Here is a 1,153,433-nt window from a genome sequence, read left to right on the forward strand (position 1 = left end):
GAAAAGTAGGTCTAGAACTGTGCTGTCCAATATTATAGTCACCAGCCACGTGTGGCTGTTGAGCACTTGAAATGTGGCTTGTTCAAACTGAGTTGTGCTATAAGGGTAAAATACACATCAGATTTCAAAGATTTAGGATAAAGAGTGTGAAATATTTCATTAATGATTTTATATTGATTATCATGTTGAAATAATATTTTGGATATATTGGATTAAATAAAATGCATCATTAAAATTAATATCACCTGTTTCTTTTTTCATGTGGCTACCAGAAACTTTTACATTGCATATGTGCTTCACATTATATTTCCATTGGACAGTGCTTGTCTAGAACCTTGATTAAAATCAGGTTAAATATTTTTGGCAAGAATACTTCATAGCTGATCTTATGTAATCATAGTGCATCACAGCATGAGACACACATCAGTTTGTCCCATTATTAACGGCACTAAGTTTGATAACTTGATTAAGAGGAGACTGACAAGTGTCTCCACTGTAAAGGTCCACTTTCCCCTTCACAATTTATAATTTCTTATAGCCATGGGACCATCAGCTTCCCAGTGACTTTTCACTTAGTGGTTTTAGTATCCTTTGGTGATCCTCGCTTGAATTAGTTATTATACTGGGGATTGCAAAATGGTGTTTTGTATTTTAGAATTTCTTCTTAAATTTCTTTTATTTTTTATTTATTTTTTACTTTTTCAAAACAAACAACTTTTTATTCACGTATACTTGATTTACAATGTTGTGTTAGTTTTTGGTGTACAGCAAAGAGATTCAGTTATATACATATTCTTTTCCAAAGTCTTTTCCATTATAGGTTATTACAAGATATTGAATATAGTTCCCTGTGCCATACAGTAGGTCCTTGTTGTTTATCTATTTCATATAGAGTCATGTGTATATGTTAATCCCAAACTCCTAGTTTATTCCTCCCCCTCTCCTTTCCCCTTTGGTAACCATAAGTTTGTTTTCTATATCTGTGAGTCTATTTCTGTTTTGTAAATAAGTTCATTTGTATCATTTTTTTAAGATTCCATATATAAGTGATATATGATATTTGTCTTTCTCTATATGACTTACTTCACTTAGAATGATAATATCTAGGTCCATCCATGTTGCTGCAAATGACATTATTCCATTCTTTTTATGGGTGAGTAATATTCCATTGTATATATGTGCCACATCTTCATTATCCATTCACCTGTCGATGGACATTTAGGTTGCTTCCATGTCTTGGCTATTGTAAGTAGTGCTGCTACGAACATTGGGGTGCATGTATCCTTTCGAATTAGAATTTTTGTCTTTTCCGAATATATGCCCAGGAGTGGGATTGCTGGATCATATGGTAACTCTATTTTTAGTTTTTTAAGGAACCTCTGTACTACTCTCCATACTCTTATTTAATGTCAGTTAAATTCCTTAACTGACATTCTTTTCTTCCTTTCCTTAAAAAAATTTTTTTAGTGAGTATCACAATGGACACATCAGTTTTCATTTGCTCAGTGTGTTACAATCAAGTGCAGGCATTATTCTTTTTGTTACTCAAACCTCTCTAAATTTGGCTAGTGGGAGGCCCTTCAAGCTGGCTCCTGAATCCTTTTTATCATAACCCTATTAGCTTTTGAGTGCTTCCTTGCCTTCTGGTACAGGAAATCCTAGGGCCACCTTGTACTTTCCTGTCCCAGAGGTGGAATCAGCCCTTTCTTCTTTTTTAAAAAAAAATAATTTATTTATTTATTTATTTATTTTTGGCTGCATTGGGTCTTAGTTGCTGGGCGCAGGCTTTCTCTAGTTGCAGCGAGCAGGGGCTACTCTTCGTTGTGGTGCGTGGGGTTCTCATTGTGGTGGCTTTTCTTGTTGCGGAGCACGGGCTCTAGGCACGCGGGCTTCAGTAGTTGTGGCACATGGGCTTCAGTAGTTGTGGCACTTGGGCTTCGGTAGTTGTGGCTCGTGGGCTCTAGAGTGCAGGCTCAGTAGTTGTGGTGCACAGGCTTCGTTGCTCTGCGGCATGTGGGAACTTCCCGGACCAGGGCTTGAACCCATGTCTCCTGCATTGGCAGGTGGATTCTTAACCACTATGCCACCAGGGAAGCCCCAGCCATTTCTTAAGAAGCCTCCATTTCTTTTAATAAGAAATGGTATTCCAAAACCAAGATGAAGGTGGTAGATGTGATCAGAGTTACTGGGGTGATGTTATTTTCAGGCCCTTTCAGTAGACAGAGCTAAGATATATATTTTAAGAAATCACAAGCTCATATTGATATTTCCAGCTCAGGTATAATGCTATAAGAGTTTTTCTTAACTTCTTTTTTTTGCGGTACGTGGGCCTCTCACTGTTGTGGCCCCTCCCGTTGCGGAGCACAGGCTCCGGACGCACAGGCTCAGCCGCCATGGCTCACGGGCCTAGCCACTCCGTGGCATGTGGGATCTTCCCAGACCGGGGCACGAACCCGTGTCCCCTGCATCGGCAGGCGGACTCTCAACCACTGTGCCACCAGGGAAGCCCTCTTAACTTCTTTTATTCTATGTTTGTATTTCTCTTCATGTACATTAAAAACCTTCCTTTGATAAAACACAAAGACATTTACTTGTTTGCTTTATCCTACAATACACATTGTATTCAAATTACAATAACAATATTACAACTAACATTAACCATAGTGTGTGGTAAATTTTAAGATTACTTTGTAGATCTTTTGTCCTCAGAATATAACCTACTAAGGGTATATAGTCAGAGTAACTTAAAATATTTATTCAAAGTATTCAAAAGTAACGTGAAGTAATTATTTTCCCTGAGAGGTTATGTTATCCATTTGATAGATAGTTTCCTTTGTTTCTGTTTGTGTTCAATTTTAGGTTTTGATTTTGTTTCTTTATTTTTGAATATGTGAACTATTTTCATGGTTCAGAAGTCAAAACCATTATAAAAAGTTACCCAGAGATCTTGTTCCCATCTTTTTCTCTGTTATCCTGTTTCCACTATATCTGTAGGTAACATTTTCATTAAATTCTGGTTTATGTTCCCTGTGTTTGTTTGCTTGTTTTGTTTTTGCAGAAAGAAGCATATGCAAACACATAAAACTATTTTCATTGTTTTATGTCTTTTTTCTTATTTAACATAATATCCTGGAAGGTCTCCTTATCAGTTCAAAAAGGTATTCCTCTTTCTTTCTTTTATAAAATTGCTGAAGAATACGCCATTGTGTGGATGTACAATAGTTTATTCAATAGGTCTCTTACTGGTGCACATTTCTACTGTTTCCAATCCTTTGCTACTACAAAAGTTATACAGTGAATAACCTTATGCCTATGTTGTCTTATGTTTGTGGAAATGTACCTTCAAGAATCATATTTTTAGAAACATCCCAAGTGATTCTGATGCACAGCCAGGTTTGAGTATTGTTGCTTACTGTGTACTGTAAAGGTGGTATCCAGGAACCTAGAATTGTTAACATTTTAAAAAAGAGGAATCAACAGGTAAAGAAGCAAAGTCCTCATCATCCTGAATCCTAACCTACACTACCTAGTAGAATGCAATTGAGTTATATAAACAGAAGCTTAACATCTGGAGTCTTGTGCCTAAATCATCCTGTTGGTAACAAGGTTATCTTACGTATAAACGCATAAGTGACCCACATTTGGGCAGCAGATAGCTTTCAGTTTGGATGCATTGAGTCAGAGGGAGCCAAGGGGCATCCAGTCCTGGCATCTAATAGGCAGTTGTTTGCACAGGTTTGGAGATTAGATTGGGGTCATTAGCATGTAGGTGACAGAGTAGGTGAAAGGTGATTGAGGGAAGGATTACAGAGTGAGAAGGTGCTTAGGATGGAACCTGGGGAACACAAGTACTTAAGAGGCCAGTAGAAGAACCCAAAGAAACTATAAATGGCCAGAGAGGTTGGAGGAAAACCTGAGAAGACAAGTCACTAAAGCCTAGGAAGCAGAGTGTTCCAAGAAGAAAATAGTTATCTGTGTCAAATACTGTTGAGAGGTGAGGCAAGACAAAGGCAGAAAGGTATCCACTGCATTTAGTAACAAAGAGACCAGTGGTGAGACATTTGTCAGATCAGATTCCATGTTGTGGTGGAAACAGCAGCCATCCTGAGTCTTAAGGAAGGCGTTCCACCTCATACAGACTATCCTAGGAAACGCTGATGCAACAGAGAGTGTTTCTAAAAGCAACAAAAGTCAACATTTGTACCCAAAGGAAAAAAAATCAATTTTAGTAATTTCCCCCGTAAGTTTTTTAAAAAAGAACAAAAGAACTTTATTTTTTATTGAAGTATAGTTGATTTACAAAGTGTGTTAGTTTCAGGTCTATGGTCTCATAAATTAAACAAACAAACAAACAAAAAAACTTTGGTGGTGGTTGTTATTTATATTAGAATCTAGAATAAGATGCTTTTGGATTTAGCAAACAGTGTATGCTTATTTATTTTAGGTTTATTATTGAGTAATTTCATAATAAATAGTATCAAAATAGTAATGTAGTAATATATTTTATGGTGTTCCTCAAGAAGTACCATGACTTTCAAACACTATCCTCATCAAGTATGGGAACCATGGCTCCAGAATAACTTTTAAACCACTGTTCTCTTCTACTTGCTTTCCCTCACTCCTGTCTATACCCTGGGCTGTAACTAGACTTTTTTGCCCCACTGCGAGCAGGCAGCAGCCCAGCTTAAAGAAGTTTGGGAGGCCTGGGTGTACTCACAGAGCAAATGATAAAGAGGACTTTGAAAGTCATCTAATGTAGTGCTTTCCAAACCTGGCTGAGCATCAAAATCTACAACTTGGAACGTGGGTTGAAAAGAAGCCTGGGTCTCTGCCCTAGAACCGGATACAATGGGTATGGAATTGGGCCTAGAGATCTGTACCTTGAATAAAGTGCCTTTGATCATACAAATTCAACACCTGACGAAAACAGAGGCCCAAAGGAGTCACGACTAGGCGGGTCTCCTGATTGGAGATTCGCGGTTCTGCGCTTTGGGTGCTGGTCGAAGGGCATCTGGGTTTTCGTTTTGGAGGCATCGGGGAGGGCTTGCTTTTCCATGTTCTCTGGGTTCACTAGACTGCCGTTCCCTCGCGTTTCTCTCTATGCCGGAGTCGCAGTGGGTTAGCTGCTCTGCAAGTGCAGAGCTGCCGCTGCCCAATCAGCTGGTTTCCTCCGGGCACCTGGCGAAGCCTCAAGTCTGGCTGAGGGGAGGAGGCGGGAGAGAGCACCCCGCCCCCTCATCAGCTCTGCCCCTTGCCCGCCCCCGCTGAGCCTCGGCCCTCCCCACGCAATCCCGGTCCTCCGCTGGGAGCTTGGAGCGGAGCTTCGCCGCCGCCCCGCCCCTCCGCGCAAGCTAGCAGTCTGGGGAGTGGGAGCGTTTGCGAAAGCTGATGGTGTTTTTTTAGAAAATAAGTTTCAGATGTACAGCATTATAGTTCAACATCTGTATATACTAGAGCGTGATCACCACTACAGTCTAGTTGCGGTCAGTCACCAGTTAACCCACTTCATGCATTTCGCCCAACCCCCTGGAAGCTGACGGTCCTACAGTCGCGGAGCTGATTGGCTGATCTTGGGCGACTACGTAGTCCGGGTTTTCCGGAATTTGGGTTGAGCTGGGGAGAGTGGAATATGGCTTCTCTGAGTCAGCTCTTGCGCGAGCTACAGGGACCTTTGCTCCCACCCAAGGACCTGGTGGAGGAGGAAGATGATTATCTGAGGGACGACGCGGAGGAGGAGGAAGAAGACACGGTGTTTGTCGATGCCGAGGAGCTCTGCAGTGGGGGCGTAAAGGCGGGCAGCCTCCCTGGTCGGCTCCGTGGTGAGGAAGCAACTCGCCCCTGGGGATGGGTTTGGAGGATTAATGAACTGTTTCCCATTATGGCCTCGTCCCAAGTAAGGCGCCCCATCGCTGCTAATAGACTTCCTTTGGTATGGCCTAGCTGTTTCGTCCTGTTTAGGGTAAAATAAAAACAGCAACAACCACAAGAATAGCAGAGACTTGAGCAAATACTCTGTGTTAAGCTTGGGCGCCACGTGTATCTCATTTAATGATGACAACTTTTTCAGGTAGTTTCATAGTCGAGGAAACAATGGGTGTCCAGCCAGTATTCACACCCAGAATCAGGGCTTTTAACTATTTTCCTGTCTTTCCTGGAGTCGAGTATGTGGTTACTTTTCAGCTACTTAGACACATAAGAAACACACCAAGGCACTGTTGATTCATTAACCTTGTGTTAATAACCTTGTGATCTGTGTTTACCTTGTATAGTTTCCTGTCCTAAGAATTATACCTATTATGTGTACCTGGTGACTGATGTTTAAGAATGTTCAGACCACTGCTGTACTGTAGAATTTTCTCTGGTGATGGCATTGCTCTATATTTGCTCTGTCCAATCCAACAGCTGTTAGCCACATGTGGCTATTGAGAACTTGAAATGCAGCTAGTGCACCTGAGGAGTTGAATTTTAAATTTAAATTTTAATTAATTTAAATTTAAATAGTCACAGGTGAGTGGACAGTACAGGTTTAGACAGAAAATTTTTCAGTATTTGTGGAGGGTTTAGTCATTTATCCTGAAAGTGTTAGTGATTGGCTACCATCTTCCAAGCAAGGTGTTTGTTTTGTTTGGATACCTTGGAGAGATTAGATGATGAGGTTGCTGTCTTAATGGAACTTACCCTCTAATGAATTAAACAGACATTCTATAAATAATCACAGAAGTAACTATAATATCACTCAGTGCTTAGAAGGAATAGTAAGAAGTGCTATGAGAGGTTATGTTCATGAGATTCAGGGCTTTTGGAAGTGACGATTAAGCTGAGGTCTGTAGTAAATGAGGTCTGTAGTAAACAGTAAGGAAGAAATTATTTAAGGCAAGTGGAACAGCTTTTGCAAAGGCCCTGGGTAGGAGGGACCATGACATTTTTTAGAAACTGCTTGAAGGTCAGTATTGACTGAGATCAGAGTAGCAGAGAGAGGACTGCTTTTAGAAGAGGAACAACAGACTTTTGCCATGTACCATGCCTCCCTCCTGGAATACAAAAACAGATGAAACGTTGTCATGTTCTAGAGAGCTTACAGTGTAGTAGAGAGAGACAGATAAACAGGTAAGTGGAATACAGACACTGTAATAGACATCTATAGAGGGTACTGTCCAGGGATTAAAGAGAGCAGTGGATTTGACAAAACATTGGGAAAAGATTTTAAATTTATCCTAAATTAACTTTTTTTTTTTTTTTTAAGTTTCAATTTTTGATGAAAACACTCACCAGCAATGTGAAGTATTTGGACGTTTTCCATTAATGGGTTCTTGGTGGCGAGTGAAGGTACAGGTAAAGCCTGTAGGATCAAGGAGCTATCAAGTTCAAGGATTTCCTTCTTACTTTTTACAATCAGATATGTCAGCACCAAATCAGTTACACATCTGTTCCCTCTTTCTTAAAGACTGTAATGTCTCCAGTGAAAACAGAAATAAATTTTTAGCATGGGTAAATGCTGAATCAAGTTATAAAGACCTCAACTTTGAAAATCTTAGGGAAAAATTAAGAACTTACCAAAAGAACGTTGAAAGGAATACTCAAAAACAATCTACACAGAAAACACAAGAGTCACCATCAGATTATGAGATACTGCTTCCTCTGGAAAACACAAGTAAGTGATTTTATCATTGAGTTTTAGTGTAATTGAGATACTGGATGACTGGTGTGTTTAAAATATTGCCAGTACAGTATTGATATCTTGGTATAGTATTCTTTTTTTAAATTGGTTTGATGTAGTGTGTTTGTATTGCTTTTGGAGTATGTCATTGACATTGCAGGTTCCTCATCTGTAATGTGAAGAGATTGGGTGAGATGATCTTTAAACACCTTTCAGTTCCTTTCCTGCTCTAAAAGTGTGATTCTAGGTCTCTCTCTAACTTTTGTGTCCTAGGATTACCTTGAGTCATTAAGAAGAAATTCAGTTATCAATTATTCTATTTCAGAAGGCAGAGAAGAAAGGCAAGAAAATGAGCAATCCATTTTGGAAAGATTTCAGTTCAAAATAGTTTAAAATAACTTTTAAATATGGTTTGTTATCTGGACATTCATATATATGGAATATTTCATTTCTTAATTTTATCAAGTAAATTTGGCAGTACATCATTGAATGATTTCAATGATGAAAGCATCATGATTACAGTAAGAAGAATGACTATAAGATTAATATGTAAATGATTTTTAATGCTTAGCTTTAAATTTATATATTATTGAGTCAGAAATTTTATTCTGATTCTACTGCAAGCAGAAGGAAACAAAAGGCTAAGAGGTAGCTATCTAAGCATTTGAAGAACATAAATTTTGGTGTTAAACACAATGAAAACCATCTTGATACAAAAGCAAGTGTTATAATACAATCAATTTTCTTGCTGGTCACAGTAAATTTATTACTCTCTCTTTGATTTGGATTTCTTAAACTGGTTGTGCTAAATGGGAAAGTCCATCAAATCAGTTGTTCTATGAGCTCATTTGTATGTTTTTATTTGTTCTTTTCTGATATCCTGTAGTTCCATTTATAACTGTGATGAGAGCTTTGCAGTTCCCAAAAATAATGGAATTCCTTCCAGTGCTTCTGCCCCGACACTTTAAACGGCTCATAAGCTCAGATTCTACAGAGGTGTTGGAAGAGACAGAAGAGATTTTAGGTACACAGCCATGGAAACTTGGATTTCGTAAAGTAAGAAAGACATTTGCTTAGCATTTTGTAATCTTATACAAGGGAGGATGTCTCAAGCTTGACAGTTTTTTGCATCTCTTTCAAGGGAAAGAAATTTGTATGGCTTCAGTGTTGATTTATTTTCCTTGCAGTGTTGCAACTAAATATAAACTTCTTCTACCTGTAGCTCTTATGCAATAAATTTACAAAGGAAAACAAAATAACAAAATAAATGACATTCAAATTATCAATACTTCAGTTACATAATTTAATTTCATATGACATTTTTTGTAACTAAATTGCCATTGCACCTTGAGTATAGATCTCATCGAAGACAAGTTCTTATGAGTTTGGCAAGTCCATTCTGCTGTGCTATGCAATTCCTCACTTTCCTATTTGAACTTTCGAAGACCTTCATTATTCATATGGTATATGATGATGCCATTTGATTTTTTTTCTTTGGCACAATAATATTATTTACAATTTCTTTGGCACTTTTGTTTTTCTTATTAGAGACCAGGAGTAGTAAAGTGGCACTGTGAAGCTCCAGAGATGTTGAAAACCAAATGTCGCACTTAAATCTTGGCAGTACTTGGTTATAGATGGTTTTCCAAATGAAAATACAATTTAAAAATTCTGAGATAATTGGTGGGATCCCCAAGAATGTTTACAGATCCCACTCCCCTGCCCCCGATTTGAGAAATACTGGAATAATGAATTTGTTCCCTCTATAAAATGACTATGATTTCAATATGCTTGGAAAAATGAGATTCTGGAACATTAGATTATTATATATATTTATTCAGTAGGAAAGAGAAGCAGAGTAATGAACCTTCTGGGACTCAAGTGGGACTTAAGTTCCCTTTTCAGCATGTAAACCACCACCCAGAATAAAGACTTTTACTGAGGTTTTGTATTCATTTGCTAGGGCTGCTGTAACAAACAGCATAGACTGGGTGCCTTAAACCACAGACATTTATTTTCTCACAGTTCTGGAGGCTATAAATCCAAAGTCAAGGTGCCAGCAGGGTTGGTTTCTTCTGAGGCCTCTCTCCTTAGCTTATGGATGACTGTCTTCTTCCTGTGTCTTCACATGGTCTTCCCTCTGTGATTGTCTGGGTCCTAAAATCTTCTTATGACATCAGTCATATTGGATTAGGGCCCACCCCAGGCATCTCATTTTGACTTAATTACCTCCTTAAAGACCCTGTCTCCAAATATGGTCACATTCTGGGGTACGGGGTGTTAGGATTTCAACATACGAATTTTGGGGGGGACACATTTCAGCCCATAAAATATATGGAGGGCTCCAGGGGTGATGTCTCCATGGGGAAAAAAAAATGGAGCTGGTAGACGACCTACTTAGTGGATCATGGTGAAGGAAGTTCTGTACCTTTTCAGTAGAGTTTGGGCAGAATTGTTGATAGGCACATGGAAAACTAAACAAGCCAAGAAAATGAGGCAGTCAGTAACTTCACAATATACACAAGAGTTCAACACAAAGTTAATGTAATCACAGCATATCATGTCACAGCCGTGAATCCTGTTTACACTGATTTAACTAAAATCAGTTTTCAAAATGTATACTGTTAACTTTTCTCAAAGATGGGAGGAAGAGGGCTTCCCTGGTGGTGCAGTGGTTGAGAGTCCACCTGCCGATGCAGGGGACACGGGTTCGTGCCCCGGTCCGGGAAGATCCCACATGCTGCGGAGCGGCTGGACCCGTGAGCCATGGCCGCTGGGCCTGCGCGTCCGCAGCCTGTGCTCTGCAACAGGAGAGGCCACAACAGTGAGAGGCCCGTGTACTGCAAAAAAGAAAAAAAAAAAAGGAGGAAGAGAAGCATGTGTGGAAGTGACAGTACAAAGGGAGCAAACTTCCATGAAGAAAGACTTTCCATAGTAAGGAGTTAACTCTAATTACCTAAATTTTTTTTAAGAAATTAAAGAATAGTATAAACAATACGTAGAAATGTGGAGATAAATTCTGGAAGAAATAACTGAAAATGTTGAGGGTGTTGCCTTTAGAAGGCATGGAAAGCGTAAGTCAGAGGATTCCTGTTTTTTGTGATAAGTCTCAGTGTTATTTGACTTTTAAAACTGTATGTGGGGCTTCCCTGGTGGCGCAGTGGTTGAGAGTCCGCCTGCCGATGCAGGGGACACGGGTTCGTGCCCCGGTCTGGGAGGATCCCACATGCCGCGGAGCGGCTGGGCCCGTGAGCCATGGCCGCTGAGCCTGCGCGTCCGGAGCCTGTGCTCCGCAGCGGGAGAGGCCACAACAGTGAGAGGCCCGCGTACCACAAAAAAAAAAAAAAAACTGTATGTGTATTGCTTTGAAAAAACATAATTTTAATTATGAAATTATATAGATCTCTAATCACAGTACAGTTAATTAAAAAAAATTAGTGATGTATTAGGTACATAGTTTTTTTTCCCCAAATTTTGTTGAAACACATGTCTTCTGGGACTTAAAAAATTATTAATAAACACCATAGTTTTCACTGTAATTCTCATAATAGTCATCAAATAGTCAATTATAAAAATATTTATAATTTTTATAAAGCAAACTTGAATTTACTTTTCTTAAAGATAACCTACAGACAGTTGAAACTTCTGCGATGTGAGGCAAGTTGGACATCGTTTTGTCAGTGCAGGTCTCTTCTCCAGTTGATGACTGATTTGGAGAAGAATGCATTAGTAATATATTCTGAACTGAAGCGGATGTGTAGAGAGCAAGGGCACACGTGTGTTGAAGAAGCTGACTTAACTTGTAAATTGTCAGACCGCATGTCTTTTCATGATGCTTGGCAGTCTCTGAAGTTCTTGAAGGATATCGGTGTGGTGACGTATGAGAAGGGCTGTGTCTTTCTTTATGACCTTTACCAGGCTGAAAGAGGCATTGCCTCTTCAATCTGTGACCTGATGACAAGGTCGCCATGGCGATTACATGTTGATGTTAAAAAGGTGCTTGCGTCTGTTCACACCACAAGACCTGAGAATTCAGGAAGTGATGATACGCTGAATAAAAGTAAACCTGATGAAACAAGATTAGAAGATCCTGTGGATATTTGGGACATGCAGGACAGCGGTGACCTTATTTGGGATAATGGTGAAAATGAAGTTAAGGCAGAAATAAGTGAAGTCCAACTGGATCAGGATCAGGTGGCTGCTTTGGACATGATTTGCTCCAATGCTGTGACAGTCATAAGTGGGAAAGGTGGTAGTGGGAAGACCACAATTGTTAGCCAGCTTTTTAAGCATATAGAGCTGTTGGAAGAAAGAGAAGTGAAAAAAGCTTGTGAAGATTTTGAACAAGACCAGAATGTACCAGAAGAATGGATTACCTTCACTGAGCAAAGTCAGCCGAAGCCGGGCAAGGCTATAGAAGTTTTACTTACAGCACCTACAGGGAAAGCAGCTGGCTTACTGAGACAGAAAACTGGTTTCAACGCTTATACACTATGTCAGGTAAAGCCTTTTACATTTTTTCTCTACCTAAAACATTTGCCTTAAACACGGGCTTAATGTAATGAGTTTATTTTTCATTTCTTCCTGACAGCAATCAGTAGGCATTTATTGAATGTCTTCTAGATTCTTGCCTTGTGGTAGCTAATCACTTAGATCAGTGCCATTCAAAACAGCCAGTCTATAAACTGTTACTATTTGCAGTGAGATAGGAGCTTGTGCCAGAAAGTAGATCAGTGTACTGCTTCCTTCATTGAGAAAGTCTTATTATGGAAAAAAAAAAAAAAGGTCAGGTAAACTAAAGTGTATGCTTAATGCTGTAGTTAGTTTAGATTCTGGCACATGCCCTGTTTCTCAATGGGACTGGTTTCAAACATGAGTCCACATTTTGTAGAATGAAAGCTCCGTCAAAGTGAGGACTTGGATCATCTGGTTTAGTGCTTTATCTCCTTTGCCTACAGTGCCTGGCAAATAGTAGTTGCATAATAAAAATTTCAAATGAATTAAGATGCTTGGAAAAATTAGCTTTGGCTATAGTTAAGAGTCATGAAGTTTTAAACTTGTAAAGAGTTGGAGAGTTTCCTTTAGCCCTGATCTGCCATTTTATAGATCAAGGAACTTAGTCGTTGGAAGATTTCTGAAGGAAATAATAATTGAATTGGAGTCTAATGGACAAGGAAGCTCAGGTAAGGAGAAGCACATTTTATTTAAGGGAAAGGCCTTCCCAGAGGCATTGAGGTGAATGATCAAGTGCATATAGAGGGTTTTGAGGGGACTGCGTTGATTGGAATGAAGTCTGTGTATTGTAAGATAATGGAAATTACACTTGGTTTAGACTGGGAATTTGAGCTTTAAAGTTTGTAAAGTATTTTGCCGTTTCATTAAATCCTTGACAAACGAGTGAAGTGGGTAAGTGATGTTATCTGCATTTTACAGGAGAGCCGTTTAAAATTTGGGTGTGTTAAACAATTGGCCCCAAACCTTAACTGAGTGCAGAGCTAGCACTGGGATTCACATTTCTGACCTCCCAGCTTGCTTCTCTTTCCAAGGTGCCATGATCCCCTCATTTACTACGGACCTTGTATACCAAACAAAGAAGCTTGGACTTGATTTACTGGGGAACCATTTAGGTTCCTAAGCAAGAGAGTGAAATGAAGAAAGCAGTTCTAGGGAAGGCTACCTAGAATCATAGACCCACGAGCCACCTCAGAAATTGCTTTTGCATTACTTTTATTTGTCACATGAGTGGGCATGATCCTAGAGCAGTTCATTGTAGCTCATTGGTGGAAGAGTCTTCTGCTCAGTTTATGATTTTTTCCATTACACCTTCACTTCTGTTTAGTCTGAAGGATTGAATTAGAAAAGGAGAGGCCAGAGGGGGATCATTACTAAATTTCATCTTATGTTCCAACTCTGATCAATTGGTAGTATCTTAATATCGGGTTGGGATGCTGGGAGGACATTTCTGAAGCCATGTTTAGGCTCAGGAAAGAGTGTAAGGGCACAGGAGAGGCATTGAGGTGGCACTTATGCCACTTATTTATCATCCTTGGGCTAGGGATGCCAGGTTTAGCAGATAAAAATGCAAATAATTTTTTAGTGTAAGTGAGCATATATAGATATATGCATACAACATAGAAACATTTGTGGAATGGTTTACAACAAAATATCTAACATTCTCTGGTTGTAATTTTACAAAAAAATTTTTCCCTCTTCTGTATTTTTTTAAATAGTAAATATTATTACCCCTGTAATAAATAGTTTTTTTAGTTGTCTTGGTGGTGGTTTTTTCAATGTTGGGGAAGTAAGGGAGTTTAGAGTACTAGGAGAAAAAGTAGTATTTTCATAGTTAGTTTGGGCAGGCGCCCCCTAATTTCCAGAATGGAGTATTATAGTTGGGAGAAGAGTGGGGCTTAAGTGTTTGGGCCATCTCAGAAGGCCAAGAGAAGGTTTATTTGGGGGTAGAAAACAGTAGGGAGTTCTGTCTGGTCAAGAGTGATAAGAGAACAGTTGGGATTCTTGCAGTGGAATGGTGCTGTGTGAGAAGCTTGTTAAACACACCAAGTACTCCCTAGGAAGCAATGTTTTGAACTATTTCATCTGTCTTTTCTGGGATTCATCCTATAACTTTTGTGTTCTCTACTTTAGTCTGTTTCCCTGTGTTACTCTATGTACATCCTCCCTGTCCCTTCCCCATTTGAGAGTTTTGTTTTAAAAGAATATGTTGTTAAAAAAAATTTTTTTTTTTTTTGGTAAATGTTATAACCTGAATTTAAAAATGCCATACTTTGCTTGTAGGTCAATTATAGCTTCTACTTATGGGAGAAAAAAACAATGACCAAGAACATGCCATGGAAATTTTCTTCGGTTAGAGTTCTGGTTGTGGATGAAGGGAGTTTGGTATCTGTTGGAATCTTTAAATCAGTTTTAAATTTACTGTGTGAGCACTCCCAACTTTCTAAGCTTATTATTCTTGGTAAGTTAAAATATTGTTGGAATCCTAATTGTTTGGTTCAAATTATTATGGTTAGTAGGTTCTTTATACCATTTCACTGTTTTAATATCCATATCCTACAGGCGGGAAGCCATTTCTCAGACCCCACTCTGATTTCAGTGTGACCAGTCTCTTTATCAGCTTGGGTGGCTCTTTGTTTTGGCCAGGATATCAGCAAGCTAGGTTGTGAATGAAATAGAGTTGTGAGGAGTTACTGTAATTACCTAAATGATGACTATTAAAATAGTAAAATTCTCACAGACTCAGAGTAAATCAGGATGTAGATCATTTGGAAGTAATAGAAGGTCTGAATTATAGACCACTTAAAAATAATTTTATGATTTTAAGCTAATAATTCACATTAGACCTCACCAGCCTCGTAAGTCCTTTCCAATTCCAGTGAGATTCAGTTTGATGCTTTTAGGTAGTACCGATGTGTAGACCCTGTTTTTTAATGGAGGAAAAAATAGAATTGCAATGAGAGAATCAATGTATTTATAAATGACTGTTTTAGGTATTTGAGGATATTGTGTAAGCAGTTGATTTTATTAATAGCTTAAGCATTCTCTCAGTTTCCACCCAGAAAATAGTTTCTCTTTTCTCTAAGGTTTGCTTGTTTGTTTAAAGTAAAAAGATTTTTAATAGAGCAAAATGTTATCATTACATTACTGGAATTTATTATCAAATGCACTGGGTTTGTTTATTTTGCATTTTGTATGTTAAGTTTATTTATTTGAGGCCATAGATTTTTCCATGTTTAGTAAGACATTGAGCAAGATTGAGTAAGTGACTAAATTCTAGATATCTAAGGCCTGTTTTTTTCTTTACCTGTTGGTGAAAATATATGCCCCAACAGTTTGCCTGTGTTTATAGATACGAAAAAAGTTCAATTCATGTTTTACCCTACTGTGTTATCACTATTTTTTCTATCTTATATTGTTTAATTGGAATGGGTTTTTTTTGTTGTTGTTGTTTTTGTGGGGTTTTTTTTTTTTTTTTTTTTTTGCGGTATGCGGGCCTCTCACTGTTGTGGCCTCTTCCGTGCGGAGCACAGGCTCCGGACGCGCAGGCTCAGCGGCCATGGCTCACGGGCCTAGCCGCTCCGCGGCATGTGGGATCTTCCCGGACCTGGGTTATGAACCCATGTCCCCTGCATCGGCAGGCGGACTCTCAACCTCTGCGCCACCAGGGAAGCCCAATTGGAATAGTTTTTGTTGTTATTGTTGTTGTTGAATATTTTTGAAGACTTAATGTTCTTAAGTAATTTTAAACGAAGATTTTTTTCATTTTTCCTCAGAGTAAGTCTTTATAATTATAGCATATATCAGTAGGGAGAAATAAAAATAATTTCTAAATTTCGAGATCCCAGTTACATAAAACCTACTCTATGTATTTTTCCCCCTTTTAGGTGATATTAGACAGTTACCCAGTATTGAACCTGGTAACTTGCTGAAAGATCTTTTTGAGACTCTCAAGTCAAGAAATTGTGCTATTGAACTAAAGACAAACCATAGAGCAGAATCTGAACTAATTGTGGACAATGCTACAAGGTATAATATAACTAAAATTTTGCATTTTCTCTCTGTCGTATCAGAAATAAAGGTAAAAAAAAAAATTAGCTTTTGAATTAGGATGATTCAGTGCAGTATGTTTACTATGCTCTTTTAGCAAACCTTTTCTGTCCTTCATGTATATGTATACCTTTTGTCCCACAGTTAGAAAAGCAAAGTATTTTTCATTATTGATCCAAGATAAATTAGTGTTGAAATTTAAGTATAAATGTGTTTTCCTGATTTTAAAAGTATATATGTGAAATAAAGTTGCATCAGGCTTAGAGACCAGAATAAACCCAAGGGGAACAGAGACTCGGAAATGAATTCATTAGAGTTCAAGGGTGACTTGGGGAAGACATTTCCTGTAATTTTTATAAGGGGAGCCTAAAGCAAAAAAAAAGAAAAAGAAAAAGGTAAAGAAAAAGGTATTTTACTCCTTGATGAATCCTGGTGGCACCTGTGGCATATTACTCTCCTTAAAGTAGGAAAGAATCCTTCTCTTTCCTTAATCTTTGCATAAGCCTCTAGAGTAATCCTCTGTAATAGATGTGATGGGACCACAGAATATTAAGAGACTTTTTATTCATTGGGCCAAAATTTATCTTTGTTTTTGACTCTCTTTTACCAGGTGCTGTTTTTGTTTGTTGGTTGGTTTTAGGTTTCATTTTCCCTTTATTGGCTGTAGTGCATGCTTTATTTCTGTATCTGCATGGAATTACTTTGGTTCTACCTTATCATTATCCATTATTTTGGGAATTATAGGGATCAGGGGGCAATCAGCTGAGTGGCAGAGGATTATAGTTGATTTGAATAAAAATTTAGCACAGGTCCTGAACTGTTGCTAAGATCACGAATTTAGCCTGAAACTTCATTGCCTTAGCTCTTCTTTGTACAGCATTTTGTGTGTGTCTGTCCTCCTGCCATTGCACCTGCTATGTATCCATCTGGGGCTTAGGACCTGGAACTAGATTTTTGACTATACTTGAGAACAAAAAATGACTTACTAGATAGCGCAGAATTACATTGAAAGGTAGATTTTGCTCAAAGAAGTGCTTTCTTTACGATGATTTGTTTTCTGTCGGAAGAGTTCTTATTTCTTTAATGATGGATAAAAAACTTATTAGCTTATGTGGAGGTCTTTGCAGTAGCTATCGGGCTCAGATATTCAGCAGGACAGGGTATTGTATTAGACTACAAGATGCTGTTTTTGTTGCTTAAACATTTTCTTGGTTGGATGTCAGCAGAAACTAGAATATTCAAAGCCTGCTATCTCCCTGCCCCATCTACCCTGGAAAAGATAGTGGGGGTAGAGGCAGAATGGACAGGAATAGGGTAGATGATATAGGTTCATACTGGGACATTAAGAAAAATACTGCAGTTGGAAGTGTAGCTATAACTCTTCTATAACTCTTACCTATAACTTCTGCTCCTACCTAAAGTCCACTGCAGTTTTGGAATGTTGGTAGATGATGGGTCATTTTAAAGTCTAGAAATCTTGGAAGAATCTAAAGCACATTAGGCTTCTTAGAACTCAATTTTATCTGAAATTTAGGAATTCCTTTTAGTAACCCTTTCGATATCTTTTGGGCTGAGCTGTGCTCCTTTCATTATTCTTGGTCATCATCACCAAGTGTTCAATGACAGAAGGATCCCAGTGATACCACGGAAAAGCTTCTAGAGATAGAAGTATGTTACATGTCCTGGGTCAGAAGCAAAACAGGAAATCCATGGTGTTTCTCAGTACCTCACATTAAATCTGGGATAGTTCCAGCAGGGACAGGCTTCTTCCCTCTTTCTCCTTTCCTCCCTTCCGACCCTGTTGGGAAGGATTGAAAGATGACACAGTAGGGTACACTACCTTTGATAGCTAGGCTGCTGTTAGATCTTTACAGGGTGTCAGTTTTCTTCCACATAACCAAGGAGGGACTCTAGTATGCCAAGGCCCCTGGCATTTACTGTGCTTTCTGATATGACTTGCTAGTCTTGGGGAATACAAGAACAAAAGAAGGATGAGGAGGGAACAGAAACAAAGAGAAGATGTGGATACTTGGTTCAGCTGGGAAGATGAGACCATATATATGATATATACAGCAGAAAGGAGAAAAGAAAGAGTATGATGTAAATGTATGGAAAAGGCCCCGAAGAGTTTAAATTAATTTAAATAGAAAGGAATATGGAGCCCAGTGGGCCCAAATTTCCCTCCTAGCTCCCCTGCTTTTTACCTCTGTGATCTTGGACAACCCCACTGTAGTTAACTAAGCCTCATGTTGCTCATCTGTGAAAGGAGGATAATACCTACTTGGTATGGTTCTTTAGCGGTCTGTAGAAAAGTAGGTCAAGTTCTCAGAATGTTGCTTAGTAAATTCCATGACAGTTTTTTCTAATGCTTTTAATGTGCTAGGGGTAGGGGACTGATGGATAAAAGTAACATTATGGTCTTGTTAAGTGTATTTTGAAACTCATTTACTATTTATAATGCATATATGGGTGGCCCTTTTACCCTATTTATGACCTATTCACAGATATGAATTATTGTAAGGACATTATCTCTGCTCATATGTGAAGGTACAGTTTTGGATACTAATGCTCTTGGTGTATTATTTTACCTTTATTTAAGAATCTCAAGACGCCAGTTTCCAACGTTTGACGCAGAGCTGAATATCTCTGATGATCCAACATTCCCTGTCTCAATACAAGATAAATCATTTATTTTTGTTAGACTCCCAGAAGAAGATGCCAGTTCTCAGTTCTCAAAAAGTAATCATCACTCTTGTAAGTATAAACTTTTATGTTATATAGGGTTAAATATTTCAGTTTTGTAATATAGTTATTAAATGACTAGTTATAATTTTATTTGATGGTAAAGATAAATATTGCTAGTAAAACGTTAGGCAATAAATAAATAAATAAATAAACGAATTTATTAATCATCAAAAGCAGATTACTTTAGAATTTTGTAAAGAATAAGCTCTTGACACATGCATACTAAGGACTTAGTAAATATTTGTTGAGTAAATAAGTGGATGTAGGTGATTAGTTTAAAATAAAGCAAAGCCCTAAGTAATCCAGGTTCATTCAGGAGAAAGCATGTCTTAATGAATGAAGCTTTTCTTTTACAGCAAATACTGTAAAAGTACAGTATTTACTGTAAAAGTACAGTATTTGCTGTAAAAGTAAATACTACATTTGTTGTTTTGAGTATATTTGTGAAACAAAAGTAATGGCTGTCAAACTCTTGCCAAGCTGAGTTCCTAATAGTTCTGTTTCTAGTAAAGTGGACAAGCATCACTTCTAATTGTGGGTGTTAGGATGACAGCATGGCTGGGTTGAGGAAGTGCACGGTATAGGGAATCTTCTGCCTTATGTGTATGACCCATGTCACATCACTCTACTATTTGTAAAATGGGAGTCATAGTGACAGTGCCTGGGGGACAGTTGTGAAGGTTGAGGGTGTTCATAGGTTTTGAGGAGCTATATGAATGTTAGTTTTTTGTGAATAATAGGTATTAAATTATCTACTCCAAATGAATTTATTTAAATTGAATTTATTTATTTATTTAAATAATTTGATCTTTATATTAGAAACTTAACTTAGCAAGCTTTTTTAAATAGTGTAGTGGTTTACTCAAAATTGAATTAGTGAACATTTAAATGATTTTTATTGAGGATTTATTGTAGTTGCCACAGTTCTTCAAGGTATATCCTTCCTCCTTAGCAGCTTTCACTCTGCATGTGAAATTAATTGACATTCGACTTTATCTGTAAGCCTTTCCTCCTTTGTGTGTCCCCATCTCAGTTCCTTTGGGTTAGTGTTCGTTCACATGTTACATTATTCTTTTTTTAAATGAGCTCATGTAATTATAGGATTCTATAAATGTCTTTTTGGCTTTTTAAAATTATTATTATAGAAATCATTTATATTCCTTAACAAAAGTCAAGTGATACAGAAGTGTTTGAAGTAAAACTTAATATTTCCTTTAATCATCCCCTGTCCTCTTCCCCTGAATCAACCCCATAAAGGTCACATCTATAGGAAGAGCTTGGAGTTCCTCTTTTTAAACTACAGGAAGAGCTTGGAGTTTCTCTTTTTAAACCATATTATATCCATACACAGACATATATTAGTTTTACATAATTTGGTTTATAAGCTGTGTATTGTTTTTTGACTTGTTTTTTATTACACATGTTGTGAGTAATTTATAGATAATGTTTATTCTCTTCACAGCTTACTTAGTTCATAGTAGGTATTAGTACAGATGAAGAAAATGAGACTAAGATGGTTAAGAAACTGGCTTTCTTTGCCACTCCATTTAGATCTACCTAAAATATGTTTAGTTTTATTTCTGGCACCCATTCTTTACATTAATGAGAATGTACTTAAAAAAAAAGTTGTTTCAGAATGGTAGTGGAGCTTAGCTGGAGCTGTTTTCTATCTTAATTACAAACGTCAGCTGGAAAATGAGCCTCTTCTTTAAGAGAATTGAATATATTACTCCTTAGAGAGGCATATAGTATTTTTCGTTAATAATTATTATTCCTTAATACTTAAGTAATAAGTATTTCTTAATAAATTACTCAGGTATTCCCATTATTGCAAGGTACAAAGGCCTAAGACAGGCTTCGTAGCTGGGCTAGAATTCCAGAGATGTTAAAATATGAGGAAAAAAATGCGTATATTAGAAGCAATGAAGTACAGCATACGTATTGATCTGGGAGATGTAGAGAGAGTGAACAAAGCAAGGAGCAGATCAGCGTGATCCTGTACGTGTGGCAGAAACCAGTGTTTTGTGAGACCTTTGGCAAGCGGGGCTTGGCTGGCGGTGAGCTGAGCCTTGGACATTTTTTAATGATAATCCTTCCTTCATCTGAAAAATGAAGGGCTCAGCGAGCAACTGATTCAGTCTTCCTAGAGCAGGGATCACAAGGCCTGGGCTTTTTCATTCCCTTGTGATTTATCTGCTACGAGGGAAAGACCCAAAAGCCTGGAATGTTTTTACCCCAATTTTTATTTCTTCTGCCTCTCCTGAGAAATGTTCCCCGATTTGTAACATTACTGAGAGAGGTTAGAGGAAGCCTGCTTCTCAGTGCTCTGCGAAGGACAAGCTGTAAGGGGACATTATCACTGTCAACGATCTGAGCTCTAAAAGAGGGAGGCTGGTCCCCCTACCCCACTGGAAAATTTCTTTTACTTCCGAGAGCCTCAGTTTCACGGTCGTAACAAGGATGTAATCAGTGGTGCTAGTTAAACTATTTAATAGCTGGTAGGGTCTGGTCACTCTTGGAGTGGATCCCTTCCTGTGTCAGGGTTAACCTTCTACCTGCTGAATCATGGGGAGATCTGGGGGCTCTGGAGGAAGGAAAGACATGGCTGGGGTGGGAGGGAGGGCACTGTGGTGTTCGGGGAGTAGCTATTTTCTAGTTAAAACAGAAATATCTCCATATGTTATACTGGTATGTAAAAGCTAAATGTTGGCCCTGTATATAATAATACATGCATCATGTGAGTATTGTGAAGATTAAAGATGAAATCACATACGCAAAGCATATAGATTCTCAAATTATAACTCATGACCACTAGTACCACCAGAACTTAAGACAGAAAGAAGTCTTACATTAGTGATTATGTTACATATTTTGTCCTCTTGCTTATACTTTAAATTCAGCATTCACAAACCATCAGTAAATACACAGTGGTGATATTACAAATTAGGAGCTGTCCTGGCTAGTGATTGAGGATAGTGTGTCTGGAACCGTCACCTTCATTCTCTTTTCTCTTGCTCCTGGCTGATGAAACAAATGAGGTTGATGCTCCCATGGTGAACTTGTATCCCATTTGGTGAGATGTTTTCCTGGACCCCTTAGCAGGAATTCTGAATTAGTTTCTGCATTGAAACAATGTTATAATTTAGTGCTTTGCTGTGTTAACTTTTTTCTCTTGAATTATCAGATTTATATTCTGCAGTTAGTACTTTACTCAAAGAGAAGGACCTAGAAGATGCAAAAACATCACAATTTATTGCATTTAGAAGGTAAAGCATTTACAAAATTTTGGTGTTTTTAATGAAGCTTTTAAATCTCATACCTTATGAATCTAGATGCTGTTGGAAAGGGAGACTGGTAGTTCATCACTGTGAATTCTCTCTCTTATTTTGAGGTATTTCTTGGGTAGGTCCAGCAGAAGGCAGTTTCTAAAGAGGGCTCTTTCTTTTTATTGGCCACGCCTTGCAGCTTGTGGGATCTTAGTTCCCTGACTAGGGATCGAACCCAGGCCCTTGGCAGTGAGAATGCTGAGTCCTAACCACTGGACTGCCAGGGAATTCCCTAAAGAGGTGCTCTTTCTACCAAATATTATATTTGGTAACTCATAGGAAATCTGAGTGGAAGAAAGGGTTAAGATCAAAATTACAAAATACTTTTCCTGGAGAAAGTCCTGGAAACTCTTTTTTTTTTTAAAGATTTATTATTTATTTATTTTATTTTATTTTTGGCTGCGTCGGGTCTTAGTTGCGGCGCGCGGGCTCTTCGTTGTGGTGCGCGGGCTTCTCTCTAGTTGTGGCGTGTGGGTTTTCTCTCTCTAGTTGTGGCGCACAGGCTCCGGAGCGTGTGGGCTCTGTAGTTTATGGTACGCGGGCTCTAGCTGAGGCGAGCGAGCTCAGTAGTTGTGGCACGTGGTCTTAGTTGCCCTGTGGCATCTTAGTTCCCCTACGAGGGTTTGAACCTATGTCCCCTGTGTTGCAAGGCAGATTCTTTACCACTGGACCACCAGGGAAGTCCTAGTCCTGGAAACTTTTGATAGAATCCAGTATCTCATAATTGATGGTAACAGAAATCCACACAAAAGAGGTTCCATTAAGGTGACCCTTGTATTTTTCTGTGTTCCAGGCAAGACTGTGACGTGATCAACACCTGCTGTTGCAAGCACTACACGGGCCGTCTAATCAAGTGAGGACAGTGTTTCCTGGATTCGCCATACTTCTGTTTGTTTTGACATTTATCACTGTAGCTGCACATTTAAAAATCTTTTTTCTCTTTTGTGAAGTCAAATGATATCTTCAATTAAATATAATATATATCCTTAGGAATTGATTATTTGGTAATCAGCGTAATAAGAAAAATAAAGAATAAAATTGTCCCTGTGGTTTCCTACCTCTAGCTTCTCCAAGATGAGCATGGAGAATTCAGGGCAATTTTTCAAATTAGAATATGTGTGGAATGTGTACAAGAACCTTAGCAACAAGGTGCCTACAGAGAGCACCTTAGGTGGACTTTTATCAGGGAAATAGGAGCATAGAAAAGCCATTCTATTCACACGTAGGACAGACTAACTCACTTCTCTGGCATTTATCAATACCTACTCTTTTTTTTTTTTTTTTTTTTTTTGCTTTATCACAATACCTACTCTTTATTAAGTGCAGAGAACCCAGAGAAGTGTAAATTACAAGAGGAGCTCCCTGTCTATTGAGGAAAGACACAAAAAACCATGATAGGTAGCCCAACAAAGGGTTGAAAAGCATAAGATTGGGGCCATCCAGTCTGGGTCACAGTAATTGTGATCTTGGGCAGGTAATTTCACCTTTCTATGTATGTAAAAGAGGGCACTTACCCACAATTTCCCTCATAAAGTTGTAGTAAGGATGTAATGAAATAATATACCTAAAGCACTTACCATGGTAACTGGTATTATCGCCAGCACTTATTTGATTTGCTGCTATTATTCTGATACAACATAATTATTACAATAGAAATATGTGTAAGTGCTGTAAGACTTGAATTGGGGTAGTGATAAGAGAGATTAGAGAGGAGAGGATGAATTTAAAAGGTAGAGTCAATAAGATTTTTGGTAACTTTTGTAATATAAAGGCAAAGAGAGACATGAGCCTTTATGCCAAGATTTCTAACTTGAAAAAGTTCGACTGGGAAATGTTACTGAGTTTGAGGTGCTGCAGAAAGTGTAGATAGACCACAACTGAGGGAGCCTGATTTCTTGTTCACCTTTAGAGAACAAAAGTAATGTAAAAAGACTGTGGAAATAATTTTGAGAACTGGATCAGATCTGAGTAAGAGTCAGTGCTTAAAGAAAATGAAATTGAGGTTTTCCAAACTCTGATGCTGTATTATTTTCTAACCCAGAAACCATCAGAATAGACTTGAATTTGGAGTTGGTGATAAAATTTGTTGTACCAGGAACGCGTATCTCTCAGACTTACTCCCTGAAAATACCTTCAACAGCCAACAAAATAATGAACTAAAGGCCGGTGGCGAAGACTTTAATGGTACTCCTCATGGTTTTGCTAAAAATAAGCATGACTTTGAAAGTGGTATTCGACTCTGCAATGGAGAAGTATTTTTCATAACAGAGGTAAATGATAACAGAAAAATAGTACCTTTTTACCTATGAGGGATAGATTTAGTTTTCTTTTATTGCCCGAGGATTGATTCAGAATTTAATCATATCAGAGCTGGCATTCTTCTTCTATAATTTTTTGTTAAGGATTTTTGCATCTGTGTCCATGAGGGATCTTGGTTTGTAGTTTTCTAGTGATATCTTGTCTGGTTTTGGTGTCTGACTAATGCTGGCCTCATAAAGTGAGTTGGGAAGTGTTCCTTTCTCTTACGTGTTCTGGAAGACTTTGTGAAGAAACATTTTTAATAAGTTTGAAGTGCTTGAGTAACAAAAAACAAGGGACAAGTGACACACTTATATTTTACAAAGCATCACTTCCTTGGTTGCTGCTTACATGTAGGAACTATAGAAGCGGTCACCTTGAATTTGTCCTCATTGTATAAATACCCTTTTAAACTTACAAGTTTATTCTTTAAAATCTGTGAGGAAAAGTAAACTCTTTGCAAAAAATACACGCAGACTCACATAGTCAGTGCAAGAAGTGAAATGTATAGTCTTCAAAATAAGAAAGACAACACAGACCGTTCTCCAAAAAGTCAAATTAAGGTTAAATTTCAAGGACCAAAAACTTCCATTTGTGGTTATTAAAATATTTGGGTGTGTCTATATTCAGTTAATGCTTAGATTTTAAGCTTTTTGAAATTCTTAACAATTATACATGCTATTTTATTTATAAGGTGCTTGCATTTTATGTTCAACCCCAAAATAGACGTTTACAGTGTACATATTTGAAAACATACAAAACAGTTATTTGTTTTGATGACAGGATAAAACTGATATAACTTTTGGAAAGAAAAGATTTTTGACCATTAATAATATGGCTGGCTTCGAAGTAACTGTGGATTTTGGGAAACTAATGCAATATTGTAACATAAAACATGCATGGGCAAGAACTATTCACACTTTTCAGGTAAGAATGGACTTTTATAAAGCAATTTAAATAGCTTGCCAAGATAGAGTACCTTGCATTATTTTCTTCCTAAGTTTTGTTGCTTTTATTATTTTTTTAATTAGGAAACAAAATACACAAAAGTACAAAAACTACTGTACAGACACTAATGTTTTGCACTCTCTGCTTCAGAGCTGTCTTTATTTTCTGGATCTAAGACATAGTTAAAGTCTTACCCTGCAGGCCTTCCCATGTCTCCCAGGAAAAGAGCAGTCAGGACCAGAATAACTGAATTTCCCTCTTGCTTCCGTCTCCAGTGTCACTTGGCATGGCACTCTTACTGATCTTGCCTTTATTTAAAATTTTGATATTTTGTTCATTGTGGATCATTTTTGCTCTAAATTTTAACTTTTAAATTATTTTCTTAAACTGAAATATAGTTGACTTACAATGTTTCAAGTGTACACAAAAGTGATTCAGTTATACGTGTAAATATATATGTATATGTATTTTCAGGTTCTTTTCCATTATTGGTTATTACAAGATATTGAATATATCAGTAGTGCCCTGTGCGATATAGAAGGTCCTTGTTGTTTATTTTATATATAGTAGAGTGTATCTGTTAATTCGAAATCCCTAATTTATCCCTCCCCACCCCTTCCTTTCCCCCTTTGGTAACCATAAGTTTGTTTTCTATGTCTGTGAGACTGTTTCTGTTTTGTAAATAAGTTCATTTGTATCATTTTTTTAGATTCCACATATAAGTGATATCATATAGTTGTCTTTCTCTGACTCACTTCACTTAGTATGGTAATTTCTAGGTCCATCCATGTTGCTGCAAATGGCATTATTTCATTCCTTTTTCCTTTTTTTTTTTTGGCCGCATCGTGTAGCTTGTGGGATCTTAGTTACCTGACTAAGGATTGAACCCAGGCCCGGCAGTGAAAGCACCGAGTCCTAACCATTGGGCTGCCAGGGAATTCCCTATTTCATTCTTTTTTATGGCTGAGTAGTATTCCGTTGTATGTATATGTGTGTGTGTGTGTATTATATATATATGTATATATATATATATATATGTATACATACCACGTCTTCTTTATCCATTCATGTGTCGATTCACATTTAGGTTGCTTCCATGTCTTGGCTATTGTAAGTAGTGCTACTGTGAACATTGGGGTGCATGTATCTTTTCAAATTAGAGCATTCTCTGGATATACGCCCAAGAGTGGGATTGCTGGATCATATGGCAATTCTATTTTTAGTTTTAGGGTTTTTAAAAAAATTTTTTTAAATGCAAGTAACTTTATTTTTTGTCCACACTGTGTGGCTTACAGAATCTCAGTTCCCTGACCAGGGATTGAACCCACACCCTCAGCAGTGAAAGTGCAAGTCCTAATCACTGGACTGCCAGGGAATTCCCTATTTTTAATTTTTTGAGGAACTTCCATACTGTTCTCCATAGTGGCTGCACCAACTTACATTCCCACCAACAGTAGGAGGATTCTGTTTTCTCCACACCCTCTCCAGCATTTATTATTTATAGACTTTTTGATGATGGCTATTCTGACTGGTGTGAGGTGATACCTCATTGTAGTTCTGATTTGCATTTCTCTAATAATTAGTAATGTTGAGCATCTTTTCATGCGCCTGTTGGCCATCTGTATGTCTTTGGAGAAATGTCTGTTGAGGTTTTCTGCCCATTTTTTGATTGGGTTGTTTGTTTTTTTGATATTGAGCTGTATGAGCTGTTTGTATATTTTGGAAATTAATCCCTTGTCGGTTGCATTGTTTGCAAATATTTTTTCCCAGTCCATAGGTTGTCTTTTCATTTTGTTTATGGTTTCCTTTGCTGTGCAAAAGCTTTTAAGTTTAATGAGGTCCCATTTGCTTATTTTTGCTTTTGTTTCCATTGCTCTAGGAGATGGATCCCCAAAAATATTGCTGTGATTTATGTCAAAGAGTGTTCTGCCTATGTTTTCCTCCAGGAGTTTTAAAATATCTGGTGTTATGTTTAGCTCTTTAATCTGTTTTGAGTTTATTTTTGTATATGGTGTTAGAGAATGTTCTAATTTCGTTCTTTTACATGTAGCTGTCCAGTTTTCCCAGCACCACTTATTGAAGAGACTGTCTTTTCTCCATTGTATATTCTTGCCTCTGTTGTCATAGATTAATTGACCATAAGTGCATGGGTTTATTTCTGGGCTTTCTATCCTATTGGATGCATCTGTGTCTTTTTTTGGTACCAGTACCATACTGTTTTGATGACTGTAGCTTTGTAGTATAGTTTGAAGTCAGGGAGCATGATTCCTTCAGCTCCATTCTTTTCTCAAACTTGTTTTGGCTATTTTGGGTTTTTGTGTTTCTATACGAATTTAAAAATTTTTTGTTCCAGTTCTGTGAAAAATGTCACAAATGTCAAATTACCAAATGTTGGTAATTTGATAGGGATTACATTGACTCTGTAGATTGCCTTGGGTAATATGGTCATTTTAACAATATTGATTCTTTCAATCCAAGAACATGGTATATCTTTCCATCTGTTTGTGTCGTCTTCAGTTTCTCTCATCAGTGTCTTACAGTTTTTGGAGTACAGGTATTCTGCCTCCTTTTTAGTCCTAGGTATTTTATTCTTTCTGAAGTGGTTATAAATGGAATTGTTTCCTTAATTTCTCTTTCTGATAGTTTACTGTTAGTGTATAGAAATATAACAGATTTCCATATATTAATTTTGTGTCCTGCAGCTTTACTGAGTTCATTGATGAGTTCTAGTAGCTTTCTGGTGTCATCTTTAGGATTTTCTATTTATACTATCATGTCATTTGCAAATAATAACGGTCTTACTTTTTCCTTTTCAATTTGGATTGCCTTTATTTGTTTTTCTTCTCTGATGCTGTGGCTAGGACTTCCAAAACTATGTTTAATAAAAGTGGCGAGAGTGGGCATCCTTGTCTTGTTCCTGATCTTAGAGGGAATGCTTTCAGCTTTTCACCATTGAGTATGATGTTAGCTTTGGGTTTGTCATATATGGCCTTTATTATGTTGAGTATGTTCCCTTTGTGCCCACTTTCTGGAGAGTTTTTTATTTTTTTAAATTTATTTATCTTGATTGCTGAGTTTCTTGGTATCCTCTTAAATTTTGTACCCAAAGCAACTGCCTCATTTGCCCTCCCCTCATCCCAGGCCTTCCCACCCTCCTCAGAGGTGATTTCTGACCTGAATTTGTCTGTTCATATAGAAACAAGGTAACCAAGTTTTACATAAATGGTATTGTATTGATTATATATATATTTACAACTTCTTTTTTATTTGTTTAACCAACTTTATTGGGGTATAAAAATGTATCCCCTTCCTCTACCCTTGTGAGGTAATTACTTTTGATTTGGGAATAATTTTAGATTTATGGAAGAGTTGGGAAGTTAGTACAGAGAGTTCCCATGTACCCTTCACCCAGCTTTCCCTAATATTAGCATCTTATGTAACTATGGTATATTTGTCAAAACTAAGAAACTACTATTGGTACAGTACTATTAACTAAAAAATACACTTTATTTTGATTTCACCAGTTTGTCCATTAATGTCCTTTTTCTGTTCCACAATCTTATTCTGGACACCACATTGCATTTGCTGAAACTTGCTTTTCAACTTTATTTTAATATTTTTTAATTCTCACAAGTTATTTGTGGCTCTGTTATTTATCTCATTGTTTTGAACTCCTCTCTCTGCCATTGTGTTGTTTTGGTGACAAAGCTGCATCCACTTTCTTTTTTTTGTTTAATATAAATTTATTTAATTTATTTATTTTTGGCTGCATTGGGGCTTTGTTGCTGTGTGTGGGCTTTCTCTAGCTGCGATGAGCGGGGGCTACTCTTCATTGTGTGGGCTTCTCACTGTGGTGGCTTCTCTTGTTGCGGAGCACAGGCTCTAGGAATGCGGGCTTCAGTAGTTGTGGCTCCCAGGCTCACTAGTTGTGGTGCACGGGCTTAGTTGCTCCACAGCATGTGGGAACTTCCCGGACCAGGGCTTGAACCTGTGTCCCCTGCATTGGCAGGTGCATTCTTAACCACTGTACCACCAGGGAAGCCCCCACTTTCATTTTTATGTAGAAAATTTTATGGGTTAGACTATATCCTCTAATAGTAGGCAAACATTAATTAGCATAGGGTTTTTTTTTTTCAAAGTGGATGGTGTTTTATTTATTAACTTACCCCACCTCAGTTCCAGAAAGAATTTGAAATGGCTTACAAAAAGTGCCCACAGTTGAGCATGATTTTTTTAAATATAAAGAAATGCATGTCAGGGACTTCCCTGGTGGTGCAGTGGTTAAGAATCCGCCTGCCAATGCAGGGGACACTGGTTTGAGCCCTGGTCCAGGAAGATCCCACATGTCACAGAGCAACTAAGCCCGTGCGCCACAGCTACTGAGCCTGCGCTCTAGGGGCCACGAGCCATAACTACTGAGCCCACGTGGCACAACTACTGAAGACTGCGTGGCTAGAACCCATGCCTCATAACAAGAGAAGCCACCGCAATGAGAAGCCCGCACACCACAACGAAGAGTCGCCCCCACTCACTGCAACTAGGGAAAGCCCGTGTGCAGCAATGAAGACCCAACGCAGCCAAAAATAAATAAATAAATAAATTTATTTTTTTAAAAATGCATGTCAAGTGGAAAATAAACATGATAAAAGGATTACTTCCAAGAGTGGATTGGAATGCTGATATACATACTGTCCTATTTGCATGTTAATGTAGACTGCAGATTTAGCTTTTAAGTTCCCTTAAGGCCAAAGTTCCCAAAGCAAAGAGAGAAGCAGTCAGTTGACTATGTCTACTAGGTTAAAGTAAATGAACAAACAAATAGGTGTTGAGAAGGGCAAATATTCCTAGCTGTGAGATCCGAGAGAAATTTCTCCCATGGATTTTTATGATGGGGACTCCGGAATTCTGGAAACTCATATTCTTCAATTTTGGGAAATTTTCTTAAATAATTCCCTTATCTCATCCTCAGCTTTCTCTGTTTTTTCTTTCTAGAACTTCTACTGTATGGATATTGGACCTCCAGAACTGGTTACCTGAATTTCTTATCAGCTCTCCTATTTTCCATCTCATTAATGTTTTGTTCTATTTATTTCTTCAAATTTATAATCCAGTTTTTCTGTTGCATTTCTAGACAAATAAGTAGTGAAGGGTCTTTATTACTACTGGGTGGAGATTGGAGTAGATATCTTGGAATGTTCTTTTCATTGAATCTGGTTCTTATTTCATGGTTGAAATAATGTCTCTTACCTCTGAGAATATTTGTGATTATTGTCTTCTATCAGTATAGTTTGTTCTTCAAGTTCAGTTGAGCTCAACAAAAATGTATTGAGTCAGACTCTCTTCTCTGTGCTTGGTATAGGTCAGTCCATGAAATAATCAATGATACTTGACATTTTGAGGATTACATTTGGTAAGGAAGAGGATAGAGACAGATGTAATTGAAAAAAATAAGTAAACTATGTATTATGTGAGAAGGTGGTAAATGCTGTGGAAAAGGGGTGGGGGTGAGGTGCAGTTGTAATTTTAAATAGGTGGTCAGGGTAAGCCTCACTGACAAGGTGGCATCTGAGCAAAGATTTGAAGGAGGTAATGAAGTTAAACCATGTGAATATCTGGGACAAGAGCATTCTAGGTAGAGAGAATAGCCAAGACCAAAGTTCTAAGGTGGGAGGCTGTCCAGCAGGTTTGAGAAACAGGAACAGCAAGGAGGCCAGTGTGGGAGAGTGACAGGAGATGAGGTTAGAGGAGTGATGTGGGCCAGGTCACCTCCTGGGGCCTTCTAGGACTGTGTTATCCAATATGGTAGACAAATCTGGTCCACCACCTATTTGGTAGATAAATTTTTATTGGAACCCAGTCCCACATTCATTCACATATTGGTTAAGGCTGTTCTTGCACTACAAAGGAAGAACAGAGTGGTTGCCATAGAGACCATCTGGCCTACAAAGCTTAAAATACTGATGCTTTGACCCTTCACAGAAAGAGTTTTTTGACCCCCACTCTAAGGTCCATATAGACTTTCAGATTCTAGGTCCATAAACTCATGAAGGGCATTAATGGTTTGTGTCTATTCATGCCAGTTGTTGAGTTTTAGAACAAATTTAGAGAAGTAAATAAATAAAACTTGCCTCCTTTAAGAAGTTTGACAGTTCTTAATGATTTGAGGCAGATTTAAAACATGGGCAAATGATTAATAGCAGGTTGTGAGGTGAAGGTAGGTGCCCATGTCCCACTTTCGGAGGACAGCCTTGGCTCACAGTCTAATTTTTATCCTCATTCACTCAATGCGACACCTGATAAAGAACAGTGAGCAAGACAGATGTGGTCCTGCCTTCACAGAGCTTACAGTCCAGTGAGGAGTACAGTTAAGGCAGTTGGTGACAGTCCAGTCAGGTAAAAATACTGTGATAGAGGAAGTACAGGGTGCTGGAAAGTACATGGATCGGGCAGCTAATCCGGAAGTAGGCCAGATGGAGGCCAGGGACTGGGGAGCACAGGCAGGATCACAAGGAAGTTCTTTGTGCTTGAGGGAGCCTGGCTCATGGGAAGGAAGGGGGAAAGGAAGGAGGGGAAAGGCCAAGGCTGGCTCTTGAAGGGCTGTAGGATCCATATTAAGGAGTTAGGACTTTTTTTTTGAGAGCCTGGGAGCCATTAATGGGTTTTAAGCAGAATCTGATGTGACTAGATTTGCATTTGACAGATAGCACTGTGGCTGCTATTTGTGAGGACAGTGTATTGCAGTAAATGTGGGTACAGGGAGACATTATGAGGCTATTAGATTTTTCTCAGTGATACTTAATTGATGATTAAGAACTCAGCTAAGTTTAGGTAGACGTTTACCTGTTTACAAAAATACAGTGTAAAGTATAAAGTCCATGGGAGGATGGGGGGATGGTGCTGTATATCCAGCAAATGTGTTTAACATTTGTAGAATTAAGTATCATTTACATTCATTTCTGAGATTCAGCAGCATTGGAAGGAAGTATTTATCAAACTTTTATAACCTGAAGAGTTGGTTCAAACTCTCTGTGTCCAGCAAGGTAGAAGTGCTTGGTATGTACAAGGTTTTTTTTAGTGCAGATGTGTATTTTCTACATGCCTCATCTTGTTGTTTGTCTCCCCCACAATTCCTCTTTCAGGCAGAGGAATGTGGGAGCGTTGGGAGAGAGAATGGCTCTAACCCCTTCTTAGTTTATATTGGCACTGAAAATACAGGGACTAAGAATAGCCACAATTTGTTATTGTTTTCTTGAAATTGTTTTCTCACAGTTACATTGTGACATTGGGCATTTTTCTTGCCTGTAGTATAGTTCTTGGTTTGTTAAACCCAAGAAACAAAGTTTCATCATTCTCTTTTGTCTTATTTTGATAAGAGTAATAAATGGTTCAACATTGGAAAAATATGGAAAGTAGAAAAAAAAATCATCCATAGGCCCTCCGTTTGGAAACAGACTGGTTACATTTTTGGTAGGATTCCCTTCTTGCTTTGTGATTTACTTTGTTTTTGTTACATCTTTATGTGCACTTCGTATTTTTTTTTTTTTTTTTTTTTTTTTTTTTACGGTAAGCGGGCCTCTCATTGTTGTGGCCTCTCCCGTTGTGGAGCACAGGCTCCGGAAGCACAGGCTCAGTGTCCATGGCTCACGGGCCTAGCTGCTCCACGGCATGTGGGATCTTCCCGGACCAGGGCACGAACCCGTGTCCCCTGCATCGGCAGGCGGACTCTCAACCACTGTGCCACCAGGGAAGCCCCTGCACTTCGTATTTTTGATCAGAGTATTTTGTGTTACATGGTTGTGATCATTTTTTTATATATATGTATCAAGTTTTTAAAATTTTGTTATATTTTAAAGCATATCTGATGTTTGTAACATATATAGATACATGATATAGAAAAATAAATATATACATATATATATTTATCTATTTCCTATTATTGGATATTTCAGGTGTCTGTTTTTTGTTATATAAGTAACAGTGGAGTAAGACATCCATACATAAAGCCCATACAGCTGTTTCAAATTCTTTTATTAAGGAAGATTTAGCACTGTGTGCAGTTTAAAGTTTATTGCTGGGTTTCTACATGCCAGTTTTGGATCTATGACACCCAAACTTAGCAGCGTAATTAGAAAATGGGAATTCCAGGATAATGAATAAAATGGAACCCATCAGATGGATTCATTTGAATACTCTGGCCAGGTAGAATGCTCTTGAGAGCACTTTGAGGACTTGTCTCCTTTCTGCCTTTGTAGACTGTCCAGAGACATGAACCCATTATGCAGTATTAAATCTCCCTCGTGCATTATTTCCCCTCAGGGGTCGGAGGAGAAGACAGTCGTGTATGTGGTTGGGAAGGCAGGCCGCCAGCACTGGCAGCACGTGTACACAGCGGTGACCCGGGGCCGCTGCAGAGTGTACGTCATTGCAGAAGAGTCTCAGCTTCGGAGCGCAATTATGAAAAACAGTGTTCCCAGAAAAACTCGTTTAAAACATTTTTTGCAAAACAAGCTCTCCGAGAGCTGTGCATCTCCAGCAGAGTTTGCATCCCCATCAAAGAGCCCTGAAGACAGCAGGAGACCCAGCACACATCCATCAGCATCCCCACTCCCTACAGCCACAGATGACAGGGTGACAGATTATGTCCCCAGAAGGAGGGCCTCTGTGGCTGGTGACACGCTGTTTGCCTTTGCTGAAGGATGGGAATTACCTTCATCTGATGAAGTGCATACAATTGAGGATCCATCACCATTGAGAGGGTCCAAAAGAACATGTAGCATGAATGCCGCTGCAAGTCCAAGCAAAATTCTTATGGTAGGACTGATGTTCAGGTTTTATTTCAATATTGCTGGCTTCAGTGTGCTTATAAATGACTGTGTATTTTTGTTAATGCCACATAGTGCTGCAGGACTTAAAAAACAAGTGTTTCTCTCACCTCTGTCCCATTTCCTCTCTATTTCTATATCCTGGTGGATCTTAGCTTGATCTCGGTTGAACGTTTCTCCCTCTGCTTGAGGCTGGCACTCTGGACAGCGTCAGTGGACTGGTGGAGGCGGCATGCCAGGAGAAACTTCCTCGTCTTCCTCATCACCTTCCCCTTCCTTTTGCAGGCCATGGTCCCATTTTTATCCCCACAGCTCCATTGGAGTGGCTGGTCCCAGTCATCTTCTTATCAACTTCAGAGGCCTTTTCTTAGGTCTCATTCTGGACTTTTCCCCCCTGACAGTTAACATTTTTAACTGCAGTTGCTGTTGCCACGTTTCCTTCCCTTGGTTTCAGTGTGCCCTTTCCCTCTGACACTTCCCCTCCATCTCTGGCTCGTCTCCCCTTCATGTCTTCCCTCCTTTTCTTCCCTTCCTCTGACCGGAGACATCTCCCCCAGGCTCAGGGCTTCTTTCCCTTGAGACCTGATCCCATTCTCTCAGTTTTAGCTGTCACCTTTGCACTGGTGATTTGGTCAACAAATAGTTTTCAACTGTCCATTGCATTCCAGGCACTGGGCATTCAGAAGTTCAGTGGCTTCGGTGGCTCCCTAGTTCCTACTGCATAAATTCCAGGCAATCTGGCTTGGCATTTGAGACCTTTCTCTGTTCAATTCCATCTTTCCCAGCATCATTTCATTTATTTCCCACTATTCCTTCTTTTTTTTTCTTTAGTCAATCTAGTCTTCATTCATTCACTACATTGAACCAAACTTATTCTCATCTCTTCCTTTTGGTTTTTCTTGGATTCCTCCTTTTCTCTGCCCCCTCTCTTTCAGCATTTGAAATAAAAAAACATAGCTCCTCTGCTAGTCACTGATCTAAATGTTGGAGGGAGAGAAACAGACAGGTCCCTGGCTTCATGGCCATTATATTGTACCAGTGGGTCATAGGCAATCCATACCACAGAAAATAAAGTTTTCAGGTCAAGAAGGATTCTATGAAGAAAATACAGGTAATGAGGTAGGGAATGGTCGGTAGGAGTTGGGGGGCAGGAGGTGCTATTCTGCCATGGTGGTCTGGTAAGTCCTTGCTGAGGAGGTTACGTGTGAGCTGAGCACTAAATGAGGCAAAGAAGCCAGCCGGTTGAGGCCCTGAGGAAGTGCATCCCAGGCAGAGGGTGTAGAACATGCAAAGCTGAGAAGGAATGACCTTACTGGAAGGGGAAGGGAGACCAGTGTGCCTAGTGAATGAGGAAGAGAGAAGATGTGGTGATCTCAGAGAGACAGGCAGAACTACAGGAGGCAGCTGGGACTTTATCCTACTTGCCACGGGAATCCATTGGAGGGCTTTAAGCAAAGGTGCGATATCATCTGATGTATGCTTGACAGCCATCTCTCTGCTGTGGAGAGTGACCTGTGGAAAGGAAGGTGGAAGCAAGAAGACCAGTCAGGGTTGTCCCAGGGAGAGCAGTGAACGGGCAGCGAGGGTGATGAGAAGTGGTTGGATTCTTGATGCCTGTTGGAGATGGAGTCTATTTGACTTGCTGATTGGATGTGAGGGGGTAAAACAAACAGTGACCCAGGACGATTCCTGGATTTCTGCCTGAAGCAACTTGGTGAATGGTAGTGCCATTTCTTGAGATGGGAACGATAATGAGGAGAACTGGGTTTGGGGAAATGGAGAGTTCTCTTTCAGCATGTTATGTTTAAGTTATTAATTAGATGTATATGTGGACTTGTTGAGAAAGGCAGTGGTTGGTAGAGAAGTTTAGAGCCTCAGGGTAGGTTAGGGAGGGGAATGTCCATTTAGGAGTCATTAGCATATAGTGGTGGGTTAATTTCAGGAGATGCCACAGATAGAGGAGGAGGCCTTAAGACTGAGTTCTGGGGGTACTCCTAACTTTCAGAGGTCCGGCAGAGGAGGAAGAACTGGCAAAGGTGACTGAAAAGAAGTACGAGTGAGAGAAAAGGAAGACTAGGGTGGCGGGAGGGGACAGAAGTCTACCTAGGGTGGACTGGTCAGAGACTGGGGGTGGGAGGGTGGAGGAAGCAGTAGAGAGGCAGCGTTCTTGAGAAGGTTGCTATGAAAAGGAGCAGAGAGATGGGGCTGTATCTGGATGGAGGACTCATGGTCAAGGAAGGATTTATTGATTTATTTATTTTGGATGGGTACATTAAAGCATCCTAGCGTATTGATGGAATGGTCCAATGGGAAACAAGAAATTCATGATTCAGAGAGAGGGGATAATTGTAGGAATGGAGTCCTGAAGTGGGTGAGATGGGAAAATCCAGAGCATAAGTAGAGGAGTTTCCCTTAGATAGGATTGGGGACATTGTGGGGTGTGTGTGTGTGTGTGTGTGTGTGTGTGTGTGTGTGTGTACACACACATATATGTATACACATGCATATAATGGAATATTACTCAGCCATAAAAAAGAAAATGATAAAAGTGGACATAGCAGAAAAAAGTTTTCCCTTTTTTTCTTCTTCAAAATAGTAGGATCACTGCTGATTCTAAGTTTCATTCAGTACTCAAGATCAACTCTGCTGAGATGGAATTTCCATCTCAACAAAGCATCTTTTTTTTTTTTAATTAACTATGTTACGTCTTACAAAGACCCTGAGATAAATAAAGCTTTTGACCTGGAGCAGAAAACAGAAGCAGTTCCAAGGAAAGAGTCTTTTTCTAAAAGTTTCTTGCTTTCTATTTCTTAGCAGCAACATGGGGTGGGGGGATAATGGTTTATAGGATGGTACGAAGAGAAACTGGCAGCACTATTCATCTTCAGTTTTGAGCTTGCCAAAGCTTTTAAGCTCCAGGGGAGGCTAATGTCCCTGAAGGTCTGGAGCGCAAAGAGTGATGGTGGGGGGCTGCCCAGTGTGGGTTGTTCTCACTGCGTGATGGCAGCAGTACAAGCAAAGTCCCCTAACTGAAGAGGATGAGTTTTCTCACATGGTTTGCCACAAGTATGTGGCATTTACAGGAATCCCTAGAAATGAGGAAACTAGAATTCAAAGCTTCAGGACTTTATAAATTAGGGACTTCTTTGTCTCGTAATTCTAGACTTTCAGGTGCATTGAGATGTGTCGTTTGTGAAAGATCAAATTCGATGACAAGGGCTGCCCACATATCTATCCTTCATATTTGTATTGCTACATAAGAGCCAAACCAGCAATTAGATTCTACAAATACCAATGACTAAAATACCTGAGCCCCTCCCTCCTAGAAGAAAGCTTTTGCTTTTCCGTCAGTTAATAGCTTTGGGTTTGGAAAAAAGTCCTCAAAGAAAATGTTGACCTGATTTTTTTTTTCCTTTTGCCTAGCCTCCCACCATCAAAGAAAAAAAGGGATGGGTGACAAAAATGACCCTTAAAAAACATATGTGTAAAATATTGCTAAAATTTATCATGTTTAAAGCAGGATTTCCAGAATTTTTTGAAAGAAAATGACATTTTTACTTAAAAATAAAAAAAAGCTAGGAAAGACATAATCACATAGTCCCTGAATAAAGATAGTCCTTGTCTTACTCAGAGTTCCCTAGAGAAACAGAAACAATAGCGTGTGTCTCCATCTATCTGTCTGTCTATCTATCTATCTATCTATCTATCTTTCTATCTTTCTAGGCTATTTAATTTAACCTATCTATCTGAATTTATTTTAAGGAGTTGGCTCATGCCATTGTGAAGGCTGGTGTTGGTAGAGTCCAAAATCTGCAGGTAAGCTGGCAGATAGGAGGCTCAGAGAAGAGTTGATGTTGCATTTCAAGTTCCGAAGGTAGTCTGCTGGCAGAATTCCTTCTTCCTGGGGGGAGGTCAGTCTTTTTTCTGTTAAGGCTTTCAGTTGATTGGATGAAGCCCACCTACATTATGGAGGGTAATCCACTTTACTCAGTCGGCTGATTTAAATGTTGGTCTCATCTAAAAAATACCTTCAAAGAAACGTCTAGAACAGTATTATTCAACCAAATATCGGGGTACTGTGGCTGAGCCAAGTTAACACATGAAATTAACCATCACCGTCCTCTAAATTGAACAGATTTAGCATGATGAATGATGAGTTGAATTTTGCTAATTTTTCTCTTTCCCTGTGGTGGTGAGTCTTCTTCATGACTGTACTGGTCCATTGGTGCTTGGGAATCACTAACAGTACCAAGAGTATACTTGAGGTGTACTTTCAGTGTATCGTCTTAACCACACCTACAGCTGGCGTCGTGGACATGCAGGCTGGGCAGTCGGTCATACAGGGCTTTGTGCTTAGAAGGAACCCATGCTTGTTTTAATGTTCTCTGCTTGCCATCTTGAAATTCTTAATTTTTGAACAAGGGGCCCACATTTTAATTTTGCACTGCCAAATTATGTAGTGGACCCTGTCCATACTTTTAGAAATTAAATATATGTACTCAGTTAGCAAATAGTCACTTCTACATGCCAGTCCTGGAGGTGGGTAGTGGCGTTACCACAGTGAGCAAAAGCAGGATGACAGCTGATTGCTCTGGTCTGCTCCAGGCTTCCACGGGGTGGGAAAATGTATGATGTCTTCTGAGAAGCAGTCAGAGGGAATAGAATTACACAGGGTAGACTGACTATATTTTTATAAAATTAACTTTATTTTTATTGTTGTTCCAACAGGTGGAAGAATCATCTCCACAAGTGTCTTCTAAACTTCAGAATTTGAGACTAAATAGTTTAACCCCCAGGCAACTTTTCAAACCTACAGATAATCAAGAAACTTAGTTTTATTTCAGATTGCTCAAAATAATTGTCTATTTTTTTCCATTCAACACAAAATGAACATCATAGCTTCAAAGGATCAAGACAAAAGAGGATGTCTATTAACTGGAGTTTTATTTTAAGACATTTGTGTTAGCAGATATTTTAAAATCATTTCATCAACGAAAACCTTAGTGATTTTGACATCTGTCATCAGGAGAACTGACAGCACTGGTCATATATGAGGGAAAAATATGTTATATATTTTTTTAAAAAACCTGTACTTTTAAAAGTGTTTTATTTTTAGAATAATGCCTTATTAAATTCCATCATCATTGTGGGTGATCTTTGTCATTGGGTTGAAGCAGTGGTAAAGATAAACTGTAATTATATCTCTCAAATTATTAACACATATTCTAGGACATTGTGTCTTCTGCAAAGTGGTCATCTCACAAGGCTGCTACTTGCTCCGTCACTGCTGCCTGGACCTACCTGGTACATTTTCCTGGAAATTCCTGCTGAGCTGGAAGCACATTGGTTTTGGTTTTTGTTTTCTTAATTTGAGATATAATTGACATAGGACATTGGGTAAGTTTAAGGTGTGCATCATGTTGATTCACTACTTCTATATTGCAATATAATTACCACTGTAGCATTAGCTAATATGTCTATCATGTCACATAGTTATCATTTCTTCTGAGAATATATTGTTTTAAAGATATTCCACTTTGAAAACTTTTTTTCCTCTCAGTGATTTGATTTTTTTGAGTTTTATTTATTATTAAATGGTAAAAGAAAAAGTTAGGAAAAATTTACCTGTTATCCCAGTGTTTTAAAAATAGCCTTCCTGGGCTTCCCTGGTGGCGCAGTGGTTGAGAGTCCGCCTGCCGATGCAGGGGACACGGGTTCATGCCCCGGTCCGGGAAGATCCCACGTGCCGTGGAGTGGCTGGGCCCGTGAGCCATGGCCGCTGAGCCTGCGCGTCCGGAGCCTGTGCTCCACGGCGGGAGAGGCCACAACAGTGAGAGGCCTGCGTATCGCAAAAAAAAAAAAAATCAGTTTATTATAAATGTGAGGGTTTATTTCTGGATGCTCTATCTATTCCATTGATCCAAACATCTGTCCTTTTGCCAGCACCATGAGTCTTCATTAGTTTTGCAGGTTTGAAGTCAACAAATGTGGGGACTTACCTGGTGGTCCAGTGGTTAAGACTCCACGCTTCCACTGCAGTGGGTGCAGGTTCAGTCCCTGGTCAGGGAACTAAGATAAGATTCCCACATGCTGTGTGGCGCAGCCAAAAAAAAAAAAAAAATGGAAATCAAGAAATGTGAGTCCTTTGGGCTTCCCTGGTGGCGCAGTGGTTGAGAGTCTGCCTGCTGATGCAGGGGATGTGGGTTCGTGCCCCGGTCCGGGAAGATCCCACATGCCGCAGAGCGGCTGGGCCCGTGAGCCATGGCCACTGAGCCTGTGTGTCTGGAGCTTGTGCTCCGCAATGGGAGAGGCCCGCGTACCACAAAAAAAAAAAAAAAAAGAAAGAAATGTGAGTCCTTCAATTTACTCTTCTCTTTCAAGATTTTTTGGCTCTTCTGGATCCCTTGCTTTTCGTATGAATTTTAGGATCAGCTTGTCAATTTTATTGACAAAGGAGCCAACTGGCATTTTGATTGGGATTGTGTTGAATCTGTATATCTGGGGAGTATTGCCATCTTAACAATATTAAGTCTTCTGATCTATAAACATGGGATGTCTTTCTATTTATGTCTTCTTTCATTTCTTTCAACAATGTCTTATAGCTTCAGAGTATAGCTTTGTGCTGTTATTTAATTGAAGTATAGCTGATTTACAATGTGTTAGATTCAGGTGTAAAGCAAAGTGATTGAGTTATCTATATCTATAGATACATAGTATATTCTTTTTCAGATTCTTTTTTATTGCAGGTTATTAAAAGATATTGAATATAGTTCCCTGTGCTATACAATAGATCCTTGTTGCTTATCTATTTTATGTATAGTAGTGTGTATGTGCTAATCTCAAACTCCTAATTTATCCATCCCCACCCCTTTCCCATTTGGTAACCGTGTTTGTTTTCTATGTCTGTGAGTCTGTGTTTTGTAAATCAGTTCATTTCTATTATTTTTTAAGATTCCACATGTAAGTGATATCGTATAATATTTATTGTTGTCTGACCTCATTTAGTATGATAATCTCTAAGTCCATCCATGTTGCTGCAAATGGCATTATTTCATTCTTTTTTTATGGCTGAGTAATCTTCCATTATATGTATATGTGTGTGTGTGTGTGTGTGTGTACATATATGTGTATATATATACATACCACATCTTCTTTATCCATTCATCTATCCATGGACGTTTAGGTTGCTTCCATGTCTTGACTACTGTAAATAGTGCTGGTATGAACATAGGGGTGTATGTATCTTTTCGAATTAGAGTTTTCTCTGGATATGTGCCCAGGTGTGGAATTGTTCGACCATATGATGACTCCATTTTTAGTTTTTTAACGAACTTCCATACTGTTCTCCATAGTGGCTTCACCAGTTTACATTCCCACCAACAGTGCAGGAGAGTTTCCTTTTCTCCACACCCTTTCCAGCATTTATTATTTGGAGACTTTTGGGTGATGCCATTCTGACCGACGTGAAGTGATTACTTCATTGTAGTTTTGATTTGCATTTCTCTAATAATTAGCGATGTTGAACATCTTTTCATGTGCCTGTTGGCCATCTGTATGTCTTCTTCACAGAAATATCTATTTAGGTTTTCTGGCCATTTTTTGATTGGGTTCTTTTTTTTTTTTCATATTCTATAACCTGTCTGCATATTATGGAAATTAATACCATGTCAGTGACATCATTTGCAAATATTTTCTCCCATTCTGTAGGTTGTCTTTTCATTTTGTTTGTGGTTTCCTTTGCTGTGCAAAAGCTTTTAGCTTATTAAGGTCCCATTTGTATATTTTTGCTTTTGTTTCCACTACCCTAGGGGACAGATCCAAAAAAGTATTGCTGCTATTTATGTTAGACAGTGTCCTGCCTATGTTTTCCTCCAAGAGTTTTAAAATATGGTCTTACATTTAGGTCTTTAATCCATTTTGAGCTTATTTTTGTGTATGGTGTTAGGGAGTGTCCTAATCTCATACTTTTACATGTAGCTGTCCAGTTTTCCCAGCACCACTTATTGAAGAGACTGTCTTTTCTCCATTGTATATTCTTGCCTCCTTCGTTGTAGATTGACTGTAAGTGTGTGGGTTTATTTCTGGGCATTGTATCCTGTTTCATTGATCTATGTCTTTGTTTTTGTGCCAGTACCATACTGTTGTGATGACTGTAGTTTTGTAGTATAGTCTGAAGCCAGGGAGCGTGATTCCTCCAACTTTGTTCTTCTTCAAGCTTGTTTTGGCTGTTTTGGTCTTTTGTGTTTCTATACAAATTAAAAATTTTTTTGTTCCAGTTCTGTAATTTGATAGGGATTGCATTAAATCTGTAGATTGTCTTTTGTAGTATGGCCATTTTAACAGTATTGATACTTTCAATCCAAGAACGTGGTATATCTTTACATTTGTGTCATCTTCAGTTTCTTTTGTCAGTGTCTTATAGTTTTCAGAGTACAGGTCTTTTGCCTCCTTAGATAGGTTTATTCCTAGGTGTTTTATTCTTTTTGATGTGATGGTAAATGGGAATGTTTCCTTAATATCGCTTTCTGGTAGTTCATTGTTAGTGTATAGAAATACAACAGATTTCTGTACGTTAATTTTGAATCCTGCAACTTTACTAAATTCATTGATGAGCTCTAGTAGTTTTCTAGTAGCATCTTTAGGATTTTCTCTCTATATTATCATGTCATCTGCAAACAGTGACAGTTCTACTTCTTCCTAATTTGGACTCCTTTGTTTTTCTTGTCTGATTGCTGTGGCTAGCACTTCCAAAACTATGTTGAATAAAAGTGGTGAGAGTGGGCATCCTTGTCTTCCTAATCTTACAGGGGAAGTTTTCAGCTTTTCCCTGTTCAATATGATGTTAGCTGTGGGTCTGTCATACGTCGCCCTTATTATGTTGAGGTAGGTTCCCTCTTTGCCCAGTTTCTGGAGAATTTTTATCATAAATGGGTGTTGAACTTTGTCAAAAGCATTTTCTGCACCTATTGAGATGATCATATGCTTTTTATTCTTCAGTTTGTTAACATTGATTGATATACAGATATTGAAAAATCCTTGCACCCCTGGGATAAATCCCACTTGATCATGGTGTATGATTCTTTTAAGGTATTGTTGGAGTCAGTTTGCTAGTATTTTGTTGAGGATTTTTGCATCTATGTTCATCAGTGATATTGGCCTGTAATTTCTTTTTTGTGATATCTTTGTCTGGTTTTGGTATCAGGGTGACAGTGGTCTCACCCTGAGACCACTGTGTCAGGAAGTATTTGGAAGTGTTCCTTCCTCTGCAAATTTTTGGAATAGTTTGAGGATAGGTGTTAACTATTCTCTAAATGTTTGGTAGAATTCACCCATGAAACCGTCAGGTCCCGGACTTTTGTTTGTTGGGAGTTTTTAAATTACTGATTGAATTTCAGTACTAGTAATTGGTCTGTTCATATTTTCTGTTTCTTCCTAGTTCAGTCTTGGGAGATTTTACCTTTCTAAGAATTTGTCCATTTCTTTTAGGTTGTCCATTTTATTTCCATATACTTGCTCATAGCTGTCTTCTATGATCCTTTGCATCTCTGTGGTATCAATTGTAACTTCTTTTTCATTTCTGGTTTTATTGATTTGGGCTCTCCATCTCTTTTTCTTGATGAATTTGGCTAAAGGTTTATCCATTTTGTTTGTCTTTTCAAAGAACAAGCTTTTAGTTTCATTGATTTTTTTTTCTTTTTTTTTTGTCTCTATTTATTTCTGATCTGATTTTTTATGCTTTCTTTCCTTCTACAAACTTTGGATTTTGTTTGTTCTTTCTCTGGTTGCTTTAAGCATAATGGTAGGTTGTTTATTTGAGATTTTTCTTGTTTCCTGAGGTAAGCTTGTATCACTATAAACTTCCTTCCTAAAACTGCTTTTGCTGCATCCCATAGGTTTTGGATCATCGGGTTTTCATTTTCATTTGTCTCTAGGTATTTTTTTATTTTTCTTTTATTTCTTCAGTGATCCATTTGTTGTTAAGTAGCATATTGTTTAGCCTCCACGTGTTTGTTTTTTGTAGTTTTTTTTCCTTATAGTTGATTTCTGGCCTCTTAATGTTGTGGTTGGAAAAGATGCTTGATATGATTTCAATTTTCTTAAATTTATCAAGGCTTGTTTTGTGGCCTAGCATGTGATCTATCCTCAAGAACATTCCATGTGCACTCGAAAAGAATGTGTATTTTGCTGCTTTTGAATGGAATGCTATAAAAATATGGGTTAAGTCCATTTGTTCTAATGTGTTATTTAAGGCCTGTGGTTTGTTATTGATTTTCTGTCTGGATGATCTGTCCATTGATGTAAGTGGAGTGTTAAAGTCCCCCACTATTATTGTGTTACTGTTGATTTCTCCTTTATGTCTGTTAATATTGCCTTATATATTGATGTGCTCCTATGTTGGGTGCATATATATTTACAATTGTTATATCCTCTTCTTGGATGGATCCCTTGATCATTATGTAGTGTCCTTCTTTGTCTCTTGTAACAGTCTTTATTTTAAAGTCTATTTTGTCTGATGTAAGTATTGCTACCCCAGTTTTCTTTTGATTTCCATTTTTGTGGAATACCTTCTTCCATCCCCTCACTTTGTCTGTATGTGTCTTTAGATTTAAAGTGAGTCTCTTGTAGGCAGCATATATACGGGTCTTGTTTTTGTATCCATTCAGGCAGTCTGTGTCTTCTGGCATTTAGTCTGTTTACATTTAAGGTAAGTATTGATATGTATGTTCTTGTTGCCATTTTGTTAATTGTTTTGGATTTGTTTTTGTAGGTCTTTTTCTTCCCTTTTCTTCTTTTGTTCTCTTATGCTTTGATGACTATTTTTGGTGTTATTTTGGATTCTTTTTTCTTTTTTGTGTGTATATCTATTTTAGATTCTTGGTTTGTGGTTACCATGAAGTTTTTGTATAGCAGTCTGTATACATACCTGATTGTTTTAAGTTGCTGTTCTCTTAATTTCAAATGCATTTTAAATACCCTGCATTTGTACTCTCCTCCCCTCACTATTACTGTTTTGATATATTTTACATCTGATTGTTTTAGGTATCCTTTAACTGCTTATTGTGGATATGGGTGATATTACTACTTTTATCTTTCAGCCTCCCTACTAGCTTTGTGTGTGGATGATTTCCTAACGTTACTATATGTTTGCCTTTTCTGGTGGACTTTTTCCTTCCATAATTCTTTTTTCTAGTTGTGGCCTTTTCTTTTTTGCCTAGAGAAGTTCCTTTAACATTTGTTGTGAAGCTGGTTTGGTGGTGCTGAATTCTTTTAGCTTTCACTTGTCTGTAAAGCTTGATTTCTCCATCAAATCTAAATGAGAGTCTTCCTGGGTAGAGTATTCTTGGTTGTCAGTTTTTCCCTTTCATCACTTTAAATATATTGTGTCACTCCCTTCTGGCCTGCAGAGTTTCTGCTGAAAAATCAGCTGATAGGCTTATGGGAGTTCCCTTGTATGTTATTTGTTGCTTTTCCCTGCTGCTTTTAGTATTCTCTCTTTAATTTTTGTCCTTTTGATTATAGTGTGTCTTGGTGTGCTCCTCTTTGGGTTAATCCTCCATGGGACTCTGTGCTTCCTGGACTTGGGTGACTGTTTCCTTTCCTAGGTTAGGATGGTTTTCAGCTATTATCTCTTCAAATATTTTCTTGGGCCCTTTCTCTCTTTTCTCCTTCTGGCAACCCTATAATGCAAATATTAATGTGCTTCATGTTTTCCCAGAGGTGTCTTAAACTGTCTTCATTTCTTTTCATTCTTTTTTCTGTTCAGCAGCAGTGATTTCTACTACGCTGTCTTCCAGTCACTGATCCACTCTTCTGTATCATGTAGTCTATTATTGATTCCTTCTAGAGTATTTTTCATTTCAGTTATTGTACTCTTCATCTCTGTTTTGTTGTTCTTTATATTTTCTTATTCTTTGTTAAAAAATTCTAACTTCTTGCTCTGCACATCCATTCTCCTCCTGAGTTCTTTGATCATCTTTATGATCATTACTCTGAACTGTTTCTTGGGTAGATTGCCTATTCACTTCACTTAACTCTGCTTCTGGAGTTTTATCTTGTTTCTTGGTCTGGAACATAGTCCTCTGCCACCTCATTTTGTCTATTGCTATTTATATTTTTATGTACGTGGTAAGTTAGTTACGTTTCTCATCCTTGGAGAAGTGGCCCTCTGTAGATGTCCTATGTGTCCCAGCAGTGCACTCCACCTGTTACCCAAGCTGTATGCTCTAGAGGGTCCCCCTAAGAGGGTTGCATGGATCTTTCTGTTTTGGCTGGCTATGTGGGTGGTATGGAAGGCTTGGTTGGTGCCTAGTCTGGTTGTTTGCACAGCCCTGCCTTGCATGGATGCTGCTGGCTGCTCTTTAGAGGGGCCTGGTCATGAGGTGGCTGGTTGTGGAACCCTAATGGGCCCTGAGGCTAGTGCTGGCACACTGGTGAGCAGAATCAGGGTCCCAAAAACTCTGGGGCTGTTGCCCGCCCACTGAGAGGTGAAGCCAGACCCTAGGAGTAGTACCAGACTACTAGCAGCTAGAGGTGTTTCCTGGAGTTTGACTGCAGGGCCCAGGGATCTCAGAGCTCATTTCAGATTGCTGGTGTTGTCAGGGGCCATTCCTGACAGCTGGTCATGGGTCCAGAGTGTCTGGAAGGTTGTATTAGCCTGCTAGTGGGCAGGGCAGGGGGCCAACGAGTCCTAGGGTGGGGTCTGGCCTGTGTTGCAGGATGGTACCTTTCTTCTTTCTGGAGTCTGCCCCCTGGTGGATGAGGCTGGTCTAGAGGCTTCTGCTGGCTTCCTGGTGGGAGGGGCTGGTGCTGTGGGCTCAGGAAGTCGTTAGGCAGCCTGTCTGCTGATGGGTGGGGATGTGTCCCCACCCAGTTAGTTGTTTGGCCTGTGGCATCCCAGCATTGGAGCCTTCAGGCCGTTGGATGGGGCCAGATCTTGGTGCTAATGATCCAACACGTCAGCCACCTGGAATGTTCACGCAATTGAATGTTCCTCAATGTCTGACACCAGTGTCTGTGTCCCCCTGGATGAGCTGCTGCCATCCCCCTGCCTCTCCAGGACAGTCAACAAGACCAACAGGCAGGTCTGGCCCAGGCTCCTATCAAATTACTGATTTTGCCCTGGGTCCTGGTGTGTGTGAGATTTTGTGTGTGCCCTTTGAAAAGTGAAGTCTCTATTTCCCCCAGTCCTGTGGGCCTCCTGCAGTGAAGGCCTGTTGGCCTTCAAAGCCAAATGCTCTGAGGATTTGTCTTCCCAGTGCCGGACCCCCAGGCTGGGGAACCTGAAGTGGGGCTCAGAACTGTCACTCCTGTGGGAGAACCTCTGCAGTATAATTATTCTCCAGTTTGTGGGTCACCCACCTGTGGGGTATGGGATTTGATTATATTTCAAGCCCTCCCCTCCTGTCTGTCTTGTTGTGGTACCTTCTTTATATCTTTAGTTGTAGAAGATCTTTTCTGGTAGGTTCCAGTCTTCACAGATGGTTGTTCTGCAGATAGTTGTTACTTTGGTGTGCTCATGAGACGAGGTGAGCTCAGGGTCTTTTACTCTGCCATCTTCCACACCTACTCTATACTTTTATTGAATTTATTCCTAAGTATTTTATTGTTGATCCTATGAGAATATAATTGTTTTCTTTTTTTTAATTGGAGTACAATTGCTTTACAATGTTGTTAGTTTCTGCCGTACAATGAAGTGAATCAGCTATATGTATACCTACATCCCCTCCCTCTTGGATCTCCCTCCCACCCCACCCCCATCCCACCCAACTAGGTCATCACAGAGCACCAAGCTGAGCTTCCTGTGCTTTATAGAATACAATTGTTTTATTTTTGGTTTGTTCATTGCTACAGTATAGAGATTCAATTGATTTTTGTATATTGATCTTGTATCTTGTAATCTTGCTAAACTCATATTAGTTTTAATAGGTTTTTTAGTGGATTCCTTAAGGTTTTTGTATACACAAGATTGTATCATCTGCAAGTAGAGTTTTACTTCTTCCTTTCCAATCTAGTTGCCTTTTATTTCATTTCCTTGTCATACTGTTAAATAGAAGTGGCAAGAATGGACATCCTGCCTTGTTCCTGTGAATTTACAAAGCCTGCTAGGCAATCTGCAAAAATGAAAACGTTGGGACTATAAGGTAATAGTTGTTTACTTTTTTAAGATAGCATGATTAAAATTTATACATTTTAATAGTTTTTGAAAATGTATTTTATAGAATACATATAATGTTCTCAGGGTAGATGTGATCCTTGAGTTAAGATCAAGCTTTGTCACCTAAAGTAAATGTACCATTAGTCTTGGAGGTGTTCCCGTTTGCAGGCTGTTTTAGCATTTTCACATATGTGTCACACCTCTTCTCATGAAAGTACTGGAATGTAGATATGACCTTCAGTATTATAGGTGGGGAAACTGACTCACAGTAATTAAATTTTATGCCACCACTGAGTAAGTACCAGAGCTGGACTTCAAGTCCAGATCGAATTTCAAAACCTAAGCTCTTCCTGCTCTTCCATGTTGCTTTTCAAGTTTATGGCAAAAATCTTCCCCCTGTAGAAAATTATGTAACTATAAGTATTGTGTAGGGCTCAGTCTAGAACACTAAAATATATTCAAAGCACCAAAAAAAAAAAAAAAAAAGTTTTTCTTTTGGCTTTTTAAAATCACTGTTTATTCCATTTGGTAGAGGGTTTTTTTTTCATACAAATATTTGCAACAATTTTTAATTCCCCAAAACCATACATAGACGATAAATACCATGCTATTAAAGTATTAAATTTGTACAAAAATACTTTACAGTTTAATACTTGTTACAAATAAAAATACATATTTAAGTGACTCCTCATGATCTTTTTTTTTTTTCCTTAACATGATTCTGCTTTATACTTTCTTGCCCTGGCAGTTCTGAACTATGATTGAAATAATATATTTCTTTGCACAAAAAAGAAAGGTGAACTTTTTCCTTAAACAAAGGACACAGTGTTCAAATGCTTTACCTAAGCAGTTGTTTGAATTATTGACCAAAATAAAAATGTTTGGAAAATAATTGTTTCAGTATGGAGATTCTACAATTAATATACAGATCTATTTTTTTTATATTCACCAAATAACAGTTAGTTATTAGTGTAACTATTTAAAATATCTGAAGAAATGAAAACAGTTGCTGACAAACATTAAAAGCAACTGTCACAATTTATTGCTTTGAGGGATGGTAATAATTGGCAATGCATTTTGTGAAAAATGTATTTACAATTTCAGTAAGTGGCATGGCTCAGAACAAAAGACAGTCCAGTGTCATTTTTAAGTACATGTGCTCTACACCCCTCAATATAATCAGTTTTCAAGACATGTCAAGCAGTATGAGTTTGATTTGCCTATCAAGATAAACCTCATTTTAATAGACTCTTCATTCTCAAATTCTTAGTCTTGAATTTTAAAAATAAGATAACTAATTCTCAGTGTTGCTAAACACCCTAATTCATTATCAGAGATTTTTCAGCTATTAAAAATGTGTCCTTAAAAAAAAAACAGGTCACAAGACATATCCTGTTTGATAATTTGTTGCATAGGGAATAGCATACATCTTAGTTAAAATCATTCCTATATTTGGGCAAAACATTTACCACCACCTATTATGGTTGCCTACGTGCATCATTGCTGAAACGTTGTAAGATGATTTTATACCTGTACCCCTCCCATAGCAGCAGTCCCAGCAGTTCACCAAACTAGTTCTTCTAGTACAGCCAGCTTTATGAAAAGCCTTGTTGGTTAAATTCTTACATGAATGACTTTGTAGTAAGAAACTGATTTCAAAGTGAATTAAGGAAATTATCATAGAGAACATTTTCAAACAGATATTTCTCTTTTTAAAAAGGAACAGGAAGATGGACTTGTAAAAAATTTCCTCTGATGTTAACTGTAGAGAGGGGTGGCCTAGGTGTTTTTCTTTTTCTTTACCCTTGGTCTTGGCAGGGGATTGCCTGTCATATAACATAGTGATCACCAACAAAGAAACCTCTTCAACTTGAAAGGGGAAGTGAACATGAGCCATGAGATTTAAAAGACCCCTGTGCTTGCAGTTAATGCCACATGATTATCTGTGCTTCAAATGTCACAGAAATCTTAAAGGGATTTTTTTTTTTTTAGCACCATGTAGATATTGTCTTTTGTCCTGCTTTATCAAAAGCATCGCTATAATGTATTAGTGGGTTCTCGTATCTCCAAATTACCACCGTGGCTCGACTGTTGGAAAAAAGCACTGTTCTGTTCACTCCATTCTCCTCCTGGTAGAGTCTGTTCTATGGACTTCTGTGAAGCCAGGGGGTTTCTACTAATAACCAGGTCCAGCTTATTACCAGATTCTGCTATGAGGGGCACAACAAGGCAGCAGTCAAAGTCTCTCGTTCGGACATGATTAACCTGAAAGGTCAAGAAGCGCCATTTTGAATTATTGTTATAGACATAAGATGATTCCCAAAACCCAGGGTAACATTTCAGACATAACAGGTTGATTAGAGTCTTGAAAGTGCTTGAATGAGCACTCTGTACAGAGAGGTCTATCCTGGCCCTGACCACATTATAACACGGGTATTGGCTTACTTACTCTCTGCTACTAAATTGTAAGGCCCTTGCGAGCAGGGAACAGGGACACATCCTAGTGTCTCCATGCTGAGCAGATCGCCTTATTCATGGCAGGTGCTCCAAGTGCCAAACATTATCCCTAATTTACAGATGAGGAAAGTAAGGCACACAGTGGTTAAGAGATTTGCCTGAGATCAGAAGTTGGCGAGTGGTCCAGCAAGGATGTTGGTGAGTGGTCCAGCGAGGATGTAATCTCAGGCAGTCTGGATGATTCCAAAGCTCGTGCTCTTGACCATGATACTGAACTACCTCTCTCGGTCATGAGCCCACCCCCTCCTCAGCTTACACATGCGTTCATCTTCTTACATGTTTCCTTATTCTTTTTTTTTTTTTAACATCTTTATTGGAGTATAATTGCTTTACATTGTTGTGTTAGTTTCTGCTGAGTAACAAAGTGAATCAGCTATACGTATACTTATATCCCCATATGCCCTCCCTCTTGTGTCTCCCTTCCACCCTCCCTATCCCAACCCTCTAGGTGGTAACAAAGCACTGAGCTGATCTCCCTGTGCTATGTGGCTGCTTCCCACTAGTTATCTATTTTACATTTGGTAGTGCATATATGTCCATGCCACTCTCTCACTTCATCCCAGGTTACCCTTCCCCCCCCCACCCCGTGTCCTTAAGTCCATTCTCTACGTCTGCATCTTATTCCTGTCTGCCCCTAGGTTCTTCAGAACCATTTTTTTTTTTAGATTCCATATATATGTGTTAGCATACAGTATTTGTTTTTCTCTTTCTTCACTCTGTATTACATTGTTTCCTTATTTTTTCCCCCTAAAAGTTTAAAGAATCATCTACATGCTGCTTCCATTCCTTGACTTTTCACTCTCTCCCCAATCTTCTCAGTCTGGGACCTGACCCTTATATATTGTATAAATGACCCCAATTGTCCAACACAGGAATGGTGTCTTGAGTTCTCATCCCCTTTGGCCTTTACCTACTCATCCTTAAAACTCCTTCCTTGGCTCTTATGACACCACTTTGTTTTGACCTTTTTACCATTTTAACTGCTCACTTTCAGTCCTTTCCTGCCTTTACTTCTTCCTGTCCTTTAAATTTTGTTTTTCTTAGAATTCTATCTTTAGTTCTCTTCTCTTCTCTTCCTTACTAGAAATCCACCATAGGCAACTTTATTCAAATCCATGCCTTCAGTATCCCAAATCTTTACTTTTGGCTGTAACATCTCTCCTGAGCAACAGATGCAAGCTGCCAGCTGCCTCACAGACTGCTCTGCCAGGATGCACTGAAGGCATTAAAGACTCAGGTCTGGTACACGTGTCTTACCCTTACCTACCTGGTCTCCTTTTCCTGTGATCCTCCCCTTTGTCACCCTACCCCACTCCACCTATGATATAATTGTATTGTCTTTCTAAATTATAAAATATGTCATTATTCTGCTTAGAAAATTAATATACCTCCAGAATAAAGTCCAAGAGCTTTATCTTGGCTTTCAAGGCCCTTTACAATCTGAGTCCAGTCTACTTTTATAGCCTTATCTTCCATAAAAGTAGGTATAGCTCTAATTTATAGATTAGGAAGACAAAGAGGTCAAATAACTTGTCCATGGTTATTTATTCAGCAAATACTAGAGTATCTATGGAAAATAAACGTGTTCCTTACTCTTAGGACAAGAGTAATTGTTATATTGCCATGGTAAAAAGATCACCAGAATTGGTTTTAAAACTATCTAATCAATCAATGACAACTTGCTCAGTGAACACGTGTCTGAAAGCCAACCAATCAGTGCAGCCTCATGCTTTGAAAGGCAACTGTTTAGGGACAGACTCATTCCATTTGAACATACTTTCAAGACTGATGGCAACCCTCTCCTCTTCCTGCAAAATGCTCTTTCTAAAAACTGTACATAAGATCAGGAATTTGCTTTGCTCAATGAAACTATACCTGACCACCAGAGTACTCCTAGTACTTAACAGTAAACAAGGTTCAGCTTTTGGGTTTTAGACATTGTGTGAGATACTGGTATCAATCACTGGATAATGGGAAATGGGAGAATAAGGTACTAGCCCTGTTCTGAAGAAGTTTAGAATCTGCTGGGGAATATATACAGGGAAACAGGCCGTTTCAGTAACTGGTAAGTTCTACCAAAGGGAAAAGTGTCTATCCTCTATAGGAGGGGCCTCTAATCTAGTCTTGAGGCAAAGGAGGATGGGTGGACACTGATCAAATAAGACTTCCAAAATAATTTCCAAATAAAATTCCATCTGAGGTCTTACCTGTAAGAGCCTATCGTAGGGCTTTAGGCCACCAAGATCTCCTGGCCCAGCTGGGCGAATATTTTTGACATATACTCCTTTCTCCAGCAAGCCATCTGCTACACTGAACCCAAAGTCCTCCATGTCAGAACTCTTGTACAAGGTCACCTGGAAAATGAGAAAATGTGAAGGGGATATTTAGGTAGGTTGAGGACTTTTGCTTGTGAAATTTCTTGATGAACCATATTTTCAAACTAATTTCAATATAATAGATTTGTAATAGATTAGGCAGCTCCCCCCAGTCTTGAAGCTTTTTCCATTCTCTAGGAACATCCTTGGAATTTGCCAAGTCCCACCCAGAACTGGAAAAGGAGGAGAAATGCTGGAGAGTTCTGGTCTCTCTTTTTTTTTTTACTTGCGGTCATCAGGTGTATATAGGTGAGAATTTCCCAGGGGCATGTTCACTTCTCCTGAAGCAACCCCTAGGTGTTGGGAGAAGCCAGGGTTAGCCCTTTGCAGCTGGATATCAGGACTAGGCCAAAGGCCTTTCCTTCCTGTTCACTGTGCCTGGTGCTGTGTTCAGTGCTCAGCATATCCTCTGCCTTTGAGCAAGAGCCAGGAAGTCCACCATTTTATTTTCTCTAGTATCCCAGTCAGTGCTTCAGTACTGTGGGCAAGAAATGTCTTAAAAGGGAGAGTGGCCAAGATGGCAGAGTAGAAAGGTCCTGAGCTCACCTCCTCGTATGAGCACACCAAAATCACACCTACCTGCAGAACAACCATAGATGAAAAGGACTGGAACCTACCAGGAAACATCTTCTACAACAAAAGGCAAAGAAGGCACCATAAGATGGAACCACCAGTAGACTCGTGATGGACTCGTGATGTAATCAAATTCCATACACCCCGGGTGGGCAACCCACAACTGGAGAATAATTATACTGCAGAGGTTCTCCTCCAGGAGTGAGAGTTCTGAGCCCCACAGTCAGGCTCCCCAGCCCAGGGCTCCTGCACCAGGGAAATGAGCCCCCATAGCATTGGCTTTGAAGGCCAGTGGAGCTTAAGGGCAGGAGCCCCATGGGACTGGGGTAAACAGAGACTTCGCTCTTAAAGGGCACACACAAAATCTCACGCACACCAGGACCCAGGGCAAAAGAAGCAATTTGATAGGAGCCTGGGCCAGACCTGCCTGCTGGTCTTGGAAAGTCTCCTGGAGAGGTGGGAGGTGGCTGTGGCTCACCCTGGGGACACAGACACTGGTGGCAGACATATTGGGGATCATTCAGCCACATAAACACTACTGGTGGCTGACATACTGGATCATTAGCACCAAGACCTGGCTCCACCCTACAGCCTGTAGGCTCCAGTGCTGCGAAGCCTCAGGCCAAACAACTAACTGGGCAGGGACACAGCCCCACCCATCAGCAGACAGGCTGCCTAACAACTTCCTGAGCCCACAGCTGCCTCTGGACTCGCACCAAGACAGGGCCCTGCCCTCCAGAGGGCCAAGACCCAGCTCCACCCACCAGTGGGTAGGCTTGAGCCCTTCTCTCCAGGAAGCCTGCACTAGCCTCGTGATCAGCCTCACCCACCAGGGGACAGACACCAGAAGCAAGAAAACTACAATCCCACAATGCAGGCTGGACCCTACCCCAGGGCAAGCTGAGGCCCGGCCTTCCCCACTAGCAGGCCAATGCAAACTTCTGGACACCACAGACCCCATACCCAACTGTATTAGGAAACCACCACCCCCACCAACCAATGATCTGAAACGAGCTCTGGGATCCCTGGGCCATGCAAACAGACTCCAGGAACCATCTCTGCCTGCCAGTAGTCCAGCACTAACCCCAGGATCTGGCTTCACTTGCCAGTGGGTGGGCAACAGCCCCAGAGTCTTTGGGACCCTGGCTCCGCCCATCAGTAAGCCAGCACTGCCCCTGAGGCCTACTAGGGTTGCACAACCTTGTCACCTTGCCTGGTGACAAGGCCCCACTAAACAGTACCAGCAGCATCTGCACAAGGCAGGGTCTAGCAACCAACCAAGCCTACCAGACTGCCCACACAGTCACCCTACCACAAAGAAGGACCCATGCAGCCCTCTTAGGGGGAACCCCTAGAGCATATAGCTTGGGTGATGAAAGGGGAGTACACTGCTGGGATGCATAGGATACCTCCTACAAAGGGCCACTTCTCCAAGGTTAAGAAATGTAATTAACCTACCACAGACATAAAAACACAAACAGTAACTTAGACAAAATAAGGTGGCAGAGGACTATGTTCCAGACCAAGGAACAAGATAAAACTCCAGAAGAACTAAATGAAATGGAGATAGGAGATCTACCTGAGAAAGAGTTCAGAGTAATAGTCATAAAGATGACCAAAGAACTCAGGAGAAGTATAGATGCACAGAGTGAGAAGTTAAAAGTTTTAAACAAAGAATTAGAAAATATAAAGAACGACCAAACAGAGGTTAAGTATACAATAACTAAAATGAAAAATTCACCAGAAGGAATTAATAATAGACTAAATGATTCAGAAGAACAGAACAGAGAGCTGGAAGACAAGAGTAGTAGAAATCAGTGCTGCCGAATAGAAAAAAGATAGAATGAAAAGAAATGGGGACAGTTTAAGACACCTCTGGGACAATATCAAGCATATTAGTATTTGCATTATAGGGAGTCCCAGAAGGAGAAGAGAGAGAGAAAGGGCCCAAGAAAATATTTGAAGAGATAATAGCTGAAAAATTCTCTAACCTGGCAAAGGAAACAGGTACCCAAGTCTACGAAGCACAGAGAGTCCCATACAGGATTAATCCAAAGAGGAACAATACCAAGACACACTGTAATCAAAATGACAAAAATTAAAGAGAGAATACTAAAAGCAGCAAGGGGAAAGCAACAAATAACATACAAGGGAAGTCCCATAAGCCTATCAGCTGATTTTTCAGCAGAAACTGAAGGACAGAAGGGAGTGGCACAATATATTTAAAGTGATGAAAGGGAAAACACCCTACAACCAAGAATACTTTACGCATAAAGGCTCTCATTTAGATTTGATGGAGAAATCAAAAGCTTTACAGACAAGCAAAAGCTAAAACAATTCAACACCACCAAACCAGCTTTAAAACAAATGTTAAAGGAACTTCTCTAGGCAGGAAAAAAAAGAATAAAAAAAAAAGAAGGGTCACAACTAGAAACAAAATTACGGGAGGAAAAAGCTCACCAGTAGAGGTTAAAAGACAAAAGTAGTACTGTCACCTGTATGCACAATAAGCAGTTAAGGGATACATAAAACAATTTGATGTAAAATACAATATCAAAAACAGAAATCATGAGGGGAGGAGAATAGATGCAGGGTATTTAAAATGCTTTTGAAATTAAGAGATCAGCAACATAAAACAATCAGGTATGTATATAGACTGCTATATAGAAACTTCATGGTAACCACAAACCAAAAATCTATAATAGACATACACATAAAAAAGAAAAAGGAATCCAAAATAACACTAACAATAGTCATCATAAGAGAAGAGAAAAGGAGGGGGAAGACCTATGAAAACAAATCTGAAACAATTAACAAAATGGCAATAAGAACATACATATTGATAATTAACTTGAATGTAAATGGACTAAATGCTCCAACCAGAAGAAGCAGACTGCCTGAAATGGATACAAAAAAACTAGACCTGTATATATGCTGCCTACAAGAGACTCACTTTAGATCTAAAAACACATACAGACCGGAAGTGAGAGGATGGAAAAAGGCATTCCATGCAAACAAAAAATCAGAAGAAAGCTGGAGTAGCATACTTAGATAAAATAAACTTTAAAGACTGTTACAAGAGACAAAGAAGGACACTACATAATGATCAAGGAATAAATCCAAGAATAAGATATAACAATTGTAAATATATATGCATGCAACATAGGAGCACCTCAATATATAAGGGAAATATTAACAGACATAAAAGGAGAAATCAACAGTAACAATAATAGTAGGAGACTTTAACACCCCACTTTCATCAATGGACAGATCATCCAGACAGAAAATCAATACGGAAACACAGGCCTTAAATAACACATTAGACCCCATGGACTTAATTGATATATATATACAGCATTCCATCTGAAAGCAGCAAAATACACATTCTTTTCAAGTGTGCATGGAATATTCTCCAGGATAGGTCACATGCTAGGCCACAAAACGAGTCTCCATAAATTTAAGAAAGCTGAAATCACATCAAGCATCTTTTCCAACAACAATGCTATGAGACTAGAAATCACCTACAAGAAAAAAGAACTGCAAAAAACACAAACACATGGAGGCTAAACAATATGCTACTAAACCAATGGATCACTGAAAGAGGAAATCAAAAAATACCTAGAGACAAATGAAAATGAAAACATGATGATCAAAAACCTATGGGATACAGCAAAAGCTTATAGTGATACAAGCTCACCTCAGGAAACAAGAAAAATCTCAAACAACCTAACGTTACACCTAAAGCAATTACAAAAAGAAGAACAAACAAAACCTGAAGTTAATAAAAGGAAAGAAAGCATAAAGAGCAGAACAGAAATAAATGAAAAAGACTAAAAAAAAATAGAAAAGATCAATGAAACTAAAAGCTGGTTCTTTGAAAAAATAAACAAAATTGATAAGCCTTTTGCCAGACTCATCAAGAAAGAAAGGGAGAGACTTCCCTGGTGGCGCAGTGGTTAAGACTCCACGCTCCCAATGCAGGGGGTCTGGGTTTGATCCCTGGTCTGGGAACTAGAGCCCACATGCATGCCACAACCAAGGAGCAGGTGAGCCGCAACTAAGGAACCCAACTGCTGCAACTAAGGAGCCAGTGAGCCGCAACTAAGGAACCAGTGAGCTTCAACTAAGGAACCCACCTGCAGCAACTAGGGAGCCCACCTGCTGCAACTAGGGAGCCTGCCTGCTGCAACTAAGACCCAGCATAACCAAATAAATATAAAATAAAAAAATAAATATTAAAAAAATACACAGCACCAAAAATAAAAATAAAGAAAGGGAGAAGGCTCAAATCAAAACAAGAATGAAAAAGTTACAACTGACACCAAAGAAATACAAAGGATATTAAGAGATTACAATGAGAAACTATACAGCAATAAAATGGACAACCTAGAAGCAATGGACAAATTCTTAGAAAGGTACAATCTCCCAAAACTGAACCAGGAAGAAATAGCAAATATGAACAGACCAATTACCAGTACTGAAATTGAATCAGTAATTTAAAAACTCCCAAAACAAACAAAAGTCCAAGACCAGATGGTTTCTTTGGTGAATTCTACCAAACATTTAGAGAATAGTTAACACTTATCCTTCTGAAACTATTCCAAAAAATTGCAGAGGACGGAACACTTCAAAACACATTCCATGAGGCCACCATCACCCTGATATCAAAAGATATCACAAAAAAAGAAATTACAGGCCAATATCACTGATGAACATAGATGCAAAGATCCTCAACAAAATACTAGCAAACCGATTCCAAATACTAGCAATGCCTTAGAAGGATCATACACCATGGTCAAGTGGAATTTATCCCAGGGGTGCAAGGATTTTTCAATATCTGCAAATCAATGTTAACAAGTTGAAGAATAAAAAGCATATGATCATCTCAATAGGTACAGAGAACACTTTTGATAAAGTTCAACACCCATTTATGATAAAAACTCTCCAGAAATTGGGCATAGAGGGAACCTACCTCAACATAATGAAGGCCATATATGACAAACCCACAGCTAACATCATATTGAACAGGGAAAAGCTGAAAACTTCCCCTGTAAGATTAGGAACAAGACAAGGATGCCCACTCTCACCACTTTTATTCAACATAGTTTTGGAAGTGCTAGCCACAGCAATCAGACAAGAAAAACAAAGGAGTCCAAATTAGAAAGGAAAAAGTAGAACTGTCACTGTTTGCAAATGACACGATAATATAGAGAGAAAATCCTAAAGATGCCAGTAGAAAACTACTAGAGCTCATCAATGAATTTGGTAAAGTTGCAGGATTCAAAATTAACGTACAGAAATCTGTCGTATTTCTATACACTAACAATGAACTATCAGAAAGAGATATTAAGGAAAAAATCCCATTTACTACTTCACCAAAAAGAATTAAATACGTAGGAATAAACCTACCTAAGGAGGCAAAAGACCTATACTCTGAAAACTATAAGACACTCATCAAAGAAATTGAAGGTGACACAAACAGACGAAAAGATATACCATGTTCTTGGATTGGAAGAAACAATATTAAAATGATCATACTACACAAGGCAATCTAGAGATTCAGTGCAATCCCTATCAAATTACCAATGGCATTTTTCACAGAACTAGAACAAAAAATGTTTAAATTTGTATGGAGGGAATTCCCTGGTGGTCCAGTGGTTAGGACTCAGTGTTTTCACTGCTATAGCCTGGGTTCAATCCCTGATCGGGGAACTAAGGTCCCGCAAGCTGCGCAGTGTGGCCAAAAAAAAAAAAAAAAAAAAGAAGGAAAAAGAAGAAAATTTGTATGGAAACACAGAAGACCCCGAATAGCCAAAACAAGCTTGAGAAAGAAGAATGGTATAATGGAATCACTCTCTCTGACTCCAGACTATTCTACAAAGCTACCGTATCGAAACAGTATGGTACCAGCACTAAGACAGGCACATAGATCAATGGAACAGAATACAAAGCCCAGAAATAAACCCACACAATTATGGTTACTTAATCTATGATAACAGGGAAGAATATACAATGGAGAAAAGACAGTCTCTTCAATAAGTGGTGCTGGGAAAAGAATGAAATTAGAACATTTTCTAACACCATATACAAAAATAAACTCAAAATGGATGAAAGGCCTACATGTAAGACTGGATACTATAAAACTCCTAGAGGAAAACATAGGCAGAACACTCTTTGAGATAAGTCGCAGCAATATTCGTTTGGATGTGTCTCCTAGAGTAATAGAAACCAAAGTAAAAATAAACAAATAGGACCTAATTAAACCTAAAAGCTTTTGCATACAAAGGAAACCATAAACAAAATGAAAAGACAACCTACGGAATGGGGGAAAATATTTGCAAATGATGCAACTGACAAGGGATTAATTTCCAAAATATTCAAACAGCTCATAGAGCTTGATATCAAAAAGGCAACCCACTCAAAAAACAGGCAGAAAACCTAAATAGACATTTCTCCAAAGACATACAGATGGTCTACGGGAACATGAAAAGATGCTCAATATTACTAATTATTAGAGAAATGCAAATCAAAGCTACAATGAGGTATCACCTCACACTGGTCAGGATGGCCATCATCAAGAAGTCTACAAATAACAAATGCTGGAGAGGGTGTGGAGAAAAGGGAACACTTCTACACTGTTGGTGGGAATGTAAGTTGCTGCAGCCACTATGGAAAACAATATGGATATTCCTTAGAAAACTAAAAATAGATTTACCATATGATTCAGCAATTCCACGTCTGGGCATATATCCAGACAAACCTATAATTCGAAAGACATTGGGTTGGCCAAAATGTTTGGTTAATGAATACATTGTTCAATAAAGTTCTTGGTGAAAATGAAAAATGTGTCTTTTATTTATTACTTAAAACCAAAAGAACTTTTTGGTTAACCCAATACATGTACTCCAGTGTTCATAGCAGCACTATTTACAATAGTTAAGACGTGGAAACAACCTAAATGTTCATCAACAGATGAATGGATAAAGAAGATGTGGTATATATACAGTGGAATATTACTCAGCCATTAAAAAGAAAGAAAAATGCCATTTGCAGCAACATGGATGGACCTAGAGATTATCATACTAAGTGAAGTAAACCAGACAGAGAAAGATAAAAACCATATGATATCACTTATATGTAGAATCTAAAAAACTGATACAAATGAACTTATTTACAAATAGAAATAGACTCATAGACATAGAAAACAAACTCATAATTACAAACGGGAAAGGCGGGGGGTGTGGTATAAATTGGAAATTTGGGATTATCAGATACACACTACTATAATATAAAATAGATCAACAACAAGGACCTACTGTATAGCACAGGGAACTATATTCAATATCTTGTAATAACCTATAATGGAAAAGAATCTGAAAATGAATATATATATGTATGTGTGTACGTGTGTATGTGTGTGTGTATATATATATATATATATATATATATATATATAACTGAATCGCTTTGCTGTACACCTGAAACATTGTAAATGAACTATAGTTCAATTTTTTGAAACGTCTTAAAAGACCTGAAAGTGCTCCTGTAAGGAACACCCTCCTCTGGGGCCTGCCTTCAGTAGCTCCCTCAGTCCTTGTCCTGGGTTTGGTTTAGCAATTCCAGGCATTCCTGGAAATGCCAGGATTTGCAAATCCACCCTTCTCAGCTGTGGGCCTCAGCTTGTTCTCTCTGCATTAAGGCAGTACCACCAGCTAAAGTTTCCCCCAACCCCCAGTCCTCCTCTGACCAGCTGCGAGAGTTAGTCTGAGGTTTACGCGTTCATCAAATGTGTACTGAGTCCCTCCTCCATGTGCTAAGCCTGGTTCCGGGTGCTTGGAAACAGCAGTGAATGAGAGAGAAGAGGCCACCTTCTAGAGGCAAACACGTTAATGTGTAATGTTCACTGAGACCCACTGTGCTGGACACGCCAGACAACATACTCAGCACATCACACTCACGTAACACTTAATGTGACCGCTATTTTTAGTAAGGTTTGTTGCATGCCCTCCACAAAAACTGATGCACACATCAAGCAATAATTTGGGCTTAGTTTTAAACTCTAATTATTTCAAAATGTATGTTTTGGGACTCCCCTGGTGGTCCAGTGGGTAAGACTCCGTGCTCCCAAAGCAGGGGGACCGGGTTCAATCCCTGGTCAGGGAACTAGAGCCTACATGCTGCAACTAAGAGTTTGCATGCTGCAACTAAAGATTCCACATGCTGCAACTGAAGATTCCCCATGCCACAACTAAAAGATCCTGCATGCAGCAACTAAAAAGATCTCCCGGGTTTCCCTGGTGGCGCAGTGGTTGAGAGTCCACCTGCCAATGCAGGGGACACGGGTTCGTGCCCTGATCCGGGAAAATCCCACATGCCGTGGAGCGGCTGGGCCCATGAGCCATGGCCGCTGAGCCTGCGCGTCCGGAGCCTGTGCTCCACAACAGGAGAGGTCACAACAGTGAGAGGCCTGCATACCGCAAAAAAAAAAAAAAAAAACCTCACATGCTGCAACGAAGATACCGCATGCCGCAACTAAGACCCAGCGTAGCCAAATCAATTTTTTGAAAAAAATGTATGTCTTATTTAACACACATAATACCTAAATACATTCTTGTAGAAGAGTCAAAAAATTCAGAGCTATACAGGACAAAACGTGAAGATTAATACTCTTATAGCGGGTTTATGTTTTTATACCAAGTTACTTTACTGCAGAGAGATATGGAATATTGAAGGAATACAAAAGTGGTCATTTGTGGATTTTCATCTCACTGGACAGAGAGCTAAAATACCAAGCTGGCTGCGTCAATTCTAATCACCAGGCAGCCCTAGTGGTTACTGCCATATTAGAGGTTAGGAAATTCAATTTTATAGACGTTAAGTAACTCGCGCAAGATCACAAAAGTATTGAATGGTGGGGCCGTCTCTGTCTGACCCCAGGCACTTAACCGTTATATTCTATTGTTGCTCAAGTGCCTTATTTCATAGATTCTAAGATGTGCTTATTTTTCATACTTTAAATTCTCTGAAATCAGGCTGTGTTTTATAGGCCATGGTAATCTTAGGACCTATGAAATAGGGTATATCAACATCTCACCACTACCTGCCTCTTTCCAACAATACACTAGAAGGAAAGGGGCCAGAATTTTGTTACATATTTACTTTAAGAGAAAAGAAGCTGTGCCTTGCCAGGTTGTCCTGATCAGAAGCATCAACATCACTCAGGAGTGTGTTAAAATGCAGAACCTCAGACCCTGCTCTGAACTGCCATCTGCCAATTTCTGTGCACAATGAAGTTTGCTCTGTGTGGTACTTCACACACCAGAGGGGCTATTACATGTTCTGAAAAGGAAGAGAGGGAACTAACACTTGATGACACTCTTGGCAGGCTCATTCCATCACTGTGCATATATGAATGTGCATATGTGTGGGTGCACACGTGTGCATTGGACCCTATGATGTGCTAGGCACTGTTTGAAGGACTGAGTGAAAAAAAGATACAGCAATAAACACAGCACAGCCATCATGAGTATACAGTCCAGTGACCATATCTGACTTAATCCTCCTAACAATCCTGCAAGACGGGCAAGAATCACAGTTTTTGTTTGTTTGTTTGTTTTTTTGCGGTACGCGGGCCTCTGACTGTTGTGGCCTCTCCCGTTGCGGAGCACAGGCTCCAGACGCACAGGCTCAGCGGCCATGGCTCATGGGCCCAGACGCTCCACGGCATGTGGGATCTTCCCGGACCGGGGCACGAACCCATGTCCCCTGCATCGGCAGACGGACTCTCAACCACTGCGCCACCAGGGAAGCCCAAGAATCACAGTTTTAAATGAGGTAGTGTATATGAAGTTTTAAAACCTGAAATGACCTGATATCTGTGGAAGGATCACTTTTGTGGCACTCATTTATACAAGCATAGAGTAGAAAAGTCCTACTTTACTATAGAAGAGGTGTGTGTGTTTTAGCAAAATCCAGCCCCCTGCATCTGACATGTAGCTTGATGATGCATGGGGAGAAGTTAAAACTGCGTGAATGAGAGCACCCTCTCCCCTCAAAGCAAAACTCATCAGGAGGAGAGGAAAGGTCTTTGTTGGTAACCTGGGCTCAGGTAAAAGCCTGAGGAGAGTATGTGGGAGATGCCCTGCCAAGCTCCTCGAGGGGGGCAAAGATCTTTGTTTTTTTCACTGATAATATCCCAAACTCCTCAAATGGTACCTGCCACACAGTAGGGCTAGTATTTTGTCGAATAAATGAAACGACTGGTTCTGACATACCATGTGGTTGCGCTTGGAAGTTAGTCAGAACTGACCATCACATGCTGTGTGAATGGACTGGGATTTAGTTCTGAGGGTCAAGCCACGCCCCGCCTCCCGGCCCCAGGGCGGGCCATGCTGGAAATGAGCAAGGCAAAAAGCTGCAGAGTGGCTGGCTTGGATGGGGCCCGGAAGGACAAAGCTCCATAGTGACACCGTGTGGCCAGGAGAGGTGAGAGCACCTCTGACGTTAGAGCCAGGCCTGCCCTGCCTTGAGCTGAGGAAGCCCCATTCTTGCACGGAGAGTAGGGTGGGATGGAGGGTCCTCCAGCTCAAGATTCTGCACTTCTTGCTAATAAGGCTGTGGGACTTGATTGATTAGCTTTAAAAGCAAACTAGGGCTTCCCTGATGGTGCAGTTGTTGAGAGTCCACCTGCCAATGCAGGGGTCACGGGTTTGTGCCCCGGTCCGGGAAGATCCCACATGCCGCAGAGCAGCTGGGCCCGTGAGCCATGGCCGCTGAGCCTGCGCGTCCGGAGCCTGTGCTCCGCATCGGGAGAGGCCACAACAGTGAGAGGCCCGGGTACCGCAAAAAAAAAAAAAAAAAAAAGCAAACCGGATGCTACTGTCTCCACCTAGTTAGTGGAGATCATACAGACGGGGAAATAAAAGCTCAGAGGGTTAGAAACTTGCCCAAGGTAAACAGATAGTAAGCAACAGAGACGTGGTTCAAACCCAAGTGGTTCTGACTGCAAAGCATGGATCATTGCATGGCATACTACCTCTTTACCTAGCACGTGGTTGCTTAATAAATATTCATTGCAGAGAAGATATTTTAAGCCCCTCTAGAATTATGATTTTGCCTTAGGCCAATAGGACAGGAGAGTTTTATGTGAGGTGGGAATGTTACTGAGATATAATTGACATACAGCTCTGTAGAAGTTTAAGGTGTATCACATAATGACTTGACATACATATATTGTGAAATGATTACCACAATAAGTTTGGTTAGGAGAAAGTTGTTTTTTTTGGCCATGCAGCAAGGCATGTGGGGTCTTAGTTCCCCTACCAGGGGAACCTGTGCCCCCTGCAGTGGAAGTGTGGAGTCCTAACCACTAGACTGCCAGGTAAATCCCGAGAAATCTATTTTTTAAACGAAAGATTTCAAACGTATTCAAGAGCGGAGATGCTAGGACAATGAATCCTCATATACTCATCACTCAGATCCAACAAGCATCAAGAGCTCACTTACTTCATCCCCCTGTCTTTTATCTTCTTTGGGGGAGTATTTTAAAGCAAATGCCAGTCCTCATGTCATTTCACCCTTATATAACTCAGTATGAATCTCTAAAAAATATAATCACTTTTTTACACAACCTCAGTGCCATTAATTCATTCACAAAATCAGCACTTATTCCTTGATATATTCTAATATCTAGTCTATAATAAAATTTCCCTGATTATCTCAAAAAGTGATTTTTAGAGTTAGTTTGTTCCAGCAAGGCCCACGCATTGGTGTTAGGTCTCTAAATGTCCTCTTACCTAGAGCATACCCCCATCCTTTTTTCCCTGTGCTACTGACTTATTGTTGAAACCATGTCATTCGCTCTGTAGCATGCCCTTCTGTGCCCTATTTTCCTTTAAAAGGAAATTAGCTCTGGATGCTTGAGTTGAGGCAGAATCAGCTTTGGGGGGAGGGGTAGATCACAGGTAGGACAATGTGATTCCTATAACAACACATCACTCAGTGTCTAGGTGTCCCAGTTTGGGTGGGTTCGGGTGATGACAGTTTAATTCTTCCATCATAAGGTTCCCCATTAAACTTCAATTTAATGGTTTCCATTGATGACCGTTGTCTGAATCAATAATTTTATTAGGGGTTGCAAAATGATAATCTTCTTATGATCTCTTACTATCTTCTATATGAGCTAGAATTCTTTTGTAAAGAATTCTCATTTCTTCAGTTAGTGCTGTTTGGTTACTCTGAAGTAGTTTGTACAAGAAAGGCAAAATGGATGCTAATTCTTTCCTTTCATTTTTAAAATAGGGAATTAGTGCACTAAATATTCCCAATGGTGTCCCAATGAGGTTTTTTTTCAGGTGAGGGGGAAGGGAATGACCTTTTTAAAGTACATTATCAATATGAACCTATGGGTTTTTATATATATGTTACGATCAATTGCATCATTCTTTTGGGTGCTCAAGTTTCCTCATCTCTGGCCAAGGGAAGTCCTTCCATATTGACTTCATGTTGTCCTTTTGATATGACCCGTTTGCTCTGATAAGTTATTTGCTTTCTGGCACAAGATATCATAGACTCACCATGAACTTCCTGCCTTGATTGGAGGAAACACTTCTGGTTTACATTCTAGTCCCTTTCTTCCCAGACTCATGTTCCTTTCTCAAAGGGAGGAAGGGGAGGAATAGGGAGAGATGGGTACCAAGGAAGAGGGAGTGGCAGTGACAAATAGCTAACATGGTTGGTGATAGTCTGCTATTCTTGGGACTCTGTTTACGAGTGGATGAAACTACTCTACTCCAAGGTCCCTGCTTTTATGCCTCTCTTTGGCTTTGTCTGTGGGATCTCCTGTCCTTATGCCCCCTTTTCCATCTTTGTTCCTAGTCAGGTTCTCTCTATGTGACAAGCAGCACAAATGGGGTGGAAGGTGGTGCACTCTAGTTATCTCTGTTCCACTAGGCATAGGTTAGGAGAGCAGTCCCATGGACCCTCTGCATATGGCTGGTCAGTAAGAGGACTGGCATCTGCTCTGCATGCCAAGCCATACTCTTCAGTCACATCTGAATCTGAGAGTCACAAAGCCCATGCTTGCAATGGCCATTAGGAAGCCCAACTCTGTCTTAGCTCTGAGATATGTTTCTCAATACAGTGAACCTGAACCCTTGCATTTGGGGTACAGTTGGTGTGGGCCTCAAGTAATAGTGAAGTTCTTCATTGCTCAGTTGGCCTGTGCTGCTTGGGCGTTTGCTCCACAGGCTAGAACCCAGAAGGGCAGAAGGTTGAGTGTCACCAAACACTGCCAACACCAGGCAGTGGTAATACGTTAACCACACAGTAGAGAACGGATGTCAACCAGAGAAGGTTAGCAGATTAGCCCATTAACTGGAAAGTCCCAGCTATTGGCTAAGAGGCTTGGCTCTCCTGAGCCTTAGACTTGATGATACAGCTTTATGGCCAACTCTTCAGGATGAGAGGCTAATAAAAGGTTTAAATTTGAAAGTAATCTGTTTCTCTAGAAAGATTTCCTAAGGTTAGAGGAGAGTGAATTTTAATAGCCAGCGCTATGGTTCTCCTGGAAATAGCTTGGAAATAGCAAATAACAACAGGAAATTTTAAAATGATACAGAGGTAAGATTCCAGGAATCAATAATTCACAAAAATAGGACACACGGCTGCTCTCAAAAGCAGCAACAATAAATTGTGCAGTGTAGCTGCTGCCCTCCTGTTTAGCTGGAGATGGGTAGTGGTTACTTCTGATTTAGTTCCCGTCCAAAAGTAATTCTAAGGATTCCAAAGTTTAAGTCACAATTTTCCCCCGCAGATGAATCCTTTCACCAGGAACTTTCCTATATATGACTGCTTTTGACCTCCCAACAACTCTGTGCAGCAGAATCATGCCCTTCCTACGAACGAGGACACCGCCCCTTGAACTTGGTGAATGGACTTGTCCAGTTAGAATACATAAGCCTGGGGATTTTGGTATTAGAATATCTGACCTCATGTGCTGTGTTCCTTCCACCAAATCATGACCTTTTTTCCCCTCGACATACAAATCTACTAGCTGGTCAGGCAGTTTTTATCCATTTCCAACTGCCCAACCAACCAAAGATGAATAATTGATCACATCTGCTGTATTTCTTCCCATCAGAGCCCTTCTGTGGCTTTCCCCAAGCATCCGGCCAAACTGCTCCCAGCTGCTGAGAGCTCTCCGTGTTCCACCCTAACCCAAGTAAATCAAGATTTTTCTTGCAAGATCTCCATTCCGTGCTGACCAGAGGATGCCTCCGGGGAACGGACTATGAACACAGCGATAGATTTTCTGTTCTAAAAGGGCCAATGAAGTCTCTTGGAACGTAACTCTCTGGGCGAGGATACCCTTTTAAGAAACCCAGTTCAATTTTAACCATTCATCACAGCGCACCTGCAATGGTCTCTAACCCTCCTGAGAACAGAAGCTTTAACAGGAGGTGGCGGGTTTCACCGTGATTCAAGTTGAGCCTTGTTTTGTATTTCTAAGCAAGTCTACCTGCATGTCTGAACAACATCCTCGCGGGCCTCTCACTGTCGTGGCCTCTCCCGCCGCGGAGCACAGGCTCCAGACGCGCAGGCTCAGCGGCCACGGCTCACGGGCCCAGCCGCTCCGCGGCATGTGGGATCCTCCCGGACCGGGGCACGAACCCGCGTCCCCTGCATCGGCAGGCGGACTCTCAACCACTGTGCCACCAGGGAAGCCCCTGTGTTTTCAGTTTTGACACAAGTGAAAAGCCTCAGCAGCAGAGCCAACTCTCCCCACTTGGATTTTAATGGCAACTGTCTCTACTCTCTTGAGCACGTCAAGGCAAGTGGCAGCCATCCCCAGAAGCAGTTCCTAAGCCCTGGCTGCCTCTGTGGCTCAGCCTCTTGCCCGATGGCCTTATCAGAGATGGTTCTAGTATTTCCACAAATTACCGGGCACTTGGGTTTATTCTTGCAGACACCACTGGGGGAGCCCTGTTCCTTTAAACCTGACAATTCAAGTAATGTTGGTTTTGAGCACAATCCTATACTACCTGTGGGGCTGGAAGAAAAAAATAAAGTATGGCTTTTCCAGCTGCATTCTTCCAGCCCAGAGGAAGCCATCTTGGATTCTGCCACTCAAAAGTGTGGGTTCCAAGATGAACAGGGTCAGGAAAAGCAGCTGCTGCCTTCCTGTCCAGGAGTCTCATTGGCAGAGGAGAGAACTGGACAGACAGCAGCGTCAGACGCTGCCTCCTGATTTCTGGCAAGCATGTGGCCCCATGAGCTTGACAAACGGGGGCTCAACAATGGGAGAGTCAGAGCTTGGATCGTGGCCCTAAGTCTGTGCGTGTCAGGGCTGACTTGGCCCTCAGAGAACTAGGTCCCAACCAAGGAAGTTCACAGTTTTTAAGATCCATGGTGGGTTGAGGGCTGCTTTCCCAATTCATCTCAGAGGACCTTTGCAGTTTTCATTTCACATCATACCAAAGAGGAAAGAACCAGATCATTCTCCAATCCTCCAGGAGATCAAGCCACGCCACGGGCAGCTGATGGACACCTAGTTACCGTTAGCTCTGCCCCTGGCCCTTTCTCTTTGCCCAGCCAGCACCAAATCAGCCAGCCTGGCAGAGACCGTTCCAGCATCTCAGCTCAGGACTGCCTGCCGGCCCCTCTCCACACCTGCCTCTGCTCTCCGGCCCCCAGGGCTGCTCTGGCCTGGCTCTCCTCGAACTCCTGTCTCTTCCTGAGTCCCCCTGGCAACTTACTGACCTCCATAGCCCTCAGGCCCATGTGGGCAAGATGTCCTGATCACAGTTTGAACATGTGTGTGTGTGTTGGGAGTAGGCGGGTTCCCTACACCACCAAGCAATCCTGCAACACCAGCTGAGTGTCCTACAATTCAACTCAGTTCTGACATTATCTCCCTGGTGATAGCGTCAGACTCCACAGGTTAAGGGCTCAGTCTTACAATGTTGGCTTAGTCTTACAATGTCACCTCACCTCCACCCCAGCATTTTAGACAATGGTCTTCAGACACGGGTTGTCACCCCGTGCCTTTGACCAACCGGCTGTATCTCAGAGGTTCCAGCAGCCCTCTCCTTGGGTTTGACTAATTTACTAGAGCGGCTCACAGAACTTACCAGATCACCGGTTTATCATAAAATGGTACAACTCAGGAACAGCCAGCTGGAAGCGTTGCTCTGGGGCAAGGTATTCGGGAAGGGCACAGAGCCTCCGTGCCCTCTGAGCGCACCACTCTCCCCGCATCCCCCACCAACCTGGAAGCTCCTGAAGACCCAGCCTTTCGGGTTTTTATAGAGGCTTCATTACACAGGCACTAAGTAATTGGCCTTTGGCGATTGATTTCACCTGCAAATCCCCTCCCCTCCCTGGAGGCTGGGGGTGGGACTGAAAGTTCCAACCCTCTAATCACAGGGTTGGCTCCACCTGGCAACCAACCCCATCCTTAACTGCATCTAAAGGGAACCTCATTAACATAACAAAAGACACCTTTCTCACTCTCAACATTTAAGAAATTCCAAGGGTTTTAGGAGCTCTGTGCCAGCAACTGGGACCAAGATCAAATGTATACTTATTATAAACCACAGTATCACAGGTGGCCTCCTTGATTCAGGGGCCACCTGCATCTCTGGGTGAGAGGCATCCCCTTCACCCATCCTCTGGGCTTCTGGGAATTTGGGGGCAGGAACTTGTCATTCGGGAAGTATGACAAATGACAGCGGACCAAACTCCCACTGCACTGAGCACTAAGAAAGTTGACTTCCTCATTCCAGGTAATGCTGTGGTTTGACACTACAAAGATCCTCAAACAAGAAAGAGGGCAGCCCTGGGCTGGACTGTTATCAATGGCATCCTCACCACAGCCCGCCAGACACACAATAGACACACAACAGAGCAGAACGATGGTGGAGGAAGAGGTCCAACAGGCTACTCTCCAAGGACCTGGACGTTAGGGAAACAGAGTGACCCTCAGGGAGTCACCTCATTTGTAAAGTGAATATCTCATAGGTAGCAATATTTTACGACCTATTAATAAACACATTTGATCACAACAGAGACAAGCAAAAACATCAGAAAAAGATGAATGATCCCTAGGCCAGGGCTAGACTTAAGGGAAGCTATTAACATTTCTGGACAGAAGTGAGAGATCAAAAACTGAAATATCAGGCACACTAGATCACTACCTAACAAGCCCGCCTAAGGGTCATCTGAGTCTAGGGGACTGCACTCTGTTTGACTTAGCAGTTCTATGGCTCAGGGCTCAGACTCTGTAAAAGTGGATGGCAACTTACAGAGAAGAGATACGATGCAAATTGAGTTCTGTCCCTCAGGAAAGATAAGTTCAAAGGCCTTGCTTTTATTTCCCTGTAAGTCATTGAGCAGCTTTCATTTTAACTAGGAAATCTCATTTGGCATTCTTTTTTTTCCCCTCCATGGACTGAGATGTATACATATATATATATATATATATATATATGGTATAGTTTCTTTATCTTCCCTTTGAACAAGCTTTTTCATCCTGCTGTCATTCCTCATTAATGAGCTAAAAAACACTTTTTTTTTGCACGAGCCAATCATTTGTTTAAGAATTTTGTTTTTTTACATTTTTGAAAAGTAAGTCTTAACAGAATCACAGACAAGGGAAGCTGATTGAAACAATCTATTTTGAGGACTGTGGGGGCTGGATGTCATTACTCATATAAAACATACAACCTAAACTCCAACCCTTGTCCTATAATTCCACACTGATTGTCAGCTGCCCCTGGTTTTACAAGGAGAGAATATGCTTGTCAGACTGCTGTAGACTAGTAACTAGACACACGTCCATTTCTCTCTGTAAAGAGATTCTCATTATGGTGTACACCTCCACCTCTGGAGGCTCGAAGGCAGCTGCCTGAATCGTCTTTAAGGCTGGGATCCTGAGGAGATCTCATTTTCTGGGTTTCTGACACTGTAGGGCTGAGGTAAGACTGAATGGTGACTTCACCTGGGAAATGCTATTTGTGAAGTCTCCTCTCCTGATAACAGGGGATCCCTCCCCTTTTCTGCTAAGCGAGTAAGCTGAAGTTCAGAGAAGTGATGTAGCCAGTGACTGTCAGTTTGTGACCAAACCTCTGTCTGCCTGACAATTCACTGGATCTTGAGTACCAACTGCAAATATTTGGTGAAGAAGACGCCTGTGCCGGAATAAGATATGTGTTTCCATTTCATATTTCCTCTTAAGGCCGAGCCTGTTCCTGAACTGGGGAGAATATTGCAAAAGAAGTGGGCATTAAACACCAAAAATGACACTCCTTCCAAGAAGTGAAACAACTTTATCACATCAAGAAGAACAAAGGTCCACTCTCAAAACACTCAAATATATTGAAATTGCAAAGTGAACTTGGCTGAGAGAAAAGTTGATGGTAGCAAATGCAGCTACAAGAAATATGAGACTCAAATGTTCATGGGTCATGCCATCAGCAGCCATAAATAAGAGATGATTCTGGAAAATAATTTTTAAAAACCTTTCTGTAAAATATAAATAAAAACAGCTGCATACAATTAAGGAATATAATTTTATTGAAAAACACAAATGACACGGACTTCCCTGGTAGTCCAGTGGTTAAGACTACATGCTTCCTCTACAGGGGCCGCAGATTTGATCCCTGGTCGGGGAACTAATATCCTGCATGCCGCGCGGTGCAGCCAAAAAAAAAAAAAAAAAAGCAAAAGGAAATGATTTTCTAAGAAGTCCAAATGCTCTGAATATGAAGAATTTTCTACTCTACTGAAGAAAAAGTTTTTTGCCTTAAAGTATGCAAAGAGAAGTGAGGCTAGAATTCATCTCAGAAATAGATTAAGTGGACACCAAAGAATATTTAAGCTTCAGAAGGAAAAGAGGGTTTATCAATGAACTGTAGCTAAGATCACAGGCTCCTTATCTGCAAAGAGAAAAAAAAATCTGTGATAAGCTATAGTACAAACCAGAATTCATTTTAAAGATAAAACTTCAGAAGCTCCAGGACCAAAGATGCAACCTCATTTCCCCTTTACTCAGCCACTATGTGTCAGTGACTCTGATTTCACTGACACAAGATAATCACCTCCTGTTAGCAAAATCTAAGGGAGTGATTCTCAATCCTTAGGGAGCAAAAGAATCCATTAAGGGGTTGCTAAAATGTAGATTCTTGGCCCCCACTCCCAGAAAGTGCTGACCAGGTGGGTCTAGGTTGGGCTTAGGAACCTGCGTTTTAACAAGCAGCCATGTGATGATGGTAAACATCATCAGAGGTCCATATGCCAAACTATTCTCTGAGGCTATGGTTCCCAAACTTTTGGTGGAGACCCATTAATAAGTCTTGAAATCAGCTTAATGTGACAGCATTTGAAAACAAACAAAGATGTTAAAATAAACAAACAAACAAATAAATAAAAGAAAACAAAACAGAAAGTGTTAGCGTATACTGTGCAGTCAATTTTTGGATTCATTTACATATACGAATGTGGGTGTATGTGTGTCCTGAATTGTGAGGTAAAAGGTATTTTGGACTGTGTCTTAGCCAAGAAAGTTTGAGAGGCAATGGCCTCTGGAGACACGAGTATCACTTCCCTGTGACTCCCTCATTGTCTACCTGCCGTGCATCTAAGTACCAAACCATCACTCCAGCGCCAACTTCCTCCTCCAACCACAAAGGCCCAAAAGGGAAGTGAGGCTGTGGTGCTTTGTTCTCAAGTGTCAGGAAGGATAAGTAGCTTTTCAGGTTCAGGAATGAACGGGGACGACCTGACGGAAGACCTGCTGGGACACGGCAGAGCCTCAGACACAATAGATAGTGTGACATAAACAAAAACCATGTAGCCTCTCACCTGAGCTCTGCATTTTCAGAAGGTCTAAAGGAAGAAAAGGTACTGGTGAGGAGGACTGGGTGGAAAAGGAGGGGCAGATAATGGAGAGGAAGTTGAAACTCAAGAAACTGGAAGGTTAAGCCCACGCTTTATTCTTTCTGTATCAGGAGATGGAGTGGTTTTTGCTTTTTGTTTGTGTTCCCCAGGAAGGGGGGTGGCTACCGGCCCATTCATTCCTATCCTCTTGAGGCAGCTTCTAGTGCTAGTAAGAGTTTGTAGGTACTGGCTTGGACATGGATAGATCCACAACTTGTTCTCATGGCCAGCTTTCACCAAGTGGCACACAGCCTCGAGAAAGATGGCAACTGGAAAATAACACCAAGTGTGTTCAGAATGGTGTGCTAATAACCCTACCCAGCCTCTCCACTCTGGTGTTTGCAGCCGCTTGGGAATTCCTCCACTAGGTCTATGTAGAAAAGTCCACCCAAGGGGCTCAGGGAACTGAAAACCAGCCTTCATTCCACTTGCCAAGCCGTGCAGTCTTGACTTGGGGTTATTTTTAACTTGAGGAAGGGATGTTTTTCTATTTCCCTGGTCCCCTCTCTACACCACCGCCCCCCAAAAGAGTACCTTTTCCTCACTTCTGTGAAGGTTTAGTACAGGCTAATAGCACCCCAATGGGAAGATAACTCAACTGCATCAACAAGGCACTGTGCCTTTTCATGGTGTCAGGTAATCCTCCAGTGTTCAAGGGTCACCCATAATCAAGACACAAGCGTGAAATTACCAGTCTCTGCTCTGAGTAAAGTGACTCTTCTAATGACTATTTCTCCTGTCAAGCATTTCAAAATTGGAGAATGTGTTTAACAACAAACATGTGGATGGCCTATCAGGGTAATTGAATTCACTTAAAAAAGAAAAGATACCCGAGATGTGAGCATAAACCACCCCCAGAATTCCATATTGTCAGGCGGCAGGCTCCTCCGCTACATTTTCACTTAACCAGATCATTTTGGGTGTCTTACAATGCCCAGGACACCACCTACTTCTAAGCATCTTATTTTGTTTGGTATCCATCTGGAAGAAGAGTGAAGCCACATGGGAAATGCACTTATGCTACCATTGAGGGGAAATGACTGAAGTGAAGGAAGAAAGAAGTAACCCATTTATTAGGTCAAGTGGGTCCAGCGGAGTCTGTGATCTGTGGCCTCTCAATTCACACCCCCCCACACAAATGTTCCAACCAGTCCATCCTCTGCCACTCATTGTGCTGCTTAAATGCATGACACCCTTTTTTTTTTTTAAAAGACCTATTTTCAGCACATTTTTAAAAACCTCAGCTATAACAACTTGCACAGCCAATTGACTGTCGTTATCTTTGCTAACTGCTTTCAGTACAGGAGGGATGGGAAGACAAGCCTTTTGTATTGCTGGGCTATCAGGAATCTCCCTTTGAGGAGACTGCTTCATTCCAGAAGGAAAAATGGCTCTATTTTATACTTGCTATTTCCCTATCCTGTAGCTGGAGGTAATCAATATCTGCTAAGAAGCACTGTTGTGGGAGGCTAAAAATAGAAAGAACAGAGCACACAGTAGGCACTCACTGGTATCCTTTTCCTTTGGTGCTGAGGGAAGGTGGGTTACCCAGCATGCTCCCCTCTGCCTGGGCAGTAGACTTTTAGAGAAGAGGGGAAGGCAGGGTTCCTAAATAACCAAGGGAATCAGGAAGGGCCAGCCCTTTTCTTGGTACAGCAGAATTAGCAGTGACTATGCAGCTTCTGCAATTTAATCACCAATGGAGCCCTTACAGCCTCCTAATGGTGTTTGTCAATTAGCAGATTAGGATATGTGACAGGTGGTGAAGGCTGGTGTTTATCAGACAGACATCAATTCAGGATAAACAAACTAACTTGTGATATGGGGCTAGAGCTGGGTCCCCACCCTAAAGTGTCAGAAACTTCTCTGCTTTTCTGTAAAGTCTGTAATGCCTCTTTTTTTTTTTTTTTTTTTTTTTTTTTTTTTGCGGTACGCGGGCCTCTCACTGTTGTGGCCTCTCCCGTCGTGGAGCTCAGGCTCCGGACGCGCAGGCTCAGCGGCCGTGGCTCACGGGCCCAGCCACTCCGCAGCATGTGGGATCTTCCCGGACCGCAGCACGAACCCGTGTCCCCTGCATCGGCAGGCGGACTCTCAACCACTGCGCCACCAGGGAAGCCCTGTAATGCCTCTTAATGCACAAGGCTCTCGTTGGCAGATCTGCACTCCCTCAGTACACTGCTATCTGTGACATCCTTTTGTACATGTTTCTTTCTGTGCTTTGGAATGCCTTCCCACCCTCCACTTTCCTGTGGAGTCAACACCTGCATCTAGGAAGGCTTCATCTTCCTCTGTAGTGGGTTCAGGTTCCTCCCCAACCCTGCCCGCCACCACCATCGTCCCTCAGGGCAGCCTAGTCTAGCGTCTATTGTACTTATCCCACCATCTTCCTACCTTTTCCTGGACTGTCTCCCCATTAGACCATGTGCTCCCTGGGGATTTATAATACATTCTTTAAGTAAATAAATGCACAGTCTATGCATTGAATGAATGAATGAATGAATGAGTGATGAAAGAATGAACCCAGGATTGGAACACAGAATTCAGAACCCAACTTCCTATACAATCCTTTCTTTCACTATATCCTTTGTCAGCTGCAAAACAGCTGCTTTTAATAGTTAGGGAGACTGAAGTCGTTAGAGGAAAAAGGGAGTAGTTGGCCTTTACCTCCTCTCAACCTGACATTTATATGCTCTTCTGGGAAAGACCGATAACTTATCTCTAGTTAACAGATTATTAACTACAGAGAGGATCTTGGCTCTCAAGAAAAGTAGGGTGAGATTGTTACCAACTATACATCCTTATGTATTAGCAACAAAACAACAAAAAGCATTAGAGTTCTACAAAAGAAAACCAGAGAAAGTTCCCTCCCACTGCTTTCCTTGGCCTGGGTTCTACAGACACTGTCACCTACACGTGCCTTGTTCAGACTCTGCCAGGAACTCAAATTCAGCTGTTTGCAATCATAGGTTTTCTTCCATGAAGCAAAGTGAGGCAACTAGCATAGCAGAGATGGAACATAACCAGGGCTTACCCTGTCCTGACCCAAGACACCTAAATGATGTCTCAAAGAGAACTTCATGTCCCCTGAATAATATAACCGTCTACTGAGAAGTCTGTAACTGATGATTAAGCCTTCCAGCATCACCCCTGAAACCCCTTTTCAGTGAAGCTGGGAGTGTATGACATTTAGAAAATCCTTCCCCCTTCCAATGAAGTTGGAGTAACAGACCAACTCATTCAAGCTCCACGTGACACTAGAACCTCAAACTTCTGTGAGAAGATTTTGGCCATAAATACATTTCTGATAAATTCATTGCTTGAAAGCCAGTGTTCCCCGTTTTATGAGATTACCTCTCAGAGATCACGTTTTGCAAACAATCGGTCTCTGATGATCTGCCTTTAAGCTCTAGCTTCTCTCCTTGGCTGAGGCCACGGGAGAATGTCATGATCATGCTTGCATCAGGGTGGCCACGCTGAACAGAATGTGACCCTAAGGGAAGGAAAGAGAGTTTCCTGACCTTGTGCAGCTCCACAGGAGTTGGGGACATGATCTCCTTCATTTCCTGCTTCATTTTTCTCAGGGTGACAGACTTCCTGCCCACATCCGAGGGCAGAGTGTTGCTCCGAGTGGTCTGGCTATAGTGTGGCCGCGAACTGCTCCGTTCCTGGAAGCTGGCCTGTCGCCCCAGCTGACTGCGAGGTGTAGGGGCCTCGTGATTCAGACTCATCGTGCTCCCCGACATGATTGTTGCCTGTGGCATTGACAATGTTCAGAAACAATTAAGCCACGGACTAAGAAAAGCGTTTGGTTGTTCAACATGAAGCACATTTCTCCTTCTGCTCAGTCAAAATACGGTCTCTTCAGGGCATAACCAAAGGCTGGAGAATGGATGTACTAATTGCACCATGAAAAGTCTGGGAAAATGCTTCGCAAGTGACATTTATAATGCACAACTCAAATCCAATTTAAGTACTTAAGCCATTGAGTTTATTTAATCAAATACCACCCCTGGCAGTTTGGAGGAAGACTGAAAAGCTCTAACATCTGCTCACTGCAAACTACATTTTAAGCGTTAACTTTCCACTGAGTGAGATCTAAAGATGGGATTCACGAGGCAACCTTCAGTATATCTTACAGAAATGAACTAAGAACTCCTCAGTGGGGAACAGGCTGACCCCATTTGCAATGGTGCCTCTAGTCCCACCTGGAGGTAACAATGGGCTGAATTGAGGCTACTGATACAAAGGCGAGGGCTTCTACCGAATGCTGGCTGCCTAGCTCTGGCATACTGTCTTTCCTTTGGCCACGTGGCCGGCCGGAGAGGTTTGTAAATCAGCTAGGTCTCCACATCATTTGGCGTAGGTCAGTGTTTCTTAGAAATGACCTTTGTGTAAGATCCTCAGAGAGGTTAAGGAATAATCATTTATCACGCTATTGTATTCAACCCTTTGCTCAAAAGTGATGAGACCTGGGTTGGATTTTACCAGTGAATTGAGAAGTTTGTTCAGTTTCAAATATGTTCCCTGCATAATACACAAGGAATGGTAAGATTAGATCTCAAAAATGACTGAGTCTCAGAAGTGGAACAAAAAGAGCATTTGAAACCAATATCATGCTGGGAATGTTTATTTCTCATGGTTAGAGGATGCTAAAATTCTGTAAATATGCCTGTAGCCAGCTCTGTGTTCCTCCGTATGATGGTTATATAATGGTGTACCAGCATCGGTGAATCTGCATGAAATCATGGATACAGAAAACAAATTCCACGTGCCACGTGACTGGCTACAACATGATCTAGTGGTGTTAATACTGATGCTAAAGTAACAGAAGTGTAATTTGTTGAGTCCTTTGAATGTATTCACGCATTTAAGCCTCACAACAACTTTATGAGGTAAGTGCTGTTATTCCTCCTAATTTACATGTGAGGAAACTGAGGCACAAAAAGGCTGATCTACACAAGGTCCCATAGGTAGTAAATGAGCCAAGTGCACTATCTAAAATTACTGATCAGGAGGGAATACTGCAAAGTGAGTAGAGTTTTCATTTGTTATCTTGCTAAGATTTATAATTCCAAGCTTCACCTGGTGTTCAGCTATACACATGCCACTAACAAGATCTCTGAATGACAGCCAAGTATTAGCACACAGGTAGGTATATCTACAACTCTGTTGAAAAAGAAACAAAACAAGTGAACTTATCAATATCCTGACTAGATCAGTTATCTTATTGATAATTTTTTAAAAAACAATTGTAAAAAAACCCTCATGGGTCATTGAGCATTTACAAATGCTAAGTACCACATATGTGTGTGTGTATGTAGCATACCATTAAATACTTATAATAACTCTATATGGTAAGGTATTATAATTATTATACCTCCTCATTTCACTTAAGGAAGGGGATGCCTGGATAAGTGAAGTAACTTGCCCAAGAGTCTGGGATTACAACTTCAGCAATCTGTCTCCAAAACTCTTATTCTTGACTATGAGGCTATATTGGTTCTCAGTCAAGTTTGAGGTTGAAACACATAAAACTGACTTTTTTTAGTAAATGAAAAAAAACCCTTAACATTTATCCAGTGTGGATTATCCATATAATGGTTGACTTCAGATAAATCCCCTTTAAATTGAAACCTTTCTATTACTAGTTTTGTTGGTAACATGGGACATCCTTTTATTTTATGGCATTTAACTCACACATATCATTTCCTTGTTTAATCTACTGTTACTGATAGCATCTGATGATTGTTTTCTTGCTGTGGTGACCATCCACCTATTGTTTTTACCTATTTAGACTAGCTGTTTGCTTTGTTAACATTTATTTTTAATACTCATTTTTCATTAGACCCATAGGAAACACATTGGAAGTCAAATAATCACTACAGCCAGGAGACAACACTTCTGCTTTGATGAGCCTTAGCCACAACAGAAGTTACAATCTGATCTAGAAAGGGTTCTAATGGAAGCAATGACAGACTATCAAAAGGCCTTCAGGTTGAGTTTTCAAAGGATAGATTGTTTTGTTTAAAGTGAATGTAAATTGAATTAGTGATATTGCTGAAGGAATATTAAAATTAAAACACAAATACAAAAACTAAAATAAAAAGTAATTATTTAAAGTTTTCTAGGATTTGTTTCTGCTTCAAGAGTATGTATTGCCTGTTTTCATTTTGCACAATTCATAATTTATATTATACTTTTTCAAAATTATTAGTGAGATAACTGGTATACATACAACTTAGGAGGAATAGTTCAAGAGTTCTCTATCTGACATTTAGTTAAACCTTCTTCCTATGTTATACTAAGCAAAAGGTAGTTAAGGCAGTATTCATTACTCAAAAAAGTGGCAAAAGTAATTTCTATCAAACATTTATTGTGTCATGTTCTATGTTAAGTGCCATATAAACATTAGTCATTATAATCCCCATATTTTAAAGAAAAAATACCTGATAAGGAAATTAAGTAACTTGTCCAAAGTCTTAGTTTGAATTTTTCTCTTCTGTTAAAACTATATATTTTTCAGCGCTAAAGCTGAACCTAAATTATTGCTGGCAATGGGGAAAATGACTAGTATAATTTTCATTTTCATTTCAATCATAATCATTTTTCATCTTAGCTAATCTTCTACATTTGTTACAGTTACAGTATGCTTTAACTTTTAATGCCGGATATACGTTTCTTATTCAGGAACCTAGCTCCAATAATAGTTTTTGCATAATAGCTTTTGCAATCAAGGAGCAGAGTTCATCTAAACTGAGAAATGAATCTCTTTGTGCTAAAAGTGTGAATGAGATTCTAATGTATGGATTTGTCAATCATTCTTCCTAGTTGAAAATTTTAATTTCTATTTGGCTTATTAATTCAACCCATTTTTTTTCCCTGGATATATAATTTTGAGGGCCACACCTGCCTGAAACGATGTTAGAGAAAACCTATTGGCTCCTGCAACATGACTTCTATGCTGACGTATGTTGTTTCCATTAGGTAACTCAATGTCTGAGTGAAAACACAACTTCATTGTATTACTTTTTACATCATCTTCATTTTACCTGATGTAGAAGCTATTAGAAGAATAGCTCCTTCTTCAAAAGAGAAGTATTTCAAAATGCAAAATGAAAAAGGCATATGAGCCAAAACATGCTTTGAAAAGCAGGAATATGTTCAAAAATTGTGAACTGAGATCTTTATTCAGTTTGGGAGAATGCTGATCCTTCTCCATATGGGAAGTGGTAAAAGTTTAAATAAGCCACCTGATACTTAAGCACTCTACTTTTTTTGAAAGTTTCATAAAAGGGAATCAATTGCTAACATCTTAATTTATTTAAATTTTATAGGATTATCCATCTCCAGGTCCTTTAACTTGTGCTCTGAAGCTGCAATTCATGCCAGGTAATAATCATAATGTTTACAAATTCAAACTAATATTTTTCTTTATAATTCTCTTTGCAGATTCACAAACATTAGAATCACATAAAATATCCACACATGCATTTGAGAAGCAAAATAATATAAAGATGAGTCATCATTTTAGAATTGCAAGAGTTCCACCCCATTAGGCCATTCACATTCCTTATGGTGACTTGGGGACCTCATATGACATCAAAATAAAAATGAAACTTTTGCCACTTTATTTTTTACAGCTCAGAAAATTTAAAAGAACATAAAAGGAAACAGTCCAGGACTTCCCAGACCAAAGTGTGAATACCGTCAGCAAATTTATGGCTTTGATTAAAGAACTCCCCAGGAGTTCAGCTATTATACTCCGTCTCTCTGCAACTCCTTGAATTCACACTAAGTTAACATAGAATCAGGATTTGCAATTAACAGCAATGTAGTCTGTAATATGTTGGCTGCTTTTCAAACAGACTGGCTTTTTTCACCAGAGGCACTGTCATCTACTTTAAGGGCAAAATGAAGTAAAATAAAATTTCCTCTTATGTTCCTCTTCACGATCAAATTAATGTCTCTACCAGGTACAAATGAAAACATGCCAAAGAAACCTTTCTAAAGCAAATAAGAGAATGAGAGATGCCACTGCTGGGAGACTTAGCTCGCCCCAAACGATCCAGTGGCAAACAGGTACAGTCAGGGTTAGCAGGGAGCAATGGCAGAAGCCACAGATCAGTAAGCTCGGGGCGGGGGTGGGTGGGGGGGAGGGGTGGAAATGGGGAAAGAAATACTTTTAACTGCATTGGATAAAATCAAATCACTGTCCAGACGGCAAGGGGGCAGGGAAGGCAGCTTCACAAGCAAAAATATAAACATAAAGGGTAGCTACCAAGAGATTCATGTTTCTCAAAGACACACGCCTGTCAGCTTTCTCCTGTGGAAAGGGTTAAAGCTTTTAAATGAACTGGTGTGATCAATGCCAACTCAAAAGGACCAAGAAAAAAATGAATGTAGAAACAGTAAAAGTAGCAGGACCGAGGCTACCTCGAGTTCTCTGAGAATTCCTGATTGTCCACAGGTTTCCAAATCCTCTAGCGCTTGGGACCAGAAGTTCTCCTCTTGTTCAGCCTCTGCACTGTCCGGAGCCCCTGTAAAACTGTTGTGAAAAACAGTCTGGGTTAAGAACTTGCCAGACTTTTTTTTTTTTTTTTTTTTGGTATCCAGAATCTCCCTCTCCTTCATCTCACACACAAAATAGAGATTTGTTTTGGATCTGGCTTTCTTCCCACTGTGGCCTCCAAGTCAAGCCAGCTCCAGTAGAAGGACGCTTTAGGAAACTCAAAGTATCTCAAAGACCAGAAGGACCATGGTCTTACTAATTGAATTTCAGAGTATTCACGGCTGTGTCAACATGGCACATGGGAATATCTGTCAGCTGCTCTGTCTACAGGGAAAGGGAAACCAAACTTTTCTCTAAGAGAGAAAAATATGTTTTCCCCACTCATTACAAACATCAGTATAGAGCCGTTAAGTGCTATCGCCTTTTATGAATTTCCTTAAAATATTTTGGTAAGGAGCAAACTGCTAAAATAGACCTCTCAGTTGAAAATATGGAACCCTCAGTTAAAAAATATTTTTTTTCTAATGTAAGTTAATGTGAAACTACCTTCTAAATGAAAAGAGAGGGAACTAGTCATAGAGCGAGGACATGGTTTACAGAAGTAGAATTTCCTCATGTGCTACTGTTGTTTTCATTCAGGGACACGTAGCTCTTGCCCTGTTGTGTGGTGGAGCCCCTGGCTCCCACTTGGCAGGCCCAAGTCTTCGAATCTGGGCATGGGGCCAGCATGGATGGTGACAGTGGCTTCACACAATGCTTCCAATGCTAGCGGTAGGTGCCACTGGAAGTAGAGAAGTTCACATCTGGCCCAAATGACCCGGAAGCAGTTGGGACAGGGCAGCAGTTGGTGAAAACCTTACCCACTGACTGTGGACCGGTCCCAGTCTTCATTACTCAGCCCCACATCTGGGTAAGTCTGGCTTCGAGGCTTAGTGACTGGGGACAAACTGCCTCTCTGTTTGGGACTCCTCCAGTCATAGGTGTTGAAGTTGTAGCCTGAGGCCTGAAAGCCAGTGCCTGAAACAAAAACAAGGCATTATATTCTATTTTAGTAACTTGTCTTTTTCTGTAGGTTCCATTAGTTTGTTCAAGGGGGCTGACTTAAACAGAATTTGGGATCATGAAGGCCATCAAGACAATACTTAAATCTTACATTAAAGACACATTCACACCTATTATCCCAAATGAGTCTAACAACGACCCTGAGGTAAGACCCTTAGACCCAAGCAGGAGGAGCCACAGTGCTGGACCTGTGCTTTCTGTGGCTCCTGCCCTCCTCTGTCCGGGTGAGAAATCTGCTGGGGCCTGGGGGTGGTGGTGGTGGAATATAACCAGACCTGTACCTAACCCTTCCTAGTGCAATCTCCAGAAGGTCAGAACCCTGATTTTCCTGCCCAGACACCCTGTGTCCACTTCCAGGTGGAAGTCTGTCCTTCTGAGAGTGGAATTTGCCACCAGATGTGGGTTCCCGGCCCAAGGAGTGGCCAAGGGGCGCTGGTTGCAGGGGTGTGGGCCAACCGTGGCTAAACCGGCTGGCGCCCACCAATGTTAGGGATGGGCCCGAGGATTATTTCATCCACCAAGAAATGACATTGTTAGCGAGCAGAGGGGTCAAATACCTACAGCACCAGCAATAACGGCAAACACAAGGTGGGCATTTACTATGCACCCAGAACTTCATTAAGTGCTTTATTTGTATCACCTTATTTATTCTTCATAATTATCTTGGAAGGTAGATACTGTTATTATTTGCATTCAAGGACCTAGGGGTACTTGCACATTTTCCTGGGGGCTCCAGTCCTAACTTTAGGAGAATCAGTTTTCAGATCCTCAGATTCCACAGGCAGGTACGTCTTCCCAAAACCGGCCTCGCTGAGAAAGTTCCGGGAGGATCTGAGATCGGTCAAGTCTCCCTTCTTACTTCCCCATTCACAATTGTTTTCCTGCCCCTTTACAAATGAAAGACATTGAAAGACATATTTCTCATCCATATCAAACCTTTGAATGAGCTTGGCCCCGGGATATAAAAACTCCCAGGCATCAAATCAAGGGATAATTCGGGAAAGCCTCATTCCTGAGGGAAGGTCTTGGAGTGGAGCCTTATTTCAACCAGGCACAGATTTAGCGCAAGGCTTTTACCGCCTCTCATCCATCTATCTCCCTGCATCTCAGAATCAGAATTCAGGACAGCTGTCAGGGTGAGGAGGTGGGCACATTATGATGTTTATCTGAGCTGCAAAACAAAGACTCACTTCCCCTCCGACAGGGAATTAAGTCTGATTGACTTGATGGGTGACAGTGAGGAATGGCTTTGACAATGAGGTTATATAATGGACAATTTTCCACGAATTTGAGCTAAATCTGTGGCTCCATATTTTGACAAAAATATATTTAAGCATATTTACCACAAACTGGAAATGACAGTTTTTGCAAGTATTATAATTTGAGGAGAAAGAAGTTAGGATGACAACTTTAAGTGTGTTGCGGGGTCTCAGTTTTCAAAATTCTTCCCGAGGGGTCTTCACCTGGGAGAGCAGGGGCTGACTGGCAGGTCTGACTTTGTGGTTCGTGCTGTAACCACCACACATGGCTTCATCTACTACTTCAGGCTGTGACCCGTTACGTATGTGTGTGTTTACGTGTGTGTACCGGGTTGCAATATTACATGCATTTCTTACTATGCTTAAAACACATAATCTAGCAAACAGGCCTAGGGCTCCAATTTCACATACAATTCAATGACCCAACCACATAAGATGACTGTCTCCATGCCATCCTTTTGTTTGTCTTCCCCATTCACCTTCCCTCTACTCGTTTGGTCCTATAATGCCATCCTCACTATCAGTTAGAGCCCAGAGAAAGCAGGATGGCCAAGGGTAACGTTCTCTGATCAAAAGGATTTAATCTCCAGAATGCAGGGGAAATGCAGAATGCAGCCGCATGATGGAAATAATCTACGAATCTCCTGTTTTAGGAAACCAAGGATAAGAAGTCCTTGGCACAGAGGAACTATTTACAGTTCAAAATCTCATGTTCTTTCTTGGGTAACTGCAGAGTGTGGCTAGATATTTGGGGAGAAGTCTTGTGTGATGAATGTGCAGTTTTCTGTCAGAAGTGTTGAATTAAGGGAACACATGAGTCTCCTCTTGACAGGGGGTGACTGGGCAACACTGCATTTCTCCTGGCTCCGTCTGACAGGCTATGCATCTTCTCCTTCTGAACCAAATAAACTAACCCCCAAATATTTACATGAAGTCTCTTAAAAAGAGTTAGGGGAAGCCCGCGTCTCACTTCCCTTACCCAGCTTTAAACTTGCTAAAAGCCAGATGCTAAATGGTTGTGTCCTCTGGGGGAGCATCCTTTTCTGACAGGCATTTAACCCATATGACCGTTCAGTTCCCAGGGGAAATTCCAACATGTTTTAAACTGAGCAGATTAACTTTCTGATTTTCCTTCCAACTGTTGTAACTAGTTCTTGGTGGCTTGGGCAAGAGTGTAAGGATGGCCTTGAGCAGATATGAAGCATCAGTACTAGGAAAATGTCCCCTCCCTGCCGAAAGGCGTGTCTATCTATACCCAGGATGCCTTGTCTTAATAAGCATTATTAAATGATTATTGCATTACAACAAAGCAGGGCACAAAAAGGGGATACAATTCAAATATTTTTGTGTTAGGCATGAACTTAGAAGACCTGGGTCTGGTCCATGCTATGCTAGCACAGGGACTGAAGTAAGAGAAGACCTAGGTTCAAATCCCAGGTTTGCCACTTCCTTGCTCTGCAGTCTTGGCCAATTCACCTTCATGTAAAATAGGGATAATGACACGTGCTTCACCAGGTTGATATGAGAATTGAGAATAATACACACAAACACTCATGAACATGCCTGGAACACAATGAGGTTTTTTGTTTTTGTTTTTTTTTAAATTTATTTATTTTATTTATTTATTTTTGGCTGCGTTGGTTCTTCGTTGCTGTGCCTGGGCTTTCTCTAGTTGCGGCAAGCAGGGGCTCCTCTTTGTTGCGGCGCGTGGGTTTCTCACTGCAGTGGCTTCTCTTGTTGCAGAGCATGGGCTCTAGGCGTGCTGGCTCAGTAGTTGTGGCTCACGGGCTCTAGAGCTCAGGCTCAGTAGTTGTGGTGCACGGGCTTAGTTGCTCCGCGGCATGTGGGATCTTTCCGGACCAGGGCGCGAACCCGTGTCCCCTGCATTGGCAGGCGGATTCTTAACCACTGCGCTACCTGGGAAGCCCCACAATGAGGTTTTAATGAAAGCATCATTTAATGTTCATTACTTTTATTATTTACTAAGTCACTCAACTTGTCAAGATCTCAGTCTCCTTATTATAAAACAGGGAAAGTAGGAAATCAGCATTGCTAATTCAGGAGATGTTCCAGCACCTCTAAGACTTGTCAGGTGCTGCTGGAGGAGCTGAAATGTAAAGATAATAAAACTAGGTTCCTGTCCTCCCAAACTGCACAGTTTAGTATAGGTTTTGGAGAAAGAGGAGGAGAAACAGGCATAGATAGAAAATGAGAATTCTAATAGCATGTGAGAAGTGTTATCCTTTCAGTCTGAACACACTGAGAGAAAAGAATAGAGATCTGTCTGGGGGTCAGAATACAGGTCATGAAAGGTGTCAACGGAAAAGCAACATACAAGCTGGGACTTAGAGGATAAGCTGGCATTTACTAGTGGAAGTACTGTGGAAGCAGTGCAGGCCTAGCAGGAGGGGCTGGAAAGGTGCACTCGCGATAAGCGCCGCTCCTTGGCCTCATGTTCCGTCAGTGGGTTCCTGCTTCACTCTCATGGAGGGAGCAGTAGTCCAGGGATTTTCTGGTCCCTCTTACCATCCGTACTTAATCCTCCCCAGAGGAGGAACAGCGATTTACCCAATGGTCCAGTTCTGGAAAAGAGCACTGGGAATGTACCCTTGGGCCCTTCTTGGCTCTCTCCTGACCCATTCTCTCCCACTGCTGCTGCACCATGAGGTAAGCAAACCTGGGGCCCACTCCTGGGGCTCACTGAACTCAAAGGAGGCTGGAGGCCAAGACTGCACAGTTAGCTGACTGTGGCAGACTACTAATTGCCCATCAAAACATCCATTCTTATCTTCATCTTTTTACTAGAATACCAGTTTTGAGGGTGGACATATTACTGCTCAGGATAAGACTATATTTCCTAGCCTCCCTTGAAGTTGTGTTAATTTAATTATGTAGAAAGTTCTGGCCAATGACATGTAAACAAAACTTCCGGAAAGGCTCCTTACAACTCTCTTTCCTGCTGCCCGGAATGTAGATGAAATGGCTGGAGCCCCAATAACTATCTTGGATGATGTGATAAACCTAAGGATGGAAGGCAAGTGCTAAGCATAATAGAGAAGAAACACTTAAGAGCATGGGTCTTTGATGACACTGTTGAATTATATACTAGTTCTGAAATGCCTACTCCTTTTTGAGTTAAGTCACTGCAATATTAGGGTTTTTAGTCCTATTCAGCTAAGTCAAATCCAACTGATATGCTGGGGTTAGAGTTTGCTTTGTAGATCTGACTTTCCCCTTACTTAAGTCCCAACATCAGACCTGGGTTGGGGTAGGGAAATAACAATCCTGACTCTGGGTGTACGTTCAATCCAGATTTTCTAACAACACCCCGACTCTGTCAAAAAAAAATTAAGATGTTGATATTTTAATCCATTGCTGACTCCAGTTTCTATTTCCCAACAGATTTAGAATTGATAAAGGCAGGGACTGATTAACATCAAAACACCTAGCGTTATCAAGGTACCAAAGACCAAAGCTTGCTTAGAGAAGAGTGAGAAGCTCAGGATGAGGAGTAAAAGGTACTGTGGGGAAGTGTCAGGAGATGAGATCGATAAAGAAGTTCGGGACTGGGGCTTCCCTGGTGGCGCAGTGGTTGAGAGTCCGCCTGCTGATGCAGGGAACATGGGTTCGTGCCCCGGTCCGGGAAGATCCCACATGCTGCGGAGCGGCTGGGCTCGTGAGCCATGGCCACTGAGCCTGCGCGTCCAGAGCCTGTGCTCCGCAACGGGAGAGGCCACAGCAGTGAGAGGCCCGCGTACCGCAAAAAAAAAAAGTTGGGGACTGGATTACAAAGAACTCTGTGTTTTAAACTAAGGACCTTTGGCTTCATCCAACAGCAAGAGAGGACAATCAAAAGAGTTTTTTTTTTTTTTTTTAAAGGGAGTGGCATTGTTTGATTTAGGTTTTCTAAAGGTCATTGATAGTAACGTGGAATGGTAAGATGCTCAAAGTAAGATGAATGAGGAAGTAAATATTTCAGACCTGATGAAGGATTTATAACAAAGGCAATGGCAATGAATGGAGAGACATGAGATGTGAAGCTAGTAGAAAGTAGGAGGATGCCTGGGTCCTGATAACACAGTGGGGCTACCTGCCCCCTCAGGCTCTTCCCTACAGTGGGAGAAAAATAAGCCTCTATCTTGTTTAAACACCATCCTCTATATTTTCTTTTATACGTAGGTGAATCCAATCCCTAACTGATGCAGGTGGATGATTAAAATAGGGAATATCTGAGGGAAATTAGGTTTGGGTAAAGGCAAGTTGGTTGCCACAGTTGAGAAGATGTTACCAGGCCCTGAGGAATATCCCTTTACACTAGGAGTCAAACTTAAAAGCCATGGAAAGAATAAAATAAATGAGGCAGCCCAGGTGCCAGAAAAATCAATTGCCAGAAATATAATTAGACTTTGTTTTTACTGAGTGATGATGTAAATAAGCACATAAAATTAACAGGTATGATACTGTAAACTAGATTTAAAATTCTAAATTGATTTAAAATTCTAAATTGATTAAAAAATTGAAAGATAGAAGTAATTAAAAAATGTATGTCCTAAGTAGTTACTCTTCTTATTTAGAACTGGAAACCTTTTCATTTTTCTTTTTTTCTCCCTCCTTTCCCTTTCTCCCTTTCTCCCTCCCTCCTTCCCTTCCTTCTTTCTTTCTTTCACATCTAGGTTTCAGTATCTGGTCTTACATTTTGTATAATAATGTGAGGGATGTTATGGATTGACTTGTGTCACCCCCAACTCGTAAGTTGATGCCCTAACCCCTAATATGACTCTATTTGGAAATAGGGCTTTTAAAGAGGTAATTAAAGTTAAATGAGGTCATAAGGGTGGGGCTATGGTCCCATCAGATGGGTGCCCTTATAAGAAGAGGAAATGTGGATACACACAAAACACCAGGGATGCAGGTACACAGAAGAAAGGCCATGTGAGGACACAGTGAGAAGGTGGCCATCTGCAGACCAAGGAGAGAGGGGCTTCAGAAGAAACGAAATCTGCCAACACCTGATCAAGGACTTCTAGCCTCCCAAACAGTGAGAAAATGAATTTCTGTTGTTGAAGCCACTAGTCTGTGGTATTTTGTTACAGCAGCCCAAGAAAACTAACACAAGGTGTAAAATTCAGTCTAGATTCCTTTCACTGAGAGTAATGTTTAATTTTTATTCAGTTGCATGATGAAAAAATAGGTCTTCACAAATGTAGGTACTTCTGAAAGTTGATGGACTCTTGGTATAATAATTTTTATTTTTAGGGTAACTACACCTCAGATATTTGTAAAATTCGGATGCTCAATATTGTTTTTAGTACCACAATATGATGCAGATAAATATCTTCCATTTGTAGCTCTTAATTCACATTCACTATTAATTTAGAAAAGTGATGCTGGTTCTTATTCATAAAGTTTAAAATCAGAGAATGGTTTTGAAAATCAGTCCTCGACTCTACAATTTTGGGATTGTAGCTCCTGCCGTTACTTTTACTTTTGAAAGCCAATTTTAGCACAGGAGAGCAAGTCAGATAATGTCCTGCCAAATTTATTTCCTAAAGCCCCAATTTTGCTAAAAATGAGAAAATCAAATCATACATTTGTGTAACTATTTGTAATTGTTGTTGCCAAGAAATATTCAATGCATTTAGAGGAGACGGTGGTTTCAAAATGGCAGAGCAAAGATAGATCTACCTTCTCTTAGAAATCACCTCAAAACAAAGAACAGAATGTAGAGTCCATCTTCAGCAAAACTAGAATATTGAACCATAATACACGGGGAGAGTTACCAAATCCCGTGAAAGACAAATGCGGTGTGGTGCTAAGAAGCCAAGAGGAGACACCTCTGACCAGAGATATTGGAGAAGGCCCAGTCCTCCAAAGCAGGGGCCATGGCATGAGGCAAAACAATAATGCTTTGTTTGGAACACTAGAACCGATTGCATTGACTGGTGGCAGGAAGCACCCTAGACCCAGTTTGGCACCAGGGAAAAGCCAGGGAGGTGGGCTGAGAGATACCTCCAGACATGCCACAGACTGCATGAAGCAATCGCCCAGTGAGCCAGAGAGGAATTCTACATTGGTGGCAGCCTGCAGTCGCTGCCCTCTGCTGGCTGATGAAGAATGCACTCATCACAGGTACCGTGAACTGAGGGTAAATTTTGCGCCCTTCCAATTTAGGAGAAAGTCATCTCATTTAAACATAAGCAGTAATTTAAAAGTAACTGGCATAAGACATATACCAAGTTAATATTTAAACAAAGGAGAGAAGGCACAGAAAAACAAAGCCATAACAGATGAAGGATACTCATGAGAAAAAGACTGCCATGGAGCAAATGATGAATATGACCAAATATATCACAACAAAATTTAAAAAATACACATCTCTATAAAACAAGAGATCAGAGATATGAGAGCTCAAGGAAAACTGGGCAAGGCAAAATCATAGAAGGAGACGAAATATGAGCTTGTAGAGATCAGAAAAGAAATGGAAGAGAAAAATAACCCTCCCCCAATGGAGAAAATCCTGCTGAATCTCCTGCTCTGTGCTACTCTTTGTACGTACTATGTTGTGTTACCTAACTACGTTCAAGGAAAGCTGGACTCTGACTGTACATGTTGGTGTCTTTTTGATCAATCACCATCACCTTTTATGAAAACTATAAGGACGAATGGAAATAAATGAATTATGCATTCAAGTCATAAACAGAACAAAATCTAAGAAGAACAAAGTTAATCAAATTAAAAGCAAAAATTTATTTTAAAAAATCAGAATGGAATTAAATAAATGCAAGAGTCAGTTCTTTGTTAAAAAAAAAGGACAAATACATCAAATATAGAACCATACTTGGGATATAATTATAGAAACCAAGAAAATTACAATAATCAAATAAGTGATTATATAATTATATGCAAATATATTTGAAAACCTGGATGAAATGGAGTTGTTTTCTTTTTCTGAGAGAATACAAATGATCATAATGACCTCAAAAAGGATCCAGCAATCCCACTTTGGGGTGTATATCAGAAGGAAATAAAATCTGTATTGAAGAGATGGCTTTACTCCTATGTCATTGGGTCATTATTCACGATAGCCAAGATACGGAAACAACCTAAGTGTCTGCCAATGGATGAATGGATAAAGTGTGGGATATATGTATTTATATAGGGAAATGCTTTAGCCATAAAAACGAAGGAAATCCTGCCATTTGCAACAACATGGATGAACCTGGAGGACATAATGCTAAAATAAGCCAGAGAGAAAAAGACAAATACTATGTGAGCTCACTTATCTGTGGAACCTAAAAATAAAGTCAGACTCATAGAAACAGAGAGTGGTATGTGGTTGCCAGGGGCTGGGGAGCAGGAGATGAGAGATGTGGGTCTAAGGGTGCAAACTTTCATTTATAAGATGAATAAGTTCTGGGGATGTAATGCACAGCCTGGTGATGATAGTTACTAGTACTGTATTGTATACTTGATGCTAAGAAAGGAGACCTTAAGCCTTCTCACCAAACACACACACACATAAATGGTAACTATGCGAGGTGAGAGATGTGGTAATCAACTTGGTGGTAATCATTTCACAATATATATGTATACCAAATCTTATTACATTGTATACTTTAACTACATATAATTTTGTCAATTACACCTCAATAAAGTTGAAAAAATAAACTCAAAAGAGAGAACTGTCTAAAGAATATATATGACAGGATCAGACTGCCTGACTTAAGAGTCAAGAATTACAGACATCACAAGAGCCTCACCGTCCATGAGTATGACAGTCCAGGTACCATCAATTTGTCAGTCTCCTCTTGTATTGATTGACCTTTGCAAACTCTAAGGAAAGCAATCATAGGGTTTCCTGAGAGTTTGAAGGAGGAATAAATAAGACAAGGGGGCCCAAAGCATAAGCTCTTGATAAGGCAGAAAGGCATGAATAATATAAGAGTCAAGAGAATGGGGAGTGGAAGAAGCTGGCCCAGAAGCAGACTAGAAAAGGTGTGCATCAATAGGACTGAGAGTCATCCCACTGTGAGACTTCTTTAAACACAGTCCTTCTTTCTCCACCAGCTTTGATTACTCCATCCTTTTTCCCTTTTCATTAACTAAGTAAAAATTCACTCTGTTGGTACTTGTTAATTGTCTGGCCCTTCAGCTGGGTAACCTCCTTCACAAGAATAAGGACCATACCTCTTTTGTCCAACATTGTATACCCATCATATATTGGCTTTTATTGTGCCAGTCATTACATATTTACTTAATGAATGCATGGGGCAAGCTTGACATTTTGGACTAGAAGCAGAGAACAATAAGGAACATGGCTGCAGAGACATGAATTCCTAGCCCAAGGAGGAAGATGTGCATGACGGAGGTACAACATCCTACTGGGAATGGAGCAACTATTATAGATTTAAAGGTAAAAGTCTTCTTGAGATATGGTAGAGAGAGTGTGCTGAGAGACTGCGCAGACAAGGCGGAAAGATAATCTACATCTCACAACATGATATATCACAGGGGAAAAAAGGTATGGTTCTAGGCCTTCCTTTAAAAAGTCAACTTCATGGGCTTCCCTGGTGGCACAGTGGGTAAGAATCCACCTGCCAAAGCAGGGGACATGGGTTCGAGTGCTGGTCTGGGAAGATCCCACATGCCGTGGAGCAACTAAGCCTGTGTGCCACAGCTACTGAGCCTGCGCTCTAGAGCCCACGAGCCACAACTACTGAAGCCCGCGCACTTAGAGCCCGTGCTCTGCAACAAGAGAAGCCATCGCAATGAGAAGCCCGCGCACCACAACGAAGAGTAGCTCCCGCTCGCTGCAACTACAGAAAGCCTGCATGCAGAAACAAAGACCTAACACAGCCAAAAATAAATAAATAAAATTAAATAAATTTATTTTTAAAAAAGTCAACTTCACAAGCACTATCTGGAGAGATCTGGTTTAACCCAATATCACAAGTAAAGGGGAAAAAGGGGGAAAAGACAGACTTTGAGATCTTGGTAAACAGTAAGATCAACATGAGTGACTAGGACGTGCCCATCAAAATTCTTTTTTTTTTTCCCCATCAAAATTCTTATGGTGAGGTAGGCTGCACTGATGGGTTCTACAATTTCCAATGATGAAGATGGCAGGCTTGAGTTGCTCCAGGCTGCCATATTCCTTTCTGAGTGCTACACTTGTATAGAGTTAAACTTGAACATATTCAGAAGAGAGGCCCCCAGGGTGACAAAAACACTCAAAAGTAAGTTATGTGAGGAACAGTGAAAGGAACTGGGGCTACTTTGCTTAGAGGAAAGACTCAAGAGAGGCATGAGAGCTGTCTTTGAGCAGCTGAAGGGCTGTCAAATGTCGAGGAGGCTTTACTTCGGAATGACCTTGAGGGTAGAACCAGAACAAATAGGCAGAAGCTACAGGCTGACAGATTTCAGCTCAATACAAGGGAGAACTCCGAGCCGTCAGAACTAAGTACGGGGAGTGGGGAGAGCTGCCTTAGCAGTTAGGCAGCAACTTGTCGCTCTGGGCGCTCTAGGCCGTGCAGCATGACGGCGGGCAGCCAGGCTGGACAGGACATCAAGGGCTGCACTGGACGCCAGACTAGCTGACTTCAGATTCTCTCCCAATACCGAAATCCCTTGATTTCAGCTTCCGTGTTCCTTATGGGAATCACTGGAGATGAGTTATGTAGACGTGCTTTGTAAACTCTAGTTTTACAAACACAAGGTATTATTACCAATTTTTCATCACCTTGGAGGATGTCAATTCTATCCCAATTGCCATTTTCTCTATATCTCTCTAATCTCTCTTCAAACTCATAATGATTTTTAATTTATAAATGCCAAACTTATCATACCAATAATTATGACTACTATTCCCTGCCTAGGATTTCAAATTTTCAAAATCCTTCATAAATAATAAATGGTTCTTCATCTTTTATAAACGAGAGATAGGCCTTATATTCAGTGTGCTAATCATGGGCCTGATCTTATTGTGTAAGAGGATAGAGTAGCTAAGTTCTCACATATCACTTAGGGGCAGAACTCATTATAATCAATAGCTCACCAAAATCTGTGTAACAAAAAAGTTCCCACATTAGTAAATAAACAATAAACAAACACATTAAGAAATAAACCTCAGTCTATGCTGATAGAATGTGACTTGGGTCCTTTATCCAGAGTGTCCTCTGGGAGTTTATCAACTCCCTGGCAATGAAAATAGCTGTTATTTGGTGGCATAGCTAACTTGTCACAAGGTATTTGGACTTGGAAAAAATTACTTGCCAGATAAATGAAAGTCCCAATCCTCTTTTGGGTGTTCAAAATATTTTATCCACCTGTTTATTCATACAACAGAATATTACTGAGCCATAAAAATAAATGAAGTACTGATACATGCTGCAACATGGATGAACTTAAAAATATTATGCTAAGTGAAAGAAGCCAGTCACAAAAGGCCACATATTATACGATTCCACTTATATGAAATGTCCAAAATAGGCAAATCTATAGAGACAGAAAGTAGATTAGTGGTTACCTAGGGTTTGGGTGGAGAGGGTGGGTGTGTGCTAATCTGTATGGTGTTTCTTTTTGGGGTCACTAAATGTTCTATAATAGATTATGGTAATGGTTGCACAACTCTGTACATATACTAAAAAACCACTGAATTGTGCATTTAAAACAGTGAACTTTATGTTATGTAAATTATATCTCAAAAAAGCTGTTAAAATATATAGTGTCTTGAATAAGAATAAACCAGTAAAATCGAATTTTCTTTAAAAATTAAATAAAATTTTCTTGTTTTTTTAAAAAACAAAACAACAAAAAGAAAACCAAAATATTTTCTCCACCGAACTCCAATATCATCTCTAACAAGTAATGACTTGATAACTTTGAAATATCATTTCTTTTCATTTTTGTCCATCCTTCTTGGGATTTAACAGAAAGTGACATAGGTAGAGAGAAAAAAACTAGAACCAGGAAGAGAGCAAACTGGATACAGACTCTCCTCAAAAGTGGTTACCTAAGTTATTACAAAGCAACCCTCCCGCCTGAACACATGTTCTCCAAACTGTTTATGTATTTTATTCTCTGACTTAAACCAAGAGCAGAAAAGGGATTCAGAGGCTGGTATTTATACAGGGTGTTAGAGAGAAGGTAAGGCTCAGATAAGGAGAAATAGAGAGAATTTTTGACACACTTCTCTTTGGATGCTAAGTATCGTTAAGAAGGAAACATATTTTTAAACGAAGCATTTAGTTTATACTCTGTCTTCAGTCTAATACTTTTTGTGTGTTTATATTGTGTTAGTGAGGTTTACCTTTTCATATAGGTTATACTTCGTCCCATGAAGATGATGTTTGTGAAGAAAGAACTACAATATACTTTAATATACTATGATTACAACTCTCTAATGATGAGCATTGGGGGAAACCCCTACACGTTTCCATGAAAAGTCGGGAAGAGGCAGGAATAAATGGGGTCACAAATCTTTGGCTCATCTCTTTGCACATCCCCTGCTCTCCTCATTCCATCTTTGTGGAAACTTGCTAAAAAAGTAAGACAGGGCTTCCCTGGTGGCGCAGTGGTTGAGAGTCCGCCTGCCGATGCAGGGGACTCGGGTTCGTGCCCCGGTCCAGGAAGATCCCACATGCCGCAGAGCGGCTGGGCCCGTGAGCCATGGCCGCTGAGCCAGCGCGTCCGGAGCCTGTGCTCCGCAATGGGAGAGGCCACAACAGTGAGAGGCCCACGTACCGCAAAAAAAAAAAAAAAAAAAAAAAAAAAAAGTAAGACAATGGGGCCCGTCTTCAGTGACCCGATTTATTGTGTGGTTTGCCTCATATTAAACTGTGCTCGAAGGACAAGCTCTGGATCCAACACTTGGACGGCAGTAGGTCTACGGGGGCCTGCTAGTGTTGGATAGATGGTCATAACTTATTAGCATTAAGGAGGAGGAGATGAAAGGCGACCATATTCAATGTGTTCACTATGGTTACATTGATGCAGACACAAGTAAAATAAAGATATTCTTTTCACGGAGCAGAAGGTGGATCTTTGAGAAACCTGAGCTTCACCAATGACAAATTTCCTGTACCCCACAGCTAGGACATACCTTGATTCCCGTAGCTGCCTTCTATTCCTGAGCCATCCCACGAGTCCACGGCACTGTCCACGCTGGGCACAGTGGAGGGGTACGTATCGGTGAGTTTGCCTGGCTTCTGTGCTGGAGACGGGTCCTCCACGTCTCCCAGGTCACTCAGGTGGCTGGCAATGGGGAACTTCTTGGGACTTGATGCTGACTGGGCTTTAAAGACAGAAAAGGAGCTTAAGTACCACAGAAAATTTATATACAAAGATACTTCAACACTCCCTGGCTGTGTATTTCCCGAGAAACAAACACATAGACATTTGCACATTCTTTAAGGGAAGGAAATGCACTGCAAATCCTTAATTGTGGCTTTCAACCCACTCACCATCTGTCTGCTTCTTAATTTTCAAGGTGACAGTCTCTCCTGCCATCTGTAACAAATGGATGGCTTCACTCAGAGGCTTCCCTTTCAAGCTGCTGCTATTGATGGCTAGGATTCGGTCTCCTATGTGGATCGCGCCAGTTCTGAAACACCAAATAATAATAGGAAAGGTAGAAATCATCCCTGAATGCTACTGAATATAAATTCCCTGATATACTTTATTTATTCATAATAATAAGGACTTGGCAAGGGTCTCTAGAAGTCACTCCTTGCCTTCTCCTGAGCAATGTTACAAGATAACTGTGTCTGTTGTGAATTACCTTTTAGTTTCAAATAAAATCAGAAAAAATGTTTTAATTAGTATTTAAAATGGACTTGTGGGCTGTTTAAATTCCAAGAAAGCTGAGTCATTTGATAACCCTCTTAAAAATCCCAAGGAAACGAACAAAGTGGGACAATCACTGTGGTGATGTTTACCATGGAGCAGTCCTTCTTTCTACAGACGTAGAAGTGTTGAACACAGTCAGTCAGCATCCCAGCTTACCGGAAGCAAGGCTTAGACACAAGACCCTGGTGTGGCAGGCCCCCCGCCACCCCCCAGTGGTGATTCCAAGAATTGAAAAAGGTTGAACCCAGGAATCAGTTTTTTTTTGTTGTTGTTGTTGTTGTTGTTTTTGCCACACTGCGACCTGCAGGAGCTCAGTTCCCCGACCAGGGATCGAACCTGTGTCCCCCGCAGTGGAAGCGTGGAGTCCTAACCACTGGACTGCCAGGGAATTCCCAGGAATCAATTTGAATCCACCTCTGTCACCCACCAGCTGTGTGACCTGGGCACCTTATTTTCACCTCTCTAGGTGTCAATTTCCTCATCACTAGAATGGGGATAGTCATCTCACAGGGAAGCTCTGAGGGCTAAATAGGAAAACACATGTAAAAGGGCTTAACATCCTGCTTGAAATGTGGAAAAAGAAAATTAATTTACTGAGCAATAGATAAACCTTTGATCTTTTCCCTTCTCATCCCATTCTCACCGGATTCTGAACCAGCAGACTGAAATTTACGATTCTGATGTTCACCATGTCTATCTTTGTTTGAAAGCACAGGATGAGGGAGGGGCAGACTCACAGCAGTCAAACTCAGGAAAGGTTTAAACACTCAGATCTCTCCACCTGGGTTGAAGGATGTAGAGTGGGAATCCCATGTGCTAGCCTCTGGGGTGCTGGCTCACTTGAAATATCCTGAGTGAAGGAAGCCCAGCTCACAGCCTGCTTGTGACTGAGTGGTCTGACCCCAGGTAGCTTTGGGGTCGGCAGGCAGCGGTGCTGGGCAGCAGCAAGTGGGGCAACGGAGGTGACACTGGGTCACACAGATTATGAGGGGCTGCCTAACAAGTCTACCGATGCATCTACTCTCAAGGAATTTTTTTTTTCCTTAAAAAAAAAAAAAAAAAGAGATCAATTCATTCTTCCATAAAGAGTCTCCGGGGAGTGCCCTGGCGGTCCAGTGGTTAGGACTCGGTGCTTTCACTAATGTGGCCTGGGTTGAATCCCTGGTCGGGGAACTAAGATCCCACAACTGTGTGACGGCACGGCCAAAAAAAACAACAGTCTCCAGCTTATGAAAAAGCCATGCTGTAAGCCATAGAACACTTGACCAGGAGGTTGCTGAATCAGATCAATATTAACTTTTTCCTCATTGTCTAACAGAGAAACCTAGGACAGGGGGACACCTGAAGAATACCATATCATAGGTGTCTCTGTTAATATCAGAATACGAAATTCCAACAGGGCAGCCTTTTTTGAGCTGCCTCGGTGCCCTCACCTGACAGATGAGGATGTTGGATGAGCTGATTTCTAAGGTACCCTGCAGCTCCAAAATTCTGTGATGCTATATCTCTGTTTTGCACACCAGTGTCTTCAAGTGTCAGCATGAACAGTGTGTGTGCACTCCTGAGCTAGGTTACTGGAGGATAGGTCGGGTTATGGGGTTTGGAATATGTCCTACAACATGTCTTGGAAAGAAATACAGTATAATGGGGGTGGGGTGCATGCCAATGGAAACAAACTGCCAAAGGAACAAATGGGCATTCCAAATTTCAAGCTGTTATTAAGTCACTGCACTGTTTCCTGAAATCTTTGAAGACGAAGCTTCTGTCACCCTCTCAGCAGCTAAGCCCGGTACCTGTCAGGTAACAGAGGCTCAAGAAATGTTTGCTGAATTGAATTGGACAAGCCTTTTAACCTCCTTGAATTTTAGTCTCCTCCTCTCAAAATGGACACAATATAAATTTACCTCTAGTCCATTGTGGTCGGTTTACACATTTCTGGAGACTAATATCAATGCTAAGCCCAGGACACTTTTAACTGCCTATAACATGCCCCTCAAAATCAAGTCAGAGCTCTGCCTGAGAGTTTTCAAGCTCTAAAATCAATCCTTTGTGCAGAGTTGAAAAAGGCAACAGATAACCAAGTGGAGAGCGGAGCATGCTTTTATGTGGCTGTGAGGAAGGAAACCCATTTCAGACAGATAATTGTTGAAGGTGCTTCGAATGTTACCTTTCAGCTAACCCTCCTTTAGTGAGGCTTGAAATGATTATAGGATCAAAAGGCTCTTCAGTTCCTGAAATCGTGATGCCAAGGGGCCCCCCATAGCGCTTCAGCTCCACGGTGTAAATAATTGCTCCGGAACTTTCTTGCTCATCTGCAATAAATGCCAACGAGTCGTAATTGGTTTCTTTGGAAGAAGCAGAGTAAAAAGACACATATATTCATACATAAAATAAGAAATTCAAAACATCATCATCAAAGCACTGTGTCTCAGAAAATAATTATTTTGGGAAGTAGCATTTCCTTAGTAGGATATACCATTCTAATACAGGGATGCAGTTCTTATCAGTGTCAGGGAAGGGGCTCTCTGCCTGATGACCTATATTTTAATTTGTGAGCAAGCTACCCAGCCGGCACTGCGGGCCCTTTAGACAATGTCCCTGCCTAGCACAGTGCTTGCCCAGCATTTTGTGAGTGTGCCACGAATATCCGTGGACTGAACACACCGCTGAGGAGGCGATATGGGTGGAGAGAGTCACGCAGTAAACAGAGACTGGGCTCCGCAATACCTATTTTCAGGCTTTACAAGCAAGCTAACTCTCAATATAGAAAAGTTGATTTAACTCACAGTTGGAGCAAACTTTAATATATGCATGGTTAAGTAGGGCTTGGAAATCTGGAATCCCTTACCTATTGTTCCTCTGTGTCTTAAAATGTGAATCTTATTCACAAAATCTGTGAATCTTATTTACAAATACACAGATAGTAAAACAGACGTTTGAATGATTATCTCTCTGCTGTTCTTGAGACTAGGAGCCATGTAAGTTACATTTCAGTAGCACATGCCAGGTTGCCACACTCTTGTGAGCTAAGTTTCACCATTTAATGTTCCTATGAAGGAAAACATTTGTGAGTGTGGTCTGCCTAAAGCATTGGCTTGAAAGATGTCATGGGACACCTTTCGCATGGTTGGGTATTTTGACTGCATCCAAGTTGCAAATATGAAGTCTCAGAATTCAAAGGGTTTTATTTGCTTATGACATGCTGAAAGTTCTTGAGCATTTCTTGCTTTATTCGTTGGGCCTGGGAGCTGTGAGTGGTTAAGGAGTTGTTCATTGCTGTACCTAAGGATACAATGAAATGGTCCAGTAGATACTTGAACAAAACAGTCAGCTTTTATAGTCAGGCTGTATCCTGGAGAAGCATTAATACAGTCACATTTCTGCAATGAGCAGCTGTTCATTTATTATATGAGACCCTAAACTAAGGAGGAATAGAAAAGCTTGAATTAACAATTCAATTATCTGTGTGTGCGGTGAAGAATTATAATGAATATAAAATGAAATGTCTATAGAGAAATGTAGGAAGCGATGTGTCCTTTCCTGCCAGCACTTACTTCACTTCTGGCCACAGATTGGGAGCTCTGGGACGTACCCATTGCCTCCACTCCCTCAGTGGAGGAAGGAGAAGCTCCATACATAGAGAATAAAGACCATCTACCACACACTGGAATGCTTAAATCAACATCCTAGGGTATAAACATCTTCAACATTAGACTCAAATTTATACTGGCAGCTGAGAATCCTCCACTGCTTCAACGGCTCTGTTTCATGGTTTACACACTTCTTCCAGGGTTCTACTTTAGTTGTGGCCAACAGGCTGGTGATGGGCTGCCAAGCAGCTGCTGAGAGAAGCACCAGGATGCAGAGTAACCAAAAATGGAGGGACAGTCAAAAGTCTAACTTTTTCTACACTGTGATACATCATCACCTGTCAGAACTGGCTTTGACATAAATGAGTAGGGTATTACTGGACAGATTACACGTATTTTGCAGTCTGTGCCACCAACTATATTCTGCATAAAATTCTAGGTGAGTCATTTGATTAGTAAACCTTGATATAGTTAAGTGTTAGTTACCACTGGGCACTCTGCTGGCCATTCAGCGTGGGTGTGTGTGCCAGTGGGAAGACCCTGCCCTTTTATTGCCCTTCTCCCTTACAGGGCAAGTGCGAGCACTGCCTTGTCAATGGGCACCAAGCATTCCGGATGTGGCCATCAGCTCTTTATGGGAGTTGTGGGAAATGGCAGTTACCAAGTACATGGAACCCAGCTGCCCAGAACCCAGGAACCTGTGGGAAGCTTCAGTTGAAAATTTAGTCTAGATGAAAACAACCACTGGCCCACAGGAAGGTGAGCTGGGGTGCAGTCCCATTCACCAGGAGAAGGGGGAGAAATTGGTTCCAGCTAGCTCATTCTTCAGGTAACCCGGAGTGAGTGCCCTGTGTTATTTCTGGACAGTTTGGCAACTTGAACCTAAGATGACAAAATAACGTCAGAATGGAGTAAACCGGTTTAGGATGGTTTCAGGACACTTTATGTAGGAACATTTTAAATTAGGCAGCTGAGGCGCCACAATAACAAAAGGCAATTGTTAGGGACTCAATGAGTTTAAATAGTGGTGAGATGCAAATCAAGAAAATGGCTGTATATTAATGAAGAAGTGATGCTATATTTAGATTATGACAAAAATGTAGTTGATTTCTGATTTCTTCAACAAATAAAGAACTTGGAAACAAAAACGAGAATGGGTAAATTTAAGAGACGTTACAACCAAAAGCAATGAATACTTCTTTTTGGATCCTAATTCAAACCAACTGTTTTAAAAAAACTTGTCTATCTACCCATGTATATGAAAACCAGGGAGATGGGAACATTGAGTACATATTTGAGGAGATTAAGAATTATTGCTAATATTTTGGGGCTTCCCTTGTGACACAGTTAAGAATCTGCCTGCCAATGCAGGGGACACGGATTTGAGCCCTGGTCCAGGAAGATGCCACATGCCGCAGAGCAACAAAGCCTGTGCGCCACAACTACTGAGCCTGCACTCTAAAGCCTGCGAGCCACAACTACTGAAGCCCACGCACCTAGAGCCCATGAGCCACAACTACTGAAGCCCGTGAGCCTAGAGCCCGTGCTCCGCAACAAGAGAAGCCACCGCAATGAGAAGCCTGCGCACCGCAGCGAGGAGTAGCCCCAGCTCACTGCAACTAGAGAAAGCCCACGTGCAGCAACAAAGACCCAATGCAGCCAAAAATAAACAAACAAATAAATTAATTAATTAAAAAAAAGAATTATTGCTAATATTTAAAATTGTGACGATATTTAGTTATGTATTTTAGAAGTCTTTTATAAGAGTATTGTTTAGGGATACATTAATAATATTTGCAAGATGCAATGATATGATGTCTGGAATTGCTTCAGAATAATTCAGTGTGTGGGTGGGGTGCGGAAATTAGGGTGGGAGTAGATCTGAAGCAAGACTGATTCTAAGTTGCTAACTGTTGATGTTAGGTGATGTAGGCTGGTTCATTACACCATCTTTCTCTATTTTTACATATATTTTCATAGTAATTTTTTAAAAAGAAAAAATATTAATTCCCTTAGAAAACACTATGTGGATGCCTTGAGTAAAGAGACATTTAATTAGTTTGGCTTCCTTACTCTCTTAGCTGATGACGGCTGCCTGTACACTGTCTCGTCCAGACCCTATGACCCATATGCCCACCAGGCAGGGTTCCCAGAGCATCCTACTGCCATGTGCTCTTGAGGAGGCCCCATGTCAGTTCTGCCCAGTTGTTCACAGCAATGGTCTCTTCCTAAATTGTTTTCCTACTTCGGATCCAGACTTTGTCCCTGCCTCCCACATCTATTTTCACCAGTCCTGCCAACACTGAATTCCGTCTCTTTTCTTCCCAGAATATTCTGAAAGCATAAATCTGAACATGTTACTCTCTTCCTTGAAGCTTTCCGTTAGGTCCCAGATTTCTGAAGAATAAAGCACAACCCCTTGGCATGAACAGCGCTGGAGCCTCTGTCTTCTACTATCCTTTCCCATCCCAATCCAATCTAATTCTCTCCCCACTGAACGACCTGTGGTCCATTTAAAAACACTTTGTTCACATCTTTAACCTTGCACGTGTTACTCCCTGGAAGCAGACGTCTTTCCTCCCCCCGAGAATTTCTACTCTTCCTTCAGAACTTGGCTCAGATGTCTTATATCTCTGGAAGCCTTCCTGGCTCCTCAGCTGAGACTAGAGACCTTTCCTATGAGATCCTACAGCTCCTGTGTATTTTTCTAGTGTTTCTCAACGTCTTTAAAAAAAAATTATTGCCTCCTCTCCTCCCATCAAGGAGAAAAATTAAATTTAAATTCTCCCTAATGAGAGAAATTAAATATGAGGGAATAAGAGTCAGTCGGGTAGGGTTGGGCTTTGGAGGGTCACAAATTATTGTAACGTAATATCTAAGATTCTTTGCTCCCTGAGAACCAAATTTTATTTTTTTTAATTGAAGTGGAGTTGATTTACAATGTTGTGTTAGTTTCAGGTGTACAGCAAAGTGATTCAGTTATACATACATATATAACTATTTTTTTCAGATTCTTTTCCCTTATACCTGAGAACCAGTTTTTGCCCCCATCGGGAATGAATGGTCTGGTATATATGCTTTTCGCTCTATGTGTCTCCTTAATTAGAACAGGATCACCCTGAAAATTATGATTTTTTTTTTTTTTTTTTTTTTTTTTTTTTTGCGGTACGCGGGCCTCTCACTGCTGTGGCCTCTCCCGTTGCGGAGCACAGGCTCCGGACGTGCAGGCTCAGTGGCCATGGCTCACGGGCCCAGCCGCTCCGCGGCATGTGGGATCTTCCCGGACCGGGGCACGAACCCGTGTCCCCTGCATCAGCAGGCGGACTCTCAACCACTGCGCCACCAGGGAAGGCCCCGAAAATTACGATTTTTTATATTCACATGCCCAGAGCCTGGAACTATGCCTGGCACCAAGGAGACTCCAGTAAATGCCTAAACAAATGAGCGAAAGGACAAATGCCTGTTAGCAGGCAGTCACTGGTTCCTAGCTTTGTGAGTCACCCTTCCGGCTACTCCAAGGTCTGGATTCCTTCTCCAAGGTGATGCAGACCCAATCAGGCTCATTCAAAGAGTGAGAATAAAGCCTGGGCTGCCTGAGTTAGCTGCAGGCTGCACTTCCAAATCCATCTGCCTTCTCGGGCGTCGGCCCAACTGGCAGCTGTAAGGCCCTGCAGCTTGGGAGGAAGGTGATAACTGCCATTTACGCTCAGACCATTTTGGAGGTGGAAGCACTCCAAGACGCTCTCTCCTTGAGGCTGGTCCAGCTTAGAAAGGAGCAACTGGAGTGTTGAACCAGAACAGAAACTTTCTGAGAAGGAAGAATGCAGGATCACCAGGAAGTTGCAAAGTGAGCCTAAACAGATCTTAGTGATATTATAAACAGCTTCTATATCACAACAGAAGGTTTACCACTATTAGCAAAAGAGGTGAAAGGGGGCCAGCCTACTTGTTTGTTCTGCTCAGCTCTAGTTAAGAAAATTAATGGGATCACGGAACAGATGCAAAATTGCAGCATTACTCATCTGCAATGTTATTTTCAGGCTTCTGAGTGCTGCCTGTTTAACAAAATGAATGCTATCTGGCTTGAATCCACAATGGCAGCTGGACTGGGGAGGCTTGGATTTGGGAGAGGGTCTTTGGAATGCATAAATGCACAGGTCAATCAAAGTTCACTTCAACTAAAAGTGATGGAATTCATTTCACAGAGTATGGCTACACTTCTTGGAGGTGGACAGACCTGAGAAAATGAACCATGTAGAACAATACTCTCTACAACTGCCTTACTGTTGTGCCAGAAAGGCCAACCTTACTGGCCTTATCAAAGTCATGTTCCAAGGAGTTGTTGAGTGTTTAAGAGTAGAATTTGAATTTCCTTATGTAAGTGATCATTTATAAGTCTCCAAATTAGGTTGCCTTGTGACAGTGTTTCTTCAAGTGTAGTTCTGGGATGAGAAATTTTAGCAGTATCTGAGAACTTGTTAGAAATACCAATTCTCAGCTCTATCCCAGACCCGTAGGAATCTGAAACTCTGGAGGAAGGGCCCAGTCACCAGTGTATTAACAAGCCCTCTGGGTGACTGTGATGCTGACTTGAGTTTGAAAATCATTACTACTTTGAGATAAAGCAGAAAAAAGGGAAGAGTACTTTTTTAAAAAAATCTATCAGAGTTTCTTCTTGCAGCCAGCCTCTTGTCAAAACAACCCCTACCACTGCTCTTCGCATAGCCAGGATCATTCTTGGTTGCTCTGATGGGGCATTTCTGCTACTTCAACCTAGATTTGAAGGGAAAAATGCTGCTGCAAATTACTTAGCCAGCTTAACACTGATGAAGTGAAAAAAAAAAAAAAAAAAAGATGAAAGCCCAAATCTTTGAAGGGCAGATTTAACTGGTACTAATAAGGCTATATTTGCATAAGACTCTATTTGAAATTGTAAAAAGGTAATTTGCTTCAGATGGGACAAGTTGCAGCCTGGAAATGTTTCTCAATGCAGATTAGAGCCGGTGAAGGGAAAATACTGAATTTTTAGTCTCTACAAACATGCTATGTATTAGAAGTGAGGTACACTAAATCAAGAGAGAGGTCATTAGCGTCTGTGTATTTGACTGGCACAAAGGCAGTGATACAAAGCGGACCCTTAGAAATTATTTGGGACAGATTTGGAAGCTTCCATGTATTTCTTCCCACAATTTCCCCAAATTCTCTCCTTTGCTTCAGGGTTCTTTCTCAGATCTCCAAACTCTCCCCTCTTCAGCTACGTTGGATCTAAATGCAGTCAAGGCAATAGATCTTATTTCAAGCAATAGATCTTATTTGCTTCTCTGAGGGCCTGGGGATTAGGTAACAGCCATGGTTCTAGAGGCTTGGACCCAGACAAGCACCGATTGGCTCTACTCGATTTTATGTTCCCGTGGTAATGAAAGATGACAGATGTAAAAGCTCCTCTAGAGAGAATGGCCACCGAATATGGGGGGTGGGGGTTTCCCTACAATCCCAGGTGTTCCAAAAGATTTGGCCATAGTAAAATAAAGCTAAAATTAATTTTAAAAGCATCCTAATAATGGCTGTTGATAGTGCCTTCATTGGGCCTTACTTGGTGCCATTCATTATCGCTGAGTGCTTAAATATCAATATATTGCCTCCTTTGATCCTTAAAACTGCCATGTGCAGGACGCATTCAATGGACATTGTGGATGAGGACACTGATGCCCAGAGAAGTTAATTTTCCCAAGTTTCCCAGCTTGTCAGTTGTGAAGTCAGCCTAGTGTTCTTAGTCATTTTATTTTACTGCTTCCCCCAGCCAGCGCTAGAAACAGAGTTAATGCAGACTCTCTTGAATGCCTCTTCATTACTTCAGTAAGTGACTGCAACCAGTGATCACAGACCAAATACCCTGGCCTCGTTCCCCTGCTTTTTGTCTTTTAATGGCTCCTCATTGGCTTCTGGGGTAAAGTTCAAATTTTTTAACATAGTTAGAAGGACCATAATGATCTGGCTTCAGTGTATCCATCTATTCACCCACTACTGAGTCCTTACACAAACTTTTTGCTTCAGCTATACCTGCTACTAGGATGTGCCACTCTCTGACTTCCTTTGGCTCATACTCTTCCTCTGGTTAATTTTAACAGCGCCTCCCAAATACTTTCAAGACCAAGGTTGTTAGAAGCATTTCCTTGAGCTCCCCAGTCTCAAATGGGTGCCTTCACGTTCTCTTAACATTTTGTGCACACACCTAGAACATTCATAGTACTGTTGATTATTTTCTTCCGTGTCTCCTATAACATGGTGACTGATTTAAGGGCAGAGATTGTGTGTCCTTTTTAATCTAAGAACTGGCAGTCCCTAGTACCTTACAGATGCTAAATAAATGCTGATGGCATGACTGAATGAAAAACAAAGACTTTAACAACCTTTGAGAATAGTTCTACCATCTCCTTTAAAGTACAAGGCAGAGCAATAAAATTATTGTAGCTGGAAGAGAGGCTTACGTTTTGAAGCAACATCTGTTAAACTCAACTGCAGTATTACTAGCTTAGGAAACCAAGTTATATCAAGTATGGTTATAAACTTTCTGTAACTGATCAGAGAACCAAGGATGGAGAGGAGCAGACACTTAAGGAAAGAACTGGAAGATTCCTGAAGTCTACTGGTACAGAAAGTCCAATATTAGTATAAGCAATATTTTAGGGAGTGAAGAATATATACTGAGTATTACCATTCTAAAATACAGAGACAAAGGATGGCAACAATTTAAAATCACCAGCTTAATTTCAGATTAAGCAAGGTATCAAACTTCCAAAATCAGTGACTGCTGTCATGAATAATGCTTATTTCCCACTCATTTATATCTTGACCAAGGATCAGAACTAATGTGGGGAAAGGCGTTTCAGGATGTAATAATAATAAAAATAGTTCCCAGTTACTGAATACTGATCGTGCCAGGAAATCTCTCTCTCAACAAGCTACAACAGCTCCCCGAGGTGGGTATTATTTTGTGTGCATTACTGAAAATGGTACTGAATCTCAGGCAGGTTAAGTAACTTGCCCAAACTGACACAGCTCAAATGTGGTAGAGCTGGATTTAAAAGTGTGTGCTCGTTATGTCTACATAGTTGGCCTTGAACTAGTCTATATCCAGGTTTTACATTTTGAATAATCCCTTCCCCTTGCTTTGCTCTGAATAAAAAAGGATTCAGTTACTCAAATTATACTTATATTCTCATGGGGGAAGAGGATACAGAAAGACTCAAATTCTTCCTATTCGATGATCAGATGATAATTTTCAAATAACGGTCTGTTATAAAAATGTGTCTAAGTGGGTGTATATTTTAGTATGACAACTGGAGAAAATCTGGTTTGGGTAAATATGTCTCTTGCACCTATATTTACAGTCTTATTTTGGGTAGGTGCATGGTTTTCAATGGAAGGACTTAGGATTTTAAAAACTGGACCTCTTAGGGCTTCCCTGGTGGCGCAGTGGTTGAGAGTCCACCTGCCGATGCAGGGGCCGCGGGTTCGTGCCCCGGTCCGGGAAGATCCCACATGCCGTGGAGTGGCTGGGCCTGTGAGCCATGGCCGCTGAGCCTGCGCGTCCGGAGCCTGTGCTCCGCAGCGGGAGAGGCCACAACAGTGAGAGGCCCCCGTACCGAAAAAAAAAAAAAAAATTGGACCTCTTAAAATTAGGAAAAAAAAAACACCTAACAAGCATGACCATTACCATAGTATTAGGCATAGGGATTGTAGGGCAAAGGGTCTAAAGGGGAAAAATAAGCCAAAGGAAAGAAGCAACTGAAAGTAAGATCCGGCTCTCCAAGTGCTCAGCTGTTGTTTCTGAAACTCCCCCCAGTGTGTCTGCACAGCCTGGCTTTGGAACTGGGAACATCGCCAATCACAAGCACCATACATATTCATCTCTGGCTTGGCTTCTTCACTCTGCAAGGAAGGTAGCTGAGATCTGCTTAGCTTGGCAAATCATGCAAAATGTGTTTCTCCATAGGGCTTTGCCTCTTTACTAGGACAGAACCCAGTCTGATGCTGGAGGCTTTATCCTTCTTTTTAAATAAATCCCCCAAAGAAAATGCCATTGAGGCATGCTTGTTAGGAGAGAAATGCAAGTGTTGGTGTGGAAAATCAGTTGCTTGGGAAATAACTAGTAGAAATCTATGCATATTTTTAAACGTTCGTTATAAAATATACTTGGATATAATCATCTTTACCAGCTGTACTGATGGATGTAACTACCAACTTGTTTTGACTTTGAATAGGAATCATAAACACAAGGCCTGACATGACCACGAACTCTGGATCTAGAGGATTAGATTCCAGGAGAGTCCAGGACATTGACAACGGCTCATTACTGGTTGGGATGAAACTATATTCAGTAGAAACTCTCTTAACCAATCTCCCTTTAACCAATTTACTGGATTAATTGTGACTCTCTATCCTCTTTGTAAAATATACTGACCAATGTCATTGAATGTTCCAGAATAATAGGTTTCCCTCTGTAGTACCCCGTGTACCTCTGTTCCTGCTACCAATTGAGTCAAAAGCTTGAAAGTTTAGAGTCAATTATGATTATTCCCAATCCTGTTTATGCCAGTTTTACTTGTTATTGTAACTACATAATTTAATGAATCTTACACAACCTATGAAACATGAGTATATTGGATCTATGAAAAAATCAAATGCTTTGGAAAGATTCAATAAGGGGGATTATTAGGCAAAAAATCAACAGTTAATTACATAGAGGAAAAACTTGAAAACATTGGGGAAATAAAAATCTAGATGGAGTAAGCATTCAGATTGCTTTAAATTATTTAAATTCTCACTGCATTAAAGCAAAACAACACACAAAAACCAAACCTGGAAATCATAAACTGTATATTATGGGTATGACTTAGGCAAACAAGTCAAAAGACTTGTAATTACAATCAGCAGAAGGTGTTGGCTTCACCCATAAGATTGGTAAATTTTTAAATTAAGTGTTTATGTTATAGATATATGTCACTTTCTATAAATCCCCACATTAGTTGACTCTTTCAGTTCATGAACTTTTTTCAGTTAGCTTGGGTTCTTATCAAAAGCAGATAAAAGGGCGTCTGCTGCGGGGCTACTCAGATTGCTGGGTCTTGGCCCACAGCAGCATCATGATGAAGTTTGTTAGAAATGACAGTCTCAGGCCCCACCTAGGGTGAGTGCTCAGGAACTGTGTTTTAACGAGCTCTTCAGGTGATTCTGAGGCCTTCTCAAGTTTGAGAAGCACTGCTCTCCTGTATTTGCACATTACTGGAAGCACTAACAATGGATACAGCCCTTTTAGAAAGCAACATGGTACAAGACTCATCAGAAACCATAAAAATTCCCTTTTTATTTTGACCCAGTCACCCTACTTTTAGGAATATTTCCTAAGGAAATAATTCAAAAGAAAAAAAGTTGAATAAAGATATCCACGCATAAAAATATCAGTTACTGTGCCACCTACAGTAATAAAACGACTGGGAGCAATCTAAGTAAGAAGAAAAGAATGGTAAATAAATTACGGGCAGTAAATTAAAATGATAGCTATTAAGGGTTTGTAAAATGGTAACATGTTTATAAAGCTAAGGAAAAAAGAGAACATGTACTGTGGTTATAATTACGTAATATAATATCAACTAGAAAATGACCAGTTCTATTGTATTAGGGTGGTATCAGGTGATGATTTAGTTTTCATCTTTAAAGTTATTTTAATATAGCTATGTTTATATAATGAAAATATCTTAATTATATCATTTAAAAGCACCATTATTTAAAATTCATACTACACTCTCAAGGCCCAATTTAAAGACCCTCTTAACTACAAAAAACACTGCTGCAATGTCACTAGCCAGCTGTTGTATGTAAAACACCAAGATCTAATATCTTTGGTGACAGACGGGCAGTTAGAGAAATCAGGCTTAACTAAGGAGGTTATCAATACCTGAATTATCTTCATCTTTGCGGATTTTCAGCTTCACCAAGTCTTCACACTGCTGGAGGATCTGAACTGCATCTTCCATGGAACAGTTGTCCAGCCTGATGTTATCTATGGCAAGTAATTTATCCCCAAGTTCCAGGGTTCCCGTTCTGATAGTAAAGGCATAGCAAATGCATGATTAATGATGAGCACTTAACCAGGCCATTTAAGAGGCATTTAGCACAAAGCAGCATTATGGTAGTCTTTAGAAGAAGTAAGGTTCTTCAACTTTTAAAATTGCATTTTATTGACAAATCCCCTTTTTCCAGTCTTAATTTGGATGACTGCCATGACATTACATTGCAGAGTATTAAAAAATATTTTTTCTTCTGCTTTCTTCAATTAGACCAGGACAACCATATAAGCGTCACTCAGGAATTCTAAGGTTTCCAGGAAGGGGGGTAATGGGCCCAGGTTTACACAGCCCGGTTGTCCTTATGCTTCTCCAGATTGTTGCACCACTTCTGGTCCTTGGCAGTCCAGACACTAGGAGAGGATACAGGGAGTGAGGCGAGTCAAGGTGGGATGGACTTAGGGGAGGTCTGAGTCCTGGTGTCTCTGCTGTTTCCACCTGCACTGGGGAACTCACTATGGCTGCAGTAGGGAGAAAAGGTGAATTGGATGCTACCTATCTAGAAGGTGGCCACTGAGAGTCTAATACTGGTTATGGACTGCTTCAGGTCTTGAAAGTTTTTAAAGGTCCATCATGAAATGCGAAAAACAATGAGAAGGTATATGTGCTTGCAGGTGCTTCTGTACGTATATGCACACATATCTGTAAGGAAGGTTATGTTTTGGTAAGAACCATCCTTTATGCATTATGTCTGTGACCGAGATTGCTAATTGCTTCCCAGAATCCATTCTCCCTTCCTTCTTCGGGGTCATCCCCTATAGATACACACCCCAGACTCTCTCTGCACCACCCCACCACCCTTCTATGGCTGGAAAATCACAATGACTGGAGAAGCTGGAGAGGACGGCAGAGCTGCTTCTCCAGCCCTGTGTTGGCTGCCTACCTCCCAACTGCTGTATGAGAGACAAACTTCTGTCTTTTTGGATCCACTCCGTTTATGTCTCCTTGTCACAGTATCTGAGCCTATACCTATATACCTAAGTTCATACAATGCCCTTCCTACTTTTTGAGTGTTAAAATATTTCTTTAATGAAATGACTGTGATAACAGATGGGATTTTTTTAAGTCCTTAACTGGAAAATAAAAAGAAAGTTAACAGTCTTACATCAATATTCCTAATCACTTAAAAATATTTTTGATCCGTGAAATTGAAAGTTTTAGGCTCCCTGATTTTTTTAGTCTATGAACCAAATAGGATACATAAACACTGTTTAAGGCTCAAGGACCTGGCTTGACTAGGGAGGACATCCTGGCATCTAGCAAAACTCTCCCCTAAGTTATTATCTCCATGTGGGGTGACTCTCATCATTGGGGCCACTTTCAGTTTTTTAGCGGGAAAAATGAAGGATGGAAGATGATCAGTGAAGGAGAGGCTATGTTGGACTCATGAATGACCCTAAAAAACATTTTCATGTGATTGTTGTCTGCACTGGGTGCAGAAATAAACTGACACCGGGGGAGAGCTCTACATAGCCATTGACATTAGGGATGTCAAATATGATCGATTAATCGTGGCTGCCTGGAAAATACTGAGAATACTATGACCTATTAGCAAGGTTGTCTTGGGTGTGGAAGAGGTCACTTCTGCTGTAATTAAGAAATACCTTGGGATGAATCAGTAAATCCATCTTTCTTACCTGTGTGCCACACTGCCTTTCTTGATATCTGATATGACCAGGGGGTCTCCTGGTTTTCTACTGGATGGTGCTGTAATAATGAAGATAGAATAGTCACATCTTTATATCCACGATTCACCCACTACTGTACAGGTCTCACAGTATAGCAACCATTAATGCAAGTACAGTTTGTATGCAAAGCAAAGAGAATCAGCAAATGAATTTTAAAATGCGCATATTACCCCTTCTTGATATAAAAAATGTTTGTGTTAAAGTACTCATAAACTTGAAAACTAAAGCAAAGTTATTTTAAATCTGCAATTGGAGAAAGCAATTGAAAAGCTGCCCATCTGGATTAAATCTATTTCAATCTGTGATTCTCAAGAGAGGGAGGTGAAGAGTGAACAGTCCAACAGAAAAGTGTATTAAAAGCAATTAGGGGCTCCCCTTAGTGGTACTTACATGTAATCCCTTCTCCTACCCATTCTTTCACTCCTTACCTGTGAGGAGACACCACTCTTCATGGGATCCTGCCATATTACTCAAGTGTACTGGGTGGGAAAGTGGATGAGAATCACTAATGTAAATTTTTTTTTTCCCCAGAAGGATATCTTTTGCTAGATAGACTACAAATATTAAATTTTGCTCACAAATTCATACCTAGAATGCTCTGAAATGTTCAGAAATCTGACTGATGCTATTTATTTATATTGATATATATATTCATATTTAAACATGTACATGTAACTTTTATTGAGTTTATAGATAAATCTATTATCCTGCACAGTGGTCAGTTTTGGGCTTTATAACTTTTCTTAGGAATATTTCCCTTTGGTGATAATGAAATAATAATAATGAAAAGCTATTAGGAATGAGTCTACTTAGACTTAATCCTCAAAATGAACTATAGTCCATATTTCAGTACAAAAATATCATCTTGACCTAGAAAGTTTACATTTAGTTTAGGAGTTCGATAATTAAAATGAACATACCAACATTTATAAACAACAATTTGCCTCCAATAGGAGATGTTTTACCAACCTGAAGCCTGGAGTGATTTCTTTTTAAGGATCATTAAAAGGCGCCTAATTTAAGATTTTATTATAAACAGTCTGATCACCCCATAATAATCACAGAACCATATCATATCCCATAATCCCATTTGAATCCCAGGAAAATGTTTATGCACAAGAACAGATGGTTTAATATCGTAACACATCATTGAAAGAAAAAGCAAACACATATACCAATACCTTACCCACTGTCTTAGTCCACAGTAAATGTTAATGGGACTTCATCCAGTCATTATTCTTAGCTTCTAGCAAAGAATGCAAAACATTCTGTTCACTACAATTAATTCATAATTTAAACCTCCACTCAATGATTTGATATAATTCCACTAGAGAAATATAAACATCCAGCGGTTTTACTCATATTACATTTCAAACAGCAAATTGTTCTGGGCACAGGGCACAAAAACAAAAACTTTGTTATGACCAGCAAATACAACTTTCCTAGCATCTGCCAATAACTTTACATGATATTTTTCTAAGCTTTAGTAACCATCACAGAGCACTCAATGTTTCCCTTGGTTTTTTAAAAAAATCATTTTCCATTGAAATGGACTAAAACAAAACAGTATAGGCAACGAAATACATCAAACCCATCTCTGTCATCCTCTAACAGAGGAAAATAACACTGTGACCTCTGGACAAACCCACACAGCTTTGCAGAGAGGTGTGAAACTTCTAATGGTCTACAGACATGTATGGTGCCCATTTCATGTTTACTACATTCTTCTCTTTCTCCTTTAATCAAGTCCATACTTGAGGTTTGAAAGGTTCATCAGGGTGGATGCCCATTGGAGTTGATGTAGTTGAGCCCAGAAGTTGAGCTCCTGACACCATCACTACCATGCTTACCAGGCACATTAAGTGTGGCCATGCCTTTGGGGCTTCGAGGGCTCAGTCATGGTTTGCACACCCTGGCACCAAGTTTTATTTTATTTTCCTTTAAAAATTTTTTTTTATTGAAGTATAGTTGATTTACAATGTTATGTGAATTTCTGCTGTACAGCAAAGTGACTCAGTTATACATATATATACATTCTTTCTTTATATTCTTTTCCATGATGGATTATCATAGGATATTGAATATAGTTCTCTGTGCTATACGGCAGGACCTTGGGGTTGTTTATCTATTCTATATATAATAGTTTATATCTGCTAACCCCAACTTCCCAGTCCATCCCTCCCCCATTCCCCTTCCCCTTGACAACCACAAGTCTGTTCTCTATATCTGTGAGTCTGTGTCTGTTTCATAAATAAGTGCATTTGTGTCATAGTTTAGATTCCACACATAAGTGGTATTATATGTTATTTGTCTTTCTATTTCTGACTTACTTCATTTAGTATGAAAATCTCTAGGTCCATCCACGTTGCTGCAAATGGCATTATTTCATTCTTTTTTATGGCCGAGTAGTATTTCATTGTATATATGTACCACATCTTCTTTATTCATTCATTTGTTGATGGACATTTAGATTGCTTCCATGTCTTGGCTATTGTGAATAGACCTAGCACCATGGTTTTTTTTTGTTTTGAGCCTATATTATTTATTTATTTATTTTTAACATCTTTATTGGAGTATAATTGCTTTACAATGGTGTGTTAGTTTCTGCTTTATAACAAAGTGAATCAGTTATACATATACATATATCCCCATATCTCCTCCCTCTTGCGTCTCCCTCCCACCCTCCCTATCCCACCCCTCTAGGTGGTCACAAAGCACTGAGCTGATCTCCCTGTGCTATGCGGCTGCTTCCCACTCGCTATCTATTTTACATTTGGTAGTGTATATATGTCCATGCCACTCTCTCACTTTGTCCCAGCTTACCCTTCCCCCTCCCCGTGTCCTCAGGTCCATTCCCTACATTCACGTCTTTATTCCTGTCCTGCCCCTAGGCTCTTGAGAACCATTTTTTTTTTAGATTCCGTATACATGTGTTGGCATACGGTATTTATTTTTCCCTTCTGACTTACTTCACTCTGTATGACAGGCTCTAGGTCCATCCACCTCACTACAAATAACTCAATTTCGTTTCTTTTTATGGATGAGTAATATTCCACTGTATATATGTGCCACATCTTCTTTATCCATTCATTTGTCAATGGACACTTAGGTTAGCACCATGTTTTGATTCTTCTCTGAGGAAGGTACAAACCAAGCATGCTTTGCTTGACTTGTAGTGCTTTAAAAACTTGGTTGCCAACATTTAAAAAGTAGTAGATTTCATACAGATGTACAGCTTCTTTTAAAAAATTAGAGAGGCAATATGGTATAGTGATGAAGAGGCAAGATTTGGCAGCCAGAATGCTTGGGTTCCAAATCCTGCCTCTTCCACATATAAGCCGTGTATGCATGAGCACATAGTGTTCAGACACCTCAGTTTCCTGGTCTGTGAAATGGTGATAAAGAACAACAGTGCTGATCTCATACAGTTTTTGTTGTAAGGATTGAGTTTTTCTATGTAAATTGACTGGAGCAGTGCGCATACAATACACTACATAAGTGTTTATGATGATGATTATCCAGCAACATTGGACTCACTTTCCCACTCTCTCCTTCAGATGGAGCCTTCCGTCTCTAATTTGCCATTGTCCTCATTGGAAGGATCTCACTTTCCTGACTTGCCTCAGCTCTGAGGGCTTTGGGACCCTTTGAGTGAGAATACATTAGCACTTACTCAGTGCTTTGAATTTGCTTGGAGTTCTCCATTGAACAATTCTGTGAAATCCATTGAATTGAAGTTCACAGAGTCATCCATCAAACACATACTCACTGAACACCAACTATGAGCTAGGCACGTCTGCTCTGGGCATTGGCCACGAAATCCTGGAGAAAAGCTGGATAAAAAGGGGAGACGGGGGGACTTCCCTGGTGGTCCAGTGGCTAAGACTCCACGCTCCCAGTGCAGGGGGCCCGGGTTCGATCCCTGGTCAGGGAACTAGATCCCACATGCCACAACTAAGAGTTTGCATGCCGCAACTAAAAAAAAGAAAAAATCTCGCATGCTGCCTCTTTCTGTTATGAAAGATGAGAAGTCAGTTCTCTTCCGCCTCTATATCACCACCATATTCAGACACAGTTCTTGTTCCCCCATTCTTCCAATACAGTTTTGTCATTTTTTGTAAAATCGATATTTAGCATTTACTTTAGTATGACTGCAAACAGTATTAGAAGACAAGTCATGTTGCATGGCATGATTACCTGCCTTTTCTACAGGATATATTTTCTGTTGTCTTGATGTCTTTGTTGGCTTAATTTTCTTGTGTTTACCATGAATTCAACTCCTCAGACTTGTAATCTCTCAACATGTTATTACATACCAAGAATTGTATTAGAGGTTTCCAACCCATCTGAAATGTTTGCTTTCTAGGGTTACTACACAGACCTTGGGAACTTCCTTCCCGTAGACCCTGGGAACCCAGAGTTTCTTTTCATTCCTGTTAAATTAATTAAAGGAGGCCATTAAACTGAGGTGGCTCTAATGCTGTGGTAGCCCAAGGAAGCCAACCAAAATCTAAGCTTTTACAAGGTTATGAAATCAAAATACTAAGGACAACCAGACACAAACAGCCAACTAGGCTTTAAGTTACAGCCAGTTAAATAATTTCCTTTCTTTGCCTCTGCTCTTCCTATATTTGTCTTTCCCCAGACTCCTGTTGGGGGAGCATTCCTAACTACTGGTTTGGTGCTGCCAGATTTGAATCAATTTTTTTGCTCAAATAAACTCTTAAAATGTTTAATATGCCTCGGTTTACCTTTTAACACTCCCTCTTGCATCCTTGGAGCCCTTGCATCCTGAATCCAATTCTCCCTCTTTCTGGCTTTACTCTCTTTTGGTGGTTGGTACATGTTCTCTGATAGCTTCCTGAGGAAGAGTGCATGGGAGGAGAGTATTCTGAATCCATAGTTGTCTTTTTTTTACTACTACCTTTACTAGATGGAGAATTCTAGGCTGGAAATTTCTTTTCCCTCAGAATTTTGAAGGCACTGTTCCATTGGTTTCTAGATTCCAGAACTGCTATTTGTTGAGAAGCCTGACGCCATTCTGATTACTCGGTTATTATTTGTGTTCTGATACACTGTGTGAAAACTGCCCACCCCCACTGGAAGCCTGTAGGATTGTCTTTTTCTCCCAGTTTTCAAATCTCATGATGACATGCCTTGGTGTGGGTCTGTTTTCATCCACAGCTCATGGACCCATACATCTGGAAACTTATATCCATCAATTCTAGGAAATTTATGAAAATATATCCTTGATGCTTTTCTCTCTTCTTTCTTTTTGTAACGTCTATTATTTGGATATTGTGTTATTTGGACTCGTATAATTTTCCTATTTAGTCTAGACTCTTCATTTATTTATTTGTTGTTTTGTCCTAATTTCTAGAAATCTTCCTCAACATTTTTTCCAGTATTTCTGTTGAACTCCTTCATTTCTGCCATATTCTTACTTTTCAGGAGCTCTTTGTTCCCCTCTGGAGGCCACTGTGTAATAGTATTCAGGGCCTCCCACCCAGGGATACAAATGAGGTTAATGATCATTTTTTTTCTTTCTTTTTAAAGTTTTCTTCTTCCTGCATGTGCTGCTTCTGTTTTTTTCTTTGTTTTTGGTGATAGTCTTGCATCTTAGATGCTTTCCTCCAAGTGTCCGTGTTTTTCTTAGCTGTCTGTTCACATCAAAGATGGCTCTGCAAAGTAGCTGTTTGAAAGCTTGGTGCCCCTGAGTGGGGCTCCTGGATTACGGTCGTCACTGTAGAGTTCAGGCCAGACTGCTTCTTTGGGTCAGATGGCACTGATTCTTCCTCCAGCTTGGAGGGGATTAAGCCTGGATACCTGGCTTCTTTGAGCTTCTGCGAGAAGACCAGCAGCCTCCTCATTCAGTGTTTCACTGAATCTCTGCTTTCAGAGCTGGACTGGCACACTCAGCTGTGCCCTCCCAATCCAGAGACCCTCCCTTTCACGTTTTCCAGAGGATAAAACTAGGCTCTGCCAGGAAGGGGAGGGGTGCTTGGCGGTTCTGAGTTGGGGGAGGGACTCATTCATTCTTAACAGACTTTCAACCAATCCCCCATCTTCGTACTCTCCCATCACTCTTGCTTCCAGAAGTTCCTGATTCCACCTCTCTGACTTGCTGGGAGTTTAGCATGCAAATCAGGCTCACTGTCGGCTTTCCACTCTGTTTCTTTAAATTAATCTTCCTCCATCTTCTTTGCCACTTCCAAGTTTGGTTGCTGTTATGTATTTTTCTTTTCCTCTTCTCCTTATGAGTTTCTGCCTCCTGAAAAATCTTATACTCTCATTTTAAAACGGGGGTTTGGGGTAGGAGCTGGGCTAAATGCGTGTTTTCAAGCTAGCATCTTTTGACTCACGAAGCTTGAAAATCACTGGTCGTCTGTCACTGTCAGAAACTGGTGCTCACAGTGGATTTGGATTCTTTTCTTCTCAAACAGTTGTTGGAAGAGGTAGTAAATGACAGTCCCTATCTTTTGTTTAAAACACTTTTTCTGTATCTGAAGACAGGTGAAATCTTCTGCAGTGTGAAGCTAATTAAATGTGAATCATTCCAAGAACATTCTATAATGTCTAGCCGTTCATGGAACTTACGCTGCTAGTCAAGGTACTTTGCTCAAAGGGTCTGATAAACTGTCCAAACTACACTGGAGAAGCACACACACACACACTCACTCACACAATCATTCAGTTTTACTTTCATTGTAACCATATAAATATGTGCGTGTGTGTACACACACACACACACACACACACACATATATACTACCTGGTAAGTAAGTAACACCGGTTATTTGATTTGAAATGGACCAGTGAGTAGAGTTTTTATTGCAAAGTTGGCAAAAAACCATGAACCTTTCTCTTCTAAATATGTTTAAGACTTAAGGCGAAAATGACAGATTTGTTGTTCTTGTTATAAAGACTGCTTTATGATTTTACAAAAAATAAAGCAAGCCTTTGTTCCTGCAGACAATTCAGTCACAACTAAAGAGGAAAGACAACAAATTAACTGCACTCACAAAATGCTGTCTCTTGCTTTTCTAATATAGGATCTGGGAAGATTCATCAATCAGATGGTGACAGGGATGAGTGTTAACATTAACACAGCCAGTGTTAAGTCAGACAGAAAGGGTTTGAATCCCTGCATGGCCTTTTATTAGCTCTGGGTCTTTGGGCAGCTTATCCAGCTGTGTAAAATGGGCACAGATGTTATCGGGCCACTTTCAGGATTAAATGAGAAAACACATATAAACTGCTTAGTGCCATGCATGGTACAAAGTAGATAAAACTCCCTTGTAATAAAACCTCAAAAGAAAACTTCGATACCAAAAGATCTTTACTGACAACTACACATGGCAGAGACAACCACAGTTCTCTGACTTGAAAGGCAGGTGAGCTGCATTGGAGGGTATGGGTTCTGTTTTCTGATTGGCTGAGGTGTGAGAGCTTCAGGATGCGGCTTCTTGTCCCAAACTGCATCCTTCTGCTAGGCTGTTCTACTTTATTTGCTATAATAAATTACTCCATATCATAGCAATAAAATCTATAAAAGTAATGCCTGATACTAATGTGCTATGAATGTCTCATCAGGAACTTATGAAAATTAGTCTAAAACTGCTCATCACATCCAAAATCAAAGGGACTCATTTCTCAGTCAATTAGGTATGAAGAGTGAGCCTTAAGCCAAGTGTGAAGGCTCTGATGGTACGCTTCCTGAGATGGAGGCCTATTTCTCACTACTCAGAGCTTTCACAAGATGAAGATACAGAAAGAGGACTTTGCATAAAGATAGTGAGATCATTAGAGAAATGCAAGTCAAAACTACAATGAGATATCATCTCACACCGGTCAGAATGGCCATCATCAAAAAATCTAGAAACAATAAATGCTGGAGAGGGTGTGGAGAAAAGGGAACACTCTTGCACTGCTGGTGGGAATGTGAATTGGTACAGCCACTATGGAGAACAGTATGAAGGTTCCTTAAAAAACTACAAATAGAACTACCATATGACCCAGTAATCCCACTACTGGGCATATACCCTGAGAAAACCATAATTCAAAAAGAGCCATGCACCACAATGGTCAGTGCAGCACTGTTTACAGTAGCCAGGAGATGGAAGCAACCTAAGTGTCCATCATCGGATGAATGGATAAAGAAGATGTGGCACATATATACAATGGAATATTACTCAGCCATAAAAAGAAACGAAATTGAGTTATTTGTAGTGAGGTGGATGGACCTAGAGTCTGTCATACAGAGTCAAGTAAGTCAGAAAGAGAAAGACAAATACCATATGCTAACACATATATATGGAATCTAAGAAAAAAAAATGTCATGAAGAACCTAGGGGTAAGGCGGGAATAAAGACACAGACCTACTAGAGAATGGACTTGAGGATATGGGGAGGGGGAAGGGTAAGCTGGGACAAAGTGAGACAGTGACATGGACATATATACACTACCAAACGTAAAATAGATAGCTAGTGGGAAGCAGCTGCATAGCACAGGGAGATCAGCTCGGTGCTTTGTGACCACCTAGAGGGGTCGGATAAGGAGGGTAGGAGGGAGGGAGACGCAAGAGGGAAGAGATATGGGAACATACGTATATGTATAACTGATTCACTTTGTTATAAAGCAGAAACTAACACACCATTGTAAAGCAATTATACTCCAGTAAAGATGTAAAAAAAAAAAAGGATAGCGAGAAACATTCATAAACCCCTGTAGTGCCTCAGTTTCCCTAACAGTACCTGTGTGTGTATGAGTGAGAAGAGGGTCCTTTGATTTCCTACTTAGGTAGGATAATTACAATTGGCACTAAATTTTATGGGGTAGAGCCTTGCTTAAAATATTTCATGAGGTTGGGCTTCCCTGGTGGCACAGTGGTTAAGAGTCTGCCTGCCGATGCAGGGGACACGGGTTCGTGCCCCAGTCCGGGAAGATCCCACATGCCGCGGACCGGCTGGGCCCGTGAGGCATGGCCGCTGAGCCTGCGTGTCCGGAGCTTGTACTCCGCAACGGGAGAGGCCACAACAGTGAGAGGCCCGCGTACCGCAAAAAAAAAAAAAAAAAAAAAAAAAAATTTCATGAGGCTCTATGTGGAAAATAAATATCGATCATTATAATAATTAACATTCATTATGGTTCACAATGTGTTCTGGGCAGCTTACATACACTAACTCATTTAATTTTCTCAACAGTGCTACAAAGAAGGTAATGAGCACTCCATTTTCTAGACAAGGAAACTCAGTTCAGACAGGTCAAGAGAGTTGGGAAGTGGGGCAGTCTGGGCTCTGGGTCCTTGCTCTTCATCATTTTCCAAGTTCATGCAATAGACTTTGCACAAACATCTATATTCCTCATCGCCCTCAGAGGCTCATTTCCTGGAGGGCACACTGGTTAGAAGAACATTGTTTACAGACTCCTCATTCACTCCTTCAACAAAGACAGGGATTAAACAAGCATCTTGCATGTGCCAGGAACTGTGCTAGACCTCAGGAATTTACTATTTCGTAACAGTGAAAATGGATTCTGTTTTTTTTTTTTTCTTTAGCAAATTCTGCTTTCCCAACTGGCAAAATATGAGTATTTTCCATGAGGAAACACAAACTCAGGATGGTGACGGTTAGTTGTATAAATGGAGCTGGAGCTGTAGAAGGACTGACAGGCATGTTTGATGAGCTTACGTATCATTTCTCCATCCAGGAATGGCACAAAACTTTTAGCTTCCATGAATAGCTTTAGTGTACAGCTGGCTAAAATTCAAGCAGTTTTGTGGGGTTTTGGGATAGTTTCCATGATTGGTATTAAAATCAGTTTTAGTACATATGTAACATCATCATAAAGCATAATTTTATATGGTTCTTTATGTGAATAAAATATTTTGCAGTTGTGTGTACATGGCCACACTTGAAACAAACTGAACATATAAATACTGACTTTGAAAAAGGAATCTATCACAGGATTAGTTTTTAAAGGGATACTCTCCTTTATAGTTAAATTACATTTTTATGTATATTAATTTTTAGGAATAAATCTATTGCAAGTTGCCATATGATCCTGCAATCCCACTCCTGAGCATATATCTGGACAAAGCTATAATTCACAAAGATACATGCACCCCTAGGTTCATAGCAGCACTATTTACAATAACCAAGGTGTGGAAACAACCTAAATGTCCATGGATAGATGAATGGATAAAGAGGATCTATATATATATACACAATGGAACATTACTCAGCCATAAAAAGAATGAAATAATGCCATTTGCAGTTATGTACATGGATGGACCTAGAGATGATCATACTAAGTGCAGTAAGTCAGAAAGAGAAAGACAAATACCACATGATATCACTTATATGTGGAACCTAAAATATGACACAAATGAACTTATCTATGAAACAGAAAGAGACTCACAGACATAGAGAACAGACTTGTGGTTGCCAAGGGGGAGGGGGATGGGGAAGGGAAAGATTGGGAGTTTGGGATTAGCAGATGCAAACTATTATATATAGACTGGATAAACAACCAGGTCCTACTGTATAGCACAGGCAACTATATTCAATATCCTGTGATACACCATAATGGAAAATAAAATAAATAAAACTGCTTTTCAAATAAAAAAGAATAAATCTATTGCATTAAAAAAGACCATCCTCTTAAGTAAAATTTGAGAGTAAAATTACAGTGTGGCAAACTGTGTGGTAAGAGAAGCTTCTGAGGAATAGGTGTCTTCTGTAGATGCACCAGTAGTAAGCATTTCTAAGGACTCAGAACTTAGTATTGGGCCGTGGCACTCAGAGTGTCTTTACTGAATGGAGGCAGGAGGAAGAAAGAATGGGGTGGAAGCAGGGTCTCTGCGTGCAGCCAGCAGGCTCTACACTGCTCAACTCCAAGAGGTACCACGTTCACAGCCAATTCTGATGGAATAAATGAATGGAATGGAATAGACAGGATAAATGAGAGCAGGGTTAAAGTTACACGGGGGTTGCAGAAGCCACGTGGAGCCCCAAATACTTTTAGAATAGTAAGTTCTGATGAGCTCTCCCTTAATCTCAGCACGCACAGCTGGTGACAGAAGAGTGGCATACCATCTTTGCTTCGTAATGAACAAACCGAAAGGGGAAGCGACCCAGTTAAAGGCGTAAATGACTGTAGTAGCAACTAGAATAGGTCTGGAGTCTCCAAAGTCCCATTTCATCTTTCTACTTACTCTACAGAGGAACGTCAGATCCATCAGTCCTACTTTTCTCCCAGTACTGGGGGTTGGGGGAGATACAGGCTCTCATACATATGGCTTCTTGTTCTTTTTTTTTTTTTTTGGTGTACGTGGGCCTCTCACTGCTGTGGCCTCTCCCGTTGCAGAGCACAGGCTCCTGACGCACAGGCTCAGCGGCCATGGCTCACGGGCCCAACCGCTCCGCGGCATGTGGGATCCTCCCGGACCGGGGCACAAACCCGCGTCCCCTGCATCGGCAGGCGGACTCTCAACCACTGTGCCACCAGGGAAGCCCTGGCTTCTTGTTCTTAACATTTATTCCATATTGTAGTACCACTATTTTTGGTGTTGCATTAGATATATGTGATTTATTGGTTATTAATAAAACTTCATTTTCGATGTTAAATGTATATTGTCAAAGTTGAATTGGACAGCTCCCATTTCATACACCCACTTGAGAACTCTTTGTTTTTGCCTTAGCCACTGATGTAAATGCTATCCGACAGAGTGTAGTGAGGCACCTTTATGTAGCCTCATCACTCTCTGGAAGGGACCACACCTTGGTCACAGATGTTGCTTCTAGGTCCCCTTTGGTCTTCATGCATTAATCATTTGCTTCATTTTCTTGGAGCATTTATGGATGAACTTAGTTTATGGATATTAAAAGCACAGAGACCTCAATTTCCATTCTATAAATTTCCACTGGGGCTCAAATTTTCAAAGCTGTTTTATCAAAGCAGTTATAAATCTAGAGCCTGAGGAAAAGAGGGAATTAAACACATTTATATGTCCTCCTTTTCTTTTTGGCTTGGTTACCCAGGCACCTTGTACCATGGAGGAATTCAGGAAGTTACTAAAGAAAAAGACATTATTTCATTCTTGCAAAATGAATTATAGATGCATAGTGGACAGATGGGAAGATATTCTCAATAGATTATTGTGAAAACTTAATCTATGGTATGTTAAAATGTAGAGAACCTCTATTCCTTCATATGCCATCTAATTATTCATGTGGGGTGTGTGAGACATATTTACTGAGTATTTACTCATTATTTGCCAGGGACTATACTAGGTATATAAATATGTTATTTAATACTCTGAATAACCTACAAAATGAGGATATTTTGCAGATACCCTTATTTCCATTTTATAAGTGAAGAAACCTGAGACTGAAGAGAGTTACAGTAACTTGCCCCATTCACACAGCTATTAAGTGCTGGAGGGTGACTGGCTCCGCATTTTTGTACCATTAGGTAGAAACTTGGCAATGAAACGTAACACATTTGCCACACCTGTAAACCATTTGAGGCTACACTTTTCTAATGTCTTCCTAAAACTCTGCATTTTAAAAGATATCACTTGTACTTACAACTTATGGTTATTCCAAGTTCCACACTGTGTTTCTTAGGGAGCTTTACATGAAATGTTCCACTACTCGGGATGACAGACTCTGGAATTTCAAAACAAAAAAGAATGTGTTTAGAGAAGACTAGGAAGATTGGAGCACCAATCAATGAAAATGCATCAGGAATACTTGTATCATCATCATCATCTGTAGTTAAAGCTGTAGGAATTGACATAAAATCCTGATAAACTAAGCTCCTTGTGAAGAACAGACGTCCAACCCACAGGCAACAGTGCATAATTCACAGCAACAGTCGAGTTCCATGTTTTTAAAGTATGATTCAGACAGCATCTCCATCAAATTTACCTAGGATGCAAGTTAAAAGTATCGATTCCTGAATCATCCCAGATCTGTGGAATCTGAATCTCTGAAGACAAGGCCTAGAAATCTGCATTTTAAACATTCTCTAGGTGATTCTTAGGTATACTAAGTTGAAGAACCAAAAGTAGTTATATTCTTTTCTCCCCCAACCATATTTTTTGCAGAGTTTATTATTCAGCAGTGCTTTCTTTTTTTCATTCATAGCTGGGGGAGATCGATTTCAGAAAAGATTTCAGTTAGCTGTGGCGGTTGTTGATTTGGAGGAGGAGAGGTGTGCCTGAATTTGTAAGGTAAGCGTGGAAAAGGACACTTAAAGATGTAGAAGCAGGAGTGATATTCAAGATATCTCACAACCAGAATGGTCCTGACCACAACCAACCAGACTGAATGCTGAGCAGAGTTGGAACAAAGGGACCCAGGAGGTCCCACTGCACCAAGGATGACCCTCTAGTTTCTGGATCATGGGGACATTTCAGGGAGGAGCACGAGGGCAGCGGGCACTGGAACAGAGCGAAGTTGGGCTCAAGTGTTGGCCAACCGGTAGAGAAGTAAGCTAACGTAGCAACAGAGAGGGAAGCGGTGTGTACTGCTCGACTCTCAACCTTGGATAGACCTACTGTGATTTTACCAGGGCCTGACTAGTATCTGAGAAAGAAAGAATTGCTACATATTCTTAAATATATTCTTAAAATTCCTCTAACAGTCTGGGAGGCTTTCAATTGGAGACAAGGTTAAAATGGAAATATCCTCTGAAGAGATAACATCTATTCACACTAAGTAGCTAATGACTATAATCCTTTCTTGAAGGCTTTAGAAAGGGGTGGGAAGGGTTGGCAAGAAACAAAGGAAACATTAGCATAAGGGGAGGCTTGTGGGATGTCGGAGTGAAACCACTTTTTCTGCTTGATTTTGCGCCCAGCTAGCTCCCAAACCGCCACAAAGAATTAACTACAGCTGCTGTGATGTGGGTAGAACTATTCGGTCCTCAGGCCCCTCGTCCAATTGGCTAATCACATTTTTAACACGTTTTGAGTCTCTGCAAAGCAGAGGTGAAAGGTGGGGTGGCCTCATGGAAACAGAGTACTTCCTTCCTTGATCTGCCTTAACCTGCTCTTCCTGGCCTTTTCTACTTGCCCATGAAGAATTTAGGCAGTAAACCTTTTACAAGACCAGAACCTGATCTTCCAACTCAGAGTAACTGCCATAAATTTTGATTTTCCTGGGCCCTCCAGGCTTCTAGAAAGTCATCTGTAAAGAAGGTTCCCCAAACTGCCCTGGTAAGTTTCAGCCGGGGCTGCTGGGTAAAGGCAAGTCTGCCCCCTCTGGCCTCTTCCTTCTTCCCAGTTATTTCCTCACTTCGCTGGGGCGTGAGGGAATCTGTCGCCTTCTCCCACTTCCTCCCTCTCTTCTTAATCCTCCTGTCCTGTCAGGTGTGGCCCCTTGAGTGTCACAGATGTTTTCCTCAACTAAGACTCAACTAAGATGTGCCAGGAAGTAACAACGTATATTTATTTGTTTATTTATTCATGAAGAATTTGTATCCTTCCCATTTCGGAACTTGAGATAGATAAAACTAGTTATTTCCCCAGTAGATTTCAAAAAGAACTGGCTAATTTTTATATACTGGGGCAGAAAAAGAGAAATGAGGTTAAGTAATAACCACCTCGGTATGCTTTGCTTCCTTACTTCAGGTGCTCCAAGTATCACAAATATTTACTTCTAAAAGATCTCTCAAATCCTTCCTTTCATCTCTTTTCTGAATCTTTGTGAAGGCTAATTACTACCTGCTTCCCACCACCAAAAGAGAAAGTTTAGGAATTTGGAATTAGCATGCAGACTGGGGACAGAGAAGGTATTTGGAAGAGGCTAGTTTGGCCCATCCGCACCAATGGCCAGGCTGCAGAGAGAAGGCAGAAAGAAACAAGTGTACTTGAGGAGAGAGTGTGAGGTCTTGGAGAGAGCCAGTGGTTAGCCTTGACAGCCCCTGGGTCTAGCTCTTCCAGGGGCTGCCTATGCCCTGTCCTCAAAGGCTGTGAAACACCAGTGTACTTCCAGGAAATGCCTCTCTTCTGTCTAAATTAGCTTGAGTGCATTTCTGAGGCTTGCAACTGAAAGATCTCTTAATGAACACGTTGATCCAGTAGAGGAAATGGGATGGGAGCCAAACAGCAAGCCCCCATACAATGTTCGTGAGTGTAGCAGGAATAAATTTTCCATTACTTGGATGAAGTACGACAAGTGGTCCATAAGTAAATGTATTAGAAGTTTTAGAGGAACAAACAGCTTTGCTATTTAGAGAACTCATTTCACGTATGTTTGTTTTAGTGTTATCCGTTTTACGAAAACGTTCTCTGAAAGGGGAGGGGAGCATAATGTATGTATATGTGTATCCACGTATGTATATGACATCTTGCCCAAGATGCTATACAAGTGAGTCTTTGATTCATAAGGGCCTAGAAAACACAGATCTAAAATAGTTACTATAGCAACATTTTGCTTTACGTTTAAAAAAAAATTATTTATTTTATTTATTTGTTATTTTTGGCTGTGTTGGGTCTTCTTTGCTGCGTGTGGGCTTTCTCTAGTTGCGGCGAGCCGGGCTACTCTTCATTGCAGTGCGCGGGCTACTCATTGCAGTGGCTTCTCTTGTTGCGGAGCACAGGCTCTAGGCGTGCAGGCTTCAGTAGTTGTGGCATACAAGCTCAGTAGTTGTGGCTCGCGGGCTCTAGAGCGCAGGCTCAGTAGTTGTGGCGCACGAGCTTAGTTGCTCTGCGGCACGTGGAATCTTCCCTGACCAGGGCTCGAACCCGTGTCCCCTGCATTCGCAGGCGGATTCTTAACCACTGTGCCACCAGGGAAGCCCTTGCTTTACATTTTTAATGTAGGGAATCTTGACCAAGATTAACATTGTTAATGACACTGAAGGAGACATTATCACTTCCTGGAAAACAGTAATAGATCACTTTTGACTACATAAGATTTGAAATATTTATAATGATGAATAAATATCAACATATGAATCTCTTTGATCAAGCTGTGGCTTCATTTTAATCTTAAATGTCAACATGTTTTATTTTCTGTTTGGTAATTTTTCCCCCCATAAAATTACTTGGTTGTTAAAGCCAAGGCACATTTAATTTGGGGTTTCTTAAGGAAATAATAATAAAGAGGAAAAAGATCCAATATTTGGAGAAACCACAGGTTTAGAGTAAGTAAACAGAACATTTATTTTCTTAGACTCCCATGTGATTATTTTGTGCTTCCCTGGTTTTCCTTTATCTTTGTTAATACTGTAATTAAAAACACATTTGGGTAAACAAAGTCCTCTTTCTTTCCAACTGGTCTGCTTTTTCTGCCCAAAGCATTCATTGTTGGCACAGTAAGATAACCACCACATCACAATTCATCAACCTGGACACCCTTGTGAGATTTGAAAAAATAAAGGAATTATAACGGGGGCAAATGTAAATGTTTAACTCCCACTCACACAGAGAAAAACACTGGGGATTCTAGTAATGATGGCAAACATCATTTGATAGGATTTTTCACTGAGGCTTCTTGCCAGGACAAAGCTGTATTTTTTCCAACAAAGTAACTTCAGCATTAAAGTAGAAACTTTAAGCATTCATGATATTGTACACTGGTATTTAAAAGACAGTATTGAAAAAGGCAGAATGTAAACTGTGCATATGTTATGATTATAGCTTTACAAAATTATATGTATGGTAAAGGACTTTGGTAAAGAAATATAAAAAAATAAACTTTTGTTTATTAGAATGATGGGGTTATAAGTAACTTCAGCATAAGAAAAATCCTTTTAACATTACAACAATTTGATTGGACAGTGGTACCCATGTAAAAAGAGATAGATTTAGGCAAAAGTGTACTCACCGTCAAGCTTTTTAACCACTGTCTGTGTCATTTAGAATGTTTATAAAATAGAGATAGGTAATCTCTAAGATCCAATAGTTTGAGAATTAGTGTCTGGGTATAACATATTTCTGAGGAAGAATTGGAAATGAATGGTAGTTCATATCCAGACAATTAGGAGTGATACATATAAAATAAAAATGCATGTATAGCACAAGTAAATACTTAGTAGACACTGCTATGGAGAAGGTCAATTGTGCTGGCCATTCCACTACTGGAATGTAGTGAGTAGATGCTGCTCAAGATCCTACAGTGCACAGGAGAGACACCTCCCCTCAACAAACAATGTCAGTAGGGCAGAGGCTCAGAAATCCTGCTGTTTCATGCTGGGAACCCTAATATTGTTTTGAAGAGGGAGTGTAATACGATATGGAAAAGACAGGTGTAAGTCAACAGACCCGGGATCTACCGTTCACTTTGCTGTATGACCTTGAGTTTCCCCACCTGAACCTCAGTTTTCCCATTCATAAATAAATGAAGGTATTGGATTATGATAGTCCTCCTGCCATGAATGTTCTACAATTATAATAAGTACACTCTGGGGCCACAGGACAGCCTTCTTTGAAAGGAATACCCTCAGTGCCATCTGACTGATCCTTATGAGGTCTTTTACTGGCTTCTGCTTGGCCACAGCTGACGGGAAGGGGAAGCTGCCACACCTAAGCTGGGCCAATTAGATGCTTTTTCTTGGGAATTAGAAGTTAAAAATGGCTGGTCCTGGCTGTGCATGTTAGCAAGGATGGGGCGATCATGTACAGTCAGAAGTCACAGAAAACTTGTACAGGGACAAAGGGAGCAGGTGTGAAGAAACAAGCAGCACCAAGAGACGAGGAATCTCAGAGACGCAATGGGTATGAAATCAGTTCTTGGTGCAGATTGAAGTTCCTGATCCTAGTCTCTCAGGAGTGCCAATTGTACTTCATTCATTCATTCACCAAGTATTGGCTGAGAGCCTCCTGTATTCCAAGCACTACTCTGGGTGCTGGGGTACATTCTTGAACAAAAGGCACAAAGTCCCTGACATCACAGATTTTCCTACTGGAGAAGACAAGACAATAAACAAATAAATATACCCCATAACATCATGGCATAAGAAGGGATAAGAAGAGCTATAAATCTGGGCAAGGGGACAGACAGTGATAGATGTTGTGGAAGGCTTCTGTGAGCAACCTGAGCAAAGATCTGAACGAAGTGAGCAAACCACCCAGACATGTTGGGGAAGAGCTGCCCAGGCAGAGGGAGCAGCAACTGCAGGGAGACTTTGATGGGACTGTGCATGGCAGCAGCGGCAGCTAGTTCATACTCCCTCCTCATTCCAAGTCCCGCCCTCCTCCTGAGAGACTTCACCACGTGGATGTTCCTCCCATCACTCTGCATCCCCCACTCCCAGACCTCTGGTTGAATGATACTTGCCTCCACTCCGCTTCACTTCGGCAGCTCACTACCCTGAGCCTTACTTGACCTCTGAAATCTTTTTTTTTTTTTTTTTTTTTTTTTGCGGTACGCGGGCCTCTCACTGTTGTGGCCTCTCCCGTTGCAGAGCACAGGCTCTGGACACGCAGGCTCAGCGGCCATGGCTCACGGGCCCAGCCGCTCTGCGGCATGTGGGATCTTCACGGACCGGGGCACGAACCCGTGTCCCCTGCATCGGCAGGCGGACTCTCAACCACTGCGCCACCAGGTAAGCGACCTCTGAAATCTTAAACTCTCATATGCCACTTTGACCTCAGTCTCCTGGCTGTTAGCCTTCTCATTCCCTTCCTCTCACTCTCCCCATTTTCCTTCCTGAAGACTCCTAGTTCCTTAACTGCTCCCTTTCCTTTTGGTTTCTCATGCTGATCCTTTATTGATTTCCGTCCCTCTCTAAGCTAGATTCTTTCAAGCACAGGCAGTATGCGTAGTTCTTAGAGTGTGGCCTTTGGAGCCGCACTGCCTGTGTTAAAATCCCAGCCCTACCATTAACGGGAATCTCCGTTTTCTGGGGACATAATAATAGTAACTTTCTCCATTGCCGTTTTAAGGACTAAATGAGCTAATGCACAGGCAGGGCTTAGAAAAGTAACATGCCATAGAGTAAGCATTTGATAAATATCATGATAATTTTGATGCTATTATCATAATCATTCCTCTGCTCTTCCTGCAACGATTTGAACCTCTATGACTTACACGCTCCTTCTTTGAAACTTCTCTGGAAATCTCAGTCTCTGGATCAATCTAATCATCTACTGTCTTTGCTTTTATTCTTCGGCAGTTGAGGTCTCCTGACAAAAAACTACTTGACCATGCAGGTTGATGCTGCTATAGACTTAGAGCTTCTGGACTCTGCTTGGTCTACCACCCAGCTTGAAAATCCCTTTACATGAGTCTGGTTGGTTATCTCATTCATTTCCCCATTAGCTATTCTAAACCTTCATCATTCTTTTCTCCCCAAGGTGCTGACCCTTTCACCCTTGCTTGAGAGTTCTTACATGATCTTCCTAATCACAGCTAAACATGTAATTATATTCTCACATCTTTCTCTTCAAACTCCTAGGGAGAGGTCTTCTAGTTTCTGTCTTAGATGAGTTATCTACCTATATTCTAGATAACTTCCCTTCTCATCCCTTTGGAAAGCCGTATCTACCAATTATCTCTTTTCTCTCTCATTTATTTCGGGCCCCAAACATGCTCAAATCTCTCAAGTCTTAACCAAACAAAATAACACCTCTCTGAATGCGGAATCCCCTTCTATCTGTTGTCCCATCTCCTTTCATCTACAGCTAAATGTCTTGACACTGCCAAATGTCCTCTGGGGCAAAACTGACCTTGGTTGAGAACCACTGATTAGAAGATAGGGTGGTATAGGACTTCCCTGGCGGTGCAGTGGTTAAGAATCCGCCTGCCAGTGCAGGGGACACGGGTTGGAGCCCTGATCCGGGAAGATCCCACATGCCTTGGAGCACCTAAGCCCATGAGCCACAACTACTGAGCCTGCGCTCTAGAGCCCATGAGCCACAACTACTGAGCCCGCCCGCCTAGAGCCCGTGCTCCACAACAAGAGAAGCCACCGCGATGAGAAGCCCACGCACCGCAACGAAGAGTAGCCCCCGCTCGCCGCAACTAGAGAAAGCCTGTGCGCAGCAACGAAGACCCAACGCAGCCAAAAATAAATAAATAAAATAAATAAACTTAAAAAAAAAGAAGATAGGACAGTATAAAACAGAGCACCGAGTATGTAACTAAATGTTGCAGAAGTTCTCAAAAGAGGAGCCCATGGTGGCCTCCAGTCCTTTTCATCCACTCCCTGCATTTTTCCTGCCAAACTGTCTTCCAAGACCCCTTGGCAGACAGACAACAAGCACAGCTTGTCTGTACTTCTCAACACTTTCTTCCCTCACCCCTCAGCTCCCTGCAATCTGACTTCTGTCCCCCGGTTGCTTGAAACTTCTCTACGATGTCTTTCTTCCTAATTGCCAAATCCAGTGGACATTTCCTTTCCTGCCTTTCTTACTTGAACTCTCCACAGAACTTTTATGCTATTGATGGTGACTTTTGCCTTGAAACTCTTGCTTTGGCTTCCAAAGAGTTTTGGTTCTCCTCCCACTTCTCCTATAGCATCTTCATCGTCTCCTTTACTAGCGTCCTTTCCCTTTAAATCTTAGTATTCCTCAGGCAAAGTCCCCTCCTCAGTCCCCTTCTTAACACTACTCTTTCCCTAGTGGTGTCCTTTATTCCATGACTTTAACCATCACCACCATGTTGGTCACTCCTCAGTCCTGCTCTCCAGCAGAGACCCCAATCCCAGGTTCCAGGAGGTAGCCTGCAGTCTCCTGGGCACTTCCTTCTGCATTCCAGTGGCAACACACTTTCAGCAAGTCTATTCTTATCTTTCAGCAGTTCTTTCTTGTGTCTAATTGGATACAAAGTCCTTGAAGATGTCAATCCTTTCTATTCTTTCTTTCAATGATCTGAACATAGCGCAGCACCTAGCACTTAGTAACTGGTACTTGGGAACAGTCTTTTGGGTAAGGAATGGATGTACTTGTCCTTTTTTCCCTAGTATTGACAGTGGATTTGCCTACTCATGTTTAAAACATAACTCTTTATGTTATCCCCAAATTTCTATGCTTCAGGTCTCCTCAGTTAAAGATATCGCTATCTGCTCAACCACTCACCTTCATAACTCAGGATCATTATGCTCTTCCCTGTCTCTCACCTTCCATATCCGACCCATAACCAAGTTATGTTAGCTCTGCTTCAAGCCGCGTCCTAAACTTCACTCTCGGTCACCATCTCTAGCACTACTACCTTGTCCAAGCCACCAGTCTTCTGCTACAATCTTCTGTTTTTTTCTAAGTTTGCTACTGTCCCCCCTACACTTCATAAGGATCTCTCCAAAACATCCATCAGGTTATCTCACTCCCCTCCATAACATGCTCCATGACTTCGTTACACTTATAAAATTGTACCAAGGCACTGCACTGGCCTGTTCTAACCTCTCCCACCCCACCTCCAAATCCAAACCTGACTCCTATCCCCAGCTCCCTTATATGCTCCAGCAAGAGCCCTTTTTGCTGTTTCTCAAATCCACCAAGCTTATTACACTGGCTGCTCCCTCTGCCTGGAATGCTCTCCTCCCAGATTCTGACATGGCTGGCTCCTTCTCAACCTTTAAATTTCTGCTGAAATGTCTCTTCCTTAGAGAGTTACCCTATGGGAAAAAAAAAAAAAACCCTACAGTCATTCTCTAACCCCCATTCTGCTTTATTTTCCTCAGAGCACTATTACTGCCTAAATTTATATTTACTAATTTTTTTTTTTTTTTTTTTTTTTGTGGTACGCGGGCCTCTCACTGTTGTGGCCTCTCCCGTTGCGGAGCACAGGCTCCGGACGCGCAGGCTCAGCAGCCATGGCTCACGGGCCCAGCCGCTCCGCGGCATATGGGATCCTCCCAGACCGGGGCACGAACCCGTATCCCCTGCATCGGCAGGCGGACTCTCAACCACTGCGCCACCAGGGAGGCCCATATTTACTAATTTTTAAATTAACTTTCTGTACTGCTATAATATAAGCTTCATGAAGACAAGGATTTTTTTTCCCCTCTCCTGTCCACTGTTGCATCGCCACTGTATAGAATAGTAACTGGCCCACAGTAAACATTCAGCAAACATTTGTTAGCATGATGTGATCCCTATGTCCAAAGGCATATCTTTATTGATTGGTAAAGGTTATTGGGTCTGTGAGATAGTATTTCACTAAGAGAAGACAACTTTCTTAAATGGGAACTAGCACCGACCTCTAAAACCTGTACACCTATTAGCTACGACAAGGACTCCTTCCATGGCCAAACTTAAGTCATACAAATGCACTTGCTGTTTTTGACGCTGAGTTCAATCTCTCTTTCCTATTGCAAGTCTTGATCGCTATTGAAATAGTCTTGAATAAAGTCTCCCTTGTCATTTTTAACAAGTGTCTGGTGCGATTTCTCTTTAACACTAGAGACCAAATATTTACCTACTGGGCTTGAATAAATCCACCCAATGAATTTTCATTGTTCCCCACAGAACTTTCATATTTTTTTCTGCAGTGGGAAGAGTCAAAGAGAGGCATTTCTTGTCCCTGTGACTGAAGAATATGGTTTCTCTAGCATATAGGGGAAAAGTCAGGAAGAATAAAGGCTACATGATTTTTTTAATCACTTTTGTAGCAGCTATTACTTATTCATTTTGTCACATTTATTTTCAATTGTTCTTGTGGTGAGATTTTAATGAATAATACAAAAGCAATGCTCAATTCAAAATGACACCTTGAACCTCAGAAACAAAAACACGCTCGTTATATAAAAACAATCTGTCGTTCCTCCCCCATCCCCTGCCACATAATCCACATAATTCACATGCAGTCCACTCCTGACTACGCAGCTGACTTGAGATTATATGATCATACCTGCAACATCGAACTCAATTTCCAGTGTGACCTTGCTTGTGATTGAAGAGTCTCGGAGGAGCTGACTGGCTTCCTCAAAGGTGCTGTCTTCAGTTGGAATTCCATTAATGGCCAGCAATCTGTCTCCAATCTGTAGCACCCCACATCTGAATTTAGAACCACACATTACAGGTCATAATGGAGTAAATAATTATCCAGTTGAAGTTGCCAAGATCCTGGCAAATAGCATTTGGTCTTATTTATTTAATGTTGTGGGCATCCTATTAGGTCAACTGCAATATCCCACATTCCTTTTTTTTTTTTTTAATAAAAGTGTAGTTGATTTACAATATTGTGTTAGTTTCGGGTGTACAGCAAAGTGATTCGGTTATATGCAATGTCCTACATTCTTGCATTTCATGGCTACAAATGTGAGCAAGGGAATCTTGAAGTATCCCAGAAAAGTAATTAATAATTCAGCACCATGGTATTGTTATAATCTGATCTGAACCAATATATAGTAATGATGAATGTGCATTCCCCCATGGCAGAGAAATTATTATGAAGTTTGGACTTCAGAGGTTTTTTTAATGGATTTTTTTTTTCCTTTTTAATTAATTTAGCCTCTAGTCGCCAATGGACAAAAATCTGCTAAAGGCACTCATGCTCGCTATTCTTTCTCAAACCTGATCAAGAACATAAAATTTTATTGTCAGAACAGACTTCATCACGTCTTGCATTTCCTGCGTTGAGCACTGTTCCATAATTTATTAGCTAGTCAAAGATAGCCAGCGAGAAATGTAGGGCAGACAACGATGCCGTGAAAGAAAATGTCTCACCTCTCTGCCGGGCTGTCAGCTTCAATATAGGAAATCAGAGGTGGAGAGGAGAGGGTCTCTGTGGCAAACACACTGCCCTGCAGTTGAATCCCAAATCCTGTGACAGGATCTGCTGTGAGCACAACCTCTGTGGTTTCTGTGTGAACAACCTGCCCAGCCAAGCCCACCGTACTGGAGGCTAATGACACTAGAGGAACAAACACACACACAAGAAATGACTTTAGATTGGAACAGGCACCAGGAACGCCAACGTTTCTGAAACAGATCATGTCTCTGGAACAAAAGCTCATTGGCGATGGTGGGATGTGAGGTTTTGGTCTTTTAGCATAAAATGTTTCACCAGAGCTGAACAGGATAGACGAATCTCCCAATATTTGTCACATCTAAGTCACAGCATCAGTGTAGCCCCCTCCTCAGGCCCACCCCCTAAAAGCAGGGACAGTTGTGGGAGCTGTAGGAAGAGGATGGTCTTGGGGTCAGGGTACCTGGGGTCTAGTCCTGGCTCGATCACTAAGCAACCAGTTGGGTGACCTTGGGGTAAGTCATTTATCTCCTTCTTATCTAGGAAAATGGGGGTTGGGCTTAACTGGTCTAATGTGGTTTTTTTCTCCCCAGTTTAGCCATTTGCACCTAAGGTTCCAGCTTTTTACAAACAACTTGACCTTCCGTTTTGAAGAAACAACTCATCCAAGTCTGGCTCCTGGGCTGATGAGGATGTTCTGGTCATCAGCCTTAACGTGGCGTTGGGTTGCCACAATGGAGTCCTTTAAACCCTACATTCCTCCTATCCGCAAATTTGGTCTCTTCAGCTCTTGTTCTTTCCTACTGGCTCGCCAGCCTGTTTTGTCATCTCTTAGTTCATTCATTTCTCTGATATTCATCCAAGCCCCCAGGCACACAGCTGTCTAGTTCCCATTCCCGACCTAGGTCGTGAGGAAGCATCCTCCTGGAATGCCTTCCTCTCAGCGCTGCTCACTGGCACCCGGGCCTCCTTTGCTCTCTGTGAGCAAGCTCTCTGCCTGTAGGGTCCTGCGCTTGACTGCCACTTCCTCCAACAAAGGTCTCTGGCGTCCTTCCTCCAACTGAAACCTGATGACACCATACACCTCAGGAACCTCTCCAACCAGAAGCTATTTTCCCTCATGCTCCCTGCCTGGGGCAAGGAGAGAGAAGGGTTTAGAATACTCTTTGCTCCCCGTATGCAGTGCTGTTTATCTCAAATCACTCCTATTTCAAGTTCCATATTCTGTATTTATTTCTGTTTTGTCTCATCTTCAAACCCATAGTTTTCTGTTTTTGCAAAGTCCCTCCATTTCCTCACTGACTTCAGGACTTGACTCTTAACCTACCTCCTCTAACCCTTCGTTGTCCTTGGCACCTTTGACATCATGGACGTAATCTCCTAACATGCTGGCCTGATGGTTTTCATCTCTCTCAATGCCAGTTACTAAGCAGTTCCATCCTCCTCCAGTTCTCTGCCAGCAGAGCCCTATGCTGGACCCCATCTTCCTTCAAAGTGGATAGAGCTCCAGGATGTCAATATCTGAATCCTCCTTATTGATCACACGTCCTTCTGAGCCATCTTCCCGAGTCCCTACGATCTGACTTCCTCCTCTTTATGACGTCTAGTCCCATTGTCTCTCACTTGTCTCCCAGTCTAATGGCTTTCAAACAATATTTTTAGCAATGGATATTCCCCCTCCTTCATATGAAAGCACGTAAGAGATGCCCTTGTATTCACAGCTACTGCAGGTAGTGAGGTAGGAGCAGAACATTCCAGAAGGCTCTGCCTCCCTCACGTGAGAATCTGGTTTGCAAGCCATCATCTTTCCTCGCTGCCTTTTCTAACGTCATTTTCCTCCACACTCCACCTGGACCTCCGGTGACCATTTCAATGATGCCTCTGCTAGCATTCTTACACCTCATGTGATTTTGTCTACTCTCATACACCATACTCTTTGGTAATAGCCAGTCACTCCACTGCTGTTACTGAGTTGCTGAAGGGTGCTACAGAAAGTCATGACGAATTCACATTATTCTCTATGGGGCCCTGGAATCTTTTGTGGTGTAATATTTTGTCACCTTATTTGATTCCTCATGGGATTTTTCACAAACATTTCTACTCTTTTAAGGGTCAAACTTCCTTTCCTACAAGACTGAAAAGATCCAGCCATTTGACAAGAATTCCTGAAACAACATGCTTCTCAACCTCAGCTTCTCAGTATCATCGTTTGCTCTCCCCCTCCACCCCCATTTCAGGAGGATGTACAAGGCTAATTCCTCCTTTCATTATTTTTGATACTATCCCTCCCTTTCCACTCCCTCTGTGATTTTGTGCCATAAAAACTTCTCTCTTGACATTTTTCCTAACTTTCCTACTCACTCCCCTAGCTTTCTGACCTTTCTCTATAGATTTGTACTGATTCCCAAACTGCTTAAAACTGACTTCTCCCTTCACCCTTTACTGTAACTGCTCTCACGAGGATGACTTCCTGATTGCCAAAATCAATGGCCTCGTCCTCTCTAACCACTCTGCAGCAACTGGCCTTGGGCACTATCCCTTTCTTCCTGAAGCTCCTCTCTTACTTCTGATGAAGGTTTGTTCTTAGTTTCTTGCTTTTCCAGCCCTTACCACTTCCTTTGCCTTCTGCACTCCAAACACAGAGCTGACCACGGTTCTGTCCTAAGTGTTTTCTACTCTCATTCTTTCCCCCATTCACTTCCAGCGCACCTGTAATATGACCTCTCATGTATCTTCTCGTGTCTCCCTCTCTAGACTCTCTCAAGCTCCAGTGATGAATTTCCTTGATGTCCCATCCACAAGGATGTCTCATTGACTCCTCAAACTCAACATCTTCAAGTTGAGTTAATCATCTTCTCTTTCTCGTTGCCACCACTATTTCTATGAATGGGACCATCATGTTGATAGTCCTCTAGGCTTGAAATCTCAAAGTAACCTTTGACTCACAACAACTCATGGTCATAAATCCAATCAGTTGCTAAGTTCTCCCAGGATGATGACTAAAATATACCTTGTACAAATCCTCTTTTCCCTTCTTATCGCCAATGCCTTAATTCAGGCTCTCATTACTTTCACTGCATTCGATTCATTATTCCAATTATTCTAATATACCTGTTTCTGGGTCCCCTCATGTCCAGTGCTTTCCACATATTATTGCCAGATTAACTTTGTTTCAGATGAGGGTCCAACTTCTCTGCTCCCCTAGAATAGAGCCTCATCACTGCTAGTAGAGATTACTACATAGGCTTCCAACAAGTGTCCCTGCCCCTTATCTTTTGCTAACAGCTCCAAATTGCTCCCAAGGGGCTTTTCTACTACGCAAAGGTCACCCCCCCATTTAGAATCTTTTAATGGCTCCCGATTTCCTAGAGAACAAAATCTTTAATTCTAGCAGACTATGCAGGATCCTTTCATAAGTCCATTTTCTCCTGCCCATCCAGTCTCATGTTCCCTTATGCTCTGTTCCTGAGTCTTTCCTACAAGACTGAAAAGATCCAGCCATTTGACAAGAATTCCTTAAACAACATTCTTCTCAACCTCAGCTTCTCAGTATCATCATTTGCTCTCCCCCTCCACCCCCATTTCACCTGCTGCAACTAAGGAACCCATGTGCTGCGACCAAGGAGCCCACCTGCTGCAACTAAGATCCAGTGCAACCAAATAAATAAATATCAAAAAAAAAACAAGGGAAGGGCTAAAGTGGCAGAGGGCACAGCACATACAGAGGTGCAGAGGCATGAGAGCAGGCTTGGAGAACATGACTCAGGAGCAACTAAACCCGTGCACCACAACTACTGAGACTGAGCTCTAAAGCCCACGAGCCACAACTACTGAGCCCACGTGCCACAACTACTGAAGCCCGTGTGCCTAGAGCCCGTGCTCCACAACAAAGAGAAGGCATTGTAATGAGAAGCCCACACACCGCAACGAAGAGTAGCCCCTGCTCTCTGCAACTAGAGAAAGCCTGTGTGCAGCAACAAAGACCCAACACAACCAAAAAAAAAAAACAAACCCCAAACCAAAAAACTTTAAGATGTATAAACATCCACCTGAGATAGCCAAACAGATTATCATTTATTTGTAGTCACTAATATCCTTAATCAAGACAGCAGTCTTACCTCACACAAACAAATGTTTGGCCATTAAAGCAGAAGTATGAACATGAATGCATCTGTTTTAATTGCTCTTCCCTGCTGAGGGCTGTTAGCCTGTTTTCTCTCAGTAAGCAGTGTTGCACAAGAAGCCATTTTATGTAAAAAATCTCATATAAAAATATCCACCACAAATCCTGAGGCATTAAATGGAAGACTCAACCTATGTATTATGTCAAAGTGGAACCATGTGAAAAATACCTAAGTTTGAAAGCAGTGTTAACATTTCAGATTTAGGCATCATAATAGCAAACATTTAAACTATTCAAAATAGCTAACAATTTCAATAGTGCTTACTATTTAATAAGTATTGTTCTAGCATATATATATTATATATATATAGTATATTTATAATTATAGTTCTTATTTCATTGGGTAATTGTGAAGATTATATGAGAATATATCATTGTTCATACATATATATGAACATATCATATATATATATATGAATATATAGTCTAGAATGTATTTCTTGTCCTGCATGTTCCTTTCAGTGACGAGAATATATACATATATACACACACACACACACACACACACACATATACATATTTTCATATAATCTTCACAATTACCCAATTAGGTAAATACTATAATTAGCCCCACTTTGTAACTAAGAAGGCCAAGGTACAGAGAGCTTAGAAAATCTGCTCAAGGTCCTAGAGCTAGAAATTAATGACACTGGGATGAGAACCCACACAACCTGGTTCCAGAGGCTATGCTCATAACCAGTTCACTATGTTGCCTTCAACTCATTTCTTCCATGAGTAAATAATTTACTCTCTCAAGTCAGCTAAGAAACATATGAGGCTCTAGAAGCTCCTTGTTCTCAGTCTTCCTTCTATTTACCTATACTAAAGATGACAAATCTTATATTTGAAGGGATATGCACGTCAGTATCATGAATACACCACAGTGGAGGTTTGCGATGGTTTTCCTTGTAAGGAAACCTCAGGTTCTTATAACATGAAGAGACCATGTCCCAGTATGGGTGATGGCTGGTCTCCTACACTGATGGTGGCATTGGTAGGCCTGGCCACAGACCCACCTCTGAAGATGAATCTCTGGCAAACCAGCTGAAGAGCCAATAGATCCAACCACCCTTCCTCACAAGAACATTTTCTCTTTCAACACCAGTCTTGAAGTACCTGGGTTTGGTTTTGTTTAGGTAAGTTAGGAGTGGTCCTTACTTTATCCTCATGGTAAGCACAGGAAGAGATCCCATCTTCTTTGAGCTTCTTTACAGGAATCACAATCATGGCCACCAAAAAAAACAAGAAATACTCACACCTCTCTAGACTATGATTAGATCTGGTTGGAGAGATAGGTGTTCTCTTCCTTTAAAAGTTATGTGATTATGATGACAGATTATATTCTGCCCTCCCGTCACCACAAAAGAAAAATTTAGGAGTGATGTGTTTCTTCTCTTCTTCCCTAAGGCATTCAACCACCCTTTTCTTGTTTACATGTACAACCAGCTATCCAGAAGCAAGCAGCCAACCACATCTTCCTAGTCTTGCCTAATCTATAATGTGCTTGGCTGTCCCAGAAGATCATATTTCTAAGAATCACAGTCGAAATTCCTGGACCTTAGGATGCTTGTTGTAAAGACGAGCATCCTTCAATCTTCCTGACGCTGGAGTGAGTAACAGAGATATATGTTAGGGCAGAGATTTTCAGGGGGGCAGGTTCCTGGGGAAAGTATTAGAATCTTGGGGAGTGAAATACAGTTTGAAAAGGCACATTCAAGGGGAATGAGATATAGTTTGAAAACGCATGTTTAAACTTATCATTGCCTTTCTTGCAGGGGGAGGCTCATGAAATATAATTTAGTATGAAATTTATAATAATATTAAACAACTGCATGGAACTCTTATATTTATCAAAAGGGGGACCTAGTTTTCAAAAAATTGCTTTAGAGTGAATAAGAATCTAAGAACAAAGATTTCATGTCCCAAACTACCCAGAATATAAGGAAGGAGTCTTAAAGAAAAAACATCACATCTTTGGTTATTTTATCAGATCAAAAGAGCAAGAAAAAGATCTCAAAAAAAAAGGTGTAGGCAAAGGTAGAATGAACTAACAAATTCAGTCTGAAACTGTATTTGGTGCAATCATTACCATGTCGATAAGAGAGATCATTTCAACGGTCTTTGGCACAGGGCTCCGAGCTGCTTAGCGTCTACCTGTGAAACACTCTTCCCGCAGGTTTCCTTATAGCCAAGACTCCAACGGACCCACACGTTTCCTCCAGGCCCAAAGTCATTGGCTACCATTTCACTTACGTGAGCTTTTGAAGTCTTTCTTTTTCAACCTCCTCCTCATCATGGTTCCACGTGGGCTAGTGCAGTAGAGGCTTCGAGGCAAAGTCCCCACGTTCAGGGAACTCAGGCTGTACGCACTCGTGGAGGTAGGAGAAAAGGACGAAGACAAAGCTGCTGTAAAAGAGTGAGGGCTTGGCACAGAGCATTCTCAGGGGGGGCGTGAGCCGGCCACACCTGCCAACCAGCAACAATACAGAAAGACACACAAGAGGCACAGCAATGGCTAGTAGGTACCCCAACCAATAAGAGACCGGATCTCAGGAGCCATGGAGACAGCGCTTTAGAATCCGAGTTACAAGGGCCCGGAAATGCCTGAGGAGCAGCGCTGATCCTCATAAGTATAATGCAACACGGAGAGGCTCTATGAATTTTGCTTTAGACAAAAAAGTAAACATTAAAACAAGTTTCTCCATAAACAACAACTCAATGCATCAAATACATAACCTCGTTTTCATAGATATTTTCTGACATGAATTTCACAAGTGGTTCCACATACGCAAATAAGGTCTGAGAATACTGTACTGTATATACTATTCTGCATTGTTATTTCCTGACCACACGTAAAGCATTCGGAACCTTTACGTCCTGTCCTAACAACAAATGCTTTCTGATGGAAAAGAAGGACTTAAGAGATGACAGAAATGATAAGTTGCTACTACATAAAGAAAAGCACACCACACCCATGAAACCAAAAATGGTATGAATCAGATGAGGAAGGGGTGAGAAGAATATAATTTAAGTAAAAGACCAGGAGGCGAAAGCCTGGAACATTACGAGGGCTGTTTGGAGGAGGTGCTTTCGCGAATGTCAGGGCTGGCGCTCTGCAATGGTCAGGGTGGTACGTATTATAGTGATGGTAGGTGTGAAGACTGCAGTGGTCGCTGGCCCAGGAATCCCAGGGAGGTTGCCTGTCGCTCCTCTGAATTTTCACTGCCCATATGAAGTGATGATGAGAAATAAGAAAAACAAACAAACAAACAAAGAACCAAAAAAAAAAAAAAAGAGGAAAAAGTAACTGAATTGCACAAATAAAAAGTGTAACAAAAAAATGAAAGCTGCTTGCAAAAAATATATATATATATAGACTTTTCTCAGTGGTCAGCAAAACTGATGATTAACATCAGGGATGGTAACTTTTCATCTTCCCAAGAATAATGCATGTCTTTCCCCAGCCCATTTTTTCTTCTTTTAAGATGACTATTGAATCAATTTCTAATCTCCCCCTGTGCTTCACAGCAGAGATTAAAAACATTTTTTTTAAACTTAAAAGTCAACCCCACAAAGATCTACGGCACAAGATTAGTGATTAAAGATTTGCAAATCTTGGCCAGTTAGTAGCACTTGTTTTGAGAAAAAGAAGAGAAGGAAGGATAAATCACATTGGCTCCTGATTCAAGGGGTTTACTAGTCACACATCACAATTTACTGCTCTGACATTTTAATTACACTACTATTCATCACTTGAACTTGATTTTTCTCAACAATAAACCACTCTAATCATCTATCATTATCAGGATCTTATTTATACTCTAATCAGAAGATAAACGTCTCAATATATTTTATAATTTTGGGGGTATTTTTAAAAGATGTATTTACATTTGAAAGAGATATTTAATTACTAAAGTATTTCAAATACTTTATATTTCCTTAAGATGCCATGAAATTTTAATAAAGTCAATTCAATTCAAAATTCTGGTGTCCCCTTTATTTTCAAAAAATTGTATATCATATTTCCATTCTAATTTCAATATTGTTTAGATTTGATTTTCTACCCAGTGTTCTGAAATACAAGCACTTTTATGTTTGTTACTGTATTGACATGAAATTTTCCATTTAAGTATCTTAAAAAATGAAAAATAAAATATGAACTTTTATCTCCTACTGTTATGATTCTAAGGTTAGATGCCTTACATGTGAATGACTGCAGTATCTATTCATGTAGTGAGGCCAGATACTCTGTAAGTATTTAAAGGAGGGTTATTTACATAAGAGTTTAGATTATACCATCCATGATATCAGTCTCACTGGCCACTTCACAGCCTTTCTGGAATGAGACAGTAAATGGAACAAAAGCACTAGTGTGGACAGATCACCATGGGCTCAGGCCAAGCTGAGTTTCTGTTCCGGCTCCAGCCCATCTTCTGTATATAACCCTGGCCAGTTACTCAACCTCTCTAGGCCTCAGTTTCTTCGTACGTCAAGTGGAGATCATGAAAGCATCTATTCCACAGGCCAACTGTGAGAATTATATACCTAAGGTGCTTAGCGTGATGCTCGTACACAGAATAAAATCCAATGACCCTTTATTAATAGCATTGATTCTGTCTACTTTCTATCTACTTGCCAATGAATCATCTTTTAAAGGAAATAGATGTATCTCTCACTCAACAAATTTCACTCATTGGGCACTTAAGTTTAGAGAATATTTCAGGAATCTGCAGCACACTTTTCTGGCCACCATAATTTTGTAACCCTAAACCATCTGGCCCTTTCCTTCTATCCACTGCTGTTTCTAGTTTGGGTTCCATCTCCCTCTCTACTATTCTACTTTCAAGCCACCATCTCCTTCACCTAGATCACTTCCTCATCTTCAGACTTGGCTCCCTGGTTCATCTCTGTATCCACAATACAGAATGATCTTTCACATCCATAAGTTAGATCATGTGACTCCCATTTAAGGTACTTCAACTGGTTACAATTACAAACAGAATCAAAAGTGAGTCCTACTTATCTCTCCAGCTTCATCCCCTAGCACTCTCCTCATCACTGCCTGTTTGAGCCTTGTTGGTCTTTTGTCTTGTCTTAGAACAAGCCAGGCTGCTTCCTGCCTCAGGGCATTTGCACTTCCTGTTCTTCCTGCCTCTAATATTCTTCTCCCCCTTGTTTGCATGGCTGGCTTCTTACTATCATTCAGGTCTCAGCTCAGGTACCACCACCTCAGAGTTGTTCTGACCTCCTTGGATGAAGTAGCTGCCCTCTCCCAATCATGCTATCCCACTGCTGTTTTATATTCTTCATACCACTTAGTACTGTCTGAAATGGCTTTATTTATTTAATATACTTTTAATGTTTGTCCCTCTATACTGGAATGTAAATTCCATGAGACTAGGAATCCACTTTGCTTGTCTTGCTCACTAGATGTATCATGGCAATAGAACAGTGGCTGGTATATAATGACTGATGAATGAGTGAATGAATGAGTGAATGGATGCATGCATGAATGAACAGGAATATCAGCCAGAGGGTCCATGTCCACACTGTCCATACTGCAGCAGCAGTTTCCTTGGGATAAAGAGCACTGCCCAGGAAGTCCCTGATGGATTCTCTTTCACCATCCTCATTCGACTTTAGGGTGTACCAGAAGACTTTTTAGCAAGATGCAGTCATTGCTGGGTCTGGCTAATCTACCCACAGCCATTCTATTGAGCTCTGTAAAATATTGTCAAATGAGGTACAGTGAGTGAACTTCAGAATTCTGCACTCACTTTTCGACCCAGTTCTTTATGGAGTGCTTTGAAAATTATTGGGCAGTTTTGATTACTGTCAAGCCCAATTAATAACACAATAAGAAAGCTATTGAGCACCTATTGTATGCCTGGCACTGTGCCATTTGTGGCAGGCAGGTTAAATGTAGGTCATAACATTGACTTTGACTTTGAACTACTACTGGGGACTAAATCTTCATACACGTAAAATAATTGAGACAAAATTTATATTCGGTAATGCAAAAAACTGCATGCCATGGATAATGAATGCAAAAGGCGTTCAACAAACATTGTAGGCCAGAGAAGACAGCTACAGCTTATTCTGAACGTGCACTCTAAATCTATTCTGTTTTATGGTGGTGTACTTAATACTCATATGTTAGGCAAGTATTTTACTTTAAAAATTAGATGGTACTTTTTTTTTTTTTTTTTTTTTTGTGGTACACGGGCCTCTCACTGTTGTAGCCTCTCCCGCTGCGGAGCAGAGACTCCAGACGCGCAGGCTCAGCGGCCATGGCTCACGGGCCCCGCTGCTCCGTGGCATGTGGGATCCTCCTGGACCGGGGCACGAACCCGTGTCCCCTGCATCGGCAGGCGGACTCTCAACCACTGCACCACTAGGGAAGCCCTAGATGGTACATTTTTGGCATGCTCTTTCATTTTGCAAAAAACATTCATTTATATTCTCCCATTTAATGGTCCCCATAATAACAGTCAGCTTTCACTGAGTACTCGCTATATACCAGGCACTGTGCTAAGTGCTTTTACATGGATAATCTCAGATAATACTCACGATATACCTATGAGGTAGGTATTATTATAATACCCATTTTACAGTGAAGAAACTGAGGTATAGAAAAGTTGGGTAACTTGCTAAGTTCCCAAGTGGTGGAGCCAGAATTAAAGTGCTGAAAGTCTGACTCTGAGTTGCTGCCCTCAGCCACCATACTCCACTGCCTCTTCCTGTGTGTGTTCCTAAGTCCTTTGTTACAGATAAAGAGCAAGGAAAATATAATGTTTTTCCTATCATTCCATGGTGACATCACTGTTGAAATCTTGAGGTATCTGATATGGAAGGTACTTCTGTTTGTTCTCTTCTCTAACTGTACCCTCTTGTCCTGTCCAGGAGTCCAAGGGTGTAGGCAACAGCTACTCTGGTGGTTGCTCCTGGGGCTCAGAAATGGAAGTCCTCCTGGTACTGAATGTATGGAACCTCATGACTCTGCTCACATTTTCTTTTCCAAACTCTTTTACGAAGTTTCCTCCAGTCATGACTATGTTTCCCAAAGACCCTCGGTGGGAACAATTTCTGAGCTCTTTAAAAAACTCATTCTTGTTGGCTTTTTGAATGTTGCTACTTCCCAGCAAAAGGCACAGTTAATCTATTCCTGGTTGATGTGCCCATTTCTATATTTCCCTGAATGCTATATTTTCCTGAATGCTTTGTTGCTAAGCAAAATCTGGGAAATGTTATATCTCCATCCACCTATGGGATGAGAGACATGCTGTTTAGGCATCAGAGATTTTGAAAAAATAACCAGAACTTTCTTGTAGTAAAAGGGTAAAACTATGTAAAACACCACCACTACATACCAAAACAGAAGTTTGAGAATTATAAACACAATAACATTTTTGAGGATTAATGGGGATTTAATTATGTTTAAGAGCCAATATTTATTTCTTCTTGGAAATACAAGTCTGATTTTAATGTAAAATGTAGGAAGATGTCTGTATGTTAGATAAAGAAGATGGTGAACAATTTTCAACAAAAGTGGATGACAGGGTCAAAAATAGAAGCTAGAATTACTAAAATGACCAGCCCTTCATCCCCCTGAAAAATCACAAATGATGTCAGGTTTTCCACAGTGAAGAAAAGAAAAATTAATTTTTGGTCTCCATCCATTTTAGTCTATAAATTCATCTTCTCAGACTGTCTTGGCAGGTAAAAATATTTAATATTTCATGAGTGGAAACTATTTGAACTATTTATGATTTGTATACAGGGCAAATAAAAGGTGGGAAAAATGAGGTTGCTGAAGACAATGACATTTTTATAGGGTCTGTTCACTTTCCTGATTCACTGATGCCAGAATTTACCAAGTGAAATCTCATGCTGAAAAAGCACTAGGCAGTGTGCACTGCTGTGCCCACTGTGCTCCAAATCCAGTGGCAACCTCAGATTAATTTAGAAGAAACTTAATGATTTTAGAAATCTCCCTTCTCAGCCAGTGAGCGGCAAAGGCCCGCATGGCCCCTTGACGGGAAGGGAACGTTCCCATGAATTGCACCCCCTTATCATTTCCATTCAAATGAGGCAGAATTTCATAAACTGCCTCGGCTGCCTCATTTCTCCAACTCCAATGTGTAAAATTAAAATCTGATAAAGGGAATGTTGTACTGGAGATTTTCATTAGCTCCAGGGCTGTCTAAGCTCCGTTTAATTAAAAAAGGTTGCATCCAGCTGACTCATTCAGTGTGAAAATTATTTGGTACCTCTTTTTCTTCTAAACTGTGGAAAAGTGCAGTGTGTTTTAGAAGGTTGGAGACATAGGATACAAATGACCTCCTCATAAGCAAAATTTCGGTTCCAGAGAAAATTCTTCTCTTGCTAACTAAACATACAGAAATGTGTTCTTTGCCTTTAGGGAGCCCTGATAGTATTAGAGGCTTCGAGGAATTGGTTTCAATGAATAAAAATGGAGGGTGCTTGGTTTAAGGAAAAGGAGGGAGGAGGGTTGGAACAAAGACCTCACTGGAGTCTTTCTTCATTTGATTTTGGGCTCAAAGTCCTTTTTCTTGCACTGGGTTTTATTTAAAGATGCCTAGGTGGGATGGTATATAAATGCTCAGCAAGCAGATCTGTGAGCTTCAAGACAGTGAAAATGCAGATTCCCTCAGTTGACACTTGTTACTGCATAACGGTAGTGAAATATTCTGATACTCCCAGGAGAAATATTTGGCCAGAAAGGTTGTTCTCCATCCTAAGAAAAAAACTACTCTGGCGAGGGCTTCCCTGGTGGCGCAGTGGTTGAGAGTCCGCCTGCCGATGCAGGGGACACGGGTTCATGCCCCGGTCTGGGAAGATCCCACATGCCGCGGAGCGGCTGGGCCCGTGAGCCATGGCCATTGAGCCTGCGCGTCCGGAGCCTGTGCTCCGCAACGGGAGAGGCCACAACAGTGAGAGGCCCATGTAACGCAAAAAAAAAAAAAAAAAAAAAAAAAAGAAAAACTACTCTGGCGAACAGACAAAATCTAGAGAAAGTCATCCCTCATGCAACTCTTCCCACCCACCTCCCCCAATATTTGAAGGGTCTGGCATGATACCCACTTTAGTTTTGAAAACTGGGAGCTTTACTATTTGCCCTTACTGTCCTTTAAGCAGAGTGGAAATTCAACATGAATAACAGGAAGTCAAATTATTTCCCTTCTCTCCACACTCAATTTGCACCAAAGGCTTAAAAAAAAAAAAATAGTACAAGCCTGAGAATTCTATTTCAAACAACGTTTCTTTCCTCAATTTGGGGGTTTCAAGTAAAATACCTGTGGCTTAGGAAAAGGGATTTGGAAGACGAAGAAGAGTAAACAAAGATCACCTGTTGTTTCGAAAAGAAATGACAGAAGCAGAATTAAACTCAGCGTCTCCCTGCTTTCTAACTCTGCTGGAGAAGCAATCATTGCAAGGGGAGGATAACAGAGATTTATCCGGATGGACCCTCTCACCATGGTCAGGTCCCTTCAAGGCCAGGCGGGTCTGATGGTGGGGAAGAATCTCAAGCTTGACCTGGTCGGTGGTGTTGGCCAGGAACTGGGTTGCTTCTGCGAGCGTACAGTACTCCATGCTGGTCCCGTCGATGGACAGGATGTGATCGCCCACGTGCAGGGCACCACATCTACGGAAAGGAGAAAGTCTCACTACAGTGGCGTGCGGTCCTCCTTGGATGCCGACTCTCACGTCCTCATAGTTAAAACTTCACACAGTTTTCACTTACGTAAGAAAAAAAAGGAATCGTTTGGAGGTTATAGGAAACACCGCCTCTCAGATGTTAAGTTCCTTGGATATGAAGAGGAATGTAAAACCTTGTAGAATATACAGAAAAACTCAAGGAAGTGTTTTTCTTTTGTCCTTCATAAAAAATATATTATTTGGGGGGTGGTGATGCTGCAAGTTGAGGGGAAGTGAGCAGGAAGGGAGGCAAGAACAGGAAAATGCTTCCCCTTGACTTTTTTCTGTGATTTTTCCTCCTAGGTTTTTATATCTGTGAGTTGGTAAACATTCAGAATGTTAAGATGTGACTCACAGAATGGGAATAGGGTCATTTACAACTATTTTCTGTGTTAACGGGAATAACTTGGGGAAAGATTCAGCCAGTGCTTGCTCAGAATTGTCTCACTCAAGCTCCCAGATCACCAGTGCTTGATTACTGTGTTTTATTTTGTTTTTCTGGAGTTAAACAATTATTAGTACAAAAGCTCTTGATGATGATGGAAATTATGCAGAAGTCAAAGAGTAGTCAAAGGAGGCCTTCGTGGTGAGTGGAGCGCGGGGGTAGCTGGGATGGGGGAGGGGCTGGCTGCTACATCTTGCTGAACTCAAGAGACTGGCTAATGGATGCGTTGAGAACAGCAAACACAGCAGTCAGCATCCCGAGGTACCAGTCAAGTGGACAGCTGCTTAAACTGCTTACCTGCTGCGAAATGGGAAAGAAACAGGGAGAAAATGAAAGCATCCTTCACCGTTGAATGGGAGAGTACCCGTGGGTCAACGGCCATTACTGTTAAAGGGCTGAATGTAGGTAACAGCACAGTGGAGCTGTAGATTGACCACTACAGGGGTTGCCACGGGTGCATCGGAGTCAGAGGTTCCCCAGGCAGGGCCAGGGTCTGGGCAGAAGAGAGCTGGAAACATGAAGGGAGATTGGGTAGTCAAGTATTGGGTTGGCCAAAAAGTTCGTTCAGGTTTTTTTGTAAGATCTTATGGAAAAACCCAGAGGAACTTTTCGGCCAACCCAATAGATCTAAACATTTCCAAGGTGACCAGAGTCTACTTCTTAAGACAAAAGCATTTCAAGTCATCTAAAAATAAAATTCCACGTGGATGCACTTGGAGTGCTTCAGCTATGAGCTGGGGGTTTTCTTACCAGAAGCTGTAAAATAATTTATTAGGTGGTAAGGTAGTCTTTTTTTCCCCTTCTTGTAAGTCTAAAGTATTAATTAGGAAGAAGAGTTCAGGATAAAAGTCTTGCGTTTTTATTGTCATGGGAATGAATGATGTTTTCGGGGATCCTTGAAAATGGTGAAACCCTAAGACTAACATACTTTGACGGTAAAGGGCCTTTCTTTCAAGATTTTATCATTTTAAAAATGTTGTTTTATTTATTTCAGAAAAAAGGAATAAGATTGTATGGTAGCAGGATGAATTGTTCACATAATAAAGATCTGCTTAGCTACCCTAAACCAAAAACGGGCTATTACCCTAGGACACAGTAGGTAAATGTGCTGAGTTGCTTGACTTTTTTTCCCATTTCTAAAGGCCACACCAAACATTTGGGTGAAGCAACATTACATGATGGGGTGGCTGATAAGGTAGCTGAATTTTTAAGCGCTAGAACAGTAACTTGTTTTGTATATGAAGCTTGCATAAACTGGTAGAAGAGCTCTTTTTTTACTGTGTGTATGTATTACATATGTACATGTATATACATATATAAATATATCTCTACATATTTTAACACACATGCAGTTTTGAAGAGTAGGCACTTTCTGTGACACTCACCTGTCTGCGATACTTGCAGATTTGATTTTGTCTATGACAATGACCTGTTTGTTACAGCACATTGAGGTAGTCAGGGCCACACCAAGGCTGGCACCAGGAGTTTTGGCAACTTCAACTAGTAGTGGTCCGGATGCTGTTGCCACAGAATCTATGGAAGAACAAATTTCAGAAAACAAAACAAAACAGAATAAATAATCAAACAGACACATGAAAAAGGTGGAGAATGTTGAGTCTGATGTTGATCTGTTAACGTTGTCACCGAAACTTAGATTTCCCTCTGTGTACTATCCCCACGTCCAGTGCGTGGTAACTTTAGGGCATCTTTTAGGACACCTGTTCTATCGAGCTTGTATTACGGTAATATGTGCACGGGTTTATCTCTTTAATTCACACTTAAGCTTCACGTCAGCTGGGAGGATGTCTTGTGTACCTTTATGCCCCCTCCATCACTAGGCACAGTGCCTGGCACATACTGGGTCTCTTGAGAAAAGTTTAAAAAATTAATTAACTCAATAAACATGTTAGCACCTACTATGGATGGATGGATGGATGGATGGATGGATGGATGGATGGGAAGGAAGGGTGAACTGATGATGTCTCTAAGTAGGCCAATAGTAGGAAGGCATACACTAACTTAAATATGTAAATCCTCTGGGTTATCCCTATTCTGGATCTGATCTAGGGTCACCTCTCCCTCAGAAGCATCTTCACACATGCTTTATTTTTAGCTTGGAACTCTCTTCATTCCATCAACTGGTACTTACCCTTGGGGATGTAAACATCAATTCCTCTGGGAAGCCTCTCCTGACCCATGATTTGGTGAGATCCTTTTCTCCTGTGCTCCCACAGCCTGCTCTTTTTCTGCTATTGTCGTACACACCTCACTCATTCTTAATGACTAGTGTGGATGACATGCCTCTGTCCTTTGCCAGATGGCAAGCTTGCTGTGAAGGCAGAGCATATGTCTGGTCCATCAGAGGATCCACAGTGCCCAGCATAATGACTGGCACACAGAGGTTGTACAATAAATAGTTGTCGAATGAATGTATAAATAAATGAGAAAACTCATTACATCATTTAAAGCTCAGAAGAGGCAGAGGTCACATGGGAAAGAGGCCTGGACATGGATTTATAACACCTGTACTTATTTCTTCTTTTCTCAATATTTTGTGTAAAAGAAGATATCATGGTATCGTAGACTAGTTACTAAAATTTTCTAAGTCTGCTTGCTTACCTAGAAAATGGTACCTTTTTCTCAGCATTTACTACAATGGAAATCAATGTACAGTTAAAGCATTTTGTAATTTATAAAGTGCTATACACATAGAATATTATTATAATTATTATTGATATATTATGACCTCAAACCTTTGAGTCATCTCACTTTTCAAAACTGTATATTTTTGGTAGTTATTTTTTTAAACATCTTTATTGTAGTATAATTGCTTTACAATGTTGTGTTAGTTTCTGCTGTATAACAAAGTGAATCAGTTATATGTGTATATATCCCCATATCCCCTTCTTCTTGCGTCTCCCTTCCACCCTCCCTATCCCACCCCTCTAGGTGGTCACAAAGCACCGAGCTGATATCCCTGTGCTATGCAGCTGCTTCCCACTAGCTATCTATTTTACATTTGGTAGTGTACATATGTCCATGCCACTCTCTCACTTCGTCCCAGCTTACCCTTCCCCCTTCCCGTGTCCTAAAGTCCATTCTCTACATCTGCGTCTTTATTCCTGTCCTGCCCCTAGGTTCTTCAGAACCACTTTTTTTTTTTTTAGATTCCATATATATGTGTTAGCATACGGTATTTGTTTTTCTCTTGCCGACTTACTTCACTCCGTATGACTGACTCTAGGTCCATCCATCTCACTACAAATAACTCAACTTCGTTTCTTTTTATGGCTGAGTAAATATTCCATTGTATATATGTGTCACATCTTCTGTATCCATTCATCTGTCGATGGACACTAAGGCTGCTTCCATGTCCTGGCTATTGTAAATAGTGCTGCAATGAATATTGTGGTACATGACTCTTTTTGAATTATGGTTTCTCAGGGTACATGTCCAGTAGTGGGATTGCTGGGTCGTATGGCAGTTCTATTTTTAGTTTTTTAAGGAACCTCCATACTGCTCTCCATAGTGACTGTATCAATTTACATTCCCACCAACAGTGCAAGAGGGTTCCCTTTTCTCCACACCCTCTCCACCATTAATTGTTTGTGGATTTTCTGATGATGGCCATTCTGACTGGTGTGAGGTGATACCTCATTGTAGTTTTGATTTGCATTTCTCTAATGATTAGTGCTGTTGAGCAGCTTTTCATGTGCTTGTTGGCAATCTGTATACCTTCTTTGGAGAAATGTCGATTTAGGTCTTCTGCCCATTTTTGGATTGGGTTGTTTGTTTTTTTGATATTGAGCTGCATGAACTACTTGTATATTTTGGAGATTAATCCTTTGTCAGTTGCTTCGTTTGTAACTATTTTCTCCCATTCTGAGAGTTGTCTTTTCATCTTGTTTATGGGTTCCTTTGCTCTGAAAAAGCTTTTAAGTTTCATTAGGTCTCATTTGTTTATTTTTGTTTTTATTTCCATTTCTCTAGGAGGTGGGTCAAAAAGGATCTTGCTGTGATTAATGTCATAGAGTGTTCTGCCTATGTTTTCCTCTAAGAGTTTTATTGTATCTGGCCTTACATTTAGGTCTTTAATCCATTTTGAGTTTATTTTTGTGCATGGTGTTAGGGAGTGTTCTAATTTCATTCATTTACATGTAGCTGTCCAGTTTTCCCAGCACCACTTATTGAAGAGGCTGTCTTTTCTCCATTGTATATTCTTGCCTCCTTTATCAAAGATAAGGTGACCATATGTGCAGGGGTTTATATCTGGGCTTTCTGTCCTGTTCCATTGATCTATATTTCTGTTTTTGTGCCAGTACCATACTGTCTTGATTACTGTAGATTTGTAGTATAGTCCCAAGTCAGGGAGCCTGATTCCTCCAGCTCCGTTTTTCTTTCTCAAGATTGTCTGGATATTCGGGGTCTTTTGTGTTTCCATACAAATTGTGCAATTTTTTGTTCTAGTTCTGTGAAAAATGCCATTGGTAGTTTGATAGGGATTGCATTGAATCTGTAGATTGCTTTGGGTAGTATAGTCATTTTCACAACATCGATTCTTCCGATTCAAGAACATGGTATATCTCTCCATCTGTTTGTATCATCTTTAACTTCTTTCATCAGTGTCTTATAGTTTTCTGCATACAGGTCTTTTGTCTCCTTAGATAGGTTTATTCCTAGGTATTTTATTCTTTTTTTTGCAATGGTAAATGAGACTGTTTCCTTAATTTCTCTTTCAGATTTTTCATCATGAGTGTATAGGAATGCAAGAGATTTCTGTGCATTAATTTTGTATCCTGCTACCTCACCAAGTTCATTGATTAGCTCTAGTAGTTTTCTGGTAGCATCTTTAGGATTCTCTATGTATAGTATCACGTCACCTGCAAAAGGTGACCGTTTTACTTCTTCTTTTACGATTTGGATTCCTTATATTTCTTTTTCGTCTCTGATTGCTGTGGCCCAAACTTCCAAAACTATGTTGAATAATAGCGGTGAGAGTGGGCAACCTTGTCTTATTCCTGATCTTAGTGAAAATGGTTTCAGTTTTTCACCACTGGGAACGATGTTGGCTGTGGGTTTGTCATATATGGCCTTTATTATGTTGAGGTAGGTTCCCTCCATGCCTACTTTCTGGAGGGTTTTTATCATAAATGGGTGTTGAATTTTGTCAAAAGCATTTTCTGCATGTACTGAGATGATCATATGGCTTTTCTCCTTCAATTTGTTAATATGGTGTATCACACTGATAGATTTGCGTATATTGAAGAATCATTACATTCCTGGGATAAACCCCACTTGATCATGGTGTATAATCCTTTTAATGTGCTGTTGGATACTGTTTGCTAGTATTTTGTTGATTATTTTTGCAACTATGTTCAGTGATACTGGCCTGTTGTTTTCTTTTTTGTGTGACATCTTTGTCTGGTTTTGGTATCAGGGTGATGGTGGCCTTGTAGAATGAGTTTGGGAGTGTTCCTCCCTCTGCTATATTTTGGAGGATTTTGAGAAGGATAGGTGTTAGCTCTTTTCTAAATATTTGATAGAATTCGCCTGTGAAGCCATCTGGTGCTGGGCTTTTGTTTGTTGAAATTTTTTTTTTTTTTTTTTTTTTTGCAGTACACGGGACTCTCACTGTTGTGGCCTCTCCTGTTGCGGAGCACAGGCTCCAGACACGCAGGCTCAGTGGCCATGGCTCACGGGCCTAGCTGCTCCATGGCATGTGGGATCTTCCTGGACTGGGACATGAACCTGTGTCCCCTGCATCGGCAGGTGGACTCTCAACCACTGCGCCACCAGGAAGCCCTGTTGGAAGATTTTTAATCACAGTTTCAATTTCAGTGCTTGTGACTGGTCTGTTTATATTTTCTATTTCTTCCTGGTTCAGTCTCAGAAGGTTGTTCTTTTCTAAGAATTTGTCAATTTCTTCCAGGTTGTTACTTCTCCTTTTTCATTTCTAATTCTATTGATTTGAGTCTTCTCCCTTTTTTTCTTGGTAAGTCTGGCTAATGGTTTATCAATTTTGTTTATCTTCTCAAAGAACCAGCTTTTAGTTTTATTGATCTTTGCTATCATTTCCTTCGTTTCTTTTCCATTTATTTCTGATCTGATCTTTATGATTTCTTTCCTTCTGCTAAATTTGGATTTTTTTTGTTCTTCTTTCTCTAATTGCTTTAGGTGTAAGGTTGGGTTGTTTATTTGAGATGTTTCTTGTTTCTTGAGGTAGGATTGTATTGCTATAAACTTCCCTCTTAGAACGGCTTTTGCTGCATCCCATAGGTTTTGGGTCGTTGTGTTTTCATTGTCATTTGTTTCTAGGTATTTTTTGATTTCTAGTCTTATAATGTTGTGGTCAGAAAAGATACTTGATACGATTTCAATTTTCTTAAATTTACCAAGGCTTGATTTGTGACCCAAGATATGGACTATCCTGGAAAATGTTCTATGAGCACTTGAGAAGAAAGTGTATTCTGTTGTTTTTGGATGGAATGTCCTATAAATATAAATTAAGTCCATGTTGTTTAATGTGTCTTTTTAGGCTTATGTTTCTTTGTTTATTTTCATTTTGGATTATCTGTCCACTGGTGAAAGTGGGGTGTTAAAGTCCCCTACTATTATTGTGTTATGGTCGATTTCCCCTTTTATGGCTGTTAGCATTTGCCTTATGTATTGAGGTGATCCTGTGTTGGGTGCATAAATATTGATTGACTTGATTGACTATTTCCTTTCCCTTATTAAGGAAGTTTTCAGCTATAACCTCTTCAAATATTTTCTCAGTCCGTTTCTTTTTCTCTTCTTCTTCTGGGACCCTTATAATTTGAATGTTGGTGCATTTAATGTTGTCCCAGGGGTCTCTGAGACTGTACTCAATTCTTTTCATTCTTTTTTCTTTATTCTGCTCTGCAGTAGTTATTTCTACTATTTTATCTTCCAGGTCACTTATCTGTTCTTCTGCCTCAGTTATTCTGCTATTGATTCCTTCTAGAGAGTTTTTAATTTCATTTATTGTGTTGTTCATCATTCTTTGTTTGCTCTTTAGTTTTTCTAGGTCCTTGTTAAATGTTTCTTGTATTTTCTCCATTCTATTTCAAAGATTTTGGATTATCTCCACTATCGTTACTCTGAATTATTTTTCAGGTAGACTCCCTATTTCCACTTCATTTGTTCAGTCTGTTGGGTTTTTACCTTGCTCCTTCATCTGCTGTGTGTTTCTCTGTCTTCTCATTTTGCTTAACTTACTGTGTTTGGGGTCTCCTTTTCACAAGCTGCAGGTTCGTACTTCCCATTGTTTTTGGTATCTGCCCCCAGTGGCTTAGGTTGGTTCAGTGGGTTGTGTAGGCTTCCTGGTGGAGGGGACTGGTGCCTGTGTTCTGGTGGATGAGGCTGGATCTTGTCTTTTGGTGGGCAGGACCGCGTCCAGTGGTGTGTTTTGGGGTATCCGTGAACTTAGTATGATTTTAAGCAGCCTCTCTGCTAATGGGTGGTGTTGTGTTCCTGTCTTGCTAGTTGTCTGGCATGGGGTGTCCAGCACTGGAGCTTGCTGGTTGTTGAGTGGAGCTGGGTCTTAGCATTGAGACAGAGATCTCTGGGAGAGCTCTCACCGGTTGATATTACGAGAGGCCATGAGGTCCCTGGTGGACCAATGTCCTGATCTCGGCTCTCCCACCTCAGAGGCTCAGGCCTGACACTCGGCTGGAGCATCAAGACCCTGTCAGCCACACGGCTCAGAAGAAAGGGAGAAATGAAAAAAAAAAGAAAGAAAAAAATACATAAAAAATTATTAAAATAAAAATATTAAAAAGTAATGAAGAAAATAAAAAGGAAAAGAGTAACCAAACCAATAAACAAATCCACGAATGATAACAAGTGCTAAAAACTACACTAAAAAAAAAATAGGTCAGATAGAGCCCTAGTACAAATGGTAAAAGCAAACCTATACAGACAAAATCACACAAAGAAGCATACACATAGACACACACAAAAAGAGAAAAAGGAAAAATAAAAAAATATATATAAATAAAAAGGAAGAGAGCAACCAAATCAAGAAACAAATCTGCCATTGATAATAAGCTCTAAATACTAAACTAAGATAAACATAAAACTAGATACAAATTAGACGCAGAAAGCAAACCCCAAGTCTACAGTTTTTCCCAAAGTCCACTGTCTCAGGTTTGGGATGATTTGTTGTCTATTCAGGTATTCCAGAAATGCAGGGTACATCAAGTTGATTGTGGAGATTTAATCTGCTGCTCCTGAGGCTGCTGGGAGAGATTTCCCTTTCTCTTCCTTGTTCGCACAGTTCCTGGGGTTCAGCTTTGGATTTGGCCCCACCTCTGCATGCAGGTTGCCTGAGGGCATCTGTTCCTGCCCAGACAAGACGGGGTTAAAGGAGCAGCTGATTCGGGGGCTCTGGCTCACTCAGGCCGGGGGGAGGGAGGGGTACGGATGCGGGGTGAGCCTGCAGCCGCAGAGGCCGGTATAACATTGCACCAGCCTGAGGCACGCCGTGTGTTCTCCTGGGGAAGTTGTTCCTGGATCACCGGACTCTGGCAGTGCGGGCTGCACAGGTTCCTGGGAGGGGAGGTGTGGATAGTGACCGGTGCTTGCACAGAGGCTTCTTGATGGCGGCAGCAGCAGCCTTAGCGTCTCATGCCCGTCTCTGGGGTCCGTGCTGATAGCCGCGCCTCGTGCCCGTCTCTGGAGCTCGTTTAGGCGGTGCTCTGAATCTCCTCTCTTCAGGCACCTCGAAACAATGGTCTCTTGCCTCTTAGACAAGTCCAGACTTTTTCCCAGACTCCCTCCCGGCTAGCTGTGGTGCACTTAGCCCCCTTCAGGCTGCGTTCATGCAGCCAACCCCACTCCTCTCCCTGGGGTCTGACCTCCAAAGCCCGAGCCTCAGCTCCCAGCCCCCACCCACCCTGGCGGGTGAGCAGACAAGCCTCTTGGGCTGGTGAGTGCTGGTCGGCTCTGATCCTCTTTGTGTGAATCTCTCTGCTTTGCCCTCTGAACTCCTGTTGCTGTGCTCTCCTCCGTGGCTCCGAAGCTTCCCCCCCCGCCCACCCCCTGTCTCCACCAGTGAAGAGGCTTCCTAGTGTGTGGAAACTTTCACTCCTTCACAGCTCCCTCCCAGAGGGGCAGGTACCGTCCCTATTCTTTTGTCTCTGTTTTTCCTTTACTTTTGCCCAACCTAGGTATGTGGGGAGTTTCCTGCCTTTGGGCCGTCTGAGGTCTTCTGCCAGCATTCAGTAGGTGTTCTGTAGGAGTTGTTGCACATGTAGATGTATTTCTGATGTATTTGTGGGGAGGAAGGTGATCTCCATGTCTTACTCCTCCACCATCGTGAAGGTCCTCTAGGTAGTATTTTTATGACTTTCTACTGCTCTGGTGTTTGAGACTTCATTAATACCACTTTGTCTTCCTGCAAGTACATCTTTATCACCAAGCCACCGCTCAGATATGGTGAACTACGAAATCTGTATTCTTATAGCTGAAGCTCAGGCAATATGTACTGACTCCTGAAGCTAAAAGTCCCCTGGGAGAGAGCCATCTTCAGTCCCAGATGAAGCAAGATTTTTCTGAAATAAGGTAAAGATGAGAACAGTCATGCCAACGGCATTCATATTCCAGGGCTAAGGATTATTGTATGCACTATGTTTCTTAAATGATTGGTAATATTTAGCCCTAAAAAAGGTTAAAAGGCCTGTACCTCTTCCTGTCAATTTCAGGGCAGAGTCCCATTAATAAAAGCTGGGAGGAGCCAAAGGTCTTAGTCCACTAAGAGGATTTTTTGATTCTTGGGTGTTATGGTTATAATTTTCCCATAAACCGAACTCTCTGGTCCTGCTCACCCTGCTGTGTTAACACCTTGATCTCAGGCCATTGACATCATCTGGCTTCTCTTCTTTCTCCCTCGTTTCCTGCTTTGTTTCTCTCCAGTGCTTCCCTTGGTCATGTGCTGCCCAGGGTCCTGCCTTACTCTCACCTTGGAGTTTATAGTGAGTGTTCCCAGGCCTATCTGGAACAGTAGTATGCACATCATCTGTCTCCCTGGGACCTCCTAGTAAAGAATTCTGGTCAGTCCTTGTAGTCCCTAGGTGAGCTGTCTTTCCAGCCCCTGTGTGAGCTGTCCTTCCATCACGAGGGTAGCTGACTCTTTCCCCCTTTCAACTCTAACAGTCAAAGTTCGCTGCTAAGCCAAGTGCACATAATCTGATGCCTATAGCTCCATCCCCAGAAGTCTGCTGTCCTCCTCTTCCTGGAGTTTGCTCCCTTGCAATGTCTCTTCCTGTTCAGGTTGAACCTCATGTGAGCTCTGGCCTAGTGGGGTCTTTTCTCACATTATTTTTATAGAACTTTAGTACTAATTTTATTTTTTTTATTTTTTTTATTTTATTTTTTTTTTTTTGCGGTACGCGGGCCTCTCACTGTTGTGGCCTCTCCCGTTGCGGAGCACAGACTCCGGACGCGCAGGCTCAGCGGCCATGGCTCACGGGCCCAGCCGCTCCGCGGCATGCGGGATCTTCCCGGACCGGGGCACGAACCCGTGTCCCCTGCCTCGGCAGGCGGACTCTCAACCACTGCGCCACCAGGGAAGCCCTAGTACTAATTTTAGAAGGGCTAATTTCCCAAATCATTTCTCATAGACTTGTTGGAGTTTTAACAGACAGGTTTGTGAGGTGACAATCACATGTATTCTTCCACATGGTTTTCTGTCTAAAGATACATTTATTGGGCTTAACAGATGAAAGTAATAAAGTTTTTTGTTACTTATAACTTAACCTCTTACAAATGACAGAAATAGAGTTGTTCCTTGGCATCCCATCTTTCCTTCTTTCTTAGTAATAAGCTTTCTAAGTTTTAGCTGAGCGAATGGCTGCCCAGCTAAGAACAACATTTTCCAGCGTCCTCTGCAGTGAGGTGTAGCCATGAGACTAAGTTCCAGCCAATGGGAAGTGAGTAGAAGTGAGATGTGACACATTCTTAAAAAGAATGGCTGTGCCCTCCCCTACCTCATTTTCCCTTTCTTGATGTTGCACTGTGGGCCCAGAACTGGTGAGCCATCTCCCACCACGCAGACAAGGGCATGGCACTCCCAGATAGGGGATGCTTAGATTCCTGAAACTGTATCTCCAGAGACTGCTTGCTCTCCCAAGAAATAAACTTCTACCACATTTAAGCTAGTAGTGTAAGTTTGAGTTTTTGTTGCCAAATGAATCTGTACTGTGACAGGCCTTTTCACTTGAGTTTATGCCTCCAACATAACTTTCTTGAACTTTTATTCTAAGAAGCAGCTATTTATAGTTATTTGCAGATGTAAGTTTTATAAAGCCACCATCAACCATCACCCAGTACACACACTAGGTTTTCATGTTTCTTAAAAGCATTACATCAGGATTAAAGATTAGAGTTTATAAAGAGGTTATCGGCATATGTGAAAGTTGTTTAAATATAAACTCTTACATTGCTATGCTTTTTTCCTGGCCTATATATTTGTCAAGGTATTAAAAATTATATTCTTATGTTTGGTTCTAATGTTCCAGTTATAGTGAAGAATTAATATTAAATTTTCTTTTGTAGAAAGAAATGGTAGAAACAGGAACACTAAAAAGCATAGAAAAAGGGTATCATATTTTCTGCCACCATTAATTTAGAGGGAGAGAGAGAGTGTACTCGTAGCTGCTCTGGTGCACCTCTGGAATGGAAAACTAGAGTAACAGTCTCTCTTTAAGCAGTACTTTCCCCATGAAAGCTTTGAAGGAACAACAAATGCAACATTTACATTTGGGGGAGCCTAATGTGCAATTAATGAGTTTCTTTTAAAATTTAAAGTGGAAAGCTTCAGAACTCTGGAAAGCTTCAGAACTCTGAAAAGAGAAATGTAAGCTCATGGTTAAGAGAAGACACAGTGTGATTCTAAGCTGGGCTCAGATCTGGAGCTCTGGAGGGTGGTCCTAGCTATGCCACCAACTTACCGTGTGGCCCAAGCCATCATCTCCCCTGGACCTCATTTTCTTAATCTGTAAAACTAGGGGACTTCAATAAAAGATCTCTAACTCTGATAATCTATGACTCTGCAAAGAGCTAGCAATGTCAGTAAGGAAGAGCCTAGTGGGAATTGGAAAATTAGACAAGGTTAATAAACTTTATGAAAATACACAATAGCTGAATTTAAATTCCAGAATCCTACTAATGGGTAGAAGAAGGGAGCTGCTAGATATAAAAGTGATTCTAGACAATTACTGTTTATCAAAATGGGATGCAGGGTCTTCCCTGGTGGTGCAGTGGTTGAGAATCCACCTGCTAATGCAGGGGACACAGGTTCAAGCCCTGGTCCGGGAAGATGCCACATGCCGTGGAGCAACTAAGCCCGTGCACCACAACTATTGAGCCTGTGCTCTAGAGCCTGCGAGCCACAACGACTGAGCCCATGCACCACAACTACTGAAGCCCACGTGCCTAGAACCTGTGCCTCACAACAAAGAAGAAGCCACCGTGGTGAGAAGCCCGTGCACTGCAAAGAAGAGTAGCCCCCACTCGCTGCAACTAGAGAAAGCCTGAGCGCAGCAACGAAGACCCAACACAACCAAAAATAAATAAATAAATAAATAAATTATATATATATATATATATATATATATATAAAGATGGGATGAAAAACCTCAGACCTTTAAATATTTTGATGACAACACTAACATCTTTTAAAGGCTGAGTTTGAGGGATGGTCCCCCACCTTCGTACATTCATCCCATAATATGAAGCATTCACATTAAGAACTTTCTAGGGCACAACTTTAACTTTCTAACAAGACTGTGTCATAATGAGGTCCTAACTTATGCAGAAAAAAATGATGAGGAAAAGAAGGCGCTTATCTCATGTAAAGCCGATCAGGGATTGTTGACAACAGCTTACAGCGTATGAGCTCAGTCCTCTGTTCTCTCTCCTTAGCACCCCAGAGTTTCACCTCACCACGTGCACTCCCAAATGCATGTGTCCAGCACACATCCTTCACTGCTGCCTTGCACAATTCCTGAATATCTCACAAGCCCATCAAACACAACACGCCCAAAGCGAATGGTGAGGCCACCCCACTCCACTGATTCTTCTCCATATCTCCTCCCAGTGAATGGCTCACGTTTTATCCTGTCAGGCAAACCAGAAACCCCGGAGTCATCCCCAACTCCATCTTCTCCCTCACTCTCACAAATTCCTCTGGATTCTAATGTCTAAAGAGTTCTCAATTTCATTCTATTTCCAAATCCATCATCACCATTTTAGTCCAAGCTTCCATCAACTGGTATATCCCTCTTCTTCTCACGTCTCCCAACTTCCCCAATCCAGATCGAATTTTTTAAAAGTGCAGATCTCATGATGTTAACCCCACGCTTAAAACCTTTCAACAGCTGTTCTTGTAACAGGGTAAAATGTATTAGCGGGGTCTTCAAGGACCTACGTGATCTGGCTCCTGCTTAGCTCACCAGTTTCCTTTACCACCATTCTGCCCTTGCTCTCTCTGCCCCAGCTTCCTAGTCCTCTTTCAATTCTTCAAAAACACTGTGTGCCTTCCTGCCTCTGGCCCCTTATATATACTGTTCTGTCTACCTGGAATGTTCTAACTCTCCCCTGGTCCCTCCTCCACCGCTGCTCTCTGATCAAATGTCACTTCTGCAGGGATTCCTGCCCTGCCCTGCAAACCACGTCAACCTGTCTGCTATATGCTTTAACAGAACCCTATGCTTTCCCTTCACAGCACTTCTAATAAACGTAATTCAACAATTCGTTGGCCGGAGGAAGATGGCGGAAGAGTAAGACGCGGAGATCACCTTCCTCCCCACAGATACATCAGAAATTCATCTACACGTGGAACAACTCCAACAGAACACCTACTGAATGCTGACAGAAGACCTCAGACCCCCCAAAAGGCAAGAAACTCCCCACATACCTGGGTAGGTCAAAAGAAAAAAAGAATAAACAGAGACAATAGGATATGGACGGGACCTACACCAGTGGGAGGGAGCCGTGAAGGAGGGAAGGTTTCTACACACTACAAGCCCCTTCGCGGGTGGAGACTGCAGGTGGCGGAGGGGGAAAGCTTCGGAGTAGCGGAGGAGAGCACAGCAACAGGGGTGCGGAGGGCAAAGCGGAGAGATTTTGGCACAGAGGATCGGTGCCCTCAGGCACACACCAGCCCGAGAGGCTTGTCTGCTCGGCCGCCGGGGCGGGCGGGGCTGGGAGCTGAGGCTCGGGTATCGGCTTTCAGTCGGAGCGCAGGGAGAGGACTGGGGCTGGCGGCAGGAAGAGAGCCTGAAGGGGTTAGTGCTAGCCCGGAGGGAGTCCGGGGAAAGGGTCTGGAGCTACCGGAGAGGCAAGAGACTTTTTTCCCTTTTGTTGCCTGGTGCGCGAGGAGAGGGCATTCCCCTCCCTCCCCTCTGCCTGAGTGAGCCAGAGCCCCCGAATCAGCGGCCCCTTTAAACCCGTCCTGTCTGAGCGAAGAACGGACGCCCTCCGGCGACCTACGCGTAGAGGCGGGGCCAGGTCCAAGGCTGAGACCCGGGAGTTGTGAGAGCAGAGACAGGGAAATCTCTCTGTGCAGCCTCGGAGGCAGCGGATTAAAGCTCCACGGTCCATTTGATGTGCCCTGCGTCTGTGGAGTGCATGAATGGACAGCGAATCATCCCAAATTGAGGAAGTGGACTTTGAGGACAAGATTTAAGACTTTCCCCCCTTTTTCCTCTTTTTACAACGAATTATCCCAAATTAAGGAGGTGGACTTAGCAAGATTTCAGACTTCTCGCCCTTTTCCTCTTTTTACAACGAATTATCCCAAATCGAGGAGGTGGACTTGGAGAGCAAGATTTTTGATTTTTCCCCCTGCTCTCTTTTTGTGAATGTGTATGTGTAATCTTCTGTGTAAGATTCTCTCTGTATAGCTTTGCTTACACCATATGTCCCAGGGTTCTATCGGTCCGTGTTTTTTTTCAATAATTACTTTTTAATTTTAATAACGCTACTATATTTCATACTTTATTCTATTTTACTTTACCTGCTCTTTCTTTTTTTCCTACCTTCCCTTCCTCCCTCCCTCCCTCCGCTCCTCCTTTCCTTCTTTTTCTTTCCTCCCTCCCACCCTTCTTCTTTCCACTTTCTTTTTCTTTCCTTCCTCCCTCCCTCCCTCCTGTCTTTCTTTCTTTCTTTCCTTCCTCCCTCCCTCCCTCCCTTCTTCCATTGACTCTTTCTTTTGCTTTCATTCCTCCCTCCCTCCCTCCTTTCCTTCTTTCTTTCCATCCTTCCTCCCTCCCTCCCTCCTTTCTTTCTTTCTTCCTTCCTTCCTTTCTTCCCTTCTTCCTTTCTCTCCCTCTCTCTTTCTTTCTTTCTACTTTTTCTCACTGTTATTCTGAGTCAGGTGGATGAAAGGCTCTTGGTGCTGCAGCCAGGAGTCAGTGCTGTGCCTCTGAAGTGGGAGAGCCAACCTCAGGACACGGGTCCACAAGAGACCTCCCAGCTCCACATAATATCAAGCAGCGAAAATCTCCCAGGGATCTCCATCTCAAAACCAGCACCCAGCTTCAGTCAACGACCAGCAAGCTACAGTGCTGGTCACCCTATGCCAAGCAACTAGCAAGGCAGGAACACAACCCCACCCATTAGCAGAGAGGCTACCTAAAAACATAATAAGGCCACAGGCACCCCAAAACACACCACCAGACGTGGACCTGTCCACCAGAAAGACAAGATCGAGCCTCAACCACCAGAACACAGGCATTAGTCCCCCCCACCAGGAAGCCTACACAACCTACTGAAACAACCTTAGCCACGGGGGACAGATACCAAAAACAACGGGAACTACGAATCTGCAGCCTGCAAAAAGGAGACCCCAAACACAGTAACATAAGCAAAATGAGAAAGCAGAAAAACACACAGCAGGAGAAGGAGCAAGATAAAAACCTACCAGACCTAACAAATGAAGAGGTAATAGGCAGTCTACCTGAAAAAGAATTCAGAATAATGATAGTAAAGCTGATCCAAGATTCTATTTCCCAGATCCAAAATCTTGGAAATAGAATAGACAATATGCAAGAAACAGTTAACAAGGACCTAGAAGAACTAAAGATGAATCAAGCATCGATTAAAAACACAATAAATGAAATGAAAAATACTCTAGATGGGATCAATAGCAGAATAACTGAGGCAGAAGAACGGATAAGTGAGGTGGAAGATAAAATAGTGGAAATAACTGATGCAGAGCAAAATAAAGAAAAAAGAATGAAAAGAATAGAGGACAGTCTCAGAGACCTCTGGGACAATATTAAACGCACCAACATTCGAATTATAGGGGTTCCAGAAGAAGAAGAGAAAAAGAAAGGGACTGAGAAAATATTTGAAGAGATTATAGTTGAAAACTTCCCTAATATGGGAAAGGAAATAGTTAATCAAGTCCAGGAGGCACAGAGAGTCCCATACAGAATAAATCCAAGGAGAAATACGCCAAGACACATATTAATCAAACTGTCAAAAATTAAACACAAAGAAATCATATTAAAAGCAGCAAGGGAAAAACAACAAATAACACACAAGGGAATCCCCATCAGGTTAACAGCTGATCTCTCAGCAGAAACTCTACAAGCCAGAAGGGAGTGGCAGGACATAATTAAAGTGATGAAGGAGAGAAACCTGCAACCAAGATTACTCTACCCAGCAAGGATCTCATTCAGATTTGATGGAGAAATTAAAACGTTTACAGACAAGCAAAAGCTGAGAGAGTTCAGCACCACCAAACCAGCTTTACAACAAATGCTAAAGGAACTTCTCTAGGCAAGAAACACAACAGAAGGAAAAGACCTACAATAACGAACCCAAAGCAATTAAGGAAATGGGAATAGAAACATACATATCAATAATTACCTTAAATGTAAATGGACTAAATGCTCCCACCAAAAGACACAGAGTGGCTGAATGGATACAAAAACAAGACCCATATATATGCTGTCTACAAGAGACCCACTTCAGACCTAGAGACACATACAGATTGAAAGTAAGGGGATGGAAAAAGATATTCCATGCAAATGGAAATCAAAAGAAAGCTGGAGTAGCAATTCTTATATCAGACAAAATAGACTTTAAAATAAAGACTATTAGAAGAGACAAAGAAGGACACTACATAACGATAAAGGGATCGATCCAAGAAGAAGATATAACAATTGTAAATATTTATGCACCCAACATAGGAGCACCTCAATACATAAGGCAAATACTAACAGCCATAAAAGGGGAAATCGACAGTAACACAATCATAGTAGGGGACTTTAACACCCCACTTTCACCAATGGACAGATCATCCAAAATGAAAATAAATAAGGAAACATAAGCTTTAAATGATACATTAAACAAGATGGACTTAATTGATATTTATAGGACATTCCATCCAAAAACAACAGAATACACATTTTTCTCAAGTGCTCATGGAACATTCTCCAGGATAGATCATATCTTGGGTCACAAATCAAGCCTTGGTAAATTTAAGAAAATTGAAATTGTATCAAGTATCTTTTCCGACCACAATGCTATGAGACTAGACATCAATTACAGGAAAAGATCTGTAAAAAATACAAACACATGGAGGCTAAACAATACACTACTCAATAACGAAGTGATCACTGAAGAAATCAAAGAGGAAATTAAAAAATACCTAGAAACAAATGACAATGGAGACACGACGACCCAAAACCTATGGGACGCAGCAAAAGCAGTTCTAAGGGGGAAGTTTATAGCAATACAATCCCACCTTAAGAAACAGGAAACATTTCGAGTAAACAACCTGACCCTGCACCTAAAGCAATTAGAGAAAGAAGAACAAAAAACCCCCAAAGTTAGCAAAGGAAAGAAATTATAAAGATCAGATCAGAAATAAATGAAAAAGAAATGAAGGAAACGATAGCAAAGATCAACCAAACTAAAAGCTGGTTCTTTGAGAAGATAAACAAAATTGACAAACCATTAGCCAGACTCATCAAGAAAAGAAGGGAGAAGACTCAAATCAATAGAATTAGAAATGAAAAAGGAGAAGTAACAACTGACACTGCAGAAATACAAAAGATCATGAGAGATTACTATAAGCAACTCTATGCCAATAAAATGGACAACCTGGAAGAAATGGACAAATTCTTAGAAATGCACAACCTACCAAGACTGACTCAGGAAGAAATAGAAAATATGAATAGACCAATCACAAGCACTGAAATTGAAACTGTGATTAAAAATCTTCCATCAAACAAAAGCCCAGGACCAGATGGCTTCACAGGCAAATTCTATCAAACATTTAGAGAAGAGCTAACACCCATCCTTCTCAAACTCTTCCAAACAATATCAGAGGAAGGAACACTCCCAAACTCATTCTACGAGGCCACCATCAACTTGATACCAAAACCAGGCAAGGATGTCACAAAGAAAGAAAACTACAGGCCAATATCACTGATGAACATAGATGCAAAAATCCTCAACAAAATACTAGCAAACAGAATCCAACAGCATATTAAAAGGATCATACACCATGATCAAGTGGGGTTTATTCCAGGAATGCAAGGATTCTTCAATATACGCAAATCAATCAATGTGATACACCATATTAACAAGTTGAAGGAGAAAAACCATATGATCATCTCAATAGATGCAGAGAAAGCTTTCGACAAAATTCAACACCCATTTATGATAAAAACCCTGCAGAAAGTAGGCATAGAGGGAACTTTCCTCAACATAATAAAGGTCATATATGACAAACCCACAGCCAACATTGTCCTCAATGGTGAAAAACTGAAACCATTTCCACTAAGATCAGGAACAAGACAAGGCTGCCCACTCTCACCACTCTTATTCAACATAGTTTTGGAAGTTTTAGCCACAGCAATCAGAGAAGAAAAGGAAATAAAAGGAATCCAAATTGGAAAAGAAGAAGTAAAGCTGTCACTGTTTGCAGATGACATGATACTATACATAGAGAATCCTAAAGATGCTACCAGAAAACTACTAGAGCTAATCAATGAATTTGGTAAAGTAGCAGGATACAAAATTAATGCACAGAAATCTCTGGCATTCCTGTACACTAATGATGAAAAATCTGAAAATGAAATCAAGAAAACACTCCCATTTACCATTGCAACAAAAAGAATAAAATATCTAGGAATAAACCTACCTAAGGAGACAAAAGACCTGTATACAGAAAATTATAAGACACTGATGAAAGAAATTAAAGATGATACAAATAGATGGAGAGATATACCATGCTCCTGGATTGGAAGAATCAATATTGTGAAAATGACTCTACTACCCAAAGCAATCTACAGATTCAATGCAATCCCTATCAAACTACCACTGGCATTTTTCACAGAACTAGAACAAAAAATTTCAAAATTTGTTTGGAAAAACAAAAGACCCCGAATAGCCAAAGCAATCTTGAGAACGAAAAACGGAGCTGGAGGAATCAGGCTCCCTGACTTCAGACTATACTACAAAGCTACAGTAATTAAGACAGTGTGGTACTGGCATAAAAACAGAAAGATAGATCAGTGGATCAGGATAGAAAGCCCAGAGATAAACCCACGCACATATGGCCAACTTATCTTTGATAAAGGAGGCAGGAATGTACAGTGGAGAAAGGACAGCCTCTTCAATAAGTGGTGCTGGGAAAACTGGACAGGAACATGTAAAAGTATGAGATTAGATCATTCCCTAACACCGTACACAAAAATAAGCTCAAAATGGATTAAAGACCTAAATGTAAGGCCAGAAACTATCAAACTCTTAGAGGAAAACATAGGTAGAACACTCTATGACATAAATCACAGCAAGATCCTTTTGGACCCACCTCCTAGAGAAATGGAACTAAAAACAAAGATAAACAAATGGGACCTAATGAAATTTCAAAGCTTTTGCACAGCAAAGGAAACCATAAACAAGACCAAAAGACAACCCTCAGAATGGGAGAAAATATTTGCAAATGAAGCAACTGACAAAGGATTAATCTCCAAAATTTATAAACAGCTCATGCAGCTCAATAGCAAAAAAACAAACAACCCAATCCAAAAATGGGCAGAAGACTTAAATAGGCATTTCTCCAAAGAAGATATACAGACTGCCAACAAACACATGAAAGAATGCTCAACATCATTAATCATTAGAGAAATGCAAATCAAAACTACAATGAGATATCATCTCACACCAGTCAGAATGGCCATCATCAAGAAATCTAGAAACAATAAATGCTGGAGGGGGTGTGGAGAAAAGGGAACACTCTTGCACTGCTGGTGGGAATGTGAATTGGTACAGCCACTATGGAGAACAGTATGGAGGTTCCTTAAAAAACTAAAAATAGAACTACCATATGACCCAGCAATCCCACTACTAGGCATATACCCTGAGAAAACCATAATTCAAAAAGAGACATGTACCAAAATGTTCATTGCAGCTCTATTCACAATAGCCCGGAGCTGGAAACAACCTAAGTGTCCATCATCGGATGAATGGATAAAGAAGATGTGGCACATATATACAATGGAATATTACTCAGCCATAAAAAGAAACGAAACTGAGCTATTTGTAATGAGGTGGATAGACCTAGAGTCTGTCATACAGAGTGAAGTAAGTCAGAAAGAGAAAGACAAATACCGTATGGTAACACATATATATGGAATTAAAAAAAAAAAAAAAAGTCATGAAGAACCTAGGGGTAAAACGGGAATAAAGACACAGACCTACTTGAGAATGGACTTGAGGATATGGGGAGGGGGAAGGGTAAGCTGTGACAAAGCGAAAGAGAGGCATGGACATATATACACTACCAAACGTAAGGTAGATAGATAGTGGGAAGCAGCCGCAGAGCACAGGGAGATCAGCTCGGTGCTTTGTGACCGCCTGGAGGGGTGGGATGGGGAGGGTGGGAGGGAGGGAGATGCATGAGGGAAGGGATGTGGGAACAGATGTATATGTATGACTGATTCACTTTGTTATAAAGCAGAAACTAATAAAAAAAAATGTGAAAAAAAAAAGAAAACAATCAAACATTATTTGGAAACCTAACATACAATTTAAAAACATTTATTTCCTATTTCTTATTTGTGGTAAGCCCTTTTCAGCTCACAGATAAGAAAATTAGGTCTTAAGATTTCCCATTTTCATACAGTGGTACAACCCTCCAGGTAGGGCCCTTCTAATCTAGGTCAGTGGTTTTAATCCAGTGCTCTCTGTAGTAAGACCTTTGTTCAGCAGAGCACACAGTTGTCTGCCTAGTACTGTTCAAATGCCAATAGGATGAGAGTGGGAGGGACTTGAACAAAGGGGAAACTGAGGAGCAAAGGCCCTTGTTTTCTGCACTCCAGCTTCAATCACAGCCACATTCCTTTTTTCTAGAAAAGATGTAGGGGTACCAAAAAAATAAAAAAAAAACAATTCGTTGTTCAATTCCCTCTTTAATTAATTGTTCTTTGATTAATAATGTAAGCTCCGGGGCTTCCTTGGTGGCGCAGTGGTTGAGAGTCCGCCTGCCGATGCAGGGGACGCGGGTTCGTGCCTCGGTCCGGGAAGATCCCACATGTCGCGGAGCGGCTGGGCCCGTGAGCCATGGCCGCTGAGCCTGCACGTCCGGAGCCTGTGCTCCGCAACAGGAGAAGCCACAACAGTGAGAGGCCCGCGTACCGCAAAAAAAAAAATAATAATAATGTAAGCTCCATGCTGTAGGGACTGTGTACGTCCTGCTCATGACTGTGACTCTCCATATTGTCTACATAGCATCTGTGTACACAGTAGGTGCTCAATGTTATTTGTTGATGGAATGAATGAAGACCTATTATTTTATTCAAGGTGTTATGCTAACAGTAGTGATGATGCAGACATTTAAGTCATATTGTTATGCTTAAGAGTTCCTAGTGTAGTTGAAATCATGTTAACCCCATGTTTAAACCCTTTGAATGGCTGTTCTTGTAACAGGGTGCATATGCATACCCAGATGATGTTGATGATGAGGGATATTTTTCCTTTGTCTAAATTCTAAGCCTGAATAATGAATTCTATTCAATGTCTCATAATACCAGACTAAGAAGGTTTGAGTTTATCTGATGGCAAAATCATTAGGGAACAATCCATTCCACGAAAGGTAACCCACCTTCCAGATGGAACTTGAACTCATTGGTCATTTCCCTTCTATAAGTGGGTATTCTAATAGCTGGAAATGGTCAAGTAAATAAGCTACTTCCAGGATTATGAGCTCTTGAAAAGACTGGCATCACTCAGAGATTGAACAAAGGTTCTGTACCCTAACAGCATGAAGAGATGTGAATGCTCTGGATGCCTGGGAAAGGACACTGTCTGGCCATTGGAGAATCTGCCAGACCAGATGATCTTCAGAGGACTCTGAGCAAATCATGTTGACTGACAGCTGAACAGAAACATGGGGTAGCATAAGCTTATTAAGTCAAGGTGCTAGCAAAAAACATGATATACTCAAATTAGGATAATTTGATGAGATTTTAATGAAGGAACTACAGTAAGTCCCTTACATATGAACCTTCAAGTTGTGAACTTTCAAAGTTGCAAACATGCATTCACATGTCCAGTCACGTAAATTAGTTCATGTGTCTGGTGTACATTGTCACATGTGTGCATCCTCTACAAGTGGTTGTGCTTTTGTGTACTTTACTGTACAGTACTGTATAAAGTACAGTAGGACAGTATCTTTATTTCAGGCCCAGGGTGTCTGGAAGCAAGTGTAAAAGCAGCGGTATACAGCTGATTGTGTTAGTTGGGTACCTAGGCTAACTTTGTTGGACTTATGAACAAATTGGACTAACGAACACATTCTTGGAATGGAACTCGTTCGTATGTAGGGGACTTACTTATTTAGAAGTGTGTGGGCAGGTTATAGGGAAACCACAAGGGATAGTGCAATACTCTGGGGTTAGAAGCAACAGGGCACCATACTCCACTAGGCCCAAAAAGGCAAAGGATAGAGCTGTTAGCGAAACCAGGATTCAGAAAGGACTGTATGGACAGGGCTAGCTAACAGGAGCTGGGACCTTCAGTCAAAGGATGCAGCCATCCCCAGTGAATCCACAGGGTGAAGCCAGGGAATAACACTGGACCTCACTGTCCTCCGTCCCTCTGATCTCTGGCCATGATTCCCTGTTAGCTAAACCCAACTGGAGCCAGAGGACATGGGAGCCCATAATGCAGGCCACACAGGTCACAGTGCAGAGTAGCATGGAGAAGGGTCGTGAGTAGTTCTGGAGGTAAGAAGGAGGCTATCCTTATTTGTACATATCTCCACTCAACTCCTTTCCACAAAAGTCTGGAGAATGCTTGCTTTAAACAATATATGCAATATAAAGAAGCAATCAGGAAGAATAAAAAGACCTACGAATGCTTGCCTACAAGGGTTAATAGAGATGCTCTGACTGAATAGCAAAAATGACTCTAAATTATAGGTAAATCCACAGAGACAGAAAGTAGATTAGTAGTTGCCAGGGGTTGGGGGCAGAGGGGAATAAAGAGTGACTGCTTCAGCTTTAGAACCAAGCAGAGCTGATGGTGTAGCACAACATTGTGAATGTACTAAATGCTACTGAATTTTATACTTTAAAGTGGTTAATTATATGTTATGTGAATTCTGTTACAATTAAAAAAATATGATGACACTTCCTGGAAACTACAACGGTTACAGGAACATTGTCAATTATGCAGTTCTCACTGTTGGAGAAGAGGAAGTCTTCTCATCCCTACAGTGGAAATTTTCTTGTAGCAGGGAGTTCTAAGAGCTCTCTCTCCCATGGAGTTTTGTATATAGATGGTGCAGACTGATATAATGGGTAATGCCCTCAGTGCATTTTCATAATGACTACTCCTTGATCAAAGTTGAGGCATAAGATTAAAAAGCAAATCAATGCTGGTGTCTCTAAATGCGACAAGCTAATGTGATGGTCAACTTGATCTAAAGACAGATCCCTGGGTAGACAGACTGGATGTCTCTCTGGGGATCTTCCTAGATAGCAATCTTTTCCCTTACTTAGGTTTCCAGCAGAAGCTGGATGTTAGATAATTCAAGGAGGTCCTCTGTGAGGAGACCCTGCTCTGTTAGCATTTTATAAATATGACTAAGACCAAATCCAAATGCTTTGGCCAGGAGGCTGGAGAAGCCTAGATTCTTGCCAGGATAGAAGATCACCCATCTCACATTCCTGCACACTGGGCTTTCTAAGTCTGCAGGATAAGTCATCATTCCTGCAACAACATGAATTTTTTTCTTATAAATTTATTTATTTATGGCTGCGTTGGGTCTTTGCTGCTGCATGCGGGCTTTCTCTACTTGCGGCGAGCTTCTCATTGCGGTGGCACTACCACTCTTCATTGCGGTGTGCAGGATTCTCATTGCGATGGCTTCTCTTGTTGCAGAGCATGGGCTCTAGGCACGTGGGCTTCAGTAGTTGTGGTGCTCAGGCTTCAGAAGTTGTGGCTCATAGGCTCTAGAGCACAGGCTCAGTAGTTGTGGCGCACGGGCTTAGTTGCTCTGTGGCATGTGGGATCTTCCCGGACCAGGGCTCGAATCCGTGTCCCCTGCATTGGCAGGCGAATTCTTAACCACTGCACCACCTGGGAAGTCCCAACAACATGAATTTTAAAATACATTTACTGAGTGCTAACTATATTCCAGGAACCTCAGAAGGTACTGGGGACTCAAAGATGAAAATGTATTATCCCTTCCTTCTCATAACCCCTTGGGATCCCTTGCCAAAAAGGCAGGGGGATGGGATAGAACTCTTGGATTCCACTATGGAAATTTATTCTGTTGAACCTCATGAAGTGTCTAGTTACTTTTTTAAAAAAAACGCAGGACCCTTAATGTTTGCAATCCCCCCACCCCCTATGAAATCTTTAATACAGTAGTGTCAAAGTGCTTATAAAAATATTGGGTTATCTAATGGGATATGATTTCCAGCTTTCTAGGAAGATTACTCAAGTATGTCAAAAAGTATGTCAAATATGTCATCATCCACAGAAGGTGACTCAAGCTCCCTGTCCATAGAGCTGTCTAGGGAAAGGCAATTTTTTTTTTTTTTTTTTGCGGTACGCAGGCCTCTCACTGTTGTGGCCTCTCCCGCTGCGGAGCACTGGCTCTGGACGCGCAGGCTCAGCGGTCATGGCTCACGGGTCCAGCCGCTCCGCGGCATGTGGGATCTTTCCCGGACCGGGGCACGAACCTGTGTCCTCTGCATCGGCAGGCAGACTCTCAACCACTGTGCCACAAGGGAAGCCCAAGGCAATTATTTTTATTTTGTTTTGTTTTTTTGGCCGTGCCACTCAGCATGTAGGAATCTTAGTTCCCTGACCAGAGATCGAACCCGTGTCCTCTAGCAGTGGAAGTGCGGAGTCTTAACCACTGGACCACCAGCGCAATTATTATTACCAAGTATCTATGGCACATGTCAAGGAAATGGCAGTGATGTGAGACCTATGGGGGTCAGAGGAGGCTGAGCATGGTGAGCTGGGATGCTCGGGATGAGCTTCTTAGATGAGAGAATTTAAACTGAATGCTTCTCAGCTGCCTTTATTTTAATGCGCTCTAGGAAAACAAACAATTTTAGCAAGTACTGCGTTCCAGCATTACCATGTGGCAGTTACTCTCCGCATCACAGAAGGGGATCTACAAATGCTCACGGTTAATTGACCATTAGCCTTTTCTGGCAATTTCTTTCCATAATAAATGTTTCCACACAGCAACATCAGGAAGTTCATACTGCCTTGTGGTATTAAGCCTATTTCCCTAGCTGCCAACCAATTCCATCCACAGAGAGCCTTATGAAAAGCCGGAGTCCAAAAGCTCTGGCTTAATTCCAAGATGTCTAATAAGATGCATAGGAAAAATAAAAGCAAGCAGACAGGGTGGATGAATGCGGAACCCTTATTTAAGAAAGTGCAAGAGAAAAAAATGGACTGTGTCAAAATGAGAAAAACAAACAGAAGAAAAACCAGGAAGATATAATGCAGAGCCCATCCGCTGACAGAAGATTAGTTTATTTTGCTGAAGTGAAGTATGGCTGAGAAAAATGGATCATGCAGATATAAATTATTCATGGTTAAAGATGTCTCAGTCATTAAGATATTTACACTCTGACTGAAGTCCTTGCACGCTGTGTTGATTTATGGGCTACATAATTACATAAGATACGCTGATGACTGTTTGCATGGGAAACACTTAAGGTTTTTTATTTTGTTAATCAGTCTTCCCACTTTGAGCCCTGCATTTCAATCAGAGCAGGAGGCTTGATTAGAACCTCCCAGGGGAGGCAAAAGACTGCTTGGTAACAGGAGCTTTGCCTGCTGTACCTTCCTGCAGACAAAAAGTACCTTTGGGGACTTTTCAACTTACCCATTAGTTAAAAGTATTTTTATCAGTGACATCCTATTCAAATAATGCTACTAATGATTTCAACCCTTTTCAGATGAGTTAAACTCTAATAAATATTTTTTTTTTTTTTTTGGTACGCGGGCCTCTCACTGTTGTGGCCTCTCCTGTTGCGGAGCACAGGCTCCGGACGCGCAGGCTCAGCGGTCATGGCTCACGGGCCCAGCCGCTCCGTGGCATGTGGGATCTTCCCGGACCGGGGCACGAACCCGCGTCCCCTGCATCGGCAGGCGGACTCTCAACCACTGCGCCACCAGGGAAGCCCTAAAATTTTTTTTAACTTTAAAAAATTGCTGACTTATTTTTGTCTATTGCAATACACTACTTGGAAAATATTCCCATACAACAAAAAATGTACCTTCCATATTCCAATGAGCTTTATCTGAAATCCTAAGTTTTTCTTGGGGAGTTAAAGGGGTCAAGTTGAACAGTTACTATATCAGAAGAAGAGTTTAAACAATGCAAGTGAAATTAAATAACACACCCCATGTTACCTTGAGTTTAGCTAAAGCATGACTGATGATTAACTTTCATTCTCTGCAGCAGCCTCAACCTAGTAATTTTAGTAACTTTGGAATATTTTGACATGCCACCTCCATTTTACAGGACTGATTTTTCTTTTGTACCCTGAGTATTAGCTTAAGTGTTTTTAAAATTTTTACTGAAGTATAACAAACATATGGAGCAAAGCATAAATCCTAAGGTTGGCGCTTGATAGGTTTTCATAAACTGATCTGTGTAACCATACCCAGACCTAGAAATAGAACAATACCAGCATCAAAGAATTCCCGCACCACATGCTCCTTTAAATCACTCCCCTGACACACAGGTAACCACCATCTTAACATCTAGCAGCCTAGGTTAGTATTGCTTGCTTTTGTACTTTTAAAAAAGACTCTGCCTGTACTCTTCTGTATCTGGCTTCCTTTGCTTAATATTACGTTTCTGAGACTCATGCATATTGTTGGGGATCATTTTTAGATCATTCCTTCTCATTGCTGAACAATATTCCATTGTATAAATAAGCCATAATTTATTCATTTTACCATTTAGGTTTTTTCTGGTTTGGGGCTAATACAAATATTGCTCCTAGGAACATTCTAGTATGTCTTTTGGTGAACACAGGTATGCATTCCTGTGGGAGTCATAACTAGAAGTGGAATCGTTGGGCTGTAGGGTATGAATATGTTCAGTTTAAGGAGATCCTGTCAAAGAGTTTTTCAAAAGAGTTGTATAAATTTACCATCTCAGCAACAGGGAATGAGAGTTCGAGTTGCTCCACAAGTTTGTCAGCTCCTGCTGTGGTCAGTCTTTTCCATCATAACCATTTAGGTGGGTGTGTAGTAGTATTGCATTGTGGTTTCAATGTGCATTTCCCTGGCAACTAAGGTGTTGAGCAATCTTTCATGGCTCATTGGCTACTTGGATATCTTTTTTTACAAACTGTCTGTTCAAATCTCCCTGCCCACAACTTTCTATTAGGTTATCTGGCTTATTGTTTTCTGGGAATTGAAAAAAAAAAAAACATATTCTGATATGAGTCCTTTATTGGATATGTGGTGTGGAAATATATTTTCCTCCTCTATGGCTTACTATTTCAGACTGTTAAAGGTGTCTTTTGATAAAGAGAAGTTCTTAATTATTCTTTTTTTTAATGGTTATACTTTATGTTCTCTTTAAGAAATCTTTGTGTACTGTAAAGTCATGATGATGTTCTATGCTTTTTCTACAGGATTTACTATTTAATTTTCACATTTAGATCAGCAGTCCATCTGGAATTGATTTCTATGTATGGTGTGGGATAAGGAGGGTCACCATATATTTTCTCCACATGGATATAGCTGACCCATCGCCATTTTTTGAAAAGATCATTTTTCCTCAGTGCATTGCAATGTCACTTGTGTCATAAATTAGATGACTATATATGTGCAGTTCTGTTTCTAGACTCTCTTCTCTGTTTCACTGCTCAATCGGTCTGTGCTTATTATGACGCTGTTAATTACTGTAGCTTGTTAATAGATCTGGGTACCTTGTAGTATAAGTTCTCTGGTTTTGTTATTATTCTTTAAGCCTGCCTTGGTTTTTCTTGGCCCTTTGTATAGTGATGTTTTATTGTGTATTTACTTCAGGGGAAACTGGAATCCATAACTAAGTCAGTGAGGAAGTTGAGGCTCCTGGCTAAGGGAATAATAACATATGAAATAATCATTAGGATTATTAATAATCCTAATTATTAATAATTATAATCATTAATCCTAACGATTAATAATTGTTAGGATTCACATGGTGGGTTTCAGTATTAAATTCGATAGACTGACAGTTTTTATAGATATTTAAATGTGTTTTTTAGAATGCTAATAAAAATCTTCTAATTAAAATTTCTAGGGCTCTAGTCTTGTCCCCCGCCCATAGAAAAATGATAAAGAGCTTTTAAACTTTTAAAAGAGTGGGTGAGAAAAGTCAGGTGACACAATTCCTTACAGAGATTTCTGAGCTCAGGCAGAGTGACCTGGGCACACTTCGTAGATAAGGCTGTGTGTGTCCCTTACTGTACAAGCTCCGGAAAACTGCATTTCCATTGTCAATACCAATGTAAGGACTTAAGAAAAAGGGCATAATTCTGTCTACTAGCAGCAAGCTTTCAGGAAACTCACAAGGTTCATGTCCTACTTGCTGTAAAAAGTGTAAATGAATCTTGCATTTAAATGACCGATACCAATGAGAAAGTAGAAATATTAGCCACAAAGTGAGAAATGCTTTACCCTGGTTATTAAAAAGATTTGACTACTGCACAATCATCATATTCCATATCATTATTTTCCAGAAAGCCTGATTCCTCCTCCATCTAAAAATAGTTAGTGTCAGGTTTTTCTGAGTTGGATAAGTGATCCACACAGAAAATGGAATGAATCTCCATCAGGTTCTGCTGAGGCAGAGAAACTACTTAAGTGGGAGTAAGTGTCTGCCAGACAGAAAAAGAATTCTTACTACTTAGGGTTCTTAACATCCCCAAACTGGAAGGGAACGTTCAGTCAGGAAGAGTTAATGGCTTAATGGCAAGACACAGACTCTGGCATCTTGTGCTAGGTTTAGTTTTATGGTTACATTAAAAGAAAGTACCCTAGTTCTCTAGGAACAGATCTGAAATAAGACAAATGAATACCAACCATGCAGACATCCTAAAAGCCAATTTACTTATAAGGTGCCAAAATATACTTAGAAATACTTAGAGCATCTCTATTTCTGACTGATCTTGGGCTTTTACAGGGGGTAAATGCAATATTAAAAAAAACCAACATGGGGCAAAGGTACAGGTCTAAAGACATGGTTAGATTAAAAAAAGAGAACCTATTGGACTACTACATATTAAAACCACCAATCCCTTGTCAATGAAAAAGCAAAGAAAGCCTGACCAGGGCATCAACAGAATAAGGGCACTAAGGGGGCCCCCAATTTGGGCCAATGTGACCACTGGCTAGGAATACTAGGCACACTGTCCAGTGTCTTGAATTCTGTAGGTCCTCAATAATACTCATTTATGAATATGACAAATGAAATTTTAAATAGAAAAGTTTGACATATAGCTGGAAGGGATAGAAAATAAGTTGGATGTCAGAATCAGGATCTAAAAAAGTTTAGCTAGGTTGGAATGATGGGTGAATATTTAGAAATTATTTTTAACAGGATGCATGATGATGTGCCTTACATTTTTACTGTAAGTTACACTTTACAAAGTGCTGTCACATATTTCATCTTGCTTTGTTTCTCACAACAACCCTCTGGGATGGGCCTGGGCATTCTAAACACCCTCCAGGTGATTCCATCATGCAGTGAAGGTGCAGGGCTGTTGCTCTGGGCTGTAGGCTTGGTCGGCAGGAAGATGTCTGTTATTACAGGTGTTCAAATAGAGCTTGGTAAGGAAAGTTCTGAAGAAATTCCAGCATTAGATAGTGGTTCAAGCAAATGATGCTGAGATTCAATTACTGTGGTGTTATCAACTTTAAAGAACATTGTCTCCCAGGACCCTTACACGTCTTCAGAAACATGTTTTGAACATCATCTTTTCACCTATTGGATTAGATAGGATCTTCTGTAGGCATCTGCTGCTTGACAAGGGAAGGCATTGGAAAGTGATAAACAGCACTTCACGCCACTATAAGATATACTCCCACTAACAGAAATTGAAACAACTCCTGAAATACTTCAAAATATGAAAGTAGAAAACTTCTCTAAACCAGTAGAAACGGCAGAAAGTAGAACCAACTCTTTTTGGTGGGAAATTGAAGATTTAAGGGAGCCCAAGGACATTCTGGACATGTCTGTAGAATTTAAAAAGGTGACAGTTTTTTGCCAAAGGGCAAGAGCTAACAGACTGTTCCATTTTAAACCCTTCATCATGGAACCTCGACTTTTATGATGGTGCTGTATCATTCATGGTATCTTTATTACTTTAAGAAGTGAACATAGACCCTGCTTTGGGAGTACACCTGTGGCCTTTTCCTGGGCTATCTATTCCTCCCCTCACTTGGAAGATAAGCTAGATCCTTGTCTAGGAAATCTGGGCTGCAGATATAGTGCCCAGGAATCTGTGAAGATGTCTCTGAGTATACTTGAGATATTAAGAGAGAAAAGAAAAAAGAAGTAGCGGAATCTAAAAAATAGTACAAATGAACTTATTTACAAAACAGAAATAGAGTCACAGATGTAGAAAACAAACCTATGGTTACCAGGAGGGATGGAAGGGAGGGATAAATTGGGAGATTGGGATTGACATATACACACTACTATATATAAAATAGATAACTAATAAGGACCTACTGTATAGAACAGGGAACTCTACTCAATACTCTGTAATGACCTATATGGGAAATGAATATAAAAAAAAGTGCCTATATGTATATGTATAACTGATTCACTTTGCTGTACACCTGAAACTAACACTATATATATAATCAACTATATCCAAAAACAAAACAAAACAAAAAATTAAATGCTATATGTTTCAAATGAAAAAAAAAGAAGTAGGAGCATTCCTGGAAAATTATGCCTCACTCCCTTAGTCTAAGTAACTTTACCATAATTTGAATCAATAAAAATGCCTGAATGATTAAACACCAGTACATAATTAATTCATTGTCTCACTTTCTTCCTTCATACTCAGAACACTCTTAGGTGCTTAATGTTAAATATTTGATGTTCTGGGATTTTTAATGGGGTGTTCAGTAATGAATTTTTATTCAATAATGAACCTAAACAATTATATTTTAAATAATAAGATTTCACTTTTATTTTTAAATAGTCCCTGCAAAACTTAGTTTTGAAAGAATATAAACTGAAACTTACATTTCAATTTCAGAATCTTACGTTGAGAACAAAACAAAGCCATATTCCATTAGTTTTTCTGCTGCTTTCAAAACTTTCATCCATACTTAAAACACTTATTGCTTCACAGACTGGCTATAATTGCACTCAATCTTCTGTGGGTACAATATCAGACCTGTGAGGTTGAGCCTAGGTTTAACATGATATTATCTGTGTTATTTGGTGCAGTTACTGTAATGTCTTTGAGACATAACTTCATTTATGAAAAATAAGGATAATAATGTATTAACTATTGAGTTGCTATGACAGAGTTAATAAAATGTATAAAGTACCTTGTACAACTCTTGGCAGAAATGAACCACACCAATTGTTAGTTCTCTCCTTCTCTACTATTTCCTGGGTTAAACCCAGGACATGCTGACGTTATCTATGCTGCTTATTTAATTTCCTAGTTGATGGTGAAAAAATTACTGTCTTTACTTGGCCAGAGAAATCTAGAGAAAGGACTATTAAATAAAAAAATTAAATTATAAGGGAACCCTCCTACACTGTTGGTGGGAATGTAAATTGGTACAGCCACTATGGAGAACAGTATGGAGGTTCCTTAAAAAACTAGAAATAGAACTATCATACGACCCAGCAATCCCACTACTGGGCATATACCCTGAGAAAACCATAACTGAAAAAGATACATGCACCCCAATGTTCATTGCAGCACTATTTACAGTAGACAGGACATGGAAGCAACCTAAGTGTCCATCAACAGAGCAATAGATAAAGAAGACGTGGATATATGCAATATTACTCAGCCATAAAAAAGAACAAAATAATGCCATTTGCAGCAATATGGATGGACCTGAGATTATCATACTGAGTGAAGTAAGTCAGACACAGAAAGACAAATATCATATGATATTGCTTATATGTGGAATCTAAAAACGGGTACAAATGAACTTATTTACAAAACAGAAGTAGAGTCACGGATGTAGAAAACAAACTTATGGTTAGCAGAGGTAAGGGGAGTAGGGATAAATTGGAAGATGGGGATTGACATATACACACTACTACATATAAAATAGATAACTAATAAGGACCTACTGTATAGCACAGGGAACTCTACTCAATACTCTGTAATGGCCTATATGAGAAAATAATATAAAAAAAGAGTGAAAATATGCAATATATATATAACTGATTCACTTTGCTGTGAAGCAGAAACTAACACAACATTGTAAATCAACTATACTCCAATAACATTTTTTTTCAAATTAAATTATTATTTATATGCCTCCAAAACTTTTAGTGTTTGCATCTACATAACATGCAGTGATGTTGTCATCAAGAGAACTTCTAACAGAAAGAGAAAGGAGGACAGGATGAGGGAGCCAGAGAGCTTTGAGTGTATCGCTAGTTAGATTTTCATGCGTTGTTCCACTTACTTAGTTTTAAGTGTCGTGAATGATTTCAATATTATTCTCTCTGCAATTTCAGATTAGCTACACTGTTATGGATTGAGTTTTATAATCTATAGCTAATGAATCCATATCTTGGACAAGGTACTAAAAAGAAAATTTACACATGGAGGCTCTTAACTACAAATTATGAAAATTAAGCTAATTTTCATTTTTTCACAGGTGGGATATTTAATATTCTTGCCAAATGATATCTTCAGCTTGACTGACCATCCTCAAACCTGTTTTAGACACCCCATATGCCTTCCCCAGTGTGAGAGTTCTGCTGGAAAGTCTGCCGAGCTTGTACTATAATTCTGTTTGGATAGTAAGGCTTAAGTGAAGCCGATTCCACTGGTGAATGTACCACTCAGCACAAAATTGTCTTTTAAGGAATTCAAAAGATGTGTTCAAGTTACGGAAATCACCTCTGAGAAGTAGGGAGTCCCAGAGTCGCCCACAGCAGGTCTCCACAACATGAGACATCTCAGATAATCTAAGTCTGGAACAAAACTTCAGAGGGTCCTAAGAAGCAGGCAACCAACAGTGATGAACCAAAGTGTATAAGGCAAAAAGCCTGGTGGGAGTTTACATGGGTGCAGCTGAAATATTACTTGAGTTCTTATGAATTAATGATAACTACTCCTTCCTACTCTCTGGGAGAGAGTGTGTGACTTAGTAGTTTTTTTTTTTTTTAACCTCTTGAGAGGCACAAAATTAAGCCAGAATGAAAGTCTCCAGTGGGTTAAAAATGTCAGGTCTCAGTACTCTGCTGGTGCAAATTTATGATGCTTACCTGAAACCGCACCTGAGTGTCTAAGAGAATCTTACTTGTACCAGTGCCTACATGGCTGAGGCCTCTGTGGATGGTCTGGAACATGACAGGTTGGACAATACAATCGATTTACACTCCCAATTAGCAGCAACAGCTGTAACTAAAGAGAAACTGGGGGTCCTCAAATGACCTACAGAACACTAAGGTTTCAAACAGCCATGACACCACAGCAGGGCACCTTTCAAAAGCCATATATTAGGGGTTTCTATTATGAAGACTCATATTTGCTACTTGGTGAAAACAAGGGTCTTCTAAAATAGAAGGGCTGGACACAGGGTGATACAGACCACTTTGTACTCTGATCCCAGTACTTCCCAATCTTCAAAGAACTGGAGAGAAATAATTTGTTGCTTGTATACCAGTGCACCTTCTTTGGGGGAGTCTGGTTTGGTATATTCCCTAAAAGTCTGGATCTCCAGATGAATGTTTACTGTTAGACTCTGGAGCTATGGTGTTCTGGAATCACTGAAAATAACTAATAAAAATTTGGGTGAGAAATTAACTGTGGGTATGGGCCAATGATTCACAGAAAGCCCTTCCATGTAGCTCTGTGGGATTCAGGTACCCTGATGTTTTCACTGATAACCGAGAGGAAATGCTTCTTGAAGGGAAGGGAAAGGAAGGGAAGGGGGTGATGAGGGGAGGGGAGAGGAGAGAGAAGAGAGGGGAGGAAAGAATGGATAAGATTAACAGAATAGCAATACAAATCGGTTACTTAAAGCTTTATTGCATCTTTTACTACTACTTTTGGAGTCCTTCAGAGAAGAGTAAATATTTACTCTCAACTTAGTGAAATAAGTGAATGTGCTGGTTTTAAGCTGTCTGCATTTCATTCCATCAACAAATATTTAATGTGCACCTTTTCTGTGCTTCAGGCATACACTGTGCATACAGTGGTTAAAAAATATATAATGTCCCTGTTCCTGCCCTTACGGTGCTTATAGTTTAGTGAAGGAAACAGCAGATTAGCTCACCAAAGAATTAGCATTTTAATGGTGATAATTACTGTGAAGGAAAAGTAAGAGTTCCCTGGGTAAATAAAACAGGGAGACCTAATTTAGACAGGGTGTCAGGGAAGTTTTCTCTGAGGCAGTGACATGAAAGGATATGTATAAAATAGCTGGGTAAAGAATGTGAGTTTGTTCACGTGCAGGGTGGGGAGGTGTTGGCAGAGGGAACCGAGCTTGCAAAGTCCCTGAGGATAGGAGCCTGGTATGTGGGAGGAGCTAAAAAAAAGAGCCTTGGGAATCAGAGAAGAGAGTTTCTGGGAAACCATGGAAAGTTGAGATAGGGGAGAGCACGCAGGGATTCATAGGCACGGCATAGAGTTTAATTTTATCTGAAATTTAGTAGATGACAAATTGAATGAGAGTGACACGATTCCATGCATGCTATGTAAAGGTCTCTCGGGCTTCTGTATGAGCATGGATTTGAATGAAGAGGGAGTAAAGAGTGGGGATGGGCACAAGCTGGGAGGTGGCTGGGAGAGAGAGGGTGGTGTATGTGGGTGAGCAGCGAGGACAAGTGCGGGGAAAGTGAAGATGGAGACAAGGAGGGTGGCTGGAAGGAGAAGAGTTGGACCCTGTGGAAGAGCTAGGTATAAATGGGGTGGGGGAAAATGAAGGATGACCCAGACTCTTGATTTGAGAGCTGTTCAGATGGAGGCACTAATGCCTGAGATGGGGAAGATGGGAGCGGAACAGGCTAAGGGGAGAAGTCAAGTTCAGTTCTAAACAGTTAGCTTTAAGAATTACCATATAAATGTTGCATTAAGACTGCTCTGATGGAACAGACTTGTAGTTGCCAAGGAGGAGGAGGGGTAGGGATGCATTGGGAGTTTGGGGTTAGCAGATGCAAACTATTATGTATAGAATGGATAAACAACAAGGTCCTACTGTACAGCACAGGGAATTATATTCAATATCCTGTGATAATCCATAATGGAAAAGAAAATGAAAAAAGAACATGTGTGTGTGTGTGTGTGTGTGTGTATAACTGAATCACTTTGCCGTACTGCAGAAATTAACACAACACTGTAAATCAACTATACTTCAATAAAATAAATTTAAAAAGAGACTGCTCTGATGGTTCATTTGCTTTAAGCAAAGGTTCTAGAATCAGACATAATAGTTTGAATTCTGACTCTGTTCTTTTCTACCTGGGCAAGTTCTTTTATTTCCTCTGATTCCTGAAACAGGGATACCTATGCCTATCTCTTATGGTAAGAATACAATGAGATAATGTTTATAAAATTGCCTTGCACATAATAGGTACTTAGTAAACTGCAGTTACTATTTCTGTAATTTGCTAATAGCAGCATATTATGTTAGAGAAAAGGATGAATTTTGACTTTGACATTTATAAACTGTGTCATCCAGACAAATAAGGAACCTTAAATTTCTAATTTTTAAAACAGCCTAATACCCTCCTTTCCTACATCACAAGGTATATACAAACAATAATTTCTACTCTAACATCTTTGATTTAGTCTTGATCCCATAGGTCCCACTGACAGGTGATGAGAAGCCTTGGAATGAAAGATTCTTTTTTTGTACCATAAGGAAGAGAAGATCAGGAATATTAACAGTCTGTGACCACAGAAGCTCTGTGAAAAAACAGCACTGTGAAGAGAAGAGTGAACTGGGAGAAAGGCCTTATTTAAGGTCAGTCTCATGTATGTTCACTGAGAAGGAACAAAAAGTTCCCTAAGATGTTCAAATGTTAACAACAAAGGTCTTATCTAATATTCCTGAACTGTAACCTTCAACATTAAACATTAAATGTGTGATGACCATGAAGCCTATAAAGGCTTCTATGTTTTTCAAGAATGTATTTTGATGTGCTCAATTAAAACGTGAATGAATTCACTAGCTTTTTGTGAACTGACCTATCATAGAAGTCTTGTGGATCCTTATACTAAACAGAAAGTGCCAGACTCCTGTGGTCAACATAATCCTTTCAGGTTTTCTCAAAAAAAAAAACAAAAAAAAAAACACAAAAGGAAGCTTGGTTTCCTTAAAAGGTGATAGAAGGATAAAATAGGATTGCAGTTGTGAAGTACACTATAAGCTAAAAGAGCTCTAAATACATGAGAAATTATTTTGAACATTATTAAATTTAGGGGAATGATAGTCTCAACGTCAAATACTCTTCATTTACTTGTTCATTCATTTCTTCAATCAACCAAGAAACAAGTGTCTTCCATGTATTGGGCACTGCAAAGGATATAGTATGGGTATGAAATAGTCCCTGTTCCCAAGGAGTTTATAACGTCATAGAGGAGCGAGAGTCATATACACAAATAACTAGACTACCACACTAATGGGGTAAAGACCATGAGGTGTATAAACAAGACGTTATGGGAGTTAAGGGGAGAGAGGGATTGCTGCCAGCTAGGTTTCCCAGGGCTCCTTGGCGTGAGCCCTCCCAGAGTCCAACATTAGCCTCACCAAAGAGCTGGGTAGACTCCAGCTCTGGGTTGCCCTAGGGCAAACAACCAACAGGGAGGGAACCCAGCCCCACCCATCAGCAGACAAGCAGATTGAAGTTTTACTGAGCTCTGCGCATCAGAGCAATAGCTAGCTCTACCCACCACCAGTCCTTCCCATCAGGAAGCTTGCACAAGCCTCTTAGATAGCCTCATTCACCAGAGGGCAGACAGCAGAAGCAAGAAGAACTACAATTCTGCAGTCTGCGGAATGAAACCCACATTCACAGAAAGATAGACAAAATGAAAAGGCAGAGGGCTATGTATCAGAGGAAGGAACAAGATAAAACCCAGAAAAACAACTAAATGAAGTGGAGATAGGCAACCTTCCAGAAAAAGAATACAGAATAATGATAGTGAAGATGATCCAGGACCTTGGAAAAAGAATGGAGGCAACGATTGAGAAGATGGAAGAAATGTTTAACAAAGATCTAGAAGAATTAAAGGACAAACAAACAGAGATAAAAAATAAAATAACTGAAATGAAAAATACACTAGAAGGAATCAATAGCAGAATAACCGAGGCAGAATAACAGATAAGTGACCTGGAAGAGAATGGTGGAATTCACTGCTGTGCAACAGAAAAAAGAAAAAGGAATGAAAAGAAATAAAGACAGCCTAAGAGACCTCTGGGACAACATTAAACGCACCAACATTCGCATTATAGGGGTCCCAGAAGGAGAAGAGAGAGAGAAAGGAGCCGAGAAAATATTTGAAGAGATTATAGTTAAAATCTTCCCTAACATGGGAAAGGAAATAGCCACCCAAGTCCAGGAAGCGCAGAGAGGCCCAGGCAGGATAAACCCAAGGAGAAACATGCCGAGACACATAGTAATCAAATGGACAAAAATTAAAGACAAACAAAAATTATTAAAAGCAACAAGGGAAAAATGACAAATAACACACAAGGGAACTCCCATAACGTTAACAGCTGATATCTCAGCAGAAACTCTACAAGCTAGGAGGGAGTGGTACAATATATTTAAAGTGATGAAAGGGAAGAACCTACAACCAAGATTACTCTAGCCGGCAAGGATCTCATTCAGATTCTACAGAGAAATCAAAAGCTTCACAGACAAGCAAAAGCTAAAAGAATTCAGCACCACCTAAACAGCTCTACAACAAATGCTAAAGGAACTTCTCTAAGTGGGAAACACAAGAGGAGAAAAGGACCTACAAAAACAAACCCAAAACAATTAAGATAATGGTAATAGGAACATACATACTGATAATTACCTTAATTGTGAATGGATTAAATGCTCCAACCAAAAGACATAGACTGGCTGAATGGATACAAAAACAGGACCCATATACATGTTGTCTACAAAAGACCCACTTCAGACCCAGAGACACATACAGACTGAAAGTGAGGGGATAGAAAAAGATATTCCATGCAAATGGAAATGCTGGAGTAGCAATACTTGTGTCAGATGAAATATACTTTAAAATAAAGAATGTTACAAGAGACAAAGAAGGAAACTACATAATGAAGAAGGGATCAATCCAAGAAGAAGATATAACAATTATAAATAAATATGCACCCAACATAGGAGCATCTCAATACATAAGGCAAATGCTAACAGCTATAAAAGAGGATATTGACATTAACACAATAATAGTGGGGGATTTTAACACCTCACTTTCACCAAAAGACAGATCATCCAGACAGAAAATTAATAAGGAAACACAAGCTTTAAATGACACAATAGACCAGATAGACTTAATTGATATTTATAGGACATTCCATCCAAAACCAGCAGATTGCACTTTCTTCTCAAGTGCACATGGAACATTCTCCAGAATAGATCATATCTTGGGTCACAAATCAAGCCTTGGTAAATTTAAGAAAACTGAAATCATATCAGTCATCTTTTCTGACCACAACGCTATGAGATTAGAAATCAATTACAGGGAAAAAAGCATAAAAAACACAAACACGTGGAGGCTAAACAATACATTATTAAGTAACCAAGAGATCACTGAAGAATCAATGAGGAAATCAAAAAATACCTAGAGACAAATGAAGATGAAAACCCGATGATCCAAAACCTATGGGATGCAGCAAAAGCAGTTCTAAGAGGGCAGTTTATAGCAATACAATCCTACCTCAAGAAACAAGAAAAATCTCAAATAAACAAGCTAATCTTACACCTAAAGCAATTAGAGAAAGAAGAACAAAAACCCCCCAAAATTAGCAGAGGGAAAGAAATCATAAAGATCAGATCAGAAATAAATGAAAAAGAAATGAAGGAAATGCTAGCAAAGATCAATAAAACTAAAAGCTGGTTCTTTGAAAGATAAACAAAATTGATAAACCATTAGCCAGACTCATTAAGAAAAAGAGGGAGAGGACTCAAATAAATAAAATTAGATATGAAAAAGGAGAAGTTACAATGGACACTGCAGAAATACAAAGCATCCTAAGAGACTACACCAAGCAACTCTATGCCAATAAAATGGACCACATGGAAGAAATGGACAAATTTTTAGAAGGGCATAACCTTCCAAGACTGAACCAGGAAGAAACAAAATATGAACAGACCAAACACAAATAATGAAGTTGAAACTGTGATTAAAAATCTTCCAACAAACGGGCTTCCCTGGTGGCGCAGTGGTTGAGAGTCTGCCTGCCGATGCAGGGGACACAGGTTCGTGCCCCGGTCCGGGAGGATCCCGCATGCCACGGAGCGGCTGGGCCCATGAGCCATGGCTGCTGAGCCTGTGCATCCATAGGCCACAACAGTGAGAGGCCCACGTACTGCAAAAAAAAAAAAAAAAATCTTCCAACAAACAAAAGTCCAGGGCCAGATGGTTTCTCAGGTGAATTCTACCAAACTTTTAGAGAAGAGCTAACACCTATCCTTCTCAAACTCTTCCAAAAAACTGCAGAGGAAGGAACACTCCAAACTCATTCTATGAAGCCACAATCATCCTGATATCAAAACCAGACAGAGATACTACAAAAAAAAGAAAATTACAGACCAATATCACTGATGCATATAGATGCAAAAATCCTCAACAAAATACTAGCAAACAGAATCCAACAACACATTAAAAGGATCATACACCATGATCAAGTGGTTCTTGATCATGGATTCTTCAATATATGCAAATCAATCAATGAGATATACCATATTAACAAATTGAAGAATAAAAACCACATGATCATCTCATTAGATGCAGAAAAAGCTTTTGACAAAATTCAACACCCATTTATGATAAACACTCTCAAGAAGGTGGGCACAGAGGGAACCTACCTCAACATAATAAAGGCCACATATGACAAACCCACAACAAACATCATTCGCAATGATGAAAAACTGAATGCATCTCCTCTAAGATCAGGAAAAAGACAAGGATGTCTACTCTCACCACTATTATTCAACAGAGTTTTGGAAGTCCTAGCCATGACAGTCAGAGAAGAAAAAAGAAATAAAAGGAATACAAATTTGGAAAAGAAGAAGTAAAACTGCCACTGTTTGCAGGTGACATGATACTATACATAGATAATCCTAAATATGCCACCAGAAAACTACTAGAGCTAATCAATGAATTTGGTAAAGTTGAAAGACACAAAATTAATGCACAGAAATCTCTTGCATTCCTATACACTAACAATGAAAGATCAGAAACAGAAATTAAGGAAACAATCCCATTCACTTTTGCAACAAAAAGAATAAAATACCTAGGAATAAACTTACCTAAGGAGATAAAAGACCTGTACTCAGAAAACTATAAGACACTGATGAAAGAAATCAAAGATGACACAAACAGATGCAGAGATATACCATGTTCTCAGAGTGGAAGAATCAATATTGTGAAAATGACTATACTACCCAAAGCAATCTACAGATTCAGTTCAATCCCTATCAAATTACCAATGGCATTTTTTACAGAACTAGAACAAAAAAAACTTAAATTTGGTATGGAGACACAAAAGACCCCAAATAGCCATAGCAATCTTGATGGAAAAAAACAGAGCTGGAGGAATCAGACTCCCTGCATTCAGACTATACTACAAAGCTACAGTAATCAAGATAATATGGTACTGGGACAAAAACAGAAATATAGATCAATGGAAGAGCATACAAAGTCCAGAGATGAATCCATGCACCTATGGTCAACTAACCTATGACAAAGGAGGCAAAGATATACAATGGAGAAAAGATTGTCTCTTCAATAAGTGGTGCTGGGAAAACTGGACAGCTACATGTAAAAGAATGAAATTAGAACACTCCCTAACACCATACACAAATATAAACTCAAAATGAATTAAAGACCTAAGTATAAGACCGGACACTATAAAACTCTTAGAGGAAAACATAGGAAGAACACTCTTTGACATAAATCACAGCAACATGTTTTTTGACCCACCTCCTAGGGTAATGGAAATAAAAACAAAAATAAACAAATGGGACCTAATGAATCTTAAAAGCTTTTGCACAGCAAAGGAACCATAAACAAGATGAAAAGACAACCCTCATAATGGGGGAAAATATTTGCAAACGAATCAGCAGACAAAAGATTAATCTCCAAAATATATAAACAGCTCATGCAGCTCAATATTAAAAAAACAAAAAACCCAATCCAAAAATGGGCAGAAGACCTAAATAGACATCTCTTCAAAGAAGACATATTAATGGCCAAGAGGCACATGAAAAGCTGCTCAACATCACTTAATTATTAGAGAAATGCAAATCAAAACTACAATGAGGTATCACCTCACACCAGTTAGAATGGGCATCTTCAGAAAATCTACAAACAGTAAGTGCTGGAGAGTGTGTGGAGAAAAGGGAACCCTCTTGCACTGTTGGTGGGAATGTAAATTGATACAGCTACTATGGAGAACAGTATGGAGGTTCCTTAAAAAACTAAAAATAGAATTACCATATGACCCAGCAAGCCCACTACTGGGCATATACCCAGAGAAAACCATAATTCAAAAAGACACATGCACCCCATTTTTCATTGCAGCACTATTTACAATAGCCAAGACATGGAAGCAACCTAAATGCCCATCTACAGATGAACAGATAAAGGAGATGTGGTACATATATACAATGGATTATTACTCAGCCATAAAAAGGAATGAAATTGAGTTATTTGTAGAGTTGTGGATGGACCTAGAGACTGTCATAAAGAGTGAAGTTAGTTAGAAAGAAAAAAACAAATATTGTATATTAATGCATATATGTGGAATCTAGAAAAATGGTACAGATGAACTGGTTTGCAAGGCAGAAATAGAGACACAGATGTAGAGGACAAACGTATAGACATCAAGGGGGAAAGTTTGGTGGGGGTGGTGGTGGGATGAATTGGGAGATTGGGATTGATATGTCTCCACTAATATGTATGAAATAGGTAACTACTGAGAACATGCTGTATAAAAAATAAATAAATTAAATTAAATTAAAAAAAATTAGTATCCAACCACAGAAAGACGTAATCTTGATTAGTTCTTTGGTAGTACTCTAAAAAGATGGTCTAGAACTGCCCTTATAATCAATTGAAGTGCTTGTCTCCTACCCCTCTCAAAAAGAAAAGCAATTCTAGGCTATCTAATCCATGTATACGACTTCAAAGAAACTTCATGAGGAGAGATTTCCCCTGACAGGGTTCAGTCAATTTTTCATCTTTTAAAATACACTAAATTAAAGGGCTAATATTCCCCTTAAGGGACGTGTTTAATTTTAGAAGTATAATATACAATCTGAAAATGAGGGAATTTTAACCAACTTTCCATTAATTTATTAAATGTCTCAGAATGCCAAGATCAAGATCCTTGCAGATAATGACTTCACAGCAGCATGCTGGCCTTATGCCTACTCTGGGAATGCCAGAAACTAATCTCCTGGAAATTTGTAACTGTCAGTGCGACTGATGGGTTTGATGTGATTAACAAAGGAAACAACCAACTTTCCTTTTTTAAATAGTGGTTTAAGCTGTAGTCATTTTAATTCAGTTTGAACAACAGTTAAATGTTATTTTATTTATTTATAAATAAAATAAAAATACTATTTTTATTTATAATATTTTGCTTTGGAGTTATGGTTACATCAATTTAAAAAAGTGATAACTTCTGAAATCTTTTAAGAGAAGTTACTAAATTCAAAGCATCATATAGGATATTAGAGCTGGAAGGTACTTTGAAATGATGTAGTCTAGTTCCCTCATGTTACAAGTGAGGAACAGTAGCCCAAAATATTTAAAAGACCCTTCTAATTCTATCACAATGGATGTCACCTAAAATATAGTCAAATGGGCCCTTAGGGAAAGGTAAATATTAGATTGCTAATCCATGTTACTCCCAGTCTGATACCACTATTCAGCCCCTTCGCACCAAATATAATACTAAACTTACAGAAGGAGCTCTGGAATGATATTCTATTCTATTCTTACATTAGTGGGACTCAGGTCTTTAAAGATGTCAGTAAGTATTCTGACACTAAAATGAGACTATCCAAATTGCTTTGGAGACCCAGAAATTAAAAACTTCTAAGTGATGAGCCTTCAAGGTAGGTACCTGCCCCCAAGCCCCAGGAAACAATCAGGGTGTAACAAGCATGAAGAAGGAGGTCCAGTAGGGAATAAAATGTGGAGGCCAACAGTTGCTCAGAAAAGGGGGACTGAGAGAGTGCATTGTGCTAATTAATGAGTTAGGTGGAGCATCTCAGCTCTCACCTCTGATACTCTGTCAAAAAACTTCACCCTTCTCCCAGGAGCCCTCACATAGCTGTTTTGGGAAATGTGAGGTTAGATAGAGAAGAATGTTGACTATGTGGAACAGGAAATTCTAGTCGGGACCTTCTTTCTGAGCGCCTACACAACCTACAGTGTCTTGGAGCTCTTCTGGCTGAAACACAAAGGTCCTGGGGTGGAGCAAGTGGCACAAACCCAAATGCCCGTGGGGAACAGGCAAGATGGGGACTTGCTGTAAGGTGTTGGTGTCAGGGAAACAGTTTGGACGAATGGAAGACAATATCCCCTATCCAAGGAGGCAGCCTGAGACTCAACTCAAGCCAACAGTTACATGCAGGAATGCTGGCCCAGAGGAGTCAAACTTTTAAGAGTAGTCAGATAGTTAGATTTATTTTAAATGGAAAATCCTTATTTTTAAATGTTGAAAACTGATTCCAACTTTTAAAACCCCCTGTACAGATGTGGACCTTGAGAGATGCAAAGCAGAGAACCCAAGGACCTCCCTGGTGGTCCAGTGGTAAAAAATCCACCTTTCAATGCAGAGGACACTGGTTCGATCCCTGGTCAGGGGACTAAGATCCCACATACCTCAGGACAACTAAGCCCGTGCGCCATAACTACTGAGCTTGCACGCCTCAACTAGAGAGCCCACGTGCTGCAAACTACAGAGCCCACATACTCTGGAACCCACGCACCACAACTACAGAGCCCATGTGCCCTGGAGCCTGTGTGCCACAACTAGAGAGAGAAAACCTGCACACCACAACTAGAGAGAGGCCCACGAGCCTCAACGAAGAGCCTGCGTGCTGCAACGAAAGGTCCAGCATGCCTCAATGAAGATCCCGTGTGCCGCAACTAAGACCCAACGCAGCCAGAAATAAATAATAAAATAAATAAATAATAAATAACTCTTTAAAAAAAAAAAAGAACCCAGGAAAGCCTGCCTGGACTTCTGACCTGCAGAACTGTGAGATGATAAACAGGCACTGTTTTTAAGCCACTAGTTTGTGATATTTTACTACATAGCAATAGAAAACTAATACAGTACTAAAATCCAGTGACAACATCTACCTGAATATTGTAGAACAAACCAGATGAAATATTACATTTTCTTCTAGGCTCCTGGATGTCTAAATCATAGAAAATTTCCAAAAAGTAACCAAATACAGTTTATTGGAATGTTATAGCTTATATATACTGATTTTGGCATTTATTCTGCATGCAGTATTTAGGGTAATACATATAACTAAAAAGGAATTGCATATGTAATATATAAAGAACTCATATAAATCTATAATGATGGAAGAGTTGCCTAACAGAATAAAAGAATGGATCAAAAGGCTTGAACAGAAATATCACAAAGGAGAATATCCAAATGGCCAGTAATGAAAAGGTGCCTGACATCCTTATTTACATAAGGATGTAATTTATATTAAATTACATTATATTATATTTATTTAATATAATTTATATTAATATAAATTTATATTAAAGTCACATATAGGTACCACTACACACTCTCAGAATTGTTAAAATGAAAAAGATTGACAACACCAAGTGCTAGTGAGATGTAAAGGAAGAGAAACTGTTACTGAAAATGCAAATTGGTACAAGCACTTTGAAAAATTGTTTGATGCTAGGTAGTAATGTTGAGCATACATGTGACTTATGGACTAGCAACTCTACCTCTGGGTATAACCTTATAGAAATGCATACATGTTCACCAAAAGATATATACCAGAAAGTTCATCATAGCATTATTTACAAGAGTTTCAAACTGGAAAATACCCAAATGATCATCACCAAGAAAGGGATAAATTGTGATCTATTCATATAAGAATACAATGAAGAACAATGAAAAAGGATTACTGCTACAGGCAACAAAATGAGTACATCTCACAACATAGTGTTGGACAGAAGAAGCCCAATAGCAGAGAAATATACTATATGATTCCATTTACATACAGTTCAAAAATTAGGAAAATAAATCTATGGCTTAGGAAGTCAAGATAGGAGTTACATTGGTGGAAGAGATGGGGTAGCATTTGGGAGGAGGCACAGTGGGGTTTTTGGTGATGATGTTTGTGTTCTATTTCTTGGCCTGGTTGGAGGATATACAAGTGAAAATTCAGCAAGCTGTACAAATAAGATTTCAACATTTTTCTCTTTGTGTATTGTACTATACTATAAAAGTTAAATTAAAAACAAATCTAATCTATTAATTTAAAATAAAAAATCTAGTTTTTAAAATTTAGGGTAATTCTCTCCTCACCTACTACTTTTATTTCCCAAATATATGACAAGTGGCTCTGAATATGTAAAAGTGAATGAGTAGTGAGTAGGAATAAGAGGATTCTGCAAAAATTCATTTTTTAGATAAAAATGGAGAATGTATAAGAAAATCTACCTTTAATTACAGAAAAGTAACGTTCTAAATAAACTGCTACTTCCATATGAAAATTAGACTTCTCTTATGGAGGAAACTCTCTGGGCTTCCATTTATGATATTTTCTATGAAAATATCATAGAACTGGGGACTCACAAGGAAGTATGCTCCTAATTACTTTTAGGAGCCCTTGAAAAACTCAGTTTACAGTAAATTGAGATCATTTGGAAGAAACTGATTAGAAAATACAAATAGTGGTCAATTTACTCTTGGTACTTATGCCTGAGAAGTCATTAGTGGACATTATATATCTTGGTCGTCATATTCTGGAAAAATGAAATGTAAAGCCTAGCCAAGATTCAGTTGTGGTAACACCAGTAAACCTATATACTGTTTGGTTGCAAGAGAATTAATCATCTCTTCTGAAGACTCATAACATTCAAATCCATCCCTGATAAAACAATTACTTGAAAATTACTATTTTATGTTTGCTTAGGATTGAATGTAAGTAAGGACTAGCCATACAGATGGGCAAAGATGTAATACACTTGGGCATTTCTAAGAAAAGGATAACATTTTGCTCAGTATCCTTGGTTTTGCATGCTGGCTTAGTCTAGGTAAATAGAAGGAAATAGAAGGAAAGGTTTGAAGCTGAGCAGATAAATAGTTGAGGAAAGTCACAGGCTTATAGGAATGCAGAAAAACACCACAGGTAGATTAAAAGGTTTTGTGACTCAAAGATTTATAATGTCATTCTGCAACATAAGGTGATATCATGAAGTAACTTCATTTCAAACCTACAGGATAAACATTGATATTTTGCTATATTCTATACATACCCACTTAATGATGATTAGTCATAAGAACAACTAATCTATACGTGAATGCATTGTTCAATCCACAATTATCATTAACAGCCTCCTATTATACCTAGTATACCTGAAGACTCCATATGAGGTGCAATAAAAATAAACAACAAATAGTTTATTAACGTCCCCAAGGAATCTATGGAACCTAGCGGCACAACAGAAAAACTCATCAATAACTAAGACAAGGCAAAATGTAAATACCCTCAAGAGTTGCCAAGAAAGTGATACAGGAGTTCAAAAGAAAGAGAAAACAAGAGATTGAGTAAGACAAATAAGAGCAGGATGAGGGAGGGAGGTAGATTTAAATTGGAGATTATCTATCTACCTATCTATCTGGTATATGTATTTTTCTGGAAGGTTTATACATGGGAATAGTAAATATTGGGAACAACAGTGGGAAAATTCATGACATTTTGGAGAAACATTTAGTTATCTTTCCATCTTTATTATCAAATATAATAGTTTATAGGTTACATTTGACATCTACTAAAATGACTAAGATTACTGTTTCTTAGTAAGAAACCTTGTTTAAATTACACTACAGAGAGGGCTTCTGGGTTGGTGAACACGCGGAGATGCTGGGAGAGTGGTGCGTCTAGAGAAGGCATGGGAACTCTGCTCCCATTCCCTGTGCCTTGCCCTATGCATCCCTTTCATCTGGCTGTTCCTGAGTTACATCATTTTCTGATCAACCATGGATCTACTGTGTGGCTGTCAGGGTCTTGTTGCTCTGGACGGGTGTCAGGCCTGAGCCTCTGAGGTGGGAGAGACGACTTCAGGACACTGGTCCACCAGAGACCTCCCAGCCCCACATAATATCAAATGGCGAAAGCTCTCCCAGAGATCTCCGTCTCTACGCTGAGACCCAGCTCTACTCAATGACCCGCAAACTACAGTGCTGGACACCCTATGCCAAACAACTAGCAAGACAGGAACACAACCCCACCCATTAGCAGAGAGCCTGTTTAAATTCATACTAAGTTCATAGAAACCCCAAAACACACCACCGGACGTGGTCCTGCCCACGAAAAGACAAGATCCAGCCTCATCCAGAGAACACAGGCACCAGTCCCCTCCACCAGGAAACCTACACAACCCACTGAACCAACCTCACCCACTGGGGGCAGACACCAAAAACAATGGAAGTACGAACCTGCAGCCTGTGAAAGGAGACCCCAAACACAGTAAGTTAAGCAAAATGAGAAGACACAGAAATACACAGCAGATGAAGGAGCAAGGTAAAAACCCACCAGACCAACAAATGAAGAGGAAACACGCAGTCTACCTGAAAAAGAATTCAGAGTGATGATGGTAAAGATGATCCAAAATCTGGGAAATAGAATGGAGAAAATACAAGAAACATTTAACAAGGACCTAGAAGAACTAAAGAGCAAACAAAGAATGATGAACAACACAATAAATGAAATTAAAAATTCTCTAGAAGGAATCAATAGCAGAATAACTGAGGCAGAAGAACGGATAAGTGACCTGGAAGATAAAATAGTGGAAATAACTACCGCAGAGCAGAATAAAGAAAAAAGAATGAAAACAATTGAGGACAGTCTCAGAGACCTCTTGGACAACATTAAACACACCAACATTCGAATTATAGGGGTCCCAGAAGAAAAAGAGAAAAAAAAAGGGACTGAGAAAATATTTGAAGAGGTTATAGTTGACAACTTCCCTAATATGGGAAAGGAAATAGTCAATAAAGTCCAGGAAGAACAGACTCCCATACAGGATAAATCCAAGGAGAAAGATGCCAAGACACATATTAATCAAACTATCAAAAATTAAATACAAAGAAAAAATAGTAAGAGCAGCAAGGGAAAAGCAACAAATAATGTACAAGGGAATACCCATAAGGTTAACAGCTGATCTTTCAGCAGAAACTCTGTAAGCCAGAGGGTGTGGCAGGACATATTTAAAGTCATGAAAGGGAAAAACCTACAACCAAGATTATTCTACCCAGCAAGGATCTCATTCAGATTCGATGGAGAAATTAAAACCTTTACAGACAAGCAAAAGCTAAGAGAATTCAGCACCACCAAACCAGCTTTACAACAAATGCTAAAGGAACTTCTCTAGGCAGGAAATACAAGACAAGCAAAAGACCTACAATAACAAACCCAAAACAATTAAGAATATGGTAATAGGAACATACATATCAATAACTATCTTAAATGTAAATGGGTTAAGTGCTCCAACCAAAAGACACAGACTGGCTGAATGGATACAAAAACAAGACCCATATATATGCTGTCTACAAGATACCCACTTCAGACCTAGGGACACATATAGACTGAAAGTGAGGGGATGGAAAAGATATTTCATGCAAAGGGAAATCAAAAGAAAGCTGGAGTAGCAATTCTCATATCAGACAAAATAGACTTTAGAATAAAGACTATTACAAGAGACAAAGAAGGACACTACATAATGATCAAGGGATCGATCCAAGAAGAAGATATAACAACTGTTATATTTATGCACCCAAAACAGGAGCACCTCAATATATAAGGCAAATGCTAACAGCCATAAAAGGGGAAATCGACAGTAACACAATAATAGTAGGGGACTTTAACACCCCGCTTTCACCAATGGACAAATCACCCAAAATGGAAATAAACAAGGAAACACAAGCTTTAAATGATACATTAAACAAACTGGACTTAATTGATATTTATAGGACATTCTATCCAAAAATAACAGAATATACTTTCTTCTCAAGTGCTCATGGAACATTCTCCAGGATAGATCATATCTTGGGTCACAAATCAAGCCTTGGTAAATTTCAGAAAACTGAAGTCATATCAAGTACCTTTTCTGACCAAAACACTATTAAGACCAGATGTCAATTACAGGAAAAAAACTGTAAAAATACAAACACATGGAGGCTAAACAATTCACTACTAAATAACCAAGAGATCACTGAAGAAATCAAAGAGGAAATCAAAAAATACCTCGAAACAAATGACAAGGAAAACATGATGACCCAAAGCCCATGGGATGCAGCAAAAGTAGTTCTAAGCAATACAATCCTACCTCAAGAAACAAGAAACATCTCAAACAAACAACCTAACCTTACACCTAAAGCAATTAGAGAAAGAAGAACAAAAAAGCCCCAAAGTTAGCAAAAGGAAAGAAATCATAAAGATCAGAACAGAAATAAATGAAAAAGAAATGAAAACAATAGCAAATATGAATAAAACTAAAACCTGGTTCCTTGAGAAGATAAACAAAATTGATAACCCATTAGCCAGACTCATCAAGAAAAAGTGGGAAAAGACTCAGCTCAACAGAATTAGAAATGAAAAATAAGTAACAACCGACACTGCAGAAATTCAAAGGATCATGAGAGATTACTACAAGCAACTATATGCCAATAAAATGGACAACCTGGAAGAAATGGACAAGTTCTTAGAAAAGAAGAACATTCCGAGACTGAACCACAAAGAAATAGAAAATATAAATAGACCAATCACAAGCACTGAAATTGAAACTGTGATTAAAAATCTTCCAACAAATAAAAGCCCAGGACCAGATGGATTCACAGGCGAATTCTATCAAGCATTTAGAGGAGAGCTAACACCTATGCTTCTCAAACTCTTCCAAAATATAGCAGAGGGAGGGGCTTCCCTGGTGGCGCAGTGGTTGAGAGTCCGCCTGCCGATGCAGGGGACACGGGTTCGTGCCCCGGTCTGGGAGGATCCCACATGCCGTGGAGCGGCCGGGCCCGTGAGCCATGGCTGCTGGGCCTGCGCGTCCGGAGCCTGTGCTCCACTGCGGGAGAGGCCACAACAATGAGAGGCCCACGTACCGCCAAAAAAAAAAAAAAAAAAAAAAAATATAGCAGAGGGAGGAACACCCCCAAACTCATTCTACGAAGTCCCCATCATCCTGATACCAAAACCAGACAGAGATACTACAAAAAAAGAAAATTACAGACCAATATCACTGATGAATATAGATGCAAAAATCCTCAACAAAACACCAGCAAACCAAATCCAACAACAGAAAAAAAGGATCATACACCATGATCAAGTGGGATTTATCCCAGGGATGCAAGGATTCTTTAATATACACAAATCAATCAATGTGATACACCATATTAACAAATTGGAGAATAAAAACCATATGATCATTTCAACAGATGCAGAAAAAGCTTTTGACAAAATTGAACACCCATTTATGATTAAAAACCATCCAGAAAGTAGGCACAGAGGGAACTTACCTCAACATAATAAAGGCCTTAAGTGACAAACCCACAGCCAACATCGTTCTCAATGGTGAAAAACTGAAACCATTTCCACTAAGATCAGGAACAAGCCAAGGTTGCCCACTCTCAGCACTATTATTCAACATAGTTTTGGAAGTTTTAGTCACAGCAATCAGAGAAGGAAAAGAAATAAAAGGAATCCAAATCGGAAAAGAAGAAGTACAACTGTCACTGTTTGCAGATGACATGATACTATACACAGAGAATCCTAAAGATGCTATCAGAAAACTACTAGAGTTAGTCAATGAATTTGGTAAAGTAGTAGGATATAAAATTAATGCACAGAAATCTCTTGCATTCCTATACACTCATGATGAAAAATCTGAAAGAGAAATTAAGGAAACACTTGCATTTACCATTGCAACAAAAAGAATAAAATATCTAGGAATAGACCTACCTAAGGAGACAAAAGACCTATATGCAGAAAATTATAATACACTGATGAAAGAAATTAAAGATGATACAAATAGATGGAGAGATATACCATGTTCTTGGATTGGAAGAATAAACATTGTGAAAATGACTCCACTACCAAAGCAATCTACAGATTCAATGCAATCCCTGTCAAACTACCAATGGCATTTTTCACAGAGCTAGAATAAAAAATTACACAATTTGTATGGAAACATAAAAGACCCCAAATAGCCAAAGCAATCTTGAGAAAGAAAAGCGGAGCTGGAGGAATCAGCCTCCCTGACTTCAGACTACACTACAAAGGTACAGTAATCAAGACAGTATAGTACTGGCACAAAAACAGAAATATAGATCAATGGAACAGGATAGAAAGCCCAGAGGTAAACCCCCACACATATGGTCACCTTATCTTTGATAAAGGAGGCAAGAATATACAATGGAGAAAAGACAGCCTCTTCAATAAGTGGTGCTGGGAAAACTGGACAGCTACCTGTAAAAGAATGAAATTAGAACCGCCTCTAACACCATACACAAAAATCAACTCAAAATGGATTAACGTCCTAAATTTAAGGCCAGACACTAGAAAACTCTTAGAGGGAAACATAGGCAGAACACACTATGACATAAATCACAGCAATATCCTTTTTGACCCACCTCCTAGAGTAATAGAAATAAAAACAAAAATAAACAAATGGGACCTAATGAAACTTAAAAGCTTTTTCACAGCAAAGGAACCCATAAACAAGATGAAAAGACAACCCTCAGTATGGGAGAAAATAATTGCAAATGAAGCAACTGACAAAGGATTAATCTCCAAAATATACAAGCAGCTCACTCAGCTCAATATCAAAAAAACAAACAACCCAATCCAAAAATGGGCAGAAGACCTAAATAGACATTTATCCAAAGAAGACAGACAGATTGCTAACAAACACATGAAAGGATGCTCAACATCACTAATCATTAGAGAAATGCAAATCAAAACTACAGTGAGGTATCACCTCACACCAGTCAGAATGGCCATCATCAAAAAATACAGACAATAAATGCTGGAGAGGGTGTGGAGAGAAGGGAACCCTCTTGCACTGTTGGTGGGAATGTAAATTGATACAGCCACTATGGAGAACAGTATGGAGGGTCCTTAAAAAACTAAAAATAGAACTACCAAACGACCCAGCAATCCCACTACTGGGCATACACCCTGAGAAAACCATAATTCAAAGAGTCATGTACCACAGTGTTCATTGCAGCTCTATTTATAATAGCCAGGACATGGAAGCAACCTAAGTGTTCATCAACAGATGAATGGATACAGAAGATGTGGCACATATATACAATGGAATATTACTCAGCCATAAAAAGAAACGAAATTGAGTTATTTGTAGTGAGGTGGATGGACCTAAAGTCTGTCATACAGAGTGAAGTAGTCAGAAAGAGAAAAACAAATACCGTATGCTAACACATATATATGGAATCTAAAAAAAAAAAATGGTTCTGAAGAACCTAGGGGCAGGACAGGAGTAAAGACACAGACATAGAGAATGGACTTGAGGACATCGGGAGGGGGAAGGGTAAGCTGGGACGAAGTGAGAGAGTGGCATGGACATATATACACTACCAAATGTAAAATAGATAGCGAGTGGGAAGCAGCTGCATAGCACAGGGAGATCAGCTCAGTGCTTTTTGTTCACCTAGAGGGGTGGGATAGGGAGGGTGGGAGGGAGACACAAAAGGGAGGAGATATGGGGATATATGTGTATGTATAGCTGATTCACTTTGTTATAAAACAGAAACTAACACACCATTGTAAAGCAGTTATACTCCAATAAGTATGTTAAAAAAATAAAGGGTACAAACTTTCAGCTAGAAGATGAATAAGGTCTGAGGATCTAACGTAAAAATTGTGACTATAGTTGATAACACTGTATTGTTTAATATGCTAAGAGTGTAGCATCTTTACACAATGTATGTGTATATCAAATTATCATGATGCACACTTTAAATATATCTTACAGATCTGTCAATTATACCTTAATAAAGCTGAAATAAAAACAAAACAAAAACAAAAATGACTACAGTCATTCTTGTTTAATACGGCCAACAAGAAATCAATAGTAACCAAAAGCCCTCCCCCAGTCTTCCTATGGAAGAAAAAATCATAAAATAAATAATTATTAGAGAATCGTGTAAGTTTTAAAAATCCTGAGTAAATTATGTCAGCACAGATTTGGTACCAACTGTACCCCTTGACTCTGTAACACAGGCCTAAGGACTGATATTCAGAATGATGTCCTTTATAACTGTATGTGCCTCTACCAAAGACCCAAGTATCTTTAATATATATTCTCAAAAACATTATTTAGAAATATTTTCAGCTAAAGTTTAAGCAAAGTAAGTATTCTGATGAATTTTAGAAAATAAAGCCATCCAGAACACATCATTTTTCATTCTTTCTACTGAGGACTCAATGTTGTCACAGAATAACGCCTCAGCTGCTGCTTAATCCAGGGTAATGGGAGACCTGAGGTTCATTTTAGGGAAGTGGAGCATGGAAACCGTGAACTTTAATTCCCTGGTAGTCAACAAAAGTTTAGTTTAGTTATGATAAACACTTTAAATGTATTCACTCACTTCATCTTTTCATCAATCCTTTGAAGAAGTACTGTTATCATCCTTATATTAGAGATGAGAAAGTTGAAGCTTGGAGAGGCTAAGTAACTTGTTCAAGGTCAACAGACAGCCAAGATTCAAATACCAAGTTTGTCTGACTCCAAAAGGCACTACATTTTACTAAAGTTATTGTTTTCAGAACTTTTGCCCTGAGATGTTCAAGCTTTCCTTATATTTTATGTTATTTGGCTTCTAACATCAGGGCTCTGAGACCCAATCATTTGGTAGTACATTTCAACAATAATGAAGTGGAGGGTTTTTTCCCTATAAACATTTAAAATAATTAGTTCATATTTATTGAGCACATATTATGGGCCAAACACCACATATGCATTAACTCTTTTTCTCCTCACAGCAACTTGTGAATGTGGTAGTATAATTACCACCGTTTTACAAAGGAAAAATCTGGCCTCCAGGACTCCACACTCTGCCTTGGTTCTCTGTCTCCATCACTTGATGTTCCTTCTCAATTTATTTCAAAGGTTCCTCATCACCTTTCTGATTGGTCACTATTGGAGAGACCCAGAGCTCTATCCTTGGGCCTTGCTTTTCTCTGTCCACGCTTACTTCCCTAAGGTGCCTCATGGTTTTAAGGTCCATCTCTGTGCTGATGATTCAAAAATTTATACCTCCTGCCCTAACCTCTGCACTAAATTCCAGGCTTAATGACCCATCTGTATACTCCATACCTCCACTTGGATGATGGATAGACACCTCAAACATAACATATCCAAAACTGAACTCCTACTTTTCCCCCAGACCTATTCCTACCAGTCTTATCTCAATAAATTTTCTTTAAAATTTTAACAAAGACTAAATTCAACTTTAGTTAATAAAATTGATAGTTTCAATAGCTTTCCCAGACTACTGAATTTGCTAAAATTTGTGATCTGAGATTTACTAGAAAATATATCTCATTCCAGTGATGAGATATCAATATCTCTGCACAGACACACACGTTTCCTACAAAATAATTTGTGTACTTTTAATAGCATATAAATAAAATCAATATTTATATTTATGATTATAGATACACACATGCTTCCTAAGATATAATGTGACATAATTTTAATAGTATGTAAATAAATGAAGGTATTAAAAGTAAAATAATGCAACAGGAATGTCCAAGTGGCAAATGAAAAGGTGCTTCATATCATTATTCATCCTGGAAATATACATTCAATCTACCATGGGATATCGCTACATACCCATAAGAATAGTTAACACGAAACAGACTGAGAATACCAAGTGCTGGCGAGGACGTGAAGTAAGGAAAATTCTCATATGTGTGGCATCTATTACTTTCATCATCTGCTTTGGGAAAGTGCCATTCTTTGTCTTGTTCTGTTCAACACACATTCCTTCCTGCCCTGCCAAAGAGCAGAGGGTACACTATATCCCTGGACATAGTGATTACTGCAGTGGTCAGCATTTGCTCCAAGCTAAGTCACTCAGCATCTTTTAGAGGAGATTCAGTTTCATTTCTTTTTCTGGCATTATGAACTCACAACATAATATAGACCTGTGGCTGCCTGGGACCATCTGGTCATGACACAAGGAGAGCCTTTCCCAGGCAAAGAGAACTGAGAGACAGAACACCTGTGATATTACTGAGCTTCTTCTGAAGCCAGGATATATCTTGACTCCCCACTTTCGCAAGCTAATCAATTCCCTCTTTATTCTAAATTGGTTTCTGCCATTTGTACCTGATGGCATCTTCATATACTAATGATCTATTGCTCCTCATTTTCCTAATTTAAGACCTTAAGCTTTCTATTGCAATTTTTCACCTATTTAGCTTTATCTAGGAGTGACAGAAAGGTGTCTCAATGGAGGTCCATGAACTTTAAGTTTTATACATTCTTTCATAATTTTATTTCCTTTGTACTTCTAAATATCTCCTGGCTTCCTTTAAAGATAAATAGCTTTTTACTTTAAAAGTTTAATTATTGAGGATTTTTATATCCCAATGAGCTCGACAGGGTAAATATCATTATTCTTATTTTATACAAGTAAAAGATGATACGAAGAAATGAAATCATTGAGTCTAATATCTAGGGAGATTGGTAAAAGGAAAGGTTAGTTAATATTTGATGAACAATAATTCTAATTGAAAGTATCCTATATTCTGATTTTCTAAGGTACCATTTTTACTTCTTTCCACAAATCGTCATTCTCAATTATCTGACCTTATCTATACCTAATCCCATTTTAACCCTGTTTTAGAAAAACAGGATTGAAACAAGCAAGAAGGACATAACAGAGAGAAAGGATAATAATTACAGGGGAATACTGAAAACAATCCAAGTAAGATGATTAGAATAAAGAAGGGTATTGACAAGTGAGAAACCGAGAACAGAGTCTAAAAAAAATAATTGGGAGGCTAGAAAGGGAAGGAGAAAGAAAGGAAGACAGAGCATGAGGAACACAGTGGGAGAGAAAAGGCTGAGAGCAAGTAACCAAGTGCAAGAGAGTTGAATGGAAGAGAAGAGAGAAAAAGGAATTTAAAAAGACATAAAAAACCCAAATCAAAGTTTGCTCATTTGCTGTATAAAGTTAGCAAAACTTAGAATAATACAATAAATGTAGTATGCAGATAAATAATTTTCCAAAAATGTGTCTTTTTATGATAATAAGAGCTCTTATACTAAGATTTTAAATTCAAAAGTCCTATACTGAAATCTGGTGTGAAACTAGATACAATCAGACTAGCTAGCCCAGATGTCGAGTCCAGTATATTTAACAGCTTAAGGTATGATTTAAAAAATCAGTAGGCATGTGATAGATTCTTTATTAAATAATCCAGGGATATTAGGTAACTTTAGAAAAAATTAATATTTATATCCTAAGAAAAATACTAGATCCAAATTTAAAAAAAGGAACTTTGATACATCAGAAAGGGCAAATAAACTACTAAGAAGAATTTTTACAAAAAACTGATAAGAACTAATATCCTTAAAATACAAATAGTTACACAAATCAATAAAAAAAAAAACTAAGAGCACCTCCAATAGAAAAATGAATACAGGGCATAAGCAGACAATAGGAGATGAAAATGGCTAGTGTTCATGTGAAAAAACATTTAGTTGTGCTAGAAATTTTTTTTAAAAAGTAAACTAAAATATAAATGCAATTTTTACTTAACAAATCAGAAAGATTAAAACCAATACTATTTAATGTTGTATCTGGTGCTCTGTTGAGACAGGTACACTTAAAACATTGCTGGTAGTAATATATTATAAAATAGTATAACCTTTCTGGAGGACAATTGGAATTATGTATCAAATATTTAAAAAAGAAATATGCCCTTCGACTTAATGAAGTCAGATACACAGACAAAGATTTGGGTAAAAGGATATTCATTCCAGTTATCTATAATAGCAGTCTGTTGGGAAATGGTTATATAAATACAGAATTTATTTTTGGGTGTGGTATAAGGTAGATTAATTGAATTTTTTCCCATGTGGCTAACTAATTGACCCAGTATCATTTACTGACTAGCTCAACCATTCCCCACTGATGTAAGACTACACCTCTGCTTACATATCTGTAGTGGTCTGTGGCATTCGATTCTCTTCCACTGGGTTCTTTATTACCTCATGTAAATATTACATAGACTTAATGGCACAATTTTAGAATGAGTCTTGATATTGGGTAGAACAAGTTTCTCTGCTTTCATATTGTTTCAAAAACATTTTGGCTGTTTTCCCTCCCACTTTTCTTACTCCGTATACGTTTTAGAAACAGCTTATTGAAGTCCTCCAAAGATCCTTCTGGGATTCTGAATAGAATTTATGGATGCATTTGAAAGAAATGATGTATTTTAGATATGAAGACTTCCCACCCAAGTTCATGATGTACGCCTTCATTTATTTAAGTATTCTTTATGTATATGCATATCTGTATCTATATCAATATCTATATCTAATGGGAAGATACAACTTTTGTTGTATTTATTCCTTATAGGAACCTTATTATTTTATTGTTATTATAAATGGTATATTAAAAATTAACTTTCTGGTTTTGGCTGGTATATAGAAATGTAACTGATTTTTGTATACTGATCTTATATCTAGCAACTTAGAGAAACTTTTAATGAGTTTCCTTCCTGATGGCACTTTCCCCTATATTAGGGGGATATCTGAGAACTCTGAGGTATGAAAACTGTCAGGCATGATTCAGAATGTGAATGTGAGTAGGGAAGAAGGAAGACAGGTGAGTCATCCTCTCCCCTCCTGACTCTGGTAATAATGAGATATGGAGGGCTCTCGTCTGAAATGGTGTCCATCCCCAGGGGGGGAGCCCTTGTCTCTCTGAGGTGGGCTGCTCAGAACTTACAAACTGTTGCTGTATTTAGTTTGGGAACTGGTTCCTTCTCATCCTTCAGGTTTTAGCCTACCTGTCACCTCTTCACTGACTCCTGATTGGCATCTGTCAACCCTCACCTGTGCCTGCCCTTATTCCCTATTACAGAATCCAGTTCATGCCTTTCATGGTAGGTAATGATCACTTTCTGAGTGTTTATTTGTTTGGTCATGTTCCTGTTTACTGTCTCTCCTCCTTGTCAATTGCAAACTTCATAAGAGCAGAGACCAGGTCTGTTTTGTATATTTCTGTACTCTTGGTACCTGTCACTTAGCTTAAATATTAAAAAAATATATTTGTAGACTGAATGAGTTAAATATGTCAAATATCTGCTTCAATTTTTTTTTTTTGTTTTTTTTGTGGTACGCGGGCCTCTCACTGTTGTGGCCTCTCCCATTGCAGAGCACAGGCTCCGGATGCGCAGGCTCAGCGGCCATGGCTCATGGGCCCAGCTGCTCCGCAGCATGTGGGATCTTTCCAGACCGGGGCACGAACCTGCATCCCCTGAATCTGCAGGTGGACTCCCAACCACTGCGCCACCAGGGAAGCCCTGCTTCAATTTTTATGTTAATAATTAATTGGATCATCAGTTAAAATATATCTTACTTGTATAATTTTATTTTATCTTCCTAGCTGCCTTTTAAAATAGGCACTGCTGATCTCCATGTGACAAATGAGGTAATTAAGGCACAGGGAAATAAGTAACATGGTCCAAACTAATAGCTAGAAATCAGTAGAATTGAAAACAGAACCCAAATCATCTAACTCAAAAGCCACACAAAACAATAAAAAAGAGAAAGAAAAAAGGGAGAAAGAGAAGACAAGAGAAAGGAAGAATAGAGGGAGGAAAGTTCATTCATTCCTGACCTTTCCATCTTAAGGGCATATCATACCACTTATTCTGCTAAGAACTCCTTAACTCACACTTTAAGTCTTTTAGGAAGCCTCATACCTCTCAAAAACATTTCAGGCCAGTAGACAGATTAAGAATACATTCAAGCAACACTGTTCTACGTGAATCATATAGAGCGGGAAATAAAGGAGTTTGCAGTTACAGAATAAGTGTTTTTTTCTTGGCTACATTTTACCAGGACAAAACTTGCTGGTAAAGTCAGGCACACAATCAAGTCTGATAATTGTAAGAAGTATTTACAACATGATTTAAGTTTCAATTTCAGGTTCCAATTCATTCTCTCATAATTTATCTGCCTTAGTCAACTTTACACAAAACTTTGGCTCTCTCTTCACATTGAAAAGCCACGTGTGAATATCTTTCCAGCTGTACTACAGTTGAGAGGGTAGAAATAGAATTACTTTCTATTGGAATCATTATTTCAAGAAAGAATATTGTACTCAACTTTCATTTTAATCAATGATACTATTTGTCCCCTTTCCTTTCTTTGTCTCTAAGTCTGATGATAAAATGGTAATTTCCATTAATTCTGATCAGCTGGCTTCACTCTGTGTTGTAACAAGAAGGAAAGGAATCCCCTACTGTTTCCAGTCTCCATGTAGTAAAAGAAAAAGTACTAGCCCCTAAGTTAATAATACCACTTTTGTGATTTGGAGGGGGAAAACACTTTCCTGCCAAAGCGTAATCCATGTATAAGAGCTGATTGCTAGGTGAAACACACTGACAGAATGAGATGTTATCATAGACTCTAACAACACAAGAATTCAAAATCGCTGAGAAGTACTTCTCACCTCTTTCTGAACTCAAACAGAGTAATATGGTATTGATGAAATTCTGTCTGCTACAGGAGGACATAACAGTTCATTCTTAATCCAAAGTGGTTTATCAGGGATGGACAGTGACAGGATGTAGAGCTTAGTTAGAGATCCCAACCTCAGGATCCGACATACCCATGACCGAGACATCATATTCGATCAGCAGCGTCGCTTCTTGTCCACACTGTTTGAGAATACTCATGGCCTCAGCATGTGTGGTTCCAAGAAGCCGAATTCCATCCACACTGAGCAACCTATCACCAGGTTTGATTGTGCCCTCTCTGAAGGGAGAATAAAGAAATAGTCATTAATTTAGCATCATGGGGCTTAGCATTAATAGTCACTTAGCCAAAGAGGCTCTTCCACACACATTCTACCATCTATCCCATTTGCATTTCCTTTTAAGCATCAAGTGTGACATTAAGAGAGTAAAGAGGTAACCCTGACCAGAAAGTTGCTGCAATATGAAAATCAGTAATAAGAAAATAACCACACATTAGCAAATAACCAGGTAACCCACGATGAACTCTTGGGGTGTAAAAGTAATAAAGGCACATTTTCTCTTTTCTAGGTTTTTGCCAAAATGTCTAAAATTCATTTATTAGAGTCCAGGAAATAGCACTCACCTATTTTCCCAAAGCCAGGTGAGCAGAAAAGTCTGCTGATTTCATTCAATTTATCACCAGTGAACCCAAGCTGGATAGGGAATGCTGGTGAAAAATTTCCCTAGTCTGTAAATTTTCCTACTGATTTATAAGGCCATTTGACGATCATTAAATTGATTCAGTCTCACATTCAATGGAAAAGGCAGGCAAATACTATTCTCCCTTCTGTGGCCATAGACACTCAAGGCACTGGGAGAAGATGCCTCAGGACAGTAATGACACCATTAAAATGTAGCCAGAGAGGCTACCAGATTATAACCCTCTTGCCTCAGGGAGGGTCAATGAAGATAAGAAAATCAGATGCAGGGATTACAAGTTTAGGATTTGGAAAGAATAAAAATGCTGTCTTAAATATCTTTCACCCAGCAACTCTATGTATTTTGACTCTCCATTTTTATCTTAAATTCTTAGATGTCCTTTAGTCCTCCATTAATTTGGTAATACATTGCTCACAAACTAGTAGCCTGCTCCTGACATTTCTGTCAACTCCAACTCTAAAATGTTACTAAGAAATAGAAATATTCTCATTTGCTACAGGAAGAATAATTCACAAGAAAAGGCAGGAGAAGGAAAAAAAAAAACCAGCAAAATTTCCTTGGAAATTTTGACTTTGTATTATCCTCTGCAAAGGCAAATACACTTTAGTGCAGAGGAGAACGCAGCGTCTCCATATTTTCTCATTTTATATTAAACATTGACTTAAAAAACAAACTGAGCTAACAGTGTGAGCTTTGAAGGAAAATAAATCTGAATTTCTATCCTAGCTGGCAAGTCATTTAACCATACTGGGCCTCAGTTTTGTCACCTGTAAATCTGGATAAAAATACCTGATTTAGTGGGTGGTTGTGAAGATAAAATAAGATAATGTCTGCCAAGTACTGAGCACAGTTCCTGGCCCATGGTGGTCACTCAACAAGCAGTATTTATTATTATTATTACTATTTCGAGTGCTTAAGAAAGGTTTTTAAAAATCCATCCTAGGCTGAAACATAGTGCAGAGTCAGGGGTAATCAGTGCGTTTTCTTCCTCTCCTTCAACTATATATAGTGGCAGGCATTGTGTTCCCTACCGTTATGGAGCAGACTTTCGCTGTGGGAAATTAATACAGAGACAAGCATCTCTTGAGACATCTAAGTTGTGAGTTTACTTGGGACCCCCAAGGCTTATTGTAGGAAAGCTGAAGGAGCTTCTTTCAGATCTTCAAATTAGCCAGGAAGAGAATGCTCTAAACACTAACACTGACAATATTCCTTCCCTTTTACTAAAAGTCGCTTCTATTCTGACATACATAATCATCATCAAAGGGTGATAATCATGATAAGGACGTTGGCAATAGTAAGAGTCAGAGAACACCACCACCTGTCTTTTCAGGTTAGGATATTACCAACTGGAGAGGATGCATTTCAAGGACCTGCTGTTAAAGGGCCAGCTGCCTTTTTTTTTTTATAATTAATTTTTAGTGGAGTATAGTTGCTTTACAATGTTGTGTTAGTTTCTACTGTACAGCAAAGTGAATCAGCTATACATATACACATACCCCCTCTTTTTTGGATTTCCTTCCAGGATGAAAGGCCTCCTGCAAGGCACCATAAATCTCTAATCTTTGATAAAACAAAAAACCTTGAAAGGTACGCATTATCATCTACATTTTACAGTTGGAGGGAACTGAGCTTAGAACTGTTAAGTCATTTGCCAAAAACATAGGGTAGCAAGCATTGAATCTGGAGTCAAAACTTTCTTCTGATTCTGCAGCCTGAAATCTTTTGTTTTCACATTTCAACATATTTACTTAATACCTATCTGTTACTATGAAATTTCTAATTCATCAATTCTATGCCAAAGTCCCCAGCTTTATTTAATCTATTTGGATAGTGACACAGAAAGATGAAGTTTACCTGTCAGCAGGCCCTCCAGGACGAACACATGTTATTACAACCGGACGGGATTTATTTCTATCATCATGTGCTCCCCCTAGCAAAGAAAAGGAATACGGCTCACAAAATGCTCTCATTGCTGCCATTAAAAAATTCACTTACAAAATGCCAGCTGAGAAACCGAAACAAATTTTATTGTTGTATGGAGGAATACATATAATGTTTCCTTCTGGCACATAATAGACTTAAAAATCTTATTCATTTTATATAGAATATATTGTTGAAGTCAACATTTCTGCTCCTCTCAATAAATATATGGCTGTAATCGGGGTGAGATACAAAATGTTTAACAACTACTGTGATAAGAGCATCAAATAATTATAAACACTAGCCCAATCAGAACAGCTGCTGGTTATAAACAAAGTGTAGGTGGGTATATTTGGTGTCAATCAACCTGGGCTGTTATACTGGTGAGTCTACAACATGACATGAAGCAAAAACTAAAGGAAAAAAAAAAATCCAAATATTAAAAAAAAGAAAAATTCAAGTGGCTGAAGTGGCCTCCATTAAAAACAGGGTGTTCAAAATATTTGTGCATTCTAAAAGCACTACATATTTAGTACCCACCACATTTTTTTTAACGTTTTTATTGGAGTATAATTGCTTTACAGTGGTGTGTTAGTTTCTGCTTTATAACAGAGTGAATCAGTTATATGTATATATATATATCCCCATATCGCTTCCCTCTTGTGTCTCCCTCCCACCCTCCATATCCCACCCCTCTAGGTGGTCACAAAGCACCGAGCTGATCTCCCTGTGCTATGCGGCTGCTTCCCACTAGCTATTTTTTTTTGTGTGTGTGTGTGGTACGTGGGCCTCTCACTGCTGTGGCCTCTCCCGTTGCGGAGCACAGGCTCTGGACGCGCAAGCTCAGTGGCCATGGCCCACGGGCCCAGCCGCTCCGCGGCACGTGGGATCCTCCCGGACCGGGGCACGAACCCGCATCCCCTGCATTGGCAGGCGGACTCCCAACCACTGCGCCACCAGGGAAGCCCTCTTTTTTACATTTGGTAGTGTACATCTGTCCATATATATACTACCACTCTCTCACTTTGTCCCAGCTTACCCTTCCCCCTCCCCGTGTTCTCAAGTCCATTCTCTAGTAGGTCTGCATCTTTATTCCCATCTTGCCCCTAGGTTCTTCAAGACCGTTTTTTTTTAGATTCCATATATATGTTAGCATACGGTATTTGTTTTTCTCTTTCTGACTTGCTTCACTCTGTATGACAGACTCTAGGTCCATCCACCTCACTACAAATAACTCAATTTCATTTCTTTTTATGGCTGAGTACTATTCCATTGTGTATATGTGCCACACCTTCTTTATCCATTCATCTGTCAATGGACACTTAGGTTGCTTCCATGTCCTGGCTATTGTAAATAGAGCTGCAATGAACATTGTAGTATCCCCCACATTTGATGTGGGTTTTTAAAAAATATAAATAAATAAATTTATTTATTTTTAGCTGCGTTGGGTCTTCATTGCTGTGTGCAGGCTTTCTCTAGTTGAGGTGAGCTGGGGTGACTCTTTGTTGTGGTGCGTGGTCTTCTCATCGCAGTGGCTTCTCTTGCTGTGGAGCATGGGCTCTAGGCATGTGGGCTTCAGTAGTTGTGGCACATGGGCTCAGTAGTTGTGGCTTGCGGGCTCTGGAGCGCAGGCTCAGTAGTTGTGGCGCATGGGCTTAGTTGTTCCGTGGCATGTGGGATCTTCCCAGACTAGGGCTCGAACCCATGTCCCCTGCATTGGCAGGTGGATTCTTAACTACTGTGCCACCAGGGAAGTCCCTGATGTGTTTTGATGTTACATTTTACATCTTTTTATTTTGTATCCCTTAACACATTTTTGTAGTTATAGCTAATTTTACTACTTCTGTCTTTTAACCTTTATACTAACTTTTAAGTGGTTGATCCACTACCTTTACCATATATTTGACTTTACCAGTGAGATTTTTTCTTTCATATATTTTCTTATTTATATTTAGGGCCATTTCTTCTCAGCTTAAAGATGTCCCTAAAGGGACATTTCTTGTAAGGCCAGTTTAGTGGTAATGAACTACTTTTGCTTTGCTTGTCTGGAAAACTCTTTATCTCTCCTTCAATTCTGAAAGTTAACCTTGCCAGGTAGAGTATTCTTGGAAGTTTTTTCCTTTTAGCACCTTGAATATATCATGTCACTCCCTTCTGGCCTGCAAATTTTCTGCGGAAAAATCAGTTGATAGTCTTATGGGAGTTCCCTTGTATATTATGAGTTGTCTTTCTCTTTCTGCTTTGAGTCTCTTTATATTTAACTTTTGACAGTTTAATTATAATGTGTCTTGGTATGGATCTCTTTGGGCTCATCTTGTTTGGGATTCTCTGTGCTTCCCAAACCTGGATGTCTATTTCCTTCCCCAGGTTAGAAATGTTTTCAGCCATTATTTCTTCAAATAAGTTTTCTGCCCCTTTCTCTCTCTCTCTTCTCTTTCTGGGACCCTTATAAAGTGAATGCTAGTATGCTACATGTTGTCCCACAAGTCCCTTAAGTTATTCTCATTTTTAAAAATTCTTTTTTCTTTTAGCCATTCTGTTTGGATGATTTCTACTACCTCGTCTTCCAGGTCACTGATCTGTTCTTCTGTTTCAACTAGTTTGCTATTGAATCCCTCTAGTGTATTTTTCAGTTCAGTTATTGTATTCTTCAGCTTTATGACTTCTGTTTGGTTCTTTCTTTTGTGTTCTTTCTCTTTGTTGAAGGCCTCACTGTGTTCTTCATTCTTCTCCTGAGTTGGGTGAGCATCTTTATGACCATTACTTTGAACTCTTTATCAGGTAAATTACTTATCTCCATTTCATTAGGGTTTTTTTTTTTTTCCTGAAGTTTTATCTTGTTCCTTTATTTGGAACATTTTCTTCTGTTTCCTCATTTTGCTTGACTCTCTGTGTTTGTTTTGATGTATTATGCAAAACAGCCATTTCTCAGTCTTCAAAGATTGTCCCAGTCTTGATGTGGCCCTTTCATAATTTCTTGGGGAGTAGGAATTCAGCTGTTTCTGGGGTTATTTTCAGAGTAAACTGTTTTATGTGTAGCTGTATGTTTGTTGTGTCTGTGGGAGGAACTGAATTCAGGATCTTCCTACCCAGCCATCTTGAACCACCCTCTGTTCATTTCCACTTTCTTAACTATTGTTTGCGTGACCTGATTTCCTCATACATCACCATCCTGGCTGCCCATCTGGATGGTCTCTAGTTTGCCAGTATTTGATAAATATGAATGTTACCATCATATGACATATTTTTGGGGTTTTTTTTTGAATTTTATTTTATTTTTTTATAAAGCATGTTCTTATTAGTTATCTATTTTATACATATTAGTGTGTATATGTCAATCCCAATTCATCCCAACACCGTCACCCCCAACACCCCCCGCTTTCCCCCTTTGGTGTCCATACGTTTGTTCTCTACATCTGTGTCTCTATTTCTGCCTTGCAAACTGGTTCATCTGTACCATTTCTCTAGATTCCACATATATGCATTAATATACAATATTTGTTTTTCTCTTTCTGACTGACTTCACTCTGTATGACAGTCTCTAGGTCCATCCATGTACCTACAAATGACCCAATTTCGTTCCTTTTTATGGCTAATATTCCATTGTATATATGTACCACATCTCCTTTATCCATTCATCTGTTGATGGGCATTTAGGTTGCTTCTATGACCTGGCTATTGTAAATAGTGCTGCAATGAACATTGGGGTGCATGTCTCTTTTTGAATTATGGTTTTCTCTGGGTATATGCCCAGTAGTGGGATTGCTGGGTCATATGGTAGGTCTATTTTTAGTTTTTTAAGGAACCTCCATACTGTTCTCCATAGTGGCTGTATCAATTTACATTCCCACCAACAGTGCAAGAGGGTTCCCTTTTCTCCACACCTTCTCCAGCATTTACTGTTTGTAGATTTTCTGATGATGCCCATTCTCACTGGTTTGAGGTGATACCTCATTGTAGTTTTGATTTGCATTTCTCTAATAATTGGTGATGTTGAACAGCTTTTCATGTACCTCTTGGCCATCTGCATGTCTTCTTTGGAGAAACGTCTATTTAGGTCTTCTGCCCATTTTTTGATTGGGTTGTTTGCTTTTTTAATATTGAGCTGCATGAGCTGTTTATATATTTTGGAGATTAATCCTTTCTCCATTGATTCATTTGCAAATATTTTCTCCCATTGTGAGGGGTGTCTTTTCATCTTATTTATGGTTTCCCTTGCTGTGCAAAAGCTTTTAAGTTTCATTAGGTCCCATTTGTTTATTTTTGTTTTTATTTCCATTACTCTAGGAGATGGGTCAAAAAAGATCTTGCTGTGATTTATGTCAATAGGAGGTTCTTCCTATGTTTTCCTCTAAGAGTTTTATAGTGTTCAGTCTTACATTTAGGTCTTTAATTCATTTTGAGTTTATATTTGTGTATGGTGTTAGGGAGTGTTCTAATTTCATTCTTTTACATGTAGCTGTCCAGTTTCCCCAGCACCACTTATTGAAGAGACTGTCTTTTCTCCATTGTATATCCTTGCCTCCTTTGTCATAGATTAGTTCACCATAGGTGTGTGGGTTTATCTCTGGGCTTTGTATGCTGTTCCATTGATCTATCTTTCTGTTTTTGTGCCAGTACCATATTGTCTTGATTACTGTAGCTTCGTAGTATAGTCCGAAGGCAGGGCATCTGATTCCTCCAGCTCCATTTTTTTCCCCTCAAGATTGCTTTGGCTATTTGAGGTCTTTTGTGTCTCCATACAAATTTTAAGATTTTTTGTTCTAGTTCTATAAAAAATGCCATTGGTAATTTGATAGGGATTGCATTGAATCTGTAGATTGCTTTGGGTACTATAGTCATTTTCACAATGTTGATTCTTCCAGTCTAAGAACATGGTATATCTCCCCATCTGTTTGTGTCATCTTTGATTTCTTTCATCAGCATCTTAGAGTTTTCTGAGTACAGGTCTTTTACCTCCTTAGGTAGGTTTATTCCTAGGTATTTTATTCTTTTTGTTGCAATGGTGAATGAGATTGTTTCCTTAATTTCTCTTTCTGATGTTTCATTGTTAGTGTACAGAAATGCAAGAGATTTCTGTGCATTAATTTTGTGTCTTTCAACTTTACCAAATTCATTGATTAGCTCTAGTAGTTTTCTGGTGGCATCTTTAGGATTCTCTATGTATAGTATCATGTCGTCTGCAAACAGTGACAGTTTTACTTCTTCTTTTCCAAATCTGTATTCCTTGTATTTATTTTTCTTGTCTAATTGCCATGGCTAGGACTTCCAAAACTATGTTGAATAATAGTGGCGAGAGTGGACATCCTTGTCTTGTTCCTGACGTTAGTGGAAATGGTTTCAGTTTTTCATCGAGAATGATGTTTGCTGTGGGTTTGTCATATGTGGCCTTTATTATGTTGAGGTAGGTTCCCTCTGTGCCCACCTTCTTGAGAGTGTTTATCATAAATGGGTGTTGAATTTTGTCAAAAGCTTTTCCTGCATCTATTGAGATGATCATGTGGTTTTTTATTCTTCAGTTTGTTAATATGATATTTCACATTGATTGATTTGTGTATATTGAAGAATCCTTGCATCCCTGGGATAAATCCCACTTGATCATGGTGTATGATCCTTTTAATGTGTTGTTGGATTCTGTTTGCTGGTATTTTGTTAAGGATTTTTGCATCTATATTCATCAGTGATATTGGTCTGTAATTTTCTTTCTTTTGTAGTATCTTTGTATGGTTTTGGAATCTGGGTGATGGTGGCATTGCAGAATGAATTTGGGAGTGTTTCTTCCTCTGCAATTTTTTGGAAGAGTTTGCGAAGGATGGGTGTTAGCTCTTTTCTAAATGTTTGATAGAATTCACCTGTGAAGGCATCTGGTAGTGGACTTTTGTTTGTTGAACGATTTTTTTAAAAAATTTATTCATTTAATTAACCAATTAATTTATTTTTGGCTGCATTGAGTCTTTGTTGCTGTGCGCAGGCTTTCTCTAGTTGCAATGAGTGGGTGCTACTCTTCGTTGTGGTGCGCAGGCTTCTCATTGCAGTGGCGTCTCTTGTTGCAGAGCATGGGCTCTAGGCGCATGGGCTTTAGTAGTTGTGGCATGTGGGCTCAGTAATTGTGGCTCGTGGGCTTCAGAATGCAGGCTCAGTAGTTGTGGCGTATGGGCTTAGTTGCTCTGTGGCATGTGGGATCTTCCCAAACCATGGCTCAAACCCCTGTCTCCTGCATTGGCAGGCTGATTCTTAATCACTGCACCACCAGGGAAGCTGTTGGAAGATTTTTAATTACAGTTTCAATTTCATTACTTGTGATTGGCCTGTTCATATTTTCTACTTCTTCCTGGTTCAGTCTAGGAAGGTTACACCTTTCTAAGAATTTATCCATTTCTTCCAGGTTGTCCATTTTATTGGCATACAGTTGCTTGCAGTCATCTCATGATGCTTTGTATTTCTGCAGTGTCCATTGTAACATCTCCTTTTTCATTTCTAATTTTATTGATTGGAGTCTTCTCCCTTTTTTCTTGATGAGCCTGGCTAAAGGTTTATCAATTTTGTTTATCTTCTCAAAGAACCAGCTTTTAGTTTTATTGATCTTTGCTTCTATTTCATTTATTTCTGCTCTCATCTTTACAATTTCTTTCCTTCTATTAACTTTGGGTTTTGTTTGTTCTTCTTTCTCTAGTTCATCTAGGTGTAAGGTTACATTGTTTATTTGAGATGTTTCTTGTTTCTTGAGGTAGGATTGTATTGCTACAAACTTCTCTCTTAGAACTGCTTTTGCTGCATCCCATAGGTTTTGGATCATCGTGTTTTCATATTCATTTGTCTCTAGGTATTTTTTGATTTCCTCATTGATTTCTTCAGTGATCTCTTGGTTATTCAGTAACATATTGTTTAGCCTCCATGTGTTTGTGATTTTTATGTGTTTTTCCCTGTAATTTATTTCTAATCTCATAGCGTTATGGTCAGAAAAGATGCTTGATATGATTTTAATTTTCTTAAATTTACCGAGGCTTGATTTGTGACCCAAGATGTGATCTATCCTGGAGAATGTTCTGTGTACACTTGAGAAGAAAGTGTAATCTGCTGTTTTTGGATTGAATGTACTATAAATATCAATTAGATCTATCTGGTCTGTTGTGTCATTTAAAGCTTGGGTTTCCTTATAAATTTTCTGTCTGGATGATCTGTGTTTTGGTGTAAGTGAGATGTTAAAGTCCCCCACTATCACTGTGTTACTGTCAATTTCCTCTTTTATAGCTGTTAGCATTTGCCTAATGTATTGAGGTGCTCCTATGTTGGGTGCATATTTATTTATAATTGTTATATCTTCTTCTTGGATTGATCCCTTATTCATTATGTAGTGTCCTTCCTTGTCTCTTGTAACATTCTTTATTTTAAAGTATATTTCATCTGAGAAGAGTACTGATACTCCAGCTTTGATTTCAATTTGCATGGACTATCTTTTTCCATCCCCTCACTTTCCGTCTGTATGTGTCCCTAGGTCTGAAGTGGGTCTCTTGTAGACAACACACATACAGGTCTTGTTTTCGTACCCATTGAGCAAGCCTGTGTCTTTTGGTTGGAGCATTTAATCCATTCACATTTAAGGTAATTATCGATATGTATGTTCCTATTACCATTATCTTAATTGTTATGGGTTTGTTTTTGTAGGTCCTTTTCTTCTCTTGTGTTTCCCACTTAGAGAAGTTCCTTTAGCATTTGTTGTAGAGTTGGTTTGGTGCTGTTGAATCCTCTTAGCTTTTGCTTGTCTGTAAAGCTTTTGATTTCTTCATAGAATCTGAATGAGATCCTTGCTGGCTAGAGTAATCTTGGTTGTAGGTTCTTCCCTTTCATCACTTTAAATATATCGTGCCACTCCCTCCTAGCTTGTAGAGTTTCTGCTGAGAAATCAGCTGTTAACCTTATGGGAGTTCTGTTGTATGTTATTTGTTGTTTTTCCCTTGTTGATTTTAATAATTTTTGTTTGTCTTTAATTTTTGTCAATTTGATTACTATGTGTCTCGGTGTGTTTCTCCTTGGGTTTATCCTGTATGGGACTCTCTCTGTGCTTCCTGGACTTGGGTGGCTATTTCCTTTCCCATGTTAGGGAAGTTTTCAACTATAATGTCTTCAAATATTTTCTCAGGTCCTTTCTCTCTCTCTTCTCCTTCTGGGACCCCTATAATGCGAATGTTGGTGCATTTAATGTTGTCCCAGAGCTCTCTTAGCTTCTCTTCATTTCTTTTCATTCTTTTTTTCTTTAGTCTGTTGCACGGCAGTGAATTCCACCATTCTGTCTTCCAGGTCACTTATCTGTTCTTCTGCATCAGTTATTCTGCTACTGATTCCTTCTAGTGTACTTTTCATTTCAGTTATTGTATTATTCATCTCTGTTTGTTTGTTCTTTAATTCTTCTAGGTCTTTGTTAAACATTTCTTGCATCTTCTTGATCTCTGTCTCCATTCTTTTTCCAAGGTCCTGGATCTCTTCACTATCATTGTTCTGAATTCTTTTTCTGGTAGGTTGCCTATCTCCACTTCATTTCCTTGTTTTTCTCAGATTTTATCTTGTTCCTTCATCTGGTACATAGCCCTCTGCCTTTTCATTTTGTCTATACTTCTGTGAATGTGGTTTTAATTCCACAGGCTGCAGGACTGTAATTCTTCTTGCTTCTGCTGTGTACCCTCTCACCATCATGTAACATTTAACGTTTGTCTTGTAGAACAGAGTGCCATTTCCCAAATTTGGCACTGGTAAAGAGGTCAGCTTAAAGAACCTAGCTTAAGAGAAACTTTAAAAGGCATTCACTGTTCTTGATGAAAGCAAATGCTTCCTTTATGTTCATTGCTATTACAAGAGATTCATTCAGTCTGGTTGATTGGTAAAAGCTCTATTTCAGTATTTTATTTCTTTCAATCAATTTGATGGCTTCTTTCAAAATTCTTCCTTAATTAAAAAAGAAAATTCCGAATTTTTTCAGCAAAAAATTTTTTTAATGAAAATCATGACAATAAGTTACAGCACATGTTTAACCATATTTACATAAATACCATTATGTAAGTTCTTTTTTGCAAGGTGATCATAAAAAGATAGGTGTATTTTCCCCTGAGGGCTATTGATTTAGAAGAGGAAAGAGGGGCTTCCCTGGTGGCGCAGTGGTTGAGAGTCCGCCTGACAATGCAGGGGACACGGGTTCATACCCCGGTCTGGTAGGATCCCACATGCTGCGGAGTGGCTGGGCCCGTGAGCCATGGCCGCTGAGCCTGCATGTCCGGACCCTGTGCTCCACAACAGGAGAGGCCACAGCAGTGAAAGGCCCGTGTACCGCAAAAAAAAAAAAAAAAAAAAGAAGAAGAGGAAAGGGGCTGAAGACAGCAAGAAAACTTTCCACTATTTTGATTTGGAGGTCCAAATACAAGTATGTAACAGTGAATACATGTTAAAGTGTGAGAGAGATAACTCTAAATTTATTGGTATGTGACATTATGTCATTATTTGAAATAATGAGCCAAGTTTAGTTTGTGCTTCACTTACATTCTAGATGTTTGGAGCTGTAAAGCATAATAAAGACCACTCAGAGACCAGTGGTGTTTTCAATCCTGGTTGCCCATTAACATGACCCACCTGGCATGCTATTAGAATAATATCAATGCTAGGGACACAATGCAGACCAAATCTGAATATTGGGCTCCATATGTTAAATGCGTACACATACCTACAATTTTATAGTTGAGAATGACTAGAGAAATTTCCTCATCCAAAGTGAAAAGCAAATTAGTGGCAGAGTGATTTTTCCTTTTTTAAAAAATTTATCATAATTTTATTCATCTATTTAAAAATTTCTTTTATTGGAGTATAGCTGATTTACAATGTTGTGTTAGTTTCTGCTCTACAGCAAAGTATCTCCACTCCTTTTTAGATACTCTTTCCAAATAGGTCATTACCGAGTATTAAGTAGAGTCCCCTGTGCTCTACAGTAGGTCCTTATTAGTTATCCATTTTATATATAGTGTGTATATGTTAATCCCAATCTCCTAATTTATCCCTCCCTCCCTTCCTCCCCAGTAATCATAAGTTTGTTTTCTACATCTGTGACTCTCTTTCTGTTTTATAAATAAGTTCATTGATTTTTCCTGTTAACCTAAACCATCTTCTGGCTTGGTGGCAAAGGAATTAAGAGAAATTTAACTCTCCATGATTTAGGCCAGAACATCATTTTTCATTTTATGGGTACAAGTTTCTATTGTTTGGGCAGTGAAGGTGTTTGGATCTGTGACATATAGCATTAGAAACGTAATTCCATTCATCAGCTAAAAGCCTGGTTTTTTGTTAAAAGATCCATCCTAATTGGGTACGAAGAAATTCTCCAGCACTAAATGAATATGCTTCATCTGCAATATCTTCCCCTCCCTCCTCCCTGAATGTCCTGGTAGTCCCCATTGATCTAAGTTAAGCTCAAATCCCATCTATGCCATAATGTTTTACCTGCCATGATAGTGTTTATCCACAGTACTTTCTCATTCTGCAACTCTGCGATTAACCAATAACTCTTAAGGGATGGGCAATGGCCACCTTTTGAGCAAGAAGACCCTCCAGATGGGCCTCAAATTGATTTGAAAATATAAGTTCTTTATTTATTCTCATTAAAAATTATGTAAAATTTGACACATTTTTATGTTCAACCGACATACTAAGGGAGTTATTAAAACCTACAAAAATTTGGTACTCATAAACTAAAATTGGCTTATTATTACTAAGGTTTTAAAACCAGTATAATACCAAAAAGTCTAATGTCCACACAAATCTAGGCCTCATTCATTCATTCTTCCATTTATTAAGTGCCTACCATGTACTAGGTAGGAGTCTAGGCTCATCTTAAAATATTCTTACTATGCATGTACACATGGCTATTTGAAATTCCTGCCAATTGTGGGAAGGACATTTGTTAGCATCATATCATCAGTTGTCTTGAGGTGGTTGTAGATTGCAATTGCTTCTATTCTTTTTAGTTCTTAAGTGATAAATTACTGTTGATTTAGCTCTTTCATTAGCAATTTGATTTTTTATTGATTAACCATACAGCAGCTAGTGATGAATATCTGCACCAGCAGTATTTTTTACTGCAGTATTTCAATAATCAGGCTTGTAGGCATGCGATTCAAGAGTGCCTCTCTTTCATATTTATATTTCAAAAACAGATTTGTATATACCACCCTCCAAGCTAAAATTACTTGTACACTGACTTTTCATTATAATCATCTAGATTTTTTGCACAGAAATTTGAAAATGGTTAAGGTAAATGATCTTGGAGTCTGTCACTCCACCTAAATGTAGGACTTGGTTAGAAAAGTGTAATAACTACTGGTCTAAACCACTCCATGGGTTCCTAGTTGCCTGTTTTCTCTAATATTCATTTGGGTACTTTATCAACTTACGTCTTAAATTCACTGGACTGTAATCTCCTGTAGATAGGGGTCCTGTCTCATGACTCCATAGTACTCTGCCTGATGCTGACATGTTGACATGTCGTTAATGAACATTTGATTGATTGATTTTCTAAATGATTCACACAGAACTGAACCTAATGCCCAAAGCTCAGTCATTAAGGCAAGTCTGTATAAGTGAACACATTTGTTTTATTCCTTGATGTATGTACATTTATTAAGATGCTTAGTTAATTTTAATTAATGTCTTACTAATTTTGATAGAATTTTGACTCTGGTGAAGTACAAAATGTAATAGGTAAAAACAAATTAAAAAATCAAGAAATGTTAAAAAATTCCTGATGCTTATCTAGTTCCCTATTGAACCTCATTGTCATACTAGGAATTATGAGTTATTAATGTATGTGTAGCCTTTTAAAAATAAATTTATTTTTGGCTGTGTTGGGTCTTCGTTGCTATGCGTGGGCTTTCTCTAGTTGTGGCAAGCGGGGGCTACTCTTCGTTGTGGTGCACGGGCTTCTCATTGGGGTGGCTTCTCTTGTTGCAGAGCATGGACTCTAGGGTGCACAAGCTTCAGTAGTTGTGGCATGCAGGCTCAGTAGTTGTGGCTCGTGGGCTTAGCTGCTCTGGGGCATGTGGGATCTTCCTGGACCAGGGCTTGAATCCATGTCCCCTGCATTGGCAGGTGGATTCTTAACCACTGCGCCACCAGGGAAGTCCCTTGTATGTGTAATCTTTAAGGGATGAAATTACTAATAAGAAAACTAAAATAATAAAAGCCAGAATTACAGCTCAGAATTAATGGTTTTGTAGACAAGTTGGAGTCACCTGACATTTTTATTATTCATATCATTCCAAAATAAGATGAATTGAGCTGATGCACATCAGGTGGAAGCTACAGTAACAAGATGTATTTTAGGAGAAAACAATTTAAACAAAGTTACTTAATCTTAGTGCATTAAATCAAATCATCCATATTCATCAACATTTTTGACTCAGTGATATAGAAAAGTATAAAAGGGAAGACAAAAGACATGTTGACAAGTGGCCAATCAGTAGGATGACTGTGAGTTCACAAGGTTTACAAATAATGGCTTCTTGTTCTGTATTAACAAACTGGAATAAATTAGCTAGATCATTTGGATTCCACTGTGATTCCCAATTACTGCTTTATTTCTTTAAAGAAAAATGGGTGCAAATATTATAATGTGACTTTAGGCACTGAAAACACCAGTCTTTTTTAGGATGACTTTCTAGTTCACTCCCAGTATTTCACTGACAAATTCTCCAAGAATATGTGTTAGTTCTATTTTCTAACCGCCACCTACCTCGTATTACAAAACCAAAGGTATTGCCTTCTTTATGTAACGTGACCTCCACCGTTCGGAAAATAACACTCGATCCTTGAACAGCTGAATGCAGGAAAGAGAGAGAAAATATAAGTCTTACATCATAATAACGTCTCTGGATTTTTTGACAGGCATAAAATACTACAATTCCCTTGTTGCAAATAATTCTTGTTGAGTAATAAAACAGCAAAAAAATCTGTTTTTAAAGAAAATGTTACAAAAAATAATTGGAATGACATACAAAACCATAAAATAGTCATGTGCATAAATGACTTATATAGGTCCAGGTGGAATCAAAATCAGAGATACTTCCTTTCCTCCCGTGTAGGCAGTTTTTAGACAGAGCATAATGTTCACATTGTTAAAATTCTATATAACAAGAGAGACAATCTCCATATGATAAATAGAATTGTTTTCCTTTTGTATAATGCAAAAATAATATGATTTTTATAAAACTTATGAAATAATTACTGCCTCTATATTTATTTTTGAAGCTAGCACAAGAAGGAAAAGTATTACTCTCAGATTACCATTAATAGGTTAAGCTGATGCAAATTGATTTTCTGACATGATGCATAGCAATTAAACAAAGATAACAGCAACCTGAATGAAACTTGGAGAGAAAAAGAAATTCGAAGTACATTCAAAATATTATTACTGACTAATAAAATAAAGATCTACTTAATTTTACTTGATACTATCATGCTTAGGTTGTGTTTGCCTGGTTACTGCTCTCATTTCACAAAATGAAATTCCATTGCCAAGTTGCTATCTCTAATTACATTATACACGAGGGGATAAGTTATATGAAGTTATATGAATGGTAACTAAACTACTCTTTAAGACTGTTTTTTCAAGAAACTAGTAATTCTGATTATACAGTATACTCTTGCTAGATTTAAAAAATATTTTATCATTATGGATACAAGGATATTTTTATTCATGGAGACAAGGGTTGTCAATCTATAGAATTTGATGGTCTTAACTCCTTGTCTTGAATTTGTACAGTGATGTCTAATTGTCTAAGGCTGTGTTCATTATCAATGACACATTTTTTACATTGTTACTAGATCCTGAAGGGCTTATTACATCAAGCTGTCAACAAGAAACATACAGACAGAATTTAAAGGTATCTTTGAAAAGAACATTTCTTGCCATTGACAGAAATAGGAAGTAATTTTAATTAAGCATTAATTATAATTATTTTTTAATTATCAGAAATTCTGAATCCTCAAAGGAATGGACATGATTATGAAAAGTACACAGTTAAATTCACAAAACTGCACACAGCCAGCTGGGACATAAAGTACAATAAGAACTTGGATCTGCTAAAAAAACAACATAAACCTACAGTTGAACAAAATGTTTTGGTACGCTGCTGATTTAATTAAATGTCATATTCTTGCTATCAGGGGAATTTCAGTTTATTCTAATCAGCTAGGAACAGTGCATACAAATAGCTGAAAGTGTTGAGGTACGGTTTTAATTAAATGTAAAAAACTGAGTTCAAACCAAAAGTTTTCTTATTTCCATGACCCAACAAGCCACTTGAAGACCTGGTTAAGAACATGATCTTTCTGTTCTATTAAGGAAAAGATATGGAGAGACATAATTAATGAGCATCTACTGTATGCAAGGAACTCTGCAAAGCGGTTTACAAATTTTATTTCATTTAATCATTAAATCAACTTTCAATTATATACAACCAAATTCTAATTCTGGGCCACCTGTCCTTGTTGGCTGAGTGTCTGTTCTGGGGACGCAAAGCACTGTAATTTCAATTTTGCTTGAACTAAATCTTGCTGACCATAAAATCTTACAAACAAATCTAAAGTCAATATAGACTTCGGGGATTATCTACAGCTTTAGATTATCCACACTATTGCTGTTCATCATTTACAAAGATAAATGGGAATGTTGACTACATTTTAATATATTTAATGAAATAGATTTGGTCTTTATAATTTATATTTGCATGACTGGCTCTTGGCGACTGGGTTTTCATATTCAGCACCAGACACCCTGTTTGGCCACGTGAATCTTACTCATTACTTCACATGTGTGTATGTGGACATAGAGATCCAATTAAGGGGCTTACCCCAAAAATCAAACTGGGCACATATGAAGGCGAGGTAGAAACCAATTTTATAATGCAAAAATGTTCCTCCCTAGTATTTTAGCTGTACTGTTGTCCCTTGTTTCTATATGTGCATATGCATATACTTCTATAACATAAAGTGACATTCTCTATTTTACTATGGTGGACTTGGTTTTTCTAAATTATCAATATATACTATTTCCCATAGGAGAATAGGAGTTGTGCACTTTCCTACCTCATTACATTGGGTTTGCACAGCTGACTTGCTTTAGCCAATGGGGTGTTAAGACACGTAAGCAGAGTCTGGAAATGTGCTCCTGTGGTTGGGCTTGTCTTGTTTTCCCTCTGCCACTGTCACAGGAAGAGCTTCCCCTGGGTAGCTGATGCTTCTTCAGACTACATCCCAGAAGGAACCATGGGGAGGAGGCCTGGGACGCCCACCACGCCGCACCTCCCCCTCATATCATCATCATCATCATCTATCATCTGTCTATCTTTCTTAGAATTAGAAAAGAGAAGTAATAAGGCTGTCACAGGGACATGCTTTAACACATTTACTTGAATTAAGGAAGCATTCCTTCCAATAAAAAGCTAGTCTGATTTAGCTGATGGTTTAACGGTGAGGACTGCCTTTGAAAATAAGACTCTGTGGCAGATGTTTTCCATAAAACAAATGAGGTAAATCTGTAGCTCCAAGGTTTGAATGGAAATGGTATTCAAAGATGTATAAAATAAGCATCATGCTAAAAATTATATCCTATCCAACTACTGAAGTTTATCATAAAGAATTTTAGGTGTTAAAAATTGGATGAGAATTATGTAATATTTCAAAATTCTTTAGGGGTTATGCGACCAAAAAATTTGAAGGCACTCCTCTAGACCAATTTTGAACACACTAATACTCAAGATACAGCCTGGTAACATTCTCTCTAAATACGGTCTCAAAACACCACATAATTTTAGAGTCAAAAAGAACTTTAGAGCTCATGAAGATCAACTATTTCCTTTTCACTAAGAAACTGAATCTCAGAAAAGGTAAGTGCCCTGCCCAAGGTAAAAGTTTCATTTTTCTTCTATCAGATCTCTGTCTCTGTACCATTCTCTCTCTCTTTCTCTCTCACCCTCTCCCTCTCTCTCTCTCTCTCTCTCTCTCTCTCTCTCTCTCTCACACACACACACACACACACACACACACACACACACACACAAACCTTCCTCCAATTCTTTCTGGACTCTGGGATTGGCTGAGCCTCAGATTGCTGTGATTGTTGAGAGAGTTACAGTCTCGGCCTCGGGTGGCCTACCTTTCATCAGGCAGCTCTCCTCCCGGGCGCTCACTGCTGCTGGCTTGCTCCTGCTCTGGCTGTCTAAGCTCAGTGAAAGGGAGGCTTATTAATCCCTTCAACCTCCCTGAACTCACAGATCTTATCAATTTATCTAACATAATAGAAGGAGACAGAGATAATCCTTGGCGAATAGACCTCTTCTATCTGATTTCTACCACAAAATTCACACTTTTGTGTTTAAAAATATTTTCTCTTTTTCCATCAGCTTTACTGTGTGAGGGAGGAAAAGCTGGTATAATCACCAACCACTGAATATTTCTGATGCCCACCCTCTCCTCTTTAACCCTATGAATGCTATAGTTATTCAGGATATTACCTCTCCTTTGGGAAATTATAACAGCCTTGGGGCTTATAGCCTCTGATCTGTTCTCCATTTGACCTCTTAAAATATGTCTAAAAACCCTGATCTGATGATGCTGTTCCTTGGCCTTAAAAGCTTTTAAAGGCTCCTTATTGCCCACTTGACACCATCCACACTCTACCCACATGGCTTATAAAGCCCTCCTTCACTTGCTTCCTGTTTACCTCACTGGCCTCATCCTTCTCTAGGCCCTCTCTTTCCCTTTGTGTTCCAGCAACTCCAAACCGTTTGCAGTTCAACCTACGTACTGGACTATCTTCTTACCTCCTTGCCATATCCTGTGCCTGGAATGTTCGTCTTCCTACTGGACCTACATAAACTCCTTCAAATCTACCCTGAAATCCCCAGATCTGGATGATCTGGATTTGCTGGATAATACTCAGCAAATCTCCACTACTGGCCTCACCCTGAGAGCTATACTAAGAGTTCCTCTTAGGAAGAGGTTGTGTTTTATTGATATTCATTTACCCACTAGAATACAAATGGTTAATCAAAGAGCATTAGCTCTAGATATTTGACACCTCTTAACTCCTTAGCAGTGGTTTAAGATAGTGATTTCAAAGCAAACTGACTTTAAGTTCAAGAAAACACAGTACTTTCAGTGTAGTAGTAGTAGTAATAATAATAATAATAATGGTAATAATGGCTAAGATGCACTATGGCTTAGTGAGTATGTGCTTATGATCTAAATACTTTACAGGATTATAGCCTTGAATTCTTACAAAAATTCTACATCCATTATAGTTGTTTTATAGCTGAGAAACCTACGGCTCAGAGAACTTAAATAAAATGCCCAAAGTCACAAAGCTAGAAAGGGACAAAACTGACATTTAACTAGTGACACAGCCCAAGCTCTCAACACTCTATTTCACTGCCTGCTCTTAATGAAAATGAAAAACATTGTAGCAAGGTTTCAGAACACAGATTCCAATGGATTTTGTTGTAAAATCACCATTAGATTTTCAGTGTTAGATTTTATGTTAAGAATAAGAATTTATGATTAGTATGTACACTCACTCTCTGAGTGCTGTCATCTGGTCCCAAAGCTTCAAACACCATTTATAGTCCCATTACTCTTAAATTTACATTTCTAGTCCAGATCTTTCTCCCAAATGCCAAACCGTATCTCCAGCTCTCGTCTTGACATTTTCTCTCAGCATGGCAAATAGGCCCCTTAACTGTAGCATTTCAAACAACAAACTACTGAGCTTCTCCTGGCAAGTCAGCTCTGCCTGCATTCTTACCCACCCCCGTTCATGGCAACTCCATCCTTCCAGTTACTCAGACTCAAAACCCCCTGTGGGCCTTCACTCCTCTCTTTCTGCACAACCCACATTAAATCCATCAGGAAATCCTGTTGGCTCTATCTTCAAAATAGATGAGGAATGTGAGTGCTTGTCACCGTCTCCACCACCATCTTTTATCTGAATCACTGCAATAGTCCTCCAAACTTCTACCCTGTCCCTGCAGTCTATTCTCAACACAGCAGCTAGAGGCGCCTTTGAAAACATACATCAGATCATGTCACTCCTCTGCCCCAAATCATACAATGCCTTCCCGCATCATTCAGAGCAAAACTTAAGGCCCCTCCGATGGCCTACACAGACGCTCCTGTCCTTTACACTTCAGACCACCTCCCCCCCACTTCTCTGCATGCTTACTCTGCTCCAGCACACCGCCCTTCTTAACGTTTCTAGAACAATGCCAGATATGTTCCTGCTTTTGATCTTAGCACTGGCTTTTCCTTCTTTCTGGAACTCTTTTCCCCCAGAAATCCATACAGCTAACTTCCTCACCGCCTTCAAGTCGCTGAGTAAGGTCATTTTTTCAGTGAAACTGTTCCTAACCACTCTATTTAAAATTGCAATCCCATCCCCAGCTCAGCACTCCCAACCCCCCTCCTTGCTTTATTTTCTTTTCCCCACAGCATTCTTGACCCCTAACGTTCATACAACATACAGCTGACCCTTGAACAACATGGGTTTGACCTGCATGGCTCCATGTATATGTGGATTTTTTTCCATAGTAAACACCACAGTACTGCACTATACCTGGCTGGTTGAATCTGCAGATATGGAAGAACCTTGGTTTTGGAGGAACCATATATATGGAGGGCTCATAAGTTATGCATTGATTTTCAACTGCGTGGAGGGCTGGCACCCCTAACCGCCTTGTTGTTCAAGAGTCAATTTTAATTAACTTATTTACTGTGGTTTTATTTTAATATCTGTCTTCGCCTGCTAGAATATAAATTCCACCGATGTACTTTGTGGGGACTGGAACATAGTGATGCCAATAAGTCATTGCTAAACAAATGAATTATTATCGGTTAGTAATAATCAGTCTGAGTTCTCAGTAGTATAGAAGAGCAAAGAGCTGACTTTGATGCCTACTAATTTGGGAAAGATTTAATTTAAGTCTCTGTAAAAATGAGAATAATAATGAAAATAATGCCTCTCTTACAGTTTTGATTGATTTATATATTTATTATTTAACAAAAACTTTTATAGTGTCGGGCACTGTCCTAAATGCTATACAAAACCTAACTCATTTAATCCTCATAACAGATCTGTGAGTAATACCATAGATTCCTAATATCATCCCCATTTTTCAGATGTGCAAACTGAAACACAAGAAGCTTAAGTAACTTTCTCAAAGGCATGTAGCTTGTAAAAGTTGGAGCTGGGATTTAACTGGCTTTTTTTTTTTTTTTTTTTTTGCGGTACTTGGGCCTCTCACTGCTGTGGCCTCTCCCATTGCGGAGCACAGGCTCCGGAGGTGCAGGCTCAGCGGCCATGGCTCACAGGCCCAGCCACTCTGTGGCATGTGGGATCTTCCCAGACTGGGGCACGAACCTGTGTCCCCTGCATCAGCAGGCGGACTCTCAACCACTGCGCCACCAGGGAAGCCCTTAACTGGCTATTTGACATCAAAGTTCAGCTCTGCTGTGCTGACTTTCTTTGTGGTGAGGATTTAAGTACCAATAAAAGGGGTTCCTTATAACGCTGGACATTTAGTAAGCTCTCAAAATATGTTGGCTGCGCTTTTATTATGTCTATTATTATTACTTAACAATGTATTCTGATTCTAGTTTCATGCTTCAGAAATGAACGTAACTATACAAGAATCAATAGAAATCACGTTAAACATGCTTTTCCTAAACTTAGTCACTAAGTACAAAGCCTGGATGGAACTTAGGCACAGAATTTATAAATATGTGGACAATTTATTAAAATAGCTTAAGTACAGTTATGATGTTCACAGATGGCCTTAATGAAACGTGAGTCCTAGATAATTGCATCATTATTTATGCTCTTTTACATTCTTCCTGAGTAGGCTATAGCAATTCAAATAAGTTTTAAATATTAAGAAACTATACTCTCCCATTCCTGTAATAAGACAATGATGGCAAAAGAGAAAAAGATAGGAACCAATAGTTTTAGGCCAAAACGTGGTGCAGCTGTTCTGCCCCTGGCTTGTAATGACTTACAGACTGGCGGCAGCTCGTACTCGACTTCAAGAACCACTCTTTCCCCGACGTTCTTCAGCAAGCTGATGATCTCGTCGTGGCGGAATCTGGCCAGGTTGATGCCATTCACTGCTTTGATATAGTCACCCACATCCAGCTGATCACTTCTGCAAAACAGAGAATGTCACCTCAGTGGACCCCTCCTTTCCGTAGGCCAGTCTGACCATACTTCCGTCTTCCCCATCATGGATAAGCATGCAAGCCCAGAATGCCGACGCAGCTGGAGTCCTGGCTCCTAGGATGTGGCTGGTTCCTAAGAGCGGGTGTGCAGCGGAGGGTGGACGAGAGAGACTCAGTGGATCCCTCTTCTCATGCTGGCTGCACACTTCGGAAGTCCTGTACTGGGTCTGCTGCTGTCTCCAATTTCTTCCTAACCCTCTACCTCTTTTACTTTTAAGGAGCACCGTAAAACAAAATAAAGAGAACGTTATTTTTAGTTGCTCTGCCCATAAAGAGGTGGTGCTCTTGGGGCAGATTATCCAGATCCTGGACACACTAGAATTTTCCCTTTCTTCTCATTCCCTCTCATTTTTGCTGCCTGCCTTTTGGACATTTCACCACTTTTGGTATCTTCACCAGGAGTGTGTCCAGGGCCAACCAGAGGGTGAGCTTATTTTGCTATTTATTGCTTATAGCGGGACTAATAAAAAAAAGTATTGGTGAAGAAGAAAGTGCAACAAAAGTACTGGCTTTCAGTAACATTCTCTCTTCACCATCGTAAGAGAACCTTGGCTCCTTTGGGGCTTTTAGTCAAACTCTCCTTTTAAACCAAGAGCAGGCAGCAAGAACTATGATAGGACTTAATTCAATAATATTTTCTCCCTGAATAAAAATACCAAGTTCATTTGTTTTACATAAGCCCAGCTCCAATCATTCCTCCTTCGAAGCCTCTGTAATCCGCTCTAGCCAGCAGTCCGTGTTGTCACTCTTAACTCAGGTTTACTGACTGACACTTATTTGGCAACTTAATTGCCTAATGCTCTGTGACAACCCTTATGTTGTTGCTTTTTACTATTATGCAATGCGATTATTGCTCCCAAACTTTTCATGTTTTTTATACCTTATTTCCCCCAATAGATTATAAACCCTCCTAGGGCAGGGATCTGATCTTTACTTATTTTGGTTTACTACCTGTTAAATGGTAGTGGCTTAAATAATAAATATTTGGTGATCGATAATACTCAACATAACTGGCACAGTGCTACATTTAATTATAGCATCAATACATGTGAAAACCACATTCTTACCCTCTCCCCTGCCAATCACACTTGCTTTAGGGGCTACATATGCAGAAGCCCTGGAGACATAGGAAGTCCTAGCATCATGGATTGGCCACAAATGTTAAAAGTTAAAGGAGGCTATGGTGTGGAAAGAACTCTCTTAAAAATCATAAAGGAAAAGAACATAAAAAAGAATGTATATGTATAACTGAATCATGTTGCGGTATAGCAGAAGTTAACACAACATTGTAAATCAACTGTCCTTCAATCACACAAAAAAATAAAAATGCAAAAAAAAGAAAAAAAAAAACCGAAGGAAGGAGACTAAGGTGCTTGTGTTGACATCAGCCTGTTTTACAAACAATTCCCCAGATCATGGAGCAATCAATTGGATTGAGCTTATAAACTGTACCAAAAGGTTGATCATCGAAAGTAATCACTATTTCAGGTGACACTTTATAAGTTAAGAACTCTAAAACTTAATTTGTGCTTACGTGGACACAAATATTGGTGTCCAGGACTTAAGGGACATTAACCTCACTTTGAATGAAACCTGGGCATTCCACCCCCTCTTTATGAGGTAGATTTAGAATTTGTCTGCAAAGCAAGCCTACCGCTGCCCAGCACCCAGGACATTCTGCTGTCAGCAAGATGCAGTGCAATCTGCAGTTCATCAGAACAAGGACAAAATGAGACCTGCTCACCCAAGACTTCTGTCTTTTTGGAAACCACCTCTTTGTCTTAATGAAAGGAAAATCTCACAAGTAGAAAAGTTGAGAATATGCAGGAGAAGCAAAATTGTTACTTAGAAACTTGGAGTTGGGCCTCCCTCATTTTCTAGGCTTGTCATATCCCTCTGTGGCAGTTTCCCCTTATCCACAGCATATGGGTCATCTGTTCCCCATTAGATGAGAGGACCATCTCACGCCCACTGCAGCCTGTCTGCTGTTCAGTGGCAATCTGAGGACTAGATCCATACAGACACTTTAAAATTAAAATCTTAGGAGAAGGCACGAGAGCTCCCTGGTGATTCTGGCACAGGCCAGCAAAGCCATGCTTCTGAAACGTACCCCCCTATGCTTCTGCCCGGCAGATAGCAGTGTCATTTGTTTACTAGTGACCTTTTCTGATGGAGCTTTAACTTTTGAATTAATTACATCATGCAGTCCTCTTTCTACGTTTCCACACAATGCAGTTACCTAGCAGCAATTCCTCCCTGCCGCAGATTAGATACTCTTGGCCTGCCGTCCTTGTCAATTCCACCCGAGACCGTCAGCCCGAGGGTGGTGCCTTCCTTCTTCATCAGTTCAACCACGGTGGAGCCCTTGAATTCCTCTGTTAAAAGAAAAGCATCTGCTTTAGTAAATGACAGTAGAAGCGCAAGGGGTTGTTTCTGTGGGTGGTGAAGGGACTCCTCCCCATAAACTCTTTGCACTTCTTCTTTTGTGGGTAAAGATCTGGGGCCTCTTTTCCATCGCAATTTGCAGAGTGTCTCATAAAGATGAGCATACAGATAAAGCGGAGCAGATATTCCATTACAGGTTATTAAAATGGGTAGTAGCAGTGGCGTAGTTCGCTCTAGATTCACAATAGTCTGACATGGCTTATGTACAAGGATAATATTCGCCCTTTGTTTTCTGTCCTTCTGAGTGACTTTCTCTGGTGTCTCTCCTTGTTAATTCCAAAGGGAAAAAGTGAGAGTCATAAGACAAGGGGCTAGAATGGAATTTTAAACAATGATACAAAAGCATATAGTGCAGACTCCAAGTTCCCGATACATTTTTGCTGAGGAAGCCAAGTGACACAAGAGAAGAGCTTTCTACAGGTTCAAGAAAAATATTATTGACTTTTCTTTTTTTTGGCTTTCAGAAAACAAAGTACAATAGCTTCATGTTATGACTTACATCATTTCTTACAAAATGTGTCACAGTATGTTAAAGCAGGGTTGGTCCTCAGAATCCCCAGGACACTTCTGTTAACCTCCCATTCTCTACTTTCGAAAATTTAAAATCTCACTGATCTTGTGGGGATAATGTCTACGCACCAAGAGGGAACCCACATCTTTTGATTTTAGGCAATACAGAAAGAAAATTTTAAGACTATCCTTGCTTTCAGAAATAAAAATGCATCAGTATTTACCTATCCAGAGGCTAACTACGATAAACATTGTTTTAAAATTCTCTGTTATGTTATCCCCCTCACTGCATACACTTTCTGGGTAGGGATGGGGAAACTGGACAGTTTTCCAATTCCTCTTGAATCAGGTTATGAATTTCAGGGGTTATGAACTTCTAGGACATCAGAGACACTCATATTAAAATTCAAGAACAGACTTTCTTTTTCAAAGTCAAAAAACCGAAAAGGTTACTTACACACCTCTGCCCTTTATTACACATGACAGAGCTAATTATAATTTCAAAATTTATGAATGCTTATCATAAAGGTTTTTAAATTGTTGCTGCTGGTCCACTATCCCATTAGCTGATTTAAAAAAATTGAATCATGTTAGGGAAAGAAATAATCTCTCATCTGATCTAGTGAGGAGAACAGAGTACTTGGGGAAAGAAGGCAACAGGGACAGGCCACTGATTTTGGTGTAATAATGTCAGTCTAGGCAGGACTTTCAAGATTGCCAGATCCTGTGACCTAAGCAGCCCTGCATACTTCCTTTTTCATGGCAGTTTCATGACACTGTATACATGAGTGGTTACTGCTCTTTAAAATAGAAGCCAAGGAAGAGTCAGTGAGTGTGAGTGATATCAGCTTCATTTACTACATTTTGAATGAGAGACCAAATAAAGATAGACATTCAAGAAGCAAAATTCTTGTCAAGTCCATAAAAGCACAGGGCCCTTTACATCATTAACCAGGAGCATTTGTAATAAAAGTCCACCACAGTGTGCATTTTACCTAAGCTCTCTTAACACAGAACAGAACAACCCTCTATATATCCCATAGAGACATACATAGGCCCAACTGATAGTTGAAGAGGTCAATTTAACAAACAACCCCTATCAGTCCTCCTTGGCAGAAGGCTAGGTATAAATTATTTTAAAAATAAGGTTAATAACTAAAGGAATGAAAATTACATAATGGATGATGACTTTCCATATTACAGAGACATAATGTATACAACAATTTTACCCAACAAATTATTTGCATTTTCTTTAAATATGTAGATTGACACTGTATGTTTAAGCACTTGATTTATAGAGCTTTACTTAAGGAGTTGGGAGCATGGGTTTTTTTTTTTTTTTTTTTTTTTTTTTTTTTTTTTTTTTTTTTTTTGTGGTACGCGGGCCTCTCACTGCTGTGGCCTCTCCCGTTGCGGAGCACAGGCTCCGGATGCGCAGGCTCAGCAGCCATGGCTCACGGGCCCAGCCGCTCCGCGGCACATGGGATCCCCCCAGACCGGGGCACGAACCCGTATCCCCTGCATCGGCAGGCGGACTCTCAACCACTGCGCCACCAGGGAGGCCCTAGGGAGCATGGGTTTTTAAGGGCCTGTCTTAAAGGTCAATCAGAAATGCACAAAGAAGCAACTATAAAATAGTAGTAACAGACAAGTGAGAAATAAGTTTCAATTAGTAAGAATTTCATTTGTACTTTGGTTTTCAGGAGTGTGCTTCCTGAATAGAATGGGATACCAGGACGTAAGTGCAGCCTTAAGGGACGTGGACAATGCAGTTTCCTCCAGAAGGAACCAGGTCCTTCCCAGGTCTCTGGCTGAATCCTGAAAAGCTAGAAAAGCTAAATTCAATTAGTTTGATTTGATCTCTGTTAAAATACAAATCCATCTGGGCTACTTTTTAAACTGGTAATAGTCAATTACCCTCTTGTTTAAAAATATTTCAAATCTTTCCCCAAGAGCTAGTTTAAAAACACGAAACAGGGCTTCCCTGGTGGCGCAGTGGTTGAGAGTCCGCCTGCCGATGCAGGGGACACGGGTTTGTGCCCTGGTCCGGGAAGATCCCACATGCCGCAGAGCGGCTGGGCCCGTGAGCCATGGCCGCTGGGCCTGAGCGTCCGGAGCCTGTGCTCCACAACGGGAGAGGCCACAACAGTGAGAGGCCCGCGTACCGCAAAAAAAAAAAAAAAAAAAAAACACGAAACAAAGAAAATATTAATGTACCAGTTAACTGAGTAATTTGTGTATTCATTGATTCAAGCATTTATTGAGTGCTTACTATGAGTCAGACAATGAAACTCAAAGACAGAAAAAGTCAGAGATGCTTAAAGCCTAGTCACAGAGGCAAATGAGTCACAGGGCACCATGCCACAGTGTTGGTTGTGGGGAAGGCGGCCACAGAGGAGATGGTCCTGGCAACAATGTAAAATGAAAACTTGCTGTTCCAAATGCAACATCTATTTCACAATTTTGTCTTCTGTCTAATCTGCCTGTACTTATCAATCAGGATAAGTGGAGAAGAACAGACCTATGGCAGAATCTAAATTAGGCAAAACTCAGAGATAAAGACAGAATATTGTTGCAAGAAAATGTGCTGAATCACAAGAATGTTAACTGCCAATAAGTATCTCTAGTCCCTGAAGGACTGACTAAATCATTTATGGGTGTTTCTGAAGAAAGGAGAAAAGAAGCAGTCTGGAGAGGGAGGAACATGTTTCTGGCGTTGGCTTTCTGCTAACCTGCACTCTCCACTAGACTAATCACTCATTTTATGTCTTTTTTGGTGTTTAATGCTTGCATAATGATCTAATGGCAAGGAGAAATGAAGACAGATGCATTCATTTGCATAAATTCGCTTGTATATCAAGGCTTACTGAAAAAAGCTCGCAGTGAAACAGTGGAACTTGGGCAAATCAATATATATTAACAGTTTCTTTCTTTGTGATTTAAATTACAAATACCCCTCCCCAAATTAAGAGGATTCTGTAGTAAAGACTGCAGTCTCTCCAAATTAGCAAGCAGCACAGGGAACAGATGATACCCAACTGGCAAGGAATGAGACGGTTCTGGATTTGACGGTTTCCTTAATCACCATATTTAATTATATTAGAAAAGAAATTGCAGGTTTACATCTGTACCAGCACACACTCAACCAACGAGAATCTCACTGATAGAATGAGATTTAGTTGTCTGCTGTTTTTCTTTGGGCTTGAAATTGAATCCTCTTAATTACTGAACTCCAGAAAGTTTTCAGAAAAGTAACAATGATACCTGGCAAAAACAAGAGAAGTATGAAAAATTCTTGCAAACAAATAAGAAAATTCCATAACATAGATGGTTAAAAAATTAATATGAAGAAAACCATAGCCTTTTATAAACAAACAACTAGTTAGAAGTTAATCACAGAAGAAAAAAACCATTTAGTCTGAAAATGTAGTGGATTACATTGATTGATCTTCTAATATTGATCCAATCTTGCATTCCTGAAATAAACTCCACTTGCTTATGGTATATAATTCTTTTTATATATTGCTGAATTTTATTTGCTAATATTTTGTTAAGGACTTTTTTTGCATCTATATGCATGAGGGATATCATCTGTAGTTTTATTTTTTTCTTCGGTTTGGGTATCAGGGTAATAATACTAGCTTCATAAAATGAATTGAGAAACACATCCTTTCCTCTTCTATTTTCTGGAAGAGATTGCGTAGAGTTGGTGTTTATTCTTTTTAAAATATTTGTGTAATTTTCAATGAAGCCATCTGGGTCTGGACATTTCTTCTTTTTGGAGTTTTAAAATTACAAATTCATTTCCCTTAATAGTTACAGGGCTATTCAAATGATCTATTTCAGGTTCAGTGAGTTGTGGTAGTTTGTGCTCTTCAAGGAACTGGTCCATTTCAATCAGATGATAATCCTTGCAGGTGGGGAACTGGGCAATGGTTTTTTGTGGGGTTTTTTTTGTTTTGTTTTGTTTTTTTGGCGGTACGCGGGTCTCTCACTGTTGTTGCCTCTCCCGTTGCGGAGCACAGGCTCCGGACGCACAGGCTCAGCAGCCATGGCTCACGGGCCCAGCCGCTCCACAGCATGTGGGATCTTCCCGGACCGGGGCACAAACCCGTGTCCCCTGCATCAGCAGGCAGACTCTCAACCACTGCGCCACCAGGGAAGCCCGGCATTGGTAGTTTTTAAACCTCCCCAGGTGATTCTTATATGTAGTCAAGATTGGGAGACACTGATTTAGGGCTTAGTGCACGAGGAAAGATTGGTGGTGGAAATCAGGCTGGGAAGCAAACAAAGGAAGTGCTCAGCTTTGAGTTTTAGAAAAGTTTTAGCCTGTTATTAGCATAAAGCAGTAGATTTGGTAATGATGACATGAACTGTTGAGGAGGAAGGCATTAGATTTGGATCAAGGAGAACCATTAGAAGGTCACTGCAGTACTATAAGGTATTAATTAAGTTAGGCTAGGTTGTGTCAACAAATTCAAAAACAAACAATGGCTCAACCACAGCAGAAGCTTATTCCACTCATATATTTACAAGCCTGTGATGGGTGTTCCCAATCAGCAGCCTGCTCCCCTTTACAAAGAGATTCAGGGATCTCTGCTCTTTTCCATTTTGTGACTCTGTCATCCCCCAGGGATCTGGTTCCCAAACTGTGCACAAGGTGCCTCAAGGTTTCAAAGGGAACTCATGGGAGCACAGTGGAGTATCTTAAAAATCTGAAGGAATTACAGCCATGTGTGATATCAGTTGGGCACACCACCACCTACTAGCAGTTTTGTTCAACATTAGAACACACAACCCTGCTTTTGTTGATGGCCTATATCTTTCCAAAGCTGGGTTTTTTGGTGGTGTCTATGACAAAAAGGAAGTTCTGTGTGAAAGTCAATGAGGAACAGGAAATGAGTTTGTCAGTATTTCATTTGATTTGAAGGTCTGAGAAACTGTGCAATGCCTAACAAGCACACACATACCATTACTATTTGTGATTCTTTAAAGTTATACGTATTATATTTCTTCAAATGGCTACTAAATGGTTAGGAGATAATATGTATTATGTTGTTTGGACCTAACTACTTAATAAGTGGAACTACTGATATTTCACTTGACCTAGAGGTGCTGTGAAAAAATTACTGAGACATCAAGGGCTCTGTGAACTGAGAAAGTTTGAGAACTTCTGCCTTAGGACTTTATCTTGTCTGCATTTCCCTGAGGGAAGGGGAAAAAGCTCTCAAAAGCCACCACTGGCCTGCTTCTGTTCATATCCCCAGGGCAAGAACTTGTTCCACGTCCACACCTAACTGCAAGGGAGGCTAAGAATTGGAGTGTGGACAGATGCCAAGGCAATGAGGGAAGTGTAGACTTGGGGGGGCAGGTAGGCAACACATGAAAAACTGAAATCCATCATAGCTATGTGGATGGCACGAACTCCAGATACACCGAGGAAGAACTTCCCTGAGTTAGAGATAAATTAGTGTGCGGGGAGTGAGGAGCTAGGACAGACAAGCGGATCTCAAGATCTCCACCTTGTTTGACTAGGAATCCAGAAAAGAGAGGAAGCGAATCCAGAAAAGAGAGGAAGGGAATCCAGAAAAGAGAGGAAGGGAATCCAGAAAAGAGAGGAAGGGAATCCGGAAAAGAGGGGAAGGGAATCCAGAAAAGAGAGGAAGTTTGTGCTGTTGAGACTGATTGGAGGGGGCAAAGTCACGTGATAGAATGCCAGTTAGAGAGAAATCAAATGAGATTTAAGTTCTAGGGAAAAACCTAGTCTTAGAATAGTTTTTGTCACACCCCAAAGGGTCTGTAAGACCCTCACCTTAGAGCCATATCACAAAAAGAAAGAGAAGCATTTTAAAAGCAACCACCAGGACTTCCCTGGTGGCGCAGTGGTTAAGAATCTGCCTGCCAATTCAGGGAACATGGGTTCAATCCCTGGGCCAGGAAGATCCCACATGCTGTGGAGCAACTAAGCCCGTGCGCCACAACTACTGAGCCTGCGCTCTAGAGTTCGCGAGCCACAACTACTGAGCCCATGTGCCACAACTACTGAGCCCGTGTGCCACAACTACTGAAGCCTGCACACCCTAGAGCCCGTGCTCTGCAACAAGAGAAGCCACCGCAGTGAGAAGCCCACACACTGCAATGAAGAATAGTCCCTGCTCGCCACAACTAGAGAAAGCCTGCACACAGCAACGAAGATCCAACGTGGCCAAAAAATTTAAAAAATAAATAAAAAAGCCATGTAACAGCAACCACCATTGGCACATTCAGCAAAATAGACCCTGGGAGCTCTTTACTTACTGAAGTTCCATTCACTAGATTTTTAAAAGTATATCATAAACAGTAAAATAGAAATACTATTGATAAAAATAGTATTTTTTATTGAATAAAAAATTAATAGTATATTTTATTAAATATAATAGCAAGAGTATTAAAAATGCTATTGATATATTTATTGTATAAATACTTTATACAGTAAGTCACAGATTTTCAAATGCTAGTGACAGAGATAGTGTTCTGTTCCCTCCTGTATCTCCAGTGCCTAGAATGGCACCTGGCACTGTGGTAGGTGCTTCCTGGGAGCTACTGAATGAGTGGGCACGTCAGTCCCAACACAGGGAATTATGAGCTGGAGATGAGCATCGGCTTGTGGCAAACAGAATTCTTGCTGGATGGTGCCAAAGCAAAATGATAAAGTGGCGGAATTTGAACAGGAGCAGACAGAGTTATTTCTCTAAGCTACTTTGGTTGATTATTTTTTACCATTGCCTTCATTAAGGGTGATTGAGGCTCATACCAGAATACTATAGCTATTCCTGTGTATTACTTTTGGAGAGAATATTATTGCTCACAATGCAGTCTTATCTGTATATTACTTTTAGTGGTGCCACTAGGATGTTTATCTCCCTCAGGAAATAAACAGATGCTTTTTCCAATACTCATTTCAAGTTCCTTCTAACATCCCCTGCTTCAGCAAAGCTGTTGGGCTCAAAGCTGGGTTTCTGTGATGAATGGCTGCATTTTCTGTCTCAGTTCTTGCCACCCAGACTAGCAGGGAAAGGTCTTCTGGCACTTTCCACCTTTGTATAGTGACATGAAGGATGTACCAGAATTTTTCTCATCCCCTGGGAATCTGAACATAAGTTAGATTCATGGCAGGGATGTACAGCACATAAATATTACCTCCCACAAATATTCATGTGAAACAAAATTATGATAGGTATTTATCTCCCACAGTGATGGGAGGGCTGGATTAATATCTGTAAGTTACTCAGATCACCTCAAGAGAAAGAGGATACACAAATATGTAGTACCAGCCACAAAAATCTGAGACCCCTGAAAGTATGCGATGTATAGATCAGCATTTTAAAAAATAGATAAAGCAGAAATGTGGACTCTTGGTGTAATTGACTCAGATATATTAAGTATTTTGAGCCATTTAGAAGAAATATCACTGCTTTTAAATTATGGCAATAGTAGGATTCTTTCAGTTTTCCACTGTTCCAAAATCAATAATTTAATTGTCAAAATTTTCTATTAAGCTTCCCAGTGTCACAACTTATAAGTTATTTAATTTTTTTTCATCTTAGTTTCCTTACCTGAAACAAGGATAATAAAAGTACCTACCCTTATGTGAAGAAAAAGAACCCTCCTACACTGTTGGTGGGAATGTAAATTGGTGCAATCACTATGGAGAACACTATGGAGGTTCCTTAAAAAACTAAAAATAGAACTACCATATGATCCAGCAATCCCACTCCTGGGCATATATTCATAAAAAGCTCTAATTCGAAAGATATGTGCACCCCAATGTTTACAGCAGCACTATTTACAAGAGCTTAGGCATGGCAACAATCTAAATGTCCACTGGCAGATGAATGGATAAAGAAGATGTGTGTATATATATATATATATATATATATACACATACACACACACAATGGAATATTACTCAGCCATAAAACGAATGCAGTAATGACACTTTCAGCAATATGGATGAATCTAGAGATTATGATATTAAGTGAAGTAAGCCAAAGACAAATATCACATGATATCACTTATACGTGGAATCTAAAATAACAGTAGAAATGAACTTATTTACAAAACAGCAATAGAGTCACAGATGTAGAAAACAAACCTATGGTTACCAGGGGGGATGGTGGGGAGGGATAAATTAGGAGGATGGCATTAACATATACATACTACTATATATAAAATAGATAACCGACAAGGACCCACTGCATAGCACAGGGAACTATACTCAATATTTTGTAATAACCTATAAGGGAAAAGAATCTGAAAAAGAATGTGTGTGTGTGTATATATATATAACTGAATCACTTTGCTATACACCTGAAACTAACACATTGTAAATCAACTATACTTCAATAAAAATATATATCTTCAAATAAAGTTGTATAATTTTTGCTATAAAATATTTACTGCTTCTCATACACCACTCTCTGCTCTTGCTTTTAGATCAAGCATAAGAATTTGTTTTCAGAATATGAGTCAAGGGTACGATTCCTAGAGAACCATGTGGTGGCATCTGGAATCACTGAGATATGTACATTCCTGTGCACACACGTGCGTGTGGGCACACACACACCTGGCCCAGAGAAGCACACACACCATACCACCACATTCATGATGAGCAGGCCCTGGAAACAACACAACATTGTAAATTAACTATACTTCAATTTTTAAAAATGGTTAAAAAAAAAGTACCTACCTTTAGGGTGTTGTGAAGATTAAGTGATAAAATTCTCATAAGGGACTTATTATAGTACCTGCCACATAGTAAGTGTTCAATATATATGTTAGTCACAGTATTACGGTTGTCAGCATTATTATTATCTGGATATAGGAAAATTCCAGATATGTAGGTTGCCAATCTTCTGCTGTATTTTGGTTGTTATGAATAGAAGACAAAACAATTAGCAGCAGTATTCAACCACTTGTGGAATCACAGAATCCTTTGCGAATCTAAAGAAAGCCTCTTCCCAGAAAAATTTTGTATACAGTTTCAGGGGAATTCATGGATACCCTGAACTCTATCCATGTACTCTACATAGAAATCCTGAAGATCTTAAGTCAGATCAGATTTGAGCAATGTGAAAATCAAAGTACATCCTCTGCTAGGCTGACATTTTATAAACTGTGTGCATGTCAGGTAGGGAGTCATGAAACAGCAAATAATGTCAAACCTATCAGTGACATGTTCCTACGTAGTCATCTAAAAATCAAGATGAAACCATATTCAAGACATCAGAAACACGAAGTGACTCACCTCGGTGAAACTCCCCTGATTCCTGAGCAGGACTGCCCAAGGGGTGGACATTTATATCTGAGAATCCATAAGGACCAGCAAAAGGCACTGGCCAGGAGATCCAACAATTGCACTTGTCTCAAGAGCCCCAGGCAATTTTGCTTTGGGAAGGCTCCCAGTCTGCAACTTTTTACTTGCAGGTGGTTGTACTCACATTTTTAAAGTTGTTGACATGATTGAAACCTGGATTCTACAAGTGAAACTAAGCAACTAGCACAGCTAACTTTGAAATTACTCTGATCTTCAATGTTCTCCTAGAGAAGCTAACTGCATTCTTACAGCTATTTGTGGATCATTTTGGTCCAAAAATATTTTGTGAGCATCTGTTATTGTCAGACTCTGTGCTAGGGGCTAGCATTTCCAAGACCCATAATCACAGCCTCTACCTTTCTGCATTCTAAATGTCTAAGAGACAAATGTCTATACTTTCAATGAAATGTGGTTGGTGCACAGCATGGCCTGGGAGCCTGAAGAAAAACAAACAGTTCAATCCGTGGTCCTGAGAAAGCCCCTGTAGGCTATGGATGTGTATTTGGAGGTTTAAATACTTTCTTTAGGGGAGAGTAGGAAATTTACTTGCAATATTACTATTATTTCCATCCAATAGTTGGAGAAATAGACGTATCAACATTTGCTTAGCAAATTAATGAGATATTGCTGGGGGAGGGTCTTTTATTTTTGCATGACTTTTAGGATATCCTTTTGGCTAGTATCTTATATTAAATAACTATTTAGATATGAAAACCCAGAGCTCCCATACTAGGATTAGAGTGATCAGATGGTCTGGTCTGGGAGCCCAGCTGAACAAGGGATGAGAAATATGTCTTGTTCAGCTGGGTGAGTGAGAAGAAAGAAACACTCTGTAAGCAAAGGAAAACCCTGAAATTCGAAAAGATACATGCACCCCCATGTTCATAGCAGCACTATTACAATAGCCAAGACATGGAAGTAACCTAAATGTCCATTGACAGATAAATGGATAAAGAAGATGTGGTATATATGTACAGTGCAATATTAGCTGTAAAAAGAATGAAATAATGCCATTTGCCGCAACATGGATGGACCTAGAGATTATCATTCTAAGTGAAGTCAGTCAGATAGAGAAAGACAAATACCACATGATATCACTTATACATGGAACCTAAAATATGATACAAATCAACATATGTATGAAACAAAAACAGACCCACAGACATAGAGAACAGACTTGTGGTGGCCAAGGGGGAGGGAGAGGTAGGGGAGGGAAGGAATGGGAGTTTGGGATTAGCAGATGCAAACTATTACACTTAAATGGATAAACAACAAGGTCCTACTATATAGCACAGGGAACTATATTCAATATCCTGTGACAAACCATAATGGAAAAAAATATGAAAAAGAATATATATGTATAACTGAGTCACTTTGCTGTACATCAGAAATTAACACAACATTGTAAATCCACTATACTTCAATAAAATTTAAAAGCAAAAATTCAAAAAAAAAAAAAAAGAAAAAGGAAAACCCTGAGACAGACAGACATCAGGTAAGGCTGCACTGGCAGCTAGTGAGAGTAAATTATCAAGGAGTTAGGAGCTTAGCTAGTGCCCAAGACAGGGAGCTAAACACTGTTCAGGGGCCTTTGTGTCTTCAAAGACAATTAAAAGAACAATGCTTGGGGGAAACATTCTTTCTGCCTGAAAAGGAAATGAAGGGAGGATAAACTTCAACAGGAAATCAGACTTCTTGAATAATCAGGACAAAATGGGACTTAGAGCTACACCTGCTTGGCCTCCTCCTTCCATGGAGACCAAAGTACCCGTGAGTCTACCATGAGTGAGATAACTGGATTGAAGAGAAAAATTAAAATGAAGAAATCCCTGACAACGTTTAAGATTATCCATCCTTTTAAAGCAGTTAATCCTTCTCAAAATGGTTCACATCTGTCATCTAATTTAACCTTCAGCATAACCCTGTGAAGAGGATAACACTTCCATTTTATAAATCAGGAAACTTGAGACTTGAAAATTGGTTTGTTAGGCAGAAATCTGTATCTGTTTTAGGTGCATGGGATTGCCTTCTCATATAACTGGATGCTATAAATGTTCAAACAGTCATAAAGTAATTGCTAAACAATGGATGCAAAAACATGTAGTTGAAATACTACTGAGAAAGGAGCTGAAAAATAAGGCCAGCCTTAGGCCAACTCCAAGCCACCAGGGCAACAGTAAATCAGTAAATCCATCCCTATCATTTTGTTACAGATGTCAGAGGCATTTATTTGACTCTCTTGTTTTATGAGACATGATCCATTTCAAAGGAACAGATGGAAAACTGCAGTCACTGCAGATAACCAAGAAGCAAGGCATCAGGGGAGCCCTGTGGACTCTCCATGGAGAAGGCAAGCAGCCTGCTGCAGTGAGTTTCCATTTTATTCGAGCCCTACTGAGACCCCGCTGGAATCCAGAACTGGAGGAGGCTGTGCTGCCCACGTCAAGGACAGCTCCCCCATCCTATATCCACATCCTCCCTGTCAGCTTCCTCCACCCTGACAAGGAGGGTAGCCTTCTCTCCTGGTCCCTCTCCTGGTCCAGCTCTTTTTTTCCTGCTCTACTTGAGAGACAACATATTCTTGTCTCAAGGGAAAGGCTCTCCCTTAGGGTGAGCAGCAAGGAAGTGAGCAGACCAACCAGAGTCATTATTATTATTTCCTTTGCTGAGTCCATACTTGTATTAGTACATCAACTGTCCTATATAACACCACCTTACCTAACTATCTTGTAGCCTCAATCTGAGTATGAAATGTTTTAGTCCTTTCCATCCATCCATCTATCCCTCTCTTCATCTACCTCTCCTTCATCCATCCATCCATCCATCCATCCATCCATCCATCCATCCATCCATCCATCCTTCCGCTGGAAAAATCTAATGATCATTTGCTAAATGGTAGGCACCTTGCTACCTAGCAGTAAACAAGACAGACTTCATCGTTGCCCTCAGGAATTTATATTCTAGTAGGAATTGCAGATCCCAAGCAATTAAAAAATAATAATAAATCTGATTAGTGATGATTAGTGAAATAAAGAGTGAGGGTTCTAGTCTGGGGCTAACTAGGGAACAACTGCTTGAAAAATATTTGCAGCTAGTTCATTATGCCCTGGAAAAATCAGCCATATTGCCTTGGGCAAGTCACTAAACCCTCTCTGGGTATTAATCTCTGAACTACAAAATGAGAGAATAGAACTAAATGGTTTAAAAAGTACCACATTTCTTTGACTCCAAGACACCAGCACTTTTAAGGAACGCTATTGTTTTATCTACCACTAAGAAATGCTGCCCATTAAATTACAACATAATGCTTTCTTACCACTAAGTTTAAAATTTTTTTGTACTTACAAATGAACTTGAAGTGCATACATAAGAAGGAAGATGTAAGTTAAAGTCAGTTAAGGGACTTCTATATCTTCTTCACATTCACTTTCTGAACCAGTGTCACTGATGTCTTTATTTGCCATATGACATTGTTCTCTGGACCTCAAGAACACTGATGATGCCGATTTCTGAGAGAGGGCTATGTTACTGTCTCTTGGTCTTTCTTCCAAGCTGCTGAGACCCCTTTTGGCCAGTTATGATGCTTATGCTTCCTTGATCTTCCCCCAAAGTGTCAACAGAATGTTTTAGACAACAGTGCATGTTCCTGCCTCAAATGGTCCTTAAATGATTTATTGCCTGAAACTTCAAGGGGCTGCATTTATCCAATCATATTACCAGGAATTACAACCAAGTAAGAGCATGCACAGGCAATAACGATGACATCACAACCACTGCAGGTTCGAGAACAACTGTAAGGTGCATCCTGGTTTCATGGTAGTTAAAATGGGGGGGTGGGCGGTCTTCAAATAAATGAAATACGGTGTTTCTCCAAACTCCCCTTTCAACTGAAGTTCTTAGGTACCCAAGGATGGAGGAGGCCACACAGACACAGTTCTAACTAAATCCCTTGTCCTAACTTCAGCTCCTCCTATCTGTTTTCTCTTCTGTTTCTCCATGTAAGATTTTGTTTCCAAAGAAGTTTCTACTGGGAAAAAACAGGTGTGAACCCACTCTCAGCTCTGGCATTCTGTAAGTCTGTAATAATAATGCACAGCTAAAGCTACTGACTCAAGCTTCCAGGACCTTCACTGCCACAGGCTTCTTCTAAAGCCTTGGTAGAGGTCCTAGCAAGGTGTTCACATGGTCACATGGTTTTGTAAAATCTTAAAAAGACATTTTTGTATTTTTTTCCTGAAAAAGCTGCCTACCCTCAAATTGTATAAGCTTTGGGTACCACAAAAACCTATATTTTCCTTTGATCACACCATTTTACATCTCTATACCACTGGAAGAGGCGTCTAGCAGTGTTACATTTTCTCATTTGATTCTCACAGAAACCCAGCATCTTAAAAATGAAAACACAGAAGCTTTTCAAGGTTAGATGATTTGCCTAAGGACACCATATCAGGCAAACCATTTTGCTAGAACTTAAAGCCAGGTGCTCTCAACTCTGAATTCAGGCTTCTTTTCACAACATCACTTTGGTTAACATGGGTTGCCTTGGCTTGGTAGGTTGCCAAAGTGACTCTCGCCAAAAAAAAAAAAAAAATCCAAATTCTAACAAAAAATTCTAAGACTGTTTTTCTTTTCCTTCTTGAATGTAAGTATGAAACACAAAACCATGGGTGGTTCCAGCGGATTGTGAAAGTCACTTTCACGCAACGGGTAAAAGAATATTTGCTGATTTGTATTGAGTTAGTGACCTGTCAGACCGTCATTTGGAAAGCCACACCAGTCCCAGAAAATAACAACTTTGTGTTGAAGTTCATGAGAAATATGCTCAGCTGAATGTTGAAAGAAAAGTCTTACTCTTTCTTTTTGTTGTTGTTTTGTTTAATCTTTGTTCCACTCAGTGATATACACACACAGGAACATTTTTTTCTCATATCTGAAATCTCGATATATATTTCTTGAAAAAATATTACTCCTGTCTTTTTTTCCTCCATTGCATATTTCTCTTTAACAGATTCATCATGTGGTCTGAATACAATATCCACCCCTGTTATCAAGTATGAACAGGGCAGAGAACAGTTTCTTTTTAAAAGCACACTGCCCTACCAATACCTTTAAAATCTATTAAAGAATATCTCACCAAGCCCAGGAGAGCATTACAATAATTGCTTCTCCTAGCCAGGTGAAAAAGAACATATCTGTCAACAAAGAAGTGCAGAAGCAATTAACACCTCAACACTCTACTGGGAAATCGCTTACATTAAAGAAATAACAGGGATGCATCATGGTTATTGTATTTCTAATATTTAGTCACTCGCATGGCTGTAGAGTGCCTCAGTCATCCCCCTCCCCACCTCCCCAGCACAACAGGGCCAGGTGCTAGTGTGTGCGTGACTCAGGGTGTATTTGGGTGTTGGCACATGTGGTGCATGTGGTTCTTTGGTCACATTTCTCAGAGGCTGAATGCAGAAATAGGGCTGGTGTGTGCACTGATGCAATTCACATGCAAGGCTATGTATGTCTTAAATCAATAATTTCTCAGGCATAAAAAACAGCTTTCTGGGGCTTCCCTGGTGGCGCAGTGGTTGAGAGTCCGCCTGCCGATGTAAGGGACATGGGTTCGTGCCCCGGTCCGGGAAGATCCCACATGCCGTGGAGCGGCTGGGCCTATGAGCCATGGCCGCTGAGCCTGCGTGTCTGGAACCTGTGCTCCGCAATGGGAGAGGCCACAACAGTGAGAGGCCCGCGTACCGCAAAAAACAAACAAACAAACAAATAAAACAAACAGCTTTCTGGATTCTGTGCTGCCACAATGGAACCGCCTTGTTCATCCTCTTCCATGGCTGGGCTACTAAACAGAAAGTTTATGTTTACCAAGCCTTCAGTGCAAACAGCAGAGGCTGAACTGGTGAGTGAATCAGAAGGGTAAAAAGCCTCGTTAGTCACCAGCAAGATCTAGAGAGAGTCTAGAAGTCCAATCCATCATCTCGCCCTCTTCCCAGTAATGTTACACGGCCTTTATTGAGTGCAGTCTAGGTACACAAACCTGATTAGGGTTTTGAGAGGCCCAGAAGCTGAAAAGAGGGCTTGCACCTCTGCAAATCTTAGTCAAGGTAAAATGCATTTCTTTCCTTCCTCCCCACCCCACCCCACCCCACCCCACCCTACCCTTCCCTTAAAGCTCAGCTGTTTTTTTTTTGTTTGTTTTTTTTGTTTTTTTGCAGTACACGGGCCTCTCACTGCTGTGGCCTCTCCCGTTGCGGAGCACAGGCTCCGGACGCGCAGGCTCAGCGGCCATGGCTCACAGGACCAGCCGCTCTGCGGCACGTGGGATCCTCCCGGACCGGGGCACGAACCCGTGTCCCCTGCATCGGCAGGCAGACTCTCAACCACTGCACCACCAGGGAAGCCCAAAGCTCAGCTGTTTTAAGAGGGACCAAAGTCACTGTCAGAATTCTCAGGGAAAATCATATAGGCTGCTCTAGTTCCCATTTACACAGGGGAAGTCAGGTAAAAATGAAAACAATACCATGCAAAACACCTATCCTTCTGAAACTATTTCAAAAAATTACAGAGGAAGGAACACCTCCAAACTCATTCTATGAGGCCACCATCACCTTGATATCAAAACAAGACAGAGATACCCCCCAAAAAAGAAACTTACAGGTCAATATCACTGATGAACAGAGACGCAAAAATCCTCAACGAAATACTAACAAACCGGATCCAACAATACATTAAAAGTATCATAAACCATGATCAAGTGGGATTTAACCCAGGGAGGTTAAGGATTCGTCAGTAACCACAAATCAATCAATGTGATATGCTACATTAACAAAGTGAAGAATAAAAACCATATGATCATCTCAATTGATGCAGAAAAAGCTTTTGATAAAATTCAACACCTATTTATGATAAGATACCATGCAAGAAGAATAGCAGCAACAAATGCATAAAGATGCTGCAGGAGACTTTGGAGGAGGGCAGTTTGTTCACCTTGTCTGGTGGCTGAATTAAATCACAGATGATCTTAAAGGTCATCTGGTTCAAGACCTACCTCCATTTGATTTTATTTACAGTCACCATCCAGTCCTGTCTGAGTACCCACAGTGTGAGAAACTAATCTTCTCAGAAAGCTACCTATGTCTTCTTCAGACAGTTTAAATGAATACTAGCTACATATATTAGGCACCTTAAAGGTACTGGGCCTGAGTTAGTATGCTGTGGCAGACAGATGCTAAGGTGGTCATTCATCATGCCTAACTTCTGACTATGAGGCCCTGTATTATCCCCTTTTTTTGAGTGTGGGTGTCACCTGTGACTTGTCTCTAACCAGTAGAATATGGCAAAGGTGCTGGGATGTATGTGATGACATGTAAGTGATTACGCACGTAAGGCTGTAGCACCCATCTTGCTGGAGCCTCTCCTGCCCTTGTGGGTTTTGGAAAAGCAGGCAACTGGGTTAGGGCTGAAGGCCTCTGGCTGACAGCCAGCAAGAAACCGAAGCCCTGAACTGAATTCTGCCAACACCCTGAGTGAGCTTAAAAGCAGATCCTTCTCCAGTCAAGTCTCAGATGAGGCTGCAGCCCTGGCTGACACCCTGATTGAGCTTTGTGAGACCCTAAAAAAGAGAACCAGAGAAGCTATGCCTCGATAACTGAGCCACAGAGACTGTGAGATCATGAATGTGTGTTGGTTTTAAGCTGTGAAATTTGCAGTAGTATTGACACACAGCAATGGATAACTAATACAGATGCTTTATAGGCACTAACTTATTACTCTCTCATTTCACACAATAGGAAAACTGCTACATGAAGCATGAAACTTAAGCAACCAGCCAAAGTTCACATAGCAGTAGGTGGCAGGACCAGAATTCAAATAAGGGGCAGGCTAACTCCAGAGTCTGTGTTCCCAGCCAGGAAGGTAGGTTGCCTTTCCATACTTCTTAGAAAGTTCCACTTTAAGTTGCTTCCAAATCTGATTTCCTATAACTTACCCTTATAGCTTGGGTGAAAAATCCAAATGCACGTACGAATCTGATACATTAAATGAATGAAGCAGGCCGTCTGTGACCTGATCAGTAGGGTGCGGACATGAAACAGAGTGAAGAGCGATGGGTACTGCCTCACGGTATTTGCTGGCCAAGTGTATCTAGGCTGCCCTCAGCCAGTGGGATGATGTTGGCTGGTGACCTCTGACATACAAGTTCTTGTTATGCTTCTGAGATCACGGGGGACACATGGACCCCTTTTCCATATGACTTAAAATATTACATACCAGTAATCATTTTTGTTTCCAATCTTCTCTTTTCTTCTACTTAAATGAATGGCGATACCCTCACATTTTTGTTGTTCTCTCTTGCAGGTGAGCTTCTTGACACATGGATAAATATTTACAAGTTTGTTGGCTCTGTGTAGTATCTGCTGGCAGGCATGCCGCCTCCTCTTCTTCTCCATCTGCAGGGTTGGGTCTGGTATGTCCTCCAAGATGTGGTTATGCCAGGCGGCTCCAATCCACTAATATTCCTTGTTGTCATTATAGTATTTTTAAAAAACCACCCAGGTATTACACAAATACACTTTAGTGGAAGATTCAAATGATACAGAATTATATGGCTCAAAGCCTGAGGGTGCCCTTCCACACTCTCCCTCTAATCCTCCTCTCATCTCAGAGGAAACCACTGTCAAAGTTTGTACCCAACTTCCATTCTCTTTTCAGGCACAAACATTTAACCAAAATTGGGTTAAACCACGCAATGCGAACTTGCTGTTTTCTTTTCTTTCCTTTCTTTTTTAAAAAATAAATTTATTTATTTATTTTTGGCTGCATTGGGTCTCCGTTGCTACACACGGGCTTTCTCTAGTTGCGGCAAGCAGGGGCTACTCTTCGCCGCGGTGCACGGGCTTCTCATTGCAGTGGCTTCTCCTGTTGCAGAGCACGGGCTCTAGGCACGTGGGCTTCAGTAGTTGTGGCACGTGGGCTCAGTAGTTGTGGCTCACAGGCTCTAGAGCACAGGCTCAGTAGTTGTGGTGCACGGGCTTAGTTGCTCTGCAGCATGTGGGATCTTCCCGGACCAGGGCTCAAACCCGTGTCCCCGGCATTGGCAGGTGGATTCTTAACCACTGCACCACCAGGGAAGTCCCTAACTTGCTGCTTTCAACATGGCAATATGTCTTGGAGATCTTTTCATGACGTGGTCTATAGGTTTACCTCATACTTTTTAACAGATTTATAATCTCTCTTAGAATGGCTGCACCCTAGTTTGTTTGACCATTCCTCAACTGATGGATACTTTAGGTTGTTTCCAATACTTCAATAATAAGCAAAGCTCCAATGAACATCTCTGTATATACCAATTTGCTGGCACACTTCATTCTCAGACCTGCCCGTTTTCACGGTCAAACACACTTCGCCTGTCCAACTCCTGGACGACTACAGGGATTCTCAGTCCCCACTTTTCCACAATGAGGCACCAGAGTTGGGAGAGGTCCCCTTCTACCCCTGGAGTCACCCTCCTTCAAAGCCAGTGATGCTCTCCGTCAGAGGCAGTGAGTGATGGTGACAGTGGTTGTTGGGGGCTACCTGCACTTTTTCAAAGCATTTCTTTATCAGATTGGGATGATTCTCAAAAATTACCACATCTCATAAGTAGGCAAGTATGGTTACAGCTTTGTGCACAAGTGTGAGGATTACTGTAGAATATATTCTCACAAATGCTGGGAAAAGTGCATATATTTTTAAACACTCTGATTGATGCTACCAACGTGTCTTCCAAAGATTTTATATTCCTGCCAACAATATATGTTTCTATTTTCCTGTATCCTTGATAGCACTTGATATAATCAGCATTTTAAATATTTGCCATTTCATTTTTTTGCAAACTTCTAATATTTTCTTCCCTTTATTCCTTGTGCCTGGAGAGCAGAAGAGGAGTCCTTGCCACCATAATGACTACCACCTTCATCTGTCCTCCTGGAAAGAATAGTTCTTGAATATGCTTTATTGAAATACGGACAACTTTTATCATGTGAGACTATAGCTAACAAGAGATGATAAGGTCAACAAGAATAATTTTTCCAGGTTCTCTAGGCCAGAAGAAGAACCTGGGGAAGAAGCTGGTGTCAAGTTACTTTTAGCATGGTGAAATGCTGAGTTACTCTATTCCAATGATACATCTCCAGTAGCTTCCAAGGAGAATAACCTTAAACTAGAAAGGATAGAATTTAAGATTAAAGTAAGAGGAAACTTATCCCAAAGGTTAAGTAAAGTGATATTAAAATAATCCCTTAGTTGTTTAAAATATATTCGAGTTTCCAGTCAGGTAAATTACCTCCCAGAGAATTAAAAGAATACGCAGATGTAATAATGAAAGAAACATAAAAATGGGGGCTTCCCTGGTGGCGCAGTGGTTGAGAGTCCGCCTGCCGGTGCAGGGGACACGGGTTCGTGCCCCGGTCCGGGAGGATCCTACGTGCAGCGGAGCGGCTGGGCCCGTGAGCCATGGCCGCTGAACCTGCGCGTCCGGAGCCTGTGCTCCGCAACGGGGGAGGCCACAACAGTGAGAGGCCTGCGTACCGCAAAAAAAAAAAAAAAAAAAAAAGTAACCGAGGGGGGCTTCCCTGGTGGCGCAGTGGTTGAGAGTCCGCCTGCCGATGCAGGGGACACGGGTTCGTGCCCCGGTCCGGGAAGATCCCACATACCGCGGAGCGGCTGGGCCTGTAAGCCATGGCCGCTGAGCCTGCGCGTCCGGAGCCTGTGCTCCAAAGCCGGAGAGGCCACAACAGTGAGAGGCCCACGTACCGCAAAAAAAAAAAAAAAAAAAGAAAGATATGCCTAAAGTCTGGGAATAAGTGAGCAACTAAATTTCTACAATCAGGGGCTCTGGAAATCCTAGATCTCTGGGATTGATGGCATGTACTGGCAAAATTTTAGAAAGGATTATTAGACCAGTGAAGAATAAGGCATGCAAACCAACATTATACAGGTATACCCCATTTTGTTGTGGCTTGCTTTACGCTTTTTTACAAACTGAAGGTTTGTGGCAACCCTGCATCAAGTTTATCAGCACCATTTTCCCAGTAGCATTTGCTCACTTCGTGTCTCTGTGTCACATTTTGGTAATTCTCGAAATATTTCAAACTTTTTCATTATTACTATGTTTGTTGTGGTGATCTGTGATTAGTGATCTTTGATGTTACTATTGTCATTGTTTTGGGGCACCACGAACTGCACCCATATAAGATGGTGAACTTGACCAATAAACATTTCATGGGTTCTGCTTCACTGACTGGCTCTTGTCCAATCTTTCTCCCTGTTTGGGCTTCCCTATTTCCTAAACACACAATAATACTGAAATTAGGCCAATTAATAACCCTACAATGGCCTCTGAGTGTTCAAGTGAAAGGAGTCACACATCTCTCACTTTAAATCAAAAGCTAGACATGATTTAGCTTAGTGAGGAAGACATCAAAAGCTGAGATAGGCCAAATGCTAGACCTCTTGTGCCAAACAAGAATGCAAAGGAAAAGTTCTTGAAGGAAATTAAAGGTGCTACTCCAGTGAACACACAAATGTGGTCTTCATAGAAGATCAAACCAACCACAACATTTCCTTAAGCCAAAGCCTAATCCAGAGCAAGGCCATAACTCTCTTCAATTACATGAAGATGAGAGAGGTGAGGAAGCTGCAGAAGAAAAGTCTGAAGCCAGTAGACATTGGTTCATGAGGTTTAAGGAAAGAAGCCATTTCCATAAAATAAAAGTTCAAGGTGAAGAAGCAAGTGCTGATTTAGAAGCTGCAGCAAGTTATCCAGAAGATCCAGCTAAGATAATTCATGAAGGTGGCTACACTAAACAAGAGATTTTCAATGTAGATGAAACAGCCTTGTATTGGAAGAAGATGCCATCTAGGACTTTCATAGCTGGAGAGGAGAGGTCAATGCCTGGCTTCAGAGCGTCAAAGGACAGGCTGATTCTCTTGTCAGTTAGGAGCTAATGCAGTTGGTAACTTTAAGTTGAAGCCAATTCTCATTTGCTGCTCCAAAAATCCTAGGGCCCTTAAGAATTAGGTTAAATCTACTCCACCTATGCTCTATAAATGGAACAACAAAGCCTGGATGACAGCACATTTGTTGACTACATGGTTACTGAATATTTTAAGCCCACTGTTGAGATCTACTGCTCAGAAAAAAATATTTCTTTTAAAATATGAGCACCTGGTCACCCAGGAGCTCTGATGGACATCTACAATGAGATTAATGCTGTTTTCATGCCTGCTAACACAGCATCCATTCTGTAGCCCACGGATCAAGGGGTAATTTTGACTTTCAAGTCTTATTATTTAAGAAATACATTTTGTAAGGCTATAGCTGCCATAGAGAGTGAGTCCTTTGATGGATCTGGGCAAAGTAACTTGAAAACCTTTTGGAAAGAATTCACCATTCTTAGATGCCATGAAGAACATTCCTGATTCATGGGAAGAAGTCAAAATATCAACATTAATAGGAGTTTAGAAGAAGTTGATTCCAACCCTCCTGGATGACTTTGAGGGGTTCAAGACTTTAGTGGAGGAAGTGACTACAGATGTGGTGGAAATAGCAAGAAAAATACAATTAGAAGTGGAGACTGAAGATGTGACTGAATTGTTATAAGCTCTGATATGACTTTCATGGATGAGGAGTTGTTTCTTGCAGATGAGCAAAGGAATTGGTTTCTTGAGATGGATCTATTCCTGATGAAGACATTGTGAAGACTGTTGAAATGAGAACAAAAGATTTAGAATATTACATAAACTTAGTTGATAAAGCAGTGGCGGGGTTTGAGAGGATCGACTCCAATTTTGAAAGAAGTTCTACTGTGGGTAAAATGCTATCAAACATCATTGCACACTATAGAGAAATTGTTCATGAAGGGAAGGGTCAATCGACGTGGCAAACGTCATGGTTGTCTTATGTTCAGAAGGTGCCACAGCCACCCCACCCTTCAGCAGCCACCACCCTGGTCAGTCAGCCGCCATCAGCACTGAGGCAAGACCTTCCACCAGCAAAAAGATTACAACTCACTGAAGGCTTAGATGATGGTTAGCATTTTTTAGCAATAAAGTATTTCTAAATTAAGATATGTACATCGGTTTTTTTTAGACATAATGATATTGCCCACTTAGTAGACTACAATATAGTGTACACATAACTTTTATATATAATGGGAAACCAAAAAGTTTGTGTGACTTGCTTTATTGTGATATTCGCTTCATTGTGGTGGTCTGGAACTGAACCTATCGTATCTCCAAGGGATACCTATATACAAAGACAATATGATGTAAATGCATATTTGAATATTTCAGTGGGATTTGAGAAAGATCTCTCATGATAACTTGTGGACGGAACAGAGTATCATGAACTAAAAGCTGGTGGCTTTGAAGCTCACTGAGGATGACACCCAAAAGGCCGAACGTCATTGCTGATGGGGGAGGATCAAGGTTTCTGGTGGTGGGGGTGCCACAGAGCTCTGTCCTTGGTACTGACTGCTAGGCTCAAAATTCTTTTCTTTTCTTATTATTTTTTAACATCTTTATTGGAGTATAATTGCTTTACAATGGTGTGTTAGTTTCTGCTGTATAACAAAGTGAATCAGCTATACGTATACCTATATCCTCATATCCTCTCCCTCTTGTGTCTCGCTCCCACCCTCCCTATCCCACCCCTCTAGGTGGTCACAAAGCACGGTATGCTCAAAATTTTTAACATTGTTAGATGCTTGTCAAATTTATGGCTAATTCACTGCTAAGAGAGTGGGAAATATATGTGATGTGCAGGAATAGAGACTGTTTCCACTATGTTGGAAAGATGAGCTGAATCATTTGAGAGCTGGGAACAAGAGCTGAAAGATGAGGGGCTTTGGATTAAACTAATCTAAACTCAAATATCAGCTTTGTTGTTGGATGAACTTGCGCAAGTTACTTAAGCCTCAGTGAGCCTTAATTTCTTCCTCCATAAAATTGGGATCATTAAATATCTCTCTCTCTTTTTTTTTTTTTTTCTGTACGCGGGCCTTTGTGGCCTCTCCCGTTGCGGAGCACAGGCTCCGGACGTGCAGGCTCAGCGGCCATGGCTCACGGGCCCAGCCGCTCCGCGGCATGTGGGATCTTCCCGGATCGGGGCACGAACCCGCGTCCCCTGCATCGGCAGGCGGACTCTCAACCACTGTGCCACCAGGGAAGCCCTAAATATCTCTTTTGAATAAATAAGACTGGTACACAATCGATGCTCCACAATTGTTAGTACCTCTCCTCTTCTCAAATCTTCCTAGCGGAATATAACAGAAATACATGTGTAGAATAAAGGGTACAGTGTTGGCCAGCATTATACGAAGTGCTACGGTTCAAGGCAGGAAGCCTAGCTCTTGAGGGATATTCATGAGACTAAGGCCTATTGACTGAAAGTTCAGTGTAAACAAACATCATTATTTCATTCAAAAATACAATCTTAATCTGCACTAATTGAGTACAACACCCAGGTCAGGGAAGGTACTGGTTTTCTTATACTCTGCGCTCTTTAGCTGGAGGAAGGATTCGGTTTTGGCTGCCACATGCAAGAGAGCATCGACAAAATGGAGAAAGGCTACCAGGGTGTGAAAAATAGGTCACAGAAGGCCAAGCTGAAGGAAGGAACATGCTTTATCTGGTTAAGCAACAATGACGGCTCAGGGAGGAGCTGATAGGTGCATTAAAGTACTCGAAAGACTTTGGGGAAGTTCAGAAGAATTAGAAGAGCCAATGGGTAGAGGTATAAGGTGGGAATCCTCAGCCTGTCGGCACAAGGAATACTTCCTAACACACACAGATTTTAAAAAGCAGGGGTTACCTTGTAAGACAGTAAGTTTCCTGTCTCTAAAAATATTGAAGCAGAAGAGGTTAGATGTGAAGTTTTCTATATTGAAAGAGGAAAACAAGGAAAGATGTATCTGTGTGTGTGTGTGCGCGCGGACAGTGTTTGAAAGAGAAAGACCAGTAAGAGTACGACAAGCCATGCTTCACCATTTCATCTCAGTGTTTCGTAAGGTTTGGTGCATAACAGTGATCAGATCCTAAAGCAGGTGATGAGAGAGGTCTTTAATACAACAACTATGAACCACACCCAGTTATGAACCCTGCTGGGCAAAGCTTGGTGGGAGAACTTTAAATAAAGAAACATTTTCTTGAATATAAGGGACTGTAACCTTAAATTAGAGGTAAGTCTAGAACCCAGGAAAATAATTGCAGAGTGACTTGAAACAGGATGAGCTAACCTGCCAGAAGGTTTAATAAAAACACATGAAATTCTGGGTGTTCATAAAAAGAAATGCTTATGAAAGGTAGAAGCTGTAGGAGAGCTCCAAGGGGAGATGGAATATGATATGTGGGGATGACATGGGGCATCAGCATCAGATGTGTAAGTTCATTTCATCCCTTTTTGATCTGAAGAAGTCAGGTTTTTAAGAGAGAAGAGGCTTCTATTTAGTTAGGGATCTACAAGGCTGCAGGGTAATCCTTGGACGTTGCCCAAGGCAATCCACTCACCCAGCCTTTGAAATGACACCTCCTCCTCACTCTACAAGCCTGTATCATCCCCTTCCCCTCCTTCCTCTCTGCGATGACCTCACCTATTATTTCAAGAAGAAAACAGAGCCGTCAGAAGAGGACTCAGGTATCTTCTTAGCAGGAAACCTACCATAATCCTTCTGCCTTTGTGCCTCTGGATTAGTCTGCCTTCCCTCCTGCTGACACTTCCACTGCGTGCTGGATGCCCCCCTTCGAGCCTCTTCAAAGATTTTGCTTTCGCTTTCATTCCCTTTCCCTCCTGCGTCAATTTCTCCCACTCCACTAGATCAGCCACATCAGCACACAAACACGCTGTATCCTCTCCTGTATTTAAAAAGGGAGTCTCCCTGAGACCACATGCCCCCTCCGGCTACTGTCCCATTTTTCTGCTCCTCTTGATAGAGTCTTTTGAAAAAAAATTTTTTTTTAATTAATTAATTTATTTTTGGCTGCGTTGGGTCTTCGCTGCTGTGCGTGGGCGAGCGCGGGCTACTCTTCGTTGCGGTGCGCGGGCCTCTCGTTGCGGTGGCTTCTCTTGTTGTGGAGCATGGGCTCTACGTGCGCAGACTTCAGTAGTTGTGGCTCACAGGCTCAGTAGTTGTGGCTCGGGGGCTCTGCAGTGTGGGCTTCAGTAGTTGTGGCGCATGGGCTTAGTTGCTCCGCGGCACGTAGGATCTTCCCGGATTGGGGCTTGAACCTGTGTCCCCTGAATTGGCAGGCAGATTCTTAACCGCTGTGCCACCAGGGAAGTCCAAGTCTTTTGAAATTTTGAAAGAGTTGTGCACATTCTCTGACTCTGTTTACTTAGGTCCTATTCTCACCCCAGCCCACTCAAAGCACGCTTTTGCTCCCACCACTTCACTGAAACTTCTCTAGTTAGGGTCCACTACAAACTCTCTTCTTACACAATTCTTTAGCCAGTTCTCAGTCCTCGTCTTATTCATCTTATCATCAATACTTGGTTCAGTTTTTTTCTCCCTCCTTGGTCCCATGTGGTTCTTAACTTGGATTCCAGGGCACCACATTCTCCTGCTACTGCCTCCGTTTCTTCAAGTCTTTTTTTTTTTTTTTTTGGTACGCGGGCCTCTCACTGTCGTGGCCTCTCCCATTGCGGAGCACAGGCTCCGGACGCGCAGGCTCAGCGGCCATGGCTCACGGGCCCAGCCGCTCCGCGCCATGTGGGATCCTCCCAGACCAGGACAGAAACCCGTGTCCCCTGCATCGGCAGGCGGACTCTCAACCACTGCGCCACCAGGGAAGCCCTCTTCAAGTCTTTTGCTGAAACTCCCTTCATGACTGACCTTGGAAGGCTGGAAGCCCCAGGCTCAGACCTTGGACCCCATCTCCATCTATCTGCACTACCAAGATGGTATCCCTCATCCCCAAGGGTGTAAATACAAACTGATTGCTCCAAAATTTATATCTCCACTGACCTTTCCTCTGAGTTCCCTACTCCCCCCTTCCACTGATCCAGTTCTTCCTCAAGGTCTGTCTCAGTAAATGGCATCACTACTTACCCAGTTAAGAGCAAAACCCTTGGACTCATCCCAGACTCCTCTCTTCCTCTCACATTCCACATCTAATTTGACCATTTTTACTACCTCTACCTCCATCATCCTAGTCCAAGACACCATCATTTCTTGAATGAAATAGTGCAATGGCAACTGATCTCCCTGTCTCTGCTCCTGTCTCCTTAAAGTCTATTTTCCATATAGACGCTAGAGAGATTTAAAAAGAAATGCATCAGTACCTCAACTGTTCAATCCTTGCAATGGTTTCTTGTCACACCAAGAATAAAACTCAAGCTCTTACCTTGGCTACAAGTTCTACAGAACCTACCTTTGTCTCTCCCTCTCTCCAACCTCATCTGTTGCCACTCTCAGCATTGCTTCATCCTTTCTGGTCATGCTGGACTTCTCTCAGTTTCTTTAACAAGCCAAGCTTGTTCTGACCTCAGCACCTTTGTACTGGCTGTTCTTTTTGGCCTAGAATCCTCTTCCCCCAGACCATTATGGGTTCACCCCTCTTTTTAGGCTCACTCAGTTGTTACTGCCTGATTGAGGCTATCCTTGACTTTCTTTTCAAACACAGAGTCCAGGTCTTTCTGCCCACCACTCTCTATACCTTATACTAGTTTATTTCACTTTACTGCACTTAGCACAGCCTGACCTTATGTTAGGCAGTCAGTGCTTGTTGAATGTCAGTCTCCCCACTAGCACGCAAACTCCAGGAGGACAGAGGCTTGTAGGATACTGCTAGCTTCTGGAACACTACTAGGCACATATAAAAAATGAGAGAGGATCATTTTAGTTATAATGGACTTAGGGAGCAAGCAAAGGATCGGCTGGAGGAAAAATAAAGGCCATGCGGTGAAATATGCAAGGGTGAAATGCATGGAATCAATGTGTAAGTAGTTTACATTTACATGCAGAAGGCAGGAAAGCACCAGGGGAGTAATCAAACTCCTAAAGAGAAAAAGACTTCCCAGATGCTATAAAGTTTCCCCCCCCACCCCAGTTCTGAAGCAGAAATCTTCATAACATCAGTTTACCATCTAGCTCAGTAAGAGTCCTTAGAAATGTACAAGAATGTTTAATATTAAGAGAATTGAAAATGTATATACTGAGCACATTGCCCAGAGTCAGTCTAGTAAAGACTGACATTGAATCAGATAATGGGAGATCTATGTGAACTGATTTTAGAAATCTATTTGCCAGGTGAAATGCTCTGCCACAGAGCAAAGTGACTCATTTTTACTCATTCAGTGTTATCTTAAAACTCTGTATTATTCTAAGGTTTTAGAAGCGAAACACAAAGCAGAGAGTTATAGTGTTACCTGTACAAGAACAAGTATTTAAAAGCCTGCTTTAGCAATTTCAGTTTTTTTCCTTGAAAATTACAAATGTATAGAATAAATAACAGCACAGCCTAAAGCAAACTACCAGCTTGCTTCCTCAGTTTCTGCTAGCCCTCAGTTACGTAGAGAAATAATGGCATGACCCCTATGAGCACAGCCTCTACTCACTGACCCACCTGTAATCAAGGGCACAGTCAGTGATGACTGAGATAGACTCTGCAACTTGGACAGACGGAGGCCACCCACACTCAGAGGCTCCTGCCCACCTTACGTTTTCTTACATTACTTCAGAGCAGAGACTCCATTGGCCACTAGGAGTCAGTCTTTACACCTCATTCTCATTAAGAATTCTCACCACCTTCTCCTTTCACTCACTGCTCAGGACTCTGGTGGAAATTCATTGTTACCTAGATGCATTTCAGATAAAATTTTATTTTGTCCACTACTTTCCAGCCCTATGACCTTGGCATGTTACTTTAGCTCTCCGAACTTGTTCCCTCAACTGTTAGAGGGAAATGAACAAAACTTAGTTCCTGCAGGTGTTGTGGAAGAAATGCAACATTATTTATCAGAATGGTTAGGCCAATACTTGGAACACAGCATGAAATGAATGACAACCAGTATTTTTATGATTTATCTATGGCTTCCCTTACTCTCTCTTTCTAGATTAGGTTACTCTTGTGATCACTGCATTCTTGTTATTTCCTAGGCTTTGGGTTAATATTGTTCTCTCTCCTCGCTATCAGTATTTCTTCCATTTTATAGCAAAAGCTCCAAATGCCTTCCACTCCCATCCAAACACCCCACTTCTGCACTATAAATCAACGACTACTCATCAATATACTGACAAACTGAAGTTCTCAAAGGCATTTCTTTGGAGAAGAATCTCACTCCAAGTCAGTGTTTCCCAAAGTATAGTGTATGTAAACACTGATGGATGTATTTGAGGGAACACATAAAACTTAAAAAAAAAAAATTTCAGTTACAATTTTTAAAAACTTATATTAGAAAAATATAATTAGCATATCAAATTCAAGATAATAAAGCTTAGGATAAAGATAAGGAAAAAAGTGAATCAATTCAAATTTACTTAAAATCATATTAATTATAGTCAAGGTGGAACAAACATATATAACAAACATTATGAAGATGACACGACTGAAATTGGAGGGCTGTTCTAAGTCATGTCAGCCCTAATAAGAAAGGAGTATTAATGAGCCCAACTGCTCTATTCTACATTAAACTGTGTAGGATGGTTCTTTTCTTTCCCTAGTGCCAATCAATCCATACAACTCTTTTATTTTTTTTACAGAGCAACTATTTTTAAAAAATTTTTATTGGAGTATAGTTGATTTACAATGTTGTGTTAGTTTCAGGTGTATAGCATAGTGATTCAGTTATACATATATTCATTCTTTTTCAGATTCTTTTCCCATATAGGTTATTACAGAATATTGAGTAGAGCTCCCTGTGCTACACAGAAGGTCCTTGTTGGTTATCTATTTTATACAGACAGCTTGCACCCTGCCAAATTCTCTAAAGTCACTTAATTAAAACACCCTGAACTGAAGGTCTCCCTAACCTGGGGAGCAGGAGAATTCATTTTTCTTCAGTGCCAAAGTAGTAGACAGAAAAGACTTTCTCCTGTGGCTCTTGTGCACGTCTCCTTGAGTCTCCTTCTAAAATGTTTCCAGACACTGGGAAGCTGTGCTGGCCATCATCAGAGTCATTCTTATTACTTCGTGTACCCAGAGCACGACATTGACCAAATGCCACCACTCCTGTAACACAGTGGGGCTCAAGGAATATCCAAGCACAGGACTAATTCATTACAAATAATTTCCCCTAAACTGCATGCTGGAAGAACTATTGTTTAAAAATCATTTGCTGCCTATGTACCATTTCATTATATTTCACCTGTGTTTACTAAGGCAGGAGAGAAGTTCAAACATAATAGACTGTCATTTGTCTGAATCGCTAATGAAAGCTGCAGCACTGAACACACAAATCAAGCTGCTCATTTTGCCCAGCGCTATTTGAGAACTCAGGATGTACCACAGAGCAAAGTGGATCAGCTCTCCGGGGGAAATCCTTCATGTGTACCTGCCATAAGAAGTAATAAGTTCTGCTTTGCATCACTCTATTTACAGACTCCAGCTATTTTTGCATATCTTTTGTGGCCTTTTTTCTATAGCAGCACACGTTCTTGAATGAATCACTCTCATCTTGTCGATTTTATTGTTAAATTGTGCTCAAACGTTCTCTTTAGGTGTTAGAGGATCGCACAGACATTTTCTGTTCAAACAGGAACAAATGAGACTTGGGGGAGAGACCTCTGGCCTTTGAAGTTCTCTATGTAATTCACAGAATTGTAAGACATTTAAAGTGTACAATGTGACGATTTGATACACGTATGCATTGTGCAGCACCGCGCTTTGTATGAGTCAAATGAGCTTGGTTTCCCATCTGTGGGACCCGCCCATTTCTTGGAGCAGCTCAATGGTGGAACTAAACAGAGGAAGGAGAACGAGGCCTGAAAATCAGAGGAAATGCCCTTCATCCACCTGAAGAGTGTTAGCTATAAAATCCTATTGTAAATGTCACACTATATATCTACTATAATAATGAAAATTTAGACCAATGACGTGTCAAATTGTGTGTTAACGAAGAGGAAAATGCTGAACAGGGAGGGCAAAACCTTCAAAATTCCTGTCCTTCCCCCTTAATTCAAGGTTGCCAGCTTCTCTGTGATACCAAGGGCACTGTATTATTTTCGACACTTTGATTTTTCAGTAGGTGTCAATGCTTCCTGGATGTACTCTAAACAGCGTGAGTGAATATATCTTGGGCTAATGGGCATTTCAGACTCTCAGCTCCATATCTGTACACCCTCTGCAAATACTCAAATGTGAGAAGCAAGAAAGACATATCACCTTCATTTAATTATGACCAAATCGATAAATGTCTTTTCTCATATTCTAGGAGGAAAAAAAATTCCCACACAAACTTTTGAGGGCTCATTTTGGCTACAGAGTTAAGATAATTTTCCTGGGGCACCAAAGTTTGGAAATGCAATGGGTGTGAGCACTTGACCTCTTCCTGCTTTTGTGAATTGCCCAGAATTCTTTGTCAAGACTAGCATAAACAAAGAAAGCTATCCTACTTGGAAAAAGTAGGTGAATCAAATAAATAATACACTAACTCTAGGCCTTCAGGTCTAGTATAGTATCCTGTCTTTTCCATTCATGAACATTAGACAGACATGATTAAATGCCTCATCTCTAAGTGGCTAAAGCCACAAAGTATTGTAAAATATGCTAATCCAAGAATCATACAGATATCCTGTAATAATCTGGACAAACCCTCAGGTGGTCAAACTTTGATTCACCAGTAATCTCTCAAATAAAGGAAGATCAGACCAACAGATTCTTTTTAATAATCATAGATGTGTAGTAGAATCTGTTAGTTCAAAATAGCTTTGTACTTGGAATTCACCTTCTCTTTGAAAAAAAAATGAGCAGAAGTGAGATTGAAATATGCCTCCTTAATATTTTTAAATAGAATGCTAAGTCTTTAAATTTAAACTTCAGTGTCATAGATAGTCATGTCATTTCTTTTTTACTATTATGGTTATTAATTTTTTTTCTTTTTTTGCGGTACACGGGCCTCTCACTGTTGTGGCCTCTCCCGTTGCGGAGCACAGGCTCCGGACGCGCAGGCTCAGCGGCCATGGCTCACGGGCCCAGCTGCTCTGTGGCATGTGGGATCTTCCCGGACCGGGGCACGAACCCATGTCCCCTGCATCAGCAGGCGGACTCCCAACCACTGCGCCACCAGGGAAGCCCTGGTTATTAAAACTTTTACAAAACCTTATGAAAGACTAAAAAACCTTTTTTTTTTTACACATTATGCCATAAGAGACACGATTAAAATGACGTTTCCAAATAACAAGAAAAATGCATTTCCCCTTTATCCAAATCAAATACATTTTGCTCCTAAGAGATGTTTAACCCATTCCCTTTTTTGAGAAGAGACAGGAGTGGGACGAAAGGATTTACAGTTAGAATTGTCATTTCATGAAGAACACATATTTGACTTGTGATTATAAAATAACTGCTAGAGCAATCTTGAGTTTAGACAGTGGTAGTAGATTTTGATATGAATGAAAAGCAAATTATATTTTTGTTAACATTCAAGGTTACTTCTCTGGGTCAGAATTATCAAAAGTTACGCTTTGTTATGCCATGGAAATAGTGGAACCCATGTTAAGAAACCTTATCTATGTATATGTGTACAAATATTTATTCCAGGAAGCATCAGGTCTCTATAGAACTAGTTTCAAAGAACAGCTTAAGCTTTCATAAAAACGTGTATAGAGAGCTTTAAAATGCCTTCCACTACCTTATACTCTTCCTCCCTTACACCTCCCCCCCTTCCATCAGAGAAAGTGCTCACATGAATGGTCAAATCCAATCACCATCATTGGATCAGTGGGGAGAGATGTGAGGAAAAGCCATAGCTCCTTTAAAATTGCAGCTTCTGGGTGTTTGCTTACTGCCCAGGAATTGGGGCACCAAAATCTGCCCTGAGAAGTGCCTTTGCACTGAGAAGATCCAGGGGCCAGTAGAGGAGCCACGCTTTCCTTTACGCCTTTTTTCAGTTCCTTGGTGCATTTTTTCTTTAGACACATCTTTCCTTGCTACCAGGGTGGTGATAATACTTTTGAGGGAAGTGAGGTTGGGAGGTAAGCATAGGAGAAAGAAAAAAAGGCTGTAAACTTTGATTTTGCTCTTTTAGCTCCCCAGGGTCCACCTTAATTCCTCGGTAGGACACTTTGGGATTTTTCAGCTGAAGCTCCAGCAAATAATAAAGAGTGTGCATTTTCCAGGACTCTGCGCATTTCCCTCTCTCTCTCTGACTTCACAGGGATAAAGGTTGCCATGGTAGGTGACTGGTTAAGATTTCTGGATGCTGGATTAGATCTCCCTTTGACTTAACTATTTGGCCAAAGATCAGGGGAGAGTCCCTTTTTTTTTTTTTTTTTTTTTTGCCAGAACAAGAATTAATGGGGATTTTTAGGTAAGACAGTAAAGGTTCAGAACTCCAAGTACCAGAACTCAGTCAGGAAGCAGTTTCCAAGAAGTTCCCTAATTTTCTCCTTAAGATATAACAGTAAGTCTTAATCAGCTATTAATCACTTTGGTTTCTTAGCCTTCTGGCTGGTGAACTCTTTTTTTCTCTTGGGCTGTTCTAAATAACTAAGAAGATTTTGAGGATGCCCAACCCTTCTGGCTGCTGCCTTCTAAGAGAGAACAAAAGGGTGTTTGTTCATGTTCATACTCCAGGAAAATAACCCCTGAAGCCTACAAAAAAGGTTCCTGCTTCCAGTGACTTAAAAACTGACCTGAGAAAGAACAAAAGGAAAAAGTCTATTATGAAGAATCGCTATACGTCATGAACTAAGGATTATAATTAACAACTTCTCTGTACCTAACATGTAATGTTAAAAACTACTTATTGACTTTAAGGAAAAGTCTGGCCCATAAACCTGTGTTATAATTTAGTATGTAACACTAGAAAACCCATGAAAGGAAGACATGAGACTAGTTGGTGCTTTTGTTTAGTACCACATAAAGTGGTAAGGACAGTGGAAAGTCTCTTCAACTCTTCCCAGCAGAGTACTGAGCACCAGCTAATAAGAGAGGCCAAGAAGGAATTGATAGATAACTGGCATTCCTGAGCTTCAAACTTTGGGTACTTCCTTATTGCTGAGAAGGAGAAAGCAGAGAACACAGCACATAGCTGATTGCAGTAGTTTTTCTAAACATGATCGGCACTAAGAATGACATTTTATAGGATGGAACAGAAGAAATCTCAGCACTGGGTGATGCCATCTAATTACAAATTTCAAATTACTTTAGAATCTTCAAAGCACACAGACAAGGATAGGTAACATTCACAATATGCCTCTTTATAAGCCATGTACTTTCATTATGAGTCTAAGCCTTCAGAATAAGAATAAAAATAACCACATGTAGTTCTTACAAAAATAAATAATAATCATGAACAGGGCAGAAACTGGACTCATCTTGCTCTTTATTCAAGTGGAAAATTCCCCTTTCACTGACAGAGTTGCCAAGCCATTCAATTTAACATTGGAAACACTGCTTTGTCTCTCCTGGATCGTTAAACTACTGTACTCTAGAATCCTGTCACTAAGGCTTTAGCTGTACTCAATTTACTTGTATATAATACAGAAAGACATTAATTTCAATAAATTTCTAAATGTATTAATGCTTTTAATCCTTCTCTTAAGTATAGATGCTACCATAAGAGGTTTTCCACAAATTACCTAGTTCAGATAAAGTTTGAATAATATTTTGAATCTCCTTCCTCCTTTAATTTTAGAATGTTTATGTCATTCTCAAATTCAAAGTTTCAAAATATGGAAGTTTGGGATAAAGACATTTTAAGATATTTCTGCAAAATGTTTTGTTGAAAAAAATAGGTATCGTTTATTTACTACAAGGAACCTAATCACAGCTTCCTAAGGAAACAAAATCCCAGAATTCTACAAGAGTTGTTCGATGGAAGTAAATCCAAGTTCAACGAGACAAGAAGAAAAGAGTAATTTGTTATTCAGCATATATATGATCTGCCACAGCAATTTTGAACCACTTTGTTATGCCGGGTTTGTCTCAGTAAAGGGATAGATGCTGCTGTGAGAATCATACCCTGAAATCAGAGGTGAAAGTAAGTCAGTGAGTGAGAGCTGATATAAATTCAAGTCATTTTACAAAGGATTTGCACACAAGATGAGTTTTCACAAGTTTGCAAGCTTTTCCAGAGTCTAGCTTTCATGAACGTTGTTTGAACAAGTTGTGTAGAATGCAGTCTCCACCCTATGAAATAGCATTTTTTTTTTTTTTACCAAGTTGGAACTATTTAGGATCACCAAATAACAGGGTTCAAAAGGAAAACAGCTGAAAAATCCAGCAGTCTGGTCTAACCTGGGATGCTCTGTCTCCTCACAGCCAATGCTCCATCAGGCGGCTTTGTCTGGCTGGCGGATTTAGTGTAGGGACTCTCATCTGCAAAGGTACAATGAAGGGTTTGGTTAATTTCCATCCAGTTTCTAATGTAGTGAAGATTTTTCAATGGACTGCAATCCTTCTGCCAGAGAGAGGTGATATGATACAACAGAAAGAGTCTGTAGCCCTGGGTCCTAACCTTGGGTTAGCCATAGGACAAGGTCAAGTCATTTAAAATGCTCTGAATATCAGTTTCCTCTCCTATGAAAGAGGGATATACTTTTTCATCCACCTCTTAGGATTGTCAGGATCAAGCTATAATGCACATGAAGGCATAGAATGGTAAGAAGTTTGTAAACACAGTACACAGATGATTTGCCTGTCACCTATATTCATTGATAAATAAGTATCAGTGAATATCAGTAACCAGAAGACAAAGAAGGAATAAAATGGCTCAATGGGCACTAAGAATAAACAGGTAGAAGAACAAAGGAAAGGAAAAGAAATGTTATATTTCAGAGAAGCAGATGACAGAGTATTAGTATTGCAGGGGAATAAAGACACAGAATTAGTGGGTTCCTCTTGGAAGTATGAACTGGCATCCAGTGGAAAATAAAGGGACAGGGACATTCAGAGTAAGACCAGAGAAGCTAGGTTAAGAACAGGGAAGGAAGGATGGTTTGGGAAAAGAAGACATATATTGCAATGAGCTGATTTGCCCTCTTTTAGAAAGAGATGAAAATAACTTGAAGAACCAGAAAAAGAGCAACTGAAGACAGAAGCCTAGTATACCTGTGACAGGCAAGAAGCTGAATGAGCAAAACACTAGGTGACAAACTCATACAAGTGATGGATCCATCAAATTCTAAGTAAAGTGATTTTTTTTTTTTAAAATCTAGGAAAGGATTTAGTCTGGCTTGGAATATAGGAATAATGATCTAGGATGATCAAATATATTTGATATAATGATCAAATATCAGGGTTAAATAGAAAGGAAGTATTCTTTCTAGTTTGCATGGGACATTTGTATAAAGTAAAAGAGATGTCTGAGTGACAACCTTAAACATTTTCAAGAATAGGATGTATATGGCTTGAGCAGACATAATGTAAAATAATTACCTAGCAGATCTACTCAAGCTGGATGACCCAAAGGTTACTTCTGGCCACACTATCAGGTTAATTTGTTGTTGTTGTTGTCATTGTTGTGATAGGAAATCAATAAAGGATTAAAAAGCATTATATTGTGCATGGCAAACTATTAAATATAACAAGGATTTAATTCAGCAACAAGACTTAGTCATCTGAAAACATAATTCTCCCAACTAAGTAGTTTGTGTTGCAAAATTGAGGAACTCGATTCCTCTTTAGGATGTTCTTCTGGTTAAAATGATTCACGATTTCTTCATAAAACTAACAAGGTCTTTGTAAGCAATGACAAAAAGGAAAGATTAACACTGCTGTAAGCTGCAATTAAAAGATGGCAGTCATGCTGTTTCATGTTTCTATTCCATTTGTCACACAATTCTTTAAATTCTTCCAACCATAAAGATAAACTACCACCTTTCAGATACCAATACACTCAACAGCGTCACTTTTGCTTAGGAAGCAGTATCCTAGATCTCTGACTCTTCTCTTTGCAAATGTGATTTTGAGTAGAATCACAAACCACAAAACAAAATGCAAGCATTATACTACAAAAGTCTTCATTTTGCTACACCATGCCCACCTGAATATTTGAACTCTTTTCTCACAGTGTTGATTTAATAACCAGGCAATATGCTTTATATAGCACCCATTAAAACAAACTTACTATATGTTAAAATCTGGATTCTTTATAAAACCAGTTTAAAAATGTATTTCCTTTTATTATCTAAAACTTTGAAACTGTGTATTTATGAGTACAGAGCAGTGAGCCAGGAGACACCAATCACAACGACCAGTTTCAGGGACAGCATCTTGGAAGCCTAAGGGCTTTCCTCAGTTTTCAATTTGTCTAGAGTCCAGCCAGTTAAAGTCTTGGGTTGAATTCAGTGTTGGATTTTCCTAAAGGGCAATAAGAGATTTGACCAGGAGACTCTGGGGTGTTTTGCACTTGATGCTCTATTTTAAGGAGCCATGTCTTTAGAAATTTACCCAGTTTGCATTACAGAAGCAGTCAACCCTGGTAAAACTGTTTTCTCATTTATATTTGAAAACAATGTCCTTGATTTAGAGCTGAGAAGTCTAGTTATACACATCCTTAAAAGGTTGAAACTGAATTATAGATGGCCACCTGGCCAGCCTCTGCTTATCCACGCTCCAGCCCCCAGCCTCACTCCCAGTATCAAGAGTGTCCTTGCTGAACATAGGCGGAAGTAGACAATTACCGAGAAGTCAAAATTTGCATTGGTCAAAGGACCAGACTGGAATAAGTTTGATATTATCTGGGAATAGCTTACCGAAGTTAGTCAGGGTGAAAGCAATAATTCTTAATGGAAGTGAGGCAGAATCTTGGCAACATTCATCATGAGTTAAGGAGAGCACAGCAACAGAGCAACATGGTACCTTTTAACATTTGCTTTTAAAGAAACTTTTTACTAAGAATATATCTTTAATTTAAACCTCCAGGAGGCATCGTAGGCCTTTTATAAAAACCTACCCATCAGAGAATGTGCATCAATTCTCTTGATGTGATTTACGCAAAGTCAATTCTTGATTCAAACTTTGAAGATAGAAACAGAGGGAAGACACTGAATGAATCAGTGGCTGATGGCTCCATAATAGGATATTCAAGGGCAAGAATGTCTGGGGAGCAGACAGTCATGGAGAGCTGTGGAGTCTTCCATGGTAGTTTTCTCGTAAGTCCTTTAACGGCCATTTGTAGATATATCACTAGAATCTCATGATTATAAGGGATGCTCTAGACCACTCTTTCATTTTAGAGTCAGGACTTGAGGCCCAGAGATGAAAATTTATAGAAGGACCTGCATCTAGAATGAGTCTAGACTGAATTTCTTTTATTCCTATTTCTGTACTCTTTCCTCCTTATGTTATTTCCTCTTGCATAGACAACAAGATTTGATAGGTTATCAGGTATCACACATTTCGGCATCACACAGGCAAGTGACTGGACACACCACTCCAGCAGACACCTGGCATCATGTAAGTCAATTACTTTGGAGAAGCCTACAAAAATGAGCAATCTTAGCCAGTTCTTTTTGTGTGTATAGATAAATCTCACTTCTCTCTCTTCCATATACTTATTTGCCTAAAATAAGTAAATTTAAATTTTACTGCAGGACCAATTTATACCTTTAAGGTCACTTATTTGAAGACAAAAATTTTAAATAAATGCCAATACACATGAAAAGATACACCACATCACTAATTATTAGAGAAATGCAAATCAAAAGTACAATGAGGTACCACTTCACACTGGTCAGAATGGCCATCATTAAAAAGTCTACAAATAACAAATGGTGGAGAAGGTGTGGAGAGAAGGGACCCCTCCTACACTGTTGGTACAGCCACTATGGAGAATAGTATGGAGGTTCCTTAAAAAAAACTAAAAATAGAGCTACCATGTGACCCAGCAATCCCATTCCTGGGAATATATCTGGAGAAAACCATAATTCGAAGAGATACATGTATCCCAATGTTCATTGCAGCACTATCTACAATAGCCAGGATATGGAAGCAACCTAAATGTCCATCGATGGAGGAATGGATAAAGAAGATGTGGCACATATATACAATGGAATATTACTCAGCCATAAAAAAGAATGAAATAATGCCATTTGCAGCAACATGGATGGACCCAGAGATTGTCATACTGAGTGAAGTCAGACAGAGAAAGACAAATATCATATGATATCACTTATATGTGGAATCTAAAATATGGCACAAATGAATCTATCTACAAAACAGAAACAGACTCACAGACATAGAGAACAGACTTGTGGTTGCCAGCGGGTCGGGGGAGGGAGAGAGATGGACTGGGAGTTTGGGGTTAGTAGATGCAAACTATTACATTTAGAATGGATAAACAAGGTCCTACTGTATAGCACCAGGAACTATATACAAATCTCCTGGGATAAACCATAATGGAAAAGAATATAAAATAAGAACGTATATATGTGTGTAACTGAGTCACTTTGCTGTACAGCAGAAATTAGCACATTGTAAATCAACTATACTTCAATTAAAAAAATAATAAAATAAATGCCAATACAATTCACTGATCCTCAGTAAAGGCCTCAAAAGTTTCAGTGAACTATAAGATCTATGGTAATACTTCTTTGATTTATCAGGAAGACACTAAATAGACTTTCCAGTTCCATCTAATTATGTAAGTGAATTAAAAAATAGCTCAAATAACAAAGAAAGGAATCAATCTATAGATAATATCTCTAGAACAGTGCCTGACTCATAGTATGCATTCATTAAATATTTGCTGATAGATGATTAGACTGCATTTAACTTTTCAAACTAGAGCATTTATTGTAAATAAGCAAACTGAAGAAAGTCAAACATTAGTTATGAGCTGTCCTGCCTCCTCCTTCTGATTTCATTTTCTAGGTTTATACCCTATTGCTTTTAAAGCCACATCACCACCTAACAGCTATTAAGTATTGCCCTATTGTATGTTCAAAATCTGTGACTCTTTATAAAAATAATATTAAAATATATTTCCTTTAATTTTCGTTCAGACTACAGAAAGGTTTATCGAACAACCTTTAACATAATGCCTTTAAACGAAAGAATTCTGATTTTCATACCAGATGCCCAACCTTGACTTTGATGGTGGATCATGTTAACAAGGGATCCTTATGGAAAGTCACTATAGGGGCAAAGGAGGCATTGAGCTAGTGAGTCACTGCTCACTGAAGTGAATTCTGCAAGTAATCATCAAGGGCACCTCAGGGTACCAGAACTGTCAGCCTTTTAACATGACATCTTAGCAGCTAGATAATCACTGTCACATATGATGGCCGCGCATTGCCGTTGGTCATAACAAGAAAGAGCATGGGTCCCCGTTATAGTGACATCCCATGAGGCTAGGGAAAATGCCCTCCATTAAATGGAGAATCGACACTGTGACAGAGACACAGAAAGGGCTTAGTCAAGCATGTACTTAAAACAGAAGTGGAACAATGGCGGGGACACATCTATCCCTCTCATTTTCCCTAATTTGGCCACTCTCCTTATGTGCCCAACGCAGGAGCGGCAAACACAGATCATTTGTTTTGATTACATGTTCCGAGTGAAGCTGGTATTTACAAACTTGGAAAGCAAATGGCAGGCACCTAAGAAGCAAGGTTTCATTCTGCATCACAACCAAAGCCCATGCTGGAGTTGGGGGAAACCCATCTTGAGGAATGGACTCATGTCTCCTCATGTTCTCATAAGCTTGAATGGTTGCCTGGCATCAAATAGCATCCATGTGTAATCAGGCTGGTCCTTGTCTCCATCTTTTGCTTCTCCCATTCCCAGAGTCTGGGCTTCCCAGAGAAACTGGATATGACTATGGTTTCAAGAATCTCTAGCTGTTTTCAGGGCTTTATTGAAAAAAAAAATTTAATTTCCTTTGGCTGAGACTAATCAGCCTTTGCTAAACAATTCCTTGCAACTAATTATGCACAACTGATGTGCCTGCTAAGCCAGAAAATCCCTCAACTTCTTGACTAGGGAAAAAAAGGCACTTTGTGCGATTAAACATTATGACTATTTCCTAGTAGCAGGGAGGGAGACAGCCAGCTCATGCCACAACGTTCATGCACATCGTTACGAACGCAGAAGAAAACTGTTTTTCGTGAATGAACAAAATGAAATCCATTGTGAAGGAAATAATCTGTCCCTAGAATTCAATTACATTCCACAAATTTTAGTGCCTACTATGTGCAAACTAAGAAAGTGGATATAAGATAATAAGACTCATATCTTATATCCAATTTTATATTCACCATTAATGAATGGTGATGGAGGAATCCTTATTACATCATAGGTTTGAGACTGGAGCATGTGGTTCATTAGCTGAGGGGAAAAATGATCATAGGCTTAGGGTACTGGTGGAGGTGGGACCCAGTAGGAGAAAGGTAGCTCCACTGTGATGAATTAATGCAGAATTTTGCAATCAGAAAAATCAAGAAACAGGCAGTGTTAATTTTCAGCTAGCCTGGAAGTTTTGTGTGGTGTGGGACCATAATCTTTCCAGTACCTGGGTCTTGTGAACATTTTATCCCAGCCCAGCAGTAACATATTACAGATGGACTGTTTCTCTCTCTCTCTCTTTTTTTTTTTTTTGTAAGTTTGAGCAACATGGTCTTGGTAGAAAAGTAAGACAAAAATATTACAAGGAAGAAAAATTACAGCAGAGTGCATCTAAAACAAAACAAACAAAACAAAAAATAAGAAAAACTGACAATATATTTTAAAAACTAAATCTTTAAAAATTAAAAAAAAGACAAATAATTCATCATATTCAATTGGGTTATACTCCAGGCATACATTTTATTTTTAATAAATTTACGAAAGCCATAGTGAGAATTTATTTATTTTTTTATTTTTATAAACTTTTTATTTTATATTAAAGTATAGTTAACAATGTTGTGATAGTTTCATGTGTACAGCAAAGTGATTCAGTTATACATATACATGTATCTATTCTTTTTCAAATTCTTGCTAACATTTGAAAATCAGTTGCTGCAATTCAGAATATTCCCAGAACGAAGGAGATAAAGAGAACTATTATCACAGACAATTCAGAAAAAAGCATTTGATAAATTCAACATATACTAATGATATAAAACTCAGAAACTGGGACACAAAGAAGCATCTTGACTCTTGAAAACAGCTGACAAACCACGGCCCTAAGACAATGCAACTCGTCCTTGTTAGAAAACAGGAGTACATATGCACAGAGCTACAGCTATTAATTTGCATATTATCTCTGGCTGCTTTTTTGCTCCGTCGTCAGTTTTGTAGTGGTGACAAGAGATTGACAATGGAGCAAAAAAGCAGCCAGAGATAATATGTTTCTTTTTGACATTAGACCTCCAGTTCAGTTTGCTGCCTTGCTGGTTTGATGGCATACTCTAAAATTTAAGCAAGATTTCCTGAGGGCTAGCTGTCACATGATTTTGATCACAGATCTTAATTCTGTCTTTCTCTACTTATTAAGACAAGGTATAACTACAAGCACAAGGCCCTGCATAATTTAAAGAAATGCAAACTCAATGATATGGCCAAATATTCCTCTGTAATCCAAAATAGTTCTTATTTCCTGATTAAAATGACCCTGTTTTTCTAGGGCAAATGAAAAGTACACCCTTAATCTCTCCTAGAGTCAGAGGCTTCTGGGTGCTACATAGACTTTAGCTCTATTGCTTTGGCATAAGTTTTTGAGAATAAATTAATTTCATCTCCTTCCCTACTGGGGTAAAGTGGTCCACACAACTAGGTTTAAATTAGAAGGGAGCAAGAACGACCTGAGCTTAAAGGCAGGAGGCAGAGGCAGCGACTGCTCCATTACAGTCCCTTTCCTATAAGAGATGATTCCCCCTACTCCAACCTTCTACTTCTCTCCTCTCTTTTGTTATTTGTTTTGCATCTCCATGGCATCACTGCCTATCCTTTACTCTGCAGGTTTCCTTACAGTTTTCTCATTCTGACACTGATGTGCTCTATATTCTTAAAGGGGACCAGGTCTTTTGATTCTGAACATTAAAAAACATCCAAACAGAGCAAAACTTCATTTAAAAATGAATGTATGGTGGTTTCTTCACACTGACAGAATGTCCTCTAAACTTATATTAATCACAATCACATCATCATTTCAGGGATTAAATATTACAGCTTAAATGAATGCTAACTGAGGAAAATGGCTGAACAATCATAGACAGGAAGACACTGGAACTCACTAAAAAAGATATCCAAAGACAAAGGAGAAGCCACATGAGATGGCAGGAGGGGCGTAATCACAATAAAATCAAATCCCATAACCACTGGGTGTGACCACAAAGTGGAGAACACGTATACCACAGAAGTCCACCCACTGGAGTGAAGGTTCTGAGCCCCACGTCAGGCTTCCCAACCTGGGGGTCCTGCAAGGGGAGGAGGAATTCCTAGAGAATCAGACTTTGAAGGCTAGCGGGATTTGATTGCAGGACTTCAACAGGACTGGGGAAACAGAGACTCCACCCTTGAAGGGCACACAAAAGTAGTGTGCACATCGGGACCTTGGGGAAGGAGCAGTGACCCCAAAGGAGACTGAACCAGGCCAAGCTGCTAGTGTTGGAGGGTCTCATGCAGAGGCGGGGGGTGGCTGTGTCTCACCATGAGGACAAGGACACTGGCAGCAGAAGTTCTGGGAAGTACTCCTTGGTATGAGCCCTCCCAGAGTCCGCCATTAGCCCCAACAAAAAGCCCAGGTAGGCTCCAGTGTTGGGTTGCCTCAGGCCAAACAACCAACAGGGAGGGAACCCAGCCCCACCCATCAGCACACAAGCAGATTAAAGTTTTACTGAGCTCTGTCCACCAGAGCAACAGCCAGCTCTACCCACCACCAGTCCCTCCCATCAGGAAACTTGCACAAGCCTCTTAGATAGCCTCATCCACCAGAGGGCAGACAGCGGAAGCAAGAAGAACTACAATCCTGCAGCCTGTGGAATGAAAACCACATTCACAGAAAGATAGACAAGATGAAAAGGCAGAGGGCTATGTACCAGATGAAGGAACAAGATAAAACCCCAGAAAAACAACTACATGAAGTGGAGATAGGCAACCTTCCAGCAAAAGAATTGAGAATAATGAGAGTGAAGATGATCCAGGACCTCGGAAAAAGAATGGACTCAAAGATTGAGAAGATGCAAGACCTAGAAGACCTAGAAGACCTAACAAAGACCTAGAAGAATTAAAGAACAAACAAACAGAGACGAACAATACAAAAACTGAAATGAAAATAGACTAGAAGGAATCAATAGCAGAATAACTGAGGCAGAAGAACGGATAAGTGACCTGGAAGACAGAATGGTGGAATTCACTGCTGCAGAACAGAATAAAGAAAAAAGAATGAAAAGCAATGAAGACAGCCTAAGAGACCTCTGGGATAACATTAATCACACAAACATTTGCATTATAGGGGTTCCAGAAGGCAAAGAGAGAGAGAAAGGACCCGAGAAAATATTTGAAGAGATCACAGTCGAAAACTTCCCTAAAATGAAGGAAATAGTCACCCAAGTCCAGGAAGTGCAGAGAGTCCCATACAGGATAAACCCAAGGAGAAACACATGGAGACACGTAGCAGTCAAATTGGCAAAAATTAAAGACAAAGAAAACTTACTGAAAGCAGCAAGGGAAAACCAAAAAATAACATACAAGGGAACTCCCATAAGGTTAATAGGTCATTTCTCAGCAGAAACTCTACAAGCCAGAAGGGGGTGGCATGACATACTTAAAGTGATGAAAGGGAAGAACCTACAACCAAGATTACTCTATGCAGCAAGGATCTCATTCACAATCGACGGAGAAATCAAAAGCTTTACAGACAAGCAAAGCTAAGAGAATTCAGCAACACCAAACTAGCTCTACAAGAAATGCTAAAGGAACTTCTCTAAGTGGGAAACATAAGAGAAGAAAAGGACCTACAAAAACAAACCCAAAACAATTAAGAAAATGGTAACAGGAACATACATATCGATAATTACCTTAAACGTGAATGAATTAAATGCTCCAACCAAAAGACAAAGGCTTGCTGAATGGATACAAAAGCAAGACCCATATATATGCTGTCTACAAGAGACCCATTTCAGACCTAGGGACACATACAGACTGAAAGTGAGGGGATGGGAAAAGATATCCCATGCAAATGGAAATCAAATGAAAGCTGGAGTAACAATCCTCATATAAGATAAAATAGACTTAAAAATAAAGGATGTCACAAGAGACAAGGAAGGACACTACATAATGATCAAGGGATCAATCCAAGAAGAAGATATAACAATTATAAATAAATATGCACCCAACATAGGAGCACCTCAAAACATAAGGCAACTGCTAACAGCTATAAAAGAGGAAATTGACAGTAACACAATAATAGTGGGGGACTTTAACACCTCACTTACACCAATGGACAGATCATCCAAACAGAAAATTAATAAGGAATCACATGCTTTAAATGACACAACAGACCAGATATATCTAACTGATATTTATAGGACATTCCATCCAAAAAGAGCAGATTACCCTTTCTTCTCAAGTGCACACGGAACATTCTCCAGGATAGATCACATCTTGGATCACAAATGAAGCCTTGGTAAATTTAAGAAAACTGAAATCATACCAAGCATCTTTTCTGACCACAACTCTGTGAGATCAGAAATGAATTACAGGGAAAAAAACGTAAAAAAACACAAACACATGGAGGCTAAACAATATGTTACCAAATAACGATGAGATCACTGAAGAAATCAAAGAAAACATCAAAAAATATGCAGAGACAAATGACAATGAAAACACAATGATCCAAAACCTATGGGATGCAGCAATGGCAGTTCTAAGAGGGAAGTTTATAGCAATATAAGCCTACCTCAAGAAACAAGAAAAATCTGAAATAAACAATCTATCCTTACACCTAAAGGAGCTAGAGAAAGAAGAAAAAAAAAAAACTCCAAAGTTAGCAGAAGGAAAGAAATCATAAAGATCAGAGCAGAAATAAATGAAATAGAAACAAGAAAATAATAGCAAAGATCAATAAAACTAAAAGCTGGTTCTTTGAGAAGATAAACAAAATTGATAAAACATTAGCCAGACTCATCAAGAGGGAGAGGAGTCAAATCAGTAAAATTAGAAATGAAAAAGGAGAAGTCACAACAGACACTGAAGAAATACAAAGCATCCTAAGAGACTACTGCATGCAACTCTATGCCAATTAAATGGACAACCTGGAAGAAATGGACAAATTCTTAGAAAGGTATAACCTTCCAAGACTGAACCAGGAAGAAATAGAAAATATGATCAGACAAATCACAAGTAATGAAATTGAAATTGTGATTAAAAATCTTCCAACAAACAAAAGTCCAGGACCAGATGGCTTCACAGGTGAATTCTATCAAACACTTAGAGAAGAGCTAACACCTATCCTTCTCGACTCTTCCAAAAAACTGCAGAGGAAGGAACACTCCCAAACTCATTCTATGAGGCCACCATCACCCTGAAACCAAAACCAGACAAAGATACTACAAAGAAAGAAAATTACAGACTAATACCATTGATGAATATAGATGCAAAAATCCTCAACAAAATACTAGCAAACAGAATTCAACAGCACATTAAAAGGATCATACCCCATGATCAAGTGGGATTTATCCCAGGGATGCAAGGATTCTTCAACATATGCAAATCAATCAATGTGATAAACCATATTAACAAATTGAAGAAAATCCATATGATCATCTCAATAGATACAGAAAAAGTTTCTGACAAAATTCAACACCCATTTATGATAAAAACTCTCCAGAAAGCGGACACAGAGGAAACCTACCTCAACATAATAAAGGCCATATATGACAAACCTACAGCAAACATCATTCTCAATGGTGAAAAACTTTAAGCATTTCCTCTAAGACCAGGAACAAGACAAGGATGTCCACTCTCAGCACTATTATTCAACATAGTTTTGGAAGTCCTAGCCACGGCAGTCAGAGCAGAAAAAGAAATAAAAGGAATACAAATTGGAAAAGAAGAAGTAAAACTGTCAGTGTTTGCAGATGACATGATACTATATGTAGAGAATCCTAAAGATGCCACCAGAAAACTACTAGAGCTAATCAATGAATTTGGTAAAGTTGCAGGATACAAAATTAATGCACAGAAATCTCTTGCATTCCTATACACTAATGATGAAAAATCTGCAAAAGAAATTAAGGAAACACCCCCATTTACTATTTCAATGAAAAGAAAAAGAATAAAATACCTAGGAATAAATCTACCTAGGGAGACAAAAGACCTGTATGCAGAAAACTATAAGACACTGATGAAAGAAATTAAAGATGATACAAACAGATGGAGAGGTATACCGTGTTCTTGGAGTGGAAGAATCAATGTTGTGAAAATGACTCTACTACCCAAAGCAATCTACAGATTCAATGCAATCCCTATCAAATTACCAATGGCATTTTTTATGGAACTAGAACAAAAAATGTTTAAATTTGTAGGTAGACACAAGAGACCCCGAATAGCCAAAGCAGTCTTGAGGGAAAAATACAGAGCTGGAGGAATCTGACTCCCTGAGTTCAGACTGTACTACAAAGCTACAGTAATTAAGACAATATGGTACTGGCACAGAAACAGAAATATAGATAGAAAGGATAGAAAGCCCAGAGATAAAACCATGCACCTATGGTCAACTAATCATGACAAAGGAGGCAAGGATATACAATGGAGAAAAGACAGTCTCTTCAATAAGTGGTGCTGGGAAAACTGGACAGCTACATGTAAATGAATGAAATTAGAACACTCCCTAACACCATACACAAAAATAAACTCAAAATGGATTAGAGACCTAAATGTAAGACCAGATACTATAAAACTCTTAGAGGAAAACATAGGAAGAACACTCTTTGACATAAATCACAGCAAGATCCTTTCTGATCCACCTCCTAGGGTAATGGAAATAAAAACAAAAAGAAACAAATTGGACCTAATGAAACTTAAAAGCTTTTGCAAAGCAAAGGAAACTGTAAACAAGATGAAAAGACAGCCCTCAGAATAGAAGAAAATATTTGCAAACAAATCAACGGACAAAGAAGTAATCTCCAAAATATATAAATAGCTCATGCAGCTCAATATTAAAAAAACAAACAACCCAATCCAAAAATGGGCAAAAGATCTAAATAGACATTTCTTGAAAGAAGACCTACAGATGGCCAAGAAGCACATGAAAAGCTGCTCTACATCACTAATTATTAGAGAAATGCAAATCAAAACTACAATGAGGTATCACCTCACACCAGTTAGAATGGGCATTATCAGAATATCTACAAACAACAAATGCTGGAGATGGTGTGGAGAAAAGGGGACCCTCTTGCACTATTGGTGGGAATGTCAACTGATACAGCCACTATGGAGAACAGTATGGAGGTTCCTTAAAAGACTAAAAATAGAATTACCATATGACCCAGCAATCCCACTACTGCGCATATACCCAGAGAAAACCATAATTCAAAAAGACACATGCACCCCAATGTTCATTGCAGCTCTATTTACAATAGCCAGGTCATGGAAGCAACCTAAATGCCCATTGACAGATGAATGCATAAAGAAGATGTGGTACATATATACAATGGAATATTACTCAGGTACAAAAAGGAACGAAATTGGGTCATTTGTAAAGACATGGATGAATGTAGAGACTGTTATACAGAGTGAATTAAGTCAGAAAGAGAAAAAGAAATATCGTATATTAATGCATATATGTGGAACCTAGAAAAATGGTACAGATGAACTTGTTTGCAGGGCAGAAATTGAGACACAGATGTAGAGAGCAAGCATAGGGACACCAAGGGGGGAAAACAGCAGTGGTGGTGGTGGTGTTGGGATGAATTGGGAGATTGGGATTGACATATATACACTTATATGTATAAAATGGATAACTAATAAGAACCTGCTGTATAAAAACTAAATAAAATAAAATTCAAAAATTCAAAAAAACAAAAGAAAAGGAAAACCAAAAAATAAAAGAAAAAAGAAGTAGAAAGAATGCCAAACATACAGACCATATTGCTGCAGGCCTGTCTGATAAGACCATCTTATAAAATAAAGAAGATATAGGGCTTCCCTGGTGGCACAGTGGTTGAGAGTCCGCCTGCTGATGCAAGGGACATGAGTTTGTGCCCCAGTCCAGGAAGATCCCACATGCTGCGGAGAGGCTAGGCCAGTGAGCCATGGCCGCTGAGCCTGCGCGTCTGGAGCCTGTGCTCCGCAACAGGAGAGGCCACAACAGTGAGAGGCCTGCGTACTGCAAAAGAAAAAAAAAAAAAAAGAAAGAAGATATAGTACACACACACACACACACACACACAATGGAAAACTACTCAGCCATAAAAAAGAATGAAATAATGCCATTTTCAGCAACACGGATGGACCTAGAGATTATCATACTAAGTGAAGTAAGTCAGACAGAGAAAGATAAATATCATATGATATGACTTATGTGGAATCTGAAAAAATAATACAAATGAACTTATTTACAAAACAGAAACAGACTCACAGACTTAGAAAACAAACTTATGGTTACCAAAGGGGAAAGGTAGGGGGGAGGAATAAATTAGCAGTTTGGGATTAACATATACACACTACTATATATACAATAGATAATCAACAAGGACCTACTGTATAGCACAGGGAACGCTACTCAGTACTCTGTAATAACCAATATGGGAAAGGAATCTGAAAAAGAATGCATATATGTATATGTATAACTGAATCACTTTGCTGTACACCTGAAACTAACAACACTGTAAATCAACTACACTCCAATATAAAATAACAATTTAAAAAAATGTTTACAGGTTAAAAAAACTCCAAATGTACAGTGGTTTATTCACAATGATAGAATGTCCTGTAAAATTTATTAATTGCAATCACATTGCCATTTCAGAGATTAAATATTACAGCTAAAAAGAATGCCAACCATACAGCCCATATTGCTGCTGGCCTGTCTTGTAAGACCATCTTTCTCCCTCACTCCTCCATTATCTAATGCCTTGCTACTCAAAATGAGGTCCACAGATGAACAGCATGGGTACCACCTAGGAGCTTGTCAGAAATGGAGAATCTCAGGCCCCACTCCAGACCTATGCCATCAGAGCCTACATTTAACAAAATCTCCAGGTTATCTGCACACACATTGAAGAAAGACCTGCTCTAATTGATTTGACCAACAGCAAAGGCAAAACTAGTGAGGATCCACCTATCCTGATGGTCACCTGATTGTGTCAGTGGCAGCCCATAAAGAAGCTGGCAGAATGGCTTTAATACTATCCCCAGACCTCAAATATTAGAATTATCAAATTGCTTATGGAATGAATTCCTCGAATGGAAATGAAACTGTTGCAATGTATGGTTTTGAGTAAATTTCATCTTCTCTTGGTCCACTTTAAACCCTTTAACAGTCCTAACATGGCTGATTTATGGGGATACCTGGATACATCTAAGGTCAGATTACCTACAGCAGTTGATTGACTGTAATAATAATCTATTAGTCAACTTACACTTTAAAGTAGAGAGAGAAAATAGCATTGAGTTACTACCCCCTAGCTAGTAAAGAACAACTGAAAATGAAAACTTATGTCCTACCTCGTAGAAGGGACATGGGGGAAGCATCTTCCATGGTACTATCTCCTTAAACTCTTTTGTTTCAGACACAAAGTCGCTTCCTTGCATCTGCAAGGAAGGTCTCCAGCACAGAACGTGATCTATAATCTTCACGTGGGAATAAATAGGACCACTGTGGCCCCCAAGCATCTGGTCAACCTTGTGGACGTGGTCTGTGGTAACTGTGCTGCTCCATGATGCCTGCAGGCCTTTTGGAAGAGTAATATCTCGAGCCAGGTTAATTTGTAAATCCTCTCTGAAATTAATGAGCATGAAATTGCACATTTTCTGCCTCTGGCATTCCTATTGCTTGTGTGTCTGAATCACAAATGATAACTCCGATGCTTCCTCCTAGTACTGTTTCCAGCAAGGACAGATGAACAAGTCATAGGCCTCATCACCAAAAATTTCTAGAGGGATGGACTCTGTGCCATAAAACTCATTTTCATTACCATATCAGACCCCAATTAAAAACTTTAAAATCTTATTTTCAGTACAGCTTCTACATTTTCTATATATAGGGAGGCCTATCTGCTGTAAATCTTTGGTTTGACCATCAGATTATGCCAGCTGGCATTCTCTGTACCTCAACACTGTGAAATACGCCTAGGTTCAATAAGTTCTAAGCATTAGAATAATAATCTGATAAAAAATATGAATTACTTCAGCATAGTGAGTATTGACTATTTAAAACCACACCTGTTAATTCTTATTTTAAAAGTGCACCATTCTTCAGGAGAAAGTATTCATGTGGGCATAAATAGGTTATACATATCTGAGTATTCTTGGAGGGTCATATGAATCAATGATTTTATGTAATAGCAACTAGACCTGTATGGTAGGATCAATAGAAATAAATAAGACATTTGGAGAAATTAGGGTTCCCCCCAATTTTTTGACCAATGAATAATAGAAAATTAAGTTACTTGGATACATATTGATCACAATTTAGACTGAAGGAAATTTTGTGGAAAATAATTAAAACAGTACATAGATTTTCTTGAGATAACTAATGAAAAATGTTAAAAGTATTTTCATTAAAAAGACTGAGAGTGGAAAAAGAATAAATAAAATTAAAAAAAAAGATTGAGAGTGTTTTTTTTTTAACATTCCAATAACAACAGTCACAGCTTCAAAACTGGATCATTTAAATGATCATATCTCTTGATTACTTAAATCACTCTTTTTTTTGCCCCTTGTCTGGGAACTTTTTTGCATTTCTACTGTAAACTGTAGAGAGAAAGATGGAGCTTTCTGTAAAATCAGGGCTCTCCAAGAACTCTTCTCTTACATGATATTACTGCAAAGATTTCTACATTTAGAAAATTTCAGTATGGTAGTTTCTAGAATGCGGTCAAGATTGATGGGAAAATGAGAGGGAGCAAAATGCAATCAGGATGACTTTATTTTAAGAGGTCTGAATCTTGTGCCAGCTTGTGAATGAATGCTGGGTGTCATTAGAAGAAAAGAATGATTCACATTGATCTGTGGAGAGGAGCATTCTTGTCTAGGTTTGAGTACCATGAAAATAGCCTTTAAACCCTCACCTGTTGCTCTGACAATCAGTGACATGATGAAATCTTATAACTAAGGTAACTTTCCAACCTGGTTCAGTGGCTCAATATTTTTTCTTCTTTTTTTCTTTCTTTCTTTTTCCTGTTAACCAAGTGTCATGTAAACGGAAACAAATGTCAACTGCTGAAAAATTACTTTATACAAATAAATGATCAGATAGTCCCTACTGCTGACAAATTCCTAATGAAACTGGAAAAATATTGTCCAGACTCAGTTCCCAAAATACAAGCTGAAAATCAGTCTCTATATCTAGCACCCTGGTGTAACGGAAAAGGCAAAATGAATACTGTACATTTATAATCTTTAGCAACATTTTGGAGCTAGGAGCACAGACTCTCCTCCCCAGAGTCATTGATCTGACTGCAGAACAAGGGTCATATATGTGCCCAAAGCCACTCTGTGACCCCCAACTCCTACCTTCATGGCTGAAGTGTGCAGTGGTCTTAGAAAAAGTACTCCAAAGAATGTTTCCAATATGCTGAGGAAAAGCAACGCTTTTTCTGAGAGTCTACTTTCATTAATAATCAAAACACTGAAACAAGAGATGAGACTTAGTGGTCATGGAGAAAATGGATTAAGCCAGAAGTTATCAGAACGCAAAGTAGATGGAAGGAAAAGTAAACCTCAGGTTGAAGCCCTGGGTTGTATGTAAGGGATATAAGTTACATGAAAAAAAAAAAAAAAGCATACTTGAGTCAACTAGAAGATTTTTTATGCCAGTAATACTAATACTCCTATACACAATGATAGCTAACACTGAGCACTCACTGTGTGTCAGCACGAGTCTAAATCCTCTACATGTATAATCTTTTTTCTTCTCAACAACTCAATAATATTTAAAATTGTAAAAAATGATAACTTCATTTTACAAAAGGAGTCCTGGTTTTCAGGAAGAATTGGCCATTGCACATGCTAAATAGATTCCATGGTGAATTCTAAATGGCATTACTATTATATTGCTGCTGAGAGCAGTGTGGGTGAACATACATGCCTAGCACTGTGCTTAGTACTTCATATACATTATCAGTACTTAGGATGATGTAATTGCACAGGTTGCAGGTACAATAACACTTCTGAAAATTTGAGGATACAGAGGCTTATAGAGATGAAATAAGGTGCCTAAATGTTCCCAGGAAGCAAAGTGTAGAAATAAAGCTTTAACTTACATGCTCTTTACCACTATGATATAATATTTGCCCAAATTTGATTGACATCCTTTTTTATAGTGTGTGTTTGTGTGTGTGTGTGTGTAAAGAAAGCCACATTTTCATACAGTAGTCACTACTGGATGTATTCTGGGTGACTATCTATCACTGATACAGAATAGGGACTTGAGGCTGCATTTGAAGATTCCCTGAAATTTCAGCTGAGAAAAGAACATATCGTTTCTCCAAGTTTTCACATCTCACTTCCTCATCATGAGTTCTTGGTTTACTTTATAAGATTCAAGTTTTTTTTTTTTCCAGCACATAAACAAATCACTTGGAAGAATGCCTTTTAGCCAAGATGCTCCAAGCATTTTAGGAGATGAAATTTGGCTGAATTTATCTCTCAACTCCTCCTCTATGCCCACCATTGTCCCCGACAGAGTATTTATGAACTGGTTCCTACAAGTGGTTTATCATCTTAAAATGAATAAATAGTGGGACCCTCTCTTTTCTCCTTTCGTATTCCAGACAACAGGTTCAGAGCCTGCTGCTTACAGCATGTCAAACTTTTCATTAGTGTTCACGCAGCTAGACGGGTAAAATAAATCTTAGACCAGGTGACATGGAGCAATGCAACAAAGAAAATGGTGGAATGACTTGTGCGGTTAGCAAAGATCATTGAATCTGTCTTTCCTTTCCCTCTGGCTCTCCCACCCCTACAAATAGCCAGGCTCCAGTGTAGGGAGGCTGCAATCTCTGTTCTCAGACTCAGGAGAGGCTCTGTGCAGCAAGGTTACTGGGCAGACAGGGGCAGACTCTTTGCTGAACTTAAGAATTTCACAGAGAGCTTTTGGAAACCAGGTGATGAGCACTCATCAGCCATTCTTTCCAATGTTGTCATCTCTTTTGGCCTTGGCTCATTTCAGGACCTATCTCTTAACTCCTTTTAGTTTTGAAAATTCCCAGATTTAAGCTCAATTTCTAAGTGTGAGCTGGTGTTGTTATATACTATTTTAGAACCAACACCTTTTGGCGCCCAGGACTGGGTGTGAGAGTCACGTTTGGATGCCTTGGGAATAACATATATCATACATATGCCTTGAGTTGTCACACATTTTGCTTCATTAATTCATTGCTAGGTCAAGCAATAGCAGAATGACTGCTTATCAAACAGATGACATGTTTTTAATGCTTGATTAAAGCAGGATTTATCATGGCTGTCAGAACGCTGGAAGTCTGTGATTTTCATTATTTAAAGCCGTACTTTGAAGACTCTCTGGTGTTACAGTGAGAGGCAGTGATTATACAGACAAAACCTTACCAGGATGTTAGAACAGAGATAACTTTTGTATGGAAAACACAAACCCAGTTTTAATATACTAGATTTTACTGTAATGCAATTTTCATAGTTCATACTGCACTGCCATTTATTAGCTGTGTGACCTTGGACAAGTCCCTTCTTCTCCCTGAGCTTCAGTTTCGTCACCTATAAAATGGAAATAGTACCTACCTCATACAATTGCTGTGAGGATTGAATAAAATAGTGTAAATAAAGCACCAGGACTGGCTGAGTTCAAGAGGTGGTGGCTGCATCCCTTTATCTTGTGGGTGAGGAAGCTGAGTGATAGACCAGAGTTAACAGGGATCCCACAGCAACAAACACGTGTTCCCATGACAGCACTTACCGAACTGCCTTGTAAACATCAACCTGCTTATCTTTAAGGTATGAAGGCCTTTGAGCAGGAATTTACTTCTACAGTCACAAATATTACTATCCCCATTTTTACAGGTGAGAAAACTGAATCTCGGGGAAGTTAAAAATCTAAGACTAAATAGCTAATAAGTGGCAGAGACATGATTCCAACAGAGGTCTGTCTGACAGCAAAGACCATTCTTTTCCCAATATGGACCCACTGCCTCAATAAAGAGAGTCTGCAGGACGAACAACCCTTAGTGGAGAGGAAAGTCTGTTATTTGGCCATTGCAGACCAATCTGAGTGTTGCCCAAACCTGTCCTTCCACTTTCTATCATAATAAAGATGCAGACACTTGACACATCTTTTTTTCAAGGCCCATTATGGGCTACGATTTGCTGAATTTCTAGTTAGAGAAATTCATTGACATTAAGTGGTCTATTATGACTCAATTTGTCAGTGGCAAAATAAAAATTAAAACCCAGGAACCTAGATTTAATAGTCTAAAGATTATCAAATTATCTTCATTTGCTTCTGAGACAAATTATTCAGACGTACAATTTCCTCACGAATTACTTGCTTGTCTAACTCTCCTTGGGTTATGTCTACTTCATCAACTTCACTACTTTTCCCCATAAACCTTGCCTGAGCAAAGATTCAGCTTTTATAGTTGATTAGGACAAACAAGGAAAATGCAGTTCAACTCCACAAAATGTGAATGTTTAATTTTAAACTGATTTTGTAGCATTATACTCAGTAGGACTCTTGCAGTTTTCCAATTAAGTTACTGACATTTATGAACATCTAGAATAAAAGAAACCTTTCCTTCCATCACTGTTTGTCAGCTTCATTACTGAATTTTGGGTCTGCTTTGGGATACTTCAATCATGAAAGTAATCATGTAAAACTATATTGGGTTCTGTTAGCAATAATACCATAGAGGAGGTTTATTTATGAAAGCTGAAACTTTCTCTGACACTCTCTCTTCTGCCATGTAATTCACCTTAAGGTATTTTAAGGTGAAAATTTGAAAATTACATTGTCAAAGCTTTAGAAGGACACTCCTAATAAGCATTTAACACTGAGCCACAGTATATTTTGAAACACAGATATTTTATGAAATCCAATATTGACATGCAAATCACTCAGCATTTTTCAATATAAACGTTGTTTAAATTTTCCAGATCAATTCATCAATGCTGTATGAGAAAAACACAAAGATATACACACACATACACACATATGCACATCCATCCATCCATACATATTTCACAGATATATTCATCCATATATATGTATCTATTTATAAGCACTACTAGGAATAAGTACACTTATGAACAGGAGATCTAAAAGGACCCCTCAGCCCCAAGTCATCCTCTCCTATTCTGCAGGGCAAAATATAATGAGGAAAAGTTGGAGACTACCATCTTTAACCCAGTGACATCTTATTTAGCCTTGTAGTAGAATAACAAGAGGCTTAGAGCTAATGGCAAGGCCCAAGACGGAAAAGCTTTCGTAATATTCCAGAAACTTCAACTTTTAGAAAATATATGCAAACTTGTACCTTAATTTATATAATTCATAGACTTTGGAATTCTACACCTAGGATTGCCACATTCTAGCAAAAGATGTTTTCAGAGAAACTGTAATTTCTCTTGGAGACAGCCTATAAATATGTAATGACACAGCTTGTAGAAGCACAAAAGAGTTATGTGAGAAATGAGTTGATCTCAGTGGTCCAAAGTGAATAATTCAAGCACAGCAAAGCAGACATTGTAGAGGTGGGCATGGTTACCATTTGACATGCACTATCCACACATCCACTGCATAAAGAAGTAGCTTAGAAAGGTTATGCACGTGTGTGTAGATCTATTGAACAATTTGGGTACTGACTTCAAGAGTAGCCTGCCTTCACATTTCTTCACTGTATAACAGCAGCCTTTATTGGCTTCGATTTTGCTTAAGACAAGCTTAACAAAACATTTGATATTTATTGCGATAGAAAGAGTAAACAACACATAATAGCTCTTTTGGGTACCATAAAGCTCAGATATTTGCTTCTTTGACAATTAGGGATGTACTGCAAGCATTTGTGCATTATCTGAAAAACATCCCACTTATGTAAACAGACTTAATAAAACTGATACATGTAAGCACTGCTGGTGCTACTCCTGTCAGCATCTTTCCTGTAGGAAACAATTTCAAAGGACACTTTTATAAATTCCAATTATTAGAGATTTTAGCTAAAAATCTATTAGGTCAAAAAATTCTTTGTTAAACCAAGTAGAAAGCTTTACCATCTCTGTTAAATACCTACAAACTTAATTGAAAAAAAAAATGACGTTAAACTAGTTGGAGGAATACCAGAAAGTCTTGAGCAATTTGCATAATTAAACCATCTTCTTTTCCATTTCCTTTATGTTTTATCCTTCTGACCCCAGAATTTCCTTCTTGTATTGCATATTTTTGCATAATTGAGATGAAGTATGAAGCAAAGGCTGAACTCATCCTAGGAGCCCTCAGAATCATTTGAGGGCAAGCTCTTCTGTGAGTAACAAACTTCAGGATTGGATGCACATCCACTAAATGATCCTTCTCATCTAGACTGTGAGTCACGTGGGCCTATTAGAAATTTTATAAATAGAAGGAGGCATGCATTGACCACATTTGTTTTTTCTGCCATCGGCAAAGATAAGCCAATTAGAAATAGGTGAGAGAAGCAATTCTTTATTTTCTTCTAAAGGTTTTCTTCTTAAAGTTTACAGCAACAGAGCATGTGTGTACTGTCTTTATAGTACACACATGCAGTGTTTAATGTTTCTTGGCTAATATAACTGCAAACAATTTGAGTAGAGGAACTGGGGTTCTTCTGTAGAGAGTTAACTCAGTAATGTGGAAAGCACACAGGTTTTATGTTCATAAAATATTTGAAACTCGGTTTCTCCATTGACTTTGGACAAGTTATATAAGCTGTGATTTTCTCATCTCTTAAATGGGGATAACAATATCTATTTTTCAAACTTATGAGAATTGGGAGAATGCATGTAAAGACCTTGGTATATAGCCCAGCGTCAATTATACCAGCTTCTCATGCCACTTTGGCCTGGTATGATTTCATGGACCTCTTGGGCATTTGATACATGTTAATTGATCATATTTGGTAGAAATAAAAATCATGCAAATAGAGAATTTTTTAAAGCCTAGAATTTTTTTCAAATGTTTTAATTTTTTGATGAGGGAAAGACAGAACCCAACAACAGGAAACAAAACCACTGCTCTTCACACATAATTGAATTGATTAGAGATGAGTTCTGAGAGGGCTAAAAATGGCTCCTTAAAAGCTTAGTTAAATAATCCAAAAAATACACAAGAAACCTATTAAGTGTAAAACATATCTTTAAAATGTTATGGGGTAAATCCTCCCAGAGGCATAACTTAGTCCCCTAAGCCAGACATGTCAGGTGGGTAAATGCCAATTCTTTCATGGTACTAGGATATCATTTATTAAATTACCACTTTCATAGCACCCTGGTGGCCCTAGAACTAATGCTCCTTGTAAAGGTTTAAGTTAGAATGAGGGAGATGATTTGCTCACCTGATCCTTTATGCATAATTATCACTAATTGCACAAATCTGGTTTGTATTTGTTCCATTATGTACCTCCAATGACATCATTTTGTATACAGACCAACTCTGGGATGCACACTCTGTCTACATATAGGAAGTTTCCTACGTGTTACAATTCAGTTCAAATTTTTATTAAATAAATGAGAAACAATCCAATAACAAGGCATCCACAGCTTTTAAATAATGAATATGCACTAGACTCCTTGCTTCACGTGATAAATAATGACAAAGGACAGAATGGAATCCTTATCCAGTTTGGCAACAGCTAAGAAAAAAAAAGAACTTTCAAATTTCTTTCCATGAAATTTTACTTTCAAAAGTGAAATACGGCAAAAAGCAAGTACTCTTGGGTATTATGAATCATTTATCTCCCAGCTAGAAACAGATTTGCTGGAAGGCTGCCCAGGGCACACTGATTTGTTCTTTTTCCTGAATCACTATTAGAGGGCAATTACTTTTCATTGGATTTAGGTTTATACTGTGCAAGCATTAAAGAAAAATGCTTCTGCATCTTGGAGTTTAAAACTATAGAAATAGCACACATTTAAAATTCAGTATAGGTAGCACTCATTTCTGGTCCGAAGGTTCTCTAGAAATCATGTCTTAAGACATATTAGCATTAATATGATTTTTAAAATATTCCCTGATCTCTTCATTCTTGACATTTTGGCAGCATTACTGGAATCAATCTCTCCGTCCTCTTGGCTTTGGATATAGCAGTTGGTCTTGGCTTTCCCCATGCCTTGATGACCACACCTTCTCAGCCTTTATTGGTGCCTCCCTCTCTTTTACTCCTCCCTCTCTCAGACCTGGAAATACATATATGACCTTCCTTCACTTATCTACACCTCTCTCTCCTTCTCTCATCCATTTCTAAGATGCTAAAGATTCCCACATTTCTATCTGCTGCCATGACCTCCCCCTGAGTTCCAGACTCACAACATATAACTGTCTATCTGGCATCTCTGCTTGAACATCAAAAAGGCATTTTAGGGCTTCCCTGGTGGCGCAGTGGTTGAGAATCTGCCTGCCAATGCAGGGGACACGGGTTCGAGCCCTGGTTTGGGAAGATCCCACATGCCGCGGAGCAACTAGGCCCGTGAGCCACAATTACTGAGCCTGCGCGTCTGGAGCCTGTGCTCCACAACAAGAGAGGCTGCGATAGTGAGAGGCCCGTGCACCGCGATGAAGAGTGGCCCCCACTTGCCACAACTAGAGAAAGCCCTCGCACAGAAACGAAGACTGAACACAGCCATAAATAAATAAATAAATAAATAATTTTTTTAAAATGGCATTTTAATCTTAAGATGTCCAACACAGAATGATTGATTCCCCCCCATGCCAACCCCATGACATGCCCATCCAACCAGTTACTCAGGCTAGAAATCTCTGAGTTATCTTCGATTCTTTCTTGCCCTTACATTCTACCTTGAATCCCTAAGCAAATTCTGCTGGTTCTTCCTTAGACTATTTCCCCAATTCATTTACTTCTCACCACCTACTGTGCTACCAACCTGGTCTAATCCACCATCACCTCTCTGCACTATGAAAACAGACCCTGAAACTTGCCTATCTACTGCCCACTTGACTGCCAGATTATCATTTAACTCACTCCCCCAGAAAAATCACATTATTCTTTGGCTTAAAGTTATCCAGAGGCTTCCCACTATACTGAGAGAACTATCCAGACACCTGACCACAATGTCAGGTGTAATCTGCCCTCTACCCAACTTGCTCACCTCGTCTTGTATATTTCTCCCTCCACTCTGGCCACATGGGCATTTCTCCTGCTCCTCGACCATGCTAAGGTCATTCTCGCCTTAGAGCCTTTACTTTTGCTATTCCCTCTACCTGGAACATAATTTCTCCAGGCCTTTGCACAACCAGCCTCTTCTTATTCTGATCTTGCTAAAATGCCATCTCTTTATCTCTGAGCATCCTTTCCCAGGTCCTCTCTTCTCAAGTCACTCTCTATCCATTAACTTATTTTCACTTTCTTCCCAATACCTATAACTACCTGAAATGTCTATTTATTTGCTTTTCTAATGTCTGTCTTCTCCACTAGAATATCAACTCCGAGAGAGTAGGGTCCTTGCATATATAGTCTATGTGTCTTGGCACATAGTGGATGCTCAATAAATATTTGTTGAATATATATTTTGAATGCATTCCTGACCATCATATATATGTAATGTAGTATAGATATACCATATACTAGAGTCAAACTTAACAACTAAAATTCTTTATAATAATTTAAAATAATGAAATCATCCTCCTGGTCATAGAGTTCAAGGACTGGGAAGGGTCCTAGAAATTATAATGAACCCTCTTATTTTAGAATGTCATGCGGCTTAGAGGGGGGCAGTGAGCCAAAAACAGCTCACAAAGTGAAAGAGCGGCAGAGTCAGGCCTGGCCAGGTCCCCACTACAGCATCAAATACAGCTGGTTGCCTGTTATTATACAACACACATAAGTGATTTTATAGGCCTCATTGACTATACAAAGAAACCCAAATCCAGCACCAAAATGCAATTCATTATGCACAGCAAGTAAAAATATTATTTTGAATCATAAATTTGATTTATCTTAAATGAATATGTTAGTGTTCATAATAAATGGCAACCTTTTAATTATCCGTATGCTTGCATTAGAATTTAGAAAACTTTTCAGGGACAACCAAATGGCACATGTCTCTTAAAAATATAACCCGGAAAGTTTTAACTGACTTTTATAGTTTCTCTCCAAAAATGTCCATAAACATCACTTCCAAAAACCTGAATAACTGCATTTCATTATCTGGGTGATTTTAGTTAAGAGACATAATGATGTATATAATATAGCCCTCTTGAGTGTCCAGGAATTTCCTGGACACTGAGAGAGGTCTGGGCCACTTTAAATATTTGAGACAATAGGCAGTTTTTTAAATAAAGAAATATTTAGATGAAGTTAACAAAGTTATGGAATATATAACGTAAATATTTACGTTATACATATTAACTCCTGAAAGAGTGCCTTATTAGTATAGGATTTTTTTTTTAAAGCTTATTCGTCATGCACTGGAGGCTCTATGATCTACTGCAGGGACAATATTTTAAAAATTTAAGAGGAACACCTACTCCTTGCAATGCTGTCTGTGAATCTCTAGGATGAATACATGAAAATAATGTAAAAATCCAAGACTGCAGTTCTTTATGATGGTAGAACCTGGGCCAAGTGGTCCTCCTAGCACCCAGGACAGACCTTGTGTATGTGATTTTCCTTCTGCCTTCACGCCAACTGCAAGCAAGTCATGTGGGGAGAGGATGGCAGGCGATGGGGGAGATCTTAGCCACCGAAAGGCAGCTGAAATCCAGTGTCCAAACAGTGAGGAGGGACAGACTCTTTCTGGTCTCAGAACTTGAAAACCAACCGACCAAATAAGTGAAAATAACTGATGTGACTCTTTTTATCTCTCTCAATCCACTGCCTCTCTGACACTCGGGGGGAAAAGTGAGTAGCTGTTTGGGATTAGCAGTTACTGTGGCCTAATCCTGAATGAGGACAACCTTCTCTGGCCACGGCCAAAACCTGACTTGCACTTGCATTCCAGGCATAAATTGAAATTAAAGCAACATATCTATTTATTAGGATGAATCCCAAAGGGCTTTATTGGTATTGCAGAAGCGTGTTCTGAAAGGTCTGTTGGGTCCTGAGAGGCAAGTTATAGGAGAAAGGAAACCAAATTCATTTCCTCAAGAGTTAGGGAGCAATTTGATAAGCTTTAGGTACAAATGTGTGTTCGTGTGTGTGTGCGTGTGTGTGTGTGTCTGTCTGCCTGTCTTTCCAGAGAAGGTGAAGAGATGTGTAGCCTGAGGTCTGTTTCAACTTCAGAAAATCAGCGCTACGGTGAGGCTGGGGATAACTCAGTTCAATTTATCCGAAGAGACCCCAGTTCAGGTCTGGCTCTTTCCTCCACAGAGCCAAAGGAAAAAAAAAGATGCTGGTAAACTACTGTGTTGGTGGTCCTATTCATCTTTCTTTAGTGACATTACCATCTAATAAGCTTTAGTTCTTAATTGGTTTTACAAGAATGATGTTTAATTGAAGCTAATGATATCATGGTACTTGAATCACCATATGATTTAATTTAGCAATATGAATGCTTCATCACATTCTCTCTTTATTTTTCTCAGTATTAATTAGAATCATTTCCCTAAGAATGTAAAAATCTCAGGGATGACCTAGATATTCCACTTTTCATCCAAAAGTGGGCATATTCCAAGAGTCTGACAGGATAAAGAAAGACAGGTTTTGGTTAGAAAACAGTTTCTAACATTTGCCCAAATCTGAGATATTTACACATACTTGATTTTAATACACGATAACCAAAACCCAGTAGAAAAATGGGCCTGTGATATTAAGAAAAATTCACAGAAAAAGAAATACAAATGGCTCTTAAAAGTAAGAAAAGATGTTCAATCTTACTCATAAGAAATGCAAATTAAGGCCACATAAAATACCATTTTTTTTCACTTCTAAGATTAGCAAAATTCTACAAGTTGGATAACATACATATTGGTAAGTAAAGACTGGAAACAACTCACATGTTCACAAATGAGGGATTGGTTAAATAAATTAGAATGTACTCATACAATAGAGCATCATGCAGCTATAAACAAAGAATGATGAACCACTTTTCGTGCCAATATGGAACGATTTTCAAGATTTACTTTTTCAGTGAAAAAAGCAATATAGAAGAGTGTGCATAGAATGCTATATTTTGTTTTTAAAAGGAAAGTTTTGAATATGAATTTATATTTGCTTATATTTGCATAAAGAACATCTGGAGGAATTCTAAGAAACGAATAAATGTGATTTCCATTTTGTGTGCATAGTGGTGGGAACTGGCTGGCTGGGGGATGTGGAAGAGAATTAATCTTTTTATTTTATACTTTTTTCTATGCTCTGTGTTTTGAACCATCTGGTTGTACCAGAATCTACCTCTTCAAAAAAATACAGTAAAAGTGGGCTTCCCTGGTGGCGCAGTGGTTGAGAGTCCGCCTGCTGATGCAGGGGACACGGGTTCGTGCCCCGGTCTGGGAAGATCCCACATGCCGTGGAGCGGCTAGGCCCGTGAGCCATGGCCGCTGAGCCTGCGCATCCGGAGCCTGTGCTCCGCAACGGGAGAGGCCACAGCAGTGAGAGGCCCGCCTACCGCAAAAAAAAAAAAAAATACAGTAAAAGTAAAGCATTATTGATTAGGATGTCACAATTTCCAAAACCATATTGATATATATATATATACCTATATATCTAAAACTGAACATACTTAAAAATTTTCCGACAGCTTTCTTTGCCAAGGAAGTCTAATAAGTATCAAAAGATAAACAGTGAAAGCCATTATATGAATGCATGTGATTAATGAAACATAAAGAGCCACTGATGCATGGAGTGAATGAAGTTTCTTGAGAATGAGCATTGATTAAATGTCATATTTGTAAAACAATTAGGATCTGAAGCTTATTAGATGGAGAATGCTGAAAAAAGACAAGCACCAATATCACCTACAGTAAAAGAGAAAAAATGAAACATTCAGTAGCTATCACTCTCACATATCTTAGTAAGACAAATAAAGGATTTGTTTATTTTATTTTTACAGGTTTCTAATATGAGGAAGTTACAAATCCTCTTACTCTATTATGCTTAAAAATGATGTTCAGGCAAGAGGTGAACAAAGGGTATTTAAAACACTCAGATAAAACTATAAACGGCATTTCCTCCAAGTCTGTTGTTGTTGTAGTTATTTGAAGTCTTGCCTAGATAGTTAAGAAGGTATCCCGATGAAGACATAGACAAAATAAGATAAACTAAAATGTACACGTTAAAATCAAAGGAAACACTGTGATTAGAGAAATAGCTCAGGAGCCACAGGGCAAGAAGTACTACAATGTAAGAGTTATATTTCTCTTTTAAAAGGCAACCAAAAACTCACATAAGGTATTTTTAGATGGGCACCTAACGTTCACAGTTCACAACTTTAAAATGACACATTGAGAACTGGGTACTAGATCATCGAGCCTAATGGGCAAGTGGAGTAGGAAAAAGTGGACATAAGTAGCGGCAGCCATTAGGGATGGTTTTCCTTGGCCTCCCTGAATCCACAGAACACATTAGGGAATTTTTGCTTTCTCCCTGGTGGCATCTTTGACAAAAGTAGCAGCTCACAGTATTTGTACAAGGCCCACTTCGGAAAGAATGGAGCGGTAAGTTTCTAGCATTTGCCATGTATTGGGTAAAAGAAAGAACAATAAGTGAACACTGAAGGTGACATCAGTGAAGACGATAACATGGTCAAAACATTAAACTTTTCATTTTTATCTGCCTTGTACAAGAAACCAAAAGGAGAAAGAAAAAAACATTTGAGGATAGTTATGTAGGAACAACTTTCTCAAAATGGTTACAAAAAGCATGACTGCATATTGTCCACCTAATTTTATCCTCCAGCAAGAAAGCAAACATCCAAAGAGAATTCTACATGTACAGAGGATTAAAAAAGAATGAGATTTAAAAAATACTCGTTTACTCTTACATGGTTTTGATTATCAAAGAAGAGTGAAAAGTAATTCATTGTTTGGGGATGAAATTACTGCCTCTTACAAACCTCTAATAGAAAAAATTCTTATTTAGAAGGCATTTACAATTTCAGTGCAATTTTAGATTCATTTTTTCATTTGATGAGCTGATATTATCATCCCTGTAATACAGATACTATACAGACACCAAAACTCAGAGGCATTAAACTACCTGCTCAAGGTAGCACAGGTAGAAAATAGTGGAGCAGAGATTCAAATCTAGTTCACGACTCCACAAATTCTGTGCTCTGTTCTCCATAGATCCTTAAGAATATGTGCAAGTAAGCTTAAAAAAAAAAAAATAAGGTATTCAGTTTTCCTCTAGAGTAACCAGCCAGGGACTAAAGGTATTTTGACAGTCTGCGCCAATGGTGTGCTGAGAGAGTTCTCAAAAATCGGTTCAATGATAGTTACAAAGATGCACTGATACACTGCCACCATCCAGGACCCTCAAATTCCCTTCACCCAAAAGGCCAATATAATTTTGAGCCATAAGTTGAACAAGAAATTGATTTTCCTTTGGTTCAAATTCCTGAGTAGGCGGTTCTGAAATCCTCGGAAAGCTCTGCTCTCACCTTCTGGACATCCCACTTCAATATCAGACAGATGTTAACAATTAGACATGTTCAAAGAACAATACACAATTAAGGAGCCAGCAGGACTGATCTTATACGCCAGGTATATTGTGCCTTCCATGAGAGCAAGAACAAAAATAAGACCTTCACAAAGCTGCAGACCAGAGCTTTTAAAAAAATATTCATTTTCAGGATAAAAATAAAACTTTTTACTTGGTTTCTGATACCTCTTTACTTTAAATTTGATCAATGTATTTAAATAACTACCTAAAATAACCCTTAGGTCCTTTTCTCAATTTTAGCTGGTAGTACCTCAGTTTATTACCCTAAGGGATATTTGAATTATTTTCTTTTAAAATTATTATTTATCAGTTGCCTTCAATAAAAGTAATCTTCAGCCACATTATTATTGTTACATAGCATGGTGTCTCTTTAAACACAGTTCCTTCCTTCTCTCCTTCCTTCCTTCCTCCTTTCTTTCCTCATTCATTCATTCAGTCATTTATTTAAATATTTATTCAGTAGTTTCAAGGTGCCAGGCACTATGCTAGATGATGGAAATACAACTTTTATTCTCAGTATCTTCCCATTTAAAAAGGTTTGTCCAATACCGTGGAAATTAAACCATTCTATGATTTGAGATATTAAAAAATTTGTAAGAAAATAAATTATTTCAATTGGTTCCTCTTTTTCCATACTCATATCTGCCCTCTCAAAAGGCTAGAATACGGTGGCATAGAGATTGATATCATTACTTTGCTTTGAATAATTAAACAAAACATCTCATTTCAGGAAGTACAAAAATATGTAACAAAATGATTTACAGCTTTAAGTCAAAGTATATAACAGGTACTATAGTTGTGAAGTATCCTCTTAAGGAGAGAAAAAAAATTATAAGTAAAGTAACATTTTAAGGCAAGATGGATGCATTAGAAATTTATCATCAGATAGATTGCAAAATGTCTCTTGCATCTGAATAATAAATATAATTTATTGATTCTCTCTGAATGTATTAGAGAAATAAAGCCTATAAAATAATCATTTATACTAAGGACATACAGTAAAAGAATCAAAATTATTCTCTGCAGCAAGCACTAGGCTGATGGTCAACAGCACATACATTCATTTTCATACCTCCTGCCCTTTTAAATATATCTCTAAGGAAAGATAGTGGTTATTATTTGGTTTTCCCCATGTGCAGTTTCTCATATTACACAGTAAATCTTTAAAAGTTATATGAAAAGTACATTTTTCTTTCATGAATTCTCATTCATGGTTGAGAATGCTTGTGGGTATATTTCATTTAGCATGGACAACATTTCCAATTTAACTTGTTGCACAGAATGTAACATTTGCAGCTTATTTCCAACATAACATTTAGAAACAGCTCAAAGTGAAAATCCATTATTGGTTTTTGCCATGTTTAAAAGCCAAATGCAAATAAAAGCCAAGGCAAGGCTATATTTTACTTTTAGATCATGTATTTCAGTTCCTTTTCCAGAAAAATAGGTTTGGTGTAGGTGGTAAGCTTGTAATGTTATTCTTTGTTTAAAACACATGGCAGAAAGGTCTCAGGGAGGAGAAGACACATGTTCACATCTGTCATGACCCTATAGTTATAAATCTGCCATTTGAAGACAGGCCTTCAAAGGGCCAGACGAGCGGCCATGTTCACATATATTATACTAGCTTCATTTTTTGTTAACCAATATAGCTCAAATGTTGTCTTTTATATTTTTATAATCTGTTCATTATGGATAGCTTACATTATGTTTTGTCCAAACTGAACTGACGCCTTAATCTGGTTCATGCGTCAGACTTGCAAATGGACAGATTTTCACATATGTACTTTCCCATATGAACTGATGACCAGTAGGTCTTATAACATTCTTTTCTGAGTATTTATAATATTACAAATTACCTACACTAATTTTCAAAGAGACTCAATAAAGTGATAAAATATTTACAAACTTAGATTGAAATATAGTCATTTGTACTGTTATATAAGGAAAACCATAGTTGGTATTAGTGATTTTTTAATATAGTTACCCTCTGACAATATGCATAAAATGAAGAAATTCAAAATGGTGCAATTAATCTTAAAATTTGAGCCCATGTAAGTAGTTTTTTAAATGTTAGAGTTTAATGAAAAATGTTACTGAGGTAGAATAATTTTGCAAACATAAATTTTAAATGGAGCTTCTAAAAAGGAATAATTTTAAGATAACCTATCAAATTTGAGGAGTCAGGCATTATTTAGATAAGAATTCTGCCAAAAATATAAATAGTATAAAGAGTATACAGAGACATTTGCAAGTATCTTCCAAACAGGATTCAACAAGTATCTGTCTCATGTCTACTAAGAATTTCAGATACCGAGAGTTCCTGAGTGGGAGGGAGGATACACCATTAGGAAGGAAATGCTGAGACCCAAAGAAAGACCTGGAGCGGCCCACCTCTGGGGAGGACAGTCCCAGGCAGAGGCCAGAGCAAGAACATCATTCTCAAATGCACATTAAAAGTATACCTATTTTTAAACCAAATGCTAAAAGAGTTAAACAAAAATTCAATTACAAATTACTATAGCTATAAGTAAGGTGCATATATATTGTGTTCTGACAATATACATGCACACATATTATGTATACATATATAATTATACATATATATACACACATGTATATACTGAATGGATGTACATAAATAAATAGTATTTCTATAAAGAAAACTGAGAATATAGTTCTTAACTGTTTTGAATGTAAGCCAGCAGAAGCTAGGAGTAGCTGGATAACCCATATCCTGAAAACATTTGCTTATGGTTTGTCCTAATACATCTGCCTTGTCCTTACTTCTCTTGGCCTCTTTCTGCCAGTGTCGCATATTGTGTCCCTCCCTCCTGTGAGCTAGGGAAGGTGAAAAGGCCTTCGTGTCTCAATTCAAAACAGGTAGAGTCAGCACCACAACTCCACATTCCACTGTGCTGAAATGAGCACGGAATCCTGATGAGAGAGAGGTCTGCTTCTTTCTACAGAGGTGACTCTGCAGGTGGTAAAAAGAAAGGGCACTGAGAGGGGACACCCAGGGACTTGGCACGGCTGCTATTTTGCCAGAATTTGTGCTCTTATGCTCTCTGACCATCTCTGCTTGATCCAAGTAATTCATTTGCATGGACATTAAGCTCCAAATGTCACTGCACACCGTGCCTTCCCATTTTCTGACCACAGATCAGGCCCTTGCTCAAGCTGCCACTGGCTGTTGAGCCATTATCCATCGTACAGACATGAGGACAGCTGTACTCTTTCCTTTTATTTATTTATTTATTTTTTTTTGCGGTACGCGGGCCTCTCACTGTTGTGGCCTCTCCCGTTGCAGAGCACAGGCTCTGGACGCGCAGGCTCAGCGGCCATGGCTCACGGGCCCAGCCACTCCGCGGCATGTGGGATCTTCCTGGACCGGGGCACGAATCCGTGTCCCCTGCATCGGCAGGTGGACTCAACCACTGCGCCACCAGGGAAGCCCATACTCTTTCCTTTGATGAAGAATACTTAGGTGTTCTTGCTCATCTCTCAAGGCAGGTCAACGCCCACCTAGGAAGACCATATTACTATTGTCTCTTCATCAGATGGTTTCTTCGTGGCAGAGATCAGTATCTAACCTTAGGATGTTATGTACTAAGCTAGGAAGGAAACTGCAACCCTGAAATTCAACACAGTGCCCAAAGTCTACCAAATCTCTATCTTGGACTACCAGGCCCCTAACTGGTTTTCCTGACTCTTCTTCAATCATTGGAGCTCTACATGTAAAACAAAATGAAACTACCAGGCTACTTGCTTATTCACTCATTAATTCAATAACGATTCACAATATTTACTGAATAGCTTCCAGGTGTCAAGCACATGTCTTACAAGTGCCAATGTCACGGTAGCAGGGCTCACAGTGTAGTCAGGAAGGGGTGAATCAGGTAGGTGACTGTAGTGAACAAGCGATGTTTTTGTCTAATTAGCAACCATTTCTCCCTTTATTAGCACCTCTTTATATAGATAGATAGATTTGGATATATAGATATATAAATAGATATGTCTATCTATATCCATCTATCTATCTATCTATTTAATTAGGTGCTAATTCCAACATTTGAGTGTTTAGATCTCTTTGTGCTCCAAAGTTTTAAGGGCAATGATAGAAGCTCTGATAAACCACAACATGAGTGTCAAGTGGTAAGTAACCAACGCTGGAGCGGCTGGGGAAATGCACATCCACCTGGCACCTGCCTCTTCTTCACTGTTCTTCAAATGTCACCTCTTCAGGGGAGACTTTCCTTCCTCCCAGAAGGATTACTTGCTACCTTGACTTTGTTCTTAAGAGATCATGAGCTCACAAACACCAGAGAACATGGCTTGGTCATATATATATCTCCTAGCGCACAGCACTGTGCCTGTTAGATTGGATACACAGTATGCCTTCAAGGAAAATTCCTTGAGTGCCTCTATGTCCCCAGCCCTATACTGAAGGTAGGGGGTTCAAACAGGAGCAGAATGCTGGCCCCGCTCTTGCGGAATTTGCCAGGGTAACTATCATGTTTGGAGAACCGCCTTCAGAAAGACACCGAAGATAACTTATTCTTTTTCTCATTTCCCTCTTCCCCTCCCCATGTCCTTTCCCCCTTCTCCCCCAGCATTCTAGTCTAGCTAACCTTCCATCAGAGCTTAACACAATATCTCCGTCACTTATCGGAAAGCTTTGCCAATTTAGGTCCAGGTTCCCTGTTACAGGGTCTCAAAATGCTTTGTATTTCTCTTTTATAGAAATCAGTGTTCTCAACCAGGGGTGATTTTGCTTCCCCTTCCCAAGGACATCTGACCACATCTGGAGACATTTTTGATTGTTACTACTGAGAGAGGTGGCCTGTGGCATACAGTGAGTAAGGATAAGGATGCTACAGAAGAAGACAGCTCCCCACGACAAAGAACTATCTGGCCCAAACGTCAGTAGTGCTGAGGCTGAGAAACTCTTATACAAATCTTCACAGTTTAGAACTACTGAACTATTTTTGTCATTATTTGATTGATGTATTTTCCGCCACCGAATTGTAAGTTCCAAAAAAGCAGGGACTAAGTCTGTTTTGCACCATTATATTCCCAAAGACTTACAAGTAGTAGGCACTCAACAATCATTTATTGAATGCTGTCTTTAAAGAAACGTTAAGTCTCTCTGAAACAGAATACAATATTCAAGCAATTTACTGTAAGTATGTATGCTAGCAAGACAAATGTAATTCTCTGTACTCAATTATCATTTTCTAGAAAAAATAGTTGTCGGTTGTATGGTTGTAATTTAGTTTAATTGAACAGGTTCCATTCCAAAATGAAAATACCCCATATGAAAATATTTGTTTTAATGTACTAGGAAATTCTTGGGAGGTTGACAAGACCTATAGAATGTATGGCTCCGGCTGCAGTAATAATCGCTCATACTTTGCAGTATATAGAACTGACAAGCCTCCATGACACAAATAGCAGGAAACCTAACATGTGATGACTGGCATGTCGCAGAGTTTGCACAGTGATGTCATCAAAATATCCCTTAAGTAAATGCTATACAGCCTCCTATACTTCCCATCTGCTCCCTAAGAACAGGAAGCTTGCATTCTACCGAGCCAAGTCCTCAGTGCCTCGTACTTCTAAAGCCTCTAATTACAATCTTGAGTCACAATATTTGCTTTAGCGCTTTACCTCAAGTGAACATTCAAATGTGATTTTTATATAGAAGTCAATTTCTGGAAGACCTACAATGTAAAAACATTGGGGAAAGGAGCCAGTTAATTATTAAAGCAAATCTAAAACAATGTACTAAAATACTCTACTATATAAAAATAAAAAGTAACTAATTAGTTTCTGCTTTATAACAAGGTGAATCAGCTATACATATACATATACCTCCATATCTCCTCCCTCTTGCATCTCCCTCCCACCCACCCCCATCCCACCCCTCTAGGGTCACAAAGTGGGTCTCTAGGGTCTAGGTGGTCACAAAGCACAGAGCTCATCTCCCTGTGCTATGCAGCTGCTTCTCACTAGCTATCTATTTTATATTTGGTAGTGTATATACGTCCATGCCACTCTCTCACTTTGTCCCAGCTTACCCTTCCCCCTCCCCGTATCCTCAAGTCCATTCTCCAGTAGGTCTGCGTCTTTATTCCTGTCTTGCCCCTAGGTTTTTCTGACCTTTTTTTTTCTTTTTTTTAGATTCCATATATATGTGTTAGCATACGGTATGTGTTTTTCTCTTTCTGACTTACTTCACTCTGTGTGATAGACTCTAGGTCCATCCACCTCACTACAAATAACTTAATTTCGTTTCTTTTTATGGCTGAGTAATATTCCATAGTATATATGTGTCACATCTTTATCCATTCATCTGTCGATGGACACTTAGGTTGCTTCCATGTCCTGGGTATTGTAAATAGAGCTGCAATGAACACTGTGGTACATGACTCTTTTTGAATTATGGTTTTCTCAGGGTATATGCCCAGTAGTGGGATTGCTGGGTCATATGGTAGTTCTATTTTTAGTTTTTTAAGGAACCTCCATACTGTTCTCCATAGTGACTATATCAACTTACACTCCCACCAAGAGAGCAAGAGGGTTCCCTTTTCTCCACACCCTCTCCAGCACTTATTGTTTGTAGATTTTTTGATGATGGCCATTCTGACTGGTGTGAGGTGATACCTCATTGTAGTTTTGATTTGCATTTCTCTAATGATTAGTGATGTTGAGCATTCTTTCATGTGTTTTTTGGCCATCTGTATATCTTCTTTGGAGAAATGTGTATTTAGGTCTTCTGCCCATTTTTGGATTGGGTTGTTTGTTTTTTTGATATTGAGCTGCATGAGCTGTCTGGAGATTAATCCTTTGCTGTTTGCAGTATTTTATCTTCCAGGTCACTTATCCGTTCTCCTGCCTCAGTTATTCTGCTATTGATCCTTTCTAGAGAATTCTTAATTTCATTTATTGTGTTGCTCATCATTGTTTGTTCACTCTTTAGTTCTCCTAGGCCGTTGTTAAATGTTTCTTGTATTTTCTCCATTCTATTTCCAAGATTTTGGATCATCTTTACTATCATTATTCTGAATTCGTTTTCAGGTAGACTGCCTATTTCCTCTTCATTTGTTAGGTCTGGTGGGTTTTTATCTTGCTCCTTCTCCTGCTGTGTGTTTTTCTGTCTTCTCATTTTGCTTATCTTACTGTGTTTGGGGTCTCCTTTTTGCAGGCTGCAGGTTCATACTTCCCGTTGTTTTTGGTGTCTGCCCCCAGTGGCTAAGGTTGGTTCAGTGGGTTGTGTAGGCTTCCTGGTGGAGGGGACTAGTGCCTGAGTTCTGGTGGATGAGGCTGGACCTTGTCTTTCTGGTGGGCAGGACTGCGTCTGGTGGTGTGTTTTGGGGTGTCTGTGAGCTTATTATGATTTTAAGCAGCCTCTCTGTTGATGGGTGGGGTTGTGTTCCTGTGTTGCTAGTTGTTTGGCTTAGGGTGTCCAGAGCTGCAGCTTGCTGGTCGTTGAGTGGAGCTGGGTCTTAGCGTTGAGATGGTGATCTCTGGGAGAGCTTTCACCATTTGATATTACATGGAGCCGGGAGGTCTCTGGCGGACTAATGTGCTGAACTCAACTCTCCCACCTCAGAGGCACAGGCCTGACAGCCAGCCGGAGCACCAAGACCCTGTCAGCCACATGGCCAGGTACGTGGGGAGTGTCTTGCCTTTTGGGAAGTCTGAGATCTTCTGCCAGCGTTCAGTAGTTGTTCCACAGGTAGATGTATTTCTGATGTTTTCATGGGGAGGAAGTTGATCTCCATGTTTTACTCCACCACCGTCTTGAAGGTCTCCTGTACTATCAACTCTTTCCCATGGTTCTTCATCAAGGGCTCATTCAGGAGACTGGAGGCAGGGCAGGTGAACTGAGAGACAGCTTCCAAAGCAGGAGCTAGAGGTTACCTTTACAGCGGGGTGCAGGACTGAGGTTGGGGGGAGAGTGGGGGAGGGGAAGAGGAGCAGTGGTGCTGAGAGGGAACCCTCTAAACCACCTTGGGCCTGTGGAAAGCTGGGGGCCGAGCAGGAGCTAAGAGAATCCCTTCAGGTGTCTCTGACTCTTCCGAGTGACTCTGGGACCATTCTCAAATTCATTTTTGTTCCCCACAAAATATCTTGTACATTTTAGGTGCTTAATAAGTATTTGTCTATTGACTTTTGCTTACTGCTCAGATACAAGAGATATTACAGGTAGTATTCAAATAGAACATGAAAACATATTAATGAGAAAAAGAAACAGTACCTGTACCCAACCTTTTTATGATTACAACAGCAATACTAAAGACATATATAGTGTAGCCCTCTTTTTTGTTGTTGTTTTCCTTCACTTAGTAAGCATTAGAAAGAGGCAAGATTTTTCTCTCTATTTCCTATTACAGTGCCATCTACTGCAGCCACCTGATTTCTACATAACACAAGAAAAGGGACAAATGATACTATCTTTGTCATTATTCTGGGAGACTGGTGACAAATCGTAGCATGGTGGTCCCGCCTTGTGAACTGGTTGAATCAGAAATTTCCATCAAAGCAGAGGATTGTCAAAGGTGAGTTTTTTAAGGTGATAGAAATAGAGGAAAAGTGGAATGAGCAGGGATTAACTCTGAATATATGCCCAGGGCTGGTTAGTATTTTACATGTATTATTTTATATCATTCTTGTATAACCTTATGAGGTAGGTATTCTTTTCTGGAGAAGTTCAACATAGAAAATGACATATGAAGTACTGCACAGGGGTAGTAAGTAGACTGGGGTCCCAGTCTCCCGTCTCCTATGAGGCCCTCCAAGGTGGCACTCAACTCCTTGGCGATCTTACCCTGGTTCTTCTTCAAGCCGTCTGCCTTGCAGGTCTAGAAACTTGCTTTGTTGGCGCACCCAGCATGGCCCCATTTCTCAGAGGTAAGAAACGTGTTATCAAACTGAGGAGACTGATGTATATTGAGATGGATGTATAATGAGAAAGTTGTCATGGGTACAAGAATATTTGCTGTAAGCAAAACTACATGGGAGGCAAGATATATTCTGAAGGTTGCTGGGTGAGAAGGGAATGAAAACGAAAGGAACTATATCTAAATGGATGGCAACGCTATTGAAGTAGGAACGCTTGCAACAAGAAGAGCTTGACAATACTCCTCTCTATACGTTAGGAATGATCTAGGTATTCGGGTTGGACCACTTGAAACCATTGGCTGAGATTTCCTCTCCTCCCTGGATGGTGCCAGTATTTACCTCTGTGATCCTCCTTTCTACTGTGCTTCCAATGAGCACCAAATTCTGTTCTTATGAACATTTTCCTTATAGAGATATATATTTATACATCCTTATATATTAATACATTTGGTCAGGTTACAGAAAAGTCTTGCTTTTTAAGCAGTTATTTGGTCTCATGTTGAGGAAGTGGTTTTTAACCTTTATTGAGTCATAAACTTCTTTACGAATGTTTTGAAAGATAAGAAGCTTCCCTCCAGAAAAAGCCATGTACACAAATACAAATATACATTATTTCCAGAATTCTAGAAACTCATACTTGAATCCAAGGTTAAAATCATTGCTTAAGATAAATGTGCATATTCTTGCTCTGATCCATTACATATTGATAAAGGGTAATACTCAGAGTCCATGAGACCTATGATCCTTATGGATTGGTATCAATTCCATTTCATAAATAAGAAAACAGAAGCTCAGGAAGGTTCAGTGACTTGCTCCAGGGCCAGCCAGTAAAGGACAGAATAAGAAATTTATCAACGTCTACAGTAGGTATAAGACTACCTTCAATTTTTAAAATTACTCTTTATAAATGAAAATTTCATCTCCAGTTCAAATGAAATCAAAAAGGAGTGAGTTGAGAAATAGGGAAATGGGTATAACTTTTGAGCATTTAAAGATGGCCAAAACTTTCTTTTAATTAGTAAAGACATGGATTAATTTACCACTATCCCCATTTTACTGAAGGGTAGAAATTACCTGAGGTTACACAACTTGCTCAAGTTTTCTTAGCTACAAGTGATGGAACTAAATTTGAACAGGAAGCTGTGTTCCAGAGGCTTTGCTGTTATCTACCCTATGTAACATCTGGTCACAGCCTCAGCAACCACTGGCTTCATCCATCTCTACTGGCAACATCTCAAAATAAAGTTGCCAATGGCAGTCAAATAACATACTTTAAGCACACTTGAGGATTATTATCTTGAAGGAACTCTGAACCTTCAAGTTCAAGAGGGTCAGAGTCCAGGGTAACCTTCAGATGATGGGAAGCATGAGATGCATATGCTTTCCCCCAGTATTTCAAAAACCTGTGAAATGGTTTATATTCTACTTCAAAAATGGTCCATCTCTGCATTTTCCTTTTGCGTTGTGTTATATTTCATTAGGCAACAAAGGTTTCTCTTTTTCCTCTCCTGGTAATAAGTAGTGATTAATCACAATCACCTGTTACACTTAATATAGCATTCATTCCATGAGAAGATTTTCCACATGTTCCAAGGTGAAATCTACATTTTAATGTCCACAGATAAAGAAGTACAGCAGTATGCGTTACATTTTTTTTTCCAATATGAAAACCATTTTCGAGAAGTTAGACTGCTAAATAATCATTCCTTTTATGAGACTAGCTCTAAAGGTACATATAAATTTTGAAATCTATAGTATTACTTAGCAATTTTAGTGCTTTGCTTTTTGCAGCCAATCATGGAAGACTTGCTTTTATAGCTTTCTCTGCAGAGTCATCTTAATTATAGGGAAATTCCTTTATAAATGGCTATCCATTTACAGTGCTTCAGCTGGAATCTAACAGTGGTTTTATTGGAAATGATGAAAAATCACTCTTCCCGGGACACAGACTTAAGAATTATGATTGGAAGTGAACCATGTTCTTTTAACTTTATGAAAATTTTAAATACCCTATTATTTCCTTCTAAACAGTTTATCCCAAGGAGGTTTAGTAAAGCAAAAACCTTTTAGATTCTAGAAAAATTTTCAAGGGGAAAGGAGTCATACCAGTTATGTGATTCAAACCACACATTTAACTAATAAATAAGATGAGTTTCACCCAACTCACAGAAATAGGGAGCAAGCCTGGATTAGAAGTCCTATCTATGGGCTGCCATTGTATCCTTTCAGCCTCACTCTGCTTTGAATGTTATACCCTTCTTCTTTTGTTTTGCAAATAGCTCACATGCCTGGGAGTGTGTTCTGGCACTGATGACAGGAACTTCTTTGAGGCTCTCATCATAGCATTCCTGACAACCTGGCGCCATGTTATATATTCACTTGGCTATTGTCTTTCTCCTAGAAAGAATGTAAGTTCCATGAGGACAAAGAATCTGTGGCCTCTAATGGTGTCTGGTATATAGTAGGAGTCAATAAATACCTGATAAAGGAAGTTTTGAATATAGCCTTAAATTTCTCCCATAATTTATACTGTATTCCCTAAAATATCTGTTTGCTTTACCAGAATTAAAAAAAAAAAAAAACCTTAATATCCTCAAGGTACAAGACTTCTTAAATAAGAAGTCATAGAAGCAAAAAATGATAAATTCTGCTACACTAAAATTAAGGGCTTCTATTCAACAAAAAGCTACCACAAAGAGATTGTCAATACAAGTCTACAAACAAGGAGAAGAAAATTGCCACACATATAAGCAACAAAGAATTAGTACCCTAGAATACACAAATACTTCTCAAATTCAATCAGGAAAATAAATACAAGTTACACATTAGAAAAATAAAATGGTGAAAGATAGGAGCATACATTTTAAAGAAAAGAAAATACACATGGCTAATAATGGCCAATAATGACCAATAAAAATAAGATCAATATTCAACCTCTTTAGTAATCAGGGAAATGAAAATTAAAAACCTCAATAATATATACTCAAAAAAACCACTGAAAGCAGAGACTCAAACAATACACCCATTTTTGTACACTTATTTGTATATCAATGTCCATAGCAGCATTACTGACAACAGCCAAAAGGTGGCAGCAATCTGTGACCATGGACAGATGAGTGGATAAAGAAATTGTATTTTGATGACAAATGGAATACTAACAATGGAATATTATTTGGCCTTTAAAAAGAAGGAAATTTTGACACATGCTACAACATAGATGAACCTTGAAGATATTGTGCTAAGTGAAAACAGGTCAAGCACAAAAAGACAAATATTGTATGATTTTACTATGTGAGGTACATAGTCAAATCCATAGAAATAGAATGAAGATAGCCAGGGGTTGGCAGAAGTGGGGGATGGGAAGTTATTGTTCAATGGGTATGAAGTTTCAGTTTGAGAAGATGAAAATAGTTCTGGAAATGAACTGCGGTAATGGTTGAACAACAATATGAATGTACTTAATGCTACTGAACTGTACCCTTAAAAATGGTTAAAGTGGTAAATTTTGTTATATATGTTTTACCACAAAAAAAGAAACCACAATGAGATATCAATTTATTACACTAGACTGACAAAAAAGATATAAACCAAAACTTCTGACAATATCAAGTGTTTATAATTGTTATAGGCTAAAATGCATACCCCTATAAATTCAAATGTTGAAGCCCTAGCCTCCCCAGCCCCCTGTCATGTGACTGTATTGGAGACAGGCCTGTAAGGAGGAGATTAAAGTTAAATGAACTCATAAGTGTAGAGTCCTGATCCAACAGAACTGGTGTCCTTATTAAAGAGGAAGACACATCAGAAAGCTTGCTCTCTCTCTCCACCCTTAAGGATACAGTGAGAAGGCTGCAGTCTGCAAGTCAGAAAGAGAGGCCTCTCCAGAACCTGAACCCGTCTGTAACCTTGATCTTGGTCTTTCCAGTCTCCAGAACAGTGAGAAAATAAATTTCGGTTGTTTAAGTCAGCCGGCCGATGATATTTTGTTATGGCAGCCCAAGCAGACTAAGACAGTAATAATGCTGCTGATAAGAGTAGACACAGGGACAGTCTGGCCAGGTCTAGGTGTACACTCATAACCCGGTGACTCCATTGCCTGGGGTGCACTCCAGAGAAATTCCAGCATGTGTGCAACATAAGATAAAAACATGGAAGTTGGGCTTCCCTGGTGGCGCAGTGGTTGAGAGTCCGCCTGCTGATGCAGGGGACATGGGTTCATGCCCCGGTCTGGGAGGATCCCACATGCCGCGGAGCGGCTGGTCCCGTGAGCCATGGCCGCTGAGCTTGCGCGTCCGGAGGCTGTGCTCCGCAACGGGAGAGGCCACAACAGTGAGAGGCCCGCGTACCACAAAAAAAAAAAAAAAAAAAAGAATAGCACTGATAGTGGAGTTAACTAACTCAGAAGGAAAGAGCAAGTGCCTGCATCACATTCCAAACCATTGACAAGTGACAGCTACAAAGTCTCTTCTCTCTGGATTCAAGGAGAAAAACTGACACAGAAAAACTTTCTACCACCAAACCTCAAAAGAAGAATGAAAATCCTTGCCATGAAAACCAGTAGCATTACTGAATAAATTACAACATATTTTGCACTTCAATTGCATAGATAATGCAGACACTCAAACCACACTTTCAGATGCAATCCCCATATCATGCCTGCCCATTTATCAAACTGTGTCAAATACCATAAACAGTACAACTTAGCTTTGAGGAACATGCTTTTCTCTTGTGTGGGACTGTGTCATATTTGTATGAATCCTCATGTTTCTCTGTTTTTTCACTTATGAAACAATAAGAAGTTGTTTCATGTACTCTAACTTTGCCTATCAAGCACTAATATGGTAAATGTCTTTTTCATAATAATCTAAGACCAAAACCAATAAATACCACCTTACTTTTGTAACGCAGTTTCCCAATATTCTTTTCTGCACACAACCTATAGTCTCAAAAAGACCATGTTTAGTGGAGGAGCAGGCATTTTTAATATTATTATCATTATTATTATCCCTACTTATATAGAAAAGAGAAGTTACGATTAGAGTTTATTTTCCCAAGGGTTTCACAGTCGATCAGACACAAATTCAGATTCACACCCAGTACTGCTTTCATGGTGGTATTTTTTTCAGCTTCTAATATGAACGATGCTTTTTCAATGAGTAATAGTGGAGTTGACCAATTTTATTTTTCTGCCATCTACATAATATAATAATTTAATAATTATGGAGATGTCAAGTTTGGTCTCCTCATCTTATTGACAAAGAAACTAAAGCACAGGGAGAGTAAGCGGCTCTCCTCACATCTTTTTTTTTTTTTTTTTTTTTTTTTTGTGGTACGCAGGCCTCTCACTGTTGTGGCCTCTCCCGTTGCGGAGCACAGGCTCCGGACACGCAGGCTCAGCGGCCATGGCTCACGGACCCAGCTGCCCCGCGGCATGTGGGATCTTCCCGGACCGGGGCACGAACCCGTGTCCCCTGCATCGGCAGGCAGACTCTCAACCACTGCGCCACCAGGGAAGCCCCTCCTCACATCTTAAGTGTCATTAGCGGGATGGGAACCAGACCTCAGCCCCCTTCCTCTATTACAAGTGCTCACTGTGCTAGAGAGAGAGCCTGAGCAACCCCCCAGCCATAGGAATTTACAGACTGTACTCCACACACTTAGTTCCACAATCACTGTGTGAGGTATGATTATATGATGATGATGATGGTGAATATTAGTCTCATTTTATAAAGAGGTAACTGTCACTTGGAGAATTTAAGTGACTCGGTAACACTTTCAGTCACAAAGCCCAAGGCTTTATACCAGGACCAGAACTTTTTCACTCTGAAATCAAGACTGGGATGTGTCTTCTCTAACTCTCAATTTGAAGGAATCCATTGTTGAAAAAGTCTTGGAAACTTAAAATTATATAGCAATCTGATTAAAAGATTCACGAACTGTTAAGACAATTATTTCCCAAGGAAAAAACTCTTCTATCTCATATATCTTTTCAAAGCATCAACTTCCTACAGATAATTAAAAACTGAACTCAGAGAATAATGAAAGCTTACCCTTGTTTAGTTTAGCAAGAAATTCAAGAGGGCTCTATCAGAGATCCAGGTTAACCTTTGTATCATTAATTTCAGGAAGCTCACAGCTTAAATGAAAATCGTCAGTATAAGCTTCTAGGGCTTCAGAGGCAAAGGAATATGACTTTTCTTTGTATTGGATGGAACCATCAATATTAAAGGAGATGCTGTTGAGGATTAAAGATGCTGGAACAGAAGGTTCAGAAGTGCTAAAGTAACGTTTCTTAACTGACTTTGCCATGGCTTTCTCAAAATGGGCTGCAAGGTCCATTCATTTTCCAAAAAACTCTAAACATGTAAAGGTACACATGATTTCAGTTAATATAGGTAATGGATGATAATACTCGCAAAATCCTTGCTCATCTTCATATCCTATACATTTTCTTTTTTACAAATGAAATTACTTTTTATTCCCCTTTGTATTTTATGTATTGCACTCTCAAGCAATGTTTGTTGACTGACAGTTTCACTGCTATGGCCACAACTGTAAACTGTGCTTTAGAAACATATTAGGGAATTAAGAATAGAAGCTTTGTTGGGTAAAGCAGAAAACTGAGGGGTTGCTTTCCTTTGTCTTTAGGTTTCCTCGATTGAATAAGTAGTCTGGAATCTCGAGATATTTTTATTTGCTACATGAAGACAGGATAAGCCTTCAGAATCATGTCAGTTTTCATTCCCTACGCCTGTTCCCACCTCATTGATGGGGCAGAGAAAGCCCCATGTGAAGACAAGAAGACAGCAACAGGGGACCCCAGCACAACAGTGATGGCAAACTCTCCACACTAACTACTAAAAACAGGCAATACAGTGCCCTCCTTTTCAAAATGAGAATATGGTGACACATGGAGATCAAGTAACTTGTCCAAAGCTATAGAACTCGGAAACAACAGCCAAGGTTGAACCTCAGTGGTCGGATTCCAAGCTTGAACTTAACCACTGCACTAGACCATCACCTCACATGTGCTGGAACGGCCCATGTAACCGGTGATTTCTTTAATGTCAGCCACATCTAATGTGCCAGCAAGGTCTACAAAGGTTGGGTGCCTAAGTTCTGTGGTCTCTTATTTCTCTAAAATGCTTAGAGTATTTACTGTGTGCAATGGAAAATGCCAGTTATTGGATAACAATATATGTGCAAGTGTCAAAGAGAGAGTATTCACTTTTTTGGTCTTTGAAATTCAAGTGGATAAGCTGAATTTTCAGAATGTTACATTATGTGGCATCATAATACCTGCAGTTTTCATCTGTGTAATGTTTTAGTTTCCTCTAATGTAATGAAGTTATACAGAAGCCTTTGACAACCAGAAGAAAACTATGGATCATCTTCCCACAAAAATGTATGTTAGTAAACACAAATGCAATGGGTTCTAAGATTCCTGAAGCTCATGCATGGCCTCCCGTGAACCCTAAATTAAGAACTTTCATCTAAAGAAAGTGATAGGTGAGGGAAGAAAGGAAGGGAAAGAAGGAGAGCTAGGAAAAGAATGATTAGAAGATCCTTGCTAGGGATGGAACAAACACCTGGTATCACACAGTCTTGGAGATATGATGATAATGTATCTTTTGAATTTAAAGGTACAGCTCAGAAGGCACTTTCTTTGTGAACCATGGCCATGATCATCTTCCTCTTCTCCTCCTCCTCCTCTGGATTTGTCAGTATGAATTAGTTACCATTACAGACAATGGGCTTTAGAATAAGGGAGATGTGGGTTAATCTCAGTTCTACCCTTTACTAGCTGTAAGCCTCCATCCCCTCCCTCAGAGGTGATTTCCTCATTTTTAATTCTGCTTAATAATACTTAGCTCCTGGGGTGGCTGTGTTTGCTCTTCTGCTGTTTTGCACCGGGACGGCCCTATCAGGGGTAACATGTTGAAATACCTTGAAGACAGCTGGAAAAAGCTGCTGTCCTTCACTTGCACCCATACCGCTCAACACACACCACAGCGCCTTCTAGCTACTCCAGCTCTAGCCTTCTTCACCCAGAAGCCCTCAGACCGTCCCATGATCCGGCAACGTAAGAGCTACTGCCTGGCTCTGCAGGACTCTGCTCCATGCTATGGTCGATGCCCAATCTATTTGGTTAGTGTCTGGACATACAGATTTTTTTATTTTATTTTATTTATTTATTTTTGGCTGCATCGGGTCTTCAGTGCTACACGCGGCCTTTCTTTAGTTGCGGCGAGCAGGGGCTACTCTTCGTTGTGGTGCGCAGGCTTCTCATTGCAGTGGCTTCTCTTGTTGAGGAGCACGGGCTCTAGGTGCGCAGGCTTCAGTAGTTGTGGCTCATGGGCTCAGTAGTTGTGGCTTGCAGGCTCTAGAGCACAGGCTCAGTAGTTGTGGCGCACGGGCTTAGTTGCTCTGCGGCATGTGGGATCTTCCCGGACCAGGGCTCAAACCCATGTCTGCTGCATTAGCAGGAGGATTCTTAACCACTGAGCCACCAGGGAAGCCCTGGGCATGCAGATTGTTAAATGTTTTGAATAGATCACTGAGAAGCTGTGGTATGCAGCAAGTGTGCGTGTTTTTCCTTTCTTCATCCTTGGTGCTTTGCCTCATATTCATCATGGTTTGACCTATATGATAGCTGGGTATGTGTCTTTTTCCCTCTCTAAGTTCAAGCAAAATAAGGAATGGTATTTCTGGTCTTCCAGCCCATGGCAGCTGCCCGATAGATGTTTGTCGAATTGAATTTCAGCCAAATGTTCCTTTCACTGTAGAGCATTCCTGTGTGATTACTGCAGTCCTTAAAATGCTCTGAAAGATGGAGTCCTTTGGGTTTATTAGTAGCTGCTGAGATGCAATAAAACAGGTGAATAGAATAATGTATTTAAGTCAAGGATTTAATGAGAGAAGGGCTGAATGCACGGAGAGCAAGAAGTTGATGAGAGAGTTGGTGAGATTATCTCCCATGTTGGTTATATTTTGGAGGTTCACTTATGGCAAATCTTTAGCACCAGACTGTCCAATGTGCATCCACAGCTCAAAGTCGTTTCAACTGGACATTTAAAGGCATTTTCTGTATCACCAAAGTGCATGAATAACACTGTAAAGGAAGCTTGATAACTAAATATTTCTAAAACAATATAGAGGAAAAAAATCAAGGTGTAAAATATGTTGATCATCCTAATAAGTGAACACTATAAGTTTGAGTTTATTTTGTACATTTCATTTTATCAAATACACGGCAACAAATTCATTCTCTTGGTTTCTCATCATTATAGACTCACAGGGGCTAAGAAGCAAAGAAAGGGATGATCACTCTTGCAGTTTAAAAAGCAAGAAACCATATGCAATAACTAAGAAAAGAAAAAAGAATCAATACATTTCCTAACCATAAATCAAATAAAATGCAGATTGTTTGGATATTTCCCCTGGCAATTTCATGTTTGAAGTTGGTCTGGCTTGATTCTCTTCGATGGTATTTAAAAAATGTATTCAATCTATAAAATCCATCTACCAGCAGGCAACCAATACTTGAAGAACAGAGAAGATTATACAGGTAAGAGGAGTAGAGAAAGTCATCAGCTGTGTCTCCCTTATCACCTTAGGTTAAAGCAGACTCAGTCAAAGTAGCTGAGTCCCTCAAGCCTGGACAGAGAGAAAGGTCCAGAGATTGGCACAAAGTTTAGTTTCCCTCTCTCATTCAACTCAATTAAACACACAATTATTGACCACCGATGTGCAAGGAGCCACGCTTAGCACTGGATAGGGATACAGTGATAGGCTAGACATTATCTCCCTCACAAGGAGCTTGAAGTCCAGCAGGAAAGATAAAAGCAGCATATAAATGAGTATAATCCAAGGAAGGGCGTGTTAAATGTCATCGAGTGCCCCCAAGGGTGGCTGAAACACAGAGAAGAGAGAAATTACTTCTGTTTCGTAGAATTGGGGAAAGTTTCATTTTCAGACAGACTATTTAAAACCAGGACTTGCAAAAGAAGTAGGTTTCAGGCCCATGCAAATGAGGAAAATGGATATGCCAGGAAGAAGGAACAACATAATCAAAGACATTGAAATAGAAAATCTGCATACATAATTTAGATGGAGGAATATATCCGAATTTCTTGCGTTGTCAGCTAGTGACAGCAAAGGCTGGAAATACTCTATTCCATACCGTATAGAACAAAGTTGTGACTTTTAGGGCTAAGTATTATATCTATTTTAAAGAAAAGGAAAACTGAGCCTTAGAAAGCTTTTAGAGTGCTCTAAGGGAATACATGTAGTGAGTGACAGATCTGAGACTTAAAGCTTCAGAGCTCATATTCTTTCTATCACATCCCAGTGTCCTTTCCCTGCTTGTCTTTCCCCAACATCTGAATGAACAAGCACAGATGTTCCTGGCCACTCCTTTCCTGCACCCCATGGTGTTCAGCTCCACATCTAAGTTGCTCCACCCACCCATGCAGCAACCAGAAATCTGTACCCCAGTTTAAGTCATTCATAGACTAATGCTTTTACAAGTCTGCTTGGGTCATCTGGCCAATGGGATACCTCACTGGCCAAGGTCCAAATATGTGTCTCAAGATGATGAGGGAGACAAGAAGAAAAAGGACAGAAATATGCCTTAATTTTGTGGGCTTCCTCCAAGAAATTTAGTAATCAAAGCATATTTTACTAGAGAGATATTATCATATCCATTGTCAGTCTGCTTCGGAGGAAACTTTGAGCCCTCAAAGATCAAGTGATGAACATGCTATGTTTTGCAATATGAATTTTAGTAAAAGACAGTCATAGATGCAACTTAAGTTTTCTCAGTAGAAAGAAGCTAATGGAAATACTTCAAACGTTATCTCAGTTGCCAGGCACTGTGACAAGTAATACCTTCTTTGAAGGATAGTTTACACATACTGGTCACTATTATTACCTATTCAGAGTTTAGACCACAGACTAATTTTAATTATTAAGGAGGAATTCGACAAGAAACCAATGTTTGAAACACATAGGACATTACAGATCAAAGATACTCTGAGATTTGTCTGCTAGCAATTTGGTACATGGTATGTAATGAACACCAACATATACTGGTGTGCCTCTTGGGACTTATAGTTTTGGGTAGATAATATTTTAGAGTAACAGATTACTGCAGTGTTGTGTAACATTCTTTTACAAACCCAACTGGCAACCCCCTATACACTAGAGGATTAAATGCCTTCCGCAAACTCCTCCTCCTCATTGATTCAACAAGTATTTAATGTAAATGTAGGAAGGTGGTACAGATTGGAGGTCAGGAGTCAGGCTCTGGTACCACACAGATCACTTTCAAATCTAGCTGCATGACTTTGGGCAAAATACTTAACTTCTCTGTCCCTAAACTTCCTCATCTCTAAAATATGGTAATAATACCCAACTCACAGCACTGTTACAGGGATTAAAGGGGATAATACGGGTAATGCTTAGAACAATGCCTAATTCCATGGAAAGTGCTAAGGAAACATAGTTAGCAGTTATTGTTATTATTGCCTAGTATGTGTTAGTATATATTACCTACATGTGTTAGGGGCTCCTGCTACTGCTAGAACATTCATTTCCCATCGGGATGCATATACTTTGTGGCTTTATTGGATTCCACTTTGCCCAGACAAGCAGTGGCGTAGCAACTCTGGAATATTAAGCACCAAAATAAGAAACCTAGAATTTCACTCAATGTATCCATTAATCTCCTTAAATTCACAGTCCATAGATGTAAGGATTATCCTAAAGCAGGACGGATACTTAACTCATTTCACATCCTACAATCTTCTACAGAGCCCAGGAAAGTCAGAGGCTGGAGGAAAGGCATCAGCAAAATTTAAGTTATTTCCTAAACCTTAAGCTTTAAGAGCTATTGTGTTCTGCTCTAGGGACTGTTTTTCTCCCTACGTCACTTAGCTCCCCCCACCCCATTTTCAAATTCTCTGTATTTCCAAATCAGAATGCTCACAATTACTGTTCTTTTTAAAAAGCATGGATATGAGTGCTTCAGCAAAAATAGCTACCAATAGACTTTAAAAGATGTTATTCACTTTAATACACCATGACTAATTGGGGGAAAACAGGAAACAAGCACATTAGGATTATATCTGCAGGCCTGTGACCATTCACTGGCACTCTGGCAACACATTAAGCAGAATTTCACAGTATTGGGTAATAAGCAAAAAAAATTCCTTTGCTTGGTGGCAATCTCTATGGACATAATTCTAAGCAGGAGGGAGGGGAGCTTTTACTCACTCATTCTAAACTAAATAATACCATCCATCACTTCTGAATACATTGTTTTCATTAAAGAAGAAGTATTAGAATCAGGACAGAAGCACATGGGGCTGCCAGATCCATTTCCCACTATAACGTGCATTGTATTTTCAGAGTTTTCTTAGCAGAGGGGGCATCTGGGAATTATTGTGGGAAAAATTAAAATACTAGGAAGCAAAAGGGGTTCTGGGTAGTATGTTCAAACTGAATGATAGAGAAGTATTCTGCTTTCTGGGAAAGGTGAAAAATTTTCTTAATGAAAAGTCAAATAATATGAAACAAATCTTTATTCCACTACTCCAATCTGCAAGTCCTATAGTGGAAGCTATGGAGGAACTCAAGGAAATACAGGAGAAATACAGGAGATAGTTCTTTGCCTTCATGGATATTCTAATGTAGCGGGAGAGAGAAAACATGAGTTTGAAAGTTAATTGACGTTGGGCAGTTAGTGTTGAGTTGTCTATGAGTAGAGTTAACAAGTGGAGCCTTTGCATAGTGGATGCTGGGAAAGCATCTCACCTGTGAGCTGGTGTCCATGCCCATGTGCTCTGCACACATATGCTTTCCCTTCTGGGACCAAAGCTGATTTGACTCACCAGAAGTTTGGCTTTTCTTCTTAGAATGTGATGAAAGATTTCCACCCCAGAGACGCTTACTTGAGATTTTCTTTAGGGCCTATGTGTACCTTGCAAATAGTGGAAAGGAGCACATGAGGATTATGAAACAGGCTACAGTTTTCACCTCTGGTTTGCTTGATCTATAAAATATGAATGTCAGTTGTTTTACTTGAAAGATTCCAGAGGTAAAGAAGGCTACCTTTAAAACATCCCGCACTCTTGTATTTTAATTTGGTTGTTCTCTGATAAATCCTATTGTGCTTACAATTCTATTGTGCCAGAAAAGTTGTGGCTGACGGAGGTACAATGGTAAGAGCTGAGTCTTTGGATTCCTTGACATTGATTTCTAGATCTCAGGCTCTCAGCTTCCACATACAATTTTCACAGAGTTTCTAAATTTAAAATGGCATAATAATTTTTTAAAAATCTCTTTCCCTTAAGTATGAATATATAATTGATCTAATTACTACCCTATTATAACTTTCCAAGCATCTGTTTGCCAAACACCCAATAGCTTAAACCAGGCACTTTATAAATGTGAGGTACCCCTGTAAGCTGAACAGTGCACGTTCTCACAGAATATTTAGCCATTTTATACTAGCCCACCTGTCTCCTGAAAGTATCACCTCAAATGAGTACTGGTACCAATTTGGGAAATAAAATCAGTGAATAATAACATCTCTGGATTAGCAATTCCTCCGTTTATTAATCTAATGTAGTAGAATAGAAGCTTCATCCCAGTATTCCCTTTCTTCAGTTTCTTACACACTTCAATTTAGCAGCTCAGCATTTATGTCACTGAGAGGATACAGAACCCAAGAAATTGTTGATCCACACTAGACCTAAAGGAAGAAACTATTTGCTATAAGAACGTGGCAGATCTACCATAAACCCTATCCAAGAGAAGCATTCCTCTGGCTCATGCTGGACACATAGCAATGAAAATTTAAAGCAAAATTAAGGGGGCACAGCCACACTTAAAAACAAGGTAAATTTCTCTGTGGACTGAATTTTGAGCTCAAATATACACCACTGGGTAGAGACTGGAGTGGCCTCCTGGCCTCAGGACTAGATACAGACTACAGTGATCTGATATACACAGGCTCAGAGAGAACAGGAACTAAAAGCCCTTCACTCGCACAAGTCAATGGATGCAGGATCACTACATGAAAAAGCAGCTGGGATGGCCAACCCTGTTAGCAAGCAGAGGCTGAAAATGCTGTGACTGCCGCCCAGGACTATAATCACTGCTTGACGGGGGAAGAGGGACAAAGCAGAGCTGCCAGGCACCCAACCTAGTTCTAGATTTAAACTCTCAGACTTAGGAAGAGAATTCCTAGCAGTCATAAGAAGACCTACTTCTCAATGGTTGACCCCAGGAGGACAGAAGGAGATAATTACAAACACCTGTGGCAAGGAGAGGTGACCTTAAGGAAATGGAGAAAAAAAAAAACCCAAAATAACAACAAAAACCCAACAAAAAAGACCAAACCAAAACTTCCACCTAAGATAAACTTGCAAAGAAAAGGCATAATAAAGTACCAAAGTGAATGCAATCAGTGCCCCAAATATAATAACAACAACAAATATAGGTCAAGCTCTATAGAAGAGGTAGAACGTGAACCAGACTTACAGGAAGAAGTTTTGGAACAGTAGAAGAGGAAAGGGCATTTTGGAAAGGAGAAACAACATATGCAAAATCATGGAAGTTGAACATGGAATGGTGCTTGGTTTCTGGGACGCACTGGAGGGTTGATGAGAAAAGAGGGACTGTGGGAGAGGGAGACATGCTTTATAAATTAAGATGGAGCCAAGCCATGGTGACGCCTAAGTGCCAGGAAGAGGAGCTGAATTTGCTTTGTGAACAATGGGAGCAGGATGACAATGTGATGAACAAAAAGTAACAGCAGGGCTTCCCTGGTGGCGCAGTGGTTCAGAGTCCACCTGCTGATGCAGGGGACACGGGTTTGTGCCCCGGTCCGGGAGGATCCCACATGCCGTGGAGCGCCTGGGCCCGTGAGCCATGGCCGCTGGGCCTGCGCGTCCAGAGCCTGTGCTCCGCAACGGGAGAGGCCACAACAGTGAGAGGCCTGCGTACCGCAAAAAAAAAAAAAAAGTAACAGCATTACACAGGATGGAGAAGACGGGGAATGTGGAGGTCATCAGACATTTTGGGAGGTGACAAGAGTGTTCAATGATGATGTGTGTGCCATAATGATACAATAAAAATGGAAAGAGATTTTGTTTTTAATTTTTATTTTATATTGGCGTACAGTTGATTAACAATGTTGTGTTAGTTTCAAGTGTACGCAAAGTGATTCCATTTTTTTCAAATTTTTTTCCCATTTAGGTTATTACAGAATATTGAGCAGAGTTCCCTGTGCTATACAGTAGGTCCTTGTTGATTCTCTATTTTAAATATAGCAGTATGTATTATACATGTCAATCCCAAACTCCCAATCTATCCCTACCCCCTTCCCTCCTGGTAACCATAGGTTCATTTGGAAAGAGATGTTTTGTAGATAGATTTTGTAAGTAACAGACTGGATTAGCTCCCAGGGATAAACAAGAGGGAATTTTAAAATATTTTACGTCTGAGAGGCTGGTGCCACTAAAGCAATGGTGAAAATTAGAAAAGGCATTCTCTCAGGAATAAAAAAAAGAAAATCTAATTTAGTCACATTGTGTTTTTATATTCTTATTTTATTTTTATTATCTATTTAAAATATTCTAAGCAGGATGATGGAGAAAACATGGGATGCCTAAATTCCCCATCATCAAGATTTAACAAATGTTTACATTTGTTAGATAATTTTTAAGAAACAAAGTGTTGCAAATACAACTACAGACCAACATCTCCATCACATTTCCCTCCCTCTTCCCCCAGAGGCAATCACTGTCCTTAAGTGGGTGTTGTTATCCTTCAGTTGTGGAGGTTTTTATACTTTTCCTACAGTTGAATGCTCCTATAATATATAGTATTATTTTGTATGCCTTAAAAATCACATAAAATCATTCTGCATATTTCTTTGCAACTTAAAATTTTTTTCTATTATGCTTTGAACATGTATTCATGCTGATACAAGTAGTCTTGGATTACTGATGTATCATAGTCGAAGGAAAACAGATATACTGCAGGTCAGGTGAGAGGTTGGAAGCGTAGGTGTTGATTTGAAGCCTATAAAACTATAGGGAATAACTGGATGATGAGTACGGTTTTCCAGGCTAGGGTGGGAGGCATCCACTAGACTCAGTTCATTGGTGCAAAGACCCCATATTTCATTTATCTTTGAAAGCCCCATAGCACTAATCATGATGCAATACTCAGTAAACGTTTGATGAATGAATAAAGGAATGGCTGGATGAATAAACAACTTCTGTTTTTGCTATAGAACCTACAAACGCACAGCTTGGAAACTGGCAACCACGTGCAAAATCTGAGTTAGAAGTGAATTTCGTTTGCCAACACAGTATTTTTTAAACAGAAGCAACATTTTAAAATTGGGAGGTTTCCTATTAAAAAACCAGATTCCTGGCTTTTATCATAAAATCTAAATATCTGACAATACCAGGCTTGTACTTCTGCCTGGCAGCGATCAAGGTGAGGAGCTACAGCCACCTTTAAACAGGCCATATGTTCCCAAGGTGACACCACCACTGCCTTCCCATTGCCACTGTGACACCAAGACCAACTGTCAGTTAACATGGATTATTGCTTGAACTGTTATTTGGAAATTTTTCATTGTATCCTAGCCTCCAAGAAAGGGAAAAATACAGATGGACTGAGAGGGCCCAGTGTTTCATGCAGATTGGAGAGAACATATTTCTTTGCAAACATAAAGACTGTGCCCTTAGGTGTTTAACACGCAAACAGTGTGTCCAGGTCAGTCTAGGTCATGCAGGATGGCACTTATTTATTTATTAAATAGATATGAAGTGCCTGGCTCTTGTCAGCATTTCAGTTTGCAACCCAGTTCTCTCCTCTCAGATTCTTTTAGGAATGCAATATTCACAAAAGACACTTTCTCTTTAGCTTTTTAGTGTTTAGTCTCATGGGGTTTTCATCCCAATAGAAAATCCTAATCATCTGGATATCTTCCTATTCTCTATTTTCTCTACTAGAATGACCCAGTAGCACCAGTCATGACTCTGGCAGCACATACAATATTTCTAAAAGTTGAAACTATAGTTTGATTTTGATTTAAATAAGAAAATATGGGAGTTGTTCATTTCAACTCTAGTCTAGCATTGCCAATTGTAGGGAATTAATCAAAAGGTTAGATTTGCCTCATCAAGTTGTCATTTTTAATGATATGAGACAACTCTCTAATGACCATTTCTCCATCAAAGATGCATTACCAGCAAGGGTCCTGAGAGGAGAGACATGATGAACTGTCAGCATGTGGTGTGATCCCCCCGAGAAGTCCCTCTCAGACTTCAAGAGGACCCCACGCAAAGTTGAACATTTCTGTCTTTGGGGGTTGCTTTGGTGCCTAATCCTCATAGCTGGACAGAAAACAGCATCAGGAAAGGTGGTGGGGACATGCAGGCTATGTCTTTAAGTGAGGTGTCCTTGTGGCTGAAAATCCAAGCTTTACTCCAACCTTCTGCTCAAATGAAGTAAAGTCCTTTTAGGTCCTTCCCATCAATAGAAGATTATTTTTATTGAGCTAATGATCTTTGATTAGAAGATAATTTTTTCCAGGCTTAAAAATAGAGGACATCTGACTCTGGTTAGAGAAGCAGATTCTAAAAGCTGCACCATCCCCACTCCTCTGTTTAGATGGGTTTGAGCTGGTTTATTTCCAGCTACAACAGGTTTCCTTTTCACTGCATTTAAAGATCTCCCAACCCCACATGTACCAAACTGCCATGACAATTAATAAAACCTTCTTAGCTGGATAAGAGAAAGACAATACACAAAGCATGATAGCCATACTGTCTTCCAGACCACAGGAGGGACTTTATTTTACGTGATTTTAAAGTTTACTCTTAAATACTTGAAAAAGTTGTTTGTTTGGTGGATTTAACTTAAATTTTGGTTCTTACAGAAGCAAAGATATTTTAAATTTCATAAGTGAATAGTTTACTGTCTTCTCTCACCCTTAGAAGGTAATTCCTTCCTCATAAACCCTTAGGAAGGCAAATTCTCAAGTTTAAAATGTACTTATTAGTGAAATTAATGGTACACAATGATTTCAATAGTTAACAAACAACATACATGATGAAGAGTGTTTATTCGATTGACATGTTAATGCCAAAAAAAACCCCAGAGAGGGCTTCCCTGGTGGCGCAGTGGTTGAGAGTCCGCCTGCCGATGCAGGGGACACGGGTTCGTGCCCCGGTCCGGGAAGATCCCACATGCCGCGGAGCGGCTGGGCTCGTGAGCCATGGCCACTGAGCCTGCGCGTCCAGAGCCTGTGCTCTGCAACGGGAGAGGCCACAACAGTGAGAGGCCCGCGTACTGCAAAAAAAAAAAACAAAAAACAAAAAACAAAAAAACAGAGAGGTAGAGACAAAAGGAATCAATAAGGTAAGTCAGAAAGAGAAAAACAAATATCGTATATTAACGCATATATGCGGAACCTAGAAAAATGGTACAGATGAACCAGTTTGCAGGGCAGAAATTGAGACACAGATGTAGAGAACAAACATATGGACACCAAGGGGGGAAAGTGGAGGGGGTGGTGGTGGTGGGATGAATTGGGCAATTGGGACTGACATGTATACACTGATGTGTATAAAACTGATGACTAATAAGAACCTGCTGTACATTAAAAAAAAAAGTTGTTAAACCACAGCTCATCCTAATTTAAAAAAAAAGGAATCAATAAGAACAATGGAAACAATGCACAGGATTATTGCTACTATTAATTAGCAAATTACTTTGAGAACTTAATGCAGTCTATGCTGACCGTGGATCTAGATGAGGGCCCTCTTTGCAGCTAGGAACGATCCTCATAAACATGAAGAAATGCCTAGAAAGTATGGTACTAAATAAGCTTGAATCCTTGTATTCTTGTAATCTGTACCTTTTTAGAGATCTCAGGGGTGTGACTGCATATGGAGATGATAAGCAATCAACTTAAAATCCCTATTTAAAAAGTAGCTCCTCAACTCTTTGCTTTGCTTACTTTACTCAACTCTTACTCTGCTCTAACAATATCGTCCTCTCGGTGAGCCTCACTCGCCAAGCTCATTCCTACCTCAGGGCCTTTGCACTTGCTGTTCCCTCTGTGCAGAACATTCTTCCCCCAGATAATCACATGGCTCTCAGGTCTTGGCCCAGATATTATCTCATCAGAGGCCATCCCTGATGAGATGACATCCCCCATCTCACTTAGTGCCTTGCCCCTTACTCTCTACCCCATGTCTTCCTTTAACTTCTGCATAACACTGAGAGTGTCCATTTATTCGTGTATTTGTTTATTGTCTGACTTTACCATTAAAAGTAGCCTCCATAGTTTAAGAGCAATACTTGTTTTGCACACGGTGGTGTGAATACCCACCACCCATAACTTTATCTGACATTTGGGTGCTCAATAATATTTGTGAAGGAATGAATGAAGCTGTCACTGTACATTCCTTTTTGAAAACAACTTTATTTCCTTCAAAACAAAACACTTAAAAGCTACACTTCTACATGCATGTAATATAGTATCACACAATCCTTGAGGATGTGACTATTAATGTACTATTTTTATTTTATACCTTACTGAAAAAGGACATGTCTCAGTATAGATTCTAATTTAACATAAACTATATATATATATACACTGAACTCAATCTAAGAGAACAATTCTTTTCCCTTTCAAATGGTTGTTCATTCTGACAGTGTATCTAGCATGTCCTCTAAAAATGGACATTTAAAAGATACATTTCTTGAAGGACCCAGTTGTACCATGTACCCACTAGAGGCTCAATAACTATTAACTCCTGGTGAATTGTTGCTATGTAATGTAAACTCTCTCCAGTGGAAAATAAAAAGAAGTTCTACCTGGATTTTAGACCATAAAAATGGTATTTTACAGTACAAACTCCCCAAATATATCTCAAGTTAACACATAGGTTCTACACACAAAATATACAAAGGATTGTTTTTCTATTAAAAGATTCTGTTTGCTGTACAAAGATAGCCGTCGAAATAAATCAGTGCTCATGCTTCTCTAGAGAGAAAACTAAACTATCTATTGTTTTCCATGATTCTCATGTTGGTGTCTACACTGCATACAACTCAACAGCCTCAGCCCAACTCTTCTCTGGTGAACTGTTAGCCATCGTTGAGGATAAGGAATCAATAATGTGTCCTTATTAGAATTTTCTTCATATATCTTAAAACCTTAGTTAATGCTGTTAAAAAAAAATCTCCATAGAAAGCAAACTTATGGTTACCAAAGAAGAAAGCAAGGGGGAGGGATAAATTAGGAGTTTGGGATTAGTAGATACAAACTACTACGTATAAAAGAGATAAACAACAAGGATAACAAGGACCTACTGTATAGCATAGGGAATTACATTCAGTATCCTGTAATAAACCGTAATGGAAAAGAATATGAAAAAAGTATACACACACACACACACGCACACACACACACACACCTGAATCACTTTGCTGTATACCAGAAACTAATTGTAAATCAACTATACTTCACTTAAAAACAAATAAAAAAAACTAATCTCTAGCACTCATACCCTAAAATAAAAGCTAAATAGTAAATAATGAAATCAATATCGTAACATATCACCCATTAAAATGATGTGCCTACATAGTCAAATGATTAGCATCATCTTAATATTAGAATAGCTATCAAATTGTTTCTATGTCACAGAACAACATTTAATACTATTTAAGGCTAGGCAGAAAAATGATTACACCCATGAATTATCCTCTTATTGATATTTTAAGTCAAGGACCTATTCCTCAGCTAATGACCTAGTCTCAATTGACTATTATTAGTCCAGGGTCTATTATTAAAACTACGTATATTGTACAGTTATAACATTTCAAATGTTAATATTTCATGGGAACATAACACTACACCATATTTATATAAAATTTTACATAGCACTTTTACATATATTTCTCGTAAGTCATTTTCAGCCCACTATTTCATTTCACTAACACATTTCTGTTTTGGGGGGAGATGTGTGAACAGAAAATAAGTTACTAATTTAATATTAATTTCATTTTATTTATTTATATATTTATATTTATTGATTGCCTGATATGTTCTAGGCATTTTGCCTGGTGCTGGAGATACTGAGAGGAGTAAGATATGGGCTGTGCCCATTACAGTATTGACGGTTTAAGTATGGAAAAAAAAATGTATTTTTGCACAGCATCAAATAAATTTGTGTGTGCATGTTTGTATGTGTATATATGTGTATTCATGTATATATGTTATATGTATACAAATTATACATATGTATTACATATATACAAATATATATTACAGATTACACATGCATATATCTTCTGATCTATGTAAGTCACTAGTTATACTCTGAAGACACATAAATACTGAAGTTGGAATGGATGCTATAATTTTTAGGAAAATACAAGTTAAAATATGCAGATATATGGCGGCTTTCCTAGAAACACAGAAATATGCTCAAGTGTCCAGCTGTGATGAAAGATCCATGACCTTATAGAAATTAAGAATATTTGGGGAAAAACGGCTTCTATAGAGTAATCTGAAAGCAGAATTATTTTTATGAGTAGGGCTCCATCTATGTAGCTGATTTGAACTTCCTATGCTAAATATCAGCCTGCCAGAGAGTTCAAAGTTCTGCCCCTAGAGATTTGAGTCTTAAGGAGATTTTGCTCATCTAGAATTTCCAATGAAAAAGGTCAAGTGCTGGAGCGTTCAAACCACCAAAGTCCCTTGGAGTTAATCTCTCAAAGCAGAGACTACTTCTCTCCAAAACAAACAAACAAACAAACAAACTAGCTCTGAAAGCTAGGTCCTGTGAAAATAAAACCCTGCTTAGATTCTGGAAAAATAGGGGAGGTGGCAAAGAAACCAAAACAAACCATACCTACTACAATTTTTCAATTTGACTTGGGGACAGACAGTCCAGTCTAGAAAATTCATCATAGTCTTCATTAAAATCTCAGATGGACTTCATTTGAATATCAGACACCATATAATATACATTTTACACTCTGTATTGTCTAGAATTTCACCAAAGTAATGAAAAAGATAATTGAAACATTTTCTTTTCCCCAAACTAATATTTTTGAGTCCTCATTTAGGTTTTTTTTGTTTATTTATTTATTTATTTATTTATTTATTTATTTTATTTATATTTGGCTGTGTTGGGTCTTCATTTCTGTGTGAGGGCTTTCTCCAGTTGTGGCGAGCGGGGGGCCACTCTTCATTGCGGTGCGCGGGCCTCTCTTGCGGAGCACAGGCTCCAGACACGCAGGCTCAGTAGTTGTGGCTCACGGGCCTAGTTGCCCCGTGGCATGTGGGATCTTCCCAGACCAGGGCTCGAACCCGTGTCCCCTGCATTGGCAGGCAGATTCTCAACCACTGTGCCACCAGGGAAGCCCCCTCATTTCGTTTTATTTTAAGCATCACTAAAAAGCACCCTCTCAAGGCTTTACAATGACCAGTGTCCTATTTATACAATTACCAATCCACTTTTTTCCATCTCTGCCCTTAAGAGATTTTAAATAAAATGATTAATTCATCCTCAAATTAATCTTTAGCACTTAATATAACTATTCTAAGATTTCACCATATGAAGCAGTTGAACAGTGAAATTGTGGGGCCTGTAAGGTTTAGATAAAGCAAAATCTTTTCTTACCCATCAATAACACTGTAGCCTTTCCCACTCTGGGTTCAGTGAGAGAATTAAGCCCTAATATTCTAAGGTGTCCATACCCCTGCACATGTAGAATGACAGTAATTGTGTATCATCCTAGTAAGGATTAAGAAAATAACCACTCAAAATATTTTCTGTCTTCTGTGTTTCAAATGAGGAGCTAGGCCGAGAAGATCCAGATTCACTCCATGCAATATGTCCTTCTGGAGAGGTTTCCCTTCTAACCATGGCTGTCCAATATCGACTCATCTTGATGGCCCCTTTGTTATTTGTCAGTCCACTGTCTGCTGAAGTCAGGAATCCTGCTTCCTCCCTCTCCCTCTTCTTTACCAGGTCCCCTGCCCATTTCCATACTCTACCCTCCCACTGAAAGTCTGTACAGTATGGAGGAAATCATGCATAAACTGTTTAACTTCAAAATCTTTTCAGTGCAACGTATTCCTTTGGGGGCAGGGGAAGGGTCCTAGTAAGTTTCTGTGAACAATTGTGGCTGACAAGAGTTGAGGGTCTTGTGCATTGTCATCTGAGTTATAATGTCCCCAGGAGGAAGAGTAGAAGCACATGTTTCTTTAGATGGTTGGGTGAATTATTTCATGATGCTTTTCCCACATTTTATAGTTTACAGGCCTGTCTCTTCCTAAAATTGGGTTAAAACAAACCAAAAAACAAACAAACTCAAACCTCTTTTATTTATTTTTTATTGAGGGAACATTGGTTTATAACAACATATGTTTTATGTGCATAACATTATATTTCAACTTCTGTATACACTACAGCGTGCTCACTACCAAAAGTTAGTTTCCACTCATCACCATGCAGTTGACCCCCTTTACCCATTTCACACTCCCCCCTTCCCCTCTGATAACTACAGCTCTGTTCTCTGTATCTACATGTTTGTTTTGCTTTGGTTTGGTTTGTTCATCTGTTTTCTTTGTTGTTTGTTTGTTTTTTATATTCCACATAAGAGTGAAATAATATGGTATTTGCCTTTCTCCATCAGACTTACTCCACTTAGCATAATACCTTTAAGGTCCATTTCTGTTGCTGCAAATGGCAAGATTTTATTTTTTTAGAACTGAGTAATATTCTATTGTGTATATATATTCCACATCTTTTTTATCCATTCATCCACTGATGGCCACTTAGGTTGTTACCATATCTTGGCTATTATAAATAATGCTGTGGTGAACATAGGGATGCATATATCTTTTCAAATTAGAGTTTTCATATTCTTTGCATAAATACCCAGAAATGGGATATCTGGATCATATGGTAGTTCTATGCTTAATTTTTTGAGGAACTGCCATACTGTTCTCCATAGTGGCTGCACCAACTAACATTCTCACCAAGAGTGTATGAAGGATCCCTTTTCTCCACATCCTTGCCAACGCCTGTTATTTCTTTCCCCAAAAACCTCTTTTAAAAATTTCTATCACTTGCCTAAATGTTGAAAAAGATCTCAGAAAAATACCTTTTCCTCCAAGAATTATTACAGTTCTGTCCCATGTGCCTGTGTCTTTTCTATCAGGCCACTTACTGTAATGACTTTCTTGGCACATACTTCCTTCCTGGTGGGCTCTCCGTTCAAAGTAGGAAACCATCTTATATTTCATTCAAAGTGCAAAACTAGGGCTTCCCTGGTGGCACAGTGGTTGGGAATCTGCCTGCCAATGCAGGGGACACGGGTTCAAGCCCTGGTCCGGGAAGATCCCACTTGCCTCGGAGCAACTAAGCCCGTGCACCACAGCTACTGAGCCTGTGCTCTAGAGCCTGCGAGCCACAACTACTGAAGCCCACGCGCCTAGAGCCTGTGCTCCACAACAAGAGAAGCCACTGCAATGAGAAGCCCACACACCGCAACGAAGAGTAGCCCCTGCTCGCCACAACTAGAGAAAGCCCGCATGCAGCAATGAAGACCCAACGCAGCCAAAAATAAATAAATGGATAAATTTATTTTTTAAAAAAAGTGCAAAACTATGACTCATTTTCTTCATAAAAACAAAGAAAAATGGTAAGTCTGGGTCCCTCAATCTACTACCTTGCATTAAGGAGTCACTCTTCCGTTGCTGATTACTGTTCTCCCCTTGCTTTACCACACTGAGACGAGGTAAGACTTCTTGTCGTGTTCATTGATCTTTTTTTGCCTTTGATTCCATAAACAGAACTATCTATGAGTCAAGCTGTACACTCTTGGATTAAAGTACAAGCTATTAATGCTTTTTTCAAAGGGTATACCATAATACCACTGTCAGAATCAGCACGGATAAGAACGCTTGTCTGACAGATCAAATTCTAATTCTAAATGGTGTGGCATCTCCCTTCCTGCTAACCTTTATCAAGGTAACTTGATAACATCTGAGCTCCATTAGAATTATGCCCACAGATTCTACCACACTGAAAGCTGACCATATGCCACTGTTATCAGAAATACTGATTAATTCTGCTATAAAGAATTTGGCAGACATTCTCTAATATATAAATGGAAAATTGAAACTCCACCCCAAAGTTTACTCATTCAGCTCTCTGGGTGTAGGGCATACTTTGTAGAGAACTCAGTTTGCCAGGTTCCTTAGGAAGTAGTTGCAGTAAAAACTAGACAGTGTCTGGGGGTCATCTGCCTCTTTCATTGGGTGGCCAGTTTGTAACAGTGCCTTTTAAATGTTATGAATCGAATCATTTCTTTTGTGCTTCATGGCACAGATCTTAGAGGTTTCCTAGAATTGAGTTGAAATGATTTGACAGATTCAAAATGCAGACAGCTCTGCACTTTGGAGGAATGGGGGGTGGGTGTGTGCATCATCTAGCTGCAGACAGCCCTGCAGTTTAGTTCCGTGTAAAAATAGAGGAGTATGTCTAGGAAAGACTTTGTCAGAGTCCTAAGTTTCTGTTAACAGGACACAAACTTTGTTTTCTATACTTTTGCACTCTGTATCCTATGGGTCTAATTTTGTACATGATACCAGAGAATACTGGCACTTGAGGCAATTCTCAGAAAATTCATCTTCCAGTACTTGCCAAAAGTGTATCTGAAATAACTAGTTTTGAAAGCTATTATCACTGGTGCTTATATGCTTGCTACCTTCCAACCTGTACTAGGTAAACTAATGTTTCCCAAACTCTGGTATCTGCAGTATCAGTGTTACTTGAAGAAAGGTCCTATCATTAAAAAAAACTGGGGGAAAAACTGGGTTAAGTGAAATTAATTAGCTTTATTTTCTATTGAACTTCTAAGGCTCTTTAATTGCTAGGATAGTTTTGAGTCTATGAAAGAGAGATTACAGTTTGCTGCATTTTCGAAGACAATTTAACCCATTTTTTGATGAAGTAACTATTAACATCGAGCATAATTAGTTCTCTAAAGAACAAAGGTTGGGAAACTCTCCAGAAATCAATATGTCCTGATTCTACTACCTGCATTTCCTAAAGAAATTACTTCCCTGCATTATGATATAATATGATGCTCTTGGCTTTTTTTTTTTTTTTTTTTGCGGTACGCGGGCCTCTCACTGTTGTAGCCTCTCCTGTTGTGGAGCACAGGCTCCGGACGCGCAGGCCCAGCGGCCATGGCTCACGGGCCCAGCTGCCCCGCGGCATGTGAGATCCTCCCGGACCGGGGCACGAACCCGCGTCCCCTGCATCGGCAGGCGGACTCTCAACCACTGCACCACCAGGGAAGCCCGCTCTTGGCTTTTATAGTGAGTCAATAAGAGAGTTTTTCAAATAACTTTTCTATCTTTTTGCCATAACATAATTATAGCATCTATCACACCTTAGACAAACATTCATAGTGTACGTTCCTTCCAGAATTTGTTGCCAGGTACCGATTATCTCTCCAGGTTTTTAAATGGGCAATGAGACTTATAACCACAATAAGAGCTTCCCCTGCCTCCAACTGCTAGGGACCTCAAACTCAAATATATGTACCTTAATCTTATAACAAATATATTCTGGATTGCTGAGAATTTTTCTTTCTAAATAATGTTTTATCCTTTCGTATTATAATTGGGTATCTTGATTTTTAGGTTATATCATTATAACTGGGTTAATAAATTCCACCCTAATAAATGCAGTGAAGAATATCAAGTGTGAAGATTTAACTGAGATAAATTATACAGAATATCTAGTTCAGTATCTCAATAATGGTAAACATGAAATAAATGGCAGCTATGATTATTATTGTTAATATTACTTTTGTTTTGTCTTTTTAATGTTATGGTAGAGAACAGTAAAAGATAAAAAGTAAAAATTTCCTTCTTCATTATTTCTCATCTCACTCCCATTCCTCAATGGGAAATATTTTTTTTAATTGTTTCACTTTCCAAACTTCTGAAACTACCAAAATAAATGTTACCATTTTTTCATTTATCATTTTCAAACACTGTTTGTCAATGTTGTCTGTGAAAGAGGGAAATGTGCACCATCCACTCCTCCCTCTTCCCCTCATATTGGTAGTTCTATTAGATATATTTATGAAGTATAAATAGTGTACTCTTCAACTCTGGGATTTTTTAAATAAACTTTTTATTGTACACACAAAGTGCATGAAGTAAAAGTGAACAGCCACATGAGTTGTCACAAAGTAAACACACCCATGTAACCACAGCCCAGATGAAGATACAGACCTCTACCAGGGTCCGATCAATTTCCTTCCTGTCTCCACATTATCTTGATTTCTAACCTCATAGATTGATTTTGAGTGTTTTTAAACCTTTTAATAAATGAATCGTATACTTTTTCGTATTTAGCCTCTTTCACTCAAAATTATGCTAGTGAGATTCACGCATTTTATTGAATGGAGCAGTAGTGTCTTCTTTTTAATTACATACAGTATGCCACTGAATACCATAATACATGTAGCCATTCTATTGTTAAAGGATATCTGGGTTGTTTCTAGCCTTATACTAATACTAATGCAATAGCCATTCTTGTGCAAGTCTTGAATCATATATTTATGCATTTTTGTTGGGTATAAAACTAGGAGTGGACTTGCTGGGCTAGATAATATGTAGCAGTTACACTTCAGTAGACATCATCAAACAGTTTTCCAAAAGTGATTGTACTAAATTTTACTTCCCTGAGAAGTGCATGAAATGTTCTGCTGCCTCATATCCACGTCAACATTTCACAGCGCCAGACTTTCTGTGGTCTTTTTGTTTCCTTAACATGTTAACTTCACATAATACCTTAAGATATATTCCACATAAATTGAGGAAATTAGCAGCTCTATACTTCCTTCCATTCATCTCTTCTCCATAAACCTCCAAGCTTATTAGGTATATAATTATCTTTTTTTTTTTTTTTTTTGCGGTACGCGGGCCTCCCGGACCGGGGCACGAACCCGCGCCCCCCGCATCGGCAGGTGGACCCCCAACCACTGCACCACCAGGGAAGCCTCTATAATTATCTTTGTTTTGTTTTTTGTTTGTTTGTTTTTGCGGTACGCGGGCCTCTCACTGTTGTGGCCTCTCCCGTTGTGGAGCACAGGCTCCGGACGCGCAGGCTCAGCGGCCATGGCTCACGGGCCCAGCCGCTCCGCGGCATGTGGGATCCTCCCGAACCGGGGTACGAACCCGTGTCCCCTGCATCAGCAGGCGGACTCTCAACCACTGCGCCACCAGGGAAGCCCTAATTATCTTTATATTACAAAAGTTTATCGCATTTACATTCTCTTCCCTAATTGTAATTTAGTTTTGTGCTTTCTCTGTACAGCTAGACTATAAAAATTAAAAATCCAATAAATGACAATTATAAAATTACGATTATATAAATATCATTCATTGCAAAATAAAATAATGTGATGGAATCCCTAAAGCAGGCGATGCAGTTTTTTTTTTTCTTTTTTGGTTTCGGGGACATGGTGGGGGCGTCGTCTGGCGGTGGCCGTGGTGTCTCGCGTGGTGGTCAGCCCTGCGCCCGGCCGGGGCCCCGCGTCACGGGCCGGTAGCGCCAAGGCCCACGTGCTGCGGGCGGCCGCGAGCGGAGAGCGTGTCGGTAGGTGTCGGGGCGGCGGCGAGCGTGGGGCGCTCCGCCCCCCAGCCTCGCCCGCCTCCCCCTCTCCAGGTACCTAGCGCGTCCCGGCGCAGAGGTTTAAAGACCCATGGGGGGTCGCCCGTCCGCTTTGGGGTCGGGGCGGTCGGGCCCGCGGGGAGTCGGGACGCCCCTCCCTTCTACCCCTAGACTCCGCTTCCCCTCCCCCACGGGGCCGGGGCGCCGCGCCGCGCGCCACGGGTCCTCCCCGCCGCGGCCATCGGGAGGGGACTCTCCGGCGGCCGAGGTGTGGGCCGGGGGGTCGTGTGCCGCGCGCGTGCGCGCCCCGTGTCCCTGGGGGTACGAACGTTTTTTTATGAGGATACAATTCAAGCCACAGTAGGCTCCAATCAGCAAAATCATCAGTCACTGAAATTCAAAGAGCTAGGGTTGCAGTACCCCAGAGGTAGAAGCAACTTTTCTACCGCAACTCCTAGGAGAACCCCCCTGACACTATTGGGATGGGAAGTACATGCATATAATATGCCAATTCCTACTATACATGAGATATAGAAGCAGCAAAAAAAGTACATTGAGTTGGTCCAAACTTCTCTCACCTTCTGTGACCCCTATGAACCCTAGCCTAACTGCGTTAGCTATATTTGGACGCCTCCTCTCCCATGGAAGCAAGAAGGTTGGCACTTGGGTGCCAGAACCAATAGAGTTATAAAGGTTTAAAACCCTCTCTCCATGCCGTAGTTCAGAGTGTTTATGGCCTTTGGTCCTCCTTGGGACCAGAGAGACCTGGGCCCCACCACGAATCCTCCTTATCCTCCAAGCAGATGAAATTGGAATAGAAGGGGAGTGAGAGTCCAGTGGGTGAAGAGGGACAACACAGCTTCACATTGGTAAGCATGGCACATTTGTTTTCAGTTTCAGCTGTCAATCACTCAGGGTTCAACCAAATGAACTTTTTTTTTTTTATACAGCAGGTTCTTATTAGTCATCAATTTTATACACATCAGTGTATACATGTCAATCCCAGTCGCCCAATTCATCACACACACACACACACACCGCCACTTTCCCCCCTTGGTGTCCATACGTTTGTTCTCTACATCTGTGTCTCAGTTTCTGCCCTGCAAACCAGCTCATCTGTACCATTCTTCTAGGTTCCACATACATGCGTTAATATACGATATTTCTTTTCCTCTTTCTGACTTCTCTCTGTGTTAGCATGTGGTATTTGTTTTTCTCCTTCTGACTTACTTCACTCTGTATGACAGTCTCTAGGTCCATCCACGTCTCTACAAATGACCCAATTTCGTTCCTTTTTATGGCTGAGTAATACTCCATTGTATATACGTACCACATCTTCTTTATCCATTCATCTGTCGATGGGCATTTAGGTTGCTTCAATGATCTGGCTATTGTAAATAGTGCTGCAATGAATATTGGGGTGCATGTCTCTTTTTGAATTATGGTTTTCTCTGGGTATATGCCCAGTAGTGGGATTGCTGGGTCATATGGTAATTCTATTTTTCGTTTTTTAAGGAACCTCCATACTGTTCTCCATAGTGGCTGTATCAATTGACATTCCCACCAACAGTGCAAGAGGGTTCCCTTTTCTCCACACCCTCTCCAGCATTTATTGTTTGTAGATTTTCTGATGGTGCCCATTCTAACTGGTGTGAGGTGATACCTCATTGTAGTTTTGATTTGCATTTCTCTAATAATTAGTGATGTAGAGCAGCTTTTCATGTGCTTCTTGGCCATCTGTATGTCTTCTTTGGAGAAGTGTCTATTTAGGTCTTCTGCCCATTTTTGGATTGGGTTTTTTTTTTTTATATTGAGCTGCATGAGCTATTTATATATTTTGGAGATTAATCCTTTGTCTGTTGATTCATTTGCAAATATTTTCTCCCATTCTGAGGGTTGTCTTTTTATCTTGTTTATGGTTTCCTTTGCTGTGCAAAAGCTTTTAAGTTTCATTAGGTACCATTTGTTTATTTTTGTTTTTATTTCCATTACTCTAGAGGAGGATAAAAAAGATCTTGCTGTGATTTATGTCAAAGAGTGTTCTTCCTATGTTTTCCTCTAAGAGTTTTATAGTGTCCGGTCTTACATTTAGGTCTCTAATCTATTTTGAGTTTATTTTTGTGTATGGTGTTAGGGAGTGTTCTAATTTCATTCATTTACATGTAGCTGTCCAGTTTTCCCAGCACCACTTATTGAAGAGACTGTCTTTTCTCCATTGTATACCCTTGCCTCCTTTGTCATAGATTAGTTGACCATAGGTGTGTGGGTTTATCTCTGGGCTTTCTATCTTGTTCCATTGATCTATGTTTCTGTTTTTGTGCCAGTACCATACTGTCTTGATTACTGTAGCTTTGTAGTATAGTCTGAAGTCAAGGAGTCTGATTCCTCCAGCTCTGTTTTTTTCACTCAAGACTGCTTTGGCTATTCGGGGTCTTTTGTGTTGCCATACAAATTTTAAGATTTTTTGTTCTAGCTCCATAAAAAGTGCCACTGGTAATTTGATAGGGATTGCATTGAATCTGTAGATTGCTTTGGGTAGTATAGTCATTTTCACAGTATTGATTCTTCCAATCCAAGAACATGGTATATCTCTCCATCTGTTTGTATCATCTTTAATTTCTTTAGAGAGAGACAGAGATACATATACATATTTTTTCTTTGCCTAAGTTTCTCAGCAAGCTTTTTCTAAAAGTGCATGTTGGATATAAATCATCTGAATCATTGCATGCCTAAATATGTCTTTATTTTATGCTCACCCTTGACTGACAGTTCTAGTTTTCAAAGCACACCTCCTCAGAACGTTGAAAGCATTGAAAAAATCTTCTAGAATCTAGTGTTAATAAAAAGTCTGATACCAAGTTGACTCTCATTCCTTTATAGGAAGCCTATATTTATTTCTCTTGAGAAACTCTTAGGATCTTCTCTTTTTCATAATGTCCTAGAATTTCAAGAGAATTTGTTTAGGTCTTTCTTCAGTCATCTTGCTTAGGGCTCAATGGGCCTTTTCAATCTGAAAACTTTCTTTTGTTTCAGGAACTTGTATCAATCATATCCATTATAATTTCTTTTTCTCTCTGCTCTCCCAATGTCTTTTTAGGTTGCTGCTGTGTCCTTCCAATTGATCTTCTATGTACCTACTTTTAAAAAATATCTTCCTTCTTTTTTTTTTTTTTTTTTTTTTTTGGCTGTACTGTGCAGCATGTGGGATCTTAGTTCCCCAACCAGGATCGAACCCATGCCCCCTGCAGTGGAAGTGTGAAGTCTTAACCACTGGACTGCCAGGGAAGACCCAATAGTCATATTTTTATATTCTAACAATTCTGCATATTTCTGCCCCCTTATCATTATAGCTGGTCTTGTTTTATGTATGTAATACTATACCTTCTTCAATGTTTCTGAGGTTAATAATTAGAATGTTTAAAAGTGTATCTTTTGTTCTTGAATCACCTCTCCTTTCTTCAAGTTAGTTGTTAGCCCTCAAATGTCAGTTTTTATCAGTTTACATTTATTAATAGAAAACTAAGTTGCTAATACAAGTAGCTAGTGCAAATTATACAGATATATTTCTTCGATCAACCTTTCCTCAGAATGACAGGATGTGAAAACTGGCAGGCTTTACCTGAAGGTCTCGGGCTGGGAACAGACAGTAAGGTAAACAGGCATGTTATACCTGCCTATTCCTCACTAACTTCATGCCAAAATGAGGAGGGTTTTACTCTGAGGGTCATCATCACTACATATCCAGGAACATCTTAAAAGGCTGGTTTTCTAGTTTTAGATTAGGGAACAATACTCTAATGGAAGGTGATTAAAGGGGAGTGGGGTTGACTTTCCCAGGTGTTTCATCCTTCAAAAAAAATCACATTATTTTCTACCCCCTTCTTCTTCCTGATCTCCCAAATCAACACAGATTTGGAGCCTGTCTGTGCCTCCTCTCCCAGGAAGCATGACTCCCCCTGCCCATTCCATTTTTCTTGTATTTGTCCTGGACTATAATGTCTGCTTTGGTTTATCTACTTTCCATCTTTCAGAAATTTCTGAAAATCTCTGGTCTCTTGATATCCATCCATTACTTCCATTTTTAGAACTGCCCTTTTTGCTTTCATGTTGACGTTTGGGATGTAGCTGAGGGAAAGTTTTTGGTCAGTGTGATTTGAGCCCCTAATCCTTATACAGATTTTAACATTCGGGAGGCATACATCTAAAACAAATAAATATCGTCAACATAAAAATATCATTAGGAATTAATACTCTTGGAAACTCTTTTGATTCTGAGACTTTATAACTGAATTTTCACAGTTTATGAACCAAACTTACCAACAAAGCATTTAGAAAACAAAGGCAATAAATGAACTTCACTTTGATCTATATGAGGTCCCCTAGCTTTATAGAATGGGAAAAATTCAATTCAATCAGAAACTCTGTGGGGTCCTAAATGTTCCCCAGATTGAATTCAATTGGGAATTTGGTCATGCAGAATTCAACAACAGTTTGTCCTTCAGCCTCCAGCCCCTAGGTGCTGTTCCTGGCCTCCTGCCAGAATCTTCCTCTAGACTGCCCAGAGCAGGTTTCCAGAGAAGGAGGGAAAGGAGGAGGATGTTGAACACCCCTCTTGTTAGGAGGGAAACTGGGAAATCAGCAGGTGTTAGAGGATGCTGAAGCTCCTTGGAATAGTCCTGGTGCTTACTTTCTCATGTGATGTGAAAACCTGAAAGAATATTTTCAAAAATCAAGAGCTCTGGAGAAAAGGAAGGAGTTAACTGAAACATTCCAAGTCCAAAATGAACACATGAGATTGGTTAATCCAGGAGACCTTTAGAAATTAACACTATCCCTTCAACAGGGCATTTTCGTTGTGCCAAATACTGTGTATTTGCTGGGGATATAGTGATAAGTAAAGCATGTATATTAATTTCAAGGAATTCATAGTCTGATGGTTGTATACAGATAAACGGACAATCACAATTCCACTTGGAAAGCAAAAGGAAAGACATCTACACATGTTTTATGAATACGTACAGTAGAGGTACCTATTCAGTGGTGTGTTGGTAAATGTTTAACAGCTGGCTTTCTGGGGCTTATGAGGAAGCCTTGATTTATTGCGTATGCCAATTTCCATGGTGTAAACACACCATAGCCAATTCCAAGCTACTAATGTGATGTCACTGACTGTGGAATTGGGGAGAAATGTACAGTAGCACACCATTATATAGTATTTCCACCATACTGATACACTAGACCTTAAGAGTACAGAGAATAAAATGTTGTAAAATAATAATTAGGCAATGATTGGGAAGTGATGAAGTTTGAGCATTTATTATCTTTGTTTTTAATATAATTTATTTAACCATAAGTTTATATAAAATGATGTTTAATAACAGATATGTTTAACAACTGGCTCACAAAACTCTTGAAAATTTAATCACTGGCTCTTTTAAGCTAGTATAAGCTGGCTTTAGCATGCAACTACCCCTATCTGGGGGCTGGGGTGACAGACTTCCTGAAGAACACAAATGAGGGTGGAATCCTTTACCGTAAGTAGGTCTATGTCAGAATTCATTAAACAATCACCTTCTGCTTAGTGGGGAGGGGAGGGGAGGAATTAGCTCCTGGGATAGTAAAGACAGAAAAACCACATGGAAAAATATTCCTTTCCATCCCTATCTGGACATTCCTTCTAGTTTATGCTGATGTGGACCACCAAGTGGGGGGAGGGGTCCACTTGATCAATGGTCCACTAAACAAAATGATCCAAAGGAAATCCTAAATGAGCAGTGGTGCTCATAACTCAGCACGGAGCTGGGGGACCAAGATTTGTTGAGGTTGTACTGGTATTCTGGGGAATGTGAGCAATTCTGGTTATCAAAATGTGTACGCTCAACTGTTACCACCCATATATCAGGCTTCTTTTGATTGCAAGTGACTGAATCAAACCTGGCTGTAATTAGCTTAGGTGTTGGGGAAAATTATTGGCTAATATAACGGAAGAAGTCTAGGGCAGAGATCAGAGCTCACTTAAGGTAGTTCTTGACCAGAGGCTCAGGTGATGATACTGGGACCTGGTGTCTCTTTCTTTTGGCTCCATTTCCATTTTCAGATGGTCTCTGCCTTCAAGGTCACAGGAAGTTGAATCTGCTCAATTTCTCCCTCCCAGCAGCTGAACAAAATCCCAGGCTTGTCTCTGGCGGAAACATGTCTGATTCCCAAGGACCAGTGTGATGTCCCCATGGGGCTCCCTAAATGGTTAGGTTGGTGGCTCCCAAATGCACCTGCAAAGCAGAATCACCTGGGAAATTTTAAAAAATTCCCAAGTGTAGACCACATCCCCAGTCAATTAAATCACAGGCTCTGGGGTTGACACAGGTGATTTTTTAAGCTCCCAGGTGATTCCAATGCATAGACAAATTTAGAAACCCCTACATTAGGAGCTCACAAGAATATGAGTTTTTAGGATCTCCTTCTAATTTATTAAGAAAGTTGAGTTAGGTTAACTTTCTTAGTGTCTACCTCAAAAGCTTTCTTCCTGTGCTGTACCATCTCCATGATGAAGGCATTCCTCCTGCTGGCCCAGGCTGGTCTCCCTCTGCATTTGGCCCTCACTCTCTCTCACCTTGCCTTGCCTTGCTCTGGAATCATCTCTCCTCTGATTTGCATCTTGAAGTTTCACCTCTCTACAAGCTCCTTCCTCTAAACCTAAAAAAATGCCCACATCTCTATCTCATAATACCCTTCCCTATTCCCTGTGGTCCCACCCTCCACCACTAGAGGCTACTCCCAGGCCATAGCCTCACCTGCACTGTCCACCTTGGAAGAGTGGTGTGTACTCATGACCTTTAGGTGTGCCTGAAGCCCTTATAATCTGGTTGTGGACATCACTACTCTGCTGAAACTGTTCTCTCAAAGGTCAATGATGACCCACTTAAAAAGCTGAATGGCTGTTCATTTTCACTCTCCTTCTCACTGAAGGCTGCTCTCTCTCTTTCCTGTATGAAATATTATCCTTGTTTCACTTTTTGGATATTATGGCATCCAAATGCTGCTTCCCTCACTGTTTTTCTTTCTGCCTTTGAGAACACATATGGGCTATGTATTCCAAACACATTTCTGCCACCTTTGTTAGCTTTAAAAAGCCTTTGAGAACACGTGTGAGGTACGTATCCCGAACACATTTCTCAGGAGATGTGTGTCAGGAGATTTTAAAGTGAAAATATACTGAGGCAACAATTTAGAACACCAAGGATTCTTTTCCCTTATAGGTTGTTATGATATACTGAGTATAGTTCCCTGTGTTACACAGTAGGTCCTTGTTGGTTATCTATTTTATATATAATCGTGTGTATATGTTAATCCCAAACTCCTAATTTATCCCTCTCTCCCTTCCCTTTGGTAACCATAAGTTTATTTTCTATGTTTGTGGGCCTATTTCTGTTTTATATATAATTTCATTTGTATCATATGATCCTGCAATCCCCTGGGCATATATCTGGAGAAAACCATAATTCAAGAAGATATATACACCCCAATGTTCACTACAGCACTATTTACAATAGCCAAGACATGGAAGCAACCTAAATGTCCATCGACAGATGAATGGATAAAGAAGATGTGGTATATTTATACAGTGGAATATTACTCAGCCGTAAAAAAGAATGAAATAATGCCATTTGCAGCAGCATGGATGGACCCAGAGATTATCACACTGAGGTAAGCCAGACGGAGAAAGACAGATATCATATGATATTGCTTATATGTGGAATCTAAAAAAAAATGATACAAAGCAATTCTTTAAAGATACTCAACACCATCATTTATTTGAGTGAAAATGTGGAAACAAACTAGGATGATATGTTAAGTATGGTAATCCACATAATGGAATACTACAGAGTCAGTAACATCTTATGACAACAGTGTGCTAACACACACAAGTGGGCAGAATTTTAAGAAGAAAATGTAGGGCAAAGATATGTGTTCACATCTAGTATAACTTCAACTCTTAATAAAAAGCACATAGAATAGGATAAATTGCAAATCACCTTGCCCCCCCACACCAGGTTCCAGGTTTCCATTATAACACCGGCAATGTATTTTTAGTGACATGACGTAAGATTTTACCTTTTCTCCTAATTCATCTTTGTTTTGAAAACTGGGTAGAAAATTTACTCAGTACAAATTTTAATTATTGTGTTTTCTTCATATGTTCAGCTGTTTAAAAATCTAGTTTGAATTATTAATAAGAATTAGTAAGAGTAATTCTTATTATTGTAATAACAAATTAATACTTTTTCTCATTTTCTAATAGCCTGAGAAGGTTTGTCTGAATTTAGGTGGTTACCACTGACTTAATATGAGACCATTTTGTTTCAATTGCTTTTTTAATGGCAAGGTCAAAGTGTCTCTTTGCATTTGAAAGGTGAAGTAACATCCTTCAAGAAGCTAAGTGTGCGTGGCTTTTCTTTGAGATACATGTGGTCCTGAAACTTTAAAGTAATTACCAAACAAATTTTGCAACAATATATTTTCTTCTGTAGATGTAGAAGGCACAGATGATTAATTTTTAGGTGAACATACAATTCTCATGCATATGGGCAGAATAATGCCAAGAGACTGAATGAAAGAGAGAAAAAGGAGAAGGATCTAAGCACTGACTGCTCCCTTATATTCCTAGAAATTTTCAGAATACATATTTTGCCTTCTCTTGAATTACCAAAAATATGTTTTCTGTCAGAATAAAGTAAATTGACTAAGACAGAAATTCAAATCAATTGCAGTAGAAAATTAGAATGAAACCATTTTCTTATAGCTAACATGAGCATAAAGCCATATAAAAGCTTTTGCATATGATTTTTAATTTATAGATGAGGAAACTGAGGTTTAACGGGGAGGTTCAGTTCTTTTTTTTGGCCACACAGGTAAAAACAGAAGAGCTGAGACAAGATCACATGTCATCTCACTTCTAAGTCAATTCTGTTGCCCCTATACCATGTAGAACACTGAGGGATTAGTGATGTATTACCTTGGTTGATTTCCCTTTAATATTCTGGGTGAGCAGGTATCAATATATGGTTCCCACCCCCTTTTCCTACTCTAGAAAAAGTGGGGCAAAAAGGAAACACTGGGTCTCATTTTCCCAAAGTGAGAATGCCTATCCTGAATTGGAATTCCTTTTCTCAGTAACGAACCAGCTTTTCCTCTCTGAACAGCCGCAATCATATCAGAGAGTCTGGACTCTTGTTCATAGGAGGTTATATGAAGGATAACCAGTTACTCCATCAGAAGGATGCGTGGCTTCTGGAAGGAGGAAAAGCATTTCCAGCAATTCCCATCCAAGAAGATAGGGGAGAAATAAACCTGGCAACTATGACAAGCAGAGCTAGTTTTACAAAAGAATAGCTTCAGACCACTAGGAGTAATGTGGTCCAAGCCGCTGTTCCATGTGAACTCCCTCAGAGCACTGGACAAGGAGCACAGCAAGAAATCCATCACCATCCCCTCAGTTAGCAGCACTTGTGGGGGAACAGCAAGACTTGCCTGAGATCCAGTTGCAGAATTCTCCTATTCAAGTGGGGTCTCTCCATTTGCGAGAGAAATACGCTCGTGTCCTAGCAACTGATGACACTTCAACAAAATAAGACAATCTTATTTTGTGCAACAGCTTTTAAGGGCATGGAATTTTAAAAAGTTTATAGGCTGTAATGATGAATGAGTAAACTAGCTTCGAGGGGATGAAATTAAGAGGTAGAGGCAAAGGAGAAAGGATATGTTTTCAGGTGAGATGTGAAAAGGGATGGAAAGTTAATGAGGTAGAGAGATACAGTCAAGCTGTTCCAGATGGCAGCATCTGACAGAGGAGGACAGCGTGGGTTAGCAGAAGAAATGGGGATGGGGAAATGCGAGTAATGAGGTCCAGCAGGGAGAGAGAATATTCTTAACCCAGATGATAATCAATTCTGAATCATATCACGGCGTGGATGAGGACTCATCAGAGGAGAATGCCAGAGGAGCTGGGAGACTAGACACAGACAGATGGCGAAGTGCAGAGGGACCTGAGCAGAAAATTCGAAGCCATCAAAAGCAGAGCAATCACATTCAGAACAATGACATTGAACTCAATGGCTGATAGAGTTCCTTGGGTTAAAAGAATATTGCAGAAGAGAAGACATAGGAAATATTTTTCCTCTTCCATCAAGACCCCCCCAAAAAATTAAATGTACTGTTGAAATTGATGGAGATTACACATAGAAGATGAATTTCTGAATAGAAAAAGTTTTAAACATTGGATGAGTGTCGAAGAGTTTAAAAAGACTCAGAGCTCACTTAAATGGTCCTTTGAAAGGTTATCAGACACATCGTGAGATCGTTCTTATTGAAGAGAATTAAGAATAAGATCGCTGGCTGCCTACAATGGTTGAGTTGCAGTTCCATCAGGAGACAAGTCCTAGATTAATGTCTGACCTTCCCTTTCAAGCACGATGATTCCATGCTGGGGGCGGGGGTGTGAGGAGCAGAGACCGAGAGGAAGTGCCTTTTAATCCTGCTCAGCGCCAGTGGATAAAGTGAGGCCCAGGAATGCCCAGGCAGCAGGAGAGGAGAGAGGATACCCAGGCTGGGAGGGGTAATCAGGAAGAAGAAAGAAAGAGTGCACAGCAGGGGGCAGTGGGATGCCAGCCACAAGCTCAGATGCCCCACTGGGACTCAGGTCAACAGGGCTGCCTGGAGTAAGCTAATGGGAAAGGGACAGGGAACGTTCATTCTATTCTAGGCCGTATGTGTGTCTGGGAAGAGAGAGGAAGAGAAGGCAAGTAGAAAATAAAATGAGGGACTTCCCTGGTGGTGCAGTGGTTGAGAATCTGCCTGCCAATGCAGGGGACATGGGTTCGAGCCCTGGTCAGGGAAGATCCCACATGCCGCAGAGCAACTAAGCCCGTGCGCCACAGCTACTGCACCTGCGCTCTAGAGCCCACGAGCCACAACTACTGCGCTCGTGCGCTGCAACTACTGAAGCCCGCGTACCTAGAGCCTGTGCTCCGCAACAAGAGAAGCCACCGCAATGAGAAGCCCGCGCATCGCAACAAAGAGTAGCCCCCGCTCGCTGCAACTAGAGAAAGCCTGTGTGAAGCAACTGAGACCCAACGCAACCAAAAATAAATAAAATTAAAAAAAAAAAGGAAAATAAAATGACACTTAGGCCAGCTATGATAAATTATTTTGAAATCTATACTAAAGTGAAGGCAGAGATTTTTGGACATGAGTCCTGAGCCAGTAAAGAGAAGATGGGGAGATAAAATGAATGGAGACCAAAAACAAGAGGTGACCAGAGCCGCATGCTCCCTGTGGAGTGTCAGTAAATATTAGTTGGCTGATGTTGACTTTGGTAGACAGAGGAAAGCTTGTGAAAGAAAAATGCCATTACCAGTGGAGCATGGAAATTCCAATCTCCCAACTAAAAACAGTGGCACCCGAGAAAGAAGTGGGGTCACACCAGTTATCACACAGAAAATGATTCTTTGCAGAGGAGGCCAACCAATTTCAAGGAGAATAAAACGACACAAACATGACGTGAGAAACAGAACAATGGCTGTAGAAGCTGTGAAAATATATTCCCTTCCCCAAGAACACACTCACCTCTCTTAAGGTACTGTAACCCCTGGCAAAGAAAGCAGGCTCTCAGAGGTAAGCAGTTGTGAAGGTAGGTGCCAAGAAGCCCAGCTTTACTTGCTCAAGAAAATTCCTTTGTTCAATGTGCCTGGAAAATATTATTTTTGGGTTTGGCTCCAACGCTAGGTAATCAGTAGACGGTCTCACTGTGGCGTTAGAACAGAGGCAGAAGACCGCATCTCTTCTCTAGATTTCATTATTAGATGTAAAAGAATACTTTTGACCATTTTGGTCTCTTAGTGGCCCAAAGTTCCTATCTTAACTGTAGGACCAGGACTTTTAAGAAAAGGTTATTTTCTTGTTCTTGATCTACCTTGGTAGGAGGTCCATAAGGCAAACAAATTGAAACAGTCACTTGAAGCCTTAATAAGAAAACAGACTCAATTCCTAAGTCTGAAAAGTACTAAGGCCACCTAAAATATGTTCTGCCATAAACCTGCGGGCCATGCTTCTATGCAGGGTGACCAAAGGATTTGTCTGTAAAGTGTATATTTTATAGATCTTTAAAAATCATTTCACAAATAAAAAACAATTTATTTATTGTTAAAAATATATTGATTTTAAAATGCTTGACACCCTTATAAAGTGTCCCAGCCCAGGATTTTAGTACAAAAATGGCAGTGCCTGGCACACATAGTAGATACTCAACAGATATTTGTTAAATGGACAATAGATGAATGAATGAAGAAACCTAAAACACAAGTAAACTACTAAGAATTTGTGTGTGTGTGTAGAAAATAGTTTACCTTTAATTGCATCCTTTTCTCTTTAAGAGAATCAAAAAGATTATAATTGCCATATTGTTTTTTCTTGTGGGTGACACCAACCACAAATAGCAAAGTAGTCTCAGAAACACAAAGCAAATCTTCCCTGCCCCTCCTAAGAGCTGGACAAGGTTCTAGCCACAAGGGGTCCAATAAGGAACTTGAAGCATTTGCTAAAAACTCACAGAAAATTCATAAGTCCTACCACTTTCAACTAGGCAAATCTAATTCCTCTTAATAGACAAGTTGCAGGGCACTGGGGTAAATATCTGGAGGAGGTGTATTAGGTGAAGCCTTCAATGGGTATAAAGAAATATATGCCTTTGGGGGTGGAGAGTGAGGGTGTGGGAGCTGTGTGAGGAGGGGGACAAGGCAGGAAAGAACCTTCATCCAAGTGCGTATCTGCACATTACTCCTCACCCCAAAAAAACCAAAGAAGCGTAATTTAAGATTGTAATTACACATAGTTCTTGGTTTCATTACTATAGCCTAAGAAAAATAGCACAACAGGTAGGGGTGGGGTGCTGGAACTCAATGTATCCAGTTTGGAACAACAGGTAGCATTAGTGGGACTTGAACTTTGTTTGACAGGACGGTAAGGAGATGACAAGGTAGGTGGTGCATTACTCAGACACATCTTGTCCAACATCTGAACATCCAGTCAAATGCACAGAGGAACCAAATGATGGCAAACTGATTCCACATAGAGATTTTACTGCAGTCATCAATTGGCAGTCTTCAGCCAGATGCCAAAGAGAAAAGAGGCAGACAGATATAAAGATTTGGGCGGGGGGGAGTGAAATAGCAATGACAAAGAAGGTATCAATACTTTCCTCATTTATCTAGATATCTAAAACTATCTCAGTAAACATTTAAATCTCCTTTCACTAACGGACAGCAATGCTTCCGTAAGACACAGAAAACTGGACAAAGTTTAAAAATATTTGTAAAAACTAAAAATTGCTTAGGTTTACTTTCATCCTAGTATGTAGGATTTGTAAAAGAATCTCTGATACACACGAATAGAAAATATCAATTGTTTTATGGTTATAATCTAATAAGAGCATCAACTTCTTAACATCAAGATGAGTGAATGCTAAACTCAGCTAAGATCTTTTTAGAATAAGAGACCTTCTAAGTCTTAGCCCAAACCATCACATAAAAGATAGTCTGTTAATAGTGATTCATAAACAGAAATGGTACATTTGTACCAAGTGCAGAGGATAAAGTCAAAACAGAATTCACTACCCCATGCTAACAGCTTAATTTAAAATGGATAGTCTTTCCTATATTTTCCCCAAAGTACTTTTTCAAAGGACTTGCTCTGCTATCCAAACAACTTGCAAATGCCTTCGGTAAGTTTGGCTCTAGTATTTATTCTCTTTCCTGTTATTGACTCAAGATCTATTCCACACTATTTGCTTTGTGCTCATTCTTCTGCCAAATAAAATATTAATTGCATTTTTAGCTGTACTGCTGGTGATAAAAGAACTCTGATATGTCAAGCTGAACTGATAGAAGCAGCATCCATTAACATATTTATAGGTGCAGAGCTTCTAGAGCATAATTACATCCATTAATTACTTGACAGTACTCATGTCACAGGCTGCAAAAGAAAGGCATTTGCAGCTACACACTTTTACTCAGAGTGAAGTGTTTTAAAATAATAAATTCTCTCTAAAGAAGATTCTATCTAAAGGAAATAAGGCAAAAGAGTTCACACATCTATCCGCACCTAAGGCAAGATTTTTAAAAACAACATTCACTAACTTTGCAAAAGAATGCTCACAAAGTAAATGGGATGGCATAAGGAGAGTGATTTCAAAGAAAAGCATATTTAAAATATTACGGAGAGATTTAATTAATATTTTAGAGTTCTAAGAGAGACAATCACAAGCCAGGAATTCTTGAAGGGAGGATACAAAGCAATGGTTTTTTTTTTGTTTTTTTTTTTTTGCGGTACGCGGGCCTCTCACTGTTGTGGCCTCTCCCATTGCGGAGCACAGGCTCCGGACACGCAGGCTTAGCGGCCATGGCTCACGGGCCCAGCCACTCCGCAGCATGTGGGATCTTCCCGGACCGGGGCATGAACCCATGTCCCCTGCATCGGCAGGCGGACTCTCAACCACTGCACCACCAGGCAAGCCCAAAGCAATGTTTTTTTACTTTCAAATAAAGTTCTTCAAACAGCACATAAGACCGAAGCATTTCAAATTACCTACCTACATTTCTGAACATGCAATTCTAAAAAATAAACAAAAAAACTAAAGCTGTCCTGAGAAAAAGCTCATGTCAGAAATAAACAGAATAAACAATGATTCTGTGCATTCGTCAGCTGTGTGGGTCCTGAAGCTGCCAGCTGCATTTAGCACGTGTGTCATGGAAAGGACAGTAACACACACGTGAATTTTCTTGCCCAGTTAATCAGCATGCAAAATGACAGGTTCCCATGATAACTTCAGCACCGGACGCAAACGCATTTTCTTTTCAGCAATGAATGAAGTTGCTAAGAAAAAACAGACACACAGACACACAGATACACACACACACATGCACACACACACGCTGGGTTCATAATTTCAGCATGAATACAATCAGGATGTAAGGACAGCAAGCAAAGCCCAGTCTACCAGTCCATATCTCTCTATCTATCTACACCTATCTCAGAGTTCTTTGTTGCTTGACAATAAATTGTAAAGGCAGTCATATTTGAAAGTAAAAACCATTAAACTGTGTTTATAGGCTACTGCAGCAGACTCGCAGAGTGAATAACAAGGAAATTACGGTACCTTTAGTAAGTCGCCTCAGAATTTGACAACGGCATTTAAAAGAGACAGCTATCATTCTTGCTCACTGCTTGCCGTGGCAAAGTGTACTCCGGGCTCTGCTCTGGTGGCTGCAGCAGCAGCATATGAATTCCTTGCGCACATACCAGGAGAAAGGTAGTCCCAGCGGGGAGTGACAAAGCTTAATTCCTCTTGCCTGATGCAGAGGTCCGCTACTTGTCATCTGGCAAACCTGTGTCATTCACAACTCCTGGCACCCCTGCCTGCCACAGCCTCCTCCCCCTGCATAATCACAATGGCTTAGAAAGTGAGGCTGTTTCGATAGCAACAAAGCACCAAATTGTAGAAAGCAGGGACAACGCTGGGAGAGGAGCCATTCCATAAATCTAATACTAAACACTGAGCAATACCTACAGTTTTAGGCAAAGGGCTATGTTTTCCCGTCAGTTCAGCCCTCCACCCCCTTCCCTTTCCAGCTCAGCATCAGGTCAGTGTGCTTCAGGGCTTCTCATTTAACTGGAAATGCAAGTGAAATGCTTGCACTCTTCCTTTAGGGGGAACCGTTTGTATCATATACTATGTTCTTTGAACAACAAAAAAGAAAGGCAAAGGAGGGAGGCAGTCTATCTCTGGGTCTAGATGGAGAGAGGAAATGCAAGAAGGGCTCAGGAAAAGGGTGCAGGCAAGGCGATCAACAGGCAGATGGAGTCCCAGCCCCTTTAATCACCCTTTCCAAAAAAGGACTTGGCTGGAAAGCAACACAGTCAAGACAGTTTCTAAAGATACCAGGAATAAAAAGCAAACAAGGCCAAGTATTTCTATTTTTAAAGTACCTTATTATCCTATTTCCCAAACAACCCTCCCCCAAACCATTCTTCTCATTATGCAAATAAAACAGTCTTGCAACATAGCAGATATTTGGGAGTATCTGCTTCAGTGGAGTGAAGAGCAAATGAACAAACTCTTCACAATCCATTCACAAAATGACAAGAAGGCGGAGCAAGTTCTTCATCTGCCAGCACCAGCCTACTCACCGTACAGTCAATACAAACTAACATTTGGTACGGAATTTTAATTCAAGAACCTCGATAAACATTCCAAAAACCAAAGAAAAAAAATCATAGTTGGCCAGGAACTCAGTGAATTAGTCAAAACAGAAAGATATATCACTGTCCAAACTATTTGATTAACATTTCTAGGACTATATAAATTATTCATATAGTCTTATTCTCTACTCTAAAGCTGTAAAAAAAAAAAAACCTTTCAAGCTGGTTTCTAAAATAACTCCCAACATTCCAAATTTAATGATAGAGCTTTTTCCTCTCCATTCATAATTGCCATAATAAGTCAGTTTCAACCCACTGATATTGAAATGTATATGCTTCCTACTTGGAGTCCAATAGAAAAATACTTTCTGTGGGAACAATAGTTTAATATCGTAAGCATCTACTTTAAAGGTCTTTGAAAAGAATGAAATTCCCTTACCAAGGATGGTCTAGCTAGAGCTGTCAGCCACCACTAATCAATAAGAAAGTATATTAAATGGATTGTACTGCAGAATCAAATTTTTATAACTGTTTCAATTAGCATAAATCTGTTTTTAAAATTTAACCCATCTCATTTTCATCTCTATTAGGTCATCCCCTAGTAATATTTTAGCTTCCTTGATTTCTTTTTTTTTGCTTTAAATGAGATGTACCTTACTGGTAGAGAATTGGGTTATGAGTGAAAATGAGATAAATATTTATAGTTAGCTCTTTAATAGAGCCTTCCCTAAATTTGTCTTTCTTTAAATCCAGGCACTCAGAATATGCAGCTGTCAAATAGCATTAGTAAAGTCTCGCCAGTGGAACATCACCACTCTAGCCCATTTTTTTAATGTCTATTCAAATAAAACTCAAAATCATACAGAAATCTCTTGCCCCCTGCTATTATGCCTACTCAGATCTAATTTGCTTTTTCCTTAAGGCTAAAATAATCAAATATTTCCTCTTTTACTAGAACACTTTTTTTTTTTTTTTAAGGCTCTGTCCTCTGGTCCTAGAAAGATCTTCAGAACTGCCAAAACATCCTGTTTTTCTGGCAGGAGAAATAACCCATCCTAGAGCCCTTTTTAAAGGTTCCCGAGGGCTCAAATTAGGGGATTTTTTTTTTTTTTCTCGCTTTGTATATCGTGGTTAATCCAGCTAATCCAGCTGAGCTCATGCTCAAAGCTCCAGGAAACTTACAGAACTGGAGCCATCCTGGAGTAACCCTTTTCCAGGAAATGAAGGAGTCTGCCATGTGTTCCCACCTTCTTCCACGTGTGGCCTCTCTAGTCCTCAGAGATTTCCCTGGGAGTCATTCCCAACTCAGCCTTCTTACTGTAAGCCCCTCCTTCTTCTGTCACCTAATCAGAGCCCAGCCTCAGATCCTGAATTCGAATGCTGGCAAAATGCCTTCCAGTAGCGTGAATTTTTTAATCTCAAAATTTACTGACATGCAGGACAAAGGTCCCAAGAAGCTACAGGCAACTTGTGGAACTGGACCACAGTCTCCTACCATAGCCACCACTGGGGCAGAGGAACCTCCATCTCTCAGCCACCAGACTAATGCAAGCATGTGTCTTTGGAGCCATCAACCGCATTCTTTATGGTGGCTCAAACTTAACAATGTGCTCTTTGAGGTCAGCAGGTGAGGGCTATGGAGATAGAAAAGCAGGCAGAATTACACAAAATATATATCGGATTAAGTTCCAAGGTGATCTGGAGAAGAGCTGGTTCATGAAGTTTACCCCTCTTTTTTTTTTTTTTTTAAACTCAATATATGAAAATACGGGCTTACTGGATTTAGGGTTGGTTATTCCCTTAAAACGATAATTATTTCAGGGTTTTAAAAAATATTAATTTTGCTAAGGTATAATAGAAGTATACTGTGTGTATGTGTGTGTATTCTGTGTGTGTGTGTATGTAAAAGTTTTAAAACCAGATTACAAAGCACATCTATACACAGTGTCTCATTGGAGCGACTCTGTTATGGGTTTTTGTTCCAGATAAGGAACCTGTTTCTCAGAGAGAGCACTTTTCATCACAGTCATTCAGCTAGTAAGTGGTAAAGAAAAGGAAAGAATCCAAGGTTTCTCACCCTGGCTGAATATCCTTTCTACTCTTTGCTTTTTCACTGTGTCCCTTTTTCATTGATAGAAAACGTGATCCCTATTACAGGGGGAAAAAAGTCCAATTAACAAAGAACCTTTATGTGTAGTTACATTTTATAATAGGAGGCAAATCTAGAGTCAATCACTTCTTCAACGTCCCCTTCTCCCCCACCTGTGCCCATGCCCCTCTGAAGCACAGGTAATGTGCCCAGAACCACAGCGACCAGAAGGAACCAGAAACCGGAGGCAGTTAAGACAGGCACCTTCAGGCTCCAGACCACTAATTACGTACCAAGTGTTTCCCACAGGAGTCCATTCTGACTAGATAGCTTGCCCGCTCTGACTAGTTGGCGTCTTTGTCATGCTTGTTTTTAAATATTCTGAATATCACTGCCAATGACAGTATGGTACTAATTCTAGGATGGGGGAGTGGAGTGAGGACAAAAAACCCTTTCATACTGGCTCAAGGACTCCAGTATCTTCTCGAAACCATTCCACAGCACCATCAGTAGTAGGTGGGAACACACACACACGCGCGCACGCGTGCACACACACACACACACACACACACACATTCTTACTCTAATTTTTCTCATCTCTTTGATTCTCCTCCATTGTATACACTCTTCTATATAATATCTCCACTCCCAAAATAAACACTGCTGTTTGCAGATTCTCCTGATTCTTAGCAAGAAAGAGTCATCATGAACCATAAATTTCCTGCCATCTACCTACACCTGGGGAATTCATTTAAAAAATAAAAAACATAAAAATGTGGTTAACTCCACAAACAAACACTGCACTATTTTATATCATTAGAAACAATTTGATTAAATTACTAGAATAATTTGTACCTTCTTCCTGGTTTCAACTGATTTTGTAATTCTGTTACAAAACACACTTGACAGACCCCATTTGAGTGTTTATTTAAATATTACCTCTTTTTCTTTGAATGCAGTTGATTCAAAATGCTAAACATGTTTAGGTCATTAATTAAACACCACAAGATATCCTGAATTGGCTAGTGTTGAGGAGACTGATGTTTTTCCCTCACAGTTAATAACTTTAAGGCATCTCCTGAGTCTTGAGGGTATTTTAGAACACAGCAGTGTTCATGGCGGTCTTAAAATGGGACCAGAACCCCCTTTTCGGTTTCTTATGGACACTCTCACTGACTCATCATTAGCTTATTATAATCTGCTGCTTTTAGTTTCCTTTTCAAAGATGTTAAAAGCAGCCATGAGCCTCAAACAGGTTAGAGTCCTTGTGGCCACTGTCTGCCACTTAATTTATGGAGTGTGTCAAAGTGAGGCCAAATATTCGGATCGGGCTGCAAACAGAACGTGCCACTGCCCAACTGGAGCTGAGGGCAACTATGAGAAAGAGGAAGAACAAGACCTAATTTACTGACAGCAGTGTGAAGGGTGAGGGTGTAATTGCCCAAGACAGGATTTATTAGGCATTTTTAACAAATATTTTATGAGAAAACAGTTTTGCAGAAGTCATGATGCCCTTTAGGAAGTGTCATTAGGACATACTCTTGCAAATCTGGGGTGATTAAAAAGCACTTCGTGGCTCTGCGCCTCTGGTGTGTTGTGATATAAAAGGGAGGGTATAACGCACACCCCATGCTTCTGGCGTCCAGGCCCTAATGCCCTTCCCAGTGCCAGGGGAGGAAGGCTGCTTCCACTCAACATGAGAAGGCCAGGAAAGCTCCCACCGAGGTTAGGACCTTAGAAATGTGTCAGCTAAAAGCATCTGGTGGAAAAACATTAAAGCATGGAATATGTAGAAAATGAGAAATGCAGTACAAGAGGAAACCTGCCACAAATCACCCTCCTGAGCCCAGGTTAAATCCAACTATTTACTGGTGCATTAGGTAGAGAGAAGACGGTATAGTGGCCAAAAGCGCATGCGTTAGAAACAAATTGCGTGGCTTTGAATCCTGCTTTTACCACTAAGTGGCTGTGTGACCTTGAGCAAGTTTCTTACCCTTCCTGTTCTTCACTTGTAAAATGGTGAACATCATTTCTAGGCTTGTTTTAATGATGAACTGTGTTATTTGTACAAAGTGGCTTGAACACAGAATAGCAAAAGGTTTTATTAGTCACTAGGTATTTGGTAGAGGATACAGTCTTACAATCTGGCAGTTGGTTACAGAGCCCAGATTCTTGAGATGGGCATTGGGATTCACAACTAAAATGATCCCTTTTCCATGAAGTCTTGCATGATCGCAATGGCACAAAGCCAGCTCTTTGGATGCACCATGTGCCTTCCTTTTCAGAGCACACCTCAGATTTATTTCTGGTACTTCTGGCAAGGTGACTCATGAGGACCCTGTCCTTTTCCAAATATGAAGAAACACACAACACAGCTGGTTTTTCACTGAAGTCAGAGGCAGCAAGAGCAACAAAGAAAAAGGCAAAGTAAAAGTAATGCTAAAATTAAAAAAAATTCTGTCTTTGGCTTGCTCTGTGAATAAAGAAAGTAGCAAATACAAACTCATCCTGATAGTAGATTGTGGTGTGACAAGCATAATTATCGCCTGTCAAGGATGGAATTTCAAAGTTTTTTAGCCATGTGTCACTAGATATAGAAACTTTTAGACAGATACATACTGTTACTTTAGAGATATATTATCTGTCTAAAAGTTTGTATATCTAGTGACACATGGCTAAAATCTTTGAAATTCCATATTCAACAGGCCTTTGTACTATAACAATTAACCTCTAAACTGAACTTGTTGCTGTTTTAGCTGCTATTTTAATTTCTTCCTTTTATTGAAGTATAGCTGATATACAATTTTGAGTTTCAGGTGTACAGCAAAGTGATTCAGTTATATAGCTATATATATATCTATATATCAATATATATATATATCTTCAGATTATTTTCCATTATAGGTTATTATAAGATATTGAATATAGTTCCCTGTGTTATACAGTAAATCCTTTTTGCTTATTTATTTTGGGTACAGTACTTTGTATGTTCATAGTAGCACTATTTACAGTAGCCAAGACATGGAAACAACCCAGGTGCCTTTCAACAGCTGATTGGTTTAAGAATATGTGGTATAGGACTTCCCTGGGGGCGCAGTGGTTAAGAATCCGCCTGCCAATGCAGGGGACACAGGTTCGATCCCTGGTCCAGGAAGATCCCACATGCCACGGAGCAACTAAGCCTGTGCGCCACAACTACTGAGCCCACGTGCCACAACTACTGAAGCCCGTGCACCTAGAGCCCGTGCTCCGCAACAAGAGAAGCCACCACAGTGAGAAGCCCATGCACCGCAACAAAGAGTAGCCCCCGCTCGCCGCAACTAGAGAAAGCCCACTCCCAGCAATGAAGACCCAACGCAGCCAAAAATAAATAAATAAATAAATAATTTTTTTAAAAAAAGGAATACATAGTATATATATACAATGGAATATTATTCAGCCATAAAAAAGAATGAAATTTTTGCAGCAACATGAATGAACCTAGAGAATATCATACTAAGTCAGAGAAAGACAAATATTATATGATATCACTTATATGTGGAATCTAAAAAATTATACAAATGAATCCATATACGAAACAAGAACAGGCTCGCAGACATAGAAAATAAACTATGGTTACCAAAGGGGAAAGGGAAAGGATAAATTAGGAGTATGGAATTATTCTGACAGCTTTCATTTTGTGAATACAGGAGTAAAACCTTCCGTAGTGAGAATGTATACTTTGAAAACAAACTACAACAAAAGCCTCCTCAATTCTAAGACACTTGACTCATTCAAATAAAACTGAACTGAATATTTTAAGGCATACTATAGATATACAAAAATCTAAATAATTTTAATAAAATGAGGGAAAAGTAAGTCTGGATATAATTATCATATATGATACGATGAAATGGACAAATGTTTCACACCTTCAAGTAATGTGTATTGTGGGTCATTAAAACACATACAATTAATTGGGTGACCAAGGCCATCACCCACCAGAATATTTTAATCAAAAAACAGGGAAATGATGGCCGAAAGTATGAAAAAATCCCCACAGGAAATAGGAGGCAGAACTGAGAGATGCCCTAAGGAGTCAGAAGGCTAAGGTTGAAGTTCTGGTGCAGTTACAGATTGGGCATTTCTGGGATAAAAGTTGCTGGGCACCTCCTTCATGCTGGCCACCGTGATGTGCCCTGTGAGTGCAAAGGTGAAAAATACACAATCTCTTTGCTGCAAACGTACATTCACCGGGATAAATTCCAACTTAAAATACACAGTCCAGAATTCCAACCAAAAGACTATGGAACCACTTTATACAAATTGCCATATAGCCTTATAAACTGCTCAGGCCTATGTAGCATCAAGGTCCCCCTCCCCCTTTAAAGAAGGTTAACACCTTGACTTTTTTTGGGGGACCCACTCTCAGACCATGTGATGCGAGTGCAGCAGGCACTCCCTCCAACTGCCCTTCCAGGGCTGACCACACAAACAGGTCCAGAAATAGGCAGTCATACAAGCCAAGCTGATGAGATACAATCCCAGGATTTTTGCTAGAACTACAAAAAAGAAGATAACTCTCATTCCACCAAGAATGGTAAGGTTATATGCCCGAAGAAGGTGTCTTTGAACCATGCCAAGACAGGGGAAAGAGATGGAGAGTGACAGGTTCCTGGAGATGTTGTTGGAACATCTGGATCCATCCCCTCCTAAAACCATAAACCCTGGACTTCTTGGTTATATGTGTCAATAGTGTCTCCTTTTTGCTAAATCAGTTTGGCTTGGGTTACGGTCACTTGGGATCAAAAAGATCTTGACTAACTAAACATCTTTCTGAACTTCAGATTGTTGACCTGTAAAATAAGGGGATTGTGTCTCTAAAATCCCTTACAGCTCTGCCATTCTATTACAATACTGCATTCACCTATCTTACGGTGTTGCTGTGGTGATCAAATGAGATAGTGAATAGGAAAGTATTTTGTCAAAGTGCTCTATAAAGAGCAAGAGAGTTTCTGAAAATAATAATATTCAAATGTGTGTGTACGTATGTGTTTGTGTGTATGTGTATGTGTCTGTGTGTGTGCGTGCATGTGCACACGTGTGTGTTGGAAAAAACATTCGGAGGCTCCGGAATCTACCCATCTGTAATACAGTTACATAAGGAGTACAGACTCAGAAAACAAGGGGGAGAAAGGTCTCCTCTCATAGGAAATCCACACTTTATCAAATTCAAAGTTTTATACGAACTATATCCTGTCTTCCTAAGCTCATTACCACACCTCTCTCACTTAAAAAAAAAAATGCTGCCCATTATTTTTCACTTTTTTTTTCCTTATAAAAATAACGTTAAAGGGCTCCTTGGGGATGTTTTGCAAAAACTCTCAATCACTGATCACTGACTCTGAGAAAAAAGTCAAGGTGTTTCTTTAAGAGGAAACAGCCCTCTAATAATTCCTAAAGGGAAAAAAGGGACTCCATAAAGATGGAAGGAGTATAGAAATTAAGAAAAAGAGAAAAGAAGTCAGTAGAGAGGGTCATTCTTTCTCTCATCAGGCATCCTAATATCCATTAGGACACGAATAAAAAATAATAGAATTAACATAAAATTAAAAAAATAAAAAGATCCAGTTCCGTGAGCCCCCTGCAATCCAGCAAAAGCAGGGTCGGCTTTATGTTCTGGCTGCTCAATTGGGTGAATAGCTACTAGAGGGCAGCAAAGGATCAGAAATGGGCCTGCAGGGCCTGCCTGGAACTGACCAGGTGACCAAACCGAGGCCAGCAGCCTAGAGAAGACCTCAGCCCAGCTTCCCATCATAAGGCAGGGAGCATTCACTTGCAGGGGCCCCTCAACTTTCTCTATGGCTCATGACAAAGCCTGTGTTGACAGTAATGCAAGGACTTACCTGAGCATCCAGTGACAGGAGCATAGGTAGAGAGTCACAAAGAAACCAGGGGTGTAGGGAGAAGCCATGGGGGAGGCAAAGTCAAGGAAAGGTGGGGAGGAGGTTGGGGCACCTGGGTTCTGGCTTAGAATTCAGGGAATCCATTATGTCAACTGTTGTCATCTTTTCCATCATCATTGCCATTACCATGGGCAACAGCAACAAGGCCAGCACTTACATGGAGCTCCCTGTGTGCCGGGCATGGTCCAAGCCTAGACTTACATGTCCTCATTGAATGCTCACAAAAAGCCAATGCAGGGGGAATTATGATGACCCCATTTTGCAGTTGAGGGAGTTCCAAATAGTTCCTCTATTTGCCCACTACACTTAGAAGCAATGCTGGTGAATTTGGTCAAATTTCCAGAGTACTGAAAGCTTTGGAGGACAGAGGCCGTCTTTTCATTTTGAGGATCTCAAGGCCTAGGACTTGAAGAACAGCAGATTTTTGATACTTTTTTCCTTGAATGAAAGAATGAATGAATGAAGGGGGCATGAGAGGAAAGGACTGGGAGAACCAGAAAGTCCTATTTCAAAGTGTATAGCCAATATACATTGGGATGTAAGAGGCCGAGGACTAAGCACAAAACAGCTGCAGCTCTCAGACTTGTGTGCCCGGAGAGCAGTTCTCATGGAGCACCTCAGTCCAGGAAGTGGGGTCTTGAGAGCAGATTTCATTTTCCTCGCTACCGCTAGACCTTTCTTTCTTTCTTAGGGCCTTTCCTGTACTAGAGAAGGTGAAACAACAGACATTTCAGGGAGCATAATATTAACCAAGAGCTGGGGGCAGGCACTGCAAGTATCTGGCATGAAGCACTCTGAATGGTCTGGGGCTTTCAGATGTCAGGTCACCTGAAGGGTCGGGATGCTTCTGCAGCATCTGGGGGACCTTGGATAAGACGGGTCTAGGAAGCAGGGTCAAGTCTAGGGCCCCTCTCCCCATTTCTCAGTCTTCTTTGTGCTCCCAAAGGCTTGCTATGTCTCTGAGTCTCCTCCAAGGAGACTTCTTGGACGTATAATCCCAGTCTCTTGGGAGTTTTCTTGGAAAGTTTTAGAAACTTTCTAAACACCCTGGCTTCAGAATACACAGCAGAAGTACTTTAAGGGCCGGAGGATTCCAAATACACCCATCCACTCTGGCCAGAAAGAGCTCTTAAAATTATCCTAAGCGGGGCACTGCTGGGAAACTCTGAGGGCGTGGAAATGGCTGATGTGTGGTGGCTAGAGGACTGGAATATGAGGGCCAAAAGGAGCCTGCCGTGTGACTGACAGGGTCTTGGTGCTCCGGCTGCGTGTCAGGCCTGTGCCTCTGAGGTGGGAGAGCTGAGTTCAAGACGTTGGTCCACCAGAGACCTCCCAGATCCACATAATAACAAATGGCGAACGCTCTCCCAGAGATCTCCATCTCAACACTAAGACCCAGCTCCACTCACCGACCAGCAAGCTCCAGTGCTGCACACCCTATGCCAAACAGCTAGCAAGACAGGAACACATACCACCCATTAGCAGAGAGTCTGCCTAAAATTATAATAAGGTCACAGACAACCCAAAACACACCACTGGACGCAGTCCAGCACATGAGGCTGGATCAGAAAGAAAAGATCCAGGGCTTCCCTGGTGGCGCAGTGATTGAGAGTCCGCCTGCCGATGCAGGGGACACGGGTTCGTGCCCTGGTCTGGAAAGATCCCACTGCAGCTGGGCCCATGAGCCATGGCTGCTGAGCCTGCGCGTATGGAGCCTGTGCTCCGCAAAGGGAGAGGCCACAACAGTGAGAGGCCCGCATATCACAAAAAAAAAAAAAAAGAAAGAAAAGATCCAGCCTCATCCACCAGAACACAGGCCCCAGTCCCCTCCACCAGGAAGCCTACACAACCCACTGAACCAACCTTAGCCACTGAGGGCAGACACCAAAAAAAAATGGGAAGTACGAACCTGCAGCCTGAGAAACAGAGACCTCAAACACAGTAAGTGAAGCAAAACGAGAAGACAGAAACACAGAGCAGATGAAGGAGCAAGGTAAAAACCCACCAGACCAAACAAATGAAGAGGAAATATGCAGTCTACCTGTAAAAGAATTCAGAGTATTGATAGTAAAGATGATCAAAAATCTGGGAAATAGAATGGAGAAAATACAAGAAACGTTTAACAAGAACCTAGAAGAACTAAAGAGCAAACAAACAATGATGAATAACACAATAAATGAAATTAAAAATTCTCTAGAAGGAATCAATAGCAGAATAACTGAGGCAGAAAAACGGATAAGTGACCTGGAAGATAAAATAGTGGAAATAACTACCGCAGCGCAGAATAAAGAAAAAAGAATGAAAAGAATTGAGGACAGTCTCAGAGACCTCTGGGAAAACATTAAATACACCAACATTCGAATTATAGGGGTCCCAGAGGAAGAAGAGAAAAAAAAAGAGACTGAGAAAATATTTGAAGAGATTATAGTTGAAAACTTCCCTAATATGGGAAAGGAAATAGTCAATAAAGTCCAGGAAGCACAGAGAGTCCCACACAGGATAAATCCAAGGAGAAACACGCCAAGAAACATATTAATCAAACTATCAAAAATTAAATGCAAAGAAAAAATATTAAAAGCAGCAAGGGAAAAACAACAAATAACATACAAGGGAATCCCCATAAGGGTAACAGCTGATCTTTCAGCAGAAATTCTGCAAACCAGAAGGGAGTGGCAGGACATATGTAAAGTGATGAAAGGGAAAACCACAACCAAGAGTACTCTACCCAGCAAGGATCTCATTTAGATTCGATGGAGAAATCAAAACCTTTACAGACAAGCAAAAGCTAAGAGAATTCAGCACCACCAAACAAGCTTTACAACAAATGCTAACGGAACTTTAGCAAAAGACCTACAATAACAAACCCAAAACAACTAAAAAAATGGTAAAACGAACATACATATTGATAATTACCTTAAATGTAAATGGATTAAATGTTCCAACCAAAAAACACAGACTGGTTGAATGGATACAAAAACAAGACCCATATATATGCTGTCTACAAGGGACTCACTTCAGACCTAGGGACACATACAGACTGAAACTGAGGGGATGGAAAAAGATATTCTATGCTAATGGAAATCAAATAAAGCTGGAGTGGCAATTCTCATATCAGACAAAATAGATTTTAAAATAAAGACTATTACAAGAGACAAACAAGGCGCTACATAATGAACAAGGGATCAATCCCAGAAGAAGATACAAAAATTGTAAATATTCATGCACCCAACATAGGAGCACCTCAATACATAAGGTAAATGCTAACAGCCATAACATGGGAAATCGACAGTAACACAATAATAGTAGGGGACTTTGACACCCCACTTTCACCAATGGACCGATCATCTAAAATGAAAATAAGTAAGGAAACACAAGCTTTAAATGATACATTAATTAAGATGGACTTAACTGATATTTATAGGACATTCCATCCAAAAACAACAGAATACACTTTCTTCTCAAGTGCTCATGGAACACTATCCAGGATATATCATATCTTGGGTCAAATCAAGCCTTGGTAAATTTAAGAAAATTGAAATCATATCAAGTATCTTTTCTGACCACAACATTATGAGACTAGATATCAATTACAGGAAAAAATCTGTAAAAAATACAAACACTTGGAGGCTAAACAATACACTACTAAATAAACAAGAGATCACTGAAGAAGTCAAAGAGGAAATCCAAAAATGCCTAGAAACAAATGACAATGAAAACACGATGACCCAAAACCTATGGAATGCAGCAAAAGCCATTCTAAGAGGGAAGTTTATAGCAATACAGTCCTACCTCAAGAAACAAGAAACGTCTCAAATAAACAACTTAACCTTACACCTAAAGCAATTAGAGAAAGAAGAACAAAAACCCCCCAAAGTTAGCAGAAGGAAAGAAATCATAAAGATCAGATCAGAAATAAATGAAAATGAAGGAAACATTAGCAAAGTTCAATAAAAGTAAAAGCTGGTTCTTTGAGAAGATAAACAAAACTGATAAACCATTAGCCAGACTCATCAAGAAAAAAAGGGAGAAGACTCAAATCAATAGAATTAGAAATGAAAAAGGAGAAGTAACAACTGACACTGCAGAAATACAAAGGTTCATGAGAGATTAATACAAACTACTATATGCCAATAAAATGGACAACCTGGAAGACATGGGCAAAATCTTAGAAAAGCACAACCTTCTGAGACTGAACCAGGAAGAAATAGAAAATATAAATAGATCAATCACAAGCACTGAAATTGAGACCGTGATTAAAAATCTTCCAACAAACAAAAGCCCAGGACCAGATGGATTCACAGGCGAATTCTATCCAACATTTAGTGAAGAGCTAACACCTGTCCTTCTCAAACTCTTCCAAAATATAGCAGATGGAGGAACACTCCAAACTCATTCTACGCGGCCACCATCACCATGATGCCAAAATCAGACAAAGATGTCACAAAGAAAGAAAACTACAGGCCAATATCACTGATGAACATAGAGGAAAAAATCCTCAACAAAATACTAGCAAACAGAATCCAACAGCACATTAAAAGGATCATACACCATGATCAAGTGGGGTTTATCCCAGAAATGCAAGGATTCTTCAATATACGCAAATCAATCAATGTGATACAGCATATTAACAAATTGAAGGATAAAAACCATATGATCATCTCAATAGATGCAGAAAAAGCTTTTGACAAAATTCAACACCCATTTATGATAAAAAGCCTCCAGAAAGTAGGCATAGAGGGAACTTAACTCAACATAATAAAGGCCACATATGAGAAACCCACAGCCAACATCATTCTCAATGGTGAAAAACTGAAACCATTTCCTCTAAGATCAGGAACAAGACAAGGTTGTCCACTCCCCCCCACTATTATTCAACATAGTTTTGGAAGTTTTAGCCACAGCATCAGAGAAGAAAAAGAAATAAAAGGAATCCAAATTGGAAAAGAAGAAGTAAAACTGTCACCTTTTGCAGATGACATGCTACTACACATAGAGAATCCTAAAGAAGCTACCAGAAAACTACTAGAGCTAATCAATGAATTTGGTAAAGTAGAAGGATACAAAATTAATGCACAGAAATCTCTTGCATTCCTACACAGTAATGATGAAAAATCTGAAAGAGAAATTAAGGAAACACTCCCATTTACCATTTACCATTGCCCCCAAAAGAATAAAACACGTAGGCATAAACCTATCTAAGGAGACAAAAGACCTGTATGCAGAAAGCTATGACACTGATGAAAGAAATTAAAGATGATACAAACAGATGGAGAGATATAGCATGTTCTTGGTATATAATGTTGGTAATCAACATTATGGAAATGACTATACTACCCAAAGCAATCTACAGATTCAGTGCAATCCCTATCAAACTACCAATGGCAGTTTTCACAGAAGTAGAATAAAAAATTTCACAATCTGTATGTAAACACAAAATACCCTGAAGAGCCAAAGGAATCTTGAGAAAGAAAACGAGCTGGAGGAATCAGGCTCCCTGACTTCAGACTATACTACAAAGCTACAGTCATCAAGACAGTATGGTACTGGCACAAAAATAGAAATATAGATCAATGGAACAGGATAGAAAGCCCAGAGAAACCCACGCACATACGGTCAACTTATCTTTGATAAAGGACGCAAGAATATACAATGGAGAAAAGACAGCCTCTTCAATAAGTGGTGCTGGGAAAACTGGACAGCTACATGTAAAAGAATGAAATTAGAACACTCCTTCCCTAACACCATACACAAAAATAATCTCAAAATGGATTAAAGACCTAAATGTAAGGCCAGATACTATAAAACTCTTAGAGGAAAACACAGGCAGAACACTCTATGACATAAATCACAGCAATATCCTTTTTGACACACCTCCTAGAGAAATGGAAATAAAAACAAAAATAAACATATGGGACCTAATGAAGCTTAAAAGCTTTTGCACAGGGCTTCCCTTGTGGCACAGTGGTTGAGATTCCGCCTAACGATGCCGGGGACACGGGTTCGTGCCCCGGTCCAGGAGGATCCCATATGCCGCGGAGCGGCTGGGCCCGTGAGCCATGGCTGCTGAGCCTGCGCGTCCAGAGCCTGTCCTCCACAACGGGAGAGGCCACAACAGTGAGAGGCCCGCGTACCGCAAAAAAAAAAAAAAAAAAGCTTTTGCACAGCAAAGGAAAACATAAACAATGTGAAAAGACAACCATCAGAATGGGAGAAAATATTTGCAAATGAAACAACTGACAAAGGATTAATATCCAAAATTTATAAGCAGCTCATGCAGCTCAATATCTAAAAAACAAACAACCCAATCCAAAAATGGGCAGAAGACCTAAATAGACATTTATCCAAAGAATAAAACAGATTGCCAACGAACACATTAAAGAATGCTCAATGTCACTAATCATTAGAGAAATGCAAATCAAAACTACAAGGAGGTATCACCTCACAGCGGTCAGAATGGCCATCATCAAAGAATCTACAAACAATAAATGCTGGAGAGAGTGTGGAGAAAAGGGAACCCTCTTGCACTGTTGGTGGGAATGTAAACTGATACAGCCACTATGGAGAACAGTATGGAGGTTCCTTAAAAAACTAAAAATAGAATTACCATATGATCCAGCAATCGTACTACTGGGCATATACCTTGAGAAAACCATAATTCAAAAAGAGTCATGTGCCACAGTGTTCACTGCAGCTCTATTTACAATAGCCTGGACATGGAAACAACCTCAATGTCCATTGACAGATGAATGGATAAAGAAGATGTGGCACATATATACAATGGAATATTACTCAGCCATAAAAAGAAACGAAATTGAGTTATTTGTAGTGAGGTGGATGGACCTAGAGTCTGTCACACAGAGTAAAGTAGTCAGCAAGAGAAAAACAAATACCATATGCTAACATGTGTATATGGAGTCTTAAAAAAGAAAATGGTTTTGAAGAACCAGGAAAGGAATAAAGGGGAAGGACAGGAATAAAGATGCAGATGTAGAGAATGGACTTGAGGACACAGGGAGGGGGAAGGGTAAGCTGGGACGAAGTGGAGAGTGGCATGGACACATATACACTACCAAATGTAAAATAGCTAGCTACTGGGAAGCAGCCGCATAGCACAGGGAGATCAGCTCAGTGCTTTGTGATCACCTAGAGGGGTGGGATAGGGAGGGTGGGAGGGAGATGCAAGAGGGAGGAGATATCAGGATATATGTATATGTACAGCTGATTCACTTTGTTAGAAAGCAGAAACTAACACACCATTGTAAGGCAATTATACTTCAATAAAGATGTTAAAAAAATAGGTAAAATAGCAACAGAACCCACCCCCAAATTATCCTAAGGGACAATGGGAAATCAGCTTCACATATGAGGTACACAGGAGGGATTCTAAGGTGCTGCTCACAAATCCTCACTGCCCTAAGCCTTTTGAATATGTATTATCTACTGATTTTTAAGGCAGTGCTATTCAATATAAATTTAATGCAAGCTACAAATGCAAGACCATATATATTTTCTTTTGTTCCAGTAGCCACATTAAGAAAGTGAAAAAGAAACAGATGAAATAAATTAAGAAAAAATTAATTAATAACATATTTTATTTAATGCAATATATCCAAATACTATTATCATGTAATCAATATAAAATATTACCCATGAGAGTTTTACATTTTTTCCACATAGTTAGTGAAATCTGCTGTATATTCACACAACATATCTCAATTTGGAGAAGCTCTATTTCAAGTGCTCACTAGCCATGTGTGGCTATCATATTGCATATCACATGCCTAATGCACTCTATGTTATAACAACTATGAAAAGAACTTCCACTAGGTTCCAACGTTTTGTTGTGTGACAAATTCTTCTGATCCTCCCCTGCATTTCTTATCCTGTTAAATGACACATCATCCCCAGTCCAAACAGCTGGGTGCCATCCTGGACTTCTTCAGTCCCATATCCAACTGCCCACCAACTGCCCCACATGCTAAACTGCCTTTTTACAACCACATCATGTCTTGCCCTAACTTTTGTACTAGTTTTAGTGTTCCCTTTGCATTAATCTTCTGTATTCTCATCTCATACTCCTTTGATCCATCTTTCTGACTTTTGCTTTAAAAAAAAAAGGTTGATTATCCCTCTCCCAGTTCTTTCAATCCCTGTAACATTGCCATCAGGATCTTCATGAAGTGATCCGCAGCCTGCTTCTCCAGCCCTGTCTCACCACTCCTGTTGGTAAAGTTCCAGTCGTACAGAATGACAAAGAGCACCAGAACACCCCAGTCTACCCTGAAATCCACACCTTTGCTCCCTGTACCACCCTTGCCTGCAATGCTGTGGACTGTTATTAGTTTAACTGTTAATCTCTTCTACTGGGCTGGGAACTCTTTAAGGAAGAGATGGGTCTTGTTTGTCTTTGACTCTGTACATGTAACTGGAACACTAAAGGCATGTATGAATGGATGATTGAATACTAAAATTCAAGAAACTTTAGTTTGAGATGTGACTTCATCATTTTCTAGCTGGATAACCTCAGAGAAATCACTTAACCTCTCCAAACCTCAGATTCCTCACCTATAAAATTTGAATTGTAATACTTGCCCTACCAACTGCACATGCTTGTAAAATACCTATATAAATCATCATCTATAAATCTATATGAAATTTGTAAAAATATTTATAATATATAATTTATATATACTTATGTATAAAACATGAGAGTGTGTGTGTGTGTGTGTGTATCTCCATCTCCAGGCAAATCTCTCAAGCCATTCTCCTTCTCCCTCTTGTTCCAAAAAAAGGCTGAGATTTGTCAAAAAAAAGTTAACACCAGTTATAAGAAACATTAATCATCTGGAACACTTATCTGTTACAGACAATTTTCTTCGGGTCAAGAGAGTTCCCAATATAATTCTCAGCTGTAAACTGTGAATTATAAGTCAATAAGAAGTTTTCAGATACAGAATGTAGTCTATGTGAAAAATATTAATTGAAGCAGGAGATGGGGATAGCTTTAAATACATGCCAAAAACTGAAGAAGTTTAGTATTGAGCCTTTGTAAAATCATTCATCCAATGACACACACTGTCTTGTGATAAGCATGTTCTAGATACCATTCAAGATATAAATGAGACAGAAGACAGGGGTATCTGCCTTGAAGAGCTTAAGCTCATGATCCAAATAAATGAATCATAAAATAGTTCTCAGCAGTATATGTGCTGTACTTATCCAAAGTGAAGAAAATATGATTGGGGTTCCAGGTCATTTAGGCAGGCTTTGGAAGACAGCATGCAGTTTGGATTTGTGGTAAGAAAAAAAATAAATCACTACATGCTGCATCAAAAATGCAATATACACAAAAATTAATTCAAAATGGATTAAAGACTTGGATGTAATGCCTGAAAGCATAAAATTCCTAGAAGAAAACATAGGCAGTAAGCTCACTGACATTGGTTTTAGTGATCTTTTGGGATCTGAATCCCAGACAAGGGAAACAAAAGCAAAAATAAACAGACGTGACCACATCAGACTAAAAAGCTTCTGTGCAGCAAAGGAAACCATTTTTCAAAATGGAAAAGACAACCTACTGAATGGGAGAAGATATATGCAAATGATATATCCCAAAAGGGGTTAATTCCCCAAATATATAAAGAACTCATACAACTCAACAACAACAAAAACCCAATTAAAACACGAGCAGAGGATCTGAACAGACATTTTTCCAAAGAAGATATACAGATAGTCAAAAGGCACATGAAAGGATGTTCAACATCACAATTATCAGGGAAATTCAAATCAAAACCACAATGAGATATCACCTCACACCTGTTAAAATGGCTATTATTGAAAAGACAAGGAATAAATGTTGGAGAGGATCTGGAAGAAAGATCTGTGCACTATTGGTGGGAACATGTTGGAACATGGTGGAACATGTCCACTGTTGGTGGGAACATAAATTGGTGCTGCCACCATGGAAAAGAGTATGGTGATCCCTCAAAAAATTAAGAAGAGAATTACCATATGGCCCAGCTGTTCCACCTCTGAGTATTTATCTAAAAACATGAAAACACTAATTTGAAAAATTATGCACCCTGTACACCCCTATGCTCATTGCAGCATTATTTTCAATAGCCAAGATATGAAAACAACCTTAGTGCCCATGGATGGATGAATGAACAAAGAGGATATGGTATATATACAAAACAGAATACTACTCAGCCATAAAAAAGGAATGAAATCCTGTCATTTGCAACAACAGGGATAGGCCTTGAAGGTACTATGCTAAGTGAAATAAGTCAGAGGAAGAAGAACAAATACCATAGGATTTCACTCATATGAAGAATCTAAAAAAACAAAACAAAAACCATAACAAATGAACACACAAAATAAAACAAAACAAACCCATAGATACAGAGATCAGATTAGTGGCTACCAGAGGGAAAGGGGGCAGGGGGTGGGCAAAATGGGTGAAGGGAGTCAACTGTGTGGTGAGGGATGGTAACTAGGCTTGTGCTGGTGATCACTTTGGAGGGTATACAGATTTCAAATTAGAATTCTGTACACTTGAAACTCCTATAATTAAAAAAATGCAATATGGTGGAGCCAATGTATACAGATTTAACTTACATGATTTCAGCAACTTTGAGTTCCCTCTCTCTCTCTCTCCCTCCCTCCCTCTCTCTCATTCCATACAAGTTCTCAGTTCCTGCTTGATTCTCATCAGGTGAGCATTTCGCCACACTGAAGATGATTCTGTATTTGAACATAACCCAGCCCCTATATTTTGGCCAGCTATGCTATCTGCACAACCCAAGAAATACAAGGATCGCGGTAGTTTTGACTTTATGAGATTTTTGCCTCACTCTCTAACTTTATTTTTTTTTAATTTAAAAATTTTTGGCCTTATAAGGAAAATAATCCATTTTTACTTAGTGGGATTTGCCTATTTTCTTTCTTTTTTAAAAAAATTAATTTTTATTGGAGTATGGCTGATTTACAATCTTGTGTTAGTTTTTCCTGTACAGCAAAGTGAATCAGTTATATGTATACATGTATCCACTCTTTTTCAGATTCTATTCCCATATAGGTCACTACAGAGTATTGAGTAGAGTTCCCTGTGCTATACAGTGGGTTCTTACTAGTTACCTACTGTATGTCGAGCAGTGTGTATATGTCAATCCCAATCTCCCAATTTTATCTCTTCCCCCCCTGTCCCCCTTGGTAACCTTTTAGTACTAACCTCCACATGCTCAACTGCAGGGCAACTGCTACTAAATTTGCACTTTCTAAACCAATTCTGATAATGTCATTCCTCACAGTAAGGGGTTTCTTTAAGCAACATGCTTTCAGTTGTTTGTATCTGTGGTCCTAGATGATGACAAGGGCACAAACTAGTAGAAACATTAGGTTTGTGCAAATCCTGTGATTTATGGTTAGGCCCAATAGGAGAAAGCATCAAATGGACACACCAGATTTTTCTTTCATAAAAAAAGAAAAAATAGTCCAAATATTTAATCAAAAATAAAATAGGGGAAAGTTTACTTTCAAGTTCTTACAGAATTTAAAAGAATACATACACGTTTCAAAAGGTAGTTAGATCCATCAACTTCTGCTTTCCCAACATACAGATCTCTGAATGTTTTTTAATGATTGGCTATATAATTAAGCCTGGAATTCTACAATGCCCCCAGAATGCCCTTGCTCACTCACTCTTCCATATTTTTCGTTGTGAGTTAGTAGAAGAACTAAGAGTTCTTTTTACTGGCATCTTTTAAAACCCTCCTTTTGGCTTCATGTCTCATGTTTTATTTCAGAACTGATGGTAAAACTAGTCCCCAGTACGAAAGGTCTTCTGCAGATCCTCCTCTGAACTTGTTTGAGGAGGGAATCACAAGAGCTTAACTGATGAAAAGGGAGTCATAAGGTGAGGAAATGTTTCGCATAAGCATAAGCTAAAGGAAGTGCACCAACCTCTAAGACCCACTGCTTACAGGAAGCATCACAAACCAGTGAGCTGATGAAAATGCAAAGCTGTAAAGCAACAGCCAAATCTAAGGGGCATCTTCTAAGCAGCAAATGAGAGACCCACTGATATAATTCATGGCATATCACCGCTTTGGAGTAAATTCACACCCTGTCCTTTGTCTCCCTCCCTCCCTCTGTTTTCCATTATCAGTCTCTCAGCAGGGTTTGGACAGAAATGGAAACAAGTGTGTGTCACAAACCAGCGCAGGCTCCCATGTCCTAATCCCATCCTTGTACATCAGACACAGATTCCACGTTGCTGCTGCACTTAAAGTCAATTCCCTGTCATTACAGCTGTAATTTCTCACCTATTTCAGGAGTTTATTTTGTGCAAACCTTTAGAAAGCCTCACTCATTTGAGGAGGTTCAGATGAAACAAAAATGTGAGTAGACAGCTAAGTGGGCGCTTTCTTCTCCGGCACCGGCACCGCAGTCTCACTCTCATTCCACCCCTTCCACTGCTCAGATGATGTCAGCGGGGGCTAAACTTGTTGAGAGACAAAAGACAAGGCCATCTCTCACCATTATTTGGAAATCTCATCTAGCAAAGGATTTACGATCTGCTCATTTCAGAGCAGATTAAAAACTCCAAAGATTGAATAAAGCATGTCTGGTGATGCATGAAAATGAGATGAGTTTCAAAGAAGACCCAGGGCTGAGACAGTCAGAAATGCCACATGGCCATGCTAATGTGGACAGGGTTTTTCTGGGACCACGAGGCACCACAGCTGAGAGGTATTTGAAGAGTGGCCAGTACCCAGAGCACCACAGAGGCAGTCAGAACAGCATATTGGTTAAGAGTTGCAGGCTCTGGAACCAGTCTGCCTGGGTTTGAATAAGAGCTTGGGCTGGGGCCAGTTACTAAATAGCCCCATGCCTCAGTGCCCCTAGTTATTCAAAGGATTGTTATAAGGGTTAAACGAGTTAAGGCTTGTACCTAGAAGTCCCTAGAACAGTGACATACAGTAAATGCTATATAAGTGTCTGCAAAACCAGTAGTAGCCTAACTCACAAGGTTTCAGAGATGGTAAAAGGAGTTACTGTGAATCAAGTCTTCAGGGTAGTGCTTGGTACATATAGGTGCTGGAGTGTTAGCCATTGCTACTATGAATGTTGTTATTAGAATGATGACAATAATTAGTAGAAGTACTAGTATTCCTAACATGGTAACATCCCAAGAGAATCAGGTCTTCAGCTTATCAATCAAAGGCTGATGTCTCAACCCAGGTTATCAAACTGGCAACTCAAGGGTCACACGTGAACTGTAGGTACATCCGTTTTGCCTGAACCATGCTTATGAATGTTCTGATTGAGTTGTACACTTCAGAAATTTCTGAAGTTCAATGAAAATTATGGATCTGTGGCTTCTCTCGGAAAATCCAGAGGTCATCCCACACTGGGTCTGCATACTGGGTGACTGTCACCAGGGGCTGAGCAGTGGCCGCCTCCTTAGGTATTTGGGGTGCACATTATGCAGTTCACCCCAGTACCCCCAGGTTGCCTTCACTCACCGTGTTATCTGGCTGGCCCTTGTCTGCACTGGTGTCTGCTGCCTCTGCCACTCCTGAGTCTGTTCTAGGTCTCCTTGGGTGATATGCCCTCAGACAGAATGTGTTTCTTATGGCCTTTACCCCATCTGAGAATCTAATGAAAGTTAGGGAAACTCACCCCAATAAAATACACATAAATTCACATGCTCACAGCATATGATAATTCCGGGGGGTCATGGACCCCCTAAAGCCCACTCATGGGAAAACTTCCAGCTTTAAGGGTTTACTCATGGACAAGAAAATTCCATTAACCCTCACACTTCCTTAGATGACTACTGTGTGTTGCAAGGAGGAGAACATGATTAAAATAAGGGAAGTTATGCAATGCATAAATGGGAAGACTATGCTTAGGAAGACTAAATGCTTTGAATCAATGATAAATTTAGTGGTTGATTTGGTTTCAGTCAAATTTGACATCTTTAAAATAAAATCATCCTATGAGCTTGCTATCTCATTTCACCTCCTACACACTTTTCAATTTCATCATCTTTTCTCCGTGTCTCGTCTCCTCACTGCCAGGGTCACTGCTAGTCCAAAAGGGTACAGTGGTGAGCATTATAAAAAGGCTCAAGACATTTGACTGCCATCTGCTGGGGGAAAAGTGCCATATTAACTATGTACATATATTCACCATGTCTAAGATGAGAACGGCACTCCCTAGACGTGGAGTCCTGGAGTTTTGTACAGCTGCACAAGAGTTTCCAGCATGACCTGAGTTGTCAGCCTCCCTGACTTGGGCTGACTATTACTACAGAAGGCTGTCTGTTACCCAGGTGGGGCGGCAAAGAGCAGTGCTGTTGAGCTGTGTTGTTCTGAGGTTTTGTTCTTTCTCTCTCTCTCTCTCTCTCTTTTTTTTTGGCAGAGCTGTGCAGCTGTGCAGCATGTGGGATCTTAGCTCCCCGACCAGGGATGGAACCCGCACCCCCAGTAGTGGACCACCAGGGAAGTCCTGTTCTGAGTTTTTTAAAAAAACGTTATTTTGAACTACTCTTGGACTTCATGAAAAGCTGCAAAAATAGAACAGAGTTTCCACAAATGAATCCCTTACCCAGACTCCCCCAAAGAGTTTCGGTTTTATAGCCATACAAATCAGGGTGTCAATTATGATTCTGACAAGATTTTGGCAGATGGGCTTGGTGCCAACACGTAGTAAATGCCCAATATGTAAACTGTTTAGTACAGTGCTTGACATACAGGAACATTCATTGTTGATATCGGTGGTGATATTACCTGTTATTATTTCTGTGGTCTAATGTCCTCCCCACCACCCAGTTTTCTAGCATACTGTCATTGCAGTTTTCTAGGTGTAAAATCATAAGTAATCACTACTAATGAGATGCTTCCATATCCCAGGAGGTAGATGATAGTGACCAATTCTTGGATGACCACACTCGGCATCCCAATGACCAGGAAACACCCAGAAGCTAAGGGCAGATCCAGCTCCAGGCTGAGGGCAAGACTAACAGGGACCTTCTACTTTTCTATCTTATCTGAGAGTTGACACCTCTCCAGACCATGTAGTCTTACTGGTTGTTATTGTCGTCACTGTTGTTTTAATTTCATAAAAGAAATGGCAACTCTTTGTAAAATAAGAGAGAGACACTTTTCAGTCCCACCTCTAAATCATCTGTACCTACCCAAGTCATAAGGACCATTGGGCTCCCAGTACAGTGAGGGGTGTTAGGTTTTCAACAGGAGGAATAAGCAGCATAAAAGACCTTGGTTTCGGGCTTCCCTGGTGGCGCAGTGGTTGAGAGTCCGCCTGCCGATACAGGGGACACGGGTTCGTGCCCCGGTCCGGGAAGATCCCGCATGCCGCGGAGCCGCTGGGCCCGTGAGCCATGGCCGCTGGGCCTGCGTGTCCGGAGCCTGTGCTCCACAACGGGAGAGGCCACAACAGTGAGAGGCCCGCGTACCACACACACAAAAAAAAGACCTTGGTTTCTAGAAAAGGCTCTGACACCTGGGGGTGAAGGAGGGGGCAGGCACATGTGAAGAGGAGCCTTGCTCTTAGAAGGGAGGACACTCCTCAGGTCACTCCCAAACTGCTGTCATAGCAGGCAATCGAAGCTTTTCCTTTATAGCATCTATTTACACAAATTCTGACCAGGCGGCCAACTCTTCCCCTCTGCTCTCAGCAACCGTATGCAGGACAAAGAACACCTGTTCTAGAAACGGACTGATTAACCTGAGGCTGGCATACACAGCACAGGCTTGGGGCCACCTGTGGGGAGCAGATCCTGCCGCCCTGTCAGCTTTTGGATCCAACTCCTTCTCTTGGCTCTAGTCCACGTTCACCACTAATGGGATTGATCCATGGGCATAAATCTGAAAGACCTTGCCAGGCACATGGGAGGTTATCCTATCCAAAACTGCTACTGTGTGCTGTTACTAGTCTAAAAGCAGATGTTTCAAGTACTGGGTAGGATACTGGAGGTACAAAATGCACATGATGACCCTTGTCTTTAGGGAGTTTCTTAGGAGTTACTGAAAATGGAAATACTGTTTAATGAACATCTTTTCTGCAATGTAATTTACATTTTCAGGATCACTTTAAACAAGTAACAATAATTCAAAAGGATACATGTTACACTGGTATTATCAACAAAGGGTTGCAGAAGCAAAAAGGAGGGAACAGGTTAGTGAGGTGAATGGATAAGTAGGGGAGTAAGACAACTGGGGGAAAGTTTCCCAGAGGACGTGGAATTGGAGCTGGATCTTGGAGGATAAGTAGGAGTCCGTCCATGTAGGAGGCAGCAAATATTTCAGGTAGAAGAAGCAGTATGCAACCTGGGGCAGATGGGAACTAAGTTTGAAAGAAATTAAAGAACTAAGTGAAGGCGTGAAGACAAATCCAAATTACAATTCAGCTAATAAATATAGGGGAAGCTAATGATAAGCAGAGTTACTGTTATCGCAAAACACTATTAAGAGGACAGCACACCACAATACCTCCCACTGTGGGGCTCCTTACAAATTTAGGTTACTTCCATGCCTCAGGAATGGTCCCTTGCCCCAGGGGGTGTACAGAAATACAAGTCAATCCATTCAACTTTCTAAATATACAGAAGACTCTAACTCTGCATGCTCCTTGTCATTTAAAAAAATTTGTTTTCTGAGTAAAGTACAATACTAATCTAAACATTATTATGGGTGGAGTAACAGAAAAGAAATTCTACAAATTCTTGATTCTCAATAGTCATAAAGATCAGATGCCAAAAGAACATAAGTTAGAAAAAGGCAGAATATACATGAAAAAGAAATTTTAAAAAATTATAGAAATGTAGATCTAAGAGGGATGTCAGACACCTTCCCTAAAAGAACATGGCAGATGCTAAAAAAAACTTGTTGAATGAATGATTAAATGAATGGTTATTCTACTTCAGTGGTTTACAGACTGTGCCTTTTGGAGGTGGCTTGGGTCCTGTAAACCCCAAAGTCATTGCTGTACAACAGTGAAGGTTTACACCGCTTTGTAGACATGTTTGACCTGGCGCCTGACGTACAACAGGTGCTTCATAAATATTTGATAGCGAATGAATGAAGGAATAAGCAAATTTAACAAACACAAGGATGGAATTGTTTGAATGTTACCAATCAGGAAGTTAGAGAGCAAAATCTAAAGGGAAGATAAAGACTGCATTTCATTCTCTACTCACCTACCTCAAGCTTCACCTTTGCCATATCTTACTTTCCTTGGATCAAGAGAAGCATAAACATGACCCTTTTCTCACTTCAGAGGGATGTGGGAAGGGTAAATATGCTAATATGTGCAAAGCTTCTGGAGTTTGTCGAAGAGGGCCACTACAGGTACTTATTTCATTATTGTAAGCTTCTTGTGAAAATACAGCTGTCACACCCTTAAACAAACCATTTTTGTTGATGTCTCAAATATCTTCAAGTAGAAAAGGGAATGAGCTATGTGGCAATAGGGAAAACTGTCAACAAAACAAACCCACCTGGAAAAAAACAAACAAAAAACAAACAAAAAAAACAAACCCACCTGGTCTTCAGCCTTGGACTCACTCAGGGCTCCCTTTTGGGGCAATCACAAATTGAAGACCTTACTTTAGGTTGTTCGGTTGCACTATCAGCCTGCACTGAACTAAGTCGGCAGGGCGGGGTGGGATGAAAGGAATGCATCTTTCTCTGTCCACTGAGAGCCCTGATTCTGAACTAAATTCCAGGAGAGGAGGTGTAAAGAAGATGAAAAGCAATGGGTTTGAAGGTATTTTAAGTGGGTTATTCTCTTTGTAGGAAGTACTGACCCTTTTAAAACTACATGTCTCATGTCAACATTGCAGACAAACTGCTTTAATCAGCAAATGCAAATTAAGACCCCTTCAGTATAGGGAAGCGGAATAAGAATAATAGCTTATTGATCTTCTCATTATTGATCGGCACCAAACATCTAGATTCATCTGGATCCTAGAACTAGAAAAAGATCTTCAATGTATAGCATTAAACAGAGAAAAGATCACAAGCAATAGTTCCTACAATGCTTAAAATAACCAGAGATTAGGAGCTTGAAAAAGAATGAAATACATCAATAATGGGACTTGTGCCATCAGATATGCAGGTTATGTCACATCTGTGTCAAAATTCTTCTGTTAATCATCATAGCATCAATATGCACCTGGACTTGAATATGCACTGGAAGGAATCCACACATCAAAAATACAAACAATCAGGAGTGAGAAAAGGTAATTAAGATCACAATTATTGCAAATGATTTAGAAAGAAAATTTTATTTGTCTACAACGTCATGTTCTTTATATATGAGGATGTCTGATGTTTTAAAAACATAAATATTTATTGAATAGTCAAGGTTGTACTTGTACCTGTGCCATATTTTCAATTGCACATTGATGCTTTTCCATTGAGCAGCTCCTTGAGCTACCATCTTTAATTATACTATTTATTTTGTGAATAGTAAATATATACACAAGGTAAGAAAGCCAAACAATCTAATTGAGAATACAGTAAAAAAGTAAGTCCTTCCCCAGGTCCTTTCTCCAGAAGCAGGTACTGTTGAAAGCAGCTCTTTTGCCGCTTTCCTGTTTGCCCGTTTCTATTCCCCTCTAACCTTGAAAGAACCTAATTATAGGAATGAGATCACCAGGTAATTTAAACTAACTCCTGATTTATGCTCTCCTGAATGCACACCATGCCTTGCCTAACCTGTTCATCCTTAGATGAACAGAAGTAAGAATGAAGAATTAAGTAGTTAAAAAATAACTAGCTCTTTACCCGCAGCAGCCCCTTTAGCAATGCACGCAAGATAACATATGAAGAGAGAGTCAGCCAGCCTGCACACAATGGAGAATGATGCAGAACCTATCCTCCTGCCTCGATGATTCACTGAGATTCCCCCTGCCTGCCCCCCACCCCCATTTTTTTTCCTTTAAAAAATGTCATGGCTGAGTAGAATCTTTGGAGTTGGTCTCAGGACACGAGTCCACCTTCTCCCCAGATTGCCGCCTTTCCTGATTAAAGCGACTTTCCTTCCTACTGACATTTGCCTCTCAAATTATTGGCTTTTGAGTGGTGAGCAGCCAAACCTGAGTTTGGTAACACTGTTACCAGTTTATGGAATACTTCTGAAAAGACATACAGGGCGGGGTAAGATGGCGGAAGAGTAAGACGCGGAGATCACCTTCCTCCTCACGGATACACCAGAAATACAGCTACACGTGGAACAACTCCTACAGAACACCTACTGAACGCTGGCAGAAGACCCCAGACCTCCCAAAAGGCAAGAAACTCCCCACATACCTGGGTAGGGCAAAGCGGAGAGATTCCCGCACAGAGGATCGGTGCCGAGCGGCACTCACCAGCCCGAGAGGCTTGTCTGCTCGCCCGCCGGGGCGGGCGGCGCTGGAAGCTGAGGCTTGGGCTTCGGTCAGAGCGCAGGGAGAGGACTGGGGCTGGCGGCGAGAACTCAGCCTGAAGGGGGCTAATGTGCCACAGCTAGCCGGGAGGGAGTCCGGGAAAACTCTGGAGCTGCCGAAGAGGCAAGAGACTTGTTCTTCCCTCTTGGTTTCCTGCTGCGCGAGGAGAGGGGATTAAGAGCGCTGCTTAAAGGGGCTCCACAGACGGGCGCGAGTCGCGACTGAAAGCGCGGAGCCCAGTGACGGGCGTGGGACGCTGGGGCTGCTGCTGCCGCCGCCAAGAGGCCCGTGTGCGAGCGCAGGTCGCTGTCCACGCCGCCCTTCCGGGAGCCTGAGCAGCCCGCCACTGCCGGGGTCCCGGGATCCAGGGGCGGCTTCCCTGGGAGAACGCACGGCGCGCCTCGGGCTGGTGCAACGTCACGCCGACCTCTGCCGCTGCAGGCTCGCCCCGCACTCCGTGCCCCTCCCTCCCGCCCGGCCTGAGTGAGCCAGAGTTCCCGAAGAGGCTGCTCCTTTAACCCTTTCCTGTCTGAGCGAAGAACAGACGCCCTCCGGCGACCTACACGCAGAGGCGGGGCCAAATCCAAAGCTGAGACCCGGGAGCTGTGAGAACAAAGAAGAGAAAGGGAAACCTCTCCCAGCAGCCTCAGAAGCAGCGGATTAAAGCTCCACAATCAACTTGATGTACCCTGCATCTGTGGAATACATGAATAGACAACAAATCATCCCAAATTGAGGAGCCAGGAGTCAGTACTGTGCCTCTGAGGTGGGAGAGCCAACTTCAGGACACTGGTCCACAAGAGACCTCCCAGCTCCACATAATATCAAACGGCGAAAATCTTCCAGAGATCTCCATCTCAACACCAGCACCCAGCTTCACTCAACGACCAGCAAGCTACAGTGCTGGACACCCTATGCCAAACAACTAGCAAGACAGGAACACAACGCCACCCATTAGCAGAGAGGTGGCCTAAAATCATAAAAAGTCTGCAGACACCCCAAAACACACCACCAGACGTGGACCTGCCCACCAGAAAGACAAGATCCAGCCTCATCCACCAGAACACAGGCACTAGTCCCCTCGACCAGGAAACCTACACAACCCACTAAACCAACCTTAGCCACTGGGGACAGACACCAAAAACAACAGGAACTACGAACCTGCAGCCGGCAAAAAGGAGACCCCAAACACAGTAACATAAGCAAAATGAGAAGACAGAAAAACACACAGCAGGAGAAGGAGCAAGATAAAAACCCACCAGACCTAACAAATGAAGAGGTAATAGGCAGTCTATCTGAAAAAGAATTCAGAATAATGATAGTAAAGATGATCCAAAATCTTGGAAATAGAATAGACAAAATGCAAGAAACAGTTAACAAGGACCTAGTAGAACTAAAGATGAATCAAGCATCGATTAAAAACACAATAAATGAAATGAAAAATACTCTAGATGGGATCAATAGCAGAATAACTGAGGCAGAAGAACGGATAAGTGAGGTGGAAGATAAAATAGTGGAAATAACTAATGCAGAGCAAAATAAAGAGAAAAGAATGAAAAGAACAGAGGACAGTCTCAGAGACCTCTGGGACAACATTAAACGCACCAACATTCGAATTATAGGGGTTCCAGAAGAAGAAGAGAAAAAGAAAGGGACTGAGAAAATATTTGAAGAGATTATAGTTGAAAACTTCCCTAATATGGGAAAGGAAATAGTTAATCAAGTCCAAGAAGCACAGAGAGTCCCATACAGAATAAATCCAAGGAGAAATACGCCAAGACACATATTAATCAAACTGTCAAAAATTAAACACAAAGAAATCATATTAAAAGCAGCAAGGCAAAAACAACAAATAACACACAAGGGAATCCCCATCAGGATAACAGCTGATCTCTCAGCAGAAACTCTACAAGCCAGAAGGGAGTGGCAGGACATAATTAAAGTGATGAAGGAGAGAAACCTGCAACCAAGATTACTCTACCCAGCAAGGATCTCATTCAGATTTGATGGAGAAATTAAAACGTTTACAGACAAGCAAAAGCTGAGAGAGTTCAGCACCACCAAACCAGCTTTACAACAAATGCTAAAGGAACTTCTCTAGGCAAGAAACACAACAGAAGGAAAAGACCTACAATAACGAACCCAAAACAATTAAGAAAATGGGAATAGGAACATACATATCGATAATTACCTTAAATGTAAATGGACTAAACGCTCCCACCAAAAGACACAGATTGGCTGAATGGATACAAAAACAAGACCCATATATATGCTGTCTACAAGAGACCCACTTCAGACCTAGAGACACATACAGACTGAAAGTAAGGGGATGGAAAAAGATATTCCATGCAAATGGAAACCAAAAGAAAGCTGGAGTAGCAATTCTCATATCAGACAAAATAGACTTTAAAATAAAGACTACTAGAAGAGACAAAGAAGGACACTACATAATGATCAAGGGATCGATCCAAGAAGAAGATATAACAATTGTAAATATTTATGCACCCAACATAGGAGCACCTCAATACATAAGGCAAACACTAACAGCCATAAAAGGAGAAATCGACAGTAACACAATCATAGTAGGGGACTTTAACACCCCACTTTCACCAATGGACAGATCATCCAAAATGAAAATAAATAAGGAAACACAAGCTTTAAATGATACATTAAACAAGATGGACTTAGTTGATATTTATAGGACATTCCATCCAAAAACAACAGAATACACATTTTTCTCAAGTGCTCATGGAACATTCTCCAGGATAGATCATATCTTGGGTCACAAATCAAGCCTTGGTAAATTTAAGAAAATTGAAATTGTATCAAGTATCTTTTCTGACCACAATGCTATGAGACTAGATATCAATTACAGGAAAAGAGCTATAAAAAATACAAACACATGGAGGCTAAACAATACATTACTTAATAACGAAGTGATCACTGAAGAAATCAAAGAGGAAATAAAAAAATACCTAGAAACAAATGACAATGGAGACACGACGACCCAAAACCTATGGGATGCAGCAAAAGCAGTTCTAAGAGGGAAGTTTATAGCAATACAATCCCACCTTAAGAAACAGGAAATATCTCGACTAAACAACCTAACCTTGCACCTAAAGCAATTAGAGAAAGAAGAACAAAAACATCCCAAAGTTAGCAGAAGGAAAGAAATCATAAAAATCAGATCAGAAATAAATGAAAAAGAAATGAAGGAAACAATAGCAAAGATCAATAAAACTAAAAGCTGGTTCTTTGAGAAGATAAACAAAATTGATAAACCATTAGCCAGACTCATCAAGAAAAAAAGGGAGAAGACTCAAATCAATAGAATTAGAAATGAAAAAGGAGAAGTAACAACTGACACTGCAGAAATACAAAAGATCGTGAGAGATTACTATAAGCAACTCTATGCCAATAAAATGGACAACCTGGAAGAAATGGACAAATTCTTAGAAATGCACAACCTGCCAAGACTGAATCAGGAAGAAATAGAACATATGAACAGACCAATCACAAGCACTGAAATTGAAACTGTGATAAAAAATCTTCCAACAAACAAAAGCCCAGGACCAGATGGCTTCACAGGCGAATTCTATCAAGCATTTAGAGAAGAGCTAACGCCTATCCTTCTCAAACTCTTCCAAAATATAGCAGAGGGAGGAACACTCCCAAACTCATTCTACGAGGCCACCATCACCTTGATACCAAAACCAGACAAGGATGTCACAAAGAAAGAAAACTACAGGCCAATATCACTGATGAACATAGATGCAAAAATCCTCAACAAAATACTAGCAAACAGAATCCAACAGCACATTAAAAGGATCATACACCATGATCAAGTGGGGTTTATCCCAGGAATGCAAGGATTCTTCAATATACGCAAATCAATCAACGTGATACACCATATTAACAAATTGAAGGAGAAAAACCATATGATCATCTCAATAGATGCAGAGAAAGCTTTCGACAAAATTCAACACCCATTCATGATAAAAACCCTGCAGAAAGTAGGCATAGAGGGAACTTTCCTCAACATAATAAAGGCCATATATGACAAACCCACAGCCAGCATCGTCCTCAATGGTGAAAAACTGAAACCATTTCCACTAAGATCAGGAACAAGACAAGGTTGCCCACTCTCACCACTCTTATTCAACATAGTTTTGGAAGTTTTAGCCACAGCAATCAGAGAAGAAAAGCAAATAAAAGGAATCCAAATTGGAAAAGAAGAAGTAAAGCTGTCACTGTTTGCAGATGACATGATACTATACATAGAGAATCCTAAAGATGCTACCAGAAAACTACTAGAGCTAATCAATGAATTTGGTAAAGTTGCAGGATACAAAATTAATGCACAGAAATCTCTGGCATTCCTATATACTAATGATGAAAAATCTGAAAGTGAAATCAAGGAAACACTCCCATTTACCATTGCAACAAAAAGAATAAAATATCTAGGAATAAACCTACCTAAGGAGACAAAAGACCTGTATGCAGAAAATTATAAGACACTGATGAAAGAAATTAAAGATGATACAAATAGATGGAGAGATGTACCATGTTCTTGGATTGGAAGAATCAACATTGTGAAAATGACTCTACTACCCAAAGCAATCTACAGATTCAATGCAATCCCTATCAAAATACCACTGCCATTTTTCACAGAACTAGAACAAAAAATTTCACAATTTGTATGGAAACACAAAAGACCCCGAATAGCCAAAGCAATCTTGAGAACGAAAAATGGAGCTGGAGGAATCAGGCTCCCTGACTTCAGACTATACTACAAAGCTGCAGTAATCAAGACAGTATGGTACTGGCACAGAAACAGAAAGATAGATCAATGGAACAGGATAGAAAGCCCAGAGATAAACCCACGGACATATGGTCACCTTATCTTTGATAAAGGAGGCAGGAATGTACAGTGGAGAAAGGACAGTCTCTTCAATAAGTGGTGTTGGGAAAACTGGACAGGGACATGTAAAAGTATGAGATTCGATCACTCCCTAACACCATACACAAAAATAAGCTCAAAATGGATTAAAGACCTAAATGTAAGGCCAGACACTATCAAACTCTTAGAGGAAAACATAGGCAGAACACTCTATGACATAAATCACAGCAAGATCCTTTTTGACCCACCTCCTAGAGAAATGGAAATAAAGACAAAAATAAACACATGGGACCTAATGAAACTTAAAAGCTTTTGCACAGCAAAGGAAACCATAAACAAGACCAAAAGACAACCCTCAGAATGGGAGAAAATATTTGCAAATGAAGCAACTGACAAAGGATTAATCTCCAAAATTTATAAGCAGCTCATGCAGCTCAATAACAAAAAAACAAACAACCCAATCCAAAAATGGGCAGAAGACCTAAATAGACATTTCTCCACAGAAGATATACAGACTGCCAACAAACACATGAAAGGATGCTCAACATCTTTACTAATTAGAGAAATGCAAATCAAAACTACAATGAGATATCATCTCACGCCAGTCAGAATGGCCATCATCAAAAAATCTAGAAACAATAAATGCTGGAGAGGGTGTGGAAAAAAGGGAACACTCTTGCACTGCTGGTGGGAATGTGAATTGGTACAGCCACTATGGAGAACGGTATGGAGGTTCCTTAAAAAACTACAAATAGAACTACCATATGACCCTGCAATCCCACTACTGGGCATATACCCTGAGGAAACCATAATTCAAAAAGAGACATGTACCAAAATGTTCATAGCAGCCCTATTTACAATAGCCCGGAGATGGAAACAACCTAAGTGTCCATCATCGGATGAATGGGTAAAGAAGATGTGGCACATACGTACAATGGAATATTACTCAGCCATAAAAAGAAATGAAATTGAACTATTTGTAATGAGGTGGATGGACCTAGAGTCTGTCATACAGAGTGAAGTAAGTCAGAAAGAGAAAGACAAATACTGTATGCTGACACATATATATGGAATTTAAGAAAAAAAAAGGTCATGAAGAACATAGGGGTAAGACAGGAATAAAGACACAGACCTACTAGAGAATGGACTTGAGGATATGGGGAGGGGGAAGGGTAAGCTGTGACAAAGTGAAAGAGCGGCATGGACATATATACACTACCAAACGTAAGGTAGATAGCTAGTGGGAAGCAGCCGCATAGCACAGGGAGATCAGCTCGGTGCTTTGTGACCGCCTGGAGGGGTGGGATAGGGAGGGTGGGAGGGAGACGCAAAAGGGAGGGGATATGGGAACATATGTATACATATAACTGATTAAATTTGTGATAAAGCAAAAAAAAAAAAAAAAAAAGACATACAGGGCATGTATAAACATAAATAGATACATGTGCTTTAGGCTGCCCATAAGAAGGCTTCTCCAACTCCTGCCTTCACTGCTTTCTTCCTCCTCTGGATTCCTCCTATTATCCATAATGCAGTGCCCCAGAGTTTAGCACACAATTAACCTCAAATTGTTTCATAAATATTAACCTTGTCTCCTTGAGGGCAATGGCTGTTACATACATCAGAGTGTTAGACACACAGTAGGTGTTCAATAAATACCTGCTGATTAATTAAACCTTAAATTAACTTCATGCTAGCTTAAATGGTGTATCTCCTGTAAACATTTAAGAGAACCCATTCACACAGCTGCTACATGGTTACTTTTGCAACAGCTATCTACTTAATTGGTAATCAATCTCTTTTTAGAACCCCATCTGTACAAGTACTTGAAAAAATTATTACTATGGATGCTGACATTATAGTGAATGCAGTCATTCAAAAATCTAAATCTCAAGACATTCAAGTGTCACAGAGCTGGTCCTGCAACACAAATTCCAACTCCACTTTGAGAAGTCTGGGTCGTAAATGATGGGGAAAAGGGACTACAGATTCCTCCAGCAGTACCCCAACAAGGGTATTATTTCTACCATTTCTACCTATTTACACCAGGCTATATATACTCAAGTCAGGCTAAATTTTAAATGCTGGCTCTATTATATTCATGATATTCCATTAAAAGGAGACCACCAGGCTCATTTAGTTTACTCTTTATGAATCTCAGATAGTCTTCCAGGCAAAGACTAAATGCTTCTTTTCACTGTGATTCAATGTTTTCACCTAATAGTGCTCTGGAATTACGCTTCCTCCTCTAATTTGGGATCTCTTAGGCTAAATTCACGTCTTTTGTTCTCTTGACAGTTTCTAATTGCAGCTTAAATACCTAGACTTCTGTTTTCAGGGTAGTAATTTTTTTTTTTTTTTTTTTTTGCGGTACGCGGGCCTCTCCCGTTGCGGAGCACAGGCTCCGGATGCGCAGGCCCAGCGGCCATGGCCCACGGGCCCAGCCACTCCGCGGCATGTGGGATCTTCCCAGACCGGGGCACGAACCCGTGTCCCCTGCATCGGCAGGCGGACTCTCAACCACTGCGCCACCAGGGAAGCCCCAGGGTAGTAATTTTTGATCCTATTTTTAATGACAGCAAAAGTTATATGAAGGGGTTTATGTATATGGCTTGCTCTGTGCATTTTACAAGCCCAAAGAAAATTACATTTCAGAGAAGGTACATATCCAATTACTAGGAAATGAGTTACAACAAAGTGGCCATAAGAGGCAGTGTAATAAAGACAAACTCAATTAAAAGTCACCATAACATAGCAAAAAAAAGAGACATAATACAATGCACATTAATAGCTTATTCAGAAGTTAAATACTGAGTGGGTGGTAGAGAAAGGAAGTTTCTTTCACGTAGAAGTTAATGAATCATTCTATTTCACAAGAGGTGGACTAAGAAAGGGTGAGGGTCTCTTTTGTGATCAGTAGGAAGTGGCAGTTAGAATTCAAGGAAGAAAACAACTCCCAGTAACCTTGTGAAAAATTATTTCAGACAAATCTTATTAACTTCAATCAGTTTTGTTTTTTTTTTTGCGGTACGCGGGCCTCTCACTGTTGTGGCCTCTCCCGCCGCGGAGCACAGGCTCCGGACGCACAGGCTCAGCTGCCATGGCATGTGGGGTCTTCCTGGACCGGGGCACGAACCTGTGTCCCCTGCATCGGCAGGCGAACTCTCAACCACTGCGCCACCAGGGGAGCCCTCAATCAGTTTTAAAGAAACATTACGAGATGAATGAAGTGTAAGTGAGCATAGGCATACACTTATACCCTCACTCTAGTTACTCAAATATTTATTGTGCCGTAAACTGCGCTCGTGAGAGACAGAGGTCCTAACTGGAACCTCTAGGGAGTAGACAATTACATAGCAGTGTGGTGACTGCCAGGGGGAAGGAGGCAGAAGGACCTGAAGCTCAGGGGCAGGAGACCTAATAGACTGGAGCCAGTGGTGGGGACGGAGAGGGGAGGAGGAAGGGAGAAAGAGAGTAACAGGCGAGGTTTCTGGACTTGAGCAAAGATATGGAACCTAAACAGAGGTTGGACTTCCTGGAGTGTGAATGCAATTCAGTTAGGCTTAAGCTTGCTGGCTGTGTGTGTGTGTGTGTGTGTGTGTAGCGGGGAGAGTGGAGCGGAGGTGAAAGAGATGTAGTGGATTTCTAAAGCCTTGCCAAAGAATCTGAACTTGATCCTGAAAGTCATGAACTTCAGGAAGATTTTAAGCCAGAGCTGTGGCATGATCATATTTGTATTAAAAAGACCATCAGGTGGAATGGCTTCCCTGGTGGCGCAGTGGTGGAGAGTCCGCCTGCCAATGTAGGGGACGCGGGTTTGAGCCCTGGTCCAGGAAGATCCCACATGCCATGGAGCAACTAAGCCCGTGCACCACAACTACTGAGCCTGTGCTCTGAGGCCTGTGTGCCACAACTACTGAGCCTGTGCTCTAGACCCTGTGAGCCACAACTACTGAGCCCTGCACCACAACTACTGAGCCTGTGCTCTAGAGCCTGCGAGCCACAACTACTGAAGCCCATGCGCCTAGAGCCAGTGCTCCGCAACAAAAGAAGCCACTGCAGTGAGAAGCCCGTGCACCACAACGAAGAGTGGCCCCTGCTTGCCGCAACTAGAGAAAGCCCGTGCACAGCAACGAAGACCCAATGCAACCAAAAAAAAAAAAAAAAGACCATCAGGTGGCACCAGTGTGCAGGATGGCTGGGAAGAGGAGGCTGAGGCAACAATGCCTGTGGCAGGTGATGAGGACCTGAAGAAGAGCAGGGCCCATGTGGGGTAGAAACAAAGTGGAGACTCAAGGAGTATTAATGGTAGAGGATCAAAAGGACACTGATGGATGTGAGGAGAGAGGAAGAAAGAAGAGCCTGGGAAGACACCCAGATTTCTGGCCCAAATGACTGTTGGAGGGTGGAGCCACTCATGGGATAGGAGATAAACCAGGAGAAGCATCTCAAACATCACTACACATATGTAAATGAAGAGCATCAACTTCAAAGAAAAGTCATGCACTGGGTGATATTCTGCCTATCAGATATTAAAAAATGATTACAAATCTATGATAAAATCATGTTGGGGGAGAAGGGAATGAGGAGTTATTGTTTAATAAGCACAGAGTTACTGTTTGGGATGATAAAAAAGTTCTGCAAATGGTTAGTAGTGATGGTTGCACAACACCGTGAATGCACTTAATGCCAATGAATGGTACACTTCAAATGATTTAAATAGTTAAAAAGAAAACACCCAAAAACCATGTGACAAAGGTATGAGAAGTACGCAAGTGACAATGAAAGGAAATAGATCTAAAGCAATATATAGAAGAAGGCAGTAGATGACAAATAATACATCAATAGCAAAGAAATAGAGGGTAAAACTGGCTCGCTCCTCCAAAATAGTCAATTTAGATACACTGCACAAATATCAAAATACACTACAGTTTGATAAGCATAATATGTAAACAAAGAACATAAACTATCCAGAGAAACATTTCGGTTAATATTTGATCTATGGATAGGGAAGGATTTTCAAAGCATAAAAACAATGGAAGAAAAAATCAACAAACTTTCATATTTTAAAAATTTTAATATTAAAAGAAATAAAAGGTAAATCAGAATGGTAAAGAATTTGACACAATACATGAGGACCAATAAAAAGGCCACTAAGATCTAAACAGAAAAATGAACAAGAGATGTGAAGAAACAGTACGTTAAAGGACAAATACAAATATCCAGTAAATTAATGAAAAACTCTTCAGCATCACGAATAATCACAGAACTGCCAAACAGAAATATGAGACATGTTTTTCACCTATGAAACTGAGTTCTCCAATGCTCGCAAGCACTCTGCAGAAAATGTAAGCCTATGTGCCACAGATAGGAGGTCAACTGGGTACCGCTTCTGCAGAGAGCTCCCTCATGACTTGTATCAAGAGCCTTAAAAATGTTCCCATCAACTGATTCACTTTGTTATAAAGCAGAAACTAACACACCATTGTAAAACAATTATACTCCAATAAAAATGTTAAAAAAAAATGTTCCCATCCCCTGAAGAAGTAATGGCATTGTCGGGATCTATCCCAAATAAATATTCAGAAATATAGCCATGAGTTTTGCACATCATCACAGTTTCTTTTTTTCTACTTAAAATAAAGGATTTATTGATTCATTTGCCTGGAACATTTTTTCCCATTATTTCTCTAGATAATTTCTTCTTTTCCTTCAAGTTGCAGCCAGTCCACACTGCTATCCCTGATATACATTGCGAGAGCATCCTGTGATCCCCCAAAGGCAGCTCATCATGTTGATATTGTCTTTCTCTGCCTAGAATTCTCATCTAACTGATAAGCTCCATGAAAGTCTCCTTCTCTGTTATATATCATTCACCTAATAGAGTCCTTAACAAAGTCCTTGTTGAATGACTGTATGAATGAATCAGTGTATGATTGCTGAGAAATAGGAGTGCAATCATTTTTACTTTTCTTGTTTTCCTTAAGATTTGAAATAGCTCTTACATGACTTTTCTACTCAGAATAACTACAAAAAGAGATATAAAAAACAGCATCCTTTCATACAGTTAGCCTACTGCACTAAAGTTAATACGCTACAAATAAACTGTGAAATACTACACAGAATTTAAAACTAATAAAAACATTTGTTTCAGGTTTGTTTTAAATTCTTCAGCTTGCAAGCTGGTTCCCATACATGAAGCTGTTCATGCTCTGTCCACTCTAGAACCTTCATTCTGTCCCCAAATCCACATGTTCTTGGAGATGACCAACATTAGAGCCTTCGTGCCATAGTTTCTAAGCTGTAGCTGCTGCTCTGAGACTTTCCCAGATTTGCCGATCTCACGATTTATTACTTCTGCAAATTTACACACTTATTTTGACAAGTTAAAACATATCATGTAAATAAGCAATGTGGATAAAACTCACTTATACTCAGTCTCTAAAGTCTGATTAAAAAGAGTAAACACAATCTTTCTTCTCTGAGTAGCAGCTTTCTGTGATTTTACTGCCAAGCCAATCACTGATTTCTTTTAAAAAGTCTGAAAACTTGTACTGGCCTATTCAGAGGCATAGATAATGCCTTTAATGACCCTCTTGGGCACTTCAAGTAATATTTCTTTTAAAAAGAGGTTGGTTTTTTGTGGGGGTTAAAGTCCTTCTTGTTTATTTCTCCTTTACAAAGTTGGAACAATGTGAATGTGCCCATAATTCAACCACTCGTAAAATTCCTTTCAGTGCCCTGTAATGAAAGCTATGTATTGAAAACCCATGCATTTTTTTTTAAAACATCTTTACTGGAGTATAATTGCTTTATAATGGTGAGTTAGTTTCTGCTTTATAACAAAGTGAATTAGCTATATGAATACATGTATCCCCATATCACCTCCCTCTTGCCTCTCCCTCCCACCCTCCCTATCCCACCCCTCTGGGTGGTCACAAAGCACTGAGCTGATCTCCCTGTGCCATGTAGCTGCTTCCCACTAGCTGTCTGTTTTACATTTGGTAGTGTGTATATGTCCATGCCACTCTCTCACTTTGTCCTAGCTTACCCTCCCCCTGTCCTCAGGTCCATTCTCTACACCTCCATCTTTATTCCTGTCCTACCCATAGGTTCATCAGAAACATTTTTTCTTTTTTTAGATTCCATATGTATGTGTTAGCATATGGTATTTGTTCTTCTCTTTCTGACATACTTCACTCTGTATGACACACTCTAGATCCATCCACCTCACTACAAATAGTTCAATTTCATTTTTTATGGCTGAGTAATATTCCATTGTATATATGTGCCACATCTTCTCATCTTCTTTAACCATTCATCAGTCGATGGACACTTAGGTTGCTTCCATGTCCTGGCTATTGTAAATAGAGCTGCAGTGAACACTGTGGCAAATGACTGTTTTCGAATTATGGTTTTCTCAGGGTATATGCCCAGTAGTGGGATTGCTGGATCATATGGTAGTTCTATTTTTAGTTTTTTAAGGAAACTCCATATTGTTCTCAATAGTGGCTGTATCAGTTTACATTTCTACCAACAGTGCAAGAGGGTTCCCTTTTCTCCACACCCTCTCCAGCATTTATTGTTTCTAGATTTCTTGATGATGGCCATTCTGACTGGTGTGAGATGATATCTCATTGTAGTTTTCATTTGCATTTCTCTAATGATTAATGATGTTGAGCATTCTTTCATGTGTTTGTTGGCAGTCTGTATATCTTCTTTGGAGAAATGCCTATTTAACTCTTCTGCCCATTTTTGGATTGGGTTGTTTGTTTTTTTGCTATTGAGCTATTGAGGGAGACGCAAGAGGGAAGATATATGGGAACATATGTATATGTATAACTGATTCACTTTGTTATAAAGCAGAAACTAACACACCATTGTAAAGCAATTATACTCCAATAAAGATGTAAAGAAAAAAAAAAAAAAGAATGAGAAAGGATAAGCCAGGTACACAATAACCAGAAAAGGTTGATGTAGTTATATTAGTATCTGAAAAATTAAAAGCAAAAATAAAGATTTAATAAAAATAATGACAACAAAAAGGAAATTGAGAAAAACATAAAAGTCAAAAAAAAATGATACAAATGAAGTTATTTACAAAACAGAAACAGACTCACAGGCTTAGAAAACAAATTTATGGTTACCAAAGGGGAAAGGTGGGGAGGGATACATTAGGAGTTTGGGATTAAAAGATACACACTTTTTTTTTTAATTTTAGAATTTTATTTATTTTTTTATACAGCAGGTTCTTATTAAACATTTTATACATATTAGTGTATATATGTCAATCCCAATCCATATACACACTTAAAATAGATAATCAACAGGGACCTACTAGTATAGCACGGGGAACTCTACTCGATACTCTGTAATAACTTATATGGGAAAAGAACTTGAAAAAGAATAGATATATGTATAACTGAATCACTTTGCTATATACCTGAAACTAACACAACATAGTGAATCAACTATACTCCAATATAAAATTAAAAAATATAAAACCAACCCCTCAGTGATTCTCTCACTGAGTAAATTTCTCAGTCTCCTTTTTCTTCTCAAAACTAAAAAACAACAGCAACCACAATGAAAACAGTATGTCAGATCGAAGCATGTCCGGTGGGGTGCGCCCAACCACAATGAAGGATTAGGAGATGGAGACAGTGGGCACCGGAGCACACAGTTAATGGTGCTCCCTTTGTACAAGCCTCTGGAGTGGATAGATTTTTTTTTTTTTTTTTTCCGGTACACGAACCTGTGTCCCCTGCATTGGCAGGAGGACTCTCAACCACTGCGCCACCAGGGAAGCCCGGGAGTGGATAGATTTTTGACATGGAATCAGGGATGTGTCCCTACACCTTCCTGATCACTAGATTTGCTGGTGAAACTGCTGTGTATACTTCCCTATCAGTGCAGCAAAGTAAAACAAACTAACCCCGAAGAGGGCTGTGATATAATAAAAGAGGTACAAAGGAGAGTAGCAGAAGGGCAGTGAGAAGATGCCGCAGAACTGCTGGCTTTTCTCACTGATGCGGAAGCAGGCAGGCGCTCCTGGTGCAGCCTGGGGTCACCACACACGGTCTATGCAGGACCTGCGATTAGTTTATAAGGGAAACTAACAGTAATATACTGTTTCACCTTAAGATTTTGTAACAGTTTTCAAAGTTCCTTTGATAACAATAAGCCACAGGTACAAAGATACAATTTGATACCATTAGGGCTATAATATTATTACTTCTTTGAAATATTAAGAGAAATTAGTTTTTATATAGCTCTCAAATATAAACACGTTTTATATGTTCATTTAACATTCATATCTTTTTTATACTTTGTTTTAAAAGAAAATTAAAACAATGTTAGGCAGAAGAACAAAAGAATATAGATAAATGTTTATGGAAATAAAAAGACAAACTTTAGTCTGTCCACAATGAAAATACACGAAATTGTTATATTTATGCTTAGATTACATGTATATACTTAAAATTTTATATGATTATACATTTTAAAAATCCACAAATTAAAATTTATACTTTTACTTTGAATGTCATAAACTACATTCAGTTGTAGTTGACTCCCTCTATTGGCTGAAAATGATATTTTTGGTGAAAATTCATTTTTTGCCAAGATTTTGACAGATGAAATATATAAATATAATTTGTAAAATCTGACAAATTAATACCATTACCATGGAACATGATTTTTATAAGCAGAGGGAAGTTAATATAAAAGATAATATACCACCATGAATTAGAACACAAAGAAAAATAAGAAAAAAGCTCCTGGGGGTATTAAGTACACAAAGAAAAGGAAATATTCAATACAAAGCATTTTGAAACAAATTTTAGAGTCTATCCAAGTATTTTAAATTATATTCAAGGACAAATAACTGGGTTATTTTTTTTCTGCTTTGACTCCAGTATTTTTTTAACATCTTTATTAGAGTATAAATGCTTTACAATGGTGTGTTAGTTTCTGCTTTATAACAAAGTGAATCAGTTATACATATACATATGTCCCCACATCTCTTCTCTCTTCCATCTCCCTCCCTCCCACCCTCCCTATCCCACCCCTCTATGTGGTCACAAAGCACTGAGCTGATCTCCCGCTGCTATGCGGCTGCTTCCCACTAGCTATCTATTTTACGTTTGGTAGTGTATATATGTCCATGCCACTCTCTCACTTTGTCCCAGCTTACCCTTCCCCCTCCCCGTATCCTCAAGTCCATTCTCTAGTAGGTCTGCATCTTTATTCCCATCTTGCCCCTAGGTTTTTCTGACTATTTTTTTCTTTTTTTTAGATTCCATACATATGTGTTAGCATACAGTATTTGTTTTTCTTTTTCTGACTTACTTCACTCTGTATGACAGTCTCTAGGTCCATCCACCTCACTACAAATAACTCAATTTCGTTCCTTTTTATGGCTGAGTAATATTCCATTGTATGTATGTCCCACATCTTCTTTATCCATTCATCTGTTGATGGACACTTAGGTTGCTTCCATGTCCTGGCTATTGTAAATAGAGCTGCAATGAACATTTTGGTGCATGACTCTTTTTGAATTACGGTTTTCTCAGGGTATATGCCCAGTAGTGGGATTGCTTGACTCCAGTATTTCTTTTCTTTCTTTTTTTTTGTTTTTAACATCTTTATTGGAGTATAATTGCTTTACAATGTTGTGTTAGTTTCTGCTGTATAACAAAGTGAATCAGCTATACATATACATATACCCCCATATCTCCTCCCTCTTGAGTCTCCCTCCCACCCTCCCTTTCCCACCCCTCTAGGTGGTCACAAAGCACCGAGCTGATCTCCCTGTGCTATGCGGCTGCTTCCCACTAGCTATCTATTTTACATTTGGTAGTGTATATATGTCCATGTCACTCTCTCACTTTGTCCTAGCTTACCCTTCCCCCTCTCCGTGTCCTCAAGTCCATTCTCTATGTCTGCAAAGGCCAAATAACTTTAAAAAAAATTGAAGTATAGTTGATTTACAATGTCGTGTTACTTTCAGGTATACAGCACAGTGATTCAGTTACACACATATATATACTTATATACGTACATATATATACACATACACACATATTCTTTTTCAGGTTCTTTTCCCTTATAGGTTATTAAAAAATGTTGAGTATAACTCCCTGTGGTATACAGTAGGTCCCTGTTGGTTGTCTATGTCATATAGAGTCGTGTGTATATGTTTAATCCCATCCTCCCAATGTATCCCTCCCCCCCCCGTCCCCTTTGGTAACCATAAGTTTGTTTCCTATGTCTGTGGATCCATTTCTGTTAAGGACAACAACTTTCTTAAATGAATGAAAAACAAAACATCTCAGGATCTGGTCAGATCTACAAGAAAAAAGGTTTCTCCTCGCTTTGTTCTTTATCACAGTGACTTGAACATTTTTAAAGTATATTTATAAAATTGTTGATGACTCAGAAGGAGGAGGGAACACTTGTATACTGTTGATGACAGACTCAGGACTCAAAGTGATCTTCAAGGGTCTCCTCATGGATTGACTGAAGTTAATCTCTTGTCTAAGGTCCCCAAACCAAAAGCACCCAACACTGAGAGTTGTTTTTAACCCTTTTGATGGCAGAATCTGACCTGAGCTAACCAGAGGCTATATAAATCTTTATTAGTCCCACTAAATGCAAAGATCCACATTTTTCACTGCAGAAGTATTAATATACTTGATTACAGGCATTTGTTAGGATAATCCTGGGCAGGGGGCATATTTGGTAACATACAGGTAATACAGGGGCCACTTACCTTCTAAAGGCTGGTAGTTCAAAAAAAATCTCCTTATGGGTTTTTGATGAAGGATTGTGAATGTATAACAAAACTAAACTAAAAGGGGTAAATAACGGTATACACAAAGGACCAAAAATGCCAAAGCACAAGTGCAGAAGACTTAGCGTAACAAGGAGCATAATAATTTCCTTAATAAAAGGAGATCAGCCAGCTTATAGTGAGTTGCTATTTTTTAAAATGCCTGCTATTTGCCCAGCCCTTTGCTGCACATTTTATATAAATTATCTTATTTTACAATAACTGTGTAAAGTAAAAATTTTACTCTCATTTTACAGATAAGAAAACTGAGGCTCAGTGTGGTCAAATAATGGATGCAAAGATAACAGCTATTATGTGGCAGAACCAGGATCTGACCCCAATTCATCCTGACTTTTAAGGTTGCACCTTTATAACTACACTGCCATCAAAAAAAGGATAGAAAAGAGACTTAAATCTAGGTCATGTTGAGAATATTTAAAGGGACTGATCATACTTAAGGAATCGGAGTTTATGTTCCACCTCTGCAAAGTGTTTTTAAAAGTAGAAGAGGGTAGAATTATGTCTTAAGAGAGAAGAGAAAGAGTTCGATAAAATAAACAAAATATACTCTGCTCTTTGGAAGACCATAAACTCGCCCTGGGAACTGTTAGAATAATAAATAGTCTCTTAAGGAAATAAGTAGAGCTTCCCTAAGACATTTCCACCTGAGAGGTGCTCTACGGTTTTCCCTTTCGTTGGAAACAAGCAAGTCAGCCATGATGTTTTTTCCATCTTTTGTAAATCTGTCTTATTCCTGAAGGAAGTTAATATTTATTTGTTAAAACATATGAACGTGGTAGATGAGTATTTCCAAGCCCGATCAATTTGTTTCCAAACCTTTACGTGAACTTTCGCACCTCTATAAACAAGATGCATAGAAACCAAAGCACTTACTTACTGTTGCTATAACCCCTGAGTTAATGACCCCAAATACAAAGAAGAAATTCACCCCATTCCCCCTGTCATACACTTTGCAAGTCCTTATGATTAAAGAGAATCTTAACATAAATAATGCATGATCAATAACACAGTACACCAAATTGCATTTTAAATATTCATGTAATTCTCTTCTTAAAAAATGTAGACCATAGGGCTTCCCTGGTGGCGCAGTGGTTGAGAGTCCGCCTGCTGATGCAGGGGACACGGGTTCGTGCCCCGGTCCGGGAAGATCCCACATGCCGCGGAGCGGCTGGGCCCGTGAGCCATGGCCGCTGAGCCTGTGCGTCTGGAGCCTGTGCTCGGCAACGGGAGAGGCCACAACAGTGAGAGGCCCACGTACCGCAAAAAAAAAAAAAAATTAAATTTTGCCTAAGCCTTGAAATATATGAATAAAACAAAATTCACTGTGCTCTTAGATATTAAATGCCTAAAATATGATAGGTAAAACATATATTTGTATTCAATGTTGGGATTTTTCTTACATTAATTGAGTTCACACTGCTGCAAACCTTGGTAAATTTATATTTCTTATAAACTGAATGACTGTAAATCCAAGGGCATTACACAATTAATGGATAAAATAAAAATCCACCTACCAAAAATGCCCTTTCGGAACTCAGAATTGGCCTATTTGGGTCTGCCTCAATGGGTTATACATGAGAAAGTATGACTAATAACATTACTGCTTTATAGAATGAGTTTGAGAACACCCAAAAAAGTTATTTGCCAACCTATACAGAACATGGAGTCACAGGTCCTAAATGGGTAGATCAAAACTGGACCATCAGTTGGTATGAACAGAAAGAATCCCAAGTGATTTAGGACTTGCATAATTTTTAAAAATAAATATTCATGTAAAATTATTACATCAGTGAAAAATCAACTGAATTGAGTTATCCAAGAACTGTAGTTTACTTTTTATCTTAGTGCCAGGTTTTGTTTTTTTTTAAAGTAACTATTTAAAAAAATATATATGGGTGCTTTCAAACCTTGAAATTCAATACAATCCTATACATCTCTTACTTCACACACAATGAAATGTACTGTGTCTAAGCAGTCTGATTTCTGACCATAATTTATGCTTTTACATTTTAAGTTAACCTTGGTACTTACCAACTGGAAAAATATTTTATATTAATAAAATCATCATGCAGCAAGTGGTACTTTTGGTCAAAGGAAATGGACATAATTTATGGCTAAAACCTACTAAAATCATTTAAGATCCCATAAGAGTTGGGAAAATGGCAAAACCTTAATTCTCAGCATAAAACAAGTTCAGACGTTGACTATAGGGACACTGAATGAATGACTGATGTCAGACAGCATATTGAGCGTATTGATTTGACATAGGGATTCTGTTTCCTCTGGGATAGCTTTCCATTCTGAACTTGAATTTTGAGGAAACTTAAGACGCCAGTGCATTTTACACAGCTCCATTATGTTTCCTAATTATTTGGGCGTGAACAAATAGAGCCAAACATAAGCAAAAGGAGAGTATCGTGATGGAGAAATGCAGTGAGTAATAGCAACACATTTTTACAGACATTGAATTCAAATTTCAGCCCTTGCTATTACATGAGCTGGGGCGAATCATTTAATTCCTAAGTCACAGTTTCATCATTTGAAAAATATTTGTCTTATAAGGTTCTTAGATTAAATGAGATGATAGCATATGGAAAGTCCTCAACCCCGTGCTTGGCACTTACTCTGCAGTCCTAGCATGTATCACCAGGTAGGGCAATGGAGTTTTGCTTCTTTGTCTTCACCTCTAGGTTGAGTGCTTGCTGAGGGCGGTCTTTTTCATCTCTACAGTCCTAGGACTTTATCAGCAGATTACTAAGTCCAAAAAATGGCTAATGGGTGCTGAATGAACAGTGCACATTCAGAAAATTGAAAGTACTTTCATAGACCACTTCTTTTATTTTTATTTTAAGCCTCTGAGGCAGAAAAAAACAGAAAATAAACCAGTAGCCTCTTTTTTCTTCCACTAAAATAACCTAATACCCATCCATCAAACATTTCCTTCCTTCAGTTTTGCCTTTATGACAGTCAACCCTCTCACTTTCTCCAAGTGGGATGGGGCAGTGATACACTCATCTACTCACAGCCAAAACAGAAAATAGCTACGAAATTGAGTCGGAATTGTTTCTGAAGATCCAAATGTTTAGCAACCAGTCTTGTTCCTCAAAATACATTTGTTAATTACCTACTATGGGCCAGATAGTGTGCCAGGCACTGTGGATTCAGTGATAAGTAAAGCCATCTCCACTCACAGAATTTAAAATTTAAGGATGCACTAAGGTAGACTGTAGTCTGCCTAAGAGTCACCTGGGGTACTTGTCAAAAACGTAGATTCTTGGGTTCCCTCTCAGAACAATGGAACCAGAAATTAGCAAGCTTGTCTCCTGAATCCCCGCTCTCAGTGCCGTTGCCCCCGCTGCAAGGCTTGTCCAAAATATCTTCCACTTGTATCACCCACCTACTCACCCTTCATTGTTCTGCTCCAAGGCTACTGCCTCTAGGAACCTTTCCTAATTATCTCTGTCCCCCAGAGAATTAATTATAGAGTTAACTTCTTCTTTCTCTGACCCTTTGCTTACCTTGGAGCCGTTCTATCAATCACAAGCTTACCATGCTGCTATGTAATTCATTACTCTACACATCTGCTTCCCTTACTGATCTAGGGGCTCTGTCAACAAAAACTAAGCCCCATTCATCTCTGCTTCCTGGGACCTAGCACAGAGCCTGTATGCAGTGGATGGTCAGGAAACATTTACTGAATTATAAATGGAAAAACTGAAAAAGCTCCCTGACAGATAAACTTGGGAATGTCCTTAGTCAGAGATTGGCATGGGTAAAAAAATTCATTGAAATTCATCCTACTGTCAGCTCAGGGACCCAGCACAGTCAAATTCCCCTAACTGCAAGATTCTTTTGACAAGACATAGAATTTTATTATTATTTTAAAATTTCCTACAAGATGTCTTCAGTTGTAATTTTTAAGTTTAGGACTTAGTATTCTAAACCAATGTGAAAATATATCTTTGTTTCACTCTCTAAATCTACCCAACAGATTAGTTTGGTCTGATGACTTTTTAGAAAAGAAAACTAGAATCCAACTCATAACTTAAGGATTTTGTATACTTAGGATGTGAAATATTTGAAGTAAACATTTTCTATTCACACTATATTCACTGAAAATGATAACTTAACTCTCTGAAATACTATGAGCGCAAGAAGCTATAAGAATTAAGGGAAATACCTAAGCAGAGAAGATCAGTAAATAATATGAAGTGGCTTAATTATCAACTTGACTACGAAATGTGTCCTCTAAATCTTTCATTTTCTATTCTGTTACTATAAAAGTTTGTGTCAGACTCTATCTAAAATAAATATATCACATAATCTTAATTTGTTTGTAATTGTACCTAATAACCTCTTCAAAGGAGATCAGCATAAAATGTTTACCCCTTATAGTTATGGTAATTATTAAATAATCACTGCATTTTTCATGCATGGTTTACAATGAACATTGCCTTATTCAGTATACTATGAGAAAACTGCATGTCATTAAGTTTTATTTGGTGAACATTTATTTATATGACTTCTTCAAAAGTGACTTCTAGGGCCTCCCTGGTGGCGCAGTGGTTGAGAGTCCACCTGCTGATGCAGGGGACACGGGTTCGTGCCCCGGTCCGGGAAGATCCCACATGCCGCGGAGCGGCTGGGCCCGTGAGCCATGGCCGCTGAGCCTGAGCGTCCGGAGCCTGTGCTCCGCAATGGGAGAGGCCACAACAGTGAGAGGCCTGCGTACAGAAAAAAAAAAAAAAAGTGACTTCTATATTTACTTGGTGAATGGTGCTCCCAATCTTCCAGGTGATCAAGCCAGAAAACAGGGCGTGAGCCTAGATTCTTCCCTCATCATCCATCCAATCCATCCATACCACCGATCCACCTGTTAGTCAAAGCAAGGTCCCATAGATCGTACTCCATAAATATCTCGTATAACTCCCGACTCTTTCCTATGCCCACTTCTGCTGCTCCAGTGCAGGTCTTCCTGTCTGCTTTTTCTCCTCCCTCCTCAGCTGGGGCCAGTGATCCTTCCAACTTCCCAGCTAAAAAGCCTTCAGTTATTTTCAGTTGCCAAGGGCATAAAAACCTGAACTCTTCAGCGAGGTACACAGGGTCTTTTATGATCTGTCTCCTGGGCCGTATTTATACTTTGCTCTAGCCCCTCAGACAATGCTCGCTGCACTCCTTGTACTTTCTTGAACTTGTCATGTGGTCTTGCTCCTCCTTAGACAATGCACGTGATCCCTGTTCCTAGAACCTTCTCACTTATTGGACTGACAAACTCTTATTTTATCCATTAGATCTGAGCTTAAGCATAAATCCGCCACAGCAACCTTCTAAATGTAGTTTTTGTTTTTGTGTCTGTCTCCCTTCTAGATTAAACACCTCATGGTCATGAGTATTTCTTTTCATCTTTGTTGCCCTCATGTCAAGAGGAGTGCCTGGCAGAAGGAAGACAGCCAGTAAATACGGGTTGAATAAATGAAGAGTTGTCTACTTCACCTATGCCTGACTGGTCATGCTCCGAGATGTGCTAGAAACTACGAAAACATTAAAGCAAGTAATACGTGGGAATACAGGCAGAGCTATAAAGAGCTCAACTCACCCCACCTCTAGTCATCTCTCTCCTCCTCGCCTGTCCTCACTGATTCTGCTGTGGGAGCTTTGATGAAGACACTGTAGATCTAGAAGCTTCAGAAGGGATGAAACTGTGATAATCTGGAATAACTTAAGAGGGTTTTCCCACAGAGTAACACTCAGTCAGGCCCCGTCAGTATCTGGGTACCCCTGTGACCAAAAGATACACTGCTCAGCTGGCATGAAGATCTCACTCACCCATCTAGAATTCCTCTCATTTATGATGCTTTCGAGATTGACTGATACTCATTTTGTGCTATGGAAGATTTGCTATAGCTGCTTTATAAGGTTAGTTTCCTTATCTAAAAAATAATAATCTCCCTTTTTTCTCTGCTATAAAGTTCAAATGTGATGAAGTGAAACTACTTTGAGAAGCATTAAAAATATCAAACACATTTAATTTATTATTTTTACTCCCAGCTTATGTGAGTTCATTTAATTTGTACTTTGGGGGACTTCCCTGGCAGTTCAGTGGTTAAGACTCTGCGCTTCCACTGCAGTGGTGTGGGTTTGATCCCTGGTCAGGGAACTAAGATCCCATATGCTGTGCAGTGCAGCCAAAAAAAAAAAAAAAAAGAAAAAAAAAAAAGAAAAAGAAAAAAAAATAATTTGTATTTTTTCCTTACTCTAGTTAAACTGATTTGAAGAAACATGATTTTTGATCAGGAGGGAAGGGATTCAGATGTTTTGATTATTGGTTCCCTGACCTGGCTACTCATTAGAGGCTCCTGGGGACATAAAGATGCCCATGACCATTTCTGATCTGGGAAGTCAGGGGCTATAAAGGGAGAAGCCCAGGAATCTGCAGGTTCCTAAAGCTCCTGGTGTACTCCAATAACCAATTAGGTGGAAAAATCTATGTTTCAGGATCACATCCTTTGAGAAGGCGCTCCTCAAAGTGGACACATGTATTGATATTAAGAACACAGGTATTTGGACCCCAGACAGACAAATAAGACCTGTGTGCTAAATGTGCCTCCCCGACTCTTCATGACTCTGCAATCCTGGGAGCTTGACTGGTAGCGATGTGGGTGTGAGGGGCACTTAGGAGTGGAAGAAAAGTGACAGTCTCATGAACTCCACAGTCCCAGTTCTCAGGACAGGAAACTCAGGCTTGTCCTAAGTATTCTAATTCAGCTATTTCAGACTATTTTATAGTCTCCCTTCTTAACCCTTCTTACAGCCAAACACACAGCCTAGACAAGAAATTGGTAAACTTGCTGAGAGCCCATTAACTATTTACATAGCTCTGTTTTTAAGACAGAATATGTTCCAAGTTCCAAAAACCTTAGTCACAGTGACCTTTATAGAAACACAACTTATACTTAGATCAGAAACAGTCTCTGTTACCCTACAAAGACAAGTCCAGCAAGTTACAGGACCCACATACTTGTAATAGCCTGTTCTTCCTAGACAACTTAGGACAGAAATTTATTTTTCTTGAATTTTGTAGACAGAGGGCAGCATGCACAATCCAACTGTACAAGCAAAAGCCTGTGTGTCAATTTTACAGAAAATGCTCTAAGATGTCTTTCTGTAATGGTCCTTTTCAACCTCTGAATATTGTTTATTTATAGTGGACTGGTACTTTTGCTCACCGTTAAAAAAAAAATCACTACATGACCCAGGGAAGTGTTCATTTCTTTGGTTCAGAAAATGTATGCATGTGATATCACCATGGCCTTGGAAAGGGAATACACACAGATGTGATGACAAGCATCATGCCAGAAAACCCAGTAGTTAAAAATGATAACTAATCTTGTCATGCTCTGTCATTATGCAAATCCAAGAAATGTATTGCCGAAGTGATTTACGTCAGTGCAGTTGAAAGACAATTAAAAAATGTCATCTTCAGCAGATCATTTTAAAATTGACTCTCTATGGCTGCCTCTGCCTTATAATGGTGATGCATATTGAATAGTAATTGTGTTGGTCTTTTCTTTAATTATAAATGATATTGCACTTAAATCCAATGTACCCAATTGACAAAATTAAATTAGCGGACTTTAAAAGATATTGATTTTAAAGCCAAATAAGATGTTCTAGAAGAAGTCTATTTCCCATTTTTGTTTTGGTTAATAGATTCTTGGACTAGACAATAACAAATCTGTGGTTCTCTTGTGTAGGAGACAACAGGTAGGTGGTACCCTGTGTCTTGGGGAAGATGTGTTCCTGGAGGTGGGAGCACCGCCCGAATCAGCGCTAATGGGGTCATCGCAACATGGTTTCCATGGAGATCTGCCTCTGACATCACACTTGGTTAACTGCTCTTCAATTTTCTTCAAATCCCCTGACTAGTTTCCAGCTACCATTCACACAATGGTCAGTCCTTCCAGGCTGCAACGTTGCCCTTCAATAATGCCAGTGGATTGCCACCACCCCCAATGTCCTGCTGATTCTGCATTACCATGAGCTACCAACACTGGAGAAATAAGATGAGGGAGGTGCTTCCATGATGGTTGCCAAAGTTTTTCCAACTTGTTGAGCTTCAGAGCCTACTCTAATTCCCTCATTTTACAGCTAGAAAACAAAGAGCTAGTGTGGTTAATATTCTGGGAAAAAGTTGCTTAACAATTTGGAAAAGAATCTTAAAATAACAAGAATTAAAATTCAAAATTCACCTAAGCTCTTTTTCCAAAAGAGAGAATTTCAAGCTGTTTTCCTTGGAACACTGGGTATTTCCATGATTTTAAAAGTTTGAAAAACAGTAGGATAAGCAAAATAAAACAGATCTCCTTCCTGCAGAAATTCTCACTGACGTTCTTTGTGAATATATAGGAAGAGTGATGGTACATACAAATGTTTCCGAAATATTTTTTTCCTTTTCTCATAGAGCACTCTTGAGATCTAGAAATTTGCAGAATAATTTTGGTAGACACTATTACAGAGGCATGGAGTGACTGTATGATTTATTGCCCTATTAGGAAAATTTTGAGAGTGAAAGGAGATGCCATTAATATTTATGCTGGGAAAATAGCATAAAGTGGGACTATCCTGAATGGGATGTCTGGTCCTAGAGGCATAAAACAAAACAAAACATTCTGTGGGCTAAAGATAACAGAAAGGCAGTCATACTGTCTCCCATCTTGAAGGCTATAATTTATAGGAAAGACAAGTATTACTCTGTTTTGCTCCAGAAGACAATGATAATAATAACGACAATAATAATGGTAATAGTAATCATGACAACAGCAACAACAATAATAGGAAAAGGGGGAAATTAGATGGAAAAAGGTTTTTACACAATGTAAAAAGGGAATTTTTAGAAATCAGATCCGTCCAAAAAGGGAATAAATTCTGTTGGGAAGATGTGCCTCCTGCTTCCCTCCCTAGAGGTATTCAAACAGAGGCTGCATGTTGATGAGCGACGGACACTATTTGACTATGGAGTATATGACTTCTAAGAACCAACTACTGTTTTATAATTCTATGATTTCACTAATGGAAACTCACTGCAAAGTCCTGAGACATCACCACAATTCAATCTAAGTAAACATGATTGTTTCAAGAGAGGACTCAAAATGTCTTATAATCCAACTTTTTCCACTTAACCATTTGCCCAAAGGCATATACAGAATACAGTACTGAACAAAAGAAACATCATCAAACTTGAGTAACTGAGCTTCACACAAGTTAAACCACACTGGACACTTTGCCATGAGGTCTTGGTCTTGAAGAAGCCACTGCATTTATGTAAAAATGAAGGCTCTGAAAATTCCCAGGGGCAGTGATGATAAAGAATTGGGAGGTGCAGACTTAGGTACAACTTACAGACGAACAAAATGTGGAGCGGAAGGAAACTTGCAGGTCATCCTAATTCAGTTTGCTTGTTTCCTCATAAGGACACAAGCCTAGGGATATATAATGTATCTTACCCAATATCAAACAGTAAATTAGGAGCATAATTGAAATCATAATCTAGGTATGGATCTGCGTAGGACATGTACAGAAAGTTAAAATTATTTTACCTATCCTCACATAAGAAAATAGCATATATTAACAAATTAAGATGAATTTTCAGGCACTGCAAGGTGCTGAATTCTCTCATTTTATGAAAATAGGTAGTGATTTATATGGTTTCTGGAACAAATCTCTAATCCTTCTAGTCCCTAGAAAAGGAAATTCAAAATAAAGGTAATACAGAAGTAATTAATCATTTCAACTTTAATACTCTTTACTAGTGATAAATAGTAATATAGGATCAAAAGCTCCCATTTTACAGGTGGGAAGGTAAATGATAGGACTAAGGTCAAACTGCTAAAATGGGAAGGACCAGAATTCTAACCCCAGTCATGTCACTTGAAGACAAGTACAGTAGTATTTCCATTCTGTCTGCCTGTTCCCATAATTTTTGTGTTTGCCAATGCTGTCTTTGATATTTCATTGTTTTGAAGTACTTCCATCAAATCAATAAAGAAAAACAAAACAGAAAACCCTACATTTTTAAGACCCATTTGCCCTTAGGCCTTCACTGACCCTAAATCAAGTCACAGGAGCCACAGGTTCCTGGGCAGCATATCTTTTGGAAAACAAATGAGCAAATGGAAGAACATAATCAACTGAATTTCTACACATGGGAATCCTCCATCAAATAAGAGTTTCTCGTTTTCTTTTTGGTTTGAGAATGCAAAGAAGAGTTTTGCACACACACCCACTTCACCATGGAGTTTTGTGAGGCACTAGAAAGCCACACAATAGCAAGGTATCTATGGGCAAAACAACTGGAGATGCTTCATGCCGAGAAAAAGCAGGAGAAAGAGAGAATTAGCAACTTTCTAGGATAGCTTCAGCACAAAGAATTAAGCACAGCTACCCATTTTAAGGGTCATTTTGCAAATACACACCTGATGAAGAAAACAGTGGTTCAGCAAAATGAGCATTTCTTTTATTAGGTCAATGGGTTATAGATTAAGCTGTGATGTGGCAGGGAGAAGATGGGTTAGGAAACAGAAACAAGATAAAGCAGGGAAATGGTGCTTTGTAGAAATGATAGGGTAGGAGAGCATCAAGACCACATGTCATAACATCTTGACACTCCTCCAGTCCAAAATCAGAGTCTCAGAGTCGAATTAGCGCACAGTTACATTTTTTTTTATATTTATTTATTGGGCTTCCCTGGTGGCGTAGTGGTTGAGAGTCGGCCTGCCGTTGCAGGGGACGCGGGTTCGTGCCCATGTCACCCACTGGGAGGACAGCAGGCACGTCCAGGCCCTGACTACAAGACACTCTTCCCCATACTGCCCACCTGTTTCTCTCTACTTTGCCACCAAAATGGAAGCTCACCAATTAAGGATTCCTTTCAGAACAAGAGAATCTTTTAAAAGTACATTAAAAAAAATAGAAGTAATACATGAGTATTATATAATGTAAAGGCAAAGAAACGAATAAAAATTTTAAAAAACATCTGGAGCGAATCTTGGTATTAACTTTGCAGTTTTTTTCTATTATACACATACATTTTTTTTTTTACTACATACACACTCACATAAAATATATATGTATTGCTTTTAAAAAATTAGTTTTTTCACTTAGTATATTATGAATATTTTTTAAAATCACTAAACTGTGTGTGTGTGCGCATATGTACGCATATGAAAATTCACAGAATCAAGAAATGTTAGATTTGGAAAAGATGTAAGAGATCATCTATTTCGAACTGTGACTACACAACATTAAAAATACATTTTACATTTCAACTCAGTACACACATTCATATTTGTTATACACACACACACACCAGAAACAAAAGTTTTATGTCATAACATTTACCCTTACTAAGCACTCTAATCATTTCTAGTTTACTTTTATAATAATAAAAATGTATCACTGACAACACCAAATGCTGATGAGGATATGGAGCAACAGGAACTCTCATTCATTGCTGGTGGGAATACAAAATATTACAGCCACTTTGGGAGTTAGTTTGATGGTTTCTTACAAAACTAAACTCTCCCCATATGTTCCAGTAATGTAGCTGAATCCAGCAATCCTTGGTATTTACCGAAAGGAGTTGAAAACTTATGTCCACACAAAAATCTGCACTCAGATGTTATAGCAGCTTTATTCATAACTGCCAAAACTTGGAAGCAACTAAGATGTCCTCTGTAGGTAAATGGATAAATAAACTGTGGTCCATTCAGAGAGTGGAATATTAATCATCACTAAAAAGAAAGGAGCTATCAAGCCATAAAGAGACATGGAAGAAACTTAAATGCATATTACTAAGTGAAAGAAGCCAGTCTGAAAGGCTACATACTGTATGATTCCAACTCTAACATCCTAAAAAAACTATGGAGATTGTTAAAAGACAGTAAAAACTTGTTACGGGTTGTGTGCAGGGGGGCTGAAAAGGCAGAGCACAGAGGATTTTTAGGGCAGTGAAAGTACTCAGTAGGATATTATAATGATGGGTACATGGAATCAGACATTTGTCCAAACCCACAAAATGTGCACAACCAAGAGTGAACCTTGGGCTTCCCTGGTGGCGCAGTGGTAGAGAGTCCGCCTGCCGATGCAGGGGACATGGATTCGTGCCCTGGTCCGGGAGGATCCCACATGCCGCGGAGCGGCTGGGCCCGTGAGCCATGGCCGCTGGGCCTGCGCATCCGGAGCCTGTGCTCCGCGGCGGGAGAGGCCACAACAGTGAGAGGCCCGCGTACCGCAAAAAAAAAAAAAAAAAAAAGAGTGAACCTTAATGTAAACTATGGACTTTGATTATGATGTGTCAGTGTGGGTTCCTCAATTTTAACAAATGCACCACTCTAGTGGGGGATGTTGACAATGGGGGAGGCTGTGCATGTGGGGGGGAGGGGAGTATACGAGAACTCTCTGTAACTTCCTCTTAATTTTGCCGTGAAAGTCTTTAAAATATGCTAGCAGAGATCTTTTACAGATTTATAACTCACTACTTGGTTGGGACTCACAGTTTGGAAAAAAAAACCCTTATCTAATTAGACCCCTTCTTCTAAGAAGAAGAAAACTGAGGCTCGAAAATTAAGTGGTTTCCTAAGATCACACAGTGAATAAACGGCACTGGCAGGATCAGATCTTCTTGTTTCTGTCCCACATCGTCTCTGTATCTCCTGGACACTGTGAATCACTAACCACTGACGGACAGAGATGTATAGTGTGGGTGTTGGGTGTGTGTGTCTGTGTGTTGGAGGTGATGATGGGGGAGTGAATCACTAACCACTGACAGACAGAGATGTATATGTGTGAGTTTTGTGTGTGTGTGTGTGTGTTGGAGGTGATGATGGGGGAGTGAATCACTAACCACTGACAGACAGAGATGTATATGTGTGAGTTTTGTGTGTGTGTGTGTGTGTTGGAGGTGATGATGGGGGAGTGAATCACTAACCACTGACAGACAGAGATGTATATGTGTGAGTGTTGTGTGTGTGTGTGTGTGTGTGTTGGAGGTGATGATGGGGGAGTGAATCACTAACCACTGACAGAGATGTATATGTGTGAGTGTTGGGTGTGTGTGTCTGTGTGTGTTGGAGGTGATGATGGGGGAGCACATAGCACCCTGAAATATATAGAAAAACGCTCAACATTTTCCATAAGAAAAATTATTATAATAGCTAACATGATTTATGAGTAAATTTTCTTACACAGCTTTATAATTTTCTAAGGCAACAGGTCCACTAAATTTCTACAGCTGACTAAAATTCAAGCTATCACAGATACAAGTCAGTAGTTGGGTTAACTGTAAACCACCATGCTGTAGAAAATGTCAGATGATCACTCTGTGGGTTGGCAAAATATATTGACTTTACGAACTTCAGTCCCTTTCTTTACCTGTAAAATGGAAATGACTGCCCTGCACACCTGAGAGAATGTAAGCCTTAACTCCAACAACCTTCATTTCTTGTTTGCCTTGTTTGTAGCACAGGCTGACTGAGCATCCAAGGTAACTGTGCTCCCTGTGGTAACCCCACGACCCAGGCTGCTTCCATCTTGTGGTACCATCATCTCCACATGTGGCTTCCAGGTCAATACAGTAAGAGAAAAAGACAGCTAGAGGGTGGCATGCTGGCTCTTACCACTGGCCCAGCAGGTCACAATAACACCTACTCACAGATCATTGTCTAGATCCAGTAAATGGTCCTACCCAACTACAGGGAGCCAGAAAACATGGGGCCACAGAAGGATACACCCATAGCAAAAGGTCTCTCCTCTCCCAGCCAATGATGCCAAAATTATTAGAAACCAACTAACTACTCTGACCTACATTATAATTTTTAGAAACCAACTAACTATATTGAGCAATATTATAATCGTTAGAAACCAACTAAGTATACTGAGCTGTATTTGTGCATATTCCTCAGCCTAACTAGTATAAAACTGTAGTATCCGACATATCATCATGATTAGTGTTTCTGTTTTTCAGACTGTGATCTGGGGGCATGAACAATAAATTTTTAAAAGCTTAAGCACCTATTTATAATTGGCCTGACCTCTAACAGCCAGTGAAGCAGGCTGTCACGGAGCTATAATATTTTATGTCCACAGAGGCCCCAAAGTATATTGCAATCATATATAGAAACTACACTCTGTTGAGCACGGTATTTTTAGCACAGTTCTCAAAGCATCACTGAGCTGGAAGAATTTAAGACAGTAAAGTTAGCCACTAGCTTCGTTTTGTCCATTAAGTAAAATCAGCTGGATCCTAAAATGAAGCGACACCAGTTATCAGAAGCAAAAGCAAATTTCCTCAAGAGACCCAATGTGCCCTTCAGGATATTGGCTGGTAGACTTGGCCGTTAGAATTTGTTAAAAATATACTATATGTAGTTTGGTTAGCTGACCAACCCATTTATATTTTAACCATTTATATTTTAAATACTAAAAACTAAAATCTCTCTTTCTAAAGACAATAAAAATAAAGAATACTCTAAAATACAGCTCAAACCTCCCAAAGTACATTTATTCCTTTTTGGACTTTTCTCCATCTAGATCTTAAAGTCAGAATTAGATGATTCTGTGCTCACATGTGCTGTGGTGTGTGTGTGTGTGTATGCGAGTGTGCACACGCACACACACGCACACGTGCATATGGTGGGTATCAAGAGAAAGTGTACGTTCACTCACAGTGGTATGGTAGAATAAAGTATTGTTTCAAATTTTCAGTTTTCTGTAATAGGATTGTAGATCTGCACCCTTCACTGCGTAACTGCAATGCACATCAGTGGAACAGGCGGGATAGACAGCCCTGCCTCACTGACTTTGCCCAGGTGAATATGGCAGAAGTGGTAGGATGACAGTTCAGAGGTGAGGCCTTAAGAGGCTCAGTCCTCTTGCTCTTCCCCCAGCAGCCAATGGAAGAATATGACCCAGGTAGCTGCCAGTTGCAGAATGAGAGACATGTGGAGCAAATCTGACCGAATCTGCCTCAGAAGTAAAGCTGCCCCCCATCTCATAGACCCAGGAGGCAGAAAAATAAATGGAGATTGGATTGTTGTAAGCACTGAAACATTGGGGTTGTCTATCATGCTGTGTTGGTGGAGAAAAACCTAACTGGTACAAATGAGGAAAACACAGAGTCAGAATCTTTTTAAAGAATTTCCAAAACTCCTTCTACAAATTCTCCACTCTTTAAACATAGAAGACTCTTGAAAGAAAGCAGAAAAAGAATAGAAATGCCAGGGAAATAAAGAACAGTTGTCTTGTGACGATCTATAAAGTAATATGTAGAAGCTGAAACAGACAAAATGGGTACAGATATATGCCTATAAATTCTGAGGAACTGCTGATATACTCAAAGAAACCAGGGAAAATTCTTTATAAACCGAAGGGAAAGAAAAATTCTAATTTTTTAAACAGCGCTGTTCTTGATGATACTAAATCTTGACCTAAGTTAAATCCACAAAGAGGTTGATTAATACTCACAGATGCTACGAATTTGTAGGAGACTAGGCACTTGAAAGATTAAAACACAACAGACACATTGCCAAGACAAAAGATCCAACTTGAGGGCTGACTTGTTACAAAAATGAAATGGAGGAAGAGAATTCAGATTTTAATACAGTTCATATTCACAATTTATAAAAATTTCCTTACGTTGCTTGTACTTTTTAGGATGATGTTTAGTTATGAGTGACAGATAATCTGAATTAATAGTGGCTTGAACACAGTAGGATTTCTTCTGCCTTGTAAAAAACAGTTCAGAGGCAGTGAAGCAAGGCTGGAATGGTTCATCACAATGCCCTGGGCCCAGAGTCTTTCTATTTTGCCCCAGAATTCTCAGTGCGCAGATCCCCCTTTAAGCTCTAAGATGGCTTCCTACTCTCCAGCCATCACATCCATATTCAGGAAGCAGAAGAGAGGAAGAGATAAAGAAGATAAAGAAATACCCTTTCTTTGCAGGGCACTTCCGAGATGTGCCATGTAGCATTTTAGTTTATGTCAAACTAACCGGAGCTTAGATTCACAGGTAGCTTTAAAGAAATGCACCAGTTAAAAACAAACAAACAACAACAGGGAGTTCTGCTATTAATGAAGAAGGAACGAATGGATTTAGGGGACCAGTAGCCTCTGCTACAGTTTCTATTGTGTCAAGCATACAACATACAGGCAAGAAACATGCAGTCCTTCAACAGCCTGCCCTAAGTCACTAGGCAAGCCGAGACCAGAAATTTACAGAAATAAATAAAACAACAGCATTTCATTTCGAGACCTAAACAAAACACTAACCACACTAACTAACTTACAGAATCCCGGCATACATAAAACTAAAGTGACATCTGTCAACTGTCCTTCCTCCCCCCCTCCCTCCCTTCCTTCTTTGGGGCTGATTAAAATCCAAAATCCAGTAATCTTTAACGTTATCCAAAACATCTTACCAGTCAGATCAAAAAGGGTTGGTGGATTAACTGATTAGGAAAAAGCTCTCTTCATGAGGATTAAGTGTAAAACATGGTGACTATAGTTGATAACACTGAATTGTATAATTGAAATGTGCTAAGAGAGTAGAACTTAAATGTTTTCACCACACACACACACAAAGATGATGATGGACTTATTAACTAACTGGAAGGGAAGAATCGTTTTACAATGTGTAAGTACAGCAAATTTCCTTGATGTACACTTTAAATAGCTTACAATTTTATGTCAATTACACCTCAATTAAGGTGGAAAAAAAACAGGAAAGAAGGGTTTCTTCAGACAAAACATGTTCACGTTGATCACTAGCATTAATGGCCTAAATTTGATGAAAAAGAGGCACATATTATTACCTTTTGCCTTCTGATATTGCTTATCCAGAAGGTTTCTGGTTAAGATTAAGATAAACCATATTGACGTTAATCTTTTTCTGCATATAACATACTTATTTTGAATGTGCACAATTATTTATGTATAGTATAAATAGTCTATGGCTTCTCTGTAGTAACAATATAAAGTGAACATGTAGTGAATACTTGCTATGTGCCAGGTACCATGATCTGTGCCTGACATTACTTACTTCACTTCATTCCTTTTTCAAAAATAAACCTAGGGCTTCCCTGGTGGCGCAGTGGTTGAGAATCCGCCTGCCAATGCAGGGGACACGGGTTCGAGCCCTGGTCTGGGAGGATCCCACATGCCGCGGAGCAACTAGGCCCGTGCGCCACAACTACTGAACCTGTGCTCTAGAGCCCGCGAGCCACAACTACTGAAGTCCGTGCTCCTAGAGCCCGTGCTCTGCAACAAGAGAAGCCACTGCAGTGAGAAGCCCGCACACCGCAACTAAGACACAACACGGCCAAAAATAAATAAATAAATTAAAAAAAAAAAAAAAAACCTAGAAGGAGAGACTACTGTATCTTCCAAATTACAGAATAGAAATTTGAAATGGGAAACTAGCTTATGGTCACAGGTTTACTCCATGATGAAGGTGAATCCAGGATACACATTTAAGTCTCTGATTATAAGACTCAAGCTTAACCACTGTTTTATTGCAGCACATATCTTAAGGAAAATGGTACACAATTTAGAGATAACTAGATAACTGCATATATGCCTTTATTTTTATATTTCCTTTTTGTCTTATCATCTTATAGTTAAATGAATATTCAGAAAATTCTGTCTCTAATTCGTCACAAAACCAGCATCCAGGAGAGTAACTCATATATAGTAGCCACAGGTTAGTTGTGGAATGACTGAATGAAATGTGAAATTATTACACTTAACAGTAGTTCTATTTTTCATCTGCTTTCCAATACATATATACCATACTAGTGGTTTTTGTTTTACAGTAATAACACTTAAAAATCACAAACATTTCCCAAGATCATATCCAATTTCACCACTCTGAATTTCTATTATAAAATATCATCTATCATTAATGGCTAGTAGCGGTTTTAGAATACCGCAAATAATTTCATAAGTAGCTATAACTGCAAATGTCTTAATATTTGAACTATGTGTACATAGTTTGCCGTAACATTTTAGGAGAAGAAAGGATGATTGGAAAATGCATTATTTACTGCTTATATTTACAATTCCTGTTAATAAAGATCAGCAGCAATCTCCTGATATTACAACATTTATAATCATTTGTCCTAAAAAAGCTCATTACTTTCAAAAATATATGTAAATTACACATCATTTTGCCAAAAGTAGGTTATCTAAAGAAGACACAAATCGTTAACCTAAAATATGTTTGTTCTTAACAACGAGGCTCAGACCCTAACTGGATGCTAGCCCAGGAATAAAATGCCAGAGGATCATCAACAAAGAAGAGACATATGCAGTATTTCCCGTGCCCATTTCCCATGCCCAGAGCACAGCACTGAGCTGATATGCAGAGAAAGTGGCTTCCTATTTCAAATTTGTAAAAAATGTGTATATAACTTCTATTTCTCCATGTGTCTTTGGTTGCCTTACCTGTCATTGAAAATTTATGTCAAAATACAATATTCTGTACTCTTGGGAAGAAAACGCACTACGTAAGTGTGGAAAGCATGATTATTAATGTTAAAATTAAAGTCATTATATATATATATTCTAATATAGATATTCTTTTTTAAGATATCAGTTTTCTGTCTGTACTGTTGTGCTAATGCAATAAACCACACTAATTTGTTCTAGTAAAATAAAAAAAATTGAAGTCGTTTTTATCCTTAGTTAAATAGCAAAAGGAGACTATAAGGCCACTCTTTTAGCTCTGGGGTCATAAAGAGCCCATGAGGTTTTCATATTTTTTTTCTTAGGGAGATCTCATTAGATATTTTCTCTGCTGGTGGATTTCATTATTTGAAGGAGAACCATTGGATTGCCGATGAAGAAAAGAATAGATTCAGCTAAAAGCAAGACAGAATGAAACAGAATATAAAAAGAAAAGAGGTCTTTGTTATAATTGCCGTTAAAAAAGATTAAAAGTGAGAAACATTTTTGGACTATCATTAAGTTAGTATTGTACGGCACTGGACTCAGAAAAGACTTTAAATTATTCTTGTCATAAAGGTGATCTTAGCCATTTGGAGTTTCACATGTCTTAAATTCAGTTTTAGAGGTCATGGGAATGAAGGTGCTGTAACTGCATAAAATTACTTATGCACTGTTTTGGATAGAAAATTCACTGTTAAGTAATACATTGTCCATTTAGACTTGTTTATGGTCATTTACAAAATATCTGCTTTATTTAATCACTGGAATTCCAAATAAATAGGGTGGGAACATGTTACCTAAAACTTCATCTGCATGAACAAACATTGATAGAGCATTACTTTGTGCCAGATACTATGGTAGACAAGAAAATAATCAGGCCATAATAGAGAGATAAAAACACAAATGGATTATGGTGAGTTAACACTAGAGACAGGACTTGTATTAATGCATGAAATGTGTTGACTTCTAAGTTTTTAAACATCTGTGTACTGGACTTCAGTTTTATAAGAAACTTGCTTTAATTCAAAGGATTGAGAAATGTAATGTGGATGAGAATTAAACATTATTTTTAACAGGTACTCAAAGTGTCATATCCAAATGGCCCACTATTAAATAATTTAAAACACGAAGGTAACATGAAAATTATACTTTAAAAATATTTGACGATTCTGAAGTCATTAAGGATTGTGCTGGGGCTAAATTTTACCACGATGAAGAGTAATTTTTCTATCAACAGAAAAGAATTATAGCTTTCTGATTATTTACATGCTGAATAAATAAGTATTTGCTGTGGAAAACAGCACAACATGAAGAGAGAGGAATCTGCTGTTTATATTTGTTTTCATACATTGCCAATTGTGGCAAAGACTGCTAACTGCCAAAGCAATATCAATTCTCTCCTACCTCCTTAATACAGAACACTGGTTTTTTTGGAGAGATGGTAATACATTCAGCTGATAAACTATGTATTTTCCATGTGACTAAGTTCGGGCTAATAAGATAAGAGTGATAGTGTGTGGATGGGACTTCTGGTGAAAACTCCTTAAAAAAGAGGGCTGGCTTAGCTGGGATGTGACCCTTTCTCTTACTCTGAAACTTGGATGAGATGGATGAAGCTCTAGTAGCTGTTCTGGGGCCCCAGGCAAAAATCACTTGGTAAAGATGTCCAAGCAGAAAAAATGGAAGTTGCCTGGATCCCACTGTGGGCTGTGGCATTTTCATATGTGAATTGCCAACGTCTAAAAAATTGTCAGCATGGGAGAATAAGAATCAATTAATTTTTTAAAGCCACTCTCTTTGGGTCTTTATAACTAGCAGCTGTATACAATTTCTAACTAACTTATCAGGTAAAATAGGAATAAAATGGATATGACATCCCGGGGAAAGAAGAGAGCCCTCTTCAAATTGTAACCAAAATATCCTGTAGAGTTTTAACCTCATGGAGCAATATATAAACATTTTATTCTAGGGGAGATCAAAGGAGAAAGAGTAGCTCCTTTTGTGACATTTCAGAGTTTAGTGTGTTGAAAGCCATGGCACTGTCACCACAGGGCATCATTCTGAACACAGATGCTTATTGCTATTTGCCAGGTTTTCTATTCAAGCTGCAACTCGGAGAGGCACAAAGGAAATGTGTGGCCCACACAGCAAAACAGCAAGAATCAAAGTTGCTTGCTTTGTAAATCCTGAGATCTGAATGGTATATATGCTAGTCTCTCAAAGGTCTAGGATAATAAAATTCTTATTTTAATTACAGTAGCATACTTAAACTGCCGTCATTAAGGTTATGTCAGCAATTACTTTTTTACAACCTTATTTTCCAGAGAATAATAAAAACGTGTTTGGGACTGATACCTTGGCCTGAAACGTGGCCACCTCCATGCCTTTTCTTGCTTTTGACAAATTGGAAGAGAGCCTGAGCTGTGTTTCCTTGAAACTGTGAAAGAGAAAATTCTAAACGAACAGACCTCCAAATTACTCTGCTTTTGATTGTCTGAAATTCAGGTCTGTGAGCTGTCAGGGGTGATCAGTGCTATCATGTTTCAGGATGACAACTGTGGTTGCTATGGTAACAAAGGCTCAAAATGATTAGTGTTTAGAAATTAAAATCACCTCTCTGAACTGTACTTTAAAGAGGGAAACCAGAGTCATGATATAGAAGTGTTAATTTTCTTGGTCCGCAGGTCTATGATGGAATGATTTGTGAGGAACAAAATAAGCAAGAGATTTAAAGAAGGGATCAACTCAGATCAGTGTGAGAAGGAAATGACTTTACAAACGGAACTCTACCTAGATGGGTAGGAATTAACACATAAGTTTTGTGAATGGTGAAAGAGAGTTATAAAAACGCAGCAAAAAGGCAATATTAGGAGATTCTTTATTAGAAAGAAGCATCCCCAGAAGAACTGACGCTTAAAGAAGTGTGAAATCTCTTTATAAGATTGATAGTATGTTAAAGGCTGCATATTATGTCAAGCTTCAATAGTAATAATAAGCTTAAGTATAATATAATAACTAAAATGTATTGAGCATTAACTATGGACAGGTCTTTTGATAGCATTTACATTATGAACTCATTTAACACTCATGACAATCCTAGGAAGTAGGTACTTATTATTCCCATTTCACAGATATGGAAACTGGAGTGAAAAAATATGCAAATACTTGTCTTTGGAGCAACGATGGGCAAGAAGAGGTGGACCCATCTGCGTTCTTCCTGATTCTATTTAAAAGAACATGGTTTCCCCAGGTTGTGCACAAATCTACTGAAAAGCTTTCTTATACCAGATTTCCATGGTTTTATGAAAGAAGGATAAGCAGGTTTTAAGATACTCTACAGATATTAAAAGCCATATGTCTGTAATGTTGAAATGATAATAAGAATTTTCTGAGGCATAGAAAAAGGACTGGGAAGGAAGAAGAATTCTGGACTAAAGATAAGTTAAAGGAACAAAGTCACCTGAAGGGACTGTGGAGGCAATAATAAAAGCTCTCAGCAGCCCAGTGGCAGTGGTGACAGGGGACCCTGGCGGGATAACAAGCCCAGAGTCCGAATATAAATTTCTGACTTGCTCCATGTTTCCTGGAGTCATTCTAAGACTCCTTTAGGACAAAGGGGAAAATGTGATCAAACCTGGTAGGAAGATAAAAACTTTAAGTGGCAGCAGGAGGGGAAAAAAATCAAGTGAGGTGACAAGAGAGGAGAAAACCTGAGAACAGAGGTGGCAGGAAGAGGCAAAGTGAGGTGTCAGGGGAAAGAAGCCATCAAGTAGGGGTTTGAGAAAATAGGCCACATAAGGAAAGCTCCAGGAAGACAGAGGCAATCGATCGTAAGTGGCGTGACTTCCAGATAGACAAATCTTTTCATAATCCCATTTCTTATCAATTTCAGCAGGAATCCATCCCCCAGGGAATACGCTTCGGCATTAAACAGTAACTCCAGGCTCTCCCCTTCACTCCCCTCTTGCCAGCAAGCAAACACGCCCCTTAGGATATGACACAGTTAAAGGAGAGGACTCTTGAGACAGACCTGTGATGTGGCACCCAGGAAAAGGACAGAGAAGGTGAACCGTATTCTAAGTACCTGAACTGATATTTATCTGCTGCTAAAAATCCCTGGAAAAAAAAGTTACATGAAAAATTTAAGGAGATACCAGGAAAGAGTTTTGCTAGGTAGATGAATTGGTGTCGTAAAGATGCATCAAAGTTGGACGAGGTTCCATTATGGCATTTTCTGGGAAAGAAGTCTTCAGTTTGAATATATATCAGTGCTTGCTTTGGCTTTCCCTTGCTTCTCAAGTCTTTGTGATGCTGTGGTGAAACACTAACATGCTAACCTCCACAGAGCTTTGCAGACTGACTATTCATTAGGAATTTTCAGGTACAGCTGCAAAGCAGCAAGGAAGACTAAGGTCTGAAGAATTGGCCACGATCATGTGTACATCTCGGTGGGTTAAATTAAGCACAGAGCTAAACAAGGGTCAGTGTCCTTCCCTTTGGTACCAAAGGTTCCTAAGTCATTACCCTAAGCTGCGCGAGATGCTTATCTGCCTAGGTTTCAGTCCACTGTGACTGACTGCCTCTTTCCTTCTAGGTTCTTCAAATCGTCCCCTATTTCACCTCTAGTGATTCCCAGGATACTCTCTGTCTCTACTACACACTCTCACCTCATAAAATCACCTCATTACTCATTATCTCTCTAGCTTTTCCAGCATAACTTCTCTCTCTCTTTTCTTCTCCCTTCACCCTAGTATCCCTTTGAGATTATTTTTAAAAGCAAACAATATGCCACATCTCTTTGCTCTGTCTTGGACCTATTTCTTTACTCTTTTGTCCCTCCTTTAATAAATAGTTAATCATCACGCACCCTGTGCCAGGTGCCATGGAAGGCATTCTGGATACCACAAGGAACAAGGCAGACCAACTGTATGTCCTCATAAAATCTAAATTTTAGATTTTAAATTCTAATTTTAAAAATTTAATTTTAAAGTCCAGTTGAGAAGGCAGACACCAAACATGTGATTATTTGAGACATTTGTGATGATTTATTGCAAAGAAGACGGGCCGAGTGCAAAGAGAGCAGTTAACAGCCAGCTCAAAGAAATCAAGGAAAGTTTCACTTGGGAAGGACAGGAGAAGGGAAGGGATGGGTGAGGGGAATCCGCTTCTGGTGCCCAGGACCCCTTGGCTGGCAGGTCTCAAGGCAGCGAGAAGCACAGATGTTTGAAGACTGGAAAGAAATGCAGACATGGACTGGAGGAGAGGGAGAAGAGCAGGAGAAGAGCTGGTGAAGCGGGCGGGGGACGGAGCACGAGAGCCCTGTAAGTTAAAGGTGTGACATGCTTTATCCCAAGAGCAATGTGAAGCCATTGGAGGGTTTTAAGCAGGAAGAAGAGGCACGGTCCACTGCATGTTTTGAGAGACAGCCTTCTTGTAACATGGAGAGCATGGATCAGGAGAAGCAAAAGGGGACACAAAGAGACTAAGCGAGCTAGGAGGCCACCAAGGCACTCCAGGGAAGAGAGGCTGCTGCCAGCAGTGAGAATGAATGGAAATGGGTGGGAGTAAGAAATCTGAATTACAGAGAATACAGGCAACTCATAAATGCCCTTGATGCTTCTCCTGCTGCAATAACGTGAAGGTGTTAAACTCCTGTCTGTATGGGAGTTTACCTTCCTACGTTGCCTCTCACTCCTGCTAGAAAGCCATGCTGCCAGATTCCTCCTTTACATATTCAGTGTTCTTCTGTCTTTTCTTTTGCTCAGAAGTTCCTCAAGCATTTAATCCTTGACCAGGAGAGCCTTAGATGTTTGTTCACAGATTGGCATGAGTAGTAAGTCAGTGTATTTTCCAGTGACTACAAACACTGGGTCTACACTTTGCTTGGGTCACGATAAAGCTCCGGGCTAAAGGGATCATGATATTGAAGTCATCAAAGAAGTACACTGGCTACTGTAATACCTGCCAACAGGAAAACTAAGATTAGAAAGTAGATGATAATAATTGTTATTAACATCTACTGAGTACTTACCAATATGCCAGGTATTCTAGGTTGTCTAATTTAAACCTCACAGAACTCCTATAAAGTGGGTCCAATAATTTACCTCCATTTTACAGATGAATAGACTGAGGCTTAGAAAGGTAAAATAATTTGCACAAAGGCACACAGAGTGAACAGTGGTGCCATCAGTCTGACTCTGCAACTAACTTATCTATCTGCTAAGGTACTACACATCTCACAAGAAGAGGTTTTCTCTTCTAAAGGAATCTTTGGCTCCAAGTCCCATAGACCAGTTAAAGGTATTACTGGGATTTCCCACAGTCTTAGGGATACCCATATTTGTCAAACTGACTATTGGGATTATCATAACTTGATTACTTCTCTGTATTCTCTTCCTAGGGAGGGAGTCATTTAATAGTCCCCTATCCAATCCCCCCCTTTCTAATTTGTAAACTCAGCCTCACGTCCGGTTCTACAACTCAGGCAAGAAAGATTTAAGGGACAATATTGGATCAATTTTGTTCTTTAAGGGAAAAAAATCAACATCAGGCTAATATTGCTACAAGTTCGTTGAGGCTCAGTCCTCTGAACTAGTTTCTATCTGTTATTGGGGTAGCCATCTTCTTCATACATGAGTGTGAATAAACCGATTCCTTCCTGAGCCTCTTCCCCAGCAGCAAGCCCAGTAACCCTAGGACGGTGCTCCTGTCTCTTCCAGCTCTCCTCTGCAGTACTGAGTCCTGGCATTCTATCTAGGCTCTTCTAATAGATGCCCCTGATGTGAATGAAAAGATCTTCAAATTCTGCCAGTGTCCAGAAGCCTGGTGATTGGGCGTGGTTTGGTGGAGAGAGGTCCTTGTTATAATGCCACGTATGTTGGACCTCGACCCTCTGATTTGTGTTCTGCCTGCCTTTCCTATCCCTACCTCCACCCTACTGTGGGAAAGATCTTATCCCAGGTCATGTTTTTCTCAGTTTGCTCTAGCCCTCTAAGTTTAACTGGGTCATCCCCAGCCCTGTCAGTGCCTAGGAGGCATAAGTGATACAAATGACAGTGTCAGCATCCATGTAAGGTCCTGACTTCAACACAGGGATGTTAGGACTGTAGTCATGCCAGCTTCTCTCCTAGAATCTGAACTGTGGCCAGCAATAATTTCTGGCTGCTGGCCCAAGGCACAGAAGAGTTTAAATTTGAGTTATAATGCCAGGAGTGCTTTTATCTCATTAAAGTTGTTGGAAAAAATCACTTAGCCTTCTGTTGATTCACCCCATTAGAAGAATACAGGGCCAAAATATGGGGAGGTAAATGAAGATGGTGTTTTCACAAAGTTATAAGACCAGTTAATATTTATTAAGCACTCATGTGCCAGACACTGTACTAAATACTTTGAATAATTATCTCATTTAACTCTCACAACAACCCAATGAGTAGTTATTATAATTATCTTGACATTACATTTGATAAAAATTAGGCTTGGAGAGGGAACTTGTCTAAGATCACAGAGCCAGGACATGAGTTTAGAAGCCAGCCAAAGCCCTCATTCTCAACCCTGGATGGAAAGGTCATACTTTCAGCATAGCCACGTGTACTGAAGACATGCATATGGACATGTTTTTAAATGTATGCAAATTTAAATTTCAAAGTTAGAAAAATAATTAAAGAAAAAACATCCAATTTGACCAAGCCTTCTCGAATCTTTGAGAAAGGGGGTGGTGGTGAAGAATGATGCTCAGAAAAACAGCTCCCCACTCTTTAACAAACCATTCACAGCTCTCTTTTTCAAGAAAGATGCAACATCTCCTCCTACTAGTAGGAATAAGACAGAAGTATTCTAAATCAATCTATTCTTTGGGATTGACATATATACACTAATATGTATAAAACTGATAACTAATAAGAACCTGCTGGGGCTTCCATGGTGGTGCAGTGGTTAAGAATCCGCCTGCCAATGCAGAGGACATGGGTTCGATCCCTGGTCTGGGAAGATTCAACATGCTGCGGAGCAACTAAGCCCATGCGCCACAACTACTGAGCCTGCGCTCTAGAGACTGCAAGCCACAACTACTGAAGCCTGCGTGCCTAGAGCCCGTGATCATAGGAAGCCTGCGCACCACAACGAAGAGTAGCTCTCGCTTGCCGCAACCAGAGAAAGCCCGCATGCAGCAATGAAGACCCAACACAGCCAAAAATAAATAAATAAATCTATAAAAAAAGAACCTGCTGTATAAAAATAAATAAATAAAATTAAACTTTAAAAATTGTATCCTCCTAGGTTCTTCTGTGTGGTGTTTCTATCAATAATGAAAATCTGACAGGATTTTTTACTTAAGAAAACTTAAAAATCCTTTATTTTAGAGAACTGTCTCCAGGGCCTGTCCATAAAAATAATTCTCCAATTATGCTGTTCATTCTCTTTACTCATATCTACCTATTTGAAAACTAAAATTTCTAAACCAAATAAAACAACTACTTTAAAAAAAAATGAACACATTCCCTGGGAAAATGTGAGGAGGAAGCAAAATTCATCACATAAGAAAGTGAAACTGTGGTTAAAATACCAGAGATACAAGGCAGTCCTACTAACGTGGTATAGGGCCGGACCAGCCCTATCCAATAGAGATACGATATGAGCCACATATGTAAATTTTCTGTAGTCATATTTAAAAATAAAAACACTAGTGAAGCTAATTTTAATAACGTTTTACTTAACCCAATGTATAAAAAGTTATCACTTAAACATGTAATCAATCTAAAACTTAAGAAGATAGCTCATATCTTATTAAAGATTATTAAAATATATATACATTTGATGCTAAGAATTGGAATCTGGTATGTATTTTTCACTTACAGCACATCTCCATTTGGACTAACCACATTTCAAGTATGCTGTAGTCACAAGCGGCGAGTAGCTATGGTATTGGACAGCACAGAGCTGAACTGCGACAAATCTGAATATTCTTTGAGTTTCAGAGCATCATAGCTTCCCACCTTCAGAAAATAGCTAGTTCCCTCCTCATCCATTTCTTCCCTGGAACTTTTCCCTTTCATTGTTCCCCATCACCTCTACCAATTCTTTACTCGACTCATACTAAACAATTTTCTGTCAACAGATCACAATACAAAAGTGTAAAATTATATGCCATTGTACCTTTTCTTCCCTCTGTTTTACACAGTACCTAGGTTATTTCCCTACTCTTGTATTATTTTACTTTCATATATCTTTCCCTTTGATGTATAACGGCTGCCAGCTTTTCCGAGGTTTACTGTAAAAACTCCATAAAGCGTTTCCTCTATGAGAGGGCTGGTCTTACTTTCTGATGGTAACTATCCTGTTCCATTTGCATTTTTACGGGAAGCCTCCTCTACTCATTGTTTTCCCCCAAAAAAGTTGGGATATTTGTTACAAGTGAAATGCTAATAAAATGGTTTCCTTAGGAAAAACTGAGAAGGGAGAGAAGAGAGAGAGAGAGAACAGAATCCAAGTAAAAAACAAATACCAGATGGAAACGTTTGCTTGAAATCATCAAGGAACTGGTATGAAATTGCCAAAAGTGGGTATGCTGCCCAGAAGGGTCTCCTGACAAAACCACCAAACCCTTTGGAAGTAGAATATATTATTACAGGAAGATCGTTAGAAAGTCAAGAAAAAAACAACCATAGCACTTCAAAGATCATCCTGAAGAAAGATGAATTGGAAATGAGCTGATAAGCAGATTAACACTGTTTAGATAAATGGATCTGTGGCCATGTCTGGTGTATCACTTTTTACCCAGAAAAATACAAAAGCATTGCATTGTAAAGTTGTTTCAAGTGAGAGACTGAACGGAAAGACAAATAATAACATTTGAGGAAATGGCTGCAGTTTCCCCAGATGATAATATAAGATGGCAAGCTGAGAGAAGAAAAGGGCAAATGAAACGTGATGAGGCAATAAAAGGTAAAGAGAGAATGTCAGCCCGATTTATTACCTGTATTTTGATAATTAAAAATCATAGTTAATTCAAGGCGGTTAATGACTAGCAAAATTAGGAGGTAAAATAATCAACTTAAGAATTAAATTCATATTGCAAAAAAGAGCAGGATATACCTCTCTGTGAACAGAACAGTTAATGTCTAGCTGTGAAGAACCTTTTCAACATAGGACAGTGCCAGCAGCCTTTCCTGATCAGAGTGTGCAAATAAACAGGCCAATAAGAGATGTTTATTTCTCAAGGCAAACAAACAGCCCCTGAAAACCCACTGAGAGTAGACGTGAAAAAGAGAATGGGGGGTCTGAAGCTAGAATGCAGAGACTGCATTTTATTCCCCGGATATTCACCCCAGAGCTTAGTGTAATGCCTGGCACAAAGCAAGTACTCATTAAATATTTGTTGAAAGTATTTTCAGGCAATGGCTATAGCTGTGGGTTACTGGTAGGTATATTTCTACCCCCAAATATGTTGGGGTAGAAAAGTGTTGAAAACTACTGGGTTAGGGGAAACCTCTCCCAAAGTGGAAGGGTTAAGACTGGGTGGCAACAGGGGTCCTGCTATTATCTGAGGTGGTGCAGAGATCAAAAGGAACTTTATTATGAATCTCAATCAGAATACGGGTCATGAGGAAGAACCCTATCGGAAGCCAAGGTCTGACTGATTAAACTAGATCCCATGGATCAGGAGCCAAGGACCTGGGAGAAGTGAATAAATACATCAGCTGGTACAGAACAGTGGCCATGCTCTCCATGGAGCAAGTTGCGTACATGATATCCATAATGTTTGTAGACTTTTGTTGTAACCAGGCACTTGACCTTTACCAGGACATACAAGGAGTCTGTCCTGGAGTGTCTAGGATGTTGTATGAGCCCACCAAAGTATGGGATAACAAAGAGGAGAAGGAAAGTTAACATTCTATAAAACCAAACAAAGTTAAGGGTAGTAAGGTTAGTGTGCCAACAAATGAACCTACCTTCTATTCAAAACCATCAGTTCCCCATGGATTACCACAAGGGCCACAAGTATGGAAAGACTGAAATCTCTGGAGGACTTTTTCTTCATTTGTATGTTTCTGTGTAAGGAGGCAAATTCTCATTACCAGTAGCGTCCTTACCTTCCAGTCACCAATACAGACACTCTAGCTGTGCGGACTTCCTTGCTGTTACTTATGGTAATAGTTATCTCTTTCTCAGAAGGTGCCTTCAGTGTTTTTCTATTGCTTCCTATGTAATAATTAAATTATTTATCTTCATTCCATGAGTGTGTTCCCTAGAGATCCACCTAGCTTTTATTTTTCCAGATGGTGGCAGTGAAAAATTACTGAAGTAAGCAGCGTAGTCAACTAATACACAAATACATAAAAACATTAAAAATGAGAGAAATTAAACATTGCTTAACTCTAATCTTACTTCATGTCCCTCTTTCCCCTTCATTCTTCACCAATGCATTTACCAGGATGGTCCTCTATTCCTGAAAAAATAGGTCCATTTCTATAAGAATAGCCTTCCCCTTCCCTCCTTCTCTAGTCACTCCATTCTTCGGGGACTGGTGCCTGGGAGGTCATAAAGCATGGTGTCCATCGCTCCTATAGAGAGTTTTTGCTGAGTTTCTGATTCCCCTTGCTCCTAGACTGCTCAGGAGGATCCCTGCAGGATCCTCAGGAAGTTGCCTTGTTTGTCTTCCTGGGCTTGGATCCTACTGTTCACTGTGACCGCCAAGACTTGTCTGAATGAGCGTCCCTGACTGTGAAGCAATCTGCTCTGGACTGTTAAACCCACGGCAGACCTTGATACTGACCCTGCGTCCCCTGACCCTCCTGAGGCCTGGCTCCCCACCCTCTTCATCTCCTGTCTGCACCGCAGCCCAGCCCCTGGTGTCTCAGTCTGAGACATTCTGCATAGACAACCCTGCACCACCCAGGCTCTGATACAATCTAAAGGTGACTTTTCCTCATCCTTTGAGTAACTCATTCATCATAACTTAGTTCCATACACAGAAATCCTATCCAATTATGTTGCAAACAGTTCTATTAGCACTGTTAACAATGACTAAATTCATAGTACTGTATGGTTATGTTATCTATTATCAGCAGGAAATTAATGAATTGGAATCCCAGTTCTAACAAAGTCACTTTGGTCCTATAAAAGGCAAAAGTAGGAGGCATTGCATTGCAGGGGGCTCCTGAATGTCAAGGACGAAGCATTTCATGCAGCACCTGACAACTGTAACTGAAAGCACCGCCCCATCACATGAGGTCTGTAGATGGTGAGTAACACCAAAAGCTTCTATTGTTCCCAGGTGGCAAAGCTGACAAAGTACCTCTACAGGAAGTCTGACAATAACATATATAAACTAGTCAGTGAAAAGGACTGCAGTTTTACAGAATCAGTGTTCAGGAACAGTCAGTAAAACTCAGCAGAAAGTAAACAAATGACTTATAGATAATTTATATTATTGGTTTGACCAAGATTGTAGACAAATCAAAGCTGATAAAAGGCAAGTCGTGTGAGGTAAATGATAAATGGGGAATCAGACAGAGAAAACGATAAGAAAAAGAGGCTGATCAATAAATGTATTCTGCTTATCATACTAAGTAAGCCAGACAAAGACAAATATCATATGATATTGCTTATATGTGGAATCTAAAAAAAATTATACAAGTGAACTTACATACAAAACAGAAATAGACCCATAGACATAGAAAACAAACCTACGGTTACCAAAGGGGAAAGGAGGTGGGAGGGATAAATTAGGAGTTTGGGATTAACATAAACACACTACTATATATAAAATAGATAACCAATAAGGACCTAATTGGAATTATACTCAATATTTTGTAATGACCTATAACGTAAAAGAATCTGGAAAAGAATATCTATATATCTATATATATATATATAACTGAATCACTTTGCTGTACACCTGAAACTAACACAATATTGTAAATCAACTATACTTCAATAAAAATATCAACACATTAAAAGTAATAAATGTATTCATTCATTCAACATTTATTCTGTGCCCAGTAGGTCCTATAGAAATAAAAATGAATAAGATAGTGCTTTTGTTCTTGAGAACCTCACATTCCAGTGCTGAGACAAACACATAAATAAAACATTGTAATAGCTGGTAAGTGCTCTAGTAGAATTATGCAAATCTCTTTACAGAGCAGAGAGACACGTAATTAACTGCATGGAACAGGTAGGAGGAAACTTTGAATCCTATCTTAAAAAGAGAGAGGTACAGGGACATGTCAAAGTGTAAGAAAAGGTTCGAGACACCAAAGGAAGAAGGTTAAGATAATAAAGTGCCCTGAAAAGGACCATTTAGGAACAGGACCCAGAGGCGCCCCAGAAGCCAGGGGAGGACAGATGTTCAGTGACCACAGTGTGAGCAGCAGAGTCAGAGGTGGCAAAGCTGGTGAGTGCTGGTGGCCTCCAGCACTCAGCCACACCCAAGCATGTGGTACTTTGTCTGCTGTAGGTTGTATGGAAAGCTTACAATTTAAGAAGAGTAAATTTATTCACTTGAAGTTAGTTCTCACACGTATGAGCTTAGAATAGTTCACAAAATAAACATCATATGAAGGGCCAGTCTAGTCATAAGAAAAGATAAATTCTGCACTGGCTGTCACATCAATTGAATTTTTTAAAAAAGAGAGACAAAAAGGAAGGAAACATCAGAAATCTTGTTGCTTGAAAAAACAAAATAATGCTGCTGAGAGAACTTAGAAGAGAAATGAATCTCTGTAAGAGGAGCTAAAAAGAATTTAGAAATGAAAGAACATCCAAAAAGTCACTTATTTTCAAAACTTTTCTTGCACACCTTTTACAGCCTTGTGACTCAAAATGTGGTACTCAGACCAGCAGCAGCAGCATTGCCTGGAAACTTGTTAGAAATGCAGAATCTTAGGCTGCACCTGAGAGCTGCTGAATCAGAATCTGCGGTTATTACGACCCCTAGATGAATCACATGCACAGTGAAGTTTGAGAAGAATTGTTTTATAGAACTAGGGAAACTATCCATGCTATAAAGGGGCAGGGAAACTACTGCTAAGACACTAAATTGGGACACGCCCTTCTCCACCTCTGCTCCTCAGCGCCCCCTTGTTGATGTCTCAATTGAAATCCTGAAGATCTATCACAGGTTTCCCTGCAACGCCTCGGAATACCTACATCACCCATATGTCTACAGCATTGCGACTGAGCTCAATTAGGTACTAAGGGAAAAAGAACATGATTATCTCATTAAAGTAATATATCATGCACTAAGGTGTAAAAGGCTGATTGGATTAACATTCTCAGCAAGCATTGACATTTTTTTTTTTTTTTTTTTTTTTTTTTTTTTTTTTTTGCGGTAGGCGGGCCTCTCACAGTTGTGGCCTCTCCCCTTGCGGAGCACAGGCTCCGGACGCGCAGGCTCAGCGCCATGGCTCACGGGCCCAGCCGCTCTGCGGTATGTGGGATCTTCCCAGACCGGGGCACGAACCCATGTCCCCTGCATCGGCAGGCGGACTCTTAACCACTGCGCCACCACGGAAGCCCAAGCATTGGCATTTTAAGCGTACGTGTTAATCCAAATGGATTTCTAATTCGTAATCAATGGGAAAGAGTTCTTTTTGAGCTGAGAATCCTTCAGGTATGTATTGTTCCTATCTACCCCAGACCACCGCTAGCAGAACAATACATTTCTAGAATCCACTTATGGGTCATATACTGTTACAATAAATTAAACCATATTCTTCTGAGTTATGGAAACAATGGTAATGACAGCTAAGCAGACTAGCTAAGATTAAATTATATATTATGATAAATAAGAGAGCACGGATAGATAGAACAGTAAATTGGGTTTAGGATTAGAAAAGCTGAAAAAATATATTTAGGTAGAAGTGAAAGGAAGTGAACTGAGAAGGAAATTAACAAATTATATACTCTATCCAAAAAAATAAAATTTAAGATGATCTCTAGAAAAAATATAAGGGATAAAATAGGTGAGTAAATAAAAGTTATGTCCAGGTTGTTTGGTTGTATAAATTATTATTATTATTATTATTTTTATTTTTGCGGTACGTGGGCCTCTCATTGTTGTGGCCTCTCCCATTGCGGAGCATAGGCTCCGGACGCGCAGGCTCAGTGGCCATGGCTCACGGGCCCAGCCGCTCTGCGGCATGTGGGATCTTCCTGGACCGGGGCACGAACCCGTGTCCCCTGCATCGGCAGGTGGACTCTCAACCACTGCGCCACCAGGGAAGCCCTGGTTGTATAAATTATTTAAAAATCGAAACTAAACAAAAGGGGAAGAGATATCAAATGAAGCCATTTCTAATCTGAATAATAACCATAGCATTACTGCCTACACAGTCCAAGAGGCAGTTGTGTACATGAAAAGAATGTACTTCAGTAGATGCTTCTAAAATCAGGCAAGCTATATGTTCTTGACAGGGGTCCAAAATTTAAATTATCTACAATAAATGTGAAGCAAAAGAAGCATCTCTTTCTGTGCTTTCTCATTGGGTGACTAAACAGGTAGGTAAGGTTCAAGTGAAAAATAAAATCATTTCAAAAGGAATTTATTTTTGGACAATAGAGAACAGAATATTGCACAGGATCACAAACAAAATAAGAAAAGCTATACGGGTACAATTCTATCTCGATTTGAGCAAAAGCTTATACATGGCAAGAGCCAAGTTACTTAAACTTTCTGAGAGTTAATCTCTTAATTTGAAAAATGAGTTTAACAACACCTACCTTTTTTTAGAGTTGTCTCTAGGACTCGGTGAAAACTGTAGATTGTCTCGCTCAGAAATAGTCAATAAATGTTTGAGCTTTTGTTTAATTTCACAGAGAATGAAATATGAGTTACAATATTTTGAGTATAATAAGCTGTAATTCATATTCAATAAAAGTTCAAAAATTATAAAGAAGAGAGTAAGGGAAATTTATACATATTAACATTTACATGTAAGTATGTATATGTATATATCTGCTTCTTGGCTATATATATATTTTTTTCTTTTGATCTTGCATTCTTATTCTACAACTTCTCCACTATGCTAAGCCATCATTATAAATTACTTGTACCAAGACTATAAGCAGTAGAGCCAAACTGCCTGGATGCAAATCCTCGCATCACCATTTTAAAATGTGGGATCCTAGAAGATATATTTAATTCTCTGTGCTCAGTTTCCTCATCTGTAAAATAAGGCTAACAGTAATCCCTATATCTTACATGTTTCCCATGGTATTTGTTCTTGGTTGTCTTGTAACTCTCCCTACTCAACTGGCAGCAGCACATTCCCTTTACCTCCCAGTTGTTGATGGCATGTACCCCAAAGTCCTATCAGTAACCAACCAAAAGTTCTGTCAAGAATACCATGTGCCTAGCTGCCTTAGGATCCACAGAGACTTAAGGTCCAGTTCCACCTTTGTTGTGTAGGAAATTTTAATTTCTTTGCCTCCCAATGTCCAGTGACGAGCCCTGAGCCCACAAATGGTCTGCTGTTTCTTGGCTATGCAGACTTTCTGGGTGTTTTTTCCTATCCAGATGTTCCTGGGTATTTTGACAGTCTATGCTCCAATCTGTTTGCTACTACCATTTTAAAGTAATTTTTTAAAATTATATGGACAAAACATACACTCTATCAAATTTATACTGTATAGAAGTGTATCCATCCCCAGAGGTGATCACTCTTGTAGACTTAGTATGTGTATAAACCCCAGACTTTTCACTGTGCATACATTATAGATAGATAGATAATAGGATGATAGATAGATAGATAGATAGATAAGATAGACAGATAGATCACTACTGTAACCCTAACACCTAGAGCAGGGCTAACACTTAGTAGACAATTAATAAACATCTGTTGGATAAATTAATTACCATGCCAACTGTATCAGAGACTGCTAGCTGCTCACCAGTGTCCCTTCTTTCCATTCTCCCCTTCTTTTACAGAATCCCTGATTTTATCTGGGTATATCCATTATAATATTTTAATTATTGATACATGATTGTCTCTCTCATTAGAATATGAGCTCCTCAAGAACAAAAACTATGTCTCCTTCAATCTCATTGTCATAATTCCTAACAGAGTATCTGGCACCTACAAGGCACAGAGCAAATGTTGAATGAAGGACACCATTTTTGGTCCACTTGTTTTTCCATACTGTTTAGTCAGCAGGCTTTTGTGAAAGAAACAAGCTCAGTTCTCAACGGTCCTAACCTTTTCATTCACCCCAGAATACTAGCCTTTTTCCAGCCATATATTAGGCCATGTATTAGGCTCATCTATGAGAAAACTGATGGGGCTATTTCTGTTCTCTAACTGAATGTTCCATAAGCCACTTGCTCATTTTGTGCTGTGTTTTACTGACTCTTCCTAGATGCCAATTTTGTAAAACTATAATCATTTTTACTGACTAGTATATAGTATAGTCAGACTTCCTGTGGAGGAAAATTTGGCAGTTTTGCCACCTGAGGTCAGTGGGGATGACTTCATCTCCCAGCCTCCCCTGCAGCAGAATCTACGTGTGCATCTTCTAAATGCCCCTCCCCGCCTCCTTCGCCCTTCCTGTTGGCTGAAATGGAGATATAGTGGTGGTGAGACATCTTGGATAAAGACAACGCCCTGGGGATGAGAGGGCAGCAGGGTAGAAGGAGCCTGGGTCCCTACTGCCATGGACTGTTTCTGCCCAGATGGGTACATGAGAGAGAAATAAATTGCTACCTTAGTTAATGTCTTAAAACTAATATAAAAGCAGATTATCTCATTGGGTTACCCCTCCATACTCCTCTCATTTCTCTGGCAGACAACCAAGTACCAGTTGAGGTATCCTTTATGGATTCCACCACTGCCACAGAGTCAGCCCCAACAAACCAGGGATAATGCATGGCAAGTTATATGCCCATTGTCTATACCACAGAGAATGTTCATGCCTTTTTCTTCCCTCCTAATGGGTAGAGATTATATCAGCTTACTTTCTTTTGCCCAGTACCATCAGACAGGGTGAATCACACCTGTCAAGGACCAGGAATGGGGAGAACTGCACAACACCACGTGGCATGAGTTAAATAGGCTTTATAAGGAAAATATTTGTAAGCCAAAGGTTCCTTGATGCTTTCATCATCCCACAGGGAAGCATGCTGGGCGGGGTGCTGCTGTTGCCACAGTGTGAGTCTGAGTTCCGACAGAGGAATCTAGCTCCCCCGAGAGCCTCCACTTTCTAGGCCAAGCATGGGAATCAGCCTCATCAGTGCTCAGGGCTCACTGTTACGCAGCTGCAGTATAGGGTGCTGGCTGCTTACATGAATGGCCAGAGAAAGCCAAGCATCCAGATGCTACGGTGGACCTGTCTAGGGGAGGGAGTCACAGGTCCTGTAGGAAGCTGAACTTGAGCTTGGTATAATCTCACCCACCAGGAAAAGGAGGCAGCCCTTCTTCCTCTGCCTTGTCCCGGCTGCCTGTTGTCCAGGCAACCCAGAATCAACAGGGTCAAGCCAGGGCTGCCATTCTCTGTACATATCTAAGGACACAGGGTTGCTTTTGTTTTTTTTTGTTTTAATAATTATTTTTTTAAATAATTTATTTATTATTTGGCTGCACTGGGTCTTTGCTGCTGTGTACGGCTTTCACTAGTTAAGGCAAGTGGGGGCCACTCTTCGTTGTGGTCCGCGGGCTTCTCATTGCAGTGGCTTCTCTTGTTGCGGAGCACGGGCTCTAGGTACGTGGGCTTCAGTAGTTGTGGCTCATGGGCCCTAGAGCACAGGCTCAGTAGTTGTGGCGCACGGGCTTAGCTGCTCCGCGGCATGTGGGATCTTCCTGGACCAGGGCTCAAACCCGTTTCCCCTGCATTGGCAGGCGGATTCTTAACCACTGCACCACCAGGGAAGCCCCACAGAGTTGCTTTTCAATAACGACTTTGAATAAATCTGTTAGATCAGATCAGAGTGCCAAAAATACCTACAGAGTATTAAAGTAAGAGTAGTAAAGGGAATACAATTCCAAAATCACTCTTAAATGACACATATGTACAGCAACAGAATTTCACAGAATCAGCAGAAGACTTGTGAAATAGGGGTTAAGTCACCAAACCACAGATATCTAAAATAAATTCTTTACATGCGATCATTAAAACAGCATAGGCAATGAACTATAATGCATCTCCTAAAGTAATAGGAAGATTGATTTAAACTAATAAAGTCTGAAATATTCTAAGGTTGCTATAACTTCATTCTCTTTCATCTTCAGGTATTTATTGTAGCAGTCTGCTTTACGGGGCATAGCACTGATTTTAAGAAAGGTTTTAGATTTTAAAAATACTTTTTAAGTGAGAAATTCAGAAAGAATTATAGATGCAGCTTGTGGAACGCTCCAGAGGTCTCATTATTAGACTTTAAGGTGGGATGCTGGAGTGGCTGTCCTCATCAATATTCCATCATGAAACAATTTTACCCCTCTCACTTCTAACCGTAATGGAGAAGAAAAGAACAGAAAAATAAAAAAGATTAAGAAAACTAAAGCACATAGAGGAGTCAGGGGAGCAGGGAGACTAAGAGAGATGTGCCCGCTGATGGATGCACAAACGTATGGACAGAAGAGAAGTAAACAGCATAAGTGGGAAACTCTTCTCTCTTCCCATGTTTTGCATTTAGGTAGTCTGTAGCTACCCGAACCCACAACCTAGTCCGTACACTTTGGAAATAAAAGGTAAAGAAATATTCATGATTGCTTCTTCCAGAAGGGCAGGGTGGAGTCCATAGAAGGACTACTGATTGCTTGGTTTGGTATATTTCAATTCTAACCTGGCTCGAAAGTCACCTCCTCCCTGAGGCCCTCTCTCCCCACTGGCTGAGTGCCTCAAGGGCAGGACTTGGAGGACTTCTTGGGATATCACAACCGGCTCTCAGGCAGACGCTCCCTGAAGGAGTATTGAATTAAATAAGAAGATAGATTTAGTGTAGTGCCTTCATTAACCACAGTGGGAAACAATTCACAGTTTGTTTAGTTAAAATGAATAGATTTAGATTTTGTACCAAATTTGCCTCACTCATAAACTTGGCGAATTTACTTTTAAGGTCCCCATGTAATCTGAACGTGCTAACAACGTGTGTCACCAGCTTAAAGTCTCCATTAGGCTCCAATGGTGGGAAGTGAAATTTAAAGTGACTTCAATTACCCTGCTGCAATTTCAAATAAAAGCAAAGCACAGAGCCATCACGAGGAACTATCAGTAAGTAATGTCAGAAATCCAAGAGGCTGACGCGATAGGCACGGAGAGAGCGTACACTGGACTGTCATTCTCACTGGCAGGCCCTCAATTTCTCAACAAGTCACTAATGAAAATGCTTCTTGTATAGAGGAAATATTTATCCATATTACAAACCATAACGAAGTCTGACATAACAATTTATTATGGTTAGAAGCTTCCATTTAAGCAAAAACTGAGACTATGGTTATAAGGGCCTTGGCATAGGATGAACAAAGTAAACTGGTTGGAGTGTTAAGTATTTTTATAAACACCAGCATAATCCTCCATCTGAGAGTCCCACTAATCTACTATTTTCAGGGAAACTGAATTCACATGTCTATTTTAAATGTTTTCTAGTTTGAAACAAAATATAGTAAATTAGACCAATGTTCTGATATAGGACTAAATACTCTTTAAAAATATGGTAAAGATTTTCCAAGGACGATATACAATTTGTTATTTCAAAATCTAAAATATCTAGAGAATAAGAATTGTTCCCATTATTCTGTTCCAACTCAAAGCCTTGGATCTACGGGCAAGTGACATGTTTCATCTCATGATTCAATACAGATGCCCCTTTGTTGCTAGTCCGTATGAACTGAATTACTTAGAAACAGTATCATGGGCCAGTGACACTGCTTTCTTATACCTATTTAAATAAAAGCCATTTCTGTGAAGCTGTTATTAACCTGTCAGCTAGTTAATTAAACACTGACTGAGTACTTCTGTACCTCGGTGGCCTAGGGAAACTATAGGGAAATACATGGAGTATAAATGTAGCCCTTACCTGCAAGATTATAATCCTATTGAAAAAACAAAGCTTGAATTTTTAAAAATTGCATTATGAAAATATAATGCCTCCAATCACAAGTAATAAATATAAAGTCTACTTCAAAAAAATTCAGCCCAGCAAATCAGTCAACTAATACTTATAATATTGAAACAACAATGAAGAGCTATAATTCTAAGGCGAGTGGAAACTTCTTAGTAAGGTATTTATGAACTTTTATAATCTAGGCCTGAACTACCATCCTAGTATTATTTCTCATTGATCCCCGCCTGCCTACTAGGCTGTGCACGGAGAAAAAGTAGAAAACTTCCTCTTTCCCAAACTCAGATCACTGTGTGTTTCTCATGCACTTCTCTCCTGCTTATATTCCTATCCAAACTCACCTTTTTTATCATTTTTTAAATTAAAAAATGATTTGTAAATGTTGATGTTAGTTTCAGGGGTACAGCAAAGTGATTCAGTTATATATACGTATATGTATGTGTGTGAATATATATATATGTATAATATATATATATAACTTCTTCAGATTCTTTTCCATTATAGATTATTACAAGATACTGAATATAGGTCTCTGTGCTATACAGTAGGTCCTTGCTGTATATCTCTTTTATTTATATACAATAGTAGTGTGTATCTCCAACCTTACTTTTTTTTTTTTTGCGGTACGCGGGCCTCTCACTGTTGTGGCCTCTCCCGTTGCGGAGCACAGGCTCCGGTCGCGCAGGCTCAGCGGCCATGGCTCACAGGCCAAGCCGCTCCGCGGCATGTGGGATCTTCCCGGACCGGGGCACGAACCCGTGTCCCCTGCATCGGCAGGCGGACTCTCAACCACTGCGCCACCAGGGAAGCCCCTCCAACCTTACTTTTAATCTAAAAAAACTCACTGAAGTAAGATTACTAGCATTTACTAATATCTGTGTTCCCTTCTATTTGGGCATGTGGCTAAAATACATTTTCCATCTCCCTTGCACTTTGATGTGACCGTATGTCTGCGTCCCAGAAAACAGAATGTGAATGGGAGTGATAGGGACCCCTTCCTGGTCTGGCCCATAAAAACTTCCATCTGCAGACCTCTGATTCTAAGGATCTGGAAGAAAGTAAAGCAACAACTAGAAAGGATCCAGGGTCCCAAAATCACTGTGTCAGGCAGAGACACCTTTCATCACCGCTTTGGACTGTTGGCCTATGACATGAGTGATAAATCTCCTATTGCGTTAAGCCACTAATATGTGGGAGTTGATCTGTTATACAGCTAGCATTATTTACCACGACAAATACACCACAGATGAAATCAGTCATAGATGAAAGATTCCTCCTCTGCAGGCTTTTCCACCCCCTCAGGTGGAATTAATCACCTTTTTCCTTGTGTTCCCAGAGCATTTATTATGTATATTTATTATTTATTGTTGTCTAATTCATCAGCTAGCTTGTGAGCGCCCTGAAGGTAGATCCTGTTTTATTCATCTGGGAATCTTGTAACACCTAGTTCATAGTGAGTACTCAATGAATGTTTATTGAAAGTTCTTGAACAATGGTATCTGAGAGTTGCATTAACTTACTAGAATGTTTATACCTGTATTTGACTTAGAACACAAAAGAAAACACTTTCTTTTATAGTTGATGAGAAAATACTACTGTTGGATCCAACAATGTATTCAACTTGCACTTCAACTCCATGCTTAAACAGTAACATTTCTTTCGATAAACATGTTATATCATTTACCCTTCTCCTTTATGATGCTTGGCAATTTGAAGCACCAAATACAACTATCACAGATGTGTTTGTCTTACTCTGACTCTTAATAGTCACCTAAGGTTTAAGGGACAACCTGCTGGTAAATAATAATGATCTGTTGCAATTTTTAGAATAGTTTTACGTTTCTTTTTGACAAAGGAAAACAGATCGTTGGAAGGATACCTTTAGTATTCCTTCAAGAAAAATCTAGCCAGAAATGTTGGGTTGGCCAAAAAGTCCATTTGGGTTTTTCTGTTAACATGGAAAAAGCTGAATGAACTTTTTGGCCAACCCAATAATTTTAGAGGGCCTGCAAAACGAATGTTAATGTAAAACTGAAAATATGTAAAGGTTCAATTTATAGTCTATAAAATCGAAAATTAAAACAAAACCCATCCATTTCTGAGTTCCTAAGTATTACGTGCCTGCCTCTCTCCCCAAGTTGCATTCCCATACTGCAGAATTTCTTGGAGCTATAAAATGGGATGAAGCAAATGCACACGCATGCTCACACATATGCACACAGACAATATGACTGGATTCAATCCCCTGTTTAATTAATGAAAGAGACGAAACATTATATCTCAGTGCAGATTCCGTTGGCAAGGGCAGACAGCCCACTCAGGGTAGGGTCTCAAAGGACCCAAGAGCACAATTCTTCCTAAACCACTGCCCTTTACAACTCAGGTATATATCATTATTTCAGAAAAAGTAAGCCTAACATGGAGTTCTCTCGACTCTCAAACCAACATCAGCCTGAGGTCGGCCCCATCTGAGGGTGGAAGTGGAGACCAGAAAGTAGTGAAGGGAGGAAAGCCCAGATGCTCCTCTAAGTAACTCCACACTCCAGCATTTTGGGAAGCCCATCTTCCAGAGTCTGTCTGCCTCATTCTAATATCATTTTATCTAGTTGGTTGTCATATGAGTTTGGTCTGAGGGTTATGATCAAAACTCCATTTCCCTACACACAAAACTATGCCACCATTTATCAAGAGGTAAATAAGCATGATTTCTACATTTTCTAAATGTGAATTTTTTTTTAATGTGAAGTACTTTCATATTTTCTAAAATGCCATTACATTTATTTTTTTTTTCCTAGGGAATACAGACTGATCTGTTTTCCCAAACATAATGATGATTCTAGTAAAGCAAAAGAAAGTTGGGCCAAAAGAAAACACTGAGGGAACCTGTGATATTTACCCGGAAATTTTCCTATGAGAAAAAGCCCAGAGCAGGAATTGAGAACACAATTGCTACAGTGATGCTTGCTAATATTTAGAACATTAAAAAGGCCATGAAAAATCAAGACTTTCATATTTTTTAGACATATGAAATATCTTGAAACTGCTCTCTCTCATTGCATTATGTGATAAATAAGTAACTAGGATAAGTAATTAGGACTCACTTTATTTCCAAAGGTAAAGAGGGTAAAGAACAAGAGGAACAATCACATTCTGCATCCAGCCAAGTAATAATGATATATTGGCTTCTAATATGAGGCATACTGACTCACAGCAATGCTTTTGTTATTAAAAAAGAAAAAAATAAAGAAAGGTAGAGCGCAGTAGCAATTATTTCATTAACACAAAAAGGGAGACCACTGCCATCTTCAGACTCCCTTGGCCATGCTTCCTCCTACCTGGGGAGCTCAGTTTACATCACCAGCGTCACTTGTCCTGGGAGTGTTGAATGTTCCCTTAATATGGCTGCTGCTGGGCACCTGGGCCCATCAGTCACCCACTTGGAGCTTCTGGCTTCTCCTTCTACTTACCAATGTGGAAGCTGGCATTCCACACAACAGCTGGAGAGGCCCAATACAACCTGCAAATGTGGGGAGTTAACTTCCCAAGGGGCAAACTGTGCCCTACGGGAGATGGGAAGGAGGTGGGCGGGTAACTGTCTTCCCCCTTTCCTTTTTCAAAATTGTGGTAAAAAACACGACATAAAATTTACCATCGTCAAGATATTCACAGGTGCAGTTCAGCAACGTCAAGTATAATCACACTGTCGTGCAACAGATCGCTAGAACTTTTTCATCTAGCAAAACTGAAACTCTGTACCCACTGTACAACTCCCCATTTCCCCTCCCCCAGGCTCCTGGCAACCACCATTCTACTTTCTGTTTCTGAGTTTGACTGCTTTTGACAGCTCACTTGTCTTTTTGTGACATCCTCCCCTGTTTCTTTTCAGGCCTCACTGGCCTGGATTTGTATATCCCAAATAAAGTCCTAGTACTTCAATCCTTGCCTCAGGTGAGTCTCTAGAAAATTCTGGCTAGAACACAGTGTTCTGATACCTGAGAGTTAACTCACTGAAGCAGTAAACCTGTCTCTTGGACACAGATCCTTGACTTGGATATCAGAACTAGTCTAGAAAATTATATCATATAATAACATTTCATTTCATAAGTACCCTTTTTTGTAAGTACCTGGTTTTTATATTAACTTTTTATTGTAGATATTAAACCGGCCATAAAAGCCCCAATAATGGTGGTAGTTGGGCTTTAGTGATGGCAGAGGTGGTAGTGGTATGGTGGTAGTAGGGATAGTTAACGACTACTGAGTTCCTGGGGCCAGGCATTATGCATCATCTCATTTAATCCCATCTGTGGTGAAGTAGGTCTCATCATCACCATAGGATAGAGGAAGAGCTGAGGTTATCAAGGTGATATCAAGGTCTTGGGCCACGGAGCCAAGAAGTGGCAGAACTGGAGTTTGAAATGAAGCCTTTCTGCCCTCAGAGCCTGGCTCTTAACCATGTGTGTGAGAGGTGCTGCCTCGCTTTCAGTCAAATCAATCTGAGTCCTCCTTTGTTCCAGGAACTCTGCCAATGCTTTACACGCATCTTTTCGTTGTTGTTAAATCACCAAAACGATTCTTTGAAATGAAAAAGCCTCACAGATGCATAAAATTCTATCATTTTTCCCCAAACAAATCTAGGAAGAAAATAAACTTTTCTTGTATACTTTATTATAGGAATGAAACAGAAAATTTATGGAATCTGTGAAAAATAATACAGACTTACGAAGTGCAGTTAGTTTAAAAAAAAGACGCATTTCTGGAAACAGGAGTATTGTGAAATTAATTTGGGGTAAAAATCCATACACAATGACGATTACACACTATCAATATTTTGTACATCCTTGGGCTTCCCTGGTGGTGCAGTGGTTGAGAGTCCGCCTGCCGATGCAGAGGACGCGGGTTTGTGCCCCAGTCCGGGAGGATCCCACGTGCCGCGGAGCGACTGGGCCCGTGAGCCATGGCCGCTGAGCCTGCGCGTCCAGAGCCTGTGCTCCGCAACGGGAGAGGCCACAGCAGTGAGAGGCCCGCGTACCGCAAAAAAAAAAAAAAAAAAAAAAAAAAAAAGGTAGTATTTTGTACATCCTTAATTTGATCTGGAACTTGTTTCAATGTTAGTGCCTCATCCTGTTAGTATTCTTTATTGCTCCGCCCCAGATAGCCTGGGGTATCTTTGTTACCATGATTCTGGCCAGGATGCCAGACAGGTAGCATACTTCAATGAAAGCTTTGAGCTCTACAGAACCCCCCAAATTACCACTCTACTCAACTGAAAGCTTCTGGAGGACGTGTGTCACCTTTATCTTGGCTTTTCCTTTGGAGTCTAGCACACAGCAAGGCTCATTAAATATGTTTTTAATGGAAAGAGCTTTAAGACATCAATCTCAAGGGCTTCTGGTGTTTATAAGCTGAGTTTTAAAGGACTCCTAGAGCTAAAAGAGCCAAACCTCAGCTGCCTCAAGTCTTTGTGTTTCATTAAACAACTGAACAAAAGAGACGCAAGCCAGCACAGCAGGAAAGAGTCCAGATTCTGCAGCTATGCAGCCTGAGGGTGAGTCTCAGTTCTGCCACATGCTAGCCATGATGTAACCTTGAGCAGGTTTTATTTCTTTAGCCTTTATTTCCCACTGCCTCAGTTTCCTCATCTGTAATACAAGGGTAATTATATTGCCTACCCTAGAGGGTTATTAAGAAAAATAAATGAGTTAATATTTGTATAGCACTTAGCTCTGTGCCTACACATAATAAATTAAAATAATATTAAAACTGGGTCTCCATGCTTTTTGCTCTTTCTGTGATAGTCACCTTCTATTTTGAAAGCATGGTTCTACGAATTTGGACAAAACTTTCTGGCCCTTTATATTTACTTAGTATGAGTTTTACTTAACGTTAAATGTGAAGGCATAATTGTCAACTAGGAGATTCTAGACTGCAGGCAATTCAGCTGGCCTGGAGGAAGCTTCCTGCTATACAGCTATGTTGAGAGTTTCATCTCCCCCTGGTCAGAGCAGGCTGACAGGAAAAGGGGCTGGGGGCTGGAAGCATGTCTCCTGTCTTCCGTTCCAGTCTCATTTTCCTATTACCTGTTGTTAATATCCTTCCTAGTTTCCCCTTATTTTTATGTCACAGTGTGCTCTGTACAACTTAAAATTTGTAGCTAAACATCTGCTTAAATCTTTCAGCAGATAGATGCAATATTTGGTTCAATTCAATTCCCCAAACACCACCAGCACCATTCTGTGCTGGGCATTATGCTGCGGAATCCAAGAGAAGTGAGGCCACGTTCTGAAAGAGACAGACATGGAACACACAACTGTAAGGTAATGTGTTAAGTGCCTCAACAGGAGATTAGACAATGTGCAGTGGTTACACAGATTGATTCTGCCCTGGGGATTGTCTTCATTAAAACATCTAACAAATTAGTAAACAATACTGGTCGATTTCATTTCAGCATTCCTTGTATTTCATGTGTTTTGTATATGAGGCTGTGACCAGGGGCTATTGAGCTGAAGTACAGAGAATAGTAACTGATCATCATATTCTTGAATATTCTGTTTACAGAAGCCATGCCCACATTGTTTGTTCTGCTACTGCAAAATGCAAAGAAAAGTCCTATGAGATACTGTTTAAAAAATTGTAGCTTTAAAATGGGATCATTAGGTTTCTACTACTAAACTAATCCTTGCTATCCTCAAAACAGGATCTGGTGCATTTGTTCCCCTTGGTGCTTCCATCATCAGATATAGAACCTGACCCTTGAACTACAAAGGCCACTGACTGCAACTTGGTGGTCTTTCCAAATCGGTCACCCTGGTGATCTCCTCTTCTGTGCCAAGCTTCCCTCAAATTGGCTAGTTGTTTGCAGGCTTGGACTGATGTTCCCTCTAGCCCACCTCTGTTCAAGCTACCTAGTCTTTAGAAACAAGCTCCACCTCAGAAATGTGTTCTGACATAAAATCACAAACAACTGTTGGGCTGACCACAGTCAATGATAATTCCCCAGGACTCAGCTTGACAAGGAAAAAGAATGAAGTGGAAGAAAACTAGATGCTTGCCAGCATGACTGTTAAATGTCAGCTACTTTGGAGTTTATCCCCACATGAGATATTTCTTTTGTGCTGTGAGGACGATCACTGAGAAAACATGACAACATAATAAAGCCACAGAAGACAACCCCATCATTACTGCTGCAGGAAATAAAACACAGATTAATGTCACCAAAGCCCATGTCAGGAGGTATAATGATGATGTACACAAATGAATCTTCTCATCCTGGACAAAGGGCTTAAGTACCACTTAAAGCTGAGTAATAATTATATACAGATCACCCATGACAGTCTGCTAAGCATGTATTATGTTCTCACATTTTCAAGGAGTTTGTTTTATACTTTTCTCTGAAAATTCTCTAAAAGTCTTCCCACTTGTATCCAAGTGACACAAATTACAAAGTGGTGCAGCAAAGCACTAACATTGCCTAACAAGGCAAATGCACCTTGCCATGGACAGCTATGGGACATCACGCTTCCCCATCCTATTCGATGAGCAGCTGTGAACAAGAAAGGCAAGAGTGATGTGGACGATGCAGAGAGGCCATTTGTCTGTCCAAATGAAAACTGCATATAAACAATCATTTGGAAAATAGGTTCCATTTGTGTTTCTGGCCACAGAAAAACTGGGCGGAGAGTGAAAACTAAATGGAAAAGAATCAGAGGCCAATAGCTCACCAATATAAGGAATGTAAGATTTAGTGTGAATATTAAAGATGAAAGGAGCTAGAATTCCTTGACCTTGGCTTTAGGCTACAGCCATTTCACTACTAATTAGCAGTCTTAATGTGGCTTGGCTAGGGCATCTTCTTACTCACATCAGCCTGCTGCAACCTCAAGGTAGGCCTTAGGAAAACCTAATAAATAACAAAATAATTTTGATAATAGTTATGACTTAAATTATACTGAGATCTTTGACCAAAATTTAATGTAAGCTAAACCTTTCAGGGATGTGTTTTATTTTATAACAAGAAGTTCACCTACAGCTCACAGCAAATGAATGGGTTATAATTGCCAAAACCCCATCTAGTCATGGATACATTTTAGAAGGCTTACACACTTTTTAAAGCCTATTATTCACAGTTCTTTGAAAGAATGAGGGGTGGAAAAGGACAACGTGCTGTCTTTCTCCTTTCTTTATATTTTTCTTTGTTGGAATAAAATGTAATCAGACACAAAGAAAGTCACTTGAATTTGAGCAAAGCCTACCATCTCTTGCCTGTATACAGTCACTACCATGTTCCCCTACCTATGAGAAGGAGGACAGCTTATGCAGACTGCAAAATATAACAACAGTATGACTGGTAGCAGCTAATACTTTACTGCTTCCTATGTCCCAAACACTGTTCTAAGTGCTTTATGTGAATTAACTCATCTAATCCTTATAACACTTTATGAAGTAGACTGTATTAACATCCTTATTTGATAGAGAAGGAAACAAGGGCATGTATTCATATTTTTTCTCATGAAGAAGGTTACTTTCTTGAAACTTTCAATAGAGTACATGATTAGAAAGGAGATGGAGTTCCTTATCTCACTAAATACATCCCCATCACTGACAACAGCACATTTGGTCTTACTCCCTGATGGGACAGGCCCTTGGTCACAGTCTATTCATCTGATCTGGTGATGATACTTCATAGACTCAAACGCTCTTAAAGTTGAAAAAGGTGCTGGAGTCATTTAGGGCAATGTTCAAGCCGCTGCAGAACCAACCATTTGGAATGGATTTCCAGCTATCCTCTGAGCACCTCCAGCCTATCTTGTGGATGAAGAGCTCCAGGGGTCAAGGTTCCCCTGTTGATTCACACCACCGACAGTCTTTGAAATGGCTTTTCTTTAGTCAGTCAAGAACTTCTTCCTTTGAAGTGTTACTCTATGCAAGTGAAAGAGTAAGGAGCAATGTCCTAGTTTGTTTTTTTAAATAGATCTTAGCTGAAATCAAGAGTGTAATATTACAGACTTCCATGTAACGAAATGAAGGAGGCTGGTCGCCATGTGTGGGTTGGGAGATCTGATCCTCATTCCTGGCGGTCACACTCTCCTTGCTTCCTCTGGCTTCTCCACTGGTGAATGTGCTAAGACTCCTTCACATTGCCTTAGGGAAAACACACTAAGATTTATGCTGAGTAGGAAGCTCTTGATAAGTGAAGCCAAAGCAGTTTTTTTTTTTTTCCCTTTAATAAATGGTGTGAAGACTCACTACTCCATTCTATTTGAGAGAAAGAATTGAACAGTGGGTTTGAGGGAAGAGGCAGGAGGAGGAGATGGGGGAGGCAGGAGGAAGTGGGCGGGGAGGATGAACAGGAGGAGGTGATGACTGCAGGGATAGGACCTGCTTAGGGAAAGGGTGTGAAGGCGTAGTTATCTTCAGAACTTCCAGACCACCCAAGTCTATTCTTCTGGGGCCACCAGCCAGCTTTCTGAGCCTCTTTATCCACTCTTCTCCAGGACTTACTATCCTGTGGCTCTGGTTTTTTTTCCTTATACTCTGAAAACATGCTCAGAAAAAACACCTCAAGCTCATCCACACTAAGATGTAAATGACTGATGACAACTTGAAGTCTTAGCACCATCAAAAGAATGTTTTCAAAAGGAATGAAAACCTTATATCAGAGAGCTGAAGTGCCAGGTCTTGAATTTAGTGTATCCATCAGCAAGTGGCAGAGATATTGTGGAGGTCAGTGGTCCTTTCCAGGACTGGCTTCAATTCCTGGGGCTCCCCTTGGACTCTCTGTACATGGCATCTCTTTTCAGAAGGTGGCTGGCATTCTAGGCAGAGTTGTCACTTGTTTCTTTGAGACTTTACTAGCATACAGCACACACACCTCCATGAAAACATCTACCCTATCATACTTGGAGTTCGTGTGTCTGTCTCCACCCACTAGACTGTGAGGCCCTTGCGGGCAGAGACTGTGTGTTGGTCAACTTTAGATTTTCAGCACTTCGTATCAGGCCTGCCTGATCACCCCTCCCTCCCACATGGCTGCCCTGCAAGGAATCAGACACACGAAATACAGCTATACATGGGCAGTCTTACATTTAGGGAGGTGCAATAATAACAGTACAGGAGCCTCTCCAGGTATCGACAAGACCTTGACTTAAAGATCAACAATCAAGGCCAAGACTGGTTAATCTTTTCATCAAAATATAAACTTGCTAATGGTATACTTGTGATTTTTATTTAATGGAGTTCCAACTTGTTCTTTCTAATTTAGTGTTCACGCAAGCATATTCTCAACAAGTGAAGTTTTGAGTAATACCTACTGAAGAATCCACCCCCCACTGAGCAAGCATTGACCATGAATGAGAAAGAGAATGAATATGTGGATAAGGGAATCACTCTGGTTTCCCCATTCTACTGCAATTTGTTACCCATTAAAAATAGGTTGTGTTTGATCATCTTTAAGTTACAGGAGACTCAAAATTCTATGGTTCAAGGGTTTAGTGTTAAGGCATTTAAATAAAAACTAAAATGACTTCGAAGTGAACAAGACATCATTAACTAAAGGAAGATAAGCCTGATGATTAAGCAGTAGATCAGGTGACCTAACTGCTTTGATAATTACCAAAAAAAAAAATGAGTAGAAGCATAAATACTAAAGACTGAAAGTCAATTTAGCATGCCTAGGCTTAGGTAACAACAGACCATGGAGAAATGGAGTTATCTTTTTAATACTGGCTCCCAATTTGACAAAAATAAAATCAGTTATTTTAAATGAAAATCATGCTTGAAATCCATACGTTTTTCTAATTTAAAAAAAAACCCAAAGAGATTTTTATAATTAATCAGGTATAATACACTAATTGTGGCAAACACACTTCCCATATCAACAGGAATGCTGGCTTGTTTTTAGTTGAATTACATTATGAAAAGCGCACATATAAAAGCAAAGCTAATAAGTCAGTTTCAAAACCCTCATGTTCCTCAAGGAGTGAAGAAACCCCAAATAAAACCATAGCCTAGAGGTCACTGGTTCCAAGGCAGGTCATAACACATCTTTGCCTCAGTTTCTTCATCCATGAAATCGGAAACACTTTGACAGAATGTGAAGTGATGTAGAATTTAGCAAGCAACTGCCTGAGGTGTGCTTGCATTACACACCCTTCACTAAACCTCTTCTGTGCTTCCAGGTAATAGTCATTAAACAAGGCAGAGGATTAAAGAATGGTCCACAATTTTTTGGATTAATTTCTTTAATTCTGCTACCAATCTAATCACCTTCAAATCTCAGAAAAGTCTTTGTACAGCCTTTGAATGTAAATGCTTTCATTTGATTTGCTTTAAAAATTCAGTGTCAGCTAGTCTTATTGTTACAAAGAGATACTTGCAAGTTCCAGATTGCACTTACATTGAAAGTACTTCACATTAACAAGGCATCTGCAGACACGCCAAATCAGAAGAAGCCAACGAGCTGTGGGGGATGAGCAGTGAGGAGGAGGGGAGATGGGAGGAGGGAAGGAATTCCCAGAAGATGCATCTAAGGACAAGGGACTCAGGGATGAGTCAACAAGCAAAATGACTGTCATCATTCATATCATCTGTGCTTCGTTAGATGTTGACAGAGTTATGTCGATGGAAAGGTCTGGGACAGGATTAAAGGCACGAGAGTTTTCTGATATATCTAATTAAGCAGTGGAAGCTGAAGAAGAATGCTGTTCATCATCGTTTTTGCCTTCGCAGCAAGTGGCGGTCTCTATGTTAAAAAATAGCTTCAATCAGTATAACTGACCTTTGACGGGATTAATAGCCTACCAGGCATGATTTCTCACAGTAGGCTGAAAAATTGCAACTAGCACGAGAGAAAATTACATAATCACTGAAGCAGAAGACAAGCAAATAATTTATACATGAGTCAATTGAGATGGAGCAGCCCTGCCAGGATGTCGGTTTGCCTCTCCTCAGCTTTAGCCACCAGAGACATAACATGCATACATGTTTTGGTGCCGTATGAGGTAATGTCTTATAACAAGATAATAGCCTTGGGTTGTTCCCCTTTGGAACAGTGTTGAGGTCCAATGACTCATTTGTGATGTGCCTTGTTAAAACAACCACAGGCCGCATAACAGGAAGAAGAGAGGGTTAAGAATCAACACAATTCCTGTGGAATGTTTGTATCCTGTAGGCTTATAAAACGTAGAATCAATTTGCTTCAGCAATGCGTAATAACCTCTATGTCCTTGAAGAAGCACTTGGAGAAATGCTAGAGTCACAACTATACATCCAGTGACACTGATTAAATGCTCTGTTTGCTATATATTGTATTGAAGGTGGAGGCGGGGTGGCACATCAGTATTGCTTGCCTGGGCTTCGAGGATAAAACTAGGTAAGGGTGTCTTCCATCAAGGAATGCCATGTGCAAACTGCTGGCACTTTCTGATGAACTTCACTGACATTAATATTTTATATAATCTCGCTTTAGCAGGCACCCACTTCCCCAAATGACATTTTTTACCATCACCAATCACTGAAGTATTTGTCTAAAAATGTACTCACATACAGCCACATGCAGCTGGGGATGCTACAGATTTGGTTGGTTGGGACTTGCAACCTTGCCAATTGCTTCCATGGTAATAAAGAGGAGATTTTGCCAGCACAGGGGGTGATACACCTGTGGGAATTGAGGAAGTCAGTGATGTGAGAGTTTACGTGGCCTGGTGGACTGGACAGCGGGCTAAGGGAGTGAAGGCGGGAGCACTGTGTTCTTATTTCACTCTCGGCTCTGATTTTCCCAATGGCTTCGAGGAAGTTCTATGCCTTCTCCATGCTCAGTGTAAGCGTGAATTATGGAAAACAAACAAGTCAGCTAGACACTGTTTATATATAATAACGTTTATCCTTTTCCTGATGCAGTGGCGTTTCATTATGGGTGACTGGGGACAAAGGCAATGCTTACATTAAAGAGTTTTCACGTTACAGGGTGACAAAAAAAACCCTCAGGTAATCAGAGTTATAGGACAGTGGTTCTCAAATTCTGTTGCACATTAGAATAGCCTGGGGACCTTTGGAAAAATGCCGATACCCAGCCTACATCCCAGACCAACTCAATCAGAATCTCTGGCAATGTGACATAGTTTCTAAACCTCCCCAGGTGATTCTAATGTGCAGCTGCATCTGAGAACCAATGGTATAGGATTCTACAACAGCGCTTTTCTTCCCTTCAGCCAGTGGTTCTTGCTCAGAATCCCCTGGAGTCATTAAAACACAGATTGCTGGGCCCTACCCCCAGACTTTCTGGCTTAGGAGGTCTGAATTGCCATTCCTAACAAGTTCCCAGGTGATGCTGGGCTGTCCAGGGACCACACTTCGAGGATCACTGCCTCCATTAAATGGATCCAGTTGCCTAAATGATTCTCGGGCTAGAAATGTTCTTTTACGTTAGCCTTTCTGTAAGTGTGGTCCTCAGACCACTGTCATCACATTTCCCTGGTGTGCCCGGTGAAATGCAGATTCTCAGGCACCACTCCAGATGTCCTAGATCAGAAGCACTCTGGATGAGGCCCCAGAAGCTTCATTTTACTACGCCTCCCTTGTGATTGTGCTCAACAAAGCTTGAGAACCACTTCTTTACTCCCTCTTCCTGTATGAATATCCTGTATGAATATGAAATAGTTCTCCCCTAATAACCAAAATGACTCAAGCATAGAAAGGCCGCTGGGTCCCAACCTAGAAGTGGGAAAGAGTGAATCCCCTGAGATGTGGTTTCTTCACTACATTATTCACAGGTAACATTTTCAGAACACAGTGTCTGAGAAATTGACTCCGTCACAAAGTCTCCAGTGTACTGAGCATCTCTTCATTATCTTTTTAAAAAATTTTTTTATTTTATATTGGAGTATAGTTGATTAACAATGCTGTGTTAGTTTCAGGTGTACAGCAAAGTGATTCAGTTATACATATACACGTATCTATTCTTTTTCAACAGAAACAGATTCATTATCTTATTGCTGCAAACCCTCTGAATTTAAGAGGGAAAAAATCCTCCTTTCCAGCAAGTTCACCATAACAACCAATAACTTTTTTGTAATATCTCCTTATGTCTTCCTGGCATGCATCACTTTCTCTGCACCCACTCCTGAGTTCACAAAAAATAATAGAGTATTCGGAAAGGAGCTGTTTCCTTCCTTAGCCCACCATGCTGACATTCTCAGGTTTAATTAGTTAGGAATAAGAGGACTGGATAATAGAATAGTTTAACTGCTTATAATTTAAAACTACTCTGGTAACTTGGTTGAAGGTTGGGTGTTAGAGCCATTCAAATGAGACTCACCCCATCAACAGATGAATGGATAAAGAAGATGTGGTACATATATACTGTGGAATACTACTCAGCCATAAAAAGAATGAAATAGTGCCATTTGCAGCAACATGGATAGACCTACAGATTATCATACTAAGTGAGGTAAGTCAGACACAGAAAGACAAATATCATACAATATCACTTATATGTGGAATCTAAAACAATGATACGAATGAACTTATTTACAAGACAGAAACAGATTCACAGACATAGAAAACAAACTTATGGTTACCAAAGGGGAAAGGTGAGGAGGGATAAATTAGGAGTTTGGGATTAGCAGATACACACCACTATATATAAAATAAACAACAAGGTCCTACTGTATAGCACAGGGAACTATATTCAATATCTTATAATAACCTATAATGGGAAAGAATCTGAAAAAGAATATATATGTGTATAACTGAATCACTTTGTTGTACACCTAAAAGTAACACAATGTTGTAAATCAACTATACTCCAATAAAAAAAAATATGGGACTCACCAGCTGGTGACCTTGGGGGGAAATTAGTTAACCCCCTATGCCTCCATTTCCTCACCTGTACAATGGTGGTAATAATAATGCCTAATTCATGGGATTACTGAAATGAACTAAAGCATATAAAGTACTTAGCACAATGCCTAACACATAAGTGTCCAAAAAATGTGAGCTTTTGTTTTAATTATGACATAGTGGATTCTCAGCAAATGCTGAACAAAGGATAGAATAAATGAATAAACACATGACTAACCAGATAATAGGAAAGGCAGTCTTTTAGGTCAATCAAACTTCAAATTCAGACTAACTTATTGCTCAGGGGACCTAAAATTTAAGAGTGCCTGGATGGAGAGTTTGATTCAGGATGAAGTTCATTCTCAGATGTGCTACGACATTTATATTTTATAGCTGGGTCAGGCCCAAGTTTATTCTGTGAAAGTAACTTTTGTTTTTTTTTTTAAAGGAAAGCTTTATTCTTTTTTGGTTTTTTTTTTTTTTGCGGTACGCGGGCCTCTCACTGTTGTGGCCTCTCCCGTTGCGGAGCACAGGCTCTGGACGCGCAGGTTCAGCGGCCACGGCTCACGGGCCCAGCCGCTCCACGTCATGTGGGATCTTCCCAGACTGGGGCACGAACCCGTGTCCCCTGCATCAGCAGGCGGACTCTCAACCACTGCGCCACCAGGGAAGCCCTGTGAAAGTAACTGTTGCCAAGAAAAAGAAAAGAAGAGGGACTCAGGTCTTTCATTCCATGGAACGGAGAGTTAACCAGAACAGAATGGCAAATAGCAGGGCCGGAAGTGACGTCCTGAGGCTGACCCACTGGTTCAGCCTAGGGGGAAGCTGAGGCAGGGCAACTGGAAGAGGGCCTTCAGATGGCCAGAGAGAAGCAAGCGACTGAAGAATAAACATATGGGCAATGAAGCTCGAAAGGATGAGCTGGATGGATCAGGGGTCTGCTTTAACTTTACTGTGTATTATGGATTTTCTCCCCTTTATGTTGATAAATATAACAAGTTATACTCCCTATCTCATGGTATCAGCATTCCTGATTTAACTTATCAGTCCATGCCACAGTATAAAACTCAGCAGCTGGCCTATGTGTTGTGGTTTATTATTCAGAGACATGTCGAAGACTCAACACCACAGGCCATTTCATCTTTGAGAGTCCTGATCTCCCACTTAAATTCAGAAAATGCTTATTTAACAGAAATTCATTTTAATAATGATACTTTTATTTTCATTATGACATTTTTCGAACCTGATACTCAAATCTAATATAGCAACACAACGCACCATTAAGTTTCAACTGTCCTTAAATGTGTATATTGGGCCATAAGCATACAAGACCTTGCACACACACACACACACACACACACACAACACACACACAAAGATGCATGCACTCCTATCCAAGCAAATAATTAAACCATAGAGTACATCATAAAATAAGGCCCACTCACTGTCTGTTGCTTTGTATTTATGGAGTAGATGTTAAGGCTGAATTAAATTAGGGACTCATTTTGGTCTAAAGAGTTTTGGATACAGTCTGCTTTCAGCCAATTCCAGGCCAGAGTCTCCACCAAAGAACAGGTGAATACTAAGACTCATTCAAATTTGCTTAGAGGGTTACACAACTGACCTGGCTTTTGGAGGGGCTCTTGTGAACAAAGGCTACCTCAAAGCCAGAGAGTCTCCTTCTAAATGATTTTGAAAAAAAGTAATTCCCTTAACCCTGAAGTAAACAAGAAAAGTTAGCTCGCTAGCTCTGGAAACAGACCAAGTCCTTAGGATTTGGGCCACCTACAGCCAAGCCTAGGATCTTCTATGGAGGGTAAGTCCATGGAGGCACATTGCATGTGCCAAAACTGATGGAAGAGTCTTCAACTTATTCAAACAGGACCTACACATATAAATGACACCTAAAAATGCTTGAATGGCAAAGGAAAAATTATAATAAAAATGCTAATAATAGTGGTGATAACCAAGTAGCCAAGACTTACTGAGAGCTTAATATATTCTAGATACTGTGCAGATATTCTACAGGGTTATCTCACATTATGCCCCAACAGCCCCATGAGATGGGTACTGTATCATCATCTCCATTTTATAGTTTAGGGAACTGTGGCTTAGTAACATTGAGTGAGTTGCCTGAAGTCATATACAGAGCCAGAATGTAACCCTGGGCCTGGGATGTCCAGAGCTGGAACCCTCAACCCTACCCTAATTTGCCTCAGTAGAGAGCAGTTGAGCAGGGAACCCCAGTGGTTTTAGATCTTAGATGAGAAATTATACAACATGGAAGAATTGGCACATAATCAAGAAAGAATATTAGAGTGTGATCCTAAAGGACAGTAATGGGGACCTAAGACCCCAAATAAGTTGGATCCTTTGGAATATTACTGAAAATGACGCAAAGGACATTTTATTGATGGGATTCAAGATTGAGAGCATAAATCCTGCAAGTGCCAACCTTCAGCCACAGCTGAGCAGTCTGAAGGGCTAATGGGGTATGTCTTTAACAGAGGAATGAGACACCACCAAGGGAATAATATATCCTAAGAGAGAGGCCTGCTGCCACACAAAGGCTTGGTCTAAAAGGATAATGGCGTCAGGTTAGAGGGACGCCTGATTCTGAGTCATTAGTGTGTGTTTCCCCCAGCCCTTAGGTTTGTGCCAGAACTCTGGAGACTGGAGATAGAAAACCACTGCTTCTTTAAAGCCCCTTAGGCTTTGAAGAGCACAGAGCAGCCCACCCTAAGGTCCATGTTAGAAAGCATAGCACAAGTGGGAGGGAAAGAGCTTTTCCCATTTGGGTTGACCCTTGAAGCCCACTGGAGATTCGAACGGGGGTTGAACACAGGCGGACAGCCATGCCTCAGAGCATTAGCAGTGGGAGGAGACCCATAAAGCCACAAGAGAGGCTCCCCAACTCATGGCAGCTGGGAAAACAGAACTTTCTGGGCCAAGTAAACCAAAGACTTCCAAAACAAGTTGGAGAGCTGGTATGTGGAAGAGATTTAAGAGGAGAAGGAATTCCTGCAATTCTGTTAGTGGTGGCGGACACACAATGGAATCATGACAGGAGGCGGAGCCTAGAAATGACAATTTAATAGTTACTGAGGCCCTTATGTATCCTCAGGTTGGCAGTACCTTTGGAAGCTGAGGTTGGTTACATAAGTTCTGGTCTTGGAAAGAAGAAAGAAAGGGACCAACTCATTGTTGGCCATTGTTCTCGTTTTTGCTGGGGGCTGTTTTTGTTGCTATAATGTTAAGAAAATATCAAAATCAAAGATAAGTGCTGAGCTCCTTTCTTGCATTCATAATACATTCCAGTTTCCCACAACTCTGCAGAGATGAACCACAGTAGTTCCAGAATCCAAGAACTACTGGGTCAGTGATCCAAGAACTACTGTGGTTAATCTGTGCAGTCACGGTAAACTTAAATGGTGCTAGAAGATGGGAGTAAAAAAAAAATATATATATATATATATATATATATATTCAAAAAATAGAAAACAGTATATTTGAGAATACATTCAGTGATTGATTGTCATGTAGTAGAAAAAGGACAAAACTAAATGCTTAGAGTATGGTTCAGAGTCATCATTTATTGATAACCTTGTTGCCTCTGTTTTGCCATCCATAGAAATGAAGATCATTAAGATCATTAGCTCCATCCTCACAGTTTGAGGGATGCTCAACTGAGCTACGTTTTCTTGTGAAAATGCTCTGAAAACTGAAGCTCTCAAAGCTGTCATGTCCCACATTTCTATCCACAATTTGTATAAAAGCACAGAAATAAAACTAACCCAATGTGAAAGTGACACAACTGAGTTAAAGCTAATGTGTTGAATAATGATTAAAAGAAGATTAATAAAGCACTCCACTTGCATGAACAAAACCAGATGAGATGGAATGTAACAAGGATATATTTTTCATTAATATGAAACATTTTAACTGCACAGGTACAAGAAAGCAGGGGGCGGGGCAGCTCTAACCTTAGTTCATTTGATGCAGGAAAAACCCTGGAGATTTCATCTTACCACGAGCTGAATATGAGTCACCAATAAGATCTGGATGCTAAAAGGAAATGCAGCCAGCCATAAGCTGCACTAATGGAACCATCACTCCAGTAGAAGAGAGTAGGACTGTTCCTTGTGTTCAACTGGAAATAAACTTGTACTAATGTAGCTTCCATGAATTACATGTGATTTAGATACAGTAGGGGTTAATGGGTTTTTAAGGGCTGCTCTAGAATCATAATAATCATGAACAACATTTTTCAGTAGGAGGGGAAAAAAAAGTGCTCGAAGTCCCAAACAGTCAATTTACAAACATACTGTGGAACAGAACTCATTCACAAAGCAGGGTGGGGTGGGAGAGTGCAAGTACTTGGGGCTGTGTCTCAGACACAGAGCCACGCCTCACGGGTCTGAGCCTCTCATTTCACAGGAGGTGCTTCTCTCTCTCAAAGATGGTTTGCAAAGATGGAGGTAAATTCACATATTGATTTCCCAGCACTCTGAAGGGCAGAAGCAGCACACCCTCAGTCATGTTTCAAATGATGGAATGTGAAATTAAATTAAAGGCTGCATCTGTGCTCAGCCTGTAATTGCCAGCCTAGTGGATGTTTTCAAGGAGTACAGAGAGGGAAGTGAGAGAAATGAGAGGAAGAGGAAGAAGCAAGTTGAGTGCATTAGAGAGCCTGAAAAACACGAAAAATGTAACAAAAGGAGGGGAGGGCCATTTAAGAATTTCTATGCACAGATTAAAGTTCTCAGTGCCTGTTAAGTAAATCTCCATAATTAAAACACAAGCAAGAGTGGTCATCAGTTGGCTTCTTTGACAATACAGACAGATGTTTTAGAAGCATTCTTCTGACAACATTTCAGGTATGTGAAGATGTTTTATAGTTAGGAGAAATTAATATCTAGGTTTACTTTTAAAAATCATCACTTTCTTCACATGTCCATTTTCAGTCTTATACCTGTTCCTAAGCTCTCAGGTTAACTTTAAGGTTTCTAATTAGTCCTAGGATGTAGTCTATTTACAAAAACAGATTACTAAATTAAAGTGTTCAATTCATCTGTGGCCTATTTCTGTGGTCAATGGCTACAAACCAGCCCATACTAGACAGCAACTCTTCTGAATTGATGAATACATGCTAGGAACTGAAAATAGACATATTTAGTGATAATTATTTATAAATTTATATAATCATCTCTATTGGTACAAAATGAAAAACAGGAAAAAAAAAAACCCACCAATTTCTCTTGTTTTTTCTCCAGCTCTGTTCTGTGAAACACTGATATCCTGTGATATACTGACAGGTGTTACTAGGAAAAAAAACAATTTCCTGTGGTCAAATTAATTTGAGAAACACTGGGATAAAGAGTTTTCTTTACTGCTGGGCTTCTCAGAACCCTTCATATGCTTCTGTGCATGGAGGAGAGAGATTCAGTACAACACTTCCAAAATGGAACATTTGTTATTCTCTCCAGGGACCCAAGTGTACAGGGAAAGCCAGCCCAGGAAACGCGGCTCATCTCCCTCAGCCCACACAACCCTCTGCCCAAATCCATTTTCAAATCACATTTTCAAGGTTCTCAAAACTAAGTGACAATATAGCCGTTAACTTCATGACCTCAGAAGCCAGATGCCCAAGGCTGCAAACCAGAAATTGCTGCTCAGCTTCAAGATGACAAACCTGATAGAAGCAGACAAAGCTACTGAAATCTGACTGAACTGTATAAACTGTCACCTGCACAGGGTCCAATTCAGTCCCACTCAGGTTTTTGTATATTTAAAGAAATGCTTACTTTGGGGATTAGAAATGAGAAAACGCATTGACTATTTCCATCCTGAACACTACAGATGGAATACATAATTGTTCTCAGCTAGCAGTTAGAAACATGTAATCCAATAAATCAGTGTTTCAGTGACAGCTATTGCTGTCGTTTTAATTATCAAATTCATAACACAAGTATAAGATTATATAGCATAATTCAAACAGAATTATGTCATTCACTCATTAATCAACAAAGATATGATAACTGTTCATTGTGCATTAAGCCAAGTTCTAGGCACAGGGGGAGGGTATAAAAAATAAGAGGTTAGCCTGGCTCCTGAGAAGCTTGTAATAAAAAAATGGGACACAAGGACATAAACAATGAAAATACAAGCAATAAATGCTATGAAGAGATGTAAAGTGCAAAGCAGTTGGGAGCCCTGAGAAAAGGAAAAGGAGCGGGATAGAAACCACATTGTTATATGATTTAGAGTGGAGGAGGGATCACCCCAAAATCATACCCGTAAGGGAACACTTTTACTCACAGAATTGGCAAAAATAAAATTGTTGGTTAATGGCTACAGTGTTAATAGGAAAACAGCACTCTCCTACATTGTGTGTGAGACTATAAATTTGTACAACCTCTCTAGAGGGCAAATTGGCAATATCTAGGAAAATTAAAAATTAGCATCTCCTCAATGAGTTATTCTACTACTAGGAATTTATTCTACATGAAAGTTCACACGCATGAGCAAAAACATGTAGATTCAAGGATATATACTATGTTATTGTTTAGAATATCAGACAGGACAGAAACAACCTAAGTGTCCCTTCTCAATAGGAGACTGGTACATGGTACCTCCAAACACTGGAATGCTTTGTGGCTGCCAGTGAGAACCTGGCAGACCTCCTTACTCTCACAGCAAGAGTTCCAGGGGCTACAGGAGCCTCTCAAGTAGACAAGACCCACTGTCCTCTCCAATCACTTCACTCCACTCCACTGGCCTTCTCACTGCTCCTCACTAAAAGGTGCATGCATCCCAATGTTCACTACAGCACTATTTACAATAGCCAAGGCATGGAAGCAACCTAAATGTCCATCGACACAGGAACGGATAAAGAAGATGTGGTACATGTATACAACGGAATACTACTCAGTCGTAAAAGAATGAAATAATGCCATTTGCAGCAGCATGGATGGACCTAGAGATTATCATACTAAGTGAAGTAAATCATACAAAGACAAATATCACATGATACTGCTTGTACACGGAATCTTTAAAGAAATGATACAAATGAACTTACTTACAAAACAGAAATAGACCCACAGACTTAGAGAACAAAGTTATGGTTGTCAAAGGGGAAAGGGAGAGGATAAATTAGGAGTTTGGGATTGACATATACACTAAATATAAAATAGATAACCAACAAGGATCTACTATATAGCACAGGGAACTATATTCAATATTTTACAATAACCCATAATGGAAAAGAATCTGAAAAAGAATATATATATATACATATATATAACTGAATCATTTTGCTGTACACCTGAAACTAACACAACATTGTAAATCAACTATACTTCAATGAAAAAAATTAAAAATAAAAAATGTGACAGGAACCCTCCCACTTTGGGCCTTTGCACTGCCCTCCCCCTGCTGGGAACACCCTCCCCCCTAGATTTACCCACAGATAATCCCTCACCTCCTTCAAGACACTGAGCAAATCTCACCTTCTTAATGAGGTCTCTCCCGAGCACCCCATTTGAAATGGAAATTCCTCACCCGCTACAACTTTTCCTTTTCTTTTTTTTAATAGTATTTGTTACCTTCTAAAATACTAAAGAGTTTACTTAATTAGGTGTTTACTGTCTATCTCGCTCTTCTAAAATGTAATATCCAAAGGCAGAGGTGTTTATCAATTTTGCTCACTGATAGAACCCAAGTGCCTAGCAAAGCATGCAGCACATAGTAGGTTGTCCATAAATATTTGTTGAATTTATTTGAATATGCACAGATACACACATACATGCATATCTGCATATACACAGAAACACACACACCCATACTACTAAGGAATAACTTCCAAGTTATGGTGTTAAGTGAAAAAAAAAGCACTAAAATACAAATGTGTGTATAGTATGCCTTTATTTGTGTTAAAAAAAAACGAGGAAAAATATACTTGACGTATAGAATAACTTTGAAAAGTACATAAAAAGTTGTGTTTGCCTTTGAGGGGAAAGATGGAGGAACTGAGGATTACCAGGGTAGAGAGTCTTATTTTGTACTGTACAACCTCTTATACATTATTACTTTCTCCCTCCCGCCCTTCCTCTCTCTGTACAATACAATATGGCAGCCACTAGCCACTCATAACTAATGAACACTTGAAATGTGGTTAGTCCTCTTTGAAACATACTGTGAGTGTAAAACACATACCAAATTTTGAAGAATCGTACAGAAAAACAGAATGTAACATAGCTCATTAACAATTTTTATATTGATTGCATGTTGAAATGACACTAATTTGGATATACCGGTTTAATAAAATATATCATTAAAGTTAATTTCACCTGTTGTGGCTTTTAAAAATATGGCTATACTAAAACATAAAATTGTATATGTGAGTTGTATTTGTGGATCATATTATATTTCTATTGGACAGTGCAGCTCTCTCTCCAAAAGCATATAGATAATATAGATATCCATATACACACATACATACAAATACACATGTACCCACACACTAACGAGAATGGTAAAGAGACTTTTAGTGGGACCTGTAATAAAAACGAGTTTTACTTTTACTTAACTTCCCTGAGCCTTAGTTTCCTTTATCAGTAAAATGGGGATACGATCATTTACCCTGCAGGATTACAGTGGAAATGAAAGGATATAAATGTATATAAAGTACTTGGTACACAAAGGTGTACCATAAAATGGTATAGTGCTGGGATTTTCTTCTCCAGAGGAAAAGTTCATGAGGCGTGTATGAAACCATGAGCCCTACCATCAAGCAGTGGGGGATATCATGTTTCTGCATCGTTGTGCAGATTGTATTTCCTCGGGGAAAGGAAAATTAAAGACACAATAAAGATTTGCATCTGACACAGAAAAACACAAGTAGGAAATAAATGAAGAATGAAGGGCTGACTTTTCAGTACAGGGTTGGTGCCACATTTCTATAGGCAAATAGTTTCATAGTATTCAGGAGGTGCCAAAGCCTTCAACAGTGAAAACTGCAAAGATAGGAAAGGGAAATGAGAATTGATGGACAGCCGAGGAGCATGTACCAACACCATCCCAGACATGAGGGCGAGGTCTGAACTGGCCTCACCTCCAAACGAGAGGTGATTTGGAAATGAGGGGAAGCGCTCTCTGGAATGAGAGGTTTGGGGGAGAGCACAACAGCTGACCGCATCACTTTGGAAGCCTGTCTCCCAAAACGGGAATTCATAAAGGACCAGAGGGAGAAACCAGAACACCAGCTCAAGAGTGATGAAGTGCTGTACTTGAAGAAGATGCTTTTTTTTAAAAAAGTGATACCAGATTTCAGGTGCCCAAGGACAGTTTGTCTCTTCTATTCCAGGTCAATATGGCAGATTTTCAAATTAAGCTGGACTTCACTATCTGCCAAACCACAGGGCATTGAGGGGAATAGTAAGCACCTCTTGAAAGTATCAATAAAAAGCTTGTTTAATGTAGTATAGCATTTATGTTAGTGGCTGGATTTATTTTAAAGGCTTTAGGATTGATTTTAGTTCTGTATTCAAAGAAACATTAGGAGGTCACTTAAATTTTTCAGTTATACTTTACTTCATTTTATGGAGGAAACTGTATAGTATTTGTCAATCTGTGGAAACAAGAAAGGCCCCTTAGGCATATTCCCCATGAATGCCACAGGTCTACTGTATCAGAGATGGGAAGGCGATTCAGTAAACTGAGGTCCTCAAGACAAAGCAGCTTAGAGATCATAATGAGAGCTGTCACAGAATCAGGGAACCTGGATTAGACATTCACTAGTATGGCCTGAGCACAGGCAGTGGAGGAGGCATGAAAATCCTGATATGCTGAGTGCTCAAGGTAAGACGTTTGCATTTCACTCTGCTTGCAATGGGATGTTACCGGAAAGTCTTAAATAGCACTGGCATGATCTGATTCACATTTTTTAAAAGATCTCTTTGGGTGAATTATGGTAAAATGATGGGAGTAGTGGAAGCACAATTTTGAATTTTCCCAGATCCCCACATAAAAAACAGAGAGTAACTAGATAGCCAACTCAAAACCCTAGGGACAGCATTCAGACAAAACTAGGAGATGATGATTGTTCACAGACTCCAAATTCCAAGCTAGTGAGTACAAACTACCAAGAGGAACAACATCAGCATCTGTGCAGGAGAAAGCAGAGAAGCAAAGAGGTCTCTGGTGGATCTGAGAACAGGAGAACCTCCAAACAGCCAACAGGTGTTCACTAGAGAGTGTTGCAGATCATTTTGATCATAGTGGCTGAAACTGCCCAATCCAAAAGCCAGTGAGGGCCAAGACATGGTCTGGCAGGCTACCCACCGTGAACTTTTGAATCTGATCCAGCCAGGGATCCCTTCCAGGACAGGACTCCACACTGAGGAGAAACTACTGGGAGTGGAATCAAACCTGAGCAGGACAGAAACAATAGTGGTGAAGGAAAGAGAAGATCCAGGGAAGTGGGAGGCATATTTTCCAAGGCTGCACCCCACAGTAACTCCCATTCTACATGTTCTTATTGCATGGTGCCCTTGACACCCCTCCCATCAAAGGATTAGGTCTATGTCCCTTCCCCCTAAATCTGGGCAGAATTTTGTGACAAACTTAACCAATAGAGCATGGCAAAAGTGACTGCAGGTGACTTTTGAGACGAGATCATAACAATGCCATGCACTTCTACCTTGCGCTCTGGGATGCTCGCTCTTGGAACCCAGCTGCCATAATGTGAGGAAGCCCAAACTAGGCCACCTGTAGGTAGTTTAGTTGACAGCTGAGCTGAGGTCCCCACCAACAACAGGCTGGGGCCTTAGAAAGTGTCGAGTGGACAGGCCACCTCTCCTGTGCTCTATGTGAATCCCTGACCCACAGAATCCAAGAGCATGATGAAATGGTGACTTTCACTATTGAGTTTTAGGGTAGTAAGTTACCTAGAAATTGTAACAGAGCATAGTTTTAATTAAAATTTTTAATCTCATAGCCAAACTTTAAGGCAGGTTTCTTTTAGAAGTCTTCTTTTTTTGGTAAATTATAAAATAAACTCAATGCCAGTGGAAGGGTTCCCCTTTCAAAAGACTAGCTTAATGGATTGGTGCAGCATAATCAATTTTTCTTTGCTTTGGATGGCATCTCATTAACAAATCCTTCAAAAACCATGCCAAGGAGGTCTGTTTTTTCCAAAAGAAGCAGCCAGACACTTTAAGTTTCTTCCTTTTTTTTCTTTCTCTCTCTTTTAAAATGGTAGAAAAGGGGTCAAGCAGGATGATCACATGATTTATCATCTAAACTAGAACAATTTTTCAAAACATCTTTATTGAGATATAATTCACACACCAGAAAATTTGCCCATATAAAGTACAATTCAATGTTTTTTAGAATTATAGTCACAGGGTTCTGCGACCATTACTAAAATCTAATTTTAGAACATTATCATCCCCTCAATCTAAGACAATTTAAAAGTGAAGGGAGCACTAATAAAAATTATACAAGGACAATAGGTATAAACTTGGTATATCCAGGGTCTGTCCAGGGCAAATCAGAGTACATCATCACCCGATGTAGAGGGTACTGGTGTCAGGAAGAAATCTGTATAACCTAATTCAAAACAGTAGCTTGCTTTAAGAAACATGATTTTAAAGTAGATAAATAATTAAAAATGGAATTCTCATTCCCTACTGAGGCTGGGGGGTGGGGGGGTGGGGAGAGTGTATAAATTGGCAGAACCATTTTCAAAAACTCTCTGGCAGTGTCTATTAAAGCTGTACATATGCACCTACACTATGAGCACAGAAACAACAACTTGCTCTGTGATTTCACTTAAGTGAACTTCAAAAACATGGAAAAGCAATCTACAATAGCACAGATCAGGACAGTGGTTAACCTTGGACAGGAGTTAGTGACTGGAAGGGAGCGTGAGGGAGAGTTTGAGGTGCTGAGAATGTTCCGTTTCTTGATCTGGGTGCTAATTATATGAGTGTGTTCGCTTTGCAAAGATTCTGCAAGTTGTGTGCTTATAATCCGTGCACTTTTCTATACGGTTGCAGACTTCGATAAAAAGCTGACTCAGAAATGGATAGGTTTATGTTTGACAAAGGAATATTAAGAATATTCCTTTATAACTGAAACAGAATTTCCAAGCTCATTAACAGAGAGCCACCTTAAAGAGAGCAGTTACCAGCAGTTAGTGTTCACACACTAAAAACAAGGTGTTAATTTTCTCCTTAACACCTTTCCCTTGAACTAGTGGCACTGAAACTCCTAGGGAAACAGAGGTGGGAAAAAGCAAAAGGTCCTCCCCTCACATAAAGGAATGTTTAAGTAAAGACTGAAATAATTAACCACCACTTAGAAATAATGGAGGCTTTTTGTTTTAGAGTTTTTAAATGCTTCTGCTAACGAGGATAATATTTTAGAGTTGGAAGCAATATTCAAGGTCATTTGATCAACTTCTTTCACTTTACAGTTAAGGAAACTAAGGTCCAGGGAATTGATAGGATTTGCCCCAAATTACACAGCTAGTCAGTGACAAAGCTGGGTTCATAACTCTTGACTCGTAAACCATTTTTCCCAATAGTAATGTTTGTTACTCTATGGCTTACCAGGTAGCAAACTGTGACAAGAGCATTCCTTTTGATCTAATTTAATCTCCACAACAGACAACAGGTATCACAGTTATCCCCATTTTACAGAGGGTAAAACTGGAGATGCTCAGAAAAGTTTGTATACCTTAACAAGGTTAAAAATCAATAAAATAGAGGAGCCAGGATTTCAATTCGTTCTCATTCTAGCATCTGAGATTTAGCCAAGGGGCAATACTGCTTCTTTGAATGAATAGTAACATCACCGTATTTCTAAGCTGACGGGTAAATGAGTAAATAGATGTGTTGTTCCTTAATCATTGTGTCATGGAAAAAAACAAGTGAGTATGTAATTTACTTCTATGTTAAAATCTAGTTGTTCTCACTTATTCATATCTGAGGCAAATACATCCATTGGATCAAGGCTGTCTTCAGTAAGCACTCACATTTTCCTCTCAGCAGCCATTTCTAAGTGAAGTGGCTCTGTGCTTAGTGTTCTAGAAGTTATTCAACACCCAAATAGATGACCATGCAACATCACCTCTTTTAATGACACATCTTTACGTCCTTAGCAACGTTCTTGACAACATACAACAGGCAGCGTTAAAGATTCACGGCCAACACATCAATTTTACAATTTTCTTCTTAAGTGTCCATGGATACTTAAGATAAGGTACTCCAAGTAGAGTCTAAGTAACTATTCATACCCTAAAGTGCTGAAAATACACTATTTTGAGTTCAATACAAATATACGTATAGCCAGATAAGACATATCTGATTCGTCAAAAAGATAGCTTGCTTTCCCATCTGAGTTCCCTCACGTTCTCTCCAAATAGCTAATCTGTAGTAGAACTAAGACATTTATGAAGCAGAGGCTCATTCATGATGCATTGTAAAATGTACTTCCTTCCAGTTCATTCATGTGGCAAGACTAGCAAGGCTAACAGGAGAACAAAAATTGCATTTTCTTTCCATGTAACTGTCATAATTTTAAACTTAGGAAATACAAATAAAGATGGAGGGAACAAAAGGAAATATACATGGGAGAAGGTCCCTAATTTAAGCCAATGCTCCCTCTAATTTATTTTTTAAGATGTAAGTAGATAACTATGTAACATAAAAATAAAATACGACTGAGTATAAATGATCGTTTCATTCTAACTATATCCCAAAGATGATAAATATATGGCGTACTTTCTCTCACTCCCATGGCAACTGAGCAGGGCTTGCTTTCTCACCAACCATGATCTCATAATCTTTCTTTCTCTGACCTCACAATCTTTTTCAGTACTAAGATGCATTACTTATAGTACGTGTAAGGCACTGTACTAACTGCTTTACATGCATCATCCCCTTTACAATATTCCCTCACAATATTCCCTCACAATATTCCTAGTGAGATAAGTACTACTACTATTCCTCTTTTAGAGGTGTGGCCACTGAGAGTCTGATGTTAAGTCACACAGGTGGAAGGGGTTGAGCTGGCATTCAAAGCCAAGTTCATTGTACTCCTATGTCCAGGGCCAGGCTGCTTATACTACTACAGCCAGCTTCCACCAACTGAGTGGAGTTAGCACATAATATATAAGGCTAAATGTCATCTCGGTTCTCTGTGCATACCTTCCTTCACTGCACTGCTAACAGTGGTCACAGAAAAGATGCCATTTTGTTTTCTGAAAAAAGAATCTTTCCTCAAAGCTACCCACTAGTTTTAGCCTTGTTTTTAAAGGTCACACAGAGCGAATTCTGGGGTTGCACATGGCAGCACTGCTGTACCTCCAACCTCCTCTCTGCTATTTTTCTGCGAAGTCTTCTCTTAAGTAAGGTGAACACCTTCTGTCCTTTCAGCCAGCCCATATGTGCCGTTCCTGCATCTAGTCATTCTTCTCTGGCACTGCTTCAGTTTGCCCACATCTCCCCAAAGCCAACAGAATGTTCCTAGAGAGGTCTGACCAGCCCAAGTGCAGCAGGGCCATCCCTCCCTTCCACGTTCTGCCTCTCTTGATTCTCACACCCGAGGACTGATTTTTAAACCAATTTCACAGCTCTATAGGCTTATACTATTTAATATTCTACTAAGTCAGCATAGGCCTCAAACACCAAAGATGAAGCTGGATGCGAGAAAAGGAAAGTAGAGGAAAGTTAAGTACTGGCCAAAGGAAGAAGGCTGCCGAGATGGAACTGTTTCCAGGAGAGTCTGAGGATTCCCCACATCAAGGTGTCCTCGTATCTAAACAGAATACACTTAGAAGCAAAATTTAGTAAAAGCAATCCAGTCCAAATGCTCTCTCCTATGTTGCCTGAAATCTCAACATTTGAAGATTTATTGGGGTTAATAAGCAAAAAAACAAAAACAAAAGCAAAATAAACCATAAAACTCATCCATAATAACATGGGTTACCAGACAATCACACACCTTGTGAGTTTTAAAAAAAGAAAGTAATTTGGTTTAGCAAATGACAGTATGTTTTGGCGTTGAGATGATAACTTTTTGACTGGGATAAGTGTTAGGAAGAAGGTAAAGGAGACTGGGAATTTGGGGATGGGTGGTGGAGGGGTAGAGAAAACCAAAATCCACTCTGACGGATGGATATGATGACCTTGTTTTGCAACATAAAAATCAGTATTCATGGATGAACAGAGGACAGAGGATTTTTGAACTGGCCCAGGAACCAAACACCTGAGGCACATGGAGGCCATAAGTACTTTGTTGGTGAGCAGACCTGGAAAGAACATCACCATGGGCACCAAGCGGCAACCACTGGGCAGCAGGAGGGCTCTGGACGGCGGTTTCAGGAAGCAAGTTCACCTTCATGGCCATTTAATCCAGGGCCAGTTAAGCAGCTGCTTTCTCCTCTCCTGAACCCAAGTGCAGATGTGATTTATTTCTTATCACACAGAGACAGGGACCACTGTTTTTCTCAGCATCCCCAGTGCCTTACCCAATGTCTAGTAATAAGCACTCAAGAATGAAGGTTGCTGGACAGTCTCCCCATCAAATGTCCAGCCTGCAAGTGCTGCTGCTTGAAGTACTGTGGTGAGAGCCTTGGCTGGCTGGCCGTCCGGGACATTCTGACTCCCAGGGATCCTCACGGGACTAGAGGAGGAGCCCACAGGCATGCTTATGCCAGCAAGAGTCCCATTTAAATGGATCCACAGGGTTCCAAGATCTGACAAATGATCACTGGCTTTGCTATCAACCTCATACAGTTTAACTGAATCACAGTGGCAGTCTAATACTTCCACTTTCCTTCTAAAAAAGAGCACAGCTGATCCCTTAGGTCTCATCTTTCAGATATGTAAAAGTAGGAAGCGAAAAAAGCCCCAAATAAAACAACCACAAGCTGCTATAAAGCCATAGCTACAGCTTATTAGGTTTAATTTTACACACCAGTGACCCTGGATAGCCAGTATTCGACAACCCCCCAGTGGCCCCAGCTGACCCCAATTAATATCCAGGCACACACACACACCTGTGCTTTCTGTGAGTCAACATATTAATAAGGCCTTGCATTCATGCTAAACTCCAGATAGATGAACTGGATTCAGTCCTAGGGATGAGCTCTGGTAATGATTAAAGGTTACACGAAAAAGTTTAGGAAACATTTTGCTTCCAGAGGACACACACTGCAAAACTATGGATTGCCGTTTGTTGTTAGCTTTACACAATTATTTAGCATGAACTCTTTTGTTCAGGAGGGTAGTTCTTATTCCTGCCACCAAAGTCAGATCTGCCCTCCTTTACTATGTTAGGTCCTCCACAAACATAGTAAATTGCATGAATGAGAACAAGTAGGGCCGTAACGAGGATGGATGAGCGCAAATACTGGCTTGCTTGCCCATTAGCCAAAACACTTATTGTGAGAACAGCACCTCGATCCTTCTTTCCCCCACTCTCAGTTCATATGATTTGGATTTCTGCTCCTGTCACTTTCCCCCAGGTTCCAGGCCTGGTAGATAACCCAGAACTGGTCAGTTGGGGAATTCCATTCCCAATAACCATAGGGATGAGCCTGAAGCACAAGACAGGCCAGTAGAATCCCTTCAGGACTATTTAAGAAAGCAGAGTGTTGGGAGAACAAAACAGAATCCTGCTGGACCTAAAGTCAGGACAACCCCATGACTATTTTGTTAAATAAACAAATAAATTGATTTTGAGGGTGGAGGTCTAAAGCCAGTTTGAGCTGGGTTTCTTTAACTTTTTCCTTAAAAAGTCGGAACAAGGTGAAGGTCAGTCTACCGGAATTTTACTTCCGATTTAGTCTATTTGAACAAGAGCATTTCATATGAATGGGCTACGCAGCCTTAAGATGTCTCCAATGATTCTGCCTCTTAGTATTCACAGCCTGGTGTAATCCCATCCTCTTCAGTGCGGGCTGAGCTGGTGACTATCCTCTAATGAACAGAAGGCAAGAGTGATGGGTTGTCAGTTCCCAGATTAAGTTACAGAGACTGTAGCTTTTGTCTGGCATGGCCTTTCATGCTCTCTCTCAGCTCACTTGCTCTAAGGGAAACCAGCTGCCATTTTTGAGCTACCTAATAGATGGCCCACTTGGGAAAAAACTAATGTCTCCAATCAACAGCCAGCAGGGACCTGAGATGACAGCCCCATGAATGAGCTTGGAAGGGGATCCTCACCCAGTCCAGCCTATGCCTTGATTGCAGCCTTATGAGACACAGTGAGCCCAAGGACCCAGCTGATGCACAAGACTTCCAACCCACCTGAACTATGATATAATAAATGTTTGTTGTTTTAAGCTGCTATCTTTGGGGATAATCTGTCATGCAGTCATAGAGAACTAATAGAATGGAATTAACCCCAAATAGATTAACAATAAAGTACTCATCCTTTTCCTCTTTGTTATGTTTCCTGTGACAAGTCTCAATTTATAAAAAGTACTTCATTTAGAAGACTTTAAAAATGCAGTTTCAATGATTTCAAGTGCACAGCATAATTCTATTAGGTTGATAAAATATCGTATTTGAGCAGTAAGATTCTTTAAGAGACTGACAATTGAAATTCCATTCTAGCGTACAGTAATCTGTTCAACAAATACATTTCATGCATCTGTTATGTTGCAGGCACAGGAGGATAAACAGGGCAGGGTAGGCTGTTTCAATAGATCTCCAAGTCCATTCAGGAAAGGAGAAAAGCCCAGAAGAATCAAGAGGAGTGCCACTACTCACTAACTGTGTGACACTGTACAGCCATTTAATTTTCCACTATTTTCTTTTCCCTCATTTATAAAGTAGGGAATAACATAACAACAGCTAATTTATCAACTCATAAGATTGCTAGAAGGACCACAAAGTAAAATGTACATAAAATTACTGTAAAATTCTGAAATAAAATAAAAGTATAATTACTGCAGTACTTACTATCAAAACTACAATATTCAGGCTTTACTACAAAATAGACAAGAATGATTCATAATTAATTTTTTGTTTACTGGCATGCAAATTTTCTTTTCTATTAACTATTTAAACATGTCTTTAAATTTGAAATTTGCACTCGAAAGGTTGCTTGGTCTTGATCATTCTTTCCAAAACCATGCAATGTGAATTACTTCTCCCTTGAATTTAAATTTCTCATACTTTCATTTAAATGTATTCTCTGTGAGAAAACAGTTATTGTAATTGTTTAAAAAACTGAGTGAAAATTATAAAGAACATGAAAATTCTAAACATTTTGGTCAATTAATGATTCTTGTAAGCAAAAAAGTTCCATTCTATAAAAAAAGAGACAAAATTTTCTTTGATATTAAATTTAAACAATATCTAGAGCTACCATTTAGAATCAATTACATGTTCTCATTACTTCTATTGCCTTTCTTCACTAAACCTCTGATATACTCTGATTTATTAGATCAACATTTTGAGGTCACTGAAAAACACTTTTTCAAATTTTCAATATGTGCTTGCACTTCCTTATTTTAGTCCAAATAGCTAGTCTGCTAATAAAAATGCATTAGTAAGAATAATTGACTCCATTTTAGGGAAAAGACATCAACAATAAACTGCTTTGTACTGAGGCAATCAATGGTTATTGAATTCTCGACTCCAAACTAATATTTCCAGCTACACAGGTCCTTGAGACTCAAGTTGGCCACTTTGCTTTTAATGAACAAGGTCAAAATCATGAATTGAAATTCTATGACATTAACAGAATACATGACCTCAGAAAAATTTTAGCCTCGAGCCATCATAAACTGCCACGTATCTTTCCAGTAGGCCTAAATATTAATATATATATCAAAGTTGTAGACAAGTCCCTTGGAATCCACTATTCTTGTTGTCTACATTTTGTGTGGAAAAAAAATTAAACATTTATTAAGCTCTAACTATGGTCTAGCCCAGGTGCAGAGGGAATACAAAGATGAAGTATGAAGTAGATGAAGTAGATAAAATATAATTGAAAAATGTACAGAAGGTAGGGTGAGGAATGATTTTGAGCTTCTTATTTTGGACGAATTTTTAGAGGACTGTGCCTTTAAAAGAAAGAAGGAAGGTGGAACAAACGTGTGGGGTGGGAGATAAGGTACAGGTTTCAGTTTAGGAAATGCTGAAATCTGAGGTGATGGAGTATCCAGATGACAGTTGGCAGTATGATCTCATTTGTGCCAGCTAAACTACAAAGAAGAGGGAGACAGAGATTGCCCAGGAAGAGCTTACAAGAGGGGGGAAAGCAAAAAAGCCAGGAAAAGCGGGAGCAGAAATAGGTGATCAGAAAAGGGGAGAAGAACCAGGAAAAAGATGGAGGAGCCAAGAGAGAAAAGACTCAAAAACCAAAATGATGACCAACTGTCAAATGCTAGAGAAAGATCAACAACATTAGGAAGTTTTAAAGGCTGCTAAATATACATTCAGGAGGTCACTCATGATCTTTGCTGGATCACTTTCAGAGAAGTGGCAGGTGTGGAATGAGGAGGACCCTGAGGCATCTATCAGTCTAATAGTAACTGAGCACCTTCTTTGTGTTTTGGGGATGACAAAGTCCAAGCTATATATGTGGAATATTTTGTTGTTGTTGTTGTAAAAGATATTTGGGAGGTCGGGGGAGGTGGGGAAGCAGAGTCAAGAAAACTGAGAAGTGTGTTTAGGGAGGGGAAGCGCAGGTTGGGGCTTCAGAAGAGAGGTACAGGGCTTCCCTGGTGGCGCAGTGGTTGAGAGTCCGCCTGCCAATGCAGGGGACATGGGTTCGTGCCCCGGTCCGGGAGGATCCCACATGCCACGGAGAGGCTGGGCCCGTAAGCCATGGCCGCTGAGCCTGCGCGTCCGGAGCCTGTGCTCCGCAACGGAGAGGCCACAGCAGTGAGAGGCCCGCGTACCGCAAAAAAAAAAAAAAAAAAAAGAAGAGAGGTACAACAGGGGAATAATTGCTTGGAGAAAGAGTAAGAGAGTGGCTAGAGATAAAGAAAGACTGATGACTAGTGTTGAAAGCCCAGCTAAGGCTGGAACTCATCAAGTTGTAATGCAGCCAACCTCCATGGCTGTACAGTCTTTTTCCTCCAACAATGTCAGTGACCTGAGAGCAGGAGTAAAGACCACAGATGGTTTGGCGTCACTAAGACCAAGCACTGTCAGGCACGTGAGGCTGCAGTCCAGGGGAGACAGATAGTAAAGGGGAACTGGACCCCTAATGAAAGAATGAGAAGTCAGCGACATTCTGACAGGTGGAGGGGACAGGTAGGGACTGAAGGGCCTGGTGAGTTTAACATTCAGGTTTGATGGTGAGGGAGAGGTTGAAAAGGGGGATTTAATGAGATTTCTGAAAAGAAGAGGATATAAAGATAGAGAGAAAACCTGATATTATTAAAAGTTACCCAGTGTCTTAACAATTCAAAATAACTGATTGATCACCTTAAAAAATGATACACTTCCCTATAACTTTTCACTATATAACTTAAAATTTATACTTTGCTTTTAACATTACATAATTCTAAATAATATCAGGTCATTTCTGAGGTTTGCTGTTATATTTCAAACTAAGAGATTCCTGTCAAGTTAATAAAGTATTTTAATTTCTGATGACCTGGGAAACTTGCAACTTAAAGGAAAAAAAATTAAGTAAAAAATAGAAAACTTCCAAATGGAAAAAAAAAAAAAAGAATAAACAGCTAATTATTTGAGACATTTACAAAACCCCAAGGATGATACTTTGATAAAGTCAAGCTCAAACTGGATGATATAAATGATGTAACCTGACACTGAGAGTTCCTTGATCACCGTTGTCAAGTATCAGAATATTACCCATTCCTAAAATTTATACCTTATAGCAAATAACTTCACTCTACTTGATTAATATTTCCCATCAGCAAACTTCACAGGTGAGTATTTTATCTGGGTGGGATATGATTCATGTGTGACTTAGTAATAGAGAAAATAAATAAAGAAAACTAGTTCCTATATCATTTTCTAACTCTCATAAATTCTAGGATTTATTTGGAACCCCTAAGAGAACTCTTTGTTTTTATGACAGATTTATACCCATATTCACATTTTTGTTCATACAGATGCACTGGTTTTGGACAGTTCAACTTTTAATAATCTGCGTTTTACGTAGCATAGACACAACATGCATTCATATTCAGATGACCAGATGTGTCCCAGCCCTCCTGCTGTCACTTCTATGTTTCTGTGGGATTATGAACAAGGTTTAGTCAAGGACCCCAGCCTAGACTGGATATGTTTGCTCACTTTGGTGATTGTAAGTTTTCTTCTAATCCAAATATGCTGTGAATTATATACATCATTTCCTAATTTTAGATTCAGTGGGGAAGAATACACACACACACACACACACACACACACACACCTCACAAAGTTACACCAGAATGTAATATGGCAAATAAACCTGTTCAAAGCACAACTGATTTCAAAATGACTGAATGAACAGAATTGAGGAGAAAATTTACCTTGTTACAAAAACAGTCATAACAGCAGTTGCTTTTGCTGTCTTTTTACCTTTGGAGGCTTGGAATTATGTCCAAGATGACCTAGGAGGTCATCAACCTATCAAAACGGTAGAGGTTCCTATCACAACAGCATCCTCAAACAGCACCACGGGGGAGGAAGGCACACAGCATAGTAGTTGGGAGATGGGATGTACTTGGCTCCACTCACAGCACACAGTAACTGCTTAATGAATATTCACTAATAACATCTAACAGCTCAGATAATTAAGCTCATTTGGCCCTAGTTTTATGGAAAATAAGGATGATAATATCTGTCTCACAGATAATATCTTCTTCAATTTGTAAAAATGAGTAACTCATGTAAGTGCTTAGCACAGGGCCCAGCATGCACTAACCCCAGAAGACCAAGCCTCAAGAAGTGTGTAACAAGTGTATATTGAAAAAAAGAAGGTAGGTCTATAAAATATTATAAAATACAAACATTTCTTTTCCCCTTATATTTTATTCACATTTAGATTCTCTTAAATATTTGGTGTTAAGAGCTGTGTTATCTTATGCTACGTGGAGTTACAGAGGGGCAGTATCAGAGTTACAGATAGGGCAAATGCAAATTCTTCCCACTAGAGAGTATTATTTTCTAAACTTCCTAATCATTATGGATATATGAATAAGTTACTATAAAATAATAAGATGGGTGTCTGTGGGTGGCTCATGGGAATCAGTCTCCACAGATTTTTAAGCAAGAAACATCTACTGATGGCCCAGAATGTGCCAGGCAGCCAGGCACTGTCCTAGGTGCTGGAATATAAAGAGTGGCACTCACAGGAGAGACATATAGGTAATTACAAACTAAGTAAGCCATCATTTGCATATACAGGTGCCCCCAGATCTAACCCTTGGGATTGGGGTGGGGTGGAGATTCAGTTGAAGACAATCTTTGACTCAATGGGCAAGGTTTAGAGAAAGATAAGATTAAAAATACACCAAGTTAAGAGACTTAAATACGTCAGTCCTATTCTGAGCAGACTATGTGCCCCCGAGTTAAATATTTTCTCTCTTTAAGTCTTAAAAAACAATTACTAAGCAAATTCCTATGCTGTTAAGAATATTCATCATATGTAGCATCAGAGAGCTGGACTAGAAGATCCCAATAGTTTTTCTTTGCTCTAAGTTTCCTTTTATGCCTGATCATCTTCCAAACGGTTCTAAATACACCATTACACAAACATTTTGAGATTTTAAAGAATGAAAGAGGTGTTCGTCCCTGTAAGTCACGAAAACTTGGTATTGGTAGAAAAACTGAGCCATAAACAGTAGTTCTTAGGTGCTGGGAATTCCCCAACTCTATTCCAATAATGAAAGGCCACTGTAAATCCATAAAGTGGAAATTTATAACCAGCAGCTGAGCACCTGTATTTCTCACCATAAATTTTGACAGCTGCTCCCTTAAAAGTGATCATGATTCTAGGCAGGGTGAAACTCACTGAGCAAAGTAAGTTCATATTCATGTCTTCAAAATACTTGCATAAATTAATTTTTTCCACACGTTAATTTTTTGCCCATCACAGTTTATAAAAACAAGTGTTGCAGGGAGACCTTCAAGATGGCAGAGAAGTAAGATGTGGAGATCACCTTCCTCCCCACAGATACATCAAAAATACATCTACATGTGCAACAACTCCTACAGAACACCCACTGAACGCTGGCAGAAGACCTCAGACTTCCCAAAAGGCAAGAAATTCCCCACGTACCTGGGTAGGGCAAAAGAAAAAACAGAGACAAAGAATAGGGACGGGGCCTGCACCCATAGGAGGGAGCTGTGAAGGAAGAAAGGTCTCCACACACTAGAAGCCCCTTCATGGGCGGAGACTGCGGGTGGCGGAGGGGGAAAGCTTCGGAGCCACGGAGGAGAGCACAGCCACAGGGGTGCGGAGGGCAAAGCGGAGAGATTCCCACACAGAGGATCGGTGCCGACCGGCACTCACCAGCCCGAGAGGCTTGTCTGCTCACGCGCCAGGGCAGGTGGGGGCTGGGAGCTGAGGCTCAGGCTTCGGAGGGCGGATCCCAGGGAGAGGACCGGGGTTGGAGGCGTGAACACAGCCTGAAGGGGGCTAGTGCGCCACGGCTAGCCGGGAGGGAGTCCGGGAAAAAGCCTGGAGCTGCCGAAGAGGCAAGAGACTTTTTCTTCCCTCTTTGTTTCCTGGTGCGTGAGGAGAAGGGATTCAGAGCACCACCTGAACGAGCTCCAGAGACGGGCACGAGCCGCGGCTACCGGCGCGCACCCCAGAGACGGGCATGAGACGCTAAGGCTGCTGCTGCCGCCACCAAGAAGCCTGTGTGCGAGCACAGGTCACTATCCACGCCTCCCCTCCCGGAAATCTGTGCAGCCCACCACTGCCACCGTCCCAGGATCCAGGGACAACTTCCCCGGGAGAACACACGCATGACTCAGGCTGGTGCAATGTCAGGTCGGCCTCTGCCACCGCAGGCTCGCCCCGCATCCGTACCCCTCCCTCCCCCCGGCCTGAGTGAGCCAGAGCCCCCGAATCATTTGCTCCTTTAACCCCGGCCTGTCTGAGCGAAGAACAGACGCCCTCAGGCGACCTACACGCAGAGGCGGGGCCAAATCCAAAGCTGAACCCCAGGAGCTGTGCGAACAAAGAAGACAAAGGGAAATCTCTCCCAGCAGCCTCAGGAGCAGTGGATTAAATCTCCACAATCAACTTCATGTACCCTGCATCTGTGGAATACCTGAATAAACAACGAATCATCCCAAACTGAGGAGGTGGACTTTGAGAGCAACTGTAGACTTGGGGTTTGCTTTCTGCATTTAATTTGTTTCTGGTTTTATGTTTATCTTAGTTTAGTATTTAGAGCTTATTATCACTAGTAGATTTATTTATTCATTTGGTTGCTCTCTTCCTTTTATATATATATATTTTTCCCCCTTTTTCTCGTTTTGTGAGTGTTTACGTGTATGCTTCTTTGTGTGATTCTGTCTGTATAGCTTTCCTTTTACCATTTGTCCTAGGGTTCTGTCTGTCCATTTTCTTTATTTTTGGGTACAGTTTTTAGCACTTGTTATCATTGGTGGATTTGCTTTTGGTTTGGTTGCTCTCTTCTTTCTTTTTTTTAATTACTTTTTAAATTTTTAATAATTTTATTTATTTATTTTAATAACATTGTTTATTTTACTATATTTTATTTTTTCTTTCTATCTTTTCTTTTCTTTCTCTCTTTTTTTCTGAGCCATGTGGCTGACAGGGTCTTGGTGCTCCAGCCGGGTGTCAGGCCTGAGCCTCTGAGGTGGGACAGAGCCGAGTTCAGGACATTGTTCCACCACAGACCTCCCAGCTCCACATAATATCAAAAGGCGAAAGCTCTCTCAGCGATCTCCATCTCAATGCTAAGACAGAGCTCCACTCAACAACCATCAAGCTACAGTGCTGAACACCCTATGCCAAACAACTAGCAAGACAGGAACACAACTCAACCCATTAGCAGAGAGGCTGCCTAAAATAACAGTAAGTTCACAGACACCCCAGAACACACCACTGGATGCAGTCCTGCCCACCACCAAGACAAGATCCAGCCTCATCCACCAGAACACAGGCACCAGTCCCCTCCACCAGGAAGCCTACACAACCCACTGAACTAAACATAGCCACTGGGGTAAGACGCCAAAAACAACGGGAACTACAAACCGGCAGCCTGTAAAAAGGAGGCCCCAAACACAGTAAGTTAAGCAAAATGAGAAGACACAGAAATACACACCAGATGAAGAAGCAAGGTAAAAACCCACCAGACCAAACAAATGAAGAGGAAATAGGCAGTCTACCTGAAAAAGAATTCAGAGTAATGATAGTAGAGATGATCCCAAATCTTGGAAATAGAATGCAGAAAATACAAGAAACGTTTAACAAGGGCCTAGACGAACTAAAGAGCAAACAAACAGTGATGAACAACACAATAAATGAAATTTAAAATTCTCTAGAAGGAATCAATAGCAGAATAACTGAGGCAGAAGAACACATAAGTGACCTGGAAGATAAAACAGTGGAAATAACCACTGAAGAGAAAAATAAGGGAAAAAGAATGAAAAGAATTGAGGACAGTCTCAGAGACCTCAGGAACAACATTCAACGCAACAACATTCAAAGTATGGGGGGTCCCAGAAGGAGAAGAGAAAAAACACGGACTGAGAAAATATTTGAAGAGATTATAGTTGAAAACTTCCCTAATAAGGGAAAGGAAATAGTCAAGTCCAGGAAATGCAGAGAGTCCCATAACAGGATAAATCCAAGGAGAAACACACCGAGACATATATTAATCAAACTATCAAAAATTAAATACAAAGAAAAAATATTAAAAGCAGCAAGGGAAACGCAACAATTAACATACAAGGGAATCCCCATAAGCTGATCTTTCAGCAGAAACTCGGCAAGCCAGAAGGGAGTGGCAGGACATATTTAAAGTGATGAGAGGGAAAAACCTAAAACCAAGATTACTCTACCCAGCAAGGATCTCATTCAGATTTGATGGAGAAATTAAAACCTTTACAGACAAGCAAAAGCTAAGAGAATTCAGCACCACCAAACCAGCTTTACAACAAATGCTAAAGGAACTTCTCTAGGCAGGAAACACAAGATAAGGAAAAGACCTACAATAATAAACCCCAACCATTTAAGAAAGTGGTAATAGGAACATACATATTGATACCTACCTTAAAAGTAAATGGATTAAATGCTCCAACCAAAATCAGAGATTGGCTGAATGGATACAAAAACAAGACCCGTATATATGCTGTTTATACAAGAGACCCACTTCAGACCTAGGGACACATACAGACTGAAAGTGAGGGGATGGAAAAAGATATTCCATGCAAATGGAAATCAAAAGAAAATGGAGTACCAATTCTCATATCAGACAAAATAGACTTTAAAATAAAGACTGTTACAAGAGACAAAGAAGGACACTACATAATGATCAAGGCATCAATACAAGAAAAAGATATAACAATTGTAAATATTTATGCACCCAGCATAGGAGCAACTCAATACATAAGGCAAATGCTAACGGCCATAAACGGGGAAATCAACAGTAACACAGTCATACTAGGGGACTTTAACACCCCACTTTCACCAATGGACAGATCATCCAAAATGAAAATAAATAAGGAAACACAAGCTTTAAATGACACATTAAACAAGATGGACTTAATTGATATTTATAGGACATTCCATTGAAAAACAACATATACACTTTCTTCTCAAGTGCTCATGGAACATTCTCCAGGACGGATCATATCTTGGGTCACAAATCAAGCCCTGGTAAATTTAAGAAAATTGAAATCGTCCCAAGTGTATCTTGCGACACAAGGCTATGAGACTAGATATCAATAACAGGAAAAAATCTGTAAAAAATACAAACACATGGAGGCTAAACAATACACTACTAAATAACCAAGAGATCACTGAAGAAATCAGAGGAAATCAAAAAATACCTAGAAACAAATGACAATGAAACCACAATGACCCAAAACCTATGGGATGCAGCAACAGCAGTTCTAAGAGGGAAGTTTAGAGCAATACAATCCTACCTCAAGAAACAAGAAACATCTCAAATAAACAACCTAACCTTACACCTAAAGCAATTAGAGAAAGAAGAACAAAAGAACCCCAAAGTTAGCAAAGGAAATAAATCATAAAGATCAGATCAGAAATAAATGAAAAAGAAATGAAGGAAATGAGAGCAAAGACCAATAAAACTAAAAGCTGGTTCTTTGAGAAGATAAACAAAATTGATAAACCATTAGCCAGACTCATCAAGACAAAAAGGGAGAAGACTCAAATCAACAGAATTGGAAATGAATATGGAGAAGTAACAACTGACACTGCAGAAATACAAAGGATCATGCGAGATTACTACAAGCAACTATATGCCAATAAAATGGACAACCTGGAAGAAATGGACAAATTCATAGAAAAGCACAACCTTCTGAGACTGAACCAGGAAGAAATAGAAAATATAAACAGACCAATCACAAACACTGAAATTGAGACTGTGATTAAAAATCTTCCAACAGGGTTTCCCTGGTGGCACAGTGTTTGAGGGTCCGCCTGCCAATATAGGGGACATGGGTTCGTGCCCCGGTCTGGGAAGATCCCACATGCCACGGAGTGGCTGGGCCCGTGAGCCATGGCCGCTGAGCCTGCGCGTCTGGAGCCTGTGCTCCGCGGTGGGAGAGGCCACAGCAGTGAGAGGCCCACGTACCGCAAAAAAAAAAAAAAAAAAAAAACTTCCAACAAACAAAAGCCCAGGACCAGAAGGCTTCACAGGCGAATTCTATCAAACATTTAGAGAAGAGCTAACACCCATCCTTCTCAAACTCTTCCAAAATATAGCAGAGGGAGGAACACTCCAAACTCATTCTATGAGGCCACCATCACCTTGATACCAAAACCAGACAAACATGTGACAAAGAAAGCTAGAGGCCAATATCACTGACAAACATAGATGCAAAAATCCTCAACAAAATACTAGCAAACAGAATCCAACAGCACATTAAAAGGTACATACACCATGATCAATTAGCGTTTATCCCAGGAATGCAAGGATTCTTCAATATATGCAAATCAATCAATGTGATACACCATATTAACAAATTGAATGAGAAAAACCATATGATCACCTCAATAGATGCAGAGAAAGCTTCTGACAAAATTAAACATCCATTTATGGTAAAAACCCTCCAGAAAGTAGGCATAGAGGGAACTTACCTCAACATAATAAAGGCCATATATGACAAACCCACAGCCAACGTCATTCTCAATGGTGAGAAACTGAAAACATTTCCTCTAAGATCAGGAACAAGACAAGGTTGCCCACTCTTCCCACTCTTATTCAACATAGTTTTGGAAGTTTTAGCCACAGCAATCAGAGAAGAAAAAGAAATAAGAGGAATCCAAGTCGGAAAAGAAGAAGTAAAACTGTCACTGTTTGCAGATGACATGATACTATATAGTGAAAATCCTAAAGATGCCACCAGAAAACTACTAGAGCTAATCAATGAATTTGGTAAAGTTGCAGGATACAAAATTAATGCACAGAAATTTCTTGCATTCCTATACACTAGTGATGAAAAATCTGAAAGAGAAGGAAACTCTCCCATTTACCATTGCCACAAAAAGAGTAAACTACTTAGGAATAAACGTACCTAAGGAGACATAAGACCTGTATGTAGAAAACTGTAAGACACTGATGAAAGAAATTAAAGATGACACAAACAGATGGAGAGATATACCATGTTCTTGGATTGGAAAGGGAGGGGGAAGGGTATGCTGGGACAAAGTGAGACAGCAGCATTGACATATATACACTACCAAATGTAAAATAGCTAGCTAGTGGGAAGCAGCCACATAGTAGAGGGAGATCAGTTCGGTGCTTTGTGTCCACCTAGAGCGGTGGGATAGGGAGGGTGGGAGGGTGTCGCAAGTGGGAGGCGATATGGTAATATATGTATACATATAGCTGATTCACTTTGTTATACAGCAGAAAGTAACACACCACTGTAAAGCAATCATACTCCTATAAAGATGTTAAAAAAAAATGTTAGCCACAACTGTGACTGCAAAACTCTCCACTGTGGCTATTTGTTAACCTACATTCAATTTTTAGAATCAGCAAGATGCCACTGTTGGCTTCACATTCTATACTGGTTACATTTGACATTTAACCAGTACATATGATATGTGCCTAGTTTTATCTCAAAAATGGGGCTTCACAAATCAAATATTTTCCACACCTGCAAATTCATGATTCACATACCACCACCAGCAGAAGAGCAACATGAAAACGTAAGATCAGCTCTGCAGTGATCAGAAGCACCTCTTTTCACAAAGCGCTCATCACAGCATCGAAATCAGGCATAAGTTTTAAGTTTGTTGGTTTGACATGTCTCCAGAAAAGCAATTCAGACAATCGACAGAAAACAGAAAGATATTTTAAATCTTACACTGAATTTATTTCTAAATATAAAAAATTATCCTATAAATCATAGTTAACAAATAGTAACTGATCTGGCAAACAACTTAATATTCCAAGAAGCAATATAAAATTCCCTGGCTATCTACTGCTAGTAAAATAATAAACAACAGAAATGTAAAGGGTCCAATTCTCCATAAAGCACAGAGATTGGCAATGTTATGGGCTGTAACCTAAAGACCCTGTACAACTCTGCTCACACTCTGGAAAAAAATTCTTTGATGTATAATCTTTCCTATAAAATGCACAAGCCATTGAGTATCTATACTGTGGTGATTTTCAAAGACCAGGGAGAAGTGGGGTATATTTTTGAACAAGAAACTATGAAACAAGCATACATTTTAGTATCCTCTGATTACATGGCAAGTACACTTTTAGGTTAAGAAATGTGCTCAATGGATGTTTAGAATCAAGTGACACTAATCTAAAGGTAAAGCGAACTATTTTCTCATTCCTCCGAAACACTGCTGCCACTTTAGGCATCCCTTAACTTGGCAGAAGTCTTCTAACAGAAGACTCCTATACATGAAAGGCAACTGCAGCCCTACCTTTTTCAGCAAAATTAAGGTTTTCTCCACTAACTCCCCCTCCTTTGGCCACAGCCATACTTTACCTGTTAGTGAAATATTGCAAAGGCCTTTAGGGTCAGGTGTAGCTTGAAATCTAGGGGAAAATGCATTCACAATTCCAAACAACTGATTTTACAAATGAAGGCTAAGGAGACAGCTCATTCAGAAGATGTCACTGCAAGCGCTGTATGAAAATGAATAAACACATTTCTAATACTGGAGGGTTTTGTGCCCTGGCTCCTATGCAGATTATCACAAGGGGGCTCTGTCTCTTCTATCAGAGTCAGCCCAAACATCTAGTTCTCAAAGAGAGATCACCTTAGCTAAGACAAGCACCCCCTTTACTATCTCTAAAACTCTAGCCCGTAAAACTCTGATTTTCTCCACTGTACCCAACACACTTTCTTTATTTTCTGTTCCCCCATTAGATTTCTGGTTCTAGTAAAGCAAGGACCTTCTCTGTCTTCTGTACCACCCAATCCCTAGCACCTAGAATGACACCTGGCATGTGAAGAGTATCATCAAGTATTTGCTGAATGAATAAAAATGATGGGGTGCTTACCATAAGTTGTCTTCCTATTCTTGGCAGGGTAGGGAAGTAAAGGAGAAAATTCAAGCATTATACTCTACCTTAAATATTACTTAATTTAAATAAATAATTTTAAATGACTTAATTATGATAATCCATTTAGCCATAATATTTTGGACTCGGTTCAGGCAGTTTCTAGAACAGAGATCTTCAAAGGTATATTAGTATATTAAGTAATACACTTCAAAGGTATATTAGTATGTTAACTGAAGTCCAACTCAGTTTCTACTTAACTATAGACCTAAGTGCTGATATTTAGTTCAAATCTACTGACCCAAAGTGCTCAGTTCTATGGTTCAATGTTTCAGAAAAGCTTCTTGGCTCTAAGCTAGTAATAATTATAGTAATAGTTGATGAGATATTGGAGTGGAATTCTAACACTTCAAATAAAAAAGGCATATAATCAATTCTGTTATATATTCTAAAATACCACTGGGAGTGTTTCCCTCTGGCATCATGGTGAATCATTCTGTATTCCATATTTGATTTGCTTTTTTTCTGAGTTGGAACTTAACAAACACTTCTTGATTGAGCTAATGCCTAGGACATTCCATAGTGGAAAATAAACTCTGATTGCTCATTTGGGAGCTGCTAAAACAAAACCAAAAACCTTACATATATTCATTGAGGGCCTATCGCTCTTTTTAAAAATCAATTTAACAACTTCTAAGTAAGTTTACAGAACTGTACAACCATTATCACAGTCTAATTTTTAAAACATTTCTATCACCCCATCAGTGCATCAGTGCATGGATTTTTGAGTCTAGCTTTTTCATTTAGCATGTTTTGAGGTTCTTCCATGTTGCAGCACATACTAGTCCCCGCTCTTTCTAAACTCATTTAGAAGTTGCTTCCTCTCCAGGACACCACAACCCAATGTACAACACTAATAAAAATCCAACTTTTGAATCCTAACACCTATTTTGAGTTGCATTTCCCTTTGCATAATCAACTTGCAATTAATCTTTTATATCAGTATTATAAGAAATTAATCAAATGGGCAATCCATTCAGTACTCATTACGAATTCCCTTATTAAGGTAGCCACAGCATTGATTCCTCTATCTGTTGACACTCTCTCTTACATCATCAGAATTGTATGTTTAATCAGTTTTCCTCATTTGGTCCCAAGAATAGTCAGCATAAGATAGAGTCAAAAGACCGCTCTTTCTTACCAAGGTCGTCTAGTCCCATGATTCATCCATCAAATCTATATACACATCTTCCAAATCTCTTGAATCCTACCCCCTTTCCACAATTCCAACTTCCATATTTCAAGCTGCCTCCTTACAGCTCTCCTTGGACATCTTCCTGGCAACACAAACTCAGTGTGTCGAATATATTTTTTTCTGTTCATACCTATGTTATCCCACAACTGCCGTATCTGTCCTTTTATTTATGTCTCTACCTCTAATCCCTTTTATACACTAATACCATACTAATCTCCCTAAAGTACAGCTCTTTGCTGGCTCTACCTCTACTTGAAAACCTACAATAGTGCCCCAGTGCCTGCACAATGAATGTAAGCTCCTTAGCCTGCCATTCATAACTATCCGTTGTGCTTTACTTAATACCTTTATGAATAAGGCTTTCTTCTATTAACATTTACTAAGTGCTCACTATGTGTCAAGCACTTAGTGCTGTATTATGTCATTCAATTCACAATAACCCACACTAAGAGATGGGTAGTTATTGACCCAATTTCATAGATGAGGAAACTGAGGCACAGACAGATTTACTTGCCAAGTTCACTTATCAATGATTCCAACTCAGGTAGTCTCACCCAGGTCCCACATCCTTAACCAGCAGGACACAGCCTGCCTGGAGAAATAGGTATTGTCTTAGGGTTAAGAAAGGGTGTTGTTTTTGACCTCACAAATATCTATATAAGTCCCGTGTGTGAGCTGGGGGTTGTGCACTCTCTCTCTCTCTCATGCACACACACATGCACATGTACACACATACGCACGTGTATACGCACGCGTACACGCACACGCATGTCCTTTCGGGGGACTCACTGTCCTGTACTTGGTATTCTACGGCACCTAGTTTTAGAGCATATACTGATGAGAAAGAATTGTGTGTATCCAATCCCTCTTTTATGCATCTATAGATACTGGCAGCAGAACTCCAGTGAGATGTGGATAGGGAAGTTGTGTGGCCCCCTCTCAAACAAGATTTAACTCTGAACAGAAAGTGAGGGCAGAGAATATTAAATGCACAGCAGTTAGGTTGCTAGGTGAAATCATGTCTTCTGCTCAAATCTGTCTACTGGCCATCTCCCTCCTCCAGCTGCTTTGGCTGTGTGATGCCCTGAGAGACACAGCTCTAAATACTGTATCTAGACCTGCCAATGGATCCTCTCTGAGGGTCTCTGGTCCTCTGCACTGGGATGGAGTACCCACACTTTACAAGTAAGAAACTGAAGAAGCATAGAGATCCACATGATTCCTCTAAAGTCACAGAGTTCCTTAATCCCATTAAGAAAATTACTTTTTTGGAGGGTAGGAAGTTTAATTGAAAGAATCCAGTTTCTACCTCTGGCACTTATCTCTATCGATGAGAATACCAAACAATAATATTTTCCAAATTTAAAAAATTACCCACACGATCAAACTAGAAACGAGCTGATCTGAGTTCCAATTTTGGTTCTGGTCCTTTCTAGCTATGTGAAATTCAATGTGGGCAGCCCTAGAGACCCCAAGGTCTGGACTGGTGACTACAAAGCTGTGAGAGGGGGACTTCCCCAGTGGCACAGTGGTTAAGACTCCGCACTCCCAGTTCAGAGGATCCAGGTTCGATCCTTGGTCAGGGAACTACATCCCACATGCTGCAGCTAAGAGTTTGCATGCCACAACTAAAAAGATCCCACATGCCACAACGAAGATCCCACAGTCTGCAACTAAGGAGCCCGCCTGCCGCAACTAAGACCGGGCATCAATCAATCAATCAATAAAATATTTTTTTAAAAAAACAAAAAATGCTAACCTTTAAAAAAAAAAAAAACTGTGAGAGGTCTCTTGATCTTTTATTCTCATCTCTTTTACATATTGACTTGATTCTCTCCTATTCCAGACTGTTTTTTTCCATGTGATAAAGGGCACTGAGTTGAATTTGCAAGCTCCCAGAAGAGCGCTCTCATTGACCCAGCTTGGTTTATGTGTCTATTGCCAGACCAATCACCATAGCTAAGGGAATGGTATAATTTAATTATGTCGGTTTTGATTAATCAATAATGACCAAATTGGAACAGAAACAGGAATATTTTAAATATGAGAATTGTTCCTCCCAGGGGGAAAAAAGATTTTCAAGGCAGACAGATAGATGTCCACTACATCATGCAAACACAAAGCACAGTATGTATTTCTCATTAAATAAATGGGAGATTTGGTGACCTTTAAGAAATTTTATAAAGAAAAATTACCAAATGGATGCGGGCCCAATGCAGAGCTCTTCTGGGTTTGTGTAGTTAAAACAAAAATAGCATTGAAGGCATTACTCACCTCCACATACCATATGTTACGTCGGCAAAAGAATAATGTGAAGAGAGGGGAGGCGTGAAATCTTATTGCACATTAAATATAACAGAGTCTATGTTTATCTGGGTCAAGATAAAATTTTGAGCATATTACTGTATTTGTTGGAATACACAAACAACTTAACATAAAACCTAGAGCTTGTTTAAAAGAGACTTAGGCTTATTCAATGACTTGCCTGGTCTGGAAATGAATGTGTTCATACTGGAAGGATATAAATAAAAGCTGGAGGTCCATATAGCAGGGATGCTGAGAAAGAACTTCCTATATGAAATAGCAGGGTTCCCTAACTGAACTCCAAGGATCCTCCTAATTCTAATATTCCTGATAAACTTATGCCCCTTTCAGTCTCCTGAAGGGATATTCATTGGCAGAAGTGGCTGTATATGCACAAACCACAGAGCAAATGGGAGGTGATACAAAAAATACTGTTGGCTGGTTTTTGAGTCAGTGACAATCACTGTTACTAGCATCATCTATAAATAAGACACCAAGTTAATTTCACCTTCAATATTATATTAGGAGTTAGTTTTTGTTCAAGAGTTTAGTTTAAGATAAGATGACCCACTGCTCAAAAGAATAAAGCCACCAAGAAGGGAAATTAAAATTCTAATTCATTTGTAGATGGATCCAAGCCCTTAAATATTGGAAGAGTCATCGGAGAACTACAAGATGAGTGTGGAATAAAGGGTGGAGGACCAGACTCTATCAGGTCTGCCTTGAGGATCAGTGGCGGCTTGCATAAGCCACTTACCTTGTTTGTATCCTGCTTTATTCATCTAAAAAAAAGACTCAGATTGGACAAACGGATTCTAAGGTCCCTTTCAACTTTAAAATTCCTTTACACTATTCCATGTGGGAAAAAAATACAGTTTGAAATAATGAAGTTGATGACACAAAACACCCCAGGCAAATGTAACATGGTAGCCAATCAACTTTCAACCAAACCATTATACTAGAGATGGAAAGCAATTCTTAGGAAAGAAAAATAAGCAGTGTGGTCATAAAACAAGCAAGTCTGCCCTATTTCTATATAACCGATGTTTCTCATTTGGGATTTTGTGAATCAAACTAAGTACAGCTAAGGTTTGAATCATTCAGTATCTCACATCCAAGACCTGCCACTTCGATGATCACTGTTCTTAACATAGAAATAAATGGCTTTTACGCTTGCAAACCTCAGATAGGTAAGGATGACCTATGAAATGTGCTGCCCTCTCTTCTTCCCTTCCTCCCTTCCTCTCCCTCACTCCTCCACCCTGTGATTGCTGTGTTCAGCTTTTGCACACAGAGGAGCAGGGACCAGCCATCTTTCCAAAGTGCAGGTGAAAGTTCTCACTCTATCCTTATGGCATGCTTATCAAGAGACAGAATCCGAATTTGATGTCAATTCCAGTAAGCAGAGAGGATGTGGTTACATGAATTTACAAACAAACAAACTTGTAAAGGAAACTAGTGAGAAAAAATTACTTGAACTAATTACCCACAACAATTCCTAAAAATTCTCAAACTACAAACACCCACTACCAAAACTGTTTTTCCTCTAAGAACAGTGTAGGACATCTTTCAATGAAATAAAAGAAAGTGAGCAGCCCTCTTAAAATGCATTTTGAACATCTCAGGCAACTTAAAGCCTGAATTGGCTAACTGGGGACTTTAGATGCAGACATTGTTTAATAAAGTAACTTAGCTAACAGTGATTGTATGCACACACATCACAATTGTTGCTCAATACCTATTAGAATAGGCAAAGAACAACAACAAAAGAACAACAAAAAAATTTGTAAATACAAATGACCTATTTTCAAAAGACCTGTTCCTGGTACGTATTCCTGTTCCCCCCCTTTCTCTGGTTTTCCTGAAAGGACCTCAGTGGGAAAGGTGAATGGGTCGCTGAGGACTGCCCTGAGTAGCTTCACCACACAGCTCACACTTGCCCAGGTGAGTCAGGATGAAAGCAGAAAAGAGTGGCTACCTTGAAGGAACTCCATGCCTAATTCAAAGCCATTACACATGTGCAAAAAGGCACCAGGGCCATAAGTGAAAGTGGCTCACATACTTTCACATTAGTAAGAGATAAACAAATTCCTCCTTTTCAAGTCATTCAATAACCATACCCTGCCTGGACTCAGGCAGGTCAGGATTTCTATCATGAATACGAACAGAGCTAAGAGAATACTTATAAAATGCACATTATCTGTCTTAGAACTTGAATATTATCCTATGTGATTAAATAAAAATATACATTAAAAACAGGATCAGAGGATTTAATTTTTTATGAACAGACTAATCAAAATATGATCTGCCAGTCTTTAAAAAGGCATTGTTATAACCCAGTATTTAGGGAACAACAAATAAAAGCAACAAATACCATAAAACTGAATTTCAGTATCCTTTTTTTTAGCTTTTTGTTGCAGTAAGGTTTATAAATCAGTTCTGTAATCAGTGCCAGGTTTTCTTAAATAAAAATACCAAATGAATCATCCATGTGAGAATTTCAGAGTAAATGGTGGTTTGGGGCAGATAAGATTACATAAAAGATGAGGTCTAGGACTTAACAACATGTTCAGAATTTCATAGGTTTATAAAGATTCTCTAAAACTCCTGCATATTCAATGATAGATTACTAACTTAAAGCAACAGGAATCGTCCTACCGATGACTCCTGCCAGAAAAACCAATTCCCCATAACACAGGTGAATTTTTTAGTTTAAATCCCGGTTAAAATCCTTCAGCCAATACCTTTACCTGAATTGCTTTAGAAAGTAAAACAAACTTTAAAATCATAGAGTCTTAGAACTTGAAAAATCTTAAGAAACAAATATCCCTCCTGTCACATTTTAGGAAACAAAACCCCAGAAAAGTGTGGTGATTTTCCCAAAACAATTGTTTAGTTTATTTAAACTCTAACTTTAGAATTATGAAAGGATAGATGAACGATGAAAGCAGATTTTAAAAAACCAAAGACAGTCATCCCATGCACAGTGACATTCATTAAGTCAACATAAAATCAGGGAAGATTTAAAATCAGTCTATCACCATGATCACTGCTAAAAGTCAGTTTTGATGGAGTTACAGAAAAATTATCCATTTTTAGGATAACTTCTCTTTCATACTATCAGACCCTACTGATATTTTAATTCAGGTTTTGGCATTTCATGAAATTATAAGCTGCGCTGTATTTCAGATGAAGGAAAAGATGGTAAAATTTGAAACCAGAACCCTTACAATAGAAGAGACATTATCTAGGATAAAGTTAAATATCAGCAAACACTTGAGAATGTACTAAAGGAAGGGCAGACTTATTGGGGACCTTTCTGGGAAGGTCTTTCTAGGCTCAGTCGTTCATTATTATACGTATAACGTCCTTGTGGTAATCTGAACCATCGGATAAATTGACAAAACAGAGAGGTAAGTTTCTTTCAAGAAAGAAACACCACAGGGAGAAAAATAATAATGACACTTCTGGTTTATCAATAGCACCATTAACTAAGATGTGAACGTCATCAGTAAATTTCACCAAGTTTTGAGTCTCAATGTAAATAATTTTTCTAAGCCATCTAGGGAAATGCAGGGCATAAAACTTTCAAATTATGCCAAAGACTAATTAGAATAGATACGCTGTAGATGTAATTAAATTCAACCATGTTAATTAACTCTTTGAGAATTGATCTTAAGGATGAGTATCAGCCTTACTATTTTACAGCTGTAAAATACAGCTATTTTACACCTGTAAAATATAAGGGGGTGTCTCTCCTACCCCATTCAGACAGGACCTGAAACGGAAGCCAAAAGATGCACTGAGAGGTCATTATGTTGTATGACATGGCTTCTTTAAAAGCCCTGGCAATTTGACATTTGATGAAATGTCAAATCCCAAGTGTCAGAGCCCATTGTGACACCTTCTGTTTATTATGTAGCAGTCTGAAGTTGGAGATTTGATATGCATCTAACTCCAAAAGTTATATGTTACATAACGGGTACTTTCTGATAAATCATACGGGAAAATATGTCCATTCTGCATCTAAAGCAAATGACTTTTGATGTTCAGCATCTTATCCTTAGCATGACCTTGACAAATCAGATAAAACATGATTCTCTTTAAGTTACTGCATTTAATGTGTGAAGACTACTGTCTTTGATATGTAATTCTCCTAACTCTAGTTTAGGGCTACTTCTTAGATATCTCCATAAATATTTCTCCTTGTGGGCGCATTTTGTAAACTTATAAAGTACTTTTGTTGTTTTTAAATTCTTAACAAAACTAGTAGGATGCAGGAATTTGAGATTGTTTGATTCTATTTGCACAAACACATCACAATACAAACCCAAGAAGGTGTGAATTTGACTCAGTATATATTGGTTGTAAGAAATATGTACAATGAACACCAAAGTAACTAAAAGTTCCTAAGCTCCGTTTTTCTTTTCAGTCTCCGAGTTTTCAGAATTATGCATGCAAACTGACAGTATTTTTTGATGTGACACAAATCTTAGTTAAATTCAATGGAAACTAAGTTCAGGAAACATAGATCGTCACTACACTAGAACAGATTATTCATGTAAAAGCCTGATGAAAAGAAACATCTCTAAAACTCAGGAATTACTCTGTAAAAGCAACACAGCCATATTATTCAAGCAAATGTCAAAGAATTATAATTTTTCATTATTGTGTTATTGCCACCACATGAATCTTCAACCCTCAACTTTCATCAATTACAACAGAATTTCTGGCATTTAGAACTAATTCTCATGGATTCCAATACCACGGAAATGGAATCTAAATTATTTATCAGTCAACACTCACAAGTTGTAACTGGTATATATTCATGGTTAAACATCAAAAGGCCAGGATATATTAGAACTGAAATATAAGTTTATAAAGATCCTTATTCAAGAAGATAAAAATAATTTTGAATTTTGTAAATGTAGAGCATGCATAGCTGCCAGTATCCCCCATTTAGGACACCTCATAAACTATGTAGCTGCTTTCTCTCTGAACCCTTAGGTGTTTCTAGGCATTTTAAATCTATTAGGACAAGTCTAAACCTCACCAGGAACTTAAAGCAATGATAAGCACAAGAGAAATTCTAGTTCTCTGCTATTCAGAAGCTCATTTACAAATATCTTAATATAGATATATTCTTTTTTTCTTAAGGTATCACTGCTTCTAGTTGACAGCAAATAAGAGTTCCCTTAACTTAGTAATAAAATTATGAACATGCATCAGAGAAAAGCATTTAAACTTCCTTGTACAAACAACACCTCGGATTTATCATAGATAACTGTCTAGAAGTCTGCATAAGGAACAATAATTATCAGCATCAACTTGAACAATTATTTCTTCCAAATAAACTACTCTCCTAATCAAAAAGAAAAAACAGTTATCTAAGAGCAATAATTAAAACCGAATGTATTCTAACCACCTACTACATGGGCTTGCAAGATACTTTTTTGAGTGGCTCATTAAAATGCTAACATAATCAATTAATTGCACTGAAAATATTAACCATGTGTATAGATCTGGACAGTTTATACTGTCTAGATGCTATCTGATAGCTATTCTTGCAACAAATCAAGCAAAATGTAGCACTTCAGTACTTACAGACAGCTCCCAGAGAACACCATCTGGAAAACCTTTTGCATTTAAGATTAAAGCTCCACACAAGGTTTATTGTTAGCCCCAGCATGCGAGAAGGAACAGGAGGTGGAGGGTAGTGCTTACTTCGAAAATGCTCTGAGGCGTAATAATAGACATCCTCATAGCCCTCGTGGTAATCCTCTTCTGGTCGGTACTTTTTCCCCTTTCTTCTCCTAGATCTTCTTATCTGCTTGACAAAACCCAGGAAGCGGTCCATCTCTCGCTCACCGCACAGCCTGGCTCAGCCAGCACCAGAGTGGAGCACCAGCCCAGCTGCCTGGGGAGCCAGCGGAGCATGAATGAAACCTTGGGCTGGGGGACGCGCTACCCTTCCATCTGCCTCCGTGCTACCACTAACGCAGAGATTTTAGCCAGAGGAGAGGAAAAAATAACAACGATTGGGTTTACAAGATTTCTTACTTTGCTCAGTAAAATGTCAAGTGTGCAATTTAGAAAGAATTTTTTTAAAAAAGGAAGAGAGAAAGTGAAATGATAATGAAAGACTAAGAAAAAATCAACAGCAAAGCTTTGTACTTCAAATAGCTTTGAAACAAAACAAAGTTCAACGAGAGATTCCGCTGAGACGCGAGGAGTCCCAGCACTAGAATTTCACTATCCAATGTCTCCATCATCAGGGGCGGGGGATGAAGGAGAAGTGAGGGGCGGGGAAACTTGTTAGTCAATGGACTGAACCAAAGCTAGAGACCCAAGGGACGTTTTCTTACCTGCTAATCCCACCCCCTAGAGCCTAGCACCCTTTAGGGCAAAGCATGTACTTGGGAAAGGTCTTGGCAAGGTATTGTTTGCAATGGGCAGATTGATTAATCCTTTGCTCACTCCTGCATATCATATTAATGAGCTGCAAAGTGGTTTCATCCATATGCACTGCCTCTTGCTGACAAAAGTGTGCAGTATGTGTTAATTGGAGCAGCAGGGAGAAGGCTCAGCAGCTGCTTTCAAATGACACATTTACCCACTGGGCATTAATGTATTCCAATTGCTGTTTGATCTAAATATTAAAATGCACTTCACAGAGAGGTTTCTCATAGACTTAGTAATAGCATACCATAATCAGCAAATAAAGGAAACTGCATGGTTTGGGGGAAAGAAATATTAAAAAAATCCAATTTCTGCTTACACTCAACTCAAATATAAATCTAGCTGAGTTGTTATACTTTTTTTAAAAATATGAAAACAAATGGGCTAAATAGTAAATAAAATTTAGTTCTTGATGAAGATGTAAGGAGGGAGAGAAGTTTTGAAAAATGCTCACACCCAGTCCGTCCTTTGTCTCTGTAATCACAACCATTTTTTTTTTTTTAAGTATGACAATCAGAAACACTTCAGACTAGACGAAAGAGGTACACTAAAGTCTAGACAGGTCAGCGTTAATCATGGATAATCTTTTTCTCTCCAGTTTCTTTTTCAGATCTTCCAATGAATGCAAATTTTTAACACCAGGAAAAATTCGATTTGTTTACAATATAATGAATCAAACATGTTAGCATATTACCTACTAAACTAATAATATTCTGCAGAAGCTCCATATTCCCAGAAATGTAGTTTTTAAAAAAGCTTCTTACTGTATAAAGGTCGTTCAATATCTATGCAATATCAAGTTTGTAGGAACATCCCAGAGGGAAGTGATTGCACTTTGCCTTATCTGTTCTTAGATTCACAGGCAATCTGTCTCTCCTCTAGATTTTGACAGTTCTCTATCTTCAGATATTAACTGCTAATGATGGAGTAGGGAGACATTTACTCCAAGAGGTAAAAGTTCATCAATCAAGAACATTTCATCTCTGAAATGTGTGAAGTTAGATTTACAGTTATGCTCAATGATTACATGAACTTCCCCTATTCCTAGAGATTTCCCTTCTTTATGCCTTATGAGCGAGCCCATGAAGAGAAACACAAACTTAATGATGATGACAAAAAGATACTATAAAATGTTTTACGAACATCTTTAAACAAAAAAATCACTTGTCTGTAGGTTTCAAATCATTTATTATTCTCAAAAAAATAAATTAGAACAGTTTAAAAACAGTGAACTAAAAATGTGAACATCTGGCGTCTGGATCTTGAATAAGTCACTAAATAAATGATAATAATAATACATAACCTTTTATATCATTTAATCCTAACAACCTTTATAATGAGGTGATATCCCTATGGATGAGGAAAGAAGGTTCAAAGGTGCTTTACTGGTTTATCCAAGATCATGAAGGTAACACTGCCAAGTATTACCTAGTGCCAGGTATTTTTTCATACAAATTCAGAGATTATGTATTATTTGCATTCAGTGATTCAATTTTTTCTATGTACATCGTTTGCTATTGAAATGGAGTTTGAAAATAGTAGCAGACTTTCATTTTCAATTGGGCTAAACATATATCCTGGATTACATGATTAATCTGTCAAATACACTTGTCCCCCAGAGATTATGCAGGCAACAAATTTTACCCAACTATCCCTGACCTATTGTAACTCCTAAATTTGTGGAGTCCACATTATTTAAGTTTTATAGTTATTAGCTCCCAGTTCAACCTGAAAGGACTGACATTACAGATCAGATGATGCTTTAAACAGAAGATCCTTTTCCCAGAGAACAACCATAAAACATTTCGTTACAGTTTACTGATTTTTAATTTTAGTATTTAAAGAGGCTGAGAGTTTCCCAAGCAGTGATAAGCAACTATTTTTTAACAAGAAACAATGCAAAGTAAAAGTATCTACATATGAAACTGTTCTCATAAATACACAGAAATTATGCTTAAGCACCTTCCTGTTATTTTCCTAGTTTCATAGGATTTTATTCAAAAGGTTAACATTTTGGTATGTCATTATAATGACTTTTTTTTTTTTCTTTTTTGCAGTACGCGGGCCTCTCACTGCTGTGGCCTCTCCCGCTGTGGAGCACAGGCTCCAGACGCGCAGGCCCTGCAGCCATGGCTCACGGGCCCAGCTGCTCCGCGGCACGTGGGATCCTCCCAGACCAGGGCACGAACCCATGTCCCCCGCATCGGCAGGCGGACTCTCAACCACTGCGCCACCAGGGAAGACCATGACATGATTATTATACAAGATGAGATTTGGTGGTGCTAGGGAAAAGTTTTGAGTTCAGCCATATATTTGGAGAGGTATGGGAGAGGAGGTGACAACCCTATTGAAACAATCATAGATGCTTGGGAAGCAGGAATAGGGAATCGGGTATTTAGAGGAGTCTACCTGGGTCACAGCGAATGAAGAAAGGTGGCAGTGTACAATGCGAGGGGAAAGGAGAATTGTGTATGTGTCACAATCCAAAAGACAAAAGGCAAGACACTTGCTACCCTGTCTGAGGGGTGTGCACGAGGACAGGATTCTTTAACCCATCATCCTGGGCCCATAACTCTGGGCCCAGAATTTTTCCCACGTTCTATCCTGAATACTCCATATTTAGCAACCTAAAGTCTATAATAACTGAGGCACTGCAATAATTAACTAATACGCCACAAGAGTTGATAAATTAGTGGAGTGAAGTTCAAGTCCATTCAAGTTAAGTACACTATGGTTTCTGTAGAGTCACCCTTTCACTCCATAACGTAAACACTGGTTAAGTGGTGCTATTCCCCAGTGACTGTACCCTACAGTCTAAACAGATGGGATGGCTTAGAGGCTGCAAATGGCAGTTCACAGAACAGGTAACTCCCACAATTGTGTTTCGTTTGGCTCACATTAGAGTTTTTTTTTTTAACTGGGCCAATATCTAAAAGTCAGGAATTTCACAAATAAGTCATACATTAGCATTTTTTTTCCTTGCGAAGTCAAAGATCTGGCAACTCTGGGCCAAGTTCCAACATGGCAACTATGGATTAGAACTGAGTGGTGGCTGCCAACCATAAATAAACATGTGCTTTCCACTTAGCCACAGTCCCCTCCCCTGGGCCCAATTCTCTCATCCAGTTACCACCTGGCCCCTGTAGGCTTTTATGATTGTGAACCTTGGTTGAGGTATTATCCTGCCAATTCCAAAACACTAAATTTCTTTAAGAGAAATTTCAGCTCCCTTATATTTTCATGTAAAGAAAGAAGATTATTATGACAAATTGGTTTCAGTTGAACTAAATGTTCACTAAACTATAAAATTAACTTTCTTAGAAAAAAATTTGCTCACATGGGAAAATGGGAATATAAAGCAGGTTGAATTAGTCAACAAAATGTGCTTCAACCAAGAATAGCAAATACATGCCAGCAAATTTTTCTTTTTTAAAAAGCTAAGTCTTTTCTTTCTGGGAAGTAGGTAACTGCCTGAATAGCATTTTCATGGTTTCCATACTCTTCTGAATTAGATTCTCTATTGTCTTTTAGGAAAAGAGGAATAGATCAACTATTGAGATTAAATCTTCGATTTATGATCTTCCCTAGATCTCTTGATTAGTAGGGCCCTTCTGTGTTTATTTAGATTGAGTAGTGGTTAGAGTATTTTCTGAGTAGTAGTATGGAATATCCAATCTATTAGAGAAACCTTTGAGACATTAAATCAATCTGGCCCTTTTAGATGCCATGGTGTTTACATGTGATGCCAAAAACTGCAGCCGACTCCCTGTGACCTGAGGGGAGACACTCAGACATACTGAAGATGGCAGAGCAGGCAGGGAAAACACTCTGGGCCCTGGAAATGACCCTGTCAGACCCAACACCACTTTACTGCAGCAAAGATTTGTAATATGCCCTATTATTAGTCTAAATGAAATTTATAGATCATGCAACCCATACATACATAATTTCAACATAAAATATCTTAATAATAATCTATATTTAGGTATATGTTTAACAATAGATGTTTAAATTAGTAATCTGAGGACACTTATCACACCAGAAGATGAAGCTGGATCCTTGCACCTACTTCTAATAAACAATTTCAAATTTGAGAGATGATCAAAAGCCATTCCATACAATTTACAGAAACTAAAAGGGTAGAGTCACAGATAGCACAGTAAAAATTAGTATGTTCACCATATATTAAAACTGAAAAATATCTCACGTCAAAAGAGTGAAAAGACAAATCACAGACTGGGAGAAACTATTTGCAAAAGACACATCGCATAAGTGACTATTATCCAAAATATACAAAGAACCCTTAAAACTCAACAAGAAGAAAACAAACTGCCCAATTGGAAAATGGGGCTATCACTTTAATAGACACCTCAGCAAGATTTACAGACAACAAATAAGCAGATGAAAAAATGTTCCACATCATACGGCATCAAGGAAATGCAAATGAAAGCAATAACGAGATACCCATTACACCTATTAGAATGGCCAAAATCTGGAACACTGACAACACCAAATGCCTACAAGGATGTGGAACAACAGGAACTCTCAGTCATTGCTGGTGGGAATGCAAAATGGTACAGCCATTTTGGATGACAGTTTGGCAGTTTCTTACAAAACTAAACATACTCTTGCCATACAATTCATCAATCACACTCCTTGGTATTTACCCAAAAGAGTTTAAACCTTATGTCCACACAAAAATCTGCACTCGGATGTTTATGGCAGCTTTATTCAGAATTGCCAAAACTTGGAAGCAACCCAGTTGTCCTTCCATAGGTGAGTGAATAAATAAGCTCTGATACATCAGATAATGGGATATTATTCAGCACCAAAGAAAAATGAGCCATCAAGCCAGGATGAGACATAAGGGAACTTTAAATGCATATTACTAAGTGAAAGAAGTCAATGTGAAAAGGCTACATTCCGTATGATTCCAATCATAGGACATACTGGAAAAGGCAAAACTCTGGAGACAGTAAAAAGATCAGTGGTTGCTAGAAGTCAGCGGGAGGAAGGGAGGGATGACTAGGCAGAGCACATAGGGTTTTAGTGCAGCGAAAGTACTCTGTATGGTACTACAATACTAGGTACATGTTAGTATGCATTTGCCCAAACTCACAGCACGTACAACAACAAGAAGGAACCCTAATGGGCTCTGGGTGACAGTGATGTGTCAGCGTAGGCTCATGGATTGTAACACATGGAGCACTCTGGTGGGGGACACTGCTAAGAGGGGATTCTATGCGTGCGAGGCGGGTAGGAGGGTAGATGGGAACTCTCTGTAACTTCTGCTCAATTTTGCTGTGAACCAAAAACTGCTCTAAAAAGTAAAGTCTGTTTAAAAAATAGATTTATGCCTCTCTGTATAACAGTACGTATGTCTCTGCATATAACAGTATTAGTTTCTAGGCTCAAATAATTATAAATAAGCTTTCACTTACAGGAATATTTATTCATATAGATATTTGAATGTTATAAAGATGCAGGATGGTTTGTCAGAGTTTCTCCCTCATTTCAGTGCTTCTAGCACCCCAAGCCTCCATCCACAAAATGCTGGTTACCCACCCCCCTTCCCTCCAACCTTACCCAGCATTGTGACAATCAAAAATGTCCCTCGGGGCTTCCCTGGTGGCGCAGTGGTTGAGAGTCCGCCTGCCGATGCAGGGGACACGGGTTCGTGCCCCAGTCCAGGAAGATCCCACATGCCGTGGAGCGGCTGGGCCCGTGAGCCATGGCCGCTTAGAGTGCGCGTCCGGAGCCTGTGCTCCGCAACGGGAGAGGCCACAACAGTGAGAGGCCTGCGTACCGCAAAAAAATAAAAAATAAAAAAAAAATAAAACATGAAAAAAAAAAAAAAAATGTCCCTCTAAGTTTCCAATAGGTTTTTGGAAGGAATGATGGGTTGTTCCTTCTGACAACCACCGAGCTAAATTATAAATTAACCAAGCAAACGCTGCCCTACCCCTGGGATTCTTCTTCCTATGTGTGTAGTACCTACCCCCTGCCCCGCCTTTGTTCTCCCTGTTTAAGATACTTTGAAGCGTGAAGACTAATTTTAACACTTAGCTATTTCCGCAGTTGATATTCAAAGAGAGGTAATATCCTAAGAAATATGAGTGGTATAATACTAATCCTTCCTGTCTTCTTGCTCTTCATGAATTTGTGTAAAATTTAAGAGAAACTAAGTTCCAAAATGAATGCTTCAGATTAAAAATAGGTTCTTCACACCACATGCAAGGCATTTAAATTATTATTCTGCCAGTAACTACGCTTAGGTTTACTAGAAGGAAAACCGTCTGTTGATATACGAGAATTAAGTCATTCTAGATAAAGTCACCAAAGCCCTGCAGCAGCTCAACCAACACTCCAGTTCCTACATTTATCTCAGTAACGAAAACACTTGTTTTCACTGTTAAAAAAAATAAACAGCAAAACAATAGCTCATGGTCCAAACAGGGCGCGTCAGAGCCTGAAGTAAAATGCTTTCAGTGTACAAGTACATGTTTTCTATACTCTCCTCAGGCATACTTATCTGTGGGTAAGGAGACACATCCACACAGAGATAGGCACTCATTGCTCCTGGCAGATAGTAGATGCTCAATAAATCTTTTTTTTTGCATTAATATGATAACAATGCAAAGATACCTTAACAAAAGATAGGTAATCTAATTAAATATTTTTTTAGGAATTTAGATTCACAAAATATTGATGTTAGAAAAGATTTCAGACATCATTCTCAGCCTCTCTAATCCACACCGACATTCAAACCCAACGTTCGCACCGGATTCTAGAAATCCTACAAGGCCCAGCCTTAGACCTATGTCTTCCTGATGCACCCCGGACCCTCGCCTGGAGCAGAATGAAGGACGTTTCCTCTGCACTCTGACGGCTCTTTGCTTCTGCCTGTTAACGTAACTTTTACCTCCTCACAACATCCCTCGACTCAAAAGTCTAGTCAGTTAATGCATGGTAGTCATTACTACTAATTTGAGATACGTAAAATGGCATGCATATTTTTATCATTTGATGTGCTATCATTGTTTTATTTCAGGGAAAATTATAAGTATATATTTCATTTACTTATGAAAAACTGCCTTTGCGCTTGTTTCCTATAAGGCTGTTTTCAGTCAATTAACCCTTATAATAATAACAACAACAACAAATTTAAATATCTATTGCTGAGCCTGTCTCCAAGAACTTCGCGTACTCATTTAATCCTGCCGACAATTTTATGAAGGTGGCACAGTCCTTTACCCTTATTTGTAGGTGAGGAAAGGAGATACAGAATAGTTAAATAACTTGCTCTCCGCCGCACAGCTGAGGGTGGCATATTTACTAGTGTGAAATGAAATTCATACATCATATAACCATTACTTAGATAATTTAATAGATATAAACCTCCTAATAATAAACCAGACAGTTTAGAGTTTCTGCTCTTCACTATCATGCTGTGCGGCCTCTCAAGAGTTCTTCTACTTGAACAGTACAGTATCTTTTAAAAGATGATTATAACAAATTGCTATAGTAATTTTGATGTCACTGTATACATTCAAATGAATGATCTTACAGATTTATCTAAAATGTATAATGTGCTAGAAATGATCTATTTCATAAATATATAAATGAGGAAAAGTGTGATGAAAAACTTCAGATGTGAAGTTAAAAATCTGCAAGGGGAATGCATTTGTGTTTCAAATTCTCTTAGTGCAAAAAAGTTTGAGAAAACTGCCTAAATGTCGTGGTGATTTTTTCACCTTTGTATCCTCAGTTGCGAGAACATGTTATATGCTCAATGTCTGATGAGCAGATGAAAGATGCAATGAAGAGTGAATAAATGGATGAATGAATACTTGACTGAAGGATGGCTGAAGAGACTAGATTTGCATAACCTTGCTCACTAAGAGTGGGAAAGCTGTTGTATAGTGGAAATAAAACCGTGTCCAGTCCCACTGGGCTAACAGTGCATGAAGAAGACAGGGATGTGAGTGGAGGCATTAAAGCACAAATTTAGGCTTGCTGCCTTGACCTCCCTGAGATGCTCCAAGGGAACACAGCCAGTAAGGCACTGCCACTTAAACGGCAGACAGACCTGAATGAGAGACAAGGAGCGGATCTAAGCCCACCGCTGCAGCCAAGCCCACCTGCTTAGCAGTCTGAAGCAGAGCTGCCAGGTTGGGCCCAGCCTTAGTTAACCCAATTGCAACCCACTCCGGGCACACCCGTGAGTGGGAGAATAGAAATGATTATTGTTGGAAACCACTGGATTTGGGAGGGGCTCCTGATGCAGCCATATTCATGCATGTTGACTAGGATACCATTGCCGACTCATCTAGTACAGTTCATGCTGTATTACAAAGGCCCCTTTTTAAAAATCTGTCTTTCTTTTTTGACGGGGAGGTACACAGAACAAGAGCCATATCTTATTGATGTTTGGACCTCTGGTCTCCGGCAGAGCACTGGGCCCAGAGTAGATGTTCAATACATGTTTAAAGACGGAATGAATGGATGAAGTCTTAGGTAAGTTCTGAGGTTTCTTTCAGTTCTGACTGCAGCCACTTGAGCACCCAGTCCCAGGCATTGAGTTGGCCCAAATACATATTGGGGGAGCCTAAGAAATAGACCAGTGACCACCTAGGAAATGTCAAGGAAATTGTCCCAGATCGTGACTGACACTGATCATTGTTCCTGTTGATCCAAGAATGTGCATCTTGACACACAATGCACCCATGAGGAGAATCCTATTCGGGTCCTCCAGAAATTAAGGAGGTCAGGATGTGAAAGGTTCTCTTCAGTTTGAGGATCAGTAATGGCTACTTGTTAGAAAAACTCAATTAGGCTTTTGATACTATGGCTTAAGAAAAAAAAAAAAACACACACTCCTTACTTTCTTTGGACATTGAAAATAAACCCATTTCTGCCTTTCTCTATGTTATTTATTTTTAACCTCTGGTAGATGTTTTTGGAACTGGATGTTTCTGGAATTACGGATTATGAGAGAATAATTTCATAATCCATGTAGCTCAAAGGCCAACCCAAGGAAAGAAATTCTGGTCTACCTATTTAAGTTTCACTGATTCTAACTAAGTATTTCATGTCAGGAAATTTAGCTTCATGGTGAAAACAAAATGTAAAATCTTATCAGGAAAGGCTGGAATCTCTGTTTTGTATAAAATATACCTGAAAAAAGAATATAAACTATTGGATCATTTTTCTCAAGAAGAATGATGTGAAGTGTAGAGTTTGCTGCTAAGTCTTTCAAAATAACCAAATTAGTTTTGCAAGTGTGCATATCTAGTATATGCCTAAATTAATTTTTTTCTGCACTGATTTTACCAAATGGCGGTACAGTATACCAAACAGGTAGGTAGTACATTGTGCCTTTTAAGTATTTCATTGTTGGATGATGATGGAAACAAGGCTAAATAAACACAGAAAGTATCTTAGTGCAATTTATAATTGGCACTGTGGTATTAAATAAAAGGAGAATGCTTTTTTTTTTTTTTGGCTGTATGTGGGCCTCTCACTGTTGTGGCCTCTCCCGTTGCGGAGCACAGGCTCCGGACGCGCAGGCTCAGCGGCCATGGCTCACGGGCCCAGCCGCTCCGAGGCACGTGGGATCTTCCCGGACTGGGGCACGAACCCATGTCCCCTGCATCGGCAGGTGGACTGTCAACCACTGTGCCACCAGGGAAGCCCAGGAGAATGCTTTTATACTCTCACCCATATGCTATGCCCCCACTAAGCTCCAGATTCACTTAACCGTATCCAACTCTCTACTAAGATGCATAATAGGCATGTCCAAGATAATAAGGTCAGAAACTCTAGGCACAGCCCTCAACCCTGTACCTCTCATCATAGTTCCCATCTTAGTAAAGAGTATTATCCTTCTAGTTGTTCAAACCAGGAACCACAGTCATCCTTGACTCCTCTCCTTTAGCCTACCCATATCAAATTTATCAGCTATACCTTCAAAATATATCCCAAACCTATTAGCAGATGCAAACTATTATATATAAGATGGATAAACAAGAAGGTCCTACCATACAGCACAGGGAACTATATTCAATATCCTGTGATAAACTATAATGGAAAAGAATATAGAAAAGAATATATATATGTGTATATATATATATATGTGTATATATGTCTATAAGTGAGTCACTTTGCTGTACAGCAGAAATTAACACAACATTGTAAATCAACTATACTTAAATATATAGATAGATAGATATCTCCCAAGCCTACCTATCTATGCTCCACTGCCACCCCTAAAGCCAGCCAGCATCCTTTCTAACTAGGCACCCTACTTCTACTCTTGCTCTATTTTCCATACAACAATCAGAATGACCACCTTAAACATACATCAGATAATGTCACTACCCTTCTTGAAACTCTTCAATGAATTCTAGGTGCTCCTAATACACATAAAACTCAACAATCTTTATCAGGGCATTTAAAACCCAAGTTGAGCTGGCCGCTGCCTACCTCTTTAGCATCTGCTCATATTACCTTCCACAGTGATCTTTTCCTGTCCCTGGCAAAATGCGAAGCCCAGGGTCTTTGTCCTTCCTGTTCACTCTGCACCAGATGTACTGCCCCCAGATGTTTGCATGGATGGATCTTTTTGTATTATTTAGGCTTCAGCTCAACTTTTGTCTCCTCCTGGTGAGGCCACCCCAGATTCCCCCATTGTGATACAGCCCCACAGTCACTTTCCATCATACCACCCTGTCACTTCTCCTAGTCAGAAGTTACTTTGTTTCACAATGTGATTACTCGTATGTTATCTGTTTTTTCTCTTCTAGAATATGATCTCTGTGAGAAGAGGGACGTTTACTCTCATGTACACTGCTCTGTTTCCCAGCTGTGAACAGTGCCTGGCAATATAGACAAACCATAGCATTAGTCAAATGAATGAATCAGATTTAGTGTGAGATGAGCACATACTCTTCACGGTTCATGGAAACATACTATTTAAATTATACAAGAGCCTTTAAAGTGTCCTTCCTGAAACTGTATTAAACACCAAAATTGGCCAGCAAGAATATGAAATAGGGCCAGTTCTAAAGATTGGTTAGAGCTGGCATGCATTAAGTATCTAGCATGTCATAGGTGCTAAATACATTTTATAGACTGAATAAATAAATCTTTAAAGCTACAGACACTCCAAAAGCCCTTTTAAGCTAATGGTTTCAAACTCTTCACTAAACTTATAACTAAAGCTAATATCAAGAAGAAAGATGGCTTTGAATTTTCTCTGTCTCCTGATGCACACCCACTACTTAATAAATACTGAGTGCATAATATGTATGTGGGAAATAACTGAGCAAATAAATGCATAAACAAAGGAATGAAACAGCCAAAGATTTAATAATAAAAGTAAAGAAGAGAGGTAAGAACACAGGTTAATCCAAGTTGGATAAACAAGTCCTAAAAAAATCAACAACATGTAAGTACTGTGATAGCAAACCAGACAAGTGTGCCTATAAACGACAGCTAGAATTAGGGGTCTAAGAAATGACTTTAAGAGGAAAAGGTCAAGGAGCTAAGATGAATCATATGGCAAAGCACTTACAGGAAAGAAAAGAAGAGAAATTTAAATTGGATTAGTCATCATAATTCAAAAAAGAAGTGAGACTACAGGAAACTATTTTAAAGATCAAGAGAATGTTCCTATAGCCAAATGAATCGATTAAAAACAAACAAACAAAAAAAACCTACGCTTTTTGAAATGCAATGCTCTGGAAAAAGGAATCAACCAACCAAGAAACATAAATAAACAAATAAATGTGTGGCATTTAAAAATAGACTTTTCTTGATAGCCTCATCCACCAGAGGGCAGGCAGCAGAAGCAAGAAGAACTACAATCCTGCAGCCTGTGGAACAAAAACCACATTCACAAAAAGATAGACAAGATGAAAAGGCAGAGCGCTATGTACCAGATGAAGGAACAAGATAAAACCCCAGAAAAACAACTAAGTGAAGTGGAGATAGGAAATCTTCCAGAAAAAGAATTCAGAATAATGATAGTGAAGATGATCCAGGACTTCAAAAAAAGAATGGAGGCAGAGATCGAGAAGATGCAAGAAATGTTTAACTAAGATCTAGATGAATAAAGAACAAACAAACACAGATGAACAACACAATAGCTGACATGAAAACTACACTAGAAGGAATCAATGGCAGAATAACTGAGACAGAAGAACGGATAAGTGACCTGGAAGACAGAATGGTGGAATTCACTGCTGCGGAACAGTATAAAGAAAAAAGAATGAAAAGAAATGAAGACAGCCTAAGAGACCTCTGGGACAACATTAAATGCAACAACATTCGCATTATAGGGGTCCCAGAAGGAGAAGAGAGAGAGAAAGGACCTGAGAAAATATTTGAAGAGATTATAGTCGAAAACTTCCTAACATGGGAAAGGAAAGAGCCACCCAAGTCCAAGAAGCGCAGAGAGTCCCATACAGGATAAACCCAAGGAGAAACACGCTGAGATACATAGTAATCAAATTGGCAAAAATTAAAGACAAAGAAGAATTATTGAAAGCAGCAAGGGAAAAACGACAAACAACATACAAGGGAACTCCCAGAAGGTTAACAGCTGATTTCTCAGCAGAAACGCTACAAGCCAGAAGGGAGTGGCATGATATACTTAAAGTGATGAAAGCGAAGAACCTACAACCAAGATTACTCAACCCGGCAAGGATTTCATTCAGATTCGATGGAGAAATCAAAAGCTTTACAGACAAGCAAAAGCTAAGAGAATTCAGCACCACCAAACCAGCTCTACAACAAATGCTAAAGGAACTTCTCTAAGTGGGAAACACAAGAGAGGAAAAGGACTTACAAAAACAAACCCAAAACAATTGAGAAAATGGTCATAGGAACATTCATATCGATAATTACCTTAAACGTGAATGGAATAAATGCTCCAACCAAAAGACACAGGCTTGCTGAATGGATACAGAAACAAGACCCATATATATGCTGTCTACAAGAGACCCACTTCAGACCTAGGGAAACATACAGACTGAAAGTGAGGGGATGGAAAAAGATATTCCATGCAAATGGAAATCAAAATAAAGCTGGAGTAGCAATACTCATATCAGATAAGACAGACTTTAAAATAAAGAATGTTACAAGAGACAAGGAAGGATATTATGTAATGATCAAGGGATCAATCCAGGAAGAAGATATAACAACTATAAATATAAATGCATCCAACACAGGAGCACCTCAATACATAAATTAACTGCTAACAGCTCTAAAAGAGGAAATCGACAGTAACACAATAATAGTGGGGGACTTTAACACCTCACTTACACCAATGGACAGACCATCCAAACAGAAAATTAATAAGGAAACAGAAGCTTTAAATGACACAACAGACCAGATAGATTTAATTAATATTCATAGGACATTCCATCCAAAAACAGTAAACCACATTTTCTTCTCAAGTGCATATGGAACATTCTCCAGGACAGATCACATCTTGGGTCACAAATCAGGCCTCACTAAATTTAAGAAAATTGAAATCATATCAAGCATCTTTTCTGACCACAAAGCTATGAGATTAGAATCAATTACAGGGGAAAAAAATGTAAAAAACACAAACACCTGGAGGCTAAACAATACGTTACTAAATAACCAAGAGATCACTGAAGAAATCAAAGAGGAAATCAAAAGTACCTAGAGACAAATGACAATTGAAAACACGATGATCCAAAACCTATGGGATGCAGCAAAAGCAGTTCTAAGAGGGATGTTTATAGCAGTACAAGCCTACCTCAAGAAACAAGAAAAATCTCAAATAAACAATCTAACCTTACACCTAAAGGAGCTAGAGAAAGAAGAACAAACAAAACCCAAAGTTAGCATAAGGAAAGAAATCATAAATATCACAGCAGAAATAAATGAAATAGAAACAAAGAAAACAATACCAAAAATCAATAAAACTAAAAGCTGGTTCTTTGAGAAGATAAACAAAATTGATAAACCATTAGCCAGACTCATCAAGAAAAAGAGGGAGAGGACTCAAATCAATAAAATTAGAAATAAAAAAGGAGAAGTTACAACAGACACCACAGAAATACAAAGCATCCTAAGAGACTACTACAAGCAGCTCTATGCCAATAAAATGGACAACCTGGAAGAAATGGACAAATTCTTAGAAAGGTATAACCTTCCAAGACTGAACCAGGAAGAAATAGAAAATATGAACAGACCAATCACAAGTAATGAAATTGAAACTGTGATTAAAAATCTTCCAACAAACAAAAGTCCAGGATCGGATGGCTTCACAGGTGAATTCTATCAAACATTTAGAGAAGAGCTAACATCCATCCTTCTCAAACTCTTCCAAATAATTGCAGAGGAAGGAAAACTCCCAAACTCATTCTATGAGGCTGCCATCACCCTGAGACCAAAACCAGACAAAGATACTACAAAAAAAGAAAATTAGAGACCAATATCACTGACGAATATAGATGCAAAAATCCTCAACAAAATGCTAGCAAACAGAATCCAACAACACATTAAAAGGATCATACACCATGATCAAGTGGGATTTATCCCAGAGATGCAAGGATTCTTCAATATACACAATCAATCAATGTGATACACCATATTAACAAATGGAAGAATAAAAACCGTATCATCATCTCAATAGATGCAGAAAAAGCTTTTGAGAAAATTCAACACCCATTTATGATAAAAACTCTCCAGAAAGTGGGCATAGAGGGAACCTACTTCAACATAATAAAGGCCATATATGACAAACCCACAGCAAACATCATTCTCAATGGTGGAAAAACTGAAAGCATTTCCTCTAAGATCAGGAACAAGACAAGGATGTCTACTCTCACAACTATTATTCAACACAGTTTTGGAAGTTTTAGTCACAGCAATCAGAGAAGAAAAAGAAATAAAAGGAATCCAAATTGGAAAAGAAGAAGTAAAACTGTCACTGTTTGCAGATGACATACTATACATAGAGAATCCTACAGATGCCACCAGAAAACTACTAGAGCTAATCAATGAATTTGGTAAAGTTGCAGGATACAAAATTAATGCACAGAAATCTCATGCATTCCTATACACTAATGATGAAAAATCTGAAAGAGAAATTAAGGAAACACTCCCATTTACCACTGCAACAAAAAGAATAAAATACCTAGGAATGAACCTACATAAGGAGACAAAAGGCCTGTATGCAGGAAATTGTAAGACACTGATGAAAGAAATTAAAGATGATACCAAAAGATGGTGAGATGTTCTTGGATTGGAAGAATCAACATTGTGGAAATGACTATACTACCCAAAGCAATCTACAGATTCAATGCAATCCCTATCAAATTACCAATGGCATTTTTTTTACAGAACTAGAACAAAAAATCTTAAAATTTTTATGGAGACACAAAAGACCCTGAATAGTCAAAGCAGTCTTGAGTGAAAAAAAACAGAGCTGGAGGAATTAGACTCCCTGATTTCAGACTATACTACAAAGCTACCGTAATCAAGACAATATTGTACTGGCACAGAAGCAGAAATATAGATGAATGGAACAGGATAAAAAGCCCAGAGATAAACCCACACACCTACGGTAAACTAATCTATGACAAAGGAGGCAAGGGTATACAATGGAGAAAAGACAGTGTCTTCAATAAGTGGTGCTGGGAAAACTGGACAGCTACGTGTAAAAGAATGAAATTAGAACACTCCCTAACACCATATACAAAAATAAACTCAAAATGATTAGAGACCTAAATGTAAGACCAGGCGCTATAAAACTCTTAGAGGAAAACATAGGGAGAACACTCTTTGACATAAATCACAGCAAGATATTTTTTGATCCACCTCCTAGAGTAATGGACACAAAAACAAAAATAAAGAAATGGGACCTAATGAAACCTAAAAGCTTTTGCACAGCAAAGGAAACCATAAGTAAGATGAAAAGACACCCCTCACAATGGGAGAAAATATTTGCAAACGAATCAGTGGACAAAGGATTAATCTCCAACATATATAAACAGCTCATGCAGTTCAATATTAAAAAAACAAACCACCCAATCAAAAACTGGGCAGAAGACCTAAACAGACATTTCTCCAAAGAAGACATCCCGATGGCCAAGAAGCACATGAAAGAATGCAAGAAGGAGAAAGAAAGGAGAAGAAGGAGGAGGGAGGACGAAGGGAGTAGGGGACAGCGGGATGGCGGAAGGAAGTATAAATGAATTCCCAGGCAATAGAAGACATTTGGTAATATATTGTTCAGAACCATCAATATGGAGCTTAAATAGATCACATGAATTCTCACCATTACCTAAAAGGACTTCATAATCAGCACTAGTTTTTTTTCATCACTTGAAAGCACCTAGCTGTATAAAAATAATAACATCTTGCAGCTAGAAGAGACTTCCTAGTCTAAATCTTTCTATCTACAATACATCTCAGGGAACATATGAATTCTGATACTTTGCAAATTTCTGAAACCCCTATAATATTCACATGGCACATTTAGAATTTCCAATTTGGAAATTATTTTTAAGTTTTAATTTTTAACTCTCCTATGCTTATTCCACAGTAGTTATTGATTGAATATATTAATTTTACATGATGGAAAAAATAGAAAAAATCTTTTAAAACTGAAAGAAAAATCTGATTCACTCAAGCCCTTTGAAGCCTAATATATTTGGAACCTCAGAATGACTGCCTGACATTTCATTTTGCAAGAAGCCTAAACAACCACAATAAATTTACAAATGCAGACATGCCACAGTTAAATTTCATTTCACGCTCAGTAAGCAGACATTATCAAACTGTAAGCACTGTCCTCCACTGTCTTTTTAACTCAAAATCTTTTAGCCAATGGATGGTCGACCTTGAAATATTTCACAGATGGATGAACTGGCTTAGTTTATTCGTCAATTTGCAGACTAGCAAACTTAGGCTATATGTACTACTGTTTAGGCAGGTGGCTCTATGCTTTATTTAATAAACAACACAAATAATTAATGATTAGAGGGAATCAAATTAGAGACCCAATTAGGAGTTATTCAAGAAAAGTCTTTTAAAGATAAGGAGTATTTTTTTTTGTGCGTTCAAATTTTTTTAGAAACTTGATTCTGCTTTCATTTGTTAATGGAAAATTTCTTTAAACAGTTTGCATCCATTTCAATGAAAGCAAGGAAATACTTTGAAGAAATCATCAGATTATACAGGGGTTTGGGAAATCAAATGAGTACTGAGTGCTACAGAGTGCTAGGTAACTACTGTATTTATCAGCATTTACCTTCATTTATAGATTATATGTAAAAAGGAAACTTTCTTTATTTAAACATATTTGGTTTCATAATACTGTCATTTCATTTGTCATATGCATTTATCAGTTACTTAGTAAATGTAATAAAGATACAACATGAAAACATACAGAAAAAAACACTCATAACATACTTTATAATTTCGATGCCAAAATCCCACTTAGTATGTGAAAACTTTCTGTTGAATATTTATTTAAGTTTTAAAATTGTTACGCAATAACACTTTTCAATTACAAATTATTGAAAAGGCAAATTATTGACGCAGATTTTACATCCAGGAAAAAATTTTCCTTTGACTAATCAAACATTAAAATTGACAGATATGAACTAAAGAAATTTTCTTTAGTGTTGGAATACACACTACTCCCCAGTATGGAAGCTTTATCCTGTAGGGCCCAAGGTGTTAGTCTTAGTCATGATTTGCATCTGATCCTCCGGGGCACTGCAAGTCAGTTATCCATATCCATATTGACTGTTCTTTCATGTCACTGGTACATCACTGAGTAAATTTCTTTCCCTAAGCAGTACCCTACTGACTTCAAACTCTCAAGAAGTGATGTAGCTATTTTAGTAATATAGTTAAAGTTGAACTGTTCAGAGCCCACTTAAGGACAAGGATATCTAAGCATGAGCTCATTTTGTAATGCATTATTAAAGAAATAAAATTCAATTATTTTTTATAGTAACGACTGTCTGAGTTTCAAAGGCAGAACATCTTCATCGATGCTATCATAGCTGCTCTTTACACAAACTTGTAATCATCTGCTTAGTTAACTGTGAGTTCAAGGGCAAAACTGTCTTATTTATTGCGGTGGGCTGAATGTCTAAGCATATATTATTCTTTTTATTCATCTTTATTCATTGGCTCTTTCAACAAAGAATTTACTGAATGATAACTATGTGACCAATGGCATTGAGTACAACTGATACCAAAAAAAAATTAAAAAACAGACAATGAGCACATCTTAATGAAGCTTATATGGGGGAGGGAGGGGTAACAAGTGTGTAGAAAAAGTAAATAAACAAAGAAAATCAGTAAGAAGGTCCTACATTGGATATTTATATTCTTTATTTATGTGTATATAGTAAGTGCTCCATACATATTTGTTTAAAGAATGAAGCAATTCCTATTTCATGCAATCTTCCACTGGAATCATACTAAAGTAAAGTCTCATTATATGGCATCATATCAGTGATTCTCATGGCGGAGAGCTTCCTAAGAGCGGGGGCGGTCAGAACCACCTGGGGAGGAGTGTTTTCCAACTCAAAACAACCCTTCAAAACCCAGGACAGGGAGCCCTTCCTCCAGGAAGGCTTGTCTTGGGCTCACCCTCCCCCATCTCTTCCAAGTGGTCCAGGTCTAGGAGTTACAGTGTCCTGAGCTTACTCTATTAATTAGGACACTAGCAAATTGGTAAGAGTGCTGAAACACGATGGAGGTATTCTTTTTCATATTAGGGTCTGTGCTGGTGGATGGTGGCTGGGATTAGGGAAAGTAGGTGGCAGGTAGCGCGCTGCTGTGTAAATCACCCAGGGATCTGGGTTCCTTCTATCTGAAATGGTATAGCTTGGCGTGCTCTCCTTATAGCCCTGAGTTTGGCTCACCACTGCCATGGCCAAGTCTCAGCCCAAAGAAGGAGAAAAATGATAAAGTTTCCTTTTAAACACAGAACCAGTAAATTGCACATACTACTTCTGCCCACTGCCATCGTTATATGGCCACACTGTACTGAAATCAAGGAAGGGAAATGGGGTTTCTCCAGCTGAGTACCTACGTGCTTAGCTAAAATGTGGGAGTTCACCAAAGAATGGGTGAATAAGTATTGGAGGATACCTAATTTATCTCCCCTCACTTACTTTATTATAGCATTATTATTCTCTGCTGTGACTGAGACCTTATTTGTTCTTCCCTGGAGCTGATTTCAAAGTCTGTTCAGCAAAGAACCAGTATTCTATTCATCTTTGTTACCCTGGTACTGAGCACAGAGCCTCGCCTCTAAGGAGCACTCAATTCCTGTGTATTGACTATACTACAGGCTCTATCGAAATTTCATTTTCTTTTTACAATAACCTAGTCAGCTAGGTAAAATAAGCCCATTTTATAGGTGCCAATATTCATAAACATGCCCATTTAAAGACTCAATACATTATGGATTCAGTATTTGAAACCAAACTTGTATGACTCTTCAAATCCCTTGCTGTTACAAAAAACCATGCTGGCATGTTTTAAGTAAACACCAAAACTTGAGGCTATTATTTTAAAATCTAGCCTCAAAACCTTTCATTGGCAATATCTTAGAATTTTCAAGTGATTATTCTAACATTAACAGCCTTATTTTTATGTTATACCAATGCAAATAGGACAAGAAATAAGAATTCTGATGGTGAAAGACTTTGAACTTCTTACAGAATCTTGAAAACACTTGAAATTTAAAAAAAACTAGATCCTCAGCCACTTATGTTCATTACATATTGCTATATCACTTGTCTCATGATTAAGCTTACCACCCTTTTATTCTATTCTAGAGAACTGTGGGGCTTAAAATAAATTTTTATTTTTATTTTACAGTGGTAAAAACACTTAACATGTGATCTAGCCCCCTAACAGATTTATTTTATTTTATTTTATTTCATTGCAATTTTTTTTGGCCACACCACACAACATGCGGGAATCTTACTTCCCCGACCAGGGATCGAACCTGTGTCCCCTGCATTGGAAGCTCAGAGTCTTAACCACTGGGCCACCAAGGAAGTCCCCCCTTAACAGATTTTTAAATGTACAATGCAGTATTATTAACTATAGGCACAATGTTATACAGCAGATCTCTACAACTTACTCATCTTACATAACCGAGACTTGTTGGTAGGAATGCAAAACAGTGCTGCTGCTATGGAAAACAATACAGAGAATCCCCAGAAAATTAAAAATAAAACTACCATATGATCCAGCAATCCGACTTATGGATCTTTATTCAAAAGAACTGAAATCAGGGTCTCAAAGAGAGAATTGCACTCCCATGTTCACTAGTCACCATAGCCAAGGTGTGGAAATAACCCAAATACTCATTGATGGGTGAGTGGAAAAAGAAAATTTAGTATATAGTATTTACTATATAGTATATACATACTATTCAGTATAATACATAGTATTTAGTATGTAGTATATACATATATACATTATTCAGCCTTTAAAAGGAATGAAATTCTGCAATACAGTAACATCTTAACCTAGGCAAGGCACTAGATCTTTGAAGCAAGATGTGAAAGAAGCAATATTTGCACAATAGTGTTCCTCACAAACACTTCTTCCTCAGAAAACAAATAGGATTTTATTCAGGAGTTTGAGCACTGCCAAGTTAAACAAAATTAAGCATGTTTTGCAACTGAAGGACCTAGAGCTTCTATGCCACTGTGCATTGTGACTCTCTGATAGGGAGTAAAAATTTCACCACAGTATATGTTTTTTTTTCCCCATGGACTACCTCACTTTAAGTGGTTCTTAAACTATCTGGTCTCAAGAACTCTTTACCCTCTTAAATATTATTGAGGACATCAAAGAGCATATCAGTTATATCTATTGATATTTACCATGATAAAACTGAGAATTTTAAAGTATATTTATTACTAATTTATTTTAAAATGACACGTTAATATAAGTAACATATTTTACGAATAATAATTACATTTCTCAAAACAAAAAAATTCAGTGGGAAGATTGGCACTGTTGTATATTTTTACAAATCAAATTCATAGCTTAATAAGAAATAGCTGCATTTTCATGTCAGATTCTGCATTTAATCTGTTGCAATATGTTGTCTGATCAAAGCATACAAAGAAAATCCAACCTCACACAGACATGTAGTTGGAAGAGGAAGTAGTATTTTATTTTATTTTATTTTATTTATTTTTTTTTTTTTTGCGGTATGTGGGCCTCTCACTGTTGTGGCCTCTCCCGTTGCGGAGCACAGGCTCCGGACGTGCAGGCCCAACGGCCACGGCTCACGGGCCCAGCCGCTCCGCGGCATGCGGGATCCTCCCAGACCGGGGCACGAACCCGTGTCCCCTGCATCGGCAGGTGGACTCTCAACCACTGCGCCACCAGGGAAGCCCGAGGAAGTAGTATTTTAATAGCCTTTTCAGATAGTTGTGAATATTCTTTGAGACTACACCAGAAATCAACAAGGGGTAGTTTCTTAAAGATTAATCTCAGTGTGGAATCTGAAACTTTGTCAATGAACTTTTTATACTCTGTTACATTAAAATCCATTGGTCTATCTTACATTTGAATGGATTTTACATATGACTATAGCGCCATGTATTGGTCACTTGGAAAATAATGGTTCAGTGAATTATGTAGGTCTTGCAAATGTTGATATATTTCATTATACCATATCAATACATCACATTAATTGTCACCACTCATCTCAGAAAAGTCATCAAGTATTACGGTATTGGGAAACTGTCAAGCTCATGATGGTAGATACAAGTGTCCCAAACTTCCAATTTTCACTTGTAATCTCTAATTTTATCCCTGGCAACAAATATTACCTGTTGCTATCCTTGAAGTGACAGGTTCATTTTGTTCATTTTCAAAAAAATACCTGCCAAATACCCAAGTCTGAATAACCATAGTTAGCTTGTCAGTTCTTTCAGTAAAATGTTATTCCATGGTAAAGTGGCTAGTTCAGTTCACAACTCAGTCTGGCAAGTGCTTTTTCTCAAGACCGCCCTAGTACACTGGTATGCAACAGAAGTGTTCTAAGAGTGCTTCCCATTTTGTAACACAGAATATTAAAACATGTTTATTGTTTCACCAAAGGCACTCTTACGTGAAACCCACTTTTTATTTTTATTTATTTATTTATTTTTTTGCGGTACGCGGGCCTCTCACTGCTGTGGCCTCTCCCGTTGCGGAGCACAGGCTCCGGACACGCAGGCCCAGCAGCCGTGGCTCACGGGCCCAGCCGCTCCACAACGTGTGGGAACCTCCCGGACCGGGGCACAAACCCGCGTCCCCTGCATCGGCAGGCGGACTCCCAACCACTGCGCCACCAGGGAAGCCCCCCACATTTTATTTTTAATAGCAAGAATGTGGTGGTGAATCATAAATGGCTCGTGGCACATTTTGATGCCACTGTCTTGGTACTAAAGCTCTAGATGTGTTATCCACCATCGGGTAACAGCAAATAATATGGACCCCCAAGGGTCCACTATACTTTGAGAACCCTGCTATACAGAATCACTGCTAAGTAAAACAGATAAGAGCCTTGGTTTTCTGTTATTTGCTCCAAGTTCTAACAAAGGGTTTCCCCCAAATTTTAGTGCAATGTAAAGCTTTAATAATTTCAGAAGTATAATGCCAACAAATAGTTAAATGTCTTTTATACATATTTAGTTTAGTACATTTGAAATAATCAACTTTTAATTTAAATTTTTTGTCTGTAACTGCTTCCACATGGATTGGTGAAGGAGGCCCTTTGCTTGGCCACCTCAGTTACTAGATCTGCCTCCATTTGATTTTTTTTTTTTTGATACAGACAAACTGTTGTGTATGTATCAAAACCTTGTTCTTTTGGTGATTTTAAGGATGAAACTACAAATTCAATCCTTTCAGTCAATGAGCTCAGCTGGTAAAAAGGTTTTACAAAGTTTAAAAATCAACTAGAGGAATGTATACCATAAAGTAGTAGCTATATTGAATTGTACTAGAAACATCAATATTTTAAGATGTTAAGTAATCAACCTTTCAAATGTTTTCTGTAAGTAGTTACACTATAGTATTCTTAGGTTACTTGCCTCACAAAGCAATTATGGTAAAAACACATGAATTAAACCATTCACTCAACAGTTAATAAATATTTATTGGATATTATGTACCAGGAATTGAACTGGGCACTAAAAAATATTTGATAAAGAAGTTTTTAAATAACACACATTGCTATATTGAAACATTTTTTATAATACCAGTACAAGGTAATTCCTGATATTTATATGCTCAAAATGTCAAACTAAACTGGTAATTTTTAATATTCACTGTCAAAATTCAACCTATTCCTATTCTAGCATTTATAGTAAAATTATGAACCTGGTAGAGAAGAGTAGAATTCAGTAAGAAATTTAACTTGACATTGTTTTTAAAATTTATCATCAGATAAGTACTATAAATTTTGCGTTTCAGCCAAAATATAGAGAGTTACAGGTGAATAAAGGTCAATGATTATTGGCTTTTTTTTTTTTTTTTTTTTTTGAGGTACGCGGGCCTCTCACTGTTGTGGCCTCTCCCGTTGCGGAGCACAGGCTCCAGACGCGCAGGCTCAGCGGCCATGGCTCACGGGCCCAGCCGCTCCGCGGCACGTGGGATCCTCCCGGACCGGGGCACGAACCCGCGTCCCCTGCATCGGCAGGCAGACTCTCAACCACTGCACCACCAGGGAAGCCCTTGGCTTTTTTCTTAATAGACGCCATGAGTACTCAATTCAGGAGCACCATGATATGAATAATTGTGACTGTCTCTGACTTTTTGCTTTTTGCCATAAGATATAAAGTATCTGCCTATAGATTATGTTTGTAATTTTATAACTTGGGTTGGAAAACGTTGAAACAAATGTCAGCCTACAGAAATAAAAACATTATCTTTGTCAATAAAATTTAGCCAGTGTTATACTTTAATTTTTGGTGCTGCTAACTAGCCTCCCTAGGGAAATTGAGCCAATAGTAGTTTAAAAATCTCTCTAATACATACTCACTCTTCTGGGTTTTAGAAACAAACCACTGAGATCATCAGCAACTCCCCTCTTCTGAAAAAGTCTTGTGAAAGTAGGTGGTCTCTGATGGAAAGAAGGGGGCTGAATATGGAATCTGGACCCCCCACCCGAATGAGGGGGGCATCTGTATGCTTCATCAAGTAACAAAAAGTGGAGGCTCTGCCGCAATCAGTTCATGATCTAAGGTGGGCTGTCAGAGTCACCTTAGATCATGTGTAAGATTAAAATTCCTTGAGGATGGGGATCTCTAGATTTCTATGTGGTTAATTACCCAATAATGTCTAGTCTAGTAAAGTGCTTGGCACATTAACACTTTCATGATAAAAAATGATCAATGATCATTTAAAGCTTCTCTTGCTCAAGTAGTGGTTTATAAGAAAATTATACCTTCATTAAGATTCACCTTTCTCCTTCCTCAGTATTTAGTACATACTCTGGCATCAAACAACCATATATATCAACCTCTTTGGGAGATGAATTAAGATTTTCTTCTTTGACCGAAAAAATTAGAGACATTTAATAGAAGCAACACTGGAAATCAAGTATTTACTCAGTAGACACCACCTGTGACACTTGGGAATCATTTTTCTATACAATGCTTTCCAGACCTGAGAATCCTGGCACTAACTTATAGCAACTATGCAAGCTGGACTCATGGGAAAAGAGTTCTGAAAGAATTTGGGGGAGAGAGCATAAGCCTCCCTCTTCTGGGTCCCAAACACCAACACATATCCACGCGCTTCTTATTGCCATGCCTGGACTAAACTTCTTATCCACTGGACAACATGTAGGAAAGAAAATGAAACACCATCCTCAGCTCTGAAACAGAGAGCCTGGTGATTCCCAAGTGTAACCAGTTCTAATTCTGCTAACAGCTCTGTCCTTTTCAGGAGAGTACATAGAAATGGGCTCCAGCTGTCCCAAGGACCTAATGTTTCATTCTTTGTACAAGGCTGACAAGTTTTCAAATGTTAATAGCATTAGCAGTGATTCCCATAGTGTAACCATGGCAGAGGTGCCCTGAGTCTGCCAGGATTTTAAAAAGGTGGGTGAGGCACCATCCCTAAACACAAAGAGGTTCAAGCATAAGGCATTTTGATCGTCAACTGGAAAATCTCACACACACATACACACACACAGATGGGAAGTAAAGAAGCAAGAGTTACTGGTGGAACGGCACTCTCAGAGAGGTTGTTTGGGGCTGCTAAAAGGTAATGCTCCATAGAGAAAAGAAAGGTGAATAAAGACACAACGTGAGCTACTGAAGCCCTAGGCCCGGGTAAGGCCTCTACGCCAGGGCTGCCTCACAGGATCAGCCTCTCCTGAATGGCACGGGCAGTTACTGCTCGCCTCAAGGCTCTGACTGGGTCTTTTTGCTTTGACATATCTCAGGGGATTTCATAGGACTCTGGCATTGCAAGTGGCTAGCCTTGAAGGTCATAAGTCCAACACCACCCTCTCCCCATCAAGTGAGATGCCCTCCCCATAATCGAGACAAGTGGTTGCTCAGTCTCTCCTTCACTTTATCCATTGGAGTTAAGTAACTGTGCTTTGCCTACAGGAAGCATGGGGGGCTTACCGTTCAGGGATAGTTGGTACCGAGAAAAGGCCACTCAAAGTGAATCCACTTAAAACAGAAGCTAAATTTCATAGTACTGAGCAGAAATAAGAAGGCTGGAAAACTGAACCCCCAAAGATGAATCAAATATTGACTTTTATTGTTATTAGAGAGGGCATAATTTTTAAAATTTGGGGTAAATTTATATGATAGCACAAAATTATATGATAGAAGAATTTAACATCCTTTACTTTGTAATGGACTTTGACAGTTCAGTCTAAAAAAGGTCATTTTTGTAAGCTTTCAAGGGCTTTATTAATTTTCCCAAAGGCTTCACTAAATCCCTCAACACACAAATCATCCTCTTTTGAAGTGCCCATATTACCACTATTCTTGTCTATTTTTCATCTTCAATTTTTAACTAGTTCAATTCTATTTTTAGGTTTGAGCAGTTTGTCCACATCTCCTTATCCATCTCATGAAACTCTGAAACTTTGGTGAGATTTTCAATGTACACTGTTCTTCATTGTAAAGAAGAGTAATCAGCGACAGCATATATTTATGGATCTCTTAAAAAGGAAGAGAGAATGACTGAAAAAACTGGCAAGGCAAAGGCAGACAGTAAATACAGGAGAGATGGTTTCACAAGGACAAATTTTAAAATAGTTCCTAAGTAAATTTTTTCATGTTATAACAATTTTTGCTTTGTGATTCATTTAACAGGGACTTTTTAATAGCATTATTGTTATTACTTTTCTCTGTGTGATTTTACACACAAAGCATGAGAAGTTAAACACAGAGTCTGTTTATATTAGGCACGATCATATTATTTAGTACAAATGGCATTAACTGCCTTTTCTCCTGGGGAAGCTAGTTTATTATAAAAATGTCTCCACCCTTATTTTCAGGTATTAGTTCTGGAGTCATGGTTACCATCTTACTCTGCCAATTACTACATTTGAGACATTAGATAAGGCATTTGCCCTCTTTATCCCACAGTTTCCTCATCTGTTAAATGGGCATAATGATAGTACCTACTCACCATGTTTGTGAGGATAACTGCAAGTAATTAGCATCCATAAATGTCTCTGACATTTAATACAATTCTGCTGCTGCTGCTGTTGTAATAAAATGATGGGGATGCCCTTTGGATGACTAATAGCCAATTTCTTTTTTCCTTTTTTAAGGAACAAAACTATATTTTAAAATGTTAAAAAGTATCCTATGTCTCTGAAATAAAATTTTTGATTAAGAATTAAGGAACTAAACCTTTGACTAATATTCAGAGTTTCTATGATTCCAAAGTACTTATAAAGAATTAGGCAAACTGAAATGAAAAGTTAGCAAAATGTTATTTTATGGTAATTGAATCTAAGTCCTCAGCAGTACTCCTACTTCAAACGCTACTAGAGATTTAAAGTGTCAACTAGAGAAATCTCTGTACTATACATATTAGGTGAAAATGAAGTCACAGAAAAGAAAAAAAAACCCAACATATTACATTCTATCCAACGAAAAAATAACTTAAAAAGTGAGGAAGGAATGATTTTCCTCTAAAGCTCAAAATTTTAAATGCCACTGAATTAAATAAAAATTGGGGTGAAGGTGGGAATAATTCTCATATTCTGAATATATCATAAGTTCAATTCCTCTTTTCAAAATATTCACCTGGTATAGTCTGTGTTTCGTCTTTGAAAATGCATAAAAGAGAGTCTGGGTATAGGGAAATCAATATAGAAACAATATACATCCTAAATATAATTTCCAAAATGATTAGCATCTGTTTAATATCTATGGCCTGCATTTCTCTCTCTTCTCCTTGATGCAAGCTTTAGGATGTAAAGAGAAAAATCAATCACATTCATTGTACTAACAGCTCTTGTTACATAGCAAAACAATAGTCCCCAAACATAGTGGCTCAAAACAACACACACTTACTATCTCACAGTTTCTGTGGGTCAGAGTCTGAGCAAGGCTTAGCTGGGTCCCCTGCAATCAACACGTCACCCTGGCTAAGTTCTCATCTGAAACTCAACTGGGGAAGAGTCTACTTCCCAGCCTACTCAGGTTGTTGGCGGAATTAAGTTCCTTACAGCTGTTAAGACTAAGAGCTTCAGGGTCCTGCTGGTGGTCAGCTGGTGGCTGTCCTCAGTTTGTAGAAGCTGCTTGTAGTTCCTTGCTACCCAGGGTTCCCCAACATGCCTGCTTGTCTTCTCAAAACCAGCAAAGGAGAGAGAGAGACACCCCAGCATGACACACTACAATTTTATGTAACACAATCACATAATCACATACACATAATAACATATATCCTGTCGCTTTTGTCCTGTTCTATTGCTTGGAAGCAAGTCACCATCCATAGTCAAGGGGAGGGGTCACACAAGGGCATGAGTACCATCAGGCAGGGGGATGAAGGTCACTTTAAGAGTCTGTCTGCTACACTCACGCATTTTAATACTTATTAGTAGATTCATTTTTAGTGGACGAGAAGGATGACAATATTGATCTTAGAGGACTAAAAGTCTACATTACGCGTTTTCCCTTTTGTCCCCTCAATAATTGAGTACTGGCTCTTTTAATATGTTATTTTGAAGTGACCGTGAACACTAGCTAAATATTTGCCTACAATTCAAATTTAAAAAGATTCCTTTTAGTAAAAACGTATCTTATTTGGAATGTTCTTGGTGCTTAAGAGTTCTAGTTTTTTCAGCACTTGCTCAGTGGCTGGAGGCTGATGAGAAGAAGAGTATGACAGTCTTTTTTTCATGGATCTTTCACTGGGAAACCCTTCAGCCTGTACCAAAAAGCAGAGACATCGCTGTCAAACAGGAAGCATCTGAAACTCTCTCTTCAAGGCAGTAACTTCTGAGTCTCATTCCCACCAACTACTTGGGAGCTGGCCCTGTAGCCAGGTTCAGATGTCCACAGAAAGTTGCTCTTTTACTTGTACAAGGTGACACTTGGCTCTGTTTTTTCAGGAAGGCTGATTAGTTCATGTTGATGTATTCACATTAGCATTATGTTAATGTTATTGATACTGTCAAGGATTTTGAGATATCTTACATTAGCAATTTCCCTCAAAAATGACAAGAGAAAGAATGAGTTGGCTCGGTCACCCCAAGTTTAAAGGTAGGACTAATCATACTCCTTTCAAAATGTCATATGTTGACCCAACCAACTTCCCTGGACATACTTCAAACTTATGACAGTAAACGGTCTATGTGTGTCCCCACAAACAACACTTCAAAGCAAGTATTTCATCCTTCCTTTACAGTTTTTAAAACTGAGACTCAGAGAAGTAACTCTGCTGAGGTCCCACAGCCTAAAAACGGCAATGCTGGAATCCCAAGTCAGTCTAGCTCCAAGGCATACGCTCTTTCTAGATTTCACACCAAGGAGGAATGTGTTGCCCTTTTGGAGGAGCACGTTATAAAACCCAGATTTACCTCTTACTTGCCAAGTAACCTCTTTAACCTCTGGAAGCCTCAGTTTCCTTACCTGTAAAACCAGGACAACAAAAAACCCTATCACATGGGCCACAGTGAAAACTAAATGAGTTAACACATACATAGTGCTTAGAAAAGTCCCTGGAATAATGTAAGGTGTGCAGTACATATTTTTAACCAGGATTACTGTTTATTAATATATTTGAATTATAAGCCCGGCTTTCCACAGTAGCCCTGCACTATTCCTCATTTTATCCAGAGTCATATTTGGAGAAATCTTAGCTTCTGCAAAAGATCAGGACACGTTGTGAACTGAGACAAGTTACCTCTGAGACTCTCTTTGTGTACACTTAAGACCTGTGCATTCCTACCGAATTAGTTTCATGCTTAGAAAATACCAAGAGGTCACTTAGCTCATCTTCAAGCCGTGGCCAGGTCCCTTCTGAAATTATCTACCTCAGTTGGAAATACCTCCAGAGAAAAAGGTTTTATAGCTTCCTGTGGTAACTGATTTAAATCTCAGATGTGGACAGACCCAAAGCCATGAGCACCATGCCTCACGCTTCACTTGGGGCTCAAGGTCAGAGATACCTCAAATCTTCCTATAGAGACCTGGGCCATTTTACAAAGGGGCTTCTTGAACTTCAGCTGGTACCCTTCCTTCTAAATCAATGCCTAATCCATGTTTCCTTCCATCTGTCCTTGGAATTAATGAATATTTCAATTTAAAAACCGTATCATCTGTTTATGGAACATCTGTTATGTTCCTTTCAGAACTGCAGAGCTTGGTAAGGAAGTGATTTACCACAAGCTGAGCCCTGTTAATGGAGCAAACTGGGGGTTGGGAGGTGAGTATTGAATTGGTAAGAGTGAGGTGTTAAGAAAACCTTCAGACTGAAAATAAAGAGAAACAAATTCTACATAAGGCTTCTCCACTGACTATTTATCTGGCCTTAGGCAGACCTATAAAAAGGGGATGATGATAACTACCCTGTTTATTTTACAGGCATGTTGTGACATTCAAGTGAGATCGTGTTAAGTAAAGCATATCAGTGATTACAGGATACCGTGTAACAGGTGGTTCCCCGGGGGAGGATCTTGGCTATCACCAGGCACAGTCTCTGACCCTCAATCCCAGTGGCATGACTACAAGCATCCCGACTTTCTGAGCTCTTTTCACCTTCGCAGAAGGGGATTTGCTTTGAGATGTGTTCCTTCTGCTGTCCCTTGAAGTGAGTGCCCAGCTTACAGAGACAGAGAGATGGAACGGAGCCAACTAAGGGCAGAACCTGATCCAGGAATTCCCAATTGCACAAAGCCAATTTCCTCCTTAAACCTGGGGCCACAGCTGCACGATGCAGCCAGCTTTCCTGGCTGCTTCCACAAGCGCTGGCCCTAAGGAAGGTGTTTGGGTGGGTCTAGGGTGGAGCAAGGCTGTCTAATTTACAGGCGCCCGTGGCCAGGGCTCTGAGGCAGGGTGTGCACTCCATAGCGGTCCTTCTGGAATATTTGACTCCTGCCACCCTCTTTATTCTGGCACGAGAGCAGCGCTGCTTTTCCTTCTCTTCAGAAGCATCATCATATTGTCAACCATTCTTTGCTGGGCCCTAGGTGAGACCCATAAAACCCCCATCTTGCGCATCCCCCCCACACCTCGTGGAGATCCAGGGTGTCTTCACGTCACCCTGGGACTCTGCCATGCGGCCTCCCTTTCTCCAGGGGAAGCAGGCCTCTCTCCTGTGTCACTGGGCCCAAGCTTCTCCCCCTTTCTCCCAGCTCCTCTCCCCTTCTCCTTCCCCCTCACATCCTCCCCTAGTTCACTGTAACCTACAGACCTGCACCCCTCCCCCACCCCAGTGCGGGACCCTCACCAACAACCCTAAACTTAGGATTCCTGTCATCATGATCACTGTCATTTAAAAATCATCCTGAAGTTAGATACTGTGTGCAACTACGTAAAACAAGTAACAATATTATTTTCCTTTAAAAAAATAAGGAAGCTCAAGAATTGAGAGTAGAGAGAAAAGCCTTAATGGATAATAACAGACAAAGTATATCAAAGGCTTACTATGTGCCCAGCATCAAATAACAGTTTTAAAGGATTATATCCTTTAATGCTCCACGCAGACCAATGAGTTAAGTGTTACTCTTATTACCTCCATTTAACAAATGATTACGCTGAAGCTCTGGGGACGTTCTATCACTCTATGTCACACACTTAATAAGTGGTAGAACCAGGATTCAAATAGTATATTGCACTGCCTCTGTGAAATGATTAAGCAATGGCCTTCTACTCCTCACTGGCAGTTTAGTGTATGCATGAGAAAACAGTGACTCTGAATTAATACAGATGTATGATAAAGCAAGAAAAAGGGCTTATAATCCCAAAGGGAAAATGAAATTAAAACTTCTCCTTCGGATCGAGGAAAAACTAAGGTTTCGTTAAATAGCAGTTAATAATAGTCAAATTAGCAGCCAGTATGTTAGCATTTCTTTATATCTTGTTCTCCACTGTATTTGCCTCAAATAAGCTTTAAAATATTTCAGGTTTGCTGATCATTTATGCCATTTTAGTAGAAGCATGCAATAGGCTGGACCATATGTATAGGTAATAAAAAGAGCTCTTTTTTTTTTTTTTTGCGGTACGCGGGCCTCTCACTGTTGTGGCCTCTCCCGTTGTGGAGCACAGGCTCCGGACGCGCAGGCTCAGCGGCCATGGCTCACGGGCCCAGCCGCTCCGCGGCACGTGGGATCCTCCCGGACCGGGGCACGAACCCGTGTCCCCTGCATCGGCAGGCGGACTCCCAACCACTGCGCCACCAGGGAAGCCCAAAAGAGCTCTTTTATACAACCTGCTACTGCTCTTGGTAAGGAGTCAAAGCTCTAAGGAAATAACAAATATGACATGATGGCTTTGCCATCCTGATGTGTCTAAGATCTCTGCACCCATCTAAGATACACTGAGTAAGTATTCCTCATGGATAACAACGTCACACATTTCTAAATGCTTGGAGGAGCCCAGGCCTGGAAGTGCCAGGACCTTATCTCCTCCAGAAGATGCCTGCCTCCCCCATGCCTTCTCTGGCTTCCAGACTTCCTGGGCCTTTATTCACAACCCTATTTATTATATAAGCCTGCCCCTAGTTAATGGGCGCTTTCAGGCGGTGACATAGTGGCAATTACATTAGCATGCTTTTCAATACATCTTTTAAAACAGGCCATAGCTCTTGGAGTAGAAATGTCTTTAGAAGGATCCCCACAACCACCCTCTCGGAAATTGATTTCACTAAATTTGGAGAGAAAATACAAGTGTATATTTTTTAATGTCCATTTTTAAACACACATACCTTTTAACTTTAACTGTAAACAATGAAATGATGAGAATTCCTTCATTAGAAACATGAGAGACTGGCATTGATAAAAATGCTTCCATTAATATCATGGATTAACGGCCAGCAGGAGTCCTTAGGGTCCTCCTTCCCTTGTGTTCACCCTTACAGACTGGAAATGAGTAATATCATTAATAGGCCTCATTTGCAGGCTGGCAGCCGGGTGCCCCACGGAAAGGATAAGTGATGATTAGTTCATTTGAAGAGGAGGATGTTTATTGCTCACAGTTGGGAAGCTTGACCATCAAAGCAGTCCACTGCTCTTTCAAAGAAAGGAAGGATACATTTATGTTGTTTTTCTCTTCAAAGCCCATCCTTCAAATGAGGGCTGTAGAGGAGGAAATGCATGCTTTTATCCAAATGATAATTGCCCTCAAACAACCTAGTATGAAATCAGTTCCACTGTACATGGAAACATCAGACTCTGTCACTTTCATTTATTTCCCTAGACTCACTACTCATGGCTTTCCTTTTTCCAAGAAAAAGTTAGTAATGCCTTTATTCTCATTCAAATTAATTTAACACATATTTACTGAGTGCCTTCTATGAGTCATAGCAGGCCAGCAGGATACAAAGGTAAATAAGGCATTGTTCCAGTCTTCAAAATCTCAAACTAGAGAGAGATTTAGGGAAGAGTTGCATTAACAAAGGTAGCTAAAACATACAGAGAAAGGACAAAGAAGCAAGTGACTAACGCTACTTGGGTGAGTCAAGGAAGGCTTCAGAGCAGAGAAGATGTCTGAGCCAATCACTGATGGGCACTTTGTATAGTTTCCAAAAAGAAGGGCATTCCTGCAGCAGTGGCTACAGGCACCAATGCCCAGAGAGACCCACTGTAACTAGTCCAGTGTGCAATGTGTGCAGGCAAAGTAGAAAGAGGATGGACAGGTTGGCAAGGCAAAGTAATGAAAGGGCATATTAAGGAGTTAATATTTGATCTTGCAAGCAATGATCAGCCACAAACCGATCTGAGTTTTAGAAAAATCACTGATGAGCAGTATGGAGAGTAGACTGGAGAAGGATGGTAGGAAGCCAGTTAGAAACCTACTAGAAACCTGCAGTAGAAACCTACTACAATAGTCCAGGCACATGGGGCTGAGGGTGGGAACCAGGGCAGGAGTGAAGGGGTATTGAAGAAAGGTCAAGTATTCTTAAGGCAGAATAAAGAGGAGAGCACCAGGGTGAGGATCCAGTTTTAAGCTCGGGTTCTTTGAGAAAAAGGGGATCTAGAACCCAGCAGGAGAACAGTTTTCGGGAAAAGGCAATGAGTTCAGGCTTTCCCAGAACATCAATAGGTGAGGCAGAAGAAATACTCTTCATTCATTAATCTACCACCAGGTACTATTTATGCTTCTATGTGTTTTAGAGCACTAATTTTAAAAACCTTAAAAAATACTTCCAGTGTTTCAAAGTGAGAAAGCTTGGTGGGTAATGGGTAAAATCGTTAGCAGACAGAGAGATGAGGTTAGAACATCAAGATTACATTAACGAGACAGGACTCTACTTGCCCAGAGCAAATGCAGGAGATGCAAGCTCTGATCAGACAAGACTCCTGCCAGGAGCAAAGGTGTGACACACTCACTCATGCATGGGGACAAATCAACTTAGACATAATAAAGCCAAAGGATTTGATTAGGAGTGTTTGCGATCAGTGACTGGGTTAAAATAACAGGAAAGGAAAGCACAAGGACAGAACACTGCCTGATAAAGGGGGCAGGGTATATACTTTGGTTTGAATTGATAAAAATAGGTGAGTGAGTCAGGTGATTCTTTCTGGTTTGGTAATAGCGGTAATCGGGCAAGTGAGAAAATAGAAGAGGTTAAATAAAGAGAAGCCAAATAAATAAGAAAGGATGACAGAAGAGGCATAAAGATAACAAAATTGTCAGAGTGAAATATTGGGGTCGTAGATAAGGGCAGCCTCCTACGTATAAAGGCCAATTTTAAACTTAGCAGTGAAAAAGACATTTTAAAGGGCAAGTCAGAGCAGAGGCAGAAATGATGAGCTGCCTGGGTCACAAATACAACAAGAACTCCGGCACAGGCTTGAGTGTTTTCTAGCCCAGGAATGAAATCAAGACACTAAGTGCTGGCCGCTGCAGTAATGAGCATTACTGTAATAGGACCATTGCTGTGAAAGAACATCAGACTACTTTGGATTTAATTCCCAATAGGCTCATATTCGAGGTAAAACCACAAAAGGAAACAGAGAAAAATGGGAAAACTTGCATTTACTGAACAAAAAGAATCCTCTCCTTCACTGCTGGTAAATAACGGACGGGGGAATAATTTACTAGGCAAAATTGCCAAATCAGTGATTCTAGAATCCCTAGGGTACCTATTATAGAGACCATTGTGGGCAGGTAATTCAAGTATACAGGCCCAGCTGTCTCTCTCCTATGTTACCAGTTTATGAGGTCAAATTGTAATAGCCACAATTCTATGGAATGAGAATTTTCAAAAGGATTTAATTCTGCAAGTTAATTGCATGTAGTATTCACCTCTGAGTTTATTTTAAACATGTTTTTACATATACACACTAATGCCTCAGTCCATGAATATATGTATGAGACTCTATGAAGACTCACAGTCATACAAGAAACATCTGCAAAATTCAACTCAGTCAATCAGTTTCAGCAGCTGGGTAGTGTGAGAAACAATGAAGAGATATACCACCAAAGGGACAAGCTTGGGCTTCAAAAGCCAGAAAAGAAAACAAGAATTCACGGCACAATGGATTCCTGAAACAGGTAGTCAGCTAAGTGACAGCTTACTTAGGAGAATGTGTATCCTAAGGAGAATGGGTATCCTACCTGGTCAGACCCAGAGGGGGACATAAAGTTCACCTCAACACATGTTAATTTTGCACTTGCTCTGTGGGAAGTTCTCTGCCAAGTGTTTCAGGTCCGCAGAGGGTCAGACAAATTCCCACTCACTGGCGCTCTGTACCAATCTCGTCTCTTCCCTCCATAATACTTCCACTTATAGCTGACAGTGTGTTCAACAGATACTCTAGCTAGCAAATATAATCCATAAGGCTGCCAATTCAATATAGTTTAAACCATGACCAAAATGGGAAATTCGTTTAGATATTGGTATTTCCAGGCTTTGGTCCTGCATTGCTGCTTTGTAGTTTAGGCACACAAATTCTCTCTCTTCCAGGCCCATAAATGCCTCAAGCTACAGCTACCCCAAGTACAAGGATAAACAACTCCTCAATGTTTAATTAAAGGATCTCTATTTATCTCTACTACTAGGGAATTTTAAGTAATAACAATAGTAATAATAAGAAGAATAGGCTCCTGCTATTGACTGCCAACTAAAGCAAGTTTGAGGAGCTTTTAATCTCCACAGTTATTATTTCAAGTATAAAGCAATGGCGGTTATTCTTATCAAGGAACAATAATGAGCTACAAGTTTGGGGTGGTGGCTTTTAATTGCTAATGAAATTGTGAAAGCTCAACATTTTCCTAATGTTAATCTGCTAGGGAAATGACTAGAAAACAATGTAGGAAGAAAATTTGTCCTAGACAAGAGCAGGAAAGGAACAAGATCATTAGACAATGACAGGGAGGGCTGCCCTGTTAATGAGGCGGATGTAAAATTTTTCCTAGCTGAGTGGCCGGCATTTTTCTTGCCAGTGATGTTATCATTCACCTTGTAAAGTGAAGTCATTTGACAACATCAGGGCATAGTATCAACTCTGAAAGACCTTAAGATTTTTCATATATTACTGAGAAATCTACTGTTTAAATTGAAACCTATTGAACTCCTACTATGCGCCAGACAAGAGTCCCCAAGCCCTAACTGGTCATTTGGGCTGCCTGAGGCGCATTCAAGGGTAGAAGTCATATCAGCCTCTGGTCTTCCAGTATCTGACCAACAACAGTACTGTTAAATGTGCAAAGACAAGCCCAGTGAATCTTTTTTAATTGGCTGGTCATTCATCTACTTTTTTCTAACTATCTAAAATATTTTAAAAACCATTTTAAAATTTAAAAGAATTGCCAGATAAAATACCAATTGCCAGGTAAAAGACCCATTTAAATTTGAAATTCAGAGAGCAATGAATAATTTTTTAATATAAGTATATCCCAAACACTGCATGGGCTATACTTCCACTAACAAAAAAGCATTTGCTGCCTTTCTGAAATTCAAGTTTAACTGAGCACCCCATTTTTTATTTGCAAAATCTGGCATAGCTGAGCTCCCCAGGATATGAGAGAAATGCTCAGAGTCGGGGTGGGAGGCAAAAAGGAACCCAAACTGAAGATCTATCTGAGTGACTGGCATATAGTCCATGCTTCCCATGTGTTTGTTCCTTCTTTTCTTGCCCCTCTGCTAGGCCTTAAAGAAATACCAAGACGATTATATTCCTGTCCTCAGTGTGCATACTACTAATAAAACAAATACAGTCATATCATGAAATATGACATGTGCTAGGGCCAAAGAGGAGGCTGGGAGCAACCTCCTACAGAAAGAAAGAGATCAAGTCTAGTTAAACATGCATCCTTATCTAATAAGCAAACATCGCTTAAAATACTTCTAACACACAAAGACATGAGATGAAGCAGCGCACTACCTGGGGTGTTTTCAGTATCCTTCACATTCCTCAATATACATTTTGAGGCTTACCCTTCATTCCCTAAATTATTTTCTACAGGTATTAGCTCAGCTTCATGCCTTTGGACTCAGTTAAGTTGGGCTCAAATCTCAAGTCTCAACTAGGATTTCAGGAAATACGTCCATATAGGTGGCCACAGTTAACTGGCATACAAAGCAACCAGACCACAGAAACTGGGGAGCCATCCCAGCAGCCCAAAGACACCTTCATTCCTTCTGGGGAGCATCTTGGGGTAAACAACCTCCTTTCACAAATACCAAGCTCAAGGCTTATATTTCCCAATTCTGCAAATCACATTTACAAAGGCTAAGTAGGCAAAATAATTAAACACACACATGTTCAAAACACAGATTTTATTTTTTAAGTATGTACAGGACTAAAGTTTTCTATAATCTTCACAGGCCTAGTTATTTTTGTCAAAATAAGATCATCAGTGATTCCTCTACTCTTGCCCCTATGCCACTCCCAACAAGGAGATTAATTTCAAGTGCTTTGTTATTAGTCCCCTCATTGAGATGAGGCATATTTTTAAACTTTTTTTCTAAAAATAAAAATGATGCCCACCATAGAAAAGGTTTTTAAATGAATAAATGAATTACCCAGAGAAAAACCCAAACATCTAGAATGCTTGCTGATAACATCTTCATATTTCTTATTAATTTATATATATATATACAACTTACATAATATATAATTACTTATAATCTTATTCTGTATAAAATTTTGTACATGAACTACTGAACATATGTTACACATATGATTTTATACTGAAAGGACATTCCATGATTCATCACTTGTCTATATTTTAGTAAGTGTTTCTGATCAAGACTTCCTGTATTGGATCCCAACACCTCCAATTAACCTTGTGTGGCCATCAGCTCTCCCTGCCTTGGTTTCCTCTGGTTGTTGTTAATGAGTCATAAATGAGTTAATAATAAGTGTAGCATTTATATACTGCCTGACACATTATGAATTCTAAATAATGTTAGCTATTAGTATTTTTGTAATTATGATAAAATTATTTTGTATATTTTTGAAGGCGAGAAGCTAGAAAAATCAAAAAAGAGTGTAGATAAAAGAGAAAAATTCCAGTAGGACTGAGAGGAATTTCTTTGATTCTACCAGAAATGAAATATTGTATAGATTTCCAATGTTTGGCACATAATGGATACCCAACTGATACTGCTGAATGAGTTAATCAATAAATCATGGACCAATGGCTTTTGGCTTAGGGGCACAGGTCATATTTTCATTTGTTTCCATGTGTATGATGTGTCTCTGGAAACTAAAAAGTAAAATATAGAAAGTCACCAACTTCTTATGTCCTTGAAATCAAAGATTCAGTCTGTAGAACCACTTGATATTTATAATAGAATAAAGGTTGTTAAAGTTGTTGAAATATTACATAAATTTGTATTTGGGAAGAGAGTCATTCATCGGACTGAAAAAGCTCGTAACTGAAATTGCCCAAAAAATTCCTTATAAAACCCTTACAAGTAACAGTGGAGAGAGGGGTAAAAGCTCCGAAACCAATTTCTGAAATGTGAGCTACTATTTCTGAATTAATAACAAAACATTTAAATATAAAAAAAGATTCCATTTACAACAGTATCAAAAAGAATAAAATACTTAGGAATAAATCTAATCAAGGAGGCAAAAGATTTGTACACTAACAACTAAGAAACGTTGCTGAAACAAATTAAAGACATAAATAAGTAGAAAAATATCCCATTTAATGCATTAGAAGACTTAATATTGTTAAGATGACAATACTACCTGAAGTAATCTTCACATTTAATGTAATTCCTATCAAAATCCCAGTGGCATTTTTTGCAAAAATAGGAAAATCCATCTGAAAATTTGTATGGAATTTCAAGTGACCCCAAATAGTGAAAACAACCTTGAAAAAGAAGAATAAAATTGTAGGTCTCATGTTTTCTAATTTTGAAATGTATTACAAAACTATAGTAACCAAAATAGTGTGGTACTGGTATAATGACAGACATGGAAACTAATGGTATAGAAATAGCCCAGAGTGAAAGGCAACTTACAAAACAGGAGAAAATATTTGCAAAGCATATTTCTGATAAAGGGCTAGTATCCATAATATATAAAGAACTCCTACAACTCAGCAACAACAACATAAAAACAACCTATTTTAAAAATGGGCAAAGGACTTGAATAGACATTTCTACAAAGAAGGTAAACAAATGGTCAATAAGCACATGAAAAGATACTCAATATAACTAATCATTAAGCAAGTGTGAATCAAAACCACAATGAAATACCACCTCATGTGGTATTTCATTAGGATGGCTGCTATCAAAAACGCCCCAAAATACCAAGTGTTAAGGATGTAGAGAAACTGGAACCCTTATGCACTGTTGGAAATATAAAATGGTATAACCTCTATGGAAAACAGTATGGTGGTTCCTCAAAAAATTAAAAATAGAATTATCATATAATCCAGCAATTCCACTTCTGGGTATATGTCCAAAAGAATTGAAAGTTATATCTTGAAGAGATATCTGTACACTCATGTTCATAGCAGCTTTATTTCCAATGGCCAAAAGATGGAAGTAACCCAAGTATCTATCAATAGATGAATGAAAAAACAAAATGTGGTATATACACAGAATGGATATTATTGAGTCTTAAAAAAAGAAGGAAATTCTCATACAAACTAGGACACGGATGAACCCTGAAGACATTATGCTAAATAAAATAAGCCAGTCACGAATTCCCTGCTAATCCAGTGGTTAGGACTCCATGCTTCCACTGCCAGGGGCCCGGGGTCGATCCCTGGTCAGGGAACAATAAGATCCCGCAAGCTGCACGGTGCGGCCAAAAAAAAGAAAAAAGAAAAAAAAGAAATAAGCCAGTCACAAAAAGACAAATAATGTATGATTTCACTTACATGAAAGGACTGGAAAGGGAGAAGAGAATGGGGAGTTATTGTTTAATTTAATTGTTTCAGTTTTGCAAGATGAAAACAGTTCTGGAGACTGGCTGCAAAACAATGTTAATGTACTTAACGCTACCAAACTGTACACTAAAAAAAGGTTCAGATGACAAAATTTATGTTATATTGTGGTATATTTTACCACAATTGAAAAGAAATACACGATTAAAATGTTTAAGGATAAATACAGAAATATTTCATGATATATTCTTTCTGGCTTGAAATTTTAGGTTACTTCTCTCTTTTAAATCACTGGGTAAGTATTAAGTTCTGTCTTCCCAACAAAACCATAATTTCCAAGGGATCGTGGGCTGGGTCCCATGATTTGGGCCCATTGTAGACTAATAATAAATCTTTGATAGTTGGTGCTAAAAAAATTAACATAATAATGTTTGGTTCATCTTCAGTTGAGCCTCAAACATTAATAGCCTCTACACTAGCTGAGAGTAATCAGCAGGCAAAGGAGAATTTCCATCCTGCAGGAACATCTATTTTAAAAGACAAAAGCCTGAACAAGAGGAACTCTATTTAATTCTCCTAAGGAAGTGCCCAGAGGACTGCTGGCACTTTAAATAAACTCCTTACCTTCCAGGTCTTGGGGGGGGGGGCGGGGAATGACTGGTATTAAGGTACTGTACTCCTCCCCCATACAAAGTGTCTGCTCTCATCAGCTGGACTATTCATTGTTGTCCAAATCTGCAACACACATTTTGCTTCTGAGCCTTTGTTCACACTGTTTATTTCTCCTGCTTAGTGTCCTCTTGCCTCAACCCAGCAATGCTCACGTCTCACTCCCTGCAGGAGGGACTCCCCATAATAAGCAGTTTGGAGTCTGCTATCTTTTTTGGTGATTGTTACCATCTGTAATTCTCACTTGCTAGGATTTTTAAAAGTCTATTATTTATATAATCCTCTTTTCTCAACGAGATCTAGTCACCAGTTCGTGAACTGTCTATCTGACTGTCTCCTTGACATTTCCACTTGAGTATCTCAAAGTTACCCCCATATCAATACACCCCAAATTGAACTCAAGACCTTATCCCACACCCAGGGCCTCTTCCAGTTTTCTTGGTCTTGATGAATGGCCCCTGTGACACAAGCCAGAAATCTACAAGTCATCTTCATCCCCTACTTTTCTCTCATCCTCAATATAGACCTATCTTGGAATAACGTTGTTGTTATGTCATACCTACCTTTGCATTTACCAGGTTTTTGCTGTCTCCACCACCAACCTAGGCCTGCATTGTTTTAATAGGTTTTATTATTATTTAGGTATGGGAAAGCCAACAGATTGGGAGATGACTGACATTGAAGAGACAGTTTCTTCTACTCACAGTTCCCAAGAGAGGGAGTAGGTGTCACACCACAGGGGGCAGAGGATGGAGGGCACACAGGGAATCATGGGGCTCAGCCCTGAGGCAGAAGGAGAGGGAGGAACTGTGGGCAAGAGCCTTTACTCTGGTTTCCATAGGAAGGAACAGATGAGGTGGAATCGGCCAGTTTAGGATTGGCTCATAACTTCAGCAGGTTCTGGGGCATCCCCTAAAACCCTTCGGAGATTTCCTATTGCCTTAGAATAAAGACAAGTCTCTAACACGGTTTATGAACCCCTGAATACTCTGGTATTCTCACTTCCCCAGGCACAGTTTCACCTTGCTTCCCCTCACTATATACTTAGTTCTTATCTGCCTGTATATATAACTTGTCATTTGCTCCACAGAAAGGTGCTTTCCTGCTGAGAAGACGTCAGTTGTGAGAATTTTAGTGAACATCTTAAATCAATTCCAGTTCTATGATTTATTTTTATTTGGCAAATCAAATAATGTGATTTAACAGTAATTAATCAGATGCTGCTATCCATTATACATACTTATCTGCATCATTATACAAACCCCAAAGGCAAAATGGCTGGGTTTATTTCCATAGAAAGAGTAGGTTTCAGGTAAATCTTAAATTTGATTACTGAATCTTGCAATGAAAATGTCTGTTCAGAAAATCCTTGTTTCTAGGGACTTACAAGCTAACAAAGGCACAAATTTTGCTTGAGGACGTGTCTGACAATTCCATCAGACTACTAAACATCCTCAGGATCCAATGGTAGCATGTTAAAAACTCACTTCAAGATGAAATTTCTCCTACAGCATTTAAACTGTGGGAAGAGGATATAAGAAAGTGCTTTAATTTTTTTTTGATGCATTATCATCATTTTAAATAAAACATTTATTGAAGAGGCAGCAAGTAAGTTTATTTGATCCTTGGGTTTGTCATAATTTCCCTCACTAACTTGAACATTTTGATTCATTTTACCAGGAGACAGAACCAGTCGATAAGTGATATGATTTGCTTCGTATGTGACTTCCAAAGGCCATGATGCTAACATCATACTAAATCAGTATGAATAGGCTTTGTGGAAAGGCACATGAAGCCTAGTTGAAAACAAAGTTCTTTGTAATAACCCTAAATTAGTTTTCTTTATCTCTGAATCTTCGTTTCTCCTCTTCCTTCCTTCCCTTCTTTCTCTCTCTGTCTCTCCCTCTCTCTCCCCACTCCCCTCCACCCTGTCTCTCCTCTTCTTTCAGCTGGTCTGTCACTCAGTTATTCATTAAGAATTTAGTGAGCATTACCTCTATGCAGACACTATACCAGGCCCTGGGGATAAAACAGTGAACAAGACAGAAACGAGTCCTGTGGTTGGGAAGCTCACGGTCCAAAGGTGTGGCCAACCATTAGACAATTACAACCTAGCCTGGGAGAGGCTATGGCAGGAGAAGTGCAGGGTGCTACGAGAGCACATAGGAAGGAAAATAACCTCAACCCAGGGGTCACAGAAGGCTTTCTGAAAGAAGTGACATCTAAACTATGACATCAAAGAATCAGCCAGATGGACATTCCAAATAAATTTCAATTTAAGTAGAAAGAATGCTGATGTAGCTTCTAATTATAAGTATTCTAGAGTCCATTAGCTCTTGCCTTTTGCCCGCCTAGTTTTTCCCAACTCCCATCCAACCTGCACACATCACATCTCTCCTCCAGGATATCTAGTGGCCCTCAAGATAGCATCTCATCTCACCCTGTGCCACCAGTCCCACCTCATCTCCCCGAGATAAGCCTCCCACCTTTTACAGGCTCCAATGCACACTCAGTGCTGGGAACACTGATACCTGCTCCTTCCTGCTAAGGAGGCCTGAGCCTCTTCTTCTATCTGGTCATTTCTTATATGTACAGAAAGCTCATCTTGCATCCCAACCTCCTCTGTGAAGCCTTTGCAGGTCACTCCAGACTGTGTTGCTTCCTCTTTTTCTGAACATCTACTGTGCCACTTATTTTGAAACCTCTTTTTTTTTAACCCAACACCACAGTCTGTATTATTTTCATTTCCCTAATTATATTACAAATTCTTTTAGATCTTAAAAATCCTATTATTACCTAGTCCTCCTTACCACCCTCTCTGTAATCGTGTTAAACCCAGACTACCTCCTGAATTGAAGGTAAATGAAGACATACCTAGTTCCTAAAAGACATGTGGGCTTGCCCTAGAACAAACAGGATTACAAGAAACAAAATAGCCCTATTTACAATCCCTGTGCCAACATTCACCAGGTGCCTTTTGCCTTCAAATGGTGGAGGATGGTGCTCTGGACCCATCTTAGCACTGCCAGCCCTGCCCCAGCATGAATGGGCCACTATCACCACTCAACAGTGTCTGATTCTTGCCCTGCTCAGGGGCCCAGAGAGTCAGGGCACCAGACCCCTTCCTCACCCTGTTCATCTCTGTCCCTCAGTGTTCAGGGGGGTGGCAATGCTGATAGCTTGAGCCCCTTAGAAAGGGATGGAAAATGGTCTTCATCTAAGAAGTTACCAAATGTCCATTAAAGCTCTAGCCGTTCTGACTGCAAACAACAACAACAATCTATCTCTCTTCTTTATTTTCAAGGATCAGTTACCTCTTGGCTAGCAGATGTAGTCTAGTGCAGAAAGCACTGGACTAAAAGCCCCGCATTCCAAGCTCAATTCTGGCTCTTCTGGCTCTGCCAGTCTCCAGCTTAATAACTCTGACCTAGCCTCCTAACATCTCTGTGTCACAATTTTCTCATCCACAAAATGAAGGAGTTGCGTCCAGATGATATTTAAAGTCCCTTTTCAGTCTCTCCTTTACGGAGATACATTCTATAACTCCGGGCACGTCTAGATAAGCAGAGCGGTAACTGGTTAAAGAAGGAAGCACTAGTCAATGCAAGGGGGATATGAGACAAAAGAGGAGATGAATTGTATTACAAATCCCGCACATGAAAATGAATCTGGAAAACTACTGTGACGGGAGGTAACAGCTCATCCTTTGAACACATTATCTCTCTAGGACGTTAGCTGACAACTCTGGCCAATCAGCAAGCAGTTTAAACTGTAGCTCTGTCATTCAGCCCTCCTTGTGAACACAGATCTGGGTTCCTGAGAGGTGACTGCACAGTTTTCAAGATCTTGGAACAGTTGTGGATTCACAGTCAGGACAGCCCTCTGTCAGGTGATGAAACTGTATTGTAAGACTCAGTAAAATATCACCCTATTGGATTTGCAGGTGGCAAAGATTTTATGTTGTTTTTTGTTATTGTTGTTTGTTTGATTTCTTTTTTATTGAGGTATAATGGACAAATAACCTTATATTAATGTCAGGTGTACAATATGATGATTCGATATTTGCATATGTTGTGAAATGATCACCATGATGAATCAAGTTCACATCTATCACCCTACATGCTGTTTTTGTTTCAACACTTCATAAGAATGGATTTCAACTTTGTATCTTGAAATCACAGGTCTTGATGCAATCTTAGCCTGAGATGGGAAAGGGATGCAACAGAAACAAAACATTTTCCGTGATACCAAAGGGTATTCTCAGGAATACCTAGAGGTGCCTCTTGGATGCCTAGGACATCAGGAACATTGCTGCAAGAGTTACTGAATAGAGTTAACAAAGAAATGCAGAGCACGTTTTCTTAAAAGCACATCTTTCTGAAATAAAAATATGTAAATATATTTATGACTATTTTCAGATAGGACCAGCCAGCAAATAATGTCCCTCCCTCCCTCTCTCCTTCCTTCCTTCATTCCTCCCTCCCTTCTTTCCTTTTTTTCTTTCTTCTCTTTTTAATTAATGAGAAAAGGAAAATGTGACCTCTCTCCCAGTGCTGTCTCTCCTTTTGGGCTTCTTAGCTCTTTCATTTCTCTCCCTGACTTCTTTAACATCTCTGAGCCTTGATTTATTCAGCCATTAACAATGTAGGTAAGGTGTCTAGCATGATACCTGGAATCTTTTAGTGATTTATTTATTCATATTGACCTCATGCCAAATGTGGGAATACTTGGCCAATAGTAAGTGCTGAAGAAATGTTGGTTTTCTTCCCCTCCTTCCTCTATTTAAATTACCCCCAGTTTTCTTGAGAGGGAAGGATAAACTGAAGAGGAATTTGGGAATAAAGGGTATGGAGATAAACTATTAGTAAGTGATAACAGCTGTTCCTTTTAAAAGCTTCCCCATCTGAAAGAACAACAGCCTTTCACAAGACACAGGACATCTGGAAACAGAAGGCTGCACATTAAAGCAGGAACATTGGCAAGTGCCTCTGTCTCTGACAAAAGAGGAAGTTATGGGTAGGAGGATGTTTTCACAGCTAGAACAGCTGTCCATCCAAGAGCTGAGTTGCCCAAAGCCAAAATATAGAGTTTTATTATAATTACATTTGAAATTTATATAGCCTTTTTATACTGCAAACAGCTAACCAAATCTTCATATTGCAGGGCCTCACAGCCATCCTGTAGATCTGACCAGCTGGGCCATTCTAGAAGTGACTATGATGCAATGGAAATCAGAAGATGCAGCTAAAGTGTGCTTGGGCACACCAATTTCACCTCTCTGGATTCAGTTTCTCTATATGTAATATGGGCTAATTTAAGTTCCCTTTTAGCTCTAAAAATCCCTGCCATGGAAAGTGGGTAATGTCACCAAGTGCTCACTAGTACTTGGCTGAGCAGGATCTTGGATCCTCTTTCTTTATTCTCTGAATTGCAGTCTCTTCATACATTTTTTTCTTTCTCGTATTAAGCAAGTTATGAAAAGACTGAGCATTCTTCCTTTAATCACAAACCATTTGCATTTTTTAGGTGGAATGTGCCTTTATATAATCATAATTGTAAACCTTATTAAAAAACCAACCTATCTGCAGCCACTATGGAAAACAGCATGGAAGTTCCTTTAAAAACTAAAAATAGGGCTTCCCTGGTGGCACAGTGGTTGAGAATCTGCCTGCCAATGCAGGGGATGCGGGTTCGAGCCCTAGTCTGGGAGGATCCCACATGCCGCGGAGCAACTAGGCCCGTGAGCCACAACTACTGAGCCTGCGCATCTGGAGCCTGTGCTCTGCAACAAGAGAGACCGCGACAGTGAGAGGCCCGCGCACCGCGATGAAGAGTGGCCCCCGCTCGCCGTAACCAGAGAAAGGCCTCGCACAGAAACGAAGACCCAACACAGCAAAAATAAATAAATTAATTAATAAAACTCCTACCCCCAACATCTTCTAAAAAAAAAAAAAACTAAAAATAGAGTTACCATACGATCCTGCAATCCTGGGTACATATCTGGAAAAGATGAAAACTCTAATTCAAAAAGATACATGCACCCCAATATTCATAGCAGTACTATTCACAGTAGCCAAGACATGGAAGCAACATAAATGTCCACTGGCAGATGAATGGATAAAGAAGATGTGGTATATATACATAATGGAATACTACTCAGCCATAATAGTGCCATTTGCAGCAAAATGGATGGACCTAGAGATTATCATACTAAGTGAAGTATTTTAAGTCAGAAACAGAAAGACAAATATCATATGATATCACTTATATGTGGAATCTAAAATATGATACAAATGAACTTATTTACAGACAGACATAGAAAACAAAGTTATGGTTACCAAAGGGGAAGACAGTGGGGGCAGAGGGGACAAATGAGGAGTTTGGGATTAACATACACACGACTATATATAAAATAGATAAACAACAAGGACCTACTGTATAGCACAGGGAGCTATATTCAATATCAAGTGATAAACCATAATGGAAAAGAATATGAAAAAGAATATTTATATTTATGTAACTGAATCACTTTGCTGCATACCAGAAACTAACACGACATTGTAAATCAACTATACTTCTATTAACAAAAACCAAAGAACCCTATCACGACAGGTCACCCCATTCACAATTCTAACTTCTTCATGACTAACACTCCCTTTCCTCATCACATCATCATGCATTAGAGTCATAATCTCTAAATAGAGGGGATACAATTTCAAATGAAAAATTTAATTGCAATTTAGGGGTATTTAAAGTCTTCCATAAATAGAGCCAGCAACTTTAGCTGAGAAGGACTGGGTCAAGACTCTGAAAAGGGCTGTCTGTGGAAACACAAGTTCATTCTTCCATTTTTGGACACTTTTTTGTACCTACTTTAGTCGTGAAAATTATATCTCCCATTAGCTGTGCCAGGGAATTTTTTTTTCAGAAGTAAATTTGATGCCTTTCCAAAATTGCATATGATTAGCTTTAAATCAGGAAAGAGGCCAAGACTTACTTACTGTGCTGAGTTAGCAGCCCTCCCAAGAAGTTAAACTTGAGGTCGAAGAAAAAGAAATGTCATTTAGAATGAGACCACAGTAGGAAACAACCTCTTAATACCTCCTGAGTTTGGGCAGAATTTTTAATCATCCCAAACAATAAGCAAATAAAAACTGCTTATACACACAAATAAACATAACATATCACTGTATACATTAAAATTAATTTGGATATTTTTTCCAACCCGGGTAAATTTATATAAATTTATATAAATGTATAGTTTGATAAAACATATTTTTCTAAATACCAATTAGAGATAGCAATTTTGAAATATTTCTATTTCAAAATAGAAATAGATTTTGAAATATTTAATGATTTTGAAATATTTACTCGATACATTATTAATGGGAAATGTGGGACAATTCCCATGTATTTCAACTAATGACAAAAGATATAAAATGATTCCATTTATAATTCAAAGCCTGGAGTCACAGCAAGTAAAACAGTTTTGCTGTTAAATACGGCAAATCATTAGTGCTATCAGCATATATGTCTTTGGAGAATAGACTCACATTCTAACACAAACCAACCTCCATTTATTGCAAACATAAGAGTAAGTAAAACATGCCACCCTGGCAGAATGCATCTTAACCCTCCCAGGCAACTGCTCTCCTTGTTAAAGTTCCCCTTGATAAATACGAAAAGTAACAGATGACTAAGATGCTATTAGCTCAGAGTTTGTGTCTCATGGGTCAAACGCTGGGGGCTTTTTCTTCTGATTGGGAGCATTTTCCAGTAACCATAAGAGAACTCTTTACATGAATAACAGAAAAGGGAGATTTTTAAATCTTCCAGTTGCTGTAGAGCTCATGTACTTTGAAGATGCTCAAATACTTCTGTAAATACCCCCAAATCTTTCTTACAAGAGGCAAGGTGTTTTTTTTTCTTAAGACGTTATCATTACCTGCCAGCCGCCAAGGACACACTTGATATTTGGCTTCTTTCCTAGACCAAATGTAAAAGTTGTCCCCACGATGAATTATAGGGTAATTGGCAGTGCGAACTGGATAACTGAACTTCATTTTTGAAATTTATCTTTTTTTTTCTCCTTACATAATCAAAAGCTCCAGTATCTGAGGGAGCCATTTTAACAATTCTGCTCTTAAGTAATAATTAAAGCTGCTGCTACACAGGAGTTTTATGTCTTTATAAATGTCAGCTCAATTCTAATGAATCAGAGCTTCTCGGAAGTTCTAACACCACATGCATGAATATATACAATTTTGAAATGTCTTTTTGCCATTTATACACTTATAAATCATGAGCCAAAGTTAAAACCCCAATCGAGTGTGTACCTTTCACAAATTCTTGAGCCAACAATTACTGGCATGCATTCTAACACCAGAATTCTTCCCCAATTACTGAGAGTAAACATGACACTGAGGTTGCAGAAAGACTTCAATATCTGAAGTTCAATTACACTTAATTCTATAAGAATATAATTTGAGAATTCATGAATATGATTGGTTGCTGTCACTGGAGTTTTTTTTTTAACATACATACAAGTCTATCTTTTTTTTTTTCTAAATAGATATTTAAAACAGAGGGTTATTTTTCTGATTCACAAAATTACTAAAACATGTCTGGCCCTATTAGGATTAATAAATAATGACAAATCTTTTCACACTCATTGGATTGACAGGGATAAGGAAGAAAATAAAGTGAGCGAGAATCCATAAAGCAAAGGCTTACTGAGTGCTTGCTGTATGCTAGATATTATACACTGGGAATATAAATATAAATAAGGTACTTGGACCCTTGATGTGCAATCTTGTAAGAACAGACAGATAAACAGATTGTATTAAAATGGAAACATGCAATGACATAGAAAGCACAGATTAATATTTTATATTAGTTACTCCAGGGGTAACTAATGAAGGAGGGCTTTGTGGGAACTAGCATTTAGCAAGCAGCGATTAGACACCAGGTTCTTTACTTATATCGTCTCATGGAATCCTCACAACAATCCTATACATCACCGTCTCCATTTCATGGCTAAGGAAAGGAGACTAAGAAAAATTAAATAGTTTGGCAAGAGCACATCACTGATAAGTGGTAAGACTGGAATTTAAATCTTGCCTGGGTTGCAATCTCCAAATTTTCCAACTGCATGAATGTGTTGCAACAAAATGCAAAATGAAACCTGAACAACCTATGTGCAGCCTAAGCTTCATGACCAATACATGGATGCTGCTACCAATTTAAAACAAAAGTCATAGCACTGATGCAAGAGAGGCATGTATGAGATGGGGCCAAGGACAGGAACATTACTACCTACACTACCCAGGCAGGCAGGTAACATGGAGAAACCCCAACCTGTTTTCCTATGGACTTCATTCCCATGGCACTTTGTTAAAAGAAATTACTTATTTTTAAATTACAGTGTCCATCTTCATCAACATCGTCACTGTTGGAAGAGATGTTTTCAGGCTATTCCTCCCTTCCCATCTGCTTTTTTTGGGCATGTGTGAAGACAGAAGGTGGCTGGAAGGCTGCGAAGAAATCCCATTGGTTATCAAATGTCTCAAACTATGTTACTAAGTCATTAAGACTGACTTAGAAATATTAGGCTTTACCAGCTGCTACTGTACACAAGGCACGCTATATAACTGGTCAGATGCTGTTAGTCACTTTCAAGGACATCCCTATCTTCTGGAAATGAAACTACTCTCTAAACAAGTTGGTTTAAAAAATAGTTTCAAGAGTGTTACACCTGGAATGAAGCAGAGAGAAAATACGTCTTTGCACTGTTTGTTCTGAGCCTGTATTCTCATGTCAGAGTCAATATCCCCACTTCATAGGTGAGAAAACTAAGGGCATGAAGAGAAATGACAAGTACGCTTTCACAGAATTTGGGAATGTCAGGCTTGGTTCTTGAATCCAAGCTTGTTGACACACACCACTTAATGCTTTATCTTCATGCTTCAGAAAGATTTTTTTTCAATTAATAGTATATTTTTGAAGGTTAAAGCATTTACAAATCAACTAGAGGAAGTCAACATTTCACCATGTTTCTACAAGAATATCGTAGATTATGTCATTCTAAGATAGCAAAAGAAAAGCCTGGGGTTCTCATTATCCCGATTACTGAGTACTGATTACTACATACAAACACAGTCTGCTGATGACATGAACAGAACCAGCTAGAATCTGCTACAGCAGTGTTCCCCAAAGTGGGTTCTGAGGAATGCTAGTTCCATCAAACATTCCCTCATTGTTCCAATAAGTTTGTGAAACTGGAAATATTTTATTCTCTTCATGCAGATCCCTAGTGCACTCTGGCATATAAAGGTTTGATGAGTCTTACAATGTAAAAGAACCTGTTTAATGTTATTTAATTCAGAGTGCTTCAAAATAATGAAAGCAAAACAGGAGAAGTGGTTGAATATCAGTGACTAAGATCCCAGAAAGTTTTATAACATTTCTAGGTTCAACTCCAACAGATTAGTTAAATCAAAAGTCAAATCAAACATGGATTTTATAAGGTTTCCATTTAGTATCATTTTTCACATGAAAATAATGCCTACTCTGAGCCAGGTGTTCTCCTAGGCCAGGGGTAGCAAGGAAGCTGAAACCAGTGTGTCAATCACAATGAATTTGTAGTAAGCGGCTGACCGAAGCATGGTGTTCAAAAATACCATGTGGCTATGCCTAGATTCCGAGAGAAAAAGTACCATGATTGACTTGCACTGTCTGCCACAGATGCAGAATTGAAGCGTGGAGGCATGTGGCCATATATTTTCAATCCATGAACTAGGCAGACATAAATGAATAAAATGTGGCTCCTGACTTCAAGAAGCTCATCTGGGGTGGGGAGAGGTGAGGCATATCATCATCTAATTTCAACACAGTGAGACAAGAATAAGAATAGGAGACTGTAACAGAAAGAGGAGCGCAGGAGTGATTGGCTAGCTTCAAAGATTAAAGGCTACCTGATCTGAGTCTTGAAGGATGCGTGCAAGTTCATCAAGCGGGCAGAGAGGATGGAGCGTCAAAGTTGACGCTGCAGGGAGAGGCAATATGAATGCAGAGCATGGAGGTGTGGAATCGCGCGGCACATTCACGGGGCTCTCGGTAACTCAGCTTGGCTGGAGCACAGGGATTAGGGAAGGTACACTTTACACCTTTCTTTTGATCGTATTTTCCAGGGCAACCCTAGCATGGGCAACACATTTCTCATGTGTTCTTTGTTTGTTTGGGGTTTTTTTTAATGTATTTTTCCACTGTCAGTACTGTGAAGTTATTCAGCCTGGTAAAGGAAAGAATGTTCTGTTTAATTAACCAATATGGTTAGGAGAGGATTACTATATATACAAGAGATATTTTTTATTCTAATTTTCAAGGTGGTCCACATGCTCTTGACTACAACAAAGCTCCACAGATTTTAGAATACCTACAGCACCTTTACTGCTTCTTTGTGATAATTTACCCTCACTGACATGGTAAGTTTTATGACTCTGAGCTTTGTATGCTTAAGAAGTTAAGATGAATATGAATCGACTTTATATTATGTCCCAGAACCACTCTTAAAAATCTAAATCACTCAAATTGACTTTTTTTCCTTGGCATTTTCGTCTCTTCTGCAGATTGCAACCATTACCGGCTTGCCCATGGACGGAATACTAGATAACAAAGTCTACTGTTCTCTTCGGAAACATTTCATTTTCTTACAGAGAAAGGTGAAGGTAAAATGAAATGGTCAAGAGCCCGATTTTGAAAGTGTCTTGAGACAATCACCAGAAACGATTCACAATAAATTTCTTTCATAGTTGTGGTCATCTCTCTACATTTGAAATAAAATCCTTGACTCTAAGGACGCGTGGAGTTGAAGCGAATTTAAAAATGAACTAGTAGCATTTAGGGGTATATGAGGGAAGTAGTAACTGAAAGGGAGGAAAATCTCATCCCTGGGATAAAAAGATCTAGTACTTTCGTGTTAATTCAGTATCTTTTTTCTTCGTGTTGGCTATAGAGAGATTTAGTGTATCAGAGCTATTCCATCAAAGAATGAGATAAGGGTGCTCGTTGACAAATTATCACCATACCCATCATGACTGACCATTTCTACCTCGTTTTCCTATCTATTACCCAATCCCTGTGAATTTGGGCAGGTATACATTTTTCCCTAACAATTTCTACTACACCTTACACCACTTTGTCTGTTTGGGAATATGAGGCATATTTGGAATGTGCATTCATCGCTGATATCAGATAAATAAGCCAGAAACGGAACAATTTTTGACTCGAGGATAGGAAATGTAACAAATTACCTGGAAGTAACAAAATGAGGCTGAAAAGACTAAGATAAATATTCCCTGCATTTTCTGAAAAATACCAATGTTAGCCATCAAAGACGGCAACAGGCCAGTTAGTTCCTTTAGCCTCGTTTTATGACCCATGGTTTCCTCTCAGGAAGCAAGTTTCATTGTTGCCAAATACGTATGAGTCTGCTGTAAACCATTATTCACATTTAACATTCGGGCTTCCCTGGTGGCGCAGTGGTTGAGAGTCTGCCTGCCGATGCAGGGGACACGGGTTCGTGCCCCGGTCCGGGAAGATCCCACATGCCGCGGAGCGGCTGGGCCTGTGAGCCATGGCCACTGAGCCTGCATGTCCAGAGCCTGTGCTCCACAACGGGAGAGGCCACAACAGTGAGAGGCCCGTGTACCGCAAAAAAAAAAAAAAAAATTTAACATTCATCTCTGCTTATAGATATGTTCAATACATGAATTAATAAAAGATGATACAAGAAGAAAAAAGGCTCTGAAACAATTTTCTCAGACTGAGCAACAATCCTCCTACATACAGTAACAAAAAAATAGATGTAACTTCCTTATCTTACTGAGATATCTAATTCTGTTCTCTGTGGGAGACTCATCAACACATTTAGCTAACACAACCAGGCTCCTGTAAGTGTAGGTAATTACAACTATATTATCCCCTGAAAATGGTTTTGAAACGATCAATGCCAATCTGGGCAATTCCTAAAACCAGTGCTCTGTGGGCAATGCAGGGCTCAGTCAGTGTCCTGAAAATGCTGATTTGCAAGCGGCACCTGGTTGGATTTGGGAGAGAATACTTGGTTCTTAGATCTCTTGAGCTCAGCATTAATATAATCCCACTCTATAACAAATTTTCCAGCTAAAGGTCCCCAATCGCCACCCATCTGCAGTCAGTCTCGACTTCCTCAGGATGGCAAGGCTGTATGAGATGGAGGAACTCAGATGACCCACACAGGAGGTATAAGTGATCATCACCCCCATTTAGGAAGTCACTCTTCAGTGTTTAACTCACAAACTTTCCAAAATTGGTATTTCAGTGTAAGGTCCTCAGATCCTTGGTCTGGGAATCAACCCTTTCCTTTGTTATCTATAACAGAGGTGATACAGATAGATAACTTACTGGAAGAGCCTGGGCTTCCAGGATGCAGCTTATTCAAAACCATGGGCTTTGGAGCCTGGCAGAGCTGGGTTTATGCTTTTGCTCATCATTGAGTGGCTGTGTGAGTGACTTTGCATGGTCTCCTCTTCTGGGACAGTAATTTCTCTCTCTCAGAGCTGTCACAAAGATTAAATGTGAATCTCAGCCCAATGCCTACAAACACATGCTTGCCCTTAGTACATACCTCTCTTAGCACCTACATGGCTGAATTTCTTCTTTTTTAAACACCCTCTCCATCCCCTGACTCTAAGCTCCCTGCTGGCTGGTATCCTGACTTGGCCATAGCTGCACCCAAGCCCAGGTGCACTGCTTGACTTCCAGCAGGCTCTCAACATCTGCTTTACATTAACGGAAGAGGAGGCACTTAATAGTGCTTCTCCAACTTTAACATGCATATGAATTATCTGGGAATCTTGTTAAAAAGCATATTCTGAGGCATTACATCTGGCGTGAGCCCCAAGACACTGCATTTCTGACAAGCACCCAGGAAGAGCCATGCTGCTGGGGTCAAAGGACCACACTTTGAGTAACTACGTACTAGTTTCCTTTCCTTTCCTTCCTTTTTGGCCACCACAATATTGCATGAAGTGGCAACAGTGAGCTATTTGTGAGCAGCTCTTTGAGGGCTGTTACCCTCAGCCCAACCTCATCCTTTGCTCGACATAAACACAGAGGATGGGGACACCCAGGATAATACTCTATGGGGATTATTTACTGATATATCTCTACCCTATTAGGACAAGCTATTAAGTGAACTCCAGTGTTAATCATCAGAAAATAAAAAGCTCCTTAAGGAACAATGAACAGTTTCACTATAGCGCTATAGGGCAACACTATATAATAATGTGCTGGAATAAGACACAAATTTACAAATCTCTGACATTTAATACCTTGTATTTCAAAAAGTGTCATTCACTCCACCACAGTAATGTTAACAGAATGAGTATTTGTAAATATATAGGCCAGAAATGCACACAGCCACATTTGCAAAAGGAAGCTGTCATTCAGTTACCACACAGTACCATCTGCTGGACGACTGCTGACGTGCAGCGGAAAAAATACGAGATAACCCCCTGGGAATAATAACATCAAGATTTCTGTGGCTTTTCAATGAGATTTATGCAAATCCTACTGTTCTGCACTTGTTTATTGGAGAGAATATTGTACAGCATCTATGCTCTTTTGCTTAGAGAAGTAGAACAGTTTTATAGAGATATGTATATTGACGCAGGACTAAAGGCTGAACCCAGAACTCCCATATGGCCGTGGAGAAGAAAGAACTGCTTCCTTCTTCCAAAGAAAACCTGGTTTTCTGGGTACCACTGGAGTTTACATGACTTAATCAACAAAGTATTAGCGCACGCTGTCTTGCAGCACCCCAAGCAAGAAACAGATATAACAGTAGAAAATGTAAATCCCCAATAGAGTTCACTTCTGCACACAAGTACCTCTTGAGCCTTACAACTGGTCAAATTTTTTATTTTATTTTTTTGCGGTACACAGGCCTCTCACTGTTGTGGCCTCTCCCCCTGCGGAGCACAGGCTCCGGACACGCAGGCTCAGCGGCCATGGCTCACGGGCCCAGCTGCTCCACGGTATGTGGGATCTTCCCGGACCGGGGCATGAACCCGCGTCCCCTGCATCGGCAGGCGGACTCTCAACCACTGTGCCACCAGGGAAGCCCTGGTCAAATTCTTTAGCACAAATGGAAAGAAAGGAATAAATGGGAAAGATGGGAGGCTTAGGTAAGACTTGCCTACTGACATCTTTCAAGGAGAGTGCAACTTGCTCTATCAGAGTAGTAATATAATTTTGAAGTTATTTAACTATTTCCTACCTGATATGCACTCAGTCTAGTTGCAAGAGCTGATCACATAGGTCTTAGGCAGTCTTCCATTTTAAAGAATTAAGAAGATGGGTTTAACTGCACATATTAAAGAATAATGATTAGTGCTGTGAAATATCTACTTTGGGATGTTAGAAAAAATATATGTAACCAGGCCCTTTTAAGCAAATTTCTATAAAGGATCTCGAAGGGCATTATTGGCTTTCATTCAATGACCCTGAGAATGGCTCTACTGAGGTTTTCCAAAGATTTAGAAGTGGAAAGTATGAATAAAATATGGAACAATAAAGCATCTTATAGGTATTTTGGGGAACATTAAGTGAATTGCCTCAGGTCACAAAGTCCTAACAGTGAGAGGAAAAAAGAACCTAGGATTCCCATATCCTAGCTGAAAACACCTAAAGCACTTCCTCCTGTAGAATACTTCTTGGGGGACAATCCCATAATTAATTTAAACAGCTTTCTGAGGCACATTAATTATGTATGCTATTTGTATACCAGGCCACTCCAAGAGGAGAAAAATGGCTTCCTTGTCGCTCATAAATGGGACTGCTTTCTTCTGAGTGAGACCAAATGGCTCTCGGAAGGAAACAGCAGCAATGCCAACAGTGCTGGGAGCTCACGTGGGGTGCAGATTTTTCATCCAGCTGTCTTGTCTCATCTTTTAGGATCTCCTCAGTAGCCGGGGAAAATTGACCTTTCTTTCCAACTGTCAAGGCTCACCCCACCCCAGGCCTTCATCACCCTTAGCGGGATGATTCCCAACTGTACATTTTCATGAACTAAGCATCGCCTGAGGCCCCAGCTCTACTGGAAGGGAAACCGCACCCTGCATTCCATCTTTCCAAATGGTTAAGACAGCATTACTCTTCTCTGCCTGCATCCACACAAATATCCAATATGCGGCCGTTTCGGGAATGTTGAACCAGAGTTTTGGGAGCAAACTCTTACAGGGTAAAGATGATGAAAATTAAGATATGGAATACTATGGCTCTGAGACTAAAATTCCAAAACAAAACAAGCACATCTCAAGCTGGTCAGGAAAAGGATCTCTGATGGTAATATGGCATCTGGTAAAGCTCAGAAAAAGGAGAATGTTCTTTTATTTTAAGTGCTGAAGTCTAGAACCAAAATATGACTCTACCCACTTGAACTGAAACTAGAGCTGACTAAAACTTTCTCTTCTCCTTCTTACTAGCCAAATTAAATCACGTCCTGTTTCCTAGAGCATATCTGCGTTTTCTAGCCCCACTGCAACTGTTCTGCCATTCATTCCCTCACTCACTTCTTCCTGCCCTCATGCACTGAACAAATATTAAGGCCAGCTAGGAGTCAGGCACTGTTCCAGGTGCTAAGTCTACAGCAGTGTCCAAGATAAACAAGTCCCTGGACTCGTGGAGTTGACTTCTAGTAGGGTGGGGCAGACAATAAGGAATAGCCCAATAAATATATACCAGGGATGAACTACTCAGGGAAGAAAAAGAAAGCAAGGTAAAGAGACAGTAATGAGGCTGGCGTGTTTCAGTCACCAGGGCACGCGGTTCTGGTACGGTAACACCTGAACAGAGCTCTGGATGAAGCTAGGGAGAGAAAGGTGTAGTCACGTGGAGGAAGTGCATCCCAAGCAGAGGGAAAAGCACAAGACGAAGGGTTCGCTTGGCAAGTTCAAGTAACAGCTAGGAGGCCGCTGGTGCATGGTGGGAAGAAGGTGGGAGAATGAAGGGAAAGGACAGAAGATGCAGCAGGAAGGTTGTACAGGCAAGTGCTCCTCAAACGTTCTGTGGTAAAGAACCACTGGGGTGTTTTTCACAGTCCACTGCAGATCAGTTCTTTTATAAAGTACAATTAAAATGTCACAGCACTATCTACTGCTATAAACGCTTCTGAATCTGTCTCCTCACAGACCCACAGCTATTCTCACATCAGCAGTGATGGGGAGGGGCACACTGCACAGCACTGAGGGGGGTTGGGAGGCCAGGGTCAGTGCTTTAAATTATATTCTGAGCAGTTGCACCACCACTCGAAGGTTCTGATCTGAGAGACCTCTGTTCCTTCCCACAGTGCCAAATGGCAGGAGCTCACTCAGTTACAGGAAACATATCCACCACTTACGGAGAATACCTTCAGCCAGGAGCCCTCTCAGCACTTGACGTTCATTTACTGACCTCATCTCGTGGCTTCTCCTTCACCCCCACCAAAAGTAATCGCTTTCAATGAAAATTCTTCTCTTTTTTTTTTTTGCTCTACGCTTCATGGCATTCATCTACACAATATTATGATTTTTGAATATATGCCACATTTCTCCAAGTAGTCTAAACTCTTAAATATCAGAGACTGTTTCATAAACCTTATACTTATTATGTTAACCTGACACTCAATACATGCTCTTGAATTGAGCTCTAAACTAGACCTGTAAAGATCAGTCATCAATAATATGATGTGACTATATAAAACAATCTTTCAAAGATCTGTTTACAGCATTTTGGAAAGTGCTGACATTTTTCAAGCTCCCTGTAACTCTACAGATCAAATCCAGAAAATCGTTACTGGTTCAAAACTTATGTAGTTCTAATCTCTTGTCTATGGCATATTTCTTTTTTTTTTTTTTTTTTTTTTTTTTTTTTGCGGTACGCGGGCCTCTCACTGTTGTGGCCTCTCCCGTTGCGGAGCACAGGCTCCGGACACGCAGGCTCAGCGGCCATGGCTCACGGGCCCAGCCGCTCCACGGCACGTGGGATCCTCCCGGACCGGGGCACGAACCCGTGTCCCCTGCATCGGCAGGCGGACTCCCAACCACTGCACCACCAGGGAAGCCCTATGGCATATTTCTTGAAATACATGGCTCACTGGCTGGAACTTGTTACTATCTTAGTCCTATATAGATTCCTTTTCTAATGAAATGTGGTATAATGCAGTTTGACCTGTAGGGCTGAAGAATTTAAATGCTCCCTTAAAAAGTCAGTGACCAAGAAACAGCATTGTTTGTATATGTCCCAGACCTACAGTTACTTTTCACATTAGAAGTAATGATCTGCTATGTTAAATGTGTAAAGAAATAGAAAATTTAGCTTTTAATATTTTAGCTCAAAGAAGCATAGCAAGAAGATTATTGCTCTAAAATCCAATATGAAAAACGTTGTGGTGATTCTAACTTTCTTTTTAATATGCAGAAACAGTCATCTGTGCATTCTTGAGTGTTTGTGTCTTTGGAATGAATCACAATTTGTGATGAAACTCCTGATTAAAAAAAGAAAACACCATTCCTAATCAGAGAATGTTATTATTTTTCTCAAAATTATAACTTTCTCCCTTACAAAAGATGAAAATCTTTTAAGAGTAGGAGGGCAGTAAGAAGGATTACCTAAACAGAGCAGCAGATCTTTGCCGTAGCTTTATTGCACGGACAGAAATATCCTCATTTCTAGCTGCAAAGGGATCTTCTTAATTTGGTACACAGAGTTTTAAAAGGTCTTAGTCCTCTCAGGCTGCTATAACAAAATACCACAGACTGGATGGCTTATAAATAATATACATTTATGTCTCACTGTTGTGGAGGCTGCAAAGTCCAAGATCAAGGCACAGGCAGATCTGGTGTCTAATGAGAGCCTACTTCCTGGCTTACAGATGGCACCATTATGCTGTGTCCTCACAAGGCAGAAGGGAGGAAGGATCTCTCTGGGGCCTCATTTATAAGGGCACCAATCCCATTCATGAGGGCTCCGCCCTCATGACCTAATAACCTCCCAAAGTCCCCATCTCTCAACACCACCATCTTGGGGGTTAAGGATTTCGACACATGAATTTTGGGAAGATACATTCAATCTACAGTAGTCAGCAACACAGTCTATTCTCTCCTATATCTGTCCATCCACGCATCCACTCACCCATCCACCCATCCACTCACCCATCCATCCCATCCATCCACCCACCCATCCGTTTGCCAACCCATCCAATTCACCCACATCTCTCTCTGTCAGTTGATCACTTGATCTATCTCTCTTTCCTTTTTCTAAACTTCAGAGTGAAACAAATAATATTTTCTTCCCCAAGATCCCAAGATTTAACACAAAACCCTAGGCATATCTTTATGCTCATCTTTCTGTATTCCTGAACGATCAACTTTCTTCAGCAATTTTCCTACTGCCTTTTCCCCAACCCACTTTTCTCCTTTACCTAAATCTAATGTTTTTCTTCTATACGTAACTCTCCATTTCTTTCTGTCAACCCGCAGAAGCAAATTTAAATGAACACCATAGCTTTTGCTCAGGGGTCTTTGTAAAGCAAGAAAAGAACAAGGACCCAAGGTCTTCCTTTGCTGGGTCTTTTATCTGGAGCCCCTCCCCTCCTGGGGTTGTGACTTTAATGGCTGCCACCAACAGACTTCTCACTTGGTGGCTTTTATGCCAGCACTTCATCAAGAGAAAACATATAAAATAACTTACAACCATATGAAAAAATTTATAAGAAATAAGGGGAAAACCTGCTCATAAATTATTTTAAAAAGAAAAGGCAGTTATTTCATATTGTGCATTAAAAACCTATGACCAAAATTTGACCTTCCGAGACAGACACTGGTGCCCCTTGACTGCAATGACTCAATACCAGAAAAGCTTGAAACACTGAATTAGCATCATTGTTTTCATTATAAATTTAAACATACAAAGTTTAAGCATTTAGAGGTTATCTTTGGGCAGGGCTGGAGTAGGCAAAGGACACACAGGAGCTTTTAAATACACTTGTTACATAAAAAGATGCTCAACATCGCTAACTATTAGAGAAATGCAAATCAAAACTACAGTGAGGTATCACCTCACACCAGTCAGAATGACCATCATCAAAAAGTTTACGAATAATAAATGCTGGAGAGGGTGTGGAGAAAAGGGAACCCTCTTGCACTGTTGGTGGGAATGTAAATTGGTGCAGCCACTATGGAGAAGAGTATGGAGGTTCCTCAAAAAACTAGAAATAGAACTACCATATGATCCTGCAATCCCACTCCTGGGCATATACCAGGGAAAACCATAATTCAAAGAGATACATGTATCCCAATGTTCACAGCAGCACTATTTACAATAGCCAAGACATGGAAGCAACCTAAGTGTCCATCAACAGATGAAAGGATAAAGAAGATGTGGTATATATAATATATATACATGTATATATAATATATATACATATATATATAATGGATTATTATTCAGCCATAAAAAAGAATGAAATAATGCCATTTGCAGCAACATGGATCGACCTAGACATTATCATACGAAGTGAAGTCAGATAGACAAAGACAAATATCATATATGGAATCTAAAAAAATGATACAAATAAACTTATTTGCAACAGAAAAATAGACTCAGAGACATAGAAAACGAACTCATGATTACCAAAGGGGAAAGGGGGGAGAGATAAATTAGGAGTTTGGGATTAACATATACACACTATTATATATAAAAGAGATAACCAACAAGGGCCTACTGTATAGCACAGGGAACTATATTCAATATCTTGTAATAACCTATAATGAAAGAGAATGTCCAAAAAGAATATATATGTGTATATATATATATGAATAGGAATCACTTTGCTGTACATCCGAAACTATCACATATTGTAAATCAACTATATTTCAATAAAGTTTTGTTTTTAAAAAATACTTGTGTTTGTTTCTTAAACTGGTTGGTGGATATGCAATGTTATTTTGTTTTTATACCTTATATATATATTATCTTGTCTATGTTCAATATATAATAGAAACAAAATTATTAAAGTCCATTCTTTGAAAAGAATTGATTTATAATGGTATCTCTTTAGAAAATGGCAGAAGAACATCTATTATCTGTAGACACTTTTAAATAAAAATAAATCTACCAGAATACCACATGTGGTGCTAAAGAACTTTATTCATGACAGAGATACTTCACAAGTTTTGGTGGAGTTGTGAGATAATGAATTTAAGGCACCTAGTACATTGCTTGTATATACAAGGTACTCAAATGAACCACCTTGAAGTCAAAAACAGACTGCTAAACAGGAAACAAAAATCTTCTGTAGGAAGACATGCAGAAAAGTTTGGTATTAAACTACACTAAGTTTTCAACTCCACAGGAAAAGAAAAATATGATTCTTTATTTTAACATAAATATAGGAATCGTAAATAGGAAGTAGTGATTGGTAAAGGATGGGATAACAAAAAGTACCACAATTAATCTCGACACGTGGGCTATAGAAGGAAAACTGCTTAAAAATACATCACACGGTTCACTTAACTTAACCAAAGGAAAGCATATTTGTCTTGGTCTGTTCTGCCACCATAACAAAATACCACAGACTGGGTAGCTTATAAACAACAGAAATTTATTTCTCACAGTTCTGGAGACTAGACATCCAAGACCAGGGTGGCAGCATGGTCAGGGTCTGGTGAAGGCCCTCTTCCAGATTGCAGACTGCCGACTTCTCGGTGTGTCCTCACATAGCGGAAGGCGCAAGGGAGCTCTCTAGGACTACTGGCATAAGGGTACTAATCTCATTCATGAAAGTTACACCTTTCCTTACTTGAAGTCCCCACCTACTAATACCATCACCTTTGTGGGTTAGAATTTCAACATGTGAATTTGGAAGGATCACAAACATTCAGATGATAGCAATGGTAAATTATGGAATTAGTTAAAATTTTACATTAAACATAACTTTTTAGAAGACAAGTGGGAAAATGTATGCTGTCGATCAGAATGACCAAGAAGGGACGGGGTGGGAGTCGGCGGGGCGGAATCTGGGCTGGTAAATAGTGAAGCAACAGAAGCCACAGAAGCTAAGACAGAGGAGGAGAGAGTTCCCTAAGAAATATTACCTAAGTGAGGAAGATGAACAGGTGGGGAGAGGAGTCCCTGAAGCATTTTTTGGCAAGCATTTTATATATCATCTTAATGAATCTTCTCAAAACTATGAAAAGTAGATGTTATTATCCTGTCTGTACAGGCGAAGAAATCATACTTATGTGAATTTAGAAAAATCACCCTAAAACACACAAAGTTACAGCAGGGATTTAAATCCAGATATATTTGACTCCAAATCTTATAATTTTATACCAGGCCACCTCAAGAAGAGAAAAGACTATAGAATATAAGTTGGGGTGGAGGGAAGAGAGGGCAATCATCTACCCCCAAAATGATGAAATTAAAGAACACAGAAATTAAACAAAAATTTCATTTGAGTCCTTCCTTCAGCAGTTATTATGGAGATCGGAAAGCTAAAATCATCTTTGGAAGCAGAGAGGTCAAATTAATGTTCAGAATGTGTGATGTTCTGAGTCTAATTGACACACCAGACATAAATAAATCACGAGGAGTGGTTGTAATACACTTTAGAGGTCTAAGGAACTTCAGGATGAAACAGTGACACACTGGGCCAAAATGTACAACTTGTCATTTACAAAATTATCCTTACGCAAGAAGTCTGGAAGCCTGTCAGCACAATTCTAACACAGAATATGGGTTTCAGAGGTCTAGATCAGTAACTTGAACTTTCATGCATGACTGGTAGGCAAGCTCGACCAGCAAGATGCTTCAGACACACCATGGAAACTGCATCTCTCGTATATGTACATCTATTTCAACAGTATATTACGGTTATTTATGTACATATCTTACCACCCTTGACCAGGTTTTAAGCTGTTTAGCAAAGGTTGTCTTATTCAGGTTGTATGCCCTGACAGCCTGGCATACTGACCTGTACATAATAGATACTCAATATTTAATTAAATCAACCCCTCACCACATCAGGAAGCACAACTGCTGGGTGGAAAGGCAACTGTGGTTTCTGTCAGGGGAGATACTATTTAGAATTATATTTAGAATTTAGATCTAGAATTCTTTAAGAGATTGACATCAGTTTGTGGCCAAGGAGAACTCATTGGGCATACTTTTCCAACTGAACTGCGTGGTAATTGGGAAAACGTTTTGCCAAGGGAAGAAAACTGATTCAAAACTACAAACAAGAAGGAAGGAGAAATGTATAATTTCTCTAAACGAAAAGGAGTTAAAACAAAGAGTCTGTTGCAGCTGACCTTCATTAACCTTTTTTAAGATATAAGTCATCTGGCTGATAAGCCAAAATGTGTTCCAGATAAGAAGTGAAGCTGATGAACATAAATGGCAAAGAAAATAAATGGCAGCATTGAGTGGAATGAAGAGCGACAGACATGCATTGAAGAAAAGTGCAAACTGAGGATTAAAATACAAACGTATCATATAGGATGCTGGACTTGGAGATTCAGAGTCATTGGTAACAATTCTGGAAAGGCCCTAAGCTCAGGCATTTTCTAAACATACCGACCAAAAACTTCCAAGTATTGTCAGGCAGAGTTTGGAAAAACAAAGGGTATTTTTTCCCCTTTGCATTAAATCCAGATTCTGGGACTGTGCCTGAAGAGAGACAGACACACAAAGTAAGAAAGGATCTATAGAGAGACACCTAGGCAGGATACTCAACCTATGCACTATTGACATTGTAGGTGGATAATTCTTTGTTGTTAGGAGGTGGGGTGCTGTCCAGGGTACTGCAGAATGTTTAGCACCATCCCTGACCTCCACCCACTGGACGCCAGCAGCACAGTCCCAGTTGTGACCACCAAAAATATCTCCAGAAATTGCCAAATCCTCCCTGGGGAGCAAAACTATCTGACATAAGAACCACTGCTCTAAAGTGATCAACAGAGTCCCCAACTGGAGATGAAATCTGCTAAGTATGTGACAGAAATAAACATCCCATGAGAGAGTTGATGCAAATATGCATACGCTTGCTAAATTTCAGGACTACAGGTATAGCTGAAGGGATGCACTTTTAAATGCCTTTTAAATCACAGCAGTATTACTAAATAGGATGCAAACTTGTAAATTTAATTTCACCTCAGGAAATGGACCAGGATTGACAAAAACAGGTTGGAGAAATGTTTGGCAAAGTCACGTGTGGACAGACCCCAAAGCTTCTCTTTTCATCTTAATCTCTTAGAGGGCAATGCTATTCCTCCACAAAACATTTCTTGGTGCAAAGAAAGAGAGAATATCAGTTTAGTCTAACATAAATGTTTATAAATGTTAGGCTGAAATTAGCTGATTTCTTCAGTTCTGATTTTTAAGTGTTCTATTTTGTTCATTCTGGGTCTCACCAAATGCATTTGGTCTAACTGCAGAAGTTATTTCTCATGTAAGGTTAGCCAAACTTGGGCATGGATATGGAGATGGAAAAGGGGCAGTGACTGGGTTCATGCTTCTCATAGGATCATTGACAAGTGCTTTCAGACTGGAAAGATGGGTACTTGACCAACAGGGTGTAAACTTTTCATAAATGCTAGGATTTATAGTCATGGCCTCGTATGTTGCCATTTCATGAAGAGCCACTCCACTTCCAAAGACTACATACCAATCTGGTGCCCTTGCCATTGTTGCTTTTGGATTGTGTTTACTGTGCTGAACTATTGCATTTCACTGAGATCCTTAACAGTAGAGCTTACACAACAGTGGAGAATGTAGGGTTTGTATTCAAAGCCTGGTTTTTATCATTTATGGTCTGTCTGATCTTGACCATAACACTTAACCTTCTGAGACTCATTTTTTCATGTGTAAAATAGAGGCATAATGACCAATCTCCCAGCACTGGTGTGATGATTAAACAAGGCAAAAGGTTGGAAAGCTACAACTGGAATCATTGCAGGAGGAGGAAGAAGGGTTTCCTGGGCAGCAGGGTCTGGAAGGCAGACTGTTGAAGGATGAGACAATGTTGCAGTTCCGTGCTCTTTTCTCCTTTTTCAAACAGGCCCACCTTATGAAAACCTGTGTTTTAGAACACTTTCTACTTTTCCCCCTAGTTAATACATAAACATTACATATTCTTGGCATCTACTCTGACAAGGAGGGAAAGAACAACCACCAAGATACCTTGTAAAATCCCTATTTATCAGTGCTTAAGAAAGCAGATCTAGAGTCAGACTACCTGGGTCCACATGCCAGCACTACCATTTACTAGCTACGTGGCCTCTTTTTGCCTCACTTTTTTCATCTGTAAAATCGGATAATAACATTTCCTACCTCATAGGGTTGTTATAAGGTTTTAAAAGAATTAATAACTATAAAGTACTTAAAAGAGTGCCTGGCATGTGGTAAAGACTCAATAAGTGCTGGCACCATCACCATGATCATCATTTGTTCTCAGGACCACACTCTGCCAAGAGATGATAGGAGATGATGGGCAGGGAACCCCGTCCCCACCCTACAGTGTAAAGACTACAGAGTTAAGCTTATTTATTTCATTGCTTCTGATCATATTTCCCCCTATCTCCACATTATGCCAGGTAGGGGTTTTGCTAAGAGAGACTTGAAAGTAAAATAAGATTGAGCGATGTGCTGGGGGCAAGGGGTTTTTCTTGACCTATGTACATTGGTATAAAATTTAAGCCTGCGGGTAGACCTGAACGCTCCATCAGCTGTCTCTAGTTTTGCTTTTTGGCACCATTGGAATAATGCAATCTTCTGAGCTGTGGGCAGCAAGACTTCTGTTTGTCTTCTTCTAATGCATCCCGTCTCATACATAACTGTCATGTTTTCAAGCTGTCCAGCACCTTCCAAACACTCTCACTACGTTTGGGGAATTTGCAGCCTTACGGATCTGGCTTCATCAGGGCAGAATTCGGAAAAGTCAAGTTCCCAGACTCCCTTGCAGCTAGGAAACAGGCACTTGGACAAGGTTTTGCCAGCCAGTCCGTGCTCCTGACCCTGGTTTGGAAACAAGCAACTTGAGGGGACAAGCTTTGGGAGGAGGTCATTTTGCTGGCTTTGGTGGCAGCAGAGGCATCCAACAATCATGCGCAGCCAGCCCAGAGGTTCCCCCTGGTGCTCAGTGGGCAGCAGAAGCTCCTGCAGTTTATTCATCAGACCAGTTCTGATGCATGGTTTTACAATAGTTCCTGTAAGTTTAAACTCAACTGTTCTTATATGTTTAGACTCCAGCCCTCCCTACAGTTCTGTGAGCTACCAAATAGCCTTGTCCTTTTCTGGTTAATCAGCCCAAGTTGGTTTGTGTTGCTTCCCATTAAAAATCTTGACTGAAAGAGCTACATCTACTATGAAAGGGAATATAGGCATCAACCCATACCAGGAATATATATATAAAACACCTAGTGTTTTAAAATGGTGGTTGATATGATTATGTCTACCATAAATGTGCAAATTTCTTCTCCAACTTTTTCAACAAATATTTCTACAGAGAAGGAAAGACTTTGTCCAGGCCTTCGCAGTTGACTATAATGCTTTGTCATTATGATGTTGAGTTTACCTTATCAATGATTTTTCTAGCTGGAATTACCTGGAGACCCCGTTTCATTGTTCATCTCTGCTGCCTGGGCTGATATGACTCAAAGACTAGGACCACTGTTTGGAGCACCTAGAGATGCCTTGGCTTCCTTACAATATGGTTGCCTCAGGGTAATCAGACTTGTTACTTGTCAGCTCAAGTATTCCAATGAACGAGGGGGAAGGTGTACTGACTTTTATGACCCATCTTGGAAGCTACACAGTGTTAATTCCAGCATACCCTATTGGCCAAAGCAGTCACAAGCCTGCCCAGAATCAAGAGGAGGGGAATTAGATTCATAAGGAAATGGCAAAATCATGTTGTGCAAGAGTGTGTGGAATGAGAGGTGTTTTGCATCCATCTTTGGAAAATGAAATCTGACACAGTGATGCTGGCAAAATGGATTTAGAACCCAAATGTTAATTCTAAAGATGTCTAGGAGTCATAGTCAGACATTTAGACTGCTGGGGTACTTCGAGGCTTGATATTATCGTAATACTTTATATCTGGTATAGCTCCCAAAAAGACAAGCTGACTTTCTCAATTTTGCTTTCTATTTTTCATCCATCAGTACATAATTTGACTATGGAATACCCTTCTAGATGAAATCTAGTGACTACTTACATGCTGAATACTAAAATCTCTCAGTAATAGTCCAAATTAATATATAGTCTGTGTTTCTTCCAGCTTAGCATAAGCTCCTAGTGCTATGATTCCTCTGCAAAATCATTAAAGATCTCTTCAAAAATCTTGTGTTTGCTTTCAGAGCAATGTCATGAATATAAAATTCTTTTGATGGTAAAAGGGTTTTTATGATGCTCATGTATTTCCCCTAGTTTTACAGATGGAAGATGGTGTTGATAACAGCATGATAATTTATATCATACTCATTGAGCAGATCATTGCAGATGAGTTTTCCACTGAAAAATTCAATTACATTTCTTTACATTCTAACGCCACTGCTAAAAGATGCCCTTAAGTCTTTCCTGACTCCCTTCGAGGCAAAAACGGATTCTGCTAGGAAAAGTCGCTTAAGATTCTTGAAGGACATTTCTTCTCATGGGTATGTGATCTGGGGGAGATATAGGCTATTTCAAGATATACGCTCACCAGTTATTTTCTTGGCAAATTTAAGAGTTTTGACTGTCCGATTTCAAAGGTAACAACTGAGGGCTATTACTCTTACCAAACCTCTCCTGAAGAAAATATACCCAGCATCTTTTTTAATGGCATGTGCATTGGTTCCTCAAGGCCAGGGCTTGGGTCTTAGCCACAGATACCCAGTTCATTTACATAGTGTTTGTTCAACTAATGTCTGTTGACAAGAATTTTATGATTACACATTGCTTTCATGAATATACAGTTCGTGCACTACAATGCTAGCTCTTTTATATTTGGCTAGGAATCTAAATTTTTAAACTTTTGATGGCTGACATTCCATGAGATGGTCATTAGATTTACATTCTAAGATATATTACACTTCCTGCATACATACTTTGTCTGTACACTAAAGTCAAATCCATCAGAATTGGTAACAAGACGCATGAGGACAGGAACCATGTCTATCTTACATATTCCCTGCACCTTGCATAGTAGTGCTTCATACAGAGTAGGTGTTCAATAAACATTTGTAAAATGATGCAATTATTGATTGAATAAATGAAAGAAAAAGGCATACTTGGGTCTTAGGCCACCTTGTCTTATTCATTCATTATCCCATGAACCCACCACAAAATAAAGTTGGTAATATCCACATAGTTATAAAATGGGGCCTCAGCTTCTGAAGAAAATAACTGGCTCACATCCTGGACTGTCATCACAAGAAAGGATTAAATTTCCACAAGCAAACTATGTAAATTGAGCTAGATTTCCAGGAATGATTCTTGATTGGACCCAACAATTGGAAGCATGTACGTTTCCCTGTTAAGTGAACAGGAAGTGATCAGGATATAGTTAGCTAGCTGCAAAATTCCATTTCTATGCAAGCTCCTCTGTGAGTGCCAGGGCTCACCCACTCCACAGGCTGCTTTACAAACATTACACATCAACCATAAAAATAAAACCTTGGCATCGGTGCTATTTAGTCAGTAATCAAATTCCACACACACCCAGAATTTTGCTAGTATGTACATTTTAATAATGAGGTTGTCTTAAAGGCTGTTGAGAGGTAGTGGAAGACTTCATTGCTTAACCAAAGTCTGCCAATTACCCCTTAACTTTGCTGTTTTACTAGGATCAATCATCCATCATATTGTGGTGTTTTAACTAGTTACAAATTAAACAGGAAAAGTAATAAGAAAAGAAAACTAATTTTCCTAGACTACCCTAATCCTGCCAAGCATAAAAATGCACTTAACAGAGAAAACTGCTGAGAGAGTAATACAGAATTTGTGTGCTACTGAAGAAATCATTATAGCAGCTAAGTTCTGGGAATACAGCCTCTACAAAAGTGAAGGGAAATACCTTTTTCAAAAATAGTGGTGTGATAAAATTTAGATATTTATTCTCTACCAATGTAAACAGGATTTTATTACTACAATTTCACTTAAAGTCATGTATTCAAATCTCCAGTGTGTCAGTGAAGAAAAAATTTCAAGGGCTAGGCAATTTAAATTATAGTGTTAGCTAAAAGGAAAAGGATGAGCATTTAACTTAAAGAAATCTGTAAGAGTGATAATAAGGATCAAACTGAAATAAAAACTAGACTCGGTGATCTAGCTGCTTAAAGAAAAAAATGTCTAGTTAAGTTAGAAAAAAATCAAGGATAAAAATTTTTTTATCTCAAGTACAATTCTTTTTCATTGTCGTTGTCACTGTTGTCGTCGTCGTCATCATCATCACCATCATCATGGCCATCCTTTACCAAATGTTTACTCGATAGCAAGCACTTTATACACACTTTGTACTAATCCTCAAAAAAATTCTATGAGTTAGGTTCTATTATTACCTATGGTTTACTATTTACGAAACTGAGGCTCAAACAGGTTAACTAGCACAAATTATTTGCCTAAAACTTGTAAGTGGCAAGTTAAAATTCTAGGCAGTCCAATTTCAAATTTTCTCGTAATTATCATCTGTCTAGATATTTCTGACGATAGGTCTGATGGACAGAGTAGCTATAGACAGAGCAAAGCTGTCAAGCAGCTCATGAGCCTCATAGAACTTAACTAGTTATGTGACTAGTCTCAGGTAACTGAAACTTTCTGGTTCTCAAAGTCCTTTAGAAGGTGGTAGAACTAGACTAGAGATTTGAAACTGGGTGGCACGAGCTGCTAGGGAGCCATCTGGACATTTACAGGGAGGTGGCATCACAACGACTGTGGACCAGTCTTGTGGGCATGTGGGGGGCAAGGGTCAGTCACAGAAATTGTAAAGAGTGGAACAATTCCACTAGAGGAAAACTGTCCTATGTTCTGCATGATTTTCCAAATGTTCTACCAGACATTCAGCTATTCAATAAACCCTTTTTATAACTATCAGAGCCTACACAGTAACTCCTTTTCCACATGCAAACACAAAGTATTTTTTGTTTCATGCTATTTTAATACACCCTGATTTCTCCAGGCATGTAGCTGCAGTCTGTGTGTACGTGTGGGTGACTGTGTATGGATGAGTGAACGTGCTTCACTTTGAATATTTTTTATTTTTTTATTTTATTTTTTTTTATTTATTTTTTTTTTTTTGCTGTACGCGGGCCTCTCACTGCTGTGGCCTCTCCCGTTGCGGAGCACAGGCTCCGGACACACAGGCTCCGCGGCCATGGCTCGCGGGCCCAGCCGCTCCGCGGCATGTGGGATCTTCCGGGATCGGGGCACGAACCCATGTCCCCTGCATCGGCAGGCGGACTCTCAACCACTGCGCCACCAGGGAAGCCCCTGAATATTTTTTAAATTATAGTTTACTATCTGGGAAAATCATACCATTGACATAAAACATATGGTGTTTGAGTTGCCAATACAACACACCTTTATCCAAAGGCATTTATGGCTGTTGCATTCATGATAATTCTATGTACAGGTGCATCTGACTACTTCATATGTTTCCAGAAGAGTCATGCTCAAACATTTATATATCGATACTGATGCATGTATATGTACATGTATAATTTTTATTATAAACATACTTTTATATATATATTCTAAATTTTGATTTTGTTTATATGTAAATTATATACATATATAATTTTATATACATATATTTAATTTTATTATATATTATTTTATTTTTCCTGGCTATTTCAGTCAGGCTGTTATATTGATTTTTTAAAATATGTGTTTGTTGGGGCTTCCCTGGTGGCCCAGTGGTTGAGAGTCTGCCTGCCGATGCAGGGGACGCAGGTTCGTGCCCCAGTCCGGGAGGATCCCACGTGCCCCGGAGCGGCTGGGCCCGTGAACCATGGCCGCTGAGCCTGCACGTCCGGAGCCTGTGCTCCGCAACGGGAGAAGCCACAACAGTGAGAGGCCTGTGTACTGCTAAAATATATATATATATATATATATATATATATATATATATATATATATATATATATATGTGTGTGTGTTTGTTGATTAAATTGTTGGTGAAATTTATTTTAAGCCAGTAAGGCACTGTTACTAAATATTTGTCAAAAAAGAGTGCACTAGTTCTGAGAAGATAAAGAAATTCTGGACTAGGAGTGTCTAAGGTCTCACCCAGCTTTAACATTCTACTCCATCCTGTTAAATAAAGCCATAGCCAGCGATTTTTCTCTACAAAAGTAGCTATAGCCAAAATCAAAGGTAAATTACACACTCCCTCTTACTTAGCATGATTGCTCACAGAATACAGACATATTTCTGGAAATTCCCCAATTTGCACATTTTTTATGATGGGAAGTGCCTTTCCTAGTCTGTGAAGCAGAAAATGACATTCTACATACACCCGCACATGTTCATTCTTCCCTTTTAACCCACACATAAAACTTAGCTGGCAGAAAGCCAGCTGGATTAGAAAAGTGAGACTATGCTGACTAATTTTAAATGAAAAAATATAACAAATTAAGTGAAAGGAACAGCAATAGGAACAATGTATGGCAAATGAGAGAAACGATGTGGACTTAAAGTAATTTGATTACTCCGCACCGTGGGCCGACATCATGGAAATATTCAGAGAATTACAATGAAATATCATCATTTTAACTAAAGAAGAGCTTAAAGTTTCCTCAGTGCTTTGCCCTCTAAAAGGGTCACTTTGTCAAACAATCGTTAAGCAAGAGTTCAGAACTCTTTTCTGAGGGGTATGATGGCCTTTCTGAAGGCCCTCCTCACACGCAGGTTCATTGATTAAACAAGACAGGCTGAGCCCTCACTGAGCAGAGCAGCAGAGCACCGTGCTGGGTGCTACGGAGCGTGGCGGGAACGCAGGGATTCCCACCCTCCACACTCCTGCAGGACACACACAGATAAATAAATCTGAAACAAGGAAGACCATGAAACAAGTTGTACGAGAGCAACAAAGCGCTGAAGTAGCCTGGGAGAAGGAGAGGTTCATTTCAACTGGGGGAATCTGAGAAGGCTTCTTGGAGGAGGTAGGATTTGAACTGAGCTTGAGGAAGAAGAAAAGCTCTGGTAAGCAGACACGAGTAGGAGAGGGAGGTAGCCCAGACACAGGCAACAGCTTGAACCAAGGCCTGGGGGAAAAGAAGATGCAGAGCAAGTTGGAATGATGGTGTTAGGGTGGGAAGAAACACTGCGGAGGGCCAAAAGAAAGATAAATCTGAAATCCAGGTTGAGGAGTTGGGGCAGTATTCTATAGATTCAACACTCATTAAACAAATATTACAGAGCAGCTACTATGTTTTAGGCAGTAGGGATATAGCAGGAAACCAGGCAGACAAAATTCCTGACCTCATGGAGCTTACTTAATTAACTGTAGAAATATACAAAAAGATAAATAAGAACAAATACACAGTATGTCACAGGGTAAAAAGTATTGTGGAGAAAAAGGAAGAAAGGAAAATGAGTGGAGGTGTTGCCATTTTAGAATGTCCTGGGAAGGCTTCACTGAGATAGTGGCATTTGAATAACGGCTTATAGGAGATGAGAATATATGTTAATAGGGATTCAACAGTAGATTGTGACCACTACACACCTATGGGAATGGCCAAAATCCAGAACACTGACAACACCAAATGCTGATGAGGATGTGGAGCAACAGGAACTCACATTGCAGGAGGGAATGCAAAATAATACAGTCACTTTGGAAGACAGTTTGATAGTTTCTTACAAAACTAAACGTATTCTTAACCATCCAATCCAGGAATTGCACTCCTTGGTATTTACCCAAAGGAAAACTTATGTGTGTCCACACAAACACCTGCACATGGATGTTTACATAGCAGCATTACTCATAACTGCCCAAACTTGGAAGTGACCAAAATGTTCTTTAGTGAGTGAGTGGATAAACTGTGATACATTAGATGAGGGCACATTATTCAGCGCTAAAAGAAAATGAGCTATTAATCTATAAAAAGACATGGAGAGACCTCAAATGCATATTACTAAGTGAAAGAAGTCAACTGGGAAATGCTACATATTGTAGCCTTTGATTCCAACCATATGACATTTTGGAAAAGGCAAAACAATGGAGACAATAAAAAGATCAGTGGTTTCTGATGGGCACAGGGGAAGAGAGGTGAATAGCAAGAGTACAAAGGATTTCCAGGACAGTGAAAATACTCTATATGATATTATAATGATGAATATATGCCATTATACATTTGTCTAAACCTATAGAATGTATAACAGCAAGAGTGAACTCTAAGGTAAACTATCTATGGACTTTGAGAGATTGTGATGTTCAATGGAGGTTCATCCTTGGTTAAAAAAAAAAAAAAAAGGATCATTTTGGTGAGTCATGTTAATAAGGGGAGAAGCTATACTTGGGAACAGAGGGTATACGGGAAATCTTTCTACTTCCCTCTCAATTCTGTTGTAAATTAAAACTGCCCTAAAAACACCAAGTCTAGAAAAAGAGAGAGAGAAAGGAGGGAAGGAAAGAAGGAAGGAAGAAAGCTGAATGATTTACAGAAACAGATTTGTGTTTTGGGATGATAACTCTAGAAATAATATGAATTACTGATTTGAGGGATGCATTGGGGGGCAGGTAACTAGAGGACAATGCATTGCATACCATACTGCATTCATAATTCTTAGCTACACAGTCAATGTGTAAAAATATACATACAAATGATAAACACCAAATTTGGGTCAGTAGTTATCTCTGGGATGAGGAAGGGAGAAGCAAAGGAAAGGAGGGAAAAGTTGATACAGGAAAGGGCTCTGAGGTAGCTTTTATTGCCTTTGTTGATTTCTTTCTTAAGCTGGTAGCAGCTGCATGGGTGTGTGTTATACCAGCCTCTATTCCTACTTGCATGTTTGAAATAGTTCACAAAAACTGAAAAGAAAATTGTAAAAGTAGAAGCTAGAAGTCATTAAAATAACTCATATATAATTACCATTTACTATGTACTAGGCAGAAAGGGCTACACAGGAACTACCTCAATTGATTCATAGAACAGCCTTATGGAAGGGCTGTGATTATTATCTTTCATTTAAAGGGAACAAGACATAAATGAGACACAGAGACTAGGAAATTTGGACACAGCTAGCAAACTAAGACACAGGGGCTCTAAAGCAAGGTAGCAAAAAGACAATACATGAAACCACTGAACCAAACTGCCTCCCCCAAAATAAATAGAAGGTTGAGCTGAAGAAAACTTGTCAGTGAAGGAGGGTTGACAAAGATAGCAGTAGAGTTAAGAGTCACTCTCAAAGCAGAATGGATTGATTGGCAATTGGTTACAACATTCACTCAGTCATTCCTTTTTTTCATTGCTCAATTTTCAATGCCCATTTGTTGACGCTTATGTACCAGGCACTACTCTAGATGCAGCAATATAAGACTAGATAAGACAGTTTACAGGCAGTTGGTATACGGTGTGATTAGTGCTATGATAAAGATATGCGCAGAGGTTCTGGGAACCTGTGGGACGCGTATCTAAAACCCAGACCTCAGAGCTGCATTCAGATGAGGAAGAGTGAAACCAATTCAGCAAAGGTTGAGGTGTCTGTTCACAGTAGGTGGAGGTGTTTACAGCGAGGTTTACTTGAAGAAATGCAGATGGTAAATACTGTAGGGGAGACAAAAGGGAGTGTGAGTATTTGGAAAAGATGCAGCTGGAGCAGTAAGGAGAGAAGCCAGCTCGTGAAGAGCGAAGAGGAGGTGGTTAGCCACGCAGTTAGGAAGGAGTGAAGGGTGCATGTAATTAAGAGCAAACGAGGGTGCAAGGGAGGCAGAAGATGAAGCCTGAGAACCTCACACTTTCTAGAGTTGTGACCGGTAAGATCATCTGCGAAGAGGAAGAGAGGTGGGGGTGGGGAAAAGCTTTGTCTTAGAGAAGGTCAGAAATAGCCATGTTAATTACACTGACGGAAAATTAAACAGGGGATCCAAAATAAATGCATCATGACAAAACCGAGGACGCAGTGACGGTAAAGTGCCCTGACGGTGAGTTCATCGGTCAGCACAGACATCGGTCATCACCACCGACGGGAGATCCTGATCCATTCTCAACCACTTGGGAATGGAAACCAGAGAGACTGCAGCAATAACCAGGGATAAACACAATCGGCGTGGGCGTGATGGATTCCTGAGCTAATTTTTAAATTATTTATAAGGATGCAATGGTTAGCAGCAATAAGGAACGTAGACTCTATCGCTTCCAACTCCATCGCTTCCAACTCCCAGTTTATAATGTAATTGGAATAGAGCAAAAGCAACCGATAGTAGCCAAAGATTAGCCAAAGGAATCCCAAAAGAATGTTGAACTGATTAACTGACCTGTACCACTCCATAGGCAAACTCTTAAAAATTAAGTAGACTTCTGTTAATGTTTCTCAAGGTTCATTTAATATGTGTTCCCTACAGACAGCATATCCAAGTAAGTGGTGAGAGGAATGGGGAAATCTCTAGGTCTTGCCTGTGGCCCAACATTAGAAGCCAGGTTTTCAAGCAATATTTCTGTTACTCTTCTGTTCTTTTCCTTTCCTGAAAATTACAGGTGTCTCAATTGAGTGGGAAAAGGAGGACTAAAGGGAGTTTTCTTTTCCCTTCCCTTATTAACTCCTCAGATATTGCTACAAATGGGCTCTCTAATGAATAGTACATAAAGAAAAAGGCCCCGATGGACAGAAAAAAAGAGAGAAAGAGGAGAAGAAGCTTCTGGGTATGGCGGGCAGGGGGCGACAGTGTAGAACTTCCTTTCTTTTTTGGACACTAACACCAGAGGTGAGTTTTAAGCCTTAGTCTGTGAAGATGTGATCTGGGGTTCACCAGGGAAGTAAAGGGTAAAAGACTTAAAGCATGGCTGCAGAAGCTGAAGCTGCTAATTGGCTCTAATGATCTGAATGCAAATTAATAAATCTCTGTGCTAAAAATTACACGCATCTATAATTGTGACTTTTATAACTTAAGAGCTCTATTCAACCCGTTATTCACACTCTTTCCTTCATGGGACCCAGTAGGGATGGAGAACTTTCGTTTTACTCCCTTCCCTGCACAGTGCATCACAGCACTCTTGAGCTTTACAGCTCTGGAAGCTCTTGTTAAAAGGATCTAAGGATTGCAGGCATGAAACCCAAGGATATTTTTACAAATGAGGGGGAAACGGTCAAGCACAAAGCTGTGGAAGGCTGAACAGCTTGAAAATTCCCAGCCAAGTTGTCTACTCGAGAACCCTTGGGCCCAGCCAGAAAAAACTCTGACATTGCAGTGTGTGGCCATGGGATGTTAGAAATAAAACAGTCGTACTGCCTTTTCTTCCACAAAGGGTGGAGTTGTTGCCAGGATGAACTGAGATAATTGATAGGAAAAGGCCTGAGCATGCCTAGTACACAGCAGGCACTTAAAATCTTGTCCTTTCATCCATTCATCCACTCAATCAGTCACAGAGGCAGCATCTAATTCGTACTTCTAGTTCCTATTATTTCCCTGTTCCTTGTCCTCCTCTCTGTCGTTTTCTCTTTCCTGTGCACTTGCTCCTTTTCCTCCTCCCCTCGTCCCTCCCTCCTCGTCTTACACCCTCCATCTCATGCAGAGGCACCATTTTGCTCTGCTGGGGGCACATGGAAAGCAAAGGTATTGAACCTCATCATGAAACACTCACCAGAGACCTAAGCCTTGGGCCCTATTCTCCTGCACCAACACCCACCCACCGTGTAAATACAGTCTGCCATCACTTAAAGGACCACAACTTTATCAACGTAGATGTTCGAGCACCTGAGTCAACACAAGGCTAATATTAAATGAGAATGGGAACTACGTCTGGAAAGCTGGCAACAGTGTACACGGGAGGGAAATCTCCAAGATCGCCAGATAAAAACTGGATGCAAACTATATTGTACTTGGGATCTGACAAGGGTGGTATAGGAGTAAAAAGGAAGTATTGTAAGAGGAGCCAGTAGACCTGAACCAAAACCCGTTTTAGGCCATCAAAATTTAGGCTTCCCAACTTCTCTGTGCCTGTTTCCTTCTCTGTAAATCAGGGTATTGTAAGAATGAAATCGGTCAATACATCTCAAGCCTTGAGAATAGTGTCAGGAATGTATTACATGCCAAATAAGGTATTAACTACTATGACCACCATCATCATCATTTTATCTCAGGATAAGTCCAGAATGAATATTATAATCATTAATATTACTTATAATAATAATAGGATTCTGTTTATTTCATTTCTTACTTTCAAAAGTACCTTCCTCATGCTCCCATTTTGTGGACTGGGAAGGTTATTATCTCTACTTCACAGACAAGGAATCTGTGCTGCTTTAAATACTCGCTCTCCTCTGCCATTTTCTGCAGAGTTCATACCTAAAGGACTCCTGGATTCTGGCTCCAGAAATGGGGGAGACAAACACACAAGCATGGTAAGAAACCAAAACTGGGAGGAGGGAAGGGTCTTTCCCTCTCACCCCTCAGGTCCCATTAAACACCAAGTTATGTGTATTCTACCCGCTCTGTTTCATTCATTTCTATTCACTCCACCGCATCCTCATGGCCCCAGCCTCTATCACCTCTCACTGGGATAACCGAAACTACCACTTGATGTTCATCCTGCCTCTCTGGTCTCTGCCCCTCCCAGCCATTCTCCACAGAAAACTCCATCAAGTCCCTCTCCTTCAGGGGCTTCCCTTATTGCCCCCGACAGACTCCTCCAGTCATGGTCCCAGTGCATCAGTGCATCCCCTCCTCCCCTTCAGAGCTCTTTTCACCCTACTCTGTTTCATTGTTGGCTTTTGTCTCCACATTAGATTATAAATTCCTTGAGGGCATGGACCGTGTCTTTTCATCTTCATTTTCCCACGACCCATCAAAATACCCAACCTATGGTAAATGTTCAGCAAATGTATGTTCAGCAAACAAACTGAAACTCTATAATACAAATAAGGGGGGATGGGGGTACAGCCCTGACCATGTTTACATAGTATTGCATCAGTGGACACATTCATGGAAAACTGCCTCCTTCGAGTAAAAATTGAATCTGATTAGAAGCTAGGGACTTTCCAACCTTGGGGAAAGGACCTTGGAAAGGACCCCAAAGTCTTCCTTTACTGTCTCAGTGACTGAAAGCTCCCCACCAAGAGGGCTTATAGTCAGGGTAAACATATGTCCTAGTCTGCACAGAAAAGCTCTGATTTATAACTGTTATCCCAGTAAAAATAGCAACAGTGTCCCATTTCACTCTCAAAGATGTCCCCATACAGATACTATATAACAGGATGGGGAAAAGGGCAGACCTGGTTTGGGCTCTGTTACCTTCCAGATGTATGACTTTGGTCAACTTCTCTAAATTTGTTTTTCCATCTGCAAAATGGCTATCTATTTCAAGGGACTGTGAAGATTAAATGAGATGATGCCTGCGAAGTGGTTAGCATAATGCCTGGCACACAGCTCAAAGGTGTTAGCTACCATTATTATCACCCATTTAGAGAAGTTGATCGTGCCTGCATGTATGAACAGAAAAACTGCAATTACCAAATGTTAGCTCTCCAACACATTCCAACAAATTGAGTCAGGTTCTTAACTCAGAGCATGTATGAGTGCCTTTTGGGCAACACTACAATAGTGCTTTTAAGAGCAGAGAAATGGGGAAAAGCAGGGCAAAAGGCTGCATGCTTGACCTGTGTGTTTTGTTAATAATTTAAGTGAGACCACTTAGTGCTTTTGCTTACTACAAAGAGCAGAGATCTGCACCTCCCCCAGCTGTATCAGAACTCTTGTCAGCCACAAGGGAAGAGAGAGCTGTTTGAAAAATTGCCTCTCTCCAGCCTCTAATAATTATATAAAGCATATCATTGAGGATCTATAATTGGTAGAGAAGGCTAAGACTAGAAGATGAGACTATTACCCTCTGGAATCATCTTATGATAAATGATACATTTATTTTAGAGAAATAAGAATCAAAATACATAGGAATAGGAAGGAAAGTTAATGCAGCTTAAAATACTACTATTCAGCAGAGTTGACATCAATTGGAAATGAATAATCATGAAATGTAGAAGTTATAAGAAATGAAAGCTTTAAGAGACAAAAATTGTAAATGGATTATAAAAAGAGAAGTCACAGGTTTCACGGAGATAAAGCTTAGTCTTGAATACAAGAGCTGCACAATGAATTTCTGATGTGCAATTTCTTAGACTGAAAGGCAAAGCAAAAAACTAAATGCCAAACAGAAAATAAAAGAATAAAAATATTACTTTTCAGGTAATAGAATATTTTGAAATATCATCGTAAATATGCATCATTCTAGCAGTTCTCATTACTTCAAAGTCCTTTACTCAGCTGAGGCATCCATTGCTTAAAGGAGATGGCAGGGCCATTGCCCATCTTGGATTTTAAGTAGGCTTGTTTTAAAACAGGTCATGGAAACGCTGATTTTTCCCTTGTAAGAGCTGGGTACTTAAAAGAGGTTTGTTTCCCCTGGACTCTGAAGATGTGCTTTAAATAACAAAACTAGCTTGAAGAACTGGGAATAAAATTCTACAATGGGCCTGGTGGATTTTGCCCACTGAGATCAAAACCACAGGAGGGTAGACAGGAACTCTTCAGAGAGACTCAGCATCCAAAAGCAGAGGACACTCCTGGTCTCTGTTCAACTGAAACTCTCAGTGGTGCCAATGCCAACTCAAGAAGCCTGCAACAGAGAACAAAATGCCAGCGGGCAGATTTAGACAGACAGAACTAGCCACTCCCACTTCCCTCCACACCATTTCCCGTGGGCACCAGCAGGGCATGGAGGAGAGCTGAGAATTCCCACGGGCCCTTGAGAGGGTCATAGAGGGCGGCTGTGAGCTGCAGTGAAATGTGCTATCCTACCCGGGTAGCCAGAGACAAAGAGAATTGGAACAAAAGCTGTGGGTAGACCAAAGCCAGGATTTCACGCAGGTGTGGCTGAATCTCAGAGAGAAAATAGCACGGGAAGAAAGCCAAAGTGATGGCGAAGTCAGAAAAAGAGCTCCAGGCACTGACTGAGCTAAGATCAGAGCAGGGACACGTCAGTAGCAGATGGAGCGAGGGCAGGGGCTGATGCCCAAAGACCAGGCAGGATGAGCCATCTCAGAGGAAGCAGGGAGAACCAGGGGACAGCTGATGAGCCAGCCACGCCCCCTCCACCAAGGTCTGGAGGCTGCATAGCCCACACTGCACTCTGCTTTCCAGATGTTGCCTGAGAGAAAAGGAGAACTCTGAAAGACTAAGATTTTATGTGAAGAAGAAGAGTTAACCTAGAACTGATCTTCTTACCTTGAATGGGCAAAATTATGAGGAAATGGGGAAATGGAGACTTAAGTGCTACAGTAGGAGGAAAATAAAGTTATGGTATATGACTCTCCATGTAAAATCCTCCCATACGTTCAATGTCCAACTTATGGAAAATTAAACTGAGAGCATCTCTGTGTTCAAAGCTAACCCTGGAAAGATCCAACGCAGAGCAAAAGTTAGTTCCTCCTGCCGCCCTAGGAAAACTCTCCATTTTAAAGGAAGAAATGATAGGAAAAACTGTAGAAAAAGCATTGTGGAGTGGCGGGTAAAGGGCAGTATAGGTAAAATGTACTGAAGGCCTTCTACAACCTGGTATTATAACACACTCACTCTTCTTTTTTCTGTTTTTTTTTTTTTTTTGCGGTACGCGGGCCTCTCACTCTTGTGGCCTCTCCCGTTGCGGAGCACAGGCTCCGGACGCGCAGGCTCAGCGGCCATGGCTCATGGGCCCAGCCGCTCCGTGGCACGTGGGATCTTCCCAGACCGGGGCACGAACCCATGTCTCCTGCATCAGCAGGCGGACTCTCAACCACTGCACCACCAGGGAAGCCCACACACTCGCTCTTTACTCAGTCCTCACAACAACCTCATGATGTGACATGGGCAACAGTATCTCCATTTTGTGGAGGAGTCCAAGGTTCACATAAGTGAATGAACTTGTACAAGGTCACACAGCTGATATGTGGCAAATCTGGGATTCAAACCCAGGTGTTCCTAACCCCCTAAAGTCCAAACTCTTTTCCTTGAAAGCAGAATCAAACTTAATGACATCAGCACCTGAAAATTAGAGGAGAAAAGGCTGAGGAATAGAATTCCAGTGTGTGTTTTGCAATATGTGCTATGAACATGCCTACCACTAATTTACATCGCATAGTACCTAAAAACTGAACTTTCCCAAATCATAATGAAGCTTATATTGGAAATGAGATTATATTTATTTGCAGGGGTTAGAGTTGTCTGCTACCTCCTCTAATCAAATAGTGAGCTTGTATAAGTGCACCACAATGTTTTATTAATATTTTAGCTTGGATTCTTTCAAGTGAAAAGTAAATAAATAAGCTGAGAATTAGCTCTATAACTGGATATCAGTCTTAATATAGTACAATTTTTAAAGAAAAAGGTGATTATCTTTAAGTCATATATAACAGAGGCTTTCAAGCTAAAAATGCTCATAACAAATAGAACAAAATGACTAGTTTTCAAAATGAAAAACTGTGCATTTGGATGGATAAATTCACAATGATCTATATCCTGGGTGGCTTCTACTTTTCAATTTCTGTTTACTCCTCAGGCCCATTTACAACCCCGCCCCCCCATATCTTCTCCCTCTGCAGTCAAAATTCTCTTTTTTGAAAGCAAATCTAAGAGATTTTCCAATTAAAATTACTTTCATGTTCCAAAGCTTAAAATGTCCCAATGATCTTACAAGGGTAGACTCCTGAGCTTGGCTCCCATCTCAAGCACCCATTCATCCTACCTTCCATCTATTCTGGAAAGCTGGGACCACTTTTAGTTGGTGGTAAACATAAGCAAAAATAATAATAGTAACAATAATGACAAGGTAATAGTAATAAAAAAAAAAAAACCTAGTATCTAAATATCATCATAGGGCTTCCCTGGTGGCGCAGTGGTTGAGAGTCCGCCTGCCATTGCAGGGGACGCGGGCTCGTGCCCCGGTCCGGGAAGATCCCATGTGCTGCGGAGCGGCTAGGCCCGTGAGCCATGGCCGCTGAGCCTGCGCGTCTGGAGCCTGTGCTCCGCAACAGGGGAGGCCACAACAGTAAGAGGCCCGCGTACTGCAGCAAAAAAAAAAAAAAAAAAAAAAAAGTAAATATCATCATATAGCCAAAAGCACTCTCCAACAAATCTCTCATTTGATCGTGCCGACCGTAACTGTGAAGAGGCTCTGGCAGATGCTGCTGCTCTTGTTAATTACTGCTCTTACCACTCTGCTCCCTCTACTGGAGAGCACAACAAGGCATTTCAACAGGTTCAAGTTTTTTGCAAGATCACACCCCTAAGTGAGAGCTGGAACGAGGTTTCAGTCTCCCTGGGTTCTTACTCCCAGTGCTCACTGTCTCCAAGCATCCCTCCTTAGATGTTAAGTGAATTTCAAATCTTGAAAGTTGGGGAATTGAGAAAGCAAAGCAATTAAAATTGCAGAGTATGAACCACTTGATCTTACCCTTCGTTTTTCAGGCTTTGTTAACCATGTCAGCCTAGGAGATTCAACTGCTTTGAAGACTTTGCCTTCTGGCTTTGCCTTAGGAGCAAAACATACTTTAATAAAGGTTGGCATATCAAATACCAGCAGAACTTAGAAATCATAAGGACTACTAAGGTACAGAAATTTTTGAGAAGGCTTAAAATTCAAATTGTAATTACTAATGACAATATTTAAATAATATTTATAGATGTAAAGTTACTCACTGTATCTCAATGTTCTCATGGGTAAAATGGGGTAATATGGTATCTGCCTCGTGGATTGTTGTGAGGACAGAATGGAATCCCGACCTAAAGTGCTTAGAATACTGTCTGGAATACCAGGATCCCATTAATGTTAGCTGATAGCATTATCATTTCTAATGATACAATAATAACTATAGGTATCTTCATCCAGGTCTTTTTTTTTTTTTTCTAGAGGTCAAGGATACTTACTTCTGATATTTAGTTGCCTTTTAACTAATTTGAAAATTCTATATATGTTGCTATAGACTGAATGTCTGTATCCCCCCCAAAATTCATATGTTGAAATCCTGACTCCAAAGGTGATAGTTTAGAAGGCAAGCCTTTGAAAGGTGATTAGATCATGAGGATGGAGCCCTCATAAATGGTTCTAGTGCTTTTCTAAAAGAGACCCCAGAGAGCTCCCTTGCCCCTTCCACCACACGGGGACACAGTGAGAAGACAGCCATCTATGAAAAATGGGCTCTCGTCAGACACCAAATCTGCCGGCACCTTGACCTTGGACTTCCCAGCCTCCAGAGCTGCGAGAGATAAATTTCTGTTATTTATAAGCCACTCAGACTGTGGTATTTTTGTTACAGCAGCCCAAACAGGCTAAGATGTATGTTTTGACAGTGTGTTTGGATTATCATGTTTTTGTTTTGTTTTGTTTTTTTGCTGTACGCGGACCTCTCACCGCTGTGGCCTCTCCCATTGCGGAGCACAGGCTCCAGACTCGCAGGCTCAGCGGCCATGGCTCACGGGCCCAGCCGCCCCGCGGCACGTGGGATCCTCCCGGACCGGGGCACGAACCTGTGTCCCCTGCATCGGCGGGCGGACTCCCAACCACTGCGCCACCAGGGAAGTCCCTGGATTATCATGTTTTATGTATTGCTATTCTAAGATAAAAATCTCTAGAGGAGGGACTTCACTGGCGGTCCAGTGGTTAAGTCTTCACCTTCCAATGCAGGGGGTGCGGGTTTGCTCCCTGGTTGGAGAGCTAAGATCCCACATGCCTTGGGAGCCAAAAAACATAAAACAGAAGCAATATTGTAACAAATCCAATAAGGACTTTAAAAATGGTCCACATCAAAAAATCTTAAAAAAAAAATCTCTAGAGGAACTGACCAGCAAGATATGATTATGATGATTTTTAAAGATTCTTTATAAATTTTAAAGTTTATTCTACTAAAAGCAGCAGAGAGGTGCCTCCCATGTTAAAGTACTTCTCCTTAACCAAAGAAGGTTTTTACCAATAAAAGTATGTGAAGATATTTATTCCCAGACGGCCCCCTATCAGAAGAAAAATGCTGCTTTAATTAAAAGGAAATTTAATTTAGATAAGGATAGGCCTACATCAGCAGTTCTCTGTCCTCTGCGTGCATCCGAATCATCTAGATTCTGGAGAGCTTCTAACAAAGTCTCGCCCCTGGTGATTCTAATCCAACTGGTCAGGGGTGGGGCCCAAGAACTAAAACATTTTAAAGCCTATTCAAGTTACAAGCATGTGCAGCCAGGGTTGAGAACTATGGGCCAAAATTCAATTTCCAAGATCCTATTTTGCTAATAGAAACAAAATTTTTTTGAGGCTATGATGTTATACTACTAAAAAATAGAGTTGTTATCTTCAGACTTCAAAAGACACATTTAACTAAATGAAGCCACATTTTTACCTGAAGAATATAGTGTCTGACAAAGTTTAAAGATATCTGAAAAAACAATCTGGTCCTCTATAACCACAATGCGGTGTTAACGAAGAGGTAATGCTAGAAAACACAGCTGATCTAGAGAAGTGAATCTCTAAGAAGGTGTATGATTTGTCCAAAGGAACAAAGTCAAGAGCAGACTCTGTATCAAACATTTCTTCCTACCCTGCTACAGTTCCTCTATCAAACCTTTCTTCCTACCCTGCTACAGTTCCTCTGTTGTAAGTCTAGTTGTTTGTCTGTACATACACAAGCATTCTATTTTTTTTTACAGTTTCACAGATTTTGAAGAACTGTGATCCAATACTGAACATTATCTATTATATATGTTGCATATGAAAAATATGCTTATAAACTGTGCTAAATGGTCAGTGACATAAGCTAAAATATATCATTAGCTTCTGACCAGAATAGATATATTTAGTTGGCTTCCAAATTTTAATAAACGTTAGATAATACTAATTTTATTAAGTTTAATTTTACACTATCTGTATAATAGTTAAAGCATAAATGTGTGACCCCTGAGCTGTGCTCCTGGATGGAGAATGATGGCAAGTGCCATCATGTGTCATAACGTGCTAACCTGTCACATTTCACATCGAGTTTGAGACTGCATTTGTAACAATAATAACTATATTATAACATTATTATAGCAATGATAATAACTACTATTTATTGAGTGCCTACTATATGCCATACATGGTACTCAGTGTTTTACATATGTGGCCTTTAAGGTTATTATATAAATTTCATAGATGGATAAACCAAGGCTTAGACAATTTAAAGTGCTCCCAAGTATAGCCATTTGGTGGCAAACTAAGGATTCCAATCCAAATCAGTTTTGTTTCAGAGCTAATATTTTATCCACAAATTTGTACTGCTGTAATAATTGATTTGAGAACATTCAAAGTTCAATTTTGTTGAATATAAAGTTAGACTAAAATCTTTTTATAAAATTGAATTTAAGTATAATTTAGGTTGAGAAAACCCCAACTGGCTGAGAAAACACTGATGATGAAGAAGCTCCTTATTAATCTGAGTGACAGAAAAATGACACAGGGTTCAGAAATGATACACCTGTAACTAAATATCACTCTCCGCTCTGTACCCGAGAGTGAGCTCCAGGGAATATAAAGTTAGAAAAACAGGCAGAGAGAAAGAATTTTTAAATGCAAATAATTCAGATGATTATAACTGGAATACAAATGAGTTTATTATACATGCTAATGGGTTAACCATCTTTAGATCCGTAAAGTAAATTATCTGACTAAAGATAAATCTTAGCAGGAGGGTATGGAATGTAACAGGGTAACAGAAGTGCTATGTCTAGAAAGAACTGCATCAATGTAGGAATTGAAACTAAGGCTTTGGATCTTGCATCTTACAAGATTACCAGTGGTTGTTCAATGACTTTATGATGTGTTTCTTAGAGACTTAAATAACATCACAGAAAAAATATGGATTTTGGGGGGAAATGAGTAAACAAGTAAAGTGTTGCTATATTTTAATGTTGATCTAAAAACTATACAGTTGGTTTTCTAGTAGCAATTTTATGATTGTTATAAGCTGCTTAGAAGTCATGTACACTTTAATAAAAAGTCTGTTTTAATGCAATAAAGGTGGAAGGATCTCAAAGCAAGCTAAAGCTTTTATATTTCTCCAAAATGGTTGAGTTCTACATTTGGAAGCAACTGGCAAAAGTCCCAATTTTTTTTTTTTGAGATAAGGCCATATTGATTCAAAATTCATACAAGGATTCTCGCAACCTTACTAAGAAACAGGTTGCAGTTATGACTCCACGGTCCAGAACCGCTCAAGGACTTAATGTAAATGTTGTGTATCAAGGACCTGGCAGGGCTATCAGCCCTGGAATAGTGTTCATATCTGAGTGATCACAAAGCCATCAGTATATGTTTCCAGGAGGATGGGATGGTGGAGGGCCTGGCTGTGGCCTGGAATCAATGAGGGGAGATTTACCTTCCCACCAGAAGGATGCACTGGAAGGGTGTGGGCCAGTGTGCTGATGTGAGGATGCTGCCTGAAGGGTTGGTTGCCAAAAACAGAAGTGGGGCAGCTGCATCCTCCACTTCATAGGGGGTGGAAAACTGGAATGACTGTGACTTTGGTACTTCCCCACAGATCACTGAGCTAGCCATGCTCCTAAGAGAGGGTGAGATACATATCATACATCTGAATCAGTAGGCGGGAAAACACTTTGGCACAGAGATTTTCCTTCCTTCTCTCAGATGGGAATGTATCTTGAGAAAGAGCTAAGAGGTGAGGAGACCCTTTTGGAAAATATGCCTAAACTGAGCTCTTCCCCATGGATGTGGAAAAGGAATTAAAAGCTTCCCAAGAGGATTTCACCAAGTTTCGTGAGAAAGAAGCAGTGGGAAGACCAGAATGTGATATACCTCCAGTGGGAAAAGTAGGAAAGTCCAGTTCAAACCACACGGGGCAGGTGGTGGTCTTCTTCCTAATGGATGGGCAGCGGAAATGCAGCTCAGACAGTAGAAGTCAAGGACTTGTGAAGACTTGGGCAATTCTGGCACAAGGAAGCAGGAATCCATGGCGACATCGGGGGCAGCAGCACCTACCAGTGGCTGTGAACCTCAAATGGCAGCCACGATGGCAGAAAGCAGCATGAGCAACGGGCAACAGGCTAGATCCAGAGAGGACAGCAGAGATGGTGACAGGGTAGTGACAGGCTGGGCGTCTGGCACTTCTGAACGTTGCTCTATTGCATGGCCCAGAAGGGACAGATAGGAGCTCTATCCCCCTGGCCCCGCCCTGGTGCCAGCCACCATCACCTCTCACCTGGATGAGGCAGTAGCCTCCTAAGTGGTCTCCTCTCTCCCCTTCTTCCCCCATCAGTGTTGACTCAACAGAACTGCCAGGGAGCTCCTTTTTAAACTGCATTTAGAAGTAGTTTTAGACTCACAAGAAACTTTCAAAAATAATACAGAGAGATTCTGTGCACCCTTCACCCAGCTCCCCCAATAAATAACATCTTACATACCCATAGTATATTTCCAAGCAAGGAAAACTGACATTGGTACAATACCATTAACTCAAGTACAGACCTTATTAGGATTGTCACCACATTTTTTCATGCATTCTTTTTTTTCACTGTTTGATGCTATGAAACATTATCACACATCCAGATTTGTGCAACCACATCACAATCAGAACTCTTCCTTCAAAACAAAGAAATGCCTGTGCCGCTCCTTTGCAATCACATCCTCCCTAACCCTCACCCTCACAACCACCGACCTGTTCTCCATCACTATCGTTTTGCCATTGTGAACACGTTACATAAATGGAATCACAGACTATAACACCTTTTGAGATTAGCTTTTTTTTTCAGTCAGCATAACATCCTTAGGCTCCATCCAAGTTGTGTGTATTTAATAGTTCTTTCTTTTTGCTCTTGAGTAGTATTTCAGTGTCTGGATGCATCAAAGTTTGTTTTTCCATTCAGCCATTGAGCACCGAGAGACATCTGGGTTGTTTCCAGTTTGGGGTTTTACTAATAAAGCTGCTATGAACATTTAATGCTGTGAAAATTTAGCTGCTACGAAACTGTACAGGATTCTGTGCAAACATTAAGTTCCCATTTCTCCAGGAGAAATACCCAGAAGTGTGATTGCGGGGTTAGATGGTATGTGTATGTCCAACTTTATTGGGAATCGCCAAACTATTTTCAGGATCACTTTAAACCAAACGTCATGTTCTATCACTTCTTGCTCAAAACCCTCCCGGGGCTTCTCCAATTAAAAGCCAAAGTCCGTCAGTCTCCTAAAACACCTTACAGAATCTGGTCCTCATTACCTCTCTAACCTCACTTCTTGTTACTTGAGTCTTTGTTCATTCTGCTCTGGCCACACTGGCCTCATTTCTACTCTGCTCATCAACCAAGCGCCTCCCAACTTGAGCCTTTATGCCTGCTGTTCCCTTGGCCTGGACTGCTCATCCCTCAGAAGTCCATGTGCCTTGCTTCCTCATCCTCAAAGCCCAGCCTTTAGAATTAGAGCACTTCCCTTTCCTGCTGCATTTTATCCAGAGAGTACACTTTGTTTTCTTTCTTTTTTTTTTTTTTAACTGAAGTATAGTTGATTTGCAATGTTGGGTTAGTTTCTGGTGTACAGCAAAGTGATTCTTTTTCGGATTCTTTTCCATTAGGGGCTATTACAAGGTACTATCTACAGTTCCCTGTGCTGTACAGTAGGACCTTGCTGTTGATCTCTTTTATATATGGTGGTTTGTCTCTGCTAATCCCAAACTCCTAATGTTTCCCTCCCCCACCCCCTTTCCCCTCTGGTAACCATGAGTTTGTTTTTATGTCTGCGAGTCTGTTTCTGTTTTGTAAATAAGTTCATTTGTATCATTTTTTTAGATTCCACTTAGGAGTGATATCACGGGGCATTTGTCTTTCTCTAACTTGCCTCACTTAGTCTGATAGGTCCGTCCAGAGAGAACACTTTGAAGTCTTTCTCCAGTCTTTCCTATGAGTGCCCACTGGGGCTCATGGAGAAAAACCCTTAAGGGAGTGTGTACTCCCACCACTGCCACCCCTAAGGCCTCCACATCCTCTCATGCCTCCACAGTCAGTTTACCATCCAGCGTTGCGCTGTCTACCGCAGGTAAGCCAGTGTTTGCATCTTGTCTCTTCTGCCAGACACCTGTCTCCTTAGGTTTGGGGTCAGCTGGCTGTCCTGCAACCAGGCTCTCCAATGAGTTTGAGAAAATACATGAACTTGGGGTTTGAAGTGCTTTTTAATTTTTTTCATTGTGAGGACAGGAGGATGCTCTTTCCAGCTATCCAGCCCCAGGAGGAAGGCCGGGGTCTTCTGTACCCACAGTGTGCACAGAATGGGGCTCTGGCATCCCTGCTCCTGCCACATTCCCCTGCCTTTGCCTTCCCAGTTCCTCATGGGCCCAGGCCTGCCCTGATTCCTGGGCTAATCATGAAAATGGCAAGAGGCTGATTAGAAGACACAGACTGCCTTCCAGACACAGACCTGAGAATTCAATTCTGCTGTCAATCTGCCTCAAAAGGGGATGAGCAGGGGGCATCTGTGAGGCCTCCCAGTGGCAATTCTTCTAGTCACTGTGTTGAGATAACTTTTTTCTATAATCTTTCTGGACATACTGACCAATAACTTAGGCTCCCTCTGGGATTGGAACCCTAGCCGCTGGGCTTGTACCCCACCTAACCCTCCCCTGGGGTCTTGCTGTCCTCCTCCAGTTGGTGGCTGTGATTCTACTGTGAAGGAACTAGGTTCTCTGACGTGGCTCAGCCGTGCCTGACTTTGCCCTCTATGCTCCACGAGGAGCCGCAGTGCACTTCACCTGCCAGACTGTCAACCTGTGGGACCACGGACTGCCAAGCACATCCATTCTTTCTGTTATGACCTTAGACCACTTAAAAAAAAATTTATTGAGGTATACTTGATGTACGCTATTATATAAGTTTCAGGTGTACAACACAGTGCTTCATAATTTTTTTTTTTTTTTTTTTTTTTGCGGTACGCGGGCCTCTCACTGTTGTGGCCTCTCCCGTTGCGGAGCACAGGCTCCGGACGCGCAGGCTCAGCGGCCATGGCTCACGGGCCTAGCCGCTCTGAGGCATATGGGATCTTCCCGGACCGGGGCACGAACCCGTGACCCCTGCATAGGCAGGCGGACTCTGAACCACTGCGCCACCAGGGAAGCCCAGTGCTTCACAATTTTTAAAGCTTATACTCCATTTATAGTTAGGATAAAATACTGGCTATATTCCCCTGCTGTACAGTACATCCTCGGAGCTTCTTTATTTTATACATAGCAGTTTGTACCTCTTAATGCCCTACCCCTATCTTCCCCCTTCCCCCTCCCCACTGGTAACCACTAGTTTGTTCTCTAGATCTGTGAGTCTGTTTCTGTTTTGTTATATTCACTAGTTTGTTTTATTTTTTAGATTCCACATATAAGTGATAACATACAGTATTTGTCTTCTCTGTCTGTTTCACTAAGCATAATGCCGTCCAGATCCATGCATGTTCAGCACACCCATTCTTTAGACACATCTTTGGGTTACTCAGGTGCCCTGCCAGCACAGTCAATTGTAACAGCCTCACTTGGTCTGAATTCTCTCTGCTTCTTTCTGCCTGAGCCCTGTATGTCTCAAGCTCACTGCATGCTCCACTGAGCACCACTGATAAGCAAAAACGATAACCAATCATTGCCTTATTCAAGGATTTGTCTTCAAAGGTAAAGGTAGCCTCAGACCTGCCACTACCTCCTATGGTTAATGTATGTGCACTACTGGCTTAATTTCATATTAATGTTCATTTATCGGAAGGAAAGGAAGTTGTACACACCTTGTAGTCTGTGGTTCCTATTATGTGGCTTAATTATAATGTTACTATTCCTTTGTTACTAGTTTAGCCCAAAGACTAAATGTAGTTAAAATTCAAACTGACTGTAGCTACTCTGGCATCTAGCAGGAAAGCCAAAATTCGTATCATTGAGAAAAAAACATGTGTTCTCCTCTGATCTTCTGCACGTTGAGAACTTGAGCAGAGGTGAGGAGGTGGGACAGAGAAGGGAGAGGAAAGGCTGAAATTCCAAAGTCACCGCCAGTTCTGCTGTGCTGGTAAAGAGTGGACGGCCATTTTGCTTGGCGAGATAGTAATGAATCCTTAGACAGATAGAGGCAGGCATGGCACCAAAGAGTGGGTCGTGCTAGACCATTCTTCATAAAAAATGAGAAAAACTGAATTTGAAGCATAGTGAGAACTGGAGCAGCATGAGGCTGAGCAAGGATGACTTGTGAGACAATTCTCTGTGATGGAGTGGCTGAGGGACATTTAAGAAAAGGAATGTCTAAATTCAATTCTAGGTTACTCAGCCATAAAAAAGAATGAAAATAATGCCATTTGCAGCAACATGGATGGATCTAGAGATTATCATACTAAGTGAAGTAAGTCAGACAAAGACAAATATAATATGATATCACTTATATGTGGAATCTTAAAAAAATGATACAAATGAACTTATTTACAAAACAGAAACAGAGTCACAGATGCAGAAAACAAACTTATGGTTACCGGAGGGAATGGCGGGGGGGGATAAATTAGCAGTTTGGGATTAACATATACACACTACTATACATAGAACAGATAATCAACAAGGACGTACTGTACAGCACAGGGAACTCTACTCAATATTCTGCAATAACCTATATGGGAAAAAAAATCTGAAAAACAATGAATATATGTATATGTAGAACTGAATCACTTTGCTGTATACCTGAAAGTAACACAACATTGTAAATCAACTATACTCCAGTATAAAATAAAAATAAAATAAAATAAATAAATAAATTCAATTCCAGGTTATCTGTGTTGTGGTAATGTAACTGCAAACTGTCTCCTGTTGCCCCAAACTTTCAGTAAAGTCTGTTACATCTAAAAATGTCTTGTCTGAGTAATTGGCAGGGAAAACTAGAGGTAAAAAGCCATGTATAGGTTAAAATGGAGAAGAGGGAAGAAAAGAGCAAGGGCGATCAAGACTTCCATGAGAACTAAAACTCAAACTCAAAGCTAGAAGTGACTGTGAGAATTTGCCAAAAAAAAAAAAAAAAAAGTCTGGGCTTCCCTGGTGGCGCAGTGGTTGAGAGTCTGCCTGCCGATGCAGGGGACACGGGTTCGTGCCCCAGTCCGGGAAGATCCCACATGCCGCGGAGCGGCTAGGCCCCTGAGCCATGGCCGCTGAGCCTGTGTGTCCGGAGCCTGTGCTCCACAACGGGAGAGGTCACAACAGTGAGAGGCCCGTGTACCGCAAAAAAAAAAAAAAAAAAAGTCTTTGGTGGGCCGGGATTCCCCATGGGATGTACAAGAGAGGATTTAAGTGTTCTTGAATCTTAACAAAGAAACTTCTAAGCTGTCACCTGTGATGTGTTTCTGTAGATGAATGGACACCCCCTTCCTCAAGGGGTGGCCGTAGGATAAGATCAGGTCCAGGTGACGGGAAGGAAGACGTGAAGGGGTTAAAAGGCTGCCACAAGAACTGCTCTGGCAGACTGGAGAGAAAGTCGGGAAGCTGTTTTTAGAACCAGGAGAGTTCCAAGTTAACCATCCTTGTAACAAATCCTGTATTCTAAGTTAAGTGTCACAAAACAAGGATTAGGAAGATGGCTTGGCAGGTTTCTGGTTCCACAATTTCAAAAAACATGTCCACGGTAAGGAAACAATAATTAGAATCTGTCAAGGCATTTTCCAGACCCTTCCCAAATCCTGCTTCCACAGCAGAGGGAAGCTGCTCAAACTGAGAGGCAGTGCAGCACGGCGATTAGCACGCAAGCTCGAGCTGGCTTGCCTGAAACCAAATACTGGCTCAGTCGTTTGCCAGCTGCTGGATCCTCCTAGTCTACTACTCATAGTCTCTGTCTCCCATTTTCTTCCCTATAAAATGTGAACGATGGGGCTTCCCTGGTTGAGAATCCGCCTGCTAGTGCAGGGGACAAGGGTTCGAGCCCTGGTCCGGGAAGATCCCACGTGCAGCAGAGCAACTAAGCCCGTGCACCACAACTACTGAGCCTGCGCTCTAGAGCCCACAAGCCATAACTACTGAGCCCACGTGCTGCAACAGCTGAAGCCCGCGCGCCTAGGGCCCGTGCTCTGCAACAAGAGAAGACACCGCAATGAGAAGCCCGCGCACCGCAACAGAGAGTAGCCCCCGCTCGCCACAACTAGAGAAAGCCTGCGCACAGCAACGAAGACCCAACGCAGCCAAAAAATAAATAAATAAATAAATTTTTTTAAATGTGAACGATAATAAATAGTACTAAATTCATGGCATAGTTGGGAGGATGACCTGAATTAATACATGTAAAGCATTTAGATTGGCACCAGGTACCCAGAAGGCCCTCAATATGTTTTGCTCCCTTTATTACAGGAAGGAAACAGTTCACCAAAAGCACTGGAAAGCCCTGTCCTGAGAGCTAGAAACCATGTTAGAAACCCCGACTTAGCAAGAAAAGTTGAGATCACAGCCTAGGACTCTTGGAGCCTTCTATGAAAGTGAAGGTCAAAGCAGAACAACTTGTAGAGTCTCTGCCTCTTCTTGATTAGCCTCTGGCAACATGGAAAACTGACACTAGTTTAAACACCTGCACATGCTTAAATACTATTTAGGTGAGAAAAATACATTCTGTTCCATTTGATTAAGACACTGATATTATAGCCAAGGCGGGCAAGCAGCAGCTTCAGAACGCTTGCCTCAAAGACCAGCTACACACGAATGGGAGGGAGCCAATGATGGTGGCCTTTGAGATCAAACAGTGCAGTGTTCCCTCTATACAGAGATTTTCACAAAGACTGGACAAAGTGACAATAAGCCTGGTAATGTGAACAGATCCAGCTATAGCAAAACAGGGGAAATTAATACTGTGCCTCAGGCATAGAGTATTAGACCAGTGTTTTCTTTTTGTGACTTATAACACCTAATTTTTCTTGACTTTGATCTTGAAATACCTTTTTTATACTGTTTTGTTTTTGGTGTCAGTGTGAATCTAAACACATACACACACATAAGTTAAGGCTGTGTAAATCCCAGTAATAATAATCACCTGCCACAAAATGCTAGGATCCATTTTTCTTTAAAAGCCAAATCCTTTGCAAAACAAAGGAAAACAATCAATACTGACAAGAACATACTGCCTAACCCTTGTGCTGTAAAATCTCAAACAAATAATAATTTGGAAGCTAAGAGGGAAAAATCATGTTTATCTATCACCTTTATCACCTAAATGCTTGTCCAAATACTATGTTCCATAATCCCTGAAAATCCTACAGAGCAGAGGAATTTTAAAGATAATTTTATTCATATTAACTAAGGCAAAAACTAAGGTTCAAAACCAGTTCTGAGTTCAGAGGCTGCACTATGCCCACGACACTAATATCCTGAGACACAGATTCCCCAACCTTCCTCAATAACTGGTTATAGTTTGTGACATTTTTTTCTTTAATGATGCTCACTTTCAAGAAATGCTTCCCAATATTTAATCTAAATCCCTTTCTTCTCCTTGAGTTTAAACAATTCCTTTTAGATATGTCTTCTATGGGGAGAGAGAACGTTGGCCAATGTCCTCCTTAATAACAGCCCTTTAATAATGATTACATTGCCTCTACTCCAGACTAAATGCATCCAACTCCTGTAACCTTTTGTTAAAGGCCCGATTTTCCAACCTATTGATAAGTGCATTTGCTCTTCTCTGGACCCATTCCAAGCTCTTGATGTTGCCCTCAAAATGCATATGTTTTATATATGTGGGTGTATATATACATACACATATATATATATATATATATCTCACACATACACACACACACTCTTCCTAAAATGAAGAACCTATGCTAAGTAAACCTGAAATAATCCTTCCCAGTTTTTTTTTATGTGAGACAGAGAGAGAGAGAGAGAGAGAATGAGATTTGATTGGTAATTTTAATAAAAGCTTTATCTTGTTAGCACATTCATTATCAACTTCCAAACCATTATTATCACAGATTTCTTTTTACGACCCTCTTTTCTAATCCAGCTTGTACCCAATGTAGTGTGTTTATTATGGACAATTATAACCTACCTTGAAATTACTCTCTACACACATGCCAAGCGCTTCAGTGCTGAGAGGGGAAACAGAGTGTGCTGGTAGGGGTTGAGCTGCTGAGCAGGGAGGTTTATGTAACACCTCAACACCCACCATCCTGACAGTGGCTGAGGGTGACAGCTATACGACACAGCATGCACATGATGGCATCGTCCCTTCCAACAGTGGGACGTGGCAGAGAAAGGGATCGGGTGGTCTTGTTCCTCTATGTTGCATTCCTGCCCCTCTCTTTGGATGTATGCCTGAGTAACTCACTCCACCTTCCCCATTTACGTCCATAATGTTCCTTCAAGGTTTTATCTTCTTCTCACTGGATCACTCCTTTAATTTACCCTTGGCTGAACGTGACCTCTATCTTCTTTGACATTAGCAAACCCACAGAAAGTTGCAGGAAGGCAGGTAAGAGGCCCCTGCCTCTTAGTAAAGGCCTGCAGGGAGCTCTCTTCTTCACTGGTCGATGACACACTCACCCAGTGAAGTGCTCCTGGCAGGAAAGAATCTATTTCCCATAGACATCATGTGAAAGAAGCTATGTTCCTGCCCCGTGTGAGACTCTAACCCTGTCCAACTCATCCTGTCCTACAGGCTAGATTCTAGACTTCAGTGGTTCGTGCCTGCAAAACAGTTGCCCTGCACACCCCACCCCACAACTACTGTGAGTGCTGCTGTGAGAAGTCCCCTTGCCTCTGAAAATGCTCTGTGTTCAAAGGAGAACAACGGAAGAAGCAGCAGAAACAGCTGTGAATACATTCTCCAGCAGGACCGGTCTGCATATGCAATTTTCAGGCAGGCTCTTCCTGTCCGAGAATGTCCTCCTGAATGCTAGTAATAAGTAGAGAAGGAGGGAGTTAGAGTTGGGAGAAGAGAAGAGACGAGTGAAGTAGGAATAGATGTTTCCATATTACAGTCATGGGAAAGTTAAACCATACCTATCAGGTATGATTAGGTTTGTCTGCATATAACAGGAAGCTCAAATGTGTAGTTTAAACAAGTCAAAAATTTACTTCCAATTCAGACAAAGGAAGTACAGTCAGCCCTTCATATCCACAGGTTCTGTATCTTCTGTATCTTCGTATTCAACTGACTGAGGATCGACTTTGATCAACTGTCCCTCCGGCCCTCCGTATGCATGGATGCCATTCTATATCCCGGACTTGAGCAACCACAGATTTTGGTATCCATCAGGTCCTGGCACCAACGACCCACGGATACCAAGGGACAACCGTATAGATGTAGTCGGTATACACTACCACGTCAGCTCCAAAATCATCAGGAACCCTGAATCTTATCTTTCTAAGTGGCTTTCATCCTGGAGGTCCAAGGTTGCTATGAGGCTCCAGATAACTACATTTCAAACGGAAAGAGGACCAAGAAGGAAAGGGCCAAGATTCATGCCTCTCAGCTGGGTCAGTCTGCCTAACAGAGCCTTCCTGAAAGCCCATCCAACCACTTCAGCTTCATTTCACTGACCACCTAAGGGGTTCTGGGAAACAAAGGTGTTTATCCAGGCAAACTGCCGGTTGGGGAAAAAAAACTAGGCTTCTTGTGAGTGAAGGCAGAATGGATACTGGGTAGACAACTATCAGTTACTAACAAGATAAACTAGACAGAATACTTCTGGTCTTGACCTTTAAGCCCTACATATTATTTAAAAGTATTTCCCTTAACTCCACATTTCTCCCAGGGCAGTGGAAACCCGGGGATGAAAACAGACCAGGATATTTAAACCAGTTGCATGGAAATGTATCACTCACGTTGCTTACAGTATTTTTAACTTGAAAATGAAAGGAAATCTTGATTATATAAGTAAAATAACAGAAGTTGATTATGTCAGAGGGAGCTATTCAAACTGGAATGTAAAGCTGTGTTTTGAAAACTAAAAACATCCATTAGAGGGGGAGTTAATTCAACAAAAGAATGAAACCAGTAAACATCTGCAATTTCACATGATGAGGGAAAAGAATATAAAGCTCAGTTATTTTAAGCAATAGACCAAAGACGACATGAAAGCAGAATATAGCCCTAAGATTTGTCACTCTTGCTTACACAAGGGATGGCTTCACTCAACCATGTCTGGGACACATCTGGTGGAGAGGAAGGCTCTAAATATTTCACTAGGTTATCCTTACGGTTCCTGGTACCCTGTGGCTATAGTCAACCTAATCTCTGAATGGAAAATCAGATTATATGGTTTGACAGAAGAGTTTTTTCTTTTGTGCCAACGTATGGAATAGTCTCACATAGGTAAGATGGTACACATTTAAGAGATTGCTTTTATGGCAAAGAATAAAAGCACTTGAGGGCTTCCCTGGTGGCACAGTGGTTGAGAGTCCGCCTGCCGATGCAGGGGACGCAGGTTCGTGCCCCGGTCCGGGAAGAACCCACATGCCGCGGAGCGGCTAGGCTCGTGAGCCATGGCTGCTGAGCCTGCACGTCTGGAGCTTGTGCTCCACAATGGGAGAGGCCACAACAGTGAGAGGCCCACGTACCACAAAAAAAAAAGCACTTGAACACAGGGCTATCTCAAGAAAGTTGGGATGTATGCTAGACTTAATAAACCTGGATTGACCTTTATAATCAGCCACTGAGACTCTTTACCTGGAGTATTTATGGCCTGCAAGTAATATCTCAACCACAGGTCCAAGTCTAAGTGCTGGCCCAAAGAAAACCTGGTATCAGACAAGAGAAAGGAAGGAACAGGAAAAGGAGGGCGAAGACTTGCTCTGCTTATTTCCTTGCCACCTGGTCACTGCAATAATGAACTGAACATCTGTGTAATGTTGCACAACTGTATCATACTGTGTGAAAAGCAATGCCATACATTAAAGCCACGGTGCTTTCAACAACAACAAAAGTAAGTATTTCTACCTGAGAAAATCCTCTTGAGCATGTGTATATGTGGGGAAAACATGAGCTCTGGAGCCAAAAATACCTGGCTGGCAATCGAGATCCACGATTCATTGGGCAAGGGTAACACTGGAAAAGCAATTAATATTTTTCATAGGCAATATTGGGAAACCAGTGCCTTACTTCCTTATAATGGTGTTGCAACGATTCAGTGAGATCAAACACATCAAGCACCTGACACTTAGTAGGTATTCAACAAGTGTTCAAATCTCTCCTTGTCTCCCACCTCACTACCCCACCCCTTTGCCCACTCTCAACAATTCCTTGTTTTGGATTTAGGTTCACATGTTTAGCACCATTTGATCATATTAATACACCGTGGGGTTAAATGGGATGCCATCATTAGCAGAGCCACGGATAAAAACTTCCGCTCCTTCACAATGTGACATTAGGTGCCAACCTGGAAGAAATAGCTGACCTGAGGGATCCTTTAGGCAAGAATTCTGGGAAGGTTCAGGGATATGGGAAGAGCATCAGCTTCAGAGCTCAGGTCACCGGAGCAGGCTCCCAACAGTCATTCAGTGGTCTTCGTCCTATGCCATGTCCTTTGCTCCAAGACTAGGCAGCGACTTATGAAAACTGCTAGTTCTCAGTGGAGTTACCAGCTCAAGGTTGAAGTCACCAGGCTTATCTGGTGACTTAGCCTCAGCCATTTTGGAATGTTGCTAAAGAGATACAGGGAGAGAGAGAGAGAGTGAAGTGGAGTTTTCAGCACCAGTGGCCTAAGGTAGGAAAATAGTGACAGTCTTTTGGGAAAATTCATTTAGAAATCATTTAATATATTTGGATACAGACTCAGAAATATTGTTGTTGTGGTTTTAAGAGCTTATACATCAAGATGAAATATAAAGATCCCAAAAGTATACTGTTTTTACTGCTTTTGAATTATTTAATAGTAAAGACACATGTTCTGTCTGACTTGCTCGTCTCTTCAATGCTCAGAATCGATCCACTAGGGAAAGCTTCATGTCTGTTAAAAATTAATTGCTACATGTTATTTTTCCAACCATGAAGTTCTGATCTGTTTACTTCCAAACACTTACTATTTATACAAATAGCTAAGTTATTTTTTAGAGTCAATGTAAGAGAACAGAATTGAATAATTGGCTAAAGTCTTAAATGACACCAAAATACCCATTAAAATACCTTCTTGTTAATTCACATTCAATGACTGAGAAATCCTTTGCCTATTACTATGCTATGCAAATCAACAAGCAAAAACAGCATGAAAAAAATTAAGAGCACCATACCACAACCCATAGTTATCATTTATTTTGACAATTCTAGTTCTATTTTAATTATTCATTACAGTACTTTATGGCAGAGTGTAAATATGCAGCAGTATATTTTTTTAAGTTAAGAAGTCTATGTACCGCAAACCTCAGGAGTACTTTTTCCCATTAACTGTTTTCTATAATTAGGAAAGAGACTGCCTTTTTAGCAAAAAAAAGTCTTCCAAGGTTACTTAGTGACAGAGTAGAATAAATTATGTCCTACTATTTACTGACTTCTGCAATTTGGAGATTTTAAAGATAAATGCAAATCAAAACTACAATGAGGTATCAGCTCACACCAGTTAGAATGGGCATCATCAGAAAATCTATAAACAACAAATGCTGGAGAAAAGGGAACCCTCTTGCACTGTTGGTGGGAATGTAAATTGATTCAGCCACTATGGAGAACAGTATGAAGGTTCCTTAAAAAACTAAAAATAGAATTACCATATGACCCACCAATCCCACTACTGGGCATATACCCAGAGAAAACCATAATTCAAAAAGACACATGCACCCCAATGTTCACTGCAGCACTATTTACAACAGGCAGGTCATGGAAGCAACCTAAATGCCCATCGACAGATGAAAGGATAATGAAAATGTGGTACATATATACAATGGAATATTACTCCACCATAAAAAGGAATGAAACTGGGTCATTTGTAGAGAAATGGATGGATCTAGAGACTGCCATACAGAGTCAAGTAAGTCAGAAAGAGAAAAACAAATATCGTATATTAACGCATATATGTGGAACGTAGAAAAATGGTACAGATGAACCAGTCTGCAGGGCAGAAATAGAGACGCAGAGGTAGAGAACAAACGTATGGACACCAACAGGGGAAAGCGGCCGGGGGTGGTGGGGGTGGTGTGATGAATTGGGAGATTGGGATTGACATGTATACACTAATATGTATAAAATGGATAACTAGTAAGAACCTGCTATATAAAAAAATTAATTAAATAAAATTCAAAAAATAAATAAAAATAAAATATGAAAAAAAATCCTTTTTTTTTTTTTTGCGGTACGCGGGCCTCTCACTGTTGTGGCCTCTCCCGTTGCGGAGCACAGGTTCCGGATGCGCAGGCTCAGCGGCGGTGGCTCACGGTCTCAGCCGCTCCGCGGCATGTGGGATCTTCCCGGACCGGGACACGAGCCCGCGTCCCCTGCATCGGCAGGCGGACTCTCAACCACTGCGCCACCAGGAAAGCCCCAAAATATCCCTTTTTTTAATCTCTAAAGAAAATATATATTGTGGACCACGTTTAATGAAATTCTTGGGGTTCTTTAGTGTTTCAAGATTTCCCCTAGAAGGGGAGGTGGGGAAGAGAACCACAGATAACTAGTAATCAAAGAAAGCTTGTAGGAAATACTAAATTTTCTCCTTAAAGTCTACTTTTTGGGGGCTTCCCTGGTGGTGTAGTGGTTGAGAGTCCGCCTGCCGATGCAGGGAACACGGGTTCGTGCCCCGGTCCGGGAAGATCCCACATGCCGCGGAGCGGCTGGGACCATGAGCCACGGCCGCTGAGCCTGCGCGTCCGGAGCCTGTGCTCCGTAACGGGAGAAGCCACACAGAGAGAGGCCTGCGTACTGCAAAAAAAAAAAAAAAAAAAAAGTCTACTTTTTGAACTTAAATCATAGACAGGAAAGCTTAAATCTATAGATTTTTTTTTTTCTTTCCCAAAATGTTATGAAGGGAGAGAATGTGGGTAACAGAAACTAATGAGTTCCGGATCAGTGATAATTAGACAACACCAAGGACGCCTGCCTTGGTCACGTTCAAGGATAGTTTATGGATTGCTGGCTTTCAGTGGGGGGAAGGGAGGAAAGGTGGGAAGTGGAGCTCTTCTCTAAGCTGACTCAATCAAAGATAGAGTCTCCAGACACAGTGGTGCTATTTGTGCACCTGTTAGCACTTTAGGATACTGGATATTTCTTCTGCAAGAAGTCTCTGGCTCTTCAAGAAAGTAATTTGATAATGTCTGCTATAAGAAAAAGTATTGTAGGGAGTATTCAACAGGTGGTTAGTACCCTTTATATAACAAATATATTGAGCCTGCCCATAGCTAAAAGGCTGCTGCTAAATAATGTACCTCCAGAAATGAACAGCAGGGAGGGGAATCATTTTTCTTCCTGTTATACAGGCTAGAGGGCAGTGTGGTATAATCTTTGTAGATATGTCTTCAACCTTTGTCTAACCCAGACTATTGCACATCAGTTATTGAACAAATGTTTCAAACCACTGCATGGTGGTCCTGCCTACTGGCCAACACATAAGTTTGAACAGTGACACCATCTTTCATTGAGCAGCAGTGCTTACTTGAGTATTTCAGTATATTTTCTTATTTTGTTGTATAAAATGGCATGGAAAGGGCTTCCCTGGTGGCGCAGTGGTTGAGGGTCCGCCTGCCGATGCAGGGGACACCGGATTCGTGCCCCGGTCCAGGAGGATCCCACATGCCGCGGAGCGGCTGGGCCTGTAAGCCATGACCGCTGAGCCTGTGCATCCAGAGCCTGTGCTCCGCAGCGGGAGAGGCCACAACGGTGAGAGGCCCGTGTACCGCAAAAAAAAAAAAATGGCATGGAAAAATGGAAGTCATGAAGTAGTATTAGTCCTAATGATAAGGAGCAAGGCTCTCAGAAAACTAGTTGATGTGAGAGCTGGTTGATGTTACGAGTTAAACAGTAAAAGTAAGGTAACTGCATGAAATGCTGGAAATTTATACTCTAAGATTGTGCCTTGAAACATAACTAACTAGGGATATCATCATATATTTAGTTCTTTTTGTATGGAAGACCCACGCCCTTAAATTTAGAAAGCTTGTTAAAATGTAAGGTTGGTAATTTTTTAATCTTTTTAATGGAAAAGCAAAAGGGAGTTTAGAAGCTAGGCCACTTGTACAGTGTACTCAAGAAATGTAATTTTCCCCTTACAGTCCTCAGATACAGTAAATGTTGCTGAGTCTCCACACATGTTGACCGTGCAGAAGTGTTTGTGATACCTCACAAAGAGGGTAGCATTTGGGTATTCAGTAAATGTTTTCAAAATGGCCTTAACTATGAAAACTGGGGGGCTCTCTTTTTCCTCTTTTCTTTCAAATTCTAGATGAAATAGCCCCATTCAGGTTTTGGTGGGGTTTTTAAAATAAATTTATTTATTTTATTTATTTATTTTTGGCTGTGTTGGCTCTCCGTTGCTGCACGCGGGCTTTCTCTAGTTGTGGCGAGTTGGGGCTACTCTTTGTTGCGGTGCACCGGCCTCTCATTGCAGTGGCTTCTCTTGTTGCGGAGCACAGGCTCTAGGCACACGGGCTACAGTAGTTGTGGCACGTGGGCTCAGTAGCTGTGGCTCGTGGGCTCTAGAGCACAGGCTCGGTAGTTGTGGTGCACTGGCTTAGTTGCTCTGCCGCATGTGAGAGCATCTTCCCGGACCGGGACTCAAACCTGTGTCCCCTGCATTGGCAGCCGGATTCTTAACCACTGAGCCACCAGGGAAGCCCCCCAGTTCAGTTTTATGCTAAAGAAACAACAGTGTGGCAAGCTGCCTTGTTGAACTGTAAAAACGTTCTCTGTAAGAAGGCTCTGCTCCAAGCTCCACACTTTCCATCTGTGGATGTTTGTGTTTGTGAGGTGTGAATGCCTAGATACAGAGGTGATAGATGCCACAGAAATACTCAGGTAGGTAGCTGTGCAAAGCAAGAAGTCCCTAGGGGAGGATGCCAAGAAACAGACAAGAGGGACTTTTCTTTGCTAAGACAACCTTAACCCTGTTGTTAGCAGTGTACGGTTTATGTGAGCAAATGACAGTGAAGTTATGGCTGAAATGGAGTACCATGTGTTTTCAATAGGAAATAATTGCAAGTCAAAAGTTTTATGAGCAAGAGGAAAATAACCACACACTGACCCTAAATGTTTATCAAGGGTTCAACCTTTAGGAGGCTTTTCTTAAATTTCCAGCTGATTAGAAGGTCTTATTATAGCTCTTATTAATTATATGTGCTATTATATAGTCATTCTACAGTGATGGACTAAGCTTAGAATGCTCTTAGATGGATTTCCCTGGTGGCGCAGTGGTTAAGAATCTGCCTGCCAATGCAGAGGACACGGGTTTGAGCTCTGGTCCGCGAAGATCCCACATGCCGCGGAGCAACTAAGCCCGTGCGCCACAACTACTGAGCCTGCACTCCAGAGCCCATGAGCCACAACTACTGAGCCCGCGAGCCACAACTACTGCAGCCCGCATGTCTAGAGCCCATGCTCTGCAACAAGAGAAGCCACCACAATGAGAAGCCCGCGCACCGCAACAAAGCAGCCCTCGCTCACCGCAACTAGAGAAAAGCCTGCGCACAGCAACGAAGACCCAACGCAGCCAATATATAAATAAATAAGTTTATTTCTTAAAAAAAGAATGCTCTTAGAAATGCTCAGGGATGTTTTTACAAGGATTTCTGAGGTTTTAAATTTATTTTTTCAACCTTTACAAGTTATCTTAAAAGTTATAGTGTTCTGGATTTCTACCATAATATATTAAGATAAAGATATTCTTTTATATGTTTAAGGCATTTTAGAGGGACATTTCCTACACAAAATTTGAGATTAGCTATTAGTAAAAATGTGGTCAGTCCACAACATATAAAATAAAGTAAGCATGTAGTGAATCATTAAAAAAAAAAAAAGATGCTCAGTTGGGAACCTGGCCAGAATATCTTGGTATTCAAATAGAAACAAAAATTTTCAATTCAAAGATAAAATACAATTTAAAAATCAAGGTATAAAGAGACCAGATTCCCCATTTTTATTTTGTTTTTCTCTACTACAACTCTTCTTTATTACCTTCAGTCCTGATGGAAGCAAACTGCCAATACACAGTGTGTAGGCAGTACACTATCACTGCCACCAAAAGGCAGGATGCTGGCCTCTCAAGCACAGGCACTCTGGGACCAGGTCCTCCCTAAAGGCACCAAGTTGTTGCTAGGTAAGGCAGGTAGGCCAAAGAGAAAACACAGACTGCAAATAACCAAAGTGGGAGCAAGCAAGGGTAAATTCATTCAGTGTTTATTGAGCACCTACTAGGCTGGGCACTGTTAGTGGCTGAGAATCTAACTATTAAGGCATACTTTCTGTCTATGGAAAGCTCCTGGTTGACTTTAACTTATTATTTTGAAATAATTTTGGACTTTGGGAAAAGTCTTAAAGATTGTACAAAAGGTTCCCACATCCCTTTCACCCAGCTTGCCCTAATGTTAATATCTTGTAAAATCTTCATACCAATTATCAAAACTAAAAAAAATTGAGCTTAGTACAATACTATTAATTAACCTGCACACTTTTTTTTTTTTTTCTGCAGTACACGGGCCTCTCACTGTTGTGGCCTCTTCCGTTGCAGAGCACAGGCTCCGGACACGCAGGCCCAGCGGCCATGGCTCACGGGCCCAGCCGTTCCACGGCATGTGGGATCCTCCCGGACCGGGGCACGAACCCGTGTCCCCTGCATCGGCAGGTGGACTCTCAACCACTGCGCCACCAGGGAAGCCCTAACCTGCACACTTTATTTGTATTTCACTAGCGTTTCCACTGATGTTCTTCTTCTGTGCCAGGATCCCGTGTTATATTTATTCATCATCACGTCTCTTTAGTCTCCTACATTCTGTGACATTTCCTCAGTCTTTCCTTGCCTTTCATGACCTTGACAGTTTTGTTAGTTGACTTCTGAACAGCCATAATGGAATGTGTAAATTCTCTGAGGGAACTATATTTTGCCTGGGGATGGGGGGGCTTCATAGAAAGATGACATTTGAACTGGGTCTGGAAAAATAAAGTAGGACTTGGCCAATGTATTATTTATACCTCATCTGTTCAATTCAACATATATTTATAGTAATGGGAAGCCCATTAGGCATTGCAAATATAGCCTTGAACAAGGTAGAAATGGTCTCTGCTCTTATGCATTTTATGAGGTATTAAACAAATCATGAAAAGCGCACTGAAAATTACAAAGAGGAGGGAAGGAGGATGGGTAACATTCAGCAAATGGATTTTACATCATCTAAGGGGTGAGGGGAGATTCCCTGGAGGAAATGGCAGGCAGTAAGCTGAGATCTGTCCAGGGGTTTGTCAGCTGAGGGAAGACAACAGTGTTCCAGGAAGGGGGAACAGCCTCTGCAAATGCCTAGAGTCAGGAGTACTTGTCATTTTCCAGTAACTTCAAATGCTGCATCACTGACACATGACGGAAGGCAGTAGTGTGAAGAAGAGGGGCTAAAGGAGATTGGGAGCAGTTAACCGTTGGTTACATATGAGAAACTTCAAATAAGAACAAAGAAATAAGAGACGACCTAGGTGGAAAAGTAAAGGAGAATGAGACTCCTACATCAAATGCATAACAAGTTCCATTAGTTGTTTGTTTTCTGAGCTATTTAGGAAGAGGATGGCTGGAGCAAAGGGAAGGGAGGGAGAGAGGCCAAGCCAATGTAAGATTAGCAGATACAAATTATCAAGAGACACGGGGGTTGGGGGGGTGGCGGGTCAAGAACAATGTTGGACTACCCTACAAGATGACAAAGCCTAGGGCATCAGCAAAATTAGAGTACCAAAAGTGAGAAAACATTTTTGGAAAAATAAAGAGACGTATTATTTTCCCAAAAAGGCATCAACATCATGGAAATTGTAAGAACTCTGTTAAACTTCCTTCAACTTATTTTAATGGCTCAGCAGTGTTATTATTTTAAACTGCATCACCTAGGAAATATAATGTCAGGGTTTCTGGCTTCTTAATGTCCTGGTCTTGGCTGAAAATATAGATTCTGATGACACCCGGTACCAAAACCCACAAGAACAAGAGATGAATAAAAGAGGGTAGAACGCAGCTCAGCAAGAGGGCAGTCGAAGACTGATATGCCGGGAGTGAGTGGTAGACGAGAAGCCAGTGAAGATCAGAGGCAGGCCTACCTTACCAGAGAAAAGGGAAATGTCCATGAAAAACTCAGTCACCAAAATCAGGGAAGGAGAGAGCTTCAAGGAGGCACGCCTTCCCACAGAGAGTCGTGAAGAAGGAAGAGCACTAAAATGATTCATGTCGCCTGGCCCTTAGCAGGCTGGCTGCCACGGGTGACCTCTGTTAGAATGGTTTCAGAACAGTCACAGACAGGCGTTGATACTGTATTAAAACAAGTTGAGGGGTGAATGTGATCTGAAGAAACAGTGCTATGTCTTGAAAACTCTCTTCCAGAGCGTCTGTCTATGAGGCAAAGGCATGAGATAAGAGAGCACTGAATGTTGGGCTTCCCTGGTGGCGCAGTGGTTGGGAGCCCGCCTGCCGATGCGGGGGACGCAGGTTCGTGCCCGGGTCCGGGAAGATCCCACATGCCGCGGAGCGGCTGGGCCTGTGAGCCATGGCCGCTGAGCCTGCGCGTCCGGAGCCTGTGCTCCGCAACAGGAGAGGCCACAACAGTGAGAGGCCCGCATACTGCAAAAAAAAAAAAAAAAAAGAGAGAGAGAGCACTGAATGCACGGTGGACGAGGCATTTTTCTGCAGGACACTATGTTCATTGACCAAAGGGAAGGAGTGAGCCAGAGAGAGGGGTCTGGTTGAAAGACGTCTGCACGTCTGCAGGGGTCCTCTGGTGAAAACAGCTGCTGTAACGTTCAGCCATGAAGATGTCTTTCTTGCAGGTCTAAGAGAAGTAGACACAAGATGTCTGCCTGGACACTGACCCTCTCCAACTTCCGTCCTGAAAACAAACCCCAGATTTAAGAGGACCCAAGGGAAGCCTGCTGCACCCCCAAGACTGCCTCAAAACTCTGCCCCTCAACGGAGGTGATAACTTTAAACGTCATACATCACAGGTGCTTACTTAGAGCCTAGCATCAAACACCCTTCTTCCTTTTGAGCACATTCCTTGATGTTTCTGCTATTTCCCTTTCTTTTATTTGTTTGCTAGTATTGTCCACGGACTTCTATTAAATGTTTTTCTTGTTAACTTAATGTTTTTAATCTGCTTTCCCTCATTCCTCCTCTCTGTCCGTGTCAGCATTCCTTTCTCTGTTTCACTAGTTTGCCCTATCGGTACATCATGATGCCTTAGCTTGTGGTACTTCCCTCACCTCCACCTCAAACGGCCTCTCTCACACCAGCCACCACACCCTTCCAGTGTCCTCTGTGAAGTCAGAGAGGAGGTCACCTGCTGGGGGACAGGGAGATGAGGCTGTCAGGACAGCCTGCGGCGAATGCTAAATCCAGATGCTTCAGACAAATAGGGTATTCACCTGTTCGGTACTGATAAGGATTTTGAAAACTGTTCCATATGCAAAACTAGTTTTAACCTAAAACCTGTTTACAGAACATCTCAACGGGGACATTTCGGCATCAGCTCACAGGGTCAATTTAACGTTTCTTATCATCCCCAACCTTGTTGCCAGCCGTCCGTTCTGTCTCCACACTCTACTCTTTGACTCCGTTCCTACCAAAGCCAATGAGGATGTATTGAGCGCCTACTGAGTACATTCTTTGGGTCATGCAAATCATATGTGAGAGCTGCTATAATGGAGGTGGCTACAGGGTGCGTGGGAACAAGGTTTATTACAATGTTCTTCCAAACATCTTTTGGCCCTCTTTGTTTCTCTTTATCCCCTCCCCTACCTTCCCCTTCTCTTTACTACAGACTAGTTCTGTTCTAATATATTTAAAAATACCATCTCTAGTTAGCTGACCAAACACAATAACATGGTTCCAAGTTATTTCCATAATAGTGTCAAATCTCCTGAAAATGGGATCAAAGACTTTCCACAAACTGATAGCATCCAGGGACTTCCCTGGCGGTCCAGTGGTGAAGAGTCTGCCTTCCAATGCAGGGGACATGGGTCTGATCCCTGGTCGGGGAGCTAAGATCCCACATGCCGCGGGGCAACTAAGCCCATGCGCCACAACTACTGAGTTCGCGGGCATCAACGAGAGAGCACGCGTGCCGCAAACTACAGAGCCCACGTGCCACAACTGGAGAGAGAAAACCTGCACACCACAACTAGAGAGAAGCCCACGCGCCGCAACATAGAGCCTGTGTGCTGCACAAAAGATCCCACATGCTGCAACTGACCCCACGCAGCCAAAAAAAGAAAAAGAAAAAGAAACTGATAGCATCCAAAATATCTCATCCCCACCATTTCAATTTCTCACCTCATCTAAGCAAATCATAATCTCTGGTCAGTGCATTTAATCAAAGTCTTCTTTTAATGGACTCTCAAGGTTGAGGAGCACTATTACTAGGATGACTAGCACAGGTAGAACATGGAATTCCAGACATAAAGGAAGCACGTGAATTATGAATATCCCTTGCATGGAAGCAATACCCAGGCCAGGGACCCATCTCTCCCCTGTCTTCTTGCCATTCATTAGTCTCCTTTCCTCTGTCTTTTTGGTCAGTTTGCTGACAGATTCATCATTAGCACTAATCCCCAGTTCTCACTCTCTCTCTGCCCAAGTGCAAAAGAGGAAGCAGGGCTGAGGGCCATTCACACACCTATTTCCATCTTCAGGGTTGGGCCTTCCCTTTCCTTTCTTCTCCTGACTTCTGTAAAACGTAATTTCACATCTTGGTAATGACCTCGGGCTTACAAAACTTCCAGTTCAACCACAGTCAGAGCCAGGAGCCAGAACAGTTAGGACCCAAAATGTATTGAAACTAAAAGCCCATGGCAACAGTGTTCAAGCAGGAACCGAGGAATGTGTCCTACAGCCTTTCTAGCCTAAGAACCTAAGAAATTCGGTCTGGGGGTAAATACTAGCACAGGCCTCTCCTATTTAGCACCTGGCTCTTAACCTCAGGAAACACTGTGAGGAAAAGAAAAAGTCTGAAAATGAAAGAAAACTTGAAATTAAGAGACCTAAGGTCAGGGATCAAAAAGTAAACCAAAGACGTCTTCTAAGTTCAACTCTGAAGATCAGAGATTCTTAAACTGTTCTTCAAAGGTGCTTCAAGGACTAAGTGGGTAGGTCTCCAGGCTCTAGAACTCCACTTCACTAGAGCAGCAACATTTTTATCTCTTTTACATACTAGACCTCCATGTCAGACTTCAACTTGAAGGACTGGTTCTGCAGCTTGAAAAACATAAGTTTAAAAAAAACTTATTTCGAACTGCATCCATTCATGCATTCATCCATTCAACCAATATTTATTGAGCATCTCTGTGACAAGCATTGTGCTAAGGGATGGAGACACCAAAATAAGTAACACATGGTTGCTGTCCTCCAGGGGTTCTTCCTGGAGATGGGGAGATAGACAAATGATGCAAAATTCAGAGCAGAATGTGATTGGGTGCTATGACGGGGAAGAACAGGGAGCTTTGAGATTCCACAAAACAGATGCTTAAACATCTGGAAACTGGCTTTGAAATTGGCTTTGAAACCCTGCTTAAATATATCCAATGGTGGGTAATTCTACAAGGTAGCCAATTCTATTTTTAACACCTGTAATTATTCGCAATGTTTCTTTTTAGGGCTAAAATCTATGTTCTTGTGGCTTCAATCCATCAGCTCTAGTTCTGTCAAGTCTACACAGACCAGGTCTGTTAACCTTTTCCACAAAATTGCCTTTGAAGATTTGAGTTCAGTCATCATTCCCTTCCCTGGACTTTCCATTCTCTAGGTATACAGCCTTTATTTACACCAACTATATTATGGTTTCCTGTAACCAAGACAAAAAGTGAGAGAATATTGGGAGAACGAGGACTTGATGAAATCATTCCTTCTATGTGAGAACTTTGTTTTATTTGGGATAATTTTAAGAGCAGTCCTGGTGCTATCATGGAAACAAGAAAAAATGTGTAAATGAAACTAGACATGATAAAAAGTGACTACAGATCTTGAAAGCTCATTTTTCTTCAATATTAACATTCAAAACTAGTGGAAATCTAGAGGGTGACAGAAAAATATAAGAACATACATTAAAATGGTTTACTGATGTTGTTACAACACATGCTATGTTCAGTGTGTTGTCTGTCCATCATTAAAATGCATAGTTTAACATGCTGTTTAAAACTGGAATTAAAATGCATAGTTCAACATGCTGTTTAAAACATGATGACTAATAGTTCCCATCACTGCCTGCACGAGCATCTGAGATTTGTTGCCTAAGATAACCATGTCTCCGATTTTCACTGAATAAACCTACACCAAGAAGTCATCAAGGAAGGTCAATCTATAACAAACAAGAAAGCAATGTTACCTACATTTGCAAATTTCATGGCCAGCATCTATTTTTCATTAAAATTTTACTGTTTCATTTTTAATTGCTTTTTAATTATTGAAAGCTTTAGAAAATTATCATGCTTAAGAAAAATTCCAAACTGTTTTACCTATGTAATGTTATAAAGCATTTTGGTATTTCTTTTTCTTTTTAACCACAATTTCTAGGCACAGGACTTTTGCTATCTAAAAATTAAGAAGCTTTGAAGGCCAGTGTGAAACACATATAACTAACACACATATAACTTTATCTCTATGAAAAAATTTATCAGTTAAAATGGTTTGAAGATAAATTTTCTGAACACACGTTTGCATAAGAAGTATCTTTCACTATTAACAGAAAATTTAAGTACCACCTGCTTCCAAGGGAATTGAAGTAGTATATAAGCCTGTTTAAATTTTAAAAAGCATGTGTAGCTATTACTATGGTGTGTACTAAATTTGACTTTGATCTTTCTGACAGCCTAGGCAAAAAGGAAAACATGAAAGAATACTTAATTATACTTGATACATCTGATAAGATGAAATATCCAGGGGTTTTTTTAGGAAAGAACAAACATTTTTACTACTAAATTCCAAACAGAGTTTATCAAGACATACTAATCAAGGGAATTTAAACAAGGAACACTTAGCAATACCATGTCTTCAACAAAAACATGCAATAAAAGGCTGGAAAATAATGTTAAGTATGACATTGATCTGTAAAATTTGAGGGCACAGTATTAATACCATTTAGTGAGGGTGTTTTAATGGAGAATTATACTGAAGAAGTCAAGAAATACAGTTCTTTTCTTAATTGTGATCATCAACTCCTGAGTGGAATTTGAACTCACAGAAAAAGATGACTATTATTTTCTTTATTTCTCTTCCTCTATTGCAGCTGTTACAGGATATAGATGGAAGTTACCTCACGTTTAAACTCTAAGGGAAAAAAAAAAATGTAGCACAGGTACCCGGTATCCATGCTAGGAAGAAGAACTTAGGGTACCAAACATGAGAGTGCAAAGTTAACATTCCATTAAAGAAGCCAAAAAACTGTCTAAAACCCCTGCCTGGGTAAGGGGTCACCTCATCATCTCCACACAAGTCAGCTGCAGCAGCATCTCAGGCCAAAACCCACATCAAGATGCAGCTTTGGATCTGCTCAAGTACCTGAAAAGGTGCCTGTTTGAAACTCCAAATTACTGTACCAAAGAATATTGTTTCTCCCAGTATTTTTTTACTCCAAGACTTCTCAGAACTTTTAACTAGCTAACATGCAATGTGGACCTTCCAAAACGGACCCAGAATGGGCAATAAACTTGTCTGACCACAATATTCTCATTTCTTGGAGCATCTTACAAAACTTATGTCCCAAGGAACATAGTTTGGAAAATACGACCAGAAATGCCACAAGCCTGAATATTTTAGGAATAGCTATTACCACCTCAAAAAAAAAAAAAAAAAGACTCTCATTGTTGGAGAATTATTAACAAAGCAACAATAGCTTTGGCATTGTTTATATACAGTGACTCCTTAGGACAATAATGTGACAAGAACAGCTGCTTTCTGGAGCTGGAGATGGAAATTCAACGTCTTCAGCCCCAATAGGAATGTTTTCTATTCAATTATGTCAGGAGGTCATTCAAGTGATAAATCTGAAAGTTGTAACAGTAAGATAAATTAAGCTGAAAGGACATTTAAATATTATACTGTTTATACCATTTGATATTGAAATCTAGTCTACTAGTAGATAATTCCTTTTCCTTCCTACCATCAAAAAAGCATTTATGGGACTTCCCTCGTGGTCCAGTGTTAGGACTCTGCGCTTCCACTGCAGGCGGTACTGGTCCCCTGGTCAGGGAACTAAGATCTCACAAGCTGCATGGTGAGGCCAAAAAAACCAAAAAAAAGGCATTTAAATGCTGGTTTTGAAGCAGAAACAGACATACAGACTTGTGGTTGCCAAGGGTGGGGAAGGTGTGGGAGTAAGTTGGGATTAGCAGATGCAAACTATTATACATAGAAAGGATAAACAACAAGGTCCTACTGTACAGCACAGGGAACTATATTCAGTATCCTGTGATAAACCACAGTGGAAAAGAATATGAAAAAGAATATGAAAATATGTATAACTGAACCACTTTGCTGTACAGCAGAAATTAACACAACATTGTAAATCAACTATACTTAAATGAAAAAAAGAAAGAAAGAAAGATAAACACTGGTTTTGAAGAATCATCACCAGCCTGGGCTCAGTAATGATAACAGCCAGTACTTACTATGCTGTAGTATGTCATGGTACACTCCTGTTAAGTCATTAAATTCTTATAACAATCCTAAGAGACTGGTATTATTATTGCCATCCCTGTTTAACCAGTGAGGAATGGTCTATGGACTATAGAAGGATACTATTAGAAATAAGGAGATCTTTTCTTTACCTCTAAATTTTATCCACTTTTCTCACTGTACAAACAGCAAATTCTGGGATCGTAAGTGCTTTTTAATTTTATCTATGATATCTATCTCAAAGATAGTGGGAATCAAGTAATCAATAATGCTGGCTCCAGTAATGATAAGAGAAATCCTTCTGGGCTACCTAATTCTTTGGGGTTGGTCTGTTTGTTTTTAACAATATTGGTAAGGTTATAAATACTCTTGAACAGCTGTTTTCCTTTTGATTCATTCAGTTTATTATCTCTAGAAGCGTAGTTCTTGACCTTTATTTTCTTCACAACACATTTGACAGATGAGGTTCACATATGACATATTCCCAAAACCTGACCTTTTTTTTCTTTTTTAATTTTTGGCTGTGTTGGATCTTTGTTGCTGCACGTGGGCTTTCTCTAGTTGCGGCAAGCGGGGGCTACTCTTCGTTGCGGTGCACGGGCTTCTTATTGCAGTGGCTTCTCTTGTTGCAGAGCATGGGCTCCAGGCACATGGGTTTCAGCTGTTGCAGCACGCGGGCTCAGTAGTTGTGGCTTGGGGGCTCTAGAGCGCAGGCTCAGTAGTTGTGGTGCATGGACTTAGTTGCTCCGCGCGGCATGTGGGATCTTCCCAGAGCAGGGCTCGAACCCGTGTCCCCTGCATTGGCAGGCAGATTTTTAACCACTGTGCCACCAGGGAATTCCCCCAACCTATTCTTGACAAAACCAAATTTGATAAAATAAACAGAATATGATAGAATTTTTGCTATGATATTTACGAAAGTGTTTTATAAGCATATGGGTCAAGAAACTGCAATTTAAAAGACCTCAAAATTTTGTCATTTTATGTGGGAAAAATGAATACATATAGTTACTATTAGTTCAAATAATTTTTTTTAAATGTGAGTCTCTTTCTCCAAAGCTATTCTACTGGTAAAATTAATTAAGCAAAAGAGATGCATTATTGAAGAACAAGCATAAGAATATATTATATATTTTGTTGTTTTGAATTACATAGAATTTACAGATTTTTTTAATTGTAATGAATATGAATCATGTTATTGCAAATAGTACTTGCATCATCTTTTCTGCTGTTTTGCTAATAACCATGATGTAGACATTAATATAACTGGCAATAATCAAAACTTTTACTGGTACATCATCAATAATCACAGAGGATTGTCAACTCATGGTGTGTTGGTTTCAATTCTAACCCTTTCTCTTCCACCTAAGAAAGAATATCATAAACCAATGAGCAGTATCACAGGGATAAATTAGAATCTACTTTAGACTAAATTAAAAAGGAAATCATTAGAAAATCTTGGAGTGTGTTAATGCATCATTGATCAGAATTGAGCAATTAGTATATCATGTCACAGTGTGTAAGAAATGCCAATATTAAAAACTGCCCTTGAGAAGCAGCCACATAGCACAGGGAGACCAGCTCAGTGCTTTGTGACCACCTAGAGGGGTGGGATAGGGAGGGTGGGAGGGAGACACAAGAGGGAGGAGATATGGGAATATATGTATACATATAGCTGATTCACTCTGTTATACAGCAGAAACTAACACACCATTGTAAAGCAATTATACTCCAATAAAGATGTTAAAAAATAAAATAGAAGAGAAGAATTTATTGCTTTAAAAAATGTTTATAAGGAAAGAATAAAGGCTGAAAATTAATGAGCCAAGCACCTACATTTTGAACTTAGAAGACAGAATGAGGCAAAGTAAAGTGAGAAGGACTGTGTGTGTGCATATGCGTGTGTAAATCATAAAAAGATTAATGAGAATGATAAATACCAAATTAATGGTTTTGGTTACCTGGGTGTAGAAGAGATGAAAAATGTTTTGGCAAGGTATATACAGTTTCACCCGTACTGGTTATGTTTTCTTTAAGATGGGTAGTGCATATGTATGCACTTGTATTAGTCTATTCTTTTTATATATCTGAAATGTTTTATAATAACATTTTAAAAATTTACCTAACAATCTCCCTGGCTAGTAACTCACTCATTACTAATTTACCTTCAGCAAGTACTTTTTGAATTTTAAAATGTCATTTATCCAAATTAGCATTCTGAGTATTTTCTCCTTGTTATCATTGACTTTCAAAGGGCGTCGATTTTGTTAACACCAAATCTAGAAAATGTATGAGAGGAAATGTTATAATTTTAAGAAATAAAAAACCAGTTCAAGGTCTTAAAGTTACCTTATTCTTTTAGTCTTTTGACCTATTTGTTTCTTCTCTATTGTATCTGCCCTGGATCACTTCTTCTGTTCTTTAACAATAAAAAATAAAATAAAATGTAGCTTTTAAAGGGAATGGTTTGTAATAAGTGTAAAGACAAATCAAGTACAAGTAAGTGCATATAACTGGCATTGAATGATTGTAATAAGTGGCTATATAAAATTTTAAAAATAAATAAATAAATAAATACTGCCCTTGGGAGAGGACTGCCCAGTCCAACTTTTCCTTGATGAGAAGTTTGGTGGGTCACAGAGCACATAAAGATCATGACACTAAGACCTGGAAACCAAAGAATCTGCATGCACCTTGGCTCGAGAAAAACAAATATGAAGACACTGCAGGCAGGTCCCATCAGAAAGCTGAATTAAAATCAGATTAAATCTGAGAAAGAAAACAAGCTTTCCTATTTTATGAGACATAAACCATGCCTCTGGATGGCCCAGTTTCTATCTCCCAATTTACCTGATCTTAAAGGAAATTCATTTCCTAATATCCAAGCCCTCTACAGGCGAATGACATGAAGTCCCACAGCGACCTCAGCAGACCAGAACCTTGCTTTTGAGATGCCCTTCCTGACATGTTCCAAGTAAAGGGTCTTAACCACTGAAAGGCATAAACATCCCAGTGAAATACACTAACTGAGAAAAAAATGCTGTGATTTTCTTTTTGGCAAAATCTTAACTTATTTGGCAAACGCTTACTAACTGGAGTAACACCACGAGAGTCTGACTAGCTTAACTGCCTGTGCATCCTGGGGAAGGAGTTTTAGTGAGAAAGCGTATGGGTTTCCCAGACAAAGCCATCTGGAGATGGAAGGGGGGGTTGTCTAGACAAGGAGACAGCTAGCTTTAGAAAAGAAAAAGAGTACATTGTGACAAAGGAGAGCGAGACAGGAAGTGGGTGAGATCACACAGAGCCCACGTTCTCAGCAGGCATCAGATGCGGGTGGGCATCAAACAGGACGGCAGCCTGGACACAGAGCTCGTCTTCAATCACTGTGCGCGCCAGCCAGGCAGGTTCCGGAGATGGCACAGATCTCCCAACTGTGAAGCTTCTCCGTGTGGGGTTTTCAGTGAATGAGAAAGATATTAAACAGGGTGAATTAGGGTGAGGTTGACGTCTTGTATGCTGGGTAATGAGCGAGCCAGGCTGCAAGCCTGACGTTTCCTCAGGCTTGGTTCCTGCTGCCCAATAAACAAAAGGAATGAGCTAAGAGTATGGGCCAGACACTGCCCTAGGCACCGGGGATGAGACAAAGAATCTAACCCAGTCTACCTTCAGGTGGTCCTGCACCTATTAACACTCAATCAAAACTGGATGCAAAGTGAGAAGGGTTCCGAACACTCTTCCCACAGGAGCCCTTTGAGAGGAACTGATTATGCCAGAAGGCACCTGGTGAGCCTTGAGGGGGCAAGGCTGGGTGGTTAGGGACCTACTGAGCTTTGGCTGAACACCATGGCACGCCAGGCATGTGCATGCATGTGTGTGCGTGCTCAGCGCAGTGCACAGTGTGGCCCCTCTGAGCCCTAAGTATGCCCACCCCTGCCCTACCTGTGAAACGATGCTATAAGAAAGCCTAGTAAAAAGGAAAATGGGGCTTCCCTGGTGGCGCAGTGGTTGGGAGTCCGCCTGCCGATGCAGGGGAGGCGGGTTCGTGCCCCGGTTTGGGAGGATCCCACATGCCGCGGAGCGGCTGGGCCCGTGAGCCATGGCCGCTGAGCCTGCGCGTCCGGAGCCTGTGCTCCGCAATGGGAGAGGCCACAGCGGTGAGAGGCCCGCGTACCACAAAAAAAAAAAAAAAAAAAAAAAAAAAAAAAAAAAAAAAAAAAAAAAAGGAAAATGGTAGATGAAATGATCTTTTAAATTCACAATTAAAAGACAAGGTGTGCTACGTGGTATTTTAGGTTGTGACCCTTACGAATGACAGGGGAATATCTATACAGCTGCCCTCTCGGGCTGGAGTCCACAGCGAGGGGGTTCTCAGGGGCTGGGACATTCCTATTTGGAGAATCTGCGAGAGCATCCGTGTGTTCATGCTCCCCTCCACCCACAGACAGTTCAGGCCTAATCAGGTTGAGGCATGTGGAGCTCAACTCCCCTGGGAGGTCCTGACTGTGTACAGACAACAGTCTCAGCACTTTGCCTTCCAGCCACCTGCTTCGGAAGCCGCCCCTGTACTACAAAGTACCCTTCGTGTTCAAAAAAATCCCACCTTCAAACAAAAAGTATTAGAAGCATTATGTTTTTTAAAAGGCAAAATGCACATACTTCAAAACCTTAGATTCCAACAAGTTTCTTAGGTGGTTAAAAAAAAACGAGTATTTAAATCTTTATTTTTTTCTTTTTGCAAAAATGTTAAGAGAGCCACCATCAGAAAAAAAGTCAAGAAAATCTAGGAACTGAAGGTTTGGGTAAAGGAAAAAATCTTAACATTAAAAAATTATACTTTCTTCTATTATGCCCTTTGGCCTAGGATCAAAAGGCTTTTACTTTACCTGGAGGCCTGATATTCTAAAGAGATCATTTATATTTCCTTCGCTGTGTTAAAATTAACTTTGTTCAGCACAAGGTAGATATCACACAGCACTAGGAATATATCTTTATAAAATACATCAGAATGGATTTTTGTTTGTTTGTTAAAGCTAGAAAGTATTTTTTACTTACAAATGTTCCAAGTTTCAAGATCTATTTTCAAGTGATATGAAACATGTCTAGAGGATTTACAAAATTTAATATGGAGAGCGTTTTCTGAAAGTCTACCATAATCTTCAAATTGCATCCCATGTATTTAAAGAATACTTTCAAGTTCTTCATCTCTTGTTTTACTTATGCTTATTTTTAAGCTTTCTATACTTTATCAGCATAGCCCTAATTTAGGACACAGTCACACGTTGCCATTCTGATCAGTAACAAAAAAACAACAAAGGTCAATAATCAATAATATCTATGCTTTCCTAATACATGATTTCAAATACAGTACCTCCTGCAAAGCAAAGAGTTTTCCAACATTGTGAAGGCACTTTCCTTAATCTAGGAATAAACTGTTGAGTAACAGGAGAATCAGAAAGGAAAAAAATCTTGTTAAATAGGATCTATTCTTAATTGTTTATGGGAAAACTATGCCATGATGCCTATCAAGCATAAATCAGCGCTTATAAGTGTATATTTTCATGATAATATAATTAAAGTATGACAGTAATTGATAAATGGAAAGTAAAGACAGGATTTCCTTTATCACATGCCAAGTGTACGGCTTCACTTTAATCATTATTTATCCAACACCTCAAATCTGCCAGAGGGGAAATTTGCTGCATTAATTTCAATCACTAGACATTTTAAAGAATGTTCTGAACCACATTTAATACATTGTTTGAATTTCCCCTGTTTTCTCAGAATAATTCTTTTTAAATCAGACATTCTAGGAAACATTAAACTGGACAAATTAAGTCGTTTTATATAATGTTCCCTCTGGCGTTGTAATTTTCAAAATAATTACTCATCTCTCTCTTTATATCTCCGAATCAAAACAACTTAGTTCAACTGCATTAGTCAGGGTTCTCCAGAGAAACAAAATGACTAGGATGTGGAAAGACAGATAGACACCTATATATAGAGAAGAAAATTTATTATAAGGAATTGGCTAACACAATTATACAGGCTGATTAGTCACGAGATCTGCAGGGTGAGTCATCAAGCTGCAGACCTAGGAGAGCTGATAGTGTAGTTCCAGTCTGAGTCCGAAGGCCTGAGAACCAGGAGAACCAAGGGTACAACTCCAGTCCAAAGGCCAGTAGTCTTAAGATGAAGGAAGAGCCAAAGTTTCCACCCTCAGTTTCAGTCTGAGTCTGAAGTCAGGAAAAAAACCCTATGTTCCACTCCAAGGGCAGACAAGCAGGATGAATTCTCTCTTAACTCATACTCAGGGGACGATCAGCCTTTTTTCCTGTTCAGGCCGTCAGTTGACTTGATGGGGCCTACCCACAGGAGGGAGGACAATCTGCTTTACTCAGTCTATCGATTTAAATGTTAATCTCAGCCAAAACACCCTTACAGAACCATGCAGACTCATGCTTGCCCAGGTATCTGGGTACCCTGGTGACCCACACAAATTGACACATAAGATTAACCACCAAACCAACCAATGATATTCCCACCTGTACTTCCTTTTATTCTGTACTTTCCCCTAATTCTCCCAAATTTCAGAGTTTTAGAGGATTAAAATGTTTCCAAACAACAGTTATTCTAAATTATTCAGAACAACCTTATCAGCACCAATAAGTTTTCTTCTCAAGCAGAAAAGTGATCCTTTCTTTCTCATATTTATAAAGTTCCATATTATTTATGTTAGCTCTCACAATAAAGCAGTGATATCCTCAAGATAAACTAAAAGAAAATGTTAAGCCTAAATTTAAATGCCAATCTCCATTTGGAAACTTGTTTCCAAACTCCCAGGATATCATTAATGCTACAAGGTAAAGACATTTTATAAAAATGTAACATGAAGAGTAAGAATACGTGAATAAATTAACACAAATGTCACAGAATCTTATCATTTAAGTTTTCTTTAGAGCCTTGTAATAACCTTAAAGTGTATATGAAAAATAATCCACAAATACTGAACATACTTCATGAATAGTTCATAAATGGGTGAGGCCAGATGGTCATTTGAGCTTCAGGCTCACAAGGGGCTGGACCTCTGTCATCACCATGATTCATGATCTGACTTTTTACAGTTTCAGAAAAGCAGTTTTGTTTGGTTCCCCCGTGCTGTAATGGGTATAATGGAATGGATTCACAGGAATCTAATAAGAAAGAAACCTATTTAAATCCAAAATCATCAATTATTTAAATGTAAGATTTTGTTTGACCCCAAAACTAGGGACATATCTATATGGAACACATCCTTCCTGGGGGTTGGGGGAGGGGGAGGGTGTTCACTTGGAAGCAAAGTTAGCAACTGGCAGCTGGCTTGGTGAGAACAGAAAAAGCACGGACTATGATACTCCTTAGGGAAGCTGAGCCATGGAGCCCCGTGAACTACCCTTCTCTACCCTGGGGATATTTTTGTGGAAAGAGCAGGATGATTCATTAATAATCAGAACACCTGCCCTCTAGGCAGTGCTGGAGAAAAATCGCAAATTCTTTCTCTGCAACTCGCTTTGCTTTTCTAGACTACACAGGAACTTGTTTGCACTTATCATTATCTCATTCTCCTTTATTTATCTTACGTAATACATTGCTGGCTGTCTCCTAATGATATAAAGGGAGGCACCTCAATGACACCAGTGAAATGAAGCAAGAATTTGGTTTGGGGCTTGATTCTGCCCCAGAGGACTATCTCAATTATCCATTCCAATGAGAGGGATAAGGAAGTGAAGTAAGCCAGAAAAATGTGTCACCATGTATAACACGTTGACATACCTCTCCATCAAAGTAGGACAGAGGAGGCAGTAGACATTCAAATAAAGAAAAGGACTGTGGATGTGTTAAGAAAATATCAACAGATTTTTTTTTAAGTCTTATATACAAAAACACCTTAAGGAAATTTTTACCTTGGTAAAGCTAAAGTGTTTCTGAGTGGAAATATTTATTTGTACATTGGAGGTATTACATAAAGTTATTTAAATAATGCAAATTAACCAGAGATATTAGACGAGCAGACAATTATCAATAATATAAATCCAATGGAGATATTTTATAGGTATATAAAGAAATTTTATATAAATAGGCTATTTGCTGATGCATTTAATTTTGGCAATTATAAATCAGCTTGAATCCTAAAGCCCATAAGGATTATCAATAATTGGGATGAAACAAGAAAACAATTAAGCTGCCCCAAATGCCAAATTTTGATTGACCTGGATTAAATATTAACATTTCAGTTGTCCTGCATTGTCAAGCGACGTTCTCTTCCACCTACCTTAATGTAGGATGTCAGCGATTTACTTTCACCTCTCCTCGTGTCCTCAGTCCCCTGCTTACCCAGCTTCATGTCTCCTGGCCCAGTACTGTCATCACTCCTTTGCATTCATCCCTGTCCCTGCTCCCTCAACAGCATGATCACTTGATTATACCCAAACCTATGCTTTCTCTCTATCTCCCCCAAGCAGCTGAATTGGCTAGAGAAAACCCCACAATCACGATGACACATGTTACGTTCATGTCCCAAAAGCTCAAAAGGCGCTCAGCACCAGCCGGTGACTCTCAGAGACACCGAGAAATTTGTCCAGAGTGCAAAGTCCCATCAGGGAAATGATGGAAGAAAACCCAAGGACTAAGGAGACCTACTGGTGTCTGGTTCAGAACTGTCTCTCTATCGCTGATCACTCTTAGTCAATACTTTCATGGTTCCAGGGCAAAAAAAAGTTATGCTAATTCATACATATTTCACTTACTGGTGGACATGAACAGCCTTAATCAGGCCCAGACCCCAAAAGACTTTCTTTAAAATTTCATAACCTTGGGAGAATCTCTATTCAGCTTTTTCCTCATCTTTTCTCTACCCGAGCATCACACTTCCTGGGCATTCTGATCCTATCAATTGCTTTTCACACCTTATCAGCATGATGAGGACTCTACTGCCCTGCTGAGAATCCCATTTATTCTGAGTGTAACAGTCTCTACCTCCCCAACACCCCTATCCCATCACCAGATAATGGGAATGCAACAGTGAGCTCCATTCACTGGAGTAAGGCGTAAGAGGACTCCTCTGAATACTTTGTGGCCAACTGTAACTTGAGGCAAGGATGCTTCCTGTCACCCCCTTTCATTCGGGATGGCATAACCCAGCCTCTGAACACCGGCGTCCAGAGGACAGGACATTAAGGTCACACTATGGGGAAACGAGATGCCCTGATGTTACTTTTAAAGGCAGGTGACACGTGAGCCTTCGTTTCCAAACAGGAGACATCGCTTCTCACCCTGAGGGTAATAAGAGATGAGTTTGGAAGCCTTTCGGCTCAGAGAACTGTTTATAACAGCAAAGAAAATGCTACAGTAACCTCCCATCTGATGTGTCATCCTGAAAGACAGACAAAATATCCAGGAAAACTGTTTTCCATAAACCCAAGATGCGTCAGCTGCCTAAAGCCCCATGCGAGATTCCACACACAATACTGAGGAAGGGGACTACTCCTGGCTCCTGGGCTCTAGGCCCCTGAGTATTGACATATTGATACATAAGAACAAAAAATTCCCATGAAGATCATCTGAAGGGATCTGGGCTGCCTTCCAGCCAGGCTCCTGAGCAATTCCTTCCCATGTTCATTTCTAAATCCCACCTGAACCCACCTTCCCACCCCGCGGCCCTGTGCACTGCTGTCTCCCAGGGCTGCTGAATGCTGCCACTGCGCCCACACGCTGCGGACCCCATGGGCGTCTCCCACCACTGACCATACGCCAAATTTTCCCACTTGCCTGCCATGTGAAAGAAAAGAGAATTAGAAAAAAGGACCACTGCTTCCAAGAGCAGAAGTACAGAAAATTATTAACATGAAACAAACTGTTTTTATTTCAAAAGTGTTTATTTTACCCTATCTTTTTAGAAAGGATGTAGCTGGTTTACATTTCATTTGGAAACCAACTGTTTATAAGAAGAACCAAGGACTGTGAAATTCTCTTTGGGAAAGAATGAAGAAAACCAATTAATAAATACACAGAACAATCAGCAGTAAACACTTTTTTAATATACCCAGCTTCCCTTCCTCTAGAATACATCACTAACCCCGGAACAATTTACAGAGTGCAAGGCTTGTCCTGGGGAAGAAAAGAAAATGAGGAAGCATCATTTTTTTGCCCTTTTTTTTCCTCTATAAAATCATGACTCCGTGGTCTCGTGTCATCCTAAAGTGAAAAACGACAGCAGCTATTTACATTCTAACCTTGTGAGAGAATTTCACAACGCATCTTTCTGATGTCTAATTTTCATCTGAAGTTTCCAAATGTTGGGTGTACAACAGAAGGTTTGGAAACAGAAAAGTGTTGCAGAGACTGCAGTTGTTCTCAACATCCCCCTTTCTTTGTTTTTCTTTAAAAGCAGGTCCCTATATTGTTGTAGGCAGCAATGTGCCTGAATTAAAATAAAAAAAAAAAAGCAACTCTGTAATTCCCAAACTCCCTTGTATGAAAGAGTATTTAAAGATTTAAGCAGAAGTCATTGACAGGCTTCTGGAAAATGCTATTCAAAGAGAACTGACTCAGTTGACAGCCTTCTCCTTTCCTCCTTTCTCCCTCCTGTTCTCTGGAATGTGGGCATGATGGCCAGAGCTCCAGCAGTTATCTTGTGAACAGAGGTGACCATGAAGATGGAAAGCCTGGCCTAAGAAGAGTGGAGCAGAAAGATAAAAACAGTTGAGCCACTGATGACTGTATATGTATCATAGAAGCCCTTGACTACCTACCTTAAGATTTCTTTTGCATACGAGAAAAATGAACCTCCATCTTTAGTTACTAATATCTCAGGTCTCTACTACTGGCAACTGAAACTATCTCAATTAATACAAACAGTTATCAGAGGCTGTTTGACTTCCTTTTAAAGAAATTTGTATTGCAGCACTGTACATTATTTGGCCAATTGAGACCACCACTGGTTCACGGTCCACAGCACCGACTGACTCCTCGGAAATGCCTGACTCTCTACTCAGTCTCCACCATCATCTCACCTTCCTACTGAAAAAGAGTTCTTCCAAATCTCTTCCACTTTCCACAAAACTTCTATCCTCTTTTTAACCCCACTCAACTCTCAACAGACGATCTCATCTTCCACTTCAGAAAAAGAAGCAGAAACTATCAGATAAGGGCCAGCAGAGCTCCCTCCACCAAATCCACAAACCCCCTTGTATTTTTGAGTCAGTATGGGTTAAGAGCCCAGACTCTGGGTGCAGAAAGACCAGGTTGGAATCCCATCCACTTGCTGAGAAATCTTCGGAAGATTCCTTACCCTAAGTTCCAACTCATCCAGAAAATGGAAATAACTGTATCTGCACTTAATGAGCTTTTGAAAGGATTAAAGGAGATAAATTTTTAGCACACCAATGCATGGAACCTAGGAAGCACTGAAACAATGTTAGTTCGTATTGTAATTAAGTATTGTAATTCTACACCATATCTGTCACAATCACCACAGTGCAAAGAGCCTTACGTACTGGAGGCACATAATAAACATCTGCTGAATGAACTATACATTAAAACAAATTCCATTTAAAATCTAGGGAAAATCCCTAGAAAATAAACTAAGCCCATACTGTAGGTAGAGTGATATAGATATGTTTATCTAACTCAACCAGAGGTGCACCATCAGCCCACAGAGATGATCACATTCTCTGACTTCCTTTTGTCTTTTCTAGGCAGCAAACTTGGTATGGAGATGTGCCTGGCTGATTTGAACAGTGGTCTTGTACTGGACTGACTAACTGAAAGAACACTGAGAGGTATCACAAAGCAAATGATGCCTAGCTCAGAAGAGAAGCTGGATAAAAGTTAATACAGCAAGATAAGAATTTTCTCCTTCAAAATATAAATAGGTCAGATTATGAGTGATGTTATTTTAAAAGAAATGATGAGACTCTCGCTTTTCTAACAGATTTGGGGCACTTGGGAAGATAAGTAAATAAATCCACAGGACTCTACGAATTCAAGAAACCATGCCAAAAGAATTCTTAAATCACCATCCCATATACAAAGTCAGAGTTTTTTTTTTAATAGCTAATAAATATCTATATGTACACACTGATGCCTACAAGTGACACAGAATGTGACAGTACCAATGAAATGGGTTCAGGGCAGATCACCAAGCCACATGCAAAGTACCAAAACTTGCCATGAGTTGGGCCAGGAATGACATTCCAGAAAATGATTATTTTGAAAAAGGAAGCAGAAACACATTCTCACGTATGTATGACCTATGGAAAGTAGAATGCAATATCCCTCTTACATCATACAGAAGAGTGAATGAACATACATTGAGTTTTCATTTGTCTGAGTCATTTAGAGGGGGTAAAGAATGACAGGGATACCTGGAAGATGTGCTAAAACCATATGGGTTATAGTTAAACTTGTCTGAGAAAATTTCTGAACAATAAGGATAAACAGCATGAAGGTAGGAATTATAAATGAATAAACTGACTAAAGGTATTAGACATTTTAATATAGGAACAATGATAACAGATATTCTAAGAGGTAAACAGACTCTTCTTAACAGAGTAAACTAAAGCAGCATCTCAGAGGAATGCTTCCTTCCTCAATGTCAGCAGCCATTACCCCATCATGTACTTCAGGAGTCGCCCCAGAGTTTTTGTTTAAAATTCTCAGTGTTATACAATCAATGTTACCAGTTCCTCTGACAATAACTTCAGTCTTTTACACATAATAATGTTCTCCACCACCTAAGGAGGCTGTTACTTTCATGGTTTTTTTTCCTTATTCCAAATGGTCCATTAGTGAAATAAAGGTCTATTCAGCACTTGCAAGACTCCCGTGGCTCGAAGCTAAGCTACTGCCTAAAATCAGAGTTTTACAATAAGGCTGCTGCTCTCAATTCTCCTTTATTTCCTCACATGGTTGAAGTTCTGCAGTTCAGTTGAAAAACCTGAGTTTGAGTTCTGTCTCTCCACTTCCCAGCACTGAAGTAGCATGCCATCACCCTGCATGTCTGATCCCATGTTTTCCATCTACAAGATGGGAGGATTTGATTAAATGGTCTTTCAAGTCCTTCCCAAATACACTGTCAAGCTATTCTATATGATTTTAGACATCAATTTGCATATTTGGTTAGTAGATCCTGAGATTATCTGCTTTCAGACATTAAGGAGGAGATTCTTTTAGATGCGAAGTCTATGCCCGTGTGCTCCAAATAACAGACTTTCGTTTGACATTGGAATCCTGAGTCAAAGCATATTTCACCAGGTTACATTTTTCCGTTAGAAATATAGTTTGCCATTAAAATCACAAAGCACTAAATATTATCACAAATCACACCACTAAAAGCAAAGAAAAAAATAAATTCACAAAGGCGCAGTTAGATATGAACTATTTAATCTAATCACGAGATTCTTGTAAATCTGTTTAGAAAGCTCACCATCTATTCACTCATTCATTCATTCACTCATTCATTATTGAATATGTACTATGTGTTAGGTGCTGTGCTAAATTTTATATTTATAATAACTTTATATTTAGCACAGCACCTAACATGTAGTACCCATTCAATAAATTTTTTAAAAGTCTTCTAGGGTACAGATATCTCCTAACTTGTTACATTATGTCAAAGTCTCAGAGCTTTCCCAACATCAGAAGTCCTTCAGTACCTGCTAACATCCTCCAAGTGAGAAGGAATTGATTTATCTCCTCATCAGACTTCTTACCTCACAGAACCCTCCAACTACTCAAGCCTATAACTGAGCTCCTGTTGTACATGCCTCTATTATTCCATTATCCATTCAGAAATCATTAATGATTCTGGCTCCAATAAATGTTATTTCAATAAATACATGTGGCGTGCTCAATATGTGTCAGGTGTTAGACATACACAGTGAACAAAGCAGTGGAAAAGTCCCCACTCCCATAGACCTTATCATTGAGCAGATATTGATAAAAGGTGACTATATCAATAAGATGTGTCCCTGTGCTCTTGGTCATTCCCATCCCTATTCTGATTATTTGTTTACGTGACTACCCTGTGGCTTTCAGTTCTTAAAACACAGTAGGAACTCAGTAAATGCTCAGTAAATGAAAATGTCAGTCCCTCTCTGTTTCTGTTCACAAGAAGGACACTGCTACTCCATAGAGCGTGGTTGCCAACAACAAGTTAGAACTCATTATTAAAACATCTTTAGTAATTTCTATAGACTCCTACCTTATAGGAGTGATTGCCACCTAGTACCCATCCTCTCCTACCTCTTTCCTAATGGAGCCATGATTTGGTTCAGGTCTCCCTCTCTCAGTTGAGCCCATAGTTCTCAGGGGAAGCAGGTCTTATCCCCAGATCCAAGGCTGAGTCCAGACAGCACACCCTTACCATGACCATCTCATTCACCCTGGTGTTGATAGTTCAGAAGTAAGCACATAACTTAAGTCAACCAATCAGACCAGAGGAAAGGATTTTTAGTCTATGGCTGGAGAAGAAGCCCTTTCTTCCACTGTAATTAGGGACAACTGCTGCTAGTGGTGGCAATTATCTTGTGACCACGGTGGAAGCCAGCTTGAGAAAAAAGGTGACATGGAGATGAGAGTAGATCTGAGATACTAGAAAAATGGAGCTGGAACTGCCCAACTTCTGGCTTCCAGTTATGTGTGATAATATAACTGTTTATTGTTTATGCCATTTTAAGTGGGGTTTTCTGTTACCCATAGTTAAAAGTATCCTCACATAATCCTCTGGAAGCTACTGGCTGAACTCCAGATTAGGAGAGAAGAAATGTACTTTTAGGATCCATGGATGCATTTAAATATAAACTCTGACCAGAAGGGCAGCATATCTCCTCTAAGACCCAGCTGGAGAGTGAGGCATCTGTGATTACTGTTGCAAAGTCCAAACAACATTTACCACAAATAATTTATAAGGTTCTTTTCCCTCTCTCAAAACTTGATGTTTAATACCCTTGATGTTTGGTTTTAAAGTTCTTTTGTGAATTGAAAAGGAACTCCCTTAACTTAAAAGCAACATAAAACAGTATTCATTGGATAATTCATTCATTAATAGAGGCAAAAAGTTAACAATAAATGACTCAAAGATGAAGAACTTTTAAAAGAATCATGGTCATAGAATCACATCAGGAAAAAAACCTTACAGAGTGTCTAGATTAATGCTTTTCAAACTTTTCCATTGAAATCCATGAGGGAAATGTTTTTATGAGGATAGAAATCATGCCTGAAGTAGCTTGTCAAAAGCATGAAATATCTTTGATATTTGACCTTCTAATCTTTAAAATGCAAGGGAGTTTTGTGTTCTAATGCAGAATATTATTCACATGTAATATTTCCCAAATCTTTAGTGAAATTAATAACCCAGGCCTCACTGACATACCACTGTGTATCCCCAGGGGCAGATGGTATGTTTATCCAACCATTACCCTCATGTCACAGATCAGAGAACTGAGGCCAAGAGAGGTTAAATAACTTGACCAAAGTTCTTAAGATACTACTAGCAGAGCTGAAAAGAGAATCAAGCTCACTGTAACTTCCAAGAGCAGTACTCTCTCCAAATGCTTCTTTTGATCTTTGTAAGAAAATAAGAGCAATGCAAATTAGAAGTTCAGCAACAGCTCTAAGCAAATTCATGAGGCTGTGGGTCATATCCTGAACGTGCCCAGCCTCAGTGCCTCTGCACTTGCTATGCCTTTTCTCTAGAAGGCTCGTCTGACTCCCTTCATGGCTGGTTGCATACCAGCATTCCTGTCTCAGCTCAGACATTACCACTTTACAAAAGAAGCCTTCCCTGACCATCCTATCAAAAGTGGTCCTCCCACCCCCAGTTATGCTCTACCATGTCATTCTGATTTGGTTTGGTTCTTTCACAGAATATATCACAATATGAAATTACGTATGTATTTGTTCCCTTTCTGGTTCCCTTCCTCTTGAACATAAGCTCCACAAAGAACAGACCTTTCCTGCATTGCTCACACCAGAATTGGGGGTTTGCACATAGAAGAAATGAGTACCCTATGCTGTCCTATCTCTCTTTTTCCAAGCTGCCACTCTCCTGGAACACCATGCCTCCTTTATCTTTCCTGCTCAAGTATTACCCATTCTAAGGACAACTCAAATCTTACTTCTTTCAGGAAGCCTCCCCTAGATCTATTCACCCAACTAGCTTGTGAGGTCATGGAGAACTGGAAACTTGCCTTGTTCACATTTATATGCCCACAGGTTTATGTGCCCAGACCCTAACATAGGGAGCACCTTTGATCCCAGCCCTTCCCTCCCGTCACCTGTTTGCCCTTCTCATCTCAGTGCACTTTTCTCTGTGTTCTAGAAGACCATTTTAAGGTTGTCCTACATGAGATTGACCATATTTTCCATTATGTCAATTCCATTCCTTAAACAGTCCAATGCAAATTTTAATTCTGTCATTTCATTTGGTTATTTCCCCCTTGCCTTCTTTTCCTCCTGTCATCCAGGTTCTCTTTTTTTACCTCAAAGCATCATTTCCTCTGGACTTTCTGTGCTATTAGTGAGCTTCTGTTTCTTTGTAGTTGATGTAGGATGCCTATGTAAAACAGCATGCTATTTCCTGTAATAAATTATACTCAGAAATACTCTCTTCTTCTGATCCTTCAGCTTCTCCTTCTTCCCCTTAACCTGCACTGTTATTTTGTGGGCCCCAAACTTAGGGGCTCCTCTGTTTTCATCCTTAGAAGGAGGGGAGTTCTATCCAGGCTCATATATTGACCAAACAGGTGATTCACAGAGCTTTTAGCCCTACTCATTGTCTGCTAGGGAGCAGGTCTAATCCTGGATGTAAAGCAAAGGGAAGATTGGTGTGCCAGATCTCCCCTGGCTCCCAGAATCTAGCCTAACTTAGAGCAGCTCTAATGGACCTAGGTGGGATCTTCTAATGGACCTAGGTGGGATCTTCTCCTGACTCTATCAAATGATGGATTTCAGTAGTTCTGGAAAAACCACAACCACCAATGCGCACAGGGTGAAATATTTCCTAAGACACAATGCACTCTTCCCTCAGCCCCCTCTACGCTGTGTTCTGCACTGTTGTTTTCTAAATGGATGGCCTTCAAATGGACACTGAAAGCCGAGGGAACAGAATTTACGCCTCTTCATAGGAAATGGAGTAAAGGAAAAAAGCAAGAGGCCAAGAAATGAACCTTACAATTTGCTAAAATTAAGGACTGGAGGAAGAAAGAGAAGCAGCAGTCCAAGAGCTAAATGATAGCCATGTCATGTCACAGAGATCACCTGAGGCAGAGGGAAGGCTGAAATACTGCAAAGAGGTGACCATCAGTGCCAGTGACTGCATCAAGGGAAAAGAATGAATACTGCAGGATTAGGAGGCCCCTGACATCCTTGGACTTTTCAGAAGAATAACGAAGGAGATCACTCTGGCAGGTGATAAAGCAATGAATACAAGAATGAAGAAACGGAAACCAGGGCATGCTTGTTGAGAAAGACTGACAATGGAATTCAGGGAAGAGATAGGGAGAAGCTGTCTATTTCAATATTGTAGGAGAGATGCTAAAATCTGCAAGCACTATTTAAATCTCGAAGTAAAAGCAATTGGCATGATTGCCATTTTTTGCATTTGGGAAGACTATGTCAGGTTTAGAAAACAGTAAGAGTAACCTAACCATATGTAGATCCTTTTTTAAAATAAAGGGGCACAAGTGGGATGACAGGAGAGAATTCAACCCCAGAAATTAGAAATCTGAGCATAGTGATAAAATACCAGTAAGGAAAGGTTCCATAATTTTTTGAAGCTGCATCCAATAATTTCTTCCTTAACTCTGCTAAATACCATGGAATTTTTAGACCTCTCTTTTTAGTATTTTGTAATATCGCTTCATGGCCCCCAGTATCAACAGGTTACATGCCAAATTCTGAAGGCTTCTTACAACTAAATAGAACAATGAACTTGTATGATTTGATGGCTAGACATTACCATACTCATTGAATACAAAGATTATAACAGAAGAAAAGTGAAATTCTTTTGAATGGTGTTTAAAATACATGCATTTTTATAGGTAGGGAAAAGTCATTAAATATAACTTTTCATATCTTACAGGCTGAGAGCATCAAAGATCTATTCTTTTCAACCACAATCCAGCAAGACTAAGTGATAACATAAAGGATCCTGGTTACCAGCAAATTTGGTAAAGGCAGTGGAACCCAAGGACCAGAAGCACCATGCATCTCGGCTCTGATCTACCACTGCAAAGAGAGCATCAAGAAGATTCCATCCGTCTGCAGCAACAAAAGCACAAACCAGCAGACATCCACCCATTAGTCTAACCATCTGTTAGTACTTAATTGTTGTTAATTCATTAGTCATTTGAGAAAGGTGACAAATTGGAAACTCTGATACTCTAAGAACAAATTCCTGTCCTGGGAAGGAATCCTCAGGATCATCCACCAACGGCTCAAATATTTTAACTTCTAAAAAGGGATTCATTCAAGTAAGCCAGACAGAGAAAGACAAATATCATATGATAATGCTTATATGTGGAATCTAAAAAAAAATGATGCAAATGAAATTATATACGAATCAGAAATAGACCCTCAGACACAGAAAACAAACTTGTTTACCGAAGGGGAAAGTGGGGAGGGATAAATTAGGAGTTTGGGATTAACATATACACACTACTATGTATAAAATAGATAACCAACAAGGACCTACTGTATAGCACAGGGAAGGAACTATATTCAATATTTTATAATAACCTATAAGGGAAAAGAATCTAAAAAGTATATACATATATGTATAACTGAATCACTTTGCTGTACATCTGAAACTAACACATTGTAAATCAAATATACTTCAATTTTAGAAAACAGTAAAATAAAATAAAACAAAATGGGATTCACTCAAACAAGTATTTTTTGAGGACTCCTATGTGCCAGCTCTAAGACTGAAGCAAACAGGTCACTGATTTGGACACCAACACTGAACTGAGTCTCTCAGTCAAGTGAGGAGAAGGATAAAGATTGTATATACTAAGAAACAATATCCAAGCCATTAGGCTCAAGGGACTAAAATCAGAGGGGGAAAAAAGACTCACATATTACCAATGTGCTTTAATGACAGTAAACTTATCAAGGGATGATATTATTCTTATAGGTGGCAACTGCTGTTTTTATTAAGAATCTTTCCTATGTGTGACATCTTTAGCCTTCGGCCTGATTTTTCTCCCAGATACTGGGCTTGTTAGCTGAGCATAAGTTTCCAAAGCAAATTACCTTTTGATGATCTGACCTAACCTTTTTCTTAAGTACAGTTAACATAAATGGAGGCTGGCACCACTTTCCCAAGTCTTATACCAATACAAAGACATGACTAAGAGTGTACCTCTTCCCAGAGGAGCTGCACAGGAGTTTGGGATCATCATGTTACTTCTCCAGAGAAATCTACAATATAAGATGAGATCACTTGTGCGTAATTAAACTAAAAATAAATTCTGTCTTATATTATATGGAATGACTGCTGACATTTTCCCCACTGATAACTCTAGTCTGAGGATAAAATCAGCTTAGCATTTTGTTGATTTTGAAATTCAGTTATCCTACTAAATGCACAATAGCTATTATTTAACTTCTTCCTCTACACATTTTAACCAGGGTATACATCTTAGTTTCTGCATATTCAGTTCTTTCAACAAAAATTAATTGAAAAATTAATTGGCCCACTACTTGCTGGCTGCTGTTATAGGCTCTGAGGCATCATAAGGACATGTAATAAAGAAAATGACATCTCTGCCCTCACAGAACTTACATGGAGCTTACATTTTAGTGAATGGATATATAAATGTACCACCTACAAACATAGTGCAGCAATGTTTTCCATCAAAGTGAAATCTGCTTCCCTGCTTATATTTGGAAATATTTGAATACTGTAGTGTCAGGGAACTAAACAAGTCACTAAGCAACTTTTATTCTGCATAGCATTAAACCATAGCCCAGATCTAAATTTTATCAGATTCACATGATATTCAGTGGGCTTTTTTTCCTACAGCAGGTTGTTCTCCCTTGCATAAGTTACCGTTAATAGAGGTATTTTTTCCCAGTCTTAACCCCACTAACCTCCCCCAGCAGCATTACTCATTCTCCCAGAGTGTACTAAAAATGTTCTCTTGCAGATTGTATTCTCAGATGAGAGCACCTTGTTTTGAATGGTACTTTCTTGTCCTTGAGCTCACCTTTTAAAAGATCTCCAAAGTCTCCTTTGTGATCACTTCTTATCTTTCAGGTCACTTCTTACAACTCACTTTATAGTCCACAGAATGGCTTTTGTTTCTCAAACACGCATGCACCATCTTACCCCCAAGCCTTTGCTCGTGCTTTACGTCTGCCTGGAATAGGCTTTGGCTACACTCTTTCCCAGGTGAAATTACCTTTTCATCCTTGAATACTTAGTTCAGACACTACCTCCTCCAAGAAACTTTCTCTGACCCTTATATCTCAGCTCCCTAAGGGTTCTTTAAGTTCTCCTCTGTGCTTGCACAGTACACAAGAAAGAACCATATTAACTGAACTTGCTACACTGTATATAATGATCCAAAAGCACACCTAAAAGGGGAGATGAAGTCTTGGTCATGTTTGTGGACCAGTGTCTTGCACACAGCCCTCCATATGCCAGATACTAAAAAAACATGTTTGCCCAATAAACACTTTAATGAATTTTAAAAACATGCTTCAATAAATTTTTAACAGTAAAAACAGCAAGTGACAAAAACCTGTGAAATTATCAAGTTCCCTAAACCAAAGAATGTTTCTTAACTCAGTCCAATGTTTTTCTTTTTTTTTTTTTTTTTTTTTTGGTGGTACGTGGGCCTCTCATTGTTGTGGCCTCTCCCGTTGCGGAGCACAGACTCCGGACGCGCAGGCCCAGCAGCCATGGCTCATGGGCCCAGCCGCTCCGCGGCATGTGGGATCTTCCCGGACCGGGGCACGAACCCGTGTCCCCTGCATCGGCAGGCGGACTCTCAACCACTGCGCCACCAGGGAAGCCCTCAATGTTTTTCTTTTCAACACAAGCTGTCTACTTATTTAGCCTGTTGTTTTAACTGGATATTAAACACATGTAAATGCTTGTTTAAACTTGAAAAAATCCTACAGGGATTGTGCAAGTTGATGGAGGAAACACAGTAATAAGCAACTGAACAAATATCTGTTATTAGATTTACCCTCTGCCCAGCAGACACCAGAAAGAACTTCATTAGCAAAGATCTTCCTTCACCTATGAGGTAATGAAAGGGGAATTGCCAAAGCCCTCAAGCCAAAGAGCAGGTGACATCAACTTTATCCCGAGTAATTTAAATCTATCTGCAATGCCATGTCCTCCAGAAGGGGCCTGGATGAAAAATAGGAGTAAACCATGTTTTCATTCATGGTTCTTTTCTACCCTTAGCAGCTGACCCTCTAACAAAAAGATGAACTTGAGCTTTGGCTATGGAGATTCCCTTCCTAGTCAGGATTTTTTTGTTTGCTTGGTTGGGTTTTTTTGCCTCTTTTAGTTGCTACTTTCTTATCTCTGGGCCAGCTATGTCTTTAGTAAAATTCCTAAGCCAAATAGGTTTTGAATTTCTGTCTGCTGTATAATAAAGAATGTTATATAATAAAACAATGCTTTTGTGCTAGGTTCCTGGAAGGGAGCTTCCAAACTTAGAACTGCCCAAATGACAGGAGTATCTTTTTTATTCATGGTAGATCCTCAGACCACACTTGAATTTATGCTAACCAAGCAACTCAAGGTGGGCCCCTAAATAGTTTCAGGCTGGGGACCAGCAGTGCTAGAAAAACCAACCATGAGATTTAGACGGGTGGGACTTTGAGCCTTGTGATATCAGCCTGACCCCTGGGGAGGGAAGGGGGGCTAAGGATTGAGTTCAATCATATGGCCAATGATTCAATAAACCATGTCTATGCAATGAAACCCCAATAAAAACTCTGGACACCAAGGCTCTGGTGAGATTCCTGGTAGATGAACAAACTAATGTGTCTGGAGGGCAATGTCTCCTGATTCTAAGGAGAGAATTCTTGAAAGCTCTGTGTTCAAAACACTTCTAGACCTTGCCCTATATGTCTCTTCATTTGGCTGGTTCTGATTGGTAGCCTTTATAATAAAACTATAACTGTAAACATTAGTGCTTTCCTCAGTTCTGTGGGTCATTCTAGTGAATTATCAAACCTGAGGGAGTTGTAGCAACCCCTGAATTTGTAGTCAGTTGGTCAGAAGTGCAAGTGGCCTGGAAACCCCCCAAACTTGCAGCTGGCATCTGAAGTGAAGGCAGTCTTGCTGGGAACTCTGCTCTTAACCTGTGGAACCTCCAGGAGGTAGTAGTGGTATTATACTGTTCTACCATGATAACCACACAATTACCGTATTTATTCAGCATGAATTAAAAAAGTCAGGCCCGGAGTCAGGGTACCTGGGTCCAGGGTCAAACTTGCCATTTAATAGCTCTGTGATCTTGGACAAGCCACAAAACTATTCTGAGTATCAGTTTTCTCCTCAGTAAAATGAAAGGGCTGGACTCAGTAGTGGCTTCTGCCATTTCCCATCTTTACACAGTTCCCATTAGGCTCAGTTTGGAGGAGAAGCCAATGACTGCTTTTTCCTCTGGATGATTTTCTTCTATAGGCTCCTCTTATTAGCAACAGCACACAAATAGGTTTGAGGTCTTTGTATTTCTGGTAATTCACAGGCTCATACCTGAAGTAACTGTAAAAATGATTTCCCCATAGTTCAAAAAGGAGGCAAAGTGCGATGACAGGGAACAACAGAATGCCAGGAACCATACTCAGAGAAAGGAGCTGTGGAGATTAAGAGATTTGGGGGTGATGATGGTGATGAATGAGGTGTGGATAACCTAAGGCACTGAGAGATGGTAAGACCGTAGAATCTTAAAAGATGATGACAGGGAAAGGCATATGGGGAAACTGCAGGGCAGCTGACGCCATTATAATTCCAAAAAGTGCTTATTGATCACAGCAAAGATAACGAAAATCAGGTGGTATAAGAGAAAGGCTCTGAAATGTTGAGAAATTGCAGGGGAACAATAGTTGAAACCAGACATCGGGTACAGTAGCTGTTAGACACAAGAGGCTATTAAGCACTAGAACTGTGGCTACTCTGGACTGAGATGTGCTGTGAAAGTGTGAAATGAACACCAGATTTCAAAGATTTAGTATGAATTTTAAAAGGGAACAGACATCATTAGAAACTTTTATATTAAGTACACGTTAAAATAATTTTTGGATATATTAGACTAAATAAAATTAATTTCACCTACTTTTCACTTTTTTAATGTGGCTAAAGGAACATTTTAAATGACATCTGAGGGCTAGCATTGTACTTCTATTGGGAGCACCTATCTAGGAGTGTCCGAGGGGTATATGAAGAATTCTGCAGGTTTGATTGTCAGCCCCCATGAACCTGGAGAAATGAGAGAAGTCATGGCCTTCATTAGAGAAGTCTGCTAAAGAAGCAGTGTCTTCAAGGGAAAGCTGATTTTCAACATCAGGGAGGAAGTAAAAAGGTTATTTGAAAAAAAAGGATGTGATAGAGGTGTTAGCTGATGCCAAGGTGGTAATCATACTGCAATACATAAATGTATCAAATCAACACGCTGTACATCTTACCCTTACACAGTGCTTTATGTCAATTATATCTCAACTTAAAAAAAAAAGAAAAAAGAAAAATAGGTATAGTTCATGTGTCAGAGGCAGGTTGGTAGATTAAATCACAAGAGAGGTAGGGACTTTGAAGTTCACCTACTCCGGGCTGATTCCAAAGCTGAGAGCATTTCCTTTAGTCAAGACCAACTTCTTTTTGGGAGGCAAGGTGGATGAATAAGTCATCCAACTACAATACAGTCAATCAGCAAACATTTATTAAGGATTTTACATAGCTTAGGCTCTAGAGATCTAAAACTGAGTAAGTTCCTATCCACACATTGTTCTCAGGCTAGTAGGAGAGACAAGTACTTAAAAATAGATAAATGCCAATATAAAGCCTGACAAATACAGTAACTGTGTGTAAACTAGGCCCTGAGGTCAGAGCTGACAGTGATATACACACCATTTAAGGCCTGTGTGCTGTTTCCACTGAGGCATGGGCTGTAGAAATAGTCCATTCAGCACAATTTCAATTCTAGCTATAAAAGGGTCATGCCTTCTTTTACTTAAAAAGATTAAATCTTCTGATTGGGAAAAAAATGTATTTCCCATTCTACTTTTACAGATATAAAGGAAAATAACTGACAGTTTACAAATGTACTCCACTGTCTCTCATTTAAACCATAATTATCCTTCATTCAAAAATTTTAAAAATACCCGTTTATATCCTACAATATTATTTTTAGAAGTTTTTCTATAAAACAAAATATGCACATAACTGCTATGTGCTTTCACTATCTTAAGATGCCAGATGGTTACAAAAGAGAATATTTCTTTCATTTTCCTGACTTCTTTCAAAAAATAAAATACAGTTTGTTTGGTATAGTTAGTTTCTAAAAGGTATAATAACGGGAAACACCAAAATCTCCTTAGTAGAAACAAATAAGCCTGTGTAGACCTTTTTGGTTCTTCTCTTCATTCTTCAAAGGTAACACAGTCAAGGTGAAGATAACTTCTGATGACAACTGGAGTGTATGTGTGTGTGTTGGGGGGCAAGAACTGACCATCTCTGGGGCTCATTCTGGTTAAAACAGGCCCAGGGCAGAAAGAGAGGCAATGGACATTAGAGTCAGAAGAAACTGGATCCAAATTCCACCTCTATGGCTTATTAAATTTAGAATGTTGGGAATGTGAACAACTTCTCAGAACTTCAATTTCATCACCAAAATAATGGAGTTCATATGCTACACACCTCGAGCAATGTGAAAATTAAATGAACAATCTGGCAAACAGTAGGTGCTCAGTGTTAGTTCTCCAGTCCTTTTCCTTCTCTACAAACCTGACCACCCCTTCCGATCTGGTCGTGGCCACCTACCCCCAAAAGCATGACAAAAGTATATCAATCAGCATAGTAGCTATTCTTCTCCTAAAGGTATCAGTGCATCAGTGAAAGAAGTCAACCATTCCCTGTGTATTAAAATGAAAGCACATGGTTCCAGAATAAAAATGTCATTAATTTCTATAAAAATTAACTGCTTGAGCATTTTCTAGCAAAATTAAACCAAGCTAACTGAATAGTCCTTGAAGAGCGGGAAAATCAGCAGGGCCATCACAGACTATTGATTCAGTTTCTACAAAGTTGAAAAGCAAATTATAGAAAGTTGTGATGAGAATCTCCTTATCAGCATGAATAAAGGCTCATAAACTTCACCCACTGAATTCCAACAATCTAAAATTCAACAGAAGAACGATGTCTTAAAATAATAAGAGGGTGTGTTTTTATCAGAAAAATAACCTACTTTAAGTCCTCTGTAAAAAGAAATGATATAAATTCATTTTTTATTGAGTAAAGATTTCCATTTTCTGATACCAAAGTCTCCTTTCTTATTTGAATAAGTACAGTTTCCACAAAAAAAGTTCCTAGGGAAAATAATAATGCATTTGATTTAAAATAAATCACACTGCTGAACATAGTCTCCAGTGACTAGAACACTTAATGAATGTGCAGGAAATGACAAATAAGCAGAAAAAGCAAGTATGCCTTAACAACATGTTACAAGACCATACATCAATTCATGTAATTTAAAAAAATGCATTCAGAACAGGTAGATATTTTTATACCAACTAAGTGGGTGAGAAAGCTCAGAGAGGGTAAGTGACTTGCCCAAGGTCACACAGCCTAAGTGTACCAGAACCCAAATCAACTGATTCATTTGGCCACCTTTAAAATCTTAGTGTTGGAACCCCATGGAGGTTATTCAGTCTCAGTCTCCCAGGCCACATAGGAATCCTATCAATAACATTCTTGACATGTGGTTATTTGGTCTCTATTAACAGTTCCAACGACTCACTCCTTTTACAAGGTCACTATTGCCATTTCTGAAATGTCTTCTCTACAATGAATCTAAATCTTCTCCCCAGTAATTTTTAGACTTTGGTCCTGAGCTACACAACATAAATCTAATACCCCCTCCACAAAGAAGCTGGTCCTCTAGAGCTCTCTCTACTTCAAAGCTAAACATTCCTTCCACCCATCGCGTTTTACCACGAGGTGCTGCTAGGGCGTCATCAAGGTACCATGTCTGAAAATCCTTGCTCATTTCTACATTCCCATTTCCTGCTACCTTTCAATTTTCATTTCATTACACCCCTGACGTGTTTTAAACGGAATCATAAATAGACTGATAAATAAAACACCATACAATTAAAAGGCAATCAGTAACGTAACCATGATCATCCTGAATTATTGATCTTCCTGAAATATCTGGCCTTCTTCAGTGGAGGATTACTTATAATCTCTATCTGTAAGGATCACTAGAGTTATCAAATCTCTTCATCTTTTACATTCAAAGAGGGACAGTTAGGGAGTTTGGGATTGACATGTACACACTGCTCTATTTAAAATGGATAACCAACAAGGACCTACTGTATAGCACAGGGAACTCTGCTCAATATTATGTAACAACCTAGATGGGAAAAGAATTTGAAAAAGAATAGATGCATGTATATGTATAAAAATATATTTATAAGCCCACAACTTTTGAATCAGAAAAAAAAAAAAGAAATCATCCCGTCACTTACACAATAAACATTTATTGAACATCAGCTACATGCCATGTCCTGTGCTAGGCTCTGTGGTACACACTACCATAGAAGAACTGATAAGACAGTTATTAACCTAAAAAGGGCTAATAGTAGTATTATTATCAAATAACTTTCATGGAGCATTTATTGGGTGTTGAGCACAGTTCTAAGTGAACTGCATGCATTAACTCACTTAATCCTCACAATGACCATAGGAAGGTGCTATTATGATCATCATTTTCTCATGAGGAAACTGAGTCCCAGGAGAGGTAGAGGAATTTATGCAAGGCCTCCTAGCCAGTAGTGGCTGCCACCAGGGCCTCGGGGAGGAATTCCAAAGTAAATAGTTCGTCTTTCTTTTCCCAGCCTTTCTTTTTTCTTTCAGTTTTTCTGTTATTTCTCAGCTGTCCAAAGTCTTTCCTAATGCTAAGTAATGTGAAGCTTTCTTCATGCACAAATTTATATTAGTGTGTAGATAACCACCAGGCATAGCACTACCACTCTAGATGCTCCTACTTCCTTTGACCTGCGCTTCCTCACCCCTGTATACAAATGACCCCAACTTTGACTTAACAATTGAACTGAACAAGGAGGTATATGTTAAATAGTCTGTGGGAAGGGGATATATTTCAGAGCAATTGTTACTAATCATGCCTGGCATCCTTCATTCCATGCAAATACCTGTAGTTAGTAAGAAGGGTAGTAAGAAAGGCAGTCAGTTTGTGTAGTGACACTGAAACTTCATTTTTGGTGGTGCCTTATGAGCATGTGGATTGGAAACATGTAAATTCGAGGTTTCTTTTGTTGATAATTTTGTCTTCTACTCTTATGAAGAATCTTTCCATCTTTTTTTTTTTTTTTTTTTTTTTTTGCAGTACGCGGGCCTCTCACTGTTGTGGCCTCTCCCGCTGCGGAGCACAGGCTCCGGACGCGCAGGCTCAGCGGCCATGGCTCACGGGCCCAGCCACTCCGCGGCATGTGGGATCTTCCCAGACCGGGGCATGAACCCGCGTCCCCTGCATCGGCAGGCGGACTCTCAACCACTGCGCCACCAGGGGAAGCCCTTTCCATCATTCTTGTTGGCACATCTAAAACGAACTAATCCTGGATTTCTCTGGGTAATACCTCATGTGAAGATCAAATAGGGGTTATCCTAGAGAGGGAATGGGGCAGAGAACAGGTGGTTAGGGCCTTCACAGCAGGAGGTCCAGCAGGTGCAAAGGCCCCAAGTTGGGGAGGACTGGGGATTCCAGGAACAAGTACCAGGCTGAGGGAGAAGGGGAGGGACACTGCCAAGGAAGAATTTTCTGATGGGAGGATCTTTGAATGACATGAGGAATCAGAATGTATTTAACAACTTAACTGATATTCATAAATTGATTTGCTCTATTTAAGTATTATAAGCATTAAAGACATCTTTATCAAAAGGACAGTATTACAAATATTTAGAATTTAATGTTATCTATACTCCTCTTTTCTGTGAAACTGCTTCGGTTCATAATAAATGCAAAAGGAAAGAAAGGCAGTAAGCATGTCCCTGATTAAATTTTTAAAAGGCAAGCAGCATTACAGTAAATGAATTTACAGATTATTCCACTTGTGAAATTTCATTTGATAGATATCACATAATCATCTTCTTAATCTTTGGACCATAGAACATTTACAAGGTTTTTTGGTTCGTATGTTTTGTTTCTTGAATTAAAAAAGATCTTCAGTGGTCCCTAAAAATGCAATGTAACTAAAACTCTACTAAATCAGTAGGAGAATTTAATTTTATATATATATAATATATATATAACACATATATATTTATATATATATATTAGTCTTTAAGTTCCCTTTGTATCCATTTGAAGCAGGAAGTTGGATCCTATCTAATATCCTCATAGGTTCAGTATTTTTAAAAGATTCACTTTGACCCAGGTAATCTGGAAGAAAAAACTGATATTGTTAAAAAAAACTAATCACTAATATTTCCCTGATACCCTGAGATGATCAATAATTCCAACTCCCAGGCTTTGCAGGGGTTAATGTTATACAGTACTATAGATTCTTCCAAGCCGACTGCCAGTGGCAGGGCCATCTGATGTCTTTCTCTACGTTGTTGACAGAAAGGACCCTGAGAGGCTTTTGTGCTGTGAAAGGCACTCACTCTTTAGCTGAGGCAACTCATTTACCCCAACCCTTCAGGCTTCTGATCTGTTAGATGAAGAGGTTAGGCAAATACGATCTCTAAGGTCCTCACGTGAGATGATTGCGTGAACTGTGGGCAACTTGGTTTCCTCCTTTATAAACGTGAAGCATGACAGAGAGCTTGACCCCAAGGCTACTACAAAAAGTCTATATTTCCCATGTAAATGGCCATGTCCCTTTAAGTAAATGTGCAATACAGGCTGGAAATTCACATTGATTAAGTGGAGTACTGATTCATTCGAGTCACAAGACTACATTTTTGATGGGCCACTTTGTTGAAGAGAGGCCAGTCTATTCATTGTAAGCAATGAAGAAAAAAGGAGGAGCATGGTTCCGAGAGTTAGTGTGCAGTTGGAGAACTCTGAGCTGTGTGAGAAAGTCTTCTGTGTGGCCTGAGGAGCTGAAGGGAGAGGGAGCAAAAGACAGGACAGTAACACAGAGGGTCAGCAAGGGAAAGGTCAGCTGCTTTCTCCAGCACTGCAGGGCCCAAGATGTCACTCCAAAATCCACCACTGAGCCGTTTTGTACTCTTTCCCCATCAACAGTTTAAAAGTCAAAATATACAAGATGTTTTTAACATGGAATTGCCATTCTCTTTCACGGGATAACAAGACTCACTACAAAAACATTCATCTAACTGTTACAATAAAAATGGAGCCCAAATGTCACCTTTGACCACCACACCCTGTAAAATTCAAAAACGTTTGGCTCGGGACTTCCCTGGTGGCATAGTGGATAAGAATTCACCTGCCAATGCAGGGGACACGGGTTCGAGCCCTGGTCCAGGAAGATCCCACATGCCGCAGAGCCACTAGCCCGTGCGCCACAACTACTGAGCCTGTGCTCTAGAGCCTGTGAGCCACAACTGCTGAGCCCATGCACCACAACTACTGAGCCCCTGCGCCTTGAGCCCGTGCTCTGCAACAAGAGAAGCCACTGCAATGAGAAGCCCATGCACCGCAACGAAGAGTAGCCCCCGCTTGCCACAACTAGAGAAAGCCGGCGCACAGCAACGAGGACCCAACGCAGCCAAAAAAATAAAAATAAAAACGTTTGGCTCAAACATTCATCCAATTAATCCATCAGATTATTTCTGACTATTCTATAAGTGATCCAATGTACTCCTCCATATTTTAGCAAGCTTTGCAGGCTTCTGTGCTCTGGCTCTGATTTTCCACTTCTGCAGAATTCTCATTCATTGCTTGATATAACCTGCAGCTACTCTTTTCCTCAACCTTAGCACAGACCCAAACACGGAACCCCCCAAGAGCCCACCATTCTCTTCCTGCTGGGCAATTATTCACAGCTCTTGCACTTAGGAGAACATTTAGAGAAAGGTGGTGGGTCATGGGAAGGGGTTAAAACACTGCACTGCCTGGTCAACAATCTAACCTTTTCCTAAAAGATCTTTCTACTTCTTTCCCTCCAAGACTTCTCATAGGGCCATTCTATCTAGATTCCCCACTCTTTGCTTGCTCTTCTCTCTCCTTCTACTTCCCACCTTGTCCAGGAGAATTCTACATAATCTCCCTTTATTACTTACAGCAATTCAATTCTCTCCACACTCATAAACTCAATTCCGGGCCCAGTTTTGAATAATGCAAACCCAGTAGAGAGCTTGAGATTACAGTCTTTCCTTAAAAATAATTGACAATTCTTAGGTAGTGCTGTGGTTTTAAATAATGACATTTTCCCATTATAAATATCTTCAAATATATGCCCTAAATGATGGACATCAACTCTAAATAAGAGCTAGCCTAAAGTTTATTACCATGACTTCCAAAAGTGACATTAAGAGTGTATTATTCATTAGATACTTTACTACAGTTATTCTCAAACTTGAACATGTATCAGAATCAACTAGAAGGCTTGGCAAAACACAGACTGCTGTGCCTCATCTCCAGAGTTTTGGTTTCAGGCGATTTGGAAATTTGCATTTCAAACATGTTCTGGGCTTTGCTAATACTGTCCCTTTAAAAATCCCTGCTTTAACATAAGTTCTCATCCCCGCACCTGAGAAGGGCAGAAGTGCTTCAGAGTGCTTTTAGGAACATAAGGGCTAGAGCTTTCTCCTCTGGGTGTAGGAAGCAAACAAATAGTTTCACCTGTCCCCTTTCAGCCCACACATAGTGATGAATCTTGCTATTCCCACAGATTCTAGTCTATTTCCTGTAAGATCTACTGATAGTGGGCTGGTGTGGTCTGCATATTAATCATCCCTCCCAGACCCCTGTCATCACAGTAGCCATAAGGATATGCTCAAGCCTTACATTATAAATGTGAAACTGTTTAGAAGACGATGCTCAGTTTCCATCTTCATAGTTTCCCCTTAATCACCATGATTGTTACTGATTACTCCTGAATGCTGGCAGGGGAGAACATGTAAAGAATGAGAATTTTGGAGGAGGTGAAAATAGTTGACATGGTACATGATGCTTCATGTGTTTTAGTTTGTAGATGTGACAATAATTTTTGTACTCTTCTGAGCAGGTGACAGATGGGTGACTTCTGGCATAGAAAGGGTTGATGCTCTGATTTGACGGCTGTTCCCACGACATCACTGACAAGGCATTGTGAACAAGAATCGCACCCAAAATTTTAGTCACTGTTCAGCATCAGCTACTCAGCATCTTCTTAACCAGTGAGACGTCTCCTGAGACAGGCTGTTTCTGCAGGATTCCTTAAATTTACCAACCTAATCAATAACCAGGTATAAGACATAAAACCATACAACACAGTGACAGGCTCTGTAAGCAACATCTGTGGCTGAAATTAAAGAACCACCTTCATAGTTCAGTGTAGAAAGGGAGCTGCTCCTACACTATTTTCTTTCCTGCCTGCTCTGTCATTCAGAACCTCATTGTTTATATAAGAATGGCCAGTAAAACCCCTTTATAAAGTGGGTTCACCTCAGAGTGTCAGATCACATCAAGATATACAAGCCCCTCCCATTGTAGCAAAAAAAGCTTAAAACTAAAAATCAGATGATGTGCTTATTCCCAAGGCCAGGGTTTAAAGATTTACATTAAATGTGTTTTTTTGGACAGAGAAGGCCCATTTTTTATTCTTGCCAACCTGTTCTTAGAGATGCTAGAAATTCAGCTGGCATGAGAATTAAATAGATCAGTTTATTTTTTATTTATTTAGTTTTTAAATAACAGATGTGTCCTTTTAGTCACAGATAAATTTTGCATGGGTTACACCTTGAAATCTCCATTTGGTTAATTGGGGAAGGAGGAAGAGAGGGGCTAAACTAGCATCATGAGGTGGTTTTTCATGAAAATGGAAAACCTAAGTGGAACAACCGATGAGCATGTAGAGTGGATTAACGATAGTTATTTGCAATACATTAAAAGATTGATTTATAAAATTGATGTTTCTCAGATATTAGAAATATTTTAATACTTTATATTGCCATTATATATCCTTCCAGGGGAGGGTGGACTTTTAGATCTGTCCTTAAATAGTATTTAGTCAGTTCCTCTGACACTGGGTTTGTTAGATACCTATTTGTTCTTTCTTCTTTTCCTTCTTTTCTACTTCATTTAGCTAAATGATGTAGGGCATGACTATGCTTAAGAACTTGTGACATGGAAATTTGCTGTTGAACCATCAAATCTTACTGGGCAGAGACTGTCTTAAGGACAGTGTCATACAAAAGGGTACCTAAGATGAATAAGTGATGGTACCTGTCCTAAAGAAGCATACAGTCCAGGCGGAGAGGCAGACATATGACTAGATGAACTACTGTAAAACAGATGAATAATGAACAAATATTGTATACTGGGAACACTAGGTAAGGAGAGACTCACTTCCTAGAGATACGAAGGTGGTTTCAAATGGAGGTTTTGTCTGAGCTGGGTTTCCGAGGATGGAGGATGTATCTGTAAATGGAAGAGGAGAAAGGGAGAGAAAGGAAAGATACTAATACAAGTTCTATCTTTCCTTCAATTTGCATCAAGGACAAATTCCTCACTTCCCACCACAGAAAGTTAGAACTGTAGAATTTCACTTTATGTACATCTACTTTCACTTCTATTTTTAGCCCATGTTAGGGAATCTCTCATAAATTACTAAAGATGTGTTGCAGCTAAAAGCATAAACTAGAAGCACATAGCTGACCTGAAAGGGAGAGGAAATTAAAAGCAAAAGATCTGTCCCTCTAATTCAGCATTATTTCCCTTTTTTTTAACCAAATTAATCTAATTAAACTAGCTTAAACTACCCAAAAAGCAATTGCTTAAATTTTGTTGAAAATGTTTTGTATGGGGGTTTTGACTCTTTAGGAACAGATTTGAAGACATAATTACAAGCACCCTAGACCATATTTTCAATTATTGATTATAAAAAAGCTGTTAGAAAAAAAAGTATGTATATTAACCTAGTTGCACCAGTTCCTACAGAAAAATTCTCGAGACTTTTCTATGAAGAAAAAAGAAAACAAAAAGACGAGTAGAATATCCTTCTGACTGGGGGAAAGAATCATAAAGCCATTTTCCTCCAGTTTTACTCTGAGCAACTAAAAGACAAATGAGAGGTCTATGTACAATCAACTCAGAAAGAGCCTACGTACGTGATGTGAGTGCAAATCTATGGCTAAAATGGGACTTCGTGAGCCCAGTAGCTAATGGTCACAGTGAAGTGATTAAGGCTAAATTAAAGATGAATGGAAAATGTATCTTTCTTTTAAAACCTTTTTAAAAGAATGTTTGTCTTATTAAAGTTAAACTGCCTTAATGACAGATTGTATATCTTATTCTAAAAAGTAGATAGGGGGCTTCCCTGGTGGCGCAGTGGTTGAGAGTCCGCCTGCCGATGCAGGGGCCACGGGTTCGTGTCCCGGTCTGGGAAGATCCCACATGCCGTGGAGCGGCTGGGCCCGTGAGCCATGGCCGCTGAGCCTGCGCGTCTGGAGCCTGTGCTCCGCAACGGAAGAGGCCACGACAGTGAGAGGCCCGCGTACCGCAAAAATAAAAAAAATTAAAATAAAATAAATAAAAAATAAAAAGTAGATAGGAAAGTGCATTAACGCTAATCATCCTCACTTCTCTGATTGGCTGTGGCATCCCACCAACCTGGTGTTTTAAGCTTTACTTCTTAAAAATTGTCTGTACAAATCCAACATCATGAACTAAACAGACAAGAGTTTCTATTTCCTTTAAATTTTCCTTCTCTCGTGTTTGTCTTTCTCCAGCCAAATCTTCATCAAAACACCGTCAAAACATTTCTGGTCCTTCTGATGGATGGATTCAAAACCAAATTTAATGTCCATATTGTACTACATAGTTTTAGGTACAAAAAAAGGGAATTCCAAAACAGCTAATAGTTCTCAAAACTAATATTTCAAAGTGCTAGCTGGAAAACAATTTTGATATATTAACTCTCCTACAGAGAGTTAATATACTTTCAATGAGATTGTGTCCTAGACCCCCCAAAACATTTTCCTTTCTTTAATCAAAATAATTTTATTGACTTAGAAATAAAATGTATATCTAATCTTAATCAATTATTACTTGATTTTAATATTTATATCTATGAAAAGCCACAGCTTCAAAAATAAAATATTTTCTAAAAAAAAAAAGACTCTTTCTAACTGTGAAATCAATTGTTAGTTCTAACCCATGTTAATCAATAAATAAGATAGAATAGCATAAAACAGAAGAGAACAAACAAGAACAGAATAGAAATTTATAGAATATACTGCATGCAGCAATGGAAAATATTGGTTTCTTAAGTTTTACTTCAGTTGTGTATGTGTGCATGTGTGTCTATATAAATCATAAGGTAAACTAGGTCATGGCCCAAAATACTGGAAAAATAAACATGCTGATATTTAATTGCATTATATTCATTAAGAAAAAGTATTGAATATGGATGAATCTATGGTCATTTAGTCTATGTCTCGGAGACAGTGGGCAGTATGTAGGTCAGCCACTGGGCTCATCCTGCAAGAAGAAAGAAACTGCTTCTAAAGAAACTGCTGATAATATGTTGAAACTAAAGACTGACAACATCTGACATCTAGAAGAACAATTTGCAAATATTTTAGTATCTTTGGCTTTCATTCAACCATGTAACCTGCATTTATGAAGACTAATTTATATAGGCCCCATGACAGGCCCAGAGAGGAAAATGATGAACAAAACAGTTGTGATCACTGCTGTCATGGAACCTATAGTCTACGCAAATATTAATCAAATAAACACACAAATAAGGTATAACTGTTAAATACTATGAAGTGTGATTAAAAAAAAGATAATGAGGAAGCCTAACCTGGTTGCAGAAATGATACCAATTGTTAATATCATGATATAAATAATAATATATCTTGTAATAATATAATAATGTTTTTACAAATGGCCAATAAGTACATGAAAAGACGCTCAACATCACTAATTATCAGAGAAATGCAAATCTAAACTACAATGAGGTACCACCTCACACGGGTCAGAATGGCCATTATTAAAAAGTCTACAAATAACAAATGCTAGAGAGGGTGTGGAGAAAAGGGAACCCTCCTACACTATTGGTGGGAATGTAAGTCAGGATACATCCTAGGTCTCTCACCTAGACCTGGGTGGGCAGTGGTGACATGGAAAAGGGTTTTACACTGAGCCACGGACATGCCCTAGAGGCAAAGGGTAAATGTTTGGATAGGCAGGTCTGGTGTGCAGAAGAAAGGTATGGGCTGAAGATTTTGATTTTGGAATCAACAGCATAGTGCAGGTAACTGACGATAGATAGGGTCACAGATGAGATTATTTAGAAAAAAGTGTAAAGTGAGAAGAGACGAGAGGGAAAAGAGGAAGACTGAGGCTGACTGAGCCTTGAGGATGAGCAGCTGGGCAGAGCAGAGAAGGAGGACACAGAAAGTGTCAAGGAAAATCATGTGCCAAAGCCAAAGGAAGAGACAGTTTCAAGGAGGGAGTGGCCATCGGGTAGAACGCTGATGAGAGATTCAACAAGATGAAGACTGAAATAGTCCTTTAGATCTTGGACAGTGAGGGCATCAGAGATCCTAGTGATCAAGAAAGATTATATTGTAAAGCACTGACTTGCTCTTGTATAAATGTAGAGAGTTTCAAAGCTCGAGATTATGAATGAAAATCACATATAGTATTATTTATCAACGGCCTATTAATGTGACCCAATAAAAGGGTAAACAACAATCTCCTTTTATAACTGAAGTATAAACAGCAACACCAGAATCCATTCTTTTTTTTTCCATTATTGATCACATCCTCTTGCTCTTTGCTATGGTAAAACGGGACTTAAAAACAAAATACGAATGGCAGATAAACATTTGCCTTTTCATTTCAATACAAAGCATAATGTTTCATCTCAATGGAGTTCAAATTCCTCTGACTCAATATACTCAACATCTTTCATGACCACAATTCAATCTGATTTGACATCTCCTCAAAGACGTTCTCTATTTGCTGCTGGATGAATGATTTCATAAATTGCATACATGATCCAGGCCCTAGAAGACTGAAAGGAACATGATTCTGATGAGTAAACATATGCCATTTTTAGTTCATTTTTGTTGTGCATCCTTGCAAAGTGATTCAAGTTTATGATTAGAGTTACATGAGGACTTTTATAAATATTCTGTACAGCTCCACTCTGCAGCACATAGAAATTTAAATTCCAAAGTTGGTTGAGCATAGCTGCAACCCAAATCAGAAGAGAAAATGTTATACTGGGGTACACTTGCAAAGCACAGAAAGTACACCACATCCCCAAAGAAATCTTTCAGCCTGCAACAAATGGAAAATGACATTTTTTGAGAATATCTTTTAATCTAAAAAATATCTAAAATAATCATATATTCATTGATTCGTTTTGTCAGTATTTATCAAGTGTCTTCCATGTGTTGAACGTTAAACCACAGTGTGAACAAACAGACATGCTCCATGTGAGCCAAGGCTCAGAGGGAAAGAACAAGAAGGTAGGTGGAGTTATCTAACTCAGTCTCGGGGGCTGGAGGATGGTGACGGTGACACTGGCAGCCGTCATTCACTCAGGACTCAGAACTGTGGCAGGCCCTGAGGAAGCCCCATAAAGATTATCTCATTCGAACCTCGAAGCAACTCTCTGAATTGGGTAATAATGTCCTTATTCCCATTTTTAAACAAGAAAACTAACAGAGAGGTAGTTTGGGTTTGTTTATTCTTAGCATAAGTCATAATGCTCACAATGGTTAGCCTGAGACATCAAGAAAACAAATTCTAGGCTTCCCTGGTGGCACAGTGGTTAAGAATCCGCTGCCAATGTAGGGGACATGGGTTCAATCCCTGGTCTGGGAAGATCCCACATGCTGTGGAGCAACTAAGCCCATGCGCCAAAACTACTGAGCCTGTGCTCTAGAGCCCGCGAGCCACAACTACTGAGCCCATGCACTACAACTACTGAGCCTGCTCACCTAGAGCCCATGCTCTGCAACAAGAGAAGCTACAGCAACAAGAAGCCTGCGCACCGCAACGAAGAGTAGCCCCCTCTCGCTGCAACTAGAGAAAGCCCACGTGCAGCAACAAAGACCCAACGCAGCCAAAAATAAATAAATAAATTTATTTTTAAAAAAAAAGAAAACAAATTCTGCTCAGCAGAACAACAGAGGAAGCAGGCTTTTAGAAGTGCTATCACTAAAGCACAGTCATGATTTTGTCACTGCCTCAGTGCTCACAGGTATCAGTGGTTTCTTAGGAAGACTCTTCTTTCTCCCCAAGAATGACAGATTAAAGAGGCAGTACTATAAAAGATCAGAAAAACAAAAAAAGGAAAAAGGAAACAGAGAGGCCAGAATAAGAATAAACAAAACTGAGTTAACACTGGGTGATCCTGGACTAGCTACTAAACGACAGACCAAAGAGAGAGTGTGACACATACACACACAAACATCCACACACAAATACACACATATAAAAACATACATACATCCACACAAACATCCATACACAAGTACACCCATACATACACACGCACACACGCACACACGCACACACACACATACGTGTGCATGCCATCTCCCACCTAGATAACGAGGATCCTCTAATAAAACTTCACACTCAAAATCTGGTTTCTGGCTCAGTAGATTTTTCCCATCCCCACATCTGTTAAAAAAATATTGTCAAAACCCATCTCGTCTGCAGCTGTCACAACACTTCTCTCTCAGAATCCTCTGCTGATTCCCTGCCCAGAGTTCACATTTCTCCTGCTGGGTTTCCAGGGCTTCTCCTCACGTGGGCTTTTGCCTTTATCACCTCTCCTACTTCATTCACCGCAATCTGCGCCTCTGCCTGGTCCATCTAAACCCCCGCTGTCTCATCTCTTCTGTCTCCTAATTCTTTCCTCATGACATGCCTACTCAGTTTCTTCTGCTGGCAACAAATCCACACCTCTTAACTGCCACTCTCACCAAGAAAAAATGGCTGCAGACCTCAGCAGTATTTGGGAAAACAAACTCATTTCAGCTTAATGGTATAGAGAAGTGAGTTTCAAACCCTCTTAGCTACACAGTCCTTCTGCCAGTGAAATTTCTCCCAGAATCCAGCCACTTGGGACTAGAGCCCTGAGGAAGGGTGGATGTCTGGGGCCGCTGAGTGGACTGGAAGCCCACCCCTGCCTCAACCCCCAGCAGCTCTCCAGATGGCTTTGGGGTGCAGAGACCATTAACCAGTGCCCAAAGCACAGCCTAATTATAGAAGCATTTCACAAGTCAAATCAAATATTCAGAACACCTAAAGCACTTGAAGAACACTTGGAAACCTGCTTTCATAAAGCGATTTTATCAATCATTCATTGTGGAAACAAATATTAAAGTGCCTTACCATGTGTCAGGCACTGATTTTAGCACCTGGGCTCCATCAGTGAAAACAAAGATCCCCTGCCCTTGAGGAGTTACAATCTAGCAGACATTTAGGAACGTACATAATGAATGTGTAAGTTAGATAATTTATGAGATGGTGATAAGTGCCATGAGAGGTGGGGGGACACACCAGGAAGAAAAGGAGACTGGGAGTTCTAGACAGTAGGGCAAGAGGGAGAGGCATGTTGCAATTATAAAGAGGGCAGTCGAAGAAGGCCTTCTTGATCAAGTGCCATTCAAGCAAAGTCCCAAAGGCAGTAGGGGAGTTAGCCGTGAAGATATCCGAGGGAAGAGGTGTCAGTATCTGGCTTTTACTGGTACTTTTACTGAACCACTTACAATATGCCAGGCAATTGCTAAATTGGTTTGCATTGCACACTCATACATAAAACCATCAGAGGCCTGTAGTATTACTGTTTGCATTTTACAGTTAAGGATACTGGGATTTGGAGCAGTAGAATCACCTAAAGGACTTGTTAAGACACAGATGGCTGAACCGGATCACCAGAGTTTCCAATTTAACAAAAGTGGGGTTCAGCCTGAGAATTTGCCTTTCTAACAAGTTCTCATTAATGCTGCTGGTTCCTGGAGCACACTTCAAGAACCACTGATTTAAAGGAACGAGGTAATCTCTGCAAGACCTGTTTCCAAATCCCCATATTCTGGTCCAAATTATACACTTTCTCTTTCAAACAACAGTGCCTTCACCCAAATGTTTACATTTATCATCCAATTAAACCTTTAAAGCAAAATGCATATTACAGTATACATTACATATTTACAAATACAGTTTTTGTTAAAAAAAAAAGATCAACTGGTAATAAAATGAAAGCTCTATCAGGACAAGAATAATATCTGTTTTATTCATTGCAGGATTCTTAGCACATAGAAGAATATCTGAATAAATAGCTTTTGAGTGAATCCATGCTATTATGTATGCTACATTTTTTAACATTTTATTTTATAATAATTTTAGGTTTTTAGTAGAGTTGTGAAGGTAGTATAAAGAATTCCCATATACCCTTCAAGCAGCTTCTCCTAATGATAACATCTTTTTTTTTTTTTTTTTTTTTTTTTTTTTTGCGATACGCGGGTCTCTCACTGTTGTGGCCTCTCCCATTGCGGAGCACAGGCTCCGGACGCACAGGCTCAGCGGCTACGGCTCATGGACCCAGCCGCTCTGCGGCATGTGGGATCTTCCCGGACCAGGGCACGAACCCGTGTCCCCCGCATCGGCAGGCGGACTCTCAACTACTGTGCCACCAGGGAAGCCCAGATAACATCTTAAATAACATTTATCAAAACTAAGAAATTAACATTGATACAGTACTAATAACTAATCTTCAGACTTTTGGATTTCACCAGTTTTCCCACTAATGTTCTTTTCCAGTCCAGGATAACATGCGGCAATCAATCATTATGTTTAGTTTTCTCTAGTCTGTGGTGGTTTCTCAGTCTTTCCTTGTTTTTCATGACCTTGACACTTTTGAAGCAAATTGATCAAACATGCTGTAGAATGTCCCTTAATCTGAGAATTTTCTTTTTTTTTTCCCATGAATAGACCAGGGTTATGGATTTGGGGGAAGAACGTGACAGAGGTAAAGTGCTGTTCCCACTTCATCCTACCAGTGGTACGTGGTATCAACAGGACTTACCACTGGTGATGCTGAACTTGATTACTTGGTTAAGGTGGTGTCTGACAGGTTTCTCCACTGAAAAGATCCTATTTTTCTTTCTATAACTTTAGAAGGTGAGTCATTAAGTCCATACTTAAAGAGAACTGAGCTCCACCTCTTGGAGGGAGGCATATAAAAGTGTTTGTGGACATATGTAAAAACCACCACAGTAATTAATAAATTTTTGGGGTGGGTGAGATAATTTGAGACTGTGTACATATCCTTTTGCTCCTTTAATTTTCTCCCAGACTAATCATATTTTTCTTGTCTCCGTCCTAGAATCAGCCATTTCTCCTTTGCTTAGAGAATGGTACTTAGAAACTAACTGCCAGTAGGTATTTTTGTTGCTACTGGAATGTCACTGCTTCTAGGACCTCTCAGCAGATGAGCTATGTAATATGTGCACATATACTAACCATGTGTACACACATAACTATATTTATTTCTGCACCGATATGCATATATATTAAAGTAAACATGAGTCCCACTAGTATCTCCAATCCTAATCTATCACCACAGGGTTGTTCTAACCTTCCTCTGTTGCTTATCTGTAACTTCTTTCTCTGACAGTGAGAAATATGGTGTCATGGGCTGAAATGTGTTCCCCCCGCACCCTGGCACAAAATTCTTATCCTGAAGCCTTAACTCCCAGTAGCTCAGATTGTAACCATATTTGGAGATAGGAGCTATAAAGACATAAAACTTAAATGAGGTCATTAGGGTGGGCCCTAATCCAATACAATTGGCATCCTCATAAGAAGAGGAAATTTAAACACAGATATGCACAGAAGGAAGACAATGTAAAGACAAAGAGAGAAGACAGGCATCTACAAGCCAGTGAGCGAGACCTGGAACAGATCCTTCCCTCGTGGTCCTTGGAAGAAACTAACTCTCCAACACCTTGAACTCAGTCTTCTACTAATTACAATTAAATAATCAATACCGATGCATCATTTAAGTAAAGTCCATACTTTATTAAAATTTCCTTAGTTTTAACCTAATGTCCTTTTCTGTTCCAGAATTCTACCCAGTTTAACACACTGCACTGAGTCATGATTTCTCCTTGGGCCACCCTTGGTTGGCTATAACAGTTTCTTGGATGCCCCTTATTTTTGATGACCTTGACACTTTTGAGGATTCCTGGTCAAGTATGTTGTAGAATTTCCCTAAATTGGGATTTGTCTGTTGTTCTTCTCATGATTAGACTGGGGTTTGGGGTTTGGAGAAGGAAGACCACAGGGTAAGATGCCATTTTCACCACATTATATCAAGGGTGCATACAATCAATGTAACTTATCCCTATTGATATTTACTTTGATCACATGGCTGAGGTAATGTTCTCATGTTCCTCCACTGTAAAGCTATCCTTTTGCTCCCCCTACCCTTCCATGATGTGTTCTTTGGAAGAAGTCCCTCTGTGTAGGCCACCTTCACAAATGGAGAGCTGCATTCCACCTCCTTGAGGGCGGAGTATCTATGTAAATTACTTGGCATCTCTCTGCATGGACCATATTTCTCTTGCTCTCCATTTATTTATTCAATCATTTATTTATATTAGTATACACTCATGAATATTAACTTCATACTTTGAACTATAATCCAACACTTTATTCTGTTGCTCAAATTGTACCAGCTTTGGTCCCTGTGACCCTCTGAAATACTCTATCACTGTGGGTTTTGTTTCTGTTTAACACTTCCTTACTTTCTGGCACTATAAGATGCTCCAAGTTCATTTTGATTTCCTGAAATAGCCCTAAAATCAGTTATTTCTCCAATGATTCCTGATTTCTTTTATTGGAGAATGGTATTAAGAACCAAGATCTGGTGCTAGGTGTTACCTACATTTTGACCTAACAATTCATCATAAGTATTTTTTCCATGTAAATACACATTTTAAGTTATCATTTTCTGAAAAGCATATTCTATTTTATGGATAAATCATAATGTATTATCATCTACTGATGCATATCTACACTGTTTCTAGGTGTTTTGATATTATAAATAATGTTGGGATAAGCTTTCTGGTATCAAAATCATCATACTCATGACTAATTATTTCTTTAGGATAAATTCCTAGAATTAGAAATTGTGAGTTTAGGGCTCTTGAAGCATATTATGAAGTAGCCTTCCAGAGTCCGATCTGCAAAGAATGACTGCCCACTGCTCCATATTTTCCAACACCAGGTATCTTTTTTTCTTTTTTCATTTTCTATTTAATGGACAAAACTTTCTTTGTAGATATAAATGATTCCTATCTAGGATGAACAATGTTTTAAACATTTGTCATTTGAATTTCCTTTAAACTTTTTCATGTTCAAGTACTTTGCCCACTTTTCTATTGGTATACATTTTTTTAAATTGACATGAACAGTGCTTGTATATTAAAGAAATTAACTCTTTGCCTGTTACATGTATATATATATTTTTTTTAACCATTTTTCACCAGTTTGTCATTTGTCTTCTAATTTTGTTTATGGCCTATTTCTTTTTAAACAATAACTTTCCATATTCTGTATTCTACAATTTAAGCTAATTTATAGATTTTTTTGGGCCTAAGCCACATTTACTTTTTTGTAAATTTTTTTCTGTACAATACATTTTACATTACAATTTTGCTCATGGACTAAAAACTGTGTTTGCTTTCACATCTTTGCATTATGTGAGCCAATGTGAAAAAGAGCTGATGATGTATTATTGATTCTGACACAGTCATGAAAGCAAAGATTATGCTTCTATTAAAACTTGTATTATGACAAGTTTGTCAGGTTTAATTTATGACTCATATACATTTCTGGCTCAGTAGCCACACCACAAATGATCTCTTCCTGAATCTTTATAATATAGTACATTTTCTTGCCAGAGCATTTGTTCAAATATTTTGATACATTCTAACAACAACAATAAAAATCAGAAAACACACACCAAAAATTGATACGTAGGAAATACTATTTTTAAAGACAATTTTAAATATATATGTATATGTGTATATACGTATATAATTCCATCTCCTCTTCATTTCTCATGCTAGTTTCATATTTTTATAAATATATTTTTCTCATTTTAAGAAAATGATATAACATAGGTATTCATGCTATCACAATTCTCTAACTTTCTGAATACAGGAAACATGCACACACAAAAATGGAGCTGATGAACCATCTTCTTTATAGCAGCATTAGTGAAATTTCAAATGAGAAGAGAAAAAAATATAAATATATATCCCTAATACTAGGAATTTGCTAGGATGATGGGGCTGAGAAGGGGCTGGCTAAGAATATTCTAATCACGTGCAGAGACATGGCAGTGGGAAGACATATGGTACGTTCAGGAAATGAAGGGAAGGTAGGCAAGGCCAGATCACACAGGCCATCTGGTCTTGTTAAGGATTTGCGTCCTTAGCCTAAAAGCAGATGGAAGCACATGTAAGTGACTTGTTCAAATTTATTGTTTTGCAAGATCCTCTGAGTGATATAGAGAATGGATTGAAGGGAAGTAGAAATTCCTGAAGTCCAGGGTTGAGGGTCATCAGTGGTCCAGGAACAGATGATGGTGGCTTGACCTGCAGTGGTTGGGGGTCGGGTAGGGAGGAGGATAAATATGAAGAGAAGGGTATGGATCTGGGGCAGAACTGGAGTACAAAATCACCCAGCACTTAGTGATTAACTAGAAACAGGGAATGAGGGAGGTGGGTAGATGATAGAGCCTTATTACCAGATAGGAAACACCAAGAGAGGAAGTATGGTAAGAAGATCAGCATTTTGACTTTTAGTTTTGCAGTCTCTCTGAAATATCCAGGAAGATATGTTGTCACTGGAGCTCAAAAACAAGGTCTGAACTGAGATGACACAATGAGCATGATGAACATGTAGACCGTAATTGAATCCAAGAGTGTGGACAGAGTTGCTTGGGAAAAGAGTATAAAGCAGTGGTTCTCAACCAGGAGTAGGGGAATTATTTTGACGCTCAGGGGATATTTGAAAATGTCTGAAGACATTACTGGTTGTCACAAACGAGGGCACTCAGTGAAGAGAGGCCAGGGATGCTGCTAAACACCCTACAATGAATGCACAAGGCAGGCCTTCACAACAAAGACTACCCGAATTAAAATCTCAATAGTGCCTAGGTTGAAAAACCCTGACATAAAGTGTGATGAAATGAGGGCTTTAGGAACTCCACCTGAAGACTGTGATGGGTCAGGAATAGAGGAGGGGCAACCACAGAACCGGAAGGAACACCTGGAGTATCTGGTGCCACGAATACCAACAGTGCTGAATGCTGCTACTGCAAAACCAACGATTGTATATACTTGTTCAGAGTCTTATTCATACAGAGAACATTTTTTATAATCTCCCCTAAATTATTTTCAAACCTCTGTTATAATTCAACAAGCCACAACACAGGCGTACATTTATAAAGAGAGGGATGAAATTTTGCCTCACTTCTCATTAATCCCCAACCTTGGTCACCTTCCTAAATGTCTCTCTTTCTCAGATGCTTTCCTCCTATTTCAGAAGGAATAAGAATAGGGAGGGGTAGAGGACACAGGGAATTTGGGTAGGAGAAAGGATGAATAACTTGACATGGAAAAAAGGCAAGCCTTCCTTACAAATATGAAGCATTCCAAGTGATTATGTTTAGAGTTTGTTATTTGGCATTCGGTATGCATTTTCAATGTTAAGATAGACAATGTTATGAGAAGTAGTTAAGTTTGAGGAAAAACCACAAAAGCCTGTTTTACCTGTGGTATCTTTTGATGTTGATGACAGCCCAAGTTGTAGAAGGTTCAGGAGGTTTTGGGGGCTTTGAAAAAAATCAGCTGGCTTCCCCTTTCTTGGGATCACCTTCAATCCCAATATGTTTAAGCTCATTTGTTCATCAAAGATTACTTGAATACTTAAATAGGATTTGTCTAGTGTCTGTGTTCCCCACTGAATGATAAGCTCCATGAGGGCCAGCCCCACATCTACTCTGTTCACTACTAAACGCTAAGAAACTACCGTTACTGCCCAGCATCCAAAACATAATCACTGATTGGGAAGTGAGTGATGAACAAATGAATGAATACATTTTTTTAATGACATTTACTCTAATGTATTTCAAAAGGGTAGGCTTTCATGCAGAATTACCATACAAAATTTTTAGAAAATAGCCTCACAGCATGAAGAATGATGTTTTGAGGCAGAGAGGTCACCCATAAGTAGGCCAGTCCTGCCTGAGAGCCTGCCCTTGGGGTCAGCCACATTCAAATGGTATATGTATTTATAGTTATAGTTTTCTTCCTCCCTCTTAGATATTAAAACATGTATTTTTTGCCATGGATGTGGTAGTAGTGATATAAGTGTAGCCCAAGCTAACAGTTTCAACATTTAGGGAGAAAACAGTCTATTTTTAATAATAAAAGGAAATCTTCAGGAAAGGTGACTTTTTGAAATGTACAGAAACCTACTAACAGGATTAATGTATTATTGTAAACAGTTTTATGCAAAGAAACTTCCACATTGGACTTCAAAGGGGAATGGAATTAAGATGGAAAAAGTGGGTCAGGTGGGGAGGACTTTTCTGATGAAGAAAATATAGTCAGAGGGGAGTGTTTTGCAGTGAACTCAAGCATGAGGCCTTCGTAATGAGCCTTTCTTATAGCTAAACGGTGCTATTTAGACCAAAGCATGATATTAGAGAATGAAAGCAGCTTCTCTGCAGAAAATAGGCAGGAAGCAGTAAGAACTGGACACCCCATAGGTAGCCTTGCTAGCAAGATGTCAGTTAAAGACAACAGATAAAAAAACTGCAAATACACACTTTAATGAGCCAATAATTGTGTAGGAGTCCAGGACTTTTAGATATTTAAGGTACTAATACAAAGGTCCATCTGAAAACCAAATGACATAACAATGAGAGTCTGATTAACAGTAACAAATAAGGTTTAGTCAATGGCACACTTAATTTATTCTGCAGTTTGTATTTTATTCAGTGTTGCTTTGAGTTTAATAACATTTCATTTACAATTTGTAATTAGTAATTGGTAGGTATACTGTGTGATTATTCACACACATACACATGCACAAACATAATATAAAGGAGTGGTCCACCCCACTCAACAAAAATCCACATCTAGAGAAATCTTCTGTGGTTGATCTTGGAAGCCATAAGCACTAATGTTCCAAACTGGAGACATAATATAATTAAAAATAATAATGGTAAGAGCTAACAATTATTGGGTGCATATTATGTTCTCAAGCTTTATACCTATCTCATCTACTCCTCACAACAAACCTAGAGGTAGGTATTATCCCTGGACCCATTTTACAGATGCAGAAGAACGATGTATAAAGTGGTTAAGCAACTTACCAAGATTATAGCTTCAGAGCTACAATTTAAAGCACACATTCTGGGCTTCCCTGGTGACGCAGTGGTTGAGAGTCCACCTGCCGATGCAGGGGACACGGGTTTGTGCCCCGGTCTGGAAAGATCCCACATGCAGCGAAGTGGCTGGGCCCGTGAGCCATGGCCGCTGAGCCTGCACGTCTGGAGCCTGTGCTCCGCAACAGGAGAGACCCGCGTACCGCAAAAAATAAATAAATAAATAAATAAAGTACACATTCTTCTTAAAGTTCTATAAAGTAATGATAAACATAGCAATGAGGAATTCACAGAACTTTTGGGAAGAGCACTAACCTTCTCACTGCTTGTTTTGATTTTCTGTTGCCATTTCACTCTCGGTACTCCTTGTTCTTATCTTCTGTGTCTACATACTTTTCTGGAATAACTGCATCATTTCCCTGGCTTTCGTTTTACCTTGAAGTTGAAGGTTCCTAACTCTAGATCCAGCCCAGGAAACCCTCCTGTACAGTCACAGCCAAGTAGACATCTCCATGTGGACATCATTCTGCTGCCTAAAGCTTAACATGACAAACACTGAACTCAGCACCTCCAACCTACCCCCAAATCTACTGTTCTTAGTACATTTCTTGCCTCGGGAAATGACCTTTCTTTCAGTGCCTAAGGCTGGAACTTGGTTGTGATCCTGGACCCCCCTCTTCTGCCTCATATCCTAAATCCAGTCAAATTACAAGTTCTCTTGATTCTACCTCCCGACTAACTCTTCCATCAGTCTAGTCCTTCTGTCCACACCTCCCCCATCAACTTTAGCAGCACTAATACCACAGCCTCCTAACCTATCCCTGCTTGGGGCCACATTCCAAATATTTTCCACAGTGATTACTTAGAAGAACAAATCATGATTTCCCTTCATTCAGTTATTTAGCAAAATTTTTGTTGAACATTTTCTATGTGCCAAGCACCATTCCAGCTAATGAAAATAGAATAGTGAACAAAAGCCAAAAAGGCACAGCAGAGGTTTCATTCCTGTGGGGAGAGACCAACTGATATTTAACAAAATGAGTGTGTGTGTGTGTGTGTGTGTGTGTGTGTGTGTGTGTGTCACGAGGGGGGTGGGGGGTGATAAAAGCTTATTACTCTTATGCCAAATCTCCCCATTCCCTCATTCACAACACACCCTGGACTTCATCCCTGTTGAGCTGCTTTTGATTTCCCGAACATGCCATGCTCCCATGTCCAGGTCTCTGTACACGCTGTTCCTTCTACTTAAAGTTCTCTTCCCCTGCCCTTTTAACCAGGCTAACTCCCACCTACTTTCAGCAAGTCTTCCCTGATTCTCACAGTTCCGATTTTGTTATCCACCATTAGGTTCCCGGGGCAACTTAAACGTTCCCTTTAACACTTACCATACTATACTGTTACTGCCAGATTATGCGTCTGTTTTCCCTTCTGATCTGTAAGTACCCAGAGAGCAGAGGACATGTGCTCTGATGATGTGCTAGGTATCTGTATCAGTTCGGTAGGTCTGCCATAGCAAAATACCACAGATTGGGTGGCATAAACAACAGGAAGTTATTTTCTCACAGTTCTGGAAGCTGAAAGTTCAAGATCAAGGTGGCAGCTGATTTGGTTTCTTCTGAGGCTCTCCCTTTGGCTTACAGATGGGGTGCCTTCTCCCTGTGTCCTCATGTGGTCTTTCATCTATGCACCTGCTTCCCTTATGTCTCTGTATGTCCAAATGACCTCTTCTTACAAGAACACCAGTCAAATTAGGTTAGGACCCACCGACCGGCAGGGCCTCATTTTAACGTAATCACTTCTTCAGAGGCCCTATCTCTGAATACAGTGTTACTGTGAGGAACGGAGGGTTTGTGCTTCAACATATGAATGGGGTCGGGCGGACACAATTCAGCCCCTAACAGCGCTCTGTAATCAACTCACAGCCAGCCTTGTGTTGCCTACAGACCTAACCACCTCCCCAGCTCCCATATTATTTTGAGGCAAATGCAAGATATCATATCCTTTAATCAGTAAATATTCTTCCAATGTCTTTGGATAAAGACAACATATTTTTCTCTCTGGGACAAAAGAGGTAAGTCCTACTTAGCTCTCTGATAATTCCCTAACCTCTTTTCAGGTTTTGAGAGGCAATAATCTTTTAACAAAAGATTTTCTCTTTTTGGAAAAGTTTTCTCTTTAGAATAATCATTTACAAAACAATTTTTTAAAATCTTCAGTATGGTAGATATTCAGCCTACATTCTAAAGATGGAAGGAGGGCTCTATGGATGGTTTTAGTTGAGGTTTAATTTTTCTACTTGCTGCTTAGGCTATTGAAAACTAAACAGTGTGTGTATGTTTATGTGTGTGTCTATAAAGCATGATGCCTCAAATGAAGCTAACAGATTTTTAAGGTGCATTTTGAGAATCCATGCATGCTATTCCATGCATCATCAGTGAGATCCAAGAAGCTAGGCTATTTTCTCTTTTCATTATGGATGCTCTTTACCACGTCTCCACTCTCCTAACAGCTGTCATGGCAACATTCTCCTCTGTCAGGAGGAGACAACGGAAAGGCTCATACTCTTAATGCATGAATGAACAGGGGAAGACTTCTGAATAACATAACTCCCCAGAGTTTGGATGACACCCTTGCAAAATGCAGCTTCTGCCAGGCAGTCTGCTTTCAAAGTGACACCTTCTCCATACTGGCACTTCATAACGTGATAATAAAATAAAGGGTAGATGAAAGAGATGGACTTTTTCATTTGTGACTCAACATGTATTGTCCTTAAATAGCAAGTTGTAAAATGACAATGAATAACACAAGCACTGAAAAATATATGGAAGACCCAGGATTTTAACAACTAACAGACAATTCTGTCCTTGCACATGTTTGTAGGGGAAAACAAAAGACTTGCTATATTCCAGAAATAAACTGAATATCATTAATACCAAAAGTTCTATTCAGCAGAAATTCTTGAAACTGGACCAAATGGCCTTGGGTATGAGTTCTACAAATGAAATGTGTAGGTATATTAAAGTGATTTTTAAAAAATCAAATGTAGTTTTAGAACAGTTCTGGACTTACAGGAAAATTGTGAATATAGTACAGTGAATTCCTATAACCCCAGAGTTTCCCATATTATTAACATCCTACATGTGCATTTGCTACAATTACTGAAAATACTGATACATTATTATTAACTAAAATCCCTACTTTATTCAGATTTTCTTCATTTTTAACTAATACCCTTTTCTGTTCCAGGATTCCATGCAAGATAACACATTTCATTTAGTTGTCATGTTTCCTTAGGCTCCTCTTGGCTCTAACAATTTCTCAGACTTCCCTTGTTTTGAAGAGTACTCATTTTTGTAGACTGTCCCTCAATTAAGATTTGTCTGATGATTAGACTAGATTCGTAGGGGGGTGGGCATGAAGACTACAGAGGTAAAATGCCAATTTCACCATATCCTATAAAGAGCATTAAAATACTAATATCAACACCATTTATCACTGCCACTGTCAGTCGTGATCACCTGGCTGAGGTATATCTGTAACTAATATAACCACTGTAAAGTTACCTTTTTCCTCCTTTCCACACTGTACTTTTTAGAACAAAGTCACTATGCACAGCCTGCACTTAAGGAGTGAAGAGCTATGCTCCACCTTCTCGAGGGTGAAGTAGCGACATGGATATGTGTAATTCTGCAGATGAGATTGTCTCTTCTCCCCCATTTACTTATTTTTTATATGGCTGTGCCACAGTTTATCCATCTATCATTAAAAGACATCTTTGTTGCTTTGTTGTTTCCCCTTTTCTAATATATGCACTAAATGCTTTGAATTTTCCTTTAAACACTGCTTTTGCTGCATCTTACAATTTTTGATAAGTTGTATTTTCAATTTCATTTCGTTGAAAAATTTTTAAATTTATGTTGTGACTTCTTCAACCCATGTGTTATTTATGAGTGTTGTTTAATCTCCAAATACATTGGGATTTTCCAATTATCTTACTGTTACTGATTCCTAGTTTAACTCTCATTACATACTTTGTATGGTTTCTATTCTTTTAAATTGGTTAAGATGTGTTTTATGGCTCAAAATGTGATCTATCTTGGTGAATGTTCCATTCAAGCTTGAGAAGAATGTGGATTCTGTTCTTGTTGGATGGAGTATTCCATAAGTGACAATTAGATTAAGTTGATTGCTAGTGCTACTCAAGTCAACTACATCCTTACTAATTTTTGCTTCCTTGATCTATCAATTACTAAAAGAGGGCTGTTGAAGTCTATAGATACAATAGGGCACTATCTATTTCTCTTTGCAGTTCCACCAGTTTTTGTCTCATGTATTTGATGCTCTGTTATTAGGTGCATACATGTTTAGGATTGTTATGTCTTCCTGGAGAATTAACCCCTTTATTATTCTTGAATGTCTTTCTTTACCCTATATAATTCTCCTTGTACTGAAGTCTTCTCTGTCTGAAATTAAGATAGTAATTCCATCTTTCTTTTGATTAGTATTAACATGGTATATCTTTCTCCATCCTTTTACTTTAACCTGAGGCTTTATATTAAAAGTGGGTTCCCTATAGACAACATTGAGCAAGGTCTATTTTTGTAATCTACTCTGATAATCTCTTAATTAGTTACTAGATATATTTAGACCATTCACATTTAAATGTATTTGTATATAGTTGGATTAACATCTACTATATTTGTAACTGTTTTCTATTTGTTTTCATCTCTTTTTTCTTCTTATTCTGACTTCTACTATCTTAATTAAGCACTTTATATGATATTTTAACTCCTTACTGAGCATATCAATTATGCTTCTTAAATTTTTTTTTAGTGGTTGCCTAGAGTTTGCAATATGCACTTTAAGCTCATCCAAGTCCACTTTCAAGTAACACTATGCCACTTCATGTGTAGCATCTGTACCTTATAAAAGAGTACAGTCATCCCTTGGTGTCTGTGGGGGATCAGTTCCAGGACCCCTGTGGATACCACAATCCATGGATGCTCAAGTCCCTTATATAAAATAGCGTAGCGCAGTTGGCCCTCCACGTCTTTGGGTTCTGCATCCACAGATACAAAGGGGCAACAATATTGCCATTTCCTCCCTCCCGTCTCTTATGGTACTGTTGTCATTCATTTCACTTATCCACCTGCTGTAATCATCAAACACATCATTACCAGTATTACATTAAACAAATAGTTTTCTTTTAGATCAATTAAAAAACAAGAGATTTTATTTTACCTTCATTTATTTCTTCTCTGACACACTTCCTTTAAGTAGATCTAAGTTTCTGAACTTTATTTTCTTTTCCTCTGAAGAACTTCTTTAAACAGTTCATGAAGAGCTGGTCTGCTGGTAATAAATTCCCTCAGTTTTGTTGTCTGAGAAAGTCTTTATTTATTCTTTACTTCTGAAGGACAATTTCTCTTAATATAGAATTTAAAGCTGGTGGGTTTTTTCTTCCAATACTTTAAATATTTCACTCCACTGGCATGGTTTCTGATGAGAAGTCCTCTGTAATTCTTATTCTTCTATAGGTAAGGTTCCCCCTGACTCCACCCAACCCCATGATTTCTTTCAAGATTTTCTCTTTGTCTTTGGTTTCCTGCAGTTTGAATATCATATACCTAAGTATAGATTGGGGGGGTTGTTTTGGGGGGTTTTCTTGGCCACAACACAAGCATGCAGGATCTTCGTTCCCCTACCAGGGATCGAACCCATGCCCCCTGCAGTGGAAGCGCTAAGTCTTACCATGGACCGCCGGGAAGTCCCATAGATTTTTGGTATTTATATTGCATGAGGATTGCTGGGCTTCCTCTATCTGAGGTTAGGTGCCTGTCCTTAATTTTAGGAAGTTATCAGTCTTTATTACTTCAAATGTTGCTTTTGTTCCATTCTTTTTTCTCCTTCTGAAATTCCAATTACATAAATGTTTCACTTTCTGAAATTGTTGTTGAATGTTCTGTTTTTTTCATGATCTTTTCTCTTTGCATTTCAGTTTGGGAAGTTTCTCCTGACTTATCTCCAAGCTCACTGAGACTTAGCCCAGTCATGTCCAGTCTACTGATGAGCCCATCATAGGTATTCTCCATTTCTGTTACTGCATTTCTGATTTCTAGCATTTCCACTTGATTATTTCTTATATTTTCCATTTGTTAACAAACATTACCCACTTGTTCCTATATGCTGTCTACATTTTCTATTAGAGTCCTTAATGTATGAATCATAGTTATTTTAAATTCCCTGTCTCATCATTCCAAACTCTGTGCCATACCTGAGTCTGGCTCTGATGCTTGCTTTGTCTCTTCAGACTGTGTTTTTCCTTGCCTTTTAGCATATCTTGTAATTTTTTGTTGAAAGCCAGGCATCACATACGGGATAATAGGAACTAAGGTAAACAGGACTTTAGTGTGAGGTATTCTATTAAGCTGGCTAGGAGCTGGGCTGTGTTTAATGCCTGCTGTAGACGTAGGTGCCTGAAGCTTCAAAGTTCTCCTGTGTCCTTGTTTTGTCTCCTCTATTATCTTTAGGCTTTCCTAAGAACCTGCCTTGGATAGAGTCTGCATCCTGCAGCTCTTTCAGCTGTAATCTACTGTTATTATAGGGGAGCCCAGTTGGTGCGGTGGTAAGGCGTGCAGAAGGGGAAGCATTCTAGAATTGCATGATGAAATCTCAGTCATTTGGTAGGATTGTGTTGCTGTTCTGTGACCTCTACTAGTGTTTCTTAGCTTTTTTCCTCCTGGCCTTAGGTGATACAGAAAAGCTAGGGAGGTCTTAAGTCAGAGAAATGCCCTTTCCCCAGGTGGTGTAGGACTCTGCTAAAGTCATTTCCCCTGTAGAGTAGACCTTCATTACAGAGAATCCTCTGTATTTTACTTTACAGTGGTTACATTTCTCCTCCTCTTGCCAGAGTCAGCAAAGTATCTTTCTTGACTCTTCCCTGTGAGACCCTGATGGAGTTCTAGAGGCAAAATCCACGTAAGTGTGAGACCCCCTCTAAAACTGTTGTGCCTAAGAGTTTCTCAGTCTCAAGCTGAACTACACTGAGCCTCCTGCAATTCAGCAAAATTATTGTTTAAGTAGTTCCTCCAGTTTATGGCTCCCCTGCTTCAGCTGCAGGCAAGCAAATCTGAGTGGTAACTGTCTAGATTTACCTGCTTCTCCCAATTTCGGGGTAGTATTTGCCCCATAACTACTGACGGGGCTAAGAAAAAAAAAATCACTGATTTTCAGTTTGTTCAGCTTTTTCTTACTGTAAGGATAGAAGCAATGACTTCCAAGCTCCTTATGTTGTCTTTTCATACTCATATTTTTAATATTTATCTTTATAGAGAACAGAAAGTATTTACTGAGAACTCATGACAAGCTTAGCATAGTACCAGGTACTTTGAAAGATAAAAATTCATTCATTCAACGAATATTCATTAACACCTATTATGATGCCAGGCCATGTGCTGGACAGTAGGGATACACTGATGAAGACGACAGCTATGGTCCCTGCCTTCACAGAACTTATATTCTAGGGAGAAAGACAGAAAAAGGATATACACATGAAAACACTAACCTCAGCCTTTAAGAAGCTAATCAGACTGACAAAACGAAATGTAATCATCATGAAGAGTGTATATGTTGGAGGACATTGTAATAACGTAGTTCAGCAAAGAAAAGGAACTGTGTGAGTTGAAGCATTCTGGGGCTTGAACACAAGTTAGAAAATAAGTAGAATTAATGTTTTGAAGAAATGTCACTTTGATAAAGGGCACAGCTATGGGAAAGACTTGGAACAGTAATGAGAATATTATGTTCCAATGCAGCCAATACAATATAATATAATAACATGTTCCAATACAGCTGGGCTGCAGAGTAGTATAAAAGAACAGCAGAAAAGCTGGCTGACACCAGAATCGGAAATGCGTTGTTCAACAGGAACCATGAGAACCTTGTTATTAAAACATTAGACAGGGAGTAGAATGGAAAAAAAACACTGTCTAGGATTCATAAGGACACGTAGCCTCTGCCACTAACCAGTCACGGGTCCTTGGGCAAAATCACTTGGCTCTGAGTCTGTCTTCATCCTTAGTTTAAAAAAAAAAAAAAGGTTGAATCACTGAGTCCTCTTCCTATTTAAATACCCTAAGGTTCTGTGTGGGAATCTCTTCCACATCAATCCAAATACAGAGGAATCCAGTCTCTGGATGAGTCCATCAATGGCAGGAGGCTCACGGTTCTCTGAGGCAGCCAACTCAACAGAACAGGCACTGGACAGTTAAACTGACAGCATGCTTTTGTTCAAAATAAGATGAAATCTGCCTTTCCATAATCCATCCTGTTTAAAGTTTAAAACTCTAGAGGAACTCTGTCCCATAGATCTTTCTGCAATGATAAAATATTCTATACCTGCACTGCTCAATTTAGTAGTCATGGGGCACTTGAAATGTGGCCACTATCACTGGAGAACTGAATTTATTTTATTTATTTTTATTTTACATTTTATTTTATTTTATTTTTTATTTTATTTTATTTTTTATTTTATTTTATTTTATATAGCCACAGGTGGCCAGTGGCTACAGTACTGGGTCGCCCAAACCTGAGGCAACCCAGAATAAACTTATTCCTTCCACACGCCAACTCCTCAAATATGTGTGATAGTTCATTATTGGCCTGTCTCCCAAGCTTTTCTTTTTCCAGCTAATTAGGCTGAGGTGCTCTAACCTTTGTTCACACGGCATCTCTTGTAGCCCCCAAGTTCTTACTGACACATTCTAATTCACTGACACGCAGCTAAGGTATACAGATGGTTTCCAGAAACCATGAAACACCCCTGAACTTACATATAAATCTCTTATGTATACATGTGCATTCTTGATGGGACAGCTTCCATGCTGCCTTCAGATTCTTCAAGGAATCTCTAACCCCCAGATGGGGGCTGGAGTAAGAGAGAAAGATAAAAGAAAATGGGACACAGTGATACTATTAAAGTTAGCTCTGACACATCACAAAACTATTAAGAGACTAAGATAAAAGCGGACCTTAGGACCCCCGAGCGCCTAGTCCTAGTTCTGTTTCAATACCACCTAGGAATTTTCACACAAAAGTTGCTTCAATTTCTTCCTGAAACACAGCCTATCATTCTTCTTCTATAAACATGGTAATACGCAATTTTTATAAATGCATGTGTCATGTAAAACTATGTTATTTTCAGGAGAACTATGGTTAAAAGTGCTTTTTTTTGTAAAAGCATTCTTTAACACCACACACACACAAACACACACACACACACACACTAGCTTATTCAGAGTCTTGGAATACTTTCTAAATTTTGACTGACACGACAACTTTTTAAAAAAGGAAAATGCACTTCAAAAACCTTCTTGCAGTCTGTTAAAGACATCTGTAATTCCCTTGCTTCAGATCCTGCTGCCTCCATATAGTAAGGTGTATTTTGAAACGATTTTTGAATTCTGAATGAATTCACCCTACTAAATCAAAGGACCTATGGTCTGTCAAAGTAATCTGACCTCTACTGGCCTAAATCAAAACATCACAGCTATGCCAGTGTTTATCCTATTTTTAAAGAACTCCAGGAAAGATATACTGTTACCTTAAATAGCATTTCCATTCCAATGCCATAAAAGATGAAATGTAATACCACACTGAAATAATTGTGTAGGTAGATATTGCTTCTTACCAAAGGTATATATCAAATAAAAGTATATCATCTACTTGAACAGTTGTGGCTTCTCTTTACTAGCATTCCAATTTAATCCAGGCATTACAATTATATAAGAAGACCCTTTGGCATACTGAATATTTAAAGTCTACAGTTTTCCTAGATTCTGGGCTTTGAGAGCATTCTTTCTTTTTCCTTTCTTTTCATTTCTTTTTCTCTCTTTGTAAGATATTAAGCAGGTGATTGTAGGGGCTACAATATAAAAATTCTAAATGAACAAACAAAAAAGGATACCCCACCCTGACATTATCTCTAAGTTACTTTTTAATAACAATTAGCTAGAAGACAGAGCAGGAAAGATTTAAATCTATCTCCTTGCAATTAGATCTTGCTACACAAACTCCAGAACATTTATTTTTGTCTTTCCAGTCCTGAAGAAAGACATCACCATGAGACATAAACAAAAGTCCCTGTGAATCATGTTGAGTGGCAGAACCTGGAGACTCGAGTAGGTTCTTAAGAACTCTGCTGTGACGGCCTTAATCCCCCACTCAGATGTCTATTTGACTATTAAAGACCAAACACAGAACCCAGCCCCTTCTCACCCGCTACAACACTGCTTCCCCGGGCCACAGACAGCCCCACGACTCCCCAGTCAGATCACTAGAATTCCCACTAGTCCATCTCCCTATCCCACCCTTGACCTCTCTTATTCTCCACCCAGCAGCCAGAGAGATACTTCTAAAACTTAAGTCAGATCGTGTTATTCTTCAACATATCCCAAATGCTTTGCATTACAGCTCTCAAAAGAAAAGCTAGGGGCTTCCCTGGTGGCGCAGTGGTTGAGAGTCCACCTGCCGATGCAGGGGACATGGGTTCGTGCCCCGGTCTGGGAAGATCCCACATGCCGCGGAGCGGCTGGGCCCGTGAGCCATGGCCGCTGAGCCTGTGCGTCCGGAGCCTGTGCTCTGCAGCGGGAGAGGTCACAACAGTGAGAGGCCTGTGTACCGCAAAAAAAAAAAAAAAAAGAAAAAAGAAAAGAAAAGCTAAAATTCTTACTATGCTCTACAAAGCTGCCTAATTCCTTCAGGTCTTTACTCAAATGTCACCTTCTCCATGATGTGACCCATTTAAATCTAACCCCTACTCCAAATACACATGCATTTCTACCTCCTTGTCTGCTGTATTCTTTTTCCTTAATACTTACAAAACTATCTAATGGGGCTTCCCTGGTGGCGCAGTGGTTGAGAGTCCGCCTGCCGATGCAGGGGACAGGGGTTCGTGCCCCGGTCTGGGAAGATCCCACATGCCGCGGAGCGGCTAGGCCCGTGAGCCATGGCCTATAAGCCTGCGCGTCTGGAGCCTGTGCTCCGCAACGGGAGAGGCCACAACAGTGAGAGGCCCGCATACCGCAAAAAAAAAAAAAAAAAAAAAAAAAAAAAAACTATCTAATGTATCATGGACTTTACTTATTCATTCTTATTTGTTGACTTATTTATCTAGATCTTCCTCGTATAAAATGTAAGCTTCATGAAAGCAGGGATTTGAACATCTAGAACCCTGCCTAGCGTTCAGTAAGTAATTAGTGCTTAAATTTAATGAACAGGTTCATACATAGGGTGGAGTGAAAAGATTAAGTAAAAATGATCATAATTTCAAAATTGTCTAAATTCAAACCTCATTTAAATTGGTGTTATTCTCTGGAATTTTTTTAAAAATAGAAATACAGTTTTTGTTATAAAGTAGTCAAAGGGCTCATTATAAAAAATAAAAATGGGGCTTCCCTGGTGGCGCAGTGGTTGAGAGTCCGCCTGCCGATGCAGGGGACACGGGTTCGTGCCCCAGTCCGGGAAGATCCCACATGCCGCGGAGCGGCTGGGCCCGTGAGCCATGGTTGCTGAGCCTGCGCATCCAGAGCCTGTGCTCCGCAACGGGAGAGACCACAACAGTGAGAGGCCCGTGTACCTCAAAAAAAATAATAAATAAAAATAAAAAATAAAAATGAAGTCAGCGGGGTGTCTGGCACATGGTAAGCACTCAACAAATGTTTGCTCTTATTGATTTTTATTACACACTTTCCTTAGGATAAATTTTTGGAAGTACAATTACTGGTCATAAAGAGAGGCATGTATATTAAGTGCCTAATAAAACTAAATCATCAGGCCCCCTCATTTGCTAGAGCCTCTTCCAAGACATGAGAAGGGTCATCAAAATATGTTCACATGGCCATATGTTTCTGTAAAATTTGTAAAAATAAGTTAGTTTAACTGCATCTGTTATGACTGCTGTTGCCTTCCACTCCAGTTTCCCTTTCACCGAGTCGCCCCTTATATTGAGTGGCTATCTAGTAGCCATGGGCATTTTCAGAATCCAATAAGGGCAAACTGAGTTGGGAATTGTATTTTAGTTTAGTGGCTTTTATATACGGACCTTGAGGTCACTTCCAAAGACAGTTAGTGATAGCTATTCCAAATGAGAAATGGCCAGGAATATTCCTACTGCCCATCATTCCACCTCACTCTCCAGGGCCAGAGGTCACACATCACCATGAGAATGCCTCTTGCCAAGCCTAGAATTAGAAGTATGTGGGTAACAGAGGAGAAACAAGATTTGAAATGTATAGAGCTAGGAGCCAGTCGGTAGAAAATTCTTCCAATCATCAGGCATCTAAAATCATATGCAAAGTACTGAATTTCATTTTCAGTGCCTAGACTAAATGGAAGTAATTTCCTGTCGAGAATGTACTCAATAATGGAGTATATTCAATTATAAATACAACAAACCTATAGCAGTACTACAAACAGCAAGTACATGTGCATGTAAACTTTCACATTCTATGCATCCTAACTATTAATAAAAAGAAATTTCCATCCACCATGCTAGAAGACTTAATTATCTTTCCTGTGCCTCTGTAGAAAATACAAAACCACTGTCATCTGAAAAGACAATCAAAGAGTAACCAACGTAATACAGAAATAAATTATTATAGAGGAATGTCAGGAAGCTCATTACTAAAAATGTTAATAAACATAACGTGTAAATTCCATTCAAGGATGAAACACAGAGACCGGTTAGGAAGCTATTTCAATGGTCCAGGAGAGACAAGATGGAGGTTTAGACCAGGGCACCAGCATTAGAGGTGGTGAGAAGTTGCAAATACCTTTTGGTCTTTAGTAGTCAACAGACATACATGGTGATGAATTCTAGGCTGTCAGAACAAAGCTGTCGTGAGCCAAGCCTTAGAGTCAGACTGACTCAAGTTTGCCAGTTAGAGATGAATTTTGTGACATTTGTGGTATTTACCAACTTTATAAAAATGTGTTATGATTTTTTTCTCATTAAAACTAAATATTTACTTTCATACCCAATTCTGTATGCATAACTTCAGAATCCTTTTTTTTTCAAAAAAGAACCCTCCCTTCCCCCTCCCCCCATGTATAAGCCTCAGGCTCCACAAACCCTCTATCTGCCCCTGGTCACAGAGTATGTACACTGTAAATATTGATACAAACTGGTTAATTTCCCACTGGAAAGATTATACCAATTGACAGTCTTGGTTTCCTTAAAATTTCGTTAATATTAGCTATTATCATTCTTTATAAATTTGGCCAATCTGATAGATGAAATTTTGAGATTCTTTGATTACTGGGGATGCTGAATTTATTTCTATATATGTATTGCCCACTTGTAAATCTTTCCTTATAGGTTACCTGGCCTAGTCCTTTGCCATTTTTCTATTAGAAAGTTGGTCTTTGTCACCTAACTGGCAAACAAATAAACAATAAGTGTCAAATATTGTTACTATGTATGTATTTATACCATTTATCTTGCACATACATTTCATTTAAACATTTTAGCTCTAAATGCCTTGTTTCTCCAACTAGAGAATACGTTCTTAACAGGCAGGAGACATTCTTAATGGGCAGACTTATATTATACTCTATTATGTATTATATTTTCTATTTTACATCCCTCACCTAGCATTGATCAAAGTATTTTGAATGAGCAATATTTAAAACAAAATCTTGGACTTCCCTGGTGGCACAGTGGTTAAGAATCCACCTGTCAATGCAGGGGACACAGGTTCGAGCCCTAGTCCGGGAAGATCCCACATGCTGCGGAGCGACTAAGCCCACGAGCCACAACTACTGAGCCTGCGTGCTGCAACTACTGAAGCCCGCGCACCTAAAGCCCATGCTCTACAACATGAGAAGACACCACAACGAGAAGCCCAAGTAGCCCCTGCCCACCACAACTAGAGAAAGCCCGCGTGCAGCAACGAAGACTCAATGCAGCCAAAATAATAGTAATAATAAATAATAATAAAGCTATTTTTTAAAAAATCTAAACTCCTTCCACCACCATCACCACCACTTCTTCCTCAGTTCAAACAGCTCAGTCCATTCAAAACCAACAGGAGTTAAACACAAATGCCTCACTGGATGTGTCACATGTCTGGCCAAAAAAATATTTCATTTTCTTACTTTTAAACGAACATCTGAAGATTTGTGTCTTCATTATTTCCACTTACCCTCACTTTTCTTCAACTCTTCTATACCTCCTCCATATCCTTAGTTTCTCCCTTTTGTCCTATCCTTAGATTTTTAAAACACACATACACACGTACATACATCCAAGTTTATGAACTTCAGAGCTAATGAGAAATTTGAGAAACAAATTCTATGTTCTGAACTGAATATAAATTGTAGCTAATTCTGACCCCCACTGAATATAAATTGTAGCTAATTTTAAACACACTTATATGACTGAAAATACAATTTGAGAAACAGAAGCAGATTGCTAATTACCAGGAATATCAATGGGCAGCTACCAGAGAAAGATTCCTCAATTTTTGTGCAATTATGAAAAACAACATATATATATAAACATTAGCACTCCCAAATCTGCCATGTTTAAGATTGGGACAAATTTTCATCAAGATATATCAGCCCGCCCACAAAATTTAAATTTTTTCAGGATAAAATTATCTTAAGAGTGCTGAATGTCCATTAAGTTCTATAACATATCTTTCTAACTTTTTAAAATGTAAAATGTAGCAGAAAAGAATACAAGTGGTTAAGTATATAGCTTGATGAATTTTCACAAGATGAATCCTTCAAGCCATCAACCCCCAGGTTATGAAACAGAGTACTACCGGAAGCTGAGAAGCCCTCACTGTGCTCACTCCAAGTCACTACATCTCCCCAAAATACACCTCTATTCTGACTTGTAACACCATTAGTTTTGCCTATGTTTGAGCATAGTAGGAAGCATCCAATAAATACTTTTTTGCACCTGGCTTCTTTTTCTCATACTTATGTTGTTGCATGTAACAATAATAGTCCAAACACTCCAGTTTTGTAACGTATCATTAAAGAATGCCGGGCTTCCCTGGTGGCGCAGTGGTTGAGAGTCCGCCTGCCGATGCAGGAGACACGGGTTCGTGCCCCGGTCCGGGAAGATCCCACGTGCCGTGGAGCCGCTGGGCCCGTGAGCCATGGCCGCTGAGCCTGCGCGTCCGGAGCCTGTGCTCCGCAACGGGAGAGGCCACAACAGTGAGAGGCCCGCGTACCGCAAAAAAAAAAAAAAAAAGAATGCCTTCCTCAGTTACTATAGTTAGTTCCAGAGTTGGGGCTCTTCTTTTAATAAAGTCTTCCATTTTAGACTTTAAATCCAAAAAGTCTCAACAGGAACTACCAGAAACTACCTCAACAGGAGTTAATAAACAGATTCAACCCAAGAGGGGGGTGGTGTAAGGATGATTTTTTGATCAGGTAAAGTACATATTCACACATACAAGAAAGGAACTTCCTTTTATTACTCTGAAAAAAAGTAATGAAAAAAAGTAATGACAAAGTACTATACTCTAAAATTTTTGAAAATTTGATTTAAAAGCACTTCTATAGAAATACACTGTTTTGATTGTAGATAAAGTCGATGCATGTATATGAAAATCATGTAATTTTGATTTAGCTGTTCTTGACTGCATAATTGGAAACTGACCACTCTGTCCCCGCTTCAGTCTCTGTCTTTGGGTAATTATGTCAACATCTCCAAACCGGTCATATTTTTCCCAAGGAGGCAATGCTATCGTATGAGGGATAGTGTCCCCATGCACACTTCAGCATTTTTTTCATGTCTCAGACCAGCTGTTTTCTATTTTTCCCCCAAACATTAAATGCTACTCAGTTAAAGCCAAAAAGAGAAGTATCTGCCTCAAAAGTAAAGATAAAAAGTAAACAAAAACAACTAAAGAAAAAACAAAAACGCTTTTAAAAATACTGCATTTCCACCAGATTGTTCGTTTTTCTCTTGTGCAATGACATTTTCACTTTCTCTTACTTGATCTGACTTCTAACCAAGTTCATTCTTTTTTTTTTTTTTAATTTATTTTTGGCTGCATTGGGTCTTCATTGTTGCGCACGGGTTTTTCTCTAGTTGCGGCGAGTGGGGGCTACTCTTGATTGTGGTGCGTGGGCTTCTCATTGCAGTGGCTTCTCTTGTTGTGGAGCACGGGCTCTAGGCATGCGGGCTCAGTAGTTGTGGTGCTCGGGCTTAGTTGCTCCACAGCATGTGGGATCTTCCCGGACCAGGGCTCAAACTCGTGTCCCCTGCACTGGCAGGCGGATTCTCAACCACCGCGCCACCAGGGAAGCCCCCAAGTTCATTCTTAAATTACAGGCAGCCAAGCGTTTGAAAATTGTATCTGCAGCTTTCAGGATCCACGGGGACAAATGTCAAAGTGGTAGACCGTGACACGGCCACAGCTTGAGCCCGTGGAGGCCGGCCAGGCTTGATGCCTTCAGCAGAGCACCTCCACCCTCTGTGCTAGGTCAGTAGCTTTAACCACCTGGGTCGCTGCCCCAGGATGTATGATTTACTAAACCTGCTGTGATCCCATGTGTGACTCTTCCCAAGGAATTAAAGAGAAAATACACTGCTCGCCCTAAACAGCAATAAATCCAAACATTTTGATCCTCATGAGCCCACCTGATTCACACAACATCCCCAAAGCCACAAAGCTTCTCTTCTATTAAAAAGAAAAAGAGCAAAACAAAATAACATCCTGTCACCTTGCAGGTACCACCACCACTAGATAATTCTGGAATTACTTTTGCTTTTCTATGAATTCGTACATTTGGGGAAGGTGGAAGCAAACTCAGTGAGTGGACTCAAGAGTGAAAGTGATTTGCTAACCTAGTTTATGTGGCAACAGCCGGTACTAGCCAGCAGTAAAGGTTATTAACCAGAGCTCTACAGCTCCTGTCTTCGTGAACTCATCAAAACATCTCCGCATGCCTCCTAAGGTTCCAAATCTCAATCCTGAGAGAGACTGTGTGGGGACTGTGGCTGGATTATATCTCCCCAAAGGTTATGTTCCTGTACCTATGAATGCGAACGTGATCTTATTTAAAATGTGACCCGTGAATGTGACCTTATTTGGAAATAGGGTCTTTGCAGATGTGATCAAATTAAGGTGAATTCATTAGGGTCAGCCCTAACCCACTATGACAGGCATCCTTGTAAGAGGAGAAAGCCCTGTGAAAACAGAGACACACAGGGGAGATCTCCACTTGATAACGGAGGCAGAGACTGGAGGGACGCAGAGGTAAGCCAAGGACCACAAAGACCGAAGGCCAACAGCAGAAGCTAGGAAGAGGCAAGAGAGGATTCTACCCAGAATCTCAGAGGGGGACAGCCCTGCTGTCGTCTTGATTTTGGACTTTTAGCGCCCCTGAACTCTGAGGATACATGTATGTTGTTTTAAGCCACCCAGTTTACAGTACATTGTTGTGGCAGCCCGAGGAAACTAATCAGGCTATGATGAGTATATTAAGTGGAGTGCCAGCAAGGCTTCTATAATACCCCTTCTTCTACAACACAGCAGACGGCCAAATCAGAATGGTCACAATCTAGTATCATTCACTAGGTTTGCTCAATTCTCAGTTCTCTCTGATGAGATGAAATACTAAACACAGTTAATCCAATGGCTTTTTGTTGTTGTTGTTGTTATATATTTATTTCTGGCTGCGTTGGGTCTTTGTTGCTGCGCTCGGGCTTTCTCTAATTGCGGCGAGCAGGGGCTACTCTTCTTTGCAGTGCGCGGGTGGCTTCTCTTGTTGCAGAGCATGGGCTCTAGGCAAGCAGGCTTCAGTAGTTGCAGCACATGGGCTCAGTAGTTGTGGCTGACGGGCTCTAGAGCACAGGCTCAGTAGTTGTGGCACACAGGCTTAGCTGCTCCGTGGCATGTGGGATCTTTCCGGACCAGGGCTCGAACCCATGTCCCCTGCATTGGCAGGCAGATTCTCAACCACGGCGCCACCAGGGAGGCCCCAATCCATTGGCTTTTGAAAAATTATTTTGTACTTCTATTGAATGGGAGTGACAGGCATTCTAGAAATTCACCACACTTCAAACAATCATAACTAACACACACTGCGTGCTTACCATGGGCCAGACCCTCTTCTAAGAATTCATACGTACTACCTCATTTAATTAGTACAACAAACCTATGAAATTAAAATATTATTATCCATATTATATAAATGAGGGAACTAAGACAAGAAGGAATTCACTTGCCCAAGGTCGCATAATTAGAAAGCAGCAAACCACAGTTTGACACCCCAGGCAGTCCGACTGCAGCGCATTTCTTCACCAGCATGCATGAGCATCTCTGCCACTGGACGAAGTTTTGACTATTCATCTTATCCAGGCTACTGTTTCTACTCAGTGCCTTTCATCTTCCTCCATTCTTCCTGCTTTGTTTTCCATTACCCCGTTTTGGACATGGGCCAAATCCCCACTAGGCGATGTAAAGGACCCATACACAGCAGAACTGAGTCCTTCCTCAAATGTGCTGTTTCCTACTTTTTCTAGGGCAGAGAGGTTAAGTATTTTTTATTTAAAAGGCCTTCTATTCCAATTGAATTATAGCAAACAAAGCTCCTATTTACATCAACCAAGCACTTAAGCAGAGTAGGTGACAATGTCAGCAAGTCTTCCTTTCACACGCTTAATGTGCATAATCTCTAATCAGAGGTTGGCCGTGACTAGGGTGGCTTTCCCAATGATCCACAGCGGGAAGTGCTCCCTTCCTCTCTCTAAATCCCCTTAACATTTAGTGCTTCTTATGATGTTCATCAGAAACTGCCCTCTATTACAATTATTTGTGTTACTTCCCTTTTTGCATTATAAATTCCTTGATGTCAAAACCACATTTTAGGTCTGTCTTCCCCACAGCAGCTTCCTTGGTGCTTTGCATAAAGCAGGCCCTCAAAATATATTTGTTGAATGAATAACTGGATAAATATATAATGACCATAGTAGTAGACTAGTGATTCTACTGTAATAATATGCTGAATTCTAGACACAGATTGATTAGTCAATCCACTCAAAGTGACATAAAGGGATTTCCCCTTGAGAATCAGTTCCTATCTATTACAAAACCTAGATCTTAGATTTAAGGTTAAAAAGCAGAAAAGAAAAAATGTAGCTTTGCTGCGAGGTCCTAAGATAACCTGTCTTTGGTTAGATAAAGGTAAGAAGATAAAGACACTATTTAAAAGGATAAACAAAAAACTATAATTTTCCAAAGGTAAAGGAAGCACATACTTCGATTGGTAAAGGTATTCTAACAGCATATTTGCAGAAAGGACTCAGCTCTGCCATATCAGGTCCTTTACATATGCCTAGATGGTGAGATGGCCTACTCAAAAAGATGGTAATTTCTAAATAAGGAAGTAAAGGGCCCAGATTTCAGGCTTCCTGACTCTCAATCTTAGAATTATATGTCTAGGCTACACTGTGTTATTTTGGGGGAAGGTGCTCCTTTTACCTTTGGGAAAAATTCATTAAGAATTTACAAAGCACACTTTTATGCTACATTATCTTATTTAATTAGGACAATAAGCCTGTGACTTTGTTGAGGAAATAGGTCAAAGATGTTATTTTACAGGTGGCAGAGGTTCATTTAATAGGTGGCATTTCAAGGACTCAAATCCAGTTCCTTCTAACTCTAAACTCTGTACTCTTTATCCACTCTACATGGTAGCGATAGCTAACTGCCTACCCGACGGCCCTTCCCCACTTCTTCCTGATTTTGTGTGTGATGGTAACATCACAACTAAAAGTATTCAGCCTCTAAGATGGCACCCAGTGATTCCCACCTTGCAGTGCTTGTCTAGTCCCCTCCTGTTGAGCGTGGGTTGGACCTAATGAAACTTCTAGTAAGTAGAACAGGGCAAAAATGATGTGATGTCACTTCCAAAATTAGGTTAAAAAAGACTGAGACTTCCATTTGGGGCTACCCTCTCTCCTCCCTGTTCTCTCTGAGGGAGGCCAACTGCCATGTTGTGACCTGACCTGTGGAGAGGATCTCATGGCAGGAAACAAAGCAACTGTGACCAACAGCCAGTGAGGAACTGAGGCCATCAGTCCCACAACTCATTAGGCATTGAATCCTGCCAACAATCACGTGAGTGAGCTTAGAGGTAGATTCTCCCCCAGTCAAGTCTTCATATGAAACCACAGCCCCAAATGACGCCTTATGAGAGACTGAGACAGAGGCACCCAGCTAAGCCTCTGTTCTGATCCACAGAAACTATGAGATAATAAATGTTTGTGGTTTCAGCTTGTAAGGCAGGATAATTTGTTATGCAATGGCAGATAACTAACACCATTCCTTGGAAGTTGGTAGGGGCTATATGACCTACAACATGTAAGCAGAAGTCTAGGGAATGGGATTACTGGAAAAGCTACTATTTTCATGATAAAAAGGGATAAACTCAGCTGTCATGTGCTTTTGACACTTGACCTTCCCCCTCCTGTCTTACTGGAATGTACATGTGATACCTGAAGTTGGAGCCATCATCTTGTAACCATGAGTACAAAACCCACACACTAAGAAAGGTAGAGACAAAAGAGGGAAAAATCCAGGCCCCTTACGGTATCACGGAGCTGTCATCCCAACACTGGAATGCTTTCTTCTTGACATTTTGTTGCAAAAGAAAAAGAAACCTTTTTTGAGTCTTGCTATTTAGAGTGAAATGCAATTCTAACTAATTTAATCATTTTTCAGCTTTGGCTGAATGTTCAATTTTCTCTATAAAACTGGAGGTTAATAACAGCCTCCCTTTCTACACAGACAGGTGTGTTGAAGTACTTTATTCTCACAAAACAAAATAAAAACAAAGCATTATTGTTATTTTTATTTTAAAAATCTAAAATATTATTAACATTTAATGTCAAGACCAGAAATAAATTACTAACAATAAATAGATGTTTAAATAATTAACTCTTAGCAATATTTTTAGTTTACTAATAAGTTTTTGAAGATAAATTTGTAGGTAATTACTTTAATAGTTGCATCATAAAAATTTACTGTAACTCAACAATAAAGCCAATATAAAGTGTTAAATGCCTTATGCTATATATGGATTTGATGAAGTTGTTTCTATGTTTTCAAAATAATTCACAAGAAAATCAGAAATATAAGCCCAATAAGTAGCCAATTAAATTCCATACCTGTATGTCATCAGCCACTATCATCAATGTAAAGGACAGCATATTGTGCATGAAGTGGTTAAATAGTATTGCCCAGGACTGCTGCTATCCAAGGTATACTTAATGGTGTTACCCAGGAAGTATCCTGGTGTCTTTGTTTTTGCACAATGGGGTATCTATTTCCAAATCAGACTCCAAGCAGGACGCACCTCTTCCCACCAAGGGAGATTTAAAAACCCGCTTCCTATCTTTGCAACACACAGAAGACATAGATTCCAGCAAAGAAAACACAGATGGGGATGTTCAGGCTGGGGATACAGCATTACATGACCACAGCCAGCAATTTACAGAACAAATCCACGAGAAGCAAAGCCACACTTAGAAATCCACAGATAAAGCAAGACTAAACTTAAAGGCTGTATTTCAAGAGCATAAGCAAAGAGGAAGAAAACACAGTTATAATGAGCCTACAGCAAAAAGCAGACATCTCAGCAGATGCAAAAGCACAGGGAAGATCCAGTCTGGGGCCAAATTATGTTCATGTCCGCACTCATTAAAGACTCTCACCTGGGCTCCTTACTGAGGAGAAACCTGGGACTAATATCAAAAGCCATTATGTGGCATATAAAATTTATCATATGTAAGAACATATAGAAAGCTATAAAATAGTCATAATACGCTGTGAGTTCAACTGCTCTCAACAAACCCTCCAATTGTGTTCATAAAGCATCAGAATTAAAATGATGCTAACAATATCTAACATTTATTGAGTGCTTACTATGTACCAAGTGTTGTTCTAAGTGCTTTACATGGATTAACTCATTGAATCCTCACAACTCTATGAGTTAAGTGGTTTAGCATCATCCCTAATTTACAGATGGAGAAACTAAGTAACTTTTCCATAAACTAGGAGGTGATAGAGCTATGTAGATAATCTTGCTCTCAATTATACTAAAAATACATCCAGATATTATTATCTGTTGACTAGATCACATGGACTCTGGCCGGCTACTGAAGAGACTGTTCTCTAGTGTGGGCAAACTAAGTAAGCAACCCCTCTTACAGCAATTTGACTAATAAGACTCATTTAAGTCTGGGTATGCTAGCCATGTATTCTGTTTATCTACTGCTGGGAGATAAAATATCTCAAACTATCCCAAGCTTAGTGGCTTAAAACTGCAACAACTATTTTATTTTGCTCATGAGTCCACAATCTGCGCAGGATGTGTCTCTGTTCCACACAGGGTCAACCAGGGTGGCTGAAAGACTGTCGGGGCAGAGGGTGACTCTATGCCTGCAGACTGGAATCATCTGAAAAGCCACTCACTCATTTAGTAGATCACTGGCATCAGAGAGGACCTCAGCTTGGGCAGTCAGCCAATATACCTATACATGTCCTTACTGCAGGGTGGCTGAATTCCAAGAGTAAACATCCCAAAAGAATAAGGTGGAAGTCCATGGCATTTTTATGACTTAGCTTCGTAAGTCACATGGTATCACTTCCAACTATTGGTCAAGGCCATTGTAAAGTCGGCTCAAGTTCAAAGAGAGGAGACATAGACCCCATCACTTGACGGAAAGGGTGTCAGTGTCATACCGTAAGAACAGCTGGCGGTAGGAGATATATTGTGGCAGCCATCTTTGGAAAATACAATCTGTCACAACAAAGCAATTACACCTTTTCAAAAGCTAAATATAATGTACCTACACAATAAATAAATGAATTAAATAAGTAATGTCAACAACATCCTAATTAAATATCTCATGAGTTATTTTTTAAATAAATTTTTCACTGCCTATATTTCGTATTATAAAGCTCTAAGACATTTATAATTTAATTGTACGTGGTCCAATTTCAACTTCCTGAGGACCAAATCTGAGGTTAAATCACCCTTCTAACGGGAAAGGTTAGGGAGACAGGACTGACACCGTGAAAGATTAGAATTTTTCTAACATGTTAAACTGGACAAAATGAACACTGCCCCTCAGGCTTCAAAGATGAAAATATCATTTTCAAGTAACACCTACTTCCTCTGAAACATTTCATCCTGCCCTAAAAAACACTGTAAATCAAAATCTCAGTTCACTTTACCAAAATGGCATGCCATTTGTAGATCCTTCACTAAGGACACTAGAAAACAACTCCAACACTGTAGTTCCTGTGACTCTGGTCAATGGTCAGCAGCAGTTATTGATTTCATTCTGATTACAAGTGCTCAGGAATTTTTGTGTCTAAAATTCAGGGTCATCCTATTAAATTTGCTGCTTACTTTTTCTCTTCATCATCACTTTCATCCTTGAGATATACTGTCCTCCAGCCTGAGATGCCTTTCCCCCACCTGACTTAAATCTTATACATTACTTAATCACAAATCTTGATTTCTGCACTCCCTCTGAATCCACATCCACAATCCATGCAAGAGATACACTTGTGTTAACAAAATTCTGATCTGAAAATGATGTGGAGACATAAGGAAATTTCAAGAAGCTCAGAGACATTCTGTAAATGTAAAAAAACCATACAAGAGCTTTCCCTATTTAGGGTCTGCTAGGCAAATAAAGGGCTCAGCAGGAGTATTTGAGCCTTCTGGCTTAACAGGATAAAGCTCACCAGGGGTCAGAAGAAGGTGAAATAAACTGGAATAAGTGCTGAACTCCTGGTTGTTTCTTGGAAAGAACGAGGAATAAGAACCTGGAAGGCAGGATATCAAGGTGAGCAGGTAGGAGAGGGGAGAAATAGGATTTATTGTCTCTTCCTACCAGGATCTAAGTTCTGTGAAGACATGGGCAGTTGTTGGTTTGTTCACAGTGATACCTCCAGCACCTAAAACAGTACCTGACAGGTAACAGATACTCAACCAGTATTCGTTGAATGAATGAAAGATACTGATAGATGGTAGTAATCTTGGAGATACGGTGCAATGAGAGATGGGAATCCAGGCTTTTCTCTTTTGATAGCCGACCCTGCCCTTTAGACCTCTGCCCTCTTAGCAACCTACTCATTTCTCTCTCCCTCCTCACAAGCCTCATCCGTTGTAGGACGCTAACATTCTCCCCCGTCTAGAGAGCTAGAGTGCGGAGCTGTGTATCCCAATTACCAATGTATAGGTATATCTGCCAAGAGAGAAAATCTGCCCACGTGAACTCAATAGGTCGTCTCTGCAGTCCAACTCCAAGAATCCCCACCTTCTGGAAAGGAGCTCTACCTGGAGCAGGTTAAGCGGACCTTCCGTTTACAGGGTTGAAAGGCCACAGAGTGGACACCAAAGCATGGTACTCACACTCTTGCTGGTCCCACCAAAAATAAGCAAGGAAGAGGTTTTTCCTTCATTTAAAATCTTCTTTTTAGAAGACTGCCTCTTTCGGCTCCTCTTTTCTCTGCCAGTCTTGACGACCACCACTGCTTTTCGGAATGCCAGTCAATAGCCCTACAGGTGCACAAGGCCACAGATGGGCCTTTTCTCTTCTTTCATGCCCTCAGTAAATCCACCCTGATTTCCAAGCCTGCCTCAGTCACTAAGTAGCTACCTATAGCCAAGTCATTTAACCCCCAGGGCCTCTGTCTCTGCATTTATAAAACCAGAGATCGGAAATAGATAAATTTAACAGTCTCCTCTAGTCACAGATTCTTCAAATCAATAAGTAATTAAGAAAGGACTCCAAACAATAATCTTTCTGATAGTGTAAAATAATGGTGCTAATTAATTCTTTCTTGTAATCTAATGGTGCCACTTATTTCTTTGCCCAAGAAATAACCATATGTTTACCAGTCATGCACAGGATGCACAGCATGGTGCTACCTCTCTGATGTTCCAGAACTTGTATTTATGAATGATAACTACTTGAGTTTTGATCCATGTTTTGGGAATTTTAGGTTGCTGTCCCAAATTCTGATAAATTGTATGGTTTGTTCACTTATCTAGTTATTCAAGAGACAGTTAGTTAAGAAGCTAAGTGCTTATTGATTAACTCTCAATAAAGGATTGATTTGACAACTTTACAAGGGAAGATGCTTACTTTTCGAGATTTTCTTAACTTTATGAACTAGAATAATGGCTAGGCAAGCTAACTGGTGATCAGAACTTTCATTTATAAATATTTCCAGAAACTAAATGTCATCATAACTACCACCTGCTGAGCACTTACGCTGAACCAGTGTTTTTAGATTCCACCATCAAAACAGCCCTCTAAAAAAAGGCATCACTGGTCCCATAGAACAAACTGCAAACAGGACAAGAGGCTGAAGAAGACCGTCCTGTGAATCACAAATTCCTGACTCTCAAGCCGTCATTCCCAAGGGTCATAGGCAATTTCCAACCAGTGTTCTAACATTTCTAAATTTCTGTGTGATTCACATTTTAATGTGATTCTCTTATATGTAAACTTGCCGCAGCTTCACAATTAAAAGGCAGACTTACTCACTGGAGGGTCTTTTCTTTGTTGGTATTCTGAGGGACTAATTGAAGCACAGTAGGGGAAGTTTTTACCAAATGAATGCAGTGAGGGTTTCTGCCTTGCTGAAATGTATCAGATTTGAGATCTGTCACAGTGAAGATCAGTGTGTCCTTGGGAAGGAGCCATGGCCATAGGAATCTTCTTCCCCAAGCAATTAAAGGGTGTCTGATCTGTTTGCCATCAGGGTTGAGAGTAAGACCCATCTGTTTGTGCCCTAATACAAATGGCCTGATGGCAAATTATCCTCAGTTCCTCTGATGAATACCTCTAAATAGGTTATTAATCATCACTACACGGAAAACCTTTATCTCACGCTTAAGAGACTTCTGAATTTTTTAAGTTTAATATGGTCAGATTAAAATACAGCGCTTCTACAGCTAAGCTGTAAATTGGCTTTGGAACAATAATAAACACAGTCACTACACAAGGAAGAAAAATAAGGGAAGCTATTAGTTTGTTAGTGGGAAATGGAATCCCTGGCTCCAGCATGATCTGGCTGGCAGTACCAAAACCTTTCATGGAATTTTAGTTACAAACTGGAGAGGTGAATACAATCAGCTTTAATGATTGGGGCAATGTGAGAGGCAAGGAAGAAAAGTGTAAATGATGTTCAAGGAATTGCAATTCCCAGGGAAAATGATAAAACGTGCAAATACACAGTTAGATGTTGTTTGGTAAGACTTCATAGAATTAAAATAAATGAAAGTATTACTGCTAGTTCTCAGATCATTATATTATGCCTATTCCTGACTAGCAATATACTAAATATCAATATATTTCATTAAAAGGCATGGTCCATAGCAAGGATGAGGGAAACACTGACTCAAATTCTGGAAAGTTGGGCTTCCCTGGTGGCACAGTGGTTGAGAGTCCGCCTGCCGATGCAGGGGACACGGGTTCTTGCCCCGGTCCGGGAAGATCCCACATGCAGCGGAGCGGCTGGGCCCGTGAGCCATGGCCGCTGAGCCTGCGCGTCCGGAGCCTGTGCTCCGCAACGGGAGAGGCCACGGCAGTGAGAGGCCCATGTACTGCAAAAAAAAAAAAAAAAAAAAAAAAAAAATTCTGGAAAGTTAGAAACCTAGGGAGATGGGATTTGCTTTTGAAGTTCTGGGGAGAGGTGGTTAAAGCTGTAAACATAATGTATGTAACACTTACTAGGTTCCAGCTCTGGGCCAGGTTTGAAAAATACAGAGTAATATAAACCGATCAACACGAAAGAGCTTATCCACCACTGGAAAGAAGAGACAGGAAGGAAAAGGAAGCTAACAACTGTAGATTATTCTGTACACCAAGTGCTGTACTAGGCGCTTTGCAGTCAAGAACCCATTTAACCCTTGCAACACCCTGGACAATTATTCCCATGTCACATTCTTTTCCCAGCGTCATTCCCATTTCCCATAGGGCTCACCAAAGCTCATAAATTTGGGGTATCTTGCCCTGGACAATTATATCCACATCACATTCTTTTCCCAGCTTCATTCCCATTTTACACAGGGCTCACCAAAGCTCATAAGTTTAGGGTATCTTGTCCAGGATCACATAGTAATGTGGTCAAGCTGGGATCTGAAACCGTTATTATCAGTTCTCTCCACTACACACACAAATATGTCTAATACAATATAGAACAGGCTGGGGGCAAGGGTTGTTTAAAAGATAAACTGTGCTCATGAATAATCAGCTCTGCACTTATGTGAACTCTACCAAAAAATGTGCAATAGAAAATATGTTTAGTCAATATGTTTAGAGATGTGGCTTCATTTCCAAATTAGAATAAGGCATTGTCACAGCAGGCAAGGGATGAAAAAAATATTTCTTCCATATAGCCAAGTGACAGGAAAGCAAGACGTTGTATATAACATCAAGGGTCAAAGGAAAAACTGGAATTATTAGTCAAAATACTTTCTTTCCTGCAAATTATTATTTCTGAGTGAAAGAGTACAGAAAAAAATGAAGTCGGCTTGGGTACAACCAACTTTTTCAATAAGGGGCAACACAGTCGCGAATTCATATTGTGAGAGTCAAATGATTTATTAATAGCAATGTTGAAATAGAGCCAGTTAGATATTTAATGGTGATATAAATGCTGTGCAAAAACAACTTATTCTACCTAAAATGATACTTAACGATAGTAAGTATACTTTAATCAATATTAACTACATCAGTGAAAACACTGGAATTTGTCAGACTGAATAGTTTTTTTTTTTTTATCTCTCTAGGGTGTATTCAGCCAGAGCCCATCTCAATTTGGATTCCAGATTAACAGCACTAATGAGAGCTCTTGGCCTCAATTTCAGCAGTTTCATGAAAGAGAAACTGCTTTCACAGAACAGGACACATTCAAACACCACCCAAAATATGCTTTAAACAGAAATTTCACAATAATACTGAGATGCTTTTGGCCATGTTCAAATTCCCAAGAATACTGTGGGTATGTTTTCTTAATAGCATTGACTACACTCAGTTGAAATCTTGATCCCATCCACACTAAGGGCTGTGGTCTGCTAATGCAGATATCCAGGGCCAACTGCAGAGACATAAGGCAGGATTCATGTTCATCACAACCTGCGAATCTCCTCTAAAACTGAATTTTTGGTCAGTGTGCTGCACAATTCTTAGAGAAGCAATAACTCTATTGCTTTTAAGATCATTCAGTAACAGAAACTGAATAAGCAAACAAGCTGCTTTTGGTAACTATATCCCTCAGTGAAAGCTTAATACCTGTACCCTAGAATAATAACTTTAAAGGTTTTTTTTTTTTATCTTTGTTTTGGTTTTGCTTTTTAATACATTTTCAATTTTAGTGTGTTTGGATATATGTCAATTCAGAGGGAAAGTATAACCAAACAGGCAGCTGCCTCTTTCAGAGACACTTAAGTACCAACAAGGCCCAATTGGTAAGTCTATTTAACAAATGTTTAAGATAAGACATGTGCTGTAAACTAATTAGACCTAACATACACCTATAGAACACTCCACCCAACAACAGTAGAGTACATATTCTGGAATATTCACCAGGACGGGCCATATGGTAGGCCATAAAACAAAGCTACAAACATATTTAAAAGGACTGAAATTATACAAAGGATGTTTTCTGGCCACAATAGCATGATACTAAAAATTGATAACAAAGAAATCTGGGGAATTCACAAATAAGCAGAAATCAAAAAACACTTCCAAATAACCAATGGATCAAAGAAGAAATCATAAGCGAAATTAGAAAATACTTTGAAATAAATGAAATTGAAAATACAACATACCAAAATTTATGAGATGCAGCAAAAGCATTTATAGAGGTATTATGTGACACAACAATTTCACTCCTAGACATATACCCAAAAGAAAACATTTATGCATAGGTTCTTGGGTGGACATATGTCCATACCAGCATTCATCAACTGATGAATGGATAAATAAAATGTGGTGTATCCATACAATGAAATATTTTATTTGGCAAAAAAAAAAAAAATTTCATATTTCATTCATTTTTTTGAATTCCAATTTTTTTTCATTTTCAATTTTTTCATTTCAATATTTCACTCATTTTTATTGCCAAATAAAATATTCCATTGTATGATACACCATATTTTATGTATACATTCATCAGTTGATGTTCGTTTGGCTTGTTCCTACTTTTTTGCTATTATGAATAATGCTGGTATGAACATTTGTGTACAAGTTTTTATGTGGACATATATTTTCATTTCTTTGGGGAATACGTCTAGGAGTGAAACTGCTGCATCATATAATACCTTAAATAGTGACATGTGCTACAACATGGATGAACCTTGAAAACATTACGCTAAGTGAAAGAAGTCAGTCACAAAAGACCACATATCATATGATTCCACTTATATGAAATGTCCAGAAGAGGTCAATCTACAAAGACAGAAGGTCGATTAGTGGCTGCCTACAGCTGAGGAGTTGGGTGCTGGGGCAGCAGGATGGGGGGTGGAGAGTGAATACTTAATGAGTATGGGTTTTCTTTGAGGGAGCAATGAAAATGTTCTGAAATTGATTGTGGCAATGGTTGCTCAACTCTGAATATACTAAAAGCCATTGAATTGTACACCTTAAACAAGTGAATTGTGTATGTAAATTAGACCTCAAAAAGTCTGTTAAAAATGTGAATTAATGATCTAAAACTTACAATTTTTCAAAAACAAAAGGGGGGGACATTTGACTGCATGCAGAAGTTCTGGAGGCCTGCCACCAACTCAGCCAAAGCAGTGGGACTGAGACACTCTGGTTGCCTCTAGGTTACCTAATGGCCTTGGAGTCTCAAGAGTGAACCTACTGAATCACCCCTTCCACACCACCGTTACCTCACCCCACCAACAGCTTGCTTGGTCCTTGAATGAACAGAAGAGCCCAGGCCAAACTGACTGATTCCCTGCCCGGGACCACAGGAAAAAAAATGGCATGAGGTAGAGGCACTAGTTGTTAATAGAGATTGGCCCATCCTGGGAGACAGAGCAGAGTGAGATTAGGGCTTTACCTAAGACCATATCCCCATTGTCCTCTGAGAATTTTGGAATTGTATGCATTTCTCTCACCTTTCCACTCCTTTGAATGAAATTCCACCTACTGAAAGAAGTTCTTGCACCTCATTTACCTCCCACACCTCACTCCAAACCTGAGAAAAACCTTCACTTCCAGAAATTTCTGGCACAGGCTTTTCACTTAAAAGGAAGACGGAAGAACCAGCACTGATGTCATGTCCCATGAATTGTGGCAACAGTTCACCACACAGCTTCCAACTGAAGACCTTGGCAATCCCGGGACAGAGAGACGGACAGAGAGAAACAATTAGTCTTTAAATCTTGACTGTTCTCCAATACTGGCTTTCTGCCTTTACTCAAGAAGGGTTTTTTGTTTGTTTGTTTTTTTACAAAAAAAAAAACAAACTTTGAAAAAAATCAACAGCACAAGAGTGATATTTCCTAAGAATTTAATGCAAAATCGCCCTCTCTATTTTTACAAAAAGGCATGTAATACAGAGAGCATAAGTGTTTACTGCTCACACTAAGACTCAAGAAGATGCTGCCTCTATTAAACAAGAACAGGCAGAATAAGAAAAGTGGGTAGTAAAATAAAAAGCACAGCAAAAGAAATTTAATTTACATAAGAAGCAATATAAAGCAGACTTTACACAACAGAAAATGGAATGAAGATGAAGAACTTGAGAAAGGACCCAAAAGAAGAAACTGAAAAGGATGAGTCTGCAGGTAACCATTCTGAAGGTTTGATCAGAACGAATAACAGGTATTCTTAAAGTAGAAACCAAAGCAAACAAATTGAGCAGAGCAGCGAAAAGGAACATACCCTGTATTTTGACCTGACTTTTCTCCTGGAGGAAAATAATTCTGAAAGGTTAAAGCATTTTCCAAAGGCCACACAACCTGTAATTTGTGCAGCTGGGATACAAACCCAGGTCTATACGGTCTCCAAATGTATGGGTTTTGTCAATCACAGTATCCAAAAGATATGCTAAAAGAAAACTTTCAAAACCTGGGAAAGGACTAGCAATTGCCATGTGCTCAGCAAGTTATTTTTAAGAATCTAGAAGTCATATCCATCATTTACAAAATTTCAATTTTTCTAAAAGCAAGACAGACAGAGTTTGGATTCTCTTCTGCAGTAATAAATGCCAGAAGGCAATAGAATAATGTCCACAACTGTGCTGTCCAGAATGGTAATTTAAATTAATGGAAAGCAAAAAAAACATTTTTGTTTAGTTACTCAGTGGCACTAGCCACATTTCAAGTGTTCAATAGCCACATATGGCTACAGGCTACTATACTGGATAGGACAGATACAGACGATTTCTATAGCTGCAGAAAGTTCAATTGGACAAGCTAGACCAGAGAGTTTTAAATAAAAGTTCTTAATCAAATAATCACATGAGGAAGTTGGAATTTCTGCGTGAAGGTTAGAGAAGAAACTTTTTAGTTCTGTAGAAATCTCAGAAAATATACAACCCCTGTACCTTTCTGAGAAAAATGCTTGTTTATGCATGCAACCCTGCTGACTAGTCTCATTTTCAATTCATGACCACGAATCCTAAATGGGCATTAAGAATTGCCTGGATTTCCACTACCTATCCCTGATAACTTCATTTCACACATTCTTCTTTCAAACTTGGCTTCTCCATCCTTTTCTCTGTCCATCTTTCCCTTCCAATCCCCACAGCTCCTTCTTGACCAAAGACCTCACCTCACTCGTCAAAGAGAAAATAAAGCAGTTAAACAGGAACCCACCTGTATCAGGTTCATGTGCATTTGTAAATGAAGAGGAGCCCCAGCTTCTAACAAAGACCAGCCCCTTTGATTGTACCTTGGTCTGCCCATTTCAGAGACCACACGTCTGCCATTATTCCTCTCCACCCAGCAGCATGCAGTCTCCCTCTCTAGTGGGTCATGCTCACCAGCATAAAAACATGCTCCAAAGCTTTATTTTAAAAGGGTGTTTGCACCCTAAGTGCCTCCAGCTATATCCCCATTTTTCTGCTCCCCTCATTCCAATCTTAGCTCAAATGACATCTCCTCAAGGTGCCTCTCACTGACCACCTTTTCCAAAGCTGCCCACACCCCATACCCACAGTTTCTATCACATTAGGATGTTTTCTTCATAACATTTGTATCAGTAGGAAAAATAGTTCCAAGACTGCAGACCTTGTCTGCCTTGTTCATACCCCACATCTCCAACGGAGCAAATAATAATAAAGTAACGGTAATTAGTGTGCCATGGTCTGAATATGAGTCATTTTATTCAATTTTCACAGCTTTGAGAAACATCCTATTAATATCTTATTTTACAGCTCAGAAAACGAAGATCCAGGAAAGTGGTGTAAGTTGCCCAGGGCCACACAGCTAGTAAGCGCTAAAGCCAGGTTGAAACCCAAGCAAGCTATCCCTACAGCCTATACTCTCAACCGCTATATTTCACTGCCTCTTTACAACAGGTACTCCAAATAGACTTTTGTTTGTTCATTGAATGAACATTTTAGCCAAGTCATCAAGAAACAAAGCAAAACTATCATCCAAGAATGAGGATTAAGGAAGTGAACACTGAAATCAACTGAAGGTCATAAATATAATGATGAATGGCATCGACCACCAATAAGGAAAAGAATAATACAGAACTATCTATGTAATTAACACACAAATGGGAGCAAAAAGCCTAAAAGGAAAAATGCAAAAAAGGATTCATAGTGAAAATAGCAAAAATAAAAATACTGAGAGAATCAAGATGTAATTATAAATGATGGCTCCATCTACTCACAATAGTTGCTAATGTTTGGTTGTAATGTGAGACGTTTTGATAATAACAGATGATCACGTGCTACCCTGGACACTCGCTCCCCTGAATATTTGTCCTATACCTTCCTGCACTCGTAACTTTTCTCATGACATTTTTATTTCAAAGCCCCCAACCTTTCTTCCTCCCTCCCATTAAGTTTTTCCAGATTGAGGAGCTCAAAGATTTCTCTCCTTCTTGATTTCAAAATCTTTGCTACAATACACAGGGTAACTAGCAACATGACAGCACACATTTATATCATGTATTACTCTATCTTTTCCCAAGTTTATTGTCCCCTCAAACTTATCTGGGACCTTTTGGGGAAGGCAACTCTGTCTTGTACTTCTCTTTTTCTCCCCAGGGACTATCACAGTATTTTATAAATAAATTAGGTAAATATGAGACGGCAAGAAGAATACCACATATTTTCAATTATCTAATACTTAACGACAGTTTCATATAAAAATAAAAGAATACCACGTTTCTATGGAACATGTGATGTGCAGGAATTAGCAATATTTCCCCCAAGTCGTTATTTCTTTGCTAGCCAAATAAGAGGAATTAGATATTAGCCATTACTAATATCTAATCGCTTTCCATTATTGTGTATCTGCTAATATGCCTAACCAATCATTTCTATAGATCTCCAAAACATCCCTAAAAGTGTCAACCCTTTGGAGAGCCTTCAATCAATTATGGACAAACAGCTGAATTGTATTCTCCTATAAACTTCCATGATACCTCTGCACACACGTAGATCAGTCTATCTCCTTGCCTGCAGCAATTCTAGTAAAGGTTATTTTAAAATTCAGCAAGTTCATGAAGACAATTCAACATCAGACAATCAATCCAAATACTATTGAAAGAATTTGTGGGAATTCTTCACTATCTTCTGGCTTATAAATTTCAGGTATTCTGCCCTAGACTCTGAATTTTGCCCAGGCTCATAATATAGGGTTGCCAGATTTAGCAAATACAAACAACACAAAAACAAGATGCCAAGTTCGATTTGAATTTTATATAAACAACAAAAAATGTTTTAGGACAACTGTGACCCTTCCAATATTTGGGGCATACTTATATTTTTTAAAATATTGCAGAGGACGTATTTATACTAAAACGTTATTTGTTGTTTATCTGAAATTCAAATTTAACTGGGTGTTCTGCAAACTCTACCCTAAAGAATAGAAATCAGACTTCCCATATTTCTGGAACCATCTTCATTTAGCACTGATGTAACATTGCCTGAACACGTATCTCTGTAAAAATGCTTCCTGGCTAATCCAGTCTCTCTCCCTTTTACTTTACTTGCTTATCCTAGCTCTGTTCCTACCGGAGATTTTTGAAATGAGTTCTGATTATCTCTTCAGATTTTGCTCTAGCTCAGCTCTTTGCTTTAAAAGAGCCAACTCTCCACCACTATTTCCCAACATAAATTATACTGAGGGCTGGTGAGCTATTTAAATTCTCTTCCACAGGCTCCAGGAGTGAAAAGAGAAGAAAAAAATAATCACGATACATCTGCAGTCGTGGAGGAGAGAGAGGCAGCAGATGCGAGGCAATAAATATTTTCTGTAAGACTCTGGGGTTAGAGAACTCCGATCAGTCAATCAGTGTTGACCAGAGGTCACAGGCTCACAGACCCAGGCATGCTTTATTTGGCCCACACAGCATAATCCTCGGGTTTGTTTGTTTGTTTAAGAATTTTCAATTAATTACTCAAACTGAATAATCAGGATATTACCGAAAAACCCCATCTGTGGTCTCTCTTGAGAGAGAAGTCCTAGCAATTCTGGCCTTGCATTCCTAAATGATGACCAGAGACCAGAGCCGACAGGCCCCCCAGGAATCCCGGAAGACCCCACTCGTTACTACCTCACCTGCCTTGGGGTTTGTGACCCTCTCAGACCAACCCTTCACCTTTCACAAGTCCACACAACCAACCACTCTGGCTTCTACTTCCCATCGCAGATTCTATGAGCTAATCAGGCATCTCACACCTAGTAGGTCCCCTGTCCCTGCCAGCCGTTTGTATAATATCCTACCTGGATAGAAGAGTATGTTTGCCCAGATGTAAAATAAAGCTGAATTCAACCCAAGATAGAGAGTTTTGCACATGAGATCGGGGGAAAGTACCCTGAGGAAAATATGTAGCAAGTTACAAATCAAGAGAGAAATGTGAGGTCTAGAATCACCTAAGTCCTGCATATTAAATGAACAGTATTGGAGTCAAACTCAATTGAACCATATGTAGTACTTTCACTATTATTAGAGCAATGATAAATGCAACCAGTCCTCCTTACTCCAAACAACTGCAGCACGATTGTTTTTTTGCTACTCAAAACGGTGTTTGTAAATTGTACAATCTGTCAACACTTGAAGACAACCTGAAGCAAAGCATTTATATCAGGAAATCTTCATGTTGAAATTCACTGACCTAAATATTACAAAGAATGTAAATGAAAAACTGCCACAGATTATACCAGTAGAATAATTGGTAAATGCTGCACACCAGTAACAGAACAGACTGGAACAGAGAAGCCTGGTGTAGTGCATTATCCCACACGTTTGTTTGGCAAACCTCCTAAACTTGCAACCTCACAAAGGCTCTGTCATCCAAGGTGCTAAACAGGAGATGATACTGGCCTTTTTCACAAGTCAATTCATACAACAAAGTAAATTAAAATTCTCTAACTGGTTTAAAGAAACAAACAACTATTTTCTTTTATTATTACAGCCATCTATGAATAATTGGGTTCATGACTCAGGACATAGTATGTGTACCTAGTTTCTGTTCTCATTTTTAGGTAGTCATGCAATCCTTTTTCAGAGAACCCAGACAGACCCTTTTCCTGTGAAACTGTACCAGAATCATGGTTTTCTACTTCGCTTTTTTTTAATTAGTTTCTTTTGCCTTTCCTTTCTTTCCTTTTCCTCTAATACTTAACTCCAGAGACATCTCTAAAACAAGAAGTCCTTTGTCCTTATCAGGGTTAAATCAGAGTTACAGTTGCCTTTCTGCCATCAGGGAAGGATGTCTGGGGAAGAGAGAGCCAGCCATCACTGACGCCTCCACCCTGCCCATCAGCACCTTGGTTTCTCCTTACCATTTGCTTTCTACTCTCCCTAGCTAAGTACCAGCAGATGACAGGTCCCTCTGTGTACTACGTCCTAGGAGGACATGGCAGCCGTGGTCTGGAAAGGCGGCACCTGCCTTATTTCCCCCTTAAGGAACTGTGCTACACTCCTAAATGTACAACTTAAAGAAAAGCAAAATGTAAGTAGAAGCACCACCGTTCAGTAATTTAGGTATCATCTCACCCTCTTTTCCTCCTCTTCCCCCTGCTTTTGGCCCCATATGGGACAATACCAATGTGCTTGAACAGTTTCACATTCTAAGTGGCAATCTAATGCTAAAGACAGAAAAATATGCTGTACTTTGATTATTATGTTGTGTTATTTACAGCAGTATGAGTCTAATTAACTTCCTGAGTATGTAGTTCTCTACCACTAATTCTGTAATAAAGACCGACATCTCAAAAATGATCATCCCTATCATTTTTCCTCTCCTTCCCTCATCTATTTGGGAATGAACATATTGAGAGAAGAATAGATGGACATTAGATTCCTGAAGCTGCTGTAACAAATCACCACAAAATTGCCCTCTTAAAACAACAGAAAGTTTTCCTCTTACAGTTCTGGAGGCCAAAAGGCTGAAATCCAGCAGGGCCACGCCCCCTCCAGAGGCTTCAGGGGAGTCTTCCCTTGCCTCTGCCAGCTCCAAGTGGCTGTCCTGGCGTTTCCAGGCTTGGGGCTGCATCATTCTAATCTTTGCCTCCACCCTCATGTCACCTTCTCACTGTGACTGCCCTCTACCCTCTGTCATAAGGACACTTGTGATGGCAAACAGTGTTCACCTGGATAATCCAGGATAATCTCCCCATCTCAAAATCCTTAACGTAATTACACCTACAGACGCTTTATCTAAAGAGAGTAACATTTACGAACTCCAGAAAGTAGGACTTGATATCTTCAGGTGGCCATTATTCAACCTACTATAAGATGAGTACAGTGCTACATGGAAAAGGTCTTAATTGGCTGAGAAGCACTAGCCAGCTACATGCTGTCTTTCAGTTACACAGTATACTGTGGATACTACATTCTTACTAAACAAGCCCCAGTTGTAAAAGTCATCCTTAGCACTTAGCAGCTGAAAGAGTCAAGATTCTTAATCTGGAAAATCGCCTGGATGGCAAAGTGAGTTGGACTAAATTAAGAAATTGTTCAGTGGGCAAAACTATACCTCTCAGAACTTGATGAGGACCCAGTTTAGAAGGCACTCCATGAATAGGATAAAGGTCTACTGTTACAAAACCAACAAGCCTGGCTATGCAGAGAATATAATATGTTGAAATGTGATCTACCCAGGACACTCTCGTTGGATGGAAATGAAAGAAAGAGAGAGACAAGAAAATATCCTTTCTAGGACACCGCATGAAAACACACGAGATAAATGTTGAGCACTGCCTGACAGCAGAAACTACTACAAATAATTTTTAAGCTTAAAGGGAAGGAATAAAAATATTATAGAACGGGGAATGAAACTCAGCTTTGAGAAAACTGAATGAATGTAGAATATATGACTAATTTGGTCAAGCTTTATCTAAGATAGGACACAGTCATGTACAAACATTTGAAATGTGCACATACCGGAAAGAGAGATTAATTTAATATATTATCAAAGGATTAAAAGCCATGGGGAAAAGCTGTCTTCAAGTGAAACCATGGGAGCAATTTTAAAGGTCATAAGCTAGCCTTGTTGCATTAACTTCAAAAGAAGACAAATAAAATATCAATTTATTTTCATCACTGTGGGCAGGAAGTATGAAAGTAAGAATTTTTACTTTCTTATGAACATCTGACCAAAGCAGTCTTTTCCTAAGTAGGATGTGGGGAAATATTCTTAACCACTTGCTGCTCTCTTCCCTTTATGAAGTCAAACGGTACCTCAGAAAACAAACTCAGGTATTTCAGAAGCCAAGTTTCCATCCCTTCTTCTACATCTAATCTGAATTTGCAGGGTAGAGAGGAAGCAGTCTGGTGATAACATCTTTGGCCATCATAAACATAATGTTGACAACTCAAACACTATGAGTTGAAAAGTCCTGAAATATAAAGACAGTCAGGGAATTATCAGAAATTCACTACAATGATAATATTACTTGACTTTATTGAGTGCTTACTCTCAACCAGGCACTGTGCTATAAGCACTTCACTTGGATGATTTCTTGAAGTCCTCACAAAAATCTTATGAGGGAAGCATCATCTGCATGGAAATTTTGCAGCCAAGGAACATAAAGCCACGATCCCAAGACTAGAAATAGCAGAGCCAGGATTCAAATGCAGAGCCTAACTCCAGAGTGGAACTCCATCTTTTGCTGTTGCTGTATTACGGCACCAATCACTTCCTGAACGCTCAACTGCGCACCTGGCAGTGTCCAAGACAACCACTCAGATGAAGATGCTCCTCCTGACCTCCCTGGTAGTTAGGTACTTATTATTAAACCCAGCTATGGAAGCTACCACACAAAAAGATTATGCAACTTGTCCATGGTCACACAGTTAGTAAATGCATTGATCTAACCACAGGAAGATCAACATTTAAACACAGCAAGGAAAATTCTAAAGGCAGCATCCTTGACAAGTGCGCCAACAATAAAGACCAGTGCTTTATGTCACATTTAATAAGACTTTCTCAGACCAAGTACAGAAGGGGAACCCAGGCATCTAATCTGACTGGTGAGGCAGGACTACCTTAAACCTCCATTTCCCCTGACCTTTAAGCCTCACATCCACATGCCAGTTCCATGGCTTTCCAAAGGTGAGGATTAGGGAGCACAATTACTTTTAATACATTTTGGAGGGGAAAATGGTGCCAGGTTTTCTAATGACCTGATATGCTAAGGATAAGCATATATGAAAAAAAGAATAGAAAGAGGCATCCGTAAACAAGTCAGAAAAAAATACAAGGACCAAAAGCAAGTCACTTCCCCACCACTGCCTGTGTCATGTAGGCACTGACATTAAAAAAAAAAGCTACACTGCCAGCCTGCATCTGAGGAGACTTTCAGGTGCATCTAAGAGGATGCTGGCTGGCACAACCTAAAGACAGACAGGAGCAGGCTCCAAAGAGAGGAAGAGAGGAAATAATTTGGTCCAAAGCAGAGCTAAGCAGCAAGTAAACCAAAAAGGGCTTTTGTTTGTTTGTGTGTGTGCTGTTTTCCCATTTACCATGAGAAACTTCATATAGACAAGCTGTTGCCTTGGTTTGTAGAGCCAAGAACATGCAAGGAGAATGTTTCCTCTAGTTCCTAGGAATCCCGAGCTAGGATCAGGCTAGGGCAACCAGTGCTCACCTTTACGATTGCCTTTTAACGTCCATAATGGGAAATAAAGCCCAAGTAGGGAAAACGTGGTTGTGATAGGCCAGCGGAGGGGTCAAAAAACACCTCACATTACTAACTAGGTAATTGTGATTTTGCTCCTGTTGTCACACACACAAAGGACAACAGATGATTGGTTTAAGAATATGTGGTCTACGACTTCCCTGGTGGCGCAGTGGTTAAGAACCCACCTGCCAACGCAGGGGACACGGGTTCGATCCCTGGTCTGGGAAGATCCCACATGTCGCAGAGCAACTAAGCCCGTGTGCTGCAACCACTGAGCCCACGAGCCACAACTACTGAGGCCGCAAGCCATAACTACTGAAGCCCGCACGCCTAGAGCCCGTGCTCCGCAACAAGGGAAGCCACTGCAATGAGAAGCCCGCACACTGCAGCGAAGAGTAGCCCCTGCTCGCCACAATTAGAGAAGGCCGCACACAGCAACGAAGACCCAATGCAGCCAAAAATAAATAAATAAATTTATTTTTTTTTCATTGTCACAGCCACCCCCACCTTCAGCAACCACCACCCTGATCAGTCAGCAGCCATGAACATGGAGGCAAAAAGATTATGACTCTCCAAAGGCTCAGATGATGGTTAGCATTTTTTAGCAATAAAGTATTTTTAAATTAAGGTATATACATTGTTTTTTTAGACATAATGTTATTGCACACTTAACAGAATACAGTAATAGTGTAACTTTTATATGGACTGGGAAACAAAAAATCCATGTGACTAGCTTTACTGCAGTATTCACTTTGCTGTGGTGGTCTGGAACTAAACATGTAATAGCTCTGAGGGATGCCTATATCTTCCAAAATTCAGAGCAACAAGATTTATATGGGAGAGGAAAAGAAATCTATTCAGCATTTATTCAGAAAAGTAATATCCAAAATATGTGTGACTGGTAGAAACAACCTATCTTCCTCTTTTATACTTCTAAATAATCCACTGCATTTCTTATATGAGCAGACAGCAATGCAAAGATGTACCCCTCCCCCTGAAAAAAACAATGTGAGGCAAATGAGAGAAGAGCAATGAGCAAAGATGATATCGGTGTCTAGACTTAGGCATGTAATTATTTTCATAAATATACAGTGATTAAAAGCTTATTAGACAGATGCATTCACTCCACACCCCTTGTTCCTCTTGTTACTACTACTAGTCACATATTTTCTTTTCAATGTCTTCCCCACCAACACCCCTGCCACCACAGGAAAATTAAGGTCATGGTATAATATCAGTTTTGCCACATAAATCAAAGATAGAATTTTCTTGCACAATCAATGCCTTTGAAATCTATACTATAAACTCATGGGGATTTAACTTCAGTCAACATCATTAAGTTTTACAAACAGCTGTGTTCCAGTGCTATGATGTGCATTAACATCTCAGAAATAACACTGCCTATATAAGGATATGTTTAACAAAAAACCAAATCATGGCATATTCAGCCAAGGAAAATGAAATAGGAACCCACTGAGTCTTTGCAGAAATAACAATTCATGAATAAAACATCTGCACTGTATATATACAGCTTCAGGAGGAATCAATCATATTAAAGGATTCTGTGACGTAGGATAATATGCATGTATTTTAACTTTTCTTTTTGAAAAATTACAGAATATCATCAAATCCTTCCATATTCACTGAAAAGATACCACCAGTCTAAATGCTGACAACATCCACTGCCTCTTCATATGTGTGGTAGAGAAAGGGGAGGATAAGGGATATTGCCTCACTAATATTCAGAGTACAGCTTTACACACATAAAAAATGAAATTTTTAAAAAGTAAAAGAAAATCTGCAGAAATAGCCAAATCTTTGGGGGGAAACTGTGGAGTTCAGATAAGCAAGTCTCAAGTTTACTGATCATACTGCATATAAATATTTATATTAGAGTTCCTAAATCCTGCATCATAAGCCCCACCCCTTCCCATCCAGTGGTGATCCTCACCTCACCCTCGGAGTCCATGGAGGTCCCCCCAACTATGCCCTAGGGCAGATGAGCCGAGTCTCCGCTTCTGGACTGTCCACCCTCGGCCGCTTAAGGGTTGGGGAGGATGACACGGATTTGGGGACGATCTCCAACCTTACATTCTTCTACTGAAATGCTCCTGGAAGCTCACCTCCAGCTCCACACTTTACTGCCTTGAACCTGAAGCCTACCCTATTCCAGAAGTTATCAATGCAAAAAATAGGTACTGAGGTGTTAAAAGTTCAAATATTAAGGAGTCAAGATAGCATACTAAGAAGATGCGGAATTTGCGTCTCCTCACAACTAGGGCACCTACCAGGCACTGGTGGGGGACCACGGACAACTAAGGGGATGGGAGGAACCCCCAGCGACGGGCTTGCGGGATCTTGGTTCCCCGGCTGGAGGTCGGGCCCAAGCACCTGTGGTGGGAGCTCCGAGTCCAAACCACTGGACTAACAGAGAACCTCAGACCCCAGGAAATATCAATCGGAGTGAGGTCTCCCAGAGGTCTTCATCTCAGCACCAAGACCAGTTCTATCCAACTGCTTGCAAACTCCAGTGCTGGACGTCTCAGGCCAAACAAACAGTAAGACAGGAATACAGCACCACCCATCAAAAACAAAAAAATGAAACGACAAAAAAATTTGTTACAAACGAAGGAGCAAGGTAAAAACCTACAAGACAAATAAATGAAGACGAAATAGGCAACCTACCTGAAAAAGAATTCAGAGCAATGATAGTCAAAATGATCCAAAATCTCAGAAACAGAATGGAGAAGATACAAGACACATTCACAAGGATCTAGAAGAACTAAAGAGCAAACAATCAGTGATGAACAACACAATTACTGAAATTAAAAATACTCTAGAAGGAATCAATAACAGAAAAACTAAGGCAGAAGAATGGATAAGTGAGCTGGAAGATAAAATGGTGGAAATAACTGCCAGGGAGTAGAATAAAGAAAAAAGAATGAAAAGAATTGAGGACAGTCCCAGAGACCTCTGGGACAACATCAAATGCACCAACATTCAAATTATAGGGGTCCCAGAAGAAGAGAAAAAGAAAAGGTCTGAGGAAATATTGGAAGACATTATAGTGGAAAACTTCCCTAAGATGGGAAAGGAAATAATCAAGTCCAGGAAGCACAAAGAGTACCATGTAGGATAAACCCAAAGGGAAACACACCAAGACACACATGAATCAAACTATCAAAAATTAAATACAAATAAAAAATACTGAAAGCACCAAGGGAAAAGCAACAAATAACATACAAGGGAATCCCCATAAGGTTAAAAGCTGATCTTTCAGTAGAAACTCTGCAAGCCAGAAGGGAGTGGCAGGACGTATTTAAAGTGATGAAAGGGAAAAATCTACAGCCAAGATTACTCTACCCAGCAAAGATCTCATTCAGATTCAACAGAGAAATTAAAACCTTTACAGACAAGCAAAAGGCAAGATAATTCAGCATCACCAAACCAGCTCTACAACAAATGCCAAAGGAACCTTTCTAGGCAGGAAACACAGAGAAGGAAAAGACCTACAGTAACAAACCCAAAACAATTAAGAAAATGGTGATAGGAACATACATATCAATAATTACTTTAAATGTAAATGGATTAAATGCTCCAACCAAAAGACACAGGCTTGCTGAATGGATACAAAAACAAGACCTGTACATATGCTGTCTACAAGAGATGCACTTCAGACCTAGAGACACATACAGACTGAAAGTGAGGGGATGGAAAAAGATATTCCATACAAATGGAAAGCAAAAGAAAGCTGGAGTAGCAATTCTCTTATCAGACAAAATAGGCTTTAAAATAAAGACTATTACAAGAGACAAAGAAGGACACTACATAATGATCAAGGGATCAATCCAAGAAGAAGATATACCATTGTAAATATTTATGCACCCAACATAGGAGCACTTCAATACACAAGGCAAATGCTAACAGCCATAAAATGGGAAATCGACAGTAACATAATCATAGTAGGGGACTTTAACACCCCACTTTCACCAACGGACACATCATCCAAAATAAAAATAAATAAGGAAACACAAGCTTTAAATGACACATTAAACAAGATGGACTTAATTGATATTTATAGACATTCCATCCAAAAACAACAGAATACAGTTTCTTCTCAAGTGCTCACGGAACATTCTCCAGGATACACCATATCTTGGGTCACAAATCAAGCCTTGGTAATTTTAAGAAAACTGAAATCACATCAAGTATCTTTTCCAACCACAACGTTATGAGACTAGATATCAATTACAGGAAAAAAACTGTAAAAAATACAAACACATGGAGGCTAAACAGTATGCTAGTAAATAACCAAGAGATCACTGAAGAAATCAAAGAGGAAATCAAAAAGTGCCTAGAAACAAATGACAGTGAAAACACAACCACCCAAAACCTATGGGATGCAGCTAAAGCAGTTCTAAGAGGGAACTTTATAGCAATACAATCATAACTCAAGAAACAAGAAACACCTCAAATAAACAACCCAACCTTACATCTAAAACAATTAGAGAAAAAACAACAAAAAAAAAACCAAAGTTAGCAGAAGGAAAGAAATCATAAAGACCAGATCAAAGGTAAATGAAAAAGAAATGACAGAAACAATAGCAAAGATCAATTAAACTAAAAGCTGGTTCTTCGAGAAGATAAACAAAATTGATAAACCATTAGCCAGACTCATCAAGAAAAGAAGGGAGAAGACTCAAATCAACATAATTAGAAATGAAAAAGGAGAAGTAACAATTGACACTGCAGAAATACAAAGGATCATGAGAGATTACTACAAGCAACTATATGCCAATAAAATGGACAACCTGGAAGAAATGGACAAATTCTTAGAAAACAACAACCTTCCAAGACTGAACCAGGAAGAAAGAGAAAATATAAACAGACTACTCATAAGCACTGAAATTGAAACTGTGATTAAAAATCTTCCAACAAACAAAAGCCCAGGACCAGATGGCTTCACAGGCGAATTCTATCAAACATTTAGAGAAGAGCTAACACCTATCCTTCTCAAACTCTTCCAAAATATAGCAGAGGGAGGAACACTCCTAAACTCATTCTAAGAGGCCACCATCACCCTGATACCAAAACCAGACAAAGATGTCACAAAAAAAGAAAACTACAGGCCAATATCTCTGATGAACATAGATGCAAAAATCCTCAACAAAATACTAGCAAACAGAATCCAACAGCACATTAAAAGGATCATACACAATAATCAAGTGGGGTTTATTCCAGGAATGCAAGGATTCTTCAATATATGCAAATCAATCAATGTGATACACCATATTAACAAACTGAAGGATAAAAACCATATGATAATCTCAATAGATGCAGAAAAAGCTTTCGACAAATTTCAACACCCATTAATGATAAAAACTCTCCAGAAAATAGGCATAGAGGGAACCTACGTCAACATAATAAAGGCCATATATGACAAACCCACAAGCAACATCGTTCTCAATGGCGAAAAACTGAAACCATTTCCTCTAAGATCAGGAACAAGACAAGACTGCCCACTCTCCTCACTATTATTCAACATAGTTTTGGAAGTTTTAGAGACAGCAATCAGAGAAGCAAAAGAAATAAAAGGAATCCAAATCGGAAAAGAAGAAGTAGAACTGTCACTGTTTGCAGATGACATGATACTATACATAGGGAATGCTAAAGATGCTACCAGAAAACTACTAGAGCTAATCAATGAATTTGGTAGAGTAGCAGGATACAAAAGTAATGCACAGAAATCTCTTGCATTCCTATACACTAATGATGAAAAATCTGAAAGAGAAATTAAGGAAATACTCCGACTTATCATTGCAACAAAAAGAATAAAATACCTAGGAGTAAACCTACCTAAGGAGACAAAAGACCTGTATACAGAAAACTATAAGACACTGATGAAAGAAATTAAAGACGATACAAACAGATGGAGAGATATATCATGTTCTTGGACTGGAAGAATCAACATTGTGAAAATGACTATACTACCCAAATCAATCTGCAGATTCAATGCAATCCCTATCAAACTACCAAGGGCATTTTTCACAGAACTAGAACAAAAAATTTCAAAATTTGTATGGAAACACTAAAGACCCCGAATAGCCAAAACAATCTTAAGAAAGAAAAATGGAGCTAAAGGAATCAGGCTCCCGGACTTCAGACTATACTACAAAGCTACAGTAATCAAGATAGTATGGTACTGGCACAAAAACAGAAATATAGATCAATGGAACAGGATAGAAAGTCCAGAGATAAACCCAAGCCCATATGGTCACCTTATCTTTGATAAAGGAGGCAAGAGTATACAATGGAGAAAAGACAGCCTCTTCAGTAAGTGGTGCTGGGAAAACTGGACAGCTACATGTAAAAGAATGAAATTAGAACACTTCCTAACACCATACACAAAAATAAACTAAAAATGTATTAAAGACCTAAATGTAAGGCCAGACACTATAAAACTCTTAGAGGAAAACATAGGCAGAACACTCTATGACATAAATCACAGCAAGATCCTTTGTGACCCACCTCCTAGAGAAACTGAAATAAAAACAAAAATAAATAAATGGGACCTAATGAAACTTAAAAGCTTTTGCACAGCAAAGGAAATCATAAAAAAGACGAAAAGGCAACGTTCCGAATGGGAGAAGCTATTTGCAAATGAAGCAGCTGACAAAGCATTAATCTCCAAAATATACAAGCAGCTCATGCAGCTCAATATCAAAAAAACAAACAACCCAATCCAAAAATGGGCAGAAGACCTAAATAGACATTTCTCCAAAGAAGATATACAGATTACCAACAAACACATGAAAGGATGGTCAACATCACTAATCATTAGAGAAATGCAAATGAAAACTACAATGAGGTATCACCTTGCACCAGTCAGAATGGCCATCAACAAAAAATCTACAAACAATAAATGCTGGAGAGGGTGTGGAGAAAAGGGAACCCTCTTGCACTGTTGGTGGGAATGTAAATTGGTACGGCCACTATGGAGAACAGTATGGAGGTACCTTAAAAAACTAAAAATAGGACTACCATATGACCCGGCAATCCCACTACTGGGCATATACCCTGAGAAAACCATAATTCAAAAAGGGTCATGTAACACCATGTTCACTGCAGCACTATTTACAATAGCCTGGACATGGAAGTAACCTAAGTGTCCATCGACAGATGAATGGATAAAGACGATGTGGCACATATATACAATGGAATGTTACTCAGCCATAAAAAGAAACGAAATTGAGTTATTTGTAGTGAGGTGGATGGACCTAGAGTCCGTCATACAGAGTGAAGTAAGTCAGAAAGAGAAAAACAAATACCGTATGCCAACACATATAGATGGAATACAAAATACAAAATGGTTCTGACGAACCTAGGGGCAGGACAGGAATAAAGACACAGACGTACAGAATGGACTTGAGGACATGGGGAACGGTAAGCTGGGACGAAGTGAGAGAGCGGCATGGACATATATACACTACCAAATGTAAAATAGATAGCTAGTGGGAAGCAGCTGCATAGCACAGGTAGATCAGCTTGGTGCTTTGTGACCACCTAGAGGGGTGGGATAAGAACGGTGCAGGAAGATGCAAAAGGGAGGGGACATGGGGATATACATATACATATAGCTGATTCACTCTGTTATACAACAGAAAGTAACACAACACTGTAAAGCAATTATACTCCAATAAAGATGTTAATAAATAAATAAATTTATATTAAAACCCGCCAAAAATAAGACTAGGAATTCAGTTTAACAGAAGGCCGCTCAATACATTATTATTTACATTCTGCTTACTTTCAAAAAAGGAATTTGATTTAATTGTACGATAAAAGACACATCCAATCGGAGCCGCTAAAACAGCAGTTTGCCACAGTGGTTATGAGCTCAGACTCTGGAGGCAGAGAGGATGGGATCTGAACTCCAGCACTACGACCTACTAGCTATGTGACCTTGAACAAGTTACTTCATATCCCTAAGCCTCAATTTTCCTGCCTGTAAAGCACCAATGATAACACCAACCTCTTATGGGGCTATGTGTGAAATAACATACATAGTATACATAAAGTTCTAGCACCAAGCTAGCGTTCAAATAGTAAGTGCTCAAGAAACTACAGATGCTGTCAATTTTGTAAGTAATAATAATAAAAGATTCTAGAAAAGCACTCTCCAATTTGCCAGGCTGTCCTTATTAACTATTTAAAAAAGAAAAAAATCTATATGCTTTCACTAACAAATATGTGCATGCCATATAGTTATAAAAATTAAAGAACCTGATCCCTTCCCGTCTCCAAGAAAAAAAGTCATTTCACCTTGACACAAAGGTGGCCTAGAAGAAAACCTGCAAACCGGAGATAAAGTGTGGTTCAGGAATTCATTGTGCACGTGTTTCAAGGGCCTAAGCAGCTGAGACACTAGAGTTTTTTAATCATAAAACAGATAGCAATGACTTTGGTCTGAAATATTTTAAGAGCAGGAACTACCAGCTGGCTACTTTAATCAAGATTTCTATTTTTAAAAACTGAATCCTGTTGTGTCCCTAAACTGAATTAGCTACAAACTGTTTCCCATGAGAATCAAGCAAAAAAGTAATTTATTTGCTATTGTAACTCTAATTGCCGAAGACGTTGACAAAGGGAATTACTTAGCTTTCTTTTTGAGAGTAATCAGCCCCTGGATTCACCTGCCTTGCTAACGGCAGGGAGGAAGATGCTTATCTTTCACTTAACTTTGACAGGAGGGCGCATACACAGCTCATCTAAAAGCTATGTGGGACATATCTGGTGCTGTTAAAAGTCAAAATAGCTAGAACACGCTACTTTTGTTTTATATAATTGAGGATTGGAATTTAACCCACAAGGAGCATATTCTTACCTACCATCATTCTCAGAATGGTTTTATATGCACAGACTCTTTAGAAACATTAACAGCTTGTGATTCATGCTGAATTATAGTTGGCCCAAAATGTTTCCGCTTGTGAATTAAAGAGTGACCACAGATGGATGGATCAATGGTGTGAAAGTCCTTCATGGCTCCTCAACATCTGACTGAAATAGACTACAATCTGTGTATCCTCAGCCAAGACAGATACAGGACTCAAGGAAGGCTTCTGAGAAGGCTGTACATCCCGGATGTGCACCTAAAGGACAGATCTGGAATTGGGGAAAACCAAGTGCTACCTTTTAAAAAAAACTTTAGACTAAACTTAGAGTCCATCCTAGAGAAATTCTAGTTGAGGAACCAATATCAAGATCTATCACTAAGAAGAGAATTTCAAAAGTGCTCATGATACCCTTTCTCATGATACTGCTCTTTCCACTTTCAAATAACCTCCCCACTGAGCTTTTACTAAAGGGAGAGAAGTAGCAAATGCAAGGAGGCACCCTGAACCACCACCTCAAAGGGTGTTTTGCAGTTGTCTGGTGTCAACCTAGACAAAGTTTCCATGGGTATACCACAGCACTGTCTCCAAAACTTCCTTCTGCATCGTTTTCATCAGTGATTCAGATGAGGATAAAAAATATATACATATATATACTTAAACGTGTGCATAATGCAAAGCTAAGAGTACAGGTAATATAAAAGGGGGAAAAAAAGGATTCAAAACGGTGACCACAGATAAGATGAATGAGCCAAAACACAGCAAATTAAATTTAATCTTCCATTCCTAGGTTCAAAAAATTGACTGCACAAGCATAGGATTTGACCTAATAGCCATTTGTGTTAAGAGAAAAAGACAACAACGACAATGATATAGGTGTTTCAGTTGCCTTCAAGCAAACTATGAGTCAACAGTGTTACAGTTTCCCCCAAAAGCTAACGCAATCTGAAATTACACTTTAAAAGTGCCTAAAGCAAGAAAATGTGACAGTCCCTTTCTATTATGAAAGCTATAACCATACCAGGAATTGACGAATTCAGTTATGGGTATCATATTTAAGAAAGCCATTGACAAGCTAGAATATACCTGGGAAAGGTGCTAAAAACGTTAAGGAGTTTCAAAACCAGATGTGAAAAAGGACTGAAGGATTTAAGACATTAGCCAGAAGAAAAACCTTTGGTAGCACAGGCTAGTGGTGGTGTGTTCACCTCATTGTAACTAACCTGTCAGCAAGAGCTGAGTGCAGAAACGGGGAATGTAGGCTCCAGACCGCAACTCCTGAGCCTGTGGTCCAGGCCACAGCTGAATCGTGTTATGTCCTACTTCTGGGGGAACATCAAAACCAAATCCACTAGGAGGCCTTACATTCTCTGCTTTCCTTGGTTACCTCCTAAATGCAGGCCTCTGCACTCAAACACCACTTCAGTTATCTGCTGCTGCTAACAAACCAGCCCAAAACTTAGGGACTAAAATAATCTTTTTTCTCTCATTACCGTGCAGTTTAGGCTAAGCTTAGCTGGACAGTTCTTCTGTTGACCTTGCTAGTAGTCACCAGGTGGCTGCGTTCAGCTGGCAGACTGGCTGAGGGCTGGGCTCGGCTAAGATGACCGGGGCCTCTCCTCTCCCCCTCTCTCCCCATGTAGGATTAAGGGTTCTCCCTCTCCACGTGGCCTTTCCATATGGCCTCTGCAGCAGGGAAGCCAGATTCCTTTAATGGCATCTGAGGGCTTTCAGGAGAGCAGAAGCTTAGTCCTAGAACTGGCACTGCCTCACTAATGCCACGTTCTGTTGGTTAAAGCAAGTCACAGACTCCGACTCCCCAAATTCAAGGGAAGGACCAGACACAGGGAGGCATGGTTCACTGGAGCCTCTAGTGGTGCAGACCACCACAGCTATCATCTCCCCAGTGACTCAACAGACGCTCTCTGCCCTGCCCGTGACCACACATCCCACCCTCCTACATCCTCAAATGTGGCCTCTGAACCTCCATATCCTCAGCTTCTTTTCTGAACAGCCATTTTCACTTCCTTGCCCTCACCTCCTTACCTGATCTGAAACCTGGCTATCTCCAGAGGATTCAGGTCTGCCACACCTGCCTAGGCTCTCAGACCTTACCTAGGGCCAGTATTGGGAGTCTGGTCTTCCAAGGCCACTTCTAGGTCACTGTTCCTCTAAGGTGCAGATCGACTTTCCCCTCTTTCTTTTTTCTATCAACCCACCTCCATCACTGAAGCTTTAAGGACTCCTTTAAGGTCTTGTCTCACCCCAAATCTTTCTATCACCCTGTGTGACCTAATACACTGGTATCTCGATTCCTTGACCTCTTCAACTTCACTAACCACCTCCTGGGCACCAAAATTGAAGTCACTAATCCAGATATCTTATTCACTGCCCACAGTCTACTATACTTCCAGGTTGGTAGCTCAAGTACCACCACTGTGTGTGTGTGTGTGTGTGTGTGTGTGTGTGTGTGTCTGAGGCATCTTCAACCCATTGATCCTTTATCCCTATCTGTAAGTCCCCTCTTGAATGCACTATCCTCCTTTGCCAAGTTCGATTCCATAGTCCATCATTACAGTAACTCTCTGGGAGACACCATTACTCGTCTTGCCCTTTGCCCTCCCATCTCACCTTCTGCCTCACCTACCCATGTGCTCTCAATCCATGAATTCAAGTGTCTGAGCTCACCTGCAGAACCACCACAAAACCAGAGACAAGATCACTGTAAAGTTATCATCGTCACCCTCAACTGACCAGCAACCCTACTTGCTTTCTCTGATGAACATGCCCTCCTTCTCTCAGCAACAATGATGTCCTGTGTTCTGCATTTTCTTGTTATTTCCTTCCTGATATCTACCCCTCCCCCTTTCAGCAGGTGACCTTGTTTCATATTTCACAGAGAAGACAGAAGTCACTCATAGACATTCCCGCAACTTCCTGCCAGCACATGGGCAAAACCTACCTGCACCTGCATCCCTCCTGTCCACTCTCCTTCCTGTTACGATGGAGAGAGTGTCCTTCCTCCTATGGAAAGCAGTCCTCCCCTGGGGGCTCAGGTTCCCTCCCCTCTAGGAATATCAGAGGCTTCCTCCGGTACCCTTTACTCTGCTGTCTCTTCACCCTCCCCACCCGACTCTTTCCTTCCCACTGAGGCTCAACATCTTAGAAACAAATACAACTTCTTGTCTGCATCTCCTCTCCCTCTCTAGCAGCTGCCTTCTCTCTCCTTTCCTTCACAGCTTAACAACTTGGAAAAATGTCTCTTTATCCTCCCTCCTACTCATGTACCTCTCAACCTATCCTAATCTGGCTTCTGCCCTCACCACTTAGCTGAGCCTGCTCTTGCTAAGGTCACCAGTGCTCATCATGTCTACAACCTGAAGGACGCGCAGTCTCCACCTGACAATCGGCAACAGTGCTACGGGGCATAGAAACCTGCCCACCTTCTTTTGTTTTTTTTTTGCGGTACGCGGGCCTCTCACCGTTGTGGCCTCTCCCGTTGCAGAGCACAGGCTCCGGACGCGCAGGCTCAGCGGCCATGGCTCACGGGCCCAGCCGCTCTGCGGCATGTGGGATCTTCCCGGACTGGGGCACGAACCCGTGTCCCCTGCATCGGCAGGCGGACTCTCAACCACTGCGCCACCAGGGAAGCCCTTGCCGCCCACCTTCTTGAAACACTCTCTCTGCTTAGCAGAAGGATGCCAATTCTCCTAGGTCATTCCTACTCCCCTGGCTCCTCCTCCTCATTGGAGGTTTCCTCTCCTTCTCCACCCAAATAATCAATGTCGGAGCCCCTGGGACCTGAGCCTAGCCCTCTCCCCACCCCCACCCCGTACTCATGTCCCCAGGCAATCTCACCCACCAACACGACTTCAAAGAACCTCAAATGCTGACGGCATCCAAACTATAATAACTACCCGTACCTTTCCTCTAGGCTCCACATTAGTGCATCCAACTGTCTTCTTGACATTTCTACTTAGATATCTCACTGGCATCTCAAACTAAACTTCTCCAAAACTCAAATCACTACCAATTCGCACCAAACTTGCTTCCCCTCCAGAATTCCCCATCTCATAAATGGCAACTTCATTCACCCAGTTGCTTACATCAGATGACTGGGAATCATCCCAGATTCCTTACTCCCCTTTACTCACCCACCAAAGCAAGTGGTCCACCAAAGAGCTAATCCAACCACTTCTCTCTATCTCCATGTAATTGCTTTAAAATGCAAATCGATTTAAAACCTTTCAGTAATGTCCCAGTGCCCTTAGGGAAAGAACAGTATTCTCAGAAGGCCCTGCCTGATCTGGCCCGTGCCTAGCTCTCTAGCTGAACCTCAAACCACCTACCTTCACTCCTCACTTGGTTCCAGCCACAATCGCCTTTTAGTTCTTTAATTATGCCAAGCCCTCTTCCTTCTGCAGGACTTCCTGTGAGTTGTCCCTCTGCCTATGTGTTCCTCACATCCTCACAATCTTCTGGCTCTTTTTTTGTCCTTCAGGGCTTAAGTGTATTCTCTCAGGGAGGAGTTACTGCCCAAGCTAAATTAGGTTCACCCTGTCTTCTCTTTCCTAGCGCTCTGCACTACAGACATGTGCAGTGATGTATTTAGCGATGTGTTCAAGAATTTAATATCTACCTTACCCACCAGACCAGGGGTCAGCAAAATTTTTCTGTAAAGGGCCAGAAAGTAAATAGTTTATGTTATAAACACCACAGGGTCTGTTGCAATTACTCAACTGTGCTGTTGTAGCACAAAAGCAGTCATAAGCTGTATGTAAAGAATGGGTGTGGTTATATTTCAATAAAACTTTACTTATAAAAACAGACAATGGGCTGGATTTGAACTGAAGGCTATAGTTGCACTAGATTATAACTTCCAGGGAGGCAGGAACAAGACTGTTTTACTCTCACGGCTATATCTCTGCTGCTTAGACAAGTACCTGGTACACAGCCATTGCGCAACAAATAGTTGTTGAATGCATCCAATCAGAAAGACTGTCACAATAAAACTGGCTCCATGAAGCTCTATAGATCAAAAAGTACAAGTTAGAGAAGAGCAGGTTTGGCTCAAAGGAAAAGCTTCCTAAAAGCTCTACCAACTTTACACATTAAACCATAGAGATCAGCTAGAATAACAGATGTGAAAACATTCTGTAAACTAAAAGCAAAATGTTGTGTTGCTATCATTAAGAATTAGAGCTGGGCTTCCCTGGTGGCGCAGTGGTTGAGAGTCTGCCTGCCGATGCAGGGGACACAGGTTCGTGCCCTGGTCCGGGAAGACCCCACATGCCGCGGAGCGGCTGGGCCCGTGAGCCATGGCCGCTGAGCCTGCGCGTCCAGAGCCTGTGCTCCACAACGGGAGAGGCCACAGCAGTGAGAGGCCCACGTACCGCAAAAAAAAAAAAAGAATTAGAGCTGACCAAAAACGTATGTAGGTTACCTTCTGAAGCAGTGGGGGGCCCCTGGCTTATTTAATAAGAGCCTGAAGACCCACCAATCAGACGTGCTCTGGACAGATTTCTGCATTGGCAGGAGGTTGGACCAGAAGACCTCCAAAATGCCTTCCAACTTCTCACTTGGGACCTGCCCATGAAGAGCAATTAACATATTTACCATGTCCCTAATGTGGGCAAGAGCTTTATCCGCCATGTTCTATCTAATTCTTGAAACAACCCTTTAAGTGTAAATGGCATTATCCTCACTTTGCAGAGAGGACGCTGAGACTCGGGGATGGTAAGGTGAAGGGGTGGACGCAGGACCCGGAGCCAGACAGGGCTGTGACTGTTCTCCTACCACACGCCCCGCTGCCTGGCCCAGCCACGCCAGTCCCTTCTCAAGCATCTCCCCAAGACCCCCAGATTTACAGACATGCAATTCCCAGCATGTCCCTATATATTTAGGACTGAAAGATAAGCCTCTCAAAAAGAAATGTGCATCCAATTCCTTATGGGGCTCTGACGGAATGTTGAAGAAATGTGTGTCTCGAAACAATCATTTTGGAAAACAATCTTCCTTTGAGATATGCTGAATAAATATAACAGCTTTGTAAATAGAAAATAATTTATGTCTAAGAGAAACATTTTCACCTTTGTGAGAAAATCTATTATTTTTCAATCTACATTTCATAGAAGGGAAAACAGGTAGCTAAAGCATTAGTCAGGTAACATTATAAATTACCACATAATGTAATTTGGGTAACATTTGTTGGGGAAAGAAAATATCAGGTGCAGTGCAGAATAAATATTGCTTTTTCTGATTTTCAAAGACACAGGAGACCTTCCATTTCCATACACAAAAGCTTACATAAAAATAGGCATATTTGTTTCAGAAGGAGGTCAAAAATTATTCTTGTTTTTAAGTCAGAGCAATGGGATTCCAAATGCTTCTTATTATCTTCAAGTTGCTTATCTATCTTTGCTATATTTTTAATGATGAAAATATATTACATGTGTAATAAAATGGTCAAAAACAATCTGATTAGGGGATGTACTCTTAATATTTTCTCAGTAATTTATTGACCAAATCCTTCCTAATTACTCCATGTACCTACCTGGAAAACAACTGAGAATTAGGAAGAAAGCAAAAAAAGCCTCTGAACAGCCCAAATACATGTGACAAATCCAGTACTCATGCACATTCATTACAGGAGGGCCTTTCGGGCCCATCTCATTATTTTACAGAAAATTCTAATAAACTTAGATATCTGGTAATGAAATCTCTTACAGAATTGGAGAAACAAATAAGGAGGGACATATAGTAGACATGTCTCCCCAACATCCATTCTATCCAGCCTCCAATGTGTACCAGCCATTCTATCTAGGTGGGATTCAGTCCTCCCTCCAGGGATATTCTCTGATAACCATGGTAATATCAGAATATCCCACCTCCCTTCCACACTAATTGCTGCATCATATCCAAACCAATAAGCACTTAGAATTCCTTGGGGATTGGTTCAGGAGTTTGTCCAATCAGCACAAATCTCAGGATTTCTACTAATAATTCTGGGCAAAGATGCTCTTCTTTTCTGATGGCAAACTATGCAACACAGACGGCCAGAAGTAAAACCTGAAAAAACTGCAATTATTTTGCACCATGATGCAGGCCAGTGCAAGGATAAACCATATACTTAGAGCCAGGAAAACGAAGCCAGATCTCTGACCAAGCCACAACAGACGCCAACTCAGCCTCTGAGATTTTTCAGTTACATGAGCCAGTAAAACCTCTCTATTGTTTAATTAGGTTAGTTTGTCTTAATTTTGTGTTAGCCATAACAATCTTGGTTTGCCCTGGAGAGTCAGTTTACAGCTACTGTCCCTGTATAACTATTAACAGAGTTCCCTTTCACTTCCAAAAGTATTCCGGTTTGAATAACCAATTATATGGGCTCCCCAATCATAACTGATGGGAGGGGAGAGGAGGGGACCCGGCATTTAGGAGAGGTCAGAACACTCGCAGTGACAACTGAAAATGGTAAAAACCAAGAATGTACAGAAAATGTAATTTAAAAGGAGACATAAAAATCCAGCAGCATTTTGAGTCATTCAGTATAGAGGCGAATAATCCCATATATACTGACAGCCCTAGAGGCTTATCACACTAAAGCAGCATTTTCCCCAAATTTTCTAAAGATTTTCTTCAGGAACTACAACAATCTAACACAAAGGGGGTTCTCTGCTTCATTATATTTGAGAAAAGCTCCATTCTCTAACTCTCCGTGGAGACTTAAAATATACATGAACATGGTAAAAGCTCTGAGTAATTCTGAAAAAAAAAAAGAAAATTACTTCATTTTGTTTACCCAGTATTTACCCAATTTATTTGATCACAGAGCAGTGTTTTTCAAAGACACCTATTACTATGCAGTAGATAACTACTCTGCTGACACCAATTTGGGAAAAGCTGCAGTCAGTAATTAATGACTGAGTCATCCAAAAAAAGTTATCAAATTACATTGAGTGTTTTTGGTCTAAAAAGTTGAAAAGTATTCAATATATTCGAGAAAGATTTCCTTACAAAATGATTAAAAATTTTAAGAGTGAAATAATTAAATAAATGAAAAAACAAAACCTCACCTCTTCTGGTAACTAATTAGGAGTGGTGAATAACAGAATGTCTACTACAAAACTAAAATAGCACCTTCTAAGATGCTATGACTTCTCTCCTATTATCTAGGAGAGAAAAAAGCTACGAAAACATGCACTCATACACATCAGTAATTACGTCTAAGTAGAGTTCTACCCTGATGAAAAAAAATGTACACTGATAATCTTCCACACTGTAAGATGTGTATTATCCCAGAGGTCAAATCAACAGTAGTGACTTAAAAAAAAGGGGCGGGGGGCTTCCCTGGTGGCGCAGTGGTTGAGAGTCCGTCTGCCGATGCAGGGGACACGGGCTCGTGCCCCGGTCCGGGAAGATCCCACATGCTGCGGAGCGGCTGGGCCCGTGAGCCATGGCCGCTGAGCCTGCACGTCCGGAGCCTGTGCTCCGCAATGGGAGAGGCCGCAGCAGTGAGCGGCCCGCGTACCGCAAAAAAAAAAAAAAAAAAAAAGTAGTGACTTTACAAGGGCCTTGAGAAATTGCAACCTTCACTAGATAAATTCTTAGCACGCTTAGAGGGCTCTTTCATGCTGAAATATAAATGTGCTTAGGAGAAATGTACCAGGGCATATTTCACTGTCCTCAAGAGACATTCTCTCGACTCTGAGTAGAATAAAACAAAAAGCTTCAGAGATGCCTAAAATCAATCCTGCTCACAGCAGACAGACTGGCATCTTCACTACAGCTTGAGTCTGGTGAATTCTTATAATTCAGAACATCCTTGGAGCTTTGGAGAACCACTCTGAAAAGACTTCTGACAGGAATTCCACGTTGGGTATCTGAAACTGAGAGAGTATGGGGGGAAGGAGAATGCGTGTCTTGACTACAGCATTGAATACCCAAAGCCTTGCAAGGAAGGAAACAAATAATCCTCGTTGGATGCCAAGTGCAAACAATCTGGCTTCGGGGCTGCAACCATGTTGTGACGGCAAGAGAGCGATTTCCCTTCAAGTTCTACAGAAGGAAGGATACATGGTACGTGGTTCAGGAGGAGTCTTGGCAGCTGACAACAGAACAGTTGGCATAAAATCAGAAAATGCTGCTGGGCCTCAGAAACAACATCATCCCCACACGAGATGCAAAAACAATGTGGCATTAGCAAAAAGCATGGTTGATTACAATGAGTTCTGGTTACCAGGACTCCCAGCTGTGGTTTATGGCTGGCCCCACGAGCAGCACCATCACTGCTGTTATCTGCTTCTCAGGGGCTGGAGTAAGGATTTAAGGGCACAATAACATCTTAAGTCCAGAGCCATGTAACTCTGGGTTACTGGGAGGTCAGAGGTCCTTCACACCATTTGTAGCACAGTAGTTTCAATTGTCTATGTATTTGTTTAAGATGCACATGATACCATCCCTTGAAAGAGAAACATCACTTTGCTTCACAGCTTGTGTCCGTGTAAGTATAAGAAATTAGGTTGAAATGGTTTCTTTCTCTAAAGATGATAGAAGACAGAACATTTGAGAAACACTTGAAAAGCTTGCACACCACACTCAGAAATAAGACTTTAAAATGCAAATACATCAAAGGAAAGTTGGCTTAAACTCACATTAAATGGAGCTGATAAGAGGACTTGTTTTTTTATTCCTAAGAGCAGGTTTTAATAAGAAGAACAAAGCACAAAAACTGTGAACCTGAAAAGGGGTAAAAAAGGGGTCCTGAGTTGGAGACAGAGAAAGGATTTCAAAAATGAGGCTTCACAGCCGCACAGCACAGGGAGATCAGCTCGGTGCTTTGTGACCACCTAGAGGGGTGGGATAGGGAGGGTGGGGGGGAGACCCAAGAGGAAGGAGATATGCGGATTTATGTATACGTGTAGCTGATTCACTTTGTTATAAAGCAGAAACTAACACAGCATTGTAAAGCAATTATACTCCAATAAAGATGTTAAAAAAAAAAATGAGGCTTCAGACACAACAGGCCAACTGCCTTCTAGAAATTCTGCTCACAGCTGGCACACAGACACATACACGTATACAATCTATGGGAGAAGCGGGCCGTCCAAAAATCCGCTGAGCAGCTGCACAACGCAAGCAAGCATAGTTGGCACCTCAGGGGGCCCTGAGCGATAACAAGATGTAAGTACAGACGCTTCCTTCTCACCCAGTTGGCCTGGGAGCCAGAGACAGGCACCCGGCGGCTCCTCTGGCCCTGACTGCTCAGAGCTGTAATACTCAAGGATGAAATACGACGGAAGGAAGGTAAATATGTTAACGACATACACCATGAAAAATGGTCACTGTAAAGCCACTCCAAATAAGAGCAAGAGAAAAGGTAAGTGCTTCTCCAGAAAGTACCTTCAGTTTCCAAGTGTCCCATGAATCATAAGGAAAATCTTCACAGCTGGAGAGGTAACGTCTAGAAAAGATGGTAATAGTTCTGAATGTTGCTGCTATTATTTCAAGAGAGGGTGACGAGGCCAGCAACAGCATTAGCGATTTATCAAGTCAGGTCTCGGGTAGGTATGTTAAAAAGGAGGATAAATGCAAAATAAATTCCCCTATAATCCTTAGATGTAATTACTAAACTAGAGAGAGGTGGTTCATGATAAAATGTGTGCACATTGAAAGATTAATGTAAAGACATGAAACGTGAGAAAATGTCATTATCTTCTGCAGAAGTTTGGAGCTCTCAATCAATACCTGAAAAGGTAAGTATTATAGGAAACAAACTTCAAGCACCGTACTCTTGATCTCAATTAATGGCTTTCTTAAATTGCTACTAATTTATGTATATTAATCTCATCTTCTCAACTAAAACATGAACCCCTCTGGCAGTCAGTTCTTTTTTTGTGACTTCTTTTTTTTTTTCACTTTATGTATCCAGTAAACAAAAGGGACTTAATACAGAAATACTTGAGGAACAAATGAATAAATGTGGAAGACTCTTCAACCCTAGTACAAAGCATGATATTACACTGTACCTTCTACAATGTCATGTGGAGAAAGTTTTGATTTAATAATTAATCTTGCTGTATTTCTCATGAAATTTTGGCTCTCCAATGGTGTCGTTTTAAGCCTGTGCATAACATTTAATGTCTAAAAACATTCAAATGTGACAAACACTTAATCATCAACTTAAACTATCAGAAAGTGTTAACCAGATACTCTTCAAAAGCACATTTAGGGCTTCCCTGGTGGTGCAGAGGTTGAGAGTCTGCCTGCCAGTGCAGGGGATACGGGTTCGAGCCCTGGTCCAGGAAGATTTCACATGCCACGGAGCAACTGAGCCTGTGCACCACAGCTACTGAGCCTGCGCTCTAGAGACCGCATGCCACAACTACTGAGCCCGCATGCCACAACTACCGAAGCCCCCGCGCCTACAGCCCGTGATCCGCAACAAGAGAAGCCACCGCAATGAGAAGCCTGAGCACCGCAACAATGAGCAGCCCCCACTCACTGCAAATAGAGAAAGCCCGCGCACAGCAACAGAGACCCAGTGCAGCCATAAATAAATAAATAAATAAATATAAATTTTTTTTTTAAAGCACGTTTAAACCAGTGAGAGTAAATACACATTAGCTGGTTAAACTTAATAATTTTTTATCAACTGTATTAAAGTATAATTGACATACAAAAAATGGCATATATTTAAAATATATAATTTGATAAGTTTTTACTTCTGCATACACCCAAGGAATTATCACCACCATCATGATAATAAATATGTCACTCCCAAAAGTTTACTCACAACTTTCTCATTAATCCCTTCCACCCACTGCACTCTATCTTCCAGTCCCTAGGCGAACAACAATCTGCCTGCCTATTTTTCACATTTAATATAAATGAGAACACAGAGTATGCACTCTTTTGTGAAGATCAGGGGTAATTATTTTGAGATTCATCCATGTTGTAGCATGTATAAATAGTTCATTTCTTTTTATTGCTGAGTAGTGTTTATTGTATGGATACAGTTTATCCATTTACTGTTGATAGGCATTTAGGTTGTTTGCTTTTTTTTTTTTTTTTTTTTTTTTTTGCAGTACGCGGGCCTCTCACTGTTGTGGCCTCTCCTGTTGCGGAGCACAGGCTCCGGACACGCAGGCCCAGCGGCCATGGCTCACGGGCCCAGCCGCTCCGCGGCATGTGGGATCTTCCCGGACCGGGGCACGAACCCGTGTCCCCTGCATCGGCAGGCGGACTCTCAACCACTGCGCCACCAGGGAAGCCCTGTTTGCTTTTTTGACTATTACAAATAAAGATGATATGAATATTCATGTATTCAAGTATCTGAATATACACATGCTTTTATTTCTCTTGCACAAACACCTTGCAGTGGAATGGCTTGATGATTTGGCAGGTAAAGTTTTACCCTCTTAAGAAACTGCCAAAATGTTTTGCACAGTGGTTGTGCCATCTTGCATTGCCATCAGTAGTGTAGTAGAGTTCCAGTTCCTCCACTTCCTTGCCAACACTTGGTATGGTTCGTCTTTTCATTTTACACCTATCAGACAGATGTGCATGGGTATGGCACGGTGGCTTTAATTTGCATTTCTCTAATGACTAATTATGCTGAGCATCTTTGTATGTGCTTAATTGCCATCCATATATCTTCTTCGCCTAAGTGTCTGTTCAAATCTTTTGCCCATTTTTAAAAATTGGGTTGTTTGTTTACTTATTGGGTTTTGAAAGTTCTTTATATTCTGGATACAAAATCAGATATATGCCTTACAAATATAGTATTTCCTCCCAGTCTGTGGCTTGTCTTTTCACTTACTAACAGTATCTTTTGAAGAGCACATTTTTTTTTTCTAAAGAAGTCCAATTTATCAATTTGTTTGTCTTTAGATTATGCTTTTGGTGATGTATCTAACAAATGTCTACATAACTCAAAGTCACAAAGGATTTCTTCTAGCTTTTCCTAAGTTTTATATTTAGGCCTCTGACACACTTTGTGTTAATTTTTTATGATGTAAGATGTAGACCGAAGCACATATTTAAAATATGGATATTCAATTTTTTCAGCACCATTTGTTGAAGACTATCCTTTCTCTACTGAATTGCCTTTGCATCTTCATCAAAAAGAAGCTGTCCATGTATGTGTGGATCTATTTCTGGATTCTCCATTCTGTTCCACTGACGTATTCATCTGTCTTGATACCAGTACCACATTGCCTTGATTAATATAGCTTTATAATAAATGCTGAAATCAGTTATCTAGTCATACAACTTTGTTCTTTTTCATTTCTAGTTGTTTTTGGCTACTCTAAGTCCTTTGCATATCCATAGGAACTTTAGAATCAGTTTGTCCATTTCCACAAAAAAATGTCTGCTGGAATTTTGATTGAGATTGCACTAACTCTATAAATCGGTTTGGGGAGAAGTAATCTAAGGCAGTGGAATCCAGAACTTCTACTCCCATCCTTTCCTCCCTCCCTCCCTGTCAGCCTCACACCAGTAGTGGACTAGGGGCTAGAAGGTAAGAGTCTGAGATTAAACCAGACAGAGGGTAAGGTGTCTCTGGCCAGTATGTCCCAATGGGGACCCAAGGTTATCTCCCTCTTTCACTTTTTCTCTCCTTTTTCTTTATTTTCCTCCCTTAACTTTTCCTCTTTTCTCCTTCCTTCTTTACTTTCATGAGGATATTACAGATTAGCTCCCCAACTTCCTTTTCCACTGTTAGTCCCAGCACCTTTCAGCCAGGGTTGGAAACTGAAGTTTCACGGCCATTTCTCAACTCTCAGGTCCCCGAAGCAAACAAAAAGCCCTTTTGAGAAGGTCCACATTTGGGGAACATTAGGTCCTTTCTCAACACGTAGTTAAAAGTCATCAAAAATAATAATGTTTTCCTCCCATCACTCATCATCCTCCCTTTCTTTACTTTCCGTCATTCTAGAGAAAGATAAAATACAAAGGATCATAACCATGATGGACCTAAAGACTGAGGATTCATGGGAAGATTCCTGCTGAGGAGCAAAGTGTCTGAAGAGTTCTGGCTGGGGCTACACTGGGATGAGCAGGAGGAAGAGTAGAAAGAAGAAGGACAGATCTGCAGCCATAAAAAGTGGGGTGGGGTGGATAACAAAAACCGCTGGGGAAGAAAGGGGAGAGTGGTTTAAACCAGAGCAATGAAAGGGACATGAAGGAGAAAGGAGGGGCAATCCTGGCTGAGGCTGTACATCTGAAATAAAACTGACTGGTTCACTGTTTCTAAAGGCCTTTGGCCATTCACAGACCTATTTGTAAGTCAGGGGCTGCCTCTGTGATAAAAGAGCCATTTAAAAACATCTTACCATTTTATTTGCATCCTAAGTACAAAGTCTAAATTATAAATTGTAGAGAGGAAAAGTATTATGATCTTCATCGCTTCACATATGGAATCTTTTAGATCTCTTTATGTCCTAGAAACTTATAAAAGATCAGAAATACAAATGGCTACTCTTCCATATTTAATTTTACTTAATTCCTGGTACAATCAAAGAAAGAAAAGGACTGACACACATGTATTTTTAAGCAGAGGATCATTAAAATAATATGTTTGTCATGATTATTCCTAGTCAGTGGTTCTCCTACCAACAGTATTCAAAAACTTATTTCCATTCAAAGAAATTAAAACAATTTTCTCACTGCCATTTTTTCCACTAATTTAATACAGAAGATTCCTCCAAGAGATGTGGTTGAGAACCTAGGCCAATTTCTGAATGAGACCTTCTCTACTCGACTATGAGAAAGCATAAAATTCCCTCTATAAGAATAAGCAAAGAGAACAATCACACAGCCTGTGAAAAAAAATTCTGCAATTCAAAAAACAGAAGACTACATTTAGAAACTAAGAAAATAAGGAATTATAAATTCCATATCCATTTAATTTATAATTATATTTTTCTTCTGGGCAAGCTTACACTTTAGCCTTTTATTTCTATAGAAATATAAGCTAAAAGAAATAAATGTGCATTACAAAGACAGCCTTAGCACTTTTCAATGTTCATTACCTTTAGTATCACCTCATGGACTTGAATATCTAAGGCGGGACTAGCTCAGATTTATTTCTCCCCAGCGTTTTAACTTGCAATTTCTCCACCTGTCACCAGGTGGTATCTTGGGTCATGATGGCAAGGGTCAGTCAGCTAGGTTTATTATACCCCAGGTGTGGATAATTGAAAGAACACATGACCCAGGCAATTATGCACATTCTATTAAAATAAATAAATTATTGAAATTACAAGCATACATTATTAACTAGTTTCTAATTATTGTGTACAGCAGTGCTTTCTCAGCACTCTAATCTGAATTCTCAAAATGCTCTTAACTAGCCAGTGCTGTTCTTTTTCCCTTTTTTTTTTTTTTTTTTTTTTTTCCCCCAGTTGGAAGAGCGAAAGTGCATAGTCACCATCTTTCAGCAGCATGAATCTCTGGTCTATTTTCCCAATTAGGAGGTTTACTTCCTACCTGGGCTGCTTCACTCTTTGCCTAACTCCCTAAACATTGTCTCTAGTGCAATTTAATTTTCATTGAATTATTAAGATTATTTATTGAAAACCTTAGATGCTTTCTGCCAATTATGTTTTTTGTTCAAAGAACAGTGTCTTTTTAAACGTTCCTGCTAAAAATTTGAAAGTATAAAGAAGAAAGTAAAAACCATCCCTAATCTCACCACCCAAGTATAAAACCTTTAAAAGCTACTACGGGGCCTCCCTGGTGGCGCAGTGGTTGAGAGTCCGCCTGCCGATGCGGGGGATGCGGGTTCGTGCCCCGGTCTGGGAGGATCCCATGTGCCGCGGAGCGGCTGGGCCCGTGGGCCGTGGCCGCTGGGCCTGCGCGTCCGGAGCCTGTGCTCCGCGGCGGGAGAGACCACAGCGGTGAGAGGCCCGCGTACCGCAAAAAAAAAAAAAAAAAAAAAAAAAAAAAAAAAAAAAAAAAAAAAAAAGCTACTACGGTTTCCCCAGATTTTCCCATGTTCCACATTTTCATCCCTTTTCCTTTATGTCTGAATTTTTTTCCTCAAGTTTGTTTTCTACTTTACTTTTTTTGTGACTATTTCTCAGTGTGCCACTGTCTACTGACTCCTCGATAAAGGTTTTCTAAATGGAGTTAATAACTGCATATCCCTCATAGGGGTGTTATGAAGATTAAATGAGTTAAAACACATAGGGCCTTAAAAAACTGCCTAGCCCTTGGTATGTGCTCAGTAAACATTAGCTCTTGTCACTATTTCTATGAGGCTGGCTCCCACGTCTTTCAGCTCTGTGTAATCCTTCCTCTCCTTCCTTTACCTAATGGCCTATTTAGACTGCTATAGTTCCATATGTGCAACAAACCCTCAAGTGTTGCTGAAAGCAGAAAAACATATTTTCTAAGATCATCTCATATCTCATGGTCAATCTATCACAGAGGAAACAATTCCTCTGAAGCTTTAGGGAAAACAGTGATCCTTTTCTTTTGAATAACAGAATCTCTTAATAGAATCCATGAGGGAGTCTTATTTTTCTGATAAAATAATCTCCTAATAGGAGTTGAGCTGCTTTTTGGCAGAATTTGTTGTGGATTCCCATCCAAATCTTTCTTAGAAACACATCCTTATCTAGATTGAAGAGAAGATGATCCGGAGCAGAAGAAGAGGAAGAAGAAGACTGTTTTATCAGTTAAGGACATCCAGCAGCCCGTGGGGACAGTGAAGGAACCAGAAAGAAAGTCTCTGGGCCTCCAACGTGGAACCTATTCTTTGGGAAATGCCCCGTTTTCCAAAACCTCTGCCTGATATGGCAGCCACACCACATCCTATCACCATGCCTGGTCCTTTGCTTGTGGCAGTTGTCTGTGTAGGGAGAAAAGGTCAAAAGGGTATCCTAGGTAGCTGCTGAAATCCTAATGCTTCCATCCCTCAATCCATCCATCAATCCATCCATGTAATAAATATTTATTGAATATCTAATATATGCCAAGTGCTATGCTAAATGCTAGGGATACAATGGTGCACACAGCCAGATACCACTCATAAGTGGAGCTCATAGTCTAACAGGGGAGACAGATCCTAAGTAAATAATCATGAAAATGACTGTACAATTCGAATCACAGCATGCCATGACAGCACAGATCTCTGATGATCCCTAAGGAAGGAACGATGCAGCCAAGATCTGAAGGATGATGACGAATTAACTAGGAAAGAGGGGCAAGAAGATGTCCAAGTGGTAGAACTAGTTCATTCAGGGCCAGTGCAAAAAGCCAGAGCCAGTGGTGCCTATGAAGTCAGGGTGGCTGCAGCATGGAAGACATAGTGGACACGGAACTGGAAGGCAAGAAAGGTCCATGTTCTGGATGTCTGCCTTGATCCTAAAAACAGTCGAAACCCCTGGAGGCACTTAAGCAAAGGCATCACGTAAAAGACCTAAAGGATCTTAAAAGGATCATGGAGTCTAGTGAGGAGAAGGAATTGGAAGAGGGTAAGAATGATGTGGGGAGACACGCAGAGGCAGTTTCAGTCTCAAGATGCTGTGGTCACGTGCTAACCAGCCGGCCCTCAACCTGCCCTCACCTCCAAACACTGCATCACTCCGTCACTTGCTTATTTTCTGGATCCAGTGAGGGGAAAAGGCTCTGGGACATCCTTCAATCCAGACCCACCAAGGAACTGCTCACAAAAATTCCCCTCACTTTCTGCCACAGGGACTGTATCCTTCCTTGTTTCTGCTTTCTCTTGTTAATGCAGATTTCCCCCCTATTTCTATACCCTTCCAGACATTCTGCTAGAAATTTTGGGAGAACTGGGGTCTGTGCTTACACCAATCACCAAATCCAGAGATTTCAAACACTGCCTTTGGAAAACTGAACATTCCAATTAAAGAACCATATTTGAACAGAGGCACTTTTAAATAAATGATATTTTTAGTAGTCTCTTCACAAGCATATTTTGGATCAAGTGGATACTTGTAATTATGTCAGCAATTTTCAGTATTCATATAAGTAGAAAGTGTTGTGAAAAGACTGCTGGGAAAGGAAACATCACCCATACCCCTATTATCTACTCTTACGCAGAACATAGCTAGCTTGGTGGATAGGTATTTATGAATAATTTTTAAGAATTCTCTTTATTCAACAGTTTCCACCTCTTTAATATCTTTGACTAAAAAGATTAAATGCTGTGACTCTTTCCCTTCTTCTCCATACCGTGTTTTTAATGTCAATAATTTAAGAAGTAACATTTCCCAAAAGCAGAGATCAGGAATACTCTTACTGTTTACTACACTCCTAGTGAATGTAGTTTTTACATTTTACATTACTAATACTTTATAAGTCAATTTTTAAAGTAATCAGGCAATACCACTTGTGGGGAACACTGGCTATAGAATTTCTCAAGTTTTTATAATTTTTATTTACTGCAGCACCTAAGATAGCCCTGTAGACTTAATCGCTGGGAAGCTGATAATGAGATTCATTGGTATTCTCATTTTATAAACATGAAGCCTTGGGCTTAAATATTAAATAGGTTTACGTAAAACTTAACCAAGGTCAAATAATGAACCTTTTGCAAATTCAGAGGTAAAGCTGATATATTTTGATTACCAAACCAAAATTCTGGCAACCACACAACACTGCTTTGACTTTTCCATCTATCTTTAAAATCAAAGTTCCACAAAAGCAGTAGTGACGTCTGCCAGTCATGCTGACTGAAACCCTGACTATTTATACTGCAGGCAATTTCTAGCAACCGTGTTTCTATTTTTGTATTTTTCTGTACTTTTGTCTTTTAAAATGTTTAAGTTCTTCAAATGTGAATTGCTTAAATGTTTTTATTTACTTATTTCCAATAACAATAATATAGAAAAAAATCTTATCCAGAGTCTTACTACAAACTTTTCTTAGGACATCAAAAGATCATTGCTGTAGGGAAGTAAAAGTTATCAACCGTGACATGCACAGGGATGTAAACCTTAGGGTAAAATATAAATACATCCCCCACCCAGCCCAGATTGAGAAACACCACCTCTTTGTGGTACCATAACTCTAGCAATGAGGTACATGTAGAAAAGACCAAGAATAACCATTTAACATGTTTTTTTAATATTCAAATGGCAAAAGTTTCCAATATGGAACTATTACTTTCTCTCTTCAATCTATAAAAACCTGTTCAGCTATCTCCCAAGTCCCCCTCAGGAATAAATATTAAAATGAAGCAGTCAGGGCTTCCCTGGTGGCGCAGTGGTTGAGAGTCCACCTGCCTATGCAGGGGACATGGGTTCGTGCCCTGGTCCAGGAAGATCCCACATGCCGCGGAGAGGCTGGGCCCGTGAGCCATGGCCGCTGAGCCCGCGCGTCCGGAGCCTGTGCTCCACAACGGGAGAGGCCACAACAGTGAGAGGCCCGCGTACGGCAAAAAAAACAAAACAAAAAAAAAATAGAAGCAGTCAGACCTCCACAGTTTCGCCAAATATTTTAAAAAGAGTAGATAAAATTAAAAATTCAAATTACTTTACTTCTAGCTATGAAAAGGTGATCAGTGCTAGGAAGAGTTTTACTTATGTATTTTAACACCTCCCCCCATCATTTCCATTTTATTTATTTTACCAGAAACACTCTCTTTAGCCCAAATGCATAAGGGCAAGTAGAATTAGACATGATCCCTTATTTAGGACATCAACTCAAGACTGTCAGAGCTTTGATAGAGAAGGAATATGGACAAGGACACAGTTTTAGGATTTAGGAGCCTTATTACTAAAAATCTCCTTCTGTCATGTTTTTCAAGCAGTGGCCCTGTTAGCTCTGTTTTCCTGAGTCCAGAGGTGGAGGAGGCAGTAGAGATTACACCTTAGTTGTCTCTGTACACACCTAATCACTCACCCCATGGTAGATAAAATAAACAGATACATATTCAATGAATACCTGTTGAAGGAATGAATGACCCCACAGAAAGAATGTCACAAAATCAGCACGTGCTTGTTCTCCCAACAGAAGCTCTGGGACAGTCTGGGCCCCCAGAAGCAGTTTGCCCATTCCTTCGCTCCTTACCATGTGCTTTCCACCCGCTACCAGAAGGCTACCAACATCCTTCGGGTGGTGAAATCCAACTCCCCGATGTCGCTCCAGTTTCAACCTCCACGCTCTGTTAGCACTGCTGACCACTGTGGAACATCCCCAATGCAAACGCCTCCTAGCTTCTATGACTAATTCTGTGATGCTAAATTACACAGAATCCTCTTTCTGTGTCTTTTGCCTCATCTTTTACTTCCTTCCCTGACTTCTCCTCATCTCATCACCTAAAGACAGTCACACCTAAGAGTGTATCCTAGCCTTCTCACTGGGTACCGCCTTCCTCAAGTAATCTTCTCCATTCTCAAAACTTCAGTGACCACTTTACCTGAGATGATCCCCCAAATCTCTATTTCTTGTCCTTATTCCTCTCTGGGCCTCAGATCTGATTTGCAGGGGCTTCCTCAACCTCTCCACCACCTGGATACTTATTATTACCTCAAACTCAACACGGCAATCCTGAATTCATCATCTTTCCATTCTTGCCAAACCAACCCATCCTCCTGCCCTATCCCTATTAATGTCCCCAGACACCCAAGCTTAAAACCCCAGGATCACCTTTGATTCCTTCCTTTCTTTTATCTACTGACCTCCATCCAGTCAATTGCCTCGTCCTGGACACTTTGTCTCTATGTGTCTCTCATCTCTCTTTTCATCTTGCCAATCTGTTATAAATGACCTCAGTCTTGTTGTTTGTTTTTGTTCACTTCTTTTGTTTGGGGTTTTCATTTTTTAACTGCTCCACACTGGGATTCTAAAGTCAACTTGACTATTGAATATTCCCCAAACACACTCCCCTTTGCCTTGGGCCATGCTGTGCCCTCTGCTGTGTATGCCTTTACGTCATCTCCACGGGTTGTTATCCTGTCCACTGGGGGTACATTTCAAACAGAAAAGTCTCATGAAGACTTTACCTGATTTCCCCAACCAACACTGGAATATTTTCCTTTGAAATCCATAGTTCTTTTGGTTGTCATTGTTTTTGCCACATCTCTCTTCTGACATCATATGCTGCTTACAAGAGTGCGTTTCTCATGCCATCCCCTACCAGCCTGCAGGCTTTTTGAAGGCAGAAGTTGTATTTTATTTATCTCTATTTTCCCTGGAGAAGCTTTGCATATACTCAGATTTCAGTGTTTGTGTATGTTTATATATATGTGCGTTTATTCTTCCCTCATCTTGTTCTAAATAAGATTTGTAGTCACTCAATAAATATTTGTTGAAATAACTAACAAAGCCTGTTGCTTTAACCCTAACCATCTCCAATTCCTTACTCTTACCTACAATAAGAGTCATTCTTTAATGCTGCTAAATACTTATGCAGTCTAATATTTCAAATCAAATTAACCTCTAAGCAGTTTTAGCTCCCAGCCTTTTTCCCCTACTTCTCCTTTCTGAACCATCTGTACAGGAGTTCTCAACCTCAGCACTCTTGACATTTTGGACCAAATAATTCTTGTTGTGGGGTGTGGCTATCTGTCCTATGCATTGTAGGATGTTTAGTAGCATCTCCAGCCACCACCCACTAGATGCAGTAGTGTGCCCAGTGTGGTAATCAGACATGACCCTAGACATTGCCAAATATACCTTGGAGGATGCGAGAGGTAGTGAGAGGAGAGAGTTGCCTGTGGCTGACAATAATCTCAACCAGCACTATGATACAGACATATAATGAAAGTTACAAACGTAAGGTACTTGTAAATTTTAAATATCCCAGAAGCTACATTAAAAAAATAAAGAGAAACAGATTAAGTTAGTTTTAGTATTATATTTTATTTAACCCAACATATTCAAAATATTACCATTTAAACATGTAATCAATTTTTTAAAATTATTAATGAAATATTTGATGTTCTTTTTTCTTACTAGTCTTTGAAATCCAGCACATATTAGTTAAGACTAGTCACATTTCAATTACTTGGTAGCCGTTTGTGGCTAGCAGTCACCGTGTTGGACAGCTCAGACCTGGACAGTTTTCCCTAGGCTGAGAACTCATTTTTTTCAAGAAGAATAAAGAAACCTTTTCTTTTCTTGCCTCCTAATTATTCATAGCTATAATCAAATATAGCAAGTTTCAGGATCAGAAAATTTTAAAGGAGATGGATGATAGGGGATCTGGGATAGTCAAGTAGATGTGGAAAAAGATAAGGAAAATCAAGAAATGTCTGTAAGAGAATGCCGTTCCTCCAGTGGCTCAGTGCATTTCACTAGCAGGTCATGTAGAGATGTCAGTTTTTATCTGCGTTCCACATCCAAAATCCCCAGCCCAGGAATAATACTCTATTATTTTCAAACACGTATCTCAGTTCTCTACAGAAGATGCTCTCACACCGTTTATGAAAACCTGTTCATTAAGTACTGACCTCTCTCAAGTTCCCCCTGGGTCATGCATGTGTTACAGAGGTTTGGGATAGAAACTTAATCGAAATCTTCACATTCTAAACCCTTTAATCTACAAATGAAGAAACCAGAGTCTAGTCAGGACCAGAAATCAGCCTGAGACCTTAGCGCTCATTACTGGCAGCATCCAGGTCCAGAGCCATGGTTCCAAGCCCTCTCCCCACCCCTTCCTAGCTGTGCCGTTTTCAACGAACAACTTCACTCACCTACTGGACCCTCGGTTTCTTCATAGGGACAACAGAAACAATGTTATCTCCTTTGTTTTTGTGAGAATTACCTCAAATAAATTAATACATTTGAAAATATCAGGCTCAGTGGTCCTGTGATCCTAAATGTTTGCTGAATCTGAAAAGGCAGCACATAATAGAATCAGAAGGTAAGAAGCAACTTGGAGATTTGTTTTAACCCATTCTTTCCCCCTCAGGAGTATTACAGCTAATCGATCAAGGCCGATGAGACTATAAATTTTTATGTAAAAGCTTTAAAGGAAGGATTGTAAGACCTCTCTCAACAGTACATTCCAATAAGGGACAACTCTTATAATCTAAGACACAGAGAACGGACGTATGGACTCGGGGGTGGGGGGGATGAACTGCGAGACTGAGGTTGACGTATGTGCACTACCATGTGTAAAACTGATAGCTAGTGGGAACCTGCTGTGTAGCGCAGGAAGCTCAGCTCGGGGCTCTGTGGTGACCTAGATGGGAGGGATGGGGAGGTCCAAGAGGGAGGGGATACATGTATACATATAGCTGATTCACTTCGTTGTATGGCAGAAACTAACACAACATTGTAAAGCAACTACACCTGCCCCCCACCAAAAAAAAAGTTTTCCCAAAGGTCTACATTTTTCAGTCCATGTTTCAGGAACAAAAAAAGAGCTTAATTATTAGCTTCAATCCACGTGGGCAAACGCAACCTGCCAGAGGACACAGATCAATCCTGGAGGAAGAATTCCCTACTCCCCTTAGGATCACAGCCTGCCTCCTGCGCTGAAACTTACCATGGAAGGAGGATTAACTTGTTTCCTAAATATCCCACTTCACTGGTTTGGCTAGTAGGAAGGCTTACTGTGTGCCAGTAAGATAAAACCAATTTTACCAAATTTTCTCACTTAATAAACGCACAAACTCAATCACTTGTGGAAAATGGAGCCTGCCATTCTTTCCAAGTGATAGCAGCATGACTCCTTCAAATATCGAAAAAGCCTGATTAAGTTATTCCTAGCCTTCTTTCCTCAGAAATTTTAGATATTAACTTTCTGGGTTCTGCAGAATGGTCAGGCACTTTAATAACACCTTGTACCAATATTCTGTTGTCTTCCGGCCCAGTGTGAATTTAGTCGCAGTCTTCCTCTGGATAAAATGAAAGAAACCCATTTTTTTCCTCCACGCAGTTCCATAAAGCTCCGGTTTCACGCAGGCTTTTTCATCTCCCGACATCTCTTTGAATTAGATCCTTCCTGCCTAAGCCTCCCCTCGGTAGGGTGTTCATGGCGCGGTTTGGAATTCAGGCCCTCGAGTCAGGGAACAAAGTCTGAATCTGCCTGTCCTACAGGACACAATGGAACAGCCAGCTGTTTGCTTAGACGTTTGTCTGAGTCGTATTTTATCGGGCTATTAATAGTTTTAATGTTGTAATTAGATGTGCAAATGTACCCTGAGGTAAGTTTGGATGGGAACATCATACAAATCAGAATTGACAATGATGAACACAGCTGCACTGCTGCCAGTGATGAGGCATTTAAATAAGTGCTCGTGGTGTATTTGCTGGAAAATGGGATCCTGTGGAGTGGAGAGGTTAGCAAGGACGTGAGGCTGCCAAGGGGACATCAAAAATATCAGGAAAACAGGAGAGAGGGAATAAACTGGATTCCACTTGGAAACTGGAAACTCTCTTCCCTAACCACCCTATGGAAAATAGCTCTCTTCTCGCTGACATGTTATATATACAAACAGATCTTTTTTTAACATGTGTGCATTGTGCCTCCCTTCCCAATAGAACGTAAGTTCTAAGGGAGCAGGGACAACGCTATATCCTCAACACTAGAACACTGCCCAAGTCCTCCACGTACTAGGTTTTCAAAAAATATTTGCTAAAGAAATAAATGGATAAAAATTAATGGATTACAATATATATTGAAGAGAGTTGGTATAAATATGACTTCCCTTCAACTAAAATTTTCATAAAAATCATTCAGCATTTACAGCTGGATGACATCAAGTTCAACCCCATCTTTTCACCACCGGAACTGGAAACTTGGGCTGATTAAGTGACTTGTACAAAGTCTTATAATTAATTAGCCTGGACACAGAGGAAAAACTTAGAAGCCAACTTTGCACTTCATTATACTTTTTTGCTTCTGTCAAGAGTCACTAACACAAGAATAGATTAGCGTCCCCTCCTACTTGCCTAATGTTCTACTCAATGAGTATAGACATAGTAACAGAGAATAAAGATGGCAGCACTTTTGTACCTACACAACACTCTCACCGGTAATAGCATCGTAATTAAATCTCTTTCATAAATTGCTGGCCTCTAAAATCCTCCCTTCTTCTTGTACCTCCAAATTACTAAACCTTCCAATCCAATGCTTCTAAGACCCTTTCTACTTAGAAGCTTTGAAACTTAGAAATTTTGACTGCTCTCCACAAGTTGTCCAAGTTGTCTCCCTATCACCTCCTGCCCCTATTCTCCTTCCAAATTTCACAAAAATATGAATCCAAAGACATAAACACACTAAATAAACATTATCCCTATTTCTGGAGGCATGAAAACCCCACAGAGTCTATAGCAAGTGTGTAAACCGGGATGGCTTGGGGGCTATGAGCACATAGTTAAATACTGTACCAATGTTGTATGAATAAGAATATAATATTCTAATGCTGATGCTATACCAACATAATGTAAACTTCCTTTGGAGATTTAGAAGTCAATTCTTGCAGTGCCTGAAGGGCATTATTTTGTACATCGATTTTCCCTATACATTGCTGTAGAAAGAAAATATGATTATTTAAGCTCTTGGATTCCAAATAAATGGAACTTTATAGCATTGTGACAAAGAGGAATTACAATGTTCTTCATATGAAGCAAAAGCAGGCATAAAGAAAATGAGCTATATTTCAAGCAAAAGAGTTAAATTCGATATTTATCATTTCCTTTTGTGTGAAAGACTAAATCTAGGTCCTAAACCATTGAAGTAGGATTGCATTTAGCATGGGTGATGACCAGAAAAGTTTACTCAACCTTTTGTCCTTAAGCAAATGTTAAGGTTATGAATTTTATTTCATTTTATATTTCAGTCTATCAGTAGGACATTAACTTAGACTGTAGAAAGTTTCATCTGATTGCTAAATATTAGGTCAACTACAACTCCACACAGGTTTTTCTTTAAGTAAGTTTTCAACAGAGAGGGGTTTAGTATGACTAAAGCTCCTTTAAGCTACACACTAAACTAAATATACTGAAATTGACAAAAGCTATTTATCAACATTAAATATTCAAGTTGATGACAAACATATACTCATCAATACAATTCGCACTGGCCATCTGACATCTGTAACTGTTGTCTGACCACCCAGTACTAATCCAGCTAATGAAGAACTAACCAATGACTTTTTAAGAGCTTTCTTCACTGTTATTAAAAGAAGAAGGACTTCCAAGGAGACCCACTACATAAGGCTAACGATGGAGAAAGGGAAGAAATTGAGCACAGGCACTGAGAAAAACAGAAATAAGGACATGAGGAGAGGATGCTAGAAGTTTTCCAGCCCATTCTGGTGACCCAGGCTCCATCCCCACCATCATATTCATCAGACATCTCTAAAGCCTTTTAATAAATTCTCTCTCTCTTTTCAAGTTAATTCCAATCGCTGTCTGTGGCTTGGAATAAACATCTTTAACTATTAAAAGAGTAGAACTCTATCCTTAGAGTTTCACAATGCACATTAATATAAAAGCATCAGAAAACTCTCATAGTATGTTTGAAACTAAGTGCACCAGTAGAGCTTTTTTTCGTATCTACTAACAGCCTTTGAGCTACTGCTCCACAGAGCCTATTCTGAAAAACAATGATGTATACGTTATTATAAACGTATACAATGTGTTTTCTTGACCAAGGCATTTCAAATTTAGCTTCAGAATATGGTGGTGAGGGGGAAGAGTGGAGGAAAAAATCCCAGAAATATCCATCACGCAAGCATCTGCCCATTCCTCCTTAGCAAAGGCTGATTCTATACAAATCAGCGGGGCATTTTTCCCCTCAGAATTAGTTTGATGGCCATGAATACCCATTTTACTTTAAATGATCCACTGTTGACTAAGAATATGATCAATCAGTGCCTTAATGTAGCAAAACTATATGCACTCACTACAGATCCATACTCCACACAGATCCTGAAGTCCTAGGCAAGGCCTTGATATGCTCCACAGCAATATGACCAAACTCATCCCCAAATCTCTATACACACGTAACAAGAAAAAGTCACAAACCACAGACACATACATACACTCTTAGCACATTCCCGAAACACTTTTAAAATGAAAAATAGAGGTCTCGAAAACTTAAAGTTATAAACAACCTTACTGAAATTCAGGAGTTAGACAAGGTTTATATTTGGGTCAGGTAGAATGTTACATTTTCAACTGTTTGGCAATTCCCCAAAGCACAACTGGTAAATACACCATTCGAATTCAATTACTGCTTAAATACCAGGCTTATTCTCACATGTTTAGATAAAAGAAAACAGGTCCTGGGTCTTTTTTACATGCCACATTCTACCAGACATGGGCACAAAGAAATAAATTCTAAATAGTGATTCTTCCATTATGAGTATATCAAATGAAAACAAATTTGTTTCATGCAGGATAAAAGGCAGTCAGGCTAGCTGCACAGGCAGTACGAATTTGAGTTTTAACACTGGAAATGAATTCAGCACAGCTGGGCTCTCTAACTCTAAACTACAGCCAACATGGGTGCTAGTCAAAAGTCAATTAAGGCTGACAGCTCCATTTCCAAAAAAGCACTGCAACACTGGGTCTGTACCAATAGGAGGAATTCAAGAGTCTCATAATAATGATTATTATTTCATAAAGATATCTATATCCAGAACCTAGGAGTGTGAAACATTATGGAGAAATCTCTTTCTAGATAAATGAAGGCTAAGCATTAAAACATTTTACCGATTTTCCAGGGGATGCTTCTAGAATGTACTGCATACTTCTAGGCCTTCTTAACTAAGTGCTCAAAATCTGATTTGAACTCCTGGCAACTTACTATGAATGACAATTACTATATGGTGTCAAATGGTCTTTGGTACGAAAGGGTGTTTTAATATGTGCATGGCCCCTGCTTGTGGTATGTTTTAGGTTTATGTTTGCTTTTATTAAGCTTTTCCCTTCCACCCAGTTTAGTCAACCAGCTATTACTTCTTACTTCTCTCCAGCTGTCTGCCCACTGCAAGGTTTCTCCTCCCTCCCCTCTTTCTAACTGACAGCCTCTCACACTGCCTTAACCTTAGAAACCAGTGTTTCCAGGAAGAGCAAACAGACTGACTCAAGGCCTGGGTTACCATCCATGATTTTTATGGCATCTGTGGGCCTTTTTCACATACTCTCTGGTTATTAGCCAAGTTCCAGATAATTGCAGGGTAATTACAGCCCATGAAGATTCCATCCCACACCCCGTCCTTCTCCAGCAAGTAATGTGTGAGCTCCAATAGTACGTCGCCAGCCCCTACTACAGCAAGTTGAAATAGTCTTTGATTCCATGTAACTAGAGAAAGACTCTGCCTCAACCTCAGACACAAAATACGCCATTTTTAAATTATGCTTCTGCCAGTAACACTTTCAAGGGATCTTTTTGAGCCCTGCCCTAGGATCCTTCCCATAAAGATATAAATCCCTATTTTGATCACAATCTCAGGAAGTGAACAAACTATTTGCTCTCACAGATAGTGCTCTGGAACTCAATTTAGATGTCCCTTCACAGGACCCCAACAGTTACTACCCATCTGTCCTTTTCATGTTTAAGGAAAGAGGTAAGAAACACGAATTCCACATTCCACATTGGTGGGAATGTAAATTGGTGCAGCCACTGTGGAGAACAGTATGGAGGTTCCTTAGAAAACTAAAAATAGAACTACCATATGATCCTGCAATCCCACTCCTGGGTATGTATCTGGAGAAAAACATGATCCGAAAGGATACATGCATCCCTATGTTCACTGCAGCATTGTTTACAATAGCTAAGACATGGAAGCAACCTAAATGTCCAATGACAGATGAATGGATAAAGAAGATATGGTATATATATACAATGGAATATTACTCAGCCATTAAAAGAATGAAATAATGCCATTTGCAGCAACATGGATGGACCTAGAGATTGTCATACTGAGTGAAGTAAGTCAGAGAAAGAGAAATACTGTATGATAATGGCTTATATGTGGAATCTAAAAAAATGACACAAATGAACTTATTTACAAAACAGAAACAGACTCACAGACTTAGAGAATGAACTTATTCATCCTTTACTGGGGCAGGGAGGATGGGTAGTGGGGAGGGATAGTTACAGAGTTTGAGATTGATATGTACACATTGCTATATTTAAAATAGATAACCAACAAGGACCTACTGTATAGCACAGGGAACTCTGCTCAATATTATGTAACAACCTAGATGGGAAAAGAATTTGAAAAAGAATAGACACATGTATAACCATCACTTTGCTGTACACCTGAAACTAACACAATATTGTTAACCAACTATATTCCAATATAAAATAAAAAGTTTTAAAAAATTAAAAATTAAAAAAAAAAACATGAATTCCAGCTCAACCACTTACTGTCTGCATACCCTTGAGCAGGTAACTTATCCACTTCATCCCTAAGGTATCTACCACTGTGGAATTAAGATGCCCAACAATGGAGTTAATAAGAGACTTGAATGAGATAATGCTCAGAAAGAACTGGCACTCAAAATATGTTCAGTGAGGGTTGGTTACTGTGATGGTTAATTTTATGTGTCAACTTGGCTTGGCCACGTTGCCCAGATATTTACATTCTGGATGTTTCTATGATGATGGTTTTTGGCTGAGAAAACATTGAAATTGGTGGACTTTGAGTAAAGCACCTTCCCCTCCATAATGTGCATGGGCTTCATTCAAACAGCTGAAGGCCTTAATAGAACAAAGACTGACCTCCCCCAGCAAGAGGGACTTCTGCCAGCAGACTGGACTCAAACTGCAGCTCTTCCCTGAGCCTCCAGACTGCCAGCCTTCACCACCAGATTCTGGACGTGCAAAGTCTCCAAAATCATATGACCCAATTCCTTAAAATATATCAATATCTCTTTCTCTCTCCCCCCAACCCCCCACGTCTCCCTCTCCTCTCTGTCATCATACATATATGGAGAACCCCGACTGATACAATTACTATCAGAATTATTTATAATCATCATCACTATTACACCATTCAACCAAATACACTGGTCATCCTGTAATTTCAACTACAAAGGAGATAGAAAGGAAGAAAAGCTTAATTACCTCAAACTTCTTCAAATCAAAAAAGGACTGGATAATCCTCAGCAAAACCAGATATTCAAGTAAATGTCCCAAAGTAGTTCACCTAGCATCCAAGGATGACTTGGTATCAAAATATCAGTGTGGACCCATTCCTAAGCATTGCAAATACATTTAAAAACTTTAATATGTCTGTCTCTTTTTTGTAAGAAACTTTAAGAAAAGCAACAGCAAAAGAAGACTTGCAATTAGTAAATTAATTGATTTATGTGTTTTACTGTTGAATTTATGTTACACTGTAAGCTCCTTCAGAGCATATCCAATGCCTGCATCTTTCTAGCAAAACCACAGTGATGCTAACAACATGATTATTCATTTATTGCCTACTGAGTTTGTAGAGCATATGCTTCTGTGATCTGGGCTTTGCTCATAAAACTATCATAAAATGAAACCCCTTTTGCTATGAAAGGAAATAAAATAAAAAAGCTTCATGTCTTTGAAGTATGGAATTTTTCACAATCTCTTTCCATATTTTTGTTTATCAGAGGGTCAAAGGATATCTCAAAACCCTGTAATTTCATTCTACTTCAAGTCACAGGATATAAATATCTTTATTTCTCTGCCAGGCATTTCATTGATATTTCTTTCGTTGTCTCATGTCTCATGGATTGTATGTCCTAATTTTCCAGTCTCCTACCTAGCATTTGGCTTTAAATGTCTTTATTTCTTTAATTATCAGAAACGTAAATCTATGAGAGGGCCAGGCTGCAAGTGGTCGGGAGGCCAGGAATGAGGGCAATTCAGTGGTGAGAACAATTAGGGCGGCACCAGATCGGAAGACTAAAGTTTTGATGGGCAGGGGGTGTATCATGGCTGTGACTTGCAAGAATCTGAGTGAAGTGAGAGCAAGGGAACTGGGACAGAGCGAAGCACAAAGGGTTAGACTCTTACGTCTGAGTGAGAAGGAAAGGGTCAGTGTCCAGAGAAATGATCTGGACAGGAACAGAACACATCTTTCAGGCAAGTTGCAAGGAAACAGGCAGAGAACAGCCTCCCGTAGGACAAATGGACTTGTCCACATGACAGCCCAATTTGGAATGACAAAGGATCCCAGGGCAGGGCCATCTGCCCACTGTCTTGGTTTTAAATGGCCTCACTAGTGTGGGGAGATAAAGGCTAGCAGGTGTGTGCTGTTCGCTGACAGAGGCCAAGGATGGCTCTGCAGGTGCCGGGGACTGCAGCCGAGAGGACGGTCCTCTGGAAGCCCTTGCAGGTCTATTGCCATCATTGGAACTGATACAGTATAGACTCTTCCTTTGGTTTTCAGTCTCTTAAGAGCCATGGATTAAATATTCATTTTTATTACATTATCTCCTGGAGCCTGCTGATGGAAGGAATGGCTAAACAGTGGAAAAAAGTCCTAAAGTCAGCTAGGAGAACTTGGAAAGATCTGAAAACCTTTTCACTTTCACTAAAACTGTAAGTGTCCAGTTCCCAAATATCTTCTTTGTTCTCAGAGGACAAGAGAAGGTGATCCTAAATTCTCAGTCAAAAGCAAAATATATCAGCCCCTCTTAAAAGAGATACAATAAAAGGTATGGAGGCATAATGTTAGAGTTTTGGGGTTTTTTTTCCACTTGTTTACTCGAAGATCAAAAAAGAAGGCCTATCCCAGAGCAAAGAAACGAAGCAGAGGGCATGTGGCTTCTAGCCACCCGCTTTTATGTAACCACCACCGTCACAGTCAGGGTATCCCCTTCTCCCAACAACCAAGAATCACGGTGCGCCCTCCCTACGCAGTACTGTTTAAGGCCAAACAAAAACTCCATAATCCGGAAAAGAGTTTATAAACTCACTAACACATTACTGTAAGGCTGGACATATTATTTAGTCATGCCTGTGACATTTGCATTTGTAGAAGGTAACAAAACTTGAAGTTTAAAAACAGGGAGAATCTAATGTGGAATTTCAAACAGCCAACAGATAAACTATTTGGAAGGAATTCAAAGGCATTTCACAGCCACTGAATTGAAACAACTTATTTAGAGCCCACTCCACCCACGAGTAAGACTGACCCTGAGAGCACCTTTTATAATAGAGCCATGAGTTTTAATCTTAAAACATTTGCCTATTAATTCTGAATATTCAACTCTAAAAGAACTAGAAAAACACACTAATGCTTAGACAAAAGCTTATGATGCTTCCAGTTTCTCCCCAGAGCTATTTCCATCAGTTTGTTCCTAGGGCAGGTAGCTTGTAAGGGGGGTGGGTAGTAGGGGCATTTCTTCGACCAGTTAAATATTTTTGCAGAAGGAAACCATGTTACATTCTCCTAAAGGATTTAATCCAAAGAATTTTTCTCCTAAATTTCACATGTAAATTGCTCCCATCTTGAGAGAACAAGGACTTGTAGATACTAAAGAAGTAAATCAGAAATTAAGCTGCTTGAATTTACCACTGATTGATCTGGTATTATTAAACCTTTCTACCATTTTCTTACTCACATTTACCTTCTATAGAAAACTAAAGTGATTACAGTTTTTTTATACAGCTTTTTCTAAGTGACTGTACATTTCCCTTCAAAATCTTTGAAATAAAAAGCTCCTGTGAGGGCTTCCCTGATGGCGCAGTGGTTGAGAGTCTGCCTGCCGATGCAGGGGACACGGGTTCGTGCCCCGGTCCGGGAGGATCCCCCATGCCACGGAGTGGCTGGGCCTGTGAGCCATGGCCGCTGAGCCTGCGCGTCCGGAGCCTGTGCTCCAGAACAGGAGAGAGACCACAGCAGTGAGAGGCCCGCGAACCGCAAAAAAAAAAAAAAAAAAAAAAAAAAAAAAAAAAAAGGCTCCTGTGAAAACCTAGTACAACTGTGGTCATAATTACTGTAAAATTCCCATTGATTCCCAGGATGTTATGTATCGCAATTGCTCTTTATCTCATTCTGCTGTGTTCAAGCTGACACCAGCTACTTCTAATTCTCCTCTAGTGACTGTCATAATGTTTCTGTTTCAGAATTTAAACAGATTCTAATCTAGAGTCATGTACTATACTAGTCTACATTTCTTTAAAAACCCTCCAAGAATTCTACAACACAATCCATGCCCTGAAGACATTATTTTAAAATGCTTTTTGCATCTACTAATCCAGAAGGAGAGTCTGAGTTGGCCAACACCATAATTTTTACTGAGTACTTCCTATGTACTAAGAGTTTTACATATGTTAGTTCATTTAATCCTCACAACAACCAGATGAGGATGTCCATTTCAACCACTAGCAAACTGAGGCACAGAGGCATTAAAGACTTGCCTGGGATCATAGAACCAATAAATGGCAAAGCCAGAATTTGAATGGAAGCAGGCCATCTCTAGGGTCTGTGCTGTCAACCCTACCTTAGCTCTGCCCATGGAGAAAATCAAACAGCACAGAGGAGATGGGATTTGATTCACTTTGTTGCATAGCAGAAGTTAACACAAAACTGTAAATCAACTCCAATAAAAATTAATTAAAAAAAAATTTTATAAATAAATAATTAGCACCTAAAAATTAAAAATAAATTTTAAAGCTATTATAAATAGTAAAAGCTATTATAAAAATTAATTAAATAACATTGTTTAGAAAAAAATCAAGACATCTACACTGGGAAGAATGGGCCATTCTATTCTCAGATTTTTTTTTTTTTCCTTTAAGTTAATTAGCAAGCAAAATATTGTTGATCCTGTGTCAGGGGAGAGAGAAGGGGATACGGAAAGGGATGGGGAGGGAGACAGAAACAGAGTGACAGAGGAAGAAAGAGGTCCAATATCAACTTTTGCTGAGTTTTGAGGAAGCAGGAAAATCCAGATCATGCTACTGCTTAGAGCCCTGTTAATAAGTTAACAGGAAACACTGTATTACTTGAGAAAAATGTTCTTTCTGCTGTGTTACTCTTCCAACCCCACAGCATGTCTGTTACAGGATGCAGCTTTCCTGTAAGGGCCATCATGAAGGCCATGACCCTTTGTTTTAGTTTCCTGAGGGGAAAGGGAGTCCCTTGCCCACAGTCTGGGTCTGGGGAGGCCAAACTCTGCACAGAGAGGAGAGGGCTGTGGAAGCCAGTGTGAGACCTAATGGAATTTCCCAGGTCATTAAGGAATTAGCCTCAAGTTTCAACTCAGGTGCAGCTCCATTAAATAAAAGACTTAAAGGAAGATGCCCATGCTGGCTGTAGGCCGGTCCAGACCACTCTGTTTGGAGGCTGCGCTCGCACATGTGACACTTCACACCGACTGAGAGCTTTGTCCACGATCACCGACACCGATCAAATGCTGGTGATGGCACCAGGGATGCCAGCACCACCAGCACTGCCACCACCATCCCTGCACCAAGTACAGGGATGACTGGACACACTGGCCAGGCCTGAATAGTGGACTCCTTAGAGGGGAACATGAACCTGAACCACACACGACTAACTTCCCCAATTCTGGGATACACATTTTGGCGTCTGAAGCGCACCCCAGCGGTGAGGCTGTCTTTCCTCAGCTCTCTGGAGACAAGAGCACTCCACAGAGACAAGATGGAGGCAGAGGGGCAGCAGCCACTTTATCATCTGATGAATCCGGAAAGAAAGCAACCTGAGGTCTCTTCACTGACCTCTGCTTCCCAACTGAGTTCAGCCTCCAAGTCAAAACCAACAAGTCTTCACCTCCTGCCCCACTGGAAGGGGCAGGAATGTGTACAGTGTGGTGCTGAGAGCAATGACTGTGGAGACAGAGGACCTCCGTCCTCAGCGCTCCCCTCCATGATGCAATCTCATGTGAAAGAGCAAGTATGCAATCCACCTGGGTTCCGGTCTACCCAAGACTGACACTGCTTCAGTTCTCTAACCAGGCTTTTTGCTCTATGACTAACTCTAACACGACTGAATTTCAGGCTGATTTTAATAATTTTGAGCCCTGAGTTTTATATTTTATGGTGTATTTACATAGGTCATAATAAATTCTCGTACAACCAAAATACAGAATGTCCTGACCTTTGCTCAACATTTTAAGCCATTATTGAACTCTTTTGTAACTTTAAATTTAAAATATCTTTATTTTTAATTCAAACCCAGTTTTCAAACACAAAGCATAAAAACAATGCCTAAACTTAAGGGACTCTATCTAAAACATTTCAAAACACAAACCAATTACACAAAATAAATTTAGGCATAAGTATAGAACATAATTAAAGTTTACTTAGAATCACAGTAGTGGGATCCTTCACTATAGGAAATAATGCTTGAGTGGAAATTTAAATTCCCTCATCTTACTTTAAAAGAGGAAAAGGAAAAAACACACCCTTCTCCTAAATAGCCGTTTTCAGAATTTTAATTATATTACTGCACTCTTTATGGCATGCAAAATAAGAAGACTAAAGAATTACTAGGCTGTTAAACTTGCATTTACCTAATCAAATTGACATCGTGTTGGACTTTTTGATCTGTTGAATGTAAGTTTTTATCTATTTGATATACAATTACCATTTACCACAGAAGTGTTTTAATGAAAGTAGCATCTTAAAGGCTTTTAAACATATCAGTAAAACCAAAGATGTTTTAGGAGCTCAATAAAATCATGAATTCTGGTAGTTTTAATTAGATCTATTAAATTCCCATCATAGCTTGGACATAAGTTCCTATTTTCCTATTTAAAGAGAGTATTGCAAACATATAATAAATAATAGCAATTAAATTTTATGTTTATTTTTCTAACTTATAAGCAATATATTTTTATTGTAGAAAATTTGGGACATAGTGAAAAATATAAAGGAAAAAATCCACAATCCAATTGCAAGATAACTGTCAATATTTTCATGCACTTCCTTTTAAGCTTTTTTCTATTTTGTTGGTTTTTTTTTTTTTTTACACAATTGAGGTCAATATATTTACAATTTAATGTCTTACTTTTTATACCCAACATTTAAAAAGTCTGCATTTCCCATGTTATGGAAATCCTCTTTTTAAAAATCATTTGGAGAAAAGGTTTTGTTCACTGCTATGTCCTCAGCACTGAAGCAGTGGCTGGATATTTGTAGGATAAATTAATCATCAAATGATTTATCCTATCATTTATTACCCCATGGCCACAGTTCTGCACATTTAGGTTGTTCTCAATTTTTCACTATTATGGGTAATGCCATGTATCTTTTTGCATAAAGGTTTTTCAGGGTTTAGGATTATTTACTTGGGATCAAATTCCTGAAGTTGAATTACTGGGCCAAGTCTTGTATAAACAATTTTAAGACTTCTGATACCAATCATCAAATTGCTTTCTCCAAAGTAGTACCTTTGGAGTATCTATTTCAGCACTCTTTTTGAAAAAGCTTTCCTGCTCTAACAGATAAAAAGTTATCTCATGGTAGTTTTACTTGTAGGTCTTTAATTACTTATATTGACTATTTCTCCAAATATGTATTAAACATTTGTATTTCCTGTTCTCTGAGCTGTCTAGCCATATCATGTAGCAATTTACTCAGTCACTCTGAATTCCTTGCACCAGTAGCCATATTCTTCTATTCCCTGGGTGTTTCCTCTTTCACCTCCTTTTGGGCAAAAGTTGGTTCTGTTAAATCTCTTATATAAACTTCAAAACATTGTCATGTTCAGACACATACACCCAAATTTGATAAAATTTTTAAAACATTGTTGCTTTTAACACAATATATATACATTGTAGAAAAATTAGAAAGTATAGGTAAACAAAAAGAAAATAAAAGTCACAGATAAGCACTGTTTACACTTTAGTATATATCTTTCCAAATTTTGCTCTACGCTATACCATTTTTAAAAGACCAAATGTGGGATCATGTGTGCATACTGTTTTGCGATTGTTTTTTTACTTAACTATTTCATAAACAACTTGCCATATCATCAAATGCCCTTCATGGTATTTTTAATGCTAACAGAACACTATGGTAGATAAGAGCATGGACTTTAAAGGCATACAGCTATGAGTTCAAATGTTGCCTCCAAAATCCTAATTAAAAGACTTAGTTTCTTGGGACTTCCCTGGTGGCACAGTGGTTAAGAATCCGCCTGCCAATTCAGGGGACACAGGTTCGAGCCCTGGTTCAGGAAGATCCCACATGCCGCGGAGCAACTAAGCCCGTGCACCACAACTACTGAGCCCACGAGCCACAACTACTGAAGCCCGCGCACCTAGAGCCTGTGCTCCGCAACAATAGAAGCCACTGCAATGAGAAGCCCACGCACCGCAACGAAGAGTAGCCCCTGTTCGTCACAACTAGAGAAAGCCCACACATAGCAATGAAGACCCAACGCAGCCAAAAAAATTTTTTTAATAAATTTTTTTTAAAAAGACAGTTTCTTAAGCGCTTTGCTCATCAGTAAAATGAGGATAACAATACTTATTTTATATCGATTGTTGTTTAAATAAAATAATACAATTTATAAAGCAACTTAACAACATGGTGATAACAGGTGTTTCATAAACATTTACCAAATTAAGGAAGATTTGATTAAAAAGTTATTTTAATTTCCATCTCTTTGCTTTTCTTGTATATTTGGATTGTACTTCTGTGTGTGCACACACACACATGTGACTTGTGCTATGCCACTCTTCACATCTTTTTCATATTTCTTTTTTTTTATATAAATTTATTTTATTTATTTATTTTTGGCTGCTTTGGGTCTTCATTGCTGCGCGCAGGCTTTCTCTAGTTGTGGCGAGCGGGGGATATTCTTCATTGCGGTGCCCAGGCTTCTCATTGTGGTGGCTCCTCTTGTTGTGGAGCACGGGATCTAGAGCACAGGCTCAGTAGTCGTGGCGCACGGGCTTAGTTGCTCCACGGCATGTGGGATCTTCCCGGACCAGGGCTCAAACCCGTGTCCCCTGCATTGGCAAGCGGATTCTTAACCACTGCACCACAGGGAAGTCCCAATCTTTCTCATATTTCTACTGGGGTGCTTTTTGTCCTTGTTGCTTTGAATTCATTTATTCATTTATTCACTCACTCATTCATCCAACAATGACTTATTAAAAGCTACTGTGTGCTTATTTTATCAAGGATAGTAAACTTTTGTCTTTTATGTTGCAAATGTTCTTCCTAGTTTATAGTTTGCATTTTAATTTTGTTTATGGTAGGTTTTGGTGTACAGAAATATTAAATTTTCATGCACGTATTCTATTTCTTATTTTTTGTTTCTTCTCTACCCTAAGGGGATCCTTTATTATTTGGAGTGAAAAACCCTGTTTTGAAAAAAAAAAAAAGTCTGAGGCCTGAAATGAAGAAAAACAAAATAATTGGTTTGATATAGAACCACCTTTATAAAATATGTTTTGCACTCTAATTTGTTTTTCAAGAGCAGGCCTAGCGTATTCATTATTTGTGTTTCTGGCAACTAGCACAGCATATGACACATAGTAGGTTCTCGACAAATGCTGACTTTCCTCAATTAGAGAGAATAGAGCAGTCAGAAAAGGCAAACTCAGTAACCAAACATCAGAATTGAGAGGAAAGATCTTAATTAGGCTGACACTACAACACTACAGAGAAAACATCAAGAAAGTTCAAAATCAAACATTCTACAGCACTGATGTTCTTCTGTTGTTGAGGAGATAACACCTGCTCTTAACATTTTCTCAAGCCCCAAATATCACTACTAGTCTACGGGGCAACATTTCTCTAAGTGTGCTCTGAACTACATTACCCTTCAAGATGCTCCAACAGCAAGAATCCTATGATCAAATAAATTTGGCAACCACTTCACATTGCTTTACCCCTTCTCCTCAACTCACCCACATACCAGAGGCACAATGAACTTCTGCATAAATAAACCTCTGAGAAACTCTGCAGGTACTCATGTTCAAAGCAGACAGAGAAGAAACTGAGTTCAGAGTTTATCTGGGGTACCCAGACAGAAAGGAGGGAACCAGGGAAATGATGGGTCCTAGCAAAAACTAAAATCAGTATTCTGGGACTCAGGAAGATCCTGGACAAAGCACATACTTAGGACATAGAAAAAGACCAACGACTGGAGGAGACACAGACCAGGCAGGAGGCATTCAAGGATGTTGGCAGGACTTAGGTTACATGGTAGAGTGGGCAAGAAGTAACAAGCATCAGCATCCTGGAAGATCATGCAGCAGGAACCAGGAACAGGAAGCAGGGGCCCAGGCAGTGTCTGAAGATGGAACAGAGGGATGTGGCAGCCACAACACCCCAACCAAGAACTGGGCTGGACTAGAACACGCAGTGGGATGCCTATGGCTACCAATCATTTGCTTCCAAGCCAGGCTAATTATTCAACACTCATTTACTAGGGGCAGGGCAATGCACTCTGCACAGGGATTTTTTTTAATTTTCCACTTGACAATCTGTCCACTACGGTAAAAGGAGCTGTGTGTGAAAGCTTGGATTATAACCAGCCCCATGTTCCTGATTTATTGCAGTGATGCGTAGCATCCATTTAGACTGGTACCCTGGCAGTACGCTCTTTAAACCTACTGTGATGGCACAGAGTACCAAGTGGAAGGGGCCATGAGCGCTGACTTCGACAACAAATCAAGTTCTCCTAGGCAGGGTTCCCCTGGGAGACTCAGAACTGGGTTAGACAGTGAACAGAGTGGGGTCAAGGAGGTAATAACATCTAGGCATCAGTGGAATGAGAAGACAGGCAGCTCCTTTGGCTGTAAATAATGCAAGGTTCCAGTGGCAGAAGGGGTCTGGGCTGGCAAAAGAATCCTCTCTGGATCCCACGTTAGCTTGGTCACAACCTTGTCAGAGTGGCTCTGCTGTTTTTGCTTTGTATTGCTTTGCATTTGTCTGTAAGCATTTAACTGTAGTGTTGAAACAAAATCTTCATAAATCATCATGTCTTTGCAGGTTTTCTACACTGAAGGATAATAGTTTACTTGGTGTGTTTAGTTTATTGTCTTGGTTTAACATATCTTGAAAGCCTTGCAGTGAACAAAGCTATTCTTCAAATGCAGTCACTGACAGGAAAAGAACTGGAAATTGTGATTCACGAGCTTGATGTCAAGCTGAACCACATATCAGCAGTGAAATAAATGGAGGCATGTGGTTTTAAAATCAGTCCTTTTATCCAGAGATATATAATTCTACAACCAGTTTCAGGCCCTTAAGTCTGATGCAAATTAGCCTAGATGAATTTCTAGGTTATGTTCATAATCACTTTTTCAAATACTTTTAACCAGTTGTTACTATTACCAAATATTTATATTAGCAGCAGAAATTTGTGAATGACCCCCTTACTCCTCACGGGATACAGGGATCTCCAAACATCCTGGCACCCACCTTGAAAAACAATCCTCAGGTAACTGCATCACCCACAATTACACAAAAACCTGGACTTATCTTGATATCATCTTGTAATTAGTATACTCCTCTAGATTTTACTGACAGGTACTTTTAAAGCTACTCTTAAAAGCTACTACAACCCTGCAGAGTACGTGTTGTTAAGTTCTTCTTACAAAGGAAACAAAGGAGAAGCCAAATAATTTGTCGAAGGCCAAAGAGCCAGTTAGTGTAGGAGTTAGTATTCAAATTCCATTCTGACCCTACGAGCCGAAATCTCTTATCTTGCAGTATAGTCAAGTTGCCTAAATTGTTTTCCCATAATAGAAAGTAAACTTTTGATCACTGAATATTTTTCTTCATCCACTGCATACATCCCAAATCTAGATGACATGACAAGGAACCCAGGAGGGGCCTTCGATTCATTTGGGAGTCTTCCTTAAGTTAAACAGTCTAGAGGAGGTGAAGGGGTTTAGATCAATCAACAAGTGATTACTGAACGCCTGAGACTTTTTTGTGCCAGGCATGACAAAAAAACATAGGGAAGTAATAGAATTGACCATTATTCTGATAGTCTAATGTTGGGGGATGAGGGGGGAAACCGAGCAAATACCTTGGGAATTTAGAAAGAGATAAAGTAGGGATCTTTATCCCTACTTTATCCCTACAGTGAGGATAAAGAATCACTGATACACCAGCAAATGACAGTTTACATGTAATAGGAGCCTAGGAAAATTAGTTGGTAAAGAGGTGCTTTGTGGGGAGGAACAATTGCATTAAATCGGTTTCCTTAATCTAGGTATGATTCATGGTTATGCTGAAATTTGAGGTTATCTACCATGCAATCAACCATATCTAAAGAAAAAATATTGTACTACTTAAGAGTGCATGTACATATGAAACACTGCCTTAGAACCAAGAACGAGGTTATATAGGGACTTCCCTCATGGTGCAGTGGTTAAGAGTCCGTACTTCCACTGCAGGCGGCATGGGTTCAATCCCTGGTCAGGGAACTAAGACCCTGCATGCTGCGTCCAAAAAAAAAAAAAAAAAGAATGATGCTATATAATAACATTATAAATGTTTTCCTAAGAGTACATATAAACATTCCCTAATAGGTCTGCCATATAACTATTTAGCCCTTTGATTTCAGTAATAAGAAAGGAAATTAAGTGCTGCTTCCTGTGTTTCATATCAAGAAAAAAACAAATGACATAATAAATTATTCAATTGAAGGCCTTTTTTTATTTCACTCCATTAGAGTATAATGAATTGGCTTAGAAAAATTAGGGCAAAATGTACTAATCTTCATTTTACTGGCATGTTATTACACACTTGGTAAAACCAACTGGACTTATCTAGGGCCAGAAGGAGGCTGTTAGAAAGATACTGCTTTCAGTTCTCTTCTAAGAATCAACAATGAAAAAAAAGTATAGATAAAGAAATATGTAAACTATTCAGATTTGCTTTTTAAAAACACCTTGTCCTTGGTACAGCTTCTTCAAATGCCACATATAACAAAAACAAAAATTATTTTTTCACTTAAAGCAACTGCATGATGTAATCCAATAATGTGTCCTGGTACCAGGTAGTAATATACTCTACTCTTGACTTGTACATAGCTTTTGCCTCTAGATAGAGGGGAGCAGATAGGTTTATTTCTTTCTTACCATGATTTTTCATAATGCAAACTCACTTTGTCTCATTTATTCATTCATTTCACAAATATTAAATATCTACACAGTGCCTTGCACCATGGTAGGCGGCGTGGACACAAATAAGGCTACGACACAGCTGCTGACACAACAATCATATCTCAGAACATCAAGAAAAAGATTTTCAATGTAAAACACTCCTCGGTCATTTTTCTGCTTTACAACACCAACTGTATCATCAACAGAGGTATATTCTAGCAGAAAATATTTATAGTTTTAAGACATTAAAGAGCACTTTTCAAGGGGCAGTCCACAGATTGCCAGTACTGGAAGGGAAACTCTCTACTCATCTGCCTCCTTTCTTCTTCAACCCCAAAGGGGAGACCAGGACCAACACGGGAGTAGTACTAAAATTGTTCCTGTTTCCTCTTCCCCTGGAGTCAAGATGGAGTAAAGCTCAAATGCAAACCCTGAAAGCAAAACGTAAACAGGAACATAACTACTCCGTCATCTGAAAACCATTTCTCTTGCTTTCTTAGTACCACTGCCTTGGCCCCTCAATTCACTCAGAGATTTACTGAGCGCCTATGGCGAGCCCAATACTTCTGTGTGCTGGGGATGGAGCAGTTAACAAAACAGATAAAATCCCTGCCCTCGTGGAGCTTCCATTAACAAAAAGCAATAGGCGTATACAACATACACATAAAAAAGTAAAACAAATAGCACGTCCTAGGGTGCCATGGGAAAAACGAAAGCAAGGAAGAAACAGGAGGGGTGTTGGGGAGGTTACTATTTCAAGTACGGCTGGGAGGGGAGGCCTCACTAAGGAAGTGACATTTACGCCAAGCCTTGAAGAAGGTGAGAGAGGGCGTCACACAGGCAAAGGGGTGGGTGAGGGCGAAGAAAGACCCTGAGACAGAAGCCAACTGGGTGTTTCTAAGGCCAGGGTGCCTACAGTAGAGCAAGTGAGGGATGAGTATGGGGAAACAAGGACACGTGGGTAGCAGGAAGCCTGGGTATGGAGGGCCTTATCCTTTGGCTTTTACTCTGAGCACAACGGGAAGCCACTAAAGTGTTTTGAGCAGACCTCAGATATTTTAAAAGGATCACTATGCCTGTTCCACATAAAATATTTGTCAGAACAGAAGACAAGGGGACAAACAGAAAACCCAGCTCGGAGGAGAATGCAATAAGCCACATAAATATAGATGACAGTGGCTTGAACTGCGCTGGATGTGGCAGAGGTAGTTGACAATGGTCAGATTCTAGATATATAATATTTTGAAGGTGGAGTCAACACGATTTTCTGACAGACTGGATGTGCAGTGTGAGAGAAACAGAGGGTCCCAGGAAGATACCAAGGGCTCTGACATGAACAAGTGGTAAGATGGATGCGCCATTTACAACGATGGGGAACACTAGAGAGGAGCGGGTTTGAGGGAGCAAACAAGGAGCTTGAGTTTGGATATGTTAGGTAAGTTGCTTGCCTGTTCAACCTTCAAATGAAGATGCTGGAAGTCCTGTGAACAGGGAAGCCTAGAGTTCAGGAAAAGGACCAAGCTGGAGACACAAATTTCGAAAGCATCATGTACTGATGACCAGATGACAGCACAAAAGAAGAGGAAGCACAAAGACCAAACCCTGGTGCACTCCAATATTTAGATATCAGGGACCTAAGGAATAAACCAAAAGAGACCAAGTAGGAATGAGAAGGGAAGTAGGACAATGTGACAGTCTAGAGGCCAAGTGAATAAAGGCTTCCAGGAGGGGAGTAGTTAATTATCTCAGATGCTTCTGACTGGTCAGGTAGGACGGGACTGAGAATTAGCTAGCAGGCTTAACAATATGGAGGTCACTGGTCACCTTGGTAGAAGGAGACAGAATAGGGCACAAACACTGGATTGGACTAGGTTCAAAAGAGAATAAGTGGAGAACTATTCAATATTAAAGAGTGAATACAAATTTCTCAAGGGATTTTGCTTTTAAGAGAAGCAGAAAAGTGGAGTGGTAACTGGACATAGTAAGAGTCAAGAGAGGGTTGTTTTTTAAAGTGGGTGAAATAACATCATGGTTGAATGGCAATAATTCAGTAGAGAGGGAAACTAATGATGCCGGAGAGACAGAGAATATGCTGGAGCCGCGTCCTGGAGGGGGCACAAGGGCATGGGATCTGATGCACAAGTGGAAGGCTGGCATTGAATAAAAGCACGCAGTTCAACTGTAGTAGCAGGAGTGAAGACAGAATATACGGGCACAGACGCAAAGAGAAGTTCTCTTCTAATGGCTTCTATTTCCTAAGTGAAATAGGAAGCAAAGTCTTTAACAAAGGGTGAGAATGGAAGCAGAGGCGGTGAAGATTTGAGGAGAGAGGAGAGAGCAGGAGTATCGGTCATCTAGGAGAGCAGAGGCATGAATGAAGACCAAGCAAATGTAGCTTGGTAACCCAGCAGCACTAAAAGTGCATTTGAGAGTAGCAATCTTGAAATTAAAGTGAAACCAGTCAGCTTGGCTGAGTGTTTTTCTCCAGCCATATTAAATGGCAGAGGCAAAAATTAGGGTGGTAGAAAGTTGAGTTTAACCAGGTTTTCTAAATGAGACCTACAACATGGAAGAGGGAAGAGGAAATTAAGAGTACACCCAAAAGACTGATTATATGAGATATGAAGGAATTGAGGCTGGAAAGAAGGGAAATGTGGACGTGAGAGGGGTGTGGAATAGTAAAAAGGGGGTGAGATCAATGGATTTTAGGTCCTCGTGGGATTGAGGATTATTGGAGTCAGGATCACAGAGACTGAGTTAGAAAGATAGGTGCTGATTGGAGAGCAGGACACCCGAAGATGAGCCAGAGGGGAGCAGTCACTGGCAGTGACAAGGTTGAGGGCAGCAGTTCTCAAACATGTTGGTCTCAGGGTGGATTTACCACATTCCTAAAAGTAAGTGAGCATTCCAAAAAGTTTTTCGTAATGTGGGTGAGGTCTATTCACATTTACCATATTAAAATTAAAACAGAAAATTTTTAAACGTAAGAATATACAAGTACACATTTCACTAGCTGCCAGAATGAAGATGTTCATCACATGTCATGTAACCTCTGAAAACTACTGTGCACTCATAAATGCATGAAAGTTCCAATGGCAATTAACGTCTGAGTATTGTTATGGAAATAACAGACCCTCGGAAAGCGTCTTAGGAACACTCACTTTGAGAACTGCTGGTCTAAGGTGTGGCCATGTGGCAGATATAACAATGGCAAGAGAGGAGGATGCAGGGCTGAGAAACGAAGAAACTAGAGGGGCAGTTTATGTGAATGTTGAAATCACAAGAATTATGACAGAAGTAGGGCTGGAACAATAATGCGCCAGGAGTGAAAGTGGTCAAAGACTGCAGGACGTGACTGCAACAAAGAGGAACCATGGTTTGTGTGGTCTGATGGCACGAGCTTCAAAATTCAGGATTTTTAGGAAGGAGAGAAGAACAGTCTGGAAGTAGCAAAGAAGGACAAAGAGCACCTTCTATCGTCCTCCAGGGGTATGTGAGAGAAAACTGCCACCACTTGAGAGAGCACAGGGGAAGCAGTGAGTAGGTCGCCTTCTGTTCAAAAGGAGCCCTTTCCAGACACTTAAAGATGAAATTTATAGGAACATTACCTAAACCATGGATTAATCTTCTGTTCCTGCCTGTTATGGACTGAATGTTTGTGTCTCCCCCACTCCCAACCCTGCCAAATTCCTATGTTGAAACCCCTGACCCACAGTGTGACTGTATTTGGAGACAGGGCTCCCAAGGAAGCAATTAATGTTAAATGAGGTCGTAAGGGTGGGGCCCTGATCCCACAGGATTAGTGTCCTTAAAAGAAGAAAGAGTAGAGAATTCTCGCCACCCCCACCCCCCAACCTCATGCATGCTCCAAGGGAAGGCCGTGTGAGCACACACAGGCAGGAGGCAGCCACTGGCAACCCAAGAAGAGCACTTTCACCAGAAACTGGCCTTGCTGACACACTGATCAAGGACTTCTAGCCACCAGAACTGTAAGAAAATACACTTCTGTTGTTTAAGCCCCCCAGCCTGGAGTATTTTGTTACAGCAGCACAAGCAGACTAATACACTGCCCTCCCTGCTTCTTCAGCATGAGCAGCAGAGGCTGAGAGGGTAGGATTCTGAGTCAATGCAGTCATGGAATGCAGAGCCCAGATCACACTTGATAATTTTAGATGACTGCTGGTGAGAAAACTAGGGCTACTCTTTGGTGGTAGGGTAAACATATATGTACATATGTATGTATGTATGTATGTATGTGTGTGTGTGTATATATCGGCATTCAAATTCACTAGAAAGCCAAATGAGGTGCTTTCTTATTTCTTAGTAGATGCAGCACTATGGGTATCTGATTCTAGCCTGGCAAACTGTCATTCTCTTAATTAAAATTATAGGAGGGGGAAGTGAAATAGTAACAGAGAAACTAAATTTATACTCCCTTGTTCAAGGTTCTCATTTAATGAAAATGTGCTCTGCACATACTAGAAATTTACATATTTAAAAAGAAACACGTGAATTCATCTGAAAAATCTAATTTTAAATGCCACTCTCTTTTAATCAACAATCCTGACACTTCAGAAGAAGGCAAGGTAGAAATCCTTATGACTAACTAAGTTGAGGATATTAGTGCACTTTTTCAATGGAAATTCTGAATATTGATAACAGGAGAAATACTTGACATCAGAAGGTATCAAGAAGGAAAGCTATTCTCAGATTATATATCAGAATACATGAAGAAATAAATATCTACTACATTATTATCTGAATGTTTACCTACATTATTTTCCACTGTTTTGCTGTTATTTTTAATGTGCTAACAGGTAAAAGCTACATTCATTAACTTTTTCTCAAATGATGAACTGTACCTTAAAAAGATATAAACTCTAGTAACTTATGCTATCAAACTATCAAATTTTCATATTGTCTGCTATATTCAACAACTGTGAAAGCAAAAGAAATGAATACTTCACCAGTAAAAAATATATTTATTATTTCTAACATCAATTCATACAAAAAGTCTTGATCTCTTCTAAAGATCTTTATTCTAAATACAAAGTAAACCTTTAAAATACATGAATAACAGAAACTGCACATTGCAATTACACGACCAACCATGAAAAGAAATGTCAGTTCTCAAGTTCACACGTTTGTTGATGAAATACAAAGGGCAGATTTCTAATAAAACTATTAAGTGAGAAAGGTCTGTGTACAAGGTAGGCCGAGAGAAGGTAGTGGTCAAAATTACCTGCCAGCCTCAAGCTGCGTTATCTCTGGGCTGTTAGACGGTACTTCTCTATATCTTTTTTCCCTGACATTCAGATCTTAGGGACAGGTGTCCACCTAATGATGGCCTATTGGACTCTTCTCCCTTATTTTTTATTCACCCTGCTGACTCCTGTCCCTTCCAGTTTTAAGTTTTCAAGTCATTTAAGCCATTCCAGATATCTGGGACAGAAGAGAAAAAAGAAAAAAAAAAAAAAAAGAAGGGAGCGACAAAAGATCAGACGTAAGAATCCAATATCCTGCAAGGATTCAAGACTCGTGACAAGTACAAAAGGAGAGAAAAACTAACACCTGTTTGGTTTTGAGGACATCAGTAAACATTCTGACCAATGATCCGTCTTGCTAGCATAAAGGTCCCTTACTGAGCATAGGCAGAATTCAAGGTAGCACTGGAACAATACAGTGGCAATATATGCAGAAGGTGGCATAAGACAGGTAGGGATGTTGGCACCTCCCAAGATCCCACAAACTCCATAATGATTCAGGGGAAATTGTTGTGTTCTCGGGCTCCCAGGAGGGATATAGAAATGTTGATAGGACTGGAACCTAGGTAAGGCCTGGGGTTTGACAAAAAGGTCACAGGCTGGATGTTACAACCAGACTCAATGGCAAGGTCCAGGTAGCCCAAATCAGCTGCCAGGATGACATTCAGAGACCAAATGGGAACAGTCGCATTTCAGTGGATACCAGGGCACAACTCACAGTCACCAAGCATGCCAACTCCAAAGCAGTGGACGCAGTGAGGGTCACACAATGAATAAAATGCCCTTCACCCAGGGCCATGAGGATACTGAGCTTTCCCGTTCACCCGAACGCCATCTTGGGAATGAAGGAAGGGAAAAACCCTTGAGAAATGAAACAACCAAAGAGTCTTTAAATTGGAAACTAACGTGCTCTTAATGGACAAGACAGGTGTTTTCAGTGGGAATGGGATCTTGAAGGCAAAGTGAAAGCAGCTATAGAAAATAAATTACGTTTCATTTGTATATTTTAATAGTAGTGTGTCCATTTTCACACACATATACACCCATCCTTCTGAACTCTGCTTCCCAACACTAGGTACATAAACATATTCTAAACCAGTACTATCCAAAGTGTGGTCTACGGACAGTGCCAGTCAGAAAACTGCTTATTACCCATCCATGGTTAGATGAATACTGAAAATGAGGGTAGGTGGTTAGAAATTCCTGCAGCAGTCTGGCATTGCCCCAACATCTAAGTCCGTGATGAATGGGCTCATCTCACTGAACAGGACATAGACAAGTGCAGGTGTGGGGAGTTTCACATGGTGCAGTCACTATAGGACACATATCAGACTGGGGGAAAAACAGCCCTTCACCACGAGCAGTCTTAGAAGTACTAATGTAGATCAGCCTAATACTACCACCAACTGCATTACCAATACTGGGGTTTGTATTTAGGATCACAATGGTGCAAAACAGACCAATGAGAAAAGAGAACTTCACAAGCAAATGACATGTTTGTCATGCCCCGGAAAGACCAGGTGACATCAGACTGTTGAGACCAACATGCCATGGGAGTTCAACTAGGGAAAAAGTGAAAATAGTTCAACTAGTTTCCATAGCAGCAAGTACCATATTCATACTACAAAAGGGAATTTTGTTTCAGGCAAACAATATCAAGTCGCATGAAGTAGATGCTGTTCATTTGGAAGTTATTGATTTTTTTGGTAGTTTTGTTTACACTTCATTTGTAAAATCTGTTTTGGTTCTGTGGTTGTACGAGACCTATAAGCATCAGGAGTTTACACCTAGTTTTACGTTAGTACATATTTAAGTAACATAACAGAAATAAAGTCAGCAGTGGAGGTCTGCAAGAATTTTTCCTTCCTAAAAAGGTTCCATACATGATTTCAATTTGAGAAGTAATGGTGTCTTGGGCTTTGCGTTGAGGTCAGAAGCCTAGGCTGGAGAGCAGCAGAAACTGAAGAGGGAGAGGTAGCAAGGTGCACTCAGCATCTGAGCGGGATGCTTCCAAGCCCAGCGGGGAAAGAGGCTGCTTCCAAGAACTGTGCAGCCTGTGTGTATATATTGTAATTTAGTTACATCACTTGAGTTATTTTGTTATCAATGGGAGCCTAAGGGGGGACTCTCATATTTGAACTTCATTTTGGAAAAGAATTAAGATTCTTTAATGAAAGCTTCCAGTTTATGAAACAGAAGTTATGCAATAACGCCTCCATCCAGAAATGGCCAGCTAATAGATGTGCTTTAAGAATCTCAGTCTTTCAACAACTTCTTCCCTTTGTAGTGTAACCACGTAGCAATAATTGCTTTCACCCGATAACAACCTTAGGCGGTCAATATGACAAGAATCATCTCTACTTTCAGATGAGCAAATGGAGGTTCAGACGGGCAGGCTGTGCCTAGACCAGGTAATCAAGAACATGGCCAAGGGAGGACTTTAACCCACTTTTTGAATTTTGAGTCCATTGTAAGAATTACTTTTAAACTTTATTCATAGAAAATTTAGTTGTTTTCAGAAAATAAGAATTTTTAAAAACCCCACCCAATTGTTAGTAGGGGAAGACATTTCTATAAGATAATAACTACCATTTTTCTCTTTTTCCATTAAAAAAAATCACTTTAAATTCCAGATTAGTATTCAGGTATAAGTGTACAGGATAATGATTATTTTTCCTTTAAGATTAGATAGTATATGAATTTTATATAATTAGAAGAAAAAACTAGTGCATACTAAACTATCATCATGACCCAGCCTGGTACCCAATCACTTTGGTGGTTGTCTATTTTTACATTATTCTACCAGACTATGTTTACATTTTTCCCCTACATAGACTGGGGAGGGGGGGAGTAAAGAAAGGCAACATGTAGTGGAAAGAATACCAGGCTTTGTATCAAGGTACTGGGTCTCAAGCCACAACTGTAAATCTAATCAGTATCTTCACCAGAGACCTACGCCCTCCACATTTCCTACGTTCACCTGCTCACCAAGTCCTCCTCCGGAACATCTCTGCATGGCCTGCAACAGGGCAGTAGACTCCCACCCGATTCCCACCTCTCCAGTCCCTTCTTTTTCTAATCTTCCCTCCTTGCTACCAAGATAACCTTTATAAGATATAAATCTGATCCCTTCACTCCTCTGTTGGAAATCCTTCAATTAACTCCTCATCACCTGCTGGATACAATCTGAACGCTGCCACCTGGGATACAAAGTCCTTCCAAAGGTGGTCTCATCTTCTCCCACCCAGTCTCCCCACCTCTTGGGGAAAGACGTATTCTTATTCGACAGTCCATATGCATATTCATACTCTATGCTTCAGGCCCTTAAGAAACCAGTAGTAGTTCTTAAAATATTTCATTCCATAATGCTTTGGAACACACCATGCCCCCTGCCTGAAATATCTGTCCTCACATCCCCTCCCAACCTTCTGAACTCCTCCCCTTCCTTCAAGTCCTTTAACACTTCCTCTGTGCCACCTCCTTTGAGAGCATCCTCAGAAGCTTCCCTCTTCCCACCTGCCCTTGGCACATTCAACCCCTCTTCTCTGCTCCCCCAGAGCTAATCTGTACATGAGGAGAGAGGCTGTCATATCCATGACTCTGTAACTATGCATAATAATCTCCTTGACAATGGGAATGATGATTTGCTCATCCCCAGCACCCAAATGTCAGTTAGTTGTCAATAACTGTTTACTAAATGTATGAAATGTGGCCTTGGGCACATTTCCCCCTATACTGGAGTTTCTTCTTCTTCATGAGAGGGTCAGACCAGAATATATCAAAGACCTTGGCCTCATAAGGCTCTGTGTTTCAACACAGCTTTTCACAAAACACTGGACTTTCTTTTTTACTGGTTTATGAAGTTTTTAAAGAATAAAAACTTATTTAAAGAATAAAAACTTATCATTTCATCATCAGGACGCCTTGAGGTGTCGAGTTTACAGATCTATATCAAGATAGCGTAAAAATAATACCGGTTGCCATTACTGAGCCTTGAACTATATACAAGGTACTGACAGAAATTCCCCCACACTTTGTAATTTCATTTACTCCTCCCATGAGGTAGAGGTTACTTGTCCTCATTTTAAAGAAGAAAACACAAGGACTTTGAAAAGTTAAAAGATCACAGAGCTAAGAGGTGCTGAAGTGGCTTTAAACCCACAGCTGTTTGACTTCAAATACCTTGTCCTCCATCACTCTGCTGGGTGAGGCAAAGGAATCTATCCAGGACACTAGCTTTGTCTTCACATTCTGCGCAACACCTGATTTAGTACTTAAAGTTTAATCACTGTTGAAATGAAAGGCGGTAAGAAATTCAATCAGGCGCATTTTAATCAGCAGATGTACCTAAAGAACGTTGACTTTCCCATGAAACTGACAACACCCTTTGGCCACTGACCTGTCTAAATAAATAGATATCTTGAATATGGAATTTTGTTCCGATAGATTTTTATATTTATATTCGAATTTAAGGACACCTTCGAATTTAAGGAGAAATAAACTTTCCTAAAAGACAAAACAATAGATTCAAACCCAGGTTTTGCTCTTGTGTTTGAACAGCATTCTCTGTTAGATGTGTTACTTTGTATTACTACTATTCTTGTATTTTTTTATTACTGAACTACTATTGTAATTTAACTGAAAATAAACTGATCAAATCCTAAATGCCTTAAACCATCAGCCTTCACACAGCATTTAATATAACCATTTTAAAACCCATGATATTCAATTCTCAATATCCTTTACCAATTTAAGTTGATCCTTCTTTCTTCTTCATGAAAAACCAATAAGGCTGCCGCAGAAAAAAACACTATCTGATGCCCCTTTGGCCACTGGGCCTTCTGATAGATAGCCAGGCTGAGAGCTCAGATGGATGGCTTTAATTAAATAAAAAGTTGGCAAAAGAGCAAATGTACAGTGGCTATTAACAATATAGTAGTTTCCTAGTTCATCGCAGTGAGGGAAAATGCCTAATTCTTGTTAATTCTTGCCTTCATGGCAAATACTCTGAAAAAAAGGAAAACTATGTAATATTTCAAGTCCTTGGGGGAAAAGCCATTCATTTACATGAGTCTCTTTAAGTTTAATCAAATAATTCCACTTAGAAATATGCTGACATGCCAATCCTTACAGTTAGGGTTAATAAATCTATCTAGCAAAGACAGTTTTTCAAAAGCCCAAAATATACTTTGGAAGCTTTTCCACAGGATATGTAACTACAAAACTCTTCTCGTGAATTCTTAATGAAATATTTGGTGGCAGTTTATTAAAATTCTGTCCAAAAGAAAAACCGTAAGACATTATAATGTTAATACAATGCTAACAACTTCATCTTAGGAAAAGTAACAATTTCTTTTTCGAATTATCTCTAGAAACTGGTGCCCTAAGTCTTGGCTTTGTAACTTGAGGCAAATTTTTTCATTCTCTGAGCATCACTTTCTTCCACTGTCAGGGGAAATAATAATACCTACCTTACTGGCACGTGGTAAGGAGGACTATACCAAATAATGCTTGGGAAATGTCAAACACAGTGCCCAATGCACAGCAGACTCTTGTGCATTTTGATCTCTTCTCTTTTCCCCACAGCATTCCCCAGTCAAGACTCAAATTTCAAATTGGACTTTTTATTAAGCAGGTTATGTGGGGTAGGGTCACCAGATCTCCTTGTGATGTGGAAAATGAAACAAAACAAAGATGTAATAAAGGCACACTACTTAAGCCCCCGGTGCTTTCTCATACATATTTTATAAACACTAATTCCTTACGTCTAATAAGATCCAAATACGCTCATCTGACAAAACAGAAGCAAAACCCCAGACACAGTAATTCCTACAGGGGTCCAAAAGGAAGTTCTCAAGTTCACTTGTAGACCTCCAAAACTTATAAGAAGAACAGAAAGGCAAGAGGGAGGGGAGATATACAAAATGCATACATTTTCCCACGGAGAATATGTATACACCACACACACAAACATTTACTAACCAAGTCCACACAAATCAGAAGGGAAGCTACAAGGCAAAAGAAAGGCATCATTAATTACTGAGGCACCTATCCCTTTACACTAAGATTTTCCTTAACAACTATATTCTTATTACACACGATCAGCTAATAAGCAGATTAAAACAACAAATAAATTGCTTAATTTAATTTGCTTGGAAGGGATATTAAACAGAACAGTTTTCAGAATCATTTATCTTCTTCTAAAACATTTACCCAAAAGTATATTAGGCAGTTTCTAAATGGATTGGGTTTATCAGCTCAGGCAGAAAATCGGGGGGAAGACAGAGAAATGTGTCCTGAATTTTAATAGCACGTGGGTGAATTTTTACCATACATGGGTGAATCTTAACATGTCATTTTGGAAATGACAGCATTTCCTGCAGCAACTCGTATGTTACAGTTTCTCTGCTCGGCACTGCATGCAGTAGCAATAGTTCACTCAATATCATCTTGACAGAGGCATTCAAGGTGAACCCAAGTTATGAATGGTGTGTAGGTATGGCATGAAGTCATATGGATTGGCCAAACCTCTCTTTGTATGTGACAATACCAAGAAGGCAGGTTCCCTAAATCTTTGAATTGAGATTAGCATTTTTTTTTCAAGAATAACACCTAGAAATACTTGTTCAAATACGTGGTCCTTAAAGAAGCTAGCAGCCTGTATTAATTTGCATTAAGTTTCAGAAAGAGATTTAGCTAAATAAAATCTACATGAAAAAATGGTATGCTAGAGTAGTCTCCACAATGGGTTTTAGAATGTTTAAATGTAAACTGGGGTTGGGGGAATGTGGAAAGAACAGTGGTTCTATGAGCACAACCAACCTTAGAATTTAATGGTAAGATAGTATAAATGGACTTTTTGGTCAATGTTATCCCCAGACAAAATTTAAAATGTATTTGTTCCCTTTATGTTCCTTATTTTCCTAACCAACCTGATAGTTTAATATTTCTGTTTATATTTGACAAGAACCTAATTCAACACTATTTGAATCACTTAAAAGGAAAAATGTTAAATACAATCTGATTTCAAATGCAAATAGAAAACTGCTCATTATTTTACAATAAAATTCTTCCAAAATGATAAGACAATCTCAAGTAGTATCCTCTGACACATGCATTAAAATCAGTTCAAATATATGTATATATGTATACATATATATGTATACACACACACATACACACACACAATTGAAACAGAAACACCAGGTAGGAGATTTTAAAAGAAACAAAACACACATTTGTGCATTCCCAATGAAGCAGGACCTCAAAAGGAAATGCCACAACCAAACAAAAATACTAATTAGAAAAGCATCACTTAATACAAGCAAGAAGTAAGAAACTTTTTAGTGAAAAAAGACACCAGGTAACAACAAACGTTCCCTGTTTTCTCCTACTGGAGAAGTTAAGGCAGAATACCCAATTTCTGTCAGATTTTTATGTTCCGGAGGAAATTCAGTCTTATCTCCAACAAGCAGATTAGGCGATCATCTTTTAAAGTTACCATATATTTCCAAAAGACATACAAGTACATTTTGTCACGATCCAAAAATCTACCCTTTTCAGCATTCTGATAAAACTTGTAGGCAGCACTGCAACGGTTTTTTAGCAGACGGATACCTTTAACACCAAGTGCACTGTGACGCTGAGTTGACAGGACAGACACTCCACGCTTGACAGAAGGCTTTCATTTAGTGCTTTTACCTGGTTATAAATTATTGGTACTACTATTTGCACCTCTTAAGATATGACCTACTAAAGGGAAAAGCAGAAGTTTTTCTAAAGCAGGGGTGGCCTTCTGAGTGGGTGAACGTAAGTTCGGTCACCAGAACGTGTGCTGGAAAATAAATGCACATCTCTAATAAGGAAGTGGTTAAAAAGGGATGAATTCCCTGAGTCATTAAACAGGATATAAACCAAAGACAGGTTGTGCCACCTAGAGAAAAACTGAAAATCGTACATTCGTTCTTCAGTAGTAGGCATTATTTCCAAAACCTGAAACTTCGGGCATGCCCAATAAGCAAGCCACCTTCCGTACCAACTCATCATTCTGCTGGATTCAGCTCCCCTGACAACTCTGCCTACTCCACTCACCAGACTGGCCTCCTCACCCCGCCAGCCACGCAGCACCCTTCATCCTCGGCCCTGGCGGTTGCACAGCCCATGCGGACCCAGCGTCCTGAAACCCTTCCAACTCTAAAGCATTTTCCTCGAAGCAGGGCAGGCCGGGGTGGGAGGAGCCGAGGAATAAACCCTGGTGGACCTTGCCAGCCAGGGGCCCTCTGGACGCTAGCAGAGCCACGGCGCACACCCCCTGGCCCCGTGCGGCCCGTAGAGGAAATTCTGGCACACTCAGTACATCATCTCCAGGTTACCGAGCTGAACTCCCCGGCCAACCTCCGCACAATCCAAACACCATAAAATGACCTCAACAGAACCGAGCCTTGGAGGTGCAAAAAAAGGCCTTCAACTTTCCTCGCCGCAAGTCACTTAAAGGCAACGTGCCCAGTACACTTGTCAGGCTGAAGCACAAAAGGTCTACAAGCCACCTGGCACCGAGAGCCGCCTTTTACAAAGGAAACAGACAACAATTACGAAAAGCCCGCAGTCCTGCGGTATTAACTTGACAGCGGGGACTGCGCTGGGGCATAACTCATCTCCGAGGCACTCTCAGCCCCAGACCCTCAGTCTAGGGACAGCTTTCCCCCTCCTCCCCTCCCCCTCCGGAGACCTGCGGCAGCGCCCACTTGCCGTCCCCCACGCTCTTCCTCCGCCTCCTTCTTGCTGATTCTCCAGCAACTTTGGGTGGCAGCACCCTCAAAGCCCAGCCCGAGGCGGGGACACCGCGAAAGCGACCACGGGAGGGAGAAGGAAAGTTTGAAAAGTCACTTAAAACACTGCAGGACTCCCTCCGCCCCACCCCGGTGCCCGGTCACCCCAGCACCCACCCCGCAGAAGGCCGCCCGGGGCTCCACGTGCAAGTGGGCCCTGGAGAAGCTAGAGTTCCCCCCACGTCCTCTCCAGAAAAAAATCTTTGCCCGACTTAAAAGTTCCCTACTGCAGCACCCTCCTTCTCCCCCACCACCACCCCCCCAAAAAAGAAATCTGGAGTTCGCACGCCGCCGCCGCCCGGACTCCCCCGCGACCCCGGAGGGCGCGGCGCCCCTCCCCCGTTGGCCGCGGACAGGTCGGGAGGGAGCCCGGGGAGAGGGAGGCTCCGGGGCGGCCCCCGGCCCGGACCCCCTCCCCGGCCCTCCCCGCCCGGTCGCCCCGCTCACCTCTCTCCTGCTCTTCCGCCTGCAAGCAGATGGGGATATTCTTCTTCCAGCCCGGCATGGTGTCTGCTCCCTGCGCTCGCTCTCGGGCTCGCTCCTCCTCGCCCGCTCGCTCTCCGTCTTCTGGGGCTGGCCGCGCCTCCCCGCGCCTCCCCACTCGCCCTCCCGGGCCGGCCGCGGCGCTCTCGGGGCTGTTCAGCTGGGCTGGGGCGCTGAGGCGTCTCCCGAGCGCATCGAGGCGGCGCCGCGCGCCCCGCGCTCGCCTCAAACTCGCCGTCGGCTCCGGGTGGCTGCGGCAGGGCCGGGCTGGCCGGGCCGGGCAGAAGGGGCTGCAGCCGCGGCGGCGGCCGTGTGGCCGGGAGGCCTGGCCGGGCCGGGGGCGGGGGGCGCGTACAGGCCGAGAGCAGGAGCTGCGGAGCCCCCGGGAAGTGGGCGCGGACGGCGGGAGTGGGCTCGCGCCGCCGCCTCTGTCCCCTCCTCCTCCTCCTTCTCCTTCTTCCCCTTCCTTGTCTCTCCGCCGCCAGCAGGTGGGACTCGGAGCCGCCGCTGCCGCCGCCGCCGCCGCCGCCGCACAAAGCTCCGCTGGCGGCAGGACTGAGGCTGCGGGTTCCCCAGGCGCCTGGTGGCGGAACCTCCCCCGAGACGCGCGCGAGGCTGAGCGGGCACGGAGGGGGCGCGCGCGTTCACACCCTCCGCGCCCCGGGCGGCCGGCCTGCCAGGTACCGAGCCTGGCGCCGAGCCGCGGCCGCCGCTCCTCCCTCCCAAAACCCAAACCGGCGGCTGCACCGGCTTGGACGACGACCTTGCTGAAGTAGGGGGCAGTGTCTCTCCCTCTAGTCCCTCCTCCCGCCGCTCTCCCCTCGGCCCGGGCTGTCGCCCCCTCCCCGCTAGCTGAGACTTTGCAGCTGCGGAGTCGCTAACTTTGCCCTCAGCTGAGAGAAATCGCAACTTTCGCCCGGTCAGCGCCGGCCGGAGCCGGGAATACATTTTCTGCTCAGGTGGGAAGGGCGTGAGTAGAGAACCTCTTTTGTTTTCAGTGAAGCCGGGAGACCTCGGCTCAGTGAATATTTAATCGTTGTCTTCAAGTATAAGAAGGGTTTTATGATCAGGTTTTATGATTAGTTTCTTCCCCTTGTCCTAGGTTCATAGAATATCGGTGGAAGGATGAATTGAGGGCAGAGGGCAGCTTTACGGTAGAGTCTGGAAGATTCCGCCCAGACTTGGGGGCGCTTGCTTGTGATTTCAAAAGGATAATGTTAAAAGGGGCTCCTGAGTCTTCCACTTGGCAACTAACTGCCTGTCCTGCGGGGTTACCTAGCTGCGGGCCCAGCTAGATAATACCTAAGTCTTCACCTCCTGAGTGTCTGATGGGGACTGAAGAATTTGGGGCCCCTGAGGCTATAACTACTGGTTTGTAGTTGTCAGGGACCAACCACTTATGACTCTCTCTGTCCTGCAGTTTATTTTAGCCTCTGAAGGAGCTGCAGTTTGCTCTCCCAAACTGAGGACATTGACCCTTGCCAGGCTTCTCTCTCTCTCTTCCCTTGGAAACATAATAATACAGCCAGAGGAATGTAATAACTACAAAAGACAGGAAGATAGAATCTTTTTTTCCCTGCCACTGCATAAGCAGTCTTATCAGGCTGGGATGTTCGCTTCTGCTGCTGCCCCTTGGCTGGATGGCTGTCTGTCATTACAGAACTGCCGAACTGCCAAAGACAAGTGGCTGTCTCTCCTAAACAAAGGAGAGGCCCCGGGCCCAGGAACCTCAATGAGTAAAGGAATTGAAGGGCTAAAGGAAGGGAGAGTCAAACCATCCCGGGGGTTATCAGTAGAAATCCCATCTGAGCTGCTCAAATCTCCTTTCCAGACTCTTTGAGAAGTAAAATCCAGAAAATCAATATGAATGTCGCACCTGTCACCTTTAAATGACCCACTCTCCATCCTAAAATTAACAAGACTCCTTGGGTACTTTCCTCTTGTCCTACTCTTGTTTCAAGATGTAGTCCCACCAGCCTTATGTGGAGAACGGCATTTGTCATAATTCTCCCAAAGGGACAGGGTAAACCCAGCCATAACCAGGACAGCCGGTGCCTGTACACCGCAAAGACTTAGGTTTTGACAACATAGAAATGACTGCAGCATTGGCGTGCTTGCTGTTTGTTTTAATAGCATCTTATATAGCATATTATGTATGTGGTTGTTCTAACAAGCCTAATTCGAGAAGACCTACACACTAAGGTAGGGACTAAACCATACTCTTATAGTTACATTGCAATCAGTGGTGCAGTTATCCTGCCAAGATGAGTGACAGATTACAGTTGCTAGGGAGTTACAGCTCACAACTGTTAAAATAATAGTATTTTAGCTAGGGTAGACAAAATTCCTACTATGTGTTAGGCTCTGGGCTAAAAGCTAGAGATACAAGAAGGAAGTTGATGTTTAGTAGTGGAAGATTAAATTAATACATTCTGTGTGTTACGGTCGAATATTATTTTACAGATTATACAACTGAGACTGGTAAAGAAACTCTTAAGAAGGGATTCATATCTTCCCCAACCTCAAAGTACTTACTGTCTGAACCCTTGTTCAACAATATCCAATGCCTTGTTTCATCTTTGTATGTACATCTAAGTCATCAATTGGGCTCTAAGCTCTGTCAGGGGGAAATAGGCCTTATCTCTTTCCATCTCCAGAGCCAGGGACAGTAAGCTCTCAGTCAGTGATGGTTGATGATGATGGTATTTAACCTCACTAGAGCTGCCCCTAGCATATTATCTAAGAGAAATAGGCCCTAACACTGTGAGATCACCACTTGGTAATATCAAACCAAAAAAAGAAAAAAAGAACTAAATCATTTAAAATTCAGTCTGATATATTTGGTTCCATTGTCCAAAGCCATCTCATATTCAAAGCATTATATTTAAAAGCGTATTCCAAGGAAATTATAGTGCTATTGGGGTAGGATATAAGATACATTATTTTTTCCGTTACTAAATTAGAAAATCAATGTTCTTTAAAGATTACAACTGCAACTACAATTGCAATGTCTGTTTCTAAACATCTGCTCACTTAAGAATTTCTGCTCCTTTTCTGAACATAAATTCTTCCAAGGTATTTGTGCACTTTGAATGGCTTTGCAGTCTGCATTTACAGAATTCAAAGCTTAATTTAAATCCATTGTTTTACTTTGACAGGTACACAGTTGACTGCACAGGGCACAGGACACTCCTAAATGTGGCCTCGTTTGATCTACTTTTCTATTTACGATTTTCAAAATACAGTGGAGAAGAGCCATGTTTTCTTACTACTAGTGCCTCTCTCACCTGGTAGAAAAGGGGGAAAAACCTGTAAACCAAAGGATTTAATGTGACTGCTTGATCACCTTTTCAAGCTTATGTGGATGCACTCAGTTCATTAAAGAATTTGGAAATGTGTGTGATGAGAGAGTCCGTAGCTGCCCTTCCATTTCCTCTGTGCCAACAATTAAGCTTCCAGTCTCCTGCTCACAGGGCCTTTCACTCTAACAGAGTGTTATGACTTCTTGGGATTGAATTTCATAAGTTTGAGGAGTCCCCCAGGAGATATAAGATCCCAGCTGTTATTTTGGATTGGCTCCAGGGCCTAACAACATCCACAATATATTTTTTTAATCGTGCATTGACTTTTACGAACACCTACACTGCATACTGAACAGCCACCTGGAAGTTTCAATACTGCTACCAAAACCCAGCACTTCTTTTCTGTTGCATGCAGTGAATTTGAAAACCCTTTTAACACCTAATATGCACTCCTAGTGGGTACCCAAGGATTCTTTTAGATGTTGTTAACTCACTTTTAGCTGCAAAACCCTCTTTGAAAATTTAAAATGCAAGAGGAAGCTTCCTTGGATAGTTTGTCTTCTTAGGGAAAAAATAAAGGGAGCAGAAAGCAAACAGAATGAATTCAAGTGGGTTTTACTTTATAATCTTCAGTTAGGAGAACGTAACTGGGAAAAGGGGAAACATGGGAGAAGCAGCAACTCTAACATGTGTAATTTAAGTAAGGCATGTGTGAAAGCCAAATGAAAGTTCATCTAAGAAAAATATTAGAGTGTATTTATTTATTTATTGGCCATGCCACACAGCTTGTGGGATCTTAATTCCCTGACCAGGGATTGAACCTGGGGGCCTGGCAGTGAAAGTGCCAAGTCCGTAACCACTGGACCACCAGGGAATTCCCTAAAGTGTATTTTTAAATGACAGTACAGGGCACAGTGGTTGAGACTACTAGTAGTTAATCTTATGTGTCACCTTGACTAGGCTATGGGATGCCCAGATATTTGGTCAAACATTATTCTGGGTGTGTCTGTGAGGGTGTTTTGGATGAGAGTAATGTTTAAATTCGTGAATTGAGTAAAGCAGATTGCCCTCCCTAAAGTAGGTGGCCCTCATCTAATCAGCTGAAGGCCTGAATAAGACAAAAAGACTGACCCTCCCCAGAGTAAGAGAGAATTCCTGTTGCCTGACACTTTTTGAAGTAGGACATCAGATTATTCCTGTCCTTGGACTCAAACTGAAATTTCACCTCTTTCTGGGTCTCAAGCCCCCCAACCTTTGGAGGAGAACTACACCATCAGTTCTCCTGGTTCTCAGGTCTTGGGTCTCAGACTGGAACTACAGCCTTAGCTCTCCTGGTCACCAGCTTGCTGACTGCACATCTTGGGACTCATGACCTTCTATAATTACATGAGCCACTTCCTTAGAATAAATCTCTTTACATACACACGCACATCCTACTGGTTCTGTTTCTAGGGAGAAACCTAATACTGAGACCTAGGTTCAAATCTTGCCTCTACCACATAATAACTCTGTAACTCTGGGCAATTTATTTAACTTATGTGTTCCTCCACGTTTGAAATGTAATACCTATATGGCAACGTAATGGCGAGGATTAAATGAGCTGGCACTTAGCACAGGACCTAAAATGTAGTTTTAGTTTTATAGTTGGAAAATATATTAATGCATTGGTTAAAAAAGAAGTTATGCAGAGCAGACTCTTGAGACTCATGGCTGGGTTTCAAAAAGTACAAGAACTCCCTAAAATTGTGTGCAAATGTTTGTATGAATGTTTATGATTCCATTGCCCCTCACCTCCCCGCTACACATGCACTTGGGGATACAAGAAAGTCTGTAGTTCTCATCAAGTTTTCACGGGAATTCCAAATCCAAAAAGAGAATAAAGGTCCCTGATAAGAATGAGAAGACTCCATAATAGAATTAACTTTTGGTTTTGCTAAAGAAAAGAGTTAATCCAAAAGAGATTTATCTTCATAAATTAGCTTTAGAATTACTGACACTCAAACTCTCCATCCTCTCTTTCCCTTTAAATTCAAACTTTTCACAAAGTCATCCATACTGCTGACATCCAAGTTTTCAGTTCTGATTCACTCCTAAACTAACTGGAATTTCTCTCTGCAAAAAGGCATGACCATCATTTCAGGAACCTGGGATGAAAACCAGAGGAACATTTTGACTCAGTCCCAAATCCCCAGTTGGTTACCAAGGTCTTTCAAATCTACCTTTGAAATTATTCTTGACTCTCTCTCCTTCCTTTCCATGAACATTGTCCTGACTCCTGCCTTTATTATCTTTCACCTGGACAATCCCAGTAGTGTCCTGTGGGTTCACTTCTTCAGCCCCTCCTTACTCCAAACAACACCGCCACCGACCTTGTTGTCTCCCTTTGAGTAAAATGACATGCTCTCTTTCTGCTGTCTCAAGTCTTCCAGCAAGTCCTCATACCTATTTCATTTTGCCTTCAGCCGCAAATGCTCTCCACATATGCCTGCCCTTCCTTCCTTCCTTTCTCCCTTCCTCCCCTCCCTCCCTCCCTGTCTCCTTTCCTTCCTCCCCTCCCTCCCTCCCTCCCTCCCTCCCTCCCTCCCTTCCTCCCATCCTTCATTCTCTCCTTGAACTGCCCCCAATAGCCCCTTAAACTTCCTTTACTTTGCATCACTTGCATTCCCTAAACAAATCATCTGCTTCCAAACTCTTATATCTTTGCTCATTACAACTGAAATAGGTTGAGTTCCTGAGGCTAAGTGAATTTGCCTTACAATTAGTATGTGCCGGGGTCATAATTTGAACCCAGAGGTACTGGGCTCTAGAGTTTATCTTTCCACCCCACATGGAACTATCCACTTTCATTTCTACTCAAAACAATATTGTTTCTATCTTTCAAGGCCCATTAATATTCTACCTCTTCTTTGGATCTTGATTTCTCTAATTTCCCAACCCCCTGTACTACCATATTTTCCTAGTGATAGTATATTATCGCAAGTTATGTTGTGTAAGTCTATCTTACTGTACTCAAGTTTTTATAGGGAAGAATACATTAAGCAAGCTGATTCCAGGGGCTTCCCCGGTGGCGCAGTGGTTGAGCCCCGGTCCGGGAAGATCCCACATGCCGTGGAGTGGCTGGGCCCGTGAGCCATGGCCGCTGAGCCTGTGCGTCCGGTGCCTGTGCTCCGCAACGGGAGAGGCCACAACAGTGAGAGGCCCGCGTACTGCCAAAAAAAAAAAAAAAAAGCAAGCTGATTCTGGACTAAAATAGTCCAGGTTCAAATCCATCTGTGTGGTCCTGGATAATTACTTGCTTCTCCTTGCCTTTGTTTCCAATCTCATACTGTTGTTGGGTGGATTAAATGAGTTAGTACATGTCAAGCATTTAGACCTGTACTTGGCATACAGGGAGAATCCAATAAATTTCTATGATTGTCATCATCATCATCATCATCATAGGGCGAGGAATGTGGCATTTGCTTCTTAGCATTGCTGCAGACATCAAGTATTGCACCTTGTAGTGCGTGCCCAATGGATGCTTGCTGAAAGGATGAATATTAAAATTAGTTTTCATTTCCTAAATAAATCTCCAATGATCATGAAGACTGGCCCATAAATGTGCTAGTAATGGAAATTTCACTTATTTCAACAAGGCTTGACAATATTTCTAGAAGAAACCTTTTAGGTTAGAATGGAGAGGAATGAATTTTTATTATTTTTACTATTATTATGAAAAGAGCAAAAATATGTAATTGAATGGAGGGCTAGACAGAAGTAAGCATTTCATCAAGAAAATTAAATAGATGCTTCCTACCTTCATGACCAAAAGCGTCTAATAATATATTCAGGTTTAGCCCCTTGAGTATCTAAAAAATTAGAGTAGTGAAGTGATTAAGGAAACTGACTTCAGAGGGAAAATTAAGGTAGCCAGCCACATCTAGTATAACTTGGCTGAGCGATAACTAAGAGCTTTCTTGGTTGAAATTCATGGACTCAGTAAAGGAGTAAATACCAAAAAGGGAAAGGAATTATTTATCATGTTGACAGGTGATAAATAAAAATAAAGGAAGAAATGAAAGGAAAGGGTAGGTTGCCCAAGAGGCAAGATTTTTTTTTTTTAATAAATTTATTTATTTATTTATTTTTGGGTGCATTGGGTCTTTGCTGCTGTGCACAGGCTTTTCTCTAGTAGCAGCAAGCCAGGGTTACTCTTCGTTGTGGTGCACGGGCTTCTCATTGCGGTGGCTTCTCTTGTTGCGGAGCATGGGCTCCAGGTACGCGAGCTTCAGTAATTGTGGCACCCGGGCTTCAGTAGTTGTGGCACGTGGGCTCTAGAGCGCAGGCTCAGTAGTTGTGGCGCACAGGCTTAGTTGCTCCTTGGCATGTGGGATCTTCCTGGACCGAGGCTCGAATCCGTGTCCCCTGCATTGGCAGACGGATTCTTAACCACTGTACCACAAGGGAAGCCCAAGAAGCAAGATTTAACTTGTACATACTGTTGATGAATAGTGAAAAGCACTGGTCAGAAAACACCGTGTGCCTGCATATTCTACCGTTTAACATACAGATGGAATCAATCATTTTGAAAGCAACTTGGCAGTGTACAGGAAGTGCAAACTGCGTATCATTTTACCTAGCTAGGCTAACTTGGAACTCTTAAGGAAATTATCAAAGATGTGGACAAAGGTTTACTCTCAAAGATGTTTATCACGTTTTAGTTTACGATGGCAAAAAATTGGAAAGGTCCTAAATGTGCAATAATAGGGAATTGTTTACATAAATTATATTGAATGTTGTACAGCCCTTAAATATCATTAATTTAAAAGATAGCAGTAAATTCTCTTTTTTTAATTTATTTTTATTTTTTTGGCTGTGTTGGGTCTTCATTTCTGTGCAAGGGCTTTCTCCAGTTGCGGCGAGCGGGGGCCACTCTTCATCGCGGTGCGCGGGCCTCTCACTGTCGCGGCCTCTCCCATTGCGGAGCACAGGCTCCAGACGCGCAGGCTCAGTAGTTGTGGCTCACGGGCCTAGCTGCTCCACGACATGTGGGATCCTCCCAGACCAGGGCTCGAACCCGCGTCACCCGCATTGGCAGGCAGACTCCCAACCACTGTGCCACCAGGGAAGCCCAGTAAGTTCCCTTGATATAAAGTTCAGGCAAACAGAAGGTTGCATATACCATATCTCATAAATTCTAAGATGCAAAGTTTTTCATATTTTTACGTATCTAAAATCATCGTGTTTCTTAGAGTTTAACTGCCTGTGCATGTATATTAAAACTTGCACATAGGGGACATCAGCTTAAAGGCAAATTCTGGAGACAATAGCAGAACACTTTCAAAAAATGACCTATCACCAATACCCTAGCAGGGAAAGAAGATAATTGTGTAAAAAAACACAAACATTGAAAAGTCTGAATCACAGAGTGAATCATAAGAGTTGAAGTTTGAATATGAAAAAGTTTTAGGAATACCTACCAATTAATTTCACTTATGTTTTATTCATGTAAGCTCAAGATATCTGATAAAAACCTATGTCTATAGGGTTTTTTTCAACAAGTATAAAATAATAATTCTAAGTAGTTAAGCATTGTTTCAAATTATCAGCAATTTTTTCTTGTTTCTTAATAGTACATAAAATAGGTATTTATATAATATTAATATAATACATGACCTACTAGATTAATGAAAAGCAATATGTATATATAGTATAAATCTAACTTTTTTTAGAGAGGAAGAGATATGTCAAAATATGTTCTCTCTGGGTATTAGCATTATCTGTGAATTTTATTCTTTTTATACTTTTTTATACTTTTCAATTTTTCTAAAGGGCAATATTACATTTTAAATAGGAAAATCTTAGTAAATATTGTCTTTAAAAACACTAGTGGGGGCTTCCCTGGTGGCGCAGTGGTTGAGAGTCCGCCTGCCGATGCAGGGGACACGGGTTCGTGCCCCGGTCCGGGAGGATCCCACATGCCGCAGAGCGGCTGGGCCCGTGAGCCATGGCCGCTGAGCCTGTGCGTCCGGAGCCTGTGCTCTGCAACGGGAGAGAACACAACAGTGAGAGGCCCGCGTAACGCAAAAAAAAAAAAAAAAAAAAAAACACTAGTGAAAGCAAATTGTTGAAGATGAGATTTTTTTCCAAGTACTCTGGAATTGGAATATCTATCAGCAATTCTGTAGTAAATAGGCTAAGAAATTGACTTTGAGAAGTTTGGGTTTCATTTTCTCTTCTGCCAGCCTAGCCATTTACAAAAAGTTTGAGCTTTCTAGAATTTTCCTATTCCTATGTGTAAGAAATACACAATAATGCTCACTTGCCTACTTCAAAGTAGCAGGGAGTGAACATCTGGAATGAAACAAATAGATATCATAATTGCAGGGAGTCTGAGCAAAGAGCAGGAACAAGGCATTTTGTGAAGACAAATCTGTCTCCCCTTTAACTAATCACTGAGCAGCATTCGTTTCTACACTAGCTGTGGGGTCCAGACCAGCCAATCTATTGAAATCCCCAGGAACGCTAACCTCAGATCAGTTTCTCTCTGATGTACCAAAAGACTTTAAAAAAAAAAAAAAAAAAAAAAAGATGCCCCTTAGGGATTTGTAAGCTTATTTATTTTTATAACCTGAAAATTCCAGCCTCGGGGTTGAATGCAAAGCGCTTGACACATATGTATTATGCATGTATGAGCATTTGTTTATATTCTCTTTGACTTTTAAAAATCTGTTCAATGAGCCTTTTTATTCCATACTTATTATATATGACGTTTCATTAAGTTCCATGGATAGAGTCGCTCCTAGTTTACATTTACATTATTTAAGCCCTGCAAGTGATATTTGCTATTGGTTATGTAAATGGAAAGTAACTTCTGAGATTTATGACATGATTTTCCTTCTTGTGCTTGGTGACTGGGTTGCCTCCTGATTTTTATTTATGCCCTGAATGATAATCAGCCCCTTCCTTTTGCCCACCCACACTGTAGCCTAAGCTTAAAGAAACAGCTTTAAGACTGGAAATGAAGATTGGGGGAGGTATAACTGCCCTTAGCTCAGAATGACACTAGCTAGATCCTCCTTGAAACCATGAGGCAATTCAGTTTCCAAGAAGAAATACCAACCTGATTTCCAGAAGTGAAGAAGCAGGAAGTCCCAGAGCTTGACCAAGAAGCTACCCCCACCCTGCACTTCGCAGTCAGCCCCAAGGGACATCAAAAAAAGATCTATACTCTGGAAATGCCTATAGATGATTAAAGGGTAGACAAAGGAAGTACTTAAAAATTTGAAGGAACAATAGACTAGATGAGCACCAAGAAATGGGACTGTCTACAGCCACCCTGAAATCTAACAGGAAGCAGCAATTTGCAAATTGGCCTGTTTAAGGGATGAAACACCATGATGGCATCCTCTCAAGACCAGAGTTGATCTTCTCAGGCCCCCAAACAAAGTGAATTTTATCAAGCCAGCAACATCACTGAACTTGTATTTCAACAAAGAATGGTCCACATGCTACTAGTGAAACTTCGACAGTAGTATCCTTTTTCCAAGTAATTTAGTTCTATTTTAAACTCACTTCACAATTCCAATTAATACTCTAGTGTTTTATTCTTCTTAGTCATACTCCGAGCAGCCTGAAAGAAATTTTACTTTGAGGCTGCCCCTAGCTTTTTCAAATTCTGACCCTTCTCAACATCCTCTTTTTCATCACTGCTGTTTGTTCTCTTTCTCCCTGGAAACTTCCATGTTGTCACTTCAAGATACAGACCTTCTCACCTCCTGTCTACCATCCCCAAACTGCACCTGTCCCAACTGTGATCTCTGCTTTCTAAGTGACAGTTAACTAATCTGAAAAACTAATCCATGCTAATGTGCTAATGTACTATAGGTCACTACTGTGTAAATGAGACCATGCTGGTTTCCTAACCTCTTTTCCCTTCCAGGAATTTTTACTAGGGCCTTTTAAAGAATGCCTTATTTCAGCAACATGGATAGACCTAGAGATTATCTTACTGAGTGAAGTAAGTCAGATAGAGAAAGACAAATATTATATGATATCACTTATATGTGGAATCTTAAAAAAATGATAAAAATGGACTTATTTACAAAACAGAAACAGACTCACAACCATAGAAAACAAGCATGGGTACCAAAGGGAAAGTGGGGAGGGATAAATTGGGAGTATGGGATTAACAGATGCACACGACTATATATAAAATAGGTAAACAACAAGGATTTACTGTATAGCACGGGGAACTATTTTCAACATCTTGTAATAATGGAAAATAATTTAAAAAGTATAGACATATACATATATGTATATGTAATACCAAATCATTTTGCTGTATACCTGAAACTAACAAAATATTGTAAATCAGCTATATACTTCAATAAAAAAAGAAAAAAAGAACGCCTTATTTCAAAGAGGTAGTATTAGCAGTGGGAATTTTAGGTAAGATATGAGACGTATGGGGGGAAACTGGACAGCCCTTTTGGTTATTCTTCAATCACAACACAGAGGAATGGTGTCACAAGGGTTGTAGCTGATTTGACTATTATATTATGGATGATTCTGCAACAGTTCTGTCTGGAGCTGCTGTGGACTCAGCATTAGGTTAAACACTAGAAACATGCCATGTAAAGCGACTTGCATTTTCATGTCTATAACAAACGTTAACATTTGAACTCTCTATTTAATTGGTATATATTTAAACTTTTCTTGCAATGGTAAGAGAAAGGCTTTTGGCATTAAGCTGCTGCTTTGTAGATCCTAAATATCTGAAAAATTCATTAAAATAGCACTTTAATTTTGACAGAGTTGAACTACTGGGAAAATTAATTGATTGTTTCTCACTTGAGCTTTGGAAAAGTCATTAAGGTTTTTATGGTTTATGGAAAATTGAGAATTGAAGTACAGTGAAATCAATATGTTATCTGATGTGCAGAGAAAATGGCACTTTAGATAAAAGAAAGCATGAACAGCTCCTTGGAGCTTTTTCTTCCTTTCTCCTGATTCGACAAGCATATTTACATAGAGCGTCTATATTTACTTGTATTCAAAGTCCTTAGTCAGTCATTTCATTGTGCTACACATTGTGAGGACAGAATAATGAGGTCTGAGAGATGAATCACTGCATTTTAGAATCTGTTCTTTCCTGGCTATTTCCAAAAAATATTAAGGATGTAATACAAAGCACCAGAAATATTCATATAGGTCTCTGCATTTTGTGATGAATTTTTACAAGAAATTTTTAATTGGGCTTACATAGTAAGGGCAATGGAAAATACTTCAAGTGTTCTACGTTGTGCTTACGTGCATTTTGGAGAAAATCATCATGCTTTGTAGAAATAGTGGGCAATGAATTGGATATTGGCTGGTGCTACCAGCAAGACTTAGGAGCTCATTCTGTGAGATTAAACTAGACTTAGAACAGGGGAAAAAAAAGGACTGGTAAGAGAAAAAATCATCATGTAATTTTTCGTTAGTTTATTTCCTCTTCTCAATATGTTTCTCTGATATACACACCAATGATCCTGGAGGGAAGAGGGGGACAGTTGGCCTTATTCCATTTTTGAAAACACTGAATGGGTTGGGGATTATAAGAACAGCCACTTCTGCATTTATGCACTTCCACCATCTCTATTCCAGAAAGAAAATGATACTTTTCTTTTTGATTATTCATTGCTGCTTCCAAACTCCTTCAGCCTGACTGACCCTTTGCTTCCTAAAATCACTCCCAATTCATCATCCTTCTACACAGTTCTATCCACAGTAGACCATGGCAGCATGTGATATGGAGGGGATCCCGTAAGAGCGTTAGTGATAAAATATTTGCTAGCATCAGCCTTATCTCAGAAGCATTCAGCAAATAAAGTAGCCCTATAGGTAGCAATTGGTTTTGTTGGTTATCACGGGATACTTGAAAACCAGGATGTTGTCTAGTAAGAATTTACCCTAGACCAGGTATTTTGAGGTAATCAAGCAATTGCATAACACGAGTCTTCTCATTATGTTAGCATTTGACATGTTAAGTATTCATTTATTTATAGTTTCACACTTTATCCAACTGGTTAACCATTGTTTTCACTATTGGGAAATCAATAATCCCTAGGGAATATACCATGAATAGAGAAACTCTTTAAATACCCTTTATTAAATTGTATTCTAACCTTCTTTCTTTTGCAGTTTTATTAATAAAGTCTGTGGAAAACTCATTAATTCGTCAAGAAATAAGTAAGCACCCAAACCAAACCAGGGTGTCCGTTCACCTCATGGTTGTCAGTCTGGTGTACGGCCCTTTACCTGGTCTTTACGCTGCCAACTTGTGGGTGACTAATCCCTGCCTTCTCCCACAGTCAATTGATCTTCGTATATGTTCCCATGTTAGGCATCTCTGAACATGTTCGACCAACTTGCTCAGACAAAGGCTTTCAGTTGGAGTAGAAGCCTAGCAATTTTTACTGCTTCAATGGTCGCTCGTAAGAATGTAATTTATTAAACAGTCTCTACTAAACCAAGAATAAGAATTTCTTGTTCATGATTATACTACAACTATAGATTTATTAAGACACCAAAAGGAAAAAAATCTTTTCAAAAGATTCACTATAGCATGTATTCTCTAAAGGGAGAAAACTGTGAACCAAAGTATAGACTGGGGTCAAGAGCTTTGTGTTATTACCGTTCTCCCACCTGATCTGTTCAGTGATCCCAATCATTTGACATAAGCACCAACCAGTGCTCTTTTCTGAGCAGTAATTCTTTTTTCTGCCTCTAAGTTTAATCCTACAGACTCTGAGACCACCATGATGTTATTCTTTCTTCTGTTACTGAGATTGCACTTCCCACTCCTAGAAAAGAGAGTCTTTGGGTCAAGGTGACATGGTCTCCGTGAAGTTCACATTAAAACATAGCTGAGGTATGTAAAACATTAACTTATTAGCACCAGTCATGACATAATCAGATTGATTTATCACATTTTAACCAACTAGCAACCCGCTCGGCAGGTAGAAATTGCCAGGAGATCAGGGAGACGGATGAAAACAGACGGGGAGTTGTTCTCAGGAAAACAGACTTACAGTGAAGAGATGGAAAAGTCCCTGGACAGGCAGCAGGAAGGCACTGCCCAACCAGGAAATGGGGAATTAGCTAATGCTGAAGGGTCCCTCCAGAGATTAACCCCACACCTCACAATTCTGCTGAGGCAACTGTTTCCAAGCAGTTCTTTAAATAAAATATCCAGTCTGAAGCAAAAAGGACAAAGTATATCAGCTACAACATTACAACATTCCTGGAGGTTCCCCCCTGCCAGCTCTGGAGTTTTTTTTGCAGCTTTGGAGTTGCATTTAATTCTGATAGCTATATCAGTAGACTGCCTGACTTCTAATTGGATAAAAATCATTCACACTGAAAATCAGTAACCTGCTCTTCCTTGGTCCACTCTGAAGGCCCTGATGAGTAAGTAGCCTTTATATTCTTGGTCTCTTTCAAAGTGCAGACAGTAACAAAGATGGAAAACACGTCAACCCTAGTGGGTGGGCAGATAAACTTAAGGGATCAAGGACAACTGACAGCTACCTCACACCATCCCCATTTGAAATTTTTTCCCACAATAGCTCATCCTTTTTTTTTTTAATTGGAAAAACTTAAAGTTGAAAAATAAAAATTCACGTACAGACAGCTCACATGAAACGTGTAAATATAGGAGAAAGAGTAACACAGTGGCTGACAGCATAGAATCCAACAGAACTGCATTGGAATCCCAGTTCCATCACTTACTATCTATGTAAACTTGAGCAATCTTACTGAGACTTTGTTTTTCTGTCTGTAAAATGGAGACAATAATAGTACTTATTTTTTGTGGAACACACTAAGTACCCCATAAGTGAGCTGTTACTAATTTTTAAAATTAGATGTTATTCTACTAGAATTTACTTCTGTGATTTAAAGGTTTTAGACATTGTAATTATAGAGAGAGCTACCATGGAATATTTTAAACAAATTACAATCGAGGAGCCATATGTCTACAGGGTATTCAATGCTAGGACAGTTGCTTCATGAATACAAAAGAAATCTAATCCCTAATTTTTTCCCTTATGTGATATACCTAATGGTTAGGGAGACAAGACTACCTTGTGAATTTTTGTAGTATTGACTTATAAGATCGGTTTTGGTACAGATGATTATGAAATCACATGTAAAATAATCATGTAACATAGTCCTTTGTCTTCCAAAGCCTCAAAACAATTATAGGTAGTGATCAAATAGTGTAACCAATGAAATAAAGGCAGAAGTTGCAGTGAAATAGTAGCCTATTCAATTTTGCATTTCCTAATTTTAATTTCTTCATTGTACAAGCTGATAAGGCACCATTTTAACCTTTGCAATGGGTCATATGCAGACCTGTCCCACTGATGCAGTGAATCCAAAGGGATGGACTCATTTCCATGTTTTGTGTATCAGCTAAATCCTTACTGCTGGACAGAGACCCAGTTAGCATAGATAGGTTGGGGGAGGTGATGCTGCCAACCAGTTGGGGCTCGAATGTGCAACTGGACCAAACCTCATGCTCCACCCCTATCAGGTAGGCAGCAGAAACGCATTTCCTCTGCACCTCTTCCTTACATATCCCTCAAACTAAACATTGCCACATGACAGTATGTAGTATCTATTTACAAGTGATTTATGACTACGTTAAAACAATGACAGGGACTTCCCTGGTGGCACAGTGGCTAAGAATCCGCCTGCCAATCCAGGGAACACAGATTCAAGCCCTGGTCCGGGAAGATCCCACATCCTGCAGAGCAACTAAGCCCGTGTGCCACAACTACTGAGCCTGCACTCTACAGCCCGCGAGCCACAACTACTGAGCCCACGTGCCTAGAGCCTGTGCTCCTCAATAAGAGAAGCTGCTGCAATGAAAACCCCGTGCACTGCAACGAAGAGTAGCCCCTGCTCACCGCAACTAGAGAAAGCCCGAGCGCAGCGACAAAGCCCCAACGCAGCCAAAATAAATTAAAAAAAAAAAAACAAAAAAAACCCGACAAACATTGGGAAAGGGGTCTTCCAGGCTTTACCTTGGACATCACACTACTCCTAAGATGAAGAGGGAGAGGGGTTATAGAACTGAGATGCTGACACAGGCTTCCTTCTATGGAGACATTTTCTGTTTTCCATAATGAAGGCTAGAATTGCCTGACTCTAGGAGGTACCACCTGGGAGTTCTTTGTTTCATGGTTCAAAAGTTTGTTTACTGAGCTTTTGTTCTGATAATGATCTGAAAGTCAGTTTTACTTTGGAATGAATGGCAAGTCTAACTTGAATTTTTTATTATTTGAGTTGTGCTGCAAGAGGTCAAAAATGACCATATCACTGATCCATGGAGAGACACAGAGCTATTTTCTGTAAAATAAACTTATGTCTGGTTTAAAGTAATCTTTCTGGAACACAACACACACACACACACAGCTTACTCTGTCTTTGTCTACCTATTTTGTTTCACTCCACAAAAGTAGAGGGGGTGGGCAGTTTGAAAGAATCAATAATTCTTTTCTAAGTCAGGTCAATTTTTCCACACCATTTTTACTTTGACAAATAATGTAACAGTCATTCCCATGAGTAAACAGTTTCTAAGAATACTACCTCCTTTGGTTAGGACAGTGTTGGAAGATGGGTAGTGGTTACAGAGTAACTCAGGCCTTCAGAAAGAGTGTGACTACAACAATAAGACATGTTTTCAAGCCTGGCTGATTGAATTCATGTAACTATTTTGTTGTCATATCTTCTATAGATATGTCATATCTGGTTTAAGATATTTCATATCTAAATAAGTTGTAGCTTATTTAGATGGGCAAACTACTTCAAAATTATTGGCTCTTGAGGTTTTAATATCCCTATGAAATATTCAGAATATCATGATTTCTGTTAAAATAAGAAGAACGAGGCATTCAGAATTTGTCTTATTACTGTTTAAATAGAACATTGGATATTTGTGGCTTAGTCTTCTGACACACAATGCAAGGACAGCATTTGGTTCATTTAAGCTTGTAAGTGTCTGCACAGCATAATTAAAATTATATTTTAAAACTATTGTAGGGGAGAAGAGGGTAACACCAAATTTTGTAGAGACTAGTTATGGAATCTTCATTTACATCCTCAAAATAATACTCCATAATACTGTAATGGTTATTCTGGTATCATTTGGAGACACCCACACACACATACACACACAAACACAATTTGAAGAGGTAATATTGCCATTGCCTTAGGAGATATCAATTAAGATAGTTTTCCAAATACATTCCTTTAATTAATGTGTGTTATGTTTAAACACTTATTTTCAGATTTATGTACACATTTATTGATGTTCATCTAGCATTTCCTTAAAAAACAATAGATAGCACATTGAGGGAGGAATGTTGGTGAAGAGTGAGCTCCAACTTCATGTGTGAACTTGCCCTAAAATACTCAATGTTAATAATGAGGATTTACCTTGCTAAGAAAGTGAAAATACTTTCAAAAGTCAAGTTATGCTTTTAACCATTAAATGTGACTTTTTTGTAGGCAATTTTGGAAAGGGTGCTTCCTTTAGCAGCTAAAAAATAGGAAAAACGGGCTGAAGTTAAGGCTGTGACCATTCTGTCATAAGACATGTTACAAATGGTCACAATATTTTAAGTGAAAATATACTATGTCTGGTAAACTTTCTGTTTTTCAGAGACCTTAATATTGTATTTCTAATAAAAGGAAGGATAAAAGAAGGCCAGGAGATAAGGATCTTTTAAAAATATAAAATTTCTCTCTTCTAGTTAAGGGTAGATAAATGAAGCTATGTTCAACAAAAAGAAAAATGTCAATGAAATATAATTTTACCCAAATCCACATGTTTGATTTTATATTTCAGTTCAAAATACTTCCATATTTATTCTAAATTCTGGTCTCAAGGTTAATCTTTTGCACGTGGCTTGAAACTACTAATTCTAAAAGGAAACTTGAATAGGCAATCTACAATTTCAAAAATATGAGAATACTTCTTGTAAGAAAAATTTAAAATGATTGTGAGTTATGTTTGTTTTGCTTGTTACTTTTTATTATTAAAACTCTTTCATAAAGCTGTTATTTCTTCCATGCCCTGGAGGCAAGAGCTTAGCCCTCTGCTGAATTAGTTCATCTAAATGTCAACTTTTTCTAATGGAATAAGAATTGTCTTATTCTCATTTAGGACTACAACTATATGACCTTTAAGAGCCTTTCCTACACTGTGATCTCTGAAGATGTTATTATACCTTTCCTTAAAATTCATGGTAAAAATCTTCATCAAAATTGTTGTGACATTCATTTTTACATTAGCTTAAGGCAGAATATAAAAATATTTGTGTCAGCTATGGCTTTCTGTTGGGATAACACAGATCCTCGACAGTCTCCGTAGAATTTTCCTAGTGTCTTTGGGTTACTGCATGAGAAGAGGGAAGAATTGAAAGATTTCTGCTCCGAAGATTATATTCTTGAACGTAAACCTTTTCTCTTTCTTCCTTTTCCCTGTTTGTGCTGCCTTCCTCCTGTTGTTACCTCTGAGCTGTAATACATGCCCAGCAGGACTGCACAACGACAGAAGTGAGCGCATCTTAGCTCATATGCGGTTAGCCAATGTACAGATGCACAGTTGCTTCAACTTAAATTAGGTTGTTGTAGTTTAACTCCTTAGGCTAATTCAAAAGCTGTCTCTCGAGGTTCCCTGCTGGGTTTGCTGGCTCCCAGTCTTCCCTTGGATCCCGGGTTTACTCACACCTTCCTCTCTGGCTCCCAGCTCTACCTCTTTAGTTCGGATTCAAAGTCTGATTCTCACGGCAGCTGCCCCAGGGCTGACTCACTGGCTCTGCCTGCTCCTTAGTCCGCCCGTCACTCCTGGACCTTCCACTGCTCCCTGTCTCCTTGCTTGCTGGAGAAAAAGCTTCGAGGATTTTTTTGTGGTTGATTGCTTTTCGTAGCTTGATCGAATTTCTGCCAACTGTCCTTTATATACTTTCAGAATTTCCTGATTTAGATTAGCATATAGTCCTTGCCTTTCCGTTATCTATAATTGCATATCCATACTTACAGTCTAAAGAATGTTATCTATAGACAATTGTATTAAATATGTTTAAAAATACACAAGTTTAGGGCTTCCCTGGTGGTGCAGTGGTTGAGAGTCCACCTGCCGCTGCAGGGGACGCGGGTTCGTGCCCCGGTCCGGGAAGATCCCACATACCGCGGAGCGGCTGGGCCCGTGAGCCATGGCCGCTGAGCCTGCGCGTCCAGAGCCTGTGCTCCGCAACGGGAGAGGCCACAACAGTGAGAGGCCCGCGTACCGCAAAAAAAAAAAAACAAAAAAACAAAAAAAAAAACAAGTTTGGGACTTCCCTGGTGGTGCAGTGGTTAAGAATCCGCCTGCCAATGCAGGGGACATGGGTTCGAGCCCTGGTCCGGGAAGATCCCACATGCCGCGGAGCAACTAAGCCCACGCGTCACAACTACTGAGCCCAGTGCCACAACTACTGAAGCCCACGCACCTAGAGCCCGTGCTCTGCAACGAGAAGCCACCGTGATGAGAAATCCATGCACCACAACGAAGAGTAGCCCCCCCTCACCGCAACTAGAGAAAGCGCACGCGCAGCAATGAAGACCCAACACAGCCAAAAATAAATAAATTAAAAAAAAAAAAAAAAAAACAAGTTTATAATGATACTTAAAAATACTCATTAGTCATCTTTGGAAACCGGTAGCCAGAAGGAGGAGGAGAGACAGAATCAAGAATTTATCTTTTTTTTTTTTTTACACATTAATATAATAATGTATGTATAATTTTGGCTCCTGATTTGAACAAAGCTACTGTAAACAAATGATCTCTTAGGTCAAATGATCAGAGTAATCTGAGACTGGGTATTTGATAATATTAGGGAATTATTATTAACTTGTAGGTGGAATAAAGGTATTGTGATTATTTTTTAAAGAAAGAATCCCTATTTTTAAAAGACGTATTATAAAATATTCATGGATAAAGTGATATAAACTCTTGGATTTGTATAAAATAATCTAGGAGATGAGAGATGTGGAATGGAGTATAAATGAAAGAAGATTGGCCATGAATTGACAATTATTGAAGCTGGTGATGGCTACATGGTAGTTCATTGTACTATTCTATACACTTCTGAATGTGTTTAAAATTTATCATAATACAAAGTGGTGAAAGATTCAGTAACGAATACATTTCTTTGCAAATGCAATAAGACCTCTAATGTCAAGAGAGAAGCTTATTCTAGAAATTATACCTTATCAAATGGAATCTATTCTGTAGTAGGATAGTGATACTCTCAACCCACTTTCTTCTCACCTCCCCAAAAATCTTTAGAAAATATGGTGCTGCCTGTGAACATGTAGACACTGAATGACAGGAGGGTGGGAAGAAAGGTGTTCACCAGCAAAGTGGCAGATTTATCCTTTATTTCTGGAGAATCTCTGCTTCATCCTCACCACTCTGGAGAGGGATAAGGAAATCCAGGCTGGAGGTGATTTGTGCAAATCCAAGTGAGCACAAATCCCCTTAGATGCCCAGTGCAGCCCAGCAAGTGTTCCAAGGCTACCTCTGATATGATCTGGGGAGCCAGAGCCATGAGGCATGCTGGCAGCTCCATGCTGGGACTTGGAGGAGGGAGTACGATTCTGCTCAAGGAGCAGGGTTATTCCTAGGGAGGCATCTACCTTCCACATCAAGAAGTTCAAACCATGACAAGTTCAATTCTATTTCTGACTAAAAATTAGGGATTGAAAACTAGGTAGGTTGGGGATAAGATGTCACCACAAAGACTTCTCAGGCCTGGAAGGACTGGGAAAGAGGGCTCAGAGCCCCCTGGTATACACTCTAACGTGCAGGCGGGGCTTGGGAGTCAGGAACACACACTTTGCAGGGAGGGAGGGTAGATGCAGTGGACTTAGTGGAGAGGCTGTGGTGCATTGATTTTGTGTATCCTAGGAATCTAGTGTCACATGCAGCCACACTAATTGCAGGCAGCAGACACCATTCAGTAACCGTGGAGATGGAATTTGAACCCTGCTCTGAGTTCAAGATATGGTTTTTTTCCATTGCACTCGCTGCCTCCCAGCTCATTGAACTACCTGGGCATACGGAAGGGTCCTCTAACAAGCAGCTCTGTTCTATACGCTTGGTGCTGTTCTTATCTTGGCATCCCATCCGACCCCTTGTGAAATGCCAATCCCTTACTTAGGTGGGAGTGGAAGAGAACCAACATGGCATAGAAGGAAGAAAAGGGAACAGTCAGTGGGAAAGCTTGGGACTCTAGAGGGAAACTCACCTGCGTTAAATCCTGCTTTATTTCTTCCCAACTCACTAGCTTCTGGCAAGTTTCCTGTCCTTTTGGAGTGTTTTATCATCTGTAAAATGAGCAGAGTATTACCTAACTTGAAGGTTTGTTGTGAAAATGAAATTTAAAATAGACCATGAAATATACTATTAAAGTAACCAGGAACCCCACTCTTCCTTTTAAAACTCTTTTTGGCCACTTGGGGTCCTGGGATAAATGGAAACAAGATACACTGAGAGGTAGCAGAATCTACCTCTCATGTGGTTTTATTAACACATGGCATTCCCACACCAGGAAAGTCAGGTACACGACCTGTCCAAACCTGATGGGGAAAGAGTTGCTTTTGTGAAAATGTTATGAGTCAAAGTATTACAATACCTTGCCCAGTCTCTTCCCAGTAGCTGCCATCCCACAATTACAGAAGTAAGGAAGCTGGAAGGGAGTTTCCTACTGATGCCATCTGGTCCAAAAGACTTTTTTTGTCCAGTTCATTCTCAACATTGACAATGGATTGGGCATCAGACTTGCAGGAAGCTAGTAGCCTGAGTGATACATATTTTAAAAATGAATTCCTTTGGGCTGGGGCAAGGTTGTCATTCTAAAGCAATTAGCCAGAGCACTGTGTCAAGTAAAGTCTAAGATGCTTTTTCAAAGAGATCCTAAATTATGGAGGATTAGAGAATAATGTAATGTTTGAGGAGTTTATTTCCCTCACACATTGTAATCCTTAAGTAAGCAGTCCAGGTTGAGGGATGGCTCTGCTCTGGGTGGGCTATGGGATGTGGAGATACTGGCAGACAATAGATTGTAAAAATTTTTGCTTATCTATCATAAAGATCTTTATGCTTTTTAATATTATTCCTCAATGTATAGCTCTGGATCACTAAATGTTAACTCCTTTCTTCTTTCCATGTCATCTATACCAAGTATGTTGGAGATGGCCAACTCCTTTGCTGATAAATTTATGAAATATTAAAAAAGTAAATTTGCAAATAATGTTGAACTTTGCCATTGTTAAAAATAGCCTTACTTTCTACTAAAACAATCTCTAGAATTGTTATTGACTTTGAGTAACGGGTTTTATGCTTATTGTTTAAAAGAACCACTTGATTCTTTTAAATAGAATAGAACTTTGTTATTGAATTTAATTTTAAATAAAATTAAAATTAAATTAGGTTAGCTGCTGACAACTCTAAATTTTGGCTGATTTTTAAAAAAGTCACCAATAGTAAATAGCAGAATTTAAGGAACAGGAAAAATAAATGTTCAACCCCGTAGCCCCTTTATCACTTTTTCAAGACTGTTTTTGATCAATAGCCATCCTATCAAGAACGAGTCCCCAGGAGAGTGCTATAATTTTGTTTATTTCAAGCTAAGTCTCTGAAGACATTTCTACTGTATCTGTTGTCTCCACTTTATAAATATGTTTGAGTTGTCAAAAGACTGTCATAGAACCTTCCCTAATGTTTATCTTTTAAAGCCATTCTCTGGCACAAATAATTAGAACTTTTCTTTTTCCTAGACTCATTGGACTTATTTTAGATCTATTGAACAGATTTTATTATGATTAAATTGGGTGGGTTAATACTACTATTCTTTAATTAGTGATAAATCCTTATAGAGCATATTTTCCAATGTATACATGATTCCAAAATATCCAGATGAATAAATAAACTCATCAATTATCTGGACTTTTTGTTTCCCAACACAAAACACCAGGTAAAGGCTATCATCTAGAACAGGGGTCCCCACCCCCTGGGCCTCAGACCGGTTCCCATCCGTGGCCTGTTAGGAGCTGGGCCTCACAGTAGGAGGTAAGCAGCAGGCAAGTGGGCAAAGCTTCATCTGCCACTCCCCATCACTCACATTACTGCCTAAATCGTCTCCCTCCCCCGCCCTGTGGAAAAATTGTCTTCCACAAAACTGGTCTCTGGTGCCAAAATGTTGGGGACCGCTGATCTAGAACGCTGTTTTTTCCCCACCTCTTTACCTAGTAGTTTGTGCCTGTATACAGAGCTTTTGACAATAAAGGAAATGAAAATCCAGACTGAAAGGATCATCTAGTTTTCTTGAATTCTGGGCAATGTCCCAGGATTGAAATGAATTGTTCTCTGAGCTGTGGGGAGTAGATGTCTGAAATCACTCCTTCACAAGCTGCAGGAGGCTTAAGACTATGAAATGGTAAAATGTCAACTTGAAGGAATTTAAAGTTTTCAAATCCTGAACTTGACCTGAGAGAAAAGGTTCATTCCCAAGTAACCACAGTGAAGGAAACCACAGCCACAGTGGATCTAGGCGAGAAGACTATCTAGAGCATAAAGCATCAGAGGCCCCCAAACCAGCAGAATGGTGAAATTAAAAAAAGCAACAGGACAAATAGGTCTTAGTTCCAATGCTACTTGTTACTGGTCACTTATGTTCTAAATGCCATTGAGCCAACAAAGTGTATTGGTTTAGCACCTGAGCCTTGGAGCCAGGTTCTCAGTGCTGATTCTGTCACATATCACTGGGTGAACTTGGGAATCTCAACCTCTTTAAGCCTCATCTGTAAAATGGGGCTAATAATAGAACCTAAGTCTCAGGATTGTGTGAAGATTCAGTGAGTGAGCATGTGTACACTTGGCACACAGCATGTCCACAAATGTCCAATGATAGAGCTCCTATGATTATTATTCCCATGAGCTGCTATGAGCAACATCCGAGATAAAAGATGTGAAATGCTGGGAAGACTACAAATGGCCAAGCAAATTCAAGATATTGTCAGTTTGTTTAATGGTTAATTAGACCTACCTCAGTAGCTCATCAGAGGTCTGGAAAAAATCTCAAACCATAATGGGAATGAGTACTCCTTCTGTACAGGTACCTAGAACTTGTGTTCTCAGAAATTTAGAGGAGAAAGTTATTTCTTCTTTGTACCTACCTGATCAGGTAGAGCCCTAGCACTGCTGGCAGCCATGCTTCTCACCTGTATGCTTGCCTATTATTTTAATAAAGCACAGGTCCATCCCTTGTCCTTGGAATTGAGAAGTGTTGGGAAAGAGACAGCAGTAAGAGAGTCACATTCCTTACTTCTTCCTTTTCCTGCTTTAGATCCCATCTTGCTTAGGTTGTCTGGTCAGTATATTAACCATACTTTGAGCCATTCCAGAGGGTCATGATCTCTCTTCTTACATAAGACTGCCCTAGCCAGGAGTTACAAAGACCAGCTTTCTGCCTCTGCAGAGATTGAATTTAGTGTATGGAGAATTGAACCATTTGTTGAGATGGGTTGACTGGAAATAAAATGGATTCTGCTACTTAAGAAATACTCTTTGGGGAATTCCCTGGCAGTCGAGTGGTTAGGACTCTGCACTCTCACTGCTGAGGGCCTGGGTTCAATCCCTGGTTGGGGCAATAAGATCCCACAAGCCAGGCAATGTGACAAAAACAAAAAACAAAAAAAAACACACAAATATTCTTGGGAGGAAAAAAATAACTAAATATTGCTAGTAACTAAGTGTCCTATTTGCTGTGAGAGTGTAGACCAGAATAAGAGAAGGGGCTTGGGCTTCCCTGGTAGCGCAGTGGTTGAGAATCTGCCTGCTAATGCAGGAAACACGGGTTCGAGCCCTGATCTGGGAAGATCCCACATGCCACGGAGCAACTAGGCCCGTGAGCCACAACTACTGAGCCTGCGCGTCTGGAGCCTGTGCTCCGCAACAAGAGAGGCTACGATAGTGGGAGGCCTGCGCACCGTGATGAAGAGTGGTCCCCACTTGCCACAATTAGAGAAAGCCCTCGCACAGAAACGAAGACCCAAAACAGCCAAAAAATAAATAAATAAACAAATGTGGGGTTTAAAAGAAAAAAAAAAGAATTTAAAGAAATATTAGGAAAACTGAAATTTAAAAAAAAGAGAGAAGGGGCTTATCATTTGGGGAGGTGCCTTGAGTTCCTTTATAAAAGATGTTATTAGAATCTGAGAGCTTTTGATACTTGATAGCAATTCTGTTGGCAGACTGACTTTTTCTCAAGGCCTGGTGGTATCATCAACTTACAGACCAGAGAAAAGAGCATTAGAAAAAAGTCTTGTGGATGAAATAAAACATGGAGTTATATACAGTTGGCAAAATACATGATATTTTGAAAAATATCCTTGACCCTGGGCTCTAACTTTAGAGGAAAGGAAATAAACAATCCATAAGCTTCTGAGACAGGAGTTCTGAAAATTTGTGGAAAATGTTCCCTTTTCCCTTAAAATGGATAAGGGAAATGACTATTGGATGACTATTCATTCAACAAAATAAGATTTATTCTCTCCATATCCCTGCAAAACACCCATCCGCAGTCCCTGGGGGAGTCTCAGCAGAGGGGTGTTTTGATCAGCCTAATCCCCCAAGAAAATGCGAAGCTGCCCTCATGACTTTTCTTGCCACGAGTACCATGCTGCCCAGCAATGCACAACTCTCTTAGCCCATTGACTAAATACCAGGAAAATGGGCCCTAACCTGTACCAGGCCTCTTCCTAAAATCCTCCAGAGGGGGCAAGATGAAGGGTAGGGAAATGCCAGGCTGTGTGTAGGGAGGGCTCTGCCTCCTGCCTTTTTTAGCGTTCCCCTCCTCTCCACCAGGTCACAGGTGAGGATGGGTAGGTGGATAAAACCACTGACTAGAACATATTCGTACCTGTTCACAAAGCACTAAGAAGATTATACTTGATTATGAATTGCAATAATCAGCAGTGAGCAGTATGGTGGATGTTAATGTAACTGCTATTCCAGGCAGAGGTCAACATTGCCTCATGAATGAATGACTCAGCGAAACAAAGTTGTGAGGTGTCTCTGCTGCAGTTAAATGTGGCCCTCTCCGAAGTAATCAAAACAAAGAGCTCAGCAGGAAAGCAAGGCTGGAGAGTGATTTTGTGGTATAGCACAGTGATTATTATCATTTTATAATATTTGTGGTACAAACTGCTCACTGTTAACCAAAATCCATTCTCCTCTCCTGGGCATATCCCCATGCCGCCCCAAGATTGCATTCCCCTTTCTCTTTTTTTTTTTTTTTTTTTTTTTATTATTTTTATTTTATATTGGACCATAGTTGATTTACAATGTTGTATTAGTTTCAGGTGTACAGCAAAGTGATTCAGTTATACATATACATACATCTATTCCTTTTCAAATTCTTTCCTATTTAGGTTATTACAGAATACTGAGCAGAGTTCCCTGTGCTATGCAATAGGTCCTTGTTGGTTATCTATTTTAAATATAATAGTGTGTATATGAAGTTAGTACTAAAGAGAAAAAATTATATACATGGAGAAAAATTATTTTTTTTATTTTAAGGGACTCCTTAAGTGAAAAAAAATATTTTATATTCGTTCAAGTGAATATACACACGGCCTAAAGAAGGTTAAGAATCAAGAAAATAAAAAAGGAATGTATAGGTCCATAGGAGTGGAAAATCCAGGGGTACAAATGATTTTAGCCACAACCTAATCCAGAGCATCAAATAATAATATCAGGAGTCTCCTTACCTCTCTCTGTCTCCATCTCTGCATTGGCAGTGGTGCCCCTCAGGCTCCTGGACCACATCCTCCCAGCCTAGCAATTCTAGTGCAACCAGCACTTATTCTCATTGGCCCGCCTTGAAACATGTGCCCATCCTGGGTCCATCATAAGGAACAAAGTATAGAATAGAACATGCCATTTGTCCAGGCTTGGGTCATATGTACATCCTGGATCTGGGAAGGCAGGGGGTCCATCTATCTAATCTACATGGACAGACAATGGAGATATGGTGACTCCCAAAAGAAGAAGGAAAAAAAAAAAGAGAAAAAAATCCAGGACTGTTAGAGAAAAAAGGGGAATTGATCCTGGTCAAGAATGAACAACAGATGTTTCCTACAAAGGGAGACAAGATGGATGTAGGGAAAGGAACCAAGTCCATTTTCTTCTTTTCTGTCTCACATTAGCATTCCTTAAATAAAAGCAAGAAGTCAAAACAGTGAAACAAACACCCATTGAGAATAAAATCAAAGAAAAAGCCCTTCTCTAGTAGTAAAAAATTCTAACTTGATATTGTTGTCAAGAAAGCTTTTTTTTTTTTTTTTTCATTTAAGAACTTACAGTAACTCAGCTTGGCTAATAAAGTGTTTGCTTAGTACATTATGGAAGTCTTTTGGGAGACTATTTTTTTTTTTTTTATTAGTTTCTGCTTTATAACAAAGTGAATCAGTCATACATATACATCTGTTCCCACATCCCCTCCCTCATGCATCTCCCTCCCTCCCACCCTCCCCATCCCACCCCTCCAGGCGGTCACAAAGCACCGAGCTGATCTCCCTGTGCTCTGCGGCTGCTTCCCACTATCTATCTACCTTACGTTTGGTAGTGTATATATGTCCATGCCTCTCTTTCCCTTTGTCACAGCTTACCCTTCCCCTTCCCCATATCCTCAAGTCCATTCTCAAGTAGGTCTGTGTCTTTATTCCCGTTTTACCCCTAGGTTCTTCATGACATTTTTTTTTTTTTTTAAATTCCATATATATGTGTTAGCATACGGTATTTGTCTTTCTCTTTCTGACTTACTTCACTCTGTATGACAGACTCTAGGTCTATCCACCTCATTACAAATAGCTCAGTTTCGTTTCTTTTTATGGCTGAGTAATATTCCATTGTATATATGTGCCACATCTTCTTTATCCATTCATCCGATGATGGACACTTAGGTTGTTTCCAGCTCCGGGCTATTGTGAATAGAGCTGCAATGAACATTTTGGTACATGTCTCTTTTTGAATTATGGTTTTCTCAGGGTATATGCCTAGTAGTGGGATTGCTGGGTCATATGGTAGTTCTATTTTTAGTTTTTTAAGGAACCTCCATACTGTTCTCCATAGTGGCTGTACCAATTCACATTCCCACCAGCAGTGCAAGAGTGTTCCCTTTTCTCCACACCCTCTCCAGCATTTATTGTTTCTAGATTTCTTGATGATGGCCATTCTGACTGGTGTGAGATGATATCTCATTGTAGTTTTGATTTGCATTTCTCTAATGATTAATGATGTTGAGCATTCTTTCATGTGTTTGTTGGCAGTCTGTATATCTTCTTTGGAGAAATGCCTATTTAAGTCTTCTGCCCATTTTTGGATTGGGTTGTTTATTTTTTTGCTATTGAGCTGCATGAGCTGTTTATAAATTTTGGAGATTAATCCTTTGTCAGTTGCTTCATTTGCAAATATTTTCTCCCATTCTGAGGGTTGTCTTTTGGTCTTGTTTATGGTTTCCTTTGCTGTGCAAAAGCTTTGAAGTTTCATTAGGTCCCATTTGTTTATCTTTGTTTTTATTTCCATTTCTCTAGGAGGTGGGTCCAAAAGGATCTTGCTGTGATTTATGTCATAGAGTGTTCTACCTATGTTTTCCTCTAAGAGTTTGATAGTTTCTGGCCTTACATTTAGGTCTTTAATCCATTTTGAGCTTATTTTTGTGTATGGTGTTAGGGAATGATCTAATCTCATACTTTTACATGTCCCTGTCCAGTTTTCCCAGCACCACTTATTGAAGAGGCTGTCCTTTCTCCACTGTACATTCCTGCCTCCTTTATCAAAGATAAGTTGGCCATATGTGCGTGGGTTTATCTCTGGGCTTTCTATCCTGATCCATTGATCTATCTTTCTGTTTTTATGCCAGTACCACACTGTCTTAATTACTGTAGCTTTGTAGTATAGTCTGAAGTCAGGCAGCCTGATTCCTCCAGCTCCGTTTTTCGTTCTCAAGATTGCTTTGGCTATTCGGGGTCTTTTGTTTTTCCAAACAAATTTTGAAATTTTTTGTTCTACTTCTGTGAAAAATGCCAGTGGTAGTTTGATAGGGATTGCATTGAATCTGTAGATTGCTTTGGGTAGTAGAGTCATTTTCACAATATTGATTCTTCCAATCCAGGAGCATGGTATATCTCTCCATCTATTTAAATCATCTTTAATTTCTTTCATCAGTGTCTTATAATTTTCTGCATACAGGTCTTTTGTCTCCTTAGGTAGGTTTATTCCTAGATATTTTATTCTTTTTGTTGCAATGGTAAATGGGAGTGTTTTCTTGATTTCATTTTCAGATTTTTCATCATTAGTGTACAGGAATGCCAGAGATTTCTGTGCATTAATTTTGTATCCTGCTACTTTACCAAATTCATTGATTAGCTCTAGTAGTTTTCTGGTAGCATCTTTAGGATTCTCTATGTATAGTATCATGTCATCTGCAAACAGTGACAGCTTTACTTCTTCTTTTCCAATTTGGATTCCTTTTATTTCCTTTTCTTCTCTGATTGCTGTGGCTAAAACTTCCAAAACTATGTTGAATAAGAGTGGTGAGAGTGGGCAGCCTTGTCTTGTTCCTGATCTTAGTGGAAATGGTTTCAGTTTTTCACCATTGAGGACAATGTTGGCTGTGGGTTTGTCATATATGGCCTTTATTATGTTGAGGAAAGTTCCCTCTATGCCTACTTTCTGCAGGGTTTTTATCATAAATGGGTGTTGAATTTTGTCGAAAGCTTTCTCTGCATCTATTGAGATGATCATATGGTTTTTCTCCTTCAACTTGTTAATATGGTGTATCACATTGATTGATTTGCGTATATTGAAGAATCCTTGCATTCCTGGAATAAACCCCACTTGATCATGGTGTATGATCCTTTTAATGTGCTGTTGGATTCTGTTTGCTAGTATTTTGTTGAGGATTTTTGCATCTATGTTCATCAGTGATATTGGCCTGTAGTTTTCTTTCTTTGTGACATCCTTGCCTGGTTTTGGTATCAAGGTGATGGTGGCCTCGTAGAATGAGTTTGGGAGTGTTCCTTCCTCTGATATTGTTTGGAAGAGTTTGAGAAGGATGGGTGTTAGCTCTTCTCTAAATGTTTGATAGAATTCGCCTGTGAAGCCATCTGGTCCTGGGCTTTTGTTTGATGGAAGATTTTTAATCACAGTTTCAATTTCAGTGCTTGTGATTGGTCTATTCATATTTTCTATTTCTTCCTGAGTCAGTCTTGGTAGGTTGTGCATTTCTAAGAATTTGTCCATTTCTTCCAGGTTGTCCATTTTATTGGCATAGAGTTGCTTATAGTAATCTCTCATGATCTTTTGTATTTCTGCAGTGTCAGTTGTTACTTCTCCTTTTTCATTTCTAATTCTACTGATTTGAGTCTTCTCCCTTCTTTTCTTGATGAGTCTGGCTAATGGTTTGTCAATTTTGTTTATCTTCTCAAAGAACCAGCTTTTAGTTTGGTTGATCTTTGCTATCGTTTCCTTCATTTCTTTTTCATTTATTTCTGATCTGATCTTTATGATTTCTTTCCTTCTGCTAACTTTGGGGGTTTTTTGTTCTTCTTTCTCTAATTGCTTTAGGTGCAGGGTCAGGTTGTTTACTCGAAATGTTTCCTGTTTCTTAAGGTGGGATTGTATTGCTATAAACTTCCCCCTTAGAACTGCTTTTGCTGCGTCCCATAGGTTTTGGGTCGTCGTGTCTCCATTGTCATTTGTTTCTAAGTATTTCTTAATTTCCTCTTTGATTTCTTCAGTGATCACTTCATTATTGAGTAGTGTATTGTTTAGCCTCCATGTGTTTGTATTTTTTACAGATCTTTTCCTGTAATTGATGTCTAGTCTCATAGCATTGTGGTCAGAAAAGATACTTGATACAATTTCAATTTTCTTAAATTTACCAAGGCTTGATTTGTGACCCAAGATATGATCTATCCTGGAGAATGTTCCATGAGCACTTGAGAAAAATGTGTATTCTGTTGTTTTGGATGGAATGTCCTATAAATATCAATTAAGTCCATCTTGTTTAATGTATCATTTAAAGCTTGTGTTTCCTTATTTATTTTCATTTTGGATGATCTGTCCATTGGTGAAAGTGGGGTGTTAAAGTCCCCTACTATGATTGTGTTACTGTCGATTTCCCCTTTTATGGCTGTTAGTATTTGCCTTATGTATTGAGGTGCTCCTATGTTGGGTGCATAAATATTTACAATTGTTATATCTTCTTCTTGGATCGATCCCTTTATCGTTATGTAGTGTCCTTCTTTGTCTCTTCTAATAGTCTTTATTTTAAAGTCTATTTTGTCTGATATAAGAATTGCTACTCCAGCTTTCTTTTGATTTCCATTTGCATGGAATATCTTTTTCCATCCCCTTACTTTCAATCTGTATGTGTCTCTAGGTCTGAAGTGGGTCTCTTGTAGACAGCATATATATGGGTCTTGTTTTTGTATCCATTCAGCCACTCTGTGTCTTTTGGTGGGAGCATTTAGTCCATTTACATTTAAGGTAATTATTGATATGTATGTTCCTATTCCCATTTCCTTAATGGCTTTGGGTTCGTTATTGTAGGTATAGTCCTTCTGTTGTGTTTCTTGCCTAGAGAAGTTCCTTTAGCATTTGTTGTAAAGCTGGTTTGGTGGTGCTGAACTCTCTCAGCTTTTGCTTGTCTGTAAACGTTTTAATTTCTCCATCAAATCTGAATGAGATCCTTGCTGGGTAGAGTAATCTTGGTTGCAGGTTTCTCTCCTTCATCACTTTAATTATGTCCTGCCACTCCCTTCTGGCTTGTAGAGTTTCTGCTGAGAGATCAGCTGTTATCCTGATGGGGATTCCCTTGTGTGTTATTTGTTGTTTTTCCCTTGCTGCTTTTAATATGATTTCTTTGTGTTTAATTTTTGACAGTTTGATTAATATGTGTCTTGGCGTATTTCTTCTTGGATTTATTCTGTATGGGACTCTCTGTGCCTCCTGGACTTGATTAACTATTTCCTTTCCCATATTAGGGAAGTTTTCAACTATAATCTCTTCAAATATTTTCTCAGTCCCTTTCTTTTTCTCTTCTTCTTCTGGAACCCCTATAATTCGAATGTTGGTGCGTTTAATGTTGTCCCAGAGGTCTCTGAGACTGTCCTCTGTTCTTTTCATTCTTTTTTCTTTATTTTTCTCTGCATCAGTTATTTCCACTATTTTATCTTCCACCTCACTTATCCGTTCTTCTGCCTCAGTTATTCTGCTGTTGATCCCATCTAGAGTATTTTTCATTTCATTTATTGTGTTTTTAATCGATGCTTGATTCATCTTTAGTTCTTCTAGGTCCTTGTTAACTGTTTCTTGCATATTGTCTATTCTATTTCCAAGATTTTGGATCTGGGAAATAGAATCTTGGATCAGCTTTACTATCATTATTCTGAATTCTTTTTCAGGTAGACTGCCTATTACCTCTTCATTTGTTAGGTCTGGTAGGTTTTTATCTTGCTCCTTCACCTGCTGTGTGTTTTTCTGCTTTCTCATTTTGCTTATGTTACTGTGTTTGGGGTCTCCTTTTTGCAGGCTGCAGATTCGTAGTTCCCGTTGTTTTTGGTGTCTGTCCCCCGTGGCTAAGGTTGTTTCAGTAGGTTGTGTAGGCTTCCTGGTGGGGGGGACTAATGCCTGTGTTCTGGTGGTTGAAGCTCGATCTTGTCTTTCTGGTGGACAGGTCCACGTCTGGTGGTGTGTTTTGGGGTGTCTGTGGCCTTATTATGTTTTTAGGTAGCCTCTCTGCTAATGGGTGGGGTTGTGTTCCTGCCTTGCTAGTTGCTTGGCATAGGGTGACCAGCACTGTAGCTTGCTGGTCGTTGACTGAAGCTGGGTGCTGGTGTTGAGATGGAGATCCCTGGGAGATTTTCGCTGCTTGATATTATGTGGAGCTGGGAGGTCTCTTGTGGACCCGTGTCCTGAAGTTGGCTCTCCCACTTCAGAGGCACAGCACTAACTCCTGGCTGCAGCACCAAGAGCCTTTCATCCACCCGGCTCAGAATAACAGTGAGAAAAAGTAGAAAGAAATAATTAGTAGAAGAAAGAAAGAGAGATTGAAAGAAAGGAAGAAGGGAAGTAAGGAAGGAAGGAAGAAAGAAAGAAAGGAGGGAGGGAGGAAGAATGGAAAGAAAGGAAAGAAAGGAGGGAGGGAGGGAGGAATGAAAGAAAAAGGAAGAATGAATGGAAGAAGAGAGGGAGGGAGGGAGGAAGGAAAGAAAGAAAGAAAGACAGGAGGGAGGGAGGGAGGGAGGAAGGAAAGAAAAAGAAAGTGGAAAGAAGAAGGGTGGGAGGGAGGGAGGGATGGAGGAAAGAAAAAGAAAGAAGGAAAGGAGGAGCGGAGGGAGGGAGGGAGGAAGGGAAGGGAGGAAAAAAAGAAAGAGCAGGTAAAGTACAATAGAATAAAGTATGAAATATAGTAGCGTTATTAAAATTAAAAAGTAATTATTGAAAAAAAACACGGACCGAAAGAACCCTGGGACATATGGTGGAAGCAAAGCTATACAGAGAGAATCTTACACAGAAGATTACACATACACATTCACAAAAAGAGAGCAGGGGGAAAAATCAAAAATCTTGCTCTCCAAGTCCACCTCCTCGATTTGGGATAATTCGTTGTAAAAAGAGGAAAAGGGCGAAAAGTCTGAAATCTTGCTAAGTCCACCTCCTTAATTTGAGATAATTCGTTGTAAAAAGAGGAAAAAAAAAGGGGGGGGGGGGAGTCTTAAATCTTGTCCTCAAGGTCCACTTCCTCAATTTGGGATGATTCGCTGTCCATTCATGCACTCCACAGACGCAGGGCACATCAAATGGACCGTGGAGCTTTAATCCGCTGCCTCGGAGGCTGCACAGAGAGATTTCCCTGTCTCTGCTCTCACAGCTCCCGGGTCTCAGCCTTGGACCTGGCCCCGCCTCTGCGCGTAGGTCGCCGGAGGGCGTCCGTTCTTCGCTCAGACAGGACGGGTTTAAAGGAGCCGCTGATTCGGGGGCTCTGGCTCACTCAGGCAGAGGGGAGGGAGGGGAATGCCCTCTCCTCGCGCACCAGGCAACAAAAGGGAAAAAAGTCTCTTGCCTCTCCGGTAGCTCCAGACCCTTTCCCCGGACTCCCTCTGGGCTAGCACTAACCCCTTCAGGCTCTCTTCCTGCCGCCAGCCCCAGACCTCTCCCTGCGCTCCGACTGAAAGCCGATACCCGAGCCTCAGCTCCCAGCCCCGCCCGCCCTGGCGGCCGAGCAGACAAGTCTCTCGGGCTGGTGTGTGCCTGAGGGCACCGATCCTCTGTGCCAAAATCTCTCTGCTTTGCCCTCCACACCCCTGTTGCTGTGCTCTCCTCCGCTACTCCGAAGCTTTCCCCCTCCGCCACCTGCAGTCTCCGCCCTCGAAGGGGGCTTGTAGTGTGTAGAAACCTTCCCTCCTTCACGGCTCCCTCCCACTGGTGCAGGTCCCGTCCCTATCCTTTTCTCTCTGTTTATTCTTTTTTTTCTTTTGCCCTACCCAGGTATGTGGGGAGTTTCTTGCCTTTTGGGGGGTCTGAGGTCTTCTGTCAGCGTTCAGTAGGTGTTCTGTTGGAGTTGTTCCACGTGTAGATGAATTTCTGATGTATCTGTGGGGAGGAAGGTGATCTCCGCGTCTTACTCTTCCGCCATCTTCCTCCGGCTCCTTGGGAGACATGTGCCGGACCTTGAGTTGACAGGTGACAGCCACAAGCTTAGACCCTATGGAAGTTAAGTCCCCGTCCTTCAAGACAGAATGTCCCCCTTTCTCTTTTGAGACTAGGTGTGGTCACAGGACTCAATTCTCGTTTCCTCATCGAATAAAAGTACAGACATAGTGGCTGCTGGTAATGTTTCAGAGGCTCATCAATATCGCGATGTCCCTTTGGCTTTTTTGGGCTTTACTTCATGTTCAAGATGGCTGCTGCAGCTCCAGCCATCACATCCAAAACAAAGCCAGAAGAAAGGAAAAGAGATGAAGATAGCCATATTTGTCTCATTTTAGTGGGAAAGCAAACTTTTCATTCTTGAGCTTGGCCATAACTAGGTTGCTTGCAACACCAAGCTGCAAGGGAGGCTGGGAGAGTGAGATTTTGCACAGTCTAAATTGGGAAAGAAAGTTGTAGTGGATATTTGATAAGCAAAAATTACTTTCTGCCATAGGTAACGACTGTATCCGTCCTAGTCATCATCTTATCTCCTGCACCCTCTTCAGTGGTTTCTGCACTGTAGGCCCTTAATCATAGTTAAATAATGCTAAATAATGCAAGCAAAATGCTTAGCACAGTGCTTGGCATAAACCAGGTAGTTGATAAACTTTGACTACTAGTGACTACATTGTTTAGAGACCCCAAATGTGTGTGTGTGTGTGTGTCCTGATGGATGCTTTCCAACACTAAACTGGTTGATTCAGGATAAGCACCAACAGCTGATAGCTCTGCTGGGCGCATTAGCCACAGGTGGGCTGGATAAGGTCTGCTTTGGGGTGGGGAAGTGGGAAGTGATGAATCTTCTTTTAGCCCCATGATGCTTTGCAGGCTAAGACTGGTAATTGCCCAGCTGCTGCTGCTGCAGCTTACTTTAGGAAGCTAGGGGAAGGGTGAATGCTTAAAGCTTTCTTTCTTTGGATAAAAAGAAAAAAATCCCCGCCCTGATGGTGGCAAGATTTCTCTGCCTGAACCTGAGGCGGGGAAAGAATGTTAAGACCTCTGTATCAGCACCATCTTTTGGCAACACTTCAGCAAGCTTGCATGTCTTCAACTTACTTCTCTCCCTTTTCAGCCGATGGCCAGGCAACAAGGTATGTTTAGATTGCCAGGTGAAATATACACTCTAGACTCTGCTCACCTTCTCAGAACTAGAAGTTGAGCATACTGATGTTGCAGCAATGCTGGGAATTGCAAATACACCGCTTCCCTCTTCCCTCGACAGTCACTGTGTGACTTGGGTGAATCTATTACTTTGCTAGAGCTGCCATAAAAAAGTACCACAAACTGGTGGCTTAAACAACAGAAATTTAGTATCCGGAAGTCCAAGAAAGGTGTCAGCGGGTTGGTTCTTTCTGGGTGCCCTGAGGAAGGGATCTGTTCCAGACCTCTCTCCTATCTTCTGGCATTTTGCTGGCAATATTTGGTGTTCCTTTGTTTTGTCTTCCTTGGCTTGTAGAAGCATCACCCCGATCTCTGCCTTCATCTTCACATGGTGTTCACCCTGTATGCCTCTGTGTTCAAATTTCCCCTTTTTATAAGGACACAGTCATATTGAATTAGGCCTATCCTAATTACCTCAACTTGATGATCTGCAAAGTCGCTATTTCCAAATAAAATCACATTCACAAGTACTGCGGGTTAGAATTCGACGTCTTTTTGTAGGGGACACAATTCAACCCAAAACAATGAGAAATATATGGTACGTATATATGTCCCTTTGCTTAAACAAAGACCACTAGTGATCTTTGGGCCTCCTAAAATGTTAAAATTACTTCCAGGTTCTTGGGCAAGAATCAAGATCTATAAAGAATGATTCTATGACCTGGATTTTTAGGATAACATTGACTCCATGTAATGTTTTTCTATAAAAACAATTGATTAAACATAATTAAGAGATTTATGTTTTGTGCCTGTATGATATTTCTCAGATAAATTAAGGATCAGGTCAGAAAAATTAATGATTATGATTACAGTTACAACTTATGACTTATAATAACCTCTAGGTGCCAGACACTGTATTGAGAGTTTAACCACAGTAATACTGCCAACTGGGTGTTAATAGGCTCGTTTTCTGGATGAAGAAACTGAGTCTCAGGATAGTTAGAGAACATGCCTAGGATCAGGCCCAGCCCGGGAGGGGTGCCTGCAGAATACTAATCAATGCATGTTTGAATTTCAAAACCATTACAGCATGCTGCCTGTTTTGGTTTCAGAAAATATCGTCTCCATACATTTGCAGCTCAAATCAGCTGTACAAATTACAATGGCTGAACATGAATAAATGAGACTCTGGACAAACTAGACTTTCAATAAACAGAGAAAAATGTGACCCACAGCGCTGAAATGGCACTTCATTGATTGGCTAATATCAATTCCATCAGATACATCATGGTACACCTGAAGTGAGCAGGCAGTGTTATATTTCTAACGTTATTAAGAAAAATGTGGATTGGTGTTTTAAATAATTCTTCAAACTTTAAAAAATATTATTTTTACCCTTGAGAGCACTTGCAGGTGAAAATTAAAGAGGTAAAAGTTCAAGACTTGCCTGCTTCACTACGAAAAACACTTCAGAAAGAGACAGCCATTATTGAGAGTTTGATAACAGCAGAGTTTAGGAAAGTGTCATTTGTTTTACTCTTGTGGTCTAGAAAATGTAGATTCCTCATCAAACTATCTAATTGAAGTCTCCTTAATACTTAATGTTAAGTTACATTAAAGAGAAGATGAAGAATCTCTTTAAATCACTTTGCAGTAATAGGATTTTGTGGTTAAGAACCTAATTTAAAATAAATGGACCATTGGCTAGATTTAGATATTTCTGTCATAAAAATTTCTGCTCCAAATCTATTTGCAATAATGGATTTTGATCTATTATAAAAATGGTCAATCATTTTAGACATTGTACCTTCATGTGCATTTAGTAACTGATGAGCAATTTTGAAAATTTTTGCTAATTAGCAATGGCCTGTTTTTATGATGATAAAGTGAAAGAATGTAGCACTGATGTAAGAACTATAAGCCAGTGACTACCCCTGAAACTATTTCTCCCCAGGAAATTCAGATGCAGAAGCCTCACATATTCATTCAGCATATATGTATTAAACACCTGTCGCAGGCCAGGCACAGTTCTAGGTGACTGAGATGCATCAGTGGACAGACTGATACAGATCCCTGCCCTGTGGAGTTTACTTCTAGTATGGGGGAACAGGCAACAAACAATAAAATAATAAGAAAGTTGGAAGTGTCCAAAGAAAAGTCAGAATAAAATAGCCAAAATAAAAAAGTGAGATGGTGATAAAGCCATGAGAAAAAGAAAAAACACACCAAGGCACGAGGCATTGGGAATGTTGATAAGTGATGTCACTGTTTTAAATAGCTTGGTGGGGGCAGACCTCACTGTGAAGGTGACACCAGAGTCTCAGACTGGAGAAGTTGGAATCAGGGTTTCCACTAGTTGAAACTGAGCAGAAATTGACAAAGTATACAGTGGTGTATGTTGTCAACAATGGCCCAGGTTTGGATGGTGTTGCTGAGCTCCTCCTGGCTGAAGAGTGATCTGGAGACAAATCACTTAGTCCCGTATTTTAACAAGTGTATATGGAACAGAGAAGAGAAATCATAGGTTTTTCCCTGAGAGGTGATGGGAATGGGGATGGAGGTAAACAGTAATAAGATGGCTGTATGTCGGAGTAGCAAATTACTCAGAGGTGGCATTCTCAAATCAGCTCAAGACGAAGAGGAGATGTTGAAAATTACCCTTGAAACTTCTGTGGAAAGCCCCCTTTGGAGATGAGACCATCTATCATGAACTGCTAGTTTTTCTTTTGACATCGGAGTAGATTTGTTTCTTTGGTTGAGCAGCAGATAACATAATTGACTTGTATTGAAGGGCCACACTGAATATTCAAATATGGTAAGAAGTTCACAAGGGAACTGAGACTCACAGCAGACTCATGTCTCTTGTATGACTCACTCTGGGAAGGATGATGTTGAGGGGCATGGCAGGCAGGTGCTATTTTAACCTCTCTCTCCCTCTCTCTCTCTCCCTCTCTCCCTCTCCCCCTCCCTCCCCCTCCCTCCCTCTCTCTCTCTCTCTTTCTCTCTCTCCCCCTCCCAAGCAAGCATAGTTGAATTCGCATAGATTATTTGAAATAATTATTTAACGGGATGACACTCTCTACCTTCAGCCTCCGGTCTTGTGTTTATCAGCTGCTGTCAGTGTACCTCCACTTCTCTCTTTCTGCCTCTCAGAGACTGACCTGCACTTGCCTGTTTTCTACTGCTTTACAAAGCCACTGAAGTTTAGGGCCACGGGGCCTTTGCCCTTTGTTTACTGTGCAATAGAGCTATCTCTACTAAGCTATTCAAACAAGTATATCCCCTGTATATTTTTCTCTTGGTCTGTTTCATTTGGTTCAGTAAAAATGAGTCCAGTGAATCCAGGAAAAAACTCATGCAAAACATCACAATTCACTTCTACACACTTCGTACAGACAAGATCCAAATTAAAACAACTGCTGGAGAGAGTGAAAAGATTTAGGACAAGTTCACAATATCGTGAAGCTGGAAGACCCTTAGTTTAATTATTAGTCAGGATTATTCTGATTACATATGCATAAACTTCTCCTTGGGGGTAAAAAATAAGATTAAGTTGTCTTTTTCTAAGCAACACATTACAAGCTTTACCAAGATTAGCCACATTATAACAGCTAAGATAATACATTCAAAATTCCACTTACTTAATTTAAATATTTCAAAAATTGAAGCTAACTCCTCAGCATGCCCAAACTAAAAAAAAAAAAAGTGTTTTTTGGTGTTTGTTGTGATTGTTCTGTGTGCAGTGATTGTGTTTAATTAAATTCTATATAAGCTTTCTCTTTTTCTTTCTTTTTTTTCTTTTTTTTGGTGGGAGGGGTATTAAAAGTTATAGGAGAAGCAACTGAAATTTAGCTTTTCTCTCAGTAGAGTTCCTAAAGTTGAGACCTTTTAAAAAATTCTCAAAGATAATTAGCTGCCCCAAATTTTCATCTTGTCCTCAGTGGGAATACCATTAAACCTCCTTCAGTAGATGTCTGAGAAATTTCAGTTTAGAGATGGGTAGCATGGACTTTATTCCAAAAGAAAAAATAAAAGGTTTAAAATATACTGCGTTGTCCTGGCTGACTGCCAAGTTTCCAATTTTCTACAATATTTTCATAAATAGGATAACCCTTACTAACAACTAATTTCACATATATTTAGGATAAAATAGTTAGGCCATTCCAATGGATTTAATGTCAAGGATTAGTTGCTAAATAATTTAAAGAGTACTTTTTTTTTTTTTTTTTTTTTTTTTGCGGTACGCGGGCCTCTCACTGCTGTGGCCTCTCCCGCTGCGGAGCACAGGCTCCGGACGCGCAGGCCCAGCGGCCATAGCTCACGGGCGCAGCCGCTCCGCGGCATGTGGGATCTTCCCGGACCGGGGCATGAACCCGTGTCCCCTGCATAGGCAGGCGGACTCTCAACCACTGCACCACCAGGGAAGCCCCAAGAGTACTTTTTTAAATGAAAATTTAGGAATGAAACAGCTTTCTAAACAGGAGTCTTATGATATAACCGGGAAAAATTCCAAACCCAGTTGTAACTCTGATGTGGGTACAGGGAGTGAGTGGGTAGTGGTTCTTCAGAGAGCAGCACTCATGGCACAGAAATTCTTTAGAATCCACTGTTCAAAATAACCAAGGGGAGCCGACGTCTAGTAAAGTTCTAGAGTGAGACCTGGGTCTGGGAAACCAGTGCAAAGGCTGATATTCCACTACCTTGTCTGGAGGATCTGCCAGGAAGTCCTGCCTGCCAGGGAGTTATTCTCAAGAGGAACCGTGGAAGGCTGTGGGAAGGAATTCACTCAAAGAAGGTTGAGGTGTGCGAGCTTGGACCGAGGACAATGGGTCATTGTCAGAGGGGAGGGTCGGCCTGAGGTTAGCAAGGTTTATGTTGCTCAGATTCCCTCTGGCCCTCGCTGTATCCAGAGACCAGAGTCCAGGGAGGAAGAGTGTCCGATAAGAAGCTAATCATCAGCGTCTTGTAAAATACAGGCTGGGCAGCACAGCTCTGTGGCCTGTAACAGAATACAACCCAAATGGGGGAGTGGAGTAAATTCCTCAGTTCAGCTGGAAGGTGGTTGGCACGGGTCGCAGTGGTTACAAGCCAGAAATGCTCTTCAGGTCAGCCACCTGGGATCTCCTGGACCGTGCTACCTGAGTCAAAAGCAAGGACCACGGCCATCTGGTTGCTGGGTATGGCCACAGCCTGACACGCGAGCAAGTACCACTGGGGAAGAGGGGGCAAATGCTTCCATGCTGCAGGATTAAATCCAGTGTGAGGTGACACACCCTCTGAGGATTTTCTTAGCTACCCCAGGAAGCCTGGAAGGGGGCTGGAGCTTCCCACGATTCATCTGGAAGGACCAGACCAGACAGGCACTCTTTTGTTAAAAGTCCCTTGATTTAAAAAAAAAAGTCTCCCCAAGGCTGCTGTGGCTGGGGAAATATAGGTTACACGTGCAAGTGCCTTTTATTCAAAAAGGCCAGCTTGGAATTTCCCTGGGGGTCCAGTGGTTAAGACTCTGCCCTTCCAATGCAGGGGCCAGGGTTTCCGTCCCTGATCAGGGAACTAAGATCCCACATGCCGCGGCACCGGAGCAGGGGAAAGCCCAGCTCCTCTCACTTCTTTCTCCCCTCCATTCCCCACCCCCAACATAATCACAGTGCTTTCCAAGTGATAATACTTCCTGAGCACCTACACTATTCAGTATGGATATCAACGAAACAGAGAAAAGGCTTTTACGTTAGGATTGAGATAAATCATTCTATATAGCCGCCTGTGAGAATGAACAACCTGGTAGATTCATTCAGGAGAGGTTTCTCGGGAGAAGTGAGGCGATATAAACACTAGACAGGAATATTGCTCTGTTCCTACTGCTGACTGTGAGACCGCAGTCCCCTCTGTGCAATGTTAGTTCAGCCACTAACTGTGTGTGTGTGTGTGTGTGTGTGTGTGTGTGCGTGCGCATGCGCGCGCACACACACACACACACACACACGGAGTCATCTGAAGTGGTGGAAGGTCCTTGAACAGCACTTCCAACAATTCCCCAGGGTACAATCCGCAGTTCCATTGCCCTCCTCAGGAGATGACAAAGTAAGTAATAGCCATGAAAACTATAAGTGCCCATATTTGAATCTCTTGGGCATTGTGAAGAGGGAAGCAGGCCCATGATTCACTCATTCAAGCCATAAAAGCAGGGCACCTACAGAGTGGGAGCTGGAAGCAGCCTGGCTGTGTGAATCAGTCACCCAAGGTTGAAATCCAAGTTCTTCCCTGTGTGATCATGGAAAAGCTACTTTTCTTCTCTTCCTCATCTGTGAAACGGGAATAACACTCCTATGAAGTTGTGAAGGTGAAATAGATACATACAATCTAGTAAGGTGTCTGGCATACAGAAAGTACTCAATGCACTAGGATTGCAGTTCTGATCAGGTAGCAGGTGTCTCCCAAGCAGGAAACTGGAAAGAAAGTGGTATGTAGTTACAGGAAATACAAGAATTCAGTGAAAACAACAGTTCTTGACTGTCCCCGGAAGAATCATTCTGGACTCAACTCTCTACCCTCTGTGTCCCAACCCTGGACCCTTTTGTTTCCTTCTGCATGAAGGGATAGTCACTGGCTTCTCCTGCAGCAGCTAAAAGCTGCTGTCAAGGTCATATTCACTGTACTAAGTGCCTGGAAGTTGGGAATCCGAGGGATATGGCTTTCTCTCTTTGGAATCTTCACTTCTTGGGTGCTCTCACCCATGTTGCTGCTCTGGGGCTGGGGGCAGCTGTCACAGCTTCTTTCTCTTTGATGCTTCTTCCAGTCAGTGTCACTATCAAGTGCTAGCCACTACTGCTGCCAGCTCTGGGCCTGGGCCCTGATGCTGGAAAGGCTTTGGAAGGAACAAGGGCGTGGCTCCGTCCGCCTTACGTTGGGCTGGCCTCTCCTGGGGCTGGGTTTTGGCACTGAGACCACTTCTCTGGTCTTTGGTGCTGTTTGGTAGCCCCAGCCTTTTCATTTTCTCGAAGGAGAAAAGGTGTGTTTATAATTAAAATAGAGAAAACTTTGGGATGCTTACATACCCTTCCCTAATCTACCATTTAATGATGATTTGAAAATTATCGCTCTATCATTTAATCCAAACAACAACACTAGAACATGAATATTATTTCCCCCATTTTACATATAACAAAGCTGAAGACCTGACAGGTAAACCCTTTCACAGTTAGCAGGAGGCAGAGCCAGGACACAAACCCAAATGTTCTGGCTCCAAAAGTCCTCGCTTTCCCTAACTCTATAATTACACGCAAAACTCTTGGTGGGCAAAGACCCAGTCCTATGAATTATACTCCCAATACCTTAATATGGTGGCATATCATGTGTTTTATTTCCTCTTTCTTGATGTTAGTTATTTTGTGTCAAATCAGCAAGAAATTTAATATTTTTTGCACTATATTCACATGCTCCACTCCACTTCAGTTACTTAGATTATCAAACAATATCCATGAGCCTTTGTATTACTTTTGTTCCTAATCCATGCAAAGTACTCAGTTATAGTGTGTTAAACAAACGAATGCATAAATGAATATAAAGTGTAAGCACAAGGCAATAATCAAACTGTTCAGTGATAATAGGGCTGCCTGCATCTCAATAAACAATGTTCAGATATAGGACATGGGGAGCATGTTGTTTATAAATGATGGAGGCTCCAGTTAACTTTGCAGGGTACAGCAGGACAGTCAAGTCCTGGGCATGGCGGTACATCCAGTCTAGGACACCGTATACATTAAAGACCTGAGCAAAGACAGGTATGGCTTCGTGCAAGTCAGCTTGGACTTGAACCAATGGTGAGAACAAACAGGAATAACAGTAGCAGGCAGGCCTGACAAGTGACTTCTGCAGTTAAGCACATTGATATTAAGCAGTGCACAAGAGCTGACACAGAGAAAGAGCTAATGTGTTCAGTTTTAGGGAGGAAATGAAATATACCATGGAAGAAGGAGGAACAAAAGCAGAAAAAATGCTCAGCGTGTATAAGCATAGACTGCTGTATGAATCAGGAAATGAAAAGAAATTCTTTCCAAAGGCTCCTGTTCCTCTGTCCACACTACAAAGAAATGACAAATCCCCCCTGAAACTGTGGACTCAGCTTTCTCTTTTTCTTCCTTTTTATCTTGCCTAATGAATTACTTGTTTGTAAAGGATACCTTAACAACAACTTTAGAAAATGAGAAGTGTTTTTCTACCAACAGAAGACCTGCTATAAGAGTTGGATTACAGGCACAGAAGCGTTCAGGCAAAGATCCAGAAATCTAAGTAACATGATAAAAAAGAAAGGACCATACTATCTCTGGTTATTGGCAATTGTATGTCTTAATATTTCACACTATTGTGTGATATTACAACTCATTCCTAAATTCATCAGTCACCCAGTAGTTACTAAATCTTCCTAACAGGTACAAGGCTGGGGACAGTGTGGCACTGTCCTGGCTTCAAGGAACTCATGCCTATTAGCGGATATAATTATATATCTTATTACAATACGATATATACACACTGCTTTGAAAGCACTCTGCCTGGGAGATGGGTGAGGGCTGTAAGGTTTCTCCTTACAGGGAGAGGAGGCTACCTGAGTTACATCTTGATTAATAAGTAACAAAAGAAGGGTGTGTGGCAGCTCCAGGCACAGGGAACAGCATCTGTGAAGGCTTGTGAGCCTGCTTGAGTTGTATAAATTCTATAAGGGCAGATTCAGACCATGTTGGGCCTGGAGATTACATACTTGGGGGACCCTCTTTAATGAAAATGGTAAAAATTTATAATATACAATTAAATATTAAAGTGAAGCTTTATTTAGAATGAGACAGTAGATGACAAGTTATGACTGTAAAAACTGACAAATATCACAAAGCTCACAAAATCCAGAAAAACAAAATAATATTGAATAATATTCAATAATACTGAATGAATAATATTGAATGAGCTAGCTGCCCAACATAACTCTATAATACTTTTCCCTATCATTTTGGAGGGGCTTAAACTCTTTGATACCCTCTTCATATGGCAACAATTTTGCAACGTGATATATATATTGAAAAAAGAAATATAATTCATTAATTTTCCGTGAATGGTTGATAACATTTGATTTTTCTTATTATCAGTTTAGAAAAAGTGTTTCAATTTTACAACTCTTTGTTGTTAATGCCATGTTAAATTTTTAGGAGTGTTTTCAAATTTGGAGAAACACTGTCAAGGTACTTTTATGCATAAGCTGTAAGATTTCAGGGTGTTTGAAATTCTTTTTGGCAGTGGCTGATCTTCAGTTCTCTTTGAATTAATGACATTATCATCCTGTTGTCATTAATGTTTTCATTCTAGTGGCATATCATGTGTTTTATTTCCTCTTTCTTGATGTCAGTTATTTTGTTTCAAATCGGCAAGAAATTTAATATTTTTTGCACTATATTCACATGCTTCACCCCAATTAATTAGATTATCAAACAATATCCATGAGCCTTTTTATTACTTTTATTCAAAATTTAACTCTTCCTATGAATGACTTTTCAGTGTCACAATAATTTCTATAAATATTACCACTTATCGTGTTTCATATTTAATTAATTTCATCTGAATATTTTGCATTTCTTTAATAAATAAATTTAATTATGATAAAAGGAGGTCCCCTTCGTATACATCCAAATCAGGAATATGTAATTTCTCCCTAGTTCTATTGAAATGTTTATAAAATGACTGCCAAATTACAGCTAAATTGCATTTTTGAGTTTTATTAACTTTTAAGCAAACTTTCTGCATCTTATGTTCATGTTGCAAATCCTGAAAAGCTTCATAATGGGTAGATCACACTGTTATATCCAGACTGAAAAAAAAATCCAGATTGGTTTTGTGGGTTTAGATACCCTATTTAGGAGATGAACCAGAAAACATACAGCTTTTACAGAATACCAAGGTAATCAACAACCTCAGGAACTGTGGGCCAGTTTCTTCTCTAGCAAGATTAAGGAATGAGCTGCACATGACACATATTCTGCAAACTTATTCATGATCAATAATAAGATCTTCACAATGTTTAATTGTAAATGTTGCCTAGTGGCATGTTACAACTGAACAGATGTTTTACTCTGTTCAATAAAGTCACACATAAATGCTTTTCAGGTGGCAAAATAAAGTAAAATATAAATACATAGTATTTATTCCACGTAAATATATTCCACTATATCCAGACTAAATATAATTCCAGGTCAACTTCTCCTTAGCTGGATCCCCAAAATGCTGATGGCCACTCCAGTGCCAGTCAACACAAGGGATTGTTGACGGAAATAACGGATCAGCCAGTCCGTAATAAGAATAGAGAAGAGTTTTATCTGAGCCAAACTGAGGACTATAGCTTGGGAGACACAGATTCAAGAAGTACTTGAATTGTGTTCCGCCAGACTACAAAATGGGGAGGCTTATAGAGGCAAAAACTGCAAAATGACTAAGCTGCTTGCAAAGAATTAGGGTTAGAGATGGCAAGAAGTAAGGGTGCTTGTTAAGTAAGGATTAGTTGGGGTCTAACTTGGTTGCATATTTACGAGGGGAGAACTTGAGACCATAAGGTTGCAACTGGAAGCTGCTTACAGATACTGTTTTGAGAATGGCTGGTAGTGTACTTGAGCCTGATACAGTCCAGAAAACTCAAGCTCTCAGTGATGCAGAAATGTGTCTGAAACCACATTCACAATGGCCGCTCAGCTCCATTTTGGATGCCTGAACCACAGTTACTCCATTTTGATTTTTAAATGGATTCTTTTCTCTAATGGTTAAAGCAGATATACAATGCGTGTTTGACAGGCTGTAGGACAGGCTGTCCTAGGTAGCCAAGTTTAAGTTGAATCATGTATAAGCCAGAATGACTTGCCCATACCTCAATATGTGAGAATTTCTTCCATCAGGATCATATAACAGAGGGGAAACTGCAGTGGGAAGAGATAGTGTTCTTAACTGATTGTGGTTAAAAAATATCTATCTCCAAACTTATGAAAGCATAAGTATCCTTATTTTATAAAAACATAAAAATCCTTCCTCCCTCCCACTCTAATTTTCTGAAAAATTTGGTCCAAACAGCTTTAATTGGGACCAAGCAAAGTAGGTGTCTGTCAGGAGTGACAGTTGCAGTGGTGGCAGCATGAGGTATCAAAGCCATGGGGTGAAGGTAAAGGGCATCTGTGTGAGAAGGAAGAGGAAATGGGTCAATGTGGGCTTTCAGAGCCCAGGAAGACTGACCAGAGTGCCCATGAGGCCCCCTGCAGGACACTGGAGTCCAACGGTGGTAAAGAGGAAATCCGAGTTCAGGGTAGGGTAGGAATGAGTGGATTGAGGTGGTGGCCACGGCATCCCAGAGCAGGGCGTCAGAACCTGAGCTGGGTGAGGAGAAAACCAATGCACGGTCAGTTAGGTGGTCTCTGACGCAAGGTGAGGAGGGCAACCATGTGGCAGGGGTCGGGGAGAAGACTGATTACATAAAGGGGCAATTGACCCAAAAGATAAATAAATTGAGGTTTGGGAGCCAGGTTTCTCACTGTCAGAGAGCAGAGTTATGAATATGCTAAACTAAATGAACTAAAATGAACCTTGCGAAGTTGGATTGCAACAGAAGGTATTGGTTGAACTCATGTATGGAAAGATATAAAAATAAATATAGATGTAAATGTGTTTATATGAGTATGTGCATTAGCTTCTCCACTGAGAAGGCTTGGGAATAGCAATACCCCCAAAGGAATGAGCACCCCCAGTGCCCAGATCTTGCTTTGTCAATACCTTTACAGGTTTAGAGCAGTGAAATTACAAGATAAGCTTGGAAATATTGTTCTTTTAGAAAGCAAGAGATTCTGGGGACATGTCAAGATTCACAGAAACCAGCTTGAAGGGGTGCCCACTGGCCAAATCTGGGACAACTTGAGATCAAAATAAAGTATGATAATAACAGATTATTGCTCATTGAATAAAATAACAATTATGAATTCACACCAATATTAGTTAATTAATGAATGATAAACAGGGAGAAGAGAAAGCTCTTCCAGTAGAATACCAACTAATACATGTAGAAAGAATGAGCAAATCAGACGATCATCTTTTGGCAACCAGTATAATAATAATTCAAGTCATTAATGAATGCTAAAACTAGTGGGTGAAAGAATAGGAAATTCACATAGTATTAAAACACTTCTCCACAAGACATTAATTGCAAAGGGAAAAAGAGTAATTTTAAACTAGAGAAACCCAATAGACACCACATCAATCATGATCAAAGTTAACATCAGCAGTGGTAGGACAAATGGAAATCATGTACTACCCAAGAAGATGCAATGAGAACACAGCATTACTTCTGTGATGTTCCTGATACAAAGGCAAAAGCTGACTCCAGTCCTGCGGAAACATCAGACAAAGCTGAGCTGAGGGAAATTTTACAAAATATCTGGTCTGTCATTTTCAAAGCACCAAGGTCATAAAAGTCAAGGAAAGAGTAAGGAACAGTTTCAGGCTGAAAGAGACTAAAGAGACTTAAAAGTAAATGCAATACAGTAATGCAACCAACAAGGCGTTAATCTCCAAAATAGACAGCTCATACAATTCAATAGCAAAAAAACAAACAACCCAATCAGAGAATGGGCAGAAGATCTAAATAGACATTTCTCCAAAGACAGATGGCCAACAGGCACATGAAAAGATGCTCAACACCGCTAATTATTAGAGAAATACAAATCAAAACTACAGTGAGGTATCAGCTCACACCAATCAGAATGGCCATCATTAAAATGTCTACAAATGACAAATGCTGGAGAGGGTGTGGAGAAAAGGGAACCCTCCTACACTGCTGGTGGGAATGTAGATTGGTGCAGCCACTATGGAAAACAGTATGGAGGTTCCTCAAAAAACTAAAAATACGGCTTCCCTGGTGGCGCAGTGGTTGAGAGTCCGCCTGCCGATGCGGGGGACGCGGGTTCGTGCCCTGGTCTGGGAGGATCCCACAGGCCGCGGAGCGGCTGGGCCCATGAGCCATAGCTGCTGGGCCTGAGCGTCCGGAGCCTGTGCTCCGCAGCGGGAGAGGCCACAGCAGTGAGAGGCCCACGTACCACAAAAACCAACCAAACAAACAAACAAAAAACTAAAAATAGAGTTACCATATGATCCAGCAATCCCACTCCTGGGCATATATCCTGAAAAGATGAAAAGTCTAATTCAAAAAGATGCATGCACCCCAATGCTCATAGCACCACTATTTACAGTAGCCAAGATATGGAAGCAACCTAAATGTCCATTGGCAGATGAATGGATAAAGAAGATGTGGTACATATATACAATAGAATATTTCTCAGCCATAAAAAGGAATGAAATAATGCCATTTGCAGCAACATGGGTGGACCTAGAGAATATCATACACAAGTGAAGTAAGTCAGAGAAAGACAAATATCATATGATGTCATGTGTGGAATCTAGGAAGGTGATACAAATGAATTATTTACAGAACAGAAATAGACTCACAGACTTGATGCACAAACTTGTGGTTACCAAAGGGAAAGGTGGAGGGGAGAGGATAAATTGGAAATTTGGGATTAACAGATACACACTACTATACATTAAGTAGATAAACAGCAGGGACCTACTGTAAAGCACAGAGAACTATATTCAATATCATGTATAACCGATGATGGAAAAGAATCTGAAAAAGAATAGATGTATCTGTATGTGTATAGCTGGGTCACTTTGCTGTCTATCTGAAATTAGCACAACATTATAAATCAACTGTACTTCAATAAAAAAAAAAAAAGCCATACAAAAAAAAGTAAATACAAGACATCATCCTAAGTTTGCTATAAAGCACATAATTGGAACAATTGGCAACAGCCAACTTTATTTTATTTTATTTTTTTTGCGGTACGCGGGCCTCTCACCGCTGCGGCCCCTCCCGTTGCGGAGCACAGCCTCCAGATGCGCAGGCCCAGCGGCCATGGCTCACGGGCCCAGCTGCTCCGTGGCATGTGGGATCTTCCCGGACCGGGGCACGAACCCGTGTCCCCTGCGTTGGCAGGCGGACTCTCAACCACTGCGCCACCAGGGAAGCCCCAGCCAACTTTATTTTTGCAACTTTGCTATCACTTTTAAATTATTAAAAATACCTATCCAACTACATGAACACAGAGCTATGACCCTGCCATGAACTCAGAAAACACTTGTACTGGTGGGGTCTTTATGCTTAAGCTTAATTAGCTTCATGATAAATCTGTTTCTGCCTGTCAGTACTTGAAAGTAGGATTCATTCCTAGAAATAAAAGCACTAACTAAATCAATAAATATGGGTTATTATAGCATAAATTTTGGGAAATATTTTCCCAGTATCATCCCCCAGTTGTTTCTCTTTATTTGTCTTCAAATCCCTGGAGTCATGACGTGTCTCCAACCTAAGCATCTTCCAATTTAAATAATACGTGGTTAATCTTCCTGGTTTACAGTAACATTTATAGTGCATCTCAAATATCAAAGGACTTTCACCAATCCATAATTATATGTGCATTGCTGCTCTTTTTTTTTCCCCGACTTCCTTGAGGATGTCTTGAGCCTCCTTAAAACGTGCGTTTTATTTATTTAGTTTTTGGCTGTGTTGGGTCTTCATTGTTGCGCGCGGGCTTTCTCTAGTTGTGGCGAGTGGGGGCTACTCTTTGTTGCGGTGTGTGGGCTTCTCACTGCAGTGGCTTCTCTTGTTGCGGAGAACGGGCTCTAGGTGCACGGGCTTCAGTAGTTGTGGCTTGCAGGCTCCAGAGCGCAAGCTCAGTAGTTGTGGCGCACGGGCTTAGTTGTTCCACGGCATGTGAGATCTTCCCGGACCAGGGCTCGAACCCGTGTTCTCTGCATTGGCAGGCAGATTCTTAACCACTGCGCCACCAGGGAAGCTCCCAAAACCTGCGTTTTATACTGTATGATCTCACTTATATGTGGAATCTAAAAAAGCCAAACTCAGAAACAGAGAATATAGACTGGTGGTTGCCAGGGGCTGAGGAAATGAGGAACTGTTGGTCAAAGGGTACAAACTTCCAGTTATAAGAGGATTAAGTTCTGGGAATATAATTATAGCATGGTGACTACTGATAACAGTACTATATAATATACTTGAAAATTGCTAAGAGAATAGATCTTAAATGCTCTCTCCATAACGACAACAACAACAACAAATGGCAATTATGTGAGGTGAAGGATGTGTCAACTAATCTTACTGCAGTAATCATTGCACAATATAAATGTGTATCAAATCATCACATTGTATACCTTAAAAAAATACTGTATTGTATGCTTGAAATTTACTAATAGATCTTAGGTGTTCTCTCACACAGAAAAAATCATAACTATGTGAAGTGATGGATAGGTTAGTTAGCTTGATTGTAGCAATCATTTTACAATGTATACAAATACCAAAACATCATGTTGTATAACTTGAATACATGCAATTTTTATTTGTCAAGTATACCTCAATAAAGCTGGAAAAAAACCTAAACAAACAAATGAAAACCCTGCCTTTTAAGTCCAGGTAGTTATTTTCCATTTGTTCCTTTGTGATCAGTTCAAGAATATAATGTGCACACCTTTAGTTAGCCATCATGTATTCAAACTCTTTGCCAAATCTTGAAAATAAATGATAAAGAGGCCATACACATTGCAGAATATTCATAACTTAGGAAATCACAATGAGATCTCATTGGCTGAAATCATTTGGCAGCCCATGGAGCAAGGGGAAAAATATAAATTAATAGCATATTGTAATATATTATCAAAACAAAAATCACTAAATTAATCAGAGCTGGTGGCTCTAGAAGGATTTGGTCTTAAGTGACTAAAGTGCAGGGAATAGTAGGAGGTTGGTTGGGGGTCACAGTATTGAGAGTTTTGATTGGCATACTAATGATTTAACTTTATTCTGTAAGCTGTAGAGTGCTATTGTAGTTCTTTTAGTAAATCAGAATTGAGTTTAAGAAAGAACCTGAAGGGGCTTCCCTGGTGGCGCAGTGGTTGGGAGTCCGCCTGCCGATGCAGGGGACACGGGTTCGTGCCCCGGTCTGGGAGGATCCCACATGCCATGGAGCGGCTGGGCCCGTGAGCCATGGCCGCTGAGCCTGCGCATCCAGAGCCTGTGCTCCGCAACGGGAGAGGCCACAACAGTGAGAGACCCGCGTACCGCAAAAAAAAAAAAAAAAAAAAAGAAAGAACCTGAAGGTAGTGTGGGGAAGAGACTGAAATAAGAAGTCCAGATACAGAGAGGACTGGAAGATATTACAAAAGTCTGGATATCGTAAAGGTCTGATCTAAGGCAGAGGCAGTGGGAGTTCAGATAAAAGAAAAGGTTTGTTCCGTCTGTTACAGACAAAATCACTGGGGCTCAGTGTGCTACTGAGTATGTCAATGGTAATAAACAGAGATGCTTATTTTCTAGCTTGGATGGCTTGAGGTGGATGGTGGGAGTAGCAGACATGATTGGCAGCCTATATGACCATTCACCCCATTGCAGGTTTGCTGGTTGCTTCCCATTAGAATTTCTTCTTTGGTAACAAAGCCCTGGACAACGTATCAGGCTGAAAATGACATTTACTAGCTTCCTTTACAATGTGAGTAGAAACCTTGCCTGGGACCTCTGGGCAGTTTCTTTAAAAGAGATTGGGCTCTTCTCTTTCATTTCTGGGACCCTATTGTCTAGAATGAAGATGCTGGCTGGACTGTGGCATGGAAGCCTCATACAGAAGAACAGAAAGTTTAGAGGGAGCCTGGACCCCTCATCACTTTATGGAGCTAATACAACTGTCCTGGATTGTCTGCTTCTGGATTTCTTTATATATTTAAACTACCGTTGAGTTGGGTCAAACCTAATCATAACTGATTCAACTACCTGCTCTCTCTTTTTTTTTTTTTTTTGGCTGCGTGGTGTCTTCATTGCTGTGCGTGGGCTTTTTTCTCTAGTTGCAACGAACAGGGGCTACTCTTTTTTTTTTTTTTTTTTTTTTTTTTTTTGCGGTTCGTGGGCCTCTCACTGCTGTGGCCTCTCCCGTTGCGGAGCACAGGCTCCGGACGCACAGGCTCAGCGGCCATGGCTCACGGGCCCAGCCTTTCCGCGGCATGTGGGATCTTCCCGGACCAGGGCACGAACCCGTGTCCCCTACATCAGCAGGCAGACTCTCAACTACTGCGCCACCAGGGAAGCCCGAGGGGCTACTCTCTTCATTGCAGTACATGGGCTTCTCATTGCAGTGGCTTCTCTTGTTGCGGAACACGGGCTCTAGACGAGTGGGCTTCAGTAGTTGCAGCACGCAGGCCCTAGAGCATGCGGGCTTCAGTAGCTGTGGCTTGAAGGCTCTAGAGTGCAGGCTCAGTAGTTGTGGTGCACAGGCTAAGTTGCTCCGTAGCATGTGGGATCTTCCCAGACCAGGGATCAAACCCGTGTCCGCTGCATTGGCAGGCAGATTCTTAACCACTGGGCCACCAGCGAAGTCCCTCTCTTTTCTAACAGAACCCTGACTTTATTCAGACACCCACCATCCTCAAGGCAACCACATGGTGTGAGAGGGGCAAGCCTACCACAGTGGTCCCTTTCTTTCCATTTTAAAGTAGGTGATTTTGACAAGTGCATGTGACAGAATTCTGGCCAGTGGGATGTGAGGAGAAGTCTTCTAGAGGGCTCCTGGGAAAGATTTTGTTTTGTTTTGTTTCTGATATAAAGACAAACAGAAAAAGGAATAGCTCTTACCTTCTTTCAGTGGACACTTCCCTGTCTTGATAAGATGTCTGGAACAACATCAGTGATCTCAAGGGAGGCCAGCCTGAGGAGGATAAGCCAATGGACTGAAAATGGCAGGAAGTAAAAACAGAAGATGTTGGGTCTTGCTTCATGTCATTTCGCCTCTGAGTTGACCAATCAAGGGACTGACCTATCTCCATAATTCTCATTATATGAAATAATACATTTTCCTTTTTGTTCAAACTAATTAGGCCTGGGTTTCCTGTTACTTAACGTTAAAAGCACCCTCACTGATATCTTATTAACTCAAAAATGGAGAAACAGGTTGGAGGAGGAGGGACTACAGAGAGGACTCTATTTTTTAAATGTTGACTTTGATAATTTGTTATGACCAGTAGGAAGCTTGTAATAGAGTTGGAACAGATCATGGATACTGGGGATCGTAGATATATAGATGGGAATTGGAGCCATTGTTTAGAAGAACTCCTCAGGGAACACATGTAGTTTGAGAAAAAGGTCATGGATGAGCACCTGGAAAGCAATTTCATTTGAAGTATGAGCAAGTGAAGAGTCAGAGAAAAGAACAGAGAAAGGGGAGTCAAAAGTAAGGAGGGAAATCACCAAAAGTTGGTGACTTCAGAAAACAAGGGGCTAGAACTTTAAGAAGGGATAATTGCTGAGAACAGTATGGAGGTTCCTTAAATAACTGAAAATAGAGCTACCATATGATCCAGCAATCCCACTCCTGGGCATATATCTGGACAAAACTCTAATTCAAAAAGATACATGCACCCCTATGTTCATAGCAGCATTATTTACAATAGCCAGGACATGGAAACAATCTAAATGTCCATCGACAGATGAATGGATAAAGAAGATGTGGTATATAAATGCAATGGAATATTAGCCATAAAAAAGAATGAAATAATGCCATTTGCAGCAACATAGATAGACCTAGAGATTATCACATTAAGTGAAGTAAGTCAGGCAGAGCAAGACAAATATCATGTATCACTTATATGTGGAATCCAGAAAATGATACAGATGAACTTACTTACAAAACAGAAACAGTCTCACAGACTTTGAAAACAAAGTTATGGTTACCAAAGGGGAAGTGGGGGAGAGATAAATTAGGAGTTTGGAATTAGCAAATACAAATTATTATATATAAAATAGATAAACAACAAGGACAGCACAGGGAACTATACTCAATATTTTATAGTAACCTACAATGGAAAAGAATCTGAAAAAGAATATATGTATGTATATATTTCTATATTATATTAACTATACTTCAATAAAAAGCCTTAAAAATTAAAAAAAAGGATTACCTAGTAAATATTTCATTGAAGTTATTGCACTTTTCAACTCTAGAAAAAGGGGGTAGTTGCTGTAGAGAAGAGACTGTGGGGTTAACACTGTGGCGTCTACTGATGCTCTTTGAAAGCACTGCTCTAGTAAAGAGATGGGATGGAGGCTTTGTATAGTGGATTGAAGACACTGGGACAATTGGTTACTTCAGTGGTTCTCAAATCTTAGAGCAACTTTTAAAAAATTTTATATTGGCATGTAGTTGATTTACAACGTAGTGTTAGTTGCAGGTGTACGGCAAAGTGATTCAGTTATACATATACATACATCCATTCTTTTTCAGATTATTTTCCCATATAGGTTATTACAGAATATTGAGTATAGTTCCCTGTGCTATACTCTAGGTCCTTGTTGATTATCTATTTTATATACAGTGGTGCACAACTTTGATTTGAAAGAAAAAAATGACAGATTGCCACATAGCTTTTATTAGTGCTGAAGCTGGATCCAGGAGGCTGCTTTTTAAATAAGCACTTGGGTGAGTCTGATGTGAGTTGTTTATGAACCACACCTTAAGGAGCATGGGTGACTCTTGCCATGAATTATTTATGAAATGAAGAAGGAGGGTGGCAACTTGAGGCCAGGCAGGGTTGATGGAAGGCATTTGTGTTGGGGAAGACTTGAGCATTATTGAAAGGATGCAGGAGAGACAGAAATACAAAAGATAACATAGGTGATCTCTGGTAGCACAAGGTCCTGGAGAAGAACATGCTTGGTAAAGGATGAAAGATTCTCCAAGACATGAAAGAAACAGATAAGGAGGGGTAAAACTATCTGCGCCAAACTACTTGCAGCCAAATTTTCTGTGCTTTTTCATATCCTGCTCTTTCTGCTTTCTCTGTCCAGCTGGAGGTGAAGACATCCTCTCTTCTCTGGAAACGCTTAGAGTTACCCTTAAAGATTCTGCCCAATTGTCCCCTCCTCAATAGACAAACAAAATGAATGACATGAGTAGAAACTAACAGAGGATTTTGATCCAATGGAAAAAAATTCTTTTAATCAATTAAGATTCTTTTAATCTTTACAATAAAATGGGCTACCTCCAGAGGATATGGAGATCTTCTCATTTCAGGAGATTTCAAGCAGAAGCTGGAAAATATTCTGACAAATATTGTAGGCACAATTGATGCACTGGCTAGATGTTTGAACCAGACAAGCTTGTATTCTTCTCCAACTCTGAGATTCTAGGATTTTGGTAATATTGGACTAGAAGAACTTCATAGGGGAAGAGAAAAGCATAAGTGGGGAATAGAGCTGGGAAGAAATTGGGAACTATGGACAGCATAAGGATACTGGGGTAAAATAAAAATAGAAGGTAGGAGGACGGCATTCAAAGTAGATTTTACCTTCTATATGATTTTTGCCTTAGGTTGGCTCAATATTGCCTTAACCCCCAGCTAAGTGATGGTGCCAAGGTTTGATGTAAATTCCAAGTCAAAACTTCAGACTGCCTCAGGCTATGTCTATGCTTCAGTCTTGCAATGAAGAGAATTTTCAGTCCCTCATTGAGGCCAATCCTAATGTTTCCAGGGTGAACAAATTATTGCATAAGGCATGAAAAAGGTGATCAAATGCTGTTGGCTTTCAGACTCTCAGCTTTTTATAGGTAAAAATGGCAGGAAAAATTATTAACAGCCACTGTATTAAATCTTGGCAGAGAGTAGAGATTATTTGGGGGAGGGAGTATTTTTTTTCTCAAAAATAAAAGAATTTATTAAATGACTCATAATGATTAATGTGTTGTTTTTTCCATGAGTCAAGTATGTATGGTTGATTACTGCTAAGTAAAAAGCTAAATGCAGGGCTTCCGTGGTGGCGCAGTGGTTGAGAGTCCGCCTGCCGATGCAGGGAACACGGGTTCGTGCCCCGGTCCGGGAAGATTCCACATGCTGCGGAGCGGCTGGGCCCGTGAGCCATGGCCGCTGACCCTGCGCGTCCGGAGCCTGTGCTCCGCAACAGGAGAGGCCACAACAGTGAGAGGCCCGCGTACCGCAAAAAGAAAAAAAAAAAAAAAAAAAAAGGCTAAATTCAAATAAGAGAGAAAAAAAAGAATAAGGACAAAAGAGGTGCTATGCTCATTGTGAAAGACAAAGTTGAGTACTAGTAATTATACTAATTAATTGACATGAATAATGTGTCAAGAAAAACGTCTGATTAATATCAGTAGTGATGAACTTAAATTATATGACAGTCTCTTCAAAGCATTCCGTGAATTTCACAGATACTCTTTTAGGCACATACCTCCCCAGAGCCATCAATTTCTAGTTCCGAATGGAAAAATAGGTGTGGGAGGGCTGGTGTCTTGTGATAGGAATGCAGGGAATGAGTGGCAGAATCCAAGCTCAGAACAGAGTTAAACCACTGTCCTGTCTAATCCTTCAAATGTCAATTTGTATCTTAAACTCCTTTCAGAAAGGATTGTACTATTGGAAGCACAGCAAGCATTTGGCTGAAATGGGAGTGATGGAAATACTTGAAATGACTTCACAGTGCCTGATTGACTGAAGGCAATGATTTCCTGGTGGAATGGCTTGTTGAGATAGCGCTGAAAATGTTTGATTTGATTTCTCACCCATCATTAATGGTGTGAAGCACAAGTACATAATGGGCACAGTTGGACTCAATCTATTTTATGCACCCATGCCTGACTTGACAACAAGGGACCCAGATGCTATTTTAGAATATGTTTCAAAGTCTCCAGCATACTTCTCTATCTCGATGGATTTCAAACATCCCCAGAATCCTTGAGGGGACCATTGATGAACTTCCTTGGAGCAAATGATTGTACCTTAGTGCAACGAGTCCAGTAAGTTACTTTGTGGATTATAGACTGCTGTGCAGTGGTGGCTGAACAGCAGAGTTTGAAGTAAGTGTAAAGGAGACAAACTAGTTATAAAATCAGCCCAGAAAAACATGCCCTTAAAACTTTGCTGCTAGGCTAGAATGAAAAGCTTCCCAACAACTAAAATACTGCTTGGAAATATCTATGGCTTAGCAATAGGCAGGAGAGAGAGGTTCCAGGATATATATCTTTCTAATGGAGAAGAAGACAGTGGTCTTATAACAGTGTAGAGGACACTCAGCACAGAATGCATTCTTCATTTGATTGGAGAGTAGGGTACGCAAGGGAGAGTAGCAAACACACAGTAAAAAAAAAAAAAAAAAAATGTAGGTGGGATTAGAAGATGGAAAGTTTGGAAGAAAAGAGGGTTGGACTTTATTTCCTTTGGTAATTTTTCTCTGATCTCCCCAGATAAGGTTAAGTGTTCCAATTAAATGCCCACACGATATCTTTTACCAAACACATATCACATTTTATTGCTACTGCTTCTTAAATTGTGTGATTTCCCTGCAAAACTCAAATGCTCTGAGGACACCTTCCTCTCACTAAACACCCAGAAAAGATTTGGCACATGTTAAGTGCTCAGTACATATTTGTTGAGTTAATGAATAGATAGGAATAGGAAGCCACTGATGGTCTCTAAGTTGGGGAGGCATGTGATTTAGAAGTGTTATAGGGCAGTGAAATTGTAGGGTACCTGGGCAATAAGATTGGGGAGACTCCTACTCCTTTATCAGTGGTGGTGCTAGGGGTATATCTCACCTGGATTTAAGCCACTGATAACTGTGTTGTCACTTTGGAGATTATGGGATCTAAAGGAGTAGGGAAAGCTGTAAGGCATGCTATTTCTATCTCTTCCACCATTGGAGAACTTTATTGTGCTCCTACTGTAACTTGGTCTTAAAATCACAGAGGAGAAAATTAAAAAAGAAAAATGTTATTGAAGCATACTTGATTTACAATGTTGTGTTAATTTCTGCTGTACAGCAAAGTGATTCAGTTATACAAAAATGTATATCTATTCTTTTTCATATTCTTTTCTATTGTGGCTTATCACAGGATATTGACTATAGTTCCTGTGCTATAGAGTAGGACCTTGCTGTTTATCCATCCTATATATGATAGTTTGCATCTGCTAACCCCAAACTCCCGCTCCATCCCTCCCCCACCCCCCTCCCTCACAGAGGAGGAAATTGAGTCTTAAAGGAGTTTGTGGTTTTCATGCGGTCACACTGAAGGAGCAAAGCTGAGATTAGATCCCAAGTTCCCAAATTCCTAACCATGAGGTCTTTTGGCAGCTCTTTAGGAAGATCTCTCTTATAAGATCCTTTAGGATGAATTTAAGAAAGAGATACTGTAATTAAGAAGGGGATTATCTCTAGATATGATATGTTGAGGGTTGTATAAAGGTGATTATAATGTGAGTGAAAGGAAAGTAATGGCTCTGAGAGATTTTAAAAAGAAAGATCCTATTGTTTTGACATTAGGTGAAATCTAGAAGAGAGGTTTATGGAGTAAAATGAGTGAAACTGCTAATTCCTGAGCATTCTGATAAATGTGAGTTGAGAAGATGGTGTTTTACACCCAAACAATAATAACAGAAAGCATAACAGCAGTACTTATTTAACAAAAATAAATATGGAATTCTCTGTTGAGCAAAGGGTTTAGAATGCAGACTCTGGGAGAATAGTGGAGACAGGGGCTTTTGTAGGATGGGCAGCAAATGCAGGGATATTTATTATAAAAGGGAGAAAAAAATGTCACTAATTGCTATTGTCAAGGATGCCCTGAATAACACACCCCACTGACAAAGTTAAATATGGGTCCCCAAGTTAAATTAAATGGGTCCCCAAAGCTATATATGGGTCTCCTACGCAAAAAATTTATAAAAGTCTTCTGTCCAAAAATAGTGAAATACACATCTCTGAAATTTATTAACAATTTAATAAATTTAATATGAACGTTTTATACACAGTGCCTGATACCAGTTTCAGTTCTATTTTATTCAATACTAAACAAATATTTGTTGACATATATTATGTACTTGGCACTTAAAATATTATCATTTTATTATTATCATCATTATCATTATTAACATTATTCTATATTTGTTGTTTAGGCAACATAGAATAGTTAATACACAAAGGTGCAAATAGATGCTATGTTGGCTTTATTTCTAACAAAGGAAAAAAATTTCTACTGAATATTGGCAATCAACAATGGACTATTATACCTATACTCTTTTTTTTTGTTGTTGTTGTTGTTGTTGTTTTTGCAGTACGCGGGCCTCTCACTGCTGCGGCCTCTTCCGCTGCGGAGCACAGGCTCCAGACGCGCAGGCTCAGAGGCCATGGCCCACGGGCCCAGCCGCTCCGCGGCATGTGGGATCCTCCCAGACCGGGACACGAACCCGCGTTCCCTGCAACGGCAGGCGGACTCTCAACCACTGCGCCACCAGGGAAGCCCCCTATACTCTTAATCATATCAAGGTCCAAAGGAAAAAAATCAAGCCACCACTTTAAAAGTGACACTGGCATTAAATCAACTATTACCAGGAAAATACATTCTTGACATGCCTTCCTGATAATTCTATCTGCCAAAAGGCAAGAAAAGCAGTGAAGGGAAAAAAATGTTTCTTTGGATCTAATCATAGCCTCCATGAAAGAATTTGCTGATTAAGTGCTAGAACCTTGGAAAAATAAAATGATGTGGTATAATATTTTGTGATAGTCAAGGAGAGGAAAACTAGACATGTATCAGATTACATTTTTATTCATGATAATCACTTTTTATTACAAAATAGGTGTTCATTGCAGAGGAATGCAAAAAATGTAGAAAATTACAAAGGAGAAAATAGAATAGTAATCTAGAGAAAGCACTGTTAACATTTTGATGTACATTCCTGGCCTTTTAATACCTGTGTTATGGTTCTCTTGTTATACAATTTGTGTTATACATTATAAAAAATTTTATACCCTGCTTTCTTCCATTAACAGTACATCATAAACATTTTCCCACTTTATTACATGGTCTTCTGAGACATTATTTTAATGTCTACATGATACACTGTTAAAAGAAAATACTGAGTTAATTTTCATCAGCCCTATGTACCAGACACTACATAATGAGTGCATTATTGGATTATCTCAGTTAATGCTCATGTCAGTCGTCATGTTAAGCATTTTTAGGATCCCCATTTATACTGAGATTTAGCGAAAATAAATAACTTGGCCAAGGCTCTGAAGGTAAGAATTACAAGATTCAGATTTGACTCTAGCTAATTTAAAACTAGAGTCAGTGCTTTTAACAACTACTTTATGGTATTTCTCTTATTGTAGAAATTTATCAAAGTTGATTTAACCCAATCCCCTATTGTTGAACTTCTAAAGGGTTTCCATTTTCAGGCAATTACAACTAATGCTATCATTTACAAATTTGGCCATACTCTTTTGTAAATATCCATTGTTATTACCTTACGATAAAGTTATAGAAATAAAATTACTGGATGAAAGAATATGAATAATTCAAAGCTGTTTGATATAGTTAAAATATATTTGCCAATTTGATAGAAAAATGTATTTTTCTTTAAATTTATGTTTCTTAGACTAATAATGAGGTAAGATATTTATTGGCTTTAGATTACTTTAAAAATAACTGATAATGTTTTTGGCATAATTTCTACTGACTTTTACATTTTCCTTTTTGATTTACTAGAACTCTTTACATATTAATGATAATTTAAATTTTTCATAAATTTTTAAAGTTTTTCTTCTAAAAATTGGCCTTAAAATTGTACTTATGGTATTTTTTCATGTTTGAGATTTAAAGCTTTAGGTAATATATCAATATTTTCCATAATTATTTTTTCATTTGCTGTTGTGTTCAGAAAGACTTTGTGTTCTCAGAGTTCAGACAAATATTTAACCCTATTTTTGAGCAAATTTAGAAGGCTTTCTTTTAAAAATTGAATACAGGGGCTTCCCTGGTGGTGCAGTGGTTGAGAGTCAGCCTGCCGATGCAGGGGACACGGGTTCGTGCCCCGGTCCGGGAGGGTCCCACATGCCGCGGAGCCGCTGGGCCCGTGAGCCATGGCCGCTGAGCCTGCGTGTCCGGAGCCTGTGCTCCGCAATGGGAGAGGCCACAACAGTGAGAGGTCCGCGTACCGCAAAAAAAAAAAAAAAAATTGAATACAGTTTTTAGCTATGTGAATCTCATATATTTTTAAGTATATGATCTGCAAATTAAATCGTACACAGCACTCTAAGCTAGAAGAGAACTGGTTTATTTGTTATGACCTCCTTGTACTTTTGACTTTTTATTAGTGGCTGGAAAAACATAATTAGGATTATATTGTTGTTTAGAGACAGATCATTTTCACATCTTTCATTTGTCTCTGAGAAACAATGTGTTATATCCCTGGAAAGACTGCCTGTAAAACAACTCTAAATTTGTGCAGTTTAGAGTGGGTGTCTCAAAGGATGACAGACCATTCTCTTTAGTAAAATCTCTTGCTTCATCTACTGGGACTGCCTTAAGAGGAAGTAAATAATTCCTGCTCCTCACAAGCATCATGATGTTTCTATTGGCATAACCTTTTCAATCTTTCAACTACCATTCTACATTTTCACATTGATATACTTAGCATTATTATAAATGATAAGGTACCTATTTCTCTGTGGTGGTATGCAAATATCATAGCTCAGCATTGCTGTTATCCTACAGCATCCTCTATTTGAACCTTTATGTTTTTCCTATCACCCTGGATGTGTCTTATTGAAACTCTTCCAGCCGAGCTCTTGATTTCCAGATTAAGCTCCTTCAAGTAAATTGGAAGAGGACTGCTTTCTCTATCAGAGTCCTACTTGTTGTCATGGATGCCAGCAAGTGGAGTGGTGTTGGAAGTTGTGCTGCATTGGTGGAACCAGGGTCAGTTGGTGCAGTAATAATTAAAGGATCAAGGTTTCTGGAATTTAATTTTTTAATACATCTGAAATTTCTCTGGTGTATGGTGTGGAATAGAAATCTAATCTTATGCTAAGTTTCTTAACGAATAATGACTTATTTTCCCAATGATTCAAAATGCTACCTCTTTCATATATTAAATTTATATATTTATGTATACACACATATGTACTTATGTATACACACATAATAATGCTAAGTATATCACATATGAATATATATATGTATATATATATATATATACATATATATATATATGTATCGGCTTCTGAGCTTTTTATTCTCTTATTTGTTTCCATTAGCTTCTTTAGTCTTGTGTCACTCTCATATTGTTTTCATCATTACAGTTTTAAAGCATATTTTAGCATCAGGTAGTGGTAATCCAAATCACCTTCTGTGCCAGTAACCAATGTATTGACTCAGCTCCAAATTTACCCTTCATCGAATGCTCTGGGAAAATGGAGCTGGATCTTTAATTTAATTTTCCTTGGCCAGCTGGCATGATAGCAATCATTGTCAGTAGAGGGCGCTAAAGAGACATGGCAAGAGAAGATGCCTTCTGTCTCAGTTTTGGAGTGCTGCTCCCTTGGCAGTCTGCAGCAGGCATGGATTATCTAGTGCCCAACTCTTGCGGTACACAGTAGTCTGGAGTAACCAGCAGCCAACAGATTCCCCAGCACTCCTTTTGAACAGTTTTGTGATAAAAGGCTTTTAGTGAGATATCTTCCAGTGAACAGCTTTCCCCAGCATCTAGAATGCAAATTTCAAGCAAGTTCCACTGATGCAGTACAACAGTGATTTCTTTGCCATTCAGTGAGCCACAGCTGTGCCTTCAACAAGGTCTAGATCTCAGCGCTGGGGGAGGTTATTCCTTCTAGTAGCCCTAGAATTCATGGCTGCTTAGTATGGACACTATTTTTATATTCTTTAGCTCTCTTTACTTCTGACTAACCCTTCATTATTCCAATCCTTTATTACAGTTAATAATTTTTATTATTAAACTTTCCCTGTTTGAATTACTGTTTTGTTTCTGTCTCCTGATTGGACTCTGAATGATACCATTGTTCTTCCAAAATTTCATATATCTTCTTTCTATTTTTCCAGATGAAGTTTAGAATATATAAAATTCAAGAAAAATCCTTTCAGATTTTCCATTATAATTACATTAACCCTATACATTAATTTGTGAAAATTAATATATATTTTATTTATTTGTTTGTTTGTTTGTTTATTTATTTATTTATTTAATTTTTGGCTGTGTTGGGTCTTTGTTGCTGCTCAGGCTTTTCTCTGGTTGCGGCGAGCGGGTGCTACTTTTGGTTGCGGTGCACGGGCTTCTCATTGTGGTGGCTTCTCTTTTTGCAGAGCATAGGCTCTAGGTGCACAGGCTTCAGCAGTTGTGGCTCGCGGGCTCTAGAGCGCAGGCTCAGTAGTTGTGGTGCAGGGGCTTAGTTGCTCCGCAGCATGTGAGATCTTCCCGGACCAGGACTCAAACCCTGGTCCCCTGCATTGGCAGGCGGATTCCTAACCACTGAGCCACCAGGGAAGCCCAACATATTTTTAATATTGAATGTTTTCTTCTAGATAAACCAGTCCTCCTCTATGTTCTTTAGGAAGAAAAATCAGTTTCTTTATTTAGGCCCTACAGCTTTCTTGTTAATTTCTAGATGTTTTGTTGGCTGTTATGAATGTGATCTTTTCCCCTTATATTTTCTATTTGGTTCAGAGGTAATGGTTAACATGCTTGAGCCCCTGAAACTGGCTCTCAGAGAATTGGCCTTCTGCAGATCTTCATGGAACTTGGATAAAGCCAAGTGTTAAAACAATCAATTTTGGCATAATATTGAGGTGGTAGATCCGGCCACTGGCCCTATAAGCTCCAAATGCAAGCCTTAAACTCTTGCCACTCTTCTAGTTACTGTGGTTGCATAATAAATTACCCAACATTTAGTGGCATAAGACAACTGTTTGTTACACTTATAGATCAAGAATTTGGTCAGGACAGAGTGTGAACAGCTCCTCTCTGCCCCTTACTGTGTGGGGCTCAGCTAGAAGACTTGAGGTTGGAGGCTGAAATCATCTGAAGTCTCGTTAACTCACATGCCCCCAGCTGATGCTTGCTGTTGGCTGGGGGAGCCTCAGTTCTTTTCCACACAGGGCTCTCCATCTGGTCTCTCCACATTGGCTGGTTTGGGCTTCCTCACAGCATAGAGGCTGGTTTCCCCAATGCCAGCCTCCCAGAAAGAAAGCACCAGTTGAAGCTGTGTCCTATTGTTGTGCTAGCCTTGAAAGTCACTAATATTCCTTCCTTTGTGTTCTGTTGGTCAGAGAAGTCACGCACAGATTCTGGTTCAAGGAGAGGCTAGATAGACCCTACTCTTGATGGAGTGTGGCAAGGTTCTAGAAGAGCATGTGGGATCAGAAATATTGCTGTGGCCATTTTTGGATAATAGAATCTGCCACAGTCCCCAAATAATATCAAAAGAAGGACTGGTGCTTCCCAAACCGTGAATGCTAAGGTGGCAGTGCAATAATGAAGAATAAGCTTCTATTGTTCTCTTGATCATGCTTGGGGAGAATCTGGTGTTTCCCCAATTGAGCAGTTTATAAGTCCTGTATCCCTGGGCCAGGATCCTTCTGGTATCTGACACCTGGCCCTGCTAGAACTCTATGTGCTTTTTCAGAATGTGAAGGGCAATATTAAACTCACAGGCCATGCTACTGCTTCAATCTCTATAAGTTTCCTTAAGAAATGCTGTCAGGGCTTCCCTGGTGGCGCAGTGGTTGAGAATCCGCCTGCCAATGCAGGGGATACGGGTTCGTGCCCCGATCCGGGAAGATCCCACATGCCGCGGAGCGGCTGGGCCCATGAGCCATGGCCGCTGAGCCTGCGCGTCCGGAGCCTGTGCTCCGCAACAGGAGAGGCCACAACAGTGAGAGGCCCGCATAACGCCAAAAAAAAAAAAAAAAAAAGAAATGCCGTCGCAGAGGCCTGCTTGTGTGCTCTCTGGAAATTTGCCTTCATTTGTTCAAAGTCGGATTTTGCTGGTATATAAAAATATAATTTTTATTTATTTGTAGTCACATTGCTAAACATTTTTATTGCTTCTAAAATCTTCTCATTTGATTCCCTTGAGTTTTCTAGGTAACAGATTATTCAAATAATGACAGTTATACTTTCTTGCTTTTTATTTTCTTACAATGGCCAAAATTTGTGGGAAAATGGTAAATAAGAGGGCTGATAAAGTCTATCTTTTTATTACTTCTAAACAAGGAATCTCAATGTTTAGTCATTAAGCATGATATTGATAGTTAATTTGAGATAGGTTTTTCATTATAATTTTAAAGAATCACCTTCCTAGTCCTCATTGACTAAGGGTTTATTATTTATATTTTTAATCTGAGTGAAAGATTTCTGTGCAGCATCTTTGGAGATTATTTTTCTTCTTTAACCATTTCGTATGGATGCTTTATATTAGTAGATTTCCTAACATTAAATCATGCTTGGAAAAAGCTTATTGGTCATGTGCATTTTCTAGTATTAAATTCAATCAGCTATCAATAATTCTTTGCAATAGATTTGCAGCATTTCATATATTTTTATGAAGTGTCCTCATTGTCATTATTTCTTAAATAGCTTGTAATCACATTTTTTGCTCCAAAATTATTTTTTAAACAAATTTTAAATTTTATTTATTTATTTATTTGTTTGTTTATTTATTTATTTATGGCTGCGCTGGGTCTTCGTTTCTGTGCGTTGCAGCGAGGGGTGGCTACTCTTCATTGCAGTGTGCGGGCTTCTCCTTGTGGTGGCTTCTTTTGCTGGGGAACACGGGCTCTAGGTGCACGGGCTTCAGTAGTTGTGGCTCCTGGGCTCTAGAGCACAGGCTCAGTAGCTGTGGCACACAGGCTTAGTTGCTCTGTGGCATGTGGGGTCTCCCTGGATCAGGGCTCGAACTCGCGTCCCCTGCATTGGCAGACGGATTCTTAACTACTGCGCCACCAGGGAAGTCGGCTCCAAAATTATTTTAGAGAGGTTTTTTTTTTTTTAAATAAATAAATAAATTTATTTATTTATTTATTTTTGGCTGCATTGGGTCTTCGTTGCTGCACACAGGCTTTCTCTAGTTGCGGAGAATGGGGGCTACTCTTCGTTGCGGTGCACAGGCTTCTCATTGCGGTGTCTTCTCTCGTTGTGGAGCACAGGGTCTAGGTGTGAGGGCTTCAGCAGTTGTGGCACGCAGGCTCAGTAGTTGTGCCTTGCAGGCTCTAGAGCACAGGCTCTGTAGCTGTGGCACACGAGCTTAGTTGTTCCACAGCATGTGGGATCTTCCCAGACCAGGGTTCAAACCCGTGTCCCCTGCATTGGCAGGTGGATTCTTAACCACTGCACCACCAGGGAAGTCCCTTAGAGAAGCTTTAAAAAGATTGTTATTGTTATTTCCAAGAAGTTGAGATTTGTTTGAAATTCTGTTACTATAACTTAGATATTAAGAAAACATATTTGTTTGTAGAAAAGATGTATATTATTTTAGAGTGTGTCAGTCAGATTAGGCCATGTTTACTGCATTAACAAATTAACTCCCAGATCCCAGTGGTTTTACACAACAGTTGTTTATTCTGGTCACACTACATATTGAATGGCAGGTTGTTAGGGAGCCACAACTCAGACTGATGGAATGTCCACCATCCCCTGGTGCTGCCATCTCCAATTGGGGTTTCAACCTTCCCTGTGACAGTGAAGGGAGTGAATGGAGAACTCACTCTTTCTTTTAAAATCTTTGACCTTAAACAGCACATGTCACTTTCACTCACAGGCCATTCATTAGAACTAGTCTCATGGCCCTGACTAACTACAAGGATATGTGATGAAGCAAATGGAAATTCAGAGGACCATATATGTTTACCAATATATCCATGAATCTAAATGGAAGATAGTCTCAGGATATTATACTGAGATTATAATGATGTTATATTAAATGTTAGAATGAGTATTTGCAGAAATATTTTTCTGTAAATGAGGAAGACAAGTGGGAGGCATCTAGAAAGATCAATGTGGGGCTTCCCTGGTGGTGCTGTGGTTGAGAGTCCACCTGCCGATGCAGGAGACACGGGTTCGTGCCCCGGTCCGGGAAGATCCCACATGCCGCTGAGCGGCTGGGCCCATGAGCCATGGCCGCTGAGCCTGCGCATCCGGAGCCTGTGCTCCACAACAGGAGAGGCCACAATAGTGAGAGGCCCATGTACCGCAAAAAAAAAGAAAAAAAAGAAAGATCAATGTGACTCCAGAGAAATTTCTCTGATGAGCTATCAGAGAACATTTTAAAAATACAAAAAAATAGGATGGAGTAGCAAAGACTTGGATTACCCTCACCTGAAACAACAAAACAAAGGTACAAAATATATGAAAAAGTTGTTTTCAAGGAATTGGATATGAAGCAACTAAGAACAGTCATGCCTAAAAGATGGGTAAAATATAAGCCAAGCCCTACAATTGCCCTGGATGGCTGCCTTGAGAGTATTTCCAGGCTGTAGTTCAGGAAAAGGGAACCCAGGTCAAGTCTGAAATGAGGAGATAGAGGTGAGAATTTTGGAGATTTCAGGTGGTTAGAATTCATATGACAGAGGAACAGATTGGAGAAATCTGTGCAGAGATTGAACTCTGGAGGTCTGCAGAGAGTTACCCTATAGTATTCAGCAGAGTACTGATCAGGACACATGTGTGAGGAAACTACCTGAGGCTGAGGAAAGCACCACTCAAAGGATTAGAGGTAATGGTGCTCAGTACTAACACAGAGCTGGGAATAGTGCCTAGTCCCATCAGCCAGACTGGAAAGCCTCATCCTTCATGGGACATTGGTAGACTACTCAGAAAAGTTTGCTTCCATAGTGAGAAATAATTAGCCCTAGTCTAAATGCTGTTCTGATGCTGCCTAACAAATCTTAAAAACAAGACCCAAAGGATCAAACTCTTTCCAAGTAACTTAACTGCATCCTAAAACAAGGCTCAAGTATAATTATAGGGATACAAAAATATCCAGCACCCACAAAGATAAAATTCACGATGTCTGGTATCCAATAAATAATTACCAGGCATGGAAAAGCAAGAATCTATGAACCATGGTGAGGAGAAAAATCAATAAATTGAAATTGATCCAGTACTGATGCAGATGTAAGAATTACCAGACAAGACATAAAAGGAGTTACTGTAACTGTATTCCATGAGTTCAGAAAGTTAAGTAGAGACAGGGTAGGTATAAACAAAAGACACAAATAGAATTTCCAGTTATAAAAACTACAATGTCTGAGATGAAAAATTCACTAGTTGGAATTAAGTGTAGATCAGACACTGCAGAAGAAAATTTTAGTGACTTTTAAAACATAAGGCAATAGAAACTATCTAAAATGAAACACAGAGAGATAAAAATTCTGTAAATGAACATAACATTGATTAGTTGTGAAACAACTTCAAGCAGCCTAATGTACATGTCATTAGTGTCTCCATAGGAGAGGAGAGAGATAGGGAAACAGAAAAAATTTGAAATAATAATGGTCAAAAATTTTCCAAATTGATGAAAACTATAAGCTCACAAATCCAAGAAGCTAAATGGACCCCAGGCACAAGAAAGACGAAGATAACCACACCCTGGAACATCATAATTAATATGCTCCAAACCAGTGGCAAAGAGAAAATCTTAAAAGTAACCTGAGAAAAAAGACATTATGTATAGACATAAAGATAAGGATGGCAGCAGATTTATTGTTGGAGACAATGTATGTGAGAAGACAGTGGAGAAAAATCTTTAAAGCAGACGGAAAACCTTTCAGCCTAGAATGTTATAACAAGCAAAATATGTTTCAGTAATGAAGATGAGATAAAGATTTTTTCAAACATGCAAAAGCTGGAAAATTTCATCTCTAGCACACCCACACTGCAAGAAATTGTAAAGTACTCCAGGCAGAAAATAAAATGAACAGAAACATGGATTTACACAAAGGAATGAAGAGTGCTGGAAATTGTTAATTATTCTCATGGACACAAATGGCTGGAACAGTTCCTTGCATCATATTCAGAAAAGATAAAATCCAGCCAAAGTAACTGATCTTTACTTCTTTTCATCTTTTGCAGTGTGCTTCTTTAAAAGCAGGAATCCTTTCCCATAAGCAACCCTTATACATAACCACAGACTTCTCCTTAAGTCACTGGCCAGAACTGCAAGAAGAGAACTGCCGTGTTTGGCTTAAATTTAGGATTTACTCAGGTCAAGTTGGAGAGGAATGGAGGAATGGACAGCTGAACTAAATTGGGAGTCTACCATAATAAAAAGAGGAAGATGGTTGTTAGATAGGCAAACTGCATTGTCTGCTATTGAACATTTATGGAGAAATGTCATTAAATATTTTTGTACAACAACAGTTTAAATTTAATAGATTTAGAATTCCATAGAAAGGATGTACAATAATCCACTTACCCAGTCATAATCCCTGCTGTTAGCCATGTATATTGCTTTGAATTACTAATGGTCCTATGGTAAACATCTTTCTAGACATAAGTTTGTGCACATAACTGATTATTTCCTTAAGAAAAATTATTTGAAAGAGAAGAGCCAGATCAAAGGTGCACATCAAATGATGCCTTATGGCAAGATTATACAAGTTTTTTTTCCAACCAGCAAAATAGGTTAGGTTCTATATCCCCCCACCCTTATCTATACTATCTACTAAACTTCTCCAATTTCATAGATAAAATGTGTCTTTTCATTACTTTAATTTGTATTACTTTGATTACTAGTGAGATAAACCATGTATTCCCATGTTTTGTCTACATTTATATTTCCCCTTTTGTTAACTGCCTATCCAATATCCTTTGCCCCATAAATAAAATGGCATTTTAATGCAAATGAGCAAACAAAATATGAAAAGAAGAACATACAATTTAAGACACATTAAAGAATGGCATGGGGACTTCCCTGGTGGTCCAGTGGTAAAGAATCCGCCTTCTAATGCAGGGGACGTGGGTTCGATCCCTGGTCGGGGAACTAAGATCCACATGCCACGGGGCACCTAAGCCTGGGTGCCACAACTAGTGAGCTTGCGCTCCTCAATGAGAGAGCCTGTGTGTCAGAAACTACAGAGCCCACACGCTCTGGACCCTGCACACCACAACTACAGAGTCCACGCGCTCTGGAGCCCACCCGCCACAACTAGAGAGACAAAACCCACACACCACAACTAGATAGAAGCCCGTGTGCCGCAATGAAAAATCCCTCATGCCTCAACAAAGAAGATTCTGTGTGCCGCAACTAAGACCCGCCACAGCCAAAAAAATAAAAAATAAAAAAATAAAAAAATAAATATTTTTTAAAAATAAAGGAAGAATGGCATGGACCAAACTATAATATTATCAGAAAGATAAATGGCCAGGAAGAATTAAAACTTATAAAAAATAACAAAGGGGGGCTTCCCTGGTGGCGCAGTGGTTGGGAGTCCGCCTGCCGATGCAGGGGACACGGGTTCGTGCCCCGGTCTGGGGGGATCCCACGTGCCGCGGAGCGGCTGGGCCCGTGAGCCATGGCCGCTGGGCCTGCGCGTCCGGAGCCTGGGCTCTGCAATGGGAGAGGCCACAACAGTGAGAGGCCACCGTACCGCAAAAAAAAAAAAAAAAAAAAAAAAAAAAAAAAATAACAAAGGACATTCTTATTGGGTCTAGATTGAAGAGAAGCATAAGAATATATTGATTTTACTTTATATTCTCTGTGATAGAAATTGATGGCCACACCGGAAATGTAGATTAGACAATGGTAGAAAAGAATTGAAATCCTACCTATGTTAAGAGTTATCAGAGAGGATTTACTTTCAAATGAGTTTAACCTTCCAGGAGGTTAATGAATTAAATTAAGTGTCAAGTACTAGTTCTATGGATTAGTTTGCTGATCTTTAAGGAAGCTTGCAGAGTAGGAGAGTTTCTGGATACCAGGAAACTGGTAAATGTTGCCTTGAGTTTTACAAAAGTTAAAAAAAAAAAAGGTAGAGTTTGTATGATGTACTAGTGATAAAGGAGGTATGTAGATTCTCACCTGATTAAATGAGCAACCCCAAGTTTTCATGATATAATAGGGATAAAGGAAATATGCAGATTCCTATATGATTAGATGAGTGACCCCAGATGATGGTCTCTGGTGGAGTGCTACAGGACTCAGTCTTCAATTTATCCTGTTCAAAATATGGAGGACAAGCTAACATAATGAAATTTAATGAGAACATATGTGCTAATGGAAATAAATAATCTGAATAATATAAATTACTTATGTACAGGATTGAGGATAGAAGTGTAAACTACAATCTGCTTTAGAAAAATTTATGTTTCTTATTCAATTTTGTTTTAAGTCTAATATGGCAGAGACTGTTTTAATAGCAAGAAAATCTTTTTTAAAAAGCTATTTTAGAGTTACAAATAAACAATTCCACTATAGCATGGAAAAGGGATTTCAAGATTATCTTGTCTAAGCCTTCAGTTTATAGTTGTCAAAACAGACAAGAGAGGTAAATTGCCTTTCCCAGCCTCCCAACAAGTTAGTTAGTTGCATGATTTAATGCTGCGTCATCTGTCACTGGTGTTTCTCTCTCTCTCTCCCTGTCTTTCTCTCTCTCTCTCTCTCTCTCTCTCTTTCTCAATTACTGTCTCTCATGATCCACTTTTCAGGGAAAGGCTGAGGTTTCCTTTGCTGAACATAATGGGCCTTTTCAGAGGAAAAATATGGTAAATGCTGTAGACTGAAATGTGGATTTCCACCCTTAGATTTCCAATTGGATTTAGGATTTCTGTAAAAGAGACCTAAATCAATGATTGGCCCAGATGTCACTTGATCCCACACCTGTGACACACTTGGCTTTTCCCAACGAGAAAGAACCCTGCCCTGCAAGCAACATTCCTGCCACATGCAGAAAAGTTGTTCTCCTTTCAGTATGAACTCCTCACCTGCCCTGCTCACCTCTCTGACCTCAGGTCCGATAACTCCCCATCATTCATTACGCTGCAGTGACTCTGGCTTTCATTCTCTTCCTCCAACACACAAAGCCATCTTGGAAAAACTTTCTTTTGACGTGCTGCTCCCTTTGCTTGAAAGTTCTGTGGCCAGATCTTTGTATAACTGGCCAGAGGGCCCAGTTTAGCTGTGACCTCCCCAGAGAAGCCTTTCTTTTCTTTTCTTTTTTTAAAACATTTTTGAAGAATTATTTTTTTAAAAAGATTTTTTTGATGTGGACCATTTTTAAAGTCTTTACCGAATTTGTTACAATATTGCTTCCGTTTTATGTTTTGGTTTTTTGGCTGTGAGGCATGTGAGATCTTAGCTCCCCGATCAGGGATCGAACCCGCACCTCCTGTGTTGGAAGGTGAAGTCTTAACAACTGGACTGCCAGGGAAGTCCCAGAGAAGCCTTTCTTGATGATTTATTCTGAACTACCTGCTCATCTTCCTGGCTCCTTTCCATTCCATTTTTCTATTTTATTTTTTTTCATATTATTTATCACTATTTGAAATTGTATTTTTAAAAAATATTTTTATATATTTATTCTTTTTCTCTTCACACATCTAACATGGAAGCTTCATCACATCAGGGTCCTTGAGCAGTCTTGTTCACTGCTGTATCTGCAATGTCTAGAAGAGTAGCTAGCTTACAGAAAGATCTCAATAAATACTTGATAGGTGAATGAATAAAGTTCCCACTTAGACTCTCTGTCCCACTCCCTAAGTGAGAATCATAATATTCAGTTTTATTTAGGCCCCATATTTATGTGCATACAGGCACATATCAGAATCAAGCAGAGTGGAGGGATTCCTCTTATTAAACTAGTTACTGTTAAACTAGTATATACCTTCCTACTTGAAACAGAAGCCAGAATTTCAGAGCTTGAAGAACTTCAAGGATGATAATGATGGTAGTGGTGGTGGATAACTGAAACCAAAAGAAGTAAAGTGATCAGGTCAAAGTGACACAGATATTTCTGGGTAAAGTGGAGACATAATCCAGTCTTCCTGACTCCCAATACCATGCTTTCCCTACTGAACTATGCTCCCTCTATAAACTATGAGAGTAAATATGAATGAACAACAGAGGAGAGAGGGATTTGGAAAGGATGATGAATGGTTGGAGAAAGACAGAAAAAGTGGGACTTCCCTGGTGGCTCAGTGGTTAAGAATCCGCCTGCCAATGCAGGGGACACGGGTTTGAACCCTGGTTTGGGAAGATCCCACATGCCACGGAGCAACTAAGCCCGCACGCAACAACTACCGAGCCTGTGCTGAAGAGCCTGTACACCGCAACTACTGAGCCCACGTGCTGCAACTACTGAAGCCCGTGCTCCTAGAGCCTGTGCTCTGCAACAAGAGAAGCCACCACACCAAGAAGCCCATGCACCGCAATGAAGAGTAGCCCCCTGCTAGCCGCAACTAGAGAAAGCCTGAGTGCAGCAACAAAGACCCAAAGCAGCCAAAAATAAATAAATAATTTGTATAAAAAGAAAAAAACCGTTAACTAACAATGTCTCCCACAGAATCAGGAAGTGATGATATACACTACCTATAGTCTAAATGGGGGAAGAATAACCAAGAGCCTATAATACCAGGAAACCCTAACAGAACACAGCTATTTCAACTATAAAAGGTATGAGGTGTTTTTTCCCCTCAAAGGAGAGCATTAAGCCTCCTGTAAGCAAAGCTACTCAAAGCAAAGGAAAAAGGCTCTGAGGGGTTTTGTGGTTGCCCCATTATTTAGGTGAATCAAATCAATTTTCTGTGCTCATGGAAGATCTCCTAGGAGAAATGTAATGCATATGTAAGACGTCATGATCTTTCACAACTGTCACATAAAATTCTATCTTTTGTATACACGTCAGGGTTATAAAGCTAGAGATAAACATGGATATAGGACTGAATTCATTCAACATGACTTCTGTAGAGAGAATGGTATTAGATAAGATAGACACACATACTCTGTATAATAACGCAATGCTCTAAAATTATTATTTCCAAATATCTGGGACTCTTCTCAAAAATAACATTCTCATAACTTGCATTTTTGACAGAGATTCCTTAAGTTCATAAATGATTAAACATGGAATCTTTCTGATAAGATTTTGTAAAGATGCAGACTGTTTGCTTTTCTACTTATGCCATACTTTCATTAGTCGTAGAGTGCTTTGTCTTCAAAATGATGGGTTTCAATGTGTTAGTTGTTTACCACATTATTTTGGACAGAAACTAAGGAGGAGAAACTCTATTGTTCAACATAGGGTTAGAAATAAAACACCTCAGTTCTCTCACCCATCACATGTGTAGGTATGGGTTAAGCTGGGGATTGAGTAGTCACGTAGATGGGAAGGGAACTCCTAACTTCCCTGTGTGTTACCTGGACTCAGAGAAGTGTCCAGCCAAATTTGAGGGCCAATGAGCTTTCGCTTGTGGAAGGTGAGGTGTCATGTAACAACTCCAGACTTGGGATTTTAGGCCCTTGTTAGCAATGTGACCCTGAACTTGTCACTTAACTTTTAGGAGTTTTAGTTTCCTCTTCTAGAAATTGGTGAGAATGATACTGCCCTGGCTCTATCAGAGGACTGTTATGAGGATTAAAGGAGATAATGTCCACGAAAGTGCCTCATAAACTACAAAGTACTGTGTAATTGCATTTATGTAGGTGGGAAGACCGGGCTGGGTGATCCTAGAGGAAAGGTTAGGAACTCAGAAGTAAAGAGGCAATAAAACTGACAGAAAGCCCTGCTTGTTTAGTACCATTTGTCTCAGGGCCCAGCCACAAGGCAAGGTAAGAATCAGGGGATTAGAGATGGTGTATGATGCTGTACAAAACGTAGCCAACTTTCAATTCAGGAATCACTCGGTTTATTGCACACGGTGGGCACACAACACAGGTCAGTCAAAGTAGGGAAAAGGGAGTAAGGAACCACGCCAAGGAGAAGTCTGGGAAGGAGGCGTCCCAGCGCGAGCAGTGGTCTCTGACCCCCTACTGGGTCACATGACGAGCATGAGTGGGAAGTTGCCCTCTGCTCCGACAGGGCCTCCAGTAGCTCTCATCTGGATCAGCTCTCATCAACATGGAATCGGGTCCCCAGAGAAGAGCCTTCATTCAAGTTGCTGGGTCTCTTTTTAAGGAGTCTGTTGGTAGAGTGTAACAGTTATTCCCAGGGTGTCTTTTCTTTATCAGTTGCTCCTTCTGTTCCAGTGGTCAAACAAATTCCTTATCGAAAGTAACTCTCCTAGTTTCTCAGTCTAAGACACCCGCAGTCCTACCACAGACATTTCAAAACGACTAATATGGAAGTTCACGTTGACCACTGTGATGCCATTTTGAGCTACTTAACATAGCTTAAATCCTGTACGTTTCATACAAGATAAGTAGGAATCAACACAAAAGAAATCACATCATAACAGATATGCTCAAAAAAACCCAACAATTATGCTCTCTTACCTACAGGTGTCTTTGGGATACATATGTATCTGTGTATCTTCATATATGTCTCTCAAGAGGGCTAGAAGTAAGGGACGCCAGTAACAATGACCACACCTGGGACCTAAATTTTGGTATTTAATATCATTTTCCACTAAAAGCAAACAGAGTACCTTGGAGAAAGGCTGACTTCAGGGCTGGGGCAGGGAAAATAAAATGTAAGCCTAGTACATCTTCTGTGAGAAGATAAGGAAGAGCTCAAAAATTATGGAACTTGGCAAAAGGATACAGAGACAGTTTGAAGGGACCTCCATAGGGACCTCAATTTCTGGGGAAATTGAGCATCAAAATAATTAACACTAACAATGAATTATATTAACCATTGAAAACCCATGAGTTCATACTGACAATAGATTAAATAGGGAAGAAGGAAGGAAAAATTCTAGAAAACTCATTACTGAGAAAACTGATAAAATTACTGTGACTAAATAAAATTATTGTATTCATGTTAATTTTCCAGAAATTGATAACTGTACTGTGGTTTATATAAGAATATATTTTCTTAAAAGAAACACACTGGAGTATTGAGGGATAAAAGGGCATGCTGTATAAAACCTACATCCTAATAATTCAGAAATGTATATATAAAAGAGCCTGGGGACTTCCCTGGTGGGGCAGTGGTTAAGAATCCACTTGCCAGTGCAGTGGACACAGGTTCAATCCCACATGCCAAGGAGCAACTAAGCCCATATGCTAGAACTACTGAGCCTGTGCTCTAGAGACCGCAAGCCACAACTACTGAGTCTTGTGCCAGAACTACTGAGGCCGCGTGCTGCAACTACTGAAGCCCACTCCCTTAGAGCCCACGCTCCGCAACAGGAGAAGCCACAGCAATAAGAAGCCTGTGCACCGCAACAAAGAGTAGCCTCCGCTTGCCGCAGCTGGAGAAAGCCCGTGCAGCAACGAAGACCCAACGCAGCCAAAATAAATAAGTTAAAATAAAAAAAAAGCCTGAAGTCTTTTATTAGACAAACATGTGATGTGGATTTGTTTCCTGGCTTTACCACTTATTAACAGTTTTAATATTTCTCTTTTTCTTCTTTTGAACCCAAAGTACAAATGGACAGGTGAATTGGAGGCATAAAAGGTTTAGAGAGGCTGTACAGAGGAAATATTGTTATCTTTAGGTCAACCTTTTAGTTAAAGTATAACATTCTTACAGAAAAGTCGCACATAGTGAGTGTATGAGTCAATGAATTATCACAAAGTGAAAACACCCATGTGTCTGTCACAGCATCCGTATCAAGAAATAGAACATTACCAGCCTGCAGAAGCCCCTCTCACTATTCCCACTAGAATAATCACCATCCTGACTTCTAATGGCACAGTTTAGTGTTGCTTGTTCTTGAATTTAATATAAATTACCAAATTTTCTTTCCACATTATGTTTGTAAGTTCCATGTTGTATGTATTTGTAGTTCATTTATTTTCATTGCTGTATAGCATTCTATTTATGAATAAGTCACAACTTATTCTTTCATTTGCCTGATGTTAAGTATTTGGGTTGTTTCCAGTTTGGGACTATTATAATGTGACTAAGGACATTATTGGACATGTGTTTTGGTACACGTGTGCATTTATTTTAGTCATGTGTCTAGAAATGAAATTGCTGAATCATAGTATGCACATATATTCCATTTTAGGAGATGCTTGCAAACAGTTTTCTGAAGGAGTTGAACGAATTTACACTCTCTCCAGTAGTGTATGAGAATTCCAGTTGTTCCAAATCTTTGCCAACACTTGGTACTCTCTGCATGACTTTTCTGCCATTTTGGTAGGTATCTTAGTTTTCTAGCTACTTAACAAATTATCACAAATTTAGTAGCTTAAAACAATGCAAATTTATTATACCACAGTTTCCCTGTACTGAGTACGATTTAACTGAGTCCTATGCTCAGAGTCTCATAAGGTTGCAATGAAGATATCGGCTGGGTTGCATTCTCATCTGTAGGCTTGACTGGGCCAGAACCTGCTTCCAAGCTCCTGCAGGTTGTTGGCAGAATCTGTTTTCTTCCCACTGTATGATTGACAGCCCAAGATTTTTTCTGGCTGTTGGCTGGAAGTTCTCTCTGGTCCTAGAAGTTGTCCACAGTCCCTAGATGCCACCTTCAGTTCCTTGCTACATAGATTTCTCTAACTTAGCTACTTACTGCCTCACACTCACAACATTCTCTCCAGTCTGTTAATACAGAGTCTAATATAACAAGATGTAATAACGGGAGTGACAGCTCACCATCTTTGCCATATTTTATCAGTTAGAAGCACATCACGCATCCTACCTGCAGTCAAGAGGAAGGGGTTGCACAAAGGTGTAAAGACCAGAAGGTGGGGATCATCAAGGATCATCTTCGAGTCTATCCTCCATAGTGAGTATATCATGATATTACACTGTAATTTCAGTTTACATTGGAAGGCTATGTTCTCTCAGAACTAAGAGAATAAGAATATACTATTTACTTGGAAAATTTGTCTTGAAATATCTAAATTATTTTTTCTCTCCATCTTATGAATTAAATTTTCCATCTTGCTTTGCCAGTCTGGGTATGGGTTCAAAGTACAGACTTTAGCTTTCATGTCCTAGATAAAGCCTAGCTTATATATAGGTTTGATGCTCTGCCAGCTCAGGTATCTATGCAATTTCAGTTGGACACAGAGGACAGAGACCTGAGTTATAGCCCAGAGATGTTTGAATACTTGATGAAATAGAAGGAATTCCTATTGCCTGGAAATATGACTTGGCCTCTTCTTTCTTGCTTACTTCCTCTAAACAGCATGAAACATAACTCTGCACTCTTAAGCAGTGTCAATTTCACCCTAGGGGAGATAACATTTCAGGAGTGAATGCTGTGATATTTGAGATTTGTTTATCACTTCTCTTAACTCTATAGAGTGGTTGGAACCTTCCCTAGGAGGAAAGTATGGAGTAACTCTCAAACAGCCTTATGGTTAATGTGTTTGCTGAATCACATATAATAATGAAATTGTCAACCTTGACCACAAAGAAAAGAGTAATCATTACTCCTTCAAAATAAGGAATTTATAAAATCACCCAGCTAGATAAGAACTGCATTTTTAAATGTTTTATTCACTGTAGAGAACATTGTCACAGATTAAATAATACAACCAATTGCAATAATACCCAGTAGAGTGAGAGTTTTTAAATGAAATTATACCAAGGAGATTTGAGAAAAATAATTGTGAGTGAGCTTAAGGACTCAATACTTTCCTAAATCCGGAAAGCATAAAACCCCTCTAATTTTTTTTTTTTTTTTACCCCTAATGATCTTTTAATCTTTGGGAACTTTATTAACAGAGATGTATAGAATGAAATGGATATCATTGGAAATAAATTCCCCAAATATAGCAGTATATTCATAAGAGAGTGATTGCATCTAACATAGAAAATGTTACAGGGATAATTCCACCTGAGGCTATCTTTGAGTCATCTTTATAATAAAGCTAAGAAAAATGCATTCAGATTTGAATTCCTTTGCAAGGAATTGGGAAATGTATGACAAAATATTCAGAATTCTGAAAGAAACACCTGAAAATTATTTATAATGAATAAAGTTTAACTCTGATGAGCAGTGAATTTGAATGTATGCTGAATAGGGAAATCTTTATTCCTTAAATTTAATTTTATAAGTAAAAGTCACAGGTAACCATTTATCCATGTAACAAATTGGAGGGGTGGCATGAGTGATGATTGAGTTCTATTACATTTACTTTAAAACTCAAGTAGCCAATCCATTCTAGATCACATCTTTTTAGCATTTTACTTTCTTTTTTGCAAAAAGGTCCTTGGAAATAATTTTTCAAAATGCATTTATTCGCTTATATTGGATATGCCAAAAGCTAAAAATTTCCTTTGAAATAACACTCTTAAGCAAGACGATAGTGGTAGAGCAAACAATTTTGAATTAACTGGAAAAAAGTCATGTCTCTGGGGAATAAGATGAATATCAAATAACCAAGTAGAAATCTCTCTTTTAAAATAAAAGTAATTTTTAGTAATCTTGCCACAGTGTACCAAGAGCTATGCCACCATGGTGTGGTATCAGAAAATGGGGCCTGGGAATTTGAACCCTCTCATTTTCTAGTTGAAGATAAATGAATACTGTAGACAACCCAATATGCTAGGATTATGTATATTCTTATCTATTTTATACATTTATATTTATATTTTCATCTAACCTCAAGGATTTTTCCAAGATAAATACTATCTCCATTCGTTAGAGATCAAAAGCTTGCGAAGTCCCAGAGTCACATGACCAGTCAATGCTACAGCTAGAATTCAAACACAGCTGTGTGTGGTTCTAAGGCATTTTGCATTCCTTTGCTCAGGAAGCTCTTTATTTTATTGATATGTATCAGGTGAGGTCCCTGTGGAGTTAATCCTCCCTGCCCCCCGGCACCCCTACCCTGTGGTCCATCACCATGACTAGAAGCCTCTGTGATTGGTTTAAATCAATGAATATAAATTCCAACATTGTTACCAAAGTGCACTCAGGGCAAGCTTATGTTCACCAGATCCCTGAGGCTAGACGTGTGCCAGCCTGGCTTTGAGAGTGTTCTTCCATTCGGCTCCAATTTCTATTACCCTTATTTAACCATGGTGGATACCAGGTGAGAGAGAATAGAAAATATATGGATTGGTCTCTGCCCCTGCTTCTTGCACAGAACTCCTGAGACCACCGTAATTTCCTAAGCAGTAAGAGCACTAGGAGTATCTTTTGTTCTACTATTTTGTCTTTGACCCCAGTTCCTGACACAGGGTTCCTGAAACCCTTGCAATTTCCTGGGTGATAGGAGTGTCTTTTGTTCTAATGAGGCAACTCTGCATGGGCTCCTGGATGATGGCTGGTCACTGGAAAGACCAAGCCATGATTAGAAGCTTGGAATTTTCAGCCTCGCCCCTCCCCCATTCTCTTGAGAAGGGAGAAGGGCTGCAAACGGAGTTAATGACCTATCATGCCTACATAGGGAAGTCTCCATAAAATCCCAAAAGTACAGAGTTCAGAGAGCTTCCAGTTGGGTGAACACATGCACACCGGGATGATGACACACCCCAACTCCCCAGGGACAGAAAGAAGCTTCTGCACTCAGGACCCTCCCTGTGTATCTCTTCATCATTTACCATATCCTTTAATAAACTGGCAGATCTATTTCCCTGAGTTCTGTGAGCCACTCTAGCAAATTAATTGAACCTGAGGAGGGCGTTGTTGAAACCTTTGATGTATAGCCAGTCGGTTAGAAGCACAGGTGATAACCTAAGCTTTTGACTGGCGTCTGAAATGGGCGTGGGGATGAGTTGTGGGACTGAGCCCTCACTGGGGGTCTGACTGTCTCTCCGGGTAAACAGTGTCGGAATGGAGTTACCTTGTAGGACACCAAGCTGGTGTCAGAGACTTGCTTGTTGCTGTGGAGAAAACCCTTGTGCTTTCGATGACTAGAAGTGGCAGATATGAAGTGTTCTGTGTGAGTAGTAAAAGAGACGCACAGAATTAGAAACAGTAGGAGAACTGGCTTTTTTCCTACATAGGAAATGGAAAACTGTAGGTTTTTCCTTTATAACAGGCCCATCACCAGTTGTGAGAAGGTCATCACTTGGTCCAGACTCTCCCAACACTTTTTCTTCTCCCGTCTGTTCCTTCTAGAACCAATGTGCAAAAGCCAGGTAAGAGAGATTCTAGTACTTTTAAGTATGTTTTTTTATCTTTGGCTTTTTAAAAAAAAATTTATTTATTTGTTTGGCTGTGCCAGGTCTCAGTTGCCACACGCAGGATCTTCGTTGCTGTGTGCGGGATCTTTGTTGCGCTGTGCGGGGTCTTTTAGTTGCGGAGTGTGGGGTCTTTTAGTTGCGGAGTGCGGGATCTAGTTCCCTGACTAGGAATTGAACCTGGGCCCCCTGCACTGGGAGCACAGAGTCCTAACCACTGGACCATCAAGGAAATCCCTTATCTTTAGCTTTTAGCAGTTTGATTATTATGTGCCAAGATGTAGTTTGCTTTGTTATTTATTATTGCTTTGGATTCTCTGAGATTCTTGAGTCTGTAGATTAATTATTTTTACCGGTTTCAGAAACTGCACAATTATTTCTTCAAATGTTGCTACTGCCACATTCTCTTTTCTCCTTGTAGGACACCAATCACATGTGTGTTAGATCTTCTGGTGTAGTCCCACATATCTCTTATACTCTCTTTGTCATCACCCCCCCCCTTCTTTAAATGTTCTTTGTGCTTCATTTTGGATATGCTCTCTTGACCCATCTTTTTTTTGTTTGCGGTACGTGGGCCTCTCACTGTTGTGTCCTCTCCCGTTGTAGAGCACAGGCTTCGGATGCGCAGGCTCAGCGGCCATGGCTCACGGGCCCAGCTGCTGTGCGGCATGTGGGATCTTCCCGGACCGGGGCACGAACTCGTGTCCCCTGCATCGGCAGGCAGACTCTCAACCACTGCGCCACCAGGGAAGCCCCCATCTTTTTTTTCTTAAAGATTTAAAAAAAAAATGTGGACCATTTTCGAAGTCTTCATTGAATTTGCTACAACATTGCTCCTGTTCCGTGTTTTGGACTTCTGGCCCTGACGCATGTGGGACCCTAGCTCCCCTACCAGGGAATGAACCCATACCCCTTGCATTGGATGGCAAAGTCCCAACCACTGGACCGCCAAGGAAGTCCCTGACCCATCTTTTTGAATTCCCTAACTTTGTCTTTTGCGGAATACAATATGCTTTAAAAAAAACCCAAACAACTTTATTGAGATATAATTTACGTATGATAAAATTGGCCCATTTAAAGTGAGATCAGCTAGGGAGAGAATGTAGCTTGAGAAGAGGGTGCAGGACCAAGCCACGTTCATAGGCAGAGCTGGAAAGGCTGGATCAGCTAGTGAGGCATGCCCTGTGACCCACCCCTGCTCCCATGTGCAGAGTCCACAAGTTTCTTGTGCCTTTCCTGGTACCTTGACCTTTCTGATGCACCAAAACTTCTTCTTTCCAGATCCCTCTCTGCCAAGGATTTTCAATGACTAGCAAAACTGATCATTGATTCACATGAATGTATCATGTATTACCCTGCTCTTGGGTGTTTAGAACTCAACAGAAGATTCCTAGAGATGAAATAACATAACCTATATTTTCTCAAAGACATTCATGGACCATCTTTATTAGGCATGCATTTAAAAAGGCAGATGCCTGGCCCTCATTCTAGACCTATTGAACCAGAACCTTTCCTTTCATAAGCTCTCCAGCTGTTTTTAATGGACCCTAGAGTTTGAAAACAAACGCCTTAACCCATCAATATATATCTCAAGTATCTATTGGTAGGACTTCAAGCCCAGGGTAGACTAGCACAATGTAACTGCCGAGGTCTCAGCTGGGCCCTTCCCACTACACTACAGGAGCCCCGCTGATTTCAACTTCAAACAAAACTAACCTAGTTTTAAGTAAATGAATATTTATATTTTATGTACCCAAAATTCAACTTCCTATGAACTCCTGGGTGAGCGGTGTGGCAGCAAATGAAGACAGTCATTTTTATTCGAGTGGTGGAAAGATTCTGCAACACCAGACTTCTGTTCTGGGCCAAAATAGATATGGAGAGAAGTTTGAAAATGATTAATTTAAAATGACACAATCCATTTTAAGCCTCAGCCGAGAGCACTGATGCAGAGGCTAGAGGACATCGTGCTGAGCATGAGCAGGGCTAGGGCAAGACTGTTGGCAGCCTTTAAGCTCCAGAAGGTTTTCCCAGGCTGCTCTTTCATTCTGTTCTTAACCCTTTCAGCCTAAAATTCCCTTAGGGGAAGTGAAAACTCATCTTAGTCTGACTTAAGCCCTAACTCCTTAATTGCTGACCTCTGGTTAGTCAGATAGATATATTTAAAACGGGTGAGGAGTGTCTGCATGTGATTGGAAGGGCTTTAAAAAGACAAGATAATGTACTGAGATTTACTTGATACTTTTACTACTTTTACTGAAGTAAGGCCCTAAAAAACTAGACTCTCCTCAGCTTGTATTATCAGTCTTTCCTGAGGGTCAGCCTGTTCGCTTCCTGTGTCTTAGTAAAATGGCTCTACAATTTCTGAACAAACAATTCTGCTGCACTCCTTGTTGGTAAGCTAGCAGCCGAGAAATAATAGAAAGTTACTATTGCTATAACTTTTTCATAACTTGTTTTTAAAAATCATGGTCCATATAGTATAAACACTGAAAAGTTTGAAAAAATGCTTTCAACCTCTTAGAAGAAAAAATAGGATAATATATATTTATGACCTCAGCATAGGAAAGAACTTCAATGAGGCACAAAAAGCCTAACTGATAAAAAGAAAAGTGTAATAAATTAGATCACATCACATCAAAATTTAAAACTTCAGCATGATAAAAGACACTATAAACAAAGTTAAAGGCAAGGGACAGACTGGGAGAAGCTATTTGCAACACATAAAGCAAAGGTTTAGTATCCAGAATATATAAAGACAGCAGACAATTCAATAAGAAAAAGAAAGATAACCCTGTAGTAAATGCACAAAGGCTACTAAAAAGAGATTCACAGAAGATGAAATTCAAATGACCAATAAACATGAAAAAAAAAGCCTTAGACTCACTAGCATTGAGGAAAATGAAATAAAATTCATAAGCTGTGATTTCTCATCCATCGAGTTAGAAAAAATAAAAACATCTGAATAGATCAGACACGGTTCTGTAGTTGCAAACTACAGAAACCAATCACAGTTAGTTTAAACAGGAAAAGAATGTATTAAATCATACAAGCTAACATTTGCCCATTGCTCACTGTGTGTGGGTATAGTTCTAAGTGCTTTATATGTATTTGCTCATTTAATCCTCACAACAAATCTATAAAATAGGTACAATTATTTCCCACATGTTGTAGAAGACAAAGTGGAGACTGGTGGTTTAGTTTGCCTGAGGTTACACAGCTAGTCTGTCAAAAAACAATGGTTTCAACACAGCAACCTGTTTCCTGGGTCTACCCTGCTTGTTTATTTTTTTTTTTTTTAATTTTTATTGGAGTATAGTTGATTTACTATAATGTTGGGTTACTTTCTGCTGTACAGTAAGGTGAATCAGTTATACATATACATATATCCACTCTTTTTTAGATTCTTTTCCCATATAGGTCATTACAGAGTATTGAGTAGAGGTCCCTGTGCTATACAGTAGGTTCTTATTAGTTATCTATTTTATATATAGTAGTGTGTGTATGTCCATCCCAGCCTCCCAATTCATCCCTCCTCCCCCTTTCCCCCTGGTAGCCATAAGATTGTTTTCTACATCTGTAACTCTATTTCTGTTTTGTAAATAAGTTCACTTGTACCATTTTTTTTAGAATCCACGTATAAGCAATATCATACGACCTTTGTCCTTCTCTGTCTGACTTACTTCACTCAGTATGACAATCTCTAGGTCCATCCATGTTGCTGCAAATGGCATTACTTCATTCTTTTTACGGCTGAGTAATATTCCACTGTATATATGTACCACATCTTCTTGATCCATTCCTCTGTCAATGGACATTTAGGTTTCTTCCATGACCTGGCTATTGTAAATAGTGCTGCAGTGAACATTGGGGTGCATGTGTCTTTTTGAATTATAGTTTTCTCTGGGTATATGCCCAGGAGTGGGATTGCTGGATCATATGGTAGCTCTAGTTTTAGTTTTTTTATTTTTTATTTTTTATTTTATTTTATTTATTTTTTTTTTTGCGGTATGCGGGCCTCTCGCTGTTGTGGCCTCTCCCGTTGCGGAGCACAGGCTCCGGACGCGCAGGCTCAGCGGCCATGGCTCACGGGCCCAGCCGCTCCGCGGCATGTGGGATCCTCCCAGACCGGGGCAGGAACCCGTGTCCCCTGCATCCGCAGGCGGACTCTCAACCACTGCACCACCAGGGAAGCCCTAGTTTTAGTTTTTTAAGGAACGTCCGGGCCCACCCTGTTTAGAGGTACATTCAATTATCTATTAGAAGACACACCACTGCAGGCCACTGAAACCCCACAACCCTTCGGAAATCCTAAATACCAACCACTGTTCCTGTCACCAATACCAGCACAGAATGTGGCTTTTGGAACCTCTGAAAAATGAATGTAGCTGTTGCCAATAAGAGTGGATTCTAAGGAGTGCCTGTTTCCTGTTAAGTCACTGGGTTTCCATTCATGATCTGGTATGAGTGAGTCTGATTGGCAGTCTAGGGAGGGTGGGAAGGAGAGGGTTGATGTCTATAGTGGGAAGTGGAGCCTCATAATTGGAGATTCTCCAAATGTAGGAAGATGTTCAGGGTGCTGGGTAGCCAAAAAGAATGACAAATGTTCCCTGCACTGACACTCCATATCCTGGAGAGGATGCAGAGGAACAGGAACACTGGGGTGGAGCTGTCGTTGGTACAACTGATGTGGAGAGTGTTTTGGTAATAGCACCCACAGAACAGTATGTATTTCTGGAGAAACTCCAGCACACGTGCACAAGAAGGCATGTAAAAGATGTCAACAGCAGCATGTTTAAACTAGCAAACTATTAGAAACGACCAAACTTTCCATAAGTGAAAAAGTAAATTGTGTTATGATTTGAAATGTATACAGCAACTCAAGTGAAGGACCTAGATCTATACTAATCAACGTTGATGGTTCTGAATAACAGGATGGTGAGGAAAAAGTTTCAGAAATGATAGATACCATATGAAAGCATTTATGTAAATTAAAAACAAATAAAAAGAACACTTAGATGTAGTGAGTATTGTAGACAAAGAATGTCACCTGCCATATAAGTAAACAAAGGATGTTGTGGCCCTCAAGCCAACAGCCACTGCACCCTCCTCCCCCAACTATGCACCATGAGGGGTTCAGGATAAAAAACAATAACAAAAACAGGCTACTGGCCTTAGATAGTTAAGGTGCATCTCAAAGGAGTGATTTCAATGAGCCCAGACTCTTGCATCTTCCCATACATAGAAAAGCGCTAAATTCATTAACTTGAGATGTCTGGTTTTTCTTTAATGAACAGTAATCTCTTGATCAGTTTTTGTTGCAAAAACTCCTTTATATCCTGGTTTCTCCCTCACCTCTCCAGAATAGGTCCCTCAGAGCTGAGAGGCTGCCTGCCAGGCGTGAGTCCTCAGTGTGTCCACCAAACAAAACGTAATTCTCAACTTTAGGTTGTGCATTTTTTTTCAGTCGACAGTATAAAAGCATGAACTAAAGGATACACATCACATTCATGATCAGTGAAGTAGTAGAAATTGCCTCTCAGAAGGAAAAGAGGAGATTAGAACTGAGGTGGGGGAGACAAAGGGAATTTTAACTTCATTTGAAATATTTTATTTCCTTTATTAAATTTTAAAAATTGAAGCAAAAACGTTAAAGTGTTAGCAGCACTTGTTAATTTTTGGTGATTAATAATATATAGGAATTGGTTAATTATTTCCTCTATTTTAATAATTTTTGGAAAAAGAGGGAAATCACGGTTATTCAACTATATTATTTGCATTTTGTGGTTCTGCTAATTTAATCCATTATTTCCAGAAATTGTTTATTCTGTTTCATAGGCTTCTCTTTTGGACAAATAAAGGGTAAACTTTGTTACTAATACTGAAGCTATATAATTCATTTGGTTAGCATTCTACTCTGATGACTACAGAGATTTGTACATTTTCCAGGTTATTTAATATTAAAGGTTCAGATACAGTCTTTCTCACGGGTATAAACTATATTTAATGCCTTTCTCTTTGTATAATCTGCCAGAAGTGATTTGTCTTTGCCTTCTGGCTAATGAAGATAGAATCCATTTGGTAACAGAGACTAAAACCATTTTTCTTTAATATGGAAAAAAACACTTTCAGAATTAGTTTTATTTCAATTGCAACAGCATCTAAATCAAACATCATTTCACTGAAGGGTCTGTTTAAAACAGCAGAAAACTGAAAATATTCTGAAATATATATTCATAATATTCTTGAAGTTACAGTGTTAAAAATAGATCTTAAGCTGCCTATCAGCTCCCTACGTATTTTATTTTATTGATCAAGTCCTTTTGAAGAATTTGAGATTTCAGCAGAATCAACAGTCCCTAAGTATGGGAAAATGTAGTCAATTCCTACTAACTTTGGAGCAGAATATATGTTAGATGTGAAATCACTTAAGGCTCTTCAGGAAAGCTCACATAGATATCTGTTAGATCCAGCTTGAAGATTAACCTATTAATAGACTTCCAGGACCACAGAGATATGGAAGAAAATTTAATCTTCCTGAGAGAGGCTCACAAAACCAAACTAACATCACTTCTGATAATGGGAAGAGATTACAGTTTTCAAGGCTCAAACTTCCTGAAAAGAAAACACAAAGCGATCATCTTAGTACCTAGATTGGTGAAGAAATATTTGCATAAAAAATTTAAAACATGCCTTCAAATTATAAGAAAGGATTACATCAGAAGATGGGGAACAAGTGTCCTCTTCTTCACTGTCGTCAATTCTAGATTTAATTGTCTTAATTAATACAGTAAGAATTTAAGTTAAACATTTAAAAAAATCATTGAGAGGAATGATAATGAAAAGCTGGAAACAAAGATTAAGAGCTATTACTTACACTAACTCTCTTCCGGAAGGTTTATAAAAACAAGATCAATAGTTATCGGCTTGAGATGGCACGGACAGCATATAAGATAATATAAAATGTTCTTTGGCGGCAGAAAAAATATACATGGGAATAGAAAACAGTGATGATCATTCTGTTTGTTATGATATCCTCCAGTGATTACCTCTGGAGGATAAGAAGAGGAGGCTGAAGGGGAGGATACTTAGGAGTTTTCATCTGTTTGATAATATTCTGTTTAAACTTGGTGATAGGTAAATAGGTGTTATTTATAATATTCTTTATGTATGTTGTTTGTCTGGAATATTTCATAATTGTTTTTAAAAGGAAGATGTGTTTTGAAGTCCTAGAAGTTCATGTGCTATTCTGGATGCCGTACTTAGGAGAAATTTAGACTAATGAGAGCATGTAGAAGGTGACTCTGATATAAGGATGAGACTGAAGACCCTGGTATGAGAAAAGATCAACTTCTAGGAGAATCACAGAGCAGAGGCCACCAGAGCTTAGATCTGCTTCTGAAACAGTATGCTTTCCTCTAATGATGTATCATCAAGGCTAATGAAGGACCAGAGTAGGTAAGGTTTAGAGAGGAGAGGATGAGATTTTCAATGTCTGTGAGGCCACTGTCATATCTAATACCAGAAAACCCTTTTCCCCATGTAAAGAATTCCAAAGTATAGTCAGATTAGTGGTTCTCAAACTTAAGCAAGTAACAGACTTATCTGGAGGGCTTGTTAAACACAGATTGCTGGGCCCTGCCCACCAGAGTTTCAAATTAAGTAGGTCTGAGATGGGGTCTGAGATTGTGAATTTCTAACAGGTTCCAAAATGATGGTGCTAGTGTGGGAAATACAGTTGGAGAACCACTGGATTAGAGACATGAGAGAGAAATCACCAGAAAACCCTAGAAATCTATTGTAACCACAAAAAACTTGCAGTAACCTGGCATTCTTGATTCTGTAGAACACCCCTCTATTAAAATAGCAGTCACGTTTTTATGATATCATTGGATCATCTATTTTAGACAGAATACAATGACCCAGCTATAACACTGAACCAAGAATTCATTAAAATTCATTCATGTGCATAAAGAAACCTTCCATTCCAGAAAGTCATGGAGTATCCCCTTTATGACTCATTGGAAAGCAGGGATGTTGGACCAGCTGAACAGTGTCATCAAATACGTGAATTGGTTGAGATGTTTCTGCAAAGCTGTCATCACTTATTATTCTCTGTTTTGCCCAAAGCTGTAGATACCATGAAAGTCTTACTTTGTCAAGCCCAAGTTTTCATAGGGCTGGTCCATAATAGGGATTAGTAAGAATAATTGTCTCAATAGTGTTGTTAAGCATTAGTAATCCTAACAGGACCCCAACGTGCTAGTGAGAGTTGGCCTGAGGGACCACCACCAAAATTTGTGCCTTTGAACTTGCAGAAAGCCTTGACTTTGAGCAATGAGAGTAAATATGTCTGCTTTGCTGGAACCAGTTATTAGATCTAATGTTTAGTTGCATATTCGAACTAACTATAGAAGCATAGGTCCCCTGCCTCTTCGTTTGTTGCCAACTTAAATAACTTTTAGTGAATGGGGAGGAAGTGAAGTGGAGACTTAATGAAGGTATAAGTAGTGCTGGTGACCGAATTTCCAGGTAAAGAAAAGGATATGGGGTGCAAGGGTCTGTAGTTACTTACCTAACAAATGTTTATGTGCTAAGTGCTTTTCTGGGACTGAGAATACATCAACAAACAAGCCAAAGTCCCTGCCTTCAAGTGGCTAACATTTTTAAGCTGGAGAGGGTGGAGATAAAGGGGAATTTTGGTAATGGATAAAGGACCCCATTTGTTTTTCAATATCTTTTTTTTTTTTTTTTTTTTTTTTTTGCGGTACGTGGGCCTCTCACTGCTGTGGCCTCTCCCGCTGCGGAGCACAGGCTCCGGACGCGCAGGCCCAGCGGCCATGGCCCACGGGCCCAGCTGCTCCGCGGCACGTGGGATCCTCCTGGACCGGGGCACAAACCCACGTCCCCTGCATCGGCAGGCGGACTCCCAACCACTGCGCCACCAGGGAAGCCCTGTCTTTCAATATCTTGATAGGCTTTCCAACATGCAGCTCATGAGGGGGGTGGGGTGAAAGTTATTTGTTTACACAGTAAAGGCATTTAGTCGAGTTTCTTAGTTTCCTGGATAAGGGCATGATCCATGAAGCTACACAATGTCCTTGAATCTATTGGACCTATCAGTCTCCTACTAAATGTAGGAGGGAGCCACTTTTAAATCCATGAAGCACAAAAATCTTTTTTTCCAGAGTGGTTCTGGATATGGATATGAGGAGTGGGACTGGAGTGGTGGACAGAGCCCAGAAGTGGAGGTGCATAGTGCAGGAGGACAAATATCATCACTGTGTTTAACAGGCGTAATGCATATTCAGTCTGAAAGATCAGAATTTGAAGTAAAAATCGGGAGCGGGGCAGTAGAGGGCCCAGTGGAGGTTGTCAAGTGATGGAAGATGACAATAAAGATTTATGCATGGGGGGACTTCCCTGGTGGCGCAGTGGTTAAGAATCTGCCTGCCAATACAGGGGACACAGGTTCGAGCCCTGCACTGGGAAGATCCCACATGCCGTGGAGCAACTAAGCCCTTGTGCCACAGCTACTGAGCCTGTGCTCTAGAGCCTGCAAGCCAAAACTACTGAGCCTGCATGCCACACCTACTGAAGCCTGCACGCCTGGAGCCCGTGCTCTGCAACAAGAGAAGCCACCTCAATAAGAAGACTGTGCACTGCAAGAAAGAGTAGCCCCCGCTCGCTGCAACTAGAGAAAGCCCACGTGCAGCAACGAAGACCCAACTCAACAAAAAATAAATAAAATAACTGAAATTGATTCTTAAAAAAAAAAAGAAAGAGATTTATGCATGGGAATGAATACACCAGAATATGTTCTGGATGAATTACAGAGACCAGAGCTAATATCCAAGACCGGCTTTTTTTTTTTTTTTTTTTTTTTTTTTTTTTTTTTTTCGGTACGTGGGCCTCTCACTCTTGTGGCCTCTCCCGTTGCGGAGCACAGGCTCCGGACGCGCAGGCTCAGCGGCCATGGCTCACGGGCCTAGCCGCTCCGCGGCATGTGGGATCTTCCCGGACCGGGGCACGAGACCGTGTCCCCTGCATCGGCAGGCGGACTCTCAACCACTGCGCCACCAGAGAAGCCCAAGACCGGCTTTTAGTATAAGCTTTTAGTGCATTCTTAACTGGGCAAGGAAGATCCCTTTAAGGAGGCCAGAATAAAGCAAATATTCTCTGCTACGTAAACTAGGAATAAAAGCAGGCAGAAGTGCAGTGGTGGAAAAGAGAATAGGATTTAATTGCTGCCTGAGAAATAGAATGAATATATATTTATTAAACAATTAATATATGTATATTAGTCAAGGTTCTCTGGAGAAACAGAACCAACAGGATATATGTGTATAGAAAGAGATTTATTGCAAGGAATTGGCTCGTATGATTATGGAGACTGGGAAGTCCCAAGATCTAAAGTCAGCAAGCTGGACATCCAAGAGAGCCAATGGCATAGTTCCAGTCTGAGCCTGAGGGCCTGAGACAAGGAGAGCTGGAGGTATAAATTCTAGTCTGAAAGCTGGCAGGATTGAGATCCAAGAAGCTTAGTGTTTTAGTTTAAGTCCAAAGGCAGGAAAAAAACCCAATGTCCCAGCTTATGCAGTCAGGCAGGAGGTGTTCCCTCTTACTCATGAGACGGTCAGCCTTTTTCTTCTATTCAGGCCTTCAACTGAGTTGATGAGGCCCACCCACATTAGCAAGGGCAATCTGCTTTACTCAGCCTACTGATTCAAATGTGAATTGCATCCAAAAACACCCGCATAGACCTAATGAAACTTAAAAGCTTTTGCACAGCAAAGGAAACCATAAACAAGACCAAAAGACAACCCTCAGAATGGGAGAAAATATTTGCAAATGAAGCAACTGACAAAGGATTAATCTCCAAAATATACAAGCAGATCATGCAGCTCAATATCAAAAAAAACAAAAAACCCAATCCAAAAATGGGCAGAAGACCTAAATAGACATTTCTCCAAAGAAGATATGCAGATTGCCAACAAACACATGAAAGAATGCTCAACATCACTAATCATTAGAGAAATGCAAATCAAAACTACAGTGAGGTATCACCTCACACCAGTCAGAATAACCATCATCAAAAATCTACAAACAATAAATGCTGGAGAGGGTGTGGAGAAAAGGGAGCCCTCTTGCACTGTTGGTGGTAAAGTAAATTGATACAGACACTATGGAGAACAGTATGGAGGTTCCTTAAAAAACTACAAATAGAACTACCATATGACCCAGCAATCCCACTACTGGGCATATACCCTGAGAAAACCATAATTCAAAAAGGATACATGTGCCACAATGTTCATTGCAGCTCTATTTACAATAGCCAGGACATGGAAGCAACCTAAGTGTCCATCCACAGATGAATGGATAAAGAAGATGTGGCACATATATACAGTGGAATATTACTCAGCCATAAAAAGAAATGAAATTGAGTTATTTGTAGTGAGGTGGATGGACCTAGAGTCTGTCATACAGAGTGAAATAAGTCAGCAAGAGAAAAACAAATACAGTATGCTGACTCATATATATGGAATCTAAAAAAAAGGAAAGGTTCTGGGCTTCCCTGGTGGCGCAGTGGTTGAGAGTCTGCCTGCCGATGCAGGGGATATGGGTTCATGCCCCATTCTGGGAAGATCCCACATGCTGCGGAGCGGCTAGGCCAGTGATCCATGGCCGCTGAGCCTGTGCGTCCGGAGCCTGTGCTCCACAACGGGAGAGGCCACAACAGTGAGAGGCCCACGTACGGCAAAAAGAAAAAAGGTTCTGAAGAACTTAAGGGCAGGACAGGAATAAAGACGCAGACATAGAGAATGGACTTGAGGACACGGGGAGGGGGAAGGGTAAGCTGGGACGAAGTGAGAGAGTGGCATGGACTTATATACACTACCAAATGTAAAATAGATAGCTAGTGGGAAGCAGCTACATAGCACAGGGAGATCAGCTTGGTGCTTTGTGACCACCTAGACGGGTGGGATAGGGAGGGTGGGAGGGAGACGCAAGAGGGAGGGTATATGGGGCTACAGGTATACGTATACCTGATTCACTTCGTTATACGGCAGAAACTAACGCACCATTGTAAAGCAATTATACTCCAATAAAGATGTTAAAAAAAAAAAAGACTTTCTAAACCTTCAAAACACCCTCACAGACTCACCCAGGATAACATTTGACCAAATATCTATGTACTCTGTGGCCCAGTCAAGTTGACACATAAGATTAACCATCGCAATATGCCAGGACAGTATTAAACAGTTTACCTCCTTTAATCCTCCCAGTAATAAAGAATCTAAGAATTATTATTATCTCTGTATTAGTGAAAGTAACACCAGATACCATAAGAAATAGACTTAAACATTAAAAATGGCTTAAATACCACAAAAGTTAATTTTTCACTCATGTATCAATGCAAGGCAGGGTTCCTGATCAGCAGGCAGCTCTTCAATCTGTGGTTCCATCATTCTCTAAATCCTCATTGTTATTATCTGCATCTAGCCAACAGAGGGGAAAAGAAGGCACATCTACTTCTTAACAAACCCTGGCCCAGAAATGACACATATCGTTTTCACAAACATTCCTTTGGTAAGAAGTAGTCACCTACCCACCTATCATGTAAGAGCAACAGGGAAATTTTGTCCCTTCCTAGGGACAACTCCATGCCCTGAGAGGGGGACTCAAACTTGTGTTTATCTAGTTCTCTGCACAGTCTGCCCCTGTAGCGTGAAGTATCTGTGCTCACCCTTCTTCACACCCACAGGACATGCTTACTCCTCCCCAAGAAAATTAAGCCTCAGTACCATCCACTTCCTGAAACCAAGAACTCCATGATCTCTTGGTGATACATATTCCTCTTCACCAGGTCTTATGGCCTGTTTTTGGTCTGGCAACCTATAAACTGAAAAAGAAAATGTTCAGTGGTAGAGCAGGGCAAGGATATATGCCACTGAAGCTGTCATTTGGATAAAGAAAGAATGGGAAACACACATCACTCATAGGCTCATAGATCCAAAGGAATCCTACTGGGGAGGCATTGTGGAGAACCCCTGTCTTGGGAATGGGGCAAGTTCTTTAACTGAACCTTGTATCTGCTTTCCAGGAGGAACCTTCTTGTTCACTTTTGACTCTCTCAGAGGTTCTTCCCTGTGTGTCATCCTCCTTGGCCACATCTGAAGTAAATGGTGGAGAGTGTGCCATTCTTGGTGGTTGTCCAGATTTCATAGCCATCTTCCTTTCCATGTGATTTTGGGACCTGGTGTTCTTTTTTAAGCTCAAATGGTCACAGGTTTTGGGCCAGGGTTATCATTTTTTACATAATAGTCAGATATTGCTGAGTTTTGTTTTGATAATAACAGTAGCTTACAACAATAAAGACCTTTTTTTTGCTCACATTTAACGTCACCTGTAGTTTGGCAAAATTTTTTTCTATGTGACTCCTTTATTCTAAAATCCAGACTGAAGGATCAGCTTCTATCTGGAATTAGCAAAAGTCATGGAATGGCTCATAAGGTATAAGATAGGACATGATAGCATTCATTACTTTTCACATTCCAGTGGCCAAAGTCTGATATCCATGAGGTAGGGAAGTATATTCCTTCCTCAGGGAGGCATTGCAGGTCTTAAGGCAGTGGACAGAGCTGTATAATCTTTTAAAAAGGAGTGGACAATAACACAGTCTACCAGGTCCCTTAGAAACTTAGTAAGCTTCAATCTATTTGTTCCTAGTCAGTTCCATTTGTAACCACATCCAAATGTAACCACATTCAGTAGTTGTGACACATGGGCTCCGTAGTTGTGGCTCACAGGCTCTAGAACGCAGGCTCAGTAGTTGTGGCACACGGACTTAGTTGCTCCGTGGCATGTGGAATCTTCCCGGACCAGGGATCGAACCCGAAAAACACTAATTCTAAATGATACATGCCCCCTATATTCATTGCAGCATTATTTACAATAGCCAAGATATGGAAACAACCTAAATGTCCATTGGTGCATAAATGGATAAAGAAGATTTGGTGTGTATGTGTACACACACACACACACACACACACACAATGGAATAATACTCAGCTGTTAAAACAAAATGAAATCCTGTCATTTGTGATGGACCTTAGATGGACCTTGAGGGTATTATGCTAAGTGTAATAAGTCAGATGGAGAAAGACACATACTGTATGATTTCACTCATATGTGGAATCTTAAAGAACCCAATGAACAAGCAAAATAAAACATAATCAAACTCATAAATACAGAGAACAGACTAGTGGTTACCAGAGGGGAAGGGGGTTGAGGGTGAGGGAAATGAGTGAAGGGGGTCAACTCTATGGTGGTGGATGGTAACTAGACTTGTGGTGGTGATCATTGCAGTATATACAGATGTTGAACTATAATGCTGTATGCCTGAAACTTATATAACAGAAAGAAAGGAAGGAAGGGAGGGAGGGAGGGAAGGAGGGAGGTAGAAAGGAGGAAAGGAAGAAAGGAAGAAAGATTTTCATGCTAAGTAAAAGATAAAAGATGCTTTTCAGTTCTTATTTCCTTTTTTTGTTTGTTTGTTTTGCGGTACGCAGGCCTCTAGCTGTTGTGGCCTCTCGCGTTGCGGAGCACAGGCTCTGGACGCGCAGGCTCAGCGGCCATGGCTCACAGGCCCAGCCGCTCCGTGGCACATGGGATCTTCGCGGACCGGGGCACGAACCCGTGTCCCTTGCATTGGCAGGCAGACTCTCAACCACTGCGCCACCAGGGAAGCCCTCTTATCTCCTTTTGTTTAAGGTCCAGAAATATTCTTTAACCCTGGGAAGCCTCACATTTCATCCCTTTTACCTTCTGCTCTCTAATCAAGCTTCGTCTGAGCTCATAACTTCCTTGCAATATCTTACCAAAGGCAGCAGTCAAGCAACTAATGTCACTGCCAGTACATATTAAGATTCTGGCTTTTTCCAATCCTCTCCCCTCCCCACCACCTTCATATACATTGAGAGCTTTAGAGTCAGTAGGCACTTCGTTTTCTTTCCAAGCTATGTGGGTGATGGTTTTACCAAATGTGCCCTTGCAGATCTCTGTTATTCTAGCATTAGGCCTCTGTTTCCTCAATGCCTACCACCAGCCCTCTAAGCTGGTACCACATATTTTTAGGTTTATTTGTTATAGTAACATTGTACTTCAATTTACCAATTTTGTTCTATAGGGTGACACTAGGGGTTACTATAAATAGATTCCCCTAAAATCATGTCTTAACTCAAACTAAATAGAAATTTATTTCTCACTCAAGTAGCTATCCAAAGTGTATTTCCTGTTAGTCAGGAGACTCTCATCCATGCAGTAATGCAGGGATTAAATTCTTTTAGTATTGTGTTTCCACCATACTCTAGGGCAGGAGTTAGCAAACTCTAGCCAGTGGGCCAAATCTGGACAACTGCCTGGTTTTGTAAATAAAGTGTTATTGAAGCACAGCCATGTCCAGTCATTTACATATTGTCTGTGGCTACTTTCATGTTACAATGGTGGAGCTGAATGGTTGTAACAGAGATATTATGCCCTGCAAAGCCTACATTACTAACTAACTGGACTTTTACAGAAAAATGTTTGCTGACCGCTGCCCTAGGATCTAACAATTGTCACCTGAATCCAGCTGCGAGAAGGGGAAAGAGTGTGGAGAAGGTACAATACTTCTTAAAGCCCTGGCCTACAATTGCCACGCAGAACTTTCATTCACATTCCATCTTTACCTGGCCTTGTCTAGATGTAGGTGGGGTGGAGAAATGTAGTCTGTGGCTGGGCAGCCACTTTGCCACTTTCCAACAACTCTATATTATACAAAGGAGAGTAAGAATGTTGGTGGACAGCTGGTCAATCCCGCCATAATGCCCATCTTGTGGGTTTGTTTTTTTTTAATTAGGCTTTTAAAAGTTAGTAACTTGACTAATGACTTCAAACCTGTTTGGAGGTATTATATCAAAATGGTTAACAATTCAGTCTCTAGAATCAGAAGGAGCTGGGTTTGAAGAATAAATGCTCAATAAATGTTATCAATAGAATCTTTCCTTCATGAAACAGTAGAAGCTCTTGCTAGAGGTTAAAATTTACGTCCTAATCTGTAGCTTGGAATTGTGAAACCTTGGTCTAGAGGGTCTTTAAGTTTCCTTCCAGTGCAGAAATTCTTTCATTCCATATATTTTACTTGAGCTCTACTCTGTACCTGAGACTGTGTGAGGTGGTGGAGGCACAGAGATGAATAAGGCAATGCTCCAGCTCTTGAGAAGTTTACAGTCTAAAGAGGAAAACTAACATGGTATCAGTGCCTATTCTTAATACCTGGGGGTAGAAACACTGAACAAGAAATGTCCGCAGAAAGCTGAGAGCCATGGTGATTCCTCCCTGTCTGACAACATTCGGGCTGAACTCCTAGGCACCTAGGCCTTGCTGGGCTTACCTGTCAAATTCCCCCATCAGTTGGGTCTTTCCTTGAATACATTCTTGGTCTCTAGCTCTTGACTTCCTCTTTGTTTATAGTATTTGTCCCAGGAACCTGTCTTTCCCCTTATGTTTATTTTCCATGCGTATCACCCCAACTTTGTTCTTTTGTTTTTACATTCAAAAGTGATTGACACTTCATGCTTTATTCTAGAAAGTTTGTGAATACCCCCAATCCTTTTTATTTCATTGGTCTTCTTCCCTTCACTATGCCTTGAACCAGAATTTTAAAAACAAGTCTTTGTGCCATGTATATGAAATTTTATAAAAGGCAAAATTATAGTGATAGAAAGCAGATCAGTTGTTGCCAGGGTCCAGCGAGTGGGAATTGCAAAGAGGCAGAGGGTAACTTTTTGGAGATAATGCAAATATTCTATGCCCTGATGTGGTATTATATTTACTTGGCTGCATGCGTTTCTCAAAAGTTATCTGATTATACATTTAAAATTGGTGAATTTTACTGTATGTAATTATACTTCAGTGCAGCTAACCAAAAAATAAAAATAGAAGAGATCACAAAAGAGAGAAAAATCAAAACCAAATATTATAAAAAAAAACAAAACAAAACTAGTCTTTGGAACCCTGAGAGGGCCATAAGTTCTGTGGAATCTCTCAAAAACACTCTCAGTTTTTGGCAAAAGCTGTTTAACTTTATGTTTTTATTTCACTGATAAATTTAAAAATTAATGTAAGCATATTCTGATTTATCAAAATGATGACATTCTAACTGAATAATGCTTTGTAATCCAAGTGCCTGAGTTTATGTTTGTATTTATGATTGTGTTTGTATCAATGGCATCATGGAGTGCTGCCTGGCTGAAGGTATCAAAGTCATAAGAATAGAGGAAAGTGGTGGCAGAATTGGGTCACATGGAATATGAGAGTATAGATGTAGAGAATTTAAAAAGAAGAAAACCTGCACTGTAGCATCTGGTATCATGTTTATTTTATAAGTGGATATATTGTTCAGATACTAACTAGGAAAAATTCATTAACAATAAATATGCTATGAAGGATTCATTATTTCAGTAATTGGATTAAATACCCATACAGAGATCCATTTTTAATGACACAATGTTAAAATTATCTTAAACAATTTACAGAGCTGACACTCCATGAAAATTATTCTTGGACCATTATTCACTGGAAGAGTTTTGATTCTACAGGAAAACTGTTTATCCTGAATTAGGAAACAAAATCATACTAAGAGAAAACATGTTTTTTCTTGCAGTAGTATGGTTGAAGTCAAAATATAAAAGTTGATTATATATAGAACTTGACCTGAGGCTGCATCCTTATATACTAAAGCCTACATCAGCAATGTAGTTCCAGAAAAACAACATCATGTATCATATTAAATTAGGGCTCTTAATTTGACTTTTAATGATTTTATGGTTTTGTTAGTGTTTAATTTGTAAACTTGCTTTTGTTTTTTAGTTGGATAGGAGGTGTGAGCATGTATTTCTTTTATATTCACATAAAATATGTGAATTTTTAAATATTATAATAAAATAATGTATGGCAACATGGGGAGGGGAGTGTCTGTGGACATGCCTTTTCATTTAAAATGAGAATACACATTTTTCAAGTTTAGAAACATTGCATTAACCAGCCAATACTCTCAGGAGCTCAAAAGTTCCAGTCTTTGGGGCTTCCCTGGTGGCGCAGTGGTTGAGAGTCTGCCTGCTGATGCAGGGGACACGGATTCATGCCCCGGTCCGGGAAGATCCCACGTGCCGCGGAGCAGCTGGGCCCGTGAGCCATGGCCGCTGAGCCTGCGCGTCCGGAGCCTGCAATGGGAGAGGCCACAACAGTGAGAGGCCCGTGTACCGCAAAAAAAAAAAAAAAAGTTCCAGTCTTTGAATCAGCACAGATGGTAAATGAAGGTTTTGACGTAGTCAAGGCAAAATTGGCAAAATAAGGACAATGTCATAAGTTTTGAATCATACTAAATATTACATTTAAAGGAATGTCCATTAGCTGATGTTCTTACTCTTGGAGGATTAAACTTGTCCTATAAAATATTGGTGATAATGCATGGTAGGTTTATTTAATACTTTTACTTGACAAAATGTTACTGTAGGGCTTCCCTGGTGGAGCAGTGGTTGCGAGTCCGCCTGCCGATGCGGGGGACACGGGTTCGTGCCCCGGGCCGGGAGGATCCCACGTGCCACGGAGCGGCTGGGCCCGTGAGCCATGGCCGCTGAGCCTGCGCGTCCGGAGCCTGTGCTCCGCAACGGGAGAGGCCACAACAGTGAGAGGCCCGCGTAACGCAAAAAAAAAAAAAAAAAAAAAAAGTTACTGTAAAATTGTACCAGTTCAAGATGTCCCAATGTTATGAACCCCTCCTTGTTTTGGTCCTTTGCAGCCCACTGGAATCTCTGATCTTGTTGCCAGTGCTCTGGCTCTGGGACCACTCACTCAATTCAGAACTTTTGACCTTAGGTGGCTGCCTCAACCACACAGGAGCTTGTAAACCAATCATTATAGGATAGTTGATTCCCTATTTGTAATTGGGACTAGTAGTTGGTCAGTTAATAGAAACAAAATAGATTAAAACAGGGATACTTCAAGTATGATACATATTATAATGATTTTTTCTCACTTAATACAAATGAATGTATGATAATTCACCAATATTTGGGGTTCTTTCTTTTTTTTAAATTGAAGTATAGCTAGTTTTCAATATTGTGTTAGTTTCTGGTGTACAGCAATGTGATTCAGCTATATATATATTCTTTTCAATTATAGGTTATTACATGATATTGAATACACTCTCCTGTGTAGTAGAGTAGGACCTTGTTGTTTATCTATTTTATACATAGTAGTGTGTATCTGTTAATCCCATGCTCCTAATTTATCCCTCCCTCCCCTCTTTCCCCTTTGGTAACCATCAGTTTGTTTTCTATGTCTGTGAATCTATTTCTGTTTTATAAATAAGTTCATTTGTATCATTTTTTTAAATCGAAGTACAGTTGATTTACGTTGTTGTGTTAGTTTCGGGTATACAGCAAAATGATTCAGTTTTATATATAATATATGTATGTGTATATATATATACACACACACACACACACACACACACACACACACACATATATATATTCTTCTTCAGATTCTTTTCCCTTATAGGTTATTACAAAATATTGAGTATAGTTCTCTGTGGTGCTTGTTGTTTATATATTTTATATATAGTGTATCATATTTTGGATTCCACATATAAGTGATATATGATATTTGTCTTTCTCTGTCTGACTTACTTCATCTAGTATGATAATCTCTAGGTCCATCCATGTTGCTGCAAATGGCATTAATTCACCAATATTTTGATGTTGAGTCCCCAAAGTATGGGCCCATCACTTGGTATATAAATTACATCCAATTTTAAATTCTTTAAAGTGGAGCAGGAATTTAAAGCCATTTGCCATCAATCTGAGTGCAGAATAATGTCTGATTCCTTTACCCAGTTTTTTTTTTTTTAAATAATTGTGTCACATCTATTTCAACAGGGTTTTTTAGTGGCTTGGCTTTATTAATAGTTTCTAAGTCATTCATTTTCCCCCCCATAGAAATGGCTCTTTTGTGTCTATATTTTTCTTAATGTGCACAATATGCACAAATAATAAATTTAAAATATATTATTGTGATAAAAAGTACAGTTGGACCTGTTAACCTAAAACAATAAAACAGCAAGTTATTTTTACCAGCAAAACAGGTTTACTCAAAAACAGCAATTTCAGAATTTCAATTAGAGACATGCAACTATGGTGAACCACAAGCAAGTCCAGTAAAACTAAAGAGAGGAAACTCCATTTTATAGAGGAGAAGGGGAAGTTGGGAGGGGCTGTTCTAAACAGCCCGTTGAAGGAAACTGGGAGTTGGAAGTATAGTGGCTTTTCATTGGCTGAGCTGTTGCCAGGCAAGGAGAAAATTTTTTTCTTGCTCCAGCTGGGTCCTCTGGGATATGCAAAGTATGTCTCTTCCTGTTGGGATCTGTATTGGTATTGAGTGGTACCCCTTCTGGCCTTCCAACTCCATTTTAGTGAAGTTTCCCTTTATTAATTTTCACATATAAAAGGGCTTTGGGAATTAGCCCAGCTGACTCTTGATAAGCAAACAGCTCAACTGATGTATTATGAAGGCAAATTGAAGAGTAGAATCTTTAAGCAGTAAGTGTCATAAGCATGAGTCATCATGTTTCACAGAGAGAATAGAGAGCATCATCTACTTCGGGAACCTAGTTAAATGGAAGTCAATTTAAAGCATACAAACAAACTTCTACTGCACAATATAATGCGTATGAAGAAAGATTTAAGTACAAAATGCTATGGAGGCCCAAAGGAGGGAGCAACTAAGTACCTGTGATTCTAGATCTTTCCAACCCCTTATAAAACAATAGCAGAAATTTTAAAAATAACTTTTAAAAACTTTATTTCAATATCTTCACTAATTCAAATATTAGTGAGTTATTCTAACACAAAAGGTTAATCTGGATTTATATTTTTTTCTTAAATCTGGGGGACACTGCATACTATATTGTTTTGAATGATCAATAATTAATACATCAATTGTTGTTTTAAATTATCTGATGTCCTGTGTAGCAAAGAGTTAGAATTCCCAGCAAAGGTTTTTCATCCTGGCGGAAAGGGCAAATTCTGTGCTCTAACCACATAGATCTCATTGTGAATGGTTTCTTCTGCTGGAGTATCCAGCTACCTCTCCTCCTTTTACCCATCCCTGGCACTGATCAAGTCTGTTCACCTTATTCTCCCCTCCTGGCTCCTGTCAGGACTGGTGTCTCCCTTATCAGAACTTCTAGAGCCCTGCACCATTTAATGATGCCCCGTCTTGGATCATTCACTGCCCATTCCATGTGTTTATGTATTTCTACATCATCTTTACAGCATCTTTACATCACAGGTACAAATAATTGCTTGTTGAGTGGAATGGAAACAACCAGCAGGCTGCCAAAAGAAGAGTACAGGTATATTTAATAAAGTGACTAGACTTTTCTGAGCAATTATTAAATCTTTATTCTGTAGCAAATGCTGTGAAGGGTAGGTCAGAAGTACAGGTAACAACTGGCATCTGATGTGGGCATAGGGGGCGGTCTCATAGGACTGAACCCTCACCCTGTGGAATCTGATGTTATCTCCCAGTAGATGGTGTCAGAATTGAGACCAATTCTCAGACACTCTGCTGGTGTCTAAGAATTGCTTGGTGTTGTGTGGGAGACCCTCCACTTCCACCCCACACACGTTGGAATTGGTGTCAGTACTTATTTACTTGCTCCTTTCCATCTGGTCATCTAGTTTCGAGTCTGTAATTCCACCTCCTCTAAAGTTCTCTAAGACCATCATCCCTCCTCACCCTCAACACACCCAAGCACCCACCATACTCTCCTCTCTTTCCCTGCCAAAGAAACTCTCATTAGAGCTTTTCAGAGACAGTGTCATCTACCTCTCACTCCTCTCTATTTTCTTTCTGTTTTATCATGGCTGCAGGTTGGGTACTGAAACTGAGACAGTGTTTATTAAGTGTGTCCTTTTGGGCTCCATACTTGTGGCAAGGAGGGAGGGAGGTGGGATTTGGCTAGAAAGTGAAGGCGAGCTGCTCTGTAGCCTGACAGCCTTGGTTCTTGCTACGGGGTTGGGGGGTGGGGTGTGGAAGCTCTGAACCTAAAATGGCTGGTCCAGAGGCCTTGCGTTGGGACAAGAGGGCCAGGCCTTCTTACTCCCGTCTTTATCAGCCATAGGATGTGGGCTGTCTCACAAAGGTTGTGACCTAAGGTGAGGCAGCTTTCTGCAGCTGGGCAATTCCTGAAGGAGCTGACAGCTGAAGGCTTTCTGCCCACAGCAGTCCCAGCTGCAGGGGCAACAAGTCCTTCCTTGGAGGAAGATCTAAGGCCCATCCTATGTCCACCGCAGTGGTTAACGTTTAAATGCTATGTCCTTAGGAATTTTTGTTTTGATTCTCAAAGTTCTTTTTAAAAAAATTTTATTGGAGTATAGTCGATTTACAATGTTTCAGGTGCACAGTAAAGTGATTCATTTATACATACACATATATTCATTCTTTTTCAGATTCTTTTCTCATACAGGTTATCATAGAATATTGAGTGGAGTTTTGGTTATCTGTCTTATATATAGTAGTGTGTGTATGTTAATCCCAAGCTCCTGATTTATCCCTCCCCACCATGTTTCCCCTTTGGTAACCATAAGTTTGTTGTCCATATCTATAAGTCTGTTTCTGTTTTGTAAATAAGTTCACTTGTATCATTTTTAAAAATTAAATTCCATATATCAAAGGTCTTTTAGTTAAAAAAGAAAAACTAAACATTTGTAATTCCTTTCTCTTTATATCCATGCCATAAAAATTTTTTGTCAAGGCACTATGAACATCTCTTAATGACCAGAAGAAAGGTCTATATAAGGAAGGCTTAAAAAGGCAAAAATTTACCCGAGAACAGTATTTCAAGATAATGTAGAGAAACATTCTCTTTTCTAGTCAAAATAATTTAATTTGAGTCCAAGTTTCTTTTATTTTGTTTACTTGCTGGTTTGCTATTCCCAAGGCTCTGCTTTAGCTAAATTTTCATTCTAACCTATGATAGAGTCCAGGGTTTTGTGAATTTTCCCTACAGCTTATGACAGAGCTGAGAGTCTTGTTAAAATGGTCTCCATCCTAGATAAAAATCGAATCTCCTCAAATAAGGACTTCATATCTTCCATTTAAAAGAGTCACCTAATCCCAATGCCAGATCTGACCTGATTCGTGAGCAGACTCAACGTAGGTTTCAATTCCAGATGTCTTGCTCAGTAGCAAAAAGAAGATATCAGCCAGTTAAATTACATTTTAATGTTTTCTATTCATATGGAATACTTTGGGTTTAATAGCAGAGCATAAAAGCCCAACTCAGCTGAAATATGAACTACAGTTTGTTATTATCAATGCTGTGTATCATCATTACCAGCCTCATATTTCAAGAGGACAGCTGGTACTTGCAAGGTCAATGACAGTTTTACATAAAAACCCCAAATGAAAGGACTACAGAGATCAAAGATTTGGGACAATCATATAGAGAAAAATTGCCATATGCTAACTCATCCATTCCAAAAATTGGGTTTTTATTTTTAGTATCTATGATGGAGAGATGGGAGGGGATTGAAAAGGAGGATTCAGTAAAAGCTATTAACACAAGATAAGTCAAACATTCCATAAGAGAAGTTGCGAGGGAGAAATACACCCAGATAATTGTTACTACTGAATGTCCACTCCCTGTTGGTAAATGCATTTTGAGAAAGCTTGATGCTAATACAGAATGATTCAATTATACAGCAGGATAGTAATGATCTCACCGACTGATGAAAACAAATCAAAATCAGCTCAGTGGTACCAAGGAATAGATGTGGGCATGCTGTGGTAGGTTTTCAATGACCTTGGTGTATTTACATTAATGGAAGAGGGATACCAAAGCTTTTTGATTTTTCAGAACTAAACAGCAATCAGAATGATCATAGCTGTGACTCATAAACCTCACTGTTTCTTGCTTTAGGGGAATAGTGGAGTTATTATGAGAAATTAGCCAAATCCAGGATATTCAACCCAGATGATGCCAGCATGTACTTCAAAGACCTTGATTCTGTCCATGAATGAAGTCAAACAATGCAGGCATTTGGGAGCAGTGGGAGGAGACACAGGATGTTCCCAGTTATTTCAACTTTCCATGCTGCCCACCCTACACATTTACCTTCATTTTGAAGTCATGAGTTGAAGCTGTTTGGAGAATATTATGGAAGGGAAAGAATGACTAGGCTAGCAAAATGCAGAACATTGCCAGGACCTAGGAAAAATATGTAGTAAGCAAAGATTTATTTCAAGACCCCAGACTTTCTCTACTAGACATTTTCTTGCCTTGATAATATCTGATCCCTCCTTTCAGGCTTCATGGGTATTTGAGCTCATTCTTTGGACCTCCCCTTCATTTTCTTGTCAAACTGTATGTTCTGGTTTGCTAGGAGCTTGGAGGGACACACATACGCACATAAAACAGGGTCTGTTTTATGGATGAAAAAATTCTTTTGCTCAAAAAATTGAATAACAGGGTTGAAAATTGAGTTATTACCAACTCATGACAGAGATTCAGCAGTCCCAACCCAGCTGAGCCTGCTGTGGGTTACAGCTACTTTATCATTAAGATTATCATTAACTGGGTCCCAAATCATCACACCTAGGATATGGGAGCTCACGATGGAAGGTAATCAGGAGTTCTCAGTTATGCACTAATGGGCAGAATACCTCAGTTACTGCAGATGACTCCTCCCACCCTGAAATTTCTTCCCCGCAGCTCCTTTTTACACCCTCATTTCGAATTAATTTAGAATAAACTTGGATGCCCCCCTTCAGCATCCAACTCAACCCCAGCCCCATCATGTACACCATACATTCCCAACAACGGGTTACACACTTATTTGCTGAGTATCCAGGAACTGTAAGGTACATTGCATGATCATTGTTTTCTACAGCCCACCTATTCATCCCCCTCCACTGCTGATGGCAACACAAGAAATTAGTTCTCCCTTGTCTCTCTCTATATGTTCTCAGGGAAAATAGTCTAAGATGGATAATTTGAAATTAAATACAAATTCAATAGAGTTACCTCTCTGAGACATCTTTGCATTTTAAAAGTAAAAGCTTTGTTTCTTATTAAGGAGTTGCGTATAAACACAAGCAGGGGAGTGAAATATGTGTGTGTATGCACAGGTGAGTGTGTGGAGAGGGAAAAGGGGTGCAGATGGACTACTTCCCCAAGCCTACGTAAATCTTAGGGCTGGCCCAACTTACCCCAGACTCAGAACATTCACCTGTGAATGAGAGACAATATACGTGTATATTTATTGACAACAAAGATGATGCCCTTTGCTTTTTTTCTCCTTGGCATTAATCACTGTTTAACATACTACATACATTTTATCTATGTATCTACTTTATTGTCTCTGTCCCTACTGGAGTATATTACCACTGCCTAGACCAGTGCCTAGTGTATTGAAGATACTCAATTTAAACTTTTGAATAAATTATTTATATGAATACTATACTTTTGTATATACTTTTATGAGTTATATGTGTTGTAATAATATTTTCCTACTATGTGCTCATCTTTTCACTGATTCTATGGTGGTTTTGGTGAATAGAAGTTCTTAATTTTAATGTACAGTTGACTCTTGGACAACATGGGTTTGAACTGCATGGGTCCACTTATACATGGATGTTCTTCAATACATTTGTACTACAGTACTACATGGTCTGTGTTTGCTTGAATACTTCCTCCTTGGATGGAAGAACTCTAGATTCAAAGGGCTGACTGTAAAATTGTTATGTGGATTTTTGACTGCATGGGGGTTGGTACCCTTAACCCCTTAGTTGTTCAAGGGTCAACTGTAGTTGCATTTAATTATTTTCCTTTAGGGTTATTAATATTTGTGTATAGTTAGATAATTCCTTCCCTCTTCCGAAGCCATGAAGGTACTTTCCTATGTTAACATTTTTAAATGTGACTGGGCATAGAGAATGGACTTGAGGACACGGGGAGGGGGAAGGGTAAGCTGGGATGAAGTGAGAGTGGCATGGAAATATATACACTACCAAATGTAAAATAGCTAGCTACTGGGAAGCAGCCGCATAGCACAGGGAGATCAGCTCGGTGCTTTGTGACCACCCGGAGGGGTGGGATAGGGAGGATGGGAGGGAGATGCAAGAGGGAGGAGATATGGGGATATATGTATATGTATAGCTGATTCACTTTGTTATAAAGCAGAAACTAACACACCATTGTAAAGCAATTATATTCCAATAAAGATGTTAAAAAATAAAAATAAAAAATAAAGTGTTACTGGGTTTTCCCCCAACTATAGATGTTTAATTTTGTGTGTGATGTAAAGTAGGGGATTAACTTTCTTTTTTGCTCGCATTGCTAACAGTTGTTTAACATCATGTATTGAATATTCCAACCATTCCCACTGATAGGCAGTGCTTCTTACTGTATATCAAGCATCCATATATACTTGCAGCTATTTTTAAAAATGTTATTGAAGTATAGTTGATTTACAATGTTGTGTTAATTTCCGCTGTACAGCAAAGTGACTCAGTTATACATATATATTCTTTTTCATATTTTTTCCATTATGTTTTAACATAGGATATTGAATATAGTTCCCTGTATTATGCAGTAGAACCTTGTTGTTTATCCATCCCATATATTATAGTTTGCATCTTTTTTAAAATATATACTGGCAGCTATTTTTTGGACTCTATTTTGTTCTATTGGTCTAAGTATCTTTTCCCCACCCTTTTATATTAAGTATTGCTGTCTGATATAGCAGTTCCTCCTATTTTCTTTTTCTTTTTCAAGAGGTCATGGCAGTTTTAGCTCTTTGGATTTTCATATAAATATAATTTTAGCCTATACATTTTCCCACATACACACAGGCATCTATTGAGATTTTTACTAGAATTACATTGAATCCATAAATCAATTAAGGGAGGATTGAAATCTTAATAATATTGAGTCCTTTCAGTCTATGACCATGGCAGAGTTTTCATTTTATTTAGGTCTTTAATGTCCTTCATTCAAACTTTATAATTTTCCATTTAGAGTTATGTACATCTTTTAGTTGAGTTTATTCCTAGGTAATTCATATTTTTGATGCTTCTGAAAATTTTATTTTTGCTCTTAATGTCAATTATAATTATTGCTTATTTGTAAAACTACAATTTAGTTTTGTGTGTAGTGTATTAGCAATGTGTTAAACTCTAGTATTAATCCTAATAATTTATGAGTAGACTATTTGGTATTTTCTATGTAAACATTCATAACTGTGAAAATTACCATTTTGTATTTTCTTTCCTGATCTCTTCACCATTTGTATAATTTTCTTCTTTACTGTGATATTAAAGACTTTCATTACAATGTGGGATGGAAGCAGTGATAGCAAGCTTCTCTATGACTCATTTAAGCTCTACTCTGCTAGTAACTTCAAAGGGTATATTACAGTATCATTAACTAGAGTCATCCTGCTGTACAGTAGATCTTCAAAATTTATTCATATTTTAACTGAAAGTTTGCTCCTTTTGACCAACATCTCCCCAATTTCCCTACCTCCAGCCCCTAACATCACCATTAATTCTGTTTTTATGAGTTCAACTTTTTTGGATTCCACATATAAGCGAGGTCATACAGTATTTGTTTTTCCCTGTCTGACTTATTTCACTTAGCATCATACCCTAAAAGTCCATCCATGTTGTCACAAATGATTGGATTTCCTTCTTTTTTATGGCTGAATAATATTCTATTGTGTTTGTTTATATGTATGTATGCGTACATATATATACATATGTATATATTTGTATATATATGTGCATATAAAACACATACAATATTTTCTTTATTCATCTGTTAATGGGCACTTAGGCTATTTCCATGTTGTGGCCCTTGTGAATAATGCTGCAATGAACATGGGAGTGCAGATATCTCTTCAAGATTCTCTTTTCATTCCCTTTGGTTATATACCTAGAAGAGGGATTGCTGGATTGCATGGCAGGTCTATTTTTAATTTTTTGAGGAAGCCCCTGCGCTGTTTTCCATAGTGGCTGTAAAATATACATACCCACCAACAGTGTATAAGGGTTCTCTTTTCCCCACATCCTTGCCAACAATTGTTATCTCCTGTCTTTTTTGTTTTAAACTGATTCATTTTCTTTTTCTTTTTTTTTGGCCTCACCATGCGGCTGTGGGGTCTTAGTTCCCCGGCCAGGAATTGAACCCTGGCCTGTGGCAGTGAAAGCAGGGAGTGCTAACCACTGGACCACCAGGGAATTCCCTCGCCTCTTTTTTTTTTTTTTTTAAAGAGGTTCTTTTTTTAAAAATTAATTAATTAAAAAAAATTTTTTTGGGGGGCTGCGTTGGGTCTTCATTGCTGTGTGCGGGCTTTCTCTAGTAGCGGTGAGCGGGGGCTACTCTTCATTGCAGTGCACCAGCTTTGCATTGTGGTGGCTTCTCTTGTTGCAGAGCACGGGCTCTAGACACGCGGGCTTCAGTAGTTGTGGCACACAGGCTCAGTAGTCATGGCTCGCATGCTCTAGAGCACAGGCTCAGTAGTTGTGGCGCATGGGCTTAGTTGCTCCACAGCATGTGGGATCTTCCTGGACCAGGGATCGAATCTGTGTCCCCTGCATTGGCAGCTGGATTCTTCACAACTGCACCACCAGGGAAGCCCCTTGCCTGGCTTTTTGATGTTAGACATTCTAATAGGTGTGAGGTGATAGCTCATTGTGGTTTTGATTTGCATTTCTCTGATGACTTGTGATGTTGAGCACCTTTTCATGTACCTATTGACCATTTGTATGTTTTATTTGGGAAAATACCTATTTAGGTCCTCTGCCCATTTTAAAATCAGATGATTTGTTTTCTTGCTACTGAGTTGAATGAGTTTCATATATATTTTGAATATTAATCCCATATCAGATAGAAGATTTGCAAATATATTCTCCCATTTAGTAAGTTGCCTTTTTATTTTGTTGATGGTTTCCTATTATGTGCAGAAACTTTTTGGTTTGATGTAGTCCCACTTATTTATTTTTGGTTTTGTTGATTGTGCTTTGGTTGTCACATAAAAAAAAATCATCACCAAGGCCAATCTCAAGGAGCTTTTTATCTATTTTCTTCTAAAAGTTTTATGGTTTCACATTTTACATTTAAGTCTTCAGTCCATTTTGAGTTCATTTTTGTGAGTGGTGTAAGATAGGAGTCCAATTTCTTTTCTTTTTTTTTTTTTTTTTTGCTTATGAATATCCAGTTTTCTTAATACCATTTATTGAAGAGATCATCCTTTCCCCATTGAGTAGTATTGGCTCCCTTGTGAAATATTAGTTGACCAAACGTGTGTGTTTATTTCTGGACTCTTGATTCTGTTCCATTGATCTATGTCTCTGTTTGTATGGCAGTACCAAACCCTTTTTTTTTTTTTTTTTGCGGTACGCAGGCCTCTCACTGTTGTGGCCTCTCCCGTTGCGGAGCACAGGCTCTGGATGCGCAGGCTCAGCGGCCATGGCTCACGGGCCCAGCCGCTCCATGGCATGTGGGATCCTCCCAGACTGGGGCACGAACCCGTATCCCCTGCATCAGCAGGCGGACTCTCAACCACTGCGCCACCAGGGAGGCCCCCAAACCCTTTTTTATTACTATAGCCTTGTAATATAATTTGAAATTGGGAAGTGTGATGTCTCCAGATTTTTTCTTCTTTCTTAGAATTTTTTGGCTATTCAGTGTATTTTGTGGTTCCATATGAACTTTAGGATTGTTTTTTCTATTTCTGTGAAAGATGTCTTTGGAATTTTGATAGAGATTGCATTGAATCTATACATGACTTTGTGTTGCATGAGCATTTTAACAATATTAAATCCTCCGATCTAGGAACACCAGATATTTTTCCATTTATTTGTGTTTTTTTTAAAAATTACTCTCAACAGTGTCTTATAATTTTCAGGGTGCAGATCTTTCACCTCCTTCATTAAATTTATTCCTAAATATTTTATTATTTTTGATGTTATTGTAAATGGGATTTTCTTTATTTCTTTTTCAGATAGTTCATTATTAATGTATAGAATTGCGACTGATTATCTATGTCTTCTTGAATGATTCCTATGACATCTATGTCTTCTTTAATCTGTTTTGATAAGTTCTATTTTTATCTGGAAATTTATCAATTTTGTTATAAAATTATTTGTTAAATCAAATTTGTTATCTTCTTATTTTACTTTATTATTATTTTTTAGATTCTTTTCCCATATAGGCCATTACAGAGTATTGAGTAGAGTTTCCTGTTCTATACAGCAGGTTCTTATTAGTTATCTATCTTATATATAGTAGTGCATATATGTCAATCCCAGTCTCCCAATTTATCCCTCCCATCACATTATCCCCTGGTAACCAGAAGTTTGTTTTCTACATCTGTGACTCTACTTCTGTTTTGTAAATAAGTTCATGTGTACCCTTTTTTTTAAGATTCCACATATAAGCGATATCATACATTTGTCTTTCTGTGTCTGACTTAACTTCACTCAGTATGACAATCTCTAGGTCCATCCATGTTGCTGCAAATGGCATTATTTTGTTCTTTTTTATGGCCAAGTAATATTCCACTGTATATATATATCACATCTTCTTTATCCATTCTTCTGTTGATGGACATTTAGGTTGCTTCCATGTCCTGGCTATTGTAAATAGTGCTGCAATGAACATTGGGGTGCATGTATCTTTTTGAATTATGGTTTTCTCTGGGTATATGCCCAGGAGTGGGATTGCTGGGTCATATGGTGGTTCTATTTTTAGTTTTTTAAGGAACCTCTATACTGTTTTCCATAGTGGCTGTACCAAAATTTATCTTTTAAATGTCTGAGGCATCTGTAGCGATATTCACCTTTTCAGTCCTGCTATTGGTTAATAGCACCTTCTCTCTTAATTTCTTGATCATTTTCACCACAGTTTGTAATTTAATAATATTTTTTTCAGAAAATCAATTTTGGCTTTTTGATTCTTTCTCCTGTATGTTTAGTTTCATTATCATAAATTTCTGCTCTTTATTCTACTCCTGCTTTCTTCTTTCTGTGGGTTTATTTTGCTCTTTATTTTTTAACTTCTTCAGATATATGCCTAGCTCATTATCAGCCTATTTTCTTTTCTAATACTTACATGTAAGAGTATAAATTTCCTTCTTGTTTTGGCTATATCCCACAGTTTTTGATATATAGTGTTTTTATCATCATTTAGTTCAAAATATTTTCTAATTTCCATTATGATTTCCTTTAAGTAATATGGTAGTTTAGAAACACATTTTTAAAATTTCCAGACATATGGGGATTTTCTAGTTCTCTTCTTTGCTTTCATTTCTAGCTGAATTGCAATGTAGTCAGGGATTTCAATCCTTTAAAATTTGATGGGTTAGTAATCAATTCCATAAACTTTCCTGTGCCCTTCGAAAGAATATATATTCAGCAGATGTTGGTGCTGTTTTCTATATATGCCCATTAGGTCAAGTGTGTTAATTATACTGATTATATTTTCTATTTCTATGCTAAACTCTTGTCTCTTTGTGGAACAGATAACTGAAGGAAGTATGTCTAAAAGCTCCTACTATAATCATGAATTTATTAATTTTTTTCTTATGGGTACATCAATTTTTGATTCATGAATTTAGCCACGATATTATACATTTCATACAAATTTGAAAAAGCAATATTTCTGATATATTATTATCTTCCTCTCTGGTAATGATTTTTGTTTTGAAATCCAATCTTTGTAATATTAATTCGTTACACCAACTTTTTTTGGGGGGAGGAGTTGTAGTCTTTACATGGTATATATTTTTTAATCCTTTTATTGTTAAACTTTCTGGGTCATTGTATTTCAGATCTATCCCTATATATAGCTACAGCATATAATTGGAATTTTTTCAGGCCATCTTTGTCCTTTATTTAGAGCATTTACTGATAAATTTAGTTTTTTATCTATTATTTTAAAAAATTCTGCATATTTATTTTTCTCTCTGTATTGCCTTATTTGGACTTGCTTCTCTCCCCTATAAATTGTAATGTTGTTTACCTTATTTCTGTTCATTTAGTTGTTACTTTAGATTTGTAAACGCATACTTTAACTTATAAATATGTAAAGTTAACAAATAGCTTTCCTTTTGTCATTGACTTAAATACTTTAACTCCATTTAACCCCATATGATTTTATTTTTTAAAAAATATGTTTTAATGCCATCATTAAGCACATTATCACTGTTGCTTATAACACTTAATGGACATTTAGTTTTAGGTCCTATTTAACACTTTCTTTGCTCTTCATTTCTTCTTGCAACTCAGAGCTTTTCTCTGGGATTATTTCCTTCCTGCCTGAAGTATTCCTAAGAATTTTCTTTGGAGAGGGTCTAATGGTCACACACTCTTTTAGTGTTTGTTGAACTAAAAATGTCTTTATTTTTCCTTAGTTCTTGGAAGATCATTTTGCTGTGTGTAGAATCTGTTGACAGTCATTTTTTTCCCCCAATACATTCAATAGATCATTCCTGTCTTCTGGGTTCCAGTATTACTCTTAAGAGTTGATGCTGTTACGAAGGTAATTTCACTTAAAAATTTTTTTGGTCTGTTTTAAGCTTTACTTTGCTTGTTTTTCTGCAGTTTTACTCTGGTGTATTTAGGTGTGAATTTCCTCTTATATATTCCACTTGGGAATCACTGGACTTCCAGAACGGGTTGACTACTGACTTCCATCTGTAGAAAAATCTCTGCCATAATCTATCCAAATATGCCTCTGTCTCATTCTCTCTCTTCCAGAACTCCAATTAAATATATAGTCAAACTTCTCAGTTTATTTTTTATGACTCTTAACTTCTCTTCCGTATTTTTCATCTTTTGCTCTCTCTGCTCTGCCTTTTGGATAACTACTTCTTACCTATCTTCTTGTTTACTAATTCTCTCCTCTGTATCTGTATCTGATCTGCTGTTAAACACACCCACTTAAAAAAAATCTTCTAATAAACAAAAACAAAAAAATCTTCTAGATCACTTTTTATAATTACCTGTTTCTTGCAGATATTTTCAAGTTTATTTTTCATTTCTTTAAATGGGGTAGACACAGTTGTTTGATAGTCTCTTATGATTTTCTTTACACTAGGTGTGTAGCAGTTTGAGATCTAAGTTTTACAAGCTATAGACAGGTTCTGGGTCCTCATCTGCTTCCCTGTGCCTTCCAGGCTATGAAAGCTACAGCTCATTTTCTTCTGCTTAAGCAAATGCCCTCAAGGCTAAAGGGGACTTTGTCCTTGACTTGCCATTCTGAGTTGTTTCTTGTACTTAAATTTTAATCTGATAATTATTTGTATCTTTTCTATACTCTTAAGGTTTATTTTTTAAGAAGACTTAAAAAAACGTATCTATCATTTTTAGTTGTTTTCAACAGGAGAGTTCAACACAGAGTCCTACATATTATCAGAATACACACACACACACACACCCCAGACTTACTGAGAATTTGCAACTCATTAGGACAAAAATGTGTGTGTGGTTGCGCCTTCAGTGAAGTCTTGGCTAGATCCCATAAATTTTCAGTCACTTTCAGTTTCTGGAAAAATCTTATTTTTAAGTTTAAGATGTAGTCCTTAATTCTTTTTTTTTTTTTTTTTTTTTTTGTGGTACGTGGGCTTCTCACCCCTGTGGCCTCTCCCGTTGCTGAGCACAAGCTCCGGACGCGCAGGCTCAGCGGCCATGGCTCACGGGCCCAGCCACTCTGCGGCATGTGGGATCTTTCTGGATCGGGGCACGAACCCGTGTTCTCTGCATCGTTAGGCGGACTCTCAACCACTGCGCCACCAGGGAAGCCCAAAGATGTAGTCCTTAATTCTTGATTCAAAGCTTGGCCTCTCCTCTTTCCCCTGCTTGCTTAGAGTAGGGAGTGGAAGCATGGCAGCATGGTTACAGTCTAAGATGTCTCCTTCCTCTTTCTCTCCAGGCACTAATTCCTCCAGTGTTGGTGATCCAGAGGAAAGATGGGCAGAGGCCTCCTCACATACATGTTAACTAGACCCTATCTTTGCTCTGGTTCAGTCTGGTTTTATCTGGTATTGAGGGCCTCAACTGATGTGGAGAGGTCCTCACAGGCTGGGAGTCTGATTTTCTTAGGGTGGTGATTGGCTCATCTGGACACTTTCCACTGCTCAAGAGCCTCCTCCTGAGAGCAGGAGTGTCTCCTCTTGGCCCACCTGCTGTATGTATTCCCAGTGCCCTCTCAACGTTGAATACCTCATTACTTAACCTTCAAAATACACATCCGGGCAGCCTCAAGCTTCCTGTCTTAGAATGCCCATACTCCTTTATGTGGAGTCAGGAAAATTACCAGGGTCTTTGTGCCCTATAAGGCACCTAGGAAAAAGGAGAGGAGTTGGACAACTCTTCTTTCTAAGTACTTTACACTCAAGCACTGCTGATAGTGGCTTCCAAAGAGGGTCTCCCACTTTCAGAGCTGTCCAAACCAAGCGCATCTCCAAACCTCAAGGAACATATGGCAAGCAAACCCTCTTTCCCCATAGGTGGAAAGAATTGCTAAAATCCCACTACCATATTCCTAGGTTCTGAGCCCCAAATGCCTTCCCAAGAACTCCCTCACCATCTTCTGCTCCTAGATAGGATGCACATGCAAGGGTCTGGCCCTGAGCCAGCATCCAGCTAGAGAATGAGGTGCTGTGCCCCACCTTACAAGCACCTCTAATATTTAGGGATGATTCTTTTGGAGTTCCCTCACTGGGCTTCAGGGGGAGAAAACAACCTCCTCTTCTCCATATGAGAGAGGAAGAAGGATCCTCCTGACTTTCCCCTTCATTTTCTATAAATTGTGTGAGGGGAGGGAGTGATATTGGCACTAGGTGCTGTACTGGTACTTCCCAGCAAGGCTGCAGAAGGAAGGTTGTTCCCAGAGGCTGGAGGTACGAGTGCAAAGTATTGATTGCTGTTCATCCTCAACTGGATTTACTGTCAAGTGTGGAAGAACAGTAAGGATCTAACTCATCATCTTGTTAACGGCGTACACATTCCTAATAGGTCTATCCCCAGATGTCCACAGTTTCTCTTCCCTTCTTTGGTGGTAGGCTCTTGGATGATTTAAAATATTTCTTCTCTTTCTTTTCCTTCATCTACATTTTCTAATCTTCCCCTAATGACCATACATTCACTGTATAATAAAAATAAATTTCTCTGTATGTTCCATTTTATTAACAAACAGTAGCTAGACCCCCTTAAAAATATTCATCGAATTTTTACAAGTCATATTTTAGTTTATAGGCAACTTGCTTTAATTCTCAGATGTGGAAATGAAGTCCTTACCTTTTGACTCTCTTTTTTTTTACACTTGAATTTCAAACTCTGCCACCATATTTTGTTTTGACTTTTCAATTCATACTTTAATAAAAGTAATTTCTGTTTCAAAGCTGTAAAGGAAATGGAAAACTGAAAGTTAAATTAAATGTTATGCTTAATCTCTGACTTAGCATGAAAATACCTCCTCTAAACAAGAGATAGGTGGAAATGATAATTGTTCCGTGCCAGACCTTCCAAGAGAAAATTTTAAATATGCACGCGTAGATTTCTTCTAAGATGACAAGCTCAGCCTTTGCCTCCCCAGGTAGAAAGAAACTCACTGGCATTTTGAAGTACTTTTTTGATTGGATAGAATAAATTCTTTGGTCAGTGAAGGACATAGAGAACTTGGAAATGCTTCTTGATGAGCCTGGTATTTTTCCATTCTGTCTCTGACTAGCTAAGAGTTCTTTTCAATTGTACTTGTTTGTCCCAGTACATCAAGTTCACTGAGCAGGCACATTGAATCTTTAGATGAAAATTCTTGATTGAATATCATTTGAATGTTTTCCACTCTTGCATCATGACCTAAACACAGCAAAGAGTTTTCAGTTTCATTAAGCATGTATTTATTAGGCATTGTCTCTGTGCCAAGTTCTGTGCTGGGCACTATGAGAGGTCGGGGGATGGGAGGAGCAACCCAAGTTGTGTGGAGTCTAAAGCAACAAAAATGATATCCTTGTGTGTCTCATATGCATTGATCTCATTTGGACATTCCTTGAAGAATGTGGTTCTTCTCTCAAGGAAGTAACTGTTTATTGTAGAACATAAGTCCACATCTTAAACAATTACAAGGCAAGATAAGAAGGACATTCTTCAGTGCTGAATAGTTTGGTGTAGTTAATCGACAGAGGAGTTCAGGTGTGGAAGGATCTGTGAGCAGCACTGATGGAGTATGGTTACCATAGACTGGAAACCAGATGAATTTGAGGAATGAACAGGCATTGGGAAGGCAGTTGGGCAGGGACTTTCTGTGTGTGGAAAGCAACAGGGGAAAATGGACAGGGTAGAGAAAGAGTGAGTCCACAGCCGGATCAGAACGGGGGGGCAATAAATGGAATTAAGTACAGTGATCCTGTGTACCGACCCACAAATGCCAAAAAAAAAAAAACAGAGGAGCAGTTTAAAAGTAGAAGTGGAGACTTTGCAATTATTCATGTATGTATATGTGAAGTAATAGTATTTTAAAATATTCATCAACCTCACATGCAGGCCCAAAAAACCCTAAAATGACTGTTCTAATCAAAATTGAGGTCCTAAACATTACTTACTCCAAAATTAAGTCTTTTATGAATGGTATAAAGAAAAAACTATATACCTTTATATATATAGTGTCATTTAATTTATATATCAATTCTGTGAAGTAGGAATTGCATTTGGTTACTGGTAAAAGAGACAAGAAAAATAGCAACCGAAACAAGAAAGAGGGTTATTTCTCTCTCACATTAAAAACCTCTAATCGTCCTGGTCCACCTCCATGGCCATCAGAGATCCAGGCTTCTTTCATCTCCCTCTTCATCAGACTTAGTGAATGGCTTCTAGTCTCACAGTTGCCTCATGATTGCAAAGATGGCCAATATTGCTCCCATCATCACATCCATGTTCCAGGTGGGAGGAGGAAGAAAGGAAGCTGAAATGCAGATAGACACACCTCCCAGCTCTCTTTAAAGAAGATTCCAAGTTTTCTTTAAAGGGATTTCCAAAAAGCCCAGTTCAGTGATTTCTGAACCAAGATATCACCCCTATCTGCAAGGAAGGATGGGAAATGTACTTTTTTAGCTGAGCATATTCTGGCCCCAGTAATATAGAGTTCCTACTAGTAAGAAGAGGGAGGAGCATGTCTATTAGCTAAGTTGATAGCAGTCTCTGTTACAGTAATGTTACATTTTACAGCTGAGGGAACTGAACCTCCAAAGTGTTAAGTTTGTGACCTCAGTCACACAACCAGGTCCTAAGCTCTTTCCACCCTCTATGCAGTGCATGTGCTTGAAATTCTAGGCTTGGTTTCCCTAACACTGGTCTCACACTTTCTCATGTACATATTGAACTGTTATTCTCAGGATTTATCACTTTCCAGCTGCAAAGAGATGCTTCAGCATCGTTAGGAGGATGGGGAAATTGGACTGAACAATTTCCTATGTGCATATATCAGGATCAATCTTGCTAGACTTGAAGTTTGTGTAGGTGCGGTTTGTGGGTCTTTGTACGACGCTTCTACACGGGCACCATGTCTGCTGTCTTATGTATTTGATTTCAGCTGACCCAGCCTCTCCCTTCAATCCCTCCCATTCAACATTTGTCCTTCCTTCCCAAACATCCACAATTCTGCCTCTTCCAAAGTCGACACCCAGTTACCAACTCCCTTGTCAAGAGAGATTGTGAGTAAAAACATGCACAGGGAAGCATTTTACTCAGCCTCGATCCTCAATCTACCAATTATTATTATTACTAACTATTATTATTTTGAATGTTAAGCACTAAGGCATCTTCTCTACAGGAATAGGCAGGGATTGTAAAGTTATTTACTTTTTAGTATTGTTATTTTTCCACAAGCCAGAAAAACAAAAGACTCTACCTGTTCAGATGACCTCTTGCGCTTCTCTAACTTACAAATAGCCTAGAAATAGTCCTAATTTGTATTACAATCCTAATGATCAGTTGAAGCTTAATTCTATTTATAAGATTCCCTACTTTCCCCTTAATGATTTTCTTTCTTTCTTTTTTTTTTTTTCTTTCCTTTTTTGCAGTACGCGGGCCTCTCACTGTTGTGGCCTCTCCCATTGTGGAGCACAGGCTCTGGACACACAGGCTCACCGGCCATGGCTCACGGGCCCAGCCGCTCCGCGGCATGTGGGATCTTCCCGGACCGGGGCACGAACCCGTGTCCCCTGCATCGGCAGGCGGACTCTCAACCACTGCGCCACCAGGGAAGCCCCCCCTTAATGATTTTATATCTTCTTACTTCTTCAAAATTTCTAGTCCATGGCATATTAACTTAATTTGCTTGAGTATTTTGGAAGAGACTAGTAGATGCTCCCTAGTATCTATCATTCCCCCCCTCTTTCTCTCTCTCTCTCATTTAAGAAACAGAACTTCATGAATTTCAGATGGGCTAAGGCCTGTATTAGCAAAGGACTGTATTCCCAATCTCCCTTGCAGCAAGGTACGGTTATTTGACTATTTTTAGGCCATTGGGAAATGGATAGCAATGGTGATCACAACTTCCAGATCACATTCTTATTAGGAATTCCCAATTCTCTCTTTCCCACTCCTATAGCCTTAAATGCATCTATGGTGCTGATAAGATAGCTTTGTCCATAAAGACAAGGGGAACATCCTGAAAAATGGTGGAATAATAAAACAAAAAGAGAAAAATCCATGAACACCCTCTTGGATCATAACCGTGTAATGCCTTGAATGGTTTCTTGGCTGTTATATGAGAGAAAAATAAGTTTCTACCTTGTTTGAGTCACTCTTCTGGCATTCTTAGATATAGCAACTCAGCTTATGCCCTATTATTGCACTTGTTGTTTTTCTTCTAAAATGCTTGTTTTTTAATATTCTTTTTCTTAATTGAAGTGTAGCTGACTTGCAATATTATATTAGTTTTGAGAGTACAACATAGTAATTTGATATTTCATAGATTATACTCCATAGAAAGTTATTATGAAATATTGACTGTATTCCCTGTAACTTATATTATTTTTTGAACACTTACTGTGTACAATCAGTATGCCAGGTACTACTGGGCTTACTATGAAACATAAGATACAATCATGATTGACCTCAAGGAGTGAACAACCTAGTTGGGGAAATGAAATGCATACACATTAAATGACAACTCATAGAGCCTGGCAGTATATAAGTGCAGGTCAAATGAGAGAAGATGAAAGCTCTAACTGTTGAGAGGAAAGAAAAATCTCTTTTGGTTGAGGAGGTCAGGGAAAGCTTCATGAGACAAGAGGACATTGATTTGATCCCTATGGAAATTAGGACAGTTAAAAGGAGATGAAGGGTTTCTTTAGGTGGAGAGATAAAAGTCACAGCAATAGGAGACCACTGATGTATTCAAGAGATGGGAGTGGTTGGGTCTGGCTAAGATAGTTGGTTAGTATGGAAAAGGAGGGAGAAGAGAGGCTAGAGAACCAGTCTGGGGGCAGAATAGAGAGTCTTAAATGCTGGATAAGGAATGTGGATTAGATATACCTTTGGATTTTATCTAAATTACATATAGGATTTAGAGCAGCACTTAATGAAAGTCCTGATTTAAAAGGAGTAACTCTGGGAATGTCAACTGGGGTAGCCACTGTGGAAAACAGTATGGAGTTTCCTTTAAAAACTAAAAATAGAGTTATCATATGATCCAGCAATCCCACTCCTGGGTATGTAACCAGAAAAGATGAAAACTCTAATTAGAAAAGATACATGCACCCCAATGTTCCTAGCAACACTATTTACAACAGCCACGACATGGAAGCAACCCAAGTGCCCATCGACAGAGGATTAGTTTAAGAAGATGTGATATATATATATACAATGTAATATTACTCAGCCATAAAAAAAATGAGTGAAATATTGCCATTTGCAGCAACGTGGATGGACTTAGAGAATATAATACTTAGAGAAGTAAGTCAGACAGAGAACAACAAATATTATATGATATCACTTATATGTGGAATCTAAAAAATTATACAAATGAATCTATGTATAAAACAGAAACAGACTCACAGACACAGAAAACAAGCTTATGGTTACCAAAGGGGAAAGGGGGAAGGAAGAACAAATTAAGAGTATGGGATTATTAGGTACAAACTTCTATACATAAAATAGATAAGCAACAAGGATTTACTGTATAACACGGGGAACTATATTCAATATCTTATAATAACCTAAAATGGAAAATAATCTGAAAGAAAAATGGAATCACTTTGCTGTATGCCTGAAACTAACACAATATTGTAAATCAACTATACTTCAATTAAAAAATTTAAAAAATAAAAGGAATAACTCCAAGTCTATGTGAATTGTACTCTGTGTGAACCATTTCTCCCACACCTGTGTTCTTTTTCTCAGTTGTACTGAGCTGGTGCAGGCCCTGTGGCCTCTCCTTCTCCTGCAGGCTGCTTTCATCTGCACTGGCCCCTTCATCAGTGCTTTTACCAAGATGAGAGAAAATGGAACTGACGCCAATCCATTTTATGAGTTGAGTTTTACCAGTTTACTAAAAGGCTTAGAGGAAAAAAAAAACTGAAAGAAATCTCTAGAATATGGCCTATGATTATGAAATGGCTTTTGATTGTGAAATGATCGTGTCTAGGAAGACAAAGGAGTGATGACTCTAGGAATGATGTAGTACAGGTTTTCCACACATTGGAACCAGGGGAGGTGCTGTGGCTTTTCTCTTCTGTGGCTCTTCAGAACCCCACCTGACTTCCTAACATTGATACTTGCAAATGAAGCTTGCAAAATGATAGTGGTAGTCCCGGTTCTGTCCAGTCACAGGAAGAGAATTAGGTGAGAAAATGAGTAGTAGTTTCTCTTTCCAGTAGGCAAATTCCTTCAAGCAGTCTATTAACTATCTTATTTGGAGTTATTGAGGATATTTTTGGGTCTCAGGTAACAGACAGCCTAGCCTAAATAAGCTTAAACAAGAAAGGAGCTCATTAGTTCACAGGGGTTACAATGGACAAATGTTTGTGTCCCTCCCAAAATTCATATGTTGAAATCCTAACCCCCAAAGTGATGGTATTAGGAGGTGGGACCTTTGGGAGGGAAGTAATTAGGTCATAAGGATGGAGCCCCCATGATGGGATTAGTGCCCTCATAAAAGAGACCCCAGAGAGCTCTCTCACCCTCTTTCTGCCATGTGAGGATACAATGAGAAGTCTGTTGTAAGCAAGAATCCTTGTCAGAACCTTACCATGCTGGCACTCTGATCTCAAACTTCTAGCCTACAGTACTGTAAGAAACAAATTTCTGTTGTTTATAAGCTACTCAGTCTGTGGTATTTTGTTCTAGCAGCCTGAACTAAGACAGGGGTCATACAGAGCTTCAGTGTGGCTGGATCCATGGACTAAAGTGATGCCATCAAGGCACTGTGTGTCTCCATCTCTCAGCTCTGTCCTCAACTGCATTGTGTTATTTCTTACACTACCATGCTAGCAGCTTCAAGTTTCAAGTTTCAAGGTTCAAGTCCAGTGGAAAAGAGCACATGCTTTCTCTTAATAGTTGTGGAAAAAAATTTCCAGATCATATCTCTTCAGATCTGATGAGACATTTGATTTTCCAAGCCTGAGTCTCGTGCTTCTCCATGGATTTAGTTCAGTCAACTCCATTCATAGCACATGGATTGGGGGACTTCCCTTGTAGTCCAGTGGTTAAGACTCCACGCTCCCAATGCAGGAGGCCTGGCTCGGGTTTGATCCCTGGTCAGGGAACTAGATCCCGCACGCTGCAACTGAAAGATCCACATGGCACAACTAAAGTTCCTGAATGCCAAAACTAAGACCCAGCACAGCCAAAGTAAATAAATAAATAAATAAATAAATAAATATTTTTTTAAAGGCACTTGGATTGAGAATGGAAAGGAGAGTTGTTCCCCTGGCATTATCACCAGAAGAAGGGGAAACAGATACTCTGGGTGGGATAGAATAACAAATGTCTACAACTGTTATCTTTCAAAATATCTATCTTCTAGTAATACACTACACAGTTTCCTCCATACTTTTCAACTTTCCAGTACCATTGTCATATGGCATTTGTAAGAAGAGAATACATATAGCCCCAAAATAGCCTGTGCCAGAGCCTAGACTATACTTTTATTTTAGACAACTTTTTTGAGAGTATCGGGAGCTAAAATTTTTGGAGTAAATGTCCCATATCAAGGGATTCACTTTCACTATAATAGTTCATCTTCACAACAGCCCATTGAAGCAGGCATATTCTTATATTTTAGATGAAGAAACTTCAGTTCAGAGAGGTTAAGCATATCACCCTGTGTCACGTAGCTAAAGGAGAACTTGCATTAGCACTAGAAGTCAGGTCTTCCTGGCACAAAAGCCATTGCTGCTTCCACTATGCTATGCTGCCCCAAAGTCTGATTTCTTTCCAAGGACATATTCTCATTTCCATGGTCATGAAATTATGCTGTGCATGGTCATTTTTTTCTCTCATTAAATTCCAAACCACTGCTTGTTTGTAAAGATAAAGATCCAAGATGTGAAAGCTGAACAGGATCTTAGAAGTAATCTAGTTCAAAACTAAAAATCTTGCTTCAAAGGAGGCTGAGGCACGGAGAGGTGTTGATCATTCAAGATCACATAAATAGTGGTCCTGGTCGAGGCACCTGATTTCCTTGCTTGAATATGACCTTGGGGAACTTACCTTAACCTCTCTGTCTTTAGTTTGTTCTTTTGTAAAACAAAGACCAGAGTATTGAATTTCATTGATTCTCAAGTGCTCATTATTTCACATTTTTAAATCTAAATGTGCCTTAAATGGAAAGCAAATCATAGTTTGTTTTCACTCTCTTAACAGTACGCATATAAAACAATGGCATGTCTCACAGTCAATGATGTCTTAGATTCTATGAATGTGGAAATACAACCTTCATGGTGTTGTTGCAGAGATGTAATAAAATAATAAAGATGTGTCATTTAGAGTAGTGCCTGATGCATAGTACATAAATGCTGAGAATATGTTAGTTGGTATGGTGGTGGTAGTGATGGTTACACTGCATATAAATAAGAATGTATCTATGCCTTAGCTCATGTACTGTTATTGGGAGATAAAATTGTCCCTGGACTTTGTCACCATTTATAGTTTTGTCTCTTTGGTCTGTGGGCCACATACTGGTTTTCCTTTCTTATTCCTCATTCCTGAGTGTTGTACCCGAATCCATTTGGATTGAATTATCCAGATTAATTTTTTCCTTTGTTCAAATCATGTAGCAAGGTGACAAATTGTCACTCATGTTTGTGTTATATTGATACAGGATATAGCTTGTACTATATTTCCTTGTTTTTTATAGTCAACTGATTAAAACGGTTTTTACAAATAGTTTCACTTAACACTCTCAGCCTCATCTTTTTATGACACAAAAATGCATCACAGCAGGTAAATTGGCATGAGAGTTTTTGAGGTAGAGATTTATCTTTGCTTAGACTAGTAACCATGGCTTTCTCTACTAAGAAGGGAAGTCTGATAGAATTCAGATGTAAGTTTAAATTGGCACAATATCAAACCAAGTCAACTTTTATTGATTTCCTAGACAAATTTCTGTGTATTTTTTTCATTGTATTTCAAGGCATAACTTTGAAAGGCAGGCTATTCTTTAAAAAATAGGGCATACACAAAAATACATTGTGTTTCTTTCCTCTAGTTCCCAAAATTTTACTGCCTATAGATTTGAGGTCAAATAGGTGATATCTATACTGATCTTGTTATTTAAAATCCACAGCTCCTCATCTTATTCTTCTATTCATCATTTTCCCTGTTGTATTTTGAATGTCTATAAAATGATGGGTTATCATTTCTGCTACTTCAGTTAGTGTTTATGCCAGCAGGGGAAACATTATTTTATTATTTTTAGAGAATAAGAGTTATTTTTTTGAACAAGGAAATTGAGCTTGCTATTTTAGAGAAAGAAAGCAAAGAAATCTTTCTCATCAATCTCTACTTGATTTTATCTCAGGAGCCTTCCCCATTCCCTAAAACTACCCCCCACATGAGTGAGAAGCCTTTCCCATCATATAAAGTGCAAACCTCTATTTATTGACATGCTACACTATAGTATCTATTTCTGTTTCTGTCTTCTCTCTAGAACAGGGCACCCCTCAAGGACAGGGACTGTGGCCATTTCCTTGCTATATGCACATATCCTAGAGCACTAAATTAAAAAGTATATTACTACTTCCCTGATGATCCAGTGGTTGAGATTCCGTGCTCCCAATGCAGGGGCACGGGTTCCATCCCTGGTTGGGGAACTAGGATCCCACATGCCCTGTGGTGTGGCTAAAAGAAACCAAAAGTATGTTAAATGAAGAAATGTCTAACTTGGAATCATTCTTAGAGCTCTGAGGGTAACTGTGTATTGTTTCAATATTAACGTTTATCCATTGGGTAGTAAGACTCATCACCAAAGTAGATTTTAGTTTCTCAGAGCTGCATCTGCAAAGTTGCATGCACCACTTTAGGTAATTATCTGCTAGAGACACTTATAGACATATATTTACTTTATATTAGGCTGGGCTAGAAAAGAAACCAGTTTGAAATTGCTTCCTCAGCTGAAAGCTCTGTGCTAACAATAAAGTTTAATTTCAGCAGCTGTAGTTCTCAAATCAATAGTCTGCAAAGAGGGTGGCAGAATTTCAGTTTTTGGTTTTGAATACTAAGCAGGTCAGAAGTTGTATTATTTAAGAATAAATTTACTGGATTTAAAAGCAGCTTTTGGAAAATTAGCCATGTGGATTTATATTATTTTCAATTATGATCTAAATCTCCAGAGTAAAAGAAAATAGTGTCCAACCATAAACTATCATATTAAATGAATATGAGGGGTTTTAAACATTTATGACTTCAAGAGAAACTTATAAATTTGTAAATGATAAATATTAAATCACATTAAACAATTGGATATTCTTACCTGACAAAGTTTCAGGACATTTTCTTTGGTCTCTCCTATCCTTTCTTTAGGCAGAAAATACTGCAGTAATACCTCCTGGTAACTAGACTGTGTTATGCTAATATCTGACTTTTTCCCCTTAGCAGTATTTGCTCTAGCATGGGAACATATGTGTGATGAATAGTGACCATGCTTATATTGGCCTTTTAATCTTGACCTTGTTTACATGAGTGTGTTGTCTTACTTTATCTCTTAATAACTAATTATGCGGGTAGCCCCTGGGACCCAAAAATATCATATCATGGATATTTTCATAACCAAGAAGTCCAACTTGGGAAATAACTTTTAAATATAAATAAATTACTTTGTCCTTAGAAATAAATGAATGGTCTTAAGTCTCTCCAGGGACATCAAAGCATGCACTTAATGCAGAGGGTTCCATGCTCCCTATCCTAGATGTCCACAAGTTGAGGGAATGAGAAAGCCACATCTACTAAGATTTTCTACAGTCAGGTTGTACAGGAAGGTACCGAAGTGTTCTGGAGTAGTAGGCAAGAGCTGTCAGCATTTCTGAAGGAATATTGAAGGTCAAGATGATTAGTGTTTAAAATACAGAGACAGGGAAGGAGACAAAGGGCCACAGATGGTGCTGAATGGGGGTCAGGACCCTGGACAGCTCTACTAATCTTGATTTACTGCTGGATTTTTCTTGTCAGCTTTTGGAAACATGGAGGCATATCATTCATAGGCTTTTCTTGGACTGAGCTGTGGAATTTTAATGTCATGGTCTTAATATTTTAGGCTCTTCCCTTATTTGAGGTGGGGGAATAGAAAATGAATTTCATCTACCTTTCATATCCACTGTGGGTTTCTGGCTTGAGGCTTCAGCAACAAGGAGTCATATTGGGTTAACTATGGGATGGAATGGTGATGGGGTTGTAGGCTGTCCTTATACACTATTGTATTTTCCCACCAGGCATTTTCTCTCCTCAAAGGTAGAGACTGATATGAGTAGAGCCCAAGACTATAAAAGAAAAGATGTTCCCAATTCAGTTTGTGAAAGAGCCTGAAGGTATCCAGTTAAACACTTAACTGTTTTGCTCTCTCACTGAAAGAAAGAGAAACACAAGTTTTCTCTCTTTAATAATTTTGTATAATTAAACTTCAGTCTTTTAGATGTGATGCATACTAATAAATTGTCCATGAAATCTTTTAGAAGTAAAGTACAGCTGTTCAATTCATGAATTTATTTTGCAGTGTCTTAATAGAAAGTTTCCCTCAAAAAGAATTTTATTCTTTAGATGGCCCAAATGACCTTCTGTAGTTTATCTTCTCTCTCGTCTCTCTTAGTTTTGGCCTTATTCTTTTTTTTTTTTTTTTTTGCTGTACGCGGGCCTCTCACCGTTGTGGCCTCTCCCATTGCGGAGCACAGGCTCCGGACGCGCAGGCTCAGCGGCCATGGCTCACGAGCCCAGCCGCTCCGCGGCATGTGGGATCCTCCCAGACCAGGGCATGAACCCGTGTCCCCTGCATCGGCAGGCGGACTCTCAACCACTGCGCCACCAGGGAAGCCCGGCCTTATTCTTGATTGAAAATACTTGTTAGCCTTAATACGTTATACTTCTGGTGCCAGGTCAGTTTGTATTCCTGTGAGCTGCATGCCCATGTTCAAGAGTCACCATTTCATTTCACCCTCCTCTGTGCCAAATGTTGTACCTGCTGCCGGAGACTTTAAATTCAGTGAGGTTAATTGGGATTTTATTAAAGTATGATCTCTGATTCCTTTCTTAACTTAGATGTTTTATAGTTTAAGTTATAATCTGGGTTCATGAAGTATTCAACACAATGATTTCTGATTTAAAAATATGGCTGAAAACAGAGAAAGAAAAAAATCAGGTATTATATTTAATCTGAATCCACAAGGAGAAATTTTCACACCCTCATTCAATATTTGACTGACTTAAACTAGGTCATATTGACAATAAGTTGGCCATTGAAAAATTGTTAGAGACTCCCTCCTCCTCTAGGATGTACCAAACAACATTGGGTTGAGTTGAAATCCTTAAGGGTTTGAAGACTTTCTCTCACATCTCACTTACACAGCCTTAAACTGTTCACTCATCTCATTCTCCATCAAGTGTTCCTCCTGACCACTTTCAATACCAGATCTCCTGTACCAACTTGAGAAAGGACATAGGAAAGGAAAATGGGAGGAGTGAAAGGATGGTGAGGAACGGAAATGGAAAAGGGAGACTGCCAGTATGCTTTGAAACAGGACCACCATGTGGTCTTCATTATACTCTATGTATTCTATGTGAAATTCCTTTGGCAGTCCTATTTGGGATCATTACCAAAAAAAAAATGTGCTTGGGCAAATTTAGAGCATAAAAAAAAAATTACTAACAGGACAGCATCTTGCTTTATTGCTCTTTCAAATAAATCTCTTCTTTCCTATGGCTGGTCAACACTGGTAGTTGAGTTCATCTGACTAAGACACATGGAGATAGATCCAATACTTTGTCAGAAACCTAAAATGTTCTATCAAGGTGTTCCTAGGCTTTAAAAAATATAAAAACACTTTTTGATATGTTCTGATCAAAAATCCTTCCTTGCAATATTCAGGTGACTTTCATTCGGGGGTATTTCAAATGAAACTTTTTGAGTTAATCGCTAAGAAAGGGAATGTCCAAAGGATAAATAAAAGTGTTCATTATTCAGAAGGTAATACGCAAAAGTGTGAACATCAAAGATTCAAGAAATTAAAAAATATTTAAATAGACAAAGTCTACACCTTTGTCAATTCAAGAGATTAAAATTAAAAAAAACATTTATATCACCTTCTTAGGAACAATTTGGGTCACTTGCGTCACTTGTGTCTGGGCTCTTCCCTGACCTCTTCACTCTTTTGTTTGTTTCACTTTTCCTTAGGTTTAGATGGTGCCCTTCTTTGCAGAAGCCTAAAATGGTAGCAATACATTCCCCACCTATGAAGCATCTAGTCAAAGGACAAATACTCCTAATTTTCACATACCAAACCTAGTGATACTTGCTATTTGTTTAGCAGACGTGTACAAATAGTATTCTGCTATGGTAAGCAAGGTAGTTAGATCCTGGCCTCAAGGCATTTATAATTTAAAACCATCAATAAGGATAAACATACCTAAGCACGTGTCAACAAGCCAAGAACTGCATAATAAATCTAGAGGTAGAAAGCAGAGACAAGATTCTAAAGAAAGCCGTATCTATAGTTCAGAATTTAAAAGAAACGTTTTGCAACTTTTTTACAAAATGTGGGGAGAAGGAATTAAAGGCATGTTAGCCTTCTAGGGATGCTTTTAAGCAAAAACATGATGCTGCACATTTTGGTCATCTCAGCCTGTCATTCCTCCCTCCCCCCTTTGTGGCACCCTCGAACTTCTGACACTTCGGTCATAAAGTGACTTCTGTACTCCACCTATTCTCTACCATTCAGATCTAATTAGAACAGTAATTTACATCTTGGAGTCCATTCTATTCATCCAGTTTCCCTCTTTCAAAAGGTATGTTTCTTTAAGTCTCATTTCTCTTGTGCACTGAAAGGCTTTACTCCCTGTTCATAGAATTTTAAACATTAAAGTTAATAGAAATTTAAACATCAGCAAATATACATGTGGGTGAGCGGGTGATATTTGAGAAATAAACATGCCTTCTTGGACCACTGAGATTACAGCACATTAACTGTAAGCATCGTAAATCCTTTTTGATTTTTAAGCCACCTTGTAAGGTCCTTTTAAAAGCTTTATTGGTGTCTGAGTAAACTGCCAGTGCAATAGTAACAATGATGATGGTGGAGGTAACAATTATAATTATCCTAATTGCTTAGAGTGTTATCAGGTAAAGAGCTCTGAAGTTCATTTTCTTTCAGAGCAGTATTTACCTGCAAAGATTTCTAATCTAGGCATATAAGACAGCATTTGAATGAAGAAATATTATCAGAAACCTATTAGGAGGAGTGGATGGGAATCTTGCCGTTATTTTAGTGACAGCTTCTCAAAATATGAAGAATGACAAGGGAAGAGGCAGCATAATAACATCTGTTAGAAAGAATTCGGCTTCACTGTAAGCAAGTTACTGAACCCCTCTAAGGCTCAACTTCTTCACCTGTAAAATGGGAATAATAAAGCCTACCACGCTGGGACTTAGCCTTCTAGCTCAGTAAATCTTATTTCTTTATTCTTCCTTGTGAAAAAAAAGGGAAAAACCTTAAGCCTGAAAACAATATATGAAATGAAACCCAACAGTGACCATAGGGAGAAAACTCTTACACTATATGTCAGTGAATCCAAGTGTCACAAATATGATATATTGCTACTGTAAAACAGTCACAGTTTTGAAATTTACCTTGAACACATGAAATATGAGAAGAGAATTCAGAGCAATCCCACAAAACTTTATAGAAATGGAATCAATTTTCCATTTCTCCTATGGGAGGGTCCTCTATCAAGCCAAATTTCTCCCTCTTACAGAACTTCATTTAAATTCTATTTTTAAGCCTTTCTATAATAATTGTATGGAATGTGACTCAGACCATTTAAATTCTTATGTTTATACATGCTTACAGCATAATTTACATGTTCTTATGCTTCCATTGTGTCTTCCCATGTATTTGTTATGCCAGTTCCCTGCCAATCCCATGTAAATTGTAAGAAACTTGAGGGCCAGGTCATTGCTGTATTTTAATGGTTGCTAAACACAATGTACTACTTTTAGCTCTTATCTTACTTGACCTCTCAGACGCGTCTATCATCGGTTCCCACATCTTCCTTCTTGAACATTGTCCTTGGTTTCTATGATCCTGTGCTCACTCATCTACTTCTCCTATCTCAGGCTGCACCTTCTCATACTCCTTCATGGGTTCCTTTTTCTGACAACCTCTTAGAAGCTGATGTTCCTCAGGGATCAATCCTCTTACTTTCTTCTCTCTTCATTCTATAGATGCTTCCAATATGATTTCATCTGCTCCGCTGGCTCCAACTAACATTCATATATACCGATAACTCCCATATCTGGGTCTCCAGCATGTTCTCCCTTCAGACCTCCAGGTACATGCATTCAAGTGCTACTAGACATTTCCACTTACCTGTCTCATAGGCACTTCAAACTCAGCATCTCCAAAACGAAACATAATATCTTTGTCTTTCCCTCCCGAGGCTTGCCCTCCCTTCCTGTGTTCTCCTCTCCCTGAAGGCACCTCCATCTGCATCGCAAGACAGACACCAGGGAGTCATTCTTAATCCTGTCTCTCCCCCACCCCCAAATCAAACTAGACTAATTCCTATGAGTTCTGCCTCCCAAAGATCTCCTTGATTCTCTACTTCTTTGTGTCCTCATTACTACTAACTTGGTCAACATCCACCAAATTCTTGTTGAATTATTGGAACAACTTTCTATTCTTTCCTGGTCTCCTTGCAAGATGCTGGGTTTGCCCAGTACTGCCCCATATTGTAGTGAAAGTGGTCTTTCTAAATTGTATATCTGATTCAAGACACTCACACCTGCTTAAACCACACAAGTAGTCTTCATAACCCTCAGGATAAAAATTCATTTTCTTTAGTGAAGCCAACAAGCTCTTCATGGCAGCCCCTTTCCTGTCCAGCCTCATCTCTTGTCACTTACTTTCTCATCACTCCCATTCTGAACTATCTGAAATTCTCCAAATGTGACATTTACTCTTATATCTTCAGCCTCTGTGACTCCATTTTCTCTGCTTAAACCTCTCTCTTGAGATTGGAATTGACATATATACACTACTACATATAAAATGGATAACTAACGAGAACCTACTGTATAGCACAGGACCTCTACTCAATGATCTGTGGTGACCTAAATGGGAAGGAAATCCAAAAAAAAAGGGATATATGTACATGTATAGCTGATTCACTTTACTGTACAGCAGAAACTAACACAACATTGTAAAGCAACTATACTCTAAAAAAAAAAAAGTATTCCTATACTCAGCAAGCATTTCTTTACTTCTGAAACTCCCAAAGAAATGATTCTGCTTTCTATTAACAATTTTGTCTGCTTCAGCCTTTCAAAAGCAGTTGGATGTCTCTCAGTTAATATGTAAATTAATGTTGTCCAATAATATTTTCTGGATTTGGAGTAATGACAATCACTCATAATGGGGGATTTTTTTTTTTTAAGATGTTGCGGGTAGGAGTTTATTAATTAATTAATTTATTTTTGGCTGTGTTGGGTCTTCGTTTCTGTGCGGGGGCTTGCTCTAGTTGTGGCAAGCGGGGGCCACCCTTCATCACGGTGCGTGGGCCTCTCACTATCGCAGCCTCTCTTGTTGCGGAGCACAAGCTCCAGACGTGCAGGCTCAGTAGTTGTGGCTCATGGGCCTAGTTGCTCCGCGGCATGTGGGATCCTCCCAGACCAGGGCTCGAACCCATGTCCCCTGCATTAGCAGGCAGATTCTCAACCACTGCGCCACCAGGGAAGCCCAACGGGGCATATTTTTGAAATATATTTTTTAAAAAAAACCTCCTTCTCCCCAACTTTAACAAAGTTACATAGAGTATCATTTAAGAAGGATGGAAGGGGGCTTCCCGGGGGCTTCCCGGGGGCTTCCCTGGTGGCGCAGTGGTTGAGAATCTGCCTGCCAATGCAGGGGAGACGGGTTCGAGCCCTGGTCTGGGAAGATCCCACATGCCACGGAGCAGCTGGCCCCGTGAGCCACAATTACTGAGCCTGCACGTCTGGAGCCTGTGCTCCACAACAAGAGAGGATTCGATAGTGAGAGGCCTGCGCACCGCGATGAGGAGTGGCCCCCACTTGCCGCAACTAGAGAAAGCCCTCGCACAGAAATGAAGACCCAACACAGCCATAAATAAATAAATAAAATTAAAAAAAAAAAAAAAGAAGGATGGAAGGGATGTAACATACAACACGATAAATGTAATGAACACCGCTGTAGGTTACATATGAAAGTTGTTGAGAGAGTAAATCCTAAGAGTTCTCATCCCAAGGAAAACATTTTTCTATTTCTTTAATTTTGTACCTATATGAAATGATAGGTGTTCACTAAACTTACCGTGATCATCCTTCATGATGTATGTAAATCATATCGTTATGCTGTACATCTTAAACTTATACAGAGCTGTATGTCAGTTATATCTCAATAAAACTGGAGGAAGAAAAAAAAGATTGATGCAGTTTCAGGGCAATCTCTCCCCTTCCAAAGTTGAGCAGTTCACCTTGGAAAGGTCAGTTTTAAGGGAAGAGGGCCAATACATTGTTTCTTTGTGATCTAATCATGTTACTCTGGTAGAAGTTAACTCTGTAGAAGGCTATTAACTGAGTTTATTTAGATCAATGGTTCAGGATACAGATACCATCTATTTATTTATTTCCTTTTTCAGCTTAATTGAGGTAATGTGATAATTTGATATATGTATACATTGGGAAAGGATTGCCTGCATCAAGTTAATCAACACAACTGCTACCTCACATATATTACCCCTCCTTTTGGGTGAGAACGTTTAAATTCTACTCTCTCAGCAATTTGAGTTGTACAATAACTGTGGTATCAACTATAGCCACCATATTACACATTAGATCCTCAGGCCTTTTTCGTCTTATACCTGAGTTTGTACCTTTAACCAATCTCTCTCTATTTCCTCCACCCCAAACCCTGTTCCTGGCAACCACTTTTCTGCTATCTGTTTCTTTGAGTTCCACTTTTTTTTTGATTCTACATAGAAATGATACCATGCAGTATTTGTCTTTCTCTGTCTGGTTCATTTCACTTAGCATAATGCCCTCCTGTTTCCTCCACATTTCCCAGGTCTCCAGGGAGAATCGCAGGCAGCCTCCAGATGTGTGCTAGAGTACAAGCCTGACCCTCAGGCAGCAGCTTTCAAAATGTGCAGATGGACCCCTTTCCAGGAAAGATTGGGAGACTGGTGATTTTGCTTGCCCCCTTTGTGCTGAGCCCGGGGTGGATAATCGTGCACCATTAACAACTGCTTCTTTGTTTGCTATGGTCTGTGGGAGTTGTCTGTACTGCTACTGGTGGTGACCAAGTCGGCTTGTCCTTCTACACCTATTCAAAAGATGGTGGTGTAACCCTGAATCCCTTTCCTGATGCTGCCAAGTCACCTTAACTTCTCAGTTTTCTTCCTGGAGGACCTTGATCGTACAAAGCAAGCAACAGGCACACATGAGGCAAATAACTCTTAACCACTGCCATGGGATGACTTAACCTCTCTCCCAAGCTAAATGTTCAGGTCCAGCAATAATTAATCAAGCTTACCACCTTTTAATAGAACATTACGGTGGTTTTGACAAACATTTGGATATAACAATTCATTTAGCACAATACAAACGTGGTCGGAATTCCCACAAATACTGAAAGAGATCAGTTTTCTAGTCAATAGGTTCTGCATCTGTGATACATTGCTTTGATACTCCCATTTGGTTTCCATCATAATAAGCAAATGAATATTGCTTATTTTGCATCCATGAGATCTGAAGTTCTAAGCAGAACACTGAAGGGTAACTTCATCCCCATCAGAATCTTACTTAATGTTACTTGAAGAAGATATTTGATTGTGAGGCAATAGTCCCTGTGTAATTCGCAACTGGGTATTCATAGGCCCACTCTCTGTCACTAGATTCTTCTTTGTATGTTATTTGACATTTTTCCCATGAGTACTTAGTACTACTGATTCTCAGTAGATGGGTTCAAGACACAGACACACATTATGAAAATTAAATGTGACATGGAAGTGACCAAAAACACCAGGTAGAAACATGAAAATCTGGCTAACAGAATGATAGGTGATGATCCAGGTATCATAGGATTATTGCAAGGTGGAATTAAATCTTTTGCACACTACTCTTGGACACTATACTTCTCATAAAGCAGCAAAAGTTTGCAACACTGCTTCTCTGTCTCCTACCGAACTTTCAGTCAATAAAATCTCACAGCCTTTCTTTCATGATGGTTGTTAAATCAGTTCCACATCCTGCACTTTTACCATTGATTTTTTTAAACATATACCTTACAGTTTTTCCCAAATACATTCTGTCTTACTAGTTTTAAGCACTTTCTCTGGCCCACTTGTCTTTGACGGCTTCACTAAGAAAAGGAATCACCACTCATGGATTCAGCTCTCCTGAATATTTTACCTCAGGATGTTTACATCAGGCTAAATTAGGGCATTCTGAACTGATGTTATACTAAATGCTTTTAACTGCTTTGCAGTCAATTCCTAGGAATGGAGTGGGCATGGGGGAAAGGGAAGAGATGGAGGGTAGGAGGTAAGAATAAAATTTGGAAGATGAGTGAATTTTTTTTAAGATTGGAGTCAAGAAATTCATTATAAATATGAAACACACAGCTGTAACTGGCATAGGGAGTGATTCAGCTTTCCATCCTGGCAGTCTTTTAACTCTGGCAGCATGAATTGGACCTGAAAGACTTCTACTGCTTTGGGTTCTGATTTTCATTTAGTCTTACCAGCAAGAAAAATCACCCTGGAGCCATGTGCCTGCTGATTTTGTTAATTTCCTCAAATATGTCCCTTGTTTAAATCACTGCTGATTAAACATTCTTGACATCTTTCCTTTCTCAAGGTGCCATGACTCATCAGGTGATCCCAGTGGAAGGTAAAAGTTAAATCTGTTTCTTTAAAATCTTTACTGAAACTGAGCAGCGGAAAAAACAATAGTAGCTGAGATGATAAATGCCTCTGATGGGCTATGTGTCTTTTAACTGTTGATAGTCTTCAAAAAATGGCATATTAGCCGTCAGGAAACATCACCAGGAGCTGAGTTAGAGCAAAGGCTCGAACTACAGCAAGCCTGAGCTGCTGCTGCCAAACAAGCATTTCCCAAATGGGGCCGATTGCCCTACTGCTATGGAAGGTCACTTAGAGGCAGCAATTTTGGCAGTGATCATGGATTTTCTCTTTGCCTTATCAGAAAAGGTGTTCAAATTTACTCTAATATTTGATCCTCTATCTCCCGAACAGTTTGAATTTTAAGGTAGTAAAATTGTTTGCCACAAAGAAATCAGGCATGTGTAGAATGTTAACTGAAATGTCGTTTATACTGTGCAATGCTACTTGTAGCACAACAAAAGTTAGACTTTCTGTTCCACCTGTGACAGTAACAGGAAAAGGATGACTACCACAGCAAATTACTCACTCCCACCTGCCTAGTCGTCCGTCAGACTCTGTCAGTTGTGTGAAGGGAGGAACTCATCATACTCAGTGTAATACAATAGAAACAGCACCGCTCTGGAAGTTAAGAAACAAGTTTTCTCTCCTTGGCTCTGCCCACAGACTGTGCAACATTGGATTAGTTGTTTAAGCTCTCAGATCTTTAATTTCTCATCTGTGTAGGCATTAGGATAGAATAGGATCTTGCATTTTATATTTCATTCCATGGCTCCCCCAACCCTAACAAGAATTATCTTTCTGGAATGTTCCTAGGATTTTATATGTGTACCTCACTCAGTGCAGTCTGGGATGTTAATTTAATTTATCACTTGGAAGATAATCTGAAGAAAAGATCAGATAAAAGATCATATATTTTTCTTCAGCCAAGAAAGATCCTATTTTAGGGATTTGTTTTTACTGACTTCAGGGGTTATATATATATATATATATATATATATATATATATATATATATATATAAAATTAAGTGTATATGTATTTTTTAAGGTAGATGATACATTAGTGTCATGTACCAGAACTGCTATCTTGGGATCTGGGGATGGGGAAGATTTAAGTGCTATGAGCCATAGAGTCAATACATTCATGCATCTGAGGTCTGTCACTGACTCTTCTCTGGGAATCAGGCCAGTCATCTCTGATCTTTGTATCTGAACATCTTTGTTTCTATCTGGGAGTTATTCATTTATTTAAGTTTGCTTCAGGAAACTGTGGAGCATAATCATTTGGGAGCATGTGCTTATGGGACAATGTCAGAAGAATGTTAAAAATTTTAAAGTAAGTAAAAAAACTAAAAGTTGCTTCCTTTAGGCTTTGTTGTTGACAATATAAGTGCCTCGTGAATTGGAGAACTCTAACATCATCTGTAGGTTGTCATGGTAACAGCTACTGCTATTACCAGCCTACCTGGAAGGATCCAAATGTAATAATTCAAAAGTCTTTCTCCTGACTATTACTTAAAGAGTGGCAAATGTTTTCCTCCTCTGGTCTATGTATCTTTCCCATTTCTCACTTTCTGCTGCATCAAAGGCCATTTCTTGCTCTGTGTTTCTTTTCTGCAGAGCTACATGGCTCCATCGGCCAATTGTTTAGGATAATGGTCATTCTCTTCCTTGGAGATGTAGAAGGGATATGAACTGCAGGGGAAATAGTGTTTGAGTCATGGCAACTATTTGCTTGTGGAGAATTAGAAAGTTATCTTTTTCTTCAATTAGGAGTAGATAACAGAGGCCTATGGAATTACGTTCATGTAACTCAATCATAACTGCTAGAGTGACTCAGCTAAAACTTAGCCTTATTTTATGGCAGAGAAAGAAATATTGATTGGGGTTAAGTAAGTGGTTACATACGTTTAGCATCCTGCATTTACATGTATCCATAGTATACTGTTTATTTGCTTTTCTCTTTTTAACAAGTTCTGGTGATTTCCAGGTCAGGATGGTGAGTGGAACTAATGCTAAAACTCCCATCTTCAGCTAAAAATAGATTAGCTTGGTAAATGAGATCTTGTAAACTGAAAAGCACATGGTCAGACTTAAAAGCAAGAAGGGAGGGCTTCCCTGGTGGCGCAGTGGTTGAGAGTCTGCCTGCCAATGCAGGGGACACGGGTTTGTGCCCTGGTCTGGGAAGATCCCACATGCCACGGAGCGGCTAGGCCCGTGAGCCATGGCTGATGAGCCTGCACGTCTGGAGCCTGTGCTCCGCAACGGGAGAGGCCACAACAGTGAGAGGCCCACGTACTGCAATAAAAAAAAAAAATTAAAAAAAAAAAAGCAAGAAGGGAAAATATGTGGTCCAGAAACCAAGATATTACCATCAGAAATGGCAAAACAAAACAAAATCAGACAGAAGCATATAGCTGCAGGCAGTTGAAGCTGAGGGCCTGACATAATCTAACAGGAGCTGCAAAAGGAAGAACAGAGAAAATGGGCTCAAAGCAATATGACAAGAGAGAATGCCCAGAATTTCTCAGAGTGAAAGAAAGACAAGGGTCATTGGACTGATGAATTCCACCATGTGTCAAACGGGTAAACATACTTAAAAAATTAACATCTAGAGGTCCCAGAGGCTGGGCTACGCTAAGCCCTGAGAATGAGCAGCTGCGGTGGGGGCAGTATCCAGTGGTGGTGCCAGCAGTTCCAGCCCCTTGCTTTACTTTTTAGCTGCACAAACATAGTCATTATGCCGAAGAGAAAGTCTCCAGAGAATCCACAGGGCAAGGATGGATCCAAAGTAAGTAAACAGGAGCCCACCAGAAGGTCTGCCAGGTTGTCAGCGGGACCAGCAATATAATACCTTCCACTGACATCACTGCCCGTGGTGCTGACGCAGAGCCTCCTTGGAAGCCAGTGGGATTACAGACTACAAAACCTCATCGATTTTTTATCAAGCCGCCTGCGATTGCTCACCACAAGTTTTTATGCATTTTAACCACTATAATAGAAGCTGTGACCCAGAATTGCATCTTTCTGTGTAGCCGTGGGTGTGTTCCTAAAGAGAGCGCTTGAGGTCAGGATGCAACTTATTCATCCTTGTATCCCCTAGGGCAGGCTATGCTGCCTCTCCATGTGAGAGGACTTGGGAATCTGTAGAGAAAGGAGCCTTTGCAGGAGTGGTGCTGAAGAACCATTCACCAGCCGTGTGGCTGACAAGGTCTTAGTGCTCCGGCTGGCTGTCAGGCCTGAGACTCTGAGGTGAGAGAGCTGAGTTCAGGACACTGGTCCACCAGAGACCTCCTGGCCCCACGTAATATCAATCAGTGAGAGCTCTCCCAGAGATCTCCATCTCAACGCTAAGACCCAGCTCCCCTCAACAACCAGCAAGCTCCAGTACTAGACACCCTATGCCAAACAACTAGCAAGACAGGGACACAACCACACTCATTAGCGAGAGGATGCCTAAAATCATACTTAGGTCACAGACACCCCAAAACACACCACTGGATGTGGTCCTGCCCACCAGAAAGACAAGATCCAGCCTCATCCACCAGAACACAGATACCAGTCCCCTCCACCAGGAAGCCTACACAATCCACTGAACCAACCTTACCCACTGGGGGCAGACACCAAAAACAATGGGAACTATGAACCTGCAGCCTGCAAAAAGGAGACCCTGAACACAGTAAGTTAAGCAAAATGAGAGGACAGACAAATATGCAGCAGATGAAGGAACAACGTAAAAACCCACCAGACCAAACAAATGAAGAGGAAATAGGCAGTCTGCCTGAAAAAGAATTCAGAGTAATGATAGTAAAGATGATCCAAAATCTTGGAAACAGAATAGAGAAAACACAAGAAACGTTTAACAAGGATCTAGAATAACTAAAGAGCAAACAAACAATGATGAACAACACAATGAATGAAATTATAAATTCTGTAGAAGGAATCAGTAGGAGAATAACTGAGGCAGAAGAACAGATAAGTGACCTGCAAGATAAAATAGTGGAAATAACTATCACAGAGCAGAATAAAGAAAAAAGAAAGAAAAGAATTGAAGACAGTCTCAGAGACCTCTGGGACAACATTAAACACACAGACATTTGAATTATATGGGTCCCAGAAGAAGAGAAAAAGAAAGGGACTGAGAAAATATTTGAAGAGATTATAGTTGAAAACTTCCCTAATACGGGAAAGAAAATAGTCAATCAAGTCCAGGAAGCACAGAGAGTCCCATACAGGATAAATCCAAGGAGGAACACGCCAAGACACATATTAAGCAAACTATCAAAAATTAAATACAAAGAAAAAATATTAAAAGCAACAAGGGAAAAGCAATAACACACACGGGAATCCCCATAAGGTTAACAGCTGATCTTTTAGCAGAAACTCTTCAAGTCAGAAGGGAGTGGCAGGACATATTTAAAGTGATGAAAGGGAAAAACCTACAACCAAAATTACTCTACCCAGGAAGGATCTCATTCAGATTCGATGGAGAAATTAAAACCCTTACAGATAAGCAAAAGGTAAGAGAATTCAGCACCACCAAACCAGATTTACAACAAATGCTAAAGGAACTTCTCTAGGCAGGAAACACAAGAGAAGGAAAAGACCTACAATAACAAACCCAAAACAATTAAGAAAATGGTAATAGGAACATACATATCGATAATTACCTTAAACGTAAATGGATTAAATGCTCCCACCAAAAGACATAGACTGGCTGAACGGATACAAGAGCAAGACCCATACATATGCTGTCTACAAGAGACCAACTTCAGACCTAGGGACACATACAGACTGAAAGTGAGGGGATAGAAAAAGATATTCCGTGCAAAGGGAAATCAAAAGAAACCTGGAGTAGCAGTTCTCATATCACACAAAACAGACTTTAAAATAAAGACTATTACAAGAGACAGAGAAAGACACTACATAATGATCAAGGGATCAATCCAAGAAGAAGATATAACAATTGTAAATATTTATGCACCCAACATAGGAGCACCTCAATACAAAAGGCAAATGTTAACAGCCATAAAAGGGGAAAACAACAGTAACACAACAATAGTAGGGGACTTTAACACCTCACTTTCACCAATGGACAGATCATTCAAAATGAAAATAAATAAGGAAATACAAGCTTTAAATGACACATTGAACAAGATGGATTTAATTGATATTTATAGGACATTCCATCCCAAACCAGCAGATTACACTTTCTTCTCAAGTGCACACGGAACACTCTCCAGGATAGATCATATCTTGGGTCACAAATCAAGCGTTGGTATATTTAAGAAAATTGAAATCGTATCAAGTATCTTTTCCAACCACAGTGCTGTGAGACTAGATATCAATTATAGGAAAAAATCTGCAAAAAATACAAACATATGGAAGTTAAACAATACACTACTAAATAACAAAGAGATCATTGAAGAAATCAAAGTGCAAATAAAAAAATACCTAGCAAAAATGACAATGAAAACACAACGACTCAAAACCAATGGGATGCAGCAAAAGCAGTTCTAAAAGGGAAGTTTATAGCAATACACTCCTACCACAAGAAACATCTCAAATAAACAACTTAACCTTACACCTAAAACAATTAGAGAAAGAAGAACAAAAATACCCCAAAGTTAAGAGAAGGAAAGAAATCATAATAATCAGATCAGAAATGAAGGAAACAATAGCAAAGCTCAATAAAATTAAAAGCTGGTTCTTTGAAAAGATAAATGAAATTGGTAACCCATTAGCCAGACTCATCAAGAAAAAAAAGGGAAAAGACTCAATAAACAGAATTAGAAATGAAAAAGGAGAAGTAACAACTGACACTGCAGAAATACAAAGTATCATGAGAGATTACTACAAGCAACTGTATGCCAGTAAAATGGACAACCTGGAGGAAATGGACAAATTCTTAGAAAAACAGAAACTTCTGAGACAGAACCAGGAAGAAATAGAAAATATAAACAGAACAATCACAAGCACTGAAATTGAAATTGTGATTAAAAATTTTCCAACAAACAAAAGTCCAGGACCAAATGGCTTCACATGCGAATTCTACCAAACATTTTGAGAAGAGCTAACACATATCCTTCTCAAACTCTTCCAAAATACTTATAGAGAGGAACACTCCCAAACACATTCTGTGAGGCCAACATCACCCTGATACCAAAACCAGACAAAGATGTCACAAAAAGAGAAAACTACAGGCCAATATCACTGGTGAACATAGATGCAAAAATCCTCAACAAAATACTAGCAAACAGAATCCAACAGCACGTTAAAAGGATCATACACCATGATCAAGTGGGGTTTATCCCAGGAATGCAAGGATTCTTTAATATACGCAAATCAATCAATATAATACACTATATTTACAAATTGAACGATAAAAGCCATCTGATCATCTCAATAGATGCAGCAAAAGCTTTTGACAAAATTCAACACCTATTTATGATAGAAAGTCTCCAGAAAGTAGGCATAGAGGGAACCTATCTCAACATAATAAAGGCCGTATATGAGAAACCCACAGCCAGCATCATTCTCAATGGTGGAAAACTGAAGCCATTACCTCTAAGATCAGGAACAAGACAAGGTTGCCCACTCTCACCACTATTATTCAACTTAGTTTTGGAAGTTTTAGTCACAGCAATCAGAGAAGAAAAAGAAATAAAGGAATCCAAACGGGAAAAGAAGAAGTAAAGCTGTCACTGTTTGCAGATGACATGATACTATACATAGAGAATCCTAAAGATGCTACCAGAAAACTACGAGAGCTAATCAGTGACTTTGGTAGAGTAGCAGGGTACAAAATTAATGCACAGAAATCTCTTGCATTCCTATACACTAATGTTGAAAAATCTGAAAGAGAAATTAAGGAAATACTCCCATTTACCACTGCAACAGAAAGAATAAAATACCTAGGAATAAACCTACCTAAGGAGGTAAAAGACCTGTATGCAGAAAACTATAAGACACTGATGAAAGAAATTAAAGACGATACAAACAGATGGAGAGATATACCATGTTCTTGAATTGGAAGAATCAATATGGTGAAAATGACTATACTACCCAAAGCAATCTACAGATTCAATGCAATCCCTATCAAACTACCAATGGCATTTTTCAGAGAACTAGAACAAAAAATTTCACAGTTCGTATGGAAACACAAAAGACCCCAAATAGCCAAAGCAATCTTGAGAAAGAAAAAACGGAGCTGGAGGAATCAGGCTCCCTGACTTCAGGCTGTACTACAAAGTTACAGTAATCAAGACAGTATGGTACTGGCACAAAAACAGAAATATAGATCAATGGAACAGGATAGAAAGCCCAGAGATAAACCTACGCACATATGGTCGCCTTATTTTTGATAAAGGAGGCAAGAATATAGAATGGAGGAAAGACAGCCTCTTCAATAAGTGGTGCTGGGAAAACTGGACAGCTACATGTAAAAGAATGAATTTAGAACACTCCCTAACACCATACACGAAAATAAGCTCAAAATGGATTAAAGACCTAAATGTAAGGCCAGACACTATCAAACTCTTAGAGGAAAGCATAGGCAGAACACTCCATGACATAAATCACAGCAACATCCTTTTGGACCCACCTCCTAGAGAAATGGAAATAAAAACAAAAATAAACAAATAGGGCCTAGTGAAACTTAAAAGCTTTTGCACAGCAAAGAAAACCATAAACAAGATGAAAAGACAACCCTCAGAATGGGAGAAAATATTTGCAAACGAAGCAACTGACAAAGGATTAATCTTCAAAATATACAAGAAGCTCATGCAGCTCAATATCAAAAAACAAAAAACCCAGTCCAAATATGGGCAGAAGATCTAAACAGACATTTCTCCAAAGAAGATATACAGACTGCCAACAAACACATGAAAGAATGCTCAACATCACTAATCATTAGAGAAATGCAAATCAAAACTACAATGAGATATCATCTCACACCAGCCAGAATGGCCATCATTAAAAAATCTACAAACAATAAATGCTGGAGAGGGTGTGGAGAAAATGGAACCCTCTTGCACTGTTGGTGGTAATGTAAACTGGTACAGCCACTATGGAGAACAGTATGGAGGTTCCTTAAAAAAGTAAAAATAGAACTACCATACGACCCAGCAATCCCACCACTGGGCATATACCGAGAGAAAACCATAATTCAAAAAGAGTCATGTGCCACACTGTTTGTTGCAGCTCTATTTACAATAGCCAGGACATGGAAGCAACCTAAGGTTCCATCGACAGATGAATGGATAAAGAAGATGTGGCACATATATACAGTGGAATGTTACTCAGCCATAAAAAGAAAAGAAATTGAGTTATTTGCAGTGAGGTGGATGAACCTAGAGACTGTCACACAGAGCGAAATAAGTCAGCAAGAGAAAAACAAATACCGTATGTTAACACATATATATGGAGTCTAAAAAAAAAAAAAAAAGCTCTGAAGAACCTAAGGGCAGGACAGGAATAAAGACGCAGACGTAGAGAATGGACTTGAGGACACGGGGAGGGAGAAGGGTAAGCTGGGACGAAGTGAGTGAGTGGCATGGGCATATACACACTACCAAATGTAAAATAGATAGCTAGTGGGAAGTAGCTGCATAGCACAGGGAGATCAGCTCTGTGCTTTGTGACACCTAAGAGTGGGATAGGGAGGGTGGGAGGGAGATGCAAGAGGGAGGAGATATGGTGATGTATGTGTATGTATAGCTGATTCACTTTGTTATAAAGCAGAAACTAACACACCATTGTAAAGCAATTGTACTCCAATAAAGATGTTAAAAGAACAAACGAACAAAAAAACTGAGGCATTGGGCTTCCCTGGTGGCGCAGTGGTTAAGATTCCGCCTGCCAGTGCAGGGGACACAGGTCGAGCCCTGGTCTGGTAAGAACCCACAGGCCGTGGAGCAACTAAGCCCGTGCGCCACAACTCCTGAGCCTGCTCTCTAGAGCCTGTGAGCCACAGCTACTGGAGCCCACACGCCTAGAGCCTGTACTCCACAACAAGAGAAGCCCCCACAATGAGAAGCCCGCGCACCACACGAAATGTAGCCCCTGCTCACCACAGTTAGAGAAAGCCCACGCATAGCAACAAAGACCTAATGCAGCCAAAAATAAATAAATAAAATAAAATTTAAAAAAAAGATGTGGCACATATATACTATGGAATATTACTCAGCCATAAAAAGAAATGAAATTGAACTATTTGTAGTGAGGTGGATGGACCTAGAGTCTGTCATACATAGTGGAGTAAGTCAGAAAGAGAAAAATAAATACTGTATGCTAACACATATATATGGAATCTTTAAAAAAAAAAAAAACAAAAACTGGTTCTGAAGAACCTAGGGGCAGGACAGGAGTAAAGATGCAGACATAGAGAATGGACGTGAGGACACGGGGAGGGGGAAGGGTAAGCTGGGACGAAATGAGAGGGTGGCATGGACATATATGCACTACCAAATGTAAAATAGGTAGCTAGTGGGAAGCAGCTGCATAGCACAGGGAGATCAGCTCTGTGCTTTGTGACCACCTAGAGGAGTGGGATAGGGAGGGTGGGAGGGAGATGCAAGAGGGAGGGGATATGGGGATATATGTATACATATAGCTGATTCACTTTGGGTTTTTTTGGTTTTTTTGGCTGCGTTGGGTCTTCGTTGCTGCACGGCGGGCTCTCTAGTTGCGGCAAGCGGGGGCTACTCTTCATTGCAGCACACGGACTTCTCATAGCAGTGGCTTCTTTTGTTATGGAGCACAGGCTCTAGGCGCATGGGCTTCAGTAGTTGTGGCTCATGGGCTCTAGAGAGCAGGCTCAGTAGCTGTGGTGCACAGGTTTAGTTTCTCTGCAGCATGTGGGATCTTCCCAGACCAGGGCTTGAACCCGTTTCCCCTGCATCGGCAGGCGTATTCTTAACCACTGCACCACCAGGGAAGCCCGATTCACTTTGTTATACAGCAGAAAGTAACACAACATTCTAAAGTACTTATACGCCAATAAAGATGTTAAAAAAAATTAACATTTTTTTTTTTCCTTTTTTTCATAGCTGAGCATTTGGGGCTTCCGGTTCTTGACAATTACTTATATTGCAAATGATTCTAATTGATGTACTTCTTTTTTTTTTTTTTTTTTTTTTTTTTTTTTTGCTGTACGTGGGCCTCTCACTGTTGTGGCCTCTCCCATTGCGGAGCACAGGCTCCGGACGCGCAGGCTCAACGGCCATGGCTCACGGGCCCAACCGCTCCGCGGCATGTGGGATCTTCCCAGACCGGGGCACGAACCCGTGTCCCCTGCATCGGCAGGCGGACTCTCAACCACTGCGCCACCAGGGAAGCCCCTTGATGTACTTCTTAAAGAGGCACACCAACTGAGTGTTACTTAGAAATATATCAATTTTAACACATTAAAAAAAAATGTAACCTAATGGCGTTTCTTTTGCCTTCAAGTTCCTAAAGGTTTTAAATATGCAAATATTTAAATACTAAAAACATGAGCAAAATATTCTATTAAAATATACATTCCCAATCAAAAACAGAAAAAAATTAACACCTAGACACGATTGCAGAATATTAAGATAAAGAGAAAACCCTACAAAAGAAAAATAAAAATCAGATTAACTCTATATAGACTTTTCTTAGTAAAAATACATGCCTAAGGAAATAGATTATCTGTAAGCTTTCTGAAGAAAAAATAACTGTACTATAATTCTACAGCCAGTCAAGCTATAGTTTTTATTTTTTTTATTTTTTTTAATTTTTATTATTATTAAAATTATTAAAACAGACCTTTGTGTGTACGTACCATCAGAAGCCTAAGGGGAGACGTGAGTGGCACCCCACATGCATAATAAATAGGTGTTAGAGAAGCCAAACATGCTGAACAGACCCAAAGAATTAAGGAACTTTATCTAAGAGAGTGTTTTCAGGAGTTTTATTTTGGTTGTTTTAATCTTTTACTAAAAACAAATCTCAATTACAAGCCATCGCTTGTGCTTTTGGAATCATGTCTAAGACACAACTGCCTAATCTAAGATTGGGAAGATTGACACCTATGTTTTCCTCTAGTTTTATATTTTAATCTCTTACATTTAGGTCTTTGATCAATTTTGAGTTACTTTTTGCATATAACGTGAAGTAGAAGTCTAACTTCATTCTTTTGCCTGTTAATATCTAGTTGTTCCAGCACCATCTGTTGAAAAGACTATTCTTTCTTATTGAATGATCTTGGCACCCTTGTTGAAAATAAAGGTCCGAGTTTATTTCTGGACTCTCAATTCTATTCCACTGATCTGTATGTTAATCCTCCGCCAGTACCAGTCTTAATTACTATAGCTTTGGGATAATTTTTGAAAGCATGAATTCTGAGTCCTATTACTTACTTCTTCCTTTTTTTTTTTTCAAGATTGTTTTGGCTGTTTGGACCCTTTGAATTTTCATGTGATTTTAGGATCATCTCATCCATTTCTGCAAGACAGCAAGGAGTTTGATAGGGATTGCATTGAATCTGTAGAACAATTTATGGAGTATTGCCATATTAACAATATTAAGTCTTCTGATCCATGGGCACGGGATTGTTTGTATTTATTTAAACATTGTTTTGTAGTTTTCAGTATACAAGTCTTACACTTCTTTTGTTAAATTAGTTCCTAAGTAATTTTTATGCTATTATAAACGGAATTGTTTTATTAATTTCCTGTTTGGAATGTTCATCGCTACTGTATTTAAATGTATTTTGATTTTTGTATTGGATTTTTGTGAATTCTTTTGATTTTATATGTAAAAGATCATGCCACCTACAAATACTTCTTCCTTTCCAACACGGATGCTTTTTATATCTTTTTCTCCCTCATTGCCCTGGCTAGAACCTCCAGCACAATGTGGAATAGAAGTGGCAAGAATGGAAATCCTTGTCTTGTTTCTGGTCTTATGATGTGTCTAGGTGTGAATTCCTTTGAGTTTATCTTGGAATTTGTTGAGCTTCATGGATGTATAGATTAATGTTTTTCATCAAATTTGGAGAATTTCAAGGATATTTTCTTCAAATATACTTTCTGTCCCTTTCTCTTTCTCCTCTCCTTCTGGGACTCATTATGTGTATGTTGGTATACTCATAGGTCTCTGAAGCTCTGTGCATTTTTCTTCATTCTTTTTTCTTTCTGTCCTGCAGTCTGGCCAATCTCAATTGACTTGTCCTCAATTTTGATGATTCTTTTTTCTCCCAGCTCAAGTCTGCTGTTGAGCCCCTTCAGTGAATATTTTATTTATTGTACTTTTCAACTCCAGAATTTCTGTTTGGCTCTTTTTAATAATTTCTGTCTCTTTATTGATATTCTCTGTAGGGTGAAACATCCTTATCATACTTTTAAGTCTCTGTACATGGTTTGATTTAATTAGTTCTTTCAACATACTTATAATAGGTTATATGAAGCCTTTGTCTAGTAAGTCTAATGTCTCAGCTTCCTCAGGGAGTTTCTATTGACTGATATTTTTCCTACATTTGGGCCTTCCTTCCTTCCTCCCTCCCTCCCTTTCTCTCTCCCTTTCTTTCTCTTTTTTTAAATTTATTTATTTATTTTTATTTTTTATTTTTTGCTTTATAACAAATTTAATCAGTTATACATATACATATGTTCCCATATCCCCTCCCTTTTGCGTCTCCCTCCCACCCTCCCTATCCCACCCCTCCAGGCGGTCACAAAGCACCGAGCTGATCTCCCTGTGCTATGCGGCTGCTTCCCACTAGCTATCTACCTTACGTTTGGTAGTGTATATATGTCCATGCCGCTCTTTCACTTTGTCACAGCTTACCCTTCCCCCTCCCCATATACTCAAGTCCATTCTCTAGTAGGTCTGTGTCTTTATTCCTGTCTTACCCCTATGTTCTTCATGACATTTTTTTTCTTAAATTCCATATATATGTGTCAGCATACAGTATTTGTCTTTCTCTTTCTGACTTACTTCACTCTGTATGACAGACTCTAGGTCCATCCACCTCATTACAAATAGCTCAATTTCATTTCTTTTTATGGCTGAGTAATATTCCATTGTATATATGGGCCACATCTTCTTTATCCATTCATCCGATGATGGACACTTAGGTTGTTTCCATCTCCGGGCTATTGTAAATAGGGCTGCTATGAACATTTTGGTACATGTCTCTTTTTGAATTATGGTTTTCTCAGGGTATATGCCCAGTAGTGGGATTGCTGGGTCATATGGTAGTTCTATTTGTAGTTTTTTAAGGAACCTCCGTACCGTTCTCCATAGTGGCTGTACCAATTCACATTCCCACCAGCAGTGCAAGAGTGTTCCCTTTTTTCCACACCCTCTCCAGCATTTATTGTTTCTAGATTTTTTGATGATGGCCATTCTGACTGGTGTGAGATGATATCTCATTGTAGTTTTGATTTGCATTTCTCTAATGAGTAAAGATGTTGAGCATCCTTTCATGTGTTTGTTGGCAGTCTGTATATCTTCTGTGGAGAAATGTCTATTTAGGTCTTCTGCCCATTTTTGGATTGGGTTGTTTGTTTTTTTGTTATTGAGCTGCATGAGCTGCTTATAAATTTTGGAGATTAATCCTTTGTCAGTTGCTTCATTTGCAAATATTTTCTCCCATTCTGAGGGTTGTCTTTTGGTCTTGTTTATGGTTTCCTTTGCTGTGCAAAAGCTTTTAAGTTTCATTAGGTCCCATGTGTTTATTTTTGTCTTTATTTCCATTTCTCTAGGAGGTGGGTCAAAAAGGATCTTGCTGTGATTTATGTCATAGAGTGTTCTGCCTATGTTTTCCTCTAAGAGTTTGATAGTGTCTGGCCTTACATTTAGGTCTTTAATCCATTTTGAGCTTATTTTTGTGTATGGTGTTAGGGAGTGATCTAATCTCATACTTTTACATGTCCCTGTCCAGTTTTCCCAGCACCACTTATTGAAGAGACTGTCCTTTCTCCAGTGTACATTCCTGCCTCCTTTATCAAAGATAAGGTGACCATATATCCGTGGGTTTATCTCTGGGCTTTCTATCCTGTTCCATTGATCTATCTTTCTGTTTTTGTGCCAGTACCATACTGTCTTGATTACTGTAGCTTTGTAGTATAGTCTGAAGTCAGGGAGCCTGATTCCTCCAGCTCCATTTTTCGTTCTCAAGATTGCTTTGGCTATTCGGGGTCTTTTGTGTTTCCATACAAATTGTGAAATTTTTTGTTCTAGTTCTCTGAAAAATGCCAGTGGTAGTTTGATAGGGATTGCATTGAATCTGTAGATTGCTTTGGGTAGTAGAGTCATTTTCACAATGTTGATTCTTCCAATCCAAGAACATGGTACATCTCTCCATCTATTTGTATCATCTTTAATTTCTTTCATCAGTGTCTTATAATTTTCTGCATACAGGTCTTTTACCTCCTTAGGTAGGTTTATTCCTAGATATTTTATTGTTTTTGTTGCAATGGTAAATGGGAGTGTTTCCTTGATTTCACTTTCAGATTTTTCATCATTAGTATACAGGAATGCCAGAGATTTCTGTGCATTAATTTTGTATCCTGCAACTTTACCAAATTCATTGATTAGCTCTAGTAGTTTTCTGGTAGCATCTTTAGGATTCTCTATGTATATTATCATGTCATCTGCAAACAGTGACAGCTTTACTTCTTCTTTTCCGATTTGGATTCCTTTTATTTCCTTTTCTTCTCTGATTGCTGTGGCTAAAACTTCCAAAACTATGATGAATAAGAATGGTGAGAGTGGGCAACCTTGTCTTGTTCCTGATCTTAGTGGAAATGGTTTCAGTTTTTCACCATTGGGGACGATGCTGGCTGTGGGTTTGTCATATATGGCCTTTATTATGTTGAAGAAAGTTCCCTCTATGCCTACTTTCTGCAGGGTTTTTATCATAAATGGGTGTTGAATTTTGTTGAAAGCTTTCTCTGCATCTATTGAGATGATCATATGGTTTTTCTCCTTCAATTTGTTAATATGGTGTATCATGTTGATTGATTTGCGTATATTGAAGAATCCTTGCATTCCTGGAATAAACCCCACTTGATCATGGTGTATGATCCTTTTAATGTACTGTTGGATTCTGTTTGCTAGTATTTTGTTGAGGATTTTTGCATCTATGTTCATCAGTGAAATTGGCCTGTAGTTTTCTTTCTTTGTGACATCCTTGTCTGGTTTTGGTATCAAGGTGATGGTGGCCTCGTAGAATGAGTTTGGGAGTGTTCCTCCCTCTGCTATATTTTGGAAGAGTTTGAGAAGGATAGGTGTTAGCTCTTCTCTAAATGCTTGATAGAATTCACCTGTGAAGCCATCTGGTCCTGGGCTTTTGTTTGTTGGAAGATTTTTTCTCACAGTTTCAATTTCAGTGCTTGTGATTGGTCTGTTCATAATTTCTATTTCTTCCTGATTCAGTCTTGGCAGGTTGTGCATTTCTAAGAATTTGTCCATTTCTTCCAGGTTGTCCATTCTATTGGCATAGAGTTGCTTGTAGTAATCTCTCACGATCTTTTGTATTTCTGCAGTGTCAGTTGTTACTTCTCCTTTTTCATTTCTAATTCTATTGGTTTGAGTCTTCTCCCTTTTTTTCTTGATGAGTCTGGCTAATGGTTTATCAATTTTGTTTATCTTCTCAAAGAACCAGCTTTTAGTTTTATTGATCTTTGCTATCATTTCCTTCATTTCTTTTTCATTTATTTCTGATCTGATTTTTATGATTTCTTTCCTTCTGCTAACTTTGGGATGTTTTTGTTCTTCTTTCTCTAATTGCTTTAGGTGCAAGGTTAGGTTGTTTATTCGAGATGTCTCCTGTTTCTTAAGGTGGGATTGTATTGCTATAAACTTCCCTCTTAGAACTGCTTTTGCTGCATCCCATAGGTTTTGGGTCGTCGTGTCTCCATTGTCATTTGTTTCTAGGTATTTTTAAATTTCCTCTTTGATTTCTTCAGTGATCATTTCGTTATTAAGTAGTGTATTGTTTAGCCTCCATGTGTTTGTATTTTTTACAGTTTTTTTCCTGTAATTGATATCTAGTCTCATAGCATTGTGGTCGGAAAAGATACTTGATACAATTTCAATTTTCTTAAATTTACCAAGGCTTGATTTATGACCCAAGATATGATCTATCCTGGAGAATGTTCCATGAGCACTTGAGAAAAATGTGTATTCTGTTGTTTTTGAATGGAATGTCCTATAAATATCAATTAAGTCCATCTTGTTTAATGTATCATTTAAAGCTTGTGTTTCCTTATTTATTTTCATTTTGGATGATCTGTCCATTGGTGAAAGTGGGGTGTTAAAGTCCCCTACTATGATTGTGTTACTGTCGATTTCTCCTTTTATGGCTGTTAGTATTTGCCTTATGTATTGAGGTGCTCCTATGTTGGGTGCATAAATATTTACAATTGTTATATCTTCTTCTTGGATCGATCCCTTGATCATTATGTAGTGTCCTTCTTTGTCTCTTCTGGTAGTCTTTATTTTAAAGTCTATTTTGTCTGATATGAGAATTGCTACTCCAGCTTTCTTTTGGTTTCCATTTGCATGGAATATCTTTTTCCATCCCCTTACTTTCAATCTGTATGTGTCTCTAGGTCTGAAGTGGGTCTCTTGTAGACAGCATATATATGGGTCTTGTTTTTGTATCCATTCAGCCAATCTGTGTCTTTTGGTGGGAGCATTTAGTCCATTTACATTGAAGGTAATTATCGATATGTATGTTCCTATTCCCATTTTCTCAATTGTTTTGGGTTCATTATTGTAGGTCTTTTCCTTCTGTTGTGTTTCTTGCCTAGAGAAGTTCCTTTAGCATTTGTTGTAAAGCTGGTTTGGTGGTGCTGAACTCTCTCAGCTTTTGCTTGTCTGTAAACGTTTTAATTTCTCCATCAAATCTGAATGAGATCCTTGCTGGGTAGAGTAATCTTGGTTGCAGGTTTTTCTCCTTCATCACTTTAATTATGTCCTGCCACTCCCTTCTGGCTTGTAGGGTTTCTGCTGAGAGATCAGCTGTTATCCTGATGGGGATTCCCTTGTGTGTTATTTGTTGTTTTTCCCTTGCTGCTTTTAATATGATTTCTTTGTGTTTAATTTTTGACAGTTTGATTAATATGTGTCTTGGCGTATTTCTCCTTGGATTTATTCTGTATGGGACTCTCTGTGCCTCCTGGACTTGATTAACCACTTCCTTTCCCATATTAGGGAAGTTTTCAACTAGAATCTCTTCAAATATTTTCTCAGTCCCTTTCTTTTTCTTTTCTTCTTCTGGAACCCCTATAATTCGAATGTTGGTGTGTTTAATGTTGTCCCAGAGGTCTCTGAGACTGTCCTCTGTTCTTTTCATTCTTTTTTCTTTATTTTTCTCTGCAGCAGTTATTTCCACTATTTTATCTTCCACCTCACTTATCCGTTTTTCTGCCTCAGTTATTCTGCTATTGATCCCATCTAGAGTATTTTTCATTTCATTTATTGTGTTTTTAATCGATGCTTGATTCATCTTTAGTTCTTCTAGGTCCTTGTTAACTGTTTCTTGCATTTTGTCTATTCTATTTCCAAGATTTTGGATCTTGGAAATAGAATCTTGGATCATCTTTACTATCATTATTCTGAATTCTTTTTCAGGGAGACTGCCTATTACGTCTTCATTTGTTAGGTCTGGTGGGTTTTTATCTTGCTCCTTCACCTGCTGTGTGTTTTTCTGTCTTCTCATTTTGCTTATGTTACTGTGTTTGGGGTCTCCTTTTTGCAGGCTGCAGGTTCGTAGTTCCCGTTGTTTTTGGTGTCTGTCCCCAGTGGCTAAGGTTGGTTTAGTGGGTTGTGTAGGCTTCCTGGTGGAGGGGACTAGTGCCTGTGTTCTGGTGGATGAGGCTGGATCTTGTCTTTCTGGTGGGCAGGTCCACGTCTGGTGGTGTGTTTTGGGGTGTCTGTGGCCTTATTATGATTTTAGGCAGCCTCTCTGCTAATGGGTGGCGTTGTGTTCCTGTCTTGCTAGTTGTTTGGCATAGGGTGTCCAGCACTGTAGCTTGCTGGTCGTTGAGTGAAGCTGGGTGCTGGTGTTGAGATGGAGATCTCTGGAAGATTTTCGCCGTTTGATATTATGTGGAGCTGGGAGGTCTCTTGTGGACCAGTGTCCTGAAGTTGGCTCTCCCACCTCAGAGGCACAGCACTGACTCCTGGCTCCTCAATTTGGGATGATTTTTTGTCTATTCATGTATTCCACAGATGCAGGGTTCATCAAGTTGATTGTGGAGCTTTAATCCACTGCTTCTGAGGCTGCTGGGAGAGGTTTCCCTTTCTCTTCTTTGTTCTCACAGCTCCTGGGTCTCAGATTTGGATTTGGCCCCGCCTCTGCGTGTAGGTCGCCGGAGGGCGTCTGTTCTTCGCTCAGACAGGACAGGGTTAAAGGAGCAGCCTCTTCGGGGACTCTGGCTCACTCAGGCCGGGCGGGAGGGAGGGTCACGGAGTGCGGGGCGAGCCTGCAGCGGCAGAGGCCGGCATGACGTTGCACCAGGCCGAGGCGCGCCGTGCGTTCTCCCAGGGAAGCCGCCCCTGGATCCCGGGACCCCGGCAGTGGCGGGCTGCACAGGCTCCCGGAAGGGCGGTGTGGACAGTGACCTGCGCTCGCACACAGGCTTCTTGGCGGCGGCAGCAGCAGCCCCAGCGTCCCATGCCCGTCTCTGGGCTCCGCGCTTTCAGCCGCGACTCGCGCCCGTCTGTGCCAAGCTATAGTTTATGAACATATTGTAAAGCATACGTATACCTCTTAGACAAAGACCATCATTAGAAAAACTTTGAAGGTCTATTTTTCAGCTAACTAAATTTATAGGGATGTACAAGAATCAGAAATGGGCAAAGAATCAGGAAAGCATAATGGAAAATGCAAATGAATGTTGTTTGTAAACACAAACAAAATCATATTTTCATTTTTAGTAAAAATATGTATCTAAAATTTTAGGTAAAAATCATATGGTAGTTGGAGAGAAGTGAAGTGTGCTAAGATTATTGTCTTCTTCAGAAGGAGGAGAAAGGTGCTGATTAACTTTGGATTTTAAGAAAATGTAAACATATGTATGAATGTTAAAAAAAATTTTTTTGTTTTTTCTTTTGGCCACGCCACTCAGCATGTGGGATCTTAGTTCCAGGTATTGAACCCATGCCCCCTGCAGTGGAAGTGTGGAGTCTTAACCACTGGACTGCCAGGGAAGTTCCTGAATGTTAAAAAATTTTAATGGGGCTTCCCTGGTGGTGCAGTGGTTGAGAGTCCGCCTGCCGATGCAGGGGACACAGGTTTGTGCCCCGGTCTGGGAAGATCCCACATGCCGCGGAGCGGCTAGGCCCGTGAGCCATGGCTGCTGAGCCTGCGTGTCCGGAGCCTGTGGTCCGCAATGGGAGAGGCCACAACAGTGAGGGGCCCGTGTACCGCAAAAAAAAAAAAATTTTTTTTTAATGGTCAACAGTAAAAAAGAAGGAAGAAAAAAAGGAAAGAAGGGAGGAAGGGAGGAAGGGAAAGAATATGTAATATGTGAATAGGTAGATGGGAAAGCGGAGCAAAATCTTAATCAGTTGAAGAGACAGAAAAAAAATAAGAAAAAACAAGCAAAGGAAAAGTATCATAGATAAAAACACAAAATAGTATGGCAGACACAAGAACAAATATATCAGGAATCATACAATATGTAAGGCATCCAACTTCTAAAAGATAGAGACTCACAGAGTTAATAAATCCACCTATGTGCTGTTCCCAAAATTACTCAGAAATAGATAAAATGGATAAAAATGGATAAGATAAAATATATTTTGATAAATATCAAGAAGCTGACATACCAATAACCAAATCATAAAAATAGAATAGCTTGGTGAACAACTTTGAAAGGGTGAAGGAAAAAATACTAATACTAGTAACAGGAATAATTCCCCCAGACAACAGAAAAATATTGAGTTGGCCAAAAAGTTTGTTCAGCTTTTTTCCGTAAGAAATTATGCAAAAACCTGAACGAAATTTTTGGCCAACCCAATATGTTCCAGAATGTATTCTCCAAACTCTCTACCCTGTAATCTCAAACTTAATTGTATGAGTTAATTTGTTAGATCTTTGGTATTCCATTTTTAAAACCATTTTAAGAATGATATAGTTTTTAATGATGACAATGAAAATATATAACTCATTTCTTAACACAATGCCAATATTTTTCAGTGAAATCAAACAGAAACAGTATTACCTGAGAAACCCTTCACACTTTGATCACATTCTCTTCAGAGTTCACATTCCTGATTCTCTATTATCCCATTGAGTTATCTATGTTATAAATAAATTTTAAGAATATTCTTGCCTGTATAATTCTGAAATATAAGTATTTAAATAATATTTCAGTGCATTTGTTCAAAAGTAGCTCTATTTTTATAGGTAGATATCTCCTGCCCTTTCGTCTGTTTCCTCCCCACAGTAGGACGACATTAGAGTCACCTTTAATTATGATTTTGTTGAAATTTTATATTTTGTTTATTAATGCTTACATGTAATTAACAAATTATTTCTCAATTCTTATGTTTAAAAACTAAATAGAACATTCAAGATAGTTCTTCCAGTACTTATCTTTTCCCCTGTAATTAAAATACAGAGGGACTTCCCTGGCAGTCCAGTGGATAAGACTCTGCGCTTCCAATGCAGGGGGTGCGGGTTCGATCCCTGGTCAGGGAATTAAGATCCCACATGCCTTGCGGCATGACAAAAAAAAAAAAGAGTGAACATTTAAAAAAATAAAATACAGAAAAAGAAATCAAGATAATATATAATTACAAATAGAAGGAAACCCAAAAGTGAAGACAAATTAAACTGTTTACATAATTTGAATAATTTAAAAAGGACACCTGATGTAAGAGGAATTATTGATTGAAATGTGTTAAATTTTTGTGTTATTTGTCATTTTTGACTAAAATGACCTAAGAATCCTAGCTGGGATTGGAAAGAAAAATATATATGTATCTTCCAAGGAACATATCTGTAATAAGAGGTCTGTAATTGTTTGGAGTCAGCATATGGTTTTGGATCAAATATTATTTTTTTAACTATTATGGTTCTAGGTAGTTTATTGGGCTAAGAGAATGATTTTCTCTTGATCTTATGCCCTCCGGTATTTTTAAAAATTTATTTTATTGAAGTATAGTTGATTTACAATGTTGTGTTAATTTCTGGTGTACAGCAAAGTGATTCAGTTATATATCTTTTTCATATTCTTTTCCATTATGGTTTATCACAGGATATTGAATATAGTTCCCTGCGCTATACAATAGGACCGTGTTGTTTATCCATTCTGTACATAATAGTTTGCATCTGCTAACCCCAAACTCTCGATCCATCCCTCCCTTACCCCTCCTCCCCCTTGGCAACCACAAGTCTGTTCTCTATGTCTGTGAGTCTGTTTCATAGGTAAGTTCATTTGTGTCATATTTTAGATTCCACATATAAGTGATATCATATGGTATTTGTTATTCTCTCTCTGACTTACTTCACTTAGTATGATAATCTCTAGGTCCATTCATGTTGCTGCAAATGGCAATATTTCTTTCCTTGTATGGCTGAGTAGTATTCCATTGTATATATGTACCACATCTTCTTTATCCATTCATCTGTTGATGGACATTTAGATTGTTTCCTTGTCTTGGCTATTGTAACTAGTGCTGTTATGAATATAGGGGTGCATGTATCTTTTTGAATTACAGTTTTGTCTGGGTATATGACCAGGAGAGGGTTTGATGGATCATATGGCAACTCTATTTTTATCTTATTTTTTAAAATTTTATTTATTTATTTATTTTTTGGTTGCGTTGGGTCTTCGTTGCTGTGCACGGCCTTCCTCTAGTTGAAGCGAGTGGGGGCTACTCTTCAGAAGACTGCCATACACAGTCTTCTCATTGCGGTGGCTTCTCGTTGTGGAGCACGGGCTCTAGGCATGCGACTTCAGTAGTTGCAGCACGTGGGCTCAGTAGTTGTGGCACAGGGGCTTAGTTGCTCCGTGGCATGTGGGATCTTCCCGGACCAGGGATCGAACCTGTGTCCCCTGCATTGGCAGGTGGATCCTTAACCACTGTGCCACGAGGGAAGTCTGGCAACTCTATTTTTAGTTTTTTGAAGAATCCCCATACTGTTCTCCATAGTGGCTGCACCAATTTACATTCCCAACAACAGTGTAGGAGGGTTCCCTTTTCTCCACGCCCTCTCCAGCATTTATGATTTGTAGACTTTTTGACGATGGCCATTCTGACCAGTGTGAGGTGATACCTCATTGTGGTTTTGACTTGCATTTCTCTAATAATTAGTGATGTTGTGCATCTTTTCATGTGCCTATTGGCCATCTGTATATCTTCTTTTTTTTTTTTTTTTTGCGGTATGCGGGCCTCTCACTGTTGTGGCCTCTCCCATTGCGGAGCACAGGCTCCGGACGTGCAGGCCCAGCGGCCATGGCTCACGGGCCCAGCCGCTCCGCGGCACGTGGGATCCTCCCAGACCGGGGCACGAACCCGTGTCCCCTGCATCGGCAGGCGGACTCTCAACCACTGCGCCACCAGGGAAGCCCTGTATATCTTCTTTGGAGAAATGTCTATTTAGGTTGCAAAAACTAATTGTTAATGAACATTTATTATATCCTACAATTAATTCTCTTAAAAATCAAAAGGGTTAAGAGCCAGTAATATCTCTACTAATTGAAGAGGAAACCAAAATACAGAGAGACTGAGTAGCTTGTTCAAAGTTCCATAGCTAACAAGAAGGGCCAGGGAAGGACTTGAACACAGACCTTCTGCTTTCAGAGCCCACCCTTGTAACTACCCGACATTTGGCCTCTCTTCCCTTCACTATAACTAGTATTACTAAAACTATTATTATAAAGCATTGGGATGACCCTTTATCAAAATAACAAAAATGTCTTTACAATGTCTTATATAAAATTGACACAAAACACCTGAACTATTGGCAACTCCGATGGAAATAGCAAAACTGATGACTGTGTTCTTCTTAAAATATTCCTTTTTGCCATGTGCACTGTCTGCTCAAGTTGGTGTTAAGTAATATTATTTTGGGGTAGGGAGGATGCCAAAAAGTAGAAGAGAATAAGTCAAAACTATAGTGCATTTTTTAGTCTATCAGATAAAAACAACCTTAAACTTAAAATAGATAAAAGAGTTTAAAAAAAAGTTTAGCACTAATGAAGTGTTGCATAATTTCTCATGTAAAATTCAATTCTCCTAATAACTCTGTGATATAAGTATTTTTACCCTTTTTAAATGTGAGGGACCTGAAGTGAACTAATGCAGAAATAGAATTCAAACCCAAGTCTCCTCTTGCCAAGGCCTTTGCTCTATCTTCTACTCTTCAGCTACTCTATAAGATCATTATAGAGTGTGATACATTTTAGATGGAAATAAAACAAATAAGGAGATAAAGAGTAACCAGGGGAGGCAACTTGAGATAGGATGGCAAGGGGATGGCAACTTTCTAAGTAGGTGGACTTCAAGCTGACAACTGAAGGATGAGAATGAATTAGCCATACAAAGAGCTTGGAGGAGAGTATTCTGGGCAGAAAGAAGAGCAAGTGCCCTTGACAAATGCATGAGTTATAGATGAGTTAATAGTATACATTGGTTAACAGTGTTTTAATGATAATTTATTTTGCAATCTACATTACAATTACAATTTTGGGGGTATTTCCCTTTCAGATGCTTTTCCCCACTTACCAAGCAAATAAAAATATAAAATTCAAAGTGCATTTTCCTTCTTTAAAAAACTATGTTATGCACCTATCATTTGTACATATAAATTCATAACCAGGCAAGCAGTCCTTGGCAGTCCTATTAAATTGTATACATATAAGTTATGAATGAGTTTGTGTACTAGGTCCAAGAATTACACGTATCCCCAGGGCTAAGAAATTCTCAGGGTGTCTGCCAAGTCCACAAAATTATAGTCTTATATAAATCCCACAAGGAGGGGAAAGGGATTATCTTATCATCCCTCTACTTTCCCCCTAGCATATAGTAAGCAATTGCTGCTAGAGCAGAGAAGAAAATTAATCAAAATAATATTCACATCTCACAGATCTTTTTTTTCTCCCTCAAAAGCTCAGAGACTATATTCAAAATGAAAATGTTTAGCTCATATTGAGAATTTGAATAAATTAAAAAATTGAGTGACTTGTAAATGTGAGACATACTAGGTAACACCAGTCTCTATCTCTACCTGCTGTGATTGGTCACATGTAAATGGTTCAACTGGACATGGATGTCAACTGAGTCTAGAGTCTATTCTGTATAACATATCAGCTTCTCAGAGCAGACTAGAGAGAAAGAGAAACACTATGGTCACGATATAAGCCAAAATTATATAGTATAGTTTCAGAGAAAAGCTTGAAGGAAAAATTGGAGTAATAGGGTCTCCCCTAGACTTTACCCTCTGGTTTTGAATTCAAGCTGCAGGCAGGTTTATGAGTTATATATTTGCATATTGACTGTCTAAAGCATATCTTAAAAAATCTACTCCTTAGGTGAATACATCTTTCCCACTTGAGTGCAGGATCCTATACAGACAGAATTTCAGGAAGGTCTCCCACCCTCACCCCCAAAAAAATCTAGTAATTTTTTAAGTTACCCTGCTTATTGTAAAATCTACTATTAGAATATAATTTCTTTAGATGAAAGCACTGATCCTTGTTAACATGAAAATAACCTTAGTAAATGAGTTTTGGATCTTGAAAGCAATTTTTGATGACAGGGAGATAGTATGAAAGCACTGAGCACATAAGATAGTAGAAAAGTGGAGACAAACACCAAATGATGAATTTTAATCACCACAAATAAAGTTCTCCTACCTCAAAATTTTCTTTGTGGCAAGTTTTGTCTCTAGGTGTTTGTTAGGTTTTGGGCAATTTGGCAAACTCGATATATGGGATACAATGATTCAGAGCAAACACAGAAAACTTCCAAGTGATAGTGGCTTAAAAAAGAAAGAAGGTAACTGTCTCTTATACAAAAAGAGTTTCAAACTCAAGCTACAATCATGAAGAATCAACTATTTATAGTTTTCTGATCAGTCATTAAAGATATACAAATTTTCCTTATGGACCAAGATGGTTACAAGAGCTCCAGTCATTCCATTTGCCTTCTAAGAAGAAGGATGGGGGAAAGGAATCCCAGAAGTCCAACACATCACTGTTGACAACGTTATGAGCAGCACTTGGCCAAATGTGCACACCTAGAATCAAGGGAGAATGAGAGCTGTGTGTTTTAGCTAGGTGCATCTTTAATCAGTGTTGTGTTACTGAGAAGAAAAGGGAATTTGGATATTGGAAAAGGCTACTGGCAGATGTCGCCAATTTAGAGAACATGAAAATCCTTAAGCTACAAAATATCTATGAATTTCAGATAAAACATAATATATTTGGGCTTCCCTGGTGGCGCAGTGGTTGAGAGTCCACCTGCCGATGCAGGGGACACAGGTTCATGCCCCGGTCCGGGAAGATCCCACATGCCGCGGAGCGGCTGGGCCTGTGAGCCATGGCCGTTGAGCCTGTGCGTCCGGAGCCTGTGCTCCGCAACGGGAGAGGCCACAACAGTGAGAGGCCTGCATACTGCAAAAAAAAAAACAAAAAACAAAAAACGTAATATATTTACTCAGAGTTTACTTCTGAGGCTTCCATTTCCATCCAAGATGGAGGAATAGGAACCAGATTTATCCTCCCACCCAAAACAACCAAAAATATAATGCAGACAAAATATATGAACTGATGTTTTTTGAGGACATTAAGCGGTGGGAGACAGCAAACCCTGAGAGACAGAAAACAAGTGACATGAGCCCTATTGTTGCCCCAACTTAGCACCCTGAGTTTCCAGGCCAGAGCACCGGGGAGGGGGGCAACCCAGGCAAATCCTGGTGGACACTCTGAGTTGAGAAGATACAGCTGAGAGTCTGAGGAGACCAAGACCAGAAATACTAGAAACTAGAAACGAGAGAGCTTCACAGAGAGAGAACTCTGAACATCTGCAGAACCCCCCTGAAGCATTCAGCAGAGTACTCATTAGTTCATCAGTGTGAAGAAGTCATCCAAGGTTAGGATAAAAATCAAATCAAAGCATTAGAAAACTGTGCCTGGTGCTCAAAAGGGCTGGCAGTTGTGCCTATTCCCACCAGACAGACTAGACAAAAAAACCAGAATTCACAGGACAATGGGTAATAAGCTCAGGAAGTTGCCTCAGTAGTTGAGAATAATTCCATGGAGAACTACTCTGGATCTGGGAAATAAATCATAAAAGGATCAAATTGTTTGTATCCTTGTATCTAAATTCATTGGATCCCGGAACAAATCTCAAAAATATTTACAGGAATAAAAAAACATATACCTAACAAGGTAAAGTTTCAATATCTGGCATCCAGTCAGCTAATGAGTGAGTTAGCAAGGTTGCAGAGCATAATATAATACGTGAAAATAAATTATATTTCTATGTACCATCAGTGTACAACCAGAAATTGAAATAAAAACATTTTAAATAGCATCAGAAATATGAAATATTTAGGGATAAATCTGTAAAAAGATGTGAAAGACTTGCAAACTGAAAACTGTAAATGACTGGATTGCCTGGCCTGAATGGCAGAGAAGCTTCTTATATCTTATCTTGGACCTATTGCAGAGCCCCTCTTGCTCTGGGTGTCTTAGGAAATGGAACCTTTCTGCGTCATCCAATAAATAGTTCAAAGCAGTATTCTGTATGTACTTCCTCCAAACTCCAGGGGCCCACAAAGCACAGTGCTTATTTTCTTGTGGCACGAGGTGTGAGGTGCAAAAATATATTCATCTTGGAAAGAGGTATCCCGGTAAGGCCCAGTCCATTGGTATACAGAAAACTATAGCAACATGGCAAGCTTTTGAATCCCCATAGGGCTTTTCTTCCACTTTCTAGTACTAGGCCATCATCCAGGGTACTTGCCACTTCTTGCTCACCAGATTCAATCTGCATGATGTCATCAGTATAGTGGACCAGAGATGTTCCATGAAATACCAAGATGACTAATAGCATGCAGACACATTATGACAGAGAGCAAGAAACTTAACATAGGTCTGGGTCAAGACAATAAGTATACTATACAAAAGCAAACTGCTCTTGATCCTTTCTACTGATTGAAATTGAGCAAATCAATAGTTGGATATTGAATACCATTGCTATGTTGATGTGCTCCAATAAAGTTATCATATTTGACATGGCTTTTGCAGTAGGGGCTACCACCTGTTTATATTTATGATATTCCAATAATATCCCCCATTATCCATGTGTTTTTTACAGGAGCAAGAATTAAACCTTGAGATGATAGGGGGCACCATTCCTGCATCCTTTCAGTCTTATAGTGGTACTCATCTCTGCAATTCCTCTTGAATGGTATTGCTTCTGACTTACTATCTTTGCCAAGGAGGTTGGGGTGACAGTTTCAGGAACTCTCACTTGGCTCTTACTAGCATTATGGGCCTTACTTTGCAAGTCTATGGTCAAATGTAAAAGTTTCATTTGTGCCAAGAATATGTATTCCAATTATACATTCAGTACAGGGAAAATTACCACAAGATGGATCTGTGAACTCACTAGATAAACTGTAAGATGCACTTGGACCAGTTGGCTCTGGGTCTGTGTACTGTCTTAGCTCTGGAAAGTGAATGAGAAATTGCAATTTCCTATTATAATAGCTGACATCAACTCACTAGTCACCAACTCTCACTATTAAAAATTGTTTTGTTGTTGTTTTACAAATCAGGTGGATTTTTAGTCCACTGTCCTTGTATTTTGACCGTGGAAACATCATGATCTAATAGCCATCACCCTAGATCCCTGTGGATCAAGGCATCCTTGTTGCCATTCCATTCTTTCTGTCCATTACTAGGATGACCAAAGACTTATTGTCTAAACCAGGGTGTCGAGAGTGAAAGCTGGCACTATTAATAATTATACTGGGACAACATGCAAAAACTGTCTGGAGCAAACTATGACGTGTGTTGTTCTTACTCATTTTTGTAATTGGATCCATCTTGCCTCCGATGATTCAGTGCTGCCACCTGGCTTATGACATTTCTTAATGCCTTCATTCTCCTGAATTCCAAGGATTACAATTCCCATGCAGCATCTCACACTGTCAGCTCCAGTCTATATAAGACAGAAACCATCAAACTTCTCAAAGATATTGGTGACTCCTTCACAGGTACATTTTTTTACCTTTAGAAAAGGAGCATCCTTTAGGACCTCTCATGAACTGTTAGGTGGTGGGTCCTTCAAACTTTCCCATATTCTTGAGCCCTCTGAATGCTTTCTGAATCTCATGCCAAGGAAATTCTGGCATCTCCTCTTCACTTATTAGAAGGTATTGCTGTATCCAAACTTCAGAGAGCCATCTCAGCAGACTGGGAGGACTAGGTCCTGGTGTCTTTGCCAAAACATTGAATCCCAAGTCATAGATGAGTGACCTCATATCAGTAAATTACCCCCATCTATCCTTATATTTCAAATTCCTCCCCAGTCCAATGCTCTAAAGATCTGGTCCCTCACACGTTCCGCTAGTTAATGCCTGTACATATGATCCACATTACTCAATTCCCTTGACATGTAAACTATTCCTTCCTGGAGCAGACTACTTCTTCATTCAACTTGTGCTAAAATTTGACCCTACTTTTCTGCCTGGGGTAATGGGGTGCGGGTGTATGTGCTAATAATTAGCATGATCTTATGAGATACCTGCTATAGCTAAGGTCATTGCTTGGTCTTCAGGTACAAGAAGCTCTCTCTCCCTAGCAAGTGGAAGGGTCTGCTTTTGTCAGCTTAGAGGGTTTAGAGGAATTTAGGCATCACGGACTCTCAAGCTCACCTATCTAAATGTACCAATTCCAGATCTCAGGACCCCATCCTTTTTCTATCAAGGCCCCGTCATTTACATAGGAAATCTGTCAAGTTTGCATAGTCTCCTTTGCAGCATCTCCACCCTTAAAATCAGATCCAGGGCCTGATTTTCAGCACAGTCTACCTTGTGGCTGCAGGAGTTGAGCATTTTCTTGTAACCTATTCTAGAAGCTGAATCAGCCACGTTCTGAATATTTCCTCTCCCTTAGCAAACAGTCATGATAGTAATTGACTGCTATATCTCTGAGAAAAGCTTGGAGGAAGAGTTACAGTATATACTTGTGGCCACTTTGCAGGGTACTTTCTCAAGGGACTCACCCTCCTCTTCAATCAAAGGGCTTTGAGTTTGTGAACTGGCTTAGGTCCACAAGCTAGATGAAAGGTCTTGACTCTCCATTGTGGTGACTCAAGTCAACTTTCTGGGCACAAGACCTGGATTTTTTTTTTTTTTCTGTTACAAGGATCAAGTAACACTTCAGTAGAATGTCTATCTATTTCATTTCTGTGGCTGGCGGCCAAACATTCTGGTTAGCCCTTCATCTGTGATGTTCATCACCAGAAATGTGTCCCCATTATCCCTAGTAGGTAAGTGCTCTGCTGGCACCCCAACATTCTCATTGAAATGGGGGACCCACTGCAATGGCAGCATCTCTCAACATCCTGCCTGGCTTACAGAGGACAAAGACTGTAGAGCTTTTCTAGGATACTGGTGTTCCCCTCATCTTCACTGGTGCTTAGTGCCCTAGTGAAGGAAGCATCCTGTGAGTCATCCAAGATGATGTAATGAGGGTGGGTCAAGGGTGTTAGTGTACAGGTCACTGATGATAAATCCACTCCAACATCCCCATCCTCTGAAACCTTTAAATTTCATCTTCTGCATTACATGAGGGAAAGTTCTACATCCCCGTCCCAATGAATGCAGGCCACCATTGAACCCAAGTTCTGTCAACCAACCAAGTAAACCATTAGAACCAATTTCAGATATACCAGATAATACATTACTTCCATAATTTCTGGAAAGCGTACCCCTTTCGATTTATTTGACTTAATCCAGTTGTATAAGAAACAATGTGTCATAAAGAATTGGTTAAATGGATATCGAAAGACTGAAAAGGCAAAAGGAAAACATTGAGAAAACACAGAAATAATGGCATAGAAAGAAGCTAGCATTCCAGGGACTGGGGAACAAAGGAAAGAGGTTGGATTTATTAAAAAGCCTAGAGGCTTGAAGAGCCACCATTAGAGCAGGAACTCAGGCCTCTGAGGAAAGGTGCTGGAGCTGGTATCTCTGACGGGTGATGTTGACAGACACAGAACACAAAACGGGAGGGGGCTGATGGTCTCTCCTCCAGGCTTTCAGTCTCCCTCTAGTGTTCCTTTGTGGAAAAACCTAACAGGGAGCCCGCTGCTAAAGCAGAAATGGCAGAAATGGCTCATAGAGCCTCACAAAGCATAGTATAGAAAAGTGGGGTTGGAGCTGAGAAACAACAGCTTTGTAATCAGCACGGTGTTCCTCAGACTATCACAGTGGCAACTGGCTCAATGTGGCCTTATTTGGGTTGCCCAATGCTATGAACAGGATCCAATCTCCTTCATAATCCTCATGCTTATGATTGTTCCCGTATACCTGAGACATGAGATGTGAGATAGCCCCAGCACATGCCAGAGCCTCACTTTCCTTTGTACCTCATCCCAATTAACCCTAGATGAAAGTCTTAGTGATTCTGATGCTATTGCAAGCAGGAGTTATTGCCACCTCCACTTACCATCAGCAACAGAGTCTCTACTGACATCAGACTGGAGAGAAACAACTCCAAAATCCTATGCTGAGGAGTCTGCTTTCAAGGGTTATGCCAGCAGTCTTAGCCGGAGTTCTCCAGAGCATAGAACCTGAGGCATACACCTATGTGCTGCTACTTTACCCGAGGTTGCAAGACCAGGAGTGAAGGAAAGGGGGGAAAAGGCAGGGAAGTAGGGGGAGGCAACACAACGTATGTTACTGTGCAGGCTTCCATCTGGTTTCAAACAAGATCTGGGAGATCTTGTGGGATCCTAAGACCTTATGAACTACTGCATTTCAGGACAGTCGCAGGATGGAGGGAGGTAGGGTTGATCATTTTTCTGCTGGTTTCCATCTCCCTTTGTTCTAAGATTCACTCTCTCATTCTCTTTAAGTTTCCTTTTCCTGCAATTCTGGTTTGAATGCAAGGGTGCTGAGCCTGTCCTGGGACATCTAATACCTCAGGAGCAACAGGGGGACCCTAAGTTAGGACAGAAAGTCACATGTCTTGGGCATTGGACAAGGCACTGTCTGGTTGGAGTAAAGCATAGCTCATGCTAGATGGGTCGTCACAGGAGTGCGAGAGGAAAAAGTAGTGAAAAAGGATCCTGATGAGGCTGAAACGATCCAAGTGATGTCTGTTACAAACATCATTTATAACAACAAAAAATAAAAAACAATCCAAAGGCTATCAATAGGAGAATGATTGAACAAAATATATATAATATTATGTAGCTATAAAAAATTAGAAAGTATCTTATGTAGTGTTATGGAAAATCTATAAAATATATTATTAAGTGAAACAGAAGGGTCAGGATGAGTATTTATAATATGTAACCTTTTATTAAAAAGTAGGAAAATGAGCGGGCTTCCCTGGTGGCACAGTGGTTGAGAGTCCTGGAGAGGCCACAACAGTGAGAGGCCCGCGTACTGCAAAAAAAAAAAGTAGGAAAATGAGACTATATGTATTAGTATATTCATGAAGACCATCTATAATGACGCATGGGAAACTAAGAACAGTACTCGCCTGTGTGTACCATGATAGGAAATGAGCATATGGGGACAAGTATGGAAGGTTGGGTTTCCACTGCAAAATGTTTTGTACTTTCAGGCCTTTGAGCCATGAGAATAAGCAAAGCATTCAGTGAATAAGCTGGGGTGGGGGGAATCATTAGAGAAAATCTAGAAAAACAAAAGGTAAGGAAATACTACTTATCTTCTCACAGGCATAACACTTTTTTTGTTTGTTTTTGCGGTACGCGGGCCTCTCACTGTTGTGGCCTCTCCCGTTGTGGAGCACAGGCTCTGGATGCGCAGGCTCAGCGGCCATGGCTCACGGGCCCAGCTGCTCCGCGGCATGTGGGATCCGCCCGGACCAGGGCACGAACCCGCGTCCCCCTGCATTGGCAGGCGGACTCTCAACCACTGCGCCACCAGGGAAGCCCAACACTTTGAAACAGATAAAAATGACAATGATAGTAAAAATTAGTGAAGATTTTTTAAAACCCAGATTTTGTTCTTCATAAAGTTTAATTAGACAGCCATGCAAGACTAATACATAAAAAGAGAAAATATGAAAATAAATAAAATACAGGATGAAAAACAAGGATGAAAATGCAAACACAATAATACAGTGTATGCTAACCAATTTGAAAACTTTGATGAAATGGAAAAATTCAAAGAAAAATAAGATGCTGTAATTAAAAAGTGAGAATTTGAAGAAAACCCTAAGAATTTAAAAAATCAAAATGGTAGTCAGTGACCTCCACTCCACCCCATCTCACTCCCAAATTATCCCAGGCCTGAATGGCTTTACGGTGAGTTCTATCAATACTTTATGGAAAGGTTAGTTCCTATTTGATCCAAGTTTTATTAAAGGTGGAACAAAAGTTGCCCAGATCACTTTATGAAGCCAAGGAAATCTTGGTTCCCACAACACAAGGACAAATCAAGGAAAAAGATTACATGACACTGATTTTATAAATATAAATGCTACTTTCAAAATACAAGCAAAATCTGACCACTTATTGCCTCCTCAAAAGTCTAAGCCACCATTATCTCTCATCTGGACTTTTTGAAACTTGTCTCCCTGGTTCCATTCCTGGCCCACTGTCATCTATTCTTCACACTGGCAAGAGTGGTTTTTGTTTTTAAATGTAAAACATCACTCTGTCATTTCTTTCAGATATCTGCTCAAATATCTCTTGATAAAAGAGGGTTTCATCTTCTTCCACAGCCCCATCATCCCTTAATATGTATTACTTTGTTTTACTTATTACCACCAGATATATTATGTATTGCTTTGTTTATGCTTTATTGTCTGTCTTCCCAGTCCAGAATTAAATTTCATGAGAGCAGTGATTTTGTTCTGTCACTATGTTTGCTCTGTACTTAAAAGAGTGGTTGGCACAGAGTACATATTCAAGTATTTACTGAGGAATGTCATTTATATGACTACATGGAAGTAATACTGTATATTGCACAGTATTTTTATATATATGAGAAACCTAAAGACATGAATATGAATGATAGCCACCAAATTCAGGACAATGTAATCTGTACATGGGGTAATGTTTTATTTCTTATGTAGAGTGATAGGTACATAAGTATTTATTATATTATTTTCCTTACCTTTTTAAGGTACATGGACAGTCAGTGTACTAGTGGTCAAGTATAGACTCAAGAGCCTGACCAACTAGATTTGAATTCTGTCTCTGCCATTTAGAAGTTGTATGACTTGAGAAGTTCCACTTAACCTCTCTGGGTTTCAGTGCCTTTCTCTGTAACATGATGATAGTAATACCCATCTTATCTGTGAATATATGAAAAGTGGTTGCACATAATCAGTGCTATGTAAGACTCTTCCCCTATTTCCTACTATTGAGTTCAAATTCAACAGAGGATTCTACTCTAAGCAACAAAATAACAATAGGCCCTCTTAGCATGACCCATCTTTGTATCTTAATGAGCACAGAATAGAGGAAAGAGACATATCTATGTTTAACTTTTGACCATGCCACTTCCTAGTTATGTGACCTTCAGCAGCTTATTTTCCTTTTATGATCCTCACTTACTTCTCCTGAAAAATGGGAATAATAACTTACTCTTTTATCAACAAACATTGACCAAGTGTCCACTGTATTCAAACACATGAGACAATGTCTAACATAGAATAGGTTAGCTATCATTGTTGTTGCCTAGAACAGTGATAGCACTGTAGAATATAGATAACAAACACATTGACCCTATTCTTAAGGAGCTTATACCCTAGTGGAAACAGTCTGACACCTAGACAAATTATAATGCAATGTGAAAAGTTCAACACTAGAAATAACATAGATAAGGGACTGGTTAAAATATGACAGAGTCCAGTGAGGTTTACTGGGAAGCCTCCCTCTAAGTGCCAGAGGAAGCTGTCCATGGGGGATTCTACATACTTTTGACCTCTGCACTCTCCTTCTTTGTGCTTCCAGTGGGCTCCACTGATGAAGCTTAACACTGTGCCAGCTGTCAAGGGAGAAATGTTCCAATATCACCAGCTTGGCAATGAAGGGTGAATGTGGAGCAGAGAGGCAATAGATTGATAATGGTATAAACCAGTGAATCCATAATTATGTTAAATGTAAGTAAACCAAATGATTCAATGAAAAGGCAAATTTTTTGAGACCATTACAACTAGGTGCTGTATAAGAAACACACTTAGAAAATGAAAAACATGGAAGTTTAAACAAAAAGTTTCTATTTCACTTATCAGAAATAAAGAAGGCTGATAAGAAGTTCAATTTGCAAGAAATTTATAACAAATGAAAAATTGTATGCATCTAATAACTTAGCCTTAAAATGTCAGAAGTAAAAATTGATAGTTACAAAGTGAAATATACAAATCCACAATCATATTGAGAAATCATAACAGTTTTCAGTAATTGATTAAATAAATAGATAAAAATCACTGAGGATATAGAAGATTTGTGGGATTGTTACAATGATAGACATATAGATCAATGGAACCATAAAGAGAACCTGCAAACAGACCTGTACATACATGGATGCTTGATTTATAACAGAAGTAGTACTGGAGTGCAGTGAGGGAAAAGATCTTTTCAAAAAGCATTGTTAGGACAAAGAAAAGCCCTTAAAATAAAGGAAAAAATTGATTTGGTGGACTAATATTAAAATTATGAACTTCTGTTCCTCAAAAGACACTTGGAAGATATTGAAAGACAAGGTATAGAGTGGGAAAAGTCATTTGCATAACATTTATGTTACATATACTAACAAAGAGATTACATACAGAGCATAATGAAAAAGACAACTCAATTAATAAGGGGGGACAAAATCTTAAACAGGCATTTCGCATAAGAGGAAATGCAAACGTGCTCAATCTTATTAGTAATCAGGGATGTGAGATTTAATGTAAAATAAGATCTATACCCACTGGAATAGCTAAAATTAAAAGTCTGACAATACCAAGATTTCGTGAGATGGTGGTACAAAAGCAACTCTTATCCACTGCTGGTTAGAGGGTAAATTGGTGCAAATACTTTGGAAAACAGTTAGACATTATGTAGCAGGAACAAAGATACATATGTTCTATGGCCCAGCAATTCTTCTCCTAAGTATATACTCTACAGAAATGCAGGCTTAGATGTACCAAAACACACGGACAAGAATTTTAATCACAGCACTTTGCGTAATAGCCAAACAGTGGAAACAAACAAAGTGTTCATGGATGATAGAGTGAATTAAAATAGAAAATGTGGTATGTTTATTCAAATGAAAATTATACAGCAACAGAAATGAATTAACTACAACTCACATTTATAATGAGGGTAATTTTAAAAATAATGTGATAAGTACGAGGAATTCCCTGGCGGTCCAGTGGTTAGGACTCAATGCTTTTACTGCCAAGGCCTGGGTTCAATCCCTGGTCAGGGAACCAATATCCTGTAAGCCATGTGGTACGGCCCAAAAATCATCATCATCATCATTGTCATCATCATAATGATAAGTAAAAGAAGGCAGCTAGAACAGATTGTATATAAAATTCAAAATCAGGTTAAACCAAGCTGTAATATGTAGCATGCATACCTATGTGGTAAAAAAAAAAAAGAAAAAAAAAAGAAAACAAGACAGTGATAACTGTAAAAGTCAAGAAGGTGGCTACCTTCTGGGAGGGAGTGGTTGTGATTAGGTATAGCAAAGACGTATTTCTGGGGTAACAGCAATATTCTATTTCTATATCTGAGTTTCAGTTACATGAGTGTTTACTTTTTAATAATTCATTTAGCTGAATAGACGTGTTTTTGCACTTTTCTGTGTGTTCTATTTCATAATAAAATGGATTCAAATATAAAAAAAAGAAACAATCCTAACATGGGTGAACCATTGTGCTGGATATTTCCTCTTTGTTCTCTCTTTTAATTCTCATAATAATATTATGAGAACAGTATTACAGTATTATCGCCCCTATTTTAGGGGTGTGCACTATATTTTAGTCATCTTTGTCTTTTAAAATCTAGCACCGTATCTGGCACGTGACAATACCCTATATGTTTGTTATTAACCTAAGGCTCAGAGAAGTGAAATGCCTTTTTTACAAGGCAGTGTAATTCACAAGAAGTGGAACCTACAAACCCCAGTTTTCCGAGTCCAAGTTCTGTCACATTCGCCTCTCCAAATTTCTGCTGTGGCAGATAGAAGGGCTCCCCGAGTCTGGTCACCCAGATGCACACACAGCTATATAAAAAACCTGCAAATAGATTGCAAGATTAGAGGCATCCAGAAAGTTGGGGGAAAAAAGCCTTGACACACAGACTCTACCCATGGTAGGACAAAATGGGAATTGTGCACCTTTTACTGCTGTACGAAACTGAGATCAGACACGGAACCAGAATCCCTTCTTCCAGGCAAGAGGCACTGTCCCTTTGCCCTAAGCAAAATATTTGTAGTTGTCATTCTGGAAGCAGCAGAGATAATGTTACATTTTTATTTTAAAGTACTTTGCATTTCCCTCTTTTTTTCCCCATAGCTCATCATAGGTTTAACAAGTTCATCAGAATGGAGTTAAGAAGTATTAGTATAAAGATTATTTGAATACTGTCAAACGAACTTCAGACCTAGGTCTGTGGGCATATTTGTCATTGTGGACCTAACAAAAATCTGTCTCCTACTGGTTTTTGACATACAGAAATTATACAAATGTCTAACAGAACAGAAGGGTTTTACCCTGTACCCTAACAATGAGAAACTCAACAGACTCTCAGCAGGAGAAGCAAGTTTTAGGGACTCTCCTGAGAAGGGGGTTTTCAAACTGCAGGTCACAATCCATTGGTGGGTCCCAACCAGTTAGAAAAAAAGTGAAATAAAATAGATCAGAGGGCCTCCCTGGTGGCGCAGTGGTTGAGAGTCCGCCTGCCGATGCAGGGGACATGGGTTCGTGCCCCGGTCCGGGAAGATCCCACATGCCGCGGAGCGGATGGGCCCGTGAGCCGTGGCCGCTGAACCTGAGCGTCCGGAGCCTGTGCTCCGCAACGGGAGAGGCCCCAACAGTGAGAGGCCCGTGTACCGCAAAAAAAAAAATCAGAAAATATTAGACTGTCTTGCCTATAGTAAGTACTGTTTCATGAAACGTTTGTTTCACATTATCTGTGCGTGTGTAGACACATGCCTTTTTTGAGTTCCTGACCCAATTTCAATGTGTGTCGGGGGGAGGGGAGGAGGAGTTACTTCCCTACACACCACCATGCAATACTAGCTGGATGTTCCACGATTTAACTTAATTCTGACACTGTCTACCCAGAGATAGCATCAGATCCCACAGGTAAGGGGTCAGTCCTACAAAACTGCCCCTCACCCCTTTCAGATGCCAGTCGCAAACCCAGGTTATCACCTGTGTTTCTGGCTGACCAGCTATAGTATGGAGGTTCCAAAGACCTCCTTCAACACAGGATGCCAATTCCAAGTCCAGGTTGTTACCGGTACTTCTGACAGAGTGGGTATAGATCAGTGGTTCCCATGACCTACTCCTTGGGTTCGATTAATTTGCTAGACTGGCTCACAGAACTCAAAGAAACACTTTACTGACTAGATAACCAGTTTATTATAAAAGCATATATCTCAGGGACAGCCAGATGGAAGAGATGGATAGGGCAAGGGATGGGGAAAGGGTGTGGTGCTTCCGTGCCCTCTCCAGGTAGGCCACTCTCCCCAAATCTCCATGTATTCACCAGCTCCGAAGCTCTCCAGACCGCATCCTTTGGGTTTTTATGGAGGCTTCATTACATAGGGATGAATGATTAATTCACTGGGCATATGGGTGATTCATTCAGCCTCCAGCCCCTCTCCCTCGAGGTTAAGGTGGTGGGACTGAAAGTTCCAATTCTCTAATCACACAGTAGGCTCCACTGGCAACCAACCCCCATCCTTGAGCTTTCCAAGAGTCAGCTCATTAACATGACAAGAGGCACGTTGACTGCACTCAGCACTTCGGAAATACCAAGGGTTTTAGGAGCTCTGTGCCAGAAATGGGATGAAGACCACATATATGTATATTTCTTATATAAATCACAATATCACACATGCATATGTGTGTATATACACAGTCGTATTTATCAAATATATCGAATATATATTGTATATATCAAAATTTTGATCCATCGTTGGTTGATGTGAGGATGCAAAACCCTTGGATGTGGGCCAACTGTATCTATAAATTTGCATGTCCTGAGTTGTGATATAGAATGTTTTTCTTCATGTGTGACATGGTAAAAAATATGTTTGAAAATCCCTGCTTTGGATATTTTTCTTTCATACTCCGTAAGTTTCATGTTAAAAGCCCATCGTTTTAAGTGTTCACTTTTGTGGTAATTCAGATTGTAAAAAAAGAAATATTGGAGGTGAATGGTCGCTCATAGCACACGACCTAATTTATCTGAATAAGTAACTTGATAGTGGCCCAGAAGCAAAGCTACAAAATTCTGTGACGTATTAAACTCAAGCAAGGAACAACTATTCCTTTTTTTTTTCCACACACATACACTGTATTTTATTTTTACAAGAGGTAAATAAGCTGACACCAAGCATTGTAAATGGATGACCACAACAAAAGCAACAATGATTGCAATTACCAAACACGAAACACACATGTGTCATGTGTCATAATATTGACATTCAGTTCAGTAATCCTCCACTGTAACAGCTCCTTTACTTTGCAGTGAAAATTGATTTGTATATTTTTTGCCTCTGAGTCCTTGTGGGATTTTTGGGGGGCGGATTTTTTTTTTTAATTCAAACAGAAAGTCACAAAAATTATAATCATCCAACTATTCTTAACTGTTATTTTAACGTTGTCCAAAAGCCACAAAGTGACACACAGCTGAGAGCAAGGTCTGTGCCAAGGCACACTGAAGACTAATCCTCTAACTGATCCTGACACCACCAGACTCTAGAACCACTCAGGTCACCGACCTTCAGTTAGATGTTGACCAAAAAACCTGATGAGGAAGCAAAAACTTCTTCATCATGTCTTCTAAATATTTCTCCTTACTTAATTTTTAGGAACTCCTTTTATTTTAGTGTTTTCTGTTCACCTTTGTCCCTGTGAATGAAAAATGTTACCAGCCATATAAGCAAACTAAGGATGCTGCAGCCATCAAGCCATCAGCCACTACAGCTGTCCCCAACAGTGTACCCTGAGGTGACTCAGGATGGGAAAGAATGGGATACTAGCCCTAGATAGCTAAGGTGCATATGAAAGGAATGATTTCGATGAACCCTGATTCTTGCATCTTCCCATACATAGAAAAGTGCTACATTCATTAACTTTAGATATCTGGTTTTCCTTAATTAAACAGTAATCTTTGGAAGTTCCAACTACTTGGTCTTCACTCCTATATATCTTGGCTTCTCCCCTACCACTTTGGAGCAGTGCCTCCTAGCTGAGAGGTTGCCTCCTGGGCTTGAAGTCCTCAGAATGTCTACCAAATAAGACATAATTCTCAACTTTAAGCTTGTGCTTTTTTTTTTAGTTGACATCCCTAATGGCACAGGGGTTAGTTTCATATATGAAAGAGATTTTAAAGTTACCTTGACTCCGAATATTTCTCTTTCTAGCATAATGATCTTATTTATATACTGAATTATTTGGGGTCTATGAAAAAACTCTTTAATATTGTTAAAACAAATTTAAAAAGAGATCCAGGAGTATCCAGAGGTAAATTTGCCCTTACAAACTATATGTAAATAAGAGTTTTGTAAATTGATTATTTTTCCATTGCTTCATTGCTTAAGAGCACCTGACATTTTAACTTCACGCTTCTCAACCAGCCCTTTGTCTTCTTCAAGAAGCTAATGATAAAGGAATTCTGATGTGAATAACCACTCCCTAAGCAATCTATTTGACACACTTGAAATTTTTTTTGTGATTGCTAAAAATGAAGACAAAACTATATTCAGTTATTACATTTGTGGTAAGAACTGCTTGTCTATTGGCCCAAAGCTTTACACAAGTGCAGAAGCATATGTGTATGTTATGAAGGTTTGTGAAGTGATTTGGTAGAGATAAATAGGAATAAAGACAAAATTCTGCTTGTGAACATAAATAGGCTAGGTATCTTTTGAATTTCTTATGAGCGCAAGCAATGGCCTGGCTGAATCCTGGATGGATATAAAAGAGGCGGACATAGATTGAAAAGCAGGGAGAGCTGAATTTTGTATCTGATTCTACACAGAATCGATTACCCTTGATCAGCATGACTTCTTTTCCTCAGAAGTTTCCACGGGAATGACATTCATAGAACGTTTTAACTTCTGAGAATAGTTTGCTCCATTTCTGAACTATGGAGCTGAATACTGCTGGTGAAAAGAGAGGAAACATTTGGAGGGGAGATTAACTGTTTTTGGGGTTTTTTTCCCCCCAAAATACAAACACTACTGCTAATTTCTTACAAACTTTCAGTCTCCAGGAAGAGGATATAGCCCTGTTTTAAGACTTTAACAGGTACTTCCCTGGTGGTCCAGTGGTTAATACTCTGCACTTCCACTGCAGAGGGCTCAGGTTCGATCTGTGGTCGGGGAACTAAGATCTCGCATGCCGATGGGCACCGCCAAACTAAGATTAAAAAAGAAAAGAAGACCTTTGACAGGTTAGCACAGCATCGCTGTCAGCTGCCTCCTCACAGAAGGCTTACCCATGTGCCAGATGCTAAGTCTTGTATCTGTGTATTTCCATTTTGTCTTCACAAGAAACTTATGAACTAAAAGTTGTTATTCTTATAAGGCTAGTTAAGCTCTGGATCCTCTTTTCTAACTCATGCATTTCTATCCAACTCCAAAGCCTTATGCTGCCATTTGACAGCATTTTGCTTCTATCTCTTATGATGCTCTGTGCTACCAAAAAACAATTCAGAAACTTCAAGTAACTTAAAGGCAAGATGATATTTATATCTAAAAATCATAAACTGCCCCTATATAATTATGTATTTGTTGGAAGGCCATCCTGTACACATAGCTATTATTTATAAGCTGTACAAATGGATGCAACACTTTACATTATTATTCAAAATTTTTATTAAGCACCTCATATTCTAACAAACTGTTAGAAAAAAATTATTGAAAAAAATTATTAGGTGATTTTTTTCACACTGAATTTTTTGCTTACTCTTCAAGCACTAATTTTAGGAGAGACTGCTGTTCGACAACACTCAGTGTCATGACCGGTACAGAAATTATATCCTTTGAGTTCACCTTTTAAGGTGAAAATGTTTCTTTCTGAAAAGACTAGAAGCAAGTATAGGCTCACCACTAGAGAGGACCCAGCATAAACAAGTACTGAGTGTCTTATTTCTCGTAGGGTGGATGATAAACCCTTTCATCTCTGAGATTACGTGTACTCAGCAGTGAGCTCATTATGTAAAACAAACTTGATAGCATGTACTGGCAGAAATTGGAAACCAAGAAGAAAAGCAGTTACCTTTATACCTAAAAATTCCAAATGCATGTGGTTGTAGGATCTTTCTCTATTTTTTTATATTAGAGAATTCTTATCCTTCCTGATGAAAAAAAAAATAACACGAGAAATACTCTCAAAGTATACTCTCAAGTATACTTTCAAAAGTCAAGTATTTAGGGGCTTCCCTGGTGGCGCAGTGGTTGGGAGTCTGCCTGCCGATGCAGGGGGCGTGGGTTCGTGCCCCGGCCCGGGAGGGTCCCACGTGCCGTGGAGCGGCTGGGCCCGTGAGCCACGGCCGCTGAGCCTGTGCGTCCGGAGCTTGTGCTCCACAACGGGAGAGGCCACAGCAGTGAGAGGCCCGCGTACCACAAGAAAAAAAAAAAAAAAAGTCAAGTATTTGAAAAGTCAGAAAACAGGATCAGAAAGAGTGTTAAATGTTTCATTAGGCTACATCAGTATTCTCCTAAGATTTATTTTTTAAGGTACTGGTCACTCAAAAGAATGCTTGAAGTAAAACTAGACATAATAGATCCCCACCCCAACTGACCAGAGTCTCAATTTAACAATAACAGTCTGACAGTGACATATTTTCAGAGAAAGGGGTAGATGATAAGAACAGGATGTCAATTTAAGTATTTTGTGAAAAAAATCCCTAAATGTCAGGTGTTTCCTTGAGGTCAGTACACACTGTTTATCCTCCTACTGCTGTACTTCTAGGGATTGAAACTTGGTATCAAGAATGGTAATCCTGAATCCTTATAAAATACTTTATCAGGAAAAAAGAGAGAGAGAGATTTAGTCATCTTTACTGTAATGAAGTATGCTATAACATCTTGAAATCATTTATTTTATTGAAGTATAATTGATTTACAATGTTGTGTTAGTTCTGCTGTACAGCAAAGTGATTCAGCTATACATATATATACTCTTTTTCATATTCTTTTCCATTATGGTTTATCACAGGATATTGAATATAGTTCCCTGTAGGACCTTGTTGTTTATATATTATCTATATATAATAGCTTGCATCTGCTAACCCCAAACTCCCAATCCATCCCTCTTCCACCCCCCTTCTGGGTTGGCAGCCACGAGTCTGTTCTCTGTGTCTGTTTGTTTCCCAGATAGGTTCATTTAAGTCATATTTTATATTCCAAATATTAGTGATATCATATGGTATTTGTCTTTCTCTTTCTGGCTTACTTAGTATGATGATCTCCATGTCTAATCATGTTGCTGCAAATTACATTATTTCATTCCCTTTAATGGCTGAGTAATATTCCATGGTGTGTGTGTGTGTGTGTGTGTGTGTGTACACACACATATCTTCTTTATCCATTCATCTGTCAATGGACATTTAGGTTGTTTCCATGCCTTGGCTATTGTAAATAGTGCTGCTATGAACATAGGGGTGCATGTATCTCTTTGAATTGTAGTTTTGTTCAGATATATGCCCAGGAGTGGGATTGCTGGATCACATGGCAACTCTGTTTTAGCTTTTTGAGGAACCTCCATACTGTTTTCCATAATGACTTCACCAACTTACATGCCCACCAACAGTGTAGGAGGGTTCCCTTTTCTCCACACCCTCTCTAGCATTTGTTATTTGTAGACTTTTTAATTATGGCCATTCTGACCAGTGTGAGGTGGTACCTCATTTTAGTTCTGACTTGCATTTCTCTAATAATTAGTGATGCTGAGCATCTTTTCATGGGCCTATTGGCCATCTGTGTATCTTCTTTGGAGAAATGTCTATTTAGGTCTAATGTACATTTTTTTGATTGGGTTATTTTTTTGTGTTATTCAGTTGTATAAGCTGTTTGTATATTTTGGAAATTAAGCCCTTATTGGTTGCATCATTTGCAAATATTTTCTCCCAGTCCACAGGTTGTCTTTTTGGTTTCTGTTGCTTTACAAAAGCTTATGTTTGATTAGGTCCCATTTGTTTATTTTTGCTTTTATTTCTATTGCCTTGGGAGACTGACCTAAGAACACATTGGTACAATTTATGTCAGCGAATGTTTTGCCTATGTTCTCTTCTAAGAGTTTTATGGTGTCATGTCTTATATTTAAGTCTTTAAGCCATTTTGAGTTTACTTTTGTGTGTGGTGTGAGGGTGTGTTCTCACCTCATTGATTTACATGCGGCTATCCAGCTTTCCCAACACCACTTGCTGAAGAGACTTTTTCTCATTGTACATTCTTGACTCTTTTGTCGAAGTCCACAGGTGTGTGGGTTTATTTCTGGGCTCTCTATTCTATTCCATTGATCCATATGTCTGTTTTTATGCCAATAATATGCTGTTTTGATTACTGTAGCTTTGTAGTATTGTCTGAAGTCTGGGAGGGTTATGCCTCCTGCTTTGTCTTTTTTCCTCAGGATTGCTTTGGCAATTCTGGGTCTTTTATGGTTCCATACAAATTTTAGAATTATTTGTTCTAGTTCTGTGAAAAAATGTCATGGGTAATTTGATAGGGATTGCATTAAATCTGTAGATTGCTTTGGATAGTATGGCCATTTTAACAATATTCTTCCAATCCAAGAGCATGGGATATTTTTCCATTTCTTTAGATCATCTTCAACTTCCTTTATTAATGTTTTATAGTTCTCAGTGCATAAATCTTTCACCTCCTTGGTCAGGTTTATTGAAGTTATTTTTAATACAAGCATTGGTTAAAAAGCATTTTTTTTAGATTAACCAAAATTTATTCTGGGAAAAAAATCAACCAGAGCATCCTTCATTCCCCCAATTGAGAGGATCCCTCATTAACAGCCTTTTTTTTGTGGGGGGGGGGGGGGTGGAGCGAGGGTGGTGGGTTGGGGAGGGGTGGTGTTGGTGGTCTGGGGCTTCCCACAGGAAGAGTTAACAAATAGTTTCTACATTCGAGATTAAAGTCCTCCTCTTCTGGAGCCAAGGCAGGTAAAAGAAGCCTGTCACTGTGATCCATTATATTTTCCATGAGATCCAAAATTATTCAATAAGCAACAACAGTGTGCTTTGTTTCATTATGAAGCTAGTATTAATTATTTGTTATTGAAAATCTCAAGCTGATAAATCAAAACAGTACAAGGATATTTACTAAAACCAGGGCCATGGGATAGAGTACTTTTGTGGTTTAAAACAAAACAAAGCAAAACAAAACAGCAAAACACATACACCCGTGAAGCAAGTACAAAAGTCCAAATCTCACAAGTGTATCTAGTCTCTGACAGAAGATATGTTGAATGACATCGTGGGTCTGGCTTTTTCCTGCTGTGTAACCAACCCTGGCATAGTCCCCAGAGCACAAGATTCAAAAGGCACTAATTCTCCTTGTGCAGTGTTTCAGGACCACAGCAGCTTCTGACAGGAGCACAGGGTGGTGCCCACAGCCCACAGAATGAGGCAATCCAGGCTCTCTTGGCCCTGATGCTGCATCTGCAAAATGGGAAGAAGAGGGTGTGATGTTTCTCCATTTCACCCCCCATCCAGTGTTTTTAATTGCATATCCCTAACATGTAAAAATGATTGAGCACATCCCCCCAACATAAGTAAATGTATTTATTTACAAATTGTATACATACGTTATTATACTAATAAATGATGCACATAGTAAAACTTATACAAATAGAATTTTTTAATAAAAATACATAAACCAAATTTCTCCTATTTTCCGGCTGTATCTCAATGGGTTGTTTTCAGCAATCCCTGGAGTGCACATACCCACCCTCCTCCCACTGTGTGCACCGCTGGCCTGGATGGGACAAGTACAGGCTGGTCTGTCCTTTCTTTCAAATCTACGAGTTCCCTGATTAGCAACTATCTTGATGGCCTTAATTATTAAGAACAATATGAAGCAATATTTGAAAAAATTACCACACTTATTTATTCAGGAACAACATTTCTAGAGACTGTGTGCCATTGTGAAAAAGAATTTCCCTGGTATCTAAGCTATTGGTCACATTGTGAAACATTCTGCTCAAAACAGAGTTAAAGCCAGTTTGAGAGGAGCCAGTAAAACACATTCAGGGTTTTACAAGATTTTAATACAAGTTTAGTTAAAAAGAATCTACTGGATAGAGATGGGACTAATGTGTGGAAATCCTCAGTTTTTACTTTAAAAGTAATTTTTGGCTAATTATATATTATAGTGAGTTTAAAATGTACGTATTTTGGGTTATATCAGATCATAACTTTTTCACAGCATATTCATTTGGATATTTCACAAAATATAGACAATAAAATGGCAGATTTATATATATATGTAGTCATAAAATAACATTTATATTATTTAAATGTTTAAGTCAAATCATAAGGCATAAATATTTTTAAATTTTGAGTGTTTTATTCATAAACCAAACAATATTGTTTTTCTCCTGGCCCCGCTGCAGTTCCACCTTCTGTAGTCGTAGCCATGTTTCAAAGTTCCCCTCTAATTTTATTTCTTTATCAAGTATTTTGAAATCACTCCTCACTATAGTCAGAACTAGTCACTTCCCTCTAGTCCACATGTTGCATATTGTGGCGCTTTTCATCATCAGCCTGAATAACATCAGTTATTTTGCTCAAGATCATAGTTTGTAAATGACAGATCTAAGAAGAGCTCAAGTCTATGTGACTGCAGAGGCCAAACCCCTCTGCATACAGCATCTTATGAAGTATAGCGACTATACTGGGATCCCCAAAGGCCTGGCATGGTAGTACTGCAGCATCTAGCCATCTAACCACTAATGTATTATTAACCATCTACTGTGAATTGGGAAGAGTCAAAGAAGAACAAAAATTTTAGACACAGATTGTAAAATGAGCCCATTCTCTCAAGTAATGAATTCATTTTCTTTTCAATATCTCCCCATCTAAATTGTATTCCCTTGTTTCCCAATCCTTTTCTTTAGAATAGTACATTATTGTAATCCATTGATTTTCTCCCCATATTCCTTTCCACATTCTTTTCCTTAAAAAACTAAAAAGGGTGTCCCTGGCGGCACAGTGGTTAAGAAACCGCCTGCCAATGCAGGGCTCACGGATTTGATCTCTGGTCTGGGAAGATCCCATGCTGCAGAGCAACTAAGCCCGTGCACTGCAACTACTGAGCTTGTGCTCTAGAGCCCGTGAGCCACAACTACTGAGCCCATGTGCCACAACTACTGAAGCTCACGTGCCCTAGAGCCTGTGCTCTGCAACAAGAGAAACCACCGCAATGAGAAGCCAGTGCACCCCAACGAAGAGTAGCCCCTGCGCGCTGCAACTAGAGAAAGCCCGTGCAGAGCAATTAAGACCCAATGCAGGCAAAAGAAAAACTAACACAAGTATATTTAAGGAACAATATGCGTTTTAAGTGCCAATGCAATGACTTATTAAATTATACATTAATACATATAATTTGAATATATATATTCAAAGTTTTTTTTTTTTTTTTTTTTTTTGCATTTATCATTTCAAATTACCAAACATTTGTGGCTCCTCATTTTGTACAAGGTCCTATGCTAGAAGCTACAATACCATGCCAGGCCTTTGGGGACCCAAATCTAGTCATTATATTTCATAAGTACTAGATATTAGTACTTGAACATATCTTTTGGGGGGATATAATTCAACCTACAACAGTTCCCAACAGAAATGTGAGTTTTTTTTTTTTTTTTTTTTTTTTTTTTTTTTTTTTTTTTTTTTTTTGTGGTACGCGGGCCTCTCACTGTTGTGGCCTCTCCCGTTGCGGAGCACAGGCTCCGGATGCACAGGCTCAGCAGCCATGGCTCACGGGCCCAGCCGCTCCGCGGCATATGGGATCCTCCCAGACCGGGGCACGAACCCGTATCCCCTGCATCGGCAGGCGGACTCTCAACCACTGCGCCACCAGGGAGGCCCCAGAAATGTGAGTTTAAGAGATGTTGAGTTTATTTATTTACATGATTATTATTATCATTTTTCCCTACTGACTGTAATGTGTATTATATATTTTGACCCCTCTCTGGCAGGGGCTGACAAATTACAGCCCTCACGTGAATTCCACCCAACCACTTGTTTTGACAAGACTCATCAACTGAAAATAGATTTTTAAATGATTTTAAACAAATCAAAAGAAGAATATTTTATAACATGTGAAATGTATGTAAAATCCCAAAATAGGTGCCTACAAATACTGTTCTATTGGAACACAGTCACTCATTTATTTGTGTATTTTCTATGGCTGCTTTTGTTCTGCAATGACAGAGTTGAGTAAATACAAGAGACTGCAGGCCCACAAAGCCTAAAATATTTACTGTGTCTTTACAGAAAAAGTTTGCCTATCTCTGATTGATAGTGATGAAGAAGAAAAGGGGAGGAACATAAAATGATGAATATGAATGCATAGAGAATTCTCCAGTGAGTTCATGAATTCATATTTAAGACTATTGAAAAAATGTGAAAAGAAATATGAGGGAAAGGTTCATAAGAAGGAGAGGAAGGAGAGGAAGAAATAATTTGGAGAAGTAGCAGGAAATGTATGGAAATGTCAGTGAGGCTAAAAGCTCAGAAGATTCTGAAGCTTGTGACAACTATAAACAGCAAGAAAAATGACTCTTGTTTATAAGTTAAGGAAATAAGAATAGTGTATAAGGCTACCACTTGGGGTGAATGGCACAATGCTACTGAATAGAGAAAATTAAGCTGATTACTTAACTCTCTAACTCTACTACCTCCCTAAGTATGTTTCTATCTTTTATATGAAGATTTATCATCATCTGAGAAGAACAAAATTAATAGTAATAAGAAGAAATGGAGATTAACAGAGTAAAATAGTGAAAAATACCCACCTACTCTAGTTTACCTTGGGCTTGGGTGGACAATATCTCAAGATACCAAAAAGATATCATCATCTCAATCTACCAAAAAGCTATTGGTAATCTTCAGGAATTTGGAGAGAACTGAAAAGGTGCTTAAAATATAGAGTTAGATTAAAAGTCTCATTTAAAAAAAATAAAAAGATGCTGCAAACTATGGGACTGAGAGCTTGCCATGACTCCCAGTAAAACTGTACAATAAATTGTTGAGCCTTTAAGAACTGAGGAAGGAAACTTGCGATCAGGAAGAGAATAGGTTTATTAAGGAAATCATACCAGATAAAACCTCATATCAGTTTTAGATAGGATTATAATATATATCTTGATTTTAGAAAATCCTTCGATAGGTTCTCTCAAAATATTCTTTGTAGAAGATTTAGAAGGGATGATGTTTGCAGATTAGGAAGTATCATCAGTGCAGTTATGTGGATTTGTAATTAAAGTACTTGATTAACGATATTCTCCAAAGTGCTGATTAATGAACTAATGCCAAGCTATGGAGAATTCTCCAGGAGTATGTTACTATTTCTCTCTCTCTCTCTCTCTCTCTCTCTCTCTTTCTCTCTCTCTCTCTCTCTCTCTCTCTCTCTCTCTCTCACACACACACACACACACACACACACACACACACACACACAAATGATTTGGTTAAGGATATTGCTGCACGATACCTAAAGTTGCAGAAACTCAGTAGCAGCAAAGGGTAGCTAGCATGTCTCATGGTAAAATCAAGATCCAAATAAGATCTTCAGAACCTGACGCAAATCCTACAATTAGATCCCAAACAAAACAAAGCAAAACATGAACAAATAAAACCAAAAACAAACAAGCAAACAAAATTGTGGTTCTCAATGCCAGTTGCACATTAGAATTGGAGATTATTATTTAATTGGTCTTGGATGCAGCCTGAGCATCAATAATTTTTAGAGGCATTCCCGTTGATTCTAAGTTCAGCCAGAGCTAAAAATCACTTGGAATACACTAACTATGAAAGATGAGGAGGGCATGGTAAGTGGAATAACCACAGTCCAGTGCAAGTATGGAAATGTTTAGAGGATTCTGTGGACCGTAAAATCAATGCAGCAATGGCGAGATGCGACAACTTAAAAAGCTAAAATGACTGTAAGTTATAAATATTGAACAGAATTCGGAAATGGTAAAAGTAGCACCCATTTGTCAGGCAATTACTCTTGTATCAGGCACAGTAAAAAGGACTTTTAGTGCATTATACAGTCATCCCCAATTTACAGTGGAGAAAACTGAAGTTTAATGAGGTTAACTAACTTGCATAAATCACCCAGCTAGCATCTAGTGTGGCTAGAGTTTACTGAATTACTATATAGTAATGAATTGACAGCCTGAAGAGACTAATTGCACTGGGAATTTATTAGAAAGGGAAAATCTAAGTGACATTTTAAGGAAGAATTGGTATTAAAGTGAATATAGATAATGAATATAGAAGGTAGATAAATACAAAATTCAAATATTTTCCCAAGATTTTCAGTCTAGGAGATGGGAATATTTGTAGGACCTACGAAAAGAAATGTGGTGGTAGGCAAGAGGGCTCATTTTTTTGTAGAAAAATAATTTTGGTTTTTAATAATAGATATTATTTATAAAGTACGTGTGCCAAGCATTTTACATTCATTGCATTGAAACCTCATACAACCCTAGGTTCTATTAGCATTATTCTATTTTAGAGAAGTTGTCCAGATGGAATAAGTGGTATAGCCAGGATTTGAACCTAGGTCTTTGTGAGTTAGAGCCTGAATCACCTGGCTATACAGTATCACACAGTGAGTGTAAGGTGACTATGTAATATCTAAGCAGAAAAATGCCAGAACAGTTGGAAATATGGAGTAGAATACAGGCAAAATGATTGGATTATATGTTCAGGTAACTAATAGTTTATAAATATGTCTACTAAGTCCTTTTATTTATTTACTTATTTATTTAATTGAAGTATAGCTGATTTACAATGTTGGGTTAATTTCTGCTGTACAGCAAAGTGATTCAGTTATACATATATATACATTCTTTTTTGTATTCTTTTCCATTATGGTTTATCACAGGGCATTGAATACAGTTCCCTGTGCTATACAGTAGGACCCTGTTGTTTACCCATTCTATATATAATAGCTTACATCTGCTAACCCCAGCCTCCCAATCCATCCCTCCCCCACCCCCTCCCCCTTGGCAACCACAAGTCTGTTCTCTGTGAGTCTGTTTCTGTTTCATAAAAGTTCATTTGTGTCATATTTTAGATTCCACATACAAGTGGTATCATATGGTGTTTGTCTTTCTCTTTCTGACTTAATGTGGTGGTAGGCAAACTTCACTTAGTATGATAATCTCTAGGTCCATTCATTTTGCTGAAAATGGCATTATTTCATTTTTTATGGCTGAGTAGTATTCCATTGTATATATGTACCACATCTTCTTTATTCATTCATCTGTCTATGGACATTTAAGTTGTTGCCATGTCTTGCCTATTGTGAATAGTGCTGCTATGAACACAGGGGTGCATGTATACCAACACTTGGTATGATCACCCTTTTTGATTTTAACTATTCTGATGTAGTAGTGTCTCAAGTAGCTTTAAATTATCTTTCCCTGATACTAATGATATTGAGTGCCTTTTCATTTGTCATCCTGTAGCTTCTTCTGTGAAGTGTCTGGTCAAATCTTGCTCATTTTTAAGCCGGGATTTCTGTCTTCTTATTACGGAGCTATATAAGTTCTGAATAAAAGTTCTGAATAAAAGTCCTTTGTCAAATATGTGTTCTACAAATATATTTTTCCTGTGTTAAGCCTTGGTTGTACTGTTAAAAGAAATAGTTTGCCCCAATCAATAAACATTTTTTTCTAAACCAATTCTAGGCTGCAACATATCTTAAGCATTAATAACTACATCCATTATAACAAAACTCTCACATTTAGAAATTGATGGAAAAATATTATTGCATTCTCCATGAAGTAAAAAGAGTTTACCTGATCATACAGAAAAGTCTGTATTTTCCAAAATGATATAAATAGAGCAAAAACACATTTTACATAATTGGCAACTTTTTTCTAGATTGTGATATTTTTACCACTTTATCTAATAGTATAAGTGATAATGATGGACTTATTTCATTGTATACATATTCATTGCTGAGGGAATCTCAGTACCACTTCATTAAATTTATTTTCACTAAAGTTAGTATTTTTCCCCGCCTCATTTTTTTTCAATTTTTTCCAATCCCTGATCCTATGGGCTAATGATTTCTCTTTAATTAGTCTTTCACACCTTTTTTTCCCCCAAATCAAAACTTTCACTTGGTGGTAAGCAGAATATCTTTTTAAGCAGTGCTTCAAGTCATCAGCAAACATCTGTATTTAAAGCAAAATGCAGCATTTGCTGAATTCTAGCCTTTTCTTCTGCCTCCTTCTGCCAAAACTGATAACCAGCTTTACATATGTAAAGTTATATTTTTAGTTGTTTGGAAATCCTGGACAGTGCTTTTATAAATTCATATCGGAAAATGTTACGATTTTAAAATGCCAGATGATGGTTAATACTACTATAAAAGTCAAAAGTGAGAATGAAATGGACGATATTCCAAATGAAGCAACTTTGTGACTTAGTCTTTGTAATTTTCACTAATATGATGCAAATGTATTTCTAACTCTAAAAAAATAATTCCTTCATAGAGTAACAATTAAATTTGATTTAGAGTGCCACTAAAAATTAACCAAGAGCTTCTAGCAGTTGTTTAGAAGAGAGTAAATCATAAAAAAACTCTAGTTGCTGGGCTGTTTTCAATCAAATGGAAATCTTCTTAAGATTAATGTTATATAGCATTTACTTCCTTTTGCATCTAAGTTGAATTCAGTATTGACAAATGGTCTGTAACAGGAAGCATTTTGTGTCTGTTTATTTGTGTGCAAAGCTGTCTACCCTGAAATGCAAATCAGAGCTGCCCTTTTCCTCTCTCATTAACATATCAGCTTTGACATTCAACAAAGAACTATGTTTCAGAAACTAATAACTAGTTGAATAAATAGCTCTATTTTCTTTATTTCCTTTAACTCAATTTATAGCAAATGTATGAAGTAAGCACAGTCCACATTTACTTGGCATAAGGTTGTGCTAAAATGAACGTCAAATAAACTTATTTTCTACCAAGACTCTCCTCCTCCACATCACCCATTCATCATTCAGTTCAGAGAAAAAAAAAATTACCAATGGAACAGTGATTTCCAAATTATGTTTTATGGTACTCTTATCCCTTGAGATGGTAATAGGTAGGACCTTAAAAAATTCTACACTTGAATATGTCAGGTAGCTGCACACTTGTATTAGTCAGCTTGGGCTGCCATAACAAAATACCGTGGAGTTCTCTTCCTGGCTTTCAGATGGCTGCCTTCTTTCTGTGTCTTCATATGGCAGAGAGAAAGGGGTTGGGGGTGGGGAACACTCAAACCAAACTTACTTTGGAGGGAGTTGTCTACTTTGCCTGCTGGAGACCCATGCATCCTTGCCACACTAAATGGAGGGAGTTGGTAGTATGACGGTAACAAGTCATTTCTAAAAGGGGTGATTGGCACCCCCCTTGGTGTGTGTCTTTATTTTTAAAGGAGGGAGTGCAGCTGCTACAATGCAGTACCCCTATCTATCCTCCATTTCTCTTCTTCCCTCCTCAAATGGGCACGAATCAGTAGGTGGCCAGCCAAGGGATGAATAATCTGAAGTTTTGAGGGTACCAAAGTGAAATATTTCTTTCTTGTTTTGTTTCCAATTACTGCTTTCTAACACACTCCGTCAAATATTTTCCTTCACTCGGAATAACATCTTGGGCAAACCTCAAAGCTTTCCAGGTCCTTCTCTTCCTATAGGGATTCTCATTTCCTCTGAGTGGTGAGTTGTTTTTTTTTTTTTTTTTTTTGAGTGGGAAGGGAAGGAAAGACCCAGCACCCAGCACTCTGCCAACTAATAACCATATTTCTCTTAGAATCCTCTCTTCCCATGGTGGTCCTGATATAGACAGGAGGGTGTGCTTGGCACAGTGTAGACACTCAATAAATGAGAAACAAGTTAAACTACTGGTTGATATTTGAAGAACCTCCCAACAGCTTGAAAGACTCCATTTTTTTTTTTTTTTTTTTACTTTTATCAAATGTCTTATCTCAGTTTTGCATTATAACCACTAAACAGAAAGAAAATTCTTAGAGGATAGCCTTACCTAGACTTACTTCCTTTTGCACTTAACATTAATTTAGCATTTACAGATCCTTAAAGGAAAACATTTTCCCACTGTTTAGCAACAAGCTATATTCAGTGATACACAAATCAAATTTCTAAGTGGTCAAGAATACAAAATAAAATTAAGTACTATTGAGTGCCTATTACGAATTTGGCAAGGGCTAAGTACTTGAAAGAAGCAGAAGTGATTTCAAGTTGGTATAAGCTCTTAAGGAACTTACACTGTAGTTGGAGGCTAGCATATAAACATTATGATTGGTTCAAGATCTTAGAAAGTGAGATAGGGGAGGTGAGAGGCATTCCAGGTAGGGAGAGGCATTCCAGTACAGAGGTTTGGAGTATGGACTCTGAAGCAACACTTGCCTGGGTTTTCATCCTGACTGCTCTTTATTGCTGATCTTTGGCACGTTACATAACCAATCTGTGCCTCTCATACTTAAAAAGCAGATGAAATGAGTTAATGCAGCACTTCACCTATAAGTAAGTGCTTATTATTATGATGACAGTAATGATGTACAAAAACTTGGAGCTGGGTCTTTGAGGTACTTAAAAAAATTGACCCGAGCAATTCCTATACTGTATTAGAATAGTGGGAGAGAGATCAGAAAGGGTTAGGGACAGATGAAGGAGGTCACTGATTGCAAACATTTGGACTTTATTTAGTAGCAGAAACCTGCTGAACTTTTAAAACTGGTGAGTAGCCCTATAAAAACAATGTTTTGGGAAACTCTAAACTGGCTATGTAGGATGGTTTGGGATAGGGGCAAGACTGAGAATGTAGTCATAATAACAATAGCCAACTTTTATTAGATGTGTTCCATGACCTTTGTAAGTATGCAAAAAAATTAGTCATAAATATTATTATTATGTTCTGGACAGTGTGCTGAGCACTTTATATGGGATATCTGTTATGGACTGAATTGTGTCGTTCCTGCCCCCCACTCATATATTGAAGCCCTAACCTCCAGTATGACAGTGTTTAGAGATAGGGCCTTTAAAGAGGTAATTAAGGTTACATGAGGACACAATAAAGGCTAAATGAGGTTAAAAAGGTGGGGTCCTAATCCAGTATGATTGGTGTCCTTATAAGAAGAGAAAGAGATACCAGGCTGTGGGTGCATAGAGAAAAGGCTTTGTGAGAACAAAGGAAAAGGTGGCTGTCTGCAAGCCAAGGCCTCAGGAGAAACCCACCTTGCTAGCTCACTGACCTTGGACCACCAGCCTCAAGTGAGAAAATAAATTTCTGTTGTTTAAGCCACCCAATCCGTGGTATTTTGTTATGGCAACCCTGGCGGACTAAGACAATAGCTAATTTGACTCTTAAAACAGCCCTATGGGGAAATACTCTGATGATCATTGTGTTACCCATGAAGAAAGAGAGGCTCAGAGAGCTTAAAATGAATTGCCTACGACAGCTGATAAGTGGCAGTAAACAGGATTTATATTTAAGCTAACTACAAATATTATAGTTCAGTTGGAAATTGATAAATGAAAGATTTGTACACACAAAAGGAAAAAACATGACTTGGTTCTCATTAGATTCAGGCTAAAAAAAAGGGTTATCACTAGATGGTTCAGATTTTAGGCCTTGAGGTTCACACAAGATAAATGACTGGCTTGTTCGTGTGTGATGTGTGTGGGGTGTGTGTGTATAGTTTATATTAAATACTGTGAAAAGGTTGTTCAGAGCAGAATGGAATTGTGGCTGAAGCACTCATGGAACCTAATAATAGCTAACTTGGGTAAAGTACAGGATATATACAGGTAAACGAGTAATGAGGGGAAATTTAAATATGAATTATTAGGTCAGAAAGTGTTTCATCTATTTTGTTATTGCCTATAACTATGCCTGTCTTTTCTAAGACACTAAATAACATTTGGTGAATATAGGAAAGAATGGTAAAGAAATGTTGAGATTTAATACCTGGAAGAAAGGACCTATTTAAATTTTTTTTTCCCCTAGAAAACTAGAGCAATAACAGATTTAGACTGAATTTTCCTCGTCTCTTAACTGGGCTTTCTCTCTCTCTCTCTTTTTAAAAAAAAAATTTTTTTTTTTTATTTTTAGGAAGGCCAGCTCCAATTCGAAATGAAGGAGATAAAAACATGGGTACTGAAACACATGATTCGGTATCTCCGATTGCTGTGTGTGTATGTTTTAGGGAAAAATAAAATAGCTGCAGGAATATTAATTCCACAAATGCTGAATACAGAGAGTAATCATTTAGCTATTCCAGATAAAAGGAATAAGCCCTGAATACAATCATCGGTCATCAGCCTTTGGTCTTACTATGGTCCTTCTTGCTTTAGGGGGCTGGCTCTTCAATGCACGTTGGGAGTGCCCAGAAGAGGCTCAGCTGCCTTCAGAGGATGAGGCGACCATCACTCTCATGGATTAGTGCTAGGAAGCCGCTACTAGGCCTCTGCGAAGAACATCAACTCATCCGCAATGCGCCTGCCCAGACCGCAGCAGCCTAGCTCTGCAGACACCCCACAACAGCCAAAAACAACTGTAAGAGAAAATTCGAATCTGCTGTAGAAACCTAATCCACCGTACTCCAAAGGATTTACTCAACACAGCTGCCTCGCCAGACTACAAATCCCAGCATTCAGGCCTCCCATGGAGCCAATGAGGAAGCTACAAGTTCCTCCAGCCAATCATATCTTGACCCAGTGTAACATGTGGACTGAATTCTGGGATTTGTGGTTTTCACGTGGCAACATTACACCATCGTGGTTAAGGCAAGGCAGGCCACGCGTCCGATTCAGAACGAAAGCTCCTTCTAATAACTCTTCTGTTGGCCCCGAGTCTAACCTGTTAATTACCTTTACTTCTAGGCCTTATGCGCCTTAAAAATCGTAATCTTTTCCTCTTACTGTCGTACAGGAAAAACAAGTTATTTTCGGATGAAGCTATCCTCATCCCAGTGGTTCCCCAATACTTTAACCGCCGCTTTCAAGTCTCGCGACAACAGCCCCTTTTGGCCGTTGTCATGCCTCCTGAAGGGCGGGTCACGCGAAGATTGATACAGGCTTTAGCCAACAGGATTGTCCTTTACTAGCGTCTCCGCAGCGTGCGTGGGGAGACTTCCTTGAACCCTGACCTCAGCTTTCCGTAAAGTTCCGCGTCTGCCGCGCCCTCCCCCGGAGCGAAGGAGGCGGGTTTTGGCCTCTTGCCTTAGGGAGCGAGTGCGGAGGGAGTGGGAGTGGGACGGCCCCGAGTGGAAGTGTCTGCCTCTCCGGAGAGAGCCTGCTGTACTCCTCGCTGCTCATGAGTTCGTTTTTCGGCGAGCAGCGCCGTCGTTAGCCCGGCCCCATAGCCTCTGCTTCCCCCGGGACAGGCCCACGCCTCGCCGGGGAGGGGGCAGCCCGTCGAGGCGCCTCCCTTGTCAGCGTCTGCGTCGCGCTGCGACCCTGGAAGCGGGAGCCGCGGCGAGCGAGAGGAGGAGCCCCAACGGCGGCGGCGGCGGCGGGCAGCAGCACGAGCAGCGCCGGCGGGCGGGATCGAGGCCGGCAACATGGCGAGCGCCTCGTACCACATTTCCAATTTGCTGGAAAAAATGACATCCAGCGACAAGGACTTCAGGTGAGGCCGAAATCCGACCCTCAGCTCCCCTCGGGGTCCCCCATCCGCGGCCCTGGCCCTCACACAGGCCTTGCCCCACCCCTTTGGCCTTAACTGGTTGCTCGGCTTTGCGGAGGTCTCCAGGCCACCCTCCGCTCCCCGATTCCGGCAGGTCCCTTTCCTCGCCCACCTTCTAACCCCCTTCCCCCATTCTTTCCTCTAGGCCGTTGCCCGTCTCCGGTCCTAGGCCTCTTCTGCGTCCCCCACCGCATGCTCTGCCCTCCCAGGACGTGACTTTCGCGTCCCAGGTAGCGTGAAGGGGCGAGATCACGCACCATTGTGGGCAAGGGAGTCGCTCTAGGCTTGGAGACCCGGAGGCCAGGCCTACCCGCCGGCCTGCCCGAGGCGCTAGGCCGCCCTGCTCCCGGGGCCAGAGCTGCTGCTGCTGCCCACTCGGGGTCCCAGCTGCCGCCTCCTTTCCCGCAGATGTGAGCGGGCCTAGGTGCATTCAGCTCGAACGATTTGCTTTCTTTTCCAGCCCTTCGGGGATTGGGCTATAAACTTTTTCTTTGGATTATCCCTTTCGTCAAGGTGGGAAGAAGGTGGAGGGGGAGCCAGGAGAGTGGAAACTTGACTCGTAGGCTTTTCCCGCCAGCATTTCTTGTCATTTTCCCTCGTCAGGCAAAAACCCAAGCAGGATCTCGGGGTTTCAGTCTCATTTCCTTATATCCAAAATTACTGCCAGAAAGGTGAATTGCTGAACCTGAAACAAAAAGGTGCAACAAGCAAATGGGTCTTATTGAAAGGGGTTTTCTAATATGGGGATGGTGAATGTGAAGGTTTGTTATAAAGTTCTGTTCCAGGAGACTTGTACGGTTGGTTCCAAACCTTGGCCACATGCATATTGAAGAATTGTTATATTTTCACGGGTAATCTTGGTTTCTCTCCCTCTTTTTTTTTTTTTTTTGCACTACAGTAATTGTTACATTCCTTCCTTCCCGCCTTCTATCCCATCACAAAATCAGTCAACTCCCGATCTAATTAGCTTTTTACGGCTTTGATACTTGTTTTGTTCTCTAGTGGTTTTATTTTCTGTGCATTTTAAAGGGAAGAACAAATAGTCTTCAATTTAAATTGTGGCTGACGGGCTTATTTGTTTTTTTTTTTTTTGTATGAACGGTACGTTTTAACACCCGAAAACACGCCCAAACCTTATGTACTGGGGAAACATTTTTTGATTTGTGAAAGGAGAACCAAGAAAAATGTAATAATCTGTTCCTAATTAAATTAATAAGCTGGCATATTAAAATGGCCAATGAAATACATTTTGGTTCTGTGACTTCATAGCCAGAAATGATTCTCAAAAAGTTTTGCTATCTAGGGAGATTTTAAGTATTGTATTCAAACGTTTTAAAATTAGTTTGCTAATAATAAAGGTTCGAGTGTTCGTTTTTGGAAGAGACGTGTTTATTTTGGGCATTAATATTTTTAGATTTGTGAGTTCTAGGGTCAAAATCAAGATTAAAATAAATAAAAGGTTTTGTTTGTTTTTTAAGGGATTAGAATGCTGTTTACTTCCCTTTGGAGCTTTGCTTCCTCCCAATGCAAGCCATTAAAATTCAAATAAACATTTGACTGGAACGTACATAAAACACGTTAAGTAGTGTAGAATGTGTGGTGTGATTTTACCCCCTCCCATTTCTGTCAGTTTGGCTCATTCTGTAAAAGTACTGAGTTTCATTACGATTGTGTTCAGTTTTAGTCTAAAGATAGGACTTTCCCTATAATAGTACAGTTTTGTTCCACTAGTCAGACTTGTGTATGGATAATATGTTTAGAATAAAGAAGTCAAGTCATGTGATAATACTGCATATGTGATTATTGACTGAAGCTTCCTTTCTTAAATTTCTTCTAAAGGAAAGGTAATACGTACATGCTTGAGGAGTTTTTTGTTTTTTCTAATTATATGGAAGAGTAATGCTCTTATGTTAAGGTATTCTAGTGTTGAACTTGATAAGGATTATCTACCAATTTGGGCTTGAATAAGTTAAAACATTGCTTGGAGGATTATTCCTAAAAATGTGATACTGATAATATTTTTAATAGTTGGTGAATATTATAGAAGGTATGCCTAAGAACAGTAAGTGACTTCCAGTAATTTGTCATTAAGATATTTTTAACAACTAAGTTTTTAAGACTCAATACGCTCAGACCATTCAGTAATAGACAAGTCTTGGGAACCAAAGAACTATATATATTAAATTACTGACATTTAAGATATTAATTAAAATAGCGTTTGCGGTCAAGTGTTTTGAAGATTTTTCCGTATTTGAATACATGTGTTCTATTTTTAAATGATGCTTTCTAATTTCTCATTAGAAATTTATTTACTTGTTTATTTTGTTCTAAATATCATAGTTATTGTTACATGTTTTAAAATACCTAGTGCTAGAAGGATCTTGAGGACAAGATTAATGAACATTATAGAAAATCTAACATGTGCAGACCACTCTACCTTGTGCTAAGGGGAGAAGATAGTACATCCAAAAGGAAGAAAAAAACATTTTTCTCATGGTGGAATCCAAAGGGAATATGACCTACCAGTTACAAATATGGGTTCTAGTCCTCTAGGATTCTTTGCTGTGAACTATCTGATATCTTAGGCAGGCTACTTAGTTTGGGATTAAATTCACTTTTGAGAGACTTGTACATGGGTGATTAAAAAGGTCCCTTATAGGCCCAAATTTTCAGGTCTCTGAATAACTAAATAGTTTTTTTAATGTAAAGAAGGTAAAGAAATGGATGCAGACTTCAAAATTTTGGAATGTCAACGTTTAAAAAAAATTTTTTTTTTTGGTAAGACTTAAATTATAGGCTCAATTTATTGGGGGGAAGAAACCTAGTGTCCTTTTTTCTTTCATGTTTTAGTGTTCTGTGTTCTTCGAAGGTAGGATACTATGGTTTAGTGGCAGTAAGTAGTGATTCTGTAGATAACAATGAAAACTTTAATGTGTATAAACAAAGTGAATGCTGCACCTATAAATATTAATACTGAATATTCAGTGGGTTGAGGTAACTAATAAGGTTCTGCCTTTATTTTCATATGCTTCATCACCAGCTTTTATTTTCATATGCTTCATCACCAGCTGAATTCCAGTATTCCAAGGAATCAAGAGCTAAAAAAAAACTTTTACCATTCTTTTATTTCTCTGTACATAATTGTTAATGCTTACTGTGGACTTTATACATTTGATCCTTACAACTTTAGTAAAGTGGATACTAGCAGTCTCTGTTTCAGCTGAGGAAACTTCAATCTGGTGATGCTGAGTGCTTGCCCAAGGCCAGTTAAACAGTAGTAGATCAGGGATTTCCAGATACCCCCAGAGCATGAACTCTAAACTACCATATTCTACTTTTGCAAGATTTTGACTAGGGGACATTAAGAGTAAGACCTTAAATTTCAGTTCCCTCTAAGTTAGGCTTAGGGAGTATTTTGTGCTAGAAGATTAAATAATTCACTGAGAGGGACTACAAAAAGTTGAAGATAGGGCTTGCCTTCAGTATTCTCTGCATGCTTGTTGAGTGGTTAAGGCATTTGTAAAAACATAAATAACCCAGGGCAGTATGTAGTGTTCAGGCTTAAGTGTCAGAGAAGATGAAAGCAAGGAGATTCATTCATGTTCAAGGAGTGATCTGAGCTAGGTCTTGAAGTTCTAGGTAGGTGTGAAAGCACACAGTACAAACACCACTCTCAGGGGTGGGGATAGGAACGGGTAGGGACCTTGTCTTACTGAACTGAATCCTTCACTTTATTTAGTGCCTTGGCCATGTGGGTTCTCAATAGATAACTTGTTTTAGTTGAATTTGATTTTAATTCCAGAGTTAAAAAAGCATGTAAGGATTGGGGAAGTTTAAGAAGTCATTGTAAAATCTACCAATCTATTTTTTTAAAATACCATTTGATGCAATCTTAAAATAATTCACTGCATTGTAGAATTTCCTAGCTTGACTATGGTTTATGTCACCAAATATATTTATGTGTTTTGACTATTGGAAGGCATTTGCCCTTGGAAACTGTTTAAAATGCTAATAAAAATCTCGGGCCTGTTACAGAATCAGTTTTCAGAGTTGGAAGGGAGCTTAGAGATACTATAACATAGCTGAAAGTACTGTGTGGGCATTTACAATAATGTAACAGGAAAGACTACATTATCTGGACTGCTTGTGCTCGAAGAAAAGTAAGTTTAATCAGAAGAAATAGATTTGTAGAGATTAAGAAGGTGATTTCTGAGCATTTTCTAAGTTCTTTGTGCATTGATGGATGGCATTAAGTTACACGATTTCACTTGTGATTTGGTGGGGAGGGATACAGGTATAGTACTGCTAACACTCATTATCAGCAATGATTAGGGCTCACTACTGAAAAAGAGGAGAAAGGGACCTCATTGAGGAAACTGTGAAGAAGAAAGATGACTAAAAATTAGTTTTATTTACGTGAACAATATTAAGACTGTCCCATGTTAATTCGTAACTCTAAGAGAATAAATGAGAAAAAGTGAGACAGCAGTGGGGTGTGTACAAGATATATGAAAGATAATTGGTTCACTGGGTGATGCAGTTGGCCGATAGCATTTAGATTTCTGTTGGAAACAAGGGTAAAATTGTGTTTATATATCAGGGGAAGGGTTTTGGAAACCACTCATTGTGCAGTACAAAGCATCTGTTTCTAGCATTATTTTTGCTTCTCTAATTGGATTTACTAAAGATGAATAAGTTCTCCCCTCAGTGAACTTTCAGTTGCCAAGTGTGTGTGTTGCAGTCTGACTGTCTTGCTCATAACTTTGCAGAGCCTGGCACAGTTTCTAATGATGGTACTCCCAAAATACTTGAATAAATGAATGAGATGGCACTGCCTGTAGGTTAATCCACCTGGGATTCCCATAGAAGTCTGAAAGTTAACATCTTAACTTCCTCCTCTCCCACCTTAAATCTTTTTTATTCTTATTTTGTTGTGTTATATTACCATCCACCAATGTCCCAGTTGGAAAGCTTGATGTCACCCTTTCCTCTTTACCTTAGTTCCCTGATGAGTATTTCTCAAATAAGTCTATCTCAGGCCTCTTTTTAATCCAATCTTTTGGTAATTCTTCCATTAGAATTTTCTTCCTAAATATCACAGCTGATCATTGCCTTCTGCACTAATTCCCATAGACTATGAGATAAACTCTAAACTTAGAGGTTGCCCGCCTAGGCTTACTGAAATTACTCTCCCTCAAATCCCTAATAATCTCCAGGTAACTAATTTAGTGGGTGTTTTCTTTGCTCTTTTATTTGATATGTAATGATATGTAATGTAAGCACTGTTTACCACTTTTTTCTTCTTGATATTCTCTTATATGTATAGATGTCCCTCACACAGGTTTGGTTTGTTACCATTTAGTGAGGGAGAACACATACTATGGGATATCTCAGTAAGAGGGTGTTAGAACCTATTTGGGTAATTTTGGGAAGGAAGCAGAGGTTTGCTTTAGATTGGATGTTGTCAGAAAGGGGCAATTCTTTTTAAATTTTTTATTATTAGTTTTTATACAGCACATTCTTATTAGTCATCAATTTTATACACATCAGTGTATACATGTCAATCCCAATCACCCAATTCAGCACACCACCAGCCCCACCCCCCCGGGATTTTCCCCCCTTGGTGTCCATACGTTTGTTCTCTACATCTGTGTCCCAACTTCTGCCCTGCAAACTGGTTCATCTGTACCATTTTTCTAGGTTCCACATACATGCGTTAATATACGATATTTGTTTTTCTCTTTCTGACTTACTTCCCTCTGTATGACAGTCTCTAGGTCCATCCACTTCTCAACAAATGACTCAGTTTCGTTCCTTTTTATGGCTAGGTAATATTCCATTGTATATATTTACCACATCTTTATCCATTCATCTGTCGATGGGCATTTAGGTTGCTTCCATGACCTGGCTATTGTAAATAGTGCTGCAGTGGACATTGAGGTGCATGTCTCTTTTTGAATTATGGTTTTCTCTGGGTATATGCCCAGTAGTGGTATTGCTGGATCATATGGTAATTCTATTTTTACTTTTTTAAAGAACCTCTGTACTGTTCTCCATAGTGGCTGTATCAATTTACATTCCCACCAACAGTGCAAGAGGGTTCTCTTTTCTCCACACCCTCTCCAGCATTTGTTGTTTGTAGATTTTCTGATGATGCCCATTCTAACTGGTGTGAGGTGATACCTCATTGTAGTTTTGATTTGCATTTCTCTAATAATTAGTGATGTTGAGCAGCTTTTCATGTGCTTCTTGGCCATCTGTATGTCTTCTTTGGAGAAATGTCTATTTAGGTCTTCTCCCCATTTTTGGATTGGGTTGTTTGGTTTTATATTTTGGAGATTAATCCTTTGTCCGTTGATTCGTTTGCAAATATTTTCTCCCATTCTGAGGGTTGTCTTTTCATCTTGTTTGTAGTTTCCTTTGCTGTGCAAAAACTTTTAAGTTTCATTAGGTCCCATTTGTTTATTTTTGTTTTTATTTCCATTACTCTAGGAGGTGGATCAAAAAGATCTTGCTGTGATTTATGTCAAAGAGTGTTCTTCCTATGCTTTTCTCTAAGAGTTTTCTAGTGTCTGGTCTTACATTTAGGTCTCTAATCCATTTTGAGTTTATTTTTGTGTATGGTGTTAGGGAGTGTTCTAATTTCATTCATTTACATGTAGCTGTCCAGTTTTTCCAGCACCACTTATTGAAGAGACTGTCTTTTCTCCATTGTATATCCTTGCCTCCTTTGTCATAGATTAGTTGGCCATAGGTGCGTGGGTTTATCTCTGGGCTTTCTATCTTGTTCCACTGATCTATGTTTCTGTTTTTGTTCCAGTACCATATTGTCTTGATTACTGTAACTTTGTAATATAGTCTGAAGTCAGGGAGTCTGATTCCTCCAGCTCTGTTTTATTCCCTCAAGACTGCTTTGGCTATTTGGGATCTTTTGTATCTCCATACAAATTTTAAGATTATTTGTTCTAGTTCTGTGAAAGATGCCAGTGGTAGTTTGATAGGGATTGCATTGAATCTGTAGATTGCTTTGGGTAGTATAGTCATTTTCACCATATTGATTCTTCCAATTCAAGAACATGGTATATCTTTCCATATCTTGGTATCATCTTTAATTTCTTTCATCACTGTCTTATAGTTTTCTGCATACAGGTCTTTTGTCTCCCTAGGTAGGTTTATTCCTAGGTATTTTATTCTTTTTGTTGCAGTGGCAAATGGGAGTGTTTCCTTAATTTCTCTTTCAGATCTTTCATCATTAGTGTATAGAAATGCAAGAGATTTCTGTGCATTAATTTTGTATCCTGCAACATTACCAAACTCATTGATTAGCTCTAGTAGTTTTCTAGTGGCATCTTTAGGATTCTCTATGTATAGTATCATATTATCTGCAAACAGTGACAGTTTTACTTCTTCTTTTCCAATTTGGATTCCTTTTATTTCTTTTTCTTCTCTGATGGCCATGGCTAGGACTTCCAAGACTATGTTGAGTAATAGTGGTGAGAGTGGATATTCTTGTCTCGTTCCTGATCTTAGAGGAAAAGCTTTTAGTTTTTCACCATTGAGAATGTTTGCTGTGGGTTTGTTATATATGGCCTTTACTATGTTGAGGTAGGTTCCCTCTATGCCCACTTTCTGGAGAGTTTTTATAAATGGGTGTTGAATTTTGTCAAAAGCTTTTTCTGCATCTTTTGAGATGATCACATGGTTTTTATTCTTCAATTTGTTAATATGGTGTATCACATTGATTTGCGTATGTTGAAGAGTCCTTGCATCACTGGGTTAAATCCCATTTGATCATGGTGTATGATCCTTTTAATGTGTTGTTGGATTCTGTTTGCTAGTATTTTGTTGAGGATTTTTTGTTTTTTTTTTTTGCAATACACGGGCCTCTCACTGTTGTGGCCTCTCCCGTTGCGGAGCACAGGCTCCGGACGCGCAGGCTCAGTGGCCATGGCTCACGGGCCCAGCCTCTCCGCTGCATGTGGGATCTTCCCGGACCGGGGCACAAACCTGTGTCCCTTGCATCGACAAGCGGACTCTCAACCACTGCGCCACCAGGGAAGCCCTTGCTGAGGATTTTTGCATCTATGTTCATCAGTGATATTGGTCTGTGATTTTCTTTTTTTGTAGTATCTTTGTCTGGTTTTGGTATGAGGGTGATGGTGGCCTCATAGAATGAGTTTGGGAGTGTTCCTTCCTCTGCAATTTTTTGGAAGAGTTTGAGAAGGATAGGTGTTAGCTCTTCTCTAAATGTTTGATAGAATTCACCTGTGAAGCCATCTGGTCCTGGACTTTTGTTTGTTGGAAGACTTTTAATCACAGTTTCAATTTCATTACTTGTGATTGGTCTGTTCATATTCTCTATTTCTTCCTGGTTCAGTCTTGGAAGGTTATACCTTTCTAAGAATTTGTCCATTTCTTCCCGGTTGTCCATTTTACTGGCATAGAGTTGCTTGTAGTAGTCTCTTAGGATGCTTTGTATTTCTGCGGTGTCTGTTGTAACTTCTCCTTTTTCATTTCTAATTTTATTGATTTGAGTCCTCTCCCTCTTTTTCTTGATGAGTCTGGCTAATGGTTTATCAATTTTGTTTATCTTCTCAAAGAACCAGCTTTTAGTTTTATTGATCTTTGCTATTGTTTTCTTTGTTTGTATTTCATTTATTTCTGCTCTGATCTTTATGATTTCTTTCCTTCTGCTAACTTTTGGTTTTGTTTGTTCTTCTTTCTCTAGTTCCTTTAGGTGTAAGGTTAGATTTTTTATTTGAGATATTTCTTGTTTCTTGAGGTAGGCTTGTATAGCTATAAACTTCCCTCTTAGAACTGCTTTTGCTGCATCCCATTTGGATCGTTGTGTTTTCATCGTCATTTGTCTCTAGGTGTTTTTTGATTTTCTCTTTGATTTCTTCAGTGATCTCTTGGTTATTTAGTAATGTATTGTTTAGCCTCCATGTGTTTGTGTTTTTTACATTTTTTTCCCTGTAATTCATTTCTAATCTCATAGTGTTGTAGTCAGAACAGATGTTTGATATGATTTCAGTTTTCTTAAATTTACTGAGGCTTGATTTGTGACCCAAGATGTGATCTCTCCTGGACAATGTTCCGTGCGCACTTGAGAAGAAAGCGTAATCTGCTGTTTTTGGATGGAATGTCCTATAAATATCAATTAAATCCATCTTGTTCAATGTGTCATTAAAAGCTTGTATTTACTTATTTATTTTCATTTTGGATGATCTGTCCATTGGTGTAAGAGAGGTGTTAAAGTGTCCCAGTATTATTGTGTTACTGTCAATTTCCTCTTTTATAGCTGTTAGCAGTTGCCTTATGTATTGTGGTGCTCCTATGTTGGGTGCATATATATTTATAATTGTTATATTTTCTTCTTGGATTGATCCATTGATCATTATGTAGTGTCCTTCCTTGTCTCTTGTAACATTCTTTAAAGTCTATTTTATCTGATATGAGTATGGCCATTCCAGCTTTCTTTTGATTTCCATTTGCATGGAATATCTTTTTCCATCCCCTCACTTTCAGTTTGTATGTGTCCCTAGGTCTGAAGTGGGTCTCTTGTAGACAGCATATATATGGGTCTTGTTTTTGTATCCATTCAGCAAGCCTGTGTCTTTTGGTTGGAGCATTTAATCCATTCACGTTTAAGGCAGCTATCGATATGTATGTTCCTATGACCATTTTTCTAGTTGTTTTGGGTTTGTTTTTGTAGGTCCTTTTCTTCTCTTGTGTTTCCCACTTAGAGAAGTTCCTTTAGCATTTGTTGTAGAGCTCGTTTGGTGGTGCTGAATTCTCTTAGCTTTTGCTTGTCTGTAAAGCTTTTGATTTCTCCATCGAATCTGAATGAGATCCTTGCTGGGTAGAGTAATCTTGGTTGTAGGTTCTTCCCTTTCATCACTTTAAGTCTATCATGCCACTCCCTTCTGGCTTGTAGAGTTTCTGCTGAGAAATCAGCTGTTAATCTTATGGGAGTTCCCTTGTATGTTATTTGTTGTTTTTCCCTTGCTGCTTTTAATAATTTTTCTTTGTCTTTAGTTTTTGCCCATTTGATTACTATGTGTCTTGGCGTGTTTCTCCTTGGGTTTATCCTGTATGGGACTCGCTGCGCTTCCTGGACTTGGGTGGTTATTTCCTTTCCCATGTTAGGGAAGTTTTCAACTATAATCTCTTCAAATATTTTCTCTGGTCCTTTCTCTCTCTCTTCTCCTTCTGGGACCCCTATAACGCGAATGTTGTTGCATTTAATGTTGTCCCAGAGGTCTCTTAGGTTGTCTTCATTTCTTTTCATTCTTTTTTCTTTATTCTGTTCTGCAGCAGTGAATTCCACCATTCTGCCTTCCAGGTCACTTATCCGTTCTTCTGCCTCGGTTATTCTGCTATTGATTCCTTCTAGTGTAGTTTTCACTTCAGTTATTGCATTGTTCATCTCTGTTTGTTTGTTCTTTAATTCTTCTAGGTCTTTGTTAAACATTTCTTGCATCTTCTCGATCTTTGCCTCCATTCCCTTTCCGAAGTCCTGGATCATCTTCACTATCATTATTCTGAATTCTTTTTCTGGAAGGTTGCCTGTCTCCACTTCATTTAGTTGTTTTTCTGGGATTTTTTCTTGTTCCTTCATCTGGTACATAGCCCTCTGCCTTTTCATCTCGTCTGTCTTTCTGTGAATGTCAGAAAGGGGCAATTTTGTCATTAGACATCTTAATAAATGTTATAAGGAGGGCATAGTAAAGCAGAGGAAAAGCTATAATTGGTAAAGAAGTAGCAGTCACTCATTTAGTTAGGAGGCTGTTTGGTATTTTATGTTGCTAAGTGAACTTACCTGAAATGGATGTTCTGTGTGTTTATGCCCAGGAAAAAAATATGCTTTCCCTGAAAGCATCAGATCTGTTTGGGTTATTCATTTGGATGTTATCATTGAAGTTTAGGTATGAGCCTCAGAACAGTTCCTGGACTGTAGGGGCTGCTGGGTCACCCCCACCCCCTCGCCAGTCCTTACTTTTGGCCAAGGGCAGACAAAGTTGGTCTGCAGGGCACTAAGTCACGTTGTTGATGTCTTCACTTTGGCTGCGATTTTGCTGATTAGGATCAGAGGAGTGGCCATTCAGTATAGTCTGTAGTTGAACCAGGCTTGTTAAATCTCTCTTCCTGTGTTGTAAGATGAGTGGTTGAACCGTCTAATGTGTGACAGTGGTTATTCAATAACACTAAGACTGGACAGGACGTATACCGACTATAACACCCAAGTCCTGTGGTTTCCCTTCTACTTCTTTGTCCTTTTCCTAACTCATCCTTCACCATCCCCATATCTAATCCATTTCAAAGACCTATAAACTTTAATCGTGTAAAACTCAAATAGGGTTTGTTCTCATTATATTATTCGCAGTAGTTACTTATCTAACATGTATTTTTTCTGGAAGACACATCATGGCCTTCTTGTATTTAGGAACACTAGGTAGCACTTCAACACCATGCTTGGGGGTCATTTTAAACAGCAAAATTACCAACAGAAAGCACAAACATGCAAAAAAACAAAACAAAAAAACATGTGGCACCAGATAGACTGAGAAGAGGATGCTTGTTTACAGTATGAGAGCTGAAATAGGCAGAGTGTCACCTGGTGCAGTGGCAGCTGGGAGTGTGTGCAGAATGTGTGCTTTGGGTGATTCAAATATTTCCTGGTTCTTCACATGTCTGCAAATGTCATGAAAACGCTGGAGAATTGATTTGGGGGTAACAACAAATTTTACTCTGCTAATAATGAGAATTGACTGTGTGTCCATTTTTCCCATCTCCATTTACTGTCATAACCCTAATTCTGGCTACCATCATTTCTCACTTAGACTGCTGCCATAGCTCTCCTAACTGTTCTCTATCCAGTCTGCTAAATGAAGTTTGGTTCTCTCAAACTGTTTTCCACAGTGTAGATGGAGTAATACTTCTGAAATGTAAATCTGATCATTCCATTTACTCCCCATCTCTACCTCAGATGAGTAGCTTTCCATCACTTTTATTTTATTATTATTTTTTAATTTTAAAAAATTGTCTGGCCACGCTGCACAGCATGTGGGATCTTAGTTCCCGGACCAGGGATCGAACCTGCTCCACCTGCATTGGAAGCGTGGAGTGTTAACCACTGGACTGCCAGGGAAGTCCCTCCCATCACTTTTATTTATTTATTTTAAAACATCTTTATTGGAGTATAACTGCTTTACATTCTTATGTTAGTTTCTGCTGTATAACAAAGTGAATCAGCCATACATATACATATATCCCCTTATCCCCTCCCTCTTGCGTCTCCCTATCCCACCCCTCTAGGTGGTCACAAAGCACCGAGCTGATCTCCCTGTGCTATGTGTCTGCTTCCCACTAGCTATCTATTTTACGTTTGGTAGTGTATATATGTCCATGCCACTCTCTCACTTCGTCCCAGCTTACCCTTCCCCCTCCCCGTGTCCTCAGGTCCATTCTCTGCGGCTGTGTCTTTATTCCTGCCCTGCCCCTAGGTTCTTCAGAACCATCCTCCCATCACTTTTAGAATAAAGACCAGAATCCGAGTAAGATCTTCAAATCTCTTTAATCTTTTGGCCCCTGCCTACTTGGCCATAACCTCTCCACTCCCCACACACAGTTCCTTTTCATGCTTAGGATCTCAGTCTTCCCTGATACACAACTTTCATTCCAGTCTAGGTCATGTTACTTTGTTATCCCATTATCTTTTCTTTGTGCCACATTCCTTTCCTTCATAGCATTTATCTCAGTTCATAACTACATGTGTAAGTACTCATATATGTAGTTTTAAAAAAATCAATATGCCTCTATTCAACTGTTATGTAAGTTCCAAGATAGCAGGAAGCAACTGTGTTTGCTTTTGCCAGCCCTAGTATCCATAGTACCTAGCACAGTACCTGACAAATAAAAGGTTCTCAGTACATAGTGAATGAGTATATATAACCTTTCCCATCTTGACCTCAGCCTACATTTCCATCTTCCTGTTAGGTTTCTATTTCCCTCTGCCTCAGACACACTGAATTGCTTCACTCTGAGGTATTATGCCCCTCACCACCACCACCACCACCACCATGCACACAAATACATTTAAAATCCCAAACCAGCTTTCCCCATGCAAGCCCTGGTAATCCTTTGAGATCCAAACTAACTATCGGTTCTTTGGTGTGATCATTGCCAAACACCCTTGAGTGTTTTAGAAAATTTGTGTGAGATTCTTCCATTTACCTGTCTGCTGTGTTAGATGAATAAGTTAAGAGGAGGGGACTGAGTATAAATTTATCATCTCAGCCCTTAGCCCCATACCTAAAGCAGTAAGTGCCTAAGAGACGTTTTACAAATTGACTTTTGAATCTTCCATAGACAGCTTTCAAACTGGTCAAACAACTTCCTTATAAGATTTATAGTGCAAACCTTTTAACACATGAACAGAAGGAACTTTCTGGTTTCAGGGTCACAATTAAAAAGTAGTCCTTCTTAAAACCTTATACTATCTCAGTCCAGGTTTTCTGAGTTTTAAAAATATTATCTATTGCTAATTTTGCCGGTACTCATTTCAACTTTTAAAAAATGTTTAACCGTTAATTATTGATTTTTGAAAATCAGTAGACTTGTTTATTAGAGTATAAACTCTCCGAGGCTAGGAGTCAAGACTTAGGTCTTATCTGTTCTTTGCTTATAGTCCAGCCTTCGTAACATCATAACAGGCAGTGAATAAATAAATGGTAAATAAAGGAAGGAATCTGTGTAGCAGTATAGTTACTTCAGAACTATAAAGTAACTTTTTTTTTTATTGGGATTACATGCTTTTTTACTTAAATTGATGATCACTATGTTTTCTCTTCAACCAGATGATTAACATTTCAGGGGTTCTTAGAGGTCCTAACTGGCATGGTTGTTTAATGGATTTTATCTAAGTAAAATAGTTAAGGTGGTTTTCATGCTTTGTGTGTAGATATGCCTGCATTAGTGTTCTATTCAGTTTGTTCTTTTAACTTTCTGGAATATTGTGTGGTTTTAATTTCATTTTGTCATCATATAAAATGGGGAGGGGCTTCCAATTAGGAGAGTGGTGTTAATTTTTAAAAGGCCCATGCTTAATTTACCTTGTATTATCCCAATTTGAACATATGCTTTTCTTTATAAGCAGTTTAATAAGATTTGATAAGAACTGTGCTTGCGCATAGTTTACAACTTTGTCCTTTGGTAGTGGTTCTTAAGGAAAGGGGGCTGGATGTCAGTTGGAATAACTTTTGGAATCACCTCTTCATCGTTTTGAAAATACATTTGATCCTGGTGGTGGGAGTTGGGGTGGAGGTGAGAATTTGCATTTTGGAATTTTCCCAGTGATTTGTAATATGTAACCCCCAATCCAACACAACAGTATTACACAGGAAGGTATTCTTAATGTTAAAGACTTCCTAGATAAAATTCAAATCACATGCAATGAAAAAGTAAAGAGGAGCTTTTCTTCCCCTAAAAGCAGTGATGCAATTACAGCTGACCCCTGAACAATGGGTTTGATCTGCACGGGTCCACTTATATGGGAAATTTTTTCAGTAAATACATACTACATGTACTACACTATCTGTGGTCAGTTGAATCTGCAGATGCGGAAGTGCGGATGTGGACGGTGACTGTAAAGTTATACATGGATTTTTAGTGAGGTGGGGGGAGGGTGACCCCCTTGACCCTCACGTTGTTCAGTGGTCAACTTTATTAGAATGGAAGAGCATTCATTGAAGGTCCGGTCAGTAAATTTGAAATCAAGACTAACCCGGGGGAAATAATTTTAGCCAATGATACCTTGTTCAGGAGAGTAGATCAGGACTTAGATATGAATGATAGCATTGGATTTGAAGATACGAATGATAGCATTGGATTTGAAGATACGAATGATAGCATTGGATTTGAAAACTGTGATTTTTTTTTATTAGTGCTTAAAAATTTTTAATTACCCACAAATTTTAATTTTTTGACAGGTTTATGGCTACAAATGATTTGATGACAGAACTGCAGAAAGATTCCATCAAGTTGGATGATGATAGTGAAAGGAAGGTAGTGAAAATGATCTTGAAGTTACTGGAAGATAAAAATGGAGAGGTACAGAATTTAGCTGTCAAATGGTAAGTTGTTTTTTACTTGCTTCCTACCGCCTTCACTTTCCATTAAAAAATTCAGTGTAATAACTGGTAAATTATCTTAGTCTTGTACTGTGTCTTTCTGGAGTTTTTCTTTAGAATTTGTAGGTGATTTGGTTTAGTATTTGTTCTTGGTACATGAGACACATTTCCTTATATGTATTTTCTGTATTGGCTGGACATGTTATTTTAATTCTTATGAAATACGTGTAGGAAACTCCAGAAAGAGTAGTTCTCTTACTTGTTTGGCCAGGTTTTTTAGCTAGGTTAAAAGGCCTATCCATCTCTGTATTAGTTAAAAGGCTTTCCATCTCTGTATTCCGGGGAGGAGGGGTGGTTTTAAGAACCAATGACAAGGAAGTAAAAAATAAGACTTGATAAAGGATAACAACAGTTAAAACCATAGTTTAATTAACACTGATGATACCGTAGTTACAAAGAATCTTTCCTAAAAATTGAGAATTCCAATTACCTTCGTGTGTACAGTGCACTGACAACATCTCGTTAGGTGTGATATTGACAGCTGGACTCTTATTCTTAGTTAAAGGTACAGAATTTGAGTTCTTGGTAGATTGTATTAGTGCATCTATTTAATTTATGCATACCAAATATTAGAAACCCTTAAAAATTTACAAGTAAGTTATTAGTAAGTATAACTTCTGGTTTCATATAAAAATTAAATTACAGAATTTTATGTCATTTTATGTGGCATATAATATCTGGTATCAATTTAAATAAAGTATTGTCTCATTATTACCTTTGTTGGATTTTCTTATAAAGGTTTTACATTTATTTTAGGCTAAGGTTTTACATATCTGCTGTAAAAACAGGCAAAAGTATGAGAAACCATTGGTCAGCATAGAATTTCTAGACATGTAGTACAACTTTCTTTAACTTGGGACATTAGCAAGTTTAAAATCAAACGGGTCTTCAAAAAATGGTAAGTTGCAGAATAATGCGAATGAGTCTAGTTTTACTTAAATAATTATTTTTCATCTTTTGTTTCTTTTGCCATGTGCTTATTAATAAACAAAATTTTTTGGTTCAAATTATGTGCTGAGCAATAAGCAGCCTTTAAAAATGATAATAAAATGTAAGCTTTGTCTCAGATTGAGAGGTGAGAGGTACACAGGTCTTTATTCACTTGAGTATGAATCTTGTTAGAAACCTGAGCGTTTGAGCTTTTGATGATCTTCTATACTTAAAATTTAACAGGTTGGGGGGAAAATGACGTATATTCAGGAAAATTAGAAAGGAATTAAGATATTAACAAAAGTAATATATTAGGTGATAAAACCCAAGAACTGATTCTTGGAGGAGGGAAAATCCTAATAGATAGAAATTGGAAAATTTATCAAAGAACTCATCACCCAAAAGAAACTCATGCCCAGAAATCTTTCACACAACTCTTTGAAACCTCGAAGAGCAGGTAATTCCAGTATAGATAGTTTTTGAACTATTTCAGAACATAAAGTATGAAAACCTTCCAGTCTTTTTTTTAAACCAAATACTGATGATAAATTCTGACTAAATACAACACTAAAAAAGAAAACTACACACCAGTTTCATTTAAATGTTCAAAATAAAATCCAACAATACATTAAGTATAATATACTTTGACCAAGTGAGGTTCATTCATCCCAAGAGTATAAGGACAGTTTAATATTATGTGCTTTATTAATATTTTTATTCCATCATGTTAATAGATCAGAGGAAGAAAAAAAATAATATAAACAATAATTCAATGAAGGAACTGGATGTAAAATTAATGAACAAAAATAAGTAGCCTTCACATAAGCAAATAACCAGTTAGAAGATACGGAAGCAAATGTCCATTTATTATAGTAACGGAAAGACAAAATGCCTAGCAATAAATGTGACAAAAAATGTTACAGTGGTGACCTTGGGTGAGGGTGTTGCATGGTTTAAGGTAAGGTTACAATTTTCTTTTTAAAAACTTTCTTTTATAGAAGAAAAACTTTACTCTTGACCAATAACAAAAACATACTCGCAGAAAAATGTACTTGGAACCAATGGAAAGACATCTCAGGTCCTTGGATAGGATAACTCAACAGGGTTGTCAGTTCTCTCCGGGTTATTTTAATGCTAACTTAATTCTAAAAATCAGTAAGTTTTTTCCACAGGCTAGACAAGTTGATTCTAAAGTATATTTTGGTGGAAGGGAGAAGAGGGACAGGGTATTTGCTCAAGAGAGACAAAAAATTCCCTGAAAATTTCTGGAGGTGGAGGTGTGTTGGCTAGCCCTACTAGATACGAAAACATACTATTATGTTTATCTAATGAAAGCAGTGAGGTAGTGAGGCATTAATAGACCAGTAGTGTAAAATAGAATGGAAAGTATTCGATACATGATGCAGTTGGTGGCATCATGAGAAAAGCTGGACCTTTTTTCAAAACACTGGATAACCATTTGAAAAAGATAAAATTGTGTCCTTACCTCACAACTTCCCTACTTAAGGTCAACATTGTTCACCTTAAATTGGTTTTATGTTGGATGTATTAGTGTTTTGTGACTTTTTATTACTGATTAGTAGTTCACTGATAGCACAATGATATCTTCCTAGGTTTGGCTATTGTGAATAAAGAGACAGTGAACATTCTTGTGTGAGTCCTTTTCAGGACATGTGTCTTTATTTCTTAGGAAGAGTGAAATTGCTGTTGTCCATTTAGATTTTTAAGAAACTGTGGAATTGTTTGCCAAAGTATTTTTACCATTTTACATGAAAGTACCAGTTGTTCCACATTATCATCAGCAGTTGGTTGTGTCACTCTTCTTTTTTTTTGGGCCGCGGCATGTGGGATCTTAGTTCCCCTACCAGGGGTGGAAGCGTGTAGTCTTAACCACTGGACCACCAAGGAAATTCCGGTTGTGTCACTCCTTAATTTTAGCGATTCCAGTTGGTGTATAGGTGTAGTTTTAATTTACATTACCCTGATGACTAATGATGTCTAATGTTATTTTGTTTATTGGCCATTTATTTATTTTTTTGTGGACTTTTCCCTGTTTTTAAAATTGAGGCTGTCTTTTTACTATTGAATTATAGGAGTTCATATATTCTGGATATAGGTCCTTTGGCACATATATGTCTTATAGTATTTTCTCCCAATTTGATGATCTTAAGTTTTTAATTTATTTTAAAATTTAGTTTAGTTTGATTTAATTTATAAATTAATTTCAACTTTTATGGTTATTGCTTTCTGTGCTGAAGAAATCTTTGTTTACTTTATGTTGCAAAGATTTTTCTCTTGTGTTTTCATCTAAAAGCTTTGTAGTTTCAGCTTTTAATTTTAGTCCTGTGATCTAGAATTAATTTTTGTGAAGTAGGAATTGAGCTGTTTTTTTTCCATATGGAAATACAGTTGTTGAAGTACCAATTTATTGAAAACATCTTCGTTTCGATACTGAATTGCTTTGACATCTCTGTCAGAGTCAGTTGACTATAAAAGTGTAAGTCTGTTTCTAGACTCTATTCTGTTCCCGCTGATCTATTTGTCTGTTCTAATGCTAGTACCATACAGTTTTATTAGCTTAGCTCAGGCTTTTTCAGGCTTGGCGCTGTTGAGTTTTGGGGCCAGATAATTCTTTGTTATGGCAAGGTATCTTGTGTATTGCGTGTGTTGTTGGATGTTTAGCAGTATCTAAGCCTTTACCCACTATTTTTCCCAGTAACATTCCTTCATCCTCCAGTAGGAACAACCAAAAATGTCTCCAGACTTTGCCAAATGTCTGTTGAAGGGCAAAAGTCACCCCTGGTTGAGAAACGCTGGTGTAGATCTATAGAAGTCTGAAGTAAGGTAGTGTAAGTTCTCTAGCTTCATCCTTTTCTCAAGCGTATTTTGCTTTTTTAAGTTCTCTGTATTTCCATGTAAATTTTAGAATGTTAATTTCTGTTTTAAAAGTAAGCTTGCTCAAATTTTGATTGAGATTGTGTTGAACCTATAGAAATATTAGAAGAGAATCAACAATTAACAATACTGAATCTTTTAACTGCAAACTGTAGTATCATAATTATTACAGTAATTTTTGTTGATTCCTCGGGATAGTCTATCTAAACATTCGTCATCAGTGAATATCCCCCTCTTTCGATCCTGATTTTTGGTAATTTGTGATTTCTCTTTCCCCCCTCCCCCCCCACAATTCATTTAATCAGGGATTTACCAACTTTACTAATCTTATCAAAGAACTGACTTTAGGGTTTGTTATTTTCCCTATTGTCTGTTGCCTTATTTAACTGATGGCTTCTCTTTTATTATTCCTTTCTTTCCACTCATTTTTTTCCTTTCTAATTCTTAAACATTTAAAGGTATATATTCTCTTCTTAGTAAATTGTGGTTTTTTTTATTATCATTCAGTTTGAAATACTTTTAATCTCCATTGTGATTATTTAGAAGCAATTTTCAAATATTTGGAGGCTATCTGGATCTTTATTTTTATTTTTAATGGTTTCTAACTTAATTGCATATGGTCAGAGAACCATACTCTTTAAGGTTTCAGGGAGGTTTATTTGTTTGTTTTGGTTTCTTTTGTCTACTCATTGAGATTGGTTTTATGGTTCAGCATATGATAGGTCTTGGTGGATGTGGATGTTCCCTGTCCACTTGAAAGCGTATTCTACAGTAGTTGGGTATGATATATTATAAATGTTAGGTCAGGGTAGCTGGTAGTGTTGTTCAGATTTATATCCTTTGTGATTTTTTTTTTCTTAATATTAAATACTGAGAAAGGAGTGTTAAAATTTCCAACTATAATTGTCAATTTATCTGTTTTTCTCTTTAATGCCAATTTTTGCTTCATGTATTTTAAAGTTGTATTGATTAGGGGCATACGCATTTATAATTATGTCTTCCTAATGTTTGATGTTTTGTTTGTTTGTTTGTTTGTTTTGCGGTACGCGGGCCTCTCACTGTTGTGGCCCCTCCCGCCGCGGAGCACAGGCTCCTGACGCACAGGCTCAGCGGCCATGGCTCATGGGCCCAGCCGCTCCGCACATGTGGGATCTTCCCAGACTGGGGCACGAACCCACGTCCCCTGCATCGGCAGGCGGACTCTCAACCACTGCGCCACCAGGGAAGCCCTGTTTGATGTTTTTATGAGTATAAAATGTTTCTTTTTAAATACATTTGGAATATATTTTTTCTTGGAATATATTTTTTCTTATGTTCATATAGCTGCTCCAGTTTTCTTTTAAGATTAGTGTATCTTTTTCTATTTCAGCTTTTAATCTGTTTTCATTTGTATTTGTTTATTTTTTGGCTGCATTGGGTCTTTGTTGCTGCTCGCGTGGGCTTTCTCTAGTTGAGGCGAGTGGGAGCTACTCTTCGTTGCGGTGCACCGGCTTCTTTCTCATTGCGGTGGCTTCCCTTGTTGCGGAGCACCGGCTCTAGGTGTGTGGGCTTCAGTAGTTGTGACACGCGGGCTCAGTAGCTGTGGCTCATGGGCTCTAGAGCACAGGCTCAGTGGTTGTGGCGCACGGGTTTAGTTGCTCCACGGCATGTGGGATCTTCCCAGGCCAGGGATCGAACCCGTGTCCCCTGCATTGGCAGGCTGATTCTTAACCACTGTGCCACCAGGGAAGTCCTGTGTTTTAAAATTATGCGTCTTGTAGACAGCAGATGGTTAGGTCTTGCTTTTTTTCCTTCTATTCAGTTTCATAATTTCTTCCCTTTGATATGAGTGTTTTAGTCAATTGTTGTTTATTGTAAGTATTGATGTAGTTAGATTTAGGTGTGCCATTTTACTTTTTATTTTTTTCCATTTGTTTCTTTTGTTGTGTGTTTTTTTGGGGGGGTTGTTTTTAATTGTTTCTTTTCATGCCTTCTTTTGGGTTAATCAAATATTTTATAGCAGCAGTTCTCAAAATTTGATTTGGGGGTCCCTGGGACATCTGTGACCACGAAAGTTCAAAACTGTAATATGAGTAACACTAGGTGTTACCCTTTGATACTCATTTTCCCATAAGTATACAGTATAATTTGCTCATTTTCCCATAAGTATACGGTATAATTTCCACAGGCTACATGACATGTTATATCACAAAAAAATTGAATGCAAAAGCAGATGTGAGAATCCAGTTATTTTAAGCCCAAATATTAATTTGCAAAAATGTGAAACAGCTATTTTTCTCATTTTTTGTTTTTTGGAAAATATAGTTATTCCTTTAAAATGTTAAATTTATGTTAACATGTGCCTTTATTATTGTTATTTTTAATTGTTATTGTGGTAAGCATTGACAGATACATACAGCCCACATAAAGAAAAATTCTTTGGGGTCTTCATTGATTTTCAAAGTGTTAAAAGGGTTCCTGAAACCAAAAGTTGGGAAGTGTCTTGTTTTATAATATTTAATTTTGATTTCGTCTGTTGACTTTTCAGATACATCATCTTTGTGTTATTTTTAAAATTGTCACTCTAGGCTACGGATTATAAATTGCATCTTAAATTTACCACAGTCTTAAAAGTTAACATTGTACCACTTGATATAAATTATATAAACCTTGAAATAACATTTTTCCATTTACCTTCCTCCTGGCTATGTGCTACTCTTGTTTTTTAAATTTGTGTGTGTGTGTGTCCATAATACAGTATTATTGATAGTTGGGAGAAAAAATAGTCTCTTAAATGTAGCCTTTTAGGTATATACACACATTTACCATTTCTGGTGATCTTTATTCCTTTCTGTAAATCTGAGTTACCATCTGGTTTAATTTTCCTTTAGCCTAAAGAACTTCCCTTGGCAATTTCTGTAGTATAGGTCTGGTTGCCATGTAGTCTCAGCTTTTATCTGAAGTTGTCTTTAATATAAATTTTTATTATTCTTCATTTTTAAAGGGTGATTTCACGGAATATGGAATTCTAGGTAGACACCTTTTTCCATCTGTTTTTAGTTCCATCATTATGCATTCAAATTGTTGTTCTCTAAAATACAGTTTTAGAGATTTTGTAATTGTTACCTGCAGGAGGTTTAGTCCAACAAAGCTATTTTGCCATTTTATTTAATGAATGAATGAATGAATGAATTTTAAAAAATAAATTTATTTATATTGTATTTTAGACTGCGTTGGGTCTTCGTTGCTGCGTGCAGGCTTCCTTTAGTTGTGGCCAGCAGGAGCTACTTACTTACTTACTTACTTACTTACTTATTTATTTATTTATGGCTGTGTTGGGTCTTCGTTTCTGTGCGAGGGCTTTCTCTAGTTGCGGCGAGTGGGGGCCACTCTTCATCGTGGTGCGCGGGCCTCTCACTATCGCGGCCTCTCTTGTTGCAGAGCACAAGCTCCAGACGCGCAGGCTCAGTAGTTGTGGCTCATGGGCCTAGTTGCTCTGTGGCATGTGGAATCTTCCCAGACCAGGGCTCGAACCTGTGTCCCCTGCATTGGCAGGCAGATTCTCAACCACTGTGCCACCAGAGAAGCCCTATTTTGCCATTTTAGAAGCTAGAAGTCTTTAAATTCATTTTTGGAATTCCTTTTATTTTCAATCCCAATTTGTATTGTTTCACATTAGGTCTCTACATATATGCTGTGTCTCTTATTATCATTTCCATCCATTTGGATTGAGCTGTTCTTGGATTTCTCCAACTTTTCTGTTTATTTTTCTTCTTTCTTAATTCCCCAGATCATACTGCCTACTACATTTCTAGTCAAACAGTCAGTCAGCTGTTATTTATTGAGAATATGTATGTGAAACATTGATCTGAGCATTTATCAAATTACATTATTTTCATCATGTCACTAATGATTGAGAAAATGCATTGGCTCCCAACTTTACCATATCACATGTAAATTCATTGGCCTAACTTTAAAGACTCTCCTTAATGTCCCAGGTGTTTGCCTTTCCTATTTTGTGTTTCATCTGCCTTTTGCATCAAGCAATTCTTTTGACTTCTCATTTCTTTCAGCATGTATTCTATTCATTCTAGTCTCTCATTTGAAGTGCTCTTTTTTTCTAACTATACCCCATAAATACAAGTACCTAAAAATCTGTCTCCAAGGTGCAGTCTCCTGTCTGTAAATAAATACTAACATTGAATTTAAAAGTTTTTTGTTTTTAATTTTGCAGAGTAGTGAATGCGTGCATAATTTCTAAAGTAGTTATGTGAGTTCCTTACCTCACCAACCAGATGGTAAATTTTTGAAGATAGGGGCCATACTTTTGTTATTCAATACAGTCTTGAATACAGTGGCTCCTCAATGAATAGTCATGCACCAAACATTATCTCTGATGTGCTAAATTCTGTGGAAAGGACACAGTGGAAGAGCTTTTCCCAGTTACTTGATACTTCTAAAATTTAAACAAGAAAATAAAAAGAATAGAAATTTTTTGGTTCATGAGTTGGAGTTGGTGATAGATGGTAAGAAGGAAGGGTCACAGTTGGCAAAATGTGATACACTGGATGGAATTTCTATTGCAGGTAAATCATAGGATCCTTGTTAGGAGCAGACTCCTAATTAGCCTTGTTATGATTAAAAGATGTTGTGTGTATTCGAAGGGTTTGGCGGGAGAGGGTGAAAGCATCTTGAGTTTCACGATACTGTGATGAAAATAAGTGGGAAAAAATTGGAAACTGCAAAGAGCTTATTAAGAATTTTTTAACACTTATTCATATACTGTCTATGTTACAGGCATAGCATTTATTTCATGTTGACAGTTGCTAGGCAGAAAAGTTAATGTTTTCACTCATCTGTTTTTGTTTATCTAGATTAAAAAAATGTTTTTTCTTCCTTATGTTACAGTCTTGGCCCTTTAGTGAGTAAAGTGAAAGAATACCAAGTAGAGACAATTGTAGATACCCTCTGCACTAACATGCTTTCTGATAAAGAGCAACTTCGAGATATTTCAAGTATTGGCCTTAAAACAGTAATTGGAGAACTCCCTCCAGCTTCCAGTGGTAAGCAAGAATGCTTTTTTCTCCCATTTCCCTTTTATAAATGGAGGTATTTCTCCTCCACCGTTTTTTTTTTTTTTTCCCTCCTGACCAGGGAGGGAGAGAGGTATCTATCCCTAAAAGATCTTTGTAAAAAAAAAGTCCAGAGTCTTATTTTTGCTTAAAAATATTATTTTGATTGAATTTAAGTATCTCTTTGAAATGAATACCAGTTCTGAAGGATTTTTATGTTGGAGCAAGATTTTATATTGTATTAACTGTGACTTGCAGAATAGAGTTAAGCCAGCCTATGCAATGAGAGAAAAGATAACCAAAATCATGAGTTATTTCTGATTAGGTTTCTATTTTCAGTGTTAATTTTGCTTTGCTTTAGAATTTATGATGTAAAACTTAGCACCATTAAGACAGCTGTGAAAGAGTTCAGTTTACTAGTATCTTTAATTAAGGCTGAGCCTTTTATAGCTACTTATAATTTTAAAAAAATTTAAAACTACAATTAATGAATTTGTCAGGTAATTAGCTTTTGACCTCCGACAGATGTTTATGTAATGTAAGTTTTAGAATTTGTCTTGACTGCTAAGCTATAGGCTAAAATTGCAGCCTAAAGTTACTGTCTCATCTGCAAATGGGGTGAAATTACTCTCTTTCATGGAAAGGTGTATATTGGTAATAATGTAGTCTTAGTATGTAGTTTTCACTCATTTACTTAATAAATATTTATTATTCTCTATGCTAGGTATCATGCTAGATAGTGCGTGTATATTATCTCACTGTCTAAAAATGTCAGTCATATGGGAGGTCTTAAATGTAGATTGTTGATAAGGGAACTGAAATTCAGAGATTAAGTTAATTCATCCAAAGTTTTGATTACCTGGTTGGATGAAGATTCATACCCATTATCTTTTAATCCAAAGGTGATGGGTTTTTTTCACTATATCATGCCAATGTTACTTTATTTCACCAACTCTGAAGTATGTTATTTGTAGTTGTATTAGCTACATTGATATTTTCCTCATTTTTTCCCTCTCATTGAAACATGTTTGTTTTTAGCTGATTTCTGGCTCTAACAAGAATTCTATTAACCATTCAGATTTTTACTTTCACAGTTTCTTGTTTCCTTTTTTTCTCCCTGGTCAGTAACAACACAGATCTACTTTAAAATAGTCATAATCTTTATTGATGAGTCTCCTGGAACAACATTTCTACTTTGTTTGGATTGGAAAGGTTCTTATTAGGTTACTAGTAAAGAGGACTTAAATAGAGAAAAATGTCATCGCTGCTTTCCAATCTAGAGGTGTAAGCACTACAGTTACTATTAGCTCTGTAGCTGGCATTTGTGCCAATGCACAGAAATAGTTGTCCAGTAGAGTTTACTGAATCGATACTGTTTTCCCTGTGTCGTGTACTCCTGCAGCGGGGTCTAATTCTTACTTATGTCTAATAAATTGATTGAAAAACAACCTGTTTTGAAACATATTTTTCTTTTTTAAGATTTTTTTTGATGTGGACCATTTTTAAAGTCTTTACTGAATTTGTTACAATATTGCTTCTGTTTTATGTTTTGGTTTTTTGGCCTCGAGGCATGTGGGATCTTAGCTCCCCAACCAGGAATCGAACCCTCGCCACCTGTGTTGGAAGGCGAAGTCTTAACCACTGGACCGCCAGGGAAGTCCCTTGAAACATATTTTTCTGACATGGATCTCTTGAGTCAGTTTTAAAATCAAGTTTAGAGTTGCTGAATATTTGCTAACTAGCATGAATATAAGGTGGAATTCAACATACTTGCCTTGAAATCATAATGGGTTTCTTATTCATGCAGGCTCTGCATTAGCTGCTAATGTATGTAAAAAGATTACTGGGCGTCTTACCAGTGCAATAGCAAAGCAGGAAGATGTCTCTGTTCAGCTAGAAGCCTTGGATATTATGGCTGATATGTTGAGCAGGTAAACATGACTATTGTTTGTATTACTTATAATACAAATATTTGTGCATTTATTAAGAACCCTTTTGGATAAATATAATAAAACTTGGTCTAAAATTATTCATGTTTAAATTGCGTCTGTTTTATAAATGTGTGTGGTTAGGAGTGAGGGAAGAAAAAAGCTAATTATATTATCATGTAATACTGCATAGCAAGCATATTTCTTGTAGTTTTGAAAAATAATAAAATTTGTGATTTAAACATTTCAGCAGAGTTTTTATATTTTGTTTTACTCTTTGATGTTCTTGAATACAATGAGCTACTTGGATAAGGAGATGTGCTGGTAGGAGTGGCAAGTGTTCCAGTTAAAATAATGCTGGTATTCTTCAGCAGCCATGTTTTTTTAGAGCATGTGTTGTGAGGGTGGAAGGAACTTGGCTTTATATATTTGTTGCTTTTCTACTTTTCCTCTGGAAGTCAAACTTGGGAATATAGAAAGAGATCTAAGCAACTCCAAGGGGGAAGTAACCTTAAAAGACTTGTCAGTTTCAGTTTGTCCCTGATTCTTATAATCATTATATGTCATCATTATTTGTCTGTTATTTATGGCTAATTCACTTGAACTTGAAAATAATCAAGTGCCTTCATGTGGTACAAATATAGTAAAAGTGAAGAGCTATCATCCTAGCCCACAAAGAGCTTATACTTTGCTATAGGAGGTAAGAACACAAATGGCTATAATGTAAGGCAGAATTGGACTAAATATTAACGGAGAGTATAGTGTATTTGGGGGTTTAAAATGGAAGGATCCAAGAAAGTTTGTTATGGAAACAGTGGCGTTTGAATTTAGTTTTGAAAAGTGGGTAGGGCACAGGTATCTGTGCTTAAACATAGAATATATCAGAATATGTAAGTAGTCTTGAGTTGGGAAACACTGTATTCTAATTTTCCAGAATCTAGAATGAATAGAAAAGTGGTAGGAGATCATTTTGATACATTGGAGTCTTGTTGAGGAGGGTGAGGAATTTATGCTTAATTTGATAAGTAGTGAAAATTCAGTTAGACCTTTTGTCCCATGTGTGACTTGATCACTAGCACTGTCCTGTCAAGACACAGACGTTTGACTGCTATTGAGTCATTGAACTGCACATGTGAAATGATTTGAAAGAGAGGGTTGGACCAACAAGATCTTTGAAACTTAGTGTGTAGATTTGTAGGGGAAAGACAATAGGGAGAAGGGGTAATCAAGAGATGGTCAGAGGGCAGACATTTCAGTAGTACTTGGACATTTTGTATTTATTTGTTTTCTTTTTATTTTATTTTAAGGCAAGGAGGACTTCTTGTTAATTTCCATCCTTCAATTCTGACCTGTCTGCTCCCCCAGTTGACCAGCCCTAGACTTGCAGTGAGGAAAAGAACCATTATTGCTCTTGGCCATCTGGTTATGAGCTGTGGAAATATAGTTTTTGTTGATCTTATTGAACATCTGTTGTCAGAGTTGTCCAAAAATGATTCCATGTCAACAACAAGAACCTACATACAATGTATTGCTGCTATTAGTAGGCAAGCTGGTCATAGAATAGGTAAGAAATATTTATGTATTGAAAAGTTTTCTTTAAAAAATATTAACGAATGTTTATAAGAACTAATATGCTTTTCTTAGGTGAATACCTTGAGAAGATAATTCCTTTGGTGGTAAAATTTTGTAATGTAGATGACGATGAATTAAGAGAGTACTGCATTCAAGCCTTTGAATCATTTGTGAGAAGGCAAGTTTTTAAGATCTATATTTTTCAAATAAAAATTTTTCTTAAGAATAGAGTAATAATTAAGATCTAGATTAGGTGGGTGAGGAGAAATGGGTTTTACTGACAGCTGGGATTGAGTTTTGGATTTCAAATGTGTTTTAATTAAGTTTTTATTAAATAATAACTGATAACCAATACAGTATTTGAAGTGCATATCATCTTTATTTTAAAATACAATCCTTACATTTATTTTGAAATGTTTCCTTCTTATTGTTAGGACTTTTCTAAAAGAACTTGGGAAAGGTATTTATAATATTGTCTTTCAGTTTACTTTAATGATGTAGTCTTTATCCTGAGAGAGTACCAGGATAAATTAATTATCTGGTCAGAAATGTATACTAGTGAATTTCATCTCCAACAGTTTTTGAGATGTGTTAACAGCCATTTTGCTAGGGCAGTGATTCTCAGTTTTGGAACCTTGGTTCTAATAATAAAAACTGTATTTATGTACAAGAAGGCCATACCTGCTAAGTAGTGAGATTTGGGGTTTTTTTTTTTTTTTGCTTTTGGCTAGAATTGACAGTGTAGTAGCACAGTGTCTTGAGACTTCACTGTTGTTATTTGCAGTAATTATAAGTAGTTATTTGCCACTCATGGTTTTTGATAAGGAGCTTTTATAGTCATAGCAAATTGTTAAAATCAGAAATTGTGGGATTCATTTCTGTCCTTTTAATTGAGAAATACAAATTATTTCTTTATTGTTGGGCATTTGTTATATGTTCTGTCTTTTCTCAACATAAAGTTAGAAGACCAAGCCTAGATGAATGTACGCTGGCATTTTCACCAATAATCCTAGTTACTGAAGATACATTTATCTGGGCTTGGTGTTCTAGTCGTGTGTTGAGAAGATAGAGCGTATACAGATTTCTCTGTGTGACCCCACACTAACTATGTCATACCATTTATTATAGGAATCATTTGACTTCAGAGATGTTAAAGTATGTGTGGGGGTGTGGAGTTCATCTTAAAATTGATTAAATAAGAGTAATTTGAAAAGTAAATCTTTTTTAAAACATGAAGTCAGTGGGAGGGAAAGATGAAGGGTCATTGGTGTTGAGGGCTGGAAACCACTTTCCTATACTATGTTAAAGGGAAGGGGGAAAAATCTGGTAATAAAGCAAAATTGGCAAATACTGAATCAAGGAGAAAAGTATAATTATTCAAGGCAGCTTTTGTTTTCTTCTTCAGATGTCCTAAGGAAGTATATCCTCATGTTTCTACCATTATAAATATATGTCTTAAGTATCTTACTTATGATCCAAATTATAATTATGATGATGAAGATGAAGATGAAAATGCCATGGATGCAGATGGTGGTGATGATGATGACCAAGGTATTTCAAATTAAGTAGAAGGAATTTGTTACATTTTCATGAAAGACCCAGTGTTATAGATGGAGGTGATTCTTACCCATATTGTACTGTGTTTGTTTGTTTATGATAGTGAAGGTGGAAATAACCACAATATTCAACAAGAGAAAATTGATTAAAAAAATTATGGGGCATCCATGTACTGAACTGCTATGCAACATGTTCAAAATCATGTTCTTGTTAAAGCAGTTAATAAGTTGAATGAAAAGTGGGTAGCAAAAATTACTCTGTCCCAGTTTTATTTTTTTAAATATGGTGAAAAAAATGTTACTAGTGTTTTTCTGTTGGCAAGCAATTATAAGTGACTTTTGTTCTTTATTTTTCAAATTTTCTACAAAGTGTTTTTGTAAGGAGGGAAATGAATGTTATTTTAAAAATTGTACCTATCGATAACATATTCATAGCAGTTTGGTTGGTTTCATACATAGTTACTTTAATGAGAAATCCTAAATATTGTTTGAGGCTCCATTTAACTTTCGTGAATAATTTAAGCATTTCTGAGGCTTGTATGATTGATGTCATTGTGCTGTGATTTGTGGTATTTACTCTGGAAAGGAGTAGCACTTCAAGGACACAGGGTTGCTCATGTTTAGTTGTTTCTGCTAGTATTAAAAGAATCATAATAGAAATGTTTAAGTTATTGGGTATATGCATCGGTGGGTTTCCTGTTAATTATACTTTTAAGTTTGATTCTTTGAATGAATTTAGGTAATGACTTTGCTCTAAAGTCTGTAATTTCATCCATTTTTTTTTTTAAAAAAAGGGTGGAAAAAACCTCTCTTAATCCCATTTTAGAGTCAAGCAGATACTGCCCAATTTCTCTACACTACAACAGAACTCTTCAAAAGAATGCATGTCCTCCAACTCCTTTTTTTCCTCTTTTTCTCTTAAATCCAGTCTTCCAGTGGTTGCCAGTGACCTCAAATGTTTGAGTCTGCTTATTCTCAGTTCTCAGCAGCATTTCTTTATTTAACTTCCAGGATACCACACCGTCCTATCTTTGTGATTACTCCTTTTCAGTCTCTGTGCTGGTTCCTCTTCATCACCCTGACCACTATACTTTGGAGTATTTCCGGGCTTAGTCCTTGACTTCTCTGTTATGTTCTTATGATCTTGTTGATTTCATCTAGTCTCTTAGCTTTAATATCAATATGCTGAAAAGCCAAATTTTACCTTTATCCCAGACCTTTCCTATGAATTCCAGGTTCATATATGCAACTGCTTAATTGATTTACTGCTTAGATGTCTAAAATATCTTCTCTCCACCCTTCCCCCACTGCCTGCCTGAACCTGTTTCTTCTTTAGACTTCTCCATCTCAGAATGGCACCTCCATTCTTCTTAGTTTTTCAGGCCAAAAACTTTGGGGTTATACCTGATCGCTTCTTTTACACACCCTCCTCATCCAGTCTCCCATCTCAGGGCTTTCCCCTTACTTCATACTCATATCTATCTCCCTTTGCAGCATTTTTATTTTCTTCATTACACCTAATCATTTTCTGATACACTGAAATTATTTTCTACTGTACCAGGATGTAAGCTTCATGAAGGAAGAGATTTTAATTTTAGTCTTCTTTATCAATTGCTTTATCCCAGTGCCTAGGACAGTGCTTGACACACATTAGACACTCAGTAAATGTGTTATATTAACGAAGGGAAACCTTAGCTTATAATAGGAATATCCTTTGAAAAAAGGAGTAGCATTTTATGTTCCAGATTTTTTGATGGTTGGTTTTTTTAGTGTGGTAAGTACCGATGTTGAATAACAAACCAGGTCCTTCGGCTGCTTTATCAGGTACATGGATTATACCTAACAATATCTTTTTATCATAGTGTTATTATTGTAACTTATAAAACCAACATAATTTTTGTGATTAGGCTGTTTAATTTTTTATAACCTTTAAGTATATTTCTGTAAAGTAATTCCTATAGTTGGGTTGCCATTGGAAATTTTTCATTTATTTATGTGCTTTAAAATAATCTATTTGGTAGTACCCTGTAATTTTTCTTCAAATAGGTATTGGTAAATAAATCAAATGCCTTGGTTTAGCAGTATTTGGTTGGGTTTTACTATAAACTGCTAAGATGAAATTAAGTAAGCCCTCTGGAGATTGGAAAATTTTCCAAGGCATAGTTGGCTACATTTAGCTATCACTAAGCTAATTGGAATATAAGCCAAAGAAGTGATGATATCTTTTTTCCCCCACTGAGGAATCATTTCAGGACTATAGTTCTTATATCTAAGAATAACGAAATTATTGTTAGTAATTTTAGACTGTCCTGCGAACTGCTAATATGTAGGCCATCTTCCTGACTTCATGTTACCCAACTGATTCGGCTTGATGGTGTTAGAAGGAAATAATTTTCAGAGATTTCACACACACAAAAGTTAGCAAGAATAGTAAGTGAGAGAGAATTGTTAATGCTTATGCTTGGAATATTGCTTTAATGTTTAACAGGAGTTTGGAGAAGCTGGTGCTCTGTTATGTGGGCAGAATTTTCTTGTTATAATTGAGAAAGTAAAGTTTATTTAAGCTATATTAAGGTAATACCTTGAAAGGTTGAGAATATGCATATTTGTTCCTAATAGCCCATCAACAAATTTAGTGAAAAGCCTTGTAGTCACAAAGAAAGCTGATGTCAGGATTCTTTTTCTCCCCTGAAAAATTAGTTTCACAGCATGACCTGGGATTGGTGATCATTCTTTTTATCACATCATCTATACCACAAATCTGTTTTATAGTTTATCTTATAAACTCCCAGTTGTTTATTTGATTTTCCTGTAGTGTCAAGTGAATCTTTTGAATTGAACTTCTATTCACATTATAAAAGGCTGGGACATTTATGATTTTATAAATATTTATGACCTGAAGAAGTTTAATGTGTTAATAAATGATTTTAAAGAGTTAATAAGCAGCTCATTACCCATAAATGAGAAAATGTTTAACAAATTAAAAACACAATCAAATAATTTTTCTTTAGAGGTTTGTTTATGTGTAAATTTTTATAAGTAAATTCTGCCTCCGATTTAAGTACTAGTTCTTTTTAAACCTATCTATTACTGTATATCTTAGTGGAAAGTTAGAAAACTATCTTAGTTATGAATATCAGTTCACTTTCTATATTAAACTTTTCTTATGATTAATAGCCTGTTAACATTAAAACTTCTCTTTAGGGAGTGATGATGAATACAGTGACGATGATGACATGAGTTGGAAAGTGAGACGTGCAGCTGCTAAGTGCTTGGATGCTGTAGTTAGCACAAGGCATGAAATGCTTCCAGAATTCTACAAGACCGTCTCTCCTGCACTGATATCCAGATTTAAAGAGCGTGAAGAGAATGTAAAGGCAGATGTTTTTCATGCATACCTTTCTCTTTTGAAGCAAACTCGTCCTGTGCAAAGTTGGCTGTGTGACCCTGATGCAATGGAACAGGGAGAAACACCTTTAACAATGCTTCAGAGTCAGGTCAGTTTAAAAGTGTGTTTTAAAAGTCATGCTAATAAATGTGATCTTTTAAAGTGGTGTTTTTATATGGAAATATGAGTTCCAGAACAGCTTTAGAGAAACAGTTCTGGGATGTGTTTGTATAGTAGTTTATGGATGCTCATTGATATGGACACTGATTGCTGGGTCGCCTTTGAAGATAGATTTGAGGCCTGTCCTGGGAGAAGGGGTTCCTATCGATAATGGTATGTGTCTGTATCCTGGCATCCATAAGATTTATTGGTAAATTCCCTGTTTAGGATTTACTGACTGACATTAGGAAGTTTAGAAGCAGATGTCTTTGAATCTTATTCCTGCTGCTTGTAACTACATTGGAAGTGAGGTTGATTTCATTGTAACAGCCAACAAAAAGCAAACACAAGAACCCACTTAATGGTTTCTTTTCCATAATTTGTCTCTTTTCTTTAATTGCTCGTATGTGCTATTTCAGTTTCAAAAACCATTTATAAATTATGCTCCTAAAGTTTTGGTTGAAAATTATTTTATTGTTTAGATCTCTGTTTAGTCTTACGCATTTCATAAGTAAAATTAATCAAGGAAGACTTTTGTTGCTCTGTAGAAAGCTAATGATAGCTTTTCTCTGCTCTCTTATTTATCAGTATCAAGCAAATACAGTTTCAAGAGAACATATATAGTAGATGCAACAAAGTTTGTATTGTACAAACTGTTGACAGTGGAATTAGGAATTTGACCAAAAAAATTCTTCCATTTGTCCCCAGCCCCTGTAATTTGTGTTAAGTGTACTGAGGAAGTACCAATAGCTGAACCAGCTAATGAGCACTTGATAATTACAGGTTCCCAACATTGTTAAAGCTCTGCACAAACAGATGAAAGAAAAAAGTGTGAAGACCCGACAGTGTTGTTTTAACATGTTGACTGAACTGGTAAATGTATTACCTGGGGCCCTAACACAACACATTCCTGTACTTGTACCAGGTATGAAAGAAATAGTAAATCACTTTGGGGACTTATTATAGACTTTATTAAGACTTAGATAAGCTTAAATAACTGTTTCCTTGAAAAGGATAATTTGTGACAACTTTGCACATGGAACTAACTTTTTTTTACAGAACCATTGAATATCTAAAGTTAAAAGTTTAAAATCGTACCCTAAAATTTTTTACTTTAATGTTTACGTAGCTTGTGGAATTTTGACTGCTTTAGAGATAATATATAGTGGGAACTTTAGCAATCTTTTAGGGATTCGTTTTAAATTTTAAAACTAGCTTTAAATTCATAAAGGTGCCATGGATAAAAATACTGGATTTTTCTTTTTTGGTTGGGTTTTAGGAATCATTTTCTCACTGAATGATAAATCAAGCTCATCAAATTTGAAGATTGATGCTTTATCCTGTCTATATGTAATCCTCTGTAACCACTCTCCTCAAGTCTTCCATCCTCATGTTCAAGCTTTGGTCCCTCCAGTGGTGGCTTGTGTTGGAGATCCATTTTACAAGATTACATCTGAAGCGCTTCTTGTTACTCAACAGCTTGTCAAAGTAATTCGTCCTTTAGATCAGCCGTCCTCGTTTGATGCGACTCCTTACATCAAAGATCTATTTACCTGTACCATTAAGAGGTTAAAAGCAGCTGACATTGATCAGGAAGTCAAGGAAAGGGCTATTTCCTGTATGGGACAAATTATTTGCAACCTTGGAGACAATTTGGGCTCTGACTTGCCTAATACCCTTCAGATTTTCTTGGAGAGACTGAAGAATGAGATTACGCGGTTAACTACAGTGAAGGCGTTGACACTGATTGCTGGGTCGCCTTTGAAGATAGATTTGAGGCCTGTCCTGGGAGAAGGGGTTCCTATCCTTGCTTCATTTCTCAGGAAAAACCAGAGAGCTTTGAAACTGGGAACCCTTTCTGCTCTAGATATTCTAATTAAAAACTATAGTGATAGCCTGACAGCTGCCATGATTGATGCAGTTCTAGATGAGCTCCCACCTCTTATCAGCGAAAGTGATATGCATGTTTCACAGATGGCTATCAGTTTTCTTACCACACTGGCAAAAGTGTATCCCTCCTCCCTTTCAAAGATAAGTGGATCCATTCTCAATGAACTTATTGGACTTGTTAGATCACCTTTATTGCAAGGGGGAGCTCTTAGCGCCATGCTAGACTTTTTCCAAGCTCTGGTTGTCACTGGAACAAATAATCTAGGATACATGGATTTGTTGCGCATGCTGACCGGTCCAGTTTATTCTCAGAGCACAGCTCTTACTCATAAGCAGTCTTATTATTCCATTGCCAAATGTGTAGCTGCTCTTACTCGAGCATGCCCTAAAGAAGGACCAGCTGTAGTGGGTCAGTTTATTCAAGATGTCAAGAACTCAAGGTCTACAGATTCTATTCGCCTCTTAGCTCTACTTTCTCTTGGAGAAGTTGGGCATCATATTGACTTAAGTGGGCAGCTGGAACTAAAATCTGTCATATTAGAAGCCTTCTCATCTCCTAGTGAAGAAGTCAAATCAGCTGCGTCCTATGCATTAGGCAGCATTAGTGTGGGCAACCTTCCTGAATATCTACCATTTGTCTTACAAGAAATAACCAGTCAACCCAAAAGGCAGTATCTACTGCTTCATTCCTTGAAGGAAATTATTAGCTCTGCATCAGTGGTGGGCCTTAAACCATATGTTGAAAACATCTGGGCCTTATTGCTAAAGCACTGTGAGTGTGCAGAAGAAGGAACCAGAAATGTTGTTGCTGAATGTCTAGGCAAACTCACGCTAATTGATCCAGAAACTCTCCTTCCACGGCTTAAGGGGTATTTAATATCAGGTGGGTACCTAGATTTTCTTATCTAAAAAATTTTGTTTATTAGCAGTTGTTGCCTGGGAAGATGGCTAATGCAGAAGTTAAAACATTTCTGTATCTTGTTATATGTAGAACCTATTGCCTTATGTTACGATATGGAGCCATATTCAAATGACACCTTGTTGTTTAAAAGGATAAAGAGAGTGTAGTTAGATAATGATTAAATAAATCTGTTGCAGTTTCTAGTGTTTAATGTATTTTAATGTTACTCTTGTCTTAATGTGGGACAGATGTCTCTTGAATTAATATAGCCAGAGGAGCTTGCTAGAATTAATTACAGTACTAAAATTGGTGAACTAACCTGGTTCAAATGAAAGATTCTAGAAGAGTTTTCACATTACCAGTGTCCCCTGTTGTCCAAGGAGAAGGTAATAAAGGCCATTCATTCTTAGAAATTGCTTTCGTTTTTAGTAAAAATTTTGACAGTCATACAGTGGTTTAACCAGTTCCCTTTTGTGAGGGATAGATCCTCCACTGCTGGTCTCACAGGCCGCCTCCTTCCTGGAAGAAATTGTTCCTTTTGAAATCTAATGGGATTATGTTTCATAAAATGAGTAAACTTTGCTTCATTAGTATCCTGGAAGTAATAAGAAATACCCCTCTTGACCAAAGAGAGGTTTTTTTTGTTTTTTATTATTTTTGGCTGTGTTGGATCTTCATTGCTGTGCGTGGGCTTTCTCTAGTTGTGGCGAGCGGGAGCTACCCTTCGTTGTGGTGAGCGGGAGCTACTCTTCGTTGTGGTGTGCGGGCTTCTCATTGCGGCGGCTCCTCTTGTTGCGGAGCACGGGCTCTAGGCATGCGGGCTTCAGTAGTTATGGCACATGGGCTCAGTAGCTGTGGCTCGCAGGCTCTAGAGCTCAGTAGTTGTGGCGCACGGGTTTGGTTGCTCTGCGGCATGTGGGATCTTCCCGGACCAGGGCTCGAACCCGTGTCCCCTGCACTGGCAGGCAGGTTCTTAACCACTGCACCACCAGGGGGGCCCGACCAAAGAGAGTTTTAAGGAATTAAAGACCCTGGTGTTATTTGAAGTGGTTTGAAAATGATAAAGGTGTCCATGGATTTTAGTTGACTTAAATACCAATAGACTTAAAATTTATTTTTAATTAGGCTCATCATATGCCCGAAGCTCAGTGGTTACAGCTGTGAAGTTTACTATTTCTGATCATCCACAGCCTATTGATCCACTATTAAAGAACTGCATAGGTAAGTGGAAGTGAAGATGAACATACTGAATAACTAGTTAATAGTTAACTGTCAAAAAACGAATCATTTCAATAGCTAAATATATCACCAAGGGACTAAAATGCTTTTAAGGGTCTGGTAATTCTTTCATTAAAAAAATAACTTTGCAAATAGCTGAAATTTAGTAAATATGCTAGGATGTCTTTAAAGTCAAGTACACATTTGATGATCATATTTTGGGAATGACCTAAAGTAAACTAATGGGTAAAAGATACATGATCTATCTGACTAATCTGAAGTTCTTCCCAGTTGTAAATGAATCTCATTTGAGCTTGTGATGGCCCCACTTCTTCGTTATTACTTGTATGCCTCCAGCTCCCAAGGGGATCTTTGGAGGCTTTTAAATTTAAGGTAGAAATTTAAGAATAAAAAAGATAATTCTTGTGGTGATCAGTTCTACCAACCTAAGAGGAGCTATCCAAGAAAGAAAAGGGCCATCTCTTTCTATGAAGACAAGAATTAGCTTTTAGTGTTATTTTTCATGATTTTATAACTTCCCTGTGTTGTTTTCACCATCAGTTTTCCTAGAGCTTTTAGTAACTAAACTCTCTGGTGTTTTCTTGAAGACAGAAGAATGGGGATACCAGCAGAGAGGATAGAGGGATATGGCAAAGAAGCTTTGCAGTTTCATGCCATGTAAAAAACAGTCTAAAAGAAAAGAACTACAGAAAGGGATTACCAATTCAGAGTAAGGGGGACATGGGGGATAAATGGGTGCCAACGCTGAGACCTAGAATTAATTCAAAGAAAGTCTCAGTCAGAAGAGTCTTGCCTTTGTTCCCCTCGCCTCTTTTTGCTTTGATATATTTATTCACATTTTTGTCATTGTACAAGATACAGCAAAGGAAGACACCTGTGCCAGATCTTTAGAGACATCTTTCTAGGTTGACAACAGTCAACCAGTGTGCATCGTTGGTATAGTTATTCAATCAGATGATTATCATTCTGTTTGTTTAAATTGAAATTCCTAGACCAAGTTGTTGGGGACCACTGATCCTAGACCACGTCACCATTTGTCTATCATAATAGTAATACTTTTTGTGTTTTACTGAAAGCAATTCACCATGATAGTAATTCTAAGCAAACAGAGGTGAGGAGGTTTAGTCTGGTACATTTAAATTCTTTTTGAACCCAAGCTACCTCTTAACCTTTTTTGTAGTCAGAACTTTCCTGGGTGGTCAACCTTGAGTTTACCAACCTATGGTGTCTGAAGTATTTTTTTTTCCCCTCCCATTTCTTCAAATTGCTGTTGTGATACATTTAAGTCTTCTCATAACCTTTTTTCCCCTGTGTATTCTAAAAGATTGCTTATGGTAGGGTTGAGATTACATAATGATGAGTAGGTCTGTGTGAATACCACATGTGTACCAGACACTGAGTTCAGTAATGTACATATAAAATTCTCGTTTTATAAACTGGGAAACTGAAGCTCTTGCCTACAGTAACTTGCCAGAAGTCGGTCATACAGTTGACAAGTGAAGCAGTGTGGATCACCGTCTGTATGACTCCAAAGATCTTTGCACTATAATTTATTTCCCCCGTGTGGAAGAACAACCAGACTTATATCTGTGTTTAAAGTGGCTGGGTGCTTTCTTTAGCTTTTTGTCCTATGGTAGGTTTCAGTTTCCTCCTTTTTGTATTCTTAGACCTCTTATCTATTTCTTGTTAAAGATAAAAATAGGCTTTTGGAGGCACATTTCTCCATCATCTGATAAATTATATACTTGTTAACAGTATTCCATCTTTATCAAGCAGTGGATCTGTCTCCACCTTGCTTATCTTTTGAACTCAGGTTTTTAAATTTCACTTTTGGAATTTAAAATTTAAAGTAAATATAATGTAAACTTCATTTGAGCATAAATTTATTTGACTTGTCCACAGCTGTATCCCCACTGCTTCATGCCATAAATGCTCAATAAATGTTTTTTGAATGAGTGAAAAAAAAAATTCCACTTTTGTTGGTGCTTTTTTAGTGTGAGTACTAATTTTGAATTTTAAGGAGAATCATTCAAGTTACTAGTTCTTGTGGTTGCTGGCTCCATCACTTTTCTATGTCACCCACCTGTTAAATCAAATATCTGTAAAAGTAATGGGGAGCTTTTGGGGCTCTCACTCCTTACCTTTTGCATTTAAAGGTGCTGAGAATAGGTTTATCAATTAAGTCCACTCACATTCAGACATAATAGTTTACCTGTTGTCAAAAGAAATTATATAGCTCACTTAGGATTTCATCATATTCCATGACCCACATTGAAGAAGTAACAATAATACCAACAATAATAAACTGTCAATTTAGGAAAATAATATAATGCATATTTTATTTTAAGCTTACCATAACTCTGTTGCTTCTCTTTCAATTTTTCAGGTGATTTCCTAAAAACTTTGGAAGACCCAGATTTGAATGTAAGAAGAGTGGCCTTGGTCACATTCAACTCAGCAGCACATAATAAGCCATCATTAATAAGGGATCTTCTAGATACTGTTCTTCCACATCTTTATAATGAAACAAAAGTTAGAAAGGAGCTTATAAGAGAGGTAAGTTAGATTGCACTGTTTACCTAAGCTTGTCTTTTACTTTCTAGTGTATCTATGTATTCTGTTTTATTTCAACAGGTAGAAATGGGTCCATTTAAGCATACAGTTGATGACGGCCTGGATATTAGAAAGGCAGCTTTTGAGTGTATGTACACACTTCTAGACAGTTGTCTGGATAGACTTGATATTTTTGAATTTCTAAATCATGTTGAAGATGGTTTGAAGGACCATTATGATATCAAGGTAAGATGTTTGTGCCTGTTTATAGAATGTTTTAGAAGAAGACTTTGCTAGTGACTTTCACCTTTGTAATTTACTCTTGCTATTAAGTGAGAACGATTGGTTTGCTTGTCATGATTTTAGTGTGTTTAAACTAATATGCAAAAGTAATAGCGATGCAATGTGACCTCAGTTGACATACAGGAAAAATCCAGAAGCCTTTTCATTGGAGGAGGAAGTCAATATCAAGAGTTTTGTTAAAGGATAAGAGGAAGAACTGTTTTCAGATACACAAAGCAATCTGTAGAAGCAACCATAGAGAAATTATACTTCATGCTTCTTAGGTTTAGAGCATGAACTTTGCTCATAACTGCTTTTTGTTTTCCTATTTGCTTAAATCCGTTTAAAATGTGAACTATAAAAGGGTGATTTGAACAATCTTTTTCTTCTACTCAGGACCTTTGGTCAAGCAGGGCAAAAGTGGTAGTTGAGCAGTGATTCATCCATACTATCAGAACTCCAGCTTTCATGTTTCCATAATGTAATGTGGAATAACCTGACCCCTCCGGAACTCAATGAAAAGAGCCCTGAAAGAATAGGATCCTTTTATTTCTACAGTTTATGGTCTAAGAGAAAAGATTATGGGTTACTGGACTTTATATGGATTAATCTGAATAAGCAGGCTTTTTGTTTTGTTTTTTTAAGTGAAATTTGCAAAGACAGTAGAAACTTCTTATAAAGCTTTTCTTCTAGTTCAATTATTTTCTTATTCACTGATTGTTCCATCTGGTGCACATGAGCTTTTTAAAAAATACTGAGTCTGTGGCCCTATCCCGATGAGTGAAGTAAAAATAGGTATATTTGTTAAGCTCCCCAGCTGTAATGTGCGGTCAAGATTGAGAACCACTTTTTTAGTTCTGTACTCTAGGACCGTGACTATCTATCATGATAGATAAGGTAACTCTAGTACTTGTAGGTAAAATTCCTTAGACAAGATTGGAGGCAATTCTGTGTGATTCCAATGGCAGATTACATTAAAATGAAACTTAATGGTACAGGTTAGTCATTTTCCTTTCAAAAGCTTTGCCAGAATTTGGGATTTGTCTTTAGAAAATAATGCAAAATCTAAATTTTGTCTCTCTTATTCATAATAGATGCTAACATTTTTAATGTTGGTGAGACTCTCTACCCTTTGTCCAAGTGCAGTACTGCAGAGGTTGGACCGACTTGTTGAGCCATTACGTGCTACATGTACAACTAAGGTAATATTGATGTCATTGATTTAGGCCAGACTTAGTATGTTCAGGATCCCTAGTTGATTCTATACTGTGGTTTTCCAAATTTAACTATGCTAGCACCCTTATGTAGCAGTTTGTTGCAAAAGTTAACTTATTATTCCTATTCCTCACTTCCTTCAAATGTGGATGTTTTAGAAAGCTTAGCACTGTTAATTGCTATTCTTAAAAGTTTGTTATAACAATCTGACACGTATTTTTAAAGTACTGATATGGGTTAAAGTGTGATAGGGCCACAAAAGAGGAGGAAATGTTTAATTCTGGTGGAGGAGTGGGTGGGGGTCACAGAAGGCTTCATATGCACATGACAGCATTTAAAATGCACCTTGAGAAGTCAGGATTGTTTTAGGTCCAGAAGGTGAAACAGGACTTTTCATACAAAAATAATTATATGAATTAAGGCACAGAGATGTCAGTACATGACATGTTTGAAGAATAATGAATAAACAAGGTAGCTAGAGGGGTAGTTTCTTGATTGATAGAGGACAAAGTAGGACTTGCTAATAAGCAGATCCCACTCTTGGTTTTTATAATGGGCCTTGTATAGAATATTCCCCTAAAAGGAGATACATAGCTACTACTAAAAAGAAGTTTCAGAGCAACTCTGCTTGAAGAATAATGTGCCTTTTGGATCTATGAAAGAGTAGCTTTGCTTTATTTATATGTGCTTAAATTTCTTTATATGTGCTTAAATTTTGTTTGTATAAGAACTGCCTTTTATAGCATGTAATATAAATTTACTCATTGTTACAGGTGAAAGCAAACTCAGTAAAGCAGGAGTTTGAAAAGCAAGATGAACTAAAGCGATCTGCCATGAGAGCAGTAGCAGCACTGCTAACCATTCCAGAAGCAGAGAAGAGTCCACTGATGAGTGAATTCCAGTCACAGATCAGTTCTAACCCTGAGCTGGCAGCCATCTTTGAAAGTATCCAAAAAGATTCATCATCCACTAACTTGGAATCAATGGACACTAGTTAGATGTTGGTTCAACCTGGGGACCATTACATTGACCATATGATGCACTGAATTGACAGGTTAATCACGAGACATGGAAAGAGAAGTAAAGCTTCAAAATGTTCCACTTTTTGTTTTTCCTTCGTGGAGGCAGTTTGACTTTCTTCCATTGTTGTTTTTGTAGCATTTATTTCAGAAATACGTATTTCCATAATCCAGAGGTTGTAAAACCACTAAAGTTTTAGTGGTTAGGGCAACATTTAAAATGACATCTAAAAGTTAGGATTGATGGAGATAGATAGGGTCCAGTATCTATTTACCCTGTAATGTTTAGGATTAAAATGTTAAAATTTTGTGACAATGAATTTTCTTTCTTTTATAAATTTTCTCTTATTTAAAAATCAAAAATTCTGCAAGACAAAAACCATGTTTCTTTTTCTTGTATAACTTTTTGTTTCAGCAACACAAATTGATTTCTAGCTGTGGCAGACAATATCTGTGTAAGATTTGTTACATTTCAGAGGGGTTGGCAGTTTAAAAGAGATAATATCATTTTTTTTAGATACGGGGATTAACAATATCCCTGTTGCGCACACTAATTTTGCATGAGCAAGTTTACAAATATGTATTGTCTGTAAAGCAGCATGTGCAGATTATTCATAATACAAAAGTAAAAATAAGTATTATTGTATTAGTGCAATTTTCAGATATTTATTTTTGCACAGAAAACATATCTGGAGAGAAAGAGAGAGGAGTAAATTTTTGAAACTTTGGTTTTCTTAATGCCAGTGTGAATTTGCAGATGTTTTCAGCAAATCAAGTCATAATAACAATTCGCCACTTCTTTTTCTATTATAAATTTTCGTATACATTTAAACTTTGAGTATTTAAGTACTCAGTTTTTCTCAGTTACCCATTTGTGTGCGTGTGTTTCCACTTAGAAATTCTTAAAGCCAGATTTTTCTTTCATTTCCTTTGTATCTCTACATTCCTTATCGAAAGAGTCAAATAACTATGCTTTTGAATTTTACTTTTAGGAAAATTCTGAAGCTGGCTATCTCAAGTTTGTTAGCGAATAATAGTATTTTCTTTTAGTTGAGTTAGATTTTCCCCCTTTCTTGTAGAGCTGATTTACATATTGTATTCGGTAAGCGTTGACTACTTTTCCTGATTAAAGGGTCTCTGCTTGGGGGAAACAGTACCTTATATTGTAGTTAAGATTTTATTTAACATATCCTTCAGTGAGCTCATTTCACACTGTAGCCTCTTCCTTCAAATTTGTGGTGCTCCTGTAACAGTAAGAACTAATTTCTGAAATAAAAGACATCTCCTAATGCTGTGCAAACATAGTTTACATGTATTGAAGGAGGCAGTTGTTAAATTGAGTGACCAATTTTAAGCATTCAGATATTTGAAAACTGCACCCTTTATTTTTGAAACTGTGAATTAGAAATATTTTTCCTGCTGTATTACTTAACCTGCTTTAACATCCAAATATGCAGTGATTTTAATTGGTAACATACTGTGGTTATTAGATTAACAGCTTGACTTCAGATATTCAGATGATAATGCATAAGACATCATTACCAGTAACGATTTTGATTAGGACATGGACCATTACATGAAGTTGGTGCCATTTCAGAATGTGGCAGGTGATAATCATACCATAATTTGCATAAAACTGTAATAGAAATTTACTTTGAGATGTTGGTATATTATGTACTATGCATTACCGTGATATAGATGTTGTGGATATATTTAAGTATTTGGTTACATGGTTTCACAATAAATTACAATACTGCAGGCTCTAGGACCATATAGGAGACTGACATGCATATGTTGTGTGAATGTCTTAGTTAAGTGTCTGAAGTTAAATCCAAATACTTTTCATGTATTGGATTTCTCCATTCTTTAACTTCTAAAATGCTTACAGTTTTTGTTTTTCTTGAGTCTTGCAAAATGGCTAACTTTTCTAATATAGCTGAAATTCTGTCTTCTAACAAAAGAAAGATTCTACTCTTTTCTAGTAGTAGATATGGTTTTAGTGTTTATATATATATATATAATATATATTATATGTATATATTCACATATATAACAAAATTAGTAAAAGTAGAATACTCAGATTTTAAATGCTGAGTCATACTGATTAACTTCATACTTCTAGTGGTAATGTCCTGATATTGGAACGGAAGTGGCAAGGTGTGGCGTTCAGTCATAATCTGCCACTCATACTGCTTACTGGTCTTTTAAATATTATTAGGAAGTTCTGCTTAGCAATTCTGCATATGTAGGTTCCTCAGGAGATCTACAATAGTAGGAGAACAGCTGCTCTCTGATTTTCTTGAGAACATTTAAATTGTTTAGATCTACCCAATTTCTTTTTAAAGAAAGCTCAGTATGGGGTTGTGTTTTTAGGTTAGGTTATTTTATGAAACTAAGGCAGAAAGGAAATTTGGTATGGCAAAGCCTAAACTAAAAATTTAAAATCAGTAGCACTGAATGATTTTTTAAATGTGGTCATGTATTCATTAATGATATCTAAATCTGCTTAACCCCTGGGAATTAGAATTCTTAAAAAATTGGAGTATGGAGATTTCAACAAATGTTTGAATATATATATAATTTTTATGTAACCATAAGTAACCAAATAATTTTTTTTTTTTTACACTTTTTGTTGGGTAAATGGTAAAGAAATAACATATGGGCATATCTAATTTAACCAGTTTTAAGGGATGTTCTGATATCTTTATATCTAGCTCAGTCTCAGATATATGAATATGATTATATAGGCATGATTGAAGTTTAAAATGATGAAATATACAAAATCCTCAGTCACTGAAAAATTCAGTTAACTGGTTAACTAATAAACCTTGTAAGGTGTGTTTAGCCACATGTCAAATACTTGACAATTTTTTAGAAGTTGAAATAATTTTCTGCCCAAATCAAAAATTTTACCAAAAATTTCAGTTGTTAAAATTAACTGCCAATCTCTAGATATATTATGGTTAGTAAATATTTTGATATTAAAGAGCTTAAAATTTTCAGTAAATGTTGATTCTAGCTCTATCTTAAATATTGAATCCCAATTTTCAAACTACTGCCACCCCAGATTCACATCTGTTTTTGAAAGTGTAATTAATCCTCTGTGAAATGGAAAATGGACAATAACAACAACAGTTCATTTTACTGTTTGGGAAAAGGATATTCTGGTTTTAACTGATTTTTTTTTTCCAGTTAATAAGTAAAACTCCTCTGATGCCTTTGGCTGCAAAATGCAACACATTGGAAGTATTACGTGGCAAGCTGCCAAAATCTCACCAGATATGGCCATTTTCTTAAGAAACATGTACAATGAAATTACATATTTTCCCTTTACAATACAGTAAGTTGCTTATTTTCCTATTAATACTAGAAAAATAGGACTTTGTGAACACCTACACTGTAATTTAGGACAAGAGTTAACCAGCAACATATTTTTGGCTCTTTGTAACAACTTTGAAAGCACTTTTCATAAAAACCAACTTCAATTAAAACTAAGGGGAGTATTGCAGATAATTTTACTTTGTTAGACTCTGTAATGTTAATGTGTCAGAATGCTTTTTTAGTAGAGGGAGTCTTAATACCCTGACCCCTTTGTACTTTAGTTCTGATGTTAAGTGATTATCAGTGATTTTGGCAAATTGAATTGTTTCACTTAAGTCTTAGATGAGAAAGAGCTATCTGTGAACTGAAATTCTTTCTAGATTAGGATGTATTGGAATTAGTGTATTTAGCTGTTATCAGTAAATAATGGCTGATGCACACTGAGTGATTTTATTCTAGAATGCTCTCTCACTCACAAGAAAAATCTGAAGAATTGTATTTTAGAACTGGTTAATGTATGATAACCACGATAACCTCATGATTTAGTAGCCCGTAACAATCCTGTTACTTTGAAAAACTATTTTACTTGTTTCATAGACATTTCACTTTTAATATAAACCCAACTGCTTTCTTAGGCAAGAGCAGCTAAATGTGTGTGATGGTATTTTACTGTAATCCTAATGTAGTATTTTTAAGACACCAAATGTGTACTTTACTTGGAATCCTTACCATCCATGAACTAAATCAGGCTTTCCTAAAAGGTCTGGAAATAAACACCTAGTTTCTTGTTCTAGAAATAAAACCCATGCTTTCCTCCAGACTTTAGACTTAAGTAGAAAAATGCATGTTCTTTTTAGATCAGGATTTCTCAACCTAGCACTATGACATTTTGGACTGAATAATTCTGTGCCATGGCGGCTGCCCTGTGCATTGTAAGATAACAACATCCCTCGCCTCTACCCACTTAGGTACCATTAGTACCATCACCACCCCCAGTTGTGACAACCAAAATTGTCTCCAGATATTGCCAAATGTCCCCAGTGGAGTAGGGCAAGAGGGGGAGAGTGCAAAATTGCCCCAGTTAAGAACCACTCCTCTAGAGAGCTTTTTCTTGTTTCTTGTTAGTAGGTAAGACCAACTGAGATTCTGTACATGCAGAAGTTTTCAGACATTCTTAGTGTCAGTTCTTCATCTTCCTAACTAAATATAAGTACTGTTTTTAACCTATTTTCTTCCACCAGTTAGTTAGAACTATCATGATTTAGTGAAAATAGGTTTCTATTCTATATATTACCTCCTCTTGATTTAAATGGATGGTCTTTATTAAATCCCTTAACATTTGTTTTTTCTGGCTATAAAATGTTTCTCTTACTTAAAGAAATATGCGTATAAAGGGAGCTTCTACTACACAGGGGAATATGAGGCAATGTGAGTGCTTTGCAACTGGTGTGCTGTATAAAAAGGCAACTAGTACATTTTACTTGAATTCTTGAAAAAGAATAAGTGGATTTTCAAAATTACTCATTTACATTCTCTTCGAGAACAGTTTGTTCATTAATTTACTTTCTTGAACTAAAGACTTGCTTTCAGTACAGGTAATTTCCTGTTTAGCTGTAATATTTAAAGACATGCCAAATAGTGATGGTGGGGTATTAGGTATTATTTCAAAACTATATATTTGAAAGTAAATTGTAAAAGTAAAGGTGACTCTAGCAGATTTTTGCTATTTTTCTAGGATTAGTTGATGTTTAGAGACAATAAAATCCTTCTTATGAATCTTGGTAACCACCCATGAGACTTTAAAGACTGAATGGTGGTAGGCAAGTGGCAGGAAAACTTATCACAAATCAAATTGCTTACTCTTTGAAACGAGACCATTGAATGAGTCATCTTTCAAGCTTCTGAACCATTTTAGTCCCACTTAGCAGAATTGGCATAAACAAAAAGGTTAATTTCCTTTTACATGATGTTTTTTGAAGTATTAATGAGGCTGATGGGTCAGCAGTTTTAGTAAGTTCAGAATGCTGAGTTTGGAAACCTTGAAAAATCATAGTCTTTAAAACCTGCATTTAAAAGACTTTGAAATTTGTTTCAGCATCAGTTGCCCTCTGAAGCAGAGTCAAGCATTGTCAGATGACCATGTGTGTATGAGAGGCCCCACTGCTGATCTGCATTGCTGTAGCCCCTGCTCACCGTGCTCTACATGTCAAGCTTTACGTAAAACTCACTGCCACGCCTCCATCCTTGTAAACGGATCAAAGGCAAAGCTAATTACCTTTTTCCCTCCTTCCTTTGGTGCCTCTCTTCTCTTTAGTACTATGTGCTTAACACTGGGGAACAGTATGGGGGAAACACTACATAATTACTGTTAAGTAGTGTTTCAACAGGGGAAATACTCTTAGGGCTCTGTATGATTTGTGGCACAGATTCCTGGTCTGGGGATCAGGACAAGCCTAAGCCAAGGGTGCCGTGTACTCCATGTAGTGGGAATAGAATTAGCAAAAGCATAGAGACGGGAGGTCATGCTGTATTCAGAAGCTGAATATGGCTGTAGTCTGGAATATGAGGGAGCACAGTAAGAAGCTAGGAAGGGCAGGTTATAGAGGGCCTTGTAAACATTTTGGATTTAATTTCAGGGATGGTGGCAAGCCTAGAAATACTTAAAAGCCAGTCATGTGATCAGATTTGTTATTGTTTGGGTTTTTTTTGCGGTACGCGGGCCTCTCACTGTTGTGGCCTCTCCTGTTGCGGAGCACAGGCTCACGGGCCCAGCCGCTCCGCGGCATGTGGGATCTTCCCGGACCGGGGCACGAACCCGCGTCCCCTGCATCGGCAGGTGGACCCCCAACCACTGCGCCACCAGGGAAGCCCCCAGATTTGTAATTTTGAAAGATTAGCTGCCGTATAGTGAATGGACTGGAAGGAAGGAAAGACATTCGTTGATGAGTTAGGATGTTAATGGATAATATATGTGGAAGGGAATGTTGTGCTGAACCAGTCAGGGTGTTTGAGATAAAACTGACAGGACAACAATTGATTGGATGTTGGAAATATGGACAATTATGCTGCAATACATACAGTCCCCCAAATAGGTGGTTTAGAATACATTATCCTACATAGCTATGGTGGATAGCGGGGGGGGTCTGCTTCCCACCTCACTGGGACCCTGGATAACGAAGCTGCCACTGGGAATGTGGTCAGTTGCTGTGGCAGAGGGAAAGTGAGAAGTGAGTCACGTCTGTTCACACAGTGCTTTTGCTTGACAATGACACACACCACTGCTGATCACATTTTGGTGGCCAAGAAGTCTTATGGTCATACCTAACAGCTGAACACTCATTCACCAGGCATTGGTAAGAACAGTCAGCTCAGTTGAGCTGTGGAGTGGTCCTTTTTTGAGAGGCGAAATGTGGGCAGAAGAGTTAGGTCACATTGCACACCCCACTGCAAACAACTCAAAATTAGACGTTCCCACCAATTCTTACAAGTTCTTTTCAACCACCCTGCCACTGAGTTTCTCCTAAGCTCCTTCTCCACTCACTGTCTGGCTCCTCTCCTTCCTTCATCTCTTCTTTCTTCCATACCCTCCTACAACCATCCTCACACCTTCCAGAGTAGCAATCAAATTTTGTTAGCAACTTTTTAAGCTGTGGCACCCAGGGCCATGGGAAGTGGCTCCTCTACCTCAAACCTTTCCCCCCACCCAGAGTTCAGCTGTATTTTTTCCAAACAAAAACAGTCTCCTAAAAGTGCCAGCAATTTTGATATTTTCTGAAATGTACTTACGTAGGTATCATTCAATATTCCAACCCTATAATTCTTGCTTTTATCAACCTTTCTCTCTGCTATTTCGACCAACCACTCTGAAGGCTACAAGCTAAGATATTTTCATCCAGAGCTGTTGGAAACTCTAATCTCCTACTCTAACTATAACATCAAGTTCTGCCCTCACTTGCTGTAAACTGATTGTTGACCTCACAGGGTCCTGTGATCGATATTTCCCACCATTTTCTCTCAGTTTCTTTTGGCCTTCTGTCATTACCTAATCTGGATCTCCTGGTGTTTGTAAGTGATTTATCCGTGAAATTACTTGTCCTTTCACTGCATCTAGGGATGCCCTCTCTCCTACTCCCTAAATCTTCCTTTAAGCGTTACACTTAGCCCTGCCTCCATACTCAGTGGACTACCATTAACATCATTTTATCAGTAAAATTAAGGCCGTTATTCTTGGCCCTCCACCTAAGAATCTCATATCCATTCCCATCCTCATGTCCTCCTCTCAGAGGCTGAGTTGGTTGGTCTTTGCTCAAGTCCAACCTTTCTCCCAGAGCCCAGCTTCCTCTAGCCTTTCCCAGGTTTTGGTTAAATCGGTCTTCCATCTCTTCCCTTCATCCTCAATACCACTTCCCCTAGTTCCATCTGCTGGACTCTTAAAAATGCACTGAAGTCTCGTCTAAAAAGACAAAAAAATTTTTATTGCATCTTCCACAGGATGTCATCTCTCTGTAGAGAATTAGATATGCTTTCCCAATTTCTTGCCTTCTTTTCACTTCTTAACCTGTTCTAATCTGGCTTTCATCCCTCTGTAGGTGGTCATAGCAAACCAATTTCAGTGAAGTCCTTTATGCCAAAATGGCCTTCAGTCTTTCTCTTACTTGAACTCATTGATATCAATACTGCTGATCACTCCCCCTCCATGAGACTACCTGTTGCTTCTAGGATGTTACCGTCTAGGGGTTTCCTTATACCTGTGAGACCACTGCATCTTAGTTTCCCTTAAATATTGTTCACTAGGGCCTTCAGTTCACATGTCTTCTCATTTATCATCCTTCCTGGATCATCTCATCAATTTCTCATGGTTTACATGTTGATTTCTAAATCTGTGTACCCAGCTCAGTCCTGTATTTCAGACTATTAGATCAAACCACTTGCTGGACACACTATAAATATATCCCAAACACAGCATAGCTAGAGCTGAACTCAGCATCTTCCCCTGGTTTTTCCCTGTCTTTATGTCTTTGCCGATGGCACCCCATTTACCCAATCACTCAAGTTGGAAATCTTAACACAAATTTGGAGGCAGAAAGTGTGAATAACAACATAGATATGTCTGCTGCCAGACATCGTCTGGTTTTGAATCTCGGCTCAATATTAGCTAGTTGACTTGGGTAAATTACTTAGCCTCAGTTTCTTCATCTAAAACATGGGGATAAACGTAGTAGCTACCTCATAGGATAATTGTGAGGGTTAAATAGGAATACTTGTAAAGCACTTAAAACTGCCTGGTACATAGTTTGTGCTATATAATTGTTAGCTCTTGTTAGCATTCTGCCCATTTTATTTCCTAAATATTTCTCATGTCCATCTCCAATACCCTTCTGGTTCAAGACCTCATTTCCTTGCCTATTGATTGGACTACTACAAATGCCTCCTAACTAGTATTTAGGTTCATTCATCCAGGAAGCTAATTTATTAAGTACTTTGCTAGGTCCTGCCAGACCTGCAAAGCCAGGTGAGAGGCCATACCTGACATAAAGAAGTGCGCTGGTTACCAGGAGAGACCTGACATAGGAAGCACCATAGAGTTCTACTGTATGAGAAGTGTATTCAGGAGACAGAGTAGGTGACAATGGAGTATATGATCCATTCTACATTGGTGGGTCAGGAAAGGTTCTTGGAAGAGGTGAAATGTCTTGAGATAAGAGGTATGCATGTGCAGGGCCCAATAATCGCTTTTTTTTTTTTTTAAACATTCCCAGGTCCTGATGTCTTCCCAGACCACACTTTGGGACCCGCTGCCTTAGGATACCCAGAGAGCATGCATTCCCAGGTCCTCTCAACTGCCAAAACGATGGTCTTGACCATTTCATATTCTTGCACTACATCGTTCAATTGCTCCTTTTTGCCTTATAGGGCAAGTACAAGCTCTAGATCTGGCTACTGTTTGCTCCTCTAGCCTCAGCATCTGTCACACCTAAGACTGACCTTTACCCTCAGGCAAGAGTGAAGTATTTTCCTCAGCCACCATGCTGCTCCTAACCTTTATACCTTTGCTCAGGTTATACCTTTTGCCTGGAATATCTTGCTTTTTCTTCCCTTTATGTAGCTGGCTGCTATCTTGTAAGCTGAGTCAAGGATTTCAGAAGTCTCCCATGATGCCAGATGACAAGAAGGACATAATCTAGGGGCCAACTCCCATCTTTAAAGCCTGTCCCCTTTTCATGCATGTAATATAGTCCAATTTCTTTAAAAAGTACCTCTCTGTTAACATTGTACAGATATTGCTGAGTGGGGGAGGGTAGGTGGGAAGAGCTGACTGGTCCAGCTGTTCACAGACAGCCCTTTAAGTAAAACTGAGTACTGCCAGCAACCCTGTCCCTCTGTACCTAATGTCTCACAGGTTGGAGTCCTTTCTGGGGCTTGGCTGGACTAAAAGGACCCCTGCTTTTCTGGTTTGTGACTTCTCTAATGCCTCCTGCTTCTTGTCTTCTAGGAATTTGTCAGAATTTTTGAACTACGTGGGCCTTCCCTTCTGCTCTCTATATTATTTTGGATTTATTTCCATTAATAGATGTTTACTGTCATTTCAGTAAAATTTGGAGACTGAATAAATAGCACACGAAATTTGTCTGCCATCTTGGAGCTTCTGTTATTTTTTGATCTTCTCTAATGCCTTAATGAGAAACATTATAATATGGTTGTTAAGAGTTCAGGCTCTAAACCTGGGTTCAATCCTACCACTTCTCAGTTGTGGGACTTTGGGCAAATTGTTAATGTCTTTAGATCTGTTCTCTCATCTGTAAAATGCAGTTATATATACCAGCCTCAAAGAATTAAGAAGGTTAACACATACACACACATACACACAATAAAGAGGATGGTACATAGTAAGCACTCAAATATATCTGGAAAAATATATTAATTCATGAATGACTGACTATAGGAGCTTAATAGTCTACTCAGATTTTTCTTATGTTATTCTTGATGATTAATTTGGCTTTTTCTAGAGGGGAGAGAGGGATGTTATGAAATGTACATTGAGAGAAACTTTTTACCCTATATTTTGAGAATGCTAGGATGACTCAATGTTATAAACTATCAGCATAAACTTACATTAGTAAACTAAAATAGTAAAACTATGAAGAAGGGTTATCAAAAACCAATAAATAGTATCCTAAATGGTGAAACATTAAGCTAATTTGATTTAAAGCCAGATGCTAGACTGCCAGCATTATTATATACCATGTCTTGGAAGTTTTCAAAAAACAAAAAGTAATGAATGACATGAATTAGAAGCGGTACAGGAGGGCAGTCCAAGATGGCAACACAAGAAAATCATGGACTTAGCTCCTCCCACTGACACACCAAGTCTACAGCTACCTATGGAACAATTTCCTCTGAAAAAGACCTGAAAACTAGCGGAGCAGCTCCTTCACATGGGCAAATGAGAAAAGGGTCATGCTGAGGTGGGTAGGAAAGGCTGAGACGTAGTCTAGCCATCAACCCTAACCCTGGTATGGTGACCTACAGTGCGGAGGGAACTCAAACCTGGAGCTCTTCCCTGGGCCACCCCACATCAGGCACCCCAACTTTTAAAGACCTGCACCTGAGACAAGCCCCCAAAACACCTGGCTTTGAAAACCAAAGGGGCTTCACGAGACACAGGGCTGTCGTGAACAGAATCACTGCCCTGGGACCCAGTGAAAAAGCAGCTGTTTGAAAGTGCCTAAACTTTATGTGAAAGAGAATCATCAGCTAATCTTAAAGCAACCACCAGAGGGACAGGGGCCTGCAGGGATACTTTTCCAGGGACAGAGGCCCTGGCAGGTGCCTTTTTTTTTTTTCTTTTTCCTCAGTGGGTGCCATCCTCGCCTTCTCCCTCTGGCCTGCTCCATGGCACCAGTATCTCCCAGAAGGGAGCCTTTACACATGCCTGGTGCCCCAGTTTTTGTGGCTGGAACCCAGAGAATGCCCCTGATTACCTGGCTCTGGAGGCCAGGGTGGGGCTTGCATTCCTGAGTCCCATGAGACTGTGACAATCAGAGACAGTTCTTGGAAAACTACCATCCCCAGGGCACTCTGCAGACTGAAAAACACCCTGTCTTTCTGAGAAAGAGGCCCAAGGGGCAGGCTTCTGGGCTGACACTTCTAGAGGCCAAAGAGGTGTTCTCAGGGAACAGAGGCTGGTAGACCCAATCTTTGTGCTTTACCTTGGCCTTACTTCAGTTCCCAAAATTCAGCTTAGACCCTTATCTGGTGCCCTCATTTTTGCAGCTGCTGCCCTGGGACACCTCTGCAAGGCCCGGCTCTGGTGGCCAGCAGGGCTTATGCTCGTAGGTCCCACAGGACGGTAACAGAGAGAGAATTCTTCAAAAGCTACCATCCTCATGGCACAGCATGAAGCAAAGGATCCAGGGGTTCAGTCTTTCTGTGAAGGAGGCCTATAAGCTAATCATCATGACTGCGGCCTGCGGGGCAGGCTTCTAATTAAACACAAATCAAAGGGCTGACTGTAAAGCTTTCCTGAGACTTTGGAAGGTGAGCGCTATCCTTGTGCTCTCCCTCTGCCCGGCTCCAGAGCACAAGCGTCTCTTGGAGGGGAGTTCTCACACATGTCTGATGCCCTGGTTTTTATGGCAGGGGCCTGGTTTGTGTGGCTGCCGCCCAGGAGCCGCCCTTTGAACAGCTAGGTCTGGTGGGTAAGGGGGTTTGTATTCCGGGGTCTCATGGCGACTGTACAACTGCACAGGTGTCAGACTGAAACACACCCCTAGGCTTTCTGTGAAAGGGGCCGATTGGCTTGTCCTGGAGTTTTGACCTGAGGGGCAGACTTCAGGTTTGACAGACATCTAGAGGTCTACAGAGGTGCTCTCAGGGAACGTAGGGCGGGGAATGCCATCTTTGCACTCTCCCTCTGCCTTGCTACAGCTCACCAGTATCTCTCAGAAAGACGCTTATCTACTCACCTGGGACCCCAATTTAGGCGACTGTAGCCCAGGGCACACTTCCAGATTGCCTGGTCTTGTGGCCAGGAGGGCTTACACTTGTGGTCTCACAGGACTGTATTTATTTGCATACTTTAAAAGCTGCTGCCTGAGTGTCTGGCTTCCAGTCAGCCTGAATCTAGGTGCTGACTGAGAACCCTACCCTTTTAGCACATCCACAAGTGGCAGTGATTAAAAATAAAATAGACTGCTTGGACAATCACAAAGGTTCTAGAGACAACCAAGAGCTAAGGTGAGGTTGAATAAGTTCAACTAATACATATGACCACTCCTTCAAGATTGGGAGAGATGGCTGTTTCATCTAATACATAGAAACCAACACAGAGACTCAAGAAAAATGAGGACATAGAGAATACGTTCTAAATGAAATAACAAGATAAAACCTGGGTGGGGGGGAACACTTATGATACAGAGATAAGTAATTTACCTGATAAAGAGTTTAAAGAAATGGTCATAAATATGCTCACTGAACATGGGAGAAAAATGGATGAACACAGTGAGAAATTCAGCAAAAGACAGAAAATAAGTATCAAAGAGAACTCAGAGAGCTGAAGAATACAATAACTGAACTGAAAAATATGCTAGAGGGGTCCAATACAGGCTAGCTGAAGCAGAGGAAAGGATTAGTCAACTTGAAAACTGGACATTGGAATTTACCTAATCAGAGAAGCAAAAGGAAAAAAAGAATGAAAAAGTGAAGGTAGCTTAAGGAACTTATGGGACAACATTAAATGGACTAATATTCACGTTATAATGGCCCCAGAATGAGAAGAGAGAAAAGGACAGAAAACTTATTTGAAAAAATAATGGCTGAAAGCTTCTCTGACCTGGGGAAGGAAACAGACATCTAGATCCAGGAAGCCCAGAGATTTCCAAACAAGATGAACCTAAAGAAACTCACATCAAGACACATTATAATTAAAATGTCAAAAGTTAAAGACAAGGAGAAAATATTAAACTGCAAGGGAAAAACTAGTTGTTACATACAAGGAACCCCTCATAACAATGAGCAGATTTTTCACCAGAAACTTTGTAGGCCATAAGGGATTGACATGATATACTCAAAGTGCTTAAAGAAAAAAATCCTTCTAAGCAAGAATACTCTATCCCACAAAGTTATAATTCAGAAGTGAAGGAGAGAGTTTTTCCGACAAGTAAGGGCAAAGGAATTCATCACCACTAAACCAACCTTATCATAAATGTTAAAGGGACTTTAAGCTGAAGAGCACTAATTAATAACAAGCAAACATATGAGAGTATAAATTTCACTGATAAAGGTAAATAAATATATAAAGCTAGCATGAAGGTTAAAAGACAAAAGTAGTAAAATAACTATAATTACAAAATCAGATAAGGAATACACAAGATAAAATAATGTAAAATGTAACATTGAAAACAAAATGTGGAGGGGGAATAAAAATGTAGAGCTTTAGAATGCATTCAAACTTAAAACAGACTGTTTTAAATACAGGTTATATGTAAGCCTCATGTAATCACAAAGCAAAAACCTATGGCAGATACGCAAAAGAGAAAGGAATCTAAGCATACCACTAAAGAAAGTCATCAAACCACAAAAGAAGAGAGCAGGAGAAGAACAAAGGAACAGAGAGGAATTACAAAACACCCAGAAAACAGTTATTAACAAAATGGGTATAAGCACATACCATCAATAATTAAATATAAGTGAACAAAATTCTTCAAAAGATAAAGCAGCTGAATGGATTTTTTTTTTGCGGTACGTGGGCCTCTCACTGTTGTGGCCTCTCCCATTGCGGAGCACAGGCTCCGGACGTGCAGGGTCAGTGGCCATGGCTCACGGGCCCAGCTGCTCTGTGGTATGTGGGATCCTCCTGGACCGGGGCACGAACCCATCTCCCCTGCATCGGCAGGCGGACCCTCAACCACTGCACCACCAGGGAAGCCCTGAATGGATTTTTAAAAAACCTGTCTACATGCTGCCTCCAATAGATTCACTTCAGATTTAACAACATACACAGACTGAAAGTGAAGAAATAGAAAAAGGTGTTCCATGCAAACGGAAACCAAAAGAAAGCTGAGGTAGCTAGAATTATCAGACAAAATAGATTTTAAGACAAAGACTCTAATAAGAGACAAAGAAGGGCATTATATAATGATAAAGTGTCAATCCAGCAAGAGGATATAAAATTTGGAATATTTATGCACCCAACCTGGGAGCACCTAAATATATGAAGCAAATATTAACAGACCTAAAGAGAGAAAAAGGCAATAATGGTAGGGAACTTTAATATTCCATTTATATCAATGGATAGGTCATTGAGGTATAAAATCATAAGGAAACATCAGCCTGAAATGACATATTAGACCAGGTGACCAGGTTAGACCAGGTTTCTATGTATGTATTTTCTTGCCAGACATAGAAAATCCCACCCCAAAGCAGCAGAATACACATTTTTCTCAAGTGCACATGGAATATTTTCCAAGATAGATTATATGTTAAGCCACAAAAAGTCTAAATAAATTTAAGAATATTGAAATAATATCAGACATCTTTTTCAACCACAATGGTATGAAAGTAGAAATTACACAAAGGAAACTAGAAAATTAACAAATAAGTGGAGATTAAACTACATGCTCTTGAACAACCAATGGGTCAAAGAAGAAATAAGAAATTTAAATACTTTAAGGTAAATGAAAATGGAACTATAACATACCAAAATTTATGGGATACAGGAAAAGCAGTTCTAAGAGGGAAGTTCATAGCAATAAATGTCTACCTCAAGAAACAAGTCTCAAATAAACAACATAGTTTTACACCTCAAGAAACTAGAAAAAGAAGGAAAAATGAAACCCAAAGTTAGTAGAAGGAAGGAAATAAAGCTTAGAGCAGATATAAATGACATAGAGACTAAAAAGACAATAGAAAAGCTCAGTGAAACTAAGAGCTGTTTCTTTGAAAATAGAAAAACAAAACTGACAAACCTTTAGCTAGACTAACCGAGAAAAAAAGAACTCAAAATCAGAATTGAAAGAGATGTTACAATGGATACCACAGAAATACAAAGAACCATAAGAGACTACTATGAACAATTATATGCCAATAAATTGGAAACCCAGGAGAAATAAATTTCCAGAAACATACAATGTCTAAAGACTAAATCATGATGAAATAGGAAATCTGAATCAACTGATAGTAAGGAGACTGAATCAGTAATCAAAAACCTACCAGTAAACACAAGTCCAGGACCAGATAGCTTCCTTGGTAAATTCTACAAAACATTCAAAGAATTAATACAAATTCCTCTCAAACTCTTCCCCCCCCAAAAAAAAGAAGAGGGAACTCTTCCAAACTCATTTTATGAGGCCAGAATTACCCTGGATCCAAAACCAGACAAGGATGCCTCAAGGAAAGAAAATTACAGGCCAATATTCCTGATGAACATAGATTTAAAAACTCTCAGCAAAATATTAGCAAACCAAATTTGACAGTACATTAGAAGGATCATACACCATGATCAACTGGGATTTATCCCAGGGATACAACAATGGTTCTACATCAGCAAATCAGTCAATGTGATACACCACATTAACAAAATGAAAGATAAAAGTCAGATGATCATCGCAATAGATGCAGAAAAAGTATTTAACAAAATTCAACATCCATTTATGATAAAAAAACTCTCAACAAAACGGGTGTAGAGGGAATGTACCTCAACATAATAAAGGCCACATATAACAAGCCCATAGCTAACATCATATTCAGCAACAAAAAGCTGAAAGTTTTTCCTTTAAGATCAGGAACAAGACAAGGATGCTCACTCTCTCCACTTTTACTCAACACAGTATTGGAATTCCTAGCCAGAGCAATTAGGCACACACAAAAAAAGGCATCCAAATTGGAAAGGAAAAAGTAAAACTGCACTATTTGCAGATGACACGATATAATATGTGGAAACCATAAAGACTCCACCAAAAAACTGTTAGAATAAACATATTCAATAAAATTGCAGAATATAAAAATCAACACTTAAATAAGTTACATTTTTATATACTAATAACAAACTATCAGGAAGACAAATTAAGAAAACAATATCATTTACAGTTGCATCAAAAACAATAAAATACCTAGGAATGAATTTAACCAAGGAGGTGAAAGACCTGTATATATTGAAAAATACAAGACATTAAGGACAAAAATTAAGGAAAAAAAAAGACACATAAATGGGAAGATATTCTATGCTCATGGATTGGAAGAATTAATATTGTTAAAATGTCCATAATATCCAAAGCAAACTATAGATTCAATGTAATCCTTATCAAAATTCCAATGGTATTTTTCACATAAATGGAACAAATAATCCTAAAATTTGTCTGGAACCATAGCCCAAACTCTGAATAGCCAAAACAATCTTGAGAAAGAAGAATAAAACTGGAGGCATTATGCCCCCTGATTTCAAACTATATTACAAACCTATAACATTTAAAACTGTGAGGTATTGACATAAAAACAGACACATAGATCTTGAAACAGAATAGAGAACCCAGAAATAAACCCACACATATGTATCAATTAATATTTGACAAGGTAGCCAAGAATATATAATGGAGAAAAGACAGTCTCTTCAACAAATGATGCTGGGAAAATTAGACAGCCACATGCAAAAGAATGAAACTGGACCACTATTTTACACCATACACAAAAATTAACTCAAAATGGATTAAAGACGTGAATGCAAGACCTGAAACCATAAAACTCCTAGAACAAAACATAGGCAGTGGACTTCCTGGTGGTGCAGTGGTTAAGAATCTGCCTGCCAATGCAGGGGACACAGGTTCAAGCCCTGTTCCAGGAAGATCCCACATGCTGCAGAGCAACTAAGCCCGGGCGCACAAATACTGAGCCTGTGCTCTAGAGAGCCCATGTGCTGCAACTACTGAAGCCCACGACTTCTCCTGTACTCCACAACAAGAGAAGCCACTGCAATGAGAAGCCTGCACACCGCAATGAAGAGTAGCTCCCGCTCACCACAACTAGAGAAAGCCCGTGCACAACAGCAAAGATCCAATGCAGCCAAAAATAAATAAATTAATTAAAAAAAACATAGGCAGTAAGCTCCTTGACATAGGTCTTTGTGATGATTTTTTGAACCTAAAAAAGCAAAGGAAAGTCAACAAAGAAAACAAAAAACGAACAAGTGGTACCACATCAAATTAAAAAGCTTCTGCACAGCCAAGAATCCATCAACAAAATGAGAAAGTAACCCACAGAATGGGAGAAAATATTTGCAAATCATATATGACAAGGGGTTAATTTCCAAAATGTATAAAGAACTCATATAAATCAAAAGTAAAAAAAAAATCTGATTAAAAATAGGCAGAAGAGGGCTTCCCTGGTGGTGCAGAAGTTAAGAATCTGCCTGCCAATGCAGGAGACACGGGTTCAAACCCTGGTCCAGGAAGATCCCACATGCCGTGGAGAAACTAAGCCTGTGTGCCACAACTACCGAGCCTGCACTCTAGAGCCCGCGAGCCACAACTACTGAAGCCCGTGTGCCTAGAGCCCGTGCTCCGCAACAAGAGAAGCCACCACAATGAGAAGCCTGCGCACCACAATGAAGAGTAACCCCCGCTTGCCACAACCAGAGAAAAGCCCACGTTCAGCAATGAAGACCCAATGCAGCCAAAAATTAAAAAAAAAAAAAAGGCACAAGATGTGAACAGACATTTTTTCATAGAAGACATACAGATGGCCAACAGGCACATGAAGAGATGCTCAATGTCACTAATCATCAGGGAAATTCAAATCAAAACCACAATGAGATATCACCTCACACCTGTTAGAATGACTATTATCAAAAAGATAAGAAATAAGTGTTGACAAGGATGTGGAGAAAACGGAATCCCTGTGCACTGTTGGTGGGAATGTAAATCGGTACAGCCACTATGGAAAGCAGTATGGAGGTTCCTCAAAAAATGAAAAATAGAACTACCATGTGATCCAGCAATACTATTTCTGGGTATTTCTCAGAAGAAAATGAAAACACTAAACAAAATATATGTACCCCCATGTTGAATGCAGCATTACTTATAATGGTCAAGATATGGAAACAACTTAAGTGTCCATTGATGGATGAAATACACACACACAGAGAAATATTACTCTGCATTTAAAAAGAATGAAGGACTTCCCTGGTGGCACAGTGGTTAAGAATCTGCCTACCAATGCAGGGGACACAGGTTTGAGCCCTGGTCTGGGAAGATCCCACATGCCGCAGAGCAACTAAGCCCATGTGCCACAACTACTGAGCCTATATGCCACAACTACTGAAGCCTGCACGCCTAGAGCCCATGCTCTGCAACAAGAGAAGGCACTGCGATGAGAAGCCCGTGCACTGCAACGAAGAGTAGCCCCCGCTTGCCGCAACTAGAGAAAGCCCGCGCAGCAATGAAGACCTAACGCAGCCAAGCATACATAAATAAATAAATAAATAAATAAATAAATAGAATGAAATCTTGCCATTTGCAACAACATGGATGGACCTTAAGAGCATTATGCTAAGTGCAATAAGTCAGACAGAGAAAGACAAATGCTGTATACTATCTCTGATATATAAAACAAAACAAAATAAAGTAAACCAGGCACATAGATACAGAAAAGAGATTTGTGGTTGCCAGAGGTTGGGGAGTGGGAGAAATGGGTGAACTGTTTTTTTTTTCTTTTTTTTGTAATTTGTAAATGAGATGTTCTTTTCTTTCTTTTTTGGTTTGTTTTGACCACATTAAAATGTTCCCATGATAAGTACAAGATATTTAGCATTAACTCCTCGTCAGCTACCATCTCTAGGGTTTGAATCAGGATCAGTATGGGTCAGATGGTCTCTGCGATTTCCCTGTTAGTACTTAAGCTCCTTCCTTACTATGGTCTATCTGCCCCCCAGTGCTCAAATGGTCTACTCTGCCTCACCAGGGAGCTATCCTTCAGGCGAGCTGTATAACCAGGTGGTTACTGCACTGTCGACCACCATTCTAGGCAAATTGTCTGCACATTCTTTTATCTTGAACTTTTTGCAAATTACCTTAGTTCTCTTTTAAACTAACTAATGTGCATTTTTACTAATGAGCCACTGCTTAATGAAACATTCTGTTTTTAATCTGAAAATCATGATGCTGGATTCTAGGTTCTAGGAGTCATGATTATATTATTGTTGAACTTCTTACACCCTGAGGGTGAGAAGTTGGGGGCTGGATCTCTGGAGCACAATATGATCCCTTATTCTCAAGTCTGGATGGCACAGGCAATCCTCAGATTTCTAAGAGATGCCTTGTTTCTCTAAGCTATAAGCCTGCTTTATAGTTAAGATTCAAAAACTCTTTTAAAATTGTGTTATGGGAAAGAACTGTGACATCCTTGGAGGCTAACTCAGCTTTAACAGACCTAAAATATAATATATACTTTATAACGGTAATGACACATACTGTAAAAAATATCCAGACAATAGAGACTGAAGGAAAATAAAAGTCCCCTATAGTCAGGGTTGAGTAAATGCATGCAGTAAAAAGTCAGCTATGCCTGTTTTGCATATTATTATTTTTGAAAACCCAGAGATTTATGTTTTTGATGGGGCTACTTTGATTCGGGTGTGGCAAAATGGACTGGTCTGTCAGCATTTTATTTTGGTGACTGCAATAACAGCTTTAGGTGTAGGGATATGAGAATAACTAAACAATTCTAATTAACTATGGAGGAACTGAAGTGATTAATGGGGATAGAAAGGAGTTTTCTCTAGAAATAAACATCAGAAATAGTTTATGCCACCCAATGTGATATTAAACTCTTGGAATTCATATGTTTAACATAGTAATGAAAAATGGAAAAAGAATATGGTTTATTATGTGATATTTAAAAGTTAAAATGAAGTATTTTCTAGATTAAAGGAATTCTAGAACATGATAATTATATGATATTGGTATAATGTTTCAAAACCTGGAAAATTTTAAGTCTATTTCAGAATGCTTACAGACTTCTTAAAATTATTTTAGAGATCTTTAACAATAAGTGTTTGCTTATTGAGGTTAATTTTTCCTTTAAGGAAATGATAGTGAAAATGTATATATATATATACATATTTTATAAATTTATTTATTTATTTTTGGCTGCATTGGGTCTTTGTTGCTGCGAGTGGGCTTTCCCTAGTTGTGGCACATGGGCTCAGTACTTGTGGCTCGTGGGCTCTAGAGTGCAGGCTCAGTAGTTGTGGTGCACGGGCTTAGTTGCTCCACGGCATGTGGGATCTTCCCGGACCAGGGCTCGAATCCATGTCCCCTGCATTGGCAGGCGGATTCTTAACCACTGTGCCACCAGGGAAGCCCTGAAAATGTATATTTAATATTAGGCTTTAAAATACTTATAGGAAAGGAAATGACTTACAATATTGCTTATGTTTAAAATTCTATAATTCCATAAGATAAATAGGGCTAAAAATATCTAACTGAAACAAAGGTATGCTGAGGAGGATGATATCCTATGTTATTTATTTCATTAAACCATTTAAATGACATTTGAAAATTATTTATCAACTTTTGATTAGAGGTCGCCATAAACACCTACATGTAAAAGAATGAAATTAGAATGTTTTCTCACCCCATATACAAAAATAAACTCAAAATGGGTTAAAGACCAATGTAAGACCAGAAACCATAAAACTCCTAGAAGAAAACATAGGCAGAATACTCTTTGACACAAATCGTAGCAATATTTTTTGGGGTCTCCTAAGGCAAAGGAAATTAAAGCAAAAATAAACAAATGGGACCTAATTAGACTTAAAGCTTTTGCACAAAGAAACTGTCAACAAAACAAAAAGAACCTACTGAATGGGAGAAAATATTTGCAAACGACTGATAAGGGATTAATATTCAAAATATATAAACAACTCATACAACTACATATCAAAAAAGAAAGCCAAAACCAAAAACAAAACAAACAACCCAATTAAAAAATGGGCAGAAGGGCTTTCCTGGTGGCACAGTGGTTAAGAATCCACCTGTCAGTGCAGGGGACACGATTTCGATCCCTGGCCAGGGAAGATCCCACATGCTGCAGAGTAACTATGTCCGTGTGCCACAACTACTGAGGCTGCACTCTAGAGCCCGTGCTTTGCAACAAGAGAATCCACGACAGTAAGAAGCCCGTGCACTGCAACAAAGAGTAGCCCTTGCTTGCCTCAACTAGAGAAAGCCCATGTGCAGCAACGAAGACCCAACATGCCCTCCCCCCCAAAAAAAAACCCAAACAAAATAAATAAATTTATTAAAAAAAAAAAGGCAGAAAACATTTTTCCAAAGAAGACATACAAATGGTCATCAGGCACTTAAAAAGATACTGAACATCACTAATCAGAGAAATGCAAGTTAAAACCACAATGAGATGTCACCTCACACCTGTCAGAATGACTATCATCAAAAAGAGCACAAATAAATGATGTAGAAAAAAGGGAACCCTTGTGCACTGTAGGTGAGAATGTAAGTTGGTGCAGCCATTGTGGAAAACAGTAAGGAGGTTCCTCAAAAAACTAAAAATAGAACTACCATATGACCCAGGAATTCCACCCCTGGGTATATATTTGAAGAAACAAAAACACTAATTCAAAAACATACATGCACCCCAATGTTCATAGCAGCATTATTTACAACAGCCAAGGTATGGAAACAACCTAAGTGTCCATGAACAGATGCATGGAGAAAGATGTGGTATAAATAACACATACATATATATACACACATGATAGAAAACTACTCAACCATAAAAAAGAACAAAATCTTGCCATTTGCAACAACATGCATGAACCTGGAGGGCATTATGCTTAGTGAAATAGGTCAGACAGAGAAAGGCAAACACACATTATGTTATCACTTACATGTGAAATCTAAAAAATAAAACAAATGAATGAATAAAACAAAGCAGAAACAGACTCACAGATACAGAGAACAAACTAGTGGTTGCCAGTGGGGAGAGAGAAGGGGAGATGGGCAAGACAGGGGTAGGGGATTAAGAAGCACAAACTACTATGCATAAAATAAGCTATAAGAATACACTGTACAGCACAGGGAATATAGCCAATAGTTTATAATAACTTTAAATGGAGTGTAATCTTTAAAAATGTTGAATCACTATGTTGTACACCTGAAACTAATATTGTAAATGAACTATACCTTAGTTTAAAAAAGTTGCCATGAAAGTTCATTGTTTTTATTTGATAACACTATTAAATGTTTTAATATAACAAAGCAGCTTCATTATCACAATGCTCAGAAGATTTTATTTAATGGTTTGAGGCAAGTGTAGTCTAAAATAATGTTTTTATTCTAAATATACTAATGTCACTGAAATTTTAAAAATACAAACAAAAAAAATTTTAATTTGATCCCTTAAAATAAGTTATTGTGGTGAATCTGTCCAGAATTTTCTATGAATAGATTTCTTATACAATTGTCAACAGTGTAAACAATTTTAAACTGTACTTTTTACATTTACCATTATATAGTAATAATTTTCTCATTCATTAAAACCTATTTTTTAATTTAATCTTAGTAGATCATGGAATGGATGTCCCACTGTTTACTTACTGATTCTCTTAGTTTGGTTAATTATATTGTTTCAATTTACTCTTGTATACGTGAAAAAAATCTGTCATCACTCTATCTAGTTATGGTTATAATGTGCATTCCAGGTTTTGCTGTTAGAATAAACTTCCATAAAATTACTGGGTCAAAATGGTTTAATAGTTTATACCACCAGCAACCACACAATGACACTGACTATAGATCAAAATTCTTCTAAATTTGGCTTGTAGAGACTAAACTCATAAGCAAAGACTATATCTTCAGTTTTATGATCCATATATCAATTTCAAATATTTGTCTTCATTTCAGTGTAAAGAATAAAGATGATTGTGTTATCCTACAAAAAAACTGGTATTCATTTGTTATTATTGCTTTCTTATGAATATGGGAGATTTTGATATTTTACCCACTAAATCACTTCCATTGTTTCTAGAAAATTTTATACTTTCTAAATCTTGGAAGTTTTTCAAAGGGACCAGAGCTAATCCTGTAGCAGAGACCAAACATTTGTGCTCCTCCTTCTACATTGTGGAATTGACATTGGGAAGCAGTTGCCATGTACTACATTTCAGTCCTGTCTTCATCCAGGTATGGCTGTGGATGAGTTCCCGACAGGAGAATGTGATCAGAGTGAACTATGCCCTTTGGGCCTCTTTGGTTTTATAAGAGGCAGATATGCCTTCTCTTGGCCCCTTTCTCCATCTTCCATGAGAAATTTGAGTAGTTGCAGCTGTGCACTCACCCCACACCTCTCTGCTTAGTGCTCCTTCATCCTGGGGGCAAGACCCTGGGCAGACCCACTAATTTCTTCCTTCCTCTCTCCTGGGGCTTGACAACGATACTCTCACATCAGTCCTTGAGTGCCACGCAGAGTGTTCCTGTAATGAGGGAAATGTGGGAGGAAGTTTTGTCCCTCTTGTGGCTAGCCTCATACTATGGTCCTTCCTTTGCCTTTGTGGGGCAGAACTGCGACACTGAGGACTGCCAAAATTCAGATGGGAAGATGGGCCCCATCACCCTACTCTCAGATCCCCCGATGTAAGAGGGAGTCTACCTGCAGTATTCAGCCCACGGAGGATAGGCAGCTGGCAGTCGAATCCACGTTCCATCTTTCTTGAACCCTCTCTTCTTCCTTTCAGCCCGAAGGCTTTTCTTGAAGGGACAGGAAAAGAGCTGCTTTGGCCACCTCATATCCATTTCCAAATCTTCACTTTCTCATTCCTAAAACTTTCCTTTTTGAGCTTAGAACATTTTCTTGTCTTTTTAAATTTATTTGGGGGGGGGTTGGTTTCTTTCTTAGTCTATTTCTAAAACTTCTTTTTGTGTATTGATGGCCCAGCATTTTAGACTGAGTGGGAGATAGTCACAGGGGTGGGTAATTGATATTTCCAATCAGTATTCTACTTCACTTTTTCTTCAAGAAAATAGCACTAGACTGTACCTCTGTTCTTAATGTGTCGTATCTTTCCTAAAATGTCAAAAATTCCTTGTCATTAACACATATACATCTCTATTTTCACTGTAATATCTTTATTGAAATTGGTTATCTGAGTGAAGTCTACTACATTGAAAATAATCTACATGTTTTTATTGTTGGATATTTAGGTTATTTCCTTGGATGTGCATGTAATAAATCTTTGCGCATTTGCACAGTCCCTGAAAGTGGAATTGCTAGAGAAAAGCTTATGTACATATGAAGGCTTCCTAACACATATGGTCAAAATGGCCACAAAGGCTCAACAAATTTGCACTTGAACCTGCAATCTGGAGAGTATCCATTTCCCTCCATTCCCACTAACATTGGGTATTATCATGAATAACTCCTGAATAACAGGATGCTATTAGGTATAAATTGATTGAAAAGGCAAATCTTGATGCCAGGATAACATTTAATAGTGTTCTGCCAGGAGTGTGATTCCTGTGTATATACAGGGGATTGATTTCCATCAACTCCAAACAGGAAGTTAATCCTTCCAATAAAAGTGGTTTAAAATCCCTCCCATCAGCAGTTGGTCAAGATGGCAGAGTAGAAAGACCCTGAGCTCACCTCCTCTCACGGGCACACCAAAATTGCCACTGTTTGCATAGCAGCTACTGATGAGAAAGACCAGACTACCAGAAAAGATCTTCTACAAAGATATAAAGAAGGAACCACCATGAGCCATCATTGTGACGGGGCTGAGTCACCATATAGTCAAGACCCATACCCCTGGCTGGGTGATCCACAAACAGGAGGATAATTACAATCGCAGAGGTTCTCCCCAAGAACCGAGGAGTCTGAGCCCCACATCAAGCTCCCCAGTCTGGGGGTCTGGCACCAGGAAGAGGAGCCCCCAGAACATTTGGCTTTGAAGGCCAACAGGGCTTAATCTTGGGAGATCTAGAGAGCTGTGGGAAATAGACTCCACTCTTATAGGGCACACACAAAATCTCACATGATCTAGCACCCAGGACAGAAGCAGTAATTTGATAAGAGCCTGGGTCAGACCTACCTGCTGATCTTGAAGATTCTTCCAGAAAGGCAGGAGCAATTGGAGCTTACCCTGGGGACACAGACACTGGTGGCAGCCATTTGGGGAGCTAGTTCTACCACGTGGATACTGGTGCTGCCATTTTGGAGTCCTCTTATAAGCCTTGGGACCCAGCCTGGTCCCTGCCCACCAGCCTGTAGACACCAGTACTAGAATGCCTCAGACCAAGCAAGTAACTGGGTGGAACATGGCCTTACCCACCAGAGGCAGGTTGTCTTAAGACCCCCTAAGCCCTCAGGCATGACTGGATATAGCCCTGTCCACCAGAAGGCCCAGGACCTGGTCTCACAAACCAGTGTGCAGGCACTAGATCTGGGACCCCCAGGGTCCTGCAGCCAGAGATGCTAGGACCCAGCTCTACCAACTCATGGGCAGGCACCAGCCCCAGAACACCCTGGGCCCTGACTCTGACCACCAGCAAGCCAGCTCTAGACTTGGGACCAGCCTCACCCCCCAGTGAACAAGCACCAGCCTCAGGACACCCTGGGTCCTGGTCCTGCCCACCCTCAGACGGATATCAGCCCCAGGACAAATGCAACCCTGCAGCTACCCTGGCAGGACCCAGCCCACCCACAGCAGGTCAACACCAGCTCTAAGACACCATGGGCCCTGCAACCAGGTGTGTCAGGAAATGGCCCCACCCACAAGCAGTTTGACACCAGCTCTGGGACCCATGGGACCTGCAGCCAGAGACCCCCCCAGGACCTGGCTCTGCCTGTGAGTGGGCTGGCACTAGCCCCAGGATCTGGCTTCACCCCCAGGGGTTGGACACCAGCCCCAGGACCATTGCAAACCTGCATCCTGCATTGTCAGGACCCAGCAAACATGCCCACCCCAGGCCTGCCCTACCCACTAGCAGGCAAATACCAGCTCTGAGATACCTTGGACTCCTCAGCCAACTACCCTGGAATACAGTCCCACTCATCAGCACCAGCTTTGGGACACATCAAAACCAGGAACCAGCACACCCACCACTAGGCTGACACTAGATCAGAGAACCCTGTCCATGCAATGACCCACCCCAGAACCCAGCTTTGCCCACTAGAGAACCAGAACTAGTCCCAGGACCCACCAGAGTTCTGCAGCCAACTGCCTCATGACCTAGGCCTGCCAACCAGTAATTGGCAGCCTTGGCACAAGGCAGGGCCTGGCAACCAACTGGACTGGGGGCCAGCCATGCCTTCCAGATGGTGCACCGTAGTCTGCCCACCGCAACAGAAGGACGCATGCAACCCACAGAGGGGCCCCTCGTAGAGCATACAGCTCTGGTGACCAGAGGGGAGTGCACTACTGGGACACACAGGATATCTCCTACAAAAGGTCACTTCTCTAAGGTTGGGGAACATATTCAACTTACCAGATATAGAAATAAAAGCAGTAAATGAGGCAAATTTAGGTGACAGAGGAACATGTTCTAAATGGAGGAACATGTTCTAATTGAAGGAACAAGATAAAACCCCAGAAGAACTAAGTGAAGTGGAGATAGGCAATCTACCCAATACAGAGTTCAAGGTAATGATTGTAAAGATGATCAAAGAATTCAGGAGCAGAATGGATGTACAGAGTAAGAAGTTGAAGTCTTCAACAAAGAGTTAGAAATATAAAGAAGAACTGAACAGAGATGAAGAATACAATATGTGAAATGAAAAATACACTAGAAGGGGGCTTCCCTGGTGGCGCAGTGGTTAAGAATCTGCCTGCCAACGCAGGGGACACAGGTTCGGGCCCTGGTCCGGGAAGATCCCACATGCCGTGGAGCAACTAAGCCCGTGAGCCACAACTACTGAGCCTGTGCTCTAGAGCCTGCGAGCCACAACTTCTGAAGCCTGTGTGCCTAGAGCCTGTGCTCTGCAACAAGAGAAGCTGCCACAATGAGAAGCCCAAGCACCGCAACAAAGAGTAGCCCTCGCTCGCCACAACTAGAGAAAGCCTTTGCACAGCAACAAAGTCCCAACTCAGACAAAAATAAATAAATAAATAAATAAATTTATTTTAAAAAATACACTAGAAGGAATCAATATATACACAGTGGAATACTACTCAGCTGTAAAAAAAAAAGAATGAAAAAATGCCATTTGCAGCAACATGGATGAATCTGGAGATTATCATACTAAGTGAAGTAAATCAGACAGAGAAAGACAAACATTATATGATACCGCTTATATGTTGAATCTAAAAAAAATGATACAAATGAACTTATTTACAAAACAGAAACAAATTCAGACATAGAAAACAAACTTATGGTTACCAAAGGGGAAAAGTGTGGGGGGAGGGATAAATTAGGTGTTTGGGGTTAGCAGATGCAAACTATTATATATAGAATGGATAAACAACAAGGTCCTACTGTATAGCACAGGGAATTACAACTATATTCAATGCTTTTTAATGAACTACGATGGAAAAGAATCTGAAAAAGAATACATATATATGTATAACTGAATCACTTTGGTGTACACCTAAAATTAATATAACATTGTAAATCAACTATACTTCAATTTTAAAAAAAAGCACAAGGAACATTCTCCAGGATCGATCACATGGGAGGCCACAAAACAAGTGTCAGTGAATTTAAGAAAATTGAAATCATATCAAGTATCTTTTCCAGCCACAATGCTATGAGACTAGAAATCAAGTATAAGGAAAAAACATGCAAAACCCACAAACATGTGAAGGCTAAAGACTATGTTACTAAACAACCAATGGATCACTGAAGAAATCAAAGAGGAAATTTAAAAAGTACCTAGAGACAAATGAAAACAAAAACATGGCCATCCAAAATCTATGGGAGGCAGCAAAAGCAGTTCTAAGAGGGAAGTTTATAGCGATACAAACCTAACTCAGAAACCAAAAAAAATCTCAAATAAACAACCTAGCCTTATACCTAAAGAAACTAGAGAAAGAACAAACAAAACCCAAAGTAAGTAGAAGGAAAGAAATCATAAAGATCAGAACAAACATAAATGAAATAGAGACTAAAAAAAAATAGGAAAGATGAAACTAAGAGGTGGTTCTTTGAAAAGATAAAACAGAATTGATAAACCTTTAGCTAGACTAATCAAGAAAAAAAAGAAGACCCACATCAATAAAATTAGAAATGAAAAAGGAAAATTTACAACTGATACCACAGAAACACAAAGTTTCAATATCTGCAAATCAATATGATACACCACATTAACAATTAAATAATAAAAATCATATGATGATCTCAATAGATGAAGAAAAATTTGACAAAATTCAATATCATTTTATGATAAAAACTCTCCACAAAGTATGTATAATAAAGGCCATAATAAAGGTCATATATGATAAACCCACAGCTAACATCATACAGTAAGTCCCCTACATATAAACCTTCAAGTTGCAAACTTTCAAAGATGCAAACCTGTGTTCACATGTCCAATCATGTAAGTTAGTTCACATCTGGTGTACATTGTCACATGAGTGCATCCTCTACAAGTGGTTATGCTTTTGTGTACCTTACTGTACAGTACTGTATAGAGTACAGTATCTTTATTTCAAGCTCAGGATGTCCAGAGGCAAGCATAAAAGCAGTGGTGATGTAGCTAGTACTGCTACTGGCTCCTGTATGCCCACCGCTGTACTGTACTACCGTACTTTTCAAGGTACTGTAATGTAAGATTAAAAATGTTTTCTTTATATTTTGTGTTTGTTTTTTTAATGTATTATTTGTGTGAAAAGTAATATTTTAAACCTATTACAGTACAGTACTATATAGCCAATTGTGTTAGTTGGGTACCTAGGCTAACTTTGTTGGACTTACGAACATGCTCTTGGAATGGAACTCATTCATATGTAGGGGACTTACTGTACTCAGTAGTATGATGAGGAAGGAGGAAGTAAAGCTCTCACTGTTTGTAGATGACATGATACTGTACATAGAAAACCCTAAAGAACTAGAGCTCATCAATGATTTCCGTGAAGTTGCAGGATACAAAGTTAATATATAGAAATCTGTTGCATTTCTATACCCTAACAATGAATTATTGGAAAGAGAAATTAAGGAAATAATCCCATTTACAATTGCATCAAAAAGAATAAAATACCTAAGAATAAATCTAACTAAGGAGGTAAAACATCTGTACTTAGACAACTATAAGACACTGATGAAAGAAATTGAAAATGACACAAACAGATGGAAAGACATACCATGTTCATGAATTGAAGAACTAATATTGTTAAAGTGACCATACTACCCAGAGCAATGTACAGATTCAATGCAATTCCTATCAGTATACCAATGGCATTTTTCACAGAACTAAAAAAAGTAATTTTAAAATTTATATGGAAACACAAGAGACCCCAAATAGCCAAAACAACCTTGAGAAAGAAGGAACAGAGCTGGAGGAATCACACTCCCCGACTTCAGACTATACTATACTTTTTACAGTAAAAAACAGTACGGTACTGGCACAAAAACAGACACATTGGTCAATGGACAGAATGGAGAGCCCGGAATTAAATCCACATACTTGGGCTTCCCTGGTGGCGCAGTGGTTGAGAGTCCGCCTGCCGATGCAGGGGACACGGGTTCGTGCCCCGGTCTGGGAGGATCCCACATGCCGCGGAGCGGCTGGGCCCGTGAGCCATGGCCGCTGAGCCTGTGCTCCGGAGCCTGTGCTCCGCAAGGGGAGAGGCCACAACAGTGAGAGGCCCGCCTAACCGCAAAAAAAAAAAAAAAAAAAAAAAAAAAATCCACATACTTACGGCCAATTAAGCTATGATAAAGTAGGCAATAATATACAATGGGGAGAAGTCTCTTCCATGGTGCTGGGAAAACTGAATAGCTACATGTAAGCAAATGAAATTAGAACATTTTTTCACACCATATACAAAAATAAATTCAAAATGGATTAAAGACCTAAATGTAAAACCAGAAACCATAAAACTCCAAGAAGAAAACATAGGCAGAACACTTTTTGACACAAATTGTAGTAATATTTTTTTGAATCTGTCTCCTAAGACAAAGGAAATAAAAGCAAAAACAAACAAATGGGACCTAATTAAACTTTTAAAAATTTGATTTGCACAGCAAAGGAAACCATCGAGAAAAAGAAAAGACAACCTACTGAATGGGAGAAAATATCTGCAAATGATATGACTGATAAGGGGTTAATATTCAAAATATATAAACAACCCATACAACTCAATATCAAAAAATCAAACAACTCAGTCAAAGAAAGGGGCGGAAGACTTGAATGGACATTTATCTAAAGAAGACATACAGATGGCCATGAGGCATATGAAAAGATGCTCAACATCCCTAATCAGAGAAATACAAATCAAAACTACAATGAGATATCACCTCATACCTGTCAGAATGGCTATTGTCAAAAAGAACAAAAATAACAAATGTTGGTGAGGATGTGGAGAAAAGGGAACCCTTATACACAGTTGGTGGGAATGTAAATTTGTTCAGCCACTGTAGAAATGGTATGGAGGTTCCTCAAAAAACTAAAAATAGAACTACCATATGATCCTGCAATTCCACCCCTGGATATACAATATATCTGAAAAAAATGAAAACATTAATTGAAAAGATACATGCACCCCAACATTCATAGCAGCATTGTTTACAATAGCCAAGATATGGAAGAAACCTAAGTGTCCATCAATAGATGAATGGAGAAAGATGTGGTAATATATTATATACTTATATACACACACACATATATGTATATATATACATACATACAATGGAATACTACTCAGCCATAGAAAAGAATGAAATTTTACTATTTGCAGCAACATGGATGGACCTGGAGGGCATTATGCTAAGTGAAAGGAGTCAGACAGAGTAAGACAAATACTGTACGTTATCACTTGTATGTGGAATCTAAAAAGTAAAACAGGGAGTTCCCTGGTGGTCCAGTGGTTAGGACTTGGTGCTTTCACTGCTGTGGCCTGGGTTCAATCCCTGGTTGGGGAACTAAGATATCACAGGCTGTGTGGTGTGGCCAAAAAAAAAAAAAAAAGAAAAAGAAAAAGAAAGAAAAAGGATAAAAAGTAAAACAAATAAGTGAATATAACAAAGCAGAAACAGATACAGAGAACAAACTAGTGGCTGCCTGTGCAGGGAGGGAAAGGGTAGGGGTAAGATAGGGGGAGGGGATTAAGAGGTAGAAACTACTTTGTATAAAATAAATAAGCTACAAGGATATATTGTACAACACAGGGAAGATAGTCAATATTTTATAACTTTAAATGGAGTATAATCTAAAAACGTTGAATCACCACATTGTACATCTGAAATGAATAAATTGTAAATCAACTATGCCTCAATAAAAGCAAAATAAAATCCCTCCCATCAATAGAGCACCCAGAGTGCCCTGTCAGATGAGAATCCTACAATACAATACGCTAACAAAAGTCAGTTATTGTCAGCTAATGCAGGACTAGAACTCATCCTGGCTGCTGTCCCTCATCTCCTCCATTGCAATGACTTGGTCTTATGGTTAGATTTCTCAAACTTGCTATTTCCAGTTGTGCTCTGCTGGGGAAAATTATCCCTCTATACAGGTGAATTTATGCCAGAACCCTTCTTTACAGGTTTCTAGAAACCTCATTCCATATTTATCCTTGGAGCCTTGGCAAGATAGTTATCAGTTTGGGGGAGATATTACGTAACCATGTTGCACATAGTAGGTGTTAAATGTTTCCTTGAATTGAAAAAGCAAAGCAAAAAGAAGGAAAAAGAGTCATATTTCAGAATGCCTTCCTTTTTCTGTGTTCCTTATCCTCGTTGCTGGCACTGCCATCTACCTTGTCAGACAATCTGATATTCTCCTACATTCTCTCATGTGTCCATCTCTAAGTGCATGTGATCACTATCAGTTCTTAATTTTACTTCCTAGAAATACTTCTTGATTTCCCTTATATTCTCTGAACCAATTAGGTATCAGTCTCCTAATTGGTTTCTTGACACTTACAGCAGTGGGGAGGATAGATTGGAAGAGGAAAGAAATCAATGTTGTCTTTTAAAGTAAGATACTCAATTATATTAATCCCTCATTCAAAATCATGCAGTGATTCTCTGTTGCCTAGAGATACATACAAATCTTTAGGTTTTCGTTATTTATTTATTTGTTTGTCTTTAACAAGCTGCCCGCAATCTCCTTGTCCTGTTCCATCTCCTGCTAATTATCTCCTGCTTCTCCTAATCTAGACGATTTAGGCTTAAACGTTCCATGCTGGCCTATGTGTTTTCATAGGCTATTACTTCTTTCGGATGCCCTTCCTGCTATTTATTCCGCTCATGGTGCGCTCACACTCATTGCCAGACCTGTCTGAAGAGCTTCCTCCTGGAAACCTCCCCCAACTTCCCCAGGCAGTTAGTTGCTGCCTCTACTGTTTTCCTATAGGCATGTTCTTCATCCAATACATGCTATTGAGTGCTCGATATGTTTAATGCATTAAGGTACTAAAATAAAAAAAACATAGCCCCTGACCTCAAAGATCTCAGTCTCATGAGGATGCTTAAACTGAGTCTTAAAAAAAATAATATAGTGGATAAATGTGTTTTAGTCATCTAGTAGCCATTTGCCTTACTTAGGGTAATAGTCCCTGGTTTTCATCAGGGGATCCATCCCTCTGCCATTCTTGGTCCTTGTGGTCTGGGAGAATAATGGGATAGGACCATGGGTGACAAATAGTGTGTAACCAAGATCTAAGCCAATAAATGCTTTCTGTTTCTATGGGCACAGCAATTGGGTCAGGGGTGGCCATGTGACTTAAGTCAATCAGAACTGCTTAGATCATAGCACAGGGAGATCAGCTCGGTGCTTTGTGACCACCTGGATGGGTGGGATAGGGAGGGTGGGAGGGAGGGAGACGCAAGAGGGAGGAGATATGGGAACATATGTATATGTATAACTGATTCACTTTGTTATAAAGCAGAAACTAACACACCATTGTAAAGCAATTATACTCCAATAAAGATGTAAAAAAAAAAAAAAAAAAGAACTGCTTAGATGCCTGGAAAGAGATATTCTCTCATCCTAGCTGGACTTGAACCTCAAGAATATGAGGTTGGGGGCTTCCCTGGTGGCGCAGTGGTTGCGAGTCCGCCTGCCGATGCAGGGGATGTGGGTTCGTGCCCCGGTCTGGGAAGATCCCACGTGCCGCGGAGCGGCTGGGCCCGTGAGCCATGGCCGCTGAGCCTGCGCATCCGGAGCCTGTGCTCCGCAACGGGAGAGGCCACAGCAGTGAGAAGCCCGCGTACCGCAAAAAAAAAAAAAAAAAAAAACAAGAATATGAGGTTGGAATTATCATAGCCACCTGGCAGTGCAATGACACTGAAAATTAAGTCAACACATGTCAAAAAGCAGAGATAAGCAGAGAGATGGAGAAAAACAGAGTCCCAATGACAAGTTTGGAGCCATGAATCCAGTTATTCCTGAAGCCAGTTTACTCTGGAAATTCAGCTCCATAAGCCAATCCATTCTCTTTATACACGTAAGCCAGCTTGAGTGGTCTTTTCTCCCGCTTGTAATCAATAGAATCTTAACTTATACAACAATATTTTTCAGGTGGATAATGAAAGTAATGTAAAATGAAAATAGCATATGCGGGGGCATGGAGGAATAAAAGAGAAAGCTAAATTACAGGATGCGGAAGGCAGCATAGGAAAGAGACAAAATGGGGGAAAGGGACTAAATGAAAATTGACAAGAGCCGGAAGTAAAAAGCTAAACAGATTGAAGAATCAACAATTTTTCTGGGATCTGTAAGAGAGGTGAGGACACTGGGCAAGCCACTGCCCCTAAGATTGTAGTGACAGGCGAATATAGGGAGTCACGGCTTACCGGAGCAGAGACGAGTGGAAACCACCTGCAGGAACCAGCGCTGGGGGAGGAAAGCCCGAACTGTAACTGACGAATTGCCAGAGACTCAGCGTGGACAAGCCTGGGAATTAAAATCACCAGGAGAACCCAGGCGTAGAGGTGACTCCCACTTTTGTGGAGCTCCACCAGGTTCTCACAGAAGATGTTTGAGAAGAATCTCCTAGTGCTTCCAGCAAGGCGAGGGGGAAAGGAGCCATTTTGAAATACGGCAGAGCATTCTGTTCTTAATAAGGCCTGTTCTCAGGGGAAACTAGTTAACTAAAGCCTAATCTGCTGGGTATTATTATCAGAGACTAACTGGCCCCGGGGAAGGGATATACTCAACTCCAGCTGGCTCTAGCCTTTCACGTGGGAGAAGAAAAATACCTGACTTCAGCCCACTCTATCCATCCTGTCCCACCTGAGGGAGAGAAAACACTGAGAAACACGTGTGAAGTCGTAGAAACACTGGCTCACTAAAAGGCTGAGATCTAATCATAGGACTGTAGAACGCCCTGCACCCTCCACTTCACCTCACCTCACAACCACATTACAAAAGGCCTATTTATAGCAGTTCAATATTCCTGGTCCATCATGTCCAGCTAGGAAGAAAAAGGTGACAAGGCATATCAAAAGGCAAAACACACAATTTTAAGACAGAGCAAGCCTCAGAACCAGACATGGCAGGGGCGTTAGAATTATCAGAGAATTTAAAACAACTGTGATTAATATGCTAGGAGCTCTTTAATGGATAAGTAGACAGCATGCAAGAACAGAGGGTCAATGAAAGCAGGGAGGTGGAAATACTAAGAAAGAACCCAAAACAAATGTTAGAGATCAAAAACACTGTAACAGAAATGAAGAATGCCTCTGATGGGCTTATTAGTAGACTGGACACAGCTGAGGAAAGAATCTCTGAGCTTGAGGATATATCACAGAAACTTCCAAAACTGAAAAGCTAAAAGAACAAAGACTGAAAAGAACCGAGTAGAATATCCAAGGACTGTGGGACAACTACAAAAAGTGTAACATATGCCTAATGGGAACAGAAGGAGAAGAAAGAGAGAAAGGAACAGGACAAATATTTGAAATAGTAATAACCAAGAATTTCCCCAAATTAATGTAAGGCACAAAATTACAGCTCCAGGAAGCTCAGAAAACATCAAGCAGGATAAATGCTCCCTCTTTCCCCCTCCCCTCAAACAAACAAACAAAAAACTGTATCTAGGCATATCATTTTCAAACTAAAGAAAGCAAAGATAAAGTCCTGAAGAATGCCAGAGGAAAAAAATATCTTACTTATAGAAGAACAAACATAAGAATTATATCTGACTTCTGCTCAAAAACCCTGCAAACAAAAAGAGTGGAGTGAAATAATTTAAGTATTGAGAAAACCACTGACCTAGAATTTATACCCTGCAAAATTAAACAATGTGATTTTAAAAATAGGCAAAGACCTTAACAGGCATCTGACCAAAGAAGATCTACAAATGGTAAATAAGCACATAAAAAGATGCCCCACAACAAATGTCATCAGGGAAATGCAAATTAAAACAATGATGAGATACCACTACTATCTTTTAGAATGGCCAAAATCCAGAACACTGACAACACCAAATGTGGGTGAGGATGTGGAGCAACAGGAACTCTCATTCACTGCTGGTGGGAATACAAAATGTTACAGCCACTTTGTTTTTATTTATTTATTTATTTATTTATTTATTTATTTAACATCTATATTGGAGTGTAATTCCTTTACAATGGTGTGTTAGTTTCTGCTTTATAACAAAGTGAATCAGCTATACATATACGTATATCCCCATATCTCCTCCCTCTTGCATCTCCCTCCCACCCTCCCTATCCCACCCCTCTAGGTGGTCACAAACACTGAGCTGATTTTTTTTTTAATTGAAGTAGAGTTGATTTACAATGTTGTGTTAGTTTCTGGTGTACAGCATTGTGATTCAGTTATATATATACTATATATATATACTATATATAGTATATATATATTCTTTTTCATATTCTTTTCCATTATGGTTTATTACCGGATACTGAATATAGTTCCCTGTACTATACAGTAGGACCTTGCTGTTTATCTATTTTATATATAGATATATATGTGTATGTGCTAACTCTAAACTCCTAATTTATCCCTCTCCCACCTCCAGTTTGATTACTTTAGTTGTCTCATGTTAACGGAATATTTTATAGAATAGATACTTAAAAGTGGAAAGTTAGGTTCAAGTACTATGCACAATTTTAGATTTGGTAGTATGGCCAAATTAACCTCCAAAATTATACATTTTTACATTCCCTGTGTATGAGGATTCCTCTGGTGTCACCAAGGCTGGGTGCTCACATGGTGGAAATTTGGATATTTGAGTCTGTTGTTCCAGAGGAAAAGGTACAGCCACTTTGGAAGACAGTTTGGTGGTTTCTTAAAAAACTAAACATACCTTACCATGCAATCTAGCAATCATGCTCTTTGGTATTTACCCGAAGATGCTGAAAACTTATGTCCACACAAAAACCTGCGCATGGATGCTTATAGCAGCTTTATTCATAATTACCAAAATTTGTAAGCAACCAAGATGTCCTTAAGTCAGTGAATGGATAAGTAAACTGTGGTACATCCAGACAATGAAATATTAGTCAGTGCTAAAAAGGAATGAGCTATCAAACCATGAAAGGACATAAAGGAAACTTAAATGCATATTACTAAGTTAAAGAAGTCAATCTGAAAAGTCTATAAACTGTATGATTCCAACTTTATGATATTCTGGGAAAGGCAAAATTATTTGGACAGGAGAAAGATGAGTGTTTGCTAGGGGTTGTGGGGGAATGATGAATAGGCACAGCACAGAGGATTTTTAGGGCAGTGAAAATACTCTTTATGATACCATAATGTTAAATACGTGTCATTGTATATTTGTCCGAACTCATAGCATGTACAACACTAAGAGTGAACCCTAATGTGACCTATGAACTTAGGGTGATTATGATGGTCAATGTAGGTTCATCAGTTGGGACAAATGTATCACTGGTGGATGTTGATAATAGGGGAGGCTCTGCATGTGTTGGGGGCAGGGTATGTATGGGGAATCTCTATACCTTCCTGTCACTTTTGCAATGAACTCAAAACTGATCTAAAAAAGTCTTAAGAAAAGAAAAAGATACGCCCTGAACTAGAGTTATGTTAGTAGGGATGGAGATGGAAGGAGATATGTGAGAAATATTTAGGAGGTGGACCTTGTGGATCTTAGTGCCCTATAGGGAAATAGGTGAGAATTCTTTTAGTTTTAAATATATTTCACTGAGGTATAGTTGATTTAATTTGTTGTGTTAATTTCTGCTGTACAGCAAAGTGATTCAGTTACACATATACATACATCCTTTTTCACGTTCTTTTCCATTATGGTTTATCACAGGATATTAAATATAGTTCCCTGTGCTATGCTGTAGAATCTTGCTGTTTATTCATTCTATGTATAATAGTTTGCATCTGTTAATCCCAAACTCCCAGTCCATCCCTCCCCACCCCCTTGGCACCTACAAGTCTGTTCTCTATGTCTGTGAGTCTGTCTCTCTTTCATAGATAAGTTCATTTGTGTCATATTTTAGATTCCACATATAAGTGATTTTATATGGTATTTGTCTTGCTCTTTCTGACTTATTTCACTTAGTATGATAATCTCTAGGTCCATCCATGTTGCTGCAAATGACACTATTTCATTCTTTCTTATGGCTGAGTAATATTCCCCTGTATATATATGCCACATCTTCTTAATCCATTCATCTGTCGATGGACATTTAGATTGTTTCCATGTCTTGGCTATTGTAAATAGTGCTGCTATGAACATAGGGATGTGTGTATCTTTTTGAATTACAGTTTTGTCCAGATACATACTCAGGAGTGGGATTGCTGGATCATATGGTAGTTCTATTTTTAGTTTTATGAGGAACTTCCATACTGTTCTCCATAGTGGCTGCACCAGTTTAAATTGGGTGAGAATTGTTTTAGAGGTTGATTCTCAGGTTTCCAGCAGGAATGAATAGAGGGACGGTAGTATCTTGGAGGAGAATGCAGGGGGAGGAGCAGATTTTTTTTTTAACATCTTTATTGGAGTGTAATTGCTTTACAATGGTGTGTTAGTTTCTGCTTTATAACAAAGTGAATCAGTTATACACATACATATGTTCCCATACCTCTTCCCTCTTGCATCTCCCTCCCTCCCACCCTCCCTATCCCACCCCTCTAGGTGGTCACAAAGCACCGAGCTGATCTCCCTGTGCTATGCAGCTGTTTCCCACTAGCTATTTATCTTACGTTTGGTAGTGTATATATGTCCATGCCACTCTCTCACTTTGGCACAGCTTACCCTGCCCCCTCTCCATATCCTCAAGTCCATTCTCTAGTAGGTCTGTGTCTTTATTCCCGTCTTGCCCCTAGGTTCTTTATGACCTTTTTTTTTTTCCTTAGATTCCATATATATGTATTAGCATACGGTATTTGTCTTTCTCTTTCTGACTTATTTCACTCTGTATGACAGACTCTAGGTCCATGCATCTCACTACAAATAACTCAATTTTGTTTCTTTTTTTTTTTTTGGGCCCTGTGATGTGAGGTCATTCCTGCCTGTTTCCCACCCCCTTTGTAATGTGGGCCCTCTGGTGTGAGGTGGTTCCTGCTGGGTTCCTCATCCCCTTTGTGATGTGGGCCTCTGGTGTGAGGTCACTCCTGCCTGGTTCCCATCCCCTTTGTGATGTGGGCACTCTGAAGTGAGGTCACTCCTTCCTGGTCCCCATCCCCTTTGTGATGTGAGCCCTCTGGTGTGAGGTGGTTCCTGCTGGGTTCCCATCCCCTTTGTGATGTGGGCCTTCTGGTGTGAGGTAGTTCCTGCTGGGTTCCTCATACCCTTGGTGATGTGGGCCCTATGGTGTGAGGTCAATCCTGCCTGGTTCCCATCCACTTTTTGTTTGTTTTTTTTGTTTTTTCATCTTTATTGGAGTATAATTGCTTTACAATGGTGTGTTAGTTTCTGCTTTATAACAAAGTGAATCAGTTATACCTATACATATGTTCCCATATCTCTTCACTCTTGTGTCTCCTTCCCTCCTACACACCCTACCCCACCTCTCTAAGTGGTCACAAAGCACCGAGCTGATCTCCCTGTGCTATGCGGCTGCTTCCCACTAGCTATCTATTTTACGTTTGGTAGTGTGTATATGTCCATGCCACTCTCTCGCTTTGTCACAGCTTACCCTTCCCCCTCCCCATATCCTCAAGTCCATTCTCTAGTAGATCTGTGTCTTTATTCCTGTCTTACCCCTAGGTTCTTCATGACATTTTTTTTCTTAAATTCCATATATTTGTGTTAGCATACGGTATTTGTTTTTCTCTTTCTGACATACTTCACTCTGTATGACAGACTCTAGGTCCATCCACTTCATTACAAATAGCTCAATTTCATTTCTTTTTATGGCTGAGTAATATTCCATTGTATATATGTGCTACTTCTTCTTTATCCATTCATCTGTTGATGGACACTTAGGTTGCTTCCATGTCCTGGCTATTGTAAATAGAGCTGCAATGAACATTTTCATACATGACTCTTTTTGAATTATTCAACATAGGTTTGGAAGTTTTAGCCACAGCAATCAGAGAAGAAAAAGAAATAAAAGGAATCCAAATTGGAAAAGAAGAAGTAAAGCTGTTACTGTTTGCAGATGACATGATACTATACATAGAGAATCCTAAAGATGCTACCAGAAAACTACTAGAGCTAATCAATGAATGTGGTAAAGTAGCAGGATACAAAATTAATGCACAGAAATCTCTGGCATTCCTATACACAATTGATGAAAAATCTGAAAGTGAAATTAAGAAAACACTCCCATTTACCATTGCAACAAAAAGTATAAAGTATCTAGGAATAAACCTACCTAAGGAGACAAAAGACCTGTATGCAGAAAATTATAAGACACTGATGAAAGAAATTAAAGATGATACCAATAGATGGAGAGATATACCATGTTCTTGGATTGGAAGAATCAACATTGTGAAAATGACTCTACTACCCAAAGCAATCTACAGATTCAATGCAATCCCTATCAAACTACCACTGGCATCTTTCACAGAACTAGAACAAAAAATTTCACAATTTGTATGGAAACACAAAAGACCCTGTATAGCCAAAGCAATCTTGAGAACGAAAAATGGAGCTGGAGGAATCAGGCTCCCTGACTTCAGACTATACTACAAAGCTACAGTGATCAAGACAGTATGGTACTAGCACAAAAACAGAAATATAGATCAATGGAACAGGATAGAAAGCCCAGATATAAACCCATGCACATATGGTCACCTTATCTTTGATAAAGGAGGCAAGAATATACAGTGGAGAAAAGACAACCTCTTCAATAAGTGGTGCTGGGAAAACTGGACAGGTACATGTAAAAGTATGAAATTAGAACACTCCTTAACACCATACACAAAAATAAACTCAAAATGGATTAAAGACCTAAATGTAAGGCCAGACGCTATCAAACTCTTAGAGGAAAACATAGGCAGAACACTCTATGACATAAATCACAGCAAGATCCTTTTTGACCCACCTCCTAGAGAAATGGAAATAAAAACAAAAATAAACAAATGGGACCTAATGAAACGTCAAAGCTTTTGCACAGCACAGGAAACCATAAACAAGACCAAAAGACAACCCTCAGAATGGGAGAAAATATTTGCAAATGAAGCAACTGACAAAGGATTAATCTCCAAAATTTACAAACAGCTCATGCAGCTCAATATCAAAAAAAACAAACAGCCAATCCAAAAATGGGCAGAACACCTAAATAGACATTTCTCCAAGGAAGATATACAGATTGCCAACAAACACATGAAAAAAACCTGATCAGGTAAGTACAGTTGGCTCTTGAATAACATGGGTTTGACCAGCAGGAGGCCACTTATATGCAGATTTTTTTCAATGGTAAATATTAGAGTACTATATGGCCTGCAGTTGGTTGAATCCACAGATATGGAGGAACCTCAAATTTGGAGGGACACTGCACGTGGATTTTCCACTAGGACAAGGGTCAGCGCCCCTAACCACCCTGCCTCCCGCTGCGGGTTTTTCAAGGGTCAATTGTATTATTATTCCCCTCTTAAAGTTGAGGAAATAAAGTCCTAAAGAATTTGTTCAAGGTCACATACCTTGTGAATGGCCAATCCAGAGTTCTATCCCAGGCTGCCTAACTGCTCAGCCTGTGTATTTAACGACTAAGTTATACTGCCTGCAGGAATTTACAGAACGTCACATCACTGAAAATAAAACACTGGACCCTAAGCATCTCATGTTGACATACAGTCGGCCCTCTGTATCTGAGGATGCTTAACCCGTGGATAGGAGGGCTGACTGTAAGGGACTCGAGCATCCCTGGACTTTGGTATGGTATCCTCGGGGATCGTAGAACCAATCTACCCCGAAGACTGAGGGACAACCATATGCAGTTTTGTCTGCTGGCAAGCAGTGTTGCAGGTTCACGTGATTTTGTTGTAATGTAGCTTCATATCATTTAAATGTGGAGAGTGGGTAACTGGTAAGGGTACCCAGCTGATGGCCAAGTGGTTCTCAGCCACTGGTAATGTGTGCTCTGATGCTCATTAAGGGATTGTTTCACAGTTTATATGTTGCTTTTATACTGTAGGGTGAAATTATATGATTAGTGAAGTAAAAGGCAGAATTTTAATAGTATTTGGCAGAAGGGACCCAGAAAAGTCTGAGGGAGATACACACAAGGACAAATAGCCGATGGGAAACAAAGGATCATTTCCTGACTGGGGAGAGGCGGGGACTAGCTATGAATGGAGGGAGCTCTTGGCTTCAGTTTGAGGCCTAAATGGAACTGCCTAGTTGCCTTCAAACGTACATCCAAAGTCTGGAATCTTTTACCACTTCTGCTTGGCCTCCTGGTGGAGGAACTTTCATCAGTGACCAACAGGTTGGGGTGTGTGATGGGAAGGAACGAGGCTGCTGGGTTCCAGGGGCAGCCCTGACTCAACGATTCCTGCTGTAGAGAGTGAACAGAGGCTAAGGATTAGTACAGGGCAGGTGGATATTTAACACCTGTTAATAAACATGTCCCACTGAGTATCTTGGATTCTGACTCATCGGATTACCCTTCCTCCTCTCTTAAGAGTATCTAGGATGGGCATTTAAGTATTCCTCCTCTGACAAGGACAATTACAGCTTTGGGGATTTGAAGAGTCTAGAAGCATCTCCCAAGATGTGAGTTGAATTTATTCTATACTATTTATCACATTAATGTATGTCCAGCAGTGATAATTAGCTGAAAACACTTTGTTTAAGCTTGTTTAAGAATGGACACAATCATTCTTTCCTTTGCTTACATTTGGCTTTACAAGTCCTAAGTCTATGGGCAGGGTGATACAAATAAACAAAGGATAATGATTGGATGGTTTAAACAAAGGTGAAGATGAAAGCCCTTATAGCCTTACCTGTATTCAGGTGTGGAGCACGGTCTGACTTCTAAGTTGAAGGGAATAATCATCAGAGCAAGGGACTGAGAAACAGTTTCTTTTCGAACTGCACTCTCTAGCCTGTTTTCCCACATCATAACTTCTGTTGTGAGGCTGCCTATGTTGTCACCCATAGTCACATCCTATTAAAGTTTAAAGTTGGAAATGGAAGAGATTTTGAAAACTAGGATTAGTTTTGAGTTCCTTATAAACAACTAAAGCCTAGTCCATTTTATTACTGCATTAAAAATATTTTAGTGCATTAAAAATATTTTAATATCTGATTCCAAACCCAGGCTAAATTGCACAGCTATCCTTTTGAGATTAATTATAAGTCCAGAGCTGTCATAACATTTTGACTGGTTTCTCTGGTCACGAGCAGTGTACCTTGTGCTTTTGACTCTCTGATTTGAAAGGTTTTGAAGTTCTGCAGGAAATCTGTGCTACTGCCTTCCTGGTGAGCTCATCTCCTTCCAATTTTTTTTGATGAGGGTCACATGGGATATTGGATTTATGAACCCAGAGCCTATGGTTTCATTGTTTATATGCTCCAAGACAAAGATACTGAAAATAGTTTAAGTGGAAATAACTTCAGAGGCAGAATATAGCAGAAATTTTTAATTCATTCAGTCAAGAAAGATGTCTTGAGTGTTTCCTATTTGCCTGGCCCCTATAGGAAGTGGGGACACAGGAATGAACCAAACAACTCCCTGCCCTCAAGGTGCTTCTGTTTTAATGGGGGCAAGAGGAGATGATGATCACAAATAACAAGTGTATAACAAGTAAAGCGTGATAAGTGCTAAGAAAAATAAAGCAGAGAGAGGAGATAGTGCTATTTTACATAGGATATTGAGGGAACTCTTCTCTGATAAGGTGATTTAAGATCAGGGACCTGAAAGAAGTAAGGGCATGGGAGGAGGAAGAGCATTTCAGTCGGAGGAAGCAGCAAATGCAAAGGCCCTGGGGTGAGTTAGCAAGGGTGTTCAAAGAACAGCAAGGAAACCAGTGGGGGTGGGACAGAAGGAACGAGGGAAGAATAGTGGGAGATTAAGTCAGAGAGGAAGTGTCAGGTTGGAAGATGCTAAGTTATGGTGAGGACTTCAGATTTTAGGACTTTTGATGGGGAGACTTTGGAGAATGTATTAGTTTCCTATTGCTGCTATGACAAATTACCACAAATGTAGTGGATTAGAGCAATACAAATTAATTATTTTACAGTTCTAGATGTCAGACATCCCAAGTGCGTCTTACAGGGTAAACTAGCTCGCTGGGGCTGCCAAAACAAAGTACTGCAACGAGGTGCCTTAAACAATAGAAATGTATTGTCTTACACTTCTGGAGGCTAAAAGTCTGAGATCCAGGTGTCAGCAGGGTTGTTTCTTCTGAGTGCTGTGAGGAAGAATTGTTCCAAGCCTCTCCCCTAGCTTCTGGTGGTTTGCTGGCAATCTTTGGCATTCCTTGGTTTGTAGAAGCACCACCCTGATATCTGCCTTCTTCTTTACCTGGTATTCTCCTTGCGTGCATGTCTGTGTCCAAATTTCTCCTTTTTATAGACATACCAGTCATATTGGAATAAGACCTGTCCTAATGACCTCAGTTTAAGTTGGATTACCTCTGTAAGAACCCTTTGTCTAAATAGGGCACATTCTGAGGTACTGGGGGTTAGAGCTCCAAAATATTTTGAGGGGGAGACCTAATTCAATCTGTAACATGGGGATAAAATCAAAGTGATGGCAAGCAGGGCTGCTTTCCTTCTGGGGACCTTAGGGGAGAGTCTGTTCCTTGAATTTTCCACCTTCTAGAGGCTGCCCACATTCCTTGGCTTATTGCCCCCTTCCAGCAATGGCACCCCTCCAACCTCTCCTTCTGTTGTCACATCTCTGACTTCTGCCTCCTTCTTATAAGGACCCTTGTGGTTACATCTGGAAAATCAAGGATAATCTTCCTTCACCTCAAATCATCTACTTAATCACATCTGCAAAGACCCTTTGGCCCTGTAAGGGAACATATTCACAGGTGCTGGGTATTAGGACTCAGATATTTTTGCAAGGTCAGTATTCTGCTTACCTCAGAGGGTTTTGAGCAGGGAAGTGGTATGAGCTGCATTGTATTGTAAAAGAATCACTCTGCCTGCTGTGTGGAGGAGGAAAGAGTGTGAAGTGGGAGACCCACTGGGAAGCTGTGGCAATGGTCCTAGTGAGAGATGATGGTGCCCTGCACCAGGGCAGAGGTGCGGAGAAGTGGTCAAATTCTGGCCTTATTGTGAAGAGTGACTTGCCAGTGGAATGCACGAGAGGTATAAGATGATAACAAAGAACTCCTCCTTATCTCTTTTTCAGAATAACAATAACTAACATTTGTTTGACATATCAAAATGTTCTACATGATTTTACATGATTTTTTTCATTAGAACTGCCTACAAGCTTGTTATGTATTATTATTTTTAGACTTGTTTTATGTAAGAGAGAGTTGAGGCTCAGAGAGGTGATTTCTAATGATTTGACTTTTAGTGCATTAGAATTATTTTTTGAAATTGGCTATTTCAATGCTTTGATGGATTTTAAGCACAGAAATGATGAGTAAGCTTACACCAGTGATGAAAGGAGACAGATGTCCTTTGATGTTACCAATGTTTTATAAATAAGTTCACTAATTCCAAAACCAGAGAGAGTTCCATATTCAGTTTCAGTAAGGATTAAATGAGTTAATATATATAAAGAGTCTAGAACATTGTGGGCCTGTATAATGTTAGCAGTCATTACAGTTATTATTTATGATTTAGATCCAGTACCTCCAAATGGTACTCGAAATAGCAATTTAGAAAAAAGCAAAACAAAATAAGGAAATAAAGCAGAGGAAAGTTTTATTCTGCAAGTAGCTAGAATCAGTTGCTACAGTCAAACATTTAATTTAGTTCTGAGCATCCAGGCAGCTAGATCAAAAAAAAATTATGTAATGTAGTTCTTGTTGATTTGTAATTTAAATCATATTAGGTTGTCGAAAGAAACAGAACTTTTCACCATGTGTTTCTCTGTTTCTCTTTTTATTTATTGGATAGTTCCATGGCCTCTCGTCCTCACCTTACCACCCTTGGACTGTAATGTAAAATTGTTTTACCATGTCAAAATATTATTAAAAATACAGTTACTTTGACCTCTTTCCAAAAAAAAGAAAGTAAAAGGAACAGAACTTTTCATGGAATTATAATCACAACTCATTGTGCAGATCCTCACAGGAGGGGCTTTGGAAACATGATTTTTTGGTCATTTGTAAGAGGGAGAATGGACACTTATGAAAAATACACACTTGGAAATGTGGATTTAGCATAAATCCCAGTGTTGACTTTTCATAAGCGTCCATCCTCCCTCTCGTTGCCAGAGTGACTTTTAAAAACGTAAACCTGATCGTGTTACTCCACTGCTTAAAATTCATCCCTGACACTCCATTGCCCACAGCAGTGTTTTCAAGCTTATTTTTAGCCAGAGAACCATTCCTTCAAATTAGAGCTTACATGGAAATCCAATAGGTAAGACAAGATATAAGCTGAGCTATTCTGGATGGAGTGGGGGTGGGAACCCGACAGCCTGCCTGCCTGGCTGCACCCACCTCTCTCCTCATACACGCTGTGCCATCCTCTGAAACCTCTGGATGAAATCAGTACCCCTCAGTGTGGCCTTAAAGGCCCCTGTTCCACCCTCGTATGTTGACACACAGTCTGCACTTTGGCTGAACTTAGATGAGAATCTAGTTTATCAACCAAACTATTTTTGAGGTAAGACTTGTTAAAAATAACTAAAATCATATGAATTTTAAATATATACTTATTAATGAACAAACAGGTTTTATGTTATTGTTGGACATAAAACAATTCCATTAAAAATTGCTTTTAAAAGTCTCCCTAATGGATAAACAACAAGGCTGTACTGTATAGCACAGGGAACTATATTCCATATCTTATGATAAACCATAATGGAAAATAATATAAAAAGAATGTATATATATACATTTAGAACTGAATCACTTTGCTGTACAGCAGAAATTAACACAACATTGTAAATAACTATACTTCAATAAAATAAACTTTAAAAGTCTCTCTAAAAATATTAAAGCAGATATATTGATTATCTGAATGTTAAAAAATATGAGCATGATAATTATTCTTGAACCATATTACTATACTTTAATTACAGTCGCTCCCTCGGTATCCATGGGGGGGATTGGTTCCAGGAGTCCCCGTGGACACCAAAATCCAGGGATAGTCAAGTCCGATGAATGGTGATAGTACTGGCTGCCCTCCTTATCCATGGGTTTCACATCTGTAGATTCAATGAACCATTGGCTCAAAATTTTGAAATTTCAGTTGGTTGAATTCACAGATGTACAACTCTTGGATTTTGAGAGTCCACTGTAGTTTCTCAGTTGGCTCCGTCCTTAACTCTATGACATTTTGTTTCTCCTCCCCTCTTGCTCCTCCTTTTTCTTTGAATAAATAATGCATTTTCCCCAATATGGTCCTAAATTTTTAAATAAAATTTCTTATTATATTCAAAACTGGATTTTCTGATGTGTAAATTGGAGATTTTTGACACCTTTAATTGACTTTTCTCTGAAGACCCTATTTTTTTTTTACATCTTTATTGGACTATAATTGATTTACAATGGTGTGTTAGTTTCTGCTTTATAACAAAGTGAATCAGTTATACCTATACATATGTTCCCATATCTCTGCCCTCTTGTGTCTCCCTCCCTCCCACCATCCTAATCCCACCCCTCTAGGTGGTCACAAAGCACCGAGCTGATCTCCCTGTGCTATGTGGCTGCTTCCCACTAGCTATCTATTTTACGTTTGGTAGAGTGTATATATGTCCATGCCTCTCTCTAGCTTTGTCACAGCTTACCCTTCCCCCTCCCCATATCCTCAAGTCCATTCTCTAGTAGATCTGTGTCTTTATTCCTGTCTTACCCCTACGTTCCTCATGACATTTTTTTTTCTTAAATTCCATATATTTGTGTTAGTATACGGTATTTGTCTTTCTCTTTCTGACTTACTTCACTCAGTATGACAGACTCTAGGTCTATCCACCTCATTACAAGTAGCTCAATTTCGTTTCTTTTTATGGCTGAGTAATATTCCATTGTATACATGTGCCACATCTTCTTTATCCATTCATCGGATGATGGACACTTAGGTTGCTTCCATGTCCTGGCTATTGTAAATAGAGCTGCAATGAACATTTTGGTACATGTCTCTTTTTGAATTATGGTTTTCTCAGGGTATATGCCTAGTAGTGGGATTGCTGGGTCATATGGTAGTTCTATTTGTAGTTTTTTAAGGAACCTCCTTACTGTTCTCCATAGTGGCTGTACCAATTCACATTCCCACCAGCAGTGCAAGAGTGTTCCCTTTTTTCCACACCCTCTCCAGCATTTATTGTTTCTAGATTTTTTGATGATGGCCATTCTGACTGGTGTGAGATGATATCTCATTGTAGTTTTGATTTGCATTTCTCTAATGATTAATGATGTTGAGCATCCTTTCATGTGTTTGTTGGCAGTCTGTATATCTTCTGTGGAGAAATGTCTATTTAGGTCTTCTGCCCATTTTTGGATTGGGTTGTTTGTTTTTTTGTTATTGAGCTGCATGAGCTGCTTATAAATTTTGGAGATTAATCCTTTGTCAGTTGCTTCATTTACAAATATTTTCTCCCATTCTGAGGGTTGTCTTTTGGTCTTGTTTATGGTTTCCTTTGCTGTGCAAAAGCTTTGAAGTTTCACTAGGTCCCATTTGTTTATTTTTGTTTTTATTTCCATTTCTCTAGGACGTGGGTCAAAAAGGATCTTGCTGTGATTTATGTCATAGAGTGTTCTGCCGATGTTTTCCTCTAGGAGTTTGATAGTTTCTGGCCTTACCTTTAGGTCTTTAATCCATTTTGAGCTTATTTTTGTGTATGGTGTTAGGGAGTGATCTAATCTCATACTTTTACATGTGCCTGTCCAGTTTTCCCAGCACCACTTATTGAAGAGGCTGTCCTTTCTTCACTGTACATTCCTGCCTCCTTTATCAAAGATAAGGTGACCATATGTGCGTGGGTTTATCTCTGGGCTTCCTATCCTGTTCCATTGATCTATCTTTCTGTTTTTGTGCCAGTACCATACTGTCTTGATTACTGTAGCTTTGTAGTATAGCCTGAAGTCAGGGAGCCTGATTCCTCCAGCTCCGTTTTTCGTTCTCAGGATTGCTTTGGCTATTCTGGGTCTTTTGTGTTTCCATACAAATTGTGAAATTTTTTGTTCTATTTCTGTGAAAGTGGTAGTTTGATAGGGATTGCATTGAATCTGTAGATTGCTTTGGGTAGTAGAGTCATTTTCACAATGTTGATTCTTCCAACCCAAGAACAAGGTATATCTCTCCATCTATTTGTATCATCTTTAATTTCTTTCATCAGTGTCTTATAATTTTCTGCATACAGGTCTTTTGTCTCCTTAGGTAGGTTTCTTCCTAGGTAGTTTATTCTTTTTGTTGCAGTGGTAAATGGGAGTGTTTTCTTGATTTCACTTTCAGATTTTTCATCATTAGTGTATAGGAATGCCAGAGATTTCTGTGCATTAACTTTGTATCCTGCTACTTTACCAATTTCATTGATTAACTCTAGTAGTTTTCTGGTAGCATCTTTAGGATTCTCTATGTATAGTATCATGTCATCTGCGAACAGTGACAGCTTTACTTCTTCTTTTCCGATTTGGATTCCTTTTATTTCCTTTTCTTCTCTGATGGCTGTGGCTAAACCTTCCAAAACTATGTTGAATAAGAGTGGTGAGAGTGGGCAACCTTGTCTTGTTCCTGATCTTAGTGGAAATGGTTTCAGTTTTTCACCATTGAGGACGATGCTGGCTGTGGGTTTGTCATATATGGCCTTTATTATGTTGAGGAAAGTTCCCTCTATGCCTACTTTCTGGAGGGTTTTTATCATAAATGGGTGTTGAATTTTGTCGAAAGTTTCTCTGCATCTGTTGAGATGATCATATGGTTTTTCTCCTTCAATTTGTTAATATGGTGTATCACATTGACTGATTTGCGAAGACCCTATTTTTAATGAGAATATATTTATTCTCTCTGCAGAGTTGAAGTACGTAGTAAGGTCTGAGCAAATTCTGCTAAAGGAAAGATGTTCTTATTTCTGTTTTTTTTTTGTATATTAAAATGAGTAAAAATTTTGACCCAGATATTTTTGCTTCAATCTAGAGTATCTTTTTTTGACATGAATTTTTTTTTTTTTTTTTTTTTTTTTTGCGGTACGCAGGCCTCTCACCGCTGTGGCCCCTCCCGCTGCGGAGAACAGGCCCTGAACGCACAGGCTCAGCGGCCATGGCCCATGGGCCCAGCTGCTCCGCGGCATGTGGGATCCTCCCGGATCGGGGCACGAACCCGCGTCCCCTGCATCGACAGGCGGACTCCCAACCACTGTGCCACCAGGGAGGCCCGACATGAATTTTTATAACACAAAATTTGTCAAAAAGGTTGTCTTTATTTGAAACATGTTACCAAATTTAAATGTTGCAAAAGTGTAGGCTTCTCAACTCTATTCCATTCTATTCTGAAACAGAATGCCAGTTTATCCAATTAAAAGTAGGGACCCCATTAAAAATCTTCCCCAAATTGAGATTTTCCAAATTGCAATTATGGACTCTTAAAATTCTATCCTGTACACCGTTTAAATTCTTATTGCTACATTTGTTAACTTCCTTGCTTTTGGGTCAAATTTCATTGCTTCTCTGTTTATAGAGTTTGTTTTAAGAAACTTTAATTCCCTAAAGCGTTTCACAAGCTGAAGTTTTTTTGGCCCTCCAATTGTCAAATGCCTTGATTCTAATATTTTAGGGTAAAATGCAACCAAAATGTAGAGAATTTGTTTACAAAAACATCTAATACCATTGTCGGCTGCTCAAGTTGATTTAAAAAGTGACTTATGTAAAGACAAGAGCATTTTAAAAATTCAACTGATAACAAGCAGGAAACAGAGAAAAGAGTGCCATACTGAAATACTGTTTTTATTCAATACCAGCTTCATCACAACAGTTTTCTAGTTCAGTTATTTTAATTACGTAAACAGGCAGAGCTCATCTATTGTGCTTCACTTTATTGTGCTTTGCAGATATTGCATATTTTACAAGTTGAATGTTTGTGGCAACTCTGTGTCATCACCATTTTTCTAAGAGCATTTGCTCACTTTATGTCTCTGTGTCACATTTTGGTGATTTTGCAATATTTCAAACATTTTCATTATTAATATATTTGTCAGAGTGATCTCTGATCTGTGGTCTTTGATGTTACTGTTGCAAAAAGATTATGACTCACTGAAGGCTCAGATGACGATTAGCATTTTTCAGCAATAAAGTATTTTTAAATTAAGGTATGTACATTGTTTTCTTAAAATGTAATGCTATTGCACACTTAAGAGGCTACAGTATAGGGTAAATATAACTTTTATATTCACAAGGAAATAAAAAAATTTGTGTGACTCCCTTTACTGCGATATTCACTTTATTGCAGTGGTCTGGAACTGAACCCACAATAGCTCTGAGGTATGACTGTAGTTATATAGCTTATGTAAAAGTCACTCTATTTTCATTGGCAGATTATGGAAGTGTATTTTGGACAGATTTACATATTATATGTGAATTACATGTGAGTGCTCCATGGATTTCTTAATTTAACACATATTGTTTTTACTACAATTTTGATTTTGAACTTCTGGTCTCCAGAGCTGTGAGAGAATAAATTCCTGTAGTTTTAAGTCACAAAGTTTACGGTAATTTGTTACAGCAGCGTCAGAAAACAAATACATATATCTTTCCAATAGTACTTATCAAATGTGACTATAGGGTCTCCTGCACTAAACCATAACTTTCTTAAAGACAGCTTATTTATCTTTGTATCTCCAGCTTTCAGCGTAGCGCTTGGAATAAACATTCGATTTTTATTTGAATGAATAAATGATGTTAATGCATTAGGTTTTCATTTTTATAGAATAAGGACTTGAAAAATTATAAATATACTTTTAAATATATTCTTAAAAAAGTATAAATTTCTTTCATTAAAATTACTATAACTTAGGCACTTCCCTGGTGGTCCAGTGGTCAGGACTCCGTGTTTCCACTGCAGGGGGCATGGGTTCGATCCCTGGTTGGGGAACTAAGATCCCACATGCCCCGCAGCATGGCCGAAAGCAACAACAACAAAAAAAACCAAAACAAACAAAAAATTAATGCAGCTTGTAAGTCTTCATGTCCACTGGGTAATGGTAAACTCAGTCCTTCCAATTCAAAGTAACTTAGTCTGTTCAGGTTTAAGTCTCTGTCTCTTTCAGAATTCTCTACCCATTTCCTCAGAGGTAGCTCAGGGGGCCCACGTACCTAGGGGCCTGCAATATATTGAGTGTTTGTGTCTCCACAAAAATCATATGTTGAAACCTAATCTCCAATGCATGGTGTTAGGAGGTGGGGTCTTTGGGAAGTGATTAGGTCATGAGGATGGAGCCCTCATGAATGGGATTAGTCTCCTTATAAAAGAGACCCCAGAAAGCTCTCTCACCCATTCTGCCACGTGAGGACATAGCGAGAAGACAGCCATCCATCAGGAAGTGAGTCCTCACCAGACACCAAATCTGCTGGAGCCTTGATCTTGGACTTCCCAACCTCCAGAACTGTGAGAAATAAATTTCTGTTGTTTATAAGCTGCCTAGTCTATGGCATTTTGTTACAGCAGACTGAACAGATTATGACAGGGATCATACATCCTGCCGGCATTGGAAGTCAGTCCCATCTGTGGCCTCATAGAAGTATGGCACTCTCTTCCTGGCCCTTGGACTTCAGCTCTTAACAGCCATTCCTTCCCTTAACAGTGATTCCGCTGAGGCAATGGGTCATCACAACTGCTCCCTTCACTCTGCACAGGCTCTCAGCAGCTGCTGGCTGGTTCTCAGCCACTCTGCACACTTCTCGGGAAGCTTGGGAATGCAGAGAATGAGACTTGGTGGTACTTCCCTCAGGCCAACAGCCTACACATCTTCTCTATTTATTGCTGCAGATTAAATGTGAATGTCTCCATAATATTGGTACATTTCTGGACAATACTCGGAGAAGCTGGGCATTGTCCCTTCTACTCTGGGATCCCCTCCAGCTTTCCTGGGGTCACTATTGCAGGTTCTATAATCTAGCTGCCCCTGTGCTCCCAGGACTCCCAGATCTGTGACCTCGAGGGCCAGACCTGCTCTCAGGGATCTTCCAGCTTATTTATGCTGTCTCAGCCTCTCTGATTCTCCCTTTTCTACTCTCTAGTCAAGCTCTTATTTTATTTGGGGAGTAAGATAGCAACTCCTATCGTCACACTGTAGGGTTTACTGTAAAGTCTGTGCCCTAGGCCTGCCAGGATTCAGCTTGTGATATTTAAGGCTTAGTTACTTAGAACTAAAAAAAAAAAAAAAAAAAAGACCAAAAAAATCAACTCCCCTCCTCCAGAAAACCAAAACACAAAGCCATTCTTCCTCAATTTCCTGGCCTTTATAATTGGAAGGCATGGTTTTTACGACTAAGGGCAGTACATACAGAAAACTCCAGCTGCTGCTTGAGTGTTGGCATGTGAGACTGGGAGCAGTGGTGGGGATGAGAGGAAATGAAAAAATATACAGTCTGATATTAGAATATTACTCAATAATTATATAATATAGCAAAAGTGTAATATTAAGAGAATACAAAGTAAAATAATTATTTGGGGACTTAAAAAAGACTTTTCTGAAAGGGGATATTTGAACCAAGTGTTAGTGATGAATAGACAGAAATTGACATTTTAAAATATGATACATATACACCTTCTGATATTTATATATGCCATGTCTCTGCAGGTCATCAAAATTGATCAAAGGAGTAAGCGGATACTTCCTAATCTAGAATATTGAGACCATAAGTAATATTGGAAACTATATATCAAGTCCTTATTCTAACCAGCCCAATATTCTTTCTGACATTGATACCAAAGCACCTTATTTAAAAGATGGAGTTGCTCTCTGTTACATGTTCTTCAGAAGTTAAGGGATCTGCCTGAATATTCTTTTTCCTTGGACAAAATAATGGCACCTTCATAAAATCAGTGAGAAATTTAAAATATGAAGTGATTGATTAATTGCTAGCCTGGAAACAAAACAGAACTCCCTTTATAACAAAGATGACTTCAGGAGAAAAAATAACAAAGCCTTTGCTAAAGGTTTTTAGTAAGTTGAGTTTGGAGAAAAGGGCAAGTTCTGACAGCCATGCTGAGGCTATGACTGAAAAATTCAGACCCATACAATACCCAAGTGTCAACTGTCCACCTGGCACAGTGCTACATGACCACATGTTTGGGGAGACTGGTCAAGTGGGTCCAGGTGGCACATTTGTTGCTGGACTTCATAGAGAGTCAAGAGTTCTCCAGGGAGGCCTGGGAAAGCTGAGGAGTTGTAACCTGCTTCAATGAAAGGTTTATTGTTTTTTTTTTTAATTTAAAATTTCTATTTTATTTTATTTTTTCACATATACATGTATCTATTCTTTTTCAGATTCTTTTCCCATTTAGGATGTTACACAATATTGAGCTGAGTTCCCTGTGCAATATAGCAGGTCCTTGTTGGTTATCCATTTTAAATATAGCAGTGTGTACACGTCAATCCCAAACTCCCTGACTATCCCTTCCCCCCGACCCTCCCCCCTGGTAACCATAAGTTCATTCTCTAAGTCTGTGAGTCTATTTCTGCTTTGTAAATAAGTTCATTTGTATCATTTCTTTTAGATTCCACATATAAGTGATATCATACAATATTTCTCTTTCTCTGTCTGACTTACTTCACTCAGTATGACAATCTCTAGGTCCATCCATGTTGCTGCAAATGGCATTATTTCATTCTTTTTAATGGCTGAGTAATATTCCATTGTATATATGTACCACATTTTCTTTCTCCATTCCTCTGTTGTTGGACATTTAGGTGGTTTCCATGTCTTGGTTATCGTAAATAGTGCTGCAATGAACATTGGGGTGCATGTATCTTTTCAGACCATATTTTTCTCCAGATTTATGCCCAGGAGTGGGAATGTAGGATCATATAGTAGCTCTAATTTTAGTTTTTTAAGGAACCTCCATACTGTTTTCCATAGAGGATGTACCAATTTACATTCCCACCAACAATGCATGAGGGTTCCCTTCTCTCCACACCCCCTCCAGCATTTATTGCTTGTGGATTTTCTGACGATGGCCATTTTGACTGGTGTGAAGTGATATCTCATTGTAGTTTTGATTTGCATTTCTTTAATAATTAGCAATGTTTAACATCTTTTCATGTGTCTCTTGGCCATCTGTATGACTTCTTTGGAGAAATGTCTATTTAGGTATTCTGCCTATTTTTTGATTGGGTTGTTTATTTTGATGATATTAAGCCACATGCAAATTTTGGATACTAATCCCTTGCCAGTCACATTATTTGCAAATATTTTCTCCCAATCTGTGGGTTGTCTTTTCATGTTGTTTATGGTTTCCTTTCCTGTGCAAAAGCTTTTGAGTTTAATGAGGTCCCATTTGTTGATTTTTGTTTTTATTTCCATTCCTCTGGGAGACAGATAGAAAAAGATATTGCTGTGACTTATGTCAGAGAGTGTTCTTCCTATGTTTTCCTCTCAGAGTTTTATAGTGTCCAGTCGCACATTTAGGTCTTTAATCCATTTTGAGCTTGTTTTTTTGTATGGTGCTAAAGAATGTTCTAACTTCATTTTTTTACAAGTAGCTGTCCAGTTTTCCCAGCACCATTTATTGAAGGTACTCTATATCCACCCCACCATTGTATATTTTTGGCTCCTTTGTTGTAGATTAATTGACCATAGGTGTGTGAGTTTATTTCTGGGCTTCCTATCCTGTTCCATTGATCTATATTTCTATTTTTGTGCCAGTACCATACTGTTCTGATGACTATAGCTTTGTACTAGAGTCTGAAGTCAGGGAGCCTGACTCCTCCAGCTCTGTTTTTCTTTCTCAAGATTGCTTTGGCTATTTGGGGTCATACCAATTTTAAGATTTTTTTGTTCTAGTTCTGTGAAAAATGCCCTTGTTAATTTGATAGGGATTGTACTGAATCTGTAGATTGTCTTGGGTACTATAGTCATTTTGACAATATTGATTCTTCCAATCCAAGAATATGGTATATCTTTCCATTTGTTTGTGTTGTCTTTGATTTCTTTCATCAGTGTCTTATAGTTTTCTGCATACAGGTATTTTGTCTCCTTAGGTAGGTTTATTCCTAGGTATTTTATTCTTTTTGATGCTATGGTAAATGGGATTGTTTCTTTAATTTTTCTTTCTGATCATTCGTTGTTAGTGTATAGAAATGCAACAGATTTCTGTGTATTAATTATGTAACCTGAAAATTTACCAAATTCATTGATGAGCCCTAGTAGTTTTCTGGTAGCATCTTTAGAATTTTCTATGTATAGTATCATGTCATCTGCAAACAGTGACAATTTAACTTCTTCTTTTCCAATTTGGATTCCTTTTATTTCTTTTTCTTCTCTGATTGCCATAGCTAGGACTTCCAAAACTATGTTGAATAAAAGTGGCGAGAGTGGACATCCTTGTCTTGTTCCTGATCTTAGAGGAAATGCTTTCATCTTTTCACCATTGAGTATGACTTTAGCTGTTGGTTTGTCATATATGGCCTTTATTATGTTGAGGTATGTTCCCTCTATGCCCACTTTCTGGAGAGTTTTTATCATAAATGGGTGCTGAATTTTGTCAAAAGCTTTTTCTGCATCTATTGAGATGATCATATGGTTTTTATTTTTCAATTTGTTGATGCAGTGTATCACACTGATTGATTTGCGAATATTGAAAAATCTTTGCATCCCTGAGATAAATCCCACTTGATCATGGTGTATGATCCTTCTAATGTATTGTTGGATTTGGACTGCTAGTATTTTGTTGAGGATTTTTGTGTCTATGTTCATTAGTGATATTGGCCTGTAATTTTCTTTTTTTGTCGTATATTTGTCTAGTTTTGGTATCAGGGTGATGGTGGCCTTATAGAATGAGTTTGGGAGTTTTCCTTCCTCTGAAATTTTTTGGAACAGTTTCACAAGGATAGGTGTTAGCTCTTCTCTAAATGTTTGATAGAATTTGCCTGTGAACCCATCAGGTCCTGGACTTTTGTTTGTAGGGATTATTTTAATCACAGTTTCAATTTCAGTGTTTGTAATTGGTCTGTTCATATTTTCTATTTCTTCCTGGGTCAGTCTTGTGAGATTGTATTTTTCTAAGAATTTATCCATTTCTTCCAGGTTGTCCATGTTATTGTCATACAGTTGCTTGTAGTAGTCTCTTATGATCCTTTGTATTTCTGTGGTGTCAGTTGTAACTTCTCCTTTTCCATTTCTAATTTTATTGATTTGAGTCCTCTCCCTTTTTTTCTTGATGAGTCTGGCTAAAGTTTTATCAATTTTGTTTATGTTTTCAAAGAACCAGCTTTTAGTTCCATTGATCTTTGCTATTGTTTTCTTTGTCTCTATTTCATTGATTTCTGCTCTGATCTTTATGATTTCTTTCCTTCTACTAACTTTAGATTTTGTTTGTTCTTCTTTCTCTAGTTGCCTTAGGTGTAAGATTAGGTATTTTGAGATTTTTCTTGTTTCCTGAGGTAAGATTTTATTGCTATAAACTTCCCTCTTATAACTGCTTCTGCTGCTTGCCATAGGTTTTAGATTGTTGTGCTTTCATTCTTATTTGTCTCTAGGTATTTTTTGATTTCCTCTTTGATTTCTTCAGTGATCCATTGGTTGTTCAGTAGCATATTGTTTAGCCTCCACGTGTTTGTGTTTTTTACATGTTTGTTAGTTTTTTTCTTGCAGTTTATTTCTAATCTCCTAGCATTGTGGTTGGAAAAGATGCTTGATATGATTTCAATTTTCTTAAGTTTACCAAGGTTCACTTTGTGGCCCAGCATGTGGTCAACCCTGGAGAATGTTCCATGTGCACTTGAGAGAATGTGTATTCTGCTGCTTTTAGATGAAATGCTCTATAAATATCAATTCAGTCCATCTGGTCTAATGTCATTTAAGGCCTGTGTTTCCTTATTGATTTTCTGTCTGAATGATCTGTTCATTGATAAAAGTGGGGTGTTAAAGTCCCCACTATTATTGTATTGCTGTCAGTTTCTCCTTTTTTGGCTGTTAGTATTTGCCTTATATATTGAGGTGCTCCTATGTTGGGTGCATATATATTTACAGTTGTTATATCTTCTTCTTGGATTGATCCCTTGATCATTATGTAGCGTCCTTCTTTGTCTCTCACAACAGTCTTTATTTTAAAGTCTATTTTGTCTGATATGAATACTGCTACTCCAGCTTTCTTTTGATTTCCACTCACATGGACTACCTTCCTCCACCTCCTCACCTTCAGTCTGTATGTGTTGCTAGGTCTGAAGTGAGTCTCTTGTAGACAGTGTATATGGGGGTCTTGTTTTTGTATCAATTCAGACAGCCTGTGTCTTTCGGTTGGAGCATTTAACCCATTTACAGTTAAGGTAATTATCGATATGTATGTTCCTATTGCCATTTTCCTAATTGTTTTGGGTTTGTTTTTGTAGGTCTTTTTTCTTCCCTTCCTCTTTTGTTCTCTTCTCTTGTGGTTTGATGACGATCTTTAGTGTTGTGTTTTGGTTACTTTTTCTTTTTTGTGTTTGTATCTACTGTAGTTTTGGGGTTTGCTGTTCCCATGAGGTTTTGATGTAGCACTCTATTTATGTACAAGGTTGTTTTAAGTTGTGAGTCTCTTTCCCACCCAGAGGAGTTCCTTTTGCATTTGTTGCAAAGCTGGTCTGGTGGTGCTGAATTCTCTGAGCTTTTGCTTGCCTGTAAAGCTTTTGATTCCTCCATCAAATCTGAATGAGAGCCTTGCTGGGTAGAGTATTCTTGGTTGTGGGTTCCTCTCTTTCATCACTTTAAATATATCGTGCCACTCTCTTCTGGCCTGCAGAGTTTCTGCTAAGAAATCAGCTGATAACCTTATGGGAGTTCCCTTGTATGTTATTTGTCATTTTTCCCATGTTGCTTTTAATAATTTTTATTTGTCTTTAATTTTTGTCAATTTCATTACTATGTTTCTTGGAATGTTTCTCTGTGGGTTTATCCTTCTTGGGACTCTCTGCACTTCCTGGACTTAGGTGGCTATTTCTTTTCCCATGTTAGGGAAGTTTTTGACTATAATCTCTTCAAATATTTTCTAGAGTCCTTTCTCTCTCTCTTCTCCTTCTGGGACCCCTATAATGTGAATGTTAGTGCATTTAATGTTGTCTCAGAGGTCTCTTAGACTGTGTTCATTTCTTTTCATTCTTTTTTCTTTATTCTGTTCTTCAGCAGTGATTTCCAGCATTCTGTCTTCCAGGTCACTTATCCGTTCTTCTGCCTCAGTTATTCTGCTATTGATTCCTTCTAGTGTATTTTTCATTTCAGTTATTATATCATTCTTCTCTGTTTGTTTGTTCTTTAGTTCTTCTAGGTGTTTGTTAAACATTTCTTGCATATTCTTGATCTTTGCTTCCATTCTTTTTCTGAGACCCTGGATCATCTTCATTATCATTATTCTGAATTATTTTTCTGGAAGGTTGCCTATCTCTACTTTACTTAGTTGTTTTTCTGGGGTTTTATCTTGTTCCTTCATCTGGGACATAATCTTCTGCCATTTCATTTTGTCTAACTTTCTGTGATTGTGGTTTTCATTCTGCAGGCTGCAGGGTTGTAGTTCTTCTTGTTTCTGCTGGCAGATGGCGGATGAGGCCATCTAAGAGGGATTGTGCAAGCTTCCTGATGGGAGAGACTGGTGCTGGGTAGAGCTGGGTGTTGTCCCTCTGTTAGGTAGGACCATGCTCAGTAAAGCTTTAATCTGCTTGTCTGCTGATGGGTGGGGCTGTGTTCTCTCCCTGTTGGTTGTTTGGCCTGAGGTGACCCAACACTGGAGCCAACAGGCTGTTTGGTGGGGTTAATGGTGGCCTCTGGGAGGGCTCACACCAATGAGTACTTCCCAGAATGGCTGCTGCCAGTATCTTTGTTCCTGTAGTGAGCCACAGCTACCCCCTGCCTCTGCATGAGACCCGCCAATACTAGCAGCTAGGTCTGGCCTATTCTCTTATGGGGTCACTGCTTTTTTTCCTCTGGGTTCTGGTGCATACAAGAGTGTAGTGTGCCCTCCAAGAGTGGAGTTTCTGTTTTCCCCAGTCCTTTGGAAGTCCTGCAGTCAAATCCCACTGGCCCTCAAAGCCAGTCTCTCTGGGGACTCCTCCTCCCGTTGCTGGACCCCCAGGCTAGGAAACCTGATGCGGGGCTCAGAACTTTGTCTCCAGTGGGAGAACTTCTGTGGTATAATTGTTTTCCAGTTTGTGGGTTGCCCACCCAGTGGGTATGGGATTTGATTTTATTGTGATTGCACCCCTTCTACCATCTCAATGTGGCCTCTCCTTTGTCTTTGGATGTAGGGTATCTTGTTTTGGTAGGTTCCAGTGTTTGTTTGTTTTTTCTCTTCTCTCTTCTTTCTACATCAGTTTTGCAGAGCAAGGTGTTTGCTGAAGATTACCAAAATGACCCTTTTAATTCTTGTAGCCGCCTTACTAGGGAGGTATTTTTTTACCATGAGTGAAGCACTGACTGCAAGCCACATGTCAGCAGCCTAGACCACTTTTGCACTCAGCTCACCTAAAGGTTTATTTTGATGGATCTGAAACTTGGGTTAATGGGAAATGGAGCTGTTTAGAACACGAGAAAGATGACAAGAGGGGGAGGGAAGAAAGGAAGTGTTCATGTCTTTCTGCCTGTCTGAACTGGCCAGGAAGCCACTCTCCTGCCTGTCTGCAGTGCTGTGTGCCACTGGAAATCAGTCCCTTCCTTAGTGTCTCAACCATCAGGAATGGCCATCCATCTGGCAAATATTGTAGAGTGCTTGCTATGTGTTAGACTCAACCCTGAGTGCTGGGTACAGAGTCAAACTCTTAATCACTTCCCAGAATGAATGTATAGGGGGAAATAATTTTACTAACATGTGATGATGCTGTGATGGAGGTATAAACAGGGTTTTTGAGGAGCACAGAATTGTCAGGGAATCCAGACTGCCTGGAGGAGACAAGAGAAGGCAACCCCTAGGCTGAAGTTTAAAGGATAAGTAGGTATTATCCAGACTGTCAAAGGGAAGGCATATGAAATAGAAGCATATATGAAGGCTGGTCACTCGAGGGAGCTTGGCACATTTAGGGAAACTTACAAGTAGTTCTGAATTCTGAAAGTTGAGTTTGCGGTGGGAGACTGGGAGATGAGAAATTGCCTAAAATCAACTCATTAGAGACTGGTGAAATCTACAGGGAAAAGATCAGTGGCAGCTGAGACTATTTTTGAAATTTTGAAATGAATTTTATGAAGGTGGCCAGCCTCTCAGTTTCATTTGGTATCATCTTACAAGTTAGAGCATGGCTATCTCACTTTGATGAGAGATTGCAGGGCATTGAAAGATAACTGCTGAACTGATAGAATCAAAACCTTGTATATCTTGATCAAGTGTTGGAGCTCTATGGATTTGTCATTGAACACAAACTATACAAGTTGTTCAGCAGAAAAATAGCAGAAAGATAAACAGAAAGGTATCCCAAACTGCTTGAGCATCAAAGCAACCAAGACTCTAACAGTGAGGGAGGAAGAGGAATGAAGGGGAGGAAAGGATGGACTTAAAAGATCCCAAGATTTGTTTGTGGGCCATGAAGCATTTCCAATTTCTGGATATTTATGAAGACTGGGCTTCTGATCCCAAATGTAGGTTCACTGGGAGGTTGGGATGCTGTAATTTTATTGTTGATGTTGTGTGGGCAGAGTTCCTGCCCAAAGATATTTGGCAGTAACAAGTGTTATTTCTCCTCTTAGCCATCAGTTTTGGAAAGAATTGCCATGTGGTGATTAACTCTATCAAGTAACTCTAATAAGTATCATGTTACATGAGATACATTGTAAAGAGGCGGAGCTGCAGGGTAGGATGACGCTTCTTTGTAAGACATCAACTTTTCTATTGAACCATGATACTTTTCCTTTCAGTTTCCTTTCAGTTTATGGGTAGCTTGGGAACATAGAAGCTGACAACACAGCTTTTTGGAAATAGAAGTTATACCTATGTTCCTCACAGTGCTTTTTACAGAATAGGCCCTCAAGAGAAGCTGAATTAAGAAAAAAGAACAAGCCCGACATTTCAATGCTTAGTTCAAACCTGCCATCTTCCAAAATAGGCCACCAGGTAACACTTAAAAAAAAGTCTCTTCCAGCTCTAAAATACTAAACCTGTGTTCCATTTTCTGTGTTTTATGAATAAGCATAATCAGTATTCAGAAAGGAAATCAGCAATCTCTTCAGGACACTGGTACGTTGTATAAGCTGTAAAGTTCCCCCAAAGTCAGGACAGTGGGGCAGGATGGGGGCCAAATGTTTAGAAAGAACAGATGGTTTAAATTGTCCTTCATGATGATTAGTGGGAGTTGACCTTAGGATTTTGCCCTCACTTTGAATATAGCTTGTGATTTGGGACTGTGAAGTGGTTGGACTAAAATACTTTCTACTTTAAAGTGTTGTGGGGTTTTTTTTCCCACTCATTGCATGAGGATATTGATGGAGAAGACATAATGATAAAAATAAAAGTGTTTTAAAATAATATTTTTAAATGTTGCACAATGATCCTTTGTTGTTATGTAAACCAAACTTTGAGAAATAAATACTGATGGGACCCAGTGTAGAGAAAGTTAATCATGCCAATTCATTTGGTTGTGTTTGTGCCATATGTGTAAATAACTCCAACACAAGCTAGCCTGGGGAATAAGAGTTAATCTGGAAAAAATGCTTAATTTCATTAATAATGTTTTAAAACCCTTAGAATTCTTTTGTCAGATTCTAAGACTTAAGAAGCAATAAGGATGATGACTTTCAAAGCTGAGTGAAGAAATTATTCATTCAGTGTCTCTCTGTGTTCCTGCAGTACTACTGACTCTTGCAAAATTGGATCTCATGTCTCTTTACTAATGAGAATTCAGATCTTCTCTGGGGACTGACAAGTCTGAAGGCTCATTACTCATTGGTTTGAGGTTATCTCTTGTTCTCAAGTAACTGACACTAGAGTTCTGAACATTTACCTTTGAGCTTTCTTGGTTGCTCAACCTCATGTTAATTCATTTGGAAGGGGATGCAAGTATGTATCTTCAGTGACTGCAGAGTCTTTACCTTTCTTGAGAATTAAAGAAAATTGTCTCCACTAAAACCTGAAATCCTAGCACCCCTTTTTGTGTTCTTGGTCTTTTCTTCCAGGAGATGGCGACAGAACACCATAAATATCAAATTACAATCTGCAAGAGTTTTGCCCCTTGAGGTCTTCCATTGTCTGGCCTATGACCAGTGTGGATTACTATTCAGGATTTGAGTCGTGTGTGAGCAATTTCACTGCAATATTTAATTTCAATGTCATATGTAAAGAGAGGACAGAAATACTTTCAACTCAGGTGCTCACTTCTTTTTCCACATCTTCTCATTTTCAGAGTTTGTGTTTTTGAGTGGAGAAAACAAATAGGATGGCCTCCAGTTGAAAGGTGCTGGGTTTTACTAGCTCTGTTGTGAGTGGGGCTTTTGAACCTAGAATGATTGCTTTTGTAGTAAACCATTATGGCAGCAGTGAAATGGCAGCATAGAAATATGAAGATACAACAGGCTCTATTAGAAACAAATTTTTATAATACTCCCTGGTATTCCTCACTCTTTATGTTTAGCACTTTGGGTAGTGTTCTTCAAGTTGGTATTTGGCAGTCCTCCTTCCCCCATTTGAGAGCAAGTAAAGGAAACAAAAAGATGTTTGCCAAGGAACAATTTCACATGACCTTGGTTGGATAATGGAAAATTTTCATATTCTGCTTGTCTATCTACCAGTTGACTTCTGGTATCTTTATTAAGAGAAAGAAGATGTTATCCCCAAGTTGTCACCAATAGCTGCCTGTCTAAAATTAGCTACCTTTCACAGTCACCTAATTTGAAAATATCCATTGTTTGATTACCTTGGAGACTTTGCTACAATAAAAAGTTCTTGATTTAGCAAAAACAATTCCAAACAAAATTAGAATTGGTATGCAAAAGGGAACTCAATGGAGAGTTGTGTGTAAGGAGCTAGAAGAAGAGAGAGAATGCATATCTAGAGAAGGGAAGCTTGGCAACCCAGAATAGGAAATTTCCATAGGGTGGCACTGAATGCTTTTTTATTCACAAAAAATATAACTATTCTCCAGTACTCCACAATTGAAAAGTGGAAAAGAGAAATGCTTAATTCCAGGCCAGTGCTTTTGTAGATGTTCTTTCACTGAAACTTTTACACTGATGAAAGTTTTAATATTGATTTCTTTTAAAGTATGTATAGGTAGAGTGGCAGCCAAGCAAGCGGAGTAGAAAGACCCTGAACTCGCCTCCTCCCATGGGCACACCAGAATTACAACTACTTACAGAGCAACTGTCTATGAGAATAAACTAAAGACTAGAAGAAAAGATTTCCTACAACTAAAGATCTAAAGAAGGAACTGCAACAAGACAGGTAGAAGGGGCGGAGATGTGATATAGTCAGGATCCACACCCCTGGGCTGGTGATCCATAAAAGGAGGAATATCACAACCATAGAGATTCTCCCCAAGGAGCAAGGGTCTGAGCCCCATATTGGGCACCCCACCTGGGGGTCTTGCATCAGGGAGATGAGCCCCCAAAACATTTCGCTTTGAAAACCAGTAGGGCTCATCTTTGGGAGAGCTGAAGGACTACAGGAAACAGAGACTCTGCTCTCAAAGGGTATGTGCAAAATCTCATATGCTCTGAGTCCCAGCACAGAGGCAGTAGTTTGAAAGAAGTCTGGGTCAGACCTACTTGCTTATCTTGGAGAGCCTTCCAGAGAGGCAGGAAGCAACTGGGACCACCTCTAGGGATGGAGACACTGGCATCAACTATTTGGGAGAGCTTATTCTACCACTATAACACTGGCACTGGCAGCACCAGTTTGGAACACTCCCTCTAGCCTATAAGCACTGAGGACCTGGCCCCAACCAAGAGTGAGCTGGGGGGCTTCCCTGGTGGCGCAGTGGTTGAGAATGTGCCTGCCAATGCAGGTGACACGGGTGCGAGCTCTGGTCTGGGAGGATCCCACATGCCGCGGAGCAACTGGGCCCGTGAGCCACAATTACTGAGCCTGTGCATCTGGAGCCTGTGCTCCGCAACAAGAGAGGCCGTGATAATGAGAGGCCTGCTCACCGCGATGAAGAGAGGCCCCCACTTGCGGCAACTAGAAAGAGCCCTCGCACAGAAACGAAGATCCAACACAGCCATAAAAAAAAAAAAAAAAAGAGTGAGCTGGTACCAGCCCTGAGCTGCACACACCCCCCAAACTGCATAGACAGCTACTTGGGGACCTGGCCCCACCCATTTGTGTGATGGCACCAGCCCCATACTCTTCCAGGCCATATAGACAGCCACTTGGGAAGCCTACCCCACCTTCCAGTGGGCCTGCAGTTACTGCATGAGTCATGACCTCTTGGCCAACTTGGCTGAGGACCAGCCTTCCCTGCCAGTATGCTCACAGTAGCCAGCCCTGTCACAACAGAAGAGCCCACACAGCCCACACAGGGGGTACCCCTAGAGCATACAGCTCTGGTGACCAAGGGAGCATGCTGCTGGGCCCCATAGGACGTCTCCTACATAAGGCCAAGAGCAGGAAACATAACTGATCTAGCTAACAAATAGACATAAACACAGAGAATCAGGCCAAATGAAGGAACATATTCCTTTTTTGAGGTTAACCTCAAAAAAAGAACTAAATGAAGTGGAGATAAGCAATCTACCCAATAAAGAGTTCAAGGTAATGATCATAAAGATGCTCACCAAATTCAAGAGAAGAATGGATGAGGGGCTTCCCTGGTGGCGCAGTGGTTGAGAATCTGCCTGCTAATGCAGGGGACACGGGTTTGAGCCCTGGTCTGGGAAGATCCCACATGCCACGGAGCAACTAGGCCCGTGAGCCACAGCTACTGAGCCTGCGCGTCTGGAGCCTGTGCTCCACAATAAGAGAGGCCGCGATAGTGAGAGGCCCGCGCACCACGATGAAGAGTGGCCCCCGCTTGCCACAACTAGAGAAAGCCCTCGCACAGTAACGAAGACCCAACACAGCAAAAATAAATAAATTACTAAAAAAAAAAAAAAAAAAAAGAATGGATGAACACAGTGAGAATTTTAACAAAGAGTTAGAAAATATAAAGAGAAACAAAACAGAGCTGAAGAATACAATAACGAAATTGAAAAATACAGTAGAAGGGCTCAACAGCAGACTAGATGGAGTAGAAAAACAAATCAATGACTGGGAAGACAGGGCAGTGAAACTCACCCAAAGAGAGGAGCAAAAAGAAAAAGGAATTTTAAAAAGTTAAGGTAACTTAAGGGACCTATGGGACAACATCAAGCAAAAAATATTTGCATTACAGAGTGCCCAGAAGGATAAAAGGGGCAGAAAACGTAGTTGAAGAAATAATAGCTGAAAACTTCCCTAACCTGGGGAAAGAAACAGACATCCAAGTCCAGGAAGCAAAGAGAGTCCTAAACAGGATCAACCCAAGAGGTTCATACCAAGAAACATTATAATTAAAATGGCAAAATTAAAGATACAGAGAGAACCTTAAAAGCAGAAAGAGAAAAGCAACTAGTTATAGGAACTCCCATAAGACTATCAACTGACTTCTCAGCAGAAACTTTGCAGGCCAGAAGGGAGAGGCATGATATATTCAAAGTGATGAAAGGAAAATACCTACAATCAAGAATACTCTACTCAGCAAGGCTATCATTCATATTTGAAGGAAAGATAAAGAGTTTTACAGACAAGAAAAAGCTAAAAGAGTTCAGCACCACCAAACCAGCTTTATGAGAAATACTAAAGAAACTTCTCTAAGCAGAGAAGAAAAAGTCACAACTAGAAATATGAAAATTATAAAAGGAAAAAATGTCACTGGTAAAGGCAAACATACAGTAAAAGTAGTAGAAAATTACAGGCCAAAATCACTAATGAACATATATGAAAAAATGCTCAACAAAATAATAGCAAACAGAATTCAACAATACATTAAAAGGGTCATATACCATGATCATGTGGGATTTATCCCAGGGATGCAAAGATGGGTCAGTATCCACAAATCAATCAATGTGATACACCACATTAACAAACTGAAGAGTAAAAATTATATGATGATCTCAAGAGATGTAGAAAAGGCTTTTGAAAAAATTCAACATTTATGTTAAAAATTCTCAGCAAAGTGGGTATAGAGGGAACATACTTCAAAATAATAAAGGCCATATGTGACAAGCTCACAGCCAACATCATACTCAATGGTGAAAAGCTGAAAGCACTTCCTCTAAGATCAGAGATCAAGGATAAGACAAGGATGCCTCCCTCACTGCTTTTATTCACCATAGTACTGTAAGTCCTAGACACAACAATCAGACAAGAAAAAATAAATAAATAAAAGGAATTCAAATAGGAAATGAAGAAGTAAAACTGTCACTGTTTCCAGTTGACATATTGTATATAGTGATGAATGGAATATTTATAAATGGAATGAATATTTATAAATGGAATATTTCCTGCCATATCAGTAAACAAAGGATGTCACAGTCATCAACGATTGCAGCCCTCCAACGAGAGCCGGTGAGCCCTGAGGAAACTCAAGATGTGAAAACACAGGATACTGGCCCCAGATAGCTGAGGTGCATATCAAAGGAATGATTTCAGTGAGCCCAGACTCTTGCATCTTTCCATACATAGAAAAGCGCTAAATTCCTTAACTTGAGATATCTGGTTTTCTTTAATTAACTATAATCCTTTGACTTGCCTGACTACCTGCCCTTTGCTGCAAAACTCCTATATATCCTGGCTCCTCCCCTCACTTCCTCAGAGCAGTTTTCTCAGAGCTATCTGAAACGCTGACTCCCAGGCTGCAGTCCTCATTTTGCCCCAAATAAAACTTTGGGTCAACTCTCACATTGTGCATTTTTTTAAAGTCAACAGTAGAAAAACTCAAAGATGCTACCAAAAATATTAGAACTAAAAAATGAGTTCAGTAATGTTCCAGGATATCAACTTAATATACAGAAATGTGTTGCATTTTCACATACTAACGATGAACTATCAGAAAGTAAAATTAAGAAAACAATCCCATTTACAATTACATCAAAAAAAATAAAATACCTAGGAATAAATCTAACCAAAGAGGTAAATGACTTGTACTCTGAGAACTATAAGACAATGATGAAAGACACTGAAGATGACACAAACAGATGGAAAGGTATACATTGCTCAGGGACTGGAAGAGTTAATACTGTTAAAAATGACCATACTCAGGGCAACCTACAGATTCAGTGTAATCCTTATCAAAATACCAAAGGCATTTTTCACAGAACTAGAAGACATAATTCTAAACTTTGTGTGAAAACACAAAAAGAGCCCTAATAGCCAAATCCATCTTGAGAAAGAAGAACAAAGCTAGAAGTATCACACTCCCTGATTTCGAACTGTACTGCAAAGCTACAGAAATCAAAACGGTATGATGCTGTCACAAAAACAAACACATAGATCAATGGAACAGAACAGAGAGCCCAGAAATAAACCCATGCTCATATGGTCAATTAATCTATGACATAGGAGGCGAGAAAATACAACGTTGAAAGCCAGCCTCTTTGATAAATGGTGCTGGGGACTTCCCTGGTGGCACAGTGTTTAAGAATCGCCTGCCAATACAGGGTACACGGGTTTGAGCCCTGATCCAGGAAGATCCCACATGCTGTGGAGCAACAAAGCCCGTGAGCCACAACTACTGAGCTCATGTGCCACAACTACTGAAGCCCACGCACCTAGATCCTGTGCTCTGCAACAAGAGAAGCCACCTCAATGAGAAGCCTGTGCACCACAATGAAGAGTAGCCCCCACTTGCAGCAACTAGAGAAAGCCCACGCACAGCAACAAAGACTGAATGCAGCCAAAAATAAATAAATAAATAAATAAAATTTATTAAAATAAATAAATAAATGGTGTCGGAAAAACTGGACAGCTACATGTAAAAGAATCAAACTGGACTACTTTCTCACACCATATAAAAAAATAAACTCAAATGGATCACAGATTTGAATGTAAGATCTGAAACTATAAACTCCTAGAAGAAAACATAGGTAGTATATTTTCTGACATCAGTCTAGCAATGTATTTTGGATCTGTCTCCTCAGGCAAGGGAACCAAAAGCAAAAATAAACAAATGGGACTATATCAAACTACAAAGCTTTTGCACAGTGAAGGAAACTATCAACAAAATGAAAAGGCATGCTACTGAATGGGGGAAGATATTTGCAAACAATATATCCAATAAGTGTTGATACTCAAAATATACTAAGAACTCATATGATTCAACATCAAAACCCCAAAAAACCTGATTAAAATTAAAAATTTTTTTCCATTTCATTAAAAAATTTTCCATTTCCTTGGCAGTTTTCCAAAGACATACAGATGGCCCACAGACACATGAAAAGATGCTCAACATCACTAATCATCAGGGAAAAATAAAAACCACAGTGAACTACCACCTCACACCTGTTAAAATGCTTATTATCAAAAAAACAAGGAATAACAAGTGTTGGTGAGGATGTGAAGAAAAGAGAACCCTCACGCACTGTTGGTGGGATTGGAAATTGGTGCAGTCACTATGCAAAACTCTATGGAGTTTCCTCAAAAAATTAAAAATAGAGCTGCCGTGCGAGCCAGCAATTTCACTTCTGGGTATTTACCCAAAGAATATGAAAACACTAATTCAAAAAGATATATGCACCCCAATGTTCATTGCAGCATTATTTACAATAACCAAGATATTAAAGAAACCTAAGTGTCCATTGATAGATAAATGGATAAAGAAGATATGGTATATATACATACAATGGGATATTACTCAGCTGTAAAAAAAAAAAAAAAAGAAAAAAAAAGGACTCTTGGTATTTGTGACAACACAAATTGGATCTAGAGGATATTATGCCAAGCGAAATGAGTCCGACAGAGAGAGACAAACACTGCATGATCTCACATGTGGAATCTAAGAAACAAAGCAAACAAATAACAAAATGAAACAAGACTCATAGATACAGAGAGCAAGGGGTGGTAGCCAGAAGGGAGTTAGGGTAGGGCTTGAAATAGGTGAAGGGGATTGAGTTACAAACCTCCAGTTACATAATAAGTCACAGGGATATAATACACAGCATATGGAACATGGGCAATAATATTGTAATAATTTCATATAGGGACAGGTGACTTACCATGGTGATCATTTCATAATGTATGCAAATGTCAGATCCCTATGTAGTACACCTGAAACTAACATAATTTTGCACATCAGCTATATTTCAATAAAAAGAGTACATATAGGGCCTCCCTGGTGGCGCAGTGGTTGAGAGTCCACCTGCCGATGCAGGGGATACGGGTTCGTGCCCCGGTCCGGGAGGATCCCATATGCCGCGGAGCAGCTGGGCCCGTGAGCCATGGCCGCTGAGCCTGTGCATCCGGAGCCTGTGCTCCGCAACGGGAGAGGCCACAACAGTGAGAGGCCCGCGTACCGCAAAAAAAAAAAAAAAAAAAAAAAAAGAGTACGTATAGGTGATCAACAAGTGCTTATTTAATTCATTCATATGCAAACATTTTTGAGTTCCTACTGGATGCTGGGTCCTGTGTTAGGTAATAGGAATGCAGAACCTAATTAAGCTTGGGTATGCAGATATAAAGGAGACAGACAGCCCTGCTCTCTCAAGATGTGTGCTGTCTAGTAGATAGAGACAGACAAGAAAACAAAAATTGGTAAATAATGCTTTCTAAAATACATGAATTTTTCAGCTTGTCGTGATCACAGCACTGAAAGAAAGTCATCCAGGCCAGCTGTATGCAAGACCGGGTTGCTGGGAAAGTATCCTAACAGCAAATCCCTGGTTTTAAATTCTGGCTTATCACTCATTAACTTTGTGACCTTGGGCAAATTATTAAACTCCCTCAACTTCAGTTTTGTCCTGTAAAATGGGAATAAGGCTAACTGGTGAATCTATTTAATGTAATCATTTTCTCTCTTTAGTTGGCTCCCCTCCCACTGCCAAGGGCTTGGTGGCCTTTGCTTACTTGTTGCTGTGGTCCTAGGGCAACATCCCCCCTCAGCCTCTTCAAAAATGCATGCATGCTATGATGCTTCCTCTAGCCTGCTGTCTCCAGGGGCAGGGGCTCTAATTCTAGAACTTATCTCAGGCTCCTGATCCCTGCCAGACACCGTCCCACTAATCTGAGAGACTAGCCTGTGCTGAAGAGGTCATGGTAAATGTCACATTTTACCTTGGTTAAGGGTGGTTGCTGAGACAACCTGTTAGCATGTGTCCTCAGGCATCCCGACTTTTCTTCCTAAGGAGTCATGTGTGTGGTCCTGTAAGAGCTGCATTTCTGGCTCCAATGGAAGGACAGCCCATGTATTCATTAAAACATGTTTATGGAGTAACCCTTTATTTCTAGATGTTGGGTATACACTGGTGGACAAAACAGCTCATTGAGCTTGGAGAAAAATGGGACATGAACATTACCCAAACAGACACATGGGAATAAAAATATACAGATTTAATAAGTACCATGAAAGAAGTGGTATGAAAAAGAACTGGGACTCTGATTTAGACTGAGGGAATGTATTAATATTTTAGGGCTGCTGTAACAAAGTATCACAGACTGGGTAGCTTAGACAACAGAAATTTATTGTCTCACACTTCTGGAGGCTAGAAGTCTGAGATCAGGGTGTCGGCAGGGTTGGTTCCTACTGGGGTCTGTGAGGGAGATATGTTCCAGGCCTCCCTCATAGCTTCTGGTGGTTTGCTGACAGTCTTTGGCATTCCTTGGCTTGTAGAAGCATCACCCTGATCTCTGCCCTCATCTTCACTTGGTGTTCTTCCTATGTGCTTGTCTATGTCCAAATTACCCTTTCTATAAGGACACCAGTCATATTGGATTAGGGGCCCATCCTACTCCAGTATGACCTCATGTTAACTTCATTACATCTACAACAACCCCATTGTCAAATAAGGACACATTCTGAGGTTCCAGGGGTTAGGACTTCAACATATGAATTTTGGGGGCACACAATTCAACCCCTAACAGGGAGTCAGCAGGGAAGAGCTTTCTGAGGAAGAAAAGAAAGGGAGCTGTTTTAGGAGTGGAAGGCTCTGCTGGGACTTTCCAATCACGCCACGGAACAGCAGCTGCTCAGCCCTGTCGCTGCAGCTCAGGCTGGGAGTGGAATCAGGAAGACACACGCTGATTATGTTTGCATGTCTTGCCACTCATCAGATACCATGTTTGAAAGCAGAAATTAAATCTCCCTCCCAAGAGATGGGGTGGGGAGGCTTTTTTATTGTTTGTGCTTTGACATTAATGCAACACACACTCTAGCCTAGTCTTCTCAATCACAGGGCAGAGATTGGAAATCTGGTTAGTGTGATGGATTTATATAATCCTCGATCATGTTGGAGTTGCAGGGTAATTTTAGAGACAGAAGAAATTGTCATCTGAGTTTTCATTCATCCATCCATCCATCCATCCATCCATCCATCCATCCATCCATCCAATGCTATGCGCTGGCACTGTGCTAGCCAATGGCCATACAATCAGGTGATATGAAAAATATTTAGCCACCTGTGATGGCAGCACTGACCCAAACCAACAGCATCTATAAACAGGTGGTACAGCCATGTTGGTGCCAATGCACTGGATACCAGCCATGGGTACAACAGTCAATGACCAGCAACTGTCCTGGGTTTCAGGAGACTGGTATCTGGCTAATAGAAATATGGTGTGTGCACACATGTAATTTAAAATTTTCTAATAGTCACATTAAAAAGCAAAAAGAAAGTGGTGAAATTAATCTTAATAATATATTTTACTTATCCCAATACCTCCAAACTGTCACTTCAACATATAAGCAACATAAAAATTATGAATGCAATATATTTCATTATTTGTTAATACTCAGTCTTCAAGATTTGGTATGTAATTTGATATACTTACAGCACATCTTAATGTGGAGAAGACAAATTTTACATGTTCAACAGCCACATGTGGTAGAGGCTGCCGTGTTGGACAGCACAGGCCTAGAGGATGTATGAAGGACAGAGGTCAAGCTCTCACTTTCTTAGAAATAGAATAGACTGAGATGAGAATAAATGTCCTTTGAGGGGCACATATTTGTACTAGAGGGAGCATGTAGTAGGAATAATATATTAAAATATAAATGAATTATTTTTCAGTCTTCTTTCTCCCAACTCGAAATCATGTTTTCCTGCTGCCTTTCTGTCAGCATGACTCCCAGGAGAATGATGAGTATAAATAACATTTTGCAGGAGGAGGAAATATTCTGGGGGCAAGTCCCTGTCAAATAAGATGAAGAAGTAAAAGAAAAATTTTCTGATTTGAAGAGGAGGTGGATAGATGGGAGGGAGGGAGAAGGAGATGCCAGTGTCCTTGCTTTATCCTACTCTCTTAGGGGTGAACCACAATGAGGCTTGAGCTATAGAAACATCTGTGTAAGCCTGAGGGAACATGGTGAAATGAGTGATCCACTTCCATGAGCACAGCCTAAAGAAGGCTGTAGGCTTCTAGACATCCTGTAGTTAAATCGGCACAATTTGCAGCCACTTTGGAAAACAGTATGGAGGCTCCTTAAAAAACTAAAAATAGAGTTACTGTACAATGCAGCAATCCCACTCCTGGGCACATATCTGGAGAAAACTCTAATTTGAAAATATACATGCACCCCAATATTCATAGCAACACTATTTACAATAGCCAAGACATGGAAGCAACCTAAATGTCCATCGACAGATGAATGGATAAAGATGTGGTATGTGGTATATATACACAATGGAATATTATTCAGCCATAAAAAAGAATGAAATAATGCCATTTGCAGTGACATGGATGGACCTAGAGATTATAATACTAAGTGACGTAAGTCAGAGAAAGACATATATCAGATGATATCACTTATATGTGGAATCTAAGAAATGATACAAATGAACTTATTTACAAAACAGAAATAGACTCACAGGCATAGAAAACAAACTTATGGTTACTAAAGGGGAAAGGAGAGGGGGAGGAATAAATTAGGAGCTTGCGATTAATAGATACACACTACTATATGTAAAATAGATAACAAACAAGGTCCTACTGTATAGCACAGGGAACTATATTCAATATCTTGTAATAAACCATAATGGAAAAGAGTCTGAAAAAGAATATATATATATAATATGTAACTGAATCACTTTGCTCTACATCAGAAACTAACACAACATTGTAAATCAACTATATTTCAATAAAAACATTGGCACCATATCCAAAATAAAGAAAGTGTAATAAAGAGGAATGGGTGTGATGGGGTGGAGAGAGGGAGAGAGGGAGAGAGTCCTGAGGCCATGGGGAACCACAGCTTGCAGGAGATTCCAGAGCCCCTGTGTGCCCTGATGAAGGGATTTGGAGCTGCTCAGAGGCCAGAGGATCAGAGGCAGAGGCTTGGCAGCAGAAGAAATAAGTGCAGAATTTGAGGACCTGTCAACTGAAGGCAAATGGTTGGAATCACAGACTGTAGTAGTAGATGTCACCTCAATGCCCCTTAAGGCCAGAAGGGATGCAACAGACCTCAGGGGACATTGTGGAGGATCATATAAGACCATCTATTCTTCAAACACCAGCAAAAACTTGGAGAGCATGCAAATAACCATTATTGAGGTGTATTTGCATCGGTTATGGTCCAGTCAAGAGACCAGAACCAGTGACAGGTAGTAAGGGGTATTTATTAAGGACACTGGTTGGAGAGGTATTAGAAGAGTTTTAAAAAGGGGGGAAGGTGAGGTAACACTGAGATTAACCAAGGCAAGAAGCCACCAACTCTCTTAGGGTTTCACAAGATGTCTAACCCAACTACTCAGTATTTCTCTAAAGCCCTGGGTGGGCAAGTAGCAAGACAAAGAAAATGGAGATATTGGAGGAATAAAGGAGTTCAATAAAAAGAAGGGAGAGCCAATGCAAGGTCTGACCTAATTGTTAAGTCAAGGGTGGTGGTAGCAGCCAGTGGAAACACAGAGAACAGTGGCTGAGCAGGTGTGGTCTTGCAGCTGGGCCTCAGCTTGCTTAGTCTGGGGTGGCCCGTGGCCTGAGATGCTGCTCCACCCCAGGGAGCTGAGGACTTGGACTTATCCCCCTTATCTCAAGTGTGAAGGAGGACCAGCTGTGTTTATTCATATTCTTGGGGGGATCAAGCTCTCTGGGAGGCCATTCTTGCCTTTTAAACCACCTAGGGTATCTGGCACCAGGATTTCTGGAGGTGCTGTTGATGTTGGCAATTCTTTTTTATTTTTTTTTTAAGATGGTCATCTAAAGCTTTTAATCAAATTGGAAAAGATACAAAGCAAAAATTTTCCAGTGTATATAAAAAATGATATTTTAAAACAAAATAGTTACATCACAGTAGTACCTAATGGAATCTAAATACCAGGGTGAGTCATCCATCATCATCTATTTAGAAAATACATGAACAAGCTCTTCTTACAGGAAGTTAGACATCATTCTATTTTTCTCCTTAAAGTTAGTTTTCAATTTTACTTTATTCACAGATTTTCTGCTTAATATAATTTTTATGCTTCAGAGACTTCTATTGATCATCTACCACATTTTTCCGAAATAAATATGAAATAAATTAAAAATTATTTAAAATTGTTTCTTACTGTGATTATAAGGCTACTACATGAAATACAGTTTTTGGATATATATGTTATAATTATCACACAATTTATGAAAATATTATTTTACTGGATTTTTTTTAGTTATTTCTGAGATATACATTTTAAATAACTAGAATTATGACTTATAACATTATACCAGAACATATAAGATTTTTAGAAATTTCATGTAATGTCTGAAACATTTATATTAACATATTTCCATACAAATAACCCAATGAAACTTTAGTATTAATTGTTTTGTTTGTCTAGTTTTTTATACTGCAGGTTCTTATTAGTCATCAATTTTACACACATCAGTGTATACATGTCAATCCCAATTGCCCAATTCAGCACACCACCATCCCCACCCCGATGTTGGCAATTCTTATTCCAGCACACTTTTTCCCAGAGGATATCCATGAGGCCCTAACTGAGGTAGGGTGTGAAGAGGCTTTGAGGAAAAATTCTCACTGTGCTTCAGAGGAGTTAGGGCTTATTTTCTGGGAGTGATATTTCAAGAAGAATTGCTGGAGTCCAACATATGTTTTTTTCTTTCCCCTGATATCTCACCTAACTTCATCTAAAGGGAAGACGAGTCTGAGTCAAGGTCTTCTGGTACTTACTGGGAAAACTTTTCCATCATTTTATTTTCTGCTTTGAGCTCTAAGAATTATGAGACAAAATCATTACAGATAAGAGAAACAAAAGGAAGCAATAGTTTTATAAATGGTAATAGATTTTCCTACAGCACTGATGTGAAAATATTGTCTCTTGCAGTGTAAAAGCCAAGGTAGAAGATTTTATTTTAGGGAAAAATTGTAAGTGGCTGATTATTCAAAAGTCATTCATTTTAATAGATTATTTAGGCCTTTGGATTCCCTCCTTTCCCTATTGACACTTTAAGATCTTTCCTCTTTAAAATCTCCACCAGTGTTAGAGCCATAATAATGCCTTTGGAATAGTGTATTATGTTCTAGTATCTGTAAAACTGTCTGGCTTTATTACTTATTAATGTTTTTGATAAAATAATTGAGGTAGGGCAGGTTGAAAAAGATGGTCAAAAGTAAAATTCAAGTATTATTCCTGGATTTCAACATTCTAGGCCTATTCTCCATTGTCTATAAGTGTCTATGATCAGGATGTAAACAATTCCTAGTTTCTGGAAGTTAAATTACTTTTGCAGCTTATAATTCAGTCATTTCTTACCTAAAAAATATTCTTCTATTACAAATTCCCACTTTAGGTCCAAAAAAGCTATTGAAGTTATTTAGATTTTTCTGCAAGATAAAACTTTGATTTTGATATTTCTGACTGATGTTTCTTAGAGTCAGAGTGATGGTACTGAGGGAGTAAAAAGCATAGCCAAGGGCGTATCCAGAAGAAGTGGTTCCCAAGTGTAAAAGTCTTTTCCCCACAAAGGAAGCCACGCTGAGTGACCACTTTGTCCATTGTGCAAATAAGGACTCCTCGAGCAGCTTAAATGTCATAATTTAAGGAGTGTGGGTCCTAAGTCTGTCCCAGACTCTAGATGCCTCTCCCACACAAAAGAATTTCTTCTGTTTATTTTTAGCTGCACCATGTAGCTTGCAGGATCTCAGTTCCCCAACCAGGGATTGAACCCAGGCCTCCAGCAGTAGAAGCACAGAGTCCTAACCACTGGACTGCCAGGGAATTCCCATCACCCTGGGCTTTTTCAAAAAAATACAACTGTCTCTGGGTAGGTTAAATGGTCATTGACAAATAAGAATTGATTTAACTAGATTGCTTTCCAGTGAATCTAAGGCTTCTTGGAGATTATAATGCACACCAGTGAAGGACAGCGTTTCTGGAGCCTCTGTGGAGCGGGGGAAAGAGTACCACGATACATGCAAGCAGCATGGAATAGCTAGGAAGACTTATTGGAAATTTTGCCCAGAACTCAGTCTGTCACTGATTCAACTTCGACTTCCAGAAAGGATATTTCTCATTTGCAGAATCAGTAAAAATTTCTTTGGGAGTCCCATTTTTAATAAATTGAATGAATATTTATTAAACCACCATCATGGGCTGGATATCGATTAAGGTGATGTTGGCATTTAATGAGCACCTATTATGTGACATGGGTTTTGCCTACATTATTTCACTTGATCTCCTCGTCAACCCATTGTGCAGGTGATGAACCTAAACCCAGGAAAGGATAGCCACTAGGGTGGGAGTGGCAGAGCTGGAATTCAAATCCAGTTCTACATGTCCTCCATGAGCCTTGAACTTCTAGATCACATTTCTGAGTTTTTATTTGGTTTGTGTACTAGAAGAGAGCTAATATTGTGGCATAATGGGATCATCTTTTTTTTCGTTTTTTTTTTTGCTTGGTATAGCATGCATGTATATCTATTTTTATTAAATATACTATCAAATAGTTTTCCATAGTACTTATTCCAATTTCCACTCCCACCAGCAGTGTATGAGAGTTCCAGTTATTCCATGTCCTTGCAAATATATGATATTGTCAGTATTTTCTTTTTAATAGAGATATAATGACATTTTTCACTTGTTTCAGGTGTACAACATAATGATTTAATATCTGTATATATTATGAAGTGATCACCACAATAAGTCTAGTTAACTTCCATCACCACACATAGTTACAAGTTATTTTTTCTGGGGTCATCTTTCTATAGAATGTACAGAGCTTTTAAAAAAACATTGAATAATTACATGATGGGGAAATCTGATGCCAGGGCTCATGTGTCTCCCTAGAGTAAAATTATCTTCTGTAATAATGTCAGGAGAATTATTTAGATGCAAATAACATGGACATGGGATATGAGAGATTGCAGAACTCACAGCTGATGTACATTCATGCTACTGCTTAAAAACACTTAGGAACATTTTATTAAAATATTGAAGAATATATTTTTTACAAGCAAATATACTTAATGAAGCTGTAATTCCATTAAGTGGAATATGAAGAACCCATATTTCAGAACAAGCCTGACAAAAGACTAATACTTGCATGTAATTGAAGTTATTTTTTACTTTTTCCATGATAATTTCAGCGTGTCAGTACACAATAGGAATAACTTTATTCCCTGCTAATTGGAATGTGTAATTCTGAAAGAGGCATAGATCACCTTAATCAGAAATAAGTTTTATGAAGTTGTGATAATGGCCTTTGGTTTAGTAATATGGAGCAAGTTAATTTAGAGTGGAGAGCAGAAACCTGACCCTGGCTTGCTTCTGGTTTGGGTCTGTTAGCCCATGTGGTTAATTCACCTTCCAAGAACAAGGCAGATCTGCCTGCAGGCGGGAAAGAGTGTGGGCTAGCCGAAGGCAAGACCATGAAGGACGGAAGCAGTGGTCTTGTTACTGAGTCCTTCTCCTTTCCCTTTCTTTTCTTTTCTTTCTTTTTTTAAATTGAAGTATAATTGATGTAGTGTTGTGCTAATTCCTGTTGTACAGCAAAGTGACTCAGTTATACACATATATACATTCCTTTTTAATTCTTTTCCATTACAGTTTACCCCAGGAGACTGGATGTAGTTCCTTGTGCAGGACAAGGAACTACACAGGAGGACCTTATTGTTTATCCATTCTAAATGTAATAGTTTGCATCTACTAACCCCAAACTCCCAGTCTATCCCTCTTCCTGCCTCCCTCCCCCTTGGTAACCACAAGTTTGTCCTCTGTCTGTGAGTTTGTTTCTGTTTTGTAGATTGGTTCATTTGTGCCATATTATAGATTCCACATATAAGTGATATCATACAGTGTTTGTCTTCCTCTTTCTGATTTACTTTGAAAAGTGGGCAGAAGACCTTAATAGACATTTCTCCAAAGAAGACATGCAGATGGCCAGTAGACACATGAAAAGATGCTCAACAACACTAATTATTAGAGAAATGCAGATCAAAACTACAATGAGGTATCACCTCACACCAGTGAGAATGGCCATCGTTAAAAAGTCTACAAATAACAAACGCTGGAGAGGATGTGGAGAAAGGCAACCCTCCTACACTGTTGGTGAGAATGTAAGTTGGTGCAGCCCATATGGAAAACAGTATGGAGGTTCCTCAGAAAACTAAAAATAGAATTACCATATGACCCAGCAATTCCACTCCTGGGCATATACCCAGACAAAACTATAATTCAAAATGATACATACACCCCTATGTTCATAGCAGCATTATTCACAATAGCCAAGACATGGAAACAATCTTTTTCCTTTCTGAGCTGTGCCCCTGCCTCTTGGTGTTCCCTTATAATCGGCCAGGGCCCTCAAGGATCCATGAGTTTGCCAATCACTGTCACTTGGGGTACTCCAGGCACAGACGTAATACTGCCTTCTCTCTTTCACTGCACTCAAACTCTCTCTCACTGAGATACGTGGCCTCCACCCAGTTAGGAGGAAAGGACTGGACTATATCTAAAATCATGGAGGAAGGATGAGGGGTTTGTTGACTGGCCCAACACACCCAGCCTGGGGGGTGCTACATGGGCATAAGTCCAGCTGTGCTTCTCCCAGGATGTCCTATCCTTTTCTTTGCCTAGAGGCACCATTGCTCCTACTGTGTACCCTGTGGGGGCTGTGTCAAACCAGAGGGGGTTTGTGTAATTCATCTACCCAGAGTGAGTCTCCCTTTCTGTTCTGCACAAAAGACATTGTGCTGGCTGTGGCTCTGCCTAACTTAATTATTATTGCAGTGACATAGACCTTCAAAGCTTTTATTTCAAAGTGCCCCTATATATATTATCTCATTTGAAAATTACAATAACTCAGTGACTTAAAATGGGTCAGGAACCATTTATCTCTATGGTGTAGATGAGGAAGGTGAGGTTCAGATTGTGTGAGTTTCCCAAGGTGTTAGATCTTGATCTTGAACCCTGCGCTTGTAACTTTATATTCGTTGTTCTTTCTTTTGTTGGATTTGTGAAAGACTAATTATATTTTTTAAACTTTCTATTATGAAACTGTGCATACATATATGAAAATACAGGGAAGAGAATAATGAACTCTCATATAGCTATTATCCAGATTCAACAATGACTAGGTTTGGGCACATCTATAAGTAAATCTTAAGCATCATGTCTTTTCACCTTGAGTATTTCAGTTTTTATATCTTAAAAAAAGTGGACATATTCTTGTATAGCCACAGTGCCATTATCACACCTAACAAAATTAATAACCATTCCTTTGTATTATTTAATAATCAGTTCATATTCAAATTATCCCACTTGCCTAAAACAAATTCTTTTAGAGATATATGTTCAAATCAGATCCATAAAAGCTTTTATCCCATATCTTATCCCTTCTCTTTCTTTATTTTTAACTTCTTTACTGCTGCCTTCTCTCTCATTTGAAACCTACTGAAATATTAACCACTTTTAAACACACACATACATATATATATATATATACATACACACACACACACACAAATGCATATATTTACTTTTAGTCACCGTCTTATGACTCTCTTTACCTTCTCAACCAAGCTCTACAAAACAGTAGCCTGCACTTGCTTATTTATTAATTTATTGATGTGACAAACATTGATTAACTGCTATGTGCCAAGTCTGTGGGAGAGTTTGAGAAAACAGAATGAAAAGTCAATTTCCATCACCCCAAAAGTTTTATGTTGTCCATTTGTAATTTCTACCACCTGTCCCTCCAGGTCCCTTCTTCTCCCACACCCATCCCTGGGCAACCAGCAAACTACTTTCTGTCACTATAGATAAGCTTGCATTTCAAAATTTTATGTAAATAGAATCATATGGTATGTACTCTTTTGTGTCTGGCTTCCCTTACTTGGTATCATCACTCTGAGATTTATCCATGTTGTGCTGAGTATATTCCATTATATATGCCACAATGTGTTTATCTCTTCTTTTAGTGGACATTTGATTTGTTTCCAGTTTTCAGCTATTAAAAATGAAACAACTATGATGATTTGTGGACAAGTCTTTGTATGGACATATGCTTTCCTTTCTCTTGGATAAATACCTAGGAATGGAATGATGGGTCATGGTATATGTTTATTTAAAAATTGTTAGACTCTTTTCCAAAGTGATTGATCCATTTTATATTCCCACTGTCAGTGTCTGAGATTTCCAGTTGCTCTGTTTCCTTGTCAACACTTACTATGATCAGTTAAAAATTTTTTTAACCATTCTAGTGGGTGTGTAGTGGTATCTCATTGTGGTTTTAATTTGCATTTCCCTAATGACTAATGATGTTAACTATTTTTTCATGTGTTCATTTATCACCTGTGTATCTTCCTTGGTGAAATAAATGTCTGTTCAAATCTTTCATCCATTAAAAGAATTGGGTCTTTTTTTATTATTGGGATGTCAGAGATTTTTACATATTCTAGATACAAGTCCTTTGTCAGATATATGTTTTACAAACATTTTCTTCCAGCTTTGGTGTGCCTTTTTGGAAAGATGTTTTGATGATGAGAAATAATATATGTGTAGCACCTAGTAGAATGCCTGGCATCATGATTGTTATTATTTGATATGTTCTTTGAGGAAAAGAAAATTTTGTTTGAAGATGATATTCACTTTTCCTTGGTATCACCAAGGATAATAAGAGCTGAAAATAGTGCAAAGTCCAGATTCTTGAACTTCTCAAATCATCATAGTATTCATTTTTTGTATGCTGCACTTGCCGTTGGAGAATGAGAGATAGCAGCAAGCATGGCTCTTGTCCTCAAAGAAACTGGTAAGACACATATATGGGAAACAGCAGAGAGACAGTCCTTAGGTAGCACTGCAAGGTTAGACAAATTTTATTAATTCAGAAAATATTTTTTTGAGAACCTGGTATATACCAGATGCTGTGCTATATGCTGGAGATGAGTAGGGATTAAGTTTAAAAGGGGGGATAGGGGTGGGGATTGAGAACAGACTTTAAAAGGTATTACTGATGTTATCTTACAACCACTTTTATATGTCCCACCACTCAATGCTGACTTTTTTTGTTGCGGTATATCTCTAAATGAAGTGTCAATTCTTACTGTATTCTAAAACCGATCTGTATTATAGATAGTTCTAGCTTTATTGAATGAATAACTAAGGTACTATTGCATGCAATCACTTTGATTCACTAAAATTTTTCATCTTTTATTGTTTGGTTTCTTGTGAAGGATACAATTTGGGTTTAGTCTTGTGATATTGAACAAGAGGGATAGCAGTTGGAGATAGAATATAGGATGCCAATTGTTTCCCTGAATGGTTTGATAACAGCAGTGGCAGAATATTAATTTTGGTTACTGTATTAGGTAATGCTAGCCACTATAACAACCATGCCCCCCAATGCACAGGCTCTTTATTTAGAGCCTCAGCTTCCTTCTCACATATAAGCATGTGTATGATAATAACAATGAAATATTATTATGCATTTGTCTTAGGACTCCCGTACAGAATAATGCGTATTGACACACCTTACAAACTAGAGTGCTAAACCAGTGTTAGTATCAGCAGTAGACTCAGCGGTAGCAGCAGCAGTAATACTTACTATGACTCTTGTTAAAATGGCAATAAATCACCCTTCTTAATCTCTGAACTCAGGGATGTTGTCAGAATGCAGAGTTGAGAAAGGAAATCTGATGATCTCATCCCTGTTCTCAATATAGCAGTGGTTCACTTCTTTAAGGAGTCTGTGATTGATAAGAATTAATGGCTTGGTTCAGGGAATACCTGGGGTAATAAGAAATCTCTTCTCCATTCATTGGCCTCACTTTGTTTATGGTAGAAGTTGCCCTTGGGAACCCTAAACTGGATACTGGACATTTATCATCTTCCTTTGTGTTTATTACTAGATATTACTTATGCTATGGTTGTTTATTTTTCTTCAGTGGCCTCTGAATAAATTTGTATTTTTATAATGTGCAGTACTTAATTTTTAACTATAAGAAATTAGTAAAAGAGTTTGTTGACCATTTATCTAAGTTCTTCTGCAATGGCTGTCAAACTGGTGAGCATAGGAACCACCAGGGGGTGGATCTATTTAATCTACAATCTGATTAAAATTTCAGATTGTAGGGCCAACCATTATAGACTGATTCAGTAAGTCTGGGATGGGGTTATTAATCAGGTATATTTATTAAGTTTTTCTCTTCATTAGCCTTTTAATTATATATTCTTATATTTATTTTTAGGGCTACTCTAGAGATTTTGATATGCATTTCTAACCAATTATAAAACGACTTCCTTAAGTTTTACCTAAACAGTGCAAGAGCTTGCAATAGTTTAACTTCACTTACTACCTCCTGCCCTTTTTAAGCCCCACAAGACATTATTAATATTTTGAAACAATAAATATGATTTTATATTTACCTTTTATTGCTCTCCATTTCTTTCTGCAGTACTAGCTTCCATTTGGGGTGGTTTCTCTATACTCTGAAAAACTTCCTTTAGAAGATCTTACAGTGCCAGACTGCTGGTGACAGATTCTCTCAGCGTTTGTCTAAAAACTTCTTATTTCACTTTTAATTTTTGAAGGATATATTTACTGGGTATGGTATTTTAGGTTAGCAGTTTTTCTTTTATCTCCCTCCCAGCCCCCCAACCTAGTATATTAAAAAGATGTTATTTCATTGTCTTCTGTCTTCCAATTTCCCTTGAAAATTTAGCTGTCAGTGATATTGTTGCTCATTTGTAGGTGACATTTCTATTCCTTGGCCACTTTTAAGATTTTTTTCCTTCCTTTTCATTTGGTCTTCTACACTTTAACTAAGATGGTTTCCTTTGGTTTTTTTAATCTCGTTTGGTGTTTACTGAACTTCTAGAATCCACAGTTTAATGTCCTTCATCAATTTTAGAAATTACAGGGCTATTATCTCTTCAAATATTGTTTCTGTCCCTATTTCTCTTTCCTCCTCCTGGGACTCCAAATATACGTATTAAACTTAGACAGTTTTCCATGTGTTTTATACACTCTGTACTGCTCTTATCATTCCTTCTTTTCTCACTGTGCTTCTTGTCTTTAAGCTCACTAATTTTGTATTCTGTTTTATCCAGGCCACTGTTAAGAACATTCAGTTAGTTTTTAATCTTAGATATTGGATATTTTTATTACAAAATATCCACATCATTTTTGTATAGAATCCTTTTCTTTGTTGAATTTCTCTATATTTCATCCATTTTGCCCATATTTTCCTAAATTTTATTTGACATTTTAATCTTGGTTATCTTGAAGACTTTGTCTACTGATTCCAACATCTATACCACCTGTGGATATGCTATTGTTTGTTTTTCTTTTGATTATTAACCACATTTTCCTGCCTTTTCATATATCTATTAATATTTGATTGTATTCTGGTCATTGTGTCTAAGAGTACAGTAAAGGTTCGGCATGATGCCTTCCACCAGAGAATCTCCCTTTTTCTCTGTTAGGCAGATAGAGTGAATTATCCTGTGGTAACTTTTCTGACAACTCCTGCTTAATACCCAAACATTCGGAAGGATTGTGATATGCTACCTTGGTCTATATTCATACTAAAAATCAAGATCAAGTTACGGTTTGCCCTTCTTCTCCACGGGTTTGTTCTTGCACACAGGGACTGGGTTGAGCCAGGGTTTAATAAAAATCAATCTACTTCTGTTCCTTGTTTTTCCTCAACCATGGCCTATCCAGGCTTTTAATTTAGGCTTTGGTGGGTCTCTGTCTCTTTACCCCGAAACTTTTGCTCTTTGGAGGTTTTGAAGTGTTAGCTCTTTAACTTCCTGCCCCATGCAAATTCAAAGCCTGGAAACTGTCTTCAGGGGAGACTAGTTATATTGTTGTAGGCTTCTCCTTTAGTGGGATTTTATCTTCTAGGCAACGAAAGTCTGTGGGAGATTTCACTTGGTTTTTCTAGCCCAACATCCCCAGGCCACCAGCCTTCCATGCTATCCCAGAACACAGCAACCAATCAATAGTAAAAACTAGCCTTGTGTTTGGGTCTCCTCTAGCTTTCAATGCACCAGATCTGTGTGAACACAAAAGCTCTGCTGGTTTCACCCTGTGTGGGCCAAGCTCAATCACTGACCTTTTTTTTTCTTTTTGCAATATGCGGGCCTTTCACTGTTGTGGCCTCTCCCGTTGCGGAGCACAGGATCCGGACGCACAGGCTCAGCGGCCATGGCTCACAGGCCCAGCCGCTCCACGGCATGTGGGATCTTCCCAGACCAGGGCACGAACCCGTGTCCCCTGCATCGGCAGGCGGACTCTCAACCAATGCGCCACCAGGGAAGCCCAATCACTGACCTTTGACCAGTGGCATTTATCTCTTGGCAAGTGCCCCAAAAGAAGAAAGCAGGTGGCTATGGTCAACTCACCTAGGAAGTATTTTTCCCCACTCTGGATTTTAGAGTTACTCTAAATTTCATTGCCTCCAGAAAATTCTAATATCTTAAAAAATATATATATATTTTTTGCAATTTGTTTTTCGTTTGGTAATTGCAGCAGAAATGTTGGCTCTCTATAACCTGCTACACCCTACGTTACATTTAAAGGTGCCAATGCTATTGATCAGAGGCCCATAGCTTCAACCTCAGGAAAAGCAATATACTTGCTTACTATATATAAAATTTGTATTAATCTACAACCAAGGATTTAGGATTTAAACATGTCACCAGGGAATATACAAGAAGACATTATCTTAGTTCAATCAGCTGCTGAGAATAAAAATTATTTTGTTCTAAATTCAGTATACCTTTGGTCATAAAAATGTATACACAGTTAAATCAAATTGTATGCGTTTCCAAAAGTATGATTTTTATCAGTGTCTTTATTTATAAAACACAAGTTTGAGAAGCATACTCTTTAGTCACTCTCTATTAGATTTTAAATTCAATTTTAAAAAAAGAAGAAAAAATCAACCTTGAAGAAATTCATCTCCTGTTGATTAAAATCTTTAATTAAAAAATTTTATGTATCTTTAAAAATATACTTTTTTTAGTATAACTTACATTTATGAAATTATACCTATTTTATGTTTATATTTCAATGAACTCTGATGAATGTATACACCTGGTTAGACAGCCTCACAATCAAGATACAGAACCATTCCTCAAATGTTCCCACCTTTTGTTATTACTCTCATACATACCTTCCACAGCAGCTAGTACTGAACTTCCTTCCTCTCTCACACAAGTCACTGGTATGTGACACAAGCATTTATATATACCACCATTACTGCTTCTGAAATACTCCCTCTCAGTTTTGCTCAACCCTCAAAGACTCTCCTGACTGAGTCCCTGATCTCTGCCCCTTTCTTTTTAACCTGGAGCCCTCTAAATTCTTATGAGGGCAGATGGAACTGTTTTAACTCAGGCATGTTGATATGTAAAGCTGTTCTCCACTGGATTCATATTTCTATGCCCTGTCTGCCCTTCTTGGAGCCAGAGGTCCTCTATTTCTTTTGAAATCCCCCAAAGCATCCTTTACTGTATTTTATTCAATAAATGCTATTAATAGCCACAACTTGCAGAATGTAAATGAACTTCATTTTCCAAAGTCCTAAACTTACCCCAAGCGATCTCTGTGGGCCTATTCTGTGCTAGGAGTTCACACACACACAATGCCATTAGCTCATTCAACCTTTCAACATAATTTCATACCTGACTAGCATGAGATTGTCTTTTACAGAAGCACTGACCCATAGCAGCAGCAGCATCTGTCTGTGAGTGTGTTGAAGACTAAATTGGAATTTTAACGCTAATAATTAACTAGAATAATATCTCACTTGGACAGAGCCATTTAATTCTCTCCTGTGAGCTAAAGTATTATTTCGGTAATTATCAAGGACATGGCAATAAAAGGAAAATTTTGATGTTATAATGTTTTAAGAAAGGTGAAAGAAGAAATTCAGATTTTATGAAAATATTTCTTAAAAATAATGATTATTCTGAAATGGTATTAATTAATGTAAAATGATCTTGCCACTGAAATACTATCCCAACTTTCTGCTACTTTTAAGCAAGTGAGTCCTGAAGGAATAATATTGGCTCTTATATCTATGTTGCTAATATAGACTTGGGTGGGTTTTTAATAGATTTCAGGGAAATCTAGAGAAATGAAATGCCCATGTATTATTTAAGCCCAGTGTCAATAACTTTCTTTTATAGTATTTTATAAGAATGCTTGAGAAGTTCCCTCATTGGTTTCCCCTTCTGGCAGGGATAACTTTATTTTTTATTTTATTTTATTATTTTTTAAAAATTAGTTTCTGCTTTATAACAAAGTGAATCAGTTATACATATACATCTGTTCCCATATCCCTTCCCTCTTGCATCTCCCTCCCTCCCACCCTCCCTATCCCACCCCTCCAGATGGTCACAAAGCACTGAGCTGATCTCCCTGTGCTATGCGGCTGCTTCTCACTAGCTATCTACCTTACGTTTGGTAGTGTATATATGTTCATGCCTCTCTCTCGCTTTGTCACAGCTTACCCTTCCCCCTCCCCATATCCTCAAGTCCATTCTCAAGTAGGTCTGTGTCTTTATTCCTGTTTTCCCCCTAGGTTCTTCATGACACTTTTTTCTCTTAAATTCCATATATATGTGTTAGCATACGGTATTTGTCTTTCTCTTTCTGACTTACTTACTAGGTCTATCCACCTCATTACAAATAGCTCAATTTTGTTTCTTTTTATGGCTGAGTAATATTCCATTGTATATATGTGCCACATCTTCTTTATCCATTCATCCGATGATGGACACTTAGGTTGTTTCCATCGCTGGGCTATTGTAAATAGAGCTGCAATGAACATTTTGGTACATGACTCTTTTTGAATTATGGTTTTCTCAGGGTATATGCCCAGTAGTGGGATTGCTGGGTCGTATGGGAGTTCTATTTTTAGTTTTTTAAGGAACCTCCATACTGTTCTCCATAGTGGCTGTACCAATTCACATTCCCACCAGCAGTGCAAGAGTGTTCCCTTTTCTCCACACCCTCTCCAGCATTTATTGTTTCTAGATTTCTTGATGATGGCCATTCTGACTGGTGTGAGATGATATCTCATTGTAGTTTTGATTTGCATTTCTCTAATGATTAATGATGTTGAGCATTCTTTCATGTGTTTGTTGGCAGTCTGTATATCTTCTTTGGAGAAATGTCTATTTAGGTCTTCTGCCCATTTTTGGATTGGGTTGTTTGTTTTTTTGCTATTAAGCTGCATGAGCTGCTTATAAATTTTGGAGATTAATCCTTTGTCAGTTGCTTCATTTGCAAATATTTTCTCCCATTCTGAGGGTTGTCTTTTGGTCTTGTTTATGGTTTCCTTTGCTGTGCAAAAGCTTTTAAGTTTCATTAGGTCCCATTTGTTTATTTTTGTTTTTATTTCCATTTCTCTAGGAGGTGGGTCCAAAAGGATCTTGCTGTGATTTATGTCATAGAGTGTTCTGCCTATGTTTTCCTCTAAGAGTTTGATAGTTTCTGGCCTTACACTAGCTAGGTCTTTAATCCATTTTGAGCTTATTTTTGTGTATGGTGTTAGGGAGTGATCTAATCTCATACTTTTACATGTACCTGTCCAGTTTTCCCAGCACCACTTATTGAAGAGGCTGTCCTTTCTCCACTGTACATTCGTGGCAGGGATAACTTTAAATGAAGAGTATAGCAACTGTGGAAATGTTAAAAAGAAAGAGGAGAAAGAGAGTGAGAAAAGATATGTGTACTCTCTGACCAATATAATCAACTGATGAATAATCAAGGGTTGGTAGAAGTCACCATGGGACTTGGAGCAGGACATGAAGATTTATTAAGAACATACCAAAGCCAGGGGCTTTCAAATGTGATATTTAATTATTTACCACTGTCTCTCTGTGTGAATGATCTATTATACAATCTACATATATAAAATGGGATATATGTGGGCTTTATATCCATATATAATGGGATCTATATCTATCTCCATATCTATATCTATTTCCATTATTTTGGAGATAAGGAAACTGAGATTCAAAGCAGTTTAATTGACTAGATCAAGGTCACAACGTATCAGAGTCCACACCCATATTTTCTGACTCCAGGGGTTATGTAACTACAGCCCATACTTACGTCTAGTTTCTTATAATCATCGAATGTGGGCAAAGAAGCAAATCTTGCTTCTTATGTGCATTGCTTTTTGCCAGCATAGGTGTCAGATCATACCCAGCAGCAACAAACCCAGAAATGGTAACCTTATTTTTTTGTTTCCATTTGTTTGATAAGTTTAGTTATCTGAAACACTTCTTGACTGATTCAGACAGGATGCCTTCATCCTGTGAGAACAGATGCCATTCCTCCCTTCACCGGGCACCAGCCCGGGCTGTCACCTTGCCGTGACACCTCGCAGCCTTCCTATTTGTGGCTACTGATGGTTTTTAGGAAGCTTCCTCCGAGGGTTAGCATCGAGATTACAGGGCTCCACCCCAGTTCCAGACTGACAGCGGTGGACTGTCAGTAGTAGGTGACAGGAACGCAATTAATTAAACCGAACATACAAAAAATGGTCTCTTGAGCTCTGGAAACGGGGCCAAGTGGTGATGACAGAGACAAATGTGCTTTGTTCGCCCTCTGCATGTCGGCTTTGCCCTGTGCTAAGAGCTTTCTTCTCACATTCTGTCTCTCTCTTTTCTTTTTCAAGCAGTGTTATTTGAATTCATACAGTGAGAGGTAGTTTTACAGGTTAGAGCATGTCAGGAATACACAGTTGTGGAGGTGGATGTGTGTGGCCATCGAGATTTATTTTTTTGAAATAGCTCATACAAAGCAATTTATTTGGTAATCATTTGGTTCTGATGATGTAAACCTGTAGATAAATGTGAAATTAGGAATGCCTGCTAAAGATATGTTGCCTGTGCTACACGAAGGCATCTGACAGTCCTATTTAATAGTTGTAATAACAGTAGTTATAATTTGTGAGCATTTATATGCAAGGCACTGTACTAAACTTATTATACTATTTTATTATAACACCATCTTTATGAGGTAGACATTCTTATACTCGCTTGAAGAGAAGGAAACTGACATTTGGAGAGATTAAGTAATGCAAAGGCACACAGCCACTAAATATCAGAGCTGGGACTGGAGGCGGGGTCTGTCTGACTTGGAGGTTCATGCCCTTGGGCACTGCATTATTTGCCTGCCATTTTTTGGTGAAAGGAGAATGTAAACCAAGGCCCTCCCAAGCCTGCGAGTTGTTCATTTTCACATTGCAGGTCACTGGCAGAAGCAGAAATGGAATCCAGACTTTAGTGTCTTGGCCAATTGAAAGTTGATGGGCTGATTTTGCATCTTTGGAATACAGTTTCTTTTTCACCATTGCAAAAAATAAGATCTGAAGTAAATCATGTGCCAATAGAAGTTATTTTTTTAAACTGCACACAAAGTGCCAAATATGCATTTGGTTCCTGTATAGTCCACTCTGGTGAACAGAAATCCAGGAGGGCTATGCCCACCTCGGAACAATCTTTGCCTGATACCAACACCACATCAGCACATAGAGGGTGGCTCGGAGCCCAAGCAGGCTCCCTATCAGTGGTTACTGATTTTATCACAAAGGGAAATCTCAGTGGGAAGGCGGGTGATCAGTTCCAGAGCACACCCATTTGTCTTCCTAACCTTTCCCTCATCAGTGAAGTGAGGTTATCACTCATGGCTGCTGCTTACAAAGGCAGCTGATATTAGCATGAGTTCCAATAAACCAAATCCTGTTCAATTGTGTTAATATACGGTCAGCTCTTTCAAATTGCACTTAGGACCTATGGTTGAGAGACATTAAACAATACATATTTTTGTCATCACATGAGGTTCTGGACAAAATGGTTGAAGAAAATAAACCCTGGCTTCCTTAAGGTCTACCATAACTGTTCATTGGCATTTCTGACAGAATGTACTGGATTTCCACTGCAAGGTTTTATAAAAATGATACTGTATCCATTCCTGGGACTTTTATAAGGCATTTAAAACCTTCCAGTATTCACCGTAGGTACTTAAAGGTCACTTCTAAAATTGGGTTTCTTTCTTGTAAAAGTTAGGCTTAATCTGGAGTCTAACGCATTTGACAGACTTTTACAGCTTTTCTTTTGCCTCCCAACTGACTGGCTTTATGTTAGGTGAGAGTGCATTTCTGGGACACGGTAGCTTTCCAGTATTTTAATAGTGTGTAAATGGCAGAAAAATTTCTCACCATTAGATGCTCAAAATGACCCTTATCCTATAATAAATATAGATTTCAATTTTAGAGTAAATATGGAATTTATGGATACATCTCTACATCCTAGCAAATGGGAGTGAAAAGGTGAGAAATCGAATCAAAGACAATGGTGGTAAGAAAACCAGATAGGGCACAGGATTTGGAAAACATGAATTCCTCATTGGAGATTAGTGTATTAGTTTCCTGTTGCTGCTGTAGCAAATTTCCACTATCATGGTAACTTAGAATAACATGCATTTATCTTCTCAGTTTTGTAGGTTAGAAGTCAGGCAGGCTCATTTTAGGGTCACAAAGGCTGAAATCAAAGTGTCAGCAGGGCTCCATTCCTTATTGGATGCTCTTGAGGGAGAATTCCCTTGCCCGCCCCAGGCTCATTTAGGTTGTTGACTAAATTCAGTTCTTTGTTGTTGAAGAAATGAGGTCCTCATTTTATTGCTGGTTGCCCATCGGAGGTTGTTCTCAGATCCTAGAAACCACTCACATTCCCTGGCTCTTGGCTCCCTGCCTCCATCAAAGCCAAGCAAAGTGGGTCAAATCTCATCACACTTCATATCTCTTAGACCTCTTCCTCTTCCTGCCTCATCTTCATTTGCCTTCTTCTGCTGCTACATCCCTCTGACTACTGCCTGAGAAATATCTCTGCTTTAAGGGCTCAAGTGATTAGATTGGGCTCATCCAGATAATCCAGGATAATCTCCCTAATTTAAGATCTGTAACTTTAATTACATCTGCAAAATTCCTGTACAGCAGTACCTAGATTTGTGTTTGATTGAGTAATCTTGGGGAGACATGTTTAGAATTCTGTCTATCCCAGAAATGAATATGGCAGAGGCCACCCACTGGGGACTCCATGGCCAGATGTGGGTGGATGGTGAGTTTTGATTTAGAATTCCGCATCACTGCTGCCTCTAACATTTTTAGTTTGTGAGAAGACTATCATATGATCAATAGACTGTGTGGCCAGCACATAAAAATAAAATAGATTTTAGGGCTTCCCTGGTGGCGCAGTTGTTGAGAGTCCGCCTACCGATGCAGGGGATGCGGGTTCGTGCCCCGGTCCGGGAAGATCCCACATGCCGCGGAGCGGCTGGGCCCATGAGCCATGGCCGCTAAGCCTGCGCGTCCGGAGCCTGTGCTCCACAACGGGAGAGGCCACAGCAGTGAGAGGCCCGCATACCACACACAAAAAAAGAGAAGATTTTAATATTGTAACCAATGTACATATTTATTGAATCACTTTTGTGTTTGCACAATTACTAGATATATGTTGGGGGAGGTCCTTGAGAGGACATGACTGCCAGCTGACCCTTGAGCTGGATCTGGGCAATGGAAGGCTCCTTACCACCTCCCCTGTCCTTGGACTATATGTTCTGCCCACTTTTCCCACAGTGGGAGCTGTCTTCTAGGACTCAACCTTGAGAGAGCAATGTGGTGTTGAGACCATCTGGATGGTGTATGTAACTGTACCCAGTTAAGGCCTCTTCTATGTCAACTTTTAAGACTCTGGTGGGCAGGTGTGCAAATCTATCTACTCGTCCTGCAGCCAGCAAAGCCCAGCCTATCGTATGTAAGTTCCCTTGCTTGTTAAATCTGCCATCTACCAATCTGGAGTTCTCTGCCCCTTTCTTTCCTCTCTCCTTACCCTCTGTGTATGGGGGCCAGTTTCAGATTTTACCTGAGAAGCTCCCGAGTTTTGTAACCAACAACGTAGGACATGAAGGAATCCAAATGTAGTCTTTCCCTATTTAGCAATGCTGTCAGACAATTCAAGACCCTAGAGGCATAAGCAGAGAATATGCACTGGCTTTGCTCTCAGAATCCTGACTCCTAATCTGGCAGAGTCCCCAGGGATAGTGTCAGAGCTTGAGGTGTCTGCTAAGGACCTCACCTGGGCAGTGGGACCGAGAATGTGATGACTCAGACCTAAGGACTCCTGGCAAGTTGAATTTGAACCTCAAGGAAGGTGAAAAAAATAGGATAATGGAGAAAGACTCCAAGGGCTGGAAATTAGAGTTTCTCTGGGGTTAGTAGTGGATAAAGGAAAGCAGGAAATTTCTCTGATGCTCCCCTGAAGACTCCTGAGCAAATTTTTTTGACCGATCCAGTGACTTTCCATTTGCCCATCTCTATGTTTACAGGTCTCATCCTTGAATCCACATTACCAATCCACAGTTATTCAATATATCAGACCGTAGGAAGGTTGCCAGGGCTAACCTTGGCAACCTAGAAAATAGCACGTTGGTGACTGAGCAGTACCCTTTGCAGCCTTCCCAGGACAAACCTCTCCCCATCCCCCCCATGTCCTCCACCTGCCTCTTGTTTGTAGAAAAACTAGCCTCCTAGGCCTTCCCTGATTTCTAAAGAATGAATTTAATCAGAGAAGTGAGAAAATGCAGAAGGAAAACAGTTGAGCAAGACAAAATAATAATAGTTTAGCCATTAAACAAACTCAAAGACTTTAGTGCCTCATCAAGGGCTATAGATAATATTCTGAACCATGTCCTTGAGTTGTTTTGCAGGTACTGAAACCCCCACCAGGTGGCAGAAGTTAACTCTATCCTGCCTACAAGCACATAGACTCCAGACAGACTGGAACCAGCAGGTTGATAGTGTTGACTCCTGGTTACCTCACCACCAACCAGTCAGAAGAATGTCCACGGGCTGATCATGTACCCCACAACCCTCTCCCTCACCCTGTCTGTAAAAATCTTTCCCTAAAAGCCACTGCGGAGTTCAGGTTTTTTGAGCATTAGCTGCCCTGGACTCCTTGTCTGGCACCTGCAATAAATGCTGCACTTCACTACAACCTGGTGTCAGTAAATCGGCTTTACTGCGTGCGCATGGACGAGCAGACACAAGTTTGGTTCAGTAACACATTTGCAAATGAACTTGACCCAAATTATTTTAGACTAATAAATTTTCACATGGTTTTAACTTACCTGACTGAGGGCTCTCATGGATTCTGGCTTAAGTAAGCTGAAATATAAAAATAAAAATTTAGGATACTCTTTCATCCAATAGATGTATACAGTATACTGTATATGTAGTCTAATAAATCCCATTTAAATTGCACTTTTCTTCCTCACTGGTAGTTCACAATGAGGTGATTGATATGCCTTATGATGACCTTGAGACACACCCATGACTTCTGAATAGTCAAAGAAAGATGAAACTATGTTTCGGCGCTAGGAATTATATGCATAATTTTTGAAAATGGGTATTTAATGTTCTGTACAAACATTAACACCTTTGATTTAACCAGAATGTTTGACTGACAGAACACCCCTTTCCCTAAATAGCATGTAACCTCTAGATTACCACTGGGTTTTTTGCATTCCCTCTTTATTTTCTTTGCAGGATCTCATGGGAAGATTTTCATGAACAATGGCATGGGCTTGGTCCAGGTTCAGAGATTCAGAACAATCCGATGGCAAAGTGGAGGATTTGGTCTGCCTAAGCTGCATCCGCAGGGGGCTGTGTCAGTGACCACCAAGCTAAACACCATCAGGCAACTAGCAACAGAACCAGCCAGAGGTCTGTCATCACAGGGATTGAAATTACATCTATAAAGAAGTTATCACAGGGATTGAAATTACATCTATAAAGAAGTTAACACACGAACATTTTGAAGAAAGTATATCATATCATATGTTTTGGATTTAAACTGTTTACTTTCAAATGAAGGCACTGCTACTTACTAGCTTGGTCAGTCTGGGTAAGTTTACCTCTCTGAGCTTCAGTTTTCTTATCTGTAGACTGAGGGTAGTACTTCAAAGGGTTGATGTGAACATTAAATGACATAATGCATGACAAGTGACCGATATAGAAACCCCTTGGTAAGTCTTAGCTATTATTATTCATGCACAAATCCATCCATTCAATGCTTATATTATAAAGATTTGTGAGTAAACACCAGTAAAAATGATTGTCTGGTGGATAACTAGGTAAAGGAGAATTCTAATTTTAGCAGAGACTCAGTATAGGAACATGTTAATGTTCAAAACAGAAAAAAGCTATGGTGAGGTTGTTCTGACCCCTAGGGCATGAGTGCAATTGCCAAGAACACAAGGAGGGCTGATCCATGTGCCTTTTAATTCAAATGACTACCACCTGGTCTAGGGCAAACAAGCTAGGTATCAAGAATTTACTGAATTCCACCATGTGCTTGACTATACTGTCTTGTTCAATCTTTGCAATAACTCTAGGAAGTGGATAATATTACAATCCTTCTCCAGTTTACAGATGAGGTAACTGTCGACTGAAAAAAATTTGCACAACCTAAAAGTTGAGAGTTACGCTTTAGTCGGTGGATATTCTTAGGACTTTAAGCCTGGCAGGCAGCATCTCAAGTAACCCTGAGAAAACTGCTCTCAAGAGGCAAGGGGGGAGGCAGGATATGCAGGAGTTTGCAGCAAAGGGCGAACAAAAGATTACTGTCGATAAAAGAAAACTAGGGCTTCCCTGGTGGCGCAGCGGTTGAGAGTCTGCCTGCCGATGCAGGGGACACGGGTTCGTGCCCCGGGTCCAGGAAGATCCCACATGCCACGGAGCGGCTGGGCCCGTGAGCCATGGCCGCTGAGCCTGCACGTCCGGAGCCTGTGCTCCGCAACGGGAGAGGCCACAACAGTGAGAGGCCCACGTACCACACACACACACAAAAAAGAAAACTAGATATTTCAAGTTAAGGAATTTAGCGCTTTTCTATGTACGGGATGATGCAAGAGTCTGGGCTCACTGAATTCATTCCTTTGATACGCACCTTAGCTATCTGGGGCCAGTATCCTGTGTTTTCACATCCTGAGTTTCCTCAGTGGCTGCAGTCTGATGGCTGCTAGATGGCAGGTATTCTTTTTTTCCTTCCTGAGTTCCCTCAGGACTCACAGGTTCACCGTCGGAGGTGGCTACAATCACTGATGACTGTGACATCCTTTGTTTACTGATATGGCAGGCAATATTTCATTTCTCAAAACCGAAGTTGAATAATTTTCACTGTCACAGACACATGCTAACAAATGGTGGAACTGATACTCAAATTCCAGTTTTAATCCACACTGTGAGCAAGGATCACCAAGGTACCTTACTTTGACAGCAGCCCGGACCCGCCAGCAGCACCCAGGAGTCCTTCCTGCAGGAACTAAGGAAGCTGGGAAGAGCCTTCCCACAGGAGCAGCCTGGTCATTCTGCCCCAAAGATTACTTTCACCTGGAGGCCCACGGGATGGGGCGGGGGTGGGGGTGGGGGTGGGGGGTGCTATTCAGGTCTCTTTACCATTCATTGTAATAGTATCTCCCTCATTTACTTAAGTAGAATAGACAGAGAAGTATAAGGCAAATCATTATATTAATAGGCATCATATACTGGCTTACTCTGTGCTAGGCAGTACGGTCAGAACTTTATATATATTTTATCTCCACGAAGTAGGTATTATTATTCCCTTATTACAGACGGACAAAGAGACTAAGAGGGGTTAAGGAATTTGCTCAAGGCACATAGTAAGCTGTAGGAAGGAGAAAAGCTGTGTCTCTGCAATGTTAATGTAAGACAATGGGAATCAGGCGATCATCAAAGAGCTGTTTAGGAAACTAGCAGTTGCTGGCAAATGAGAGTCTCCTTGAGAGACTGAAGGTTCTTCCCGTGGGGAGCTGTGGGGAGAGAGGGCTTGTGAAAAGCCAAATCACACAGCACCTGAGTAATAGTGGGTGCTCCATTAAAAAGAATTCGTAACAGTTACATCACGAGGTGTTTATAATACAAAATATGCTCATTTATGGAATTCTTCTCTTTCGCGTTTGATGAAATATTCCTGACGTTTTCTCAGAAAGGCATGAGAAAGAAATACCTAGAGAGAAGGGAAAAGCATGGCTTTTCTTAGGTTCCTTTGCAACTTGTCACCAGAGATATTTAAAAAAATTTTCTTTTAAAGCTTGCCAATTGACAGAGGAAATTATGATGAAAAATAAGACTGAGGTTGGAAAGGACAGGATGCCAAGGCTGCTAACCAGCACTACGCGGCCACCCTCCTCTACGCTCTCTCGGTGGTTTAATGGACAGATCAATGGCATTTAAACTGGTTTTTGTTTTTTTAGACGTTTAAAAAATCCTCACAAAGCAGACCATGTTAATGCGTAATTTAAATTTTCATTACAGAAAATATAGTAATGATCAGGGTGAAGTTGACTTAAAAATAAACCTCGCAAAATGATGACTGATAAAAAGGGGGACTTGACCAGCCTTTGACATATGGCTTCCTTCTGAGATCTGAAGCAGCACCAGGAGAAAACTGCAGGTGGGTGTATGAAAGCAGATATTCTGATGATGGGCAGCTTGTAGCTCTTCTCTTTGGTTGTAAGATGGCAGGACCTCTGTCTTATGAGTTGGGGCGGGTGGAGAAGTCTCCTGTGTTTCAGTGTTTGCCTTTCTTGCCCCTCTGCTTTAACTCTACAGTTTCTCCAAAATGATGTGCTTTATGCTTATGTGGTGTGTGGTGCAAAAACATGGAAATGTAAGAGGCAAGCTCAAGGTAGTCTCTTGAACCACAAACTTGTGTGCAAATCGGAAAAGGAAGTCTTTGGATGTCATTATATAATAATAATAGCAGCTACAATTTGTTGAGCATTTAATAATGCAGTATGCTAGGTCCTTTAATATATTATTTCATTCTCATCTGATAGGTGAGAAACCTTGATTTTAGAGAGGTTGAAGGATATGTCCACGGTCGTGATGCTGGTGGGGACTGTGATGCGGGGTTGTGCCTGACAATAAGATCTAGGAACCTAGGTTCAGGAATCAAATGACTTGGGTTCACCACTTATGCCTGTGTAATTTGGGGCGAGTTATATGACCTCTACATGTACCTGTCTTCTTATCTGTAAAAAGTCGGTGGAAATAATACCTACTGAGCTGACTCAATAAATGTCAACTATAACCAATATTGTAAGGCCATGTTCTTGGCCAGTTCACCATGCACAAAACTCTGAAGCTAGAATCTATGTTGAGATTCAAATGGCAGTTTCTATCTGAAATTCCACCTCCTTAACTCTTGCAGGTTGCTCTTCTGTCCTCCGCACTTGTGTCTTTTGCTTTAATATATACTTAAATGAGTGAACACTTCCTTTTAGAACATCAAGAGTGACAGAGGAGGTTCCAAGCAGCAGAGACTATGCTGGACAAGATGACATTGGATTTTACTTCTTCTAAATAAAAATTAGTTAAGTTTTGGGTTTTAATTACATATGGTTTTAAAAAGTGAACAAACCACCACAGAATTTTCTCTTAAGCAATTGTATTTTATATATACTTAAGTGATATATCAGTGCAACCTGTTATAAAAAACAAACAGACATGAAACAGAAATGTATACAAAAAAAGCTAAAGCTCCTCTTTAATCTATTTTGACTCTAACAGCTCCTTGTTATCAGGCAACTGCTGATAACAGTATCTTATCATATCAGGTTGTTCTCTGGGCTTTTTGTTTGTTTTGTTTTTTCTTTTTGTTTGTTTTGTTTTTTTGCGGTACACGGGGCCTCTCACTGTTGTGGCCTCCCCCCCGTTGTGGAGCACAGGCTCTGGACGCGCAGGCTCAGCGGCCATGACGGGCCCAGCCGCTCCGTGGCATGTGGGATCTTCCCAGACCGGGGCTTGAACCCGTGTCCCCTGCATCGGCAGGCGGACTCTCAACCACTGCACCACCAGGGAAGACCTGGGCTTTTTAATATGTAGTTAAATGTGTGTGTATGTCCGGTTTTCAACCATAAGTGGGATATTTGACATAATCTAATATTTTTTATGTTAATGGATTCCCTACTAAATACAGTTCAAACTCATCATTGTAGCACTGAAGTCCCTTTATTATCTGCTTTTCCCCCCCTTCAGCTATATCATCACCCTGACAGGTACTCTCTTTTCAGGAAAATTTGCCTATTACCTCCTGAAGGAGACCTGGTCATCACATCTTTATAGATTTGCTATAATGGGTTTCTAGACTTTGCTCTCGTATTTTCTCCACTTTTCAATATTACTCCTTTCTTTAAGGGCCAGCCAAGCCCTCTTTTTCCCAGGAGGCCTTCTTAGACCATCCAATCTCCCTGAAGTTGCCTAGCACTGACCCACTCCACCATGACTTATGTGTCATGTAGTTTCTTTAACACTTCAGTGCCTGCCGAAGCCTCTCATGTGTGTATCTTGTCTCCTCAATAGAATTCTATGTTTCTTTAGTTTGAAGACTTATCTTATCCCACTTTCTGTCCTTTCTATGGTGTTTAGCATACCTAATAGGCATCAAGACATGCTTGAAGACTTGAACTAATTTGTTTTCAAGGAGGGCAGACCAAAGAGGGTCTTTGAATATTATGCCTGTGGTTTAAGGTGATTAACAACTTTTCCATAAGCAGCTTTGAGTATATTCATTTTAGAAAAGGATCTAAAATGGATCCTTTTAGTGGATCTTCCTAGGTTCTTCTCCGTTGCCTGGCAGTGGGTGGTCTTGCCACATAGAGGGATGCTGGGAACTGCACTAATATAAACTTTTAACATCCCTCAATATACGTCAAGTATTTTTTTCCTTTGGTTGAGATGCACTGGCCACATAAACCCTGAAATAAAACTGAGTTTGGTGGTCAGCTGTGGTTAGTTGTGTGGTCAGTTATAAGATGGAGGAAAAAAAATGTTCATCAATTCAGCCGCCTTGCCAATACAAACCAGGTTATATAATGTAAGATCCAGTGAAGATTAGCTGGGACAAAGCTGAAGCAATGTAACCATGGAAAACAGGTGAATTATTTTAAATTATTTACAATTTTTATTTCTACTTATGTATTTTTAGTAATCAAATACCAGATTAATTTATCAATTTTGCAGGTTGCTGGTGATACTGAAAATTCAGATTTATTAGGAGTAAATATGTTAGACATAAGTGACTATGCTTGACTTAGTAGGTTTACTAAGGTAAATCCTCAAGCAAGTGTGCTATAGAGTCAGTTATTTTTACATAATTACCATATCGTAGTAATCCTTTAAATCCTATTACAGTAATCTTGCTGCGGGTGGTGCAAAATTCTTTGGACTGGAATTTAGGTTTTAAATAGTGGGTGGTAAACAGCTTTGGAGCTCTTTTCTTTATGGTAAAAATGTGAATCTATATGATTTTTTAAATCTTGTTTTTCTTAAAATATCTAAAACTTTTTTCCTCCTTACATTGCTTTTTTTTGTGTGTGTGTGTGCCGTACGCGGGCCTCTCACTGTTGTGGCCTCTCCCGTTGCGGAGCACAGGCTCCGGACGCGCAGGCTCAGCGGCCATGGCTCACGGGCCCAGCCGCTCCGTGGCATGTGGGATCTTCCCGGACTGGGGCACGAACCCGTGTCCCATACATCGGCAGACAGACTCTCAACCACTGTGCCACCAGGGAAGCCCTTACATTGCTTTTTGAAGGTTCAGTACATAAAACATTTTTTCAGTAACTACTTATATTTTTGCTTATACTATTCAATAATTAGAGACTCCGACATTAATTCCTTACATTATGTGAAGCATTCTTTGTAAACTGATATTCCATTATAGAAATAAACTAGTTCTTGATGAATAGAACCTTAAGAACAGAGTGCTGTAGAAACAAGTCACAAATTTTTTCTTCTTAGCACATTTAAAAAGCTTTAAAATAAATGACGAATAACTTACTAAATGTTTATGACTTTGGTTTATGCATGTGGGCTAATGGGATGAAAAGCTAATCTGTCACTTGGCTCTTAACTGCATTTAATTAGCCTGGATCACTTTATACGATACTAGAAATACCTTCTCTCCTTTTCTCTTTTTGCCCAGGACAAAGTAAAATAAACAGTAACAGGAAATGGTTACCTTAAATTCGGGGTTGATGTAAATGATGGGAAAAATAAGCTGACTGTAGAAAGCAAACCAGAGCATCTACAGCCAGCGGCCAAATCTGAACATCTGAACAGGCCATTTTAATTTCAGACCATGTTTGCTTCTTTGTGTCACTGCTGCCCTGGTTTTCTTTGTTTTTGTTTTTTAATATTTATTTATTTATGTATTGTTTATTTATTGATATATTTATTTTGGCTGCACTGGATCTTAGTTGCGGCATGCGTGTGGGATCTAGCTCCGCAACCAGGGATCGAACCTGGGGCCCCTGCATTGGGAGCGCAGAGTCTTACCCACTGGACCACCAGGGACATCACCTGCTGCCCTGTTTTACCTGTGATGTTGCATCAGTGATGTCCTGAGAGAGGCAAGTGTTAAAGAAAGAGGTATCCAGTATTTAGGCAGCAAGACTCATGGATTCATGTTCTTATTTATAGGAAATGCCTTTATATTTTTATGTCTAACTTATGCAGCATTTTATATTTTTAAAATGCTTTGCAATCATTATTAGTTGTTCATGTTACAAATTTGAAAACCAAAATGTTGCACTTGGTCGAGATAACTGGCTATAAAGTATGTGGAAGAGCAGTTCTGTTTTTTTGGTTTGTTTTAATTTCAGCTTTATTGAACTATAATTGCCATATAAAGTTGTAAGATATTTAAAGTATGCATTGTGGTGGTTTGACATATGTATAAATTGTGAAAGGATTTCCCCCCATCTAGTCAATTAACATATCCATCACATTACAAATTTATCTTTTTTCTCTTTTTTGGTGAGAACATTTAGGTTCTACTCTCTTAGCAAATTTCAAAACAAACAAGAGAGTATTATCAACTATAGCCACCATGTGTTGCATTAGATTTGAGATCTTATTTATCTTATAGCTGAAAGTTACCAACTTTTTACCAGTCTCTCCCTAACTGCTCCCATTAGCTCCTGACCACTTTTCTACCTCTGTTTCTGTGAGTTTGAGGATTATTTTGGTTTCACATATAAGGGATACCATGCAGTATTTGTCTTTCCCTGTCAGGCTTATTAGCATAATGCCCTCAAAGTCCATGCATCTTGTCACAAATGGTGGGATTTCCTTCTTTCTCATGGCTGGGTAATATTCCATTGTGTATATATATATATATATGTGTGTGTGTGTATATATACCACATATTGTTTATCCATTCATCCATTTAAAAAAATAAACTTATTTATTTTATTTTATGTTTGGCCGTGTTGGGTCTTCGTGGCTGTGTGCGGGCTTTCTCTAGTTGTAGCGAGTGGGGCATCATTGCAGTGGCTTCTCTTGTTGCAGAGCATGGGCTGTAGGCACATGGGCTTTGGTAGCTGTGGTGCACAGGCTCAGTAGTTGTGGCTCGCGTTCTCTAGAGCATAGACTTTGCAGTTGTGATGCATGGGCCTAGCTGCTCCGCGGCATGTGGGATCTTCCCGGACCAGGGCTCGAACCTGTGACCCCTGCCTTGGCAGGCGGATTCTTAATCACTGCGCCACCAGGGAAGCGCTATCCATTCATCCACTAATGGACACTTAGGTTATTTCCACATCTTGACTATTGTGAATGATGCACCAGTTCTGTTTCTAACAGGAGAAACCCACTATTATAGTGTTTGATAGGAAACAGATGTTCATTAACTGCTACATCAAATTATGTAATAAAAATTGACTTCTATCTTGGACAATAAAGAAGGCAGTGAATTACATCTTTTTAACTCAGATGTAAAAGGCTTGCTTTCCAGCATGCTGCTCGAGAAGAGACTTGGGCACAGACTAGAATTAGTTTGGTGTTGTTAACACCTGGGTTCTAGTTTCAGGTTAGCAACTAGCTGATTGTGTCAATTTAAGTAATGTAACCTCTCCTGGTTCATTTTTCTCCACAAAGAAAGGAGGTTCTTTCCAGATCAGTGGCTTTCAGACTTTTCTGAGTAAAGATTCAGCACTTCCATACCCTACACTGATGCCCCAGGAATTCTCAGGCTAAGGCCCTGGCCAAGAGCAAGGAGGGGAGGAGGCCCCAGAGAAATAGTCTCCAAGACCTCCTGGTGAGAAACTTAGCTGTTACTTGTTTTATTTGTTGGGCTTCGTTTGGGGGGATATTTTTTTCTTTGCTTAAAAAAAAAAAGTTGCGGGCTTCCCTGGTGGCGCAGTGGTTGAGAGTCCGCCTGCCAATGCAGGGGACGCGGGTTCGTGCCCCGGCCCGGGAAGATCCCACATGCCGCGGAGCGGCTGGGCCCGTGAGCCATGGCCACTGAGCCTGCACGTCCAGAGCCTGTGCTCCACAACAGGAGAGGCCACAACTGTGAGAGGCCTGCGTACCACACACACACACAAAAAAAGTTGGAAAAACTCCGTCCAAAATGATAACTAGGTCTCCTTCCATTCTTTTAATTCTATACTTTAAGCAATAGAAATAACTTGCAACTTGAATAAAAATGTGTGTAATTTTAAAAAGAGATGACTTTAGTGGAACACTGTAATTCTTGTCCATTTGTGTCTTGGAGTTTTATATATGATCGTGATTAACAGTACACACTGCTGATGGGGGGAGGGGGCAAGGTGATAGTTAAATCACTATTCTCTGGGCTAACTGCGGGAGATCATATTTATCTCTGTGAATCTAATGATGCCAAACAGGCTACACTTGAAGTGATTCATCTTGAATTTGGTGCATCTAAACAGTTCTTGTGGTTAAAAATGACACTATCTTGAATCAATTTCACTATCTAATTTAATTGGGAACACTTGGTTTCTTTTTTTTTTAAGAGTCCCCTTCCTGTTTTTGTTTTTTTACTTGTTGACAGTTTGCTTGCTTGCTTGCTTTATTTATTTATTTATTTATTTATTTATTTATTTATTTATTTATTTATTATTTATTTATGGCTCTGTTGGGTCTTCGTTTCTGTGCGCGGGCTTTCTCCAGTCGCGGCAAGCGGGGGCCACTCCTCATCGCGGTGCACGGGCCTCTCACTATCGCGGCCTCTCTTGCCGCGGAGCACAGGCTCCAGACGCAGGCTCAGTAATTGTGGCTCACGGGCCCAGCCGCTCCGCAGCATGTGGGATCCTCCCAGACCAGGGCTCGAACCCGTGTCCCCTGCATTGGCAGGCAGACTCCCAACCACTGCGCCACCAGGGAAGCCCCGGAACACTTGGTTTCTTAATCACGTTCGATATGCAGTGTTTTCTTAGTCTGAGAGTTTTTTTAATTCTAAATTTCCTTGGAGATATTAATATATATATATATATATTTTTAAAGTTTATCGCAATGGGGAGGGTGGAGAAAAAAATGAAGATTTAGCAAAAGGAAATTTAAGATGTGCCTAGGATGCATACAGCTCCTTGGCAGTTTATTCAGTGTGTCTATAAAGATCACCTGAAATTGGAGTAGTTTTGCAGAAGCCAGTCTGAGAGTCCCATCTCTAGTTTGGAACGCTGTGGCCCTATGACCTAGATATGGCACAGAGAGAGGCCAAAGAAGCGGGGGAGAGGGGAAGGGGGTCCTATTTCATTTCCCTGCGGTTTCACATCCTTGCATCTGCCACCTACCTTTTAACACTGCAGGGCTCCTAGGGTCCCCAGTCAACTTGAACTTACCCGTATGGATTTCTATAGGAGGTGGCAAGGCTGCCTGTTTGTTTTTGTCATCACACTGTCCCCTGTGCTCTCACTCTCTTCCAATAAACCTGGTCCTTTAAACCTATTAATACTTTGCCCAAGAAGTCTGGCCTTCAGCAGAGGAGGGGGCTCAGGGCCAGGAGTTTCTGTGCTTGAGTTTAGTTTCTTAGCCTCTGCAGCCAATAGTCAGGAAATGTCATTGCTGCTAAACAGGGACAATAAATCCCCAAGTCACCCAGTAATGCAATCTCCCTCAGCATGGAAAAAGGTCAGGATTGAACTGTAAATAAATTCCTGTCACGCAACAGCGTGTCTTTTCAGGTGGGGTAATAAATCTTCCCGGAGATGAGCCACCATGCACACCATAATTCTCTTCCTATGGCCCTGGTCTTCGTTAGTTAATTTTTCTACAGCTGACCTTCCATAAAGCTTGGGTATTAACCTTCCCTTGGTGTGTAAAGACCTCCCAGGACACACAGCCTGGATGAAGTGGGGATGGGGGCTGGGCTCCAGAGGGATCTATAAACTATAAACAAAATTTATAGAGTATTGGCTCTAACCCCCTTGAAGGGAAGAAAATTTGGATTTACAGCCTGTCTATATTTAAAGGAACAGAGGACATACTTATGCTTCCTTTGGTCTACAAAATTCCTTTGAAATTTTTGTAACAAATCTTTTAGAATGTTGTAAATGAAAACAATCCAACATGTTACAACCTATTACATATCAGTTTCCTTTATCTTAATAGGCCAGTGGACTCAAACACCTGAAGTCTCTCAATTCTGATTCTTTGGCCAGTTGATCAGCATTTATGAAGCCACCAAGCTATAAAGAGATGAAGATGAATGAAGTTGGCTGCCCCAAAGAACTCACAGCCTGGATGTAGGGGAAAAAGATACACAAATAATTAAAATATAATATCCTCAGTGCTATCACAAAGGTTTCCCCAAAGGGCAATAGGAAGACAGAGGAGGGAGCTACTAATTGTTCAGGGAATTTGGGAAGGCTTTACTAAGGAAGTGGTACCTGATCAGGTTCTTGGAGAATGAGTAGTTTTCCTCTAGGTAGAAAAGGAAGGGGAAATATATACAGATAGAGGAAGGCTGTTTACAAAGACCCAGAGATGTAAAAGAGCATGGCATATATGAGTAACGGAAGATTTCAATGTGATGGGAACTTAAGATGTAAGTTGGGATGTGGTAGGAGATGAAACTTGAAAGGTTAGCATGGGTCAGGCCAAGGCTAAAGACATGTGTGCAAAAGACAAAGTACAGTTCATCAAGATTTCTTCTTGTCTCTGACAGCCAAGTATGAGGCAAGATCAGGCCTCTTCCTATCCCTATGACACACCTTGTCTTTGCAAAATAAAGTCTTGTCCTAGATAGCCAGAAGAGCTGTAGTACTTCATTGAAGTCTTCTGGCTTTGAACTCTGATGATGAAGGATTCCTCAAAGGGCAGTGCATTTTAGAGGAAGCCTTTGTCTTTGATCTTCTCTGCTTTTTTCATTTGACAGAAGTGAAGAATGACAGGTTTCAGAATATAGGGCCAGGTCCTTCAGATGATCTAAGAGCTACTGGAACAAAGGAAGTCATTAGGAAGGCTGTTCATACTTCTTTTTGTTTCATATTTTGGCAACATTATTTTGTGGTTTTGTAGAGCAATTGAATCTCAAAATCTAAACTGAAATTAAAAAAAAATTGCTCAGCATCAGACATTTGTTTTATAACTCTTGTAGCTAAATACAAAAAGGGGAAGGTCACTAGGGAGTGAACATTCTGGGTATGTGGACAGAGCAGAATCTGAGTTCTCACCACTAGTGAGCAGGATCATTACTAATTCTTGGGTCTCACAGTGAAACATGAGTTCAGGTCAGTTACAGTCAGCTGTTTGAGCAGGGACTAAAATGTTTGCAGGATCTCAAGAGAATTGCTAAAATTAGCACTGAGAGGACATATACACAGAAAGAACAACTTTTTCTTTTTTAAAAAAGGAATTCTGTTGTATACAAAATGGACTTCCAATAGGATGGAAGAGGCTAGGATGGATTTCTAAGAATGCCCTTCTCCCCACTTGGATATTTTGATCCGAATGCGGGGATGTATTCCCTTACTCTATCAGCAGATACAGACTGAATTCTTTCTGTGTCATAAATGATACGAATATAGTGTGGACAAGATTGATAGGTCCTGTACCTTTTGGAATTGCAGTCTAATTGTACTTAAGTGAATAAACAAGACAATTATAGGTTGAAGGTTGTGGACAGTAAATAAACAGGTGATGTGAGAGGTGATAACTTGGTTGGCGGTGGTCAGGGAAGGTCTCTGAAGAGGTTACGTATAAGCTGATACATGAAGGATGAGCCATAAGAAGAGACAGGGAGGGGCATTCCAGGGAGATGGGGTAGTATGTGCAAAGGCCCTGAGGCAGGAAAGAATTTGGATTATTCAAGCAACAGAAAGGAGCAGAGTGAGAAAGGGCAGGAGTGTAATGAGATGAACATGCTTAAGTAGGAGGGGTGGTGTGTCAGGAGTTCTAAGACCATGCCCAGTTTCAGTGATTTGCTAGTAGGACTCTCAGGACTTAGTGTATAATAGTCCTCAAGGCTATGGTTTATTATAGCAAAAGGGTTCAAAGCAAAATTGGCAAAGAGACATGGTGCACAGGGTGAAGTCTGGGGGAAACCAGGCACAAGCTTCCAAGAGTCCTTTCCCAGTGGAACTGCACAAGCTGGGCTTGATTTCTCCAGCAATGAGTTGTGACCACGGCAGCTCCTTAGAGACTCAGTGCCTGGAGTTTGTTCTGGGGACTGGTTGCACAGGCATACTTTCCCTAGCATACACTAAAATTCTAGACTCCCCAAAGGAAAGCAGGTGTTCAGCCTGAACCACATTGTTTGCACAGTTTAGCACACTGAACCACCCTTATCAGTTCTGGGAAGAGTGCAAACTCTTCTGGAATCCAAGTTCCCATATGCAGTCAGAGGACCGTCTTGCAAGCAGGCCCTTCTAAGGATAGTAGTCTCAGCCCTGCCATGTTAACTCTCCTGTGCAGGTGGGCTTGCTCCAAGGCGAGGGCATCAGCAGAACCTCTTCCATGCTTTGTGCAGTACCACTATGCTGGCCCATGATACCCTGGCCCAGTCCCTCAGAAAATTGCCCAGGACATCTGAGAAAAGCACAGGTAGAATGGCTTTGGCTGGGCTGCAGCATATCAGGAAGCAAGGCCTGGTGTGGCAAGTTCTTGGCTCACATTCCATGTGGGAATCAGGCTTCACGTGCTCTAGATGACTGACGTGTTAGCTCTGAGTTGATTTCCATCTGCTGACCCATGAAATTTGGTTAATCCTCACAAACAGAAATGGGCTCCCACTCTTTTAGATGCCCTTGGTACCTTCGAACTTGTCTATGGCCCTTATCCCACATTGTATCATCTTACAGCTCTATTGGAGACATATTATGTGAGTATAAATAGTCCTGTTGCTCCCCTCAGCCCCTAGCAAAGAGGAAGGCCATTCGGTTGGCAGGACAGTTTTTAGGCCTGGACTAAAACTCATCAGGAGACTAGAGCTACAGAGGCTCAGAAAAACCTTGAATGGCTAGAAAGGCCAGGAGCTCCTGAAAGAACAGGTTTAGTTTGGGATGCTAGACTACAGTAAGGGAAGTTGAGAGAGGTAAAGAAAAAGTCAACTGCTTGCTAGAATTGGGACAGGAAGAAAGAGATTTGAGGGAAGCAGATGCTGCAAAGAGTGGAACTATGAGGGAAGGGTCCTTAGGACAACTGCTTTGGGTTATACAATATAATGTCTGTTAAGTGCATCTTTGAAAGATTTCAGTATAGTTATATGTTTCTTTCCAATATTAAAAATTTTTCTTTGATGTCACCTGATGTATAAGTGTAGTGTAATCCTGAAACATGAAGTGGTCTGGATTTGTTGCATTACTGAGCTTTGTTTGTTTCTCTATTACTTCCATTAGCTTCTGGAGGACAGGGAATGTAAAGGATACTTTGCACATGGTGGCTATTAACAAGATTTGAACTAATGAATGAACACACACATATGTTAATTGACAAGAGAAAAGGATAGTGATGTTGTTTTGGACTATGCCTAGCAGTTAGGACCTTAGTAATACCAGAGAGGAAAAAAAAAAAAAAAAAAAGAAAGAATTTTTGTAGGAGGAGCAAATAAGTTATATCAGATGCCAAACCACCCTTTCAATGAGCAAGGTTAAAGGTGAGAGAGTGGTAGAGACCCAAATTTTTAACCTTAATTCTAAACATTTCAAGTAATATAGCAACAAGATCTTGAATAGCTTAAAAAGGACGGCAGGTATTCTAATCTGTTACCAAAACTGAATTGGATCTTTTGGAACAAAGCAAAAAAACTTGACTAAAGCAGTCTAAAGCAGTCTAAAGCAGTCACAGCTGGTTGGCTAATGGAAACTTCAACAGTGACCAAAAAATAGTCTTTATGGAAGCCCAACAAAATGATTTTAAAAATTGTCAGACAATTTTGTTATAAGCTGGTGTCAAAATTTTATTTCACACTTGCTGCAAGCAAGGAGATCTCATAGGCCAATTCAAAGACTTAGTTTTGGTGAGAACGTTTCATAGGAAAAGAGAATGGCCAGATGATCTTTGTTTGACTAGATATAATACAAAGCAGTGTCTGGTTAAATATCATTTGATTCCTGACAAACAGGCAGCTGAGAGTGTGGGTAGCAAGTTCCCAGAAGAGGCCTTAAGCTAATTAAAGTTTACTAGAAAATTGCTTAAGCATTTTTATTCAGGAATGATAATTTTTTCCCAGAAGAAGGTTGTAAATAATCTTACAAAACTATTTTGTCCCAGATCATGCTTGGAACATTTTTTTCCATGTTAATAAAGAAAACAGTTGATTTTTTCCAGTCATGTCAGTATGTATAGATACACAGTGTATGTAGACCTTCGGATATAAAGGAAGTTGTCATGTGTCCTCTGAACTATTACAGTTGGAAAAAGAAGGACTTCAATCTCTACTGGAGGCCATGGAACCACTCTTGTCTCAGTAGTATGTCATTATCAAGTGTAAGTAGGCACATTAGATAGACCACTTGCTATAAGTTATGTCTTGAGCTGGCTTTAACATCTTTATTGGAGTATAATTGCTTTACAGTGTTGTGTTAGTTTCTGCTGTATAACAACATGAATCAGCTATATGTATACATATATCCCCATATCCCCTTCCTCTTGCGTCTCCCTCCCACCCTCCCTATCTGAGCTGGCTTTAAAATAACGAAATTAATTATAAGGAAGATGGGTGGCTTATGGAACCCAAAGTCTAACCCACATGCAGCTGGGCCTTGGGGAGGTTGCAATAGGTCTGGAAACCCACTGGGGATGCAGAGAGCACCCTCTCTGGTCTCTTGTTCTGCTTTTTTCTGGGCATTTGCTGCATTTTTTCTTGGGATCAGCTTTTCCTGCTACTCAGTCCAGTGGAAGATGGCAGCCAATAGCTACCAAGTTCACAATGCCTAACCACACACCAAGGGATTTACTCTCTTTCTTGTTCCTGATTCCAGATTTCTGGGGTGGGGTCTGGGCTTCTGATTTGCTCAGCTTGGAACATTCCCTTTCTACTAAACTGAGGCCAGGGATTGGGTCATACCATATGGAAAGGTCTGCTGGGTACCCTCCCTAGAGACTGGGAAATTCTTAGAGAAGGAAGGATTATTATAAGCTGGACTGGTATACACCAAAGTGTATGACATCAGGCTTGATCAAAAACAGAGATTATTGGGCTTCCCTCGTGGCGCAGTGGTTGAGAATCTGCCTGCTAGTGCAGGGGACACGGGTTCGAGCCCTGCTCTGGGAGGATCCCACATGCCGCGGAGCAGCTTGGCCCGTGAGCCACAACTACTGAGCCTGCGCGTCTGGAGCCTGTGGTCCGCAACAAGAGAGGACACGATAGTGAGAGGCCCACGCACCGCGATGAAGAGTGGCCCCCGCTTGCCGCAACTGGAGAAAGCCCTCGCACAGAAACAAAGACCCAACACAGCCAAAAAAAAAAAAAAAAAAAAAAAGTAACAAATGTTCAAGTACAATTGGTGTCTTTAAAAAAAAAAAACAGAGATTATTATTTAAAAGTTCGAAATAGCAGGGAGAAACACATAACTACTGACCAGCCTCAAAAAACAAAAAGTTTAATCTTAGCTCTGGAAGTTACCATAGGATGTTATCTTCTACAATGGCTCCCAAGCCTAGCCAACCTCCAGAAACAGATTTAGTACTTTAAAAATAGATTTCCTGACTTCTTCTCATGAGATTCTAATCCGTTTGGCCTGGAATCTACATTTAAATTTTTTCCTTTTAATTATGATAGTCAAGCAGATTTGGGGACCACTGATCCACCTTATACTTGGGCCCCTGGATAGCAAAGAAATCTTAAAGATTTTTCAGGGAAAGACACTCATAATTGGAATCATTCCTTCTCCTTATTTTTTGGCCTGAGAATCAGACACTTTTTCTTTACAACCTTATAAAAATTTCCATCTACGACTGAGGCATACAAGGCATGTTTTGCCTTGGATTTATTCTATGCTTTTTCTTTCCTAGTTTCCATCCAAATCCTTCTAGACCTTTATACATTTCCAATTCTGGAACTATGATCAGTGGAGTCCTATCTTATGCATTTATCCAAATTCAACTATATGCACCTGGACAAAAACATTCCTTTTGCACATATACTGGAAATTCTGCCAGACCACTGTCCAGTTCTCTTCTTCAGAGACTGGGACCATCCCAGCAGTAACTTCAATCATGCTGGTTTAGTTCTAGCCTGGGTTTTATCTGGAGGATGTGCTGAGACTATGCTGGCACGTTCTCTGGTACAGTTAAAAGAAAATGTAGTTTGAGGGGTGAATGCAATTTCAGGCAGCCAATTTCAGTATGAGAGAAACAATAATATTGGGCATTGACAGAGCTGGGAGGTCAAAGGCAGCAGCTGGGAAGAAAGGACGAGAGCTAGAGAGTCATCAGAACAGGCTGGGGCATGGCCAGGCAGGATGGTCCAGCACTGGGCAAGGGAACACAGCAGATTTCTTGGGGTTCCCTCCCACTGAGGCTGAGTGAAGTAGTGGGCAGGTTGGCTTGCTTAAAGGTAAGGGCGTGGCAGTGCGACAGATGCTGGGTGTCCCAGAAACTTACCATCTGCTTGTTCGTCTTATGCATACACTTGCCTGATTTCCTATATCTCTTACTGATTTCAGAACCAATTTTCTATTCTATAACTCACATACTCTATTATAACTTCTTTTGGACTTTTCTAGTTTATTCTTTCAATATCTTCACTGTGGCATGTTAATCAGTCCTGTTGTGTGCCAGGCAATGATACATGAGTCTTTAGTGGAGAGGCTCAGTCATGCTAACTGACTTGATCATTAAATACTTTCTTCCTTTTCCAGGAAGTACAGAGTCACAAATAAGTAGTGACTGTATAAATAAGAGGGGGGTGAAAAAGAGGCTGTAAATATGGACCTTTGTCAACAGTTTCTCATTGGAGTACAGCAGTGAATTTGTGAGCACTATGCTTTAAGGGTAGTGCCGAGTTGGAATAGGCTTTGGAGGAAAATGATGGAAAATTGCAAAGGACTGAAGAAGTCTGAAGGGTGAGGCCATGTGGCAGCATAATCTGAGAGAACGTAGGATTGAGGGTGGTCTTTGTAAAGACATGACACATCTTCTTGGAGCCTCATATTCAACTATTGGGGGGAAGGGCAGGAGGAGATTATTGTCATGTGAATCAGTTACAGCTATATCATGGGGTAGAGTGCAAAATTCTCACAAGGTATGAATATAAAACACAAGATTAGAAGAAGATTTACACTTTTGTTTGAGCTGCTATGGTTTAGTTTTCTGAGCTCAGGATATACATGTTTAATTTCTTCAGCATTAGGAGATATTCCAGATTTCATTTATAACATGGAAGATATGACTAACTTTCTACCAGCCTGATAGAGCTGAAATTTATTGGCTGCAGAGAGGGTTTTACCTTAAATACAAAGAAGGATTTTTATCCCAGGTAATTAAACATAAATCAGATTATCAAAATGAATTTAGAAATAGTTAGGAGTATATCCCTTACCTTAGAGAAAAAAGTAACATGCTGAAGAACTGATATGTTGTCCTCCAAAGCCTTTGGGTGGGCTCCTCTCTGAGAAATAATCCTGGGTGGGTTTATGCTTCTTTTTTATGATGAGCCTTCTTTGCGAAAGTGGAAACATGGCTAACAGACCTCTTGCTGTGGATCTCAGAGGACAGGAACTAGGCAGATTTGTCCAGGATGTTGTTATATTTAGACCTATCTGGAAGCAAATTACCAGATTAGGACTCCTCAATGTTTTCATACCAAATTCTCTGGTTCCAGTTACAAAAGATATACTATGGACTTAAGTGAAAAGTAAATGTCACACTCATCTTCCAAAAATCTCTACTGATAATATTTTCTTATACATCCTTCCATACGTTTTTTTATGTGCTTATAAGGAGATATACACACACACGCACACACATCATCATATTATTTACAATTCTTCAGCTTGCTTTTTTCATTTAAAATATCTAGGCCATTTACCATACAACTTCCTACTCCATTCTTCCTCAGAGCTACAGACAGCTGCAGAGAGAGTATTCCATCCTGTGGCTGTACCACTCATGACTTAAACAATCCCATATTACAGCATATGTAAATTGTATGGTAGATGTCTCAAGTTGCTTGTGAATTCCCGCTTCTTTCTGATAAAAAGAATTCTGATTTTGTTTAAGACAACAATATCCTCATCTAAAACTAAAACTACTAAGACTCCCATGTAGGTAGGTGTGACATGTGATGCAGCTTTGACTAAATGGATTTATAGTATCCCATTGTATGATCACATCATAATTTATCCAGCCAGTCAGAAGAAGCTGGCTAAGTTTGGACATGGAAGTTGTTTTTGAATTATTGCTATTATAAACAAAGTTTCAATCACTGTCCATTTGCTTGATTATTTCCTTAGACAAAAGAATTGTGTTTGGATCGTAGAATTCGGAGCAGTAGCCAGTGGGTAGGGGAGGTGTTTGGGATGGGGGGGTGGTGCCATCTTTTTGGCCTGTGTATTCCACAGGCCCTGACCTCCTGGATTCTGTTGGTAATACAAGTTGATCCAGCGGTACACTGTGCATTGCCAACATAATTCTTATAGTTTATCATATCTTCATTTTCTCCATTGTGTCACCCTGGCTCCCTCCTTGCCTGTCTGCTTTTGGGGACTTGTGGCCAGAGGTCAGCTTCTTGTCAGTGTCTTTGATAGTCTGGATGTTATTGCCATTTGCATTCTGCCGGGGTCTGCTCTGATTATTTCAGCATGACTAGGTCAGAGAAGAACAGTGAAGTCAGTCCCTCTCATGGGGAGTCAGTTCATCCATGCTGCAGGCAAATTTATTTCTGTTGTATCTTGATATTCAAAGTGGAAATAATTGAGGTCATGCATCACAGGCAGACAGAAAACAGAATTCTAAAATATTTATAAGCAATTTTGCTTTATTGAAACTATCTTGCAGCATAGGTATGGGTAGGGGTGATCATCAAGGTGCTTAACAATAGGAAAACAGAGATGTCACTTATCAGAATGGACACTGGCATGAAAGTGGCATGGCTGCACCTGTGTGCACCAACTGAGTATCACCTGGGGGACTGGAAATGGGATTCTCCTTTTTATCCCCAGAAACGAAATTCTGAAATTCTTGTCAACTAGACTTCCTTTCAGCAGGTTCTTATCTCTTCCAACCAGGCTGTGAAAACCAATCTTCCTAAAATCTCCCTTTTAAAAAAAATATTTCTTTGATTAAATCATCAGTGGATATTTATTTCGTTTTATTTTTTTAGAGATCCAAAAATTCTAACTTGGATATGTTAGTCAGAACTCTTTGGGCTGCAAGTGACAGAGCTCAATTCAGGCTTCATTCAACATAGAGGGGAGTTTGGGGTTTGCATGCCTAGGAAGTCTAGGATGGAAGACTTCAGGCAGGCTTGGATTCAGGCTCCATGGGATTATTAAGCCTCTTTAGCAATTATCTCTGTTCCTCTTCGTATGGTGGCCTCATTCTCTTCTTTGGCAGATGGTCTTTTTCCAAACTGGTGGACAGGGCCGGCCTCATGGATATGCATCCCCTGTGCTCACAAAGGTCCCAGCACTAGAAGGGTCCTCAGCTTAGAAATGAGCAAGCCCAGCCCAGACTAGCTGAGCCAGACCCCGATCAGCAGAACCTCCCAGCTAGCTTCTAAACAATAGTCAAAGCTTACTGTGTTTGAGCTTGGGGGCAGTTTGTTATGTAGCATTCTATGGCAATAATAATGAATACAGATAATGTTTTTAGCCTTGTCACTTTCACTGTTATATCCTAGGGCCTAGGACACTTTCTCAAACATGGTGGGCTCTCCATAAGTGTTTCCTGAGCGAAAGTGAGAAATGTTGAATGAATAATATGAGAGGCTGAATATGTACCTAATTTTTCTTTCATTAAAAATGGTATTTACAGGGACTTCCCTGGTGGCACAGTGGAAGAATCCACCTGCCAATGCAGGGGACACGGGTTCGAGCCCTGGTCCAGGAAGATCCCACATGCTGCGGCACAACAAAGCTCATGCACCACAACTACTGAAGCCTGCGCACCTGGAACCCATGCTCTGCAACAAGAGAAGCCACTGTAACGAAGAGTAGCCCCTGCTCAGCAACGAAGACCCAATGCAGCCAAAAACAAAAAGATAAATAAATTTTTTTAAATGGTATTTACAACTAAACCTGAAAATAGCACTCTGACAATCTTCCACAAAATCCGCCCTTTTGAGGACAAAATCCATCCTTGATTAGGAGAGTCTTTTATTCTTAATGACAATGAGTTGCTGAAAAAAGAAAGAAAAAGAGGAGGTGTAGTCCTAATTAACTTCATTACTAACTTTAGATGTATAGTTGGTATTGCAAAAATATAAAATTCTCAAATGAATTGATTATTGGAGTTGGCAGTCAACCAAGATTCACCCAATCATCAACCTCCTCTCTTTCTCTTCTGATCACCATCTTAGAGTATATTTGATGGACTTTTAAAAGAAGAAAAATTATCTAAGTAAATTTCATATGCATTACACTACACTAAGAACTGTATGAATTAGGTGATAGACACATATCCATCCTTCCTGGTAGCAGCTGATAGGCTAAGGAGAAAACTCCATTGTAACCAAGCATAAGGCAGTTAGTGACTAGCCCAAAACTGGCAAATGCCATAATTAAATAGGATTACACCATGATCAAGCAATAGCACGTCTGTGTGACAGTAGTTGAAAACAGTGAAGTCAGGAGAGTTACATATGAATGAAGTGTGAGTTAGATAAATTTTATGCTGTAACATTCACAACACAGAGTCACTAAGATCAATAGAAGATGATGCTGTTTCTTTTAAAAACCTTTTTAGCTTAGAAAATGAGAAAGAAAAACAATACTTTTCTCTACATCTTTAACAAAAGCCAGATAGATTCTCCTACTGCTGGCTGTGCTAGTCAAAACTGAGAATGAATAAAGCTTTCCACCCAAGTGCTCCCAGCTGATTCCTGCAAATGCTCCACCAGCCCCATTTAGCATAGTGGAATTGCTGATTTAGTTGGCATTCATCAGGGGGCAGTTCAAGAGCCAGTAATGAGCTCAGCAGCACCCCCTATAATTAAGCGTTTGCTCTGAATTGCAGGTGACAAATAAGCTTTCCAGGGGTGCCAGGCCTCACTTTCTTCCCACATGACTGAGCCCTTGGGAAGACAGGAGGACCCTAAGAATCATTTTCTTTCTGGAGAATTAAATGCATCTGAGTGGATTATGCACATTACCTGAAGGAAGACATAAATTGTCATAATATTTATCAAAGGACAAAAGAATCCCCAATTATCTTCTATAATCAAATATCTGCTATGGACACTTGGAGAAACTGGATGTGACAATGAATCAATAACATTGCCACTGCTGAGTTGCCTTCTTGGTGAACTGCTTCTGTTGAGCGCTGTGCTTTGATCTAGATGGACGTCATCACCATTTGTTTTTCCATTAAAGCTGGGGTCTCAGCAAAGAAAATGCTCGACTCTGTGATTTTGTAGGTCACCAGTATTCTGAAAAAGTGTGACTTAATCAATGTATAATTTTATTTTTTTCTTCCTCCTTCCCCATGACTTTTCTACTGATTCTTAGGTAATAAACAGGTATATCTATGGTCATTTTAAGTTGGAAATACAGCCTCGGTTCAGAAATTGTGTGCTCAGCCCAAGACTGAATTTAGTGTCAAATACCTTCACCTCTCCCAGCTCTGTCTTCCTCAGGCTGGGAGCTTGCTGGGAGGAAAGGTGGTCACTGCTGCTTCTCTATTTTTCTTCCTTTATCTTTACCTTTTCTCCCTTCCCAGCTAGCTGTGTTATTGAACCAAACTTGGGTCCGCTGGCCCGAGGGCAGCGTTTATTATTAAGGTGCTGTACAAGGAGTCTGGGACAGCTCATGCTCAAAAAACCCAAACTCTCCATGGCTTTCAGCAAAGTATTTTTAAAGGCCAGGTGAGGGAGGGGCATCCTGGGTACGTGATCAGCTCGTGCACAATTCTGATTGGTTGATGGTGAGGTAACAGGGCGGTGTTACATGCTCATGATCATCAAGTAGTTAATTTCTTCCATTTGGTGGTGGTTTTAACATCTGTAAAACAACTCAGGAAATGTGCATCAGATACTGTTATCTAGGTATTTCAGAGAGGAGCTAAAGCAGAGGTTACAGGGAGGGGTCTGTCCTAGGAAGACCCCATAATGTTCTGCTTGGTGATAGCTGGCCAGTTTCTAACTTCTCCAGGATAGGAGTGCTGGAGGGTGAGGGGAAGAGGGAAGGAAGGAGTGAGGAAGGTTCTCAAGTGAGTCAGTGGTTGTGTAGCAGTCCTGGCAGGATGTTAAGGTAGACTTGATCTTCACGAGCTTTTCGGTAGCTGGGTTCTGCTCCGCCCTCCTCCTTTGCCCCAGGCTGATGTGTCTAGAGCACAGCTGGTAAAGTTGGGCTTGTGAGGCTATATCCAGCATGCTCTCTGTTTTTGTTTTGGTGGAACACAGCCATAACCATCTTGTTTACTGCTGCTTTCACCATATAACCAGAGAGTTGAGTAGCTGCCAAGCAGACCATACAGCCCTCAAAAGCTGAAAGATTTACTATCTGACCTTCTCCAGGAAAAGTTTGTTGGCTGCCCTGTCTAGAGTTTGGGTGGTCATTTTCAACTCCTTCTGGAACCACTAGACACCAAGCTTTTCCCTTCAACTTCTTGCTGCTAGGTTCCTTCTGGCCCTCTGGGACATCCTATGGCTGACCCTATGCTGGTTTTCTCCTGTGGTCCACATTTGACTAAGGGAAACCTTTGCACACCCCTTGCCGTGCACTGTAGAAGAACAGGTGACCTGTTCACAGACTTCTCTTTGCTCAAGGTGGAGCCTTAAGGGTAGTGGAGAGGGTAGGGACTCATATGGCAATAGCTCTCTGTAGGAAAATCTCTTCCTGAGCCCTTCACCTTTGCATATCTTTAATCTGGCTGGGCATTCAAACATGGTGAACTGGTTTCAAATATTTATAAATTCAGTACACTTACAGTGTGTCAACAGCCTATATCTATAATATGGTATAGAGGGGGTGTGATCGTCAGCAGTCTGCGGAGGGGGAGGAGTGGCATTACTGGTGCCACCAATGTGTGTGACCGAGCATCCTGGACAGGAGTGCATGTGCCCCCAGGGGTGTGGTTCAGAGCTTTCCACTTGTCTATGGGATGATGACAGTCCTAGAGGGTGAGCTGAGGTGGGAACTGAGTGAGAAAACGTCCGAGAAGGTAAAAGGGAAGAGAGGAAGGAAGAGGGACCCCTAAATCGAGGGGTCCAGAGGCCTGAGCACTGCTTCAAACCAGAAATACATAAAAACACAAGGCTACAGCATAGACTGTAAATGTGTGGGGTTGGGCACCACTGCCTAGGACCAGCCCATCTGCAACTGCTATTTTAGGCCTCTGGGAAGCAGTAGGTAATTGGGAGGACTGTGTCTGAAGCAGATGATGCAAAATGGTGGCCCAGCAGCCAGATCCAGTCCACATATGTATTGTGTTTGTATTTCTTTAAACTGAATCCCTTGGCTATATTTAAAAATTTAAAGTATTAGCCACAAAAATCAGATTTTGTCATGGTCTCCACCACTCCCTTCTGTCTCCCCACTACTGAGGAGTTACCACTTTTACTTGTGTTTCTACTGTTTCACCTTGCTCACTTCAATTATTTATCTTACCTCTCTGGTCCCAAAGGCATTTGATTTTTGACCTTTAGAAAAGGACAAGAGAACAGACAGGGCAAAAAAATCTGTTGGGTTTGCTGTAAAGGTTGTTTCAGATGATATACACAATGCCTGGGCAGAGCACGGCAAGTGTTAAGTGCTCAATAAACTAGCATCTCCTCATCTCTACTTCCTCGTCACAATTTTGCCCCAGGTATATTTCAGGGCTGTCAGGAAGTCTTAGCCTTGATGAGAGAGAAGAGAGGCTTCTGTCTTTAAGTATACACCACTTGGCATTTTACAGGAGAGACAGGCAGTGTTGCTGTATTTGGCTGTCAGAAGGAACTGCTGGATTCGTAACAATTAAATCCTTCTTGGTGGTGGGTCAGGGTTCTAGTGACCCGGGATATGACACCCAGTGGACAGTGTTTATGCCAGATAAGCTGTTCAAGCAAAACCCTATTTAATCCAGCAGGCACCTTGAGGTTGTCCACCTTTAGAGGGAATAGAAAGGCAAATGTTAAGTAGAAACTCAAACTTTTCAGTCTCACAATCTACTTTCTGTTCTGTCATTGGATTTTGCACTCTGCTTGAACCAGAGAAATGAAGAAAAGATCACCCTGGGCTCTGTGTTTGCTATCAGATATGAAATCAGAACTGTAATTGGATCTGTCAGAGGCATCCCGTTAAGAAAGAAAGAATGTACTCTATCACCCCCTCTAAAGACACTCCAGGGACATAAGAGACCAGGGAGAATCTTAATACGTGTGAGATGTGTTTCTTTTCAGTCTGAAATGTAGCGGTCAAGAGGAGTTTACAAAATTAAGAAGAAAAAGTTACAATCAATACTCTGAGAATATTTTTATACCTCTAGATTTTTTTTTCCAGATTACTAAAGAAGACCCATTATAAAACTATATCTGTCAGCAAGGCCTTTACATATCTCCGAAGTCTATAAAGGCAAAAATTTCCTCTTCCTAATGAGATTCTGCTTACCTGATTATTATTATTATTATTATTATTATTTTGTGTGTGTGCAGTACGCGGGCTTCTCACTACCGCGGCCTCTCCCGTTGCGGAGCACAGGCTCCGGACGCGCAGGCCAAGCGGCCACGGCTCACGGGCCCAGCCGCTCCACGGCACGTGGGATCTTCCCGGACCGGGGCACGAACCCGCGCCCCCCGCATCGTCAGGCGGACTCCCAACCACTGCGCCACCAGGGAAGCCCTACCTGATTGTTTTTATTTCTCGATAATTTCTTCCTAATTTTAAGAAGAAAACGCCAGACTTTCTCCTGCATACCATTTTCGTGGAACATCTAAAGCCATGGTAAAACTAGTGATTGAAATTTTAACATAGTTTTGACACATGATATAATACCTTGCCTTTTCAGTGGTTCTCAAACTGTACTGTATATAAGGATCTCCTGGAGGCCGTGGTTTGCAGATAAATATTTAATAACCAGCAATCTGGGGGAGAACAAAAAACTCTGAATTGTTGCATTTGCTGATTTTCACGGTGTAAATACTTCCACCAAGGCAAATTTCAGTCTACCTACGTGAAGTCCATTGGCTTGAAAATTTCCCAAATTCCTGGCATTTTAACATTCTCTTCTTGGAAGTCGGTACTTACCAGCTCCAGTACACCACTGCCTGGAGGGCTTGTGAAAACTAATATTTCTGGATTCTACCTCCAAAGATTCTGACTCAGTATTTCTGGGGTGGGGCTGAAGAATTTGCCTTTTTAAGGAATTCCCTGCACCTACCAAGCAGAAGATGGTTGGAGCAGCATTTCCCAAATATGTCTGGTGGAGCCCTAATTTAGTAAATGATAATATTTCAGAGGAAAAATAAAAGGCTTCAGTGGTTAAATGTTGAGAAAGGCCAGGACAAGTGAAGTTCTGTAGGTTTTCTTGAGTGCAGGCCTTGTGAGTTTCATAGCACAGCCTTCTGCAGGGTGATACATCAGTAAGAGGGTACCCAGTGCAGTTTGTCCGAAATTTATTTGATCCTAGGGCCTTTTGTCCAGGCATGCTGTTTTGGGAAAGATTATTAGTATATACACTTTGCATTTATAGAACTAGAGTTAGACTCTGAGCCATGGGATTTTGTAAACAAATTCGTTTTCACAATGCTAGGCATGAAGTTGTATTGTAGACTTTTCAGAGGAAAGTTTAAAGGCAGTGAGTAGCAAACATGAAGTCCTTTACCTCAATATAACCTTTCAGTACCACCTCATTCAGGACCGAATGGAGGCTAGGGAACAGATAGAGGGCTCCTTAGCATGCTTGAAGCTTGTGGCCTAGAGGAATTTGAATCATTCAGTCCTCCAGTTTTAAAGCTAGAAGAGGCCTTAGAGGTTAGAGTGGGAGAATTTCAGAGCTAGAAGAGATAGAAGCGGTCATCTGGTCAAATCCTCTTTTTTTACCGATGAGGAAGTAAAAGCCCCCACGAGATTAGATACCATTTCTTCACTATATTAAAATTTCTTTTCTTTCCTGGAAAAAGTTCAAGATTCCAGCTGCTTCTGATGCCTGTTTGAGTCAGGGGGCCAAAAGTCCAAATGTCCTTCTCAGAGCTGTTTTGGAATAATCCTCTTAAATTAAACTGGATATCTGCATCCTTTGAAATTCAGATTCATCAGGGACGTTTGATTCTGATAACAACCCCCCACCCCCGGGAGGAAATTATGCTCTGGGGTCCAGCGGCTGCCAGAAGGCAAGCTGTCAAGAAGGCAAGCTGTCAAAGTCACACCAGCGAGCTCTCTTTCTCTCCATTTTATCAGCAGGACAGCTGGGAACAAAGGCACAGAGGGGAGAGACGTATGCGGAAATACAATCCCGTAGAAAGCTGGCATGTGCCCAGCTCTGTTACTGTAAGGGCAATAATATTTTCTGATGTTACTTAGGAGAGTGAAATATAAATCTCAAACAAAACACCCTTCATGTGTGACAGCAGAAGCTTCTAGAGCCAAGTTACCAAAGACAAAGCATTCCTTTGTACCCTTTACAACGGCACTGTCCACTTTTTATTTTGCCTCTATTATGCCACTGACTTGCAATCTGAAAGGGTCTGGTTGAGTTCATGGAATAGAATAATTATTCTCTTATCTCCCTCTCAGGACCTGCCCCTGCCATTTTCCCATCCTCATATATAAGCCACAGGTGAAGTAGTAAGTACTAAGAATGGTGTTGAGGAGACACAGTTAACATCAACAAGGCTCACTCTTTCCCCTTACTAATTAGGCACATTTATTGGGTACCAATTATGTTCCAGGTACTGTGCTAGGCTAGGAGGATGCAACGTTGAACAGCAACAAACCTGGTGCCCACTCTCATGAAGCTAGGAGTGTGTAGAAGACAAAAAACATCAGAAAAATATACCTAAAATGACCAGTTGTGATAAATACGTTGAAAGGGAGGTACCTGGAGCTGCGAGAGTGTGTAACATGGCATGTGACCTAGAGCAGTGCTTCTCAAATTCAGTGTGATGGAGGACCAGTTTTCCCCTCCAATCTGTCACGAACTGATGCTGGCATACATTTGGTGCCACGTGTGACTAACCACGTGAGATTGACAACACCTGGTCTGGTCTTTACCAGGTTCCACAAGATTAGTTTACTGATCATGTGCTTGGATGTCATGGTAATATTAAAATACCATAGAAGTTTCTAAATGCCGCTTTCTCCATTTCTGTGCTTATCTCCTTGCAGACAGCATTTGGACTGGCACTGGACTATGGACTGCCCTTTAAGTAGCCCTGACCTAGACTGTCAAATCAAGCAAGTTTTCCTGGAGGAAATGATTTTTTACAAAGTGATCTGAAGGATGGATAAGCACAACCGAGATGGGCAGGAGAATTCCAGGTAGAGGGGATACAGAAGAAGACCAGGATGGCTGGAGAGTGAGAGTGAGTGGGAGACCAGTCAAGGTGAGTTAGCTGGAAAATGCCAGGCCACACCTATGTTGGCTTCCTGTTTTCTTGCTGGGGCAGCTCTTGGAAGGTTTTCAACAGTGCACTGCAGTGTGGGAAAGACATTAGGTGAAAGTCGGAAGACCCATTCATAGACTATTGGAAAAATTCAGGTAACTTAGCCTGAGTGGGCGCAGTGGATGTGTAAGAGGTGGGATATTGAGGAAGAAGAGCAGGATTTGGTGGTGGAGTGGATATGGGGTTGAAGGAATGGGAAAGATCAAAGGCAACTCTTCTGGTAACTTATCAGTCATCCCCATCTCTCTACTCTAATGCAGACAAAGAATATTACTTCTTTTATGTTCAGGACAAAAGGAGTCTCTTTATCTCAGTGGCAGTTTCCTGGCAGGGAATGGAAGTCCATTTCCCAAGCCCTTCAGAGGCCCCATCAATATTTTTAGATGTGCTTCACAACTGCCATTCTTTCTCCTTTAAACGTTCCATTTATGGAATTGAGTTCTTCCTTTGGGTATAAAATCTCCACTAGAATGTTTCCTCAGTTTTTTTCTTAAAGCATTAGTTCTAGAAAGTATTAATTAATAAGTACTGGATGAAAAAGGAGTCCCATCAGAGAATCTATTTGGGAAACCCCGCTAGACAGAGACTCTTTTTCTACAAGGCAGGACTTCTCAGAGCGTTTACTATACTAATGTACGTCTTCAGTTTCCAAGAGGAGAAATAGAAGATGCAGGGTTTCCAACACTTATTTAGTTATGGGGTCCTTTTTGCCAGGGGCAGCTACTAGGCTAGTGTTCTTTGGAACATTCTTTGGGAAAGGATGCTTCATGGTGACCAGAGGAGCCCTATCCTCAGCACCTGAGTTCGGTTTTGCTTCACATATTTTGAGGCAAGAAAAGGTTTTTTGTTTTGTCTTGTTTCTTGGTGTCACAGGACAATCTAGCTCCATTTCATAAGGTGCTTTTTTTACCAAGATGCTAAGTGAGTCTTTGGAATCAGAACAGCACCCCCTGTACCTGATAAACTTGCATTTCTAGCTCTGTGGTGAAAATTGCTATGGCAACTCTAAGTGTCATTCTGGGGGCAGCATCCAGTGTACCTGTCTGGGGCAGTGTGTCCCACCCAGGCAATAAGTCTGGCAGGGAGAACGTCAAGTACCACCCTGATGGATTTAAGTGACACTTGTGTAATAGCAGTAAATTTTACATCTGAGTTGAGTGCAGCGCAGCAGTAGTTATAAACGATAGCTCTGTCGGCGAAGGCTGCCTTTCTCTCCCTCCTTTCTTCCTTCTTCCTGGCCTTCCAAGGCCACCAAAGAAAACAGCAAAGAAAAGGCTTTTTCTTTATTTAGTAAACAAGTTTTATGCACATACAACACTGGCATCTGTAAGCAGGTGAGCTAGATCAGGGTCCTTCAAACCTGAAGGTGCAGTGGAATCAACTGGGGATCGTATTAAACACGCAGGTTTGGCTGTAGTCAGTCTTTGTGGGGCTAGAGAGTCTGCATTTCCAACAGCCTCCCGGGTGAGGCCAGAGCTGCGGTGAACAGAACACACCTTGAAAAGCATTGATAGTTCGTTGGCTCTCACCTCTTGGTGTGCTTGCAAATCCCTTGGCCTATTTCCTACAAACGCCTCTCTTTTAGCTTTACTTCCAGAGCTTCTAATTTTGTAGATCTGGATTTTTCTCTCTCCCCCTTTACTCTCCTATGTGCATTTCTTAAGAATAAGACGATCCTCTTCAGAATCACTGTATAATGATCAAAATCTCAAATTAACCTTGTTACAATAGTGTTACTTAATCTCCAGAGACTGTTCAGATTTTTCTAGTTGTGCCAATAACTCACTTTATAGCACACGTTACACCCCCCATCCTCCCACCAAAGTTCTGGCCCAGGCTAAATGGACCAGAGATTTAACACTAGCAAATTAGCTCAGGCCTAAGACAATAGGAAATAATAGGCTATGGTGGGGATTGTGGCTGCCTGGGGTGAGTGCCATGCTTGAAGGCATTTTCAGTAAAATATCTAACAACTGCAGAGTGCCAGCTTAAGTTGTAGTCACTCACACGCCCTCTCACTCCCACCCTTACTTCTCTCTGCTGCATCCACACCAACTACCACGACCTTGAAGTTTTAGACTTCCCAAGGGTGCCGCTTCCCCACTCATAGCTCCCTAGTTCCCCTCACAGAACCATTTCACTTGCCACGAAACATAACCACTCAGTTATTATGCCCACGAGGTAATCCATCATCCCTTCAGACAAATGAATAAATGCTGGTTATAAATGCCAGATGAGTTCATGAGTTTGGAAGCTTGTTAAACATAGGACAAACTGTAGCCTTTTTAACGGCCTGGTGTGATGTTGGTTTGTGTCAAGGATCATGCCCAGAAAACTAAGGGTGATTTTTGTAGCTGGTGAGAACCAGTTACCATCCTGGTATTCAAACTTCCCTAGGAAAACAACAGCCAATGTCAACACTCTATAGTTTTGATTAGATGTGACTAAAAGAAACTGCCTTCTTTCAGAAAGGCGTTCTCTCACCCTGTGTTTTGAGGAAGTTGGCTGCTCAGAAATCAGACATATGACTTTTCTGCTAAACAGGAATCTGGGCCATCAAAGCCACAGTTAGCATCAGCGAGGGCTTGTGTCCATCCTAACACATAAGCAAGGCCTGGTACCCGCCTCTCAGTGCTGCCAGTCTGCAGTCCATAAGTTCTAACTTGAAATCCTGTCAGCCAAATGTGTTTCAGATTTCAGATGTTTTTGGATTTTAGAAAAGCAGTACAGACCATACACCAAGTATTATGCAACACCCCAGCAGAGTCTGGGGCCATACGGCATAATCAAATACATTAATATTTCTGCAGCAAAACTATGAATATTCACCATCAAATGCAATAAATCAAGATTAAATAGATTTTCTCTCTAGTTCTGGTGACCTAAGTCGTCACGTGATTTAAGTCAGCTAAGGTTTGACCTCCAAAGAAGTCGTGCAAAAACTTTCAGTTTTTCTTTTTTTTTAACATCTTTATTGGAGTATAATTGCTTTACAATGGTGTGTTAGTTTCTGCTGTATAACAAAGTGAATCAGCTATACATATACATATGTCCCCATATCTCCTCCCTCTTGTGTCTCCCTCCCACCCTCCCTATCCCATCCCTCTAGGTGGACACAAAACACCGAGCTGATCTCCTTGTGCTATATGGCTGCTTCCCACTAGCTATCTATTTTACATTTGGTTGTGTATGTATGTCACTGCCACTCTCTCACTTAGTCCCAGCTTACCCTTCCCCCTCCCCATGTCCTCAAGTCCATTCTCTACATCTGCATCTTTATTCCTGTCCTGCCCCTAGGTTCTTCAGAACCATTTTATTTTATTTTTTTAGATTCCATATATATGTGTTAGCATACAGTATTTGTTTTTCTTTCTGACTTACTTCACTCTGTATGACAGTCTCTAGGTTCATCCACCTCACTACAAATAACTCAGTTTCATTTCTTTTTATGGCTGAGTAATATTCCATTGTATATATGTGCCACATCTTCTTTATCCATTCATCTGTCAATGGACACTTAGGTTGCTTCCATGTCCTGGCTATTGTAAATAGAGCTGCAGTGAACATTGTGGTACATGACTCTTTTTGAATTATGGTTTTCTCTGGGTATATGCCCAGTAGTGGGATTGCTGGGTCATATGGTAATTCTATTTTTAGTTTTTTAAGGAACCTCCATACTGTTTTCCATAGTGGCTGTATCAATTTACATTCCCACCAACAGTGCAAGAGGGTTCCCTTTTCTCCACACCCTCTCCAGCATTTATTAAAACTTTCAAATTTTTAAGACTTTCTTTAGTTTGGAATTGCAGATAAGGCATTACAGACCTGGTCAAGTATTTGTTACTATAGATTTTAGTCTGCAGTGCTTCATAATCCAGAGTTTTCAAAAAAAAGAGTTGCAATGGTGAAAATTAAGGAATCCAAATGAAAATTGGAAAAATATGTGATCATGGCTTGTTCTTGTCCATTACAATAGATAACATCAGGTGGAATGCTTTGTCAGGAACCCTGCTAGATGCTTTCCGTTAATTATATCATTTCATTTATTACACTTAAGAACCTTACGAGGATAGTATTATTATGACCCTTTTTTAATAGATGAGGAAAATGAGGACCAGAGAGGTTAAGTAACTTGTCCAAGGTCACCTGGCTAATAAATAAGAGAGCTGGGCGTGGAACCCAGGTCTGTCCGACTCCAGTGAGTCTTAGTTCCTTAGTCTTAACACCACTGTGCCCTGGCCAAGTTGGCAGGGAATGCTTTTTGTTGATTGTGCTGGTATGTGGGGTTAATCTAGAGAATCAGCTAATGTCTGAAAATGTAATCAGCTATCCTAAAATATAATTAGATTAACTTCTGTGTTTCTGTTCCAAGTTTGAACATTTCAGTCAATTCATTGATTCAAAGTCTGCTATCCCCATTACATACTATTACCACTTTAAAATAATGCGTGGTGAACTTGTGGAACTGAGTTATTGTGTTATTTATGCTTTTACTCCCAAGAGTAGTTGTAGATTAAAGAAATCTTTTTAAACATTTTTTTTTTTAATATACAGAGGGCTCCTGGAGAAGTGAGTGGCTATTACCCAAATATAAAATAACCATTGAGTTCAACTTCAGTGAGAAGGGGCTTCCCTGGTGGCGCAGTGGTTAAGAATCCGCCTGTCAATGTAGGGAACACGGGTTCGAGCCCTGGTCCGGCAAGATTCCACATGCCGCGGAGCAACTAAGCCTGTGTGCCACAACTACTGAGCCTGCGCTCTAGAGCCCGTGAGCCACAACTACTGAGCCCGTGAGCCACGACTACTGAAGCCTGCATTCCTAGAGCCCATGCTCTGCAACAAGAGAAACCACCTTGATGAGAAGCCTGCACACAACAACAAAGAATCGTCCCCGCTCACCACAACTAGAGAAAGCCTGCGTGCAGCAACGAAAACCCAATGCAGCCAAAAATAAAAAATAAATAAATTTTAAAAAATTGCAGTGAGAGGCAATTACTGAGTTCCTATTTTGTGCCTTATGCTTAGCTCAGGCTGGAGTTACAAAAGTGAGTGAATTTCTTGCCCTAAAGGTGTTCATAATTAGGAGGAAGACAGACAAGTAGACAAGTAATTATATGACAATGCGGAAAGAGCCACACCAGGGATGAGAAACAAGGAGCTGAGCGTGGAGGAGCCAGAGAAGAGACTGTCACCCCAGAGGCATGACATACACCTGCACACAGCCATTCCCTCACTGAGCTGCTTATAGTCTGAACTGTTCCGGTAAAAGGTAGTAACAACATACTCTCTTAACACGTGTGTGTGTGTGATGGGATGGGGTGGGGGGCAAACCCCAGGCTTGATTGTGAAGTGAGGAAAAGCATTGGCATAGTCTTAAATTATGGGTTCTGTTCACATCTCCAAAACACCCGGCTTGATCCAATTCCCAATCGCAACCTCACATGTGTGACACCACCCTCTCTTTCCCCTCTCACCCACTCCACTCCATCCACACCAGACTCTGCAGACACACGTTCACTCTGGGGCTTTTGTACTTGCGGTTCCCTTTACTGGAATAGGCTTCTCCCAGGTAACCATGCGGCTGGTTGCCTCGCTTCCCTGAACTTCTAACCCAATTGTCACCTTCTCAGTGCAGCTCACCCTGACAACTCACATCCCCTCCGAGTCCCGGGCTCCTTCCTTGCATGGGTTTCCCTGTCGCACTCATCACTGTGGGACACATTCTGTACTTTAGTTTTGTGTTGACTAATAGTTATGTGTGTGTAACAATAGCAAATAGCTCCCTGGGGGCAGGAGTTTTGTTCTAATTCTCTGCTGCATCCCTGGTTTGGGACAGCATCTGGCTCACACAATATTTGCTAAACAATTAAATACATTTCTATGGGCAGCCGGGCCATTGTTGTTAGCCAAGAGTTATTTGAGTTATTATGCTCTGTTGATAAGCAAGAAGGCCCATAGAATGCAAATGTTACATAATCCCTTAGCATTCTTCTCTAGGAAAGCTCCTCAGTCGACACTGTTCTTCTCTCAACATATGAGATTTATTTACACTGAAAAACTCTAAACTTTGATAGCCAAACAAGATTCAGGACTCTGTGTAAATTGGAAACCAAAGTATAAAAGCCATGTATTTCCAGGAGGCGTTTCCAGGAGCTAGCTCATAACCTATGGCAAAGTCTTACAGATAGAACATCTTAGGGCGGGAACCTCAGTCTTGTCAGTGCCCAAAGTCACGAGCTGGGGGAGGCTAAGCCACACTGCCAAATTCAGAAGAGACTGAGGAACATGCCAGGATGTGAGCTGTAAAGTTCAGAATGAGAAATGGACCTGTTACAGGGACTAGAATGCTCTCCCGTGTGGCTTGAGCAGCATCCTCTCTCCCTGTTGGCAGATGGACACGGGGACACAAATGACATTCAGAAGACTTGCTGGGGAGGATGGGATCTGCGGATGTGACTGCTCACACTTAGGTTTCCTCAGTGAGATGGTACAGTCCTTCCCTGGGATTTATCTGTCACAGGACCAGAGCCAGGGAACCTCTCTCTCTGCATGCTTCTCTCCATCTCTCCAGCTGCCAGAAGAAACATTGTTTTTATTCTGATGCATCAATTCCTTCCAACAACACAGAGGCAAATCTTGCTCTGTCCTGTGAGCTGCTTTATCTTGTTAAGGTAACTACACATCTCTATCGTCTCCATTGATTTGGTCATTTAAGTCTGACAGAGCAACCTGATTTTTAATTTCTTAGACAGAACATCCCCTACGTCTTCCAAGTACCCTCTGTGGTTCCTAATGAATCAAAATAACATCACTGTCGCCTTTGCCTCCCCCCATATCTTCTTAATACCAGACAGTGATTCTGGAAAACAAGATTTCTTCCATTACGATTGGGTATGTGACCACATAAGGTGGCTTCTAGGATATAGGCACACTCAGGCAAATTGTTTGGTTATTTAAAACAATGTCCTTTCTGTGTAATGATTCCCGGACACCAGATTGATGCCAGGACACTGACTGTCTTTGAAATTTGTTGAAGAGACATCTAGTGGGGCTGAAGCAGAAAACTGTCACTCTGAATTCTGCCTCATGAGGGCTGGAAGATTCAGTGCCAAGAGGGACCACTAGTGTCCTGCAAACCTCTGAGCTCGACCATGCTGAAGATTCTTTAGATGCTGTTTCCTGTTTTCAGTGTGTCAGACAAGAGTGTCCTTTTATTCATAGTTTGCCATTCTTTATGAAATAAAGAGGCATAGCCTATTCAGGATTTCTTTCTAGGTATTTGTAAGTTGATGAGTTTAAATAACCTTTCTGTAGAGGAAATGTTTTCTGTGGAATGCTCTATGGAGCGCCAGGATACACAGTTTCCATCAGCCTATGACGGCACCAGATCTCATTTACCGAGCACTTACTACACGTACGCAATCCGCATACCATATAAGTCACCCATTTAAAGTGTACAATTCTATATATAGAATGGATAAACAACAAGGTCCTACTGTATAGCACAGGGAACTATATTCAATATCCTGTGATAAACCATAATGGAAAAGAATAGAAAAAGAATATATATATATATATATATATATATATATATATATGTATAACTGAATCACTTTGCTGTGCAGCAGAAATTTAACACAACATTGTAAATCAACTATACTTGAATAAAATAAAATTTTAAAAAGTGTGCAACTCAGTGGCTTTTATTATATTTACAGAGTTTTGCAACCATCACTATAATCACTTTTAGAACATTTTCATCACCCCCCAAAGAAACCCTGGGCCTCTTAGCTATGACGTCTGAAGGCAGTCAGTTTTTAAAAATCATTTTATTGAGGTGTGATTGATACATAAAGAAAACTGTACATATTTAGTATATATAACTTGATGAGTTTGAGAATAAGCATACATATGTGAACGCATCACCACCATCGAGGCCATAAACATATCTATCACCTCCCAAACTTTCCTCCTGCCCCCTTTATTACTATCATTATCATTATTACTGTGGTAAGAACACTTAACATAAGATTTACCCTCTCAGCAAATTTTAAGTATACAGCACAGTATCGTTTGGCTGTTGGCACTATGCTACATAGTAGATCTCCAGAATTTATTCATCATACAAAACTAAAATGTTGTACCCTTTGACCATCACTTCCCCATTCCCCCCTCCCCACAGCCCTTGGCAGCCACCATTGTGCTCTCTCCTTCTATAAGCTCGACCATTTTATATTCCACGTGTAAGATAGATCATAACAGCATTTGTCTTTCTGTGTCTGATCAAAGCCTGCATTCTTAACCACTACACTTTTCAGCATGAATCTGAAGCAGGCTAAAAGGTCACCCTTCTCTCACTTTCTCTTTTTTCCTTCCTTCCTTCATTCTTTCCTCCCTCCTGCTCTCCCACCCTTCCTCCCTCCTCTCCATCTTTCCCTCCTTCCAGCCTCCTCTTGGCTCTTCTAAGCTGGCAAATGTATCCATTTTCCATCAGAAGCTTGGTAACACTTGCAATGGGAGTAGATTTGCTTTTTTCAGGGTTGTGTTTATCCTAGCATTTTTGGATAACCCATGGGAATTGACATGTTTCATCTTGACACTGCTAAATACTCTCCCATATGAAATCAAAGCAAATCTTTCACGTGTCATGGCTGGGTAATGGCTTTTCTTGGACAGTGTCCAATCCAGAGAACTGATGCTATTTTATTCTCCTGATGAAAACTGTTATTTGGCTTTTTCCAGCTCTTCAATTATCCTGTCTTAGACTCTCCACCTCAGCTGAAGAGAGAGGTAAACCTGTTTTAAAGAACATGTACTTTTTGCTGAAACTGATGCGTCAAGATTGAGGGAGTCATTTGCTGGGAGTTGAGCAGGTAAACCTTTTATTTTATTACAGTGTCTGCAACCTCATGGCTTTCTCCAACCACCAATGATTTCTGTATTTTGGTTTTTCAAATTTTGTCTTGTTTTTGAATTAGACCTAGGAGGAAAATTTTCAAGGCTTTCAGGAAAAAAAATCTGATTCAGTCCTACGGGGGGAGGTTGTGGACAAGGTGGTCGAGGAGACACTCCGTATAGGACTTTCTCTTAGACCTGGTCAGGGCCAGTGTCGTTCAGGAAGCACGTTCACCCGGGCAGGTGACATGGATGACTGGCTCCCCACCGGGGACCCCTGGGCTCGGCCCATGAGTGCCTGTTCCCACACCTCTAGCTGCACTGAACACCCCCTACATAAGGGTTTTATGTCCCCATGAGATTTGAATACATGCGCTGCAAATGTCACAACAGAGAATGGGGATAAAAGGAGATTTATCTGGAAAAAAAAAAGTAAGCGACTTTTTGGTCTGCCCAGCATTTCTCTCTTGGGAAATTTCCCTCTCTAGTCTGGTGGGCTGTCACTCATGTGGTGATTTCCCCTGAGGGTTAGGAATTTGAGCCAGAATGGACCATCATACCCTCTTCTCCTCAATACAGTGATGTCCTGTGGTAGACATCTAACTCAAGTAGAGCTTCAGACTCATTTTAGAGGTATTGAGGTGGGGCTGGTAGAGAGAGGGTCCCTTCTTCTGAAGATTGCAAGAGCAAAGAACCATTAACATCTGAAGCTGCTGAGATAATCTGTACTGCCACGTGGAGACAACTTGCTTAAGGAGGAGGACAGTGGAGTCTGAAGGTGATGGAGCAACTGCATCTTAAAGACATAATCTGATGTCCTGGATCCAGCTGTGCCTGAACTCGACATATTCCTCCTTGCCTTTTCAGTTATGAGAACCAATACATTCTCATTTGGTTCAAACTAATTTGAGTTGGATATTTGTCACTTGGAACTGAAAATGTTCCGACAACATATGCAGAAATTTCTGGCCTTATAAACAAGAAGTGAAGAAATACGCCAACACCTCCCAATATGAACCCTGCTGAAAATGCACCCTTTGTGGTTATCACATTCAATTCTAATTTCTATAAAATGTGTGTGTGAGGGAGACTCATTTCCCTAAGCCTTGTAGCCAGTCATCTGCAGGGTTACTTCAAACACAAGGAGGGACCCACACTTCCCACTGGGGAGGGCTGGGGAAGCCTTCCTGGAGGAAATGATGGTTACACTGACTTAGAAAGGCAAAGGCAGAGGAATGAATAATTCTGGCAGGGGAAGCCTCCGGCCAGGAGTGTGAATCAGCAATGGGCTTTCTGAGCAAGGGGGACAGCAAAAAATGTTTGGAGAACTAGACACAAGGTTGTAGCTTGGAGTATATGGAGAGATGCTGAAGGATTTACATCAAGGGAATGAGGTCAGAGCTGCGTTTAGAGGGTTACTGTGGCATCAGTGTGGAGAAGGATAGTGTGTGTGTGTTGGGAATGGGCTGGGAACAAGCAGTGAAATGACTAGAAGGCCAGAGATAATGGTGGTCACATGGTCGGATGAGAGGCAGCAACGTCCCATCGAAGGGCTAGCAATGCAGCTGAAGAAGAGATTTAGAAGGAAAATCAGAGCACGTGGGTCTAGACTTCTGAGTCCTGAGAGGCCTGAGAAGGAGGGTGAAGGCAGCTTTTCCAGAAATACACTGTGGAATCAGCCTCTCTAATGGTACCAAAGCAAAATTATTCAGGCCCTTGTTAAAGATCAAAAGGAAGACTTTATTCAAGAGAAATTCCAGCAGTAGGGGTTTCATGGTAGGGAAGAGAGAGAGAAATCTCACCTCCAAACACAATAAGGAAAAGTAGAAAACAAAGGCTGGTGGCAGGGCGGGGGTCAGTGGATGGAAAATTACTAAGAGGAAACATGAAGGCCAGCGGGGGTCTGGCTCAACCGACGTGATAGGATTCTTACTGAAGGTACTCTGTGGGGTTATTAGACATTGAGGGCGATGGATGAGGAATTTGATAAGGTATTGAGGGTGATCAGATATCAAGGGTGGGAGATTTTTGCTAAACTGTTGCAGCAGGATTCTTGCTAAGACTGGACAATGTGGGCTAAGGACAGAGCCCAAGGTCAGGGCCAAGTCAGAGAGAGGGCTCAGAGGAGCCTGACTTTAGTCTGGTCAAAGGAGAGAGTCTTGGTCAATGGTTATTAAAAAAAATGAATATGGCAGGTCTCAGGGAGCCCTCACGGTTCCCAGGACTCCAGTACATGCCTCCCCCACTGCTTGGTTCAGCCCAGTGTCAGAGTGTTACTTCCCCTGCTACTCTGAACTCACAGAGATGATGCTGGGAGGCCAGGGAGGATCCGGCAGGAAGAGGTGCCATTCAATTCTCCCTTAGCTGATCATCACTGGCCTTTGAAAGGCAGTTCAGAAGAGACTGGGAAGTAAAAGCAAGATTATAAGGATAAAGACTCCTGGAAGGATTTGAAGAGGCAAGGGCAAGGTGCATATTGAAAGACAACTCTTTATACTTGTCTGCAAGGAACAACAGTTTGACACACACAGTGCCTGCCAGAACTTTCGTAATAATTTCCGTGTAGAAATCCTAAGAGAATATATACCCTCTCTCAGTGATCTAAGATCTGCAGCCAGGTCCCTCGAATGGTGCTTCTCGAATCTTTAAAACCCACTGACTTCAAAGGGTATCACTTCCAGACTAGGTCCCCCTAGTCTGGAACCAGGTCCCCCTTAAAATCATGTCTTTTTCAAAATCATGCAGACTTCCACACCTGTAGATTCATTCTTTTTTATTTATAATTCATTTTTATTGGAGTATAGTTGCTGTGTTACAATGCTGTGTTAGTTTCTACTGTACAGCAAAGTGAATCAGCTATCCATATACATATATCCCCTCTTTTTTGGATTTCCTTCCCATTTAGGTCACCACAGAGCACCGAGTAGAGTTCCCTGTGCTATACAGTAGGTTCTCATTAGTTATCTATTTTATACGTAGTATCCGTAGTGTATGTATGTCAATCCCAATCTCCCAGTTCATCCCACCTCCCCCCTTGTGTAGATTCATTCTTCTTGCCGTTGCCACCCCAAAAGCTCATGGGAACATTTTCTCTTCCATAAAGAAAGAAATCACGCTCTGGCAGCTGTATCCTGAGTAATCACTTTGAGAGAGACCTATTTTTCTAGCTGTAAAGGCTATATTTGAATTTCACCGGCTGTTTTCCTAATGATTATTAGAATATTTGGGTCACGGCACCAGCTACAGAAAAGGTAGTGATGCCACCGAATCTTTCTTTAATAAGGGAGATTTTTGCATCAGGAGAGATGACACATTTAATGTAATGCAGATGTCTTCTCTCTGGGTGTTCCCCAATTCTGACAGCCTTATGAATCACCCCAACCACTAGTAATTGAATAAAAATGGCTTGAGATCCCATCACACACACCTAAAGGGAAACCCAGCATACCTTCTACCCACTCTGTGGAAATTCTCAGGGGTAGGGGTGGCGTGGGCTTGGCTAACCCTTCTAGGCTTTCTGCTTCTACTAAATTCTCAGTCTCATGTCTATCTAGACTCATGTGGTTTTTCTTTTCTCAAGTCGAGCCCAGTTGCTTTTTCCTTTGATGCCCCTTCCAGAAAGCACTTGTGCGCAGCGCATTTTTACAAAGGGTTTGAGAAAACAGAGGGATTGAATTGCCACAGAGCAGAGCAAATTCTTTAAAAGTAATTACGGGATGTCCCCATTATGGGATGTTCGAAATTGAGATCTTCCTGGCTCTCTCTACCAGTGGTTTCTCTTGATCTCTCTTCTCCTGGGCTTCCAGACTCCATTTTCCTATACGTTCTCCCTCCTGCCTTCTCTCTTTACCTACCTATGTCTTCTACCAACATATCCTGTCCCCACCATCTCAGCCTGCCTTTGGAAAGTTATTTTTTTCTTGTATTATTATGCAGAGAAATATACTTTCCTTTGACTGACTTACTGGTCTCCCTTCTCAACAGTATCTCAGAGCCTACATTTTCACAACCAATGGCTCTTCAAGGCACTTTTGCTAAGCAAAAGATACTTCCTTCTTAAGAGAAATTTCATCAACAGATTTTGAAATAAATTGTTATTTCCCTGCTACATTAAAGTCTATGTCATATCCAGATTCTAGTAACTGGTGTATTAGCAGTACTTTCATAGTATTGCCAGAATCAGGCTATATTTTAAAAATCACAGAACAAAGAGCGATAAGACTCATTAAGGCTAGACTTTAAATTCATGCTTTTTCCATCTTTTTTGGTTATTTCTGCATGTTGCCTCCTGAGGAAGAGATCTTTCCTCATAAGCAGTCTCATTATCCTCTTCTTTAGATTTTTTTTTTGTAAGATAAGCCTTTATTTCCAGGACACTGTGAATTAGCTGGTGACGGCTATTAAAATTAAAATAAGAAATCTGGTGTTACATCTGATATGTGCAATAAAGTAAGGAGTTTGAAAGAGGTGAAATGCTTGCATACTTACTTATCATCTTTGTTACAACCAGAAATTCACACCTGGAAACAAAACTCAGAACACAGTCTAAGACAAAGTTCTTTCTGGCTTTGCATCGTAAAGGTTCATTCTTGGTCCCCCTTTACATCTTGAGACTAAAAAGCTCTTCTTTTGGATCATAACTTGGGAAATGAGGGTTGGTCATTCTCTGTGGCTTTAATGTTGACAGCAACTCCATAAATTATTTGAAAGTGGTTTGCATTTTCTACCTGATCATTTAATCCTGCCTCATATCACACCTCAAAGAGATTGTTTTTTTCTCATTTGCAAAGTTTGCTAAGAAGTTCCCAGGTCAGTTTTGGTACAAACGTCCACCATCATGGAGGCCTCCCACTAGGTACACTTCCATCCTTCCAAAATGCACATGATCTGAAAATGGTTTTATGGGGTTGATGAACAAGGCATGTCAACTCCATCACTATGCATCCACTGGCATGTCAGCCTCAGGATCATCACGTAACTTCACACAGTGACATCATCAGACAGGTGGGGCACCTCCAAGGGTGCACAGGCACCAGTGGACTGGTCTAGCCTGACTCTCCAACCCTCAACCTCCGGGCCCTACCTAAGCTATACATCTGCTTAGCGTCATATTTTGTATGCAGATGTCTCCTGGTTTTACCAGCTAGAGTCATGTAAACATGGTAAAATTGTAATGTCTCCAGGATCTGCATAAGCAGGGACTCGGCACCTCTGAAACTGTTCCTGGCCATCTCTGCAAGTTTCCCTTAAGGGTTTTATAAGTGCCACAGAGTAGTCATTTGGTGGCCTCCTGTGCTCTTTCTTCCTCTTATTCCAGCTCCCCTCATCATTTATATGTCAGCTGTTTCATTGTAATAAAAATAGTAAACAGAGCAGAGGTGCTACTACATGCTAGGAATTATTCCATAGCCGTATACATTTTAGTCATTTAACCCTTATAGCCACACGACGTGGTAGGTCCGTCCTATTATCTGTATTTTCTACATGAGAAAACTGAAGGCCAGAGAAGAGCCAGCAAGGGAGTGGTAGAACCCAGAGTCCATGCCTTTAACCATTTTGCTATTTGCATGTTGAGTCATGGGAGGTGGTGACTTAAACTCTATAAATGAGGACAAAGGTCTTGACATGAGTCAGTCCTGGATTTGAATCCCAGCTCAGCTACTTATCATGTAACAAGTTACTTCACTTCTTTGGCCCTCGGTATCCTCATCTATAAATGGGGATGATATGAGGACTTTCCTCATCAGATTCTTGGGAATATTCAATAAAATACTGCCTGTAACAACATGAAGTGGAGTCCTTGGCATGTTGAAGGCATGCAATGAATGTTAGCTCTGCATATAATAGAGTCATTTTCTTTTTAATACTAATACCCTTTTTATAGATTAGCATACTGAGACTTGGAGAAGTGAAAGACTTTCCCCAGGTTAAACTGCTTTAAAGAGGCAGTCCAGGCTTGAAACTCAGCTCTGGGACTCCAAAGTGTGCGTTCTTTCCATCCATACCTCTCTGGTATTGCTGCCATGAGATCCATCAATGCTGAAGACCACGTGACAGAGGCTATGTGGGACGTGGTTTTGCTCAAGAAACAGACTCCACCCTGATCTTATACATAATTACCTGTGATAAGAGCCACGTGTGAGAAGTTCCAATGCGTGGAATAAATGACGTGTGACTAGAGTGTTGAGCAGGGTGAGGCCATGTGACCATAAGCTCAAATCTTTTCTGGGTGGCTTGAAATTTTTGGCCGAGTGCCTAAATCTTCATTTCACCTCTTGCTGTGGAACTCTTGTTTTTCTTTAAGCCCAAGGGTCCAACTCCACGGGTAACATAATATCATGTAAATGAGGGTAGTCTTGGAAGGCAGGCTGCTTGTCATACTATAGTTGCTTTGTTGCTGTAATGAAAACCACATGCTTCATGGTATTTTTAGACTAGTTAATATTAGCAGGTCAGCAGCATTTTTATTTAGATATTACTATTCCAGCTGGGCTTCCTCTAGTTACTTCAAGAAAATTCAGAATTTCTACCGAATGTTAGCTTTCAGGAGAGTGCAAAATGGAATGTAAACAACCTGCATTTTCCCCTTGACTCTTCCGGTTTCCGCATGGAATTTGCATTTGCTTCCCTGAGTCTTTGTGTAAGGAAAGGCTGACCCAGGGGCTTGCTTTCAGAGAATGGTGGAGCAAGTAACAAGGTGGAAGCAATGATGAGGAAAGACTTGAGTTTGTCCTGGAGGCAAGAGAAGAGGGTGGAAAAGAGGAAAGAGCGGGGAGAGAGGGCTGTCCAACTACCTTGCGGACTTCTTGAAATTACTGGTATGGTTTTTTTTGTTGTTGTTGATTTGTTTCATTTTTATTGTTTTAAGAAAGGTAGGATCATTCCATTCCATTCTTGAGTCCCCTTTGGAGTTGTTTGAATCTCTAAATTTGCTTCTTTCAGAGAAAGTTTTTTACTTCTTGGGAAAGATCCTTAAATTCCTTTCCTTCCTGAATAAATCATGCCTCTCCTTCTCCACCCCACATGAAATATCCAATGTCTCTGTGACTAGAAGAGTAAAAGTGCCATTCCACCCTCCTTAGAGAGAAACTGAGAGAGGACTTTGACATCGAATGTAATGATGTCATCAAGAGCAGTGATCTCCATCCTTAGGGTAGGTCTTTGAGGACCCAAGAAATGACTGATGGGCATGCTCTCCTCTGCCCAGCAGACTGGAGGCAAAAGAAGTAAAAGAAAGGAATGATCAGGGTCCCTCATAACAATCTTAAGGACAAAGACTTTTCTGCCAAGGATCAGTTTATGCCAGGCCCACACAAGCAACTGCTCAGAACCCACTGTTGGTAGAGGGCAGGGCTGATGAGATTTTGCTTTATCCCATGTCTTGGGATTGTATTAAACTCAACAGCTATACATAGGAAACTGCTGAATTTTCCCCACCATAATCACCTTGAAAACATACACTGCTCAGTCTCCTTTCCCTCTCCCCTTCTGTAGCCTGGTCATTTTCAGATTAAAACCCAAAAAACCCCAAATCTTATTTTGATAATCATGACTTCCAGTATTAAAAGATCCAATAGTCTAAATCAAAACTTTGATCTCAGATCCAATTCAAAACTTCTCCCATTTCCATAGCCTAGGCCTGACCCTTGGCTGGGGGTCCCAAAATGGGGGAAAGAGGGTCTGATCTTAGTGTCTGCTTGCTCATTATTCTTTCTGACACACTCCCCCTTCTCCATTTGCTTAGCTACCTTTGGTTTCTCCAGGGCTGGGGAGTAAGAGTAAAGGAGGAAGAGGGCAAATAGTGTTTTCAAGTACTTGGTGCTCTTTGTGATTCCCTCTTGGCTGGCATTGCCAAGGTGTTGGGCACTTCATTGCTCTATTTTACAGTGGGCACTTGTAGGTACTCCATATTGGGACCTTTGTGCTGTACTGGTTCCTGTATGGGTGATACACTCTTCAACTGATCTCTTGTGACCCACTTTCCTCTTTCAACCCCAACTCCTGTCCCAGTGGTTGTATCTCCAGCCTCATACTGCTGGGGTCCCCTTGTCCTGGCAGGCCACCCTCTAGGGTGGGTCTTTCAAGATATTTTAACATACATTCCATAGTGTCCTCCAGACTCACGAACACTCGTCCATTCAAGGTCCACCGTGCTGAGAACAGGCAGGCTGCCCCCTCTGCTATCTCTGTCTTCACTTGCCCTCTTGGGCAGCTTCCAGCAGGCTCCTGCCTTCAGAAATGATCTGTGGCAGGCTGTGGCCTCTGTTCAACTATGTCCTCAAGCCTTCAAGGACACATGTCAGTCTCTCCTTTGGTGAAAGGAGAAGAATCAAGTGACCTCTATTCTTAGGGATTCCCGTCCACAAACTCCCTTTGGGGATTCCAAGTCTCAAGCCCCAGATCAAGAAGCAGAATATTATCAGAACCCCAAAGCACCCCTCATCTTCCTCTCTAGTCACCCTAGACTTCCAGCAGCATAGATTCGTCTCCTTTTATATAGTCTGGAGGTAAAAGACCAGTTTGGCCACCTTGTAGTGAGTTTTGGTGTCCAACAGGTCCCTGGACGATTGAGGAAGGAGATGCTTGTTACTTATGTTTTCAGCTTAGGGGCTTCAGTCAAAATGTGGACAGCAGGAAAAGTTCCGTTTGCACCTAATGGAAATCTGTAAATTGAAAGTTCATAAGGAGTGAGCTTTCTGTGCTGACTCCACTTTGAGACTTCCACATGAGTCATTCAGAAAGATTCCCAGATTGTACAATCTCTGGGAATTCGTATTTGTTCTCAGAAGCTGTCTGCAAATGTGTATATGTTTGCATCAACAATTACTTGCTAGATAAACAGAAAAAGTAATAGACATGTTTACCCTGGTGGGAAACCATATAGAGCTGTAGCTAAAATTCACTGAGCACTTCTTCTTTGCTAAGCTCTGTTCTGTGCGTGTTTTAACTCTTTAAAACCTCACTACTCGGAAAGGCTCACTATTATTATCACCGTAACACAGATAAAGAGGCTGAGGTGCAGAGAGGGTAAGAAACATGATGAGAGTCACACAGCTGGGAAAGTCAAAGCCATTTGCAAGCACTGGTCACCTGGCTCCAGAGTTCCTGCTCGTAACCACTCTTCTATTCGGGGGGGCCAGACTTCCCTGAGGAATCATGGGTTTCCCCATTGCTGTCTACCGGATAAAGCTCCTCTGAGTTTCCTTAGCGGAATGACTCAGACTTAGGGAAAGGTACCACAGGAAAGGTGATGACTTCTGGGTCAAGACCAGATCTTTTGGGTAATAAACTAGATTCAAAGCTAGATGTCATTGCTCTGCAGAGTGGGAAGAACAAGGCATTTGGAGATGTGGGAGCCTCGTTGGGAACAGGCTTGTGCCCATGATGGAAACCCCATAAGAAAAGTCCACTTTGGGGATATTTCTCCCTTAGGCCATGAGAAGACTCATAAGCAGTATATGGATTTAAGTTTTGCGAGGAGAACATATATTCTTGGTTTCTTAAATTATCCCAGTTGTTCAGACAAGACCAATACCCCTCTAACTCTTCTGTGGTGACACAATGTAGAATGAAAGTTCTGGGCACTTGAGTGAAGAGTGCTCAGTCCATCAACCTCTTTTCTGAGCCCATGAGAAGGGAGAGGTACCCACTGAAGGGGGTTGCCTGGGAGTTCCTGATCATGACCAATGTGGGAGAGGCAGGGGCCCATGGAGAGTAGAAAGGAAAACACGGTGCTCAGAAGCAAGTTCTAGGTGAAGAAGGGATGTAAAATCAATCTCCCCTTCCAGTATGTTCTTAGGGAATCTGACCTGTATGAGGGGAGGGGGAGGAAAGGAGGATGCTTGGGTTAGATCTTTCTTCACTAAAGATCAAGAAGACTGTGCTTGGTCGCATGATTTCAAAGATAGCAAGTCAGAGTGGATCTTGTGTAACCCATCAAATGGGATTTGGTGGAAACGGGATTGAGAGGCTGTTGGATGAGCAGGGCCAGGAGGAGGGCAGGCAAGACCCTTGCCTGGGATCCTGGCTCAGGTGTCTAGGTGAGCAGCAGATGGTGTTCAGAAGGAAAGCCAGCAGTATCCACTTCAAAGGAAAGGTGGAGTCTGGGCTAAAGGGGGGTGGTCTGGCCATGAAGACAACTACAGGTGTCAGGCACAGCAACTGAGAAAAATGTCCTGGAGCGTGTTCCAATATGCCTGACTTTTCCTGCAGTAACTGTCATTGGAGGACCGAATAGCAAAAGAACAACATTTACTAGTCTTCGTTCACTTCGCAAATATATGCTGGATGCTTCATGTGTCTGGCCTTGCACTAAGCCCTGGAGATACCGTGTCATTAGAAGGACACGATCTCTGCTTACACAAAGAGTTCAGGGTCCAGGGGATGCTCTGACAAATCAACATGATGGTTTGTTGTAAGTGCTTTGATAGGTTATGCACAGGCCCTGTGGGCTCCTAGGAGGGTAGGCAATCTAGACGTTAACTGAGGGAGGCTGACAAAGAACACTTCCTGGAGGAATGGCATCTATAAGGAGGTCTGTAGGATGAGTTGCTGTCAGCCTGGAAAATGGGGAGGTGGTAGGGTTTATTTTTTTCAGGCAGATGAATCTCAACTTGAGTAAGAGCCAGAGGAAGAGGAGCCCTGAGGAGCCTGATATGACTAGAGAGGACTGTGTCAGCAGGAAGTGGCTGGAACTGAGGCAGGAGTCAGGGACAGATCATGTTGGGTTTTATAACCAGCCTATGGGGTAGGTAGTGCTGTCAGCATCTTACAGTGGAGGCCAGTGAGCAAAGGGTTTCAGTGACTTGCCCTGAATCACACAGTACAGGTGGCAGACCTGGTATTGGATCTAATATTTGCCTTACCCCAAACACGGAGCTCTTTCTATATTACTCCTTTGCATCTTTTTTTTCCCACCTTTATTGGAGTATATTTGCTTTACAATGGTGTGTTAGCTTCTGCTGTATAACAAAGTGAATCGGCTATATGTATACATATATCCCCATATCCCTTCCCTCTTGCATCTCCCTCCCACCCTCCCTATCCCACCCCTCTAGGTGGACGCAAAGCACGGAGCTGATCTCCCTGTGCAGTGCGGCTGCTTCCCACTAGCTATCTATATTACACTTGGTAGTGTATATATATGTCCATGCCACTCTCATTTTGTCCCAGCTTCCCCTTCCCCACCCTGTGTCCTCAAGTCCACTCTCTACGTCAGCGTCTTTATTCCTGTCCTGCCCCTAGGTTCAGTAGAACCACTATTTTTTGGTTTGTTTTTAGATACCTTATTCCTTTGCATCTTTATTTTGAGAAAAGTTTAACTAATTAAAATTTGTACCCAAATAACATGTTCATCTCCAATAGACCCCCTGCCCCATTTTGACCCAGAAGTCATCGCATTTTCTCAGGATTAAACAAATTGAAATGTATTTAAAAAGATTCTTCCCTGATCCTGATGGAGGCAGCAAATCACCGAGAACTTGATTCTGTTAGAACAGCTATGAACACGAGCTTGGAAGAGCCAGGCAGCATTTGTATTCCAAGGGAGAGAGTCCAGAGAGAAAAATGCACAGCAGTTTCTTTCATAAAATGTTTAAAAGGACTAGTTTGTTCATGAGCTTGGTTGATTAGGGTCAGGAACTTGACATCATAATGCTGAATGTATCAGAAAAATTCTGTGTTTGCTCACTGCCCCTGCTCTGATCAGGCTTCTAACTTCCAGCTCTAACATCTCAGGGGTTAGTCCTTGGGAAAGGCAAGTTGGTTTGAGGTTTAAAAATTTTTTTCTTCTCTTTCCAGTTTGGGGCAAAATCCAGTATAACTGTGGCATTTACCCACTGATAAGTGAAAAATCAAATTCATCGAAAACAATGAGTGCTGTCCTAGCTCCTTAGAACTCATAGCACTACACCTGGGTGGCTGCTTCCTTGGCCAAACATCTGATGACAGTCTTTCCACATTGTCACAGGGCTTTCAGCTCCAGTCTCTTTATGTCTCCCTCCCCGGGGCCCTGCAGATCCTGGCTCGTCTTGGAAAAAATTGAGAAGTAGGCAAAGAATGCCTCTGGGGCTCCGAACCTTCTTTTTCTTCCTCTTCCCGTGGGGCCTCACACTCAGTGGATCAGGTGCCCAGCATCACACCGTTTCTCTCTCCTCTTCCATTAAGATGATGACCAAGAAAGAATCTCAAGCTTCACTGTTGGAAGATAGGAAGGAGTAACATCGATGATGATGACAGCTTACACTTAGGTAGGGCACACTCTGTGCAAGACATCTGGTTCTCAGAGTTTTGTGTACATTGGCTCAATGAATTATCCCAATAATTCTATACACTAGAGAACGTCATTATCCCCCTATGTTACAGAGAGGTTAGTTTAATGACCCAAGGTCATAGCGTTAGAACGTGGTAGAGCCTGATTTGAACCCAGGAAGTCTGACTTTGTCCATGGGCTCAGCCAATGTTGGGAGAATGGGAATGATTCACTGATCAAGATGTGCACTACTTCATTTAATGCTCCTAAATAGTTGTGATATACAGTTTTATAACCCTGTTTTACAAAAAGGAAGACAGAGAGGAAAAGCGACTTGCTGAGATTTCATAACTAGTAAGTGGTGGAGGAGGAATTGGAGGCACGGTCTGAATGACTGCAAATTCCACGTTTTGTTTACCACGGCATGCCCGTATCCAGGTCATCAATCACAGGGTGTCTGATGTTGTGTTTTAGTGTCAAAGTATTAAGTTAGATTATTGGAGTTATGATCCTTGGGGGTGGGACTTCGGGTAGCAACTAGGAGACAGGAGAAACATTTTCTTTGGGAGTCGGGGGAGTGGACATTGAGACCTTCTTGGACATCCAAGTTACGGTTTATAGGCTGGTGACTGCTTGACATTCCTAGCATGCTGGCCTCATTCAGAGGCTTCTTCTCCTCAGTTCTAACCCACTGTACTTGACTGTCTGTGTCTCAACAGTGCACGGCCTCCCCAAAGTGGCTATGACTGAAAATAAACTCACTTGTTTTTTTTTTAACATCTTTATTGGAGTATAATTGCTTTACATTGTTGTGTTAGTTCCTGCTGTATTTTTAAATCTCCTGATGGGTTTAAGAGCATCATCTAAGCTGGAAACGCCCCTTTCTCCTTCACCTGCCACATTTAATCAGCCCCTGTGTTCTACAGATCCTGCCTTTTACAGACATCTCTGGTATATTCTCTTATACGTCATCTCTCATCCTGTCTTTGTTCATCGTCCTCACCTAAATGATTGTAGGGGTCTCCCAAGTCACCTCCTCACTCCTCCAATAGTCTGGCACGGCTGCCCCTGGAGTAACTGCTCTACCGTGGAAACTGATCATGTCACTTCCCTGCTCAAAATCTGTCAGCGGTGGGTCCCAAACACTTATGCAGTATTTCCTCAAACTTCAGACTGTGGTCTTCAGTAACTTTATTCTTGGGGCTGATGGGGTCTCTCAGACATTTAAAAATAATACTTTATAAAAAAAGAATTCTCCTTGTGATGAGAACTCTTAAAATGGTTTTATCCCAATATTGATGATGTGACCTTGGGTCAGTTGGCTAATGGTGCCCACCAGAAGAAAAAATATTTTATTTTGCTCTAAGGGACATTATTGGTAAGATTAGTAACATATTTTGTTAATATGCCTTGTATTAGGTTTTACTTTGTAAATTTGCTTTGGTTTTATTGGGGTTTTTTTTGTTTGTTTTTCCATGATTAAGTAGTTTATTTTTTATTTTTATTTATTTATTTATTTATTTATATTAGTTTCTGCTTTATAACAAAGTGAATCAGTCATACATATACATCTGTTCCCACATCCCTTCCCTCTTGCGTCTGGTTTTATTGTTGTATAAGGATTATAGACATTAAGAAGTTATACCGGCTTATGTTTTCATAGATTTAAATAATGTTGTAACAAAAATAAGTTGTCAATACTAAGAATATTTAATCAGCTCTTTCTTTTAATGTTGATCCATACAAGTTCAGAAACACTGACCTGGAGGGTCAAGGGCAAACTCCTTAGAGCAGCACGTGTCTTGTCTCCATCACCCTCCAGCCTCCTTCCTGCACCTTCCCCCATGCCTGCTTCTTACTTGACTAGAGCTCCCTGACAGTAGGAACGATTTCTTATTCGTATTTGTACCTACATGCCTGACAATGAGTGAAGGAAGGAAGCAATGAATATGTGATGGAGGCAAGAGAACAAGGGAGAAGGCTATTCTATAGACCTAATGGCCAGCGCCTAACATTACTTTAAACAGTAAGTTTCCCTGTTTGACTCCAGGCTGGGACACCTTCTAGCCTCTCCTATATGTTCAGCCACACCTTTCTTATTTTATGTATTAAATGATTAAGTCATTTACAGGGGGAGAGAGGAAGAGAAAGGTTCAAAACCAACACCCACAGGGGAAGGCTGGATGCAGCCTGTATCCTGAGGGAAGGAATCATCTCCCCAAAGTGTTTCCAACTTGGAAATTCTCAGAGGATCAAAGAGAGACTGTCCACACTGCCCCTGGTCCCACACAATGTCAGCTGCTCCCCTCTCACTCTGTTTAGCTTCTAAAAGAAGAATGATTCGTTTAAACAGGCTTTTATGTGTACTTTATTTTTAGCCCAGAAAGTATTTGCTTTTAATGTTTGTATATGCGCATGTGAGTTCAGATCAGCTGATGATCAGAGGCAGACACCCAAACATCCTTGCAGCTGAAGTGGGCATAGTAACTAGCAAACGAAGCTGGACAGCTTATGTTGAGCTCCTGTCAGCTCCAAAATTCTACTTGCTGAGCGACAATCAACTCTAGTGGGTCGCTGCTTTCATACCATTCTCATAAGGAGGATTTGGGTGTACTCTGCAGCCAATCTCATCCCCTCAAACAGAAGAACTTTCTTCCTTCTCTTCTTTTTTCCCTCCTTCTTTCTTTCCACCATTCAATAATTGCCTCATGTGCCAGGCACCATGCAAAGCCTGCCGAGCCATCGATCCTGATCTGATACAACAAAGTTATCAAATAGGTTCTTCTTGAATCTCCATAAATCTTTACAAAGAGATTCGGTTGTGACATAAGAGGGTGTCAACCTTGGTTCTCTTCCTAGACGTTTGCCTTTTTTTAAACATCTTTACTGGAGTATCATTGTTCTACAGTGGTGTGTTAGTTTCTGCTTTATAAACAAAGTGAATCATCCATACATATACATATATCCCCATATCTCCTCCCTCTTGCGTCTCCCTCCCACCCTCCCTGTCCCACCCCTCTAGGTGGTCACAAAGCACCGAGCTGATCTCCCTGTGCTATGTGGCTGCTTCCCACTAACTATCTATTTTTCACTTGGTAGTGTATATATGTCCCTGACGTTTGCCTTTTAATGCTGCTTGTGGAGACGAGGAGACCTGGGTCCTCCTAGTTCTGTGAACTGGGGCAGGTCCTTCACCTCTTTTGACCTTAGAATCTTCTATAAAATGATGATGGGAAAATACCTGCTTTTTTTTTTTTTTTTTTTAAACAGGAAGTGCAGTGATGAGGATTGATTTTTTTTTTTTTTTTTTTGGCCCCGCTCCTTGGCTATGTAGGATCTTAGTTCCCAGACCAGGGATCAGGGGTCGAACCTGTGTCCCCTGCAGTGGAAGTGTGGAGTCCTAACCACTGGACCACCAGGGAAGTCCCCCAGTGACAAGGATTAAAATTAAAACGATATGATCTTGGTGAAAGAGCTTTGTCAGCGGTATAAAGTACTAAACAAATATATGGGAGGGTAATTGTCCTTAGCTAGCCTCTCCACAACCGCTGTCATTAGAACATGGCACCTTATGTAAATGAAAGTGATTATATAAATAAGGCACTGGCTTCATACGGCTCAACAGTATGGTGGACACCCTCAATCATTCCACCGTACACAGGTGCTCAGAGAGAGCCAGGCTAAGGCATGGATGCCTGGAGACAGAGGCAGGTGGCACGGCCACAGGTAGAATGGGTCTGAAGGGTGGGCGCCATGGGTGGAGGGGCCACAACGTGGAAGGGTCGTTTTTGTTTGGTATCCTGAGCTGCCTGGATACTCGGAAAACAACCAAATGCCAGCTGTCTGAGCTTGCCACTGTCCCCTCCTTAGCACCCTCCCGTGGACAGCAGTTTTCAAAAGACTTGAACAAGTTCCCAGAGATTTTCAGTTACTTTAACTAAATCTTCTCACTGCACCCGAGTGGGAAAGACAAAGCCATCCTCTGCCTTCTGGGAGTGGTATGTAAACATCCTGTTTTAAATCACAGTGATAACTTGGTTCATTTGTTAATTCTTACTGCCTACCCTACCCACTCCCCTCTTCAGCCTCACAGCTGCCTTCTGCTGTGTCCACCCACAGGCAGAAATGCAGAGCTGGGAGGAAATGTTAGTGCTTCAATGTGGGAATAAAGGGCTTTTCCTCTGATATAAATATCCACTTTGTTCCCTGCTTCCCTACCTTTAGAAAATGTACTTTTCCTTTTCAAAGGAAGGGACCTGCCCTATTAGTAATAGGAAGCACTTTTCCCACTGCCATCTTGAATCTCATATTCATTCATAAATTCAACACGTAGTGATTGAAGGCCTACTATGTGCCAGACACCATTCTAAGTGCTTGCAATAAAGCAGTGAGCAAAAGACATGGGGTACCTGCCTTTATGGAGCTTATATATGGATTGAGAGGACACAGTCAATAAAACAAGTACGAGTACAAGATAGCTTCGGATGGTGAATGAAATAGAAAGAGTGATAGCGAATGGCCAGGAAAGGGGTGTATCTGAGGAGGTCTGTCTGAGGAAGAGTGTTTAAGCTGAGACCCAAGGATAAGGATCTGCCGTGGGTGGATGTGGCACAGAGTATTCCTTATTAAGGGAACATCAAGGTCCACCTCACTTGCTGAGAAGCCCATGTTTGCTCGGCTGATGTTGATAGCAGCTGGGTGTCCAGATTCCCAGGCCAGTTTTCTGCTCTCTAAACCATGTCACTAGTGGGTGCCTACAGGTATAAGAATGGGCTATTTTCTTCTCTACTGATTTCCGCTCCCTTTGCAGGGCTTTCTCCAACAAAGAGAATAACACAGACTGTATAGCTGATTTCAAGTCACTGCCTTTCCTCAATCACCCCTATTTTTAGTTAAGCTTCTAAAACCTTTGTTGTGATCTGGGTCTACAATGCTTACTGATGCCAAAATTAGCATACAATTATCCCTCTTAACTACTAACAATAGATATCATGACCTTTACTCTTCAGACACAGACCTATTCCTGGGGACTTATAATGGGACTGATGTAATGTCCATTTAAGAAAGGATACCTCTGTCTTGGATTGGAAGAATGAATATTGTTAAAATGACCATACTACCCAAGGCAATCTACAGATTCAGTGCAATCCCTATCATATTACCAATGGAATTTTTCACAGACCTGGAATTTAAAAATTTGTATGGAAACACAAAAGACCCCAAATAGCCAAAATAATCTTGAGAAAGAAGACTAGAGCTGGAGGAATCACACTCCCTGACTTCAGACTATACTACCAAGCTGTAGTCATCAAAACACCATGGTACTGGCACAAAAACAGACACATAGACCAATGGTACAGGACAGAAAGCCCAGAAATAAACCCGTGCATTTATGGTCAATTAATCTACAATAAAGGAGACAAAAATATACAATGAAGAAAAGACAGTCTCTTCAATAAGTGGTGCTGGGAAAGCTGGACAGCCTCATGTAAAAGAAAGAAATTAGAACATTCTCTAATGCCATATACAAAAATAAACTCAAAATGAATTAAAAACCTAAATGTAAGACTGAGTACTATAAAACTCCTAGAGGAAAACAAAGGCAGAACGCTCTTTGACACAAATCACAGCAATATTTTTTTTGGATCTGTCTCCTAGAGTAATGTAAATAAAAGCAAAAATAAACAAATGGTACATAATTAAACTTAAAAGCTTTTGCACAGCAAAGGAAACAATAAACAAAATGAAAAGACAACCTATGGAATGGGAGAAAATATTTGCAAATGATGTGACCAACAAGGGTTTAATTTCCAAAATTTATAAACAGTTCATACAGCTCAATATAGAACAAACAAACAAACAACCCAATCAAAAAGTGGGCAGAAGACCTAAATAGACATTTCTCCAAAAGAGACATACAGATGGCCAACAGGCGCATGAAAAGATCCTCAGCATAGCTAATTATTAGAGAAATGCAAATTAAAATTACAATGAGGTATCACCTCACACCAGTCAGAATGGCCATCATCAAAAAGTCTACAAGAAATAAATGCTGGAAAGGTTATGGAGAGAAGGGAACCCTCCTACATTATTGGTGGGAATGTAAATTGGTGCAGCCACTATGGAAAACAGTATAGAGTTTCCTTTAAAAACTAAAAATAGAGTTGCCATATGATCCACCAATCCTACTCCTGCGCGTATATCCAGAGAAAACCCTAATTCAAAAAGGTACATGCACCCCAAAGTTCATAGCAGCACCATTTACAATAGCCAAGACATGGAAGCAACCTAAATGTCCATCGACAGAGGCATGGATAAAGATGTGGTACATATATATTGGGTTGGCCAAAAAGTTCATTCGGGTTTTTCCATAACATATTACAGAAAAACAAATTAACTTTTTGGTCGACCCAATACAATGGAATAGTATTACTCAGCCATAAAAACCAATAAAATAATGCCATTTGCAGCAACATGGATGGACCTAGAGATTATCATACTAAGTGAAGTAAGTCAGACAGAGAAAGACTAATATCATATGATATCACTTATACGTGGAATCTAAAAAATGATACAAATTAACTTATTTACAAAACAGAAATAGGCTCACAGACATAGAAAACAAATTTATGGTTACCAAAGGGGAAAGGGAGGAGGGATAAATTAGGAGTTTGGGATTAATAGATACACACTACTATATATAAAATAGATTAACAACAAGGACCTACTATATAGCACAGGGAACAATATTCAATATCTTGTATAACCCATAATGGAAAAGAATCTGAAAAAGAATACATATATATATATATATATATATATGATCACTGAATCATTTTGCCACGCACCGAAATTAACACAACATTGGAAATCAACTATATACCTCAATTTTAAAAAGAGGTAAAAAAAAAAAAAAAAAGGGTACCTGGGAATTTGTGAACAGACCAGGCTCCTGGTTTGGGCTGATGGTCTTAAGAAGAATGTGGACTGGGAAAACTCCCTTTACAAATCAGTGATCAGGAGAAAGAGAAGCAGGCTTCAGATAGGAAAATTTTCTACCAGATGTTAAGAGCTATCCTTCTCAATGTCACACACCATCGGTGCACTTTTATACCAGTTCCCCCAGGAAATTTTTGGTGACATGGCTCCTGTTGGGCTGCACCCCACCGGCCTGCAAGCCTTGCAGCTGCCCAGCCTTGAGACCAAAAAAGACCCTGGCGACAGCGACAGACAGGGGTTCACTGGATGGGGGACCTTACGCGTCTGAAGCAAAAGGGTCCTGGAGTGAAATCCCACTGTGTATAGCAGACAGCAGGCAGGACAAGGCAGCCATCTTTGGTATTCTGGGGAGAGGGAGGCTGCCATTTATAGGGGGAACTGACGTCAGGTTGGCTCATCAGTTACCAGGGAAACCAGCAACTCACAGCCCCACAGGTTAATGACTATCACTAGGGCAGATGTTTCTCTTTAATAAACGAGTAGGTGGAGCCATTCTGGCCTAAGGATTAGAACAGTCACTAGCTGGGGCTGAGGGCAAGCACGTTCATGTGAGCAGGGTGTAGATGAAGCAGGGACTGGTCGAGAAGTGGGGGGAGAGAACAAGAGAATAGCCATCTTTGGTGGCCTGACCATTCAGCCCCTCTCCATCCTTTTCCTCTTTACATACCCATTTAGCCCTGGGAGTATTTGAAATATACAGCAATCACTGTTCCCACAAAATTAAAGAGTATAAGAAACAGAAGAAAATACCCTGCAGCTCATAGCAAACAAAGTGGGTGCTGCAAGTACACAAGCTGTCTAGGCTGACTCAACTCCAGAGGCTCACTGGCCTCACTGACAAGTAGTGTCATAGTTCTTCCTCCCTCCTTGTTCAAAACCTGTCCCTGAAGTCCACCCAAGGGGCTGACTTTGATCTCCAAGTTCTGTGCCATGCCCATCTTTGTTAGGATATGTCGCTCATTTCTTCTTCAGGGCTAGTCTTTGCATACATTATTCATTCACTCACATTTATGACTTATTTATGAAGCACGTACTATGAGTTTGCAGTGTGCTGGGCTTGGGGGACAAGGGAAATGGCTCCCGCTCACGTGACCCTTGAGGTTTACTAAGGGACGTAGACAGTGACAGTAACATGGGGTGAGAAGTGCTTTGATGGTAGGAAAACAGGAGATATGAGCAGCACAGAGAGAGAAAAGACGAATGCTACTATTTTGAAGAGGGGCTGAAAAATCTCTGCTTCTCCTGGTCTCACCTTCTAGGTGTTTCCATTGTCTTTTCGCTTTTTTCCCACCTCTGGAGAGCCACAGCCCACCAATTGTCACTACCCATCTAGTGGATTCTCGGACACATTGCCAGTTAGAACATCATTTTTTCACCTTTCCTGTCTGGCTAATCCCCGGGCTGCATCATTTTTGCCAAGCCAAGCTTCACCCCCAGGAAACAGCGGTTTCCTGTTTGTGGGAACACAGGGCTACTGTCTCAGTGGGCTAAGGATTGAGGGTCATTGTCCCGGGAGTTAGGAGGCCTTGTGCTTCTTGTGCCATATCCAGGTTAAGAGCCGAGGAGAAGAGCTTTGTGGCCGTGGGGAAAATTCTCTCTCTGAAGCTAACAATCCTGGATAGGGATAAGATCAGCTCCTGAGGCTTCATTAGGCCTTGAGCTCTACCCAGATGACACAGGGTAGAACTAACAATATTAAATCAACTATTCAAATGAGGAGATTTGTGTGTATTTCCAAGCCCAGGGCCTGGTGTACTTGCTAGAATTTTAATAATATAAGCTGTGACTTTCCACACTCTTATTACACACTGACTGACTACACTGAGTAGGAAAAAGGCATTAATAAAGCCTATTAGATAATTCCGGGCAGGGGTGAGACTCTTCCAGACAAATAGTATGTTTCTGGGCCCACAGTTCTCCTCTGATTCTTAGCGATTCTTACCCAGCCCATGTCAAAGGTGATGAACTAAGAGGTCACACATTTGTTGAGTTCTGGGGACCCTCTTCCTTTCACAGAATCATTGTGCTGCTAAGTCACCCATTGGCATGAGACTGAAAATATATTAGGTTTTGATGTGATTTCTTCCTCCACACAGACTCCAGAGGCCAGCTCCCTCCCCATCTCTGATTCAGGCCTCATCCGATAAGCAGGCACAATACAGCTGCCAGGGCAGAAATCTCAGATAAGGGCCTGAGTCATCTTAGATAAGGGCCCCAGCAGGGCAGAGCTCTGGGTCCAGGGGCCTCTTCTACGGCAGTGCTGAGGGTGTTCTCAAAGAGCTCTGGCCTCAGAACTCTCCCACTGGTCTTCTCTAGAGCTCAGAATCTTTTTTTATATATAACTATTACTGGGTGTTTTTGTATTATCCAAATAATGTATCTTCCTTGTAGAACAGTAGAAAATAAATAAAAGCCAAAAGTACCAAATTAAAGTAATCCATAATTCTAACCTTCTTTGATTGCAAACATGCTTGTTGATATGTATTCTGGACTCTTCAGTATGCATGTTACATGCATTGTGTGTGGAAGCATGTGCATGTGTGCACACTTTTTTTGGTGTTTTTTTAAAAAAAAATATTTTATTATAGTTGATTTACAATGTGTTAATTTCTGCTGTACAGCAAAGTGATTCAGTTATACATATATATACATTCTTTTTCATATTCCTTTCCATTATGATTTATCACAGGATATTGAATATAGTTCCCTGTGTGCACACATTTTAATGTCAGTCTACTAGATGTTTGACAAGTTATTTTTTTCTCTGTTAATTCCTTAATACGGACTTTTAAAATATTCTTATGTGCTCTTGTATGTCACTGTAATGGATGCATGATAATTCATTATATAGGGAATTTATAGAGGTTTAACTAAACCTCTCTATGTGGGATAGAGTTTCCAGTTTTTTGCAAATCTATCATAAACATTTCTCAAGTAAAATCTTTGCACGGAGTCTGTAAGTGTTTATCTTTCAGAACATTCCTCTGGGTCAAGGCCAACTTGGAGGTCTTAGTCCATTTGGGCTGCTATAACAAGTACCGTAGTCTGGGTGCAACAACAGAAATGTATTTCTCACAGCTCCAGAGGCCAGAAATCCGAGATCAGGGTGCTAGCATGGTGGTTCTGTGCGGGCCCTTTTCCGGGTCGTAGAATGCCAACTTCTCCTTGTATCCTCACGTGATGGAGAGCAGAGGGCAGTAAGCTCCTTGGAGACTCTCATGAGAGCACTAATCCCATTCATGAGTACTCTACCCTCATGACCTCATCTAATCCTCACTGTTTCCCAAAGGCTCCACCTCCAAATATCATCGTATTGCAGGGTAGTGTTTCAACATATGAATTTTGGGGGGACACATTCAGTTCATAACTTTGGATAACCCATAACTAGAGACAGATTCATAGAATCATAGATTCTCTTCAAGAGGAAACTTAGTGATCCTCTGTTTGCTGAGATATGAATTAAT

General features: G+C 39.7%; 3 protein-coding genes across 13 annotated transcripts; 2 read left to right on the forward strand and 1 right to left on the reverse strand.

Annotated features, from left to right (window-relative positions):
- Positions 1 to 5,629: 5,629 nt before the first annotated feature.
- On the forward strand, positions 5,630 to 39,442 carry HELB (DNA helicase B; the record flags this gene model as incomplete). Its single annotated transcript, XM_079715193.1, has 13 exons — positions 5,630 to 5,819; positions 7,244 to 7,651; positions 8,544 to 8,713; positions 11,279 to 12,157; positions 14,453 to 14,630; positions 16,057 to 16,198; positions 18,819 to 18,973; positions 22,149 to 22,230; positions 23,084 to 23,143; positions 24,332 to 24,560; positions 25,372 to 25,515; positions 33,853 to 34,347; positions 39,087 to 39,442. The coding sequence occupies 13 exons, from the start codon at positions 5,630 to 5,632 to the stop codon at positions 39,189 to 39,191; spliced, it is 3,237 nt and encodes a 1,078-aa protein (XP_079571319.1). The 3' UTR covers positions 39,192 to 39,442.
- Positions 39,443 to 50,550: 11,108 nt separating this feature from the next.
- On the reverse strand, positions 50,551 to 761,879 carry GRIP1 (glutamate receptor interacting protein 1; the record flags this gene model as incomplete). Of its 11 annotated transcripts, XM_079716051.1 has the most annotated exons (25): positions 50,551 to 50,778; positions 53,238 to 53,384; positions 77,432 to 77,665; positions 82,192 to 82,236; positions 82,347 to 82,458; positions 83,283 to 83,439; positions 96,844 to 97,035; positions 97,205 to 97,344; positions 99,757 to 99,901; positions 111,138 to 111,283; positions 112,944 to 113,013; positions 125,585 to 125,665; positions 135,797 to 135,942; positions 136,615 to 136,801; positions 143,073 to 143,225; positions 143,886 to 144,041; positions 150,317 to 150,486; positions 152,370 to 152,517; positions 212,059 to 212,204; positions 214,484 to 214,559; positions 227,316 to 227,399; positions 234,632 to 234,777; positions 237,090 to 237,225; positions 272,598 to 272,678; positions 495,766 to 495,898. In XM_079716051.1, 25 exons carry the CDS (start codon positions 495,896 to 495,898, stop codon positions 50,551 to 50,553), a joined length of 3,459 nt encoding a protein of 1,152 aa, XP_079572177.1. The 11 variants fall into 11 exon arrangements, with proteins under 11 accessions (XP_079572177.1, XP_079572184.1, XP_079572180.1 ...); XM_079716058.1 differs by lacking the exons at positions 143,886 to 144,041; positions 495,766 to 495,898 and adding an exon at positions 761,822 to 761,879; XM_079716054.1 differs by lacking the exons at positions 82,192 to 82,236; positions 495,766 to 495,898 and adding an exon at positions 761,822 to 761,879.
- A 194,317-nt stretch (positions 761,880 to 956,196) lies between these two features.
- Positions 956,197 to 998,406, forward strand: CAND1 (cullin associated and neddylation dissociated 1; the record flags this gene model as incomplete). The annotated part of the gene is made up of 15 exons (XM_079714471.1): positions 956,197 to 956,264; positions 971,312 to 971,455; positions 980,225 to 980,379; positions 982,196 to 982,319; positions 983,624 to 983,880; positions 983,961 to 984,066; positions 985,294 to 985,439; positions 988,649 to 988,941; positions 989,775 to 989,916; positions 990,271 to 991,764; positions 992,908 to 993,003; positions 995,408 to 995,577; positions 995,656 to 995,820; positions 996,951 to 997,058; positions 997,845 to 998,406. 15 exons carry the CDS (start codon positions 956,197 to 956,199, stop codon positions 998,067 to 998,069), a joined length of 3,693 nt encoding a protein of 1,230 aa, XP_079570597.1. The 3' UTR covers positions 998,070 to 998,406.
- Between the last annotated feature and the right edge of the window lie 155,027 nt (positions 998,407 to 1,153,433).

This window comes from Hyperoodon ampullatus (assembly GCF_949752795.1).
Source record: "Hyperoodon ampullatus genome assembly, chromosome: 11".
Taxonomy (NCBI): Eukaryota; Metazoa; Chordata; class Mammalia; order Artiodactyla; family Ziphiidae; genus Hyperoodon; species Hyperoodon ampullatus.